Source organism: Spermophilus citellus (assembly GCF_964194105.1).
Source record: "Spermophilus citellus genome assembly, chromosome: 7".
Classification (NCBI taxonomy): domain Eukaryota; kingdom Metazoa; phylum Chordata; class Mammalia; order Rodentia; family Sciuridae; genus Spermophilus; species Spermophilus citellus.
In genome coordinates this window covers 135,966,057-136,970,933 of record NC_138188.1, presented here as the reverse complement: position 1 = coordinate 136,970,933, position 1,004,877 = coordinate 135,966,057, and the positions used below count along the sequence as shown (strand labels likewise).

Genomic DNA, 1,004,877 nt, shown 5'->3' with positions numbered 1-1,004,877 from the left:
ATACTAATTATCCTGATTTGGTCATCACTCAGTGTGTATATGAATCAGAGTATCACATTGCACCCCAGGAACATGTACAATTTTTCTGTGTCAAATAAATCAATAAACAAAAACATTTAAAAGGCTCATGTGTTAGTCAGCTTTTTATCATGGTAACAAAACACCTCAGGTATACAACTTAAAGGAGCAAAGGTTTATTGTGGTTCATAGGCTTTTCTGTTTGGGGGTAGCAGTATAATATGTCATGGTGGGAAGCAAAGGAAGAAGGAGTGTTGTGGGCTGATCACTCAGAAAACACTGTCAGTCTGAATTGTGTCCAAATTAGAGAGGTTATTTTTTTTAATTTTATTTGTATTTTTTTTTTTTTTAGCCAGCTGGCCACTGTTCCCTTGCAGGACCCAAATTGTCTTTGCCAGGAACAGCATAGAGTTCGAGTTCTATGAGGTTTATAAGAAGAAAAACCACATCCTTGAAAGCAAGCAGGATACAAGGTCTGAGAAAGCAGTTAGTGGAGCAAACACAGACAACCACATCCTGGGTTCAAGCACATTTTTGTACATATGAAGTACAGAAAAATAATTTTTTAACATCTTAGAAACAGCTTACATGATAGTTTCATGTGGAAGTCATAAAAATGGAATCACTATGGCTATATTTACTTATTCTTGCCTCTAGCTATACCTTGTACACTATTGTTCCATTAGCCTATACTTACCTGTAACTATATCAACCTATAGGTTTATACTTGTCACCTTATACTGTTCTGTATCTTATTTCTAACAACTTAAATCTTATGTCTTGGGCTGGAGATGTGGCTCAAGCGGTAGCGCGCTCGCCTGGCATGCGTGCAGCCTGGGTTCGATCCTCAGCACCACATACCAACAAAGATATTGTGTCCGCCGAAAACTAAAAAATAAATATTAAATAAATAAATAAATAAATCTTATGTCTTACAGTTACATGATTATGTTGTCCTATTATTATTTCTTCTAACTTAGAGCACCTTAACATTATTTATTCTATAACACTTATCACATAATCCAGTTATCCTACTTACTAATATTTCATAACCTATAATTTATAATCTATATAGATTAAGCTCAGACCATAACTAAGGGGCCAAGGCTCCAAGATCCCTTCAAAGGTGTGCTTCCAATGATCTATCTTCCTTCCACTAGGCCCCACTCCTTAAAGATTCTACAACTCCTAATAACACCAGAGATTGGTGGCCCAGTGTTTAGCATAGATACTTTTGGGAGACATTTTAAGATTTGAAACAAGAAAGAATATTCTCCACTTTTTTCCTCCCAAATAAGAACATATGGTTGGCCTTACAAGTCAAAGGACATTTATCCTCAAATGTTTTTATGTCCTTTTTTCTTTCTAATTCATTCTTAAGTACTTTAACCAAGATAAATGTTTTCATCATCCTATGAAATCCATTCTCTTTAAATATATGAAAGCATAAATACATGTTTTTGTTTTTGTTTTTCATTATACAAATATTTGCCTAGTTCATGAGGAATAAGAAAATATAATTAAGGAAATAATAATTATTATTATATAATAATAATTATATAATACTATATATATTATATAATAATAATTATTATATAATAAGGAAATAATAATAATTATTAACAATAACTTGATGTTAAATTTCCAAAATAGAATTGAATTATATTGAACACTGTACTTTTTATTTTGATGAATATATAGATGAGAGAAAAAGAAAAATAGGCTAAGAGATCATTTTGTCACATAAAGCCACTAGGAGTGTGTTTTTATGCCTTGGCTGTAAGTGGTGTTCATAGAGGTGCTTGGTCTGCATTTTTGAAAGAACTGAGCTGTTCCACCCGGAGTGCTGCCTGCTCTGCTTCATCCCATATGTGCTCCTGCCTGGCACTGCATGTGTGGGGAGGAGTGAGTAGGAGGGGCTATTGCTATCACCCTGGTACAGGTGGTCACAGCAACACCTAGCAGGCAGGTGGGTTGGTTTGTTATTTCCTTTTTCTCACTTAAATTTTCTTTATACTCTCAGCTCAAAATGAAAGAGGGACATACACATACAGAATGATTTTGAACCTTTACAAAATACACTGAAATACTTAGTCCAGACACTGATAAACAGTTGTTATAAAAATTAAAAAGAAGAACTCAAATTGGCCTTAAACATCTATGATGGTCTCAGGCATTAAAATAAAAGGGATTGCCTGTGTGAAAGGCCACTGCTCAACCACAGACTGTTTCCTCAGGTAGAGGCGAAGCAGTGTGGGTCATCTCAGTCTCTGGAATCCCTTGCTATATTGTAAAGGTGTCATTACTAAATAAAGAGCTCATCAATATGAATGTGAGGGTAAGAAAGAGAGGTTAGATAGAAATAGCTGTTTGTCTACAGAATAAATAAAACCATTTTAAATAATCCCAGAGAGATATAGTTCTTAAACTTAAAAAGCTGTATATAAATAATTGTATTTTCCAGGTAACACAAGGCTTTCTTTTTGTTAAACATTATACTTCCATGTTGAATGAATAAATCATACCTTAAGACAATCAAGTGGTGATCTTCTGTGTGAGTATATTTTGATATCAGTGAGTTCCATTTAGAAAACATCAAAAATTAAATAATATGATAAAATTATCTTTTAAAAAACAGCATCTTTTCATTTGAGTAAAATGGGCAATGTTCAATATAATTGTTACTTAAAAAATTAATAGGTATGTATCTATTTTTTGCTTAATTATGTTTTCTAGTTAAATTTTATACTGAATACGTTCTTATTGAATTATTTTAATAATTGAATCTGGACCAGTAATTTTCAGTTAATTTTTATTATAGTCACATTACTCAAATGTCATTCAGTTTTCATACTTTTGCATAAGAAGATGTTGCATAGAAATATAGGCTCTGCATAACCACTTTAGTATGAAGCATTGAAATTAAAACAGCACTGTATAATCAGAAATGGCCTGCTTGCCCTGGGGCAAGGAAGTTACATTTTGAATCAATATCAACAAAGAAGCTCAACATTAATCCTAGGAAAATTATAAATCATTAAATATAATTGTTTTCCATTTATACAAACAAAAACTGAAAAGGGTAAGCCAACATAGGTTCAGGATAAGCAAGTCATGTCTAGCACAAGTCTGGCAGACTATCAAAACTGTCATGTCAGTGCAATTGCATGTATATGCGCATTTGAACCTCAGCAAGGCATCCCAAAAATCACATTGTAATCATATAGAGTGATGAAAATATTTCAGTGTATTTATACCTTGTTGATGGCCATGCTAAGCCTTTTCATAAGATGAGATAATCTTTCTAAAATATTTATAGTCAAAGTTGCATAAAAGTACTTTATTTTTATTCTCTTCAATATTTTTTGTAGAAGTTTCAGATGAAGATAATAAAGATGCAGATCAAAGATGCAAATTAAACCAGATTCCTAAAGTATAACTCCCAATTTACTTAAAATTTAAATCTAGATAGCATGTTTCTGATAGGTTCTCCAACTGTATTTTGAAAATGTTGGTAGGTAAAATCAAGCACAAAAACCATATGAAATTTAACTTGAAAAAAATTTAAACAATGCTTTGAAAAGTCCTAGAATTTCTAGTTGTATACAGAATGCTCACAGTGTATTTTGTATGTTCTAATAGGCAGAATTCTTCATAGGGAGGCTAGGTAGACAGGACAAAGCATCATAAATAAAGGGGAAGACTGAAGTCGAATATTGCCCAGAGAAGGGAGTTGAGGGTGAAAAGAGGCCTATAATCACAGAAACAGATGAGGAAATCAGAGATATTTAGGGAATTAAAGAATAAGGGGAGATAAATTTACTATTTTTATTTTTAAATTTTTAAAGATTATCATATGAACGTGAAGGTAGATCTTCTCCCTGTTTCTTTGATTGGCATAGCCTAGTAGAAAATTCAGGTTGGAAGATTAAGTTGTCTTCACTGCAGAATTCTTTGTCTTAATTAAGACTGTCCAACAGCAGAAGGGTGACTGTGTAAATAGGATCACTGTCTTTCAAAGACCCTGGAGACAGGATCATATTATTCGAAGGGAGACTGGGCTAGATATCTTCTAAGATCCTTTCCAACAATTTAATCATTAGGATATATTGTATACATGCTCTATAAATTTTGTACTTTGTGGTTAGAAAATAAATATCCTTGAAAAGAAGGGAGCCCATTCTACTAGAGAAATAAAAGGGTTTCTTGGATTTTCTTTTTAAAAAGGGGGGTGATCTTTTATCCTGTGTATGTAAGCTGGGTTTGCACAGAGTGTTTCTTTATATTGCATGACCTAATTTTGCTCTAAATCTATAGAACTACTACATCCCTTGGTACAGTGTGGCTCAGTTTTTAGAAATAGAATCCTAACCATGAACACCCTGTAATATCACCGCAAGAGCTATGATCAAACCAGAGCAAAATGCTCCAAAGATTAATGGAGAAACATTTTATGGTATGTATTTTCTTCACAATATTTGCTATAAAACATCAAGATTTTACTGAAGGTTTCTAAGCTCTGTGGAGTAGGAATAGATTGATAGCATCTTCAGCCTCTTGATAAAAGAAGGGCAAGCTAAATGTAATTATTTCAAAAGTCTCTAGGGAACTGAGATATATGTCTCAAATGGCACATTATCTAAAATAAAGTCAGAAATACCTTGGGGAAAGCAAGTGGTTCCTTTTACTATTAGAGTCACATTAACTTGTTTTTTGCTTTTGTCTCTGACTCAGTATCTTGATGTTTCTGCTTTCTTTTTTTACCTGTTTATTTTTAAAACTAAGATCATTATAAAGCTGAGGCAGAAGAGAATAACAAGGAGATTAATACTTGATCTCAGATTTCATTATAAAATATCTTCTACTTTGGGAGGAGGTTCTCTTCTATTACACTGCACTCTTTTGTATATTAAAAAAGTAAATAAGTGAATTTAATAAGAATTAGGGTGTGTCTTCTAAAGTTCTTTCATATATTCAATATAAGTATATTTTCTATGAATTTATGTATAAAGATAAATATGGAATGTATATGACATCATTTAAGTATGATTACAAACTAAGTAAATCATTAATAATTTAGAAATTGATATACACATATTTACACCATTGTGCTTTTTATATGCCTTATTAATTGGTGTTTAACATTTAAAAGAAATGTTTCTTTTATCTCAGTATTTTAATTAATGTGCCATGGCAAATATTTACTTTTCTTAAAATGTTGAAAATAATGTGTTACTAAAATAGCCATTCATTCACTAAGCTTTTACTATAATTGCACCAAAATAGTAATTTCTGAAGTGGAAATATATTTTCATAGATGTCAATATTTCTTCAGAGATAGCATGTCACACTCGGAATGCTTCTCTCTCTAATTCATACTTTGTCACATGCAGTGCGTGATTTGATGTTTCATGTTACCTCCAATTCTATGTCCTGTGTTATAGAAAAGTTCTTGAGTTTTTAACGATCAGAGAATTTGTTTCCCCAGAATGATGAATGACATAACCCCTTACCCAGCAAAAGTTGGAAGTCATGCTGACATCTCCCTCTCCCTCACCACAAAAAAATATTTTTGATGAACAATGAGTGATGCTATTTACTAAAAATCTTTAAAATCCATTCTCTCTTTCTACACACACTGAATAGCTTAGCTCCTACCAAGATTGCAAACCTGTTCTCCTTACTGGTTTTCTTGCTTCCAGCTGTTTCGTACTCCATCAGATTCTTTATGAACCTAGAGCCTTTAGAATAACTTACTCAAAGAGAAAATATTTGTTTATAAAGTTTGCATTTTTTTAACAATCTTCTTGGTAAAATTCAAGCTTCTAAATAATTATATCATCAAATCTATTTTTCGCTTGATTTCTGTGTGCTTCTCAAACCCCTGTCTTCTTACTCTGCCAACAGGATGCTATGTGATGAGCATAGAAACCTGCATCAGTACCATCCTCTTCCACCCCTTTGACTTGGATGATGGTGTTTTTTCCACTTGGAGCATCACTCCATTCTCTCAACCTAACTACACATTGATTAAAAAGAAAAAGAAGGAATCATGGGGGTCTAAGTCTTACAAAGAGTTTCATATTTAATGTGGGAAAGCAGAATAAACATAAGATATGGTGGTCAAGTATCAACCGTTGCTACCCTCTGTAGCCTCATGATTGTCATATATTCTTGCCTTGTCCTTTGCCCCTCTCTCTCTGAAGGCACTCACCTCCAGACAAACAATTCTCAACTAGCATGGTTTGGCACCAAGGAGACAGCTAGCTAGCAATGCATGCAGATATTTTTGTTGGTTACATCTAGTGTGAAGAGGCCAGGAACACTGCTAAATAAATTTACAATGCCAGGAATGTTCCTCCCACATGCAGCCCAAAATGTCAATAGTGACAATATCGAGTAACTTGATCCAAATTCTAAACATGCAATATCATAAGCATCTTTTAGAACCTATGGCATGACATACTCTCTTTGTTTCAGTCATTCTGCAAATGCTTTTATAGGTGTCCTAAGTTCTCTCTTCACCTATTTCTACACTATCCAATGTCACCTGCCTACCTCTAATAACTTGATTTTCTCAATTTAAATACAACTCTTTTTAGGAGGCCTGTTCTACCCCTTCCTTGTTTGCATTGTGTCTTGAAATGTGCATCAGAGCTCATAGCATTCTCTTTCTTCCATACTCCTACATACTTTTAATATTCTTTTAATTGTAGATACCTGTTTAAGTATCTGTTCTCATATTCAAAATTTAAGTTCCTCATGGCAGAGACCAAGTCTGGTACATTGCCTGGTACATTGCCTGTCTCTCAGTAGAAACATAGTGTCTATTTATAGGAATGAAGAGGGGGGAAATTTAGAGATGGAATTATGACTTTTATGGCATTTACTCATAAAGCTCATCTCCTGACTTAAAGGATTTTCTCAGCCTTAGAAGTAAATATCCTTTATAAAAGTTGAAAAGTGAAAATGAATATTTTGTCTAACTTTCTGCAGTTAGTTATATTGTATACTTAAATTCATATCTGCACCAAAATACATATAATTAATTCATTTCTTTAAATGAGGAAGTAATATAAGTTTGGTGTTTTCCTCACATTATCCTTGAGCATTCTTTCATGGAGTGTGTGGCATACATATGAACACATGTATGAAGGTGTAAGCACTAAACATTAAAAGAATCTGTGCAAATTGTGGTCATCTGTCCACTGAGTTTAGTTTTCCCCATACTAAGGTTTGGGAAGATAGTGATAGAATGTTTTAAACCACTTCAACAAATCCTTCTTCCTGGAAAGAGACTGCAAAGCTAAGCTCAGGAATCTGAAATTGGCATATCAGCATGATTACAAGGAGTTAATGTAGAAGGAATACATTCCTTATATCGTAGGTGATAAAATTATAGAATCTTTGCCCTTTTATGTCACAATGGATCAAAATCTCTGTATCTTAGGCTGTCCACGTTGTCCTAAAAATATGAGCTATAGAAATAATATCACATTGAGCCCTGGGAAGGCATTTTCACATGATTGAAGACGCCAATAAAAGTGTTTTTATAAAGCAACAAAATGAAAGAACTTGTATCTTTCATATTACTTGTTACCATTATCAGTAACTTGTGCCAGCCCCTGCCTTGCACTAAACAGAGGACAAAAGCATTGTTCCCTGTGAGAGATTTTGGTTTAATTTTTATGAAATACAGGCACAGATATCAAATTATCATGTTTGCCCACTCTCTCTGCTCTGAAAGTTAGGCATATTTATTAGCCACAACACAGCGTTTCAAGCTGGCATTTGGATCATTTCAATAACTAATGTTTGTTTTATCAACAATGGTTTAATTTGACGTGCTGCATAATACATATGCAATAACAGTGCCATGTTTGATGGATAAATGCCTAGGAAAATAACTCAAATTGGCTAATAAATAAAATTGAATTTTGAGACCCCATTTATTTTAAGGAAACTTGTCATGGGTTATTAGCTGTACTAAATAATGGCTTGTTTATATCTGTGCATAAATAATTTGAAACAAATCGAGGTGACATAGTTAGGACTCTCATACTTCACCTACTGGTAAATATAAGTGAGAACAATCTTCTCAGTACCTAAACACCAGGCCTAGTAGTTTTCAGAAACAATTTCTACTTGTTGAAAATTTTAACTAAGCTTTTATACATTTAATGTACGCCTATTTTTTAAACATTCAAAATCTCAATCAAACTAAACCTCTGACTATACCAATGGTCCTTTGATCTCTCCACTTATAAGAACTAACTGAATTTTTCATGTTTTTCTTATGCTCAGGCTTTGTTTTTTATTGTAGAGATTCTAGATTGATGGGTCTGGGTGGTTTTGTTGTTTTACTTGATGTTTACTTATTTATTTTAAATCATTTGAGCTGTTTGCTTAAATTTTTAAATCCCCCAAGCAATTATAATAAAATTTCAGTATTGAGAATTTCTGTTCTAGCTCAGGGTTCTGGTCACTCACATACACTCCTTCATAGGTCTCACTGAGGCAATTGAGATCAAATCATTTAGTACTAATTGTTGTTCCCTTTGTGGGTTTTCTGAGCATGTTCTTTCAATACAGTGCTAAGGGGATTAGCAGGATAGCCCTTGTTCTCAAGGAATTCATGTATAGGAACACAAGTGACAAGATTGAAAGGCAATGAGATAATTGTCCCAAGAGAAATACAAACTGAGGCTTTGTCAGAGCTTATCTAGATGTGAGAGGAAGGACTTAAGAAGGATTTTGAAGTAGGTGAAATTTAATCAGCTTTGCCAATAGGTGAGGTTACTTGCTTTAACCTTATCAGTGCCTACATAATAATAATCCAACTAAGTAAACCAAGTGTTGTTACTTTATTAATAATAAAAATAATAATTCCACATATTTGCATTTTTCTTTGAAGTGTGCAAACAGTTTTACGCATGTCATCACTTTTGAGCTTTACAACATATGGGATGTGCAATTCAGGACTTCTATTTTTAGATGAGGAGTCAGAGGCTCAGAATGTAAATGAATTGCTCAGTTTATAAAACTAGCAAGTGGCAGAGTTGGGTCTAAGATGAATCCTCCTGAGTCTTAAATACTTCAGACCTTTTTTAGCAACTCAATTTGAAGTTGAGAAGTTGCTGAGCTTGGGCTAGATTCCAGGTCTCTTAAAACTGAATTGTTCTCTTAGGATGTGCTGTGCCATAGGAACACTTAATACATCATATTTTCAGTAGCTATAACTCAATGTCTCTTTAAAAAAATAACTTTCCAAAAGGTAGGTGGAAATTGATATTCTAGTGTGTCTAATAGGAAATGAAAAATCCACAATACCAGTGCTTAGTCTGATTTTGTGCTGCGGTGACCAAAAGAGCAATTTTAGGAGGAAAAATTTATTTGGGGGCTCATGGTTTTAGAGGTCTCAGTCCATAGACAGTGGGCTCCATTACTTGGGATTCAATTGAGGCAGAGCATCATGATGGAAGAGTATAGTGGAGGAAGGTAGCTGGGAACAGAGCACAAAGCAGAGGAAGACATCTCTTTAACAGGATAATGTAAACTCCAAAGGCACACCCTCAATGACCCACCTCCTACAGTCAAACCCTATCTGCTTATATAGTCAGCACTTAGTTAATCCAGATGAGGAGATTAGCACACTGATTAGATTAAGGTTCTCATAACCCAATCATTTCACATCTAAAGTTTCTTGCATTGTTTCACACATGAGCTTTTAGAGGACACCACATATTTAAACCAGAACAACTAGAAATTTCACTATCCTGTTACACTTCCCTAATCTCAGCTTTCTTTCCTTTCTTAGTTGAAACTCTGCAGTCACACTTCACATTTGGGTCTTGAGAAATTTTAAAACCTTAGTGCAGAATCTAGAACAGGTCAGGGCAGTGAGAGAATTGAGAATCTGATAGCTCAGTTCTTCCAAAAGTTAGAAATATTTCACACATTTCATCAGAAGCCATGTGTGGCTTCATGAAGCAGTTAGCTCCTTGGTTCCATGACTCACAAACAGCAATTTTGCATGAGTTTCCCAGAACCAATGTCCAGTTCAATGATTCATCAGGATTCACAGATTGCAGAAAAGCTATTATATTTAGAATTATAGTTTATTACTGCTAACGGGCAAAAATTTTCAAAAGCAGAGTTAGGGTCACTTAGGGTAGAATCCAGCACTTCCAGTTGTCTTTCCCCAGTTGAGTCATAGGAACAGAGCTTAATCCTGCAAGCAAAGATATGTGACAGTATGTCTGAAATACTGGCTAAGAAAGTTCACCTAACCCTGAGTGTAGAGTTTTAATTGGGGATTACTCACACAGACATGGATCACCTGGGTCAGTGACTTTACCAACTCAGTCTTTATTCTACTTCTTTATCCCCTCCCCAAGGGTTTTAACTGAACACCATGACTCAAGGTACCTGCTGGACAAGAAAATAAGCATTTGCCATAAATCACATCATTAAGTTGATCTACTTGGCATAGCCCAAAGCCTCAGGTACACAAAGATACCCATAAAGCAGAATATCACAAGGGTTTAGAGATTATCCATCTCTAATGTGTCAAGGCCCATCCTTTTGGGGGATGTAAATGGTTTGAGCATCTCAAGCCATCCCTGTTGAGTTAATCTTTTATTACATGTTTAGGATTATTATGGTGATATATATTACCGATGGGGAGCACCAGCATTAAAATTTACTTTCCATTCAACATTTATTTTATCATTTTGATTAACTTTAGAGTCTAAATAAATACTCTGCATGACACTTTATAAGGATTATATATGCGGGGGTTTTGTATTTTTCTATGGTTTTGTTTTATATTTACTGCAGGCGGCAATAGTATTACAAGATACCTCAGTATATCTTAATTAATATCTTAACATTTCCTTTATTTTTTTATTCAATAACCAGTAGAAATTGTCAATGAAAATGGACAGTAATAAAGTTAGCTACTATGCAGACTAGTAGATGGTGCTTGAGAACTTCTTTGTGTGTTAGGTTCTATACTACCGCATTGACTGTGAATTTGGTACACGAGTGAAGAACGACAGACCCATTGTAAACTTTGATGAAATATGGAAAAGTTAGTGTCAATGGAAAATTACAGATTACTTGGAAGTGCGAATTTCCCTCATCTCCTGTCATAATGAAAACTCACAGTATAGGACTAGCTTTTTTTTTAAAAAAATTCTATTTTACCTATGATCAGTTTGCCTTAGGGTTCAAGATAAACTTTAAAATAGGAGCAATTACCTATCTATCCATGGAAAAATTTTTGAGCACGTGGAGAAATCATCCATGTAAAGGTATTTCTCCATGTCTGGGATATCATAAGGTGCTCAATAAATAGTAATTATTTATTGTTACTATCATTGCTTATTATAGTAGTCTTGGAGTTTATAGTGAGTTTTTAGAAGCACTTTCATTAATTGGAGTATCATTATACATTTTATACAAACAAAACTGAAAAAGGAGATAAAGATAGATATATATCAAATAATGGCCTAATTTTTTGTATAGTTTCTTTAGATGACTTTTCCAAAATAAGTTCTAAATACATTGAAATAAAATAGCATTAATTTGTTTTTACTTTTACCATATCAGCTGAATAGAATAATGTGAGAGCCTACAAGAAAGGCTAAATTGTGTTCACCCCCAGGAGTACTTTGGATCCCATAACATCTGCTTCACCAAAAAGAAATCAGTTTCAAGGGCCACTTGGAGAATAAATAATCATAAACCCTGAGCAACTAAGTTAAAGGAGAGAATAAGAAAAAATGGGAAGAAAATTGTCTGCCTAGGGCATTTCAAATTATCTTTATGTTTTCTAATGAATTGCCATGAGGTGATTTCTCTTTACCTTGGAAAAGATACTGGGTATATATTTCTTTTTCATTGTATTCAGTTTCTTTCTTCTAGTTTGAGACAGTCACTATTTGAGGTCATTCATAAGCACTACAATATTTGTAGAGCATTCTTCTCAGTAGAGGAGGGATATAAATGTTATTGTCTAACTCCAGCATATTATCATTATAAAGTAGCACACACCATTAGAGAGAGACTCAGTGAAGGACATTATCATTATGTATTCGCACACACCATTAGACAGGAGTTTCAACTGCAAAGCCTACTGAGGAGGCTAGATTCATAACAACGTAGCCCTCCTGGGTAATATAACTCAAAATTGTTAAATCATTCAGCTAAGCTGAACTCCAATCCCATGATTGGCACCTAACATTACTTTGAGCTTTCAGTGGTTATTTACTTGGTGAGAAACAGTTCTCTTTCCGTATTCAGATGGACGTCCTAATGAAGCACCCAAGGAATTTTATCTTACTTCAACGCAGGCAGAACTCATAAGAATTAAATAATAATAAAACTAATATAATAAGTATCATGGTGCTAAGTTTAACATTTGCAAATACAAAACAATTTTTTAGTTAGCATTCATCATTTAAACATTTTTGTGCATAAAATTGCAAACACTATGTAGGGGGAATTATAAATGATTCTGAGTGAACTTATTTAAATGAAACAAAAGAAATGGCACCATGTTTTATTTTAAAATCTTAGCTTTGGGTAATGTCAAAGTGATGTTTCTTTGTCCCACCAAATGTCAGAGTTATTTGAATATGATATGACTAAATGCCATTTCTCCATGAGGATTCCTTTAATATGCTGTTTATTCTCATGAAACATTAATGTATGCTATGGATATTTGCCTGTGAAAAGAAAAAAGGGACAAATTTTGCACTTCTCAAATGAAAATTAATCTTGAATGAGTTTAACTTGTATCATTTGCATTTTCTATGGATAATGAAAAACCATTTGTAAATAAAAGGTTTATTGCAGAGCAAAAAAGGTTATGTTCAAGGATGTAACTCTCATTTGAAACAGATTGTAGGAGTCAGTAGTTTCTGCATTTTACATGACTGAGAATATTTCAGTCCCCAATTCAGCTTAGGAATGTAAAGAGTAAGCTAAAAAATATACCACTTAATTATCTGATATTAATTTTATTTTTTTAAATATCCACCTTTTAAAAAATGGCTCAACCACCAACAGAGTAATGAAATAACAGATATATTTACTTGATATGCACATAGTTATATGAATATGTGTATATATATGTACATTATGAACACTGGCAAAAAGGTACAGTCTCATAACTAACTTATAAATTCTAAAGTTTGAGGACTAATCTAATCCTATGCAGAACATAGAAAATAATAAAATACTGACCTTGGGTACATACTTACAGTGAGGTCATCATTCTTTGATTAATTATGTGCAAATGCTAAGCCTAAAAGTTTTATACTTTGTTTTTAAATTTTAGATGTGTTAATAAAGATCCTTATAATTGGAAACACTATATATGAGTGAATATGGTCAAGTTTCTCGTTTTCTCAGCTGACATTGCTGTGATGCTTATTTCCTGAAAGGTCACAGATAGAATATGGGGATGTTGAAAAGTTTTTATTTTCATTGTGCCTGGAAGAGTCCATCATGATCCCAACTCCTCCTCTGTCCATCAGACACATACAGATAACATTTTTTAGTTTATCATTTGTTAGGTAAGAAAGTTGTTGAGACAGATATTTTCTGTCATTTTCAATATAGAGCTCTCTATATTAGCTATTATATATCACCTCACTGGATTGCTTTACTTCTATTGCATTGTCAGATTTTATTGTCAGCAAATAAGCACTGCTCTGTGAATGTAGCTATCTTTCTTAGTAGAAAGAAGTGTCTTGACTTTTTGGTGTACCAAGGCTTCTCATCATCATACATTCAGTACATATTCACATTCTACTTTGCCTTGCATGCTGAAAATGGTTTTACCTAAAATTTTTCAAATGTAATGAGAGATTGGGAAAACCAAGAATGGTGCCTAATCCAGGAGATTCCAAATTCTATAGATATTTTTTAATCCTATTATGTATTTTCTTAAATACAAGCTAATGGTTATTGCCTGGATTCACATCCTACCTACTTAATATGGAAACTTGAACAGTATTTAAACTTTCTAAGCACAAAGTTCCTGATAAGTAGAAGAAAATAATAATAGTACCCATCTCATAATGGTTGCTCTGAGGTTTAAGTGAACCAATATTTGTAAAGCATTAGAATAGTAGTGACTGAATAAAGGTACTACTTAAGTATTTATTACTGTTATTAGTTTCAATTCAGAGAGACTTTTAAAATAACCTCATCATAAGTCTAATTTATAAAATTTATTTACTAAATTAAAACAGAAACAAAAATATGACTCCACAGTTTGGTAATAATACAGCATAAAATGCAAAGCAAAAATGCTAATCATGCAGAAATACCTGCCTAAGGAGTAATCATATAAATATGCTTGTGGACAACAGTGTAAACTGTATCTTCCATATGTGATGCCATGTTTTGGTTTAACACTTACCCATTTTTTCTTCATCTTCCACCCAATTAAAGCATTTGTCATTCTCTTTAGAAATATGCACTGACTGTTCTTTTATCTGCTGAGTTTGTATCCTTCTCTGGGAGAAAAGAGAGCTCCTTGGATGAGATATATTCTATTTAACAGTTCCATCCCTTTAACACTCACCACTTTATCCACAGGATTCAAGTACACAAAAACTTAAGGAGACCAATAGTTTGGCACACAGGATTCTTCATAGTCTGGTTCATGTCTTGCCGCAGTCTTGGCTGGGCACAGAATCACGAGCCACTCAAGCAGGAACAAAACTTTATTTTGAAAAAGCCGCCAACACTCTCAGCGCCAGCAAGCAAAAAACCGGTCCTCCCACGCGGGCGACTAACCGGAACCGCCGTCTCCCGGGACCCGGGGTCCCCCGGACCTCCCCCGGAATTTCCTCCTATTATCCTTCCCCAACCAATGGGAACTCTCCATGAGTCCCCGTAACATGAGTCCAGTAGTAGGCCAAGGTGAACAGCAGGAGCCCAATTTGCATATGAATGTAAATCTTAGCATAATAATACCTCAGTGGCTAGCTGGCTTTACAACCAAAGGTGCCATACATCATATATTTTGCTTGTGGCTCCTAGCAATGTCTATCTTTTCATTCTCCATCATTTCTTTAACACTCTCTGCTCCAGCCATAATGTGTTATTATCTTTCAAATTTCTGAGATATTTTAGGGGGGTGGTGGGTTACCAGGATTAAACTCAGGGCACTGGACCACTGAGCCACATCCCCTGCCCTTTTTTGTATTTTATTTAGAGACAGGGTCTCACTGAGTTACTTATCACCTTGTCTTTGCTGAGATTGGCTTTGAACTTACAATCCTACTGTCTCAGTCTCCTAAGCCTCTGGAATTACAGACGTGTGCTACTATACCCAGCAAATTTTTGAGTGTTTTGCATTTATAAGTATAGTTCCTTTTCCTAGAATGTCTTTCTCTCTTCTCTGTCATGCTTCTATGTATACTTCATTACTTGATTGTGGTTTCTATTTCCAAAAGACAGTACTGGGAAGCTACATATGTTCCAGGCACCTGTCAGTTAAAAAAATTTACCTTTGAACTCCAGTCAGGCCCTGAGGTTCTGATGCCTATGACAAACTTCCTTGACATGAGAGCCTGTCCCCAACTGGCTCCCACTGTGCATTACTGCCACACTCCACAGATCCCTGCAGTCTCACCATGCCTCTCTCAGTCCTCTTGTACTAGTCACTCTCTTAACAGAAAACCTGTGAAGCATTCACCCATGTACTGTCTGAAATTCTTCAGGCATAGAATAGAGTTACAGCCTTTTCTCTCATGCACACTTGTGACTGAGTAATGATAATTCCGGATTAAATACTTATTCAATATGTGCATTGATCAGAACATTTTTATATGTACATTTGAGTGCATTGGCATATGCAAAATACTAAAGAGACAATGCAGAAACATCTTTCTTTAAGGTAAATAAGAACAGAAATGATATCTCACTTTTGTGCATAGGTTTATTTTTGTCTGCTCAGGCATTGGTACTAGATGAGTTTTTGAGGCTTAATGAGTCTCATTGGTTCTAATTAGAGTAACCTTGCTGGAAATAGATATTATTACTCTGCAAATCATGGCTAAATTGCTATTAAAAAATTTGCATTCTGTTACATGGCTTATGTCCTAGTGCAGAGAGAAACATCCAGGTTCAACTCCTTAAGTATTTACTAATGCACACCAGAAATTCTGGCCTCACATAAGGAATTAGAGTTGCCTGACACATTTTATTCAATCCGTGCTCTACAGTAGCTTTGGAAGTAATTAGACATGGAAGGCTCTGCAGACTTAAATGGACACAATTTTGTCTGTACCCCCAGAATCCTGATTATCCTGAAATCTCTAAGAATATAAACCCTAGTGATCATTTGAATTTAGTACCTACTAGGTTCCAACACCTTTATAGTTTTTTTTTTAATTTAATTAGCATAGACTTATAAAGCAGCTATTTTTTATGGGAGATGAAATAGAAACACAGAATAGTTAAGGAGATTTTCAGAGTCATGAAATATGATGGTGACTTACATTCTTGCTCTCTGGTGATAAGCCCTCTCACTTTGTTTTTAGTAATAATGCACTATTACAACTAACTTATTTGATCAGTTTAAAATTATCTAATAAGTCCTTATCCACCATAGATAGCACAATGGGCTTTGGGTTATATTTAAAAAAATGACATATGCTTCTTTTTTTTATCCATTAAAGAAAACTGTGCATATATTCTCACCTGAGAAAAACTACAGATATAAGTCTATAATGAAAAGTAGCTAATTTATTCATTTCAACCATTACACTGAATTATACGCTTTGGTTTTAAATGTCATAGAATGTAGGTTGTAGGGATATCTCACATCTGCTCTGCGTTTATTAATTTGGCCTTATGCAAAGTTCAGAACCTGGCATGGGGTGCTTATTCTCTCAACTCATTGCTCTCCAGATCAAAGTCACAATTGGGGAAATCTGATTGTTGGCCACAAGTCACATGACCATACTTTACTGGCCAGAGTGCCTATGGAGCCAGTTTTAATATCTTTTATTTTAATTCACAAGTCTAAAATTAGCCACCCACAGGAATGATATCATTTCTAACAGGAAGTATCACCAATGTCCATTAGAATAGCTCTGTAGAAAACTATAGTATCTGGAAAACAAATTTTCCAATATTCGTGTTTGCTAGTCCAACCATCAAGATAAGTAAATTCTAAATAATTTTATAGAGTGGAATATCTTTCAAGGTTATCCCTATAATATTAAATCATTTCTAATGCCATAGCATCTAATCACAAATTTGTATTTATCTTTTCCCATCATAATCCATTTCATGTGGTTGCTTAATCCATACCCTTGCTTCATTTCCTTTCAGGTATAATAACATGACTTCTTCTATTAATTTGTCCTCATGATACTGAAACAAAAAACCCGGATGGTTTATAAAATATTAATTCTAATCAAATTCATGCAATGGAATGTTGTCTTTATTAAAAGAAATAATAAACTTCTCCAGCCAACCTGTGGAAATCACAGTTTTCTTTATTTTCTACTTTTATTGATACTGACTTCCCTTTGTGAACTTTGTGTCTAAAGAGTGCATAAAATTATAAGCACTGGATAACTTAAGGTGGCTATTGCATATATGTATATTCCCTCAATATTTAACGTGCCTAGATTCTTGTTCTAGGCACTAGAGTCACTAAGTAAAATATAAATTGAGTCAGATGGTATTAAGTGCAGCAGGAAAAATAAGTGATAAAGAAGTATAGAAAAAGCAGGGAGAAGGAGAACTTTTAAGCAGGGCGGTTAGGGAAGTCTTTGGTGACTGGGCGTCATTTGAGCAGAGAGGCTAAGGGGTACAGGGAGTTAGTCCTGTGACTATCTGGGAAACACATGCCTGGCAGAGGAAAGGCTCTGAGGCATCATCATGCTTGACATGTTCCAGAAGCAAGGGAGTCAGTACAGCTGGCTACGGATGAATAAAGGGAATATTAGCAGGAACTATGTTGTTGCGGAAGGGGGTCAAATCACCTGGGGCTTTGTAAACCAATATGAAAACCTCTGTTCTTTCTTAGTGGGAGATGGAAAGGCATTGGAAGGTTTTTGACAGAGAAAACTAGGAGCCTTTTGGAAGGATCCCTTTGCCTTTCATGTTTTGAAAAAGCATAAAGAGGAAGGTCAAAGGTCAAAGCAGACAATTGATTCAGTGAAATGATCCAGGTGAAAGAAAGATTATAGCAATAATCTGGTGTGGGAGTGAGAAGGGCTGCAAATCTGTGTGCAATTCCAGAGAATGCCAGCATAGGTTGCCAATAAATCTCATATGGGGGAACAAAAAATAGATTTAAAGAATAGGATGATTCCACGGTTTCTGTTCTGAGCAACTGAAAGGAAGTGGTTGCCTTTTATTGAAATGGAGAATACTGTCACAGGCTGGCTTTCAGAGGGAAGATCAGGAATCAGAATGGTATATGTTAAATTTGATAAACCCATTAATCCCTAAGAGAAAATGTGATTATGAATTTGAATATAAGACTCCTTGCAAGAGATCTTGGCTACACATATAAACTGAGGAGGTTCCAGTTCCACACCCAAAAGTTGAACCTGAATGAGACTCTCTAGTGATACAAGGGTGCATGTAGAGAAAACCCCAGAGTCTGAAAGATGAGTTCTGAACTAGGAACAATGAAGTAGCATTTGACCAAATGAAAACTCTAAAGAAGGATCAAATATGTACCATGAAATCCAGGAGAGAGTATTATGTGTTTCATGGAGGAAGTAATCAAATATGTTCCATGCTTAAGCTAGATCAAATGGCACAAATACATAGCATATATATTTTTTTAAATAATAAAACTAACCACCAACTCATCTACCCCATCATCTAATATAGGGAATTTTCTTTCTTATTTCCATTTCAACTTTTAGGGACAATTTAAAAGGGATAAAATAACTTCTAAAGGTATCAGTATTTTATGAAATTTGCTTGTTTCAACAGTATAAAAATGTTCTTATATTTTTCAACTTCAACTTGCACAGGCAAGCACAGTTTGGTTGTTAACTTCCTTCATCTTAGTTTCCATTCTTTTTTGAATATAACTGGCTCACTTATGGGATTTAATTTTAACCCTTCAACACTGTAACCTAACTCTCTACATTTGAGTTTCAGTCATTGAAGTATGAAATCTTCATTTGAGCTTTGTAGTTCACCTCAAAGAGCAAATCTAAATGGATTGTGTCTTAACAGTTCCAAAGAGAGCAACAGCATCCACATATTCATGATGTAAGGGATCAAGATAACTGCTTAGCCATGCTCCCAGATACGCATATTATTCATGTATGGAAGCAACCAGTTTTAGCATGCAGATGATGGCTGCTAAGAAATTTCTCACATCAACTGTCATATCCCAACAGTGCAATTTTATAAGAAGATGAAACAACTCTCTAATCCCTTAAACTGTTAATACATAGCGAAGAATCCTTGTGCATAACTAATAAAATTTACATTTACTAAGCTTCAATTTCTTTGAAGGATTGTTTTATTTGATTTTTCAAAAATTGATAAGAAAAGTGTTAAAGCACAATAAACAGTGGCAGATTGTATTTGGGAGGGAAGAGGGATGTAATAGGAGTTCGATGTACAAATGAAGCACATCGCAGGGATGCTCGCTTGTTTGTCTGTATTAATTATGTCTGCAGTGGGAGCATAGCAAATGATGTTTCTGAACATGGAATTAATCCTTGTGAGGTTTAAATGATATTTTTTTATTCTTTAGTATTCTTTTTCTGCATGCATGAATTTGAGCTATAATCCCCAAACTAGGTCTAGAAACATAAACGGATACCCCAAAATCACAGGAATGATTGATGACTATAAATTAGTTAATTTTAATATATTATGACAATAGTAGTTTTAAGTCTTTTGGGACAGAAAAAAAAAAGATTCTATACTTTTGTGTTCAATGACACAGTTAAGATGAACCAGGAAAAAATAAAGCTTTCAAAGAAATTCCCAGCTCTGAATGGTTTCTAAATCTTAGATATCTATAAATAGAATAAGAACAACTCCTCCTTAATTGTTTTTCAATTTTGTAACTTTTCAGTTCCAAGCCTAGTACTTTTTCAGCCTTTAAAATAAAAGATTTATTTTTTAAACTACACTTTCTCAGAAAACAAATCTAACCTAGTATTTTCTTTAAAACTTTTTCCTTGCTGTTCTGTATCTGATTTTTATCTGAGATGCTCTTCTCTTTAAACAGTTGTAAAAATCTCATCCAAGGTAATTGTTTTCTTCAAGATGGTATATTTTTATTTCATTTACTCACATCTAGATATTCATGTTAATTGGGCCCCTTGTCACTTATTTGGTTCCTTTTTGTGATTTGTTTTTAGTTTTCCAACTTATAATCTCATAGGTCTCCTTTACAAATAAAAGGTAGGGCAATGTATTTTTAGGAGGCTTTGAAATACAGTTAATTGCAATCCCATAAACCTAAGTAAATATTGTTTGAATAAGAAGCCTTTATTCCTGAATTTGCACCCTGCTACTCATCACTCCAATCATGTTGAATATATGCCAACTGAACATAGTCTACTGAGAGTGTTGCTGTAGTGGAGATCTAATTGCACTGATTACACTGTCTTTCATCTGGATTCTCTTGGTGAAACATCATACATTTAGAAAACAGTTGGAACTCAGTAACAATAAATAGACTGTAGAAATTACACATCTGCTTGTTCTCAATGACACAGGTAGCTACAATTAAGTCACTTAGATAGAAGAGTAAGTCCATGCAAATTCCATGTTGTCCCTCTACTGAGCCACTGTAATATAGCCTCAAGTTTCTTTATTGTGCACATTTATTTTTTTATACTTAACTTTAAGTAATTATGTCTTCAGAGGATAATTTTATTGTCAGCATAATTGATCAGTAATGTAGTATAATTTAAGTAAAAGCAGCTTTCTTGTTACCTATACAAAAGCAATTTCAAGACAACTTACCCAATGCCCCTTATTAAGAAGATTCTCATCCTTATCTGGAAACTCTACAAGTTCCCATTGTAGAGAGAGCATAGTTGGTATATCTTCATTGTGTGTTTTCTTACTTTCTCTATCCTTCTTTGACAGTCTCAGTTGTTACCAATACTCTAAGTGTCTTTTTATTCCGCTGCCTCCTTTTTCGCTGACTCTTGTTTGTAACATTCAATTCCATATTACCATGGAGAAATTTTAAGCTAAGCCAGTTGTTGGGCAAATGGAGTAATCCACAAAGATTCCAAAACTCAGGTATTTGTTAAAATGACTTCATGTGTAGGATAAGTATTTTTTACAAAATTGTATATAATTTTTTAAAACACAGATGATCTGTACATAGAATACCTATAGCTAAATATAAAAAGCATTTGATAAAATAAAGCTCCTTTCATGTTCAAAACACTAAAAAACTAGGGATAGTAGGAACATACCTCAACATTGTAAAAGCTATATATGCTAAACCCAAGGCCAACATCTTTCTTAATGGAGAAAAATTGATAGTATTCCCTCTAAGACCTGGAACAAGACAAGGATGCCCTCTTCCACCATTTTTATTCAACATTATGCTTAAAACTCCAGCCAGTACAGATTTCTTGAACCATTGTTCATCTAAAACTTTCTTCTAAATTTAAATGTAGTGACTTCTCATATCAAGAGATGGAGAAGAAAGACAAATGGGAAACATATCTAAAATACATTTCTCTCAAGCAGATGTCTAAATTCAGATACTAAATTTAGATTCAGATCCTATAATCCAAAGAGAGAGACAGAGAAAGAAAAACAAAAAAGGAAATGTGTAAATTTATTTGTATCTTTTGGAAAAGGTTATTTCTATTATTATTTTAGTACCTTAACCATTTTATTTCCATAATTATTAGATAAGGTAAAACAATAAAGAAAATTGAGTAAAATATAATCTATGATACTCTTCATTATTCTTGAGGGAAAATAACATATCTAGTTTCAATTATATTCAACAGAATAGCATTAATTATTTAGCTATGTATCATTCAGAAGCCAAGTAATGAATTAGTCATTGATATAACAATGCTCAACTTAGTGTAGGAAAAAACCGAAATTTTTTGAGAAAAAAAATATGATATTTCGTAGGCATTAAGATGAACTAGCCTCCTGTAAAGATTCTCTTGCTTGAACAATAATGATAAAGTTCCTATTCTGCAGCTTTTGGGTAAAAAGAGCAAGTATTTTGAATCCCAAGGCATAGTGCATAATTTGAGATGTCTCTAAAGATGTATAATCCAAGTTCTGAATATGAGCACTAAAAATGCAAAAAAATGAGCTAATATTATGAACCTAAGACAAAATAATAAATCCATGTCCCTGGAAAACAAGGACTGGGTCCAAAGAAGAATGTGTTAAAGGAAAACAAATAGTCCTATGCATAAATTTAGAGTAGGATCAGGATGTTAGATACCTCTTCCTATTGGCTACTAAAAATGTACATTGAAGAAAAAAATATTGCCAAAGCTGGCTTCTTGTTTGTTGGTAAGTAATCCCACCTCCCTAGTCTACCAAGAAGAAGTAAATGAATGACTCTAACTACTGGCAGGTCATGAGTTATATTTTTTCTTTTTACTTCTGTGTATATGTGCTCATACAAAGATGTTAGTGTTGAAAAATAACTGTTAGCTAACCACCAGCCAGGACAGAGTTTTCACTCTCTTTCTGCTTCATTAAAGTTTGAAACAACACCAGACCTTTGGTAAAAGATACTAAAATAAAAGGGGATTGTTTGAATATATGTGAATTAAACACTTATCTGGAAATGGCTTAATGAAGAAATTAATAGAAAATGTCTTTATTCGTGTATCCATTCATTCATTCATTTATTCTTTTGACACATCCTAGTGGTGAGATGTTGTGAAATTTTGTACTATACCCAATCTCTGCCCTAGAAATTGAAGTCTCACAGTAGGCTTAGCAAAGATTTTAAAGTGTGATCTATCAATGTAAGTTGTCACTAACTTTCGGCCCAAAATTAGAGAAGTCACTTGTTTCAGTAAAGCCCTATAATGTCCTCATTTGTAAATGGGACTATCCATTAAGCTCTGGTTGAGCACTTGGCAAACAGACCTTGGGAAGGAAATGATAGGTTCACTTCCTTTGTCACCACTGAGCTGTCACACAGTCTTGCTTGCTTTCATGCATTAGCCTGTTCAAGCACATCAAAGGAATGTCTCAGGCTCACCTGTTAATTTATTTCTATGGCATTGGGGCTACCTGAGTTCAATCAATGATGCCTACAGAAGGCAGCACCAGTGTGAGATAAATTAATATAAAATCTTTACCAAATGAGATAGAATCAATAGCATAAAATTGGGAAAACAAGAACAAAATGAATGAGACTTAAAACTAAAAATTATGTAAGAAAAGATTCAAAGTGTCACAATAGACATTGAGAGTATCACTGTCTATAGGGGATTTGAAATGTTTAGCAAACCTTTTTTGTGTGTGTGTGTGTGTGTGTGTGTGTTTTGTGTGGTGCTGAGGATTGAACCTAGGGTCTTGTGTATGTGAGACAATCACTCTACCATATAAACGTTTATAAAATGCTTCCAATAAAATCATACATATGTGAATGTCCACTATTTTGTAGGTAAAAAAAATAACCAATATCTTCAAATGACCCATCTCTTCATATACTATGCTAAAATTGCTAGAAGAGCCATGGCTGTCACTATAACAATACAATGAAAAATGTGTTAATAAAATCGCTAGTTGAATAGGTTGTGAAAAATACATTTTTTATTCAGCTTGCTGAAAGAACAAAGAAAAATGCATTATAGTATTGTGCCTTTGAGATGAATACTACTTGTTTAGCCCATGGGGTATGATGTCACAACATGTTTACAGCATTATTATAATTTTAACTAAACCCATACTTTCAAAGCAAGAATTTCAACAGGAATATAGTTCAAAATTCTAAGAACAGAATGATTATATGTATCATTACCAGTTACTATTTATAATAGTACTTATTACATAAAACACAAAAGAAAAATGATTTATTGCCGCAGTCTGGCTGGGCACAATTCAGGAGCCACTTGTCAAAAGAAACTAACTTTATTTTTAGAACTACAAACGCCAAACAAAACAGCTCCTCAGGAAAAAACCCTCAGAGCCCAACTGCCACCACAGGCTTCCCACAAGCCTCTCACCCCCACACAAACCTCACCACCTCCCACAATCCTCCTGCTCTTGAGGCTGATTGGCTGGTTCGCATGGGCGGAGCCAAAGAAGTCCCCTAATGAGCAGCTCCGTGGAGGAGCCAATCAGCTAGATGTTGCTGGGGCCGCTGTGACCCAATCATCAGCCGGCAGCTGGAAGTTTGCTGGCAGCTGGAAGTTTGCTGGGGCCCCTTTGGCTGTGGCTCTCAACAATTTATAAAACAGGTAAGTTCTTTTGTCCTTAAAAACTGTGTAGATATGATTTTCCCTAAAGACCTAAAAACAGCATGCTACAGGGACACTACTACATCGATGTTCATAGCAGTACAATTCACAATAGCTAGACTGTGGAAGCAACCTAGATGCCCTTCAATAGACGAATGGATAAAAAAAATGTGGCATTTATACACAATGGAGTATTACTCTGCATTAAAAAATGACAAAATTATAGAATTTGGAGGGAAATGGATGGCATTAGAGCAGATTATGCTAAGTGAAGCCAGCCAATCCCTAAAAAACAAATGCCAAATGTCTTCTTTGATATAAGGAGAGTAACTAAGAACAGAGTAGGGGAGAAGAGCATGAGAAGAGAAGATGACTAACATTAAACAGGGATGAGAGGTGGGAGGGACAGGGAGAGAGAAGGGAAATTGCTTGGAAATGGAAGGAGACCCTTAGGGTTATACAAAATTACATACAAGAGGAAGTGAGGGGAAAGGGAAAAATAATACAAGGGGAGAAATGAATTACAGTAGAGGGGGTAGAGAGAGAAGAGGGGAGGGGAGGGGAGGGGAAGGGGGATAGTAGAGGATAGGAAAGGCAGCAGAATACAACAGACATGAGTATGTCAATATGTAAATCAGTGGAAGTATAACTGATGTGACTCTGCAATCTGTATACGGGGTAAAAATGGGAGTTCATAACCCACTTGAATCAAAGTGTGAAATATGATATACCAAGAACTATGTAATGTTTTGAACAACCAATAAAAACAAGAAAAGAAAAGAAAAGAAACGACACAAAAAAAAACCGAAAACAACAACAACAACAAAAAAAAACTGTGTAGAAATTTTAAAATTTCCTCATATGCTTTTCGCATAACTTTGTAATGAAATTGGACATACAACTTCTTCAGGAGCCATAATGGGTAGTTTCAGAAGATCCCCTGATGGTGATATTTGGGTGAATCTATTGTGAGTCTGGGCCAAAAGAGACACTTCTGGGTTGAGGTGAAATGTAAAGAGGAAATAAATCAAAGGAAAATGGCTATTGGAAAGGTCTAAGCACATCTTCTTCATTCACATAAAGTAAAAGACAACAAAGAGAAATACAATGAGGAAGGTAAGTTCTCTTAGAGTGTTGTGGGATCCCTGGTAGGATTCACTAAGCACAGGAACATTTTGACAAAGGAATGTGGTCTGATGGAATTGTCTGTACTTCTGGTCCCTCCCCTGAAATGTAGGTAAATAATCTATTTCTGGCCACTTCCTAAGTTTTTTACATGGATTAATTTGCATGATTTTATGATTTAGATACAATTGAGATCCCCACTTTGTTGGTAAGGAACTGAGGCAGAGGACTATTAGTTAACCAAGAACAACCAGTTGATGACAGCAGCACTGGAATTTGCAAATTCTGAGCCCACAGCCTCAGGTCTCATCCACTATGCTACATTGATCCCTATCCAGCATTACTGAGTGGGCATCACCTAACTCATATATCGGGGTCTACTATTGGGCATATTTGTGCACAGTATTGATAACCCAGGATGATTTTCAGGGTTCCTACTCAGGTTTTGCCATTGTGTGGCTTTTAGTAAACCATTTCTTTTCTTTTGGAGGGTACCTGCTCCTAAACAATGAGGCTGTCTGGGATCCTGAATGTCTGAGTTTGCCTTTTCAGATTCTCCAAATCTGTGAATCATCCTATCATCTTTATATAAATACATTTCATGAGAATTTTGGGCCTAAATAAGCTAGGATTTTGGTTGCATAAATCTCAAGACCTCTAAATAGAATGTTTACTTTAGTCTATAGCTTTACTGAGATTTTGATGTATTCTGGTCCATCCAGCCTGTAAAATGGGGCTAATAATGCCTCTATCATGGTACTTCTGTGAGAACTGAATGGAAGATTGTATCCAAATAGTTGCTTACCAAATTTCTATCTTGTCTTTTGTCGTCTCAAGATCCATAAGCTTTCATGCCTTCTCATCCATTCCCTTTGACCTTCCTACCTCCATCTCCAGTATCTGTCTCACATTTTCTTGACTAATATTCATAGAAATTATACATTTTGAGTTTCTGACTTCTACAAAAGTGATTTTTCAAAAACTCAGATGTGAGTAGAAACATTTCTTCACAAATCCATAAACATTTCCTCAAAGTTCAACTTTGTTTCTGAAATGTTCCCATTTTAAAATTTAATAAGATGGCCTATTATATTAGACCTCCAATGCTTACCTAGACGAATCATACTAAGAAAACATTCCCTAGAATTGCTCAGCAGAGCAATTGCTCTGGGCTGCTCCAGATCATAACAGAGTGGACAGGTGAGTATCTGCCCAGCCTGTGAGACTGCTTATGAGGCCTACCAGCAGCAACTTTAAGCGATTTGTATGTATGTTGGTGATTTTGAGGAGATACTTTTGAGATTTAATTATTCACTTTATCATTTGGACACAACTAATAAAATAATAGTCACAAGATACTTCTTATTATAAAAAATAACCACTATGCATCATTTCATGTATTTATTTGCATCATTTATCTTCATTTCGCCTACTAAAAGGTAGAAATATTCTATGAATCTCAAAGGAATAATGATTCCCTAACATAAGGAGAATTTGTTAAGGGTTATTTCCAGCTATGGGGAGGCAAGATAGTTTAAATTGCTTTGGTTTAAGAACAAGTAGTAAAACTGTGTTATATGGCACATTCTGGTTAATTATATTGGCACCTAATTGTCATGTTTAGTCTGTAAAGCACCTATAAAGAACATTGTGATTAGTGAGATGGAACAGGGTCTTGGGCCCAGAATGTCCCGTGCATTTAAGGTCACCTATTCAAGAGAAGCATGCCAAATTGCAGCCTGAAACAGAGCAAGAAAGAGTCTTCCAGTGACAGCCAGGAGCAGGTCTCTGTGAATTGTGACTATCCTGACTTCAGAAGAACAGTCTGAATCCAGAAGTGGTTGACCTGAGTCCACAAACCCAGATCCAGACACACAGAGGATCCAAGGAAGCCCAAGGGCAATGACATAGGCAAGGCTTTAGGATCAAGTCTGAGCTAGGAAGAATTACTGAGCATTGTTCCAGACTGGTCTCTGATGAAGCTTAAACAGATTCCTAAGTCAGCCACCGTATAACCCAACCACAGCATCTAGGACACCTGAGGTAACCTCAAAGTTATGATTCTATCACATTATTTACAGATGTTAGAAGCCATAACAAAAACAAGAGATCCAGGTTGCCTCCAGGTGAGATGGAAACAAAATGATTTAAAATCTTCTGAGTCTCATGGAGTCCTATTGATATCAACCAGATTGAGGAAAAGAGGAACAGGCAGGAAGGGAAAGAGATGTAGTGACTTGAAGGAAAGTGATCCATGGTGATATCAAGGGAAGCTTTAGGACTAACTGAGCAGAAAGGTATAAATGGCCTGCCTTCCCAATAGTGTGAAACAAATGGGGAGTTCTAAGTGTCCACGCATATTTTAACATTTGCAGGCCAACCATGGAACTAGACAGGAGGATGTATGCTGCTTTACAGCAGCACCAAGGGCACAGGGGGTCCTGGGTGGCTGCAACCTCAGAGGTAACCAGCAGGAGGAAGCCTTCAGCAAGAGATAAACCCAGGGGGCTTCCAGGTGCACCAGGAGCTTCAAATTCTACTCAAACTGAGTTGGATTTAGAGGGGACAGGTAGGAACATACATGCTGATACTCTATGAATATAGAAAGCTTTCAAAGACTTTGTGAACATGAGTTTCTACTTTTTTTAAAGAGAATCTTAGAAATAAAACTTGAAAAAATATACTTTGACCAAAAAAAGTCTATATAGACCCCACCAAGGAACTGAGGAGGCATAGCATAGGGTGAAGGTGGGTGACAGAAGACAATGATTTTTTTAAATAATGTTTTTTACTTGAGTTTCATTTTTCCATAAATATGTTTCCCACATGAATGTATTAATTTGAAAAAAAAAATAATGATCTGCCCTTCCAAGTACAAAAATTGTCTAAGTGAAAGGTGGGATTTTGTAATACTAGAAAAGAGCCATTGAATATTATATAATAATCCTTGTTATTGTATAAACTACATTATAGGTCAGCAAGATAAGATTATTTAAAAAGCTTTTTATATTATCTTCTAGTTTGAAATTAACCTAGGACAGTCAAAGCTTTTATCTTCATGAAAGATAGCCAAAATTCACAGAATACATAATTTATGATCAAGTTCATTTTTGTAGAATCTACAATAACAAGGTTTCTTAGGTATTATTGAGGATTTTTGTAGTATTATAAAGATATGCATATTAATTTTAAAAGAGCAAATTTAATTGTCTGGAATTGACCTGATTTGCATCTTCTTACAATAGTACATGACATTAAAAAAATCACCTAGATTACTTTATTTTTAAAATATTGTTACTTGTTTTAAAAAGTGTTTTGAATCATGAAGTCATTGTCTCAAATATTTGAACTAGTCTAAAATTTTCAACTTTGTGCAGATAAATCTTGCCTCAATAACCTTCTGACATTTTTATACAGTTATAAAAGTCTCCACAAAAATGCTTTTGAATGTTTTTGTGACTGTGTGAAATGAATCACTGATGATTCATGAAAATGACAGTCCTATCATTAGCCTTGATAAGATGGTAATTTGATTATCTGATGGTCCTGTTGCTCATTCCATTTTTGAGCATGAATATTTAAAATAACTGGAATGGTAAAATAATTCTAATGACAAAATTGGTCAATATTTCAAAAGAACATGTACTTCACAAGTTCTTTTAATTCGATCTTCAGATAATTTAGGCATACTTTTACATAGGCAATTTTAAAAGTATTGGAAAATATTTACTTTTGAATGAAAATATTTAAACCAGATTTGTACAAGTTTTTCTCTAATTATTGGTCCATGTTTGTGATATACAATGCTTATTTGTTGGGAAATTTAAAACACTGCTCTAAAATGTTTCTCAATGTAAGTTTTCAGAAAAAGCTTAGTGTCTGGAATCATCTTTAATGGGTTTTGCTGTTTTTTAAAACATTTAAAATGCTAAAGATGAGTTCTTTTATAGCTTGATTTCAATCTTTCCTATTTACTCTCATTTATTATGCTTATTATTCTATTATGCTTGATTTTTATTCTATGTAAGAAAATATGATTCGTGACTAGTTCTCATTTCTGAATTTCAGCTTTAAGATATAGCAAAGACTTTTGATTTTCTTTCTTTTAGTTTGAAAATAGGTAGTAATCATTGTGATCTCTTATCTATATAACATATATAGATCGCTCATTTTTTTCTTGCCTTTCTTTTGAACTTGTAGACACTTCTACTATTCAAAATATTTTGACTATCCAGATAATTCTTTTGAGTTCACACTGAGGATGGAGCACCACTATATTATCCAACACTGGATTTGCCAAAGAACAGAATATCATTTTAAGTAAAACCAACATATACATACTTAGAAAACAAGTTATTACTATGTAATGATAAGCCATTAAAAAGCTCTAATTCACAAAATATCACATTTACTTCTCCAATAAATCTCTAAATGATGTACAACTTTCTCAATTTTAAAGGGAAATAAGGCTCAAGCTAGGGGACACAGGCTTAAGGAAGACTCTTGCAGGTGGGCTTCCAGAGAGAAGCAGAAGTCAAGCTCTGGTTCATCTTCTCCCCATTCACAAGGTTCTTTGGCTAGCAGCCACAGAGAACATGGAGTTTAAAGGTAGCTTTTGTCCATCATTGAACTACCTAAACTGAACAAAAGAGAAAATTTCCTGGGTATATTTTAAAGTATCTAGAAAACCAATTTGCAAGAAGAATAACAAAGCTAACACATATATAGTGTTATCCAACTAACTTTGGATGTGTGTGTGTGTATATATATATATATATATATATATATATATATATATATATCCAATATATTGACTAGTTTCTACAAAGCTAAAGACTAAAATCAATTATAGATAAAAATACTGTAGCCTAGAAAATAAATATGTTTCTCACATAGTTGTGATTTAACAAGTCTGTAGCTTTGTTATGTTAAGTTTTGTTGTTGTTGTTTGTTTGTTTGTTGTTTGTTGTTTTGTTTTTATAACTACACTGTTCTTTCTGCAGCTAGGTTTGAAGAAATAAGAGACAATATGAGAGCCTTGTTTTCACTGTCAGAGAAGTTACACATAAGAAAAAGAGAAGGCTAGAAGGAGCCTTGTTGTTGGATGAGAAACAGCTTATAGTCTGGTTGTTAATATTTAAACAAATGGACATAGAAACAGATATTAATATTAATATAAGTATGTGTGGGTATGTAGCCGAGAGGACTCAGAAGCAATTATACCCAGTAGCAGTGAACACAAAACACCCAAGAGTTGGTATTTAAATGATATTCTCTAATAAAAGGAATCAAACCTTCTTAGAGAATTAGTTATTTCTAGGGTTGGGGTATACAAATATAATACGCATGAAATATCTATGGTAGCAGAAAAGAGGAAAGCACTCAAAAAGAATCAGAACATGGATCATAGCCCATGGACTAAAATAAAAGCTCTATAGATTAATAATTGAATAAATGCATATACATAGAATAGTAAACTTTCTTATAAAGATACTCCAATTATAAAATGTGGAAGAATTAAGTCAATTTAACATCACCATTGGATAGTATCATAGTAATACATATCACATTGATAGATCATGAAATCAGTAGATGAAAGTCTAAAAAGAATCAGGATATGTGCATAGTTCCAGTGTGTCATCCAAGATGTTTGTTTATTACAAAGTGAAAGATAAGCACCACAGGTATAAAGTGTAATAGATGCCATCATCTCCATTTGATCTAGGTAAACATCACTAGCAATGAGAAATAACCACATCAAGTATCCCCTTACATGTGTACAGAGGACACAGTGGTATTGACAATGCAGAAAATCAAAGTAGCCATTAAAAAATTGCAGATAGACTCAAATTAAGATTTCATATTGGAATAATTGACCATGTCTTATCAAAGATGCAAAGATCATGAAGGACAAGGAAAGACCCAAGTCACAACTCAGGCTAGAAGGAAACTGAAGAGACAGAAGAATGAAATGCAGTATAGGATCTTAGAGTCAATCCTGGAAAGGAAAAAAGACATTTGGAGAAAAACTGTTTAACTTCTAATATGGACTATAGTTTGATTAACAGTAATATGCTAATTTCAACTTCATGATTTTTTGAAATGTTTATCTTATTATGGAAAGTTTCTGAAGCTGATGTCAGATTATTTGAAACTCCATTGTTTTGGGAAATATTTGGTAAATTTTAAATGATTTATAAAAATATAAATCTATGACAACATTAGAGGATAAGTAGTGTCATCTCCATTTGCAGAGAAAGAATCTAAAGAACAGAAATTAATAAACTTGTCAAAGAACACCAAGTTAGAAAATTGCAGAACTAGAATTCAAATCCAGTCTGGCTTCAGTTCAGGAATTTAAACACTGTGATTTGGTTTGGTTTGAGGCTCTGATTTGAAAATATTAGTACCTGCTCCTAATTCTACTTTGACCTGCTATGAAACTACAGCATTACATAAACATGACCCTGAAAAAATGCATATTTCATAACATTCAATGCTATATGATATAAGAAGATTTCATTCTCTTGCAGCAATATTTAATCAAATGTCAAACCAGGAAATATTAAATTAAATCTTGCAAAGTATCTAAATTGAAGTATTTGCATTCAGACATGAAAATGAGTCCATGTGCTTTTATGCTTCATTACTAAAAATTCATTAATAATAAAGAATATAGTGACAGACAGTTACTAATGCAATAAAGTTGCTAATATGAAATGAAAAATTGCTAATAATGTATTTTATTACATTCTAAGAAAACTTTAGGTGGCTGTGTTCTGGTTCTGAATTTGTTATAGATAATTAGTAGTATAGGTCTTTATATGAAAATAAATCATTTTATTATTGGATAAAATAAAAATTTAAAACTGATAATTCTTCTGAGTATTGCAAAAATTTATACCCTTTACTTATATATAATCAGCAAACAGAAGTCATTGAATAAAGTATATTATGTGATCATTTTCTTTTGTTCAAAAACATTTGTAATTATAGGATTAAGAAAGTCATTTATAGCAATTCAGTTCAAAGAAAAAGAAACTGTATTAAATTACAAATAAGATAAATGTGAACTATGTGAAAACACATTATGATGGTTAAAAAATTCTAAGGGATTTAAGTGAAATCTTAGAATACCTCTCATAGTTCACAAATTTTAAACTGGAAAGAAAAAAATAATTTTTCTATGATGGTATGATATGCAAATAATTAAAATTCACCTTACTCTGACAGCATGATATTTAATAAATTCATAATCTGTCATATTAAAAAACTAAGAATGTTGAAAATGTTAAATACAAAAACAACATCTTATTTAATAAACATTGAAGTCAAACCAGAAACAAAGAGGGTGTACAAGAACATTTTTATAATATTAGTTTGTGCTTTGTTATACCTTGATATATTATTTATGACTACTCCTACTTTCTGCTCTTAAAACACACAGGGAAAATGCTATCCAGATCTGTTAAGGCTTCCTGAAAAGTACTTGTAACGAAAGCTTTTTAATTTAATGGTTAAAAAAAAGTAAATAGAATTTATGTCTGTCCTGGGCCCAATTAAACTTCCATTCAAACTTGTCCTGACCGGAAAATAAATTACCTATGGATTCTGAATAAAGGTTTTTACACACTTGGAAGGGGGAAAAAAAAGTACATCTGTGGAGAACTATGATTTATGAAAGTATTGATTTCTTTGTTAAATAATGAATTAGATGTCCTACCACAATATTATTTATCAAACTTTTTTGTCATATAATTAAATTGTCACATAATGGATTGTACCCATATAGATTCATTAAATATTAAAAACTACATGTGACACTACTCACCTTATCTTTTGCTAACAACACATTTCCTCTGTTCTTTTCCATTAAGGTCAATAATGGCAGCCACCATCCTTAATATCCAAGCTTGTAGCCTTTGCTTACCAAGGCTGCAGCGGCCATGAGGACATTCCCTTAGCTTAAGCCAGAAAAACCTACAGTGATTAAAATTATCCAAGCTTAGTAGGCAAGTGACAAGAAAAAAAAAATTCTATTCAATCCAAGACAAGTTAATGGATAAGTAAAAGGAAAAAACTGTTTAAAAACAAACAATTTAGACATTAAAATAGATTTGTATTTATCAGTCCTACCCACTATTTTCCCTGAAAACTGCTATGCCCTGTCTTGGCTTAGGTTCTTGGTATTTTTTTTTCCTTTCTTTTTTTTTTTTTTCCCTCAGCCAGCCTGCTGGCCCTCCATATATTATAACAACTACAACCACCCACAAAGAGTCACCAGCTGCATAAATGTATTTCTGCCTTCCCCTGATCACTAACCCATATTCCCACTTGCACTGACCTTCCCCTAGGACTAACGCAAAGTCCTCACCATAATTAATACTTTTGGTAGCCACATAATCCATCTCCACTCCCTCCTTCCTCACAATGTAATGGATTTTTGCTTTTCCACACTTGACATTCAAGAGCTGACATTGTTTTGGAACTGAATTCCTGTATCCCATTAACCACATCCACAGCTGTACAGGGCAGTTTTGTGTGGACTGGGAGATGCTGAGGCAGTTAATATTCATAAAAGATTACATTAATTGAATGCTTACTCTATGTCAGGCATTATGATAAACTTTTTACATGCATTATCTTAGTCCATCATTATGACAACTCTGTAAAATGAGTACGCAGAATTTTCTTGCTTCATTTATGAGAATACTGCAGATTAAAGGGATTTAGTAATATTTCTAGGTCACAGTGCTAGGAAGTGACTGCAGAATCCCCAAATCATATATGTCAGACTTCAGTACCCATGTTAATGGACTCTGCTCCATTGCTTCAAGGTAAATGGGTAAAAATAAAAACAGAAGACCACAGGCAATTCTCATTCTAAATTTTTTTGTAATGGGTTAGTAATTTATTTTTACAATAGTTTTGTAATCATGAATTATTTCTGCTCTTATGTGAAAAATCTAAAATATTTCCATTTTTTGAAGAGTAGGTTACAAAAATCTCACATTTCCTGTAGTACTTGATGAGCTTGCAGCAGAGATAAGAATATGTAGCCTTCTGAAGGCTATTAAAAAAAAAAAAAAAGAAAAGAAAAAAGAAAAAGAAACAAACTTAAGTTTTTTGGGCCATGCTGAATTTGTACATTTCTCCGAATAGCAGCACTGTTTCAGAGACCCAAAGTCTAGAAGAATGAGACAGTCTATGCCTTTAACAAAGTTTCCTATTCAACCTGAAAACAAACATAAATACTATAAGCAAGGAATATAATGTGCTCTCATGTAGACAGAGGGTGGGTGTTTTCTGGGGATTTTAGATGAGACTTCCTGGAAGAAGTGGATTTACAGAAGTACATATACCTACTGAAGACCTTTAAAGGCATTCAATAAATTTGTACATCAAATATATGGGTGAAAGAGAAAAGGAATTTAACATTATAGATAAAGAGAGAGGGCAATTCAGGGAAGAGTAGAACTTAAAGTAATTCATAGAAACTGAAAAAGGCTTAGAATGTCATTCAGCAACTGCAGGATTAGTCTTTGTTCATTTCTTCTTTTATTCATAAATCATGTTTGGTGTAATTGTAACTACACATGGTAAATAGAAGAAAAGGAAACGACACTCTCCCTTAGCTATGTTACAGTGGGTAGGCTTAGATCATAGAAGGTCTGAAATGCTGGGTTGGGGCTTTAGGCATGATTGCTAAGGTATCTGGGATCACTTTAAGAAGGAGAGTGGCCTGATTAGTTTGGAGTCAGTTGGTGTTACTTATAGATCAGGTTAAGAAGTAGATATATAACAGGAAGTTTCAATGTGTATGGAGATCCCCTCATTCTCCTGGGAAGCCCAAGTTGCTGATTCAGAAGAGACAAGATTAACTAGACAGGGTTTCTTGTCTATGGAATTGTGATGGGAAAATTAGAAATTTCTGATGGGGAAAAAGGATGTTAAAAGGAAAGTTGTTAAGTGTTTGCATGTAAAAAATCCCTCTTTTTCTGAGGTTAAGGTTTGTATAGCTTGAGATTAAAGCATAGGCTCTGAAGATACATCCAGGACGAGAATTCTGGCACCTCCCCTTACTTGCACCGATACTGAAGGCCAATGAGCTACTTAATTTCTGTAAGCCTAAATACTCTCTCTCTTGTAAAATGTGAGTAATGACTATTATCTACCTCTTCGTGCAAAGATTAAATATAATTATGCAAGTAAAGTATTTTGCACAGTTCCTGGCACACAGTAAATTCTGAATGAATTTTTAAAGTGTTCCTTGATATGGATGGGGATACACCAATATGAACTCAGGAATTTTGTTACTTCTTTACAACTGCCAAGGGACCCCTCTGAAAGTTATGAATTGACCTTAAAGATAGTTGTAGAAGTCAAAGATCAATCAGAACATAATAATCAGGGGAATTGTCTGTACAGAAGCTTTTAATATAAAAAATTAATTAGGCATAAAGTTTATGACTCGGTAGTGGAAAAGACATGAAAGAATGCTAAGTTGTTGCAGACTTAGCAGTTCTGCAAGTCATTGGGACCACTATGAGTCTGGGAATAAAATGAAGAGGGTAGAAATACAAAGACATCGAAGCTTGGAAAAGCTGGAACTCAGACCTCAGAAGGACATGCTGCTTTGCTAGAGATCGCTCTTTTCTGAGCACTGTGAAATAAGCGTGGTCTAGCTTGTCTATTTGGGGCGAGGAAGGTCTGAACTTGAAACAGGAGAGACAGAGATGTAGAATTCAGAGAAGGGGCACTGCTTGTCTTATTCTGGGGTATTTGAGGTCAGATTAGGAGTCTCCTGGGTCTGGAATGAGACCTTGAGGAGTGTGAGCTACAAGTCTTGGGCTAGACTTTCAGGAGTGGGGTTGGGACTCTTGATGCAGCTAGGTGGACAAATGAAAAGAGGAGATGTAACCAGATCCAGCTGCTGCTACAATAAGGAATCACTACTACCTAAGTGAACAGGCTCCCAGGAACTAGGAGGAACAAAGCTGTGATTCCTCCTCCAGTCTAGCTGTGATTCCTCCTCCAGTCTTTCCGTCTCCCATTTTTGTTCTTTATTAGAAGAACCTGATGGCAATGCACAGAGGAGAAATGTGGATAGCAGAGTTGCAGTTCCAATATCGCAAAGCAGAATATCAAAAGATGACCTGAAGCTGAGGGGCAATAGCTTACCAACTAGAACAAAAGTGGGGATGGGGAAGGAGAAAAAAGTTAAAAACAACTTCTCAACAAAATGCATGCGTTGGCATGAATTTTACTTTGACTTGAGACCACTATGATGGAGTTATATGATTGCACACTTCGTGATTGTATTTTTGTTTCATTAGTGGGCTTTGCAAGTGGAAAGAATTTTGGTAATCAAATGTGCCAATGCCAGTCAACAAGAAAGGAGCCTGTCTACAGAGGAGTTGAGGCAGATAAAGAAGGGAAGATAGGGCATTTTTTTATAGGAACAAAAATTTGGGCGAGGAAGGTCCAGATAGAGTTTATATTTAAAAGACTTTTCTGAGCACTGTGAAATAAGTGTGGTCTAACTTGTCTTTTTGTCCAACAAATATTTTTAGAATTTGGATTGTGGATGTGGGTTTATTTGTTTACTTACTTATGACACTAGCCAACCAAGGAAGGTTCTGGGTTACAGCAAAGTCAACCATGGAAGATACAGTTACAGAAGTAACAATAGGGTAAGATACACTTAATAACATCTTTTTTTTTTTTTTTTGGTGGGGGGGATTGGTACTAGGGATTGAACCCAGGGGCACACTACCATTGAACTATCTCACCAGACCGTTTTATATTTTTTATTTTGAGACTAGGTCACACTAAGTTGCTGAGGCTACCCTCAAACTTGTGATCCTCCTGCCTCAGTCTCCTGTCACTGGGATTAGAGGTGTGTACCACCTCAACTAGCCTTAAAACCATATCTTTAGCAGGGTTTGGTGGCACAGTGCCTGTGGTCTCAGCTACTTAGAGGCTAAGGTGGAAGAATCTTGAATATATAGGGCCTTTCTCAAAACAATTACAAAAACAAAAAACTGAGGTAAATGTATTTTTTAAAAACTTTTATATTGTGATAGCATTATTTTGGGATATTGATGTACTCAGACGTTTATTTCTGTAAGTTGTTTTCTCTGAAGTTAAAAGTGGAAAACAAAAATCTAATGTTATCTGAATTATATGACATTTTAAACTATTTAAATATTGAAAATAAAGCTTCAGATGGCTTATAGCTTGGAGTTTTTGTAATTCTATAATCAAAATAATATCTTCACTTTTCATTTGTCATTTTTTCCAAAGTGTATATTCTTTCATGTGTTTATTAAGATAGAAGGAAGCTTAACATGATTACAGTAAAAGTAGAAAATTTTAAATAAAAGTATATAAAGTAGATATACTGAAAATTGGATGAATTATAGAACATTGTTTTAAATGTAGTGAACTCAAAGATAAAATGAAAAACAAGGTAAAACATGACTTTTGATTCAATCTCAGATCAAAGAGAATACAAAAGGATATTTAGAAAAATCAGAATGGTACTTTGTCTATTAAATAATACTATTGTATTAATACTAAATATTCTGAGTATGATAAATAATTTGTGTTCATATAGAAAAATGTTTTGTCTAGGGTAAACTGACATTTTCAACTTGTTTTCAAAAGTTTTAGAAAATAAATAAACCACAATTCTATATACAGTGGTTTCTTAGTATGGATGAGAATTGGAACACATTTCCAAACATAATCCCTGTGGATACCAAAATCCAAAAATGTCAAATTGCTTTTATAAAATGGCCCATACTTGCATATACCTGTGCATATCCTCATGTATACTGTAAGTCATCTCTAGGTTATTTTAATACCTAATATGTAAATTCTACATAAATAATTGTTATCCTCATTGTTTAGGGTAAGATGACACAAAAATATTTGCACATTTTCTTTTTTTTTTTTTAGAATTTTTAATATTTATTTTTTAGTTCCCGGCGGACACAACATCTTTGTTGGTATGTGGTGCTGAGGATCGAACCCGGGCCGCACGCATGCCAGGCGAGCGCGCTACCACTTGAGACACATCCCCAGCCCTGCACATTTTCAATACAGGCACACTTTAAAGAAAATATTTCCCATAATCACATGGTTAAATCTACAGAGTCTGACCCCATGGGAATGAAGGGTGACTGTGTTCACTGGTGAATGAAATATGGGCATATTGATATTCACTGTACTAGTCTTCTATTCTTGTACTTGACTGGGTTTGAACTATTTCAAGATAGAAATAATTGAAAAATAAGTAAACTAAAAATATAAGAAAATGTAGATAATCACATTAAGAAAACATAAATGGAGTAATTATTCAATTTTACTCCATAAAATTCAAATGTTTAAAATATTTTATTTGTAGGATTTAAGTTTATATTCATTCTAATCTCAACTGTGAAATAATTATGTTGCTGTACAGAATATTCTGGGCTGCTTCCTACTCTCATATATTGTGTATGATTGAGTGTGTATTTATTTATTGAAGCACCATATCATAAAATAGAGATTTTGATTTTATTTCTAATCCAATCTAGCAAATGATTAGTATCTCAGTGCTTTATAAGAAAGAAATTTTGGAAGAATAATGTGGTTCGATTTCTAGAAAGAATTTTTGGGGTTTTGTTTGGTTTGATATAATTTAAACAATTATTTCAGTTTTTTAGTTATTCTACTGTAAAACACAGGCAGAAACTCCATTATTTTGAACCACTAGAGTGCCACATTGTCCTTTAGTTTAATACTTAATAGACTTAATACTTAATAGACTAATACTCCAGTGATTGAAGAATAAGCATAATTTATTCAATCTCCATGAGATAGCCTAATTGCTATGGAAGAACACAGCTCCAAACATAACACAAACAAAATTGTTGAACTTTTTTAAAAGAATGCAGGTGTTGATATTTTACTTACTTAAAATAATTAACTGCTATATAACACAACTTACACCTCATTTAAACTTAAGCTCTCAATTATAAAAGCTAAAAAATTCAAATGTTTTCTTTATGCAAAAAATATTAATTTGACTTTAAAATGAGATAAGAGTCTTATCCTGTGATTTCCACTTGTGGTTAAAGAAGATTTTGTGTAAAGAGATGTTTAAAAATACAAGTGTGAATTAGAAGTTACAAAGTGCTGGGTACCATTTTGATGGCTAATATTAAATCAATGTCCTGTGCTTGAAACTTATTTTTGAAACACTTACCTGATTACATCTATGGGATGAAAATATTTAATACATTTTCCTCATCCTTCTAAAGGTCATGGCTGGAATTCCTACAAGACAGATTAACAAAAGAAAATTATAGCAAATATACTTAACAGTTTTATGTGAAATGGGAGACTCTGGAAATGGAGACCCCAAAACTCAGAGAAACTCTGTGTGTGTGTGTGTGTGTGTGTGTGTGTGTGTGTGTGTGTGTGTGTGTTGCCTATATTTGCTACATGAATGGACAGCTATATGGAAATGTGACTGAAAAAAAAAAGGTATGATGTAATGACAATAAGTTAGGGAAATATGGAAAGGCCTGATTGTTCACATTCCTCTTAGACTCTCTATGAAGCATTCTTTTTTCCTGATAGATATAGGACAGGATATTTGCCACAAGAACCCTCAGAGGAGAAGAAAGAGGGTCAGAAAGTGACATGTTAGACTTTCTGGCTTGCTTTGAAGGAGAAGAGTTCTCACTTTTATGACCCACCTTAGGGAAGAGAAATTCTAGTGTCCATGACCTGCTTCAAAGGAGACAGGAGGGCAGGAGAGGGTCAGGGAAAATTCCTTGATTCTGAAGTCTGTCTAATCTCCTTCAGTTCAAAGTACTCAGTTAGCCAAAGTGCTATATTTGGTGTAATCATGTTCTGAGCCTCAACAACTCTCAGGGTTGGGAGTTGTTGAGGCTCAGAACATTTTTATTTTGGCTTAATTTTGGAGATTTCAGTTTATGAGTGGCCATTGCCTTAGGGTTTGTGGTGCAGCAGTATATCATGAGGGCAACTCAAGGCAGAGGAAGCCCATTTCCCTCATGGCCAAAAATGAACCCTATGTAAAGGAAGAAGGGCCAAAGTCCCACCATCCCACAATTACCACATCTCCCTTTAGGCCTCCTTCCTTAAGTTCCAACTTGTCTCAGTGGCACCAAGGTGGTGAACTTCAACACATGGGCCTTTGGAGAACATTTTAGATCCAAAAATATAGCAAGTACCATATTAAAAATTGATTAATAATAAAATAATATCAATGATAAAATCTGTTTAGCTCATATGTCATGTTTTTCTTTTTGAATTATTATAATATAAAACATGAATGTTTCTTGGAAAGAATAAAAAATCTTTGAAATGGCTATGTTGTATAAAATCCAACATACAAACATACATTATCCAACCTCCTTGCCCAGACTGCTTACCCACTGTTGCATGGAATGAATCATGAACTTCACCCCTGGAGACACCTAAATATACTCAAATAAAGATTAATGTTAAAGTAAAATAGAAACAAAGAAAATATCTAGAAAAATAAGGCAAAATGAAACAAAGGCAGTAAAAAACAGAGACAAAAAAAACATAAAAATATTTATTAGATATAAGGAACACTAATACCATAACCTCCTGATTGTCCCCCATGCTACATAAAGACAGAAAAGTACGTCACCTTATAAAAAGTTGGTGTGCCTCTACCTTGCCAGCATTCCCTTCCCTCTCCTCAAAGATCATCTCCAAACTGTGCTGTATGTCATTCTCCAGTTTTGCTTTGTAATTTTACCACATGTTCTTATTTTACTCCTATAAACTGAGTTTTTTAACTCTGTTAACCAGTAATATAATTTTATTTCCTTCCTTCCTCCTTCCTTCCTTCCTTCCTTCCTTCCTTCCTTCCTTCCTTCCTTCCTTCCTTCCTTTTTCTTTCTTTCAGAGGGTAATTGTTTCTATTCATAGTGAAATGATTCTAAGCTCCATTTGCTGATAATTAACAGGTTGAAGTACTTGACGGTTTTGCAACAGGAAGGTACAAGCAGGTAGCTGTTATTTCCAAGCCATCACATTTTGCTCACAAAATTTCTATTTTTTACCACAAACATACAAGGCATGGGGCTTGGAATGGTGGCTTCAAACTGTGTCTAAGCAGAATTCTGGAACAGAAATAACCACCAAAATTGCAAGCATTTTTCAAGCTCTGAAGATGCTCAGATATAGCCTAAGAAATAGCATAGCATGATCAATTGGATAATATGGTTTTTAGAGCACTTAGATTATTTTGAATTTCAAGATAATACAGGAAAAGATTAAACCTTGAGGTTTTAATAGGAGCTACAGTGTAGTAAAACCATGCACATTAGCTGGATCATAAATTTTGTTGTTAAAAGGCTTTTGTTAAACAACGTTAATTTGTGGTCATCTGTGTATTTCCACCTCTACAAAATCTAAATCAATTTTATAGTCAGAAGTCTTACTTTATAGTCAGAAGCTTTAGAGTCAGAAGCCTTGCTTTACTTGCAAGAGAGAAAAGCTCACCTCGAATGGTTTAGTTGTTTCATGAAGCTCTGGAGAGGCTGAGGGTTGACATAATTTCCAGTTGGAAAGTATGTTAAAGTAGGAAGTATATTTGGGCACTCAAAAAACCAGCCATCTGTGTCTCTGCATCTCTCAGCTTATCTTCTTTGTCATCTTTAGGAGGCATTTTTCCACATGTTTGCAAAGATGGCCCCAGAAGCTCCAGTGCCCTGATTCTAAGCTCCCAAAGAAAAGCTCTGTGTTCCTGAAAATTCTGTGAAAGATTACGAGAAAGGTTTTTCTAGATGAAATAAACCACTATAGTCTGATGTGATATGCTCAAGGTTTACGATGTCAGGTTGATGCCCACCTTGTAAGACTGTAAACCTTACAAGACCAGGAACTCTGTCATACACACACGTGCATACACACACACACACACACACACACACACACACACACTCCCATATGTATACCCAATGCTTAGCATAAACAAAAGTTACTTTAATTATGTTTTTTGAATCAATTGTCTGAACTTCATTATCTTAGTTTTCCTATGCATTCAATAAAAGAGATGATGGGCAACTCAGTAGATTAAAAAAAGGGGTGCACAGTCCTTTGATGGGCTACCTTATTTGAACTAGACATTCTAAAAACAAAAACAAAACAAAAGGAAACCATAAATAGTATTGAAAGATATCGGAAGGGAAGTGAAAAATTTATAAGAATAATTAAAAGGAAAAACTAGCTATACATGAATAAATATATCATAGTAATCTTTTTTCTTTAAAACTCTTTAATTTCTTCAGCATCTCTCTTTTAAACTTCATTAATGTGCTTTTGAAGAATGATTTGCCTTTCGTTTTTATGGATTCTAGCTTCCTTTGAACCACCTAGAAAGTTGTTCTTCTGTGTTCTTGTTAGTTTTCCATTTTTCCCCATTTGCTTTTTAACTGATTCTTTTAGACTATTGATTGATCTCAGCCAAGTGCCTGCTCTTCTGCAATAGCCTTTCCTGAAGGATATGTGTCTACTCTGTCTTAACAAATGAAGAATGTGGGTCCCTGCAAAATTTCTCGTACCCCAGAAATAAGAAAATTTACTATAGCCATGAAAAACTATGGGTATAGATGAGACCTCCAAGCAGCTTCATTTTCAACAAATTGGCTATTAGGAAAGGACTACACTCTCATTAGGAGACTATAGGCTAATTCAGAATTATGAGGCATCCATGGTTTTATCTTCCCCCGACCAATTTCAATCACTTCTATCAGAGGTAGTCGCTGTACCCACAAATGAGGTGGATAATTACAATTACATTATGTACCATTATCTGAGGATTATTATGTACTAGGCATCTTCCTAAGAACTTTATGTGCTTTGTTAAATTTCTGTGACATGATGGTTAATGGGTATTAACAATCTAACACAGATGTAGAAGCTGTATTAGGAGGTTGGGCTACTAGCCCGAGCTCACTGGGCCTATAAAGGGAAAGCCAAGATTTGAATCCAGCTCTCTGGACACTGCATCCCATGCCTTCTGCCTTGGTGCCTTACTGAGTACCTGAATTCAAATATTTCCTTTAGATGAATTCTCTAATATAGTATTTGATATATACAAAACATATATTTAAAGTAATTCAGCAGTATAAGATATATATGGTAAAAAAAATTACATCTCTCTGTTTAAGCTTTTATATCTTACACATTTGTGCATTTTGTAACTCAACTTTCCTGCAAATTGAAATTTAGGGTAGGATATCTCAGATAATCAGTTGTGTCTGCATCCTGGAAAATGCAATGTGAACTCATGATTTGGGTGGAAATGGATGCCCTAGGCATAAAATTTTACTAGAAAACTCAATGATGCTCGTGAAATGAAGAGTAGTATGTTAAAAAAAATAGTAAAGGGTTATGTTCTTTGTTACTTTTTAACTCTAGTACTATTCATCTGAGTTTTCAATATTTTTCTGCCTGTGGGACCAATAAAGTTGTTCTATCTTTGTAACAATCATGTTGATTGAAATATATTCTGTATGATTATAGTCATTACAAACTTTGTGAGTTTCCTTGATAGAGTTCATTTCAGAATCTATAGCCAGTACAAGCTCTGTTTCTAATGATATCATTTTGATTTTTTGATTTATTTTGGTTTTACTTTTATTGTTTTGTTTTCCATATACCGATTTTCATCAAACATATCCAACTTTCCTTAGAGAAATATTATTGTACAGGGATATCACTTTTTCTGAATTATATCTGAATTAGTTAATTCATAAAACCTATATATTCTCTTCTCTTGGGGTAATGGCCTGGTAAGAATTTTCACATGCTATAATTAAATAAGAGTATATATATATAATTTTCATTACAAGGTCAAAGTAACTACACTCTTTTAGATTTGATATTTGTCTTTGCTGAATTTTCTGAGCCATGCTCTGTACACATTTTTAAAGAACTTTATTTTAATATACAGAGTCACAAGAAAGATGAAGGTTTTTAAATGTTTAGTGAATTCTACCACTTTCTAGTTTCTTAAATCACTTAAGACAAAGACAAAGATTCGTTTTCAAAAATTTGTACTTTCTAACATGAATTGATAAACACTTCCTTGCTGTTTCTTATATCTAACTATAATGCTCTTTTCTCTTATCTTCTCAGAGTTCATCAGTGGAACTGCAGATTTCATAATTAAATATAAAAATTGAGTTCATACAGATATGCTAATAACTCCATTAAACTTCTCCCTTTATATGTAAATTTGAGCCCAGATGTTGCATCATTTGCAAATCTTGCAATTAAAGCATTTTATAACTTCAGTTATGCAAAGGGGCAGCAGACTGGAAAATGGGTAAAATTGCTTGGCTAGGACATTACCATGGCAACATACTGACCTCCATTCAATTAGTTACCATTGAAGATTCAGCCATTAATTATAGTGGTCAAAAGTGGATATCATCTGGATCTCCTCTTACCTTTTTAAAATGGACATTTTTCACTCACCATAAATCTTTGACTTTGAGGCAAAGCTTCCAAAATGAAGTGTTAAAAGTGATATTGCTTAAGTACAGATGGAAGTGAGGGTCAGGAAAGGAATCTCATTTATCAGCCATATTCATAGTTCTTCAACTTTCTGTAATCTAAGCACTCTGTCAGGCAAGCTTCAAAGTGAATATTCATTACTGCTCATTTTCCTCATTGAGCCCTTTGCATTATGTGTGTCAGCAATTACCTCTCACTTTAGAAAGCCATCATTAATTAGGTCCAAAATAATCACCAGGAGGCCTCTGAAGTAGATAGATGTCCCATTTTGGTTTGAGTTTCTCATTTTTCAGCAAAAAGTTATTATTTTGCTGGCAGAGTATAAAAGAAGGGTTGAGTTAATTACAGAGGTATTTTATGAATGATGAAAAAAATTCTTTCACATTTTAGTGCATTCTTGAAGATATGAATCTTATATTCAGTGAATTCAAACATGTCATTATTGAAAAACATGCTTTCATCTGTGCATCTACATTCCAAAAATAACACTTTCAAAAACCCAAATGTGGTAATCAGCCAGTATAATACAACAACACTCTGCAGGTAATGACTTCTTCACTCAACAAAGATTTATTGACAATCTACTACATCTGAGGCACTCTTCAGTGTTTTTGGGAGACAGGAATGTTCAAGAGTAGCATAATCTCCACTCAGATCAAGGAGATAGAAAATAATTGAATGAAATGAACACTATAATTTCATAAAAGACGCTTTATCAAGTATTAAAACACAGATAAAGATTTACTAACACCAGGCTTGGTGGCACATATCTATAATTCCAGCAGCTTGGGATGCTGAGGCAGGAGGATTGTAAGTTCTAAACTAGCCTCAGCAATTCAACAAAGCCCTAAGCAACTTAGTGAGAACTTATCTAAAAATAAAATATAAAAAATGGATGGGGATATGACTCAGTACTTAAGTGCCCCTTGGTTCAATCCCTGGTATGAAAAAAAAATTATTAGCTATCCATTTTGGATGATGGTAATCATACTGCTGCTAAGAGTGTAAGTGGAGTTAGGTGAACATTCAGGAACCTTTTCCTTGAATAAAATTTATTTGACTACTAAACAGATACATATATAAGATGTACATTTGAATATAGATACAGATATAACTTCAAGTTCAAATAAAAATAAAGCCACTTAATATTAACTTTATTATAACAGTTGCATGTATAAGAATGCTTGATATTTTGATAAATTCCTTTGGTTAAAGTTGACTTCTTTTCTCCTATTGTAAATTATGTAACTATAAACATTCCTAGTGACATATGAAATAATTTATTTATTAGTATTTCCAGGGATGTGCCAGACATAGTGGCACAGGTCTGTTATTCCAGTGGCTCAGAAGGCTGAGATAGAAATAGTGCGAGTTCAAAGCCATCCTCAGCAAAAGCAAGGAGCTAAGAAACTCAATGAGACTCTGTCTCTAAATAAAATACAAAATAGGACTGGAGATATGAATCAGTAGTCAAGTGCACCTGAGTTTAGTCCCTGGTACCCCTCCCCCAAATATATATATATATATATATATTTTTTTTTAAGGGTGGAATTTCTAGGTATTATTATAATACAAGAGTGAAAAGCCTATTTACAATAGAGTGAAGAGAGACAATTGTAATCTACTCAACAGTGAAATATAATACAGCCATGAAAATACATGAATTACAGCTAAATAAAACAGGATTTAATCTTAATACAAGATTGAAGGAAAAACTCAGGATCTATAAAATTACATGTTAATATCTATAATCTTTTAAGTTAACAGATTGTTTTGAAATACATATATGTGTAATATATGTGTTATTTTTTTTTCTGCCAGCAAGGAAATGACAATGAAAACATTCAGTGTATTTAATATCTTGTTTGCACTGAGGAAGCAGAGGTTGGGGTCAGGGGAGAGCACCCAGATCCACGTGAGCTCTTGATAATCTAGCTTTTGAGTTAGTTAAGGGTTGCTGATTACGGGTCAAATTATTAAGAAATTGATGAATAAAAGAAGTGAAGAAAACTAGGGAGAGACAAAAGAAAGACAAAGGAAGGAAAGAAGAAAGGATAGAAGGAAGAAGGATGTATACCAATGATAATAATATATCATGAACCAGAGATTATGATTAACAGTAGTATATAAACACAAAGTTCCTAAAATAAAAAAATGTTATTGTATGACAGTACCGTATTCACACAAAAGACTTGCTTTAAGAATAAACCACACTAGAATTTAGATATTTGGGGTTTAATGTTGGTATCTTATTTTTGCTTTGATCATATGAATCACTGCTCCTCAAGGATTAACCCAGTGCTTAATCAGTAAGCCATATCCCTAGCCATTTTTATTTTTTATTTAGAGAGAGTATCTCACTAAATTGCTTAGGGTCTTGCTAAATTGTTGAGGCTGGCTTTAACCTTGGGATCCTCCATTCTCAGCCTCCTGAATTGCTGGGATTATAGGCATGCACCACAGCCCCCAGCCGTATGGATTTTTAATGCGTCTGTTTTAAATCCTATTGATTTATTTATTGAACAGCTCTTGTACATACCTCAATTTTAAGTGTGCTAAGTAAAAGCAACTAAGTACAAACCATAAAATCTAGTAAAAGTGATATAATAAGTTGTCTGTAGCCCTCTGACCAGGAAATTCTTATGACTAAATGTAAAGTCTTAAGCTTTTTGCTTTGTGCCCTCAGTAGCCAGACTTTCACAGAAGCTTTCAGTAACAACAAATTAATTGTTGGTTTTTAAGAATAAAAACTAGTTATATTTGTTATGAAAATATTTGAAATTTTGTGTTCCATTCAAGTACTATTTTATCTTTATCTCCTGAAATGCAGTTGGTATCCTTAGCTTTTACATTGCCCCCCCCCACAATAATAACCCCTCAATAAACACTGCACACTGCACCATTAATCTCTTTTCCCACTAAGTACATTACTTCCATTTATTTTGAAGGATTACCTATAAAGATCAATTTAAACAGCCTAAAATACAGAGCTGTCTTTTCAAAACTGACATCAAATAGCAGCCACTGATAGGAGAAAATGACTATTTAGAATTTTTGTTTTATTTTTCTAAGTTCTTAGAGAAGTCAAGATGCTGACTAAAATATGTCATTACTCACTTCTTTCACTATTTCTGACCTCTGAACTTTTTGGCATCCTTGAACTTGCAGTCCCTGCTCTTGTGCCTGACGGTTCTAGAAAAAAGTGAAGTCTGCACTAAAAAAAGCATTATTATTTAAACCCTTTTTACTTTATCATTTTAACCAATGAGTTGACTCTCATTTTATGTAAAATAGAAGTGAGAGCCACATGCTTGCCATGCTGGGTCTTTAACTGGTTGTCTCTTTGGGACAGTCACAATGCAAATTGGGATCAAGTCTCTAAGCACCTTTTTGTTGAATATTCCCTTTTCTTCTCTTCAAGTTTTCTATCTTAGACTCCTATTCTTTTTACTTTGCTGTCACCTGGCAACCTCTTTATAACTTTTCCTCTTCTATTTTTAATTACCTGGTTTATTTTTTATTTTACAATAATAAAGATGCTATTTCTAAGTCATATAATTATTTTCAAAAGTGTACATGTCCTGTAATCTCAGTACCTGTACATAACCACTATTTTTTGGTATTATTGCACGTGCTCTTCCAAATAATTTGACCTATGCACATATTAGCAGGTTATATTATTATTATTGTATAAACTGTATTTTTATCTTACTTTCTGTCTTGAAAGCTCCTCTTTAATGTAACAACATGTCTTGAATCATATATTTCCATGTCTAGATGTAAAAACCTGTAACATTCATTTAAAAGTTCAATATTTCATTGCTTAGCTGTTATTTATTTCATCACTCCTTTATTAAACATTACTATGCTCTCATAATAAAAGATGTAATTAAGATATACACTTCTTCAGATAAATTCCCAGAGCAGGGCTTCTGACACGCTGTACATTGCAAAACTGGGTTAGAGGAGCCAACAAAGAGATCAACTTTGAGCATGCTTATATTTTCACTCCATTCGAAACAGATAAGGGAGGTATCAATGTAGAGTTGTGCTTGAATATTTGAGTCTAGAACTCAGAAAAAAGATCTAGATTTAAAATATGCATTTGAGACAATCAGTGCCATGCTGTTTATTGTAATGCTATTTGTCTTTGATATATTTTCTGAAGGTAGAGAAAGGTAAGGAATATGTACAGACAAATGTGTGTATATTTATATATACACAGCACTTATAATTATATACATTTTTCATATATATAATTCCTACAGAATATATATATATATATATATATATATATATATATATATATATATATCACATATACTTTATTTCAGAGCTTTGCATATATAGTCATCCCTTGGAACCCATGGGGATGCGTTCTAGATCCCCTGAAGTTTTTAATAACTTGGGATGCTCAATATGCTTATATAATATGGTATAGCATTTTCACATAACCTATGCAATGTTTTGTAAAATTTAAATCATATTTAGATTACTTGCAATACCTAATTAATGTAAATTCCGTAAAAAATATTTGTTAAACTGAATTAATTAGGGAATGCTGGTAGCAAAGCAAAAAATGTCTGTACATGTCTTAGTAAAGAACTAATATTTTCCCCCAATATTCTTTCTGTGGTAGATTGAATCTGAGGATGTGTATAGAAGCCACAAATAGAGAGAGCCAATGGAATACTTACATATCTATATCTACACACACACACACACACACACATACACACATACATATATATATATATATATATATGTCTCTCTCATATCTGTGTGTGTGTGTGTGTGTGTTTAGGGTACCATATCACTCTGCACTATGAGTTCTTTCAGCTAATGGACACTGGGCAGCATTATTCTGATTTGCACTTTTTGCATGTGTCTTTTTGCACGTTGCTGTGCCTTCTCTTTCTGATACTTCCTTTGTAGCATGGTACCCACTTTTTCCATGTAATGGCTGACCAGGATGTCTATATCAAAAGCAGGACCTAAATCATACTTTAAAATAAAGCCTAATACTTAGATGTTAGAATGCATATTTAAGTATATTTAAAAATTTTTTTCTTTAAAGAATTGGCTGAGAATACAAAGAGTTTGTCAGGATGAATGGAAATACTGTGACAGGAAAGAGGCAAAGCAGGAAAATAAAGAACATTGCTATCACTGAGGGTTCTTCAACAATTATATAAATGGAAGTCCCAAAAATTTATAGGAAGACATGAGCCTTGTCTTTAGAAGATTTGAAGGGGATTCAGAGTCATTGTGATTATACAGTGCTTTGAAACTTTTCCCTAATGATTTTGCTTTTTATATAAGTGGAAGAAACAATTTATAGTAGAGGGGATGGAGAGAGAGAAGGGGAGGGGAGGGGAGGGGAGGGGTGAGGGGACAGTGGAGAATGGGATAGACAGCAGAATACATCAGTCACTAGAAAGGCAATTTGTAAATCAATGGAAATGTAACTGATGTGACACAGCAATCTGTATACGGGGTAAAAATGGGAGTTCATAACCCACTTGAATCAATCTGTGAAATATGGTATAATAAGAACTATGTAATGTTTTGAACAACCAACAATAAAATAATTAAAAAATAAATAAATAATAAATAAATAAATAAATAAAAATCCTTGAGAAACCCATGTAGCAAATGCTTCCATCTCCAGACCTACCCTTGTAAATTAAAGTACGGATTCCTGGATCTTCAAGGATGGTCTGCAGTCCAATGGGAGTTGGAGAACTTTGTTACTGATCAGTAGTAAAAAGAATATAGAAATTAAAAACAAGCGTTAGAAAGATTCATAGCAATTTGACAAAGAAATTTATGTTTGTAAAAACAATAATAGTTTTTTAAAATTGGAGGTACATTTTGTCATTGGATTATTAATTTTGTTTTCTAACAATTTATTTTCAGTGTACAACAATAGCACCTGCAAAAGAATAGACATTTTAAATAAAAAAAAATAACTGCTCTCTACAGATTGAGGCACAGGAGATGAATAAGCGAAAATGAATTGAAAGGATAGTATCAAAACTATAATTCCCAAGTAAGCACTTGGACTTTTCAAGAGTGAAGAACAGAAATCAGGCATCTTCTTCTCAATTCTCAGGTGTATGAGAAGATGCAACTGGTCACATAACTAAAGCAGGGGCTTCCCCACATTTAGAACTGCAAGTATTTTCAAGGGCACTCTTTAATTACTGCAACAAATAGAAACATTAATTGGGTGTTTTAAAGCAAGACCTATAGAAGCTGTTACCCACTCAAATGTATTGTCAATAAATCATTTTTATTTAGCTCTTTCTAGTGATTATGTGGAAATCGTTTCCAGCATTATAGTCAATTTTAAAATGTTAAGAGCTTAGTTGTTGTGTTCCTTTTGAATAATATTAAGAACCATTACATTATGGACTAATGATATGGCAAATTTAATTATGTAAATCAAAGCTATTTTGACACTTAGATGTTCAAAAAGAATATACAGCTATTGAATGTTTATGGACTTATTCATTTAAAGCACTAAATTTTTCTCATCTATTAAAGCTTTCTCTTGTGTAGATAGCCTATTGATGAATAAGGATATATAATTTCATTTCTTAAAATTATTTAAATATGAAGAGAGTAATGGAGCATTTCATGGGATGTAGGGTACAGAAAATTTCTCAACAAAAGTAATGAGAAATGAATGATTGATTAACCATAGAAACAACCACTTTCAAATGAGGAGCTAGACTTCTTTAACTATGATAACCACATTATCTATATTATCAATTTTTCTACATATTAATTGAACCTGTCTTAGCTGTAACTAAGAGAACATTCTCTAAAGGAGGTGCCATGTTTCATCCAATTTCTGAAAAAGTTATTTGCTCTGCAGGACCAAATTAGAAAGTTACCATGTGATATTTTAGATAACCTAAACCATCTACAGTTTGATAACAAGAATAAATGTGCTAAACTCACTAGATCATCCAAAATGCAGTGTTACTTCTATAGAATACATAGATGGAAAGCTCTGTTCTGAAACCAAAGTAATTCTTCCAACAAGTCAACCAACTGTGTCAACATAAGGCAATCCTTCACCCCTTCCCTTCTATCCTTCAGTAAGCCTCTATTACAAACGTACTTATTGAACTATTGGGGATTCAAAAATGAATAGGAGCTATTACCCTTAAGAAACTCATTTTACCTCCAAGGAGGATAAAAAAGAACTTCACAAAGTGGAAGTTTAGAGTGATGTAAATGGGATGAAGGGGAGGAGAACATAACCCAATTTAGGAAGATGCAAAAAATTGTTCCCAGTGAATGTAACAGTTTTTATAGACTTAAGGTATGTGTGTGTGTGTTAGCAAAGTGGAAGGCCTTAGGGACAAGAAGGAAATGCAGTGGTGGGAATAAAAGGCGAATCAGACACAGCAAACAACATGACCAGCCTAAAGGGGCTGAAAATGTGTGGAATTTGCATGACTACATCATGAATTATGAGGCATGGGTAAACAGAAACAGGCCCAGAGAGGACCCTGAGGAAGGACACAGAGTGTCCTTTAGCATATATTGAAGAAATTGTACTCATTTCCATAGATGAACAGGTAACTGCAAAAGAATCTGAAGCAGGTGAGTCAGGGTCAGATTTGTATTTTTATGAAGTTTTACAGCAGTCATAGAGATTTAAGAAAAACAAAATATGACTAGTAGTTCAGGTATCAAACAAGAAAGGCTTGAACCATGAAAGTGATTTAGTGGCAAAATGAAAGAGACTTGTTTGAGAAATATTTAAGAAATAAGATGAGCAGGACATCACAGGTAAAGGGAAAAGGTGTCTTAGTCCGATCAGGTTTCTGTAACAAAATCTCTTAGAATGGGTAATTTACAGTTAATAGAAATTTATTTCTCACAGTGTTGGAGTTAAGAAGTCCACAATTAAGGAGCTAGCAGATTTAGGGTCTGGTGAGGTCTTCCTCTCTGCTTCTGAGATAATTCCTCCTGCTGAGCACTTACTCACATGGTGGAAGGATTACCTAGATCCCTCCTTTCTCTTCACTTTATCACCTTAGCTTCTGAAGGTTGCTTCTGAAGGTTGCTTCATAATAATATACTATTATGACATTGGTAGTTACATTTCAACGTGATTTTGGATCATTAGCAGAGGGCATCAGGGATGGCTCCTCCTTTCTCCCTTGGGCACCTGGTTAAATATTTATACCATAACTGGAGAGGGAAATTCAGAAAGAGAAATCAGGCTTAGAGAGGGAGAAGATGAGCATATATGTACACAGACTAAGTTTGCAAAGCCTGCACAATATCCAGGTGGAATGGAAGGTTTAGGAAAGAGGTCTGATTTGCAGGTATGTATTGCTGTCCTTAGCATAAGGCTACTCAATGAAGTCACAGTAGTAGTTGATGTTGTCTGGAAACCAGTAAAAAGAAGAGATGAGAGTGTATCCTGTTCTTCAGCAGGGTTTCCCAAACGTTGCTTAGCATTTCAGTAGTCCTTACTAGCTTATTCAAACCCCCAAGTGGATATAGTGCTTCTATGGTCGGGTGCCTGCCTTCATCTGGAGCAGCTGTGAAGAAGGATAGAGAAACAACTAATCACAATTGATGACTAGATAAATAAAGGTAGAAACAAGTGTCTAGGAATGCAGAAGGATATTAATTGAAAGGAGTAGAGGAAGATTCTCTGAGTGGAAGTGAAATTAGAGCTGGCACTTGAAGAATACCTAGGTCAGGGTATAGGTATAACAGAGTGGTAGAGTGCTTGCCTAGCATGTGTGAGGCCCTGTGTTCAATTCCCACATCTGGAAAAAAGACACAGCTAGGACTTAATTATGCAGAGTAAGTCAAAGATAGTGTATGCAAAGGAATTTAACTATAAACTGTTTCTGCAATGAAACACATGGAGACAAAGGAAAAAGTATATGAAATCAGAGAATTAAGGCAAACAATGAACCATTTTTTTTAGTTCCAGGAGGAAGAGACCAACGTTTATTTTGTAGACTGTACTCTAGGGAGAAGTTTTTGTTTTGTTTTGCTTTTTTAATTTTCATCCACTTCATTACAGATGATGCTTAATGACTAATCCTGAAAATATCTATGCTGATATATATATATATATATATATATATATATATATATATATATATACATTTCTTTATTTCTTCTAATTACCTAACATAACAGTAGAATACATTTTGATGCATCATACATAAATGGAGTATAACTCCTCATTTTTCTGGTTGTACATGATGTAGAATCACACCGGTTATATAGTCATATATGCACATAGGGTAATAATATCTGATTCATTCTACTATCTTTCATAACCCCATACCCCTTCCCCTCCCATAACTCCTCTCTGCTTAATCCAAAGTAACTTTATTCTTCCCTGCCTCCACCCCACCCTTATTGCAAATTAACATCCACATATCAGAGAAAACATTCAGCCTTTGGTTTGGGCCTTTAGTTTGGGCAGATTGGTTTATTTCACTTAGCATTATGCTCTCCATCTCCATCCATATACCTACAAATTCCATCATTTCATTCTTTTTTAAGGCTGAGTAATATTCCTTTGCGTATATATACAACATTTTCTTTATCTGTTCATCTTTTAAAGGACACCTAGGTTGGTTCTATAGTTTAGCTATTATGACATGACCTGCTGTCAATATTGATGTGGCTTTGTCACTTAGAATGATGATTTTAAGTCCTTTGGGTATAAACTGAAGAGTGGGATAGTTGAGTCAAATGGTGGTTCCATTCCGAGTTTTCTGAGGAATCTCCATATTGCTTTCCATAACGGTTGCACCAATTTGCAGTCCCACCAGCAATGTATGAGAGTACCTTTTTCCCCACATCATCCTTGCCAAATTTTATTGTTGCTTGTATTTTTGATAATTGCCATCCTGATTAGAGTGAGATGAAATCTTAGAATCTTAGTTTTGATTTGCATTTCTCTAATTGCTAGTGATGTGGGACATTTTTTCATATATTGATTGATTGTATTTCTTCTTCTCTGAAGTATCTCTTCAGTTCCTTAGCCCATTTATTGATTGGGTTATTTGGTTTTGGGCTGTTAAGAAATTTGAGTTCCTCATATATCCTGGAAATTAATGCTGTATCTGAGGTTTAGGTGGTAAAGATTTTCTCCCATTCTATAGGCTTTTTTCACATTTTTGATTGCTGTGAAGAAGCTTTTTAGTTTGAATCCATCCCATTTATTGATCTTGAGTTTACTTCTTGTAATAAAGTTAGTCCTAAGCCCACATGGTGAAGATTTGAGCCTACTTTTTCTTCTTTTAGGCACAGGGTCTCTATTCTAGTGCCTAACAGTGTAGATAGGACTAGAATTGTATATTGCAAAAATTAAATAGGCATAATTAAAGAAGAGGGGTTGATAAAAATCAGAAAGGCAGTTGTGTATATTCTAATTCTCTCATTTAAGGAATGATGAAGGTCTGATGTTGGATACTGACCAATGGAGAAGAAATTGAGAGTAAAGATGGAAAGTTTGTCTGAACATGATTTTGTAAGTACTTTATTAATTCAGGTAGGAAAGGAACACTGAAACTTTCTGTCCTAACAGGAAGGATCTGTGTTTACTGAGCTAAGCTAAGGAACAATCCTAAGCTCACATCTGACACAGTGAATTTGACTGGTGGGACATTCATGAGAATATTACAGAAGTTAAAAGTAAAATATAGAGTTTGGATTAGACGTTAAGAGCTGTGATAAATATGTCAAACTTATATTCATTAGGTATTTGTGAAAGCCTTAGATCATATAAGTTGACAATGCAAGAAACAAAAAGAAAATATTTCAGGTATCTGTATATTCTACACTAAAATAAAACTTTTGAAAGGTGAAGAGGTGAGCCTTATTTTTCATTACACACACCCTTCCGAACCTCACAGGTGGGAACTCCTTTAGTTAGATGAGCTAAATAAAATTTAAAAATATTAATAAAAAGTGGCTGAAGTAAAATATTTAGAAAATAACTGGTGGTATTTAGGGTACAAGTGAAGTTAGAATAACTATTGAAATTAGGATAACCAAGAGACAGTCCTTGAAAGGAAGATGGTCAGTAGTTACATGCTGCAGAGAGGGGTTGAGTGAGGACCAGGAAGGGTCATCCCATTGCATTCATTGCATTCTCATGGTGCCTGATGCCACTATCTCTTACATTGTACTGATGCAAGAAAAAACTAGATCATAGTTGAGAAACGCAAAGGGAAATAAATATTAAACATAGGCTACTAACTCTTTCTCCCCTCCCTCATTCTTATTCCCAACTTCTTGATTCTTTCTTTTCAAATTTTATTCACTCATACCTCCATCTCGGTGACCTCTGGCTTGCCAAAATTCTTATATCCTGATACCATACTTTGAAAGAACACTGTGTGTGTGTGTGTGTGTGTGTGTGTGTGTGTGTATATATATATATATATATATATGTATATATATATATATATATATATAATTTTCACAATAAAGGGGTAAAATAAAGGAAATATTATTTTCTTCTTACATATAAAAATCTGAAATTAAAGTTAAATTATTTGTCTAAAATTACTGTCTCAGTTTGGGTTGCTCTAATACATTACCATAGACTGAATGCTTCATAAACAACAGGTCCTTTATTCACAATTCTGGAGGCTGAAAGTCCAAGATCAGAATGATGGAACTCTGATGAAGACTGTCTTCCAGGCTTCAGTCTGCTGACTTCTCCTATACTCACTTGCAGAGAGGTCAAACAAGGCAAGCCTGCTTGTGTTTGTCAGGAGATCCTCCGAACTCAGGAGCTGATCACCTCCCAGATGACCCACTTCTTTTTTTTTTTTTTTATTGGTTGTTCACAACATTACAAAGCTCTTGACATATCATATTTCATACATTAGAATCAAGTGGGTTATGAACTCCCAATTTTACCCCAAATGCAGATTGCAGAATCACGTCGGTTACACATCCACAATTTTACATAATGCCCTATTAGTAATTGTTGTATTCTGCTACCTTTCCTATCCCCTACTATCCCCCCTCCCCTCCCCTCCCATCTTCTCTCTCTACCCTATCTACTGTAATTCATTTATCTCCTTGTTTATTTTCCCATTCCCCTCACAACCTCTTATATGTAATTTTGTATAGCAATGAGGGTCTCCCTTCATTTCCATGCAATTTCCCTTTTCTCTCCCTTTCCCTCCCTTCTCATGTCTCTGTTTAATGTTAATCTTTTCTTCCTGCTCTTCCTCCCTGCTCTGTTCATAGTTGCTCTCATTATTTCAAAGAAGACATTTGGTATTTGTTTTTTAGGGATTGGCTAGCTTCACTAAGCATAATCTGCTCTAGTGCCATCCATTTCCCTGCAAATTCTATGATTTTGTCATTTTTTATTGCTGCATAGTACTCCATTGTGTATAGATGCCACATTTTTTTTATCCATTCATCTATTGAAGGGCATCTGGGTTGGTTCCACAGTCTAGCTATTGTGAATTGTGCTGCTATGAACATCAATGTGGCAGTATCCCTGTAGCATGCTCTTTTAAGGTCTTCAGGGAATAGTCCAAGAAGGGCAATAGCAGGGTCAAATGGTGGTTCCATTCCCATCTTTCCCAGGAATCTCCAAACTGCTTTCCAAATTGGCCGCACCAATTTGCAGTCCCACCAGCAATGTACAAGAGTACCCTTTTCTCCACATCCTCGCCAGCACTTGTTGTTGTTTGACTTCATAGTGGCTGCCAATCTTACTGGGGTGAGATGGTATCTTAGGATGGTTTTGATTTGCATTTCTCTGACTGCTAGAGATGGTGAGCATTTTTTCATGTACTTGTTGATTGATTGTATATCCTCCTCTGAGAAGTGTCTGTTCAGGTTCTTGGCCCATTTGTTGATTGGGTTATTTGTTATCTTGTTGTCTAATTTTTTGAGTTCTTTGTATACTCTGGATATTAGGGCTCTATCTGAAGTGTGAGGAGTAAAAATTTGTTCCCAGGATGTAGGCTCCCTATTTACCTCTCTTATTGTTTCTCTTGCTGAGAAAAAACTTTTTAGTTTAAGTAAGTCCCATTTGTTGATTCTTGTTATTAACTCTTGTGCTATGGGTGTCCTATTAAGGAATTTGGAGCCCGACCCCACAATATGTAGATCGGAGCCAACTTTTTCTTCTATCAGACGCAGAGTCTCTGATTTGATATCAAGCTCCTTGATCCATTTTGAGTTAACTTTTGTGGATGGCGAGAGAAAGGGATTCAGTTTCATTTTGTTGCATATGGATTTCCAGTTTTCCCAACACCATTTGTTGAAGATGCTATCCTTCCTCCATTGCATGCTTTTAGCCCCTTTATCAAATATAAGATAGTTGTAACTTTGTGGATTAGTCTCTGTGTCCTCTATTCTATACCATTGGTCCACCCGCCTGTTTTGGTACCAGTACCATGCTGTTTTTGTCACTATTGCTCTGTAATATAGTTTGAAATCTGGTATCGCTATACCGCCTGATTCACACTTCCTGTTTAGAATTGCTTTTGCTATTCTGGGTCTTTTATTTTTCCACATGAATTTCATGATTGCTTTATCTATTTCTACAAGAAATGCCCTTGGGATTTTGATTGGCATTGCATTAAACCTATAGAGAACTTTTGGTAATATCGCCATTTTGATGATGTTAGTTCTGCCTATCCATGAACAGGGTATATTTTTCCATCTTCTAAGATCTTCTTCTACTTCTCTCTTTAGGGTTCTGTAGTTTTCATTGTATAAATCTTTCACCTCTTTTGTTAGGTTGATTCCCAAGTATTTTATTATTTTTGAGGATATTGTGAATGGAGTGTTTTTCCTCATTTCCGTTTCAGAAGTTTTGTCGCTGATATACAGAAATGCCTTTGATTTATGTGTGTTGATTTTATATCCTGCCACTTTGCTGAATTCATTTATTAGTTCTAGTAGTTTCTTTGTAGACCCTTTTGGGTCTTCTAGGTATAGAATCATGTCATCTGCAAATAGTGATAATTTAAGTTCTTCTTTTCCTATTTTTATGCTTTTAATTTCTTTTGTCTGTCTAATTGCTCTGGCCAGTGTTTCGAGAACTATATTGAATAGAAGTGGTGATAGAGGGCATCCCTGTCTTGTTCCGGATTTTAGAGGGAATGCCTTCAACTTTTGTCCATTCAGAATGATGCTAGCCTGAGGCTTAGCATAGATAGCTTTTACAATGTCAAGGTAAGTTCCTGTTATCCCTAGTTTTTCTAATGTTTTGAACAAAAGGGATGCTGTACTTTGTCAAATGCTTTCTCTGCGTCTATCGAGATGATCATATGGTTCTTATCTTTAAGTCTATTGATGTGGTGAATAACATTTATTGATTTCCGTAGGATGCATCCCAGGTATGAATCCTACTTGATCATGGTGCGCAATTTTTTTGATGTGTTTTTGTATTCGGTCCGCCAGAATTTTATTGAGGATTTTTGCATCTAGGTTCATTAGAGATATTGGTCTGTAGTTTTCTTTCTTTGAGGTGTCTTTGTCTGGTTTCGGAATCAGGGTGATGTTGGCCTCATAGAATGAATTTGGAAGAGCTCCCTCTTTTTCTGTTTCCTGAAATAACTTGAAAAGTATTGGTATTAATTCTTCTTTAAAGGTTTTGTAAATCTCCGCTGTATACCCATCTGGTCCTGGGCTTTTCTTGGTTGGTAGTCTTTTGATGGCTTCTTCAATTTCATCCATTGATATTGGATGACCCACTTCTTGATCCCATTATATTGGGATTTCAATTCAAAAATTTTGGAAAGATACAAATATCCACTCCACAGTAGTTACTTAGACAAAAATTAACGGAACTATAAGCACCATCCTTCAAAATCAAATGCTATGCTCAAAACTTCTATAATATCCTTGTCTTGCCTATAATTTGCTAAGCCAAAATTCCGAAGACTGGGATCACAGATGGTTCTCTATCATGTGCTCCAGGTCCTGCCTTACTGTACCCAACAACAGGGATATATTGGAGCAACAGTACAGCAATGCAAGTAGATATATTCAGTGCATAGGATTTTAAATGTTTAGGAGTAGGGATCTTTCCCTTCATACCCCAAACTCTGCTAAGGAAGTCAGTCACTATATTTACATCTGGACACTATCAATGACCAAGACTCTGATCTTAAGCCACAATGTTCTTTTTCATTTTATATCAGTTATTGATATAGTTTTAGCTCATTTTGGTCCCCCAAATCGAAATCTTTTAAATAGTGCTTTTTAGTATCAAACTATATTTCACTTATTACCTGTACATTCTTACGTTAAAAAGTTAACTTATTTGCCTAAGATTACTGTTTCAGTTTGGGCTGCCATAACACATTACCACAGACAGAAGCTTCATAAAAGACAGACCTTTATTTTTTTATAATTCTGGAGGCTGAAAATCCAAGATCAGAATGATTGAACTCTGATGAAGACCTTCTTCTGGAATTCAGTCTTGCTGACTTCTCCTACCTTTATTTTGCAAACATACTTATGTATAGGAATATATCTATCTATACATTCAAATGTGTGATCCATGTGAGTAAACTTCTCGTTTTGTTTCCCTTTTCTGCAGCTGTATATATAACTACTGTGGCTAGTTTTTTGAATTGTGAAAACAAATAACTGGAAAGATTCTTATCTTTTATATGTATAATATATTTTGAAACTACCTGGGTTAATTTTCCTGTGCTCACCCTATGACAGGAGCAATGTTTTAAGCATATCTTAAGTCTGATTGTTTAACTGGGCAATGTGCTGGAGTTTTTTACAATGCCCAGCTCTGAATCAGGGAATTTATCCATAGTAGAAGTTACTTGAGTGTCATTCAAATGTCTTTCCTGTCTAATACTTACTTCAAGTGTACCATATTAAACTTTATCAAAATAATTTAGATTAGTTTCATATTTAACTTACATTGCATTGCATAGTAAGAGCATTAAAGAATTTGGATTATTTGAACAGAACCTTGAAGTTTCTAGAATACAGCAGAAGGTCTTGGGCTTGAGTCAATTTGAATATTGGCAATAGAATATAGTTAACTAATGCTGATTCTGGACTTCCTAGGGGGTCAGTCTATTGAAAAGCAAAAACTTAGGTCAAACTGATAATTTCACATCTAATATCTACTGCCACCATGAAAATCAAACTAGCTCTTTTTCAATTATTTTTTTCTAAAAATCTAATCAAACCATTTTATTCTTATTTACTTTATTATCAGCATATAAGCACACATTTCCCAAATTAATTCTTTATTGATTCTATTTATTTTTAATCTCCTTGTAGAAGTATTCAAAAAATAACTAATAATGATTTAGAAAACTATTATCCTCAACAGTGACAGAGTTTCATCAATAGTTTATTGATTGGTCCTCTAATAATATTTTCTATTTTAAGAGTATAATATATATATATATATATATATATATATATATATATATATATGAATGCATTTAAAGCAGAGAAAATGACACATGTTCATTTAGATATGTTGCACAAAGTAAACATTCACAAGTATGTCTTATTATTGCCACACACCTTTACTGAGAAACTGACAAAGTTGTTGAAAAGTGGTTCTTGTGGCAAAGAAATCTCCCAGAGGAACAGCTACGGGTGAGAGCTGTTATATTTTAAAATTATATAAAAGGATAGCTCTAACTCAAAATGACTTTTTGGATTAATTATTAATAGATGAGTTTGTAAACCCTGAGAACTGATGACAAAATGCCAAACTGTTTAGAATATAATTTAATGGAAATATTTAACATATGTAATACAAACAAGATTCCCAGGTACAAGTGCTTGTTCTTTTCTGTTACTCTAAAAGGAGTCATTGAGAGCCAAATCCAAATCAAACAATGCCTGCTTAAATACAGAGGCAGGTTACACATCTTTCTTGGTTGTGGTACTCTGGCCTTCTCCTCATTTTCTCCCTCCAGAAGTACCTGTGGTACAAAAACCCAGGTATTACATGTAAAGTAACATACTTGAAATGAAAAGTAAAAATAATTGGGGTAGTTATCAAATCAAACAAAATTAATTTGATTTATTTTAATCTAGAATTTAATGATTAGTGTGCCTCAGCATTAGCTGGCATAAAATTTAAGCATTATTTGTAAATGGTATTATTTCTCTTATTATTTTAAGGCTACATTTTGCAATGATGTGACTTTTTTAGAAGACTTCTAGGCAATTTTTAGTGTGTTCTTCACGATTTGGTATCTAAAATGATTTTCATATCTTTCTCATACTGAAAGACAGAAAATATTAAACATTTAATGAGATAAAATGAAAATAGCTAACATATTTTACAGAATGATTTGATTAAAATTGATTCATATATATGTATGTGGGGGGTGTTTGTGTGGGTGTGTGTGTGTATGAATACAGCATAGCAAGTTGGAAGAAAGCCTATGTGAAATTTTCATCCCGTGGATTTTTCTCAATGTCTTTTGAAAATTTTATAATTCCCAAGGGCATTTTATTTAATTTTTAAAAGAAAGTTGTCACTGACACTATCTTTGGCTGTTATGAACTTTTTAAAATCCCCACATAGGTGAAATACTCTGTCTGTCCTGATGACCAACCTATATTATTAGCCCATGAGGAAATTGCAAACTCAAATACCTTTAGATGGTAATCACGTATTTTACATATGTGAAGTGTCTGGTGGAAGAAGACTGGGCAAGGAACTTGATTTATGTGGAAAATGGAGGCCCCTCCTTAAGACATCCATTTAAAAATAAAAAATCCAAATATGAACCAAGCAAGTCTCCTGTGAAACCAGATTAACACTGCAAATGGCCACTTGTGACTTGTCCCAATATGTGCTATGCTCCATCTCGCTCCTTTATTTCTACTAAAATTTTGAGGTAAGATTAACTTGATTTACCCATGAATAATCTCCTTAGAAGAGAGGGGCCTTCCTAGGATACACCCACAAGTAATATGAGCTTTGTTTGGTTAAAACACATTTAATTCTAACTAGATTGGAGCTTCCAAAATCAAAGGGGAGAAAAAAAAATCACTTTCTTGCCTTCACTACCATGCTCACCTGAACCCTTGCATTATAAGAAAAGAAATAAAAAGTAAGAAACATTTTAGCACACTTCTTGGATTTAGTAAATGAATGGACCTTCATTAACTGAGGACCCTAAGAGCAATGTGGTACATGCTAAATGCTGGTTTATTTCTGAGTATTTGAAGTTATAGTTTAGAACAAAGGATAGTAGAAAAGCTGGTTTACAGAGTTGGGATGGTTTCTTTTTTTCTCTGGGGAAGAGAATGGCTAAAAAACAAGATAGCTGAAAAAATCCAAACTAGAAACTAGAAAGTGAGGCATTTGAGAAAGCAAAATTGTCAGAAGATGCTGAGAGAGAGAGAGAGAGAGAGAGAGAGAGAGAGAGAGAGAAGCACCTCCATTAGGAAGACATAGTGCTTCTAAATTTAGTATCCCTAATGCTAAAAAAATGTGAAAGCCATTTCTTGAATCTAAGGTACAAGAATCATTGTCTTTTCATTCCATGTTCTTGTCCTTCCTGTGTGTGAAGGGAATTCCACTCAGTTCTATCCATACTGCTAAGAAGTGGGAGGAAAAGATACAACAGTCTGGATGTTTCAGGTAAAATAAAATGATTCTCATAACACTTTATATTCAAATGTATTTATGAAATATTATTATAGACCAAATAATTCCACAAAACAAATAATAATAAAGCACATTTTTCCCCCTTTTACTTTGCAAAATAATATCAGTGTCAGCAAAGAGGAAAAGAATAAATCACACAGAGCAGGGGGTCTTGGATGATATGACTCATGCTGGAAGAAGGGGGTGAGGGAAGATAAAGCAAATTTGCAACCAGAAAACCAATGCAAAGGGTCTGTTGGACACAAACATGTCCATATTTGTTCTATCAGGTTCTTTCCTTAACTACCACTATCACCTGCACACTTCCATTATAAGAGAAGCAATAAAAAGAAGAAAAAATAGCACACTTCTTGGCTTTAGTAAATGAATGGGCCTTCATGAGCAGAGGACCTTAAGAGCAATGTGGTACATGCTAAATGCTGTAACACTACTGTTAAAAGCTCAGTTACCATTACTATGGCTGTTTTGCAATATTTCTTAAATTAATTAAACTTCATTCTCATCAATACATTAACCTCTCAAGTTTTCTTCTCAGCACACATTTTTATTACTAAATCCCATAAATTCTAATGTGAAATAACACATTTAATTACAAAAGACTTGCTTTCTCCACTGCTCGATATAAAATAATCATCTCTCCATGGTAATCCATTAATTTCTATTAATATAATTCTGGTGAATACAAAAATTGGATGTCTTATTGAAACCACTTATGAAAATCAGGATCGGATCCCCATTCACCTGGTATTGAAGATTTAAATCTAAAGCCATGTGGTTCTATACACTATGCTTTCTATCCCCTGGGCAAATCTGTAGTCTTAATTCACATTGGTCTATTTATTATGTGTTGTAAAAGGCTTACAAGGGTGACTTTTCTGCCCTTCTCACCAATGTAGACCTGGAAACAAGGGATAAATGGTGTGATGAAGAGTAAATGTATTTCACTATGAAAGGAGCATGCATTTGTAATATGTAGAGAAGTAGTTGTTTTATACATGCGTTCATTATAAATGAAGTTTAAATATACAGATAATTAATATCCTGCAACTGTTGCATTCAGTCTTTAGAAATAAATTTTTTTGTTGTCCTTTGGCTGTTATTGTTCTAAAAATTGGTTATTTTGTATACCTGACTTAAGAATCCCAAAATTGAATGATTTATTTTAAGTGATTTTTAAAAATCTACTCCTCAACTCTATTCCAGATGCTATGAGTAATCCACAGTAAATGTCATACATATTTCTTGTCCTCAGACACCTTATACTTACATCAGAGAAATTAACCACAAATAAGTGAAAACTTAAATAATGGTGCTTCAAATGACATAAGAAATTAAATAACTAACTTGACTAATAGATATAACTTTAAAAAATAGTTATGTAAAGCAGGAATAATTCATGGACATATCTGATTGAAGATCTTCTTGTAGAATTTACATAAGATTATTTTATCACAATGAAATCCCAAAATAAGTAGATGATATTATTTTGGCATATATTCTTTTAAGTTTCTTTTTTTCCCACACTCAAGCCATCCTGGAAATCTAACAGCAAATAATTATAGGTGTTCAGAAAATAATGTTTGCCTTCTTCCCAGTGGAATACAAAACCTAAACTGAAACTTACCTCTTATTTAATATCAAAGCATTATCCAAAATACTCCACTGATTTGAAAAGCTATTCACTTCACTTGAATGTGTTTTAGCATTTACATTGTCATTTGAACAGCATGCCTCATGAAGTGCATCTTAGGAAATCTGCTTTGTGATTCCAAAACATAAATCTCAAAATTCTCACACATTGCTTTCTTACAATTTTGAAAAATCACTCTGTCATTGACTACTGCTCTCAAGAACAAAAGCAAATAACTGTCCCTAAACTCATCAGGCAAGGACTCTGATATATTTTGCTTTTAACTTTATAGCATCCTCATTCCTATTCTTATACTAGTCTCCCAGATGTCACAGTCTGCAGGTCTTTTCTCTGGGGTGGTTCAGATCCTCCCAAGAAGGGTCCTCTGATCTCCTGCCAGGCCTTTAAGCTTGGATCCTAGACTTGGATTCCGGGTAAGAAAATGAGGATAGGGTACTGCAGTTTTTCAGACATTCCAGCGCTCATCTTAATGCTCTGTGACCACGTTTTGCTTCTGCAACCTCTCCTATGCAGTTTTGTCAAAGAGTGAACAACAGTAAGTCTCTGAAAATATGGGAAGAAATTGAAGTTGGGTTCCTGTGGTTCTAATGGCCCTTTTCATTATTATTTTAAGTACATATTTCTTATACAGAACAGTGGCTGTTTCGTGATGTTTTCACTGTTTTTAAAAATATTTTATAAATTGTATCTGGCTTTATCTCCACTCCAATATTTGCTTTTGTTGTATCTCCAGTTCTTGATAATTTCTAATAGCTGCTTAGAACCAGCTTGCTTCTGAGCAGTATACCTTTTTCTCCTGAAGATCCCGACATCCAACCTTACTCTTTTATGTAAAGTCATTCATTAATCCTCTCTCTCCTCCATCCTCCATTATAGGAATTCTTTGTTTGATTTTCTTAAATTACTTATTCTTTGGTAGTTTTCAAAAGAAAAAGAAATAGAGAAATGTCTTCATTGTTATAATCTTAAAAGTTAAAAAAAACACAAAATTTGAAATGCTCATCAGTTATCTTCAGAAGATATGTCACAGTTTAAACAATATCAACCCATAGCCTTTTCAGTTTCATAGAGTGAGAAGCTAAATTAAATATTCTGAGTGTTTTTTGTGACATTTGGCTATTATTGTTTTCTTTAAATTTATTTATTGCTACTTGTTAGTTATACATGGCAGTAGAATCCGTTTTGGTATAATTGTACAAGCATAAGTCATATCTTATTTAATTAGGATAGCATTCTTGTGGATGTACAGGATGATGTGATTTACAATGATATTTTCATATATGTACATGGGAAAATTATGCCAGATTCATTCCATTGTCTTTCCTTTTTCCTATCCTCCCACCCTTCCCTCTGAAAGTTATTGTTTTTAAAATCGTTTTTTAAAATTTTGGCTTAAAATTTGTTTTTCTGTTTTGATTAATTTATATATTGGTTTAGTCAGATTTTTCAGTGCTTTAAGTAAGGAACCCACCCAACACAATTATATGGGGAGGAAAAGTTTATTGGAGGGTTCATGGTTTCACAGGAATTAGTCCATAGAAGGCCAGCTCCATTCCTCAGGACGGGAGGTGAGACAGAACATCATTGCAGAAGAGTGTGGCAGAGGAAAGCAGCTCACATCTGATCAAGAAGCAGACACAGACTCCACTTGCCAGATACAAATATATCCCCAAAGCCATGCCCCACTCCCCCCCTCCTCCAAACCACTTCAGTCACCACTCAATTAAACCCTATCATGGAATAATTCATGGATTGGGTTAAGACAACCCAATGGTTTCTCCTCCGAATCTTCTTACATTGTCTCATATGTGAGCTTTTTGGGGAAACTTCACATCCAAACCATAACATTTATTTTATGATTTATTTATGATTTTATGAAACTTATAGAACCAAGTAAAAGAATATACATTATTGAATGAAATTCTTGAGTTTTTAAAAAAATTACAGATGAAATTTCTTTGTTAACCCATTGAGATGTGAGAGAGGAGATTCTAAAGTATTGCTAATGAGAACACAAAAGTTATAATAATATTACAAACAATATTACATCATGAGCATGAAAATAGTTCACTTAAAAAGTAGATATTTTAGTAGATGCTAAAATAAATCTGTACATAACATTTCTGGAGGTATTAAAAGATATTCATAAATTCTTGCATTTTGAAAATAATTTTCAGTATACTATGAAAATCAAATAGCTCAAAATTATTGTATAATTCAAATTTCATAAACTTTTTAAGCTCTAATTAAATTTTAGTATAAAGATAATCCAGAATTAGCAACAAAGTTTTCAAAATGAATTTCAAGATGTAACAAAAAATTCAAGATGCCCAGTTGAATTCAAATTTCAGAATAAACAGTGAATAATTTTTTAGTCTATACCATGTAAATGCTATAATATATTTTTATCCAGGAGCATTAATTTAATAATATTTCAGAAATATATTAAGGTGTACCAAAAAAATCTATTTTGCTTATTTTTTTTGTTTTTTTTTTTTTTTCCTGGTACTAGGAATTGAATCCAAGGGTGTTTTACCACTGTGCAACATCCCCAATCCTTTTTATTTTTTGAGACAGAGTCTTGATAAGTTACTGATGGTCTGGTTATTGCAGAGGCTGACCTCAATATTATGATCCTTCTGCCTCAGCCTCCTTGTTCAGGGGGACAAGACATTATGTGGCATGAGCCACTATGTCTAGCTTGCTCAGACTTTTTTTAAATATAGGATTTATTGAGAAAAAATTGAAAATTTTATGGCATCTGCTATTTAGGAGTCCACAAAATAGGCTTTATACAATTTATGATTAAGATTCTCTATGAATAAGCAATTCCAAAAATATTACTTCAAAATAAAGAAGTTTATTTCTTTTTTAAGTAAATGTCCAGATGTAGAAAGCTCAGTGCTAGTGAATTGTTTTCTAGTTTTCTGCTTTGTCATCATTAGAGTCTGGCCATCCCTTTTGTGATCTGGTCTAAGATAATTCTGACCCCATAGTTATAATTTAAGCAGGAGGATGGAGGACAAGGAGGAACAAAGGGTGAATGACCCTGTATTTTAAAAGAATCCCCCAAACAAACTAGAACTTCTGATTATTGGCCATTGGCCAGATATTGGTATCCTGGTGACATCTAGCTATAAAAGATAGGAGACTATATTTTTACTATATTTTTATTCTGAGAAAAAGTGTGCCCAATTGAAAAAAATCAAAGTTTAATTTATTTTGGAAGTAAGAAAGACAGCTTTTAAGGGATGTTACCACAGACATGTAAACAAAATTATAGTATTAGTGTATAAAGTATGTGAGAAGCATAGAAGTATAATATCCAAGAGTGTTTATATATTTGAGGATGGAAAACAAGGATATAACATCAATAAAGTTTATATAAAGAGATTTGCTTCCACTGATGTGGAAGGAAGTTAGAAGATTAGAAGCATGGAGGTGAACTCAAACATAAGGTTCATCAAGTTAGGCAGTTTTCTATTGTTATAGCAAATACCTGAGATTAATCAATTTGTAAAGACAAAAGGTTTTTGTTTTGTTTTCTTTTGGTTCCAGGGATGAACTCAGGGGGACTCAGCCACTGAGCCACATCCCTAGCCCTATTTTGTATTTTAGTTAGAAACAGGGTCTCACTGAGTTGCTTAGCACCTCACTTTTGCTGATGCTGGCTTTGAACTCATGATCCTCCTGTCTCAGCCTCCCAAGCCACTGGGATTACAAGCCTGTGGCACTGTGCCTGGCAAAGATCTTTCTTATAGATTCCCTTATAACAGGGATTCTCATTCCTCCTTATGCTTTGAAAACATCAGGAGAACTTCTTAAACCACAGAGGGCAGAGTCCCACCCACAGAGTTTCTGGGCTGGGCCCTGTGACTTTGTATTCCTAACTTCTTAGCAATACGCTAAGCTAATTGATTTTCACAGGAATCTTTGGGTTATTTTACTAGAAAAGTAAAGGTGCAATTTAAATAATCTTCTACTTCCTAAATTTGAGCACCATCCACATGCTCTAAAGTGTTCAAAATAATGTCTGGTGTGTAGCAAATAAATATCAATACAATTACGTAGCAGCTATAATTAAACTTAATTTCAGAGAAAATATCAACTTGTGAAAAAGATTTTGCATTCACCATTAAAACTTTCTAGGACCCAATAGGGATCATCTTTAAGCAATACAAAAATGAAAATAGCCAAAAAACTAAAAAATGTGATTGTGCAATTTAAGAATAAATAATGACCATAATAAAAAATCGCCTGCAAAGGGTTCCTTTTGTTTAATTTCAAACTGTTTTTCATACTGGCAATATGTTCTGTTAGTCACCAGAAAATCAATATAACCTAGTTATCAGACTTATATTCTTACCATGTGATCTATAAAACAGAATACAATGGAACGGAAGATTAAAATGCTTTCAATCTAATATAGAAAAAGCTTAATAGATGCAATGCTGTATTTTATCTCTTTGGAGTTAGAACTTCCCAAGGGAAAATGATTTTAATCATTTAATATTTTTAGATCCATTTTATATACAATAGCCAATTATACATTCAAAACAGTGGTACTTCTAAGAGGAAAAAAAAAACCCCACTATTTTGTAGAAATTTATATTCCACTTGGTTTCCTACCCCAAAAAACAGCAAAACTAACATGCTGTTATCACTCAAAGAGTAAAATGAAAAAAAATAAAATCCTAAAGAACAAACTTCAGAGATCTTTCCCTTCCTTAAAATGACAGGATGACTTATTTTCCCCCTACCCCGCCCCCAGGCTGGGGTCAATCTTGTCAGGGCACTTTTGGTGTCAATATTTGTAGCATAGGGCACCAGGTCCCTGCCAATGCTTTCTACTTCTATGTCAATTTAGTCTTCACATGTTTCAGTCATTCTTGAGGGAATTTTCTGGACCCTTATTTTCGATTCACAGAAGTCAACCAAGTCCCTTACAAACAATAAGACCAGTTTTACAAAGATAAAAAGGGAGAAAATTCTAGTAGACAAAGATATGTCTCCTAATCCCAGTCTGCCTCTCTAGTACATACATACATAGAGACTTGGCCGAAAATGAAAAATTGAATAGCATAAACAGTGCTCTCAAACTGTAATGTATATACAAATTACATGGACATCTTGTTCAAAAAATAGATTCTGACTTGGTGAATGCTGAGTGGAGCCTGATATTCTGCATTTCTAACATGCTTCCAAGATCTGTTCTGGAGAGGACACAGCTCACTCAGTAGTTAGGCTTTCACCTGTAGGTTCAGCTTTTGAGAAGTCTGGCTATTTCTTTTTGAAGTCCACTGTAAGTTGAGATTTTAATTCCTTATTTCTTGGGAGTGGACAGTGTGGTGAATCTTTTTATCTTGTTGACCTTTTTGGAAAGCATCAGAAAATATTTATTATGCTTATTCTTTAAGAATGAAAGTAGAGGGCAAAACTCAGCCCAAACCCATAGGTTATTCTTCAAAATATAAGTGCACACAATTGGCCATATTGAGTCAAAACCTCTAGATTGATTCTGGGCCTCTGACTGGGAGCTGCAGCCTGTCTTTGGTTGCTCTGGTGGACAGTTTTCCTGAAGAATACAAGGTGCTTATAAAACCCTTTCCATCTCATCTTTCAAGGACTATCTTGAGAAGCTAAGTCTAGGACAAGTTTTCTCCTTGTAATAATTTCCAAGCAGAAAAATCCTCTGGTTTTTATTATATATTAGAATTTCGCATTTCTATGATTTTTGGCTCCCTTTGAGAACAATTATTTTTCCTCAGGAAAAAAAAATTCACATATATAGACATATGTAGCATTTTATATTTAATAACAAGCAGTTCACAGCACTTCAAATTCTAGATTTTACCTTGACCCTCAAATTCACCCTAGTGTAAAGTCTTTACTTAAAGCCTTCCTAGGCTGGGCTTAGACTTTACAGACTTGGGCTGGACTTGATTTTTGTAGTGTGCCCTCTGGGACGGAGTATGGATCAGCTCTGGAGTTTAACTAGAAGATCCATTTTAGAAATGCTGAGAGCAAAGGTTTTAAGAGCTAAAATCAAGCTTCTGGGGTGGGGGAACTCCTTTTTTCTTCTAAGTTTTGGAATTTAAATACCTCTAGGTATTCTTTTTCCTTAATATTCCAAAGGTACAAAAGTCTTAGGGGAGATATAAATTTATGTTTGTTTCTGCATTTAGTGGAGGCAATTTTCCACAATACTAGTTGAAGGAGTCATACTTCAGTGATTTACAGCTTAAATGTGTGCTAACGTTTGCTTTTACTTGTTCAAAATTAATTATTTAAAATGCATATTGTCATCAAGTAGATGCAGTAGATTTATTTTATACTATCATGTTAACAACATATGCTCCATTTAATTTTCCTTAAAGGAGAAATTTAGAAAACAAAGTGTAAGTTGTAATTGTATTTTCAGATAAGAACAAAATAAGCAAGATGTAAACAGATTATCTTTAAAGGTTGGACAGGTGATTTTTCCTGTTTTCCTATGTTTTTCTTCTCTTGTTAAGTTGGCTTTTCTAGAATGAACTAAAGCAAACTAGAATTCCCCAAGTTCATCAAATTTCAGCCTTGTTCATCTGCTCAACCAGCAGTATGATTTCTCATTCTATACTCCAAGTGTTCTGCTTACCATATATTTCTAAAACAATCTCTAAAACTCCTGATATACTGCATGAATACATTTTGGTGGTTTTTTTTTTTTGTTGTTTGTTTTGTTTTCATTATCTCAGTCAACCTCTGATCCCAACTTCTAAGGTGTTCTGGGTTACTTTTCTTATTGTCTGGAGTAACTTCTCTGCGTTCATGCCATCACTCTGTACAAAGTAGGAACCACTCTGCCTGGGGCTAGACAGATCCCCTTCTAGATTTCGCCACAACAGATTTGCCTTACACAACTCAAATGCCCTGAAAAGCAGAAAGGAATTGCAACGTTGAAAAGAAAATGTAGGACTGTTATTTTATACAACTACTCATTGAGTTACTAGACTATTTCCTCCCAGGGTTTATCTCTCTAGTGTTTTTAAGGATGTAACTTAATATTTCTTAAAGAAATTATCACTGAATATACACTCCCACAGTGTGACCAGGGGATAGCCAGACTCTGTATTTTGTCTTGATTTCAGAGAAAGGGGAAGGAGAAGGGGGGCAGGGAAAGAGGAGGAGGAGAAGTGGAGGAGGAACTCAATTATATTTAGGCTAAGGGTGGTTCTTAATCTGAATACACAAGAGAATTACATGTGTAGTGTTTTAAATTACTAAATTCAAGGTGTGTCCCATCCAAAGAAATGAAAATACTCAGGTGACACCCTGAGAATAAGCATTTCCTTATGCTTCATGGATGATTATCAAGTATCTCCAAGGATGAGAACCATTGCTTCAGGTTCTACCTCTCATTCAAAAGCATGATCTGCAGAGAAACACCTTGATTTTCCTGGAAGATAACATGTTTCCCTAATTGGCATTGCCATGTTTCTCCATAGTGTTAATTTCAGAGGAGATGTGTAGTCCACTACCTCTGCACTCCATTCAGAAGAGCTCTAGTCCCATCAAAATTGAGCCTTATCTTCCAAGTATGCTCACAGGGAGGACAATTTGTACATAAAGATATTCGAACACTCATGATCTAAAAGATGTTAGGAAAATATTTTTGGCATAAAACAGTTCAAATTGCTTCAGATTACTCTATCCTCTGCATTCCTAAGAAGAGCAAAGTTTGATAGACATGTGAGTTGGAGTATGTGTGGGCAGAAGTTCCATCATTCCTCTCTATAGCAATAGCCTGCAGTCAGAATTTTTATCTGTTATTTTTATATTACTTTTATAATAAAAAAGTAGAGAAGTTATTTTTATTTTAAAATGCATACACATTTGAACTGTATGAAATTATTTGTGATAATATAATTATAAGCTAACTATGAAGCATATCCTAGATAACAGTAACATAAAATATGAAAGCTAGATTTTAACCTATGCTCAAGCCTATGTCTGTAAATGTGAATGAACTTTTATAACTAAGCTCTAGGATGTGTTTTCACTGGCATATAAATAAATGAATAAATAAAAGAAAGAAAGAAAGAAAGAAAGAAAGAAAGAAAGAAAGAAAAGCATGCTTTTAATCCAAAATTTTTCTTCTTTATTTAATGTTAACATAAATGACAGAAATCTGGTGTATTTTCTTCTGGGCTCCTTCTATTAGGCATTTAACAGAATAGGATCAGAATTTGTACAAGGGAAAATGATTCTTATGAACAGCATAGAGAATTGTCAGACAGGCATTATAGAGATATATTGGTGATGGTGCTTTGGGATTCTTCACTAGCATTAATGTACTGCAAGATAAATAAGCTCTTATAGTAGTTAAAGTTACCTACGTTAAAACTTTCATTTACAGAGTCCTGATTTATTCCTTTTAATATTTTTTTCTGAAAAAATATTTATATTTATAGATAAAGAGATGAATATGTTATGTATTTGTTTGATATTTATTGAATGCCTTAGTATAGTAGTTCTTAAAAGAGGGGATCTGGAGATAGACACTTAGGTTGAAATTCTTCCTTGGCCACTGATATTAATTTGAAATTGGACATGTGCTCAGTTTCTGAATACATTATTTAGTAAAATGGTGCTAGTAAGAGAGATCAAATGGGATAATTTATATTAAGTTTTTAATAGAATAATTCATGAAAGCCCTCAAAAAGTACCTTGCATGAAAGATTCCCTCATTATTTGTTATTTATTTTTATCACAGTTATGATTATTGTTGTCATGATAATCACACTAGCTCAAGTCACATGTTACAGAATTAATTGTAATATCTTTACATATTAAATATAATTTATTCCATTTACAGATGAGTTGAGGATGCCAGGGGTCAGTAGTGTCATAAATGGTGATACAAAAGTTTAGCAGAGGTAAATTTTATTTCAATGACTTCAACCTTTCCTCTGTATGGTGCTTTCAGATTAATATATTGTTTATTTTCTTAAATGGCCCATTAATTCCTAAATCATTTGAAATATTCTATTTTGTTTCTAAGAAATTTTGTTACCTGTTGAGACATAAGGAAAGCTCATCTTAGTTAACTGTAGCAGACAAAACTTTGTTAAAATTTCACAGGGTGTTTTTTTTTTTCTTAACATTTCATACATTCATTAATTTTCTATATGATATTTCTAGTCAAATTACTTGTTAAAATCTCAAATCTGAGTTACCTTGGAGCATTTTATATATTAAAAGCTTAAATTGCAGAGAAACTTGTATTTGGGTGTGCTCCTGTGTAGTTCATAAATTTAAAATTGTATGTGTCAATGCTTTATGATGCTTTGTATACAGTTCAGGGCTAAAATCTATAAACTGAAGTTTGGAAGGAAACTGGATTTTTCCTGTGGAAGCGTATCTTCTGCAGCCTGTTATCTGGTTTCTTTATTTTAAAAGCTGTTAACAAAAATAACACGACTAGTCCACTTGGTGGGGTAGGAGGCATTGAAATGCAGTTACAGATTTTGCTACTTTAGGTACAATATAATTAAGCAGTGAAATTCTTTCTATGATTTTATCTTATCCTAAATTGTGCCTTGCAAAATTAGCAATTCCACATAAGAAAGTTCTGGTAATTATTTTCTTAGAATTGTCAGAATGTTTACTAATCTGGGGATAGTTATCTTCATTCCTTCTTTGGCTTATTACAGATTTAAATTAAGCTGAGATTTCTTTAGTGTTATTTTTCCAGAGCCATTGGGATTAGAGATGATGGATTTTGTGGTGCTCTGAGTATAGTTAAGCTCTTGTCAACATAAGTATAAAGTTATTGCTGTGTGCAGTCGGTATATTTTCAGAGGTAATTAAAGCTAGACATTGAGCAGAGAAAGATGATTAGACACCTCCAATTCACAGAGAAACCCAGCTTGGCTTGGATAACTAAAACATCACATTCTTTACATTTTTAAAATCTATGTAGACTAAATATCTTATAGGAAATTCTTAGTGATGTTTTTCTATCAACTAAAATGCTGAAAATTATTATTTTCTAAACATGTATGATTTTTACCTCTGAGAGTGTAAGCACTGTCTGGATATTTTAGAACCTTCACTGTCTGTTTTCCACATTAATATGTAAGTATATAGAATGGTTTGCCATTCTATATACTTACTCATATGGTAATTAAAAAAAACAAAGAAAATTAAGTCAGACTTAATTACTTATTTATTGTCTGTTTTATGTCTGCTCATCTTTTAACTCCTGTCATCACTGATATCATGGTTTTATTAGGAATGCAGGAGATGATAGTTTGATGCTGACTGGAATACTTGGCCTGAACAATAAATTTATGTTGCTTTTAAGCTTCTACTTTCAACTTACATGTAAAATATTCTCAGTATTTTGAATGATATATATTTTTTTGTATTTTCTTAGTATCTATAATTTTTAAATCCTAAGGAGATGTTTAGAAATGTGTCAAAAAAATCTCAAATTTTAGGGCTGGGGATGTGGCTCAAGCGGTAGCGCGCTCGCCTGGCATGCGTGCGGCCCGGGTTCCATCCTCAGCACCACATACACACAAAGATGTTTTGTCCGCCAAAAACTAAAAAATAAATATTTAAAAAAATCCTCTCTCTCTCTCTCTCTCTCTCTCTCTCTCTCTCTCTCTCTCAAAAAAAAGTTTAAAAAAATTCTCAAATTTTAAAAAATATATTGTAAATACACTCTCACCATTTAATATAATAGGTTTTATATTTTGAATAAACCCGATTAGTAATATGTAAAATTTTCAATGTGATAACACTAGCATCAAGGGAAGTGGATGGATTTAAATCAAGTGTTATTAAGAGGTTTTAGTAGGGAGAAGTTCAGAGAGTAGATTAGAGAAACTAAGCTCAATATTATAAAATATCAAATATTATTTGTTGAACATATGAGATAAAAAAAAACTGATCATGATGATGAAAGATGAGGGAGAGATAAAAAGGAAAGGGAATAATAATAATGACTTTTGAGAACTTATTATATAGCAGCTACTATAGTCTTAAGCACTTCTCATATATTAAGCACTTAAATTGTCTCAATGATTTTACAAAGTTCATGCTGTTATTACACTCATTGTACAGATAAGGAAAGTAAGGTTCAGAGAAGTTATTGAACTTGCCAAAGGTTGCTAGCGAGTCGTGAAGTTTAGTCCTATTTCAGGTATTATGATGAATGGAAGTTTTTATCCAGGATAAACATTTAAACTGATACCTAAACTGCTAAAAGGAACTAACTAGCCACGTATAGACACTCAGAGCTGGAGGAACAACCAGGAGAGGAAATGGCTTGTGCTAAAACCCTGGAGCAATGAAGAGTCTGGAGAGTTTAGTAACAGAATGAGGGTTAGTGTAACTGGAAGGGCATCAGTTTGGCCTGAGTAGAGCAAGGGCAGAATAAAGAAAGAGGAACGTTCTAGATTATTTAGAGAAAAGTAGTCCATGGAAAGTGATTGAATTTTGCTTGAAATTCAGTCAAAAGCCATGCACCCATGAATGAAGTACCCCAATGGCATGTAAAGAACACATTTGCTGGGGATTGGTGCTGTGCCGACAAGAGCGAAGACAGGAAGGCAATTTAGGAGGCAACTTTAGTGTTGTAGATGCAAGGAAAAATACAGGAGTGGAAAAAAAAAATTTTCAGGAAATCCAGTACAGAACATATTCAGGAAACACTCTTGTAGAATCCATGTGAGTTTTACATGAATTTAAACTTCACTGCCGGGATGAGGATGGGAAGTGAAGGAAAGAGAAAGGAAGAAATCAAGAATGACGTTTACTTTCATATTTTTCAAACCTCACAGAATGAACCATTCATTCAGCTACAGACACTGGGTGATAATGAGTGTCAGTGTGCTCTCCCACGTTTAGGACAAATGTACAACTGTGGCGCAAGATATTGACAGTGGGGGAGGCTGTACATGTGTCAGGGCGGGGTTGCATAGAAATTCTACTTTTCACTTAATTTTACTGTAAGCTTAGAACTGCTCTAAGAAATAATCTATTATTTTTCTTTTAAATTTAAGAACAAAATGATACATTTTAGCTTGAGTATCTCCATCAAAGTCAATGCCATTGGCTGAGATGAGGGAGGCTGAGAGGTTAAGAATTAGAACAGTAAAAATGAAGTGCTCCCACTTTTGACATATTAAGGTGAAGATACCTGCAGGATATTCAGGAGAACATGTCAAGAAAGCAAGTGCATGTGGCAGCTGGATCTCAGAGGAAAGGACTGGACTGAGGATCTATATCTGGGACACTTTAATACAAACACAGGATTTAAATGACACTTAAAGAAATTGGCAAAGTAGAGAAATCAGTGAATTGAGGAAGGCCCAGATCTAAGGCCTGAAGAACCCCCGCAGCACTAGAAAAATGACCCAAACAAATATTTTATTTTTAAAAAAAGTTGTCTTAAGTATTTTACAAGAAAAAAAATCAGCAGAAAGACTGTGGCATTCAGAGACACATTCAAGAATTTTAAAAGAGAAAATATGATTCCCAAGGACAATGAAATTAGAGTAAGATAATATTTCTGTAATTTAATTAGCTTTAAAATAATATATGACATATATTGAAAAATTGGAAACAATGCATACTTGGTCAAACATTTAAGTTTAATATTACAAATAACTACTTTTAAAGGTTGCAATTTTTTATAGTGGCAATATGTTTAAAATTTCAGTTGCTTCAGTATAATATGGTAATTTAATATAGATTTCAATGATAAAATTATCTTTTAAAGTAACCAAAAAAAAAAAAAAAACTCCATGGTGAGAAATTGCACAGACACAAATGTCATCTGGTGTCTATCAAGCCTTAGGTTACAATTACTTCTTCAGAGTCAATTCTTTGTGGCTCTCCAGTTGATTAAAAATATTTCATTTATGCTACATTTTATATAATTTCATGTGACTTCACTTTCTGCAACATATTTTTGAAATAGTTTTTAAAGCCTTTATACATTTGTTTGAACTTTAATGAGAGAAAAAAAAAGATTGAATTTGGGTGAACATGTTTAATAATTATGAAAATCTCTTTTCTAGACTAGGCCATGATTTTATATATTTCCTTAGTGACTTTCATTAAATAGTGAAATTTTATATTCTAAATTTTTAAAAAATTCCATAATACCAGAATGAAGATTACACCTCTTTTTGGGGGAGAGGGGTTGCTGGGAATCAAACACAGGGCCTATCCATGCAAGGCAAGCACTCTACCAACCAAGCTACATCCCCAGCCCAGTTTATACCCATTTGATTTTTTTTTAATGGTACTGTGCATTGAACCTAGAGTTACTTTACTCCTGAGCTATATCACCAGGCATTTTTATTTTTTTATTTTAAGACAGGATCCTGTTAAACTGCTGAGGCTGTCCTTGAAGTCGCAATCCTCTTGCCTCTGCCACCTGAGTTGTTAGGATTACCAGCGTGCCCAGGTTAAAAAAAAAAAAATAAGTCTTTCATATCTTTTTGATTTTTTAAAAATAACCCTTATTGGAGTCTACCTGTTTCAAGAAGATACATTCTAAATACTTAGACAATATCAATTTCTATTTATGAGGCTGTTTATAGTTGAAATGCCAACTTTGAGGTGATAGGAAGAAAAAAAACATTTTAGGCCATCATTAGCTGTGGTTGCAGAAAAAGAAGAGTTATGGGTAAGAGAGGGAAAAGGAGTCTATTGATTAAAAACAATGAATAGTAACCAAAAAATCCCAATTACATGGTGGAGTTTTATACTATGAAAGTGGTCAGAGCACTTACTGTATTCTCTCTTGTTCATTTGCTTTTCTACCTTTCCCAGTTTGGAATTTCTATGACCTAGTAAGGAGTTCAAGAAATGATGTTCGATGAAGAAAGTACCTTTAAGGGTACTCTGACAAGCAAACGGTTTTAAGTATCTGAAACTGTGAACAATCAATGGCATAGTCTTACTAAGTGCTAAAATTTACTCAATTTTATTTGAAGTCCATAAGGAATATGTGAGGGGGATTTCAAAAGGAGAAAGTGGGCACTTGGTACTGAAAACTTGAGCTTAGAATTGATAAGTCCTTCATTAACTGGGGGGTGGAGTTTCTATTAGTCAGTTCCTGATTTCCTGTGAATTTTGTTTTCAATCTCTCATTAAAGTTTTCATTATAGTAAGGGTTTACAAAAACAATGTATAAAGATTCTTTCATGAAAAAAAAAAAAAAGAATAGCACTGGCTTCAAGTTCCAGGAATATCATTGACTAGAAATGAAAGATTTTTTAAAAAATCTTATTAAAATTCTATCACTTTTAATAGTTGTTATACATTATCTTCTCTTACTTTTTGGTATGTTTTCAGGTAGAGAAAACTACTTGTGTATATATTTTAATACCACTTGATTAAAAGAGAATCAAAAACCCCAGGCAAAATTTTGATATAGTATTTGAATAAATTGTAACATTTGCACTACAAACACAATTTCTCTACCCCAACATGGAAAGGAAAAAAAGTTCCCACACCCCTAGAAGGAAAAGTCTCCACAAAGAGCATTTTTCAATAAAATTTGTATAGAACAATCACAAGAGTTAATTGGTAAAACCATAACTAATTCTTGAAATCATAGACCACCCAGTCCTTTGCCTAGCCACAAAACTATTTATGAGATTTTCCTTTTGCTAGTAATTTTAGCTTAATGAGTTCCAAAAAAGTCTATGGGACAAAGAAGATAGTTCCCAAAGAGATTGTGAGCATACTGGGTACGCTAGAAAATAGAAATGCTGTGAGATACTTTGTCCTTTCATTTTGACATTGTGCTTCAAGTAATCACAAATTCATATTTTAAAGACTTAAAGGGTAAAATATTTTTAGTAAAGCACAAAAGTTCAAAATTATTGGAAAATTTCTCTCTGATAAAATAAAAAAAATGTCAGAAGTATGCAAAATAGGAAGAAATATGTTAGTGATTCATGCTTTCAGTTTTCAAATGTAGTTTGAACACACTGTTGGCTTCTAATAACTTCATTGCATTTTCCCTACCTGCAGCTTTATTTTGTAAATTTTGTATTTTTCCCTGTTCTTTCAAAGTTCTCTAAAGTAAAGTTTAGGATTCATTTGGCTGAAAATTTTGGGTAAAGGAAAGTAACCCTATTTTTTTTTTTTTTTTTAGTAAAAGAAAGTTACTTAAGCTTATTCTCAAAATAGAAATTCCTACTTCATTTAAACTTATTAATGGAGTTGAATATTTCCTTTATCATAGATCCCTGAACAAGGTGAATGAATATTATTGTGAATTAATATTGAATAAGACTTATTTACACCTGATTTTGTTTTGAATTCAATCATCTTCAAGTTTTAAGAGGGATAATCCATTTTTTGTGGCATTGCTTAACTCTGAACTCTAGGAAGAGAAATAGCCTTAAAGGAAAAGCAAAAAGTTAATGAAAAACGAGTGCAACAATGGGTCTCCCTTCCCTTCCTTCTCCCCAAAAGTCTAGGATCTCATTTCCTTATCTCTAAAAGCATGTGATAGTGATCCAGGTTGTGGACAAGGGACAACCTTTTGATCTTTAGCTTAATATGAATTAGTCATGACCTATTTGTCACAATCAAGGGTTTCCTATTAATTCTCTGGTTGAGTCAGTTTACAGAGAGTAAGGAATCACCATTAGATAAGTGGTAACCATAACTTTAAAACCAATAATTCCCTAGTATACTATTCCAGTTAAATAATTTTTATTGTATTACTTTAAGAGCCCAATGTTAATTTTTAGTCTTCAAATTTCTAGTCTACCCACACACAAAAAAACAACTTCACTGACCAGATAAATTTAGTCAGACAGAATTTTACTTTAAAAAAGAATACACAAAAAACTAAAGTGTGGCAAAAACTGAAGCCCAATAGATTGATGCTCCTCAGATTTTCCTGATCAGAGATACTGCTGAGAATGTTACAAAAGCCATTCTTTCCTTCAAAAGAACAAATATATAAAATTTTTCTTACAATGTTAGTGTCTTTATAAAAAGTCTATACAGTCTATTAAGAGACTTGCAACACTTGATTTTTGTGAATATCATAAAAGTATCTGAATACTAAATGGAGAGAGAAAGAAAAATTTCCCCCCAAATTATTATTTGTTTTAAAGAGAGAGAGAGAGAGGGAGAGAGAGAGAGAGAGAGAGAGAGAGAGAGAGAGAGAGAGAGAGAAAATAAAAAAGAAATAAAAAAATAAAAAATTTATTTTTTTAGTTTTTCGGCGGACACAACATCTTTATTTTTATGTGGTGCTGAGGATCAAACCCATTGCTGCACATGCCAGGCGAGCGTGCTACCGCTGGAGCTGCATCCCCAGCCCCTCCCCCAAATTATTTTACAATAGACACTGTAATATAAGTTCCCCAGATTCAGCATGTCAACAAGATATTTCAAGAAGTCAGATTAACTCCTCCACATGCTTGCCTATCACAACAGTATAATGCATAAGTACATAAAGACGTAAAATTTGGAGTAATGTATTTTTATTTCATTTTTGGTTTCTACTTTTTGTTTTGATCTGGTTGGCCTAAGAATCCATAGCTTACTTAGCACAATAGTTCTGTTCCCAAAGATTTAGGTTTAGCATGAAACATTCTAGTTATTTAGATTAACTGAAAAACTTTTTGTTTGTCCCAATTTCAATTTTTAGCTCCTTATAGAGATAGAAAAAATGTTAAAGAAATATGAGGAAGTTTTGAAATTTATAAGTACTCTTCAATCTTACAAGAAAATTGTTCTTCTTAACATCTGATAATATTTGTTCACTTTTTATGAAGATAGAGATCGTTCACTTTTTGAGCCACCATGTTAAAGGTGGCTTTTACAAAAGTAGACTAGGTTGCCCTGATGTGTACTCTGTGGTTCCTTTCACTTTTCCTTTTCTGAAAATTATTGCCTTTTAATACCCAGCCCTTTGTGTCTTCTCCAACAGTCTGTATGTGCTATGAGAAACACTGTGCTGCTCACCATGTTAAAGGTGGCTGTTACTGGGATAGACTAGGCTTTCCATACTCAAAACCTCCCTGAAGTGTATATTATGGCACTCTAGTGGGTGCTTAATTTATGCATATTTATTTAAAGTCTCTTCCTTTATATGTATTCCTTACCATCCTAATTTGATTATTACTTAACATGCATTTTTCTTTGTTTTTTAAATTGTCCATCTGTCTTTTTTTTATTTTTATTTTTTTTATTGGTTGTTCAAAAGATTACAAAGCTCATGATATATCATCTTTCATACATTTGACTCAATTGGGTTATGAACTCCCATTTTTACCCCAAATACAAATTGCAGAATCACATCGGTTACACACTCTCATTTTTACATAATGGCATATTAGTGACTTGTATTCTGCTACCTTTCCTATCCCCTACTATTCCCCCTCCCCTACCCTCCCATCTTCCCTCTCTACCTCCTCTGCTGTTGTTCAATTCTCTCCCTTGTTCCACCCCCTTTCCCCTCACAACCGCTTATATGTAATTTTGTGTAACATTGAGGGTCTCCTACCATTTCCATATGCTTTCCCTTCTCTCTCCATTTCTCTCCCCCCACTCATCTTTGTTTAATGTTAATCTTTTCCTCATGCTCTTCCTCCCTGTTCCGTTCTTAGTTGCTCTCTTTATATCAAAGAAGACATTTGGCATTTGTTTTTAAGGATTGGCTAGCTTTGCTTAGCATAATCTGCTCTAATGCCATCCATTTCCCTGCAAATTCTATGATTTTGTTATTTTTTAGTGCTGCATAATACTCCATTGTGTATAGATGCCACATTTTTTTATCCATTCATCTATTGAAAGGCATCTAGGTTGGCTCCACAGTCTAGCTATTGTGAATTGTGCCGCTATGATCATTGATGTGGCCTTATCCCTATAGTACGCTCTTTTAAGATCTTCAGGGAATAGTCCGAGAAGGGTGATAGCTGGGTCAAATGGTGGATCCATTCCCAGCTTTCCCAGGAATATCCATACTGCTTTCCAAATTGGCCTCACCAATTTGCAGTCCCACCAGCAGTGTACAAGTGTACCCTTTTCCCTACATCCTCGCCAGCACTTATTGTTGTTTGACTTCATAATGGCTGCCAATCTTACTGGAGTGAGATGGTATCTTAGGGTGGTTTTGATTTGCATTTCTCTGACTGCTAGAGATGGTGAGCATTTTTTCATGTACTTGTTGATTGATTGTATGTCCTCCTCTGAGAAGTGTCTGTTCAGGTCCTTGGCCCATTTGTTGATTGGGTTATTTGTTATCATATTGTTTAATTTTTTGAGTTCTTTATATATTCTGGATATTAGGGCTCTATCTGAAGTGTGAGGGGTAAAAATTTGTTCCCAGGATGTAGGCTCTCTATTTACCTCTCTTATTGTTTCTCTTGCTGAGAAAAAAACTTTTTAGTTTAAGTAAGTCCCATTTGTTTATTCTTGTTATTAACTCTTGGGCTATGGGCGTCCTATTAAGGAATTTGGAGCCCGACCCCACAGTATATAGATCCTAGCCAACTTTTTCTTCTATCAGACGCAGAGTCTCTGATTTGATATCTAGCTCCTTGATCCATTATGAGTTAACTTTTGTGCATGGCGAGAGAAAGGGATTCAGTTTCATTTTGTTGCATATGGATTTCCAGTTTTCCCAGCACCATTTGTTGAAGTTGCTATCCTTCCTCCATTGCATGTTTTTAGCCCCTTTATCAAATATAAGAAAGTTGTAATTTTGTGGATTGGTTTCTGTGTCCTCTATTCTGTACCATTGGTCCACTTGCCTGTTTTGGTACTAGTACCACGCTGTTTTTGTTACTATTGCTTTGTAGTACAGTTTGAACTCTGGTATTGCTATACCTCCAGATTCACATCTCCTGCTTAGAATTGCTTTTGCTATTCTGGGACTTTTATTTTTCCATATGAATTTCATGATTGCTTTATCTATTTCTACAAGAAATGCCGTTGGGATTTTGATTGGCATCGCATTAAACCTGTAGAGAACTTTGGGTAATATCGCCATTTTGATGATATTAGTTCTGCCAATCCATGAACAGGGTACAGTTTTCCATCTTCTGAGGTCTTCTTCTATCTCTCTCTTCAGGGTTCTGTAGTTTTCATTGTATAAAACTTTCACCTCTTTTGTTAGGTTGATTCCCAAGTATCTTATTTTCTTTGAGAATATTGTGAATGGAGTGGTTTTCCTCATTTCCATTTCAGAAGTTTTGTTGTTGATATACAGGAATGCCTTTGATTTTTGAGTGTTGATTTTATATCCTGCCACTTTGCTGAATTCATTTATTAACTCTAGCAGTTTCTTTGTAGACCCTTTTGGGTCTGTTAAATATATTATCATGTCATCTGCAAATAGCGATAATTTAAGTTCTTCTTTTCCTATTTTTATGCCTTTAATTTCTTTTGTCTGTCTAATTGCTCTGGCTAGTATTTCAAGAACTAAATTGAATAGATGTGGTGATAGAGGGCATCCCTGTCTTGTTCCAGATTTTAGAGGGAATGCCTTCAGTTTTTCTCCATTTAGGATGATGCTAGCCTGAGGTTTAGCATACATAGCTTTTACAATGTTGAGGCAAGTTCCTGCTATCCCTAGTTTTTCTAGTGTTTTGAACATAAAGGATACTGTACTTTGTCAAATGCTTTTTCTGCATCTATCGAGATGATCATATGATTCTTGTCTTTAAGTCTATTGATGTGGTGAATAGCATTTATTGATTTCTGTATATTGAACCAGTCTTGCATCCCAGGGATGAATCCTACTTGATCATGGTGCACAATTTTTTGATATGTTTTTGTATTTGATTCGCCAGGATTTTATTGAGAATTTTTGCATGCAAGTTCATTAGAGATATTGGTCTGTAGTTTTCTTTCTTTAAAGTGTCTTTGTCTGGTTTAGGAATCAGGGTGATGTTGGCCTCATAGAATGAATTTGGAAGAGCTCCTTCTTTTTCTATTTATTGAAATAGCTTGAAAAGTATTGGTATTAATTCTTCTTTGAAGGTTTTGTAGAATTCCACTGTATACCCATCCGGTCCAGGGCTTTTTTTGGTTGGTAGTCTTTTGATGGCTTCTTCTATTTCTTCCTTTGTTATTGGTCTGTTTAAATTGTGTGTGTCCTCCTGACTCAATCTGGGCAGATCATATGACTTAAGAAATTTATCAATATCTTCACTATCTTCTATTTTATTCGAATATAGGGTTTCAAAATACTTTCTAATTATCTTCTGTATTTCTGTAGTGTCTGTTGTGATATTGCCTTTTTCATCCCGTATGTTAGTAATTTGAGTTCTCTCTCTTCTTCTCTTTGTTAGTATCGCTAAGGGCCTCTCGATCTTATTTATTTTTTCAAAGAACCAACTTTTAGTTTTATCAATTTTTTCAATGTTTTTTTTTTGGTTTCAATTTCGTTGATTTCTGCTCTAATTTTAATTATTTCTTGTCTTCTACTACATTTGCTGTTGTTTTGCTCTTCCTTTTCTAGGTTTCTGAGGTGTAGTGTGAGTTCATTTATTTGTTGGTTTTCTCTTTTTTTGAGGAAAGAACTCCAAGAAATGAATTTCCCTCTTAAAACTGCTTTCATTGTGTCCCATAGATTCCGGTGTGTTGTGTCTGTATTGTCATTTGTCTCTAAGAATTATTTAATCTCCTCCTTTATGTCTTCTGTAACCCATTGATCATTCAGTAACATATTGTTCATTTTCCAAGTGATGTAGGATTTTTCCTATCTTCTTTTATCATTGATTTCCAGTTTCATTCCATTATGATCAGATATGGTGCATGGTATTATCTCCACGCCTTTATACTTACTAAGAGTTGCCCTTTGGCATAATATATGGTCTATCTTTGAGTAGGATCCATGTGCTGCTGAGAAGAACGTGTATCCACTTGATGATGGTTGATATATTCTATATATGTCAGTTAAGCCTAGGTTATTGATTGTGCTATTGAGCTCTATAGTTTCTTTATTCAGTTTTTGTCTAGAGGATCTGTCTAATGGCGAGAGCGGTGTGTTGAAGTCACCCATAATTATTGTGTTGTAGTCTATTTGACTCTTGAACTTGAGGAGAGTTTGTTTTATGAACGTTGCAGCTCTATTGTTTGGTGCATACAAATTGATAATTGTTATGTCTTGTTGGTGGATGGTTCCTTTTAACAGTATATAGTGTCCTTCTTTATCCCTTTTGATTAACTTAGGTTTGAAGTTGATTTTATTCGATATGAGTATGGCCACTCCTGATTGCTTCCGAGGGCCATGTGAGTGGTATGATTTTTCCCAACCTTTTACCTTCAGCCTGTGTATGTCTTTTCCTATCATATGAGTCTCCTGAAGGCAGCATATTGTTGGATTTGTTTTTTTGATCCAGGTTATTAGCCTATGTCTCTTGATTGGTGAGTTTAGGCCATTAACATTTAAGGTTACAATTGAAATATGATTTGTACTTCCAGTCATGTTTATTTATTTATTTATTTATTTTAGTTTGGCTAGTTTTTACTTTTTGCTTATTTTCCTCCCCCTTTACTGAGATACCTCCCGCTGTTAGGTTTGGGCACTATTTTTCATTTCCTCTTCTTGTAGTATTTTGCTCAAAATGCTTTGCAGTGCTGGTTTTCTGGCTGTGAATTCTTTTAGCTTTTGTTTATCATGAAAGATTTTAATTTCATTGTCAAATCTGAAGCTTCATTTTGCTGGATACAGTATTCTTGGTTGGAATCCATTATTTTTCAGCATTTGAAATACATTGTTCCAGGATCTTCTCGCTTTCAAATCTGTGATGAAAAATCAGTCCTTAACCTAATTGGTTTACCCCTGAATGTGATCTGCCTCCTTTCTCTCATAGCTTTTAGTATTCTCTCCTTGTTCTGTATGTTGGCTATCTTCATAATTATATGTCTTGGAGTTGGTCTATTATGGTTTTGAATGTTTGGGGTCCTGTAGGCTTCCAGGATTTGGCAATCCATTCCATCTTTCATCTCTGGGAAATTTTCTAGAATTATTTCATTTAATATTTTGTCCATTCCTTTGGTTTGAATCTCTATGCCTTCTTCTATCCCTATGACTCTCAAATTTGTTTTTTTTTATGACATCCCATATCTCTTGAATAGATTACTCATGGGATTTAAGCATCTTTTCTGTGTTGACTATATTCTTTTCAAGTTGATAAACTTTGTCTTCATTATCTGATGTTCTGACTTCTACTTGATCTAGTCTGTTTGTAATATTCTCGTTTGAGTTTTTAATTTGGTTTATAGTTTCCTGCATTTCTAGGATTACTGTTTGATTTTTTTTAAGATCTCTATCTCCTGGTAAAGCTCGTTCTTTGCCATTTGAATTTGTTTGCTTAATTCATTTTAAAAATATACTTTTATTGCTTGGACTTGCTGTCTCATGTCTTCTCTAATATTCCTTTCCATCTGAGTTAGGTATGCCTTGAGTTCTTCCCCTATCAATGTTTCTGATGCTTCTAGGTCCTCCTGTAGAATTAAGTTGTCCTGCATTGTTTGTACTCCTTTTTTCCCTTGTTTTTTCATGAGGTTCATGTTACTTTCCAGCTCTATTTGATTGCTGTGTTTCTGCTCTCTTCTATAGATTTGTTTTGGTTTTGTATATCTCTGTTGTCTCTCCTTTGTGGTGGTAGACTATGCCTGCTAAAGTGGATTCCGCTGGGAAGGAATTCTGATGGCTGAGCTCCAGTGATGTCACCTCTCTGCTATGGCGGGCCCCAGGTTCCTTGCGGGGTGTCCTAATGGGGGGGTGGGACTGGACTGTCTCTGGCTGGTTTCAGCTCCCGGTTGCTGGCGGGCAGGCGTTCTCCAGCCGCCCAGTCACGTGGGCAGTGGGTGGACTGTCGTCGACGGGCTTGTGGTCTCTAGCTGCCCATTCGCGAGGGCCTGGCCTCTAGTCCCCTGGTTTCTCCTGCTAGACCAGATTTCCCCTGAGTGATGCCCCTCGGCAGTTCAAACTGTACTCTGGGCCTGCTGTTTGTTGAGTGTGGAGGGTGGCTATTGGGAACCCCGGCACTCTATTGTTTTGATTTTTTCCACTTGTCCCTCCCCCAGTGCTGGCTACACAGGTTTCGTTTTCGCCGCTGATGGGAGGGGGAGTTGAAGGTCAGGTGTCTCTAGTTTTCCCCATGTCTTTATGTAGGCTCGGTCTGATAATCCCTCCCCCGGAAAGCCTAGGAGAGATTTTATGCGAATTCCCCGCTGTATGGGAGATGAGCTGAGTAACACATACCTGTTTTATTGTTGCATCTGTCAGAGAGTGGCGGTGGTTACTTTAGCTCTCCAAGATGGTGGCTGCTGGTTTCCTTGGTGGAGTTTCCGTTGTGGGGGATAGAACTGTACCACTTCCTTCCCCGTCTGAAATCCCGAACTCAGCCCGGGGGTCAGTGAGGGCTCAGCCGGCAGGATTCCACAGAATCCGCAGCACCGTTTCTCCCTGCTTGCTGGTCGCTTCTCAGCGGACCCCCCACTTTTTCTTAAACTAAAACAATATTTCAGATGTTTCCATATGGAATTAACTTGGCATCATAGCTCAGAGATTAAAATGACAGGCTCTGAAGTAAACTAACTGGGGTCAAATTCCCACTAGCCATGTGAAATTGGACAAATACTTCCTTGTTCATCTCCTCACATGTTAAGTGGATATAAACAGACAGTTTAGCAGAGTATCATATATACTTAATGTTTAATGCATATGTGTCACAATTTTAATTTGTAAGTCTCAGTGTTTTAGTCAGATTTTTGCTACTAGGACTAAATGACCCAACCAGCACAACTGTAGAGGAGGAAAACTTTATTTGGGGGCTCACAGTTTCAGAGGTCTTAGTCCTTAGACAGTAGGCTCAATATCTCAGGGCTGGAGGTAAGGAAGAATATCATAGCAGAAGAGTGTGGTAGAGGGAAACAATTCACATGGTGATCAAAAAGCAAAGAGAGAGAGAGAGAGAGAGAGAGAGAGAGAGAGAGAGAGAGAGACCATAAGCCAGATACAAACATTTATGCAAAGCCATGTCCCAATTACCACCTCCTCCAGCCACACCCTACCGCTTCAGTTACCATTCAGTTAATCCCTATCAGGGGATTAAATCCCTGATTTGGGGGGTTAAGACTCTAACAACTCAGTCAATTCTCCTCTAAACCTTCTTGCATTCTCCAATATGTGAGATTTGGGGAGACACCTCACATCCAAACCACAACATTCATCATCAAAAATAAGTAAAGCCACTCTCAAGACATTAAAAGGCAAAAACTGCACATTAAAAGACAAAAGAAAATGAGCACAAGAAACAAGCTAAGAAATACAGCTCTACAGCCTTCAATAACCTCTGAAGTTCTCATTACTTAACAGGATGACAATATGCTCATAATAAGACAGAATCATGAAGAACACATTGAATTTTACTCCTTGTGGTCAGCTTTGAAAAGAAGGGAATCATTAACACAGGACAATTTTTGGCAACATGTCCAATAAATTTTCTTCAAATAAGGAATAAGAGAAAAAAGTTTTCAGAAAAAAAGTTACAGTGAAGTACCAAAAACATCAAATCAATAACAGATAGATGAAGTGTCAGATTTGCAAACAATTGCGTGGCACAGCACTCACTCAGGAAAAGGCAAGGCATGCCCCAGGAAATAGCCAAGAGTTCCGTGACAGTTGTCAGGCAGAGCTCATTACAAAACTGTGGCTGAGGTGGGGGTTTTTTGATAGGATCTTGATATATCAAACAAGTCAGGTAAAGAAGTTCTGATCTGAGAGGTAGCAAGAAGTTCATAGACTGTTTAAATGGGGTAGTAAGGCATCATACTCAGAGTTTCAGGAGCTTCTGACTATTCCTCATGAAGAAAATCACATTAAACCTGAAAATTCTGGTAACCAATATTACATTTTGAAATAGCTAAGCAATAGAGGTGGGGAAAGAAAGCAAGAAATGGCAGTACACTTCTGTTTTAGATTAGAAGAGAAGCGCTAAGTGGTGTTTTGTGTGTTCCTATGAATGTGTGTACCAGAAGCCAAGAATGACAGTTTTACTTCGTGATGCAAAGGATTAAGTGAAGTATTTATGAAAAGTAAAATAAAGAGTTTGTGAAAATAAACCTTGGTTGTTATTTCCCTTCGAACGAGCTGTTTCCCTCCATGTAATCATCTTTCCCCCACTTTTCTTTTTTGTTCACAACCTTATGTGGTTTTTGCCCAATTCATAATTGTCTCTCATTTTGTACACCCTTTGTTCAGTCTCCTTCCCTCACTTGGTTTCTCCCCTTTCAGTTTTATGACTATGAGGCAAAAAGTGAACTCACTATATCTTTTAACCCATTAAACACTTACAGGTTCCCATAAGTATAAAAATTTAATTTTTTTTCTTTTTTTCTTAAGTTATCTCAATGATACCTTTTAAAATCAAAATATTTTAAAATAATACATAATTTAAGCAGCATATATTTCTTGTCAAGGGAAGATTAAAATTAATAGTAATTGCTGTTTCCTTTATTAGCTATTATGCAGCTTTGAATGGTTAGCCTCTGCTATCTTATTGACTAATTTAATTATGTTTCAGAAACATTTAATAGTACGTTCATTCATGCAATTATACTTTATATTCATTTAATAAATGAGTTTTGACCACTTACTCAACAAGTGGTACTATGCTAGTCAAGTTAATTATAATTCTTGTTCTCATGGAGCTTAAAATTTATTGGGGGAAAACAGACCATTAAACAATTATAATGCAATGCATTGAGCACCAAGCAATTAAAATATAGCTCAGAATCTTCTAACCACTTCTGCATATAAACCTCTCCACCTCTACCAAACCCCTCCAAAATGAAGGGACCACAGTTGAACATCTAGATGACTAAAACACTAATTCAGGTCTCTGTTGTAATATTCCTTGAAGAGAAAATAGTGAAATTAAGAAAACTTCCTAGCAGCTCTGTGTTGTGATCTCTCCTTATCTCCAAGATTTCTAGCTTGTAGGAGGTATTTAAGTTCTCTTGTCCACTTTGTGAAGTCCTGTTCCTTTCCTTTCTGTGTGTAGTCAGTTCACATCTACCCAATTCTTCTTCAGTAGAATTTTTTTTTTAATTCAGTCTTTTTTTTTTTTTTTTAACTCTCTGCTGGTATTTCCCAACATGTTCCATAATCTTCCCTTGGAAAGGAAGCCACCTTCCATTTTACCATCTCCTCTTTGCAATCTACCTGATTAGTTAAATCCCTTCCATAATAGGGGACATATAAGGTGCCATAGCAATGCCTTCCTTGGCACTTATCAACTTTTGGACCTTGAAGGAGATGAGAGAAGAAGTAGTTGTCCAGAAGCAGAGAAGTCAGGAGCCAAAGAGAGAAAGAAAACGCTTTCTAGGCAGACGATGCATCCTAAAGGAATAACAGAGAAAGAGACCACTGACTCCCTGTGGGCTTGGAGAGCTAAGTAGATGCTTAATTATAGCATATTTAGGATTTTTTTCTTAGTAGGGAATTTGTCCTTGCCGTGGTCTGAATGAGTCCCCTTAAATACATATTTTGAAATTTAATTCCAATGTGACAGTACTAAGAGGTAGCACTTTAAGAAGCGATTAAGCTATAAGGGCAGAGACTTCAATGAATAGGAGCCCTCTTAAATGGTCTTCAGGTAGTGAGTTTGCTCCCATCTATGCCTTGTGATGTGTGTGGATACAGCATGCCTTCTGTTTTAGTCAGCATTTATGCTACTGTAACCAAATGACCAATAAGAACAATTTTAGGAGAATAAGTTTCTTTTGAGGTTCACAGTTTTGGAGGACTCAGTCCATAGACAGCTGGCTCCATTCCTTGGGGATCAAGGTGAGGCAGAACATCATAGTGGAAGTGTGTGGACCAAGAAGGTGGATCAGAACATCACACTTGGAAGCCGAGTGCTTTCCTCACCAAGACACAAATATAACCCAAAGACCTGCCTCTAGGGACCCACCTCCTCCTGCTACCCCCTGCCTGCCTATAGTCATCACCCACCCAGTTAAACCCTATCAAGAAATTAATGCACTGAATAGGTCTAAACTCTTATATCCCAATCATTTAACCTCTAAACTTTCTTGCATTGTCTCACACATGAGTTTTTGGGGGATACCTCCTATCTAAACATAATACCCTCCTTCCAGAGGATACAGAATCAGGTCACCATCTTGGAAGCAAAGAGCAGTCTTCACCAGACTCAAGTCTACCAAATCTTGATCTTAGACTTCTCAGCCCCCATTACTGTGAGAAATACACTTATGTTACTTATAAATTTCCCAGTCTCAAGTGTTATATTATAGTAGCATGAGCAGACCAAGACAGTCCTTATAATATTTCCATTTTTATTTGTGTTAATTCCTATATTTCTATTAATTCCTATATGTTTATTTGCCATCTAGATGGAAAGGGCTGAGCAGTAGAGCCTGTAAATTGTTGGTTCACTATTTTATCCCTAGTAGCTCTGGTTCGTGTGACCTATAAAAGCTCAGTAAATATTAGCAAAGTATGAGTTGATGGTGGATTTCATCTTTATGTATATCTGATAGGAAAAAGCAAATGGGCAAAATAATTGAAGCTATTACAAATTTTGAGAGGAAGAATATTGGGAATAGAGGGACAAAGAAGAAAATGAGCCTTGGATGAGAGGAAAATGTCAAAATAGCAATATAATTGTTAAGGATAATGTTAGTGCAATCCAGAACAAGGGCATAGAAATAGATTGAAAAACTGAAGTGAATGGAGATGATGAAGACAGTGAACATACAGATCAGGATGACTTTAGGTCTCCCTGCCAGGAGCTTGGGTGGTGGAGGCTGTGAATCACGTGCCAAAGAGGTGCCTACATGAAAATGATAATACAAGGAGACGGACACACAGCAGGTCGACATGTAGAATAAGAAGGAAGCTGACCAACTGCCAGACCTTAGGGGCACAAGTGCTAGGGAGAAAGGCCACCTGTTCAGAGAACTGAAGGAGAAGCCACCCTGTCAGGGATGCACCAAGAAGTCAGGAAGATGATGAGGAATTCAGAGAAGTAGCTGAGATTGTGTGCAAGTGGGTTAAACCTTGTCCCAAGAGATAAGGTTAAAATGTTTGAGAGAGAGAAGGAATGGAATTAAGAGAACTGAGATATAAGAGCAAAACACAGGCTAGATAATTTTGGAATTGACTAAAAATAAGAGAGCACTTCACTGCCTACTCTTACCAAATGATCAGGGAGAGAGTGCACCAGGTGGTCAGGTCTTTCAGATTGCTCCCAGGCCTGGCTGTAGGCACTTCCAAGGAAATCCCTAGGATTAGCACTTAAGGAGCCTCTGATCCATCTAGAAGGAGTCAAATATGGTTGCAGTGGCTTAACTCTGAGATGTGAAACAGGACAGTTTCCTTAGAGCTTACACAAACTGGTGCTCATGTGTTGAGCTTGGTGGCCAGTGTCACTAACCCTCCACATCTTAATCTATAGACCCCAAGGACACAGCCAAAGCCACTCCAGGTTCTAAAGCTGTGTGCTTCCCTTTTGTAGCAAGACAAACACTTTGACACAATGAGCTTTATAATATTTTTCAGGTCTTCTAAACTGATTGGTTCACTCATTTTTCAGAAATAGATTATATGTACCATGAAGATTGGATATCTGAGTAAATTTGTCAAAAAAAAAAAACCCTTCTCTTCCTATAGTTAAAATATTTGGGAAGTGGTTTTTAAAAGGAACCTCTCAAAATTTGGAAAAGTCTTCAAATTTCAAGTCTAAATATGTGAGACTTTTAAAAATTTGTATTTTGAGGCACTTCAGGATGTTACAGTTTTTACACACATTCTTTCTAATAGGATTCTATTAGGATTCTCCAGAGGGGGGAAAAACAATAGATTATGTGTGTGTGTGTGTATGTATCTGTGTGTATGCACATGCATACATATGGCTATGTGAGAGGGGATTCATTATGGGAACTGGCTCACATGACAATGGAGGCTGAAATGTGCTATGGTATGGAAAAGCAGGCAAGCTGCTTGTGTAGCTCAGTTCAAGTTCAAAGACCTGAGAACCTTGGAAACTGCTGTAAATCCCTCCTAGAGTCCAAAAGATCAAGAACCTGGAGTTCTAATGTCCAAGGGCAGGAGAAGATGAATGTCCCAGCTCAGCAGGGAGAGAATCTACACTTCCTCTGCTTTCTTGTTCTGCACTACAGAGGACTGCATTCGGAAAAGGCACATATTCCCCAGTATACTGATTTCTCATACCAATCTCTTCTGGAAACCCCCCACAGATCATACCCAGAAGAAATACTTTTCCAGCTTTCTGGGGATCCCTTAAGGCAGTCAGGTTAACACCTAAAATGAACGATCCCAAGGAGGATTATGGAAGGCTCTCCACTTGCCTACGTTTCCATAAGTTAATGCAATTTGGTTGGATATAAAACTTCCCAAAATATTTCTCTGTTGAGAAAGACTTGCTGCCTGGATGACAGTATGCAGCAGCTGGCCTTAATGCATTAGTTACATAGATTATGCATCGCTTCCTCCTTACTATGCTTGCCCAGTACTGAATGTTACCATGATGAATTAAATGGGCGTCTTTCTTTATTCCAAGTCAGTGCCAGAGATCAAAAACTGCGAGAGTCCTTTCCACAAGAATGGTTCCCAGAATAGGATGAGTTATAGTTATTCTCGCCAGAGATGCCTTGTTGTGCTCTATCACTTCCTACAATCCAATAGCTTGAAATTGTGCCAAACTAATTAGCTAGTTCAGTGGCTGTTATATTAACAGCCCAAAGAAGCCAAAAGAGGTCATCCTCAGTACGCAAGTTCAGCTTTATCACTTATCTCACCAATCGGAAAGTGGCAAAGGCAGCTCAACAATAAAACTCAATCTAATATATCATGGAAAAACTTGGACAGTGTTTTTAAAATATTTTCCATTATTTAATTCATAAATTTCATATATAAAACACCCCTACCCTGAAAGGAAAATAATATCTATCAACTATGGCATTTTACAATTGGCTTTTACCAACTTGATAAACATAAGTGGATTTATAATATTTGTAAAGCACACAGTGCTTTGCGGGGGAAAAAACCTTATGAAGCAGAATAGACTGCAATTTTCTTTCTGTCTTAATATGAGCATTATCAATCCCTGCCTAAAATCCACCTCTGAACCTTGCACCCTTGAGGACCATGCTTTCAACACATGAGCTTTTGGGAGGACATTCCATATCCCAACCTCAATTCTACTTTTTAAATTCTCTTTTATTTTGCAATACACACATATGTATTATATATATTATATATGTATATATTATATATATGTATATGAACACATATATACATAATGAAATAGTTGTATTTCTCAACTTGAAAATAGTTGTAATGTTAATAATCTTCTGATAAAGAAAATGTATATTTAGAAAAGGCAAACTCTAGATATACAGTACTTTTAAATTTTCTACTTTATTATTAGTTTGTATTGTGTTCTATTTTAATTTATGAATATTTCCAGTTTCTAACTGTCTGTAAGTATACTAATAGCAACTGCTTCCTAGTATTTATTATGCACCAATTCCTAGTCCAAAAACTTTAGGTTTTTTAATTCATTTAGTGATAACAATTCTGAGAGGAGCACTGTTAAATTTCCCCATTTGGTAAACATGGAACCTGAGGTCATAGAGGTTATATTCCTTGAACACCTTATAGGGCTGGGATATAGGATTTGAATCCATATAGTCTGGCTTGGGTAAAAGTAACTGTTTTCACTACCTTTATATCTGTGAATAAATACCCAGAGAGTGAGTCATACTTATTTGTTGATTTTTTTTTTCTGAAACTTCATGCTTTTCAAATAAACTCTCAGCTTTCCACTGTCCAGCTTCTCCACAGACCACTGATTAAGAAGCACACGGTTGCCTAATTCATTATGGGTCAAGAGTTTTATCTAATTACTCTGGACTGGTTATTCACATCTTTAATTCTGTTCAATGCCTTGATTTCACTGTATGATGCAGGTCAGTATTAATGACTTAAGTTTATGAGCAGTAACCAATGTTACTATTGCAGACTTTTATCTAGACCCTCATTATACAGACTTTAATAGTTAAGGAAAAGGTAATGTTTGCTCTTGACACTCCCTTTTTTTATCCCAATTACCCCTAGATACTTTCTGTTGAACTGAACACAGTTTTAAATGGGTCTCTATCTTTAATCTGCCATTAGAAATCATTAACACCTTCCTCTTGCTGGGTCAATGCATCTAGTCACCAACTTGGAGACCATAGATAAAATAAACCTTTATGTTCTATTTGTTTTGGTTGAACTTGTTACCCTCTAGCTGTACTATCATATAAAGTGAGGGAATAAAATGACTTTTTTGTGAGTCACAAAGCTACACTCAGAGATATGATAGGGATCTTCCAATTAAAGTCAACATTGCCTATTGCAATTTACACCTACTGATATGTTAACGGCTAATTGAAGGGCATAGCTTGTCACTTTCCACTTTAGGCCAGGTTTTCAATTGTCACAAGGGAGAAGCACAATATTTATTATTGCCTTTCTTCTGTTTTATGTTCTTCCACAGGGCTGCAACTCATTTTATATTTAGATGTGTGAAATCATTTTTCCTGTTTGCTCCTAGAGATCTGCTTCTGTTTATTCTTTACATTGACAAAGTAAATATAGCTGGAAAAAGTGTACTGGTACTGACAGTACAAAGTAAAACTTAAATTACATGCTGTGATTTTCTCATTGGTAGAAGAGTCATGCTAGATCTGTGTATTGTTGTAAAGGATCTATCAATGAGTTGATGATATGCTAATTCCAAGAATATAAGTAAATTTTTTGTAAGATTAGTCATTTAACTATTATTAGATAGACTTTGAGTTATGGCTAGAATTTCATGGTATATTCAGGGCAACCTGTATATAAGGTAGAATAAGCACACTGTAAACCCACACGTCCCTATATAAATGCCATAGAGACATTGAATATATAGCACTGCCATAGCCAGACCTATCAAGTTTATACAAATATATAAAATAGCAATAAAGATATAGTAAAATATTAATAATTCTTATTATTAATATCATTATATATTAATTAAAATATACTTATTAATAACATCAATGTGTCATATTAATATTATTGCTATTTTATGATATTAATATTATTAAGATGCCATGTTTGCATTACCAATGTATTACTGTGATATTAATCTTTATTATTAATATGAATTTATTGTTATTTGTTAATGCTCTTAACTGAAACATGTGGGTTCTTGAAAGCTGTTACTGGTATATTCTTGTCTTTTCTGATTCTCATTCACTTAGTTGTGATTTAATTGACACTCACATGAGCTCTCTGTCTAGGTAGTGAATCAATTGATCAATAAAACATGATTGAGTCCCTCAAAAAACTTCTGGTGAAGAGTAAAAATATAAAGCAATTAATTGTATTAGATTGAACTGCATGATATTATCATTATCCAACTGGTTTTTAACTAGATAATGTCATTTTTTATGATTCAACTTGATCAGAGCCCAGATAAAATAATCATCACAATACATACAAACAACTACAAGGCACAAAGAAGAAACAATTAATTAAGCCTACTGTGAAAGGTGCACCAATAAAGTGGAACTTGAACAATAACTTCTTCTTCTTTTTTTAATTATCAAAGTTCTTTGGAAGCTCTGCTATCTTATCATCTTGTTAGGTTTTCCCCATCTCTACTGAAAGCCAGCCCATGCTCTGGCTTTCAGTGCAGAGTCTGTTCTATGAATGCTCCATTGATACTGGAGGCAAGAAAGTCCTGTGCTCTCCTGGTCTGTGGGCTGACAATGACAGTGAATACTGACCATCAACATGGCACCTCATCCACAGGTTCCCTGGCACAGTGTCAGTGGCTTACCCTTCACTGTTCAGATAAATGATAAAACATAGAAGAAGGATGTTGGTAATGTTCAGTAACTAGCCTTCTGGGAAGGAAGATGAAAGGGAGCTTCCTGTGGAGTTTATGACAATATTGAAGACCAATTTCCAGCTACCAGCCTAATTGGCACAGGATGCAGAACAGGGAAGAGGTGCACATTCAGTTATTGAGAACAGAGCCAGTGTGAGCTGATGCCAGCATATTAGAAGTGTGAAAGAATTTTCTTCAAAATAGTGACCACTCTGAACCCAGTTTGAGAGTGGTATGCTCCAATGTACTGCATTGTTACATCTGCCCTATATGCCCTGTCAGATTTTTGACATTTCCAAGATCTATCTGGCTACTTGTGTGTAGACCACTCCAAAATTATTTTTAACCATGGTGGAAAACCATTTTACTTATTTTTAACATGCAACAGTTTATACTATCCTACCCCACTCTCCCAAACCCCCATTTTTGGTTATGAATGTTTTTGTATTTGCAATAAGTATAGATTTTATTCCAAGTTTCCATAACTATTTGGATTCCAAGTCTTTGCCCCATTCTAAAAAGTAATTATGACATCTTCAAAAAGTCTAAAATTCTGCTCTTTTGTGTACAATGAATTGAAGAGCTTTCTACTGTCATGTGTAACTGATTACAACTAATAAAAAAAGAAAAGAAAATGCATTTTAGAAGTTTATAGCTTTTCTTCTGAAAATTAAAGAAATGGGGTTCCTGGGGAAATATTTCTGGGTCTTTAGTTGAACAAAAGACATCTATAGTAATTTAAACGAAAATTTATTTGTAATTCAAGTCTCCTAGATATTTATTTTCTAGGCTGCAAAGTTGAGCCATAGTGAAAAGAAATAAATATTAATCATGATCTAGTTGCATAAATTGCCAACTAGACCTTAGTTAATATATTAAGATCTATTCAGACCACTTATCAGTTGACTTGGTACTTTTTATCTAGCTGCAAATCAGATCTGCTGTTTATCCATATCTCATTGAGTAAACAGAATTTGAATAAGGAGATTTTTCCAATTGAGCAAAGTACTTTATCCTTCAGTTATCTTTTGCTGGTGACTTAGCTTATGGGAAGGGAATTTGTTCCATCATATCATACTTCTTCAGGTCTTCACTGCACCAAGCCTTTTTCTTCTTTTATTTGGACTTTGTGATATTCAGCTTCTTTCTGGTCCCCATCAATGCAAGTGTGTGTGTGTGTGTGTGTGTGTGTGTGTGTGTGTGTGTGTGTGTGTTTCTGTAAAAAGATCACATACTTATATTAAATCTCTTAGGCATGCCCTTGTTTTAGATCCTATCCAGACTTCCAGGCAGAGTAATCTACAAAGTGTAGCTTTCTTTTTCTTTTTCTTTTTTTTTCTGCCATCTGCTCCATCTGCAAATGTTTAAATAACCTTTTAGTTTTATTTTGAAAATCACACATCCACTGAAACAATGCACAACATTTTATAACCCTGAACCATTGATGCCTTTTAAAGACCAAACTCTGCAAGGTTGTATTGATCACTCAGTGCTTCCATTGTTCATTTACTGTAACTTTGTAGCTATGGCTGACATCCCTCCCTTTGTTTCCACTCTGTTTTATGTTGCATTCTGTGTTTAAAGATGTGCTGAGTTCTGCCATTGGTTTTCCTGCTTACCCTGTGGGTGTTGCTGCTAAACTAACACCTCTATTAAGAGACAGAGCTTGGTAAATGCAAGTACTGGCCTCATGTCCCTTTGGGAAAATCACATTTGGGGAAAATAAAAGAAGGCTAGAGAAAGGAACATGGACCTTCTGGCACTGACAAGTTCTAGGATTGGTTATAAATGCTTTTAACAAAGAAGCCATTCTTAAGAAATGATGCAGTAATTTTACTTTTATGCCTTATGAACTCTTCCCATTTTAAAAAATATTCTCTCAAATTGTTTTCTTGGCTTTGAATTTTTACCTGTGACTCTATTTGACTCTGTTCATTACTATTTAACCTTATTTTATATTATCAAAATTTACTACCCACAATCCACCTCTCAGAGATTTGTATGATTTATTTTTCCTTTCTTTACCTTTACACTTTGATTACAGACTTCTTCTGCCTAAACTTCACATACATAGCTAGATGAAAAACTGTCTAGAGATTATCAAGATATATATATATTTGTTGGGGGAAAATATTTAATTGTGTATCCATCTCTTTTCCTTTCTAATCCCAGGAGCACTCTCTGAAGACACTGTCGTTTTGACAATGTGAAGATATATAGTGTGTCATTCAGTTAGATTCTCATTTCTGCCTAGTATCTACATTGAAATGGTTCCTGCAATCCATTCTTCACCATATTCTTCAATTAAGTGTTGCCTTTGCAAAATGCGATGTTGTGAAGCTTTGAATTTATGTTTATGGCTCTTATAATACTTCAAAAGAAATTTTCTCCTAAGGAGGACTTTAGAAATAAGTTTCTTTTTCCTTAAAGGCCAATTGTATCCCTACCCAATCTCACATTCTTAGACTACCATATGATAAACATTATCTTTTCATAATCATTCATTCGCTCAATAACTATTGATGTACTGGAAAATACACATTTGAAAGAATATCAAGTCATAATTTCTCTCAATTATTATACACAGGAAATTACTATGTAATATTGTAAAGACTGTATTAAAAATTGCTAATGGGACCCATAAGAAAGATACCTAGAGGCCAGGTGCCAAAGCATGTGATATGATTGAATGAATGGTACATTTAGGTCTTCCAAAGCAACAAATAATGAAAAATGCTTGCTGTTTTTGAAAGGAATATTATTGAAAGGGATAAACCTTATTAATATGCTGATGCTTGAAAAGTTCTTTAGGTTTAAAATATTTGTTGAATAGATGAATGAAATCTATTATTTTAATTGTTCCATTTAGTTTAAGAGTATAATCAAACATAATTTTGTCCCTTGCCTCATCCTGAGTATGCTACAAACATTTAATTCGACAATATATTGGTTTGTTAGTAGCTTTTCAAAGTTTAATGCATAAAAAATGTTACACTTCAATGTGTATTTTGACTCTGGATAAAAAGAGTCAAAAGCAATCTAATTTGATTATTAGCATTATGCTTTAGCTTATTGGATGCCACTTGATCAGAAGAGAGGAATTAAGTTGATTTGACAGCCCTCCAATTTTGCTTTTACTGTTATTGATTCATTGGACTCAGGCTTTTCTGTTCAAGGCTTGCTCTTGAAAAAGGAAATGATGGGCATATGTAGCCTAATCACATTTCATTGTCCATTTTCTCTGTGTAATGATAAATTTCACTACCCAGATCAATTTTGGCCCAATTTCGTCTAATAGAATGCAACCTAAAGAAGACTGTTGGATTAAATGCAGTTTCTTTTATAGACTGTATTAAAAGGAGAAAACCAACTGGATGCACTTTGCTTTATAATTTTGGTTTAGATTTTATTTGAGGTATACTACTAAAATAGTGAGTGCTTGAAGTAGTGTATGGGGTCTAGGGACAAAGAGTCAAAGAGGTTCAGACCACTATGTATTTAGAATTTGAAGGGATATTAGACAATATTCAAGTAAGTCTCTTAATTTCTCAGACAAAATCAGGTTCAGTGTCCTATGAAACAGAGTAGAAAATGCAAATTGTTCTGCACCAGTTTTTATATATTTTGACACTTTATCATACAAGGTGCTTTCCCCTGAAAGTTGAATTAGCAAATGAATGCTGAATTTTTTCCAGAATGTATGGCCATGAATTATAATATTATATGTATTTAAATGGAACTTATATTTAGCTTTTTAATGTTTATATTTTTCACTTCTTTATCCTTCTTGATTAACAAATTTGAAACCTAATTGCTTGCCACAGTGCAGAGTGAATTGTTTCAGAAGGTTAATGTTGTGTATGTTTCCAGAGCCAATTATATTTGTAGGATTTAAAGATTGTGATGAACTGGACCTAGATTGATGTATGGAATTAAAATCTTTCTAACCTATGTATCAAGAGAATTGATTAAGTATTGAAGAGTTAATGCTGGAAAATTATTTTCATTTAGTGCACATTATTTGGTGCCATGGAAACAGGGAGGAGGGATCAATTGAGGGTCATATAGAATAAAAAATCATTCATTCAGATGTTATTTGTTTAGTTTTGGTGTGTGTGTGTCTCTGTGTGTGTGTGTGTGTGTGTGTGTGTGTGTGTGTGTGTGAGAGAGAGAGAGAGAGAGAGAGAGAGAGAGAGAGAGAGAAATAATTAATTTAGATTTTTTTCAAATCTGAACTGACATATGATATGTTGTGATGAAGGTCAAATCAAAGTTGTGTTAAAAACACAATATATGTTAAGTAAAAATGACAATAGGGAGATGAATCTAATCTTATGAGCTAAATGGTAAATACTAAATTAAGGGAGAACGAGGAAGGAGAAAGGAAAAAATTGGGGGAAGAATAAGAAAAAGCATACTCTAAGAAATGCTGGAATAGAGAAAGTGAGATATGTGTGTGTGTGTGTGTGTGTGTGTGTGTGTGTGTGTGTGTGTGTATATATATATATATATATATATATTCACATAACTGGGTTCTAATTTTTTTTAGTTTAATTTACTATAAACTAAAAAAAATCATACGTACATTATACTTATTAGTGGTATACCATATGATGTTTTGATATAGGTACATATTATAATGTTTACATTGGTTAAGCATCTATTTCTTTCTGGTGAAAACATTTGAAATTACTCCTTCCACCTTTACAATATTTATACAATATTGTTATCTACAGCCACCACCAACCAGAATTTATTCCTACATACCTGTAGTTTAGAACCCATTGATCAACCTTTTCCTATCCTTTTCTTTTTTCTACTATCCCTGGCCTTTGGTAATCACTATTATACTTTCAACTTGTATGAAATCCACTTTGTTTAGATGCCACATATGATTGAGATCATGCAATGCTTATTTTTGCGTGCTTGGTTTATTCATTTAACATAATGATTTTCAGTTCAATCCACATTGTTGCAAAATTCTATTCATCTTATGAATGAATACTATTCCATTGTGCATGTGTAACACATTTTATTTATCCACTTATCAATTGGTGTACATTTCCATTGTTTACTGTTCTTACCTATTGTGGAGAGTGTTGCAATAAACATGAAATGTATACTATGTTCATGGATTGGGAGAATCAGTATTGTTAAATGTCTGAACTACCTAAAATGATCTATATTTTCAATTTATTCTCTACCAAAATGTCAATGACATTCTTTATAGAACTAGAAAAATTTCCCCTAAAATTACTATGAAACTGAAAAAGACAACAAAATGAAAAATCTCTAATAACCAAAGCTATCTTGAGCAAAAGGAACAAACCAGGGAGTGCCAAATCAGGAACTACCTAATATCAAGGCATACTAGGAAACTATAATATTGAATGTATACAGTATGGGCATAAAAACAAGTCACATAGACATGTGGAGTATAGCAGATGGCCTAGAAGTAATCCCACTTATCTTAGCTATCTGACTTTTAACAAAGATGCAAAGAACATACATTGGAGAAAATACAGCCATTTCAATAGATAGTGCTGGGAAAATTGGTATCCACTTGAAGAGGAATGAACTAAACCACAATATCTTATCATTTACAAAAGTCAACTCAAAATATATTAAAGAGGGCTGGGATGTGGCTCAAGCGGTAGCGCGCTTGCCTGGCATGCATGCGGCCCGGGTTCGACCCTCAGCACCACATACAAAGATGTTGTGTCCGCCGATAACCAAAAAATAAATATTAAAATTCTTTCTCTCTCTCTCCCTCTCTCGCACTCTCTCTTTAAAAAAAAAATACATTAAAGAATTAAACGTAAGTCTTTAATCATATGAAATGATGACTACTAGGGAAAAAAAAACAAAACAAATAACATAGGAGAAAAGTTTTGGGATTTGGGAGTAGGCAGGAATTATTTGGGGAAGACCTCAAAAGCACAGGGAACAAATTCAAAAGAGAAAAATGGATGTATAACAAATCAAAAATCTCTGCACAACAAAGAAAACAATCAACAAAGGAAAGAGAAAAGCTTGTAATCTATGCATCTGGCAAGTTTGTATATATCCAGAGAATATATACAAAAACTCAAAACAATAACAACAAATATATATATAGTCATTTAAATATGTGTAATACATTGAAGTATATGTTTCTTAAAAGAAGATATTTTAAAGAAAAAATGGGTACATGAAGAATTGCTCAATTCACTAATCATCAGGAAAATGCAAGTCCAATCTACAATAAGATACCTTCTCACCCTAGTGAAAATGGCTATAAATAAAGGAATAAAGATAACAAGTGCTGGTGAGGATGTGGAGAAAATGGAATTCTCACAAAAAGTGTTAGTGTAACTGTAAATTAGTATATCCATTACTAATAACGGTATGAACATTCTTTAAAATATTAAGAATAGAACTATCATATGATGCAGAAATCTCATTACTGATTATCTATACAACAGAAATGAAATCAATGTGTGCAATGGTCATCTCAATGCCTGTTTGGTTTTTTTTTTTTTTCTTACTGGATTTTGGCCCTTTGGACCCTGAGCCTCAGAATATAACTGCTATTGAAATGACAATTCTTTAGGGCTCTTCATCTGCTCTCTTTAATTCTAAACCTTAATATTATTCCAGAATGGATAGTTAGTCTCTCACAGACTTAATACAGCATGAAGATATTGACAGTTGTATGAAAATCAGCCAAAGGGTCCAGTCTAGTCAGAAATTTTCCTCAATTCTTTCTAACTCCAATATAATGTATAATAGATCACTAGTAGTTTTTGTGTTAAAATTTTTTATAGTATCTACCAAATCAATTTCAAATGGAACCTAATAGAGGCAGTCTTCACTCTCCGTGGTAGTTTAGATTTAGAGAAATGATTACTTAATGCCAATGGAGGAAATTATGATTATTCTAAGCCCTTTAAAGACTTTGGCCAAAACATTAATAATTTTTATACTATGTGTTATAAATGACGAGGGATATTTTTAAAAAGTAAAAACTAATATTTGTTTAGAATGCTCACTGAAAACATCAAAATCATTGAGAATTAGGGTGTTTAATTTCCTCATTAAAACTCTCACTCTCATCAGGAGTGGACAGATATCCCTTGATTTCCCCTGTCTTTAAAGGTTATGATTTTGTGTGGGCATCTTGTCTATGCTCTCGTAAATTGTCATACTTTTTTTTCTGAGTTTGCTTCAACTGCCAGCAGCTTATTCTTTTCATATTCAATGTAATAAATTGCTTCTGAGTTCCAATAATGTTAAATTTGATAGAACCACTCCCTCTGGGACTTCATTGTTTTCAACAAGCCACTTTCCTCATCATGTCAACTAGCTCATGACCACGTTCTCTGGCTGTGCTTCCAGAGTCTCAACATGTGGCAGTGATGGCATGCACACAGCCAGTGCTTCTGAATCTCCATCTATGTGTACTCTGAAGTTTACTTCCTGAGCCCTCCATTTTTCTTTTCCTAACTACACTTTGACTTTTGTTGACCAGTTTTCTCTATTGTCCATTTCTATAAAATGACATGTGGGTTTCTCAAGGGAAGATAAGGAATCAACACATCTACTAGCTCAGTGTGTGAACTGAATAACAGATGTACTGTGACCAATCACAGCCAGATTTTAGGAAAACTGATACAATTGTCATTTATTATGATGTACAGCTATTATTTCCATAGTGAACTTGGAGATGAAGAGTAAGCAGCAGTAAAGTTTCACTTTATGAATTTACTTGTGGCTAATATATTGTGATAATGGATTTCAACTGCACAGTTAAGTAAAATGTGTATTAATCAGGGTTCACTAGAAAAACAGAACCAATACAATAGGTATGTAAAGAGATTTACTATAGGGAATGGCTCGTGTGGTTGTGGAGGACAAGAAGTCCCATGATCCACCATATGCAAGCTAGAAAACCAGGAAAGTCAACAACATAATTAAGCCTGAGATTGAAGTACCAAGAATTAGAAGGTTTAATATGTGAGTGCAGGAGAAGATGGGTGTCCCAGTTCAAATAGAAAGAAAGATAATTTGTCCTTTCTCTGACTTTTTATGTTATTGGATTCGACAATGGATTTGATAAAAGCCTACTCACATTGGTGAGGGTGAATCTTTTGTACTCAGTCTCTTGATTCAAATGCTAATCATTTCTAGATATGTCCTCACACACAAAACCAGAAATAATGTTGTATCAATATCTGCCCATTCTTTAGCAGAGTCAAATTGGTACATAAAATTAACCATTGTGCCATCGAAATCTAGGCATGTAAACCCAAAACAGGGACTGCCTATATATACAACAGCACTTAGAAATATGAGACACATAATGCTAGTAAAACAATTTATTTTGTTATTAGAGGCATAAAATATAGCATTTTTATGCACCAATAATATGAACTACTATGTGAAAATTTGTTGAAGTACAGAAACATTTCTTTTGTTGTTAGTGTTAATTGAGAAACTACATATGAAGCTTCAATCAACAATAAATCTACAGGGCAGATCATGAATGCAACTCTTTTATCAATCCAGAAATTTTATAGCTTGGAAGGATATATTATATATATATATATATATATATATATATATATATATATATATATATATATATAATATATTTCATAATATGAATTTTAGCTGAAGTACTATGAAACATTATAGCTGAGTATGCCTTCTTCTTGGGGGGAATTCTGAATATTTCCCCTTGGTCAAAAACTAGTTCTGTTCATAACTCTATCACATAATTTGACATTCTGAACTTAATCTTCCCAAGTCTTGATGGCAATTACTGAAAAAAGTTCAATTATCTTTTCACAAATAAAAATAATTTGTTTCCACTGGGTAAAATGAAACACTGAATTGAAATATTTGAAAAATACTGTTTATCTTAGTCCTCTACAGATATAGGAGATTTTGTTGTAAAACATTCAGTCTAAAAAAAACTCTCAGTCAGGGGTTATAGCTCAGCAGTAGACTGTTTGCCTAGCTCCTGTGAGGCCCTGAGTTCCATCTTCAACAACACAAAAAAATAAATTAAATAAAGGTTTTATGTCCAACTGCAACTAAAAAATAATATTAAAAAACCTCTAAATTAATAGATTTCAATGTTTAAAATACAATTTTTGTAAAAACATAATTGCATATGAATATGAACAAAACTACATAATCGGCATAAAATCAAGCTTTCTGAAAAATTCTAATAAGGTTTAAGATTTCACTTATGGGCAAGATATACTCATAGAAATTCCACTAAAAATTATTTTGTTCAATGTCATGAATAGTTTAATTTAAAAAAATCTGATGGTAGTTTTTGCAATATCTAATGATGGATAGTGATTCAAATTCAAATCTGCTACATAAATGTGAATATATAGGACTTCTGGTATTTTTTAATTTTCTGTTAATCTCCCATATAAAAGTAGATCTTGTGAGGCTATTGTGATTCTTCAGTTTCTCTGGTGTCAGTCCTAATTCTTTTAGTTAAATATCCTTGGGTTATAGGAAGATAAATTCACTAAGGCTAGCCCAACTACAGATGTAATAGTACAATTGTTATTTAAAGGATAATAAAGGTATGCTAGAATCTAATATAAATTCAGTGCAAATAAGCTTGTAGGAACTTCAATTTGGCAAGTTTTTTGTATCCTTCATACTTCATGTTTGGTGTAAAGTAAATCAACTTAAGCTCTCTTTGCTTCTTTTTATTTTCTTTTTCAATTAAATTTAAATTCCAAGTTTTTGAGATGGGTTCTCATTATATTGCCTAGAATGGTCTTGAATTCTTGAGCTCAAGAAATTCTCTTGCCTCAGTTGCCCAAGTACCAGGAACTACAGCTAAATGCCACTACACTCTTAATATACAGGTTCTCTAAGGAGATGATTTATTGGAACATAGTAGGTTTAAGAAAATGTGCCATATATCACCGTGTCTTCATTTCCCTACCCTCTACACTTGGTCCTAGTCATCAGGAACCTATCCCAGAAGGAGCTCTGCACTCTGATGTATGTTATTTATCTCTTTCTTTCTTTTCTTTCCCCTTCTTTTAAACACAGGCATTTAAACAATAAGTCTTTAAAAAATAATTTGTATTTATTTGTTCAAATCAATTATACATGACAGCAGAATGCTCTTAGATTCATTGTATAGAGATAGAGAAAAGTTTTTCACTTCTCTGGTTATACAGGAAGTAGTAGTTGGTACATAAAATTAACCATTGTGCCATCCAAATCTAGGCATGTAAACCCATGACACCATTTGTGCAATCATACATGTACCTAGGGTAATGATGTCCATCTCATTCCACTGTCTTTCCTAACCACATGCCCAATCCCCTCCTGTCTCCTCCCTCCACTTTGCCCAATCCAAAGTTCCTCCACTCATTCCACAACCCTCCCCCATTATAGATTAGCACCCACTTATCAGAGAAAACATTTGGCATTTGTTTTTTGGGGGATTGGCTTACTTTGCATAGCATGTGAACTCCATTTACCTGCAAATACCATGATTTTATTCTCTTTTATTGCTGAGTAATATTCCATTGTGCATATATACCATAGTTTCTTTGTCTATTCATCTATTGTAGGACATCTAGGTTGGCCTATAGTTTGGCTGTGGTGAATTGTGCTGCTATAAACACTGATATGGCTGTAGTATGCTGTTTTTAAGTCCCTTAAGTATAGACCAAGAAGTGGGATAGCTAGGTCAAAAGGTTGTTCCATTCCAAGTTTTTGAAGGAATGTCCATACCACTTTCCAGATTGGTTGCACCAATTTGCAGTCTCACCAGCAATGTATGAGTGTGCCTTTTTCCACACATCCTCACTAACACTTATTTATTGTTTCTTGTTTCCTTTTTTTAAATATTTATTTATTAGTTTTTAGGTGGACACAATATCTATATCTTATTTTTATGTGGTGCTGAAAATCAAACCCAGTGCATCACGCATGCTAGGCGAGCTCGATACCACTTGAGCCACATCCCCAGCCCCTCTTATATTCTTGATAACTGCCATTATGACTGGAGTGAGATGAAATGGTTTTGATTTGCATTTCTCTAATTACTAGAGATGTTGAAATTTTTTTTCATGTATTTGTTGATCAATTGTATATCTTCCTCTGAGAAGTGTTTGTTCAGTTCTAAGTTTTTGAGTTCTTTATATATCCTGGAGATTAGAGCTTTATTTGAGGTGCATGTGGTAAAAATTTGCTCCCATACTATATAGGCTCTTACTGTACATCACTGATTATTTCTTTTGTTGGGAGGAAGCTTTTTAGTTGGAATCCATCCCATTTATTGATTCTTGATTTTAATTCTTGAACTTTAGGTGTCTTATTAAGAAAATTGAGGCCTAATCAGACATGATGAAGATTTGGGCCTACTTTTTCCTTCTATTAGGCATAGGGTCTCTAGTCTAATTCCTACATCCTTGAACAACTTTGAGTTGAGTGTTGTGCATGGTGAGAGATAGGGGTTTAATTTCTTTTTTCTACATACAAATTTTCAGTTTTTCCAGTACCATTTGTTAAAGAGAATATTTTTTTATCTAATGTTTTTTTGGGGTGCCTTTGTGTAGTATGAGATAACTGTATTTACATGGGTTCGTCTCTGTGTCTTCTATTTTGTACCATTGGTATATTTGTCTATTTTGGTGCCAATACCATGCCTTTTTTATTATTATTATGGCTCTGTAGTATAGTTTAAGTTCTGCTATTGTGATGCCTCTTGCTTCACTCTTCTTGCTAAGGATTGCTTTGGCTATTCTGGGTCTCTTATTTTTCAAAATGAATTTCAGAATGGCTTTTTTCTATTTCTATGAAGTATGAAGAACTCAAACTATCACTATTTGCTGAAGACAGAATTCTATTCTTAGAAGATCAAAAAATTCCACCAGAAAACTTCTAGATTTAATAAATGAATTCAGCAAAGTAGCAGGATATAAAATCTATACCCATAAATCAAATGCATTTTTATACATCACTGATGAATCCTCTGAGAAAGAAATTAGGAAAATCACCCCATTCACAATAGCCTCAAAAAAAAAAAAAAAAGAAAAAACCTTGGTAATCAATTTAACAAAAGAGGTAAAAGACCTCTACAAAGGAGCTGGGGTTGTGGCTCAGCAGTAGAGCACACGCCTAGCACGTGTGAGGCACTGAGTTCTATCCTCAGCACCACATAAAAATAAATAATTTTTTTAAAAAAAGACCTCTACAAGGAAAACTACAGAACACTAAAGAAATAAATAGAAGAAGACCTCAGAAGATGAAAAGATCTCCCATGCTCTTGGATAGGCAGAATTAATATTGTCAAAATGGCCATACTACCAAAAGCACTATACAGATTCAATGTGATACTAATTAAAGTCCCAATGTCACTGAGTCCTTTTTTATATTTTGTTTAGAAGCAGGATCTTACTAAGTTGCTTAGTGCCATCCTAAGGTGCTGAGTCTAGCTTTGAACTCGCAATCCTGCTTCTGAACCTCTGGGATTACCAGCATGTGCAATTGTGTTCATCTTGTGTGTACTCTTGAAAACCAGACTGTTGATGAGATACTGAGGGGTCTTGTAGAATCTCTTTATGTGACCAGTTATGTCAGGCCTGCATACTTATCCTTTAGACAAGGTGCCAAGAATGAAGGTCATATCTAAACAGACATTTCTAAAAGACTCAAGTTTAGCAAAATCCCTTTAACTTGGCATAAAGTTTACCATAGGGATGCCTTCTTTTTTTTTTTTTCTTTTTGCATCAAAGAAGAGGCATGATCTCCTTTTTAGGTAAGTTAATTAATCCTCTAACCCAGCGCCTGTGAACTTTTTCTGTATAAAGCTAGATAGTAAATATTGTAGGTTTTGCAAAACATATGGTCTCTATGGCAACTTTTCAACTCTGCCCTTTCAGTGCAAAAACAACCACAAACAATATGAAAATGACTAAAACTTTTGATATAAAAATAGATAGTAGACTTTATTTAGCCCATAGGTGTAATTTGCCAATTCTTGTTGTAACTCATTACTTCTGTGTATGTTCCACTATTAGTTCTGTGATAAATCCTTTATAATTCTTCATATTTGAAAAGGAAATACCCCAAATGCCTGTAATATAATAGCTATTTAACTTTTCATGAACTCCAGTAGTTTATGATTACATTTATCACTAAAAAGATTTCAAAAGAACAAAAATAGTACACTCAGTGAGGCATAAGTAGAGGGACACATGTGTTTTAAAATCAATTTATTCTGTGCAGAGAGTTTATATTTAAGAAAGAAAGAGGCATGAGCAATATGAATGATACAGCAGTGTCTAGGGAGAAATGAAAAAGGCCACTGCACTTTGCAGTTAGGGGGCTTATGATGACCTTCAAGAAATCAGTTTCGATAGGATCACTGAGGCAGAAACTAAAATGTAAAATATTTAAGCCTGATAATAATGAGCTATGCAGGACCATATATGAAACACAGGTTATTATAAAATGGATTCATCCCAAATATTGACTGAAACACACTTCTAGAATAATCTTAAGTCAGTAAAATAAATGTATTACTGAAATAGGTTTGCTTGTAGCATTTTATTTTTCTGTGTTCATACAGATATTGATTAAATTTCCTATGCCACATTTGAATTTAAAGTTGTGACCTGTGATCTCAAATTGACTTCCTGACAGTAATGATTAGGATGGTGGGTGAGCAGCACAAATTTACTTCTAATCTCTATGTAGTAAAGTCAATGATTCTTTTTCCCAAAGACAGAATCTGTTTATGAAAAAAGACTTTCATTGACATACTGCTTTTAGCCACTTCATTTTCTTGTCACAAATATAAATGTATGTTAAACTTTTGTAATTTTCCATAAAAGAAAGCAACAACGGTATTCATGTTTAGTTATTCAGATTGAATTATTTTGCAATATGTGGCATTTAACCTGGAGTATTATGAAAACCAACCCCAAAACAATACAAAATGGTTACAAACTTTTACTTCTCCTCTGCACAACATAAATAAATAAATAAATAAAATTTTAGTTAGAATATGGAACTATAAGCAATAGAAAGAAACATTGCAACATTTGTCATACTTTTATCATGTTTGCAATTATTTTGTTCTGGCGAATTGTTTGAATTTTAAAAGTATTTTTAGTACTATTGAAGACAATTTATTTACTTTGCTTAAAAGGGATAAACTTCTTATTTCTGCAACCCAAAATTCAAAAGTAAGATATAATTCTCCTTTGAATCTTGGAATAGCGCAAGATTTATTATTTCTTTGTCTCTTCCTGATCATCATGACAACTTCTTAACCTACCATTTTAGCTCAATACTATACAATGTCACCTGGTTGATGGATTCGTCTTCTCTGAGTTTTATAAAAAATTTTAATATAAATTCAAGATAAACTTCACTTATAAACAAATTTAATATAAATTCAATATAAACTTTGCTTTTATGTGGTAAAAGAAATGATAGGCTATAAAGATATATGATGGCAATTTACTCTGATTTGGGAGCATTATATACTATTTCCATGGAATTAAATTATGCTAGAGGATATGTTCTTTGCATCCTTCTATTCTTCAGTGATTTATTATTTTCAATGTATAGGAAATGTGCAAAACTTGTGGCTCAAAAATGAATAAATGACAGCTTCTATTATCTCATAACTCATATTTAAAGGGTAAAAATATTAAAAACAGAAAAGCAATGTGATAAATTCATTTCTAAAGATATGGGTAGGTGCTTTGAGAGGATAGAGGAATGGGACAAAATATCTATAACATATATTTATATCACCCTGAAAGCAAATATGAGTTATCTGAATCAAAGAGGGACTATTTTTCCAGATTCTATTCTACCACACAAGGCAAAAGAACAAGACCTAATTGGTGATGACATTTGACAATGGAATTAAAAAACCGAAACACACACACACACACACACACTTTGAAACTATGAATTTTAAAGTTTATGTGGGAATGGCTATATGGATACCATCTTCCCCTCTGAAGGAAGAAAAACTAGCTTCTTGAGCATTTTAAAATTTTGAAACATAACATAAACAAGAATTTTTAATGCAAAGTGGATGGCAGATGTTCCTCTACGTATCTCTGAAGATGTTATCCATCCTATCATTCTCTAACTTTCAAGGATATCCTTTACCCTGGTTTCTCATTTTCTCTGCCTAGAATACTCTGAGCATAAAGAAACATGAAAATATATTCTCTATACTTACACACAAGTGAGGAAATATTTTCTTATAGAGATGACATTTGAGCCTACACTGCTGGATAGGTGTCAATTTATTACACAAAAGGGAAGAATCATTCCTGGCAGAGGGAGCAGAAGCATAAAGATTTAAAGCCAAGAAAGATTATGGTAGAACTCATGCCAAATGATTACTAGTTATTATTTTTCTTAGAATCCCCGGTAGTTTTCCAGTTGTATCTCATTGGCCAGGAATGGGGCATATACCAGCACTTACCTGTGAGTGAAGCTGGGAAGGCAAGTATTTAACTGGACACATTACTGTGCTAACTTAATGATTATGACAAGACAAAGAAGTGCTGAGTGGATGTTGGGTAGCAACTTCAGTGGTTTCCAGAGGAGATTAAGGAGGAAAGAGTCCAGGAATGTTATATGCTATAGTGTTCTTGGCATCAACTCTGGGTTTTCTGAAGACAGAGTAAGTAGTTTTCAAATTTATTAGTTAAACTAATATATGTTTTTGAAAATAATCATATTATTAACTAGTAACATCATCTCTGTGCTGAAAGGCCTACTGTTTGAAATAACATAGTAATAAGCAAAGACCCACACTATCTACTGCAATAGAGGACTACCTTTTATTTAGCTAATACATATAACCAGACCAAAAATATCCCTTCCTTTTGCCAAAGCTCTATTGAGGACATGATATAGCAAAGTTGAGACATAGGGCTTGTGTTATAGATTACAACATAATTTTGGAGGCAGTAAAGAAGAGAGAAGCAGAGACCCAGAGAGAGATCTATTAAGAAAATTGACTGTGGCTTGCCTCTCTTCCCAACACTTTTACTGTTCCTATTATTAGAAGAATCTTGGACTCTACTAAGAAGGAATAAATACCTGGATTAAACCAGTAGTAACATTTTTGCCAATTGCCAAATTAATTCATACTAGATCTACTGAAAAGTACCTCTTGGATTTTTTTTTTTTTTTTATCAGAATGCCTTGAGTGACAATAAGGAAGAATTATGGTGACACTCATCAGAAAACAGCAGGCTGAAGCCTAACTAGTCATGGCAGGGGATTGACATTCTTCTTATGCCCTTGGTTTGGTGAACAAAGAACTGTTGGTGGGAAATGATTAAATATTGAGGGATAAATATTTCTTTTTCAAAATGGGACCAACTTGATCCTGTTTATAAACTCTTAAGAACTTAGAGAAATATGTTAAAAATCTAATAGAGAAATTGTACTTAAAAAGAGAGGAGAGCTGAGTTTATGCCCAGTCAGTGTGATATAATAAATAGAGAAACCAGGCCAAATACGGTATTTTACTAGATGCTAGTACTTTTAGTTCATTTAGCTGCAGTTTATCAAAAATATTTTACTCTTTGTTTTCTGACATTGGACATTCAAAATGAAAAACATTTCAAAGGAATTATTGATTTTGTTGAAGGGTCCATGGAAAACTTCACGTTTATATCATTGCTTCTCCAAATTTGATCATGTTTACTTATTTCAGAATTATCTATAACTTAAAATTCATGCCTTTAGGTCAGACACTGTGGCACATGCCTGTAATGCCAGTGGCTCAGGAGGCTGAGGCAGAAGGATTGCAAGTTCAAAGCCAGCCTCAGCAACTTAGCAAGGCTCTAAGCAACTCAGGGAAACCATGTCTCTAAATAAAATACAAAAAAGGGCTAGGGATATGGCTCAGTGGTTAATTGCCCCTGGGTTCAAATCCCAGTACCAAAAAAAAAAAAAAAATCAGCCTTTAGGTGCATGAACATAGGAAAAGTTTCTTAGGTTTGTGTGTTGGAATAGAAATTAAAAAATAATGAGATACCATGTTTTACACAGTCATACTGAGCAGCTATTACATGATGGGTACTGTTCCTGGAAACCTGGCAAATGGACCACCCAGAACCCGGCATACCATACAAGGTAGCCATAGGGCATGGGGTACATTTCTGTTTTTATGTTCTTCATGCTTAACCTCACTTGCCTGTTTTGAAACTACTCTGTCTAGAATCTTTTTTCTGCCTCACTCTTGGACTTCTTAAAAACTCTTGCTGATTATTATTAAATTTAGCATAGAGGTCACCTCCTTCAGGTAATCACGATTCCTATCCAAGCAATGCCAAGAGCTTTCTCCTCTTTCTGACATTGTGCCTTGTACACATTCTATCACTAAAGTAATTATGTTGATGTAGTTTCTTATCCACATCAATATACATCCACATAATGGAAATTTCTAAAGAATGGTAACTTTGCTCTATGAACTTTATATAAATATACACACTTTTAGGAATAAAATAGATTGCTGATTAACTATATGAATAATTAAGAAAAACTGGTTCTGTAATATATTCTGATCAATCGAGTGGGTTTTTTTAATTGCTATACAATATAATAGTAAGTATATATCTCAATTAAGTTTTTGTCCTTATAACATTAGGAACATACCTTCAAATATAATATGCAACAAAATGAACCAGTTTATCATATATTTACCATGTCCTTTTGATACTTTTGGTAAAAAACTCCAATATTCAAAGTTAAGTAGAAGTAGGGTATCATTCTATTGTTCAAAAATACACAGGCTACTGAAGGAGAAGTAAATTGCAATGTAAGACAAAAAAAAGAGTAGCAAAGAAATGGAGAAAATGCATTTGGAAGAAGAAAAGCCAAAGGGGCAAAATTATAGCAATTCTCAAAGAAAAAAAGAGTGCAACTATGTTGTTCCCAACCTGACTTCATTTCCAGATTTAAATTCTTGACCTATGTCCATATTCTTTCACAAGGCAAACAGACTAAAAGAAGCCTCACTTGAGCTAGATTGTTGGGTCACTGTGACTTCAAGATGCTGTCTTTCCAGCGCTCTCCTGGTAAAGATAGTCTATGTTCTTTCTTTTCTGCGCTTTTGTGACTGAGGACTTGAACCTATATTTAAATAATGACATTAGGATTCTTTAAACACAAGTATAAATTTACAGAGATGGCTATATAATCTTTGTCTCCACAGAATTCTGTTTCTTTCTTTTCTTTCCTTTCTCCTTTCTTTTCTTACTCCTTTCTTTCTTTCTTATAATAATGTACACTATTTATTACATGTTTCAGTTCTTAAAGTAACTTCTTCACATTAAACATGTATCATGGCAGATTACTTTTTAAAGTGATATTTGGAACTTCATCCACAGATACTTCCAAAATTACAATGCTTCTGATTCATAAGAAAGATAAGCATAGGAAAGTCAAGTTAGCTGTAAGAAAGGTGGTGAGTAATTTGTCTTTTAAAAGAGACAATATTGTGTGTGTGTGTTTGTATGTGCACCCACGCGCGCACATTTGATTTGGAGTAACTTTTTTTTTAATGCCATTGTATGGAATGAGTGCTACATTTAACAATCCATTTAACAAGCTCTGGAAAAGTGTTTTATTGCAAGTAAAACTCAGGGAATTTTGACATTTTAATGAAGGATGTCTAAATCTTTATACTATTTTAAACTTGTTTATCTTAATGTTGCTTTGAATAATCAGATAATGATTCAATTTTGCTTCTTTGAATTAGGTCATTTTATTTTAGTTTTAATCTATGAATTCTCTGTGTACTTTTAAAAATATTTATTTTGTTGTTTTGAAATTTTATCTTGGTTTTTCAGTTATGTCTTCTTCCACTGATAATCTTCTCTGTTCAAATTAATATTTCCAAGAAACTCTTCTGGATGTGGTTTAACATCCAAATGAGCACCAAATGTGGTTTGGTTAAAAATGAATAATTCATTTTTTAAAACTTTTTTTGACTAATTAATTCTCTGGAGATTAAGTACAGTAACTATTGCATATCATTATTTCGTAAGAATAAACTTTAGTAAGTGTTCATTGTGTTAAATTATTTGAATAAGAAAATTACTTCTTTTTCTTTTCTTTTTACTTCAATCTTTACTCAAAATAACTGCCTTCCTTTTTTAGGTAGTTGAATAGATGTAGAATAATTTCAATTCCATTGTAGGCCATAAATTAGGAAAAAAATATATATGCTCCACTTAATTTGATGAAATCAGGGTAGTTCTTCATTGATAGGTTTAGAACTATATTTTTTAAAGTAAAACCCCTTAGATTTCAGGAAAAAAAATGGAAAACTGTACTTGAGAATACTCTACAGAAAGTGGCAGAGTTAATACATTCAGAACTACCATAGCCTGCTTAAAGGAATGAAGTCTGTTAATACTCAGTTTATTTTTGTTTGATTTTGTAACGTGAAAGAATGACCTTCTGTAGATATCTACCACACACTCCAAAATTAGGAAAGGAATTTTGCCTTTGAGCTGTTTATACTTTTTCTCCTTTAGCAAATGAATCCAGCTTTCTTTGAACATAACAAACTGTCAATAAGTGACGTTACTGGTGTTCATTTGGAGGGAATGAGATGAGGTCTTTTCTCTAAGAGGAGTCGTTTCAAAGGGAATGGAAATTATGCTTAATCATAGCTCAGACATGGAATAATGGCTTCTGTGTTTTAAATAGCACTATTTAAAATTGGTTTGAACCCATTTATCAATGAGGAAACTTTTGAAATTAGCTAGAACTAAAGAAGAAGGGTAAACAAATTTTGTTTTGATAGAGGAAATTCTCAGTTCAACACAGAGCACAAAAGTTCATCAGAACATACAGAATACAACAGTGCAGTTCTAGATGGTCAGTGAATGCCCTTAACTCCAGAGCTGATAAAGAATAGTTTCTGCTAGACTCAACCCATTGTACTTTTACAAAATTAGCACTAGATTTAAGTAGTATATAAATACACACTAAAACAGTACACTATTCTATTGCAAATGTATTGACTTGGGGAACTTTTTTAATAAATGTTTTTTATTGCAACATAACAGAACCTGATGTAAAATATAGAAATTTATGACTCTGCAAAAGGGCCTATTAACAGCTCAAGACTTTATTATTCTTTTTAGTGCCCACCAGTGTGTGCTGGGCAAAGAAATGAAAGGGGGCAACTCCTTATCCTGTAAACCTAAATTTTCAACAGGTGACTTCAAGCACATAAGCAAGGTTTCATTTTGATACAAGCCTAGAAATATTTTATGCCTTTGATCTGTGTATTTTAAATGCTGAGCTTCAGTGTCACTTTGTATTACACAATGATTAGGGGTAGAATAGATTTTCCAATCTATAATAGGACACAGAGAAAGAGGTGTTCTCTTTCCTTTTACATCTAATGAATGATTAGAAATCAAGGTCCAGATTAAGAAGTCTTCATATTGGCTGAAATTCCAAGAAAGTTACTAGTCTGCCAAGTATCTTGCATTGTGTTTTTATTGAAAAACACCACCAACAAGAAGAACCACAAAAATGTTTCCATGCCTATCACTAAAATACATATCCAATCAAGATCAACTCAGTGGTCTACATTAGAATTTTAGGAGATGGAAAAATGAAAATCTGCTAGTTTAGCTCAGTAACACAAAATATTCACTACGTGATAGTTCCCACAACATTTCCTTTGGCTCCCATTGTATCACTTAAACCTAACTGCCTATAAGTTGGACTCTAACCACCATGTGTAATATGAGGATTTTTAATATGTGTCATACAGAAATCTTCTGGTGCTGTTTTGTGCCTCATAGTCAACTACTAAAGATTAGAGCCATGAGAACCAAGAAAACCAAAATCTATAATTATTGGCATTTGTGGGAATTGTTCTAAGAACATTTAGCCATTTTAATACAATTTTCTTTCTTTATGGTCTTTAACAAAAAGGAGAATATACACAGAAGGCTTCATCTACAACCATTCATTTTTCTCTTATTGGAGAATATAAAACAGACCTATGGTTTACCTCAAATATAAATCTTACACAACATACAACATAGGAGACATAGATGCTCAGAGTAAACTATTTTCAAGTTCAGTTTTTTAAAGAGGTTTATGGTTGACTTTGACTGCAAAATAATTACGTAAGTTTTGGAAGTTTTGCCTTTAAAGGTTTGGAATTATATATATATATATCCTTACAGAAGGCTCATTTCTAAGTAATGCTTTAATGCTTTGCCCTACTTGAATTGTGTCTTTTTCATATAATTTTTTTCTGTTTTTTTCACTGCTTTGTGTAAGAGATAACCATTATGAAATGCAGTTGATTTATCAACAGTGGTGTTTTATCAAAGTAAATGCATTAATGGTGACTTCATTCAGGCAATTCTGCTTTAAATACTGTTTTGTGTTTCTTTCTTTGAAATTGTCACTAAACCACTTAATTTATTACTAGAAAACTGACATCACTGCTTGAGCAGTTGAGACTAACTTAAAAAAAGAAGAAGAGGATGTAATAAAAGGTGCATTTATCTCCAGTTTATCCCACACAGTTTATTCAGAGGAATATGCTGAGGACTTGGTAGAAAATTGCTGTTTAGGTGAATTGAGATATGTCAGAGAACAGATAGATAGCACCTAATGTGCTAGAGCAAGAAAGAAAATTAACAAATGTATAAATTATCCCTAGTGTGTACTTCAAACAACAAGCAAATTGGTTGTTTTCTTAGGAGCTTGAGCCTTGTCTATAGGCCACTAATGACCATTAAAAAGAAACAGTTGAGCCATCATGTGGAATCTGCTTTCCTTTTTGACTTCCATGATTGAGCTCAGATGTTGTGTGTGCCTAAATCTGCCTATGGGGAATCTTTGAATTGCTTAATGGCAGGGCCAATGGCAAGCTCTACTCCACATTAACTGACCATGGCAAATCCTTCTGAGTAGCTGACTTCCTCTATTTGTAAGCCATGTCTGCTCTTCTGTAAATGCACTAACATCATATTGTGGTTTATTTCAAGGATATTATTTGTTGAAATCACTGCCACATTTAGATGTGTATCCATCCATTTTCTGTGTTTCTGTTTAAAAGAAAGATTTGAAGCAACCCACCTGTATTTATGTGAAGGCAATGCCTGACATGAGTTTTATAGCCACAGTGAAAACTGGTCAGCATAACACTTCTGTATAATTATTTTGATTTCACTCCTAATACTATCTGAACACAAAAATGTTTCACAAAGACTGTGTCCACCACTTTGTATTTTCTTTTATTAATGAGAAGTGGCTTAAATAAACTCCCACTGTCAATCTAATGAGAGTTGTGTATAGTGAAACATGAGTATTATATATTTGCCTCATGGATTATCAGCTGATGTTGGTGCTTTAGGTAGGTGATGAAAATAAATATGTTCTATTCTTTTTTAAAATGAAATGTCATCAAAAGGTAGTAGCTTTGATAGTCTTATGAAACCTATGAGCCCTGTCTAGCACAGTGTTTGAAAAAAATCTCTACAACTGGCAATCAAAGGAATCAAAAGGAAAACCTTTTATAGTAAATTGTTTTACTGTATGTATAGGATTTACTTGACCACAAATAATTCTTTGGCTATAACAGAGAAAATTACAAAATCATTTTTAATTTCTCCAAAATGAAAATACTAACTGGTGATAAAAAAATATTTGGTAGTTCCTATACCTATTTATTTCTGACCTCCAAGACACAAAATTTAACTGATGGTAGGCATAAAATTCATAATATAAGATGCTTGTTTTGTAATCCTGGCCTTTGATTTTATCAGCATTGTGTAACCTGCCCAAACAGAGTGGTGGTTCACTTCCCTACAGAAGGGAGTGAGTGAATGATGTTTATAGTGTTCCACAGACAGGATTACCTCTCTAATGATTTTATATGGAAATTGACAACTGATTTTGGCTAACTGATCTTGGTTAATTGATCTTGGTTAACTGATTGTCCTTATGGACTATTATGACATCTAATTGTTACAGATGAACAGAGGAGGGAACTTAAGAGTTATGCAAGAACAGATATTGCTACCATCCAGTTTCGCACTGGAAATTATAGGGCAGGTTAGACAATGGCAGTTTAATGAAGCAGGATTACTAGTATCCTACCTGATGAATTTTATGCTTACCTCAGCCTAACCTTAAGTGTAGGTGATTGGGATATGCATGCAAATTAAGTTCCAATTGCCATTGTTATGTTGGTACTTCTTCAAAATAACTGAAACCATTTTTCTCTTGTTGAAAGAAGATGTCTTTTCTGAATTTTCATCTTAAACAATTTACTAAAGGGAAACCTAGGAGTAATAGACTTAAAAATCTTAGTAACTCAAGCCTGAAAGTCATTAAATTAAGAAAGCCTCTCTGTCATTATAAACAGTCACAGTGCATTAGAGATACAGGTCTGCAGAGCTCTAATAATTTCAGGAAGCGTTACGAGAATGTTTCCTTTGAGGCTTTGATTTGTGAGTGATGTTATTTCACAGAGATGTATTGAGCCTTTACTTTAACTGTTGGAGAAATGTAGGTTGGAAGAATGTACCTGCAGTACAAAGGTCAAACATGAAGAGTTTTATTCACCTGAAAACGGAAAAACATTGCCCAGAACATTTTAAGTCACTTTTATTAAAAACAATTTATTGGCTGTTCCCATAGACATGTGTCCTTTCAAATGACACAAAATACAATACTCAGCTCAATACAGACAGATTCAACAAAGCATGAACAAATTTTCTGGGCTTTGGTTCTTTTGCTTCATTACATTACCTATCATTCCATTAACTGTTTTTTTTTTTTTTTTCCTTATCACTTCTGCATTCCCTAAATGTCACATACAGGATTCTTAATGTAGTCCACTTTTTGATAATTTTAGAGCTGTAAAATTAAGGTAGGTTTATTTTTACATAACATTGTTAAGCTTTGTTTACCCTTTATTACATGTACATACAAGAAACTCTGTATTTTAAATTTAATGGAAAAAGCTAATTCATTGTTAACACGGATAAACTAACAGAGGAAATAATTCATTTGAATGAAAAGATTTGGCTTTCTTTCCCAATTGTTCATAAATTGTAATAATATTTATATCTATTTTATATTGCTGTTGTGGTATATTTTCAGTTGAAAATGGTTTTGAATTTATTAAGTTCTTAAGCTATACCATGTCCCTCTGTATCCAGATTACTTTCTGCCTTGTTTACTCATTTATTTTCTTTTCATTGGGCAAACCTGATTCTGATCTGCTTGTCACCTTTCACCTTCTTTTGGTCTACTAGGTAACTCATTAATTTATTTATTTTATTTATTTTTGTGATGCTAGTGATTAAACCCAGCGCCTTGTGCATGCAAGACAAGCACTCTACTGACTAAGCTATATCCCTAGCTCCTAACTCATTTATTTTCAAAACATTTTAACTGAACTTGTTGCATTATTATTCTCTTCTAATTTTTAATTTTATCTATGTTAATGAACATATATTAAAGTTAAAAACCTACATGAAATACTTTGGTAAACTCATCCTGAATATTGTAATTAGAATGAATACCTTGCAAGAAACTTTCAGTAAAAATGTGAAAATTGTGCTCAAAAAAAAAAAAAAAAAGATCTGTTAGAAATATCTAATCAAATTAATGTCTCAACTGAGTTTATTAAAATAGTTGGCTAGTAAGAAAGTAGGGCACTGAATGGGTCCTCCTTGCCTGAGCCTATAGAGTTCATGCATTGAAATCCTAACTACCCAAGGTGATGGATGATGGTACTAGGAGATAGGGCTTTTGGTAGGTGATTACATGGTGAGAGCAGGGCCCTCGTAGCAAAGAATTCATAGAGATTTTTGTGAGGACATGGCAAGAAGGTAGTGTGTTTGTTAGCTATTTGTGATTGTGATCCAGGTACCTGGTAAGAACAACTTAGAGGAGGAAAGATTTATTCTGTCTCATGGTTTCAGAGGTCTCTGTCTATAGTCTGCCCACTCCGTGGCTGAAGGGCATGGCAGAGGGAAGCTGCTCAACTCAATGCAGCCAAGAAAGAGGCCAGGGACATAAGTGTCCCCAAGGCCATTACTCTAGTGTCTACTTTCTCCAACCACACCCCACCTGCTAGTCCAGTCAAATTATTAACCATCAAATGGATTAATTCACTGATGAGGTTACTGTCCTGATGATCCAATAATGTCCTTAATGCCCCCTCTCTGAACCAAGGTTCCTTGCCATATTTGGGCCCAACCTTTCAACATATGAACTTTGAGGGTATGCCAAACCCAACCATAGCAAGAGTCATTTATAAATCAAAAAGTCAGCCCTGACCAGATATGGAAACAGACTTCTCTGCTTCCCAAACTGTAAGAAGTAAATTTGTTTTTAATAAGTCACTGAGTTTATAGTACTATGCTGTAACTGTCCCAGTGGACTGACTCTGTGTTTCACAGATATTTGGCAGTGTTAATACAAATACTTTTTTTTTTTGCCATTCATTAGAAATCAACATAGAAAAAGTCTGAAAACCTTCTGTCTCAACAACATGGAAAAAACTGAACTTTCAGAGACAGTTTTTTTTTTTTCTCAGAAAGGGAAAACATGATAAAAGAAAGAGAATAAATTTACTTTGTACAGATTTTGCATAATTTACAAATTTGCTATGGACAGGAACAAAGAAAATCAGTATACTTATTTTTAATTTTTTAATTAGCTGTTGTAGAAGAGATTGAAAACTGGGTAACATAAAAATAAAATCTGTAATTAGAGTGAAAACTATTCATTCGGGTTAAAGGATGTGCTTAAGAGTAATTTAACTTTTTAATATGAATCCAGATTTAGAAGACTAGTGATTGATAGCTCTCTCTTGCAACGTCTGCAAATGAAGTTAGGAGATGTTAAAAGCACTAAAATGAAAAATTCTCGGGCTGGGGATGTGGCTCAAGCGGTAGCGCGCTCGCCTGGCATGAGTGCGGCCCAGGTTCAATCCTCAGCACCACATACCAACAAAGATGTTGTGTCCGCCGAGAACTAAAAAATAAATATTAAGAAATTCTCTCTCTCTCTCTCTCCTCTCTCACTCTCTCTTAAAAAAAAAAAAGAAAAAAAAGAAAAATTCTCATCATTGAATATATTTGTTTATCAACTAGACTTCTTAGCTTAATGACCCAATTCTGATATGGCAGATGATTACTAACTTCTTTTGGTCTACTATGTTATAAAAATATTCATATATACAAATATCCATATATAATTACAGCTGTGTTTATCATTCTTCAAAATGTACAGCTGTTTCTACCACACTTATTTTTTTATTATCAAATGCTGTTTTTTATTTTACTCATTATATATGTGTGTATAAATATAAATGTACACATATGTATGTATATATTAGTGTGTTTGTGTGTATGTGTATATATATGTCCTCTTATAGCTCTCATTTACTATGTTTAACATAAATCATCACCTTTAACACTAAATCTGGATTCTCAAGTTGTCTTGATATTCAAAATCAAAATAGAATATCTCTAATATTTCATCAGTAAAGTTAAAAGTTACAATATTTTTACAGTTTCCTATCTTCTACATAAAGCATTTCTCTTAACTTTTGAAGTATTCATATTTTATACATCACCTGAACTTCTATGATAAGAGAAATACACACATTTCAATTTGCCTTTCATCTAATGTTTCTCATTAATTACAAAGCAGCATATTTATGATGAGTCTTTTGACGCTTCAATATTATTATCTTTGTAATATAATACAAGGAACTGTTGTGATATATTTTCAGTTGAAAATGGGTTTTAATGTATTAAGTTCTTAAGCTATACCATGTCCCTCTGTATCCGATTACTTTCTGCCTTGTTGACTCATTTATTTTCTTTTCCTTGGCCAACCTGATTCTGTTCTCGTTGTCATCTTTCATCTTCAAAGTTCCATTTCTGCATCAGATGTGACTGTCTAAAGTTAGTTGCTGATAAAAAAAAAAAACTTCAAATGCAAAACTTCAGTTTACAAAATTACAGCTGAAGTTTATCATTCCTGAAAATGTACAGCTGTTTCTACCACATTTATTCTTTTTATTGTCAGAATCATAAGACTGAATACTAGAAGCAAGCTGTTTTCATTTCAATCATGCTAGCAATCTAGGAAAATCAGACTTTAATGTTTGAGAAGATGACTTGGGACATCCTGTGTTTTATAATTGGTTTGGAAGCTTATTTTATTAGAAACTTGCAATTATGTTCCAGAATGTATTTAATATTCACTACTGAAGGACAGAGGTAAAAAGTCATTTGGCTGTCAGCCTTGAAATGACGTTTAAAAATGATTTGAAGAGTAAAAACTGAAGTAGGACAAGTGTGATGTTGGTCTCTGGGCTACTAATGTTTCTGAAACGGTCCCATAGGATACTGAAGACAGGAGAGAATGAACCAAACTAAAGTAGAGATAAGAGGGAATGAAACAGGAACAAGTATTTCAGGGGACCTTCTTATAGCACTAACCTCAGCTTATTCTGGAGTGGGATCTTAGAAGTTTTTTTTTTTTTAAGCATTTTTATTGAGAAACAGCTTGCATATCATAAAATCCATCAAAGTGTGTAATTAAAAATTTTTTAACACATTTACAGAAATATGCAACCCTTAGCATCACATAAATTTAGAATCTGGTATTTATCAGCCCCTGGCAGCCAGTAGTCTGCATTCTGTCCTCATCAGTTTGTCAGTTCTGAACATTTCATATAAATGGAAGCATGCTATATGTGATCTTTTGTGAATGGACTTAGAATAATTTTTTGAGGTTTATCTGTTTCGTTGTATATATCAGTACTTCTTTCCTTTTCATTACTGAATGATATTCCATTGTATGAATATATCATCTTTTGATTACTCACTCTTTAGTGCCTTTGGGTTTGCTTCTACCTTCAATCTGTCTTTAATAATTCTGCCAGAAACATTACACAGTGTTTTAAGTGTTTTACTCGTGTATGTAATTTTGCTATTTTCTCATGACTGAAATATGGAGAAAACTATAAATGTTTTATTAAAAAAATAATACTACATTTACATGTTAAAATTAGAATGACTAGTTTCCATCGACTGATTAAATAACAACTCATATGTAAAGTAGAAATGTTACTTTAAAATGTATTTTCATTTTATATGCAAAAAAGGGAGATAAAATATAAGTAGTACTCTGTCCCTAAGGGAGACATTCATATACTTAAGTGACCAGATCACTCCTTAATTTTTTTGAACTTTGGCTCTTTGTTGAAGACAATTGTTCTCTTGAAAGGACCTTGGGTAGAGGGAATTCCTTTACTTTTGTATCACCCAGATAGAGTGTCAGTATTCTCTTTTTCCTGTTTTATTCTCACTTAAAATCCTTTTCTCATTTTTGCCCATGTCATCTAATGCTATTAAGCTTCATAGCTATTTTATTGTTGACTTATTTCTTAACCAACATTCCAAAGCTTATTATAGACTTTGCTGATTGATACACTTTTCTCTCTCAAAGTTTAGATTTCCTATCATTATCAATGATATGTATATAGATTTATAATTCTAATGTTCTTTAGCAGTCTCAAAGTGTGATGTGCTCATCATCCCTATCCAAAGCAGCTTGGTTAAAGAGGCAACTTGGTGTATTCCACTCCAGACCAATCAAATTTTAGAATCCCTAAAAGTAGGAATCAGAGAGCCTGCACTTTTTATAAGCTTCTCAGACTGTGACTAGATATATTGAAGGTGTAGCATGCAGCCTTATTTCTCGTTTCTGTATTTTGTTCAACAATATCATTCAACCTATATATTTGCCCAGCCATCCACTTCCCTGTAGACACTACTGCTAATTATTCTCTGTGAGATAATAAATCCCGCTCTTTGAACATAAACTTTTGTCTTAATTTCTTCTAATCATATTTTTAGGTTTTTTTTTTTGTCAAGTATTTTAGCATTCTCCTGGCTTCATTTGTTTCTCCATTTAGTCTAAATTCTATTATTCAAAACTTTCACAACTCATTATTAACCTTCTGGTCTCCATTGCTCATCCATCTTCCAAACCACAGAATTTATGGAGCCAAATCCAACCCTCAGATTAATCCAACTGCCATCTTGAGTTCTGCATCTAGCCATCTGATGAAGGCTGGGAAACATTTTCACAATTCTTCAGATTATTGATAGGACCAGATTGGTTACTTTCTTTTTTAGACCATTCAAAATGCTGATGAACAGCCCGTGAGCTCTCAGCTCCATTCTTCCCAATGCCTACACCAGAATGTTTCAAAACCAAGAAACCCATTTCTTACCTAGTCCCAGCACTCTCTTTCCTCAGCAGAGGATCAACTTCCTATTTCATACCTCCATCCCCCAATATTCATCTGTTTACCAGATAAATACTCTAGAATTTCCTGTGGCCATTTAAAATTCAATAGGTCTCTAGTAGGCTGAATAATGTCTCTCAAGATATCAGATCTTAATCCCTAGAACCTATAAACTTTACTTTATATGGGATAATGGTCTTTTCAGGTGTGATTAAGTTAAGAATATTAAGATGAGGAAATATCCCTGGCTTATCCAGGTGGCTCTAAATATACCATAAGTGTCCTTAAGAGAAGGAGACAGAGAGGATTTGATAGGCACAAAAAAGAAGGCAATTTGACCACAGAGGCAGAGCTTGGAGTGATTTGTCTACAAAATCAAAAATGCCACAGCCTCTAGAATAGTATAGTTCAGTTGACAACTGCGCCTGGTGATGGTGCAGATCTCTGCCCTCCAGAATGGTGAGAGAATACATTTCTGTTTTTGTCAATCACCAAGTTCATGTAAATTTATTATAGCAGCTACAAGGAAATAATGAAATGTTCAAGATGTTTCTTTGCAAAATTTCCACCCCTGTTGAAGTGACTGACACACATTTTTCTAGACTTTATTTTTATCCCTAATAGCCAATGTGAAATCAAGTTCCTTTGATCCTGCTTAATAATCTCTCTCATAATTATTTCTTGTTCTACAGTCTCACCACCGTTATTCTTACCGAGGCCCAAATGATTTTTAACTGGTTTTATAGAGTGGCCTCTACTGAAAACTGACCTAAATTCTTGTGATTTCAGGATTATCAGGTTCTTTTGGTAAATACTGGTGGCTTTGCTGATTAGGGGAAAGAAGGAGTTTTAAGCCTTGTCTCTAAATACTCTCTGGTCTGTTAAGTAAAAGCACTTAGCAGATCAGGATCAGAATTGCACACATTTGCTTATTAGTAAGAATGAACCACATTTTGTTTCCTCCATGTTTGTAAAAACTCCCCACTCTCTTGTTCTCTCTTTAGGCACTAGAGAACTACCCCCTGAGCCAATATACTGTTTTTTTGTTTGTTTGTTTGTTTGTTTTTGTTTTGCATCAGGAGCAGCCAAACCTCTAGTTGCATCAAGAATAATATTCTCCAATAAGTGAGGGAATTACAATTCTCAGATTCATAGACTGAGGTGCTTCCCTGAGAGTAGTGAGCTCTGGCACCTGTCAGTTTCCCATTCAACATTCACAGAGGAATAATGAGGCTTGTGGAATCTTTCCTGCTACTTATATATCTGGAATACTCTTCATTCTTCAATACATATTAATGCCTAACATCTAACACATGCTGACTAATAAAACTTCAGCTATTGATCATATGATATGTGAACTACTTGTAAAGCTGCCTCTAGAATGTGATTTTCAGATAAGGTTTCTTTAAATCCCATAAAGCCACCTATAAGGTGTCAATGAAAATGACACACACAAATGCATCAATCTGTTCCTCCTGAATTAACTAATGTAGGTTACCTTATAAGAAATTTAAATAGACTACATACATTGTGTTTGCATTTTTTTTCTTCCCTTTAGAGCCTGCTCAAAGTTTCCAGGTGACCTTTCAAACAGAGTACCTGCAACTCATGTTGAGGACACTCATGGCCTCTGGGAAATGAGATTCTCTCTTGCTACTTGTCCAGTCTCATTTTGCTCACTGCACCCTTAGGTTTTCAGAAATACCTAACTATCAGTAATTCTTTAAAAAAAAAAAAAAGGTCATAATGTAGCTATACCATGGACTCTTTACCCACCCTATCCAACTTGCTTATTGCAAAATAATTTTTTTTCGTTCTTCAAATTTATATTCAAAAATAGTTCCTCTGTAGAGTTTCCATATTCTCCTATTTATCTTGGACCCTTACCCATAATCTCCACTTTTATGAATTTATATTCTTATAATTTTTCTGGTACTGCTTATTAGATACTTGCTTCAATCCTTTGTACACCTTACCAAATTTGTAAGCATCCTGAGTATAGTTAACATCTCCATTTCATATCTAGGAGACTCATTTTTACAAAACATTGTAGGTGCATCTTCAAAAATATTTGGCAAAGTGTCAATGAACAAATGAGTAGACAAACTTCAGAGTCAAAGAGAATCTTTTGTTAGTTCAGAAGCAAAATATGTCTTCTGCAGATATAGAAAAGGGACTTGTGCAATTTTTAGGTTTTTTGTTTCAGGGGCAGAAAATGGTGTTCAGATATGATTTATTATAAAATGAATTCTTTATAATTGGCATGTAAAAATTGGGATACATACTATCTATGTGACTCATTATTTTCTTTGAGCTGTCTTTTGTGAAATAATGTCAAAATTGAATATTAATTTTCTTGCTGTATGTACGTGTTACCCCTTTTAAAACTCCCTAATACTGTAGCAGTATGTTCTATTTCTGCACCAAAAGTAATGCTACCAAGGCTTAAGTAATTCCATGATTTATAAAATAAATAAAAATTTGGTTCATGGCTAATTTTTAATCTATGAAATAAGTGTATTAAATTTCCTGAACATCTATTTCTCTTCTTAAATAATCTTCCTAGTTAATTCTTATAATATTGGATGTGATTGCCAATTTTATTTTATCATGCCTTGTTTATTTTTTTTGTCTTACTTCACTAACTTTATTCTTAGAACTGGCAGCTAAGGGCTGGGGATGTGGCTCAAGCGGTAGCTCGCTCGCCTGGCATGCGTGCGGCCCGGGTTCGATCCTCAGCACCACATACCAACAAAGATGTTGTGTCCGCCGAGAACTAACTAAATAAATAAATATTAAAAACTCTCTCTCTCTCTCTCTCTCTCTCTCTCTCTCTCCTCTCTCACTCTCTCTTTAAAAAAATAATATTAAAAAAAAAAAGAACTGGCAGCTAAGAGATGGTGCATATACAAACATATACTTATACAGAAATAAGTCATGAAATCAAGGTCATCTTTTACTATAACTGCATGTACTCTGTTCATCCTGTCAGTTCTATGAAGCAGTTTTCACTGGGACTCATGATGCTAGAAATTCATATATTTCAATTATGGTCCCCTGGAGGATAGAAATTATTGGAAAAACAGTTAACTGGTTTTATAGTCAACCTTTGTCTAGAAGTTCATCTCTGCAATCTACAGTCCAGTCACCTGGATTGCAGTCTACATTATGGTTACAAAATAAAACCTGTAATTTAATAGTAAAATACACTTATGCAAAAATCCATTATTTACTTGTAAAAATGTGCCAGAGGCATTTTGTTACCAACATTTATACTCTCATTTTTTCAAAAGGTCATTTTGGTTTATAGAGTAGCATTGTTGAAAGTATTGTATTCAATGTGACATAGTATTTTTTTTCTCTTCTTTTATCCTCCTCCTCTTCTTCCTTCCCTCCCTCCCCGCCCTCTCTCCTTCATTCTTATATTTACATTGTCTCATCCCCTTTGTTTAATGTTGATTTTACTACTGATACCATTGACTATTTCTATTTTGATCATCGGTCTCAACCTGCTCTACAAAAATCAAAACATTTCTTGTCAAATATTTGCTTATCTGCTTATTACTTTATTCATTATCCAAAGACATTTTCAGCTCCAATTAACAGATTGAGCTCTATAAATGGGTTCAGACTATAATACTAGAATAACTGTCTTTTTCAACACAAATAAATAAAAAACAATTACCAAGGTTTCTAATTGTTTTCAAATGGTGCCAAATTCAAGAATATAGTAATAAACATTATCCTGGAAATTGACTCTGAAAGCAGTATGGGAATACTCTCTCTCCTTTTGTGATAATTTACCACTCAAATTGTTGTGTTTATTAAAGCAAAATCATTCTGCAAACCTATAGCAGCTGAGATTTAATATATCCATGTTTTTATGACTGTCATATGAGGAAGCCAAGAAACAATAAAACAATAAAGGAATTAGGTTTGTTTTCTCTAAGGCTTATTTTCAATGGTCATATTTACACTTAAACATTCTAAATGTACTAATTTCTCTCTGTTGAATACATATATTTCTAAAATACTTCCCTAAGTATAGTCTTTAGTGATTTATATACTGGTATTTGACTTATTTTCTTAATCTAGGAGTACATCAAATAAATATTTTGAAAATATGTTTATCCTTAGTATCTGGTAATAGTGCCCATTTTGGTCATTTCAATATCTTCTATTTCTCAACTCCTTCACTCTCTCAAATTCTCATTTCATCCTGTATTCTACCCACTTTTCTGTGCCTGAGGTTCATACCACAATAGTATCCTTCAGGGCTGCCTTAATTTCTATTAAGTAGAAAAGCAAACCAAATAAAAATATTCTTTTTTTTTCATTAAATGATATGTGTGAATATGTTAACAAATATGACATTTACCTTCACATTTAGACTTGTTTGTATTTCATAGTTTTGTTTTTGCTATGACTCTATATAGTAGGCTCAGTGCTTAGCTTAATGGAAGCTTTCCTTAATTCATGAATGCAGAGAGAAAAATCTTGCTTACAAGAGGACTGCTTTTCATTAATGTTGTTGGTTTATAAGAGTCCCTGAGAGGCTATTAACTTTTTCCTCTGCAAATCATGATGAGCATATTACTATGACCTTTCTCTGCTTTTCTACTTCAAGCCTGAATTCTGGACCACAACATAATAGATTTCAAATCTTTTCTCATTGGTAACTGAAAGGAGTGCAGTGTTAGTTAATATAACTGCTCTTTCTTGCCTGCATTGAATGATCAGGTTTAGACAATTTTTCTATTGGTGAGATGTCTCTCTTACTGTACTTGAATACTGATCCCTATGGGACTTATAGACTCAGTAGCATACGTGGAAACTCTCTAGAATCTGTTCTTTCCTCACTAGGACTAGTCAAAAGACCTTGAACACCACTTCTGGTATTCATACAACTCTAATGCTTCATGTACAGTTGTTTTGAGTTTATGGGGATTCTGTGTTTAGGAGAACAAACGAGGTTAGGTAAAGACATCATGAAGAGTTTAATCCATGGCTAATGTTTGATGTTTGAGTATGATCCATTAAATTAATGGATCATACTCAACCATCGAATAGCACACTATTATGTGCTAATATTATTGCAATAGAAATAAGGAATGCAACATTTTCTACAAAACAAGCCACGATTCTTAATTTTTCATAGCTCAGTATATCTGTGATTACATCACAAAGATATGAAAAATATGTCTTTTTAAAATATCCACAATAAAAATATGTGTCAGCAATAAAATTAGGGAGAAAGAAGTGGCTTATTTTGACTGGGAAAATTAGAGTCAGCTTTAATGAGAAAGTGACAACAACATGCTTTTGGAGTATAACTAGTAGTTTTTAAAATGAAAGAGAAATAGTTTGGCAGAGGGAGGAAAGAATAGGTAAAAGTCTTAGAAAATTGGAGAAGTATGGTACATCATGTGGCTAAAATTTAAGGTTTAAAGATAAATTGAAGCAGATCTTGAAGTCTTCATATACTGTGTGTTTCTTATGCTGGAACCTCTACGGGAATCATTGGAGATTTATAACTAGGAGGGACAGAGATGAGCTTTAAAAAATGACAGTTGATGATTGAAGTTGGGGAGTGAATGGAAGAATGCAGGGGGCGAGAACTGGAACTGACCAGCTAGCTGGGAAATTTGTTAATTCTAAACAGATCTGCCCTTCTACAGTTGGTTTTTAATACTGTCTAGGATATCAACCTATTTTATTGATTTTAGGGTGGGCCCTGAATAATGATGGCTATTCAGAAATACTTATCATTTAATAGTATTTAAAGGGAACAAAGAAAAAAGAAAGAAAGATATTAATAAGTGATAAAGTGGTTTGAATATGATGATACCTGAAATGACTTCTCAGTCATAGGATGGCCAGGAAAGACAGATTGGAGGGAGCCTGGCAGCATAATTTAGCAAACAGATTTTATTTCTGTGCATATGGCCAATGACTATCTTTTGATTTTTTTTTCCTAATACAAACTGGCACATGTGAGGTTTATGATGTTTAATGCACAAAGCTGATTTTTCATAGCAGATCATAATAGTTGTTGTATGTTCTTCCTTATGGTTCCAAATTGCTCACTTCCTAGCATACTGATGACAGTGTAGTTGACTGAAAAGGAAAGTTTTCCCAAAAACTAGAATCATAATTTGACTCTATCTTCTGAATTATATTTCATAAGGAAATGTCCAGAAGAGTTTTCCTACAAGGAGAAGAGGTGGCATGCTTGGAGGTGGTGATCAGATTCACCCACTCAAACATGAAAAAGTATTCATAAATATTGGTTATTCAAGGATGTTCCCCATTCAGGGGAAGATTAATAAGGAAACTAAAATTTGCCAAAGTCTCAAGAACTTTATGTACAAACGAGTGATGTTACATTAACTGAATAAATTAAAATATGCTGGTTCATAGGCTACCTATTTCTGAAAATTTATTAGGGCTTATTTTTGTGAATCCTTAAAAATATATATTACATACTTTAAGTCAAGTATTCATAAATAAATTTGACAAAGTATGTTTTCCCAATGCTGATTCATTGAAGGATGAAGGATTGATTCACTGATTCTGTCAAATTTATGAATTTATTACCAAAAATTATATGTAAATCTTATGTAGCCCTAATATACCTGGAATATTGGAGACATTTTGTATTAAATGACTCATCGTTTCCTCACAGCAATATTTTTATCATCATACTACAGATGAGAAAATAGAGATACTAAGAGCTTAACTTAACAAGCCAAAGATTTGGCTATACTATAACAAATTTTAAAGTCTATTCTAGGAATGTTTGATAATTATCAACATTAATAAATGAAAAATCAATGTTTGGCTTGGTAATTTTTCAGTTTATATTCATTTGTCTGTCTGCATTAGTTTCTGCTTGTTACCAAAGATTTGGTGGTTTAAACAATGAACAACTATTTCTCATAGTTTAGGAGGCTGGGAATTCCAAAATCAAGATGCCAGCAGATATTGCTTCCTGATTTGCAGGTAGCCATCTTGTATTCTCACATGAAGGAAACCAGAGAGAGTTGCTGTCCTCTTATACTCAGAGAGAGGAGACTGGAAAGAGTGTCTCTTATCTCTTTCTATGAGGGCATAATCCCATTTATGAGGTCTCATCCTTGTGACTTAAGTACCACCTAAAGGCCCCACCTCCTAATGCCATTGCATTGGGGGTTAGAATTTCAACAGGATTTGGTGAGACAAGATCAGTTGATAATACCCAGATTTACAGTTTTTAGGATTCTTTGGTTAATTCCTTAAGTAGCATGTTAATATTTGGAAGAAATACTTTTTCCTCCCTACAAGAAAATAGAACATTACTATTAAGTAGTGTAGATGTATAAATTATCCTTCAAATTGGTATTTGAGAATGAAAGGGACACTCTACATATTCATTCCCCAAAAAACAGGTATAAACTTGGGTCCTACTAGCTAAGTTGGTAGTGTGATCTCCTATTAGTAAAACTGTTTAAAGTTTTTGGATAATGCTCTACATATTTCACTATCACATCTTTTGAAGAAAACAAATAATTCCTAAGTTTAGTGACTGTTTCTTTGGAAAACTGATCCTTTGATAAAAACTACAGCCAATGGTTTTCTTCTAAACATGGGGCTCAGCTCCAGTTCACAACACCCAGCTGGGTACATTTCTCAGGAGATTTCTTCAAAAGACATCTTGGAAGCATAAACAATTCCTACAAAGTTGTATTGTTCTGTCCCTTTTCTCTACATTCAGACTCCTCAAACACTAAGATACCCAAGTAGGACTAGCAATTGGCTGCCCAGAAAAGACACCATAACCCTGATGCATAAAGAGCCAAATGAAGAATGATGAGCTCTGCAATAATGAAAAAGTATAAGAATAGGTTTAAAATAAACTCAGGGTTGAATTCATTACCTCCATTCTTCCTCTTCAATAACACAAATGTTAAGCAATCAAAGTATAACATTGCAAATAAAAATCCTCTGCAATGTTTCCATCAATGCTGAGTGTTAGGTGGATAAAATTTAGTGTTGTCGAATTTGTGTGGTTTGGGGCATTTCCACAGTTCGATCCTCAGCACCACATTAAAAAAAAAAAAAAAAAAAACATCAGTTCAGTACTAAGGAGACTGTTAGATGCTAGTAAGTGACCTTGACACAGAGGGAAATTTACACACAAAACTGATTATCCAGCCAAATAAAAATCCTCTTCTTCATCAATAAATATTTCTTTTGAAACATTTCTTAATACAGTCAAATAGACTTTGAAAAATTAACTGAAAGAAAATATGCAAAACTAACTCATAATTAGAAATATGGATTTAAAGAAAATCTGATATTTTAATATAAACTGACTTTGAAAACTCATTGGGGATGTTCTCATGTAGCCTCATTATCTAAAGGTGTGACGTAGTCTATTTTGTTTTAAATTTGAAGTACAGAATGTGTTTATTGAATTTGCAAAAAAAAATTGAATAAAGTATAAGGAAAAATTATTAGTATTTACTACTGTTCTCAGTAGGAATTTAAAACTTACTGCTTAACCAAAGTACCTTTCTATATTGTCGACAGTAAATGGTAATTTAAAATATGTGAGGCAGAAAGGAATAGTAATATTTCATTGTTATAGCATACTCCATCCTGTTTTTATGTGCATTCCCAAGATGTTCATGTATGAACTCTTTCTGAGGAGCAGGCTCTGAATAGTTACTGAGAATAGCAGAGAACTGAGCTCAATGTAGGTTTAAAATTTTGATATAAGAATTAATGTTTTTATATGCAATAATTATAGCCAAAATTTATAGATTAAAAACTAGTATGGTAGTTTCTTTCTCTTTGAAATATGATTTCCTATTTCTAGATGAATTTATGGAAATATAATTTTAGCAGGTATTTTATTCATATTTGTATTATTTTGTAGCAAGAAGCAGATATATATTGTTTTTATCATCTATACAAAGATTGATCACATTGACTTTTCCATTATTCACAGATTTCTTCTGTGTTTTCTACTGTAGATATTTCTCCATGTTCAAAAGAATAGTTTTCTCAAATTAATTTGGTCCCTAAGACTTGGAATCCTCATAGGAAACAAACAAAAAAATTTGAATGATGGGTAAGATTCTTGAAAAGTCTTTTAAGGCCCATTTTACCTAAATTATTGTCAAATCTAAAATGCTCATAAATACAAACAATTATAAGCCTGAATGTCATTCTTCCTTAGCTATAAGTTTTACCTTCCATGAAAGGCTCATATCTATGGAGTTTCTCATCTCCCAACACATACATACAGAGAACAAAAGGAAATTAGAAAACTTCACCTTTGTTCTAGATAAGTTATACAGTGAAGGTTTAGAAGCTATATGAATTCTCTTACAAGAGTGAAAACAATCTACTTGATCTTTAATTCAAGATTTAAGCAGATTGCTAACAAAAGCAATAAACATAAAAGTATTACATTTGTACAAGTTCAATAACATAAAATACAGAAAGACCTTCAATAAATATTTATTGCCTGCCTAATCTGAGATGTCACTTCTCCATACAAATGAAACAATGAAAGCCAAGAAAAAGATGGGCATGGTGGTGCATGCCTATAATCCCAGAGGCTGGGAAGGCTGAGAGGAGGATCTCACGTTCAAAGCCAGCCTCAGCAAAGTAGCAAGGCCTAAGAAACTCATTGAGACCCTGAGTTATCTCTTAGTAAAATATAAAATAGGGCTGGGGATGTGGCTTAGTGGTTGAGTCCCCGGAGTTAAATTCCAGGTACTCCCTACCTAAAAAAAAAAGCCAAGACAAGTAAGCCTGGATGCTCATTAGGCTGATGCTTCTTGTAGGAGATACAGATACTAAACAAGTATTTGATATGTTATTGAATGGTTGAGGTAGTTCAGGGCTTCTCAACCTTAGAGGACTAAACTTTCAAGGCAAATAATGTTTTGCCATGGGTTTTTTCCTGTGCAGTGTAGGATGTTTACTAGATTCCTGACCTCAGTTTATTAGATGCCAGTGACTAGTATTTTCTAGAGTAGTATTTTCTATGAAAGGGAAGAAAATTTTTCAAAAGCTTGAGGTAGATATGGCATGAAATGCTGCTTTTGTCTTTTTTTTTTCTTTATGACTTTTTCGTTTTAACAATGATTAGTATTCAATGTTTGTTAGTGGTTGGGGAAGATTCAGTAGAGTGGGAAAGTTGTTGCAGAATAGGGAAGATAAATGAAGTAGCAAAACCCCCAAAATGATATTTGGTTGTAGGTTAAAAACCACAAAAGTACTCTGACTTTTGGGGATGGGGTTGTGGCTCAGTGGTAGAGCACTTGCCTCACATGTGCAAGACACTGGGTTCGATCCTCAGCACCACATAAAAAAAAATAAACAAATAAGTGAAATAAAAGTGTTGTGTCCAACTACAACTAAAAAAAATAAATTAAAAAAAGTACTCTGATTTTTGATAAGAAATAACTAGTGTTATGGTTGAGCACAGAGGAATTGTGGGTTCTGATTCAAGTAACAGTTCAGTTTGCTTGATGTATTGTATTATTAAAGTGATTAGTAAGGTCATCACTTGGCAAAAGACAAGGGTGGGCTAAGAAAGTAATAAAAGTAGAGTTTAACTTCAAACACTTAGCTTCAAGTTTACTGTACCAAAAATGGGTAAAATCTAGAAATTATATAAAACTCTCTGACATGGATCTTGAAATAATTCTGTAAGTGTAATATCCACTGAAATCTAAACTTTATTGCTGCAGAACAAAATACTTTTTAGGAAATGAAATGAATTTCTAATTTTTAAGATTTTTTTTCTAAAAATATTTTATTAATCATCGGACTTTCATTTCAACATTAAGGAAAAAAAAGACATTTTGTAGGTCTTTTTAGCTGTGTAACATTGCATTTCAAACAATAGCACTAGTATAAGGAAAATTATTGTTAAGGAACAACTTTATCGTTAAATCAATATAGCCTCTGACTTGAAGTCAATTTGCTTAGAGTTTTATATGGCTTTATTGATTTGAATCATAAAAGATACAAAAGAGGATACATTTGTACAAGTTCAATAACATAAAAAAGAGAAAATGTCCTGTAGAAACCTCAAATGATAACTCAGTATGTGGGTGAGCACAGGATTTTGGAACAAGGTAAATTGTTTCCTTTTGTATCTCAAACCTTGAAGAAATCTGTTACCTTATACTGTCTTATGACCTACTTATTTTATGTGAGATAGATACCACTGGCACATTCTTTAGAAAGTAGTAATTCACACCCCAGAGAACTGAACATAAATTGAGGAAACGTTTACTTTGACCTTTATTTTAAAATCTTGACTAATGCTTTGGATTTTCTTACACAGATTTCATCTTTACTTGGTTTATTTTCTAACCTAGAAGAGTGAAACATATTTACATTCATAAAATGCTTGACTTTCATGACTAATGGATGTTAATTGCTATGACAGTGACATTTTGTATCTTACCCATATTTCTAGGTTACCATTTATAGGAAAATCTTTGAGAACTGAATTACTAGGGCTTTTAGAAAAAATAAAATATACTGCTTGCTAAAACTATAAAATTATTGCTAGCATAAAGCTAAATATAAATCATATACGATTCTAAGACTTTTAAAACATTTGTTTGCAATTTTATATTTTACTTTAATAATATTAATTTTTAAAAGCAAGTGAGTACATGGACAAAAAGGATTATTCTGTTTGTTCATGGAATCTTTGTTTTATCAATATTCTCACCTTGTCTTATCCTGGTCATTCTAAGGATGTATAACCCTTTGAAGGAGCAAATGGTGTTATAGACCAGTGACTTCTTTCTGATAGTATTTTACTAATGCTTTGGTATTTATTATAATCCTGTCTGCCGTGTTCTACTTAGCCTGTTCTTCCCTGTAGGACATTTCTAATCTCATTGCTTTGGTTGGGACTCAGTTTATAGGCTAAGACATTGAAGGAGACATCTGAAATGCACTTTGGTCTCCACCAGGAATACCTCATTTATCTGCTGTTACCAGCTGTGTTGTGCTCAAATCCAGGGAGAAATTTTCAATTTTAAAAGTTATACCAAGAAGGTAAAATAAATTAAATACATTCAACTTGATGATTAAGTAAGTCATAATCAATGAAAAGCAGCTAATGGAACTTTCAAACTTCTTAATTTTGTATGCCAGATTTTAAATATTTATGTCCTTAATCTTTATTCAAGCAGCCAGATAAACCCTAAAAGTCTTTGAGCATAAGAAATCATACTTTTACTTATTTGGAAGAGTATAAACTTCAATTTTTTTTCATTCATAGCAAGACTTCCTAGCCATCAAAGATTAAATAGAACAACTTTGTAATAAAAAATGATTTCTTGCAGAGGAAGTTAAGAATTTAGAATTCTGTGTTCGTAAATTTTCATATTTCTTAATCTCTTTTCCCGAATATCCTAGTTTCATATTTCTGGGCACCAAGATGTGAACGGTTTTCCTTCATGACTTGGTGTAGTACAGTAAGGCCTACATCAGACAGAAACAATTACCTATGAGTGATGGATGCTGTGTCAGGATTTGATATCATCATGTATAACTGATGTAGTTTATTTTTAGTAAAACACTTATTTCTATTATTTTTTTCTTAGATGAGAAAACAAATAGTAATTGAGTAAATAACTTCATTGCATATGGAGATTTAAATACCTGATGACAGTCTACTTAGACTTATCTGTTTAGATATTCTGACAATGTTCAGCCTTTTCATGCCAAAATATATCAACAAAATGTACATGTAAAAAACATAAAAATGTTCTATACATTTGTTATGGTTTAGATGTGGTGTCCCCCAAAAGCTCACATATAAGACAATGAAAGAAGGTTTAGAGGAGAAATGATTGGTTTATAGCCTTAACCTAATCAGTGAATTAATCTCTGGTGGGATTTACTGGGTGGTACCTGGAGGCAGATGAGGTGTGGCTGGAGGAAGTGGTTCATTGGAGGTGTGGCCTTGGGTATATATTTGTATCTGGAGAGGGGGGTCTCTCACTCTGTTTCCTGAATACCATGTGAGATGCTTCCCTCTGCCACTCTCTTCCACCACAATGTTATACCTAACCTCAGGCCCCAAAGAATGGAGCCAGCCTTCTGTGGACTAAGACCTCTGAACTGAGCCTTCTGGTCAGATCTTTTAGTCACAGCAAGCAAAGAAAGCTGACTAAAATAATATTATACCTAAAGAAGGCACCCTGTAAAACTCCTTATATACTTTTGGGTATTCTAAACAATGAAGGATTCGTGTCTAGATGTCAGACAACATTCTGCATTCTTAGAATTTAGGCAAGTAATTGTGGATTACGTTGTCATTTTTTCACCTGTTCAGAGTGATTTTTAAAATGATTGTACTTTGAAATACAGAGCACGAAAATTTACACACATGCACAAATGGAAAAAATTAAAACTAAGAAAAGGGTGTTAAAAATATTCTCTGTGCCTCTTTTAGATTCCACACAGTTCATAGAAGAGGTAAAATCCTATTTTACCTATTCAATGGAAAATGAGGATTTGTAAAAATGTGCACATCTATATGTTGATATGGCTAATTTCAAGACAGATTTTCACACAAACTTTTGGGATGTTTAGATTTATTCTACATTACTTTGGTTGTACTATTATTCTATTTTTTAAATAGCCAAATATGAGCTTAACCTCAGCTTTTTAAATTTGTTCTGAAACACCAAAAGAATTGTTTTGGAAGATGCGTGCGCGCGCGCCCGCGTGCACACGCACACACACACACACACACACACACACACACACACACACACAACACCAATAATCATCACTGATTGCATAATTAAACACCATTAGCCCCTTAAATTAACACGCAGTGGGATCCAGGAAATATATAATAATTTTTAAAAAATCAAATCTCTGTCAACTATATTATGATAAAATATTACAAATTATTATGTGCTTTGAATTAGTACAGGCATTTAGAAAAATTCTCCCGGGGTTGTTTTGGTACAGATTGTCCTTGATCACAGTATGGCTGTCAGTAGGCACTGGTGCAACATACTTCCAAGTTAGGTACAAGGCCAAAATCTTTCCTCCTCAACCTTAGAATATTGGCCCTGGGCTTCACTCATATTGGATACTTAAACTTTTATTTTGTCTAGGGATTTCTCTCATTGGCATAAGCCAAAATGGAGACCTCACCTGAATCCTGTTAAGCCCAACCTTAAGGCAATGCAGTTCTAGAGAGAAAAATGGAATACAAATCAAAACCAAGTACTCAAGCTCATAGAGGGTTTGTGTCAAGAGTATTTTATAAATTTTGCTACTAATACAGGAAAAATTCATAGCATATTTTTAAAGTTATCCTTTGAGAAAAGAAATTATATTTCTACTTTCTGCCGAAGATCATTGAATGGAAAATAGATAATTTAATGAGACAAAATGGGAGAAGGTTAACAGAAAAATTGGATATATTTAAGAAGTATTATAATTTCTGTGAACGTCTCCATTTGCTTCTTTTATGCTATATAAGTCTATGTTGTATTATCTATACTGGTTTAAATATTGCAGAAGCTGAAAAACCTTAAAATATACATTAATTAATGAATATCTATACATTACAAGGTGAGTTTTAATGTAACCTTATAAAAATTCTATTAAGAGCTCAAATTTAAATAACTCTTTTAAAAGAAAATAACTGATTGTCCCACTTTTTTCTCAAATAACTTTTTTAAATTTTAAATTGAATTTATTCTGTAGACAAAAGGTAAAGATTCATCCTTGCCTAGTCAAAAGGTACGTTTTTCTCCCTGAAAATGTTCAACTTTATACATGATTTATTGTGTACTTACTTTTAGCTTTTCCTAACAGAAGACAAAAGATTCAGATCAATGACCTTTTTTTTTTAATTCTATGAATGTTCTGTAAAATGGTCTCTTGCTTTTCAAATTACATTAGAAATCAAAAGTGCACATGACTTTGAAAAGATTTATCTTTTCTTAAGTATATTGGAGGATTAATCATTTTTCTATTAATCTTATTCAAATTCTAACAAATTAAAATAAAGCTGCATTCAAAGGGGAAATAGGTATCTACCATTCCAATATACCTTTATATATAGTATATATATGTTTTACATATATATATATATATATATATATGTGTGTGTGTGTGTGTGTGTGTGTGTGTGTGTGTGTATTTCTATAAATATATTGATGGATTCATCAATCCAGAGATATTATAAAATTAGTTACCAAAATCAAATTTTATTATACCACCATCATTAACTCTATATTTCTTCTTAGATTTACCCCAGGTTCTTCAATTTCAAATTATCATGCTCTTAAGTTCTGTGATTCTTCCATTGAGATATTTGAGCTTTAAAAGGCACATTATAACAACATTCAAGACTTTAGTTTTATTCTAGATAATTTTAGAATTACATAATTTTGAATCATTAAAGTTTTCCTTCTTAGAATGAAGGAAAGGAATCATGTGTCCATGCATTTTTCTTGCTCCTAGTTAAAAAAAAAAAAAATTGGCAATAGAAAAAACCAAGTGGTCCATTTCCATCATTTCCATTTGGAACTTTATTTTTTTCTCTTCCTGGTTGTGCCTTTGTCTGTTCTGAGCAACTAGATCAAGTGTATTACTTTACAGCTCTATGGCATTAAAAAAAAAATGTCCGAGGAGAGCTGCTAAATTCTCCTTGAGCCTTTTCTACATTTTCTATAGACTCTTGCAAGTATCTTAGAGTAATCTCCTATAAACATAGTCAAATAAATGTCAGGTCCTTCCTAAAATGTCTGCTTGTTATTGCCTAGGCATATATGTAAACACTACACATGTTCTTTATCTAATTATCCATTGATGAACACCTAGATTAATTACACATTTTAGCTGTCATAAATAGTGGTGCAATAAACCTGGAAGTTCAGATGTTTCTTGGATGTACTAATTCCTTTCCCTTGTATTAATATCCGGAAAGGGGACAGCTGGAGATCCTATGGTAGATCTAGTTTTAGTTTTTCAAGGAACCTCCATTCCATACTCCACAGCAGTTTTATCTATTTACATTCCCACCAAAAGTGAATGAGAGTTCTTTTTTCACATCCTCACCAACATTTGTTATCCTTTGGGCTTTCTTTGTTTGTTTTGCTGAATTGCAATCTTCCTAACTGGGGGGAGCTATGGTATTTTGGATTTGAATTTTCCTGATTGCGAATGGCAGGAAGCATTTCTTAGGTATTAGCTAGAAATTTGTATTTTTTCTTTTAAGATCAAGGCTTAACCTGTAGCTGTACCTTTCTATGGACCATGAAATCAATTTCCTTGAAATTTAATTTGTACAGAATTCGAGGGAATAAATAAAAAAAAATCGGAGAGCTTTTCTTGCTGTTCTTATCCTCAGTTGCTCATATTCTAGATCGTAAGATAGTTATACTATTATAAGTGCCCAGTTGAATAGAATTTATCAAGAAACAAAGCAGAGGATGGTCATTCCATGCAGAAGAAGCAACATGAGCAAAGTCATGAAGATGGAATTTTTTTTTAAATCATAAAATCACACTCATACATATAAATGGTGCATGCAAGTATTTATGTCAGGGCCTACCTAAACCAAACCACGTGTATTAGAAATATGATTGTATATTATGCTGCAGACAATTGTGTAAAATTGATAATATGGTATTAACGTTGAGGATTTTTGGTGGTCACTTGATAAGGGCTGAGCAGGGAGTCAGGCTTACCAAGGCACAAGGCTTTGGACATCTGTGAAGCATTCTTTCCCTAGATTAGTCTTGAATGTCCTGAATTGCTTTAAGATGAGGAGGTGTTGGGTAAAAAAAATGGGATTAAAGAACTGTTTGTACTCATCCTTAAAGAATTAGAATCATGTTACACCAAATGTTTTCCCCAAAGACAAACCCCAGAAGATCTTGACAGGTTTGCTGTGAATATGGGGTTTCATGTCACAAAAAAAGTTTGAGATAAACTGGATTAAAGGAAGTTGAACATGGTTATGTACTAAAGGATGTTTCAAAGAGTTTAATATGCAAACGTGAATTCTGAATATTTAACAAAATGAAGTTTGAAGAACTTTTTTGTTGTTGTTCTTGAAATGTAAAGTATTATGGACTCTGTTGTTTTTAAGTAGCATCTGATAGGACTGTGAGTCAGCACAGTTAGCAAGTTCTGTCTGTCCAAATGATAGTGGCAAACTTGCAAACTTAGAATGCAAAGACAAGGACAACTAGAGCATTAAACATCACTCTGTGAAGAATTTATAAGTGATATCAACAACAAAAAAATAGCACCATATTGAACACATAGTGTTCATAATTAGGTTGTGCATTCAAAAGAATTAAGAAAACATTTTTGTTAGTTTTAAAGGCAGATGCAACATGTGTGTATAAATACATTATTTCAGATGTTAATTGAATGAATGTATTGACTAAGCATTAATGCACTGAAAAATACTGTGGCAGAACTGGGTGTACTATATGGGAGGGCTTCTTAGGAGAATAGGTGAAATATGAAGCACAAAATTATTTCAGTTTATTTAATTCTTTTGTTATTTTCACATCATGTCCGAAAAACTGGTGATGTGAGAAAGGCATGATAAAATTTTAAAATATTTTAAATCAAAGTTTATGTCCTCCTTCCTTTATAGAGTCATACCTGTACACTCATATGCTATTTTATTATTTTTAATATGCCTCTCTTTGACATTTAAAGAATAACAACATAATAACTTGTGAATCCAATAAATTTATATGTTTAGTTTGAACTACAAATATATAGTTACCATAACATTTCCTAATTTTTCTTCTGTTAACAGATGAGGTTTGTTGAAGATTGATTTTGGCAAACTCTGTCAAGATGGTAGTTGTTTGAACAGTTTTTTAAGACAATTTCTTCAAAAGGGAAAAGAAGCCTTTGAGATTTGATTCTCTGAAAAATCACATTTGATTTGGGACAAATACAGCAATGGCTTCAAGTAGTATTGAAAAAGAGTCCTTAGTCTATACCCAAAGGTGCCGCAGTCTTGGCTGGGCACAGAATCACGAGCCACTCAAGCAGGAACAAAACTTTATTTTGAAAAAGCCGCCAACACTCTCAGCGCCAGCAAGCAAAAAACCGGTCCTCCCACGCGGGCGTCTAACCGGAACCGCCGTCTCCCGGAACCCGGGGTCCCCCGGACCTCCCCCGGAATTTCCTCCTACTATCCTTCCCCAACCAATGGGAACTCTCCATGAGTCCCCGTAACATGAGTCCAGTAGTAGGCCAAGGTGAACAGCAGGAGCCCAATTTGCATATGAATGTAAATCTTAGCATAATAATACCTCAGTGGCTAGCTGGCTTTACAACCAAAGGTGCCATACATCATATATTTTGCTTGTGGCTCCTAGCATCTGCCCCCTTCTGTTTAATTAAGTAACAAGCAATGTGGCTAGGGACCGTGCCTGGTAGGTTGTCCAATTTAACATATGGTTCTTACCCGTCATGGGAGAACTGACCTTTAGGCGTCAGCTTCCTGTCTTAGGTTGAATCCACTGTAATCAGAGCAACCCGTCGCTGACTACCGGTCCAGCATTCAGCCATGCTTGTGGATAGGCCTATGCACCAGTGGGGGGGTGAGGTTCTTGCCTCACCTCTGTTGGCCCCCAAATTTTGCCTTGGTGCCAGTGGGGGGGTAAGGTTCTTTGCCTCACCTCTGTTGGCCCCCAAATTTTAGACCATCACTAGTAGAAGGGAGGAGGATACAGAAATGCCACGACACCAAGCCAATTGATGGCTCCTTGGAAAAATTGCGTCACTGGTGACACCATCAGCAAAGATATGCCAGTATTACCACAATAAACATGGGGTGAGCTGGCAAGGAAATTGCATCACTGGTGACACCATCAGCAAAGATATGCCAGCAGTACCACAATTTGGTGCACCAGATGATATTTCACAATGTATGTAACTGATATATAGTCCAGGCAAGTTCTGCAAGCAGTTCAAATTGGAGGAGTCTATCAATATGTCCATTTCCTCCCAAAGTAAATCAAGTCCTTGATAGCATTACTTGTTGAGTTATATTCATTGATGCATCAGTTTATACAGTTACTGTGATGGCTATCATAGAAGCTGTAGTTTGGTTTTATCTCAGTCTTCACTGGAATTGGGATGGAGATGGAAATTCTGGCAATGATGTTAAAGAGACATTATCCTGAACAGAATTATTAAATATAATAAAAAGGAAAGGTGAAAGTAAACAAACAGATCTGTTAAACTCCTTTAAAAACAATCCTTAACAGCTGTTTACCAAATTTAAATTAGCAAACAAACAGATCTGTTAACCTTCTTTAAAAACAATCATTAACAGCTGTTTACCTAATTTAAATTAAACTATATAAATCACGTGAATAAAGAAAAAATTCGGATCCATTTTTTCATGAGCGCTCCTCATATAAGAAATATGGACATACACACATACAGACATACAACACAAAACAGAAGTGTGCACACAACATACAACACATAAGACAATAGTAAATAAAGGCCTTGTAACTATACCTAGGTGAAATCTCCATTGCAATGTTTAAAAACTCCACAGTCAAAAAATAAAACACAGTCAAAAAATAAAACTGATCAGAAAACATTAACCTAGGTTTGTATGAGCTCAAAAATAAAATAGAACTTTATGATGTGGAAAAATGCAATAATAAAATAGATATTGAAAAAAACACCTTGGTTAATCACTGTCGCAGATGTAAGAATAGCCAAGCTGGAGCTTTGGATGTCAGCTGTTATGGATTTGAGTCAAATCATCTTCTTTTTCTGTAGAAATTGTTTTAGTTAATCTCTCTGGAATCCAAATTGGTTGCTGTTCATCCTGTGGGAAAACACAGACAGCGCCCCGATTCCAGACTATCACTGGATCCGGGCCTTTCCATTGTCCTGTTAGAATATCTTTCCAAAGTACCTTAGGCTTATGTACATTTTTGGGGTACAAATGTCTTTCCGCAGCACTAAGTCCCGATGAATCTAAATTTAAAAAGTTTAGAGTAAAAAGGGTTATTTTAAGTTTATCTTTGGGGGATATATACCCCTTTCCAATTCCCTCCTTTTGTTTTAATAAGTACATTTTAATAGTTTGATGAGCTCTTTCAACTATGCCTTGTCCTTGTGGATTGTATGGAATTCCTGTTATGTGAGTAATACCAAATGATGAGCAAAATTGTTTAAAAGAGGTGGAAGTATAACCAGGACCGTTGTCCGTTTTTAACTGTTTTGGAACGCCCACAGTGGCAAAATTTTGTAAGCAATGAGCTATAACATCTTTAGTTTTTTCTCCGGCATGAAGGGAGCCCATCAAAAATCCGGAAGAGGTATCAACTGTAACATGTAAATATTTTAATTTTCCAAATTCTGGCAAGTGTGTGACGTCCATCTGCCAAATATGGTTAGGTATCAGTCCTCTAGGATTGACTCCAAGATTAACTTGTGGTAAAAATGTCACACAATTTTGACATTGTTTTATTATATGTCTGGCTTGTTCTTTAGTTATTTTAAAACGCTTTTGTAAAGTATTAGCATTGACATGGAACCTTTTATGAAAATTTATAGCTTCTTCTATTGTGGAGAAAATATGTATGTCATGTGTAGATTTATCTGCTAGTTCATTGCCCATACTAAGGGCTCCAGGCAATCCTGTATGTGCCCTGATATGACCTATGAAGAATGGATCTTTTCGGTCCCAGATTAGACTTTGTATAGTGGAAAACAAAGAGAAAACAGTAGAAGAAGGTGAGATCCTACCAGCATCTTCAAGGGATACTATAGCATTAACTACATACTGACTATCAGAAAATAAATTAAATACAGAATCTTTAAACATCATAAAAGCTTGTAATACTGCATTAAGCTCTACCTTTTGAGCTGATTGTTTGGGTACTAAAAATGTAAAAGTTTGATCAGGAGTAACTACTGCTGCTGTACCATTGTTTGACCCATCAGTGAATATATTTGGAGCATTTATGATAGGGGTTTTTCTTGTCATTTTTGGAAAAACTACAGGATGCTTAGACCAAAAAGACAACAAAGGATTAGATGGTAAGTGATTATCAAATGAAACACTAGTTTTACACATGATTATTGCCCAAGTATTTAACTCATTAGCTAACTCATCAATTTGATCCATAGTATATGGAGTGATAATTTTATTGGGAGAAATCCCAAACACTCCCTTAGCTGCTTTTATTCCTTTGAGTATTAATTGTCCTACAGCCTCAGGATATCTAGTAAGAATAGTGTTAGGAGAATAAGATAAATGTATCCACAATAATGGACCTTCCTGCCAAAATACTCCTGTAGGAATATTTTTTGTTGGTAGTACAATAAATAATAAAGGCAAACTTATATCAATTCTATCCAAATGCATATTTTCCATATACGTTTCAATGATTTTTAATGTTTTTCTTGCTTCAGGCGTTAACATGCGGGGTGAATTTGGATCTGATGGACCTTTTAGAATATCAAATAAAGGTCCTAACTCTCCTGTTGGTATGCCTAGATAAGGCCTTATCCAATTTATGTCTCCCAATAATTTTTGAAAGTCATTAAGTGATTTGAGTTGATCTACTCGTATTTGAATTTTTGGTGGACGGACCATGGTTGAGGATAATAGAACTCCTAAATAATTAATTGGAAGATTTAATTGTACTTTATCTATTGCTATCTCTAGATTATAATTTTTTAATAAGTTTGTAAGTGTGGCATAACATTCTAGCAATGTGTTTTTATCTTTATGTGCCAATAACACATCATCCATATAGTGAAATATTTGTAGTTCAGGATTTTGGTTTCTAAGTGGCTGGATTGCTTTATTAACATAAATTTGACACATAGTTGGGCTGTTAGCCATCCCTTGAGGGAGTACTTTCCATTCATATCTCTGATCAGGACCTTCATGATTCAGTGCAGGGATAGTAAATGCAAAATGTGGACTATCCTCGGGATGAATTGGAATTGAAAAGAAACAATCTTTAATATCTATAGCTAAAACATGCCAGGTTTTTGGTAAAGCAGACAATTGAGGAATCCCTGATTGAGCAGGTCCCATAATAACCATCTCATTATTAATGGCTCTTAAATCTTGTAATAATCTCCATTTACCAGATTTCTTTTTAATGACAAAAATGGGAGTATTATGGGGGGATACGGAAGGTTGTATATGTCCTTCCGCTAATTGTTGTCTGACCAAGTCATGGGCTACTTGTATCTTTTCTTTAGTCAGGGGCCACTGAGGAACCCACACTGGTCTTTCTGATTTCCAAGTAATTTTGATTGTCTCAGTGGCCCTTTCTGAAAACCCAATTCATGTCTATTTATTTCTTGATCTATTTGAATAGGTGCTGTCATACCTTGTTCTTGTTCTCTTAATCTTTTTTCTTTCCTAAAGCCTTGTTTAGCCCTAGTAGTGGGCACGTTAGGATTGATGTTATTTGTTAATGTCAATCCTAATTGATCTAGGACATCTCGTCCCCATAAATTTACAGGAAGATGATCCAATACATAGGGCTGTATAGTTCCTTCACATCCTTCAGGATCCCTCCAATCTAATACCATAGCACTTCTATGGGGATTTGTTGCCACTCCTAGGCCTCGAAGCGTTTGAGTGGCTTGTTGTAATGGCCAATGTTCTGGCCATTCTTGACGAGATATTATGCTGAGGTCAGCACCTGTGTCCAGCAGCCCATTAAAGTCATGTCCTTGAATATTTAATTTTAGCATTGGGCGAGAATCTAAATTTAAAGACAGCATAGCCCAATCTACACCTGTGGAGCCTAATCCCTTGGAACCTCTTTCTACATTACAACTGGAAAATTTATCATGCAGGCTGGGTATTATTAATAACTGTGCTATTCTATCTCCTGGTGAAATTACTGATATACCTCTTGGAGAACTAGCTATAATTTTTATTTCACCCTCATAATCGGGATCAATTACCCCAGGACTTATCATAAGTCCTTTTAGTGTAGAAGAACTGCGTCCCAATAATAAGCCTACTGTTCCCTGGGGAAGAGGTCCTTTTACTCCTGTGGGAATGATTTGAATTCCCATCTCTGGGGTTAGTACTGCTCTGGCAGAGGCGCAGATGTCCAGCCCTGCGCTCCCTCTAGTTTGTCTGATGAGGGATTTAATGGATAATGCGTCCTGGGCACTACCTTGATGGTGCTGTTGGGTTCCTTCATTGCCCCATATATTTGTGGTTTTGGGCCCCGGGGCGTTGGGCCCTCTAGTCCGTTTTTTGGCAATGGAGCTTGATACCTTTCTCCACGATATCGTGGGTAAACACTTGGTCCTTGTCCGTTTTTTGATAACGGAATACCCTCTATGGTGGTTTGAGAACGGCATTCATTAGCCCAATGTTTCCCTCTATGGCATCGTGGGCAAATACCCGGTATTCTATTCCTTTGATATCCAGCTTTGTTAAACCCTCCTCTTACGGGGCAACTCCTTTTAAAATGTCCTGTTTGATTACAATTATAGCATGTTTTTGGCCTGGCATCTAAAGCCTGTTGTACTGCTGCTAAGACTTGCCTTTGTTCATTAATGTCTCTACATAATTTAATATATGTGTTTAAATCTTCATGTTTCCATGGTCTAATGACCTCTCTGCAGCAACGATTTGCTTGGTCATAAGCCAGTTGTTTTATAAATGGCATTACCTGTTCTGTATTACCAAATATCCTAGAGGCTGACTGAATAAGTCTATCTACAAATTCAGCGTAAGGTTCATTAGTTCCTTGTATTACCTTAGATAATTGACCTTGTAAGTCTCCATGCCCCTGTAAAGTTTTCCATGCCCTAACTGCATCTACAGCAATTTGTGCGTATACGCTAGGGTCATATTCAATTTGTTGTCTTTGACCCTCATATGGTCCCTTTCCCAATAGCATGTCCATATTTCTTTGAGGATAACCAGCTTCTGCATTTCGCCTAGCTGTCTCCATGCAAAATTCCTCATTGGCAACCTTCCATAACAAATATTGTCCTCCGTTTAGCACAGATCGACACATGTTAGCCCAATCTGCTGGTGTCATGTCCAAGTTGGTAACAGATTCGACCATGCTTATTGTGAAGGGAGCTTGCGGCCCATAGGTCGTTACAGCCTCCTTTAATTGCTTTATTGTTTTGAAATCTAAAGCACGGTGAATTCGTTGCCCTCCTGCCTGCTCAAGTACAGGGCATGCTAATCTTTGGGGTCCTGCCTCAGAATTCCGTCCATCAACTACGGGAGTTGAGGGCCGCTCAGCGGTAGATGGAGCTGTTGGTTGAGTTACGCCCTCTGGTGATAGAACGGAGTTAGTAGCAACCTCCTGTTGTAATTCTCCACCTGATAGCTGCTTTTCCTCTAAGCTTGCTTTCTTTAAATTCTCCTCTGTCTGACTAGCTTGAGAGACCTTCTCTTTTGCTTGACCTAGCGTTTTTTCTACCATAGTTTGGACCTCTAACAATTTACTTAGCAGTTTTTCGGTTTGTTTTTTACTGGATTCTAATCTACTATAAAGGTAACGTAACCCAATAAGATAGGATAAAACAAAGCCGAAACAGAATGAAACAAAAACGGAACAGACAATGGTTGTATCAATTTTCTCTTTCTCAGGGCCGAATAACTTCAAACCTTGAGCCAACCATTTTTCCCAGTTCGCCTGAGAAAATTCTAGGGCTAGGGAGCTTGAAATAAAAACAAAATAAATCAAAACAAGAACACATTGTTTTTCTAAATGTTCACCCATTCTGTCGCCTTCCCTCAGGGGCGAGCAGTTTTACTCACCTCTAAGTTTCAGGCGTTCCCCGTACGGGCCACCAAATGCCGTAGTCTTGGCTGGGCACAGAATCACGAGCCACTCAAGCAGGAACAAAACTTTATTTTGAAAAAGCCGCCAACACTCTCAGCGCCAGCAAGCAAAAAACCGGTCCTCCCACGCGGGCGTCTAACCGGAACCGCCGTCTCCCGGAACCCGGGGTCCCCCGGACCTCCCCCGGAATTTCCTCCTACTATCCTTCCCCAACCAATGGGAACTCTCCATGAGTCCCCGTAACATGAGTCCAGTAGTAGGCCAAGGTGAACAGCAGGAGCCCAATTTGCATATGAATGTAAATCTTAGCATAATAATACCTCAGTGGCTAGCTGGCTTTACAACCAAAGGTGCCATACATCATATATTTTGCTTGTGGCTCCTAGCACAAAGGACTTAAAAACTGCATACTGCAGGGATGTGGCCACATCAATGTTTATAGCAGCACAATTCACAATAGCTAAACTGTGGAACCAACCTAGATATCCTTCAGTAGATGAATGGATAAAGAAAATGTGGTGTATATATACACAATAGAATATTACTCAGCATTAAAAGAGAATAAAATCATGACATTTGCCCGTAAATTGATGGAGTTGGAGAATATAATGCTAAGTAAGCCAATCCCCCCAAAAATGAATGCGGAATATTTTCTCTGATACAAGGGTGCTGATTCATAATGGGGATAGGGTAGGGCATGGGAGGAATAGAAAAACTCTACATAGGGCAAAGGGGAGGGAAGGGAATAAAGGGGGTACAGGGGTAGGAAAGGCAGTGGAATGAGATGGACCTCATTACTCTAAGGACATGTATGAAGACACAAATTGTGTGACTCTATGTTCTATACAACCAGAGATATGAAAAATTGCACCCCATATGTGTGATATGAATTGAAATGCATTGTGCTGTCCTATATAACAAAATAAAATTTAACAACAACAAAACAAAAAAAAAGGAGTCAAAGGAGAGGCCACTATCATTTGAACAGACAGAACCTGCTGATGTCATCTATTCTATTATTGTAACTTCTTTCATTAAAATTTCCTGTCTCAATTATATGACAGTAACCAGCAGGGGCTGCTCTTAGCATTATAAGCAAACTAATTTTCTCTAGAAATGAATTTTTGGTACTAAGTGATCAGTATAACTAAAACAAATTAAGCCTTGTGAGCATTTACAGTAAAGCCCTGCCCTTTTCTTTTGGGAGTTGGTTATTTATTTATTATTTATTAACTCTTTGAATTTATGCTTTCTCTTTAAGCTTCCATGTATGAAACATCTATGTATTTATGAAAATACTACTACCTCCTACCATTCTTCATAATTTTTTCATTAGTACAGACATAATAGAAAAAAGACAAATTAGAGGCTATATGCTCAAAAGTTAAAATGTGCATTTTTCAAAAAAATTTTTAGTTGTTGATGGACAAAATACCATTATTTTATTTATTCATTTTTATATCGTGCTGAGAATCAAACCCAGTGCCTCACACATCCTAGGCAAATGTTCTACCAGAGTCACAACCCCAGTTCATGTGCATTTTTAATAAAAATAATAGGAAGGAGAAAGAAAATGGACTTTCTTTAATAATTGTGATTTCAAACAGAAGCAGGCTGTCCTTAGGGCAAGTTTCAATAACATAGAAACCAATTTAGTTTTTTTTTTTTTTAAATAGCACAATTCTTTTCTATAAGCCATTGGAGAAATTAGAATAGAGGACCAATAATGTCAAATGGCTTTTGAAGGTGTACTTGGGAAGAGAGAGAAATACTCTGTGTTAGGAACTTGCAGAGTGCTATTATTTGTCAAAGGTTAACAGCATCATATACATTACAGCCTCTCCACTGAAGCGAGGGGAAGCATAACCCCTTCACAATTCTTAAATTGTACTATGATTTCCCCAGCCTTGCTGTTCTTCCATATTTTATTTATGTTCTAGCCTTTCTGGAGAAATTCCAAATAGTTGAATAAATCACCTATCTTATGACATTTACGGATCATAATGAAGAAAGTCTGATTACTTGGGATAATGCTACTTCTTTTATTATTTCCAATTAAGAAATGTACAGTTGATCGGGTATTATTAAGCTTTTCCAAGTCCCCAAATTATATTTTGGATTAGACTTGACTTTCAATAACTCACACACAGACACCTCCAGGTCATGGCAAATATTATATTTGAGGTGGTGAAGTTTGAAGCTCAGCCCTAATTAGGGAGTTTGGTACTTAGTCATGCACATAGACACTTAGGAATCATCTTGTGGGACTATTGTATGATAGGTGAGCTGGGAAATTGCAATCGAAGCTCAAAAGTTAAAAAGCTAATGGAGGAAATATAGGGCCTAGATGTATCTGATCCAAATTCTGTACAAGTAATAACTTTTAAATAATAAAAAACCCCACATGCTACACATGTATTCACTTCACATACATTCTGTCTCTAGTATATCCTATTATAAACTCTTTTCTATAATCTGGTCAAGTTCACCCATGAAGTAAATAAATTTTGTGATTAATTAGCCCTCAATTTTAACTTTCTTGGAAATAATTTGTGTAACTTTTTCTTTTTACATTTGGATTAGTGACTGAATGAATACTTCTGTATACTAAATTCTAACAAATTACCAAATATCTCTTTACTTTAGTGCTTAATATTTGCTCATTCATTCACTAAGTGTTTATTGAATAGTTTTCATGGTACAGATTCATTCTAGGTTGTAGAAATGCTAATTCAAATGAAACTCTTTCTCTGCCTTTGGGTTATCATAGTCTGTTTGCAGTTTAGGAACCCTTAAGTGCTCTGATTCAGACACCCAGGAAGAGTCATGAGTCTAGCTAAGAGACAACTACCCCACAGTGAGTAAGGATTAGAAACCATGGTAACTTGGGGAGTCATATCATAAATTCATTCTCAAATTATACTCTGAGAAAATAGAATATGTAAAAAAAATTCTAGCAAGATGCAATATTCAGATTAAGAGAAAGTTATACATAGAGCATTAATTTAAGAGTTACAAAGCTAACTCGACTTCAAGACACAGTCTACCTTTTCTTATCTTGATTCCATTTCAGCTCATGTACTATAGGCCCAAAGATTTGCTTCCATATGACCTCTACTGCCATTAAACTGAAATCCTTTGTTGTAATGGGCTATATCTTTTTTCACCTTTATAAATAAAGCATGAATAAAATAATTAATGCATAAATGTCCTCAATTGGTAAATGAATAAATTAACAACTTTTTGTCTACCTATATTGCTATTTGTGCTTTAACCCTATATTATTTATAGAAAATCATTTTTTACTCTTTGAATTTGCCTTACATTCAGTCTACAGATTTCAGAGCTAATAATATAAAACCTCCCAATCCAATCATTGTCTCTCTTCCTCTGGATATTTGTTTAGCATCAAGGGAAAATACCGTGCCAGTCCTGTGACTGAATAAATAATTACTGAGTAGTACAATTACTTTAATTTTTTTATTAGTTAACATTTGTCAAAAAATCTTAGGTATCTTTGTAAATATAGAAAAACCAAATAAAAATAAGCTTGGTCTATTAGCTTTATAGCTGGAGTGCTGCTTACTGTATCTATTCATTGAAGACCCTGTTAGCCCAACTTTAATAGGCAGGAACAGTTGATTAAAATTGTGAAGACTATTAAAATATCTACAACTAATTCACTTATTGTTGAACTGGATATCAATTTTCACAATAGTTCAAAGGACATATAAACATATTCCTATATGCATAAACATTTCTTCTTTTGATCTCTATAACTGAATCTATATTTAATCAAAGTTACTCAGTTGAACTGATTTTTTTTTCTATTTTGAGGCAACCCATTTAGAACTAAGAATTTCTTTTTTTAATCTCTTACAAAAAGTTTTTCACAATTTTTGTAACTATTTAAATACTGCCCTGGCATTAACAGAAGTGTGTGCTTCAGTCCTCACCATCAGTCTTCTCATGTAAATACAGCTCCTCAGACATAGTAAATAAACTCCACTTGGACTCCGTTTGATAGTATGATCGTGTATAGAATTTCTTTAATTTTTCAGTACCTTATATATTATATCAATTATTAATTAGCTATGAATATATGAAATTTTAATCTGCATTATAATGTAATATTCATCTAATAGTCTTAGACATTGTATTATGAAAATATAAATTGGATTTTCATGGTCTATTGGCCAAGCTCAGGAAGAAACACCAGAATTATCAATTACATTACTAGATTATTTTTATTCTTTGAACATGTTTCTGGTTACAAAATATAAACTCTCCCAATTACCAACATTAGATACAATGAATATCTTGAAAAAATAATCATAAAATAATAAACCATATTAGAATACTTAGAAAATATGAGATGGTATTCAGTGATGCATTATATCATATTTTGCTCCATCAGAAAATTTGGGGGAATTTTAAATTAAACTAAAATAAACCATATTATCAGCACTTCAGATTTTCCATTGCAGTAACCTTAGTGTGAATTTTGGGTGAAAATCATATTTTCAAGTGGAAATGAAAAAGCAGTTTTCCTTTCAAAGTTTATTTCAAAATGTTTGGGAAACCAGAAGGAAAAAGATTCAGTGGACATAGTTATTACAAATTTTATGATAAGTTTCACTAAACCAGATGATTGATCAGACCTTTACTTTTAATTATCTACTTAGTCTGTTTTCTGACTGAATTCTGGTTGGGAATGCTCCATCTATAACTAAATAGGATATCATGTTCTTCCTGGGGATCTTTATAACCTGTTCAGGTCTCAGGAATGTTAATCCACAGGAGCATGTGGTCCCGACTTTCAGGGAGAGCAATCTCATTCAAGGAGATGTCCCAAGGTTAAAAGAATCTTATTCTCTAATTTTGTCATTTTTTAATGCAGAGTAATACTCCATTGTGTATAAATGCCACATTTTTTTTTTATCCATTCGTCTATTGAAGGGCATCTAGGTTGCTTCCACAGTCTTGCTGTTGTTAATTGTGCTGCTATGAACATCGATGTAGCAGTGTCCCTATAGCATGCTGTTTTTAGGTCTTTAGGGAATAGACCCAGAAGGGGAATAGCTGGGTCAAATGGTGGTTCCATTCCCAGCTTTCCAAGAAATCTCCATACTGCTTTCCAAATTGGCTGGACCAATTTGCAGTCCCACCAACAATGTACAAGTGTACCCTTTTCCCCACATCCTCGCCAGCACTTGTTGTTGTTTGACTTCCTAATGGCTGCCAATCTTACTGGAGTGAGATGATATCTTAGGGTGGTTTTGATTTGCATTTCTCTGACTGCTAGAGATGGTGAGCATTTTTTCATGTACTTGTTGATTGATTGTATGTCCTCCTCTGAGAAGTGTCTGTTTAGGTCCTTGGCCCATTTGTTGATTGGGTTATTCGTTATCTTATTGTCTAATTTTTTGAGTTTTTTATATACTCTGGATATTAGGGCTCTATCTGAAGTGTGAGGAGTAAAGATTTGTTCCCATGATGTAGGCTCCCTATTTACCTCTCTTATTGTTTCTTTTGCTGAGAAAAAACTTTTTAGTTTGAGCAAGTCCCATTTGTTGATTCTAGATATTAACTCTTGTGCTATGGGTGTCCTATTGAGGAATTTGGAGCCCGACCCCACAGTATGTAGGTCGTAGCCAACTTTTTCTTCTATCAGATGCCTTGTCTCTGATTTGATATCAAGCTCCTTGATCCATTTTGAGTTAACTTTTGTGCATGGCGAGAGAAAGGGATTCAGTTTCATTTTGTTGCATATGGATTTCCAGTTTTCCCAGCACCATTAGAGCAGATTATGCTAAGTGAAGCTAGCCAATCCCTAAAAAACAAATGCCAAATGTCTTCTTTGATATAAGGAGAGTAACTAAGAACAGAGTAGGGGAGAAGAGCATGAGAAGATGACTAACATTAAACAGGGATGAGAGGTGGGAGGGACAGGGAGAGAGAAGGGAAATTGCTTGGAAATGGAAGGAGACCCTCAGGGTTATACAAAATTACATACAAGAGGAAGTGAGGGGAAAGGGAAAAATAATACAAGGGGGAGAAATGAATTACAGTAGAGGGGGTAGAGAGAGAAGAGGGGAGGGGAGGGGAGGGGAGGGGGGATAGTAGAGGATAGGAAAGGCAGCAGAATACAACAGACATGAGTATGTCAATATGTAATCAGTGGAAGTGTAACTGATGTGATTCTGCAATCTGTATATGGGGTAAAAATGGGAGTTCATAACCCACTTGAATCAAAGTGTGAAATATGATATATCAAGAACTATGTAATGTTTTGAACAACCAATTAAAAAAAATTTAAAAAAAGAATCTTATTCTCACAACTGTATCATTTATAGTTGATGAAGAATGTCTTATTTACAGAAAAAAATGTCTTTGTTATTACAATCTGGCTAAGAAGTTGGGTTATTGATAAAAGAAGTCATTTTTTTTTCTGAAACAGAGGAAGAAGGAAGGAAAAATAAATAAACACTAGGAGTCACAGCGCCACACTTACACAACTGGATTTTTAATACTCATCCAGAGAGAGGTGACTGAGCCTGAGTCTACTCAGCAGAGGTGAGGAAGAGGGAGTGAGGAAGAGAACTGGAGTTGCCAGCATATGTAGGGGATTTTCAGCTCTCTCCTTCAGAAGGCATCAGGATTAATATTTTTTTTTAAAAAAAATGCAAAATTTGGGAAATAAGAAGAGTAAGTTGCCTTTTAGAGAAAAGCAAATTATAAAAGCAAAAAGACCTAGGAAGGGTGGTCTCCTCTCCACAAAACCTTTTTTCTTTGCCTGTTCATTTCCTTACTATACTTAATTTTGCTTCCAAATTGGGTTAACTTCTTATTTCTCCATCTTGTCATCTTCTTTATAATGTCTCACCTAATACTGCCACCTATGGACATTTCAGTGGCTGATTGCACTATGTCTTTCAAGTTTAGTTTTATCATCTATTTATTTCTTCATTTGCCTTTTACAAGTTCTTGACAGCATAGTATCTAGGCATTTTGCATTCTGCATGGCACAGATTCATTGTGCAGTGGCTAATTGTTATAGTAATAAAGACATACTCTAGTATTTAACTAAGGGCAGATTAGAACAAGAGATGTAAAACATGGCTTGACACAAATGTCAATAAATAACTTTTAAGTTATCCACTGTAAAAACATTTAAAAATGGCACTGACAGAATTGCATAAGTAATTTTTCCCCCATCAGGAAAGAATCCTATCCATTTCTGTAGCACTCTTCACATGTAATGCCTGCCTTAGGAAAATCCTTACCATAAATGTCTCCTATTAAACAATGCATACTAGGAGAGACCTTCAAGACATAGGAATGAAACTCCTTTGCTAAGTAAGACCAAGGAATTTCTTTGTGTTAGAGAAGCTGGCTAGTAGGGCTATGGCTTCACTTAGCTTTGTGGACATGGTGTGAGGTCTATAAAAGTATATTCTCAGGTATTTTCTTTGACTACCATATCTTCCATTGATCTTTACAACTGCCTTCAAGTAAGGGTCCTTGAAATTTCTAATGCTTTGAAAGATCAAGCAATGTCCTTGATCCTTCAGAAACTCCCCAGGGAGGTGAGACTTTACTACTGGTTCTAGAAGATTGCACTAAGCCATCCCCTTCATATTAGCCATAGTGGTTATCTCATCTCTCTGCTGGGAAAATGAAGCCTCAGTGATCAAAGCTGATAGAGATGACATTGCAGTCCTGGTTGTTTATAAGTTAACTTAGTCAATGCAAACACTAAGATTGGGATAATATACACACAGCAGCCAGCTGGGTGCAGAGAAAATTGCCTCCAAGTATCAGAGAACTGAGCTGTGGGCCAAGTGCATACCTATCTGTGGAAGTTGTTCCAGAACCTTCTGAGCCAGGAAAAAGCAGCTCCTTCCTGTTTTGGTCTATCAGTATCTTTCCAGCACCCTCTGATATGTCAACTGGAAGCGGGGAAAGGCTCAGGTCCAGTTTCAACACCACAGAACAAGAGCTAAGAATTGCAAAACTGGAACTGAGTAGAATAAATCTGTTAGAAACTTAAGTCCAAAAATGTAGATTTAAAAGGTGATCAAAGTGATAGAAGTAATTGTGGGATTATCTATAAAATATTAAAAGCTGGATATGGGAATCACACTTGTGATTCCAGCTACTTCAGAAGCTAAGGAAGGTGAATGGCAAGTTCAAGGCCAGCCTCAGTGACTTAGAAAGACTGTCTCAAAACACCAAGAATAAAAAGTTCTTTGGATGTAGCTCATTAGTACCTTGGGTTCAAATTGCAGCACTAAAAAAAAGTAAATAAAAGTAAAAATAATAAAAATTACATTATGACTTAGAGTCTAGCATTTAGTTGAATATCTATAAAGTCAGTTAAATATGTGTATTCATTAAATGATGCAGAAACATAATCATGCATTTGACCAAACCATAAATAGTAAGTGGAGTTTCTCAAATGTGTTATCCATTGAGACCAAGTCTTTCTGTAGCACAAAATTTTGGAATGTGATCATCTATTCTAGAGTTAGGAAAATGATTCTTGTAAGTCTTTGTTGTAACTTGCAAAGCAAAATCATTTCCCTGTCTTGGGCTATAATTCCCAAACTGAAAAATAGGGAATTTGGAATCAAGGGGATTCTTGTAGGGTTTTCAAGCAGTGCTGCATGATTTTCTTTATGTAGGTCCTAGCATTAGGTTGCTAGGGCTGTCATAATCAAGAAAGATGTCATAACTTTAGAATTTGGGGCCTGAGAATTCTAGTCTATAAAATGTTGAACCAGATTGTCTCTTAAGTCCATTCTGACTCTGGCATGTGAAAGGAAAATATGGATAAGCACAGTTTCAGGAAAGTGATAGATGAAGGGAAAAAAAAAAAAGGAGAAGCCACAGGGGGAAAGAGACTAGAGGAACTATGTGGCACTCCTACCTGGATCTCTTTCCTCAATGGTTTGATGTAGGCAATAATATTCTAACAATGAAATACTACGGAAATCTGCAAGTCTCATGTGAATCTTAAATTTGTAAAAACAGTTACAAGAATACTAAAATAGACTCTTTCCAAATTACCAAAAATAAAATCCTTTCTTTCCTCTTGTAAAAGAGTTTCCAAATACCTGCAGGCAAATTTAGCCTTTGAATTTTTTTAATAGGCACACCATGGATGAAAATAAATATCTGCTTTTTAAAATAATGCACAACAGAATGCCAAGAACACTTCTTGAGCTAACCTCCTGAGCTGCTTGCTTCAGGAGAGGGCTGTTAGATAACAGGTGTCACTAATCACCATGCAATCCGGGGCTCCAGTTGGAGGTGGAGAGAACCTCAACCAGATGCTTTCTTTTCTGATTAAAAATTCTTTCATATGAAACCTCTAACCTAATGCTCTCTTGCTCACACACATTTTGTACTTTTTATTTTTTTGTGTGTGTGTGTGAGTGGGCTTGGGGAAATGAATGGATTAGCAGCTTCTTACTTCTGAGTCAGTAAGTTAATTAAAGAGTGTGTATATAAAATGGAGTAATGAATTATTTAGCTGATAACAAACATGATATAAAATTCCATTTATTGGATAGTCAATTCAATTTTATTAGCTTTAGAATTGTATAAATTATTTTTTAACAGAATGCAAAAATATTTAGTATTTGTAGATTTATTTTTCCCATGGGACATTTGTTGTTCTACAACCATCTCTGCACTTTATGAAATGTTTTAAATATTTGATTGAAGAATGATGCAGTTTAAGAAGAAAATTATGTGGCTTTTGATTTAAGAATACATAAAAGCCTGAATGATACCTGTATTTTGCCTCTTATTTCTTCTCTACTGTCTCTCTTTCAACAATGTACCCTTCTTCAGAGATAATTTTCAGATCACTTTTAACTAGGGAGTAATTTGTTAAACACAAAGAGCTGTGGGCAAATCCTTATTTGCATACATCTTTAAGAAAGGAAAATTCTATAAATATACAGCATAGAATGACTGTAAATTCATGCCTTTAAGGAAAAAAAAAAAAAAAAAGCAAAAAAGCAGCCCTTCCCAGTGAGAGGGTTCAGTTTAGTCTCAGTGGTTTCTCTCATTTATCTCTCCAATCCTCCAATCCTATCAGCATTTCCAGTTCCCTGGGTGAGGATGGCCAAACATTCTGGTCTGCCAAGGACAGCCCCCTTCGCAAACTTGCTGACTCACCTTTCTTTCTTCTGATTATTCCTTTTTACTCTTCTTGTTTGCATAATAGCTCTTTACCAGTTCCCATGCCATGTCACAACTCACAAATTCATTCTTCTAGCTAATTGTAAAATAAAGAAATTCTCTTACTTTCCATTTTTTTTTAAAGAGAGAGTGAGAGAGGGGAGAGAGAGAATTTTTTTTAATATTTATTTTTTAGTTCTCAGCGGACACAACATCTTTGTTGGTATGTGGTGCTGAGGATCGAACCCGGATCGCAAGCACGCCAGGCGAGCGCGCTACTGCTTGAACCACATCCCCAGCCCCTCTTACTTTCCATTTTAAAGATTAGGTATTGTCCTTTTTTTTCTCCTTACCCCAACAGTGATATTCTTTAGAGATGTCCAGAAAGGTTTTTTAAAAATGCAAATGCTCTTTATTAAAGTTGTGACTTTGTATAATGCAAGAAGAAGTCTGCATGGCTTGCTAGCAAGAATATGGGATTTAGATATTGCTTGGCTGAGCTGTGACCTTGGACAAATTTAACTTTAATCCTTCATTTCCTTTCCTCTAATGTGGGAATAATAATACTTTTATGAATTATGGTTGTCAGAATTGAAGTATTGTATATCAGGTGCTAGGATACTGTCTGATACATGGCCAGTGAATAAAACATGGTAGCAATTAGAATTGTTACTTTTTATCAGAGAAGATCATGAAATACTTATGGGAGGGCTGGGGATGTGGCTCAAGCGGTAGCGCGCTCGCATGGCATGTGTGCAACCCGGGTTCGATCCTTAGCACCACATACAAACAAAGATGTTGTGTCCACCAAGAACTAAAAAAAATAAATAAATATTAAAATTCTCTCTCTGTCTCTCTCTCTCTCTTTAAAAAAAAATACTTATGGGAATCAACAGAGTAAAATAGTCTCTTTTTCATGTTCAGAGAAATCACAAAACCAAGTAGTTTGGTAGAGTTCACCACAAGTTGGACTTTATAATGTTGATAAGTCTATTTAGAGATAAGTATTCAGATAAGTATTTTTAAAATATGGATTTTAAGTATTCAATTAGAACTAATGAAAAACAGAAGCCTAAAATTTCCTATGAAATGACTTTACATAATTGCTGTTACTTCATGATGAATTTGTGCAAATTTAGAATGAGCAACATATTTAAAAAATACAGTGGTACTAACAGATAAAAAATCAAGATCTTTGATTTGTCAAATAACAAAATTATGTCCTCAACAATAGGAATAAAAGTTCCAGACCCTTAAGAAATACTGGTTACTATAATGTAAAAAATATCAATCCATTATACCTTTGTATGAATCAAATATTTATCTAATAAAATGAAATGGTCATGTGTTCCTTAATTACTTTTGTTCTTCTCTACAAGGAGAATCCATCTTTTACTTGTCCTTTTAATCTGAGCAAGCTGTTTTTGAGAGGCATGTTATGTTGAAAATATGTTCCATATTTACATGGACAGCTAGTAGTAACTGCAAACAACCCTCTTTGGGGCAGATCACACGTCATACCATGTGCTCTAATTTTGAGAATTAAAAATGAGGTTCAGCCCAGAGGAGTGTTTTCTCAGTTGTTAATCTGAACATGTGACGTCAAGTCCTGATTTTGAAAGTCACTATTTCTCTGCATTTTAACATTGTAAAACCTTCACATTGATGCCTTTTATTTTAAAGCATACATTTCTTCATAGGAGCTTTATAGGACTCAAATGGTGGAATGTACTGTGCCAGGGACAAAGAGATACAGATGTGGTCATTCATTACCAGAGCTACCTACGTCATATTGCTTTCATTTCTATCTCAATAAGGACAATGTGGATCATTTCTCCAATCTATATCAATCATGATATTATATTGACTTGGTTTGGATCACAATGTAAGCTTAAAATCCTTTATGCATCAAGCTAGGGTATAAAATGATACAAAACTAATTAAACTGATTAAATTCATAACTCAAAAGTTAGTAAGCATTAACATGGCAGCTAACTATTTTAGTCTTTGTTAAACAAAGTCAGTAATATAAAAATTATCTTCCTTAGAAGACAATTGAAAATGCTGTCTTTAATGTATGAACATTCTTAACATCAATCATGCACTAAAAGGTTGTGTCATACCTGTTGATTTTAAGAGTTATTACAAAGTAGACAAGTTGAAAGCATCTGTCTTATGATGCCATCCACCCGTTCTACCCACTTTATGGGAATAAAGTGCTATTTTGTGAGATTCTAAGTGAAATAATATATGGAAAATTACTTTATATGATAATGAGATATATGTAAGGTTTATTCACTCAGTTGATATTGAATGTGTTCCATGTGCCAAAGTCTAAGAAGAAGTCAACTTATTCTAACTGTCCATTATTTTGTTTAACTTTTCATCTTACATTGGTTTTTATATTCATATATTTATCTACATATCAGAATTTTTCCAAATAGTTAACACTTTTCAATTACTTGCTGGGTTTCCTTTTTTTTTTTTTTTTAATTTTTCCTCTTTACTCCATCATTTATCTTTTATTTTTACCTCTTTAAGACTTGATTTATATTCTTTCAACCAATTCATGAAAACAAACACTTGAGGCTATATTAGAGCTTTCAAAACAGTCCTAAAACTTCAGGGCCCTGAACTCATCCTTCCCAGATTTTCATGTCCATTGGATCATTAACGTGCTAAGATGTGGATTCTGGTTCAGTGGGGCCTGAGATTCTGCATCCCTAACAAAGTCCCAAGTGACCCAATTCTCCTGCTCTGCAGACACACTCTGGGTGGCTAGGTACTCTCCTTTTGAAGTGTGGACCAGTGCCCTGTTTACCCCTTTTATACTATTTTCCTGCAATCCATTTCTTTCCAGAAAAACTTCTTCTTAGAAATAATTAAAACTTGGAGCTGTAAACAAAATTCTGCCATTTTTCCTGACATTAACACGTTCCACGTGCAGGAAATTTCAACAAGAAAAGATCTTTATTTTGTGTTTTCTCTAGAAAACTCTCACTCACTTTAATTAGCCAACTCATGCACAGTAAAGTCACAAGATCCAACTGATGTGAGCTCCATGTGTTTTCTCCCTTGAGAATTAGCATGTAGAATCTGTTCTCCTTGTTGCACGCTCTGTCTTGATTACTATATGTAAATAGAAATGCTGGGCGATTGGAACATAACCCAACACGTGCATGGCAAAGTGAAATTAAGTCCACACCTGATTTCAATCCAGTTTCATGTGAGCTTTTGATTAAGCACCCATGGTTTGTTTAAATATGCTTCCTCCCTGCTTCAGATTCTATGGAAATTTTATGCAGTTTTGATCACTTAATTTTTTTTTATTTCACTGTTTTTATTGTTTGAAAATATCAACACAGAAAATTTTATGGGACTAATGCTTATTTTCCCATTGTTTCATGTGTGTTATATCATTATTATTTGATGATCAAACATGAACTCTTAACTATGATAGAATATCCTTCAGTTTATGATCTTACTTAACTTTCCATACTAGACGTCACTCCCACACTTACAGCACACACAATAGCTTTATCAAATTTAATCCAATATATTTGTTTATATTTCTTGTCTTCTCAAATATAAATGTGATTTGAATGTCATAGTATCCAACCAGGAAGGCATCTGGACACCTTTCTATTAAGCTCCTTCAGGAGCTCCTTAAGTTCAAACCTCTGCAACTCTCTTTTTATTCTCCTTTGTGGTAAAATCCTCCATAGCTTACCCTGCTTGTGTACTTTTGTGAAAGCACTTAGCAACTGTATTCCTACCTCTATGTTTACTCTTCTACCTTTCTAGGTAGACTTGAAATCAAGTTTTTTTTTTTTAATACCTATATTCTCAGTACCTTGGGGGCTTTTACAAAATATACTCAGTTATATCTTGTTGAATTTTTTGAATGCTATGCAGCTAAATTTTAAATATTAATATATGACATCTTTTTTATTTATAAATTAAATGCAGTTCCGGCAAGAAAGTTATATACCTGGCTCTCAAGGAAGACATGGGAAATGAAAATTCTTCATAAGGTTTTTCACTGGAGTGTCAGGATTTAACAGAATACACCAGTCTGAACCTAGAATGGTGTGTTTTTAATGATGCTTTTAAATTTTTTAACACTCCTTCCATTGAGATTTGATATATCTGTATTTTCTCTTTGCATCTGGGCAGGATTTAAAATGCTTTAAACAATAAGGTATGTTGTAAATGATGCTGAATGACTTCCAAGTGTTAGTTAAGGCCATAGGGCTTGAACCTGGTTTTCTTGGCATAGTCACTCTGGAGGAAGCCATGCATCATATAAGAGTCCTCAGTACTCTAAGATCTTCCTGTTGGGGAAGCCATGTGCAGATTCCCAGATGTGTTCCCAGTCAAGACCCAGCAGCCTAACCTTCCAGTCAGGTTAGTGAGCCATATTGCATGTCCAGTTCAGGTAAAATTTCATATAATTGCATCAAGTGTTAGCTGACATCTGATTTCTAACCTGTAAAAGAGCTCAAATGTTAATCATGAAGCTAAGATCTTCCCCAGTTCCTGGCCCAGAATGTAACAATGGCTATTGTAAATCACTCAATTTTAAGGCAATATAAAGGAGATCCAACCCAGAATCAGTATCAGGACTTTGGTCCTAACTCAATTTGTATACATCTGGGTAAGTCATCTTTATGTCTCAATTTCTTGGCAGCTATTAACAGTACATTTTCAAAGTACTTTTATCTTCATTAATACATTTCTAAATTCACAGAATTCTCTGTGTTTTGAAGTTTCAGTGTCATTCTTTTTCAACCTAAGAACTTGAACCTAAGATTTCTTCTCAGTTCTGCTTAAGTCAAAGGAAACTCTGACCTAGAAATTTTCGTAAACCTCTATGTGTGAATTACTTCAACTATAATGAGAATTAGCAATGAGACTGGTGATCACTAAAGTCTGATCTATCTCTATGATTAGAAGTTTTTATGATCCTCTAATAACAATTTCCATTTCAATCGGTGAACTCAATGGAGGAAGGAACAATGTGAACATAGAGTCTAGATAGCAGCTTTTAAAAATGGAACATGCTGTAAAGTATGGAAAGAAAATGGCAGAAATAAAAGTTAAACAATAAGTTGCTTAAAAAATTAAAAGACAAGCCATGATTCAGATGCAAATGGCATTTGGAAACAGGTGAGCCAGAAAAAAACAGTGGCATTTTTACAACTTGTTGTTTTTGTAATGGGAAATTTGACATTTATCACATATTCCACAACTATATACAGTATGCTAACCAAATTTTGAGTTGTGATGATTTTACTGGTACACTAATTGGATCTTTTCCTTAACAACAAGGTGGGGGTGGGGAGCAGTAATTTCTAAATAGGCAAAGCTCTCATTGGGATAAATGGATAATGGAACAATAGCTAATGATTTACCATATATCACTGTTAATATTTGTCATTGCTCTCTGGTGGGTAATTGAACACTCTGACGACAGATATAGGACTAGGGAACCGTAGACTATGTATCTTGGCTCTAATATTGACTTGCTGAATGACAATAGAAAGTAACTTAGCTTATGTGGCTTGAGAAATGAAAGGGTTACTACAAGGTGAAAAAAATCATTTTCACATTATTTATGAAGTTAATAAGGAGATTAATGAATCAATAGATAGGAAAAAACAGTGATCTATAAATGATAAGCATAAGAAAATAAACTATATTAACTGCACCTCAAAAGAAAAGTGCTTGAAGACACCTAAAATATTTGCCTTATTGAACTTTCATCTTCTTTGTGTTAACACTGCTCAATCAACAGGTCTGACAAAAACCTTTTAGTAAGTGATTGACATTAAGAATATTTGTGCATTAACCATGATATTTTCAATTATCTTCTAAGAATGGATGACTTTTATGTTTTATTGTCTTTGTTATTTAGAACACTGAAACATTTAGCTTCTATGTAAGTACCTAACATTTTACAAATTAGTGTGGCTAGCTTGTGAATAGATCCAAAAAATAATTAATAAGCAATTTAGCTAATCTTATCTTTTCTGGTTCCAAGAATGATTCAAAGTAGGCACCATGAACAATGATTTTCAACATATGAGTAACATTATTTAGTAAAATTGTAAACATATTTAAGGAAGTAGAAATGAAAATAATATTTTGACTTTAGTTAGGGCAAAGAATAAACATGTCCTATCTCTTTCTCTTATAAGTACTACTTTGGCCCATTTTAGTTTAAAACAATCTCCATAAAGAAATGAAGCACATTCAAACGTCAATTTTGAAAAATACTCAAGTACAATGCACTAGTTTTTGTCAATTTTGTTTTTTATTATTTTCAATTTAACTTTCCATCACTCCAGTTTTGACCCAATGTGACACTGGCAGGTGCATATAAAATGAGTACATGAGAAACACTTCGCATACTTCTTTCATCCCTCACTTCCATTCACAAATACAGGATGCCATTAAGGTGTTCACATTATCAAAAATATTAAATTTTAAATTAAATTTTACATGTAAGTCATAATTTTGTTTTGATGAATATAGTTCTGATTTTTTAAATATTTTTCACTATGATAAGCAAAAAGGGACAATATTTTTGGTCACCAGAAAAGCCTACTTAAATTGAAACATTAATAAAATATCAAGCTAGTTTTTAGCTCATTGGCACTTATACAATTCTCATTGAACCTAAAAAGTATTTTCTGATATCAACCTAAAAAGTGTTTTAATATATCAGTATATGTTCCATTATGAGATATTTTAAAAAGAGATCAATCAAATAAGCATGGGAAATACTGAGTACAACAGTGCTTCTTTTAGACTTCAGGTCTTTGCAGTAATTTAATATACTAATCTGTACTTCACCTCCTTAGGAGTGCCCCAAACTTAGTTTGCACAGTACATGATTTTCTACAGACCTTTGTGAGGTCAGTGTTCTGCAGAAAACAATTTAGAATAATCTGCCTTGTACAATTTAGAATAATCTGCTCTGAAAGGCAGATTATTTTCAGATATGAATGATTTCATCCTCCTGTTCTGTCACTAATAAATGAATCCCACTGCCTTTTCTGAAAGATTCTAGAGTTTTCTAGTTTTCCTTTCATCATGTGTAATCAAGTTGAAGATGACTTTTGATCTCTTCTTTCTTTTAGAAATATTAATTAGGTGAAAAGTAACCTAAATGTTTAGTACATTCTATTGGTAAGTCGCTGAGAAATATTCTAGAAAACTGTAGATTACGGGCTGGGGATGTGGCTCAAGCGGTAGCGCGCTCGCCTGGCATGCGTGCGGCCCGGGTTCGATCCTCAGCACCACATACCAACAAAGATGTTGTGTCCGCCGAGAACTAAAAAAAATAAATAAATATTAAAAATTCTCTTCTCTCTCTCTCTCTCCTCTCTCACTCTCTCTTTAAAAAAAAAACTGTAGATTACATACTCAATAGTAAAAATAATCACTTTTTATTTGAGATGAAAAATGTTCCATATTAGACTTGCCAAAATTTTGTATAATCAAAATTGTTAATTGAATTAACAATTGTGCTAAATTAACAGAATCCTGTATTACAATTACAGGTACTTGTTTTACATAGGAAAATTTTTTCCCATTTTTTAATAGTATTTCTGTGAAATAATTTATTTGCTAAGCAAAACATACAAAGATATACAAAATCATTTTTATGGCTAAACAAATGCATATATCTTGATCAGATAAAGTTGATTGTATATGTGATGTCCTTTTATATAGGTAAAGATCATTCAATAAAAATACAGCCTATGTTTATTTAAATCTACACCTTGTCACTTTTTGTAATTTTGTGTATTAAAGGGGGAAATAGCAAAAAAGAAAACATAGTAAGATGCAAAGAACATCATTTTTTTTTCCATCTAAATTTGGTTTTCAACCTGGCCATATGGAGTGGTCCATAGCAAGAGCACTATGAAAGGTTTGATAACTGACACAATTGTACATCTTTGTTTGGCAGATGTGATGATGCATAAAGTATAGCTAGATATGACTGCACTTGAGAAAATTAAGTGAAAAATCAATATATGTAACATTTAGCTTTTTATACCCACTCAAGCATTTGGGTACCTTGTTAAAACTCAGTTCCTAATTCAGTAGGTCTGGAGTGAGAACTTAAAGACTGTATTTTTACCTGCCAAGTGATTATAATGATGATTCTACTCCAAGGACCAGGATTAGAGTAGTAGGAATATAAAACTATGTTGATTTTGTTGATTTATCTCATTGGTCAGCTGAATACTCAAGGCTCTCTCAATGATCTGCATTGGGCTATTTCATAAATAGTCTATACGTTTTTATTTAAATCATAATTCAGAACAAAAGTCAAAATACTTCTGAGACAAAAGATCAGACAAAAAGATTTCTTTTCATCTAGGAGTTATTTATAGGAACCAACTTTTAATATTTTCTTTGTATTCTTCAAAATGTGGTCTGGACAATGAGCATTCATTCTATAATGTCTTTGTTTTCTCTTGCCATGTAGACCAGACACTGCTCAATTCAGCTCTGACATTTCAGTGTACAGCCAGGTGGATACATTATTCTCCCCTACTATCCTTTGCAGGCACATGTTATTTTACTTAAATTTGTCTAGCTTTAGAAAAGATCTTGCCTGATTTTTTTTTTAATTCTTGCTTATTTCTTCCATGGTTTAGTTTGTGACTTAACACTTGTAATTCTGCTCTGAATTCCTGCTGTCTCTCTTAAATGAATAATTACTAGAAGCTTCCAAGGAAAAATAGTGCCATTTACAAGCGTATGTTTTTCACGCAGCATCAACTCTTTCTGTATGTTATTAAAACTTATGTTTAATAAACTATTATTATATGATATTACTTATCTAAGTATACCAAAGTTTTTTTTTATTGATCACCATAGAATGCTTACTTCATTGCTTTTGACTTAGTGTTATTCCGAAAAATAAATAAGTTGGGAATAATTCCATAGTAAAATATTTGCAGATGTTGTCAGCTTGCATGGTTTTATTACCTAGATATAAAATTTGGCTTAGGGTTAGAAGGGAAACAATATCATAACTGGTCTGATTTAGTGTTCATAGTTTCTTTTTCTCTCCCTCTTTTTCTGTTCATCACTTCTCACTCTAAATGCTTTATTTAATGTACCAATGGAAAGTACAGCCTCTCATCATGGTGTTGTCCCTTTTTTCTAGATGATGATGATTAATCAATTATGAATTTATGAGAAAGAAACACCTGGCACACTTCCATAAACAAATAGGTTTCCTAGGGTTTTAAGAACAGCTGAGGGTATTTCAAAGGGTCAGGGAGATCTGTGAGTAAAGCTCTCTTCACAGTTTGACTTCCCCACATGCCTGTTTCTCATAAATATGCGCCTTTCCACCAACAACATACATTTATATATTTATTTAACACACAACATAGTAAAAACTATAAAGAAAGAATGTAAGGGAGAAAGATTTAACTTAAAAACTCATGCATATTGAAAAAGTTCTCTTTAAAAATATATTTCTCAATCAGAAGTCTAAATAAAAAACACAAAGATGGTGGTCTTTATGAGTAAGAAATACATAGCTGAATGCCTCCAACTGAGGTGGTTTTATCCTACAAGTTAATGGCGGCTGTTGGTGTTGGATACAAGGCACTGATAGAGAAGCATGTTCCAAAAATTCCTTCTGCTGTTCCTCGAGACCTGTTTCTGGCCCTTGACTACACTTCTGTGGAACATTCTACTGGTATGTTTTCACATTTGAGGGGGGATTATGAAATTGACTGTGTGGTATTTTTCTACATTTCGATATCTCATAATTTACCTCACTTTCCTGAAGAAAAATTTCTTTCCAAAGCTAGGGTTCATGACAGGTGGTACCCAAACATTGATGGATGTGCTGTACAACAGAGTTCCTATCTAGGTGTCCAAAGTGAGAAGAGATGTTAAGGTAAAAAGTAACCAGATGTAAAGGGTTAGGATGCAAAACAAAACAAGGTGAAAAAAAAATATGATATTGATGATGCTTTTAGATTGATTACATGATAAAATGCTAATATTTTAAATGGTGTTTAAGTAAAATATATTGTTAAAACTAATTTCACATTTTCCTTTACTGTTTATTTAATGTGACTACTAGAAAATGTAAAATTATCTTTGGAGGTCACATAATGTTTCTTTTGAATAGCACTATTCTAAGGGTTTATTTTTGTTTATTCTTTATATCATTTTATCCTATAACTCAAAATATTTTCATAGTTCGAGGCTATCATTACTAATGAATTTGAACATTAAAATAACTTCAAAAATTAAACCCCCAAAAACTCAAAATAATGGTTATTTGCATCAAGCTATATATTTAAGTAAAAGTCACAGTTAGAATCTATCTACTTTTTATTAAAAAAATCTTTAAGTCAGACTTGTTCACATTTAGAGAAGCAATTTTGCATTCCTGGCATGACAGTAATTTAAAACATTGTATAAAATCACTCTTAAAAAATTAAATTTGCTTGAGAATAAGCTTAAATTTGTGGGGGAAATACACTATGAACGTTTGAAATATTAGACAAATTGAGAAAAATTGCTATATTTTTAGCTTAAGACACTTATTCATTTTTAGCTAAACTGTTTTGTTTCTTATAAAATGTTTAGTTTAACAAAAATGAGTACAAATTTTTACTGTTGGAAGGTATTTTAATTCTGATTTAAGAATTGCAGTATGGAAATATTGAAGCTATTTTCAACATTACAGATTTTCATCAGCACATTAATGTACGTTCTAATCATAATAGAGTAAGAGTGTTTCCCAACATTATTTAGTAGACAAAAAGAAATCAGCACAGGGTAAGTCTGTTTTGAACTCTGTTCAATCATGTTGAATGTTTGAGACAGCAAAAGTACCTCATATCATGTGGGCTTTATTTATAATGTAATCCTATCCTATGCTTCACATAATGTTTTTAAGGGTTCCTTGTATTTAACTTAGAGTATTGTCCTCCACAATATATAATAATGATATCTAAAAAGTATATTGCACAAGGACAAGGCTTTCTTAAGGTTGTATTTTATTGATTAAATAATGAAGAATAGTAAGAAATATGTATATACATATATATGTACACACACATAACAAACATGATATTTTTAAAATCTACTGAATTAATTTTTCATGATTACTAGAGTTCTCTCCTCTTCCCCCAATGTTTCACCTTGCATTGTTTTTTGTTTTGTTTTTCTCTTTAGGAATTTTTGTTAATGAAGAAGTTGATCAATTTAATTCAATTTTTAGTCATTTTTTTGTTTACCTATTTATATGTTGCTCTTTTGAGTTAGAGCAGAAGTGAAGTGAGCCCAGGGTTGATGTGTGTTACAATTTACTATATTTTAAGAGATGCTATAATCATTGCATCTTGAACGTTTGTCATGTGAATGGTTTGTACTAGGTCCAGAGGGTTCAATTGTTTTCCATTTTAATTAGTGGGAATCTATGTCCTTAACAATGATGATTTATACTTCACAACTGACACAAAGAAATATGAATTCAAACAGCAAGGGGATGAGACTGAAATTTCTCTGCATACACATTGTTTTTTCATAGTTTTCCTAAGATCTTTGGCTTAGATGAAAAATTCTATGATGACAGTCTTCATGTCTGAAAGAAATAAAAACAATCACTATAGCCAAAGTAAAGTTAAAGGCAAAAAGAGATTTCAAGGAAAACGCAAATATGAGAACTCATCCATACACTTGATAAACATGAGAAATGGAACCTGGTAAATGAAATGTCATGGTTAATACCTTTTAATCAATAATAAAATGTAGCATTATTCACCCAATGATTATATCTGTCTGAAAGGTTTCTTTTATTGTAAGGCATGCTTTTATTCTCTTCTTTAAAAATCTTAAGTGTGATTATGTTAAAGTATTACATTCATTCTTGTATGTTTTCTTGTGAAATGAAATTGGGATTTCATGAAGGACCTTGTTCTTGAAAACTCCCAAGACTGATCAATCAGCCTTATTAGACAGATATGTTTTATTCTTTCTTTACATACATTAGCTTTTATCTGTGCTTAATGACAAGATTTCCATATGTATATGCCTTACCTTTCTGCCTTGGTCTTCAGTACTGCTTCTTCATTAACATATGCCATTCTTGAGTCTTTATTTGGATCTCATTATCTGTGAAAGGCTTCAAATTTGAGGGTTTCTTTTTTCTTTTGGAGATTAATGGTTTTTTAAAACTCTCATAGCACAGTGAACTTTCATCTCTGAAAAAAACCTCTTGCTCTGTATATATTAAGAAAGTATTTGATTCTTATGTGAATATGATATATAGTCTTAGTTCAATATTTTACAATACAAAGATCAGATTTGGATGCTCTGATTAGAGATAGCTTATAAGCATTTGAATGGAAACTTACAACATAACCCTGGAGAGAATACAAAGAAACTGTATGTATATATATATATATATATATATATATATATATATATATATATATATATATAATATATATTTTTTTGAAACAGTTAAGAACTGGAGAGCAAATAACATAGTTATAAATTACCAATGGAGACATTTAAGCTGTGAAATTTTGTCCAATCGATAAAATATGGACAAATACTGATCTTTTATTTCTGACATAATACAAATGTGTTCCTTTTTGAATACTAATCAAATAATGTTATTTATATTTTAGTGAGACTTTCAGTCACTGAATTCACGCTGAGGAAGCTGTGAATGTTTCAATCTAAAACATAATTCACATTATTATCTTATATAGGAAATGAGTGCAACTTCATCCAATGGATATGATATGTAGCCTATGGAGTAATTCTGGAATTCATGAACCAAGTTTGTATTTTTAATTCATTTGTAATTCATCACAAATACTAATTTGCAAGATCTGATTCTCTGGTCTTGGCATAAAAAATAATTTATTGCATTTTCTGATTTTAACTGAAAAAAAATATTTTTAGAATCATAGAACATCAGACTTTGGAGAAAGATTCTGATAACTTATTAGTTTTTTGAAAGAAAGGCAGTTCTTTAAAGAAATACATTTATAAATTGGTTTAATTCATACCACATACTATTTTAAGTCTTCTATTTTTGATAAATCATGATTTTAAAAGATAAAACCTGATGTGAGATATGATTTGTATTAATTCCGTTAAATTGATCCTCAAACAAGTTCCTATTAAACAGTCATCTTCAGTTAGTAGATATATGGACTAAGAGAGAGGTCAAGGTCAGAGGAAGAGATAGGAAATGGTTTTATGATGTTTAGGAAGTGGGATATAGTTAGATTTGATATCAACCTACATTTTCATGAATGTTTTTTACACAAATCTATTTATTGAACATATTTTCACAAAAATATTTTATGTGTAATTTCTCATTTTTGCATTTTATTGAGAAATTGAAAAGATTTGTAGATTTGAATATTCTATTTTTTTCCTAGAGAGGTAGTAAATGTAAAAATAAATGTTTCTTTTGTGATGGTCAAAAACTTTATGAATAATTAAGAGCTTTTGATGCAAAGCCAACATAAAGACTCAAAATAAAAGAGGTGATTTCATTCAAAGGAGTTCTGGAATGAATTGGATTCACTTTGGTTTGGTTTTTCCATAAAGATCAAATTTATGGAACAAATGAAAATGACATGAAATATCTACAGTAAAACTACAGAACAACCATAAGTTTTCTAAAGACTTATTTCTCTAAAATGAATAAAACTTCTAAATCCTATTATAGCTATTAGATTAGGAAACAAATTTTCCCATGTCTTCATGGAGCTATGTATATAATTCTATTGAATACCAACTACTTAACCTACATACATGAGAATAGAAATAGTTTTATTATTTTAGACAGGCTTATTACTGTTCTGCATCTGGAAGTTATATATAATTATTTGCTCATAAAAACTACAAGAAAGAAACAATATTTTAAACTCTACGAAAGAAATTCCCCTTAGGTTATAGAACATGATATATGAATTATGACTATACCATGTAGTTTCAAATTTTGAAGAAGGTATTATTAAATATATTTCATAAGAGACTTAAGTAATTGATAAAATATCACTGAAACAAAAACTGGAATTTAAATCTAAAAATTAAATTTTTCATACACCTCAATTGTTTCCTTTTATGCTTAGAAACGTATTATACTAAGCAATGGACAAGTTGGTTTGACCATAGTTGTACAGATACTGAATATGAAACTCATTAATTGCACAAGTTTCTTTATTTACAATTAATTCAACTTAATTCCATCCATAGCATTAACATCTTTTCAGAAGGAAGTATTGATGAACATTATTGATCTTTTGACAAATCCATATCAAGAAGTACATTGATGCTATTTAAGTGTTCAGTCATATTAAATAGCCTGCAAATTATTTTTTGGAGCTTAGGGATATAGAACATAGTAAATTCTACAATTAAAGTAGGCTTTTTAGTATGTCTATAGGGAATTAAATAGAAAAAGTAAATTGTATTTGTGCATTACAGATTATAATTGTGATTTCCTACATAAATATTGTTCTGAATATCACTCTAAGTAAAAAAGAATGTTGGTACAAACCACACACACATACATACACACACACATATATGAACTAGACAATAGAAAAATACTTGTTACCCACCAGAAAAAGTCCTGGATACTTTATATCCTTGATAGTAGAGGCAGATATACATTTTTTTGGTAGCTCATTCCGCATGCAAATAAATGATCTTAACATATCAATGGTGATGTGTTACACATATGGGGGACCCAGTAAGTATTATTTACTGACCAAAAGAAGGGCTGCGAAACTCTACAATTAATTATTAGTATGTAGCATCTTTAAAGGATGTATACAGAGATAGAAATCTATGGGGGATAATAGTATTAAATTTCAGCTACCCTGCTGCTTCCAACATTTCCAGTAAATCTAGTGAAACTTTCATTTTCAATGGCAAATTATAATATTACCATAAAATTATAATATATAAAGCAGACTCCTAACTGCCTTTTACCAGCTGCCTTTTTCCCTATGGATTTAAATATCCTGTTGATGTATTATGAGATAACCATTTTGCAGTTAACTCATGTTCTGAGTATCCTGTTAAAAGTGAATAACTTATTCAATGCTAGAGAGCCACACTAGCATCCCTTTAGTTCTGCAATATAATCCTTAATTTGAAATGAAGTTTGATTGTTTTAACTACAAAACATAAAGGAGCCTGCACTACATCAAGACCTTTAATGGAAACTAATGGAATTTTTGGCATAAAATAGTAGAATTAATTAGATCCAGCAATGCACACTGTTTAACTGCTAGCCTGCCATTTTACACTGATTTGAAGTCATACATACTTAACAAAAGACATTGAGTTGATTGCACAAAGGAGGCGAACACTCTTTTCACGTTCACTGTGTAAGTTATTATCCTCTGTGAAAAGATTATTGACTTTTTTTAAGGAGATATTATGGAGAGAAATGATTGCTACCAGGATGACTGGTAGAATTATGTATGAGATAAGTAATAACTCTAATTTCTCATCTGCTGAATAAATGGCTTTAATTTTAAAATACTAGTTAGTGCATATGAGATTTCTGCTGAATTGAGCAGAATCATCAAAGCTGGCTTTGAAATGTAATGGACACTGAGATTGAAAAAGAAAAGAAACCTTTTATGTATACCTTTTCTTGTTCAATAGTTATATATCCTGCATTGTTGGTGGTGTTTCTTATTTCTTCCTGAAGATTGATTTGGAAAAAAAAATGTATGTGCTTTGGTTTATACTAACAAGGTATAGAAAGGCTCCATACCTCTTACCATATTTAAACATAACATAATACGAATAATACCTCTGATCTTTATATAAGAGAGTTATTAGGCTTATAAAGAATTAATGACACTTTAGTTAATCTAGATAAAGGGATCAGTTTATATCCAGGTAAACCTAAATTCAGATTTTTAAACTTTCTTGTGTTTTTGCCTTAAAGTATTACTTTCCCATTATTGCAGTTTTCTGTAACTATGTGACTCAATTTTGCCTCATAATGTTAAGTATCTGAAAAGCCTGTTATAAAATATAGACTTTCAGGTCCTGCTGATGAACGTTTAGATTTAATCCAAACTGAGAGGTACCACTCTGTAATGTGTGCGTTTCCCTACATATAAATGTATCCTTTGTACTAGGCATGTTTATGAGGTGAGTTCTGGCCAAAGGACCACAAGAAGGTGACATGTGTTCAGATGGAATGAAGCACATAATGAGTTAGCCTCTTCCATCCCTGCTTCCTTGAAATGGAGACCTTGGAGGTCCTATGTCCCTGACAATATAAAATAGGGGGAGAACGGCTTGTTTGCATAAATGTGGTAATTATTAGAGCTGTTTACTAAGTACTTCCTATTATTCTTCCTCTGAGAATTTGGCACATCTAGAAGATGAGTTTTATTTTTGTAGTTGTGTGGCTAGTTGCAGTATGTATGAGCTGTGAGGAGAGGTTATACATTCCAGATCTGAAGCAGAACATTTAATTCTCAGTGAAAGACTTCAATTCCATTTAAGATGGTAGGTATCTACTAATTCGGACCCTTGAGTAATTTAAAGATTATACCATAAAGGATAGACCAGGAGAAGAAATGGACATCTCTGGTTTCAAATTATGGAAAGGAATTAATTATCAGGGAGACATAATTTGTCCTGACTTACATAAGAATAATAAATATATCTATATAATTAAGATCTTAAAATGTGAGAATTTTGGTGTTTTGGCTATTATACTTAATTATCACAAAAATTACAGTGTATGGGCAATTTTCTCTATTTTGTTATCTGAGGTATTTTTATTTACTTTTTATTTATACATAAAAATATGAAAATTGGCAAGGATAATATGTAATGCTTTGATAAGTGTCTGCATTATTTAATTCGTTTAAACATAGTTATCTTCTTAAACATTTTTCACTTTTTTATGGTGAAAACATTCAAAACTCTTTCTCCTAACTTTTTGAGATAGATCATACACAATCCCTATCTATAGTCACCCTACTGTTCACACCAGAATGTTTGACTACTGTATAAGTGCAACATAGTTCCCATTAATCAATTTTCCCTGTTGCCTCCTTCCCCCTATTCTCCTCTGCCTCTGGTAACCACCATTCTACTTTCAATTTTTATAAGAAATATTTTTATGTTCCACATATGAGTGAGATCATGCAATACTTGTCTTTCTGAACTTGTCTTATTTCACTTAACATCCTCTCTGCATGATTCTGATATGCAGAATCCAGTAAACATTTTAGTTGAATAAATCACACCAGTCCCCAACATCACAGTTCAAATTTCCATTTCCTTTAACTGTGAGTAACTGCATAAAGAATAAACCTTAATTCTAGCCCTTCAGTGAATTCAAAATTCACTATTTGAATAAGAGATGTGCTACTTCTTTTTGAAAGCTGAACAGTAATTGGTTGTTGCATACCTGTTATTCAGTGTTCATACAGACAGCAAAAGCATCACCTGAATTTGTGTTGTACCTTACTTTATCCTCCAGTAATAACCTGTGGCATTTGTAAAAATGATAATCAGAACAATGAATTGAGCAACAAAGGTGAAATTGCAGCAAAGAGATGAAAAGAAAGAACATTGCAAGTGAATTCCAGATAAAATGTAAAAGGATTTATAGAAGAAATAATCTACCCTGGGAATGTCAAGATTCAAGAGACTCCATTTTTTTGCAGCCAAGGAACTCGGTGAACATAAACTTCTCAACATAAATTAGGTAACTGATGTGGTAAAAAGAATGAAGAAGTCTCAGAGGAAGTGTTCTGGCAAAATACTTGACATTCAAGGAGTTTTCAGATATTTCATGACATTGAAAGTGTGAAGGATAAAAGGTTGGAAGCAGATCCAAACTTAGAAGGGAGTATGACAGTTCACCAAGGCATAGCTAAGACAGTCACTCCATATCACAAATTACATGACAAGAAAGCAAACAGTACTCAAACACTGCTAAGAAGGCTTAAAAAAAATCAACAAAGCATGCTTCAATTTTCAATCTTCCTCCTGTTTTTCATTTTTTCTTACTATTTTGTATTTCTCTATACATATATAGCCAATGTAAGATAATTTTTAATATTTTACCCAAAATTTATAAAGGTCACTGGGATATCATAATGTTTCCTATTAATATTAGGATTGTTTTGCATGATGTCAATTTGCATTGTCATTTTTACTTTTCTGCTAGTATGCAACAGGAACACTGCCTGTATTTGATTAGGAATAGTTTCCTGGGAGATAATTTTGGTGATAGTACCTTTAAGATCTCCTAAAATCATGCAGTCTACTAACTGCTCAAGTTTAGCTTCAAAAATTATAAATTGCCACCTATTTACCTCTTCATTTAGTAAAGCCTGTCTGCACCAGTTGAAATGCCCTCTCTGTAGCTCTCAGGCATCTTGCCTCTTTCCACCCCTTCTCGTCCTAAATCATTACTTCTCTGCTTTTCCCACCAGCTTAATCCCTCCTCACCTTCAGCCTTCAAATGTTTTGTCTTCCTCAATAATCCTTCTGGATATTTCTAAGTAGAATTTTTATTCATATCTTTCATTTGCAATTGATTCTAGAGTCATAATTTTACATTTAACAACATCAATAATTTCAATAATGACTGTCTGAGTCACTGTAATAAGTTACTTCAGGCAGGTTTCACATCTTATACACAGCAGATACTTCCTATAGGTTTTCTGACTTTCAAAAGCAAATGGAAGCCAGTAGCGGTGGCACACATCTGTAATCCCAGTGACTTGGGAGACTGAGGCAGGAGGATCGTGAATTCAAAGCCAGCCTCAGCAAAAACCAGGTTCTAAGCAACTCAGTGAGACCCTGTCTCAAAAAAAAAAAAAAATACAAAATAAGGCTGGGGATGTGGCTCAGTGATTGAGTGCCCTTGAATTCAACCCCCAGTAACTGCCCATGCCCCCGCAAAAGCAAATGGATATTGAGGCAATATTGTCTACTTTCCAAAATATTTTAGGGTTTCCTTATAAGTAATTATTCTGAGAGTTATTTACTTTTAATCTGGAAAGGAACCTTATGAATCACACCATCCAAATATCCATATTATACAGGAAATATTTCTACCCAATTAATCATCATGATTCCTTTGATCAGGATTGAGGCATGCCTGTTACAAATCAAGATTTTTTTTTTAGCTACTGTAGGGCCAGATTTAAATAGCTGATGATTGGTTAAATGTTGGGACATTTTTTGGTGTGCAAAATAGAAATACTGGTGAATAAGAGTTTTGACATTATTAAGATTATTAAGAAAAACAGAAAACATACCAAAGGGTGGGTGTGCAGAGAAAAGAGAATGGTTTAGTATTAGTTGTTTCTTATAATTCCCTAATTTGAAACTTTACACAGTTCTTTTAAAATTGACATTGTTAGATAGATGTTTTTCACTATTTACATTTGAAGAAAATAAGTTTTCTCAAGGATACAGAGCTAGTGACTGCATTATAAAGGATTTGAACCCAAGTCTATCTGACTCCATAATCCCCGCCCTTCTTATTATCCAGACTGAATCCTAAAGAAAAGACTTTAAAGAGCCCAGAGAAGTCCCCCCCCCACACACACACACACACATGCTGGCACATACTATTGTCTTTCATTCTTTTTTTAAAAAAACACACTCTCTTGAAATATGATTAACAAATACATAACCATGCATATTTAACATTTACAAAGCAATAAGTTTGGAGATAAGTATAACATCCATGAAACCATCACCATCATCAAAACTAAAAACAAATCTATCACCTCCCAAACTTTCTTCCTGCCAGCCCTCTTTATGATTACCATTATTACTTTAATTTTGTGTGTGATAAGAACATATATACATAAGTCCTACCATATAAGGAATTATTATTACTTAACTGTAAGGCATTATGCTGATAGTAGATGCCCAGAATTTATTTACCTTACATAACTAAAAGGACTGTGATCTCTAATTTGCCCCTCAGCCAAACCCCTGACAACCATTCTACTATGCACCTGTGAGTATGACTATTTTATATTATACACATAAATGAGACCATAATATGTGTCTTATGTGTCTGGTTTATTTCAAAGAGTATAATGTCATACTGGTCCATCCATGTTATAAGTGTCAGTATTTCTTTTTTAAAGGGTGAAACATGTTCCATTGCAGGTATTTAGCATGTTTTTAAAAATACATTCATCATTTGTTGTTTTGTTTTTTCAATATTTAGCTATTGTAAATAACCCTGCAGTGAATAGGGGAGTACAGATAATCTCTTTAAGATACAGATTTCATTTCCTTTGACTACTTACTCAGAAGTGGGATGGCTGAATCATGTAGTAATTCTATTTTTAATTCTTTGCAGAAACTCCGTATTGTTTTCTGTGCTGTCATTACCAGTTTTTATTCTCATCAACAGTGTGCATATCTTCCCTTTTCTCCACAACTCACCAACACATATGGGTTTTTGTTTTTGTTTTTGAAATAACAGGCCATAATAACAAGTATGAGATGTTAAATCATTGTTGATTTGACTTGGATTTCTCTTGTAATTAGTGATATTGTACATTTTCATATACCGATGGTCATTTTTATGTCTTTTTAAAGAATTGTCTTTCAGGTCCTTTGCCAATTTTTTTAATAACTAATTTTTTTCTTTTTCTTTTATGATTCAGTTGTATGAATTCTTCATCTGTTTTAGATATTAACTGCTTATCAGATAAGTGATTTGCAAGTATTTTCTTCCAATCCATAAGTTGCCTTTTAATTTTGTTGATTATAAATTTTATCACCTATTAATTTTAATTTTGCAGCCTGCACTTTCGTAGCATAACCAAAAACATCACTGCAAAGACAAATGCCGAGGAATTTTTTTCCCTTATGTCTTCTTAGTTTTATGGTTTCAGGTGTTAAAAAGTTTTAATTCATTCTGAGTTAATTTTTGTGTTGGTACAAAGTTAGTGTCTATACATTTTTTTTTCTTTTCCTTTCTTCTTTTCTTCCAGTTTTCTTTAACACCATTAATTGAAAAATCACTATCCTTTCCCAAATGTATATATTTGGTGCCTAGTAATTTTTTTTCTTTTGCTACTAGGGATTGAAGCCAGGTGTGCTTAAACACTGAGCCACATCCCCAGCCCATTTTATATATATATATATATATATATATATATATATATATATATATATATATATATATATGTGTGTGTGTGTGTGTGTGTGTGTGTGTGTGTAGATACATATGAGAGACAATGTCTTGCTATGTTTCTCAGGGCTGTGTTGCTAAGTTGCTGAGGCTGGCTTTGAACTTGGGATCCTCCTGCTCAGTCTCTTGAGCTACTGGGATTACAGGCATGCACCAACCAATGTGTCTTCTTGGTCCCCTTGTTGAAAATTGGTTCACCATACATACTGGTCTTTCTATTCTCTGCCGTTCATATATATATATATATATATATATATATATATATATATATATATGTTATTATCATACTGCTTTGATTATTAAAACTCTCTAATGTAACTCGAGATCAGAAAGAATGATGTCTGGTATTGTTCTACTTGAGATTGCTTTGGCTATTCTGAGTCTTTGTAGTTCTGTAGACATTTTAGAACTGTTTATTTTTGTAAAAAATTTAAATTTTGAAGGTGACTGCATTGACTTTACAAATTGCTTTAGGTTGTACTGTGGTGTAGATATGATTTGAATGTGTCCCCTCAAAAGTGCATGTGTTGGAAGTTGAGTCCCCCTGTAATAGTGCTGTGGCTTAGTAGGAAGCAGTTAGGTCATTGGAAGGGCTGCCTTAGAAGAGAATAATGAGGATTTTGTAGGACCTCAGTTAGTTCCCACTAAAGTGTTTATTATTTTAAAAAACTAAGACTGTCTCCTGAATGTCTCTGATTTTCTCCTTTGCCATATGACCTTTTTTGCAAGACTTTCTGACATTGTGATGTCATCCACAATTGGTCTTCATCAGAGTCTGAATGGATAAAGCCACCTTATCTTAGGAATTCCAGCCTCTAAAATATGAGCTAAATAAACCTCTATAAAGAACCTAGTCTCAGGTATTTTTGTCATAGGAACAGAAAACAGACTGATAAAAGTATTAAGAGTGGTTAAACAATATCAATTCTTTCAATCTATGAATACAGAGTAACTTTCTAATTATTTGTATCTAATTCAATTAATTCCATCAATATTTTATCATTTTCAAATCTTTCATCTTCTTAATTAAATTTATTCCTATATATTTTATTCTTCCTGATGCTATTTAAATGGGGTTGTTTTCTTAATTTCTTTTTCAGATTTGTTGTTAGTGTAGAGAAATGAAGCTGATTTTGTATATTGTTTTGTATCCTACAACTTTACTGAATCTGTTTATTAGGTTACCCTGGTTTTTGGTGGAATCTTTAGGAATTTTATACACAAGATCATGTCATCTGTAAATAAAGGCATTTTATTACTTCCTTTCTGATTTGCTTGCTATTCTTTCTTTTTTATTATTTATTTTTCTTTCATGCCCATTTGCTAGGACTACTATTACTGTGTTGCTTAGAAGTGGCGAAAGTGGACTTTCTCATCTTGTTTATGATAGTATAGGAACAACTTTCAGCTTTTCATTGTTGAGACTGATGCTGACTTTGAGCTTGTTATATATGGCTGTTTTCATGTTGGATTACATTACTTCTATACCTAATTCATTGAGGATTTTTATAATAAAAGGGTGTTAAGTTTTGCTAAATTCTTTATCAGGATGACCACATGAATTTTATCCTTATTTGCATTTATGTGGCATATAATATTTATTGATTTATATAAATGTTAAACCATCCTTGGATTTCAACAATACATCCCATTTGGTCAACTTTATTTATTTATTTATTTTTTGTTTATGGTGTTGTGTTTTCCATGAGAGGGATTGGATTCAGGGACTTGCTTATGCAAGCCAAGTGCTCTATCACTGAGCTGCACCCACAGTAAAGAATATTTTTTCTTTTCATTTTGTGGTGCTGGGGCTTGAACGCTGGGCCTTGTGCATGCAAGGCAGGCACTCTAGCAAGTGAGCTATATCCCTAGCCCCAGAACATTCTTTTTAATGTGTTCTTAAATTTGACTTGATAGTATTTGGTTGAGGATTTTTTTCATTTATGTACTTTTCTTCCAGGGCCCTTGTCTACTTTTGTTTTGAAGATAATATTGGCCTTATAAAATAAGTTTTGAAGTGTTTGTCCTATTCAGTTTTTTTATCTTTTTGGAAGAATGTGAGAAACTTGGTATTAATTCTTTAAATGTTTCATAAAAATATACGGTTCTGAAACTCATATCGAAACTGAAGGACTCAGAGTAGCCAAAGCCATCTCAAGAAAGTAAAACGATGCCACCTGTGAAACCGCTTATTAATTTTCTTTGAGAGATTTTCAATAACCAATTCAATTTTCCAAGTTATTGGTTCTAACTTTATATGTCTTCATTATTAAATCTTGGTAGGTTGTAAATTTTTGAGAATTCAGCCATTTATTCTGAATGATCCAGTTTGCTGGCATTATAAATCTTTATAGAAAAAGGAAACAGAGAAGACAAAACTAAAAATGAAAAAGGAGATGATACAACAAATACCGCACAAATACAGAGTCACAAGAAACTTCCATGTTCACTTCTGTCCCCAGATAATTCACCTTTGCTGATTCATTTATTGGATGGGACAGGCATAGTCTTCCTGAGCTGCTTAACTTTTCTCTCACTTTCTTCTGCAGAATAAACTGCTATGCCACTCTGAGGAGGGGGTAATTTCTGTAGAATGAAGCTTCTCTTCTAACTTGCCTCCCTATGTCCACTCAGATTTTGTGCTTCACCAAGGCACCAGAATTTCTTAAATGTACTCTTGAACCTACACATTGTATTCTCATCTGTGGGTCTTATTTCTGTTGGAAAAGGAGGGGTAGACTCTCCTGTTTCGTCATCTTTCTGATGTCACTTCTATTTTAGTTAGCTTTTTCACTGCTGTGACTACAAGACACGATTAACACAACTATAGAGGAGGACAGGTTTATCTGAAGGCTCAAGGTTTAAGATGTCTCAATCCATAGACAGCTGGCTCCATTCCTCGAAGCTCAAGGAGAAGCAGAACATCCTGGCAAGAAAGTGTGGCAGAGAGGGAAGCAAATCCCCTCTGATTAAGAAGCAGAGACTCCACTCCCCAGATACAAATATCTGCCCAAAGCCATACCGCAATTCCCACATCATCCAGCCATACCCTACCTCTTCAGTTACCACTGTTAATCTCTAACAGGGAAATAAATCACAGATTGGGTTAAGACTCTTACAATCTAGTCATTTCTCCTGGGAACCTTCTTGCTTTGCCTCACATGTGAGCTTTTGGGAGAGATATCTTACATCCAAACCATAACAACTCCCAATTATTGTTTACTTTGTCCTTTTTATTCATGGCTGATTATAATCTCAGTAGCTCTTAAAACCTTTATGTCTTCCTTTTGTTTTCCATTACTATTTTAGCCTCAATAGGAAAATCAAAATTAGTTTTGACTTTGACTTATTGGATGATAAGTAGCCTTTAATTGTTTATATGTTGGGGAATCAAGGATCTGAAAATCAACCAACTGGAGCTTTCACTAAGCTAGGACTATCTTGTTAAACTGTCTAAAAAGCTTATTCAAGGTTTGTTTATGAACATGTCTTCTTAAAGCACAGTGTAAGCTGACCTAATAAAGTATATGCCAATCTCACATGTCTGGTTTTCTTCTTATAGAGGCTTAGTAGTATTTCCTTTTAAGAAGATATAATATATTACCGATGAATCAATTTTCACTTCATATTGCATATTGTTGAGGTTTAAAGGTTGCAGACCCAGAGCCAATTATTTGAGAGCAAAGGAAGAATAGTGTTTTAGCATTTGATCTGCACCTAACAATACACAGTCATAAATTTCATTCCTCCCCATCTCACTGATTCTAGAACTATCCTAGAATGCCAGTTAAGCCAGATTTATTTGCCAGTGACTAAGAGCTTCTAAAGCCTAGTACTGCATATGAATGGAAGACATTTGTAAATACTTTATAATTTATTCTAAAAAGTTTTTGGCCTTGATATCCAAATTGGCCTGAAACTATGATAAGTGCTTCATAAATATATAAATTTTGTTCTATGTTTTGACATTCCTTAGACCTAGGTTTAGAGGGTAGGTTTGAAGAAGGACCAAGTCATTCAACTGAATAGAATTGAATCAAGTCAGGAATTGATCCCTAATCAAGTTTCAGTTCTAAAATCTTCCTTTTTAATCTGTGCTTAAGTATGTCAACATACATTGAAATTGAAAAACTGTCTATTTAGTCATTTTTAATTTTTACGGCAACAAAGGTTTCAAAGTTGTAGTTTCTTGTATTTTCATATATACTGTACTTTTCCCCAAATTCTCTCTTTGATCAATGTAAACATGATGATACATTTTTCCTGCTTTAATTTGACATAAGAGGACACTACATTTTCTTAGTTTTAATTAATTTCTTAGGCAAGGAGTTTGTATGTATATATTTTTTATAAAGGACCAGTTTAAAGATTTCAGCTTTGTGGGCCATATGGTCTCTGTTACAACTGTTTGAAATGCTCTACCATTAAAGAATGAAGATAGCTATATATAAGTAAATGAATATAGCAATGTTCTTATAAAATTTTGCATATGGACACTAAAATTTGAATTTCATGTAATTTTCACATATTACAAAAATGACATTCTTTGGATTTTTGATGTTAATTTGTTTGTTTTCTTCTTACAGTGCTGGGGATTAAACCCAGGGCCCCTCCAAGCTAGACAAGTATACTACAGAGCTGTACTCCCAGCCCACAAAACTTTTAGGCCATAGTTACCACTACTTTAGCATTCTTAGTTATATTCACTAAGATTTATGGCTTTTTTCTTTTTTTTCTGAAGCCAGGAAAATCTCATGTATAAAGATATATCATGTAACCCACAAATACCAAAGAGTGTGTTACTTCCTGCAATAGGATTTTAAAATTCTCTTATGTTATCACAAATGTTTTAAAAAGCATTTCATTCAGTATTTCTTCAAATTGGCAAATGAGAAGCACATTTTGTTGTCTCTCAGAAGTAATGAAACTGGTGACTCACCTACCAGCCAAGAATGATTAAGCCAAAGATTTGGCTAACATATGAAATTAATGTATTTTAAAAATCTGAAATGTCAAAAAAAATAGCCCAAAATACTTGGATCTATGGCAAGTGCTAGAGTACAAGAACAATTAACATATATTCTGTTGTTTGTGTTTTGCAAACGTTTTTACAAACCATATCTCATTTACTCTACAGGACAACTCATTATGATATCAGGATGGCTCAGGTAGCCTTCCCATAGCAGGAACCTAATTAAGCACCCAGATAGTAGCTCTCACTGATATAAAAATAAATCCAACATTAGCAACAACTCAAGAAATTGATTATCAACCTTTACTTTTAAATCAGTCCAGAGAGATGAAATTTAGTTAAGAATTAAAAAACAGGATTTGCTTTTATCTCATCACCCCGCTCTCCTTATTTCTAAAAGATTCTCATTCTTTTATTGACAAAGCAGAAGGGAAGAAAAAAGAGAGAAGTTCTGAAAAAGCAGAACTCTTATTTGCTGAGTGCCTATATCAAACCAGGCATATGACATTAATATCAAAACAGAAGACTTGGGAGAAAATATTTGTGAGAAAAGGAAACCATGTTCAGCAGTTTCCCTCCACCTAACATAACACATAACCTCAAAAGTTCTAGCATTTCTTGGTTCTATTTTAAATGATAAAAGGTGACAGCAGAGCCCTATCCATCTCACCCTTACTATGCCAGATATATTGCTTTTTTAAAAATCTTAACAAACATACAAGTGGATAAAACTGAATCTCAGAGAAATTAACATGTCTAAGTTTATACATCTAATAAAAAAATCAGTAACAAAACCTGGGCTTCAGATTCCACAGTCTCTTTGTTTTGTTTTGTTTTGTTTTGTTACCAGGGATTGAACCTAGCTGCACTTAATCACTAAGCCACATTCCCCACCCCTTTTTATATTTTCATTTAGAAACACAGTTTTGCTAAATTGCTTAGGATGTCAATAAGCTTGACTTTGAACTCACTATTCTCCTGCCTTAGCCTCCTGAGCCACTGGGATTATAGTTGTGATCACTATCTTTGAATACAGACATAGTAAAATTAGTTTTAATTATATTACAAGAGAGTATGAAATTACTCTATGGTATTTAAAAAAATATTTTTATAATATGTCAATTTTGTGTTTAATATTACATATGTAATATTCATTGGAATGATATAGCAAATATCATAGTGGAATTTTTTTGGGTGTGTATTCTTCAGCTGATTCTCTTAAGGAGAAAAGCAGCTATTATTGTGGGTTCAAAAATGTCCACTAATATTTCAACAGTAGGGCCTTTGATATAGCACAGTTCAATAAGTCTTTTTCCTCTAGCAAGCTAGGGGACCTAAGAGAAAGTTTAACAATGATAATCAAAAGAACCTTAGGTTTGAATGCTGATCCTATTATAGCAAATGATTAGCACAGGTGGACCTTTCTCCATGTTCAATGACTGTTGGTAATCCTTAAATAATCAGGCAGCTGCTAGATAGCAAGGAAATGTCAAGTCGAACACCTGGGTGTTAAACATTTATACATGCAGTAGGCCACTTTTGATCTATCTGCCCAACATGCCAAATGTCAGTGGCTTCACAGAGGTCAGGAGGAAAGCACCTCATTAGAGCATGGCTAGTTTGCTTGGAGTCAAAAGGCACAAAGAATCCTGTCCCCTTAGATGCAGGGTGCTTATTTTCTTGTGCAGTGAGCTTGCCAGTAGTTTTGAGTGGCCCAGGTCCTCTATTGTCTCTATGTCTATAAACTACGCTTTCTTTCTTTTTTTTTTTTCCTTTAAAAAGAACATCGAAAGGGCTTCATTTTTTCCAAGCAGAACAATACAAATTACTGTTTAATGGCCTAGGATACTATTATATGAAGGAGCAGCCAGCACGAGAGCAACCAGCACTGGCAACTCCAAATTACACTTGGGGTTCTTCAAGAAGTTAATGACTGTTGGTGGTACCCTGTAGAGAGCACAAGATAAGGCAGCGTCCTGGCTCTCCGGATGTTGTGCAGACAGAAGCATGTTGTCTGATTGCCTTCCCTAGCCTCCAGTTCAGTTCTGTTTCCCTTGCTATTGTACTGCAGATGCAGTAATTAGTTCATGAACAGGCTTGAGGAAAACTGGGCTCACAAACGAACTCATTTTCTTTTTTTCAAACAAGCTGCCCAAGTTCATAAGCTGTGGTGAGTGCCTTCCTAAAATCAATGTGAAGTTTTATAAGTGAAGAAGGACAAAGAGCATAACACGAAATGAAACTTGATTTTTTCCATTCAATTTAGAGGACAGCAAATTTGATTTAAGAAATACGAATGTCAAGAAAAAGGAATGTCATGTATTAAGTCAAGGGCTTACCAAAATCTAACAAGTCTTAGAGGAATCACTTGATTCCACCATAGTTCCCTGTATTATACAACTCTCCCAGCTACACACAATTTGAAAAGGAAATTGAGAACACAGTCTAAATAATAGATGTTTCCTTCTTTGGCTATATACCAACTATTGATATCTTCTATATTTCCATGGTATATGTTATAGCTCAAACCAATATAAAATGTTTTTAGCAATTAGTTAATTATGAACTGGGGTTTAAAAAATTATGGAGATATACATATTTCTCCATAATTTTATGGATATATATTTTATCAAATAATATATATATTTGACTAGAATTCATGATTTGCCTCAAATTGCTGACAGTCAAACTAGTGTCCTCTAAACCACCTCAGCAACCTGGAGTTGATTTTGGTAACTATAATTTTTAAGCAAAATGGGAAATTGTGGGCAACTTTGGGCCTTTAGGATGATTTTAGAAAAAAAACTTGCCACCAAGCCAAAGGAATTGATGAGGGTGTTACAGAGGTTATTTTCCATAACCTTAATGGTTTGGAACATATGGTTTCAAGCATGAGTGCAATAACATGACTTTTCCAGTCATGCTGATTTAGCTACATTCATTCTTAAAATTCAAAGGTAATAGCTCCAAAAGTGATCATAAAGCCAAGCCTAAGAAATTTTGCTTTTCATACTTCTTCCTACTTTTTGGTCATGATGTGAGCTGCTTCCCTCTGCTACATACTCCTGCCCTGATGCTCAGCCTCACCTTGAGCCCCAAGAAATGGAGCCAGTGTTCTATGGACTAAGACTTCTGAAACTTTGAGCCCTCAAATAAACCTTTTCTCTTCCACAATTGTGCTGGTTGGGTCCTTTAGTCACAGCAGTGAAAAAGCTGACTATGAAACACTTTTTCTTCAACCATTCCCTTTTTCTCGTTGTTTCCTTCTGTCTTCATCTCCACTTTCTCTCTCCCACCTCCTCCCTTCACTCTCCCATTCTCTCTCTCTCCCTCATCAGTCTATGTTTTCTCTTTCTACTTTTCCCTCTCCCCCTCACCTCCATCCATCCCTTCTTCCATTGGCCATCCAGTGAGCAAACCTATGGAGAAGCCAGGGGGCTCTCAAAGTGAGCAGCTGCAGACTCTTGCAATAGCCACATCAGAGAGTCCATTAACCTTCAGAGGATATACCCATGGTCTACACCTTGACTATAATCTCATGAGAGACCCTCAGCCAGACTGACCCAATAAACTGTTCCCAGATTCTTGGTCCCCCAATACTGTAAGATGGTGTGTGTTTGTAGCTGTTACATTTGGGAAGATTTGTTTTATAGTATTAAGCTACATCTGAATATGAAAATAGATAATCAGAGTTTATTTTCTGTTACCATATTCTGGGGTTCCTTTTTTATGTCATTAAAGTAATCCTGTTTCCTCAAAAATGTGATATGTTTCCTAAGAAATGTTTCACATAAAGTCTAAGAACTTCTCTCTGGAAAGTAGCTATTGTGTAACTGTTTCAGTGTGTCTAAAATGTGATTCAAGTATTTATAACCAGAAGATCATGTTGTTCTACTTAAAGGGGGGGAAAAACATGTCAGATAAGATTAAATTTTGTTGACCAAAAATAATTTTGGAGATGCTATAGGAAGAAATAACTGAATTAAATGAGATACAAACAAAATTAATTTAAATGCACAAAGCTCACATGTTACAAAGTCTTTTGAAGTATTAAAAGGATACCACACATACATATTTGTCTAAATTTTGATTTCCACTCCACTATAGTTGAGTGATCCCATTTTCACAGCCAAATTAGAAATTTTTCCATGCAAAAGGCAATAAAATACTAAATATAAACATAGAGATAAAATACAATTACATATTCCAATCTTTCAAATTACTGAAGTATATAAAATTTTATCCAAATCTTGCCCACATGTGCAAATTTACATGCTTCTAAGCAACTATTTTTAAACTTAAACTTAAAAACTATTTAAATATTAGTGATATAGAAGGTTATTTTTTTTTAAAGCTTTAAATTCTTTTTTTTTTTTTGTCTTTGCTTCAAGTGGCAGTTACTTTTTATTTCTCCCCTTTGTCTTTTTTTTAAATTTATTGTTGGTCGTTCAAAACATTACAAAGTTCTTAATATATCATATTTCACAATTTGATTTAAGTGGGTTATGAACTCCCATTTTTACCCCGTATACCGATTGCTGTATCACATCAGTTACACTTCCATTGATTTACATATTGCCATTCTAGTGACTGATGTATTCTGCTGTTTATCCTATTCTCTACTATCCCCCTTCCCCTCCCCTCCCCTCCCCTCCCCTTTTCTCTCTCTACCCCCTCTACTGTAAATCATTTCTTCACTTGTATTATTTTTCTCTTACCCCTCCTTTCCTCTTATATGTAATTGAGTATGACCCTGAGGCTCACCTTCCAATTCCATGCGATTTCCCTTCTCTCTCCCTTTCCCTCCCACCTATCATCCCTGTTTAATGTTAATCTTCTTCTCAAGCTCTTCGAATGCTTTGATATAAGGGGAGTAACCAAGGACAGGGTAGAAGGTTATTTTTAAAAAGTCTAAAAATACAAACTCAACAAGCATTCATTGTTAATTTTTTGTTAATTACACACAATTCAATATCCATTTTTCCTTAGGGAGAAGCTGCATGGCATTAGCTTGAGTCACATGGCCACTCTTTAGGTAAGAAATTTGGAGGGGAAGAGAGAAAAGAGTTGAGAAAATGTGAATAAAATTCTTACCATGACTTCAGGGAGTGTGGAAGAAACTCCCCACAAAATGAAGGGATTCCAGGAAGTCAGAAACCTAACAGATGTTAAGTATAGTGACCATTCTACAGGAATAGATGGTAAGAACAAATTCTGGGTTATTCTTTTCTACTAATTCCTCAAATTTCCACGGTCACCTTCCTTTCTCTTTATCGGCAATTTGACCTCATCTTCCTAGTTCTTGTTCTCTAATCTGCTTTTCTACTTAAGACTTGTCAGAAACAGGGCCAATGTTGTAACTGTATGATATGGTGCTTGCCTAGCAGGGGCAAGGCCCTGGTTTCAGCGCCCAGAACTGGAAAACAGAAATTCACGGAAACACCCCATGAAAAACATGATGTCTACTTTTGTCCAATGATGTTTCAGTATTTTAACATTTTGGTTTCAAAATATTGTCTGATCTCTTTGAGGAATCCTCTTCCTTCCCTCCTCATCTACTTCCATGAAACCTCTTTCTTCTGGTTCCTTCTTTCCTACATCAGGTCTCCTTTGTCTCTAGTACCTTGAATGATTGTGTTGAATTGTTGTCATGTTTAAACGGGGGGAAGGTTTACAAAGAAAATATTTTTATTTAAATATACTATATGCACAAATCATAGCTGTTTGCTTATAAATTTTTAATGAAATGAACAAACCTTTATTAGCCTGCATCACAAAACAGAACATTAGCTATATCCTTGAGGCACCTACAGTGTCCCCTCCCAATCACTGCATCCCCCAAAGTCATTATATGCCTTATATACTCTGGATTAGTTTTAAATTTTTAAAAAATTTCATATAAATGTAATCAGTATGTAGTAATTACTTTCGCCTTATTTAATTCAATGTAGTGTATGTAAGATTCACCCATGTTGTTGCATACTGTAATTCTTGATTTTGTATGAATTTCCACTGAATATTTTATATTTTGTATGCCCGTTCTTTTCCTTTTGATAAATATTTGTGTTACTTTCTGTTTTCACTCTTGTTAACCATGTGGCTATGGGACTTTTTTAATTAGAATTTTATGCTATATTTTTTTCATTTGCCTTTTAGCAGTCAACTTTTATGCCTTATTAACTTAAACTCCTTCACAATTGAGATAAGAAAAACAAATACAGAAAAAGTTGTGGAACTTGGTGGAAATATATTGCATCTTACATAAGTTCTGAAAACTACCATTTTCAAATGTAATATTAATCACTTTGATTATGAACAAACTACTCAGGGTAGACATTCAAGCCATAATTTTTAAAGTAAAGTTTATTCTAAATTTAGAAACTCATATTCCACTTTGGTAATAAATGCCCTCCAGTTAGCTTTTTAAGTTGGCATAATAAAGGTTATTTAACTTTCATAGGATTCCTAACTTTAAGGGAAAATTCTATAAATATATATGAAGGTAATATATCAATTGTTTTGTAATTTAGAATTTCAAATTTGGAATAACTCATCTGTAGATGAATTATATTCTTTAAAATAGTTTTCACATCTGAGCAATCTTTATTATTTGTTTCTATATGTCATGTTCTGATTATGTTTTAAGCCATTTTTTTACCCTACAACAAATAGGTTCCATTAAAATTTATTACATTTTTATTAAATATGGGTACCAATATAACACATATTCAGACTAAATCACTTGTGGGAGTTCTGGGGCTGATCTATTTTTAAAAACATCACACCCTTGAACTAACTAACTAGACCTTCATGAAAGTATTTTCACAAGATTTCTATTCTTGTTAACTAATCAGTTTTGGTAAAACTGATCATTCTTCCAAGAGACAGTTTCCTTTTTTGTAAAACAGAAATAATGACTGCATCACAGGATTATTTATAACATTTTCCCAATACTCTAGTACAAATATATTATAGGCCGTGATTATTCTATATAAACAGTACTTTAATAATGCTGTAGATCTACTTCTTAAAACTGCCAGTCTGTTACTGGCCTTTCAGCATAATGGGATTGTGAATGCCTTAAAAACCCTTGCCTTCAATTTAATGTATTTTTATTTGCAAACAAATGTTTCTTTGAAATGATTCATGCTGATGGCAAAACAAATACCCTTCATAGTGCATATGTATAATCCTAGAGCCTTTCAGACCCTGAGACAAGAGAATTGCAAGTTCCAGGCCAGCTTCAGAAACTTAACCAGACTCCGCAAATTAGTGAGACTGTATCTCCAACTAGATTGTTTACTTAAGCCTAACATATCTCCATAAATGCAAGGGATATGTTAAGACCCTATATCCAACTAGAAAGGACTGAGCATGTAGCTCAGTGGGAAAATGCTCCCGAGTTCAATCTCCAGTACCAAAACTAACAAAATATGCTTCATACTAAAGCAGCACAGCTTACCTTCTCTTAGCCTAGTAAATATTTAGCTATATACTACATGGGTGAAGGACAAGGACAAACGGTATCTGAGACCAATAGATAGGCAGAAGTTGAAAGTCTATGATTTATGGAAAGTTATCTGCATAGTTGTATTTTTTATTGTCTATAGATAGTATACCTCAAGAACATAGATAAATACTATGATAAATACTCAAATTTAGAGTTGCTTTTCTGATCTCATTACATAGATAGAAAAGAAAGAAAGGCATAGGGTATTTTACCAAAGACAATTTTGATAACACCTCCAAAGATAAAACTAAGTCAATAATAAATATTAATAAAATTTACGTATATAATTTGTTACCTACTTGATAGGAGATTATAGTTATAATTGGGTGGCTCTCTGTTTGCATATTTCTTAGAAATTCAGAGGAGGCCATTGGCTTTTATTTGATTACTTTGAAGCACTTGCTAAAACAAAGGAGATTTCTTTACCAGTAAAATATTCCTGTTACTCTTCTTTCTGCTTAACTAAAAGGAGGAAGAGGGGAAGGAGGAAGGGGTAAGGAAGAAAAAGGAAAGATGGAGGAAGGGACATATATAGAAACACACACACGCACACACACACACCCACAAATACACAACTTATCTTTCTCTGCTTAAATTATTGTATCAGGTTTACTTAAGTTTCCTAAAATTGTTGTTCGAGTGTATGTTCTCATATAAATTAAATATTTGTGCAGTACCATATCTTATACTTTGTATTTTAACAAACTTTACTCCAGTCTGGACACCTAAAGGAAATTTTACAAGTGCTTTTAACAACTTACAGGAAAAATTGAAATGAATAGAGGAAACATAATAAACAGAGAAGGTGGAATGACTTTTAAATAAGTCATATAAGAGTATAGTCCTTGTTTTCAATGAATGACATTTTGAAGAGAGTTAAGTCATGCAGCTCTAGAAAAACCATGTATACATGCAAAATGCAGGTTTTCTTATCAAACTTGCAAGTGTGGGCAGCAGAGTGATGAAACAGAATTTCTGGGCATATGTTAGGCTTAAATAACAATCTAGTCACTTTATTTATTCAGCAAATATTTACTGAGTTCCTATCTTGTATGGATAAAGGAGAACAAGTGCAATGGTCACAGTCTATTAGGGAGACAATAAAAGTAAACAACGTGATGGACACACTAAGAGCTGTTCTGGCTAGCAAGAGGGGACAGCACTGGAGGTGGCCATTGTGGCACTAACTACAAGGCCTCAAGGGAAGCTTCTCAGAAGGAAAAACTGGAGCTGAAACTTGGTCACAGAAGAGGTCTCTCCATGTGACAAAATGAAGGGAAAGTATTTCTGGCAAAGGGAACTATAAATAAAAGACCTTTAGGCAAAACTGAGCATGGTACAGGAAAGAAGTCCAGTGATGGATAGCAGTCTGTCTCCCAACAATGATAGGCGCCCAGACTGAGAAATTAGTTCATAAATAACTTAAGAGCAACTCATATTAATAATAGTAATAATGAGGACTTACTTTACCCACCAAGGTCAGATTTTTTGCATAGACTACATTGAAAGACAACTATTGTTCAAGTTCATGTTTTGATGGCACATAGCCCTGAGATTTGAATTCGGGCTCTCCTAATTATTACCTTTGCAATTACTAGTAAATTCCTTGATACCACTTTATATTTTTATACTTCAACTTTATAATGGCGATGGTAACAGTACATTCCTGTATAATCGAATAACATAATAATAGTTAACATTCACTTACTGAGTATGTACTATGGCCTAGAACATTAACATGAATTAATTTACTCTTGCCAGGATTAAACCCCATTTGTCTAAGATTAGAACCCTTATATTTTTTAATAAGTCCACCGTAAATGCATTTCCTGAATTATTTATACATTATAGTTATAGGTGCTTTTGTGATATATCAATTAGTATGAACATTTTGAGAGTTAGAAATGCAGTCTACTCATTTTCAAGGCTTTGTATCATAGTATCTGATACATAGTAGGCTCTTAATTAGTGTTTGTTGAATGAATGATAAACATTGGAATTTCTGCGAGTTTATCTTCAGCTAATTTCACTTTTCTTTTCTCCCTTTGTCTCTGTCAATATAAATGTCTATCCTTTGCACTTTCATTTTTGCTATTTCTGCTCCACTTCACCTTTGATTATTTTTTTCTTCAACTCCATGTTCCACTGAACACTTCCACAGCTGGGAATATCTACTTTTCTTTGTAAAGCTTTTGGTTTTACTCCTTCCTTGAGTGCTTCCTTTATATCATTTTAAATATACCCTGCCACCAAAGGCATCTTTAAAAGGGACCTAAGCGTCTATTCTTTTGATAATTTTTTCCACTTTCATTTCTTTGTATATATAACTTAGATTTTATAGCTTTTAAGAAATTAAGTGTAGCTAATTTTAGGAACAGCCTGGATCAGAAAAGCAGTATTTTATAAAGCTCTATTATTTCTTGTTCATGAGCCTCCTAATTCCACCGTGGTCCTTCCATATTTGTGCATATGGGTATGTGTTAAATGTATTAGAACTACTGGTTCTTATATCTAAATAAGCATCCTTCACCTCTTACAGACTGAATCTAAATATTTGGCCCTCATGGGTCATTTTCTGTTCACTGTGATCCTGTCTTTGTTTCCTCAGACAGTCAAAATTCTGCCCTAATAGACATGTCTCTTGGTATGTTGGAATGCTGCACAAAAGTTAAATCATTCTTCATCTTTCTTTTAGGACTGGTGTTATACAACTGAAAATCTTATCTTTGTTCAGTTCACTTTTATAGTCAAACATCTTCAAACTTGGATCCTGAACATCTCTAAACATAGCCATCAGTGTCCTAAATTAAAGTCCCCCTTTATATTTCTTTTCTCTTTACAGGCCAGAGAAAGAGGCCCACTACCTCCCTTGATGTGAAATCAATTTCCTTCTTTGTATTGAGACTTGTTTCTCTTGTACTAAGATTACATCTTGTCTTCCTCTAGCTGTCTGTGTTCTTAATGCGTTACACGGTTCTGCTTGAAGGAATGCTTTCTCTCTATCTGGGTGATTTTAATTAGTCTTTTGAAGTTTCTTTTGAAATCCTTCTTCTCTTTCACTTTTGATTATTTACTGTCTACAATTCCCCTTATCTCAGTCTCTGTGTTAAATACTTTTCTATACTATGATTTCTTTGGGAATTTTAATTCTAGTTGTCAGAGTATGGGTCTGCCTATATTTCATGTGTGTATGTAGGAAAACATACACACAAATACATTTGCTCCTTTTAAAATTCTCCAGCTTCCTCTGAACACCCAGGGAAACATAAATAAGTCTCAATTCTTGCTCTGGGATTCAAGATACCTCGACAGTAAACAAATGTGCTCCCAGCAATGAGGGAAAGCCTACACAGAGATCTATGAAAGAAATGAATCTTAGCAAACTCTTTCTAGAAAGGCAAGATTTTGCAGAGAAGATGCCTTGAACTTTGTCTTGAAAGCTGAATAAGTGTTTGTCCAAGACATAAATAAACATGAAATAGTTTGAAAATCATCGCTTCACAAGCAGGTGAATCTTCTGAAAGAAAGCACCTCAGCTTCTCAGAGATGCAAGCCAAAGTTTTGGCACTTTCACCTTTTAAATACACAGTGGGGTTTCCAGCAGTATTAATGGGGAAAAACTCTAGTCTGCATTACAGAAAGCCAGGATAAGATAACACATCCAAATGATAACAAATGATAAACTCTGTCACTTCTTGATGATGCAAGGTATATATATATATATATATATACATATATATATGTATATATGTATATATATATATATATATACATATATATATATATATATCAGAGAATTTTCCCTATTTTACAAGATTAATTTCTGCATATGATCAAAATCTGTATCTTGATCTATTGTCTCAACATCACATTCTGAACTCAAATGGTGAGATGCACAATGTAAGAGTTGAATGATTTGTGGTCAAGTTTTTATGGTGGCTTCATGAGAAATTGGAATCAATGTGACAAGACTATACATTTCCACATTAAACATTAGGAAAGAAGATTTTTTTAAATTTATAATTATAATGAAATCCTATTTGTTTATTCTTTGTTTGTTTTGTTTTTCATTGTGTGTCTTGCAAAGGATGTGTATGGAATCATTGCACAAGCTGTCCTTCAGAAAGATATTGATACATTTGAGTTCTGGGCAAAGAGTTATTTATTAAATTCTTTCTTCCTCAGGATGTCAGCAATGACTCCATTATGTCAACCTCAACGTGCAGATTTCTGCTTGTAATTGAAGATGCAGTTCAGGATCCTACAACAAATTACTTCTCAGCTGCAGTGTCTTAGTTCCTACTGTGCTCACCCTGAAATTAACCTCTATAGGTATATATATCCTTTTTAAAATGACTGCTTTCCATTTATGGAAAATATTTCAATATTCATCACTTATTGACAGACTGAGATATGACAGACCCCCTGCAGACATTTTCATTGATAAGAACACCTACTAGTGGATTTTATTAGCCACCTACTTAGAAACTTATTAACTAATTAAAAATTGAAAATTCTCTCATCATCTTTTAGGTTCTAACAATTTCTTTAACCTCTGGTAATAATTTGTTAGAGAAGTAGAGCAAATTCTGAGAGTTTTTATGCTCTTTTAAAAACATAACAATAAAGAATATTAATAGCCGTTTATAGTTTATATACCATCAGCATTGTTTTAAAAGGACTTCATTTTTAAAAGAGGAATGTATTTTTAAAAAACATTTGCTATGGTTTAGAAAAATTCTAAACTGTATCATTTAAAGGTATTTTAAAGAGATATTGCCTTCTTTAAAACAAACTAGCATATTAAAATATTGAAATAACTAAGCACATAAATTATGATGAGGTTTTGATTACTAAAACTATATTTATTACAACATAATTTACTCATAAAATTTAGAACTATTAGTGCCTAAAGAATTCAATGATTTTTATCAGGTCATGAAATTACTTGACAAAAAATTTTAGTTGTTAAGCTACCAAAATCAAAATATTTAAAGCCACTGTCCATAATCAGTCAATACAATGTGAAGAGAAAATACAACTGAAGTTATAGTCTGAGTCATTAAAATATGAGTAACTTGAATTACAATTTCTAAATTAATTTCATGAAATGTATATTTATCAGTAATTTTCAGTGGTTACATAAACATATAATGTCCGAATTATTTTTATTCAGCCCAAAGGTATCTGTTGTGTTAAACTGCATTCATCTTACTCCAGGGTATGTGCTGTAGAACCCTGTCCTTGATCCCATTGATGATAAGACATGCATACCCATAAATTAAACAATAAGCCAGCACATTAGATTAGCTATGACTTTGTAGGTTTAAATAAGTGATTTTGACAATAAAAGTTACAGTTTTTTTAATAAATATTTTTGAGTACTTTCTCCATACCAGGCTCTATTCTAGTTGTTGGGGACACCCTATTGATGTCAGCACGAACAGTTCTGTCTTCATGGTCCTTGAAAAGAGAAGACAAACGGTAATAAAGAAAATATGAAAGAATAGCATCTTCTGTACATTAGACCGGGTCTCACTGACGTCATAATAGAAAGCATCATAAGTGGACTTTAAAGTATTCAAAAAGAATCAGGATAATAAGAATGAAAAGCATCATTTTAAGAATAATTAATTATATCTCTGGGGAACAATAGGAGATGTCTTGAAAATGGGTAACAGATACATTTATGCAGAAAAAAATTAATAGGTTTCTGTGATGGGAAGTGTTTGTATTAAACAGGAGTGAGTGATGAATTTGGCCCTAGAAACTGAAGCCAAAGTAGACAAGCCAGGCCATTGCATTATTAGTGATTGGAGAATGAGCAAAATATTGTTATCTCATAATTTCTGTGGGTCAGGAACTAAGGAAAACTTAGCTGGTCCTCTTGCTCAGGGTTTCATTGTGTTATGATTTTATTAAAGGTTCAAATGGGGAAAAGTGTTTCAAGATCCCTCAGGTTGTTGGTAGAATGTATGTCTGTAGCTTGTATGATGGAGATCTTATTTTCTTGATGGTGCTTGCTTGGTGCTCAGGTACTAAGTAGGGCAGGCTGTCCACTGACCATTGCCAGGTAGTGGTCTCCAGAGATCCTCCCATGATGTGGAAGATGACTTCCCTAAACCAGAAAGGGAAGTCTCTCTCTCCTATCTCCTGAGACTTAGTCTTTCATGACTAAGCAAAAGTAAATTTCCATTGATTACATCAAATTTGATTTAATTTGAATCCTAGAGAAGATAGTAGAACATTGCAATTCTAGGAGTCCAGAAATATTGAGATAATCTAGCCACCAATGGACTTCTTGGCAAACATAGAGATAATTTGTGGGTCCCTCTTAGCAAGAATATGTACATCTTCTAACCTTATTTGTGGCTCCTTTGAAGGAATCCATACTTGCTTATTTTTTTTAATTTTTAAGAATTGTGGAAAGTGCCATTGTCTTTAAATCACCTTGACTCATTTTTGTAGCAAATAAGGAAGAGAGGGAAGAATTAAGAAACTAAGGCAAAAACAAGTCAATTAAGCAAAGAAGAAAGAAATGGAAAAAATAAAAAAAAATAGAGACTAGGGAGTAGTTAAAATGATTTAAAAATATTATATCAGAGAGTAGGTAATGGATTTGTGAGGTATTGTTATGCAATAATCAAAATAAAATATGAGTTACCAATACATTTTGACTGGAAGCATTGGAAATTTTTAAGATAACTCTAAGAATTTAACAGAGCAGAAAATGAGGATATGAATCACAGAAACTTGAAAAGAAAGTGTTGAAAAAAGATGACTAATTTTAATCTGAAATGACGGCACTCTTAAGTAGAGTTCAACTCTAAGCTTCACATTTTAGATAGAAGGAAACTGATGTTCACAGGTGCCCAATGACTTTGTTGAAGGTTACATAGTTAGTCAAAAGAACACCTAGGACCCAACCCAAACTTTTGATTATTTGTACTGAATCATGATTTTTTATCGTATAATAATTAATTTGGGGTGATCAAAGAAGACATAAAGACATGACAAGTAACAAATTCATGGAGCACAGATGACAATTGGGAAGGTAACTGAACTGGAAAAAGAGTTGGGTGTCATCTGCATAGATATCAAATATTTATTTATGTTTATTACATAAATATATAATGTCCAAATTATTTTTTTCAGCCCAAAGTTATCTGTGAAAGTTTTTAAGGAGGATTCTTAATTCAAAACAGAAGGAGGAAGAAGGAATAGCTACTATAGACACTATTTAAAAGATTTGAAGACTATTGAATATTATCCTTTTCTGAGTATTTAGCAGTTTGGGGATATAATACTTTAGACAACTTTCCCAAGGAATGAAGAATTGTTTACCAATGTATAAAAAGTATGTAATTTAGCTTTCAAAATCCCATTTGTAAGTGTAGGAAAGTCTAGCATTCTGAAACTAAGAAAGGTATCAAGAAATAAAGCATTACTATTTGGTGATGATGGAGAAATTCTTACTATGACTAAACTATTTAATGACAGTTTGAGAGATGAAGATAATTTGGTTGTTTATTAATAAGATGCAAGTTACTTCCCTAATGAATCATTTTAATCAGTGATCTATCAGTTCATCAGTGTTAATCAGCGTTTCATTACTAAATAAGGACTTCATGATGAGGTGGACAAACTCATAGTGTTGCATGACTAATAAGAAGACATCTTTTTTTTTCAAAAATATTTTTATTACTAAGGTTTTATAATATTCAAAATTTGAGAAAATACCATATTTAGATTAGCAAAATCCAACAGCATCTTGAGAGATGTCCAGCATTTATAATCAGATGTTTGTGAGATATACATAGTTATCAGTATGTATGTAATTCCTCCAACTATAATGACACAGATAAAATAGTGTTATTGTTTATTTTATGTAGAAAGAACAGTTTCATCATTTTTTTCTTTTATGTATATTTGCACTCCATTTACTTAACCAACAAAATTATGTTATTTAGATCTTAATAATGATGAGATTTGGAAATATTGAGATAAAGTTAAACAGGTCTTAGAAAATAGGCATTCTAGCAGAATGTGTCAGAAGGTGTCAGGAACATTTTATTTTCGGCATCATGTTGTACATATTGGATATCTTACATCTCATCCAGGTTTCTGGTGACTAGTTTTTCCATATGTAGTATCATTGGTGAATCACCATCCTCATAGACACTTTCAGCTTCATGTCCAGGGTCCTCAGACTAGAAAAACAAGTACCAACCCTTGTCACATGAAGAAAGGTCACACCGAAATTTCAAGACTTCATATCTCTACCTCTTCTCCAGTGTCTTTGGCTGGCTTTTTTCTTTGAATCTGTGCTGCATTTTGTGTTCAGAGAGAGAGAAAGAGACACAATTTCAGATGGTGTTCAAAGCCTTTTTGTCCTAAGCTGTCAAATTTATTTTCTAAGTAATTTGTGTCATTATTTCTCATATTGAAATAAATACATTTAATACATACTAAAATCTAAAAGATGATATTACTTTTAAAGTCCAAAGATGTTTTTAAAATATATATTTACACAAGGCCATTTCACACCTAAGGATCATGGCTATTTGAACTTTTCAGCCTTTAGTTACCAGAGCAATTTCTAAGTCTGAGAAGAATTTGGGGGGATTACAGTCAAGCAGAAGGCTTTGTCATGAATTTCAAAAAAGGAAAATTTGGGGAAAAAAAGGAAGCACTGATCATCTATCTTACTTTTTATGTGTATCAGAAGAATCAATTACTTATGATGTGGCCTTGTTTATTTTGTCACAATAAATATTCCATTGCACACTGAAACAAAATACTAGTCCTCAAAATAAAGATACTTGTAAATAAAATAAGGCAATAGAGCTCTCTAAGAGGTACTTGTAAAATATTAATAGATAACCAGTCAACATTTCTAAAAGGAAGAAGTACAGTTGTGAAGTATGCTGAACAAAATTAGTACCGGATGAAAGTTTCTTGCAAGTGTTATTAACAGCATGATCAGAAATCCAATTAAATATAATCTCTTCCGCACAATAAAACCATCCTAGCATAGACATATTTTTCCAAATACCATGTATTACACAAATTGAAAAGACACTTGCTTAGGAGATTTTTCAAAGAGTTGAATAAATAAATGCAGCTCTTTGTTTGTACTGGCACTTCTACTGGTCAAACTTTAGAACTTGGAAGAATATTAAAATAATCCCTACCAGGAAATTAGCATAGTGCACAGACTCTTTTAAGAACAATCATAGCTTATTAAAAACATTATGCATGTGTCTCCTCTGTCCAACTACATATACATTTGCAGGATGATAGTAATTTTATTTAAAGACATTTCCTTTGTTTAAGTAACATTACTTGTTTTGAAATATTAACTTTCATTGATCCTTAGCCAAAGAACTCAAAATTCAAGTGCCGCAAAAATTTATTAATCCACAGATAATATGAACCTGAGACTTAGAACATATTTATTTAAGTTTAGATTGTTTCCCTTAAATGTAATCACCAGATGATTTTTATATATAATTGTTTTAGTCAACATTTTTGTCAAAAGTTTTAAAAATAATTTTGTATGTAAACAAGAATTCTTTCCTATGTTAAAACATGTTGTCTTTTTGCTTTAAGAAAACTTTGAAAGACTTGACAGAAACAAATGATGCTTTAGTCTGTAATTACTTTGTATTTGGGAAGTGATTGTTCAGAACCATTTCCAATTTAGTGAAATTAATGTAATTAGAAACTGTAGGCGAATATTCTAATTCATTCCACACTTTATATCTAATAGCTCAAAATCTATTTTCATTGTGATCAATCTGTTAACTTGCAGGAGAAATTTATCACATTACATCTAAATATTTCCCAAACCTTATTTGGGGGAATATAAAGGTACTAGAGATAACTGAAGATGAAAAGAAAGGACTTTTTGTGTTATTCATGAAAAAGCTGTCTCTATTGTTTTATAACAGTGGAATATAACCTAAATGCATGTAAAAAATAAGTGATAAAATTATAGAACTAGTATAAAATTAGTATGTTAGCTTTAATATTATAGTATATGAGTCATTTTTAAAAAATCATTTAAAAAAACCCACATAATAGAAATACAACCAAAGTATTACAAAGCTATTCCCAAAGGAAATACAAATACAAATTTTGTTTGTAATTTGTTTAATTTTAAAAGACATAAATGCTATTTTATGCTTTTTTATTATTAATCAAAAAAATAAACATAAAATTACATTATGTCTTTTTTTTTTTTTCTTGCAGGGGTACTAGGGATTCAGCTCAGGGCCACTTGACCACTGAGCCATATTTTTTACATTTTATTTAGACACAGGGTCTCACTAAGTTGCTTAGCACCTTGCTTTTGAGGTTGGCTTTGGATTTGTGATCCTCCTGCTTCGGCCTCCCAAGCTGCTGGGATTACAGGTGTGCGCCACAATGCCTGGCAAAATTATGTTATATTTTTTAAAACTAAACAGACAAATTACAAACAAAATGTTTAGTCCATAACATAAATATTCTTACACAACGCTGATGAGAGTGAAAATAAAGCTAACTAGAGAGATATCGGCTTTCCCATTCCTAAGCAGGGCATGTATTAATGCACGGGCTAGGCAGCTAAGGTAATGACTAAGTTATGGATTCTAACTTTGTGTCCAAAGATATTGTACAAAAGTATATGTGGAAGGAAGGCTTGGATGAAGCTCAGAGTTTGATCTGTCTCTTTTCTCTCCATTTCTTTTTGTATTCACCTCACAAAAAAGTACAAAAACCATAGCAGTTGTCTCTGTGGAGAGTATATATAGCATATGTGAATCTATTCAACATAATGAAAACATCCATTTCTGTGATGAATTATGGTGAAATTATTTGGTTGACATAATATATTCTTTTAGTTAATTAACTGGATCAGTATGATATATACCAAAAAGATTAGTATTTTTTTCTCGTGGATCAATTAAATGTTTATTGGGTAAAACAGACTTGGAATAAGAAACTGTAGGTGAATATTCTAATTCATTCCATACTTGATATTCTAACAAAATAGCCTAAAATCTATTTTCATTGTGATCAATCTGTTAACTTGCAGGAGAAATTTATTACATTACATCTAAATATTTTCCAAACCTTATTTGGGAGAATATAAAGGTATTAGAGATAATTGAAGATGAAAAGGAAGAGCTTTTTGTGTTATTCATGAAAAAGCTGTCTCTTTATATTTTATGCTAAAGTTCTCATTAAGACATGGGTCTGAATATCAAGTCATTCAAGAAACGTAAAAGAAACTAGGTAATTCACCCAGTAGCTCTCTTCATAATAGAGTTATTTCACATTGCTCGAAAAAGAACACTTGGTAAGAATAACATAGGAAACATTTTTTCTAGAAACATTAAGGACTTTGTACTGTAGACGTTCACTGTATTTAAGGCAGGCATTGAAATAAAAGGAAGAAATAAAATTCATTTGCTGAGAATCTAAGAGTGCTACAGATTCAGACTGGAGAACATGATATCCTGTACTCAAGGAATTCATAGTCATGATTTCTGTGCACTTACGGTTTTCAAAACAAAAATCATTAGTCTGGTATCCTGAAATTTAAAAATTAGAGGCAGAAAAAAGTGGAATGGTATTATTAAGTTCTATCCTTTTGATAAGATAGCTAAACTACCAATCCTGTTTTCAAACAGTCCCATTTATGATGAAGAATTTTCATGCAAAATAAATTCACCACCTAAATTTTTTAAATGGGCCTGGCAGGAAATTTTTAAGTATCAAGTGAGTTGATAGTCAAGAAAGAATAACTGAAAATATCATCTCTTCTCTGATAGAAAGGTACATCCACATTCCTACTGTAGAATTAACATAATTATATTACAGATGCTTTAAGCTCATTCAATTGAACTACTCTAAACTCAATTTTGCACAAATATTTAGGTGTTTGATAATCAGTCCCCAATCAATAGCAATAACTAATATCCAGCAAAATAAAAAAAGTGTTAAGAATATCAACAGTAAGTAACACTACTTCGATTAAAAATATTGGAGGTGATTCATGACAATCCCAAATGAGGAATATTGTATTTTCTACTATTTTCTGTAAGTTTCTAAAAGTATAGTCACAACATACCTTGTTCTATTTTTTTAAACCTTTCTTGATTTAATTTTTTTTAAACATAATTGTTCTTTAAGGACTAGGGAAAATGGCAAATCTTCTGGGTAGTTAAATTACATGTCAAACATTTCAGAGTTTGGAAAGCAGCTAATGAGGATATAATATTAAAATGTCAAACATATACATACCATTTTCTTCCCCTTCCTGCCTCTGAAACCCTCTGGTAACAACCATAATGATCTGTTTAGGCTTTGGTCTATTGTTCCCTTTCCTCAGTCATATTTAGTAATTAGTTTCTCCTCAGGGCTGCACTTTGCTGAGGGAAAGTAAATTTCCAGAATGATGTTCAGCTTTGAATTAAATCCTGCTTATAGGACAGCAAAGACACATCAGGGGAGTGAACTTGACAGCGTCTAGATTTTTTCATTTATTTCCGTCTCTACAAAGTGCCTTACCAAGTATCCAAGTACATTTTTTTTTTTTGTCTTGGTGAGGTTTTGTTTTGTTCTTACAAAACTTTTTCACCTACTGACTGTGGATAACATCAGAGGAGATTTTTTTAAAAGCCTGGTATTCCCTTTGCAACTAAAACAGGGAATGAGAAGCCAAAAAGAACAGATTTGGGTGAGCGAGAGTCCCATTAGAGTGATAAGGCATTAATGTTTGAAGACCAAATGTGAATTTGGAATTTTGTTACCAATGGCACCCTAAAGAAGTAATGTGGTATTATGTTAAGGTTAAAAGTGAACTGACATGACAGAATTATGTCCCGCAGTTTGTAGTCAGATAAGTACAGAATTATCATCAGGAAATGCTTTGTGAACAAGTGTAATCATTGAGTGATCTAAAGTATGTGATTCAGGATCTCTCAGTGGCCATAAGTGCTCTGTTATTATTTTTTAAGTGAAAGGTCAATCTAAAATATGAGATAGTTATGATTTTAATAACTCTTTTGCTGTGATGTTTTACTGCTCTAGTATGTGTACCTTGCCCTAAACCTGTCATTAGATTATTAAAAATAATTTTGAATTATTATCAACACTTGGAGTGTTTGCATAGAAACAAAAAAAAAAATGGGATACTGTATGGTCCTTCACTAAGCTGATAAAAATTACTTGCAGTCTTGCAGGATGTACTATAAATATTTTAAGTGTTTTGTTTCTTGGGGCATCATCAGGATATTTGTATTCCTGATGATGAGAGAAAAACAGAAGAAATAAACCTGAGACCTGTGATGTCGAACAACAACAACAAAGGAGTATATTAAGGATGGATAGTAAAAGATGTTCCACCCTGGCTCTTCCTTTCTCAACTGTTCATCTTAGATCTTCTCCTAGCACAGGATAATGTGTGATGGCTTTCACTGTTCTCAGCTATTCATTCTTTTTTTAAAAAATATTTTTTTTTAGTTGTAGATGGACACAGTATCTTTGTTTTTTTTTTTATTTTTTTGTGTTTATGTGGTGCTGAGGATTGAACCCAGGGCCTCATGCATGAAATGCAAGTGCTCTACCACTGAGCCACAACCCCAGCCCTATTCATCCTTTTAACAAATATTTTTGAGCTTCTGTTATGGGCAAGGCACTGGGTTTTAGGGTGAAATTAGATTTAAAACAGGCCCACAGGAAAATAAATAACAAAGAGTCACTCAAAGAAGTATTAAGAGTATATAGCAAGGAACTTAACACAGTCAGGGGTTGAGGGAGGCATATCTACCCAGATGATAATCACTTGACGTCCAAAGAATGAGTGAAAACAAAGGGAAAAGGGGATTGGGCAGTAGGTAGACAAGGCTGTGAACAAATATTGTCTCTCTGATCCCCTGTTAAACTGAAACTTCTGTTAAGCTACTGGGCTTTAACTGCAAGTTTCACTTCTTGACTCCAGTGCTGTCCTCCAAGGGGTAATTGGAGCCACGAGATGCCTTCTTCCATAACCCAGCCCCTGAAACATCTCTTAAAAATGTGGAACCCGAGGCAAGGAACAGAGAGCATGGTAGGAGTCTCTGGGAATTAGCAATAGAAAAATCATGGTGGTCTTTTGTTGTTGGAAACAATCTTTTATGTTGGGATTTTTGTGAAGACTACTACTAAACTTCTAGGCTAGGAGATCAACCTCTGCAGTAGAGAAAATGTTAATGTGTATTAATTGATGGTTAATTTTATGAATAAGCATCCAGCATATAAAAACATCAAAAGCAAATAATCCACTATGCTAGTTATTTTTTAGTAGCTTACAGTATTCAAAACAATAGCAAATGCTTCACTATTGTACAGCAGCTTCACTGGGCCCCATGCTGTGTGAGTCCACATTGGGAGAATGAGAATAAATACTGGCTTTAGTTCAATAGAAATTTTTAAACAAGTCAATCTCTATTCTGTCTCTCTGATGACTCTATTTTTTCTATGTGTTATAATCAAAGACATAACTCACTTTTACTCAAACAAAATGCTCCACCAGGTAAATCATGAGTGACAAGCTGACTCAGGTTCAATCCCAGTTCAATATCGCCCAGCTAACATGTCATTTATTGGAGAAAGCCTGTTGATCGATTTGTTTCATGTACACATTACTTTGAATCACGGTGATTTTAAACATCAGAATTTCAAGTACAATTATATTCTAACTCATCACCATTAGCATTCTTCATCATCCACTCTCTTTCAATGCCGTACACATGAACATGTACATTTCTTGTCATAGGAAAGGATATTATTTAAAAGTTTCCCTAACATGATCTTAGTTTCAGAATGAAATTATTTCTCCAGCTGAACCAGTACAAAAATAATGTGTCCTTTTGTTTACAGAAAAGTCCATTAAATGTACAGTAGTAAAACATATTTTTCTCTTATAATTTACTTTAGATAATTTAAATATATAACCTTACTTCCTTAGAATTATATTTATGTACGGTCATCATACATAAATAAAAAGAACCAATAGTGTTGTTATATTTCAGTTTTCCTTTAAATGTCTAAAAATTGAAAATTTTAGCCATAACCAATAGATTACACACAATAATTATAATAGCTTGATGTGAACTAGTATATTTAAGAAATTCCAGTGGATGATAGATTAAATTCCCTGAACTAATAATATACTTTGAATGTGTGAATTCGCAGGGTTTTTTTTGTATTGTTTTGTTTTGTTTTGTAGTTGATCAGAGGATAAAAATTATTTACAATAGGTAGGGTGGTATAGGTGATTTTGTGTGTTTCATGATGAATCATTATCTCCAACTAGTGCTATTAGAAATTATGCCATAAACTTTGCCCTATATGTATTTATTTTGTTTTTTTAATAATATACAAAAGAATCTTTCCTGAATTCTACAAATTATAAAATAACATGGATAGGATATGTGAACAGTAAATGATGTTTGATTTATAAGAATGAACACTGGAAAGTTGATGAAAAATTCAGTTAAGCTCATAGAAATCAAATTGAAATAATTCAATTTATTATTTGAATGTGTAATTATACTAACATATTCTATCATAATTTTTTAAACAATCTTTTTAAATTCAGGAAATAATCTTTTATGTGTTGCCAAATACTTTAAATGAGAAGGAGATGTAGCCTGTAGCTCACTGGTGGAATGCTTGCCTAGCATGCTACATTCCCTGTGTTTCATCCTCAGTACAAAAAACAAAAAGTCAGGCATGGTGGTACTTGGAAGGCTGAGGCAGGAGGGTTGCAGGTTCCAGGCCAGCCTTGGCATCATATCAAGACCCTGTCTCCAAATAAAATTTAAAAAGCACTAGAAAGGTAGCTCAGTGATAGGATGCTTGCCTGGGTTCAATCCCCAATACCGCAGAAAAATATAAAATAAACCACAATAACAAAACCTGTTGCATACTTAATTGAATGTGATGTCAATGTATTGACATTATTTTGTTTTGTGCTTGTCTGTAGGACACAATACACACCCAGAATTAAACTGTTTTTTTTTCTTTTAATGATTAAGCTAAACACATTGTCTTTTATCACTTCATCAAACTTATAGATTTTATATTTCCTTTATGTAACTCAACAATGCAAATATTGAGTTTATAAATAAGAATTCAATTAACATTTTAATTCCCTTTCTGACAGTTGCTGTTCTTTCCATCTACAAAGTTAAGTTCAATACATTGGCAGAAAACAATTTTTAACTCTTTCCTATCACTTTGTTGGTAAAGAAAAAATACTGGCTCTTTTTAGGTGAATAGTTTTGAACTTAAATTCTGAAATTATTACTTTCTATGTTTCTCTTTTATTCAAAAGATTGGATGAGGGACTTTAAAATTAATATTTGGGAAGTGCTTGGGACCATGACTAGCATATAATAAATGCTCTATAAATATAATAATCAATAATAAAACACCAACATTCAAATGAAGCACTATTTTCTATACTTTTATTGCCTGCATATTTTCAAAATTAATAGGGGAATTGGAAAACTACCTTAAGAATAGGTCAGTTGGAATGTTCTGCCCTGGGAGCAGTCAGTATACACAGTAATAAATCAGCTGATAGTTGTTCTACTCTTTAACTATCATACTGCACTGGCAATTATAAATAATATCAGTGAAAAAATGCTTCCATTGCTGTTCCCTCTGTATGACAATGTATAAAATAATAATAAAAAGACCAATTTACTTTATTCTTAAATGGCAAACTTTAGTGTTATGTTCCCAAACTAGACATCAAATGCCCTTGTAAGTTGATGCTCAGCAGCATTTACCAAATAAATCATTTTACAGACACATTGTAAGACTTTATGACCAGCATCATAATATTTTTTATTAATAAACTAGAGTCAATAATTCAACAATAATTGAATTCCCATGGGGATTTTGTTTTTTCAAAATAACCCTTCTAATTACTTATTTAATATCTGTCCTTTCCATTAGACAGGTAGATTCATGAAGTAAGCGATAATGTTTACCTCTCTCAATGATAAAATCCTGGTTCCTAATACACAGTGAATAGTCCATAATTTTTTTTTCTTGAATGTAAGGTTAATTACTAATAAGGTTAATGGAAGTTTTCTGTGCATTTATCCTAATAGTAGCATGAAACTTCACTTTGCTAGTATAACGTAGAAAACTGCTGAATTCCAGTTTTTAGTTCATATGTGGTTGCCATGTAGAATACAAAATAGTACTTAATAATAAAATCCGCCAACATTTGCTGAGTAACTGGTATCGTAGGCAGTGATCTATGCACTTTAGATATAGTCATTTAATCTTTATCCAATTACAGTGGTTTAAGAACTATAATAATTTGCTTATGAAACAGGTCTGAGGTGAGTGGTTTGGTTTATATGGCAACTCTGCCTAATAGTCATTTCAAGGGCCTGGTTACCCCCAGGTTACCACCCCATCATCCTTAAGGGTGATGTGGTCATCTGTAGGGTTAAAGCAGGCTCACTCCATATCTGTGTTCTACCTATAAAGGAGGAAGTGGATATAGTGGAGAGGTAACTGTTCTCTGAGGTCCTGACCAGGACATGGGGCATGTGCCACTTTCACTCTTACTCTGCTGATAAGAGCTTGCTCATATGGCCAAAGAACTACACCAGAGGCAGGGAAATACAGACAAATTGGACAGTCGCATGCCTAGCTCCAATTCTGTTACTGTGGAAGAGAAGGCAGATTTTAGTGAAGAGCCAATAGCTGCTACTCAGCAGTTTCTTCTCTTTCACAAATGCCTGTTTTGCGTGTTTCCATACTTTTTTCAAACTATTGTTTTCAACTGACCATCTCTTTCCTCATTTAGACAGTGTCATTATTCCTCCTACCCTGAATATTTTAACTGCATTTATCATTCAGAATTCAGTCAGGAGACACGAGCCCCATGAAAACATGGAAAATATAATATTAACTAATAACTGAATACTCTAAGAGATACAAAGAACTCCAAAGAATTCAGAAATTGCAGACATGCAGAACATTTACTACTTTTAGGGCTAAAATAGAAAATAAAGAAAATGGGAAACACTCCAGTTCCCAACTCCTATCCTGTCCCTGAACACTGAGATTCAGACTTTGTTGCAGAGGGAAGTGCTGGGGCCACTGTAGACTGGGGCGGCTCAGCAAGAAGTTGTCTGCTGGTGATGCACTGAAACTTCTAGGACACTGCTGCTTGGGAACTTGTAAAACTAACAGGAAGCCTTTCATGGGCTTTCATGACAAATGCTTAAAGGTGGGTAACCACTGAGTGTCCTCCATTCTAATGGCAGTCATTGTCTTGGAGCAGGAATTACAAATCACCCAAATCAAAGAGACAACCCCTTTCTCCTGTAGGTCCTCCAACCCACCAACACCCTGTACCAACAAAGATAAACATTCTGCCACCTGAGCTGGCAAAGGAGATGTGTTTATGGGTCCAGCTCCAGTTTTCATTAAACAGTGCAAGGGAAGATAGATTTGAGGCTAAAAGGCAATAAGTTGATGTCTGCACACTGGACAGACATGCTGTGAATAGTGTGATATTATGTGTTTGTTGTTTTACTATAATAAGGCTCTTCATTTTACAACTGAATGAGATGAAAAGTTGTCATAGTTTTTCCTCCAATATAAACAAACAAAAATCTCCCCCCAACATAAGCCTTCTTTATTTCACGGTTAATATTCAATCTGCAGATTTCCTCTCCTACCTCCCCCAGTATTTTAATAGCTCTCAACAAGTTCCTCACACTGTGCATAGTAACCATGAAAAAAAATATTATCAATTGGCTAAACAATAATGAAAGTCCACCTCTTTTAGTCTTAGCTAAAAAATCATTCAGGCTCATTTATCCTTCCTATTTTCACACAAAGCGGTGTCTGTTTCCTAGGATTGCTTGTGACCATCTCCTCAATGACCCTGTCATTATCAGTGTGAGTAGTGAGAAAACGAAAACCAAAGCTGCAGATGTGTTCCTAGAGCCATCTGGCTCCTTTGGAAGGTAATTTACTTACCTAAAAATAATCACATGCATATGTGCACCCCCCACTCCCTTAACACAACATATTCCTAAAACTGTTAACACTGGTTCAGTTGAGTTTACAAAGAAAAGCGTTTCTTCTATGCACACTGTTCTTTTGTTAATATTCACATATGGTATCTGAAGGAAAGAGGCAACTCTCACACATCCTAGGAAACAGGAAAAATCTGTTGTAGAGATTTATTGTTCTAAAAAAATCAAAAGCATCTTTTTGATACTGTGTGTGTGTGTGTGTGTGTGTGTGTGTGTGTGTGTGTGTATGTTAGTTATGTGGCTATAAAAGTGTCACAGTTTAAGGAAGGAGTTTAGAGTTTGATTCCAAACTAACTTATTATGGAAGGTGAATTTCAATAGGTATGACCATTCTTGAAAATTTCTGGCTGTGGGTGAGCCTGATGGCATGGGAAATTTGAATTCTTCATGTGTAGTCATTACAATCCACCAGGTAGATAGAATAATCTAGGGTACTCATTAATCATCATTAATCATCATTTTGTTACTTGATTGAATAATAATACAGACAGTTTAACATTAGTGCAATGGTATTCAACTGCTGTAGACATAGTTGCAGTGTCCGTAACATCTTCAAATTCCCCTTTGGAAATCTGTGGATGAGTTGATTTATTTTTCAATTCTAACTTCTTCATACTATGAAACGTTGATGGTGATTGATCACGGAATGCCCATGGGTACCACTTAAGTGGTCTTCACCTAATGGTGGGCTTGAGTGTGTGGCCTCATAGAAGCATGAGCATGGTCTGTAAAATAGATGTATTTGGGGGGCAGTCATGGTAAGTGTCTGTTCTTCTATAAGCTGCTTCCTGAATCTGAAGACTAAATATACATGACACATTAAATACTTAGGCCACACCTGTAATCTAAGATATAAGTTAATTCTATCTTAGTAAAACTGGTTTAGAAAGGAAACTATTGATTTTATTCTGGTCCCTACAATTTTACTTGACACACTTATATTCTAATTATAAAGAGGATGCTCCCTTATATTTTTAGCTTGAAATTATTTTCTGAGTAGCTTATATAAGTAAGAGTAAAGTGTAGAAACAGCTGTCCCTTGTTATTTTGTTTCCTGAATACAAATAGTCTTAAATTGCTGTAAATGGAAAGGCTGGAATGAATTCAAACGCTGCTTGTTTAAATACACTCAGGCTGATGTTTGTGTGTTGGAACCTTTGGAAAGGGCAGCACCAGAAAATACCACACATTAACTTGTCGCACATGACAATATACGATTATGGCTTCCCTTTTGTTTGGCGAGTAGAGTTGCATTGGTATCATTCAGAAATGTTGGTGACAGTAAATCACAAGAGATTTGAAGTAAGATATGTGGACTGGAGTGTTAAATCCTGAAGTATTTAGTGAGACTTTTACTCCAACTCCTCTTTGGAAACCAAAAGTCCTTTTGGAATTTAATATTTAACTGAGTTCAAGCAAGTATTTCATGATGTGTATAATATGTCAGGAAAAAAATGAATAAATGCATCGTGTTTTTTCTTCTGACTTCTGAACACTTCCTATGTAAGAGGTTAGAAATATATGTAAAAGTCAAAGAAGGTGATTTGTTTTCCCTCCATAACCCAATAGCTTAAGGTAAGTGCTAGTCTTAGACTGTTCTTAAATAGATCTTATCCAAAAGTTTTATTAAATATGTAGAATTCTTGACAAATTCCTTTTTCTATATTTGAGGAAAGAGTAGCACCAGGAAGTTTAAGAAACTTGACAAAGATCATAGGCTTGTGTTTGGTAACAGACATAAATAAGTCCTTGGTATTCAGAAATGCAGTCTACTGTTTGTATAATAAAGCCATTTTTTACCATTCATCTCAAGGATTCTCTTTAGTTATTATAGTAACTGCAGGCAGAGCAAGTCATTCAAACTTCCTCCAAACTTAATATACTATTGCATAATTTGCAGATTATTTTCCTGTGTGGCTCATCCACACAAAAGCATGGGAATTTGTAAAAAAGATAAAAGATATGCTCAGCCTTTTGAAGTTAAAACTGCTGTGATTTTACTACTTCACAGATTGCAAGGGACAGTACCAACTAAGCAGAAAGGAAGTGAAAGACTGAGGTTCATAAATAAAATAAAAGAGAAATCATAAAAAGAGAATCAGACTTATCTATTGGAGAAAATACTAACAAAGAGTAAGTTAAAGCTCTTAAAATTGTAAAAAGAATATAATCAATTGTTCTTTCTCCTGTCAAAGATCTTGAATAGAAATGAAACAAAATTATGTCATTAGATATGGTGAGAACATACAAAAGGCAAAATCCTGCACACAGTATTAAATTCAAGTCTTGGCCTTGCTTTGAGCCTTTGGATAAATTTGTGAACCTCTTTGAGCTGCAGGTTCTTCTTCACTGTGTGGCTATAAGCATGATATAGGGTCATCTATAAAGTCCCTAACTAGCAAAACAAGACCTGCATATTGTATAGGTAAAGAATAAATGGTTCCTTTTTATTTTATTCATATTATAATTATGTTAAATTAATGTATTAGTTTTTTAAAAAATTAATATCTAATTTAACTGACTCTAATCTCGATAAACACACACACATATATATTTTTTTCATTTATTAATAGTGCAAACTTAATGATAACTATGCAGTAGGGAAATAAACGAATACTCAATAAATTTGTGTGCCAAAATGATTGGAACCCAAGGTGCGTATTTGTGACGGACCCAAGCCATATTTGAAATTAATTCTCAAGTTAAATTCTTAGATGTGTTGTCCCATTATTAAGAAATTATTTCCTAGGCTTTTTTTCAGTATCATAAAATATTCAACTTTTGCAATAAAAATCCACATTATGGGAACACTTTTTTTCCATATCTGACATAAATATCCATCTGAGCATGTCCAATAATCTTGACATTTTATCATACTTTATGTTCTGTGCTGTGTCTAATCTCTGTAGAGTCCAGTTCCTTAACAATAAACTTCACATATCCATTCTTGTCAAAGACAGGTTTTTTTTTTTAAAAAAAAATCTCCTCTCACACAGAAAAAAAATTGGCTTTCCCTTTTGAAAACTCACTGCCCTTGAGTGCCTTCCTTGAGCCCCTTCCTCTTGCCTTTGCTCCACATTTCACTTTAGGATTCTTTCCCTAAACTACACTTTCCAGTGTCTTTCCTTTATTTTTCTCTCAACCCACAAAAAGGCTGAGTCCTTTCCATCCTTATTAAAGACTCTCTGAGTCTGGCCACCCTCCTCCACACCCCCAGATGCCCAAACCTCACATGGTCCACATTTACAATTCCTTTTTTCCTCATTTTTCATTAGCAGCCTGATCTAATCTGCATTTTCTTCAATACAGTACTGAAAATATCTTCTCAGAACTGTTACTAATTGCTAAACCCAAGTTGTATGCTTTCAGACTTCATTGTAGTTGATTTTCCTGCAGCATTTAATAGCATCTCTTTGTTCCTTTTACAAAATCCTTCCTCACATGATGCTCCCAATACTTTTTCCTCATTTTTCTCCCTGTGTATTTCCTTTCTTGGTTTCATCTGTCTCTTTTTCCTCCACCTTCACCTAGTTGCTGTGTTTCCTAAGGCACTGTTTTCAGCGTTTTACTGTTTTCCTTATAATATTCTCCAGTCCTGGTCTCTCTTTTGAAGACAAAGCTTTGATCTTATAATAGGTTCTAGTGCCCCCACCATTCAACCCATTCCTTTTGGAATGCTCTTCCTTTAGGGACTCACTTTCTTGATTATTAAAAGAAATCTCTGTATATTTACAAAGTTCAGTCATGGTGCCATTTATTTCTCCTCCTTCCTCATAACTGGGTAGCCACCAAGTCCTGTCCATATTACTTCAGAGGTATCTGTTACCTGTGTGTTAGTCTGCTTTATGTTAGTTTAACAAACACCTCAGGTAATCAGCTTAAAAAGAGGAAAGGTTTATTTCAGCTTATGGTTTTGAGATTCGGTCTATGGTCAGCCGGCCTTGTTGCTTTTAGTCCTGTAATGAGGAAATGCATCATGGCAGGAACATATGACAGAAGAAACTGCTCACCTCATGGTAACTGGGAAGCCAAGAGAAAGAGGAAGAGAAGGTGTCAGGGTCCCAATATACCCTTCTAGGGCATGCCGCAGTCGGGCTGCAGCAAAATAAGGGGAGGGGGGTGACGAACAACTTGTGTAGATTGATACAGCAGGAGTAGGAGCCCTTTATTGTAGGACAGGAGCGGTATTTATACATTCCACACAGCTTATCTTAATTAGCATAAACTAGATACATCAGTCAACCAATAAGAAATCTCCACACTTAATGGCTTGCTGGCATTACTTCACAAACCACTCCCTCTGGCATTTTCGCCATCCAGACTTGTTTACAGACTCTAACAACGGCATGCCCCAATGACCTAACTTTCTTCCACTAGGCCCCACCCTCAAAGGTTTCAAATACCACCATAGGCTGAGGACAAAGCCATCAAAAGCTCTTTAGGGAACTTTTAATATCCAGACTAAAGCACCTGAGCTCCTTGGATTCCACTGTTGCTGGTATTCTAAACCCTTTCCAGAAGATTTTCTCTTTTCTAGTTCTTGTTTTGTCTTCTCCAATTCAGCTTTCAAAACTCCAGCAGAATAGCCTATCCAAAGCAAAAATCTATTTTCACCTCCTACACAAAAAGCATTTTTTTTTTTTGCTCCTTACTGCTTGCATAATAAAATAGAATATTTTTAGCATTATCCATAGTCTGGATATCATGACACCCCACATCCTCCAGGCAGTCTTTGTATTTTCGATCCTCTGTGACTTTGTTCATGCCTCCTTTTGGCACCTGTAAATACTACTCATTTTTCAAAAATACAGATCCAAAGTCATACCTTGGAATCCTCTGCCATTGGGTTTACTTCCATTGTCTTACATTCATTTCCCTTTCTGGCATCATTAGAGTATGTCCAATTACTACACAATATGTACAAAATAATATCCAGAATTATAATGGACATCTAGTTGTCTCCTGGATTGAAATTAGTAGGAGTTTTTTAGGGTCTTGTTTTGTTTGATTTTCTAATCATAAACTTTCTCTCATGCTACTTAGGTATGTAACAAAATGCATATTTTAAAATCAAAAATTTCATCATATGCTAAGCCCAATCATCTATTTAAAGAACTTTGAGAACACATTTGCTGATTTTAAAAAATCTCCAAGGCAGGCATAGCATATAAACAATATGGATTATTGTGAAAAATCTACTAGAATATCTAAAGGTGTGAAATTCGTATAGGGTTTATTTTTAGGCACAACATTATATAAAGTGTTCCTTTTAAAGAAAAGAAAATGAGGCCTAATTGTTAATTTGCATTAAACTGATCTGTAATATTGAATTCATCAGCTTTTCTATAAGCCTCAACTCACAAGAAGCCATTACTGCCATTTGTGACTGGATGTTTCATGTTTATAAATTTGTATTATCTCTTTCAATCTTTGTGTTTATTATTTTATTGCACATATTTCTATGTTAGGTAAATAGTATTAATACCTTCTCCAATATTTTCTTATGAGCATCAGAACCAAGAGAAGTAGTTGTGATGGTGCTTTGAGTTGCATTTAATAAAAATTCCAAAATACACTGTCTAAAAAATTTGAAGCGTTATAGGTCATATACCTGAAAAGGAAAGATTTCTGTTGGCAAAATTAGCTAATTTTGTGCTGACTGGGTGAACTCTGAACCAGCTTTGTGGGCAGCAGAATACCATATGCTGACTGTCTTAGGCCAGGATTACTGGAATTTACAAAAATTGAAATAAATAATTATTTGTTGAAACCAGTAAAAGCAATCTATAAAATGGAGAGGGAAGGGTGAAATCAGAACCTTCTAAATTACATGATTGCTATACATGGGGGAGGGAAAAATGGGTAACATGAATGTTGGGAAGACAAGTACAATGACCACAAACAAGATTAATTAATAACTTTGACTTCATTTAATGCTTTCCCTCTGAAACATTCTATCTAAGACTCTGAAGAAGTTTAATACAAATCAATAAATTAATTAAATACTTCCATGTTATATCCAAAGAAAGTAAAGACTTATTGAACTAATTTTCAATTTACTGTGTCTCTAAATAAGCACAGAATTTGAAGACTATTGTATAACATGTCAGACTATTTCCTGTTCTTGTTAAAATCAATATGAAATTATAGTCACACTTATTAATGACAAGAATTTCAGAATTTATAGAAGCCTTAGTCTTTGCCCTCAAGAAACTAACACGTTGGGTTGTAGATACAACATATAAACATAAAACAATGGAGAAACAACATGATTTAATATGTCACAAAGTGTTAGGATGGGATCATGATACAAGATAAAATTGGTCCTTCGAGAAAGGGAAGTTTCTTTGTTGACTGGAATTCATGGAGTTAGGCTTCTAGAAATAGATGTGAGTTCAGATGACCCCTGAAGTGGGGTAGATTTGAATAAGGAAAAAAGGGCAGAATATCCATTCAAGGTTCAGAAAAAAAGACAAACCAGTACAGATTGTTTTAGAAGGTACACATTGAATGTATGTGTGGGAATTAAGGAAATTGGGATGCAGAGATGACAAAGAATACAGAAGCTGGCCTCTCTAAAGACAAATGTCTTCCATCAGGAGAAATTATTTTTAAGTATTTTAGGGTTAAGGTGAAAATAAATTTACACCTGAATTCCTACCATGTCAACTGGTTTCAGACATGTAAAAATTAGACTTTGTTTATCTGAGGGACAACATGATCAATGCTGTGGTCTTTTTAGATATTATCTATCTTAAACTCATACAAGTCCAGGAACAGTGAGAACAGAGACAGGTTCAAGTTCAATTTCAGGGAGAAAGCACATGAGTCTTAAATCCAGTGTGATAGGGAGAGTGAATGCAAGTTTTTTAACAAATCAATTTCAGAGTCAGGAAGTTCAAAAATGGAACTAGGACTTTTTAACTCTTTCAATGTGTGGGAACTTGAGCAAGTAATTTTGCCTGAAGTATCAGTTCCATAATTTATAAAATAAAGGAGGGAATTTTAAATCTTCAATAGGCATGTATGGCAAAAATTGTCAAATAATTTATTTTATTATCTGCATTTTCTAATTGTAGAATAATTCAAAGGTTGAAGCTCTCATCCTTGTGGACAAAAAATAATAGTATGTACTCTTGCATGACTACCAGCAGGGGTCAGATATTTCAGCAAAAGTACAGTATTTTGAGACAGCAAACATTGGATTCAATTCTCTCTGAGAATTCTGAAGAAATAAATAAATGATGTTAAGAGAAAATATTAGAATCCTAGAGAAGTCAATAGTTTTCATTTAGATCTTTTACAGGTATATAGATAATAAAAATGGCAGCTATTCTTTGACTAGCTGGTAGAAATATACTCAAAGAGAACTTTCACAATTGTACATAAATATGTTTCCCCAAACATTCTTTTATTGTGGTCTTTTCTCACATCCCCTGCCCTGTTCTTATTAATTCTTACCTTCCCCCTCATTCCTTCCTTCTCTCTCTCTCTCTCTCTCTCTCTCTCTCTCTTCCCCCCCCCCCACCTTCCTCCCCCATCCCTCTCTCTGTCATACACTGCAAGGGCACAGATACACTAATTTATAAGTACATAAACATTGAAACCTACATCTTTCAGTCAGTTAATATTAATCAAAAATGGCTACTATGTGCACTGTACCACTAAGCCATATCTTCAGCCCTTTTAATTTTTTCTTTTGAGACAGGGTCTCAATAAATTGTTTAGGGCCTGCCTAAACCACTGAGGCTGGCTTTGAACTTGTTATCCTCATGTCTCAGCCTCCTGAGTCACTGGGATTACAGGCATATGCCACTGTGTCCAGTTGCTATGTGCTTTCCTTGGGTGAATTTGAGTATCCGAAGATAAAAATCATTATAAAATATGTCTTCTTGATAGTAAAGTCTGGTTATTTTTTATGGCATTTAACCAGATAGGAATTTAATCAACACTGCTAATTATTTGTATCTGCAATAAGAGGATATACATATGTATATGTAAATATGTGTAATCTCTTCACTGGTCAGAGCATTCCATTTGTCAAATTCTTGAGACAATCCCAGTTGTTAAATGTCTATAATGTTTTGTTTAGAAGATTGGTGGTACTGTTTATAGGGAGAGGTCTCCTGAATCCATTTTGGAAAAATAAATATTAACATCTGTTAGAAAAGTTCAACTGTGTGCTTTCAAAATTTTACACATTCAAATGGAATTATATCTTATAAATAATAAAAAAAGCATTTCAAAAACAATTGTCAGTATAGACTGCAAATTTCTTGGCACAAATGAATTGGCTACATACAAAAATTATACATTTCCTAACTGATAAAGAGACCTGAAAACTTATCTACCAAATCTTTAAACTGCTTGAAAACTTGGAATTTTTATCACAAAAAAAGTTTTAAATTTGAGAATCACTTTTTAATATGGAATATTGGCAAAACTTACATAAAATTATTTAACTGTTACATTTTATGCAACATGTAGAATGTGTCAATTTGAAAAAGGAGCAGAAATTTCTGTGAATAAATACTGCATATACTATATTTGCTAATTGTAGAACAATTCAAAGGTTGAAGCTCTTCACATAATTTGGATCAGCATGTAAGTTTTCGCTTGTTGTAAACTATATGCAGAGGTTTTCATGTTATCGATGTTTTGTCAAGCATGTTGATATATTCTTCTAATACCACTCTCCTATCTTTGTGCTTCCTACTTGAGTTCATTTAAATTGGTTTCTGAAATCTTATGTTTTCCAATTTGAAGAATAAATTATATTGTATTTAGAGACTATAGTCCAAAATCCAAGACCATTACAAAAACCTTACAAAGTAGACACAAATTTAACTTTTCAACTTATGCAAGTCATTTTGAAAAGGCATGAATATATACCTTAAATTCTTGAATTTGGTACTACTACGACTAAGCAACTTGGGGCCATTTTTGGTACCAGAACTGCCATGCTTGAGAGAGAGGTTGTAGGAACAAATCCTATTACTTATATTTTGGAAAGGTGATATTAGGTGAGAATTTATTTTAAATTATTTGTATTCAGTTGGTATTTATTTGATCAGATCTTATAGAGAATATATTCATTGAGAATATATTTGTCACATTAATGAATTTGAAGATTTCATTAATACATTATTTAAGATTAGATATCAATGAACTTCAGAACTGTGTTTCCGTCCTACTTTGTCTACTGCTTGATAATTACTACTTCCTTTTTCTAATATACATCCATCAGTTGAACAAATATGTTTTGGAATTTTCCCATATGTCAGGTATTGAATTTATTCCCAGTTCCATATTCATTTAATATTCAAATCTCCCATCAGCATTATTATCGGTCCTACACATTCTTGATTTTGGTCCTTTCATGAGTAAACTCTTGTCCTTTTCACTATTTTGTTCATTAATTTTAAAGTATATGATAATCTTTTTTATTAACATCTTGAATTAAAAAATTTCATAGGTGGAAAAGGTGTAGTTTTGTATTTTTAGCTTTATTTTGCTAAACTTTTGGCTTTTATGTTCTATTTTGTTTTTATTCAGTCCACATACTTCCTAATTTCATTTTGTTTATTTCTAGGTTTTTTTTTTTAAAGAGAGAGTGAGAGGGGAGAGAGAGAGAGAGAGAGAATTTTTTTTTAATATTTATTATTTTTTAGTTCTCGGCGGACACAACATCTTTGTTGGTATGTGGTGCTGAGGATCGAACCCGGGCCACACGCATGCCAGGCGAGCGCGCTACCGCTTGAGCCACATCCCCAGCCCCTCTAGTTTCTTTTTTTTTACTTTTATCTATCCCATGGATTACTTAGAAGTATATTATTTAATTTCAAAATATTTGGAAGTGTTCTAGGTGTCTTTCTTTTATGATTTCTAGTTTACTTTCATTCTCACAGGAAGTAATATATTTCTAAGTTTCAAATTTACTTAGACTTGCTTTATGACCCTAAATATGGTTTATCTCAATAAATATTCCTTGTGCATTTTAAAAAATTCTAAATAATTTTAAATAATTCTTTTGCTATTACATGTTGTACAAATTTTAAATAATTTTTAATAATTTTAAATAATTCTTCTGCTATTACATATTATACAAATACCAATTAGGTCTGTTTGGTTGATAATGTTATTAAAATCTCATACATTCTTAGTAATTTTATCAATGTGTTATATCACTTACATTTTTGAAACCTATTATAATTGTTAGATTTCACATTATATAGTATTATATATTACTGTATGTGATATGGCAAAATGTTTTTTCCCATGTTATGATGTCACTGATGTTGTCATATCTACTTACTTATATTTGAATAATCCATTTTTAATACAGTGTTTTCCTAGATATTGCCATACTGTGTAGTTTCTGATTGCAGGAATCTATAGAAACAAGGAAAAGTAAACTGAGGAAAGTGAATTGTGTTTTACATAAATATTCAATTCATGCAGAGTACAGACATTACAGATTCATAGAATATTTGCGACCTTACAAATGTGCATATTAAAATCCTTTACTGATATGCTGACTTTAAATAATTATTAAAGGGTTTATAAGAAAATACCCCTATGAGAATCAACTACATATATTGTATTTGATACATACAAATAAAATTATTATGAGTATTTTAGGCAACATCCAATCCTCATAGTGGTTACTATTTTTTACAGTGGTTTTAACTCTTCATACTGTTATGTCTTAACCTTTTATGTTTTTTAAAAGTCTTAGACTCATAGAAGACTTGCAATAATGAAACTGGTTTAAATAAAAATATCACTTGAAGTTGCAATTTAACATTTTACTTGTCTTAGCACTTTCTTACATATATATTATATATTTATTAGATTTATATTTAGCATACAAGGTTCTATTATATATAAATATATAATATACATTAAATATAAATGCAGTTATTAAATATCAGAATGTAAAACATTTGTGCTATACTCTCTTACACACAGTCCAAATCCAAATGTTTTCAACTATGCTAATAATTTCTTTGGGGCTATTTTATTTCCATCTAAAATAAAATCTGATTCACTCAAAGACTAGACCAAGTATACTTATTTTCTCTACTTTGTGTTCTCTGATCTTGAGCATTTCCCCAGCCTTCACTTGCAATGATCTTAAGAGGCAATTCTTTCACACCTAATGAAAAGTTTTATTTTTCCATGTAGTATTCAAGAAATATTTTAGCTGAAACTCACTTCTTGAGATTTGACATAAAAATGCCACATAATTTCTCAAGTAGAAAAAAAAAACCCTAGTATTTAAATAGTTGGGACATGTTCTGAAATGGAAGATTCCAATGGAGATTTTTAAAAGCATTTGACTATGGCTCTGTCCTGGTATCTTAAAAATAGTCAGCCCTTTTAGCTTCTCTCAAAATTATATTGTATAGATGACCACATAAATTCAGGTTATTCTATAGTCGTTGGGAGGAGGAGTAGCTTTAAGTCACAGTATATTTTTCAAATGTCCTTTGCTTATCTGTTTCCATGAATTGTAACAATGCAACATTATGCTATCATTGTTCAGTGTTATAGCTCTGAAGACAGAAGTCTTGTTTTTGACTCTTCCACTATAGCTTATCAGCTAAAGAATATTGAATAACCTCTTCAAACTCATTTTCTTCAGTAGAAAAATATGGTAAACACAATAACTTGCAAGAGGGGTATTGAACAAATTCAAAGAGTATATCACATTCAATCTGTATTGAAACTCTTAGACATTGACTGGTATTCAATAAACATTAGCTACAACCAGTTTATAAAACCACTAACTAAAGTCATTTCTTAAATGTTTGAATACTCTGTTTTACTGAAAATGGAAACCACCATTTACACAATCTGGATTTTCCGTGAAATCCCTTAATAAAGACACATGACAGAACAGAGGAAAAAAATCAAATTATTGCTTTTGAAAATAAAGGGGAAATTTTCACAAGGAAGAATAAAATATGGAGACACAAAATGCAAATTGAATAATAAAATCATTTTGTGAGAAAATAACCTAAACACTGTAGGAAGTTAGATATAAACCTTGGAACCAACCACAATAGTTTGAGTTCTACTTGGTGAAATAATAGGCAAAGGTAACTTGAACAATTTATTGAGTTAACCTTGCTCAGGATCCTTATTAAATTTATCACTATAGAGTAACATCAGGAAAGCTAAATGGAGAAGATATCATCATGGATTTAGTAGTGAAAATAGACTCCACATAAGACACAGAATTAACCTGGGCCTTAAAAATAATATTCAAATAAAAGGAGGTAGTTAGGGAGACATGGAAATATAGAGTATCTCATTCTGGGAGTGAAAATACACACACACACACACACACACACACACACACACGAGAATAAATCAGTCTACCTCAAGCATTTGTTTGGACAAAAGTATCTGCCATTATTAGAGAGCAGAAATTATCCAGATTCTAAGGAACTGTCATTATGTAGACAATCTCATCAAAAACTTTAAAGTAAGAATATGTTATCATGCAGAGTTCTCAGTTGCAAGTATATAAAATGTTTAATTAAACTCTTGCTAAAATAGAAAAAGTAAATATTCTAGGTATAACCATAGCTCAAATATTAACACAGAAGGCAGGATTTGGGCAGCTACAGATAAGGAAGGTGGATAAGAATTTTGGAGTGTACTCATTGTGAGAATGCTAAAACTGTGTCTTTCCTTTGATTTGGTGTCTCTCTAATTAAGAAAACAAACTCCAATTATTTCTGTTACCTTTATGACAGTCCTTCAGGGGCAAAGTCTAAAGAAGAATTTAAATGGAGGACAAGGAATATCTAATGTATAAGCCACAGTAAAAGGCAGAAACTGGGTTTTTATACCACCAAGACTATACCCATTGAGACAGGGATAATCCTCTAAACAGATACAGGAGTGGTTTGGACTTGAAGTGTCCCCCAAAGCCTCATGAGTGAAATCTTGGTCCCCAGTTCAGCAATATTTAGAGGTGGGGCTTTTAGGAAATGTTTGGATCATGAGGGATCTAACCTCACCTGTGGATTAATTCATTTGATATATTAATAATAATTAATTGACTACTTGATGATAAGTAAGAGAAAGTGGGTCAAAGCAATGGAGCTTGCCAACCATAGACTGAAAACATGAGTCAAAAATTAGTATTTCCCTCTCTAAGTTGTTTGTGTCAGGTATTTTGGTCATAGCACTGAAAAGCTGGCACAGGTTAGGAACAAAGACCTACAACAAAAAACAACATTGTAGAGGCATAAAGTCTTACAGCACTACATAAAAGCCATTGGATAAGACTGTAGGAATAATTACATTCTTATATCAGTCCAGGTATGTGGACTCAAGAATACATGTAGACTTGAGATCACTGATGGAGCTTCTGATTTCCATATGCAGATTTCTAGCATTCCATACTACAAGAGAACAGAATCCCTCTGTATTTTTCAATGCCTCTGATATTTGATATTTGTAGTTCATATAAGATAAAAATCACAAATATTTTAGAAGAAGTAAGATGGAAGATAAAGAATGCACAGATATTAAAAAATATGTAGTAAACTAGCCACTGTCCATGGAATTTATTTGAGTGAGAGCTGGAAATATCTTTTTTAAGAGAGAGAGAGAACATTAGCAATCTTGACATCCTTGTCTTCTCTTTTTACTGTACATGTGACAAATTCAGTTTCATCAGTCTTAAAACTGATAATAAAAGATAAATGGTAGTTTTCTAAAAGGCACCACTATTGGGAACTTGGGAAGGAACATTGGTGCTCCTTTCATTCCAACTAATTCAACACATGAGAAAGAGGAAGAAGATTTATTAACGTTTCTAAATACACAAGAAGAAAGAACATCTTTCATACATGAATCCAAAAATATTCTCTTAAGGAGAATTAAAAATACAATTTAGTACAAATTTGTGTCTGGCAGCTAGTGAAGCAGAAGTTGTCTATTTGCTGCAGCTGATGCCTCTCAGACTCCAAGGCGCAGTAGGTACCAGCTGAAGTCTGTCAACAGGGAGACCAGCAGAAGGGCAACACGACAGTCAAAACAGGATGAAACCACAGTCTAAACAAGATGACAGGAGCATTTGTGCAATTAACAGCATCAGCAAAAGGAAAATTGTGTTTAGAATATTCCGCCAGGAATCAAAAAAAAGGCAGAATGCTTATCTTGCCGTAATAATGTTATGCTATATTTGGCTTGATAGAATCAGTGGCACGAAGGATGGTATTAAAGAATGGAGTAGAATCTAATAAAGTTGTTAGCAGAATTTCTCCCAAATCCAATATTCTCTTACAGACTTTTCATGTTCATATTCATGAACTGACCATTGCTAATGTTGTTCCAGTCATTGCTAACATTTCAACATTTATTATTTGGTTTAGCTTTTTAAATAACTGTGCATGGTCGACATTATCAACCCCATTTTACAAGTGACAAAAATACAAGGAACCATTCTGAGCACTAACTATAGTAGAAAGATTAGGAACTGTGAGTCATTGACCAGGGGCAGATTCAGTGCTAAGGACAATACACATCTAAGCTTATTTCATGATCCCAAGTCTCTATGAGTAAGTTATCATCTCAGATTTTCAACTCAGAAAGCAGAAGTTCTGGTAATTTTGATCATACAAGTACCAATATAACTTCAGTTCTTCTCATTTAAAAATCTGATGTTCATCCAGAGTTTTACATTATTTAAAAATAATGGAAATAGTAGAATTATTTATTATTAATTTAAGAAGCTAGTCAACCTTTATTGCATTTCCCCTTGAGCTTAATGGAAGTATCTTATCATTAGTTACATTTGTTCTTAAATGCTATAAATCACTTGTTCACCATTTTGTCTTTAATGATGATTGGTTATATAAATATAATAAATATATTAATTTGCTAACTATAGCATAACATTGCAATATATTCATTTGTTAAAGATAGCATAATATAAATTACATAATAATGTAATAAAATAAATATTTATTAATACCAGGAACCATTCAAAATCTGTTTCTATAAAAAGTTTTGAGAATAATCATATTACAGAAATAGAAATAGAATACTAGTGCATCTACAGTGCATTATATTGTTGGCATAGTAAAATTTTATGATTATTAAGAAGAATTTTAAAGCATTACAACCTCTTAATAGGAATAAGGAGGCTGGCTTCCACAGTGGGTGCCATTTTCATTAGTTCACTTTTCTTAGCTGCATCTTAAGGATGCCATCATAATATGTCCCACATTTTATTTACCTTCTCCTTATTCAGATATAAAAGTTTTCTTTACATCAACACATTTGTAGTAACTTAAAAGATTTGTTGAAATTTTCCTTGTCTATTTTGTCCTCCAGAATCTTATTGATACTCAGGGTAGCAGAATAAACATCAACTGGAGATATCAGAAATACTAAATCTGGGGTTCCAGATCTGCTCAGTCACAATCTATATTTTGCTAGATCCCCAGATGATTTGATGTTAATTAATATTTTGTGATCATTTTCCTAAAAAATACAAGCTAATATTTTTGCTGAGCATAACTCTGGTTCTACTGAAAATACAAAAGACTTCACCTATCTACTTGTAGCAGGAAGAGTTGGTTTGCAAGAGAAAAAAAACAAAAACATGCTGATATTCTGTTAGGTTCAGAAAAGAAAGTACAATTTTTGAAATGTATTATCCTTAAATATTTGTGTTCTAAATTTAATGTGCTTAGGCTTTTTAAGTATCTTAACTTGATGTAAATCTCTTTAGAAGCATTCTGATTTCTTGTTGCTAAGGGACTTTGGCATCAACACTTTTGTTTCCCACACACTTATATTATTTGAATAAATAGCATGTTTATGTGGGGGTAAAATGCTCCATGTAACACTGTTTTCAACTGAATAAATATGGATTGGTTTTGATGCAACTGTTACAAATAATGGTATAGTCCGTTGAGAATAAAATATGGTTTTCCAATCTTCCTGAACAGATTTCACATTACCAAGTCATCTTAACATAAATTCTTCTGGATTAGTGAGAATTTTGCACCAATAAATTAGAATATATAGAAAGATCTATGTATGTAGTAAACCATATATGCAAATTAAACTACTTCATCAGGGGAAATGGTTTTTTATGTCAAGTGTGTGGGCTTCAGATAATGGAGTAATAGTAAGTGAAAACCATAAATGGTTTTTATTTTCCTTCAGAAAAATCTTCAAATTATCTATTTTAACATTGAGCAGTCCAGTCCCTTTATTTACCTCTGTAGCTTCCCCCCAGGCTTGTTTCCACCAGGAACCCATCAAAGCTTAATTCCATAAGTGATGTAATACAATTTGGAGGCTCCCTTTGCATATGACTTGAACATTCAACCTTCCAAATGCAAAGATTCTGTATGCCCAGATCAATATCCATGGATTCCATATCTCTGGATTCAACCAGCTGCTAATAGAAAAGTATTTTTTTTTTAATTGCAAATGTTCTGAATATATACAGACATATTTTCTTGTCATTGTTTCCTAAGCAATACAGTATAACAGCTACTAAGATAGCATTTATAAAGTGTTAGGTATTACAGGTAGTCTTACAGAGATGATTTAAAGTATGCAAGAAGATGTGTGGGGATTATATGTAGGTATATTGCCATTTTATATAAAGCACTTGAGTATCCACAGATTTTCGTATTTGTAAGGGTTCCTGGAAACAATTTCTAGAGAATACCAAGGGTTGATTGTAACTCCAAAGTTATGTGTATCCCTGGCAAGTAGAATAGCCATAGGTCTGTACAGGCTTCTATTTTCTTATGACAGCACTCAATATTGAGATTTGCCTTTTTCTTCCTTCTTCTGCCTAAGACTAAAAGAGGAATTAAAAACTGGAGTTTTTTATAAATAGCAAAATAATGATTTATTTATTGCATGAGAAAAATCATTAAAGTAGTAATGACTTCAGGCACATAAAAATCAAAGTATTGAGGATTCTTGGATAGCAAATTTGAAAAGGAATAAAAGACCTACTGAGCCAGCAAGACACTCAAAGAAATCTTTTAGACAGTATCCAAACGCTTTTTACCCTAGCTTATCTGAATACTTTCAGTCTGATCAAAGTGGTTTAGTTGTAGGTATCTTTTTTAAACTTAAAAAAAAAATTAACTTTTCTCAATTTGATAAATCTACTAACCTTAGCTTAAAACAAAATTTAAAACTCTCCAAATAGCATAATTCAAATAATAAAACTTATAGATAAATAAGCAATTTTGAAATGCTTGGTTTTCAAAGCCTCATGGTACACACCTCTAATCCCAGAAGCTTGGGAAGCTGAGGCAGGAGGATCACGAGTTCAAAGCCATCCCCACTTACTTAGTGAGGCCCTAAGCAACTTAGCAAGATTCTGTCTAAAAATAAAAAACAAAAATGGCTGGGGATGTGGCTAGGTGGATAAGTGTCCCTGGACTCAATCCCTGGTAACAAACATTTAAATAAATAAAATAAAATGTTTACTTTCATTTGTATTCTAGGAATGTTCTTGCTACTTATTGGATAAAAAGAAAAAAAATCTAATTTAACATCTTCTAATAAAGGATGTTAAGTCCATTTAATTCCTCAAACCCTTCACAAATTCTTAAATGAATTAAATATTTGTAATTTGAGAGATTATCACCTTCTTAAAAAAAGATTTTCAACAATCATCATTAAGATAGAGATTTAAGGGGCTGGGGATGTGGCTCAAGTGGTAGCGCGCTCGCCTGGCATGCGTGCGGCCCGGGTTCGATCCTCAGCACCACATACAAAGATGTTGTGCCCGCCGAAAACTAAAAAAAAAAATAAAAAGATTAAAAAAATTCTCTCTCTCTCTCTCTCTCTCTCTCTCTCTCTCTCTCTCTCTCTCTCTCTCACTCTTTCTTTAAAAAAAAAAGATAGAGATTTAAAATTCTCTGTTGTTTTTTTTTTAAACTAGGTATTCCAATTGTTTTTATTTAATTGAACCAAGGAGCTCCATCTTTCAAATGAGATCAGCATGGATACAGCATGACTTAGTCCATGATCTCAAAGTTGGGAAATGCAGAACCTGGCTCAAATTCCAAGTCTGTTTAGTCCCTTGTGTCCTCACCACTGTACTGTCATTACATCATTGCAGTTAACTAGGTCTCTGGCTCCCTTAAGCCCAGCTGTACACTGCACCCATATCTGACACCTCCACCTCCTTCTCTGCAGGCCTTCACACCTCCTTTAGCCATGTTAAGCATACAAAGCATTTCCCCACTTTCACCCCCTTTTTTTTTTTTCTCAGTCAACTCGATAACCTTCACTTGTCCCTTCTGGATTTCATCATAATTAATTCTGACAACTTGTGGAATTTCCTAAGGTTATTTTATATTGTCATTTTTTTCCCCTCTGAAGTGCTAGAGATGTCACTCTCCGAAACTTATCTGAGAAATTAATGATTGTGTTCATGATTCAATCATCAAAGTCACTGATTAAAATGCTCAACAATAGGTCTGGAACCAAACACTGTGGAACATTACTTATGTCACATGAACTTGGCAATGGCCCATCAAATACAACTCATTCTATAATCCTACAGCTCTGTGCTGTAACCTAATGGTAGTTGAAACAAGACAATATATCCCAATTTATTGATGACTGTTGGCATGCAGGACAGAACCTAAACCTGTATGAAATAAAACCACATTGGATCTATTGCTTTTCCCTTAATTTGTCACATCTGTCACTCTACTATAGAGGCAATCAATCATAAAGTATATATGTAGCTTTCTGGTAATTAACCATGTAGTTTTTCTTCTGTGCTGGTAATTAACAGAATAGTTATTCTTCTTTATCCATGTTCTAGTCTTTGATAAAAAATTTCACATAGATTGTCTGTAGCTGGTTGTAGTGAACGTGGTATTCTGTCCAAATTTCACTATTCAAACATTCTTACAATTTGTAAGAATTTATATCTGTGATGTGCACATGGTAGACATCTTAGCATATTTTTAAGAAAGTAAAAATTTTAAAGATAAATGGATTATTTTGTCTTCCTTTTTTGTATCACTAAATGACAGTTTGAAGAGTAAATACTTCAATTTACTAGTAATGCTGCTTGGTACATTGTTATTCTCAATACTTGGGTTCACTGTCTAGGCTGGAAGTAGTTTTGAAAAGCTTTCCTGTTATTTTTACCTACTTACTGTCTTTTCAGAGATCACATAAAAGAATCTGTATACTTACACTGATAAATTAATTATCCATGTTTCATTTTTCTTTTGGTCATTTTTATTCAGAAGTTTAAATTTTTGTACGTTTTTACTTACCAATGATAAAGAGAGTCAATCTTCATCCTATATTCAGTGATCATTATACTCTGCTTTTTTTTTTTTTAACAATACTGGTCTCTTTCTATAATTCACTTCCAATGCTGGCTGACCTTGTGATTCACATCTTTCCTGGAACTTAATTAGATAATTGAACAACAATCAACTTATTCACTCTCAGTGGCCCTTCAAGCTGGAAATGTCAATAATAATTCTCCTTTACAGAAGCAAATTCAGAGTTGATTTAGAGCTATTGGTCTGCTTTGTTAACTATACCAAGCACACAGTGCCAATTTGGTTGATTTGCTACTGGACAAGAGTTTTATTGTTTTTTTTTTTCTTCTTCTTTATTATATATCAACCTTTGATTAGAAATTGAGGTGATAGAACAAATATACTGATTCTTTGTATTTTCAGAAGAAGAAAATAGACATTTAAATATGTTGGCAATACCTTTATAGGAATAATTATATTAAACATAGTATCTAGTCTAACTTTAGAAAGAGTGAACATTTAATACTATTTCATGTGCTTGGGACAAGGTAGATCAAGATAGATTCTGATCCAAACAGAATGAGGAGAGGTATATCTCACCAGACAAGAATTCGTTTAACTTTTCTGTAGATTATTATGCTTCTTTTGCTCATTCTGAAATTACATGTCGTCAATATTCAAGAATTATCAAGTTTAGTTAAAATGTACAAGACACTAATCAAAATTCAATTTTTTTCTTTAATTCCAGGTTCATCAAAAAATTTCTAATATTTATTTTGTGAAAAAAATCACTAAAATATATACTGATATTTCTTCTCATTATAATTTCATGGTTCTTTTTTAAACATATAATAAATAGCATGATTTTACAGTATACTATTCCATAGAAAAGACTATAAGTTATCCTAGAACTCAAAATTAATTTAAATCAATACAATTGTTATTCAATTTATTTGTAGAGGTACTTCATCTATGAAATATATTTCAAACAGGTAATTGAATTGTTTCTGGTACAGAAAAGCATGGCTCAGATGGGATGTTTTATACAATGACTGGTTCTATTTCATGAGAAAGTAATGATATAAGACTGGTTAGTTTTCTTACTGAAATTTTATAATAATTAATTTTTTCTTTAACTCCAGAATCATCAAAAGATTTCTAATTTTCATTTTGTCAAAAAATATCAAACTACATGCTGTTGTTTCATGACGAAAAGAATATTTAATACTTAAAAATTTAAAAATTCCCCAAATTTACAATTCTTGGTAGGGAATGAAAATTTGCTTTCTTACAGCAGCATGTTATGCATTTATGTATTTATTGCCATTTTATATATCAGTAAAAACTACCACAAGCTGATAAGCACTTTGAAACCCCTATAAACACAATCATATTAAGTTTTCTTGCAAAAAAATAAGCCATCAAAAGTAGATAGTGATAATACAGTGAGAAAAGGTAATAACTAATTTTGAGCAATAACAAGTGAGTTGAGGTTTCCAGATGTACTATCCAGTCACACTGGCAAAGGCCAAAAATCTTCTAAAGATCTTTTAGCTGAAGAGATTACTTCTTATCTATGCTCATAAGTAAGTTTCTTAAAAGATTTTTTTTCCTATTACATTTCTATGTGTCAATCTCCAAATACATGTGATTTTGTTACCACTTTTTTCTCTCTAAAATTGGGAGTCTATATCTATCTAAGTCGGCTTGGGCTGCTATAACTGGGTGGTTTATAAACAGAAATGTATTGCTTATGGTACCATAGACTGGGAAGTTCAAAAACAAGTTTTCCATAGATGCTGCATCTGGTAAAAACTCATGTCCTGATTCATAGATGGCATTTTCTTCCTGTTTTGGTATTCACAAGGTTGAAGGGAGAAGGCAACTCTCTAGAGCCTCTTTTATAAGGGCACTAATCCATTTGAGGGCTCCACCCTCATGACCTAACTGTTTCCTAATGATCTCATCTCCTAAATACCTCACATTAGTATTACGTTTCAACTCATAAATTTTTAGGGGATGGGTCACAAACCTTTAGAACATGACAACACTGTAGTTTTATTAGAATTATGCTATATATTTAAAAATTTTATATTTGATAACAAAGTAATGATGCTAGAATGAAAACCAAATCAATGAAAATAAATTGAAGAAAAACTCTAAAATATTATTTTATTGTTATACTACATAACATTTTTACCCAAGATTTACCCTATGTATATCCTGAATGGTTCTATTCTTGGCAGTATAATTCTGACAGAATATTTACACTTTATTACTTTCTGGTTAGTAAAATCATACTGTAATATATATACCAGGCATGCTCCATAGACTTTAATTTCCCATCAGAGAAATAACTTGAAAACATATTAAAAGTGAGGAAAATAGCTTCTCTTAGGCACGTATTTGGTGTATATTATAGATAATGGCAAAAGTGCAGTAGAATCTCATATTTGGGGGAAAAAGTAAGAGTAGGTGTTCCTTTCTAGTATGTGTTCATCTAAAGCCTGTTTTCCTTTCTCGACCACATCTGTATTACTCACTTCAGAATGTTGCTAACGTTTCAGCCAACTTTGAACACATATGTGGATAAAGAATGAAAATTCTGTCTGGGGATGAAGCTCAATGTTTGCCTATCTTATTCAGGGTTCCAGATTCAGTTCCCAGCATTTCATTTTTACAAAAGGAAAGAAAGTTCTTAGACCTCTATCCCCACATTTAAAAAACCAAAAGTGATTCTACTATAAAAGATTTCCCATATTTGAAATAATAATGAAGTAAATTACAAATGCTGATTTGAAAATATTTTAATTTATGGCATTTATCTCCCCTCCCCCCCAAAATTAAAAATCTATTTTTGCTTTGATTTAGTATTATTATTTTATGGTAGTAAATTGTTCATACGGCATAGTACCATAGTAAGGAATAATATAAGTTAATGTACAAAAGTATTCAGAAGCAGGTAGTTGATGTTAATGAATTTAGATTTACTGCTGAAAGGAGTAGGAGTGATATAGTTACAAAATACAATACTGCTCCTTAGAATACCATCTGAATAAGATTAAGTTATGGTCATGATTTACAAGTCACTTTGTGCTTGTCATTGTTCTAGCTCCTAGGATACAAAGATAAAGAAGGTTTTATCTATCTTCCAAAGCTTTCCATCTATTAAGATTTCATGACATAAAAAATGAAAAGTGATATATTTATTCTTATCTCTTTAAACTACATATCTTTCCATTATGTATGTGAAATAACACAAAAACTAATTGAGCAACAAATACAATTTAACCTTAAGCTAATAGACTGGAAGCTGGAACTGTGCCACCAGTATCCTCCTGACCTTACCTCATCATTATGCTCTGCTGTCTTCCATATGCCCCGGAGCTTTGAATGATGGGATCTGGGAAATTAAAATTTCAGCTCCCTCACTTTATAAAGTCTCTTAACCTTCCAAACTGAGATAACTCTGAGACATGCATTTAAACTACAATCCTGGAACCCAGACGCTCTAGTGCTCACCTGCCTGGCTTGCTATTGGTCCTCACAGTTATGGAGCCTCCCCTGCATCTCTTTCCTACTACTTTTCTGCATGTGTCCCAAATAAACTACCTGAATTCTAGTCCTGGTCTCTAGGTCTACTTCCAGGCAGTGACAAACCAAGGTACTACACATGATTTCAATTTGAAGGGGAGATGCACATAGATTACCAATTTTTTTTAATTATCCAAACAAGTTGAGATATTATCTCAAAAATATTTTTATGAAAATAAAGGCACCTAATCTTTTAGTCCTTACTTCTTCCCATAGCATTTCTGCAATGGGGGACACTTGTTTTTCTCAGATTCAGTTGTCTCTTTCTGTCCAATAATAACTTAAATGTCCAGAGGCCCTTACAAGGCTTGTTTATTCTTACAAGAGCCTGAAATTTTTCACTTCTATAAACAATGTTTAATACTTTCCCAAATGACAATTCAATATAGACAGCCATTTCTTAGAAAAATGAGAAAATTCAAGTGTGTCAATCATTCATTCATTCTACAAGATTTGTTGAATATCTATACTGCATATAGCACTGCAGACCTACCTTGCTCAATAGGTACCACTATTAAACACTAGCCACATATAACTATCTTTAAAATTGAATTAAATAAAATTTAACATTTATTTAGAATCATCTAGCTACATTGTAAGTGCTCAGTAGTCACCCATATCTCATGGTTATTAAATCGGTTAGAACAATTATAGAATATTTTCATCCTTACCAAAAATTCTATAGGATGCCACTACGCTGGGTGATAAAAACAAAATAAATGAGACAATTTGCCTTCAAGAAATAATGTTGACCAATTATACTATGTACATATATGAATATTTCACAGTCAATTTCAACTTTGTCTAGAAAGCACCAACTTCAAGAAGCAATAAATAAATAAATAGAAGACCAATAGAATACAGGAAGGAGAATGGGGAAGGAGAAAGGAGGGCTAAAGTAGGTACTGGGGATCAAAAGGGAGCAAATTATATCCAGTGCATGTATGATTATGTCAAAATGAACTCCACTATTATCTATAATGCACTTATAAAAACATTAATAAAGAGAAATAATACAGAAAGTATCCAATAAAATACCATATGTGATTGAATATAGTTGATATAAAGTAAATATTCCCAACCACATACTTTAATGTCATTGGGATATAAACTTTCACAGAAGACTTCCTGGTAAACTAGCAATCTGAAGGTTATCAGAAGAGAAGGTTGTTATAGGCTTTGCAATATTAGGAACAGAGACAAGTCAGGGAAGTTGGGAACTTTGATTAGACTTAATAGTGGGAGATAAACTGCAGACTTAAAATTATAAAGTAGTCATCTCAGTCATGTGGGATCTATTAGAAATAAAACTGGAGTTAACATTTCACGAGGATATATCTTTTTTCCTACTAAATGGGTCACTTGTTGGTAGCTCTTTACTTGTGAGCTGCCTTCTTTCACTTAAAATCTCAAAAACAAAACAAAAAACAATTTGAGAATACCTTGGTATTCAACAAAATAGTTACAGAATCTTCTTCTCTCTCTACCCTCTGAATATGAACTCCATAGCTTTGCACTCTGCTTTTTCTAATTAAAGGGAGAATATATTTGTTCTCCAGATATTGACTAAACAGAATCTAAGACTCTGAGCCTTTGAAACCAAAGTCCTGTGCCCTTCATAGTACAGGCTCAGCGTCACTGCTACCTTTGTGTAGGAAGGAACTCAGTTTGTTCTAGCTGGGTGGTAATTAGGTTGATTTGCCTAAAGGAGTGTTCTTGAGATCATGATGTCATCTCAAGGGTAATGGATGCTTGAGGGTTGTTGAATATTTAATATATCAGAAGGGGTCAAAGAAAAGAGATGTTAAGTATTTTAAGAGAGGAGAAAATTAGAAGCTTATAAAAACAACTGATGGAAACTTCCAGATACACAACCCCAATCTGAAAGAATAGAAATATCCTGAGAATAATTTACCTATGCCCACAATTAAATATCTTCCATTATTTTGCAGTAATTTCAACATTGAAATTGGCAAACATTTTTCTTTGCATTCTGCCTATTTATTTAACAGTTGATTTTGTATTCACTATTTCTTTAAAATAGTGTCAGGATTGTTGTAATACTAAAAGTAATATGTATATGTTATAATACTAAAAGTAATATATATATATATATATATATATATATATATATATATACACACATACATACATATATACACACACATACATATGATCCCAGAAGATACCTGATCTATACATACATATATACACACATATATATGCATATATATATATATATATATATATATATATATATATAATTGCTAAACAGTTAAGAGTGATTATTAAGGACTCACATGCATTCAAAGATGTATCGTAGTGACTACACTTTAGGTGATACTGTTTAAATTTTCATGGATATATATTGAAATTTACTTCTTAAAATAATGTCAGGTTTCACCATATTCCTGACAATAGTGTCATGTAATATTTTTAAAAGCATATAATCCTTATACTGTCACTCTTTAACTTTTGGCCTATACTAATGCATTCTCAATATTTAGTTTCATTTATCTCCTTAGGTTAATATTTGAAATATTTTTTCACATGATAATGGAAATGATGCCAAGATACAAAATGACTGAAAAAGGAGTGGCTAAGATTGCCACTTGGGACCCTAAATGTATTACTTTTCCAAGAGTTACTCAAGCTTAGAAAAAGTCAAGAATTTCAATCAAACCCAGGTATTTATTTTTAAAGTCTTGTTGAAAGTGATTAACAGAGTCTTTCTTTGCACATAGTTTGAGCTTGAGAATAAATGACATCTAGTTTTGATATTCATGTCATTCTACAAATCAAGTATATTTCCTTTGGGTTCATATGTCATTAGAAACCCAGAGATTGCCTTAGCATTGATTCAATATATTAATTCTCTTGTATTTATTGCAATTATATACATATGTTATTGTAGGGGCAGGGAGAGCCTATAATATTTATCAAATTAAAAAAAAAAACATTGAATTAGTCTGTTTTAAAATACAGATGAAACATAAATAATTGATTAAAACCCCAAATAATCAAAAATCACTGGAGAAACCTTCCCTAATAGTGTTTAGTATATTCCATGTATATGATAATCCATACTTTTCATAATGCAGTATACTTTTGGAGCTGAATTATTTATAATTACAATTTTTAAAATTTACCTGGTATTGCCACATGATACATTGTATTAAAAATGCAAACATAGTCCAGTATGGTGGCACATGCCTGTAATCCTAGTGGCTCAGGAGGCTGAGGCAGGAGAATCTCAATGTTCATAGCCAGCCTTAGCAACTTAGTGAGATCCTGAGGAACTTGACAATTCCCTGTCTGAAAATATAATATAAAAAAGGTCTGGGAATGTGGGCCAGTGGTCAAGTGCCCCTAAGTTCAATCTCTGGTATAAAAAAAAAGCAAAGCAAAAATATATGAAATAAAATGTGTGCTGTATTCCCATCCCAGTCACCCAGGCAATTACTGCTTTGATCTTGAGCTTCTTTGTAATCTTCTCGACAAGTACAAAGATAAATGGATAGTCATGAAATAGTCTCTCTCTCTCTCTCTCTCTCTCTCTCTCTCTCTCTCTCTCTCTCTCTCTCTCTCTCCCCCTTCTCCCTCAGTAAAATTATAGTTTACCATACATAAAATTTTGCTTTGCTTTATTAATCTAATAGTATGACTTAAAGATTAGCCCACATCAGTACATATAGAAGTACATTCTTTCAACATCTACAGATAATCTGTTACATAGATGAACCATGATTTATGTAACCTATCCCTTTTAATGAATATTAGATTTCTTTCTGTAACTAGCTATTACAAACTATGATGCAATGAATGCTTTTGAAGGTCTTGAATTTGTGAAGGTTCAATTCCTAGAGTTGCAATTGGTAGTTTAAATGGTAAATTCACATTTCATTTTTCTAGACATTAGCAGTGTATCCTGCATAGACAATACCAATTTACACTTTTACTCACAATGAATGAATGCCATAGTGCAAACATTGTAGGACTTGGCATAATTTACTTAATTGTATTAATAAAACTCAATGGGCAAGGGATATATTCACATGAATATTCTACTTTAATTTTTTTATATAACTGAGCAATGATAACTTATAGATTCTTGCTGCAGTTCTCTGCAAGTCTCTTCAAATGCCTATGTTGTTGAGAACTACAATTGCTTTGCCAAATATTTATTGAAATCTTATGCTTACTGAGGGTGAGTACAGCCCACATTCTTTTCAAACTAACACCTCCACTATAATATTGTTCAATTAATTAACATTAAAAAGTTTATTACTGTTAAATCAGTATTTATTTAAACTATAAGTTCAAGGAGAGGAAATTTCTATTATGGAAATTTTAAAATACCTACTGAAAATACCTATTTGAAAGATTAGATAAACTATTGTAGCCATTATTGGAGTCTAAAAGGTAAGCTAAAAAATAACTGAACTAAACAAGAATCATATTACATGTGAGAGAATAATCAAATATTCAAAGTACAGGGTTTATTGCTACTCTGCATCCTTTCCTTTCTATAAATGAAAATGCTAAACTGCTCCAGGAAATGTTATGTTTTTGTAACTTTCCATCCCGGGTAGTAATCAGGAAGCACTAAAAATGCTCATGAAAACCATATTCCACAAATTAAGTGAAATTCACACATGGTTAAATAAGTAACCTAGCATGCCTAAGCAAACATTTTATATGGTTTCTCATTACTAAACATTCAAAACAAATCCATCTAAGAAGTTGGTTATCATCCATTTAAATTATACCCTCAAATTTAATCACAATTTTTTCTTTAGGGCAAAATAGTCCAATATGTGGAGATGTTAATCTAATGGTGTTCAAGGAAGGGGGCAGACATTTTACATATCACTTAGACTATTAATGAATATCTTTACACGTGACTTTACACAACAAGGTGAGGCATGTTTGGATCTCTGTCCTCCATAAAGCATAAAGAGGGTGCTGTAGTGGATACGGAGTTCAAATTTCAGACCTCTGCAATCTGTCTGTATAAGACAAATGTTTTCACAATATCAAAGAAATAGTTCTCTTTTGATAAGGTTGCATAATTCTAAGATCATCACCCATCTGTGTATATATTTTTTCTTTTAGCTTATGTTAATGGCTTTATTTGGCAACTTAATGTTTTCCTTTTTCCTCCTAACAGCAGGTGAAAGAATTCATAAATCTGCCATGAACAGTTGCCAATGAATATTCATATCTGGGATGTCTGATTGCAGCAGTTTGACATTTTTATTTGATTTCCATCAAGAAAAAGAAATGCTTTATTTCTTAATTCATAATGCATTCTAGTTGGTTTCTGCACATTATACCACTGGTTAAGTTATTGTAATTGTCAGAATCAAACACCTCATTTATAAAATAAGAATATTTGGTATAATCCACAAAAGAAAAAAAAAGCGACTAAGAATTCATCTCTAAGACTCATTGAAAACAGTATGCATTTGTGTTTTATTATATAATTTGTGAGAAAAAAAAATGTAGCCACACTGAGCAACTTCATGTTCTATGCCGAGTGTAGGATGCACTCTGATAATGCACTGGGATACCCTGTTGGATGAGCAGATCTGATTTGGAAGTCCCACCAGCAGATAATGCATGCTTAATAGGTATATATTCTCTGTATATAAAGATCTGTAGATCTTTGTTACATGAAAAAGAAGACATAATTGGTTCAACCTTCATCAACATGGGCTCAGAACACTTTTAGCAGATATTTGTGGTTATTTGTCAGAAGTCAAGGCATTCAAAAGGAGCAAAATTGATTTTTTAATTAATTAAAATCTGCCTTTAGATTGATCTGCCTCTAGATGTGTATCTTTAAAATATCTTTTAAAATAAAAAGAAACCTAAGAATCATCTGGGAAGCTGAAATGCAGATTCCTGGGCCACTTCCCTAGGGAATCTCACTCACTGCATCTGGAGTGAAGCAGGTAGTGTTTTTGTTTTGTTTTGTTTTAATCTCCAACAAGCTCCTAGGTAGTGATGATGATGCTCTACCACATTCTCTATTAAAGTAGTTTATAGTTCTGGGTATCTATTGGTCTTCTATAAAATATATGTAATCCTAAATGAAAATACAGTTTAGCAAATCATTAAGCAGCTTATACTTTCAGACAAATTGCAAAAATATAGAGAGGAGAGGGTTCAGAGCAACATACATATTAATAATCCAACACAGCAAGTGTTACTCCCTTTTCTGTGCTTGCATATGCTATGCATTATATGCAAGGATTAAAAACTAACCACTACTGCATGTTTTTTAATCCTCTTAAGAAATAGAATTTGAATTCTCCAGCTCCACTGTTGTTATCAAAAAGCTAAGTATAATATAACAGTAAATTAATGCATTTCTATTCTTAATTACCTGTAAACAAAATACTGAATAAAAATATCTAACAGATTAGAAGGGGGGGAACATGGGAATTAGAGGGTGTTTTCCTAGTGTGTTACTAAACTCAGAGCATTTATTTTTAGTTGCAGTTTATGAAAAACTGATTTTTGTGCTTTTGCAAAGTGGACACATTTTTTTCTTGAAATATTATTTTGTTTTCATACATCCTCTCTTCCAAAATAGTTTTGATGATCCATTGGGTTTCAGCACCAACAATGAACACAAGTTTTTGTTGTGGTGGTAGTGGTGGTTTTTAAACAATAACCGTTTTCACAGGACTTTGTTAGAATCCAAAGCTTCCTTACTTGTTTTCTTTATTTCATGCTCATTCCCTTCCAAGTGTTTCATCTTGACTACCAGACGTCTTTCTAAAATATTAATATCATCATGCAATTAATTATATTAATTGTATTCATTGTATGCAATTGCATTCATTGTAGAACAAGCATTTCTTAGCCTTGCCCCCACAAACTCTTTACAATCTTATCCCAGTCTACCTCTTTTAGCTTTATAGTTAAAACTTTTAATCCATCTATAAAAAAATCAACTTCACATACCCTGAAAATACCATGTGTTCTCAAGCTTGTTATCCCTTCCACCAAAAATATCCTCCACTCTATCCTTTTGGGTTAACTCCTATTTGTCTTCAAGACTCCATGTACTCTTTCACTTCTTTTGGGATATTTCCTTGTTCTCCCTTTTCTATTAAGTTCCCTTTATCTAGGTCTCCATTATATCCTTTATGTACTTTTTGTACAGTGCTTGCTCTCTATATACATCATTTATCTGCCTTTTCCTAAGTCTCAAGATACAAAGGATGGACTGTGTTCTTTATGTTTATCACTATGCCAGATATACAGCAACTCAGTAAATAGTTTTTTGTTTTTTTGTTTTTTTTTTGGTACCAAGGATTGAACAGGGTTTCTCAACCACCGAGCCACATCCCCAGCCCTATTTTTGTATTTTATTTAGAGACAGGGTCTCATTGGGTTTCTTAGTGCCTCACCATTGCTGAAGCTGACTTTGAACTCGTGATCCTCTGTTTCAGCCTCCCAAGCTGCTGGGATTACAGGTGTATGCCACCGCACCAGTTTAGTAAATAGTTTTTTTTTTTAAGTAAATTTATTACCCATGCCATGAGTTTGAGAATAAGACAGTAGCTAAAATTTAATTGTAAAGAATCTGCTAACACAGAGAATATTAATTTTTAAATATTAATGAGCAGACAAACTTTGTAGTTCTTTGAGAAAATGGCATAATGTAAAGCATGAGTTAGGAATGTATTTAAGCTGTCACAAAACTTCAGGTATAGAGTAAAAAAAAATCCATAGTTGTATGGTATTAACATGGGTGTTATAGAGAGAGAGAGAGATGCTAAATGCAGAGCTTGATAGTCCAAGATTTCTATCCTGGTAGATGAAAAGTGTGATGGTATGAGGGACAGGAAGAAATACCATTTTTCACCTGGAGGTTGATAGGGTATTTTTTTTTACAATCACATTTAGAAAGAGGTCAATGGAAAATAAGAAAATATGAATGCAATTAAAAACAAGCATCCACTGCATAAATGAGTTTATGGGGCTTGAATCATGAATATGAGCATCAGTAGGATAAACATGAGAGTGGACTTCATGAATCTTAGCAGGCACTTTGTCAGGGGAGAGCAAAACTAGAATTTGAAGGGTGAAGGATTAGCCTAGACAGAAAAGAAAGAAAAGAGATGTTGAGCAAAAGATGCATAACTTTCAAAAGAGGTTTTGTTTATATTACCAATGCAGAAAGTATTTAAAATTTTCATATCATTTTGGACAATAGGCTTTAATCATAAAATTACATATTCTGAAATTTTAGACACATGTAAATGTAAAACGTTGCTGTGAACAGCTCACATGGGTTGTCCTGGAGATAGAGGTGCTAAATGGTGTCTCCATGGCTTTGCTCCTGGCTCATCCCTGGGTATCCCAATGCAAGCGGTCTGTGTGCAGCAGCAGCAGCCTGTGATGAGGCTTGCTTCTCTAGAATGGCTTCTTCCCTCCTATCTCAATGGCTTTCCCTCCCCTTGTTGCTTCATCATTTTCCTTCATCATCATTCTTTCTGCCTTCATGCCTCATACTAATACTTTACCTCCCTCTGGAGAGCCCCACCGTGGGAGACCCTGAGGATGTGGTGAGACCACATGGGAAAAACAGAAAGGTTTCCCATAACTGAACTGAAACTTCCCCAGCCACAACCTCTGGCAATACCTTCCCACCCAGCCAGTGGTGGCCACACATCTTCTTTCTCACTGTTTCTGCTGCTTGGCATATGGCAGTTAACTGTTCTCTTTCCAACAGTCATGTTCCTCTAGGCCACTTCCTTTGTTCAAGGCATCTTGCTGTTTAAACTTAAGTGTGACTCATGGGAGACGAAAGAAACCAGATGTGACATCTGTGGTGAGTCTACCTCTCGCCACCACTGAGGTACTTGAATATGAATGCTGGTCATCAGTTTTTGTTGCTTTAATCTCCTAAATTACAAACAATGCTTCATGATTTCCAAAAGTGCCCCTTGCCTTTGTGTAGTAATGTGTATTATAAGGATTTTCACATAAATCATTTAGTCCGACCCTTAAACTAGTCTTCAATGTGAGGCAAAGTGGTGACTTATTTTACAAAGGACATGTCCAAGACTGAATGTGAATGAGCAGTTGTCTCAAAGTGACACTGCATAGATGTGGCAGAGTTGACCCACATATGGTACTATTCCCACTGTACTATAAGATGGCTTTTAATCCATCTATAAAAAAATCAACTTCACATACCCTAAAAATACCATGTGAAAGATGGCTTTCAGATTATTCTTGGATCTTCCAATACTGATAAGATCATAGAGCAGATGTTTTCTCTGCTATTTTGATTTTTCAAAAAAACATTGTTTCATTAGGGGAGGTGATAGTGACCTTCTGGCTTCTGCCATTTCTTCAAATTTCCTCCACCTTATTATCATTTTGTATCATCTTTTGGAGTCATATGTCTTGAACCGCACCAAAAAACATAAGGAAGAAGATAATATTTGGAGGGATTTAATCAGTAGTCTAATGTCTTGTTATCTTGTCAATTATAACTTTGACAATTTTACATCTCTTTCCTCTTTACATTGCAATTGCTACTGCCTTAATTTAAGGTATAATAGTTCCAAAAGGCAAATGCAAAGAAAGGTAATCTCCACATTGCTGATAAAGTCAACTTTCTAAAACAAACACCTGGCAGCATTTAACTTCTCATCCAAAACTTGTTCTTAAGAATCTTCCTTACTATAACATCTGCATTTCCTTTTATGAAGGACTAAAGTCGACTCTGTAACACAGATCTAAATTAATGAGAAAACCTTAGCTCCCAGCTGTTCTTGTATCTTGTCTTCCAGTCACATTAAAGTTCTTGAAGTTATTATGTATTTATTCTTTTGAGTATGTACATTATGTTGTTCTGCACACGATATTTTGCTACCCCTTTTCTATGATGAATTTCTGCATATCCTTCAGGATCTAGCTCAGAGAAAGTACTGGTCTGTTAAGTTGTTATGTGCTGTTTCTTAAAAATCAGATGAAGTTGACCACTTCTACCCTAGAACACTCTACCTTATATATGTAATATATTCTAGGGGGCAGTGTTTATTCTGTTGTCTTATAGGTAGAATCTTGTTTTTTCCATCTTTTCCCTTAGGCTGTAACTGCAATAGGAACTTGGCTGGGTATCTTGTCTCTCTTTAGTACAGTATCAAAAATAATAAATACTCAAGTGTTTGTTTAATTATTAATTATCTGAAAAAAATTAGATGAACATATACATTATCACAAGAATGCATATTAATACTGTAAAGACATAACTTCCCTCCACCAGTCAATATCTCTAGCAACAAGAATGCTAATCCTTACAGACTGCTTTTCTCAATTTAAACTTAGAAATATGACTTAAATTGTCTTTTCCAAAGACTTACCTTTTACTGAGGCTTAACAAAACGTTTGTTCTCTACATAAAGACAATCCTGATGAGACTTAAGGAATTCCACTGCCATGAAATATAAGCTTGTCTAATGCAGAAAATATATAGTATTTCCAGGTCAGTGAGCATTTCCCAGGAGCCACTTGTAGTCCTCTTGCACACTAATCTATTATGCATAGCTCCATTGAATTGCATAAGGTCCTTCTCGGGAATTGGCTGTTTCATTTAATCTGATCTGGGCCATATGTAAAAAAAATTTGTAAATGTTTGAGATCTATCTGGGAACTCCATCATTCACAATATGTTATTATTTGATAGTTATGCATTTGTGGTTTCTTCAGTTTAAAATATGACTGCTGGTTTTATAATATTGAGAAAATTTTCCTTGGCTTATATATTTCAGTACAATATCCCTCATTATATACAAGAAAAATTGATCGAATAATTTCTGACTTCAACTCATATGTTCCAGAATATGTATACCAACTTCCTTCACTTTATCCTGATGAATAGAAAAATGATTCCACAGCTATCATAGAATTAATCATGAAAATTGGTTTATAGCCTATGTTTGGGTTTTTCTCATCCTTATGTCTCCAGGGTAGAATTGCCAGAAACTCACATTGACATCATCATGTTTCTTACTCCCAGTATGTATCTTTATTTTGACATCCATCAAAAAACTTGTGTCACTGTATGTCTGTGGGTAGATGGAGGGCTTTAGTGTGAGCATCAATTTGTCATAAACAAAGTAAAAAGTAGTTTATCTATTTTAATTTCAGAACTGAGGCCACAGCAATAATGTTTTATTGTCTACAAAAATTAGTTGACTAGATTATCAAAACCTGTTTGTATCTGCAAATATGAATACCTAAAATCAAACTTTGTACTTATCTAATACATCAGAAAATTGATTTTCCATCTGAATTGTAAAGATGAGCTAAAAATAGATTTGTACTAAAATAATTCAAAATGGGAAATGACACATTGTGGGACTATGCAGTGTTTTGAAGGTCAAGACCACTTTTAATAATGTGCAATATAATTCTTGTCTAACTAACAGATTTAGCAAAGTTAAACTGAAAGTACTATTAGGATGGCAGATAATCAGAATTTAAATTATTGAGCAAAAGATCCGTCATTAAAATGTCAAGCATGAAGTTTATTTTCCCTGAGGATATCTCAGAGAATATTCTAGTTCCACCATGTGCTTTCTCTTTTCTTTCATTTTTATATATAAAAAAATATTTGCAGGCATATCATCTACCTCATTACTTCTCAAACTGTCAGTAATAAAGAGTTATGTTTTTATGATTTTCATTTGCATTCTGTTTGGGGCCAACATTTTTCAAAAATATGAGACATGAATTTTTAGGAATTCAATATTAAAAGACAAAGTCATACAAAATTTAAGGAGATATGATAGCATGAAATAACTAACAAGTTGTTTATCAATGCTTACTTTCAAATTCTGTTCTTATATGCTATGCTCCAGCAACAAGTGATTTATAAATTAGCACAGGTTCGTGGACTACACTTTGAGCAGTACTGTTTTGCAATATCACCAGTGCAAAACACATATTCTCTGCAACATAAGCACTCTAAAGTCAATCTCCTTTGATCTACCAGTTGAGGTTGACTTAAAATAATGGATCACAATGTTATGGGCAAATTGATTACCCTAAACTCACCATTCATTCCAGATAATTAAATTTAAGTTTCCCTTGTATATATGTCACTGATATTGGTTGATCGGACACATGATAAGTAAACAAAATTTTGTTTAATTACAGGTATTACATGATACCATAAACACTGTAATAATTGCATGGAACTTTAAAGTCTTTACCCACCAAGATTATCTTTGAAAGGGCCAATCTAATTTATACCTAGTTCAAATGCTATACTACATTTTGAATTAAGAGGCATTTTTATTTCTGATGGTAGAATTTTAGGATCAATTATAGCTACCTTGTATTTTAGTAGGTACTTCAACATGATTATATTAATTTAAACATAAAAATCAGGATACTTATGCAGTAGTTGAAGTTTGAGAGAGCTTCTCAATAGGCTTCTTATTTCAAACCTTACCAACCAAATTATAGTATAATTGCTTTTATTTGATCTTTTGCTATCTAAAAACTGCCTTGAGGGTATGTGTTTCAGTCCATTTAATTTGATCAAAGTCCATGAGTTTTTCAAAGAACTTCCAGATTTGAAGTGGCAAAGAATATTCCATGTATTTTTACTACCCCATATGGACAAGTAATTTCAATTGCTTTAAAAAAAAGGAGAAAAGAAAAGGAAAAGGAGGCATATAATTCTTAGCTTTGAATAAAGTTATTTAATTTCATGTTTTGCAGGTAAAAAGTGTTATTTAGAAGCACAATAATATTTGCTATGGTTCTGTTATTATCAATCATGTAGTCTTTCCGTTAAGCCTTAGTCTTTCTGTTCACGTTATTTTGTACTATTTTTACTTTTTTATTACTATTTAATATTTTCAAATATTGTTATTGTCAAACTTTATATCTGAAATATTTGGTTTTACTAATTTCTATTAACAGAGTTAACTCATTCATCCAAGACTTCTGACTTTATAAGTCTTTATCCTTGCTTCATAAGTGAATCATTCCAAGTGTCTTTATTACTTCTTTACATTTAATTCTCAGAAAGGGTTTTAGATGTTTATAACCCACAACCAGCATTTCCTCTCTTTTGTGCTACACAATCATTGGTTTATTTTATTATTTTATTTTTGGGAAACAAGTAACAAATGAAAAATAAGGATGACTGTTTATACATAATGAGAATGAATTAAGAGTTGAGTAGGATAATTTTCATAATCTGCAGTATCTGTAAGTAGACACACCTGCACATCTCAACTGCTACTTCCCAGCACCCTGGGATTTTCTCAAGGGCCTGATCTTCTCATTTAATGAAATATATGTTAATTGTTCAGCCATTTCTACTGGCAGGGTGAAGTCACTAAGTGACTTTGAATATATAGCAAACTATCTTTAACCAGATAGTAGCTACATTTTAACTCAAATGTGTGACTACCACTTTTGTTTTTAAAAGAGAGAGAGAGAGAGAGAGAGAGAGAGAGAGAATTTTTTAATATTTATTTTCCAGTTTTCGGTGGACACAACATCTTTGTTTGTGGTGCTGAGGATCAAACCCAGGCCGCACGCATGCCAGGCGAGCGCGCTATTGCTTGAGCCACATCCCCAGCCCACCACTTGTTTTTAAGCAAGGAAAAGGAAAAGGTGTTCAATTCAACAGACATTTACTGAGTGTTTATCTATTCCAAAGTATTACTATTATTTTGAAAGATAGCACAAAATGTCATAAGTGGACTATCAACTTATACTTTTTTTCTAAAGGGAAGTTTTATTGAGTGAAAAACTTATCATTTCTGCTATTATAAGGTATCATTTCTTGCTTTAGTTAGGAAAATAGGTTAACTGGGCTTTTATATGTTATGTGAATTGTGGTCTCAGTTTAGAGCTATTTGAAGGAGCCACGTTCAAGGTTTCTACTTAAGATGAGTCCATTTTATAAGAGGTTTCATATACACTGGTGGATGTTGATGTGTTTTAGTTTTGCTTGCTTTATCTGTGTGTTTCAATTGGCAGAGCTTAAGTTTCAGAAAAGTTAAGCCCACAGAAATCTAAACCTTAAAAGCTTAGATGTAGGGCACTTTTACTTAATACTGTTCAACAGGGCAGAAAGACATTCATGATGATCTCTGCTATCCAGAATCCTCCAGAAAAAATGTTAACATCAATTTTCAATGGGATGTATTAGCAGTTTCATTCTTATACTTAAATTGTTTCAAATTAGAAAACACTTGTAAAAATAAAAAAAAGTATTTATTTGGAAGAAAGTACTTGCTCATTCTGTCCTCTAAAATTCTTACAATTCAAAGAAAAATTTAACTCATTGCATAAGCCTTGTGAAAACAAACTGCTTCTAACAAGGCAGAACATCATTTTTTTCCCATAGAGTTTCCATCTGGCAGCAGGGCTGACAGTAACATTTAAGACCAATGATATTTTTAGGATCAAGTATGTATTTCATGACCAGTATATTGCTCCATTTTCTGTTCCTTGAATGAAATACCTGAGGCACAGAACTTCATAAAGGAAATAAGTTTATTTAGCTCACACTTCTGAAAGAGCTGAAATTTCAGTTTGGGGCAGCCCATCTTTTCAACCTCCAGGGAAAACTTTCCTGGCTGTGTCATGCATGGTGGAGAAGCAGGAAAGGAAATGGCTCCATGCAGGAGAGATGACATGGCAGAACAGAAGCAAGAGGGATTTGGGAGCCAGCTTTACTCATATAACATCTTGCTTTCATATGTTCTAACCAGGATCCTGTAAGAAATGTGTTAAGCCTTTGATTCCCAATTGCCTGACCACCTACCACTAAGTTTCACCTCTTGAAGAGTCCACCACTTCTCAACAGTGCTACACTGGAGTCTAAACTGGTAGCACCTCTGGGGGACACACTTGAACCACCTTTAAACCATAGCACCAAGGGCATTGCCTGCCCCACCCTTCAATGCTTCATGCTTCCCCATGGCACTGGAGCCTGGCAGTATTTCCTCCCTTTACCTGGTATAAACCCATGTTCATTGAATCATCACATGACATACATTTATTTTTGTAATAACTATGTATATAATAGTATACATATAGGCAGTAGGCATGAGAATGTCAATACAAACTACTATCAGACACGATAAATACATACCTATTTCAATTTTGTAAATTACACTTAATGATTTTACCAAATATTGAATCTTCTCTGTAGCCTACTTAATTTCAGAATCTTTGTTGGCATCCACTAAAATTGGATAGTGCTCTTTTTCTATATTCAACACCAGTTTATAATCTGTCCACCCCTGGACTGTGCTACTGTTCATCTTCCTCTCATCTTCCACTTCTTTCTCTGTATAGCATGTTTGCCTTGATTTATTCTGCCGCGCGACCAGCACGCTAGCTTCATACTAGAGGTTCTAAGCATAGAAGTTAACTAGTGAGATCAAAATAAACACACATAAACTCAATTTATCTTTTTCTTTGACCAGGTCAGAGATAGCCCCCCCCTCTGGCTCCTACCTCGAGCCACCCAGTCGGGTAGCTAGGTTTACACAAGAGACTAGCAGGAGAGAGAGGCAGGGCATGCCAGAGAGTGGCCTTTTATTGGAGAACAAGAAATTCAGGGGAAATTTCCATCCAATGAAGGTCAAGGGGGGCAGCATTCCAAGGTCAGGGTCAGTGATTGGTCTCAGGGTCAATGGTCAGTCACGCCTCCACATGGATGGGCTCTTGCACCTAAAAAGGGTGGGAATTAGTTCTAACACAGCTTGGCCAGAACGCCTCACACCCAGTCAAGGAGGTGCCCAATCACGTGCGAGAACAGCTTCCCACAATTTATTGCTTTTTAGTGGACAAGAACTGGCCACAGCTTCTCTCTTTAGAAGTAGAGTTCTCACTATCAAGTACATATTTGTTACATGAATTAATTCCTTAAAACTTAGGCACAAGCATCTCTTAGATGATAAGTTATTATAACTTTTAATATTTAAAATAGTGCAAATTACTCAGGAATTTTTTTAATAATATGCCATAAAATTGGATTTAAATTTTGACCAGATGACACTGCAAGTTGTTTCTGGTGTTTTTAAAATCTCCAAGTTAATTAAATAAATATGTCCCCAAATATAAAAGTGAAGAAAAAGAATAACAGAATAAGAGCCTGATTTATGCAAGGCTGTTTTTCCTCCTACTGGAATTTTGTGTATCATCTTTTACCTTATTTAATCCTCCAGATATGCTAAGTGATATAATCCATTATGCTTATTTGATAGCATAAGGAAACTGAGGCAAAAAGCTCATTTGCCTTGCTAAAATGACATAAGTGGTAGAACCATTGTATATACTGCCTCTAAATTAGTGGGACTCTAACTCTGCAAACTTGTATTGCTATTAAATAAAACAACTTGTTTTGCAACAAGTGGGAATTTTTAGTGGGAATTTGTGGAAAATTCTGTGCAACTCATAGATTGATCACTTTTTAATATCATGGAGCTTACCAACGAAACAGAATATCAGAAAAATTCTTTTTTTAATATTTATTTTTTTAGTTGTAGATGGATACAATATCTTTATTTTATTTTATGTGGTGCTGAGGATCCAACCCAGGGCCTCACACATGCTAGGCGAGTGCTCCACCACTGAGCCACAACCCCAGCCCAGAAAAATTCTTAAAATTAATTAATTCCATAAACTGTGGTTCATATTGAAAATAGCAAGTCTCTCTATAATACAATTCGCCACTTGCTGGTACTTTTATGGGTTTTTTTTGTTTTGGTTTTTTTTTTGTTTGTTTGTTTCTTTGTTTGTTTTTTGTTTTCTTTTTTGTTGTTGTTGTTGTTTTTTACCATACATCAGGAACAAACAGGTACAAGATTTGGGGGATGTGGTTTCAATTTCATTGACTGTGATTTCTAGGTGTCATTTGGTATTCTTTAGTCCATTTCTCCCAGTTAGTTTCCATGCCCAATGCTTAATACTTAGGACAAAGTGAAATCTCCCAATTACATTATTACAGTCTCAGAGGAATTGTAATCCCCTAAGTATCACATAAACCACCTAATCTCCTAGGAAACTGTTGCATTAGGGTAAATATGACTGGAACTTCAACCGACCAGATTGGAATTGAGCCCCTTTCCATCAGCCTTAAGAGATGCAGTATGATAGCCCTCGACATCCTTAGGCAGCATAGATTCCTACTAGAAGTTGCAAGTCCTTGTGATTTTGGCAAAGCTGTGAGTTGAACAGGTGCTCTGCTTATTGGAATGCTCCTGGAGCAAAATTTAGCCTTGTAGTACAAAGAGATCAGGGCCAAAATCCTTCTTAAAGTGTACCTGTAATCTGTGACCTACAAAAAAAAAAATTCAATTTCTTTGAGATTCCTTAAAGACATGTTTTGGAGATATTTTCAAATCCATGTACATATATTTATGTTTACCAAGAAGGATTTTGTTGAATTTTAATTAATTTTTTGGTAGCTATGGATGAATATAATTATGAAAGAAGATTATGAAAATTTAATGGGCATAAAATGGCATGTATAATGATTTTTTTAAGGTGAAATTCTTTGGAACTCAGCAAAAATTAGGGAATTTGTGGAGGTTAATCAGTAAGCAATATTTGAGATACATATGTCACTAAACTAATGGCAAACAATAATTTTGCATCCCAGTTTATATGGAATCTGGAATATAAGATATAAAAGTCTGGTAGGAGACAAAAGATAAAGCTCCCTATCTGAATACCCAGCAAAATATAGAAGAAAAGCAAAACATTAAAAAAGATGAGCCATAGTTCTTTAATAACCTATATCTCTATTAATCTAAAATTACACATTGATTTTTTTCATCAGAGAATCATCTCAAACATTTGTCAGGTGAATGACTTGTCTTCTGCTAACGTATATTTCTTCTCTTTGGTGCATCATCTAATAATGTCAGGATTAATTATATCAATGATAACTATAGTGGTGTGAAAATACCAATAATATCTATGTGGCCTTGTGCAAAAGATTGGCTTTTTTGGATATATTCCAAAAAGAAGATGATTTTGAAATTGCAGATACTCACAAAATTGGCTTTCATCAGAACTATGAACATTATTTTTTAAATTATACATTCAAAACCCACTTTTTGAGTCTTATGTAAATGATTTTATATGGGACTTAATCATCTCTGTTTTTCATGTTTCCCAAAGGATTATATTACAGCCACCACATAGACTAACATTTAGAAAATGCATTACAAATACTCTTTCAGTTTTCTAGAAAGCTCGAGTTGCTATGAGGTATATAAGATTACATTTGTAGATTATCTCTGGTAATAAATTCAGGGGACTTCTCCATTCTGGACTAGTGTCTCAGTAGAGTATGGCCTCTTAGAGAACATGTCTCATTTATCATGGACATCTAGAGTCTAGGACAGTGCCTGACATTTGGTAAATATTAATAAGAAAGTAAAGCACACTAACAAATCAACAAAAATTTTTTATAATAAAAAAAAACTTTGTCTCTCCTTCCCAAAATTAAGACAAATGAAAAAATAAAACATTTTATAAGGCAGAAAATAAATCTTGCCTGGTTTGTAACATATCAATTATCTTAAGAATGAAACAAAATGATGTAAGATGGCCAAGATCTTAAGTGTCTATATTTTGGCTCAAAATCTTCACTTAGCATTGACCACTTCCTCCTCTTTATCTTGTTATTCTCTCTCTCTCTCTCTCTCTCTCTCTCTCTCTCTCTCTCTTTCTGGTGCCTGAGATTGAACCCAGTGCTAACTACTTGGTTTTAAAGTATGGGGTATTAAGAAACTATCTAAGGTAATGTTGTTTTAGGAAAATCAAATACATTAACATTTCTAAATAACAAATTTACACCATGAAGCTCCTCAGCCTTCTATTAACAAACCCAACCAACTACAAGGTAGGTGCTAACTTATTGCATAGTGTCTGGAAATGACCCATGACTTAGTGACCCTCTTTCAACTTTGTGGCTTGTGGCAATCTGCTCTTCTCAGAATCAGAGATGTTTTTCCTAAAATTGTTTCTTCATCATTCACTCTTTTACTTTAGTTTTTATTAACACCCATGCCAGCTGATGATTGGCTCACAGCAGCCCCAGCAACATCTAGCTGATTGGATCCTCCACGGAGCTGCTCATTGGGGGACTTCTTTGGCTCCGCCCACACGACCCAGCCAATCGGCCTCAAGAGCAGGAGGATTGTGGGAGGTGGTGAGGTTTGTGTGGGGGTGAGAGGCTTGTGGGAAGCCGGTGGTGGCAGTTGGGCTCTGAGGGTTTTTTCCTGAGGAGCTGTTTTATTTGGCATTTATAGTTCTAAAAATAAAATTAGGGCAGAGGAGCCAATCAGCTAGATGTTGCTGGGGCTGCTGTGAACCAATCATCAGCTGGCACACCCAGGTATTTTTTTAGAGTTTTATTTAACGTAATCTAGGATTTTGTCTTTGAAAATTATCTGTTTATCTAATCTTCCACTAGTCACTCAGGAAATGATTAGGGAGAATCTATGAAGATGAGATACATTTTTTTATGGAAATGAACTTGATTAGGAGCTAGAAACCAGGCCTATGATTGCTACCTATTATCTGTAGATTTATGGCAGCAAATGGCCACCAACTTGTTCTTAGAAGGTCTGTCCAGCTAACTTTGAGAGCAGTAGAGCTGAGATTGCTTTGTGAAGCCCTGCTCTTGCTTACATCACAACGTGGCTGACCATGGATGTAATTAGCTTTGAAGGGCTTTGGCCACAGATGGCTACAGGGATGTAAACCTTGCGGAAATAATGACAGGCCTGCAACTCAGCAGTAAGTCTTCATACATATATTTTTAATTTTTCTTTCATTCTTTTCTTTTAAATGAAAGTTCCAAACTTGGAAAATTGTAGCACCTGGAGATTTGTCATAAATGTCACTGAAATATTAACGAAGGCACCAAAGGGGAATAACAATTTTGGGTTATCTTTTATTCTACAGAAATAGTCTCTCTTAAATTTTAACCGCATAAACTAAAAAAAAAAAAAAATGTACTTACGACATGACAATAAACTGCTGAGCCGAAATATTCCTTTGATATTTATTTTTTTCTGATTTATTTTGCAGATCCAAAGCCAGTGTGTTCTTAGTGCAAACACTTAAAATATGGCTAAAATAAGATGTTAGTATTAATACCTGAAAATTATAATTGCAAAAGCAAATTAGACTTGTGACAGTATAATATAAAAAAATAAACAAACCACAATAATACTATAAACACCCAAACCTTTTTTTTATTACATTTTTATGCATAGAATACCTTTTATTTCCATTTTAGGTATTAGAAACTAAGAAACTCTGTATATTATATTGATACATGTAAAATGCTCATGATCAATATTTTTCAAAATTCTTATAATTTCAAATGTTTTATTATACAAGAAGAGAATTAAATAATTGACTTCTTTGAGGTTATGAAACTTACAATCATTGAGATCATAAACTGTATAAGGTTTGGTGAGAAAGAAACTCTAAGGTACCAGAAAATTTTCCTAATGTTTGTTACAAATTTTAAATTACAACTAGTTGCACTTTTAGTGCCAAGTTGATTTGCATTAAAAATATTCATCCTTGTACATCGAAGTTTTAAAATTACATATATTTCTGCTTCTGTAAAATGAATACTATTAAGACCTCCTGTATGCTACCTCTTATTGTTCTCTTTTGCATTCTAACAAGTATTTTATACTTACATAAGACTGAGTCATCCAAATGACTGAGTGACAAATAAAAAATCACATTATTTGTATCAGAGTGAACATTAGGCCCACAAAGGTTCTAAACAGACTTAGGTGCTGATAATTTCAAGAATATTATGTAAAAGTTATGTCTTGCTTTGTTCCAATAATTCATATGATATTTGGTATTTCAAATATTTTTATAAGAAAAACAAGTCTTATATTTTTAACACTTACTCATTTATTGTTGTCCAGGAATCTTATTTAACTAAAAAATACCCAGGAACTTATTCTTAGGAAGAATAATGTTAAACCAAGATTACTTTTACTGCACATTAAACATTACAAAGGTTAATAAATGTCACATTGCAATGGGTCAGTCAATATTTAAGCCTCTTCCAAGGCAAAGTTCATGTGCTCTAGGGCAAGAAAGAAAGCTTCATAAATATTTTAATTATTTTCAAATCGGAATAAGGATGTATTGGGTGACTTGTAAACCAGAGGAATTATTTTATTTTTTAATGTAGTGTCTGGAATCCATAGAGTCTCCTGAGAACAGTCAGCTTAGCTCTTTAGAAAGAGTGAATCATCTTCTTCTAGCAAACCAAACTTTCTGTTTGAATTTACAATTTCTTTTATAAAATGTCCTTTGAATTATGGAACAAGTTGAATAATTTGCTTTCTGGACACTTGTGGCAATTCTCAATTCCATAGTCGCGCCTTGAACTGCCAGTTGCAGATAGCAAAGAACTGAATCAACAGTAGCATCAGCACAATCTTGAATATACACTAACTCTAAGAGCTTTTTCACTAAATTTGCTCATTTGACAGAAGAGCTATGAAAGCTGGGAAAAGAATTTCTTTCCATTTCTTCTTTCCTGTGGCCAGATACTGACTGAGTATTCTGAAGTTTACCACCCAGAAAGAAGCTTCAGTCTCCTCCTAATTTGATTATTGACCCTGGTGGCCTTGAAAGAGAGAATGGCACTAGCTAAGATAAATAGATTGGGGAAAGAACCAAACAGAAGCCCAGCAGAAATAAGCTAAAGAATGTAAATTTGCCTGAGACCCAAATGTTAAAGAGGGAAACAGGTTAGTGGGCCAGCCACTGTTGATTGACTGGAGAGATAACTCACCCTGGGAATTTGAGAAAAGGAATTTAAGTGCCTTTAGGTTAAACAAAGGGTTTAGGTTAAATACTTTATGTAAGAATTGGTTGTTTGTTTTCAGACCAATAAAAAAAAAAGTGCCTTTGACATCTAAGAACCATTAACTCTGTTTTTGGTCAGGCATACTTCATCTTACCCATTAAGAATCTTCCAAGGCCAAACAAGGGATAAATTTTTTAACTTCAAGCTGCCAACAAGTTTCTTGACTGTTTTTCCTCTTTAGTCATTTATTGTTATCCAGGAATCTCCTGATTACTTCTCAACCCCATAAAATTTTGAAGGGGTTGTGTTGACGTGGTTTTATTTTAAATCACAAAATTTCAAAGCAAGAGGGTCCTTCTGTTATGATTCTGAAACCAGTGGAGAGAGAACCTCCACCATTAGCTCTTTGCAGTTGATGGCAGTTTGGAGTAAGGAAGGAATGAGGGTTATTTGGAAAAAAAAAACAAAAAACTTTTTTAATGGTTTGTTTTCTTCAATGAAAATTGAAGTTCTTTAAGAACTACATAGAAAGCAGATGAGAAAAGCCTTAAAGGTGGAATAGGATTAGCAAAGAAGATTCAAGAGATGGTAATCTTGTTTAATTCCTTCACAGTTGATGCAAGAGCATACTTAGTCCTGACAGACCAAGAGACTTCCTAAGGCAACACAATTAGTGACTAAAACCAGAACACAAATTACCTGACCCAGCGCAACACTTTCTTGAGATACTGCGTGTGTAATAGAAATCAGTGTCTGAGATTTAATCATTTATCGATTTAACACAAAAACCTTAATATGACAATCTTCAGAGGTGAAGGTCTTTAAGAGGTGATTAAACCCTGAGGACTATTCTCATGTGAATGGGATTAAGACCCTTATAAAAGAAGCTTCAAGTGGTTTTCCTGTCCTTTTCACCTCTTTCTTCCATTCTGACACGTGAGGACACAGTTCTTCTTCCCTTTAAAACATACACCAACAAGGTGTTATTCTTGGAAGGATAGCAACCCTCTTCAAGGAACAAAACCTGCCATTCCCATGATCTAGGACTCCCCAGCCTCCAGAACTGTGAGAAATAAATTTCTCTTCTTTATAAATTATTCAATCTCAGGCATATTGTTATGTAGGTATATTGTTAAATAGACGAAGATATTTGTTATGTATGGTGTATCAGTTTCCTATTGCTGCTAGAACAAATTATTAAGTTTATGGTTTAAGACAAGATGGATTTATTACATTAATATTCTGGAGGTCATACATTTGAAGAAGACTTTATGGTGTTCAAACTGAGGTGTCAGCAAAGTGGCATTTCTCCTGGAGCCTCTAGGGAGAATTCATTCCTTGTGTTTTCCACTCTGTGGAAGCCACCTTCTTTCTTTGGCTGATAGCTACCTCAGTCTGAATTCTGCTTCTCTCATCATTTTTCTATTTTTGTATGCAAACCTTCCTTTTCCTCTCTTTAAAACACACAATTGTAAACCCAGGCCCACAACTATAATCCCAGTGGCTCAGGAGGCTGAGGAAGGAGGATCATGAGTCCAAGGCCAGCTTCAGCAAAAGCAAGGCACTAAGCAACTCATGGAGACCCTAAATAAAATACAAAATAGTGCTGTATAGTGGCTCAGTGGCCAAGTGCCCCTGAGTTCTATCCCTGGTACCCCCCCAAAAAAAGATACATTGTATCAGTCCCACAATGATAATTCAGTATAATGGTCACAACACCCTTAATTCAGACTATATCTGCAAAGTGCCTTTTCCTTACCAGCCTACCACAGTCACAGGATTGAGGATAGGCTGTGCTCATGTTATAGGGACCAGTATTTTCTCTACCATACGTAGTATTGAATCAAACACTGATATGACGAATGAGGATAAAAAGAATGACTTTGATAAGAAAGGTTTTCTTTTTTTGCCTGTTTCTTTTTTTGTTTACCATGGTTTGGTTGTTCTAGAATCACCTCATTATATAGGTTAACATTTTGACCACATCACATCAAATACTAGGAGAGATGGAAATTTGAACCTATTCCAATTAATAGGCAAATAAGGGATCACAAATAATTCATTCTCGAATTCACTTTGACTAATACAAAGAGCATTTTTAATAGTTTATTATGATATTTAATAGGTTTGGTATATAAGAAATACATAAGGTTTTTAAAATATTTTAAAAATAAATGCCAAAGTATTTAATGAAATAAGATTTTACTCAGAATAACTGCATGTGAGAATTAAAATGAGCAAAAACTTGCTATTTTAGGGAAATTAGAAATTGCTAACACTTATTTGCAGAGCATTAAGTTTGGCATAAAGTTGTCTCTAAAATTCTAAAATGCTATAAATGGATTTCTAAAGGATATCATCATTTTTTTAAGACTCAAAATTGGAGGAGGAGACTATGTATATTCTAATACCTAAGTAAAAGGATTTATTTTTAATTTTCTATAAAAGTGAAAAAAGTCTGAACATTTCTTGTATTTTCCTAGACTAAAATTACACAAATATTTTATACATAAACATGTAATATTAAATTGTATTATTTTATTAGTATTCAAGTTAGTGCTTCAAGTAGCAGTGGCACTGAACAGGATATGTCATCATTAAATTTTTGTGCACAGACCACTTTAATATGAGATTAAAGATTTTTCCTACAAATAGGGGCTGGGATTGTGGCTCAGTGGTAGAACACTCACCTAGCAAGGTAATGCACTGGGTTTGATCCTCAGCACCACATAAAGATAAATAAATAAAGGTATTGTGTTCATCTACAACTAATACAATATATTGTGTGTATATATATATGTGTGTGTGTATGTATATATATATGTGTGTGTGTATGTATATATATATGTGTGTGTGTGCATATATATGTACATATAGTATATAGTATATTGTATATACTATATATGTATATGTACACATATATACACATATATAAACGTATATATACATATATATATATAAATATGTATATATATATACATATATGTTTTCATTTAATCATTTATTTAGGTATCTAATTATATATATATACATAATATAATTATATATACACACACACACACACACAAACAAATATATATAAGATTTTTCCTACAAATATGCTGGTTCTGGTCAAGGAAGACTGTCTAAAACATGCAAACTGTAGATACCTAAATTAGTTTTTATATAACAGTATGCTATGGTGTTAGACCAGAAGCCAGGATGAATTAATTTTGTATTCTGTGTTTCAAGGTCATAGCATTTCTGTAGTACTAAGCAGTCCCGAGAGGAAGAAAAAGAATGTAAAAACTGTGTCAGGAGAGGAGATAATAAAGAAGCATAAGTGGAGGAATTGTAGTTGGTGGGCACTCTGTGGAACTGTTTTAATCTTAGTTCAAACTAATTTATGATGCATTTGTTTTGTGCTTAAACATTCATTTCTACATTGTATCTTCCAAAGTTCTATGATAACACAGTAAGTATTCTACATACAACATACTCTGCTACAAATAGCTGCAGGGCTTATTTGGCTCTAGCTGCCATAATGAATTAACATGGACTGGTGGTTTAGGCAACAGAAAAATTATTTGTTCACAGTTCTGGATCCTGGAAGGCATAGATCCCAAGATCAGTTGCCACAAAGCCTATTGCCTCCCTGGCTTACAGATTTCACCTTCTGTGTGTGTATGTGTGTTTGTGTGTGTGTGTGTGTGTGTGTGTGTGTGTGTGTGTGTATTCATATGCACACACACATATTAGTGGTATTATTATATATGACAGAGAACTATAATTATATGTAACATTGGGATTTATTATGTCATATCCATGCATGTATTTAACATAATTTGATCAATTTTCACTACCTTCCCTTCCCCTTCTTTCTCCACTGATCTGCATGCCCTACTCTACTGATATCTCTTCTATTACTACTGCTACTGTCATCATCATCATCACAGTTAGTATATTATAATTATATATAAGCAGGATTAGTTCTAATATATCCATAGATGAACATAAACTAATTTTTAGATTTAATTCTCTAGTACTTCTGCATGCCTACTCCTCCTCCCAGCCAATTTCTTTTCTGGTCTTCCTTTTATTTATTTTTTACTCTTTTTTCCATATGTAAGAGAAAACATTCAACCCTTGGCTTTCTGAGTCTGTCTCATTTCATTTAGCATAATGTTCTCCACTTTTGCTTACTAGCATATAGCATGATTTCACTCTTCTTTATGACTGTGTAAGATTCCATTGTGTATATATATACTGCATTGTCTTTATCCATACATCTGTTAAGGGGTACATAAGCTGGTTGCATAACTTGGCTATTATGAATTGGGCTACTAGAAACTTTGCTATGCATATATCATGATAGCCTACTGATTTTAGTTCTTTTGAATACCAAGAAGTGGAATAGCTGGGTCATCTGGTGGGTTCCATTCTTAGTCTTTTGAGGAATCCCCATACTGCTCTCCACAGTGGTTGTACTAGATGTTCCATCAATAATGTATACATTTACTATTTTCTCCACATTCTTGCCAACATCTGATCAGGTATTTGTATTCTTGATGATTACTATTCTAATTAGAGTGAGATGAAATCTCAAAGTAATTTTGATTTGCATTTCTCTGGATGCTGAAGATGTTGAATATTTTTTCATCTATTTATTGGTCTTTACTGTTTATTTAATGTCTATTTAATTCATTATTTAATTCAAGCTAACTGTTTTCTAGTATATGTCTTTAACAACTTTGTCAAGGATTAAGTGAGTGTATCCATATGGATTTGTCTCTGTGTCATCTATACCATTGGTCTTCATTTCTGTTTTTAATGTCTGTTTTATGCTATGCTATTTTTGATACTATAGCTCTATATTATAATCTGAGAGTGGGGATTAGGATGCCTTCAGCAATTTTCTTGAACTATTAAGGTTTGTGTGTTTGAGTGTGTGTGTGTGTTAAGTTCTTTATATATTTTATATATTTTGGATATTACTTAGTAGTCCAATTAATAAATGGATAAATGAGTTAAATAGACATTTTTCAGGATTTTTTGGCTATTCTAGGTCTTTCATTATTCCATATAAATTTTAGGACCATTTTTTCTAGTTCTATGAAGAATGTCATTGATATTTTGATGGGGGATTGCATTGAATCTGCACATCACTTTTGGTAATATGGCCACTTTCACAATATTAATTCTGAGTATCCAAGAATGTGGGAGGTCTTTCCAACTTCTATGGTCTCCTTTAACTTCTTTCTTAATACTCTATAATTTTCATTGTAGAGGACAGACAGCTTGCCTTCTTTTTGTGTGTCCCTGTGGCCTTTTCTCAGGACATACATGCACAGAGAAGACTCTCTACCTTTCTACCTTTTATTTTTCTTTTTTTATAAGGCCACCAATCTTATCTAACTAGAACCCTATCCTTATCACCTCATTAACCTTAATTACCTCCTAAAAGTCCTGTCTTAAAATATAGTCACTTTGAAGTTTAAAGTTTCAACATACATATTTGGGAAGACACAATTCAGTCAATAGCATTCCACGCCCATGACTCAATGAGCATTTTTAAGGAAAAAGAAAAAAAGTCTCCTTAATTTAGGAAGACTTTAGGATAGGAAAATCCACAAAAGATAGAAACATAAAAGAGAAAGAAATTTTTTGCTCTTGGCTGACAATTGTTAAAATATTTTTAGTATTTGGGATATTTTGGAAATCTCTTAAGCAGCTAATCTTAAATAACGTGAAATTAAAAAAAAAAAGTTGCCACAAAGGAGATCTATTATTCCTTCTTTTTTATTGAAAGCTATTGACTCATAGCAAAGAAAAATCAAGACATCTTTCACTAAAATTTTTCTTTGGGTTCTAATGGCATGAAGTTGGCTTATCATGGCAAGAATTTAGGATTGCGTCAAACATTTCCTATAGTATAATATTTTAAAAATGATCTGATTATTGTTTATTTTCAGTAAAAATCAGAACATTATTTACAAGTGAATACTGAATAAATACATCTGAGCTAAATCCAATATTGAAAATTGTATACCAAGATTACCGAGAAAACATTTGTCCAACAATTTTCTTTAATCACTTGTTCAATAAGGAGAAGCCACTTCTTGTAATGGGGAAAGAAGTGGTCTAGGGCACCATTCAGCAAAGCAATGGTGCTTATACAGACACCCATATTTTAAAAATAGAAATGGAGCTGAAAGGATAAGGGGTCTTTGATGGCTTGCAGCACAGCCATCAAAAATTCTAAGCTGCATCATAATAAGCTGCACATACAATGGGGCAAATGTTTGTGTTAATCATCCAATGACACTTTTCATGTTCCCTGTTTCTTCTTGGGTGATTGAAAGAGAAATCATATGGTCGGAATTTCTAAATTAAAAGAAATAGAAAGAATTATTAATATATTCATTTTTAATAATAGAAATGGGAAAATAAGGTCTTTTAATAATATTCTTAAGTTTTAATTTCATTCCTGATGGATAGACATTTTAATTGAGCAAACCAGGAAATTTATTCAGCAAAAAGATCCATCAGGCAATTTCTCTAATTCTAAATGTTTGTAAACTCTATTGGGTTTCCATGCCATTTCTCACTGACACTTTTATAGATAAATATAGTATAGTCCAACAAAATATTCAGGAGAGAAGAAACAATTGTGTATTTATTCGATGTTTATTAAACTTTAAGGTACATTTGGATCACCTTGTAATATTATAAATGTGAAACTCCTGATTCCATAAGAGGAGGTTGATTGTCTCTAAGAATCTATATTTCTGCCAAGGTCCCAAGTGAGGTGCCTGAGACATTATCTCAAGTATCACTATGATGAACAAGAGATAACATCAGGAAATACTTTACAACCCCAGTAAGCATCCATCTTCCTTGGAAAATATAAGAAAAAAATTCATATTATAAGGACAATGAATTTACATAGCAATAAAGCAATACATTTAGGAAGTCCTCCTGGGGTATTTCAAGTCTAGATAAATGCTATTGAATGTGATCCAGAAGCTAGAGTTATAGAAACAGAACAAATATGATATGGGATGGGATCAAGGTGAGACATTCTGTAGTAGACATTCTATGAGGTAAGACATTCTATTATTATTATTGGATAATATGACAATAATAGTGAAGTTAAGATGTAGAGCACCTTGATTGCCTACAGTGTTTATTGAGAGTCAGCTTGGCTTAAGTCTATCAGCAATTTGAACCACTTTGTTTTAAACTATTCAATATCTCTCCCTAAGAAGAAAGGATAATACAATTTAATAGGTGAATACAAAAATAAATTGAAAATGTTGTATGATACCTTTCATATTTGACTGTGTTTGCTGTAGGACATAAATGCACTGGGGTTCTGATGCAAATTATTCATTATAAGACTTAAAAATAATAAAAGTAGTTCTTAAAGTAATGATTTAGGGCTTGAATTTTATATGTTTTCCAAGGGCCTTTATGACTATACATAATTCATGAACCCGTAGTTCTGTAATGTTTGAAATTTTTCCCCTCAAAGTGTTTTTTAATGATTGGGTCACATGGCCAGAACAGTCCTTTAATGTCTCTCTTTTTTCCTGGTTTACCATTTTTCCATTTTGCTTAGGAATACATTAGCCTTTGCTACATACCCTCAAAATATCTACTTTTATAATCCACTTGGAACACAGAATGAACAGGGGGACCTTATTGAATATCATGCATTTAAGATGGCTAAAATGGATAGAGTTAAAATGGGAATGGCATATTTGTATACACAATAAAGATGAAAAGATGGTCAGTGTGCATACAGCCATGTATACTAGCTGAACATCTATCATTGTGCAGGCAAACATGTTTATTAAAACTAAAAAGGCATGTTGAACTGAGATCATGTACACCTTTCTATTTGAAGACAAATGATTTTCATTCTTTAAAAATGAAAACTTTTCAGTTATAAATAAATAGTTCATTCTATGTGCATGTTAGTTTGGTTTAACTTTTTGGAGGCTGTTTTTAAGTTGTAGATGGACACAATATCTTTATTTTTTATGTGATGCCTAGGATCGAACCCAGTGCCTCATGCCTACGAGGCAAGTATTCTACCATGAGCTGCAACCCCAGCCCATGGGGGCTTTCTTTTTACATGTTGTAGGAAGAACTGAGAGACAGGATTTTAATACTGGTGGTCTTCATTTTGTCTAGCAAAGTATTAATTACTATTTTTATATCTGATTCTTAACAGTCCCAACTTGTTTGATACTTGATAAGTGGAGTAAAACAATCATTCTTGGTTATGTCAAATGAAAATATTTGTGAATATTTGAATTTTAAAGAATATACTATCGATCAAACTAAAGTTTAATGCATCCATGAAAGCTTAATCTTTGTGATACTTTATTAAACATTGACTAATATAAAATTGGGATTTGGAAAGATTCTTATTTTGTTTATTACACAGGCTTCTTTCTCCTAGGAGAGTTCCTCTGTATTAATTGCTTCTGTGCTCAGATGCTTCTAATTATTAACCTGCAGGTGTCTGTAATCACTGTGTCTTCCAGCAGAGTTTTGTTTGAGGACCATTAGCTGTGATGCTTAATTACAATACACTGTACCTAGTTTTGTGTAGTGTTTGATCTTTCAGATGGCTTCCCAGACCTCAGAAAACAGTCATTGGCAATCATTTTCTACAATTAACCACTGTGCCCTGTATCTCTTTCTCTGTTATTAAATTGGATCAGAGTATAGAGAATTCTACAAGAGCCATTCCTTAAATCGGAAGACATGAGGCACTAAGATATAGCTAATGCCACTTAATCTCAAAGATGTCAAGACCAAAGAATGATCATTTCCTCCCATATTTTCAATTCTGAAAGCTGAAGTACATATAAGGATGTATAGAGTCACTGAATCTTAAAGTGTGAAGTTTTCCAAAATACTTATTCTTGCCTTTTAAAGAGAAAAAAACAGGTCAGCAGTAGACTTCAGTCTAAAAGGCAGTTACCTGCTTCTGGGCCTCCCTCATCTGCAGTACTGCATTGCTGACCACTCATTTGCCAGGCCACTGTTAAATATTTCAGGAATATGAAAAATTAAAGTGGTTGGAATAATGTTGATGTTGCTTTTGAAGTACAAACTGATGTATCTTCTATTTCACATCAGAGCAAATTGCATATTGAATTAAAATCAACATGCAAATAAAGATGTCCATAGGTTTCTCCTACTCAGAGTGCTCATTTGGATCTCTGAATATGTCTTTTGACCCAGACATGGCATCTAAATGGGGCCCTGTGATTATGGCCTTGACTAAGGCAGAAAGCAGGGAGGCAAGGTCTGATGCTGCGATCAAACAGTTGTGTCTGGTGGTTTCCAAGCCTGCTCTGGTAATTACTGTTTAACTTGACTCAGCAGGATCACCAGGGCATCTGGAGGTGGTAGGTTGGACTTTATTGTGGGTGATACTTTTTTTGCTTTGCTTCTGATTTGTTGGTTGTAAGTTTGGGAGTTGGTGCTGTTATTTAGAATCGTGGCTTTCACAGTACAGATCTCTGTAGGGGTGAAACAAGTGTCTGGCAGTCTGTTCATGTTATATTTAAAATCAAAATTATTAAATATTTTCAGAGTATCATTTATCTGTCTGGGTTTTCCCTATAGACGTAAAGTTAATGTTTAGCACATTTGGCAATATAATGACATCATGTGTCTCCCATGAAAAACCCAGTCCAACCCTGGCCTGTACTATAAATACATCTGTAATATCAAAATAGCTTTTGAAAACCCTTTAGATGTTTCTTTCTTGAAAACAGAATTGTTGTTTTTAGCACCTTTGGTAACCATTACCTATATTGCTTAGCATGCTCAACAAAAAAAAATGCCCCAAGTGACAAAAAATAAAATTAACAAAAACATACAGTTCTGAAATACAATTTTAGGATATGGTTACATGATTTTTAAAAATCTGTCAACAAATTACTGGGAAAGTTGTTATCTTTATTTATTTATTCACAATTATTTACTGCATTTGTTTGTTGTTAAATTTATCTTCCCATCTGTGAAATAAAAATAAAATTTATTCTTGTACTTTAGTGTTAGGAAACTCAAATGTTGTCATATTGGAAATTCAATTTTTGCATATAAGCTTTAAGATGCCCTCTCTTTGAATGAGAATTTTGAAATGAGTAAATGTTAAACATGATACTTTAACCTTTTATTCACAGTCTTCTTAGTTTCCATTATCAGTTTGTTATGTGTGTTAGTATCACTTGTGTCTGTAAAAGGATATTAACCTGGAGTCCTGCCCAAAGGAAGGAGAATGGCCTCTTTTCTTTCATAATATAAATAAAAGTATAATCATCACTCATTAGATTGCATACTTTAAATTATCAGGTAACTATTTAAAATAAAATTCAGTCTTCTGCAAATAATTGCCTAGAATAATGAAAGATGATGGTATTTATAATTCACTTGGTAATATATAGAAGTGATTGATTTAAATCCTCCTGAAATTTTTATATGTTGTTTATTTCAATTTAGAATTAAAGTCTGCAGCATCTAAGTCTGCATCATGAGCCTGCAGGAAAAAAAATTAAGTATGCAAAAATAATAAAATAAGATTGAAACACACTGTTAATTAATAACACTCCAATTATGTTCACATTTTGTGATTTATATAAATGATCTTAAACTTTGTAGTCTTTGTCAAAGCCTATAATATTCTGGGAATACAATCTACAGGCCTGTTATCTGAACTCTTTATTCTAATCTTCCTGAATAATGAGGCGACTTCAGTATATTGATGGTGTCATTTTCTGGTTTTTATCCTCAACAGAAGCATATGATGAAAACCATTTATCTCAAACCAATTTAGTACCACAGTGTAGAAGATAGTAAATGGAAAGGAATCTTGTATTATGATTTATTTCATGCCATATGATCTAAGGTTGCTAACTATCCATTTACTTTATCTGGTGCCCAATACAAGATGGTCTAATTAAATTCTGATGTCCAAGGACTAGCTATTATCAAAGCAATGGTTTCCTAAAATGGTTTAAAACATTTAATGCAGACTTTGTCCTGGAATTTGCTGAATGGTGTTCTTTTCTTCAAGAGTTTTATTTAAGAGAGTCCTCGACTTAAATATTCAAGTTGAAACTATATCCAGGCTATAGAACAATGCTGTGAGCAAAATACAGTTCTAGAACTAGACACCAGCTGATTTAAAATGGCCCTTTATCTTTCATCCTTTGTAATCTATTGCACATCCTTAAAAATTAATAAACATTTATCAACCCTCTGGGAGAGCACACTAGGGGGTTTAATTATCTTTTTTTGCTTTGTATGAGCATAAACATTATTATGAATTTTCCAAGTGGCACATCTTCACTTGCTTTGTTTTAATAGATAAAAAGCTTCTTAATAGAAGTTAAGTTTAAATTCAATATAATTATGTTTTATAATATAAAAATTACAATATATGTAGAAATATTCTCACTGTTGGCATTTTGAGATTATATGTATCTGTGTGTGTGTGTGTGTGTGTGTGTGTGTGTAGAGAGAGAGGGGGGGGATAAGATTTTATGTGGAAGTATACATAATTTTAAGAAGGGTTTGTCATTCTGTTATCTTCCACATTGCACTATATGTTAGATGAATGAGAGAAAGTTGCCTCTCGTGGAGCTGGCTTTCTAGCATAGGAGACAGTTCTGGAAAGAACTAAATACAGTACTCTCCAGCTGTAACAGCACTGTAACAGAGAAGCCCTTTGCACAGGGCAGCCAGGATGTCAAATCAGGAGTTACCAAACAGTGTTCCCAGGATTATGACTCCATTGGCTTCCAATTAAAACATCAAATCAAGGGAATAGATTTCACTTAGTAAACCACTAGAAAGCTAGGGCTGTTTCAGTTTTCATCTTCTTATTATTCCTAATATGTTTCTCTTAGGTTATATTGTAATATTTCCTATTTTAATACTAATATTAGTGCCTCTCAGGGAAATAAAATATTATACCCAAATAGGAGACAGCCAGGCTGTGGAGGGTGTCTGACTGCTAGATTTCCCTAAATAGTAATGACAGACATATTAAGCTTCCCGCCTATAACATTAAAAGATGAAATAAAGGCAGAGAGTATGCTTATATTTTTTTTGAGATGACCTGATTCAGTAGAGTTGATTCTCATACCGAATCCAACTCTATTAAATAAACAAAGAATGACAGTGAGCCTGAAAAAATCAAGAGCGAAAATGATAGAAGGAACATGTCAATGACAAAAGGTTTTCTTGTGACTGAAGCCATGGAGAAAATAATTACTAATCAAGACAGATAGTGTCACATAGGTTTAAATGAACAAAGTATCTATATGTAATAGTGTCCCTAGTGGATAATTTTAATAATGTTCACATACAATTTTGACTGACCTTAGTTTTTATCTTCTTGAGTGACTTAACAACCTATAAGTAAGTAAAATTCGACTGCAAAATAAAATCTTTCCACACAGGTGACTTTGGAATTGAGCCTTGAGGATGTATGAAACTTAGTAGATGAAAAAGGCAAAAAGTCATTTTGGTAAATACATATTTACTAAATGAACATACAAAGGATTTATCTAGGACTCATAAATTTCAAAGATCCAGTTGTACAACAAGGTGGCATGAGTATCACACAATTTATTAGCATTAGAATTAATAAGCAAGATGAGCCACTATTCCTACTCATATTCCAGAATATGTACCATGTAAACATTTCAGTATTCAAACATAAGAGAATTCCTTGTTCGTAAGTACACCATCACATTAAGGGAACTCAAATTAGAGGCTGTATCAGAGAAGACTAAAGGAAGTGGATAGTACTTGCAAACTGCATCAGATATCTCTGGGTGCTAAGAATCTCTTAGTAAAATCTCTCACTGGGACCCTTGAGCACTTACCTCATTCCAGCTACTGCAGCTTCTGATTGGTTTGAGCCACCATGCCTTCATATTTCTTATGCCCCCATAGCACAACTCACCTTCCTCCTTCATGTTTTTCTATCGTTGCAGAGACATGAGAAGCCATGGGGACACATTAGGGCTTCCTTGAGCACAACCTGAAATGGTGTGTGGAGAAGGGGGCGAATGAATGAAAAGGGGGTTCATATAATGGCCCCTGAAGTAAACCTGTGATGATGGAAATGGAAAAGATAGATATACTGTTCCTTCCCCCAAGATAGATGGAGATGCAGTAGTTCATAATACATTTTAAAGATGGAGAAATTATGCCTGATAAAAAGTATAGTCAGGTTGGTAATGCGTTTTTCTAGCTTTTACTCTCCCTGTTTCCCTTTTTTTTCTCATTCTGACTTCCTTGGAAGGGTATTTTCTAATAAAGTACAACAGCAGATAAGAGTTTGCTGAATTTCTATGCCCTAAGGGCTAAGAAAATAACACACCACACACATACACACACACACACACACACACAATAAATCCATTGGATTATGGACACCTTTTAAACAAAGATTAGAAAAACAATGACAGATAGTTTATCACAACTATTTATATTACGATTATATTACAATTTAAGGAGTAAACTTTTAATAGACTTTAGCTTTGCCATTTTTCTAAATACAAAATCTTTCTCATCCAAAGCCACAGTAAAGAATTCCAGCCTCTAAGATGGTTTACGGTCTTGTACCTACAGCAAAATTATCTGGCTACTTGAGAAATATGAGATATCATAATTTGAACTTTTGGTAGATGCTGTTTACCATGGGTTGAAAACTTAGGAAACTTTCTTTAAAAAATCATCTAACTGAAACAAGAGAAGTGAATAGAAGTGGTAAGGGAGGCAGAAGTGAGAAACCAGAGGTACTATTAACAGAATGGCCAGGAGCCAGGAGAGAATGGTCAAGCTCTAAAGTGGCAGGTAGGGAAGTGGTTTGAGATGAAACCACAGCAGAGGGAAACATGAAGTCTGAGTTGTCTGCTAGGTGGCCAGCAGCGACATGTCATGCCTTCAGTGTAAACTAACTAGAAGTAAGCTTTTCATCCTTCAGGCTCATAAGCCATATTTGAAGTGCTCCTTAGCTCATAGTCACCATGTTGGATGTGGGAGAAGCATGACAGAATGTTCTGTTGAGCAAAATTTGACTAGTTTCTGGAAGGCACATCAAGACTTATTTTTTTTAATGAAATAACTATATTTATAGACAGGTTTTAAGTAGGAGTGCTTTTTAAAAGTATCTATTTAAAGGGAAAACTTTGATGCCTGTATTGTTCATTTTCTGACTATTAGAAAGATTGCTCTGTCCTTGTGTTAGGAAGCATACTTTAGAATTGACATAAGAAAAGCACTGGACTAAGTCCTAGTCCCAAATTAGCCATGTAATCTTAGGGAAATCTTATGATTTCATGTGTCTCTGTTTTCTCAACTGTTAAAGGCAGACATTAAACGTCCACGCTCACTTATTCTGACCCCTAGGTAATAAAAATAAAGAACAAAATAAAGTGAAAAGTAAGTTTAAGAGAGAGGTTAAAACTTCTTTTCAGAACACCTTCAAGTGAGTCATCAGGTGTCCTGGGAGCACATCCAGGGAAGTACAGTGACAGGTGGGAAAAGCAATATGGAGGAGAGGTAGGAGTGGGCTGGTCTGCCTCCTCCATCCTACCACCTCCACATACCATTCAAAGCTGTTTGGATTCTTATTGTGTGGAGAATCCTAGTATTGTTGTATTAAATTTTTTTCTACTTAAAATGGTTGTCTCCAACATATTTTCTGAGATTCTCTGATTCTGGATTTCATCATCAGTATTTACATGCAATCATAGGGTGGGTGAAATAAAAATGCACTTTCCATCATGAGCTTTCACCCCTCAATCCTTAGCAAGTCATGTCAGGTAGCCATGTTAGATTATGTAATCTCAGGCCTAGAGTCTTATCATACCCCACTCTGATTACTATCTATATAAGGTAGAATCTAGAAAGTCATTTGATAGATATAGTTTATTACATAGAAGTTTGAACTAAAATATCACTTTCTTTAAAATTCTGTAACTATAGATTTTCATTCATCTAAATCTTAAAAGTTCCAAATATTTTGGTGACTTTACCTATATACAAATTCCAAATTCGAAAGCAAGAATCTGAATAGAGAGTAAGATCTAAAAAGAAATCTTATAAATTGATTCAATTAGTTATTATGATGGTCGATATTAAAGAATTAAAATTAATAATTTTTCTATTATGCTTAATATGGGTAACCACAAAATAGGTATAAAAATTAAAATAAATACATATAAGATTTATATATAGTTTTATAACAACTGTAACCAAACCAGTAAGTATACTCCATCAGGATTATGATTGAAACAATGTATGGAAAGAGTTGTGTTTTCTAGTTTGTATTTACTGTATGACATCATAGTCTTTGCCATTTACAAACCCCCATCTACATATCACTGTTAAAAAATGCCTTTAATCATCTCTTACCACTGGAAGATTTCTGGCTCCAGGTTTAATCAGTGCCAGCAGGAGTTAAAAAAAAAAAAAAAGCTGATTTATTGGTTCATTTTCTCTTGTGAAGGTTCACACATATGTAATGTTTAAAATCCTCTAATCTCTGCATAACTTCTCTAGTTCGTGCTTCCTCCAAAAAAATATTATCTGTGAAGGACTAATAACATTTAACATAAGAGCCAGTTTTTCCTGAAGCTTACAGTCCCTTCAAAGTTGACAAATTGTTTGGTCAGAATCTTTTAGGAAGTTCTTCATAAGTTTTATTCATTCTTCACACAATTTACACACCACAGCAGCTCCTCTGTTGGAACTAGGCCGACACAACTTCCTATGAGCTTTTCCAAATCAGAGCTGTGCCCCTGGGGCTTGACTGATGATAAGTGCTGAGAATCTGATTCGTATTTGCAGTGAGAGAGAGAAACCCTTTCCTCAGCCAAACTGATTACTGAGCTGAGACTGACTCACTGGCTCTGTGTAGGGACTGATCTCCAGTCTTGGCAGTGGATCCTCAAAGCCACCCATAGGAAGGAGATTGGAATATAGGTGCTATTTTTTTTTAAATACTGGTAACTTGTTAAGGCACAAATTCCTTTAAGAAATGGATATATGAAACAAATAAGTAAAATCTATCTACAATATTTACAAGACCGTAGATCAGGATAATCAAGGGATATCTTATCTAGAAGGCAGCTTTCTTGTTTTAGGATTTAAGGAGACCAAAAGGATAATCTCATAAAGACATGTTGATAAAACATGGTGAGACTATTTTATGTTTAGAGGTCAACATTTCAACACATGGAAATCAATTCAATAGCTCCATTTTAGAGTGGCAATATTAGAATAATAATTATTATAGCCATATAGCAAACATTTATTCAATACACATGTGTGCCAGTTTCTGTTCTAATTACTGGGGAAAAGAAAGAAGAGATGAAAACACCTGTTCAGATTACTCTTTTCTAGGGAAGACAATAACAGATATTTAGATAAAATATAATGTCTGTCACAAAGAGGTCATGGAAAAATCATTTTAAAGGAAATGGGAATAGGAAATGCTCAAGTTTAGGAAGTTTTTTGTTGTTGTTTGACTTTTGGATAGATATTCAGGGGGGTTTCTTTAAAACATGACATTTCAGTAAATGATGAAGGAGCTGAGGTAGCTAGTTTCCCTCAGAGTGCTCAGAGTAGAAGGAATGAGTTATGTGAAGGAAAGGGGGAATTTATCACCAACCAATAAAAAACCCTGTGGCCATTGTGAGGACTTTGCTTCTATTTTGCCTGTAACAGGAAGTCATTTAAGGACCCATCATCATCTGAATTATGTTTTCACAGGATTATTCGACATTGGAAACAGACAGGAATGGGGAGACTGGTTAGGAAGATGGTTCAATGACCCAGGAGAAATAGGCTCATGGGTTACTGAACCATTCCCATGTGCCCAACATTGCACTAAGAATTTTATATGATGCATCTCTTTTAATTCTAACAACAATCTAACCAATATCAATATTGTTATTAGCCTTTACTTGTTAACAATAGGAAATTGAGGCACAGATGAGTAAAGTCAACAAACATACTATATTACAGTTAGGATTTGAAACCTTTGACTGTTTCAAGAACCCACGTAAAATAAAATATAATGTCAATTCACCACCATACTACCTAAAGTCAGATACAGACCACTGCTAGATTGGGTAAAATTTTTAATTGAACAAATCTGTGTGGTACAATGCCATAATTTGATACATGCCTAGTATGGAATTATCAAAGTGATATAGCAAACACTTTTATCTCCTTAAACATTTTGTGAGTTTTGAATTAACTTGTAAGAAATGTACATGTTTATGGAGCATAGTTGGATACTTCAATACATAAAAGATTATCAAAGGTTTTCTGCTCATGTCCTTCCTCTGTTCAAGATCATCATTCCAAAGGTTTCTGTTTAGGGCTTGAAATTTTCTTGGGATGATTTTGAGAGTGTGTGTGTGTGTGTGTGTGTGTGTGTGTGTGTGTACAATAAATTAATGATTTTCATAATTTAGTTTATTGATTATTAAAACCACTTTTTTCTATATTGACATGATTCTGAACTTTGATGAACAGTCAGTTTTAATAAGCAATGATGATTTTTTTCTTTATTTTGTGATAACGAATCAGACATTCTCTTTAAATAACAACATATGTGCATCTGTCTGTCTACCACTTGCCACTCATTTCTTCTCCTCACCTGCTGTAATGGATAGGTTATCTCATTATTCACCTTGGTTAATGCTTCCAATACCTTACCATATGTATAATGTTTTAGTGAAGGTTTCAGGTAGATACTTTTCATCAAATCAAAACATCTGTTTCTTTTCCTAAGTTGCTATACCATTTTAAAGTCAGAAATAGGATTCTTAGGAATCCTATGACAAAGAAGCTATAAATATAGGCATTCTTTTTCTAAAAAAAAAAATTTGTAGATGTAGATAGACAGAATACCTTTGTTTATTTTTATGTGGTGCTAAAGATTGAACCCAGTGCCTCACACATGCTAGGCAACCACTCTGCCACTGAGCTACAGCCCCAGCCCCTGGCAGTCTTAAAGAAGATGAAAAGGGGGGAATGTCTTAGGGCAGCATGAAGAACTTGGCTTGAATCTCTGGTTCCATTTGCCGGTGATCGTGAGGACACCACACAAAGCAGGGACATCAATAGCACACAGAAGTCTATACTCCTAGACAGCTTCACTAACAGCATTCATCACTCGGTCTTAAATCTCTGTGATTATGTATCTGCAAATATGATACATCTAACACTATAGTGTGATTTGGGACTACTTATCTCCCATGATTCTGCCCTCTCATCACTTCAAACCATGAAGTCAAAAAAAAAAAATGTTCCATTTGAATTGTCATTTTTCTATCTATCCTGTCTAGCTCATCCAGTACTGAGATGCCAACAATAATTCCAACTGTTTCCGATTTCCAATTAATGGACATCCTTCTACCTTTATTATTGTTCTCATCTTACTGAAATTTCCTAGCCCAACATTATACTGTAATTACTCCCTTCAACCCAACATCTATTTGGGTTGCTATGTCTCTCCTCATTGCCCTATTCATCTAGCAAAAATGCAACCTCTGTGAAATTTTTTTAATCTGCTATTAACAGCCTAGTTGGAGCAAAACACAAACAGGCTAAATTGATTCATTTTAGATTCATGATTATATTTTAGGCAGTTTTCTGTCACAGTAACAAATGCCTGAGATAAATCAACTTATGAAGAGAAAAGGTTAATTTTGGCTTAAAGTTTTGGAGGTTTCAGTCCATGATTGAATGATTCCATCACTTTGAACAGAGACATTACAGCATGGACTCCTGGTTGAACAAAGTTGTACAATTTCAAGACCCAGAAGTAAACAAAAGACAAGAAGAGAGCCCAAGGTCCCACAATCCCCTTAGAGAGCATGCTCCCAATAACTCAAAGATTCCCTACTAGGCACCACCTCTTAAAGATTCCACCACCTCCAATAGTGCCAAGCTGGAGACCAAGTCTTCATCACCTGGACCTCTGGGGTACATTCCAGTTCTAAACAACAGCAAATGACCTTCAGTTTCACCAGAAATCTCACTTTCATTTCTCCAGCCAATTTACATTTTCTCTTCACAAGATGAATATTTCACACCTTCCTACTTTCCTCAAACCCTATAAGACATCATCTCTACTTCTTTCTCTAAGCTGATAATTTTCTTGTTAGTTCATTGAGTACATATAAATAAATAAAAATTCTCACATGTTCTAATAACTCTTCAACCAATAACCTTAGCTCTCTCTATATTTTGTGGTCAACCTCCTACCTCAAAAGAAAATTAACTATTCTGGCTTGTGCCCATGATGATCCCTTCTGATTGGAATTTTAGATGCCACCCCATTTTCATCAATTAAAATGTACGTTTCTGGTTGTCATTTTGAAAATGTTATGCATTATTTTGTGAGTGATATTTTTGTATGTGTGTGGTACTAGATAACCCAGGGGTACTTTACCTCTGAGCTACATCCTCAGCCCTGTTTTTTAAGTTTTATTTTTAGGCAGAATCTGACTGAATTGCTGAGACTAGCCTCAAACTTGCAATTCTCCTGCTTTTAGCCTCCTATGTCTTTGGGACTGTGAATTATTCTGGCAATGTTATTCTCACCTCTTTCCCTTTTGATCATACACACACATATGCTCATCATATATATATAAGAGATATACATACATGATATACATGTATGTGTATGTTACATGTATCTTTTCACTTACATCTTAATAGCTTATCTGACAGTGGCTAGAGAGATGCACACATTTCTTGCTAGCTGTATTCACTTAAGTATTTCTATATCAGTGGGGAGGGCGAGATTGTCATCAACAAGTTTGGAGATGGAAAAAAGAAATCCTTCAGAATCATAATAATATCTCGTTGAACATATGGATTATTTCTTCCTGAAAGCTATACATTTGTATTTTTTTTAATTTTTATAATAAAAACTTAAAAATTATCCCTGTATATGAAAACTACAAATTCATAAAGGTTTTACCTAAATACTATGGGAAAGTTCATTTTCTCCATAGTAGGAACTCATAAGGAATTCCCTTGAGCAATTGGTATTTCTTTCTGAAGTTTTAGTCTATTCTATTTTTATAGTGGTATTCATTTGAGGGAACAAAATCTCTTTCTCCTACCTCATGAAACCTATTACCAATACTTGGCATTATAATTTGTTAATTCAATGCAGTTTAGATTCCATTAGGCATTTTGTATATAAAAATGATTTTTCAAATGTTTTGATATTTCAAAACATTATCCCCTATGGATCAAAAATATGACAACTGAAATTTCAGTTATATGATGCTGTTGTTGATATCTTTTAAAGCTAATAAATGCCTCTTAAATCTTAAACACTTCTAATAGTGTATCTCACTATCCTCAATGTTATGTCAAAATTTATAAGAATGTTGCTGTCTTGATACATTTTTGTAGGCAAAATATTCCAATTGTTATTATGTAATTCTTTCCGTTCAACAATGAGATATAGTGTCTGAAGAATGTATTTGCTCCCTGTGTTTTTAACTGATATTGGCAGTGTTGTCCAATACAAAAGATCACTGAGAATAAACTATTTTATGACCTGTGCTATAGTAGTCAGAGCTAATTATCATAGCCAGTTGTCACTGAATAGTGCCAGGCTCCTGAATTGCTTCCTAACTAAAAAGAGCTCCAAGTCAATTTTAATCCTATTCAGAGACATGAAATTTATTTCCTGTGTAGGTAAAAGTCAGAGATCCTGAAGAAACATGACCATCTAACACTAGTCACTTAAATACAGATGGATTAAGTCAGAAAAAAATTAACTTAAAAAATACAATTTTTTTCAATTGAATCCAAAGCAAATAGAATTATATTTCTTTGAAAGAACTAGCATAGTTTTATTTTAATTTGAGTTTTGCCCTTTTAGAGACTATAGAAGGAAATTATTTGTGTTAAATATTTTTATAATGAGACTGTTAGTAAAAGTTAAAATCAAAAGTTAGATTTGTAGCTTCAAGTTAAAATAATCCTGCAATGGAAAATATATTTTTATTTTTTTCTCCTTTTCACTTTTCTCTTGTATTTCCTTCTATGATCCGATTTTTGCTTTCTCTTTCTTATATTTTCTTTTTGAAATATCATATTAACAATTTTCTCTAATGTCTTTACCCTAGCACTATTTATCTCTGTAAGGAAAACATAAAATAAATTGATCATTCAACTTCTTCAAGGAAAATAAATGTGTGCTAGTTGATGCAATGTAAAATATATGCACCATACTCAAATCAGTGTTAATTTGTGAATTATTTAAAATTTGGTATAGTTCAAACAGAGATTATAGCATTGTGTGTTTGTGTACATACATATTAAAGTAGCTTTGAGAACATCATAGGAAACTTAAGGAATGGAAACTTCACTTTCCTTTGCGTGGATAGTTGCAAACTAAGTTCTCTGGAGCCTGCAATATAAAACTCAAGTAGCAAAAATAATTTCAACTTATGATTATAACATAGAGCATTTAAGAAAAGGTGTCATGTTCCTTTTAGAAAGAGATTTTATTTTCTATAGCATGATCATGTTATGTTTTTTCCTTCTTTTCTCATTTGAGATAAAATGTTTTTAAGTAATTTTATTTTTGCCATTTTAATTCTTTGTCTTTATACCTTTGGCAAAACTGCTCTTGTTGCTTATTTGATCTTTTGCCCTTGGGAAAAATGGAATCTTCCCTCTGCTCCTTTGACAGCCCGACTTGCCTTCTAGTCTATCATCTGCATATGTGAGACCTCACCTCTGTCTGGGATCTTGTACCTGGGAACTCAGAACTTTCCCTACAGTGTCACTGCCAATTTGGTGTGTTAGAGAGTTGACTGTCACCTTTTTCTCTGGTGGGTTTTACCTCAAATCTTAAGGGGTTAACTCAAATCTTAACCCTTTACTTAAGGGTTAACTCAAATCTTAACCCTTCACCTATATACAGATTTTCTATTTCCTACAATAAACATGATTCATAATATCAAATATCTCAATGTTTACTTGATCCTGAAGCATAAGAGATTAAACTACTCCATCTCCTTGCAAAAGGGAACACATTATCTTTATCGGTCAAAATAGAAAAAGTTATCTGAACCTTTGAGATCTTCATTTTCTTATCTTGATTCTTGAACTTTAGAACATTTTGTTGAGATTGTGCTTGTATCAATTGACTAAATTCTGCATTGAATAAAAATACATAAATATTAATAAGATAAAAATAAATTTACCTTGCTTTATCATTATTTAAGTGAATACTTGTGGGTGGATAGATATGATATAGATGATGATGAGTTCCCTTCATATTGTTATCTTCAATTTCTAAATCTCAAAATAGGTCGAATGCAGTTGATGAAATTTTTAACTAGAATTTTAGTGGGTTCATTTGTTAAAATTCAAATGTTAAAATTAGAGTCTTATGTAACTGACTTGATAACAATTTTAGTTCTCTAATACTATTGGTGGCTGAAAGCTGAATATATTTTCACTAGACAAGTATGAGTCCAGTGATTTTGGTGATGAATTCAGAAGACCACATAGTAAAAAATTTAAAACTTTTTGAGAACTTGTGGGAACTTTTTCAAAAGTACTTTTTAATCTCCAAGTTTTAAAATAAGCAGAAATGAAACATTAACCTCTATTTCTCTGAAAATTTTATCACTGATGAGTGTGGTAGGTTGGTGCTAAATTACACTTATTCTGCAGTAAAGAGGGTTATCAGCACTGTGTGTGATAGCTAAGCACTATGCTACTGGATCCCTTTTAGATCTATTAGTTCTAGAAGGATCTAATAACATGGACTAAGCTTACAAAATATAAGGGCCTAGTTTGCATATTGTGCATAAAAATATGTAAAAAGTTTACATTTTCACTTCAAATTTTTGATGGATCCATCAGTACTTTAAAAAAGATTGAAATTTGGATTCACATTAAAAATGCTAATTATATTCTTGTAAAACTGCATATCAACATCAGGAAACAGCTGCTTCCACAAAAAAAAATGCTGGCTTTAACTTACATTTAAAAGAGTTTCAGCAGTTTTATAAAACTTTGGAACATCCCAGTGTTTTTTTTTTTTAATTATTCATATGAGGCCTGGAAATTGTGTCACAAAAATGTCTAAACCACAGGAGGCTCATCTTGAGAAAGCACACAGAGGTAAGACATAGACATCAATAGCATCCACACAGAATAATTGTGGTCACTCTAAGTGCAATTCTCTGTCTAAAGTGAAGGCAGAGTAAGCCAACCCATATAACATAATTCTGAAGTGACTGGTGCTAGGAGAAAAAAAGAACCTCAGAGCAAGAGGTTCCTGAAAATCAAATTGACTCTATCAATGTGTATCTATTCCTTCATGGACACATGTCCTAGTTAACCTCATTAAAATGAAAATCAATCAAGGAAGTAAGGGTCTCCAGTTTTAAAATGTTTTAATACTTATATATGGCATATGCACTTTATAGTTTGTTGAGTGATTTAATGAAAGCTTGCTCTTCAATTTGTTGTCCAATGGATGAATCCAATATTTATACCATCTTGTCATATATTTTATCTGCAAGTAAATGAAAAGAAATATCATTAACCTATTTACTATGTTATGGTTTGTATGTGAGGTGTCCCCCAAAAGCTCACATGTATGTGAGACAATGCAAGGTTTGGAGAGAAATGATTGGCATATATCCTTAACCTAATCAGTGAGTTAATTCCTTATGGGATTAACTGACTGGTAACTGGAGGCAGGTGGGGTGTGGCTGGAGGAAGTGGTTCATTGTGTGTATGGCTATGGGGTATATAATTTTGTATCTGGAGAGTGGTCTCTCTCTCTCCGTTTCCTGATCGCCATGTGAACTGCTTCCCTCTACCACACTCTTCTTCCATGGTGCTCTGCCTCACCTCAGCCCAAGGAATGAAGCCATCCTTTTTTGGACTAATACCTCTGAAACTATGAGCCCCTAAATAAATCTTTCTTATTCTATAGTTGTTCTGGTAGGGTCTTTCAGTCACAGCAGAAAAAAAAAAAAAGCTGACTAAAACACACTATGTGTTTTTTCATTGTAGCTATTATGTATTTGTCGTTTTATTTTACCTGGTTTTCTAAAGAATGTTTTCAGGTCAGCATATACCTTGTGGTGAGATGTCAGCTTGATAACTTTAGGATCCAAGTAGAAATACATACATTATTTTTTTCTCACAAGGCTGTGAGGGTTTATTCATTTTGTCATGGAATTAACAATAGCCAATATTGTGTGTTGCTGGCTCCTTTGTTATATTTTATTGTTTAAGTGAGGTTATTATATTTTGTGGAAAAGAAAGAAGATGAATTGCTTCCATAAAATAAATATATCCTGTGGCAATTACATGTATAACTTCATATAATAGCCATATTTTTAAGCACTACTTTACAATCTGAACTGACTTTATAATTTTGGTACTGTTTTATCACAATTAAATTTCATCCTCTCAAAATATGATAACCAATACCAACAAGTTTGACTCAATAAATCCATCTAAAAGTAAGTATTACTAACAATTGAAAAGCACCTATACTTAAGATGGTACAAGGTATTTTTATGAGTAAAAAGTATAAGTAGTGAAAACTTTAATACATATAAAGTTTAATTCATAATATATGTTTTCAGTTGCTATGTTCTCAAAACACATTGTAAAATAACAAGGGTTTTCATGGTAAGATCCTACATTTTGTGCTCCCTATTTTTACTTAACTATTTTACTAATAACCATCAACTATTGTCACTGTAAAGTTTAAACAAAAAGATATAAGTCAATGAACCTTAAAACTCATTTATAGGTAGTGATTCTCTCTGCTTTTGTTTGAGAACAGTATTTCCCCTGCAGTAAGATGGTGTGAAGATTCACTGTTGCATGGACTTAAATTTCACTGTCTTTTGGGTCATCTCAAGTTCTTTAGTCATATTTGTTAAAAATATATTCTCTACCATGTGCAGTATAGAAAGGAAAGAAGGATTTTATCTGGCATTTATTATATTCCAATTACTGGGGGGAACTCCAGGCTAGGAAAGACAGGCTTTCAAGAAACCATCCGTTCTTCCATGTGTTTGACAGCAGAGAGGAATGGGCCACGTGATAACCTTAAGGAGTGGAAGAATAGTAATTGGACATCCATCCCATGTGTTTCCATAATCACCAGCACCAGATGCGCTATGTTTGCAACCATCCTCCCCTTTCTCCAAAGGGAAAAAAAAAAAAATCTCTCTTTTATAGCCAATCCAGTGTAACATTATAAATAAGACCTGATTTTTTTCAAGAGGAGAGGAGGGAGTTTTGAAAAAGCTCTGGATCTTAATTGAAAAGATTGTTCATGATTTTTTTTTTCTAGTCTTTATCTTTAAAACAATTAAAGTGCTTGAAAGAAATCAAAAACCTAATCTACTTCCTATGTCAAAATCATACAAGGTCACATAGAGATGATTATTTAGTAAATGAAGAAAACGCTACAGTATAATCTATCATAGCTAAAAAAAATGTGTGAATTTAAATAATGCCTCCTGCTTAGGATCAGAAAATTATATCTTCAGCCTATATCTTTGCTGAGGGCCATTACCAAGTAGAAATGACGCATCAAAATTTCCTTGCTAGCGTACCCCATGTTAATGATTTCGCTGTTGACATTGCATGTAAGGTGACCTTGCTCTAAGACCAAGGCGGATCCGGGTTTAGAGCTGATCAGGTTTGAGGAAGTATCCCGGTCCTTGGGTTAAGGGCGTTCCCAGTTTAAGACCTTGGATTTTAGGGAAGTTCGATGTTGAGGATTATTGCTGCTGGAATTAGGGCGTTCCTGCTGCCTGAGCTCCCATTGAGTTCTCGTGAGATTCAGAGAGCATTTTGGGAAGAAAGCCTCGTGGAGTAGGTGAATTGGGTGGCAGCAGAACTGGGATTGCCCCAGAACGTGTGTGGAGGCCGGTGTGAGTTCGGGAATAAAGAATTGCTGTTTGAATCTACAAAGCTGTGTGGTGGCTCGTGATTCTGTGCCCAGCCAAGACTGCGGCATATCTTTTTCACAAATATTTGATGATGATCTTGCTCTGTGGCACTAATAATTTCAAGTTATGATTTTTAAATCATTCAATTTATTTGATAGCCATTTTCATTCCATAGAAAAGATAAACCTTGGATTTCTAAGGCTATGACCTTGATAGATTTATTTAATGTGGATAAGGACTACATTTTTATTTGTTAATCAAACATTTCCTGAGCACTTTGAGTGTGAGACTTAGTTAAGGTGAACTACACAGTCAGAACCCTTCCTCATCCGGCTCACTGCTGCTGTCTTTCTCTGCATGTGGTTAATTTCATGGGTCTTGTTACTGTAAAACCACCTACCCAAAGTTATTCAAAGTCACATGAATATTAATTAAGTGCTGTACTCATGAGTATATATTTTATGTACAGTAGCACATATTTTTAAATCATAAGAGGTTTATTCTTTTAGAGCAATCTTAGTAGGAAATTATCATCACCCTCTGTCACAGGATGGAGTGACCTTTTCCCCAAAGTCTGTTTTAAGCTTGATGCTAAATTTAGGTTAGTTGGAATGGGTCACAAATCGCTAGAAGTTTTATCACTTCAGGGGTGTCATAATGTGATAAGCCGCATAATGAAGAAGTTGGGCCAAATTATGAAAATTATTTTCAGTGTGACCAAATTATGAATTGTCACACTTTCTCTAAGCCTCTGGAAGATATTTCTTCCAATATGCCTTGTCAAGTGCAAGTACCAATTAATGTTAGTGACTGAAAAACCATCATAAAGGTGGCCTGCCAGCTGAGACAAGGATTTGGGAGGAGGGCTACCAGCCTATCTGTGAAAATGTAAAAACACATTGTGAGAGAAGCTGCTGTTGATTATTAAGAAATGAACATTCCTGCGGTTCATTTGAAGGCAATTCATAGTAGTCAGCAAAAGATACATGAGACCACATCTGAGGCCTGGAATTTTTGAGTTCCTGTATGCAATGAGAAATGGAGTGGTGCGGCAGTGCAGATGAAGAAAAGATGGTGGAAAGTGGTGTTGCCTTCCCATCTGGTGTTTTACAGCAGCTACGCTCACAGGCACTCTTAAAGCAAAACAGAATGAGGAAAAATAAATCCTCAATCCTGTGATGTTTAGGCTGAATCATCTAAGCCAAATGATTGCTTAGGAATACATTAAATACTGAATAAAACAGAGTCCAAATGTAAATAAATAAACCCGAGGGAAACTTCTTACTTTGATGAGAATCCTGAGCTAATTGGACTTGCCCAAGAGCAAGAGCATAATGAAACCAGTCCCTGGCGTGAGGGTTTGTAGGTATTTTGTCATTTTCCACTGACCACACTTGATTAAATTGCAACACTCTCATATTCTCTAATTTATTTTTATCTGCAGAATGTACTCCTAAATTACATATTATATATTTAACTTGTTCTCTGGCACTGGAACATAGCTTCTGAAGGGCAAGGATTTTGAAATGTTTCATTCCATTTTAAATCCTTGGCTCATGGAAGATGCTCAACATATCTATTAATGAAATAATGAATTAAATTCTCTTTAAATATGGTACAGGAGGAAGGACAGCATATGGGTGATATGCAGTGCAAAACAACAACAAAAAAATTTCAGATGCATTCTCATGCTTCCCAGTCTCAAGAAGAAATTTAATTAATTAAATTTACTTCCTACTTAGATGCTTAAAAACATGTTTTCTTTTAAAACACTTTTAGATTTAATTTAATTTCTTAAGCAATATATTCTATGTGTAATTTAAGTATATGCATACTTGTGATGACTTGCATTTATTTTTTAATACAGATTTTTGTTTTTCTTTTTCCTATTTGGTTTGTTTTAACACTAAAACATGTTCTGCCTTCTTTCTTCTTCCATTTGCAGACACCTAACAGTACCCATGTTCTAAACCTAATATATGACATCCATATTTTCTGACACTCATCAATTCTCTTTGTTTTAAACATGCTTGCCCTTTGTAAATGAAAAATATTAAACGTACCTTTTGTACATATTTTAGTGTAGCACTATAAAGACCAGATTTTTTTCATATAATGCCTTTTGCATATTGTTTCCTTATTCAACAATACCATGGACATTTTTTGATGTAGATCAAATTCATTCTGGTTTAAAAGCTACCTAATATCCGCTAGGCACAGTCGCTCATGCCTGTGATCTCAGTGGTTGAGGAGGCTGAGGCAGGAGGATTGTGAATTCAAAGCCAGCCTCAATGAAAGTGAGGTTCTAAGCAACTCAGTGAGACCCTGTCTCTAAATAAAATACAAAATAGGGCTGGGGGTGTGGCTCCGTAGTCAAATGCCCCTGAGTTCAATCTCCTGTACCATTAAAAAAAATGCTATCTGATATCTGATATCCTATATGAGGGTGTACCATAATAAATTCAGCCATTCATCACTGTTGAACATTCCTTTGTACTTTCTTCCTACTTGTTTGCACAAAGCTATAATAAAAGGCTATTTGCATCAATCAGCATTATATACCATGGGTCTTATTATTTTTATAAAAGCTTTTTTTAGTAACATTTACATAGACTGATTCCTTGCCCTGGTCTATTTATTTGTGAGTATCCTGCGTGTTGGTTGTTTTGATGTCTAGTGTGAATATAGTCACACTAGTATAATTTTCCTCATTTTTTCAAGCTATTTTTAGGCATTTTTTTCTGTACAAGTGTTAAGTTTATTTCATAAAATTCTACAAAATACCATGTTTGGACCTAATTAGAATTTTAGTTAAATTTATGTTTATTAAAAAAAAATCTTAAAAATACTTTGCCTTTTTAAATTGTCTAGACCTTTTAATAATTTCAGATAACATTCTGTAGTGATATTCCATTGGATTCCAGAACTAGTTAAATTAATTTTGTAGTATTTAGTAATTATTCCTTGATCAAATTAGTTTCTCAAATAAAAGCTATCTGTCCATTGCTAAAATAAATCTGTTGACTTTTTTATCTTTACATTTTATCTGACAACAATCAAATTTTTATTACTTCTAGTAACTTTTATAATAGTTTGAGTATTATAAGCATATTATTATATTGGCAAAAAGTTAATTTATATCTTCCTTTCAGTTGATTTATTTATTATTCTTTCTGGTCCTGAGTATTGAACCCAGGGACACACTTAACCACTGAGCTACATCCCCAGCCCTGGTTAATTCATTTTTTGGGAGATAGGATGTTGCTAAGTTGCTTAGACCTTGCTAAAATTATGAGGCTTCTTCAAACTTGTGCTCCTCCTTACTTAGCCTCCTGAGTCACAGGATTTATAGGCATGCCACCACTGCTGCCCAGCATTTGATTTTTCTAAAAGTATATTATTGGAATGGCAAATATCAAAACTATGTTAAATAATAATGGCAATCATGGGCATTGCCACCAACTTTTTAAATGTCATGTTGTCAGTGACTTATCAAATAAGACATTTTTGTGTTATTTTGATAGAATTTGCCTTTCTTATATAGACTCTTCCTGTACTTATTTTGCAAAGAATATTACCAGTTATAACTTAATATTCATCATGATTTCTGAACATTTCTTATTATTTTCTTCTTTGTTCATATAGTGTTTTTTAGAAAAAATACTCAACATTGAAATTGGCTTACATTTAAAAAATAAACTCTGAGTCTTGATCATTATATATTTTAATTTTTTTGCATTTATTGAAAGATGATGCTTTTCTTTAGGTTGTCTTCAAAACCATTATTATTATGTTTGAAGTTCTACCATTTTTTGTTTTTTTTGTATACTGTTTTATAATAGACTTTTTCAAAGTTGAAATTCACTAAAATAATAGAAGTAGTAAATACATAAATCAATTACACAGTAAAGTCATTCATTATCATTTTCAAGCATTATATATTGCATATAATTATATGTGTTTTACTGTTTTTTAAAACTTTTATTGTTGGTTGTTCAAAACATTACATAGTTCTTGATAATCATATTTCATACTTTGATTCAAGTGGGTTATGAACTCCCATTTTTACCCCGTATACAGATTGCAGAATCACATCGGTTACACATCCATTGATTTACATATTGCCATACTAGTGTCTATTGTATTCTGCTGCCTTTCCTATCCTCTACTATCCCCCCCTACCCTACCCTCCCCTCTTCTCTCTCTACCCCCTCTACTGTAATTCATTTCTCCCCCTTGTATTTTTTTCCCTTTCCTCTCACTTCCTCATGTATGTAATTTTGTATACCCCTGAGGGTCTCCTTCCATTTCCATGCAATTTCCCTTCTCTCTCCCTTTCCCTCCCACCTCTCATCCCTGTTTAATGTTAATCTTCTTCTCATGCTCTTTGTCCCTACTCTGTTCTTACTCTCCTTATATCAAAGAAGACATTGGGCATTTGTTTTTTAAAGATTGGCTAGCTTCACTTAGCATAATCTGCTCTAATGCCATCCATTTCCCTGCAAATTCTATGATTTTGTCATTTTTTAATGCAGAGTAATACTCCATTGTGTATAAATGCCACATTTTTTTTTTATCCATTCGTCTATTGAAGGGCATCTAGGTTGGTTCCACAGTCTTGCTATTGTGAATTGTGCTGCTATGAACATCGATGTAGCAGTGTCCCTTTAGTATGCTCTTTGGGGTCTTTAGGGAATAGACCGAGAAGGGAAATAGCTGGGTCAAATGGTGGTTCCATTCCCAGCTTTCCAAGAAATCTCCATACTGCTTTCCAAATTGGCCTCACCAATTTGCAGTTCCACAAGCAATGTACAAGTGTACCCTTTTCCCCACATCCTCTCCAGCACTTGTTGTTGTTTGACTTCCTAATGGCTGCCAATCTTACTGGAGTGAGATGGTATCTTAGGGTGGTTTTGATTTGCATGTCTCTGATTGCTAGAGATGGTGAGCATTTTTTCATGTACTTGTTGATTGATTGTATGTCCTCCTCTGAGAAGTGTCTGTTCAGGTCCTTGGCCCATTTGTTGATTGGGTTATTTGTTATCTTATTGTCTAATTTTTTGAGTTCTTTGTATATTCTGGATATTAGGGCTCTATCTGAAGTGTGAGGAGTAAAGATTTGTTCCCAGGATGTAGGCTCCCTATTTACCTCTCTTATTGTTTCTTTTGCTGAGAAAAAACTTTTTAGTTTGAGTAAGTCCCATTTGTTGATTCTAGTTATTAACTCTTGTGCTATGGGTGTCCTATTGAGGAATTTGGAGCCCGACCCCACAGTATGTAGATCATAGCCAACTTTTTCTTCTATCAGACACAGAGTCTCTAATTTGATATCAAGCTCCTTGATCCATTTTGAGTTAACTTTTGTGCATGGCGAGAGAAAGGGATTCAGTTTCATTTTGTTGCATATGGATTTCCAGTTTTTCCAGCACCATTTGTTGAAGATGCTATCCTTCCTCCATTACATGCTTTTAGCCCCTTTATCAAATTTATCGATGCCTTCACTATCTTCTATTTTATTGGAGTATAAGGATTCAAATAATTTCTGATTATCTTCTGTATTTCTGAAGTGTCTGTTGTGATATTGCCTTTTTCATCCCATATGCTAGTAATTTGAGTTCTCTCTCTTCTTCTCTTTGTTAGCATGGCTAAGGGTCTGTCGATTTTATTTATTTTTTCAAAGAACCAACTTTTAGTTTTGTCAATTTTTTCAATTGTTTCTTTTGTTTTGATTTCATTAATTTAAGCTCTGATTTTAATTATTTCTTGCCTTCTACTTCTTTTGCTGTTGTTTTGTTCTTCTTTTTCTAGGATTTTGAGATGAAGTATGAGATCATTTATTTGTTGGTTTTTTCTTTTTTTAAGGAATGAACTCCAAGCAATGAATTTTCCTCTTAGAACTGCTTTCAATGTGTCCCATAGATTCCGATATGTTGTGTCTGTGTTTTCATTTATCTCTAAGAATTTTTTAATTTCCTCCTTGATGTCTTCTATAACCCATTGATCATTCAGTAACCTATTGTTCATTCTCCAAGTGATGCATGAGTTTTCCTTACTTCTTTTATTGTTGATTTTCAGTTTCATTCCATTATGATCAGATAAGATGCATGGTATTATCTCTACTCCTTTATATTGTCTAAGAGTTGCTCTGTGACATTATATGATCTATTTTTGAGAAGGATCCATGTGCTGCTGAGAAAAAAAGTGTAACTGCTTGATGTTGGGTGGTATATTCTATATATGTCAATTAGAAGTTCTACCATTTTGAAACATTGATTAATAAGATTTCTGTCCAAGTCCTTCCTCAGCATTTAAATGCACCTACTTTTTAGTATATAGTTTTCACCTATCTGTCCAACAATTCTCTTCTTCTGGAAGACAGTTGTCTATAACCATCATCTCTTTAACTGCCCATTGTATTTTTTTTTTCTTTGTTGTGTCAGTAAAACTCAGCTATGGGTCTTAGAGTACCTTTAGTGGTCCTGCACATGATAGGAAAAATATTCTGCAACCACACGCCATCCTAAGATGAGAAAAAAGCAATTCAATCTCCTAGATTTGCAGAGCTGCAGGGGTAGGTCAATGTATCTTTGTTCAGTTCTTCCTTTATTCCTGAGAACCTGGGAGACCAGACCATGTAGAGGGATCACTGATAGAAAAATAGGGGCAAAATCCCTCTACCACTCTGAGGCTCACTTTTACATTTCTGCCCTTGTTCTCCCCTTACTCTCTCCTCTTCACCAACTTTTCTCAAAACTGAACAGTGTGTATAGATTCTCAAGTACTCGAATGCCTAATGCAGTTACTTGGAAAAGAGGAAAAGTTAAAAAAAAGTTAAAAAAAAAAGTTAAGAGGCAAAGGGCTTGTGCAAGGACAGGAAAGGGAAGGGAAGCAGACAAGAGGAAAGAAACTTGCATTCCCTTAATCGTGTTGCCAGAGTTCTCAACTTTATTTCAAACACTTCCTGCTACAAAAGTGACATTAAAAATTAAGGCATTTTTTTTCAATCATATCATGAAATCTGTCTTTATCCCCCACCCTAATACACAGTAATTTTTATGGAGAAGGACCATGTACTTTTTATGATGCTTGAGGACTTTCTTATGAATTCATTTTAAATATATTTTCATGAATTCGTTTTAAATATATTTAAGTAAAAAAAAAGCACTGTTCACTGTATCCTTAATGATGTATGCATATTTGTGCTAGTGGAAAGACATGATTAAATAATGGAAATCAGAATTGTTCTTCATGTAGCAATGACAACAATGTGTGGTTTATGCAAAAGCTGTTTTTTGACTTTGATTTCGGTATATTTTCTCTTCTAGTCTTACTCAATTTATCAATTAAATCTATTAGTAAGAATCAAAGCTATAGAACCAAGATATACTTGAGGTGTTTTGCTCTCCTAATAATATGCTAGAACTTAACATCTATGTAAAGAAATTATTCTATAAAGGAATATATCTTTTTTCCCCACTTGAGTTTGGTAACTTTTCCTCTCTTTGTGACATGCTGGGCACCACTTCTCCTTTCTTACTGTCTCCACCTGCTGGTACATGAGATTGATGGTTATCCATCTTATGACTCAAGAGAGTCTGAGATTTAGGAACTGGCTCCTGTGGCCCATTTAATCTAAATTCAGTCTGCATTCTTGCTCTGATTGATCTCTCTTCACTTACTCCATGAATATGATTCTTCAAGGGCAGAGGACATCTTTTATCCCCCAACTCTACAGTTGCCCAGAGTAACTGAGTTTCCTATGTGTCTTTCTAATGCTATCAACTTTTATTTCTGACTCTTGTTTCTCTTGCCCATGCCTAAGTCTGATATAGGCATCCTCTTATACCTCTTTTTCTTTTCTTCCAAGCATATAGTTCTTTGAGGTTAATGAAAGATTGCTTGTATAAGTAATGAAAAATATTTTTTTAAAACTAACAAGTTACCTCCAAATTTTTCTCTTTTTTTAAACATTAATATCATTGGAAATAAATGGCTGTTTCAGAGTTGCATGAAATTTGTTCTCCAAGACAAAATTTCGTCAATATTTAGGTGAGAACAATGTGATGGTAGTGTACAGAGGAGATAAGTGTTTAATCCCAGACAGTGAATAAGGCAACTGAGGGGGAGTCATGAGTTTTGCCTTTACTCATGAATACTTTTATTTTCCTCATGAGTACAGGCTTACACTTACATATTACGAATAGAGTGAGGAAATTAGAAGAGAAAATGTAAGGTAATCATGTACTTGGGACACACAAGGACAAGGGAGTCATAAAATCTGTAGAAGGGCTGGAGGTGGAGCTCAGTACCGAAGTGCTTAACTGGCATGTGCAGATGGCATAGGTCCTATCCTCAGGACTATAAAACAAAAAGGTTACCCATGTGGAGATATAAATTTGAGTTTGAAAATGTAGTAAGTACTTTAATATTTACTCTTATGAGTATCAGAATATCTTTAAGATGGTAAAATCCATATTTCCATATTTATTAGCCCAAATAATATGAAATTCTAATTTACCGTAAAGGGGGGAGCAATACCAAGCAAGAGGTAGAGCCATGATCCAAATGATTATCTCCCAACTTCTCCATGATAGCCAATAACTGTCCTAATCCTCACTGGGAATGACCTAATTAAAAAGCCACATTTGTTATTCTTTCAACCAGGACAATGCTATGGCTGAAAAATTATAGCCTCTATGTCAAATCCAGGATTTATGAGGGACACTTTTGTTATTGACTTCAGCCTGGGTTGCTCTGGGTGTTCCACAGGCTTCTCCTTTAGGTTCCTCATTCCATCATCATCTGAGAGCTCAGAGTTACCAGAATGTTGTACTGAAAGACTGTCCTGGAAATATTTGGCAGTATCAGTGCAATAAAAATCTGGCACTCACATCTCCCAAATTTAGTTCTTGGAGTTAGATTGGTTTTTCATCTCTGAATATCTTTATTTTTCTTATCAAAGGAATTTTGAAGATAGGTATAGAGGTTAAGAGCTATCTAGTTATTGGAGTTAGATCATGTTTTCATCTGTCATTACTTTATTTTTCTTATCAAAAGAATTTTGAAGGTAGGTATAAAGGGGTTATCAGTAAAAGCTAGCATTTATTTTCTTCTCTCTGACATGCATTTGTTAAAGCAACAAGGCAAAAAATAAATCACATCTCTTAAAGTCTAAGTGAATGCATGATGAGATTGTATGAGATTTTTAAAACATGTATAAAATGGAGTGTTTATTATTTTGTAGTTCTCAAGTAATTATAAAAAAAACTTATATAAGACCTACTATTAACCTCATGTCAAAGCTAACATATATTTCCTTTTTGAATTGAAAGATTTTTCTTATATGAAAGTATTATTTATCCCTTAAAATAAAAATTTGATATAATAATATATCTGCTCAAATTATACAAGTTGATTTAAATACTTATATATGATTATAACCAAGTGAAAGATCTATTGCCTCTACATGGTTCAATTAAATATGTGTAGATGTAAAATGTTACCATATATATTTTCCATAAAATAATTTTAATGAAAAATATTGTTAGGGTGATAGTGATTTCAAATAAACTACACAATTCATTTGGTTATTTAGCTAAAAAGACATATGATACCCAGCTAATAATTTTGGATTTGGACTCATATGATTAGTATTTGAAAATCACTTGGCACCTACTAATATAAATATATATATTTATATATATGTATATTTATTTTTACAAATTTATTTGGTCTACACAGTAACATTATATGACATTGTTGCCATTGTGGTTCCATTCCTAGATGAAAAAAAAACTCTAATACAGGCAGACAAAAGATATATGTAAGATATATCTCTTATCCAGGATACAAAGAATAAGTAGCCTAACTAGGACAAGACCTTAGTCTGAACTTCAGATCTGTTTTCTTAAGAAAACAGAGGCTGTTATACAACCCATAATATCATAACTGCTTAAATGCTTATGCCTTTCACCACTATGCCTTAGAATTTTCTTTATCCCCTTTTTCTTTAGATTGGTAACTCCCAGTTGGAGTGCAAGTATACTAAATGATTCATTTTGAATTTGTCTGTATGTTTTTAAAGATACTTTTAGGCTGCAGAGTAATTTAGGCTTTGTAAAAATGTAATGAAGTTACAAGTCTGCATGTGCTGTTTCCTGATACAGTGAGATGGAGGAAAGCTGGGATTGTTGATTGCTCTGTCCCAAATGTCCAATATTACCTGGCATACATAAGTCCTCATAGTTGAAATGGATGAATATTTGAATGAATGGATGAATAAGTGAATGCAGAGGGCAGTGGAGGAAAAAGATGGAAAGTACCTTGATCCCCAGTGGCATTATTTAAACATCACATTAACCACATTACTGCACCCTTTAGGGCTTCTTGCTATGTGGAATAATACTTGTCCTCAATCTTTTTATATATATTAATATTTTAAGTGTCAAAATCCTAAACTGAGTGTTTTATTTTCCTAAATTATTTTATTTCTATTTTTTGTATGATGACAATTCTGTTTTGGTTTATTTGGAGGCTATAAAAAACTATTATTAATTTACCTAAAAAGTAAAATTTTCCAATGTAAAAATTACTGCAAAATAAAATTCTGAGGGGGCTGGGGATGTGGCTCAAGTGGTAGCGCGCTCGCCTGGCATGCGTGCGGCCCGGGTTCGATCCTCAGCACCACATACCAACAAAGATGTTGTGTCCGCCGAGAACTAAAAAATAAATATTAAAAATTCTCTCTCTCTCTCTCTCTCTCTCTCTCTCTCTCTCTCTCTCTCTCTCTCTCTCCTCTCTCACTCTCTCTTTTAAAAAAAATTAAATAAATAAAATAAAATTCTGAGTTTTCCCATCAAGACAGATAAAAACATGTATAGTTAAGTAAATTTGCCTTGCCTACATGAGGATGAATTTCTCTTGGTAAAACAAACGGTTACTATATAATGTTGTATAGGATATTATGAGATTGAATTTCTGTTTTTACTTTTCTCATAATTTTGTTCCTTCTATTCCTCTTCTGTATTCTTGCATCCTATAGCAGATATCTTTAACCAAGTTAACTGGAGTAACAGATACATCAGCCACCACAGATAAACAGTAGGAACAAAAATACTTGACCTCTTCAAGTTATATATTTAGTTGATAATTTGATAAGTTCATTGAGTGCCTACTAGCTGCTGGAGAGTCTATTAGATACTAAAGCTACTATGAGGAGCATAATTTTTTTTAATGTAGCAAAAATTATGGGAAAAAAATTCATTAATTAAATGGCGAAAGACAATAGGCCCTCTCCATGGTGTTTCTGTTTTAATACCATGTTACTAATAAGTCAAAAGGCAAGGAAAAATTGTCAACCCTAAAAATAAAAATCTTTTTCTTTGTAATGTTAATTCCTTTCCCTCCTTTGAGTGAAGTTGATTGTTGGTAGAAACGAATCAGTATTGAATATTTAATATTTATTTTAACCAAGGATGTCTTATACACATTTGCTTATGGGGCATCTGTTGACTAACTAACTTGATGAGCATTATGCTTTCCAAAGCTATCAGTGCTGAAGGATTTGGTACATGTTATACATGTAATTGATTTTTCCTTCAGTTTGATAAAAACTAAAATAGTGCACAATTTGATTAATCTTTAAGAAAATCTCAAGTTTTTTTTTAACTTGGAACATTAAAGTTCCATGTTTTGGCCACAAAACTTTAGAAATATTGACCTTGTATTGTGTTCTAAAAGACAGATATAAACCCAAAAGAATTTTTTTCCTTAAAATATGCATGTGCAGAGCAACAAAATATGATAGGACAAGAGAAATGGCAGTATAAAAATCGATGGAATCTCACCATACTTGAATCTGATCTCATTGCTGTGTTCTTGTCTATGCAGTAATTCTTGGTGGATTAAATTTTAAATGACATTTTAACCTAGCCTCTTTTGTAACTTTTCAATACTGAAGACTTTTTATTCAAGATTATTGTTTCATAATTATAGACTATTTTAATGCAAAAATCAAGACAGATTTCATCTCAAGTAAAGCTTTTAGTTGATCTTACCAAGAAAATAGAAGAAGAAAAGATTCAAAGAGAAAAAGGTTATTTTTTTTCCATTTCCTCTCCTTGTCATATAATTTACATGAAAGTTAGAAGTACTCAATGGTCTTCTCAGAGAAGCATTTTTTCCACACCCTATGCAAGATGTCTTAATTGGGACATTTTTCTAAAACTCTTTGGCATTTCTGAACTTCTTAGGAACTACAATAATGACTGAATCTAGCAATTGTTCAGCAATTGCAGATGAGTCTTGAATTTTTGTAAAAATTAGGCTATTTAAATTATTGTTTATACATGAAATGATGAGAAAGCACTGTAAATTTAGTTTGAGCTATCAGCTCTTAGAAATCATAATAAGTTACACAAGTTTTCAAATTATAAAACCATTGTCACTATGTACATAAAGTTTGCAGTAAATGAATATGCATCACAGCTTTAATCATTAAAACACTTTCCATGCTATAATATTTCTTCTTGAGAAGGGACAAGTGTCATTTAATTATTTCAAAAAGAAAGCTTGGCAGATATGTCCTTTTTCATTATTTCCTAATGCTTTAGGTACTCTACTGAAATATTCTCTAAAAATTGTCACCTAAATGATCCTGAGAAAAACACAGGTTTTAATAGTATCTGTGTTGGCGGGAATTTGGAAAGATTCTACGATGCACCATCTGCACTTCTGACATAAACAACTGAGAGATTAGTTTAGCAATTAAGCAGGAATATATTTTAAGAAATGAAGAAGTATAGGCGCTTGCTGGTGATTTCATTTTCAGGAACTCAAAACCATATTTATCGCAAACTATAAGTTCTTTCAAGGAAATGGAAATGACTGTCAACAAGTGGTATATTTGTTGCTCAGCACAATTCTTATTGATCTGATGTAGCATTTTCTTTTTAATCTAACAATGATTTATTGGAATTTCTGTGAAAGTCAATGCACTCCATATTTGGAAGAATTAGAAACCCCTTCTGAATACAAATATGCATACACATATATGTGTGTGTTCTAATATGTGAGTATATATTACATTAAGGCAGGCACACCTAAAGGGGAAACAGTCAAGCTTACACAAAATGGGTGAGAGCAACTATTGTTTCTATAATGGGCTAATTTTTTAATTAGATTAAAAGTTAAACTTTGAGTACCCAATTATGGCATTCAATAAAGGGTGTCGGTAGTATTTGTTATTATAGATGTTCTATAGTTAAAATTTGCAGTTCTCCCAGTTATTCAAAGTATGTACTGTTATAGTTTTCAAATATGAGGGGCTTTTCTTCTCAAAATGCTAATAATTATTCAAATATAAGTTATTGATGATTCATAAATTATATAATATATATCAAAATATTCTATAAGTTTTCTGAAAACTCAGTTAATCTTTAAAAGGACTTTTCAGGGGGATAAAATAAGTCACACAAGTTTTCAAATTATAAAACCAAAAGCCAATTCTGAAACACTAACAGATTAAAAAAACTCAACAGTAGATGTAAGAGCCTATTTTCCATACATGTTACATGGCATAATGACCAAATCAGAGTAAGAAGCATGTCATTACCTCCAAAGTTTATAGCTTATAAACTCATAATATTATTATGTGCCAGTTAAAAATAAAATGAAACTTGAGTATGCAGATTTTAAGGCTGATTCAGACCCCAGTTTTGTGATCTGATGCAAATAATTTCTCGGTGTTTGCTTTATTTTCTGTAACAGGAAATTACTGTCATGTGCTTCCAAAAATCCCTTAAAATTACTAGAGTTTATGATATAGAAGCTCCTATATCTGGGTTCTGCTGAGTATCTCACACATAAACTGAAAATGATTTGATAGCAAATTTGAAATCAGAACTGAGGAATTTTTAGTTCTAGTGATATAAGAGGAATTAGAATCAGAAATAAAATACAAGTAGATAAAAAATCTATTTTCTTTCTAAATATCTGCTGCTTTTTCTTATGATTTTTTAAAAATAAAAATGTAACAGGGCACAAATGGTCCAATGTAACCAAGCTCAAATGTTCAAGTATCCATCAAGGAACATAAGTTGTTTAGAAAGCTAAAATTCCATTTGGTAGATAAAATAATTTACAAACCTGTCAAATTTATCAGCACAGAATAATCAGTAGACAATTAACTTTCTACATGTTCTTATAATTCTCAATCAATAACAGCTAATTGCTCTCTTTTTTCAATGAATTATTCTCCAATTTTAATGACCCAAATAAAACTTCAAATAGAAGTAGAAGTGAAAATTATCATATCAGAAGCAAATTCATAATCATTACATAAGAGGCTAATTTATAGACAAAAATTCTATTTCACTGAACTAAAGTTAATTAGGCAGTATGTATTTGACATTAAGCAATGAAGCCTTTAAACAAAATGTGTGTGTGTGTGTGTGTGTGTGTGTGTGTGTTTTCCTGAATCCAGAGAAGGCTGTTAATGATGAATTACTACTTTCTCTCTTTACTCTGAGATTTGAAATAGAGAAATACAGTGATACAATCCAGAACCCAGTCAGCTAAGATTACATTCTTTGTACAGAGGGAGTTTTAAAAAATAGATCTTATATGTCCAAAGAACACACAGATAACTGCTGAGTAACTCAAACATAAACAGGAAAGAAATTTGATAGCAAACCTTGGTGGCGGTCCAGATGGAGTCTAATTACTGATACTCCATGTGAACATTTTTTTGAGTTAATAATGTGGGAGGACAAAGGGAAAGGCAGGGATGATGAGCCTTCCGACTCTAAAATCCGAAACCTTGACCCTTTGTCAAAATGTGACTCTCCCCATGAAACTGCCTAAGTTGATATATGAGTGAGTAATTCGGGGGTTTGGAGAGGTCTCAGAGAGCCATTTCTCTGTCACTTCACCTGTGTTGAAGATCAGCATTGTGCAGGGAGTCACGCCCTCCCCACTTGTGAAAGCAGACAAGGCATTCTAAGGACTTCACCTTCAGCTACTCCCTGGGGCTAATTAAAGTGAAGAATTATCTGGATCAGCTATTTAGCAACAATCAGGGAAGGGACGCTTCTCCTTGCTTTGTGTGTGTATTTTACATGAGTGTTTCTTTAAATGTTAATTCTGTGTATTATCCATTCTATAATAAAATCAAGAAATCAGTTATTCAACATCATAAAAGCCCTTCTTTATTACTAAGCTAGTTATAGCTTCGAATAATTTTTTAGGACCAGCAAATTTTAGCAAATAAATAAATTTAAGCATTTTAGCATTTTAGATTTTTTTTTATTGGATGTTCACAACATTACAAAGCTCATGACAAATCATATTTCATAGATTAGAATCAATTGGGTTATGATTTTTATCAGATATGTTCTGTGCAGAAACATGACAATGACTACATTTTAGCTACTGACTTCTTTGCCACTGAAGGGCCAACCCAACCTCTTGCCATTAATTAGTCTTTTAGAAAGACAAAGTGAAAAATATAGATAGAAATTCAGTTGATTTCTCGATGTACTTTTGCAAAATGAAATAGTAAGTTATACCAAAGCATTTTGCATTGGAAGTTAGTAACTTAGATAGATAGTAATATCTATATTCATAGAAATCTCTAAATGTAACCACAATTGCATAGACAAAGTATGCCTCATAGACTAAATTCATTGCACACAACTCAGGTTATATATATTACATATTATTCCCTGTAAAGTGCCTATTGGATTTTCCACAAAGAGTAAAACACTTACTTTTATGCACTGGGATCATTACTATTTGCTTTTTCAGTAAGAGTGATTTCTTTTCTGTTGAGAATTATAGACTTTTCCGAGGAAACCCTTTCCTTGAGTGGATTCAGAAATTGCAGTACCTTCAGGCAACACTTAATGTGGACACACACACAAAATAAAGTTCTTACGGACAAGAAAAATGATTGATAAGTATATGCTGAGAAAATGGTGAAAACGTTAGGAAACCCAAGGAAACTATTCAGTGGAATCAGCTCTATGCAAATGAATATGAATATTTGCATATTTCCTTTTCCTGTTCATACATGAAGAGCCCCAGGTGTTGCTGAAAGAAGAGTGCAGTTTGTTTGGGGATTCTATAACAATTCCTGTCTTTTGCTCATTTACCAGCTGTGTCAAATATGGCAAAAAATGGCTTCTGGGAACCTCTCATACAGGGGAAAAGAAAGTTCTTTTTTAAAAATGTGCTTTCCAGGGGCTGGGGATGTGGCTCAAGTGGTAGCGTGCCCGCCTGGCATGTGTGAGGCACTGGGTTTGATCCTCAACACCATATAAAAATAATGATATTGTGTCCATCTAAAACTAAAAAATAAATATTAAAAAATAAATAAATAATTTTTTTTAAAAAATGTGCTTTCTGACAGTCATATATAAGAGGATAACATCTGGGGATCTGGAAAACCATAAGATTTCCAATTGATGGCTTTATGCTACAAAACTTTTGGTTCTTTATTTCTCTGGAAAATATGAGCAATTATGAAGCCAGCTATGTAGCCAAGGAGAACCTCAGTCCAATGAAAAAGGAGAAAGATCAGATGACGAAAGTAAAACTGTTATATTATCTAGACATTAAGATGAACAGAAGTAAAAAATATCCCCCTTTTTTATTGTAATTAAGAAAATTAGACATACTAGACAGTGACCAGAATGGGTACATAATTTGTAGAATCCAATGCAAAAGGAAAACATGGATTTCCTTACTGAGAAGCAGGGAATAAAAACAAAGATAATGAAATATGAAGCATCTTCCTTTAAGAAGATTTTATTATTTTGCATAATAGAGATTGCATTTTAGTAATCATATACTTACAAATCAGTGATATTTTAGTATCAATTTTATATAAACAGGAATAGTTTGTCAATATTATCTCTTGATTGATCAATTATGTGGGATTTCTGGCTGATGCTTCTACAAAATTACTTAATAGTTCATCAAATGTATACTTTTAAACTTTATTTTAACAAACACAATTGAACATGATGTCAGTCACTCTTTGAAAATGTTTGATAGCAAATATGTTTTGATAATTTTCAAGTTAAAAGTATAATTCTGATGATATATCTCTTGGGGAACTATTAAGAAGGTTTATGAGCTGGGGCAAAATTGGGAAAATTTCTGATTAATTAATTTAAAATATAAGTTTTAATACATGTAAATCTGATAATTCTCATGAGAAAATTTTTCAAAAAAATTATTTCTTCATATAAATCAATATAACATTAGTCTGAATTTAATTTTAAATGTATTCAGTGGTATTTCCATATTTCCTTTGATCTTTTTGGTAACTTGTAGGGATATCATATCATACAAGAAACCAAAAATGGTATTTTCATTTAAAAACAATTTAAAACACTTGTATATACATCCTATCAGTGTTTTCTTTGTTTGGTTGGTTTATTTAGGTGTGAGGGACTAAACCCAAAGCTTGTACATAAGAAGCACATGCTCTACCACTGAGTTTCACTCATGGACCCCACCCTACATTTAATATGAAGGAGAAAATAATTTTACAATTGTCTTCTTTCTTAATACTTGTTTCATCCAAAATTGTACTATTTTGCATTGACAAATTGCTATTTAATTTCTATTTCTAAGTCTATGGCTATTTCTTTTCATAACTGTTGCAGCAGTTATGAAAAACAGAGATTCTAAACCCTCTGAAGAATTCTGATAACTACCTGTTATTCTTCATTGCAGTATCATGTATAGGATTTTAGTTTTCAATAATTTACTGACAAACTGGACAATTCTCATTTCCAAGTATTTATACAAACCTGTATTCTCTTTATTCCCACTCAACAGTTTATTTAAATTTAATATACAGTGCTTTGATCAGGAATAATAACATAATTTGTAGAGACCAGTACAAAATAAAATGTGGAGCTTCTTATTCAAAAAGGCAAAAAAAGAGAAAAAAATATTCAGTAATCCAAAATTGAGCAAGTCCAGATAATTCTTAACAAATAATATATCATTTTGTTTTATATTATCACATTTTTTTCTGATGTAATATTTTTCTTTCCTTCATTTATTAAGAACTTATTCCAGAGTCTCAATATTGTTAGAGAAAATAAAAGATACCATACTAAGTAGAAAGTGACACAAAAGGACAGAAAATCACTTCTATTAGCTTATTTATGAAGCATTCTTTTTAGGGATCAATTTAGAAAAATATTGCCAATAAGTAAACCGCCATAATTTGCATCACTTTCCATCTAGGAAGAAACCGTGGGTTAATGATTTAACCCTTTAGGGTCATTAGAAACAGCTAAAGTTTTATTATATACCAAACCGGAGACAGAAGATTTCTCCTTTCCTCATCTCAATTTGTAACTTTACTGTTTAGTTTTTTCTGTAAACCAGAAAATCTTGAATTCATGATATACAGTAACACACACACACAAAAAAAACCTTCTTGCTGTGGATACTGCCCCAATCTAATGCTTCTGCAACTTAAATCAGTGTCTTATATATTTACACTTTTAAAGTCATATTTGCTTAGAAACACAATGCTCTTGGGCACTAATATTGCTACTTCCTTGAAAGTTTATATTTTGCATGTGTTCAACATCAGTGTCAATTAACTGAACTTCTTAAGTTCAAAACTTTTGAAAAGAAGATGTAAAGCTATAGAATATATATTTCCAAGACAATATTCAAAATAATCTTTGATTACAATAGTTAGACAAATTTAAAAACAATGAGTTTTTTTAAACATGCAGTACATTTAATGGAAACTAAAACATAGTGATGTTTTTAATAAAGACTCATTAAAAACTGTGATTCTTGGCAAGCATATACATTACTACATTAAACTATAAAATGTGTATGTTCAGAGGGCAAACAGTATTCTCTTTGTTGGTCCAGAGAATGCAGAGGGGGAGGGTTAAAAAAAAAAAACTATTTCAAGCTACACTAATAAATTTTTAGTGAGTCCTTTCAAGTATCTTGCCAAAACATTAGACAGTTTTAGTAGAATGCTTGGCTGCAAATTGATCCATAATAAATTGATTGATGTCATCACTTGAATGTATGCCTTTCACGGTTGGTGATTTAGGATGTATTAAGTTGGATGTGTGTTTGACTTGTCAAAAATTCCTCTGGCGAATTCAGTTTAATTATTAAAAGTAAATGGGAAAAAAACAGTAAATGGGAAATATTCATTAGAAGCACACTCATTTTTTTGCTATGTGCTATCTCTAATATTTATAATAATTTTTAAAACATTGAGTGGTGTTTATATGCCAGGCACCATTCCTGGTACTTGAGATACTTGCAGTGAACAAATGTAGGGCACAAATGAATCATGAGGTAGTCAGATTTCACCTAAAAGACAAGGTCTTAGCAATATTGTTAAGATCTTGTGAGTTAATTACCTCAATTTTTTTTGTCTTAAAACCTGTTGAGGGTTGGGTATGTGGCTCAAGCGGTAGCGCGCTCTCCTAGCATGCATGCGGCCCGGGTTCGATCCTCAGCACCACATACAAACACAGATGTTGTGTCCGCCGAAAAACTAAAAATAAATATTAAAAATTCATTCTCTCTCTCTCTCTTTCTCTTTTAAAAAAAACTTGTTGAAATATAAAAGTACTAGAAGAATCATAAAATTTCATGATTTCATACAAAGCAGGAAGAAATGACACCTGAGCTGTTTTTCTATGAACAGATAAGAATACAAGCAGAACTGAGTCAAAGATTCATTCAACCATTACTGGCTGATTCCTAATATGCAAGTTACAGTAATGGGAACTGGAAAGTCATAAAGTAGATTGTTGTTCAGAATCTACTTTTCTACCAATCACTGCTTCAAGAACCTAAGGAAGAAATTAAACCCTAGCTTTAGATAGCATCCTGCTATAACCAGTAAAAATGAGATTAGTCCAAAGTGAGGAGGAGGCATGATTTTGAAGTGGGAGTGTCTGTATTTCAGGGCCAAAGATAGTTTGCCAGGAAGATCTTCCTTGGAATGAAAGCGGCAGATCTTTCTTCATTACCTCTGCAAATTGTGTTGGATCAGCTTTGAGCAGAAGCCTTCCAAAGTCCTAGGATTCATAGTAAGGACCACACACTCCATAAAGAGCTTCAGGTTTTCTCAGAAGCCATGGATAGGTCAATACTGTGCATAGGCTGTTATCATTTCATTTAGTCCCTGACAGGAGCCTTTCCAGCTTCTCTGGCAGGTGTAAAGGTAACATGTTTTCAATCTCCTCAGGATCAGGAATTCATTTTTATCCCTTGTCAAGAGATCTCCGTGAAATAAAGTTTTGTTTCCTGAAGAACACAATAATAGTGGATGTTTACATTTATTTCTGTTTCTAGCTGTCATATAGTTGCCTCTGGCATAAAGGGCAGAGTATATGGGCTCCATTTCTTGTGGTGTCCCCAGGATTTATACCTTCATCCAGGTATAAAGAGCTTGCTATGACAGAGACAAAGCTTAACTCACTCAGATCTATCAAAAATATGAATCATTGCTAGAGGCTGAGGAGGAACAGCTTCCTGCCATTCAGCTTCTGAACACCATTATCATCCTTTCTAAAAATAGAGAAAAATGTTCTCTCATAATCTTCTGCTTTGGAAAGCCAATCTCTTTCAGCATTTTCAATTGTACTATGATCTCCTCTATCTAGAAGGGTACACATGTATATAAGCAGACATTTGTTATAAATATGAAAATAGAATAATACTATATACCTACAATGGCATGTAGATACATATGTATATATGATTGTTATTAGCAATAATACTGTCTCTATTTCATCAAATAGCCTCCATCCAAACTCAGTGAGCTGAAGGAAATGACCATACCAAGGAAAGGAAACTGCTAATAGCTCTAGCACCTTTTAGGTTTTCAATCAGAGTTCTTCTGGTTCATTGGCTGAGCTCATTGGCCAGGAATGAGGGAAAAGAGCAAGTAACTACTGGTAATCGTTCTATTCTGCAAAGTATCATTGGTACATCAGGAAGATTAATTGCAGAAACACTGTGTCCTGTCTAGTACTGTGCCGACAGACTGAAACAAAGCAGTTGTGCTACTGAATCACTCAGAACGTGTTTCTGGCATTCCGGCCCTTCTTCCTGTGCTTCTCCTGAGTTCAGAGCTAAAAGATGAATGAGAAAATACTACAGCAAAAATGAAAAATGTGAACATGAATGTATGTTATCTGGAAGTAATACATTTCTTTTTATGCATTTTCAAGATAAGAAATTACATAAGCTAGAGACAATACATTATTATATATCACAATTATTTTTGATTTAGAAAATACTTGATTGTCATCTTTTAGCTTGAATTACTTTTTTTCCATTTCTCTGTGGATAAAATATGTAAGAATTTCAACAGAAGTATACAGACTTTCAAGTTATTATTTTTTCTACACAGATTTTATCATGCAAACAATAATGGACTTATATTTATTCTTGTCCTGTAACTTTCTATGATGTATTAAAATGTAGTTATTTATGGAGTATTGGGTTTGAAAGTTTGTGTTTCTCAAAATCCATGTGATGAAATCTGAATGCCCAAGGTGACAGTATTAGCAAGTGGAGCATTTGGAAGTTGAGTAAGTGAGAGGGACAGAACCTTCATGATGAGATCAGTGCCTTGGTACGAGAACCAAGGGAGCTGCCTTTCCCCTTTCCCTCTTGAGAACACAGCCTGAAACCACCCTGTATGATCCAGGAAACAGGCATTCATAAGACACCAAATCTGTCTCTGCATTGATCTGGGACCTCTCAGCCTCCTCCAGAACTGTGATAAATAAACGTCCATTTTTTATAAACTATCTAGTTTATAACAAAATGGTGTTTTGTTATTGCAGCCTAGGCAGACTATGATATGTGAATTACCAGTCTTTCAAATTAAAAGCTACTTAAGTCAGAATCATTATTTGATTTATTTTAGTACAACCAATGTGTGCATATCAGAATGCTTTATAAAAACTAAGTAAATTAGAGGGGAGCATCAGTTTAGTTGTGTTCATGGATTTTGGATTAGAAATACCATACAATGGAATCCCAGCTCAGTCACTTTGCTGTGGCCCTTCAGACATTTAAACTCCAAGAGCTTTCATTTTCTTTTCTGAAAAATGGGAATTACTCATACCTCAGAATTATTAAGATGATGAAGTGAGTAAACATGTGTAATGCCAAATATAGTGATGCACATAAAATTATTGTTTGTTTCTCCTCTTGTAAACCTCAGTAATATTGTTGGATGCATAAATTAAAAAATGAAGAACTATGAAGACTTTCAGTGTCCTTAGAATGTTTCATGTATTTACATAATAATAGCCCATCATGCATACTGAACATTTGGATAAGATTTTTCCAGATTTCATATTTGTTCAGTTATAAACTTCTTTTTAAATTATAAAATAACTTTAGATCAAAATTTTAACCATACCAAAATATTAAAATTAGCTCACATATATGTCTGGAAAGGATAAACAACAGCAGAAGTGTCTATAATTGGCTAGAACAAGTTTACAGTATAGTTGATAGTCACATGTGCCCTTAAATACATGAGGCTTGGGAGTGACCACAGATGAATGGGAGGGGCAGGGGAAATAGGCTGAGCAGTTTAAACTACAACAATCAAATCAACCTCAGAAAATTGAGTACCTAGGGAAGGCAGCTGAGTTAATAATTGGATGCAATAAGTATCAGATTAGTATTCATTTGTTCATTTATTTTTTAAAAAAATTAAATGAGTACCTACTATGTTCCATAGACTCATCTGGATACAGCCAGTTAGGAAAGAATCTATAACTCAAATTTAGAGGGATGATGACAGGTTCAGGCTTGTCTTAAGAGGCATGCATTACTCTTAGCAGTGAATGTCTTCAATACTGCCATATGGGCCATATGACTACAAAACTAGCTTTTGATTTCTATCCCAATTAACTATGATGACATTATCTCATATCTGAAAATTCTAGGTTTTCCCTTTTTGATTCAAATTGCTTTACCCTCTTCAAAGAGTAAAATTATTTCTCTATTACAAGGATGACTATATCCAAATAAAATTGTGTTCAAACTCAATGTGGCTACATTCTTGGACTCCTGTTTTAAATTTCTCTACATTATACTAAAATGTAGAGAAAATGTTAGATTTTTGTTATGCTTGGGGATGCTGAAGCAAATTGTTTAACATGAAGAATGATGGTATTTTAATGGTGTGTCAACAAACAGAGAAAAGCATTCCTAGGAACTAACTATAATCATCTTTCTCAGAATCTTTCACTGGAAACAAGGTATCATGCCTGAATTATCTGCAAATTTTCTGAAGTTCTTTTGGAGATTTTTATCTGGTCTTAATTATTGTTCAGAATTACAAAGATAATGAATCTAGAATTTTGCTCTGCTAGCTTCTCTGTGCATTTCATAAAGCTTGGTTTCTCTTTTATACCTTATATCCATGAATAATTTGCTTCAATGAGATGATTAATCATTTGACTTGATTATCCAAGTTAATGATGAATGTTCAACACAAGTAGAGAGAGAGAGAGAGAATCCATATAGATTCTTGAAGAGAAGTTGATAAATCTTTTGCTTCAAAATACAAAAAGTTCAATTAATTAGAAATAGTCAATAGTCTGAACAGAGCTAAAGATCTACAGAAGAGAACTAAGTAACATATTATCACAAATAATCAGTTGTTAAGGAGAGTCAAGCTCAAAGAAACATTACTGAAGTCTATTCACTTACTCATTTCTTTTAAAGAATGGAAGAAATTAATCATTTCTTTCAAGTATTCAAAGCCCAGTAGCAAATACCGAAAATGAGCAATTATTTTTATCCTAAATTTACTATAATGAAATCTCTTCATACCCAGCTTCACCTTACACTGAATCTTTGCCAAAACATGGGATTATTTACAATGGCTTTGCTGAATTCTTATTTGTAACTTTTAATATTTCTCTTGCTCCACTCATAATATAGTAGAGGGATTAAATCATAATAGATGGTCAACTTATTTTCATTGAATTCAAATGAATAGAGTTGTACATATCCATTATAATTAGCATTGTTAAATATATCTCATAATACCTGTTCGTGGGGGAAGAACTTGGCCCAAATTATTATTCCCAGTGAATTCCAAATTTTTTCTAAAGACCTTTTGAAAAAAATTCCTTAGTAATGTAAGCTCCTCTAAAGGATGCATATTTTTTTTTCCAAAGTTTCACTATTCCAAATAATAACAAAGGATACCCTTAAACATAAATCCTTGACATCTCTGACTACTTATTAATAGTAAATTCCTAGAAGTGGGACTACTCAGGAAAGGTCTATAAATATGTTTTTTTTTTTTGAGTTCTTACAACATATTGTCAAGTTGCTATCCAGGAAGGAAATACCATTTTATATCAACAATGCATAAGAATGTTCTTTTTCATGGGAAACTCTTTAACTTTGCCAAGAAACAGAATATTACTTGTTTTTTTAATATACATTTGTTTGATAAATACAGAATTCTGTGAAATCAGATACATGAAAAAAATGTTATGATGATTGTTAAGTTGTAAAGTTCTATAAATATTTTATTTCTCTTGTTTTTGAGTTTTCAGAGGGAACAGATTCAATCTAGGGGCAATGCTTTCCCTCCAACAATGCTTCATCTCCCCCACCAAAACTCCCAGTTCCTCCATTTAATCATTTCTGTTATCAAATGACCATGATGACCTTGCAGTCATTATCATCAAGTCAAGTATTTTTTTTTACTTCACTTGAACTTTGACCTTCAACATATCTATTCAGTCAACAAATATTCTATTTTTACTTCACAGGGTCTAGTGTTCCTTCATGGTTTCTTTCCATCTGTCCCTTAACTTACTCTTTCAAACAGAGTGGTTCTCTTTAAATTGTCATAATCTTGAATTATTAAAATAAAATATTAATTGGTCTTTCTAATTCTGGTCTTTTTCTTGTACAATCTATTTCCTTTACCGTTTTGCATTAATATCCATTCAAATGGTGCTTGGATCACCTTATTCTTTAAAACCTATAATGACTATTAAGAAATTCCCACTCTTATGTTTAAAATGACTTTCTACCTAATCGGGTAAAAAGCAATTAGTTTTCCTAATGAGATCCAATATAAAATATCATGCATACAATTTGTTAATATATTACCATCCAACTTTGGCCTGTTTAACATTTTAATATATTTATGCTTTATTCATACCCAGAGGTAAACCACTAAAGAGCAGTATCTTTATACTACCTTAGAACTGGAATCTCACATTAAATAAGATAAAAAATTTATAAATATACATTCTATTTTAAGAAAGAGATTTTTGTGAAGTCGTGGTCAGTAAACTCTATTGTGTTGCAATTCATAGCAGAGGCTGAAAGTGCTGTGGAACTGTTCTAAAAATGAAAAATTGTTGCTTCAAGAATACTACTTATGAAATCTCTCTCTAAAGCTTAGATTCTATTTGTTGACCTCTGTGTGTTATTGTTAGTTCTTACAGACTTTGAACCAAGATAGCTATAGATAATTTCTCTCCCATATTAGCCTCACTGAATTTTGTTGACTTCTTGTAAAATTTCCTAATACCAATTTCTAACCAAGCTTGTGAATTTGTACTGCCCTCCAGTAATGATCCAGCTTATTTTCTACCTTCTCTTTCACAGCAATCTACTAAGTTCTGGGTCTTTCTTTACTTCCCCACCACATGACAGAAACTAAAAAATTACACAAAGTCTCTTAATTCCATAGCATCAATAATTCTATTGCTGTAGTTTCATGAACTTTAAAACTTGAACTTGTATTTATATGGCAAATTTAACATTTTATTCTTTTTTTAATATTTCTTAGTTGTAGTTGACACAATACCTTTATGTTATTTATTTATTTATGTGTGGTGCTGAGGATTGAACCCAGGGCCTCACATGTGCTAGGCACAAGCTCGACCTCTGAGCCACAACCCCAGCCCCTAGAATTTTATTCTTCATCAGTTACATGTACCTATTTTATTTCAAGAATATACCATAGTTGGGCAAGTAGCAATCTGTATTTGTATCTATTTAAAATTTTGTTGTATTTTTCTCTGGTTTATCTATTTAATAGTAAATTTTTGGACTGATTGAATAAAATTAATTAATCAGTATTAAAAATAAAAAGTATGATTTATTATTCATGAACAAATCATATTTTGATTGTGGTAGGGAAAATAACAACCCCTGGAAAATATCTCTGTTCTAATCCCTGGAATCTTTGAACATGGCAGTTTTACAAGCAAAAGAGAAATCAAATTTGCAGATGAAATTAAGATTGCTATCCTTAGAATAAAAGTTGGAGAGGGAGATCAGGAGAGATGAAGTGAGATATGACAATAGAAGAAGAAGAGCCAGAAGAGAGGCATCATTGTTGGCTTTGAAGATAGACAGCAGTGGCAATGAGTCAAGGAAGGTGAACAGCCTCTGGAAGTTAGAAAAGACAACAGATTCTTCCCCCATGGGCCCCAGAAAGACATTCAACCATACTAACACCTGGTTTTTATCCCAGTGATACCTGTGCCAGACTTCTGGCCTACAGAACTAGAAAATTATACACTTATGTTTTTAAGTCACAACATTCATAAAAATATTCATGTTCATTTAAAATGAACACACTCAAGTAAACCCTTCGTCACCAGAGCTTTTTGATATTAGACATCCTTGTTCAGGACCCTCAGCAAACATCAAAGGCAGTTTCTCTGCCCTCATTACTCTGTTTCTCTCCATACTGTCTGGATCCAACAACCCTATCAACACACACAATTTTTTTTGGGGGGGGGGGGTACTTGGAATAGAACTCAGAGCACTAGACCATTAAGCCACATCCCCAGCCCTGTTTTGTATTTTATTTAGAGACAGGGTCTCACTGAGTTACTTAGTGCCTCACTTTTGCTGAGGCTGGCTTTGAACTCATGATCCTCCTGCCTCAGCCTCTTGAGCCTCTGGGATTACAGGCATGCACCACCATGTCTGGCCAATATACACTTTCTTAAGTGGGCTTCCAGGACTGCTCTCAGGGTTTTGTCCACCTCATCAGCTATCTCCTCTCACCCTCCTTTGCTAGTCTCTCCTCAATCCTAGAGTACCCAAGGAGAGTCCTTGGACTGCCTGTCTTTCCTTTTTTCTCTCAACTCCTTTTTTAGCTAGTCAAATCTAAAGGCTTTGATTATATTCTATGTTCTTATTATTGACACAAATTTCTCATTTCTTCCCTCCTTGTGGATGGCCTGTTTCGTACTTTGTGTGGATATCCAAAGATATCTCAAATAGTAAATAACCCAAGCAGAGCTGCTGATTTGTGCTTCATCCCCATCTTAGTGAGGAGGAACTATATTCTATTTGCTTAGATGAGATATCTTAGAGATATTCTCTATTGATTTTTCTCTGAAAAGCCCAATACTAATACCTGTCCTGTTAGAAAATCATTTTGACCCTATCTTCAAACACTGTCTAGAATTCAGCACTTCCCACTGCATCCCTTACTTTTCACCTGGTCTAAGCCACATTCATCTCTCTCCCCTGTCACCTTAATAGCTTCCCAACTATTCTTCCTGCTTCCGTTATCACCCCTCTTCCTTCAAAAAAGCAAAATGACCCCTTAGAATGTGAAACATGGATCAGAACATTCCAGTGGCTTTGGATCTCACTCAGAGTAAAAGCTAAAGCCCTTACTGTCATCTCCACCTTGATGACTTCCTCCTGTCCCACTTCCACCCTTTACTTTGGCCTGTTCACTGCTATTGATTCACTACTTTCCATCGTAGGGAGTATTTTGGCTTGAAATACTCTTCACTGCTATTTGTACACAAATCTGTCCCTCACTTCTGTCAGGCCTTTTCACAATGTCACCTGTAAAGTCTTACCTGACTACACCGTGGAACAATTTCACACACCATCCCCCAGCACCTCCTACCTTCTCTGCTCAAACATTTTTTTTACCACATTCTCATCCTATATAATTTGCTTAATTATCAAGCTTATATTCTGTATTTGAAAAACAGTGCACATAGGAGACAGACACAGATACATCTATCAATAGATATCTTTCTCTACAAATGCATATATCTAGAGAGATATATCTCTATATACACAGATATATAGAGAGAAATACAGGTTGATATAGAGGTCTCTGTATATAGAGAGTGGGTAAAGATTAAGTACTGGCTTTAGAGAAGCTGAGAATTCCCACAAATTGCTTTCTGCAAGCTAACGTCACAAGAAAGTTTGTAATGTAGGTCTAGTTCAAAGTTAAAGCCCTGAGAACCTGAGGAGCCTAGGATGTATCTCCCAGTCCAAGTCTGAAGATCTGAGAACAAGGAAGTGTAAGTCTGAAGGCAGGATAAATATATGTTCCATCTCATTCAGAGATAAAGTTCACCTTCTCTGCCTTTTTAAATGTTTTTTTTTTTTTATTTTTTCTATTTGAGTCCTTGATGAATTGGATGATACCTACCCACATTGGGAAGGGAAAATTTTATTCATTGTAAAAATTTAAATATTAATCTCTCTGTAAAACACCTTTACAGACAAATTCCAAAACAATGTTTACCAGCATCTGGGTACCTCTTATCCCAGTTCAAGTTGATGTATAAAATGACCCATTTCAAAGTCTTTGATTTCCTCCCCCCACCTTTCTCTCCTAGAACACAAACTTTATGAGAGTTGGGACTTTTATCTGTCTTTTCACTGCTATATCATAAATAAATGAAGACCCAGGACTAGGACTATATAGAGAATACAGAAAAGAAAAGCTTTCTGTTACTGTCTTACAGAGCTTACAAGTTTCTAGTTTTCCCACGGGCATATGCTCCTTTATTTTGTTCAAAGTTAAAATGTCGAAAATAAATAAAAATCCCTGATTTATGCTTAGGTCAAAGGTTTTATTTTTTAAAAAAAAATCTTTAATTTTAAGCCAATTAAAGAAAAACTTTAATGAAACAGATAAGTAAGTTGAAAATCAATTTGAATACACTTAGAAATACATGCCACAATGTCAGTCTGCCTACTTCAAAAAGCAAAATAGTGAAAGCTACCCATTTTTATTCAATTCACAGTCAACACACTTTTATTGCAGATCAATGATATGCCTCTTTACCACCAAAGAAAACTTGTATTCTTTTCTTTTGTAACCTATATAATTTACTTAGCATTTGTATTACATTTCTAAAATTTTATACCTACATGTCTTTGTTCACTTTACAAAATATATAAAACATATAAAAAGTATTTAGTGTTAGGTATATTATATTGTCAATGTCGGCAGCATTATTTTCAGTATTTTTCGGCTTTATTTATAGTGATGTTAAACCACTTTATTTATAGTGATGTTAAACGTGTATGTTAATCTATACATAAATGCCCAGGTCTCCATTGAGAATCATCATGAACACTTTAAGGTAGTTTATATGGCTTTAATAACTATCAACACCAAGCACTTTTTTTTTTTCAGATTTTCTCAGGACTTCTAAATATAGACCACAAATAAAAACTTTAAAACAGGGCATGGGAAAAAAAAAAAAACAACATGAAGTCTAGTAGCACTTGACTTTGAATTAGTGTTCTACTGAAAGACATGAGAAAGAAAATAGAATTTTTGACATAATGGAAAAATATAAGATTGAAGCAAATATTTTTTCTCATATTTACATATGCTTAATAAATATCTCAGGATCTTCATACTAATTAAAAATAAGCATTTATTTATACTGTAGAAACTATTCAAAATAAACAGAAATGACCCTATTTTCTATGTTTGCATGTGCATATTTAGAGATACACACACATGCAAAGAAATGTAAATCATAAATCTGTTGCAATTGTAATCCCTCGTGTATTTAAGCAATGCCCCCACTCATCAATTGCCATGATTATTTTTTTTCTTTTTCTGCATTCAGAGTACAAAAAACATCTTCTGGGAAAAAAAAAAAAAGGCCACTCATTTTTGATCATTGCACAAAGTTCTACCCAGGTAGAAAATCAATTCAGAAGAAAACATACCTCCATTCAAATTAGGATTTCATTTTATCTAAACAGAACTACCTGAACAAAAATTGTCCAGCTTTAAAGTTATTCCTTATGTGTTCTATTATGAAGGAGATACAGAAAAATTAACTTTTCACACTTGATTTCTGTTTCAACATATAATTGGAGTGTAGGCTTACTCATGAAAACACTCTTTCAAGGTCTCCACATCTTCTCTTCACTCAAATGTTCATATAAAAAGGGCACTTAAATAAATATAGTGAGCCCACCTCCCTATCACCTTAGTATTCACAACGTTGAACAGACACATTTTATTTGTAAGTGTTCCAGGAACCACTTTATTTGTTGGGATGAGAATATTGTTTTAAAACCTGTACAACAGAGACAGCTTTTAAGCACTGGATAGGATATAAAATATAAAATAATATTTATTCAAATAGTAAATGTTGAATAGTCCAGAATTACTTCATGGTATTAGCATAGCCTCCAAGTATGTTATAATCCTTCCAAAGTCTCATTAATTTCTTCATACTGCATGTGCTCTATTGCCAAAAATGTATAAATCTAAAATGGAGAGTATGAAGTTTCATTAAGCTCATTGTTTGTGATTTACTACATTGCAAACTTGCCACTTTTCCTGTCATCCAGATATTGAGTTGTGTTCCTACCGAGGAACTAGTTTCTAATGACTTCTATAAATTTGTAGGGATTGATTGTTTGTCTTTTGGGAAGGCAATCCACTATGGAAAATTTTTTAAACTTCTTAAAGTTATCTCTGTAACTTGCTGACATCAATTTTTCTAATGATGAATATTGGAGTCAAAACTGTAAATGAAACACCTCTGTTCAAAACAAAATATATGAGTAACACTGTAACTGATTGATGGTCATTTGTGATCTTGGCTTGATTTTGATTAAATTTTAGAACTCAGCTTTGTAGCAATGATTTCACACTTGACTAAAAAGCTTTCCCCTCTCTAAGTTTGGATTGTTAGACTCATACATTATGTATTCCCTTTAATGACCCACATAGCCAAAGGATGGCACTTCAAATTGATGAGGGTTATATATTCATATGTAGAACAAATTAGTTTAGGGACAAATGAAGAATAGATGTGCAGTTGAGCTAGCATGAACTGCTACAATTATAGTGATTATTATAACCACAGTCTAATACCTTCCAGACACCAGCTATCATTACATGTATCTCTATCACAAAGAAACAATCCTATCTCTCCTAATAAAATTATTTCATTACAGGAATATTATTTATATAAAAATATCTCAGATGCTGCATGCATTTTCATGTCAAACTGCTATCTTCCAGTGTTTAATATTCAAGCAACATAAAATTCGCTTGACAGCATATCTGGGATTAGAATTTGTCTCTAGAAAAGCTTTTTGCTGTGCTGTGAAACTTTTTTTGAGAAAAATTATTGAACATAATGACAATTTCATTCATAGCTGACACAAATTGCTTTCTCTTTGCTATGTTGCTATATACCTAGCAAGGATCTCTGTGTGGCATGAGGTCAAAAACATAAAAATAAATTTTAAAAATATCAAACAATGTTTTAACTGACTATGAAATAAAATTTCATAGATTTTAAGAATTCAAATTAGGAAATGTATCTTTTAACATGTGATGATTGTATTTTATTATTTATAAAATTTTAGAAGATTATACATCAAATATTTGTGGAATTTATGTTTGCTTGAATAAAAAATTGATTTTTGAATGAAATATTAATCAATGTTCTGTTGACACATTATTCCAGGAGAAAATAATTTCATTTCAACTTGAAAGTAAAAGAAGTATGACAAAGTATTTTCTCACTGGTTAAATTTCTACAGTGCCAAGATTTGTGAGAATTATCAGAATACTCTTATTTTTCACATGTAGCCTCTAATTGCAGGCAAACTTTTCAAATAAGAGTTAAATATAAAGTGCATTTGAAATTCAAACTAATTTTAAATATCAAAGTCTTTCATATGTAGCACTTCAAGACAGAACATCTTACTGTGGATGGTATTGCTGCTCAGGTCAGAGAAAGTGTGATCTGAAGGATTTATGAGGTATTAAAGGCAAGGACTGATAAATTGAATCTTTGCTGGAGCTAACACATTACAATTAGTACCACATGTTGACATTAGTAGGTTTTCCTTACAATGCACACGTCTATTAAATATAAATGATGCTTGTTATGACATTGGGATCATTCTTTTAACACAAGTTAAGCAAATGGTTATAAGAATTCACATAGGCAGTGGGTCCTCTTAGACTCTATGGTAATTACATTTTGGCAACTTAATGCAATTCTACTTTCTTATATTCTACCTTTAGTCTTGGTTCTTTTACTCAAATTATAACATCTACTTAAGTATATACATTAGTAGGAACATGTCTGATCCTGAGTTGATTTCTTGCCACATTATTCCAAAACAATTCCTTACGATGCATGGAATATTAAAATGATTACTAGTCTCCACATCCACTAGCCAGCTCTATGCAGTGTTGCAACTCAATAAACCACTATTTCTTATTGACCTACCCCTCCTAATCCTCAACCCACACACATTGATTGATTTTGCATTTTTCTGCTTGTACATAGTAAACATCAAAAGTGAAAGGTAGTCATGAAATGAACTGCTATTGTCACGTTTAATCATTATAACATAAAACTTAGTAGTAGAAAAAATATATGGCTGTCCCTCGGAGGGTTAGGTAATTGTACTATTGCATAATTACAGATATTTGATTCAAATATCTACAGTACATGTGCCAAGTCTGTGCATAATACTATCTTTATGTGTTACAAAACAGCAATACAAAATAGTGAAAAAAAATAACAAAAAGCATTCTTGATCTGCTACCATAAAAATGTATTGGCATAATGTCAAGATATATCCTTCTACTTGTTTCCTGATGTCTTTTACCATAGATTCAGTCATATTTCAGTGTAATCTTATATTCTGTTTTTTGTTTTGACATACATATACTTTATTTTCCTCATGTGTTTATCATTTTTATTAGAACAAACAATGCATGCTTATTTTGGACAACTTTAGAAAAAAAAAGTTCAGTGAAATAAAATAGCAACTTTATACTCCCATCAACCAAAGAAAACTACCTTTGCATATTTGAATATTTGTTTTTTTTATTGGTTGTTCACAACATTACAAAGCTCTTGACATATCATATTTCATACATTAGATTGAAGTGGGTTATGAACCCCCAATTTTACCCCAAATGCAGATTGCAGAATCACGTCGGTTACACATCCACAATTTTACATAATGCCCTATTAGTAATTGTTGTATTCTGCTACCTTTCCTATCCCCTACTATCCCCCCTCCCCTCCCCTCCCATCTTCTCTCTCTACCCCATCTACTGTAATTCATTTTTCTCCTTGTTTATTTTCCCATTCCCCTCACAACCTCTTATATGTAATTTTGTATAGCAATGAGGGTCTCCCTTCATTTCCATGCAATTTCCCTTTTCTCTCCCTTTCCCTCCCATCTCATGTCTCTGTTTAATGTTACTCTTTTCTTCCTACTCTTCCTCCCTGCTCTGTTCATAGTTGCTCTCATTATATCAAAGAAGACATTTGGTATTTGTTTTTTAGGGATTGGCTAGCTTCACTAAGCATAATCTGCTCTAGTGCCATCCATTTCCCTGCAAATTCTATGATTTTGTCATTTTTTATTGCTGCATAGTACTCCATTGTGTATAGATGCCACATTTTTTTTATCCATTCGTCTATTGAAGGGCATCTGGGTTGGTTCCACAGTCTAGCTATTGTGAATTGTGCTGCTATGAACATCGATGTGGCAGTATCCCTGTAGCATGATCACAAACTAAAAATAAAGTATAAATTTTTGCAGGAGGGCATACCAGTGATTGAACTAAGGGGCACTAGACCACCGAGCCACATCCCTAGCCCTATTTTGTATTGTATTTAGAGACAGGGTTTCACTGAGTTGCTTAGTGCCTTGGTATTGCTGAAGCTACCTTTGAACTCTAGATCCTCCTGCCTCAACCTCCCAAGCTGCTGGGATTACAGGCATGCATCACTATGCCTGGAAAAAATATAAATTTTTTAACTTAAGTATGTTTAGCCAATACACATGTGACAAGTTCGTAAAATTCAATTTTTTGAATGTCATAGTATTTATTTAAATTGTCTTTAATTCTTCAATATTACACTTAAAGCTAGATGACCATATTTATATATACAATGTCACCTGCTCCTCTATCCCCCACATGCATTTAGGAATATTCATTTTTAATCATTTCCTATTCTCTTTGAAAAGAATAAATAACAAAATCAAGCAAACTTGAATCAAAAAAGTCAAGATACTATTTGTCAGCGTGAGGACACAGGAAATATCATGGGACCCAATGATAGAAAATACAGATGCGCCTCATAGAACAGGTCCCTAGAACATGATCAGTATTCCAGGCAACTCCTCTGCCCCTGAAGACACACCGTTTTCCTTATCTCTGTATGCCTGCTCTTTATGGAGCTGCTTCCTGCCTCACTTGATTCCTCTGCTTATTCTTTGATGGTTTAGCTCTGCAAAGACCATGAACCTACATACAATCTGCTTCTCTCAGCTGAACTTCTGTGCCTTTGTGTGTTGGTAGTTCTAAAAATTGATAGATGGTCAGCTCAGATAAGCAAGAGCTGCCCAGTGAACCCTCTGGTGTTTTCTTACAATACTTGGCCACATGTTGCTCCATCCGTGGCCACTCTTTTGTTCTTTCTCCTAATAGGAGGCAGTGCATAGAACTGCTAAAGAAAGAAAGGTGGTAAGGCAGAAAATTGAAAGTTGATACCTGAAATGAACTTGGTTAAATGAATTAAGATTGAGTGGTTCTGTTTTAGACATTTTATAATAAAAATGAAAAAGAAGAAGAATCTGCCCTATGCCTAGAACTAATTAATTAGAATATATTTTGACACTTGTATACAAATGGAGCACAAATTCTCATTCCTCTGGGTGTACATGGTGCAGAGTCACACCAAGTCATGTAATCATGCATGTATATAGGGTAATAATGTCTGTCTCACTCCATCATCCTTCCCACTCCCATACCCCTTTCCCTCCCCTCCCCTCACTCCTCTCTGCTCAATCCAAAGTTTCTTCATTCTTCTCTACAACCCACCCCCCAAATTATGCATAATCATCCACTTATCAGAGAAAACACTTGCCCTTTGGATTTGAGGGACAGTCTTATTTTGCTTACCATGATACTCTCCATCTCCATCCATTTACCTGCAAATACCATAATTCCATTCTTCTTTAAGGCTGAGAATATTCTTTTTTTACAATATCTTTATTTTTATTTATTTATTTATTTTTATGTGGTGCTGAGGATCAAACCCAGGGTCTCATGTGTGTGAGACAAGTACTCTACCACTAAGCCACAACCCCAGCCTAAGGCTAAGTAATATTCCATTGTGTATATACACCACATTTTCTTTATCCAATTATCTGTTGAAGTGTATCTAAGTTTGTTCGGTAGTTTAGCTACTGTGAATTGAGTTGCCATAAAAATGTGGCTGCATCACATGGTACATTGATTTTAAATACTTTGGGTACAAACCGAGGAGTGGGTTAGCTGGGGACAGAAGGTGGTTCTATTCCAGGTTTTCTGATGAATCTCCATACTGCTTTCCAGAGTGATTGCACCAATATTCAGTTTCTCCTGCAATATATGAGTGTTTCTTTTTCCCCACATCCTCACCAACATTTATTATTACTTGCTTTTTGTTTGTTTGTTTGTTTGTTTGTTTTGGTGCTGGGTGTTGAACCCATGGCAAGCATTCTACTAACTGAGATATCAACTGAGCTATATCCCCAGCCCAGGTGTATTCTTGATAACTGCCATTCTGACTGAAGTGAGATGAAATCTTAGAGTAGCTTTGATTTGCATTTATCTGATTGATGGATATGTTGAACTTTTTTTTTCATATATTTGTTGTTCTATTGTATTTCTTCTGTGAAGTGTCTGTTCAGTTCCTTAGCCCCTTTATTGATTGGGTTATTTGTGGGGTTTTGTTGTTGTTGTTGTTAACTTTTCTGAGTTATTTATATATCCATGGAGATTCATGTTTTATTGCAGGTACATGTGGTAAAGATTTTTTCCCATTCCATAGTCTTTCTCTTCATATTCTTGATTGTTTCCTTTGCTAAGAAGAAGCGTTTTAGTTTTAATCCATTCCATTCACTGAAACCTGATTTTACTTCTTGCGATTTAGGAGTCTTATTAAGTAAGTCAGGTCCTAAGCTGACCTGGTGAAGATTTGGGCCTACTTTTTCTTCTATTAGGTGCAGGGTCTCTGTTCTAGTGCCTAAGTATTTGATCCAATTTGCATTGATTTTTGTGAAGGGTGAGAGATAGGAGTTTAATTTCATTTTGCTATATATGGATTTCCAGTTTTCCCAGCACCATTTGTTGAAGAGGCTGTCTTTTCTCCTATGTACGTTTTTGGTGCCTTTGTCTAGTATGATATACCCATATTTATATGGGTTTGTCTCTGTATCTTCTATTCTGTCAGTTGATCTACATATCTACTTTGGTGCCAATACCACCCCATTTTTGTTACTATTGGTCTGTAGTATAGTTGAAGTTTTGGTATTGTGATGCATCCTACTTCACTTTTCTTGCTAAGGCTTTTCTTGGCTATTCTGGATTTTTATTTTTTTAAATGAATTTCATGATTGTTTTTTTCTAGTTCCACCAAGAATGTCTTTGAAATTTTAATAGGAATTGCATTAAATCTGTATAACACTTTTGATAGTATGACATTGTTTACAATATTAATTCTGCCTATCCAAAAGCATGGGAGATCTTCCCATATTCTTAGGTCTTCTTTCAATTCCTTTCTTTACTGTTATATAGTTTTCATTGTAAAGGTCTTTTGCCTCTTTTGTTAGATTGAATCCCAAGTGTTTTATTTATTTATTTATTTTTGATGCTATTGTGAATGGGGTAGTTTTCCTAATTTCTCTTTCAGTGGATTTGTCACTGATGTATACAAGTGCATTTGATTTATGGGTATTGATTTTGTATCCTGCTACTTTGCTGAATTCGTTTATGAGTTCTAGAAGTTTTATATTTCTTGATGAATCTTTGTGGTAATGTACTTGAAAGCAGATTTTTTTATTCTGTGATTTGGTGGAAAGAATTTTAGTTTTTAACATTGTTAAAACTTGTAATGAGCAAAAATTCTAATAAGTGAAGAGTTAACGCCAGTGATGAGACACATGGTTTCTTTCTTGTTGTGAAACATTCTCTGTCCTTCCAAAATCTAAAGACCTATGAACACAGCACAAAGTTCATCAGCCATTATGTATAATAAAATTAGTTCTAGAGTGTACCAAATTGGTTATCAGAACTATTCTTTAACATCACATAAATTCGTGCATAAATATTTAATTTGAAGGGAGAAGGTGACAGATGAAGAATGAAGTAACAAAATAGTCCAAAACTTCCAAACATTAAAACCAAAGACTTTTAGGTGTTTTCCACTTAACAGAATGTTGAATTTTTTTTTTTTTTTAAAGAGAGAGGAAAGGGAGAGAGAGAGAGAGAGAGAGAGAGAGAGAGAGAGAGAGAGAGAGAGAGAGAGAATTTATTTATTTATTTATTTTAGTTCTAGGCGGACACACATCTTTGTTGGTATGTGGTGCTGAGGATCGAACCCGGGCCGCACGCATGCCAGGTGAGCGCGCTACCGCTGAGCCACATCCCCAGCCCACAGAATGTTGAATTATTTTTTTTAACCAGGTTAATCTTGTTAGTCTCAAACCTTGTCTCAATTGTCTATACTATATCAAATCAGAGCCAATAATGATTTGATCAAGGCAGAGTGGCTATTATAACTCTCAATAAAACAAAATATCCACATACCTCCCATTTTGTCTAAACTTACTTCATGTTTTATCAAGCATTTTCTTAAATTGTATTCAGTTCATAGAATAATCTTTGCTTGTCATGCATGCTGACCTTAATTCATCCCAAGATCACTAAATAGGCATCAATCTGCAGAGTTCTAGCATATCAGAATTAAAAGAAGACTGAATATCCTCAGTAACATTAAAATAAATAAATAAATAAATAAATAGGCATTGATCTTACAGCTGCTAGCTCAGACCTTGATTCCTTTTGTCAAGTCTCCAAGTGATCCCATCCATTCCAGTGGCTTTAAATCCCACCTACAGGATAATGATGCCAAAATGTATAGCTTTGATCTAAAATCTCTTTCAAATTTACATTTATATATCCATTTTTCTGCCTGACTTTTGCATTCAGATTTTTCAAAAACAAATTTAACGTTTTCAAAGGGAAGCTTTTTCACTCTAAATCTTTTCTATCCTTAATCTCTTATCTTTTACTTCTTAGCCAATAGTACCTTTGACCACGCTTTCCCCAAAGTTAAAGTTCAGGAGTCATCTTCAAAATATCTCTTGTTCCCCCTCACCAACTCCTGTCAATTCAACCTCCAAATTGTGTTTCCAATGCTTGTATCTTCTTGGGTTATTTTGCCATCACCTATTTCAAGTTGATATTTTCTTCCACCCAAATTATAGCAAGAGCACTTCAATTGCTTCCTTGTCTCCACTCTGGTCTTAATTCTCTTTTCATTACTGTTAAAGAATTTCTAAAATATGAATTTATTAAGTCACTGCAGCATTTTAAATCACTTTAAATGTTCTATGTTATTAATTTGTACTAAAGGTTTAGAAAGTACTCGGTGATAATACAAATTCTTAAACTAGACTCATAGGGCCCTGCATGAGATGCCCCTGCCTTTCTCTCCAGGACAATTTTATGCCACTCTTTCTAACTTTCAAGACTAACTACACTAGCCTTCTTTTATAATCTTGGTTAAGTCAAGTTCTTTAAAACTAAAATATTAAGCAGGGTGCCATGGCACACACCTATAATCCTAGTGATTCAGGAGGCTGGGAACAGAGGTCAGTAAGTTTAAGGCCAGCCTCAGCAACTTAGTGACATCCTCAGAAACTTAATGAGACCCTGTATCAAAATTAAAAAATTGAGGACTGGGAATGTAGCTAAGTGGTTAGTGCCCCAGGGTTCAATCTCCAGTACTGAAAAGGAAAAAAAAAAAAAAAAGAAAACAATTATCATGTTGCTTCCTTTACTTCCTTTATTTAGAAGACTCCTTTTTCTTTATGAGGCTAACTCTTGATTGTGTTGCAGCCTGTGTAACAGAAATAATGATGCCATAGACCCTGTCACCTCTGCTTTCAATGAGCACTAACATCTGTGATAATGGTCTCTCCTGTTCAAATGCCTATAATTTTTAGGAAGGTGTTGCTATACCACTAGAACTTGATCACTGCTATGCTACTGGAAGGAAGTCCACTGCCTGATGCATAATAATTGCCTAATAAAACTTCTTTTGACTAACCAACAAAACCTAACAGCATGTGTTTTTGCTTTTACCTTGCAGTATTAGGGTTTGAAACTAGGGCCTTGTACATGTTATGAATATGCTCTACCGCTGAGCGACACTCCCAGCCTTTCTTTTTATTTTTTATTTTTCCATTTCATTTTAAGATAGCTAAGTTGCCCAGGCTGTCTGCAAACTTGTCCTCCTGCCTCAGCCTCCTAAATAACTGGCAGTACAGGTACATGCCATGGTTTAAAAACACACATTTTTAAATTAAGAGTAGGGGGCTGTGAATGTAGTTCAGTGATAGAGCGCTTGCCTAGCATGCACGAGGCCCTGAGTTTGATCTTCAGCATTGCAAAAAATAATTAAATAAATTAGAGAATAGAATAGCATCTGAGTAAGAAAACAGCCTCTCTCTCAGGATATAATCTAGCAGTAATTAATTACTAAGTATTAAGTGAATGATATTTTTAGCAGAAATTGTCCAAAGAGAACATATTTTCTTCTCGTTTATGTTGTAGTTCAGCTTTCTAGAAGGAAACCAGTACCTGTTTTATTTCCAAAAGTTATATCAAGTCATTTTAATATGAAAGAAATTTGTGCCTATGAAGAATTATTTAGATCATATAAGAAATTTATACTTATTTAGGAACAGAAGACTTAAACTATTTAGAAGCTTCTACTTCCAACTTTTGACTGTTGAGACCCATTGATTTGTTTTCCTTTTCATCTCTTTAACCCAGAAGCTCTGTGTTTGACACTTTTATCACCACAATGCAATGCCTGGTTTTCATTTGTGAAGAACACCTCACTTTTACGACCGAAACATTTCATTTCTACAAGTGAAACATCATGGGCTAAGTACTACATGAAAATCTTACACCAGTTCTTCTTTATTGTCCTGACTCCATATTGCACAAACCTAGATTTCTCATCAAGATAGGTGTTGCATAACTTTAATTCTATTCCGTTCAGGAAGGGAAGGCTGCCTGCCCCTCTTGCTTATGACTTTTTGTGTGGGAAGCACTGGTTACTTTGAAGAGTGCTGGCCACGCTCATGACATGCTGATGACAGGTGCTCCTGGAGAGCAGACACTTCATGTGCCTGGGGATGCTTTTCAATTTTCACACTCAGAGACTTGGGCTGCACACACCCTTGTCCTTGACGGCAGACACAAGGGAAACTCGTCAGGATGGCACAGAAAACACACTGGCCTCGGGGATTTTTGAGTCTTATTTTACTTCTGATTCTAATTTCCTTTTTGATACTGAACAGTTGACTTAATTCTCCATGTCACACCCTCAACTACAAGATGTGAAGTTTTTTTTTTTTTAAGAATTTTTTTTAAAGAGAGAGTAAGAGAGGAGAGAGAGAGAGAAAGAGAGAGAGAGAGAGAGAGAGAGAGAGAGAGAGAGAGAGAGAGAGAGAATTTTTAATATTTATTTTTTAGTTCTCGGCAGACACAACATCTTTGTTGGTATGTGGTGCTGAGGATCGAACCCGGGCCGCACGCATGCCAGGCGAGCGCGCTACCGCTTGAGCCACATCCCCAGCCCCCAAAATGTGAAGTTAATCTGAATGGACGGACTCTAATAATCTCTTTCTATTCTCTCTTTCAATTAGTCTAATTTTCCATCTCAACTGAAAGAAACAATAACAGTATTGAAATACTATGTTATATTAACTTATGTTGAGCACTGAACTGTGTCCAGAAGGTCGGACTCCTGTTTATTTAGATTCCTAGGATTTATACTATTATCATGAATATATTTGTGACAACACTTTCTTCTTCCCTATCAAACGTATTTTGTAGGAACATAGTCTTTTGAAGCAATGTTCTTCCTTCAGTATTTACCTAACATCATGCAAGTACTTCAGCTGTGCATGGAGAGGTTGCATTGCTTGGGTAGACTGATTTGGAGTTGGTCCTTTCTAGGAAATTGGTATCATGGCTTATTGAGTTACCTCAGTGGATTGGCATTTGTGTTAGGGAATTCCCTTCCTCCTTTATCTTAGCTCTTACATACCTCTCATTGCTGTGTTGTTAGCTGTGTCTGCTGATCTGGCAAGAACATTTTTAAAACCCTTCTTGTTTATTAAGGTTGTCATTCAACTATAATTATTCTTCTGGTATTTCCAACCTGCCTGTTAGTGGTCCCAAACTTCCCAGAGAGTGAACTTTTTAATTAGACCATTAAAGAAACCATAAAAAATACATATGAATTTTCTATAAAACATTGGAAGAGACCACTTCAAATGATTTCTTTTTTTCTTGTCAATTAACAAACTAGAAATTAGGAACTGTATTTTAAGTGGGTTCTGCACAATAAATTTTGATAACTAAAATATCTATTCATAGTGAAAATATAGAACAATTGCAAGAAGGAAAAAGAGAAGGCATTTTGTTGTATCAATACTTTCCTTTCTACTGGTGACTGGGGATGTTATAAAAATTTACCTGTGTCTAGGTTTGCTTCCTTTCTTTCACCTCTGCAATCTTGTTTTACTGAGTACCAATAGTTTTAGGTGATATGGAAACTGTTTCATTTGCTCTTCAATGGAAACTGAGGATCAGTAATACAATCCAGACTTTACAAACCAGGAGGAAGCTGGAGTTCTAGTGACAGGAACAATAAATTGTGAGAACATGATTCAAGCTGAGTTTATTTATCTAATTCAAACTTGTTTATTTTTTTTATTTAAAGAGTAGTTTATATGAATAGGAGAAAAACTTTTGTGAATTTATGGACACTCAGTTATTAGTTATAATGTTTCAAAGATGTGGAATTAATCAGCAGTTCAAAACCTTTCCAATATAAAGTTCTGTTAACATTAAACTCCAAACTGTCCCATTGTGAATAGTTGTTATAAAATCATGATTCATCAAGGAAATGATACTTTTCTAAGTGATTTGTATACACTCTTCAAATCCTATTGTCCTTTTATTTTGTTTGGCAAATGTGTCTTTATAGGAGGTGAAAAGATAAATTGTAGCCTTGCCCTAACAAATTATCATAACTTCTGGAAGTTCAAAATGCAAGATTAATTGTACTCAATATAAAATTAAATATATTGCACTTACTTTAATCAACAAAGAAAAATACTCATTTTTTTTCAAATAAACTTTTCTCTAACAACATTCACATTAACTTACCTCCCTTCAAAACAAATAATACATTTTTCTTGAATTTCAAAAAAGGGGGAAATTTACATTTTATAAATTTGCAGATAATAATTCTAACTATCATTCTGAACAATTTTAGCTATTAATTGGAAGTTTTAAGAAAATGAGGAAGAAAAGGGAAAATCCAAATTTCAATTACATAAGTTTTTCCATATCCTACATGTCTTTTGAAGCCCAGGAAATAGGACATTCCTAAGCAATATGAATTGAAAATTAATGATTGTGAATTGTTTGACTAGCTTTTGAAACAGTTAAATATTTTTATATAAAAGAGAAAATTTTATTTGTTTATTTTTATGTGGTGCTGAGGATCGAACCCAGAGTCTCACACGTGCTAGGCAAGTGCTCTGCCACTGAGCTACAGCCCCAATGTCACAGTAGAATGGGTAGAGAATAGTGATGGGAGGGGAGGGGAGGGGGATATAGGGAGGGCAGCAGAATACAACTGACACTAGGATTGCTGTATGTATACACATGGATGTATAACCAATGTAATCCTGCAGTCTGTACACGTGGAAAAATAAGAATTCATACCCTATTTGAATCAAATGTATAATATGTCAAGATCATTGTATTGTCTTGAGCAACTAATAAAAAAAAGGAAATTATTTTCTAATACTGTATGCCAAATTCCTGAACTGAAAGTGATCAACATTCTATCAGCTGATATGAATATTAGAAAGTAGTACAGACAGATGAAAGACAGGCACATAGTCTTAAACTCTTCTCCCAACAAGAGGTGAAGGTCCATGCCCTCTCCTCCTGAGGCCATGTGGGTGCTGGGATGGATTTTAACAATAGATAATGATGGAAGTGGTGTTGAGCCAGTTCAGGATAAAAGCATTCAATAAATGTTAATCATTAATCTTATTTTTAATGTGCTATCACTATACATATATAAATTTTTAAATACTAAAGACAGATTGCCATCTTGCTAATGTTTCATATCAAATCAGACTTGGAGTCTACTGTATCCAGAACCTAAAAATTTAGGGCACTTATTATGCTATAAATAAATGTTTGGAGCTCATTGAATTTCTTGTCTATGAGTTTAGAGTTGCCATTTAATTTTGAAAAATGTTGGCAATTTTTTCTTTAAAAATGTGTCTTATCCCACTCCAACAATTCATTTTTGTGTGTGTGATACTCCAATTTATATTATACTCCATTTATATTAGATTATTTATAGTTATTTTTCAACTCATTGACACTTTTCTATTTTATTTTTAACTCTTTTTTCATTTTTTAAATTTTATTTCAGATACCTCTTTATTACTGTTTCAAGGTAACTGATCTTTTCTTCTCTACACTATTATCTTTCCTTCTCTTAACTATTATTCCCATCTTACACATTGTAGTTTTCACTTCTACATGTTCAACTTCATCTTTTATTTTTTTTAAATCATTCATGTTTGTACTTAGCGTGTTGACTCTTTCCTCTGGTTTCAAACTTGTTTATTTTAGAACATGGTTTTGAACATGTAGAATACGTTTGTTATTACTACTTTCATGTTTCTGTCTACTAAGTCTGTCTTCTGTGTCATTTCTGGATTGGTGTTGATTGTTTTGTTTTTGTTTACATGTTTACATTTTCATTTACTCTGAATTATGCTTTCCTGCCTCTTTTTGTGCCAGGTAATATTTTATTGGATGGTAAATATTCTAAATTTTACTCTGTAGGTTTTAGATAGTTTATTATTCCTGAAATATTTTTGCCTACATTCAAAGATGGGGTTAAATTCCTTAAAAATAAATTGATTCTTTCTTGTGCTGCTGTTATGCATTGTTAGATGGGGCTAGAGCAGTGTTTCATGTAGGATTAATATTGCTTTTGAAAAGCAAATAATTCTGAGTAGTATAGAAAATTGCCCTTGAGTTGTAACATATTCTCTGGTGGCTAACCAGATCCAGATTTAGTTCATCTTCTATGATCTCTAGAAATGTCTTCTACTCTAAACTTTTTAGGTGACTCTTTGCCCAGTTATGGGAATTGGTTTACACATGTGTCCTAATTACTATTCAACTAATTACTTGAAGAAGTGTCTGCAGAATTCCAAAATTTTCTCTATGTGCAACTTTTTTCTTCCCAAACCTTTTCCCATGAGTCCCAGACATAGGCTTCCTCAAACTCTCAGATCTGTTTCAACTGCTTTTTCTCCCGGGTCCCCATCCCTGTAACTGTGGCCTGCCAGCTCTGCTAAGACTGCAAGCTGGGGACAAATTGTTTATTTTTTCCTGCCTTTCAGAAATTACTCTTTCTTTGCTGATGTTCACAGTCCTCAAAATCATTGTTTTATATATTTAGTCTCATGTTTTATTTGTTTTAGGGAAGAGGGTATACTGAAAAAAATTATAAACTGTTATTACTACCATGCAAAATCACTGTAAGATAAAAATTCTCATAGCTTTTGAAGGTCCAATAATATACTTAACTCCTTTTTCACAAATCAGAAAAAAGTCAGATGTACATTAGAATTGTGGCCCCAGAAATATTATCAGTTCAGCAGAAATATTACAGTAGAATTAATCTATTTAGTGCATTGACTCTGTTAGAACACACAAGATACCTCTAGAAACCTCTAGACTTTCTTTGAAAGTCCATTTGTTTTTAAGGAGCCGTATTGTAATAAGGGTTTTTCTTTATAATCCAGTGACACCTATACTTTGTTGTTCCTTGATCTATTATCCAGTGAGATTTAGAATAAAATACTGTAAACATTCCATTATATGACAGCACTTGAAAATTTTGAAGATACACTTTATATTCCAATGTCTGTGTCTTCTCTTTAGCTTACTTTTTTTTTCTTACAGGTTTTTCAATATCTTTGTGAGTACTTACTGCATCTCAGATCTTCCTTATAGGATAACTTTCATTTTTATATTATATTCCTTAGGATTTCCTTTACTGAGAATCTAGTGATGGTAAGCTTTCTCAGTTTTATATCAACTGAAAGTTTCCTTCTTTAATCCCTTATCTTTATATAATAATTTAGCTGAACACAAAATTTTAAGTGAACTCCTAGCTTAATTATTCATGATGAAAAGTGAATAGATGGTATAATTTTCATTCTTGATATATAATCTATCATTTCTCCTTGGCTATTTTTATTTATTTCCTGAATCTAAAAATTCATGACTTTCTTCAAATCTAAAATTTTTCTAATATTACCTTTCTCTTTCCTCATTCCTTTTATGGTAGTCTAGCAAAGTATATGCATAACCACCACCCTTCACCTGAACCATTCATATTTTTTAACTCTGACTTTCTGTGCTACATGTTTATTCCTTTAAATCTTCTAAATTGTGAACCCACTTCTCAGGTGTATTCAGTGGATTGTTCAACCCCTCTATTGAGGATTTAATGAAAATAAATTTAATTATCATTTATACTTCATCTTTTCTAAGAGCACTTTTTCTTGCTTTAATATATTTTTTATATTCTTAAATTGCATCAATGTGTTTATAATAAATATTAGATAAATATAACATTTAAAGTCCTTAAGGAATCATCTGCTTTTTCTGTATTCAGCACTAATGCTTCTTTTTCTCCTTGTATTGATTTCAATTTTGAAATAGATTGACCAGAATTCTGCAAGTCCTAGGTTGAGAGTGAGTTTTTCTAGAGAATTCAATTTTTTTTTCTTCCAGTCCCACTCAATATACAGGTCATGCCAACTTGAAGATCATTTTACATTCATTTATTGACTTGAATTTTCCTGAATGAAGCAGAGAGTAAATTTGATCTGTAAACCAGACAGAGGTCAGGAATTCTCAGAAAGCCTATTTATTTTTTTATTTTTTCAGAGGTTAGGGCAAGTCTGACAGGCTTCCAACCAATTTCCAGTTGTTCATAGGTTTGCTTGTTTTCTAATATGCATTTTTCACCAGGTTTGAAATTTAATGGGACAAGTTTGTTTACTTTGTGGGATCCAATGCCGCCTCTTTTCCCCAGGATAGCTGTGAAAACATGACACTTTAATGTTCTAAGGTAGTCAAACATTCACCAGGCAGCTGTAGGTCCTATGGTAGATTTTTAACCAACTTTCTAGCACTTTGTCTTTGGTCTTTGAGGACTTTGCTTACTGTGTTTATTCCCCTTAGCTCTATGTCTTCAAAATTATGATTATGTTATTTTGGAAATTATTTTTAATCTCTTCTTAGGGGAAAGTTTTTCAGATTTACTAGTCCAAATAGTTCTCTATTTTCCATAACATCTTCCAAGTCATTTGGAGACATACTGTAATAATGATAAAGAAGTAGGACTGTATGATGTTAATTGAGAATTCTGTTATTTAACAATAATTCCAATATTTAGAAAGATTAAATGTGCATATTCCACCAGTTTAAAATTAATTTAATTGTCTTTACATTTAGCTTGTATTCCTTCTTATCCCTAAGTATAAACAGGCTACAGATGTTCAGATATGCTGGGTGACAATTGAAGTTTCTTTCAGTTTTAATGATAGAATCCCATCAAACTATACAAAGCAAGAAATTTGTTTTTTATTTGATAACATACTTAAGAAGTTCAGTACTTAGGTCAGCATATTTCAGGTAAAGCTGATGCTGCTAGAAACATCTTCATGTCTCATAGCTGCTTTCTCCTTGATTTTATTCTTCTTTAAGAAATGGTAGAGAATCAGCCTCCTTATATCAGAGAAAACATTCAGCATTTGGTTTTTTGGGATTTGCTAACTTCACTTAGCATTATCTTTTATAACTTCATCCATTTACCTGCAAATGCCATGATTTTATTCTTTTATTGCTGAGTAATATTCCATTGTGTGTGTGTGTGTGTGTGTGTGTGTGTGTATATATATATATATATATATATATATATATATATATATATATACATATATATATATATATATATATATATATATATATATATATACATACCACATTTTTCTTTATCCATTCATCTATTGAAGGGCACCTAGGTTGGTTCCACTGTTTAGCTATTGTGAATTATACTGTCATAAACACTGATGTGGCTGTGTCCCTGTAGTATGCTGTTTTCAAGTCCTTTGGGTATAGACCAAGGAGAGGGATAAGTGGGTCAAATGGTGGTTCCATTAACAATTTTCCAAGAAATGCTGAATGTTTTCTCTGATATGAGGAGGCTGATTCTTAGTAGGGTAGGGAGGGGGAGCAAATAGATGAACTCTATAGATAGGGCAGAGGGGTGGGAGGGAAGGTAAGGGGCATTGGGGTTAAAAATGATGGTGGAATGTGATGGACATTATTATCCCAAGTACATCTATGAAGATACGAAGTGGTGTGAAAATACTTTATATACAACCAGAGATATGAAAAATTGTGCTCTATATGTGTAGTAAAAGTTGTAACGCATTCCACTGCCATATATAAATAAAAAATGATTAAAATTATAAAAAGAATAGTAATCAACTCATAAAATAAAGAACCTTGCAATTACAAAAAAAAAAAAAGTGGTAGAGGGGCAACCAACTTCCTCCTGCAAATCTGACAACCTTGGTTAAAATGATTGCCAGAGATTGAATCTAGAATGCCCCTCAAAGGCCCATGTATCAAAGCTTGGTCCTTAGCTTGGCACTGATGGAAGGTATTGAAATACTTAACAGGTGGGGCCTACCTAGAGATTTTAGGTCATTGGGGGAGTGTCCTCTACGGGGATTAAGGGAAGCTTATCTCTTCCTCTTTCCTTTTCATGTCCTGGTCATGAAGTGAACTGTTTGCTATACCACAAGAACTTGCCATGATGAGCTATCCTTCCAAAGAAGGATAAAAGCAACAGGTCTGTCCAGACCTCTAAAACTTTTCTCTTTGTAAGTTGATTTATCTCAGGCATTTGTTACAGGAAAGGAAATAAATCCAATGCACAGATCTTCTCTTTTCTAATAGTTTCTAGTAGTTTGGGGGGGGGGAGGAGGGATCCCACTTATAATTCTCATTTGTATGGATAAAATGTCTTTCCCTGATTCCAGAATATCAAATTTCTCCCTTCAAAATGAAATGAATCAGAACTGGAGGCAAGGTAGTCTCCCAATAGAACACTTTAGTTTGTTATCTATTACCACAGAAAGGAAACCTATGTGAGGAAAAACAAATAGAAGCAGAGTCCTATTGTATGCCCCCATTGTCTCAAAATATTGAAGGAAAAGAGCTTATTCTGAAATCATATCATAGTGAATCCTCCTGGTGCATAGTAATTCCTGCCTTCTCAGTAAGTTCGTACACCATCTCATTGTGATTAGCTGAACCTACTTTCTTCCACTTTAAACCATGAGGGGGTGACGTAGTACTTTTTATAACCCCCTTTTGTAATGAGTTCTCTAAAATTCCTCAGATGATTCAATGCTCATCTTTTTAATACCCTAAGCTGTAATTGCAGAGACTAGAGAATTGAATGAATTTAGACTGATTGGTGCTCTGTTTTAAATTTCCTAATTTAAAGTAAATTAGGGTTCCTTCTATTAATGTTTGTTCTAGGGTGTTCAGTTTGAAGACTGGGATATTTGACAAAAGTAAGAAAGCAGTAGTCAAGGAATCCTCCATTCTTTCTACCAGTAGAATTATTTTCTCGTACTCCAACAGGTAGACAACATCTCCTCAGTTTCTTCTTTTCCTAACAGAATCAAATCAGCCTTGATGTTGGTTTGTCCCTTTGTATTTCTCAGTTCTCCTATGAGTAACATACTACATATAGGGATCACATTTTATGAGACAGTGACTCTCATTCTGAAACTATTAATGATGAAAGAACTGTTATTATTGTTTTTTTTATTTCTTCGTGGATTTTTTAATATACAATTAATAAATTATTAGAAAATGTATTGCATATAGGAACCACACACATTTCAATGTAGTACTCTAAATGTTTCTAAACCCTCTTAACACCTTACTCATCTCGTCATAGCAGTAGTTCATGGGCCACACTTTGAGTAGCACTAATCTAAGACTTATGTCTCACTATCTCCAACTCATCCTTTGTTGCAACCAAGTGTAGAATATGCTGGGTTTTTTTTCCATAGTCATTTTCCTAAGAATATGACCTTACTTTGAACATAGATGCATTTAATTAAATCTCTCAAAATATACTTATCCCCAAGGTAATGAAAGTCAAGAACATAGCTTTTGAAAATATTCAGAAAGTTAAAACCACCAGCACCACAATACCTGGCCTCCGCTCTCTGTTGTGATCTGAACATGAAATAAATAATCCACTTCCCTCTCCATTTTAAAGACTAAGGCTAATCTTGCAACGTGTTTTCTCTTTCTAATGTAATTTTGGAAGCTAGCATTCTATTTCTGTCACCTTCCATCCTGATAGAAACTTACTTGTTTTAAGGTGGTGCAATCTTCAAACATCCCAATCTTTACATTCATTCAACACTATCTTGATGATACATTTGAAGTCATATTTACTTCCCTGCATTATATATAACCTCACTGTAAATATAAATATAAGAAAAATGAGTTTGAAGTTATGTGTGTATGTATATATGTTCTTATGTACAAGTTTATATAAAATGAGAGAAAGAGAAAACAGAAGCCAAAGTATTGTGTTAAATTTCTTTCATGACTTTTTGAAGTGATATATTTTTAAAATTTCCATGTCATGCTGTTTGTTGTAGGGAACAGCAAGCTTCTGCTATGATAGTGTGTTGTTTTCTTTGTTCTTCCCTAGTTAATTAGAATTTTTCTTGATGAAGATATAGTTTTTTAAGTGTTTATTTTTTTTAATTGTAGTTGTATACAATACCTTTATTTTTTTTATTGGTTGTTCACAACATTACAAAGCTCTTGACATATCATATTTCATACATTAGAATCAAGTGGGTTATGAACTCCCATTTTTACCCCAAATACAGATTGCAGAATCACATCGGTTACACATCACATTTTTACATACTGCCATATTAGTGACTGTTGTATTCTGCTCCTTTATTTTATTTATTCATTTTTTATGTGGTGCTGAGGATCAAACCCAGGCCATTGCATGCTGCTGAGCTGCAACCACTGCCAAAGAGATAGGTTTTTAAAATATGGTAGTTGTAGATGGACAGCATGCCTTTATTTTATCTGGTTATTTTTATGTGATGCTGAGGATGGAACCCAGTGCCTTACACATGCTAGGCAAACGCTCTGCCACTGAGCTAGAGCCTCAACTGGAAGAGATACTTTTTAAAAATGTAGTACCAAAAGAAAAAAAAAAAAGTCTTCTACCTGTGAATGATATTTGAACCATTCCTGGAGTAAAGCAGACCATGCTTCAAAATTCTCTCCCACATAGCCAAATGTCACATCTTCAGATTTTCTTCCTGATTCCAAAGGCCCAAAATTGCATATCTTGCTATTTATGCCTTGACACTATAAAATTCCCCAATTAGCTCACCAAGTTTTCAATGATTGCACTTCTCCAACATTTTCTTAAAAGATATAAAATATATTCTTTAGCATATATGGTTCATAATTACTTATCTTTGATAAATTATATGCTGTCACTTATTTTGGCAAGTAATGTCTCCCTGAGAATCAGCATAAGCCAATGGCATGAGAAATTGATGGTTTTTAACAGACTTCCCATCCCATAATAGACATAATGCTCTGCAAATCAGGCTATGTCTCTTTGATCATGTTTACTAATATATTTCTTAAATTTTAAAAAATTTATTAGTGCATCTTAGTTGGGGTTCGTTTCGACATTCAAAAATGCACATTACATAGTTTTCTTCTTTTCAATTCCCAGTGCTTTCTTTTTCTCTCCTCTGTTCCCTCTCCAGATCCCCTTTCTCTGTTTTCTCTCCTCTGTTCCCTCTCCATATCCCATTTCTCTGTTTCTTTCTTCTCTTTATTTCTTTTTTAATAGTGTTTTATAGTAGTATATAGAAATAAATTGTGATGTAGTCATACCTACACATACCATAATTTGACCAAATTCATTCCTCAATTCTTCCCCATTTTTAAATAACTTAGCATAATAGTTAACTGACATTGGACATAAACAGTTTCTGCATCAGGGCATGGAAAAGCAACTTCCCCATTGTAGGCTACTTTTGTTTCTTCCTATGAAATAAACTTTCTATAGTCATGTTAAGGATTACTTATGCCATGATTTTTCTCTCCATGTCTTTAGCATAGGTTATTTATGGGTAAATTTATGCATGAAATATGTAGTAGTTGTATTTTAATAATAAATAATGATATGATTCATACAGTACATTTGGTTTTCTCTCTCAGTGGGGAGAATTTTAATTAAACAGAATTTTCAGATTCTATTTTAATTGTACAGATGTCGAATTTTTTATTTAATGTCTAAAATTTACACACATTACATCAAACTCCGCCAAATGGTAGTATTTCTGGCATTTTAATGCATCAAACATTAGAAATGTTTGCCAGAATTCATTGCAAAACCTGCATAAAATTTTGCTATTTTGTACCATTGACAAAATCACAACAATGTACTGCTGATGCTGGAATTTTAACAATATTTAGAAAGAAAATTAAAGACACATGTTGTCCAGCCTTTTAAAAGTTGGTTCTGAATTAGAATCTCTTAACTCCTGAAAAAAAAAAATACTTGTTGCTGTACTCGATAATCTGAAGATTGAGGCTGCTAATTTCAGCTGTCTTCTCTTCGTGATTCCACCCATTAAGAAGGTCACAAAGGACTTTGAGTCAGTATGTACTTTAGTTGGAAACAAAAAAAAACTCTAATATTTAATGCAACCTAATTGACTATAATAAACCACACATATGCATAAAGAGACTACTCAAAGGATGAGGGTTTTTGGAAATGGCAAGATATGCCCATATTATTATAATGTACCTAGAAACTTTAAGCAGGACTTGAGGACACAGATCATGACCTTACTTTTATCCTGAATGACAAGGAACAGACCTAAAAAGCTGCAAATCTATTTAATGTACTCAAGGACCTCAACATCTTGCTGGTATTTATGTAATCCTATAATATACTTCCAATTCGAAAAGCACTCTCTCCTAATAGAAGTTTGAATTTCATTGTGGCAATGTCCTTTTACAGCCAAATGGTCCTTTCGATCTATATTTCTGGTTGAACAAGAACAGGAGATACCAAACATTGTTTTGCATTATGTTTGGTAGGGAATGTGGTTAGCCATGAAAAGAGACAGGCCTTGGAAGTGTATGCACTTATGTACATGGACCAGTTGGACTCTTCCTATTTCACACTTAAAGGCTGGTAGCTGTTGTTCCACCAGAATAAATCTGTACTCCAGTGTTCTTTTGCTAGAGGGAATCTTTAAATGCCATGTAGCTATGGCCTTAACCTTGACTGTCTTTCATTCTTGAATCTCTATTCAGTTACATGCTCTGAGTGACTTACAACAAAGTGGGAGAAAATTCAGCGACTTGACATTTACAGGTCCCAACTGATTCGTTTATTTATTCAACAGAGTAAATATTTAGGCAGCAGAATTAAATTGGGAAATGTTTATCAAGTTTGAAACCACCTTTCTTTCAATATATAAAACATAAACCCAGAAGCCAAGGCATAGAGAAATTTACCAACCAACATGCTCTATAGAGAAGGGCACATTTAAATGTCCCAGTCTGTTTTATTCAGCCACTAATTTGTTTTGAAAACTTCCACCAATCTTTTAGTATAGCTGTATTGAAATCATACCTAATAAACCATAACTTTCATGCAACTAATCTTTATTAATCATTTTGTATAATATTATAGTGCAAGCAGTCCTCAATATATTCTCTGACTCTTCTTCAAGCAAAGGATCTAGTCTAGTTGCTTCACCTGAATGACCTGTGTTACTCTCATTATTTATAACAACATCTATATCTACACACTAGGGAACAGGTTAATTCAAAAACTACTATGACTATAACCTCAATACAGACTCTTAAAAACAATGTGTCAGCAAAAAACTGTGATGAAAATAAACAGTCTTGTGGTTCTTGCTTATAATAGCACTGTATAATAAGCTATCTAAAGAGCATTGTCCATCTGGATATGTGGTGCATACCTGTAGTGACAGGATGCTGAGTTGAAAGCCAGCTTCAGCAATTTAGCAAGGCCCTAAGCAACTCAGTGAGAAACTGTCTCTAAATAAAATATTTTAAAAGGGCTGGGGACTTGGCTCAGTGGTTAAGCACCCCTGGGTTTAATCCCTAGTACATAAATAAATGAATAAATAAATAAGGTATTGCCCCAAACTAAAGTTTACAATGGTCTCAGAATGATTGTTTTATGTATTTTTATTAGTTGTCGATTGACCTTTATTTTTTTACTTATATCTTGTGTTGAAACTCAAACCAAGTGCTTCACACATGCTAGGCAAATGCTCTACCACTGAGCCACAGCCACAGCCTGCAAAATGATTTTATTATCACAAAAGAAGAAGCAAAGTGACATATGAGACCTTTAAGAGCTGACAAAGTAGTGATAGCTCATTGTCATGATGGATAAAATAACTATAATCTTAGGATTACATCAATCGGAAAGTATATGATCCTAATTTCTATGGATACATTAATATATGTAAAAATGACATTTTTTTTACAATTTTAATCATTCCTAAGTGTACAATTCAGTGCATGAATTGTGTTTACAATATTGTTCAACCGTAAACTCTGTTTCTAGTATTTTTTCTCATCTCATGTAGAAACTCTAGGCCAGAAAACAATAACCTTCGACCCACCATTCTACATACTCTGAAGCTCCTGGTTGGTAACCTCTAAACTTCTTTTTGTCTCTATGAATTTGGTTACTCTAAATATTCCATATAAGTGAAATCCCATAATATTTTTGCTTATATCTGGATTGTTTTATTTAGAATACAGTTTTTAGGGTTCATCCCCATTGTAGCATATATCAGAACTTCCTAATAGCAGTTTTCCCTAATAAATTTTGTTTTCTGCATTTCAGTTAACTTTGATTGATGTCTAAAAATATGAAATGGAAAATTCCAGAAATAATCAATTCATAAGTTTTAAACTGCAAGCCATCTAATGTGATGAAAGCCCATTCTGTCTCACCTGGGATGTAAATCTTCCCTGTATCCTGTGCATCTACACTATATCTCCTACTCTACTGATATATCACTTAGTAACTGTGTTGATTACCAAACCACTATCACCATATCACAATACTTATTTCCAAGTAACACTCATTTTACTGAATAATAGATGCAAATCACAAGAATAATGACACTGGCAATTTGGGTAGGCCAAAGAGAAGCCATAAAAAGTACATCCTTGAAGACAAAGGTAAAGTACAATAAAATATTGTGAAAGAGAAAAAGACCATTTCATATCATTTTTAATACAGTACATTGTTATAGCTATTTTATTCTATTAGCTATTGCTGTTCGTCTCTTACAATGCCTAAGTTCTAAGTTAAACTTTGTCATGAGTATGTATGTATAGGAAAAATCATAGTGTAGATGAGGGCTTGGTACCATCCATGACTTCTGCCATCCACGGGAGACTTGGAATGTACTCCCCATGAATGGGGGCACACTGCCATGTCTTATTTTGGCTGAATAATATTCTATGGCATCCACATGTCACTTGGGTTATCTCTGCTTTTTTACTATTATAAATAATGCTGCAGTGGACATGGGTATATAAAATATCTACTTGAGTCCCTTTTTTCGTATTCTCTTGGGTGTATATCTAGAAGTGAATTGTCCAAGTCATTCTATGTTGATTTTTTGAGGAACAACCATATTATTTTCCATATGGCTATGCCATATAACATTCTCAGGAGAGTCTGAATTTCTCCACATCCTCAACAAAACTTGTTATCTTCTGTTTTTCATTATAGTCTTCCTAATAAATGTGCAGTGGTTATGGGTGCTAGTTAGGATTTCTCTTTACCCAACCATTGATAATGTTAGACACCTTTTCATGTTCCTTCTAACCAATATTCAGAAATATTCAATATATCAAAATCTGACAATTATATCTTGATGTCCTTATTAAACTAAACTAACAATTTTAATTATGAAAATCTGCAGTATTAAAATATAAAATAGGTCTTTAAAATACATTACTTTCACCCAGGTATGGTGGTGCATGTCTGTAATCCCTGAGGCTTAGGAGGCTGAGACTGGAGAATAGTGAGTTCAAAGCCAGCCTCAGCGAGGCACTAAGAGACTCAGTGAGACCCTGGCTCGAAATAAAATACAAAATAGGGCTGGATATGTGGCTCAGTGATTGAGTACCCCTCAGTTCAATCCCCAGTACCTAAAATAAAATAAAATACATTACTTTCATCTTAAATATACATTTTAAGTATTTTCCTCAGTAAAATGTGGAATTACCCTGAGAAAATGATATATGCTTCAGCAAAATTTTAAACACATATTAACACAAATGAAAACCTCTTCCCAATATTTACTCTGGTTTATGCCCTTTAGACTTCAGCTTTCAACAACAGTGATCATCATGAAAATCACAGAAATTTTATTTGTGAGCTGCTTATTTACTGCAGATATTAATAAACAAGTGAAGATCAAAAGCAAATGTGGAGGTTAAATATACATTTAATATTTATTTTAATAATGAGATGTGATTTGCCTTTACATTAGAATATTTTACTAAGTTAATTATTCTGGTGCATCAACATTGCACAAATATTGGAATTTACCATGAGGAGCCATACAAGTCTGTGAGGTTACTGATAGAAATAATGGAATGCAGAACAGGAAACAAAGAGAGATATATTAGTTCATGCTAGGCTCTAAGTTATTGTTTCCCACACTTAACTGCAAAATATCACGTGGATACATGACTAAAGCACACAACCACAAAATCAAAATTTCTGAAGAAAACTTAGGAATCTGCATTTCTAATAAGTATATTGAAGATTATTATGAAAAGGTTGAGAAACAGAGGAAGGCTGTGAGGTAGGTGCTTGTCTGAGCTGACCCAATAACTCATGTGTATATAATTTTTCTGATTCAGACTTAAAAAACAGGATCTCCAAAAGGTTAACTCTTGTGCCTTCAAAATAGAATCTTGGCCTTTGCTTCAAATCTGATTGTTTGAGCACATCCATTTTTAATATCTAAATTTAAATATGCCATATCCTTGCAAAATATTAGCATTTTTTATGCAGAAACTACTGAAAAATTTCAGTCTGCTACTGTTTTTGAATAATTTCCATTACTAGAAATGAAAATCTGCTTTTATCAGATAATAGCTACAATCCACCTATGTTGTGGCTTTTATTTATTATATCCATTTTTCTTGCAATTTCTCTTATTTAAAAAAAAAGAGTCAATGAAGTTCCCTTACAGATTCTTTTCCTCTGACTCTAACAGTCTGTGTTTCAATACAGTTATATCAGCTTTATATTTCCAATCTTAAAGACAGTTAAACAATAAAATATGTCTTGGGTATCTTACTAGGATTTGGAATATTTCTGTAATATTTATATTGATACTATCTGATTTTTTTTCCAACTAATTCACAAAGAAGCAAAAGTAGTTAATGTATGTTGGTATTTACAGCCTCTGATAGAATCATTGTTTGGGTTTAAAAAGCTGTAAAATTTAACTGTAAATTAACTTGAAACAAGCCTGAGGATGTTAAGTTCATGACCACAGATTAGAGGGAAGTGAGTTATCACAGATGAGTTCTCTGAAAGGCACTGATACTAAATAAAGGAGTTCTGTCTCATTGTTATTGCTCTTCTCTCTTTCCTCTTGACACCTTTCCCTCACATAGGGACAGAGGGGTGAAATGTGGCTCTTAGACTCTGAATTACACTGTAGTAAAATACAGAATCCACACTTAGAGCTGCCCCACCCAGGATTGTCACTTTGTTTGAGGACTAGAGAGACTTTGTGCTGGTGCCTTCACCGCCTTCTCACCTGCAGCATGAATGAAAGGAGGTGGTCTGAGCTGCTGAATTGCAGTCTATTTTCCAAGTATTTCCCTCCTCCTTCCATATTAAAGCAAACTTAAATATCTAAGCAAAACAATCCCCGCTCAGAAGAGAGTTTGTGATTGTTATCTGTCTGCAATTTCTCAGTTCCAGTTTAGGCATCAAATTACACTGAGTATACCCATTTTAAAATCCCAATCTCATGGAAGCAAATGTGCCCTACTAATTTGGTCTGTAGTGCTTTACACCACCTTCATATCACTAGTGAGTACAGTTACTTGGCTTGAAAAATCCCAACTGTTTTATAGTTTTAAGACTGGCATATTTTACTAGGACTTTCTGAAGTTGCATTTTATCACAGTCCTAACGAGCCAATTGCCCAACTGTAACCTATGCATTTGGAATGATTTTTAAAACTGTGTGTTTAGTTTTGTGCCAGCTCACTTTATAAGTGAGGGTTCAGGGTTTTTTCCACATGGTCACTTGATGTATTGTGAATACAAAGCCTTCGTAAGAGACAAAAACAAAATCCTTTTTGTGCAGCAGGTATTCCCACGTGTTCCCCAGAAGTAGCTGTGAATAAGATGCTTACCTTTTTGCCACCTTTTCAATTATTGGCATAATTGATATTCTTCCTCCCCTTAATACAATTCCTTCCCCCACCTCTTCTCCTAGGTCAGACTTTTACAGTTATCTCCATAGCAACATTCACATCTAATAGGAAGATACATCTTCTGAATGGCTAGCAATACAACATTAACTGTTAGAACATAACATTTTTCATGTTGGAAACATCTGGAATTCACAACCAGCCAAGATATATAAAAATGTCTTTGGCTCTTTAATAGTCACCCAAGGCTGAGCTTGCTTTCTTTATTAGAATTCATTTACAAACAACTCTTATTAACTAGCTATGTAGCATAATAAAACTAAGCTGTATTTCAACATCAAAAAAAAAAGTTTAATTTACAAGTGAAGTTGCTTATAAAGGCTCAAATCACCCTTTGTGGAAGAGAGTTTACGGTAGATTTGGGCCATATTACCAACCTATTACCAGTGCACTAATACCTCTATTTACTGGCTGATTATGTCCTCTGGCAAAATTCGGAACTGTCTACTACTCTGGTGCAAACTAATCAGTTTTCAAAATTAGTTATTGATCTCAGACCCATTGTAGAGGACCAATTTAGTGGCTGGTTCATTGAGTACTGAAGTGACACAGTTTGTGTAAGTAGCAGAGCAGTCAGAGCAAACACAGTGTTCAAAGGCAGTGCTAAAGGTAGTTTTGTATTGCAGGGCATTGACAAATAAGAGTATTCAAGGGTGTTAAGTTGCTCTCATTAGAGATAAATAACACAGGGGCATCCCCGCCAATCACATGAACTTCTGCTTTTTTTGTATAGACATTTGTTATATGCTCTCCTGAAAATTTCACTGAGTAGTGGATTATAAATCATTTTAAAATTCCCTAACAAAAAGGATTTCCCTCTGTTTCTTCAAACTAGAATTTTTATTTAAATTTACTTGAAGGTGATAAAACCAAGTCCTTACCTTAAGTGATTTTTTGTTGATAAGCATATTTTTAAAATGCTAGAAAAAATAAACAAGAAATTATGAGTTCACTTAGTGAGCTCAATGGTTAACGAGTTACACTCCATTGAAGGGTGCTTCTTAGTGGTTAGAGTATTGGCCTACCATGGTACTGCCCTACATTGAATCTCCAGAACTGCAAAAAATAAATAAATAAAAATAAAAAGATATTCAGTTTCTAAACTCTGTTTTACATTTCTTATAATTTATCCATCATTTTTTGTTTCCCTGACTTTTGTATGTTTCTTTTAAAATAGTTTCTTAATGATTTATTTTTTCTGCTTTGTTTCAGGAAATGTTAGGGACAATTGAAAGTTAACATATTTTCTGGGTATTTCAGAGACAAAATAATGAATTGAACCACATGGCTACCTACAAATAAAAACAATTCAAAAATTGTCCTTGATATTCCTTATCAATCTGACACCCTGAGGAGAAAATCTCAGAGGGTTAAGATGTAAAATAGTCATATGAAACTTTAGGTGCAATTTGCTCCTTTTTAACTATAATTTATTTCAAAAATAAATTCCACACAAACAATGTAAGAATTAATACACTGTAAGGTCAGCTCAGTATTGAAAAGTAACTTGAAAGCAACTATACTTATACTACCAGTGTGACTCTTCACCATGTACTGTCAGAGGAAGGAGAAGCTGTGCTCCATTTGTGTACAATGTGTCAAAATGCATTCTACTGTCCAGTATAACTAACTAGAACATATTTTAAAAAGAAGAAGCAACTATAGAAATAAGTTTTATTGTGTTGTTGCTGTGAGTTCTTAACCACTAAGCTTCATCCCCAGCCCATTTTACTTTTTAATTTTAAGACGGGGACTTAATAAGTTGTTCAGGATCTCAACAAGTTGCTGAGGCTGGCTTTGAACTTGCCGTCCTCCTGCCTCAGCCTTCAGAGCTGCTGATATTACAGGTGTGCATCATCTTGCCTTACCTTGTTTCTCATTTTCTAATCACCATGATTTTCAAGAATATACTGATCTTATTTTTTTCTTCCAAGCTTCTTACAAATATGTGTCTGTGTTTCTATAGTCACATATATGATGTAAATTTAAAATATAAACTTCAATAATTATTTTAATTTAAAATATTCCACAAAATCTCTAGTTTGATTATTGTAAGTAAGAGGAGGTGAAAAAATATATGAAATAACTATTTTCTAGACCTTCTGAGTACTATTTCAAAATTCCTTCTAGGTGATAAAATATATTGCTTATCAGATAAAATATAAATGGCAACTTGAGCATCCAATTGTATATTGCACATGAACTGTTAATGTCTTCAGTACTGGGTGTGGTTAACAAATCTGGGAACATTTGGCAAGATTTTAATGTGGGCTATGGGTAGACCCATTTTTAGCCACATAATTTCTTTGTGGTTGTGGTTTTTAACCCTGGAAAATCATATCTTTTTCTGAGACATGTAGAAAGACACAGACCCCACTGAATCAGAATTTTCATGGACAGTTCTAAATTTCTTCATTTTATAAACTCATTTGCAACAGAGAAAAACCACTTAACACTTCAAATGAAATGTTTTACGAACACAAATATGTGATAACAGTTAAAAATGTATGCACCTCATAGTTTTTCTTTTTCTTTTTTCTTTTTTTTCCCAGTCAGGCTTCACAGAGACTTCATTAGCATACCTGTTACCTTGCAGGATCTAAGACATCACTATCTTAAGCCTAAAACCCCATACAAATTAACAAAGTCTATTCATACACATATCCTCACATTAATCTCAAAGATGGATCTTACTGTCATTCCCAATATTTCAGAGTAGTTAAGTGAACATGAACATATATTGGAAAGAACATGACCTATGGATTCACACAAACCTGTGTTTGCAATTTGTGTGTGTGTGTGTGTGTGTGTGTGTGTGTGATGCTGGGAATAAAACTCAGGGCCTTGGGCATGCTAAGAAAATGCAGTTTTGCCATTTTTTGCTAGGTATCTTTCACTATTGCAATTTTAGATTTCTTGTGTAAAATATCGGAAAACCATTTGCTCTGGGTAGCTTTAAGGTATACATAACTAAAGTTTCCCTACTAGCCAATCAGAGTAGATATCCAACAAATTTTATGTAACCTACAGATTCTTTACTTTTTATGTACATTACTGAAAATCAGTTCATGATATATTGTCCTAATTTGCCTATAAATGGCAATACAGCAATTAATATTTTGTCAGTTACACAATCTAAAATGCATTCCCTAGTCCTGTTCCTGCCCACTGGCTTACCAGAAATTCTACTTGATTCAATCCATTCTTTGTTCTTTAGTCTGCTCAGTCAGTGTGTCACTGTTATTCGAAAAAAAAAATCTAAAATATGATTTTCATTTTAATGCTGTAGGAATTATTGCTATAAACTCAATTCATAGTTTAGGGCCTAACTGAGAATAACTGTAAAGAACTTTGCATTCTTTAGACGCATAATACTTGGTCTAAATATTTTATGACTTTTTAAATTGCATTCAGCTCTTAATACACTCCAAATATGTCATGTTGTTGCCTTAGTTGTTATCTACACAAGATTATAAAGTGTGAACCCATCACCGATGCAGGTAATTCTATTTCTCAGATTCTCTTTTTCCTGATTTTGTGATCCTAGTATTTAGTCTTCACTATATAGTAGCACAGGTCCTCGCAATTTCCAGGGGGTTGTTGTTGTTGTTGTTGCTGCTGCTTGTGTGTTCTTTTTTTGGTAATCTAGGAAGTAATACTTTGTATACCACCTAAACTTAGAAAGCAGAAAGTGCTTCAGACTTATTAGTTTCCATAATTTATCCCTTTACTATAGTCCAGAGATTGTGCAACTACTACCCTGCATCTTTAAAAAATAAAAGCCATTTCCATGGGGTAGTTTATAATTTTTATAAAGACATCATTTTAAATGTCTGTTTCTCCAGCTGGATTTTAAGCCCCTTTCTTTTGGTATTTCCAAAAGAGCTTCCACTACCAAGCACAACCTAAGTGTTGCAGAAGTAAGTAGACAGGGCTGGGGATGTGGCTCAAGCGGTAGCGCGCTCGCCTGGCATGCGTGCGGCCCGGGTTCGATCCTCAGCACCACATACCAACAAAGATGTTGTGTCCGCCGAGAACTAAAAAATAAATATTAAAAATTCTCTCTCTCTCTCTCTCTCTCTCCCCTCTCTCACTCTCTCTTTAAAAAAAAAAAAAAAAAAAGAAGTAAGTAGACATAATAGTCCAGCAAAAACCTTGGACTGATAGTGTCCTTGGTGGGGAGTGGTGGGATAGGAATAGAAAGGAGCATCTGAGGCCACACATCTTCTGTGTTACAGCTGGACATCACCTTCTGACTGGCCGCCTGGATAGAACTGCCACAGACAGACATGGCCTATAATTTGTCAAATTGAACTATAGAATTAAAATAGGAACGTGGATGTATAAAGTTATAATTAGGAACTAGCAGCCTCAATCTCCTTGACCTAGAATTTCAGGAGATGTTCAGCAAATATTTAGCTCTGGGTCCTCAAGTGTTGCGTAGCTGCCACTGGCTCTAGAGCAAAGCCGGTTGTGTAGGAAGTCATGTAGACCTATACCTGTGCCAGTAAAAAGGTTGAAGAAGCAGAAAGGTATATGCTCCTCATTTCAAAGGTGTGCTTGCACACTTACTATCTGTATTCTTAGGCAAGTAAATTAACTTCTCATTCACACTTATAAAATAAAAAACTTTACAGACTGGGATTGTGGCTCAGTGGTAGAGCCCTTGCCTGACATGTTTGGTTCTCAGCACCACATATAAATAAATGAATAAAATAAAGGTCTGTTGACAACTAAAAAAAATATTTTAAAAAATTTTAAAAAATAAAAAACTTTATTAAATTGCTGTAAGGTTTGGAGATAACTGTAGACACTTCTATAATGTCACTATTCAAAGGGTAGTTGCTGTTCTATTGTTTATGCTTTATGTAATTATTTAATAGTAATTGTTTATCTGTCTATGGGTAGTGTTAAAGAACCATTCATATATATTTTAAGTTTTTCCTCTTTGCATTTTTTTTACATATATTAAGAGGCACTTTTTTTTTTCTTGGTACCAGCAATTAAAGCCAGAGGCACTTTAGCACAGAGCCATATCCCCAGCCCTTTTTTATTTTTTCTTACTATCATGCCAGTTGCTGAGGGCCTTGCTAAATTGCAAAGGCTGGCTTTGAACTTGGTATCCTCCTGCCTCAGCCTCCCAACCTGCTGGGATTACAGGTGTGTCCCACCAAGCCTGGCTAGGCAGATATTTTATTTGATTCATAAAATGGCATAATGTAGACATTCATAGTTTATTCACATATGCTATGATTTATACATAATGTAACATTTATTGAGTCTTTAGCAAATTCTGAGCACTATACTCAAAGTTTTACTTGTACTGTTTTATTTTTTCTGTTTTACTATGAGAAAGCATTAATAATGCAGTCAAGCAAAATTTCCCCAGAGCAAAATGCAGAGCAAACCTTGCAAACAAGCATACTTTGTGTCTCACTATAATCTCTGTGTATCTCGTATTGCAATCTTAACAATCAGAGTAAGGATTCAGTGAAATGAGAATATGAGCAATACATAACTGATAAATGTAAGGGTAAGAAGTGGGAGAGATTATAGTTTAAAAGTAGGAGCATAGTTATTATTATTAGCCTGTATTCCCTTCTCCAGATTTCTGACTTCAAGTTAGTCCTTCTACCTCCCCTTAGTCTCTGGTATTCTCAGCTATAAAATAAGGCAAATAAGAGGAACTCATCTTGGGATTCTTATGATATTTAAATAATATCAGTAAGCATTAAAACAATATTGGGCATGATTATGTTATGACCAAAGAGGGAAGTTTTGAGGTAACCTGGAAAATTTTTTTTCTATACATCACAATTTTACTTGAGACTCCTCAGTAATAAAGTTTTGTATTAAGCTGGGGTCCTCCAAACATCAGCCATGTTTTTTCACATGTCTGGCAGTGTGAAATGTTACATTATAGCTACTGTTTATTAAGTATCTATCACAGCCCAGTTTGTTGGGTACTTTGCATACAGCACCTCTCCTCCTCACATTTCACTGGTGAATACTATCATGCCAGTTGTACAATTGAGAATGGCCATAGATGTAAAGATAAAATAACTTCCAGAATTACACATACATACTTTGCATGTTGGCAAAATCTAGAAGACACTGAAGACTGCCTAATGCTAAAATGTACCTTTGTTTCACAATAGATTCTCTCTCTTAAGATTACCTATTTTCAATATAGACACTTTGAGTTTAGCAGCTGGACGTGGACCTCAATAGTCAAATGTTGCTGGTGAGGTTAGGGATGTAGATAATATTCTTCTTATCTTGACTTTGGAACACTTACCTATTGTTTGGGTTTTGTTCATTTGTTTTCATAATTTTTCTAAAATTTAATGTATTACAATTGTTTGAGTGAAGCTGAATATCTAAGTATCTTTTTGTACTCAAACATCTTGTATAAATTTCAAAATAATTTTAATACCCAGCACCCCCCAAAATTCAAAATATTTCTAGATCTAATAATGATTGAGAGTAAACTTATCCTTCTCAAATAGATTTAAGGAGAAGGTCTTTAGAATATATGTAAAATCTATTGTTTTAGAAACTGGACTTGTAGCTGGATCTTAATATTTCTGAAAATTATATCATATTACATATGTTTCTTGGAAACCTCATCTACAATTTTTAACTTAACCTCAATATGTACCAATAATTTACATTATAACATATCTAACAATGTATTATGCAATTCATACAAGGTAATCAGTACCTTTTAGGGAATACACATATATATAACTTGCATAAACCCAACAATTATTATTTATCATTTATTGTAAGTCCTAAATATGTATAAATTAAATTAAGATAATAAGTTGTATTCTAATTGAATGTCAATGATTTAAATTATGTTTCCTAGAACTGCCTTACATTTTTTTTCTTTCTTTTTCTAATAGTTTCTGTGAAGGTTAAATCTTGAATATTTCACTTTTTAAATGAGGTTGGTAGGCTGATATATGCAGGTTTGCATCAGGTTTGTATTATTCACCAGAAAACCATCATAAATATTATAATTTCATCAATGATTGATGGATATTTTCAGCTAAATATGTGACATTCACTGTTGTTATGTAGGTCATCCTTTTGACAACAAGTTTTACATTTTAGGATGTTTTTTCAGTTGTTTACATAGTACAAGAGTTGATATCTCCCATTTAATCGGTTTTAAAAGTTAATTTGGTGACAGCTGCATAACTGTATAATCGGTGTCTGTTTTATTCCCAGCATAGAGAGCTTTTAATTAATTTATATTTTAATCTAGATAATGTGTGTTTCCGTGCTATAGCATTTGGAGACATACATTTAATAAGTAAAGACTGGAAGAAAGTGAAATACATGGGCTCAACTGTTTGCAAGAGGGAGCTATCAACTGGTTCAATGAGCTTTGAAAATAAGTGAAAATAGCAGAATTCAATAAGGTGGCTAGGAAATTTGACCTTACGTTTTTGGATTTCAGAATCAATACGTTAAATGTGTTAATATAGAAAAACGTTAAAGTATTCCTTATGGAAAATAATGAAGCTTTAAAATTTAATGACTGATTGAAATACCATGCCCCTTTTGTGTGACTATGGCTTCTCTCATTATAGTAAACCAGAAATTGAACTGGACTGCAAGACACAGAAAGGGCCTTTGAGAGACTGATCTTTGTTGCAAGAGATTCTTTATTTGATCCAATAACCAAATTTTATTATTTCTGGAGAATCTCATGTACTCACATTCCCTAAGTACCAAGAGACACAAAACCCAAGAAACAATACATTTGCTGAATCATATATCCAACCGAGAAGAGATTTGTTAAAAATAATTCTTTTGAAGAATAGATTCAGCCTCAATTGTATTTCCACCGATGGCCTCATGCTGGTTTTCTCTCTTGATTCCTACCCCTTTCGCTTTCCCTTTATGTCTCTTTTAGTAAAGAGAGCATTCCAGCCTCTGATAATGACTTACAAGCTTTATTATAAATTGTTGGTGCTTTGGAAGAATAACAAAGAGGATGTTTTCTCTTTAGCTGTGATAGAAACAACCATATCAGAAGAGCTTTGTGTGAGAGAGTGTGTATGTGTGTGTTTGCTAGTTTTAGTATTTTTTTTGAAGCAGATAATTTTTCTTTGAAAATCACTATATCATTAAATTTTAAGAATATAATTATAGCAAGTGGTACAAGAGTACCTTGCAAATCTCTCCAAAGGGACAAGATAAAGCCAGCATGGTTCAAAAGTTTAGAATTCAAAGCATCAAAGTATGAGACTGAAAGAAAGGAAATTCCTCTGGGATCACTATCATTTTCTTACATTCCCACCAGTGCTTTGCTGGTTTGTTCTGAAGAACCATTCTCCACAGACCCCCTCATTACAATTTCTGCTGTGACTGGCCACAGTCACTTGAAACTTGCGATAGAAGTCAAGGCATTTATCCACATTGTCATTTTGCTTCTCTGTGGCCAGGGGATTAATCACTTTCTCAAGGACCTAACTCTACCATTTCCTTTACTTTCGGGAAAGGAGATTTTAAGAAAATGCCACTGTGTGACCACAGCTTATGCTTTAAAAAGAAATGCAATATATCATTTAAAGAAAGAAAATTACCAGGAGATAATTTTAGCTAGGATTCAGTTATTTAATGCATATTTGAGAGGTGACCTCACTTCCTGGCCCAATCAGGTCCTGAAGCACCCTCCTAAACATGATGAAAAGCTAATGTCTTCACACAAGTAAGCCTTGTGGGCTGGCTGGGTGACAAGCCTTTGGTTGGCTTCCATTTTCACCAGTTTACATCTACAAGCTGGAAAAGGACTAAATGGAAACTGACAGAGGAGTCTTTCCAGGAAACAAATCTGGTTAGGATACAGGAGGAAGGATACCTGGATCAGGCAGTGAATCAATGTAGTGAATTCAGAATTAACATTTCAAATGGCTCAGTTGTAATATTTAACAAACTAGTAGCATTGCATGTCAGATGGGTATTTAGAACCAGATAGTTTATTTTTTTTTTTTTTGTGGGAGGGGGGATTGAACTTAGGGGCACTCAACCACTGAGCCACATCCCCAGCACTCTCTTGTATTTTATTTAGGACAGGGTCTCACTGACTTGCTTGGCAATTCACTGTTGCTGAGGCTGGTTTTGAACTCCTGATCCTCCTGCCTCAGCCTCCCAAGCCACTGAGATTACAGGCCTGTGCCATCACGCCCAGAGACAGGACCAGATAATTTCTAAGAAGAAATTCAACACATTTCTTTTTTTTTTTTTTTTATTGGTTGTTCACAACGTTACATTACAACACATTTCTTTAGAGTAATTTTTTAGTCCCTTGCATTGACTACATTAACACAATGTTCACATGTATCATGTTATTCCTTTTTATAGTAAATACAGGAAATATATGATATATTATTTTCATTTTATGGACAAGAAAAACTGAGTCAGAGAAGAACTAAGGAAATTTGACTAATATTACATTTTTATTAAGTTTATAACTTAGAATTCAAGTACCTCTCTTCTTGATCCAGAATTTTCCCATATTATGAAATTCTGCCTTTAACATCATATATAAATTAATGTATGTTCACTTATCTGTTTATAGTTACTTACAGAAATAAACACCAAAAGAAAAAAAGTACATGAGGAATATATTTTCTGTGCCTTTAAAATAATGACAAAAGACCTTTTTTATTCCAAATTTAATCATCCATTTTTACCTGCCAATTTCTCTAGGATATCCCCATCTCTTAAATTACAGCTGACATGGAAATCATGCAACACATTTTATGTTTGGGAATAAGCCACATTTCTCTTATATAGAGATTATAATTAGATCAAAAATATTTCTAAAAAAGAAAAATATCCGATATATTCCAAAGTATTTTTATCTGAATTTTCTAAATTTTGTAAAGGTTAAAACTCCTTAATGCCCGCATAAACTGAACCAATATTTCCAAGATTATTATCAATCAATAATCCAAGATTATTATTTGGGTACAGTTAAACTAACATATCTTAGATTTTATTTTTTTGAAAATTATACTTCTTTTATTTAAATTTTTTCCAATTCACTTATTTTTTAATTAATTCATTTATTTTTACATTACAATTCTTAATAAACCTTTATACCACAATTTATCATATCTCTGATTGTATATAAGGTATGTTGACACCAAATTCACATCTTCATACATGTATTTTGTATATTGATGAGGGTCTCCTTTCACCATCCATGCTTTCCTCCTCCTCCCTCCCTTTCCCTCCCACCCCTATTCCCTATCTAGAGGTAATCTTCCTCCCTTGCTCTCCCTCCCAACCCCATTTTGAGTCACCCCCCTTATATCAGAGAAGACATTCAGCATTTGTTCTGGGGGAATTGGCTAACTTCACTTAGCATAATCTGCTCTAATGCCATCCATTTCTGACATAGCTTAGATTTTGGATGTGGGATAATGCATTAAAACATGAAGAATAAACATATATTTGGCAGGATTAAATATCTTCCTTCAAGATGTAAGCAAAATCAAAAGCCCATACACTATGAATGTACCAATTTGTCTGTAACTGTATCAAGCTTGTGATGTTTACTGTAGATTGATAGGCACATATTAATTCAAAGAGCTTCAATGAAAACCATAACATTTACATTTTTGCCTATGGTTTATAGTTCAAAAGAATACTATATGGGATGCAAAATATTGAGCAAAACTTAGTGATGTTAGATTTAGTTTAGAAATATGTTAACTTAATTCAGTTCAACCAACTGTTGAATTTTGCCCAGTCAAGCGGTATGCAGCAAGGTGAACACCTGTGGCAGGTCCTGCAGGGTGAGCAGGGAATACTGGACAATCAAGTCACACTAATAATAGCCATTCTTTCTGGGATGAGGTGCTATCTCACTGTGGTTTTGATTTGCAATTCCATGATGATTAGTGATGTTGAGGCTTCTTCCATATACCTGTTGGGTAGTTATATTCCTTTTTTTTGAAAAATGTCTAAGACAATAGGCATTTTTTTCATAGGTATTTAACATTTTGCTATTGTGCTTTTGAAGTTCTTTATAAATTATAGATATTAACCCCTTTTCAGATGTAGAATTTGCAAATTTTTTCTTCTATTTCTTAGACTGTCTCCTCACTGTGATGTTTGTTCCTTCGCTGTGCAAAAGTACTGTGTATTTCCAAAAAACTAAAAGGAAGGATTTTATTTTTTTTTTTTTACCACATAGAAATGATAAATGTTTGGAAAAATAAGTATGTATACATCTATAAATAAAGTATATATGTATATCACTAAGTCACATGGTGCCTCATTCATATGTGTAAGTTTTTATATTTTTATGTATCAGTTAAGAATTAGTTTAATTTAAAAATTAAAAATCACAGGAATTAACTTTGTCTAATACCCTTATGGAACTTCAGTTTGATCTATCTAAATATAAGCTCTGCAATTCCACTTAGTATCTGATACTTAAGTTCCCAAATAACCTTGTTAGAGACTGTATTTTTTTCTTCTTTCAATCCTTAGATCTCATAAGTCCCATGGAAATTATAGCTATCACCTTAAGTTCCTTAATGAATAGTTGTGAGAATTCTTTTTCTTCAGCTGGGGTTATAGCTCAGTGATAGAGCACTTGCCTCTCATGTGTGAGGCACTGGGTTCGATCCTGAGCACAACATAAAAAAAAATAGAATAAAGTTACTGTATCCATTTACAACAACAACAACAAAATGTGTGTGTGTGTGTGTGTGTGTGTACACTCACACAGACATATATAAAACTTTTTCTTATCCAGTGAACTATTAAAAGAAAACTTGGTTACCTTCTGGAGTCTCTGAAAAAAAATTTATTTGCTTGATTACCTGTAAGGCATTTTGGGCTTGGAATTGAGTGGCATTTCCCTACCATCAATCAAGAATTTTTATCTGGATTGATATCCTATGTGAAAATTGGTTGTTACTTGAAGAAAACATTTTAAAGATCTCAATAATATGAAAGATACTTTCATTTGTTAGTTCTTACTTCTTTGCAAGGTTGTTTTATGTGTAGAAAGATGTTGATTACATCTTGTTAGTAAATATTTCTGATCATGTGTACATATATGCTCACATATTATGTGCATAAATATAAGTTATATTTTCTTACGTTATGTAGGAAATTTTTATTATCAACTACTAAGTTAAATGTCTTTACTTTTTCTTATCCTTGAAGTTTTAGTAAGGGCCATTTAGTATGGTTTAATAGAGAGTTTGTAATTCAAAGGCTGGAGAGAAATACTCAGAGAATATAACCTTGAGAGGCCAATGTGAACAATATGTTTGACTCTTCAGACAGGAAGATAAGCTTAAACCCAAGTTCAATTGTGTCAAAGGCTAAAACATTTATCTCCTCAATATGTCCTCTTTTACTTATTTTTCTCAGTCCTAATGAGAAATGCTTAGACAAATTCCTAATCACCCAATGAGCAACATGCTTCAATAGTCCACTGAAAATTATTACTTTACCTATTACCTGCCTCAGGTTCTTGCCCTGAGAGATGTAATGAAATATTTAAAAATGCCTTGAAAAAAAAGAAATCTTTCTAGAATTCAAGTCAGTATAGTGTTGCATAAATAAATACACTGTATCAATAGTACTTATACTATTCACATTGTTATTGAATGTGATGATTAATATAATCAAACACTACTGTAAAGGGGAAAATGCCCATCTTATACCTTTTTATATATAATTAATCAACAGTATTGTCATCGTACATGATGGACACCATATTTCAGCAGCCAAGAATAACTAACATTTTATTCATATATTAATTATAGAGGTAAGGGACACAGCATGACTTTTCTTAACATTAGAGTTCTAATTTGAATGTAATAATGAATATTTACTAAGCTCTGACTATATATAAGATCTTAAGCTAAGAAAAAAATTGAAACGTGTCCATGATGTCTCCATCCCAATCCAATCTCAGAGGCTCACAGTCTATTTCAACACACAATAGTATTGCCTTTTAATGGGATTTTGATTGCATTTGATCAGATGCATCTCTGAGTAGAAATGGTATGAGAGTGGGTGAAAAACTCAGGAAAAGAATATGCCAAAATTATGAATTTACTCTGAGTTATGGCAGTTCAAGAAGCTTTGAGACTCTCTTGATCAGATAACAGACACATGACATTCCATAAAATTTATTCATTTTTAGTTTTGATGATTCTGTTAACAAATCATGGAATTTCAATTTTTAGAAGATTGTTGTTTATAAATTAGCCTTTTACATGCCTGTAACAAAAGAAAACCTCTATCCAATTTTTTATTTGAAGAACTATTCACAAAAATTTTTTAAATATGAAAAATTAGCCCTCTTCACACACATTAATCCTGGAAGCAAAGATTTTAGAAGTAATTTTTTTCAGTCTTTCAATGCCCTTTATTTTTTCTTATTTTTTTTAATCTTATTATTTTTTTAAAATCATTTCATTTGGAAACAAGACAATATATTTTGTGTATAGCTGTCCAGAAACTGACATATTCTGAAAATGTTCCATAAATTTAGTAGTTTGATATTCACAAAATAGGTATTATTTTTAACCTGAATTAAGCAACTCACCCCAGGTCAGTTACCCAGCAATTGGAGAAGCCTAAAGGACTATAACCCAGATGTTCTGTTTACTGAGCTCCTGTTTCTCAAAGGCTTGGTAATGTATTTACTTATTTATTCTCTCTGACACAGCCTCTTTCGGTGTTTCAGGAATCTCCTGATATTGCATCTGGCTTTTCTGACCTTCACTGTTGACTTCAGTTTCTACATCTTTACAAAATTCATTGCTTGAAATGTGCCTTTTGTACTTACTGTTTGGAACCGTCTATTCTTGGAAATATGTTTGGCTTCTTTTCCCTAGTTCTTGGTAAACCTTCAAGGGCTCTGTGGGATCAGAATGGTTTATTTCAGTTGGTTAAATAATACCATTCAAAAACTCGAAAGTAGTACACAGTGTAAATGCAGCTAAGATAAATCCTCATTTCTCCAACTGCAATGACAGCCCACTCTCACTCTATATGTGCATTGCTCTTTAATTAAAAAATAACTTTAATCCCCATATTATAAGGATCGTACCATATAGAAAATAACAACAGATTACTAGGAATGTGGACATGCTTTAATACGAATTTGTTCCTGATTTTACTTTGAAAAAAAGACTTTCAAAAAGCCAGAACATATTGATAGAAAACATATTGCTCTTCAACTGACAGTTGGTGCTTATTGCACCTTTGTATTCTTGGATTTTTGGAGCATTTTCAGCACTGTAGGGTCTTAGACCATGCATTAGGAATCACTGAACTAGACCACTGTCATTTGATCCCTTTCTCTATCTAGTCATGGTTTAACATTTCATACAACATTGACTGTGATGTTAAGTTTGTTTCCCTTGTTTTAACTTAGCTTTCTGTTTCCTAGCTTATTTTTTAAGGAAACTATTGCTTTTTGTTTTACAGAGGTGTATTCTGATTTATATTACATTAAAATTCTACCCTTTAACTTGAACCACAGTTAATTTTGACAACTTGTCAAAACATGAATATGTTTTGAAATACAAGCATAATTTTTAATTATTAGTTTTCTTAACATATAAATAAATTATTGTTTCCAAACTTTGTACCTTCAAAACTCTCTTTGCAGTCATCCTCTATAGTTATATACATATATTGACTATACAGAAGAGGGCAGGACTTCACATTGACAAAGATACTAGATCTCAAATATTCTACAGGAGGACTATGGTATAGACAACTTAAAGTAGGCAGCTGATGAGCAGTTATGTAAAGTCTTGTCTGTCCTTTGAAAGGAATTCAACCTGGTAAAATGTGCTTATTCTTGGTGATTTGTTAGAAGTTCTTAGGGAACCTAAATTTATCCTAAATATCTAAACTGAAGTCGTACTTCATAGAGTCTAAAAACAAGGAGTAGAAGATAGAAAATACAATTAGACAATTGAACAGGTAACACAAGGAACAGATGTTTTCCAGGTGGATGAAACATGGAATAATACATTGAATTGGAGATATATCTGTTGTATTAAAGGTGACAGCCTAACACGCCATGTTAGAATATCATTATTTCATAAGGCCATAAAATAATCTTTTCAGATTGAATAGCATTTCCACTAAAGCACACAAATGTTGTCATTGACATAAATTGTGTTTTAATCAGCAATGGGAGATGTGTAAACTACATTTAAATACCATAGCAATTACTGGCATTTTCTATGTAATCCTTAGATAGCATTTTTAGATTGTCCAAAAATGCAGAGAAGGGTTGATAAGCAGGTTCACATTTGACTTGCATGGTAATGTTTCATAATAATTAGTAACTTTGTCTACACAATAAATCCTTCCAGCCCAAATCAGGACACATAGTGGTTCTCTGTATATTGATTTCCATTGAGTCACTTTGTGTCTTACAACATTGAAAGTTGTTTAAACAAATAACTTTTCTGAAAACATGGAAAATTTTTTCAGAAGAATTAAAACATGAGAACATACCAGAGACATTTTTATTTTATTTTATGCATCCTTGTTGAGAGAGGATTTATATCAAAGTATGCAAAACATGTGAACACTATGTCAAGCCTGATGAAAAGTTATTAGTGACTTTATCTTTTGGTATTGCTGAAAACCAAAGTTTAACAAAGTTTTAAATATGAATGTCAATATATATAGTGTAAATATATGATTTACACTAGCATTAGCATTCACTACTGAACAACATGACTTCTTTTCTAGATATTGCTTTATGTTTTGGTAACTTCATTTGCTATTCATATGGAATATGACATCCCTATGTGAATGCTCTCATGAAAATTTGGAACTGAAAATGAATTCCAAAGGGGAAAGTAAGCACTGTATGAATTCATGAGTGTTCAACTAGCCCAGTAAATCTCACAATAAGAAGCCCTGTGTGGCTTAATAATTTTGGCAGTTCACAACATAGACTTGTTTCTTCTCCAGTTTGAAGTTCACTGCCATAATGGATCACATTCTGACAAATCTTTTAATCAGAATTTTACAGGGAGGAAAGTGATTAAATAAAGACTAATAATGTGCACTTGATACCATTTCTGAAAATTCTAATTGATCTTGTGAGAAGATAGATGGCCAATATTTTTTAATATATTGTGGGCAATATATTTTCAATATATTTTGGGCAATGAGGAGACATTTTTTCATTATAAACTGATGAAAATTGGCAAACAAATCTGTTCCTAGAAAGGTACGTATATTAGACAGCTTTCTGTTCACTGTGTCAAAATGCCTGAGAAAAACAAAGAAAGAAAGATTCAATGCGATTCCAATTAAAATCCCAGTGTCATTACTTATAGAAATAGAAAAAGCAATTATGAAATTCATTTGGAAAATATGACATATATACACAATGGAATATTACTCAGCATTAAAAGAGAATAACATTATGGCATTTGCAGGTAAATTGATGGAGTTGGAGAATATCATGCTAAGCAAAGTAAACCAATCTCAAAAAACCAAAGGCTGAATATTCTCTCTCTAATAAGTAGATGCTGATCCACAATGGGAGGACATGGGAAAAATGGAGGAACTTTGATTGGGCAAAGAGGGAAGAATATGGAGAATACCTGGGGGTAGGAAAGATGGTGGAATGAGATGGACATCATTACCCTAGGAACATGTATGACTTCACATATGATGTGACACCTCATCATGTACAACCAGAGACATGAGAAGTTGTGCTGCAATTTTATACAATGAATCAAAATGAATTCTTCTGTCATATATACATAACTAAAATAAATAAGTTAATTAATAGAAAGAAAGATTCATTTTGGCTTACAGTTTCAGAGGTATCAGTCCATGGTCACGTGGCACCATTATTTCTGGTATAGTGGTAAAGCTGAACATGATCATAGAGAGGTGTGGCAGAGGTGCTCACCTCCTGGATCCCAGAAAATGGGGATGAGGAGGGTAAAAATATACTTCTTGAAGTTATCCCCACCAGTCACATCCTTCCACTGACTAGGATCCACCACTCAAATTTCCACAACCTCCCAATAGCACCACTAGCTGGGGACATGAACCTATCTATGGGTGGTGCTCCCGACCCAAACTGTAACATTATATTAAAAATGATGTTGGTGCAAAAAACTAGTTTTTTAATGCATTATAAAATATTTTAGGAGAATTTAGAATATTAAAAGGCTGTCCACGAAGAGGAAATTTTGTTTCACTAAAAGTTAAGACAACTAGTCTCATCAATGTTTTAGGTTCCTTTTTAAACTTCCAAAGAATGAGAAGTTACAATGTGACTGCCCTTCAGCAAAACATTTGATAATTTCCCCTGTATTTCTGAGTATTGCAGTTAAAATGAGTCCTATCAGCTGTGTCCCTTTTTGTTATAAACCATTTGACAGCCACACAGCATAAAACTAGGATCACATCAGTATCTTTATAAAGCTTCTTTGCTGATATTCTAAAATGTGTGGATTCCTGTGTCCCCATGCAAAGCTTCCAATTTCAAACTTTGGCATTCTTTAATTTCAGTATGTACTTGCAGGTCTGAAATATTAATGGCCTTGACAATATTCTTGGAAATTCCCATTGTTATCTTGTAAACTATGTTACTAATTGAAGACGCTAGAAAAGTGATTGAAAATCCAAGCATAAATAAAGCAGACAATCTATCTCCAGGTGGTGAGAGCACATGTTCAAGGTTGGTTCATAATTCTATTTTATATTGCAAACTCATTCGTGTCAAGTAACAACTAATTACAATAGAGTAAAGATTCACTATTCTTATAGTCAGTCTGAGAAACAAAATATATATTTTACTGGAAACAAAGCACATTTTTTCTGTATTTTCCTGTCAAAAAGCATACAGATATATTTTTCATTTGTAAAAGTATTCTAATGATCTGGCATCTATAGGAATATAGTTGAGTTTCTTATAGCAATAAATAAGTGCTACAGATTCTTCTAAGTAGCTCAGTTTAGTGTTCCAGTGCCAGGTGAGATCTGTATTGCTCACAAAATCAAAATGAATAACCACAGAAATCATTATTTCTTGGACCTAAAACACAAAGGCAACATTATAGAGGATATTCTCAAGGTTCTGAAAAAACAAGTTGTGTAATGCCTCAGGAAAATAAAATAGGGAAGCAAATACTGGATTCCATTTTTGAGAGTAGCTGCTGCCTTATAATCAATAGAGAAAATAAAATATGTTGTCACCTTGCTGCAGTTCCACATAGAAATATACCAACTGCACACACAAAGATTTTAAACAAAATTGCCTCTGCAGAAGCTTGGAGGGTATTTCAGAGTTATGAGGGTTCTGCTCCGTTGTTTTGTTTTGATTTTTTTTTATTGTTTTAGGAAGACAAACTACTCTCTCCAATTATTTTTCTTACACGCACTTGAAAGTCTTCACATCCCTATAGATTTTGTACTCTCTCCCTGATGTTCACTTTTACTCAGTGAAAACTCAGTAAATAACCATTTGATGAGATTTCTGAAAATAAGGCCAGGAAACATTCATAAGGCCAAATACTAAGTAGTATTCAATTATAGGCATAAACAAATAAAGGACCCAATGTTGCAAAACCTGATGTGGAGACCTGGTAGAATACCTATATGTATAGAATTGTCTGTTGAGCTAATAAAGGAAGGAAAAAGCATGATGCTGACGATGGCATTCTTGGCTACATCACTACATGACATTATGATGAGATCACATTGCTATATAGGAAGCCAGAGAGAGGGAAAGAGGGACAAGCTTGCTCTTTGCATAAAAACTTGCTCTCATAAGAATTAATTCAGACACCCAGGAGAACTACCTTAATCCCTTAAAAGGGCAGTACCCCTAATGACCTCTCACTTGGCCCACATAAGGAAGGTAAAGTTCCTAATATCTTCCAATATAGCCACACTGAAGACCTAGCTTCCAACACAGGAACCCTTGGGAAACAAAACACATCCATCCTTAGCAATACCCAAGCAATGAAATATCAGGCTCTAGAATTCTTAGACAATTAAAGAAAATTTAGCCTTGCTGTTTATCTTAACTCAGTACTTAATTATGAAATGTACGAATAAAATATTTAGAATAGTGAATAAAAATTACTAGTAACAATAGACAAATTATCTCAAGCACCCAACAGGTGTACGTTAGTTTTTTATAGACAGTACATGATTCAGCAAATACATTTATTTGAACCAAATAAAGATATAAAGTAAACTCACAGGATAAATTATATATATATGGATTAGTCAGTTTTGTTTCTATAACAAGATATCTGAGATAATAATTTTTTTAAAAAAGTAAAGGCTTATTTTGATTCACAGAGGTTTTAGTCAGTTTTCAGTTGGACACATTGTTTTGAGAATCAGGCAAGGCAGAGCATCACAGTGCTGATCATAGAGCTAGAGAGATAAGAAAGGAAGGGTTCAGAGACCCAATAACCATTCCAGGGCAAGCCCCCAATGACCTAACTGTCTCCCACTAAGCTATGCCTCTTAAATGTACTACCACCTCCAAAAATTATAATAGGTTGGGGCCATACATCAGCATTTAGATATTTGGGGAACATTCCTGGTCCAAACCATAGCAACATATTAATAACATGTATCCTATGAATTCAATTGATAATATACACACTGAATTTATTTATGCCTCTTTTTCACCAAATACTGGAATTTGGCCTTATGCTAGATGAAATATCCAAAGTACCAATAGATTAAATATCTTTTAAAACACTTACTGAACACTATATGTTAGACATTAGGCAAAGTTACTTTGCATTTAACTTAATCTTTCCAAGCTATAATAGCATGTACCCCCACTTTTTTTAAAATGAGGAAACAGTTTTTATAAGTTGAAGAGACATGAGTAAATTCACCTCATGGCTGGTAGAGTGGAGATTCATACTTGGGTCATCAGAAAACAAATCTAATTTTCTCCACACTTGTAATTTTCTCTATTCACTAAATTCCACTTTCTAAACTTGAACTACTCATATGGAACTTACCAGCTGTTTCAGTTTTCTACTTGTTGGAGCACAGGCTTCTTCTAAGGCCTAATGAAATATCAGATCAAGCCTTTTAAAAATAGAAAGTCTTAGAGAAGTTATAAAAGAAAAAAAAAAAAAAAAAAGCAAAATCAGACCCATAGCCTAGACCAAGCCTATTGTTCTCCAAGAGCCCAAGTACAAGGATACCCTTATTCTACAGGTGACACAGAAATTCTTACCATAATAATCCAGAGAAGATATAGGACATTTTTATCTTATGTTGACCATTCTAGTAGGAAAAGTTTGAAAAAGCATATTTAAAATTTATAGATGTTCCAGATCTAAAAGTAATAAAGACATTTATGAAATATAAAACAAAGGATAAAATCCTGACTCACATGGCATAGATTATACTGGGATTGAATGGTAATAGAAAAATAAAGAGAAAACTGAGGGAGTAGAGGAATGAAGTTGTAGAATGAAGGGAAAAGAATAATTATTAGGAAAAAATATTTATATCACTATATGCTTAATTCAAAACTGATTTGACGTAACTACATAAATTATTTGATTTGTAATTTTTAAATTTTACATAAACTTTGTACATATACATTGAAAACCCTTTATTGCAACAAAACCTAAATATTTTTAAATAATTTGGCCTAAACTAAAATAATGTATTTGGAATTATTTATGAATATAGAATAGATGGAAGTGATTCTAATAATATAGAATTATTAATTAATAATAAATGCTGTAAGTAATCTTAGTTTATGCAGAAACAAAAATTTCTGAAGTATTTACTCCTTTTCTCTTATTCAAAATCATTAGGCTCTTGAATAGTCCAATTAAGTAAATTTATTAAACTCAATAATTTTAGAATTTTAATTAATAATCACATTCTGAATTTTATTAAGCATTGTAAATCAGTTAAAATATATGTGAGTTATACTGAATGACTTGAAAATATTTAAGGAAAATCTTGGCTAAGAAAATAATAAAATGAAGATAATCTATTCTTGTATAGAAATTGAAACAGTCTATTTCTGTCTAGGTGACATAATTTGATAATTATTGTTAATAATAGGTGATGTTATTCAGAGGTTATTTCATGGCATACATATTAGATTTTTAACTCAACAGGTGGGACATAATGCAAACGACAAATATGAAACAAGGCTGCATTCTTAACTATATAGTTTCAGAAATAACATATAAGATGCCAGTATTTCCTGAGAATTAATGATCAGCTGGAAGAGCCTGTGGTCTTAGGGCCATTAACTTCATGTGGTCATTAATCCTGTTGGAAATATCTTTTAGCAAGGATATTTGTAACAATTACTTTTCCTCCCTTAATACAATTTTTGGTTAGTGCCTCTTTTAATCCTTTCATTTTTGAGGATGCTCTTTTCTTACACACTGACAATGAAATGTTATCAATCACTTTATGATAAGCATTTGAAGCAGATTCGGATTATGTTATTTCATGTGTTTTGTATATTTTGGCATTGTTCTCATTCTTATAACATCACAGTGGTAAAGGCATATATTGTATTGTAATTAATCAAATGGTTCAAAATAATATGAAGCTAAAGCACCTATTTGAATGGCTTGCTGAACAGAATGCATTGGTCAGTGATGAAATGTATCAAGTTCAAGTTACAGAATGCAGAATATTTATCTTCAGGGTTGTTTTCTAGAGATTAAATTTCTAAGGAGTTGCCACTGCTTTGAAGATTTATGTTCCTGCTTTCAAAACACAAGTTAAAGTAATGGTGAAGTTATAGAACCTAGCATTTTTCGGTAATGTGTGTTTTTCCACCAAATATATATGTATGCCTATGTATGTGTATATAGACATGTTTATATATGTGTGTATGTGTCTTTATATATGTTATTTTCTAACAGAAAGCAGTGTCTTAATGCCCTGTTATTTATTGCCATAATGCCCATGAAATTATTAATGTTCTACTACCAGTTGAATTTTTATGACAGAGGACAATATTAAATTAATTTAGTTCCCTTAATAATAGAATTTAAGAATATTAGCACTTCTTTAAGAAAGAGGTCCTATCAAAATAATATTTTAAACTTAACATGCACATGTATTGTAATATTAATCATCACATTAGAAATACATGTCAAGAAAGTATAAAATTGGTTATAATACTTTCATTAGAATGCAGAATAACTGTTATTGGTAGATTTTATTATTATAAAAATGTATTGAAAATTAACCTCCATATTTGGAATATTATTGAAACCATTAGGAAATGTAATAGGTAAATTCGTGGCAGAGACAAGATGCAACAAGCAACTAAGAAGACTTTGCCAAATTAAGGCAGAATGAGACCCATACTGCCTAAAATGAATGTGACATTGTAAGAAACCAATGTCACATCTTATTGACAATAAAAGTGCCAAAAGCATGCATATTAGATTAGAGCTAACCTGATTGGAGGATGTGGGATGTTTAAAGTACAGTAATAGAAGTAGGCGCTAATCTCTGTCATGATATGCCATGTCACCACTCCTTGAAATTCCATTGGGCAATATTAATTCAAGCAGAGGTCTGAGCAACTAATAAATGAGGCAAATTGAGTCAATTACTAATTTCATGCTTTTATGATTTGGGGTTTAGCTAGATAATATGTGCAATTTAATACACTACTCTCTAGAGATCTTGACTATTGGCAAAGAACAAGCATTTACAGACCTATTTGTAGTGTTCATTTTGCCTGAGTTCCACCCTGCCATGTGGTAGATGAAGGGAAGTCTGAGGCCACGTGTTATTTTGTTTCTTCAAGCTTCATGTATGACTTCTCTTTGATTGAAATCTTCATCAGGGTTTATAGCTCAATTCCTTGCCTTCTAGCAATATTTACTTGGCCCTATTTCTCTTTAGGGAACAGTAATCACAAAAGATAAGGCAAAATCTATGTGTTAATATATTTGACTGGGATACTGCCAGGGGTTTTATGACATTCATGAGCTTTTAAAAATTAACCTGATCCTCTACTTTCTTAAAAAGCTAGTTATATTTTATGTTCAAAACAGTAATTCTAAATTCCTCTCTTCCATACCTCCCCTCCCCTCAAAATGATGAAACACCAGTTTCATAGATTCTTTGTGTCATCACTGATTACCAAGTTAATTTGTGCATAAGTAGGTATCCCCATGGGAATAGTTTAAATTAAAGTTCTCCAAACAGTGCATTTTATTTCATTTACAAGAATGTTTTGCATGACATATACATAATTAATTAAAGGTGTACTTATTAATATTTTAAAACTAACCATGCCACATAAAAATGCATCCTGAAAAACAAAGCAATATTAAAATAATCTAAAAATTTATACATCATGTGAACTTTTATTTTGGTAAATTAGACATTTCTTACTTTTAAAATGCATCTATGTAAGCTATACTTCACTTGGCTCAAAGGTTTAGAGTTTGTCAAATTAAAAGACAAAGTATAATTCTATGCAACCTATTTACTAATGTGGTTGTTACAACATTTTTTACTTTATTTCTCATTGGAAAAATAAGATTTTTTTAAGTCATTATACTTATTTATATCAATTCTAAGGTAGACCTATAAGCCTGTTTTTCTTAGTGTCACCAAGAACCAAATAAAAGCATACTTTAAATCACATCTTTCTAGCCTTGCTTCACCTGATTCAGAAGAGATAAGTAGGGGGAATAGATGTTTGCCAAAAATTCTCTTTGGCCAAAGTTCCCACCACAAAAGTGAAGTAGTAAATTGAAAATAAAGCCAATTGTGTGAATAAGTCAGGCTAAAAAGCATTTTCCAGGGAACTCTATCAATGATTTACCTAAGCTGTATTGCAGGAGTGTGGGCTTTCATCAAGGTAAAAAATGCATCAAGGTAAAAAATTTCTCTTCCTCCCTCTGGCCTTCCCTCCTCCCTCCATTCTTCCTCCCTCTCCTGCCATTTTCTCTCTGTGATAAGTTTTGTCCTTTTCCACTTTGCTCTGCTGGTGTGGGCCTGACTTCCCAGCCCACAGTTATTCCCGGTGGAGTAGTTGCCTCTGTCCCAGTGGAACTGAGACTTGCAGGACTCTGGTTCTTTGCTCTGACAATAAAACCACAAACAACTTGCTTTCTCAAGAGCAGTGCATGTCCTAGGAGGTAAAGAATAAAAGAGACATTAGCCAAACCCAGCCTCCGTACATTTCAGTAGATTCAGTGTAGAAAGGAAGTGGTTTCCAAGACTTGCCTGGTGCTGCACATTTCCAGGCCCCCTCTAAAGAGAAACTCCAAATGCCCCCTCTGTGCTGTCAGAGAATGAATGTATGTAGCATAAAATATTATGTCATAATTCATAGTCCGAAAAAGGCATGTGAGTCCTGTCTCTACACATTTATTATTTCACTAAAATCCTTTTTAATATGATAATTAAATGCTTGCTGAATAACAACACTATCTCATTCATACTGTCAATGACCAACTAAAGGGTTTCTAATTTAATTATAGAGGAAAATGTAATTTAATATGAAACTGCTAAAGCATTAGGAACTTAGTGGCATAGAAAGAATAACAATAGATAGTATTTATTGAGTACTTAGCATAAACTTTTCCTTTTTGAAGAATTTTATATGAAATACTATGATATCCACTTTATAAATTAGGAAATGGAGGCACAGAAAACTTACATTAACTATTTATTGAAATAAACTTGACAAAGAATAGCTTTTGACTCTATATAAGCTGATTCTACTCTTAACTACTCTATTATGGTCTGGTTTGTATAAATAATATATAACACAATAAGACTAAAAAATATAATTTCTCTTTTCACTTATAGTCTTAGGTATTTGGGGAATGATTTTAACATTTGAGATGAAATGTGTGTTATCATGTAATATTTTTATATATGTATATATATGACTATGCATTTAGTACAATAGCAATGACACAAAACTGTAGAGAGAAATCTGGTAGGATATTTGTGAAAAAATGTTTCAATGAGTTGAAATTCTGGATGAAATCAATTTTTTTTTTCATAGTTGATGCAATGCACATGCACATACATATGTGTGTGTGTGTGTGTGTGTGTGTGTGTGTGTGTGTGGTCCACAGGCACATAGGTGTACAGGTATGTGTGGACAAGGCTCATTTGCATTTCTTTTACATCTACCAGACTCAGTATTCACCTTTGTTCCTCCTGAATCCTATTATTTGCATTAAACCTGTGGATTCCATTTAATGAATGGTTTAAATTTGTGCATTTTATCTCCTGAGATGTAGTAGATCTCAAGATGTTAATACTGCTATTTTCCTTTCCATCTCCATTAACTTTGTTTATAAAGGTTGTTGAATATTATTTTGCCTCAACTGTCCTTACTCTTCCATTACTTATGTAAAAAGTGAAATGTAAAATTCAAACACAGAATTTCAGGGTATCAACTCTGTAGAGTTCACTGTGATTTACTTTCTTCTTCATTTCTCTTAAGATGTCTATCCTGAAAGCCACATCCAGTCTTTCTTCAACTTGGTGGTAGTTTTCCTGCCTACGTGTTCCCAGTCAGAAGATATGGACACAGGGAGAGACATGCTACATATGAAAAGTCACTAATAATAGAAATATAAAACTTTTAAAATAGCACAAATTTATGGAATGCTTAATTTTTTAAATGACTACCTGTACCAATATTATTAAACAAACAAATAGGGTATTCAACATATAACTCATTGCAGCCATATTTCAAACCATTGTGAATATGCTGTATTGCAGCCTTCTAAATTATGTAAGTAATTACTCTAAATGCAGTATCATCCTACAGCATGCACTGTTTTCTAGTTTTCACTGTCCGTGTGTAGTTGAAGTCATCAATACAAATTATAATGAAATGTTGCTCATATTTTTATAACTACTGTCAGCTTGTATCTCTAGTTTGTTCAAGGAAGCTGTATAAATCATGGTTTTACAATGTGATTTTATTTTGTTTTCATGAGATACACTGAGTTTTGAGAGCTTGGAGAAGATAATAAATAAATTAGCATCCAAGGAAAAGAAAAAACATTCATTACCATAGAAAATATAGACAAAGCCCTAATGTTAGATGAACATACTAGGCTTTTGGTCTTTTATTATGCACAGTGTGAATATCTTGCCATTTATTGATTTGCAATAAGAAATCAAGTGAACAGAATGTGAACAGGAATAGAAAGGCTTCAAATATCAGAGCATAGGAGCAGGACTGAGTTCAAAAATCCCTGAATTTATGTTGAAAGATTCCAGTTAGGGTATTGGCCCCAGTATAAAGGACATATATGGTGAAATGTAGGGTTATAATCAGATATTTTCTCTGCAATGGAAAACTCCAAATGTAAAGGGGGTTGTCCTTTAAAATTTCCATGACCACACAGAACTTTCAGGTCTTTGTGGCTGATGCTCATTTTGTTATGAGTGTGAAATTTATGCCACTTAAAACATAGACCTTATTAAGAAAAGTCACTCTCTTTCACAGTGTAGGAGAAACACATGGTTAGATCTACCCTCCCCCACATTCCTATTGATTTTGGAAGAAACAGGATAGAGAAAGCAAGGGAGCATTAGTCTTTTCGTTCAGAGGATTACTATCTCCAAGTATCCAAGTATATGTGTATATGTAAATTTAGTTTCAGTTTAAAAAACAAACAAAAACAAACATAACAAAACAGAAAACACATTATGAGCAGATTTAAAGCTCTGTTTTTCTAAATGACAGTTATACATCACCATGGCTGAGAAACATCATGGATGAACACTTGCACTGTGGTAAAAATAGCAGTGAGAGTTATTCGACATCACACATTCTGGGATCTCGATCCATAATTTCATTAGGGGAAAAAAATAAGACTATATACTTGGACCAATTTTATATGATTTTTTATGAAAGAAAATTATATGAAATCTTGGTATAACATATTTTTTTTCCAAAAATAAGAAGAATATTTTTTTCCTTTGTATGAGGGACCTGATGTCCCTTTTACTGAATAAAAATCTCTCTTACCCTTCTAGGAATAGCATCTCAGTCACAAAAGATATAATGTTGTCTATAGGGTCTTATTCCTCAGTTTTTAAAGCAATATTTTCTACTATGATCCATCTAAAATTTAAGAAGTAAATTTTGGGGGTATAGAAAAATAAGTTTCGAGAAAAATAAAAGCATTTTTTAAAAAATTTCAAAGCTTCTGATTTATTGATCAATGTATGTTCTACCAACCTTCCAACAAGAGCTACTAGTATCATTGCAATGGGATTTATTACTTTAAAAAATAAAATTAATAACTTGGAGCTCTTAGCAACTCTGTCTTTAAAAATGAAACAATAATGAATTTGTGAAATTTAAAGGTAGCTTAGAGGAAATGATCCCCTAAGCTGCATACAAATTATTCAAAATAAAACTTTATTTGTTCTAGATCACTATCAAATTCACATCATCTAATTTTTTAAAATATTACTTTGCTATGATGCTTGAAATTCTTCTAATTAAAGTTTAGTTAATGACCTTTTTTAAAAAAAACAAATGCATCTATCTCTTTCAATCTTGTTAAAAAGCTTTTAATCATTCACACCTCAATGTGAATTGGTTTCATGAGCATGTATTCATAGTAATTGCTCTGTTTAAACAGGAAGGGGAACCCACACTTTGATGGATATTGCTCCCTTGGTTTCTTTGGCCTCTAAAATGGCAGATAATGTTTTAAAATCTGCTAAATGAGCTCATAAGGAAATATATATAAATTTGTTTGTTTCAAATGTTGTCATTGGACAACTGGGTACAAGGAAAGTTGTGTGTGCTCATCAACTATCAAAACTTGAAATTCAATTTGTTCCATTAGCTACATTAAAGATCAAATAACAATTTGTATGCTGGCATATGATCCTAATTATTTCCAATGTTATATCTATAGAGAATAAATTTGGGGTTTTCAAATATAAATTTTAAAACTTTCTGCATGCATTGGGTACATTGGAACTGCTGTTACTGGCTACCCTTTACTTTTCCAATTATAAATGATTGACTAAGAGGATTACAATAAGCAAAAAAGGATAATAATTATGTTACAATAAGACACTTTATTATATTTTCCCCCAGAAATTTGTGTGAATCAAAATAGTTCATAAAAATATCTTAAATTTTTTTTTAGCAAATTTTTATTGAAGTCATACTGTATGCCAGATAGCAGGCGAAGAGCCTATGGGCAGAGGGCTTAAAAACATCCAATGCCTGTTCCTAGGGAGATCCCCACATTTTAAAATAATATCCTGATATTTCCTGAACAGATTTTATTAATATCTTATCCTCACTCTCCCATATACAACAGAAATGTGTCTTAATTTCCTGAATTATATCAACAAGTAAATGAATTATTACAGGGAGCATCATAACTCAAACATACCAAGTTGGCAAAGCTGTATGTCAATCACTGAGTTCCATTTGTTGTTGTTGTTTTCTTATTATTCTTCCTCTTTTCTTCTTTCTTCTTCCTTCTTCTTCTTCCATTTTCCTCCTCCTCTTCCTTCATCTTTAATCGTTTTTAGCAAATCTTCCTCAGATGGTAATACTGGTAATTTTTTTATTTATTTAGGATTAGAAATAATTTTTGCATAAGGCTGAAATTTACACTAGATATAAGTGAGAAAATTTAAAAGTAAAAATAATAGTGCATTTATCACAATATTTAGCCACAGTCTGAGTGTTCTGTGTTTTTGAAAATAGTCTCTTTCAAAATGATTTATAATAAACCATTGTTAATTCATACTGGTCTTCCATTGATATGGAGTAAAAAAATGTTTTGATTGGATATTGAACCCAGGGCCACTTTGCCACTGTGTAATATCCCCTTCCTCTTTTATTTTTTCATTTTGAGACAGGATCTCACTAAGTTGCTGAGGATTTTGCTAAATTATTTAGGCTGCCCTTTAACTTGTGATTCTCCTGCTACAGCCTCCAAAGCACCAGGGATTACAGGCATGCACCACCACAAATATTGAATACATTTTACCAGGTATTTTCACATTGAACTATAGTAAATTATGAAAGAGAGTTTAACACAGTAAGGTAGTCCTTCCTTCTTTGAATCTCCTAGGCACACAAAACTATTCTTTTATTATTTCTTGGTCTGATGTTATTGTTTAAATAAAGTATTATTGATGGTTTCTAGTGTAATTATTAACTGGTATGCAATAAAATACATACCCACCATGTGTCTGTTTCTGCAGTACAGATATGGTTATTTTTAAAGGCAATAAAATAAGTAAAACTTGCATAAAGATTCAGTTTTATGTATAAGGTATTTTATTTTATATGCATTTCTCTGTTCTATTCTGAGATAAATTTGGTATTTTGAAATACCATACATATCTGCTATGTATAGCTTGTTTACAGAACAGTTTTGGGGAGTAACTGTAATTTTAATAGGAATAATTGGAATTAGTAGGAATAATCATTTCAAAGTAAGCATGAGAAACCCTATTATAAATTTTTTATATATATATTCCTCCATTTAAATGTAGATAACTTAAAAATGTGTAAAGAAATATGTTAAAGTACCTGAAACATTTCATCTTATAGTAGAAGTGATACTCTTATACCTCATATTGAATTTTTATTTATACCATTTATTACACATTTGCTGTTAAATATGCCATTGCTTACCAATAAATTCAATATGTGCAATCTGTCATGGGGTCTGATATTCTTTAATATGTTTATCAAGAACTATTATCACTAACACTGAGCCTGATCATTCGAGATGATCCTAAATCAAAAGGGTTTCCTCGTATAGCACAGAGTTCAAAAATGGTCTTCAAGATTTCCCAGCACCATTTGTTGAAGAAACTATCTTTTTTTCCAGTATACGTTTAGGACACCTTTGTCTAGCATCAGACAACTGTATTTATGTGGGTTTGTCTCTGTCTCTTCTGTTTCATTGGTCTTCATGCCTGTTTTGGTGTCAACACCATGCTGTTTTTGTTAGTATAGCTCTGTAGTACAATATAAGGTCTTCTATTGTTATGCCTCCTGCTTCATTTTTCTCACTCAGGATTGCTTTGGCTATTCTGGGCTCTTGTTTCTCCAAATGAATTTCATGATTGCTTTTTCTATTTCTATGAATAACATCATTGAAATTTTAATAGTAATTGCATTAAATTTTGGTAATATGGCCATTTTGACAATATTCTAAATATCTAAGAACATGGAAAATCTTTCCATCATCTAGGGTCTTCTTCAATTTCTTTCTGAAATATTCTGTAGTTTTCATTGTAGAGGACTTTCACCTCTTTTGTTAGATTGATTCCTGAGTATTTTTATGTTTTGAGGCTATTGTGAAAGGGATAGTTTTCTTAATTTCTCTTTCAGCCGATTTATCATTAGTGTATAAAAATGCAATTGATTTTTGTGTGGTAATTTTATATCCTGCTACATTAGTGAACTTGTTTATGAGTTATAGAAGTTTTCTGGTGGAGTATTTTTGGGTCTTCTAAATAGAGGATCATGTCGTAGGCAAATAGGGATAATTTGAGCTCTTCTTTTCCTATTACTATACTTCTGATTTTTTATTTTGCCTAATTGCTCTGGTTGGAGTTTCAAGGACTACATTGGATAGAAGAGGTGAAAGAGGGCATCCCTGTCTTGTTCCAATTTTTAGAGGGAATGTTTTCAATTTTTCTCTATTTAGAATGATGTTGGCCTTGCATTTAACATATATAGCTTTTCAATATGTAGCAGAATGAAATTTAACCCCTTTATCTCACCCTGCACAAAACTCAACTCAAAGTGGTAGAAGGACTTAGGCATTAGACCAGACATGCTGAGCTACTAGAAGAAAATGTAGGCCCAACACTCCATTATGTCAGCTTAGGAAATGACTTCCTCAACAAGACTTCTAGAGTGCAGAAAGTTAAAAGCAAGAATCAATAAATGGGGTAATATCAAACTAAAATGGTCTTCACGGCTAAGGAAACTATCAAGAATGTGAAGAAAAAGCCTACAGAAAGGGAGAAAAACTTTGCTACCTGCACCTTAGATAGAGCATTAATTTCCATATATAAAGAACTCAAAAAACAAATAAACCAATCAATAAATGGAAAAAGGAACTGAACATGCACTTCATAGAAGAAGAAATACAAAGGTCAACAAATAAATGAAAACAACATTCAACATCTCTATCAATTAGAGAAATACAAATTACACTGATTTCATCTCACTCCAGTCAGAATGGTAATTATCAAGAACATCAGTAACATTAAATGTTGGGAAGGATGTGGGGAAAAAAGGTATGATCATAAATTGCTGAAGGGACTGCAAATTGATGCAACCACTCTGAAAAGCAGTATGGAGATTCCTTAGAAAACTTGGAATGGAACCACCATTTGACTCAGTTAAGACTTAAAATCAGCATCCTACACAGCCACATTAATGTTTATGGCGGTTCAATTCACAACAGCTAAACTATGGAATCAACCTAGGTGCTCTTTAGCAGATGAGTTGATAAATAAAAAATGTGGTATATAAACACAATTGAGTGATAAAACAGAATGATTTTGTGACTTTTCTGGTAAATGACTGCATCTGGATACTATCATGCTAAGTGAAATAAGCCAATCCCCAAAAACTAATGATCAAATGTTCTTTCTGATATGCAAATGCTAACACACAAAAAGGGGTAGGGGAGAATGGGAGTTCAGTGGATTAGACAAAGTGGAATGAAGAAAAGGGAAGGGGATAGGAACACAAACAACATTAGAATGAATCTGACATAACTTTCCTATGTTCACATATGAATATACCACCAATGAAATTCCACAACATGTACTACTACAAGAATGGGATCCTAACTAGAATAAGATATACTCCATGTAGGTATAATATGTCAAAATATACTCTATCATCATATAGCCCAAAGAACACATTTTTAAAAGTAAAAATAAAAGATCTTCAAAATAAGAGGAATATTTCCATGAAATGATGTTCTGATAATAGGACAAATGAAAAGAGTGTGAAAAGATAATAGCACAAAACTCCAAGAGTGTGAAAAGTTAAAGATTGTTACCTAATCAAGAATAAGATGAGAGAACCAGGTATGGTGGCACTTGACTATAATCCCAGTGGCTTGGTAGGCTGAGGCAGGAGGATCACAGGAGGACTGCAAGTTTAAAGCCAGCCTCAGCAACTTAGTGAGGCTCTAAGCAACTTAGTGGCCTATCCTGTCTCAAAATAAAAAATAAAAATGGCTGGAGATATAGCTCTGTGGTTAAGTACCCCTGGGTTCAAGGAAGAAAGGAAGGGAGGGAGGGAGGGAGGAAAAAAGGAGGGAAGGAAGGGAAGAATAACAAGAGAAAACAGGCAGTATGAGTTAGCTTTTGCTAATCTTTATGCTCCAGGCAATGTATCATCTGCATTTTATCAGTTAATTTCTGCTGCTGCGTAAGTATTGACAATAAAACTTTAGTAGCTTAAAACAATCAGCATTTACTTCTGCTCATGATTCTGTGGATCAACAATTTGGGTGAAGTTCTGATCTAGGCTTCACTTTTTCGTATCAGCATGGAAAAGACATAAAATGGCCTGAGCAGGAGTTTCTCTGAGCACTCCATGCTTTCTCGGTATCCAGGAGCCCAGCCAGCCCTCATTCACATTTTGCTGCAGGGTCCCAAGAAGAAGCACCAAAGAACACAAAGCTATTTTATTCCTGGACTACAATCAAGTTCAATATCACGTCTACCACATTCTATCAGCCAAAGCAAAACACAAGACCAGCTAAGAATCTAGGAGTGGAGAGATTCCATCTGTTTATGGGAGATTTTACAAAGATCTGTGGTTGATTTTACAATTAACTAGTATAGCCTATATATTAGGAAATGCTGAGCATTTCTTATTTTAGGATAAAACTATCAATAACTTGCATTCATTTATGAACACATACAATAAAAATGAGGACATGACAGGTCATGGAGTTGAGAAAAACATCCAAAAGAAATGAAAAACTTGACTAGATTGTATAAAACCTTAACCAAAAAATGAGAGGAGGAGAGACAGAAATTGAGGATATTTTCAAGAAATCTAGACTGATAAAGACAAATGCCCTAGTCTCAGATAATATTAACAATATTTGACATACAAAAAGTAATTTATAGTGTTTCATGAAACATCAACATAGATTTTTTTCCTCACTTGAAAAAAATAGCAAACATGTAATTCTCACCATAATCAGTAAGACAAATAATATCACTCATAATTTATAGGTATGGAAATTGAGGTTCATATCGAACTGTGGATAGCAGTTACTTTAAATATAATGGTGTTTTCTTTTGGAAAAAAAGAAGTTATGTCGGTAATTGAGTACAAAAAGCTTTCACATCTTGATATTATCAAGTGAATGCACAACTAGCCTATGACTAATTTTCACACCTAGAGGAGTTTGGTGATTAATGCAGGCGATGTGTTGGCAATTTCTCTGGAAGGGGTTGAATTAAGTGCACTGTCTCACATGCACTACAGAAAGATTTGCCAAGTATATTGAGGGAGTAAACCTGATCATAGGAAACACTTTATTTGCTTCATAAAATTTTTTAATGGGTCTTAATAACTGCATCTATTTATTGAAGCAGATGCAGCAATGTTTCAACTTATAAGTATTTAATTAACTCAGCTCAAATTAATATTTACATTCAAAATGCAAGAACCTGCATTAAAGTTCACACTGGCCTTCTCCCCAAACAGTCCCAACCCTCAAAGTTTTCTATAATTTAGTTAGGCTTCTCCAGGTGATGTTATTACCTCTAAAGGACGTTTTCAACCATCTATTTATGGAGAAGAGAAGCTCTTGTTTTTTTTTTCTTAAAAATTTTTAATTGATTTTTTAAAAATAAGTGACAGTGGGATGCATTACAATTTTTACTATACATATACAGCACAATTTTTCATATCTTTGGTTGTATATAAAGTATGTTGACACCAATTCATGTCTTCATACATGTACTTTGGATAATGATGTCCATCACATTCCACCATCCTTGCTAACCCCTGTCCCCTCCTTTTTTTTTTTTTTAACTGCAAAATGAGTACAAAGTGCCTATTTATTTGTTGTGGAACTTACTACCATTTCTTTATTCAGTCTTGGAATTAGATAGCACTGTTGTCTACAGCCTGGTTGGTTCTGAATCTAACCAACCATAAATAAGTGAATGCACTCAAGGTTATCATAAACAAAGGCAGAAACCGGTTGTCTTAGAGATAACTAGGGGTACCCATAACACCCTTTATCCAGGATACAGTTTCTTTTAACTTAAAGTATAAAATGTCCAACATGACCACTTGTTATTTACACTTAAAAAAAAGAGAGAGAGTATGTCTTTACAACTCAGCAAGAGTCAAATGCTTTTGTCGTGGGACTCCTTGTTAAAATAACATTACTCAGTTTAGAAATGTCAATCTTGTTTTATCCCCTGGAGAAACTATATTCTAGTTAATGGTATTCACTCTAGCAATAATTACAGGAATTCCAGCTCTTGACTAAATAGAGAAAAGACTCACATTTTAGCAAGAAATGTGTGACAAGACTGATAACATGCATGAGGAGCCCTTGGGATTTATATAAAATGCACTTTTAAAGAATTGTGTGCTTTGTGCCTGCATTAAACTCCTAACTGCAGGCCTTATTTCAAAGGCCTGATCTTTAGCCCTATGAGTACATACTCTCCCTTTCAGTACTGAATCATCTACACCTCTGAGTTCTCCATTCCATGTATTCTTCCAGTGAATTGGTAAGGGTAAAGATGGGGATACATTTTCCTTGCTTTGGTATCCTCCAGGGCAACTAGCGCATTTCATGACACATAGTAGGTGTTTAAGCTGGTAAATTTTTGCTGTCACTCTCAATATTTCCAGACTTGTTTTATTCTTCCTTCATATTACACTTCTACCTGAGACCAGATGATGTCTTCAATGTCCAGTGAGAAAAGGAAAAGAGATCAATCCTCCGTTATAACCAAAAATAGTACACATGATCTTTAAAAATCCCTCCCAGTAAGACCACAGAGGAAATTATTTCACACAGGAACTATTGTCAGATGCAAATGGACTGCACAAACCTGAGTGATTCTTTAGGGTTTGCCCCGGACATGATTCAAACACATGCCTGGTAGGTCACTAAAAGTCCTTGGGTCCTATGATGACATCATTACCACAGCATATTAAGCAGCAAGGATGTGTACATGTGTACATCCTACAATGTGTACATCCTACCTCCAGAGTGCCCCTTTGACCCTCTATCTCAGTCTGGACAGCTCTCCCTCTGATACTTTGCTTTTGCAAGGTCTTAAGTCTCACATTAAGTTCTCATGTTAACCTAAACATTTGTTGGCCATTACAGAGTGCTCATTCTTTCAAAATTTATGTTTTCAAATAACCATTATTTATAGGTTGCTGGTATCTTTAGTTACTCTTATTTCCCCATGCACATCTACTTCAAATGTTATAAACTTTCTTGATAGAAGTCACCACAAAAAGTTCTGAAGACAGGAATTTCTAATATAAGCCGATAATTGATAAACATTTTTAGTGATAATACTTATCTATTGAGGAAGGTTATTTTGAATGTAAGAAAGTAGTATAAAGGGAAAATGCATATACAAAATGATATTAAAATGAAATAATAAAATATCTTTCATTCTTAAAATGTATTTTAGTTTAAAACTTCTCAAACATTATTCACTTATAAAATACATTGGTAAAATCTGAATGAAATGCTGTAGATGCAGGGGTAATTTCCAACACTTGCCATGATGTGCTATGAGTTTTAGTCTATTCAATGAGATATCAGGTATTTCAGAGCCAAGACAAGGTTTGAAGAGTTTACCCATTTGACATTGTGCGCCTGTTAAATTTCTATTAATGAGCACTGACTCTGAAACAGTGAACGCTGGTTTCACATAAGAACAAAGAAGCAATAGTGCAGCCCTGCTTCTATTTCCCCTTAAAATTATGCTCCATAAATGAAATTGGATACCATACTTTGAGCAAAAGTAGGGCAAGAACAGAGCTATTACGTTAAAACAGACTCATTCTCAAGCAGAAATCCAAATTGGAATGTCGGCTATTGCCAGTAGTAACAGAGTTTTGGCTACAAAACAATCAGTTTACGGACTTATTAACAGTTCATAAAATGTATGGCATTCCTCTGGTTCTTGTCACTGGCGAACATATGCTCTGAATTTACAACAGACTGAAGCGCCATTCCATAAATATTAAAAATAGTTGTGAGCATCACAGTGGAAACTCAAACCGCAGTGGAAATCTGATGCATATTCAAAGAACATCAGATCTTTTAAGATGGGACCAATGATGGCCAACACTGCAAGTCTGTGCACTAAGGGTTTGAGGAGGGATTTTTGAATTAGGATTTTTGAGGTCTAAATGGTGAAAATTGTACCTTCTCTATTTCATAAGGACATCACTAACACCATTCTCTATCAAATCTATGATTCTAGAACAAAATTCTCAGCAGATTAGTGGTACCAAGATTCTTCAGTGTGGGAAAAATGATCCTCTTAACATCAAACCAAAACAGTAATGTCATTTATGAACATCTTTCTATTCCACAATGAGCTAACAATCTGAGAACTATAAAGTGACTCCTTTCATTTTCCTTCAAAAATACTGCACTTAATGTATTTTGTTGCATATATATATATGTGACATATGTGACTCACTCTGCTTGGAATGTGAGCTCATCAAGGTTAGAGGCCCTGTCTTCTTTGTATGCCCTCTCTACCTACCTACTCAACTGATTTCCACAAGACATTTAGCACAATGTATATCTCAAATCTGAACATCAGTCACTATTATTTAAATGAATCCAAAGTTTTATAAATCTATTATTGGAAAGCATGTGGTAAATATACTTAAAGAAATGTGTAAGAATCCTGTGATATTAATTATCATGCATAAAATTATCTTTTAAAATGAATTTTACTTTTCAACCATGTTAATAGTTTAGCTAAGTAGCTTAGTGTTCAAATTAAACATCTTAGTATTCATGTTAATTTATTTTCCTTAAATTATCTCTTTCAAGTCCTTAAGAATGATCCTTTTATCCCATATTCTAGAACTCATGACAAATTAATTTTAAATTTATTAATATGATTAGTGTTTACATTAATCTATACATCAAATTAAGTCTTTTCCTGTTTTATCAAAATACATCTTTTCTCAAAATCTAAATCTTAAGGACTCTGGCTATATTTGAATATACAAATTATACTGATAATGCATTATTTTATATTAAAATATCATAGTTAGTCATCATCTATTTTATAATCACATGTTATTTGAAATTCTAAAAATGATGCTTTGTTAAAGTAGCTTAAATGTATTCAAAGTCCAATAAATCTTAGGATGATAACATAATTATGCTTCTACTTATATATTAAAAAGAAACATCTTTATTTGCTAAGACCTAATGTGCAAATATAATAATTAACTTAATCTTTGAAGTTTGTAGTCTTGTCTAAATACTGGCAAAAGATTTCAGCTGGATTTTGGCTTCAATGATATCTTTTTGTTTCAGTCTCTAAATCCAACCCATAGGTAATTATTTATTTAGTTGTCGTTTTGTTACCTTTTAATGTTTTTCTTTTTGATCTGGCATAACCATGAAAATTAGAAGAATTAAAATAATTTTTACTTTATACATGTTTGGAAATACCTACACAAACATTCATTTAGGATCACAAGATCAAAGCATTCTGATGACTGACCATACACCCAGGAACACATTATTATTAAGGTAGATAAACAAACCGTCCCACAAGAATCTTCTACTATAGAACCGATGGGGAAGTAAAAGGAGAAAGCAAGCTATCTTTTTAATATATAAACTTTACTGTTCTCTACTTTTTATCTCCATAGTGAGTGTCTAATAATTTTTTTTCTATATACATCTGTGAGTATGGTAGATGTTTAGATAAGGGTCCTTCATTCTGCAGCACCTTTACAACTTCTCCACTTTCTTGGAAACAATATCCTCTATAAAATATGAATCTGACCATCACTTTAGAAGTTCTCAAAGCATGCTGATCCCTTGATCATTACTGTCCCTCCAGCTAAAGAAAATATGGGAATGAGAGACATTCAGGCCAGGGAGAAATCCAGAATAGAAAGTAAGACCTTTCTTCCAGGAAAACACCTAAGTTATATCATTTAGCTCACAGTCCTTCGAGAACAAATGAGAGAGCACTTGCTAGTTAGCTGAAGCGTATGGAGTACGTAGTAAATGTTCAGCAAAAGGATGATTATCAGGCTTTTGTTCACAGCTTTTTGTTCTAGACCCAGTCAGAGTGACTGCAGGGTGGGTGTGGTGAAAACAGATTCTTTAATAAGATCCAGTGAGCCTTTTTGAGAAAAGCTGCAAAATCCATCTTTTCTTTCTCTGCCTAGAATTCTTCAAATTGACAGTTCCCTTAGCCCCTCATTATAAACTAGGCAGCTCCAGAATATATAACCAAACTTGGAAACATATTTTAACTTATAAATTATGTTTACTTCTTTAATAATTTGAAGTCAGTTTAAAAAAAACAGTGAAAGATTTAAATTCTAAAATTCTAATGTGTCAAAGATAATTATAAACTTTAAAAATGTCCATCAATAACGACTACTTTGTTGTCATATGAAACTTTCTTAAAAACCTCAGGATTAATAACTATAGACACTAATTAAATCTGCATAGTTCTTTCTGTTGGTTTCTTGAACATAGGAACTAGATTTGTGGTTTGTAATTCTGCCAATGGTGTAAAAAGAGAGAGCTAGAAAGATGTAAAGAAAATTCATAGGCAACAATGGTTTCAGCTTTGAGTTCTTTGTTCCTTGCTGGCAACCAGTTGAATAGTAGTTTAGGACTGAAAGTGGAAAGAGAGGCTGTAATTGAAGTTACACCTACTCCCACATTTTACTCCCTCTGAAAATGGGAACCCTGTTAGGTCAATCACTTGCCTGCAGCTATACAACATCCATAGTATTTCAAACCTATCCAGGAAAGCAATCAAACCCAAATGTCTAAATTCAGTTGAAAGCTGCTTATCATCAAACTTCTCATTCATGCTTTGGGGACCATAGTGATTATTGAGAAATCTGTTGCAGAGTCAGAGGAAAACCCCATTTATAGACATTTTGCTTCCAGTAAAAAGTCTTGTGCTGATATTTGTTCCCTCAAATACTTTGCAGATGGTAATCTAAAGTAATATTATGCTGATGACATAGTCCCTTCTTTTTATAAAGTAAGACTATGTCTTGGCCACTTTCCTAGGCTTTTCCCTATGCAGTCTCCATCTTGCACATTTCAGATCCATGTTCCATGGAGACAGCATGTCTTTTGCAGACGTTTTTCCCTTTGTCCACAATTCCTGTGCTTCTGTCCAGATTTTTTTTTCAATCTTATCTCCAAATGCCAATACTACTGGAAAACTCTTCTTAACTCCGAAACTGGTTGTTCCTTTTCCTCAGTGTTTCTGGAACTGCATTTTAATTATCTGATAACTATTTTTTTTCTAGAAGTGCTCTCAGGGTTCTTTGAGGAAGGGCAGGGCTCAGATATTCATTACATATGTATTGATAATGTCCTGAATAATTTCTGGAGTCAGCTCAACTGTTCCTATTGCTGCAACAATAGTGTATTATTTGTTTGCCATATAGTTCCTTTCAACATATATTAAGCAAAATAGAGTTATGTTGAAAAGGCAGGTGTCATTCAGTAGTGATGAACTCATGTCATCTGTGGTTCAAAATGGACTTTATATTTTGACAAGGTGATGAGCAAGGTGAAAAGAAAGAGGTTTGTATACATATGAATTCTGTGGGAATTGTATTTTAAGAAGTAAAGGAAATAAAAAAGAATGATAAATGACAACTTAATACTGAAGGGGGTCTAAACAGGCATGTAAAAGAATGGCTGGCTGCTGCTGCTGTTCCTGCCCTGACAGAGGGTTATTTAGGGTTTGAGAGCATGATTCTGAGGAAACCTGATCACGTATGTTAATTTGGTTTCTGCATCTGGCCTAGCCTCCAAGTCATAAAGAAGAATTGTCATACCAAAAGATGCTGTCATTTCTCCTCTAAGCCAAACCTGGCTTATACTAGAACTTACCTATGTCTTCAGGTATCTTCTCTCTGTTTTTTAAAGAATTCGTTGGTTTTCTGAATTTTTATATTTTAATGAATTATATTAGAAAAAGTGCTGTCTTGATATTAACATTCACTGTATGTTAATAAGAAACTCAGAATGGTCTTACTTGGGTTGTAAATATGTTGCTTACAAACTTTTATTTGATTATTTTGAATACCAGTCAACCTTGTCACATAAGGGGTGAGGACAGTCACTTGTGTAGTCATCCATACCTGAGTTTGATCGGTCTGTCCTGACTCTTGTGTTGGTGAAGAATTCATAGACCTTTAAATCTCAAGCATTATTCAATCAGGATTATGTAAATTAACAGAAATAGGGGAGTCAAAGATAGATATATAAAATGTATGTACTGACCAGATGTCGATGGTACTTTTGGTGGTAGTTGTTGCTGTGGATGGAACTCCAGGCCTCTTCATACCACACACACGTTGTACCACTGATCTACACGCTGCCATCCAGATGACATAAATGTAGAGTGTGTATACATTCAAAACAGCTGTGTAATTGTGAAATCTTCAAAAGGTCTTAAAGGCACCTGGGTTTGGAGAAAACTAAAGGAAAGATAAGGAAATAAGACAAACACTATAGGAAATGAAGACTTTAAAGTTATTTTAGAAAATTATCTGTGAAAGTCACAAAAAGAAGAAGGAAAAGTCCATAATGGGGAAAATGTGATTTAGGTTAAAATATCTGAGTTTTCCTTTTATTGATTATAATTATGTACATACATATATCTTTCTCTGAGTGTTGGTTTCTTTTTTTTCTGTAAAATGTTCATAATGAAAGCTTGTTGATAAGACAGGTAAAATCTCATATGGATTAATATCTAGGAATGTACTCTTTGAATGATCAATAAGGTATATATGAAAGCAGAATGCATTTTGATTCATTGTACACAATTGTAGCACAACTTTGCATTTCTATGGTTGTACACGATTTAGCATCACACCATATGTAGAGTCATATATGTACCTAGGATAATGACGTCCATCTCATCCCACCATCTTTCCTGCCCCCATGCACCTTTTCTCCCCTCCCTCCCCTTTACCCAATCAAAGTTCCTCCATTTTTCCCTTGCCTCCCCACTCCCTGTTATAAATAAGCATCCACTTATCAGAGAGAATATTCGGCCTTTGGTTTTGGGGATTGTCTTACTTTGCTTAGTATGATATTCTTCAACTCCATCCACTTACCTGCAAATGCCATAATTTATTCTCTTTTAATGCTGCATAGTACACCATTGTGTATATATATCACAGTTTCTTTATCCATTCATCTATTGAAGGGCATTTAAGTTGCTTCCACAGTTTAGCTATTGTGAATTGAGCTATTATAAACATGGATGTGTCTGTGTTACTATAATATGCTGATTTTAAGTCCTTTGAGTATAGACCAAGGAATAGGACAGTATTCTTGTGCAAACATCTCTGAGACACATTCTTATATACTGCATTCCTCGAAGGGAAATCCTTGAGTCTGTTTTTTGGTTGGATCCAGAATGTCCTTCAAAGGCTCAGGAGTGGAAGATTTGGTCCTCAATGCAGGAAGGTTTAGAGGTAAGACTTTAAGGAAGTAATTGGATCATGAGGCTCTAACCTCATTGCTGGATCCACCCCACTGATGAGTGTTCATAATTGAATGACTATTGGGAGGTGGTGGAAGCTATAGGTATTTTGTCACAGTGAAGAAAAGCTAACTCTGTCTGAGTACATGCACTTTTTTAAAATTATTTTTACAATCTTAAGGAGTACTAAACTTACTCTTCCACAGGGTTTTAGTGATTTACATTACAGTTACTAGCTAAGGAATCATGCAAACCATTGCTATTTTAAATGGATTTCAGCATTGTATGATTTAATACAACCATATATATATTATTTTCACAATATATATTTCATGATAAAATTATATATTTTTTAAATTGCTCATATTGCACCTCATTATTTCTAATCAGGAGACTTCAGATACTACCAGAAAGCTTAATCCAAGTTCCCAGAGCTTCAACTCAGTTTTTCTTCACTGGTGACACAATACCTAAGAAAATCAACTCAAAGAATCATTGGTCTAATGAATGAATGTCTGTTTTTATTTGAAAATCAAAATAAGTATATATTTGACATTATTATGTCAAAAAAAAAAAAAAGACTCGTTTCTTGTGTTGTGTGTCTTCTACTTAGTACTCAAAATCCATCTTCAGACCCTTCATCCTATTCAGTGCCCTGGGGAAACTGACCATTTTGATGGCATCAACAGCCTGTGCTTGAGTCTGGCCAGGGTGAGCACTTCCAAATGATGATAGGGCCAGGGAAGGGTTAGACCAGGAAGTTTTCCCCAGACTCCCTTCTAACCCAACTGACCCATGTTGGCTGCATTGCTCTAACTCGGTAGATGTTTCTCGTCTTCTCAGCTGGGTATCTCTCTACAGCTCCATTTTTCAGGCATAGGAATGATGGTAATTCCTTCCTGTGACTAGCTCCAGTGTAGTTTTCCTTAAACCTTACATAAACTTTTGTAAAAACCTTCTTTATTAAAATATTCTCAAAATATCAATAGGAATGTGCCCCTTGTGTCATGCTGTGCCCCCAATTGAAATTTCAGACAAAAACATTTTCACACAGATTTAAAAAATGATGAATTAATTCACCATTTGAAGAGGCATGATTTAAAAACAACAGTAATTTGTGAACCCAACTTATAGCTACTTTATCTAGGCCTGAAATTTCTTTGAAATGTATTCTTTTCTCACTAAAATCTCAAACTGAATATGTACATAAATAAATGGCTACATAAATTTTGAGGAACATATGAAGTGTATGACTATTTCATCTATTGTAATACAAATAAATAAATAGAATGCAAATAACTTTGATATCTCATTAATATATTCAAGGATTACAATGTGGCTTTCTGTATGCCTGGGACCAATACTGCACTCTACAGTTACCTGTGGTCCATTTTGAGAGACATAAGTTCAGTGTATAGAGACAGAAAATAGTTGAAATGTGCAAGTTTATTTCTGGGATTTGATATCCTTTGTTGGCTTCCTATTATATCAAATCTTCAGGAAACTTCTAGCCTAAATATAAGCTTCCTTCATTAAAAGTTAGTGTTAGTTAAAAAATAGATAATAAAAATAGATAATTTTGTGACACTATCAAGCCAATTTTAATAATGTGAATTTAGTCTCCTGGCAATAGCATGTATGCTTTTGTTCTGAATTGAAAAGTGTCTTGAAAATAGGAATTTCAGTTGCCTAAATGGAGAAAAATAAGTTAACCACTGGATGGTAAGCTTTTGTTGCTAAGATTTACCTAATGGAATCTCAGAAATCAATTATTTCCAAATTTGTTTGATTGTCACAATTACCCTGTAGACTTAAATATTTGGAATGTCAGAGCCTCGTCCGTAACTTTAGGTACCTAGGAGTTAGCTGGTTATCTTTATTTCAACAATCCTTCTGATAATCAGCTGCTGTGAATTACACTTTGAAGTATCTTCCTAAATCCAGGTCAGTTCTATTTCCCTCTGTGTAGGCAAATTTTTATTAATTCCACGTTTGCATTGTCTGATTTGACACTTTTTCTATTTCACTATATGATTTCAGCTTACTTAATAGCATCCCTTTCTATGGGAAGGAAGCATTTCTGTTTTGATCTTGGGTATGACAGAATTAGAAAGCATAGTAGACTATTCATTAAAGAAATAAATTTCTCTAAATCCTTTTCTCTGTAAGAATTGGCCAACATTAGTGTTTTAGTATAATTTGTAATCACTTGGCATCACATTCTTAATCTAATAAGAATTGAGATAATTTTTAAAGGAAAGTAGAAAAATAAATTAAATTATAGGTGTACCTTAATTTATAAGATAGATGTGCTTCTGAGAGATTGGCCGTTGTGGAAATTTCTATTAACTAAATTATATTTTCTCATTGACTGGGGCTTATAATTGGAGAGTCATGATTTTTAGAGTAGGGGAGAAAGCAGAATGTGGTTTTGAGACTAAAAAGGAAGCAAAAATATATAATTTGTTGTAAATTTACTTCAAGACTCATATTTAAATATAAATGGCAGGTATTGATAAAAATAACAATACTTAAATACATCAGAAAATAGTACACCTTAAATCCCATGCCTCTAGGGCTCTGGTTCTAATGGAAGGGCTCTAGTTATAAATGAACTCTATAAGGAGAAATAGATTATGTAATATGTATTACTATTTTCTTCCTATTAGGGAAGATATATCCCTTGTAAGATAGATTCTCCTTCTCCTGAGTTTAGAACCACCTCTATAACTAAGACCTCAATTATTTGCTTATAGTAAGAGGGCATAATACTATTGAGACTGAGGAGGTTTGGTTAGAAATGTTGTTTCTAAATGGTAGTAGTTTTATGCAATTCCAATAAGCTAGAAGATTTTCTGATATCACTCATGAGTTTAGCATTTTGACAGTAATTTTCTCCAAATTTAATTTCCTATTAGCAAGGTCTGCCCAAATATTTTCAGGACAATTAAAATTTTGTGGAATGCATTGTCTTCATTTTTAAGCCTGAATTCCATAAGGTATTAACATTTTGTCTGATAAACTCCAAAATTTTAACACATTAAAGTTTTTGAATGGCTGCTAAATTGGTCCTGTCTCTTATTTTACATTCCCCACACTACCACCTAAATGGATTACTATTTCATTTAACATTCCTCTCTGTCAAGCAACTTAGATAATTTGTTCACTGGAAAATCCTGGTAAAACTGTGATTAAACTCACAGCAGATAGTGGGATTCAGTCCTTCCCCACTACAGCTGCGTTTGAATAGAGGTCTGACTGAGATGTTCACAAGGTGAACTGCATAATGGCATGTGACTCCAAATGGGGTGGCAGCCTATGATACAGAACACAGCAGTTTTAACACTCACTTTAGAAGATGAGAAACCCCAGAAAACAGGACATTGGGTTGGAAGTCCTGACCATCGGTATCTTGCATTTCTATTTAAACTGTGTAGCTGTCTCTTGAATTAAAATGCGAGGTACTGTATCAGAAAAGACCTGGTTTTGTTAAGGGAATGAACAATTGGGGACAGCTGGGGCCTGGGGGTGGCCAACAGACCACCTAAGTGTTACTCTATTATCAGAGACAAGCAAAGGAATTGGTGGTTAATGGTGGTCCATTAAAGCAGGAGAAAGAAAAAGGGAGTAAAAGAAAACTAGCCAAATGATCAAGCAGACGCTTATTCAACATCTGAATTCCGGCTTTCTTGGATTTTTCCTGAATGATGAATCTTTCACTTGGTAAATTATATTTTTATTATTAAATTTGTTGTGCTTCTATTACATCAATATTGTAGGTTGTCATCATAATTATGAAATGAACTCTACTGAACTTACTTTTTTCAAATAGGTATTTGAACCCTCAATAGTATTTTTAAAAGTTAAACTTTTTAACTCTCCTTAAAAACAGAGAATTAATTTAAGGGAAAAAAAAAGGAAATATAGCATTTCTAGACAATGCTTCAGGAGAAATCTTGTCATTTCCCTCCAGTGCAGCTCATCATAAAAGCTCGGAGGAAATAGTGTTTAAAATCAATTAACCAAGAAGGCCAAAATCAATTTAACAAGAGTTAGCTAATGTTTTACTAAAATGAGCTCTGTTTAAAAAAAAAACATGATTAATATCATTTAGGGGTTTTTATTAGTGGTGTCACTTCCAAAAGTGTGACCAATTTGTAATGAAAGGGCCTTTGTGTACACATAGGGGATTTATGGGAGGCATGGAAATTTAACTTGGTATTAGTGATTATATCTTTTCCTTTTATTTGATATTTTAAGAGAATACTCCATTTTTACTCTATCTCCTTGGAATGTCTACTAAAAGGTCACTGAAGGATCAAGAAGTATTTAACCTATAACCATCTATGATTAAAGCAGCTCTATTTAAATTATATTCTAGAATGACATTTAACAATGTTGGTATTGGGCAAAATCATAAAAATCAATGCATTTTAGAGTTAGAAGGGTACTAAACATTTTAGGCCCATACTTTTCAAACTATTTTAACAGCTTATTTTTAATAAGAAACACAATATATACAAATGCTTTTAATGTTTTTGCTGTGATTGAAAGGAGGGTCTAACTTGGGCCCTCTGGGTTTCTCCATCATGGTGATTCCTTGTCTTCAGACCAAGACCCACAGTTTGAAAACCCAACCATCTGCTATCTTAATATAAAAGCAAACAGAAACCTAATGTGTTCAGATGACTATGTTAGAACATACCCACACACTAGAAATATAACTTGATCTATACACTATGACATCTTCCCAATTATCCATGTACTAATATATTGTTTTGCACTATAGAATTTTAGTTTTGCATTTTAAGTTGCCTTTTCAGGTCTTAGTGCTACCATGCGTCAATCTGTGTTTCTCTGAAAGAAAGATATTGCATTGATTGTAAATAGCAAACTTTTCATTATCTTCATATGCATATGACTTCCAGCCACCAAAAATAGCTCCACATTTATTTTTGTAAGTCCAGCTCCTGGCAAAAATAATGTTAATAGCAATAGTCATGTTAATTATGTTGGATCTTACAAAATGGTCAATCTTTTTATTCTACAAAAACAGTTTTATGTGGCTTAACCTAATATATTTTCTAATTTTTTCAATAGCTCTGTAATGCAACCATTAGCCCCATTCTCTAGGTGAGAAACTTACATTTTACAGAGAAGAGCTTTACCCTTAGTCACAATGTCAGGAGTGCCAAGGTGGGCATTTAGCCCTACACATCTCTAAATCCCCTATCTTTTCCCTTGTGCCATGATATACAGTTCAGATAATTTTGATATAGAAAAAGCAATGTTCCATATGTATATATAAGTGAGAAACATATCTCAAACCATATTTCTTTATGAAATAAGTTTTATATATATGATAATACTACTGAAATTGTGATCAGATATCAGCTCTACGGATTTTTAAAAGATTTTTCGTCTACCTCTGAAGCCTTCAGCAACATGGCTGTCAATCATATTTAATTTACTATAACTCATATGCCGAATACAATAATCTTGCCACTTGTTCTTATCACATCAGGAGGTCTTTGTTTTGTCAAGAATTTTGAACTAAAATAAATAGTAGGACACGAAACAACAGAAGATGGCTATTAGAATGGAAAAATGTTGCTTCATTTAATGGGAATTTATCTCATTTCAGAACTGCTAGGTGGAAAAATAATCAGCTTTTGTGTCTGTGACCTTCCATCTTTTAAATTCAAAGGAAATGAGTTAAAAACAAAGCAACCACAACAACAACAAAAAAAGCCTTCTATTGAAAAAAGGAAGATAAAGTCAATAAATGGGGGAAGTAACACTGATTTATGAAGAGATTTTTTTGACCCCATCAGAGATAGCATCAAATGGCTACCAGGACCCGAGAAATTAAAGTGAATCTGAAGTAAATCAGCCATGGGTTTCTCTCACAATCATTCCAGAGAATTAATTCAAGAAAAGTATACGATAGTTGCTTAAGGGAACAAAATGAAAAAATTTTAACATTTTATGATATTTCAGCCTTTTACATAAATAATTTACTTCAAAACCAGGACATATTTAAAAATGAGATATATTAGAAACACAAATTCATGAAGATTCTCATTGTTTTTGCTATGTTCTTTGTATATTATTAAGCAGATATTATATTTCACAAAAAAAATTTAAATAATCTCATTTTTTTCTTGAGCTATACCACAATTGATAATTCAAAATCCTATGGGCATAAAACTGCTTTTCTAACATTTTGGGGTTTTTAAGAATTCATATGAACAGAATATTGAAAACTAAGCCCATATCCTACAATATTGCTTTCATATAGAAGATCTTAATGATTATGGTATGTATGGAAAAGAAAAGGAAATTTAATAAGCTCTTATTAATTAATGATATTTTAAATATCATCATATAGAGAGATTTTAATATAGAGAATTAACACAGAGATTTTTTAAAAAGTAACTATTAATTAGGATGTCTGTGTAACCGGCTGCATCTTCTATCACTTCACTATTGTATTGTCAGAGCTGATTCCATGGCTCCTGATAACCAAGAAAAGTAGACCCCTGATCTGGCCTCCTCCCTTTGCAAGTATGTATATGTCAAGGAGGAAATCCTTCCAAATACAGCATCCTTATTTTCTCAGGGATCCCACACAATATAGCAATAGTTCTCTATTAGAAACTCAAAGAGGTTAGGATTAATTTCAAATGAGTTACCTTAGTCAATTCAGGCTGCTATAGCAAAATACCAGAAACCAAGTAGGTTAAACAACAGAGACTTACTGCTTACAGTCAAAGCAACAGCAGATTCAGTTTCTAGTGCCTAGGTAACTCCTAGCTGTACCCAAACATGATAGAAGAGGCAAAGTAGCCTTCTGGGTTCTCTTTTATGAGGACACTAATTCCATATATGAGGGCTGCTCCTAAAGACCACCTCTTGATACCATCACCTGAGGAGTTAGATGTCAATCTAAGAATTCTGGAGAGTCCAGCATTCAGACCATGGCATGAGAGCTCCTAAACATAAGCACTAAAGAGGACAGAGAGTTATATGACCTAAAGACTTCAGGAAATTCTTTGTGAACAGAGGGGCCTTCAGAGGAATGGTAAGGAGCAGCTCAATAGAAGGAATAACAAGGGATTCCATGAGAAGAAGTATTCCAGAGGGTGAAGCCAGAATTATAAATGCTCAAACTAATAGATTCTTGATTTTTAGGATTTTTAACTCTTTCTCTCTAAATGGGTTTTGAGTGACCCTTTCATACACAAGCATTTATACCTTAGACACCTGAAAGCATTTGTTTCAAAAACTCTGTGGAAAACTTTGAGAAGACGAATTGGTTTCTGTAAGGAGATATCCTACATTGCTCCTTGAGGTTAGAACTTTGGACCGGAGATTCAGTCGGATATGGGGTTGAACCACACTCTAACACTCCTGGCAGGTTGAGTTGATGATGGGGGACTAACAGTATTGGAGACACGATAATGAGATTACAAAGGATCTTCTTCAAGTGGAAATGAGTCATGGTATAAAAAATCGCTTACCCCAGCACACACAACATAATCATTATCTCTAGCCATTTTGACTTACAATATATTTTAGAAACTATTAAAGGGGCCCTGCTGTTTTTAAATAGTAAGAACAGGAAGAATTACTTAATAAATGAAAACTGAATAGGAAAAATAATTTAGGCATTCATATCACCCTATACTAAAAGTAGAAAGTGCATCTTGATTTTATGGTTAAATATAAAAAATGAAGCCACAAATGAAGCAGCAAAAACTGAGGACTGAATAATTTATCAAATATCTGGATGGGAAGAACTTTCTATATATAAAAGTATTAGTGAAACAGAAGCTCTTATTCACAGCTGGGGAGCCTGTAAATATTTTCTGTTTTTTTTTCTCAGAAATATTTTTGCCATGAATTTTGAAACCTTAAAAATGTTCATATACTTTGAGTTAGTAACTCAAGCTATTTAAGCAAACACTTAAATTCTAATGAAGCAATGACAAATTTTGCACTATCACTGATGGAATAACCTGTTCAAGTTAGAGTTTGTTAATCTAAGGGAATAAAGAATAATCCTGGAAGTAACTAACCTAAATGTCCAAAAAAAAAGGGAATATTAAATAAAGTGATATGTCCACACTATATAATATCACCAACTATTGAAAATGGTATTCATAAGCCTAATGATATATGATAGCTTTACTTTTCAATACTAAACAAAACAACAACAACAAAAAACCAGGATATAGAATAAGGGAATAAGCTTATAACTATAAAGCAAGATGCTGAGATAAACAGTAAAAAATTATAAAAATGTGCTTTTTCCTTGAATGGTAGGATGCAAGTTTTATGAATTCTTTTCTTTATTCATTTCAATATGTAAATATTTTCTATAATAAAAGAGTGAGAAAAGCTACTTTGCTAAATATATATTTAAGACTTTTTCAACTGTGGTAAAATATACATTTACTTAAAATTTATTATTTTAACCATTTCTAAGCATACATATAGGTGGCATTACGTATATTCACCTTGTTGTACAACCATGTCCACAGTCCATCTCTAGAACTATTACATCTTCACAAAATGAAACTCACCTCTCTTTATCCCCTGGTAACCACCAATCTACTTTCTGTCTGTATAAATTTGATTTCTCTCAGAATCTCACAGACTGGGTAAATAGTGTTTGTTCTTTTGTGACTGGCTTGACAATTACATTTGTGCAAACCATTTTTTCCCCTTCCATGAAACAGTAAGCCAAATAGTGTAAGAGAAAGTAAAATTTTTTAAAAAAATGAAACAAGGCTGTAACAATAGTTGCAATACCTTAGGAATGGGTAAAATTTACAGAGTGATTTATGATAATTTTAAACACCTATTTTACATCAAATATTTTAGTACTTTTAGAGTACAAGGAATGAAACCACTATTGAGAGGACATAGCCTCTTAGTGAAAAACAGAAAAAGAAATTAATTAACCCCTGGTCAATATAGAATTTTTTCAACATACTTTTTTTGAAACATAAACTAGACAGAAAAAAATTAAAACTTGCTGATACTGAAGAAAGTCTCATGTGAAAGTACTGACCTCTCATTTTAATGACTGTTAGTCTACTTTTCTACAGTCATAGCAGATTGTAGAAATATTCTGATTATACTTAAATCACACAATAAATATAAAAGTTACAACAAAAGACTCATGTCTATAGTTTTGAAAATTACGAACATCTACAGCAAGCTTCATAGTGATAATTGGCAACCTTAATAACTCAGATTTTCTGTATATAGCATTCACATGTGACAAATTATGCACAGAAGCTCAATTGTATGTAGAAGGAACACACAAACCAATATGAATTTATTTAGCTACAGTAAGTTTATAGCATTGCCAGAGAGTTGCTGCTTTATACATTAGTCTTTCCCTACCAAGTTAGACATCTAAATTTAAGTAGACAGAGACTCGTGTGGATATCACAGTACACATCAAATGAAGGCCTCAGGAAACTTCAAGAGGGATCAAAGGGGAGAGGACACAAGAAGGGTACTATGAAGAGTCAGGTGGAAACAGCGCAAGCCCTACATGTCTGTTGCTCTGAGTGTTAGTGTGAGAGCTGTCACAGGTCTGGCCCTGAACTACACAGTGTCAAGTGAGGTAGTAACTGTTTTGATACCCAGTACTTCATCTGTCTCTCTCTTGTCCCTATCATTCCCAACCTTTAGTAGTCACTATACTATATTCAGATTGGTGTTTCTTAACTTCAACATATGAAAGGGCATATGTGATATTTGTCTTTTTTTCTCTGGATTGAAGGAGTAAGTCCTAGTGTTCTACAGCAGGGTGACTGTGGTTCACAATAGCTTATTGTGCATTTTATGAAGAATATAGGAGCTTAAAGGCTCCAAACATAAAAAAAAAAAAAAAATAAGGAGAGGGAAGAACTAATTACCTTGATTTGATCAGTACACACTCCATACATGTGTTTAAATTTCATACTGTACCTGGTAAAATACACAGTTACTACATGACAAGTTTTAAAGAGACAGGAAAATCAACTTTGAGTTGTTGACTGGCAACAATTAAAACAAGGAATGATCTCAGCTCCAAAAAGAAATTGTATTACACGAACATAATCATATACAACACACATACAAAATACGTACAGTGTTCTGATCCAGTGTTTAGAGGGGATAGTGTTCTTAGAGTTAAACTAGAATTGGGGATTTGCAGATTCAACTGCATTGAGAGAAAGGACAAAGAGTTAAATACTTGGGCTGGAGTTGTAGCTCAGTGGTTGAGCACTTGCCTCCCATGAGTGTGGCACTGGGTTCCATCCTTAGCACCACATAAAAAATAAAATACATAAATATATTTTTAAAAAAGTTCTACATTAAAAAAAAGTTAAATACTTTGCACTGAGAAGTACCTAGAGGTTGGGGATTTGGAGACTATGTACCAATTGTTCTGGAATGCATTTTGAATAATAATGAAACAAATAATGAGAGAAAACAAATTTAAAATTTGCTTTTATAATGTAAAGTTTATATCACTGTCTTGGAACATTTTTATACATTTTGCCCCCCAAAATCTTTGTCTTTCTTTGAATTTGCGAGTTAGTAACATATTGGGGTTGGAGGAGGACATGTTTTGGGATATAGAATACCATAAAGTGAAGACATTAAAGCATTAGTGAAGTGACCATTAGTTTGACCTTTTCCTGTCCCTGCCCCCACCCCCCTACCCCTGCTTTTTTAAAAAAAGATTGGCAGTAAATTAACTTAGTGTGCCTTCTTTAAAAGGCAGGAGACCATGAGACAGAATGGCTAGCTCTTCCCTTTAGAATGTGTGGCAGTTAAATCTAAAGGAAGTAGCCATAAACTTCTAACACAAACTGTTTCACTCTAATGGAAAAGTTATTTTCTTTTTTTTTTCTTTTGTTATTAGACATTCCAACTCTTAGTTATTGTTTTGTACTCATCTTCACTAATGACTGCTTCAACTTGCCATCAGCTCATAAGAATCCCCTCAAATTGTTTCCTTTTATTAGAATTCTGTGACCATGTTGAGCCTTGAAAACAAAATATAATAGAATGCATCCCAAGAGACAGCAATAATTAAATGTGTGGAAGCTGTCCAGTTTCTTGGGTGTAACAAATTCAAATATAAATTGATTGCTAAGGGGGGGAACAAAAGTAATGTCCTGCAGTGACTTGAAACTTTTAGTTAACAGGACAACTAACAAAAGTTTCTGAAAGAATAGACAAATTGCTCCTGATTGAACATAAAGGGAGATGACATCAGGTTGGACAAGAGATTCATGATTTTTGGTGAATTTCTTTTGAAATGCAAACGACCTCAAGGAATCTTTACAGCTCCCTTAGGAGAAGTCTCTTGGGTGGTATCATTTGTGCTGCAGGACTTAGAGAGGGCTGGTGCAGTGATAATGGAGAGTCTTAGGAGCTTGATATTGGGGGATTTACATGTAGGAATCCCTTGAGCATTTACTGAAGACACCCAGATAAATCTCCACATCATTTCTTGAGAGGCATTTTCCTTACTGCTGCTTTTAGCTGGATGCTTTAGTTTTATTTCTTAAGAGGTACCTGCTAAGAAAACAGCCTCAACACCACCTGGGGGAGGCACAATTCTGATAGGAGCACCTCAATATTTCAATTTATGGATTGATTCTGAAAATCGCCTTTGCCATGATCATCACCACCATCAAATCAATCAAATTTAAATGTTCATGGTAAAAAGACACTCAAATGGGAAAGTATATATGCTTTGTATGCTGGATATTAAGACATATCTCTGCATTTTGTAGTTTCCTTCAGTCCTATGGGTTTTTAATGGTACATCCCTGGAATCCCTATAGACCACTTAATAGCCACAGATAAATTTTGACCTTCATGATATCCAGATCTGTGTTATTACAATGACACTAGTATGATCTTTATTTTAATAGAAGTTTGTGACTTCTGGCATAAGGCAGATATATTATTCCTGTGGAATACAATGTTAAGTAGCTACCCAGAATTACCCCAACTTTCTAGTCAACACTTGGACCCAAAGAACAACTGCTAACACTTGCACAGCTTCACATAAAAAATAAGCATAATGGATTAGACCAGATATACCAATGTAATACTATTAACATATGTACCACTTCACAATCATAGCTTTCAAAGTAATGTTATTTCACATATCCTAAACCTGGAAATAATGACTCTTTATAGTTCTGCAAAGGGCTTAGGCCCAACAATTGATACAACAGGTGACTCTTTGGAAACATCTCCTACCTGAGCAAAATAAATTAAAAAAAAATGTTTATTCTTAAAAAGACGGGGCTATAGAAGTTAGTAGTCCAACTGTTGTCATTGTACACATGAAAGGCAAAATATGTTTATAGGGCAGATTCTACTCATGTTATACCCTGGCATATAATAGTATTCAGTGAATATTTGTTGATAGATTGAACAAATTTCCCCCATGATTCTCTTTATTCCAACCACTGTAGCCTTTCTGGCCTAGAAGAACTATCCAAAGATATGCAGGCATTTTAACAAAGATGATGTGTTTTGATATTTATTATGTGGTATAAAAACTTGATATTATTAAAGCAACAGTTTTAGGGCAGGGGAGGTTAATGGATTTTTAACTAGAAGAATAGAGTCATGCTTCTACTTATCAAACATTCAGATAAAAAACTAAACTACATCAGCAGTGAAAAGTCATGTAGCCAACATCAAGTCTAATTTACAAAGCATTTCTGTAGAAAGGCAAAATAGAATTCCATTCCTCAGTTGAAGCAATACTATTTCAAGGAAAATTAATATAAGTCGACAACAATAAGGTTAATAATCCCCTTACATGTCTCTCTGGTGACAACAGTGATGTGAATGTCATATTACATAAAGAAATCTCTGTCTGAGAGATGTAAGTAGGAAAAATTCACCTGAAACCCCAGTGCACTCGGGTCTCTTGTGAAGCTCATGGCCACGTGAAAAGTGATATCTCTACAGAGCTGGCTTAAGTGATACTTGGATTGCTACGCTATTGTTTCCAAAGTTCATGCAAAAGAACACACAGGCATTATCAGTTTGAAAACCCCAGAGAGTATATACAACATGAAAAGTCAATTGGACAGTAAATGTAAAACCAGATTCTGAGTGGTATGTAAAATCCAGTGACAATTGTTAAGTGGTTTCCTTTGGCTCTTTTAGTGTTAAATGATAGGAACCATTAAAAAAAAAATGTCTTTGGCATATTGATGTCAACATGGTACTTTCTTGAACTGCAGCAGCTAAGAGAGTCATTTTGGCATTGAGAGCTAGCGGAAGGACTAGGGAGGATCAAATGAAGAACTCTACTTAAAAGGTAAGAGTCAAGAACTACTCTCAGACCCACTTAGCATATTTAACTAAGTGTGTGGGGCAGGGTAGGGGGGATCCTAGCTAAACTAGCTCAAAGGCCCTGTGGTGTAAATGAATGAGGTCAGGTCACATTTTGTCATGCGAAAGAAATCAGGAGTTCTACTCACTAAGAGCTCCAAACAACACTAGCAGCCCAAAGACTAGCAGATCACACCAGGCGCTTTCTCTTGCTATTGTTTCAGTGAAATGAGGCTTATCCACACCCTCCCCCTCACCTTCCTCACACTCCTGCTTTTCCTTCCTCCCACTTTTGCTTTCCTTTTCTTCTGTTTCATTTCCACCCTCCTCTTCATAACCCGTTGGGGCAAGTCAATAAGGGACTGTTTATGAAATCCCTTGCTCAAAAATCGCCAATTCTTTTCTCAGAACTGTTCCCCACACTCTCTCTTTAGGCAAAAAAAAAAAAAAAAAAAAAGATTAACATCAAGTTGGGGTACACAGGATGGTGGAGATGCAGTGACCTGCGAAGGGCATTAGGTTGAACTATTTCTCAAGCTATATTTATATTGAGAAACATTCATGAAATTCAGACCATATCTCAAAACAAATCATAGACGTCCCAATCGAGCTCTTGTTTATTTATTTACTTTTACTGTCAGTTCTTTTCTCAAAGCCTCCATACTTGTCATACACAATAAAAATGTTCTTCACTACATCTCTGATCTGAGTTCTCCAAAAACTTTCCAAACCATCTTGACATTTCTGGTTGACTTTTTGCTGGTTCTATGCATATGAAGTTTCTGAACTTTCTACCAATGTTGAATTCCTGTTGTCATGAATATGGCTTTTTTTCTTTCAAAAAATCTTCTAGTATTTATTTTTCTGTACATTACTTGGGTGACTATAAGAAAACTGACATTGCCTATCTTTTTTCCAACAACTTTCTTCCACACTGAGGATTTAGTGTAACATGTGGCACCTTGTATTATAAAATCAATTGGGACATCTATGATTTGTTTTGAGATATTGGTCTGAATTTCATGAATGTTTCTCAATATAAATATAGCTTGAGAAATAGTTCAATCTTTACTATGGATATTACTTTGGACTAAAAGTAAGAGACTGATGCGACTTTGTTCCTTCACTTAATATAAAATATCATGAGAGAGAGAGAGAGAGAGAGAGAGAGAGAGAGTGTGTACGCACACATGTGTGTTCTCCCTTCTTGTTAATGATTCTACTGATTCCTTGTCTCAGGCCTAATGTATATGGAGAAAATTTCCAAAATAAAGAGTATTTCCTTTTTTCTTCTTTTCAAAATTGAATGTACAAGAAAACTGATGTAGGTGGACTAGGGCCGTAGCTCAGTGGCAGAGCACTTGTCTAGCATGTGTGAGGCATTGGTTTTAATCCTTGGCATCACATTAAATAAACAAATAAATAAACAAACAAATAAATAATTGTTTTAAAATATAAAAAAAAGGAAACTGATGGAGGTTGTGACATAGAAACTGAGATTTGTCAATTTTTTAATTTTAACACAGGAAAGCTATAAAAGAATCAGAGTTAGGCCTTCTTCTTCTCTAAGACTACATTAAATAAATAAATCAACAGAAGAAATAAGTCAAGTCTTCTGTTACTGCCATAAGCACTTGTGTAAATCTGGTACTCTGATAACTTTTACTACATTGTGCAAGAGGCATTCTGCAAAAAAAATCAATAAAAATCAGGACTGGATATTATTATTTCTTATTTCCACATAGAGACAATATTTGGTTAGTATTTCTTCTAACATTTCTGTGGTCTAGAATTGTTTTAAATTTTTGATATTTTTTTTTTCTAATTACACACACACACACACACACACACACACAACAAAGTATGTTTAAATGTGCAAAGCAAGATTTTAATCAAAATCTACTGACATTTGCAATACCTATTCATGAATGACAAAATATAAATGACTAAATTTGCCATGGTGAAATTACTATAGATTTTAAAAGACCAATTTATTAATAAGGTATCTGCTATTAATTTTAATTGACCTGCTATCCTTGAGATATATAACAGCAAAATTACAATGGTTGACTTAGTTCTGAAATTCTGAGATGGATCTTTTACACAAAATTTTTATATTTAAATTTTCTTTCATTTAAATTTATTTAATATTTATAAATGGATGTGTATGTACATATATATATGAGATAAAGTTTTAAACAGGTTTAAAATAATTATTACCTGTTCCCAAGACTTCTACTTCACTTGACTCTCACTAATTAAAAAATTATTTTTGCATTTTGAATTTATCAAAACAGGTAATGGCTATATTGATTTATTATCGCTGCCATAAAAATATTACTGTGAATTTAGTGGCTTTAAATGACAAAATCATTCTTTCAACATTGTATAAACTAGCTGTCCAGAATCAAGGTGTTGGTGGGACTGCTCCCTCAGAAGACGCTGGAGAAGAATCCTCTCTTGCCTCTCACAGACTGTGCTAGCCCCCAGCAATCTGTGGATTTTAGCTGTTCATGGCCAGTCTCTACCATTATCTTCACATGATTGTATTCTCTGCACAGTTTCTTTAAATAATAAATTCCCCTCTTCCTTTTTTTATGTATTAAGTACATATACATATAATACATAAAACATGTATATAATTAAACATATATATTTTTATGTGGTGCTGAGGATTGAATCCAGGGCCTCGCACATGCCAGGCGAGCGCTGTACCACTGAGTCACAACCTCAGCAATTCTCCTCTTCTTATAAGTACAGTAGCCATTGGCTTAGAGCTCATCCTAATCCCGTATGAACTAAACTCCATTATATCACCAAAAACCTTATTTCCCAAAACATCCCATTCTGAGGTTCTGAGTGGACATGAATTTGGAGGATGCCATTTAATCCAATACAGAAACACATTGTGGTCAGTCATTTCTCTTTATCCTATGATAACCTATCCTGCCACAGTGAATTTATATTCCTTCCAAAAGTGAAGAAATCCACAGGAGGTGAGTGTGTGAGACACTTGACAGAGATGGCAACAAACATTTCCAATTTTTTGTCACCAGTGGAGTAGGAGGTGAGCTTGGGCATGCAATCCTTCTTTGGTAGTGATATATAAGAAATCATAACATTTTTGCTCAGCCAGAAGATTTAACAACCGTCTTCTGCCTTTTCGTTGGTTTGTAAAATGAGAGCTCCATTTCCCAAGCTCCTGGCAAGAGGATGATACATAGGAATCCCTGGTTAATTCAAAGTAACAAGAAATAACAGTTGTTCCTTGAGATCTAGAAATGGTTCCTATCTGTAAAATATTCATTCTCATGGGAGGTAATAGGAAAAACTTTCTCTTTTTATGTATTAAGTACATATAATACATAAAACATGTATACAATTTATCTGTGGTTAAAACTCCATGGAGAGGTGATTAAGAAAAAAATCTAAAAGTGAGCTTTCTTACACTGCTCAGGTTGCTATTATAACAACAAAACCTTAAAAATTGGAAGGCTGAAAAACAACATAAATTTAATTTTGACAGTTCTTGAGGCTGTAAAGTGTTAAGAATAAAGTGCCAGCAGAATCTGTGTCTTCTGAAGTCTTGATTTCTAGTTCATGGACAGCATGTTCTTTCTGAGTCCTTAAATGGTGGAAAAGATTACCTGTTTTTCTGGGGTCCTTATAAATCTGTCTTCATGACCCAATCACCTCATAAAGGATCTATCTTTTAATAACATGACCCAAGATTAGTATTTCAAGGTACACAAACATTCAGATCTTAGGAGCTCCTTAGAAGAGTGACAAAAAGAAAAACTGTCAAGATACATTAGAATAATCTAGTTTATACTGGGTGATAATGTAGGGTTTTTGAGAGTGTTTATCAATCTCCCTTGCACAGTTTCAACTTTAGAAGATCATTCCTCAAACTGGGAGTGGTGGCACATGTGTGTAATCACAGTGACTCAAGAGCATCACAAATTCAAGACCAGCCTGGGCAATTTAGTGAGTAGCCATCTCAAAAACTTTAAAAAGGGGGATGGGGATGTAGCTCAGTAGTAGCTGAGTTTATTCCCCAGTGGGACAAAATAAAAAGAAAACAAGAGAGATATATAAAAGTGGTTACCATATAGAAGTGGCTTTAAATCTTTACATATTTAGACATTATTATAATTTAATTGTTGTAATATTAACCATACTTTAATGTCCTGTGGAGAAATAAATGACAACATTTCCAATAAAACTATAAGCAATATTCCAAGTAACTGATTATATTTATCAGGATAGATTAAATGATAAAAGTGAATATTATTAAAACTTTGATAACTCAACACATTACAAGATATTTATCACACAACTCATAGTCCAAAGCATTTGAAAGAGAGTGAGGTTGCGTGAGTCTACTCTGCACTATCACTCATCTATTCCATCTGCTGGTTCAGTGTTTTCTACAGGACTTTGCCAGAAGACAATAGTCAAAGTACCTGGGAGGATGAGGGAAGAGGAATCTTAGAGACCATATATAGAAGCAACTGCATCCAATGATCAGAACACAGTAATGTGGTCCAAATTGACTGAAAAGGAGGCTAAGAAGTTTGGCCAATCTCTGTGTACATGAAGGAAAGGAGGTGATTCCTAGTTAGCAAAGAGCATCATCTCTGCTATACTGATGGGGGTTCATGAGGATACTCCAGCAACCCTAAGTCTCAGAAACCAATTAAAATACATGAAGTTTGGGGCTGGGAATGTGGCTCAAGCGGTAGCACACTTGCCTGGCATGCGTGCGGCCCGGGTTCAATCCTCAGCACCACATACAAACAAAGATGTTGTGTCCAACGAAAACTAAAAAATAAATATTAAAATTCACTCTCTCTCTCTCTCTCTCGCAAAAAAAAAAAAAAAAATACATGAAGTTCTTTAAATGCAACACCATAGTAAATAGCTATTATATTATAATCTTTGTTTTATGGTTGATGTAGAATCAAGATGTAGAATGCAGATCTGCCTCCCAGTCTGATTCCAGATTTCTAGTTCTCAATCAGTGTGATCTGCCATTTCCCTACTCAGGAATCATCATTATCCCAAGGGATAATGTAAGGGAAATTTGTTTCAATGTTAGATTAAACAAAATTAAATTTTTTTCTAGTGTCTAGTAAGTGGCTTACTTAAGAATATTGTGAAATCTCATCTGGAAATCTTTAAAATAAATTAGGTTTTCATCTCTTTGGATAGTTAGACATTATTCAATATAAAATTTGGGGGAAAAAAGACACTACAACCCCTATAAAAGTTCCTGTAGCATTGTCATATAATGTCATTTTAAAGTGTCTATTTGATGGGGAGGAGAGAAGCAAGAAACAAAATAAGTAAGTATAAACCTGGACTTCAGTTGGCTGTACAAACTAAAAGAAAAAAACAAAAAAGAAAGAAACAACAAAACAAAAAATCCTCAGTGCTCATCATAATTTCCATTGACCCCATTTGTAAGAATTATACCTCAAACACTAACATTGGTCAGATTACTAAGAAGAACAATATAACAAATAATTTTAGAAAAATGCGAAAATAAGGTACACAGATTTGGTAAAAATTGCTAAAAAACATAACAAATTTAGATATGAAATATATTTTATATCAGATACTGTGTAAAATATTTAAAATGTGTATTTCTAATAAATATAAGGAATTAATCATTTAAAAAAATTATAAAACCAATTAAGATAGGAACCTTACTGTATAATTTGTATCTAGTTGTCAAAAGCTGGCATACAGTTTTCTGTTTTTTAATATTTGGTCTTGGGATTCCCTTACATTTATGTTAGCATATACTAGAAAGGCTAAAACTACTCAGAACAAAATCATTATTGCTATACTATTTCATGAAGAAAATAATTGGTAGAAAATGTTTAAGAGAGAAAAAGACAATTTTTCATCCAAACTGAAACATTTTGATATAAAGTATCTTATATACCATATCCTAGCTTTATTGTAGGTTTGTCTATAAATATGAGCCATAAAATTTCTTTCATTTATTTCATTTTATCCTTTAAGGAAGAGAATGTGCATTTACATGTCTAATTTTTTAAAAAAAACAAAATTACATTACTGAGATTCCCTGCTGGTATCTAACAACTAGAAACCTAGTATTCTCTATAAAAAGGACTTCAGAAACTACACAGGCAGTCAGAGTTTATTTTATCAGGCAGAAATAAGATACTTTGGATATTGGAAGGGAATCAGAATTTGCTCCCAAACAGATTAGTTCTCATATGATAGAATCCTGGGCAGTGCAATTGGATTACATGTGCCCTTGGATTAATTCCATGGTATTATTGGAAGGGAGAATAAACAACTTTTTTCTAATCTGAAGAATCCATTATGAAACATATCTAAAAGACAATGCTGAGAGCATATGGATAGTTCTCAAAATCTGGAACCTATGGACGGGATGAGTCTTTCCCCAAATCTTTGGCAATCTTCTTTTTAAGGACAAAAAAAAAATCTATTTTGGATATAAATTAAAATTTCCTATAAGGATTACAGTTATGTGTTGCTAAAATTTAATTATGCAACATCCAGATTGAAGCAGATGGACTTGGAATAGTTTGGCAAAGAATCAAAGGGATTTTCTTGGTTTCAATATATTGTGGTATAAAAATAACAAAAAGTGTATTATTTTACATCATTGAAGTCAGATTTTATGTTAAATAAGAAATTGAGATCTTTCAAAAGAAAGAAGAAAATAATAGGAAGTGAGGAAAGGATCTCTGAACACATATCAGTCTAGTCACAATCAATGACTCGAATTGCACTTTTCGATAATTTTTAATTTTGCTTATTTTGTAAAACCATTAGCCTAACCTAGATGAAAGGTTATGATCTTTGCTACCAGACAGCTAGTTTTTCACTTTATTAGGTGTTTAGGTTTTGTACTTGACTAAGATATGTGTGGGCAAAGGTGATGGAAATTTATACTGACATTATGAGGATAAATAAAATATCATCAGTAACCCCTGAAATACTTTTATGTGATTATAAAATATTCAAATTTTAAGACATATACATACACTTTGAAAAATTATGCCTTAATATCATGTGCTACTTACTGTGATTTTTTATTATTCAAAAACCATGAAGTTTGGAAATATCAGTAAAGTCTTCAATTGAGATAAAAAGATTTACTAAATTTATTTTAATTCTAAACAAAGTTTTCTTTCTTGAAAACAGTTGGCACATGTTTGTCAGAAAAGCACTTAATTTTCAAGTGAAATGTTACTATATTTTATTCAACTTAAATCTCAGGCTTCTAATATATTATATTAATAACTCTATATAATGTACCAAAACACCATCTGTACATAGATACATAAAATTATTACATATGAAAATGATCAGTACTTCAAAATTAATTCATTGAAATCAGATACAACATCTTCCATAAGACTAATAGTTACCTTACATTTTCTCTCTCAAATCCTTTGGGGAATAAAGTAAAAAATAATTTATTAAAAAATGAAGTAACAAGTGAGTCACCCTTCTCTGATCAAGTCTATTAATGCCTCACTTACTTTAATTTTCCTATCTTCTTTTGTAGGTAATGACCCATACGTTTGATTTAAATGTGATGTTTCTACATTGTATGGTAAACAATCTTATATTTAGAAAAAATTCAAGCTGAATAGATAATAAATGATGATGTTTTGGCTTTAAAAAGATCCTTAAGTTTTAAAAAATTATCATATGTTTGTATGTTGTGATGTGTAAGGGCTTTTTTAAAGTTGATCAATAAAAGAAAATACTTATAGTATTACAGTAGTTCTATAATGTGGAATATGTTTTAAATTAATCCCAGAAAGCATAGTCTAAATTAAGAACATAGATTATTTTATAGTCACATATGAATTTAAATGAAGAGTGTGTCTTTGCTTAAGTTGGGTTAAGTATCTGATCTTATAGTTTTCTCATCTGTACAATGGGAATAATATAAACTACATAAGACTTTTATAGAAATTGAACAACATAATACTTTTTTTTACATAATACATTTGTAAAGACTAGAGAAATTCCTGAAATATTGTAGTAGATACTCAAATTACTATTATGAATCAAACATTTGACTTTCCTAATATGAGCCTTGCCATTATGAGCATAATGGAAAGAGTAAAGAACAGAGTTGAAGCTTTATGGTTTATACCATATCATTGAGGAATATAGTTCAAAAATTAAATATGTAATATCTTATATGTCATATTGTACAGATTGCCTTCATATGGTTATTTTCTAGTTCTTAGGGATGGCTAACTTGGAGGTTCAATCACAAAGCAGGCTATTTGATCACCTTACTCAAATTAGGGTAAATTATAGTCACCCACACATAGTAATCTTTACATGTATTAAAATATATTTATCTGATAGGCATATTTTGAGTACATAATAATATCATTCCAAGTTTTACATAAAAGAAGCCTAGATTTCATGTATATTTCTATATTCAGCTGCCTGTTTAGAAAAGAAATAACTCATCCTTGAAAGAAACTGAAGCCAAATCCCCATTTGATTCTTGTTTCTTAAACCCTCTGAATTGATGATGCTGGGGGTAGGGTGTTCCCTGTTCTAATCCATATTTGGCTTTTGTCTTAATGGAAAAAATTAAAAACCAATTTTTTTGGATGACAGTAATGTTAAACTGACTCTTCAACAAAATTAAAGTGAGAAATCTATATCTTATATAGACAGTGCTCACTAAAATGTGTTGTTTAAATGAAATATGCACATTTTCCCAGGACACATCTTATCAAATTTCTCCAAAGTTGGTGTCTCTGTTCCACTATTTAGTGTTATTCATATTGAATTTATGATCCTTACCACTGCTGATTTAGCATAAGAGTTTTAGTCATAATACTGAACTGTTAGGATAAGATTCATATGATAATCATCTGTTTTCTTTAGTCATATTCCATAAAAAGCGGCATGCCCATAAAGCATTCTTTCAAAAACTAGTTTATGAACTTGTCTTTGAGGAAAGCAGAAAACACGAATTCCAAATTTCATTTGTTGCAGGTATTATTCCATAATACAGATACTATATAGCACAAAGTTGATACCAGTCTATAATTACTGGTTTTGTTAGTTTTAGTAGGTAACTGTGAGTACAAAATGATAATGCTTGGCAAAAATGCCCACTAAATATAGCCCAGTGATTTGCCTGAAATAAAACTCTAGTCTGTATGCCATCATTGGTCATACTCTCTATATGCTCTCCTAAGTAATGCTTTTTTGTCCTAAGGACAACAGTAGTGGGTGGGTGTGTCTCCTCCAACCTATCTCTCCTGCCTCCCTCCTCCACAATTTTTCTGTCTATAGGTTACTTAAAGATATAGTTTGTGAGTCTGTTCTGTATGAAATCAAATATTTTGCCTAATAAACATAAAATGACTCTTCCAGGTGAAAAGTTTCAACGTTTTCCTTTCCAAGATCCATCTTCAAATTAAAGGTCTTGTAAATGCATAGCTTTGTTAATTCCTGCACTATTTTATTAGAGAGATTCCATTATCAGAATTTTTTGTTGCACTCATATTAAAAAAAATGCAGATATGGTGGTGGGGTACCTTATTTAGAGGAATGAGTTAGAATTTTTCATCTCTGACTTTTAACCTAGTCCAAGTGTTTGAAATCAAAGTTTGCTGGGTGGTGGCAACACACACCTAGTAATCACTTTTATTAGAGGAAGCTGAAGTTGAAGGATTGCAAATTCCAGGCCAGCCTGGGGAATTTAGGGAGACTGTCTCAAAAAAAAAAATGAACTCAAATGGAAGTTTTAAAGAATTATCAATTATTTTTCAGTATCTTAGAGAAAATAAATGTTAATCCAAAACATTTTTGGATTTTCTAGACCACAGTATTATCTAACAGACCTCTAAGTCCTTAGGGGTGTGGAAAGGCATCTTGGAGAACTTGTTTCCCTTTAATGGTTTAGTCGTGTTTTTCCTCTACATAGTACTAGTTTAGAATCACTACTGTGCAAATTCAAACGGTTATCTTCAGTACATTAAGCCCCCCACCCCTTTACAACCAAATACTGTAGATCAAAAGTGTGCTGAAATTACTCATGAAAAGAATGGCTTACAGTTTTTGCAAGACTGTTTCATTGTACAATTTTTAAGCATACTGGGGTTCCATAAGAACTCTTCTAACTGCCTGAATGTCGGTGACGATTTTTTAAAACACGCAGCATCACACCTGTGATAGGGAGGGGAGAACAAAGTTAAGTGGCTGCACCAGAACCTTTTCAACCAGACAAAAGGCTCTTCCTCCAACGTCCTTAAACGTAGGGGATCTTTCCTAATATTTTCCAGTAGGGGGAACTAAAGACTCACCATCCAGCATTAGCTAGGCTCTGGGAACTGCGTGAGTTCCTGTAAACCGCCTTCTAATCACCGGACAAGCATCAAACAGATACCAGGAGCCTGTGATCACACGTGGGCCCGGCCACACCGGACGCACCGGGGCACCACAGACACTGGCATCCCTTTGATCAAACGTGGCCTCTCTTAATCATCACCGGTCCCGAATGACATTCGCTCTGTAGATTTTGCCGTATTTTCGCGGTGTTATCCTCTCTGGGCAAAAATCCGGCTCTTTTAGAACAGCTGGTGTTAGCTTAGTTAGGTTACCTAGATCTCCCAGATCAGAATCTGTGTTTACCAAATTTCCTTTCGGACATGCCCTTCTCTGGAGTGTAAAGGCTTTGGATATCCCCAGACTCCAAGCTCTTAGTTTCTCGCTTTCCCCATCTTCTGGTGAACTCCCTAGCGTCCCAAGATCCCGCGTCAAAACTCATCTTTGAGAGGTCATAAGGCAACTGAGTACTGTAAGAGGGGATGCCACCTCTTCCTTTGCCCCCCGCGCCCGGAATTCTTTAGGGCCATAGATCTTGGCTAAAAGGAGCTGGTAGAGGTTAAAGATTTCTCCCCCCCGCCCCCCCCCCCCGCCTAGGTTTTCCCCCACTTCCTAGTGCCTTTCATAACCATGTAGGAAGTACCAGCACACCACCTTCCCACTCCAAAAGGTGGTTTTATTTCCTTTCCTTTCTCCCTCCTGCTCAGCTTCTCATTTTGCTAAAAGGTGAAGAGTGAGTGTTTGTGTGATTTTTACGCGTAATGAGGCTGCGCCCTGGGTCCTAGAGGATGATCTTTTTTCAGAAAGCGTGTGCAGCTCCAGCAGACGGAGGGATGAATAATTAGGAAGGGCTTCCATGAAATCACTCACCGAGAAAATTACCTGCCCATTAAACGGGACGCGGCGAGGAGCAGGAGGCTAGAGCCCACCTATCGCCTCCCGAGGCGGGAAGGAGGGGGACGAGGAGGCGCAGAGAAGGGGAAGGAGTTGACCGGTGGCCCCGGTCCTTGGCAGCCAGCGGAGCTCCAAATTTGTTAATTTCCGTCCCCCCAGGGCTCTCGACTCTCCAGACCCCTCCACAGTCCCCGGCGGGCTGTTGCCCCTGCACGAGTGGGGTGGCGGAGTCTGGAGGTGGAGAGCTCAGTGCACCCCCCCATCCCCCCACCCCTCCCCGGGGCAGACTCCCAGCAGCTTCATTCCTCCCCTCCCCTCCCCTCCCGCCTCCTCGCCTTCCCTCCTCTAAGTCCTTCCACCCGCGGCAGCTGCAGGAGGAGGCGAACGCTCTTCAGCCCCGCTGCCGGAGCAGCGGCAGTGGCAGCGGCTGGACCAGAGGGACAGGCGGCTGGACCGCGCCTGGCGGCTGGACTGTGCGCTCCTATTCTCTCCCGCTCCTGGGTCTTGGGCTCGCTCGCCCAGTGCCACTCTTGCCCAGTGCCGCTGGGTGCACAATCGCTCAGAGGCGGCACCGCCGGGTGGCCGCAGCCTCAGTCCTGCCCCTCCCTCCCTTCAGCCTCACCACGTAGGAGTTCGGATTCTCCACCCGTTTTCTTTCCCTTTTCCTCTCTTTTGGAAACGAGAGGTGGAGGGCGGCAACAAGGCTGCAAAGGAGAGGCCCGCCTGCAAAGTGTTGCTTTGACACATCCTTATTATGGAAGTTAAGTGAAAAAAAAAAAACAAAAAACAAAAAACAAACAAACAAAAAAAACCCAAAAAAACTCCGGGACGTGTTGCTGCTACGGAGAAGGAGAAGGGGAAAGGAAACCAGTAGGCAGGCCAATGGTTTTTCGGCAGCTCTCTGGCAAGTTTGTGGAACACTTTCTAGGAATTAGATCTTTTTCCTCCTCCTTCATCTTCTTGACTTCTGAAGAAAGAACTTGGCTTTGGATTGCAATGGAACCAAAGGAGAGAGGGTTAGACACACTTGAGTAATCTCTCCGGCTGGGGTAAATTTGTGGGAATTTAGGAATCAGAGTGTGAAAATACAGCAGCCTTTGAAGTGCCCTCCGTTAATTTGGATGGATCTAAGCGTGTCCCACTCAAGAACTGGACACCAACCCCTTGATCTTGTGATTTGCTCTTCTTGATTCTAAGTAGTATTTAGAAAAGTCTGAACTTTGGACCTACCTCTTTCTTTGATACTTATTTTTGTACTTTTGCTCTCTGGGATTGGTTTCTAAAACAATCTGGATCGTTTTTAATATGTCAAAATGAGTCTGCTGATGTTTACACAACTACTGCTCTGTGGATTTCTATATGTTCTGGTTGATGGTAAGTTAAAAACGCTTTTATCCTTTTTCGGTCGTCCCACTCCCAGCATTTCTTTCTGAGTCTGATGTGGGTTATACATAAAATGACATTATGTCTGCTGGTCAGTTTGGCCAGTCAGGAGTTCTTTAGGGGCAGAGGTGTTAGGTCTTTTGTTTCTATACTGCTGCAAGTGGAACACGTTAATAGTACCTATTGTCGTTATTTTTGTAATTTACTTAATTAATTGAGAAATTGGATAACAAATGATGGGCTCTCAGCTTTGTTAGGAGAAGAAATATCAAAGTGAATATCCTGAAAGACCCTAATGCCTAATGTGCCTGCTCTCTGTTTGGTGTTTACCCTGATATCTAAACTTTGGCTTAGAAATTCAAGGGAGGAACTATTGTAACAGACACTATGAGGCAGGTTCAATGGGTCAGGAATTTGAGATTGGGTATCACAGGGATCAATGTGTATCACCTGCGTGCCAGTGAATGCTATCCTAGCATGAAATCAGAATGAAGAATTTAGATCACAGAGAGAAAACTGTCAAAAGTGAGACTGGGCGAGGCTCCAGCAAGGGGCAGATGCAGGCGTGGAGCACTCAGCTCAGTCCCCAGAGGGCAAACACAATGGGGACCTGAAACAGGTGCTATAGGTGTCTCCCTCTAGGTTGAGTCAGTCTGTCAAGCAGATAGCATTCTGCCTCTGATTCTCCTGTCTTTTGTTCTGATTCTGTTTCCTGGGATATTTTCATAGAATGTCAGTATTTTGTGAGACTATTACAAAACCCTTTTTGTAGCTGTTTTTAATGAACTGTGGAAATAATAATAAGGAAATCTTTTTCTTCAATAGAAGAAAGTCAAACAAATATTTGGTATTAGCCTTCTGTGGACTTTAAATTTATTTTATCAATGGAAAATATTGATAAGAACACCCCTCCCCTCTGGAAATAGGGATTGCAATACTTTTGTTTTCAGTTATGAATTTGTAAGAATTTGAGCTGCATTAGTCCAAATATTGGAGTCATCATAATAATGTGTTGTCACATAAACTTCCTTTAGCATTTGCATTGTGGATGAATTCATTATTTGGGACACTGCCCATTTTTATCCATCTATGGGAGCTAACTTTATTCCTGGCAGTTGCTGCATGGTATCTAATGTATTGGACTGAGAAAGGAAGCCTTTCTAGAAACATGAGGCAATACAGATGAGTTTACCTACTGTCAAGTGGCTGTATTCAATCATGGACTACATGAGTACCTATGCCCCCCAGCAATAGTAGGCAAGGGATGCTTGTGTGCTGGCTGCTTCTTTTTCCCTCCTAAGTGATCATTGTGAATTATACTGGGGCAATATCTATAATCATATGTATAATCATTCTCCATACATTTTCTTTTCTAACACATTTACCTTTACAATATATTTACATTACCATATTATAAAGATTTACATATTTATCCCAAGTATATTTGATCATGATAAGACTTTGGTATAGCCATTAAAACAGTATGTCCTCATAAGCCACAATTTTACATACTTCAGCAACAGAAAGGCATGCATAAACTATGTATTAGACTACAGAATTATCACCAAGTTTTTAAAATCAAGTGTGTATCTAGAAGGAATACAATTAATTTGCTCAGTGGAGGTGACAGAGGGAATCAGAAGAGCTCAGTGTTACAGAATGTAATTAATGTACCCGGGTGTTTGGAGGTATATGAAACAAATGCAATTAACCAGCTTGCTAGAACAGCAGTAGCAAGACATCATTTCTCTCTTTCTCTCCCTCCCTCCTTTCTTCCCTCCCTCCTTTCATTCTTCTCTTGCTCCTTCCTTCCCTTCTTCCCTCCCTTATAACCCTCCCTCCCTTCTTTCCTTACTTCTTTCCCACACTCCTCCCACTTCCTGCTCCAAAGACACACCTAGAACCTTTGTTCTGATTTAACATTATAGGATCAGGGGTCATAATTTGTCTGGACCATAATTATACAGCAGAATTCATAGTACATTGTGGAAAATACCCAGGGGTAGAATAGTTTAGACTGAAGAGGCAATGTTAATTTTTTTTTCTCATGTGAAACTAGTTTTGTATGTAGCATCTGCTATGTTGAAATCAACGGAAACTGTGGACACTCTTATTGAATTAGTATGTAAATCATATGTTTGACATTGGATTGCCTTTGGATACTTCAGAATGATGACAGCTTCTCTATGGGGATTGTTGAAATTTGGGATGTGGACAACACTGCCCTCTAGGCTGTTTGGATACCTTGGGACTCAGTGTTCACATATATAATGAGGAAGCTGGTTTGTAGGATCTGTAAGCTTTGTTACTTTTCCAGGATGCTGTGATGTCTATTTACTTATTATCCTTCTTGGAGGTGTGTGCTTATTCTCCACATGAATTTCAAATTTCAAGAAGCTTGTATCATTTCAAAGATATACCGACTATCCTTGTGCTAGACGCAGAAATTAATTTTATTCAGTGACAAATGATACATAGATTTGCATTGAAATTTGCTTGGTGGGTTATTTATATGTGCATTTTTATAGTGTTTGAAAAAAATGTTAGAGTTTTGCCTCCTTATATAAGATATGTGCTAATATTATTTATGATTTTTTAGAATCCTGTCCCTGTAGCAATCCATAGGGAATAAATATTATGTTAGTTGAGAATATTAGTTGAGAACTGCAGAAAAACTTTTCTGTTTTGTATGTAAAGAAAGATTTTTTTCATTTGGTACAGATTAATTAACCACATTCAGATTTTTCTCTATATAGGAAAATACATATTGGGTTTAAAGTTGTTTTCTAGATTTTCTTTGTTTTTAACTAATAATGGAGTTTTTCAATCATTTATAATAAAGCAATTTTAACTATCAGACTTTATATTATCATCATGATTGCATACCTTGATCTGTTGATCTAATAGCTTTAAAATATTTGTGAAAAAGTGCTTTTAAAATGAGAATGGATTTCTCATCTTTACTTCTTTTTTAAAATGGAAATGGTACATGTGATATTTGGGGAGATAAAGATAATGCGTGTGCATAGTGCAGATGTATAATCTCAAATAGGTTTATACATTTTGCTAAAGTGCTCCTTTCAGTAATGGGCTCATTATTGTGGCCATATGTAGCCAATTTCAAAACTTAAATGGCATATAAGTAACCTGTAATGTGTTCTTGCAGCTATGCAGTAATGTCATGTTTGAATTGGCTTTGTTTGAATAACCTTTGATGCTATGCAACATGTGGACCATAAACCAAAAGGATTTCTTAGAACATTAAACAAGGATATCTAAAAGAACATTAAAAGTCATGGTTATACAGAAGGAACAGTTCTGATCATCTCATCTCTGAGCAGCTTGTATCAAAATTGTATCTTTGATAATAAAAATATGGATATGTGAGCACATTGCATAAATGTGGATACATACATAGTGATGAAAGAAGCGTGTGTGTGTGTGTGTGTGTGTGTGTGTGTGTGTATGTTTGTGTGTATCTAGTTCTATCTGCTTAAGAAACCTAATCTGTTAGACATTCATTTACTTCCAATGTGCATTTTGGTCTCTGACAAATATTAAGAGAGAATTTTCATCTTATTTCTTTCCCTTTTCTTCTTTTTCTCATCCTCCTTTTCCTTCCTTCTCATTTTTCTGGTTCTTTTCCTCTTTCTCCTTTTTTGAATCTTGAAAAAGGAATTAGAGAAACATTTCAAGAAGATAAGTGAGAGTATTTCTTGAATAATACTTAACAATAATAGAAATAATAATAATAATAATAATAGAAAATTTGCAGTTAAGGGCAATGTATTAATTATGTTTTAACTTTAGGTTAGGTGTATCCAATTAGGGTTTTGGCTTCCTTGCTTTTCTGCCGTAGTCTGACTGGGCACAAATCACGAGCCACTCAAGCAGGAACTCCACCAGCACACTCCACACATGCTCCCCAGGAACTCTCCCAAACGCCACCACGCGACTCCTCCAGGAACACACCACCCACCAACCGGAACTCCCCCCACTGTGCGCATGCACCCACTGCACCCACTCTCTGAATCCCGCAAGAACTCCACGGGAACTCCAAAGTAGCGGGCGCCCAAGGCAGCAAGAGCAGCCCTATACTGGATAGTAAAGGTCTAATATACAAAATTGAATCAATCCAGCATCATCTTAATGGCTCGTTTCTCAACCATTACTTCTGGCAAAATGCCAGGGGCCATTCTGACTCAGCTGTGGCTCTCTACACTTTTCTTTAAAGATACTAAGTTTATACAACCTTGTTTTTTATAGATCTTATATTTTTCTAGTTTAGATAAACAAAAGTCTTCATATCTGAATTCGAGTAGAAATAGAAACTTTATAGAGTACCATTTCACAGATTTTGCTTAAAGAAAAGAATTTTTCTTTCTTAATTGTGTATCTAGATATAGGCCTGTCAACATAAATCAGTACATTAATATGAATATTTATTTTAATCTTCTTTTGAAAAATTATTGAATAAAGAATGAATTTGGGCTGGGGTTGTGGCTCAGCGGTAGAGCACTTGCCTAGCACATGTGAGGCGCTGGGTTGGATCCTCAGCACCACATAAAAATAAATAAAATTTAAAAAAAAATTAAAAGAATGAATGGGTGACTGTAGTCTTTTTTAATGTTTTTAAATTTGTTTTAATTAGTTATACATAACAGTAAAATGCATTTTGGTACAGCATATGATTTCTCATTCTTTCAGGTTATACACAATGTAGAGATGATTCTAGTGTTTTAAGGAGAAATTTCTAAAAACTCTTTCAATGTTTAGCAAGGTGTTTATCATTACCATAATAGTCATGTAATATGCCATCTAATGAGTGGCATGCTCACCCAAAATACCTGTCCCTAACTGAAAACAGCATTGAAGTAACTTGGGCCTCAACTTTCTTCTTCATGTTCTTTGCTGACTCATGTCCTTAGCATTTATTCTTTACTCTATTGGAAATGCTCTTACCTGGATCTTTGTATTGGTAGGTGAGTCTTTCAATTGATTTCGTTAAGTTCCTGTTTCAATATGTCTTCAAAAATAAAGGTATATTAGTCATTTTTTTGTTACTACAAAAATACAAAGACAAAAGGTTTATTTTGGCTTATACTTTTGGAGGTTTCCATTTGGGATGGGTAGACTGCATTGCTTTTAGGCCTGCAGTGACACATCATGGTGGGAAGGCATTTTTACCTTATGGCCAGAAGCAAAAGAGAAGAAGGGGAAGTGATTGAGTCCCCCTGTCTCCTTCGTGAGAATGAAACCAAAGACCTAAGTTCTTCTCACTCTGCCTTACCTTCTCCTAATAGTACCAACTTGAGGACTAAGTCTTTAAAACATGGGCTTTTGGGAAAAAAATCAATTTCTAAAATTTTTCCCCTTAAGACACAATTGGGCTACACCCTTTATCTTTCTTAAAATATTTCATCTTTTTTGGAAGTGTGCTTGTTAGTGAGTGAGTGTGTGTGTGTGTGTGTGTGTGTCTGGTGTGTGTGTATCAAAAATTGTGAAGAGACTGACATTTTAACTTATTTGCAAACTAAAAAGAGCTGCATGAATAGCAGCAAAAGACATGAGATTGATGGGTCAGAGATAATGGCCTTTATTAGTCATGCCACAATAAGCAGCATGGTTCATATTTGTGTTGATTTGCTTAGTCTCTGGGGCGGGGGTGCAGATAGATAAATGATGCATACATAGTGGGTTTTTCTCACAACTGAGGAAGCCTGAACTTGGAACCTGAATATTTATAATAGGCAATAATGTAACTTGCCCCACCTATGCCTTGGGTAGCATTATTATCTTGACCCTTAAGGAAATCTGCTTTCTCTTCTCAAAGGGGACAGTCTCTATTTTCTAAAATATGTGAACTCTATTTCAATAAATATCTATGAAAATACAGTTTGGAAGAAAACAGTAGTTAGTGCCTCTGCTAGCAAGACATGCAGAAACAAGAAGATCAGCATGTTCTCCCCCAGGTAGACAGGTATGGACATTGGTTTGTTTATTGTCTGTCTCTTCCACTTAGTGACTCCTCCACTAAACTGCTAGGTCAGGGACTTAGGAGTCATGTTTACCAATGTACTCTAGTGCCTAGAGCACTGAATGACACATAGTAGATAGTCAAATATTTGTCAAATAAATGCAACTGTACTTATGGAGTAATTTTGACATGTTGATTTTCATGCCTTAACCCAACACATGAGATGTTTCCCATTTGAGCTAGGGTGTGTGTGTGTGTGTGTGTGTGTGTGTGTGTACAGAAACTAAGAAAGATAGCTTACAAACTATATATTGACTAAAATGACACCATGATTTCTGGTTATTTAAAATTTTGCCTTTTGCCTATCAGAATATACAGAATTGACCATTTGGTTTGGTATACCTCTTTCCAGTCAAAGAAAGGTTATTTTATCTCGTGATTATTTTCACATTCACTCTTTCCTGATCCCAACACCAACACTGCTGTGTTTTTTAACAGACTGTTGATTGTTATGCATATTTTGATAAGGCATTTTTCAGATGATTCTGATAGTCCTTAGTAGGACCATACATTCTCCCCTACTCTGAGCAACATAATGATATCTAGCCTAAGATTTGAGACTTTCTTTTACATTTATGTCAGATTTCACTTTCCACTTAAACATTAGCAACAAATAAAAATTATTTCCCTAGTTTGGAAATGGAATCAAATAGATTAGCCCTAAAATTGGTCCCCAGATATATAGCTCCCAAGTAATTGAAAAATAAAAGGAATATTAAAAGTAATATCCCCAGTAATGGACATCACCCTGTTCTATCTGTTCTTGTAATCATCACACCCAAGGAGCTGTTTACCATCCTTGACACTGAGCTGAGATACATTCAAGAATTTGGCAAGTGGAGCCTTTTTTGCAAAGTTACTTTTGGTTTATGAAAATGAATGGAAGCCTTAATAGGAAAATTTATTTTTCAAAAGTAATAAATGTCAGCCTAGATAATTCTCTGAACTTTGGTGTTTAAATCTTTTCTCTTTTTCTCTAGCAGATTTGCAGAGATGTAATTCATATACTGTAAAAACTTACCTGTTCAAAGTGTGTAGTTCAGTATTTTTAGCATATTTACAAAGTTATGTAATCATCACTAGAACCTAACTTTATAATTACCTCAAAAAGAAATCTTGTACTCTGTTCAGTGTGCAATGTGATCTCCTACTATAGGAAACCACTTGTCTACTTTTCTGTTTCCATAGAATTGTCTGTTCTGGACATTTCATGTATTTGGAATAATGCAAATCATGACATTGTGTGACCAGCTTCTTTATCAGAGTGTAATATTTTCAAGGGTCATTATGTGGTAGCATGAATCTGTACTTCTTTTTTTTATATTACTGAAAAATATTCCATGTTACTTATTATTTAGCTTATCAACTGTGAACTATTATGGAGATTGCTGCTTTGAATATTCATGTGCCTAATTTTTATATAGACAGTGTTTTTCATTTTCTACATTTACCCTAGACTGAAAGTTTTGGGTCATGGCAACTCTAGACTTAACCTTTTGGGTAACTGCATGACTATTTTCCAAAGTGTCTATACAATCTTACATTCCCACTAGTGGTGTTTATGGTAGATATTTTAATTTAAATAAATTATTGAATATCCTTCATAAGTTGTTTTACATTGAATCTATTTTATATTACAAAAATATGTATTTAATTTCCAATAGTCCTAATTTCTCATTGGTTTGCTAATTGTTGTTTTTCAAATCTTTAGTTGCCCTGTAGGGTCTTATGAATACGGTTAACAATACTGAACCGGTCACTTTTAGCAGAGATCTCAAAAATATTAAACATAAATCATACAATGTGATCATCTCAGAACTAGAATAAATACATATAATTATGTGGCACAAATCTCTATTATTGGGACACATGGAGAATTGAAGGTCAGAGATTTTTATATTCCTTGTCCCAGAACCCCTTGCTACTTAATGATGGAGCGGAATCTAGAGCCTAGGGAAGTTTTATGTCTATAACATACTTGTTCCTGTGAGAGACTGTTTCTAGTTTCCTAGCCCTAAAACTTTGTAACAGGAATTTCAGCGTGCTGTTTATAATGCATGAAAATGACAAATTGTTTTCCTAAACATGTCAGTGGGAACATCAGCCTGGATATGTTGAGGTTATCATTTGATTCAGCACATGCTAATTGAGTATCCATTTATAGACAGGACAACTTGCTGGGCTCTGTGAGGACCATAATAACTGTAAAATTGATTCCATCTTTAAGGATATTCCTATTTAATAAGGCAGGTACCAAATGTTCAATTCACCAAAATAAAAGTAGTGTCCAATAAATGGGAGTTTGATGACATTCACGGCAGAGTGTGAGAACTTCAAGAAGGAATAGGTAATTTTAAGCTTATATTATCTAAGAAAGGTAAGCACCCATGGGTTTCTTAACCTGGGCCTCAGAGGAGCAGTGAGGAGTTTGATGGGTGAAAAAATTAGAAATTTCATTTCAGCAAAAGGAGGAGAAAGAAGAATGTTGTGGATAGGACAAAAGCATGCTAAAGGGAAAGATAGGAAATGTACTTTGGTTGCAATATTGTTTGTAGGGAAGAAGCATGTTAATGATAATTAAAAGACTGTTGGCAAAGAATACTGAGTGAGTTTCAACAAGCAATTTAAACTCTGTATGCCTCAGTGTCCTTATCTGTAAATGAGGCATGGTATCAATGTCTCTCTGATACAGTTGTTATGAAGAATAAATGAATATATATAGGAAAATAAATGTATTATTCTCTGAATGGGACCTGATGTTTTATAAGCACCATCTCAATGTTACTAGCATTTTCATTATCATTCCTCACTACTGTGACCAAGGAATTAACCAGACGAGAACTTTGGCTGTCAAACTATTTGGGAGCTACATTTGGGATACATTTCTATGACAATTTTAATATAATGTTTTTCAAACATGAGTCTTCAAATGACTGATGAGAATTTTTGCTGCCTCTTAAGTGGATGCATCTGTGACCACACCTATGCAGCTGTGACAAACGTGCTATGACATGTGTGTTTCCATTGCATCATTTGCTGATTGCAGAGCAAATGGCATTCCCAAGTGCATAGTGTTATGAATGAAAGGAATAAACAAGGGGGACATACTGCAGATAGCAATTTTTGCTAACAAATGGAATATGCTTGGATAATGCTGCATTTTATTTCATGTCGACAGTTTACATTCTATCCAGAATATTTTACCTGGTGCTTTTGATGTAAAGTACCAAGGAGATAAATCTTGTATAAGATCAACTTACTGAGTCCTAATTTAACACTCCTACTATGGAAAATATTTTGAAAACCCAATATTGAGCCTCATTTTCTATTTTTATCTAGATAACCCAATTTTGTAGTATAGACATTGGTTCTAATAATTACCCATTATTCAGATTTGCATAATGAGTGTTTGTATATATCAGAAAGGATAACCTAAATATAACAATATCATGACTACTAAGGAAGGGGCACTCCTTGGGTGACCAAAAGGTCTGGACTTCAGAGTCAGTCTTTCTACCTATTAATTGTATGGTCTTGAACCCTTACAAATTTTTTTTTTTATAAAGGTGAGATTTTACTGTGCACTCTCCAAGGTCTGCCTCAAACTTAAATTCTTTTTTCTAAGTAATTTCATTTAATGCTTTATTGTATGTTATCATTCTTGAGTACATTTTAAGGAGAAATTTTGGCCTAGAAAAAATATTGAAAAATATGCCTAAATATGCATCTTTGAAAACTATCATGGTCTATTGTCCAATCTGCCTGCCAAATGTGAGCTCAATGACATGGATATGAATGGTGGGCAAATGTCACTAATCTTATAATTCACATCCACATTTGTTCATTAATGACCAGTAGTACTTACATTTTCTTTATGAATAATGGAAGTTAAAAAAAATAATACTGCTAAAAAAATAATAGTCTTCAGTCATTGTGTTTAGGTTTATGACCTCTTAACTAGAACCATATGCAACATAGTAGCTATAGCTCAGGAGGGTTAATAGCCATTTTTTTTAATTTCTGTGGCAAGGATTGATGTGGGATCTATTTCCCCTTGTTTTGGGTCCCAAGATTTTTTGGAAATTAGCTGTAGAACATGGAATATAACAACAATCCCAGTACACTGCTTTTGAGTTTAAACAAGGATCACCTAGTTAAAATCAAACTGGAATTAAGAGATTTGTCCAAAACCTCTGCCATATTTATAACCAATTAAAATGTTCATAAGTACGATCAAAAAGAGGAGAATTTTTGACTTTTAAAAAAATTGTCAGGAATTTTTCTTTGTTTTTTTTTTTTTTTTAAAGAGAGAGTGAGAGAGGAGAGAGAGAGAGAGAGAGAGAATTTTTTTTTTTTTTTAATATTTATTTTTTAGTTCTCGGCGGACACAACATCTTTGTTGGTATGTGGTGCTGAGGATCGAACCCGGGCCGCACGCATGCCAGGCGAGCGCGCTACCACTTGAGCCACATCCCCAGCCCCAGGAATTTTTCTTTGTAAAGAAAAGTTTATAAATCTTTATAAATCAAGGTTAGAGCTATACTTTAAAGTTTTGCAGTGTATATTTTCAAATACTAGCAAAGAACACAGTATGGTTAGACTAATTTGTTTAACTCTGCCTCCTAATCATAGAATATGATTTTTGGTATTGCATTGAATTAAAGAAATTTAGGATGAATCTAGAAATAGGCATTCAGTTGTGTTTTATAACTTTGATCCTCTGAATATTGTTAAATAACAGTGTAGTATTGAAAATCAAGCCCATTGTTGATAAGTTAGAGAGGGCATTCTTCCACTTTCTCCTCCTAGATAGCCAACAACAGGTTGGTTGTTGTTAACCTTTATCTGGCTTGCCAATCTTATTATGTATTGGAAAAGAAATTGGGTAGAGAAAAGAGTATAACTTTTTTTTTGTACTAGGGATTAAATACAGGTACTTTAGCATTGAGTCATATCCCCAGAACTTTTTTTTGTTTTATTTTGAGACAGAGTATCACTAAGTTGCTTAGGGCCTCTGTGGGCCCTAAACCTTGCTGAGGCTGGCCTTGAACTTGCAATCTTCCTGCCTTAGACTTCTGAGTCCCTGATATGACAAATTTAATTCACCAGGCCCAGCTTGCCTATAATCTTTTGCAAATAAAACCAGTTATGACATTCATCAGCATTTTATTTCCAGGCAAAATGGACTTTCAAGAGTTAGAACACATAATTTGATGTTGTGGGAACATTATTGACTGCAATTTATTTCATTTAACCTCAAGACTTAAAAATTGAAAATGCAAAAATATTTCAAGGGTGCATAATGCCTGCATGCACAAAACTTAAAACTGTCATTCAGTGGGGATTCATAGCCTCCTCTTCTCCTCCAAACATGGTCAATTCTGTTTAAAAACTTCACCGGAGAAGAAGTGCTCAGAGACTCAATGGTGGTGTTTTTTCCATGGCTCTTATGAAAATAAGTAAGTGTTTTTGTAGTTAAGTAGTTTTTTAAGTGCTTCAGTCCCACTGAAACCCTGAATAATGTCAATTTTTAATACAACATGAAAGTAAAAGAATTTGGGAAAATATGTAACAACATGTGAGTACATATTTTGGGCAAACAAGCTCTTATCCATCTCACCCTCTTACACAGGGCTATAAGAAATGAATTAACTGAGGTGTTTGATGGTTGCTGTCTATTCACAATTCAACACAGAATTTTATTTCAAGAACACTTTCCAGACTATGAATTTGTATTGTACTTTTCTGTTAAACTCTAACACCTGTGATGTTCATCCATTGGATATAATGAAATCCTCCAGATTTGTGATTCTCTCAGTAAATGTGTCTCATTATGTTAAATTTAAATTCCAAGTTTGTTCAACTTTTCAAAAGGAGTTTTTATCTTTTGAATCAGGAGCTATACATGGCATGCAAATAAGATGACCAGACAAATGCTCTTATAGGCTCATCTTTATCAGGATTTGCTTGTAAGTTTTCTAAACATGGAGTGCTTTGGGAGTTTCTGAATTTTTTTTTTTTTTTCATTTGAAATGATCCGGGAGATTCAAGGATATATCTGGGAGGGGTAATCTTTGTGAACTGTAAGGGGTCAGTGACAGGGTGCATTATAAATTTAAAAAAAAAAACTGAACTTTTGAATGAAGTGGATCAGACTAGTATCAGACACTAAACTACATAGCAAACAGACAAGCTGATATTTAGTTCTATGGATTGTTAACATTCACATAAAACAGAATTATTTAGCATTTACTGAATCCTTTTTGATAATCAATTTGGGATCAAATGCAAAAGAACATGTGTCTGCTTTGTATGACCCCAAATTCTTCCGTTTTCCCTTTGAGCAGATGACATGCCTTCTTTGCTGACTGATATTGGTTGCTAGGAGAAGTGCACTGGTTTGGTCCCTTCTTATCCAGCAGTAAAACTAAAGAGTGTATTGAGAGAAAGAGGCAGAACATAGTATAGGCCATGAATCATGACTTGTCTCTAATATGTCCACTTTGCTCCAATTTTTTTCTTTAAAAACTTTTGTTTTTACCAATGATGCTTTCTTTCAGCTATTATCTATAATCCTCCTGGAGCCTAAGGGGACAGGGTTGCTAAAGAGAGGCTGTGCTGCTAAGAGTCCACTCAGAGCAGTAATAAAAGCCTTGAGAGTTATTCATGGGGCCACATGAGTGAGAAAGCCCTACTCCGTGAATAGCATCAGTCAGCTGCCTTTGAGATCGGTGATTAATACCTTCTGTTTGTAATGGGGGGGGGAGGCAGACAAGAAAGGTTTTTATACTACTTTGGCCATTTTGCAAATTATATATTATACAGCATCAAAACTTTAGACAAAGAAGTTACTAAATTTTCAATATCTGCAATGTTCTTTTTAAAATGTAGTGTTTTACAAACTGTTAATTGTGACTACTGTCAAGTGAAATTGAAATGGTAAAAATATCACAAATGAGCATTAAAAAAAATCAGCCATCCTTATACTTTGGCAAAGTTTGTGATGATACTGAATTAAATAAAACATGGTATTAGTGATCATAATCAGAATGTTTTCTAGGCACATTTCTTTTACAACATTCAAATAGCATTTTTGTTTGTTTGATGAAGAAACTAATTACAATACTCTTGAGGATGTAGAGAAGCATCTAATGAGAAAGTGTTAAGGGTGGCAGGTGTTAGTTTCCCATGAGCACTTGGATGTAAGGAACAATCTGTGGTTTACAAAGAAGTTGTTATTTGTATGTATATATGTGTGCACAGTAGGTTTTATCTATAGGACAGTTTAGCATAAGGGACTGGAGATGGCATCAATATAATCCCATTACATCATATCTTTTGATCACCTTATATACACACCACAGTTCAAATAAAATGCTTGAGGTTTAGGAACCATGTGGTGCATTGATAGAAAAGTTTCCAGTTTTGGTGGCCTGTTGTGTGTCAACTAGAAAATGTAAATTGATGCTTCTCTAATCTGTTTTTCAGCATGATTCTAATGTCATGCAGATTGTTAATATTTAGATAGTAAATTAAGCCAAACCTTAGTGTTTTTAAAAAATAATTCCCATTTTTCTCTTTATTTTACATTTTTATTTTTGATGGAGTACCCTAGTGTGGTCCTTGAATACACTCTCATGTTCAATCAAAAGAGTATACTTTTACCTGACTCTGAGAATAAACAACATTTAAAAGATTCTGAATGATGTTCTTATAAAATGTTTTTCACTCTGTGGAAGTGAAATATCTTGTTAAGATGTGGTAATACCCAAGGGCAATCAGAGATGAAATTGTAACGATTTGGTGAATGATGTCTAGAGATCAGCTTTAAGTGAGGTCTGATTTAACATCTTTATTAGTGATACAAAGGACAGAACAAAACGATACAGAAATTACATATCTCATTATTATAAAACTATCGTTCTTTCCCTTCCTCCCCTGAAACCACATGGAATGATTCACAAAATTTTAGGAAGAAAAAACTCTTAAGAGAGTAAAAGCTAAAGCTTTATTTAGCATATATATATATAAACAAATCCTTCAGGGAAATAATCAGAAATCTAGATATCTAACTAGAGGGAGAAGCCAGCAAAACAATAAGGCTGAAAGGGCCCAGGGGATAAGTGTAGGAGTCAGGTCAAGGAGAGAATGTGATTCAGATTAGAAGTGTCCTATCCCAGTTTAAAGGTCACGAGATTATAGTGCCCATTTTGGTAGTTTTGCATCACTAACTAGGGAGAGTCCCCTTCAATGAATGTGGCTTAAGTGCAATTGAAATACTTCTTTCATTTTGTGTCTCACTGCCAGAACATGAGAGAGGTTTTGGCAGAAGAGACACAGAAGGATGACCGCTTAAAACCAGAGAAGGCTGCGCTCAGTATCTCTGTATATCCAGGCCTAAGCAGATAAAATCACAATACTAACATGGATTCTGGAAGACCTTTTAAAATATTGGGATGGGGGGATTTGGAAAAATGAAACCATATTCAAAGTATTTTGCCACTCACATTTTTTTTTTTTTTAAAGAGAGAGTGAAAGGGGAGAGAGAGAGAGAGAGACAGAGAGAGAGAATTTTTTTTTTAATATTTATTTTTTAGTTCTCGGCGGACACAACATCTTTGTTTGTATGTGGTGCTGAGGATCGAACCCGGGCCGCACGCAAGCAAGGCGAGCGCGCTACCGCTTGAGCCACATCCCCAGCCCTTGCCACTCACATTTTAGGACTTGTCACAAACCCTGTGACAAGCTATGAGCTGTACTTAGGTGGAAAATACTCATTGAAAATTGTTGACTTAAACTACAGGAGATGCTTAATATAAAGTTGCATTGTAGTTCAAAGGATAATTAGTAAACAGCAAGAGTCTACTATATAAAGAGATGAGAGTTGTAATCAGATGCATTGGTTGAACAGAACCCAGAACATAATACTCTTACTACTTTCAACATTAACAAAATTTTATTAGATGGTCCTGTGTCCTTTGGGGCTATGCAATTTAAGAGAATGTGAAAAATTGGGCCATCTCTATTCTGTAAGAAGCTGGAAAATGGTAACAGGAAAATAGTATCTAAGATTGGCAATATAAGTTGGAGTTCTTTTTTTTCTGTTTTTTATCTGATCCCATTGTTTTGAATAAATTAATAATAGAAGGCAAAATAACGTCCTGTAATTTGATTTAAAAATCAACTTTCATGGTTTAAAGTATTTTCAGATATTCAGTAGCTGTCACATACTAGCTGGTAACCGGCTATTGTTTTATATCATGAATGATAAGCCCAAGAGAACAAAAAGAATGTAGAGCTGGTGCCAGCCCTCATCAACTCCATCTTGTTCTTACAGTCTCAGGGTACCTCTGTTACCATATTCATCTACTTAATACTGAGTCTCTCAGAACTTTTCTGTTAAGGGTAAAAGCTGTAACTAGTTTTAGCATGGCCAGCTCTGGACTTCTGTCACATTATTCAACTCTGCTTGTAGTGAGAAAGTAGCCAATATGTAAATGAATGAGCAGAGCATGTTCCCATAAAATTTTACTAACAAAAAATTTGAGTATTTATTATAATTTTTTTGATATCATAAAATAGTATTTTTTGCTTGCTTTTTTTTCTTCCATTTAAAAATAAAAAAAAAGATATTTCTTATGAGTCATAGCAAGAATAAACAATGGGCCAGATTGTGCCCGAGAGTGGTAAGTTTCTGTTAAGAATATATACTGGTTTTGTTCATTAAGAACTAGAGGAAGAAGGCGTGGGTGGGTAAGTGGTAGAATGGAGTTGGAATCCTGATATATTATTTCTTCAGCTTCATCATGATTCTTTCATTCTTCCCATAAATATTTAAGCTAAATATTTACATACTTGGTTGTGTGTTCTTTTTTTGAACCTAAGGGCGCTTAACCACTGAGCCACATCTACAGCCCTTTTACTTTTTGAGACAAGGTTTTGCTAAGTTGCTTAGGGCCTCGATAGGTTGCTGAGGCTGGCTTTGAACTTGTGATCCTCCTGCATCAGCCTACGATAGTTGTGTTGTTTAGGTCCGAAGATGACTTACCTACATACAGTCTCTGGCCTCAAAGACTACTATAGTTGAGACATTCACACAGTTCATTGAGAACCTAAAGGGTTGCCCAGAGCCTTTTGAGAAAGCTCACCTGGCAGGTAACTTCAGCAGCATTGAGAAGAAAAGGGAGGTTGAGCTCCCCCTTTCAACAAGTGGTTATGTTGCTGGGAATGGTGTGGAAAGGTTGCCAGAGGCATCAGATTACCCCTGGTTGGGTACAGGGACAAAGAGGAGAGCCCTGGAAATGTGTTTGGAGGTTGTCTTGAGAAAGACTTAGTCATGGATGGAAAGCAGTGAAATTCATCAGGAAGTTTTAAAGTGGATTAATGTTCTTAAAAACATAATATATGCCCTCTACAAGGTTGTTATTAAAGATAGAAAGACCAAAAGGAGAGAAAACCCTTTGGGAAAGAAATGGTGGATTTCCAACAGATGTTACAGTGGGGAAACAGACTGAAAAACTATGGTGGAGGGAAATTTGACAGAATTGGACTGGATGAAGGGAGTAAAGGAGAAAGTGGGGGTGGGGGTGGGGTGCAGGGTAGTGAGACAGCCTGTGTGTACATGAAAAGAGGCTTCTAGGGCTTCAAATCGAGAATTTGGGAAAGTGAGTCAGAATTAACATATTTGCCATTGCATCTGTCTGTCTTTATGGGGAAATTATTTCATCCTATCCTTCCCTGCTGTTCCTCTAGAGTTGAAGATATTAGATCATTTGCTATTTGTGATTTCTTTTCTGTTCACATGTTTGGGCTAGTGTAAGTTTGAACTCAACTTCAGATTTGCATGAAATTTAAAACTAAGGCTTTGGTTCCTATATACATGCTTTCCATTGAAAGATTCAAATAGTTTTTTGTTTGTTTGTTTGTTTGTTTGTTTTGTGGACAGTGTATGGCATCTTTAAAACCCAAGAATAATTTCATAAAGTTTTCCAAGAGAAATCTCTGCCTTCTGTCAGGATACAGCAAGATTCTTATTTATATCTTAGTCCATTTTATATCTCCTGAGTTACATTTAGGAGAGTTTTAAGTTCGATGAGCATAAAGCATACTACATAGACAGTTTTTATGCAGTGGGAGAAGCCCATACAATGGTGCTTCAAACTCAATGTGTAGTCCCCTCCACCAGCATGGTGGTGCATAATTCTATCAGCCTAGGATGAAGGCCCATAGATGTACCAGTTGAGATCCTCTGTTTGCTGCACAAAGATGTGTTGTCTCTTTTCCCCCAGTCCTTAGACATCTCCATATCACTCATTTTTTAATTTGTGTGGGGGGGTGGGTATGAGAGAGAGAGAGAGAAAATTAGAATGGACCTAGTACCTCAGCAATATGGAAGTAAAAATAAAATGAGCAGTGAGAGATAATGGAGACCAATTCTTAAAGCTTCCAATCATTTTTTATTTTGTCAACTTCACATTGCTATCATGCTGTGGAACTACATCATAGCCAACATTTGAAAACACATGGGTACTGTACCTTAACATCACTGTAGTCAGCAATGAGAAGAGTCCAAATTGTGCAAAATCACATCAGTGTATGTGCACATGTGTCCACATGTGTTTGAAATCTGGCTCCAGAGTAATACAACAGCAGTGAAATTAGAGCCATAATAATTAACTCCCAAATGGCTCACGCCTGTGATCCCAGAAGTTCAGGAGGCTGAGGCAGGAGGATCATGAGTTCAAAGCCAACCTCAGCAAAAGTGAGGCACTAAGCAACTCAGTGAGATCCTGTCTATAAATAAAATACAAAATAGTGAGTGCCCCTAAATTCAATCCCCTGTACCCCCACAAAAAAATTAAGACCCACATGTTAATTTGGGAATTGTAGTACAGATATACACAGATACGCACTCATTTCTTTTCTTTCTTTCTTTTTGCTCTTTTGAAAAGAATTAGCTGACACAAAATAGTCACCTGGAACTCATCCCTCTATGATTTCTATATACTATTTTTTAATTCAATTTTTTTTCTGATTTTCCCTCTTTTCAACTTCTGCATTTTCTGACTAAATCCTGTTGCCTCTAGTAGTCATCATTCTGTAACAAGGCACATTATAATTTATATAATGTTGAAAAATATGGTCCTAATATTAGGGATCTATGCATACAATTTATTTTTCTGATTTTGTCATCTGGCCAGAAAGTTGTGTACTGTATTGATGAAGGGCTTTAATTCTAATAATAGTCTGTGAACTCAGCAGGGACAACTTTGATGATGAGGCATATAGAAATGATTAGAACTATCCAAACTCTCATAATGAATTGATACTAGATATATGTAGATGCCATGAAAGAAAATATGGTAGACTGTTTTTCCATTTTACCTCAGTGGTATTACTATATAACACATTATTCTTTCATAGTATTTTACAGTACCTTCAATAATTCTGTGTAAGGGTTAAAATGAGTTTGATAAAATGAACACTTGGATGCCTCATTTAAGCATAATATATCCATATATGACCTTAAATAAATTGGATTGGACTGTATCTTAGGTGATATAAATGTAATTAAACTACATTTGTGTACCCTGGGAAACTAATCGAAACCAGCATGTTACTTTTCTTATACCCATTGACATTTGGTTTACTTATTTAAATTAATGTAACCGTTAAGAGCATTTCTTAATTTTGCTCTTCTAATTTTATATTGAAAAATTAGGGAGGCTGAGGCAAGAGGATTGCAAGTGTGAGGCCAGCCTTGGAAACTTAATTGAATTTTGAGACCCTGTCTCAAACTTAAAACAACAACAAAACCCCAAATTAGAAAGGCTGGTAATTTAGTTCAATAGTAGAGCATACCCGGTTTCAACGCCCAGTACCACAGTAAATAAATAAGTAAATAAAAGTAGGGTCAAGTTAACCAGAAGAATATTTATAAGCTGAACTTTGGCAAAATATTAATTATGAGAAAACACAGCTTTTCAAATAGCTGCGAAATATATTATATTAAAAGGTAGATGGAGAATTTGAACTGTCCTTATAGTGCACAGTATTAATAATAAGCCTTTCATGAAAGGATTTAGAACTTGGTTTTTAGTCATCTGCCTCACACAAAGAGAAGAGTTTCCTTTGTGGGAAATTAGATCATCAGAAGACCTCAAATATTTGAGTAGCAACATTGTGAAGCTACACTCAGTCCAAACAAGTTCCAACGAGATAAAAGTCCTCAGGGTAAGAGAAAGGGTTGATGGCCACAAAGATCTACCACTGAGTTTCCCAGCTTTTTTTGTCTCATGTAGCTAAGACTTTCTTTGATGAAGTCATCCTTTCCTGATCCATCTGTTTAAGAACTTGCTCCCCCTCCCCACCCTTTTTTTCAACAGAGGCAGTATTTAGCAAATTTGGTACAACTTGTAAAGACCTAATTTTGTTTGATGAGATTCACAAGGATTAGGCTACAAAAAGTAAAGATGATAATGCTGTATATTTGTAAATGAAAATTTTCATTGCTTATTATTAATATCTTAGTTCATGCTGTGCTTTCACTCATCTGAAGACACAAATACTGAATAACATTTCTTTTTGCATTGTGAAAAGCATACATCCTCTCATTTCTTTGAACTTACATTTAAGACTGGGTAACATTGAAAATAGAATGTTCAGGAAAAATAGTATATCCAGTATCCATTTTCATAGCCTTAGTAACTCAAAGTACAGAAACAAAGCAAAAATTTTTGGCAAATTTCATTAAGGCTTATAGAATCAATGATATAAAAGTGCTTAACTATTTTCAAATTTATTATTTAATATTTCTAACAATATTATAATTTTTTGCTGTTTTAAAATATTTTAAAATTAATATTTTTAAATTAATATTTCTAACATAAAACCTAAGATGGCTATATTCATAAGAATAGCCTACATATTTCATAGATCAAAGACCATTTGTACATATATCTAGTATGTACACTGAGTTATGTACAAGTATACATACATTTTCACATACATGTGTGTCCATACTTAAAGTTTCATAAAAGAACTTACTTTCTATTCTTTGGTCTTAATATTTTCATGAGTTAGTTATTAATATGGAAATATATATTTGCAAGGTATATATTTTATACCATATGAGTCAAACTTACAGATTTTGGATACTACAGAGTATTTAAAAAATATATATAGTTGGATTTTGATTGCATTCAATGTTATTAGGGGTGTGTATGTGTTTGTGTGTGTTGTTTTCCCATCAAAAAGGGGAATACTTACATTTATTTCTAAAATGTTATTTAAAGACGCATTAGAATATTGGGATAAGAAAGGTCTCTAAAATCTTTTTACTAAGCTCTCAAATGTTACCTGAATAGAATAAGTGAACAAAAAATATTAGGTTTAGATATTTTTAGCTTGATAGTCACCTACCTCAGTTACCTTAAGGCAACATACGGACATTAAAGTATAATTCTCTGCTGTTGCCTGGAAAGTTCCGACTTAATGTAAGTAATATTCACAATGGATTTGCTATTGTAATTTTTAAATAAAAGAATAGTGTATGCCATCTGGTATAACCTGCTCATTTCTTCCATAACATCCCAAAGAAAAAGTTCCCAAGTCCTTCCAAGTTTAACAAAAGTTTCAAGCAATATTGCCAGCACTCCTGAAAAAGCAATGGAAAAAATATGTCATTCGAATATGCCATTAAAAGACAGTTGCTTTTTAAATGCATATTGTCTTGCTCTTTCCAAGATAATGACTGTTATTATTAGTTTAGATGATAGAACATAGTAACATTATATATTAATTCATTAAAATGTATTTACTGAACATTTGCATTATGCTGAATACCTGTAAAGAAAGGGAGAGTTTTTAGTTTGGTGGGAAAGGTAGATCATAAACAATCACATTGAACATGTTTGTTATTGTGCTTGTAATACCATAAAAGCAAAGAAACGGATCATAAATACTCGAGAATAGATTTAAAAATCTATGCATTGTGGTTTGTTGGTCCTAGAGGCCTCCTGGGGGAAGTGATATTTAAGTTGAGACCATTAGGGTGGAGATAGCTGTGGGAAGAATGAGATCAGGGAAGGAAATACCAGGCAGAAAGAAAGCCCTGAAGAGAGACCTGATGGGAGAACATGGCAAAATCTTTGAAAATTTGGAAGAATTGTCCAGTGGCTGGGAGAGTGGTGAGGGAGGGAAGGTGGAAGGAGGCTGAGCTGGGTGACACAGCCATGTAGGTGAGGACTCTGAGATTAATGCTAAGGATAAGGAAAAGATTTTGGAGAATTGCTATGCTCCTAGGGGAATTGACGGGTCAGTAGAAGAGCCACCAGCAGGTCCAAATATTGTAGTGCCTGAGCAGCTGCCCTTAGAGGTAGCCTCAGGGACTGTGAAAGCATATTGGGTGGGAAGCCATTGTGGGGGGTATGTGGGAATCCAAAAGGACATTTTGGGCTGAGTTCAGAGTAAGAGTTAGTCAAGGGCTCCACTACCTGCCCTAGACCAGTTATGTAAAAAGCTGGGAGTGGGGTGTACCTCAGTGGTCGAGGGCTTGCCTAGCATATGTCTTGAGTTTGATCCCCACCACCTCAAAAAAAGATAGATTCCTCTGGGAGAGGAGAACAAGTGTTTGTTTTCTTAAAGCTTTGTGCATCCAGGGTTGACACCCTGATGTTGTTGAGGAATAAAATGGGAAGAATTGGATATCAATAAGACTGGAGCAAAGAGGGACATGACTTAAGGGATAATAGAAGTGTGACCCCAAACAGAGTTTCAAGTACTTGCTGTAAGACAGGGAGGCTAATTAAAGTTTGACAGGGTCTTCTTAGCTCATCCACTCACATAACCCTCTCTTGCTTTCCCCTGGATTACAACCAACTGCAATGGTAGTAATTTAGGTGTGTGCTTGATGATTCACACATAAGTTACTTCATGTCAGGAGCTGTTTCCTCTTTACTTGTTATTGCTTGTAGTAGGTAGTGAAGACACCTGCATGTAAAAAAAAAATGTGCAACAAACACATATTTGTTGAATTAAATTAAGATGAGCCACTTAATCAACTCTTCCTTTGCCCTTTCTTGTTCTGGACTCAGCAAAATGTTTTCCTGTGGTATTGCTGAATTGATCTATAGTATATTTCTGGGATATACATAATTTAGGGATTCTAAGTTTTGATTAGGTTATCTGTATTTTGGTGATTTTTGAGGGGGTGTTACCAGGGATTGAACTTAGGGGCACAGGACCACCGAGCCACATACCCAGCCCTATTTTGTATTTTATTTGGAGACAGAGTCTCACATTGCTTAGCACCTTGCTTTTTGCTGAGGCTGCCTTTGAACTCATGATCCTCCTGCCTTAGCCCCCTTAGCTACTGAGATTAGGGGCCTATGCTACCACATCTGGCTATTTTGGTATGTTTAAAAACTATTTCTAGTAGAGAGGAATTTGAATGAACTCACCATAAAGAAATGACTAATGTTTAATGTGCTAATTAACTTGAGTTGGTCACTAATCAATGTTAACATGAATCAAAACAACATACTGTACCTAATTAATACATACAAATATTATATGTCAATCACAAAATTTGAAAAAGTTAAAAGTTAAAGACCCCCCCCCATTTCTCACTTAGGAATATTTAAAATATGTACTTTTTGTACTGTATTTGCTAATTTACTTACCTAGATGGAAGGGCAAACCTGTTTTCTCCAGGTTGACTTTATAAACCTCATGAAAACATTAATATGCTTAGATTGTTCTTTTTAAGCTTTCATTTTATAATGTCACAACAGGAAATAATATGGATATAAGAAACTGACTTTTAAAATATATTTTAAGTTGTCAATGGACCTTCATTTTTTATTTGTTAAATTATTTATTTATATGCAGTGCTGAGAATTGAGCCAAGTGCCTCACACATTCTAGGCAAGTGCTCTACCACTGAGCTAAAACCCCAAGCTGCATTATTTGACTTTATTTTAAAAGTGACCTTAACAGGGAAATTTTTTGGTCTATTCCATCTATTCCTTTTAAAGAAAAAGAAAAAACACTAAGAGCTATAGATTAGTTTATAACATTTGGTAAAAGAAAATTGAAGCATATGAAAAACTAGTAGTGAGATATATTTTTATATAATTGCAATTCCATATTATAAATATTTAAGTAAATTTAAGAGCAAAATACTAGTGATATTTAAAACAAAAAATATTTCATTCTAGAATAAAAACTGGAAGTTTGTAACAATTTAAAAACTTGGGACATATAAATACTTGAATCAGAGGTCAACCTACATAATATAGTGTGCTTTTTTACCAAATATTTTGATTTTCTCCTGAGAAAAAAGGCAGAATGAATTATTTTCTACAATAAGATATTTGTGATAATGACTTCCTAATGTTCTTAGGTCCCATTTTTTCCATAAGGTTGATGACCACCAGGGGGATATAGAAGCCCTGGTAGCATTAATTCTCAGCTTAAGGCAAGAAATGGATTTTTGAAAATTGATCAAAATTGTGGGACTCCCCAGCTTTGAAAAAGTAGAGTGTTCACACACTATTTTTATTAAGTGATTCCAACAAAAGTTGGGTCTGGCTTAATCAAGGGCATAAACTAAATTCATTTATAAAAAATCATATGAGGGAACTGCATATAAAATAATAATAATTACAATAATGTTCAGTAATATTATTACAGTCCTTCCCCAAGGAGCTTCAAGCGCTTGGCAATTGTCTCATTAATTCTCAGGAGCTCTCTTGGAAGGAGTAGAGCAATAAATCACCTATCGAAGAGATGTTTTAAATAGGAATGTCAATTATGTTCTTAATAAATAAAGGCTTATCTACAAAGATCACAGTTCACTTTTAAGAGAGTAAACTTTTTCTTTACAAGAAATGAGTGGCTAAACAAAAACTTTATTCAAAATTAATTTTGAAAAATAGCTCATTGTTTCCCTTTGTGTTTTAATTTAAACTCAATTACCTGTCATTCCTGTGACCTATTTTCAAAATTCCATTAAAGTCAGCAAGTAACAAGATTCTTAGCAATCTTTAGTCAGGTGTCATTTGACTATTGGTGATAGAGATTGAGAGCACCTTAAATGTGGAATTTCAATCAATGGCCATCATCTATACTATTGATTAAACATTTAGTTACTTTCATAATGTCCTAAATTTTAAACATTTCCTAGAATTAGTTAATTTTAAGGAGCAATAAAAATACTAAAATAATACCATTGTTTGCAAAATTAATAAGGAAGTTAATGCAATGTAAGGTAAATATGCATGTTTCTTTCTGAAAATAGTGCCTTGTGCCATTATTGGATATATAGATGCCCTTTCCACTCTGAGGTCAGAGTTCAAATTAAGCCTCAATCCTAAGTAAATTGAGATGAATGGTTTGGCCTTTGTCCTTGGAGTAAAATAGTCCATATCACAGAATCACCATACATCTGTTTGTGCACAATTGGCATAATTGACATTCTCCTAGGACTTTGTTGGCATTGAAAGTGAAGCTATTTCTTACTACTATTGAAGATTCTTCACTAGTTCGTGGATTAAAAAAAAAATAGTGTAAAAATGGCCCAAAATATATCTGTTCACTTGTGACAAGGGAGAATTATGTCTCATCATAATCAATTTGGTAATTGATAATAGTACAGTAAAAACTAATACAATTATTAAGATTGGATGTACCTCTGGGAAATGACAAGGTAAACAGTTGGAATAATTCTGAAGAGGTCACTACCTTCACCTTGCTACTAGTTTTATAACTACTTATACACATTTATACTAAGAAAAATCAAGATTGCCTTTAAATTCTAAAGAATTAAAAGTTTTTCATATTTATCATAAACTTTTAAATTTAAGTGAATAGCTAAAATATTAGAGCCTCAAAGGTATTTGATAATAAAAACTCTAATGATACTACATATAGGTGGAAAAAAATTGATTCTAAAATTGACTTTGTTTCATAGTTTACTATGTTAAGAATAGCATAATTACATAATTTCTCAAAATTTGTACTATGTATATGACACTATATCAATTTGAAAAAGTTCTCTAACCAGAAAAACTGTAAGTGAAACATTTATTTGTACATAATTTTACTTAGGAAATCATAGAACGATGTAGTACCGTAAATAAGTATTAAGCATAGAGAAATAAACAGTATAGAGGCAAGTATGTTATTCTTAAATATGCTCATATTTTTAATCATGTAGTTCATTTATTTTTTTGGTAGGAGTGATTGATTTTATTTTTTGCTTTAAAATATAGTTGATACTATAAGCAAACAATCTAAAGAATTTGTAAGGAATTTTTTTGTGTATTGGAAAATTATATGAAAATGCAGGATGATTACTTCCATTGTCCTCATTTATTTACCCCAATATAATAAAGAAACAAATCTTTGGTATCCTTGCAGCAGCTTTTTAAAGTTGACACAAATGTTTGAGTTAGAAAAATTTTAACTTTCCATTTGGATTAAATATAAGATTAAAACAAAACAGCACAGCTTGTATTGGTGGGTAAGCCTCAGCAGTTTTTCCAAGGAGTTATAAATCTGTCTTTCCTTCATTTTTAGTGACCACTAAGGTTGTACTATTGGATTATCCAAAGCTGTCATTCTCTTAATGTACTGGCTGAAGAAGGGGCCCTCTAAACATAAAAGTAATATTGTAATTTGAGTTGGTGGGTGCACTGGTAGGCCTGTCAGTTGAATCTATACTCAATTAGAACTCAGTTATACTTATTCTATTACTTTTGCTAATTATTGATATTTTCATTACCATTCTTATTCCACAAAAGTTAAGCCAATGTGCACCTTTGAGTACAAAAAAATGTGTTATCCATTTACAGCAAATTAGAAAGAATTGATAACTATTTCTAAAATAGAAATTGCCTTAAGTTGTGTGTTAGTTACAGACTAAGAAGATTGGAAAAAGGTCACAGTTTTTTTGTAAGAATAGAATTAACGAAGATAACATAGAAAACACCTAGTACCATGTTTGACATAAGCTCAGTGATGAATTGAATATTGTCTTTTCTAAGTTTGTTGATGAAGATCACCTTTTGCTACTACCTTCAGCCTCAGAGGGCACCGACCTCTGGCAGTAGGTAGAATACCATAGCTGCTGCTGGTATGAAGTAGTTATTCTGGGAAAGAACCCTACATATCACATTTTCCTTACCAGGTTTTTTTTTACTAGGTTTACCAAGCTAACCAAGACATCCTGGTTTTAAAGAAGATGCAGCTGAACTTCAAAAGCTTTTCCTTTTAATATTAACGATATAATGTATTAATGTTTAAAATCATAATTACTACTTTGTTAAGTGGTATTACTGTTCAGGGTATACAATCTTCAGTTCTAAATAGGTTATTCAAAAATCTTTTCTTTCTTTGAATTTCTCTTTTCGTTACCATTCCTTTTATGATCTTGGTGTATTTTTCTCAAAATACTTGCGAGTGTATTTTTTCAAAACTTTGCAAACACTTGCAAGTACCTAGCTTTTTGCTGTTTCTGCTGTTATGAATTGTGCTAGAGGGAAGAATCAGCCCTTTATTTTGCAATACTCCTTCTTTCTCACCACTGGGAAAGCACAGGCTTTTTGGTTAATATTTATGTCAAGGGTGTGAATCTTAATTTGATATGAGAAAACATATTTTCGTGATGAAATAAAGCTGTAAATCTTATGTGTTGGAAACAAAGAGAGAAATTAAGACAGCTTTTGCAAAGATGTTCCCTTCTGTTGTGCCATCATTTCCCAAGGGAAGAGAGGGAAGCCATTTTGTTTTGACTCTTAAATGAGAATGAATGAATTACCCTATAGAGAATAGTCTTTGTTTAGATGAACATTGTATAGAATGAGGCATACTCATTTTTTTTCCATTGCTAATTTCTGAAACCTCCTATCAACCATTCGCTTAACAGCAGCTTTAATATTCACTCGGAAGGGAAATATATCTTGAGAGTGTAATTCTAACACATTATTCATTTGTGGGGGAAGGGTAAATGGCATCCAAACAGCATAAGAGGAGGCAGAATTGGAAACAGAATGTGTGAATGAAGACTTTAATGTTTTGTGAACATTAAATTCAATATAATTCCAGAATCAAATGTGCACAACCCACTTCCATGGTGTATTGTGTAACTCACATCATTCACAGAACACATTATCTGAAATCGAGGTGGGCACACTGCAGTCTGTAGGCTGCATTCATACTGCCACCTGTTTTTTTAATGACCCACAAACTATGGTAATGTTTTCTTAACACGTTTAACTAGTTGACATAAACAGTAATGATTCATGATGTGAAACTTTCATTAAATCTAATTTTCTTATCCACAACTAAAGCTTTATTGGGACACAACAGCACTGCATAATCAATGGCTATCTTTGTGCCACAAAGGCAGAGTTAAGTAACTGTGACAGAGACCTTATAGCTTGCAAAAATTAAAATATTGACTATATTGCTTTTTAAGAAAAAAAAATTGGTCATCTCTGATTTAGAACAGAAGGGTGATAACTTGTGTCTCAATGTTGGACCATCAACAAAAAGGCTGCTTTCTGAGTCAGAAATAGACAAACTGAAATGAAGCATAGGATGTCACTTAACAGAAAGGATGAGAGTGGGAGGGCTGAGATGAGTTTTAAAAAATGGAATAAGAAATAGTTAAAAGTATGAGGATACTTTGCCAGGCAAAGAAATTGACAGCACTATCCTTCAAAAACCTGTTATCATAAGGGTGAATGATTAAACTTGTTATTTAACATAAAGGGGTCAATTTGGACTTAGGACAGTAGGTGGATACTTTACCGAAGCATATGTTCCTTCAAGGCAAACGATATATACTAACAAAATTATGGTACTTTGGAACTTTTTTGAGTTAAGGACTTCTAGTACTTCAGACATTTAAGCATAAGCTATTTAACCACTTGGCCAACATGTCTGGTGGTAGTTAGACCTAAAGACTTACTTATTCTCTGTTTAATTCAGTAAACATGTACTGAGCACCTCCTTTGTTTGAAGTACACTCCCAGGCACTGGATTAGAGTATTAAGCAGGTTAGACCAAGTGCCTTCCCCCTTGAATTGGCTTCCTAGAGTTCTTGATGGAGGTAGGACCACACGTAAAGATACAATCCAAGTGTTGGTAGGACCAGGCTTCCCTGAAGGCACTAAGGTTGAACTGTATCCTTCCAAGTATTTGTTGCAATCCTAATCCTGAGCAATCACAGTGTGATATTATTTGGAAATAGAATCTTTCCAGGGATGGTCAAGATGAGGTCATTAGGTGTATACCTTAGTCCAATATGATTTACAGATAAAAAGAGGAAATTTAGACACAGAGGCAGAGAAACAGCAAGTATTCATATAATAGTACAGGAGTAAGAAATGCAATATGCAAGCCAAAAATTATCAGCGAGTCACCAGAAACTGGGAGAAAAGCATGAGACAGATTCTCATAGCTCATAGAAGGAACTAATTTAGCCAGCACTTTGGATTTGAACGTTGAGCTTCCATAATGAAGTGTGAAACAAATTTCTGTTGTCTAGGCCACTTTGTAATATTTTGTTAAGACAATGCCAAGACAGTAATACATCTCCTTCACCCCTTTTGACTTCTCGAGGACTAGATGTCTCTGGCCTTGTGGCAACAAAACTCCTGTCCCTTTCTTTTTTTCTTTTTAGAGAGAGAGAGAGAATTTTTTTTTTTAATATTTTCGGCGGACACAACATCTTTGTTTGTATGTGGTGCTGAGGATCGAACCCGGGCCGCACGCATGCCAGGCGAGCGCTGCTACCGCTTGAGCCACATCCCCAGCCCACTCCTGTTCCTTTCTTGGTCATCATAGGAGCTGCTCCCCAGGGTCTTTGTGTCTTTTTCTGACTCTTATCAGGAAAATAAACTCTAAACTGTAAACTGGAGTTAAATTAAAATTTAATATAAATGTCCCTCATAATTGTTGAATAATGGATATTTTACGAAGTTTGTTCAAACTTCCTAGCCTATGATTTTGTAGGTTTTTTTTTTTTCCCCTAGAAATAAGAAAAGCAACACTCCATTGGAAAAACTCCAAAATTAAATGGAATGGAATGGGTAATGTTTCTCCTCCTTTGAAGTGAGTGATGTTGTTTTGGAAAGCATGGTCTTGAAGCAGCTTACCCAAGGGGCACAGAGACTCTTCCACAGACTTCATATGAGGTGAAAGCCATAATGGTCGCATGTGTAAATGCTCCATCCTGTGAGCCACCACCATCTCTGTGCCCATTTCAGGGTCTTTTAGGCCATTTATAAAGTTATTAGGAAGCCATCAGCTTCCTGTGGTGAAGAATTGAACAGAAAATGTCCTTACTTCCATCAAGCTGAGCCGTGTCCTTCAGAATTTACTCCCAAAGAATCACTCTGCCCACTAATCCAGGTCCTTGTAAATTGTCCTCTTTTATCTGGGTTACTGCAAGAGCCTCATACTTGATTTTTCTCCTTCTACCCTTCTTGACTAACCAGGGTGGGTTTTGAAAGGGCGAACCAGCTCTCTGAGGCATTTAAAGCACCTCAGTGCGTTCTATTGAGTTGATGATGGGTTGTAATCATTAATATGGCCTATGAATTCCTACACAGTCTTGGCCCTAACTTCTAAACTTTATTCTACAACTCTTTCCCAAACATACCCCAGTCACACTGATGATATTTCGGTTTTCTAGAACATATGAAGGTCTTTCGCATTTAAGGACATACTTATACTATGATAGGAGTACTCTTTTCCCGTTCTTACTTTGTATAACTCCCTTTATCTTTCAGGACTGTGCTTATGAGTCATTTTGAGAAAACTTTCTTGACAAATAATTCAAATCAATTCTTCCTTTTACATCCTCCTTAATCAGATTTATTACAATTTAATAACATTTTTATATTTTCTCTCTGGGAATAGGTACTAAACACACATCTGAAGAAATATATTTTAAGTTTAATGTGTAGTAGAGATTCTAAGCTTCATTCATTCTTCACATTTGTGTGCTTTGAGGCTTGGTCTTGCATTAATCTTTTATCATTTTAGTTCAGGATAAAATTTATATTTATTTATTACAAACACACCATAATAAAGTGAATTTTGTTTTTATGAAAGAACAGTTAGGCCATCATCATTTAGTTTAATACAGTGATTAGCAGAAGTTATAAAGGAAATCATTTAAAACACTTGAATAGGAAATGAATCTGTTAAGCCTTGTGTTTATAATATTGTTGCTTTTGAGTGGTTTGTAGGTAAGTATTGAGGAAAATGCTTAACAGATATGAAAACAATTTTACTTTAAAATTATAGCAAAGGAGTATTTAATCCAAAGGGGGTTAATAAATTTCTCAAAGGAAAAAGGGTTGTAATTATATTTAATCACTATCATTAAAAATAGTATTTCACAGGTTGAATGATTTTACCTCAGTGTTCTGAATACCAAGTAAACATCGACCATTATTTTTCTAATGTTCAGTTTGTTGTAAGAAAGGAGCAGAGTGAAGAAAGGGAAGAAAGCATGCTGTTCTGAAAACACCTGTAGGGTGAAATAAAAATGAAAGGAAATATTCCTTGTAATTGCTTAAAATCCATTAAAAAGGTTGCCTTTCCATGCAAAAGAGGGCAAAAGGTTGTGAGAAACACATTATAGAAAACAAAGATCAATGGGACAATATGATTAATTCGAACTTAAATAGGGAGGGTTCCCCATTTGTCACCCAGTGGCAATTTGCAGGAAACCTTAGCATTTCATCGAAAGGCTACTGTGAACAACTTTAAAACAATTAGCCTTCCTAGAACTGGGACTGAGGGCCTTCCTGAGTCCTCCTTGAGTGCACAGAAACCCCCTGGTTAATCTTCCCTTCTTTTCTGTCAACATGAATATTAAGTGGTTTCCTCCCTAGTGCACTATTAAGTTGTCTTATTCAGTATCACTTTCTGGGGACTCCACAGTTTGTCCTTCATGCTGAAGACGAACAGATAGGCTTGTTCAGTGGGCCTGGTGTCAGTCTCCATCATTACATGTGAAGTTACACTTCATCTTGAAGCTTTATGCCTAAGATGTTCTCACCTGGATGCATACACAAAAATGGGAGTTCGAGAGGTTTCTTAAATGGGTCATATATTTTAACTTTTTTTCAAACCAACTATTTTGATCACTATTTTTTTTTTTTACGAATTGCTTAATATATGTACAATGAATGGCATTTACTCACAAACTAAAATCCTGTGTGTACAAATGAGCATTCTCATTAAGCAGATAATGTTAATATTTCATTTTTATCACCAGTACCATGCACATTTATGAATTATAGATGCAGATTGAAATTTAATTTGACATAAATATTCAAGTATTTTGTGATTGTTTTCACAAATATTAGTGAGTGAGGTAATTGCATTTTCTGTTCTCCACATCTGTGAAGGCTACCTTTAAAAAATGTCACAGTGTCATTCTGCTTCACATCCTTTTGTCTTTCTTTTCTCTAAAGTTCAGTTTTAAAGTATGTTTCCTTCCAACTGTGCCATAACTCTAGGACATAAAAGAAGTAGTTATATAAAGACAAACATTGCAAGTTAAAAAAAAATAAAAAAATAAATAAAAGAAGTAGTTAGGAACAGATGATTTTTTATGTGTATTGTTTCCTTACAAATGCCTACTAATGCAATTAGTTACGTTCCTGAGAGGGTCTTTGTATTTATCTATTATATTTTGAAGGAACCAAGGCACAGTCTTTTCTAACACATTAGGGTGTTTATTGGCTCAGCTGGTTGGCTGACAGATGTTCCTTTCAGATGGAAGAAGAACTAATACAGCTAGATCAATTAAAAAAAAAAGTTGTGTCTTGGGTGGATTCACAGCTTTGTGTTTCTCTGTCATTTTTAGAGGAACTGTCCCTAGAGGAAACATCACCTTTATTATTTTTCCCCTTCTGTGATGTATATTAGTCACTAGAACATTACGTATAAATAAATAAATGATGAAATAATGAATGAATGAAATCTTTTGAAGAAATAATATTATTTCCATACAGCATAAATGTCCCTGAGGACCCAGTGAGATGACAGTGTAGCAACCTTTCCTCCAAAACTTAATGAACATTTTAAAGTGCTAGATGTTGATTGCTGCTTTATTCTTTGTAGGGTCTTGAGAAGAAATATTGAAAAATGTCAAACTTTGAATATCCAGTATTTTCAGGTGAAGGTTTTTGTTGTTAGGATGTCTCTGTCGTAGCACTTAGAACTTCACATGTAGAAAGTTGATTACTTTAAAACCTAGCTTATAGTAAACAAGTCATAAATTGAAGAGGAGATGTCATCTTGCTTCTTGTCAGTGACATATACATAAAATACATCTCTGTACCTTAGCATTATATGGCATTCTATATTAGCATTATAGAGTGGCTAAGCAAATTTATTAGGAATCATTTATTTTCTTCAAACTTCACTTGAAAACATTTTTTTCTTGTCCTATTTATATTGGAAGGTACAGGATGTGGAAAGCTGTATGGACATAGTAATACTTTAGGTGAAAATACTGATGGATTTCAATAATACAGGAAGGTGGGAACATCAGTAAGATTTTAGATTTATAGTCATGTTTTTCCTCTCTCATGGAGGCTAGGCACTGTTGAGATTATTTGGGATTCCTCTCCTTGTGTTCATTAGTGACTTGGAAGTGGATTAGGAATACTCAGTGTGGTAGGGTTGGGCATTACTGTTTTCTTTAATCAATATCCTCCTGATGAGAATAATCAACAGAAAAAATATATAAAGAAAAACCTTTTTGTACTTTTGTTTTAGTATATATACAAAATATTATTTGTGTATTTTCTCCAAAAGGAAAGCTTTAATTATATACTATTATTTCTTTTGGAACCTAAGTAGGACTTAAAATACTGTCTTTTGCTAAGCTCAGGATATTTCTCAAAAGTGCAAAAACAGTTTGAAATCTTGGCCACATTTTGTTGTCTTGTACTGCTGTGTTAGTCAGCTTTTCATCATTGTGAATAAAATACCTCTTAAGAACAACACAGAAAAGGAAAAGGGTATTTTGTTTCAGCAGTTCAGTCCATAGTTGGCCCATCCCCATTGTTCTAGCCTGAGATGAGGCAGATCATCATGGTGGAAGGGTGTGGTCGAGGAAAGTGGCTGAGCTCCTGCAGGTAGGAAGTGGAGACAGAGAGGAGCCAGGGACAAGAAATATGAGTTCCAAGAGCACACCTACAGTGACCTACTTTCTCTGCCATGCCCCACCTACCTAGGGTAACTACTTGATAGGTAATCCATTTAAACTATTAACCCATCAAATGGATTAATCTGCTGATCACATTTACATAATCAGTGGATTAATTATCTAAGCTTTTCACCTCTGAAAATTCCTGCATTGCTTAATACATGAGTTCTTGGGAAAACACCTGGTATCCAAACCATGAATCGCTTATTTTTAAGGACCCAATTTATTTTCATCATTTACTTTTACTCTCAAAAAAACGTAATATATAAGTTCTATATATTATTTCCCATACATTGGTCATTAGTATACCCCTTTAGTTGTGCCTTCTTGTGAATTATACTTCAGCTTATGAAAACTCTTCAACTTTTAGGGATTAAATTAGACTGTTTTATAAATATTGTACCTAATTTAAGTGTTTAAATCTTGTTTGGAAGAAGGGAGACATCTTAATATACATGGTCCTAAAGCATCTAATGGAAACTTCTTATTATTTATTTATAGATTATTTTTATAAATGATAGATGTTTTATAATGTAGAGAAAATAAGTAAAGTTGGAGAAAGTGAGCATTTCTCCCCCCCCCCCAGGTCAAGCAATGTCCCACTAAACAACTATAACTTATTTTTAAATGAAACTATATGAAATCTTGTCAATGATTGCATCAAAAATTGAGTAAAATTGTTCACATATATATTAGTTGTGATTTTGGATATAAATGATGTAGCACTTTGCATCATAAATAACTTACAGTAATGTACAGGTAAATCTATATGAAACATTAGCATTTACTTTAATCAAAGTTATACATTCAACATTATAGAAAATTTTGAGATTTGAATGCCTTTGTACTCCAAAAAGGAAGTTAAAATTCTGAGCTTTCAGTTTTGTTTTTGTGTTACTGTGAATTGAACCCCATGAGTCACATCCCAGCCCTTTTTATTTTTCATTTTAAGACAGGGTCTTACTAAATTGCCAAGGTGGAGTTTCCAGTTTTGTATTAAAGAATTCAGCAAACTGATATGGATCAGTGCAAATTCTACAGATTGTTTAAAGCTGGAGAAGCTGAGGTTTAAAAGGAAGGAATTTGGTAATAAGGACCTTTTAAAACGTTATTGGAGCTGCTCAATTAAACTGTTGCTTCTGTATAAACTATTTAAAGTAAAACAAGGATCATTATACAAAAATTGTACTGAAAATGAAATAATTTCAGTAAAGCACCCTGTCCTTAAAAATTCAACAGAGTATAACTAAGTGGCTTAATGTTTGTTAAACATGTTATGTATAGCAGAGAGTACTGTGCTGGGCACATAAACTACTAGGTGCAATCCTACAGAAAAAAACAAGATCTTTATAATTAACTAAAATTCCAGGACAGCAATCGATAAACTGCTTCTTATACTCTTTTATACAGGTAAGTAGCAAGCCTGGTCAACTTTAGTTTTATTGCAGGTGATTCCTGGTGTGGGGCTTAGCATAAAGGAATTATTGGCAAAGGTTAGTCAAGAAAAGATTGGAATCAACTGAGACTGATACTGTCCATCATCAACAGGACCTTCCAGTCTTATCTAGATTTTCAAGGGTTTTATTCTTTTTAAATATTCATTAGTGTATTATATTATACATAATAGCTGAGTTTGCTTTGACACATTCATAAATGCATGTAACATATTTTGCTCTTGAGAGTGAACTTACGCATGAACATATATAGTTCTAGATTCTCTGTCTCTGCCACTCTGTACTTGAGACCTAAGTTTTCATTAATATGTAGAAGTTAAAAAGGTAGATCTCATAGAAGAAGAAAATAGAATAGTGGTTACCTGAGGCTAGGAAACAGAAGAGGTTAGAAAGAGGCTCGATAAAAGTGTATCTAGATAGAATCAGATGGAAAAAATGAGACTTAGTGTCCTGCAGTGTAGGGACAATAGTTTACAATAGCTTATTATATATCTTACAAATAACTGCTAGGAAGGTGTTCACAGTGCCTTGATTTAAGAAAATGGTAAATGTCGAAAGAGATGGAAATGCTAATTACTCTGATTTGATCACTATACAATGTGTATATGTATTAAATTATCATACTATATCCCATAAATTTGATTGATTTTTTACATGTCAATTAAAAATAGAAAAAAGTAGACATCCAATCAATACTTTTACAATTCTAAGTTTTATGAGTTTCCTTAACACTGAAGGAAGTACTGGATATGTCCCCTTCAAGTATTTTACTACCTCATGGCAATACGGGGTTAAGTCAAAGTAACAGGGCACAAGACCCTAAACTGCAGGAGATGTGGAATCCTGTCCTCCAACACGTAGTTTTAGGTCTGTTTCAATGATTAATGAAATTATTGATATTATTCAGGTGACTTTTCATATGAAAGTCAAATACAAGTAGTTAATAGATCACATTATCTTTCCACTCATATATCATTTCAGCACTTGCAATAATTATATTCTTAAAACACAGTTTGTTTTTATGATTGAAAAAAAATGTAAATGTCATTGAAAAAATCAACACTGCTTCTTACCTACCTTGCAGTTAGTGAGCATCCACAGTTGAGAACTTACAACACAAAGACATCTCCCTTAGGTTTTATTCTTTAGCTTACTTAACAGTTTATCAATTGTTGTCCTAAAATTTTAGTTAAATATAAAGATCTTGTTGGGTTTTTTTTGGTAGAATTTCCTGAAATACTTTGCTCCAGGCACTTATATCTCATATTCCATAAATTAATTACCTGTACTAATTCACTTCTTATAACACAGGGTAGGCAATATTATTGCCACCATTTTTATACTGAGGTACTAAGAGTGTGAGCAATTTGTCCACAGTTCCCCAATTACTATGTCAGAATTTCAAAATTGAGTCTACAGTATATGTTCTCCAATAGCCCTACTGTACTGGCTTAAACCTGATAGGGTGCTTTAAAATTAAGAAAAAGAGTAGTTAACATTTTTATATTTGTGGTTCTGTTTCATCCTAACCCAGTATGTAGAAGCAGATAGAATTTTCTTTTCTTTTTTTTTTATTAGTTGCTCAAAACATTACAATGATCTTGACATATCATACATTTGATTCAAATGGGGTATGAATTCTTATTTTTCCCATGTGTGCAGATTGAAGGATCACATTGGTTATACAGCCACGTTTATACATACTGCCATACTAGTGTCTGTTGTATTCTGCTGCCCTTCCTATCCCCTTACTATCCTCCCTCCCCTCCCCTCCCCTCACCTCTCTCTACCCCATCTACTGTAACACATTTCTCTCTCTCTTTTTTTCCTTCCCCCTCACACCTTCTTATATGTAATTTTGTATAACAATGAGGGTCTCCTTCCATCTTCCATGCAATTCCCCTTCTCTCTCCCATTCCCTCCCACCTCTCTTCCCTATTTAGTGGTAATCTTCTCATGCTCTTCCTCCCTGCTCTGTTTTGAGTGACCCCCTTATATCAAAGAAGACTTTCAGCATTTGTTTTTTAGGGATTGGCTAACTGAAGCCCAAAGAGGAAGTGTTCCAAGGGCAAATGTGAGTTTGAGGTAGGCCCAGGAGTGGTTGGTTTTGTTCACGAAGAGATGTTTATCGCTCACTCTTTCAAATAGAGATGGATCAATGTTTTCCATGGGGACCAAATTCAACAGGACTGCCAGTTTCCCAGAGCCCTTGGTTTCTTCACCTCAGCTTCTCTGTTTGTCTTGTAATTACAGTGACCCAGCTACCCATAGGCCTTATCTTTTAGAAATTTGGTCAGAATTATAAAAATAGGTTATGTATTCTGTTGTTTATTTCAACTGTTAATAGTTTATTATGCCTTATGGAGGCATTTTGACATTTTTCTATTCCATATGCTAATGAGACTGACTTACTAGACATCCTTCATTACAAGATAGACTTTTTGCTAAGTGTTTTTCTGGCTGATCTTATCAATTTTTCTAACAGCAAAAGTATTCCTGAGGCTGATTAGGAATACTTAATATCTCATTATGGTGCCTTTAAAGTTGAAAAGAAAATTAACATTATAAAGATATATTAGGGGGCTGGGGATGTGGCTCAAGCGGTAGCGCGCTCGCCTGGCATGCGTGCGGCCGGGGTTCGATCCTCAGCACCACATACCAACAAAGATGTTGTGTCCGCCGAGAACTAAATAAATAAATATTGAAAAATTCTCTCTCTCTCTCTCTCTCTCTCTCTCTCTCTCTCTCTCTCTCTCTCTCCTCTCTCTCTCTCTCTTAAAAAAAAAAAGATATATTAGGTAAGAAGTATAGCTATAAATTAATGAAACCATGGTCATAGGTTGCATATGAAGAATACTTTCTGGTACTTTTTTCCTTTACATAACCTGGGACCCTTATTCATTTATTTTTTCCTAATTACTGTCTCTACAGTGATGTTTATTCCACAGGTATTGCTGTCCAGTCCATGGGGGAGTGTTTACACTGTGACTTTAATCATGGATTACAGTAGAACTTCCATGGGAGTGAATGTGATTGCTAGCCAGGGGCCATCTTGCTTAAATCACCTATGCTTCAGTGAATAAATTATTGCATAGTTCTGAAATTCAGAATTGATTTGAATAATATATTGGTTTCCCAGAGTGGGGTTTCCATACAGCTTTGTGGTTATTAGACAAACTCATCTAATCTCAGAGGAATCTACAGAAGATAGATTTCTAGAAAATTTAGTGTTATATTATATCGTAATATTATAATACATTGTAATATTCTCATTGCACATTTATTTACCTAAGGAAAAACCATATTGGTTTGCAAAGCTTCCTGGACAAATGAGCATATTTTTCTCTCTTCCTGTAGTTTTCTTCTCTTGGCTTTTGTGTCCTGGGTTTCTTCCCAAGCAGTGTTATGCAAATGAACCAATTAATGGTAGATAAAATGGTCTTCCTACCTCGCTGTGTTGGTAACTGGAAGGGCAACACTGTAAGTCACGTACCTATTCAGTGGATTCTATAGGCCACTGTGAGGGTCTGATTAGCTTGACTGTGGAAGACAATCGCAGAGGCATCTGCTCGGTTAATTTTGAGAGAAAATTTACCAGATGGAGGCTGAAGATTTAAGTGATTAGAAGGTAGTAGATTGGAATACAAATTGGATTAAAAGAAATTAGATTGATATAAATCGAATTGAGTCACAACAGTTTGTGTTGTTCGTACCAAGGGCCAGTGGATTATGGGAGAAGCAGATGCTCCAATGAGATAGGAATTAATGTGGCTTTGACAGTCCATCTGCGAAGGTCTGAATATCGAGTACATCCCTAATCTCTCTCTCCATTTATCAATGCCATAATGTTAATTAGTACTTCATTCATTAAGTTACTTACAGGAGAAAAAACCTCACCCCTATCCCCTCTTTGCTTGAGAATTTGTTATTCTGCCAAGAACTGGAAAGCTCTTTTCAGCTGAGCTAGCCACCGGTGACTGAGAGGGTAGACCTGTGTCCTGTCCCTCATGCATACAACTGCCTCTGGTTCAAGCACAGGAGTTTGAAAATATTCACTCCTGTATTTTTCTCTATAACTATATAGTCAGTAGGAGCCATTTGTTAATGCCTAGACACAGCTCCACTTAAAAGTGTGAATGAATTAATCTGATAATATAATCATGCATATTTATACATTCCGGATTTTATAACATATTCACTGAGTCATATGTTTTGCTTAATGGAATAAATATTTGACATTAATATTGAGTGTCAGATTCCTCCTTGAAGGGAAAAATGAGAAAATTGTGTTCCATGATTCTGTTTGTTTATACTCGTGTGTGTGTGTGTGTGTGTGTGTGTGTGTGTGTATGTGTTTGATGTCGCTGGACTAGATTATTTATATAGAATGGTTGACCCTGATTGTTCAAGAAAAAATTTAAATGAAATGTAAAGAGACATATCATTTTAAATACTTGTGCTTATACTAGGAATATGATCCTTTAAAATCCAAGAGGTATTGACATGGAGCCTCATTATTACACCTTTGGTCACAGTAGTGAAATTCAGCAGAAGGCAGCTCTGTCTTGGATCCCATCCAAGGGAACTGAGCCAGTGAAGATCCAAAGGTGATCTCACCTCTAAGATAGCCCGAGGGTGTGTGCACTCTAAGGACAGCCATGCAGAAATGCCCTAGTGTATTAATAACAATAAGGCAAATACAACTTTTGGAGACTAAGGCGGTGAGATGGGCCAAAATAGGAACACTGAATCCTGTGATGCAAGAAGTATAGCATTAAAGGTTGTGCCAATTCATTCAGAAATAATTGTGATACAAACCTGGGCTGCCTGCCAGTGTGCAAGCAGTAAGAATTTCTATTTTTGTTATGTGAAGTAAGTCAGTGGCTTGTGCAAAAGCCTGTTAGGTGTTGTAAGTTTTTGGTTTATCAAAGAAAATTCTATGGACAATGAAAAGTTCATGCAAGGTGCTTAATGTAGGAAATATATACATTCCTCACCTGGGATAACAAGGGGCTTCTTGTGCATTCTCTTCCCAGCATCCATTACTTAGATGGTTGTTGTAATCACTCTTAAAATTGGCTAAAGAATATGATCCTTTTAAAGCCCCTCTTTCTTGCATTTCAGAAATAACCTGACTTTAAGAGTAGGGACTGAATCTTAGGTCTGTCTGAATCCGGACTTCATGCACATTGTCTGCTTAGGGGCTATATTTAAATGCTGTGTGTGGCTCACATTTCTCATTGTGCACTTATGGATGTAAGTTGATTATAACGTAGAAGGTATCAAGCTAGATATTGGCACAATTTAGAAAAGGAGAAAGAAAAAAATACAATGAAATTTTAGCCTGCAAATTATAAACTGTAAAGCAGAATAAGGGTGATAAAGAACAAATTTGTTTCTTGCTGTTGTGAGACAAATTAAATAACACCTGAAAATAATTTAGCATTTAGGGGTAATCCTGTGTTCCTCTTTTGATACTTCAGTGCTCAATCTAATTGTCATTTGTCTAATTAATGGTGGATGTCTTCGTTAAGAACAGTCAGTACATCAAGGTGGTGCTTATTGAGCCTGGCAAAGCCATACACGTGCTTGTATTCATGCTTTTGTTTCCATGACTGACCATTGGGTGTTGAACATATTTTTGAGCCCCAGTGAGGATAATTAAAGTAATCACTTGATTGTAAACTAATGACAACAGAGATCCAACCTCCTCATTTGCTGATTGTTGATAGACTTTCGACCGTTGATATATTTTCCCTGTGAAATGTTTCAGTGTTTTTGTGCATTGGAGTTCAAATTCCATGTGCTAGATATGTGAAACATACCGAAACTGAGTCTGATGCATATGTGTCAACTGTGTTGCATAGATCCAACTATATTCTAATTATTTCTGTTAATAGTCTCCCAAGGAATATTCAGAGATTAGGATTGATTATGCTTCTACCTAGTAAATAGATAATTTTTCTTTGTTTTATATTTTAAAATGGTCATAAACTGTATGGAAAATGTCAGCCAGATTCTATCACAGCTAGCATAGTTAGCTCAAGGATTCATATCTGTGGCAGGTGACCTGCAGGTCTGATGTCAAAAGAGGAAGTTTAGAAAAATGTATCAGGAACAGGCCACCTCAATGAAACAGAGCCTTCTGCATCTTATTTTTTCCTCTTGTAGTCAATATATTCCAAATTTACAGTCAACTGAGAAAATGAGAAACGCGGCCAATTCTAATATAGGAAGTGATGTGCTGACACCTTTGACTATAAACCCAATGTCACAAAGACATCATATAACATGGGTAAATACTTCCCAAACAAATGCCAAGACTTAGCATGGTGCTTCACAGGTTTGTGTTTCATCTCAGGTCTTCCAAAGCAATTTACTTAATCCTGGCTGCATAAAAAATTGTTCTAATTAGTTATACATGATAGCAGAATGCATTTTGACACATTGTACACAATTTGTAATTCAGCTGACTGAATAAATGGATTTCTACTGGCTAGAGGGATGGGAAGAATTTAGAGTAGTCCAAGAAAGTTGGGGAAGTTTTGGCTATTTCACATACTTCCTTGTTTAAAGATAAACTGCAGGTAGATGTTCTAAAATCCTTAGATATTTTTCTAGAAATAAAATGATGAGGGAGAGAAAGGAGGATGCTCAGAAGAGCCAAAGGTGAAATTGAGCCTCTGGAGAGATGGTGGCTGTGAAGCTGAGAGGCAGACATAAACCTGGAGAAAAGGAAGAGCCCATCAGGATCTGAGCTATGTGGATATGAAAGAAATTAAAGAGTTAAAGTCCAGAATGGGGATTTGAGCATGGAGACTTAAAAAGGTAGGGATGATGGGAGGAAGAAGGATGAGATATGACACAAGGAGAGAGGAGAGGGAACAATTTTGAGATACAGAATTTGAGAGGATGACTTGAGTTTTGGGGCTGGCATGTGCATAAAGCCCAACTCATTCCTTAGCTGGAAATACTAAACTGGAGAGTTGAGTCTTTTCACAGAGAAGATACCTGACTCTATGCAAGGGAATGAAGGTTCCGTGGAAAGCCCTGGGGAGAGCAGAGGTTCAAGGTACACACATCTTGGGAGGTGTCACCTGGAGTCAGAAATTACTGAACTCAATTCAAACTTTTAGTTCCATGGTTTACATACAACTCAAAGATATTTTTATTATCCCATTTATGGTAGAAAAATTAATTATTAATCAAAGAAACCAGTAATGATCTTTCTTTAAAAAAAGAAAAAAAAAACAAAAAAACAAACAAACAAAAACAAACAAACAAACAAAAACTCCATGCTGTTTATCTCTTTAAAAAAAAATTGTTCTAATTAGTTATACATGACAGACAGCAGAATGCATTTTGACACATTGTACACAAATGGAGCACAATTGCTCATTCCTCTGGCTGTACCTCTTAAAAACACACAGCCCTTATCAGTTTCTTTGAAACAGAATACATACATGGAATATGAAGCAAACATCACTATATTCTTATAATTTGTACACATTTTCTTTCAAATTTTCACATTCTGCAGCTTTATAAAGTCCAGCTTTTTCGAGTTGAATGTATTGAATTCTTGACTATAAAAGCAACTTCCCATATTTGAAAAATACCACCTTATTCTAAGTTGTCATTACTCTTGTCTTTCACAGTCACTATAGCCGTATACCTTTTTATTTCCTCGGTTGTCGGAATTTTATTTCCTCTTAGCATAATCCAGAATAATTCTGTGTGTTCCACTCCCTTTGCTTTGTGACAAGAAAGCATTGCATTTTGAGAGTGGCTGGAGGGAGGTTAATTCCATGTCCTCCCGGTAACAACCTAAGAAAACCTAGGATCATTGCTTTCATTTGATCCCTCATTTGATAAGGCTTCAAAGTAAATGGACTGAGTGGAAAATAACATTTTTCATAAGTTCTCTAGAAAGTGCAGATGTTTTTTTGAGAGACCCGAGGAATTGAGTCTCATATATTTTAGTGAAACATAATTCAAGCAGAAAAATATCATTTTAAAACATTTATAGCCTTCCCATTTGCTGATTTTCTCCATTCAGCAGAAAAAAGTAAGCTCTTTTTTTTTCTATGCACACAGAATCTTTTAACTGAAAACTACACTCAGTATTTCTCTTGTAATAGTGATATTATCTGGTGGTCATTGTGTTCTGAAACAGAAGACATCTCTGGAAAGGAAATTTAAAGTTTTATTGAATCACTTACTTTTGAAAGAAATCAACAGATATCATTAATAGACAAAAATGAAGAGAAAGTAGATTTTCAGATGAAAAGTATCCTGTCCATTAAGGTAACATATTCCTTATCTACTAAAGTAAATTCAGTTTTCAGTCTCAATTTAACCAACCATTTACACAGCTTTTCAATGAATGTTTTAATAAAATCATTAGTTTTCCAAATAAAACTGTATAAATAAAAATTCCTTAAAGAGATTAACTCAGACTTATTCATTATTTTAATGCAACACATAAAGTGAGGACAAAATTCAAACTTAAAATATTTCTTCAGGGTCCTAAAACTTTGAAAATAGATTGTATTTCAACCTATTTGCACCTGATTAACTGGCCCACTTTTCAAGCTATTTTGTATCAGAAATCTTGTCTAAATTGCTTTTAGTGGAGTAAGCATTTTACTTAGACTTGCTGCATGAAGTAAAAGTGAATTAGGTGTGTATCCTACAGATACCTCTGCAGAAATGTGATGCTGTGGCCCCTCTTCAGTTTGGTCAACTGTGACAACCCATTCAAAGCAACAAATACAAGTTACATTCAGCTGGTTTAAGAGTCTCCTTTGCTCCCCAGGTCCAAGTTTCAGCCAAGAATTCCAATAGGCCTTTGTACGATAGAAAGAAAGCTGAATACGGCTATTCCCAAAATTCAAGGAAAAACAAAAACAAAAACAAAAACAAACTTTCTACTATTGAGGTAACTGTATTAATCCTTGACATGGGGGTCTTTCTCTCTCTCTCTCTCTCTCTTGCAAGAGGTCTAGCCTTATTGTAAAAATACACAATACCATAAGATTTTAATTTAGAGATTAAAAAAATGGGTTGCTTTTACAGGGAAAGAATAATTTTCATTTGGTCCATCCCTTGAAATTACTGTTTAGAGTTTTAAATAGGTTCTAAATTAATCTTCCTGTTTATATCATGTCACCTCAATCAGGTGATGTGCCCTCAACAAATATCATTTGATAGCCCTTAATCCTGTCTAAGATTTAGAGTAAAATCTACCAAAACATGTGTGCTTTTTGTATACTAATCATGCAACGGTTTTAATATTTTCTTGAATACAAGTCATCAGTGTTTGTATAGCTCATTTTGATAAGATAGGTGAGGGATACAGAAAGTTATTTAGAATTAATATTTGTTTATAATTTAGTGAATAAAGGTTGGAAATTATTTCTTCAGTATGCCTGGATAATAATGCTTGGTACTAATGTCCTACTTATCCAATTGGTAATGAGCTGCCATAGAAACTTTCTTAAGCTGTTAAATAGCTTTTTGATCAAAATTAGCTGCTTATAGCTCCTTTGAGATAATAACAAAAGTGACTTTGTCTATTCACTTATTTGTATAACATATTGATTGGGCACCTAATATTTTCATCTTTAGAACTTAATATAGTATGGCAAAGCTGATAAGGTACAGAGCTATGCAACATAAATCCTTCAAGGAGGACCAAATAAGATACATAGAAAGCCCTTCAGTTTGGTAAGTAGGAATGGGTAGAAAATTAGAGAAGAGGGATACACAGAAGCTGTATTTTGAGTGACTTAAAATTACATAAAAGGACCATATTTTGTACAATGATGGTTCCTTGTCTTTATGGGGTCACATATTTCTTTTAAGTATAGTGATCAAGGTTATCCTGATGAAAGATCATACATTATACTAATGCTAGTAATCATAGCAAACTTTTTCTGAACTCTAACTTCCACTCAACACATGCAAAAATGACATTCAATCCACTAGCTATGTTATTGGTCTGGTGCTGGTAAATTCTAAAATAAATGAATCAAAGTATGGAGAGGTAAGAAACTTATCTGAATACACACTTCTATCTAGCATTTGAAAAAGAGCAATTTCAAGCCAGAATTATTCTACTGATAGAGAATCTATATTAACTTCTAAAGATGTACCCCCCCTTTTTTCTCCAGAAGACACATGTACACATACATACCAAATTACATATTATCACTTACTACCATTACATGTAAGGCCATACATAGTTTAACAATCATATTTAAGGGCTGGGGTTGTTGCTCAGTGGTAGGGTGCTTGCCTTGCATGTGTGAGGCTCTGGGTTTGATTCTCAGCACTGCATAAAAATAAATGATTCGAATAAAGGTCTCTCTCTCTCTCTCTCTCTCTCTCTCTCTCTCTCTCTCTCTCTCTCTCTCTCTCTCATATATAAAGGGTAATGGCATAATGCAGTGACATTCACATGGTACACCAATGTCTCCAGGAGATGAATGCTCACTACAAGTGCATGAACCTAAAATCAGCCCTTTTATCCATCACTTGGACATGAGGCAGCTGAGACACTTGATTTAAGACAGCTCTGATTTTTTTTTTGGTAGTGATTAGCCATTATTCTTTTAAGTAACTAACTGAATTATATTAATATTTTTAATCCTGTCTTTTAAAAATACTTAACATAATATATAGTAAAAGAAATTTGTGTGCAGGTTAACCAGGATCATTGAATTTCAATTTAACTTTATAATAAAATGTTTCAGCATAGAGAAAAATATACAAGAGTTCTAGGCACATTTATTCATCCAAAACTCAATTTTAACAAATAGTACATGTATTCACATGTCAGAGGTGTTGGGAATGGCGTGTTTTAGGCACTGACAGGGGGTCTTTGTTATCTACAGTTACTAAGATTAATGTTTCTGCTGTAGAAGTTTCAGAATATAAATCTTAGAAAATAGAAGGCCAAAATGTTATCAGTACATCAGAAGTTTAGTTAAGTAGCACACCATATATTATCTACATCAAGTCAATGTTACTAGTTTTTAGAAAACACTATCGAACAATTTTCTGAGTTTGGAGTTTGATTTATTGCATATTCTGTAAATCTAAACCATGTCAAAATATTTATAACTATGATGATAAGAAGCTAAATTTCAAAGATCTCTTTCCTGGAATAGGGATTGTTTTTGTCATTCTAAGGCAAATCTGCATAACCCATGAAAGCTGCTGATTTGGTGGCAAATCACTCTTTAAAGAATGCCTTCAACCATGTATGATGTAGCAAATTGATTTGAAATAGTAATGGATGAAAGTCCAGGTTAATATATTGCCTCCTCACTGAATTGTTGGAAAATGAGTTTATAAAGTAGGAAATTAATTTGTTATTTCTCAGGAGGAATATCACCCCTAAAAATTTCCTGGAAACCTTTCAGATTAGTGGTTCAAAATTTCTCTTTAGTGTTACAGAGATATTCCCATATGGCCACCCTGGATTCAATTGCTTTCAGTTACTGATTTTAACTTAAACTAGTTCTACATTCCCTCTGGATGCTGGTACACTGATACTGGAGCCCACCTGCTCAGGCAAGGTCAGGGGTTCAGTGCCTTGGAACTGAGCAACCAGAAAATGTAACATTCTTAAGAGAAGATTAAAACTTATCTGATAAACTGAATAAAGCATGGGGTGGTGGAGAAGAAAAGAGGTACAAGTGTTCTAGTTTTAATATTTTTAGCAGTCTCTGTTAATCGTAGATAAATAAGGACTGAAATACATTTGTGAATTCAGAGAAATAGTTTTGTAAATGGCTCTTGGTTACCTTTTCCTGAAATAGAAACTTTTCCCCTCCAAACAAGGAAAACAATTTTGAAGATCTTTGATGAAGTTTGTATTTTAAAAATTAATGAAACATTTACCATGTATTTATTGCCAATGGGAATAAATTTCATAGATGTTTTAGGATAAATTAATAAATTTCAAGTATTACATAAGCTTTTTTCTTTTTTTCTCTTTTAACATAATTGTTAAATTTCAGAGGATTGGCTAAGAATATATATTGGTACACATGGGCTTTGATAGCAGACAAACCTTCCAAGAGCCAACTTTTGCAATCTATACATTCATTAAAAGTATGAATGCTGTCATGTAGCTTTAAGTTTTTTGTTTTGTGATCATAAATTTAAATTGTTCTCATTATCCTCTCTTTTAGATGTGTCCATTAAGACATTATTGATGTGATATCCAAAAAGTGTGGATCATGCTTCAGAGCAATATTTTTGGAGCAATTTATTCTTCTAATTATCTCAGTTTGGGGATAAAAAATAGTGCCATTAAAAACAGGTTAAGTAATTACTCAAGGCCATACAACTAATTATACAAAAATGCAGAAAATAAAGTCAAAACAAAACACAGAACAACTAAAACTTAGTCCTTGGGAATTTCTATTTTAGAATTCCAAAATGTAGGTAGGAGGAAGAGGGTATGAATGATGAAAAGTCATTCAGTAAACAGAGAATGGAGTCAAAGTTAAGGCAACTGTGTCCCATTCCCAGGTGTGGGGGAAAAAAAGTAAAGTTCATTGGGGCTCTAATTACTCTCTGTGTATAACCAGTCTTTGAGATAAAAGTTTTTCTAGTATCTTAATCTTCTGCCTCATTTCATACAAAGGTAATAGAGACCTTGAAATAGTGGGGACTTGCTTTTAGGAAATGAAACATTATTGAACAATTTAATCAGTTTGGAATCATTTCATTGCATCATATTTTGGAGAGCCATATTGTACATCTGAGAACTCTCAGAATTGAAGCTACATTTTGGCTGGGTGTAGTGACACATGCCTGAATCCCAGTGACTCTAGAGGCTGAGGCAGGAGGAGTAAGAAGTTCAAGGCCAGCCTCAGTAACTTAGGGAGACCCTGTCTCAAAATTTAAAAACAAAGGACAAGAAATCAATGTTATCTCAGAGGTACAGCACCCTTGGGTTTAATCCCCTGTACAAACAAACAAATCTGCCCGTTGAATTTGACAAGAAAACATTTTTTAAATTCCTTTAACACATAAAACCCTTTAGTTTTAGAATTAAAAATAGGAACTTTGTTGAGTTTCAGTATGCAAATATGCAAGAGTCTTTGTGCTTTCCAAATATTTACTTACCATCCTATCACATTGTAGGACTTCATCAGGAAAAAATATATATATATCTGAAAGTCCAATTCTCTCTCTCCCTCTTGCAAAAGGGAAGTACACTGGGATTTAGAAAAAATTCAGTGATGTGAAAGTTCTGAGGATTGATTTGATGGAGTGATAGAGGAATTTGTTAATTACATTTTCTTATAAAATATTTTAGCTTATTAATGAGAACAGCATTCATGGTGGCACTGAGACATATTTCTCTCATTGAAGAGAAATTTTGAATACGACTTATTTTGATAGAGGAGAAAGCAGTAACAAAACTTGAATTCTTTTGAAATTGAGTCTAAAGATAATAGCCGGGTCTTGCTAAATGTATCAAGGAGTACAATATTAATGCTAGATTCACCCTTTAGGGAAGAGAACCTTGCTGATGTGATTACTGTTCTATGTGTAAAATTTCACAAATAATACATGTAATGATTTAAAGGAGGAATAGGAAGATACACTGAATACCATGACACCCTCTGATGATCATTCAATCTATCTGATTTCTTTTCTAAACCAACTGGTGAAATGACTTTGATTTACACATGGTTGAAGTAAGGTAGACAATTATAATAATATTAGCTGGATAATAACTTATATCCTTTATTTCTGACACACTGGTTCCTTCTTCTGCATGTTTTTATGCAGTGTTAGTGTAGTTATCACACTGGGATAGATCTCTGGCCATTTTAGAATTGTAGTAAATATTCAGACTCTTTCTGGGTTAATATTACTAGGAAAATCTATTTGGAAAGTAATTTGTTAAAACAAATATAGTTATGAATTGGGACACACCATCACATATGCTCTTAAAGAAGAGAAAAAACGGACTTCATGACAGGATGCAGGTAGACACGATGAGGTGTATTTCATACTTTCCCCAATTTGCCAAGAATTTCATCTGCTCTTAGAAAAATTCAGAAAAGTTTAAGATGCATTTCTTGGCTTGTAGAGGGACCAAAAGTTGATAAAGCCAAGTTGCAGGAATACTGTATACTGTAATAATGTGGAAGAATTTACTTTGAAACACATGAGGTGAAATAAACAAGTGTTCTACTAGGTAGTTTATCTTCTTTGTTCTGTTATATAATTGAAATTACTTCCTGAAAACAAAGTTTGCAGTACTCACTCCCTACAAAGGAGTGGTTATTGACTTCACAAAATCAAATTAAACTGTATTCATGAATTTTGATTTTTATACTTCACCTTGGAGAAAGTTGAAGAGCTTAAACCACTTAAGTTTAAAGAATTTAAATATTTTTCCAAAACCATTACAAAATCATTGTTTGAGAGTCTCTGAAAAGCAGAATTAATCCATTATGTAAATTTGAGTACTATTCAAATATTTGAGCATTATTCAAAGATGCATCTGCATCTGTCTGGGCTGAATGATGTGGCTGTGGAATGTTTGCATCTAGCCAAGTCAAGTGAATGGTCTACTCTGAGTCTGCAAAAAGAAATACCTAGATGATCTGATGCAAGTAGTCAAAGAATTGCACTTTGAAAAACATAAATGATACTTGCTGGCTCAATTATAACTAGGCATTCTGGTGATTCATTTCATTGAAATCAACTTTAAAAGACGGTTTTGGAATTAGCCTAGATCAGGTATGTGTTCTTTCCTTTCTCCTTCAACCATTTATTTGAAAAGCCTGGCATATTCTGAATGAAAGATCTTATGTTCCTATTCTGCCTCTTCAGGATTTTTTATTATGAATGTCATATGGCTATATCACAGTGAGTTTTTGTAAGAAAAATAAAAATTTACTTGTCATTTGTAGGATCTTCTAAATGCTTTCCATTATGTTTCTTTTATAATAATAACCAGGGAGAGTTGACCAAAATATTTTTGATTCAAACTTGACAGATTGCCCAATTAATAATTGAGAAATAGAGGATACCTGAGTTGATATCAGCTGCATACAAAGTTAGAACCATAGACAGTTCTTCTGATACATTGCCATTCATTATAGGGTTCTTGAATATGTCCATAATATTAACATTATATCAAAATAATTTTCTCATTTGAAATCTGGAAAAGAGGTGGTTCTATATCAGACAAGCATAAATTAAAAATGAATTTATTAATGGAAAGTTATAAGCAGGTAGAGTAGGGTCAGAAAACTTTTTCTGTAAGTGACCAGGTAGTAAATATTTCTAGCTCCATAGGCAAGAGCCTTTCTTTCCTCTCTTAGACCTCCTTCTTCTCCCCTTTTTCATACACCTTCTTCATCTTCTTTGTTCTCCTCCCTCTTACGCTCCCCTCCCTCATTATCTTATAAAAATGTTTTTAAAAATATAAAAACATTCTTAGAACATATAAGAACTGATTAAATCATTGCTTCTCAAACTTTGATCTGCATCCACATCCTTTGAGAGGGATTTTGTTAAAATGCAGACACAGATTGCTTAGGGTTCTGTATTTCTAATGTGTCTTTGTGTGGTACCTGTGTTGCTAGCTGGGGACCACAATTGAATAACAAGACTCTTGAGTTTAAACTTTTTTGTTGCACTTCATGTGATGAACAGCTCCCCCTGTAAAGTTTGGTTTGGAATCCCCAAAGAGTTCTATTGACAACTCAGCTTTTGTTGTTGTTGTTGTTGTTGTTGTTTTATGCCAGATAATTGAATTGTTTTGATAGTCCTTTCTAATTTTGAAGGTGTAGAGACTCAGGCGTCTTTTAAAATTTAGTGCAAGATATGTTGACTATCACCATCCCCCAATATCCCCACATGTACACCCATCTTTCTGCAAAATAACAAAGAATTCATGAATCTACACGAGGCTTCTCATTGGCTCTTAGGGACCACTTCTGTAATTGTATAATGTCTAAATTGAAAAAGCTCAAAATTGATCCCCATTCTTGTAATAATATCTTAAAATTTATAGTTTTATTTTTTATCTCTTTCTGTCTCTTTCTATCTGGATGTGAGTCATTTCAAGACCCAAGTATTGGTAGGAGAGCACACAAATTGTTACACATTTTATTAAATTTGTTCATAGTACCCTTTTATACATTACTGTTCTATTTTTTATTTTTTTGATACTGTGGATTGAACTCAGGGACACTCAACCACTGCGCCACATCCCCAGCTCTATTTTGTATTTTATTTAGAGAAATGGCCTCACTGAGTTACTTAGCGCCTGGTTTTTGCTGAGAATGGCTTTAATTCAAGATCTTCCAGCCTCAGCCTCCTGAGCTGCTGGGATTCTAAGCATGCACCACCATGCTTGGCTACATTACCGTTTTTAAACTGCTTTATTGATAAATAATTCATATGTTCAAAACACCCTCTATAAGTGTACAATGCAAGTTTTGTTATAGAGTTGTGTAATCGTCACCATGCTCAACTTAGTAGATTTTGATCACCCTCCAAAGCAACTCCATCCCCCCTAGCAGTAACGCCTCATTTCCCCTGACTCTACTCCCATCCCCCTGATTAAGTCTCACTAATCAGCTTCCTATTTCTATGGATTTTCCTATTCTGGACGTTTTATATAGATGACATTGTACTGTTTATACTTTTTGTGATTAGCTATTTTCACTTACATTTTCAAGGTTAATCCATGCTATAGCATAATGGCAGTTCTTATTCATTTTTATTGAGGCATAATATTCTATCATATGGCTATAACACATTGTATTTATTTATTCATCATCATCATTAATGAGCATTTTATTTTTCTGCTTTTTTGACTATTATAAATAATGCTGCTTTGAACATTCATCTATAAGTTTTTGTGTTAAGGATGTGGTTTCATTCCTCCTGACTATATTACTTAGAGTAGAATTACTGGGTCACATGGTCACTACAAAAAAGTGGTGTTTTCAGAACTTCCCAGATTGTCTTACTATTTCACATTCTCATCAGCAATATATGAAGCTCTCAAGTTTTTCTTCATTTCAGACAACACTTTTTTATTTTACTTTTATTTAAAATAATATAGCCACCTAATGAGTATGAAATATATCTTATTGTGATTTTGATTTGCATTTTCCTAATCATTAATGATGACCCACATCTTTTTGTGTGCTTACTGGCTATTTTTCTAACTTCTTTTTAAATTTAAAACCACTTGTACATTTTTAAATTTGGTTATTTATATTTTTGAATTATTATTTATATATTTGAGGTATGTTTCCTATCAGATATATGATTTGTTTTCATATTTTTCTGATTCTGAGTTTGCTTTAATTTTTTGATTTGTTCTTGTAAGCACATTTTAAAATTTTATAAAGTCCATTTTGTCTAGTTTTATTTCTGTTGCTTATGTTTTTTTTTTTTTTTTTCATCCAAGAAAGCTTCAGCTAACCCAAGGAAATGAAAATTTGCTTCTGTAATTTCTTCCAATTGCTGGATAGTTTTACTTCTTACATATAAGCAGTAGGTGGCCTTTTGAAGTGTTTATAATGGGAATAAATTTACTACAGGAATATCCTGATGTGACAACACTAACAATCTGTATGTAACATAGTGTACCTATGTGCTAATAATAGATGTGTAAATTCTTCTGTGAGTTCATTGAATATATTGGATTGTAAATCCATTACTAAAGATTTTAGATATTTTTCCCTTGTTATTTTTCCTTTTTTTTTTTTTTTTTTTTTTTGGTACTCAGGGGCACTTGACCAGTGAGCCACATCCCCAGACCTATTTTGTATTTTATTTGGAGACAGGGTCTCACTGAGTTCCTTGTCGTCTCCCATTTGCAGAGGTTGGCTTTGAACTTGGAATTCTCATGTCTCAGCCTTCCATGCTGCTGGGATTACAAGTGTATGCCACCGCACCTGACTTTACATTTTATTTAATACAATTTGTGTATTTCATGTCTTATTTAGGCCTTATCCAGTCTGACTGTCTTGTATAGTAAGGAACTATTTGATACAATAAACAGCCACCCAGTAGTGTGGAAAATCAAGTTGCTTACTTTTGGCAATACAACACTATCTTACAGTAGGAAAAATATAGATTGTTGCATATGGGAAATTAGAGAAGAATAAGGAAGATACTAAATAAGATGACTGTAGCCCACCATTTTTAAATAAAAAATGACATGAAACTATTCATGCATTTTAGAATCAGATTCTATTCTTGCATGTCCAGACCTTTCCATTTGAGAATATGTTATTGGTTTGCAAAATATGATTTAAATTCTTTGGGAATTTTTGATAATTAAAAAATCATTGTTACTTTATGTATTCTGTCAAAGCCTTGTTGGATTTACGAACCTGGTATTTATAGATACATAACCTTTATTATTGAGATTCATATTGCATTTACTTATTCATTTGCTTTCCTTCATTTTTATGTTTAAATTCTTATCTGTCAACTGTAAATTACTCTCTTGCTTTACGTACTAACATTTATAATGTATGTTTTTTTTTCTGTATAAGATAAAAAGTGATAGTAAACAAACTTTAAAAGTTAATTCTCATCAAACAAGAGCAAGTTATTCATGATCAAATTAAATTCCCTTTGTTAACTTAAAATATGCATTTCCAATTAGTATTAAAAGTGAACTAAAATTACTTTGAGGAGTAAACATTACTTCCGTTTATTGATCAAAAATGTATTCATAGTAGGTGAATATGTGGAAAATTATAAGAACAAACTATTAAGAAACTCTTATTGAGGTCATCACTATGTGCCCACACATGGGTACTCCTTTTAGCATCTCAGTTTAATTTATTTGCAGAAGCTATAGAACATTACCACAAATAATGATTACTAATACCTTAGAAATTTGAAGTATCCCAAACATCACACTGTATAAAAACTTGACCTTAAAGTACCACCATGTGCTTTTGTTTTTATTTCACTGAGCCCTTTGTGGCTCAACTTTCATTGATATCAGAAGGAGATCAGTGGTACCTAAGTACTGGTGGCTATGTACTTTACAGAGCCAAGAGATTTACACAGCTCACAGTCCTGGAAGTCCAGGAGCCTGGTGCCTGCATCCACTGGCTCTAATGGGAGCCTCTGGCTGCAACACAACATGGTGGATGTCAGCACTGTAAGAGACAGATTAAATGTAAAGACAAAGCCAGAGCCTTTCAGAGGCAGGCTTACTCTTTTAAAAACAGCTCATTCTTGCAAGAAGAACTAGATAACTCTACAAATCCAGCAGTAACTCCTTCCAAGGATGTTACTCACAATGACCTAACTACCTGCCACTATGCCCCACTTCTTAAAGATCTACCCTTTCTCAACAATGCCATACTGTGAACCAGTTTTCCAAAAGAAGGACCTTGGGGTCATACCATATTCAGACCACAGCAATACTCATCAATTTTTCTTATTATATGGCAACATACAAAATTCTGTCAGGTGTCTATATTATAATATGCTTTATAACTGCTTCCCTTTTTCTAAATGCAGCGTCATTTCTGAAGGTTAGATTTTTTTATTGTTTTATTTGACCAATTCTTTCATCTTTTACCTCCATTGCTATCCATCTTTTATACTGCAAATAAAAGTGTCTTTCTAATATAGAAAGTCCAGTCACTGCCCCTTCACAGCCTGTTAGCCACATGGGATAAAAGGTATACTCTTTAATATGATATTCACTCCCTTTTGTATCATACTCAAGACCAGTTGTATCTTCACCAGCTGCATCAAGTTGCTCCCTGGTTATGAAATGCAGTACGTGCATAATCTCATTGCTCTACCCTTTGTTCATGGTGTTGCTTCAGTCTGTGAGTCTTCTTCACTCAGGTGACATATTTTCTTTCTGCCACCTTTTTGGGAAGAGGTCTCTTATTATGCTGAAGTTAGGGTTAAAGCTTTGTTTTTATCCTATAATGCTTTCTTGAACCACCCTAGAATACATTTCACTTTAACTTGGTGACTTATTACTTAAATTCCTCAGACAGACAAACCTGGGTTCATGGGTTGCCTGTTCTGTTCATTTCATCTACATTTCTGGGCAACTGATACCACTCCGAAACTACTTCCTCAAGTATTACGTGAGCTATATTGTTCATAATTCATTGGCCTCTTTTGTGTTGAAGTGTGATAACACAGTGCAAGCCCAGTAAGTGGTAACTCTTGTCTTCTAAGCACTTCCCACTTACCTTTCTTAGTAAGTACTTCAGACAGGAAATTAAGTTTTTTCCCCCATTTCAACATGTTGGTCCCCAAAGAAAATCTTGTCAAGATTCATGGCTATTAAAAAATATGCAAAGGTTTTCAGCTATGTGGATAGTTCAAAGGCTGTTACTGAGAAAGCAGACGGATCCAGGCTGCAATCTATTGCCTTAAACTGTGTGCTGAATATTGGTGCTTGTAAACTGAAGAGGTCAAATTGGTAGGGAGCAATTGACAGTTGTTTAGAGGCTCTTGAAATGGACTCATCAAATACCAAAGCACTGTACCAGAAGATAAAGCCATCCAGGAAGAAATGCTAAAAGTCAAACAAAAGATAAAGGCAGAGAAAGATAAAGAGAAGGCAGTATATGCAAAAATGTTTGCTTAGTAAGTATTCAATTTTGCTTAAATATTATGCATTTGTTGTATGAAGGAAATAATACAGTGTAAGAGTTATTGTCTATATGTGATCGCTAATGTGATTCCTTGGACATTTCAGTTCTTTGTTGTTTACACTTTAAAATACTAATACAGGTTCCTTCTTAATAAAAAGTGGCACAAAATAAAAAAAAACACTAAAAAATTTCATGGAAATGTAACTTACTAGAATAAACATTAAGTTATTGCTATGTTGTTTCATTCTACAAAAGAGTTGGTATGACTTATGAGCTGCCTAAAAATCAAAAGTGGGATTCATAAATAAAGCAATTGTGTTCAGTTATTCAACTAAATAATGGAAAAACTCAACTTCATCATCATGGAGATGTTAAAGCTCATCTTGTTCTGTCATGTTTGTAGGATCTCGACTCCGCCAGGAAGATTTTCCCCCACGGATTGTGGAGCACCCTTCGGATGTCATTGTCTCTAAGGGAGAGCCCACTACTCTGAACTGTAAGGCGGAGGGCCGACCAACACCCACCATTGAATGGTACAAGGATGGTGAGCGGGTGGAGACCGACAAGGATGATCCCCGGTCGCACAGGATGCTTCTGCCCAGCGGATCCTTATTCTTCTTGCGCATTGTGCATGGGCGCAGAAGTAAACCTGATGAAGGGAGCTATGTCTGTGTTGCAAGGAACTATCTTGGCGAAGCAGTGAGTCGAAATGCATCTCTGGAAGTGGCATGTAAGTGAACATAATGAACCTCATATACACATTGACGTTAGTCTTAGAACATTTTAATTGTTTCTCATAGATGCTTAATACTGTCTAAGAATCAGTGTACTACCTAATTTCATTTTGGCTTCTCCAAAGAAATCTGATTAAAATAATGTAAGAGGTATTGAGACACATTTGTTGATATTAAATCAATGTGGAGATTGTTCTCATGTTAAAGGTGGTGATTCATGATGCTGCCCATATTTAAAATTTGTATTTTTAATGGGAGATATAACCAAGTATTAAAGTTGGCTATGTTAAAATTAAAGTTGCAGTGTGACATGACATCTAATTCAAGGTATAAATTCAATATCATACCTATTTTTGGTACGTGTATATTATTTGTGAACATATATGTGTGTGTGTGTATATATATGTGTATATATATCTGTATACACACGTGCATATATGATATATAAACTAATAAACTATTTAGAGGTTTAATATATACACATATGTATGTGTGTATAGATATATATTATATATATGTAAAACTTCTGAACTGTTCTTAGGAATAATTTCATATAGAATGAATTGTGAAGAAGATGGCAATAACTTTTCCTAAAAAATATTGTAATCTTCAACTTTCTGGTTTTAAATAGGTCTTCAGAAGATAAGAGAATTAAGGAGTAGAACTGGGCTGGGAGTGCTGAGTAATAGCTCCTGGACCAATGTCTTTAATTAAAGTTAGTAATGGTGATCAATCACATGCTACATGGTATCCCACTGGATTACAAAGGTTGTATATCAGAGTATTCAATTTTTTTAAATATAAAATTATCTTTACACATGAGAGCATCTTTGATAAAGAAAATCTTACTATTTCTTATTTTGTTGTCCTGGTGGAAGCCTCCTTTCCTCTGATTTATAGTTTCTACCATAAAACCCACTGATGCTTAAAGTGTGTCACTCCAATTGGAAAAAATGTCACAAATTCCAAGATCTACTTTATTTTGTGTGAAAAACCTTGAGATATGAACAATAGAATCTTAACTTTTAGTGCCATTTTGCATTGGACATCAGATATTTTTTTCCAAAAATACGATACCACAAAAAATAAACATGTGGCATTGTAAGATATATGAACACATGTAGTTTTAGTGAAATATACAAACAAAACCTCAAGAATGCAAATATTCCTAACTTTTCCATTTGTGATTTTTTTAATGATCCTGGGGATTAAAACCTGGAATTGCTCTGCCACAGAGGTACATCCCCAACCCTTTTTATTGTATTTTGAGATCAGATCTCAATAAGTTACCCAAGTTGGCTTCAATCTTGTGATCTTCCTTTCTCAGCCTCCCAATTAGCTTGTATTCCAGGTGTGTGCCACCACTCCCAGCTCCATTTTTATCTTTTATTTCTGGAACATTTCAAACATATTAAAGTATTTCAACGTAAAATTCTATTGATATCTTTCCCCTGTTGACTGCTTTATTGTCAATATGACAGGCATTATTCTCCCATTTTGTAGGAAAAGAAAATGAAATCTATGGTGATTTAATGACTAAGATGCAAACTATAAGCTATAATGGGAAATCTAAGACAAGGTCCTGAATCTTCTAATTTTTAAATTGAGGGGATTGTGAGATTATATATATATATATATATATATATATATATATGTAAATATATATATGTAAATATATATATAACCATTGTCAGTGGTGTTTAACCTGTTTTACATAAATGAAAATAAGAAGTTTTTTTTTCCTTTTATGTCCCCAGCAGCAAATAACTGCTTTAAATCCTCAACTAATTTTCGTTCCCCAAACTATGTTTATTTAAACTAATTGTCTTATTGTTGGTTACTCATAGATTTCTTTTTTTTCTCTGAGTCTTAGCTGTGTTAAAAGTGCAACCCATACACATGCATGTTTTATTTTTGTTTCATCTGAAAGGATTACTGTCTTTCCTAATTGCATCATTAATAATGAATCAAACTTTTTCAGAAGGAAAAAATTTAAACCATGATTCTTTTTCAAGTAACTTGACAGTAGCGTATTTTATTTTGAAATAAATGAGCTGTAGAAATGCTTAAATTTACTTATGATCTAGAGAAGTAAATAAGAAGGCTTCCAAACTGGATTTAGTTAGTGAATAATATTCTTTCTTCTAGTGTCATGTCAGTTCATGCCATCTGAGGTAACACAAGATCAAATAATCTTCATTTATATGTTGCTTAGTGCTTTCCATGAGCTCATCAGTCTTCTTATGTAGCTCATAATACATATTAATATGCAAATTTGGGTCAAGGAATTGTGATTTTTTGATACCTATTGGTAACTAATTATTTCATTATAAAATGATGGAGGACTAGCTGAAAATGATATCAGTGTTTGCCTTTATATTTTGTACTACTCAACTAACTGCTCAGTCATGGTGCATTCAAGTCCTTATCTGTTAATGGAATGTGGATAATCTCTAAAAGAGGTGTTAGATTATAATAAAGAAGAAGAGATATTCCAATCTATTCTCAAATAGCACACAATCTACTTGGAATAATGAAGTAGATAAATATGAAGTAGATGAATGTAGATATATCATTACAATGAATTAAATGAATGAAACATAAAGCCCATTATAGAAACAAGTAAAAGATACTGTGGGAACCCAGAGAGGAAAATATTTAATTCTTCCTAGATAAATTATTTTAAGAGAGGATTCTGGCTGTTACCTACAGACATTAAAAAAAAGAAGAAGAAGAAAGATTCTAAGAGGATATATTATTTGAGCTCTGATTTGAAGATCAGGTGAGAATGTCTGGGATGTAACCTGAAATGGAAGAACATCCTGGTAGATAAAAAGAAAAGTATAAAAGAACACTGGGTGTTTGGAAAACTGCAGGGAGCTTGATGTGAGGTTGGTGAGCAGAATAAATTGGGAAGGTAGGCATAAGCTGATTCATAAAATGCAGACTTTTTTTTGTTTTGTACAAGTATAGTCTTTAAAAACTAATTGACAATTATATTAAAGGGATGATGAGTAAAGTCTGAGAAGAGTTAAGCAATTGTTAAATAATTCAGAGAAGAGTTCATCTTAGATTTTAAACTGAAAACTATAAAGACTGATGATAGGAGGAAATGCTTAGAAACACATTTAGGAATTAACATTTTTAGTAATTAACATTTTATTTCATATCACTTTATGACAAATTTGGGAAGATTGAGTGTGATTCCCAGATATTCATTTCTGCTGACTGTCTGCATATGTAGTCCTACTATCCATAGAGACAGGATATGATAAAATAACCAGTGGACACAAGGGATAGTTGTCAACTTTAGCTATATGGTTTAGCATGCCAAGGAGATGTCAAGGGAAAAATTTCTCACATTTCAATAATGAACAAAATTCTGGAATTGAGAGGAGAGGTCTTTTCCAGGTAGAGGTTGAAGAAATTGGAGTGGGAAAAGTAAATGTGAGTTCTCAGGCAAGCCATATGTAGGGGAAACAGTTGATAAAGGTGGACATCACTGCTTAGTACTCCTGTATTTAATGGGGAGCAAAGAAAACAAGTACCAGTGCAGGAGACTCGGGCTCAGAAGAGGTATGATAAGATATGGGCAATGAAGTGACAAGAAAAACAAAATGCATTTAAGAAAATACTTGGTGGACTCTACCTAGTACCAAGTACCAAGAAAGCACCTGTGGACTCTAGCACTGGAGACACAGATCACAGCAGTTGAAGAAGGACTAGGTAGTGGAGCTGGAGTGGCAAATGATGTCTGTTCTTTCAAGGCTGCAACTCGGAATGGGGTGTGTGAAAACTAGGGTATCTCAACATCTGCAATTGCCTTTAGAAGTTGGATAATTTTGTATTGTGGGGGCTTGTGTTCTATATTGTAGAAAGTTTAGAGGCATCTTTGGCCTTTCTCCATAAGATGTCAGTAAAATTTTTCCTCAACAACAGTTGGGAAAACCCAAAATGTTGGCAGATATTGTAAAATCTTTCCTGGGGTACTTCAGACAGGAACCAGGGCTCTAGGTGTAAGCATGAGATCAAAAGTATCCTATTACCAGCAGACCAAACTTGTCAAAGCTTTTACTGTGAGATGATTATTGATAAAGAAAAAACACTATGGAAAATGTGTGACTCCCTTTGCCTCTCCATACTTTCCTTTCTAATTACAAAAAGACTGAATTTTGCTCTAGTATGATATGTGAAATATCATTGTCTTGATTGGGCAAGTGAAAATCAGCCTGTTCTATCCTGTACCATATTCATACACTTTTCCTTTTTCCTTTAATGTATAGTTAGTTTTATGTAATGGAACGATGCAATGAAGATAAATAATACTCAGACTAATCATTGCAGTGGAAATTTAAATTGCTTACCTCTTTGTTGCTTTTTTCCCCCCTTGGTTTGAGGGAAATAAAAAGCAATGCAGAAAATGCTTTTCAAATCACTTGAACTCAAGAAAGATCTTTAGGTAAAAAGCAACATTTGAATAGTTAGAAAATAAGAGTTGCAGGGGCCACAAGCAAGAGGCCTGGCACTGAAGAAGTTAATGTGCAGTGCTCTGATGGGACCACCAGGAAAGCCAGGGCCTGGCTGGGGCAGATAGGGTTTCAGCTCCAAACAAGTGCTCTGGTGTGTGTGTGTGGAGCAGGAGCACAAGTGGCCCTGGAAGGAGTGCGGCTGTCCTAGATACAGCCAGAGTCAGTGGCAGCCTCTAGAGATAGCAGCTGTAGCCCCAGGTGGTAAATATATGACAGCAGCTTGATCTATCGACCAGGGGAAGAGGGGTTCTGGCCTAAATTAAAATTCATGAAAAATTGATGAAGTCCCCAGATTATTTTTTCCGTTTCCTTTCCTCAGCACTATGCCAGTGCAGAGAGGAGAGATTAAATGAGGTACTGAACGTGTTCGTGGCAGGAGGTTGTGGTTCAAGGGTTAAGGGTCACATAGAAACCGATCTTTTTTTTTTCCCCCTGTTCTTACTTCTAAAGCAAAACACAGGAACTTTTCAGGTTAATTGTGATTCACATTCGCTTTGCTTTGATAAATAAAATGACAAACTGTTCCAAAGTTAGCTTTTGGTAGACTACAAAAGACAGAACAAGCATAATCCTTAATTCAGTAGGGCAATAAGAAATAAATTGAATTTCATGACTGCAGGGTAATTCCTTTCTTTTATTTTTTCCTTCCTTTTGTTTTCTGTTTTCTTCATTTCTTTCTATTTTTCTTTTGTTATCAAGGCCCGTGCTACAAGAAAGTCATTTAGAGAAGGAATAGGTCTTGCATTATTTATAGGTCACAGATTGCTAGAATAGCAAAGCCATGGAACACTCTACCAACATAATGACCCTGTTTGCTTTAAATCCAAAATGAAATTGATGTTTTGTCTGTACAAGGAATAGAAGTTACAGAAGTAGACTGACTTTAGTGTGAGAGGGCAAATGTGACACTGAAAATGAACATAAGGTAAATAGATTCCTTGATGTCTTCAAGTTGATAAATATGCAATTTTTTATGTTTTTATTTTATTTTGGCTGTAGATAAATTTTATTCAGACAACAACTTTATTCTTATTTGAGATATAAGATAATTTAAATTGCAAAAAGTTTAAGCCATGGAGACCATTAAAAAATCACATTATTGTGATATAATTACATGCCATATTTTTTGCCCATTTAAAATATACCATTAATATTCTTTAGTATATTCACAAAGTCCTGTAACCACCACTGAAATCTAATTTAGAATGTTTCAGTTTCTCTCACTGTACCTATGCTCAGTCAATTCACATTCTTTCTGACTATTCCTGCCCTAAAACTAAGCAAACTCTAATCAATTTTCTATATCTATAAATTTGCTGTCTTTCAAATTTAATATATGGAATCTTTCAATCTGTGTCTTTTATGACTGACTTCTTTCCCTTGGTATTAATGCTTTCAAGGATCATGTCTGTTATGGCATGTAACAGTACTTCATTTCTTTTTATGGCTGAATAGTATTCCACGGTATTGATATACCACAATTTGCTTATCTATTTGTCAGTTGGTGGACATTTAAGTTGTTTCTATATTTGCCTATTATGAATTATGTGGCTATGATTAGTATTTTTAATTAATTTTAATTTGGTATATATGATAGCAGAATTCATTTTGATTAATTGTACATAATTACAGCACAACTTTTCATTTCTCTGGTTATATACAATATAGCATCACACTGTATGTGCAGTCAGTATTACCTAGGGTAATAATGTCCATCTCATTCCACCATCTTTCCTGCCCTCATTTCCCCTCCCCTCCCTCCCTCCCCTCCACCCAATCAAAGTTCCTCCATTTTTTCCATGTCCCCCATTATGGATCAGTATCCATAGATATGATTATTTAAAAAAAATTAATATTATTTTTTTAGTTGTAGAGGGACACAATACCTTTATTTTGTTTGTTTATTTTTATGTGGTGCTGAGGATCAAACCCAGTGTCTCACACATGCAAGTCAAGCACTCTAGTGCTGAACCACAACCCCAGCCCTAGCTGTGATTATTTTTGAACAAGTTTTTATGTGGACATGTGGTTTCATTGTTCCTTTTTATTTATTTATTTTTCCTGCATTAATGGGGATTGAACCCAGAAGCGCTTTACCACTGAGCTGCATCCTCAGCCATTTTGATTGTTTATTTCAAGACAGGTCTCATTAAGTTTCCCAGACCGGCCTCAGACATGATTCTCCTGTGTCAGCCTCCTAAGTGGCAGGGATTATGTGTGTGTACCACTGTGCCTGGTTAGTAGGGTTTTATTTGAATATTCTCTGTGTCTAACTCTCCTCTTAGTGTCAAGCAGGCATGAACATATCTAGTGTTTGGTAAATGTTACTGAATGGCTTCTGTGGTGGCCTCCCTGTGTCATGTCCATCAATTGGGATTCCATTAATTAAAAATATCATCAAATATATAATTATGTGGAAACATTGAATGTCCATAAATTTTCTATTTTTTTCCTTTGACTTACTCATTAAATTACAGTAGGTGAAAATTGATAGAGTAAATCCTTGAGTAACTTCTACTAGACTATTTTAACTAAGTTGGATAATATTCCTGTTTACATCATAGTTTCATTGAAAGGGGGCAATTTTCTGACTTTTAAGGAATTATCTTTTCTGAGAATAACCGACTCTATATTTTCCATACCAGGCTACTTCATGATATTTTAACTTTTTTTCCCTTTACTTGGGTGGCATAGAATAAGAAATCATGAGTGATTGTAGTAGATGTTCATTAAGGAAGTCCAGGAATGGGAAGATAGAACCAGCTACCACTACTCCATATCTTCGTTGAAACACATGTATGCAAACAGCCTGTTACCTGCATACATGGCCATAAGCTGAACTCAAATTGGTATTTAGAGATTTTGATCATGGGAGAGAGAGAAAGAATATAATAACAATTTGGGAGCAACTGACTTTTTCATAATTTTACTACTTGCGTTTGTGTCAAGAGAGATTTCAGAATTTTTAGTGGTGATATGGAAGATGGGGAGAGATACATAAGTGACTGAAAACTTTCATAGCTCAGAATACTTTGCATAAGAATTGGAATGTGTTCCTTGGGCTGTTTTGTAAACATGCCTTGTGATTTTTTGATATTTCATTAAATGCTTTCAAATATGATCTTACCTATGATTTTCACAAATAAAGAAATAAAAGTTGCTATAAATAAGGAACAAACTTGAACTTATGATCTATTTAAATAAGTTTAATACCATATTTTCATATCAGATTCCTTTTAACTGGTTAAATTAACTGTGTCTAAACCCTGTCTCAATGTAATATTCAAGTTGTCATTTACTGATAAATAGTCTGAATTAATTAATTGTGGGGAAAGCACATAAATGAAGTGAAATCTTGATGTCATGTAGCTTTCAAAAGTTTATTCCCATTAAAGGTACAAGTCTGGACTTTGCAAACATAAATTCTAGAATGACAGAATAACATAATGATGTGAAGAAGATACAAAGACAAAACATGTTTAGGTCTTCATAGTAACTAATGTTAAGGGAAAAAAATGGTATAATGTTTTGGACGGTTTCCTACTATTAAATCTTTGATTTTTAAAATTTATACTGGTATGTACACACAGTTGATTTTTGCTGAAAATGTATATAGGGTGACCCTATACTTGAGGTGTGTACATTTATGCAGCAACTCATGAGCTTTTTTTGCAAGATGTGTGTTTCAGAAAGATGACAGTTTTCCAATTTTTTAAATTGAATTTTTCTGTTAATTACAATACACATCCTTCCCTCCTGCAGCAGCCCCCACAAGGTTTCTATAGTTACTTGAAGGAGGTTGTACTTCCTTCATGCATGAGTCAAGTGTGCATTATGAGCTCTTCAAAATATTGAAGTTACTACAGCGGGGTTTTTTTTCCACTCTGGACATCTTTTTCTGTGTAGAATCTGTACAAGTCTCTAATGTAATTGGCAGGGAATGAGGTTCAATTACAGTATTGACATGTTCTCACCACTACACAATATTGGAATTGGGTTGTTTTTTTTTAAGATATTCAAAGATGAAGACATTGCCAACCACCCATTCCTTAACTAGGAGATATAATATATTTTTATCAACTGGAGAAAATTCAAGCAAGAATGAGAGGCAGGTGTTTTAATAGTGTGACAGATAAACAAGCCTACAACCTGTTAAGGCCCACTTGGATTTTTTCTGTTTTCTTTCTTCTCCTTCTCCTTCGCAAAAATATATGGCACTGAAAATAGCCCTTGGTCTTTTATTCATTGGTTACTTTAATCCTGTTATAAAATTCCCCATCATAAATTTAGCAAGCTGGGCTGAGGTTGTGGCTCAGTGGTAGAGCACTTGCCTAGCATGTGTGAAGCACTAGGTTCTTGGTACCACATATAAATAAATAAAATAAAGATCTATTGACAACTAACTCCATTAAAAAAAAATAGCAAGCAAAGATATTAGGCTGGCTTACAGACAGCAAGAACATTTTGATTGATTGCCACATGGAGTAACATCACAAATAGGGACTTGTCATTGGGTTTTTATTAACATCCCATGGAGAAGGAGCTGTCCTTTACACAAGGACTTCTTTCCGGAAATCAGGTATTTTTCAGAGATACAAATACTTCTTAGTACTTATGATGGCAATAATTACTTTTCTGTGTGTTGTTATCTAAACATCTAAGTGTAGACCAAGATTTTGGAAGAAACTTTATCATGGGAGAGAGAGAAAGAATATAATAACATAAAAACAAAATGGAACTCTTTCTATAGGGCATATTTGAGGTAAGCCATTTTATATGTCTATAAATCTGTGTTCCATATTTTCCTTTTTTATGCTTTCTTTGATTATTCATATTGAGTGAGGACACTCAATGTTTTTCCTTGAATCAATTTCAAGGAAACAATGGTGTGTCTTAATTTTTATTAGCAGAAAGGTTTTTAAGTGGCCCATGCCTCCAGTGGTGCTTGTATTACATGGGGTAGTCTCATCAAGTGACAACTAACATTCCATTCTGCATAGGGGCAGGCCTTCAGAGAGGGCAGGTCACACAAGTGGAAAGGTGTGGAAATGTTTTCAGATGAGTTAGAGTGAAGGATGACATTAGAAAACTAGAAAGAAGTATAAAGGCAAAGACCTGAGGTTGTAGTTGATTAGGTTTGGAGGAAAAAGGATATAGTAGTTTAATTGGAGAAGTTATATAGTAAAGTACAAGGAAAGAAATTAGAGAGGTAGACTGGTGGGGACTAGACATTAAAGAGTTTGTACTTATCCTGGAAGATTTCAGGGAGCATCTTTTGATTTGGGTTTGCCTACCTGGAAATGAGGAATAAAAGGAGACATGTGAAACATAGTGTGAGGTAGTTTGGAGCAAGGAAGAGTGTGGAGGGGTGTTATGGTTTAGATATGAGGTGTCCTCCAAATGTTCATGTGTGAAACAATGCAACATTGTTCAGAGTTGAAATGATTAAATTATGAGAAGTAAGATATGATTAGTGAATTAATCGTCCAGTATGAATGAACTTGGCAGTAACTGTAGGCTACTAAGGTGTTTCTGCAGGAAGTAGGTCACATCTTTGGAGTATAACTTTGGGGTTTATATTTTGTCCCTGGTGAGCAGACCTTTCTTTCAGATTTCTGGCTGTCATGTCCTGAGCTTTTTTCCTTCACCACAACCTTCCACCATGATGTTCTGCCTAACCTCAGGCCTAGAGCAATGGAATCGGCTCACCATAGACTGAATTGTTAAACCATAAGCCAAAGTAAACTTTTTAAAATTGTTCTTGTCAGGTCTTTCGGTCAAAGCAACAAAAAACTCACGGAAATAGGGAGGAAGAGCTCCTATATGTTAAGTATGACAGGATGAGGGCTAATTAAATTGATGAATTGAGTCCATATTGGGAAAAAAAGAAAATTGCATTTCAACAAAGAATTGACAGGATTTTAAAATATGAATTTGTAGCTTAAGAGAGGATATTAATTTAGTGCACTATATTTTTTTGGGGGTGGGGGAGTACCACAAATTGAACTCAGGGGTACTCCGCCGCGGAGCCACATCCCCAGCCCTATTTTGTATTGTATTTATAGAGACTGGGTGTCACTGAGTTGCTTAGTGCCTTGCTTTTGCTGAAGCTGGCTTTGAAATCACGATCTTCCAGCCTCCACCTCCCAAGCTGCTGGGTTTACAGGCATATACCACCGTACCCGGCTAGTGTGTATATTTTTGTACAATATCTTCTCACTGTTGTGTACTCAGAGAGATGCTGCAATACAGATAACTAAAACAGACCAAGAGTTGATCAATGGGAATACAGATTTAGCTTTTCAGGATGGTGTTGTAGAGAACTATTGCACAGCAAGGTGAGTATACTCAACATGACTGAACTTGACACTTCAAAATGGTTTAGAAAGACTATTTTATAATATTTTTACCCAAACTAAAAACAGAAACAAAAACAAGATGTGACTCATGTCATCAAAGAGTGTCGAATAAGATGTACCGAATGTGGTCAGTGATCCTGGGCTAGGAAGGGCTGCCATGCTGGGTGAATACAGAGGAGAAAGAGGCTGACTTGGGCAGAGCAGGTGGAACAGGTGAAATGATTTGCATATGTAGACAGTGAGCAATAATCATTAGTGGTGGTGGGGGGTAGTACCAGAAATTGAACTCAGGGGCAGTCCGCTACTGAGCCACCTCCCCAGTTCTATTTTGCATATTTTTTAGAAAGAATCAGGCTATGAGTTTCACAATCATTTTTTTTCAGTTCTCAAAATATCTTTAAGATTTGGTTAATATTATTTTCTCTACGTTATATCTGAGACATAAAAATAACTTGCCAATTTTTATCCAGAAATTAAAAAGGGTTCGAATTAAGATAGACCTGGCTCTCAAGCCTGTTGTCTTAATCACTATGCTAAGCATCCTCAATGATTCCTTTAAGCAAACAAACAAGATAATTTGGTACTTAGAAGAAATCATTAGTGTTTGTTTCCAGTATTTTAGCCAGAGATCATTATGCAATTGCATGTAAACAATGATGATACTGGACTAGATATAGTATGAAGCATTGTTTTGGTGCTACAATTCTGTGATTCATGGGATATTAATGGGGAAAAACAATAACAACAGATAGAGTAATCTTTTCTATTTTTTTATTTAGTTATATATTGACATTTGAGAGCTCATTAGTTTATTCAAGTAATTTGATTTTCTCTGTACAGTTCCTAGTTGTCAAATATCAGTATCAGGAAAATCCATCACTTTCAGTTCTTATTGACATGTTTGCAGGCCAAAGCAGCTTGGAGATTAAGAATCCAATTTATAAGATGAGTCATCTATCATTTAATATCTAAAGATAACTTGACTAAGTTTATAAAAAAAAAAGGAGGATGATAATAGCAATGATACCCTAAATACCTTATAGTGTTTTCTGAGAGCACATTCATGTGTATTATTTCAAATTTTTTGCTGTATGTGCTTATAAACATTTGCTGACTGATACTTCCTAAGTTCAATAAAGGGTATCATTACCATTGGTCAATTTGGCTTTCAAATTACTATAGTTATGTAATTTTTAAATTTAAATAAATGAATCAAAAGAAAAAGAGAAAGGATTGTCTTTAACAAGTGATGCTGAAGCAGTTATTTATCCATAGGCTAGTGAACTTTAACATAGACCTCACCTATTATGTAAGAATAATTCAAAATGGATCATGAACTTAAATGTAAAGTGTAAAAATATAAAATTTTTATAAGGTAACATAGGAGAGAGGCTTCGATGTTTAGAATTTGGTGAAGAGTTCTTAGACATGATATCAGAAGCACAAAACAGAAAGGTAACATTAATAAATTTGACTTCATTAAAATTTGAAAGCTTATTTTCTGAAAGATCCCATTAAGAAGATAAAAAAATGAGATTTTTGGCGGGAGAAATATTTGCCCACCACATAGCTGATAAAAGACATATCTAGAGTATGTAGAGAGCTCTTAAAACTCAATATTAAGTAATACAATCCAATTAGAAAATAAGCACAAGGAATAATGAAACTTTTCACCAGAAAGGATATATGGATGGGAAATAAGCACCTTAAATGATATTAAAATCACTGGCATTATGGAAATCCAAATTCAGATTTGAATACCAAAGGAAGCTATATAGTCCTAAAACAACTAAAATTGGAGCACACAAGTAATCCCAGCAACTCAGGAGATGGAGGCAGGAGGATTGCAAGTTCAAAGCCAGCCTCAGCAACTTAGCAAGCCCTTAGCAACTTAGTGAGACCTTGTCTCAAAATAAAAAATGAATAAATTAAAAAAAAATTTAAAAAGGGCCATGGATGTGGCTCAGAGTCTGAGTCCTGGTTTTAATCTCTGCTACCAGAAATTTTAAAAAAGGAAGAAAAAAGTGTGACTTTACCAAATATCAGTAAGTTTGCAGGAAACTGGATTTCTCATCCATTTCTGGTGAAAATATAAAATGTACAGCCATATTGTAAATTAGTTTGACAGTTTCTAAAGGTAATGAATCAATATTTCCATAATATCGTTCTCTTCCTGAAAACTTATCTCAGAAAAAAATGTAGGTCTTATCTACACACAAATCCTTGTGCATAATTTTTTTACCAATTTTATCTGTAATAGCAGAAAAACTGGAAAAGACTAAAATTTGCCTGAATCAGTGAAAGATAAACAAACTGTCCTATACCCATATTATGGAATACTACTCAGCAATAAAAAGGATTGAAGTATTGGTATATGCAGTTTCTAGGATGGGTCTCATGGGCATTATGCTAAATATAAAAATGCAATTTAAATGGATCAAAAAGATCACTATGGAATGATTCCATTTACATAACATTTTAAATGACAAAGTTATAGTAAAGGAAAATAGATTAATGGTTGTAATGTGTTAGAGATGAGAAGAGAGAACTGGTTGTGACTGTCAAAGGACACCAAGAGAAATATCTTTGTGGTGAGAAAATAGTTCTGTATGTCAGTTGTGATGGTGATCACATGACACAATGAAATAGAACTGTACACATGTACCAGTGTAAGATTCCTGGTCTTGCTATACTATAATTATCTAAGATGCAATCATAGGAAAAATGTGGGTGACATCTCAGAACTCTATTTGCTACTCCCTGTGAATCCATAATTGCTTCAATGTAAGAAGTTTAAAAAGTAGTTGTCAAAAACTTACTCGTCAAAGTATCCTAAGTAGGCATCAATGATAAAATGACATTAAGAACTGAATAGTTTATTTTATAACTTGTGAATATTCAAATGTTTTCCTTAAACATTGATGAATTCATATTTTCTTTAAATATTCATGATCTGTTTAAAATTCACTTGTTCATGAATTCACTCTTTGAAATTCATAAATTCAACTTTTCAAGCATTCTATATACAGTTCTGTGATTTATCTTCCTGTCTTTGATTTTTGCTTCTTCATGATTTTTTGACTTTGGCAATAGACTTTTTTTTTTCTAAGAAGAGGAAGTTAAGGAAAGAGAGCAGTAATTATTCATGAGAGCTAAATAATAATGTCTGATATATAAGTTAATGCATAGCGTTCATTAGATAACTATCAATTTGTTTCTTAACCTCAACCACCTTGATAACTCAAATCAAGGAATGCTAATCTGCTAGCTCAGTTCCAAATTCAGTTTAAATTCCCCATTAAAATTGGAATGGCATTAAAAATCAAAGATTTATGACCATGATAGGTAGGAAAAGGTGAAGGAATTGAGATTATTGATCTAGGGGCAGTGAAGACATCAGTAGTTCCATAGTTTTGACCAAGCACAAGACCTGTCATGACAGAGAATGAGTTTGTTATACATGACCTGAACAGAAAGAAAAGGAACAGTGGAAGGAAAATGCACATTTTGCTTCAACTGGGCAGTGATTGTGATGTGTGTTCTTCTCTTGTATCTTAAGGAATTATAAACAAACCACAGCCAATAAGATGTGGTCAGAAAGGAACTTAAAAAGTTATAAACAGTTCCATATTTTGGTAAAGCTTTGCCATATGTATTTTCTCTAAGGAAAAATTAATCTCTAGGCTAATGAAACCTGAAACAAGTGTTAGTATCTGGTGTCCTGTTCAGTTGAAAACTTATTCTTATCACTATTCTTATTCACAAGGAATTCCATAAAGTAGAAATACTTTTCTTAAATTTTATATTATCATGCTGTATGAATAATCCTTGGAAGAATTTCTTTTATGTGTACATCTTACATATCTTATTTTGAAATCCTTTGAGATTATAAGCAATTAAATTAATTGCATTTTGTAGGCCAACCCCTCATTTATAACATATAATTCCCCAGGACCCACATGTCCAGATTCAAGAGCAGCTTGATGGAAAGGCTGATTTATTTCTGTTTTCTAGCTGTATCTGCTTTGAATATTCTTAAAAGGAGGAGGAAAATGTTGTGTTTAATATTCATATAGGATTTTCTTTTAAAAGCAGCTTCTATCAAAAGCCTACTGTCAAATAGGACTACCTATAAACGGGTCAACTTGTGAAAAGCTTTCCTGAGTACTTAGTTTGTTCTTTGGGATTGATGGATAAGCTGATGGAGTCTGAACTTCAAATGTGTATGTCATTAATAGAGATGTAAGAATCTCAATTTGCTTTGTCTTTTCCTTTCCTGACACATCATAAGGAAAAGCTTTACTAATGAAGTACCCAATGGTAATAACCCATTATATGCTAGACTCTCTTTATATCAGATGACATGCAAATGAACTGTTCTATTTCTGTGGAGAAAGAGAGACAAGGAGTGGTCTAGTTAATCATACTTGAGGGCTGCCATAGTTGTCTTCTGGGAAATATTATCATTATTCATTCTTATTTAAGGGTCCTTACTCTGTGCATAAGAAAATCTCCCATTCATTTCATTTGGGTTTGATGTTAATTACGGGGGCATTAATGGAAGCTTTCTCATAAGAAATGAATGTGGGATTAAATCGGGGGGGGGGGGGGGGAAGGAGAAGAAGCCACAGCAACCTTTGTGAGTCAGGTCACCATGAAACCATGTGTGTGGGAGCTGGCCAGTTGGGGGAACGTTAAGAGATCGTCCATGCCTTGTTGTTCAGATAGATAAACTGAGAGAAATGAAATGACTTAATCAAAGCTCCCAGCTGAAGAGACGCAGGAATGAGATCACAAATGAGGGAATCAGTTTCATCAGACAGCAATGTAGGGAAGAGAGAGTTCTGGGAATTTAAGAGATCAGGCTCTGGCTCTTTTCTATTATTAACTAATTCTGTGACTTTTGGCAATTTTTAAAATCTCTCTGGACCCATTTTTTTTTTTTTTTTTAGTTTAAATGGAGGAGACTTGACTAGGTTGTTCATCCTCCCCAAAAGGGGAAATGTAAGCAAAACATACATGGGGTAAGTGTGAATTACTTCACTAAGTTCATTGTGAAAAAAGTGTTTTGAACATAATATCTACATTTTGCTTCCAGAACTTGAGAGGCACCAACCTTGGATATCACATAAATCCAACAGTAGTCTGTGAACTGGCCTTTCTCCTTGTCTGTGAAAATACTTTTTTCTTATTCTGGATAATATCTCCATTAAAAAAAAATTCTCCTGAACTCTCAAATTGACAACAAGTAATTGATAATATCATGAGGGCAATGAGTCTTTTCCTTAATCTTATATGTCTTTTGAGGAATTACTTGATCATGTATCCATGTATACATAGTCTGTGTTCACCTTATGACAATGTAATTAAGTCATTTTTCTTATTCAGTCAAACATTCAGGTCGAAAGTAAATGGTTTTTTGAAAAATTATGTACATCCTGGACTAGTATTTCTAATGTAGTGACTTTTAATGTGTACAAATACAAATTTTTCATGATATAAGATTTTTTCTCCAAAAAAGGCCAAATAATGCAAAGAAATTATTGACTTATGCATTTGATTTTCATTTGGTATAAAAATATTTGATTACAAAAATGCATTCTATTAAAATATTTTCATCCAAATAGCATAATTTTATAAATAGCAGGGTTATATTAAATAGATATCACATTTGGCTCATCTTTTTTTTGTCCCATCTTTGAACCCATAATATCTGAACTGTGCAAAGTCTTTTCCAGCATAAATGTTTTTGTTAATTGATTTTAAAATTTTCTTTCATTTGCGTAATATTTTTATATTATTTTTCTGATTATATACAATATGTTTCTAATTTAGAAATGCCAGAAACTACAGAAAAGTTTTAAAAAATATATTGCCATTAGAAATTTAAACATTAGTTTGCATTATGTTTTTATGTAATTAATGGCCAACAGTATTGTTTATTAAAAAAATGGACAATCTTTGACATAGTCAGTTTTGTTTAATACATAAATAAAATATATTAATGCTACACATATAAATAACTATGATTTGATCAAATTGGATAAGACTGATGTAATTGTTAATTTCTCCAAAGAATATTAGAAAACTCATATCTTGTACGTATTCTCTAAAAATAGATGTAACTAAACTTCAAATTTGTCAAATAATTCCTTCCAAATTCTAGCATTGATGTATCTTGGAATGTTTCATGTATTGATCCTAGTGCCAAATACTTTATAACTCTGTAGAATAACTTAAAATCATTATCTTTCTGGCCATCTGGAAAAATTGACTTCAGTACTGATATTGTCATATCATTGCTAATACTTACCTTCTCCACCTTGAGAAAGGCACATATAATAGGCCTGAAATTTTACATGGTAAAAGTTAGCAGGATAATTGTTAATTTGTGGATTAAATAGACTTTTATGGTTCCCTTTAAAATGTGCACTATTCTTTTGCTTTATATTTTTCCCAATAAAGTGATATTTCAAAGTAGGCAGAAAATTTAGAAGCTTCATTTTTATAAGTGATATCAGTTCTAAAAAATTTGGTTTATTTTGTCCAAGTAGTCTTATTTTACCTATACCAGATTCCTCGGTTGGAGTGACCTTTGGAGTGACTGGTGTCTTGAGTGATGTTGTTAATGAGAAATAATGACATCATGACCCTGACCCCTTCATGGCCCTTGCCCCTCTCATCCATCTTCTTAACCCTACAAACTGTGAGTCACTGTGTAGAATCAGGATTAAACAAGTGTGAATAAACAAGTTCAAGAGTTTTCTGCCATGGCTGCTTGTGCATGGCAGTGGCAAAGTAAGACACTGAGAAGTCAGTGCTGAGAATGCTTTTTGTGCACCTCCATGAATCTTGTTGGAGAAATCTTTACTGTTTATGGTCAGGGCAGTGCATCTAATCTCCTCAGCATGCTCCTTTCCTGGACAGTGATGGCGGTTGGCCTTTATAATCACATAGCTGTTGGCACATTCAATGAAAGGATAGTTGATGTATCACTTATACAATGTCACATGTTACTAAAGCTTTTATCTCATTAACTGTGATTAATGTTGTATGGCATGGGCTTGTCCTGTAAGTGTTCATATTCAGCAAGTTTTAATCCCTTAGTTGGCTTGATGAGGGAAAGATGTTTCTTTTTAAAGATGAGAACTTTATCTCAGGGACTAAGCAGCCTCATTTGCAAATCACCAGTTCTACATTGGGCCTGACAATGTGTGACATAGCTCTTCCTTGGTTCTTTCCCCATTATGTCCTTCAGTGTGTTATCATTGAACATGAGAATGTCTTTATATAACTGTGATGCAACGGAAACAGATGAACAGTTGTCTTGTGTAGAAAAGAACAGAAGGGATGCAGGACTTAAGGAAGAATATGATGTAATTTCTTGGCCTAAAAGTTGCTTTTTAAAATATGATTTCCATTGAAGTTAGATAGAAAGGAGTCGAGGCACAGGCTATAGATACTTTCTTGCTTTATCTACTTTTGACAAGTCCTTTCCCTTAGCCCTGGGCACCATTTGATAAGTTGACCAGTCAGTGATTAAACATATTTATTTAGTTCAATGGGTCAGAGCTATTGCGACAGATAGAAAATTACTGATGGATTATCAATTTCAGCACCTCTGACATCTGGCCTCAGAGTAGTCCATCATTGGAGGACTCATAACACATTTAGTTAGACAATAACATGCTCAGCTACCTGTGTGATCACAGAGCGAGATATTGGAAATATCTTACTCTGAATTAATAAGACAGATCACAGAAATTAGAAGTGTTTTGCACTTGTACTTGAAAAAAGCACCCAGTGATGTCCTCTGTTTGCAGCAGGAATGAGAGCTGACTTATACGTTCCATGTTTTGTTAATTTTGTGTTGTTTGTTTTATAAATTTCCTTAGCAAGTAACTTTTAGATTTGATGAGATGGTTATTGGTAAATACTGTGGAGACATCATGAAATATAACATGATTAGTTTGTCAAAGTATACTATTTTAAATGCTTTAATGAATTAAAATAAGTCTTAAATTTTTGTCTACTGAGATATCAAAATGACCAACATAAAAAACCAGATCGAAATACCTTCTGTTCTAATATTTTAAATAAAAAACAAGATTTCAAATGGAATTTATGAGACCCCTTTTTAATCTTTTTTTTATTACAGTTGAATGTTTCTTTTACACTAAAGTAAGTCTGACTAGCATAAGTTCCTTACGGTAAAGGCCATAAGGAAACATGGAAATATATTTTATTTTGTGTATTTGACTAAAATGTATTCTAGTATAAACAACATGGAATTCAAAATAATCTCATGACTGGTCTTTGAAACAAATGATTTAGGTTAGTAGTTTGTTTTAAGGTATGTTCATGTCTTAAAAAAAAAAAAAAAGTGGCCGCACACTTTGAGAAATTAATAGGTTGTGACAGATAATTATCTTTTGGGGGCTTTCTTCTCATTTGTAATTCTTTCCTGAGATTATCCCCTTTATCTTTATATACCATGTGCTTAACGGCTTACTTTATGATGAGCCCACATTTAATATTTATGTGCGCTGTCATAAGAGTATTTGTGAAGCTAATGGGCTGGGGATGTAGTACTGTGGCAGAGTGCTTGCCTAGCAGGCATGAGGACCTGGGTTCAGCCTCTAGCACCACCTAGGAAAAAATTTAAAAAAGAATATTTGTGAAATTGAAATGAACTTATTTCACACCTTTTATTGAATATCTAAATTGATAATAGCTTAGAAATAATATCCTTTTTAACAAAATGAAGATTGAGCTCTTTGACATTACAATTTTTGTTTTATTCACAGAATCTATACCAGTGCTATGTGCTATAAAATTGACAGGGCCTTTGTAATGTCCAGCTTTTTACAATGTGATAATAACTTGGCACTATTATAGGTCATTATGGGTCATTATTTATTTCCAAAGACTCCTTGATTTAAAAAAATTGCAATGAGATTTCTTCTATAATTCTGTGGACATCTTCAGTGGTTGGCTAGTCTTATTCAGCTTATCTCTTTTGACAAATCTGAGCTGGCTTGGAAAATTCTTGGATGAACCTTAGTCATAGGATTCTCTCTGGAATCTAGAAATTTTGCTGAGAAAAAACTGCTATGGATATTCAGATAAGACACAATTAGAAAATGAAGGAGACAAATTAGGATAGGAGTTAGATTTGAAAAATTCTTTTGAGCAGTCACAGGGAAGCCATTGTAACATTTTCCCTTGAAGAACAACCCTTCTATTAGAACATGACACATCTGTCATTGCTTTGAATCCTTAAACAAGATGTCTAGTCTTCAATGCTTCTTCAGACGTGTTACCCTGTGCTTTTAAAATCGAAGATGCTCATTATGTACCCTGTATTTTGATTAACTGTTAAATGCCAAAATTTTCCTTTTGCTTTTACTGTATACCATTTACTTCCCTTTGAATTAACATGTATTTTATTCATTTGCAATTTCTGGCAATAATAAGCAGGTCAACAGATATTTCCATATAAAACAAATAAACAATGGAGAAGTGATATACCTTATTTTGTAACAGACAACATAGTTTAGGCAATTAGCATGAAAATTTGTTGTCCCATCAGAATGAATCAAATTAGATGAAAATATTCATTAATGTGACTTGATATGCATCAGGGTTTCTTTGGATAAAGGAGCATGATATGTTAAATTGCTAAGTGCTTTTTTAGAAAGGGATTTTGTTTTCTGGTACCTGACAGGGAGACTTAGAAATTAGCCACATAATACCCGTGACAGCGCCTTTAAAACTGTAAAGATCTCTAACAGAGTGAAGTATTTTCATGTGGTGTGAGTTTGTTGCAACAGACATTGAAAGGGTGAGAATGCACAACAGTCTTATTTCTAGAGCTTTCTCTGTTGACAGTCTAAGAATTATGATTTTGTGAAATTCATTTTGACATGTAATGATTTTTCATGCAAGGACATTAACATTGGCCAGTTTTGTATATTAAAATGCAATGCAGGAGGACTCTAAGAACTGCAATATTTAAATGCTGCCTTCCACATTGATCTTGAAAGCTTTGAATCAGTAATTTTGAATGACTTTCATGATGGACTACTTTTTAAAAAATCCACCCTATTAAGCATCAGTGATTTTTTTCACTTCTTTATATATTTGGATTAGTGTTTTACATGGTCAACAACCTTCATGTTTCATTTAAATCTCATTCTTAAGCATTGTGATGAACAATGATGGTAAAAAGTCAGGGAAAGCATGATTATTTAAAGTTGTAACATGCATTGGCATTTATCCCATGATGTCCAGTATATACATTCTTCCATACTCAGCATATTTTGGAAAGATGCGGAAAATCACAAAATCAATGACATTAACATAGTAAGCTTTCCTTAGCTTTGGTGATCAAACAGGATTTATGTACTGCGGGATTTTGAAAAATTATGAAATTTCTAAAATATGTGCTGAAAAGATTCTAATATAGTCACATTGTGCTCATGGTCTGGATTAATTCATATTTTAAAACTGTGAAGGTGGATTGGCTGCACAAAAGAAGGAAGGAAAGTTTGTCTTTATTTTGTGAATGTATAAATACAGTTTTTATCATTCTAATGTTGGCAAAAATAGAATTCAATGGCATAGCTGGAATTTCAGTGATAGGAATTAGATTTGATGAAAAATCAACTTTGCCACCCAAGAGTATTGCACTTCTGTGTATTCAGAATATTAAAATTTGAGCTAAATCCAAATGCTGTCTTAAAAAGCAAACAACAAAACCAAAAAAAAGGCAATTGAACAGTTTTTGTACTGAATTTGAGCAGGCAGTAGATATACATTGGCATTATACAACTATTCTTGAACCTGGCTTTATTTGACATACTCCTTAGAAATAGTAAGCTCCCCCCAAAAACTTATTAATCCATATTTGGGCAAATTAACTGGGGAAACAATGTACATGTTAATAGTATAATAATTCTGACTTGGCTATATGCTTAATCTTTGACATTCATTTTGGATTCTTCTGAAATTCCTTGATATTCTGTCACAATAATATTTTGACTAAAAGATGTTTTACCGTCCACCCATGTCAATCCTTCACTGGTTGAAATTGAGTCAGGAATGGGACACCCTGATGTAAGTATTTTCTACTTGACTCAGTTAAGCCAGATTTATTCCGTTTGTTGTGGTTAAGCCACCATGCTCTGTTGAAAATCTTTCCTAAACGTATTATTCTGTATTCTGTATAAGTCAGAATTGCTTGTATTATTATGGTCTCCTAGGGTAATGATTCTGAATGTTAGTTTTCTTTATATTATAATATATTGTGTATACTATGATATTCCACAGTAAAAAAAAAATCAGAATCCTTCATGAAGTTGAGCACTAATTATGTTTTGGAAACTTTCATACACCATTTCAACTTCACATCAAGCCACTGATACTTAGGACATTACTTTTATTTTTTTCTTTATGAGAAAATTGTCAAGTTAGAGTTTTTTTCTTAAATCCTTCCCCCAGTGAAACATCTACCAAGAGAGAATTTTTAAATTTCCATGTGTGAGTTCAATGACATGAATTTCTTTCTATTTAGAATAGTATTTGGAAATGGTGGATATAAGGAATTCTTGGTATTGATCTTTGTGCTACCAGCAATTCTTATTCTTGACAGACCAGAATCTTGGTTTATTTAGGTGTGACTCTTGTTTTATGTGTGAAGTGGATAACTATTTATGATACTGAGGAGTGCGTGTATTTATATGTATAAAGAGAGAGCAAGAGGGTTTTACTTATTATTTAGATCCCCGACTATGTAAAGGTAGACCCTTTGCTTTATGTTCACAAATATGGTCTACCTGCATAAATTTGGCTGTCATCCATACAGATATGTAAGTGAGTAAGCATGGCCCAGGCAAGAAGTCAAGGTTACAGTCGTACAATCACTTATGCGGATTAAGATAGTTAATATTGTAAATTCTTCATTAATTTTTATATTCAAAGAAAATGTAGAAATTCACACAGGTAATTTGGAAGCATGTTATTACTATACTATAGTAAACTCATGAAGAATGGCCATTCAAAAGGCTCAAGTCCAGTCAAATGTCTTTTTTATGGTGATGACAACATAAAAAATGAAGCATGCCTCACCCAAGGCTTCCTTCTCAGATCTATCCACATGTGCTGTTGTGGTAATCTTGTGAGCACTGAAGTATTAAAACAGTTTTGTCTTGTGTTCTTTCATTCTGACAGGCCTATGACATAATGTCGACAAGCCATGTCTGATAGATTCAAAATTAAAAGTGAATATCCTGTCTTTTTTTTTTTTTCCTTACGTGCACCTAATGGCCATTAAGTCAATGTGCTATTTTACTGCTTCCAGCAAACGATATTCCATAATAAGTCTGGGAAGAGCTTGTAAGGTGTGCTTTTTTTTTTTTTTTTTTTTTTTTGTTTGTTTGTTGTTGTTGTTTTTTTTTTAAGGCTGTTAAAGATTGTTTGGTGTTGGCTCTGGTGTAGCCCAGTAGTAGAGTGCTGGCGTAGCACCAAGTATGTGTTAGGCACTGGGTTCTATTCCCAGCATCCTCCACCCCCAAACACCCAACAAGATTATTTTGGTATAAACTATATTTGCTACTAAAAGAGAAGAATGGAGAGGAATCAGCAATGACAACAAAAGCTAGTCAAGGATCTGAACTCTGAAAAGCAGTTTGCCAATGAAGATATTAGCCCTGTGCATGTGATTTGATATTTACACAATAAGATTAACCAGTTTATTTTCACAAACATCCAAGTGCCATTGAAAAAAGTATAGGTGGAAATTTAAAATGTTCAGTGATTTGATGTTTAGCCCAACATGACATTATATGGTCCCATTAAGAAAGATGACGAGCTGTGACCAAGACACTACCTCCCAGGCATGCCTTTGTTTTGGCAGCTTTCTCACTAAATCAAAAGTTTTGCATTGATGGCTATATAATTTAAGATGATTTTTAAATTGTTGCTTTTAGAAAGGCATGTGAAAAGAACTTAGAGGGCTTAGAAACAATTGAGCTTGGCTGTTAGAACACTTATCCACTATTTGGCTCTTTTATTTATTTAATCAATGAAATACTAGACTAGTTATGAATTTAGCTTGTTTTGATGGATAGTCAGGTATGGAGTGGGGCTTGTTCTTGACTGCTTCTATACTAATTTTAAGAATTAGGCATATGCATATAAAACTGGCATCAATTTCATAAAGCAGGCAAGAAAGTGATAAACATGGGTAATGTTATAGGAGAGCAGCTTTCTTATAAACTCACAATTGTGTCTAAAACTCATCTGTGTAAGACATTTGAAAACTACTTTCTTGAAACAAAATCTTGCCGGAAACCCTACAGTTCGGGATCCAGACTGAATATAAGCAGAGTGTGTCTGAGTCTTCTTTCCTGGAAACTACAGGATTGAAATGGTTCCTTCTATGTTCATAGGGTCTAGGAGGTTTGAGGTAAATGTATTCTAGAGAAGCTAGTGTATACTTAGTTTGTGATTTCCCTGGAAGGGAACGTGTTTTTATTGAACTGGACAAAATTGGAAAAATTGGAAAAGAGGAAAATGAAGCATAATGCAAACAGAATAGAAAGAACACTGGTGAAGGCACAAACTTTGAGCCAAGAAGGAGCAGTGGTTTTTGAAAGACTGTGAGAAGACCAGTGTGACAGGAACAGAGTACTATTACTGACTTCTGAAGTCAGGTGGAGCCCCATCAATAGGAACTGCAAATGCCAAGCTGAGGTGTATGGAAGAGTGTCTCTGAGGCAATATGTATATGGTTAGGAACAACATGGTGGAACACACATGGTGGAACGTTTGGTGGAGTTGTGGGAATGGGTTACCCAACAAAATAAAATTGAGCCAGGAGAAGAAACTGGAAGTGTCTTTGGTATTATTGAATTTACTTTTGGTAAAAGGAAATTCTGACTTTGGGAACAGAAGTATGGTTACTTTTATTTTAGTCATAAACTAAGAATCTACCACAGTTCTTATCTTACTTAAATAACCATTTTTAGTTACAATTAAATGTAGCAAATGATTTATCCATTGTAATTTCTTGCAGTTTCCAAAAGTTTGCACACCGCTCCTCTCTCTTACAGTCTTTATTCTTTTCTTTCCTTTCTTCATTCATCTACCCTGCTTTCTTCCTTTCTCTCTCTCTCTCTCTCTCTCTCTCTCTCTCTCTCTCTCTCTCTCTCTCTCTCTCTCTCCCCCCCCCCCCCAGGGATTGAACCCAGGGATGTTTTGCCATTGAGCTACATCACTAGCTCCTTTTGTTTTATTTTGAGACAGGGTCTTTCTAAGTTGCTTACGGCCTCCCTAAATTGCTGAGAATCTCCTTTGACTTATGATCCTCATGCCTCACCCTCCCAAGTCACTAGTATCACAGGCAGTCACTGCTGGCTTCCTCCTTCTTTTTACTTCCTCCTTCTTTTCCAATATTCTTAACAGTATATTGGACTTCTAACATGATAAGAACACATCCTCATGATACAGTTACATCATGACTGAAATGGGGAGAAATTTTCTGGTATTTAATTCAAATGATAGGTTCCTATTTTGCTCATTTTTTCAGATAGAAACAACTTTTATTTGTTATGAAACCTGGAATTATAATAAAGTTTAAACCAGATAGCCACACTTTGTGGAAAAAATATATTGAACAGTTGTGGTCTGTCTGCTCAATGTCAATCATGGTCACATGAGTGTTCCTGGTTTTCTATCTTCAAGAGTACTGTTTAGGTAGGTCCAGGTGATTATATGGAAGGAGTTAATTTGTTTCTGAAACACAAATCACTACAACTTTCATCCCTTCAGTGGACATGTATCATCTATTGGTGTGAGTTTTGTTAATTGCTTTGCATTTCATTCAGATACAGTAGTATTGTTTTCTTATGTTAATATTAATTCTGCCCTTGGTCTGCATGCCTTGTTTCACTAATAGGCACTCAGCTCTTAACCAAGAAAAGATTGAGCAGAAAAAGCAAACATACACTGACCCAAGCATGAAGGCACTTAGAGCAATGTTCTTGATCAAAGGTATGCTATAGTGCACTTAACCTTTATATCATAAGGAAATATGAAACAAAAACATGTAGTATAGAAAAAGTTTGCTTTACCTTAATTGTAATGTTTTTTGAATTTATGAATTTACCAGCTATAGAGTATATAATAAATTTTATGAAGTTTTCCTGAAGTACAAATCAATTAGCAGCCACTTTTAAAGAGTTTAATCATTAGTAACTCACATCATAATAGAATATACAGAATTGTCATAAAATGTGCCTACATTCATTTCCTTCTCTTTCTGAAGTACTATTATTAGTTGCTTTACTTATAAAGGAGAACATGTTTGCAGACTCTATGGTCTAAAAACTCAAAACAGGTTATTATTTATTCAGCTCCTAGCGATTGCACACATTTGACCTTAAATGACAAAGTAAATGAAAGCTCTTTTTCAAAGTAATACAATCAGTTCAAAAATATTGTGCTAATAAAGTTATACATTCTAATTGAAAGATTGATGGCAATCCATTTAGTTGTTACTAGGTTATTTGTGACAGACAAATGTGGAGTAACCTCATTACAGTCAGAATTGTGATGACTTGTAGCTGAGGAGAGAAATAAAGCTTTAAACCATTGTCACAGTCCATTTTCAAAATGTATTCAGAAGATGATTTAAAAGAAAATATATGACCATTAAACATAAGTTTGAATTGCTTACCTAGAAGTGTTATTATAACAGCAATGAAGTAATCATCTGTTTGATCCCTAATTGGCCTACTTAAAATTCACAAATCCAGATTTACAGATTCCAATTTGTGTAAGAGAAATGCAATAGCAAGCCCTAGATTAAAAAGATTATCCCCTGTGGTTTGGTATTTTCGGTTCATATTTTTAGTCGTTTTCTTCTTGATCATTAAGCCTATATGAGTTTATTTTAGACATCTCTGTCCACAATCACCAGTTCATGATAAATTATTCAGCACTTTTCATTTGTGTGTTCACTAGTAGTTTAATGTCAGGCTTTCAGCACAAGCACTCAAGGGAATGCCATCAACATTTTAAAGTTATGTAGTTGAGAAAAAAAAAGGCAATATGGATGCATGTAATTATTTTTTTTCTTTTGCTGAAATCTTTGTGGGATATATTTCATGTATATTTGATTTTGAAGTTTCTTTGTCTCGATTTATGAATAATAATGTAAAATGTTGACCATAGAAAGCTCTGTGTTCCCTGCACAGTTTCCTACTGTAATATTTGCATGTATCTCTAGACTTTCTTACCTTCAGAAGTGTTTGCATAGACATCCTTTTTGCTTCAGACCCAATTTATCACTTCTTACTTGTGGTGCAGTCTCATTTAGAGTAGTCATTGTTTCTTTTCAGATCTCAGTATTTTCACTTTCTCTTGTTCTTCTACATCCTGAAATTTTTCTTGTGTTTCTTATAATCAATGACTTTCATTTAGCTTATTTTTTGTCCTGAATTCTAAACTAATCTTGTATTTAAAGTGATCCTCTTTGCAAGAAGATGATTAGAAACTTCATTTAAGTCTGGCCCTAATTTTTTAAATGCATTTAGAAAAAAATGATTTTTGTTGTCTGGTTAAGTCAATTAAGTATCTGTTGAATATCTTCGTCTACTAATAAATTGAATATAGTGTTCTTTTAAGATAGTGTCTCCCCATAAATTGGACATTTTGTCTCTCCTAATGAGTAACTAAAAGAAAGTTTGTCTCCCTTCTCGCTTTTAAGTTTTGTTGTCAGCTAAGGCCAAAGTTTTTACTTGTTCAACCCAGTGAATTAAAAACCATGTAACAGTAGAATCTTTGCCAACAGGTACCAGTCAGTAAAGGTGTTGTGTGTTGAGGTGAGAGTCCAAAGAGTAAAGAGGGTACAAAGTACCTACCTTCCGAATCTAGTTAAAAATAATTTAATATAGATTACTCACTAGCTACCTAACCTCACACAATTGTTTAACTTCTTATCTGAGTTGTTTTTCACCTATAATGTTGGATAATGATGCTATGTTACTTATAAAGTGTTGTAATACTCATACACATATTTATAATTATACATCATCAATTTATAAGTCATTCAGATTGAAAATGTTTCAAAAATTCTACAGGCTTTTCATCCTCTTAAGCAAATGAATATAAAATGCCTACTGCATGCCAGGTTTAGTTACAGATGTTAGGGAAAAGTCAGTGAATAAACCAGAAAAAAAGTTATTTTTTCAGTGTTTACATACTCAATGCAGAAACCTGAACAGTATATAATATAAATATATAAGAATAAGATTACTCACTATTTTATTATTTTTGCATGTGTGTGTGTGAGTGTGTGCATGTGTTTTGCTTTTGTTTTTCAGATTGTCAGTGTAAGCTATCATTTTTTTTGGTTATTTGTATTTCATAAATACTTTCTCAGAGCATGTTTTTTTCTTCTCCATGATTTTTAATGGTGCGCCCCCCTCTACTCTCCCCAGCCTCAAGCAGCCACCCTTGTCCTGTCAACGTCCATGGATCCCATTTCTACCTTTCTATTTCCATTGGCTTCATGGAATTCCAGAACCTCTGGTGGATCTTTGATTGAAAGATATCCCTCCCCACTCCACCCCACACACTTTCTTTTCCTCTGGTTCAGGCTATAGGCATCTGAATTTGTCTTACTTTTCATATTTTAAAGCAGGCAACTACATAGGCCAAATACAGGCAGTGCTTGCTCTTGTTGGGTTCCAGTGGCATTGCAGATTTTAGATAAGGCTTCTCTCATGTCCTACAAACCTATACCTTGCATGACTTTTCTCCTACAGAGAGTACTTGGCTGGAACCCAGGGCATGGAAGTTTCAGATAGTTGCATTAGCGATTAAAGACAGCTGAATAATAAAACATCAATTGTCAAATGACAATTAAAGTCTTATGCTTTATGAGCTATTAAAGATGCCATCAGTATAAGAGGAAATATGCAACCTTCAGAATCCATACCATAAATATGAAAAGTAAATTGTTGATAAACTCCAATTTCAACAAGGGCAGGGTACTTCTTTTAATTTTTTTTTTAAATTTATAATACTTATCACAGTGCCTAACACAATTGTGAATGCTCAGTATAATTATTTGGATGAATATAATGTAGTTTTCATGGTGTGGTTTTTTGTAATTATTAGACCAGTAAATTTAGGAAAAATTATTTGACTGTTTAGTAAAAGAAATATTAAATTTACTGGGCAATTATTACTACTACATTCTGGAAAACTATTTATACATTTTGGTATGTGACTGTATTTTTAAAAATAAAAATAATTAAAAACTTGGTCATTGCCAGGCATGGTGGTACATACCTGTAATCCTAGCAACTTGGGAGGCTGAGGCAGGAGAGTATCAAGTTCAAAGCCAGCCTCAGCAACTAAGCGAGGCCCTATGCAACTTATCAAAACTCTGTCTCAAAATGAAACATACACAAAAAAGGGTTGGGGATGTGGCTCAGTAATAGAGTGCCCTGGGTAAATCTCCAATACCCAAACAACAACAACAACAATAAAAACTTGTTCATTAAAGCTAGTAAAAATTAATTAATAAAATATTAAATGAATTCATTTGAAATTCATCGTTTCAAATGTGCTTAAATTGCATTAATTAGAATATTTTTTTTCTTTAGAATAGGATCTAATATATTATGACTTGCTCATAAAATTATAAGAATTAATAGGTATATTTTTTTTCTAAAAAATACACATGATTTATTATAAATTTGTGATTTTTATCTACTGTCCTTGTATTGAATGATGATGTTTCATAATGTTTGAAAACTGTATGTCAGAAGATTTATTGTAGTTTTAATTTCTCTGAGCCAGTGCTTGCACATATTTTAGTGATTATTGGCTGATAAAAATAAAGAGCCTGCACAGAGCTCAGTGGCAAATATTTCTGCAATTTCCCCTGATTAATATGGTCCTTTTGGTGTAATGCGTCAATTTTATCAGATTCAAATTTATCACCAAACTAACAATAGCAGTTTCAGCTCCTGGAAAGGGCTATTCTGACTGAGTTATCACTGGACTCACACTAAATTTTGTTAATACCATAGGGAACGTTTTTAAGAAAAAGTCATTCAAGTTCTGCTTGATGAGTCTAAAATACCTGTATGACATTCAATGAGGGCTGGGGTCGTGGCTTATGGGTAGAGCACTTGCCTAGCACGTGTGAGGCCCTGGGTTCAATACTCAGCACCACATAAAAATAAAGAAATAAAATAGAGGTATTGTGTCCAACTACAACTAAACAGTAAATATTAAAAAAATCAATGAACTGTTTGAAGAATTTGAAAATTTTAAATAGTACTTATAAACTAATAGAAATGTTTACATAGTCATTAAATTTCTTTGGAATCTTATTGTTTAAAAATGTGTTCTAATTAGTTATGCATGACAGTAGAATGCATTTTTACACATTGTACACAAATGGAGTATACTTCTCATTCTTCTGGTTATACATGTTGTAGAACCACACTGGTTGTGTAGTCATATATATATATAGGGTAATAATGTCCAATTCATTTTATTATCCTTCGTACCCCCATACCCTCCCTTCCTTTTACTCCCTTCTGTCTAATTCAAAATACTTCTTTTGTACCTAGCTCCACCCCGCATTTTTGTGAGTTAGCATCCATGTATCAGAGAAAACATTCTGCCTCTGGTTTTGTTTTTTTGGGATTGGCTTATTTGGCTTAGCACGATATTCTCCAGCTCTATCCATTTATAGGCAAATTCCATAATTTCATTCTTCTTTAAGGCTGAGTAATATTCCATTGTGTATATATACCACATTTTCTTTTTTTCTTCCCCCTTAGGCAATTCATTTTTTTACTGTTTCTTTCCTGTAAATTTTTTTTTAAAGAGAGAGAGAGAGAGAGAGAGATAGAGATTTTAATATTTATTTTTTTAGTTTTTGGCAGACACAACAACTTTGTTTGTATGTGGTGCTAAGGATCAAACCTGGGCCGCATGCATGCCTGGTGAGTACGCTACTGCTTGAGCCACACTCCCAGCCCTCCTGTAAAATTTTGACAGTACCAAATTCATAGTGTTGTTATGAAGATTAAATGAGCTAAAATATGTAAAAGTCATTGAACAGTTTTGGGGCATTCTAAGTTCTGTGTAAGTGTAGTAATAATAACAATAATAATACTCTTTATTGTTTTTTTTCCACAAATAGGTTTCACAATTCAAAGCAAATTGGTGTTTACCGAATTTTTTCTTTTAATATCTTAGAATTATTTTCCATGGCTCAAGACAGTATTTCTTAGCATGTGCTCCTTGGATTATTTGCATCAAAATCAACTGAGGTGCTTATTAAAATGCAGAGTTTTTATTTGTTATATTAGTTTTACATGACAGTAGAATGCATTCTGACACATCCTAGGTAAATGGAGTATAACTTCTCATTCTTCTGGCTGTACATGGTATGGAATTACATCGATTGTATAATCATATATGTGTATAGAGTCATAATGTCCAATTCAATCTAGATCCTTCCTACCCCCATACCCTCTCTTCTCCCTTCATTCCCCTCTGTCTAATCCAAAGTTCCTCTATTGTTCTCTAGCCCTACCTCACCACTTTATTGTGAATTAGCTTCAGCATATCAGAGAAAATATTTGACCTTTGGTTCTTTGGGACTGAGTTATTTCCCTTAGCATGATGTTCTCCAAATCCATCCATTGGCAAATGCCATAATTTCATTATGATAAATGCCATAATTTTATTCTTCTTTAAGGCTGAGTAATATCTCATTGTGTATATATACCACAGTTTCTTTATTCATTCATCTGTTGAAGGATACCTAGGTTGGTTCCATAGCTTAGCTATTGTGAATTGAGTTGCTGTAAACATTGATTGATGTGGCTGCAACACCGTAGTATACTGATTTTAAGCCCTTTAAAGATAAACCAAAGAATGGTTTAGCTGGATCAAATAGTAGTTCCATTTCAAGTTTTCTGCTTTCCATAGTGTTTATACCATCTTGCAGTCCCACCAACAATGTATTATTGTACATTTTTCCCTACATCCTTGCCAACATTTATTGTTGCTTTATTATTAATAATTGCCATTCCAACTGGAGTGAGATGAAATCTTAGTGTAGTTTCTGTTTGCATTTTTCAATGGCTAGAGATATTGAAAATTTTTTTCATATATTTGTTGATTGATTGTATTTCTTCTACTGTGAAGTATGTGTTCAGTTCCTTAGCCCATTTATTGATTGGATTATTATTATGTTTTTTTTTTTTTGTATTAAGCTTCTTGGGTTCTTTGTATATCCTGGAGATTAGTGCTCTGAGGATCCTTACTTTTTAATCTCAGGATTCTTTAATCTCAAGAATATGAAAATACCTCTAATTTAGAAGCACTGGAAAAATGAGGACTAGTAACAAAAAAGTCTGTCATGTTAATAGTAATTATAATTGAGTTCAATTCAGCAAATACTTTTGAACCACTATATGTTATTATGTGTGCTAAATTAAGGAGCTACAAAAATTAATATATGCCAAGCAAATTGAGTAGATAGGTGATGTTTATTAATTCTTTCTGGAATACTACATATAAAATAACCAAGTCTGACAACATGAAAATAACTCTAACTTCCTACTTCTTCTAATCTTCAGTTTTCTTAGTAATATGGTAAAGTGAATCATTAGAACATTTCATAGCCATTATGGTACATAAGAGCAATTTCACATTTTCAGGGTCACTGACACCAAAAAATCCATTAATATGAAAGTGGAAATGTAAAGGAATTTTATGTAATAATAATTTTCCATTTTGTGAAAGGTGATTTTTCTTGCATGGAGAGTGATAAGACAGAAACAGAATTTTGAGCATAAATCTGTAATTTTCAAGATAACAATACATTATGGAACCCAGATTATCTTATTTCTAAGGAATTGCATCATTTCTTTGTTAAATTATTGTATTATCATATAAGATTTCACTCTCAAGCAAAGCATGTTACTCTATTAAGAACTATGAAACCACCAAGAGAAATACTAGCACTATATCAAATATTTTAAATATACTCTACAAAACAGAAATGTATGATTATGAGAAATTCTGTGCATGTACTTGATTTGACATTTGCCAAAAGTAAAAGAAAAAGCAATTTAGTCCTGTGCTTTACTAGCACACCTTCTGTCTAGGGACCCCTTCAGTTTTTATGATTATTCCTAACAAAAATTTAACTAATAATTTTGCTTCATATTTCAAAATATTATTCTTAAAAAAATTTAATGTATTTGTATACATGGACAATTTCTAGAATACAACTATTTACAAAGGGTAGTAATTTTTACTAATCTGCCATATTTGGTTATCATGCATGTTAGAAGAGAGATACTTTTCTTATTTATATTATTATTCAGAGCAAAATAAATCTGATATTGCTGACATGTTTGTGAAATTTCAACCAAAACCACTCAGAAGAACAGAAGTGTAAAAATCTGAAGTTTATTTATTTTTTTACCAAAAAATTTGCATCATTTTTTCTACTGCTGATTTTGGCCAAAACAGTGTTTAAAGATTAAAAATTTACAAATGACTTGTAACCTGCCGAATGTCCTTCTCCCAGACATTATAACAAGGTTTATTGCTTTCCAGGTGTTTGGGACTATGGTATTAAAAACAGGAAGGAGGAACTGAAAGGCAAAGGTTAAGTTGTGATAAGTTCTTTCCAGAAGGTTCCAGAATTGGCTTGGACATATGCTGTATCTAAGCCCTTTCAGTTATCAACCAACAACTCTGCAAGTGAGGATATCGTGAATGTTCACATCTCTGCCTGTCGACACTTCTGAAACCCTTTCAGCACCCTATTTCTCAGTGTTTTCTTGATCAAAGTCTGATATCTCTAAGGCTTTCATAAGATAATAATCTAATAACAAACCCTGTGTCACAAGACAAAGGAAAAGACTGTGTAGGAGGCTTCTGCTAATTTCCCTCATAACATAATCAAATCAGTACAGCTATCCAGCCAGGACTCATAACCCTTAATAAGTCACTCTACTCGATTAAGAGAAATTGATTTCCCTCTACTGTGGATCATAGTGATTTTGATAAATACGGTATCTGCTTTTCACTGTACTCCCTCCTTAGCTGCCAGTGTCTATGTGTTCACAGTTGGCAGGTAAACGAGCTAGTGAGATGACGCCCTGTCATTAACTGCAGTTGGTATCAGCATTTTGACAGCTGTGGAGTTGAGTGGATCCATAGATCAGCTTTGAAGCCAGTTGTAAGAGCCTTGCCCAGCAATTACATATTCCTGACAACACTGCTGGCAGCCTTCAGCATGCAAAACTACTGGGTTGCAATTTTTAATTGGAAATATGGAGACAAAATAGAATAGGTGGAAATGACTAGGGTTTGAACTCCAGTTCTATAATATGAAGAGTGGCAGTGAAGCCAAACACTACTATGCTACTCACTCAGGTTATTTCTTGGTCCTAAGGTTATTGAAATGCGTGGTGAACTTACCTGATTTAGATTGTTGCAACAAAATCTAGGTTTCCAAAGAAAGTCATTTCTCAAATAATAGCATTGGAGGAAGGAAATTCTTGTCCCTCCACCCTTTCTACTCACATGAAGAATGTTGTTGGTTGGTTTTAATTTGAATCATTTTCCTTTGCTTTACATAATTCCACAGCTCTTAGCAGTCTATTTTAACATAAGTGGGAAAAGAAGGGAAAGGAAGGAAAACATTCTATCAGAGAAGATTTACTGTAATTGCTTAAACGTTTTCATATAAACTTTCTATATATAGCATGTCAAAAGTTTATTTCTGTAATTGAAAACATGAAGTTCTTGACTTGGTGTCTGAAAGGGATTTTATATAACATAGTATACACAGAAATGGTAATAAAGATGCATTTTTTACTACTTTTCCACTTTCTAAATGTTTTGGGACTTTGTGTATAATACTATTAACTTCTAGCAGGTAGCTCCTGTTTCTGTTCTTTACACAGGATGTAGTATTCTGGAGTGATGGATTACAGAAAGATGTGAAATGTAATTGTTAACCAAAGAGACAGTAAAGTAATTATAGGAGACACAGAAAATATTCTTCAGTGTTCTCTTCATAAAAATAATACTTTTATTTCTTTTGATAAAAATTTTATCTTGGCCTAAATCAGACTTTTTTTTATAAATTAACTTCATTGTTAAATACATATATATTATTTTTTATTAGAGTATGCTATGACATTGCTTTTTAATGGTGGTCGTTCCATTTGAGAATATAATTGGAATTGTATTAGGGGAAATTAGTCTTTTAATCTATATCTTGATCTTTTATTTTTATATAAAGAAAGGAAAAGAAAATATACTCTTTTCTAATTTTTATAGATGAACATCTTCAACCTCACATCCATTATTCAAGAAAATATTGTTCTTTAATATTATTGCTTCTTAGCTTTTCCCAAAAGAGAAATACATGAGAGTTTATATACATTATATATTGATTTATTATTCATTATATATTAATTTATTACATATTAATGATTATTTGTATAAATAATGTCTTAAGAAATTCAATCTTCCTTTTATTTGCATTTAATTTTTTACTATTTGAGAAAGAACAAATGAAGTGATGATATGATTTGGCAAAATTCTGGCTCTATCTTTACTGATTTTGAGGGGAATTCTTTCCCTCATATCCAGGGGATTCTAATTGTGTGATTGAGTGATCCCAAACAAGTCAACTTGAGAGCAATTCTCCAATGATTTCCTGCCCATTAGACTCAACTTTCCCATGAGGAAATATGAGGGAGAGGTGTATTTTACTCTGTCCTGTCTGTCTAAGCTAGAAAGTTAATGAATGAAATATAGCCCAATATGTTTGTAGTCATGTCTCACTTAGAGCAGTACCATCCCTATCTACATCAGCAGCTCTATAACTGTAATAGATAAAGTCTCTGGTACATTCCTTCCATGCAAAAGTAATTGTATTTAACAAAATAATTTTAGGATTTATAATATTCCAGGCTCTGTGGAAAACAAAGATGGCTCTGACACACATTTGAGTATTGAGAACTTTCTATATTATCCAGAAAAATTTCCTTGTAATTCCCTTCTTTTTAGTTTTCATAATAATGGTAGAGTTTTTTGAAGATATGGTCCAGTTCTTCAGACCAACAGTGCAACTAATTCTGTTTTCTAACTAGTTCACATTTACTCTTTATTTTGTTTGTACTGAAACATATTGTAACCTATTGTACTATATTCATTGTGATTGTTTTGTAAAAATACAGCTAATTCCTCAGATTATAAAAAAATAAAGCAATATGTCATACTTTCTACTACATATTCTTAATTCACCACACAACTTAAAATCTAATTTATGGATCTTCTTCTCAGTAATATTTTACATGACATGGTAATTTCAAGATGGTAGGAGAATAATGGAGTTCATTTTATATAAAAAATGTAAATGCATAGAATCTCTTGTGTATCCAGTTTAGAGTATTCAAAAATATATATTCATGGTAGGGAGACAACATAGGCTATAATTAGCATAAAAGAGAGACAGTAATCATTGTATGAATAAATAGATAAAAGGACTAGCATATGTCTAAAAGCTTTTAAATGAAGTGTATGTAGAGTGAGTTTTTAAAACTCTTTTTCCCTGTAGCCCTTGTTTAAAGTTCCATTGTACTTTAAGTCAACCATATAACTAATAATAGAGATAGAAAGACTTGGACTGATTATCTCTATGTTCTGTTTGATGTTGTCATTTGAAGTGGCGAGAAGCAAGCAAGCAGAACTTGGACTCACAGAAGCAGTTTGCAGAGTTCAGGGAGGATCAGGCCAATTCCAGGCTTCCATACTTATGGAGGAGAGAACATAATCATGAATACAAAATTGGAAGTGTCTTGAATGAAAAAGGAACAAAAAGTCTGTTGGAAAGCATAAAGGTTGCTATGCTAGACAATAAGTTAGCAGCTAAGCTACATTTAAAACTGTTTGTGATATGAGAATTTATTATAAACTTTTCTTCTATTACAGGGGAAGTGGCCAGGAACAGTCTAAGCAGCTACAGTCTCTGAATCTATTTGAAAATATGATTGAGTACAGATTAGGAAACGAACAATTGAGGAAAATCTTAAAAGCTTACATTTAAAATATTCTTAAGAATTAGTCTCATTATTATGAAGACTATAAAGTAACAACAACAACAAAAATGCTTCTCCTTGCTCTGATTTGAAAAAAAATTAAAAAATTTTAGTCTCATACAAATTATTCCCTGATGTCAAAAACCTACTATTAGAAAGTGAACAGCCCCCCACCAAAAGTGGGAAATTCCCAACATATAAAAATGAAAAAAAAAAAAGAAAGAAAACCTTTTATTAGGATTTTTTCTGAATAATTTAATAAAATAACAAAATCAGTTTCCATGTATTGTATCAATGCCCCATTCATATTTTTAAAATTATTGAATTTTAAATCCATTGTACTTGTAAAAGTTCTTCAAAATAATAACTTACTATAGTACATTCATACTAAACAACCTTGACTCTCTTAAGAGACTAGTAATGAAAATGTGATTTACTCCCTAAAGTTTGTTTGTAAATCCTGAATCACTTGATTGATTTGGAAATCTAAGATATTACAGAGTATGAAACGAGTTCCACAAGTTAACAGCTCCTGGGGATAAAGATCAACTCATTCTCACAGAGGAACAATGTTCAGAGTGCGTTGGCATTTACCATCACACTTCCCAGTAAAGCTTTGTGTTCCTATAGGCTGTGCCTTGTACACACTGGCTTTAGCAAGACCTTCGTCCCCTCTTTTCCTGAAGTTGGACAGCAGCAGCAGTAGCAGCTGCCTATCTAGACACTTTTCTTCCCTTCATTTGGATAATTATGAGCAAAGGTCAATCATTTCCCCATCAAGGCAGATCCTGACAACCCCACATGTCAGAGCCTAAGTTATAGATGACATGCTTGTCAACCTCAGAAAACCAGGAGTTTATCTCAACTCCCTTAGATTAGCTTAAAGTTGAAAACCAGAGGTAGGAATGGAATCCATGAGGGTGGCTGTTTGCCCTGCCTTGGTCAACTGCAGAAATACAGTTCTAGAGATTTTCTTTCTTTCTTTTTTTTTTTTTTTTTCATTTTAAGCTCCACAAATGGACAATTACATTCCGCTTGTTAAACATGGACTGAGAGCCTCCTGACGGAATGCAAATGCCTCTGTTAACAGCATGACCTTGTAGTGCCTTAGACAGAATGTCTTTAGTTATATTGTGTGTGTGTGTTTTTTTCTTTTCCTGAACCCAGATTAGTTTTTTAGATGATGATGAAATATTTTAATGCTGGGAGTGGGACAAATAATGGTCTTTTTAAAAAAATAATAAGTAGGTTCTGCGTAAGCTAAAACTCTGGCATCATTAGAGACATAAAGACATTCAATTCAGTGCACTGAACACTGAAGGGGTAATTACAGATGTTTTGTTTATATTGTGAAATTTAAGATTAAATTTGTACTGCTCAGGTTATGTCAGAGATTGATTTACATTTAATTATACAATACGTTCCAGTATCCATGGACTCAGCATTGATAGAAACTTGCATTATTGAATCTGCTGGTAACCAGACCCTAAAAGCATAGATAGAAAATTGCAAAAAATCAACAATGGAAAAATTTGTGCTACAAATTTTTGTGCTACAGTGGTCTTTGGGTATTAGAGTTCCTGAAATTCTATCACTGTGTTAACCATTTACACTTCCATTGTCCCAAATAATCTCTGTGATTTAAAAGAACAGCATATAAGGTTAAAATGTAGCATGGGGGGTCCCAGGTTAGAACTGATCTCTCATTTGCCTTCCTCTACCTAATCAAACATTTTCCCACAATTCTTTGAGCAATTTTATTTTAAATCCTTTCAGAATTTTCTCTTTCAAGAAAACCTAAAATAATTCTTTCTCTTCTTCTTTTAATAAGAATAAATGCTTTTATATAGTAAATCACTATCTTCATATTTTGCACTTGTTTAAATCAAAGTTTTTATTTATTACATTTTATGACTGTGCATATAGGTAAGCTGTGTTAAAATGATAATGGAATATTCATTCTCAGGATGAAAGAAAACATTGCTTTCCAAGAAAGACATGACCCAATGTGATAACTCAGGACCAAAAAGAAAGTGTGCGAATTGCTTCCTGAAATAGGAATCTAACCTGACCTTGTATCAGGTAATGTTTGTCCCAAACTCTTAAGAGTTAAAACCTGCATAGAAATCTAATGAATTTTGTGTATATAATTCTGTCTTACAGTCAAAAAGTACTCGCTTGCTATTTTCTTTATATACTGAGGTGAAATAGATAAACCCCTCCTAAAAGGCTCTTATTAAGTGTACTTGTTTTATAATCAGTCATTATAGTGGACATGTACGTCTTCAGACAGAACCCTCTGCTGTTGATGGCACTTGTGGAGACGATTGCTTTACTTGTCCTCTGTTCTCCTATATCACCTGCCCTATTTCCTATATCCCGATTCTTCACCTTCCAGGATTCCCACAAGAAGGGAGTCAAAGGCTGGCAAATTCACAGGTGTTTTGTCACTTTTTAAAATCCCCCCTCAGATATTCATTATGTTAATGGCACTTTGTGATGTGTGGTTTCTGGATTTATGACTCATTCTTGATAAGTGTGAATCGGGACTGCATGTGCATCTTTGATAAGGTTCTAATTGGATACTGGTGACCTTTCTGGATGTAATTCAGGGAGGAAGATTAAAAAGCAGTCCAGGAAGTGACAGGTTTGGGACAATAACATATGAATTCGGCTCTGCTGGCAGGCAAGAGATGTAAGCCTTGATAAATTAGAGGCAGACCAAATAGGCTTACTGAATGATTTCTCATTTCTGCTGCATCCTTGGGTAAAAACCTCTTGTATGAATTGTGCTAATGCAGTATTCCCCTGCCTCTGGGTTAGACTACTTGTTTACTGATTGCAGAAGCTGGCAAATTATTCACTGAATGTAGTTTCAAAGTGACTAAACACTGCATACTCAAAAGTGCAGGCTTCTGTTGCCATACTTGTTCAGTCTTAGAAATTGGACAGTTTGCCCATGTTTGGAAGAGTGTTACCGGAACTCAGAATAACCCTAACTTGTTTCACTTTTTTCTTCTTCTTTTTTTTTCCTTTCTCATAATTGTATAAAAAGCCTACTGGAAATATTCATGTAAACATAAAGAACCTGATTCTGAAACCTGAAAATACCTTTGTCCAATTTTAAAGATTGGACAAAGGTATTTTAAACTTTAAACTTTAAAAGACAATCAATTTAATAAAGAAGCACATAATTAATAATTTTCTGTATGTGATCAAGTGATAAATTCTTACTATGTTTTCTACTTTGACTATATGGTGGACATGCACTTGTATAAATAAGTATAATTAATGTATTTAAAGGCTAAGAAAATACACTTGAAGACAAATACATACATCCCTTCAGAGAAAGACAGATTGAAGTGTATTTTTCTCTAAAGGGACACTTATTTTGAGTGCTAATATCTGATATTTCAATCCTAATGGTTATCCTATAATAAAGGTTAAAAAGCCATTTTGTCAGGTGATTTTGTAAGGGCTCCCTTCTTTGCTATTGGGCCCTGTTGTGTATATATAGAATATAAAACAAAGTCCAAAGTAGCAGCCATGTCATTGCTGGATGTCTCTACAAGGATGAGCCCAGATAGGAGGTCTGTTTCCACTTATTTTCTTCTCAGACATGGGTACATTCAAAGTGCATGGATTCTGTTAATTCTGCATTTACCTTTAAAGAGAACCCCCTAGAGCTTGCCTTAAGGAATAGAAAAGGCATCCTTTCTCCAGGGCCTTAGACTTGGCAGACACCACACTAGGTACCTGCACATGTAGAAGTTCTAGCCTCTGTGTAACTCAGGAACATGTTACTAGCACTGTTTTTACAGGTGAGCAGTTTTCCCAGCACTTATATTGCACAGTCTCCCCACTAGCAGTTCCTATGTAAATGGAAAACAAAATGAGTAAGACCAGGAGAAAGGAAGTAACTCATGTAAGGTTACATTGTCTGAAATCCTGAGAAACCAGATTTGAACCTGGCCTCTGTGGGTCTTAACACAAGCAAGTACACAAGCCAGCAAACAAATGTCAGCTGTATAGCTCTTTAACCATTTTACAATTCATTTACCAGACACCAACATTCAAGACAATAGTTTTATTGAGATGTAATTCACAAACCATGTACTTCCTTCATTTAAATTGCCAGGCATCACTTTGTAGCTTATGTCTACTATAAAATCAGTACAACATATTGGCACTTTTTTTTTTCAGTTGTGTTTAATACACACGATATTACTCATGGTATGAAGACCTATTTGTTTTAATCCAATTAAAGAACACAACCCACACTTGAATGCAACAGTGCATGTTTCTGCTAAATTCTAGGATGTCAAATTGGACTTTGTGTAGAATTTCTCTTTCATAATTTTGGATATTTGTTTTCATATTCACCATTCATGACCTCCTGTGACCGTCAGACAATTCTGACAAGCATTCTACTTCTAGATCTCTTCATGCTTCTTTCTACCCTGTAAAGTTATTGAAAATTGAATCTAAATATTTACTTTATCCATGACTTTGGTGTTTTCAAAGCGTGTCGTCTGTCAGGTTAAGTTAAAAAGAAAAAGCAACCTTATATGATGGACTGTCAATGCCATACATGAGCTGATGCTTTCTTATTAATACAAACTTCCCTTTCATAAATCCTACCAGGAAAGTTTTCTCTGAAGAGACAAACCCCTTAATCTCACTCATGCTGATGTGTATTTCCGAGTCCTCAGCCTTTCTTACTTGTCAAGCAAGTTTATCCTACTTTTTCTTTCCTTCACAAATGTGATCCAAGATGAAAATTAAATAGCAGTTCCTTTAACAAGCCCTAGTGGTGTCCTACACACCCACCTCAAATTTATCCTTCCCTCTTACAAATTCCTGTTGAGCTCACAGTTGGTTCCATAGAATTTAACTCTTGAAAACCATGTTTTTTTCTTCATAGGTTTCATTTATGGACACCTTGATTCTCTAAAAATTTTAAATTTCTTGAAAATATGTTATATCATCACAGATTTCTTCCTTTCCCAGTATGTCCTCATTAGAACATACACTTTGATTTGTCTAGACTATACATAAATATGCATGTGCATACACACACACACACACACACACACACACACACATACACACATCACCTTGTTTTAAAAGAAAACAAGATTCACAATGATTATTTAAATTTTGTGAATTTAAAAGGAAATATTGGATCAAATATATCCATAGATGAGCAGATTCTACAGATGAAAAGTAAGATAAGTAATATGACTATGACATTCTAATGTGAAGTGCATCTCTAATTTTTAGGAAGTGATATACAGTGCCAACTGGGGGAAGCATGTACAAGTAAGAATTTTATCAATTGCCAGATACCTGGTTTTGGAATAAACATAAATGTAATTAACTTTTCAGGACTCTTATATCAGAAATCATTAAAAATTATTAATAACTTGACCAATGGAGCATGATGATAAAAATGAACACTCACTATCTCTCTGATCAGTTGTTTTGTCTTATTTTACTGCCTCTAAATGTAAAAATATGAATTATGATAGGAAGCTGTCAGTGGCTGTGGCACATGTATCTTTTGCCGTTTGAATTTAAATGTTAATATTAGACATAATGAAGGCACTTAGATTCAAGCTGAAAATGAGTAGAGGAAGTTCATGGGTTTTAGCCTCCACAGTAGATAGCTGGGTTGTGGCCAGTGTGCCCTGCAGAGTGTGTATGGTCTGTGGGATCATGTGGAGACTGCAGTTTCCAGGCCCTATGGGAGTCAAAGTTGAAGATAAATAATTTCCAAGGAAAACTGACTCATAAGCTTTTTTAAAAATACATTTTTTTAAATAGAATTAATTCTGATTCTAGAGAAACATGTTTGAAAATTGAACCTTTTGGCTCTGCTTTGGTTTCAAAAATTTATGTTTACATTTTCAAGGACGGTTTCTTATAGCTAATTTTTGCAAGAACTCCATTAAAAATTTTAGTTCATGTACTTGTGTATGTTTTTTATGTGGTTCAGCGATAAAGAAACAAAACTGTAAAGAGATTTATAAAGTGCAACATTATTTTAAAACAATAATAAAATATTGCTTAAGATTTTACATATAGTCTAAAAACAAGGAAATCTAGAACCACAATGGATCCTTTAAAATTAAACTTATTAAGACAGCACTTTTCTTGGCTTAAGTATGTTATTTCTCTCTCTCTTTCCCCCACTCATCAAATGAATGAGATAACTGACAGAGCAACTTAAAATAAATATGGCATAAACTTTTGTCAATTTAGGTTTGATCATATCTGGGCTCTTTTCCATCACAGTTAACAATGTGATGTAATTATTATTTTTTAATTAATACTTCTCATTGCTAAAAAATAATTTAAAAATAGAATAGTATGCTTGTTGATTTGGGTGTGCAGGAAGGTACTGTTTCTTCAGTGAACTGAAGGTCACTGGATTGAACTCTTACTGAGTTTCTGAAGCAATATTCTCATGCACTTATCTACTGAAGGTAGTGATTAGAATGTACACTTAAACTGCCAGAGCTCAAGTCATCTACAGATTCTGTTCCTGCTACTTAAATGTTGTAGTGCAGAAGATACTTGCTCTTCTACAAGCTACAAACTCCCAGCCTGCTGCCATGTCAGGAAGCTGAGAAATCAAAGAGCCACCTAATGACCTTCCCCATTGTCTGGCCTTGTCGTCTTCTATCAGCAGTGTGCCACAATCAGTGAGATACACTTGTACCTCCTGCCTGCTCAGGGTTTGGCAGCCCCTGATCCTGCACCTGTTTGCTTATACATGAGCTGTGCATGTTTGAATTTAAATAGACGCAGGGGGCGGGGAGCAAGGGGTAAGGACTGTGCCTCTGTCAGAAGCAGTTCATTACTGCATGCACAAGAGCTGAACACAACTTGTAGGCAAGTAGTAGGCATCTTCATACAGTGTTAGTTGATTAAAAAGATTAATTTCCCCCCATTTTAGAGTTGAATGGGAGAGCGATTTGGTTAAAACAAGACTAGTTATCATTTTGATTATCATATCGATAAAGCCTGATTCACCTCAAAACTTATCAGTAAGCATTACCTTCAATGCATAAAGAATTATGAATGATTGATTATTACTAAAATTATCCCTCCCTGAACTCTTCAATTACAAAAAATAATTAGTTGAATTTATTAAAGTAAAAGCATGAATTCAGCTACTCATACAGTTGAAATGCAGCCAGTGTTTTGTAAACATACACATTGTGGGCTCCTATCTGGGTTATATAAGATAAGTATCTGTTTATATTAGGAATGTGTTTTACCTAAGAAGAAAAATTGCTAGTGGTTTTCTTTTTCCATATTTATTAAGCTATGGCTTAGGTAAGTTTTCAAACTCTTGTTTACCAACTGTGGCATCTTTCCTCAATTCTTTTTTGCTTTGAGTAAGAAGGCCCTAAGACTGGTTGCTGATTTTAGTATTTACAAGTTCTGTGACTTTGAATATGTTGTTTAATTTGTCTGAGGCTCAGTATCTACATCCACAGAAAGAGAGTGCAGGTGCCCACTAGAGAGCTGTTCAGTTATTTTGAGTGCTTTCCTCTAACTATAATGAGTTTAATATACATTAGTGTTTATTAGTATTAGTATTGATGTTGTATAAAAGATTAGTCATGGTATTCATCATATAAAATCTCAAAGTTTCACTACTAAATATTCTGTCTTTCTAAGAACCTTCAAAACCAAATTTTGATTGTATCACGATATTCAAAGTTTCATAGAAATATTTCTTCTGTTTAGCATGTTTTCCTCATGTACTTTTCCATTATATATAATTTTGAATAATTCTGTAATATCAAAATGAAATTTTAATATATAATTGCTTAATTTCACACTTCTTTCTAATTCTATTATCCCAAGGAATGTGCAAAAGTTATATAGACTGAGATATATATATATATATATATATATATATATATATATATATAATAGTATATACATAACTGATATATATATTTTCCCCCAACAATTAGTCACAACAAAAAGCAGATAAGCAGATGAGAGAATTTAGGGAGTGACTCCGATATTTACAAATATTTCCTTCCACACAAACTTCCCTAAAAGTTATAAAAGATCTGTTTAATTTGGGATACCTTGAAGGACTTCAAGCTGTCACTGTTTCACTACCCCATGCAGTTTGAGCAAATGAGCAGCCTTGAACTTTGCAAGCAGAGTTCCAGGGCCTGGGCAGAAGGCAGTGCATCTGCAGGTCCTTGCATGACTAATTTCCTGTCAGCAAGTGATTTTATTATCATTTAAATAAGAATTTGTAATAATAGCAGTAAACTTGCCAGATGGCTGCATTGGTAAATTTTAAAGGATATAGGTTTGGAATAATTTTGTGCTTCCTGCTTCCATGTTCTTTCCTCAGTCCTCACTGCTTCACAATCAACTACTTTTGTTACCACTTTTGCTTTAGCCACTTTCAACATTCCCATTGATTAAAAGGATTTTAATAACTCAACCCGGCTTTGTCTGCTTTAGCAGAGGACATGTGTTTCCCTGCTCCTGTTGGTACTGGAGAAGGGGGGACCCAATTGTGTCTTCTGATCATTTCTGCATGAAAAATATTGCTTTTGTCTCTTCTTAACCATCATTTTGCAGGAAAGAAAAACTACCTAAACTTCTTAGTTCTTATTTCTCCTGAAGTTATGATAAGGTATATCAAGAAATATTATATATCCATTTTCTCATGTTCTCTTATCACAGCACTTTTTACTCAGCAATAAATGAGGACAAGCTGGAGCACAGGAGAGCTTACTAATATTTGCAGCTTTCACAATTTTTTTCTAAAGAACACAGCCAGAAAGACAAATCATATCAAATGATATTTTGCAAAAATTAAATATCATTATGTCAAAAATGCCCCTAAATATGAAACATAATATTGATCATATTTCATAATGGACAGTTAACAAAATAAGCCTAACAGATAAATTTAAACTGTCAATTATGCTTAATTAAAAAATACAGTTTCCTCAGTCATGATTTAAAAAATAATAAAAGCATGTGTTGAATCCTCTCACTCTGCGATTTTTGACAGAATGTTTGAGAAAGTTTTGTGTTGGAGTTAGAATTATAAACAGTGTTTATATTGACTCCTTTTGACTTAATATATCAGCATAAGTACTAAATACTAAATAAAGTCCCTTAATTGAAAGCTTGGAGGCAAAGTGATGGTACCTTTCAGGCATCTGCTTTCAGATAATAGTATTTAATGTACAAAAGTGACACTGGTTTGGGGAACTACTATCCACATTTCTTAAGCTTTCTTAGTAGGTATCTCCACACTTAAAATGCTCAACTCATAAACTGCCTTGAGTTCAATACTTTTCAAATGAGGTTTTTATTCTTGCAGGTCAGTAGCAGCTTATAGGAGGTTTAGCTGCCTCTGTTGGCATTAGTCAGCTTCGAACATCCCTCCCATCCAACTCACAGCTTGAACTTCCTCACCTTCCAATATCCATGTTGGTTGCCTTGAAAACAAACTGTTGAACAGCAGCTTTAAGAAGAATAGATTATTGACTTAGGTCCATTCAGTCTTGTCTCAAATGTGATCTATGTTAAATATTTTTGTGATTAGGTCTTATTATTTTACTTGCTTTTTCCCTTTTGTGACTCTACGGTCAATTTGGGCTGTAGTTCTCATTTGGTTTTTCTCTTTATTCTGCATATATGCTTCTTAATTGTGGTCTCTTTACAGGAGGCTACAGCTAATTGGTAAAAAAAAAAAAAACAGAGAAATTGATGAAAAAAAAAAAAAAAAAAAGCAAAGCAAAAATATGTGCCCCTTCAGGAACATGTTGCAATTGGGTGATTCTTTAAATTTTTGTTCATGATTTTTTTTTTCCTTTCCAATGGACATATAATTATATCGTTGTTTCTGTGATGTGAAACAAAAATTAAATGTGGAGGAAAACTAAATAGGGAACTGCAATGTTCTTTTAAAATGAAGAATTTAACTGAACCACTCAAAAGTCCCCTGCTGGGCTCAGGCAAGCTGAAATTAATTCAAGACGGCAGATAAAATTTTTAACCAACCCGGATGGAGATGACGGATGTGACAGCTCTCAGTTAAAATGTCTTTTAGTGGAAAATGCATGCGTATTAGTCAAGAGATGTGACATAACTCTCCCGGATGAGAGAAAATGAACCAATGACCATTTGCATTGAGAACAAAAGAAAAATTCTTTTATAGTAAACTGTGGAGAAAGGTAGACTAATAAGTTTCGATTTCTCATTTATTCATTCATGTTTGGGAATATTTTGTGTGATCTTATTACCTTTATAAAGAACCCTCTGAAGGTTAGAATGAACATTATATCTTGGGCAGTAGTTCTTTTCTGGCTTGTCTACATGTCAGGAAAGAGAAGATTTTTGAATAAAATATCTATGCCCTCAAAAGTTAGATAACCCTTTTTCCCCCCCATGGCAAGTAAAACAGAAGAGTATAAATAGTCACGCTTTAAAAGCTGAGCAAAAAAGAAAAAAAAAATGACAAATTTAAAACTCAATTTTCACTTCATGAATGAAATTTTGAAGTGAGAATTTTTTTCCAATTTGTTTTTTTTTACTATAAAACAGTGTAAACAAAACAAAAGTGGATATGAGTTTATAGTAAAATGTTTTAGGGAAAGAAAATTATTTGTAAACTTCAGATGGAAAGAATCAAATATGTGAAAGTCAAGTTTAATTTAATTTAGGAACAGAAGCTTTTAAGACATGGTTACTAGTCAGAACTGAAAGTATTATTGACTTTTATAGTACAGAGTTTATTCTTCCAATCAAAGTTAAATGCATTATCATAATTTTGTTATCAGAAGTGACACTGCTTTAAAAGGAAGTCTCAAGTATAAACCTAGAATTCTCTCTTTTATGATCAAAAGGAAAGAATCAACAAAGAAGTATTTTAGTGTCAAGTCTAAAACAAAATTTCCAGTTTGGAAGTTAGTTGTTTTTTTTTTTTAATAATCCATTATCCTCAAAATAATATTTTAAAATATAAAATTTATAATAAAATAAACATTATATACACAGTAGTTAATAATGCAGAGTGATTTGTAAAATTGTCTTTGAAATAAAGTGACGCTTTACCTGGGCATTAGTGATAAATAGGTGTTTTTCATCTATGCAAGATGTTTTTTATTTCCAGGGAGAAGTAAGATTTAATCTTCTGTCTCTGGTCTTTCCTTGTATCTTCTCTTTCAGAATACTGAGGTTTTACTCATTCATTTTGTCAGGATTAACGCTTTGTGAATCTTCACTTTCTGAACTGTAGCATAATTTTCTGTGGACAGCTATATGTCAACACACACTACAAACTACAAGGCTGACTTTATTTTTTAGGTACTCTTTCACTAAATTTGTGACACTGCTTAAGTATTTTTCTTTGAAAGTAATTTACTGATATAAATGCCCAACACATCTTTAAATCAGAGACTAACTCATTAATTTCCGTGAGAAGCTCAAGACAACACAGTGGTATTTTATTCTATCGTAATTTGTAATTACAAATGACATATTTAAATGAGGTTGAAGAATTAAGCAATATTAATTATACTTTCTATATGTGTATATGTAAAATTTATCTTTCAACAAATACATACTCTTGGTTTTTATGGAGTCTTACTCATGAATAGTTCATGTCTTTGCTATTCTTTATTATATACTTCCTGCTTCTGTAACTTTATTACAGTCTTCAGTCCTTCTAAGTTACTTAAAACATGCATTTTAAACAATTTCCTTCTGGTCTTCTGCTTTTGATAAGTGTTTTTTAATATCATTGTACAATATTTTGTTCATATTTCTGTTGCTTATCCATTCTATTCATTCTGCAAGGTACATCTAAACTACAAGTTTGGGCTGCCTTTTCATAGCTGTGGAAAATTCAGTATCTTCTTCGTACTGATAATGTCATGTCATTTATAGCCACCCAGTTTGCTGATACTTATAAATAGCTTTACAGTAACTGTATAACAGAAATAGAATGTAAATCACATAAATAATTTTATAATTTCTATAAACCATATTAATACGATAAAAGAAACAGATGAAGTTAATAATATTATAACCCCAAATCTACAGTTTTATATTAACATGTAATCAGTATAAATTATCATTAATGAAATATCAATTTTTTTTAATAAGTTTTTGAAATCTAGGGTATACATGCATCACATAGTAATTTGAACAAACCACATTTCAATTCTAAAAAGTCACCTGGGCATTGAACTTATACTCGTAACATATTATTTGAACACATCACATTTTAATGGCCAACAGCCACACATGGATGTGACCACCATAATTGCAAAATGCCACTCTAGGATTCTTCTTCTCAAATTGTGCTTCGTGACCAACTAGCATGTGTGTCACCTGTCAGCTTGCAACAGATAAAAAGTTTCAGGTCTTACCCTAGACCTGTTGGATATAAATCTTCATTTTAAGTAGATCCCCAGGTTTTTGTATTCACATTAAATATTAAAAAGCATTGCTTAGGAACTTAAATGTAACACATTTCCTTTACCAATTACTCCATGTGCCATGGAATTTTTATAACAACTCTATTGAGATATTCACATACCTTAAAATTCACCCCCTTAAAATGTAAATTCAGTATTTTTAGTATATTCACAGATGTGTAGTCATTACTGTTATCTAATCTTAAAAAAATTCCTTTACCTAGAAGAAAAACCTGTATATATTAGCAGTTACTCACCATGTACTCTGGTCTCAGCTTCTGACAGCTAAGCTGATCTACTTTCAATATCCATGGGTTTTCCTATTCTGGACCTTCCATATGAATGGTGTTATTCAATGTGTGGTGCTTTTTGTCTGGCTTCTTTAAATTAGCATGTTTTAAAAATTCTTCCATATTGTAGCACATGGATCTCTACTCCATTCCTTTTTAAGGTCAGCAAATATTACATTGCATGATATACCACATTTTGTTATTCTTTTCCTTTTGATGGACATTTTATATACTTTTACTTTTTGACTATTTCAATAATGCTTCTGTGAGTACTCATATGCAAGTTTTTGTTTGGACATATACTTTCAATGCTGTTAGACCTTAAAGTGGAAGTGCTGAGTTACATACTAATTCTGTTTGACTTTAGATGGAATGGCTAGACGGTTGTCTAATGAAGCTGCATACTTTTACGCATTACCAATAATCTATGGGGGTTTCGGTTTTTTAACATCCTTACTAACCAATGTCATTATTCATTTTTTTGAAATTCTAACTTCTATTATAGTGTGTGTAGGTAGTGTCTCATTTGGCTTTAATTTGTATTCCCTAATTAGTAATAATGCTGAGCTTTTTTTCATGTGCTTATTGATCATTTGCATGTTTTCTGGAAAAAAAATGTCCTTTGCCATTTTTTGAGTGCCTTTTTATTATTAATTGTAATAATTTTTTGTGTGTATTTTACATTGTAAGATACATAATTTGTGAATATTTTCAACCATTCTATGTACTTGCTGGATGGAATTACTTAAAGCACAGACATTCATAACTGAAAGTTCCATGTCTATCTGACTTTCCATCCATCCATCTTCTTGTACTTTTGTTGTCATATCTAGAAAACTATTGTCAAATCCAAGGTCAAGATGATTTACTGCTCTGTTTTCTTCTAGGAGTTTCATAGTTTAAACTGTGATTCATTCTGAGGTTTTTGTTTTTTTGTATATGGTATGAGGTATGGCCCTCTTTTACATGTTGATTTTTAGTTGTACTGACACAATTATGTTTAAAAGACACTTTTTTCTTCCCCTGAGTTCTCTTTGCACCATTGTCTATTATCATATAACCCTTAATGTAAGGTTTTAGTTCTGAACTCTCAATTGTATACCATTCATTGACAGAGGTCTCTTTTTATGCTAGAATCCCACCATTCTGATTATTATAGCCTATGGTAAGTATTGAAATTGAAAATATGGATCATTTAATTCTGCCTCTTTTTTTAAATATTGCTTTGGCTCTTTGGTGTCTTTTCTATTTCCATATAATTTAAGGAGTGGCTTATCAATTTCTGCAAAAATGTTAATTGGAAATTTTATAGAGGTTGTAATGAATCTGTAGATCAATTTTGGGAATACTACCATCTCAAAATGCTGTCTTCCAATCCATGAATGTGGAATACCATTCCATTTATTCAGGTCTTCTTTTATTACTTTTAGTGATGATTTATAATTTTCAGTGCACAAATCTTAACATTTCTTATGTTAAATTTATTCCTTACATATTTCATTATTTCCAGTAATTATAAATAACATGCTTAATTTTATTTTAAAATTGTCCAATTTTGTCTTGTATCTTACCACATTGCTGAACACAATTGTTCTAATACTTTCATGAGTATGTATATTTCCTATTTTTTTTATATCCACAATCATATGATATGTGAATAGAGATGGTTTTACTTTCTTCTTTTGTTCTATTCTTTATTTCATTTTCTTGCCTAATTGCCCTGGCTATAACATTCAGTATAATAGAAGTGATGAAACCAGTGACCCTTATCTTGCTGCTGATCTTAGGGAGGAAATATCACAAATTTTATAGGTTTTTTAAATAAAGGAGTCAATTTTCATATGGTAATAGCTTTTTATGTTAAATATGATATTAGCTGTGGGATTTTTCTAGATGGTTTTCTCAGGTTAAAAAGTTTCTTTGTTTTTCTAGTTTCTTCGATGTTTTTTTTTTTTTTAAAGAGAGAGTGAGAGAGGGGAGGGGGAGAGAGAGAGAGAGAGAGAGAGAGAGAGAGAGAGAGAGAGAATTTTTTAATATTTATTTTTTAGTTTTCGGTGGACACAACATCTTTGTATGTGGTGCTGAGGATCGAACCAGGGCCGCACGCATGCCAGGCGAGCGCGCTACCACTTGAGCCACATCCCCAGCCCCTCTTCAATGTTTTTTTAACATGAAAAGGTGCTGGATTCTGGCCAACAGTTTTTCTGTATCTTTTTGGAATGATCATGTGATTAGTGTTCTTTATTAATTGGTGTGTTAGGTTTTTGACTCTCCTATGTTAAAATAATTCTTGAATTCCTGGAAGAATCCACACTTGGTAATGTTGTATAATAGTTTTCATATGTTCTTGGATTTGGCTTGCTAGATTTTCTTGAGGATCTTTCTATTACATGCATAAAGAGTATTTTGTAGTGTTTATACTTGTGGTGTCTTTGTCTTGTTTAGGTATCACAGTAATTCTGGCCTGTTAAACATTTGAGAAATGTTAATTCTTTTTCCAGTTTTTGGTAGAGGTACTAAAGAATTGGTGTAAAATCTCCCTTAAACATTTGGTGGTATTTTTCACTGATGCCTCACAGGGCCTAGATATTTCTTTTGGGGATTTTTAAAATCATTGTTATTAAGAATTCAGTCTTGCTGGGTGCGATGGCACCTTCCTATAATCCCAGTGGTTCAGGGGGCTAAAGCAGAAAGACTGTGAATTCAAAGCTAGCCTCAGAAACTTAGTGAGAACGAAAGCAATTCAGTGAGACCCTGTCACTAAATAAAATATATAAAAGGGCTGGGAATATAGCTCAGTGGTTGAGTGCTCCGGGGGGGGGGGGGGGCGAAGAATTCAGTCCCTTTACTTATTATATATGTATTCAGAGTTTTTATTTTTTCCTAGAGACAGGTTCAGTGGATTGTATTTTTCTAAAAATTCATTTGATGGTAGAACTCTTTCCCATCCATGAAACATGGCCATTAAGTGAATTGAGAAATTCAATTATTTTTTCACCAGTCTTCCAAGTATTTTGCAGCAGAGATCATTCACTGTAGTTTTCGATGTGACTGTGCAACCAGAATGAGCCTGGAGTAGTGTGTAGTTTCTGAAAATTAATTATGAATTTCCAAGAAGCAGAGACCAGAACAATGTCTTTCTTTGGCCATAGTTGACTTCCTAGTCCCACAAAACATGCATAAGACATTTAAATAATGAAGCCAGATGGACAACGAGTCTCAGTAGTAAATGAATGTAAGTAATCCTTCATTTCTCCTCCAAAATTAATGACAAGTTGTAACACACAAAAGATCAGATCTATATTTTTGTAGTATAAATCACATTTAAGTTAAATCCATGTACTGTGTATTGAGAGAGATTTGATAAGACTCAATCCAATCTTGCACTCAACATGATTCTTTCATATTCCTGTCTTAGAGTTGGGATGATAGCCCTTCTCTTCTCTGCTTGAATAATAATAGTAACAAGGCAATCATCTCTCACAAAGCAAACCCTTCTATTGTGAGGCAATTCTAACATATAGTAGGATCTTTCTAATTTTAGAAGAAAATAGCCTCCTAACCTATATACACTTGATTCTGATTCTGCCACATAAGTGATATGGGTCAAGTTTACTTCATCTTCTTTTTGACAGCCCTTCAGGTATGAGAAAGCAGCAGAGTATTTTCTTCTTACTAGATTGGTAAAAAATGAAGTAGAGTGGAACAAACAAAAACCAGTATAGAACATACTCTATGCTCATAATTCCTTAATGAATTTTCACTTGAAGCAGTACACTTAAAAAATCTCCTCTAGACTTAGGTTTTCTTTCCTCTTGTGTTAGCATGACGTTAAAGAAATAATCCAGAGATAATAAATATGTACAGAGAAAAAGCAGATAATAAGGTATATATACCTAATGAAATATTTCCTTAAAGTATTTTGAAAAGACTTGTTTTTGAAAGAGTAAGAGAGATTAGTAGGCATATGGTCAGTTCTCAAAAAATTTGAGATGGCCATAGTGCAGAAGACAGAATTATGTCTGTCAAAGGTGCCATGTCCTGTTTTCCCTCTCCTGTGAATATGTTAGGTTATATAGCAACAGTGATAAATATGGCTAATCAACTGACTTTTGGATAGTGAGATATCTTGAATTTTCTAGGTAGACTCAATGTAGTCTCAAGTCCCTTCAAATTGAAAGAGGGAAGCAAAAGAGGAGATCAGTGTCATCTTGAGAAGGATTTGATTGGCTTTTGCTAGTTGTAAATGAAGATGGAGAATGCAAGTGCTCTTTAACCATCAGAAACTTGCCAATCCCTTTAGTTTAACCTAGTGAGACCCATGCAAACTTCTATTGATCCTTATGATAATAACATTATATGGTTTAAGCTGATACATTGTGGTAATTTGTTACAATAGCAATAGAAAACTAATATAGTTGTTTAATAGAAAACGACTACTTTGATCTGGATTGAGGTCTAATTACTAAAATTCTTGAAAGTTACTAATTACCTATATGTTAAACTCTGCACATTTTTCAGTCTTCATTTTGACCTCTCAGGAGCATATGTAATTTTAACTCTGCCACATTTTCCTCTATGATATATTTGTTTTTTGCTTTTCATGACCCAGCACATTCTTAATTGTCATTCTACTTCCCTGGTCTCTTTCTTGGACTCATTTCAATGAAACCCAGTTTAAAATTTGAGGACTTCTCCCCTTTTTGCTCCAGAGTTCTCACCTGCTTTCACTGCTACTTTTTCTAGAGAGCATGGAAATTTCAGTCTCCAGTCCAGGTCTCCTTAGTGAGCTCTATCCATGTATTTCATTGCCCACTGGAATCTCATTTCTTTTTCTCAGAACTTCTTCACCTCTGCATTTCACATATTGAACTCATAATGAAGAAGACCAGGTACCCCCACCCCAAAAAACCCTTGCTATAATTAAGCTGCTCTTCTTGCTGGAAAGATTTTTACCAAGAGTATCAACAGAATATCAGCAAAAATTTCTGCAGAGGGATTGTGGTTTATAGTTTCCTCTTTCTCATAAATGCCAGATTTGCAGACAATACATGTAAAATCTATGTTTAGCCTAAGAATGTGGGACTATCCCATTGAGTATAAGTCTAAAAGAATTTCTACACTCCAGGTCCAGAGATGTTTAGGTACTAACCCCCTATGGACTGCTGTAGCTAAATAAAACTGCTTCCTGGAAATTCCTCATGTCTCCAGCCTCATTATCCTATATTGATAACTTTCCTGTTCTCATGACCCCACTGTTCTCTTCCTTTCATATGCAAAGAATTAGTACAACCTGCCAGTGTAACATTTTTCAGCTATTTCTTTATTCTGTCTCTGCCTTATCAGCCAAGTCTATCTGTTCTCACCTCAGTGGCTCAACTGCATCTTCTCTGGACTCTTTTACATCCTGCTATCCACATTTCAGCCACAATTGTTTTAAAGTGTTAATTCTACTCTGTCATACATGCATCTAACACTGTTGCCCATAGTTTCTCCTACAAAAGCCAAATGATTTCATTTGGCTAAAACTTTTCAATAGTTCTCATATTATCATCTGCCCCAATATAATATACAACACAGTTTTAGTTTCAGTCATATTTTTACATCAAACAATAAAAGGAATGATAATCATGGAAATATAGAAGGTAAAGCTGTGTTCACTATGAAGATCAACCAGTTTTTCTTATTGTAGTTCTTCTTCAGTATAATTATAAGTTGTGTCCTTATGGTTGATTGAGAAAGTGGTAAGTAGGCTGTGTTTAGGAATGAGTCAGACAAGGGTTCATGTAGTCTAAAAATCTATTGGACATGCAGTCAGATTTTATTTTATTTTAGATTATCTTATATACTATATGATTGCATATTGATGCATATGAATCATTTTACATCTATTCCCCAGTTAAATGGATGTCAGTGCCAAATTAATTGAACCCTAAACATCAGTTGGCTCTTCATTCACTGATTGTGTTGTTAATGTATGATGTACCTATGACATTGTAAAACCATCATTAGTTCAACCAATTGTCAAATATATTGGTTTTTTGAAATTCAGTGGCAAGAAAATTTTTCTATCTATTGCAGGCTGCTATGATGAATTATAACATTTTTTTAAATTTTAATAGTCCATGTGAAATAATTTGTTAATATTGTTAAGCTCTTATATTATTACATTTAACTTAAGTAAAATAATAAAAAAATAGAACCACATTTAATATTTACAGATTTATGGTGGTATTTATTATTTGTTTTTATATAATCATTATAAATCAGGATTAAGCTACCTTGTGAGAGGAAATATAAATCCCTTGATTTTGATAGAGTCCTTCTGTCTGTAATGTTTGTACTCTTTCCTTTATACAATGATTCCCAAAGTAGGCTTCCCACATCAGTAGTATCAACACCACTTGACAACTTGTTAGAAATACAAACTCTTGAGCCCCACATCAAACCATCTTAATCAGACACTCTGGGCTTAACCCAATAATAGGTGTCGTAATTGGCCTTCCAGATATACACTAACTATTGAAAAGTATATTGTTATGTCACTTATAATACCTTAATATGACAAGCACCCAACATCTTTCTTTTTGTTCTCCTTTAGCTTATTAATTTTTAGACACTAATGGAATCAGAAAGTAATTCAATGTTTTCTTCCAACTTACTTACCAAAAGATTACACAAATTAACAAATAGCATTCCCAAATATATTTAGGGTGGCATACAATTAAAAGGTTGAAATGTTTTTAAACTGAGTGTTCTCAGTATATTAGATATTTAACATCAGTATCCTGAACCAATATTCTCATTTTATTTCATTATGGAAGTTTAATGATTCTCAAAATTCCAGATTGATATTCCAAAGAAAGACACTTGTAACAGGTTTATATTTGGAACTTTTTTTTCTTTCTGTGTAGGAACAAAGCAATTCTTTATATATCTGCTTTACTACCATTGAAGGGGATATGGTATTCCCCATAGCTATTGGAATTCATGGAGTGGGGACTTGTTAGTAATTAGTAAGAACCTGTGTGCTCCTTGTTCTTTGGCATGCTGGTGTTGAATTATTTTGAATATTTATTTCACTACACTTTAGGCTAAAGTTGAGCTATTGCTTGTAAGAAAATTTCATTCTCTCTTCTAAAACTACTAAATGAGTATCTAGGTCATAGATTGTTTCTGAATTGGAGATTACCTATATTTGGTTCTTAGGTCAAATATTGTTTCTTTATATTAAATTTTAGTGTGTGCATATTTACCAAAATTCTCATAGGAGTTGTGAAAGTTAGATAATAATAGCATATTGAAGTCCTGAAATACAGCCTTCATTGCCCCTGCCTCTTAGCCTAGGGCTTTGTAATTCAGGTGTTTGACTTTAAAATTAAAGGAAAAAGAGGAATATAAAAACTACCACGTAACATGCTCATTATGAAATTAACTTCATTTAAGTCTCCTAGTCCCTAAATACAGTAACAAAAAGTATAATCTAGTGCTGTTTTCCAGCAGGCTGAATGCACAGGTTAAAAACAGATTAACAGTGAATACTTTGAAGGAGATCCAAATTTGCTGATCACAGTGCATGAGTTTAGACATAAGCCAGACCTGTGAAGCCCCGATGCCTATACTGGGTAGAGCTTGCTGATAACCAAATGTGGTTAGTAGAACTTTTCTCAATGAATATATTAGTCAATGCAGCCTTCCTGGGAAAAGACCTTGCCCTTAAGAAGCTGTGACTTAGAATGCCCCACTGTAGCCTGGTGTTGTGGGAAAACAGTTGACCAGATGAGATGAGCTGAGTTAATATATGTAATTGGGGATATTGCAGGAGATAGTTGAATTCTTTGGAGAAAAAGTGGTTCACAAATTAATACATTGATAATGAATGTCATTACCAGTTTACTAGTAATAAGGCCAAGGAATAAAATGCACCTCTAGCTTTTGCAACTCAAGGGATGTGTGTATCTTAGATAATAAGTACTTGTAGTAGTATCAGCTTATAACTAAAAGTATGTGCTAAGAGACTCCCCCAGAAGAGTTTGTCTTCTGACATGCTGAATTGCCCTGGGGTTGGTGGCAGCTTAATAAAATATGTGAGTGTTCAGTATGGAGCTGTTAAGTTATTTATTCCACTTCTAATACTGCATGCATGAACTGCCACTGTTTGATGAATCACTGAGGAGAATGGGAACTGACAAACAACTCTTCCTTTAGTGGCTGGTCACACTGACAGCATCAATAGAAAAACACATCATGGCTTCTAAAATGCCACATTTTCACCATTTACCCTGAATAAGACATGAAGCTCTTTAAGGAAAGCAGTAGTACGTTATCATTAAGGGCCAGCTGACAGAGAAGCGAGTGTGCTTTGAACTCTCTCAAGTCATCATTCTTAATTTCTTCTCTTCTTAGATGGAAGGTCCACCCACATGGGCTCAGAGCAAGGCAGGGACTATTGCACCATTTAAAATCTCATTGATAGATTGGTTTCATCAACACCCCTCCTGGCTCCTGCCATCGCCACCGGGAGAAGCTCCTGTTCTCATTAGGGTCCTGTAATGTCTGTGGCTAACATTGTTCTCATGCAAATAGAATGACACAGAAGATAAGTGCCATGAAAATTCAATTTCCCCCAACCATCATTACTCCTTTCCTTTTAGTTATTCCCACTCCAATCTGCGGGAGGTAATGTGTGCAATCTGCTGGTACTTGTGCAAGATGATTACTCCATTTTAGTAATGAATTTCCCAGCACTAGGGGGTGTTTTCGCAGGTTCTCTGGTTTACCTGACATGGACTGGGCAGCAGTTCTCACTCAGCTCTTGCACAGGGGAGCTCTACAATGGTGGATACCTGATTGGACTTGTATCCAGGACTCTTCCTTCTGTAGTCACCAACAGCACTTGTGAAAGTAGATTTGTTTAATGTTGTCTGGAATATAAAGATATATGTCTACTTGTCTAAATCAAAGCACAAAAACCCTCTCAAAAGATGATAAGAACCTTTCTCTGAAGTCAGCACCCAACTGTAGATAATGAATAAGAATGCAAAATCCAGGATGGCTCATATAAACATATTGAAATGATAAAAGTGGAGACCTTAAATAACTCTTGTTTTGTTAATATGGAGAATTCCTCCTTGGGCTCAGCTTACTACTAGGAAAATTGATGGGGTACATTTTAAATCCCCATACCCAATACTATTCTCTATATTAAGTTTCTTTGACAGTGAGAATAAGTATGTAAACATTTTATCCTCAACGATTTGTTAGGTTTTAGATGTTCTTTGCTTCTCTGAAATTATCCTCTAATTCTTCATTAGTTTGGGAGTTGACTGCATAAAACGAGAGAGAGAGTGACAGAGAGAGAGAGAGAGGGAGGGAGGGAGGAGGGAGGGAGACAATATGACTACTAAAATATAGATTCACTATACAAAGCAGATTTCTTCACCACAAACAAAATGTGAATTATACTTTCTGTGATGATTATATCCCTAATAGTAAATGAGAAGGGCAACTACACAAGGCACACTTTTTAATGGCATTTATGTAAAACTTATTTATTGCCTAAATAAGTAGAGATGATCTTTATCAATGAATAAGAAAAACACTTTATATGTGGCAGAATTTTATGTACAAGGTGGACTAAACAAAAACTATTTATAATTATTTGAAAGAAAACATTGCATTTGTTTTCTATAAAACTTTTCCGGAAAAATGTATTTATTTTTCTTATAAAGGTAAAGATATTTTAGTAGGGTAAATGCATTTATGCAACTCCATTCTCATGATCTTGAGATATTTTCCTTGGATTGATGGCTTGGCTTTCTTTCGCATTTTTTAACTGCTGAAATTTACTTGTTTATTATTGTATCTCCAAAAGTTAAAGATGTTGATACAATGAAAATAGAAATCATTTCTTCATTTGAATCATTTAATTTTGTAATGCTGATTTATATATATATATATATATATATATATATATATATATATATATGTCTATATATTTTATATGTATACAATATACTATAATAATATATTATAATTCAGTAACGATGCCAAAACTGCTTAGAATGTCTGTAGCACACAATTTCTAAAGGAATTAGGCTAGACTGGGAAAAGGTTCTTAAAAATCAGTGATGATCTCTTAACATATTAGTGAATTTTTCACACAACATGCAGTTTAGGTGGGAACAGTTGCCAATATGTGGTTCAGAGAGTCATATTTGAACTACACTTTTAATTCTACTACTTCAAGTTAGATACTGAGCATATAATTAGTATATTCTTGGCATGTAATTATACAGGAGTTACAGTTTATGTTGACCTTGAGAAATACTGATACTGCAATTTTAATCTAAAAAGTACAACTTGAGTGTGAAATTGTATGCTGATTTGAACTGCTTGCATTGTGAGTTTGCTCTCCTGAAGAATCATCTATTACTATGATAATTTCCTATGGAATTTGAATATGTAAAGTGTTATTAAAGCATCCTTTATGACTGAATGGTTAACCATTTACACAGATAGGTAAAGGAAGGACTCTAGTGGGTTGGAAGGAGTTCCTAATTACAACCCTCCCATCCTGTAAGCTCCATGGCTTGCACTTCTCAGAAAGATAGAACCAATGGAGCATGACTGCCTAGGGCACTTGGTCCCAGGGGGGTTTACTTGTTTGTTTAGTTGTTGAGAAAAACACATTATGACCGTAATAATAATTATGTATTTGGAATTGGATTTTTGCATCTGTAACACAAAGTTCTATCTTGCATATAATGCAGCCTCAGCACTATTTTTATGGTGCTTCATTTGCATATGGAGCAGTATGGGACTATTCAAATATAGACTTATTTGACTATAGTACCACCATTGTTAATTTAGTGTAGTATTAAGTATTCCCTGTGACCACTCTTCAAGCCATGCTTGAACTCTTCATTAGGGAAAAACGTGTGTGTGTACATTCTTTAGTTGATATTTAAACTAAGGTTAAAAGATTTTATGTTGTTTTCAGCAGTGTGTAATATCTTCATAAAGTTTGGCATAATATCAGGAAAGGAAAGTGGTTGAACTTGATTAATTCGATATTGATTTCACAGTACTTTTTATGATTTTTGAAATATAGCTAAATTCTGTTTTAAGTTCATTTTAAGGAATCGTGTTTAGAAATTTGAAATTTAACTTGAAAATCAATATGTAGACTTTCATTTACTTCCAGATGTTTTCTGAAAATACATTTTCTTCTCTTTGTCTCTCTTTTGGTAAATAGTAGTTTTTCAGTTCCCCTATTCTGTTCTGCCTTCTTATTTTTTTTCCTTTCACACCTTTCTTTGCTATTTTAGTTCTTCACTGATGCCTATAGTTTCTTTTCAGGACAAGAATATCCCATCCAATTTTAAATTAGTACCTTCCATTCAAATAATATATGAAGGCACCGTCTAACAATAAGGTAGCAACAGAATTTACCTAGTACAAATTCTATGTACCAATAATGTATTTAAAAAAATAAACTCTTGCTAAAGTAAATATGGATATAACTAATCCATTTTAGAAAACAATTTCTAAAAACTGAATTTATCAGATTTTTGGGGACTTTTACACATGTTAATTTATGCTTTTTAGTACTTCACAAATAGGACATATCATAGAAAAGCACACTCTGGTAAACATGACATTTAAAATGAAATAAAAATAAAATAGTTTAAAAATAAATAGGTTGTCCATACCAGTAAAAACAGCAACAGCATAGTATATATCCATGCTATATTTTTATTTCATCATTTAAATTTTGAAATTTTGAGGTGCTATAAAATTATAACTCTGATCAGAAGATGCATATTAAAATAATACTTGGCCTAACAAGGGCTGACCTAACACCTTTAGATGTCTTGCATACAATGAATGGATACAGAATATTGTACTAGGAAAACAGTTACCATTGTCTTCTGTGTTCAATTAAAATAGCTGTCAAGCAGATAAACAACTTTCCATAGGCAAGATCCAAGACATATCATTTTATAGATGCCAAGTTCAGTGTCTTAATGAATTCTTGAAACTTGCATAATGGAAACCAAACACACCTGCCTCTGTGTCATTCTCTCTCTCCCTCTGATTATGTGATATAGCAAAGATGATTAAAAACAACTTCTTTCCTGTATGAATTGAGTAAGATCCTTTATAAGTCTTACGTATTTCCTTTTTCCTCTAATAAACCTACAAGGTATAGGGGTTATCACTAAAGGTGGGAGACACACTGAGAATTATTCTGTTTAGTCTTTAGTAATATTATCTTGGAGGTTTCAGGAAAAGTTGGTGGTGTAACTTTTGCTTTTTTGAATCCTATGTAACATTTTCATGTTTTATGATATTAATGATGTCTGCTGATATTTAAAATGTATGTAATTAAGATATTCTTCAGGCCATCTAAACATGCTGTAGGAATAAAGAGCCCATACATAGATTTTACAAAATATTATTTTATGTTATATAAATTGTCCACATATTTCCAGTTGTTAGTGTCAGGCAGAGTCCTGGCTGATTCTAATAGCAGTCCTGCCCATCATTCAACTGTTAACTTACAGAAATTCCAATAATCCAGTGATGTACATTGTGTTCTAGGCAATTTATTTCAAATGCTGTGTATTTTCAAATGCCTTAATCACAGAGGTCAACTATAAGTGCTGCAATCTTTTTTGTATCCTCCTGTATTCTCTTTAACAATTCCCTGCCATTTCACATTATACTATTTATAATTTAAAATTATATCTGCATGTATATTTGTTTAAAATCAGTTTATTCATCTTGACTGACAGGTCTGGTTTATTTACCAACTTATATCTAATACTTACCAATGGTTTGGGACACTGAATGTACACTCAAGAAAAATGGTTTTTAATCTTTTAACCGTAGCTTACATTTAAACATAGCTTACAGTTATGTTTTTTGAAAATATTATTTCCATCATAGCCAATTTTTTTCCTTTTATTCCCTTTTATATTATACATATTAATGAGGTTCTGTGTGATATGTCAGTATATGTATGCAGTTTATAATTAGGTCAAATATAATTATATCCTGAAATATTTATTGCATCATCATGGTGAAAACCTTCAAATCTTTTCTTTTAGCTTCTTGATTTATATAGAACATAGTCCTTGTCTGTAGTCACCCTATTGTGAGTATCATACCCAACCTTCTCTTGAAGGCTGGAAAGGCTGGATGGATAGTTAGACAGACAGATATCTATCTATCTATCTATCTATCTATCTATCTATCTATCTAGATATAGATATAGATAGATATAGATAGATATATAGATATAGATATATTAATATGCACAGAGTTTTGTTATTAAGCTATAACATACTTGTATGAACTAGATATTTCATCAATTTCCCATTGCATATAAAGAGTAGGATAAGTGGTTCTAGGGTAACATGGAAGCATATAGATGAAGACTATATGGATGTCAGTATTCTGGTTGGGATATTGTACTATAGTGTTTTTCTTTCTTTCTTTTTTCCTTCCTTCCTTCCTCCCTCCCTTCCTTCCTTCCTTTCTTTTTTTCTTTCAAGATGAAACCATTGGTAGAATCTAGATAAAGAGTACAATAGTATTATTTCTTATCTTAAAATAAAGAGTTTAATTAAAAAAGTATATAACAATGATATAAGAACTGAACAGATATAGAAAATGAAATAAAGAACAGCTTTAGTATCATACTTGGGCATTAGGAACATTTTGTATCCATAATTTACACATTAAAGGAATTAAGCCAGACTGGGAAAAGGTTCTTAAAAATTAGTGATGATCTCTTAACATATTAATTAATTTTTCACATTATCTTTGCAAATTTATATAGTTGCCATACTAATTTTTTGTGGTGCTGAGGATTGAAACCAGGGTCTTGCATATGCTAGGCAAACACTCTACTGCTGAGCTATACTCCCCCCTATTTTTGCAAGTTTTAATGGAATTATAATATATATACAGAAAGGTTAAAAAAATATGGGTATCCAGTTTGCTGAACTTTGACAATCTGAACACATCTGTATCTGTAGTAGTCACATTTTGGAATAGACTATGACAAGTACTACAGAACCTCTTGCCCCAACCCAATGCGTATTTCTCAATAGAACTTCCATCTTATCTTCCAACTCTTTAGATAGAGATTTCTTTTATCCCTGCTTTTATCTGGAAAAATGACAATATGTAAAAGAGTACAAAGTGCAGGGTCAGTAGGACCAAGCATTACACTTAACCTAGATGAGTATTTGTTAATATTCTACTGGTATCTCTTAACCTCATCCTCTGTGTATGTACAAACCACGTGAGTGTTGTTTGCAAATACTGACACTTGAACTGTAAATACTCAGGTATGTACTTCCTAAGAACACAAATATTTTTCTACATAATCATAATTAAATTTTCACACTCAGGACATTTAATACTGATTCAATATAATTAGTTAATAAAAATTTACTTCTACATATACCCAATTGTTTCAAATATACACATTATAATTTTTTGACACAATATTCAATTCAGAATTGTGAATTATTTTTGGTTATTCATTTCCTCCGTCTCCTTTTTTTATTCTATTTAATTTGGAAAAATTTTCGTCACTTTTTTGTTTCATGATGTAGAAGTTTTAAAACAATCTAAGACAGATTTTTATAAAAAAAGTCTCAACTATTCATTTGTGTCACTAAAAGTCACACATTTGGACTTACTACTGTTTCTGATACATTTCTTTATTCTTGCCTTCTGAGTCCATTGGGCTTACAGCTTAAAAATGTATGTTTCATCTCTGAAACAAGGTGTATGAACTTGGATAAGTCTATTGGTCTCTTTAGACCTTAATTTCCTTGTTTTCAAATAAGTTGGATTCTTTTCCATTGATAAAATTTTATTTATGTACATGTCACATTGGCCTTAATGTTACATTTGTAGTTGGTATTTCTGCCATGGAAAAGAAATCTGTATTACTGCTTCACCATCTACTACTTGGGGGAATAGCATCTCATGGTACAATTTTATCAATGTTAGATATGCTTACCAGAGAATTTTGGAACATTATCAATAGAAACTCTGCTGGAAAAATTGAATTTGAATTTCCAAGCTGTTGAAGTGTGTTTTGAAGAGATGCCTGGCCTCACCACCAAATTCACTTTTCTCTCTCACAGCCTACTTGAGAACTTTTCCTTTTTCCTTACATTTCAAACATAAGTGTGGCTACAGGAATGGCAGTTAAATTTATATATGTATCACTTTTCTATCTATTTTGTTTCACAGATATGTAAGTAGTTTTCCTTACTCTTCAAAGATATTTAATTTTACTGTACAATGTGTGGCCTTAGGTATTAGAAAAAAATTTGAAACACATTTTTGTGCAGAATACATTAGGACTATTGTAGTTGCAAAAGCATAATTATTTCTATTATGCTGTAGTAGACTTTGGATTTTCTTGTTTAATAATTATGTCAAATTTTTATGTATTTTGTCCTGGAAAAAATACTATTGGATTATGGAACATCTTTCTACACTCTTAGGAGTGTTGACACAATATTTCTCTCCTGCATTAAATTTACTGTTCCCTGGAAAACTTAACATGGCAAAAATTTGAGCTAGAAAATGAGAAACACATCTTTATCTTGATAATGGAAATGAAATTTGTAATTCAAATGAGAAAAGTTAGTGAACATAGTGCATAGCCTTGAAAAGTGTTATAATGTGCTAATTTGGTTCTCATAAGATTGATTCCAAACATTCCCATAAAGGTATGGATTATGTCCATTTAGTAAAGTCGAAGGTACAGTGAACTCCTGAATGGCTTGACATTCTTATAAGCATTTTGCTTAACAGACCTCTCATCCTTAAAATACATGACGAAGTCAAGGGCCTATGGATATACAACCAGCGTAGTTCTTGAATTTTATATTAGCTGATAAATCTGCTTTGGTCCCATGAAATCTTATGAAGGCAAACATCACGAATATGCACAGTTAGAAGGAATATCACTGTGTTATCCCTTATTCTATGGATTTGGACTCCATAAAGTGCATTTCTCTATTCAATTACTTTTGTTAAGTTGTAGCCTTAAAACTAGCAAGAAGAATAGGAAATATAAGGTCTTATTTCAGATCTTTGTCGTTCTTTTCTTACTTCCTTTGCTTTAGAGAATCATACAATGGAACTAGCTACATTTTGGTATTTATATTCTATTATAGTATAATTAACTTTTCCTGTCTTGTCCTCTCATTCAAATACTGTATCTTCATAGCAGATACCATTGCAGGTTTAATTTTTTGCCTGCTCCTAGCAAGTGCCTCACTTATAATTGTAAATTTAAGAAAAGCAAACAAAATATCTGCTCAGTTAGGGAATGTTTTAATGATTAAATGAATGAATCAGTCCAACTTTTTTACATGAAAATTCCTTTGGCTTTCTAGCAGGTTAGAATCCTCACCCCTAATCATTTCGCATCTCTAGATGCCTGGACTCAATGTGGTACTGGGGTGGGCAAGCTTGGCTGCCTTTACCTTTTTGCCTCCACGGGAATATTTTCTCTTAGGTTTAGAGAAGTGTGTTTTTGTAGAAAGGTTGTTTTGTGTTTAAGTGCCTACAGGAAATGAGAAGCAGCAGTTTTTCTATTTCTAGGGTTCAAAACAGACTAGAATGAGAACAGAATAATAAGGATTCCCCTCTCCATTGTATAATTTTCTGATTGTGTCAATATGCTAATGGAAAACAATCCTTTTCCAGTTTCTAACAGTTTGTGTATAAATACAATGTGTGTTGATAGTTTTAAAAATTCACTTGGCTTTTGGGATTCTCTTTTAAGTATTTTAAAGAACAATTTTAGATATGTAAGTCTAAAATAACCATGTCTTTCAGTATTTGTCTTCAAATTTGCCATGATTTAATAAAATTATCATTTTATTTTAGGCAGTCTCTAAAATAAAAGAGATCATAAGACTCCTGACTTGCTAATTGTTGGTAAATCACTATTACTAGGTATTTGAATTAGATTTACACTCCCCAAAGAACATTTCCATTATTGTTAATAAAAATGTCATTTATTAAGTAAAATGCAAGTTTACAAGGTAGGAATTTTGTGAATGCTGTTTCTGAAAATCATTTTTCCACTTGTAAATCAAACCTACCACCCATACTATTTTAGTGAAAACTTTTATCTGGACTATGGCTGAGTGCTTACACGAGAAACATGCTTCAGTTATGACTGCCTTGATGTTCGCCTCTTTTTTTTTTTCATTTTAAAGATAAAGGTCACTGTAAGTAGGTAGTTCATGAGTTAAAAGTATTCCAAAAGGTTGAGGAAAGGTTGAAGATTACAATGGAAACAGAGACAGTTTCCCACAAAGGGGACAGGAGTACCCACTGTGGTCCTCTCAGGGTCTCTGGGGGTGGGATGGGATCTGACAGTGATGGGCTTCCCTTGACTGGTTCCTTTCTTTGTACCCTAACACTGGTCCGTAAATAGAGCAGCTCATCATTCTCTGAGACTGACACTGTGGAAGCTTCATAAATCAGCTAGTGAGTGTTCTGGCATGAACCTTTAGCCACTGCCTTCCCTCCAGAGCTGACACCTGTCACCTTTTAAAGAGTGTACATTCTCTGTCACTGGTGCTGAGTCCTACCTTTTCTTTATTCACTCTCATATTCTGCCTAGGTGGTCTGATCTGGGTGCTGCCCATATGTGATTAAATCACTGCCACATGGACTTTGTAGGTTTTTATTTATGTCTAAAACTTAGAATTTCCACATAGTCATTGGGTATACAACTTAAAACATCATACAAAAGGCATTTCATTTTTAGAAGATGGTTGAAAGAACATAACTATGCATATGAAAATTTTATGTGTTTATAATTACTGATAGACTATTGCTTTTATTGGGCTTATAAGCCAATACTATAGAGCTTTTAAAATATGAATTCTTAAGAAATTGTGAATTAAGGAAGAGGGCTTTGGGCATCATGATATTACAGCTTTCTTCATTAAGTCAGTAACTATTGCCTATTTGTTTCTATTAAAAATATGTATCTTCTCCATAAAAAGCATGTCACTTTATTGGAAAACCATAAGTGAATCAGCAGTATTATTATCTGGTTTTATTTTGTCCTAATTATGTTTTCTATTTAATTGGTTGTAGAATCCCTTAGCTTATACAGAGGAGTCATGAAAAAAGTTTGTAAAAAGTTTGCAGTCACTAATTAACATGAAAAGAAACTTATACCTCTCTAATATTTGCATGCTAATGGCACTGAAATAAAATAGCCCACACAGCTTTGGCCATTTCACTCCTTTCCTAAATTTAGACCTTATTTTGAATTCTGTTGAAGCAAATGAGGATCCCGAGGTGTTTGTAATTGGGGGGGTATTAAATGCAAAATACAAGCAGAGGGTGCTTAAAAGGGACAGAAAAAGTCAGTTTCCTATTGATTGGGCCATGGTGGGATAAATGTGTGGCTTCTGCCCTTAATGGAAGCTGATTGTTCGGGGATGTGCCGGTGAGACTGGTCGATTCTTGAGCTGTTGTTTACTGGGAAGGACAATATCAATTTTCCAGGGGGATGATTGGTGGGATGTCAAGGCTGTCACCCCTTTCTCCTCGTCACTGACAGACAGCCCAGTGACAATTACCAGTGAAGGGACATTGACTGCATTGGCATATACACTAGAGGATAAAACTGGCAAACAAAAAAAGAGGAAGGCACTCTGTAAAAAAGATATAATCAGCACTTGTCAGGACTGGTTACATATATGATGTCTGAATAACAGGGCCACACATTGCCTTTACCACCGAGGCCATGTGGCCCGTTCCATCCTGCCCGGAAAATTCATCTTGGAATATTTGGGGGAGGGATAGCATTAATTGTTGAAATTATTTCTATTCAAGAGTTATTATCAAAACAAAAATAATTTCCATTACCTATTTTTCTCATTAAATCCAACATTGAAAACTTGAATTTGAAAGGAGATATTTTTATTCTACAGAAATGATGACATGCATAAGTATTTCCTTATGAATTGAGATAATTTTTATGACTTTTCCTTTTGGGCTTATGTTACAAAAGGCAAACACACAATTAATGAGCTGCATTGCACAGATATCGGAACAGTTTTGCCAGAAAAGTATCATTTTAATTGTGGGAGATGCTTTCTTCCGAGTTGGTAGTACATTTGCTTATTGCTAGATTTTCTAGAAAGATTTTTCTATCAGCCCCATCGTTTCTATTTCCTTCTGTTCCAATGCTAAACAAGGTGAAATATGTTTAAATAAAAAAATCAGAATGGCCCTTGCCTACTTTAACATACAGAGAAACTAACAACTGAATTAGTCAGATGCCCTGGAGCATTGGAACTTTCGGGTAACTGCATTTCATTCTCAGCAAGTGACTAGTCTTTGTGTTAATTCATAAGTGTCATTTGCTCATTTCATTGTATTCACTCTAGTTACTTCTTAGGATCACTATATTCTGCTGTAAAGTTACTATTTGGAAAAATTCACAAAGAAAAAAATAGTTTATATAGTCAGTTTTATATATTCTCCTAGGAGCTCAACACCTCCCTCTGCCACAGTCTGGCAATACTTTCTAAGCATATGCTAGATCACCTGATGAGCTTTGTTTTTTACAGAGTGGTCACTGTAGAGATGAAAGTAATTAGATATACGTGGTTGGTTATCTCTCCCGTGTGCCATGCATGATTTACATCAGATGGATTTCTCGTCAGTGAGAAATATTGTCTTAAATACTATTTATGTGATTTAGAAAAGAATATGTATTTATTTTAGAAACTGACAGGCATAAATAAGTGCAAATGGTGGTATAAATATTACACATTATCCTATCATTTACAGGAAAGTGTTGTTAACATTTTCAATTTTGTCTCTTTTGGTTTTTGTTTGAATATTTTAAGTGTTTGTATGTGTTATTTTTTTATGAGGTCTTGATGCTACTATTTACCAGCTTGATAAATACATAGAAGACAGTCTAATGATGTTGATGGTGTTCTTTTATTTTAAATAAATACTTTCAACACTTCCAAGTGATTACATATGGAGGTTGTTTTTGATTGAGGTTGTAAGACACTATGCAAAAGTTATTATTAATTTCCTCCCATAAACCATGGGCTAATTGATTTTCCATTGAACTCATTAAAAATAGATACTTAGCTTTTTAGAATATTGTCTCAGAAACCCAAGGCAGGACCCAGGTCCTCTGGGATGCCATCAACTGACCATTGCAGCAGGCCTAGAATAGTGGCCCTCCTACTTGTCAGTACTATCCATTTCCCAGCAGATAAACATTTGCAAGGCAAATAATAAATTAGCCATTAATCAGAAGAATGTTTGCCTTCGATGGACTCTGAATGGAGTGGAGATGTCAGGTAGGTAGACAAGGTAAATCAACAAGGCAGAATCGATCAGAAGGAAGAGCCATCCACAAAAAACTGGCCCTTACATTTCAGGAAACACTGGCCCTTACAGTTAAAGGCTTTGGAAGGTAAGAATACTTTTTAAGAAAAGAAAAACTATAACATGGTGTGGGTAGATTTTAATAATAGAATGCTCACACTGTTCACCCATATTTATGCTTCCAACTGATGATATGTTATTTAGAAGTTTGATTTGGAAAAGACTGTCAAATATTTATTTTTGAAGCTCTGTATATTTAAATATTTTATTTTTACCCAGAGAGCTTTCATATCTTATTAAATGTGCCCACATTTTTATTCTTTTTTTGAATTAACGATTTGTCAAGTATATTGTATTAAAAACAAGAAGCGACCTTGAAATTTTTGTGTTCTTTTTTTTCCCTCCCCAATTGTGTTGGCTAGTATGATGCAAAGACTTTTAGATTTGGGTTTTGAGAAATCCCATATGTTGAGCTTTGTCTGGCCAGTTAAAAGTCATGTGCTCCTGGGTATGTCACTTAACCTTTAAAACCCATAATTTCCTGAGTTGTAAAATAGGTCCTGGCACTATTATTATTTTCTTTTATAAAGAAATCATGTATGTTATATAGGTTTATTCTAAAGCATTGTTCTTATTTAATAATTCCAAAAGATGAAATTATTAAATGGAAAATCAGTTATTGTTGCATATCTTTTTTCTATTATATCTAATTGGTCAGAAATACATATCTTATTTCTGAAGATCTTATATGTAAAGAGATTAAATGGCCCAGTGGTTATAAAGAGGCAATATTATCTTTCCCAATTCTCTTGAGGTTAGAAACTACAACCTTTGTTTTCTTAGAATTGACCATGAGGGAAATTGCTCTTGACTCCAAACACCTACCATCTGGCATACTCTGTCTTCTTATTGTGACATAATGCCTTAGACATCCTAAAAGATAAGTTTGGAACATTTCCTGGACTCTCCACATGTTTGTTGTTCATTTGTTTACTCACATGTACAAGAGAGAATGAAAGTAAACATAATAATCATAATTCTCCACACTGACTACTGTTATTTATTTGCTGACTCCCTCACTTCCCATGAGTACAATTCTACCTCCAAATGTGGTTTCCTAGACTTTGGTAGTTTATAAAGTAATGACACCTTTTAGCCAAGACATTAACTGGGTCACGGATGTCCCATCCCCATAGTTTAGCTTGACTAAAAAAATACTATTAATTAGGAATTTTAAATGAATACTTGAGGTGTTGATTAACATTGCCTTAAGCATAGAAGACAATTAATGTTTTGCAATTTTGGAATATATGTTACACCTGAGAAGGGGAAAATTTCTTTATACAATCCAGAATCTGTTAGATTAAGTAACCTCTACTAATAAGTTTGAAGTGATAAACATTTCAGTCAATACATTGTGGCTTCCCGTGAAGCTATAATGCTATTTGCTCTGTGTTATTTTTTTAAAAATCATCTCCTTAAATTTTTCTATATATATTCAACCTCTATCTTTCATTCTTTTATATAACTTTAATGTGAATTCATAAAGAAATATGAGTTATTATATGTAGATTATTTATTTCTGTCATTTACCTAAAGATTTAACTCCAAATCTTCATTCACCATTTTCTTTTCACTGTTTTAATATTTGTGTCTAAGACTAATTCGTCTGCTTAAGTTTATCTTTTTCACTTTCTTTCAGTCTATACCTATCGAATATTTATTTTTTCAGTCTCATAAATTAATACTTTCTTAAAATGGAATATGCAGTTCTCCTTCATCTTAAACCCAAGGAAATATAAATAAGTAAAAAATTACATGGGATTCCCAAAGAGAAGAAATTTCATTTAGATTTGCATTTCAAAAAGGCTTCATAAAACCAGAGTAACTTGAAAAAATTCTTAAATACTAATAGCTTAAAGACTGTCAAAACATAAATACTATTTGTTACTATACTGAAATTTTTTTAAATCTTAAAAACTCATTTTTAATAGCAAAGGTTACAATGAGTCATAATCTCACTCCTTTGAATTTACAACTCACATTTTTCACAATTCTGGAAGCTATTCACTTTCTACAGATGTGGAAACTGAGTCAAAAAGGCATTAAATAGCTATGTGAAGTTATATATTTAGTAGTAATTGATTGATCCAGAGTCTGTACTTAGTTAATTCTAGAGCCAGTGCCTGGCCACGCACTTCTTGCCCCTCCACATGCACTCAAAGATGTTATTAACTCTAAAGTCATTAGCTCCACACGCTTTACAAATTCACTTTAAGAATTAGTTCTTTTCTTTAGTTTTGTTTTGACTATGGTGCATTGAAAGGGAAGTAGAATAAAATGAAAATAGAAATGTAAGGTGGAACTATATGGTAGACATTCTTGAATTTTGGATGAAGAGTTATAAAAATTTATTTGGTATGCAATGCGGTGCCATCAAAATTTTGAATTGAAGTGATATAGTTGGAGCTACATGTTAGCAATTGTGGGATAGTTTGAAGCAAGGAAACATTAGCAAAAGCATAATCATTTCGAAGATTTGCAGTGGCGTGGATGAGAAATCATGAAGCCTAAATCAGGAAGGTGACTGGGCAGAGTGTACATTTGTGAGAATAATTTAGGTAGAACTTATAGAATTTGATAAGCTGGAATGGTCATAATCCTTAGGATCAAAGGCAAGGGTGACTTCAAGTGACTTCAAGATTTTATATCCATGCCTGCAAACATGGAGTAGTACTAGTGAAATCTGGATTAAATGAAGATGAATATTTAATTTGGAAAATACCTGTTTTAATATGTGTTGTGTAATATATTAATGGAAAATTCAGACAAAGTTTGAAAACAATATTCTAGAAGTCCTTACTGACTTATAAAAGTCAGAGACAGAAAGAAAAATAATTTCTGGAAATATCCAGTTAAAGAAAACTAAAACCACTTAAGTAGATGGGATTATTAAAGAAAAGCGAAGAAGGTGTAGAGCAAAGAAAGACAAAAGAATGAGTCTGCAATAGCAACAACATTTGAGTAGCAAGCAACCGGAGCAGAAAGAAGAAAGTAGGAATGGGAAGCTCCAAAGGATTGACTGAAACCTAGAATAAGGAGAGTCCTAGTGAAAGAACAGAGATTTCCAAAAAGTAGGTGGTCAAAATTCATACCCATCAGAGCCAAGGAGAAGTTCTTACTTCATCCAACTCTATAAAAAGAATTTAGGTCCACTACTGTGGCTCTTGAACAATGAGTAACTACCTAAAAATGAGTGAGCCAGTGAAAATGTCCAACAAAACAAATATACATATAGTATACGCATAAGGATTGTGAATTTCGAGTGTTTCTGTTTCTGATTATGTGTGTATGTACACACACACAAACACACACACATATGATATATATGTATCATCCCTCTCTATATATGTAGATATTGAGATATATATTTATGTATGTTAGATTTATAATCTGTGAGAATGAAGAAATGCTACATACCTTAACAGTAGCTATGCATGAATACCTAAGTAGGTTTTCTTCCTATTTTCCAATGAATGTGCACATATCTTTTTCCATTCACAAATACATATGCAAATGTGCTAAAGTATGTGCTTACTGTCCCATATTGTGTAATTCCTTCAATGTTTTCTATTTATTATTAGTCAATATTTATCACATATTACTATGTATCTTGAAGTATTTAGATTCGGAAACTGAGCACTAGGCAATAGACAAAAGACCTGTCTTTATAAAGTGCCCATGTAAAAAAGTAGACAGAAGATATCATAAATTTTCCTGTCAGTTGTAAAGAAAGTAAAAGAAGATAAAGGGATAGAACATTCTGGGGAAAGGTGGCACTATGCTAGGTAGAATGGATGGAAATGCAAGGGAAAGGGAAAATCTATTGCAAACTTTTTCAATAGTAGATAATCCATATTTATCAGCCATTTCCTATAGATCTGGGCTCCTTTTGTACAGGATAGCACACAGTATGCAATACTTCAAAGTTCTTCCGTGCAGAACTGTATGTTGATATCTAGATCACTGGTTTTTATTCTTAAAATAAAAGATGATCTTTCAAAGCATTTGCTCCTAACTCAGGTTCATCAGCATTGACCTAAAAATCTCCAGTACCTGTTTATTTCAAAATATACATTCCCAAATAGATTTCAGTGCTTCAGATTAATGAAGGCACCTCTTAAATAAATGCTAGATGCATGAAAGTTTAAGAGAGACTACAAAAAGAAAATCTTTTAAAACTTAAGACATTAATAACAGTGCTTCAAATAAGTGTGATTTTAGTCCTTTGAAAAAAATATTATACCCTCTTTGTGTGTATATGATTATATATTCCCACTTATATATTTAAAAACCTCCATTTACATAGGACATGTTTGGCTTCTCATTGTATTGAAATATTTTGTTAAATATGCTCCCTAAGACAGCTTTTTCTTTTGTTTTACTTAGTGCTTTGCATTAATATCTTGAGAACAGGAAGCCCACTCCTATTGAGAATAAAAGCAATTTTTTTTCCTAAAGTGTCAAGTTTGAGTTTAAGTTAAAACAGAGATATTTTGGTTGTTCTGATTTGACTTTTATTTAGACACCACACTAATGCAAAGTAGCTGAACAGTGATTCAAATGCAAATATTTGAGTTTCTTCCAATGATTCCAAAATAACTCACTGTGATAAAATTAGTGGACCTTAGGTATATATTAATAAGTGGCTACAAGCTGAATTTATCTCTAAATTATTATCTTATTTCCAGCAATAGAATATTAGTTAGAAACATGAAATTGAAAGGCTATTTTTAATTTTCTTTTGTATAATGAAAATAAAAAGAGCTTTAATATTTAATAGTTGCCTTTAGATGTGGTATTTCCATGTCTTTTGACTCCTTACCAGTGAATTTCAAAACTCCTCTTTACTTGCTAATAAGTCCTCGCTTCTCAAGATATGGATTTGCTGTAGTCGAGTTTACTTAATAAATCTGCAAAAAGAAGTCAGATTTAGTAGAAGACTCATGTACATGTCTTCCTATTATTTTCCTTTAATGACATCCAAATATATTTCATTCTTTCACATAGTTTATGGATATGTGTCAATACATACATGTTTATTTAACAAGATTTATGTTTTGAAAAAAATATTTTAGTTGATCAGAAAATATGTAAGTATTTTACATGAGGATATTAGAATTGTGGAAATATCTAATGGGATATAGGGAGCAAGAAAAAGTCACACTTGAAATTTGTTCATCATAAGATAAATTAATATAGCATAAAAAACAATGGGTTGGCACTCTTACCTAATGCTATTTCTGGTGTTTTGTTTTGGGTGCTGGGGACCAAACTTGGGGTCTTAAGCATGCCAAGTTCATGTTCTATCACAGAACTATACCCCTCTCTCTTTCTTTTTAACCATGTATATAAACTTACTATTAAATATCCTATAAAGTTTTAGTTATTTTCCACTAAAACTCAAATAAGCAAACAACACATCAAGCAGAAAATTGATTGCTGTTATTACGGAACTACATGTGACTATAAGAGAAGATTTTTAAACTGCTGGAGTTGGTTTAAATTGTCTCTTAAAAGTTGCAACCCTGGCTGTACTCTGTTAAGTCTGTACTCTGTTAAGGAGATAGTTTCATGGACAGGAGCCCATTTGTAATTAGATAAGGAAAACTGACAGCAGCAGTTGAGTTAGTGGCTCCCATAGAATGACAGGTATTGACTGGACCCTGGGCTGTGTTTGAGATGGTGAGGGAGTCGATAAAAACATCAGGGCTTATTTGGAGTAACACTGCTGGTAATGCTTTAATTTGCCGCCTGGAAAAGAGCCACAGACGTTCTTCCCCCATGTTTAGTGTTGATGAGATCCAACACCTACATTTAATCTTCTGTTTACCACTGAAAACACTTGTAAGTGGTACATGGCACCACAAAGAGGGAACATCACAGGGGGGTGTACTTTGAACTCCATGCTGTAGTCCCAGTCTAGGAAAAAATCCTCATTTGTATCATTGAAACAAACATAAAATGAAAAGTTTAAAAAATGAAAAAAGTAAAAAAGAAAAAAAAAGAAAAAAACACTGTTAACTGAATTCAGGAAGAGATAAAGAGAAGAAAGTATTCTTTGGACATCCTTTGTATGTTTTTCTGCATACCACCTCTGTTGAATAAAAGAAAATCAATTGAAAAGGAATGCTGTGACATTCAAAGCTGCATGAGAAATGTATTGCTTCTATATCATTTAAAAATTCTATTTCATACTTCTGTTTAAAAGCAAAAATATTCTAAATACAGTCCAGGTATTTTTGAAACTTTTTATATAAACACACACATGTGCATATATATATATATATATATATATATATATATATATATATATATATATGAATGTATATGAGATAGACAGTCATGTGCTGCATAAAGATGATTTTGGTCAATGATGGACCACATAAAAGACAATGGTCACATAGATTATATTGCCAACTGACATTGTAATGATGTTAGTTTGGGTAAGTGTACACTGTCATGTTTATACAGTGAGGAAAATGTCTAGTAATGCATTTCAGAATATATTTCTTTTGCTAAGTGATGTCTGTATAAATTCGGTGACAAAATTTTGATGCATTCTTTTACATGTATGCTTTTATATATGTTTTATCCTGTGATATCCATCCATAAACATGCAAAAAAATCACCCAGATTTTAATACTGATTACTAAAGAACTCAAGTGAACAAATTATTGAAACAAATTACTTTTCGTGAAGATTCTACTATACCACATTTAACTTGCTGCAAGAACTCAACAGAAACTAATAGAAAAATTGCATATTTATTACTATAAAATTCAAATAATCCTCTAAATGTGACCTTCAGTGTCTATTTAAATATGGGTAGGATTTAAAAAATATTTGGTTGCCAGTGTTTAATATTTCCCACCTGTTGTAATGGAGGAAATGTCTGAGATTGTGTTTGGATTGTGCCAGGAAATTTCCACAGTTTAGGTTTAACAATACACACCAAACTCCCTTTAGGCTCAGTAAATGACCTAACAATATTATCTGACATATTGTGGAGATAAGAAGCTCATATAATGGATGCTTGGCTTATTTCCCTGTGTTCCCAGTCTATGTCTATCTAGGGACTGACTGAATCAGTGAATTGAGATTGTATTTCCAAATTTATTAAGGTAGGACATGCTGTGTCACATTAAGCATTTATCTCAATATAATTTTAAGCATACAAAAGGAAAATAATAACAAGAAAGAAGTGTAAGCTTGAGCTAATACTGTCTCACACATGCAAGGGACTCCTAAGGTATGTGAAATGTATGCTTCTTTCAAAAGGCTACAGAAAATAGGAAACAGACTATGACAACCCAAAATTTCAGCAAAAAAATCTTTCAACTAAAAATGTATCATTGAATACTATAAGAATAATGATGTATAAATATACTGAATATTTGAGGCTTTCATAATGTATTAATAATGTTTGATCTCATTATATTAACATATATCAATTGTCAAACATTTAATTATATCAAAAATATTTTAATTGTGCTAAGACACATATACATCATTTGACTTATTTTGTGGAAAGATCAGGCATTATTAAGTAGGAGTGACTATTGCCTTTTCTTTTATTGGTGCAATGATTGATTGATTGATTGATTATTTACTTATTTACTTATTTATTTAATTATTTATTTTGAGATGGGATCTGTCTGAGCTGGCCTTGAACTCTTGGGCTCAAGTAATCCTCCTGTTTCACCCTCCCAAGTAACTGAGACTACAGATACATTGATTGATTTTAATTAGGATAACCTTGAGTCTTTTGTGTTTCACACAAACAAGTGTAGTTTTAGATGTATGTATCCTGCTGTTAGGGAAATTGTCAGTCACCTTCTGATTCTTTGTGGATGGTTATTTCATGCATAGTGCCTTGGTTTATTCCCTTAATTTATATTTGGCAGCTTTTGTAACCATCCTTAACAGGACTAATTGAGATTAAAGTGTTGTATATCAAGAAATTTCCAACAGTTGGGACTTAACATGTAAGCAATTCATATTGGTGTTTTATGTAGTACCAGAAATTCATGGTGGAGAAAAGCCAAGTAATTCAAAGTTCATTCTTTCATTTGTTCATTCATTCATTCATCAAACATTGCTTGAGGAGTGTGGTGGAGTTGGGTTTGGGACAACAAACATATACACAGCCCCTGTCTTAAAGGGGTCTTTAGCTCAGTGAAAAGAGAGACATGTAAATAAATTATTGTAATAAGGTAGAGTACAGTGTTATCAGGACAGTAATCAAGATATGTACAAGCTTGAACAGTAATTCTCAAGGAGGGAGTGATTAATTCCTTCTGGGGTGGGGTAGAGGAAGGATTGAATTTGAGCCCATTCTTTTGAATAATACATGAGACAGCACCAGTCCATCCTCCTAAATTGAGTAGTTTAGCCAAAGAGACCTGCCAACCTATCGATCAGCTGATGAGGAGACAGAATGTAGAGCTAGTGGGCCTGAATAATGGTGAGCTGACAGAAGCAGGGCTTGGTGCCATTTTCAGTGTTATCCTGAAACTACAATGAGCTGGTGTGCTGGACAATCTCTCCATAAAGATGAGGTGGTCCCACTGCAGAAGAAACTTTTTAGTAGAGAGCATGCACAAATGCAGGTAACAAGGCAACAGATGACATGATCCATGACCTGAAGGCAAGAGCTTTGCATAAAGTTCAAGTCATCAGATCTGTTTCTGAGTGAAATTCTTACTTATGCATTTCTGCATGTTCTGCAAGGTGTTCTTCCTATCTTAGGTGATAGAAGGAATAAACAAAATGAACTTTACAGTAATAATTTTAAAGATTTTTACTTGACCATGATTCCTGCCTCAAGTCATGATGTGCCTAATTGGATTCCAGGCTGTTTTTACTTTACATCGTATTTCATCACATCGTATTTCATCGATGCCAGCTTTTATCTTAGTGTTCCTAACCCAGTGAACTTTCTCACAAACAAAACTAAAGCAAACAAAAGAATGTGTTTGTTCTATTTTCCAAAGCTAGACTGTTATTCCCTTTATCTGCTCCTCTGTAAACTTTAAAACTTCCAGGATACCTAGTGTTTCAGCATCTCCAGTGCTATCATGAGGGCTGCTTCCTAGTTACTTTCATGTATAGGTAGTATATGAAGTCAGGGTCTGAACTGTCTTCTCTTCACTTATATATGTGAAGTCCTAACCCAGTATTTCAGAATGAAGTTCTGTAAATCCTCCTTGAATCATGAAGGGGTATGTTTTAATAAACCATCATAAATAAAAAAAAATATTCTAAGTTAAAAATACATTTAATACACCTACCCTACCAAACATTATGACTCAGCCCAGCATATCTTAAAGGTACTCACAACACTTGTGTTAGTTTTTCCCTACTAGAGGATAATGTAAGTGTTAATGAAAGGTCTATGCTATGATAAACTATTGAATATCTTATGTAACTTATTAAAAATCTGTATGCAAAAAAGGTTGGTAACACAGAACTATAGAGTATTAGCTTTTCCCCTCATGATTGCTTGGCTGATTGGAGCTGTTGCTCATTGCTGCTGCCCAGTACCACAAGAGATTGTTGTATTGCATATAGCCAGCCTGGAGAAGAGCTGAATTAACACTGTGAAGTACAGCTTCTACTGAATGATTAGCACTTTCCATCATCTTGAAGTAGAAAATCATAAATCAAGGGCCATATATATTTGGAGGTAGGTTCTACAGATAATCATACAGATAGATACATACAGATAGCTAATATGATGTAGGACCTTAGACTAGTATGACTGGTGTCCTCATAAGAGGACATTAGGACACAAACAGTGAAAAGGCCACCATGAGGACACAAGGGGAAGATATCCATTAAGAAAAGAGGACTCAGAAGAGACTGGCTTTCATCTGACCTTGAACTTCTATCTTCCAGAATTGTGAAACAATTTTTTTGTGTGTGTGCAAGAAATGTAGAATAGATATTTTGTTAAGAAAGCTGTAGCAAACAACAAGGATAAAAGTTATTGTTTATGTATTTTTTTTCAGTTCTGCTGCATCCATATTTTGTTCAAACTAGAACTTCCTGACCATCTCTGGAACCTAGTACAGATCACTGTTCACAGTGTAAACCTTCAATAAATCACCACTGAGTTGATTAACTTTCTTTTCCAAGTGATATATCACAATTTATAAATATTTCTTTTGATGTCCTCTGCTATCATTGTTGATTGGGACTATGCTGTTTGTCACATTAGCACACTGTGGCAATTTTTCTGCTGTCATTAACTATCATCTATTTCACATTAGCTTGTATCTGAAGTTCAGTATCTATTCCCTCCTGACTCTGGACATCATTAGATCTTGTTAAACACCAACTGAACCTCCAGGATGAAAATATTTATAGATATGTTCACTGAATGATTAGGGATATGTTTATAAGATTGGTAGAGAACCAAGGCTCTGGGGATTTCCTTACAGCTGGACAACATAACCCGAATCTCCAGAGTTGGTCTCCACTAATTACAAAGTGTATGTACTTTCTCCTTATAATTCTTGCATCACCTTTATTTTAAAATCCCGAGATTCATGAAATGTTGGGTCTTTTGATCAGAAATAACAAACTAGAAGTAGTCAATTTTGCCAAAGGGTTAAAACATCTTTGCATGAGGCATGGTGGGCCATAGGAAGATGAATTAGATGTCAGTTTTGCCAGTGAGGATCTTGTGTTTTAATAAAGGGAACTATAATAAAGTAGAAAAACACCTGGTGTAGAAGTGATACAGATAGAATGTTAAGAGTTCAGGGGATTTCTTCTGTTTGGTGAAGAGTGACTCATGGAAAGTGAAGGATTGTAGTCTGACTAGAAAGGAGGGTGGGCTTCAAGTTTAAACTCATTTATTCATTTATTTATCCAGATTTAAATAAAGTAGAACAGTATTCTGTTTAGAGTGGTGGATAAAGACAGATTACCAAAGGAGATTTTAGGAAAACATAAATATCGTATTCATTTTTTTGTTGTTGTTGCTGTAACCAAAATACCAGGAAAGACCAACTCAGAGGAAGAAAAGTTTATTTGGGCTCATGGTTTTAGAGGTTCAGTCCATGATTGGCTAGCTTCATTGTACTGGGCACAAGGTGAGGTAGAACATCGTGGTGGAAGTGGGTGGAAAAGGAGTGCTGCTTGGCCTGTGATGGTTAGGAAACAAAGAAAGAGTGTAAAGGGCCACAGGAAGAGGAACACTTCCAAGGTATGCTGGTAGTGATCCACCTCCTCTAGCCATTCCCCACCTGTCTACAGTTACCAATCAGTCCATTCAAACTAGGATGGACTGGTTAGGTTATACCTCTCATAATCATTTCATTCTGAACATTCCTGAATTAAGAGTAGATTTTGATTTTGATTCAAACCCCACACACCACACACACACACACACACACACACACACACACACAAAGATAATGGCAAAGAACTTGTATGTGGGGAACGAATATTTCTGTGGAAGAAATGGAACCACAGATGGAAACATGGAGTAGTCAGAAGGAGCACCAAAATGTCAATGTCACAGAGATGAATGAGTTTAGAAGCAGACAACAATATTTATGTCAAAGGGAAGTTTGAAATGATGTCACAGGGACAGAGGGCGGAGTCCTGTGCTTTTGAAGCTTCACTAGTGATATTGTAAGGTAAAAACGAATAGTTTGGTAACTTTTGATTCTTGCTTGCAGCCCAGTAAAGCAAAATAGAGTGATTTGTGGACTAGCATGTGATAATTTGAAGAACTATCAAGATAAGAGGAAGGGCCCTTTAGGATCAAGGGACAGAGTGCAGGTTGACACAGAGAAGTTGAAGTAATGCAAAGTTAAATGGTAAAGCTAGGAGTTGAGCCAAAGCCAAAGAGTTTTGTCCAGAGCATATATCTAGTATTTTTACAAAATGAGGGATTTTTCTTGAAATGAAAAAAATACTTCTAATTGTTCTCTCTCCATACATATATGTATATATGAATATAAATAAATATATATAAATATAAATAAATAAATATATAAATATATATGTATGGAGATATATATATATATTTATTTATATTTTATACTGGAATTAAACCCAGGGGCACTTTGCAACTAAGCTTCATTTCTAGTCCTATCTTTAAAAACAACTTATTTTGACATAGGGTCTCCTTAAGTTGTTCATGGTCTTGCTAAGTTGCCAAGGCTGACCTCAAACTTGCAATGCTCCTGCCTCAGCCTCCCAAGTGACTAATTATAGGTGTGAATTGCTGTGCCTGGTGATGGTCATCTCTTTAAACTTGCCAACAATCCCTGAAGGCAACTATTAAGACAAGTTTATAGGCACTGAAATTGAGTTTCTGTGAGATTAAATAACATTATTCAAATAATACAATTATTTGTGCTGAGCTAGAATTCAAACTCTGATCCCTTTGGCCTTTGTATAATTCTTATATTCCTTTTTTAAATGACTTTCCTTGAAGATTAGCTATTAAAAAGGTGTTTTCACTTTCTTTGACTAGGCAATATTATTTACAAACTCTATTATTTACAGAAAATATTACTTACAATCCCAACAGAATAGTGCAGGTGTGTGACAATATGAACTATGTCAGTATCAGCTGATTGTAAACTTGCACTTCTAGTGCTCGAGGGGCAGAAAGCAAAAGCTGTAAATTTCCTGTAATCATTGTGACAAATGTAATCACAGCTATTGTTTCTTCTACAAATTTCTCACTGAAGTAAATGAAAATGAGGACAATATGACTGATCTTCCATTGTAAAAAGTAAAATCAAAAAGCAGCAACTAATATTAATAAAGCTGTGTATATTCAACAATTTCTTCTATGGAGTGCCTAGGTTATAAGAAGGATCCAAAAATTATTATTTGATTTTGTTAGCTAACTTGTTTACCTACATTAACTTAAAACTTTGGTCATTTTTCGAAATATAAGCTATTTTATTTTCAGTTTATAATGAAATATACAGAAGGTCTATTGTTGTCATTGTTAGGCCTCAGAAAGTTCTTGTTGGTATCCAATGGGCCCATTTATCCGACATCCAAATTGCACCAAAAGCTGTGACTATAGCTTAAAATAAATACACTTAAAACTAGCAAAATCTATTCAAAAAAACTAGTGAACAGTCCTTTTATTAATAATAATTGTTGTTTATCTTTACTCTTGGTTTTAGTCTTGTTTTGATAGGCAGATAGAATGGAATGGCCTGTTGCACATTGTACTTCAATCCCACTGCAGATGCCGTGGATCCTCATTTGCTGTCTCCTGAATGAGGTTACATATTGGTAACGTTTTCCTCTGTTTTGATCCTAGAAATCTCCGTTCTATTTTCTTGAACACTTAGAATCTCTCTTTATGATACAGTCTAGAAAAAGTAGCTCTGTGATTCTTTCATGTTCCAAATATCTCAGTTGTTCTTAAGGCTTAAAAATAAAGTTATTATGTTGTGATTTACATTGATAATATAACTCATATGGTTTATATTTTTTCATCCTAAACTATTGAAATAAATATAAGTGAATGATATCTTTCATTTTAAAACTAAATATGGGATTATTCAGTAAGTAATGAAAAGTAATGATCTCAATCCAACTAACTGCATGAATGCTGACTAAATCAAATGTATACTAAAAACAAAATGAATTTCAACCCATCTGTTACCATAAAATATTGGGATATTTTTAAATGGAATAAATGAAAAATACCATAATTTTTACAATATCAAACTTGAAAAGTTTGCTTCCATATCAAATCTTTTAGAGATTATCTGTATTCTTCCTTTGAATTATCAATGTTTACCACTCCAACTCACTGCCCCCCATCCCCCCCCCAAAAAAAAAAAAAAGAAAGAGAGAGAAAGATTTGAAATGACATCAGTTTATTCACTTATATACAATTTGCTCTAAAGGGTAAAAAACCAACTACATGAACTTACAAACATGGAAAAATTAGTGTATATGATATTTTTTCCAACTAAAGGATTAAATAATGTGAAAGGGAAGCACTAATATTTGTCAAAACAGAGCTACCTTTACCCTTGAGGGTTATTAAAGTCTGGATGTGTTTTATATGCAAAATGACCTGTCAGGATTATGGAAAAAAATCCTGACACCTGCTCTTCATCAGTGCCCTAGAAACAAAGGTGAAGAAATGGGTTTCGGAGCATGGGATTGCATTGCTTACTGGGTTTGCCTGAAAATGCACACATGTGCTTTAGGATGGCATCACTACGCCTGTCACTGAGTCCTTGATTACATTAAGGCAGGAAAAGCAGCACTAAAAGAATAATGTGTTGTGATGAAAGAAACATGTATTGTTTTCTGGATAAAAATTTCAGTAGGCATTGCATTAGGTTGTAAAAGAATATTTTTACTATGTATTTTTATAGGAGATAGTATCTTTGTACATTTTATGTTCATCAAAAATTTAAAGAAAAGATTAAATCTGAAGTGCCTTAAAACTGCCAGTGGAATAGTTGACTGGTGTAATTCTAGTCCTGTACTCTTAGAGCCAAATAGTGGGCTGAGAGGAAGGGATTCTTTTAATATATATTTTAAACAATGCATGGTGGCAAATGATAACATTTCTAGTTCAAGAGCAAATATTTAAAACTTGAATTTGAATTATTTGTATAACCGTGTGTGTGTGTGTGTGTGTGTGTGTGTGTGTGCGCGCGCGCTCGCGCGCACGCGCAAGAGAGGGACTGGCTATCTTATTTAGAATGCAGACATTTTCTTTATATATTATAAGCTTAAAAATTGGCTCAGATTATCTCAGCTGAATTAAAATATTTCTCATACTTTCTCACATTTTCTCACATTTATTTGGCCTGCAAATTAAATTTCAGTGAATTCCAGATTTTTTGGTATAATTAGTTTTAGAAAAGCTTATTGTACTAATTTTAATTTTATATTGTGAACTGTTTTGCAAATAGATATGGTATAGTTAAAATATGTAACATCTTGAAGATAATAGAGAAACTGGAAAAGTTACAGGTTTGCTGAGACAAAAACATTGAAGATAAGATTTGTAGCAAAGGTTCCTAGAAGTGACCATGGAAAGATGATAAATGATATTTACCTCATATGTCATGATAACTGTTTTTTTAAAGAAGATATCTGTGCCCTCTTTTATCAGGGGTATGGGAAAATGCATCACTAACAAGCACTCAATCACCATGACATAAAGAAATAGCAAACCTTGAACATGTCAAACAGTGCCTAGTCAATCCTCCTCTTTTTCTTAAATATTGAGTTTATTCTCAAAATTGTATCTCCAAAGTGAGTGGTTTTTAAAATTTGATGTTTATTTTCTCATAAGATTTTAATCAGACACACAAGTGAGTATGTGAATATATGTAATATTTAACAATCTAATGAAACTATTTTAGCATTAAAAACTATCTGTAGGGGCTGGGATTGTGACTCAGCAGTAGAGCGCTCACCTAGCAAGTGCAAGGCCCTGGGTTCGATCCTCAGCACCACATAAAAACAAATAAAGGTATTGTGTCCAACTACAACTAACTAAATAAATATTTAAAAAAAACTATCTATAGTTAAGTCTTTTTGAAACTGTTCACATTTACTGAATGCTTTCTATGGGACAGATGCTTTGCTGAATGCTTGTAGCAAACCCAGAAGGCTACAATTTTTATTCTCATTTCATAAATAAGAAAACTGAAGCACAAGGGCACAAAAATAATCCAGATATAGTGTTTGCTTTCTTTTCTTTCTGTCCACCTGGTGCTGGAGATGGCACCCAGGGCTTTTGGCATATTAGGTAAGCGCTCTATCACTGAGCTACACTACCTACTCAGCCCTTATTGCTATATTAGAAGAAGATCACAACATTTGTTTAAAACAATTCTTATTTGAGGTACTGTAATCGGCTTAGTTGTGTATCCTGGCACTTTCATCAATGTTGTGTATAAAGTATGTACTTTTTTATCTCCATCGAGAAGAGGGAGTAGATTTAGCATTGAATTTGAAATATCTATACTTCTGTAGTCATGAAATATTTTTTTCCATGGAAAATTTGACCTTTATTTCAGAAGAATGCATGAAATTTGTGCAAAGAAGATCCATATCTAAACCAAATATTAGTTATATTCCAAACATTCATACAAGGCTAGAATGCAATTCAAACTGTATTAATGACTTACTTACAAACTGAACGATGAACTTAAATGTATTGGAAAATTGTATTTGTATTTAGAACATACCTTTGTATTCATTTGCAACTTTTTCAGAGTGGCATTATCTGTATATAACATAGTAAATGAATTCTTACCTCTAAGCTTAATTGCTCTGCCAGATGTTTCTCAAACTAAAAAATTTTGTCTCTGAGAGTTTTATAAACAAATCCTGACCTAAGTGGCTCCTTAAGCATTCCTCCTGATTTGTCAGATGAAAATGAACTCTATTTTCTTTACAGACAAAACCTGTGTGACTTCCTTTTAGAGAAAACAGTGAGAGGCCACATTATAATCTAGAACATATGCAGGGTCCTGGCTAGAAAAGTCCAGTAAGGAAGCACTGTATTTTGAGGGAACATTTATCTTGGCCAAAGCCTTTGTAAAAAGAACGTGGCTTAAAAGACTTTGTTTGTGCTGTTCTACTTCTACACTGAATTTTGAAATAGAAGAGATGTCCATGTTGTTTTCTCCAGTGGCTAGAGGCTTGGACTCTAAGGAATGTGAGATCTGTGTACAAAACCATTTTAATCAATGCACCTCCATGGAATCCCTGCAATGGCATTAACTCTGGGTTCTCTCCATAATTTGTAAAAGAGTGTACAAAATCCTAAGGCACCCTTCTTATAGATGAATAGCCCTGCTAATAAGAAACATAAATATGAGCTTTGGGGGAAAAAAGGCATCTCAGAAGGACAAATTGTATGGATGCTCCTGAAATATTTAAAATGTTGTAAGCAAAAAACCACAACAAAAATGCAGAATTTCGAACAATGAAAAAATTGATAACCTTTCATTTCAAGTATACACTTATTAAATGCTAAATAAATATATTACACTGTGCAGGGTATTTGTCTATTTCCTTTTAGTAAGGTTATAATAATAGAATGTAAAACAATGGCAATGGAAAGTAGCGTAATACTAGCTGCATGTATTAATGACTTACTGGATGACAGGTATTGTACTTTGAGTACATTATTTCATTTAATCCTGAAATAGCACTAAGAGGTAATATAAGGTTACCATGAGAACAAGTTAGTGTCTGCACCTTAATTTTTTGACCTGTTGTGCCATTAGATAGTCCAGATGAGAGCCATAAATTGAGCAGAGAGTCTTAATTGTTCAGGGACTCAGTGATAGGTCTAAATACTCATGAGGGATTTTGGCAGATCATTCAGCTCTTTAAAATTGTGACCTAAGACAGATAGGAACCATGATCTCTGGGGATAAGAGGCTAATGCATTAAAGTTCTATACCATCTTGCTTTGGGTATTTACCATTTTGCCCCTGTTTCCTTTTTACCTAATAAAATTCAAGGTAGTAGGAATTAAAAATATATATATACACATATATGTTGCTGAAAGCTTAATCTAACCAGGCAAAGACTAAAATTTATGATTTGATTGTTAATTAGACTTAAAGAACAAAGCTAATGCTGTTCCATTTAGTGAGAAAGGCCTCTGAGGACTGAGAACTGACCAATATTGGTTCTCCTGCTGGGAAAACACTGTGCATAAACAAGTCCCCAGGGCTTCATTACTAAGCCTTTTAGACAAACACAAAATGCATCTTAGTTTATTTGAAAATCCTTACAATGAAGCTTTATTGTATATCTATAAATTTTTCACACTGATGTGTCAAAGACTTGTAAAAGTATACTGGAGAGAACGATAAACATTATAAATAACTCTTTTCCCTTAAATATAAGATGATTGTGGATTGTATACAGCATGGTCATAAAATGAGTACGATGCTGTTTGGAGAAGCAATTGTGGGAATGAGTTGTAATGTCTAAACAGAGTAGTAAACTTTATGGAAAGGGTAAGGAGTTAGCATTATTTAGCCATGTTGAGTGTGTAGTATTTGATGATCAACAGAAAAGATGTGTCACTGTGTATATCATTTGGTTGATTTTTTAGAAGATAATTTGAAAATATAATTTAAATGCCAATATGTCCTAAGACAATTACACTATCTTCCTAAGTTTTTTTTAAATCATGTTCTGGCTTATGAGTGCATTTCATATACTAACTATGTTTTGTTTTAAAAAACATGTATAATTTCCTAGGAATTTTAAATGGAATTTGTCCAATTCCATAGAAGCAGTCGGCTCATACTAGAATTTATCTACTTTGCCAGTATACTATACACATTTCTTGGGACAAATTCTTATAGAGTAATTCTAATTTATAATTTTGAATGCCACTATTCAGGATTGGTCATAGTGGGAATCTTAGCAGTTCAAGTAACCTGCCTACCAATTTGAACTGCTGGGTAAATTCTCTGTTAATTAATATATATATATATATATATATATATATATTTTTTTTTTTTTTAACTATTCATATAGATTGCAAATGTGGTTATGTAAACCAATTGTTTCTTATTAAATTTCAAAATCTTTACCACTTCTTGAAAAAATACAGTTATGTTTTTGATATATACTCTGCCCTATGAATATTAGAATATGTTTCCACAGTGTGTCCATGGAAAGACCAGTCTTTGAGTGTCATGCCATCATCAGAAGATAAGCAACCTTGGATTGTTTAGTTCGAGTTGTCAATGTAAAAGTATAATCAAGATTACAAATAATAGAAAATGGCTATAGGAACAAAATTTGTGAAGTTTTGGATACTTCTTGACATCAAAGAAGAAACTGGGTCTCAGCCAGAGTGGTACCTAATTGTATGAGAAGATTTCATGGAATTAATCCTTCCTGGAATGAAAGCTTACCAGGATGGCCACTGGAGAACTTCATATGAACATTTGGACATTGGGAATCTTCAGTGTACTTCAGTTAACCAAATAAGTTCATAGACAAGTTGCCTTCATTTTGCTAATTGAGCCATGACTTTGGATTAACAAAGGTGAAGACAGGTCGTGACCTAATTAGCAAGGGACAATAAAATTATATCATCACCCTGGCCTAAGCATTTACACTGCAGGGAATTCTTTGAAGGATTTTTTGTTTGACTACTACAAAACCTCATATATTTCTTAACAGTTTTCCAAATACATAATTTCAGAAAAATACAAGAATAAAAGTGCAGCATGCTGCTCCTCCCACCTTTTTGAAGTTCTGGTTACTGAATATAGCTATACTAAGAATTATTTCACTAATTTATTTTCATTTATCTTTGAAATGTGAAAATCAGTCATATATTTACAGGTATTCAATTTATTTCCTTTTTTTAAACAGCTATCTAATAAAATAAAATAAAATCAACTTATAGCAAAGTGAATTGACTAATGTTTCTGTGAAATGATGACTTATGACAAACAATGATTCAGCTCAAGGATACTCTCCAACTGAGCTACATCCCCAGCCCTTTTTTAATTTTTATTTTGAGATGGTTTTACTAAGTTGCCCAGTCTGTGTCTGAACTTGAGATAATCCTGCTTCAATCTTCTTAGTTGTACATTATGGACAAGAAGATGGATTTAAAGGTTTCGTTTTTATTATTTCACATCCAAGTCAGAAAAAACCCTAAATATTGTAGCTAGTTTTTATAGTTACCATGATTGTAAGATTAGTGTCAGCTTATTCCTATTAATTAAGTAATTAACTTTCCTCCAAATCTCGGGGTTGGGAGGATTCTTCTTTGAAGCTCTTCTCTTGAAATTGGCCCCAATCCCCTGCTAATATTAAGTTCTGGTGTCCCAGGATCTGCTGCTCTTCTGTTAGTTCAGTTTACCAAACTTTATATGGTTATTAGTTATCTTTAGCAACTTTTTTTTCAGGATGTTACTTTATATCTCATATTGTCTGATCTCTGGATTCCTTCATGTATTTATTAAAATTTTCTCCTTGATGCAGTATATTTATATATAAGGTGTGTTTCATTGAATGACTGTAGAAACTCGAGTTCATTCATTCAACTCAGCCAGTATTTACTGAGAAATTATTAAATGCCAAGTAAATATTCATTGGATAAATCACATTCACATTATTTTTAACTATTGTGAAAAACTGTCCCCAAACTTCTGAAATTAACATTAGAATAATTGTAATTATTAACTAATAGTGTCTATGAGTTGTATTCTTTGAAACCTCCCATTAAATGATGAAGTTTTGTTAGGGCAAAATGGGAAAAATAAAACGCATTATTGGGCTGTTAGGAACATGACATTGGATGAAGAAGTAATTATTGTGTAATGTTCCATTTATGATATATGATTTATATCAGAAAAGCACTTTTTCTACTAATTATTATAATTTATTATAAATCAAACATCACAAGTCTCTTTGAAGAAACAATTTCAGAATATAGAGACAATGTTGTTAAATTTTCTACCTTGGAAATGACACTGAAATATCTCAACCTCTTCTTTTCCCCTTTTTTTCACCACTTATATACCCTTTAAATAATTTTTCTCTCAATTTCATTAAATTCAGAAAAATATGATACTCTTCAAATGACACACATAGACACCTTTTTTCCTGTTACATTTCTCAAACTAGAAATCTTTTGTTTTTTGTTTTTCTTAGTACAGAGGATTGAACTCAGGGACATTCAGCCACTGAGCCACATCCCCAGCCCTGTTTTGTATTTTATTTAGACACAGGGTCTCACTGAGTTGCTTAGTGCTTATTGTTGCTGAGGCTGGCTTTGATCCTTCTGCCTCAGCTTCCCAAGCTTGCTGGGATTACAGGTGTGTGACACCACACCGAGCTCAAACTAGAAATCTTTTATTGCAACTTTTTTGGATTTAACTTACTTATACAACATAGTACATTTTGATATTTCAATTTTTCTATGCCCATTCCTTTGATTAGATAAAGAAAGACAAGGAGATTGCTCAATTAAATCTGAAAGAAACATTATGAATATTGAATGAATGGGAATTTTTTTTTCCAAAGGGAAATTTATTTAAGTTACTTCCATATAGTTTTTTTTCTATCTTCCAAATGAAAATAATTGCGCTGATGACGAAATTCAAGGAAAAAAAAAAAAAAAAACAATGGCAAGCCGACAGTAATATTGAAAATTAAATGGAAAGGGGAACAGATAACATAAAGTAATTTTAAAGATTGTATCTACTTCATTTTTACAATTGAGCACTTAAAGTTTCTGGAAATATTTTAGTTCACAGCAAACATTCCAAATCTATCATATCTATATTAATAAAACATGTAGACTTATTTTCTAAGAAAACCTGTTAGAATGAAACATAAGCAATTTTAGAATTCCAGATACAGCTTATAATAATTGCACATACTTGCCTTGCACAATTATATTACAAAAGAAACACAGTAGCTATAGAAGTGCTGAAGTGTATGGAACCTAAATCTGTCAAGTTAACTGTCTTCTGAGTTCCTTTCCCCACCTACCAGGCCTCATTAAATTAATCTGAAATGAGCACTATCTCTTTAAGGCTGGGAAAGTGTTGTGCTGATGAGCCAGGGGCTGCCCACCAATTGGCAGACCCATTGGGTGATAAATGTCCAAGGACCTCCAGGCTGACGACACATTTTTCATCATTAATCTAGCCCATTGTAACCGGGGCCACTCACATTGATTCGAACTAGGGGGCATCATCTGCTGTTAAGAGGGTGATGACTCGCTAAAAATGAAGGCCTGAAACTAATCAAATATATTTAGAGCCATCCCTGGCAACTCTCTGGGAGAGCAGCAGTGACGACCTAACAGGGAGCCACAGGCAGGTAGTACAGTGCTTTTGTATGGGAATGTGAGAAATCCATTTGGAAGCCTGTTGGTTGTGCACTGTAGTACAAATGGGGTGGGGTGGGAGGGGAGGTGGGTTTTCCAGTAGGACCACACTTGAGAGTTTCATTAAAAACATAGTTGAGAAATACCATGCTTTTGTTTGGAAAATCTGGGAACTTAGTCACAAGGAACAGAATTATTCTTAAACCCAAATCCTTTTTTTTTTGGCTCATTAAGTTGTTTTTGTGTTTTTAAACATTTATTATATTTGGTTTAAGAAAAATGCTTAGTATTCACTAAAAAAAACTCCAAAAAACAATACACAAACTTCATGGGGTAAAGGGTATCTCTTTTTCCCCTTGGAAAATTAAAAGAGAAAAAAAGTTAAATTTGACTCCTATATACTTTTATTTTAACCTAATGAATTAATTTTTATTATGTGTTTTGTCACAGTTAGCTAGGTTGTAGTACTTCAAGCATATGATTGTCCAATCTACATTAACATTTTATTCATGTGCATATATATTTCTTTAATGCTTTCATTTTTTCATACATATTGATAACAAATGTCTGCAATTAACTCTTAACTGGTGATCCTAAAGGTAATGGTTCAGCCAACTTGTGTGTCTCAGGAAAACATATTTATTTCCTATTTGCCCTTGATTGAGCAAAATTAGGTGCATATAGGAAATTAATTCAAATCATCAGACTTACTCATTAGAAAGTTTTATTTGTATACTGAGAAAAATAATTATAATAGAAGAAAGGGCAAATTTTTTTTTTAAAGATTTGGCTTAATTAAAAAAGTAAGGAGACCTAATAAAGTTCTTTTTCACAAAGAAAAATGTAGAGAGGGATCAAAGAGAGGAAAAGGACAAAGTAAAACACATGGTGTCAATCTCCAGTAAAGCCATTGGCTGTGTCCTAAAATATTTTATGTATTGTTAGAAAATATTTCTTGAGGATATGAAGGCTTCCATCAGAATTCTCTGGAGGAAGGTCATCAATCCTATTTTGAAATCTTATTTCCCTTAAGTTCCAAAGCTGAAATTTCACACCTTTCATATATGCAAGTTTTAATGAGGCCTGTATATGTAGAATGTAGTCATCAAATGCCTCTGGAGTTGGCTGAACTTATGTGGAAAAATTTATTAATGAGCAATCGACGACCTGACTTTATACTGCCTGTTGATGAATAGTCAGCATCTGAAGCTTGTCTTCACTGGGTCTGTGTGACACAGCGCCAAAAATCAACTGGTTATGAAGCATCCTGTAGGAGCAGGAAAGAGAGCAGTTAAATAATTATGTTCCTTGAAAACCAAATTTTATTGTGTCATCTGTTTAGGGCTGGTTAGTTTTAATGAAGTCAACTGGAGCCTAGGCAGAGAGTGGGTGGCAAAAGAATTGATTTAAACACTACCAACCTTCCTTTCTCTGCTTTTAGGAGGGAAGGCAGGTAAGTCAGACTTGCAAAGCTCCAATATAAAGGAAGATGAGAATAATTTAGCTTGCTGTGGTAGACAGAATTAGCAGTTTAAAGACGTGTACATTGTAATCCGCAGAATCTGTGAATTGTACATGGCAAAAGGGATTTAGCAGATGTGATTAAATTAGGACCTTGTGATGGGGAGATGATTTTAGAATATCTGGGAGGGGCCAGACTAGTGATATGAGTGATTAAGAGTGGAGGCTATTTCCCATTTTTTTTTTTTTTTTGCTTAAAGGCACATAGGATTATGGAATGTGAGTCAGAGAAGTGCACATTGCTGTCATGAGGAAGGAGATACAAGTTGAATTTGTCTATTTGTTTAGCTTCCAGCTTCACCATAGAATTCAAGTTTAACAGGAGCTAGGAGTGTTGTGTCATTGGTGTCAAGCACAGTGCCTGACATATAGCAGATGCTTAGACAGTAGATGTTTGAGTGAATAAACTAGTGAACAAAGGATTCAATATTAGACAACATGTCTTTTTAAATTTTTATAATCCATAAACATCAAAGTAATTTCAGGATCCCCTGGTTATTTATATCATTTATTCAGAAATGGAGAGCTTCCAGTGTCTACCATCTTGTTGCATTCATAAGTCCTGTTGAGAAACAGAGTTGAAGTAAGGAATATATATGTATATATATATTTATTTTTGAGGATTGAACATGGATTTTTCTAGATGCATGATATATATATATATATATATATATATATATATATATATATATTTGCAAGGGGAAAAAGATATATATATATATATATATAGATAGATAAAATTTTATATATATATATATATAAAAGATATATATATCTAGAAAAATTCATGTTCAATCCTCAAATTGAGTGAAGTCCTTAAAGTTGGATGTTCCTAACATTATCCTGCTACTGATTGTGACTTATAGGTAGACAAGACACATGAGGTCCATTCTTTCATGGAGCTTCTGTTCTACTGGGGGAGACACAAAATGAATGCAATCCATCTTTAGAGAAATTAAACGGGTGATAGTATTAGGAAAAAGTTACATGTTATTATAGGCTTGGGCAGGTGGTCAGCACGAAGGCAGACTATTTAAGTTGAAACTCATGAGAAGGAATTGGTCTTTAAAAGTCTTAAAGATTGAGAATTTTAGAGGGAAAGAACCTCCTGCCTAAAATACCTAAAATGGAAAAAGAGTTGGATGATTTAAGGAATCAAAAGAAAAGTCTATAGCTGAAGAGGAATGAACAATAGCTAGAGTTATCCAATGGCATAGTGAAAGGTCATTATGATCCTATGCATAGTGGGGCATTTGAGGACCAAGTAAAAAGTTCAGACTGTACATGGCTTCTTTTGGTAAGGTCCCAAGATGTTTCTTAGAAGTATATTTCATTTATAAAAAACATGCTCTATCTTCAAGTGTTTGGTATTAGTGATAAACTTTAAATGCTGTACTCTGAAAGAACTCAGACTCAAGGGAGACAGATGTGTAAACAGATAATTACAATACAATGTGATACATATAAATGACATGATAATCAATAGTAATGACTCCCAGCAGGATAATATTCAGTGGTGGATAAAGTAAAGTGTTAGCTCCTTTAGTGAAAAAATATTTTATACTCTCTTGTAAGAGTCTATCCTGGTTTTCATCTCTTTGTAGCAATACTCACTCTATAAGTCTTAATGTGATTCTTTTGCCTCTTATTTTTTATATGTTAGATAAGTAAGACTTCAATCATGAAAGCCTTGCCTGTCTCCCTGGGAAACTGAGGCAGAGGACATGGTTGATCACTGGTCCCTGTATGAGGGATCTATAGTGTGATTGCTGATAGTGTGGGCACAATCATTTTCCAGTCTCTAAATGATGATATCCAGGAGACAGATACAAGGGTATTCAGAAAAAAATCACAAAGACCTACTCAGCTGTTGTCATTATAGGTTAAGTCGGTGATTCCTTGGCCAGAATGCTCTACCTCTTATTCCTCATCTGACTTACTTATTTACAGTGGGCAGCCAGTGATTCAGGCTGTTTTTATTCTGATGGACTTAGTCACTCTTTACAATCCATATAAATGGTTTTCATTTAGAGCTTTATGAATTAACATGAAAATACTCATCACATATTTTGAATGTAGAGACAAAGTGGAAAAACATGATAGAATTTGGACAAACTTAAAGATTTTTATTTTTAGAATTATATTTGTAAAACATTAAATAAAAGGATACACACAAAGATATGTATTCTTTGAGAGTGAATTGCAAATAGAAGGTGTAATATAGCCTTTTCAGTGTGTTATAATTGGATAATAGACATTAGGGTTTGGACCTAATGAGGGACATTAGGGATGTCCCTTAAAGCATGAGCCTCAGTACAAAAAAAGTAGAGGCGGGCTTCTGTTAAGTGATTGGATCATAAGGGCTCTGACTTCATCAGTGGATGAATCCATTGATACCTAAATGGATTGCTTGAAGGTAGGACCTAATAGAGGAAGTAGCTCCCTGAGATGCACCCTGTAAGGGTTTTTCTTCTCCCAGGTCCCTTCCATTCCCCAGCCCCTCATCTGGCTTCCTGCCTGCCCTGAACTGAGAAGCTTTCCTCTGCCATAATGTACTACCTTATCTCAGGCCCAAAGCAATGGAGCCAGCCAACCATGGATTGAACCTCTAAAACCAAGAGACAAAAATAAATCTTTTCTCCTTTAAGTTGTTTTGCTCAGGTATTTGTCACAGTGATGAAAAGCTGAGGAACACAATGGCAATGAGATATATAGCCATTATTTTAGAGAGAGACAGTGTGTGTGCATGCGTGTGTGTGTGTGTGTGTGTGTGTGTGTGTCCTAACTGATCCATTATTATTTCTATTATAATCTATAATCTATTCCTGTATATAGATAACCTAATAGTGTAAGCTAAGGGTATCAGGTGGGAAATATTTCAAAGACTGCAGATATGATTATTTTTAGTAGCTATTATTATTATTAAATTAATTTCAGAGCCACAAGAGCAACACAATAAATTCAACCTAAAGAAAAAGAAAAATTGAATTGCTGTTAGCTCTCATGGATCAAAGAAAAGTTTTTTGAAAACAATGTTTATGTGCTGTGGGATGGATGAGCATTCCATTTATAGTTCTGTTTTTCTTGAGTGAAAAACTGCTTCTGGTGTACACCCAGACCAAACATTCCTTTAATTGCAAAACTTTCTTAAAAGAAGTCTAGTTTATCTCTTTTCTAAATCATCACCTGGCGGTGACAAAGAAAATGAAAATAGCCTGAGAATGCTCTTACAAGAAAAAGTAACTGAAAGCCATTTAGTTTTCTCAACAGTTATAAGGTGTGTTTGATACTAGGGACTAGAGGACAGATATGGTTTAAGAACATTGTCTCTGTGTAATACACCATTGGCAAGACAGGATTGCCCCAGAAACCACAGGCTTACCTCTCCTACCAAGGCCTCAGAGTGTAATTGCAGTTGTAAGTTCCCTTTACTGTAATAAAGGCACAGTATGTGATTACAATTATTAAACATTCTGCCTTTGTCATTGATCCTATTCTTCCTAGATAACATTTATCAAGCACCTACTATGTGCCCATCATTGTCAAGCCTATATCCCCAAATTCATTTAAGGATGACCTTTATGGGTCAGACAGTATTACTTTATTATGGGATGTGAGGAAAACCCAAATTACAGACATTTCTCTCAAGGTTACACTGCCCATGAAACAGAACAATCTGTGGTTGAGCCCAGGTCTTTCTGGATTCTGTGCTCTTTCTACAGCTTTGCATCTTGGTGAAGCAGTATCTCAATATTTCACCATTGATTTTATAATTTATAAAATTATAAAATCACTATATAGAGATGTAAGGGAAAATCCTTCCAAAAAAGAAGTTAACTCAATTGCAGCCAACTGTGCTTCCTTTGGAATTTAAACATGAACCATTTACAATAAAACTTTTGTTAATTTTAAAGTTATTCTTTGTTCCTCAAAAGGCCTCTGAACTTTGAATAAACTAAAGAATAGGATGAAAGTATTTTGAAACTCATAATTTCTGTAGCTGAAGATGCAATCTTCATTTTTTTCTGTTTAAATTCTTCATAAACCATTTTAATTTGCCTCCTTTCATCTGTATATGACATTGGATCAGTATTTCTGTTATGTCTTAAAGCATATATTTTGAATCAAGCTCTTGCACACCCACTCCATGCGTTGCCTAAAATTTATATAATAGTTAGGTCTTGGTTTTTGTTCTGTTTTTCTTCATTTTAAGATAGGGTTTTACTTTATTGAACAGGCTAGCCTCAAACTTCTGAGCTCAAGTTACTCAGTGTTCCAATTTAGATATGAGGTGTCCCTCAGAAGCTTATATGTGAGAAAATGTCATAAAATTTTTAGGTGAAATGATTGGGTTTTAAGAGCCTTAATCTGATATGTGCATGAATCCCTTGATGGGGTGAGTAAGTGTAGGCAGGTAGAGTGTGACTGGAGGCTGTGAGTCATTGAGGGGTATGTCTTTGGAGCATATGTTTTCTGAGCTGAGCTTAGTCTCTCTCCTCTTCCTGGTATCCTGTTCTGAGCTACTTTTCTCCACCACATACTTCTGCTATGATGTTCTGCCTCATCTCTGGCACAGAGCAGCAGAGTTACCCATCTATGCCCTGAAACTTCTGAGACCTTGAGCCCCAAATAAACTTTCCCTTCTACAAAACTGTTCCTGTCAGGTCTTTCAGTCATAGTGGCAAAGAAGTTACTTAAACACTGATATTACAGATACATTCCATTGTGCCCAACTGGTCCTTTGTTTTGAACTAGTATTATTTCATTGAAAAAAAAAGTAGATCTATATTCTAAAATCTACTATAAGAAATGATGGAGGGGTGTAGCTGCCAACTTTCTAAATACTGTTCCTTGGTTTTCAAGGACAAAACAAATTGTGGATGGCCTAACAAGTTTTACTAATCTAAAAATTGTATATCTAGATTACTCACAAATTTATAAGATTAAAATAAATTATGCATGCAAACTTTAGAGCTAATTAGGGAGTATGCATGATTCCCACTTAATACTCATTTTTAATTGTTTCAGTAGCTGTATGCCTCCACTACTGGGTAGATATGCACATACTTTAAATTCAGAGAGGCCTGAGGATGTAGCTCAGTATTAGAGAATTTGTCTAGTGTACATAATATATCATAATATATCCCCTACACACACACACACACACACACACACACACACACACACTCACACAAGCAAGCACACACACAAAGTTAAAGAGAGTCAAGAATAACATCAAATATCAGGCAAACCAGTGGGCTGTGAAATTACTGGTCACTGGGCTTTTTCTGTGAGTCCTCACTATATGTTGTAAACTGCTATAGACATTTTCTGCAGTGTACAACAGCAATTCTACATCATGATGCTTTATTCTAATTTACTCCATCTGGTTAGATCTATCTTCTAGAGTAATAGAGAAATGCTGAATGGTTTGAAGAGAGATAAATTAGTGCTATTTCACAAGGGGTGACAATAGTAACAACTACTAATGGTTTTAATGTACACCTATCATCCTAATCATTAAAATTTAGGGATATGACCCAAGGCGGGGGTTCTGAAATATAATTATTGCTGTCCTTAAAAAGTTATCATTGCTTTAAAAATGATTTTCATAGGCAATTTGATTTTCCTCAGCATGAGTAATGGGATAGTATCTAGGAAATCTTTAAACTTTCTGTATTCTTTCCTCCTTCCCTCCCTTCCTTCCTCCTTTCTTTTCTTTCTTCCCTCTTCATTCATTCTATCCCTCCCTTTGGTCTCTCTCCTCCTCTCCCCATTCTTCAGTAGTTTCTTCTTATCTCAATTTCTTTCATTCATTAAATATTCATTTTAATGCCTAACAAGTGTCTCCTGGGTGATTGTTGCAGCTCCAGGAAGTCAAATCACTCCTCTTCTCAGGACTCACTGACCAAATTTAAAAGACCTTGGGAGGAAAAATGCTCATCAAGGGTGGTTTCTAGCAGAGCTAGGGTTCTAAATTCCATCAACAAGATGCCTTCATCAGCAATACTTTTTAGCATGAAACATCTCATCTGCTTGTGGGAATGTAGCTGGATTGGTTGGCCACAAAAGAATTTTGAACTCCAAGCCATGTAGTAAATCAGTTGAGATTTGGCATACGATATGCTATGCTGCCCTTTTATGGCACTATACATTGTAATATCATGTCCTGCTAGGTCCAGAGAGTTGAGAAAAGCAAATAATTTATTTATTTGGTACAATATATGCTGAAAACAAAACAAAACAACAAAAACAAAATCACATTGAACATAAAGGTGCTACCCAGAAGCTCAAAGGATTTATGAAATCTGCAGAATGATTTTGATAGAATTGTCACCTCACTTTTCTGATTAGCAGGATTTAATAGTCTTGGTGTAAATCATTCATGGAAATGATTTTTTCACACCCAATTCTGAGGAATAGGATGCTGACAGTTTACAGCATTTATTTTAGGTTCAGTGTCTATTTTTTCCTAGAATGTTTATGATATGAAAGTAAATCAGGTTTTAACATCTCCTTGGGAGGGAAGACCAGAGTGAGCAAGATTGATGTATAACTAAGGCATTGGAAACCAATGATGGTGCTGACATTTAAAATGTCAGTTTTGAAGTGTCTGAATATACTTTCTGTGTAAAAGTTACTGAATCATACTTGTCTGTCTTTTTCAAGAAAACCAAATACCAATTTATTATTTACATATATTTCATTTATTTCCCTCTCTTACTGTCTCATGTTTTTATTGAAGGAGGCTTCAAGGATTCCCTTTTAAAACAGATTTTCATGATGATTGTGCTGATAGTGGCAGCTGAAACTGCCTCCCTTGGAACTGATTTACCACTGTTTTGTCTCTCAGCCTTCACTGTAGCTCTATGAGATAGGACCAGTAATCATCCCTAGCTTAACGATTAAAAAGCTAAAGTACAAATGAATTATTAGTATTTTCAGAGCTACACAGCTCCCAAACTGTGTGTTCTTAACCATAATACATGGTTGCCTTTCCATGGAAAAGTAACTTAAATAAAAGCAAGGTCTATCTTTTGGCACCCTGTCTCTTAGGACAAAATATGACTCATGATTTGGTCTGAACTTAACCTGATGAAAGAAATGTAAATAGGAGGTGAATCTGCTTTCCAACAGAAAGCAAATAAGAATGATTCACTGCCTGAGTTATTTAAAATAGATTGGGGTCTGTGTTGAGTTAGGATTTGACTTGCTTCTCTGCAAGATGTTAGTGGAATAACTAAAGATGTGGCACCAGGGACCACATTTCCTGTTTTTATTCCCACTTCATAACTATTGAATAATAATTTTCTAGACCCACTTTTATCTTAATATTGAACTCAAAGGAGGTGACCAAGAGGCATCAGAGTTTTCTTTTTTAAGCAGAAAAATAATTTTTCATATTATCCAAACTCTCAGACTTTTTATTTCAAATTACCTTTGATGGTCAATGGATAAGGTAATGTAGAATTCAGGACCAACTTTCCTCCCCAAAAAATTTTAGAATATATTTATGATGATAGCTTTATACTTTTAAGTACCATGTTTTCTGTTACAGAGTTCATAATTGAAAAAGGTCTATATGTTTAAATCTGTATTTTTAAACTTTTTGGTTTCGTCTTTACAATTAAAAAAGAATTTAAAAAATTAATAATTTTCCTAGAATATACAATTTTATTTTTCCTTTGAAGTCTATTTGACTATTCAATGGGCCACCTAACAGTACTTTATATAATTTAGTATTTTCTCCATAATTGTAAATATGTTAGCAAAATAACAAGATCTGGAAAAGATTATCCACATTGTTCTTTCAGAGGAAATGCCTCGTATTGGCCAGTCTAATTAATCATAATTTTTCCTTAAGGAGTTAGGAATGTGTCATAATTCATAACAGAAATTCAATCAAATATAGCAATAAATTATGCTGCTAGAAAAATTATTTTGCTTTTTCAGTGTGTAGGCAAAAAAAAATTGTTACTAATAACAACTTTTCCCTTGATAAGAAGGCAAATATTAAAATAAATATAAAAGTACTTTTCAGATGTGAAACATGCATAGGATTAGAGTTGTGCAAAATAAGCATGTATTAGTTTCCTGAGGCTACTGTGTTAGTAAGCTTTCTGTTACTGTGACAAAATACCTGAGATAAGAAACTTAAAATGTGGAAAGATATATTTTGACTCATGGTTTCAGAGATTTCAATGTATGGGCAGTTGGCTCCACTGCTTCTGGACCTATGATTATGCAGAACATCATAGAGGGAAGGGCATGGTGAATCAAAGCTACTTATCTCATGTTGGCTTGGGAAGCAAAAAGAGAGGAAGAGGCTAGGATCTCAATATCACTTTGAAGGCTATATCCCCAGTGACTTCACTTCCTTCTCCCAGGACTCACATCCTAAAGTTTCCAATACTTCCTACCAGTACCACGGGCTGACAACCAGGTCTTTTACAAATGGCCTTTGGGGGATATTCTATATACAAACTGTAGCAGCTACTATAATAATTGCCACAAGATGGGTGGTTTCAAGCATCCAAAATTCATTCTCTTTCATTTCTAGAGACTGGAAGTTTAAAGTCAAGGTATTATAGGACCATTCTCCCTCTGTATCCTCAGAGGAGGATCCTTTTTGTCAGTTCCAGTTTCTCATAACCCCGTGTATTCTCCATTTGGCTGGATGACTTCAATGACTACCTTGTCTTCATGTGACTCTCTTCCCCTTTTTTGAATGTATTCCTGTGTCTGTACATATGTTCTTACAAGGACTCCGGTCTTATTAGATAAAAGAAAGGCCCAGCCTACTCCAATATCACCTCGTCTTAACTTGATTACTTCTGCCAAGACCCCATTCCAAATAAGGTTATATTTTAAAATACTGACCTTTAGAACTGCAATATATCTTTCTGAGGGACACCATTCAACCCATAAGAAAAATGTAATATACGTTTTAAAATTTTTGATATTATTTCCTTTTTGGAATTAGATATTTCTAGTGCTCGTCCATCTTTGAAAATAAGGTAGCAATACTCACTTGTAATAAAATGCTACTTCACATTATTTTTTTCATGGTCCTAAATATACTGCAATCTTCTTGAATTGTTGCACAATTTACACTGGTTGGGCTCACATGAATCATAGCACTTGGTTAGACTGTTTTTCTCCTTTCATGTTTGGATTGGTGATTTGATGTACTTTAACCTTTACATTACAGATATTTTGTGCTAATAAAATACAAAATTATTTTAAGTAATATTATTTAAATATCAATTGAATTACATTATTTCTTAATGCAAAATACAGATATATACATTATGAGGGATATTTTTATCTATGTGTTTTCTCTCTTATCAAATTCTGCTTTTCCAATCTTCTCTCTTGTCAAATTTCTAAAATTTTGAAAGAGTGTGAGGTATGAGAGTATTTAGTAGAACAATTACTACTTTTTCTATTTTAGGAAGAATCATTCTAAATCATAAATTTTATATCATTTAAAAAATTCATTCAGGCAGTCACAAATTCATAGTAAAACCCAATTTTAACTAACTCTGATTTCTGTATTAAATAATTCAGAATTATAATTTCGATATCAATTTTACATTTTGGTATATAAGTAAAATACACAATTTATTAAGTTATGTTTTTTGTTGCTGTTTCTCACTTTTGTTCCCCTTGTTCATCATTTACCCTTACAAGATGCTTAGACATGTAAAAATGTATAGACTCAACATCACTTTTAAATAAAGGAATGTTAAAAAATGAAAGTATAATTCATATTTGACATTTTTGTTTGTAGTATCTATACAAAACCCAAGATTATCTTCACTGTCGGGGGGGAGGGTGAATAATATAAAGGCACCAAAACAGAATCATATGTAATGTTCCAGTGATCAGAAAAGGAAGTTGGGGACTGTTAGTGTGCAACAGTTCTGAGTGTCCTTGGTTAACATGAGGCAACTGGAGGTTCATTTGGTCTGTGCTTAAAGCTCTAACTACTTTGAGTGAAGTCTATTAGTGATATTCTTTACATGCAGCTGACATTTTAAGATCCTTGCTGCTTTTCAATGAGTGTGGGCACTAAAGATGTCTTCTAGCTCTTGAGAATTGATTTCATACACACCAGGAGCTTGTGATGGATTCACTCCCACTGTGGGAATTGTCTGTGAATATCCAAGGGCAGGAATGGGCTTAAATAATCTATCAGGAGCTCTCTCCTGAAAGAGTAAGAAGCCTGCATTAGAAAGAGGTGACTCTGAGTTTAATTCCTAGCCTCTTTTGTGATTCTAAACCCTTTGATAAAGCCTTACATAGTGTGAGCAGGCTGATCAGGAAATGTATTCATCTGACTTTTGTCTACCTCTTTATAGCTCTTTAAAGTACCTCACCTGGAACTCAAAGCTCCCTATGAATTTAGAAGTGATGACTATATTTATCTCTCAAATTACATTTGGCTTTGAATAAAATATCTAACATTTTGAGGAAATTCTATTTTGATGTGGTTGATCAACTTTCATGTTATATACAATGGACACATTCATAAATGGCTCTTATCACAAATTCGTATTTTGTTTGTTTTAAAGAACATAAAGATTGAATTGAAACCAATAGATAAAGTTACAGAAGCTTGTGCCACCCATGGTGTGCTGATTTTAATAGCAAGCAGTGTTAGAATTGTCAATGTTGCATTGACTTCTCACCTGTTAAAGCTCCTGAAAACCTGTTATGCTGAATAGAATTAATACCAATAGGTGGATACTATTATTATGCAGCCATAAATGAGCAATCTAACTCATATTTGTTTGAAGTTGGGCTATAGTTAATGGTCCTATAGCTTATGACAGGATGAATCATTGAGTTATTAGGGTTTTGTTTTAGGGAGATATCTCATGTGGTATGGAAATAACCTTAGATATCACTGGATTTCTTACTATCACAACAAAGAAACAGGTTTTTTTCCACAAAATAAAAAAAATCATAAAAAAGAAATTCTCCTTACAACTGAGTATGAAGGAACAACCATGAATAAGAGAGACATAGCACTTGCTTCCAGTGAAATTATATTTTAGGGGGTAAAGAGAAATGAAAGAAAAAAAAAGGAGACAAATAATCAAAGAAGAGAAAATCACAAGCCAGTGACAACTGTTATAGAGAATTAAAACCTTCTGGCTTCTGTAAATACTCATTAGTGGCCATTTTGGACATGTCTGTCAGGCAAGGTCTCCCTGAAAAGGAGGCTTCAGCCTTAGAGAGCCTTGCAGATGATTGATGTACAAGCATTGCACCCCAGAAGATACTGCCAATTCCAGGACCCAAATGTAACAGGAAAAACTTGGCAGACTTGAGGAAGTGAAAGAATGCAAATATGGCAAGTTATAGTAGGTGAGGAGAAAAACAGTAGAAATAAGCAAATTACACTGGACTCCATAAGCTATAGTCAGGCACTTAGAGTTCATATAAAAGCAAAAAAAGAAGCCATTGGATTGCTTTAAATAATAGATTGGTATTTTCCACATGTTTTAAAGGGATTTTTATGGGTTATATATTGTAAAAAATTCAATTCCATTTTTGGTGAATTTTCAAATGATTCCAAAAATAGATGTACATCTAATTCTTTGAAAGGCAGGCATGATTATGTATAGGTAGTAAGAGCTTAGCTTTAGGTATTTATATTATATTTAATGTAACCTTATTTCAGGAGTATTCAGGTTCTGTTTTATGTAGTAAATATAAATAGTACTAAAGAAAACAAGTCATTTTTTTCTATTATCTATAAAATTATGACCAGAGAAATTATTGAGCAATAATTAAATATTAACGGTAGAACTAGTGGACTGGTTGTCACGGTTTTGCCAAATTAACAATAATTGAGGGAAGTAAATATAGCAGAAATAAAACTGATTTGATGTTTCTGAACTTTTCATCTGTTTATTTAACTGGAGAGCTGAGCAAACAACCTAATATGCATGGGGTATTTTCCTAATCTACAAAATTGAGGACTATAGTAGGTAATATATCCCACTTACCCAGTGACAAATGTCAGGCCGTTCCCTTCTGAGTTATTTAGGTAACTTAAACACCATTGATTACCTGACTTTATACTCAGAAATATTATGTCTAAGGCTCAGGGACAGGCATTTTTAAAAATTATTATGTGTGATTCTGATGTGTAGCTGTGTTGTAGAATAGTTGAAATATATGAACTCCAAAAGACCCTTCTCTTAAAAACAAAAACAAAAACATAACAAAACAAAAAACACTTTGAATTCTGTTTTTTAAAGCTGCTTCCAGAAATCCTCACATTTTAAATCAGGATACATTGACAGGTTTGGTTCTTAGCATGTTAGTACTTTTTGGCTTTGTAGTGGAGCAGCATCCTGTGCAGATATTTTCACAAACATCTCAAAACTATTGCATTTTCCCTTTCAATTTAGAAAATGTCTTAAAATTTACATGAATTTTAGCCTACAATTTTCTTCTAGTGTTTGATCTGAGATTGTGCTAAAAATTAAGCATATTTTATAACAAAAGTTAACATTACAAATATCAAAAAAGTCATGATTTAAAAGAATTTTGATATCACAATACAACAGTACACTCGATAGAGATTAACATTTCTGTGTAGAACTGTATTTATGGACATGGAAAATATTCACTACATATTTCTTGGTAAAAGAAACAAATTACCAAATGGTTCTATCCTATGTTATAGACGAACAAAAGATGAAAAATGAAATCTCATATATACAAGGAAATAATCCTGTAATGCAAAATACCTTAATATTAAGTTGCTGCTTCTATCTCTAAAAAAGGTAGAATTATGAAGGATTGTGTTATGTTTTATTGTGTTTAGATTGACATTTGTTTTTGAAATATATGTTTATGACTTTGTATTATTTAAAAGATCACCCATAGCCAGTGTGTAAGACGGATGGGGAGGTTTGACATGAAGGCACTTTTACTTTGGTCTCAATCTAAAGATCCATTTCAAGACACTGTAACTGGTGACAGAGTTCAAGGCATAGGAGAGAAGCATATCAAGGAAAAACTAGAGCAGTAATGCTCACAGTCAGATGATCATATGAGTGACCCTTCATTTTCATATTGTCAACTTAAAGGGAAACATATCTAGTAATTAATATGGATTTGATTCAGCCATTCATCACTGGGCTGATCAAAAAGCATAGTGAAGATTTTTCCTTCCTAGTGAGCTTTTATCAACAATTTTTTTTTCTATTTTGTCCTGGTTTCATGATGTAACTAATGGGATTATACTTGAAGAGCACAAAATTAAATGCTTAATTATATTCAGCTTCAATTACAGTTATTAATTGATCCAAACTTACTAGCATGACACCTGAAGGGAACCAGTTTCTGAAAAATTATAGGAGGCAGTACTTTGGGTATTACACTCACATGAGCTAACAATCTAGATGAAATTTCTTTAATTAATTTGATTAAGTTTCAACAGCTTTGGGGATTCATATTGCATACCCAATGTCTAGACCAAAAAACCTTATTTTATAAACAAGGGAAACAGAACACAGAAAAGTAAGTATTTATTACAGGCAGAAGCAATTTTCATTCCAAATAAGTTTATATCTCATTATTTTTTTAATATTTATTTTTTAGTTTTAGGTGGACACAATATCACTATATTACATTTATGTGGTGGTGAGAATCGAACCCAGTACCTCACTCATGCTAGGTGAGCAGGCTACCACTTGAGCCATATCCCCAGCCTTATATCTCATTATTTTGAAAGTATTTTTCTTGTGTGTAATTTGGGCACATTGTCAGCTCTGAATCATGCTTGTAAAAGATTCTCATGAAAAATATTTTACAATAAATATATACATACTTCTGAATTCCATGAAAATTGAGTTAGATTTATAGTGTTGACAAGTAATTTAAATTGATGCTTTTTAGGGTCCAATCATCATGTGCATATGTGTTCAATTCCTTGACCTTGGTAGCTCTCCTGCTAGATTTCTCATTAAAAAAAAAATCCTTAAAGTCTGCCTTTCTACCACCTCCACCTGCCTTGCTTCTTTATTGTGCTATGTATACTGTACACAATTTCTCTTCTGGCTGAAATCCTCTTTATCATTAGCCTTTTATTTTTTATTTTTTTTTGTACTAGGGATTGAACCCAGGTGCACTAAACCACTGAGCCTTTTAAAAATATTTTATTTAGAGACAGGGTCTTACTGAATTGCTTAGGGCCTTGCTAAGTTGCTGAAGTTGGCTTTGAACTTATGATCCTCCTGCCTTACCCTCCCAAGCTGCTGGGATTACAGGCGTGTACACCATGCCCGGCCATCATTAACCTTTATTTGTCTATGTCCTACTCATCTTTCAGAGATCAGGGAAAATTCTCTTCCCTTGAAGAAGTAGTTATGACATAAAGACCTTTATATTGAATGTTCTGCAACATAGCACATTGAAGTATTTCGTTAAGTGCTGATGAATCAATGAATGAAATGCTCATCTTTCCAATAGATTTAGCATTGTTCTTTATTAACTTATTTTTAGATACAATACTCTTTGTTTCTTGTTTTCATTGGCCTGACAACCTCTCTTTCTCTCTCCTTCAATTTGGTTAAATAACTATATTCTAAGTTTATTGGTCTTTATAAGTAAACTTTGAGATGATCATCTTGAACATCTTACAATATATATCACATCAGGTGTCTCCTCTTTGGGGTAATGGATTAGAGTGAAATACTAATGATTTGAAGGTTAGTCTGATTCACCATTGACCGGAGGCCATAAGAAAGTCTTTTAGCTCCTGTGAACATCAGTTTGCTAATTTGTAAAATGTTTAAAAAGTAGCACTTTATCTATGGAAATTGCAGAATTATTGTCAAGTCAAATTAAAGGCACTCAAAAATGCTCTATGCATGTTAAGGAGCTGTACAAATTCTGTTTCATATTACAAATTCAAATTGTATAAGAATTTTTTCAGATCTTTGAAACTGAACAACTTTAAAAATACTTGTGAAAGATAGAAGGAGAGGTTTTAATTACTTTAAGACAAAGTCCTCTAGTAATATTGGGATGACAACATATCTAATTAGAAGTATAGATGAAAATAGAAAATGTTTAGAAGGTGACCTTGAAAAGCATGCTTCAGGTTTTTTCAAATTGGCAACATCTGCATACACAAAAATTGCTTTTCAAACTCAACTGAAAATATAGCTCTACTTTCACCTAGAGATTTTACTAAGTATGTCATAATGCTTCATGGAATTAAAAGTTAATCATTTTAACTGAACATTTTACCTATATCTAAGTGTTCATTTATATATGTCATTTTCCTATTAGTATAAAATATTAGAATATTATTATCTCTACTATTTTAATAGAGTTCAATTATATTCTTTATAGAAATTATAAATGATTCTTAAAACATAAAGGCATTATTCTGTCAACATGATTAAATGGACATTTTTCCAATCTTTGGTTGAACTATTGAATCTTCCAGTGAAGAATACATAAAATCATGTAAGTTATGAATAAACTTTCAGAGTAGGTGTAACTAACATCACCTGACTAATGAAGAGAGATTATCATCTCTTTTATCATTCAGACATTAATGAACTTTCAGTCTTACATAGCAAATTTACCCATTCATCTTTCTGGAAAATAGATTAATTATTGTTTAACTTGTCTCCTAAATACTAGTATGGTGTATAATAGTAGGAATATCACACTTTCTAGCACAAATATAAATAGGTGAAGTAGATTCATGGAAACTATCATCTGAAAGAGGAAATCAAATTGAGTATTACACAAAGTTTTCAGTGGCATTTATGCATGTGATGAGAAAGCCTTCCTCTGCACCAGGGGTTATGTGATCTAAATGGCTTTTTAAGGAAAACATCAGTTACATGAGACTGCAAAACTTAATGGCAGACAAATTTGTCTTCCACTGGTCCCAGAGTTCAGAGCCACTGAATGTTTGTTCTGCACTTGGCTATCTCTGCTGGTGCTGTGTGAGCTCTTGGTGCTTTGCTGCTCAGCCCTACATGGTTCTGTCAACTGATATCCTATCACCCAAACCAGTTCAAGATGGATAAGAATGTACTTTTTACTCTTAAAAATGTGTTTGTATAAGATTGCTGCACATTCTTCTCTAGGCATTTTTGTAAATATAGCAGGAATACATCGTTAATCCGTTCAAACTAAAACAGGGCTAGCTAGCTAGGTTATGGGATGCGTCACTGACCCAATGCATAGGAAGGAAGGTGAGTCTAAATCCAGGCTTCAGACTTTCTTCAATCTTTTTTGTGTCTCTCATATTTAATCTCTCATCTTTTTTCCATCTTTCTGACTCTCTCTCTTCCCTCAGACTCTCCTGACTTTATATACACATTTATAAATTATCCTACTGAGTGTCCCCCAAATTAAAAGAGCTCACTAACCAGTTTAGTTTCTATCAAGTTCCCATTCATACACCAATCCATTGGGATATGTATGAACATGGCTGTTTGGAAAGGAAATGCAGTAAAGAAATTTCCCAAAGAAGGGAATTACTGTGAAGATAGACAAAAGCAGTCTGACGAAAGAATGATATAAATTTGTCTAAAAATGTTGTCCCAGTGGAATATGCTATCTAACTTTACTCTTCTGTCAAAAACCTAAGAGGAATAGAAGCTACACTTATTTTTATAAAGTATAGATACAGATCATATCTAAAACCAGTTACAAAAATGCACTGGTTCATTATCAGAATGAAGAATTAAATTTAAAGACTGATTCCTGCTAAAGGTCATTCAATTTCACTGATTTGGGGTTTCCCCAGGAGGTTATGTTAACCAATAGTCTATCAGAAGAATTTGAATATCACAGGGGACTTTCAAAATGGGAAGCATTGAGTAGTAGAGATGAAAGATTTTTCCCCCAGAAGTATCTTTTTAAAATGGAAACACTTTTTTAAATATGAAAGAATGTAAGAACTTGTAAGTAAGAGTTAATTGGTTTGAAAAATAAATTGTTTTTCCTTCATTTCATCTTTTTTGTATTTTTTTTCACCTCAAATTTTCTTTTATTTGAAAGAAACTGCTTTCCAATAAAGGATATTTCATATGGCACAATTCATAAAGTGTCATGGGGTGGGATTGTAGTTTAGTGTTAGAGTGCTTGCCTAGCACATGAGAGGCACTGGGTTCCATCCTAAGTACCACATAAAATAAATAAACTAAAGGTGTATGTCCATCTACAACTAAAATGATATTTTAAAAAACTGTAATGTGTGTATACACATATACATACATACATATTCTATAAAACCGTGATATTCTCTGAGAGTTTCTTCTCAGTTAAATATTTACATTTCTTGCTTTATTTTAAGCTGATGATGACACAGAACAATGATATGTCCATTTGCTTCATGTGATAGGCACAGTTGTTCTATGGGAAAATGTGGTCTACTCCTAATTTCATTTTCATTTCCTAAATAAGAAGACCCATTAAAAAGCAGACATCTGGTGTACAAAGCACTTAAAGCTGTAGCTCCCAAGGAGTGCTTTCTTTCCTCTTTAAATATGTATGAACTGTTGTTTTGGTAATCTACTTCACCCTGTCAAAATAGAATCAAATAGAATATATGTGTGACCTCTTCCCCTGCTACCCTGGGAAAATGAGTTCCAAGATCATTGAGGTGTACAGTATTCTGAAGCCTTCACTTTCTGTTTGATTCAACATCAAAGCTCTTACAGTTACAGAAGTTGAAAGTTTAGCTGAATTGATTTCATTAGATACAATACTATAAAGAATGTCTCTATGAGCTTTAAATAGTTGAAACATGAAGAATAAATTGAAATATTGGGAAAGTCGGCCTTGAAAGGAGTTTTTAAGTATCTCTGCCCTCACTGATATGTCATCTCAGATAGGGATTAAGTGAAATAATTCTACATTCAAAATATTCATACTTCATGGATACTGAGATGGCATATTTTTAATTTGTTTTCCTGAAAGAAGAGAACAACCAAATGAGGCATTTGTGCTAACATTTTCCCTTGGGTGGTACACATTTGATATCAGTGATTCTTTGAGATTTAGATCCACATTTCCCAAGATGAAGTCCTTCGGGATTCTAATTTACCGTTGCCACCCATTCTGCTCTGCAGGAAAGGTTTACATGGTCAAATGCTACATTCCCTGCCTTCTCCTGTAGGTTCATGGTTAAAATTTGCTTACTGCACTCTCTGCCATAGGTTGAAGTAAAGGTATCTGTGCAACCTTGTTCCTCCTAAATTACTCCAATATATGTAAGTCCTGAACATTTGGGAAACTGCTACTTAGATAATTTAGATATAGATGATATTTAAAATGATTAGTACACTTTATAAACCAATGAGAAATACCTCATGTGGTCTTCCTTCTAGTTTTGTTGTTTATTTTAGTGTAATCACATCAATCTGACTTGGTTAGCTTATAATTTTATTTAATTACTCTTCTAAGAAGAGCTGAGCTTCCCATAACATTTCATATCTAGCAAATTCATGTGCATCAATCTAAATTCTGTTCAATTTTCTTAAGGAAGGAAATGTATACTTTGTTATTAGAATGTATTTAAAATTTGTATCTTTCTAAATCTGTATGAATGAGTCTGTGTCACTTTGATGTTTTATGATATTCTGTTGTAATTAGAGTATTTTAAACAAATGATCTTAAAAGTAGAAGCACTCTGAGATCTAATTGGAACCCCTCCCTCTAACACTGTCTTTTACTATGTTCTCACCTGATGTGAAGCCTACAAGAGGACAGCTTCTTCACTGGAGTAAAGGAAAAGGAACGAAATTCTGAATTGATTTACCATATGACTCTAGTCAATAGACACTGAATGTGTTTTTTAAAAATTTTATTAGCAAATCATGGATATTTGAATAAAATTTATAAAATGCTTGGAGGAATTTGTCTGGGCAATTCAAGATGATGTCAAATGGCATTTTTCACTCATCCATTTGCAAATAAATCCTTACTGTCATACCAAATGAAATCAACACAACATAGAGAATAACATTTAATACTCTTTGGATTCAGTCTTATAATGCTTTAATACTGTCACTCTGGAGGTTAATGATTTTTGCAACTATTGTATTATTGACTTATGTATACATCATTCCTAGAGCTTATCACAAAAATATGTTTCATTGTTTGATTTCGGTGGAGATATTTTGCTTGTTATTTTAACTAAATTCCTTGTATGCATTTATTTACTGGCTGCAGCTCCCTCTCACCTAAAATCATCCAAGGGACATGATCAGAGAATGGGCAGGAAAATCCTGATAGTTGAAATTCTTAGCTATATGGATTATAGATAAGATACACTTTAACTTATTAGACATTTATTTTTCCCTAGGGAACATTGCAGATAGCAGACTACAAGACTAATCGATGATATTTGGTTTGTCAAGTTTCCATCAGATATGGGGAAAGTCTTGAATTTTAGCAGAGGTTTATCATAAATGTCCTAATTTAGCAACATAGGGACTTTGGTTTTTTTTATTATGAAAAATTTCAAACTTGCACAAAGTCAGAGCAAATAGGAGAATGATCTGATATATAACCATGACCTATATAACTGTTTTTTAACAGAATTTCTTTATCTTCCTTTCCTTTTCTATGAAGTATATTAAAGCATTCCATTTGACCTATAGATGTTCTATTAGGCATCCCTCAAAATGTGTATAAACTTCCCTTTACAAAGTTAATGGAATTTATTCTAGGCATTTTACTTTTTTAATGGAAGATATATAATTGTTGGGCCTAAAAGATTTATATTATTTCATTGTGTTGAAAATAAAGAATTTTTATCAAGTGTGCTTCCCCTGCTTGGTTTTTACTAATAGATTCTAATTCAGCTAGTTTTGCATGACATGTAATGATGAAAAGCTTCTTTTTGTTCTAACAGCTTTGGATTTCATTACTCAGAGGAAAATTATCTTCAGTGATATGCCAGGGCTATATGAAATCTTGCTATATTTTTTTGCTTATTCTTCAAAGATTAGTTTCTTTAATATACTTGAAGCCATGCATTACCAAGCAGCCTATTTTATAAATTCTATAATAAATTAAATAAAGCTCTGTCTGGGTCATTTTTGATTAACCTGATTTAAAATAACATGATTTACTAAAGAGATAGAGGGAGAGAAAGACTATGTGCTTCTAAATCCATTATGAGTATATTCATCATCAAGCAATTGTCTGTAAAAGTGTATTAAAATATGCCTAATAGTGTAAAAAATGATTCTTTCATTGAAATTGAATTAGCACTTGCAAGCTTATACTAGTGTTTGAGAACTGTAAACATTTAATCAAAATCTTTCACTTTTATCCATAAATACCATTTCTATAGGTAACTTCATGCTAACATATTAGAGATTTATGATTTAGAACATTATTTTTTGTAAGGTTCAGGTTTTAGAAAGAAACATTTTAATTGGAATGGTATCATGAGACTCAGTTAAACCTAAGACATCACACATTGCCATTGTCCTCATCAGGAAAATTATGGGAATGCAAAATTAGAGATAGTTATACTCTTCCATTATGTATAAGAAATTGTACAAATCTTTCTTTGTTGTAAGAATGTTATATTCATGAAAACATTGAAATATGTTAAATACATCAGTTAAGGCTGTTTTGACTAGAATGATTTAATTTATTTTTTTCTTGGAAAACAAACAAGCAAGAAGACAAACAAAAGAAATTGCTATATTAGTACAACAATATAGTGCTATTATGATGCTGGAAATGTGCATTTACTTATTCCCTTTTTTGTTTGTTTTGTTTTTTCAGTTTCACATATTTTCTTTAACAGGCGTGAGATTACACTATTGGGTTTTATTTGATGGTACTTTTACCTGAACCCCATTTCCTCCTGTCCTCCTGTTCTTTTCTCCTCTTTTCAGTTCTTTACCTGCTCTTTACCTCATATACACAGCTTAGAGTGGCTTGTAGGTTCTGGTGCTGCAAATGTGCATAGAAAGAGCCATGGAAACATCAGGTGCAGCAAATCACCCACACATGCTCCTTTGACTTTCTATAATTCTTGATTGACAAAGACAAGATTACTCAGTTAAAAAATAATAGTGCTGACCAAGCTGATTTTTCTTAAATAGCTTGAATTATGATGTCAACATAGAGTAGTTCCTTTAACAAATTCTTGATATTTTATGTAATGAAAAAAAGTTGCATCTTAAAAACATTTTTTTCTGAAAAGCCTTTTAGACTTCAAATTTTCTTATAGCAAAGGAAAACACAGTCATGCATTTCTTTTTCCACAAAGTACAAAAGTAATCTTCCTTACTAATTATGTAACAACCCTAGAATATAAATTATAAAAAAGAGGTATTGATAAAGAAATGATATTTCTGAAGGTTATAATCTTCAGTTAAAAATATATCTTTAAAATACTCATATAAGATTCAGACATAGCATTGTACAATTTTGTCAATTTGCCTTTTACCTTTCATTCCATATAGGAATGTCAAGGAAAATATTTTCAAATAGATTATTTGTCTGACATAAAAATGAGTTTCAAGCTGTGCATGGTCGAACATGTCTGTAATCCCAGTGACTTGAGAGGCTGAGTTGGCAGGATACAGAGTTCAAAGTTAGCCTCAGCAATAGTGAGGCACTTAACAACTCAGTGAGACCCTGTCTCTAAGTAAAATACAAAAATAGAACTGGGTATGTGATTCACTGGTCAAGTGCCCTGAGTTCAATCCCTGGTACCTACCCCTGCAAAAGAAACAATAAAAATGAGTTTCAAGATTTTTCAAAAGGTATATATTTGAAAAAAATGTACTGTTAGTACAGTACATTTTATCTCATAAAAATAGTATTCCGATAAAATAATTAAAATTTGAATTCTGAATTTCAAGTGTCATAAAACAAATACCCCAGTTCAGGCTATTTCTAAGGGAAAAATTTAAGATTTACATAAAATGAAGTTGAGTTTTTTTGTGAAGTTTGAAATCTTCAGTTTTAGAGTGGTACTCAGTAATTCTGCCAGAGCCAATGCCTACAAGTACAAGCTTGTTTATATGTGATGTGTTTGAATGACAGGTTGGATCAAGTTCAGGTGGGAGATTAGGGTGGACTAGTGGGAGGAAACAGGTTATGCTATCCATGCCAGTCAATCAAATTACCTGATTGTTCTTTCAACTGCCTTATCCTGTCATTGACTGTCAAGTCAGTCAAAATAGTGAAACAAGGTTTTGCATAAATGCAAAGCTGTATTGTATGAGTGCTATTACCTCACCCTTGTAAAGATAGACATAACAAATATTTTAGTCTTGTGCTGAAAACTGTACACAAATATTGCAAATGTTTATGGATGTGCATGTGTGTAGGAGAGAAATCAGACTGAAATTAAACCCAACATTGTATTTTTATAATATTTGAGTTATTAGTTGACATTCAAATAATTGGTAAATCATCCACCATGATAGATTCCTCTTTACAGAAATAATCATTCATATCTTCTCCATATTGTTAGATCTAAACCAGCAGTAATTTTGGGAATTATTTGGTTTGCATTATATACCTGGGAAATACTATTTCTCTCCTCCTCCTCCTCCTCCTCTTCCTCCTCCTCCTCTTCTTCTTCTCCTCCTCCTCCTCCTCCTCCTCCTCCTCCTCCTCCTCCTCCTCCTCCTTCTTCTTCTTCTTCTTCTTCTTCTTCTTCTTCTTCTTCTTCTCTCTCTCTCTCTCTCTCTCTCTCTCTCTCTCTCTCTCTCTCTCACACACACACACACACACACACATAAATATACTTATACACACTTTAAAATTACTTAAACATTTTTGAAAAAAAACTTTTAAAATTATAGAAATATTCAACCAGGTCCATAAGAAGACCTAATTATTTCTGATCTTGGGAATATAATTCTCTGTTGAATGATGAAGTTCAAATTTGGCTCATCAATATAAAGTAATAAGCTGATAGGACACACACTTAAATATAGTTGGATTAATCATTTCTAGGCCTAATGCACCTAACTTTGTGGCTCAATCTCAAATCGGACTGCTAGTTTCATTAAGCATGTTTTGGTGCTAAGATAGTTGCTAAGTCAATGAAATTAATCTTTAAGAAGCTATTTTCGTTGTAAGGAACAGGCTTTAATTTTAAGCCTTCACTCTTGTTTCTGTAATGTTCTCCACAAACCACTGAAAGTAGCATGGTACTACTGTTGGCTGCAGGGAAGAAGATGGAATATACAGCTATGTTTAGTTTTGAGAAAGTTTTATGTATATTATATAATTTTTTCTTTAAAACAAAAATCCCCAGAGATAAGCATAATAAGTGCTATTAAAGCCATTGAAGAGATAAATTAAACGGAGACTTAAGAGTTCAATGAATAGACCACATTGGATGAGCCCAGGAGTGATAGAATAACCAGGGTTGAGTTGTCCAGTGCCCTCTGACACACTTTCCTTATGCTGCAGATATTTTTGCAATTTAAGTGCTGTATATTTCAACCCACTTGAATCAGGAGGTTGATTATTACTTTTCCTAACCATCTGTATTGAGGATTCCCTCTGAGAAAAAAAGACCAGTACTTTAAAGGTATTATAAAATAATAACAATTGTTTGACCTCATTATGTCAGACTTAAGAAAAATATAAGATAGTTTACATAAAAGTAAATTTATTGTTTCATCTGGTAAATAAAAAGGTTGAGCTTTGTTGGAAGATTACCCCCAGTGCTGAAAAGTATGTATTTTGACTAAGTCAAAAAACTAGGTTGTTCCTTCACTGTCCCTGCTAGATTGCTTTTAAACAACAACAATAATAATAACATACAGAAGTTACTGTACAAGCTTTATAATATAAATTAAATTCCTCTGAGGGCAAAAGTGAATTTATTACGCCAAAGCCAATGGGGAAAGAAATTAAAAGAATATTATTACTAAAATTGGACGTATGTGTCTGTACCAAGTGGAAACTTATTTTTAGAACATATTAAATTTATGTTAGATTACTTTTCTATTAGAATCCTTCAAGCAAATCCTAAAGTACTTATCTGAAAACTAGTTTCATTTTCATATTTGCTTAATGAAAGGACTAGAAAGTTGTCTGTTACATAAAATTTTCAGAAACTAAAGTTACTCTAAAGCATAAGCCAGGTTTTAAGTCAAGAAAAACATTAAGCATCTGTTTATAGAGAATATTGAGCCAGGTGTGTAGGCGCACACCTGTATTCGGAAGGATCAAGGGTTCAAAGCCAGCCTCAGCTAAAGCATGGTGCTAAGCAACTCAGTGACAACCTGTTTCTAAATAAAATTAAAAAATAGGGCTGGGTATATGGCTCACTGAGTTCAATCTCCACTACAATATATATATATATTACAGCAAGCTTCTGGTTTTTCTTAAATTATAATTTTTCGGGAGTTACTACTGGGGATTTTAACCCAGGGATACTTTACTACTGAGCTACATCCTCAGACCTTTTTATTGAGACAAGATCTTGCTAAGGTTACTAAGGCTGGCTTTAAACTCGAAATCCTCTTGCCTCAGCCTCCCAAATGGCTAGCATCACAGGTGTGTGCCACCATACCTGGCAAAATAAGAATTTTTTAAATTTAAAATTTTTTCTTTTATTAGATTTGGTGAAAATTATCTACTTAGATGAGCCATTAGGGGGTATAGATTTTTTTTTTTTTAAAGAGAGAGTGAGAGAGGATAGAGAGAGAGAATTTTTAATATTTATTTTTTAGTTCTCGGCGGACACAACATCTTTGTTGGTATGTGGTGCTGAGGATCGAACCCGGGCCGCATGCATGCCAGGCGAGCGCGCTACTGCTTGAGCCACATCCCCAGCCCCTAGGGGGTATAGATTTTGATTTAATGTTTTATTTTTAGCATTTTTCTAAAATATTTACTTAATTTACAAGTTAATTTTTATTTAATAGAAAATATTTTGTGTGATTGAATATGTGCTTAAAAGATTGGTTAAGAAAATACTGATTTACTTAAAATCATGAGTGACTTTCTCACTTGTTAATCATCCTTTTCCATAGGATCATTTAATTAAGTTTTTGATGGTAAGGACCTTAGAGTAAAGTAAAAGCTTTATATTAAAACTAAGACAAATATATTCTTAGGATCCTGATCAAGTTATTTTTTTTATTATGACTTTTTGAAATGTGGTCTCACTGTGTTGCCCAGGGTGGCCTTGAACCCCAGACTGACACCATCTTCCTGCTTCAGCCTCCAGAGCAGACAGACCTACAAAACACACCATGGCTGCCTTCTATTTGCTATTGAGTGTTTTAATGCTCTCTTTGGCTCTGTTTGAGTTTCTAAACCTCACTACCAAATATATTAAGAAAATAGAGGTGGTCACACTGAACTCTCTTTTTTCAACTATAAATTCTTAAAATATGTTTTTAAATATGTTCTCTTAAAATCTCAGCACAGACTTGTCTCTGCTCTTTTAAAGTCAAAAATCCTGAACAAGTGTTTTCTCATCCTGTCACCCTTCTCTAGGGTGTTGCTGTATCCCCTGTCCACTATAACTCTCTTTTTAATCTCTGTTTATCTCCACATTCTCCCCTTTTTGCCTGATCCAAGTTCTATAAGAGCGTTTGGTTATTCCCTTTCAACCAGCACTCAGTCAGGATTCCTTTCCTTTGCTACCCACAGTTACTCGGGAGACATACCTTTGTCTGTCTCCTCTTTCTCTTTTTACTGGCACTTTCCCCATCATATCTGTATCATATCCCCATCATATCTTTACTGCTGGACAACTGTACACACGGCTAACCCTCCCTCCTGTCTTCATTCCTCTTGTCCATTTAGGTGCTGATACCACATAGTTAATGCAATTCACCAACTTCAGGTGGAGAACACTCACCCATGGACTTCCTCACCTAGCTATTGAGATCTTCCATTCTCTTTCCACACAAACCCGAGATGCACCAGGACCTCATGCTGCCTTCTCTATCTCCAGATGTTTATTCAAGTTACCACATTTTTAACTAGTCTTACCCTCTCTCCCCAAATGTTGCTCCTCCTTGAAAGAATATCATTATTTTCCATTCCATACCATCTTGTTTTATTTTACATCATTTTCTTCCTTTTATTTTAGATCTTTATATATTTTCTTCTCATGTAGTTTCTGAAGAATAGAAATAATATTTTTTGCTTTTCATGTTCTAAATAATACATATTTGATTAAATATTCATTGATCGAATCATCTTAATCACTCAATTCATCTCAAGTATCCGTATCCTTGATCTTGTTGTATGCATCTAAATTTCCAATTGGATATCTCCACATACATGTACTGTAGATATTTAATCAGGACATAAAAATTCAAATATGATTACTTAATGAACCCAACCCCACTCTTTATGGCAATTTCTCATGAGGTTTTGACTAATTAATGACATCACCAACCTTTCTGCAACCTAGACTAAAAAGTTCAGAGACATTTCCATTTACTCAATCACTAAATTTGATTTATTTTGTTTTTTATAGGTGTGTGACATCTGGCCTTTACTTTCTCATTCTGTCACCATTACACAAGTTCAGGATTCAGAATAATTAGGGTTTCATCATATGACATTCAAGGCTTTCTGTAAGTTTCTCTGAAGCTTGAGTCTCCTGTAGTTTTCTTTCTTAGCTACAAGACTAGCTACAAATTCTTTTTTAATATTTAATTGACTTGTCTATCTCATTGTCATTGGTCCTATTTTCTATTTATCTTATCAAAATTCTTCTTCAGTAATTATTCAGTCTTTCTTAATGTTTGATTTTGGAAGATAGATAGATAGATAGATTTTTTTTGGCAGTGAAAGTGATAATCCAACTTGTTTCTTATTAAGTTATATGAAAGTCTATGTCTGCCAGGAGATTATGAACTCAAAATATTTCTTATTGTTCTTTGTCTTGACCAGGATCTTCTTTCTTGGCATGAATGGCACTGCTCAAATGTGTTTGTTGATATAAATCACCCCATCATTTTCAAAGTGCTTCTAGCTCTATGCCATTCTCAAATTACATATTATTTCCTTTAATTTAAATAATGGTTTTAAATTACAAGTACCAGTTGCACCCAACACATACTGAAAACCTAATAAATCCGAGTTATTTTGTGTGAGGCTTGTGTTTGCAATAGAAACAGAATGCATTTCCTCTGTCTACATGGAAAAATTGAAAAAGGAAACTGTCTTCAATAAGGACAGGTAATAGGTTTAACATATCTTCATGGTCAGTTTTGATCTCTGCATAGGTAATTGTATTGATTGTTGTCTCATCAATTAACACATCTGCAAATTCAAAGTCAATAATACTATGAACCAATTAGTAATTTCACTGAGGTAAAACCAATTTGTGTTATTTTTGGAATGTGATTTAAATGATGTGAAAGAAGCAATTCTCCCTCTTTTTTTTTTTTTAATTTTTAGAAACTCAGTGGTGCAACATATCTCAAGCAGTTATGCTTTGGAAAAGCCAGGGAAGATTATAAAAGTACAGTTGGGCCCTTGTGACAGGGACAAAGGCAACATCTGCCTCATAGGCTTTCTGTGTCATAGCAGAGAAACCCTGTCCATCACAATATGCAAAAGGATGTTATTTAGTGCATGGAATGCCCCTATTAAATCTAGAAATTAGTGGACATTTGACCATACTTCAAATCTTAGTAAAATTCTCAAATAATATTATATTTTTAAATTTTACTCAGACTTTTATATCACTTCAACATTAATAAGTCTCACTATTTAAAATACTTAAGAATTAAATCCAAATATTTACTATACTTTTATATTTTAAATTAATATATAAATATGTGTTTATATACATTTTAGAAGCAAAAACATGAAGAATTTTTTATTATTATTATTATTATTAAACTTAACTTTGTTTTTCTCTTAGAAAGAAAAATACTCAGATGAAACTAAAATTCATTTCTCTTTTAAAAATCTGTGTAAAGACAAAAATAACCACTAATGAATCATTGTAACATATAAATACATTTATGTTAATATTTCCACAACTTAAAAGTATGCATATTGCCTTGATGTTTCTGTTTATAAACAACAACAAAAAAAATAGCTTTGTGATTTATAAATACTTCTGAAGAAATAAATTCCTTGTATTTTATAGTCAAATTAGCTTTGAGTTTGGCATTTGCTCCTTGCAGCCTAAGTCGAGAGAGGACCGTTAGCCCTCCTGGAGCTTTGGGACCTTGGGCTTTTGCCTTTGGAAATTAAATATTTAATATTGCTTTGTCAAGGCCGGCTTAGAACAGGAGCCTTTCTTCATTCCAAAGCAATGTCAAAATTCATAGAAGAGCAACAGCTCATATTGTCTATTGAAATCAAACCTGACTCTTCTCCCCTCCCCTCTCCCAGGGCTGCCCTTGGGATTGTGACATCATTACCATCTCTGGGACCCCCTAGGGTTGTTGTTCCTGTTAAAATGAAGTGAGATTAGGGTTCTAGGAGAGAACAGTCAAATATTTGAGCACTAATCACACCTCAATGTCTTTTATTACTTTTTAGGCTGTGGATATCTTTTGGCTTCAAGAATTACATGCTGCAGTCATTTAATGTGAATGTGGACAGAAAAGAATACAATTAGGTGAATCATAGACGGAGACAAATCTGCTTTTTACCACATTCTATGAAATGGAAGATGCTATTTAAAGGTTATCTGGTATATGAAAGAGACATTTATCCCCTAAGGAAAGAAGGGAACTATGTAAAAGGAACAAGACTTTTATTAATATTTTACAATTAAATGTGCAATCTCTTTATCCCTTTCCCTTTTGTGATTTTCATGTTGACCTATGTAAGTGCTTTGTCCATGTAACATCTATTCTTTTTGGCCAAGTTGTAAGATGGGACAAATTTATTGAAAAAAGAAACAGAATTAAAAATTCAGTGATGAAGATTCAAATAGTGTCTGTTTAGGGCTTATCTTCTCAATGCTAGGGCTTTCATGGTTATTAGTTAGGGACTTTTGGGATTGGTTCCTTGATGCTTAGGTGGGTGATGTCAGTATCAAGGGAGGCAACGTGTTACTTTAATTCTGGGGGTTTCTGGTGATTGCATCATATTTAAATGCAGTAGATAGATACATTCATTGCAACATTCAAAAGTGATCTGTTTTTGTGATTGGGGTATTTGAATTAGAAAAGACAGAATAACTCAATCAGACAAAATACAAGGGGCTTTTATTATACCTTCTTTTAAAAAATGAATAATGGAAAAACTGTGACTTTTTAACATATTTGAATAAATATTATAATCTATTACAATGAATGATGTTTAATAAGATTCATTGGGAGAGAAAATAGTCCACCCCAAATGATAACAAATCATGAAAGGCAGGGTACCCTAAGCACTATTTTTTTTAAATTCTATAAAGCCAAAGGAAAGTCACATGATCTGAAAATACTCACCTAGCTCTAAAATCTTATGACTTCTGTAACATGAGAGAAGATGATATTTATGACATGAGTAGAATTTACCTTAACATGAGATATAAACTTGGATCAATAGCAGTTTTATGCATTTTTTGTCTCTTTGCTGATATGAAATACTCTATATCGTGATATGACATATTAGCAGAAGAATTTGTTCAACTGTGTATTAAAGAGAAAGTCTCAGAGAGTTTAGAATATTTACTTCCAAAATTTCCATCATGCTTTCTGCCAAAAATAAAATGTGATTCAAAAGCATTCACTTGGATAATTAAACTTCTTTCTGCTAGAATAATCTGATTTTAGCATTTCATGCCTTTTTCTAAAAATCAGACTTAGAAACAGTTTTGGGCTCACAGAAAAATTGATCAAAGATACAGAGATTTACCATATCCTCTCCCCTGACATGTGCATAGCTTCCCTCACTATCAACATCCCTCTCCAGATTCTTACAATTATCGCCACTGGTGAACCTACTTTGACACATTATTATAGTTCATATTTGGGTTCTCTTTAAGTGTTGTATGTCTGTGAGGGTTTGGACAGATGTCAGAATCATGAATCACCATCCTAGTTCCACATGGGGTTATTTTCACTGCCCTAAGATTTTTCTGTGCTCCTTCTACTCTTTTATTACACTCCTCTAACCCTTGGAGACCATTAATCTTTTTACCAACTCCACAGTTTGGCTTTTGTAGAGAATATCATAGTATGAAATCATGTAGAATGTGCCTTTTCAGATGATCTTCTTGGATTTTAACATCCTTCCTATCTGCTTATGACTTCATAGCTCATTTCTTTTTAGTTATTAATAATAGCCATTATCTGCCACAATTTATGTATTCATGCACCTGTTGAAGAACATCATGATTACTTCCAAATTTTGGCAGTTATGAATAAACCTGTTATAAACATCCATATGCATATTTTTAATGAACATAAATTTTCAATTTCCTTAGGTAAATACCAAGTACTGAAATTGCTGTATTAAGAGTATTTTGAGTTTTTAAAGGAACTGCCAAACTGCCTTTCAAGGTGCTATTACCATTTTGCATTCCTACCAGCAACAAATGGGAATTCCTATTTCTCCACATCCTCACCTGCATTTGATGCTGTCAGTATTCAAGATTTTGGACATTAACACTCAGGTTATTTCTGTTTTTTTTTTGTTGTTGTTGTTGTTGTTATTGTTGTTGTTGACTTTTAAGAGTTCTCTATATATTGTAGATAGCAGTTCCTTGTCAGGTATATCTTTACAAGTATTTTATCCTATCCTATGGATTGTCTTTTTCTTCTCTTGACAAGTATCTTTGTGTTACAGATTTTTTTTTTAATTTTTAAAAAGTTCATCTTTTCAGTTATTTCCTTCATGGATTATGGCTTTTTGTCTGAATATAAAAAAATGAAACTCAAGATCATCTAGATTTTCTTCTCTATCATTTTCTAGAAGTTTCATAGATTTTGTTTGACATTTAGGTCCGTAGTCCATTTTGAGTTTATTTTTATAAAACTGTATCATTCCATGCCTGTCAATACCTTTGTTCCTAAAAACTAAGTCTATATCACTATTACCACTTGGCACTTTGCCAAAATTTTATTGAGAATAGTGTTTTCTAAATTTATTAATAGTTTTCTATTAAAATAAAAGTAGATCTGCATGAAAACAATCTCTGTGAAGAACATTTATAGTTACTCTCTTTGTTTTTAATCATTTCAAGGATATTTTCTATCCTATTTTCTTATTAAGAGACATATTTAATTTATTAGGCTAAAGATATTTTTCCACCATGCTATATAATCATATTTTTAAATTGATTTTTTAAACATAATTTCCATAGCTTTAGACCTTTTAGGCAAACAGGCCTCCTTAGTCATCAATAGGGACATTCTGCCAGCATGCATTTGGTATCCACTGCATACAATGCAAAGGCAGCAAAGTGGTGGACCCTTGTACACTGAGAGATACCCTGTTTTATCTTCTGTCTACCAATAGAGAACTGATATGCTGAGGACCTCCATGATGTTCCTGGTGTCCCTGAAATGTATAGTTACTTAATCAGATTTTATGTTTCTTTACTGACTTTAGGAAATGTTGATATTTCTAATGAAGATTGGCTGTGATCTTTACCTAGATAGAACAGGGAAAATCAGAACTGAGTGGATATGTCTAGAAAATGTACTATCTAAAGTAGCTTAGTATCTCATGAAATGGAAAGTAAACACTATAAAAAATTAACACCAGACCCCGGTAATTTAACTTTATTTTATTTTTTTTCCTTAAGGAACTATTATCCAATCAAGGATCAAAGCTGAATTTTATTTTATTTTAGAATTGTTATTTTGAGACAGTCTTGCTATGTTGCTCAGGTTGGTCTGGAATTCCTAGGCTCATGTGATCTTCTTGCTTTTGCCTGTTGAATAGCTGGAACTACCAATGCATGATACCATACCCACCCAGACTCTCTGGTAAAATTAAATTTCAACTACAATGGTATTTGTGACTTTTCTTTAACTTTTCTTTTAGTCTGTTGATTAGCTGAGGGGTCAGGGATGATTGGCTGATACAAGTATTCAAATGAAAATATTTCCCAAACTCCACCTAAACATCTCTTTATAAAAAGTATTGATGCAGCTGGGCACAGTGCCATGTGCCTGTAATCCCAGCTGCTGGGGAGGCTGAGGAAGAAGGATCTCAAGTGCAAACCAGCCTCAGCAATGTAGGGAGGCCCTTAGCAATTCAGTGAGACTCTGTCTCAAACAACAATAACAACAACAAAAAAAATAAAACAATAAAATAATGGCTGGGGATGTGGCTCAAGGCTACGCTCCTCTGGATTCAATCTTTGTTACCAAAAAAAAAAAAAAAAAAAAGAAGTTTTAATGAGTGAATAAATGAAGTACTCTTATTTTATACAGGAAATTTCTGTACTTTGTACATATTTGATTATTTGCTCATCTATTTACCTTTTATAGAGAAATAAATTCCCCAAACTTATTACTGTTTAGCAAGATAGTAATAACAACATCTCCAATGCTACATTGGAGGAATTATTCAATTTGTTATATGTACTTATAAATCAGGCTTTAAGTATGCAACAAACTCTAGGATGATGACAGTGAAAATTATATTTCTTTTGGAATGGTCACAATGACCTCATCTTTGTAATTTTGACCCAAGTCATAAAGCACACAATTAAAGAAGCAAAATATTTAAAATAAGGAAGTGGTTGTTCCATTTCATTCAAATCTACTTTGTGCTATTTATTTTTAGTAAAACTTTACAATTTAAGTGACTTTCTGTAGCTCACCTGATAAGAATGATAATAATAAAAACAATGAGCACTATCCATTTGACTTTCAAATGCAATAGATGTAAATCATTAGTGACCCCGAAGGCCAAAGGAGAAAATTGGGGTGCAGACAAGTAAAGTCAGGTGGCAGGCTCACACAGCAAATAAATAGTGGCTGACCTGGTATAAAATCATCAATCTTCTGAGCTCTAATTCAGGGCTTTTCCGCCACCGCAGTATGATTAATCAATACCAGGAAGCAAACTAAGTATCAAGAAAAGATCATCCATTTGTATCAGTCTTTCTTTTATGTGGTTGGAATCTAAAATACCAAGCATGCAAGGAACCCAAAGTCGAAGCTTCTGCTGCTTTAGTGACTAGCAAGTAGTTTTCTCTTTTTTATATCAAGAGATTTGCTGAGAAACAGGCATTTACCAAACCCAAATTGAGAAATACAGTACTTTGAAGATATTTTGCTAACATGTGGAAATAAGCCCTTTCTTTTAGCAACTTACTTTGCTTTTCTTTTATTTTTATACTGCAAAGAAAGCACTCAGATATGTGCTGGAATATGTATCTCCTTATGGATTGCAGTTGGCACAGGCTGGTAGTGTTATAGATTCACACATTTCAACTGAAACTGGGTACATTTATATTGGTGTCAGAAAGAAAAATAATAGAATCTAAGAACTTAAAATGTTACCAAAAGGCAAAATCATGGCTCTAGGACAATGAAATAGCAGCATCTTTCCTTGTCCAGGTTTTTTTTTTTTTTTCCTCCCTAAAGCTTAGAAAACTAAGCTTAGCTAAGTTTGGCAAACATAATATTCTTTTTTTGGTGAATGTATTCAACTTGAATGTCTTCAACTGAAAGAAAAAAAACCAGTGATATAGCTAGTGCAATTTGAATCAGGTCTAAGATATGAGGAGGTATTTAATAAAGAAGTGAACACTCCTTCAAGGATGCTGTTATACAAAATATATTCTATTTTGCTGTTTACCAAGATAAATTCTAGAGTGTGTTCAAATTCCCTTTGCATCCAGCTTTACTATAGACATGACATCACGTCAACAGTGACATGACTTGTTTACAAGAGGGTGGTGTAAACAGCAAATGCTGTTCCATAAAACAGCTTTCTTGTTGAACTTAAACAGAGTAGAGAAACTCAACAGAGAAGGGAAAACAAGAGATAATCTTTAACATGTAGTGCAAAATCGAAAGCAGAGGAGAGAATAGAAATTGTTGGTTCCTTGTTTATTCATTTGATGAGCATGTCTACTGCCTTCTTTTTCATATCTAGTGAAGCATCTTCCAATTGTTCATGGACTTCTTGTGGAACCTTGTTGATACCTATTGGGGTGTGATTAGTTCAAGATATACCTTGGTTTGAAATAAATTTAATGATTAAACAAGATAAGGATCTTCATGAGACAGTGGAAAGAAACAGAGCAGGTGTTTTTTGAGTCACCTGTCTGACCTAGGATGTTGCAATAGTTACACTGACGGAATTATAGGTATAGCACAACATCTCCCATCTTTTAAAACTTATGTTAACCCTGCTTCCTTTCCTAGGAATAATGGTAGTTTGCATAACACATTTCTGTTTGTACCTGATCATATTGCAAAATATTATTTTACTTATTGCGTGAGAAACATTTTTTTAGGACAGTAGCACCCAGTGAAATAGAATGAGCTAAATTTTGGCTCTAGGAATCATTTTTAGATCATGATTGCTAACTACTTTCATACTGATTGAAGAACTATGCGATTATCATTCTGAAGACTTGGGAAAACTTGTTCCAACACCTTGGTCTTTAGGTGGGATGCTTCTCTCTGCAGCTCCCTGGAGCTACGAATCGAGGTGCTTCTGTTCCCAGATATTAGCATACAGGAGAAAGTCATCTGGGTAAAGAGGGGGGAAGAGTGAAGCTTGTGGCTACAGTCAGGCTTTGCTACTCCAGCTTCCTCCAGTTCCCTTGGTAAATGCAGTAGTGCTTTATAAACAGGTAAAGTAATTGAAGGTGTTTGGTATTTTGTGTGTGTGTGTGTGTGGGGGGGTGTCAAATACTTGAACTTGCTCCCTAGCGCCACCACTTCTATGAGAGTAACTTAAAGAAGTTATGTAAGTTTTGAATTTCAGTTTTCTGATGTATAACAAAGGTAATATTGCCTTCTTCACAGGAATGTTAATTATTTGATAACACATCAAAAGTACACAGGTACTATTAGACTCAAGGCAAATGTGATTCTCATTGTTCTCTGGGATGGGACACAGAGGATTCCCCAGGATTGTCTTTCATTCCTGGATTCTGCAATCTAACTCAATCCTCCTTGAAGACCAGGATAAGATTCTGAAATTGTGCTAGTTTTTGTAGTACAGACTGTAATCATTTTGAGACTCGAAACTTGAGTGACAATTGGTATCCAGTATCAAAATTCCTCCAGCCATATTGAGACAATGAAGAGACAAAAGTGACTGTAAAATTGCAATCTGAATAATTGGTCATGTTATTCCTCTTTAACACATATGGGTACCTGATACATGCAAAGTCTCAGATGCTGTATGTAATGTGGAGGTAAATAAGGACTCCTTTCCCTAATAAAGGCAATCTACTGGAAGAAGGAGGTTTCTAGCAGACAGCATTAGCATATGAGCCTGAATAAATATACAAAGCACTACAGAAAAGAACAAGACACAAACTGTAAGAATGAGAACTTATGATGGCATGGGAGAAAAGATGGTGAAAATCAAACTGTGGGACTAGGTAAGACATTAACAGTTGAAGAGACAAAATTTACACATTGGAAAATGTACAAAGTCAGGGAACTATAAATATCACTGGGTTTTTCTACAGAGCTGTTAGTAGTTGGGGATGCCAAAATACAGAATGAGAAATATTCTATAAGTCTTGCTTTTGTCCTTAACCAAGCATCCAAATGATGGTGGAGATGTCTTAGAAAATCCCAGCTTAAGTACTCATGAACAAATGAATGGCTAATTTATATTGGAAAAAAGGAGATCTTTGAACTATTTTTACTTAGTTTATGCTAACAAATATTATATTTCCATTCTGATTTAAAGTGATGAGGATGATGGCTAAAAATAAAATGAACCAATTTTTATGCATGTTGCATTTTAACAAGTTGGATGTCTCATTGGAATGCACTGCCTTCTTGTTCCACATTTATTTTTGGAATTTAATAAGGATCCTGTCATATCTGCCTCAAGGCTAAAAAACATCATGGGGGAAAAATCCAAAGTACTGTCATGTTTGAGTGACATGGAGCCAATTTTATTTTATTTCCTTTTCATAGGGGGTGGCTGAAATTAGCCAGCCTCACTCTTGAAAATGCTTCGCTATACCATCTGTTGTAAAGACCTTGTGCTGGTTAACTGGTAATGACATTGCCCAGTGACATTTGTCAGGTGGATCTGACTCAGAAAACCAGTTAAGGATTTTCATTAAAAAATTAATTCTGTGTGTTTTACTGCAAAGCTCATTCTCTTGATAGATTCTGGTAGAGTGCCACATATCTCCAGAAGTGGGTCTCATTACCTGAGAAACTTGGGAAGGTAATAACTTCTTTATTTCTTCTTTGTGCTCCCAGAGCACATAATTAACATACGGACTCATTTAGCTCAACTCTCAGAAGGATGAGGCTGTGCTAATACAATGGAGACTCAGAGAAACTGGCAAACAAGTATGGTTTCTAATTCTCGATGATGGTGAAGGAAAAACTCTACCATTTTCTGCTTCATGATTTTCTTTTAAAATCATGTTTAGTACAATGTATCTATCTTAAATAAAACTTTAACACGTTTGGTGATAAATGAAAACACACATCTTAAGGGATTCTACCTAAGACTTGGGGTTGGTATCTGATAATGATATTGCTATCGCTCAGTTACTCATAAAATTAAAAATCATAATTAGCTAAAGGATCTGAGGCATAACAGTCTGTACCGTTGAGTGAGTAGACTATTATAATAGCTGGGATAGGCATTTCAAATGTTTTACTGTTAAATCAGAATTAAGGACTATTTTTCAGTAGTAACTAACAAAGAGTAAGCTAATATGTAATATAAATTTCAAACATAAACATAGTACTTTTATGTTAAATAATAAGTGCTATGGACAAAGTCAATACTATGCAGCTAGAAAGCTCTTTTTATTTATTTTCACTATTTTGGATGTGATGCCTCTTGGGTAAATGGAAAAGGAAAAAAAGAATCTGAACTACTTTTTAATGAATTTGTGTCTTCTTGAGTCAAAGAAATCCACAAGTTCTTTCTTGTACCCCAGAAGACCTCTGAAGTAAGAATGAGAATTGAATTTGGCTTTAAACTCTGTGTGTGTGTGTGTGTGTGTGTGTGTGTGTGTGTGTGTGTGTGTGTGTTTGGGAAGGGGAAAGTTTAATTCTGAGATTGCATGACTGCTTAGATTTTAAATCTAACTACATGGATTAGATCAATCCTTGGGTATTTTAAAGATCTAAACCATTAGATATTGAGTACCAAGTAACAAATGGATGTGGAATGAGAGATAGGAAAATGCCCTATAACAAAGTCTATACTTTAGTGCTCTCAGGGAAACATAAATTGTGAGAAGTCAACTGACTTTTCATATGGCCACGCTCAACATTTTCTTTTCCCATGGAATTTCAAAGGAATCCTGTATAAATTGCTAAAATATTCTGAAAGCTATCAAGCAAACAATTTAGACTATTTTGGGGGGTTTTTTTGGACAAATGAATTTAATTTAAATAAATACTGTTCCTTGGAGAGAATGTACCTCTTGATTATGGCTGGACTCTATCTTATTTTATCCAAGTTATCTCTTGGGGGCATAATTTTTCAGTCAAATAAACAGGAAGATTTATTGGCTGTTTGATTTAAATGTTTATTTGGTTCCTCAAACACTTTATTACTTAACCAGTCACTGACAACTGATTCTGGAAGTAGAAGAGGGGTAGATAGACTATATTAAATTTATGAAGGATGTAAGGTATATTCTTTTGAAGAAAAATAGATGGGAGCAACTTTTAAAACGTTTCACTCTCAGTAAACGATTACATTTATTATTTTAGTGGTTGTCTACCAAGGGATGAATCATTCTGAACAGACTTATATCTTTAATGCAGCCTCCATTTCAGTATTCCATGCTTAGAAGTGCTTTATTTAACTTCAGTGTATCACTAATGATACTGCTGTGGAATTGTGTGATGCTATTCCCATAGGCAGCTCAGAATAACTCCCTAGCATTGAGTCTAATTTTTATTCCTGGAGGTGGCAAGAGTAGGTTGTCATGGAGCTGGTGGAGAAATTGGCAGACTATTTATGTTTTAAGTGAAAGGGTGCTGCTTCACTCCTATAAAATTTTAGAATGACTCTTTGCTGCAGGCTTATTGGTATGAGTGCTTAACAGTGCACTCTACTCTTGGACTCTCAATAAATTTTGTTGATAGTGATGAGAGTAATAACATATTCACAGCCCAAATAGGAGGCCAGTTGCCATTCTTTTCAATTATTTGTTCAAAAATACATTGGTTCCTCTTCTTTCTTTAGTAAGAGTAATTGTGCTATTTGCAGACTATTTCTCTAACCAGAATTCCAAGTGCTAGAATCATCTTCTACAACAGAAAATACTATATTGTGGACTATGTAAAATATATGTGTTCTCTGTTTTCCTTTGGGTTTTCATTACTTTGGGTCAAATTCCCCTGGCATCTCGAAGCTTCTAACAAACCAGATCTTAACTAACTTTTTAAATTAAGCAAATGAAATGGATGTTGTTAAATTAGGACTGTTACTTCCTTAAAATATCTGCAAAGGAAAATGAATTTGGTAGATGACTTGCCTATATGTGTTTTTAGAAATTGAGCCCACCATTTTTTTTTTCTCTAAGTGTAAAGGTTCTTTATTAGATTTTTTTTAAAAAATTGACTGTAAAGAAATGATAAATGTTTGAGGAGATAGTTGTTTAACCTGAGTAAAAAAGTGCACAATGTGTACATATATTAAAAGTCACATTACCACATTAATATATTCAATTTTATGTCTTTATGTACTAGGTAAAAAGTAAATTTAAAGTTAAAAATAAAAACTATAAATTAGAAAAAGAGCCTTTGCTGAATTACTTGGAAGCTGCCTGTGATAAAATTATTCTATTGTGACCTCCATGGTCATTTTTATTTATAATTACTTTTTTTCTGAATATTTTTTTGCAATGTTTGTGATGTATAGAGAAATAATGAAAGATTCATGCATGTATGAGGCATTAATGAAAAGCTCAAAGACAGGACAGCATTACAGCACATTGTGAGAGCAAAGTTTTTGCAGAAGTTTGCATAATGGAAGGTGGTCATCACCTGGGACCTGACTGTATGTGTAGGTCCTTAGCTATGGCAGATAGCCTGGTCTTCATAGGACAGTAGGGTGGTAGTTTCAGCTGAAAATTATCCATCCCACTAAAATAACTTATTAGTCTAAATTTTAGGCATTTCACCATTTGATTTTTACTATATTTAAAAATTTCACATTTGCCCAGGGATGTAAACATATAAAACTAAAACCTAATTTTATATATGTGAGTTCTTATTTATATTTAAGTAATATCACATAAATGATTGTATTTTATTTAATTTATTTAATATTTTTTGGTACCAGAGATTGAACCCAGGGACTCTTTGTCATTGAGATATATCACCAACCCTTTTATTATTTATCTTAAGATGGGGTCTTGCTAAGTTGCTTAGGACCTTGCTATGTTTCAGAGACTGGCCTCCAACTAGTGATATTCCTGTCTCAGACTCCAGAGTGAAATGTTAGTATTTTATATTAGACCTATATGCATAACTACAGAAAACTAACAGCTGGCTGTGAAGTTATTAAGTGTTAGATGTAACAATTTTTCCCAGTGCTCTATCTCTGTACAGTTTTGCTTGAGGAACCCTGCACTTAATAGGAAGAATCCCAAAGATTTTTGTTTTCTGTACAAACTCCCCAAATTCTATGTATTATAGCATGCTAATATAAGATAAAAAGTCATATGATAGACTGAAAATATTTATATAAACATGGAATAAACTTATTTCAAAATTTACTACCTATCCTCTTCAACTGTAATTGAGAACCTATTTTATAATCCAGAGTAACATATTATTTTTAGAATTAGAAAGGTCTAGAACAAATTCTCTCCCAACTTTTGATAGCTTCACTTTGTGATCTTGGTCAAGTTCTTTAACTGGAATGAATTTTAAGTTAACTTATCTAAGTCCCCAGAAAGACCACTTTGAAGGTTATGTCTGGTGACTATTAAAGATGCCAGGGCTGGGCTCTCCCATATAGAGCTAGCTATCAATACAGGTTGAACCTTTTCCCATCCTGTACCACCATTCCACAGGTATAAATGCCCCTCCCTCCACTATTTGGCCTCCTTTCTAACTCCTGCGGGTCAATTTTTGCTGGGTGCCATATGCCAAGTAGTGTATCTACAGTGCTTGTGTGCCATGAGTGAGCTGTCTTTCTAAAATAGCAGCTAAGGGGGCTGGGGATGTGGCTCAAGCGGTAGCGCGCTCGCCTGGCATGTGTGCGGCCCGGGTTCGATCCTCAGCACCACATACAAACAACGATGTTGTGTCCACCGATAACTAAAAAATAAATATTGAAAAATTCTCTCTCTCTCTCTCCCTCTATCACTCTCTCTTTAAAAAAATAAAATAAAATAAAATAAAATAGCAGCTAAGGCAAGCATAGGGTATTTTCCGTCAAACTTACACATTATGTTAACTTGACCGAACAAGGCACTTTTTTTGATGTCATCCACTTTGCAATCCTGGGTAAAGTCTTCGTTATCTCTGAGTGTTTATGTCTTTCAGCAGATACTCTTCTATTTTTTTTTTCCTTCTAGTTATGACTCACAAACAAGGAGAGATCAAACACTCTTTTAAACAAACAAGAAATTCATACTGACTCAGAGCAACCAATATATGCTTGCTTATTCATAAATCAATTGATTCATTTAAAATGACAACCACTTGTTTTGAAAGAATAAACATTTCACAACTTGCATTTAAAACTAGGAATAAATAGATTTAATAAATGAAATTCTAACTGGTTGTTTGTTTCAAAGTGCTCAGCTTTAAAGAGACTTAAAGTTCAACAAAGTTAAATGACTGGACTAGGGTGACACCATGAATCATAGCTAAGAACATCTCCACAGGTTGGCACTGAGCTGGGTGGAGAGAGTGATAAGACCCCCATTAAAGAGCCGGGGGAGGGGGGGTGGACAAATTTGTGTGCAGTAAGCATAGGAGAGGAGTTCCAAGATGACCTGCTCTGTTTCTCTAGATGGCGAACAGATGCTTATATTTGATTCTATAAAAAGTATGCTGCCTGTGACATACATAGTTTCAACACTAAAAGTTTTGACTTTAATGAGAATATTAGAAAGATAATTATGATTCCTAGGAGACTTTTTCAAAAGGTAAATGTAGACATTAACATTAAAAGTTCATATCAGCCAAGTGAGTATTTTTTACAAGTTGAATTTTATATTTAAATATGTCTGTGTAAAGTCTATTTAAAATCCAATCAAGTGGAGCAAATGATTTCTCTAGGAGTTATTCACATAAAAAAACCATATGATATAAATTGCAGAAATCACTGTATATCTTTATCCCAAATATAATGTCCTTAAATTTTCTTTAAAAAATTTAATCTTTTATTCTCAAATTATTACTAGCAGTGTATCCTGATTAAAAACAAAAACTAAAACAAACAAACAAAAAAGAAACAAAGCTTTCCCCAGCTACAAAGAATCTAAAGCTAGTTCAAAGTTATGGTTTGGATTTGATATTTCCCCCCAAAGCTCATGTGTGAGACAATGCAAGAAGATTTAGAGGAGAAATGATTGGGTTATGAGAACCTTATTCCAATTAGTGAATCAATCCCCTGATGGGATTAACTGAGTGGTAATGGAAGGCAGATAGTAGGGTGTGGCTGGGGGAGGTGGGTCATTAGGGGTGTGTCTTTCAGGTATATATATTGTATCTGGTGAGTGGAGTCTCTCTCTGCTTCTTGATCACCATGTGAACCCCTTCCCTCCACCACCTTATTCAGCCATGATGTTTTGCCTCACCTCAAGCCCCAAGGAATAGAGCCGACTATGAATTCAGACCCCTGAAACCATGAGCCCCCAAATAAACTTTGCCTCCTCTAAAATTGTTTTAGTTAGGTGATTTAGTCACAGCAGAAAAAAAAAAACTAGCTAAAATATTGAATAATGAAATTTATGCAATGATGTTCGGAATTATTTTGTTTTTTTGCCAATGAGAAAAAGTGAAGCAGCAATGGCATATTCTTACATGTAATTATTTAGGTTACTTCCACAAAATGATTGTGGTTTTCATAGAGGCAGATGTGGTTCCTGAGCTCTAGATCTTGATAGGGCATAGTAGAAATAATACTAAAGAAATGACCCTGAACTATGAATATAAACACATAATTTAAAAAACACTAATCTAGAATATTTGAAATACATTGTTCAAAATAATAATGGAAAATGACACATTTGAAAATGATTATTTTGTTATTCTGTTTTTGTATTTTGCTTAATCATTATATTTAATAAGCCAAGTGGTTACTTTTTATTTTGTTAGAGAAGATAATGAAAATATTGCTTCCTTTTTCATTTTTTTTTTTTTTTGGTGGTGGTGGGGGGAGTACTGGGGATTGAACTTAGGGGCACTCAACCACTGAGTCACATCCCCAACCCTATTTTATATTTTATTTAGAGACAGGGTCTCACTGAGTTATTTGAAGCCTTGCTAAATTGCTGAGGCTGGCTTTAAACTGAAGATCCTCCTGCCTCAGCCTCCAGAACCATTGGGATTACAGGAAAGTAGCAGTACGCCTAGCTTCCTTTTTCTTTAAAGACAAGTTTTTTTTTCTTTTTTATTAATTTCTATTTCAAGTCAATTTATTCAGAGTTTAATTGGATCAATACAAAGCTCAATTTGTCTAATGCAGTAAATATTTTCCAAGGAATAATTAGGACTAAGCCTCAGAAGAACTTTTTCAATGCATTGAGCAATTAAAGTATATCTATTTTGTTTTTTGGAGAGAATGAAGATTTTTCTCCTTTCTCTAAGTTGGGAACTTAAAATCTAAAAACTAAAGTACCAAAGAATCTTATGTAGGGTCATGTGTGATGTTGAAGTGGAATACCTTTTAGAGCTGTTAGAAAGGAAGTGAATATTGTCCTGCTTTTTAAAGTTTGGTTTTATGATAAGTTGCTTTTATTTCTAATAGATGTTTTGTTCATTGCCAAACAACAGTGAGAAGGTATATCAATCCTGGTACAACATTTGTTAAAGGACTACTCTGGTTTAGGCACTTATTTCACTTCCTTTTACTTAACCTTTATTTTTGTATTGAACCAACATTGCCTTTGACTGAAGAGGAAACTGAGGGTCAAAAAGGTTAAGTGTCTTGCTTCAAGTTACCCAGGAAAAAAAAATAAATAATTGTTTTTTAAAAAAATGGCAGACCCGTATCTTCTGGCCCAGGGTCTAATGGCCTTTCCATTAAAATGTATTTGTCAGGTTTGTGTGTAATGGGTCCAGGTTACTACATCTTTTCTTGAGAAGGGTATACTGAAATGCAAAGTTCATAAAATGTACTGCTAAAGGAAGAACTAGAGAATGTGAAAATTTTCACCAAGACCACAACTATTTGTGGAAGTAAAATTTAGACTAACACAGGAGAGATTACATTTTCTCTTAGTAAAGAAACAGTAATGTGATATTACCCAGTGAAATATGAATTTAGGATAATGAAAATCTTTTGGAAATATTTGAAATAAAGTTACATGAATTTAAAACAGTTGAAAAAGCATTTCTTAAATGTACTTGTAAATTTAAGGAAAAGAGTTGGTACAATGAAAATTTTCAAGAAATCATAAAATGAGCACAGAATATTTCATGTTTTTTTTTTTTTTTAAATGTCCTGAGGGGTAATATGACAGTGGACATTTAATCCCCACTCTTTGGAGTTCCTAACCATGTGACCACAAATCTCCACTGCCACCTTGTGGCAGAGAGCCTCTTGAGGAAAGTTAACCTCTAAAGTGCCAGGAAACATAGCTCTTAGCTTCTGAACTCAGGGACCAAATTAGATTGGAGAATATGATATCCCCATTCTGTAGCTACTATCTAAATTCTGATGGTAGCAATTTAGAGGTTCCTTAGATTTGGAGAACCAAGTTGTTACAAGTCATCACAGACTAGAAACCATGAACAAGAGTAGGTACTGAATTTCATTCCAGATTCTTTGGTGTTCAGGGCAGAGGAAAACATACTGTGTTTAAGAGGGTCCTAAACACTAACGCAATTATGATCTGGAACATACCTATGTGATAATCACTTTTGTATAAAGCAATGAGAAGAGTCTTGCCCAAGGACACTGGATGGGCATGTGGGAATGGAAGGCTTCCAGTTGCTTCTTTACACTTAGCTGCCTTGGCAAACCTGACTAGTTGTGTTTCCATCCATGAGCTGAGCAGAACAGCTTTGTTGTCAGCAGTGAGCATGAGGTTAAATACTCACATCAAAAATGATTTTGATTCCAAAAGATCGATTATTGAAGCATTTACATGATGCCTCATATGTCTATACTGTTATCAACCAAAGGAAGCCATAGAATTGCCAATAGTTGATCAGAATCTTGTTTGCCTTTAGGTGCCAATGATTCTCCTATTTTAATTTCACAATCAGAAATGGGATGAATAATTAAAAATATTCTAGATGGCAACAAAGGCAAATCAAAACATTTCTATTTCATCATCCTGTAAATATTAAAAATAGTAATAATAAAGTACTGTTATTGCTTATTTTATGTATTATAATTCTCAAGAACATTTGAAATGTATCTTTGTGTTAAAAAACAGGTCTCTACCAATTACAACTTATATGATTTGGGCAGATTATTTAACCTCTTTCCTTTCATGTATGATGAAGATAATATCAATATCAACTTCATAAAGAGGAGTAAATTGCTTAGAATTGTTGTCAGTAAGTGTGTGTTTATCTGTGAATGTGTGAAAACAATAAACAAAAAATATTTTTTATTCAGCAAAAACATCTTGACATCTCTTATAGCTTATTTAATTTTAAGATGGTGGGGGCTTAAGCATTAGAACAAAATCTATTACTCAGTACTTTTTTTCATGGAAAATATTGATGGAGAAAGGAGGGGGAATATATTCCCATGAGAGTCTTTTGCTAAAATCAGAGTATGAAACCAAAGCTTTCCAAAAACACCAAAACAGAGCCTGGTAATGTCAGGGTAAAGCAAACATTTTTATCTCAATAATTTTTATGGTGCACCTCGTGATTTCTTGTGCAATTTTTAGACAATTTGGCAAATAGTCTCTGAATTGTGCATTAATGTAGCACTGTGATGAAGGCCTCAGTAGAATGCAGTTCATTAGCTCTCACTTTATTGCTAATCCACAAATTCTGTCCTTCTTGCTGGACACCTGGTGGTCCACCCTCCACGCCCAACCCCCATATCTCAGCAGAGATGTAATTACCAAGTTCTGGAGTGAGGTTTCATATTACCTAGTCATGTGGTGTACGCAAACTCTTTCATGAGACTGTCTGTTGTCAATAATTAAGAACTATGAAAACACTTGGCTAATTTACACTTGATAATATGAAATGAGGGTCCCTGTGATAGCCAGATTCTGTTTTATTATTTAAATACACATAGTGAGAGAAGCAGATTGGGGTCTAAGTAAATCATATCAGGAGAAAAACTGGCTTTTCATCAAACAGGCTATAACCCCAAAGATTACGAGAAAGTCCAAGTATGACCAGATCAGAACAAACCAGCCAATTGAATGGTCTGTATTGCTGGGAAGCTTCACAGAGCAGGTGGGATTTTAAAAGTTCTTTTGAACATTGAGATGGAGGGACCTGGCAAGATTTAATTGGCAAGCTGTTGGAAGCAAATTCAGAGGCCATGAAAATGGACAGGCATTTTGCACAAGAGCAGGGAACTAGAACTTCATTTCAGAAGGAATGATTGCTAGAAATAATAGAATTTTTTTATATAAGGGATGAAACGAAATAAAAGTATTAATATTTAGAAAATGCAGTCCCAGTAAAAGAGAAATAAAGACAACATTGTATGTTAATAGTGAAAAACATTTTTTTAATTGTTGACTTAGGTTTTCATCAGTTTTAGCCTATCATAGGATTGGCTGCTGAGCTAATTTTATTATTCGGGTAGAATTCAGACTATTTATGATTTTTTTTTTCATTCTAGCTGACAAGTTCAACGATTAGTGGTAGAGGTGAAGCTGTTGTTGCCAGTATTTTTGGATTCTGTTATGGGTTAAGATGAATAGTACCTATAGAAAAAAATAATGTATGATAATAAGGAAAAATGCTGTGAAATCTTTTGGATAATAATCACAGAATATATTATTTGAATCTTTCTAATAAAATGCTTTGTTACAATGCCACTTGGACATTTCTCACTAAAACAATCTTGAGTAGAATGTGGAGAAAATGACTTAAACTCTACTATATAGTGAGTTATAACAAAGAGTATTGACTTGATAACATGCTTTGAGATATATTCCCTTGTGAATGAAAATGCGGAGGGTCAGAATGTTTAAAAGAATATCCCAGCATGTCAAAGGAAAGAATGTACAGGAGGTTAGACAGGTAAGTGTGGTTCAGATTCACTGGTATGAAATTCAAGTGGAAGTGTGGCTGAGAATTATAGGTCAACCCTCAAGTTAGAAGCACATTCACTACTGGCTTAAAACATAAGCAAAACACTTAGAGAATTTACTGAATAACCTGTGAGGTGGGAGGTGGGGGGGCGAGGGAATATAGGATTTTTAAGTCTATTTTACTTTTTATCTAATCATGGTTCTGTCTCGGGTTTTCTGAACTTTAGAATTTAAGACATTATACTGTTTTTTTTTTTCCTTAGATAATTTAAAATGTCCATATAAGAATTTTAAGCATTTCATTGTCTGCTTTGCTGATTGGAACAACAGTGATCCTCACCACCACCACCACCATCACCCATTTTTCTTCCTCTTATGCTCTCCTTCTTTGGAGGGAGATTCAGTCCAGGGCCTCAGGCATACTAGGCAAGTACTCTACCACTGAACTTCACCCGCAGCCCCACGATCTTCTTTTTAACTTCTATCTTTTTCAGTGCTGCAACTAAAAGATTCAACGAGAGCAATTGTAGAGGAGGGAAAGTTTATTTGAGGACTCATGGTTTTAAAGGTCTTAGTCTATTGAAGGCTGGCTCCATTCTTCAGGGCTTGAGGTGAGGCTGAACATCTTGGCAAGAGAGAGTGGCAGAGGGAAGCAGCTCTCATCCTGATTAGGAAGCAGAGGGAGAGAGGTCTCCAGTTGACAGATACAAATATATACCTCAAAGCCATGCCCCAATTCCGGCCTCCAGTCACACCCTACCACTTCAGTCACCACTAAATTAATCCCTATCAAGGTTAATTCACTGATTGGGTTAAGACTCTTAGAACCCATTCTTTTCTCCTCTCAACCTTCCTGCATTGTCTCACATGTGAGCTTTTGGGGGATACCTCATATCCAAACCATAACACACCTTGTCTTCAAAGTCCAGCACAAATGCCCTCAATGACCTTCTATCTATACACAAACAATGTGGCATTCTTTGAGACTTTATCCCTTTTATTTATGTATAGGTGCTTCTGTATTTATCTAATCTCTTTAATCAGGATGCCCTGAGGACAAAGTATCTTTGAAGTCACAAGTGCTTTTGCAGTGAATTTTCTTATGTACAAAGCTCTTCATGATTGGCCACTGCTGCCCACTCCACCTTTATTTCTTTCCCTCTTTTCCAGCTCTGCTAAAAAATTGGCCACACTTCACTCTGTTTTTTTCAGGTTGTTTCCTCCTGTGTGTCCCCTTGGCTAGTTTATTCTAAGTCTTCAGTTCTTAGGTGAGATCTCACTTCATTCTGAAACACCTTTCTTCTCTCTTCATATTCATGTTCAATTTAATGACTTTTCTCTTAGCTCTCATAAAATTATCTTATGCACTGACAGTGAGCACTGCACACATTTCGTGGAGTGTTTTCTAGTCTGTCTCCTTAACAGTTTCTCCTCTCCTGGAGATAAGAATTGAATGGTGCCTTTTCAGTGTTCAGTAAATATTAGGGAAGGAATATTAGAACTAGCATCCTAGTAGAATATAAGCACCCCAAAGTGGGGACTTTGTTTTGTATGTCCCTACATCTCTGGTTCTCAGAACAGTGTCTGGCACATAGTACCTTCAGGAAAACACTAATCATATGGACACTGTGCCTTTTAAAAAGGAAAACAATCAACTAAGAGATTGTGTCACAAATGGCCATTATTACTGAATGAAAATTCTGAAAATTAAAATGACGACAATAAAAAAGATGAGAGTAGGCAGGGTTTAATATTTGGAAGTGAGTACAATCAAAACTAGGAACAACAACCACAAAAAAAGGTTTGATTGCACACTGGCTGTTGTTCTTTGACAAATAAACCCTTATTCTCTGAAAGTTTACCTTAGCATTTCAGCAGCTGACAATAATGAAAGCAGTAAGAGGTATGAAAAATTACATGCCATTTCAGTCACTTCCGTGCTTTGTCTGTTTGCTCCATTGTGATGGTTCAGATGGTTCCATTTGACCCCAACCTCTAGCTGTTTCAACCTTAGAACCAATATTTATTGCCACATATGGGCTATGCATGGCAGCTGCAAAATCCAGATGCCAAGCTTTGGAATGTATTTTTACGGCAGCACCATCTGGGGCTCTGGCCAGCCTTCTTTATTGTCTCTTGAATGTTTGCACTAATAGCTTTGCTGGACTGTGGCACTACCTGTGGGATATACTGAGGGTCAGGCCTTTTATGAGATCCTCTTGTCATTCTGGTTAGAATTTCCCTTGAAATGCCTCTCTTGCTATCAATTTATTCCTCTTAATGTATCTGCAAAGTTCCACAAAAGTAATAAAATAGGTGGTCACTGAGACCAGGAAAGAAAAGAACTGTTTTCACAGCAATGGGTTAGGATGTCACTGACCAGACCATTTATGGGCTTTGGTGAGGGGGTTGTATGTATCCAGGTTATCAAATGCATTATGTTGCATATGTAACACTAAAATACAATCCGCATCTTATTTTTCGTTCTTTATCCAATGTATTGAAGTAGCATATTGATCTCTAATTGGGGTAATAATACTCTGTAGCAAAACTAAACAAGATTTTAATTCCCATGAAGGGGGAGGGGGAAAAAGATTTATTTTCTGCAACCAATAGACTGAGTTGTTGGAAGACTTTACTTACAACTTAGGCTAGATGAAAAGACTATTTGTGACCTTTGGAGCTGTGATTTTAAGATATTTCTCAAAAATTGAGTCAAGTTGAATTCACTGTTTTGAATTGCAATAAATCTATTCTTTGAAATGAAATAATATAGCACAGAGAAGATTCAGTTTAAGGGATAATTTAGTGTGCTGTATCTAGCAAAATGATCAGGTCTAGAATGTTTAAATGATTTATCCAAATTTACACAGGACATAGTTCCATAGTCAGAAGGAAGATGGGATTTGAACAGTTATTTGACAACAGTAAGGTTGACAGAAGTGGCAGTCTTGATAATCATGTTCCTGAAATGATGAGATGATGTAATAAATGTGCAGCATCCATCCACTATACTTTCAGTGCTCTGACACTTGGCTGCCCAGGTGAGTTTTCCACCTTTTTTGAGATGGCCAGGGTTAGGGATTATGGAGCATGGCTGTACTCAATCAATGTACATGAAATAACTGCCTTGGTTTGACCTCTTCCAAGCCTCTTGTTGGTAACTGAGCTGTGTGGGAATTTCACAGAGAGGCTAACAACACTGAATTAGTCATGAAAGGAACTACTTCCAGCCCCATGGTTTCTAATCAGGAGGTATGTTAAGAGGAAGAAAGTTTATTGAAAAGCAATTTTCATGGGCACCTGCCTTTCTCTGCAGTAGAAACAAAATGCTTCATTTTAAATAAAGCCAGGTAAGGAAACAGAAATGCTACTGCCATGCATACCTGTACCAAAATGGCAGCTGTGGGCTTGGGGAATGCACAGGAGGTACATAGAAGCAGCCTATACCTGTTAGATAACAATACTTAAGAAAACAGACACAATTAGATGGACTAGAAAGATGGTATTCTCCCCAAAGGCAGTTTAAGTAGTTTCAAGCTGCTATGGCTTTCCTGTAGACTGAGGATAGGTCTTTTTAAATGATGTTCAGTCTTGAAAAGAACAAGACATATTGCTACATTGTGTTGTCAATTCTCTAAGGAAAAGGCATAAAAAGGAGCTTTGTTATGCCTTTCTCCATTGTTCTTGAGGTTCTATGCTTTTATCTACATGGACATACTTTAATAAAATGTCACAACAATGAAATACTAAGATGGGCAGACGCATATGATAAAAAATGCATGTGTGTGTGTGTGTGTGTGTGTGTGTGTGTGTTTGTATTTTTTAAAGGGTTTGTTACTGTTGGAAAAAAGTTGATATAACTAAGGAATAAACATCTGGTTGTTCTATTACCGAGAGAATACAATTCTGATTTCATCATTTGTGTGAATATGATGGAAGAAAAGTTTAGAATGCTTTGAAATATCCTTAAACTGATTGACATACTCTCAAATTCTCTGAAAAAAATAGGGCTTAGAGATGCTCACCTAGTCATTTTTGCTACTTCAGATTTATACATTATTTTTCTGTTGGAAATAAATGTTTCACAAAACCATTAGGGTTGAACACAAATCTATCACCATTTCATCATTTTATACAGTAACCAGAAGATATCTTTGATATAGAATTCACAAAGACATCCTCAAGTGAAGCCATGGGTTATATGATATAGATAATATCCAGTGAATGAAAAATACATCAGAAGATTCTACTATTTTGTCTTTGTTTTGAAATCTATGTTTTGTAAATTGAAAAATGACTCTATGGTGGTGCTTCAATTGCTGGAGCTTTATAAGGAGAGAAAAAAGTACTGAGTTAAATGACCAATTGGAACCAGATTTTTATTGCATAAAGTACTCACAAATGGGTACTTGTACTGATAGGTGTACTGGGAGTTGTGCATTCTCAATGAGAGAGCATTCTCTTCATAAAAGTCTTTGGATGGACCTTGGCTGTGCATTCTTGTAATATATTACTATTGGAAAAATCCCTCAGGCACTCCTGAAGAGGCCAGCTTCAAGTTGAACCTAGAAGTAGAGAGTAGGCATACTCCTTTTGTGCACAACCCCCACCCCCACCAAACACACACACACACACACACACACACACACACAAACACATCCACAAACAAACAAAAATGTATAACAGAAAATTCTTTGAAAAAATTATTTTTAAAAAATGCCTAAAGATAATGTTGAAAGTCATATGTATGCTAATCCTTGTCATTTAGCATCATAAATCAGAGTTAGAATATCGTAAAATAGGGAGGTCTGACCCTCCCTCAACCCCTAGGGACTATAGTAAATCTTTGGGAGATCAGATGAGATTGACAGTGATGATGATGGTGATGAATGTGATGATGAAGGTGGCAGCCAACCTTTATTGAGTCTTTGCTGTGAATCAAGTAGGCTCTATGTACTTTAATTATTAATTCATTTCATCCTCAGTTTTACATTATACCCAGTTCATGTGTGAAAAGGCAAGATGTGATGCTTAAGGTTGTCTTAGATCACACAATAACTGAATGAAAGACTCTATTTTCTGTGTTGTTATGGAGTACATGGATCTCAGTGGAACAAGTTACAACATGATTTGTAGGGTCATCAGGTCATGGATGGAGATTTGAAATTATGAATTAAGGTGGTGAAATAGGCAGGCTTAAAAGAGGCTAAGCTAAATTATAAGCCATTAATCTGCCATTTTAAAAACTAGGATTTTTTTATATGTTTCAAATTCAGTGCTAATAAAAATTGGAAAGATTAACCATAGTTGTCTCTAAACATTTTATTTTAAAGAGAGAGGGAGAGAGAGAGAGAGGGAGAGAGAGAGAGAGAGAGAATTTTTTAATATTTATTTTTAGTTTTCGGCAGACACAACATCTTTGTTTGTATGTGGTGCTGAGGATCGAACCCAGGCCGCACACATGCCAGGCGAGCGCGCTACCGCTTGAGCCACATCCCGGCCCCACTCTCTAAACATTTTTAACAAATTTTTATATATATGTGCCTATGTCTGTCTGTCTATCTATCTATAATTAAAAATAGAAGATTGTTTCTAAGTCCTGATCTAGGTCTAAACTGGAAGTTTAAAGACATATGGAAAATTCTACATTTGAGATCTATTAGTGAATCTATAATATTGTTCATTCTTGGTCAAATCTATTGTCAACATTTTTTATTTTACAAGAAATTGGTTTTGTATTATGGCTGTTTCACATGGATTTCTGGGCATCCCCTGACCCAGACTTCGTTTATTTTGAGAATGCTTATAAGTTCCATCCAGATTTATTCCACTTTACTAACATTTACTCTCAGTCATCAGAGGAATATTAACTTTGCATTTTTATATATCTATTTTTCCATTTTGAAAAAGGCTTGTGTCTACTGAAAGAATAAATAATCTTAAACTTCATACCTAATCCTTCTAGAGGATTCCATGGCATTTTTGTTTTTACCATGATATTTCATCACCTTTCATACTCTTCTAGAATCATAATTTATACTAATTTATTTTATAAAATATAGTAAGAGGAAAGACTTTTCTCTTTTTGTCTTTTTAACAACTGCCTTTGCCATTTTTTTAGTCATTGTAGTACTTCTGACAAGTATGACTAGAGATCTTCCTCCCTGTTGAACTACTAAATAAATGAAGAGTGTCTTAAAGACACTGTTTGTTTAATAGTTAGAACACCATCTGGATTAATAATTGCCCACTTTACAAATAAATACGGAAGTTTTGTCACTTAATCTGATGGAATTGGAATAACATCATTAAGTACTTATTGTCACTCAAAAACCAATTTCTTCTAATGTGCTCCAAAAGCTTCATTTATATTTTCTGATTCATCTTTATATTCCTATGACATAAAGGGAGGGTAGGTGTCACATTAGCCCGTTTTTCCTGTTGAAAAATATGAGAGGAAAATAAAGGCCCTTGCCTGTGATTATTCACACAGCATGGAAGCAGCAGGAATAGCCAAGAATGCTCAGTTTGCTCACTGCCAATCCACTCTTCCCATTAGTCCCCAGCCTCCCTGTTCCTTAAGGTGTAGGCCATTAGGGGATTGATCTTGTGGGGAAAATAACATCTGTTTTAAAACTGGATGCCTTTTACAAGTTTATGTGCTTTGATATAATTTTAATAAGTGTATCATTGCCTGCTTTTCATTATGAGAGATGATATAAAAGTGGAAAAATACACTTAGAGAAATGAAATGAAAATAATAAATAAAGCCCTCTTCCATTTCCATTATTCTAAGTCATGCTTCTTGAAACTTCAATCTCAATATGATGTTAATAGAACCATTAGATATGATTCATACCATACATAAGACACTTCTATTGACAATTCCATCTTGACCAGGGGTCAATGGATCCATTACAATGCAAATCTTACTGTATGCTTTCCATCTAAATCAAAAGAATTTGGTCTTGTGTCCACTCTAATAAGTTTCACAAACTAGAGTGCAATCTCAGATGTGAAGTACACATCTGTGTTTCTCATATTAAATCATGCCTATGCCTATTTGCTCTCAATTTAAAAGGTAATTAATTAAGTTTTGAATTGATAGATTACTTTGGAGTATTTAAAGAAATGCATAGCATTTATGGGAATCCAGTTTGACTTTTTAGTACATAACAACCCATAAGAAAAATCCCTTCATGGATATGGATCCCTTAATTTTTGGAGGTTCCCATAAAGCTATTCTACATATCCTGTAACATAGGCATAATCAGGGTATTTTCTAAAACTCTACTGAATCTGCCTTAGAAAGTATAAGAGCAAACTGCATTTTTAACCAGTTTTTCAGATAAGCTGAAGGATATCTCATTAGGCATGGGGATTTCCCTAGCATCCTCTTTTCTCCATGCTATTTCTTTAAAAGGTCATCTGTTTGTCTCTTTTCCCCTGGACATCCCTCAGTATTCTTCTCGGAACTCTGTAAAGCAAATGAGTAGAAACCCATCCTTGATAAGAGTAATCCCTGACCCTATTCCTGGCTACATCCAAGCTTCTGAGCAGTGTCCTGATTTCAAATTAACCCTTCCCTTTCCTTGAACTGAACTCTTCCTTCCTGAACATCACTGCCTTTTCTATTTCTGCCTCACAACCTATGCTGCTGCCAAGGGCCTCCTCCAGTTATGGATGAAGTTAGAGCAGCTGACAAGTGGATGAACAAGACCACACTGAAGGACATTCTCTCTCCTAGGGTTCGATGACTTCCACTCACTGTCTGATCTCACAGTTCTCTTCCATCTTCCTCACTTTTTTTCTTGGAAAGGTGGGTGATGGTAATCTTTGGACACAAGCTGGTCTCCTTCTTCTCAATGCGTGATTTTAGGCATATCCCTTCATCATGCTGAATCCTCAATTTTGTCATCTGTAAAATAGTGATAATTATGACCCATATCAGAAAATTGTTGCAAGAATTCAATGAAGTAATTTCTGGAGGCTTCACAATGTCTGGCTCAAAGTAGACAATCAAATGATTTTATTACCGTGTTCCCTTTTCGCAATTTTTCTTTTTCAGTTTTTCCCCCCAAATACGCTGTTTATGTGAAAATATGGTTAACTTTTTAAGCATACCACCAACCACTCATGTGGCTAAAAACAGATGCACTTGTTGATATTCTTTTTCAGATATATTTGTTTCTTGTTGCATATCAAGAACTACTTCTCATTTTTTTATGAAAAATGAATTCAAAACTCATAAAGCTTTAGCCCTTTATGAAGTAGTACTGAAATATAAAAAGACGTTACACAATGATCCTAACTACTGAATTGATACCAAAAGCATCTTATTTAGGGCCTATTTTGTAGGCCAGTTTGTGCCGGAGATAACCAGTTTCAGTGATACATCTCTTTGTATAAGTGGTAGTCAAAAATACTAGTTGATTTAGTGCCAACAGACTTAATTTGTAAATCGACAGTATCTAAAAATGCCAAGTACAGTATTGAAGAAAGTTTTCATTGGCAAGCTAATTATTGGCTATCGTAAGGAATCTTAGCAGAAAAAAAATAATAAATTAATTATTGAAATGTGTCATGTCCCTAGTTTTCAGTTTCTCATAGGTGTTCTGACATGCTTCACCTGCACTTCACCTACTACTTAGACCATACTCCATCTGTTCAAAAAAGACAAATGTATGTTAGAAATAATCCGCGTATTATTAGTTGGTTGGCCTGACGGTGGGAGGAAATTCTAGTGTGGAAAAGATGGGTCGCAGTATGGGGCACAAGTGAACAAGAATAAATAAAACAGTTTATTTGTAAGTGGGACTGATCCCTCTTGCTCATGCATTAGTGCTTGGCTACAGGAGAGTAGTAATTTATTGATGCAGATGGCTATGTAAAGTGCATGCAATTTGTGAGGGGGCTTGACCCTTGACTGATGGGCCATATGTTGTAAAGCCCTAGGGGCGTCATTTGCCTCAGCTCTTTTCCTCTCTCTGTCTCTGCACCTATGGTCCTTGTTCAATCACCACATATTGAACTATAGACTTACTAACTCCCCAAATAAATCTCCAACTAATGGCTCGCAAAGGCCATAACTTAACCCTTTATATACAACAGAGCACATTATTTTGCATCATGATCACACTCAGTGAAATAAAGGATAAATATTATATGACCTGCCTAGAATAGGAAAGCAAATTGTTGTAAATGCCATTCCCTACTGGGTATTCACTGTATTTAGATGTAGTAAGATTACTTGGAGCTTGCTGAATTATATTGTTATTATCCTACCATGTTATAATTACATCTTACTTTTGTAACATAATTCTTAGATATTCTTAATACACCACACTGGGAAAAAAAAACATTTAATGTTTTTTTAAGTAGTTTCTTTTGTGTGAGTCTTCTCCCTTATAAAATATGAAACATGCTCAATGAAAAATGAATATATTTTATTTCCCACATAGCATTACAAAACATGTAGGGCATTTGTATGGACTAATAGGCAAAACAAATACAGTGTGCATAGTACTTAGTGAACTCCTATTTTTCAACAGTTAATTCTAGCAAGAAGACTTCACCCCATGAAATCATTACTTCTCCACTGAAATATTGAGATTTTCTTATAATGTAGGCTGAGTCCTATAAGCCTCCTGAAAGAGAACTTATGACACCAAGGAAGAAAGAATTTTCATACATATATGAAATATGAATTTTCATACATATATATGTGTGTATATATGTGTATATACATTATATATATGTAAATATATACATATATATATAGTTTTATCTCCATCAAGCAGAGTGAAACTGAAGAAATGATACTATTCAGTGATGTACACATCAGCCAAATTTGCCCAATATTAGGAATGCTGTTAAGTGGTCACATGTTCATTGCCATTACTTAGATGAGGGAGGAGAGAATGTGTCAAGACACATTTTCTGTTTTTATTTTAATTATTTTATTTTTAAATGATAGAGAATACAACTTGTACATATTTATGTGGTATAGTGCCATATTTTGATAAATGCATACATTAAGCAATGTTTAAATCAGTTTATACATATCTAGCTCCTCAAATATTATTTCTTTATGATAAAAACAATAAAAAATCCTTTTTTCTAGCTTTTTTCTTTTTTGGTACTGGGGATTGAACTAAGAGACACTTAACCACTGAGCCACATCCCAGCCCTTTTTGGTATTTTATTTAGAGACAGGGTCTCACTGAGTTGTTTAAGGCCTCACTAAGTTTCTGAGGCTGGCTTTGAACTCATGATCCTCCTGCCTCATCCTCCTGAGCCTGGGATTATAGTTGTACATCACCATGCCTGGCCTATTCTAGCTTTTTTTAAACATGTAGTACATGATGGTTTTCTGAAATCACCCTAACATGTAATAATAACACACCAGAATTTCTTACTCCTGTCTGTTAACATAGTACCCATCATCAATCTCTCTCTCCCCATCCCTGGCCTCTCAGTTTACATTTTCTTATGCATTACTTTTCTCCTTTACTGGGCAGCACTTGACAAATGCACCAAGAATGTATGAATGTGTATAAGAAGTATGCAAAGAGCCAAATACCCTTGGCTGGACCCCAAGGTTTCCCTAGGGTATAAGCCCTTTGAACAGATAGTAGTTGAGTACCTGCAGTTATATTTTGTACTTGTAAAAATCATCTTCCCTGAAGCAACTTGTCTTCTATATCTTGCTGCTATGGTATTCATGATCTGAGCTTGATGTATTTTAACAGCTCTAATCATCCTTATTAGTTAGGTATACATCTAAATCCATTTTAGTTTCATTTCCTTTATTAGTATAAAAAGAATACCTCAGATTTTTTCCTCTTCTAATTGATGGATAATTTTCTCACACTGCAGTGAAAATCCATCTCCTTGAGCCAGTTTGAACAAGGGTCAGAGGAAAGTTGACTTACATATGTGCTGTGTAAAAATTTTCATTTTTGAATCATTTGTCTTATTATCAAGGACAACTGACGTAGAAAAAAATAGTAAAATAATACAGGAAAAAAGTCACTGTCTTCTCTCTCAAACTCAGTAGACTCAGGACACAGAATTAAGCCTGAAATTAAACCAGCAATAAATAAACCCTGTGTTCACAACTGAATCTCAATAATTTAAAGATAAATCCTTGAGGCTTTTTTTTTTGGTTGTTCAAAACATTACATAGTTCTTGATATATCATATTTCACACTTTGATTCAAGTGGGTTATGAACTCCCATTTTTACCCCGTATACAGATTGCAGAGTCACATCAGTTACACTTACATTGATTTACATGTTGACATACTCATGTCTGTTGTATTCAGCTGCCTTTCCTATCCTCTATTATCCCCCCTCCCCTCCCCTCCCCTCTTCTCTCTCTACCCCCTCTACTGTAATTCATTTCTCCCCCTTGTATTATTTTTCCCTTTCCCCTCACTTCCTCTTGTATGTAATTTTGTATAACCCTAAGGGTCTCCTTCCATTTCCAAGCAATTTCCCTTCTCTCTCCCTGTCCCTCCCACCTCTCATCCCTGTTTAATGTTATTCACCTTCTCATGCTCTTCTTCCCTACTCTGTTCTTAGTTACTCTCCTTATATCAAAGAAGACATTTGGCATTTGTTTTTTAGGGATTGGCTAGCTTCACTTAGCATAATCTGCTCTAATGCCATCCATTTCCCTCCAAATTCTATAATTTTGTCATTTCTTAATGCAGAGTAATACTCCATTGTGTATAAATGCCACATTTTTTTTATCCATTCGTCTATTGAAGGGCATCTAGGTTGCTTCCACAGTCTTGCTATTGTGAATTGTACTGCTATGAACATCGATGTAGCAGTGTCCCTGTAGCATGCTGTTTTTAGGTCTTTAGGGAATAGACCCAGAAGGGGAATAGCTGGATCAAATGGTGGTTCCATTCCCAGCTTTCCAAGAAATCTCCATACTGCTTTCCAAATTGGCTGCACCAATTTGCAGTCCCACCAACAATGTACAAGTGTACCCTTTTCCCCACATCCTCGCCAGCACTTGTTGTTGTTTGACTTCATAATGGCTGCCAATCTTACTGGAGTGAGATGATATCTTAGGGTGGTTTTGATTTGCATTTCTCTGACTGCTAGCGATGGTGAGCATTTTTTCATGTACTTGTTGATTGATTGTATGTCCTCCTCTGAGAAGTGTCTGTTTAGGTCCTTGGCCCATTTGTTGATTGGGTTATTTGTTATCTTATTGTCTAATTTTGAGTTCTTTATATACTCTGGATATTAGGGCTCTATCTGAAGTGTGAGGAGTAAAGATTTGTTCCCATGATGTAGGCTCCCTATTTACCTCTCTTATTGTTTCTTTTGCTGAGAAAAAACTTTTTAGTTTGAGCAAGTCCCATTTGTTGATTCTAGATATTAATTCTTGTGCTATGGGTATCCTATTGAGGAATTTGGAGCCCGACCCCACAGTGTGTAGGTCGTAGCCAACTTTTTCTTCTATCAGATGCCTTGTCTCTGGTTTGATATCAAGCTCCTTGATCCATTTTGAGTTAACTTTTGTGCATGGCGAGAGAAAGGGATTCAGTTTCATTTTGTTGCATATGGATTTCCAGTTTTCCCAGCACCATTTGTTGAAGATGCTATCCTTCCTCCATTGCATGCTTTTAGCCCCTTTATCAAATATAAGAAAGTTGTAGTTTTGTGGGTTGGTTTCTGTGTCCTCTATTCTGTACCATTGGTCCACCCACCTGTTTTGGTACCAATACCATGCTGTTTTTGTTACTATTGCTCTGTAGTATAGTTTGAAGTCTGGTATCGCTATACCACCTGATTCACACTTCCTGCTTAGCATTGTTTTTGCTATTCTGGGTCTTTTATTTTTCCATATGAATTTCATGATTGCTTTCTCTATTTCTACAAGAAATGCCATTGGGATTTTGATTGGCATTGCATTAAACCTATAGAGAACTTTTGGTAATATCGCCATTTTGATGATGTTAGTTCTGCCTATCCATGAACAGGGTATATTTTTCCATCTTCTAAGATCTTCTATTTCTCTCTTTAGGGTTCTGTAGTTTTCATTGTATAAGTCTTTCACCTCTTTTGTTAGGTTGATTCCCAAGTATTTTATTGTTTTTGAGGATATTGTGAATGGAGTGGTTGTCCTCATTTCCATTTCAGAGGGTTTGTCGCTGATATACAGGAATGCCTTTGATTTGTGTGTGTTGATTTTATATCCTGCCACTTTGCTGAATTCATTTATTAGCTCTAATAGTTTCTTTGTAGACCCTTTTGGGTCTGCTAGGTATAGAATCATGTCATCTGCAAATAGTGATAATTTAAGTTCTTCTTTTCCTATTTTTATGCCTTTAATTTCTTTCGTCTGTCTAATTGCTCTGGCCAGTGTTTCGAGAACTATGTTGAACAGAAGTGGTGAGAGAGGGCATCCCTGTCTTGTTCCAGATTTTAGAGGGAATGCCTTCAACTTTTCTCCATTCAGAATGATGCTAGCCTGGGGCTTAGCGTAGATTGCTTTTACAATGTTGAGGTATGTTCCTGTTATCCCTATTTTTTCGAGAGTTTTGAACAAAAAGGGATGCTGTACTTTGTCGAATGCTTTTTCTGCATCTATCGAGATGATCATATGGTTCTTATTTTTAAGTCTATTGATGTGGTGGATAACATTTATTGATTTCCGTATATTGAACCAGCCTTGCATCCCAGGGATGAATCCTACTTGATCATGGTGTACATTTTTTTTGATATGATTTTGTACCTGATTCGCCAGAATTTTATTGAGGATTTTTGCATCTAGGTTCATTAGAGATATAGGTCTGTAGTTTTCTTTCTTTGAAGTATCTTTGTCTGGTTTCGGAATCAGTGTGATGTTGGCCTCGTAGAATGAATTTGGAAGTTCTCCCTCTTTTTCTATTTCCTGAAATAGCTTGAAAAGTATTGTTATTAGTTCCTCTTTAAAGGTTTTGTAAAACTCTGCTGTATACCCATCTGGTCCTGGGCTTTTCTTAGTTGGTAATCTTTTGATGGTTTCTTCTATTTCCTCAATTGATATTGGTCTGTTTAGGTTGTCTATATCCTCCTGTCTCAATCTGGGCAGATCATATGACTTAAGAAATTTATCAATGCCTTCACTATCTTCTATTTTATTGGAGTATAAGGATTCAAAATAATTTCTGATTATCTTCTGTATTTCTGAAGCGTCTGTTGTGATATTGCCTTTTTCATCCTGTATGCTAGTAATTTGAGTTCTCTCTCTTCTTCTCTTTGTTAGCATGGCTAAGGGTCTGTCGATCTTATTGATTTTTTCAAAGAACCAACTTTTAGTTTTATCAATTTTTTCATTTGTTTCTTTTGTTTCGATTTCATTAATTTCAGCTCTGATTTTAATTATTTCTTGCCTCTACTTCTTTTGCTGTTATTTTGCTCTTCTTTTTCTAGGATTTTGAGCTGAAGTATGAGATCATTTATTTGTTGGTTTTTTCTTTTTTTCAGGAATGAACTCCATGCAATGAATTTTCCTCTTAGAACTGCTTTCAGTGTGTCCCATAGATTCCGATATGTTGTGTCTGTGTTTTCATTTATCTCTAAGAATTTTTTAATTTCCTCCTTGATGTCTTCTTTAACCCATTGATCATTCAGTAACCTGTTGTTCATTCTCCAAGTGATGCATGATTTTTCCTTCCTTCTTTTATCGTTGATTTTTAGTTTCATTCCATTATGGTCAGATAAGATGCATGGTATTATCTCTACTCCTTTATATTGTCTAAGAGTTGCCCTGTGACATAATATGTGATCTATTTTTGAGAAGGATCCATGTGCTGCTGAGAAAAAAGTGTAACTGCTTGATGTTGGGTGGTATATTCTATATATGTCAATTAAGTCTAGGTTATTAATTGTGTTATTGAGTTCTATAGTTTCCTTATTCAACTTTAGTTTGGAAGATCTGTCCAGTGGTGAGAGAGGTGTGTTGAAGTCTCCCATGATTATTGTATGGTGGTCTATTAGACTCTTGAACTTGAGAAGAGTTTGTTTGATGAACATAGCTGCACCATTGTTTGGGGCATATGTATTTATGATTGTTATGTCTTGTTGGTGTATGGTTCCCTTGAGCAGTATGTAGTGTCCCTCTTTATCCCTTTTGATTAACTTTGGCTTGAAATCTATTTTATTTGATATGAGTATGGACACTCTTGCTTGTTTCCGAAGTCCATATGAGTGATATGATTTTTCCCAACCTTTCACCTTCAGTCTATGTATGTCTTTTCCTATCAAATGCGTCTCCTCTAGGCAGCATATTGTTGGGTCATGTTTTGTGATCCATTCTACTAGCCTGTGTCTCTTAATTGGTAAGTTTAAGCCATTAACATTTAGGGTTATTATTGAGATATGGGTTATCCTTCCAGCCATATTTGTTTATTTATGTTACTCAATATGGTTTGTTTTCCTCTTTGATTATTTCCCCCCCTTTACTGTCCTACCTCCCACTGTTGGTTTTCATTGTTATTTTCCATTTCCTCTTCCTGTAATGTTTTGCTGAGGATTTTTTGGAGAGATGGTTTTCTAGCTGCAAATTCTTTTAACTTTGTTTATCGTGGAAGGTTTTAATTTCATCTTCCATCTTGAAGCTTCATTTTGCTGGATACACAATTCTTGGTTGGAACCCATTTTCTTTCAGTGTTTGAAATATGTTATTCCAGGATCTTCTAGCTTTCAAAGTCTGTGTTGAGAGATCAGCTGTTATCCTGATTGGTTTACCCCTAAATGTAATCTGCTTCCTTTCTCTTGTAGCTTTTAAAATTCTCTCCTTATTCTGTATGTTGGGCATCTTCATTATAATGTGTCTAGGTGTGGATCTCTTATGATTATGCACATTCGGCGTCCTATAGGCTTCTAGGTTTTGGGATTCTGTCTCATTCTTCAAGTCTGATAAGTTTTCTCAAATTATTTCATTGAATAGATTGCTCATTCCTTTGGTTTGGAGCTCTGTGCCTTCCTGTATTCCAATGACTCTTAAGTTTGGTCTTTTAATGTTATCCCATATTTCTTGGATGTTCTGCTCATGGCTTCTTAACAGTCTTGCTGAGCTGTCTATGTTCTTTTCAAGTTGAAATACTTTGTCTTCATTGTCTGATATTCTATCTTCTAAGTGTTCTACTCTGCTGGTAGTATTCTCAATTGAGTTTTTAAGTTGGTTTATTGCTTCCTGCCTTTCTAGGATTTCTGTTTGTTTTTTATAGCTTCTATCTCCCTGTATAGTTGGTCTTTTGCTTCCTGGATTTGTTTATGTATTTCAGTGTTGAAGAGATCTTTCATTGTCTGATTTTGCTGTCTAATGTCTTCCTTGAGACTCCAGATCATCTGAAGCATGTATCTCCTGAATTCTTTATCTGACATTCCATCTGCTGCAGATATTACCTCTTCTAACGTTGAGTTGACCTGCATTGCTTGTGGTCCTTTCTTTCCTTGTTTCTTCATAGTGTTCGCGTTTCTTTCTGCTTACTGAGACTGTTGTGTTGTTGAATTTTCCCCCAATATATTTGTATTACTCTTGTATAGTTGCAAAGTCTCCTGCGTAGGCACGGGCAGGGGCTCTGCTCCTCCTCCAATTGAGGCACTGTGTCTACCACATCGGCAGGCCGCTGGGCCTGTTCTGCTGGTTGGTAGCAGGTGCGCCTACCTTGCAGGCGCGTGGGGGCGGCTCTGCCACTCCCAGGTTGCTGGGCCTGACCTGCTGGTGGGTTGCAGGTCCGGCTACCTTGCAGGCGCGGGGGGAGGGTGCACACCTATTTGTATTTAGACAGTTACGTGAAATGGAGGATGTAATGCTTGGGGATGAAAGTTTGGGGGAAGGGGAAGGTAGGTGCTCTTGAAAAGAAAGAAGGAGAGGGAGATAGATAGCATAGAGGAGAATGGAAAGAGCAGTAAAACTTGGAAGGGGAGAGAGAGGGAAAAGGGAGAGAAAACATTAAAATGAAATAGGAAATAAAAAATTAGGTCTTAGAGATCCATTTTCTTCTCTTCCCGTAGGCAAAGCTGTGACCTCCGGGCTGAGTTTTGCCCTCAATGTGTCAACAGCAATCCCTGTAAGGCGGTTCCTGGGAGTCTCTCAATCCTGTTGTTCCAGAGCCGTTTCACTTCTACAGCCCCTCCTCCCCTTCCTCCTGCCAGCCAGCCAGGTCCTGCTCACTGGAGGCAGTTCCCCAAGGATTTGGTTACACTTTCAGCCCCAACGAGTGCTCTATTTCCCTAACTACTGAGCACTCTCGCTGTCATTCATCTAAGCCCCAGTGCTGTGGAGCTTTGGTCTGGGGGTCAATTGTTTAATTTTTCCAGACCCCTTTGGTGGGCACACCTTCGGAGTCTGGCAGCTAAGACCATTGGTGTCGCTGCTGGTGGTAATAGGAGTTGGGGGTCTAGGATCCCCTCTACTTCCCTCAGCCCCTACAGTCACAACCACACTGCTGGCGGTAGGAGGAGTTGGGGGTCTGGAGTGTCCTCTGTTTCCCTCCGCCCCTACCGTCACACCCTCTCAGTTCGAGGTTGGGGGATTTGGGGGTGGGGAGTCTTCTCTGCTTCCCTCTGCCCCTGCAGTCACACCCACGTCACTGGCAGTAGGGGGAGTTGGTTGGGGGTCGAGAGTCCTTTGGCCCTTATGGTCACGCCCACGGAGAGATTTTGAAGTTTCCCGGTTGTTTGTATCTGGTGTGGGTGGGAGTCACACACCTGCTAAAGTAGATTCCGCTGGGAAGGAATCTCTTTGGCCGAACTTTGGTGACTTCCCCTCTCTGTTATGGCGGGCCCCTGGCTCCTTGCCGGAGTGTCCGAAGGGAGGGGTGGAACTGGCTTGTCTCTGGTCTGACACAATCTCTGGTTTTAGTTCCCAGTTCGCTATTTCGTAAAGGGTTGGTTAGATTCCCTTCACGCTGTCTGGGGGGGGGGGGGCGTTCGCCGGGTGGGTGTGGCTGTTAGTAGAGCCCGGAGGGCACGGGCTATCTGCTGGGCCCGGCGGGGACACTTCTCGCTGTGCCGGGCCGCCGCCGCGTGGCTAAGATCCGGGTGGGTGGAGTGGCCGTTCGCTGAGCGAGAATGGGGCCTTCCGGGACAGCGAGATGGCGTGTGCCGTCTGCGGGTTTGGGCAGACCGCGCCGCTTGGGGCCTCCGGCCGCTTTCTGAAGCGGCTGGTGGCTGCGGGACTCAACCTCCGCGCCCGAGTGACCGGCCAAGATCCACTTGTCTGAGACAAACTGACACTTCTAATAAACCTACCCATTCCCGGCAGGTCCCCTCTTCACGGAATTTTGCTAGAAGTTCCTCAGTAGGTAGACTGCCGCTGTTCCAATGGGTCTTTCTGATCCCGTTAATGTGGAGACATTGGAATCGCTGCTTCCTCGCCGGTGGCCATGTTGGTTCCTCCTCCTTGAGGCTTTGATACATCTTTTTCCTCATGGGATTTTTTTGGGATTTTTGCATTCATAGTATATATTTACACTTCATCTACAAGTCACAAGTAAACAGGTTGCCCAGGATTCTAGCACTCTATCCCCTTTAAGGTTATTGTTTGGTAATTTAAAGGTTTCTAGGAAAACCTCAAGAAAGAGGGTGGGGTGCGTATGTGTGCTAATAAAAGAAGCAACTTTCTACAACATAAACAACCATCTGAAATACATGTAAAATGAACAAGGGATCTTCATCTGTAATGTGTTTTTTGGAGACCAATAAGCAATGGTGAATTGATGAGTTTCTGGTTCTAGTTTATCAAGGAAAAGTCTTGATAGTTTTCAGAAAATATGTTGAAAGAAAAACTTTTCTCTAGTCAGGTATAATTTTTTCCTTAATTACAATTTTGCAGCTAAAATTCATTGTTTCTTGTAAAAATAAACTACATATAAAATTACATTAATTTTAGTTTTTAAAAGCCCTGTAGTTAAAATTTAAACTTAACAGCAAATGGCACATGAAACATTTTCAAAATTTAAAGGTATGGAGTAAGTCAAATGTGTCAACCTGAATTGGTATAAATGAAGATTAAGAAAATTCTTATTCCATATTTTACACCATGAGTCTTTTTCTGATTTTTCAGTTAGTTGATGTTAATGAGTTTGTGTTTCTTAGAAGCAGCCACCAGACTGAGCTTTTCTATAAGAAGAGCATTAGCATTTCCTAAATTAAACTTTTTTTTTGGCCCAGATTTAAAGGACCTATGTTGTAGCGTAAGTCTTTATGCTTTGCTAGCCCATAGAACACCAACTCATCTTGTGATCACCACCATGAGATGCTGCCACATTCCTGTATCATGATTGATAAAAAGAAAACTGAGTCAATTCTCTATGTGCATGCCTTCAGGAACATTCAATTACAGTTTGCCTCTTAAAGTTGTATGGCTACTTGCTCTTGCATCAGGTTATAGTAATAAGCATTTTAATTAAAATGTCTCAGTATTGAACTCAGAGGTTCAAATATTATGATAATGCAAACAAGAAACCTTAGTCATTGAAATTTGATGATGCTGTTTTGTTTACTTTTTGTTTTTTATTTTTTAACTAGAAGGACAAAAAGTCATGGAAATTTGATGATTGATGCTGTTTTTTTTTTTTTTTTTAACCAGAAGGACAAAAATTTATTATTGCAAGTGGAGCCATCTTTCGTAAAAGATATAAAAATAGTGGCTCATGATTGAAATGACATGAAAATATTAAAGAAAATTTTAGTTTTTTTTTCTTCGTTAAGAGTTTTGTCATTGTTGATAGTGATAATAGTTTTTTGTATTCTGTAAGAAATAATACTTTGTTAATGAATATTAAAAGTAGATTTGTATTTTTTATTTTTCAGAAATTTTATATTTTCTGTGTAGAAACTTTGCATTATAGTAATTATTTCTATAACTTAGATTTAAATATATACAATAAATCAACAAATACTATGTACACACCTGTTTGGTCCTAGGTGTTGAAATGATAACATAGAACAAAACTGTTTCCTCTGATTTGAAACCCTCTTGCAATATAAACTACAATGGTATTATATGAAAATTTTCAACATTTCTCTAACAGTTGCTACAAATTCTAAGATGGGAGACTATCCAGAAAGAAAGGGAAACATACTAGTAAAACTGTAACAGAAGGGTATAATGTATTGGTGAGACCAAATGTTTACATTATTGTCTTTGTTTAATGTGATTAAAAAAAAAAAAAAAAGCATGGTACCATCCCCTGAGCAGAAGTTAATTTCTTAGGCATTAAAGAGTATTTAGGATCACCAGCTGAAGGATTAAAGAAACATCAGCCCTGAGTAAGGAATTAAGCATAAACTGATTAGTTCCTCCATGGTGTGATATTCTTAGCCAGTCATTTGCTACAATATCACAACCATATTTCTTAGTGACAGTTTAAATTGTCTCTGTACAAAATACAATAAAATAGAAGACAATAAAATCATAAAGGAAAAACTCCAAGTACAACTCAGAGATACACTGATGTTCTTTGTTGGTTGGGAGTGACTTGAATTATGTATTAGCAAGAACTGCCTTGTAGCAAAATTAGATGCCACCATGGACCTTATCTTTACCTTATTTGTGGTTGTTTCATTGTTTCAAGAATATATTTTTTTTAATGGTTAACCAACCACCTTTTCATCTTCTGAACAAGTTCTTACAGCAAGAGGCTTTGAGTGCAATTTTTAGCATGCCTCTGTGAGTGAGTGTGGCTAGGAATTTCTTTTCTTGCTATATGAATTCACTTCCCTGCAGAGAGTAGAGGGAAGCACTTAATTTTGAGCTTTTCATTTTGGTTAGCAACACTGCAAACATAGCACAAGTGGCTATAATTTTACACCATGTGAGTGAAAAGGTTCTTTTTCCTTCCCCTTCATCCTTCTTATTTGGCTGTCTTTAAACATATAAGGTTGAGAGTTAGAAAATTTGATATTTTAAATTTGATAAACTAGTCTAAAATTCTCCTGAAAAAGAAATCAAAGCTTTCAATAATTAAAATATAAAATTGATAGTTTTGGACAATGATGTATAACCTGTATTCAAGTTAATGTAAAAGTGTTGGCATGTGTCACTACTGACTATATATATTGTTTATCATAGTTTCAAAATTGTAATTGTGCCTTACCTTTGTGAAAATATTTCCAAGTTATTTAAGATATAAAATTTACTACTTGGCAGTTTTTAAGTCAGAGATGGCTTTTGTAGAGTAGAAAGTATCTTAAAATGGCCTCCTCAGAGAAAAAAAAAAAACTGAAGCATGGATCTTGGCTATAATATCATAATCTTGATTGTTTTAATTCAAGTATCCCTGAAGAGTGAATCAGCATCTTTGATACTGAAAAAAATAAAAGAAATCTAGCAGTTTAATTAAGCATGACCAAAGTTAGACATATACTATGTAAAATAGCAGGTAATATAATTTTCTCTCTACTTGTTGGCCATTCTTTTTCACTTTATGGTTTCCATTCTTGTGGAGACTTTTCTTAGTTTCTAATTATTCTTAGTTTCTAATTAGTTTCTAATTATATATTCTTATTTATGTCTCATTTTAAATGTAAATACTATAGTATTTGTATGTCTTAATTTCTACTGCCTTTTGGTGTGCTGTGGCTGCTATTTTTAAAATCTCTAACATGGCTATAGAAGTTATTTTTCTATAGAACATTTTTATTTTGTTTTTCTTCTTGAGAGCTGCATAATAGGAAATTTTAGATACATACTTGATGAAAAGCGAAATGAATCACATTTTTGGAAGAAAAAAATCACAGCAACCAGTTATAAAATATATTTCGTAGTGATACATATTTCTTAATTATTGAAGAATAGCAATTTAAAATTTAACTGTTAGGAAAGCAAAAGTAAAATAATCTAATTGTTTAAGGTATGCAAGGTGTAGTCATTGATACTTCTTAAAAACTAATTTCACTAGCTATAATGGAATAATGGCTCAATTTTTCCCTTCTACCTAAACAACCAGACAAATGGATGAAACAGTGCTTTTCATATTTGAATAGCAGGCAGTTTAAGCCAGAGAGAAGGGAATCAAAATAGAACAATCTTAAGTTTGTTCTACTTTCTTACTGGAGGTCCTCGCATCCTCCCACACAAGGAAGGGGAAACTAAATAAAGCCTGGAATTCTCTCCATTGGAAGGCTAGAACATCTAAAATTTGTACTATAAGGCACTAGAAAAGAAGCCTCTCCAATAGCAAGAGACACAGATACACACAGAACTGAACAACAGCAGAGATATCACCTCATGTCTTCTTTGGGGTATTGATCAGTTAATAAAGGATAAAAAATATGTAATGCTGGAATATTTGAGCTCACAGAGGGCTAGGAAGAGTTTATGTTTCCATCAATGGGTAGAATCCTCAGAAGGGTATTACTCTGTTAGTGGGGATAAATTAACTTTACATTAAAAGATGCTCTGAACTTGCCTTGAGTTTAGAAAGCAAATCTCAAAAGAATCCAATTCATTCCCTGTAAGTTAACTGTATATCACAAGAAAATCAAATGTTAAGCAAGGAAATGCAATAAAAATCCAGCAATAAGCAATTTAAAATTTATAAGGTCATCACCAATCAAAAATTATCTGACCTGATATGCTAAGAAAACAGTAAAATATGACCAATATCCAGGATAAAGTCCAATCTTTAGAAATAATACTAAAAACTGTAGAGTGAAGGAACTAGTAGACAGTAAATTTGAAATAGCTATGATAATAGTCTCCATATGTTCAGGGAGCCAAAGAAACATGAGAATGATGAGGAAAGACATGGAAGAATAAAAATACATCTTTCAGAGATGAAAAATACAGTGAGTGACAGGAAAATTATATTGGTCTGGAATAACAACATATTATACATAGCAGGAGAAAAGATCAGTGAACATGAAGATCTAAAAACTGTCCAGAATTAACCAGAGAAAGACAAAAATGGAATGGAAAACATGAACAGAATGTCATTTGGTAGTTGGATAATATCACACAACTTAACCCAGATATAATTAGAGTCCCAGAAGTATAAGAGAGAGACTAATTTGAGGAAATAATAGCTAGAAATTATCTTAATTTATTAAAAACTATAAATTGACAGATTGAAGGGAACTCAATAAATCTAAAGCAGAATAAATCTAAAGGAAACCATATCAAGGTGCTGACTTCATAATCAAGTCACTGAAAACCAAGGATAAAGAAAAAAATCTTCAAATAAGGCAGGAAAAATAAAAAGACAATATTTTAAAAATTTCAAAGAATGAAAGTCTCTTTAGAAACCACATAAGCTGTGTGACAATGACCTAGTTTCTTTAGATCATCCAAAGAACAACAAGAAGAAAGTGCCTAACTAAAAATTCTTTGATCAGCTAATTATGAAAATGTTTTACCAATAGGGCTTCCAGATGAAAATGATTGGGTGAAAGAATGAACATTTAGCATAACTACATGCCATTACTAATTACTAACTAAAAATGGGTCATCGACTAAATGAAAAAGCTGAGTCCCATAAAACTTCCAAAAAGAAGGAAAGAAAGGAAAATAAACAACCTTGGAATAAACAAATATTCTTTATAAACCATTAAAATATATATAAAAACACCTTTTGCTCTTCAAAATTCTACTTTATAAACTTATATTAGTAAATGACTCATGTCCAGAATATGTAAAGAACTCTTCTGTCTCAATAAGAAGACCTGCATCTCAATTTTAAAGTTAAAAAATTTAAAAATTAAATACTTCATCCAAGTATGCATATGAAAGAAAAATAAGAACATGAAGCAATTCCTGTTGTTATTTTTCCTGAGGGAAATATAAATTAAACCACATTGAGACATTATATATACTACCTAAATTAGCTAACATTTTAAAAGTCTGATACTATCAAGGTAAAGTGATGCTTTAGAGAAACTGGAACTCTTGTATTTTGTTAGTGGGAAGACAAAATGGTATCATCAGATTGAAAATCTGACAATTTCTCATAAAGTTAAACACACCATATATTTCAATATTTCCTTTTATATTGACCCATTAGGAGTAAAGATATATGTCTACATAAATATTTGTTTCTGAAAGTTATAGTAACAACTTTAATCATGATAAATAGAGATAACTTAAGTGTTCATAAATGGGTGAATAAATAAGTTATAACGTGTCTTTACAATTGAATACTGTGTCTCAGTAAAATAATGAACTACCAATACAGAACAATAACATTGACAACTCTTAAAAATATCACACTACGTAAAAGCAGCACATCTCAAACAACTACATTCTTCAAGGTTTAACTTATGTAAACTTTTTGAAGTGGTAAAATTGGATTGATGTGAAGTTCATCAGTGGTTTCCAGATACTGGATTTGAGGGAGGAGATTAGCTACATAGTCCAGAGTGAATGATTTGTGTAATGGAAAAGTTCTGTATTACAATTACGTCATAAGAGCCCTATAGATTACATGACTTTTTATACATTTCAATATTTATTCAATCTCTTTTTAAAATTGATTAATTTTGTTACATGCAAATTATATTAAAACAGGCTTTTTAATTTCATTTTGATATGACTCTAATCTAGACTTTTTTTCTGATTTTTTCCATAAATTAAAGCAATGCTAAATTTATTAATTAAATTAATAAAATAATTTTTAGCCATAATATATTCCTAATTATGTGTACACTTTACCTTTAGTTTCCACGTACAAGCATTTAAGCAGAATAAATTGAAGAATAAATTTTTAACCAAAACTAAACCCTTTTGTTCCTAGGAAGCTTTCATCACACAAGTGCATATAAAATACATGCATTTCATATCTAAATTTGCATATAAAGTGTTGTGGGAAAATTAGAAAGCATATGGTCTTTTTCGTTTTTATTGTCTAAGAAATACTAAAGCCAAATAACTTGGCATGAGTCTTCCAGTTTGACTCTTTTTAAATGGCTTTATTGTCAGGCAGATGGGAACTGCTAGTCATTTATTAAAATTACCCATGTATATATTGTTAGAATGTTTTATATTTATTCATGAAAATAAACTTTTTTAGAATTGGCATTTAAAACCAACTAAACCTATCTGTCACAGGGTTTAGTAACAACTGTACCTGTCACTTCAAAACCACCTTGAAAAATGTGGTAACATGGATGGCTGCCTAATGAATATTCTGAGATTCAGGTTCATTTTAATGATGTTTTAAAAGCTATCCACCTTAGAAAGTAATAGATTATCAAAGACTAGAAATCAAATTACATAAAGAGAATGAAATTCAAGATGTATCGTCTCTTCAAAATTGTTTTGGGAAAATTGATGTGGGAAATCATATCTCCAAGAACATTTTAAAAATTCGTACTTAGAATGAATGTACTTCAAACATCATTTTGTGGATTAATAAACTGAGCCAGATGTGAATTTAAAGTATCATGTTGTAAGTTTGTGAATACTAGAGAGCTAAAAGATTCAGTAGTATCTTAAAGTTAAAAGGATAATTAAAAACAGAAGTTAGATATCTGTATTTTACCATCAGAATTTCATACTTCATACTAAGAATTTGGAGAAGTGAAGGATAAATTTCTTTCACATAATTTAAAACTCTTTTCTCTGCAACTTGGATATTTTTCAACTATCTGAAATACTAATACATTTCTTAGATTCATATTGTGGATAGCAAAGTAACCAAATTATTTGATGAACGTTTTTGATATGAACAATTTGTTAATTGAAATATGAAAATATATCACATAATTCAATATGCCTATGCAAATATATAGGTAGATATGTAGATATAAACCAATCTTTCTATATAATTTACTTTAAAAACTGAAAAGGTACATTTTATATACATGAAGTAGAAACTAAATTCTTTTTTCATTCAAAATTACCATAAGTCAAAACCTTCTTAGGTAAAACTTTAATAGGATGTTAGCATCTCAGAATAAACTTAAGAAAAATGTCTGAGAAATTTTGAATGTCATTAGAGAATCTGCCAAAATATAAGGAGCACACATTTGAGCAACCATCACATTGGGGATAAAAATGCTTCCTTATCTCTCCTGAGTATGGTTGCTCTGCCCCTACAGTTTATCCTTGTAAAATGTATAACAAGTAAGAAATAAAAAGGGCGGGGTGGGGGTGAACAGGTTTAGTAGGCTTTTGCTGCAGAGACTAAAAGACCCAACCAGAACAATTATAGAGGAGTAAAGGGTTATTTAGGGGCTCATGGTTCATGGTTTCAGAGGTCTCAATCCATAAAAGGTAGGCTCTGTTCCTCAGGGCTGGAGGTTAGGCAGGACATCATGGTGGAAGAGTGTAGCAGAGGGAACTAGCTCACAGGAGGATCAGAAAGCAGAGAGATTCACTCTCCAGATACAAATATAAACCCCAGGGGCTGGGGATGTGGCTCAAGTGGTAGTGCGCTTGCCTGGCATGCGGGAGCCCGGGTTCGATCCTCAGCACCACATACAAAGATGTTGTGTCCGCCGAGAACTAAAAAATAAATGTTAATAAATTCTCTCTCTCTCTCTCTCTCTCTAAAAAAATACTTAAAAAAAAACAAATATAAACCCCAAAGCCATGCCCCCCAATGCCCCACCTCCTTCAGCCACACCCTACCAGTCACCACTCATTTAATCCCATCAGGTGAGTAATTCATTGAGTTAAGCCTTTCATGAACCAATCATTTCTCTTCTGAACCTTCTTGCATAGTCTCACATTTCAAACCATAGCACAGGTACATAAATGCAAGTACCTTTAGTTTTTTTTTTCCTCCATATATCTCTTTTTTATCCTACTTATACCTGTTTTATTAAATAGGATTTGCTCCCCATATTTGCAAGGTTGAAACTGTGGTTCTTAAACAATATGTTAGTTTAAGCCCCAGATTATGTTTTATAATATGTTGACCAAAAAAAAAATGGTGTAAGAGTTTTCCAAGATCATAATTTGGTGTGCATTCTAATATGAAATGTCCTAAAAATTATTTTCTATAAATTTAGTTCTATATGAAATGGAAGTGGTATTGGAAGAGCTTACCTCACCTTTGTTCTTTATAATCTTCACCTTTGCTTATACTGAACCTGTTAAAGCTAAGTGAAACCTCACTTTCCCAATTGGTGATATCAAATTGTTTTTACCTTATATATAGTGTTTTGGAAATATTCTGTGAGTGTTTTGAAACTTATGCCATGTTTATGCATTATGTAACTTGGATTTATTTCATAATTTGTGGAGAGGTCACAAAATCTCTATCCCTATTATATAATTATTTTGTGTGCTCTCCTCTACTGTTGTATGTTAAGGTCTGTAAACAAGTCTGGATGGCACCTGGCATTTTGCCAGAGGGAGTGGTTTATGAAGTAATGCCAGCGAGCCATTAAGTATGGAGATTCCTTATTGGTTGACTGCTGTATCTAGTTTATGTTAATGTGATAAGCTGTGTGGAATGTATAAATACTGCTCTTATCCTACAATAAACGGCTCCCTCTCCTGCTGTATCAATCTACACAAGTTGTTCGTCACCACCACCCCTGGTTATTTTGCCCAGCCAGCTGGGCTGTGGCAGTTGTATTCATTTTAATTTCACCCTGCTTTTTTCATATGTGTGTTCATATATATATATATATATATATATATATATATATATATATATATATGTATATATTTAATATATTTTTTAAAAGTCTGGTATCTATAGTGAAGTGTTTCTCAAACATCATTCATTATTGTCCTTTAACAAAAGCACTTTTACCATTTTTTTCCTAATTGCTATCTGCATGACATTTTAATACTACAGACAGACTGTTCGGGTGCTAATTCTGTTTTTATACATCAAAAGACTTCACTTTGGGGCTGGGGCTGTAGCTCAGTGGTGGAGTGCTTGCCTCACAAGTGTGAGGCACTGAGTTACATCCTCAGCACCACATAAAAATATTGTGTCCATCTACAACTAAAAAAAAAAAAAAAAGACTTCAATTTTGCCTCTTCAGTTCTTTCCCTACTTTTGACCTTTTAGGGTTGGTGTATATCCCCTCCACTGAGAATGCACACTAAAGGCAGTATTAGGAGGTCCTCAATTGGAGAACTGTAGTTAGGACAAAATTTCACATGTATGGATATTTATTTATTTATTTATTTTTCTGTATTACCTTACCTGACCTCTACCTAGAGATATTCATTTAATGGGAGGCTGTATTCTTTGTCCATTTCAGAAAGCACAGAGGCTGGGAAGACATAAGAAGGCAGCCCCTTCTCTACACAAGAGAGCTCAGATTTTGGTTCTCATCACTGATATATTGAGTTAATATTTGCGCCATGAATAAAACACATGAGCACCTATTGTCAAGGACATAGGTGAAGGGCTGAGGTTACCTGTCCTTGTCAGCTCCTGTAGCTTCTACTATGTTAATGAGCATAAGAGTATCCACATTCAGCCTGTGCTCTTGATTTCCTCATATTATAATAACTGATACTATATTGAGCCCTAGAAATTGAAGCATGTTCAGGGGATATATTCTGGTCTGAGGGATAATTTTACTAGCAAATAAATATAGCAAAAAATTACATACACTGATTTTACAAATTAGGTTAATTTTTGAAGGTATTGATACATGAATGATTAAAAATTGGGATTTATTATTGAATGTATTATGTCATTACTAGAGTCCCAGTATACAAATTTGAGCATTTCTTAGAATTTCTAATCTTATTGTCACAGTAACCTAGAGGATACATACTTGTGTTAACTTTATTATATAGTTAAAATAATATCCAAATTTCATTTTAAATAATGGTTTCAGTAGCTAGTTTCACTGAAGGTTTTATTAGGAATTATAAAAATAAGAACTGGCTAATTCATATTTTACTTTTTTAATGTGCTTTCTACTTCCTAGTTGTGGAGATATTAGCAAAAAGTACAAATAAAATAGTGACCAGGACTATTAAAAGAGAGAAACAAGAAAGATAACTCAAACTTAGAACTCTAAAATTGGCTGTTAGGAAACTACCGACTCGACTCATAATTGTACTTGTGATAACAGCTGGCATTAGTTAACTATTTACTAAATCATCACCACCTTCAAGGCAGTGCTATTATTTTACTGGAAAAAAGACAAAGGGTCAGAGAGGCTAATCATATTTCATAGACTCTTGACTCCAATATTTTATTAGCAATGCTCTTGATTATTTGTTGGTGTGAGATGTGTTAAGAATAATAAAATAGTCCTCTATGAAAACTGTAAGCCTCTTACACACATAAATAATTGTCACAATATAAAATATAAGTATGATATTTATTTTTAAAATGCTTTAATTTTCAGAAACTTATGCGTATTCTGAAATAATTATCCAAGACAATAAATTTAATTCTTTTGAACCTAATAAGACGTACCTTACATTTGAAAAATTTCAGTAACTTAATGATGGTGGTGCTTATGTGGAGAACATATTATGCAAATGGCTCCCACTGAAGTCTATGAGTTTAGTTAAGCTTGAGAAAAAGTTTGTAATTAACAGATTAGCATTTGAAAAAGGCGTTTTGAATATGCATAGGAGAAAATTCTGCTTAACTTGTGGGGTGTGTTCATGATGATTATTTCAGAATTCATGCATATGCATCTTTTAACATGCCAAACATTTGAAACCTTAATGGACTAGTACAGATCTGGCTTTGTGTGTGTGTGTGTGTGTGTGTGTGTGTGTGTGTGTGTGTTTGTGTCTTTTTTATTTGTTTTATTGTGTTGTTTTAAGAAAATGACTAAATTTATAAGTAAGTCACCACAAATACACACATCAACATGCAACATCTTTAAGGCTGACATAGTATGTTAAAAATTAAGAACACAAAATTAAATGTTATATTTATTGTTATTTCAATGTGAGTAAAAAGAGAACAATAACAAAAACCAGTTTCAGTGTTCATCTTTCCTTCCTAATATATGGTATATATCAGAATGTTATAGTTCATTAACTTTTATAGTTACATTGTACAATTGGGCCTTGTTCAGATTTTGGTGTCATATGCTAAATACATATGCACTTACAAACATACCCTGGAATTAAATTGTTATGGCAAATGAGAAGAATATCTTTTATTTTTTAAAAATTATTTTCTTTAGTGTATATTTTCTTAATGTAACTCATGCCCCTCCCCTTTTTCAGATCTTTACAAACTCTTCATTATCAAATATGACCCCAAATCTTTAGCATTAAAGACTGTACTCCAATACAAAGCACTTCTCTAACTTCTCACATGCTCCATTCTCATCTGGTCTCAATTTCTTATGCTTACCACAAATTCATCATCTTTAAAGGTTTTTGTTGTTGTTGTTTTGTTTTGTTTTTGGTTTTGGTTTTCATTTTCCTGCCACTATCCAGATGTTTAGGTGAACAATGTTTTTTCCACAAGACCTTGCCTAACTTACATAGGTTACATGTTATTTTTCATTGCTTAATCCATACAGCAGGTATTGTTGTAGTAGGTATTACCTTAAAAAAGGCCATGTAGAAAGTTGTAGCTAATTTAAATCTGTAGATGATAAATATGAAAATTCTCAGTCTTTCCTTCTAGAGGAGAGAAATTACATCTTCTATTGGTTTGGTAAACTTCCTAAAGTTCACTGGGCAGCTGAGAACAGAAGATTTGGCTTGACTTGATTCATGAGAAGTTAAGCCCTGCACTCTAATGAATTCTTAATTAATGCCCCATCTTGCATTCGAAAGGAATGGTTGGACCTAAAGATGCAAAATATGAGTGAAATAGTTTCTCTACACTAGTTTGATCATGACCCTACACTGGAAAATAAGATTATTCTTAAGAAGCCACTTTAAAAAAAATAACAAATTAGTTGTTTAGACCCAAAATTCTTCTGAATTCAACAAATTGGTGAATCTGCTTTAAACTTGTCATTTAACTAGAGTAAGTGCTTACTAGCATATAGAGAAAAAGTTTTTTTTAGTATGTTAAGTAAAACATAATAAACATGTAAATATTGAGTCTTTTCCATTAAACTATTGATGTTAGTCTGGAAAGCTATCTGATTTTATTTTCCTATTTCATTTGCTGTCTTATACTTTAGAATTTAAATTACAATTATGGCAGATTGAAGCATTTTCTTTGCAATTTTTTGTTTCCTTTTAAAATCATTAATGTAACATGAACTACATATTAATATTTTTAATCATGCTGCAAATCGTTGGTGGGTTTTTTGGTCTGCATCTAGAACAACCAGAAACCATGTATAATATATGTATCTAAAAGGGAATGAAAATGCATGTAAAATATCTAATTGTGTATACTGTTAAGCTGGAGAATTAAAGATGATAACCCCTTTTCACCATTCAGTCGAGCGTGAAAGAGCAAAAGAGATTCAAAACTTCATTAATTGCTCTCACACAACATTACAGGCCACCTGCACTTGAAAGAATTTACATTGGAGCAGATGGATTGCTGAATGCAATATCAAAGATTTTCAGAGTGTTTGTTTTAAAAATAAGCTGGAGTCTAAGGAAAGGACATGCAGAGTATACAATTTGAAAAGATGACAGAGGTTTCATTATTAGAATATTTTAAAAAAATATGAGTAAAGACACTTTTGATCTCTAACATGAAAACAGACACATCAACATCTCTTTAAAATGATGGGAGTTCCAACATTATAGATGACAATTATTTGCAAGTATTTTAAATTTACATGTTCATGAGCGCATGCACAGTTAGGTACCTGTGATTTTTGAACCTCCATAACTGGTTTCCTCTACTAACTCCCAGATCAATGAAAACCAGCCTTTGCCCAACAAAACAATTTTTGCAAATCTGATTATTCAAGCCACTGAGTGAAGATTTTTATGTGTGACAAGTTCTAAAATGAAAGGTTATTTTGTTGTTGTTGTTGTTGAGGAAACTCATTTCGCTTAGTTGATTGTAAACTGAGCACTGAAGTTGTATAGATAGGTCCAAGCTGACCACTGTGAAATAGCAGGTTAAGATGAAATTGAGCCACTGCATGCTTTTCTTTAGAGTTCAGATATATCGTAGTTTACTTTTGCAGTATATTTTAATTTTTGTATCTTGCAGGTGTTTCTCCAGCTTTACAACCAAATCAAATTTTACTTGGAAGTTGTACCATGGTACTTTATCAAGCACTCTATAAACATTGATGTACTAAAGATTAGCAAACAACAGCTATAGGGCTCAATCTGACTTGAGAACTAATTTTTGAAGATGAGGTTTTTTTTTTTTTTACACAATCATGCCCATTTGCTTACTTATTGTTTGTGACCCTTTTGTGCTGCAGTAATAAAACTAAATAGTCACAATGGAGAGTGTGACTTACAAATCCTCAAATGTTTACTACCTATTTCTTTTATAATTTCTTTAGAAATTTACTAACCCTGACATAGTAACATACCATGTGAACTTGAACATGTTTCTTAACCTCTCTGGGCATTCATTTCCTCATCTTTAAAAATAGGGATAATGATGATAACTACCCATATACATCTACATATGGTTAATAATAATGGCATCTATCCTTGGTTTCATCATTATTATAGATAACAGGGATGCCTATCCATGATTCAATGGAATATAACGTAAGCTCATAGTAGCTGGCTCATAATAGTAGTAATACAAACTGGACATCGGCAATAGTGTCATCATCTTCTAAAAAATAATGCTATGTCATAAAGACTGCAAAATGGATTGTGAACCATATTATTGTAGTTTGCCCACCTTTAGTACTCAAATGATTATGTAGATAGTAAAGTTTTGTATTATGATCATGGACTTTGAAGATAAAAGCCCTGTGTATGGACGACAATTACCCTCTTACTTGCTATTTAATTAGAAACTTTAGTAAACAGTGCAGACTCTCTAATGCTCTGTTCTTTAACTGAAAAAATCATCATCATCAAGATCATCATCATCTCCAAATAGCCTGCATATTATGAAGGGCAATGAAATAGGAAATATGAAGTAAGGTAGGTGCAAAAGAAATCAAAGATTTTCATGCCTAATTAACCTTACCTTGTTTCCATGCATCTCACTTTGGGGTAATAAATATGTGTAATTATTTAGCTAAGAGAGCTCCAGATTAACCCTTTGGTGTCAACATACATTAGCAAAGATGAATCTTAAGACAAAAGGAATGCATGAATCTAGATACATGAGAGTAATACAGTATGATTCTCTTCCTCTCGTTTCACAACTAGGAAGAATCTAATATTTGTAAAAGAAAAGCATACCCGTTACCTTTTAAGGTATTTTCATGATGGGAAGGGCAGTGGGTACTAACTGCAGAGACCTGGCAAGGCTGCTAATTTTACAGATTTCCTTCATGAACACCCTCACTTTGTACAGCTTTGTTGACTTGAACAGATATGTTTGTCCACTTTACTGTAGGTGTATCAATAACTTGAGTTTAAAAATGATCATAAGAATGAAAAAAAAAGAAAATGGAAGAAGGATAAAATCAAAGATTCTAAGACAAGCATATAAGTACAACCACCGATACTGCTTTCAGAATTAGAAGGATCTCCTGCCATCTGATTTGCTCAACTCATTCCAGCATTTCAACCCACAATTTATCTTCACCATGCAGTCCACCAATACACATACACATGCGCACATACTTCTGAAATAAGGTGGGACTTGAGTTTGGCCAACCTGCTCTTTTATATTGTAGCTTGAATATATGGTATTTGACAGAATTGATGTTTTATTTTTCTAGTTATAAAAATTCTAGGTCTTCATTTTTCTGTTTTAAGTGGTTATGACATTTATGTGATTCATAGATCATGTACATGTCATATAATAGTCATATTGTTGTGCTGTTTCCCAAAGTTATTTTATGTAGGTATATTATTTATTTTCTCACACTGTATGCATGTTCAATGAAGACAAGGCCAAAAAGAGAACATGGGTCTCAACTAGATTTGTAGTAGTGATCAAATATATTTAGGTTTTTGTTTTTGTTTTTTAAGACAAGGCTATATATAGTACAAAACCAAAATGTATAAAAGCTGTGAATGGAAAATTAAATATCTATTTTTCCCTAACCCCTACGAAACCTATTACTTTCTCAGAAATACCAAATATTTTTGCTTTACTAGTTCACACTTCCATTATTTTCTGTGAATAAACTGTCTATAAGCATATAACTTTGTGTTTTCCAAAAATGGTAACTTTATAGAAATGGTTTTTGTTTCCATAGATGAATCATATATCTTGAATATTTTTCATATTGATAAAAATTGAATTAAAAATAGTCAAGGTATGGAAGTGTAGAAATGAAATGACAGTGTATCATCCTTTTAATTAATTACTTTGCAAATACTACAAACTGCCTTCTTTATATGGACTATTCCCATGATCATTTTTGTAGCTTTGAGAGGAGTTAGAAAAACTGTTTATGTATAGAGTATACCCACAACTGTTTTCTAATTTGTTCATGGGCTTTCCCTTACCCATCACATAAGCATATTGAATAAATATTTAGTCTATGGTTCTTGATGTCTGCAATGAAAAATATGTGAAGCCCTCCTATTTTTTTTTTTCCTATTTGTTTGTTGCATTTCTGGCCATGGAGTTGTATAAATTATATTTCAGAACTTTGGACTTTGCCAGATGTTAGGCAATATGCTGCTAAGATGTAAGTGCAAATGGTTTCACTCTTGATTCCTTTGTACAAGTGAAAGACAACTTGGAATTCAAAACAGATTAAAAATAGAGATTGCTATTCATTTGGGCTCTCTTTGAAAAGAAGGCTCTCTTTGACAAATCCCTCTGCTTATTAGACAAAGTGCAAAAGCATTACATCTGGAGTTCATAAGCCATTGTTTTATGGAATTGATCCATCATACAATCCCTCTACTCTTGAAATAAACCCATGAGAATTTGTTAAGTAAGATGCTGTATGCACACTAGCACACATTCATTTTTCTTACACACACACACACACACACACACACACACACACACACCCCCTCACATCCTCACATATACACACAGGCATTACAGACTTGCATCCTTACAAAAAAAATCTCATATAATGGAATTGCAACGTACTCTCCAAATTATTGAAAGCAGTTACTGTTTTAACATTTGTTGTTTTTTGATGGATTTCTGAATTGAGCTTCAGGAATTATTCTTATTCCCTCAAACTGACAATCTCTTATTTTTTAATTCAAAATGCTTTTATGATGTACTATCTCTCTTAATGGAAAAATAGAACAAAATGCTGAAATAATTTTTTTCTTTTTTTTTTAAAGAGAGAGTGAGAGAGGGAAAGAGAGAAAGAGAGAGAGATAATTTTTAATATTTATTTTTTTAGTTCTCAGCGGACACAACATCTTTGTTTGTATGTGGTGCTAAGAATCGAACCCGGTCCGCACGCACGCCAGGCGAGCGCGCTACCGCTTGAGCCACATCCCCAGCCCCTGAAATAATTTTTGAAACATGCCATCACCAGATCCTTCTTCAAATCTTGAAGAACATGATATTTTTTTTTCACATCTTTAGACTGTTCATATCACAAGTGTTCATTCTGTGGGAATAGAATTTAAGGAAATCTTCAGTAAATGGCGCTATTTGGGGAGGATGGATTTTGAGAGGATTTTAAGTATTTGAGGGGAGTTCCTCACAGATTCCACTGCTTTAAAAATTCTTCAGAATGTCATCCTAAAGGATGACTGCTATTCAGACCACTGAAGTGCTTTCATGTCTTGTTTTTTTTTCTTTTTTCTTTTTCAGATTGTAATCCGCATGTTCAGAAGGCCTCTCCCTAGAGTAAAATTTAATGTAATTGATAGTCATTGTTTCTAGAAAAGTTTGAATTAAACTAATATAAGCATGAGTGAAACTGGTAAAACAACCACATAAAAACTTCTTTTTTTTTTCCTTTTATGATTGGGGACAATACTGTGTATAATATTAGCATTTGGCTATTAGATGCTCATTGAATCCCTCATTATTTGATTGAAAGTGGATATCTCAGTATACTGTAATTTAGGTTCATGAAAAAGTCTTAGGGTTCCCATTTAGTTCTTGGCTTTATGGAAGAACAAGGTGTTTATGTGTGAGGTGATGAATTTTGTTCTTTCTCTTTTTATACTAAGATCAAATACAGACTGCAAAACTGACCGAGCATGAAATTGTTTTTAGAAATTGAGGGAGCTAGTTTAGATGGCAGGAATCAGAGGAACAGTTGCTAATAAAAATGTGTGTGGAGAGCATGATTGCAGGGGATGAGGATGAAGGTAGAGAGGTATCAGCATAGTGCAAAAACATTCAGCAGCAAACATCTCTGTACAGTATTTTTGCATGTTATGCTGGCATCCTTAAAAATTTACAAGTTTAGGGGAGAAAAAGGGCTCATTTTCCTGACTTTTCCCCCTGGTCATATACATGGAAGACTACTATAGGTCTTGTGCCTGATAGTAACTGCCACTGCCAAGCAATTAGACTTCATTATGGCTGTGCTGATGCAATACTAATTAACATGCCTGTTGTGCTGTTTTTGTTATTTGACCATGTGACAGCCCACAGGTCTGACACCCTCTGTGAACCAACAGCTGAGGAAATTTTCAACATGGCAGATTTTTTACAAAATACACCCAAACAGAAACGTAATCACACTTTTCCTGAACAACTGCATTAACAGAATGTGTTACAGCGGATCTACAATTAGTGGATTGCATTCATTTATAAGGGCAGGGTTTGGGTGGGTAAAGGAGACTAGAGTCTGTTCAAGCATGTACATACAAATGATTTTACCTTGGGTCCAGAATTTAAAAGTGTAATAAAACGGTATGTCATGGAGAATATCATTTTGCCTGCTCAATCAGATCTAATAAAATTAACGTTAAAAGCTTGAAGCAAATTTGTCATATATTATAGCACCAATACATTGACTAAATTATTAAAAGTGTACATGTTATGAATGTAAGATTCTTGATATGGTGAATTTTAGTTTTGTTTGTTTTGTAACCAGATCAGATATAATCCTGCCCGCATGGATTTTACTGTCTCTAGGTGAAGTGAGGTGAAGTTAGAACAGATGGTGGAAGCCATCCAAGTAACTACAAAATTAACACCAGGACATCAGGAGAGACCTGAAGTAAAATTAGAGGTTAAACACATGAGCTGAGGTGGTTAAAGCACTATCTCACACATGTTTTCTATACATTAGAATCACCTAAGAAGTTCGATTTTTTGTCTGCTTGTTTGTTTTGTTTGTTCTGTATACTACTGATATCTAGGTCCCATCTCTAGAAAATCAGATGTACTGGTTCAGGACTTATCCTGTGCCTTGAGAGTTTTAAAATAGTCCAAGATCAGACAAGGGACCACTCATTGATAGTTAATAACCACTACTCTACCAGAATATGCATGGCTCAATTCTCAGCACCCCTCCGCCCCCCACACGCACAACAAAAATAAACCCCAACAACAATAACAAACACCCCCTGAAAAAATATATTTAAAACTCAGATTATTTCAATGCCCAGCAGTGTCTGGGATAATTTATCAAAATAGTCCAGGAGAATAGAAAAGGCTCTGTGGTAAGAGGAAACATGGCAGAACCTTCAGGCTGAAAGATCAGTTGCTACTTGGTGGGGCAAAGAGAAAGGAGATGGAGAGAGGAAGGTGCAAAGTAAGACCAACACACATGGACCAAGAAAGCCCTGTAGGCCATGATATGGATTTGGTATTTTGCTTAATAGTTGTGGGAAGCCCTTCGAGTCATTTGTAGACATGCTACCAACCCCACTTACCACTTTTCCATAAAAAACTTGAATCATGTCAGTTTTGTTTTTCTTGCAGATTTTGACATGTTGACCTGCATGTGCCTTTAAATGGGCGAGATTATTTTGAAAACAGGTTTGCAGTGGAGAAACTAAAAGCCTCCCTCTTTCCCCAGTCTTTAGTTATCACAGTGATGACAGATATATAAAAGATCAAGTCAGTTATTAAAATGTCATTAGAGAAACATCTGAGCCTGCTGGTCTCCCAGTAACCAAAGATGGATCTGAGCAGGGCTTCTTTGCAGTAGGCTTTTGATTTGGGTACATATATTGACGACATAGAGATATTTTTACAAACAGGCTCAAATCCATCGATTTAGTGATCCTATCTGAGCGTAAGTTTTAAATTTCCATAAATGGTTCTTATATCCAGCAAGAGTTAATAACCACTAATCTGCTGGATAAATATATTTAGTTTTAATTAAATTTGGGCACATTGATCTTTGGATTGAACTGGAACCTCTTGGATTTTGGAAATGAGAGGAAGTTAAAACAAATACCCTGAGGGATCTGTGTAAGGCTGACTCTTGATGAACTGGACAGCAGTTCTTCCAGGCTGGTCTAGACAGTTAAGGGAAACAGGACCCAGAATGCTTGGGAGGAACTGATGGAATCCTTTCCTCGTAAGGAGGTCTCTATAGACTGTTTCACATTTCCCATGTTGAATTTTCAATAGTCTGTCCACTGGCATCTAACTTTCAACCTTTGTTTTTCTGTCTTTTGGTTCTGATTATTGTCCCATGTTTGTGTCCAGTCCATAAGGTTTTATCAGTGCTTCTGCATTTCTGGGCCCCAGTTCTACTCAGAGTCTATACATATAAGGGAAGACGAAGAAATTGACAAACAAAGGAAGTGAAGGAAGTTTGTATAAAATAGAAAGAGAAGGAAACAGACCTTGAACTTGAGTAAAAAGGAGAAAAAAAAGACCCTGTCTGGGAGAGAAGGCCCATTGACAGGAGGCTTACTGTCATTGGTAAGAAAGAATGAGAAGAGGTGCTGGATGAATGCCAAGGAGGTTGAAAACCAGGCACCGGATGAATGAGTCTGTCAATAGGCAGGCTACCTAAGGAGGCAGGGCATTAACCCATTATTCACCAAAGCCTCCCCAACCAAATAATGAATGGCATAAGCACCATCAAAGGATTCAGTGATAGAGCAAGGGAGCCTTTTGGGTGAGGAATCCCAGGGAAATTCTGAGGGCTGTAACAGAGAAATAGGAAACTCCTTGGCATGAATTGAACAATATTGAAACAAAGTTTGGAAGTTAGCCCTTAGGATGAATATTAAAACCAGGGAACCCAGAAGGCCAGTTAATAACAATTCTTAGGAACTCAAGCACGTTAACATGAGTTTCCAAAGGTCAAAGTTAATCGATTGTGCCTTTCACCTTCACTAATATCAGAGCTGTAAAGGAACTCCCAAATTATCCAGCTCAGACCTTTCATTTGACAAATGAGAAAATTGATGCTATGTGATTTGCCAAAGTAAGAAATTTTGGAAAGCCAAGCTTAGAATCTTGACTGCCTCACATTTAATTCTGTGTGGCTGCTCTACAGACTAAGTCAACTCTTTTCTTTCCTAGAATATTTTTTTTTGGAATATGTAACATGGCGCAGCAAAGGATAAAATTCTAGGCAGAATCTATAATTTGAATGAGAGCAATGGTAAAAATAAAAAATTGATTTCCCTAAGGCATTATTTAATTTGTGTCAATTTCTTTTTTGCATTGAATCTATCTGATCTGAAAAAGTTCTAACATTTGTATCTCGTCTTCTTACTCTATCATGTTGTCTGCAGAACAGAGCACACTATAAGGAGGATGAATTGTAGTGGGGAAGGGATTCCTTCAGGAAAATTGTAAGAGGGTTATTTGAAAGTGGGAAAGCACTGTATTGAAATACATAAGCCATAACAATTGCAGCTGAAAGCAGGTTACCACCAGCAGAGGAGTAGACAGAACACTTCTGTTGGGACTTGGGAGACTTTAGTTCGAATTCTTCTCTGTTATAGATGGATTAATTATTTACTGCTTCATTCATATGTGCCTGCCATGTGCATGACAGCATGCTGGGCACTGTAAAATAGATAATGCATAGACCATGCCCATAAGGTATTTGAAATTAACATGGAAGTTAAAACATGTAAGTGTAATTATAGTGAAACACTGAGAAAGAAAAGTATTGTAAGATCCAGAAGAGGTCCGTAATGAGGGCATCTCAGAAGACAGAGGGGTTATTTTCTTCTCTTGAGGCAAACTGAAATAAATGCCAGGATGAAGCAAATTTCTAAGGAAAAAGTAGAATTGGAGCTAGATATTGAATGTTAAGTAGGATGTGTAAGAAGAGGAAGAAAGCAATTTAGAAGAGGGAAAAGAAGCATGCTTGATTAAATTAGTCTTCTTTTGATCAAGAACATATTACAATGGGAAATAGAGAAATAGCCCTATAAATAAAGTTTGTGATATAGATGGAATATATAGAAAAGAAATGACAGGCATGGTCTGCCAATGAGATAGAAGTTAGAGAAGGGAGATGGAGAATCCAAGTTAGTCTGAAATGTTCTGAGCTTATGACGTGAAGACAGATTCATGAAACAATATGGCACACAAGCCTTTCCATAATGCTTGTCATGTTCTCATACTTTGAAAAATGTAACTTATTAGTTTTCCCCATACTATACAGATCTGCCATATAGATTGTATATAGTGTGTGTAAAACATGCACAGAGAAACAAATGTTAGAACCTCCATCAGTTTTTCAGATCAGATAGACTCAATGCAGAAGAAATTGACACAAATTAAATATTGCCTTAGGGAAAGCAAATTTTTATTTTTACCATTGCTCTCATTCAAATTATAGATTCTGCCCAGAATTTTATCATTTGCTGTGCCATGTTACATATTCCAAAAAATATTCTAGGAAAGAAAGAGTTGACTTAAGTCTATAGAGCAGCCACACAGAATTAAAAATAATCAATTGTAGCTTGAGATTCAGGCTCTAAGTAGATATTTAGGCAGGGACCCAAAGAGATGCTTATTTCTGCTAACTCAATTTAGTACAATCTAGGGAGCATGAATGTAGCAGCCCAACCCATCTGTTCTTTTTTTCTAATTTTGAAGAGTTTATTTTTATATCAGTCTTTGGAATTTAAATTCTGTCTCTTCTGTGCTACAAAAATACTGACAGTAACAGGCTGAAAGATTAGAAAAAAGAAATTGTTGAAAAGAGGACAGGAAACTATGCTAAATTAAACCTAGCTGTTTTCCCAGTTAGGTGCTGTTCCACCTAAATGAGAATTTATTTGCATAATAATTTATTTATTTAAACATACTGCATAACCCTTTACTTTCTCACTTTCTCTCTCTGTCTCAGTTTTTATCATTCAATTTCAACACTTCTACTAGTTAATGTCTTGAGAATTCTTTGTGGTAGGAGTTTAGAGACTGTAATCTTACTGAAAGAGTTGGGAAACTTGTTTTAAACTTAAATTGGAATAATAGATGCATTTTCTAATTATAATTCTAAATTACTGACTTAAAAGAATGACAGCATTCTAAAGATGATTTTAGTCACATACATTATAATATTTCTGAATGTAATTGCCTATTATTATTAATAATATTATTATCAGGAAAATTAGTAGTGGAGACTGGGAGACATGTTGACCCTTGCTGACAATATACATGTTGACCCTTGCTGACAATATACTTACATGCAGAATGTAATTTATGAAAGGATTCCCAATGGTGGCTTCTAGCCATTAGCATATAGCCTCTAATCCGTACATTGTCATTGTGTGTGTATGTCTGGCTCCAAAATTATAGAATAATATAAATGGTTTTACACAGAAATCCACATATTTATTAATTTGCAGTTCATTCACTCATCAAATACTTAATGAGTTCCCATCATTCATATACTTGTGAATATATAAATTCACACATAAAAAACATTTTTTTGCATGCCATTCATAGTTATGAACAATTTAAAACATCCCCTTTAATAGTCCTTTTTGTTCTATTAATAGTAGTTAAAAACATATTTTCTCATGAGTTAGAAGAAGCCAATCTTCAAATATTATAATTCTTTTTCTACAGACACAGTATGGTAGTTAGACATATGCCTGTGGAGTTAAATGGCCTAATCATCTCACATATATGCTTTGTGTCCTCAGGCAAGTAAATTGACTTCTCTAAGCCTCGGTGGCCTTATCAATAAAATGAGGACAATAATACTCATTGGGTTGTTGTAAAGATTAATTGAACTAATACATGTAAATTACTTAGAAGAGTGCTTATGCATAGTATGTACTTAATATAAGTTTAACTAATGTTCCTCTTAAATCCTGAATTCTGTTCAATAGTTTTACTTAAGCATTTGGCTTAAGTAACTTGTCTTCCACAATCACCAATAACTGTGAACAATACTAGCTATGCAAATATAATCAATAAACCCATAATTGTACCTGTATTTATGTATATTTAATGTACATTCTTAAAGATTATGCTGTTTTGAACACCAAAACCAGATGATAATACCAGATTTTCAAATCTCTTTTCTACTATATTCCAATTTAGTCTATTATTACGAGAGATTTTAAAATCTACTGATTTCACTTGTCTTTTGGAAAATACATTAAATATTCTGTAATGATAAAAAGGTAGAAGAATACATTAATACAGCTGAAATATGTACTTGGAAGGCAGCAACAGCAGCTGGCTATGACCTTTTTATTGAGAAAGTGACCCAGAAAATGGCCGAGGAAATTTCATCATTTATTTCTCACTTCTAAACCAAAGTCTCAGATGCCTTTAAATCCCCATAGGATAAAGTTGGCTTTAGGTTGTGTATAAAATACAAATTGAGTAGAGGATGTTTTATCTTTACTGTTTTGATTATTTTCATCAGCTTCTAATAGACAACCACACTATTGTTCCTATTCTTAAAATGGGCAAATCACATTTAATTATAATCATCATATATCTGGAATTTATGTGGCTTAATGTACTACCAAATACAAAGAAAGACCTTACTAAATTCCTAAAAACATATATTTATTTATGAGTGTGTATATGCAACAATACCTCTATGCCACATTCTTTCTGCATTGCTACAAAGCACTACAGATTAAATTGTGTTGGAAATTTGAATTCCTAGAATATGTTTTATGTTTGAATATGGCTTCCATATTAGTCCTTTTGTAGCACAGAGTGGACACTCATTGTGGGAGCTGTTGAATGAATGAGAAATGACAAGATAAAGGAATCTCTTTGCAAAATAATGAAAGGCAAAATAACCATATATTTGATAAGGGGATTAAGACAGCATTGTTCTGATATCAGATTTATTCCTATGGAAAATGCAAATATTCTCTGATTACAACAGAGTGAAAAAAATAAAGATATATATGTATATATTTATTCATGTAACTAACATAAAAATTGTACATGGAGTAATGAAGTACACTAGATTTCATGCCCTCACAGTGCTTATATTTAAGTAGGAAAAAAAAAAGGAGTAAAAGGCAATTAGAACATATGGATGGCTTATAACCAAAAGTTTGTATGATGTGCCCATATTTCAGAAAGCATGGGTAGTGATGGTTGTTAATGGATTTGATTGTGAAAACCATTACACAATATTATATGTATATCAAATAATCCCATTGTACAACTTGAATGTTTTCAATCATTTTATAGCAGATTAAAGATTTAAAATACATTGCCTATACATATGTATTACCTATATACATTACCTATATATATATATATATATACATATATATGTATATATATAGGCAAGCACACACACATACACACGCATAGACACACCTATATATATATATATTTATATATATACACACACACACACACACACACATATATATGTGTGTGCATATCGGCAAGTGCTAGGGATATGCAGAACTTTCTCTGGGAACATGGATGTATAAGATCATTAACTGTTTGAGTATTAAACTTAAGCTTCATCAGTATGGAAGATGTAGTGCCAGGCTTCCTTTCTAAATAAAGTGGAAAGGATGTGACAGAAAGTAGACCAGGATAACTTTCTTCAGTGGAAGAGCTTTCTCAACAGTGGGTAACATATCTCCTAGGTGTTCTGAAAGTTTCAACCTATAAATATTCTACCTCATTAAGCATAAGGACCAGCCATGGGCATATGCCACTAGTGTCCGCTTTCCTTCAGAGATTCAGGGTGATGAGAAGATAAAGGGTCTGCTTACCAGATGGAGCTTGTCAGATTAGCAATTGGAGCAGAGTAAATATCGCTGTCATATTGGGTTGGTTTTTTTTTTTTTTTTTTTGAAGCACAAAGAACCCCCTTTGTATAACGCATGTGCATACTTAATGGTTTAAAACAAAAAAAAAAAAAGCTCAGCAGAAGGTTGGCTGGTGGTGGTACCTCTAGCTGAGTGGCCATTGCCTGAAGGCACGTTTCTGCTTTCCTCATAATAAGGAACATTAGCAACCAGTGGCTCGAGAAAGGCAGAGTCAAATAAGTCTCTTGGGGCCCAGTCGGCCACATAAAGTGAGAGTCCTTAGACACAGAAATGAGATTACTGCTCCAGAAAGGGTTTACCACATATATTACCACATAGACTTTACAGGGCTGCCAGCTCACTCAACTTACAAATGTCAAACATGATTTAAAAGGTTATTATACTATCGAGAGAGAGAGAGGGAGGATGATTTTCCATCACTGGAATTTCTATTTCGTTCTGTTACACATATTGCATCTCACAAAGTCCAATATTACTAAATAACCTGCTTTTATCTTTAATAAGTGTTTTATGGACCTTCAATTGGAAGAACCATTTTCACTTTATTTGTATTAGAAAATCTGATCTTTTCTGGTTGAATAACAGTGTGATAAATACAATATGTGTATCTATGTATGGTGCCTTGAAGATTGTTCTTTTCAGGGGAGTGAATTAGTTTGTAATGTGTCAGGGAGACGATACAGAGATAAATTGTAGATTTGGTTAAAAAAAAAAAAAACATTTCGAAGTCTGCAGTATTCCACACTTCAAATCAGGTGTGGTTCTTTATCTTGTATTCTTTATTTCTCTTTAGGTTTTGTAATAACTGATCTTTAAAGGAGTCTACTTTTCTAGCTCTCTAACCCCTCTGGAAACATTTATTTATTTCCTCAATAAGAACTCTCTTGGTTGTCTTCAATAATGAGTTAATTTAAGTGCAAAAATATCATCTAAACATAGAGAGTATTTTTTGTTGTTGTTGTTTGATTGTGATTTGGGCTCTTGTTTTTCAACATTTGAAAAATAACTTTCGCATGGAGTTGTTAAAATATATAATAAAAAGGAGGTTGCCAATGTGGAATTTTTTAAATATTGCATTTGCATTCATAAAAAAATAAAGGCAAAACAGGAGATTTCTACTGCCCTTTGGTAGCAATCTTCACTCGCTTTTCCAGCAAATCACCAGGATGGCTTTTCCTGAGTTTGAGACTATAAAACTGAAGGTTGACTACCTAGCCGCGTCCAGGAATGTGCCATGCACAGCAATACATCAGCACTATATGCTGACACATTTGGGGATGGTGTTCTCAGGTGGGAAGTAAAAAGGACAGCGAATGCGATCTATGGTATGAGAGAGTGTCTCTTTCTCCCTTTATCTTCTTCTCTGAAACATTAAATTAAAATCTGTGCTTGCACCCATGTTCACAAGGGCATTGTCAAAATTAAATTAAAGCTTGTGGAAGAAAGCATTCTCAGTCTGAAGGATAACACCTTTGTTCCAAGGTTAGCACCAATTTTATCATTTGCCATAAGAGTGAGAAACAAAAAAGAAAAGAAGAAAACACTATACTACTTTAAATTTTGAAGAATTGCCATACTTTTTTCATGTCAAAATAATACTCCCCCCAAATTTAAATTTTCCAAAGTTCTCCAGCTGGAGAATAATGAGAGTAGCTAGATAAAATTTGAACAAGAGGACATTTGAACATAAGGGTTAGAATGGGTGTGGGCATGTGCCTTTTTTTCTTTTGAAGATTTTATATTGTATACATTTATTTTATTATTATGAAAGTAAAGCCACAAAATATGGAAATAGGTTAGTTTTGGTGATTAATTAGAAAATTCCATATTTTTCCTCTTATTTCACATGATAGATGAAGTAGAAAAATCATTTAAATACTAAATAGAAATAAAGATGTTTTTAATTTTACCTTTGAAATTTGCTCAGAGTAAATGTACTAAGGTAATGTATTTAAATACTAAGTAGCCAATAGATATTTATATAATTATGGGATTTTAAAATAATCCTATTTAAAAATTTCAAAACACTGTTTTTTTTTTCCCAACTGGATAAAATTCATTTTCACAAATTTCACATAGGTTTCTTTTAATTGAAATTGTCGGTATATATTTCGTACAATTTTTATTAGTAAAATATAAATCTATGTATACCTTTTTAAGGCATTTGGGCAAAGAAAAGTATGTGCATAAGCTGAGAGTCATAAAATATGATTATTATCATGATTTTATATATCACACATTAAGTTGTAATTTATGAAAAATGTTGGTTGCTCCCATAGCAAAAGCTTAGCTTCTATTGAAATAAACATGCATTTTTAAAATGATGCATGAACTTATCAAGAGATAAGTTGAGGGCTGGGGATATAGCTCAAGTGGTAGCACGCTCGCCTGGCATGCGTGAGGCCCGGTTTCGATCCTCAGCACCACATACAAACAAAAATGTTGTGTCCGCCGAAAACTAAAAAATGAAATATTAAAATTCTCTCTCTCTCTCTCTCTCTCTCAATCTCTCTCCCCTCTCTCTCTAAAAAAAAAAAAGAGATAAGTTGAGATAAGTACACTAATAGACCAATAAACTATTCTCTAAAAGCCAAATTGAATTTTGACAAAAAATCATTCTCTAAAAAGGATAAAGATTTAATGCTCTTAAAACAAAAGTTATTTAAAATATCAGCCTATATGTAGGAAAATTTATCTTTCTGCCTTATGGCTCTATAATAACTAAAATTATTAATTGATGTCTTTCAGTTTAGTAAACAAATTAGAGAGATGTATATATAGTCCTAGAACTTGTTTCCAAAAGTCACCACAAGATTTTTAAAGAAATACTAGCCTAAGAATCAAATGTCATGTTGATATTGCTTTTTTAGCATTATGTACTATCTTTATAAATGACAATATAAAATATCACTTTTCATCGTCATTTGCTTTGAAAAATGTTCAATGATGCACTCTCACAAATAAAGGCATTTTCTTTTCCTCCCCAATGCCAAAATGAATGCAGTATCACCTAAAATGCCTTCTTTTAAAAAATAATTATATCACTGAGTCTGTATAATACAGCTCTCTCAAAAATAGAAAATACGGCATTTCTAGTGTTTATAATAACTAAACTTCTTTAGATGAGAAATCAAATTACTCTTGCTGGCTTGCCCCAGCTTACTGGATCAAGCTCATTTATGTTGCTAAGTGGTACAAAACAAGTGGTGGGGAGATGCTAAGGTGGGGATTTTTAAAAATTCAAATAGAGTTAAGTCTTCTGTTGGGACCATGTAAGCTAACACTAATGTCACTCTTTATTAGTAGAAAATTATACATTAGAAAATATTCTCTAGAGTTGAAACAAACTATTTCAAAGAGTTTATCATCTGGGCTATGAGGTTGCAAACTCAAAAGCACAGAGGCACCAAATGAATGAAGTTAATGTGAATGGACTTCAGTGAGCTGAATAGGGTAGGCCAACACTAGAGACAGGTTTTCTTTAGATACTCTATTGGCCACCTTAACCTTTAGCCATTTCTGACCAGTTCTTCATGAGGCATATTCATTCTTTTTCATGTTAGAAATAGTAAGTCATAACCAAACATTAAATCATGTTCTTATTTTAGGCAGGAAGATCTTATTTAAATTCCCTGGCCTTGGAATTCTAATTCACAGTGTCATCATCAATCTTCCAATGGTACATGAATAACAATGTAATAAAAGATAAAAACCAGCATATCATCAGCAATTCATGGGAGAATGGACACCCATCTCAGTGGGCACATTCAAACACACTGGACTGAAGAGAAACTGGAAAGAGATACAGAAACCTGGATACTTAGATACTAAATATAAATGCTAAAGTACCTTTTGAAAAGTGCAAGTATAGTCAGTCGCCTTGGTAATCTTGGTCAGTTGGTTCCAGAATTCTCATAAATACCATAATTTGAAGATGCTCAAGTTGCTTATATAAAATGGCACAATATTGAGATATAATCTATGTACATCTTCCTGTATACTTTAAATTAACACTAGATTTCTAAAAATAGCTGGGATAATAAAGAAACATCACTTCGTTTATGTAGAATCAGCATAATTCTGTGGAGATGGAACTCACAGATATGGAGGGCCAACACTACTGCCATTTCTGACCGTTCTTGTTGTGATATAATTTTATGGAGCTATGGTGTACTAGTAAAAAGATAATCACTGCCTGATAACTTCAGTCAAATGGGTGGAACCAAGGAGTTCTATAATTTTGTTAAGGAAAATGCCTTTATTTGTGTGTGAATACATTATTCCACTCCTTGTGCAAAATTTTTCTGATAGTTTTGTAATACTGTATTCTTCTTGGATCAAAAAACTCAAACCCAGAGAGGTTAAAGTAGTTGATCATATGCCTAAGTGTACAGAAAAATGGCTGATCTGGGATTTCATAAAAGGTTTCAGAATTTTGGTCTAATATTTTTTCCATCATAAATAAAGAAGGTAAATTAACACAGGATCCTAATTCTGACTTTATTGATTTCATTAATGCAGGGCACAGTATCACAATATGTGTATGGGTTATATCATCAATTGTGTGTGTGTGTGTGTGTGTGTGTATTACAGAAATACTATTTCTTTGTGTGTGTGTATATATATATGTGTATATATATATATACATATATGTATATATATATATATTGTAATTACTAGGGATTAAATGTGTGTGTGTGTGACATACACACACACATTTAATCCCAAGTAATTCCAAAATACACACAGACACACAGACACACACACACACACACACACACACACATTTAATCCCAAGTAATTCCAATTTGTCCCAAGGATTGAGAATCCCTGGCCTAGAACCTAAAACAATAAAATTATTTGCCTTTTATTTTATTTAATTTATATATTCTAATGATTGCTGATGACTATTAAGGTGCACATTTATATACATGTAAATGCATGCATGCATCATTCACAGAAATACTGTTTCTGTACTTGAAGCTTCATTCCCAAAACTAATTTAGGGAATCCAGGAGAAAGGCAGAATATGGTGCTTATCAGAAGAAAAATGGGAGGTATGCTGTTCATTTGTTTTTGGTAGATTTTGGTGTCAAGAGTCTAGAGATACCTAAAGGAGATTTGATAGTTTTTGTGTCTATAATGTGTTTTCATGGTTGTGGGGAGTTACATCATTCACATTCTCTTACAAGAAGCCACTAGATAATGATGAAATGTTTATAATTAGAATCACCGTGTTCAGCAAATAAAAATATTGGTTTTAAATGAGGTTGGCTGGAAACCCTACTGAAAGCCTGTCCTCTCATGTTAGTCTGTGACCAAATGTTCTTAGCTTCCTTCTCTCATGATGGAAGGCATCTGCCCTGCCTGCAAAAGACAAACTGTAGTTCTTTTTCATCTCTAGAGACAGTGGTCCAGATGAAACCTCTCTCTAAAAAATCCAAGAAAAATCAAATATTTATATTATAAAAACCACATTAATGTGCACAGTTTTTTTTTAAAGTGTTCATAGGAAGATGACTGACATTTAAAACAGTGATACTTGAAAAACAGTAAGAGTAAAACAGGAAGAGTAAAATCAAGAGTTAATGCCCAGAGTGATTTCCTTCATTACTTAAAACAAAATCTTCTTAATGACAACTCATAGTTAATGGAAATGGGATGGGTGGGTGGTGAACATTAGGACTTTCTTCTATTAAGCATTTGTGTGGACATCAAGGTCATTTTCTATATGCCACCCATAGGGTGATTCTCCATTTGAAGTAAGGTGGCCTTGCCTGTGATTCTGGTTTTTCTTCTTTTAAACTTATTTTAATATAACACATACCAAACTTTATGTTCATATAAACTCAAATCTAGAGTCCATGTATGATAAATTAAATTTTAATGAATTTCCAGTCCAATATTTATAAACGTGAGCTCCACTTTATAGGCTGGTTATCTCTGAAAAAAGTGGGTTAGAGTGAGAGTGAATTCTTTATACTTGTAAGTGGAGTTTTATAAGTAATTGAATTAAATTAAATTGAAAAATATGTTTTTGGAGACCCTATTTAGTTGAAACAAATTTTATTTTGTGTCTCAAGAACTAAAACAGAACAGGACAATGGCTCTAATTCTGTTTTAAGTCTCAAATTCCTAAAAGTTAGGATATATAAGAAAAAGAGATTTGTCTTGTGTCTGTTTGTCTTGCTGTTCATTTCAAATATTGTTCTAGAGAAAAGAATATTAATTCCCAGAGATAGAAATTCTGTCTTTCAAAGCAATTACTCATTTCTTCTCCATTGAGATCTCATAATTAAATGATATTATAAAATTTATATAATCTATTTTCACATAAGACTTGAGTTCCATTTTTCAGAATATCTAACCAACATCCTGATAGATGAAAAATAATTTAGATCAACTGTGTTATATGGCTAAGGTTTACCAATTCAGTATCCTACTATTTAAATATAGAATTCAATGTGGATAGAAGTGATGAGCTTTAAGTGGAAAAAAAAAAAAAGGCCCATAATGGATTAGGTCTGGTAGAGTCTTTTTCTCATGAGTGAAGAGTCTAATGTAATATAAGCACTCATGAGTAATCAGTGTCTTCTGATGAGTGAATTGAAATGTCATAGCAGAAGTAATCCACTATATATTCTATTAAGAATTTTTGTGGGTAGATTTAAATTCATTTTCTGACTCATTTAATATATTTAATCAAAACAAAATCTAAGATGCATGAAAAAATCGATTTGTGTTGTAAGAGCTTTACCCCAATAGATGTACTCAGTTCTATTTTTTTCTTTTCCTGATCATTTGGCTGGCCTCTCATTGGTATCATCATTCTTTACAAGTTTGTTGCCAGTTTTTGCCAAAAGCCATACAGCTAGATACATCATACATTTCCAACAGTATTATACTATTGTATGCACACTAGAAATATCCCAGTGTTTTTACTGACTCTGATCAGTTGTGTCCTTGACATGATTTGTTACATTCCACAGATGAGCCTTAATCTTACAAAACTGAATTTTCCAAGAAATAGTCAATTAGAAATATGTATGGCTATTTAATTAACTTCTGTTGTGCTCTTAACATATAAGACCTCAGGCTTATACTATCAACCTTATGAGAATATAATTTCTGAGAGTATTTTGACACCACTGGGTTAGTGATGAACAAGGAGGGAGTGTTTAATAACAATCACCACATTAAAGTCATCATTGCCATCACTATTGCCTATGGAAAACTGAGATTCAACTAAATTCCCTTGAATAAAAAACAAAAAAACAAACAAACAAAAAAACTACTGCTTCTAAAAGTTCTTGATTATATACTTTAATTTAGAACACTAATTTATTTCCTTAACCAATCATTTTGTTCAAACAAATATCCTCTTCTCCCAAAATGACAAAACTTTTGTAGCTTGCAAAATTCTTATTTTCTGTTTGCAGTTATTTATATATATGAAAACCAGTTGAATTCCACAATTTTTCAGATTATTTCTGGAGCTAATATTTGATAATTTATAAATTAAAATAAACAGGTGCAGAAATGTTTTATATATTGGCCAATTTTGTTTTTATATGCATAGATAATTTTTAAAACAACTGGCCAATGGCTTTGAGTGTGTTTTGATCTCGCTTTTATATATCATTCAGGTATTATTTATAAATGATGAGTCTTTTTCTCATGAGTGAAGCGTCTAATGTAATATAAGCACTCATGAGTATCAACCTTTACCTGTATTGTTTGGAATAATTTTATCAATACAATTTTATACATGCCTTGGGAGGAAGGGGGAAAATAAAACAAACCTACATTCCTCTCTCTAACCCAAGTCACAAAAAATGTGAATAAGTCCTTCTTTGTCTTACCTTTCAATTCACACATATACAAATATGGAAGTAGTAATAGTTTACATAGTAAAAGAGAAAGCTATATCTCTTTTTTAGATTTTTGTGTGAGTGTTACTTAGATAAGTCAGATCATTTTAGTTCTTGGGCCATAAAATATAAGATAGAAAGATCCCTCTTACAAGCTGACTGCAAATTTTCATAGCTTAAAACTTCGCTGACTTGAGTGAAAAGTACACATTTTTTGTTGTTGTTGTTACTTTGATGAGTAAAAATGTCTACATTGAGGAAAGAAAAAGAAAAAATAGTCCTTCCTCTAGCATGAGAGTGAAATAGAAAACTTCACACCACAATTAAATCAGCCAGTTACTTATGAAAATAATTCAACACACGCACATTTTTAAAATTCAGAAATCTTAATTATCACTAAATCTATAAATCTGTGACCTTACTTCACTTGCCTAATGGTTTTTAGAGTTGTGTTTAGTTTCACCACTATAGTACAAAACTTAACTTCATTTTTAAAAAGGTGTCATTGGAACCTAGCAGCTGTTTTCCATAAAAGAAGAGCCCTGTCTGTGAAAAGGGTGCGGCCTACTCCACCATTCATCATCAGATAAAGATTAGAGGAACAAGAGAAAGCATAAGACGACAAATGTTACTCTAAGAAACAATTTTTACTTGGACCAGTCAAGATAGGATAGGAATTCTCTGGTAGCAATCCAGATATTTCAGTGGCTTTAAAATAAAAAGGTCTATCACTCCTTGGATTTGGTGCCTATTACAGTTGGGCTGAAGCCTTGCTTACACATGAATATCAACCTTTCTTCAGGATCTGAGGTGAGGGGATATTGACACTCTTGTGATGGGGAGAGAGGGAAAAGAAGAGCTGGAAAACTTTTCAGCAACCTAAATCCTTCATCCTGTAGTAAAACATGCCATAGTCTTTCACAATTCATAGTCTCCAGAATGTCATATGGCCACCTAGAATCCCAAAGTCAGAATTCCTCTGGAAGAAAGCATAACGGCAGACATTCAGCAAGTACTGATAATTATTGTACAGACACAAACTAGAAATCCATGACTCAAGTCCAGGTACAAATCCAAGACACAAGTCAAGATAGACTCCATTGCTATCAACCTTTCTAATTCTGCATGATGGCTTACTCCTTATTTTACATATATACTGTTTTAGAAACTGTGTCAAGCATAAGTCTCTTTCTCTATTAGCAGAATTTTCTCCTATGTGTTATTGATGCATTTTTGTTTTAAGGTGTTTCATCTTGGGTCAAAACAAACACTGGTGAATCTGTCATTAGTCACTAATTCTAGTAATGATGGCATTGATTCAACAGGATTAAGATTTATGCATGACAATCTGCCTGACAGGTAGTTCAGGGAGATTTTTTTAAAATTCCCTGAGACATACAGTTTTTTTGTGTTTTTCATGTCATTTTATAGGTATTAGAGAGAATAGACTGTAAATCAGAATCATAACATAGGGTTGGCAGGGAACTGTCAAGAAATATCATCTATTTCTCACATTTTTATAAGATTCCATATAAGGAAATACATATCAACTACTTAGATTGGGAAGTCAGATACAAGAATTTTTTCAAGCTGTTTTAATCAATTAATTGGAGACTACTGTAGGGATGTGAATGGGGTTGGTTTTATAGAAATAAGTCTGCTTTATGGCCTTTCTATGCAGCTAAATGTCAGCAGAATATTTTCTCTTTTACAACAGTTTGCAAAGAATCAACTCAGAAGTTTTAAATTTATCTTATTAGCCAAATAATTATTTTGTATTTTCATGGATATACTGAATAATAACAGCAATAAGAAAAGAATGTGGTGTAGGGAGAAGAGTTCTGGACCATGTCACTGTGGTGATTTCTGAAGCTGACTTACTCTGTCTAAAGCCTCAGTTTCCTTGTTTATACAATAAAGAAAAAAAAATTGACCTTTCACAAACTAATGAAATGAACTTGGAACTACACAACGGTCTTATTTGCAGAACAGGCTCAGCATAACTACGTGAATAGAAGCATCATAACTGTGACTGTATATAAAAAAAGCACAGATTTTAAATGGAAATTAAATTTCATTATTCAGACTCCATTGATTTTATCTGATCAAACTGCTCACGTATTTGAGTTGCAAGGTCTCAGGGTGAATGACATTCTGTGATGAATTCCAACAAGTCTGTGCTTTACCTAATCAAATTTTACAGTGTTGGCCCAAACAGTAAAAGCGTGTGAAGTTGATTTGTTCTTCTCTCCTTATCTCTGAGATGCTTAATCGAATAAAATAATAAAATTTAAGAGCTAGAAGTGACTTTAGGTTTATATCCTCCAATCCTTTCCCTTACTTTTTTTTTTTAAATGGGGCTTCTCTCATTGAGGCACTTTATTCAACTTCTAGTAAAAAAAAAATTCCAAAAGTTAATGTCATATTTACATTATGAGTTTATCCATGTCATGTTTTTGCAAGTTTCTTGGCTTTCCTCTCATTGTGGTCATGTTTGCAAGGTCTGTGTAGCATCTTATTTATAGAATAATAAAATGATAAAAAGCAAAAGGGTAAGTGGCTGTGAATCTGTCCCCTCTTTTAAAAAGCCACTGTTTCTAGCTTAGCTTCCTCTCCAGGGTTTTATCACAGAGCCCCCACATCATAAGGAAGGCTGGGCAATGTAGTTTTGTGACTGGTACTTCTATTGCTTTTTATTGTTGTTATGTCAGCAAACCAGTTAGCCAGAGATGATATTAATTAAAAGCCCATGTTCTTGAATAAAAATTAATTAAGTTCAAACCAGTATTTCATCATTTGCATAAAATATGTAACATCTTTAAACCTCAGGGTTCTCCTGTATGAATTAAGGATGAAACTTATCTCACAAGGTGGAATACTAAGTTAGATAATACATGAAAAGAGCCATGTCCACACCATGCCTGGGACATAGTAATTTCCCTGTTGGTTGTAAGCACTGTCCCCAGACAGTCAATGATCTTTCTACCACTTGTGATTAAGAAATCAAGAATGATTGACATTTTATCTAAGTCCATGTCAAAATGACATTACTCCACTTTAGGTCATGAGCATTGCCCTCCTGCTTTTCAGGTTCTTCTCTCAGATGACATTGTCTATTATTCATCTTCTATCATCTCTGCATTTTTCATTTAAATTTGGCAGATTCATCTTCTAGAGACATAGCCAAGTCAAGGATTTTGATTTCTGTTACTCAATAATATAGTAACTCTTTCTGTTTTTTATTTTAAATGGAAAATGTTCTTGCTGTGTTGATAAGAGGGACAATGGCCAAGTCCATTTTATGGTTAAAAGGAATAATTACTTTTTAAAATTCTATATTTTGAAATTCTCCATGACTAGAAATATTTTATTACAATGATTTCCATTATAGACCCAGTATGCCTATAGAAATCTCCTACATGTTTGTCTTTGGACATACTTGGAGCTTTTGGAAACTGATAAACTAATTTCCCATGATGATTCACAACAAACACTGAATATCTAAGTAGTCTAATCTTTGGTCATTATTTCTCCACTTAAGGCAAAGTGGCTGGAAAGTTTATACTATGACTGGCTATACTACAGATAAGACAGCTTTAATTGAAACCTCTACAGAGGAAAGGAAAACAGAAATGATTTACTTGTATCTTTTTCCATTATCAATAATGCCTGGGGCCAACAGAGTGGTAGTGAATGACAGTATTGATCATGGCTTTTTTACTTTCATGTGCAATTTCAATATGAAATTATTTAAATCATTATCGGGGTATATTATAATGTCTGCATTATCCAAGTATAAATGAAATAGATTTAATTGCAAGTCAAGTGCCTTTTTTATTCACCCATTTATATTTTTCAAAGGCACTTAGAAAATATACTGAGAATGTTGCTTATCCTGTTGCTTAACAATTCCTGTGGTTGTTCAGTCTGCCCCCAAGTGGTGGAGAGCCTAAGATTCCAAAAAGATAATGGTGTGATCAGTCAATAACCTATTGCTGCAATCGTTTGGCTGACTGATTTTTGTTGCTATGCCTCAGCTGAATAATTCAGAATTTATTATGTATAACATATGAGAGCATCTACTCAAATCATAGCAGTGTGATAATTCTTGAAAGTGTGGCCATGTATTATAAATTCAATACACTAAGTAAATAAACTTTAAGATATACCATCACCGTTTGTGAGATGTATTTCCAAAGGTTACTTTGGGGTTCAGTCTCCTCATCTTCCTTCCCTGCCTGTATTAAAGAAACACTTCTCACCATGGACTTACACCCAAAGAGAGTTTTCCTGAAGATTTTTGGCAGTTGCTAGCTAGTGTGGTTGAGTTTTAATATTTCAATGGGATGCAGAACTCTTGCTGCTTTTAAGCTCTCGCTCTCTCTTGTCTCATTTTTAAACATGGCCTTTGGGGAATGGCAGTGATTGTGACAGATGGTAAAGGAATAAGATTGCACTATGTTGCTGCTTCTGCCTTTGCCTCTTGATCTCTTTCCACTTTCTCAAGGCAAATTATAGATTTCCTTTTGCCTCTAGAGGGACGCAAATTGCAGTTGCCAGTTATATGGTTCTTTGTTTCTAGCTCTTAGGAAAAAAAAAGAGGGCCCTTATTTAATTAAATATTTTCATTATATTTATTGTTGATGAAAGGTACTGATTAATATGTTGACCAGATACCTGAATGGACAAGAGAGGTGGTGACTTGTTGAATTACAGGTCAAAAACTAGTGTTTCTTTTTTGTTGCATTTGAAAGTAGCTTCCCTCTTGTGGCCAAAAATGGTATTTCACTTTCAGATTATAATCTAAACATTTTATAAACATCCTTTCATTATCTTTTAAAAATTTATCTGATATATGTAAATTAAATATTACAAACATTAATGAATGTGTCTTTCAACTAGAATGGTATACACTAAATAGTGTAGAAATCTTGTCAGTATTAAATTTATAATTTTGGATATGAAAAAGTAGGCAAGTTGCTTTAGTGTGTATTTTATCCTCCAATGAAAGCCAAAATTCCAAATGAAAGAATTCCAGGGATTAACTAGATAACTCATAAATGGGTCTGGATTTTTTTGTAAAAAAAAAATTTATGGGAAGGAATTAAAAAGTAAAAATATAAATGTAGTTGTGGGTATAGTGTTTATACTTTGTATACATAGAAATATTTAAGAAAGAAAAAAATTAGAATCAGTAGATAGTTAAAATTCAAAAACTTAAATTTAAATGGCATTACAGGTGAATTAATTTTATTTTAATTTGAGTTTATTTGTTCACATTCATTTATCAACTTGGAAAGTATTTAAGCAATACCAAGATTGTGCTAGACTTTAAATAATGTATAAGACATCCAAAGACAAACCAGACATGCTAAAGGCAAGAAGCAGCCAATAAAGCAATGGAATAAGCACTAATAAAAATATGTGTGAAGAAGTAGGGAACGCACCAAGCACAGAGTGGCCCTCTGTCCGGAAGTTTTGGAGAGGTTGCTCAAGTCCATAGGAGTTGGTGTAGAAGATCAAGAGTTAGGGCCCAGTTCACAGGATTACCACACAGGTAGCACTTTGTGAAGTGACTCTGAACAATTGGGAGAAAATGGGGCTTTAAAGGTAGAAGATTTATTTGGGAAGAACTGAGGAGACCTTATTGCTTACTGATTTTTCCTGCAGCAAACCCTAAGCAGACACTACAATAAATTAAGAAAAGAGAAAAAAAAAACTCTAGGTCACACATGTGAATATGGATGATCTTCAAAAAATAATAAATTTATTTGTATGATGCTAGGTATTCTGGAATTATCAAATGAAACCTAATTTAGTGCTATAATTTGATTTGGGCACTCTTTTGTTACCTTGAAGGAGTTGTGTAATATGGAGATGCTTCCATTTCAGTTTTGCTGAGAAAATGTTTCAACTCAGATCATGGTGATGGGAGGTTTCTGGTTTCATCCTGAAGTCCAGTGGAAGTTGTCACTGCTAATTGGAAGTCATATTTCTCTAACATAGTGCTTAAGAAATTTGGGGGGGCTGGAGTTGTGGCTCAAGCAGTAGCGCGCTCACCTGGCATGCGTGGGATGCTGGGTTTGATCCTCAGTACCACATAAAAATAAAATAAAGATTTTTGTATCCACCGAAAACTAAAAAAAAAAAAAAAATATTAAAAAATTCTCTCTCTCTCTCTCTCTCTCTCTCTCTCTCTCTCTCTCTCTCAAAAAAAAAAAAAAAGAAATTTTTGGTGGCAAGATTTTACAGTGATTTAAAGAACTATGAAACACTGATAGCAAGATCAGGACCCAATTTGGCAAACTGATAATAAAGACCTCAGTGACCATAAGCCAGGATATGGGAGAGAAGCTGACGGTTGTTGATATGCTATCTGTAGGTGGTTAGATTGGCTATATTTTTTATTTTATTTCATTTTTAATGGATAACGAATAATTGTTTGCATTTATGGGATCCAAAGTGATATGATGATACATTTATACACTATGGAATTATCAAATCAGAGTAAATGGAATATTCATTATATCAAATATTTTTTTATTTCTCTGTGATTCAAAATCTTTCCTTTTAGCTTTTTTAATATATGTAATACATTGTTACTAGCTATGGTCAACTTATTGTGCAATCCAACAGAGACCTTATTGCTCCTAACTGAAATGTTCTACCTCTTATCTAATGTCTCCCCTCTCCCTGTCCACCTCTGCCCAGACCCCCAGCCTCTGGTACTCACCAGGCCTCTTCCTACTTCCATGAGTACAACTGTTGTAGAATCCACATATAGGCAAGATTATCCAGTATTTTTCAATGTAGATTGGTTGTTTTTTTATGCATATTCTATAGATATCTTCAAATTTGAATGTTATAGTCTTTAAGGTATTTATTATGAAACATAATTACAGATATAAAGGTATAACAATATGTTATATATAACACGTATATATAATATATACATAAATATAGCATGAGGTATGTATTTTTGCTATGTATGTTTAAATTGCAATTATTAAAAAAATATAATTACTTATATCAAATGGTATTTAATCCCCCATGTCCCTATCCTGGATGTCAGCCATGTTCACCCTCTACCTCACTTACCCCAGGATCCTGCTGCCTAAGATTATGACCTTCATGCCCAAAGCACAGTAACCCTCAGGCTGTTGAGTTTTTACTCCAACTCCTGAGTTGGGATTAGTTTATATTTTGTCTCTGTTATCTCAAGCCCCTGATGTCAAGTATAAGATGAGATCAAGTACATAGTTTGAGGAGCTACCCCATGCTAATGGAATAATACATGCATATTTTTTTCATCTTTGCCTTCTTCCAAAATTAAACAAAAGGGGTAGTTTTTCTATAGAAAATAAACCATTTGATTGACAAAATTCATGTTACAACTTTGAAATCTCTTAATTATGCAGTGTACATGTCCTTAACACTACTTGTTATGGAGGTCAACTAATACCTGATACATATTTGCAATACTGATAAATTTCCTAGATCATTGAGCTATGTTATTCTTTAGTCTGTTTTTATAGATGAAACTCCTGAAGACGATTATAAAATTCCTAGTTTTACCCCCCCCACACACACACACACATGCTTTCATTCTTGAAAGACTTGTGTCAGACAAAAGTATTGTTAGTAAGCTTGGAAATCACTTGGCATTTTTGAGATTTGCCAAACAGCTTGAGATATTTTAAGGTATTTTTTTTTCAATCAAATCCCAACCATGTTTAGGTCAATTTTTATAACCATGTGTAATTTCAAGGAAATTTAACCCATATGTTTGTTTCTGTTACTGTATATTCATATTGATTTATAGCACAGATGTAAGTTTTCTCTTCAACACTGGTGTATGAACAGGGTGGGAGAAACTTGCAATTTGCTCTCAGGAAAGTCTGCAGTAAGACTCAAGATTAATGACTGTAGACTGTACCCCAGTTCTAATCTCAACACACTCTTCATGATAAAAGTCCCAAGGGACAGTCTGTTAGCGTTTGCAAAGGTTGAGATGCAGGTACTATACTATATGTTGATGGATGTGTGTTCCTTACACAGACTAAAAAACATGGCACTTCAGTTGGTGACTGCACGGTGCCATGAGATTGAAGCTCTTAAGTGCCACTAAAGGTCTTTGCCAACTGTAATGAAAAACTGGGTCTAAGAGAAATATACTTACTAGCAAAATAAGACTGAGTACTGCCAACATATTTTATTATTTTTTGTGGCCTAGAGCAAGGAAGTGGGCTGCTTGCTCAGAAAGTTGAAACACAAGTTAGAATACCACCATACTTTATAGGGACAGCAAAAAATGAATCTTTTAAACCAGCATATGTATTGCCCAGACGATGTTTTCTAAATTAAAAACAAATAAAATATCACTATGAAGATCCTGTGCCACTTAAGAAATAAGAGATATTTCCATGGCAGAGATGCTGGGGGTGAGAATGGACAATACAGGATACCAGAGGAAGGAAATTAAAAGTTATGATATAAGAGGGTCCTTGTGAGTAACTATCAGCAAGAGTATTTAAGAAGAAATCATTTATAGGCATTGCCTGTGAATGCAAACTAAAAGTCAGTTATCACATGTATAATGAAGTTTAATGCCACACTAATGCTTAGAATATTCTGAGAGAAAATATGCCTTCTGGTACTAAATGTTTTGCCTACAAATAGAGGAAAGAAAATAAATCTACCTACAGGAGAGAGAAATCTCAGTGGTAAAAGAAGTCAAACAACTTCTTGAAGTCTAGGAGCCACCTTATCTGTTCTGACTCAGGGTTAGGGGCCACATAACATTTTTATGAATGTTATCTCACAGAATGTTAGTTATACCAGGGCAAATGCAACTGGGGATTTGGCAACCTTGCCACATTTTGACTGGACTGACATTTCCTTTGCAGTAACAAGCTGCTACTGTCTGGTGCCATGGGGGCCCTTGGGCTTGATTTAGGACTGCTGACATTGACTGCTTGTTATTTCATATCTTAGAGCTGTCAGGAGGCAACTGATGTCAGCATAAAATTATTTGATAGCTCTACATCTTGGGCAAAATGTGAATCAATGGATGTCTATAAACTAGCCATCAAAGTCTCAGATTTGAGCATGGTGATAACTGAGACTATAAACTCACTTGGTTAATTGGTGAGTATTCCTTTATTTGAAATTGGGTTCATAGAAATGTGATTGAAACTACCTATTGGACCCTTATTAGTAGCTCTCATTAGGCTACATGCTCATGAAATCCTAACAGCGATATTAAATAGTACTATTTTAATCCTCATTTGACAGAACATAATATGTTCTTAGAAGGTGGTAGAAGTAGCATTCAAATGCAAACAACCTGGTTTGAAGTCCTGTGCTTTTTCCTTCTGTTTACAGTTTCTTCATGGAGCTGAAGATTCTACATTGATGTAATTTTTTTATTGAACCATTGTTGATTTTTCTTTTAGTTTTAATTCAAGAAAATAGCTTACAGCCGGTATTATCTAATAGTTAATGAAAACTGGAATTTTATCATGCCCCTTGCTTCTGGATAAGCAGGTATCTACTGGAATGATTGTTATCATAAAAGGAATTTTTAGTGACCAATTCTCTCATTATCATACTTACTAACATGTTTTTTAGACAATACACTGAAAATTTTTAGAATAGTAAATACACATAGGGAAGTCTTAATAATTTAAGGAATAAAGAATTTCAGAATCTCAGAAGTTTGCAAAGTAATAATTACCTGATTTTTGAATTGTTTAAAATTGTTGTAAATTGTTTAAAATTTTAAATGATGTTTAAATTGCTTACCTCTGATATTTCCTGATTAACATGAACAATGGCAGATGACAATTATTTCTAGACTGTGTATGTGTGTTTCTTTCTTTCTTTCTTTCTTTTTTCTTTTTTTTCCAACAAAGTCACAAAGATCTAGGGGAATTCTGACTCTCTAATTCTAGTTCAGTATATAGCAATTGAAAGCATTTAGTTGTGATTAAAACAGATTGGAGGAGATAATCCTTCTGAGAAAGCAGCTTCAAGTAGCTTAGCAGAGCTTCTTCAGGGCTAAGAGCTAACATAACACAAGCTAATTCCTGCAAAGTCTCCCTAGTGGTGTTGTAGCGATACTCCTCATCTGCTGTTTTTCCTCCTTATTTGGTTCTATTTGAGTTCCTCTCAATGTGAATTCTACTTTCAAAAATTTCTTACTCTTTTTGTTTTCTAAGAACCAACATTTAGCTTTTTGCTTAAAGAAATACAATGAAATGCAATTTATATCAGAAAGGAACAAAGTACAGGGTGTTCCCAATTTGCAACTGAATGATATTATAAAAGTCCATGGCTAAGTCATCCACATTATATAATTTGGATGTGATTTATCGTAGTAGAAGCACTGTTCTATAAGAAGTTTAGGTTTCTTGGCCAACCCTAAGAAACTTATTTAACTGGCATTACTGAATATACTATAAGAAGTACTATTAAAATATCTTACCTCTGTTTTTAATTAACAGTCTCTAAAATACTTCTAATTCATGTCTGGATATAACAATGGGAAGAAAAACACCTTTTTTATTTTTCCCCTTTAGAATGCCGACAGATTCATTTCAGTCAACAGTGTGTGAATCCTAGGATCAGAGAGCCAGGAAGTTTGTACTTTCTGGGGATCATGTGCAGCACATAGATATAGAATAAGATATAGGCTAAGGTTATACCCATACCACAACCCCTTTGTAGTTTTTTTTTTTTCTTTTTTTTTTTAATTTGAGAGGGCGGGTACCAGGCATTGAACTCAAGGCCACTCAACCACTGAGCCACATCCTCAGCCCTATTTTGTATTTTATTTATTTAGAGAGTCTTGCTGAGTTGCTTAGCACCTCGCTTTTGCTGAGGCTGGCTTTGAACTTGTGATCTTGCAGTCTCAGCCTTCTAAGCCACTGGGATTGTAGGCATGCACCACCTTGCTGGCCCTTCTGTATAAGAAGCACATTTGTGACAGGGAAGAATGAAGAGACTTGTAGTGGTCCCATCTATGAAAGACTAAAAAAAAAAAAAAAAGGAGAAAATGAGAAGGAACAATACACAAAACATAATACACAAGAATACACAAAGAAGCAAACTCTTTAGCCAAATTCATCTGAGTGTAACACAGTACAGAAGCACTGTGTTCTCAGCTATTGGATGTATAACGAGTAATGACATTTCTAAAAGTATCCCAAAGGGCTATCCCTAACTGTTGTATTACAAGATTGAAAATACTCCTGTTGCACTACCACATTCTACTCCTTCCTCAATTCTCTAATACTTGTTCTCCCCCCCCACACACACACACTTCCCCAGCAGCTAAAATTGCTATAAACAACCTCTTCTCAGGCACACACGTAACTCAGTGAGGAGGCAGGCACATAGTAGGTTACTATGAGAACCCATTAGTTAAGTGATTAACCAAATGGTACCACAGAGCTTATTAATAAAATTTAGGTCACAGTTTAAAGAGAATTAATATTTGAAGACATAAAACACGGTTCACTATGTAAATTTTTGTATGCTTGAGCAACAAGGTACAATCTAATATCCTAAAGAATGTTATTAGCAAGTGAGAATTTATTGACTGCCAGCATCTAACCAAATCTAAAGTTTCAATATAGCTTTTTTATATGTAGATAGCCTGCCAACCTGCCATCATTTTTCACATATGCCCTTGTGCTGTGCTATGTGGTGACTGATCTGCTGTTTAATTTATAGTAATGATGATAGACTGAAATTAATAATAATGGCATATGTTAAAAATGTAACAGGGCACCTCAATGCAATAAAAGAAATAGAAATATAGTTTACTTTAGAACCTTTTAACATTGCAATGCCCCTGTTAACATGGCACAATACTATATACTCTGAAGAAAGAGAGAGAGAGAGAGAGAGAGAGAGAGAGAGAGAGAGAGAGAGAGAGAGAGAGAGAGAGAGAGGCAGGCATAAAAATAACTGTAAAGTGTTATTCCCACATGCTGTTCTTGGTCTTGGCATGCCTGTTTTCTCCACATTTTCCAAAAATGACAAGAATGCATCCCATCTGATTCATCCTGTGAAAAATTTAAAAGCATATTTGAAAACACAAAATACTGTTTTCATAAACTGCTGAAATCTGTGATAGTTTGGCAGTAATCACAGGAACAATGCAGGAACTCAACTCTTTATTTTTTCCTTCCATGTATTCTCTCGTCAAACCCACTGAATTCCCTGTGCTGTATTGCTTTCTGATGTGCTGATCCAAGTCTTCATGAAACATCCATGTTAGGGTATAAACAAGGTTTAGGGGTTCGATTTTTCCCTATTAATTCATGATCTAAGTCTGATATTCATGGGTGGTCTTTCAAGGATAAAAATAAATAATCTGAATCTAATTTAACATTCTGTGAATTAGAAACAAAGCTTTTACGGAAATCAGGAATGATGGGATGGGCAATTCCAGATGTAAAATTTTTTAGACTGATAAACTTGGATAAAATTCTGTTGAGGTTAGAAGAGGCAAAACTCTGAGGATGTCTGTTTCTATTTTTATTCTCCTTTTTAGTCCTTGGGAATTGGAGACCCACTCCTCACCTGCGTGGCAAAACATAATCAGAGCTCCTGATCTCATGTCCAGGCTAATGGAATAACACTATATCTCTTGTTTACACAGATTCCTTTACACCGAGTGATCCCATACCATTTATGAATCATAAATATCTACCTGGCTGCCAATAAGAATAGTAGAAAGCAATTAGAAAAGCAAGAACTCAGTGTAGTGAATGTGATATTATTATGATTTCTTTAGCCATTTTTTGCTGGTGTATTTACCGTAATTTTGACTCCCTGCTGCCCTGTGGCTCTCATTGGTTCTTTACATTCCACAATGCTTAAGAGATGTGCATTAGTCTAATTTGTAACCAATCTAAGGAGACAGGAGACCCCAGGATTTTTTTTTGTGTGTGTGTCCTGTCTCTGCTCTTCAGTGTCACATGAGGCAGTCACAATGACGGAAGCAATGTTCACTGCACTGACCATGTGAACTCATTTAATCTGGGCAGTATTGAAGTTTGGGGTTAGGAAGAAGATGATAATAGAGATGACAGAATCTCACTGAGAACAGAGTGTGAATCACCAAGTTAGTGATTTTGCGACTTTTTAAAATCATTTGATCCTCTCAATATAAACTGAACTGTTTACTCCTCCACACTCCTTTGACAATCAAGTGCAAGGCATAAAACTGGCTATTAATTCTTAATTTGTTTTTATACCAAGTCAGAGGACAATTTAGAATGCAGTATGCTTTATATCTATTGGTCACTTGATGTGGTGTTAAGTATCATATTTATTTGTGAGTGGTGGTTGAGTTCAGGGTGCTTGGTAAAGAAGTATGTCCAGGCAAATCAATAGAGAAGGACAGTTATGAAATTCAAAGATCAACTTGGAGTATGGCACTCAGAGTGCAGAGTAAAGAATAAAAAATGGAGTTAGGTCATAAAGAATCTTAAAAAGCAGTAAAAAAATGAAATTTCATCTGATCACATATTGCATGCTTATTTTTCATTGAGATATATTACTGAACACTGCTTATACCTTTTCAAAAACATTCTTGGTTTGTTTAGTAAAGTACTAGTGTTATATGTGTGTGTGTGTGTGTGTGTGTGTGTGTGTGTGTGTGTGTTTTAAGTGTTGAGGATTCCAAATTTCCACAATAAACTAACAGCCAGATGAAATTGTTTATCAGTATTTGATTGATTGATTCATCCCTTTTTAAAGAAAAGATAAATCATAGAGTATTCTTCATGATCAGATTGTATCATATAGTCTGAAAGTTAGCTGTGTTTTCCATCATTTGAGGGCTTGCTTTTGAATCTGACAAGAAAAGAGCCTCAGGGCAGCAGAAATACACATTCTCTAATCTAGATTTTAAAATGTACACCAGACATTTAGGATATGACAGAAAAATATTAAACCCATTAATATGGTAATTACCTTGAGTGTTTCTTTATTCCCCACCCCCTTCACTGATTGCTGCAGAAACTACTCAAAAATACAAACTTTTGCATTTAGTAAAAGCACCAGCATCTGTGTCTGAATTCATAAAGGCCATTTTAGGAACCAGGCAATTTCTGTTTACAGCCCAGTGCCTTGGGGAGACTGTTTAATGAGGAGAGGTGAAGCCTTTTACAGTTTATTGTTGATGACATTTTGAGGACACTTGCAGTTGGGTAGACTGAAGAACAGTAAAGCTGGGTATTTTCTTGGATGTGGTTTCCGTGTCCCAGGGTGTTGTATCAAATTTTATTAGTAATCAAATTTCTACTTGCTGGCAAAAAAACAAAGAAGAACGAAACAAATGAAAACGTTTTTAGCAACTAAATTTCATATATTTAAGGCAAGGGGAAAAATTGCAAATCAAATGTCTTGATTTTCTGAGGGTCAAGGACTCTTAATTTTATTAGTCATTCAATTGAACTGATGGTTGCTACCACTTGGCTGTTTTTCTGGTTAGACACAATATTGGCATAACTGTTTATATTGTTTGTTGGTTGTATTTAAACACTCTGAAATAGCTTCAGACAATTCTACCACAGAATTAAATGGGCATTTCTATTCAGATAACAACTCCCACAATGTATATTTATTTATTTATTTATTTATTTTTGAGAGAGAGAGAGAGAGAGAGAGAGAGAGAGAGAGAGAGAGTGTGTGTTTTAATATTTATTTTTTAGTTTTCAGCGGACACAACATCTTTGTTTGTATGTGGTGCTGAGGATCGAACCCGGGCCGCACGCTTGCCAGGCGAGCGTGCTACCGCTTAAGCCACATCCCCAGCTCCACAATGTATATTTATACATTCATATGCATGATAAATTTTCAGATTCATTGCCTGATATTTTTAACATGAAAAAGTCAGGTGTTACATTTTTTCCTGTTTTTGTTTCACCCCTTGAGATTTTTGGGACCAACTCGTAGTTATAAAAAATTATAGGAATATGGCAGAAAGATATGGAAGAAGATGAACCAGTTTTGTCTACAATGGAAGGCCAAAGTTGTTGTGGCTTCTTGATCTTGTCTAGCAATCTTTTACCTGGGTACCTTTTCCAGGAGGGGCTGTTATGGAATATGTGCTTAAAATGTCTGGAATTGAACTCTGTGGCCTTGAATATGACCCCATGAATTTCTTAGTGTATATTCTTGATATAATTAGGTATCCTCACCAAGTCTTATACATACCTACCTACTTATACCTTCTTGAGCTATCATAATGATAAATAGAGATGGATGTTATAGTTTTGACATGTGGTATCCCCCAAAAGCTCATGTGTAACACAATGAAAAATTGTTCAGAGGTAAAAATGATTGGGTTATAAGAGCCTTAACTCAATCAGTGAATTAATCCCTGATAGGGATTAACTGAGTAGTAACTGAGGGTTGGCAGGATGTGGCTGGAGGACTTGAGTCATTAGGGACATGACTTTGGGCTATATATTTTATCCCTGGAGCATGAAGCTGTCTCTCTTGGCTTTATGGCACCATGTTCCAGCTGTTTTCCTCCAGCACATTCTTCCACCATGATATTCTACCTCATGTCAGGCACAGAGCAATAAGAGTTGGCCATCTATGGACTGAGACCTCTGAAACTGTGAGCCCCAAATAAACTTTTCCTTTGCTAAATTTGTTCTTGTCAGGTCTTTTGATCATAAAAACAAAAAATCTGACTAAACAGAAATCCTTATAAATACCTTAGCTCTCAGGTAGAGCACAAAATCATGATTAATCAGTATTAGGTGCTAGTGTGAATATTAGTATTTGTACAGTTTTATCATCTGAGATACTGAATACTAGATCACAACAGAGAGAGATTAGAGAGTCTTAGCACAAACTCATCTGGATCGTGGAAAAGTTCTGAATCCCTTCCTCACCTGAATCAGGAAGTTTGTCTGATGATTCTCTCTTTTCCACTTGTGGTTGACATGGGTGATAGCTCCTAAAGTTTTTCTCCTGATCTCCTTTCCTTAATCTGTGCAGATAACTCTCTTTCCCTAGAAGGGGTTATTTGACAGGTTACAGTGCATATGATTAGGGTTATATGCCAGCTTAAGTCAGTTTATTATAACAGAGTCTGTTGAGGCTTCATTATATCCCAGCCTTAGCCATTTTATTAACAATGAAGAGATTATAGCGGTATATTAGTTCACTCAATCATGAAATCTTAAGACAGTGTCACAGAAACCTTAATTAAACATGGCTCTTCCTAAATTTCCATTGCCATTTCTTCACTGTATTTATGATTTCACTTTTACAAGGGATGCTTTCTGATCCTATGCAATTGAAATGCTAAAGAACGCTAGATTGTAGTTTTATTAGATTGAGCATTATGAAGAAAATGCCAAGTATAGTAGTTTTAAGTGAAAGCATCTATATGAACTAAAACCTATACCCCCATTTTTTGCCACAGGCCAGTGATTTGAATTTTAGTGAATTTGTATATGAAGAGAATTGGATTTGTTATTATAATAAACACAAGCCATTGCCCACATGACTCCTGAAAGTAAACCTGGCAGTCAGTTTTCTCCTATGTATTCTCAATCTACCACCACATATGCTAAACTTTTGGAAATATGTGTCCACTAAGTTGTTATAACCATCTGCAATCAAATGTGCTATGCAAAACAAAGACTAATTTATATGACTATTTGCTTGTTTCAATAATGAAAATCATCACATTATGTTTTTCAGAGTAATTACCCATAGCTTGGGATAAACTTGGCATTTTTTAGAAGTAAAATGTGCACTTTGGGCCCAATTTCTTCTGAAATAGAGATGGAAAGTGAATTAATCTAGCATAGGAAGGCAAACCAGCAAGCTTCCTTGATTAGAGCGTTAATCCCAAGGGTTTCACTGATAATTCCATCCAGATTTTGTAATGTTCTGTTTAAAAAGGCATAATCTAGCACCCATTCCTCCAGCTACACCTTTTTGATAGGGTGACTAATCCTAATAAAAATAGCAGGGACTTTTTAACTGATGCCTAGATTCCACCCTGAAGAAATGAAAGTTTTGATTGATAAGTAGGAAGTGAGAGTTTCAGAACTTTCTGTTGTACTTAGATTCTATGGCTACCAGAAGGAAAAGAAGGGTGCCCACAGATCTTGGGAAGACTGAGGAATAACACAAAGTGAGGCGAGAGCAAAGAAGTGCTTCATTTTTATAATTCTATTAGGACACTAGTAACCCATGTGAAGCCAATCATTCATCTTCATTGACATATTTGATGTCCCTGTTCTCAAATGTCTCTTATTGGTTTTGCACACTAATTTTCTTTCTTCACATCGTCTAATCTATTAAACATCTGCTATAGGTTTTCAGGCCTGCAGAATGATTTTTCCTGACCCAAGACAATATAAAGCATTCACTGCTTTCCTTTATTCATACTTCATATATATTCCTCTTTCCCACTTGCTTTTCTCCATTCTCTACCATGCACAGTGTTACGGTTTAGACTTGTGGAGTCCCCCAAAAGCTCATGTGTGAGACAACAGAAGAAGTTTAGACAAGAAATGGTTGGATTATGAGAACCTTTACCCAATCAGTGAATTAATCCCCTGATTAACTGAGTGCTAACTGAAGGTGGGTAGGTTGTAGCTGGAGGAGAGGGCATTAAGGGTATGCCTTTGGGGTTTATATTTTGTGTTTGGCAAGTGGAGTGTCTGTCTGTCTGTCTGTCTCTGTCTCTGTCTCTGTCTCTGTCTCTGTCTCTCTCTCTCTCTCTCTCTCTCTCTTTTCAGATCATCATGTGAGCTGCTTCCCTTTGCCACACTCTTCCTCCATAGTATTCCACCTCACCTGGAGCCCCAAAGAGGGGAGCTGGCTGTCTGTAGACCAAAATCTGTGACACAATGAGCCTCTAAATAAACTCTTCCTCCTCTATAATTGTTCTAGCAATGTAAAATTCTACAATTGTCAGGTTTTTTACTCAGCAGCAAAAATGCTGACTAAAACACAGAGGCACTCCTAAAACTCTGGGATATTCCTTCCTGTGCAACAGGCTCTTTGGCAGAAGCAGAAGCAATAGATCTTTGGTAGTGCTCAGAGAAGTGACAGATCCTTTTAAGCCTGAAGGGGAAAAAAATTGACATGAGTTATTTTTCAGGAATTGTTTTTTGATGGTGTGTTCCTAGTAAGACACAAAACTGAAGCTAAGGTGGCAATTATTAGGTCCTATAACTCAAGTGAACTTGCAATCCTGAAATCTCTATGTACCCATAAGAGAATTCCCTGTGGAATAGTGTGAGCAAGACACATAATCTGCTTTGTAAGGTATCTCTTTCATTATGTTTGACACTTTCAAGTAAGTCTGTGGCAATAGGTGAGAAAGGTGGACCTTCACAGAGTTACCAATTACACAGCAAAAAGGAACTAATGCTTGAAGTGTTTAATTTAGTGATCTCTCCAAAGGTTGCTTAAGAATATATTTTGACTATTAGTAATATCTGCTGAGTTTATGCTGTGGCCTATAACAGATATCTTTACATCTGGAATAGTTGTAAAAGCAGATTTAAAAATAAATCTATCCTTTCGTCTATTTGTATTTCTGCCTTTTATGTCTAGAGCTATAGCTACAACTATGTCCTGTGCTCTTTAACTTCATACTGTGATATAAAGATGTTTTACCTCTATTCACTCAACTTTTCTTCCTTTCTTCTGTTCTTTCCTTCTTTTCATTTCTTTCTTTCATTTATCTATTTATTTTGTACTGGGAATTGGACCCAGGAGTGTTTTACCACCAAGCTATATCCCCAGGCCTTTTTATTTTCTTTCGGAACAGGTCTCATTAGGCAGTCCAGGCTGCTCTTGAACTTGCAAACTTCCTGCCTTAGCCTCCCAAGTCTCTGAGATTACAAACCTGTGCCACCACACCTACCTAGATCAACTTTTTTGCTATACACCCTAAGTCTACTCATAACTTACTGGTCTCCTACTTGATTCTACATGTGATCATAAATATAATAATCCCTCTTTATCCACAGTTTTACTTTTCATAGTTTTAGTTATGTGCAGTCAACTTAAACCATTTATATAGAGTGTGGCATTATGGAAAGTGAGACTGAGCAGATAGCAGAGGGCAGAGTGGAACAGATGTCTTAGTTTAAGCAAAATATTTTATTTCAGAAGAAACAGGAAATCAAAGGGAATTTGTTTACCAGCTAGTTTTCTCTGTATCTATTTCCTTCTTTTTTGATCTTATTTTCTTCCTTTTTATTCCTCTTTTTTTTTCATATTTGACCAGGTTTGATTCTTTTTTTTTCTTTTTTTATTGTTGGTCGTTCAAAACATTACATAGTTCTTGATATATCATATTTCACAGTTTGATTCAAGTGGGTTATGAACTCTTCTTCTCCTTCTCGTACTCTTCTGCATCCTCCGCTCCCCACCTTTTATTGGGAGGTGGAGGGGTGGGAAGGATGATTCTTCTATTTGCAGTGTTGTGATACCCTAAGATTCGGGAATGATGTTGGCACACTGAAACTGGAAAATTTAGCACTACTCCATGAGGACAATTATGAGGACCTTCCATAAGAAAGTAGCCGATAGAAGAAGAAAGGCGTGTTCTTTATGACCTTGGAAACTAAGGACAGGGAAAAATCTCTGCTTTGCCTCTCCAAATCTGGTTTATTACACCAGGCCTAACACAATATAGGCTCTCTGTGAAGTCTTTCTGTTTGCAAAAAAAAAAAAAAAAAAAAGTAAAGTGAATGAAGTCCTACTTTCTATTTTGCAATTTCTGAATTGTTTGGTGATTAATTTTACCATGCTCAAAAGCAAAGCATGTGGAAAACAGTTGTGAGGGAAAACAGGATAGACAGATTGCATTTTATTTTGCTAATTTAGTATGTTTCCAAGAAGTGATGTTGGGATCCCACAAAACCTTGGTAAAGTAAGTTCTAGAATAAGAGAAGGAAAGACAGTCTCTAAGAGATAATGTTCAATCACAATATTGTAGGTGATAGATTTTATGTTAGAAATTGTTTACTTTCTGAATGAACATCAGTAAGTTCTAGCTAATGGGATGTGAGCTATTTCCAATATTAATTGGAAACGGAGCACTGTCACAAAGATAAATTTGGGAGCCTTGAAATGTCTCTTTGTGTTTGTTTGTATCAAATGTGAGCAGGCACAATTGGCAGGGTATACATGGCTTTTTTTGTTGGAAGAAAAATTTGTTCTAAGAAAAATGATATCTTCTAGGATTAACCCCAAGAATATTAAGCTAGGAATGAGGCAGCCAATTCTGTTTATGGTTATTATCAAAAGGGAAAATAGTTTAATTTTTAAAGATGACTCAATTTAAAACTTTGTAAATTTGATCTTCAAAACTAATTATATGTTGAATAAGTTACCTGAACTTAAGTTGAGTTCACAGTATTTTTCTAAACACACTCTAACAACAAAATATTCATTTTGAGATATAATGATATATTAATTATGTTTCCTACATTGTTGCTTTATTTTACTAGAACCTAATAATTAACTCAAAATTGTAAATGTTCCCAAATAAACTATTGCTTGAAGCCCACATAAAACATTATATAATGATACTGCAAAACTAATTGATTCTGGGATCACTTAATCACTAATCTTAGCACCAAATTTATTTCTTTTCAGAGTACATTGAAAAACTTAAGGAAAAAAAGTCTTTTTAGTTACTTTCTAGTATGAAATGGTATAGTCTTAAAACATATATATAATCAGTAAAATTTATTTGTCTCAAATGATCTGATTAGTGAAGTTTCTTTTTCCTTGGCAGGAACCATTTAAACTTGGCTCTATCAAAAAACATAATCAAGTTTGTTATACACTGAATAATCAATCTATAAATATCAGTTGAAGTTTAATTCCAGCATCCTTGAAACTTTTCACTGAATTTTTATAGTTGTTTTATAAACAACTATGGTCAGTAATAATATACTTGAATAAAATAAAGAAAGTGTGGTATATCTTTCCAATTCTAAAATTAAGTTTTAGAAAATAAGCATCAGAGAAGGGGAACTACAGATTTATTATTATAGTGTTCAAATAAGCTAGAGTTTATATTTTATCTTGGTCAGGGGGGATTAAGAAAAATGTTCGGGGGGGGGGGGGATAGTATTTGAATTTAGAGAGTCCTCATTGGATTTCTTGTGTTTCTCAGTATTTTGGATATTGCTAAGGAAAATGAACTTTGTTTATTAGATAACATCTTCTCCTCCCTTGTTTTAGTTAGACCCCCACATCTGGTTGCTGTGGAATTATTCATGTGATCTCAGGCAGGATCACCAGGACCTCACTCGAGAGTGGTTGAAGGAGCAGATGAACATCATGATTTTCTGACAAATGATTCCAAAAATAAAATGCAGAAAGCAAAACACATTAACATGGTTCATTCAGAGCTATAAATCAATTTGGGGGCAATTATTTTTAAATAATTTATTATATTTTAAAGCATGGTAAGAGAACTGGTATGACGGTATACTCCTATAATCCCAGTATCTGATAAGCTGAGTCAGAAAGATCTCAAGTTTGAGGCCAGCCTTGGCTACTTAGAGAGACCCTAAGCAATTTATCAAGAACCTCAGCAAATCAGGGAGACCCTCAGAAACTTAGTAAGACCATGTTTTAAAATAAAACATAGAAAAGGACTAGGGATATAGCTCAATAGGAGAGTATCACTGGGTTCAATCCACAGTACCTCAAAAAAAAAAAAAGAGGAAGACAAAGATCTTTAAGAAACCACCATAAATTGCAGCTATTGAATTAAAATATTCATTATAATATGGTTCAAATGCTATGTACTCACAATCACAAATATTCAGTGTTTAAAAATGCTAATATATTTAGGTGTAGGTTAAGAAAATTACTAGGATTAGGTATTTGATACAAGCCAGGCAATGCCATTTTTTTTGCTGTTTTTGCTCTTTTGTTGAGGAAATTAAATAACTATTTGATTCGATATTTTAAAAATGAGACTAAAACCATAAAACCTGTGTATTGACAAGATTGATTTATTTTGGAATTCCATATCTAATAATAGAAACAGCTGTAGAGCTTAGTGCCTGCTACTATCCCAAAATGCTTGTTTGCTTTTCCACATTAAAGGACTGACCTGGTAGGGTAACAGATGCCATTAGACAAGGAGCACTTAAGTTATTTTCCTTTGGCTTCTTAATCACTTATAATATGTCTTTTTTTTTTTCCTGGAGGGGATGGAGACATGGACACAGCTTCTTTCCTTAATTCTTTAGCAAAAGATAGGAAAAAAGAAAAAAAAAAGATCAACAACAATGAGAACAATAACAAACCTGCATTACACATATTTTTTCAAATCACAAGAGAGATCCATATTATTAAAGCAGCTACATTCAGAATCAGATTAGAGTTTGAAGTTATCTGTAATTATCCTGGTATATGTTGGCTGTTAATGAGCAAGAAGAACATTAGCATGAGTCTATTATTCAGTTAAGTTTCTATTCAGATAATTTCAGCCAAAAAAATGCTGAAATTATCAAGCTGTGATTTTGAAAGTTCCAGTTGTTTTTCAATAACTTCAAGCAAAAGAAATTTTAAGTATTTGAGTTTCAAAAATATATCTTGTGAATGGTTGTGATGTGCTGAATAGGAAATATTATTGAAACTTGTGTTTGTGGACAACATCAGGGTAACAGAAATGATCTTGGTCACCATGGCATTATAGCAAATAAAATGAAGAGAAAATAATTTCTCCTTTTTTTTTGTATCTTTGGACAGAATTTTAAAGTCTATGTTGTCGTTAGATGTGTAGGAGGAAACCATTATTATCATGGCCTTTTCATGGAACGAAAACATATATTTATAGGAAATGATGACCTTGTGAATTACTGGCTTTGGGCATCTTAACATATATTAAAAAAGAAGTTGGAGAGTCAAGCAACATGCAAACATTTTATAGGGGCTTTTTTTTTCTTTCTTTCTACTTCAGTGCATTTATTTGAAAACTGCTTTTTTGCCTGAATTTCCCTGCTGGCAAAATTTTTATACCAGACAGCTACTTTTTATTGTTGCTGCACATCATGAATAACAGCTTTATTTGATGGCAAATGAGATGCCCCAAGTTGCAAGCTCTCCATAAACATATCTGAATTGTTCAATTTCCTTACATTGTATAATTTCTTCCCTGGCCCTTTGCCTGCTGATATTCAGATAAAGATTTCATTCAAGTCATTTTCAAACTGTCCTATGGAGCTTGCTATCGTAAGTGGTAAGATTGCCCAATTCATATTAGCTATAATACAAGTGCTGCTCAGGTTTATATCAGATATTTCTAAAATCATTTCTTTGTAATGAGTGATAATGAGAATAAGAAAAGAATTCCTCCATTTGGGTTTCCAAACACCGGTGGTTATCAGCAATTGGATTAGTTATATAACTGTCTAAAGACAATTTTCTGAAGAAAGTATCTAAATGAATCCCTTTATTTCCTTTTTTCTTTCATGTCTTCTAACATGGATTTGGAAATTATGATTGCTGATTGATTCCAAATGACTTGACCTGTGTCTCTCAAATAGGTAAGTGATTCTGATTCTTTGATATTCTTAGGAGACCATGGTTGTATTTTAAATCATTATTCACTGCCAATTTACGTTTTTGAGTGCTCTAGCATAATAAGTAAAATTTGATATAAATGGGATAAATCAACATTTTAAGAAAAGTATTTAAGGTGTGTTTTATTAATTTGCATGGGCATAGATCAACAAGAGTACCCAGTTAGGTCATTGCCATTCACAGAAATGATGAGTTCTAATTGGATTTAAGCCCTTTTTGTTTGGCTAGCTTTTGTTTTAAACCAGCTCTGTCCAGTTGTATCCAGAATGTGCCAGGTCATTCATATCAAATGAGTAACTAATCATACTACCCACCTAGGTATAAGAATACATGCCATATGACATCAAGTAAAACAGTTGGGTATGCAATCAGTAACTAACAATTTTGGTGATCTCAAAGATATCTAGGCTGAAAAAGAACTCAGCTTTAGATTTTATGTTGTTACCTGTGGTACTAAAACCAGCAAACTATAGTATATGGGTCAAAGCTGGCTAACTATGAGTAGGAGAATACCTTTTACATTTTAAAATGTTTGACAATAATCAAAAGACAAATAATATTTTGTCATATTGAAAATGGAATTCGGGTATAGGTGTTTAGAAATAATGTTCTATTAGAACACAGCCATGCACATTACATGTTTTCTGTGACTGTTCTCATCCTGTAAGCATTTAATTCACAAATCCTAAATATTTACAATCTGGCCTTTAACAGAAAAAACTTGCTGATCCTATTCCTCGAGCATCAGTATGCCAAAGATTAATTCCCCAAACTTCCTAATTTGGGGGAGACTGATAAGGACAGGTAAAATCATTAGTTATCTGGCCTTTTCTTCAATCCCAAGGGAACCTACCATATTTTAAATGACCCCATCAACCTGAATGGAAGAGAAAATCTTGACTTTAAATTTAAACTTTCCTGAAATAACCTTTTATAGTTATATTTCCTCTATCATTTATGTCCCACAGTATTCAACCCATTAAGTCTAATTTATATTACTACTGGCAGGTTTTTGAGCTTGCCCACAGATATTTGAAGTCCAGTGGCAGATGGGAACTAGGGAACTGGTATTTTGTGGCTAATGAAGCAGTAATACATTATGTGATGAAAAGTGACTTCCTCTAACTTTTAAGTAGTTTTCAAGGTTCTGTATCACCTAAGAGAATATTAACATATTATAGCTACTGGCTCTTCCCAATTACATAGGACACTTTAGAAATGTATGATATTGATCATCGTCATTGAACTCAGTACCATGGGCAGCACAAGTGGGCATGGATGTTTTGTGACATGGATTTTTGTGGAAATTTTCAGGGGCGAGGTGGAATATGAATGATTCTATTCATATTCTGATTAGCAAAATCTTTAGAATAATTATAAATGTATTCCTGGTTCTTTCATCTTTGCACTTTCCAGAAATGGATGCATTTGTAGTTTGAGAAAGAAATAAAAAAAAAAAGAAAAGAAAAGAACAAAGAAAGCGTATTCTTGGAATATTGCAAGCTGCAGCAATGTAGAAATCGATGGATATTAAGAATATGCATTATCTTCTAAGTTTAGGCCACTGGGAAATAAAGCTTCCGTGTGTGTATTTGATATATAATGACAGGCACAAAGAAAAAGGCAAACATACTTTAGATATTCTAGCATGGTACAATTATACAATATGCTTTCTAACCTTTTTCGTGAAAATTTGACATTACTGTACCTCAGATAGAAGCAGCAGGATTCACCAGGGAAAGAACAGCTGGATACTTTATTAGGTTTTATGTTGTACATAAGGAGACCATGTTTTCCATTGTCAGTGTGTAAAAGAAAATGAAAGCTCTGGGCATCATTAAAGTCTCGAACGTGCAGGATATGTCAGCTCTGTTCTCTCAACACCTGTATTGAAAGCACAGTGTGAGGTCACTGTAAAACAAAAACAGACTGTCTGCTCTGGTTGGCATATTAAAAGTTGACTTTAAAAAATAAAATTGTCCATAATTGATGCACAGAGAATTATTCCATTATAACTAGACAGTTGAATGATGGACATAAACTTATGTGTGTACTTGAACGTGTTTTTTGCTAATAATATACCTGTATATCTTCCCCCCCCCCCATACTTTAAGGGGAACTCAAAGGCTCTTTGGTGTCAGAAAGTGCTAGAAGATTCTTATTTGCTGATTCTAACTGTGCCTTACTCTTGATGCACATTTCATCCTGGCTTTCCATGTGCTCTCTTTTGTTGAATTGTTTTTATTAAACCTATAAACACGCCCTACACACATTTTTTTTATTGATATTGTCATTGTGTCTTCTTTGTAAGTATCTTTATGTTGGGGACCACTTTGCCACATATCTTTATGTATGCCATAAGACCCATAACTGGTCTCCTCATACAGTGGTTGCCTTTAAAGTGCTGGATTCAGCTGCCTATACCAGAGATGCTGTATCTTAAGTAATAGAAACTTCAGTTCTCACAGTTATGGAGGCTGGGGAACTAGCGTGTTTGGTGTCTTATCAAGTTTCTCTTCCTGGCTTGAAGATGATTCTTTCAAGTGTGCCTTCAAATAGAAAGGGGGTTGGGTAGAGAAGAGGAGAAGAGAGGAGAGGAGAGGAGAGGAATGACAGGGTGGGGCAGGGGTAGATTGAGAGAGAGTATCCTCTTGTTATAAGGCAACAATCTATTGGATAAAAGTCCCACTCTTCTGATTTCAATTAATCTTAATTACTTCCTGAAGAACTATCTCCAGATATAATCACACCAAAAGAGCTTTAGCATATGAATTTGGGGGAAATCCATTCAGTCCACAGCATGTACCTTTGATACAAGTTAAATTCTATAAGCAAGTGAGAGGGCTAATGGTGACCTGTGTGTTATTCACAAATTGGAGTGTTTTCTACATTATAGGTTTATAGTAAGTGTAATAGCTTACAAAATGTATTTCAACTATTAAAGTATGTTTTATGTACTGGCTATAACCTCATTTTAAATTTGACTTTAAAGAAGATACAATGGCTTGAACACTGTATCTGCTAACCACTTATGAATTTACTTAAGTATATATTTAACAGCAGGCAGCTCTATGTAGAAGTTGTACAAAACAATGGGCACTTTCTACTGTTAGGAACTCACATTTGGGAAGAAAGACATGTTCAGAGTTGATGTTGAGACAAAAAGGAAGCAGTACTATCACCTCATAAAGCAGTGAATTTTCAGTGCTGATAACATCTGATCATGAGATTAAGTTTGAGAGTTGAAAGAAAAAGCATAAACACCAAGCAAAGGGAATGGCAGATAGATAGTTAACGTATGGGGAAGAAGGGTCTTTACCTGAGTGTCCAGAAACCATGCATGATGGGCAAAACGAGGACAATGGAACATTCTTATGTTTTTCTACAATGATTTTATTGAGCTCCTATGATGTGTCAGGTTCCAGATTATATGAGTTGGAGTAAAGTGGTAGTCAAAAATAAAATCCCTATTCCTGAGCTGATGTTCTAGGATGAGAAAACACAATTAATTAACGAATAGGTGAATAAGTTCTTGAGATGCAAAGAAGAACATGAAATTGACCTTTTTAGAGCAAGATGAGAAATTACGACTCTCCTTGAATGGCCTAAGAGAGCCTCCTAAAATGGTAAAAAGGTGTATTTGACTTAAAACTGGATTAACAAGGAAGAGTTAGCCATGTAGAGATCAAGGTAAATGGAATTTTACACACACACACACACACACACGTATATATCTATATCTCTCTCTCTATATATACATATATATATACACACACACATATATATAAGTATATATATTATATACACACATATATGTATATTCTTTCTTAAAATATGAAATGATGTATCAGCCTTAAATATGTAACATATCTTTAAAATATTCAATAAAAAAGTGGGACAATATAATGCATTGAATATTTGTGAACCTAAAATTCACTCATTGAAATCCTGATCTCCAAGGTGATAATATCAGGAGGCAGAGCAATTTGGCTGGTACTTAGACCATGACAACAGAGCCCTTATGAATGGGATTAGTACCCCTATAAACAAGGTCTGAGGAAGCTCTTTAGAAACCCTCTACCACTGAGGAAATTGGAAAGTCATCATCAATGAACCAAATTCAAAATCTGCCAAAGGCTTCATCTTAAACTTTTGAGTGCCCAAAATTGGCAAAAGTAAATTTTTATTCTTTTAAAATAGTCTAGTTTAAGGGAGTTTTATTATAGTAACCCAAATGGAGTAAGACAAAGAAAAAAGGTATAAGATCAATGAAGTGAGATGGGAGGGGGATGATGTATTAACATAAAATGGATGTTAGTATAGATGGGAGGTAGGTACTTTGGAATCCATCATAGGATTCTCTAATTTCATGTGCCTTTAAAAATGTTCATATAAAAAGCTTTTGGAAATTTTTCTGCAATGTTTTCTTCACTAACGTAATGTTTTTCTATTTTTATTTTTTGTTACTTTAATGAGGAGCAAAAAATACTAACATGTGAAGAATTATGATCCTTTGTATTTGATAGATTTTACATTTACTTTCTATTGCAGCATGACAAATTACCTCAAATCTCAAAGTCTTAAAACAATAGGAAACGTTCATTATCTCTTCCAGTTTATGCAGGTCAAGAATTTGGATTTTTGCTTGTGAAAATTCCCATAATAAATTAAATCACACACACATATACACACACACACACACACACACACACACACCCCTACCACCACCATCACCACCAACAACAAAAACCTAAAACACAAAGACTTTTAGAGGTGTAAGTCAAGATATCAGTCAGTGTCATAGTCATAGTCATATAAACTGTCTTGACTGGATGAGAGATCTATGTATTATTCTGTAGTCTGTTACAATAATGAAATACCTGAGACTAAAGAACTTTGTAAAGAAAAGAAGTTGTTGGGCACAGTGGTACATGTTTAGAATCACAGCTATCTGGGAGGTCAAGGCCAGCCTGGACCACCTAGTAAGTCCCTGTCTCAAAATACAAGATTAAAAGGTCCTGGATGTATCTCAATGTAGAATGCCCCTAGGTTAGATCCCTAGTATATCAGGAGAAGGAAAAAAGAGGTTGATTTAGCTCACCATTCTGGAAGTTCAAGGGAATGGCACTGGCATCTGCGTGGCTTTGATGAGGGCCAATGCAGATGGCATCACAACCGCAGAAGTATGTGCAAGAGTGGGATATCCCTTCAGAAGGCAAGAAGCCAGATCAATGGGTAGGCCAGTTTGTTCTCTTTACAACAACCCTCTCCAAGAGTCACATGAGAACTCCCTTTATCCCTTTGAGGACAATGAGCTCCTACTGTCTCTCTCTCTTGAATGCCCCACCACCTCTGCATCACCACACTGAGAACCAAACCCTGACACACAAACTTTCAAGGGACAGACTCAAACTATACCCAGAGCAATGCACCCTCCCTCCAGGGTGGCTGACTCACCTGACTGACCAGTGGAGGCTGTTTGTAAGCCTCTGTGCCTCCCTACAGTCTTTCCACAGGACTGCCTGTATGTTCTCACAATACGGTGTCTGAATTCTTCTGGAATAATCCATGTTCAAGTATGACAGGCTCAGAAGTCACACCCTCGTTCTGCTTTATTGTACTGTTCCCCAGAGGTCAGCCCTACTCAGTGTAGGAGGGGACAAAAGGACCCAGATACCAGGAGATGAACACAATTAGTAGCCATTTTGAAGGCCGGATATGACAAGGAGAAGTACTATATTTAGTATTTAAACAATCTTTATATTGTGTTCACTGAATTGATATTTAAGAATCTCTAGTTAATTTGATGTTTCAACTAAAAACTGACATAATTATCTTTGAACCTTAATACCATATTTGGTTTCTAGAGTACACATTCGTATAATGATGTCTTTCTTCTGATCAGGCTTTCAGATTAGTTTTATTTAATAGAATAATGGTATTAAATACTTTTGTAAATCAAAAGGTGAAAATATATGCCTAGAATAAATTATCAAGACTTTGTCCAGCATAATTGATGGTGATTATTTTCCAGTATTCTCTTCAATTCATTACTGTAATAATCTTTCAACCAATTAACAGTCAATTTGGTTGGTTATGTTAAAACCGTAGCCCCATTATTTGCCTGTTAATGTAGGTTAAATGTTAATTATGCTGTTCTATAGTGGCTAAGACGGTACATCTAGAAATTACACATATTATTGGTTGGTTCTTTGGTTGTCCTATATTAATGTGCCTCATTAATATTGTGCTGAATTTTGTAACAAGCACATTATATTCTGTTTCACAAAAACAAAACTACCTGTCTTATATTGTTTTCAGCCAAACATCAGACACTTTTGCCTGTCAACTTAGGAATAGTTCATAGGACTAATCAGGTAATGATCTTCTATGAAGCTTACATATGGCATATTTAAGCTGTAATGTTCAATGTGTTTTAGATATTTGTAGGTCACAGTGTCCTTGACAACAGATGTTAAATTGTGATTTTGATTTTTAAGTTAGATGTACATGTACACTAAAGCTTTATGTGTGCCATGACTATAAATACAATGATGATGATTTCCTCCTATTGCACTGATAATGGACTGGCGCATTGTTTAACTTCCCAGGCCTAGTTTTGTTATTTTCAATCCAATCTTGGGGCATTAGCTAATTTTTTAGTGCCCGTGAACAGCATTTAGAATGGGTATGTATTAGTTTTATGTTGCTGTGCCGCAGTCTGGCTAGGAACAATTCACGAGCCACTTGTCAAGCAGAAACGAACTTTATTTTTAGAACACACGCACACACACACACACACACACACACGCGCGCGCGCGCGCGCACCACACGAGCTCTTCAGGAATTCCCTCAGAGCCCAACTGCTACCACCAGCTTCTGGGGAGCCTCTCAACCGCCACTCCTCTGGCTTTTGAGGCCGATTGGCTGGGTTGCGTTGGCGGAGCCAAAAGAGTCCCCCAGTGAGTAGCTCTGTGGTCTGAAAGGGTAGGGAAACAGCCTAATGAGCATCATCGCAGAGGAGCCAATCAGCTGGAAGCTGGAAGTTTGCTGGGGCCCATTCGGGTGTGGCTCTCAATATTGCTGTGCAATCGTTGCTACAAATATGGTGGCTTAAAACAGGACCTGTTTATTATACTGTGGTTCTGTAGATTGTAAGTTCAATCTCAGATGGTTTTCTGCTGTGGATTCATGTGGTCATAATCAAAGTGCTGGACTCTCTAGCAATGGATCTGCACTCCAGCTCATTCAGTTATCAAGCGGAATTCAGTTGCTTGCCTGTGTGACTGAGGTGCCCCTTCGTGGTAGCCATTGGCCAGTCCTTTCCCCTTTTTTTGTTTGCCTGCATTCCCTGTCCTGGGGTACACATCCCCCATTTTCAAAATCAGCAGGCATAAAACCCTTTTCAAGCTCCCAGTCCCTTTTAATCCTCTCCACTGTTACTCTTCTCCCTCTAGGCAGATCTCTTTTTAATGTGGCTAGATTGGGCCCATCTGTATAATCCAGGGGACCCTCTCTGTATAAGGTCAATTGATAAGTAACCTGAATTCCTTCTGCAAAATCCTTCCACAGCAGTACCTTACTGAATAAGGAGAAGAGAATCTTCCCTAGATTGTTGGAATTCTGTTTTCCACAAGTTCATTGATTGACTGGAAGACTAAAATGAGGTAACTTGAGAGGCTATTTCAGGAAAAGTTACACTTAATTTGAGTCCTCAGAGACAGAAGGAATAACAGGAAAATACAGGGAAGACTGCTTTAATCCCAGTCATAGTCATAAGATTTATATTTGATTTGTCCTATGGCTTCTCAAGAAATATAGAAACCAGCCCAAATTAAAAAAATAGCAATATAAATATTTTGTATATCAGACCTGAAGTGATTTCTGACTATATGTTAATAAATAAGCTTCCATCATGACATATCCTTCCATGTTCTTAAAAATATTGTTATAGCCATTTTCCCCTGGTCTAATCCATTCCCATCAGCACATGACCATAATGTTTATTTCTCTCATTTAAAAAAAAAGATTAAAAAATTGTCTCATTTCTCTTCTCTCTCCATGTTTGTTTATCTTTTCTGTGTGCAATCTCTTTCCATTTTTTTTCTTGAACCCTCTTTAAAATCCAACCTCTTGGGCTGGGGATGTGGCTCAAGCGGTAGCGCGCTCGCCTGGCATGCGTGCAGCCCGGGTTCGATCCTCAGCACCACATACAAACAAAGATGTTGTGTCCGCCGAAAACTAAAAAAATAAATATTAAAAAATTCTCTCTCTCTCTCTCTCTCTCTCTCTCTCTCTAAAAAAAAAAAAAAAATCAACCTCTTCCCCCTCATTCTATTCAACATTTATGATGAATCAAGGTGACTTTCACATTGTTAAATATGACCCCTGCCTGAGTATTCTTCTTAGTAGACACATCTTCAGTATTGGATAGAGGTATTCATTCCCTCACTAAGCCTCTAGGACCTCACTCATTCACTGGTTTTCTCTCTCTGTCTGGACATTGCTTTACAGATTGAAGTACCACCACCTCCATCCTCTTGCTCAACCTGTGTACTTTGTAGTGCCCCAGTTCAGGGTCCTTGAACCTCCTCATTTTCTATCTTACCATACTTCCTACATGATCATATCAGGTTTTGTAGCTTTAACCACCCTCTATATGCTGTTAATTACAAATGTAAATCTGAATCATATGCTCCTTCCCTGAACTTCCAAAACTATCTATTCAACATTCCATAGGAATGTCCAAAGGGAATTTCAAAATTAACATGCTCCAAACAGAACTCTCACTTCTTCCTTCCTTCCTAATATCTACTTCACCCATCGTTTTCCACTCAATTAAGCCCTTGACCTTGATTGATTTTGTACACCACTTTCCCATAGTGAAAAACCTGTTTCTTCTATTTTCAGAATATTTCCAGGTTACATTTCTTTTCTTTGCCACTGCCAAGGTCAAGCAACACTATTTTTCATCTGAATGATGGAAAAATCCACTGAAAAATTCTCTCTAATCCTGTCCTTGCACTTATTGGATTTATTTTTGCATCAGCATCTCTACATACCACATCTCTGACTTCTCCCCTCTCAATGTCCCCTTTTGTCATGTCCTCATTGTCTTTCCTGGCTTGTTTTTGTTTTTGTTGTTGTTGTTTGTTTTTGTTTGGGGTTGCAGGTACACTGGCTCTTGGCTTTGCTTCATTAGTTTTTCCAACTAGGTATTCATTCTCCCAGCTCTCTGCCTTTCTTCACTTCTTTCTTCCTAGTCTCTTCTCAGATAGGCCTTCCTTACCACCCCACTTTAACTTGCAACCTCTCCATCCCACTGGTGTTTCCCATTTCCCACTCCTGCCTTTTCTTCTTCTCATCACTGACCTGTCCTCCATCTAGACTCTACTCTGTGTGGACAGGTAATTTGGTCTGCATTTTTTTTTCTCATTACAGTGCTAGATCAGAGCCTGGAATATAATAAGTTGTCAATAAATATTTAAGGTTGAGGAAAAGTACCTTGATATATATAGTATAATTTGGTACTGGATACAACTTTTTGAGATAGGTCATACAGGTCTTATTTATTTTTCAATGAAGGCAATTATATTTTGCCCATGGTCACAAAACTAGTTAAGTGTCAGAGATTAAACCCAAACCCAACTCTCTTGATTCCTAACCCCATTTTCATCCCACTACACTAGGCACTAAAAATATAATGTTGTCTGCTCTTAGAAACTACATTGCAGAGTCCCCTAAGAACCTGAAAATAAAGAAATAAGATTGCCTTCTGAGAATTACACAATACGGTCTCCACATAAAATGAATCCCTTACTTTAAAGAACTAGAATTGCTTTTAAACCAAAGGGACCTTTACTGATTAAAAGATTTGACTTTTCTAAAGAAAAAAAAATGTTAATAAGAAAAGGCAGACTTGGAAGCACTTGGAAACTGTACTTCAAAGCAATAGTTAGACAAATGCATCCAATGAGCAGGGGCCTCAGCCAGGAAAGTTCGAGAATTTCAGAACCTTCTGTGTCTGTGGGTGCATCAGATGTTAGTCTTCTGCCAATGAACCTTTGATTCATCTCACTGACTTGTTTGTTTTCTGATTCCATGATCACCAAACCACCTTATGACTAATAATTGCTTTTCCAAGCAGCTCTGCCTGTATAGAAGAAAAATTCCTAACATGTACTTCCAGATATTTGGTCCTAATGTTAGTCATTTCTTATTGAAAATTAACAAAGTGACGTTGTGATTATGATTTGGCTTCTGTGGAAAATAAATTTGGAAGAACAGGCATACTAATTCCATTGACCCATATATTCTAATCTATGACTGTTATGTTCGAAGATTAAAAAAAAAACTAAATGGTATTTTTATGTATAAATCTTTTGAGACTTTTCTGTACCTTCCCTCACTTGTGCTGAATACTGACAGGCTCTTCACATGTTTGCTTGTGGAAGAAAATCCACCAGAGCTCCCTTAGCATGGACCTCTGCTTGAAATGCTAAGCAACAGGAAGTTCAAGGGAAGGTCCTCGTTTATTGAAGGAGGGCTGCCTTAGGTCATTGTGTGCTGCTATTACAGAATAACTGATGATGACTAATGTTAAACTAAAGAGGTTTATTAGGCTTAGGAATCTGGGGTATAGAAAGTCCAAACAGCTTGGTGCCAGCATTTGGGGAAGGCCCTCTGTCTGCAGCACAATATGATGGGGAAGGTGAATGGAGAGGAAGCAGGCATTGACAAGTTGTGAAGCTGCAGGGCAGCTTCACATTGTAATAGCTCATTCTTGTACTATCTAATCCAGTTTTGCAAGACCGAGCTCATTTCTGCAAGACAGACATCAATCCCTTCTAAGAGGTGGTGCCTATGATGACCTAATTACTTTCTACCAGGGCCCACTACCTTTCCTCACTTGGTTCTGGGGACCAAGCTTCCAGCAATGAACATTTGGGGGACAAACAATATCCAAAAGATGGCAAAGCTACACTTATTTGTAAAGATGCTTTAGCAGGAGGTATCAGCTGAAGTTCAACCTTTCAGGGAATAGCTCCTCAAGGACAATTCCAGTCTTCAAAGGAGGGAGGAATTGCTCTTGTAGATTAGCAAATATTGTTTTGGCAGCATGGATTTTTATCAAGAGGGTGAGGATGGAGAGTTTATGCCTAAGGTCATCTGCAAGACAGAGTCCAGAGAACAGCTGTTTGGAACAGGACACAAAAGAGGCCCAGTGGATAATTCTGTCTTATGTCTCAACAGAAGAAAACAAGTAAAGTTATGTAGGCTGAGAGCTAAACACACACTCAATGACTTTCTGATTCATCAGACACAGTTGGCAAAAATTCTTTTTAATGCTTGCATTTATATACTTTTATATGTTCAGTAAGTTATGTTTTTGGTGATTTCTTTTTAAAGCAATGTGTAATAGCAAAACAAACAAACAAACAACAACAAAAAGCACTCAGGGAAAAGCTTTTTAAGAAATCCTTCCTTCTATTTATTTATTTTACTCCTGACTTGCTTTTTAATTTATTTCCTGTTAAAAGATAAATCTAAGGAAGATTGTTATGACAATCAGTTTCAAACTTCTATTGTACCATAGTCTGATCTTGAATAAATAATTAATTTGGGGGGAGAAAAGATCAACATAAACATATCAAAACATCCTTGCATTGTGATGAAAGAATACCTGAATTTTAGTTCTAGCACTAAAAATTAATCTTAAAAAAAAAAAGGCACCATTCAGTTACCACAGAAATGAAAAAATGAGTAGGAGAAGTGAGGAGGGAAAAGGTGACAAGCCATTTGTGAAACAAAATATGAGAGGAGGTGAATGGATTAATGATAAGGAGATCCAAAGTTTACCCAGAGGAACTAGCCCTCCCAAGAATCATGGAACAATCAGATAAAGGGTTTAGTAGTTGATAATATTAAGGGTGGCTCCCTCTAGTCACAATGAATATTTCCCTCCACATAGTGGCAGAATCCTTTATTGAAATACAAAAGAGGTGCAGTATCTTAGGCATTCCAGGTGGGGAGTGGGGTTTGTCATTTGTCAGCAAGTAAAATGGAGGGTCATTCTAACAATTTCTGAGTTTTCTAATGAGCCTACAGCTGTTTAGAGTGAATCAGAAAGGACATGGTTTGTTAACATTGTTAAGTGGAGATTACACAGCATGATCTGAGGTCTTTAGCAGGGAGAGGTGTAAGAATCAGCACTTTAAACTTACATCCCGGAGGAACTTATTTTATTTTCTTTGTACTGGGAATTGAACCAGTGGCTTAATTACTGAGCCATATCCCCAGCCCATTTTTATGTTTTATTTTGAAACAAGGTCTGGCTAAGTTGCTTAGGGCCTCACAAACTGGCTGAGGCTGGCTTTGAACCTGCAATCTTATAGAAGCTTATTTTAAATTCAGTCCAAAGTATTACAAAGCTGTGTGACAAAATATCTAGGGAGTTTTTCTGAAAAGGATCTTAAAGGTGGCCCAGAATATGAATACACAGTCATGACTATAAAAGTGTCAAACTTCTTCATACCTAAGGTTTTGTCAAGGGCTTCTCAATTCATGCATCATTCTATTTGATAAAAGATATCCCCCAGCATCCTATCTGACATAAGGTGTCTATGCCTAGCAATATCTCCAAAAGTAGAAACATTGACTACAGAAAATAGTACTATTTTTTTTTCCCAGAGGAAAAAAAAAAATCAATATGACTGCGAGTATAGCTGAGTGGTAAAGTACTTGCCTAGCATGCAGGAGACCCTGGGTTCAATCTCCAGTACCACAATAGAAAAAAGAAAGAAAACCAACAAACAAACAAACAACAACAACAACAAAACAACAACACCCTGATGGTAGAAATTGCAAGGTCATAAAGTGCTGTCCTCATTCTTTTGGTAAACCATGTAGCATCAGGAGATAATGTTTTTAATAGGAAAAAAAAGTTGTACAAATTCAGTAGTGCCAGCAAAGTTCAAAGCTCTTGTTTTGTTTTGTTGTTTTTGTTTTTGTTTGCTTGTTTTTTTTAAATAGGCAAATTGTTGAATTTTACCTTCACATCAGTTTTTTGAGGATTTAATATTAAAAGCATTGAAATCACAACCAAGAAGTGGCCACTGGGAATGAAGTCTTTTTGTTGAGTTGACATGCTAATTCTCTCAACATAGGGCATAGAAAACTGTTCCTTTTTAAGGCAAGATGGATACTAGAGAGATCAGGAAAATGTATATGCTGAGGATTTATGGATTTAAATAGCTTATTTTGTATTGTCCCTAACAAAATCCTTGTTAAAAAAAATAGTTTGCATTAGTCTCAACAGACCTATTAATCTTCTGGTGCATCTATTGCCTGTGTTTGATTGAATCCCAATGTTCCCACATTATCAACAGACTTCAGAAGTACTTCTTTGAATTCTGTGTTGAAGGAACAAATTTTTATTGGATCAGGCATTTCCCTAAGCCATTATCAACATTAAATTTTATTTAGAAAAAGAAGTCACTCTTCTGAGCTCTGTCCTTAAGTTCATACTGTAACTTTGTAATCTCTCCTCTAAGAAATCACTGTTGTTCTAGGTTGACCCAGATGATTCAGTTCTGTGCTATGTGCCACACAAACTTCCCAGGTTCTCTTAAGGACATAAAAGATGGAAGCAACAATGGTGGATTTCTTACCAGTCCTCACTTCTGGTAAAGCACAGCCAGCAGGCAGTGTTATTTCTGAACAAGACTGAGGACCAGGAAGAATCTGGTTTCTATGAATTGGATCTTGAGTGATCCACAAATTTCCATGTGTTGGAGACTTGCTGTTGGGAAATGGTGGAAAATTGAAGAGGTGAGGCCTACTGGAATGTGTCTCTGGGAGTATGCCCTCGGAAAGGATTCTGGGTCCCCAGCCCTTTCAGGTTTCTCTCTTTTTGCTTCTGAGCCATGAGGTGAATAGTTTTTCTCTGCCGTGATGTGCCACTTCACCACAAGCCCCAAAGCAACAAGACCAACTCTTCAAGGACCGAAACTTCTAAAACTGTGCGCCAGAATAAACATTTTTTTCCTTTATAACTTGATTTATCTCAGATATTTGTTATAACAAAAGAAATCTGACAACACAATAGTATACTTCTGTTCAAGTCCATCATTTTCCTTGAGTAACTATTGGATGTTATGGAACTAAAATATTACAAGAGGTAGAGTGGTATTAAATTCTTCAGTATGCCTCCAATAGCTCTTGAATGCACAAAGAACCTTTTTAAAATATTCAGGAACTATTAACCCCACTCAGAACATACAGTGGAAACTATTGTTTTAGATCTGTTGAAATCTCTTCTTGGATTAAACTCTAAGCATAGAAAAATGTGCAAATGAATTACATTAATTACCGCCTGTTCCCACCACTACTCTATTCTGCAACTCTCTGCCCTGAATTGTTTTCCTGAATTGTACTTTGGAATTATGCCCTTGGGTCACATAGAGGATCATTAGAAGAAACAGTCCCGAGAAACTCATTATTTTATTTACTGTAAGAATTTTGTTGAGGATGTTGTTCTCTGCATTGCCCAATGGACACCTTGGGAAAACCCCCAAGAGAGGAATATCTCAAGGCACAGTACCAGAAATAGTACTGTCCTTCCTTAGCAGGTGGTCATAGACATAGAGAATCACAAAACTGAATGTTTTTTTTTTTTTTTTTTTTTTTTCCATTTACACTGGAGAATAGGATATACAGAGTAATTCTGGGCACATTTCTACAATCCATACAGAATATTGTAGCTTTTTCATTTTCTTATCGCTACTTGTTTCCTTTGATCTTTCCTGCTATGTTCCCTTTGCTGTGATACATTAATCTACTTAATTATATTGAATTTTATAATAAATATCTACATATAAAACTTCTTTGAAGAGCATAAATATGCCAACTGCCTTTCTAATGTGAGACCAAGATAACACTGGGAAGTCAAAGGTGTGGTCTTTAATGAAGAACTCAGGGGAAGATGGTTAATTACCATGACCATTAGCCATTAAGTCTCCCAGTGTGTAAGTAGAGATGAAGATAGTTGTTCTTTGAATCAGAATCCATTGGGATAACACCTGTGCACAGGTATTTTTTTTAAGAGCTAGTAATTATAACATGTATTATCAGAAGAATGGTATTTCTGGCATAAAAATGACATGCACAAATGCCCTGAGAGGGAAAGAGACTTGGCATGGTTCAGAGGAAGCAAACATCTCAGCATGGCTGCACCCAAATGAGAAAAAAGGAACAATAGGAGGTAATATGGAGAAGAAGACAGGCCATATTTTAGGTAGAACCTTTGAAACCATGGTATAATGGTGTACTTTTTTATTTTTTTAACACAATGGAGGTACCAGCAGTTTCTTTGTTCAAAAGATCACTGAGGTAAAATTAACCTACAGTAAAACTCACTCCTTTTAGTGTATATTTCTATGATTTTGTAGCCATCTCTACAATCAACACACAGAACATTTCTCTCATGCTCCATTATGCCCCCTGGAGTAAGCTCATCTTTCCACCCTACTTCCTAGTAACCATGGCTCAGCCCTCTGTCTCTACAATTTCCCTTTCTGGAATATCTTATAAATGTGATCATATTTTTAAAACTAGTTTATTTCATTTAGCAAAATTTTTTTTTTGCCATTTATTGAGGCTGTTGTGTGTACACCAAGCAGAGAATTGACATACTTATTTGTGTGCTGAGAATCCCATCATGGCTGTTAAGAGGTGATTGTAGCAGGTTAGGTAAAAGGGCGTGATGGTGGCTTCCATAGATTTCAGCAGCAGACAGGAATGCTGAGATGGTTGATAGGGGCAGCACCCTGAAAGCTGGCCTGAGAGGAATTCTAGCAGTTTAGATATGAGTCGAAAAAAATAGTTATCCTCTTGGGAAATAGTATTTCAGACAAATTAAAAAGTTAGATATTAAAAACAATAAAAGTACTAAATGAACTCTTAGGAGACTTTAATATAATTTTAAGACAATCACTTCTGAAGCAAAATGGAACTTAGGAAAGTATTTGTGATATAAAAAACTAAAATGTGTAGGAGTTGAGAGTCACCACAGAGTTATAAAACTAATGTCAGCAAGGGAGAAGCATTATTAGCCTGTATAAGCAAATGTGAGTGTAGATATAAAATGAGTAGCTGTCAATCTCTGAGATAAACAACCCAAAAGAAAAATGGGCAGAGCCAAAAAGACAATCTACTGAAGAAATATGAATGTCCAATATACATATAAAAAGATGATAATCCCCATTGCTTTTTGATTCAGCAGTTCTACATCTTGGAATCCATTCTATACCAAAATATGTATGTGGGCATAGATTGTTTTGCATCAATAGGGAAATAAATATGTAAATTTTGGTTCATTGGCACAATAAAAATATTATGTAGCTATTAAAAAGAATGAGCTAGGTCTGTTTTAAAAGAATGAGCTAGATCTCATTTAAAAAGAATGAGCTAGATCATGGGGAGTTCTGTGTTAAATAAAAAAGTTACAAAACAGTTTGTTAAGCATGATTCTATTGATAATTTTTTTTAAAAAGTTTTGTGATTGTGTAGCAGAGAAAGAAAAGGAGAGGGGGTGAGGAGAGGAAGGGAAAGGGAGGGACAGAGGCTGAGACAGAGATAGGGAGAAAATAAATGGAAATAAATACAATTGGATGCACATTAAAAAGCTAAAAAGTTGATAGCAACACAGTGAATCGTGGTTTTGCATTGGGTATAGAGGAGAAAAGAGATATCCATCCTTTTCTACTGCTGGGTTCATGGCTCAGTTCTTATAACAAAAGACAGCTTAACAAAAGAGAGGAGTTGGAAATGAAGACCCCCACCCCACACCCATCACAAGGAAATGTGCATTTTATGCTTGGGAATTATGAAAAAGTAGGCAGTCAGGGAGAGGTGAGATTGTAGAGAGGAGGGATGATGGAATGGGGAAAAATGGGGAACTTAGAAAGGCCTGTTGGTTCAGATCCTTCACTGGGTCCAGTGTCCCAGTGTCTTCAGAGATAAAGATTTTTCTTTCCTTCCAAGTACTAGGAAGAAGTGTTTATAAATGGGGGTCTTTGGGACCTGCTTCAGGACAGAAGTGTAGGGGGAAAGGTCAGAGCGAACTTCCTGGATTTTTTTGACTTGCAATCAGGGAAGAAGGGCAAAGAAAGAGTTCAGAAAGACCCTTCACCAATTCTTTTGACTAAGCATATTTTGGGATCTTTTTCCTAAACTACATACTGTATGATTTTAAAATCTTTTCATATTCTTTATTCATATGCTTTGTAGAGTTTGACTCTATTTAAGATTTAAAATAATGTTCTTGTAAACATTATTTGAATGATTTTTCTTATACATTAAGTCTTGGAAAGGTGCATCAAGGGTTCTTCTACTGTGGTTTAATGCTCGTTCCCTCCCAAATTCATGTTGAAATTTATTTACCATTGAAATGATATTGAAAGGTAGAACCTTTAAAATATAAAGAGGTGATTAGGCCAGGAGGACTCTTTCTCTTTGCAAATGTGGAAGGGTACACAATTATGCCAGTTATCCAAAGCCATCATATCCAAGTAGCACAAAGTAGATAGTTTAAAAGAATTTAGTGTTTCAGAGTTCTTGAGTCTGCAAGTCTAAAATCAGGATGTCAGCACACCCAAGCTCCCTTGAGACTGTGGGAAAAGTCTCTTCTAGCCTCATCCTAGCTTTTGGTGGTAGCTGTCAATTTTGGTATTCCTTGTCAGGCAGCTGTAAAAATACAATCCCTGTTTCCATTCTGCATATGATATTGCTTCCTTATTTCCTCATATTTTCTTTTTATAAGACATTGGTCATATTAGATTAAGAGTCCAACCTGCTCCATACAGCAACGTCTTAACAAATTGCATGTACAACAGACTTATTTCCAAATAAGTCACTTTGAGAGCTACTGAGGGTTAGGATTGCAACATAAATTTTTGGGGTGACTTAATTCAAGCCCTAACAACAGGAAAAGAAAATAAAGCTTTAATTATGAGTTTCAGGTTGCATTCTTGAATTTGGTTGATATTGACATTTTTTTAAAGTTATTTTAAATACATAAATAAATGTGTATATCCATATTATTCTATATGTACTATTGTTCATTTCTGAATTGTATGCAATTTAAGATATTAGCATTTACTATTCTGTAATGAGATTTTATATGTGTAGAGCAATGCCTTTTGAAAAAGACATTTTTAAATATCACTCCAATATAGAGATAAATGGCTAAAGACTGCTTTCTTTCCTGAAATTTTTATTACAAATAGTATATAGTATTCAAGTCAACAAATTACTGCATAAATGACCTTTTAGTAAATCGTTATAGAAAGACCTGCAAGACCAGGAGACCATGTAGGGAAATCTGTAACCCCAGTATGTTTTGTGTTCCTTTTTATTTAGTTCTGTTTTGTTTTGTTTTCTTCTCTGGCTGAAAGCCTTCGTGGAACCCAAATTGTTTTTCTCCTGAAAAATGATTAGCTCTCTTCCTCACCTTGACTTCCTGCCCGACTTGAATAGAAAACAGTGCAGGAGTATCTAAATAGGAATCAGACATTCTTGGAAAAAGATGCAAAAGACACAAGGAAGCAAACCATTTTTATTCTCTTCTTGGGGATGTTCATTGAACTGCAAAAGCTGAAGCGCGTGGGAAGGTCTGGCGACACAGGCGGGATGAGAGCAGTAATGGGAAATGCTTTTCTGTGTCAGCTTAGAGGGCTGGGAAGCATTACCCAGTGTGACTGGAGTGTGATCAAGTGAAATTCAAAGAGAGATTATTTCAGAACTATGTAGCATAATAGTAAAATGTAGGAAACAATGAACGTGTATGCCTGTCTTTTGGGGCAGAAAGCATCTGTTTTGGAAATTTTTTTTTTTTTTACCTATGCTTGTTAGAGAATCTTAAAATGTGCGTTTTTTCTAAGGGCCTTTTCTTGTGATTACTATAGTCCCAAATCAAAGCTCACTATAAAAACCCAATGCCTGTGAGAGTGTGACTGTCATCAATTGTGTGGTCAACAGAGCCAGTGTGGAGTATAGAAAAGCCTTCTATAGATTATTCAGGAAAAGAAGATATTTTAAATACAGCTTTCAAAATTCAGCTTCTTTTTTTTTAAAAAAAATTAGTTGTCAATGAACCTTTTATTTTATTTATTTATATGCGGTGCTGAGAATCAAACACAGTACCTCACACATGCTGGGCAAGTGTTCTACCACTAAGCCACAACTCTAGCCTCTCAAAATTCAGCTTCTTAATGAAAGAAGCATAGATGTCATAGATGCTTCAGTATAGAAACTGAAGCACCAAGTCTCTGCTGTGTTACTTATATTGCTAGCTGGAGCTAGCGATGGGATCCCCTAATTTCCAATTGAGCATTTAAAATGATGCTCACAGTATCCGATGTCCTGACCCACTCTTCCTTGGTTATATTGTGAAGCAAGCATAGCCTTGGGGATGGGTGCTTGTGCTTAAATATTCCAGTTGCAATGCACAAACATGCAAGAATTAGAGTATAATTAAATCCCTCAAACTGTAGAAGCCCTGGAAGAGTTCCTTTTACCCCTAAGTAGCAATGAATTTGATACCTGTAGAAAATTACTTTGTAAAAATCAAAACTTCATTGGATATATATTTTGAGGGTTTTGAAATAGAAGATGGAGAGGGAGGTAGGAGAGAGGTTAAAAAATAAACCCATTCCTACAATTAAAATCAGTGAACTTTGTGAGAATCCATTATCATTAAATGCTATTAATGCAACTATCTATCAATAAATTCTTGGTGAGAGTTTAGCACAAACCTTATGTAAGCCTTATATAAGCATATATAAGGATGCCAGGTGTCTTGTTTTTTTTTTTTCAGGTTGACTTATTTTTAAGTGAGACCTGTGATGTGCTATTAACTTTAATTTCAAACTCAACACATATTCTTGAAAGAAAAGTGACTTTTATATACACAAACACTTAATATCATTTATTTCCTTTTCTTCTAACCAAATTGTAGTGCCTGAGGTCTACTACCTTTCTCAGAGCTTAATTTTTTAGCACTTTCATTTTCTCACATTATATAATTTTGAAGGAATCCAAAGGTTTCCTTAGGAATTCTAAAATAGTTGCTAATGTCTTTTAACCTACATTTTTTTCTTGCCTTGGATTTTCTTTCTTAACTTTCGTTTTTGTTTTCTTCTGTCTTCATTTTCCCTATTCCTTCACTTTTCTTTTTCTGATTAGATCAGTTCGTTACTGATAGGGATTTGTTTTAATTCTGGTAAATTTCTCATGCCTAAGAATATGACCTAGTACATTCCCTAGGTAAGTATTAATAGTTTAACATGTTATAGTTTTCCATTTCTTTTGAGGCATCTTCTTTGATAATTTTGTAACTGTTTATGCTCAGGCCTAATTAGAACCTCAAATTTACTTTTGTAGGGTTGCCAGATGAAACAGAGGATGCCCAGTTAAATTTGAATTTCAGATATGCAAAAATGGGTATTCCTTAGTACTGAGATTTAATTTTTTGCATTGCATAGGCCTGTATCAAAAAGTAATTTTTATTCAACTGAAGTTTAAATTTTTGTCCAGCAATGTTTGAGGAAACAAGTATTTGAAAAGCTATTAGATAAAATATGCTATATATTAATAACATATCAAAGAATAGCAGATCCCATGGCTGCTGAACATTTTCTGACTCAAAGATGGTGCCTTCTATATGCCCTCACATGGTGGAAAGGAGGGTCAGGCTCCCTTCAACCTCTTTTACAAGGACACTCATCCCAGTTGTGAGGGGGAGTTCTCATGAACTAAGAGCCTTTAGTTCAATAATTTTGAGCACTCTGTCCAACATATGAATTTAAAGGGACACACACATTCAGATCACAGCACTACCTTTAAAAATGTGTATAATTGACTGAATTATTCTGTTAAGTTTGAGGAAATTGTAGATGTATGTTTAGGATCTTCTTGATGTTGATTCATCAATTTATTTCATAAATTTGCTTTAAATGTCAGGTCTTAATGAATGATCAAAGCAAACATAATACCTGCCTTAATGGAATAAAAAAACTTAATGAAGGTGAACATTAATCAAGTAATCTCTCAAATATATAGCATGCTTTAAGGACAAAAGAGAAGTACACTGACCCTACAGTAGGGGACCTAACTAACATATTGGAGTAACAGAGTCAGTTAACATTTTTTTTTGAGGAAGTGAAATGAAAGTTGAACTATTAAAAAATATATCATTCAATGATACTTGTTGAAGTATGTAAGATACTTTATTCAGAGCCATCACTATAGGTAGAGGGGTCATGCAATGGGATTTAGCAGTCAGTGAGAGAGGTTGAGCTAACCTACAAACATAGCATGAGTAATTGGGAATTTGTAACCAAGGAGCAAAGCAGGAAGGGGTGGTTAGTGGAAGAAAATTACCAAGATAGATCCTCAGGGGTGGTGGTATTCTGGCTAGATCAACCTAACAGGATTCTTGCTGAAGACAGACTAGACATGGGGGATGGTGGAGGATGGTGGAGGATGAGGCAAGGCTGAACATCATGGTGGAGAGCAAATGGAAGATCAATTCTGCTCTCCTTATGGTAGCCAGGAAACAAAAAGAGAAAGGTGACAAGGCTAAGATATACTCTTGCAGGACATTCGCCCCAGTAACCTAATTCCTTCAGCTAGGTCTCACTTCCTACAGTTTTCGCCACATCCCAATAGTCCATTCAATTTTGAACCCATCAATGGATTAGTCTGTTGATTAGTGGATTATGAGCACTCATGACCCAGTCACTTCCTAAAATCCCCACCTACAAATGTTGTGTTGTTGGGGACTCATCCTTCAACATAGGAGCCTTTGGAGGATGTTTTATATCCAAACCATGACAGAGGAAGATGACATCAAGGATAGGAGTTCTTGCTAAAACTGAATTTAAAATGTCTAGAGATGGCCCTAAAAGGAGGCTGAATAAAGTATGGTAAAGCAAGTGGGCTTTCTTTCTTTCTTTTTATTTTTTAAGTTTTTATTGTTCTTTTCGGTTATACATGATAGTATAATAACTTTTGAACTTTTGACATGTCATATATATATATATATATATATATATATATATATATATACACACACACACACACACACACACACACACACACAGAGAGAGAGAGTATAACTTCCCATTCTTGTGGTTGTACATGATGTGGCATTACCCTGGTGTTATAATCATATATGAACATAGGAAATGTATGTATGATTCATTCTACTATCTTTCCCATGCCTATCCCATCTCCCTTCCTCTCATTCTACCCTGTCCATTCTGGTGAACCTTGCTCCCTCCCCAATGTGAGTTAGCATCCACATATCACAGAGATCATTAGGCCTTTGGTTTTCTGGGATTGGCTTAATTCACTTTGCATGATAGCCTCTAGTTCCATACATTTACCAGTAAATGCCATAATTTCATTCTTCTTTACAACTGAATAATATTCCATTGTGTATATGTACCACATTGTATATATGTATCCATTCATCTGTTGAAGGACACCTATCTCAGTTCCATAGCATAGTGATTATGAATTGAGTTCCTATAAATATTATTGTGGCTGCATCATTATAGTATGCAGACTTGAAGCCATTTGGGTATATATCAAGGAGTGGGATAACTGAGTAAAATGATGATTATATTTCAAGTTTTCTGAGGAGTCTCCATATTGTTTTCCAGAGTGGTTGTACCAATTTACAGTCCCACCAGCAATGTATGAGTGTTATAGTTAAAGCTTCATCCCGGGGTTTCATAAATTGACTTACAGCCCACTCATGTATAATCAAATCAAGCCTTTATTGAGGTATACCAGTGGCAACTGACCAGAACATAAAGCTGTTCCCCTGATCAGCCTGGAACAATTGCAAGGGCACTCCTTATAAGCCTGAAAACCACAAAAGGGACGTTTGGGGGACTATCCAATGCAAGCAAGCTAAATTACAGAAGCAGGAGAGTGAAGTCAGGTGGAGGGATGCTTAGCCAATCACAATTAGCCAAATCACCCCAGTAACAGAAACAGAGCGCTGTTACCCTAGTTACATAAACAATGCCCCATTTGGTAGTTTCATGTTCTTAAAGGTTTCTATAGTAAAAGGAAAAGAACATCTTACCCTGGTCTTAACCCTTCTATTTGGCATGGTTGTTTTACAAAATGGAGTTACTAAATAAAATGGAGTCACTTTGGCTTGACTATCACATGAGTATACTTTCCCCCCAACATCCTCATCATTTATTGTTACTTGTATATTTGATAAATGCCATTTTAACTGGAATGAGATGAAATGTCAGTATAGTATTAATTTGCATTTCTCTAATTGCTAGTGTTGTTGAACATTGTTTTATATATTTGTTGACCAATTGTACTTCTTCTGTGAAGTGTGTGTTCAGTGCCTTAGCCCCTTTATTGATTGGGTCATTTTTATCTATCTGTCTATTTATTTATTTATTAGTGTTAAATTTTTTGAGTTCTTTATATATCCTGGAGATTAATGCTCTATATGGGGGCACAGGTGGCAAAGATTTTCTCATATTCTGTACATTCTCTGTTCATGTTCTTGATTGTTTTCTTTGTTGTGAAGAAGCTTTTTAGTTTGATATCATCTCATATATTGATTATATATGTGTGTATATATATATATATATATATATATATATATATATATATTGTGTGTGTGATATCTATATCTATCTATCTATCTATCTATCTATCTATATATCTATATAGTCAATGGACTTTTGTTTTATTTATTTATATGTGGTGCTGAGGATTGAACCCAGTGCCTCATACATGGTAGGCAAGTGCTCTACCAACTGGTCTACAACCCAGCCACGCATATATTGATTCTTGATTTTACTTCTTAAGCTTTAAGAGTCTTGTTAAGGAATTCAGTTTCTAAGCCAACATGATGGAGAGTTGGGCTACTTTTTCTTCTGGTAGACACTGGGTCTCTCATCTAATGCCTAGTTCCTTGATCCACTTTGAGTTGAGTTTTGTGCTGGGTGAAAGATAGGGGTTTAATTTTATTTTGTTACATATGGATTTCCAGTTTTTCCAGAACCATTTTTTGAAGAGGCTATATTTTCTCCAATGTATGTTTATGGTGCCTTTGTCTTGTATGAGATAACTGAATTTATGTGAGTTTGTCTCTTTGTCTTCTTTTCTATACCATTGGTCTTCATGTCTGTTTTGGTGCTAATGCCATGTTCCCTTTGTTACTCTGTAGTATAATTTAAGGTCTGGTATTTTGATGCCTCCTGCTTCACTTTTCCCGCTGAGAATAAGGCAAACAGTGTTTGTGTGGACTAAAACCAAAGCCTAAATGTGAGTAAAGTAAGCAGAGTCCTCATAGAGGAAAGAACTATTTCTGTGAAGATGGAGCATCTCAAGCACAGGAATTAAAAGATGGTATTTTTGGTTGACCCCAGTGAGCAGTAAAATATGGATTATTAGAAACTGTTCGAAGGAAGTCTGTAGCCAGATAATATAGGACCCAACCAGAATTTTGATCACTATTATAAACAAACAATTGAAAGGTCTTGCAAGGTTTTCAGAGAGGAACAAAATTTGTATTTGAAAAGAAGAATATAACAGCTTAAAAAATGTAAGGATTAGTATGGAAAATTCATAAACCATTTCCTGGGTGATCTGCATATTCTTCCAGCCAAAAGATCATGATATATTAATATATATATATATCAGAGGTTGTCAAACTTTTTCTGTACAGGTCTACATCATAAAATCTGAGGATTTGAGGTTGACAGAGTCTCTGCTATAACTACTCAATTCTTCCTTGTAGCAAGAATCACCCCATAAATGAGAGATAAATACATAAGCATCACTGCTATCCAATAAAAAATATCTACTGAGAGCAAAATTTTAATTTTATTTTCGTTTTTATATGTGAGAAACAAATTCCCATTGTTTATAAGCCACCAAGTATATGGTATTTTGTTATAGCAGTTCAGACAGATTTAGACACCTACTGTATACTTGGGACTCCCTGATCATACTGTGCTGTTTACTGTGCCAGATAAACATCACTTTAGATGAGAGACCACCATACTATAGTATGATTATATTCTTGTGTGGATATTTACATTAAAAAGCTACAAGCAAGAAGCCCCTGTCCAATTCTTAACTGAAATGTGTTTAGCCAGAATGAAAAGTCAGTTACAAGTGTCCATTTATTGAAGTGAAGACTGGAATATTCCTTTATATCTGAATATCCTTGCTGTGCAGTGTCTCTTCCATTGGTCCCCTTTCTCCCACATAATAATGGTTAATATCTAGTTCATACTGAAAACCATCTCCCATTTGGGAAATGATGATAACTCAGTAAGGTTAATAATTGAGCTCTTGATAGTTTTCATAGATAAGTAATAATAAAAAAGGCATTCAACATAAAAAAATTAAAGGTGTTATGAACGTGCTAAGAAACATATTTTTCATTTTATCATAGAAATATTGGGAGGAGATGAAGAGTTCCAACCTTCACAGAACAGGCAATAGTAATTTTCTCTGGTTCCGTGGGACATACCATGCTTAGCAATGAAAATGTGTGTAATAAAGTTTGTGGTTGAAATATTACCTCTAGCTTCCAGAACTTGATTCTTTCAACCTCTCAAAGGGATTCTGCTCTCATGTTAAATCTTAGGATGCTAAAGTTTACCCATGTCTGACAAGTCCAGAGGTTCTTTATATGAATATTTGAGTAGTGATCTTTAAAACTTTAGAAAATCCTTTTTTTTAATTGTATTTTTTAATTGTATTTTTTTATTGATTATTTAAAGCATTACATAGCTCATGATATAGAAAATCATGATATAGAAAATCCTTTAATAGAAATAAAAAATGAGTTTTTGGATGATAGCTCAGTTTTATAGAAACCTAATTTTTCTTCCACTTAAGAATATTAGCATAGGACATTACAATAGAAAAGAAGTGTGCATCTAATGAATGGCTTGGTGTTTTTGGTGTTTTATGCCATAACTGAATTTTCTCTTAATTTAATCATTTTCTTAGCACACTCATGATCTGTCTATATATTGTTTACTTTTTAAGTAGATTCTGCTTATATGTTTTTCAAGAGCTTAGTTTATAATTATTCAGCTCTTTAAATTTCTATTTATATTTTTTAATACTAAATTTCATTATCTCCTATTTTCTTATGAAAATATTTAATGGGACCAAATATATGGAATTATTTGTCTTTAAAATGAAAACCAAAGGTAACTATCCCAGGGCATATTTAAAATTTATTATCTATTCATATGTGCATGTGTGCATATGTGTGCATATGTATGAATAATAAGGAAAATTATATAAGCATATATTTTTGAAACTTTGATTCATATGTCAGGCTTTGCAAATTTGAGATGAGTTTGTTTCTGATATAAGGTTGAAAAAGCAGAAATATCTTGAGCATTAAATATGCTCTTTCGTGGTCAGTAGCTATATGAAATTTTAGGGATTATGTGCTTGTTAGTGATTAGTTCTCTGGATATACTATACTTAATGTAATACTCTGGTGAATATACTAATGTTCAAGACAGGATGAAATAAAAATACTAGGCAAAATGCCCACTTGAGGTCCAAAAACATTTTTATATTTATTTATTCATACTTTCAGGTCTGTGATGTGTACCATTTATATCTTGTGTCCTTTTTCTTTTGTGACAATATCAATATATTTAGCTACTTACATTTGAAATGTGAAAATCTTTCCTCCCTTCCTAAATGAATCAATTAATATGACAAAAGGTTCTCAGTGTTCACCATAAATATCAAGGCTGGGCCTTTGTCTTATATTTAACAAAGTTCATATGTATGAATACATGGAGAGTATTACCTTTTGTCAGAGAACACCCATAAAATCACATTAATTTATTCATTCAAGAACTATGTATTTACCACCTAGAGTGTGGTAAAACTTATCCTATAGGAGAGTTGCAGATTCTGGCTACAAGTCCCTTAAACATTGATGTTTTTATAGTTTAGCATGCAGAGGTAGAGACAACATCCTGCTCATTCAGGAAGAGCAGCTAGAGTGGTATAGTCTATGTCACCCCTGAGTCCAGGCACAGCACACTGAGACCACAGTGAGGTAAGCGCTGTACCCAGGATGTAGTTCACACTCTGGGCCTCACAAGTGCCAACCCCACCCTCAGACAACCTTGGAGCTCATGTTGTCTTTAGAGTGAAGTGTCCGGGTTATAAATTTTAATGTGAGCTTCACTCTTAGGGGCAGACAATTGCCCCTGTCATTTTGCAGCTGAAGTGCCTTCCTTGCAACTGTGGTAGGATTCACAGAATGTGTGCCAGGGAGCCCCATCCTGAGTCACTGAGCTGCAGGCAAGAGTAGAGGAAGTGTCCCAGAAATGGAGAGTCTCTTAGAAAGCCAGCAACAGTCATGTAAAACTTCAAGTGATTCTAGCAAGTGTGCAAATGTCAGCCATAACTGAAATGATCTAGGGCAAGTTGGATACTTTCATAAAAACGAGGTCCCATTTCTGGTACTTGGGCTCTTTATAGATAGAAAGAAGGGAATTTGCCAGAAGGGAAAGAGAGCTAAAAACAGGAAAACTTCAGGAAAGCATCAGGAAAACTCACAGGACAATCAATTCTATAAGATCACAGAGACCCTGTAGAGCCATCCTCACGTATTGAAAGTAAGGGGATAAATTGTTCTCCCAATGGGAGGTTTATGGACTCTTGATATAGCTTCTTTGCAGGATATTGGAATGTCCATTGGAGTAGCTGATTCAGGTTTCTGTAAATACAATCAGGACAAATAAAATATGAGATTTCCCAGTTACCAAATAGTGGAGTTTTCTTTGTCCTAAGAGTTACATTCTCATGAGAAGCTTTTCACTGGCCTATCTATTTGTGTGAAGAGATGGTCATCTGTGGTTAATAGCGGTAGGTAGGTGACAGCAATGGCTGAAAAGGGTCATCCAAACATAGTGAGCCCATTATTAATCATTGTCTAATGAGTTGATCCAGCTATTTTAGAACCTTCCAAAACATTGTATTTAAATCTGTTACATGTGCATCAAGAGGGATGAAAGTCAGATTAATCCTAGAAAGATAGAATGCACCCAAATGTATGGTAATGTGTCTGTGGACATGGCTGTGTAACAGGAGAAAGGTGATCTGAAAAAGGGCCCTAAGGGGAGCCAGAATTTAAAGCTTAGTATTTTGTATCCAAGGCATAGTAAGTTGTTTTTTTGTCTCTAGATGTATATAATCACATTGTTGTTCTTAGTTTGTATATAGAAGATAATAATCATACTGTGCTGCCCAAAACTGAGTTCAAGGTTTTGGTACATCTCTTGTTACATTGCAGTCTCTTTAGCAGTGGGCTGAGCCTGATCACCTATCAGGGTATTGATGGAAAAGATTACTGAATATGCAAAAAATGTAAGTTCTGACCTTCCAAGGTGTTGAAGTCCTTTCGTAGTTCCCTTTCTCACTCTGTTGCTATAGCTTTTTATTGCCTCCTTCCTCTTTGGACTAATTGAAGCTTGATGCTTTGTAGGTTGGATACACTACTCTTGCCAGTGGACTCATTCCAACTTAGTTCTTATGGAAGACTTTGATTTAATCATGCTTCAGCAAACAATGGCCACATACTGAGTCTGACCCACCACCATCTTTTTTTGTACAACCTGTGAGCCAAGAATGGTTTTTGCAGTTGTACATATTTGAAAACAAATTTAAGGAAAGATAATATTGTGAGACACATGAAGTTTTGATTAAAGTCAGTGTCCATAAATAAAATTTTTTCAGGACATAGACACTTGCATTTATTTCCGACTTTTGTGCGACAGCAGCAAAGGTAATGAGAGACAAAGTTGGTAACAAATAACTGTATGGTCACCAAAGCTTAACATATTTACTATCTAGACCATCACAGGATGTCTTCCTTAGATAGTATGGAAATAGATTGAAAGTATTCAGAAAAGCCCTGGCATATTTTCAGTTTAGTGTATTTCAGACAATTAGGGGTCAAAGTTGTATTCTGGCAGTGAGTCTGGGAAAAATAGCTATTATAAAGAAACTAAAGGAAACAAAAGAAATGACTTGGGGGTCTATAATTATAATTTTAACAGTAAATTGAATAAATACAGACTTCTAAATTCAAACTTATTTAATAGCCCTTAAATATGTTTTATGTGCCAGGTACCAAACTTGGTAATTTGACATGTATAATTATATTATGAGAAAACGATTGAGCACTAATCCATACATAAAAGTCATCTCAAACATAACTATGTACTTTTCTAAATAATTGTTTATTTCAATGAGTATGATTTTTCCTATGTTTTAGGTACTTTACTCTAAAGCCAACATTCAAAATCCATAACGATCTTTTTTCTGTTTCTTCTCCCTCTATCTCTGTCTTATCACTATCTCAATCTCTAAATCTGATACAGGTAATATTGCATGGCATTTAAGAACATGGACATTGTAATCAGATAGGCTTAGATTTCAATCCTATTTTTGCCTTATAATAGATATTTTAAAATGGGCAGGTTTATTAACAACAGTATTCTCATTTATAAACTTACATGCTTGAGACATTTAAGAAACCTTAATCATGGGGATCCATACTACTTCACATATACATAGCATTGGTAACAGGCAAATCTTCGTTCTTCTGATATGATTTTTCTTGTGAAATTATCCAAGAGGAAAGTGATTCCCCCCAATAAGCTATATTAATACATTTTTTAAAACTCAAAATACAACTCTGTTGGATAAGCCACACAATATTCTGTTCATGTAGAAATTTATAAACAACTGGCAACTATTTTAGTTAACAAACCCAACATTTGTTTAATCATTTGATACGTAGTTTCTTGGAGCATAAATGAAGTGCCGTTAAACACTTGAATTTACCACATACTAACCAATGATTAAACTACTTATTTAAGGCAAGTCCAACAAATTTATTTGAAGGTCACTTATTATAAATAATAGAATATTTTATTGCTAATAATTATAGGTAACTAATATATTACGAATGGTTCCCATCTAGAATATGACTTGGGTAAATAGGTGAATAACTTGTGCATTCCCCAAGGGTTTTTGGGGGGTGTGGGTGGGTGGGTAATGGGCATTGAACCCAGAGGTACTCAACCATGGAGACATATGCCACCCCTTTTAATTTTTTTTTTTTTTTTTTTACTTTGAGATGTGGTCTTGCTAAGTGGCTTAGGGCCTCAATAAGTTGCGGAGGCTGGCTTTGAATTTGTGATCCTCCTTCTTCAGCCCCCTGAGCTGCTGGGATTACAGGCATGCATCACTGAACCTGACAAGAATTCCACTTTTTAAGTATAACAAAATATTAATCCATATTATTATTGAGTCTTTATGGTCTTTCTGTGCATGCTCATAGCAATCTAACAAATATAGAGAGTACACACTATATAAAACAAAGAAAAAGTGGGAGGGAAAGAGAACAATGGAAAGAGGCTATGATGGAGGAAGAGAGTGAAGCTAGAAAGGACAGAGCAAGAAAGTAAAAGAAATAGGCATTATTTTAAAATGTCCAATTTATGCTATCAGTTCCTACATCAACAAGATGCTAAACAGAAAAGAAATTCACAAGTTGATTTTGTCTCTATTTTAAGAATTATTAAAATAAGCCTTAAATTTCTTTTCATTTCTGAGTCTGATCATAAGATTTCTCCACAAATGACATTGTAATGACATTCCATGTCATTTCCAAGTTTGTAGGAGAGAAGGAAACAAGTAACAGTGTCCCATACTAAAACTGAAAAGTTTTAATCTCTTAGACAACAGATAATCTTGTGTCTGCATACAACCTGTCAGTAGTAAATGTATAAAACTCTGCTGCTCAAAACCATAGAATAATTGTTTCTTCCAACTTATAAAAACAAGTATACTACTCTCACACAAAATGTAAATTAAAGCTGAAATTCTGTTGGCTTTAAGTGGAAATATGCAGTTCTCTGACAGTAGAGCGATATCTTCCTGGGTACTTGTACTTTGGGTGAAATTGTTATCACTGGATTTGCATTAAATGAACTTCCTTCCTCTTAGGATAGGATGATTGGCAGGGATTAAGGTTGTATTACTAAAAAAGTTCTAAGCCAAGCTTCTCTTTTTCATGAATAATACCTACTCCTTTATTTATTAATGGTGTTTCTGACAGTTGACAGTTCAAGAAGTATATACTGCATTGACTAAATTTCTTTGTTTAGATGAAGTGGAGATGGCATATACCTTTTACACAAAGATTTATGTGAAAACCATGGATTTCAAAAAATGTTAATGCAATAAAGACATAGAAAGGACAAAGCCATATTAGTTAGAGGAAAAATTTCCACAGATTACTAACTCATATTTAATTATACCTTTCCTTGTATTAGTTCTTCTAATGATTTATTTATATATTAATGATGGATTAACTAGATAAAATGATTACCTCTGGAGTTAATTTTAGCCTCTATTGAACTTAAATAGTTCTCTGTAAGTATGTGTCTATATAAATCTGTATCTTTCTATTTATTTATTTGGCTTAGTTTTACTTACACTAAAAAAAGACTTCTGACCTTTGTTTTGCATGTATTAATATTATATTTTCTTTGTAGGAGTTTCCTAGCATATAAAGAAATTATACTCCTTAAAAATAATAATGTTAATATCAAAATTGTGAGTGAGCACAGAGCACTTCCTGACAAGAGAATCACTTCTCTTCAGGATAGCTGCCTCCTGGTGAAGGGGGAGCCGAAAAAACACACATTTTGATTGAATGGATCAAAGAAATTATAGGTGCCGGCAGCCCTCTCTGCAGGGAAAATGGTCATGGTATGGGCTGATCCAAAGTAAGGAGATCTCTGCCCTGCCTTGCTCTTCTCTGGGCCTGCATTTGGCATTCTCATCCTCTCTCTGATCCTACAACAGCCTTAACACTAAAGAGGGTAAAAGAGTAGAACTAAAAAAAAAAAAAAAAAGAAGGAGAAAAAAGAATCTGAACACCTTCTTTATTATTAGGAGCCATTTGTGTCTATGTCTTCTATTTGTTCTTTAGGTGTTTTTAAGAAAAAAATATTATAAGCATAGAAACTGGGTTTGAATCAAGAACAAAATAAGGAGTTGGAGTGATCGGAATAACTTCAGTGATGAGAACAAATTGAGAGATTTTTCTTAAGAAGCAGGTTATGGTTAAAAAGTAAACAGCAGTGTCAGCAATTTATTTACTTTTAATTAAGAATTTGTTGACCTTTTGAGAGTCTTAAAGAATTATAGTCATTGAAAAGTATGCCCATTTAAATTTCTATATAAATTACTGTTACTGTACAGTATAACTCAGGCCTATGCTTCCTTAAAGTTTCTATGAGTTTATTTTATAGGCGTTATTGGTATGGTTTGATTCTCAGTTTGATCTTCAGTTTTGATTTTCAGTTGTTCTTTAAGTATTTACCCTCTAGGCTTAGAATGTACTTTGTTGCCAGTTTACTAATATAATAGCTAAACATGTGCTGACAGAATTAACCTTAATATCATTAAACTTTAAATTTTGCTTACATCCTAACTATACAATTCTATTCTTAACAACAACAACAACAACAACAAAATAGCAACAATGTTTATCTTCTTGGTTCAGTCTTCGAATTTCACTAGAAAAGACTATGTCAAGAATGTCTTTGAAACTGTCTTATTTTCACTACATTAAGATACATACTAGAACTGAAATGTTTTCTTGGGGCCTCTTTACCTTTGAGTAAAAGATCTATTTAACTTGCATTAATTTTCCAATGATAATGGGATGTCTTCTTTTTTCACTTTGTTTTCTTTTCTGTAATATCAAGCAACTGCCATCTAAATAAGTAATAACAGAATGTTAAAAGGATGTATTTTTTTAATTCTAAACATTGTAATTTTTTAGAATTGCAATGTAAAATAGAACTTCACCTTGAATGCCTCCCTGTTAATGTGCCTGATTTCCTGTAAGATTCTCTCTTTATACAATATGACTTAGCCTGTGGTGACTAGTAAACTTTGGTTTAATTCTTCTATTTCAACTCTTTACCATTAAGATCTAAGTTTGAGTGTGAGTTATGAAAATTATTGTAATGAGTTATCAGATGTTAATTGGGTGTCAATAGTATGCAAAACAATGTCTCAAATGTTTTCTTTCAGGGACACATATTTACCATTACTCCTATGCATTTATCAAGAAACTTGGCATAGATTGATGAGTAGTCACACCACTTTCCTACAGCTTCTCCTTGTTCACGCTCCTCACAGCATGCAAAATAGTAGTAGTTAATGAAGTGCTTGGTAGTACCTCAGAGCACCTCATAAATGCTCAGTGAAATCAGCTATTCTAACAATACAAGCTTCTAGCCAGAAGAAACTAAGGAGGCCTAAGAGGCCAGTTCCAAATAAGACTTCCCTTTTTCAAACACAGCATCCTTGTCTCTGAAGAGCCTAAGTCTCTTAAGCATCCATCTGGAGGGAGCTGGGCACTCCAGGAAATATTCCCTCAGGGACATTTCCTTATAGCCACCAAGAGCTGATCTTGCCATCCATGCTATTTTAGAAGGTAAATGATATTATTTTTTTAAATTATTCTCAATAGATGTAATAAAGGATTCCTTTGGTCCTTGAAATTTACCCAATAGGTACAATTTAACTTTCTTTTTGTGAAGTTTATCCACATGAGGCATGAGGTAAAGCTCCTCCTGCTTTTGCATTAAGTTTAAAATATCACAAGCCTACACTGAAGTTAACTAGGTGCTCAGTTTGTGAAGACCTTTAATTTTTTTTTATTTGTTCTTTTTAGAAATACATGACAGTAGAGTATATTTTAATGTATTATACATACATGGAATATAACTTATCCTAATTGGGGTCCTATTCTTGTGGTTGTACTTTATGTGGATTTTCACTGGTCATTTATTCATGTATGAACACAGAACAGTTGTGTCTGATTCATTCCACTGTTGTTCCTATTCCCATCCCTCCTCCCTTCCCTTCATTTCCATTTGTCTAATACACTGAATTTCTATTCTTCCTGGCCCCCCTCCTTTATGGTGTGTTAGCATCACATATCAGAGAGAACATTCAGTCTTGACTTTTTGGGGATTGGTATATTTCACTTAGTCTAAGTCCATTTACTGGCAAAAGTTATAGAGTCATTCTATTTTTGAGTTCCTCAGAAAACGTGGAATGGAACCACCATTTGCCCCAGTTTTCCTACCTCTCAGTATATACACAAAGGATTTAAATCAGTATACTACAAACATGCAACCACATCAATGTTTATAGCAGCTCAATTCACAATATCTAAGTTATGGAACCAACCACATGCCCTTAGATAGATGAATGGTAAAGAAAAGGTGGTATATATAACTGAAGGCCTTTAGTAATCACTTCCCTGATAGCCTTTCGTTTTCTCTCTAGACTGGTTACATTTTCTTCCTATATATGCATAGAAAGTCCAACTCCTAACTTGCTTTGGACTTGATGAATTTTAATTACTTGTGAGTTTCATACATCTCTTACTTCTCCTCCTCCAGTTACACAGTAACTCTAGAAACTCTCTTGAGGCTACAAACTCAACACTAGCATGGTTCTTCACTTATATTGATTAAGCTCTATATACGTATATTGACTGGATTTTATTATATTCAATTACCAGTCACTTTTCCTATTTTACCATTTCTACCATTCATTTAGTATAATTGTACTTGTCAGGAGCATTTGAATTAAAATGCCATCTCTTATTGAAAATAATCTTACTACATCTACAAGAGAATGTCACCCAAAATCATTCCCTTATTTTCATGAAAGAGGAATTCCTAGGCCAGGCTTATTTACCTAAAAATCTAATGTATTTAGGATAAAAGTTTTTTCTTTTTAACATTATTTGTGCAGTGATTCAAGAGCCTGGCCAGAAGCTTATTTTCCTGTTATATTTTAGAAAATTATCTTTTAATCTTATATTGTTTTATTATTATATGTAAAATCAATACAAATGAATTAAAATGCAAAGGTATAAAAGAATTAACAGCAAAATTATCTTGTGTCATCTATACCATACAGTTGCTTCGTCTAGTACAACCAATGTTACAGTTTCTTGATTATTCCTTTTAAAATAATTTCATGAATATACAAGAGACTACTTATATAAAAGTTATGTATCTATGCATTTTTAAAACTAATATCAATATATGTAATAAGTGATTCTTTTGGTCCTTGAAATTTTCACATGTTTATGGTACCCTTCTCTATCCACATCAGAGCATCCTCATCCGTTTTTATTACTAGATAAGCATTCCATTATGTGCTATTCACAGGCTGAGTTGTTTGTTGCATTTCACTTGTAGAATACAAATCCCTCAGAAATTTATATACAAATCAATAACATCCCCAACACTATATGAAAGATATCAGTCCATGATCCAAAAAAGACCATATCAGTCCATGATCCAAAAAAGACCTGTTCAACCATTGTACCATGTTGTTAAAGTGCTTTAAAGTTATTAACAGTACTAAGATATCTGATTTAGTTGTTGATATCCAAGTCAAAAAGAAAACCCATGATTATTGGTGGTTAATTCTTTATGTACCTTACCTAACTTTTGCCATTATATTGGACATAAAAATACTTAATATCAGTGACTAATTGTTCATCCTGGCAGTAAAACAATATCTTTTAGTACTAATCAGAAAGATAACATCAGGTATATGCCAGATATGGGGGATAATTTTTATTTTCTCTGCTTTGAATCTGTGGTTTCCTCTTTGTAGTAATTTTGGTCATGTCTATGTTTACTGAAATAAAACATTATCTGTTGCATTCTCTGTATGGTGAAACCAGCTAAATCTAGTTCTTTGAAGTAGGACTTTGGAAAGATTAATAATTATGACTTTTTTTAAAAAGATAGTATAGACACAAAATTGGTGACTTTTTAAAAAGATAGCATAGACATGATTTGTTTCTTATTTGATGTTTGAAGGGAAGTAACATTTTTTTGAAAATTACTGTAGTCATATTACAACTTCATAGCTAATTGTTAGTTTCCCAAATTTGAAGATGTAGCTAATATATAATGAGAACTGTCTCTTTGTCAATTACTATTGTACGAGACCTACTTGTATTAACTCTTGGAAATCCTGAGGTAGTTCATGTTTTCATCCTCATTATATAGAAAAAAGACATCACAAAGCAGAACTTAAGAATTGGCTCAAGAAGACAGAAGAAAGAAGACACAGTAAAGACAGAGTTAAAAACAAATAACAACAACCAAGGAAATATGGAACCAGTGTCATTACTTTTTGCCAGTAAATTTACATAGCCTCCTAGATGAGGAATTGTAATTCAAAAAACTCAAAGCTATGATCTGCTATGAGGCAAAGCCAGGGTTTGCCCTCAAACCCGACACCAAAATCTTGATAATCTTATTCTATGTGTAGGTAAATAGATTTGGAAAACCACAGGTATAGATATAAAAATATAGGTAAGCATATTTGAAGTTGGTTATGTGATCTTTAGGTAAATGAATTTTCGCCTGTGCCTTTATTGAAGTGATGCCAGACTTCTTGAGCTGTTTTATAATTCTATGCCATGAGTAGCAGTGCAATTACTTCTGCATAGATGTCTAAAAAGTCTCTAAGATTTATTCAATTACTATTTCTTCTGTGAAGCCTTCTTCTACCTAGCATGTAAGAAATCAAGGTTATTCATCTTTCCTTGGATCAGAGTATCTTTTTATATAACTTAATTAAGGTACTTACTAACAAAAATGCATTTGTTGATAACTGAGTGTCTCTTTTTTAATCCCTGATAGCTTTAAATAAAGCTTGATGACTTGTTTCTTTCCAAAGCATGTAGTTTGTTATTCTGGCCCTGATAGATACTCAACAACAATAGCAACAATCACAACAAAAATTTAAAAATAGATGACTCATACTACCCTACAAACTTAATATTTGCCTAACTCATATAATGACTTAAGAGTAAAAAGAAATGGGATTTTGTTTTACAAAGTAAAATACAGAAACTCTGTATTCTTGATTTGGGTTAAAAATTTATGTATATTATTTGAAATGATTCTTAAATTTCTTCACAGTATATGAATCAAATCTGTTATGCATTTAAACTCTGGTACTTTGGAATTTCTCTTCTTGCCAATGCTACCTCTTCTCAGTGGTATTGTATAGACATTATTTGTTCCTTATTTGATGTTAAAAAGGAAGTAATATTTTTTTGGAAAATTACTGTAGTCTTATTGCAACTTCATAGCTAACTATTAGCCTCCCAAATTTGAAGATGCAGCTAATATATAATGAGAACTGTCTCTTTGTCAAGTACTATTGTAAGAGAACTACTTGTATTAACTCTTGGAAATCCTATGAGTTTGGTGGAGACTGGTCTTGGCTTGGTCAGGCTCTCTCCCAGTTCATTCATCAGCCCTCTCCTAGGCTTGGTGTTCCAAACTCTTACCCCAAGTGACAGCTGCAGACTCCATTCACCTTCCAAGTCTCCTGAGAACATCTCATCTTGTGTCAAATCCATTGTTAGCTTTCACCCTCCACTTCTCAGCTCACTGAATATGGGTGAATCAAGTGTCTTTTTATACTCAAGGACAAGCAAAGTTATTTGGATTGCCCTAAAACACTCAGGAAGGACTTAATGGATCCTCACTTCTAAAGCACTCTTTCTATTTTGACACTTTTACTTTGTGCCTCTGTGCAATAGAGAAGTGAGTGCTCATATTAAATGTATGAAACAATGAACAGTTATCAAAATAAATACCATCAATGAGCCATTTTTCTTGCAACCGGCTCCAGGCCAAAAATGTCTTGCTCTTTTTGGGAAGAATTCAAACTAATACAGATTTTACTTCAGAAGATCAAACACACCAGCAACGTGGCTGTCTAAACATTTCCTTCTTGACTGTCTTCCTGTTGGAAGTGTGACAGCCTTGACCTGCCTGTAGTGACTTTATGGAATGCAGCCTCATTATCTGGTGCTCTCTGTCATAGAGAAAGAGGAAAATGAAATGGTTGAGGGAAAGGTTAAAGACAGACAACCATAATGTAACATACTTAAGGATTTTTTTTTTTTTGAAACTGAGTGAAGAGAAATAAACACAAAAGGAGAGGAACAAAACTCAAAGGGTAATGATGAAAATGGCAGCTGGGATTTTTTTTTTTTTTTTTTAGAATTCAAGGATTAATAGAATGGGCAGTGCTTTTTGTTCTTATACAACACTTAGAGATCTTCAGCTAAAGTCTCTCTTCTCTTTCTTCTTTCTTCCTTCCTTCCCTTCTCTCTCTTCCTTCCCTCCATCTTCTCACAGGAGCATTACAGAGATGATTTCAGGGTTGCATCTGTGTGACGATGAATGTCTCTTTCATTTCCTTCACTCACTAGTGCATTCACAAATGGCAACTGTTTTAAACCTCAATCTTTGACGCCCTTCCTGATCCCCACCCTAGCCCCAAACTCAAAGAGAATAAGATCACAGTGTTCTTTTTCCTTTTTCCCCTTGAAAAAGAAACTGCCATTTCCCCACATTTCTTCCTAACGCACACAGTCAGAATAATTAGGACAATGTCCTTACATTTCCTGTTTCCATGGAATCTATAGAAAGTCTAAAGTATCCAGGATGCCCTGTTAGCCCATAAAACCATTATCAGATTTCCAGTCTCTAGAGCCTAGCACAGATCTTCAGAGGGATAATGCAGGGCAGTTTTCAACAGAGAAACTCTGCATGACGGGCCTTTTAAATGTTAGCTTCTCAACTTCCAATATCCCTTTGATGATTTTACACTCCGGCTATTTTTGCATCTTCCTGACATTTGCAGTTCCCTTGAGGCATACATTACAGTACACACACTACCCATAGTTAGATAATCGCAAGTTTAGATATTTGTGAATATTTAGGCTCTGAAGAAGAAAAATGACTGCAGGCAAGGGTACTTGTCAACAAAATCATAAAAAATCTCAGAAAATTCCATTTGCGTGTATCCACATTGTGGGAGTACTTAGGGGTTTTTCCCTCATGATTCCTCTACTTTTGCTATTGCTATTTTGATCTGTTTGGGATGTCCTTTTCTGATCATTAATTTTTTATGTCAGAGAAAATTCATCATGTAGATTTTTTAATTTGTTGGGAGGTGAAGATGGGGTGAAAAAGTGCTATTCAACATGAAATTAGTTTTCCTACAGAGAAATTGAAGGGATCTGAAAGATTCAGTTATTAATCCCACCACAAGAACAAGCATGCAATACTAACAAAAACTTGAGAAACAGGCTGGGCACAGTGACCCACGCCTGTAATCCCAGAGGCTTGGGAGGCTGAGGCAGGAGGATGCAGAGTTTAAAGCCAGCCTCAGTAAAAGCAAGGCTCTATGCAACTCTGTGAGACCCTGTCTCTAAATAAAATACAATATAGGACTGGGATGTGGCTCAGTGGTCAAGTGCCTGAGTTCAATACCCTGTACCCCCCACCCAAACAAACAAATTCTCCATTGTTCTCCTGTTCCTCACATCTTTCCATTCTGTGGAATAACAACAACAACAACAAAAAAAAAAAAACAAAAACCTTGAGAAATATTCTGGAAAGAACAAAAATGACACAAGTTGTCCTGATAATTTCACATGTAAAGTATTACAAATATTTTTTCATAAATAATAATAATAAGGGTCAGTAGATAAGTCTACCCTTGCCTTCAGGGGATACATTCCAAGACCCTCAATAGATGCTATAAATTGTAAAGATTACCCAGACTTATGTATGTTTTTCCTATGAATACACACCAATGATATAGCTCAAAAAATTAGGCAGAGTGAAAAGAAATAACCATAAATAATAATTAAATAGAATAATCAAAACATATACTGACTATAACACAGGTTATTTAATTCTTATGAACTATTTATTTCTGGAATTTTATATTTAATATTTGACCATGCTAGGAATACTATAGTAAGTTTTTATATATAACATGCAGTTATCATAAATCTAAATGATATGTGGGAGGAGATTAGTGATAAATTATTTCCCAGAGTTCTAAAATATGTATTAACTGAAACACTAATATAGGATATTTGGTATGCCAAACTGAAATATATTGATCAGTCTCTTCCAGATATGCTGATAACGCTTGGTGCTTCATGACTCTGCTGGGGAGGGCTCACACTGAAGTTGTTATCTAAGACTTTTCTCAGCAGGTCTGTTTTCTGATGTAGCAATCTGTGAAGCTTTAATGACTCCTTTTTATTGAAAGTGATTTTAAAGGAAGACCAAGACAGAAGGTTCTCCTAAGGCCTCTCAGATAAATAAACTGGCCCTCTATCTAAATATAAATATTTTTTTTCACTTTGTGGAAACAATGAATGATAGCGTTCTAGTCACTCATTGCTTAGATGGTTGTATAATCCTTGAAGATACAGGTTGGACTTCATTGGTCTGTGGCCATCTAGCTAGTCCTTGGCCTGAAACGCAGGTGATGTTCATCAATGCCATTTTAATACATAAAATCATAAATGAAAGAATAAGTATAAACCCTTAAAAATACACATCACATTTACATGTTTCTTGTATAATAATAAAGCAAGACACAGTGAGAAGTTGAGTTTGAGAACTGGAAATATTGAGATGTAGAAAATGATTATAGATTTCACTTATAGAACAAAAATTTGAACTTTCTAAACCTTGTTCCATCCACACCAGCCTTTCTTAAAATTTCCATTATTTAAAAACTGTGGGATTCATTGTGCTGTTAACTATTTCTTGGAAGCAGTGCCATTCTGTGGAAGATAGAAATACTTGTGTTTCTTAGAATCCTGGCAATGTTGTTTCAAATATGAAGCTCATTTGTTTGTTTTTAACTTTTATCAGAGCATCTGTGAGTGATTTTAATCAGTAACATGTCATAGTTTTAACATTCACAACTATCATCATCATTTTAAATCTTTTTAATATCCTATTGTAATGTCATCCATGTGAATTTTAAATGGTAGTGCATATATCTAGAAAACACATGTGGAGATAAGCAACTTTGAAACCAAGTTTAGCAATGACAAAAAGATCAGAAAAAATTGGTCTTGATATATCTGAGGAGGTCCAAGCTGCAGGTACCATTTACACCTATTCTTATAGAAAATTTGCTTGAATTATGCAAGTTTTCTGTTCCCTGAAGTTTTTGAATGAACCCCTCAAATGAGTGAGGCACATTCTCTAATAACACTGTCAATTATTTGATATCTGATCATGTAGATGATTCTTCTGTGTTCTTTCTGGTACCAGTGAAGACATTTTCTTATGGAGTTTAGATGATTTACCAAAACCCTCAAATACTGAGAAACAGGACTTTCCTATCACATCTTCTCTAATCTTAAATCTAAAGGTAAAATCTAACAGTAGCAACAGCAATAACAGCAGCAAAGAGAAGCAAAGATATGAAATACTGTCCTGTAAAGAGAATTTGCAATGACATATTTTATTATTCTAATCATATCTAAAATTTATCCAATGCTTTCTGTGGACAAATATACTGTGCTAAGCATTTTACTTGAATTTCGTTGTTATGTTTACTGGAACCCTCAGAAGTGGTTATTAATATTTACTCTATTTTAGAAATAAAAAAGTATGGCTTTAAAAAATGTTTTAAGTAATGTTAAATAACCTTCTTAGCTAGTAGATGTCCTAACTGAAATTGATTTCAATTTCTATTTGAGCTGGTTCTCGTTACCCATCTCAGATTTCAGTTTGCAATGTCTTCAAGACTAACTTACTGGTGATGTGTACCAAAGAGCTGTCTATTCTAAAACAAGAATAGGACGATGGAACTCATAATTTTCTAAAGCACTCAGAAAATATTTTGTATTTTAGCATTTTCAGTACAGGAGTTCAGACAATACAAATTCAACCTTTAGAATAATTTTTGCAGAATTTCTTTTTGTGTTACATCAGGTACATTTTAGTGACATTTGAGCACACAAGATATCTTTTTCAAAATATGGTTTTATAATTGTTCAAATCAAAGTTAATTTTTCAACTTTATTACTCTTGTAAGTTAATTTTGTTTGATCAGATAAGAAAAAGGGAAATTCAAATAGTGAGGTATTTTGTATTTTCTTTATGAAAATGAGTTTAGTCTGTCCCACTAATAGGGTATAGATGCAAGTGGTTGAAACACGAGGTTCAGGGAATAATTCTACAAAATGGGCCCACCATGCTGACCCTCACTTGTTTTCTTTTCCAAGAAGCAATTTACCTGCAGCCCTGCCTGACTTAAGTGGGTAGGACAAGTGATATTCCTCAGCAAACTACCTATTATCAGCAGGAGAAATGCAATTCCAAAATAATGTTGATAAAAGGAACCCAAGTTACCGTGGGTAAGGGAGAATTTTGTGACCCTTTTCACAGACTAAATCTCCAAACTCAGGGAGATAAGGATAATGCCTCCTAACCATAAAATCTGTGAGAATTTATGGTTAAGAATCCAATTAGAACCCGTCAGCATGGGCCAATGTGTCATGCAGTTATCATGTCAGTAGGTACTTGAAAGCCTGATGTCATTCTGCTTGTTGGTCAAAAATCAAAAGGTGAACTTGGGTGTGACTCTTTGGAAACTTCTCTGGAATCCCCTATAAACCTGGAATGTGGAAGAGACACACTATGAGAAGACTCACTCTGTCCCTTGAGAGTGCCCTCTTTCCCTTTTCCTATCCCTTCAATAAACTCAGACCTGTTACTCTAGCACCATGTCGAAACATTTCTGACTTGATTGCAAGAATCAGGATTTGAAGGGGACTTCATCATTCTGCCTCTGTTTCTCAGAAGGCCTCAGCCCTGTAACACTACCACTTATTCCTGCATGGTGGTCTGATAACTGCTCATTATCCTCATGTTTGATGTTTATAGGAAATTTAGTTACATTGCCTTAATAACTATAAGCACTCCAAATTCAGTGTGTGTGTGCGCGCGAACACACACACACACACACACACACACACATACACACTTATTTTACCAAAATGTAAAAAGGTACAGGGTTCTCAGTTTATGTCAAAAAGATAAAAATCTGTTTTAGCTTTTCCCCTCTCTCCCCTGTTCTCTTCCTCCTTTTCTTTCTTCTGACTTTTCTCCTTTTTGTTCCTTATTTTTAAAATTTTATTTCATTTCTGGATTTTCTCAGTTTTTCAAAAATTATAGATGGCTTTAATGTGTTTTTAATATTTAAAAAGATTTGTGTATATAGAATATACAGCACAATATTTTGATGACTTCTCTCACAATTAATGCCAGGTTCCAGTTTATGGTGGTTAGGAGTGCTGTGTCTTAGGTATTTTATCATGGCTCTTCAATTTGTGGCCTTTTACAACCACAGATAATTGACTGTAAATCAGGATAGAACCTTAACATACTAATGAAATCTATTAAAAACTCTCTTGAAGAATCTTGTTCTCTAAAAGCAATTTTGAAAAAAAGAAAGGATTGAGTATTCTAAAGTATAGAATACAAAGCAAATGCAGAGTTTACTGTACAGTTCTTTTTATTTTTTAATCTCCTTCCCCTTCTACAGATATATGCTGCCAATGTTGTAGCCAGTAGTTACATTTGCTTATTCACATTTAAAGCATATTTAATTGAAAAAAAAAATAGTTCCTCATTTGCTCTAGCTATACTTTAACTGGTCATTATCCTCATGTGGATGGTAACTACTTTATTAGCACTGACTTGGAACAAGTCTGTTGTCACAGAAAGTCACAGCTGCCTGACAGATATGGGTATTCAGCTAACCAGGAGAATCAGAAGCAGTAATCACTCTTAAAATTTAGAAAGTATGCTGCCTTATTCTGTTTGAGCTACTACAACAAAATACTATAGAGGAATTTAAAAAGAACAAAAATTTATAGGATCCAATCTTTCTTGCTAGGATCAAAACACCTTGTTGTGAACTCTCAGGAGGGACAAGTACTGTGTCCTAACAATGGTAGGTATGGAAGGGCAATAGGCCTAAGCTATTTTGCTCCAGGCCTGTAATAGGGTCCTAACCAGTTGGTGAGGGCAGAGTCCTCAAGACTTGATAAATTCTAAAAGGCCCACTTCTTTTTTTTTTAATATTTTGTTTATCATATGGTCTTGGCCACGTTGTATTTACTTTGGTGTATTTTTAGTGAATTTATTTAGTTGTAGTTAGACCCAATACCTTTATTCTATTTTTATGTGGTGCTGAGGATCAAACCCAGGGCCTCGAATGTGCTAGGCAAGCGCTCTACTGCTGAGCCACAACCCCAGCCCTGGCCCACTTCTTAATACCACTGTAGCGGGATTAAGTTACAACATGAATTTTGGAGAGAACACACATTCAAACAATATCATATTTTGCACACATATTATATTGTATGTTTATAAATATTTAATTATTTCCTTTTTCTTCCCTTTTTCCTTCCTTCCTTCCCTTCCTCTTCCCTTTTTCTTCTTCCTCTTCCTTCCTTCCTTTCTTTCCCCATTCCTTCTGTTCTTTAATTTCTCTTGGAATACATTTACTTTTAACCTAAGCCATTAACCCTTTTTTAGCAAGATCATATGGGCTTGGCCACATTGTATTCACCTTGGTGTATTTTTAGTGAATCATTTGCAACTCATCTGGATGCTAGATCTGGATGGGAATTGTATTAGTTATCTTCCTATTACTATGATAAATGCCTAACTGGATTGATTTATATCTTTTTTAAAGGTTTATCTTAGCTATGTTTATTTTGCATTGGGAGGTTTTAGTCATTATCACTGTTTAATTGGCCCTATTATTTGGGGCTTGTAAGGAGGTAGCTCACGGTGGCTGGCAATGCAAAGTAAAGCAAAACTCCTCACTTCCTGATCCACATTTGAAAGTTGAAGAAACAGGGAGTGGCTGGGATTCCCATCTCTTCAAGTATAAATGCATAATGACCTGAAGATCTTACACTAGTCCCTATCTTTTAAAGTTTCCACTCTCTCCTAATAGCACCACTCTGGGGACCAAGCCTTTACCACTTGAATCTTTGGAGGAATTCAAGATCCAAACTATAGAAAGAATAAAGAACAGATCTAAGTTTCTCCATTCCATGGGAAGACTGGACTGGAATTTGGCCTGATTCCTAATAATTTCAAACACAAACACTAGACAGGAATTTAAATAGGATTCTACAATTGTGACTTTACCTTTACGGGTATAATTAGCTCAGTGATCTTTGTAGAGAAGAGAGCAACAGGTTTTCCCGATACCAATTCTTGAGGCTGGGCCATCTTTAGGTGAGTAGGGTCACTGAGGGGAGAATAGTAAATCCAGTTCCTAGGCTTCTTTCTGAATCCCTTCTTCTACCTCAGCCAAATAGCTTTGAGTAAACTAGGATTCCTGTTTTACTTTGTCTATAGATAAATGGTAAATTGGCTAGAGTTTTCCTGTAAAATCTGGGATTATTATATTAGACAACTTTCAATACTTTGATATTCTTTTTTTGTCTATGACTTTTATAGTCAAAATGTAGTATGAAGAATGACCACTGTATTTTAAAATAACAATGCGCCCCTAACATTTTAAAGGTAATATCAATAATCCATCATAGCTGTGAGCACCATATTCATTATACACAGTGTTAACATCACTGGGATTATCATCCTGATAAATCCCCAGCAACCCAAGAGTTCAATGCACGTCTCCAGTATCTATCTCTCGTTAGAAACTTTCAGTGTGGTGTGGTGGTACATTCCTATAATCCCAGTGGTTTAGAAGACTGAGCAGGAGAGTCTCAAGTTTGAGATCAGCCTGGGCAATTTAGCAAGACCTTGTTGCAAAATAAAGCATAAAAACTGTTGGGGATGTAGCTTAGTGATAGAGCACTCCTGGGTTCAGTTCCTGGTACTGAAAAAAAAAAAAAAACAAAAAGAAACTTTTTCAGCTTATAGATAGTGGGTACACTTTCCCTCTCTTCTGCACACTTTCTGGATATATTCTATTTCCTTCATATTTCTTGTCTATGTTTACCTTTGTGACTCTCCTGAGAGTTCTTTGTCAAATAGATTAGAGACTGCTATGACCCATAGAAGACATGCATCTCATTTCCAGAGTCTTTCTCCTTGTTGAACACCAAGGGTTTACACTTTTAGAAGATAATATTATATCACATTGTATTATATTAATTTATTTATTTATAGTGCTCAGTATTGAAGTAGAAGTTGAGGTAAGAAAAATAAAACACTTTCCTAGAAAAGGGCACATAGTAATTTGCATTTATAATTTATAAAATGTCAAAAAGGAAAGGCATTCTTTTTTGTAATGTGAGAAGTCTATGTACCTTAGATGGTGCAGACCATCTCTTGCTTTCCCAGATCTACTACCTATCCCTTGTAATCCCTTGAGATTTTGTCTTTCAAAATCTTATTTTTTTTTTTTTACCAGGCCATGTATCACAAATTTTCATCTATGGAAGAAATTGCAGTGTTAAATAAGAACTGCTAACAAGGCAATATTTAAGAAAAGCTTTGATGTCAAGTTGAAGTTTGACATTTAGTTTGGAGTTCTACTCATCTATTCTTATACTTAATAAATCATATTTAAACCACTAGTGGCTACAGTAATGAAGTTACCGTGGATTATAGAAATGAGGTACTGCAACCATGGTTCAATATGTAACTTTAATAGACTCTTTTTAAATTGCTGAAATTCAACCTATTTGCCTCTGTCAGAGGAACTTGAATGTTCTTGATTGTGTAAACTTTGTTTCTGCTGCCCTTGACAAATCCTAACAGGGATTAATTTAGTTATGGGAGACAGAATAAGCTGCAACAGTTTCCCCAGCATTCTGTCATGGATACAAACTAGTTTTAAGCTTTTCTCTCCTCACTGCAGTCAGCAATTTGCTAAATCTACAATGAACACAATAATACCTGCCTCTTCTTTCTCTTATGTGTGCTTATTTCACATAACCTCTTTCTTTGCAGTATGGCCCAATTTAAAATTATATATTGTGGGGGTATTTGAAATTGCAGTAATAAATATGTGTTCTACACATTTTTAATCACTTGCCACTCTGCATTAGCCTTTTAATTATTAATAAAGTGAAATCCATTGATTTCCTCCAGTTGTTCGAACATGAGTCTGACCTAATCCTGCCTCAGGCTTGAGGAGTTCTGAGATGAACAGCAAATCCTTGAGCTAAACATTAATTTTGTGGGATTTAAACATAGTAGTTTTTCTTTTATTCCTAAAGGACGCCACTCCTTTGTCTTCTTGCTTCTGAATTTGCAGAAGTATTATGAACTTTGGTCTGTTTCATGTAATACATGCAAAGCAAATCTTGGACAAAACAAGTTTCTGATGACACTAAATTTGACCTTTTTTTATAATTTTGTGCTAACATTAGAAAATTTTTCCATAAATATTTTTAAAGTAGCAGGTTCAGAAGACTTTAATAGAATTTTAATTTAAATTGAAGCATCATTTACTAATGGATCATTTTTATATTTTCAGTAGTAGGAAAAGCTTGTTTTCATAGTTATATTTCAAATCATGTTCAATAACACATTTGCATTTATTGAAAATGTTCTTAACATAATCTAATTTATTTTCCCTTTGTTCATTGACATCAGATAAGCTGACATATCTTTATTCTGTCTACCTATAGGAATTGAATGATATCTCAATTTACCTTCTTGATCTCCTCTTACTTGTAAAGAGATGTGAGGCAGGATGACAGCACTGTTTTTGAATGAAAATTTGTACTTGGGCATGTTTGATGATTTTGTTTTAGGAAAACAGTTTAGAACTTCAAAACCAAGTGAACACTATGAGCTAAAACTTCTGGAGGACAAACCACAAATTTAAGCACTCTATATTATTCTATATGCTCAAGTTTTGTCAAAGATAGAAGAAAAATTACCTTATGCTTATAGTACTGCACAATGACTAGCACATATAGGTTACCTATAATATATGCATAAAATTCTGAATGGATTAAATATAATAGTCTATGGCAAATTTCTTTTTTTGGAGAGAGAGAGAATTTTTTAATATTTATTTTTTTTAGTTTTTGGTGGACACATCTTTATTTTATTTTTATGTGGTGCTGAGGATACAACCCAGCGCCCCATGCATGCCAGGTGAGTGAGCTACCGTTTGAGCCACATCCCCAGCCCTATGGAAAATTTCTTTATGATGTTTGATGCAAGGTCTTCACATAGTTGAGAATATTCATATCTAGAGAACATTAAACTTTTACCTCCGTAATCTCCTCTTATTTTAAAGAGATGTGGGGCAGGATGACAGGATTGTTTTTGAATGAAAATTTGTACTTGGGCATGTTTGCTGATTTTTGTTTTGGGAAAATAGTTTTCACATTCTCTGTAGCCTCATTCAAATGTCATATATTATCATCCAATAGTTATTAAATTATGATGCATATAACAGCTGTTAAATATTTAACTTGATGAATTTGGTAATTCCTTGCAACCCAATTTGGAATTCTTTTATTATAACAAGCTTCTAGGATTTTGATTTATGTGCAAGTATTAAAGTCTAAACTAGATTTTATTAAACTAAGAGTTAATATAAATATTTGTAATTGAAACCTGAAAAATGGAAGGTGACAAGTATTTATTTCACCAAACAGTGGCAAAAATATGTTGATTTTTGTGTGTGTGTGCTTTCTTGCCCCATATAGTGAACCCTTATAACTGCTTCTAATCCCAAATCTCAGGGAATTTGTTTCCAACACCATAATAGTCTTTCAAAAGCAACTGTGATTATGGTAACTTCAAAGCAGCAAGCATCTGTACTTGAAGATGGGCCAATGGAGGCTAGCATCAGTCTTCCATAGAAAAGCAATCGTGCTTCTCCCTGCTGCCACTTAGAAGGGCTTCCTTGGGGACCTTGTTAGATGCTTTCATGTGAAGACCATTTGACCCACTTCTGATTAGTGTGCAGGTTTTCACTGCAGTGGCTTCTGGGAGGGAGATGCCGTTGGCTGGTCGCCTCCCTCTTCTTGAAGTGAAAGAAAACTCTCAGTGGAATATATTAAGGATAATAAAGGAAAGAAGAAACACCAGTTAAAAGACAAGCCACGGATTGAATTGCTATTAAAAAAATCCAATGAAAACATATTTCTTTACTGATTGTTAAGAAAATAATAGAGCCAACATCACAGTGTCCTATTTTGTGTTCAGGAGAGTTCTGCTTCTCCACTTCTTTTTCTTGCAATATTTCAGAAATATATGCTTCAATGAGGCAAAGAGTAAGTGACCATAGCTTATTTTCCTTGGGTCCATAGGTTTTCCTTTGCCTGAATACTCATCTTGACATTTAGAATAACACTGAAACATTTTTTAAAGTCTTTAAAAGTAACAATAAAAGTACCAAGAATGTCTGTATCGTTAATATTTCTGATAATTAATCAATAGGTTTCATAGCCTTATATATCTTCATGCACATTTTAGGTTTCATGTGACATGCATATCACCAAGTGTTGGCATCAAGATATCAACATCCTTCTAACAATGTTGCACTGTGTTTGAGTTCAATGCCAGTTCTTCAATACTACCTATTATTTGCTTTACAATAAGTTTCTACTTGCCTAAATAAGTCCAATGCTTCTTCATTGCTCCAATTAACTGGATGTTCATATTGGCATCATCAAATTATGGAGAAAATTGTTTTTTTTAGTATTTCTTTTGCTATTTTTCTTTATTTTTGATATGAAATAGTTGACCACCTAATTCAGAATTTGCTCTTTTCTACCCTATTTTTCATACATAGGATTGCTATGCTCTAATTTTGAATTAGGATAAGTTAATTTTAATCTAATTTGATACATACGAAAGTAGATTTCACATCCAGTGTTCAGATACTTTCATTTTAAAATTCTCCTGCTTTAGTCCTTTGAAAACCACAGCTGTTGCTAGGATAACAAAAATGATGTTGAATAACTGTGTACATTTTCACTTTCCTGGAGCAGTGGGGGAACAGCAGGTAGCATAGCCTCATCCCTAAACCAGATGTTACTTTATTAAAAATTGAACATTTTGAAAGGAGTGGGAGGAGAATTGTGCTCTAGAAGAGCAGTGAAATTAGGAGAAGAATATGAATTGTTCTAATTGAACTTTTAAATTCAAGCTTTGCTTTTATTTATTGTTAACATTTTGGTTGAATCATTTTTTTATGTATCTTGATTTATAAAATGCTTGAAGTCCAATCTGACACTAGGAAATGGTTACATTAATTAGTCCATTTGACAAATTTTTCTAGTTTTTGCCTATAAAGATCTTAGGTAAGTTCTGTGGAGAAACTACATGTAACAGAGTATGATAATATACAGCTTCTGTCTTATGAGAAATGAAAGTAGTAACATTCGGCCTAAATGTTTAATAGTTACTGAAATGCAATATCTGATACAATACACCTTGATATACTATACAAGTTCATTTTATTTTAATTTGGAATAAAAATTTTTGTAGATCATTTTATACATATTTTTTTTTAAAGAGAGAGCGAGGAGAGAGAGAGAGAGAGAGAGAGAGAGAGAGAGAGAGAGAGAGAATTTTTAATATTTATTTTTTAGTTCTCGGCAGACACAACATCTTTGTATGTAGTGCTGTATGTGGTGCTGAGGATCGAACCCGGGCCGCACGCATGCCAGTTGAGCGCGCTACCACTTGAGCCACATCCCCAGCCCCTAAACATATTTTTTAAAAAATGCATATTTCCAAATTTCTAAGACACAAAGAAGCCATAATTTTGAAAGTACTATAATTTTGTCAATATACAGGACTCTTTTATTCTAATTTATCCTGGAAGCATTAAGAACATTTCAACAAGTAGGATATCATTTCTATAATAACTCAATCTTTTTGACATCCAAATGATCAGTGAAAATTTATATTTTTAAATCTACTTATGAGTTTTTAAAATTACATCTGAGAATCTTAAAACAACATTTTTGACATTTGAATTGTCATTCGTCCATTCCATATTTAAAATTCTGAAGATTTCTGTCTTATTTGCTACCTGGACCACTTTCTTTGCTATACTTACATTTCTAATTCTAAATTATTTTGATAGGAGGTGTTTTTCAAATACCATGCGAACAAAAAAAGTTGTAACTTGTGAGAAAATTATACAAAAATAAATTAAAGTTATAAAGCTAGGCAGCCTGTTGTGTACTTAATTTTTTAAATTTCCTGCTGCTCCAGTTGTTTCATCTTCAAAAAATCAAATTACTAAGATCCTCCTAATTAACCTCCAGTCACAGTGTAGTGACAAAAGAGAGAATACATGAAGCACTTTGATCTTCAAATTATTATGGACCTACTTTGTATTACTGTTGTTACCATGGCCACTAGAGACCAATTGAGGGCAATTATGCAGAATCATTGATTTTTAGTTTATTGTACTTAAACACTTGTGTCTCTTTCTAGGTGTTGGTATCTGTTATTTTATTTCTACTCATGGTGCTAAATATCTTCTAGACAAAACCATCCTATTAGATTCTGCCACCCTAGTAGATTGCTATTGTTGAGTCTCTGTTATGAAATTGTGTCAGTTCCCAATGAGGATGAATAGTTTAACTCCTGCAATTAGTCAGTCAGAAAAAATTCATCAAGTCATTTGTCTTAATCATGTCAATTTCATTTTATATCATTAGATAAACAAAGAAAAGGAACACACTTATCTGTTCTACTTATTCCATGACTCTCTGAACCTTTAAGTGAAGCCATTATTAGTTTTCCATACTGAAGGGAATAGAGGATTTATCTTTCAAGATCTATGGTAAAGGCCAATAATGACAGATTTAGATTAAATATAAATATGTGTAAAAATGTCCAGATTATAGACACTTAAAAGATATTTAAAGGTATTACATATCTGAATTCCAGATATGTATGAACTGTGTAAGTAACACACATATAATCATCATAGGATCCAGTTTTTCAAAGCAGGTATTCAAAGTATCAATGTAAAATACATCATATTTTTGGAAAAATATTGTCTTCCTTGCCCAAAAGGAAATCCATCTGTGCATGTTGGAGATCTGTGACCAAAAGGCTTTTAATCAGTGAGATTGATCATGGCCTGTCGGTGTCTGTTGCACCCAACCAATGAAGAGATTCTGTGAATTCAAACTGCATAAAGTCTGCACTCAGAAACTCTCTTCAGGAAAATGCATTTACAACCAGCCATTCCTAAAAGCAAGAATCTTAGGGTGTTAGTTGTTAAAGCAGAGTGGAAATGCTTGCCCTAGAACATTCCTGTCTTTAGGAGTTCCATCATAATGTCAACACCGACCCAAAATGATATGTCCATCTTTTGTTTGACAGTCCAGGTTGGAGAAGGGGCCTTACAAGTGTGAATGCAATCAGTCACTTTGGCTGAAATATCCTGAATAAGTAACTCTTTGATGCACCCTGTGTATTTATTTGGTAGTTACATCACTTCTCAAAGATGTAAGTCTTTCTTTTGGCACTCTATGATATTTGTCTATAAATAAATGTCTATGAATGTTTAATATCACCCGTGAAGTGTTTGTTGCAATGAGTTGGAGTTTAGAAAGTGCATTTAAAAAAAAATCAGTCTTCCTTCCTTCCTTCCTTCCTTCCTTCCTTCCTTCCTTCCTTCCTTCCTTCCTTCCTTCCTTCCTGTCTTTCTTTCTCTCTTTCTCCCTTTACCTCTCTGTCTCTTTTTTCTTTAACGCCACCTAGTTATAATATTTTTGGTCTCTAAGTTATGTTAGATTAAAAAAAAAGCTTGAAGTATTTTTTCAAGTTTTATATATTAGGTTCTGAATTCACCTGCAAACACTTCTATTTACATTATTTTAGTAATATATGTCACTTTCATAAAAATTGGAAAGTATGAACAAACAAAAAGGAGTAGAAAATGAGACAAAGAAAAAGAAATTTGAAAATACCTTTAATCCTAGAACTTAAGCAGAATGTTTAACATGTAAGGGTAAGTATAGTCTTCTACATATTTTCTAGATATGAGAATTATCAAGTAAATTGCAAATCTTTTATAATATAGGTCATTTTATGCAAACTAATTGCTAGTATTTATTTCAGTAATGGAATAAAAAGCATCATTCGTAAAAGAATTATATGAACTTCTGAGCTTAACTATATTTTAAATATCTAACCCTTTGTGATATTTTTTTTTGACTGAGCAAACTTAAAATACAGGTTTTTTAAAGGAAGATCCAGGAGTTACCAAATTTGGAATTTTTGGTGGCAAGAATTGAGTATTAGGGTAAACAGGCTAGGTTGTGCAAATGATGCCCAGCTGGACAGCTTATACTTTACTAACTCGAGCAGTGATAATATTTTGTTCTTGATTATTTAAAAAGTGAGAGAGAGAGAGAGAGAGAGAGAGAGAGAGAGAGAGAGAGAGAGAGAGAGAGAGAGAGAGAGAATGAATCAGACAAAAGGGGAACAGCAGATAGATGTTCATTCGGTATTTTCTACAATGTACAATCATCTACTTCAAAAAATTATCACTCAGTTTGTTAAAGGTCTTTGGATCAAATATGTAGACAACACATTTTTTTTTTTTTTGGAGGAGGGGTGGATACCAAGAATTGAACTCAGGGGGACCTGGCCACTGAGCCACATCCCTAGCTCTATTTTGTATTTTATTTAGAGACAGGGTCTCACTTAGCTGCTAAGTACCTTGCTGTTGCTGAGGCTGGCTTTGAACTCATGATTCTTCTATCTCTGGCTTTGAACTCATGATTCTTCTGTCTCAGCCTCCTGAGCTGCTGGGATTACGGGTAAGCATGCCCCATAGAACCCTACTAACAACACAGATTTTTACTAATCCTTTCTTATGTCCTCACCAAAGATAAGTCTTGCAAAGTAGCCCATTCTTTTCTTCTTATTTTTTCCTTTCTGCAAGTGGCAAATTTCAAGCTCCTATTCAGAAATTAACTAGGATTTGTCATTACGTCTCCATAGCTTGATGCTTACATATGTCTTTGAGATCCTCTTTGAAAAGACAGATTGAATTGTCAAGTTCTTTTTTTTTTCATATTCCCCTCCCATTTCTCAGTAGATATAGATTTCAAGCAAATATTTCAACTAACAGTAATAAATGTTTCTAAAATAGTTAACAACTAGAGCATGCTGGTTAAATGATCTGAATGAATGAGACAGAGAATTAAATTGATTGGTGCATTAAGTTTTTTTAATATTTAACCTGTCCTAGAAAAGCTTACCAAAGAGTATATGCCTCAATGAACACATACTTTGGAGACATATTTTTATCCTACCCTTTTATGGAACACCTTTTTTATGGAAGTTTCCTAGTGATTTCTTTACAATATTTGGCTTGATAAACCAATAATTTTGTTTCGGGTTTCTTTTTAAACCACAATTCAGTCCAACTTCAACTACTGAATTCTGGGATCTGCAGTCTGCTCTGTAGCACAAATTTCAGATCATGCCTATTATAGCCTCAATCTAAACAAATTCTAAGTCCCTAAAGTCCTTGATGTTGAAATCAGACTTTAATGAGAATTAGAACATGTATACAAAAGTAATTTGACTTAAATGGCCAGGATAATGACTGACACTTATATAGCATGTAATGGTAGTAAATAAAGTTCATGTATCCTTTTAAGAATAAAAATCCATATGGTGTGCATATGTATATGTGTACTATCTCTCTCCCTGTCTTCCTAAAGACTGTAAAAAAGGGTACAACTATCTAAAGTAGAAACATGTATTATTTTTAGAAAACCAAGTCTCCATAAGCCTAAGCAACCTGCCCAAATCATACACCTTTAGGAATCATATTGCTAACACTGGAACCCATGAACCTGGCATGAAAGCAGATTGAAATGTGCAGAGTATAGTTTTTTGGCTGGGTTGAACTGGGAGGTATCTTTCTGTGTGGATTGGGTAGGAAAAGGGAGGTAGATATGGGAAAGTGTGGATAGGCTATAGGGAGCATGGATAGGAAGGCAGAAAGAAAGCATGGGAGTATGAGGGGAAACATTGAAATTGATTTCCAAATTGTTTCTAAATATTGTAGTTTTGTGATTATTCTAATCAGTTAGCTTGGCTTTTTAAAGAAATTCCTTATTACTGCCCCCATAATATCATTGTGGATCCAAAAATCAAGGCCTCAAAAATGATAGGTTTAGATAAAATGGCATTGAGTGAATGGGTGTTGTGACTTATCTGATTTGGTAAATTCTAATTGGTAAAGCCATAGTATAAAAATACCTCAGTAACTTTAAGGACATCTTGAATAATTACTAGGAGTTAATATGTCTGAGCTATACTAAGTCTCTTTTTTGATGTTGTATCAGTGATTCAGAGTGTAAAATCAACCACAGATTCTTCTTGAGTTTCTCTTTGAAGGACTTGTTGAGTAAGTTAGATATTGGGGAAAATAATTCTAAAAAGAAGGCAGTCAATTCATATATATATATATATATATATATATATATATATATATATATATAAAATTCAATTTTATGCATATATATAGCAAAGCTTACTAGAAGGGAAAATTAGCAAAGCTTACTAGAAAGGAAAATTTCAAGAGAAAAATGTGATTCACTTTTGATGTTAAAAATTATCAAACATATTTTGTTCTTCAAAGCATAGCACTTTACAAAACAGCCTTACCCCTTATCTGAAATTTTGCTTTTGGTAATTTTAGTTATCTATGGTCAAATTAAAACTTGCATGTAGTAACAGGAAATTTCCAAAAATTAACCATTTGTAAATTTGAGACTGGTTACTATTCTGAGTAACCTTACACCATTCTGCTCTGTCAATTCTGGGATATGAATCACTCCTTTGTATAGTGTGTTCATGCATTATATTCTGCCAGCCTGTTAGTAGCCCTCTTGGCTAGCCAATTGATTATTACAGTTTCATGGTAAATATTTGGTTTGTCACTCTTTATAGGCCTCAGAACATATCCCCTTAGATAAGAAAGGTATACTCTAATTGGTTTAAAATATTTAACTTGCACAGCAGTTTTAAGAGAGAAATATGTTCAGATTTAACTTTTGAGGAACATGTCTTTTCATAAACTATACTTGTTCTGTGATTGCCTTTTTATGGTTCAAAAGCATATTTATACTGTCTAATAGATGGCTTATTATGAATGCAGAAGTAAGCTGATTGCAGGTGTATTTAATGTTCACAGCAACTCTCTAAGGTAGGTATTGTGATTTCCTTTCCTTAAATAAAATAAAATGAAGTAGAACCCATTTAAGTAAAAATTCAACATTCTACACCTAACAAATTTCTAATTAGAATTCAGATTTCAAAGTACACAAATTTGCTCTTCATTCCTATTCTTTCAAGTAAATTTTATCATATTAGGACTCTCCCAGGAGGATCTTGTATATAAAAAAAATTGTGGGGTTTTTAGGATGTCCTCTTTGTTTTCCATCATTTCTTCCATGGGCATGAAGGACACAAAAACATTTTAGAAGGAAGTAAACAGGTCCAGAAATTTCTTGCCTTTGTTGGCTTCCTCATCAGTCCTTGCAGTTTATTGAAAAGTCCAACTCTGGGTGGGTGGATTATGAGTTTCTAATTCATTTCATTTCAGTATATCATGGGCTACTACAGAGGTGATTTTTTTTTTAAACTTGAGAGGGAGTCTAATCCTTATAGGCCAAAAAGATTCTGTGTTATCTTTGTAGTATTCATGCAGTTGTACATATCTTCTCTTGAATCCAAGCCTCTTCTTCACAGCTTTATTTTTAACCTTTTTTCGGTGCAGGGACAGGATATTTTAATACTGCTTTGTATATATGCTGGATAAAACTCTGAATTTTACCAAATGTTTCTTGAATTAGATTTTATACTCTAAATCATTTTGAAGACATTCCTGTCTTTTTAAACAGGGAGACACAGATTTAAACATTTTGGATATACAGTAGGAGATGCACTTTCTTACTTAGTGGCATTCAGAGCCATGAGATATTAGAATAAAAGCTCAAAAGGACATACTCTGTGGAATTAATAAACAATGCTAGAACAAACATTTAAAGAATTGGTTAAAATTGCACATGTTTATGGTATACAACATGATGTGTTGAAGTATGTGTACTTTGTGGAATGGCTAAATCAAGCTAACTCACATATATGTTGTCTCATATAACTGTCTTTTGTGTGTGTGTGTGTGTGTGTGTGTGTGTGTGTGTGATGAGAACACTTAAAACTTACTCTTAGCAATTTCCAGGCATATAATAACACTAGTCACTTTGTTCTACAAGAGATTTCTTAAATATTATTTCTCCTGACTGAAATTTTATATCTTCACACCACCATCTCCCTAATCCTTCCCACATCACAACTTCTGATAAACCCATTTTTATGCTCTGTGAGTTTGACTTTTTGGATTTGACATACGAATGAGATCATATAAATTTGTCTTTCTGTTGCCTGGCTTACTTCACTTAACTTATAATGTCCACTAGGTTTATCCATTCACCCTCCAAAGTATCAAAAATCATAGGATTTCCTTTTTTAAATGCATACACACACATACATATTCATATTCTTTATCCATTCATGTATTGATGAACACTTACATTGATTCCATAGCCTGGCTATTGCAAACAGGCTGCAATGAACATGAGAACATGAGTGAAGATACTTCTTCTTCAACATACTGGTTTCATTGCCTTTGTGTATGTATCCAGTAGTATGTTGCTGGACCATGTGGTGTACTTCAGTGCACCAAACGTTTTAATGGAATAATAAATCCAAGCCAGAATAGTGGAGTATAAATCAGAATAAGGTGGCAAGAATTTTCAAGATTTTAGTTTGTTTTCAACCCTGGATCATCTGGATCTGGTCAATGTTCCATCCTGGCAATATACTTTAAATTATACTTTAAACTGGTTGCCTTTTCAAATGGATGTTTGCTAGAATAAAACAGCACTAGCAAATGGACAAATTCAATTAAAGTTGCCCAAATATTACAGCTCCTTTAGAGCTGTGAAAATAAAAATGGGAGGATACAATTCCTTAGTACACTGAGGAATTTTACATTTGACATTTACAGAAATGCCATGTCACAGTTTCTCTATATATTTTGTCATTATTAATGGGTCCTTGGTTTTAAAATAAGCATTGAGCATAGGGAAATCATTAGATAAAGCAAAGCCTTATGCAATGTAAAGTCTCATAAGTAATTTTGTATACATAGTCCCTCTACATAAACAGTGTGTGTGTATGTGTAAAATGTAAGGAGACAAAACTTCTTTTAGTTGTGTTTATATAAAACATAATTTTATGATTACATTTCTTATTCTGTGTCACTTACAGTATTTCTTCTCACAGTTGTTGGACAACATACTTGGACATTTTAAGAGCCCACAGATGTCATAATTAAACTTAGTAATCAGTCTAGAAATCAACATATAAATAACAAGGAATCATAAAGATCAGAAATATGGCAGGGAATAAACATAGAATCCTTATGCTTGCTTTTAATGTAAAAAAAAATGCTTTTTGTAGTTCCAAGCATGTCATTCTTTGCATATGTTCAAGCAAAATATGAAAGAAAGAAAAATTCTCTCCAAGTGATTAATGTAATGTTTTGCAGGGGACATATGGATGCTCTTAGAATTTAATGGGGGAAGGGGAACTTACCTGGAATCAATTATGGGAAATCTGGCAAAATGAAAATGAAACATTCATTTGCTCTTTTTATTATAATTACATTTGTTACAAGTTTTTTAAAATTCAGAATAATAATATGACAGTAATTTCAGTAAATGGGGATAAATTGTATTCAAATAATAACACAATTTAAAAAAAAAAGATGCCCTCAGGTTTTGGAATTGATTATAAAGGACAGATGTCAGTGTGTGCTGAGTAAATTTTAGGGCTGGTGTTTTCTCTTCCTTGAAATTCACTCATAGCCTCCCCAAGTGATCTTTCTTCTCCCACGTCTTATTTTCTTTGCAATCCATACACATGCACATACTTCCCTGAGAGCAAAAATTACAGAATTGTTTGTTGGCACACCAATCCCACCAGACTGAGTTTCTTCCTAGAAAGCAGTGGCCTCTCTTATAATGCACCTTTGCATCCCTAACAATTTTCAATACATCATGAACTTCCTATTTCTTCTACTGACATTTCACACCTGAAAGTACTCAGTAAGTGATGAATAAGAATTCATAATAAATAAAAAAAAGAATGAGGTGCATTAATGGTGCAGTTGGTGCATTAATGTTGCACAGATATTTTAACTTATTGTGAGATTTTCCACTTCAATTACCAGAAAATGTTAAGATTATTCTTTGTCATAGGGTAAAGCACTACAGTAGGCTTTCTTTATAAACGATAATGTAATTTACTTCGATATTGGAGATATGTTTCATTCAGAAAAAAATTAAAATTACCATAATATAAATCATATCTTCACATTCTACTTAAACTTAAGTCTTTAAAGTGAAAGTGCAGTAGTGTCCTACCCTAAATTTATTTTCGAAACTTGATTAATGTTACCTATAAAGTTAACATTATGCAAGTTTTAGAAATGTGTACAAGTGAGAATTGCAGAAGATGGGCATGGTAGCACATGCCTGTAATCCCAGCAGCTTGGTAAGCTGAGGCAGGAGGATTGTAAATTCAAAGCCAGCCTCAGCAACTTAGTGAGTCCTTAAGCAGCAACTCAGTGAGACTTTGTCTCTAAATAAATATTAAAAAAGGACTAGGGATGTGTCAGTGGTTAATTGCCCCTCAATTCAATTCCCAGTACCCCCCAAAAATTGCAATTACTCAATCTACTTATAGATATATTTAGTATAATGTATTATAAAAATTTTCTTTATGTATTTCTGGATGAATATACTTATACATACACATAGTATAAATACAAGTCACAAAGAGTATAAATTGATAAATCTCAACTTTTCTTAGTCTACCAAAGCATTAAAAGTTTGTAGTAGGTTGGTTGGTTGAGGGAAAGAAGGGGGAGGTAATAACTTGCAGCACTACATACAATTTGATGCTGCAGAATTCAGGAAGAAGGTCCCATGGACCATATCCAGCAAAATCATCTGTGTAATCCTTTACAAAAAGTTTGGTGACCCCCTTAGGCCATCTATATGCCATGAAAAGAAAAATCTGAATTTTATATGAATGGCAAAAATTAGAAGTACTAACTATGTAGGAATCATCTAGAAAAATCTGCAATGTTATTGTATGTACAGTTATGCATCATATAACCGTGATAGGATACTTCTGGGAAATAGATTGTGAGATGATTTTATTGTTGTGCAAATACCACAGCATATACTTTAGTAACTAAGTTGGACTGCTAAGTCACCAAGTGATATAATCTTATTTAACCCCAGGAAGATGAGTGGTCCATCCTCGATCAAAACATAATTATACATACAGGATTATGCTAATTTTTTACTTTTTAAATGAAAGAGTTAAAATCAGTAGAATTAGAGAATAATTGATTAATTGTATTTCTTGTTTCCTAGACAAGAAGTTTCAGACAACAAATGTTTTATCAGCATTGCCTGTTATTAATTTAATGATTCAATGTAAATTGCCTACTGAAATATGATTATTGATGTTATTATGTAGACAATAATAAACATTGGCAGTGTCTCTCCCACCCCCCAACCCCCGATTTAGAATATATTTATGTTTAAATTTAATATTAAAGTAATACTTTGGCTGATTCATTTGTTTTTTACATGTTTTAAAGTTCTAGTTTTCAACATCTTTTCCTGTCCTCAGGACATGCTTTTCCATTTTTCCAAGTCAAGACATAATTTTGAATTGTTTTTGCTGTTTGGATGATTTTCAGCTTCTTTTCAGCAGCTTAGGACCCTTGTTGAAAATGCACATTAAATGAGTTTATCAAAGTTTAACTTTCTAAACTTCATAAATGTTTGACCTTGTATTTCAAGTTCAGGTTGAATCTGATGAGTACTCACTAATGAAGTTTCTTTTTAAATGAAGACAGAAGAAAGGCTCTATTGCTTTTTATAGCTATAATTCCTTTCACATTTGTAGATATTTACCTGCCCTAAGTGACAGGGACTGGGACAATATTTGAGCAAGTACATTTGAAAAATAGACTTTTGGTGAACTAGGAAGTTGTTAGTTGGTTGGACAAATAGTTTTTGAACTACATCACCACAGACTAGTTTGCTCTGGGCCATTTAGAAGAGTTTCTTTAGATATTTATATGACCTTATAAGCAAAATTAATGAAAATACTGTAGCCATTGACTGACACATTGCCTTGTTGAGACTGCATTTTGTGCCAAGAACAAGTGCAAAAAACCGACTTGTATCACTGTAGCACCGCTTATCACCATGCAGTGTGTGCCCATCAGTTGATCTTTTCCAGGAATTAAGCAATATTCAAAGGAAAGATTATCATGTGCAAACAAAGAGAGCTTAGATATCTTGCCTACTGGCCTAAGGTCTCTCCATCATTCCTGCAGCATTTACTTTTTGTATCAGGAGTTAATTAAGGTGAAACATGAGGTAATTAGGGCTAATCCTCCTGGCCTCCTGCTGGCCTGTTGCCTCCTAGGCCATTGGCTGAACCAAACAATTTTCACAGTGTAAGAAAAAAAGCAAAATTTTAAAAAATGATGTTCATGCTAATTTTAACCATGATTCCTAATCCTTTAAGGTTGTCACTATTTTTTTAAGTAGGGCCTTTGCACAGAAAATGTATAATGAATTATCCACTTCTTCTTGGGTCTTGATTTCAAAAAAAAAAACAAGACTTCTATTTAAAGATGTATTTGCCACTGATGGAATTACATGGTTACATTTGTGTACCTCATATATTTCCAACAGACTAAATGAAATTTGTTGTAGTATAGCTTTTATTTTGCTCAAAAGTTACGCCCTTCCAAAGATAATGATATTCATTATACATATTTGTCAATGAATTATTCATTTATAAATATATAATAGTAATTGGATCGGGGATGGGAAAGTAAAGCTTCACTGAACTGCATCCAGGTGTTTTATCCTGGGACATTCTAGACTTTACAATGCACTTACTGGATCTGCTATGTAGTAATTTACTTATTTTTCTTAGAATAAATGTCATGTTAAATATGTTTAGACTCAAACTAATTTTTGTGTGAGTGAATGAGTATGTATTTTTATTTTTTAATGGAAGGAAAGAATAAATGATTTAATGTCTTTGGTTGAAAGATAAGACATGTTGAAAGAAAATCATGTGCTTCTTTATTGATACCCTTGCCTTCTAACTTGCCAACCATAATAGAATCTCTACTCTTGCCAAAAGCATCTTATTAGGTAGTTAAGATTTTAGATTTGACAATCTCCCATATTAATTAAAAAGCAATTGCCAGTTTAATTGTTATGGCATTCATAAAGGAGGGAACTTATAGAAGAAGTAAAATTTCCTCTATCATTATTTATAGTATGCTATCAGATCCCAGGCTAAAAGTCCTATCATTATAAATTTGATTTTTAAAATCTTTTCCCAATTATTCTCAGAATTTTAACTTCTTATGTAGCCTATATTAACTTAATCTTTTATTTTCAGACAAGCTTTTATAATTGTTTGTGCTAACATCTCCTGTATATATCGATATATACTGCATAGTGTATTTTATTAGAATTAAAATCATTTCTGTGGACTAAACCTTTAAAGACTACAGAGCAACCAAACATATCAAGTTGCTGATTTATATCTTCTATGTAAGAACTTGGAGTAGTTATCTTTTACATTGGAAGATACGTGTTCAAATCAGAAAATAGTATTTAATAGTCAATTTCAAAATCTTCAGCTCTCTGAATATTACTTTTTTCCTCATAATAAGAGAAAAAATCATTTTTAATTCTTCGAGCTAAAGGACTAAAGACTAAAGGAAACTCAGGGTAGAATTGTTTGTGTTTATTTACTGAATTTGATGTCAGTTTCTTAAAACAGGAGTGGCGCTTTTCTTCTGTAAAATTGCAAAGAGAGCATTTGCACCATGGCATTTAAGAATATATCAAATGAGATTTTCTATTGATCCCAGTGGCGGGGATGAGTGCCCCTTGAGAATAAATGAGCTGCCTTTATGAGGCTCCCTGTCATCAAGGATTTAGCTGTTTCATTTGCAGATTCCTGTAAATGTTCACCAGATTCATGACCAGTAATTTTCACTGGAGAAGGACTGGACCATGGGTAGCAAATGATTCTTTGTCATTAATTGTTTCAAATAGCATTAAAAATATTCTGGCAGCTCAATTGATTCTGATGAAGCTATAGAGCCCAACTGCAATGTGTTTCTAGATAATATTTCCAATTATCAGGCCAAGGGAAGGATAAAAGTGAATAATGTGTAATGTGCATTCATACGCATGCACTAATTTTGACCTCATAGTTTTTCTGTATAAAAAATTTAAATTGAAGCTTAGAGATGTTCACATTTAGAATAGCACAGAAAATAAACAAGAAACTACTTATGCAATTAAATTTATACTGTTAATTTTCACTTCTTTAATTGGACTATCTTCTCTGTGATCAGCAAATTACTAGCAGTAACTAATTTATATGCACTCTTGGAAAGGGTAGCTTCCTGACAAAATTAAGTATAAGTATCTACTAGTATCAAAATTGGTTTTGAATATCAAAGACAGAATTTTTCAAAAATTCTTAAGACACAGACGAGCACCATGGCACACGCCTGTAATCTCAGATACTCGGGAAGCTGAGGCAAGAGGATCACAAGTTCAAAGCCAGTTTCAGCAACTTGGTGAGGCCCTAAGTAACTTCCTATCAAAATAAAAAGTAAAACGACCTGTGGATATGGCCCAGTGGTTAAGTACCCTTGGATTCAATCCCTGCTACCAAAAAATAATTTAATACATGACAGATAAGTGGGTTAATACATCTATCAGTTGAATCAGTTCCCATATATCAAAGTTTAAGTGACTATGTTAATATTTAAATTACCTATTTCTAAGATTATTTTTCTTATTCATTTTTAGTTGACTATTAGAAAAACAATCTATAGGCCATTAATACATAGGCAACTGATAACCTCATACTTCCAAAGCATGTTTCCTATTTAGAAGAGGAGAATTATTATCTCACATGGAATTCGGACTGGTTACATTTCAGGTGGTTCTTGAAAGTTCTAGACTGTGTTCACATGATCATTGGATTAAAGTGAAGTCAGCAAGTCAGATTACTGACAAAAAAAAAACAAGTTGTCACTACCACTTACACCCAGATTGTACCTGGAGATTGGTGACCAGAAGGCTCCCTGGTAATTTACACGAAAGAAAACTAGTACAGAGCTGCTGAGCTCTAGGCCAGTATATTTCAGAATATGGTTATGACCTATGTGCCATAAAGACAGACAACAGATGACCAATGCTCCATGTTGGAATTTTGCTAAAATGGAAGACTCTAGAGCCCCTACTTTCCCAAAGTGTACCAAATCAGACACTAAATAAAAAACCCTAGACTGAGCTGTGCTACTCCATGTGTCTTACCTATCTGCTGCTTCCCAGATCCCAATAAGTGGTAAAAGTGAGAACTCAATCAAGATGTTTGTTCTTGGAACACCCAAGCCACAGGCAAACTGAGCAGCCAAGCCTAGAGTTCTCTGAGTTAAAGATCTAAAACTCTTTACAAAGCTCTTTAGAGCCCCACCCTGCCAGGACTGAGCCCAAAAATACTTTTCTAGTCCATTTCCTGGGGACTCTCTGCTTATTCCAAACCAGCCCAACAAATCCTGTTTTTAACTGATAGTCAGGCTCTGCCCTGGGGCACTGGCCTAGTGAGTGTGTTCCTTCCCCACCCTAGCTAATATGGCCTGGCATTTGGGATGAGTCAGTGCAATGAATTCTCTCAACTCTATTCATTTAATTAAAAAAAAAAAATCAATTGAACTCAGACTTTGAGCCCTGCATTCTTCTTGGCCCTGGAGGTTCAGAAAGGAACAAAAGAGACAAAAATATCTCCATGGAGCTTTCTTCCTAGTACTTGATGTAAACCATAAATGAAGCAAATAAAGAAAAATTATTGTTTAAGGTAATAAAGATGTGTGTCAAGAGAAGAACATGAATGAAGAAAAAAGAAGTATGTTTGTGTGGTCGGCTGTGGGTTGCAATGTTAAATGCAGTGGCCTGGGAAGGTCCCTTTGAGAAGGTGACTTTTGAATGAAGTACCATGAGGAATAAAAAAAAAAATCAATTAGGTATGCTAGAATAGGGGAAGAGAATGTTCTAGAAAGAATGAAGTGCAGAGGACTCCAGGTAGGAAGAGCGAGGAGGTAGATGTAAATGGAGCCACCTGAGTGAGGATGGGGCAGGCTGGGTAGTATGAGGTCAAGTCAAATTTGTGAACAGAGGCCCTTTCAAGTAGTTCCTCTGGGGCTTTGGTTTTTATGCTAAGTGAGAAGGACATCCATTGAAAGGACTTAAAGGAGACGACCTATCTTGGTAAAATGTCCCTGTTTGGATCAGAATTTTCGAAATGGCAGCAACACCTGGAAAAGGAAGATCAATTGCAATGACCTTGGTGACAACCAACCAGGGAGAGGAAGGGGTGATAGTCAGCAGTGATTAAAACCAGGTATATATTGAAATGAAAAAATGTCAAGACTAGATTTTTTTATGTGAAAAGGATAGGAATCAAAGATGACTCAAATTTTTTGTCTGCCTCCAAGAATGGAATTGTCAGGGAGATGTAAGATGGTGAGATGTGAGTATTTTATGTGATGGGTCTATTTGACCTCTAAACATGGAGATGTCAAGTATGTAGTTGAATGGATGAGTCCTAGGAAGCAATCCTGCGTTGGACATATAAATTTAGAATCTTAGTATATGAAGTAATTAAAGCCGTGAGAGCTGATAAAACTACAAATCGAGTACATGAAGGTAGAAGATTTATAAACACTGAACTTTGGGCTACTTCATTTTTAAAAGTTGAGTTGATGAAGACAACCTAGCAAAGGGGACTGTAAAAGGAACTGTTAGATAATAGGCACAAAATGAAATGAGTATGTTATCCTGTCGGTCAAGGGAAATAAATATTTTAAGAAAGAGGTAATGTTCCACTCTGTCACAAGCTACTGAAGTGTCACAAAACATGAGCAATAAGAACTGACCATTGGAAATAGCAATGTGGAGATGATAGGTCACTGTTATTAAAGCAATTTTGCTGGAGTAGAAGGGGGAAAGTTTTTATTGCAAGAGGCTCAAGAGAGAATAAAAAGAAGAAATTAGAGATAGCAAGTAATTATGTCATTCTTTGTTTCTTGTCATATGGAGAAGGAAATAGGAAGTAAGGAGGAATGTAGGGACAGTAGAGGTTCTTTTTCTTACCTTAGGATACATAAAAGCATGCTCATTGTTCATGGAAATCATATAGCTAAGAAGGAATAGTTGATGAGATAATATAAAAAGGGGGGAATTGCTAAAGTCAAGTCCTTGGGTAGGCAGAAGAGGAAGGAAACTACGCCCAAGTGGGGAAGTTGCTCTGATCTTTTAATCTAGGCTCAGAGACAGATGATTCAGTGTCTAGAGAAAGCAGATAAGAGGCCACATATGCCTTAAGGTGGTAAATTATGTATCTTTGGTCTTCATAGTTTCTAATCACAGTACATTCATTTTATTCACATTCATGCTTGAAAAAAATGGGAGCACTGGCTTACATTGTTTAGTAGAAGAACAATAACTGTCGAAAAAGAACAGATTTCCAGATGGCATTGAGATCTTAGAGAATCTATTACATATGGCTCCTTTTATAGCCAACTTGTGTATATAATTCCTTTTCTGGGTTGGTTTCATTACATAACAAAGCATTGAGTGCTCATGAAGATTTTTAAGACCCCATCCCTACCTTCAGGGAGCTGCCTGTCTAGTGGGACAAGCCCAGAAGTATCATGTCCATATTTTCTAGCTAAAATTCAAGACTTTCTACTCACTCTATGGCCTGGCAACAGGAAGGGATATTTAATGTGAGGGCCATCCAGCAATGTTCTAAACATATGTTCACCATTACTGTAATTAGTGTCAGATGTTTGTAAGTGCTGATATAGAGAAATAAACAAAATTGTAGAATAACAGAGAAAAAAATATGTTCAGCTTTGCAGGAGAGGTGTGAGGAAGCAAAGTTCAAAGATAACTGAACCAAAAGGAGAGGTAGGAGCTAAACCTGGGCATGTAGATTAGAATAATATATATTGAAAACTATTCTAAGGAATGTGGACATTATTCTGTAAACATAAGGGTTCCATAATTATGTCTGTATTTTAGAAAGATATATCTGGTACCTATGTGAAATAGATATTGGTCAGAATTAAAGGTCATGAACCATTAGGTATCCTCTGCAGTAATAGGGACAAATAAAAGGAAGTGACAGAGGCAATGGGTATTGAGAGGAAGTGGTGAGTCCTAATAGTTTTGGGGGAGTAAAACCAGGATTTGACACTGCTTTGAAAAAAAAAGAGAAAACATGGCAATAACTATGATGTTCCTATTTAAGGAGTTTAATGTCATTTGTCAAAATACAGGATGCTGAGGATAAGCAATTTTGTTCAGGAGGTAAGCAAACATAATGGGTTCACTATGTTCATGTGGTGAGTCAGGCAATTTTAAGGAGCTAAAACATGGGATTTGGTTTTGACTTCTATCTTTTAATGGACACTGAATTTGCCATTTGAATACAACAAAAAAGAAAATTAGCAGTAGATGGAACAAAAGGGACATTGACTTCTAAAGAAGAAATTCATTCTATACCTAGCAAAATCTGGGATTCTCAAAATTTTTAGTGTAGGGTAACCACATTTTTGTTTTAAAGTAATTTTTTGTTATGTTTACCAGAAATAATTTATTTTCTTCATTGTTATTATATGTCCATATTCAGTTAATATCTTGATAAAGAAAAAATTAACAAAACCCCAGAGCGATGGTTAGAAGAAAGTAATAAATACACATTCCATAAAGACAAAGAATAATCTAATTGAAGATACCCCTTTCTTATATAGGACATATGACCCAGTGAAAAATATTTTGGGTTATAGTTTTAAAATTTCTACAAACATCAATAAACATACATAATACATGTACCAAGTTCTCTATTGCATTATCTAAGTCCGTTATGCACCAAGACCATTTAATGATAGAATAGAGTGCTTATTTGACCACTCCACAAAGACTGCATTGATTTGGGCCTCTGTACTCTATGAATTCAAATATTGTAAATCTTTAAAAATTAGTGAAATCATTCTTTAGTGAATTAAAGAACCACATTTATTTTCTGTTTTCTGATTACACTAACATAGTTTGCTCATGCTCAAAAAATTTAACAACATGTAGGTTATTATATGAATTTATTATTTTATATTGTGAGATAGTATATACTTAATTCAATGCTTTTATTTTTTCTTGGAAACCTACAGAATTCAATCCATAATCATGGCAAATGCATTATTTGCTTTTATTGTTACTGTATTTAAAATTTTCTTTTTTAATAAACGAATTACTTTATTATTTGCTTAAAGTCTCTTTTTTGGAAATAGAAAATATAGAGGAAAAAATAAATAATACTGAACTAATAAATAAGCTCTGCTTATTTATTAAGTTTTTTAAAAATTAATCTTACAATATTAGTTGTGCAGTGAAAGCAACATCCTTATAAGATTTTTCTCCCCGGCAGAAAGATGCATGAAGAAGTCATAGCCACCATTCTGGTGCTTCTCAATTCTCTTTAGAGTGATACTAGCTGTGTCTAGCATGGAATGTGGAACAGGTTTTGTTTTCACAATTCCAAATATTGTCTGAAACAAAATTTCTTTAACTGCTATGAAGAAAAATATTGTTGTTCACACATTCATATATCAGATACTTCTATGCAGATTTCCCATTTTGCTAGGAGTTAACAGGTGTAGAAGGGAAAGACCCTATCTGCCTCTTCCAAGAACTGGTAACATGGCGGAGAGAGAGATTTACACACTAGAATGAGAAAAATGTGTGATATCTTTTATTATAGAATTTTCAAAAATTAATATGAATTACTTTGGCCCAGTATGGGAGCATGAATAAAAAAGTTTACGGGACCAAGAAAGCCTCATTAAACTTGGCCTGCATACATGCCAGAAGTGATAAAGAAAGAACTGTTTACAGGTGCACAAAAGGCAGTTGGAAGAAAGAAATAACTGGTTTGTTAGGTGTGGTAGGGTTTTATAAAAAATAGTATAACGTGGATGGCCAGTTGTAGAAACCTATCCTCTCTCTGTTCAGGAGGCTAGAAGTCTAATATTAAGGTTTGGTTCTTTCTGGTCACTCTGAAGAGAAGCTGTCCTGTGTCCACTTTTTTTTTCTTTTTTCTTTATTTCTTACATACATGACAATAATGGAATGCATTACATTCATAATTATCCATTCACAGCACAATTTTTCGTAACTCTGTATATAAAGTATGTTCACACCAAATTATGCCATTATACATGAGCTCTCTTTTTTTGCATTACAATTCTTAATACACCTTAATAACACAATTTATCATATCTCTGTTTGTATATAAGGTATGTTGACAACAAATTCACATCTTCATACATGCATTTTGTATAATGATGACCTTCTCCTTCCACCATCCTTGCTAAGCAGATACTGTAAAGGTCTCTAAGACAATATAAACTCTGTTCTTTCACAAATATTCTACTGTAGAAAACCTTAAATCATATTTTGTCACCTTACAAAGATTCACTAATCTATCTGATAGAATAATAATAAATATTATTAATAACAGCTATCATGTATTGAACAAGACAAGTATTTAACATCTGTCACATTTAATATTTTAATGATAGTACTAGAATGTTCTTGGTAGAGATAAGAAAACTGAGGTTTAAAGAGTTTAATTAATGATGGTATCTAAAATATTTTATGTGATAAGCAGAGTAATAATCAATTGAACATGAGATCATATATTATTATATTAAAGAATACATAGGCATAAATATTAAAATGATACTATAGTATGACATAAAGGAAATGGAAATTTGTGAATTATAAGCAACTTAATTTTTAGTACTCTCTACTCTGCCATCGGCAGCAAAACCCTTTACACTATATAAAAATGTTATGTGGCTATTTACTGTGATAATAAAAATAAAACCTATAGTACATACAGCTTTGAAACCCTAATGTTTGGGATTGAATGCTTTATCTTATGAAGTAGAATTTAATATGAAATGCTCATATAAATAATGGACTTTTTAAAAAAAGGAAATAAAATCAAAGAAACTTCCCTGAAATGACTTTATTTCTATGCTAGAAGATGTCCAAGTTCTTGAGTCACCTTGTAAGGCTAATATTTCTCGAGTATGATTTTCTTCCTGAAAATGAGTTTGGCAGAATAGCTAAAATTAAGATTATTGTGTAAAAGCTTCATATCTTCTGAATATGAGTATCAGGGAATGGGGGGGGATAGAATCTTCATTTTAAAGAGGTATTTGAGATAATTCTTTATAGCAAGCATCTGAAATGGGTATTAACCTCATTTCCATCCTTCCTCAAAACTGCTTAATTTTTGACTTTTTAAAAACTGTTTAATAAAATGGAAGAGAGGGTCATACAGTGCAAGAGCTGTCTGTCTGCAATGGTTCCCTAAATTTTTATTCCAGAGAAATTTCTTTTAAGTAAATAGTTAAGGTATATATTTCCAAGCTACTTTTGGGTAATCAAAAATGTTTGAGAAAGTAATTATCTATTAGTAAATTCTTTTTAATAAGCTTGAATATGTCAACGTATATGATATGAAATAAAATGAATTTTGTTCAGTCTCTTACTATTCAGAAAGAATCCTCCACATTTCCTGGGTTTGGCTCTACCAATCGGGCCAAATTTCCTGGGCATGCATCCTTCTGGGAGTGGCTGCTCTCTTTACTTCCCATTTAGCAGCTGTACAACTGGGAAACGTCCAACAGAATGAAAGCCACCTGCTCCTTTAATGATTTCAGCCAAACAGACAGGATTGAAGCCTTACCAAATGTGTTGTCTGTCACTCTGATTCAGTTTTAAAAAACAAATCGAACTGGTCAGATATTCAGAAAATATATGCTGTTAGTTAACTCCCTTAGTGCCTGAAGTACCTTTCAGGTTACTGGACTCTATGGATTTGAAAGGACCATTCTAAAACAAAGAGTGGCAGTAGGTTGGAGAGTTACATTTAGAAAATAAGACATTCTAGAATATTTTTTTCATCACAGCTTCACTGTTGTACTCTCTAAAATGAGCACACTTAGGCACATTTTTTTTTCTGCATTGACAATTTGCCTTTAGTATGTGATTATGTATGCTCCCAATACTACTAATTATATGTCAGACTCCTTAACAGTTTTCTACTTACCCCTTTTCCCAGCTCAGTCTCCCTAGAATCCTTAAAATTGTCTACAAGACAGAATATTATGAAAGTAAAAGATCACATTGGAAAGTTACATTGGAAAATCACGTTGGTGGTGTAAGCTGGCTGGTCTCCACCATAATTTTCCTTGGCCATGTTCTTTAACCATTTTATACTTTGGTTAACTGTAAAGTAGAATTATTTTATGGATGAGCTATGTCTGCGAATGTGGCTATAGGACCTCTGATTTTGAATAAATATTTAGCATTGTCTGTTTTTAAAATAGTTTGACGCATTTGAGTTTTATATGATCATTCATCTCATGGATATCTACATCATGACAAGCATCCAAAGAAGTTTCATTTCTGTTGTTTTGTTTCATCACAATCTGACCCTGTATAGCATCTTTTATTTCCTTTTGCAGTTCTCACTATAATTCTCTCAATAATGGTCAGTAATGCAATAAATTTACATGTACAAATATTTCCATAATGATAGGGGAAATTCTTTGTAAGAATTAGATCACATAGGGCAGAGATTATGGCTCAGTGGCAGAGCTCTTGCCTCGCACATGTGAGGTACTGGGTTTGATCCTCAGCACCACATAAAAATAAACAAAAAAAAAATAAAGATTAAAAAAAAGAATTAGACCACATAATACCATAGAGTAAATACCAAAAAAAAAAAAATCCCACAAAAATTTGTTTAATAATTTCAGGAAAATGCTCTAGATATGCACTTTAAATTTTTTTTAATATTTATTTTTTAGGTGTAGATGGACACAACACAATGCCTTCATTTCTATGTGATGCTGAGGATCGAACCTGGGTCCCACTTGTGCTAGACAAGTGCTCTACTGCTGAACCACAATCCCAGCCCGATATGTCCTTTTTAAATTGGACCACAGAGAGTTTAATCAAAAAAAATTCTTGAACTAGTGAACATCTTCAGTGATTATAATACTGTTAAAGACCCCATACTTAATTGAAGCAGATAGAAAGGAAAAATGGCAATAGACAGAAAAACAAAAGTGAATACATTTGATTTAACAATAATCCATTGATTCTTTTATTTTTAGTATAATTTTATTATAATAAGCAAATGAAATATATAAACCTTAAATAATTTTAAGTATAAAAAACAAGATGTGCTGTTCAAAAATGTTATCTCCTTTAACTCACTATGTGTTATTAATTTAGACTCCTCCAATTTGGAGTTCATCAAAATTCATTCAAATGAATTAGAAATAATATCATGAAAAAATTAGTTTCATATGCTGATTTGTATTCTTGCATTTAATGGGCACTTTGCTTTATACACTTCTGGCAATTTTGAATGCTGAGGCAGCACCATAGAAAATGCCAGCATCGGCAGATTAGTCAAAAAGTTAAGAAACCATTTACCTAATTACAGTGTCAGTCTAGCTGCATGAGTGGCCTGGAGGGTTTTGTAGTACTGGTACCTGAAGGCAAAATCCACTTGGTATAGAAAAAGGATTAGTAAATTCTTTGACATTTTACAACTTCTTCATTCTGTACCCACCAAGTCTTTTGGTGACAAGAGAATCTTTCCCATAAACGGACTTGAAGGCTAAGAAGACATTTATAACAAATGTGCAACTTCCTACCCTACCAGGTGATTATGTAATGGTTATCTCTGAATTATAGATTGCTCCTGGCACAAAGTGTTGCATATGATGGGCATTCTGAGCATTTTTTAAAAATGCCTCTGCCATGTCCCCTTGAGATATATGTATGACTGTGAATCAATCTGTTCCCACACTACTGTTTATAAATGAGAGTCAGCTCAATGATATTGAACCACAGAATTATTTAAATAGGACTGCATTTCAAGCATGGATTTAAAAATGATCATCTTAATATTTTCCTGCAAAACACAACTAATGTGTGGGGGTTTTTTTACAGTTATTTGGTGTCCCTCTTCATTGAATTGCTCTAAATTTGCTGCTTATGCATGCAGCATGGCCTGGACCCTCACAGTGATTTGCACCTATTTTTCATGGATTTGTCAGCAACTGATTATATAATTATATGACTTTTTATAAAAGCATAGAAGGCTTAGAGAATAATGTGCCCTCATTTTATGAATACTCAAGTACCCTTTGAATAGAACACTTTGCTAACTTTTAGAGACATGATATGCCACTGGAAGGCAATCGTTTGGTCTTTTATGTAAATTACTATTTTTCATTATTTACCAATTCCCAATTGCCCTATATATAGTGTAAGTATATTCTCTGTGGTAGTCAGAGTTGTTACAGTCTGGATGTTAAATGATTAAAAAATCAGATTTCCTGGGATCAGATGCAACGTAATGCTATGCTGATATAAGTAGCAATTGTTTTTCCTCTCACTGCTTCTTAGGCAAAAACCACCCAAGTATGTATTACTTATGTAAATAAGAATGCTGTGCTTTTAACCAGTATATGAAGCAACACTTTTAAAAATCTTATTATTTAGTCCCTAAGATACTGTTCAGATAAATTTCTTTAAAACTCTTAGTGATATATCATATCTTATTATTTGTATATTTATTGAGTAGCTTCTATGTTCAATTCAGTGACATTATATATTAGAAATGGATATCTCTGACATGACCTTTCCAAGTAATTTCAAAATCAAGCAATACAGGTGAAATACAAAACCACCAATAGTACTGTAAGTAAAAATTTAAAATAAACAATTATTAAGAATTGAGCAAGTTAATATATATTGTCAATTTTCAACATTTTTAATCCAACATGCAGTTTTAATTTAACCTAATATTTTGCATTTTCTTGACTGCATGCCTATGTTCTTATTGGTCTTTCCTGTAATCCTATTTCCCGTTGACTGTGAATGGAGAATTTACTTTTCATCTATACCATCTCAGTGGTAGGCCTATATGTACTCAGTATTTTTTTGTAATATTTATAGGAAAAGTTAGGTACAGCGTTGCTGGTTACACATTTTTCACATTTAAAATACTCCAATATGTGGACATTCTGTTGTATATGATTTTACATACCCTGAATCCCACCCTAGTGAATTTTGAAAAATAATTCCTCAAGGTTAGTGTCATAACTTCTTCATTTTCTTGAGAGTATATGTAATAACATTTATGTCTATAGAACTTAATAATGTGATTGACATATAATAAGAGCTAAATAAGTGCTAAATATATATATATGTGAATGGGTTAGTAATTCAGTAACTTTTCTTTTGCGGGGGAGGGGGAATTCTGGGGATTGAATCCAGAGCCTGTGCATGCGATGATGCACTCTACCACTGAGCTATATCCCCAGTCCCGACATTTTTTTTTTTAAACTGGGAAAGATCTTAGAGATTCTGTACTTTTGTTCCCTCATTTTACAAATGAGTATAAAAGTAGTTCCTCGCTGCTTCTTAAGAGGGGAGTTACAGCTGGGATAGAAAAAGTAGGATATTAAAAGTCATCTAAAATTATGTAGATAATAATTGCCATAGATATCCACACAAAGAAACAGTAACTCCAGCAACACTCTAAGCCATAAAGATCAGAGAAGACTTTTTAGAAGAACTGGATGTAAATTAAAGAACAGGCAGCATTTGGACAGACAGAGGAAATGGGAGAATGAGTGGAATGATATTATGGAAGAGTAAAATGTTCAGAGAAGAGAAAGAAAAGAGGATATTAAATCAGTCAATAGTTGTTTATATGTCTTTACAAAGTTATGTGGCTTTAGCCATGGGACCATGGTATATATATTTGGGCTTTCGGATTTTGGTATAAGATGCTGTATATGTGAAATTTCAGAGACTGTTTTATCTAGATTGCAAAATAAACAACAGCTTATAAAAATATGCTATAAGTGCTGGGGATGTGGTTCAAGCGGTAGCGCGCTCACCTGGCATGCGTGCGCCCCGGGTTCCATCCTCAGCACCACATAGAAAACAAAGATGTTGTGTCCGCCGATAACTAGAAAATAAATATTAAAATTCTCTCTCTCTCTCCCTCTCTCTTTTAAAAAAATAAAAAAATAAAAATGCTATAAGTTAGAATAGTATTGCAGATTTATTATCATCTCAAATTTCAAAACTTGTTTTATGCATATATTCCTAATTAACTAAAACACTTGGTAATGTAAATGGGTTTTTTTCTTTATTTTTTAAACCCATCACATTATTTTTATCAATTAAAAAAATACTGAGGCTGTTCTTTAACTTGTAATCATTCTGTCTCAGCTTCCCAGGTCACTAAGATTGCAGAAGACCCTCATAAACTTAACATGACTCTGTCTCAAAGTAAAATATAAAAAGGGCTAGAAATGTAGCTCAGTGTCAAAGTGCCCCTGGGTCCAATCCTCAGTACCATCCATACCCACTGAAGAAGTTTAGTCACATAGCTTAGTTTTCTTTTGTATCTGAACATTGTGTATGTGTGTGTGTTTGTGAAATCGAAAGGAGGGATGTTACAAGGGAGTTAATAGAGATAACTACTAACTATTTAGAGATAAACAGCCCTTAGTAATGTATTAAGAGTTTCTCTATTCCCAACCTTTGCACAGCATAACATCTTTAACTAAATATATTGTTATCTTTCTGTATAATACCTTGACTCTAATATTCTCTTACAGATAGCCACCATAGATATTCCCTTTCAATTATTGTGACTTGGATCACAAGATATAATTATCAGTATGATGTAGGGCACACCCTTTTAAAATTCTGTGTATATACACATTTATACATTTGCATACATGTCTATACATATGTATATATACAAACATATGTAATATACATGATTAATTGTTTCGCATGACTAATACTTGGGTAAGGGGCAAATTGGTTTACATCACCTTTATTGAATCATTTTTGATTTATTTAACAGCCACTTTGTGAGTGCTTTCTATGTGCCCAGCAGCGTGCTACTTGTCAATGATGTGATGGCCAAAAAATAAGCATGGTCTTTGCTATTATGGAGATTTAAAATGGTGGGGAGACAGTTAATTAAAAGACAAATAAGTTCATTAGAAATTGTTGAATGCATTTTGAGAAAAGTAAACAGAAATTTTGGGAAGGCATAATTTAGGATGAAGGCATAATTTAGGACTAATTTCACAGATAAACTGAGACCTAAAGTGAAAACAAAGCGGCTCAGCAGGGAAAGAGAGGGAAAGGGAAAAGGAGAGAGAAAGAAAGAGAGAAGAGAGAGAGAATGCAAGCAAGGGAGCAGGCAAGGGGCTGGGATCCCAATAACCCCTTCAAAGGCACACCACTATAGACTTAAATACCTTCCACATAGTTCTTCAGGTCAAATGTTTCACCATGTCCAATAGTGCTTCAGGTTAGTAACCAAGCCTTCAACCCATGGCCTTTGGGAGACATTAAAGATCAAAAAAAATTACAAAGTAGAAATGGAGTGAAGAGAGTAAATTCTGGAAATACTTGAAAGATACAGTTGTAAGAGCTTGATGGGCTGGCTTTGTGATTTGAGGGAAAGAGTTTTTTGATCTAGGACAGCTTATGCATTTCCAAAGATGGATGGAGGAGCTATTAATGGAGATGGGGACCTTGGAGTGAGCTCAGTTTTGTATGCTGAACTTGATGTGGCTGATTATCATTCAAATTGAGATATTTTATGGTGCTTAGAAAACAGGGGTGAGATATAGGTGAAAGATAAGGATTTGAATAATGTAAAAAGAAAAATGATTTAAGTTATAAGAGTTATCTTTTTCCTTTATCATTAGAATAAAAAACCATGTTTGGAGATGGTGTGCATGATGTGGATATATATGTATATTTCAGATGTAAAATATGCATACACACACACACAAAGCCTATTGAGTAAAAAGAGCAACTGCATTGCATTTGGACAGAAAGGAAATGAAGGAAAAGAAAAAGTGAGAATGTGAGGGACAGCATGAATGAGAGAGATTTGCTTGCCTAAAGAAAGCTGTGTTCAAATCAACTCTAAAAATTGAACTAATTTACTAATTCAGTTTACTAATCTTCCCAACATAGTTGTCTGTGAATGTAAAAAGAAACTCCAAAATATGAATATGATTAACACAGCTTCTGAAGTTCATGTTAGGGTAAGGATTTGTACTGAAAAATGTGAACTTTTATTTTCTTACATAAGTCATTATTTGCTAACAGTGAACTTCACATTTTAACACTGAGCCAAAAGCTCTAGAAATGGCACTGCTATGTGGAAGGTGTCCTAGATTACCAGAGAGGCACTTGGAGTGTGTGGAATATAGGTGACCAATTTGTACATGTTTGGGGGCATTAGAATAGGGATGAATTTAGTGTTAACACCACTGGATTTGACATTTGCCACTGGAACTTCTGATATAAACATTGCCAAAGTACAGAATGTTTGCTGCTGAAAATACAGGGCCATATTAATGATAAATAGCTAACATATGCTTTATTTATGACTTGCTATATGTTCTAATTACTTGACATATTATCTAATTTAATTATAATAGTACTTCTAAAATGGGTACAGTTATCATTATCTCTTTTAAAAGTGAATAAATCAGGATGACCTTAAATAATTTGTTAAAAGCTCACAAAGTTTCTGAGTGATAGACTGAAGGCCTGAACTTCCCATCAGAATTCTATAGGGCCATCTTTATATGTTGGTTGGGATGAATGGTTCCACAGATAAAAGAGCCCAGTCCCAGAGAAAAGAAATTCTATCTATTTCCTGGAGTGAATGGTCTGCTAGCTCCCACTGGCACATAGGGATGGAGAAGGGAAATAACAGCAAGTAGTTAATTCATAAAATGTAATTTTCCCAACTGCAAAGCTTGCAGTTTCTGCACCTGCTACACTGCTGATTCATCTCACCTGAATCATTTAGTCAGCTTCATTGTGTTTGCAAAGATTGCTAATTACCTCCCTAGAATAATTTAACTATCACTGAAGAATGCAATAAATCATTAAAGATATGGTTAATAAGGAGAAATAATTTTGACTATTCAGCTTGCATTGATCCTTGATATTAAAAGATTAATTTTACATTCTATTCTTAACCTTACAGGCAACCATTAGTCATTTCTTTTTCAAGAGTTGAGCTGAGCTGTTTTTTTTTTTGTTGTTGTTGTTGTTGTTATTAAAAAAGTGGCATTTATCTTATCATCAAATTCTTACTTTGATATCTCATTCCAGGAACTGAAAAATATTGTGACTTACCAAGAAAGCACAAGACAAATGTTACCTTTTTAATAAAAATCATTGCAACAGAGCTTTGAAACACAGGCTCCTTTAGTGCTATTATTGAAAATTTTCATCATTTTACTTTACCCAGGTGCACATGTACTTTATTCCCATTAATTTAGAAGAAGATCAGTGTCTTTTCCCCTTGGAACAAAGGAAGTATGTGGTTTTTACTTGGTACTGAAATCTAATGGCAATACAGTATAAAAATTATTTGATCTGTAATATATAACAATGGAAATATTTTATGTTTGAGACATTCCTATTAAGTATTACGTACTGTTTTAGTGTATAGGTCCCTTTGGATGTTTTCAGAATAATGCTAATTTTTCATAGCATTTAATTTATTTTTATGTTTTTGCTATGGCTGAACAAAGTTATATTGCAAGAAATACTTGTACTTTGTAGTCATATTGATCTATAGCACAATGGAATTCTATTACATAATGCATATATGCATGACATCAAGAAGTTTTAAAGTGAAGGTTTTCATGTTAACCTCAGGAGAACAATGTATTTTGCATCAAAACCCCTGTTGGTGGAAGACAAATTCAGAGCCATACTATAGAATTCTGATATACTTTAGATTGGGGTAAAATGAATAATATGTTATTCTGAAGTTATACCACCTAAGAAATTTTTACTTATGAAAATACATCATTGCTATAATCTGAACATATTCCAAGCCAGTATTTTAGAATTATATCCTATGATCAAGCAAGGTAGTTATTTATATCCCAAGTATGGATTTTAAAGTATCTCTGCCTATTCTTTTTTAAAATACTTTTTAGTTATCAATGGACCTTTATTTACTTATATGTGGTGCTGAGAATCAAACCCAGTGTTTCACACATGCTACTTAAGTGCTCTACTACTGACCTGCGACTCTAGCCCCTTTGCCTATTCTTTAATGTGGGAAAATGGAAATTAGCAAATCTACTCTGTCTCCTGTATATTTTTTTTCATTCACTGATTCTGGGGATAGGCCAGGAACTACATTTGATTGTCCATCCTAGAAGAGCACCTCATTTATTTTTCCAGATTATTTGATATATTTTTATGACATTGCTGTAGCCCAACTCATAACGTAGCTGGTCAGAAGGTGCAGATTTATACTGAAGTTTTAAAATAATATTTTCTTTCCTCCTTAAACTTGATGGAAAATCCTCCCTTTATGCAGTCAACCAATAAATAAAATCTTTGTGTGCTATTATCTGAGGGAAACCAATGAAGTATAGAGAACCAAAGAGTTTGTGGTTTTGTTTGGTCCACAAGTCTGTTGGTTGCTACTAATCGAAAGCAGTTCAAAATTGCTTGTGTAAAAGCAAGATTGTTGTAAAGTTGCTTCCATGTTTTCATGAAATTTAAACATAGAAAAGGAAGGTCATGAGAATCAGACCTGGGAAACTGAAAAACAGAAGTGTAGTCTTCTATACTCAAAAGTATAGCATTCTCTGTGCATGTTGTTTTATCTGTTTATTGCTATTCTTTGCTCTACTTCCTACCTATGGCTTGAAACAGCCTCACCAAAGAAGAAACTTTGTGGTCCCTTACTTCTGGGACCCGCAATTGGCTACCAACAATTTCTATATTTTGGGAGTGAGCATCTGGATCAATATGGTAGAGCCCAAGAGTAAGAGGTTGCCTTGGTCCTCTTTGCTATGACCATAGGGTTAGATTCAGTACATCTATCAGTGCAAGAGACAATAATGGCTTGGTTCATATAATCCTAACCTATAAAACATTAAAGAGGCAATGGGATGATAGCTAGAAACCCAAGGCAGTTCAATATCAGGTCTCAACACACAGATTCAATCTTGACCTGATTCTTGAGGGACAAGTAAAAATTGACAAGTAGGAAGGAAGACAGAGCAACTCAGACTGAGGGAGTAGTATGAGTAAAGCTAAGATTGGCGCCTCTAAGAACATTTTCTTGAATGATGACTAGACAAATCAGAGGAGCTGAAAGTCTACCTGAAGGTATTGTGGACATCTAGGGATGTAGCTCAGTAGTAGAGTGCTTGCTTAGCATGCGTGAGGCCCTGGTTTCAATTCCCAGAACTGCAAAAAGAAATAAAGTAAGGAATCAAGAAAAGAAAAGAAAAAAAAAAGATGTTATGGAAGCCTGGAATGAAGTGGTTTGTGAAAAGCCTTAGGAGATAGATCATATAGCTAGAAATGTCCATGAGAAGATCCTTGGAAGTTCTGTTATAGTTAGTTAATGCTTAGTTAATTATAGTTAATGCTTTTACTGTATGGGTGTGGTTTATAAGGGAGTGGCTACTAGTCAGAGGTATGCTGGTCAGTATTTAAAAAACAGCTCTTTAAATTTTTTTTTAAAAATATGTGTACATATTAATTTATTAAAAATGTACTTACAGAAATGACTTGGAACACAGCATTTATAAGTAATAATAAGATTAATTGCTATACTCTGAATGCTCATTTTTATAAAAAATTTATATGTTGAAATTTTAACCCTCAAGATGATTGTATTAGATTATGATGTGGGGCCTTATAAGAGATGAATAGGTGGTGCCCTTGTGAATGAGATTAATGCCTTCATAAAGGAGGCCCCAGAGGGTTGTCCTGCCCCTTCTACCACATGAGGGCAAAACTAGAAGACTTCTCCTATGAGAGAAGCAGGTTGTCACCAGATACTGCTAGCAACTTGATCTTGGATTTTCCAATATCCAGAATTGTAAGGACAAGTTTTTATTGTTTATAAGTTACCTAGTGTAAGGTATTTTGTTGCAGCAGCTCAAATAGACTATATATATATATATATATATATATATATATATATATATATATACACACACACACACACATACATAGAGATAGATTTATGACTCTTTTCTATATTTCATGTACCTACTTTATTATCTCAGAATATTTTCATTAATTTTTGTCAAACTCTTATGTCATTAGCCAATCTATGGTTGCAGTTCAACCACAATTTCCCAAATGGGATTGTATCCCATCTGTTCATTCTTTCCCCAGTTAATTTATTGCCATTAAATCTGATATGTGATCTACTGCTACACTAATTCCCAAGCTCAGATAAATTATATCCTTTTAAACCAAAAATTTTCCCGGCTTCAGTATCTATTACAAATGTATATCATTCAATAAGAGACTAACAAAATATCTGAAAATTTAGCAGATTAATTTGGTGCAAGGAATGTTTTGCCTTGTGACCCCAGATAAGCTGGCTCTGGCAAACACTGCTTCCTATGTTAGAAGTGATGATGTCCTCAGTTACAACATCAATGGGAAGGTCAGTTGCATGTGGGGAAATCTTCAAAAGAATCAATAATATTTGATTGCCCTTGGAAGTAAGGTGAGGTTTAAGAAAATTCCAAGTTTATGCTTAAGTAAAGGAGTTATGAAAATCTATAATAGAGAAAGTATAAGAATTTATTCGACATTCTTATGGAAGAGCAAATACTAATAAGGAAAAGCTAAACATTCTGTGTACTCTAAAAGATGGTTTTCTAATTAATTGAACAAGTCACCTACAGTTCAAAAATAGATCTAAATAAGTATTGATTTCTATTAAATGAAGCCTCTCTTTTCAGCTTTTAGTGATGACCCTCTTGCATGTTCTTCCTGAAATGGTTCCCTCATCACACTCAGAGCCCTCTGGAAGCAGAATCTGTCTTATTCCCATCCTGCATTCCCAGCATCTGGCTCAATGTTTGGCCCATACTGTTCAGTAAATGTGGGTTGAGTTAAGTAGTGAAGAATCTATAATTGGCTCCACTTATGAAAAGAAGCAGCCTGGTTGACTTCAGTCCTTGACAGGCCCAGAGAAAGTGTTGACCAGTATTAAAATTTAATGGGCTATTTTTAGGTCTTTTCAAATTCCAGGCAAGTCTATCAGTCTATAAGGAAGTCTTAATGGAAGATTCAGTAATAAAAGTCTATTGCTTGATAGTGATAGTTCATGTGCTCATGGTAAAAAACCCAGCAGTCATTCCATGTAGGTACACCCTTGAACTCTTAAATGCTGGAACTAAGGATAAGGATTAAGAGATTCATGGTGGATACTGATATAGCTATAAACATTCAGCAAAAATAAGCAAAGTAATTCCATCTACACTATATAGTGTACATACAGTATGTTTCTGACTGTATTAGCAATTTGGAATAAAATCTTTCGGAATTTTTTGGACTCTTCTTCTTAATGTGAATAAATTCAAAGAGAGGATTATAAAACAAAGGTCTTTAGTGTGTTGAAGCTAGAGCAGCAGTATTTACTTATTGGAGTTTAGAGGATAGATAAGAATGATAAATATAGAGAGAGGGTTCTTTGTATCCCAGATTTGAGGATGAGTTCGAAGTAAAACATTCCTTGCACCAAATTAATCTGAGTGGTTCAGAAAAATTCAATCCAAGACAATGGATTAGATTAAAGTGATCTTGGATTTTCAATGCCCCAAGTGCCCATGCCAAACTAACATTAATATCAAACTCTTGATTTATCTGTCTCTTACCTTATGCATCAGAATATATTCATGGTCATGCACACTTATTATTTGGCATATGACAAGCTCACAGGAATTCTTAATAAATATGTTGACTTAATAAAAAATTATGCATTATTGAAGTGAATTTTGAATGCATTGATACAGGATACTTTCTGTGAGAATTGACTGTCATTTGTCAACAATGGTTTGCAAAATGGCACATGGTTTTACATTAAAGAAAAATTAAACGTGGTTTTTAGTTACCCCCACATTGGTATACAAAACCTGATTTAGCTCTGTGCCCAAGTCCATGAAGGGATTTATGGAATTATAGATTGAGGTTTGGCAAATTCTGATCTACTTGTTGATTTTGTAAATAAGGTTTTTTGAAACACAGCTATGTTTATGCATTAGTGTGTTGTCTCTGGCTACTTTTAGGACACAGTGGCAAAATTAAGTTGCTGTAAGATAGAACTCTTGTTTCATAAAACCAAACTTTTCAGAGAAAGAAGTTACCTTCCCTTAGGTAGTCCTTCCATAAGGGAGAGTAACTTATGAGGAAGTTCACTAAATGTTTCAGCTATGAAGATTGATCAGGAATGCATCTTACTACCTCCAGCAGATAGGTATATTACAGATAGTTTCTTAGCTTGTTGTCGAGATGAACATAAACTAATGTTTTCCATCCTATATTATGCTTTTCTAGACTGCTCTGTATTATTAATCTGTTGTGCTGTCAGTATCACTGCTAGATGATCTTACCATGGAACAGATAACGTGCACAGCAATCTCTATTCACTACACTTGGAGGATTTTCCTTCTTTCTCTGATGACTCCTTTTCTTCAATTCAGATGTAATCCTCCTCCATCTAACCTTCAAATGATTGAGTTCCTTCTGACATACCTGTGATTGCTCATAACCTCCCTGCCCCGTGTTATCTCCCTAGAGAATCACATTTACTTCTCAGCTTTAGTTGTCTTCTATAAACTAATAACTCTCGAATGTATAACTTTCTACTGGGTCTAATTTCTGAACTTCAGATCTGTATATCCAATTGCCTGCTTCAACACATTTCCTACTCTGTTCATTCATGTTTTTAATCTTACTGATCCATCAGGGCAGATCTTAGTGAATATATCCACCATCCATGAAATTTCTCAGTCCACTAATGCTTGTGTCAATCTTGCTCTTTCTCTACCCCTTATCCCCTCTATCTAATCACTAAATCAACTATGTTTCCTCTCCCCAAATATTGTAAATCCATTTACTTTTTTCTACTTCCACTGCCAACCATCCTGGTCAGAGCAGTAGCATTTCTCCTTAGGAGTATGAAATAGCTTGTTACCTAGGTCACCTGAAGTCACTCTTGAACAAATTGTGTTGCTCTTCTACTTGAAACTTTTCACTGGCCTTTTGCACAAAAACTCCAACATTATTATCATTGCCTATAAGCCCTGCATGATCCCTGTGCAGAGCTCCCTCTGGCCTTTTCCACTTGTCCCCAAATGCCACTCTTCCATCTTTGAATTTGTTGTTTCTCTCAGAAGGTTTGTGCTGGGAGTGCAGTGGCACATGCCTGTGATCCCAGCAGCTCAGGAGGCTGAGGCAGGAGGATTGCAAGTTCAAAACTAGTCTCAGCAAAAACAAGGTGGTAAGCAACTCAGTGAAATCCTGTTTCTTAAAAAAAAAAAAAAAAAAAAAAAGAAATACAAAGTCGGGCTGGGGATGTGACTTAGTGGTTGAGTGCACCTGAAGTCAATCCCTGGTAGCACCCTTGCAAAAAAGGCTCTTGCTTCCTTATCCTAGACAGCACTAGACAAGCCTTGAAATCTTTTTCAGTAGAACTTAAGTCATATCCTTCATGGAAATCTTTCAAAAAGGATCAAGCTAGGCAAGAAATCTTCAACTTCTCATATGCAGCTAAAATCAAAATTGTAATTAAGTAAATGAGTACATAATTGTGTAAAATCTGTGAATCTCACTGTAGTGTAATCTTAGGAAGACAAGGGCTATGTATTTCTGTTGAGGGCTGAGTTTCCATCTCATAACACAATAGTTCTGTAACTATTCAAATAATTAATGTGCTGGCTGACTAAATGAGGTCATTCAATTCATACAAACCCATAAGGTTTTTATTGTTACCATGATTCATGGTAAATAAATAGAACTATTTATGTTTTTATCTAAGTTTCAGTAGAACTAAGAGTAGAACTAAATTTCAAATGTAGGTTATTGAACCCTCAAACTATGCCTTGAATATATTGCAGAGAAGGTTTAGGGATTATTTGCTCTTGTACTGGTTCCCCATTACCATGTATAATGAAAACTTGATGAGGTCCTGCTACTGGATCCTAGGTAAAGAAGAGCAAATCAATATATACAGTGTTTTGGTGTTAAGGGTCAAATTGAATATATTGTATACCTTATTCCTGTATATAGATAATGGCTTCACTGAATACCCTTTTATTTTAAGATTACTTATTCTGAATATTATTGTTTTTAATGTGCTCACATATAAAATGGAAAAATGAACAAATAATGAATACTTGATCTTCAAATCATGAAATCAATTTTAATATGCTTGCAAGATTTAATATTTTCTTAGTGCAATGAGATTGATGAAGTCCTGTTAATGAATATATTGATGAGATTGAAGGAAAATGGGCTCAATAGTCTCTTGTCACCATGAGATGAACCCTACAACAAAACTAAGAAGTACATAAAGAGGCAATAAAGCAATTGAATAAGTGTAAAATGTTTACTCAATATTTTTTTAAAATTTTTTTTAAAAAATGTATCCTTTGGTATAAGTAACAAAGTAAAGCTAATTTTACTCTAATATCCATTTAAAATCAACACATTTATGTATCTTAAATTTACTATTTCACTATTTATGTTCTTTCTAAACGATATATTCTCTTTTCCTGATGTATTCGTGAAACGTTATATTTCATATCATAGTTTTTTAAGAAACTAATAAAACATTCTTTTTATACCAAGTAAATACCAAGAAATGTGAAAAGAAACCATTGTTTCAAAGAAATTAAAATTTCGTATTTATATTCTAGAAATAATTCTGAATACAGATATAACACTTTCATAAAATATTTTTCCATCTGGATTCTGCCTATCTAGCTGTAGTCCCATGTTAACTAGCCTAAAGACAGATACTAATTGTACCCCCAATTTGTAATGCATCAGTTTAGCACTATTGATTTGTTAAAAAAAAATGAGAGTAAACTAAGAAAGAGCTAGTCTCAATACCAAAGGAATGATATATTGATTCCATCTGACAATGCTTTGTCTACAGATCAATGGGAATGTGCAGCTTAGAACAGTAAGAATGAAACAGGGTGGACAAAGGTCATGCAAGAAACAGGGTAACCAAGATTATTGAAGACTATGAAATGAACATAATTTAAAGTTCATCTTACAGGTACTTACAAAAGAATTCTGTACATTTATTGTGTAAAATAATTCAAAACATAAATATTTAATGGCTAAAATACCACTTCCAGGGCCTGGGAGTTTCTTTGAAGACATTAAGGTTCACTTGTTAATCAAGAATAAGTTTGTAATGAATTTGTAAAATAAAGGCATGATATGAACTCTCTCTCTCATTTCACCATATGTGAAATCTCTATTGAAAGTCCGATTCCACTCTGCAACAAACACTTGTAACATTCAAATGGATTCAAGTTCATAATTTTCTGACACCTACCTCTAGGCCTTATTTTAGATTTTAATGCTTAACCTCTATAATCCTTTAGGACATAGGACTTATTTACTTTTTGTTTTTTTTTTTCATATTTTGATTAAACTAGGAGTATGTTCTTTCAATTTGACCATAGGTTCTAAGTGGAACATATAATAGAACATACCTGTAAACTCTATATCTTGGGGCTGGGTTGTGGCTCAGCAGTAGAGCGCTCGCCTCGCACGTACAAGGCCCTGGCTTTGATCCTCAGCACCACATAAAATAAATAAATAAATAAATAAATAAATAAATAAATAAATGAATAAATAAATAAATAAATAAAGTTATAAAAAAATTAAAACTCTTATGTCTTTTTTTTCTTATGTCTTATTCATATTTTGATCCCATCAGATTAACCCCTTCCCAAAGAGAACCATTTATTTAGTTCATAATCTGATTATCTAATCACAGACTTCTCACTATGAACCCTGATTAATTACTTTAAAATGAAATTTCTATTCCTTTGAAGGTGAGATATATATATATATATATATATATATATACACACACACACACACACACACACACATATATATATATATTATATATAACTTCATCATATTATATATAATATAATGAATTTGAATTGAAGTCTTAAAGATTCCCTTTACTACATATTCACACTGTCTTACTATATCCTGATCTTTTGTATACACTCAGTTTAAGATATAAAGTTTTCAATGAACATAGCCTTGACTCAGCTGGATAATGCAAGTGTGCTTTGTCTTTTGAGACTCTCTGTGTCTCAGTGTCTGTCTCTTTCTCTAGATAGATAGATAGGCAGGCACACAAAACTGGCCTCTGAGGATCTGAACAATTGGCTTGAACAAGACCTGCAAAGCAGTACTATCAGTAGTTCAAACTGCCACTCACCTAGGCTGATTTCTGAGCATTTTAGATTGGAGACAGTTTTATTAGGTATTACATCCATATATAATTTTAAGAGTGAGCATTTGCAATCCATGAATAAAAGCAAGTTTGCTACCATACTCAAGGCCATTTAGGTCAACAAGTGTACATCTGAAAATGAGTATATACCAACCAGAAAGAGATGCAAACACACATGAATATGTATATATTTGTTATATTATATATATGATACAACACATTACTGTAAAATCATGAATGCTATGAATATAAATAATAACCATTTAAAAATGAAAATGCCATTCTTAGCTTTCCAGCTGTATAAAAACAGGAAATGGGTAAATTGGAATCATAGGGTTTTGTTTGCCAACCTCTGTGCTAAACTACACCTTTTAAAAACATTTTTAGACATTTTAAAATTTGTTTTAATTAGTTATTCATGACAGTAGAATGCATTTATGCACTTTAATATATCATACATAAATAGAGCATAATTTCTCATTTGTCTGAATGTACATGTTGTAGAATCACATCAGTCATGCAGTCAATTTGTATGTACTGCCAAAAGTATCATACAGATTTAAGGCAATTCCTATTAAAATCCCAATGACATTCTTCATAGAACTAGAAAAAGCAATCATGAGCAATCATGAAATTCATTTGGAAAAATTAAAAACCCAGAATAACCAAAACAATTCTTAGCAAGAAAAGTGAAGCAGGAAGCATCACAATACCAGACTATGAAGTATACTGCAGAGCTGTAGTAGCAAAAACAGCATGGTATTGGCACCAAAATAGACACATAGACCGATGGTACCAAATAGAAGACAGGGAGACAAACCCAAAGTTATAGCATACTAGACAAAGATGCCAAAACCATTCACTGGAGAAAAGATAGACTATTCAACAAATGTTACTGGTGGGAAAAATGGAAAGACCTGTAACAAAGCAAAATCAAACCTCTCTCACAATGCATGAAACTCAAAGTGGATCAAAGCCAGGAACTGGAACAGAAACCCTGTACCTACTAAAAGAAAAAGTAGGCCCAGATTTTCACCATGTGGGCCTAGGATCTGACTTCCTTAACAAAATCCCAGAAGCACAAGAAGTGAAATCAAGAATCAATAAACTACACCCTTTTAGTAGATTCAAATGGAGATATATTTATTTTGCAGAGGATATATTACCAGGTAGCTATTATAGGGAAAAATAAAACTGAATACATCATAGTGGCTTCGTAAGGAAAAATGAAATAGTGTCTTGAGATGGTTTTAACTATGGAAGTTAAATCCTCAGTGTTCTATACTGTCATGGTGACTTAAAATAAAACTCAAGGGAATTTTAATAATTTGGGAAAAAGTTGAAATCATAAACATTATAATTTGGGAGCACAAGCTAGGGCATTCCTATAATTCCAGCAACTTGGGAGGTTAAAAAATTCCAGCAATTTGGGATATTAAGGAAGGGGGAGTACAAGTTTGAGACCAAAATAAATAAATAAATAAATAAATAAAAGGCGAACATGGTAAGAATGTAGATTCCTCTCATTTTTTCTCTTTCTTAAATGAACATTTTTAATTGAACATTTCATTTTTAATATGTTTTAGATCAATTCTAGATGCTTCATGCTTATCAAACTATATCTTCTAGGTGACTTTTAACCAAGGTAAATACACAATAGTCTAGTACGGGTCAAGTAGCCAGCTAGAAAATGTTTATTGAATGAATTATATAGGAGAAGAATGTGCAAATATTATGTCAGCCTATTATGTGTTTAGAGTAACAATGAAAAATGGTTCAATAAAATGACTGTTGATAATATCATTTCTTTATTTTGGTGACTCAAATTAGTTTTATGTATGATATCTGTTTATATCATTTTGGTCATTCAGATGTCAACTTTCCATATTAGTGTCTATGGTATACTTATTGAATCCAAACTCTCTCCATGTAATTGTTTTAACAAGCCATTTTATGTCTTCATTTTGTACTTAGTAACACAATTCATTGATGATTATGATTTGACAGTCTTTGATATAAATGTTAGATTGCTAGAATTGCATATTGCCTGTTTTCAAATAATTGTAACAATTTTTCAGTTTGCAATATTTTTATTAATTTATTTTAATTAGCTATACATGACAGTAGAATGCATTTATGCACTTTGATATACACAAGTGGGATATAATTTCTCATTTTTCTGAGTGTACATGTTGTAGAATCATATTGGTCATGCAGTCATATATATACATAGAGTAATAATGTCTGTTTCATTCTATCTTTCCTATCCCCACATCCCATAATCATACTACTTCCCTTTACCAAATCTAAAGTAATGCTATTCTTCTCTAGTGCCTGCCCCCCCTCCACCATATTGTGAATTAGCATCTGTATATTAGAGAAAACATTTGGCCTTTGTTTTGGGGGGATTGGCTTATTTCGCTTAGCATGATATTCTCTAACTCTATCAATTTGCTGGCAAATGCCATAATTTCACTGTTCTTTAAAGCTGAGATATATTCCATTGAGTATTTATACCACATTTTCTTTATACATTCATCTATTGAAGGACACCTAGGTTGGTTCCATAGTTTAGCTATTGTGAATTGAGCTGCTATAAACATTGATGTGGCTGCATTACTGTAGTATGCTGATTTTAATTCCTTTGGGGATAAACTGAGGAGTGGGATAGCTGGATCAAAAAGTGGTTCCATTCAAGTTTTCCAAGGATTCTCCATTCTGCTTTCCATAGTGGTTGCACCAATTTGCAGTTCTGTCAGCAATATATGAGTGTACCTTTTCCCCTATGTCCTTGACAACATTTATCATTGCCATTCTGACAGGAATGAGATGAAATCTTAGAGGAGTTTTGATTTGCATTTCTCTAATTGCTAGAGATGTTGAACACATTTTCATATATTTGTTGATCAAATTATATTTCTTCTTCTGTGAACTGTCTGTTCAGTTCCTTAGCCCATTTATTGATTGGGCTATTTTTTTTTTTTGGTGTTAAGTTTTTTAAGTTCTTTATATGTCCTAGAGATTAATGGTTTGTCAGAGGTGCATGTGGTAAAGATTTTTTCCTGGTCTATAGGCTCTCTCCTCACGTTATTGATTGTTTCCTTTTCTGAAAAGAAGCGTTTTCTGCCCATTGCCTATTTTTAAAATAAATGTAACAAATTTTCATTTGAAATAATTTCTTATAATGAGAGGTGTATATAGTTTTAGTGTTTATAATGTATACAAAATAAATATCTCTGTGCATATGTGGGAGCCATAATTGATAAAGGGAAGTTTTATCTTATTGTTCTAGTAAAAGCAATATGAAAAATGAAAGGATAGATTCACTAGGTATATAGAATAGTGATACGTATATAGTATGTGATAGATTTCCATTTTCTCTCCTTGGATTAAATATCCTGAAATTCCTCTAAATCTCATGGGTATGTGAAGGACCCAGTTTACTCCTTGTATTGATTCTTTTATGGAAGAGGGGAAGACTCAGCCTAGAATATGGTCTTTGATATTATTAAAAGTTCCTGCTGTTATCTTGGCTGTTTTCACCATTGTGAACTGACCTGGTTCTGACCTGCCTCTCTAGGAAAATCTGGGGAGGGGTGGACAGAAATAAGTGGGAAGACTATCTTACTGAGCACCCAGATTCAAACAAAGTTATGCTTCTGCATCTTCTTTTCTTTCTTCTCTACCTATTTTTCCTTTATCTGGCCCGAAGTATAGATTTTCCAAACTCTATGGCATTCTTTCTGTAACTATGTCTTCCTAACTCTGGTGATATAATGTCCAAGGGAGAAGTAAGATACAAGTGAGGAGAGTATTGTTCTATGTGCTATCCTGTCCCTGTGAATCTTTCCTGTTTCATTTTGGACCTGGACCCCACAAGCCCTTTATCATCCAACTGGTTCTATAATAGAACAGCTTCTTTTCATTCCTCTTTTGTATTAACACTATATTCTTTAATCTAATCCAAGACCCATAGTTTGAAGTCTGTCTTGTAAAACATAATGTTTTCAAAGGAATATTAGGAAAAGCGATTGTGTTGGTTTTGAGGATAGGTTGAGAGATGACTGTTTCATTTAAAATATAAGCTTGTAACTATCTATCTATCTATCTATCTATATATATATATTTATATATGCATATGTAATCAGAAAAATTTAATAAGACTTCTCATGAAAATATTAATATTTTCAGTAAGCACTCTCAAAAACAGTCAGTATTTGGCAGCATATTAAAGATTAAAAATATGAGATACTACAAGAATATATATGTTCGTGTCAAAATTTACGAAAGAAAAAAAAATATCCTTCATAAAATGAATTGCACTGCATAAGAAATCAGTATTCCAAAGGACATCTGTTCTAGAGGCCTTTGGGATCAAACTGAAGAAAAATGATCATCCAGAGTAAAAGTTACAAGATGAATGTCTTTAGTCAAGATTTTCAAAGTGACTTCTTGACTCGTAGAGAAAACAACTTGTTAGTTTCTGAACTTTAAAATTAAACATTGGTGGGTTTGGATTGTGACTTAAAGTGGTTGAATGCTTGCCTAGCACCTGTGAGGCCCTGTGTTTGATCCTCAGCATAACATAAGAGCAAATAAATAAAATAAAGTTACAAAAAATTTAATTTTCATGAATAGGCTAAATATATCACAAGAATGCTGTTTTAAGTAACTCTGTTCAGCAAATCAAAGAGGACACAATTTAAGAATAATGCTAGGTCACCCAATTATGTAGGTGACAACATTGCACTTTTCAAATGTTATTTGCAACCAATGGAAAAAATGTTTTCATTAACAGAACTCCTTCATATAAAATGTAAATAAACCATATTTAAAGAGAGATCATGTGTTAGTCAGCCTTTTAGTGCTGTGACCAAAATGACAAAACAACTTAGAGGGGCAAAGATTTTTTTTTTTTTTGGTTAATCTTTTCAGAGGATTCAGTGCATGGTTGGCTGGCTGAACTTCTTTGAGCCTGAGATGAGGAAGAACATCATGAAGGAAGAGTGTTGTGGAGGAATACCTGCTAAGTTCAGGGCAGCCAGGTAAGAAAAAGAGGGAGAGAGGGAGAGGAAGAGAGAGACAGACAGACAAGGAGGAAGAGAACACAAGCTCAGAGTGAACTAGAGTTTATATGCAGTGTTCTTATTTGTAAGATTTTACAAGTTCAAAAAAGAGGAAACTTGGAAATTGTAAGAATTATAAGTCCAATGGTAAATAACAACTTTCTAATCCAAGGCCACCTGAGGTATATTGTGTATGACTGTCCCATATAAAATGTCAGAAATGGTTTTGGAAACGTCTACAGTGCTCTACACATAGGAGTAATAATAAAATCTTTAATTTACATCTATCCTTAGGAAGAGTTTGAGTCTAATCTCTATATTAAGTCAGTTAAATTGGCAGCATATACCATGGTTCTTATCTGATAAGATTGAAATATAATGTATTTTGCTATATTTTTACATTTAAAACCACATTTAAAATTATATCCAAATCAGATATTATTCATCCCTTAGATACTTCTATAGAAAACTAAGATTTTGATTGGATATATCTTGAAATACAATAAATGCAAAATGAAAGGTCTTATAAAATTTCACTTAGAATAACTGCTTACAATAATTTTTGTTTAGCTCTACCAGTTCATAAAACCATTTGTCACATATTATTTTAGTGACCTTCTAATCAGTTGTATGAAATTCCTAAAATAGGATGATTATTATCATTTTTTAAAACAGAAATAGAGACACAGAAGAAAAATAGGTACTGCTTGACATCATCTTAGATTTTTGAGACCACTGTATATAATGTGTTGGATGAATGTGGCAGAACTGTTTCCATAGGGAGGGCAATAAAATATCCTGAATCTCATTAATTGCCATATCAAAATCATGCAGTTCTACTCAAATGTATAACTACTAAGCTCTTCTCAGCACCATGAAGGAGCTTGTCAGAATAATGTTGAAAGATAAATACATATGCTTTTGGACTTCTTGTTTTAGAGGTAGGTCACCTCTACTAAAATTGCATTTTAGAAAATAAGAAAGCAATTTGAGAAAAAAATGTCATCATTCTCTTCTTTTTCCCTTCAAAACATTTATATTTAATATCATAATCATTACCCATATTAATAAAAGGTATTTATGTCCTCTGATTTTATTTGGAGAGTTCTTCTCTCTTTTTACCATGTAGCTGTATACCAGCTATATACCACTAAGGCAAACAAATGGAACTAAAAGACCGATAAAAAAAAATGTCATGAGTGACCTAGTATGGAGCTCCTTCCTTATATTTAATCTTAATTTTTTTTCTTATCTCATGTCCCTGTAACCAGCCTCACAGCCTACTAAAATAATCTGTATGTGGAGTCTCAGGCTATATAATTTACAAATTAAGCAGAGAATGTAACTAATTATTAACATCTCTCTTCTTACTCATTACCTCTGCATTTATTTCTCATTTATTTTTGTCCATGCCTTCATTTAAAAAATTTTAGATTTCCTATTTATTCAACATTTCTCTCTAAACTTCATATAAATCCAGAATACTGTTGAGTAGAATTTTAATATTAAGAGCTTTTCATTCTACACATGTATTTGCATAAATAAGTTTAGGTTCATGTCTGTATATTTTTCACTAGAAGGATTATCTTTCTAATTAATGCAGAAGATGAAGTTTTAAGAGAATATAAACTTTCTGTGATGCTTGCTGGTTTTTAGCATGTAATTATGCTCTTAATCTGATTTGTAGATATACATGTATATAAAGCTTTCATATTTTAAAGGAAATTCTCTGTGCATTATGTCTCTCTATAAATTCCTTAAGAACTCTGTTGGATTATACCTTACACTAAATTTGGCCTGTTGGTATTTGACCAAAAACTATGTTTTTCTAGTTTCAGTTAATTGAAACTAAGATTTTGCCACCCTGCAAAAATGGAAAGGCGTTATAATATTTCTTAGAGTTCTTAATAGAGAAATTTTGAATTTTTCACAAAAAAAGAATTGCTGTTTCTAGAGTGAGGCCTCTAAGTGTATCAAATAGGAAATGCTGTGTAGGAAAAGTGGCAATTACGGAGAAGAGCATATCTGTTCTTCTCAGGCTTTGGGAATTAGGAAAGACCTTTATTTAAGCTACATAGTGTATAGGGAAAGTGTACTGATTTCATAGCTGATTAGTTAGTATTTCCAGTTAGGGGTTGTCAGCAGACATCCAGGATTGTCATCTACATTTGGAATGTCAGGAGGCATCCTTTCTAATTGATGTAACTGAGTCAGGACGCAACATGTGTCCACAATGCATTCCTGTTCCAAAACCTAGCTGTATTTGTTTTCTAATTCATTCTTTAAATGACATATTGCCATTTTTTGGCAAAAAAAAAATCAGTAAGTGATTAATGTGCCACACCAGGTGGGTGACCATCTCTTGCTGTATTGTTGACATCATTGCTTCTTCCTCAAATTCAAGCCTTTTGAAGGACCTAATTACTTCATTGTCTTAGGGAGAAGACTGATACTAGAGCATAAAGACAACCAACTGACTTCCAGGATAATTAGCCCCTCAATGGCAATAACAGAAATATAGATAAAAAGATCAAATTTTTATTAAGTTAAAATTTTTGAAATTAGAATTAAAACTATTTTAAATAGGTTGAACAAATGTGACATTCAATAATGGCCACATGTATCTAATTCAGTGAAATATAAGTTAAAGCTTATTTGGTTTCACATGAGCTTTGAATACCCACAAGTTTCCCATCCATTTTATACACACACTTTTTTTTTCACTCTGATCTATTCTAATATGGTGATATTAAATGGTAGGTTACAATGGCTTTATACCAAAATTCCTAATAGGAAAAAAGAAAAGATGAGTCTTGAAATTACAGTTTTTAAAACAAGGTTAGTAATTTCATAGGTTTGTTCACAAAGTAAATAAAGTAAGTGCATAGCATAAAGACAATAATCTTCATTTGGTTACTGTGGAAGGTAGAATTTTCATGATCGGTCTTTAGGAAAAAAGGCATAAAGTTGTCCTTTATTAAATCAGCTTATTTATCATATTATCATATAAAGGTAACAGTTGTTTTTAATAGTAAAAAGTGTGGGTTTTGCCAATAATAAGAACAGGTTTTCTTTGAAATGTAAACCATAGAAATACCATTTAGAAACTATGTCTAATATACTGCATACGTGAAATAATTACTAAGGATGACAGGTAGTAATTGGGTCTGTAACTCCAATTACCCTGAGGCATTGACTCATTTAGATTTATGCCTTTATTCATCAGGTTTGTGAGATAAGCTTTTCTGTAGAAATAAATCCAGAGTATCTTCCCTTGAATTCAAGGATCCCACAACTCTACTCTCTAGAGAACCAGCAAGAAATCATTGAATTATTTGCTAATTGTGAGCAAAATTTGTATTGATTTTTCTCTGTCTTTCTAGCTGATGTTAATAGCATCATACTTCAGGTCACTAAATACTTTTCAGCACCATCTAATTGTCAAAGAATCACTTACTAAGACAAAATTGTAGACATCAAAGACATACAGAGAGAAAGAGAGAAAAAGGAGGAGGGTGAGGAGGAAGACACCCCAAGCATTTAATATTCTCTTTCTTACCTCCCTGGCTCATATAGCAATGTTGTGCCATGCACGTTACATAAATTGAAACCAATAATATTTTTTTACAGGTTTTATTCACATTATTGTTGTTGTTGTTGTTATTATTATTATTATTATTTGTATAAAAACCCTATGTTGTAGCCACAGCTGGAGCCAGGGTCCTCTGTACAGAAACTCTGGTGTGGGTTTTCGGGATGGTCAATGAATTCCTGATAGGGAGTCTTGGGGAACACAGTCTCAGAGATCAGGGGTCAAATGCTGATGTCATCACCAATAATTTGAAAGCATGTTAAAACTACATCACTCAGTTCTAGCCATGCCCAATTTAACTGATGGGAAAGTATTAATTGATCATGGTACCCCAGGACTCCTAGCACAAAAAGTACAACAATAATAAGCATATAGCTACCATTTTTCATTATGTTGTCATGTCCTTTGAGGTCATAAGGAACATAACTTTTAGGATTCTTTGAAAGTCACTATATATATATATATATATACACACACACACACACACACACACACACACACACACATTGCTTATTTTTTACAGTGTTCAAAACCTTCATGTGGTTTCTCATAAAATGAATCTATTTTCATGTTTGATCATTTCTGAGATACCCTAATAGAGTATTTTAAATTAAAGATGCATGTCAGTTCTCTGCACTAATACACAAAACTATTACTCAATAAATTTGACTAAATTTAATAAAATATAGTTATAGGAAAAAATAGACAACAATCCTTTGGATGCCCATAGTAGGTTTTACATGGTAAAAGCCATTCCTCTCATGGCCCCTAAATAGCTGTTAAAACCAATGTACCTCATCTTTGACATCTGTTTGAGCAGAATGAATCCATTTTAAATCCCCAAATCACTTTCACTCTGACAGAATGTAGTAAAAGAAGCAAAATGGTTTGGGGAAATGAGAAAGTGTAAACAAGCCAATCGGATGCTATTTAATTTCCTGGAGAGTCAGAAGTTTTCTTCAGAGAAAGTGAGATCAGATTTTGAAAAAGGAAAACCTACTTATAAACCCTTGCTATTTAAGGGAAGTTCTCTCAAGTATATTGAGATTGAAATGGATACTATACCCAAAAATGTTTCATGGCAACAGCCAGTGCTAACTTACTTAGCACTATTGCTGGAACTTAGTTCATGAATATCTATTCTATGTACGCAGAAACAAGGCACCATTAATATTTTTGATCAAGTTTGCTGTACTGAGAAATGCCATATTTCAAGGGGCATGTGCTATGGGTTGGATATGGTTTGTCCCCCAAGGGATCATCTGTTGAAGACCTGGTCCTTGGTTTGATGATATGCAGAGGTAGAACCCAGTGGGAAGTTCTTAGGTCATTGGGGGTGTGTACTCAGAAAGCATTAAGTAGCATCCTGAATTAGTTCTCTTGAGAGGAGTGTCATAAAGGAGCAACACTGGTCACTCACCAACCTCTTTGGCTACGTATCCAGTGATGTGATCTCATTTTCCTGAACACGTGCTTATCACTTCGACTTCATCCACCCTGTGGCTTTCACTAGAGGTCAGCTAATGCTCTGGTGCAGGGCCTTAAACCTTCCTAACTGTGAGCTAAATAAAATTCTTCTATAAAGAAATCTGAATCAAGTATTTTATTATAGTAATAGAAAATTGACTAATGCCCTGTGTGTTCTAATATTCAACTCTTGGATTTCTTTTTCACTTCACTTATAATGATAAGGAGCTTCTTCATTATTGCTATTGGATTGTTAATGCATAAAAAAAAACATAAAATTAAAAGAAACTTTTAAGAATTAATGTTTCTACTCACTAAACTAAAGGTTTGGGTACTGGGGCTCAAAGCCAAGACCTTATGCATGCTAAGCACATGCTTTACCACTTAGATATACTCACAGCCATTTAATAGGTTTTTAATTATTCTTACTCTGCCATATGTCCCCATGTAATGTGCTCATGGAATGTCTCTGGAGTGTCAAGTAGTTTCACAAGACAGAATGTTTAAATTATAGAAAAAAAAATTGGCATCACCCCTTGCTAGGGTTGGAGTTCATGTTTGATATTCATACAATTCCTAAAGGAACATCAGTAATAGTATCCCTTGAATTACTAATATCACTTTTCTTTAAATTCAGAATATAGTTAAGATCTCATCTACTGGTTCCAAAATTAAGCTAATCGAGACATTCTAGGGCATAACACAATAAAGATAAAATTCATGTATGATATAACTTTGTCTTGTTTTTAATTTACAAAAAAAGAAAATTTATCCTTGAGAGATTGAAAGAGATGAAGACAAATATGTACAATATTGAGCTGTTTAAGGCCATATATATGAAGAATGTTTTGTTGATATAAACTCTTACTGTATATAAACACTTCAAAGTGTCATGGTAAAACTTTAAATTTATGATAGCAGTGTATTGGCAACATTAAGGCAATTATTCCATTTATCCTTGTCCTTACATTCTTTCTAATGTGATTTCACTGGTTCTCTTATCAAGAGGAGGAGTCCATTTCTTCATTGCTTGAATCTGCATTGTTTTTTTTTTGGTTTTCTTTTTTTGTTTGTTTGTTTTTGTTTTTGTTTGACCAAATGAATTCAGTGGAAATGATCTGCCGAACCTGCACCCATGGGACCTTGCTGATTATTCATTTGTATTCTTTGAATATTGATGCTGCCATGTCTTGTGGTCTGGCTTGCAATCTTTGAAGCTTGGGTAATGGGTAGAGGGGACCAGCTGTACAACCATACAGTTGTCCCAATGACCACAACCAGAACCATCTTCCTAGAAATGTGAATGAGGCCATTTGTGTCCATTTAGTTCCAATCAAGACTCCTAGATGACTCTAATGGTTAGTAGCCCCAAGCAAGATAAGCAGAAAATCCACTCAACAATGGCAGCCCAATCACTGATCTACACTGCAGTTTGGGGTGATGAGGCTGCAATAGATGTCTATTAAGGGATGATATCTCTATACTTTTCACTACCTAATAGAGACTAGATATAAAGGATGAATTACTGAATCAAAAGAAATGAAGTGATAGAAAACTTGGATTCAGGAGACTGGCTCTTTAGTTGGGGAATTGGTCAAAGAAATTGTATTATTGGCTGAATCTGTGCCTACTAGAGTCACTCACTTTCACCCTCTTGCTTAATTCTAGATGTGAGACCAACATTAAGTTTTGTCCTCATAAAGTTACTTACAAAAGCCAGGGTAAAAACAATTACATACAAACCTATCTGCAAAAAAAAAAAAAAAAAAGAGAATCATTTGAGCAAATGTTGATAACCATTAGCTATTATTTATTTCATTTAGTCTGATCACATTGTTTTATTTGAAGTAGAAATTACTTATAGATATCTGCAAATTGTTTATAAATATCTCTGGCATTTAAGTAAGTTTTGCTAATTACTAATTATCAAATGAGAGGCAATCTTTTCTAAAAATATTGTACATTCAATCAGATATGTCAAATGAGTTCCCGTGAAGGTGTAATGATCATTAAAAAATGAAATTAGTTTGTTTTTCAAAATTAACTTTATTAAACGCTGTATTTCTTAACTCACTATTAATTAAGGCTTATCAAATAAAACTTGAGCTTGAAGGAAATGGTCACTTTAGCCACAGATGCAAGTGGTTACTAAGATTATAAAAATATATTGATGAGAATCAAAGGCATATATTTTAAATATTGAACTTTGAATTTAAAAAAAATACATAGGAACATAAATGAATTTTAGGTTGTTAGATATGCCCTTGGATTGGCAAATTTATTTGTACGAATTCAAAGTGATAATATATGTGCTCTAATTCTGTACATTTCAAAATACATTAGAAAGCAGATTTTCTCTATTTAGCAAAATGTGTTAAATTTAATCACAGAGAGGACATTTTTGGTTGAATTACATTCAAAGCAGGGAAGAAAGAAATCTGCATCTTTCATTAAAGTCTCCATCTAGCCATGTTTCCATTAGAGTTCACTGAAAAATGACTCATAAAACCAACAATTTTATGCATCAGGTGACAGGTTTTGACAGAAACAGTACTGCAGTTTTTTCGATATGCTACATTTTGAATGCTTAAACTGTGTGATTAGGTGTGCTTTATATGACTTCCACGTGCTTAGCTAGCAAAATCTGAGTTTATTTATACAAAATTATTCAAGTGAAAAAAAATGGTGTCTCTCACAGTGAGCAGAGTCAGACCTCGACAGGGCCATGGGGGGAATGGCTAGCATTTTTCTACCAAGAGAGCCCTGCTCTGTAGACAGAAAGACCCTTTTGGTAAGCACAACGGGCTTTTTATTTTCAACAGATCCAAAAATAAAAGGTCACCATTTTAGAAGGTAGTTTTCTGTTTTAGTTTCTATTATTTCAACTCAAGTAAAAGAAAAATCTGCAAGTCCTCTGTAAACTCACACATTTTTTTTTTCCCTAAAGTTAATGTGTGCCAGAAGCTTTGTTTTTCCATATGGGAAATATATAGTTGCTAATATTGAGATACTTTCTAGACACTTCTCTGGTTATATTTTAGAATAATTATATTGTACATATTTTATTTACATTTGAGAATCCAATTATTAAGATGTTTGAATGTACTTTCTGCAATTTGCTGTGGAATGAGACACTTTACTCCTTATTGTTAACATGGAATACTGATAATGCAATTTAAAGTAATATTAGCCACTTTCTAGTGGGAAGTGAAAAGACCAAATGCTCTGTCAGACAAAGAGTACTGCATTTCCATCTCTAAACTACATGACCTTTGGAAATTCAGTTTCTAAAACTCAGAAATACACCTCTTAATTGGATAATTCCTTGAAAAGTGATATTTTTTTAGATTGTATGCTAAATATGGTGGCTGACAGACAATAGATACCTTGAGAATAATAATTATTATTATTATTAGAACTAGTATATTTAATAAACTTGAATTTTTCTTCCTTTGATCCCATCAGTTACCAAACAAATTTTAAATACTATTTATGGATATTCACACATGCCATTTCTTTCTTTTTTTGTGTGGGGGGGTGCTGGGATTGAACCCATGGGTTCTTAACCACTGAGCCATATCCCCAGTCCTTTTTATCGTGAGACATGATTTCCCTACACTGCTGAGGCTGCTCTCAAAATTTCAATCCTCCTGCCTCACCTTCAGAATCATTGGGATTACAGGTATGCACCACCACACCTGGATATGCATGCAATTTCTAATTTGTCAAGGAAATGGTAGAATATGTAGAACAGGTATAAAGGTTTTATCTCTTAGACTAGAAATTTTCTTGTGATATGAATAAGTTGAGGCAAGGTAAAAGTGAAAGTAGTGGGAGGAAAATATTTTTGTTATATATTTAAAGTTATTTTCATGATAATGATATTTAAATTTTGACTATTATTAATTATAATGCATAGTATAGTAAAATTGCACCTTTCATTGAATTCACTTTTAAAATCCTAAAAAATTAAAAGCATGTCTCTAACCCCACAGTGTTGTTTGTGTTTTATTGCATTCATCCTTCAGTTTCAGTATTTATTTTCATTTGATTGTCACATATATAATTTTTCAAGAATCTAAATTTTTTTCGAGAATGTTTCTGTTTCTGAAAGGAAATCAAAACAGCTGCTATGTAAGTATATTTCTACCCGTTTTAAATTCCCAGCTATATCAAAATTTCTTTCAGTAGTTTCAAGTTCAGTGTAAGCAAGTTTCACTAAGCTGTATTTATAATTTCCAAACCTTACCATTTAATTTCTTTAAACTTTTAAAGTTTCAAATCATCTTGTTTATATAAAACCAGAATTGTCTCTTGATAATTGCTAGAAAGATTCTCCAAACTTCAAGAAAAGAGGCCTCCTCTTTCCTAAATTCATTTTGATCTTTCCTAAATTACACTTCTCTTTCTGTATCATTCCTACCCTTTTCCTTAATTATGTTGATTTCATTTTGCTTTTCTTTGAATTCCTATGTTTGTCAACATTTAGATCATGCACTTTTGGATTAATGACTTAATACTATTCAATGAAAGCTCACAAGGTTCATGTCTGTTCAGCATGGCATCTTTTGAAGCTAGCATAGCACATATCCAAAGTTGGGTTTCATTTCATATTTATTAAATGAAAATGAAATTATAAGATCTCACTCTAAAAATTTGAATATTTTGCCAGTAAAGATGTGCAATGTATTTAATTTTCCTCTCATCCCTGTTTCTTTCTGCCTTCCTTGTATCTTTTCTTCTCTTCCTCCTTCTTCCTATCCACAATCCCCCACAAGACAAAATAGAATCACCTCACTGTATTACATTTTAAGCAAAAAACAATTTTGAATGGCAAAATAATGTAAAAATTATCCTTAAAAATCTTTCAAATCATCAGAAAATGAGAACATATCATACTCATTCATCCCAGTCAGAATGGTTAGGTGGTCCCTACCTGTACAAAATGACACTACACAGGAAAACAGATTTCTAATCCTATTTTATTAAATTTGGTAACTGCTATTATTACTAGCTTCAACCTTCAGGTGGCAAAATTAGCATTTATTTATTCATTTATTTTGTTATTTTTGAGATGATATCTTGCTATATTGCCCAGGCTGCTCTCAAACACCAGAACTCAAGTGACCCTCCTACTTCCACCTCCTTAGTATCTTGGACTACAGGAGTGTACCACCTTTCCCAGTTCAAGATTAGCTTTCATGTGATTAATTTAATGAATGATTTTTTTATGCCTTCAGACATAAGTGCTTTTTTTCTATAAGAAACCTAGTTTACTTATAAAAATCAATAAAAAATTAATCCCTTTTGCAGAAATAGGTTTAAATGCCAGAAGTGCATGTTGACCAATGCAAATTAAATAGTATTCTCTTCAGCCTCCCTTTCTTCTGCTTTACCTTAGAATTGGCATTTCTGAGAGTCTTCAGGATTTCTACCATCTACTTATTAATGTCTTCTAATCTCATGTCTTCAGTTTTTCGTGATTGCTAACCCTTCCTAGGCATATCTACAGCTTGGACATCACAGATATGTGTACCTGAACCCTCTCAATCTACCACCTGGAGGTCTTGCAGACAGCTTACTCTATTTTCTCATTTATATAAAACTCTTTGATACCTTATCTATTAGAATACTCAAGAATTTTGGAAGAAATACTTACAAAATAAAAATACAATATCTGCTCCATGAAGTATATTTTATTTAATAAATGCTTACTGAGAAGGTTCTTCATCTCTGATAAGGGTTAGAGCTGCATAGTCTAAAAGACCATGGTGTGTATCTACTCCAGTGTGCATCTCATCTTGGATTGAGTCTTAACAGTTACAATTTCATAGGCTTTTTTCTTTTTCTTTTTAATTTGATCTAAATTTTATTTTATATCTACTAACTAGACTTATAATTCCACATTCACTGGCAATTTCTTCAATATAGCCAAGTTTCAGTTAGTACTGTATAATATTAGAGAATGTAAAAGGATTATTTATATTACAGATATAAGGATTAAAAATTGGATGTAATCTATTCTCCTCGATTAGAGATGCTATAGAGCTTCACATAATTTGGGGTTTTTTTTTCTATTGTTAAATAGCTATGACAGTGATGTATATAAAATTTAGTTAAATCCCTGATATCTAAAAATTATTGCATGATTTTCTCTTTTAACCATAGTTTTCATTATACTCCTAGATCCTTGAAGATAAAAACTTGTCTCATTAACTATTATTTCTCAGGTTCTATTTAAGTGCATATAATATAAGGGTTTAACCACTGTTTGATTAATTTAGAACAGTTAACTGCCCACATCAAAGGCAGATAATAAATTTTCATGTGAGCTTTCAGGAAGAAAAGTGAAGACAGATCACTAGGAGATTGGAAGATTGCCCATGGAGTTTAAGTATCCCACAACTACATGTCCTTCCTGTCCTTCCCTCTATTCAGTCAGGACATCTATTCTCCATCCTCATTTCCTCATTTGTTTCTTTCCTTTGATTTCTTTTCCTTTCTTCCTATATTACCTCCTTCCTTCCTTCCTTTTCTTCCTTTTTTCCTTCTTTCTTCTTTCTTGAGGTACTATGGATTAAATCCAAGGTCTCTCACATGCTAGGGAAGTGTCCTACAACTGAACTACACCCCAGCCCCTAAATACTCATTTCTCAACAGTGATGCACTGGGTACTCTCATTAGAAATGTAGAGGAGAAGGAGAAGGAGAAGGAAGAGAGAACTGTGTATAACCTTCTTTAAGATTGGAATATCCCTCAAAATATCCTTAGTCTGGCCCTTTCTGTAATACCATAATTTGAAATGTTTGTCTCTTTATGATACAGTACATCCCCTTTTCTCTTTTTTTTAACTTTGTTCAAGACACTGATGTTTATTTTGATTCTTATTCTGCTTTATGCTACTATAGCATATTGCTTTTTTTTAAAAAAAGATAAGCATTTCTGTTGTTTTACTTCCAGGTTCACTGCCTTGCTAAATGTAGCAGGGTCCCCAGTCAGCCTCATCAATTCCTACATTTGTCCATTGCCATCACATCAGTCAGGCACTCAGGCTAAAACAGCAGATTACACATCAGCTTTTATATCCAGGAACCTTTACATTTAGTTGTAACTTGTCCTAATATATCTACAGTCAGAAAGCTGGAGATATTTATATCAACTTTCTATACAAAAACATTATGCTGTTCTCACTTTCAGCCTGTATTGGCATCATCTTATAAAAATAGTATCAATACATAAAATACCTGACCTATAAAATTTCACAAACATGATGAAAGTTGTTTACTTTGGTTATTTCTTTCAATCCAACGTTTATAAAAAGTTATTGCATATTCTTAAAAAATTCTAAGTTTAATTAAATAAAGTTAAGCTAATTTATAATTACATAATATTATAACTAATTTTATTTAATAAAAGGTCTATTCTGTTTCTCACCCTTTCTAGTTATTTATGTTATTTGCTCATATTCATTTGTTTTTGATGGAGGTTGGCTACTGCTAAGTGTGCCTATTGGAACAACCCATGAGTTATCATGGCTTTGATAAGTTACCTTTTTCTTATAGTTCGTATGTTTCCACCCCTAGGCTGTGTTTATAATTTAGTCTACCATCTCCTGAGTGGTTGAAGTGGCCTAAAACTAGGAGATGTCCAGAGAAAATGGATGAGTAGTTAAATATTGCTGATGTAAAGTAGATATTGTATTTACTGGATTGTAACTATTAAGGGTAAAATAATCATGGAGACCAACAAGAAGAATGAGACTATAAGGCTGACTGAAAAACAACCAATTTAAATGTCTTTACAATGAATAGAATTAAAACTGAAGTTAGAAAGCTTGCCTGTTTGATTAACGAAAAACCTTTTTCATACCTTTAAGAATGAGATAATCAGTAAAGAATACCTGAAAACCTGTTGAAGCAGTTATAATCACTACTGAAAAAATTATTTTTTTAAGTTCCACAAATAAAAAGAACTAGGGGACAGAATGTGTAACAACAGATATTCAATTATGAAACTAGAAATTTTTGATGATAGCTGACATTTTGAGTATAGTTCTTTAGAGCAAAACACATTAGTCTGAAATTTAAGAGAAAAAAATCCTCTTCCTTTTTAAAAAATGTTGGTGGCAATAGCAATTGACCTTTTCTGTTTATTTACAATTTTCAAATGCTATAATCATAAATATCATCTCACTTACAAAACTTTTCTTACACTAGGGTCCCTTGAGGTTGATGAAGAAAGTTTTTTTCAACAAAGTGTTCCTAAATGTAGAATGAATCTTCAAAGAGCACATTTTTATTTTTCCTCCTCTTATTTGAAAAAAAAATTAATAAGGTTTTACATTTCTTCTTGTAGAAGAGTGAAATATTTAGAAAATATTATCAGTGTTCCTTTTGTTACCTTGAATTCTGAGCACCTATTTAGTACCCCAAAAATATATCATACATAATATCATAACATTTTATATAAAGCTACAAGTATAAATAAACATAACACAACTGGATATCAGTGAATAAAAAACAATAATATTGACAGAAGTATCATATGTTTGATTTGAAAAGAGAACTTTTTCATAGTTTGACATAGCAAATGTATAAAATTAGAGAAGACCTAAAACTTAAGAGTGAAGAGAAGCTTGGTCTATAGACATAAAAGATAATTATTTTTGTTTTGTTGGGATTGAAGAAATCTCCAGGCTTGACTCTGCTTCAAAGGAAACAATTTCTGGTTGGTAGGGAGGAGGTAGGGAATAGTTTTGTAACTATTGGGCAAATATCCATGTGAAATTACACTTACAATGTCTTAATAAAGTTGAAAGATAAACAACATGCTGGATTTTATTTGCAGAGTTTTTATTCTGTTCCAATTAAATATCATGTACAAAAATGAGAAATCCAGTGGCAAAATAAAATAAAGGAAACAAGTGGCAAACTCCATCCTGATGGGCCAAGGCAGCAGTCCAAGCAGAAGATCCTAGGCACCAGATGTGCTGTTCTTCCTATGGGGTGATTTTTTGAACTTTACTGAAAGGAGTGGACTGGCATGAGTTCTGACAGCTTCTCTTTGCTTCAGCTTCACATAAGAGGGTTCTTCCTGGTAGAATGTGCTCACAGAAGAGCCAACATTAATTGTGAGAAGGAATGCTCTATATGGCCAGTGTTTTGTCATTTAGTGCCCATCATCAAACATAGCTCAGGGTCACAGTCTAAATATGGTGATGGGAGGCAAATCGGAACAGTCTGCATCTGGGAACCAATTTCCTACATCTCCCCATTACACATCTTTCTGCATCAAGAGTGCTGACGGATGATTTGTTGCATTTCAATAACCCTTGGTACCTGCTCCCACACTGAGTGGAGATTAGACTCTCCCTCCAGCCCTTTTAAAGTCCAGCACACCCAGCCCTGCCATGTGTGAGCAATCTACTGGCACTATTAGCCCCGCTTGAGTAACTCTTGATAACAGTCTCTAGGAAGTCAATTAAAGATGTCAGGGGGTGGGCTGGACAGCTTTTCTTTAACTAACAGGCATTTGGAGAGTGAAAGATGGAACTGTCAGGAACAGGTGATTTTTGGTTCTCTAGAAATTAATAGACCCATGGTTTGTTTAGTTTTTTTTCCTCTCATAATCTCAACTTTTTTTCTTTTCAATGTGCTAGAAATAAATGATCAAATTTAGATTTTTGCCAACAATAGTCATGTAACATTGAGGACCAGGTATTTGCTTGGCATAAGTTAGAAAATATAAAGAAAGAGAAACTTATTACAAGTTTTAAAGAATGAAAAATAATAAGGAATTTTTGTTGTTAAAATGTCTACTCTTAATAAAAAAAATTGAATGATTGTTCACTACGAATTGGGCATAAAAAGTTCTTGGTATTAGATTATAGTGATTCTTTGCACTTCTTTGCTATAAATCAGTACCCATTTCTTTTCCTAAGAATCTTGACCCTCTTATTTCTTGAGTTTTTACTATGAAAGACTGTCTAAACAGTAAATGACTAGATTTATTTTCTAAAATAAAACAAAGCATAGTTGAAGTATCACTAATATTCATAGTTAACATTAATATAGATGTTTCAATCAGGTAATTCAGGCCCAGTAAGAACTGTTTTTGTTTTGCTGGTGCAAAATATCATTAGGTATTACATTGTTAAAATTAATGCAATGATAGAGAAATTTCCATCTTGTTGTGTTTGATTCACAACTTAATTATATATTTCTGTACTTAGTGTAATTATTACTTGGGGAGGTATATACTTTATAAGGAAGAATATAAATCTTAAAATATCCTATTTGTTTATGCAAAACCATGAAAATTAATATATAGTTGCCCTTGGCCCAGTGAGTGATAAATGCCCAAACTTCTTCTGTTTAGTTCTTATTGCCACCTTAGATGGTAGACACTGTTTTCTCCTTTTTAAAGATAAAAAGCAAAAGCTGTGAGACAGTAAACAAATTAACCCAAATACCACAGCTTATAACCAAAATTCCAGGGCTCAACTCAGGCTTTTGTTTACCAAAACCTGAGAGCTTAACTCCCTGAGAACAAGAAATAGCTGCTCAATGTCCAAAGTTCTGTGCATACTTGTTATTGCAATATGTATATATTAAAATATGGAACTTAAAATGATGATATCGCTCTCAGAAATGAACCATCTCCAAGATGGTTTCACATATTTCCTTGTTTTATATTAAAAAGAAATGAACAGATAGAAATTATTGAAGCCAATTTGGTATGCTTTTGCTAAAAGAAGAAACTGATTTAAATGGGGTTGGGGGAGAAGACTACAATCCTGAGGGTTTTAGCATACCATTAGAAAAAACTGCAACAGTTCATTATAGAGAAATATAGCAGTACATTCTGATCCATAATTCACTCACCATTAGCTTTTGTTCTCTAGATTTTTATTAAAAAGGCAATTGTACAGAATCAAGCTCATATTAAGGATTTATTCGAAGTATGAAGTTTCATCATGAATTTTGAATTAAAAATAGATTTAGTCTAATGTTCAAAATCACTATCTCACAGCAGGGTACAATAACTGATTATAATGAGGACCTTAGTTACCAAGTTAAATTATTTATAATATACTTTGATTATAAAATGTATCCATTTTGCCTAAATTTCCATTATAATATTTTTAAAGTGTAGACACTAGGATAGAAAATTATCTATTTCAAAGTTCTGGCTTCTTATTAACTTATTCAACCTGGGCATCTTAGAATTTATCTTTTCATCCAGAAACTTTTCTGCCTCACAGGGTCATTGTGAAATTTCCATTGACCTTATAATGGAGAAATCTTGGCCATTTAAAAGCTACTGATTTATCTCACTTAACTAGACAAATGAGAAATTTCAAAATAAAGATTCAGAACATCACCTTTAAAAGTTTATGGACATGGCAAGTCATGACATATTTCTGACTTTTTCCTGACCACTTGAAGTGACCACTTATAAGTTAGCCAGTAACAATGAAAAACAACCGGAATTTCATGGAAGATCATCCCAAAATTATATCTCTTAATAAGGCTCATACTTGGCTAAAATTAAGGACTAGCAATTTCTCATACTGTGATTGAGTAAAATCTAGACCTATATATGGAACTTCCTAATAAGGATGCACAGTAATTAACATATGCAGTTTAGTTAAGGACAAGAGCTAAAATTCTTTATTCTTCTGTATTTTTTTTTTCAATAAGTATTGACTGTACACCTCTTAGGTGCCAAGGATACCATTCCAGACCCTGTGGATATGACAGTAACCAAATTGAATGAGGTCTCTGCATTCAAGGATCCAGTTTGAATCTATGTATGCAGTGGGCGCGAGGGCTGGGATCTGAGGGATTTGGTGTGTGATATCTGGCCACTTCTTTAAAGTGGGTATTTATAAAAGAGGGAACCAGAAGAAGGGACATATAAAATGAGATTTGACTGACAAGGGAAAGAGAAGTGCTGGAAGTCTTTCGGGCAGAGCATTTCATAGGTTGACTAAAATGAAGAAAGAAGACCTAAAGAAGTAATTGTCTTGCCTAAGAAGGGAAAGGTCAGTGAGGCTGGAGGAGAATGGAGCAAGAGGTATAGCTGTTATAATGTCAGAGCTCAAGTTACCGTGTAGGCCAGAGGGAGGATTTTTATTTTCTTCTATATGTAATAGGGAATATTTTGGTATTTTTAATACAAAAGTATGTCAATATTTTTTTTTATAATTTTTAAAAAGCTCACCCTGTCTGCTGTTTGGAGAATTGACTGTAGTGACAAGAAAAAGTGCCAAGGCAAGAATGTTAAGAGTCAATAGTGGTGAAACATGACCCAGACAGAGACAGGAAGGGAGGTACAGAGAACAGACTATGGATAGGTTTCACAGTCAGTGGGACTTGCTAATGGTGAAGCTGATCTAGTTGTGTTTGTGTCCATATGTGACAGAAATGGAGGGAAAATAATCATTCCTTCAACAATTTGTATATGAGGGTACCACATGCAAAAGGCAGGGGAGATTAAGGAGATGAAGACTTTTGTGACAAAATAAAGATGTCAAAATCAAGATGGTCAAGAGGAAATGTCAGACAAGCAGTGTATGAAAGACTTATATTCCTGGGAGACTCAGGGTTGGAGAACTACCTTCTGGAGTCTTCAGTATTGTTTTAATCAGCTTTTTCGCTGCTGTGACTAAAGGACCTGACTACCACAATTAGAGAGAAGGAAGAGTTTAGTTGAGGGCTCACAGTTTCAGAGGTCGTAGTCCCATAGAAGGCCAGCTCCATTCCTCAGGGCTCAAGGTGAGGCAGATATCATAGCAGAAGAGGGAGGCAGCTAACATCCTGGTGATCAGGAAGCAGAGACAGAGAGTCCACTTGAGAGATACAAATCTATACCCAAAGCCACACCCCAATTTCCACCTCCTCCAGCCACACCTTACCACTTCAGTTACCACTCAGTTAATCCCTATCGAGATTAAATCACTGATTGGGTTAAGACCCTCACAACCCAAGCATTTCTCCCCTGAACCTTCTTGCATTGTCTCACATGTGAGCTTTTGGGGGACACCTCACACCCACACCATAACAAATATGGAAAAGGAACTGGAAGAGGTTAACTGGGAAGCATGTATAGCAGGGACATTCCATTTTGAGCGGCATTGACGATGTTTCAAGAGCAGGAAGTTTCTGACAAAATACACAGATGAATAATGGCTGGTGAGAAGAAAATTAGGAGAGGATTCAAGAAGATGAAGAAATATTCACTTAAAATAGACATTGTTTGTGTAGTGCTTTAATGGTAATGATTTCATCATAAAGGATTGGGGAGGCAAATAAAAAATCACATATAATGACTCTCAACAAATATTTATTGAGGATTTACTATGGCTAAAATTCTATGAAGGGAAAAAACACATGAAATAATTACAGATGTATTGGAAATATAGACAATTTCCAATAAATTTCCCCTGCTACCAGACTCAAGTCTCCCAAGGTATTGAAATATTTTGTAGCAAAAGCAATTAAGCACAATATTTAATTAATTAAGCCATCCAACATTGTATGGAAATCCTATTCCAATTCAACATTACAAGTATTGAAAAATAAAGACTATTTCTATTTCTTATAGCCACCATCTCTAATATGAATCACTTTTTCTAATTGAAAGAATGACCTCCAAACACTCTGTCTTTTTCCTCTGTTTTTGAAAAAAAAAAAAAAAAGCATGTTTAATTTTCAGGATGCTTTATTTCTGAGGACTATTGAAAATATAAAGTGAACCTTTTAATCATGCAAATGTACTCAGTTTCAAAAACAAATGATAATAGAGTATTCTCTATTTCTTTACATCATACAACAGTAATGAAGCTGTTACCTCTCAGTATGAATTTTAATGATTTTTAACTAACATTTTAATGAGCTGACACTATCACAAACCCATGAATTAAACAAAATTGACTTTACTGGTAAAGAGAAAGTTTCATCAATGGTTAATTTTATTGTTAATATGGAATATGATATTTTTGTGGGTATATCAGCAATCATCCTATAAGAAAAACTATGCTAAGAGATCATATAATGTCATTTCACTTACCTGGACATAGTGTTTTACCTCACTTTTTAAATAAAAATTAATGATTATTTTATGTATTCAAACTATAGGGAAATCAAAGAAAATACATCAAAATTCTTGTATGGTTACATTTTCTCTAAGGAGAACTCCATACAGAACTTTTAAATAATAATGTTTTTGCTTTTTAAAGGAGGAATCATTTACAATTCTCTTAATTCACATATTTAAGGTAAGCTTTTAGACTCTTATTATTTGAGAGAAATATTATTTATAAATAAATGATATTTGGGATTTTTACAATATGTGTTGACTTTAAGAATGTGTGATAGCTTTAAATCTTCCTTTGCTGCAGGAAGATTTCCACTACTTGCTCCTTCCTTCAAAGCCTGCTCACTGCATATCCTGTCCTCTATTGTGACACTTAAGACACAGTCTAGATCACAAGCATCTCATTTTATCCATCTTTAATTCTCTTATACCTGGCTCAAGGTAGGCCTTCTGTTAATTTTAAATAAGGAGACCACCTCACAACTAATGCTTATGAATTTTTATTCTATCTTAAAAATAATTAATCAAGCTGTGTATTTTGATCATCCTTGGGTATTTTATTGACATTTGCCTTCAAAGCATCACTCTTCTATAAAATTGTACACGGTATGCCTCTTTCAAGAAACCAAATTTGTATACCTTCTTCACAACTCTTCCAGTGGAATCTAATTGGGACAGATAGCATGGTTCAAAACACTATATATACTGACCAAATATACTTTTGGTCAGTATATTTTCTATTGAATTTATGTTTGTTACATATGCATATTAATAAGAAGCTAATACATTTACAGGTTTTAGAAATCATGAGCATAAAGTAGACAATATAGTAAATTTTTTGTCTCTTGTCTCTCATTTCTCAATATTTTTATTTCTACAAAAATGTTATGGTTTGGATATGAGATGCCCCACAAAAGCCCACATGTGAGGCAATGCAAGAAGATTTGGAGGAGAAATGATTGGGTTATAGCCTTAACCTAATCACTGAATTAATACCTGATGGAATTAACTGGGTGTTAACTGGAGGCAGGTTGGGTGTAGCTGGAAGAGGTGGCTCATTGAGGATGTGACTGTGAGGTATATATATGTATCTGGCAAGTGGAAACCTCTCTCTCTGCTTTCTGATCATCAGGTGAGCTGCTTCCTCCTTCCACACTCTTTGACCACAATGTTGGCTCACCTGGAGACCCAAGGAATGGAGCCTATGGGCTGACAGCTCTGAAACATTGAGCACCCAAGTAAACAGTTCCTCCCTTACAGTTGTGCTGGTTAGGTCTTTTAGTCACAGCAGAGAAAAAGCTGATTAAAACAAAAGACATTTGTTATTGTTAGTTTCTTCTGTGTTTTTTTCTGGAGATGGTTTTATGTATATGCAAGCACATTCCAGCATGTTTGTTTTCTTCTTACAGTTAATTAAAGCATACAATGCATATTCCAAAGCCATATCTGAGGTTTACTCATTTAAAAATGTCTTCCTTTTAAATAAGATTTCTCTTTTTTTGGACTTTATGGCATTTCCAGTATACTTATTCTCAGATACTTCTTTCTGGTTGTGATTTCTGGGTTATATAGGGTAACTTTTTAAAAATCTCTTAGCACTTTAAGGGAAAGATCTCTGCTTAAAATCTGTTACATTCCTAAGATATGTAGTGCCTTCAATCAACAAAATGTGCAGTGCATACTTATTGCATAAAAACAAAATGAATAATTTAAAAAAATGCTTTTGTTACCTAGTCTGAGTAGTTACTACAAGAACTGGTTGAAAAGAGAACAATGATGATCTGACTAATTTGGTATCAATTAAGCAAAGCAAAATTATATGTCACATTAAAACTATTTTTTTAAAATGAGCATGTTAGAAACTTACTGGATAAAACATAAGTTTTTAAGGGGGAATTATCAAGATTGTGTTGTTCTAGTAATACTTTATAATAAAAATAATCACCTCTAAACATATTTGACATAAAATTATATTACTATATGTAAAGCCCAACTCTTGTGTTGCTCATTTATAGAAATTGTCATTAGTAGTTGCATAACATTTGACAGTCATACCTGGATGGTTCTGGAAAATCTGGTCTGGGTGTGCACTTACCACTCTCTACAATGCTATATTGTCTATCCTTTAAAATATATAAGCCCCATCTTTGATCCTGCAATCATAATATTCAACCCATAATGACTAGTAGTGCTTCCTTTAATTTTAAAAGTATCCAGTTTGGAGGCTAAAGTACATGGTTCTCCAATTCACAGGTCACATTGAAAGTTTTTATATCAGAAGGAATGAATAAATTTTCCCAGCTACTTGGGATATCAGAAGGGTAATAATATGTTGAAGAGTACCAGCCTTTAGAGGGAATGTGGCAAAATGGTTAATATTTTGCTGCATCAAAATGGCCAACATAAGGGATTAAGATCATTTGTGAATATTAATAGTATAGGATTATGAACGTACCTTATGGTGTACCTCTGTGAACTGTGCAGTGTTGGGATTCTGTAAAAGCTTTGATGGTGTCAAAATAATGAAGATTTGATAGGCCTCCTAGTACATATTACTTATCATGTTTTTATCTAGAAGGAAACTGAGCTTCTTCCTTGTAGCTAGTCAAGGTTGACTCCAGCGTAAATCAGAGAGAAGGAGGGATAGTACTTTTAAACCATTATATGTAAGAGGACTTCTTTATAATTTCTTATAAAACATAAGGTTCAATTAAAGCATAGAAAAATTTTAAGTATCAAATTACTTTTGGAGAGAACACACATACACTGAGTTTTCATTAAAGACCTAAGTATCACTTAGACTCTTAAAATATATTTAATATATGTTGTTTAACATCAGTTTATTTCATAAAGTATATAGAAAGCTTGGGGGTGGGATGGATAATTGTGTTTTTCATAGGTAAACAAAAGTTGTCAAACACATTGTTTTTCATTCACTGTCAATGGTATGAGTTTTCCGAAATAATTTAAATTTAGTCTGTAAGTTATTTGCATTTATAAAAAGTGCTTTGACATGCTCTCTGATTCCCTTTCTCCTGCTCAGCTGTCAAACATGGTGATACTTCTGAAGATTTATGGTGGATGAGTAATGAGAATGCTGAATGTAAACTGCAACATTCAGAAATCATTTGGTGGCAAAAGAAAAAGAGGCTTACTAGGGTTTGGGGATAAGGTAGGAGGTGATATAGCTTTTTTTAATCAGCCAATTTAAAAATAAACATGCTGCATTCTGGATTAGGAAATACTTCAAGCTTCTTGTCATACAGTGATCACATAGAACATTATCTGAAGAATACATCAAACTGCATAATTCCAGGAAAATTCAAGACAGTGAAGAGTAATGCCCACATTTTGGGATGTAGACATATGCAAATTGGAATACTGAAAAGTCCAGACATGTGGAGCATGATTTTTTTTTTTTAATTAAAATTTCAAGTACAGTCTAGTGAAGGTAGATTTTGGTCCATGTTTCTGTGTAAAAAAAAAAGGAAAATAAACAGTGTACTCTCAAACTGTTCATTTTCAAGTTCAAGGATTAGAGTGAGATTCCTGAGTACCTTCTAAATCAGGCTTTCAGTAGCTAAGTTTACAAAGTGTATTGGAAAACAGGTGGAATAATGGAAATTGTCAATTCAGCAGAATCAAGTTGAAAACCCAGAGAGGCATTATATTACATTTCTGCCTTATTCAGAAATTTGTTGCATTTCAGGTACAGAGAAAAAAAAGATGAAGCAACAGTAGTTTGGAAGTAACTAGCATTCTTGACAAGGAAGGTTGACCTTGACCTTCTTCTCCTTCCAACCCTCATTTCATCAGCAGGGGTGAGATTACTTTGAGACCCTGCCAATAGGTAATAAATAACACATAAATTCCAGGACACCCTTGCACTGTAGGGTGCCCTAATGTGTAATAATCCTTAGACTATTGAGTTTATAACTCATGACATCTGGCAGTTACTTGGCATTGTAATTCATGTTGATCACGCACATCAAAATACACCATGGAAGAGAAATATGAGAGCAATAATGCTTTGATACTAGGAGAGGCTGGAATGACAGGAAGATGCTGCTCAGTTGGTATACCTCTGTGAACTGTGCAGTGTTGGAATGCTGTAAAAGCTAATGTCTTCAGATAAGGACTAACAAGGTGGGAGGAGAGCAGTAAACTGTTGGGATCCAGAATAAAGCAGCACATTAATATTTACTTGGTAACATTCCTCATTTTATTTATGTAAATTGACAGGTGTAGTTATAAGAGAGTAATGTATTCAGCAATTTGAATTTAAATATACACTTATGTACATTTTAAGTGTAAAAGATATACTTAAATAGGTTTAATTGAAATTTCATATATGTAAATGATTTTTTGATCCTTTCAAATTTTTGTTTTCTTTGGTCAAATGGTAAGGAATAAATGAGGAAATAATAAGGGGTACAGATTGGAGAGAAATAAAAACTAGTTTGCCGAGAATGCTGTCTATAAGCACCTGTACCAAGCCTTCCTGGTAGTTCACAGCTTGGCTGCTTGGCTGAAAACTTGAAGCTCATGGGATATGAACCAGATTGAAAAACTAGAGGCAAACAGATGGTTGTTTGTAATTATCCTGTAAATGTAAATCCTATGAAATTGGTGTGTGCTTGTTCATTATTTATTCACTTACGTATTTATTTATCTAGCAGTATCGATACTGAGATCCAAGGAAAATATGAGGCGGTAAAATAAACTTCAAATACTCTGGTATTCCTTCCTCATTACCATACATAGCAATAGTATTAAATATGGTTTGTCTTTAAAGCTAGCCTGTGCTGTTCTAACTTTTAAGTTAAATGTATTCCATCTTCTATTGTCCAGAGTTAAAGGTATTTTAGTGACCATGACTGAATTTAGTACAGAATATTTTGGAGCATGATGAGAAGTTTTTGTTCTACCATGGAGGGAAGGCATTGCTTTAAGTGTGTTTAGCTTAATATTATGGTTCAACACCATGATCTTCACATATATGAGAGTTGGGCACAATCTCTAACTTTGGTCTCTTCCTTTGCAATTTCTGTGATATCTGAAGATATCAGTCTCACATGAACACTTTTGGAGACACTGGCTGTTTAAGAGAGAGAGTAAGTGAGAGAGAGAGAGAGAGAGAGAGAGAGAGAGAGAGAGAGAGAGAGAAGAGGAATGATTAAACATTAATTAGCCTCAATCCACAACTTCCTCATAAGCTAATGGATAGGGTATGCAGATCCCTGTCAAATATCAGATGCTAGACTTTGCCAAAAATAGGACTTGCAAGTGTTGAAGATGTGCCAAATGCTGGCTCCTTCACAGCAAAGCAAAGGAAATGATTGCCAGAGACAGGCCTGGAGTCTGCCGTGGTCAGATGTCACCAGTTTGCAGTGCCACATGTGATCCAAGAGTTTATGAATGATCTCAACACTTGGTCCCTAAGGAGAACATATGCATTACAGAGGTTACAGATACAAATTACAGAGAGCACAATGTTGCCATGCAATTTCTAAGAATCCTTCAGCAAGTTTTAAACATTAATGGAAAACATGAAGGAAGACTTGGCACTCTTAGCAGGACTTCAAATTGTACTGTGGGTGAGGACAGAACAGGGCTAAAAAAAGCATTTGAGAATAAAGACTTGGCTAAGAAACTTGGAGCTGGCCATTCCTCTTGCGTGAATTGTGTGTTTGTGTATTTGATTCCCTGCAGAATACCAGGCTTCATAAAATGCTGTGACTTGAAAATGAGCAAGTCACAGGGCATTCTTGTTTATTCAACATGCTCCAATTCGTACCACTGGTTTATCTGGATTATTTGTGGAGTGAATTTGCTTATACAGGGAGTGTGAGTGGAGGTGGGGGTTGAGAGCTTCTCATTCTGGAATTGCTAGCAGGCAGTAGGGGTGCCAGAGTGTCAGCTTGCACAGTGGTATCAGGATGTCTCCCCTCTGTGTTCTTTCTTTCCTATTCCACTTTTGCAAAAGAAACCACTTCTGACTTTTCCCCCAAATATCAGATCATGGTAACTGACCAGTTTGTTCTGGTTGTATGTTTTTCAATTATACCAATTATAATGAAGTAGTTTCCTGTGAATGGCAATTCACCTTAACATTTATTTGGAGTTTGAGTCCATAAAAGCTCAGAAAAAAAATCAAATTCCTGTGTTGTATCAATGGGGGGGTTTTCACTTGGAAGGGAAAACATAATTTTGACTGGCTTCAATATGAAAGGGAGCTAACAAGAAAGTCCAAAGTTAACACAGTTTTTAGAATTAAACTGTCCATTTGTATTACCCAGATTATTTTAGCTCATGCTGTCGTTGTATATAAGCTCCCTTTCATCCTGAAATGGAGCTCCTAGCATGGCAGCCAAAAATGACCACATGGTTCAAGAAAAGACAGGGTGCTTTCCTCAAAAGTAGAATGGAAGGTCTGAGCTTTATGCTAGTTGGGATTACACCTGATCATTCTCTGTACTGAGCGTTGTTAGTGGTGGTGGTAGAACTGAGAAAATAATGTGTACATGTTCCTTTTAGCTTATTATAATATATACTATTATGTATTATAATTTGTGCTACCAGTTTTGGCGATTGCACATAAATCTGTGGTTTCCTTATGAGATGGCTTTCTGACTTTCTTGAACGGTGTGACTTTTATTTTAGAGCATGAAGGTAGTCAAGACAAGCACTCTATCCTTTAAGTCCAACCAACTGAAACTGTAATTCATGAATGACAGTATAAAATTAAATAAAAACATTATGGTCTAGATTAAATAATAGGAAAGGGGCTGGGGATGTGGCTCAAGCGGTAGCACGCTTGCCTGGCATGTGTGCGGCCCAGGTTCAATCCTCAGCACCACATACAAACAAAGATGTTGTGTCCGCCGAGAACTAAAAAATAAATATTAAAAAATTCTCTCTCTCTCTCTCTCTCTCTCTCTCTCTCTCTCTCACTCTTTCTAAAAAAAAATTAAATAAATAAATAATAGAAAAGTACTGCAATATAATTCTTAAAGAGGAGTTTATCAATTTTGTCCAACCAATGAAAAAAGACTTCACTAACTCTTCTGCTGCCCTTCAAAGTGGAGCCTTTTGGAAGGTTCCTCTCGTTTGGTATAAGTGTTTAAAGACAAAATTTTTAGATGAGTGAGTCACAGACTAACACTGAAGGATCCATATATGTTTGAGAAAAGAATAAGCAAAATTAGGAGCACAAACAGGAAGCAGGGAAATCTTTTAGGCAGAAAGATCATCATCTCCCAGTGATAATTAATTGTTTCTCTGTATACTTCCTGCATGAACATCATAGATAGGTCTGTAATGACTGGGATATAGAAGCAGGGACCCAATTTTAACCAACCTATCAAATCATATTAAGGACAGAATTTTAGCCTAAGGGGCACTAAGGCGTATGAGAAAAGAATTGATATGATTACATTTTCATTTTAGTAAACCCATAATAGCTTCAATGAAGAATTTAAAAGGGAATTAGAGAAAAAAATGGGTATTCAAGGGAGATATAAGAACATTCTAAACTAGTACAGTGGGGACACGATTAAGTAGAAGCAGATGATGTTACAAATCAGTTTAGTCTGATTGTTGTCAGAGTCCAGTGCTAAACACTGGGTTCAACCTAAAATATTTACGTATAACAAGTGTTCAAATGACCTACTCATATCTATGATGGTGTGTTTGGCACATAGCATGTGCCATCAAATTTTAGTTTTAATTGCAGGACAGTTGTTTTAAACATAGAGAACAAAGTGTCTTTAGGTGTGCCTGCTAATTGATCCCCGAATTAATTTAAACACAAAATTCTAAGAGCTGGGTGTACAGTTTAATGGTAGTAGAGGAAGACCCTTGGTTCTATCCTCAGCATCAATAAAAAAAAAATTTCTTCTTAAAAACCAGCACATAATTTCATGTGTTATCTATATGTAATACTGAAATCCCTATGTATCCTGAGTGTCATGATTTTACTGAAATTTTGCATTAACAAAGTGAATCAGGCACCAGATAAATGTATACCTGGGCCTCAAGTTCAGTTCTCCAGAGAAATCTGGATGTGGCTGGGCCAGGAGTTCCCATAACTCTTATGCACACAAACAAATTCTGCTTGCATGGAGGCTAGTGTTTGTGTTCTCATTGTGGCCTTTGGTTCTTAACTGCTCCTAGTCAGGCTCATCATTATAATACCTTTTCAGATTACCTTTCTAATGACCAATTTAGTTTGTTTAAAATAGTTTTCTTTATCCTGTGGTGTATAAATACTTTTATCAATAACATTTTTACCCTTTGTATTTCTAATAACTTCACTGGGAAGCTGATTTATTAATCTATTTTAATAAACTAAGGAGGAAATGTCTGAGTAATGATTTGCCTTAACTGAGGTTAAAAAATAAAAGCCAGGGAAGTCTTGATTCAAGACAGAGGAAGCCTTTGTGAGTGAAAGAATGTGGGTTGTGAGGATAAAAGAGTCAGAGGTGTAAGATTGAAAATCACAGTAGACATAAAGCATTATTTAGGGTATTATTTTTATTTTTTTATTATTATTTTAGGGTATCATTATTTTGTAGCATATTAGTTTTCTATTGACTTCTCTAAATTTCCACAACACTTGGTGTCAACTTGAGGTTTCAGGGGATGCCAGACTGAGGATCTCAGTTTCTTGCTGGCTGTTGGCTAGAGGCTGCCCTGGGATCCTTTCCAAATGTATCTCTCCATTGGGCTACATGACACTGTATAAGATCAGAGGAGGCATCGGAGAGAAAATAGAGAGATAAAGAGACAGAGCTAGAAAGAGGAAAGTCACAATCATTTATAATTGAATCACAGTAGTGATATCCTGTCACTTCAGTTTTCTCTTGAAAAATGGCATTTGATCCAGAAAGAAGAAATAAAATATACCTGACAACTTAGGGAAAATGAAATGGTATCACTAGGCACAAATGAATTAGCTGAGTTATATACAAACAGCAAAGAGCATATTACAAGTTGAAGAGGGTACAGTACCAATTATATCATTATCTCACCCTACTCTCTGAGTGAATAGTCTGAAAGCCTAAAATTACAGTCAATGTTAGATTTCTTGGCTTCATGTGCAAATTGGAGTCATTTTCCTTTTTTCTTTTCTTTTCTTTTTTTTGGCGAATGCATAAACACATGTTATATTGTTGAAGAGTAGCAGTCCTTCTAGTATGTTATGATATTTTTCTTCATTTTGTTACCCATGTTAAAGGGTTTACTTTATTTTATTTTTTAATTTGGATTGTTGGAAAAAAGTTCAACACTACACTTTTGAATTATTTGCAATGGTCATAGGATCATTTAATCTAAGACTTTTTGGCATGTCCTTTGTAGGGAGACCCGTGCAGGAGAAGACTCTTCAACTGGCCAGATGTGTCGTTTTCAAACAGATTGAGGGTGTGCCAAAACACCATTTGTTGCCAGTACCGGATATTGTAGGGGGGCCTATCACTCTGTTACCATATTTTTGCACTTCTTAACATTGAATAAATAGGCAGCTGTTCTGTATTTAGAATATAAATTAGTCACCAGCTTGCTCTCCCTGGAGGATATACCTGCAAGAGGGAACCACATTGTTAACCCCTTCTTACCACTTGCACGAATGTCACACTTAATTGCACACTTCCCTGTACCCATTCAGAAGCAAATACTTATGCATACCAATCACACCTTTCTTGCCCATTAGTCAAAATATGCAGTTCACAGTGCTAAAATGGAACATATTTCCTTAGCAGCGAAAGCAGTAAATTAATCAGTTGATAAGCTGAGGCTGAACAATTTGTGCTGAATTCTTTCTTAGTGCTCCTTCAATAGGAAATAAAGTTCTCTAATCTCCTAGAGGGGCATGACTTCATTAAGCTGGAAAACCATTTTAAAGGATACATTGGATGAGAGAGAACAGAAAAGCCCTGAAAGTCACTTGGTTGTCTCTCTGGAGCTATTTTCAGGATGGAGATTTTTATTTATTTGGAGATGGCAATTAATTTACAGACTTGGCACAACAAAGAAACTGAGTGCTGAAGAGGGTCTCATTACAGGACAGGGATGGTGGCTGGTTTGACCTAATCCCCATTTGCAGCAGTTAATTTACATAACAGGCTATAACAAGTTTCCTGATGCTGACTTCAGACACTACACACACACACACACACACACACACACACACATCTACATACACACACACACACACACACACACACACACACACATATATATATACATATAAATGTGTATATGTATGTGTTTATTTTTTTGTATAAATAATATACAATAAACTCAGTATGTGCTTGTATACATAAATACATCATATAAACCTGTTTTACCCTTACATAATTTAAAACTGAATTAGCCCTGAAATATCAAAGACCAGGAAAAGTGAAGGCAGCTAGGAGAGGTGGAGATGGTTGGAATATATAGTACATGTGTCCAAAAGTAGTCCCAGCCTGTATTTATCAAATAAACATAGGTTTCTACAATCTGATAGGGCCAAGTCACTGCTGCAGGCTTTTCATCTTGCCAGCAGCAGAAGAGCACAGGCTGATAGATAGGTGACATTTGGACAGCCAGGCGTGCCAGATTTTTGGAGGTTATAACGGAGGTCCAACCTGCTGTTCTTCTTAATGAAAGGAGGGAAATTCAGACTGGCAAAACTGCTACAAGGGATATCTCTGCCCTGAATATCACGCTGCCCAGATGTCACTCGGCAGGTGGAGATGCAGAGAGAATGAAAATGGAGCCTTGTGTACGTGGGTGCTAGAGCGTTGCAAGGGTGAACAATGGGTCTGCCTTCCAAAGTGTAAGAACAGTGTGCACCTTGTCCATATTCATGTCATGAGAAAGTACTTTCTCAAAGAGTCTCACTCCACTTCCCCTCAGAGAACGACACACATGCTCACAAAGCACTTGCACAGGGATTGCTTCACATTTTGGAACATCTTTAACATTTACTTTAATATAGCTATTATATAGGTGTGTATTTTTTGTTTATAAAATTAGATTCATGCCACATTAGGTTTATATAATTTGCTTTTTAAATTAAATCTTAAGACTTTATCATAAATATTTCTCATATAATTGTCCTTAGGGTCAGTCATCTCAATTTTTAGCTTGGATTTTAAAGCAAAGATGCATGACCATATAGTAAGCCATTCCCAACTTGAGCATTTAGGTAGACTCTAGAGTATTTTAAGATGGGCATGACTGTATCCTCAGTAAGTATTCAGAATTTTTTTTCTTTTTTCTTTTTTTAACTAGAACAAGTAAGACTTGAAGTTACGTTTTGTGAGTGAAAGCTGAAGTTACTATCATTGACTTTTTTTTTTTACTGTAATTGTTTCTCTGCAGTGTTGCGAGATGACTTCCGGCAAAACCCCACAGATGTTGTAGTGGCAGCTGGAGAGCCTGCAATCCTGGAGTGCCAACCTCCCCGGGGACACCCAGAACCCACCATCTACTGGAAAAAAGACAAAGTTCGAATTGATGACAAGGAAGACAGAATAAGTGTGAGTTAAATTAGAATGACAGCTTAGACAGATGGAAATTCACATCTAAAAATAGATGTATTTTTAAATTTATTTTTAATAAAATTGTACTCAAATGCTGACTAACATTAATGCCACATCAAAAAGTCTTAAAAGAATTAAATTTAGGGATGAGACTACAAAAAGACACAAATTATAGAAATCAAGTATACATGATGTATTAATAATCGTATCAGTCTGAATATGTAAATTTATATTTGCAGTGTGATATTGATGTCTTAGCTTTTCAATGTCTTCTGTTCATCATTTACGTTTTAACATGAGTGTTAGAGTAAGCAATAGCCATAAACCATATTAAGAATAATATCTCATTTTGTGCTATGTATAAAATTTTAAGAGGAAATCATCTGAGGTGATGAATATCTCATTTAATCCAGTTTTTCAAATTCAATATTTGTTTCAGCAAAATTTTTAAAATGAGTTAATTTTAAGGCAAATTTAAAATAAATAAGTTAAATAAAAATTAAAATGACTGATTTTTGCAGTTTACTTCATATAAATTGATTACCAGGTTCAACAGTTGATTAAGATTCAATGCTTTTATGTAAAGCTACAGAACAAAGGGAATTAATATATACAAATTTAATAATTCATATTTTTAGAGGATCCACTCAATATTTGTATGAAAAAATTTATAAGTGACAGCCATTCTAAGGAAACAGAATATAATTCCACTTATGTTATTTAGTAATATTTAGTAGTAATAATACAGTGAAGGCATTTTATTTAAAATAATTTTTCATTTGCCTGAAGAAATGTGACATTTCAATCAAGAGTTTATATAATCTGCAAGGCACAGTGGCATATATCTATAATCCCAGTGACTCAGGAATCTGAGGCAGTAGGATCATAAGTTTAAGGCCAACCTTAGTAGCTTAGTGAGACTCTGTCTTAAAAAGTAAAACAGAACAAACCATAAAGAAGTCTGGTTGTGTAGTTTGATGGTAGAGTACCCATGGGTTCAGTCCCCCACAACACAAAGTAAATAAGTAAATGAACTGATATAAATATATTAATAAATGATTGGGCATGGTGGTGCATGCCTGTAATCCTAGCAGCTCAGTAGGCTGAGAAAGAAGGATCTCAAGTTCAAAGCCAGCCTTAGAAACTCAGGGAGGCCCTAAAAAATTTAGTGAAACTGTCTCAAAACAAAAATAAATAGATAGATAGATAGATAGATAGATAGATAGATAGATAGATAGATAGATAAAAGCCTTGGGCATGTGGCTCAGTGGCTAAGTGCTCCTGGGTTCAATCCCTAGTATAAAAAAATCAAAATGTATTTATTATCTTTAAATATACTTTTATTCTTGTACGTACACATTGAAATTACATTGCAGCACAGAAGTGATAGGCCATGTAAGAGACAGAAATATAAAGTGGAATATTTCTGATTTTGCTGTTTACATCTTGAGTACCTATGTTGCCAAAGAGACTTTGGTTCTCAATGGTCTGGATTTGGGTACCAAACTTTTGAAAATGTGCTTTTTCTCTGTAAAAAATCTCCCTGAAATTTTTGACTTATAAAATCCATTTTTAGACCATGATTCCATGTAAAAGTTGATATTCCTGATCAAAGACAGCATGATTTATCTCTTCCAGATTTTCATATCCTTCCCTGGTATGTTTAAAGGTGAACTGGCAGTTGAATAATCTAGGATGACCTTGCTTAGGTCTGGAAATTATCTGACTTTCAGCTAGAACCTCACTTCTTATGGTCTCTCATATTTTAGCAGGTTTCCTTAGTCTGGTTTCATGGTCTTAGGTTTCCAATTGTAGCAAGAGAAGGCAAATCCCAATGTGCAAGCAACTTTTTTTTTTCCTGATAAAGCATTTGCTTTATTACCATTGGTGAAATAGTCATATTGACAAGCCCTGTTTCAAGGGAAGAGAAAGGCTTTATAGGCTCCCATTATGACATACTGAATACAACTGAGGACAGAGTGATGGCTTTTCTTCTCATGTAAAAAAAAAAAAAAGTTGAAAATATTTATGACATGACAAATTTTGGAGCTTAAACTATTTCTGATGAACAAACCTAAATGAGTGTTGTTTATCAATGAAAAATTTAAAATTAATGGAAGAAATCAGAATGTTTGAATGTTTTATTTCCTTTAAGAACACTCAATCATGTAAAGTTAAGATTGTTGAACTTTATTCTTACAAAGAAAGGGAAAATGAGAAAAAATAATGTGACAATATACTTACTAAAATTCTAACTTTGAGTTAATGTTCTCTTTAGTAGACATTTTATTATTATTGCATTTTGGGGGTCAACACATGCTTCTCTTTTAAGAAGTATTTAGCAACCACTTATTAGATGTCAATAATTTGTACTAATCCATACACATTATTTTATAAGTTTTAATTATTTTTGCTTAACACACCCTTCTTGTCAAAAATTATTTCCAAAGATAATTAACACTGATAGTTGAATTGTAAGGTTCACAAAGAAACAGATTTTGACTGTTTAGCTTACTGTTATATTCCAAATGCCTAGAACACTCCCCAGCCCTTGTAGTACTCAATGAATACTTGATGCATCGTTTTAAATCAGCTAGGTTTTATTATATTATCCAAAACAGATATCTAATGTTTTTTTTTGATGACAAGAGCAATTCATTCAGCTGAACTCAGTGTGAAGAAAGACCCCTGCAGATTTAGTGGGGATAGTCACAAGATGCAAAATATGACCAGGAAAAACAGAGAAAGACTGCTCCAAAGGTGCATTCTCTAGGAAGGAAATATAGAAAGTTATACTAAAGTTGAATTAAGAAGCCCAATGGGCAGATGCCAAAATAGTGGGAGAGTTTTGTGTAAGAGTTTTGTCTTAGATGCAGTTTTTTCTTTTGAAAGCAAATGTGCTTAAGTATTCCAAATTATTAATGTCCTTTTTTTTCCTTTCCTGTTTCCTTTCCTTTTTTAAAAGAAAATTTTTTTGTTTGACATTAACAGATTCGTGGTGGAAAATTGATGATCTCCAATACCAGAAAAAGTGATGCAGGAATGTACACCTGTGTTGGTACCAATATGGTGGGAGAAAGAGACAGTGATCCAGCAGAGCTGACTGTCTTTGGTAAAACTCTTTTAAATTCCAAATTGCTATTTATACTCTACATTGCCTTGGTTTTAAAATATTTTTGTTAACTCTAAATCCCAAGCCATATATGAACAATTACTCATCATTTGTGATAACAACCAATTAAAATTTTCTTTCTAGTGAAAATTTTGATGTCTAAATTTTTTTGAAATATTAATTTGTCTACTTTATTCATATAGCTTTATGATTTTGTCCTTCACCAAAATGTAAAATTTGTTGTTTCTCAAAATCTATTTGAGATATGACATCCCTCTACATTTTATTACTCATCTACTTTGTTGCATTTATTAGTGAATACATGTAGCTGTATGTATATGTGTGTATATATATACACACACACACACACACACTTATATATATTATATATTTTCATATACATCAGATATATCAGGTATTTATACATACATGATTATGTGCTTTTATGCACATACATGCATATGGATATATGTATGTCTATGAATGTCCCTTAATAAAATTTTTCACTGCTTGCAGCTACCATGTGATTTTTATAAGGCATAAGAGATTATGATTTTTAAATTACTTTGTTGTGCCAGTAAAAGAGCCTCCTGATTTTATGCACAACATATAATAAGATGTCTAGGACATGAACAAGTATAGCATCAAAGTCCTACAGGGGTTTCTAGAGAAACTTCTTTTGCAGTATGAGTATGTAAGGAGCATCCTGTGGTGGAATGGGATACCATGATGGAAAGAGACCTACTGCAGTTTCTATTACAGTTCAAGAGTTAAGGTTGTGCTTTATGAATATGTACCAGAGTGCAGGCCTCTCTTTTCAATCACTCTGAGTACTGAGTAATCTCTGATAATATTCCCTGTGGATAGTAAGCAGCTTGGAGGCCCAAATGACAAAGCCAGGGGAAATCCCTCATAATTCATTAAAGGAATTGAATAGTAAAAATAAAATTGCTCCAAGTATGCATTGCATGTAAATTTCTGTCACGCAGAGCTCAGACAAGTATCAGTTTGCCCCTAAATTTTATGCAGTCGTCTATAAGAGTTTCAAATGTGCTTCGCTCTATAATGAATAAAATACAGTTTTGCCTGATAAGATATGAAATTAGTGGTCACTGAACATTAGCACTGAAAACCCACAAGGATAGCTCTTCCATTTACAGAAACACTCACTGCTATTTTTCTGTAACTACCACAAGCTTTGGAATAGAAAAGCATTGCATTATAGCAGCATTGACTGCCTTTAGAAGGAAATTAAGAGGGTTTAATGTCATTACCCAAGCAATTAGACTTACCAATAATGTGCCTATATTATGAAATATTTACCCTACCTTCCCTAAAGACATGATGAGAACTGCAAGGGATCCCTAAACATGTCAAGAGTTATGGGGCAACTTCTAAATTATTTTGAAAATAGCTATCAACCCAAAAGATTGAATTTGTCCAGAGGCAGTTCCTCTGGAGGAATTGATTCAGGAACCTGAGAAACATTTATGTGATGGTGTAAACTAGTCACAACTGACCTGAGGGCTTATAAGTACACTATTAAGTTGAGGCAAAAGCTAAAATTCCATTATTGATAAGAAAACAACATCCAAACTCAGAAGAAAAATCACAATACAGAAGAGACAGTCCAAACCAAGGATGAGGATTGTTCGAGAGGCCCTTTCTGAAACTGACTCCCTCCTTCCAGAGAACATGATATAAATGGTTTGCTGCTCATGGTGAGGCCTTCTTTATTTCATTCTGGGGCTCTTACTTCCAGGACATGATTTCTAATAAACCTCATTATATATCATCAATGTTAAATGTATCACTTCTGAACTAATGTCTATACACCTGATTACATTCCACACTCCCCCTGCTCAACATTATTTTCAGGTAGTTACGATTCAACTTGAAAGTATTTGGTTACCATAACCCCTCTGTAGCGAGAGAGAGGCTTTTTACTGTCTTGTGAAATTCAATTTTTAAGAAATGTTATACAGATTTTTAGTTGGGCAAGAAATATAATTCACTTACAAACAGCAAGGAGAACAAATAAAGGGTGTTTTCTTATACAGTGGTCACTATTTGAGACATATTGCCAAAAAAAAAAAAACCTTCTTCAATCTTTAAGCATTTTGGGTTTTTAGTAAATAAGCTTAGATGTGTTATAGTTAAAAAAATTAGGGACTGGGGTTGTGGATCAGTGGTAGAGTGCTCGCCTTGCAGGCATGAGGCACTGGGTTCGATCCTCAGCACCACATAAATGTAAAAATAAAAATATTGAATAAAATTTTTTTAAATTATTTTTTTCAAGTGCCCTTTTGACTAAGTCATGATCAGTATATCCTAGTTTTCAAAAGTTTACCATATTTCATGAAGTATTCATTATACTTGTTATTTGCAATATTTTCTTATCATAAAAATTGAGTTAAATGGATACTACTAATTCTAAAACTTAGAATTTTATGCAGAGTCTAAAATAACACTAAAAATCTGAAGCATAGTCTAGATACCAACACAAGGAATACTCCCCAGGAATTTTACCTCAAGATCCTAAGGCAGAGAAATGAAAGTCTAGTATGTCATTAAATTCTAAGCTTGGATAGATTTCAGATATCTGCTATCCAAAATTTAACTGTTATTCAAAAACTAACCAAAAATAACATGATTTTTTTCCAAATAATTTTTTGAATGTTTATCAAAGTAAAATATGAAAATAGAATGTATGCATAAAATTTCTATCATAAATTATAAATATTGCAAACCATAATGAAATACAGAAACATTATATCACATAGGTTCTCCAATACACACACACACACACACAGACACACACTCTCACTCTTCAACTTTGAATATTTCTGCAAGTAAACTTTATGATTTCTCTGGAATTTATTTCTGTATGTATGAAGATATGTTTATTCTATTATTTATTAATTTATCAATCATATATATTTACTTTCTATTTCACAAAATAATAATTTGGCCCACTTACATATTCTTCCCTTTCTTGCTTTCTTGTTTCTAGTTTGTTTCCCCTCCTCTTTTTAGAAATATCAGTTATATTAATATTTGGAATTTAGTTATAATAACCTTGTAAGTATCATGAATCGCAAGCTGTATATTATACTCTTATGATAACATTTATCTTCTTTTACTATATTTGTACTTTTGAATTAATGATCAACAACTTTTTCCATAATTATGTTAGTCTACCCTGTCATAAATTCTTGACATCACTATGGAAAAATATTCTAAATTTAATTTTTCACACTATAGTGATTAAATGTCCTTCTCTCTATAGTCTTCCTGGAGGTTTCAAACCTCCACTGGTCTGGACAGTATTTAGGTCTGTTCCAAACATTTCATTCTGATTTTGTCTTCCTTTTATTTGATGCTGTATCCACCATCTTCTGTCCCCTGTTTCTTTATTGGTTAGTCCTTCTAAGACAGAAAATATTTTTCTCTTACTTTCTGCTTAAAGAGCCTGGAGCACATTCCAAGCCAAAGTGCTGTTATTCTATCTAGAATTTAAGTTACAGAATTGTGGTGTAAAGAAATTTTTTATGAGAATATTGAAATTGTCACTTTAACGTAATTTACCTTCCTGTGTTTTTCTTGAGAAGTCCAATGAGGTTATGATCACTATAGTTTTGTATGTAATCACTCATCTTTTTTCTTTTTGTTTCTCTATGCAATAGAATGTGCCATTTCCTTATCTCAGTGTTCAGCAATATTTCCATCCTACGCCTTGGTTTGGACCTTTTTTTCACCCTAGTTTATACTCTTCATGAGCAATCTCAATCACATATAAAATCTCTTAACCAAAACAAAATGAAAATTTTTCTCTTTTATATTCACTGCTGTGTCAAACATGTATTTATTATTTAAATGTCAAACCTACTGTCTTTTCTCTATTTTTCCTATTGATAGCATCCTGTTCTTGTTTCACGTATGTTATAACCTCTCTTGTTTCACACAATTTTAATAACAATGTTTTGAAGTAAATATTTGTCATGTTTTCCTGCCTTTTAAAAAAGTATTTAAGACTTTCTTCAAATAACATATACTCTATATACTCTATTGGGGTTCACTGATATTCAATTGCTGTTCTCTAAAAAGACTGTTCCGCATAAAAATACTAATGTACAGCTGATGGTTTTCACTGTAGGATGCTCAGGTTGGGAAGTAGTCCTTTCATTGGGAATGAAAACAGAGATTGGGGCTGGTGATGATTTTCTGTAATTGTATAAGAGATAACTTTTGATGGATTGAGAGGAGCTTTAAAATACAGACAAAACTATAAGGAAAGAGCTCAAAAGAAACCATAAGTAATACCTACATTTTGTTTATATTCTGTGGCTTTCATGTAAGAATTCAGAGCATAAGGTGTTATTAAAATCCAACATGATTGTTAGGAGAAATATAGTTCTTTCTTGAGTATATTTATCAAGTATCTACCAGGTGCTAAACACTGTTGAAGTGTTTAAATACAGTAATGCATAGACAGTGCCCCTGATTTCAGGCCAACTCTCATATCATGTTGTCAGCACTAACATGAAACTTTCCATCTAAAATACGGTGAGAGAGGCTTTTTATTTCGTCCAAGAACTTTTACCTATGTTGGTCTTTGCTTCTAGGGTATTTTCCCTCAGATAAAGGAAACTCTTGGCAAAAAGAAATGAATGTAGTCAGGATTTAACTAATCATATTCAGGTGGTCTGATCATTATCCTCCAATGTTTTTTTGGAAGGGCACGTTAATCACATCTAGTGGCTATAAAACCCACTCTCACCTCACACATGCCCAGTTAAGTAAAGAGATTTCTACTAGGCCAGATGTCTGATTTCCTCATTTAATAGACACTACAGTGTGGCAGGTCTTACTGGGGTAGCTAAAGTCAAGGCAAGGTTTACAAGCAGTTGCTAGTTCTAATGTCCTTTTATTGCATAGTTTTCTTCTTACAAGATTTAAAGAACTCAACCCATGAAATTATTGCCACACACTAATGCTAAAAGTCAAGCAAACTTCATTTTAAAATTGCTAAGATCATCCTAGAAATAGCTGCCATGGCATGGTCTTTGGCAACTATACAATCATTTTCAATGACTGGGTACTGTTACAAAATTTGTCAACTGGGCACTTAATTTCCTTAATTGTAGCATATGAAGGGAACTTAAAGTGATATTCTGCACTTGAGTTTCAAACTTATGGTATTTTATGCTAATTGAATATTTTTCTTTTCGAATAATATTGACATAACTACAATGAGACTTGGCATTTGATTTTATTATAGCTACATATAAAGTTGGATTTTCCAGTATGCTAATTTAGAACTAAATTGACAGGAATACTTGAGAGCTGTGCTTTACAGAGTAACACACTGGCAAACAACACAATTGTCTCAGGAGAGATTAACCTTGTAAGCAAGTTATGCAGGTGATTCAAATCCAGTTAATTTCACAGAAAAAAAATGTTAATTGCATTGGCAAAGACATTGCCTGTGATCACGCCACAGTTATATAATTAGGGATAAGCCCATTCAGAAGAACTCTAACCTAATTGATAAACAGTCAGAAAACAGCCCTGGAGATTTCTCTCCCAATTTTAAATATGTGGTCAGACATAAGGTGATACTGTGGAAAAAAACAGTGACCTGGTTTTTGACATGCCTTAAAATTAAGCAGCCTTGTTGTTCAATAGATCAAGATTTTCAAACATATATTTTAATTATACAGAGGCTCATAGGCACAACCTCTTTGGACATTAATAGGTACTGAGTGGGATTACTTATCAACTAACTAGATTGTTCTGTTTTCATCTTACTTTCTGAAATTTCCAATTTTTCATTTATATGCAGATGACTTTGATACGAAAGAGGCAAACAAAGATACTTCTTTGTAATTTTTACAACCTGTGTCAGAAAGGGGCTTAGTTTTGCTTTGGCTCTAGCCTCTACAAATTCAAGCCTTCTAAAAATATATTTTCCACTTTCTTTGTAATACTCATTTTTTGTCCAAGTTTCATATTTCCTGAAGAACAGCCTAATTAAGGAACTTGGCAAGAAATTCTTTTAAAAGATTTCTTGGATTTGAGATATATATATGTATTACCATATATGTATATATAATATATTAGTCCAACCTACAGTTTTTAACATACTGTTTTCTGTAGGCAGTGATGAAAATTGCAAAGCAGAAAGTGAGTTTATAATTAACATAAGACAATAGGAATACTGAATAATATAATTTAGAGATATTTACAGGAGTGAGTGCTATGGATATTCTAATGCTTTAAAACTTGTGAGCAAACACCAGTGTATCAGTAAATTTTCTTTCCTTTTTTGGAAGGCATAACCAAAGATAGTCTGGTGTAAAACCCACTTTGATGTATCATGTGAATCCAAGTGACTTTTATCTCAGTTATCTTGGCATCCATCTTTTTTCCTATCAACTGAATTACACTTTCTACTATGAGCCAATATCAAGTTTCCCAAAACTCCTGTACCAGATACTCTCCCATGGTTATCCAGTTGCTAAGCAACTGGACTCTGCTTGAGGGCAAAAGGAAAGACAGAAGGATCATCCTGAAGTTCTCCATCCTGCTGCGCTCATCAGAACAGCAGCAGGGGATCCTGCATCTTGCTTCTTCCTGAAATTATAAGTCAGGTGCTTCCCTTATAACACAATGGGACTTAGAACACGTATGATAACCAAAAACCCCTTAAGGGTCCTGTCCCTGTCTCCTGGAGGAAGAGACTCTGTAGCTTTGTGCCACATCTGATGTAAAATTTGCTCCTCAGATTGATTGTGTGTTGTGGAATTGTGCTTGATACATGTTAAATGAAGCACACAAAATCTTTGCCTGAAAAAAACAAGGTATTTTAGTAGAACTGGTCTCATGTGCTGTCTTGCTATTTATTTTATACTCAGCACAATGCCATGATAATAGACAGCTTTACTCTTCCAATGACTTAGTAGATTTTCAATGTATAAATTTGCCATGATTCATTCAAAAAGTTCCTCATGTACCAATACCACTAACATTGCAAAAATTCTATGTATTTCTTGTTTTTGTTGCAGTTACCAATTAGCAAAGTTATTGTTCTGTATTTTTATGAATTGCAAAGTATAAACAGGTAATTTTTTTTGTTTCTTCAAATTTCATATTTTTTCTTACTGATTATTAATATTGCCAAGTCTCTCTTGTTCCTAACTTCAATGAACATAACTTTAGCATCTTAATTTTTAAAATGACATTTAATTTAATTTATGACAAAAACTTTATCAAATCTTCAGATGTGTCTTTTAATTCCTTCTTTAAATTTTTTATATGTAAGAGTTACATCTACAGATACCGTATTTTTTCTTTCCCTTTCAGGGACTTCCTTCATCTTATTAATTCAGAATTATTTTGACTTTAAGCAGCACAAACATTAATGGCTTGAGTATAAGAAGTTTATTTTTCTCATACTTACTATTTTATATACACTTACACAATGATACCCACATTTTACCTAGCAGTATGTTCAAAATTTTTAAATGGACTGTTAAAAATCTTTCTGGACTGTTCTTTTTCACCCTGCATGTCTGATTGATTACTCAGTTTTGAATCTCTTTAGTGTATCCCCTTTTCTATATCCTGGGAATCACTGTCAATTTAAGCTGAAAGAATTTCTTATAACAACACTTTGACCTAATTGCTTCATGTTCTTTGTTTGTTTGTTTTGGTACCAGGGATTGAATTTAGGGACACTTAACCACTGAGCCACATCCTCAGCCCTGTTTTTATTTTATTTAGAGACAGGGTGTCACTGAGTTGCTTAGCACCTTGTTTTTGCGGAGACTGCTGTTGAATTCTCAATCCTCCTGCCTCAGACTCCCAAGCCACTGGGATTACATAGGGGCGCCACGTGCGCCCGGCTTCATGTTCTCTTGTATTTCATCTTTCTCAGATGTACTAACATAAGCATATGAAATCCTAACTGCTCTCCATCATCCTGAGGGTAGAGCTTAACACTCTTTATCATGGCACACAGGCCCTTCATAGTCTTGCTACTTACTATCTGGCAAGCTTCATCTCCTACCACTTTCCCAGGGTAACCAAGCAGCTGGCTGTTTCCCAGCCCCCAAACCTGAAGCCTGGCTTAGACTAATATGTGGTAAATGAATGAGTGGTTAAGAAAAGACTTATCTAGCTTGTCCATCCTATGCCAGGTATAATACAGTATTTCTGTTAACCCCAGATGGGGCAGCAGGGGTCTTCTCCTAAATTATTTTTCAATCTCAATCAACAGTGGTAGAGGTTTAGTCCTCTTTAGCAGATTTTAGATAAATACGACTAATAGCTCCATTGGATGGCAGCAAAAAAGTTAATCCCAATTCTTAGGCTGATGATACATTTGTACTATTAATATTTGCAACACCCGTAAGTATACATCAATCCTCTTGCCTATTTGCTTCCAGTAGCAGAAATAGTTCAATATCAAATATGCTATCCTTAAAATAGTGGGAACACAGTATCCCAAGTTCAAAAGGATAACACTAAATCATTATATGCAAAATGTACTTTTGTTCTCTGGTCAACAGGACATATTTTGCTATCTAAAATTGTTCAGATAATAATTTTGGCTATCTAAAAATATTTAGGGATATTCAAGTTTTCTCTAGTTTTATGGGTTATTTGTAAATTCAGCTCTAAAAAAAAGTTTTCATGATAAATTCTTGTTTGTCTTGTTTTATGGCTTAGAATTGTGGGTTCTCAGCAGATAGTAGAATATATTCAGGTGTTTGTTTTGAAGAAAATATTGACTCCTACTGTCTAATTCTCATGAGAGATACAATTGTGCTCCTTCTGAATGCCAGTGATAGTTGATTTGTCTTGCAACAAAATATTTCCCTTGCAACTTACATATTTGTTTTATAGATAGGATCTTGATTTAGTCGACAAACAAACATACTTCTATTCTATACTCCTAACATGTTATTTTGTATGATTTATTTTCTCCAAAGTTTTCCTGCTAAGTATGTTTTAGTTGCTGGGCCACCACATTCATAATTCTATACCAGGAGTTTGAACCTAGAGTACTCAGTGGCTGAACATGGCCAGATGGCCAGATAAATTGTGTCAACTCCCTATGGATCTCATCTTTCTTTTCCTTGACTTAGTTTTCTTTCTACTTCAATAAGTAGCAATATTGGACTTGCCTATGATTTGGAGATGTGCTAATTTTTAAGTGTTAATTTTTTAAATATCAGACCATTTTCAAAAAATGAAGAAACAGAATTGTTTAAGGATGCATGAATTTTTTTTTGTTTTGTATGGGTTTTTTTGGGATGGAAAGATTCTTATGATTAGGAATTTATTTTCCACTTGTTTTATGTAGACTAGTGTTAAAATGCATTTTTTCAGTCCCAGGTATATATTAACTAACTAACTAACTAACTAACTAAGTAAGCAAAGGCAGAAACACTAAAGCAGAATATTGAATAAATAAGGAACACAAAAGTTAAATAAAGTAAAAAAATATATATATATTGATATGTATATATTAATATATATATCTGATTTAGGAGAACACTGGAGAAGACCTTTGAAAATTATGTATGACAGTTTGCAATAATTGAAAATAACAATATTTACATTAAAGAAAAAAATCAGGCAGACAACTTTCAATACATGCAGTTAAAATATTCACATATGTATTAAGTCCTTGTAAAGTAAAAGCTTAAGTGGAAAAATTTATATAAGACTCACATGCAAGAGCATAAGATTTTTTCCTGAAAGCATTCTTTATTTTATTTGTTTATTTTCATGTGGTGCTGAGGATCAAACCCAGTGCCTCACATGTGCTAGGCAAGAGCTCTACCACTGAGCTGCAGCTTGAAGCATTCTTGATGGAGTATTAATATCTTTTTGATGTTTTTCATCAATCTCAACTTATAGTTTTCTTACTGTAAGCCATGATAATAGATTACATTAATAATTTTTAAACTCACCTTCTTTCTATAAAATTTGGTGTTCTTAATATTTTGATAGGATTCACCTGATATGGCCCACAAATTCAACAACAACAAAAAATCAGTTTAATATTTTTTCCACAAGTTTGCATGGTCCTATATAGAAACCATAGTTATTCCTGTGCTTAAAAGTAATTCATTTTATTCAGTTATATTCAATTTGTAAGGCCTTATCAGACATAGTTGAGATACAGCATTCCATACCTATGTACAAAAGTAAACCATATGTTCCCTTTGCTTTTTTCATAATTACTTAAGTCATTCACATTTCATCTCACTTTATCTCTCTCTCCTTTTTTCCAAGAACGACCCACATTTCTCAGGAGGCCAATTAACCAGGTGGTGTTGGAAGAAGAGGCTGTAGAATTTCGCTGTCAGGTCCAGGGAGATCCTCAACCAACGGTGAGGTGGAAAAAGGATGATGCAGACTTGCCAAGAGGAAGGTAAAACCATTATGTGGACGGAAAATTGTTAGGTGATCAGAGAATAATTAGAAAAGAAAAAGACTTTCCCAATTTCCCACCAGATTTTCTTGCATTTTGGATATTTCCACACATGTGGTATTTATATATGCAAGCTACATATTTGATGTGTGCATATTAAAGTTCTTTAGGCTTTTGATATCACTCTCAATAAAAATCCACATTAGTATCTGATCCTTAACTCCATCTTTTATCTCAGATAATAAGAATCCTAAGGTGTTTTCTTTCTCAGAACCCCTGTAGGTTTTCCATTCTCTTCTTTCTAAATCCTTGACCATCCATCCCACTTGTTCCTTCAACAATGGCCCTCCTTCCATGATGTTTCATCCACCCTTGAAATCCACTCTGTTTTTCTTTAATGCCCAAAGAATCTCTACCAAAGCTGAGTATGGCCAACTTTAAGGGCCACAACACCAAAGAGGCAATAAGTAAAGGATACCACTTTCCACACAGAGGATTTCTCCTCAGGGATCTCCTGTCACTCTTTCCATTGCCATTGTTTCAAGGACTCATTCTCTCCATTTTTTCCCCATTCTTCTTTCATCACACCCTAAAACGCAATCTCTCTCAATTATCTATATTATAAAATAAAGTCTATTATCTATTATAAAAATAATTTGAACTTTTGTTTTATAATTTTTTAAAAATCTATGCCCTGGAAAAAATCATTTAAGATAGACTAGGGCTGGGGATGTGGCTCAAGCGGTAGCGTGCTCGCCTGGCATGCGTGCGGCCCGGGTTCGATCCTCAGCACCACATACCAACAAAGATGTTGTGTCCGCCGAGAACTAAAAAATAAATATTAAAAATTCTCTCTTTCCTCTCTCTCCTCTCTCACTCTCTCTTTAAAAAAAAAAAAAAAGATAGACTAGAAAAAAAGTCATTCAAGTGTTTGCATTTTTTTCCTATGCAATTGAGCAATTCTAGTTCTAAAATTTATTATGCTTTCCCTGTTTCTGCACATGCTGAAACTCTAAGCATCACACCTACCACAATAATTGTCTCTAAAAAATTTTGCATCCCATTTTCTGTCATTTTCTCTTTAAAAAAATTAGGTTTCATTCAACTGGTTAAAATTAAATGTGCATCTGCCGAAGTCATATGCCCTTATGTGCATTCTCTAGCACTGCTGTAGATACACTGCTAAATTTGTACTTTTATTTCAAGTTTGAACTTTGTATGCCCCTAGGTATATGTTACTGTACTTTCCAAAGTCATATCATCAACAACATGTTTTAAACAGTGAGAGTTTCTTTCAGGTCTGTAGGTGTTGAGAGCCACAGCCGAGTCGGGATGGCGCCTGGCATTTTGCCAGAAGGAGTGGTTGAGAGGTGACACAACAATTTTTTTTTTAATAAAAAAATCGCTCCTTCTGGCAAAATGCCAGGCGCCATCCCAACTCGGCTGTGGCTCTCAATATGTAGGTATAAAGCACTTACTTTAAACTAATTCAGTAATTTTTTTCTGTCTAAATAGAAGCTGTGTTTTTCTGGTTTATTTATTTATTTATTTGTTTGTTTATCTTTGCCACTTTTCTTCCAGACATCTACCTTTAAAGAATTGTCATTAACAGTGGGTGTTAGTGAATATGAGGCTCCTTGTGCCTTCCCAGTGAAGATAGCTAAAAAGCAAGGAGAATTTATAGAAACTGAGTTGTTATTATCTACTCTTTATAGATTGTCAAAAATTTTCTTCAAATTTAAGAGAACATATGGATACTTTTTAAATGTTAATGTAAGTTTAAGAGATTAATTATAGGATAAAATTTATCCTAGTATAGACAATGGTTAATTTTTAATTTCTGAGAGGATACAGCATTTTCCATATTAAAAATAACTTATAATTTTGGAATACTTTTGGAATTATGGGAACATAACAATGTTAATAGAGAGAGTTCCCATACACACTGTATGCAGTTTCCCTTATTGCTGACATTCATGAAACATTTGTCATATCTAATTCACAAAGGTTTATATGCAATAATTTAATAAAGAAGGAATGTTACTTGGATTTTATAGGTTTTTCTTTAATGCCCTTTTCTTACTCCAGAACTCAATCCAGGGATTTATTTGGGTGGGTGTCATAAAGTATTGCATTTAGTGCTCATGTTCGCCAGGTCTTCTTTAGTCTGTGACATGGTCTTAGTATTTTTTTTTTTTGTACTTTTATGACCTTGGAAAACTTGAAAAGAGGTATAGATCAAATACACTATAGTGTTTTTTTCCAAAACCTGTATTACCCCAATGTTTTCATATGATTTGACTGGGTTTATCAGTTTTTGGAAAAAAAAATGCCACAGTGCTGAGATGTCCTTCTTATTGCATTGTATCAAGGGTACATGCTATCAAAGGCTTCTCGTCTACAGGTCATTTGTGACAGGGCAATGGGGTAGCTTACAGACAGGCTAAAGAAAGTGCCTGGAGACAGCATGGGACACCTGTGGTTTATTGGAAAAGCTTACAAGAGATCCGTGATTGATCTAACAAGAATTCAGCAGCAACAGGCTGAGAGATATCACCTCTGTCCCTCAAGGTGCTTTGCAAATCAATTCCTAATGATGGTGTTTTGTCCAGTGACAGACTGCTGGGCAAATGACATGAATCCTTTCCAGGGTGCCCTCAGTTCCATGCCACTCTCCACTCAGAGAGGAGTTCTGTACTTAGAAACTGTGATGTCATCAGCATTAGCTTGCTTATTTACCTTGTAAAACCTGGTAGTAACTGTACTAGTGTAAAGGGAAGAAAATAACGTTCTTTCTTTTTTTGATTTTGTTTTGTTTGAAGTTCCCCTGGGGATTCTTTTTATTCAAATTCTTATTTTATTGATTCTTCTTATACATAACAATAGAATTAATTTTGATAAAATTATAAAAGCATAGCCTATAACTCATCTAATTAGTACACCATTTTGTGGTGGGTACAACTGTGGGGCTCACTTAGGTATTTTCTATGTGTTCATAGGAAAATTATGTTAGATTTATTCTACTAACTTTCCGCAGATACCACTAAATTGCCTTAGTTCCCAGTGAACATAAGAAAAAGCCAGTGTCCTTCCAGATACATGTATTGGAACTCTCAGGCCCAGGCTTGCTTTCATTGTTGCCATAACTTGGCTAGATTTTGGGGAACAGAGAGGGAACATTCAGGGACATGATATTCTATGACCTTCGCTTTGGGTTTGATAGAAAAGAAAGTTATAGTTGATCTGGTTAGTTTTTAAACATTACACAAGGTGGAGTTGAGGAAAGATTCAAAAGTAGATACTTAGAAGAGTATATTGTATCTTAAGTGTGTCTGTTTTTGAATGAAGGGAAAATAAAACTTGAGCCTAGTTAGATTTTCCCCAATTGAATACAGGAGCTAATTCGTAAACCTTTTGTTGCTACACTATTCTCCAAATCTTGTCAAAAGTATTTACTTCAGATTACAGGTACTGCACATTAACTATACAATAGCATACAAGCTACATTTTCAGACTCTGTGGTATCAGGCACCCCAAAGTCAAGGTTAAATTTTGAAAAATTTGATCTCCACAACCTTCCCTTGAAACATTTTCATAGTCTCAGTCTCCATTCATCCATACCTGGCATTTTACTACTGCAATATTCACGTGACCGGCTAAATATTGTTAAAGTATTAGGCAAATGGAATTGCTGGATAAGCCTTAAATTGTTATGTTACAAAGGCCTTAGAGCGGAATCAATGCAATACAGAAATTGAGGTCAGTATTTTTATCATGATAGAAGCCATTCACTTTTTCTGCAATTCCCCATCTTTAAATGATATTTCAAAGAAGATTATTCATTCTTGGATTGGTGTGTATTAGAATAAACTTCTCTTATGTATAATGAGGGGGAAGAGACCTCTTTACTCAGAGAAGAATAACAGTAATGACTTTTAGCCCACCATGAACTAAATCAACAACATTGATTCTATTACATTATTTAGGTCTCAGACAAGGAAGATGGCCATTGTTCTTGGATAAGCAATTGGTGTGGAGGATGACATTTCTTTGGCTTGCCATTTAATGAAATTTGAATAAGGTTTGTTTGGTGGTTCATGCTTAACACTTTGATAGCAAAGCTCTTTAGGGTATCTGCATAGCCTATAATTACTATGTAAGTAACAAGTGACTAGTTTTCTTTTGAAGACAAGAACAGCCTTTCAATTCAGGTTTAAGTTTATGAAATGCTGTGATAGCTATTTAAAGCTTCAACACTGAAGAAGATATCTGCACCAGCATTTCAGGAACCAGAGATGAATTCAGGGAGTATTTTTTCTTTGTGGTGAAAATATTTTTTAAGTAGTACTATTACATGCTTTTCTTTTATTTAGCCTTAAACTCCTTGCCTTTCTCATTAACTACCTTTAATAAAATTACAACATATTCTTGATGAGATTGTTAAAAACATTTCTGACTATAGTGTTTGGGGTAAGCAGGAAATATAGCAAGTTCAACAATAGCTGTTGTATGCAACTTGGGCAAAGTTATTTATATATTCATAGAACAAAGGGATGAAATAGGAAAGAGGCTTTATATCATATATGCTATTATCAGAATAGTAAATCCTTACAGTAATTTATGAAGATATTACAATTACACGGTTGGATATTTCAGGAAGAAAAAAAAGTGACTGGATTTTTATAACCATGCTAATTGTCAATACATTTTTGGGGGGGTTCTTGATAAATATGTGTTAATATAAATCAATTTTATACACTGATATGAAAATAAAGTGAGTTTGGGGAACAATTGGAGAGAAGCACTTACAGTTTATGGTGATTACACTTTTTAAAAGCACAATTATTTTAAAGCACAGTTAACATAGAAGATGGACTTTCAGATTTACTTTTATTTATTAATGGCCTCATGCATTTAAAATGCTCATTGCCAGAGAGTAAACATAAGTCATTTAAGTATCATAAAGGTATATTTTTGATTCATTGTTTTTCATTTTAGGTTAAGGACATTAGGCAGTATGGGAAGGTATTTACATGTGGAGTTATTAAACAAAATTACATAACCTGAGGCCATTTCTTCCTTCGGTACTACATCTGCCTTTCTCAGGCAACCCTGGACTGTTACTTACCCAGGCTCTTTTGATGATCAAATGACTTTAACACATCTTTTCATAGTGTTTTATGTGTTAGAGGTTGCCAGTGTTTGTAATGAGGCAATATTCCATCTTGTGCCATGTTCCATTATAGAGCAAATATGTTAATATTTTGTTGAATCACAAATATGCTCCATGAAAGTAATTTATATCAATATGAAGAAATAGAATGTAATAAATTTATAATTTATAAGAAGTAAAAATAAAATTGAAACATACCTACACTATAATATTCTGTTCAATCTAAAAATAGTTCTCCCAGAATTTGGGTAAGAAGTTTAATTTGACTTCTTATCTGGACATGCCAGCAGAGTTTGTCTTTCAGTTAATTATTATTAGTCTTTAAAATACTGTAAACTGGATATTTGACATCCATCATAAATCACATAGTTTCATCACATCCCTATTAGTTATCTCTAGAATCTTTTCTATGACAATTTTATTTTCTAAACTAACTCTAAAAGGACTCTAAATTCCTCAATAAGGATCTACAAGTACAGAAAGGAATGTTCATAATAGCTTATCAGAGAAAAAAAGGAAACAAAATATGCCATTTACATTCTTATGTATGCTTGCAAATTCTAAATGCAGTTGATGGCTTGAACATAGTGAATATAATTCATGAATATTTCATAAAATAGTAAAAGGACCAGAGAATAAGTATTTGAAGATATGTAGTGCAAAATTCTATCAATTTTCCTGAGCCCACTGACATATTCCTTTTCTAAAGTGCAAGTCTATTTTAAGAGAGACTTCTTAGTTCCATGAAATGTAAGATTCACAGAAATTCATGATTCCATAAGAAAAGGAACTGAATAGACCACTCATACTCTTTTTTTTTCTGTGACTCTTTTACACAAAGTGGCTCTTTACACTTAGTCCTGGAAAATGTTCTTATATTAACTGTCTGGAGGCTCCATTGTTTTGAGCATGTGTTACTGGGATGCAAGATCCTGAACAGGTGCTCAGCTCCCCAGCTGAGGAGATCAGACTTCTTCACTTGCAGCTTGTGCCTCAAGGACATGTGGTAATTTGGGTTTCTGATAAATAACCACTCTGATTAGGTTGGCTGCTAAAGAATGGGCGATTAAAATCATTTTAGAGAAAGAAGGTGAAAGCTAAGAACAAGAGAAAAATGTTGTATATAAAGCATTGTAAATGGCAATTATTTTTTTTTAAAAAACCTTGTCCAAAAGCATCAGATATTTACAGAAAAGTTTAAATGAAGACTCTGCATTGTTTTGCTAATGCTATACAGATTTCTGAACCACTTCTGTCTCAAAAAATAAAAACTGCAAGAGCAATTACTGTGAGATCTTTTAATACAGATGACAAAAAGCATAAGGACTATTTAGACCATTGCCCATGATGTTGGATTTGGCCTTGTTCTGCAACTCTTTGATCATTTATCTGTTTAGTAGCACCTCATCTTCTGAAAGAATGTTGGACAGATTTTTCTACCACTAACTAGGAGTTTGACCTTGAAGAAGCAATTCAAGCTCTTTGTGTCTTACTTCCTAAAAGATATGGACCATTAATGTGGTGGGACTAAAGATTACCCTACGCTTTGAATCATTTGTACAGGGTGAATAACTATGTCATATTCTAACACCAGTGGTTATTGAAATGATATAACTATTTTAAAAGAGTTGTACAATGGATACATATATATGGTGTCCTAGTTTTATAAATCCTAACAATTGGTGGCATTTACTTGTAATACAGACAACTACGAGGAAAAGAAATGGTTCCTGCTAAAATATAAGAATAGAAAACTTTAGTAGTAATTATACATTCTCCTTTCTTTAGCCCAATAATTTCCATAAAAGCACATAAAATGTTATTTATTTAAAAATATGAATTTTGCTTTTAAATTCCACAGATTCATTTATAAATTCATTTGCCAGTCACTTTGTCAATCCTGAAAGTTATCACCCATTTTCTACCTCTGCAAGTTTGTGCATCCCACAAATACCGTGCTCTAACTCCTATTCAATCAGATTTTAAAACTGGGACCTTCACATTTCACACATTATGCAGTATTATTTGGCTTCTAGTAATGATAATAGCACTGCCTAATAAGAAGATTGTGTAATGATACAAGAAAATATTTTCAGAAAATTTACTACCTACCAGATACTCTACAAAATGCCTTTAATATACACTAAAATTCCATTATTTTAAAGAAAAGTGTTATAGAATAATATTACTATCATTTGAGGAATGGGAAAACAGAAGCTTAAAGACATTAGGTTTTCAAATTTACACAATAATAAGTGTTAAGACCAGAACTTGATTTTGAATCTGTCAAACCTGAATCTATGAAATCTGTATTTTAAAGTAGTGGGCTCCCTAGTATTGTGATTATTAGTTGTTTAGGGACTTGAAACACATAAGAATTTTATGTTTTTTGTGAATGTTTATATAATTAGCTACAAATAATACATTATAAATAACTATGTAGAAATATTACATGTTATTAAAGTTAAGGGTCACTTTTTTGAATAAATTTCATAAGCTTCATATAAGATGTCTTGGTATTTTAGAAATATAAACTTGGAACAGCTTAAATTACCTTCTGGAAACTGAACAACTAATAATAAAAAAAGAAACTGAATATATAGATTTTGTTTACAAACAGAATTAATTAGAAACTCTCAGATGGATGCCAGAATTTTTTTTTTTTTTGTATTTTCATTAAATAGGTGCTAATAGTTGCTGTCAGCACAAAACTAATTGCCACCTAGGGTGGGAGTGCACATTGCCTGGTCCTATGACATTGGCCCATCTGTTGAGAATCTCAGCTTGGGAACAATGCTGGAACTGGCATCCAATTTGGACTTTGGCTAGTGGTCAAATAACAAGCTGGAACACACATGGAATACGAAGGGCCTTGAAGTCAGAGATGCTCTGCTGTCCATTAACTGGCAGTTCTTGTGTTGCATGAGGGAAGAGCCAAGACCAGGTGTCAGTTTGCAGAGCAAAAGGATCTGTCTGAGTGCCACCTGTCATTGGCATGTGGGTATTGTCCAACATGGGAGCCACAGTAGGTATGCTTCTTCCATCAAAGTCTGGCACATTAGAGCAGTCAGTAAGAATGAGGTAGTGAGTAGGTAAGATTTTGCCTTGGCCCAAACTGTAGGAAGAGTCTGAGGCCTTCCAGCATTGTCAACATCATCACACAGGTGGTCGGATATTTATTGCTATAGACACTCTCCCTTGTCCCTAGGTTTCTATCTTCACTATGAGCAAAATGTGAAAATGATAACATTGTTGAATTAATTAACACAAATGCTTATGTTCATAAGACACTCAGTGGTTAAAATTATTTAAATGGTTTTCAAACCCAGGATTTTTCAAATGCCTTTCTTCCTGGTATTTGTTGTCATTGTCATGCTTGCTATGTTGAATTACAATGTGGGGCTAACATACAAATTGGAATTTAGGAGATCAGTACTTTATTCTAGCTCTGTCATAATTCCAAATGTTAATTTAAACAATTCACATAACATGTCAGAGTATCAGAGTCCACATCTGCGAAATGCCTAATTTGGATTGGATGACTTCTGTAGATCTAAAAATTTGTAAATGGTATGATTACATGGAAACAACTACAAACAATTGCAGAAGCTTGGTAATCCTTAATTTTCCCCCTTCAATAGTACAAAAAGAAAACAGAACCAAAAAATTCAAATAGATAAGCTTAAAGAAAAAAATTAAAATTACACATATACTAATTTCCAGTGATAACCATGTTTTTTTTTCTTTTTTTTTTTATTTGTTGTTCACAACTTTACATAGCTCTTGACATATCATACTTCATACATTAGATTGAAGTGGGTTATGAACCCCCAATTTTACCCCAAATGCAGATTGCAGAATCATGTCGGTTACACATCCACAATTTTACATAATGCCCTATTAGTAATTGTTGTATTCTGCTACCTTTCCTATCCCCTACTATCCCCCCTCCCCTTCCCTCCCTTCTTCTCTCTCTACCCCATCTACTGTAATTCATTTCTCACCTTGTTGATTTTCCCATTCCCCTCCCAACCTCTTATATGTAATTTTGTATAGCAATGAGGGTCTCCCTTCATTTCCATGCAATTTTCCTCATCTCTCCCTTTCCCTCCCATCTCATGTAACTGATTAATGTTATTCTTTTCTTCCTACTCTTCCTCCCTGCTCTGTTCATATTTGCTCTCATTATATCAAAGAAGACATTTGGTATTTGTTTTTTAGGGATTGGCTAGCTTCACTAAGCATAATCTGCTCTAGTGCCGTCCATTTCCCTGCAAATTCTATGATTTTGTCATTTTTTATTGCTGCATAGTACTCCATTGTGTATAGATGCCACATTTTTTTTATCCATTCATCTACTGAGGGGCATCTGGGTTGGTTCCACAGTCTAGCAATTGTGAATTGTGCTGCTATGAACATCGATGTGGCAGTATCCCTGTAGCATGCTCTTTTAAGGTCTTCAGGGAATAGTCCAAGAAGGGCAATAGCAGGGTCAAATGGTGGTTCCATTCCCAGCTTTCCCAGGAATCTCCAAACTGCTTTCCAAATTGGCCGCACCAATTTGCAGTCCCACCAGCAATGTACAAGTGTACCCTTTTCTCCACAACCTCTCCAGCACTTGTTGTTGTTTGACTTCATAGTGGCTGCCAATCTTACTGGAGTGAGATGGTATCTTAGGGTGGTTTTGATTTGCATTTCTCTGACTGCTAGAGATGGTGAGCATTTTTTCATGTACTTGTTGATTGATTGTATATCCTCCTCTGAGAAGTGTCTGTTCAGGTCCTTGGCCCATTTGTTGATTGGGTTATTTGTTATCTTATTGTCTAATTTTTTGAGTTCTTTGTATACTCTGGATATTAGGGCTCTATCTGAAGTGTGAGGAGTAAAGATTTATTCCCAGGATGTAGGCTCCCTATTTACCTCTCTTATTGTTTCTCTTGCTGAGAAAAAACTTTTAAGTTTAATTAAGTCCCATTTGTTGATTCTTGTTGTTAACTCTTGTGCTATGGGTGTCCTATTAAGGAATTTGGAGCCCGACCCCACAATATGTAGATCGGAGCCAACTTTTTCTTCTATCAGATGCAGAGTCTCTGGTTTGATATCAAGTTCCTTGATCCATTTTGAGTTAACTTTTGTGCATGGCGAGAGAAAGGGATTCAGTTTCATTTTGTTGCATATGGATTTCCAGTTTTCCCAACACCATTTGTTGAAGATGCTATCCTTCCTCCATTGCATGCTTTTAGCCCCTTTATCAAATATAAGATAGTTGTAACTTTGTGGATTAGTCTCTGTGTCCTCTATTCTAAACCATTGGTCCGCCCGCCTGTTTTGGTACCAGTACCATGCTGTTTTTGTCACTATTGCTTTGTAATATAGTTTGAAATCTGGTATCGCTATACCACCTGATTCACACTTCCTGTTTAGAATTGCTTTTGCTATTCTGGGTCTTTTATTTTTCCATATGAATTTCATGATTGCTTTGTCAATTTCTACAAGATATGCCTTTGGGATTTTGATTGGCATTGCATTAAACCTATAGAGAACTTTTGGTAATATCGCCATTTTGATGATGTTAGTTCTGCCTATCCATGAACAGGGTATGTTTTTCCATCTTCTAAGATCTTCATCAACTTCTCTCTTTAGAGTTCTGTAGTTTTCATTATATAAATCTTTCACCTCTTTTGTTAGGTTAATTCCCAAGTATTTTATTTTTTTTTTGAGGATATCGTGAATGGAGTGTTTTTCCTCATTTCCGTTTCAGAAGTTTTGTCGCTGATATACAGAAATGCCTTTGATTTATGCGTGTTGATTTTATATCCTGCCACTTTGCTGAATTCATTTATTAGCTCTAGTAGTTTCTTTGTAGACCCTTTTGGGTCTTCTAGGTATAGGATCATGTCATCTGCAAATAGTGATAATTTAAGTTCTTGTTTTCCAATTTTTATGCCTTTAATTTCTTTCGTCTGTCTAATTGCTCTGGCCAGTGATTCGAGAACTGTATTGAATAGAAGTGGAGATAGAGGGCATCCCTGTCTTGTTCCGGATTTTAGAGGGAATGCCTTCAACTTTTGTCCATTCAGAATGATGCTAGCCTGAGGCTTAGCATAGATAGCTTTTACAATGTCAAGGTAAGTTCCTGTTATCCCTAGTTTTTCTAATGTTTTGAACATAAAGGGATGCTGTACTTTGTCGAATGCTTTCTCTGAGTCTATCGAGATGATCATATGGTTCTTATCTTTAAGTCTATTGATGTGGTGAATAACATTTATTGATTTCCGTATATTGAACCATCCTTGCATCCCAGGGATGAATCCTACTTGATCATGGTGCACAATTTTTTTGATGTGTTTTTGTATTCGATTCGCAGAATTTTATTGAGGATTTTTGCATCTAGGTTCATTAGAGATATTGGTCTGTAGTTTTCTTTCTTTGAGGTGTCTTTGTCTGGTTTCGGAATCAGGGTGATGTTGGCCTCATAGAATGAATTTGGAAGAGCTCCCTCTTTTTCTGTTTCCTGAAATAACTTGAAAAGTATTGGTATTAATTCTTCTTTAAAGGTTTTGTAAAACTCCGCTGTATACCCATCCGGTCCTGGGCTTTTCTTGGTTGGTAGTCTTTTGATGGCTTCTTCAATTTCATCCATTGATATTGGTCTGTTCAAATTGTGTGTATCCTCCTGACTCAGTCTGGGTAAATCATATGACTTAAGAAATTTATCGATGTCTTCACTATCTTCTATTTTGTTGGAATATTGGTTTTCAAAATAATTTCTAATTGTCTTCTGTATTTCTGTAGCATCTGTTGTGATATTGCCTTTTTCATCCCGTATGTTAGTAATTTGAGTTCTCTCTCTTCTTCTCTTCGTTAGCATGGCTAAAGGTCTGTCGATCTTATTTATTTTTTCGAAGAACCAACTTTTAGTTTTGTTAATTTTTTCAATAGTTTCTTTTGTTTCAATTTCATTGATTTCCGCTCTGATTTTAATTATTTCTAGCCTTCTGCTACATTTGCTGTTGTTTCGCTCTTCCTTTTCTAGGGCTTTGTGATGAAGTGTGAGCTCATGTATTTGTTGGTTTTTTCTTTTTTTTGAGGAATGATCACCAGGCGATGAATTTTCCTCTTAAAACTGCTTTCATTGTGTCCCATAGATTCCGATATGTTGTGTCTGTATTTTCATTTATCTCTAAGAATTTTTTGATTTCCTCCTTTATGTCTTCTGTAACCCATTGATCATTCAGTAACATATTGTTCATTTTCCATGTGATGTAGGATTTTTCCTTCCTTCTTTTATCATTGATTTCCAGTTTCATTCCATTATGATCAGATAAAATGCATGGTATTATCTCCACCCCTTTATATTTACTGAGGGTTGCCCTATGGCATAATATATGGTCTATTTTTGAGAAGGATCCATGTGCTGCTGAGAAAAAAGTATATCCATTTGATGATGGTTGATATATTCTATATATGTCAGTTAAGTCTAGGTTATTGATTGTGATATTGAGTTCTATAGTTTCTTTATTCAATTTTTGTTTGGAGGATCTGTCCAATGGTGAAAGAGGTGTGTTGAAGTCACCCATAATTATTGTGTTGTGGTCTATTTGATTCTTGAACTTGAGGAGAATTTGTTTTATGAATGTCGCAGCACAATTGTTTGGTGCATAAATATTGATAATTGTTATGTCTTGTTGGTGAATGGTTCCTTTTAACAGTATATAATGACCTTCTTTATCCCTTTTGATTAACTTAGTCTTGAAGTCGATTTTATTCGATATGAGGATGGCCACTCCTGCTTGTTTACGAGAACTGTGTGAGTGGTATATTTTTTCCCATCCTTTCACCTTCAGCCTGTGTATGTCTTTTCCAATCAGATGTGTCTCCTGGAGGCAGCATATTGTTAGATTTGTTTTTTTTAATCCATGATACCAGCCTATGTCGCTTTATTGGAGAGTTTAGGCCATTAACATTCAGAGTTACTATTGATATATGGTTTGAACTTCCATCCATGTTTGATTGTTTATCCTTTTTTTTTTTTAATTTAGTTTGTTTCTCCGTGATTATCTTTCCCCTCGCCCTCTGTCTTTACTGAGGCACTTCCCACTGATGGTTTTGGTTATTGTTTTTCATTTCTTCCTCGTGTAGTGTTTTGCTCAAAATGCTTTGCAATGCAGGTTTTCTGGCTGCAAATTCTTTTAACTTTTGTTTATCATGAAAGATCTTTGTTTTGTTGTCATACCTGAAGCTTAATTTTGCTGGATACAGAATTCTTGTTTGGCATCCATTGTCTTTCAGTGTTTGAAATACATTGTTCCATGACCTTCTTGCTTTCAGTGTCTGTGATGAAAAGTCCGTTGTTAACCTTATTGGTTTACCCCTAAATGTAATCTGTCTCCTTTCTCTTGTAGCTTTTAATATTTTCTCTTTGTTCTGTATATTGGATATCTTCATAACAATGTGTCTTGGCGTTGGTCTACTGTGATTTTGTGTGCTCGGTGTCCTGTATGCATCTTCAATTTGTATATCTGTTTCCTTTTTTATTTCTGGAAAGTTTTCTGTAATTATTTCATTCAGCAGGTTTCTCATTCCCTTAGTTTGAATCTCTGTACCTTCTTCTATCCGGATGACTCGTAAGTTTGGTTTCTTCATGTTATCCCATAGCTCCTGGATATTTTTTTCATGATTTTTTACCAGCCTTTCTGAGTTGGCTAGACTCTTTTCAAGATGGTATATTTTGTCTTCATTATCTGATGTTCTAGTTTCTACTTGCTCCACTCTGTTAGTGATACTCTCAATTGAGTTTTTAATTTGGTTTATCGTTTCCTTCATTTCTAGAATTATTGTTTGATTATTTTTTATAATCTCTATCTCCTGATAAAGGTGCTTAACTTCTTCTTTTAGCTGTTTATGTAATTCATTCTCAATGTGTTCTTTTGCTGCTTGAATTTGCTGTCTTGTATCCTCTTTAAGGTTCCATTCCATCTGTCTAAGGTGTTCCTTGAGGTCTTTATATGACCATTTTTCTGATGACTCTAGGTCCTCCTGAATATTTAGGCTGTCCTGCATTGTTTGTACTCCTTTTCTTCCTTGTTTCTTGAAGCTGCTCATGTTGCTTCTTGTTCTGTTTGACTGCTGAGTTACTGTTTATTCCTATAAATTTATTTGATGCTTGGGAGGAAAGGTATTAGAAGGGAAGGGAAGAAGTCACTAAGGAAAATGAGAGTAGGCAGGTAGAATTCAAGGAAGGGGGGATAAGAAAAATGAAAAGACAAAAGAAGAAAGAAATAGGAACTAAAAAAGAACAAAAATTTTAAAAAATAATAATAATAATTAAAAAAAATTAAAATTAGAGTTAGAAGAGAAAGAAGGAAAGAAAAAAAAAACAAAAAAAAAACAAGATAGAAAAATGAAGATGAAAGAAAAACCCCAATCAAAAACATAAACAAAAACAAAGACAAAAAAAAAAAAACTAATAAATGCCATCTTAGAGTTTGATTAACTTCTCTTCCACTAGGTGGCGCTGTGCCCACCAGGTCAAGTCTTTCCCGTCAGTATACAGGAACCAATCAGTGTGCAGCAGCTCCTCCCAGACTGGGCGAGTCTCCAATCCTGAGTGCCTAGGGCCTCCTCTTGTGTCCAATCACTTCCACTTTTCCTCTAGCCAGGCCCCTCTCACCACAATACTGGCTACAGGCCAGGTCTGCTGCTCCCAGGAGCCCTGTTTTCATGAACGACTGGGCTCACTCCTCCAGATTGCCATTCCCTTAGACCCTAAGATTGTAGAGCTTGGGGCTGAGAATCCTCAGCGAATTTTACTTGCCCTCTGGTAGCCACACCCCCGTAGCTGTTGCAAGAGACCTCAGCAGTCAGCCCTGGTGGGAACGGCAGTCCCGCACCACCTCTGACTCCCTCGGGCTGGCTGTAGCACTCACGGGAGAGCTGGGAGGGGCTCTTAAGTTTTCCCCGATGCGTGGAGAGGGAAAGCCAGGGGTCCACACACCTGTAGCAGCAGGCTTCAATGAAGTTATCTCCTCCGACGCAGCCCTGCGACACCAGCCCTCCGCCACAGTGGTATCCCCCGCAAACGGCGACAGTTCGCCTCCCCCTGCCGGGCGACCAACGCCACGGGGGTCCCCACTGTTTCTCCCAAGCCCCGCCTGGACCCTGCGGCCACTACCCACGAAGGCCCGGCAGGCATCCACCTCCATAGGATGAGAAGGGCTGACTAGCCGCCTCAGCCGGATGGCTTAATGCTGAGTCGCAGCTGTCTGTCTCAGCTTTTCAGACGCGGCGGTTCAGGGCGCTGGGCACGGAGAGGCTTACTCACTTCCCGCCGCCATCTTCCTCTTCTCGCTGTTTCGGGATGATGGCGGGGTGCTGGCTCGCTCTCTCCGGTGTGTCTTAGCCTCGGGCTCCCGCGCCTCTCTCTGCCGTGGCCTCCACAGCCAGCGCTGCCCTGGTCGCTCTCTCCGCCCCTGACGTTCCCGGCTTCTAGCCACACCGCGGCCGGGTCCGTGTCTTTCTGGCTCACGGCTCCAGGGGCGCCCGGGGCCGGGAAGGTGACGGCCCCTCTCCGGCAAGTACCGCAGTTCCCGGGCCCCGAGTCCCGGCGGCCACAAACCGACACTTCTAATAGACCTACCAGATCCCGGCAGGACCCCTCTTCATGGAATTTTGCTAGAGGTTCCTCAGTGTGTAGCCTGCCGCTGTTCCAAAGGGTCTTTTTGAACCCGTTAATGTGGAGACATTAGAATCGCTGCTTCCTCCTCGGCGGCCATCTTCCCAGCTCCGATAACCATGTTTTTGTATTTTCCTTATATCTTGCCAACTTCCTATGTGAATTTACGTTTTCTGAACATTCAGCTTAGACCTTCTTACCTAGGCTTCTAAAGAAAAATTGCAGCATAGATTTAAAAACTTATTTTGATTGCATTTCCCCCATAAATATAATATTCACAAATGATATACATAGTACTTATCAATAACAGAACTACTATAATCATTTTGCATACTCTAATCCTTAGAACAATGATATGGTTATAATGATATAATATCCATATTGCCAATTGGAAACCACCACATAAAAAGCATGTCAGTCACTCACCTAATAAGTGACCTGAGATGTCTTTTTTTTAAGCCAACACCCTTGACCCCTGCCTAGAGGTGTTGGGAAGAAATAGCTTTTTCCCATTTATATTTGGTATTAAAGATTAGGAAAACAGTCTACTACATTCTTATCTAGAAGTATATCTTTGATCATTCAGTCACTTAATACATCTATGTAATAATAAAGCACATATTAAATATTTTATATATCATGCCACTGACTTACTCGATAATAGAAAAAATCATTATATCAAATACATAAGGAAATTTATCTCTTTTCCTTTTAAATTATACTTTTTGTATTGAAACAAAATTTAGACTAACTCTACATCTTTTCCTCACAGTGTATTTGTACTTAATCTATTCTTATCATCTTATCTTCACTGTATTAGGAAAAAAAAAAACTGTCACCAGAAACGATCAGAAGCCAAAGAAATAATTGCTGAAGGAATTAAATAGTACTAGTAGAGTATATAAATCTAGAGCCATGAATTCTGGAGCATTGACAGTTTAATTCATCATTTTTTAACCAGTTTTTAAAATTTGTTCTAATTAGTTATACATGACAGTAGAATGCACTTTGACACATCATATATAAATGGAGTATAACTTCCCATCCTTCTGGTTTTACATGATGTAGAATCATACCAGTAGTCATATGCACATAGAGTAATAATGCCTGATTCATTCTACTATCCATCTTACCCCATTCCCCCTCCCCTCCCACTACTCCCCTCTGCCTAATCCAAACTCTATGTTGCCACCTCCCGCCCCACCACTTACTGTGTATTGTAAATTAGCATCCTCATGTCAGAGAAAACATTTAGCCATTGGTTTTTGGAATTTGCTTATTTTGCTTAAAGTGTGATATTCTCCAGCTCCATCATGAAATTGTTTTAATTAAACATTATCAAAAGGCTACTTTCTTATTAAATTCAAAGGTGCCCTGAACAATATGTTAGGCAGTGAAGATTAAAAGATGAGTTAAATTCTATTTTTGCTAAGAGTTTAACTTTTAATAATTTTTTGGTAATGTTTGATTCAAAAAATTCCATAAATTGTTATAAATTGGAAAGCAGGAGGGAGTTCTAGAATTTTTATTTCTCTCTATATAGAAATATATAAATGTGTGTGTGTGTTTATATGCATACATATGTATATATGCATATATATTAATTTCACATAATAGTTTCTAAGCAAAAGTTGACTATTTCATCCAGTTATTCAAGTCTACTGATATAAATTAAAAGGTGAAAAAAGCAAAGAAACAAGACCCAGTATTACAATAATATAATTAATGTGTTGATATATCTTTGCTAGTATTAAGGAGATATAATTGTCAAAGATAACAGATAGGAGGAGAAATACCTTCAAAGTCACTACTACTCACTGCAGCAAGCCAATTATTGGGTAAATCTGTTTTAGTTGTTACATAGTATTAATTCATTGGAGCTTTGTTTCAAAAAAAAAATCATATTAGGAGATGAGACCTTGGCACTGGGATACAGTGTACATTTGCCAAAAAGTTAAAATGTGGCAAAACCTTCTGAGAAAATGATTCCTTATATAGATCTATGGGTCAGCATCATGACACAAGATCTCACTGTGGAAATTTTGCTAATTTTTCTTATCTATATAATGTTATAATTACAAAAAAATAATGTAACATCATTAAACTCATTAAATGCTATACATTTCTAAATGTAGGCATTTGGAGTACATTTAAAATACCCAGTTGGGTATTTTCTGTCACTGAAATTCATATGACAAACGGCACTTGTAAAAAAAAAATATGTTTGATGGCAATCATAAACATTCCAACCAGGAATGCATATTAAATTCATTAATCTACATTTTATAGCGCTTTGTCCAAATATTTATACCACAGATAACAAAAACAAAAATGTAAATCAGGACTGCTATCTTTATTTATTTGAGAGATTTTAAAAGTAAAAAGAAATTGTTTTTGTCTTCTTTATGAGCATAATTTATGATAAAATGTCAATTTTCTCAAAAGAATAATAAAAAATATCCAATGTAGGTTAATAATGTATTATATTTCAAGAATCATTTAAGAAGTAAGAAACACATTCATCAAAGATTAGAAATATGTTGATATTTCAGCAAATAAGAGATGAGTCAGTTCTCAAGGATAGTGGTAGGGCATGTGAGGTATTACAAAATAAGATAAACCACATAAAACTATGGCATGCAAGATTCTGGGGAGTTTCAACTAAAACAAAGGTATTTTATTCCTGTGTAACTCCAGAGGTGGGTCTGAAAGAGAGAGTAGATTTTGTAAGTGAAGTGCCAAAGACTATTTCTGGAGACAGAAGAATGATGAAAAAGCTTTGGAAAGTGTGGGCCAACAGCTTGTGGCTCACTTTGCCTGAAGAACAAAGAAGCAGCACATAAGGCCAAAAAGGGAGAAGAGGTTCTATTTTGAAACCCCCAAATCCAAGGGAAGCACTTAGGACAAACATATTAAATGGGGGATTATCAAAGCATGTTGAGGTGGAAGGCATCTGTCTGTACACTTAGAAAACTGTTTTTTTACATTTCTTTTTAGGGTAGTAGTTTGGAGAAAATTTGTATATAGGCATTCCTGGTAGGAAATTATTGGGAAGGTAGTGACACTGCCTTGAGGTGTTTTCTGTGAGTACACAAACTTGGATATTAATGCACACAAAATCCAAAGGGGGTAAAAATTTCAATTGGACATTAGGGCTCATGGGAAATAGAAGTTAAAAGTAAAACTGAAGTTAATAATTTGGGTGCCTGAGTGAAAGATATTATGCTTAGTAAATAGAGAAGTCAGATATATTGCTTAGTCTAATCAATTTTAATCATATAGTGATAGTTAAACTGAAAGATACAATTGATTGAGATGCAAAAACTTTTTCTCTCAGTTAAAGAGGTTAAAGAATGACCAAATCAACAATGACATGCAGGCTGTCGTAAGTTGATTTCTAATTCTAGAAATGTTAAAATGTAAAAAAATGTAATCTTAAAATTTATCAACTATGAGAGTGACAGCTAATGTTTATGAGTGCTTACATGCAGTTAACTCATTTGATCTCCATCTTTGCCTCATGGAGTAGGAGTTATTACCATCTGGATTTTACAGACAGAGAATCTGGGGGACAATTTTAAGTGGTGAAGATTTGAATACAAACACCACATATTCAAGCCCACTTTCCTAGGGAGTATACTTATCAATTTATATCTAATGGAATGTGTATTCTTAAAATTAATAACTATAATTTTTAAGGACACAGATTTTGTGCTAGGTGGATATATAGTTTATAATGAATGTTTTCAGCAGTCTTGAAGTATGAATCAATTCCCACATTTTTTTTTATTTTTTATTTTTTATTTTTGTTACCAGAGATTGATCCCAGGAGTGCTTAACCACTGAGCTACATCCCCAACACTTTTTATTTTTTATTTTGAGACAGGGTCTTGCTAAGCTGCTGAGGGTCTGGCTAAATTGCTGAGGATGTCCTTAAACTTGCAGCCTCCTGAATTGCTAGGATTACAGGCATGTGCCTGTCAGGCTTGAATCCTTTCTTTTTGCAGCGGAAGAAACTGAAATTTAGAGACAATATGACATGCTCAAGGTGTACAGACTCATGTAAGGGAAAACTTAAAACCTCTGGTCTACCTCTCTCTTAAAAGCTTGTGCTCATTTCCCACTTGGGTTCTGGAAAGCCCTTCATTCCATGTTTTATTAAAGAGTTGCTGCTTTTTTAATCTATTGGTTTGTATTCCCATATTATTAAGAAAAAACAGTGTTGAGCTCATCATTATTTCAATTGTCTATTTTTCTACCCTCTTAACACCCTTTGTGTATTGATCTTCATACTAAATATTTAGCACTATATCTGACACATGGTATTCATTAGTTAGCCATTTACATAGAGTGGTTTATCTACTGAGGGAAATTTTGCTTTTCTTATTCCCCAAGAGACATTTGACAACATCTGGAGACAATTTTGATTGGTTCCTTGCATCTAGTGGCTAGGAATAAAACTGGTACTAAACATCCTACTATGCACAGAACAACCCCCACAGCAAGGAAAATCTGTCCCCAAATGTGCCAGGGTTGAGAAACCCTGAGGATCAGGGCATTGCTTAACTGTCATCTTACATCTTGTGTTTTTATTTTTAATGTTAGGATAAAATAATAAAATATATTTCCAAGGAATGCGTTTTTCAAGATAGTAGTCTTTCCTTATTGCTTCTAATATGAAGGCTGTACAAAAGTGAGATGGATAATGTAATGATCGGATTAGACACAAAAATTTCATCATTTAACAGAAAAAAGCAGGCCTTTGGGTTCACTAATGACCTAAAAAGAATGTACACTTTTGCATATTTTCTAAAATATATAAGGCAGGTGATTTTTTCTTTGTATGTCTTGCTCATTAAATAGTTGCTGAATTGTTGAAAGCAGTTAAGAATACCTCAATTAGATAAGTTTTTAAACCTTCATTTTCAAGTAGATCTACCAACCCATGAGATCTGTGTCACATTTAATGATCAGAAGTGCCCCTAGGAAACTGGGCTAAATTTCTAAATTGCACCATAATCACATTTCATACAGAAGTTTCTGTTGGCAGAAGAGGAGAGAGCCTTTTCAATCTTCTAGAGTATAGCCTCGTCTAAACCTCCCTCTGATAATATGGAACCCTCACATAGCTCAGCAAATACTGAGTTTGAACACTAATGAAGGAGGCTTCTTGGAATTTGTCCAACAAAGGCAGAAAGGCCACCTGCACATTCCAAAACCCAATTTACCCCAAACTTGTAGTCCCTGATTGCACATGTTCATTCCCACCACAGGAAGTGTATGGGGTCTGTCTATGGAAAAACTTCTGGTCCAGGCTGTGAGCTCTGTGGATTCCTGTAGACTTAATCCCTAAAGTCCTTTTCTAATAGGACTTATAGTTAATTTCTAGCTGAACTGTGAGACACAGTCACTTTTTGCAATCTGATATTGCAATTTCTAGTCTTATTGTAAAACCAAATCATCTTTAAAGAAATTAAGCCAATAAGATAATTATTCCTAACTGGAATGAAAATGGAACCTGTTTCCTGACTTTATTTGTTCCAACCTGCTGTTCTTAAGTGTGATATATTTGCATTTTTCACCATATTTGTAACAGCCTTGTGAAATAGGGACTATTAATTATCCCATAATTATGTTAAGGAGGAAGAAACTCTAGATTCCATTTGTAAATTGAATGATCTGAGATTCAATGGAATCAGACTGTGTTTTTGTTTTACTTTGTTACTTTATCGATTTTTAAGAGAATGAGTTTTTTATTGAGTTACTATTGTGTGATGGCCTGTAAGTGAGAGGTCTCTTCTCTTCCTTTGTCTTCCACCCTTAGTCCAGAAGTCCAATTAGGGAAAAGTGAGATTTTCTTTAAGGAATAAGGGATAAATATCTGAGAACATCAGAGGATAAAGAAGAGTTTTGTTTTGTTTTTTGGCAATCAGGGAACAGGTAGTTTATTTGTGGAGGTATTCATAAAAATTTTGTAAGAGGTTAAATTAGATAAGATGAATCACATTGCATAGGATGTGAGAAATAAGTGAATAAGATGACAGTAAATGGGAACCTATATAGTAACAAAGGACAACAGGATGTGATCTTTACAATTTGCCACAAATTTGCCAAGAAAACATATCTCTGGAGGAGCCCTCCGTGTCTGCTATAAGATTAGAAGTTGGGGTTACTCAGAAGATAGCTACAGCCTGCACTGTTTAAAATTCTAAGAAATTTGGGTTTAGGGTAAGCAGGGTGCAGTGGCCCAGTTGTGAATTTGTTCAACTGTTCAAGCTCCAGAGGGAGGCTCCAGTGCTCAGGTGGTCAGGACCCAGCATGGCTGACAGTGGTTCAAGGTCTGGTCCTTTTGGCCTAAGTATTTGTTAGCAGAAATCTATACTTTGTTAAGTCACCTATTGTTATACTATTATGGATATTTTCAAATGTCTTTTAATTTTTTTTCATTGGAAAATGCCTTGTTTCTTTCAGCTGTACTAAAGGGAAAGTACTAATATGACTCACCCTCCTCCTCTGTAATGTGGTCTCTGCCTCTATTTCAAAAGGTTCAAGAGAAGCATTAATATTTTCAGATCGAGGCTGACCATAACTGAAATTTCAGAAACTGTGAATGAGGCAGTATTACTGTTCAGGGGTTTCACCCCTGTGGGCTAGTCTGATAGGGAGGGAGTCCCCTGGATAATAGAGTAGACAAGGGTAGCATTATAGAAAGTCACAAGAGGTGAAAGTATTGTTTGGCTAATTCAGATGGGAAAGAATGCTATGATATTTTTAATTCCTTGGGCTTTCTGTATAGTTTCCAGAAGAGAAAAGCAAGTTCACTTAGGGATGACCTTGCCTCTTACAATGCCCTGCAAGTCTAATCTTCATTGTCCTCCCAATGAATATAAAGGCAATTATCATTTTTTTTAATTGAGGATATATATCCTTATACTTCTCTTAGATGTCTTACCTAGAAATTTTCTGAGACCTGATTCCTGAATGAATAGGTGAATATTTGCTCACCCAAACTGTAGACATTAGCCTTCACTGTAACTGTAGATAGAAAGAGAAAAGGGAACCAGGGTTTGCAATGGAGTATAGAAAACTACTCAGGTTTTGGCCAGCATACGAAAGGGCTATTGTGCTCATTTTGAAGTCTCATGCCTCAGATGTGTTTTAAGAACTTGCCTTTAGGGTACACTTTAAATATTAAAGATTAGAAAAATATCATATAGGATTTAGGTAGCTATATGTACTTACACAAATTTAATAACAGATTAAAATGTTGTCTCTGAAGGTTTTTGTAAAAAAAAATCATGAACAGATTGTTTTAGGAAAATCAAGTAACCTTTTCTATTTGGTGCTTTTAAGAGTAAAAGTGACACAATATTTAACTTTCTTCAGGAATATTTGAATATTTGTATTTTATAGATGAAGCCATGATTAAAAATTTAAGTTATTAAAATGGTCCTTTTTAACAATTGAAAAACACTGTTACCAAGTTCTAAATGACTGTATCTAAAGATCTGTAACATGGCACAGTGGAATTTTGCTCATTAGTGTGTTTTAGTAATCAATGAATGATTCCGTAAGCTGAATAAGTGAGATATATAGATATCTATACCTATATCTATATCTATCTATCTATCTATCTATCTATCTATCTATCTATCTATCTATCTATATCAAACAATCCTTGTGTTGAAAGAAAAGCAATAGACTTTGCAACATTTTTATATAAAGCTCTATAATGAAATTATCCTTGAAATTGTGGAATTATGCGAGACCTATTATTAGACTTTTGTTTCCTGAAAGAGTATGAAAGGTCTAGGATGATCTTTTGTTGTTTGGATTCAGTAGAAGTATTTTGAAAATTGAAAACAAACCTTTGGATCTCCCCAAATGTAAAGAAACATTTACTTGCATAGACATTAAATGTTTCCTTATTCAATTCATACTTTTTACTATTGGCCAACTTAATGTTTAATAAAGCAGATGCATAATAAAATTTTTAAGTGCTAATGCAAAACATTTGCTCAGGAATTCGAGCCAGGAATCTTATAATAAGTAGTAGGTGCTTTCAAAAACTAAAAAGGTTGAGAAAATAAATTTCCTTCCATGGAAAACAAAGGTGCTTTTGAAAAGAGAATTGCCATCTAGGAGATTTTATAGAGTCCTCATGTAATTCAAACAAGGTGATTAGGTGCACAGGTTTGGACTGAGTATGGCAAAAGTCCAGTTAGTAATAGAAAATTTAGTTTGTATTCCTTCTTTTATTTTCTCTCCTTACCAAATTCTGTTCCCATTGTGGAAAGCTTGGGAGTACCTAATTATCTGAATTATATTTATAAAAGCAAGAAAGTCATGAGAAGTTTGTACCCTCCAGGCTTAACATAGCTTGGGAATTTCAAAGTATGAGTAATGAATAAAATGTGGTTATGTTATAAAATTTTGCCCATTTGGGGGGTCTTTCTTGATATTTTCATAGCAAATTTATATTTATAGAAATTATTCACCCCCTAGTATGCAAACAATTTTCTTTCCGAAAAAGAAATAAAAGAATTTCTTTTGTTTAAATTATTTAAAGTTGGAAATGATTTTATAATGAAGCGCTTTGTTTCTTGAAACAATGAATACTAATATTTCTCTTTTGAGGCACTTTTAGATTTATTCATCAAATATAAGATCACACACAAAACAGAAACTCGCATACAAACTGTTGTTTTAAGTACTAAAATAGATTTACTTTGTTTTGTTTATTATTTAGTTGAACAGATGGTAATGATTTTGACACAATTCGATTTCCTTTTCTTTCTGTTCTTTTTTTTTTTTAACTGGGGAAATAAAAACCCACATAAAAACAGAGCTTCTTTCCCCACTTTGTCACAGCTGGTTACCAATCAATCTCAATTCACGGTACAGTGATGATAGCACATGTTGTCCAGGGGCCAAATCTGATTGGGTTGCATTTTTCAGCAGTGTTTCATATCAGAAAAAATAAGGTATCTTTATGGTGTAGACTGTCAACACATGATTGTACAACTGTCATTAATCAAACCTGGCAACAATGACTGCATTTATAGAAGTCCACGACTGGCAGATTTCACAATGAAAATTACCCCATTTCTAGTAGAATTGCCTCATCAGAAATTTTTTTTTCATCTGTTTATTTTTTTCTTGTTTTTAATTAAAGTCAGCATAGCCTCTTACATGTTGATCACATACAAATTTAAACCATGCCATAATGTAGCTGTATTAAACCAAAGTCTGCTTTTATTACTTCAAATCTATTCTGGACTGTTTAAAGGCAGCCAAAAGCAATTGAGAGCAAAATTTAAGTGCCTCTGATTAATACTTGTGTTAAATAAATAAATAATGTTAAATAAATAAATCATATTAAGACTCATGTTAAGGCATGTACAGATTAGTAAAAATATTTATCAACCTCCTAGGGTTACCATTTATTTTAGAATAATATTGAGAGAAATGTTGGTAAAGAGTTTCTGGAGCTTCAGAAACCCTGAACACAAAGTCACCAGTACATATGGACACACTTATCCAATCCATACACACAGAGCAACATATATATATATATATATATATATATATATATATATATATATATATATATATACACATATATATTCATATGTATATATGTATATGTATGTATGTATATATATATATATATATATATATATATATATATACACACACACACACTCATAACGACTTCCAATCCCTTTCTAACTTCAGACAACAGTATAACAGTATAACTTTCTTTTGTAAAGTTATTTGTTATTATGGAATCATGTTGTTGTTTACTGTAAAGATCTCTCTAAATGGAAGGGGAATTATTACCTATAACTTTTCATATCCCTCTGTCAATATTTTCTTTCAGGGCAATAATGAATATCTTTCCAATTACCCAAAGTAATGATATAAAGCACAAATGAGATTACAATTAAGCACGTACCAATTTACCCAGAGTGAAATAAGGGAAATAAATCTACATTTATTTGACTTGGACCTGAGGAAATATTTGAGACCTGATTGCTTGTCAAATATGTAATTTTAGGTAGCAGCTTTTTTTTTTTCCCCTCAGGGATAACCCAACCCAATTAGAGAAAGAGGAGAAGAGTAATAGATACTCGTGTGAGATTTTTCTTCTAAATTTAACTGCCTCCATGTGTGGGCTTGGGAAAGAAACTTTGTCATGTTTTGCCTTGATGCCTAAATGTGAAATTAGTTAATTAGCCACATATTTCCTTTGTAAGTTTTGAAATTAAGACATATTTCTTTAAAACCAATCCTCATATTCCTTAAGCTTTTGCAGATAAGCAGTATATGATCACCACTGTGAGACTGTCAGGGCTCATGATGGCACTGTGATGTGTTTGAGTCTACTGGGTTTGTTGTGGGTATTGTCAGGGTTGAGACTGGAGACTGGCACAGTGGTTCAAGTGTGTGAAAAGCAGCAACAAGTAGTGTTGCCAGTCATAGGTTGTACAATTGTACTAAAGTTGTGTAAAACTGAGAAAGCAGAATTATCTTTCACATTAGAGTAAGAAACACCTGGATCTAAAAATTCAAATTTGCATGTGAAAATGTCAGATTTTTCAATGGTATCTAAATTTTACTTGCCAAAACACACACCCAAAATAAATTTGTATTTTTGTAAATTATAAAACAGAATATAAAGAAATCAAAGTCATTTTTAAAATAATAGGTGTGGTAGACAGATAGTACTTTACATTGTTTAAGAAGGAAAGACATCTCTGATGAAATGATGTTTGGGTTATCCTGATGATAAAAAAGATTGAGCGATGAAAATGTACAGGGAAAAAAATTCCATGAATTTACAGCAGTAATAGAAAGACACAGTGGAAGCTGACTGGGTGTCAAACAAGGAAAAAAAGAGCCATGTGGTTATAAACAGGTTATAAACATGAAGTTGAAGAGGTGGACAAGAACCTGTTTAAAGCCTTAAAGACCATAAATAAATAGGTTTTATTCTAAGTGACAAATGAAAAGTTGCAGAGACATCACAGATGTAGATTTGTCAGTTAATGAATTTGTGTTGATGCTCTTAATTCACCAAAAAAATGCTCAGATTACATAATTGCTCTTATAGCATATGGGTCATTGTTAGGAATACTTGACCTACAGTTAAGATAATTCACAAGGAACCTAAATTTTAAAAGGTGGTCTTGCAAATGAGAGTGCACTGTTCTTTTGGCACAAGTGTAATATGAATAGTAGAAACTTTTGAAAGAAATGTTTTCTGTTATCATGTACAGAAGATTATCTAATATTTCCAAATGTTCAAAGATGGAATAGGCCATTCAGCATACAAATAAGCTGGAACACTGGTTGATTGATGGCATGTTGAAGATAGGATTAAAATGTTGATGGATGGTTACAGAAGGTAAAATTTAATGTCTCTTTGAAGAGTTAATCACTTTATACATACTCAAAGTATGTCAATATAAATTCATAATGCTGATTATGGTTGCAATGTTTTCTCTTACAAAGATCCAGTGAGAAAAGGTAATTTAAGGGAAGCTACTAGAGACTAACATTGATCAAATTATGGTATGTACACGTATACATATGGCACATAAAAAAGTTACAAGAATAAAAGATTCTGAACCTCCCAAAGTTGGAGAGTTTTCAAAGTTTGTTTCTGTCTTCTGCTTTAAATTACAACAATCCTGTGTAACAGGACTAGTGTATTGTAGCAGTTATTTGTAATTGGGGAAAGACAGGACATATGTGCACACCAGACCTTGTAGCTGGGGAAATGTGCACTAATTGGTAATTATCATCTGGCCTAGACCTGTGAAGGCAGACACCATCCTTATGACTGAAGCTCTTTTCACTAGGCTCTACAGTCTATGAAGGCAGGTACTCCAACTTCTGATGCAATGTCTTGAGTGTAGGCTATGTGATTTGTTTATTGCTTAAGTAAAATATTTAAGTCTTCATTATAACCTTCTCAAATTCTTATGATCATCATGGGGAAATTAAAATGAGATAATTGTGAATGAGCATCTATTAATTCCTGTGAATTACACCAGGCATTATGATGTGGAAGATCATTTAAAATCATAACACAAGCCAGGCATAATGGCACATGCCTAGAATCTCAGAATCTCAGTGACTCAGAAGACTGAGGCCAGTCTGGGCAACTTAGTGAGATCCTGTCTAAGAAAGAAAGAAAGAAAGAAGGAAGGAAGGAAGGAAGGAAGGAAGGAAGGAAGGAAGGAAAGAAGGAAGGAAGGAGAAAGAAAGAGGGCTGGGGATGTGGCTAAAGCGGTAGCGCGCTCGCCTGGCATGCGTGCGGCCCGGGTTCGATCCTCAGCACCACATACCAACAAAGATGTTGTGTCCGCCGAGAACTAAAAAATAAATATTAAAAATTCTCTCTCTCACTCTCTCTCCTCTCTCACTCTCTCTTAAAAAGAAAGAAAGAAAGAAAGAAAGAAAGAAAGAAAGAAAGAGAGAGAAATAAAAAGGGCTGGGGTGCTAGGAGCCACAAGCAAATAATATGATGCATGGCACTTTCGGTTGTAAGGTGACGCCAGCTAGCCATTGAGATGATATGATTATGTTAAGATTTACATTAATATGGAAATTGGACTCCTGCTGTTCACCTTGGCCTGCTACGGGACTCATGTTACAGGACTCCTGGAGAGTTCCCATTGGTTGGGGAAGGATAGTAGGAGGGAATTCCGGGGGAGGTCCCGGCCCCCCGGTTCCTGTAGACGCACGTGGGTGGACCGGTTTTGGCTTGCCGGCGCGTACGGAGTATTGGCGGCTTTTTCAAAAATAAAGTTTTGTTCCTGCTTGAGTGGCTCGTGATTCTGTGCCCAGCCAGACTGAGGCAATTGGTGGCCCGGACAGGGAACGCCTGAAACTTAGAGGTGAGTAAAATTGCTCGCCCCTGAGGGAAGGCGACAGAATGGGTGACCATTTCAAAAAACAATGTGTTCTTGTTTTGATTTATTTTGTTTTTATTTCAAGCTCCCTAGCCCTAGAATTTTCTCAGGCAAACTGGGAAAAATGGTTGGCTCAAGGTTTGAAGTTATTCGGCCCTGAGAAAGAGAAAATTGATACAACCATTCTCTTCTCCGTTTTCGTTTCATTCTGCTTCGGCTTTGTTTTATCCTATCTTATTGGGTTACGTTAACTTTATAGTAGATTAGAATCTAGTAAAAAACAAACCGAAAAACTGTTAAGTAAATTGTTAGAGGTCCAAACTATGGTAGAAAAAACGCTAGGTCAAGCAAAAGAGAAGGTCTCTCAAGCTAGTCAGACAGAGGAAAATTTAAAGAAAGAAAGCTTAGAGGAAAAACAGCCATCAGGTGGAGAATTACAACAGGAGGCTGCTACTAACTCCGTTCTATCACCAGAGGGCGTAATTCAACCAACAGCTCCATCTACAGCTGAGCGGCCCTCAACTCCCGTAGTTGATGGACGGAATTCTGAGGCAGAACCCCAAAGTTTAGCATGCCCTGTACTTGAGCAGGCAGGAGGGCAACAAATTCACCGTGCTTTAGATTTCAAAACAGTAAAGCAATTAAAGGAGGCTGTAACAACCTATGGGCCGCAAGCTCCCTTCACGGTAAGCATGGTCGAATCTGTTACCAACTTGGACATGACACCAGCAGATTGGGCTAACATGTGTCGATCTGTGCTAAATGGAGGACAATATTTGTTATGGAAGGTTGCCAATGAGGAATTTTGCATGGAGACAGCTAGGCAAAATGCAGAAGCCGGTTACCCTCAAAGAAATCTAAATATGTTATTAGGAAAGGGACCTTAAGAGGGTCAAAGACAGCAAATTGAATATGACCCTGGCGTATACGCACAAATTGCTGTAGATACAGTTAGGGCATGGAAAACTTTACACGGGCATGGAGATTTACAAGGTCAATTATCTAAGGTAATACAAGGAATTAATGAACCTTACGCTGAATTTGTAGATAGGCTTATTCAGATAGCCTCTAGAATATTTGGAAATACAGAACAGGCAATGCCATTTATAAAACAACTGGTTTATGACCAAGCAAATCGTTGCTGAGAGAGGTCATTAGACCATGGAGACATGAAGATTTAAACACATATATTAAATTATGTAGAGACATTAATGAACAAGGGCAAGTCTTAGCAGCAGTACAACAGGCTTTAGATGCCAGGCCAAAAACATGCTATAATTGTAATCAAACAGGACATTTTAAAAGGAGTTGCCCGATAAGAGGAGGGTTTAACAAAACTAGGTATCAAAGGAATAGAATACCAGGTATTTGCCCACGATGCCATAGAGGGAAACATTGGGCTAATGAATGCCATTCTCAAACCACCATAGAGGGTATTCCGTTATCAAAAAATGGACAAGGACCAATTGTTTACCCACGATATCGTGGAGAAAGGTATCAGGCTCCATTGCCAAAAAACGGACTAGAGGGCCCAATGCCCCGGGGCCCCAAACCACAAATATACGGGGCAATGGAGGAACCCAGCAGCACCATCAAGGTAGTGCCCAGGATGCATTATCCATTAAATCCCTTATCAGACTAACTAGAGGGAGCGCAGGGTTGGACATCTGCGCCTCTGCCAGAGCAGTACTAACTCCAGAGATGGGAGTTCAAATCATTCCCACAGGAGTAAAAGGACCTCTTCCACAGGGAACAGTAGGCTTATTATTGGGACGCAGTTCTTCTACACTAAAAGGACTTATGATAATTCCTGGGGTAATTGATCCCGATTATGAGGGTGAAATAAAAATTATAGCTAGTTCTCCAAGAGGTATGTCAGTAATTTCACCAGGAGATAGAATAGCACAGTTATTAATAATACCCAGCCTGCATGATAAATTTTCCAGTTGTAATGTAGAAAGAGGTTCCAAGGGATTAGGCTCCACAGGTGTAGATTGGGCTATGCTGTCTTTAAATTTAGATTCTCGCCCAATGCTAAAATTAAATATTCAAGGACATGACTTTAATGGGCTGCTGGACCTCAGCATCATATCTCGTCAAGAATGGCCAAAACATTGGCCATTACAACAAGCCACTCAAACGCTTCGAGGCCTAGGAGTGGCAACAAATCCCCATAGAAGTGCTATGGTATTAGATTGGAGGGATCCTGAAGGATGTGAAGGAACTATACAGCCCTATGTATTGGATCATCTTCCCGTAAATTTATGGGGACGAGATGTCCTAGATCAATTAGGATTGACATTAACAAATAACATCAATCCTAACGCACCCACTACTAGGGCTAAACAAGGCTTTAGGAAAGAAAAAAGATTAAGAGAACAAGAACAAGGTATGACAGCACCTATTCAAATAGATCAAGAAATGAATAGACATGGATTGGGTTTTCAGAAAGGGCCACTGAGACAATCAAAATTACTTGGAAATCAGAAAGACCAGTGTGGGTTCCTCAGTGGCCCCTGACTAAAGAAAAGATACAAGTAGCCCATGACTTGGTCAGACAACAATTAGCAGAAGGACATATACAACCTTCCGTATCCCCCCATAATACTCCCATTTTTGTCATTAAAAAGAAATCTGGTAAATGGAGATTATTACAAGATTTAAGAGCCATTAATAATGAGATGGTTATTATGGGACCTGCTCAATCAGGGATTCCCCAATTGTCTGCTTTACCAAAAACCTGGCATGTTTTAGCTATAGATATTAAAGATTGTTTCTTTTCAATTCCAATTCATCCCGAGGATAGTCCACATTTTGCATTTACTATCCCTGCACTGAATCATGAAGGTCCTGATTAGAGATATGAATGGAAAGTACTCCCTCAAGGGATGGCTAACAGCCCAACTATGTGTCAAATTTATGTTAATAAAGCAATCCAGCCACTTAGAAATCAAAATCCTGAACTACAAATATTTCACTATATGGATGATGTGTTATTGGCACATAAAGATAAAAACACATTGCTAGAATGTTATGCCACACTTACAAACTTATTGAAAAATTATAATCTAGAGATAGCAATAGATAAAGTACAATTAAATCTTCCAATTAATTATTTAGGAGTTCTATTATCCTCAACCATGGTCCGTCCACCAAAAATTCAAATACGAGTAGATCAACTCAAATCACTTAATGACTTTCAAAAGTTATTGGGAGACAGAAATTGGATAAGGCCTTATCTAGGCATACCAACAGTAGAGTTGGGACCTTTATTTGATATTCTAAAAGGTCCATCAGATCCAAATTCACCCCACATGTTAACGCCTGAAGCAAGAAAGGCATTAAAAATCATTGAAACATATATGGAAAATATGCATTTGGATAGAATTGATATAAGTTTGCCTTTATTATTTATTGTACTACCAACAAAAAATACTCCTACAGGAGTATTTTGGCAAGAAGGTCCATTATTATGGATACATTTATCTTATTCTCCTAACACTATTCTTACTAGATATCCTGAGGCTGTAGGACAATTGATACTCAAAGGAATAAAAGCAGCTAAGGGAGTATTTGGGATTTCTCCCAATAAAATTATTACTCCATATACTATGGATCAAATTGATGAGTTAGCTAATGAGTTAAATACTTGGGCAATAATCATGTGTAAAACTAGTGTTTCATTTGATAATCACTTACCATCTAATCCTTTGTTGTCTTTTTGGTCTAAGCATCCTGTAGTTTTTCCAAAAATGACAAGAAAAACCCCTATCATAAATGCTCCAAATATATTCACTGATGGGTCAAACAATGGTACAGCAGCAGTAGTTACTCCTGATCAAACTTTTACATTTTTAGTACCCAAACAATCAGCTCAAAAGGTAGAGCTTAATGCAGTATTTCAAGCTTTTATGATGTTTAAAGATTCTGTATTTAATTTATTTTCTGATAGTCAGTATGTAGTTAATGCTATAGTATCCCTTGAAGATGCTGGTAGGATTTCACCTTCTTCTACTGTTTTCTCTTTGTTTTCCGCTATACAAAGTCTAATCTGGGACAGAAAAGATCCATTCTTTATAGGACATATCAGGGCACATACAGGATTGCCTGGAGCCCTTAGTATGGGCAATGAACTAGCAGATAAATCTACACATGACATACATATTTTCTCCACAATAGAAGAAGCTATAAATTTTCATAAAAGGTTCCATGTCAATGCTAATACTTTACAAAAGCATTTTAAAATAACTGAAGAACAAGCCAGACATATAATAAAACAATGTCAAAATTGTGTGACATTTTTACCACAAGTTAATCTTGGAGTCAATCCTAGAGGACTGATACCTAACCATATTTGGCAGATGGACGTCACACACTTGCCAGAATTTGGAAAATTAAAATATTTACATGTTACAGTTGATACTTCTTCCGGATTTTTGATGGGCTCCCTTCATGCCGGAGAAAAAAACTAAAGATGTTATAGCTCATTGCTTACAAAATTTTGCCACTGTGGGCGTTCCAAAACAGTTAAAAACGGACAATGGTCCTGGTTATACTTCCACTTCTTGTAAACAATTTTGCTCATCATTTGGCATTAGTCACATAACAGGAATTCCATACAATCCACAAGGACAAGGCATAGTTGAAAGAGCTCATCAAACTATTAAAATGTACTTCTTAAAACAAAAGGAGGGAATTGGAAAGGGGTATATATCCCCCAAAGATAAACTTAAAATAACCCTTTTTACTCTAAACTTTTTAAATTTGGATTCATCGGGACTTAGTGCTGCGGAAAGACATTTGTATCCAAAAAATGTACATAAGCCTAAGGTACTTTGGAAAGATATTCTAACAGGACAATGGAAAGGTCCGGATCCAGTGATAGTCTGGAGTCGGGGCTCTGTCTGTGTTTTTCCACAGGAGGAACAGCAGCCGATTTGGATTCCAGAGAAATTAACCAAAACAATTTCTACAGAAAAAGATGATTTGACTCAAATCCATAACAGCTGATATCCAGAACTCCAGCTTGGCTATTCTTACATCTTCGACAGTGATCAACCAGGATGCTTTTTTCAATATCTATTTTATTATTGCTTTTCCCACATCATAAAGTTCCATTTTATTTTTGAGCTCATACAGACATAAATTAATGTTTTTCTGATCAGTTTTATTTTTTGACTATGGAGTTTTTAAACATTGCTATGGAGATTTCACCTAGGTAATCTACAATGACTTTACTATTGTCTTATATGTTGTATGTTACGTGTGCACATTTCTTTTTTGTGTTGTATGTCTGTATGTGCGTATGTCCATATATCATATATGAGGAGCGCTCATAAAAATATGGATCCCAAATTTTTTTTATTATTCACGTGATTTTAATGGTTTAATTTAATTTGAGTAAACAGCTGTTGAAGACTGTTTTAATATGTGTACAAATAAGCAGGTTAACAGATCTGTTTGTTTACTTTCACCTTTCCTTTTCATTATATTTAATAATTCTGTTCAGGATAATGTAAATTGTTCTAAAAATTGTTTTCTTAATACCTGTTGAAATGTTACATTTTTTTTTCTCTTTTCTTAACATCATTGTCAATCCCTATTTTCATCCCAGTGCCGGTGAAGACAAAGATGAAACCAAACTACAACTTCTTCAATAATTATCACAACAAACTGTATAAACTGATGCATCAATGAATAATAACTCAACAAGTAATGCTCAATCACTGAGTCGATTTATTTTGGGAGGAAATGGACATATTGATAGATTCCTCCACTTTGAACTGCTTACAAAACTTGCCTGGACTATGTATCACTTGTATGCATTGTGCTCTATCTGTTGATGCAGCGAATTATGGTAGTGCTGGCGTATCTTTGCTGTAGTGTCACCAGTGATGCAATTTTTCCTAAAGAGCCGTCTATTGACTTGATATCGTGGCATTTCTGTATCCTCCTCCCTTCTACTAGTGATGGTCCAAATTTGGGGGCCAACAGAGGTGAGGCAAAGAACCTCACCCCCCCACTGGTGCATAGGCCTATCCACAGGTATGGCTATATACTGGACCGGTAGTCAGTGACGGGTATGATTCAGTTACAGTGGTATCAACCTAAGACAGGAGGCTGACGCCTAGAGGTCAGTTTTCCGATGACGGGTAAGAACCATATATTGAATTGGACATACCTAACAGGCACGGTCCCTAGCCACATTGCCTGTTGCTTAATTAAACAGAAGGGGGCAGATGCTAGGAGCCACAAGCAAATAATATGATGCATGGCACTTTCGGTTGTAAGGTGACGCCAGCTAGCCATTGAGATGATATGATTATGTTAAGATTTACATTAATATGGAAATTGGACTCCTGCTGTTCACCTTGGCCTGCTACGGGACTCATGTTACAGGACTCCTGGAGAGTTCCCATTGGTTGGGGAAGGATAGTAGAAGGGAATTCCGGGGGAGGTCCGCCCCCCCCCCTTCTGGTAGACCTGCGCACGTGGGTGGACCGGTTTTGGCTTGCCGGCGCGTACGGAGTATTGGCAGCTTTTTCAAAAATAAAGTTTTGTTCCTGCTTGAGTGGCTCGTGATTTTGTGCCCAGCCAGACTGAGGCACTGGGGATATAGTTCAGTGGTAAAGTACCACTGGTTTAATGTAGTACCATAAACAAACAAATAAATAATTACTCCCAAACTTCTTTCAACTCCAAAATCTTCCTGTCTTTCAGGAATGGTTTCCATACGTGGGTGCATAAGTTCTCTTCATCTGTAAATTTTATAACAAATATCTTCATACTACCAGATCCTCCCCCTCCTCCTCCTCCTCCTCTTTTTCCTTCTCCTCCTCCTCCTTCTCCTCTTCCTCCTCCTTCTCCTCCTCCTTCTTTACAATCTGTGTCTGAAAACCTGTTCTACAATATTAGAATATTTGCCTGTAAAAACACAATATCTTTGAAATATAGATTTTTTATTAGCCAAGATTAATATGTTGTATTCATCCCAAGCAATATTTTATTTTTAATATTTCTCAAGGGGAATTGTTATTGTAGCAGAGAATACACATTAACTTGTGTCTCTGATCATAATACATTTCATAAAGAAATAAAAACTAACTTTAAAATAGCAAACTCAGTGTTTGTATTCTTATTCTTGTTTTCATCCTCCTTAAAACAATTTTAAAAATCTCAGCCTGGCATGATAGAACACAGGTGAAATCCCAGCAACTCAGAAAACTAAGGCAGGGGGATTGCAAATTTGAGGAGCACTTTCTGCAATTTAGCAAGGCTGTAAGCAACTTGGCAAGATTCTGTCTCAAAATAAAAAATGGTGGGGGGTGGAGGAAGTTTGGAATGTGACTCAGTGGTTAAGAGTCCCTGGGTTCAATCTCTGGTACCAGAAAAAAAAAAAAAAAGGAGGGGTGATATCTCAGAAAGTCAGATTACAGAGTTATTTTAGGTTTCAATGTATTTTCTATATTTTGAAGGTAGCCTTTTTCTTAGTAAGCCAAGAGATTCCAAGTTGTATTTATCTTTCATGCTGTACCTGTGTAGTGAATTTCTCTCATATGAAATAAAATTTTGTCAAAAACTATAACTAAATATTTTTTGAATGTGATATTATACTTTTAGTTATGTCTTAACATGTCTTCTGTCTGCATTTATAAATTAAATGATGACTTTAAGAAATATTTATGTAGTGCATTCTTCAGAGAGCTAAATGTATTTAACCTGCTTTAAATGTATACATGTATCAAAACCTCACATGGTAACATAGTAAATATTTTATGCTTTTCTAGAGAAGTTAAAAGAAATTAAAAATTAAAAATCCACAGGGAACAGGTACACATGGAATGGGAATAATGGAATGCTCAGAGTCAGGGTTGGAATTCTGGCTTTTCTCTCTAGTAACTAAAGGACATTGGACAAGTCATTTAACTGAACTATCAATTTCCTCATCCATGAAATGAGGACTCCAGGTTCAGAAGATAGCTTTGAGAGTACTCTGAACAATGTGTACAATTGTATCTTTTTATACTGTGAGGCAATAATACAATTGTTTTTCTCAAGAAGATAATGTGCAAGTATCTTATATTAACTTAGAATTGTGGTTCCACATGCTTTTTGATCTAGAAAAGACCTTACAGATCATCACATTGACCCCCTCTTTTAAAACTTTTTGAGAAAACTCAGCTATAGAACAGCAAAGAGACTTCCTGAAAAACACACTAACAACCAATAGCAAAACTATAGTCAGGAATGCAGGTGTTTTTGTTTTTATGTGAATTGGAAATGCCTGCAAAATACATTGTTTTTATTCATTGTTTAAATATTGAAACATGTCATGCAGAACATTGGATAATTGTAGGAGGATTGTTTTTCCTGGACATTTTATCACCAACAAATTTTCTGAAGCCATCATCAAAATCATTGTTGTTATATTTTTATTGACAAAATCAATCAGAAAAGGTTTCTCTGTATTATGTCTCTTTTATGTATCTGAGGTTAGTATTTGTCCTTAACTACAAACATAGAACATACAAAAGCCCTAATAGGAAAGTATGGCAAATTACCAGCCTTGAAGTCATTCATAGTTAGTTGGACTTCAAATTAGCAGGAAGCAAGGAAGGTCTTTACTATGTTTTCAATTGGTATTTCTTGATCTCTGGATAGGTATACTAACCACCTGACATAAAGTGTGAATTCACTGTTCCAGTTTGAAGTACTTTATATTTCATACACCATTTAAAGCCCTTACTCATTGAGACAGATATTAGTGCAATTTAGTTAATGAGGATATTGTGACCCAGAGATTTAAGTATTTTGTCCACTATGACAACCATAGAAAAAGGTCAAGTCCATGATTAAAATCTGGCATTTTGCTACTTAGTCTGTGGTCTCAATCCCTTGGTCATGCTACTGGATGTTAAATATCAATGCAATGTTTGGGAGTATGGACATCATACTGAGTGAAACAGACAAGCCTTGATCATAATGGACAACAATAACAGTGTACATGCAGAATCATTCATGTATCAATGAGTTTCAAAGAATGACTGATTGTAATTTCCTGGTATTCCTATATAACACTTTAAATAAGACCAGCGCATGAGTCTTTTCTAACGACTTGTGACATAGTAAATAAACAAAACTGTAAGGCAAAATATGCAGAGAAGACTAAACACCATAATTAAAGAATAGAGCAGCATGAGTATTTAGGTTTATTTGGCATAAATGGTACGTAGATTTTGCATTTTGTCATGCCAAAGTCAATAAAATAGAGCTATTATTAGTGTTTATTTTAACCTCTAATAAAGTTAAGCTGTTGTTCTCTTAGCTAAAGGTAGAAGTTCAATATATCCAATTATGATAGCTTTAAATGCTAGCCTAAAATATTTTGCTTTTTTCCTAAAAACAATAAAATATCACAGCTAGTTTCTAGCAGACAGAATCAATTAAAATAATATTTTGGAAACATGAATCCAATTGTGGAATGTATGAGAAAGAGAGACAATGTGACTTAGCAAAAGCTACTGCAAAATTATGAGTTGAAAAAAATAGTGAAAATCATGAGTAAAGATCAGATATGAAAAGAGTAGAAAGCGAATGGCTTTGTTACATTGTTTATGCAATTTAAATTTTTTAGAATCTAAGAAGTGTGTGTTTTATGCAACTTGCCTCACACAAATTCATGTTAAAATTTTAAAATTTTTGAACCAATCTGTTAGTGTACAGATTTTAAAAATGGAAGCCAGACAATGAATGCATATGATTGAGCTGAGGATTTACATTTCTAAAAACCATTTCAAGTCTTAATATTTTAACAGTTCCTGTGGTTAACTTAAAAGAAATTATGACCCCTCTTCATTTTTAAAAGTAATACCCATTTTTTTTTCAATTTACCAACAAGCCAGTGTCATGCACTACCTAAAAAATAGATTAGATAATTGAATACAATGTTACTTACAAAATAATAAAATATAACTGACCGAGAAACTGAAATTTGTACAATTTTCCTTTCTAGTGAAGAACTACCAAAGAAAGGTGCCTTTGAGAGTTTTAAAGTAGCAAGAGTTATACACAAGTATAAATGTTGTATATACATATGTATTGTACATATATGTACATAAGTTATAAACATCAAAACATAAATGACTGATAAGCAACTAGAGATCAGGTGTGAAATTAATGATCTTTTTAGTAAAACCATAATGTGAATGATTGTACTTTTATGACTAAATAATGTGTGTGTGTTTGGCTTTAGGTACAATATAGCATAAAAAGAAAAAAATGAAGATGAATACTTAATGTTGTTTTCTATCAACCAGTGCTATTTAATAAGGCCAGCTCCTATTTCACACAGGTATGACATCAAAGATGATTACACTCTGAGAATTAAGAAGGCCTTGAGTACAGATGAAGGTACCTATATGTGTATTGCTGAGAATCGGGTGGGAAAAGTGGAAGCCTCCGCTACCCTCACTGTCCGAGGTAAGAGACTTAAGGTGTCAGATATAACTGAATCGGAAGACTAATATTTTATTTTTGGTAAGTGAACTCACAAGCAAAATGATAAATTCTACTTTTATTATTACATTAGATGTCTACATTGCATGCCCTCTCTATCATTAATTGAAATAAAATTATTTCTAAATTTGGGTGCAAATAATGATCATCTAAAGGCATTCATTTTTATTTAATAAAATAGAACACGGATGAAAGTTGACAGTTTCTGGCCTAAAAGTTAATCTTAGAAAGGATATAAACCAGTCATTTGGTCTCAACTACTTATGCTTTTAAATGGCATCTGTTTCAAAAGTACTCCTGTTTTCTGTTCACCAGTTTGTCACTTTATACTAGTAGAATATTGTTTAGAAATTCTTTTTTATTTTAGCATTCAAAAAAGCAATCTGAATAAAAAACTAATCATACTTCCAAAGGTGAACAAAGGGTAATGGAAAAGCTCCAGCTTCCTGATAATCTGATTTAGAGAGTGATATGTGAAATTCATTGGCTTAAGTAATTGCAGTAGTTGCTCTTTTTCATTTATAAGCATTGCACACTTTCTTAATCATGGAATAATGTTCATTTGCACACTTTCTTAATCATGAAATAATGTTCATTTATAGATTTACTGGAATTGCTTACACTTGAAGGAAAGCATTACTAAGCCCACAGCAAACTATAATGAATCAACTGGCTTCCTGGTGGAGCAAGTTGTTCCCAAGAGGTAAAATATGTCCCAGGTACTAAGTGAAGTCTTGACAGTGAACACTTAGCTTCTCCAAACAGACATTATCACCACACTATTCACTTTCATAGGGATCTAAACACACGGGAAAGCTCTTCTCCTGTTCATTCTCAAACCTTTCTTTCACACTACTTGTGCCTCCTCCTCTCATCCTTCCTTCCTCCTCCTCTCATTTATTTTCCTGTTGGCTGCAAGTGTTCATTCACACCTGTCAGATTCCTCTCAACCTATTTAGTTGTACTTCTACCCATATGCAGCTTTGCCCTCAGAAATTTTTGTAAGATGAGCAGAAGGGTTTGGAGGAGTTTGGAGGTATAACAAATGCATCAGAGATACTGAGGTTGCTCCTCCATCTTGTAAGAAAAAAGATTTTTGCCAAACTTGCAATGTAAGCTTCAAATCACACAAAACTCATTTGACTCCAGTTGTCTCCTGGGAGACAGGCATTCTGCATACCTTGAAAATACAGTGCTTTTGCACTTCTCCATTGCTCCATTCCTTTTTCACCTGATCCAGTGCTTTCTCCTGCACACAATCTAGTGTTTTCTTAGATGAAAAATACATTTAGACAAAATCAATAAAGCTACTTAAAAATATTTTCACTTCTTACAGGTAACAGATCATAAAGGACTGTGATCATATATGAACCAAATTATATACTCATTATATCTGATCAAAATCTAATAAATCATGCAAAAAAATGAAAACTCTTTATTTAACCTACACATTCTGTAGATGATTTTATATATGATTGTTTTTAAATAGGAAGCTGTTCACAAAAAACAAAATTTATCTTCGCAAAACAAATTATCTCCAAAGTTTGTGTTTGTGTGTGTGTGTTTCTGAAGTGAATGGGGAAAAAAATAAACAACCCACTAGAAATGTTCTATTCAAAAAATATTTGCTGACTAAACAAGTGGTGTGAAAATGTAAGGAGTTGTTTGTTTGTAAAAGCAGCAGGGTTCCTTTTATAGTTCAATGCTTGGATGAATGAGACATGAAGTGTTCTGTTTGCTTAAAGGTCTTTCCCACCTAATTGTTTTTATAATTTGTTGAAGTTTCAGGTTTAACATTTTATTTAACAAAGCATGCTCCACTTGCGTGGATGTCTGAAACTAACTTACAAGTAGAAAGCATTGTTTAGTTCTAAATTTTTTTTTTTTAAATCAGAAACCCTTAAATAGTTTCTCCTCTAATCTGGAGCTTGTAGATGAATTAGAATGTTTGTTGTGTGTGTATGAATTTATTACTCATCTAAAACTGAAACCTCAAAATCATGTTAAAGGAAAAACAACTCTCCATAATACAATGTAATGTAGAGTAAAATATTATTTAACAACATTTTTACCATTAGGAAAAGCAGTTGGGATTTCTCAAGCTAAGAGGTTAATAAGGAAAAAAATTGTCTACAACATTTTTTTTCCTGCGCTTTTTCTATGCACATAAATGAGATGTTCAACCTTTCTCTGGATTGTTTTATTAGAACAGGGTCAACTGACCCAAGAGGCCATGTCCATTTAATGCAGGGACACAGTTTAGTTTAATTTGCTGATTTTGAAAACATCCACCTGCTGATTTTTTTCACATGAATAATTTTCTTTGCAATACAGAAGTTTTATTATGATGTTTCTACTAAAATTGTATCATTATGTTCATTTTAGCCAACTGGTGAATATTTAAGGCAGTTTTACAATCAATATCTGAAACAGATCTCTTCAGTTGTTTTTCATTTCAGAAACATGACAAAAATAAAGTGGAGTAAAATGGAGATTACCATCAAAATAACTCCCTTTGCTGACTTGGCAAATGTAAAATTAGTAAGAAACAAAGTTAGTCAACAACATATCCCCTAGCATATACAGTCTAATCAAATATCTCATTATCTAGGAGCATTTTTTAAAATGGCTTAAAAATGACTTCATACAAACTGCATATTTGGAAACATAATTTTCCTCTATTTTTCAATTGCTTCGTTGGCTTTGCATAAATAAAGATCTCGTTGTAAAAATTACATTTCCTCTAAGGCAATGAAGCCTTAAGTTTTTTGGAGTTATTCTAGACTGCAATGAAAAAGAGATGTTTTATTTATTTGAACATGATTTTTTTATCATGGTTTCTTCTTTTTCTCTCTTTAATATTATAGATTCAAAATACCTTTTCAGGGCTAGGGTTGTGGGTCAGTGGTAGAGTGCTTGTCTCACATATGTGGGGCACTGAATTTGATCCTCTGCCCTGCATAAGTAAATAAAACAAAGGTATTGTGTCCATCTGCAACTAAAAATTTTAAAAAAAGATCTTAAAAAAATATCTTTTCATTCCTTAAAGAAACATATCTGAAATCCAGCTTGAGGTGGCAATTAAAATAGTAAATTGAAAGATGAAAGGAAAAGTTCCTTTTCTACTAGACATTGACAAAATTAGGAGAAATATCACCAGTTAGAATGAAGCATGACTTTATATTAGTCTGTTGTCTTACTCTGGATATTTTTGTGTTCTGCTCCATACCCCCTTACAAAGAAAAAGAAAAAGGAAAAATACTTCAGGGTAACTTCAGTTTTTCTTTTCATGTAGCAAACTGACCTTATGCTATGAGACCTAAGAGTTTGTCTAAGCCAGAATGTTAACACTGCTACTACTGTCAGCTTATTTTTCTTTCTGTTGCCTCTCATAAATACCATTTCTATAAAAGACTATATAGAGGCAACTATACATATGTAGTATATGTGTTATAATGCACATAAGTATTATACTTTATTTTAGAGATTACTCAAGGCTAAGTATTATGATGGATCTGTTTTGAATATACAAATATTCTTTTAATGCTGCATCTATCTTACCTTGCCCAAAGTGATTAGCAGCAAAATACTTACATTGTTCTAGAGACATGTTATTATGCAGGAGGGCTATATCCATTTGGATATAAGTGAAAGGAATTTTGTTGAAAAAGCTTATATTTTTCAATGTAAGATTTCATAAAGTTCAAATGCCGCTAAATATATTTCTTCTTCTCTGGATAATGGGACAGCATGTTTTAAAATATTCACCTCTATTTTATATAAAATGGTTTACTATCTTAACAGATTTGACATTATTCTGTTTAAAGAAAATGTTATTAAGCCAATGTATCTCTCTTACAATTTTTGTGCATTAATAACAAGGGAAGCCTATTACTACTGATTTTAGTGATTGAAAGTTATGATATAATAAAAAAAATAATAATTTGTTGGCGCATCAGTTTGAAAGCCATTCACAGTGTGAACAAGAATCAACTTGTCAGTCATTGTTTCTTGGCCTCTGCCAAAAGAAGAAAAAAGCTTAACAGTAGTTAGGGAGCTACTGAGTTGAAATCTCTAAGGATGTTCCAACCTATTTGTTATATTTTCATCCACCCTGTCCACGGATGAAAAGTGATGTGATCTTAACTTATTACTGACTGAAAAGCAGCGTCAGGGGCTTTTCTGTAGTCCTTGTAATGGTTCTGACTAACCATGCTTAAAATCCAATTGCTATTTAAATCAGACAGTGAGGCTTTCTTTTATTGACATGACATTTGCTAGTCTGTGACTTGAATGGTTATATTCAGCAGGTTCTTAACTTTGGGATAGCACTTGGCTGTTGAACTCAAGGTCTTTGACCTAATAACTGTAGTAAGTAATGGTGATGAAACTACCTGAAATAATAAAAGTTGCTGATCATTAGTCCTGAGAGCCAAAATGATATTTTTCTTGGGATCATATTTATAAACTTTCAGTTTTTTTCAAACTCAGACATCCTTGTTCATAGATTATGAGACTAGAAATCACTCTATTGTCCATACTTAACTGTAACATTACACATCATGATCATGCATTCTGATAATTTTTTTTCTTTCTTTTTTTTTAAATTTCTTTTTTATGTTCTCACCACACCATTGTAATGTCTACAGCTCGCCCTGTTGGTAAGTAGCCATCCTTTTATCCATTTAGCATGGCTTTTTACAATGCTTCATAATTCATGCATAGTAGAATTTGACAGAAATATTATTATTCACCCATATTCAAGTATTACTGGAGGGACTGTCTACTATAGAAATTCTTCTGACTTTTTTGTCACTTTGAAAAACCATTTTTTTGTAACGACTTTTGCTGCAAAGCATTGTGTAGGTGTCAGTTTTCATATAAATGTATAAATGAATGATTTATGGTATAAAATGCTAACTTTTCTTAAGCAGCAAAATAGAATTCTTTCCTTTCCTTGTATGTATAAAAGAATCAATTACTATTTATGCTTGGTATTGGTTAAGACAAAAGATTATAAGATTTTATAAGATCAATTAAGCAATTCTATTACTTTCATCACTTATTTTATTTTAACCTACACAGACTCCCAGTTCTTTAGGAGTATTTTTACCTGCTACACACCTGTTATCTGCATGCCTATATATAAACAAAATTAAGTAGAATGCTTTAACTTATTGTGAATAGATTGTGACCCTTAGTGTATAAGGGAAAAGAGAGCAGTGGTTTTTGGCATGAAAAGTTAATGTTTGTGTTTTTAACATATCTTATTCTTCATTTGGCTTTGCAAAATTGAAGTAAGAGCTTACGCTTGCAGAAATTTAGGTAGTAATTATTCATGAGCATGTGGTTGATAAAATATTTTCAAATTCATTGATTTACTAATCTTTTTGTGTCAGATTTGAAGTTTAGTTTAACCCAAGAAATACATTTAAATAAACGAAATATTGGTAATTGTGTGATAAGTAAATTAACAGATAGATGTGTACATGGCTGAATGAATGAATGGATCAATTCTACATATTGCTTCATTAATATACTAAGAAATAACAAATTTTTTTCGTTTTTAGGAATTTTTTAATTTTTCCAGCTAGCTTTAAAACTTTCCTTAATATAATAACTTTATATTGCTCACATTGATATATATTGATCCAAATTCATAACCCTCCCCCTACCTTTCTTTGAAACAGTCACAGACTTTATTATCACATAGTATGTTGTTTCATTAATAGCAAATACCGTAAATAGAACTTTGGTGTCCCAATCTGAATTTCTGATATGCCATTTCTGATCAGTTCTTTCTTATGTTAGCTCTTGAATAACTGAAACTTTCATCATCTCTTCTATAAAACGAACAAAATAATATTGACTTATCAAAGTTGCTGCAAGACTGGATTGAGCTTATAATTGATTATGTATTTGAAAAGTGTTCTATATGCCAATACTGGCTAATGTATTCCTTGTTTCTGAGACATTATTTTGCATTTTGATAATTGAAATATGGTTATGACTTAAAGGTATTTGAAAAATAAAGTACCAGACTATTTTTTTTCTAGGAACATTCATGTTATTTGAAAATTGTGGACTATATTGTTATAATATTTAATCTTCATTTTCTTGTATTTTAAAGAAATTCTATGAATGATAACTTGGTTGTCAATGGAATAGTATCTAAAATATGGAAGAGAAAGGGAAAATTCAGATAACAGAGAAAGACAGAGAACAAGCTGACGGCAGGCTCCATGACCATTCTCTCCGATTTCCTTGTCTCAGCATCTGTGAAAACGTTTTCTGGTCCAGGGACAGACTTATTTATGTATCCAAGAAAGTATTTCATTATTTATTCTTGTTGTATAATAAAATATAAGTGAAGAGATTTATACAAGTCAGGTGTGGTGGTACATGTCTAAAATAGTAGCTATTTGGGGAGACTTGAGGCAGGAGGATTATAAGTTCAAGGCCAGCTTGACAAGACTAGTGAGATCAAATCTCAAAACAGTCCAACAAAACAAAAGCAAAAGCAGAATCATTTATATATAACAAATTTAAGGAATGAATGAGAGTAAATGTAAATATAACATTAATTGACAAGGATTAAAGCAATTTGAACTTTTTTGGAATTCTTGATAACTAAGCAATATAAATTTACAACTTTAATTAGAAATTATTTTAAAATATTAAACTTATGGATTTTATAATAAATATATAAAGATACATGATTAAAAGTGAAAATTTGTCAATTGAAAGGTTGGCAATAAGTACCTCAAAATTCAATTTGATTAGGCTTAGGCATCAATTTTAATTATAAGATCATGACTTCAAATGAATAGAAAAATATCACATATAAATTATAGATTTTATACAGCAAATCCTGAGTCTGCTATATTGTTACCAGTTAATATCAAACATTTCCAGAACATAAAACAATATTTTAATAATTTTTTTATGTATTTTAAACATTTAAGCAAAGAAAACAGTACATTGATGAAAACAATGTGATGTACACAGAGTATAGGGATTTATCTGTCACCTACAAGTCCTTTTAAAAGTTATTTCCATTTTTTATTCTTGTTTGAAATGATTCTTAAATTCCCATTAGACTGGAAATAAAGAATAGCTTCTTGACACATTGCATTTTACTCGGGAAAGTCTGTCATTTCATAAATCTATCTCGAATGACTTATAACAGTTTTCAGAAATATCAAGAACTATACTTTATACTTGACAACTACTATTAATTTTGGAAACTGAATTTTAGATACATTTTTATTGAATTACTAAAATAGAGACTGATAATTGGGAAATTAGTCTGTTTTTTTCTATCAAATTCTTACATCAATTTAAGTTTAGGAACTATAGGTATTTGAACTTTTATTGTTAGTGGACTCAGAAGAAAGTTTTTAAACTTTCAGGTGGTAGTAAGAATATTCTGTAGACACCATAGACTGCGAACAGAAGCTAGTTTTTAATTCCAATATGTTTGGTGAAAAAAATTGTACCCAGCACATAAAGCTTAGAGAAAATGCTGTGAGGGCAAACTTTCCAAAGAAAATTAGAAATCATTGCAGATTCTGGAATTCTTACAAATTCAGAAAATCATCATGGCATTACACTAGATGAAACTTCCTGATGGTCTATGGAATGTCCCACTTAGAAATCTTTTAAAAACCCCAACTGGGAGTTTGTTCAAATGGATGACTCTTATGAGTTAAAGAATTTGCAACTTAGTGCAATCCACAAACACCTTCCAGACTCTACTTTGGAGATTCTATAAAACTTGATTACGAGAATCCCCAATGTGGAAAAAAATTGCTGAAATCAGTCCATTATACACTTGCCAATGGAAACCAGTATTTTCCAGATTGCATTATTCATCTGTAATGTTACCAACATCTCCTAAAGAGCCCTTTAATTCAACCTCTGTATTTATTGGTTTCCAAAATTCTAGACCAATGCCACTTTGACAATTAAAAAGCCATTTTTACTATTTCAAAGACATTCCTTATAAGAAAAGCACAAATGCATAGTTAACTAAGAATGTTGAAATGTTCTTTTGTTTATGTGGAAAACTCTTCCAATGAAGGAACTGACAAGAAAAAAACATGGTCTAAATAAGGATAAATATCTTGCTTCCTATACCCATCTGTCTTATTTTCCTATTGGAAGCCTTTCCCAAGCTTAAAAATAAAAAAGAACATCTATTTTGGAGATGGGCAACACATTTTTTCCTAGCAGCAACTCAAAACATGATGAGTAATTTGGAAAAGAACTGTCAAATCGACCAGCTGCCTTACTTGTGACGCTGAGCCCTGCCTCATTTTATATCTTGTACACCATATGCTATCTGCTGATTGCCTCAAGTAGAGAGACCAAAAGCTGAGCATATCAGGTGAAACATGTTTGAAATATCACAAACAAACTGACAGTACACAACTTTATGAAAAAACTTTTTTCCCAATTCAGTGACATAAAAGTATGTTCTTTTGATAGTAGAATATAATTGGTCACAGAAGAATTCATAAATATTGAAAAAATCATGTTCTTGGCAAAATTCCACATTTTTCGATTATGATTTTATAGAATCTGCCACTAGTCAAAACAGACATCTATAGGGACATAGTTTTTCAATGTTTTAACTGCTTAAGCACAAAAGTAAACATATTCTCATTTTAGAAAGATCTATTTTATGAGTTGAGGCAGTTTTGGAATAGCATGTTCTAACATATTTTATTCGTGAGGCCACCAAGAAATACAACAACAACAATAAAATGAGTGAATAAAATAATAATTCAAGACAAATTATAAATCAGTTATTACTAAGGAACAAGGTGACAGATATTTTTGACACCTTCATATCCCACCCTACCTTGAAATTTGGAAACTATAATGTGCTAAATGTAATTTATATTAGAAGTGGAAAAATTACAGTTACTTTCAAGTCAAAAAAAAACATGGTTATTATGCAGCATGCTAAGATGTATTATTTGTAAAAGGTGTTCTGAGTGTGTTTTGGAAGGAGACCTAGAATTTTATTCCTTTCATTCTTTCTTTGTTGGACAAACTGTACCTCATAACCTGGGGTAATCTTTTCTTTCCTTCAAGTTCTTGATGTTTCTTGCACCTGGCACTAATTAGCTACTTTATACAGAGTCCTGATTAACTATTACTAAATAAATATCATGTTTTTCATCGCCCCATATATTTTTACAAAATTATGGGTAAAAATGCATATTCTAATAGAGTTTCCACTATGTGAAATGTTCAAGATATCTTAAACTAATTCTTATTTTTAAAGTGAAAAACAATTTTAGATTACTTCTGCTGGGCCAGTTTTAGCCTTATGTGCTTGACAGCATCTGTCCATTGTCTCTATAGGGAAGGTTAGGTAAGAATTATTGAATCACATATTTCTTTCTTTCTTTCTTTTTGTTTCTCAAAACTGGATGACATATTCTCTTTTTTTTGGAATTGAAAGGTACTTCCACAACAATTCCCTCTTGGTTGGGATATCTCTTTACATATGAATACCCATGTGATCCCTTCTTCCATATATATTTTCTGGATTACATGTTGATGATAATCAACCTTCATCAGATATTCCTGGGACACCAAAAGCTCCCCAAATCTATAGGATCATAATTAAGTTAATCCTGCAAGGATGTTTCCTTCTGTTTTATCTTTGAATATTTTTCTTTCACTTACTTTCTTCAGACATACTTTGTTTATTGTCTTTCCTATGTTTACATTCCATGTTTAATGACTATGCTGTAATAATTTCAAAGGTAAGAATTTTATTTCATATGTGTGAATTTTAATGTCAGTTTTCACCTTCCTTTTTAAATTATAATCATCACATATTTCTTCTTACTAAAATAATTTATTTCTTACTAAAATAATTTATCTCATGTGTCACTTAATCCATTTACCCCTTTTATGAATTTGTTTGTTGCTTTTGTAGAAGAAAAACTTCATTGTATGTACTTTCCTTTAAAATATGGTCAACTATTTAAAGTATGTCTGTGTTTCTTTGATAATTCCTAGAAGGTACTGGTCATTTCTCTTGGATTAATTATTTTTCCTTTTTTCTCTTTAATTAAATAAGTAGTTCAGTAATATATATATTTATTTTGTTTTGCATAGATCATATTGAATCCTTATCTGGTAATTATCTAGTTGAGTGCAGAAGACTACAGTTTGCATGTTTAGAGAAGAGAAAGAGGAAAGTATGAGGGTCATTTGCTAGCCCTTGCTTGGAATGCAATCTTAAATCTCTCTTTTTTTTTTTCTTAATTTTTAAGCGTATTTGTTCTAGTCAGTTATATATGACAGCAGAATGCTTCTCTGGTTGTACATGAAGTAGGGTCACACCATTGATGCAATCATGACCTAGTATAACGATGTCAGTCTCACTCCATCATTTCTTCAAATCTTCATGCTCCCTCCTCTCTCTTCCCTGCCTTTGCCCAATCCAGAGTTCCTCCACGCATCCCGTGCCCAACTCCCCATTATGGATTAGCATCCACTTATCAAAGAAAACATTTGGCCTTTAGTTTTGGGGGATTGGCTTACTTCGCTTAGCATGATATTCTACAACTCCATCCATTTATGTGCAAATACATAATTTTATTTTCTTTTATAGTAATATTCTATTGTGTACATATACCACAGTTTCTTTATCCATTCATCTATTGAAGAGCATCTAGATTGGTTCCTTTATGAAAAAATAAAATCAATTTCTTCTTAGTGTTTTATTGACTCTGCTGATAAACAATAATCTTTGTTAGGTTTTGAGCTCTCTGCTTTCCCACATGAAACTACCTCCTCATCTTCCCTTTATATTCCTTTGTTCATAATGAAGATGGCTTTCAGGCATGGTAGTTTTCTATTACTGAGAGAAAATCGTCACAAACTGAGCTATTTAAAACAACATCCAGGGCTGGGGATGTGGCTCAAGTGGTAGCGCGCTCGCTTGGCATGCGTGCGGCCCGGGTTCAATCCTCAGCACCACATACAAACAAAGATGTTGTGTCCGCAGAAAAAACTAAAAAACAAATATTAAAGATTCTCTCTTGCTTGCTCGCTCTCGCTCTCTCTTTAAAAATAAAAAATAAAACAACATCCATTAATTAAGTCAAAATTCTATAGATACAAAGAACAGACAGGTAAAAGCGGGGGGGGGGGGTTCTGTTTAGGGTCTCAACAGGTGAAAATCAAAATATATACCCAGTTAGGCTCTTCTGTAGAAACTCTCCGAAAAAAAAGCACTTCAAATTTTGTTTGTGTTGATGGCAGACTTAAGTTCCTCGCAGTTGTAGACTGAAGACCCCAATTCCTTGGCTGCAAGTCAGTGTCACCCACAGTTTTGAGAGGTCACTCTTCAGCCTTCCTATATGGCTTACAGGGCCTTCAAAGTTGGCAATGGTTTCTTGAATTCTTATGTGTTAATTTTGTATTGCTTCCCTTTTGGTACTAGAGAAAATCTACTTATTTAAAAATCTCATAGGATTAAGTTAGACCCAACTGACTCATCTTCCTGTCTTCGGGTCAACTGATTTGTACTCTCAGTTATATCTTCAGAATCTCTTTTGTAACATAACATGATCATGAGGGTAACTCCAGCAAGCGGAAGTCACGTGGGTCACCTTAGAATTCTGCCCACCACAGGACTCTTGGCTTTTTCTTTCTTTAAGTTCACCTTCCTTTCTTCTAAATTTTAGCTGGTTTTCTATGTAGTCATGTCTCTTATTTTCAAAATCATGATTAAAGGATCAAATGACTAGCTTTTGCAATGTGACAGGAAATTATAGTGACATGACTAGTGATAGAGAATGGAGGCTGTTTATGCTGATGTTCACCTTGCTTCCTCTTTCTCCTCCCGACTTGAACCTGTTTGGCAGGGATACCATACAGTTTGTTGTTTTGGCTTACAGTAGCTTTTCCATATTATTCATTTCTTTTCTTATAATAACTAGAGGAAAATAGAGCAAAATATATTGACTACATTATCTTAAACCAAACATCAAAAAGTTTAAATCTCATTAATTTTAGAATCTCTCCACATAGGATTAAAATAGAAACTAAATATTTTAACTTGGTACCTAAAGTACTATAAGTTTTGAATATTGTAATAATGTAAATTCTGTGGCCTGAAACTGTCCAATGAGATGAGAATTAAGAGATTTCACTGGATATAGACAGAATAAAACACATGAACATCTGAGTCATGCCTTTAAAAAAGGTCAAAAGTTTCATTTTTATATGTTATTGTAATTTGTAGACAGCAAGTAACACTATGATATGTATGTTTTCATATCCTATAAAATATATTGTGATATGTATTACACCTAAGTCTTACATGCATGACATTTAAATTACTGCACTACGTACTTAAACATATTAAAGGTTACTCAAGGGACTAGTACATAATTATATTCATTAAAAATATATAAACTAGCAAATTAAATTAAATTTTGAGTTAAAATATATCTGAATGCACATTAGGCTATCTGGCAAATATTGCTTCCAAGATTTATTGGTGATGCTATTTTCTTCTATCCTACAAAATGATTCGTTCTTTATCTGCAAATATGTTGTTGTATTAATCTTTCTGCTGCTTCTAGCTCTAGCATAACACTTACATGTGGTAGGGGCATGCCAAATGTTGGCACAGTTAATTGATACACACATATGCATACATAGGTAATACTTGCCTAGAAAATGTTTATGCAAGCAGCTTTAAATAGTGCCATAAAAAGATTAAGCAACATTAATGGTAACAGGCCAATCACATATTCCTCATTCTGCTAGTAGGAGATAAAATACAACAAAAAGAAGGCACTAATGAGTTAGGATGGTGCCTTACTAAGCGTGTAATTAATGTTATTAAGAAACATTGCAGTTGCATATTAAAATTCCGTTAACTAAGCAACCCTTCAGCATCAGTACATTGGTTCCTGGGTTGCAAAAAATTTTTCCTTTTCCCTTTTTCTGATTGGCATCTTCATGCAATCTTTCTTTAAAAAATGAGATAATGGGATGTGATCAGCCTTCCTGGTTTTCCTGGAATGCTGATGTGACAGTTCTGGCAAGTTGACAGGTTAAGTGACTGAAAGTGGATGTCTTGTCTCACCATTTACTTGAAGAGCCATTTTTTAGGCTATAGTTTTCCCCTCCTCACTTGCACAGTTATGACCCCTTCTACCCCCAATATAAGAAATCTTATTTCCCCAGTTTAGCAGCATAGGACCTTGATATTTTTTAACAAACTTTTAAAATATTCTCTATTTGCTGGTCAAAAATATGATCATCCTTTTCTGAATTATGTGAATATTGTCTTGATAAACAATTAGTTCTAAAATTAATAGTATTTCATTTGCAAATCAAGAGTTCCCTAAAGAGTGAAAAAAAATTATTCTGATAAAAAACAGAAAATATGGGGAAGTGATACTTAGAAGTTCAAAATTTCTTAAAATGTTTATAGATGTTTCTAGAATGTTTTCAATGTATAGATTTTTTTATAGTTCAGATGTTCTATGCAACTTGTATGTTGAATCAAGTATGAGTTCCTGTAATTACCTACAATCAAAATTAAATCTACTTTGGTAATCCAAGATATAATAAAGCTTAAAATTTCTATAAACATACCTGAGTTATACAATGAAGTTAGTGTACTACTTATACGAATTATGACCAACAGTATCACTGGTGGAAAAGTGTCAGAAGCTTTGAGTATAATGAGATGGAAAAAAATATTGCAATGTAGAAATATTTAATACCATCATAGGATTATAGAAGGCTTTGTAAAACAAGGAAAGACAATTAATATGGAAAAATACATGGTTTCACTAATATGATCCTTTTGTTTAACATGCTGACTAAAAATGTAGAATGATCTAGATTGCCGGTGGTGACAAAGAAGGAGGTGAGGTTAATGGACCCTTGGTGCCATTGGAAGAATTTTATATTTCTAACATAAAACATGTGTTTTTCTCTCTGTGAAGAACAACCTCTTACCCTTCCTCTTAACTGTTTAATCAATAAAAAATAATCAAATTCTATCCTTCCTCCCTTTCTCCCTCTGTCCCTTCCCTTTCTCCCTCTTTCCTTCCTTTAGCTTCTCTTAGAATTGCTTTTACAGTTGCTCTACAATGCAATTAAGAAGTCCTACTTTGGTCATCAGATTTGGAATAATTGAGAGTGGTTTTGGGGTTTCAAGTATTATATGAACCCTCCAAAATTGTAGTCCTCCCATAGTCAACAAATTCCATAGGAGGAAGTAAGAAATGCACAGAGTAATATTAAATGACAGCAGCATCATTATTCACACAAGGAATGGATGCTCCTATGTATGTGACCTCTGATAGGTGAAGAGCAGGATGTGAAGTCTGAATAGATGAAGATTCTAAGGAATCTCATTCATTGTGATCATTCTATTCTCTTTAACCATTTACTTCACTTTTTCAAATTTATGAAACCAGTAAACTATATAGTACTTTTCCATCTTCATTTGGATATCAGAAAAGTGTGTATATTGGGGGGTGGGCCAGGCATGGGGGTGCACACCTGTAATCCGAGTAGCTCTGGAGGCTGAGACAGGAGGACTGCAAGTTCAAAGCCTGCATCAGCAACGGTGAGATGTTAAACAACTCAGTAAGACTCTGTTTCTAATAAAATACAAAATTAGGCTGGGGATGTGGCTAAATGGTTGAGTGCCCCTGAGTTCAATCTCTGGTATCACCACCACCCCCCAAAAAAAGATGTCATAAAAATACATATCTGTTTATGTTTATACAAATTATATTATTGTCAAAAGAAAAGGTATAGATATTGGTATTTTTAGCATGGAATAAGAATTTTAATATTAGCTACAATTACTCATTAGAAAAGAAACAATTCACTCATCTAGAAGAGTTATTGCTATGGACTCAGTAAGAAAAACAATTAATTGGAAAAGTAAGTAACTTAGCAATTTGATCATTTATATTCCTTGGAAATAGTGACAAATGAATAAAATGTGATTAAATGGGCTTTATAAAAGTGATTACCTTAAATCCTATATTTCTAATTTATATTTTCCATTACAAATGCATTCTTTCCTCTGAGATGAATTATGTATTAATATGCTTCAAATCAAATATTTTATGACATTATGTATGCATTTCCAATATTAAAAGAAATGATATGGACTCAAGTGAATGTTAAATAGTAAAAAATTAATAAAATTAAATAAGTTCAAAACAATCACTTATCAATTAGAAGTCAAACTCTTCTGTTTTTAGATTGAATAAACATTTATCTCTTATTTCTAGAGTACACTGCATTGTAATGAAATGACTTCTGCCTACTAACATTTTGCCAGGACTTCTAGGTCTGATTGCTATAAAATGCCTATTTTTGTCTATATACTTTTGTTCCTCTGGGATGGTAGCTACTTGTTTATAGTTATATAGTCATGTTCAAATTGGTTAGAATTTTTTTTCCAACATTTTCTGTCATTTCCCTCCATCCAAATTATTACCAATAGTATTGGTGAAAAAATGTCAGAAGCTTTGAGTACAATGAGATGGAAAAAAATTGAATATTTGCTATCCATTTTAAAAAATTTCCTAATCCATGCCCTTTACTTAGAAATTCACTCTTAGGAGCTTTTCTAGGCCAAGTAAAGACAACATTTCAGTGCAAGGTGGTAAACAACACTTCACACCAATAAGAATGTACTACTGATCTGAGTAAGATATGTAAATGGGGGAAAATAGAGGAAAAAAAGAGAGAGACAATGCAAGCAAGGGCATGTACCTGAAATTGGAAGGAACAAAGGGCAAGTACAAGGTCAGGGTGTGTTCAGGTTAATCCTTGTTGACAAGGTGAATCAAAAGATAATAGATATCAAGATTGGTTAAGCACAAGAAAAGCCAATATATATGTGAGTGATGGAGAGAAGACTGGTCTACTGAAATTCTGGAAGTAGTCTGGGGACAAATGAGTGTCAGGATGATAAAATCTTGGGAGGGAATGATTTGCAAGCCTTGCAATGATATGCATTGTAGGTTTTTATTGCCATGTAATGAAAAGCACTGTAGGGTTTTGAATCAAGAGTGATTTGAAAGAAAGTGTATTTAAGAAAGGCTGTACTTAGAGTTAGTATAGGAAGAAAAAGATTATGGGTTTTATGCTCCTTTAAATAATAAAAACAGCTATTCAAGAAAAACATGTTATGATTTTTAAAATATTATACCTTATTGGAAATTGTAGCCTAAAGTTCTTACTCAATTATTTGATACTAGACATGAAAAATTCTCAGTTAATCAGATTATAATTTGAAGTAAAACAAATAAAACTAGCAGTTCAGTGTTTAATAGGTCCAACTACGACATTGAAATGAACGAATGTAAAGTAAACCTATCTTCCAGTCTAAGACTTTAACCTTAAGAAAATTGTGTACCCTTTATAAAGTTCAGTTTACTGGCCTTTATATCATAATGGTAATCATTAAGACATCAGGTTTTCAAATTTTAAATGAAATAATGCCTGTAAATGGTTTAACATAGTCCCTAGCACTTAATAAGCACTCAATTAATGTTAATTATTTTCATTGTATTGCACAGTTTGTGACTGAGCAAGTCTTTGACTCAAGCAAAAGATCAAAGAGATTGCTTTTTAAATGTTTGCAGAATATATTAGCATTTAATAAGTAAATTATATTAAATAGCAAAAAATATTTTCTACTCCAGTTTGTCAGGAAGTTCAAAATGTTTATTACTATTGAATCAAAAGTTTATTCATTCAGGCATGAAATTGCACCCAAAGAAAGGGAGCAGCTGAGTGTGCCTGTAATCACCCTGTATCACATATTAATGTACCTAACTGCTGCATGACTATCTCCATGTTAATGCCTGCCATACAAAGTCATATTTTCCTGTAGAAACAACTTGAACATGATGCGATTAACCTTTAAGGTCCCCCTCCCCTCATCTGAAAGCCCACCTCATGCATGGCCTATGCTTCCTACTCCTGTTCAGCCATCTGATTTCCATATCACCCACTCACTCTCACCAGCAAGCATTAGCATAACAGAGCTGTCTCGTGACTTTGATTGAAGCCAGCTTGGGCTGAATTCAGTATCAAAGCATAATTTCACAGAAATCAAATCTAATTTGCTGTGCATTGTATTTAAATTCTCAAAACACAGTTTCAAGTGAACTGGCCTAGACCTCTAATCTTAATTGACCTTTTTATAGATCAGGTCTACTTCTCTGGAAATCACACAACATACTTTTCTCATAGAGATATTGTTTTTTAATGTGTAAGTGTTGATTAAATACTGAACTGCATCACTCTGCTCCATCTCATTTCGTCTTATAGCTAAAGCAATAAGGTATAATCACTTGACATAGTAAGCAAGTAGGTTATTGCAGTATAGTTACAAGAAATTTGTCTAATGTTTTCAGGTTTTAGAGAGGACATAAATATGTATTTCATAGTCATCTGTCTTAACAAACATCAGAGAATTGCCATTTTTATAACTAGCATATTCTTTTGGAGTTTATAACTCGATATCCTTAATTCAAATTGGGTTTAAATTGTGTTTTGAATTGTCATCTTGAGGACCTAATTGTGTGTTTTTCATATTTAATGAGAAACATTGTATAAAATCCCTTTTATGTAGAGCACACTTCCCACTATCATGCTGTGTTGATAAAACACCACCCCTGTCTACTCCCTCCGTTTGGTGCCATCAGCCAAGTACTCTTTTCAAACCATTCTCACTGCCACCTGGCAGAGATGTGGAAACTGTGGAGTGTCATCAGAAGAATAATTGATGCTATTTTTCATTTTAAAATCTCAAAAGTAAATTCCTTGAGTTGATACGCCTTCACAGAAGATTGCAATATAGATCTTGGGCAGAGAAAGAGAATCTACAAAAGTAAAAGTGGTCGTTGCAATTTTATTTGTTGGCCTGACTTTGGGTGACAATAGGACATACATTTTCAGAGACTCAAAAGCTTTTTAGATTGTTTTGCTAAATGATTCAACATTTTTAGTTTTCTTTTAAAAAAAAATTTACACCTGACAATTCTGGTTCTATTGAGACCCATGAGGCTATTGACATGAAATAATTACATACATTAGAAATAGAGCATATTTGTAGTAACTTAGAATAAAAGTATAATATAAATAGATATCACAGGGAAAAGAGTGTTCTTAGGATTGATGGCTTTTGGTTAGTGGTCTTTAAAAAATATAAAACTGGAAAAAAGTTCAAGAAATTATGATTTCCTGGTCTTTCAAAATGATATCATGAGTGGTAAATATTATGTTGTGATACTGCAGCACTTCATTTTTGTGTAGGAGTTCTGATGAAATGTTTTCTTTAGGTGCCTCTCATAGCAATTCTCACTGGATTTTCTATCCCAACTTGCCAAGGTGTTCCAGCCCTTTGTCTCTGTCTTTCTAATCATCATCTCCAATCACCATCTACATTGCTTCCAGAGCATTCTTTTTAAAACCATGTATCTGATATCTATTTTGCAAAATCATCTTTGAAAAGATCTTAATAGCTTTCAGGACACAATTTTAAACTCCTTTGTATAAATTATCTGGTCTTATCTGTATCAGCTCTGTACACCAGGTTTCTTCTACTTTCAAAACTTATGTTTGGTGCCTTTGTTCTGTGACCTTAATTCTCTTCATCTAGTGATCTATTACCTGTGCTTCAAAACACAGCTCAAATGTAGCCATTTCTTGCATTTTTCTATTATTGTACAAATTGTGTAATGGTGTGTTTGTTCCCCGAGAAATCTCTGCCATAGGACAAGTAGGATGAGAGCACCTCCCAACACCTCTTTTTTTTTCTCTCTTGTTCTTTTATTTTGGGTGTGATGGAGATGGAACCCAGAGCCTGTGAATGCTAGAAAAGAGCTCTAACAGTGAGCTATACCCCCACTCAAGTGCCATGTTATATTTGGCTTCCCATGCCCTGAACCAAGCAGAATGTCTTAGAATTTGTATTCAATCAGTACATTTTGAATGAATAAATGGATGAACTCTAGCTTCTCAGGAAAGTGTATGCCTAGATATGGTCAATTCTGAATCCTTTTGGGGGGAGACTATATTTTAGCAGCTGTGATAAAACTATAGGATGTGGATTTCAAAAATGCTTTACAAAAACAATCATGTAAAACACATTTTTAAACATTTAAATATCAAATTCAAGGAAGTCTATAGCTGTATCTAAATTACAGATAGTGCTTTTACTGACATAGGTGGATGACAGAGAATAAAATGCTTAAAACTATGTTTTCATTGCTTCCATTTATGTTTCATTTGATGATTTCAATCTGTTATTGCTTTATATATATATATATATATATATATATATATATATATATATATATATATATATATGGATTATGTAAGTACCCAGGTTCTCAGGTCTTACTAACTAGTTATATAGGCCAATTTAAATTCTTTCTCACCCAAAGCTGTGCAAATGAACTAATAAGCTGAATAGGCAACTTTTATTAAAGAGTGTCAAATAACTGATTTTGACTGAATTGGGTTTTTAATTTTTGAAGATGACATACAAGCTAAATACCTCAATACTTCTCAAAAAGCTAATGTCCACATTGGCATTATTACTTTTCTTTCATAGGATTTCATACAACTATACACTGATTCTTAAATATTTCATAACATTTTTTTTCTAGAAAAATCCTATACCATATTACAGATGATGAAGACCAACCTTTAATCTTCTGTGGCAAAAATATCCAGTGGTTTCACATTTCTGCTGAAAAATGAATACTGCTGTGCTTTAAAAGTTTTTCCTAAAGTAATTTTGTAACATTGATTTAAACTATCATTTCTATTAGCAAACATGTAACAAAAATCAATGTATCTGCTGATTCAGGAGAAGTGTGTAGAAATAACAAGTAGATTGTGAGAGGCCTGTAATCTTCTGAGCATGCCAGGCAACATAAACCACACTCTGTCCAAATAGAGCCATAAATCCAGGTTCTCTGTACTGTTAGAATGAGTCTTCCGTTATCTTTAGTTATAGAAAAGAATTTCACTTAGTAGATTTATCCCTTCTGTCCTTGGGGTATGTGTTGGATACCTTGAATTAGGAGCCTGGAAAATAGAACACCTAAAAAAAATAAGTCAATACAAATCTCACTGAATTCTTTTTGAGAAAAATACCCCATGCTTTCACAGTGACAGCATTTTTGTTAGGATGAATGATTGGTTTTAGGTTTGGGGCACCATGTATTTATTCTGTTCTTGGATTTGCACTTATGCACTTGAAATATATATAGATATAGGTATAGATAGATAGATTAAGCCCTGGGGTGCTCTATCCCTGAGATACATCCCCAGCCCTATTTTTAAATTTTATTTTAAAACAGGGTCTAATTAAGTTGCCCAGAGTGGCCCTGAACTTTTGATACTTGTGTCTCAGCATCCTGAGTCATGGGATTACAGGTGTGCATCACTGTACCCAGCCCCTCATCCCTCTCTTTTTCTTTACTGTTAGAGTTACTCATTTGTTTTCCTTATTATCTTCACAATACCATTTTATTAGCTTGTTAGCCAGACTCCATGCTTTAGTGACTAAATGTCACTCACCCCATTCATTCTTCCTCATCCATACTAAGTTCATTGAAGGGTTAAAGCTTCCCAAACCACTTTTATCATCACTAACCCACTCAGAAAGAGACAGTATAAAGTGAGTATGGCTTCTAAAGTCTTCCTTTGTTGCCATGATATTTATATAACTCCGACCTCCTTTCCTGCCAGATTGTACACTGTTAGGCTGGAGATGGTCTTGCTGCTTCTACTTTGCCAGGAAGACGCCTATGCTTGGAATGTGTTCATCAACCACTTATCCAAATGCTTCCCTTGCCCCAGAGTTCCCACAACTTCCCTTTCCCACACACAGCCTTTCACAGCCACTCAAGCACAAAGAGATCCCTCCCTCCTGAAGTCTGGTCACACTGACTGTGTACACCATAACTGAAGAGTTCCCCTCAGAGCTCGAAGAGGACCTCTACCACTGAACTTAACATTGCTTAGATGTATAGGTTTTGTGTTTACTGTTATCAAAACCATCATGTTTTTTAAAATGTCTCTATTCAACTGTGAGTTCCTTGACAACTATCATATAAAGCTTTACCCTGTGTGATTTTACTGCCAAGTAAGAGAACATAAGAATTGCCTGACTATTGCCTATCTGTCCAAATGAAATTAATTAACTAGAATAAACTAATTTGATACATTTATTTATATTGTTTGTTATTTCAAATAAGTAACTTCCATCCCTTAAATAATTCAATGTCTTTAATCTTCAAATCTTGAATTCCAGAATATAAGAATTTTAATAATATGGATCATATTTTATGCCTTCTGACATTCCATTGCCTCATTCAATATCTTACAAATATTGTAATAAAATGAGTGTGTACCAGGAGATGGATTTTAAAGGAGGAGATAATTGTGTAAAGGAGTGATTCCTTTCCATGTTTTTCTATTAAAAAACATAACCAGATCATTTTTCTAAAAAATGTTAGAATCATAAGGGATCTATTTTCCCATAAAAGTAGGTGGGACACAGGGATATAATATAATGGACAATATTTAAAATAGATCTGCTAATAAGTTTTCTCACATTATTTCCCCAATCCCTTAATGTTTTAAGAAATGTCTACAAGTAAGTAAAAAAAAAAAAAAATGGTAGCCTCTCTGGCACTGAGCAATCCACCCAGAGCCAGATTTTCTCTTTGATATCTTTTTCTTTGACAATGGTTGATATTTACACATTTTCTTTCCTTTTAAATTATAGCTCCTCCACAGTTTGTGGTTAGGCCAAGAGATCAGATTGTTGCTCAAGGTCGAACTGCAACATTTCCCTGTGAAACTAAAGGAAACCCCCAGCCAGCTGTGTTTTGGCAGAAAGAAGGCAGCCAGGTGAGTGTGAGGCTTGACTGCTTTTCTGAAGTCTCCGAACTTTGCTGACTTTGGTACTCCCTGAAGCTTGCCTTGCCCCCATTGCTATCAGATGCTGAACTTATTTTATTGCTAAAAGAAATGATTCTAAAATAAGTTAAAGACAGATGTTCTTGCACTTTTTATTTGCTAGTGGTAATCTTTGAAAATCCTGCATTTTGCAAGAAACAGAGTACAGCAAACTTATTTTAAAAATCCAACCAAACCTCTGTAAATATTTAAATCTCTGCAGGTTAAGGTGATTTTGCTTTCTTGCACAGGATTAGTCTGTGTAAGTGAGTTGGTACATACAAAGAGCTGAGAATAATTCCTCGCTCATGGAGGATGATCAAAAAATATTTCTAGCATTTATTGGCATAGATCCAACATCCCTCCACTCCTAGATAGAAAATATAAATGACTTTTAAAAATTATTAATTTAAGCCTGTTTCCACTTAAGAGTTGAAGAAATCTTTTCTTTCATTTTCCCTTCTGGATTTCTTCACAGTAGGGTTAAACAGAAATAATATATAACACAAAGAGCCAATACCTGCCTTGTCTTTGCTTTGCTCTTTCTGGACATGATGGCCTCTCAATGTCTCTCCCAAAGCCAACTGGATACATTACTTCTATAATTTAGCACTTGGTCCAAATTCGGAGAGTGTTTAGCCTCTTCATTTCTGAGGCAATGAATGGAACTTTCAGCTTAAATTAGATCTGAAATTGTGATCTTTGCATAAAAATTTGTGCATTCCTGAGAGATCTTGAATGATTTTGTGCTAGATTCTCTAAAACCATACAGACAAGAAATGTAGTTCTTGTGGTATTCCTCCCCAGCACATTCTGTACTAGTCCACGTTCTGAAAAAATTTCTCAAGGATTAATTGAAAATATTATTACAAGTCATAGGAAATTTGAAAACTTTGCCATCAATAGGGAATGGTTTTAGCTACATTAAGAGAACCTAAAGATTAGAACTCATATATGTCTATCTTTCTGGAGAGCATCTAGGAAGTCCTGCTCAGCTATGCTTTCTAATTTGCAGGGGTTCCTCTGCATTCCTGAACCACCCCCAAACTAGCAGTTTTAATCTCTGAATGGACACCTGGTCAAGTAACACTCCTTGTTACTTCCCCTCTGAGTCAGGGATGTAAAGGCAATGAAGAAAAGAGAGTCATACCCACTGCCTTATCCCATATCAGAATTATCAGACTTCAACTCCCAAATTTTATCATTTAACAGCTATAAAATATATTTCTCTTCATAGATTTCCTTGACTATTCTTTTCAGTTTCTTTCACATGAATTTATCCCAAACATTCCAGTGAGTATGAAAAAAAATGATATGATAGTTAAACACACACATGCATACACACTCACAATCTTTAAAGGAGAGGCCGTAAAGCCATTTTTCTCCTTTTTTGTTGCATAGTATTTGTAAGTGCTATGTAACTTTACTAAAGCTAGTTTTTATACTAATCTGAAATTTTGGGCTATACATCTTACCTCCTATGAGTTATGAAGATTTCATGAATAAGTGTAAATGTAAAAGGAATTTACATGTTATGAAGATAACACAAATTGCTATTTTGTCACTGATAGCAAACATAATGATGTGAAGCAATTTGATTATTGCAAATTCACACTTTAAGTCATGTTTTGAGTGAAATCTCATAATGTTTCCTGATTTATTTTTGTAAGATTATTTCATGTGTACATAATATCCCTCAAAATAGCTCTAAGTTAGATACAAAATGTTTTTTTCCTGTAGTCTAATTCACATATGGTATTAAACATTGTTTTTAATGGTTATGAAAATAGTTATCAAAAGCATTGAAGTATTCATTTTCCTATTTGACAAAGTAGCATGTAAATCCATATATACTATAGCTAAGGATGCCACAAAATTTCTACTTAGCTTCTTTGGCTTGTTTATTATCATAGGTCTAGTTACCTTCTTCTTACCAATCTGCTCCCATCAGGGATCTAGAGATTGGGAGGAGAGAGGGAGGCACAGAGGGAGAGAGAGTAAAGAGAAGTGCTTGAGCAAACTGTAAATTTTCAAATCATGAATTAGGATATTAGGAAAAATAACTTGGTCTTACTCTCTCTAGTATCCAGTTTCTATGGTGATCTATGACTATCCATCAGTAGAAAGAGTGAAGTGCTTGGACTTAATGGTCCATATTCCTCAATATGTGCTGATAATGCCAATTAGTACTAATAGGATTCTCAGACACTTCAAGGCAAGCAGAGCTCTGTAGAGTTCCTTGGTTTTGCTTATAATCCATTTTCTTTTGGCCATGTCATACAAGCAGGGAATAAAGATGATGGGTTAACCTCAATCAAATGCCATTTTCCATGTCAATGGATCATTTAGAAGGTGGACTGATATTACATCGTAGAGGAAAAGATCCCAGAGAGAATTAGCCCATCTGATGGATTGGTGCTATGTAAATTAGTATTCTAATGGCTAATTGTAAGAAAGTGCACACTTTGAGTTATTGTATCATTTTCAAGTGCCTTTAAATTTAGACCCTTCTCTTTTGGATGTTTTATTTCTGTAATATATTTGGATTCCACATGAGATTTAACTTGTTCTCAAATTATGTTTCATAAGCATGAAAATATCTAGACTCTGATAGTAATTCAAATTTTAGGAGAGGGAAACAGTTTTTTTGAAATCATATCCCTGACAGGCTAGCAAACATCTCTTCTTTTAGGAGTTTAATAACATGGTAATGTTTATGTAAAGTGGGCTTATAGTGTCACACTTGAATCTAATAAAGTGGACATCCATCATGTTGCAATAAAGAGCAGAGCTTCTAATTAAAGTAGGACATCATTTGCAGGATTAAAGTCATTTAGCGTAATTGAAAAGTGTTAATACCCTATTTTATCCTCTTCCATTGGTAGTACTTCAAGGGTAAAAACATTTTAAGGTGAAAATGTGTCTTGTGCCTTTAATTGAATGTTATTACCTTCTGATTGCAACTTATTGAAACTGTTTAATTACAAACCTGGAAAATTAATTACTATATTGAGAAACAGATCCCCGAGGGTTATAATGTTCTTTTTTGTAAGTAAATAGAACATAAAAATTGATATGTTCTTATTTATAATCCAACTTGGAAACATGCCGCAATATGATTTATTATATCCAAATGTTTTTCTTAATTGAACAACAGTAAAGTGACATAGGTCATCTAAATTGATGTTACTGCTCTCATATAAAAACTTTCAACATTTATGATTAGGCTATAAGAGATATATGATAGGCTTTTTTTGTGATATATAGTAAAGTGTTTTTTAAAAATAATACTTCAAAATTGTTTGGTAGAACATTCTAACTTCCATAATAATTCTACATCCTTTTATTTTCAGCCATTGATTTTATCATGCTTAGATTAGCATTTGTCCATAGCTCTTTAGGAAGTTGTCATGATTTGCACAGCATTATAGCAATACACTCAGCTTTGTCTGTCAGTCAAAGACACACACACATTTTTGAAAAATGTTAGAATTGAATTTGTTGTCCCCAAAGTATTCAAGATTATCAGTAGCAATTGCAATTATATTTTACATTCTTTGTTTCTTGTAAGTTTAAAAAACACCTACATATTTATTGTTACTCTCTCCATCCTTACCTTGTGTAGGAGTTAAATCATATGAGCATTATGCTGCCCATTTTATAGATGAGGAAAACTTGTTTTAGAGAGAGTAAATGGCTGAGATCAAGAAACCTTAATGTTACCCTGATTTTATCATTACATGCTGTATATATGTGTTGAATTTATATACTGTAGCCCATTAAAATGTACAAGCATTATATGCCAATCAAAACTTAAAAATTAAAGACAGATCCAGCTCTTTAAAAATGCAGATGATTATTCCTTCAATTGCAGTATATTGAGGTCATAGAGCATACACCATGATTGGAAACTTTCCCAGTTAGTTTTCCCACTACCCGACCTATAATTATTTTGGAAACTTTTTTGCTTAAATTTATACATCTTTTTACCAATCATATTTTTCATAACTATAATATTTGTTGTTAATGCAATTTTCCTTGTAAATGGTAAAAAAAAAATATTGATAAGATTGTGTTTGCTTCTACAGAACCTACTTTTCCCAAACCAACCCCAGCAGCCCAACAGTAGATGTTCAGTGTCACCAACTGGAGACCTCACCATTACCAACATTCAGCGCTCAGATGCGGGTTACTACATCTGCCAGGCCTTGACTGTGGCAGGAAGCATTTTAGCAAAAGCTCAACTGGAGGTTACCGATGGTGCGATATTGTTTTTAGATTCGTCTCATAAAAAATATGATTTTTATTTCATGATACACATTAAATGTGGGGGTTTTTCTATTTGTTAAATGGTTTAGATCAATGTTTACCCTCTAAATTTAAATCTAGGTAAAGTAACACATTTTAACAGTTTTTAATTTACCTGCCATTATTTCCTTTAATGCCATTTATTTTCCCAAAGGCAGCCCATTTTAATATTAAAAACAGTGATTTGAAAGAAATTTTAATTTTAAATTTAAAGTAATTTTAAAGAAATGACATCAAAATTATTGTGTTTACAAGTGTAATCTGAATACTTTTAGTTAGTCTTATGTTGACATGACAGCTTCTCAAAGATGTTAATAATTTTATACTTTACTGGAGAATAAGAGATATCATCTTTAATATTATCAGTGAAATAGAGAATTAGTTTTTAGTTAGCTAATCACATTATGACATTCCTCTGCCTTTAATCATACATTCACTAAGTTAAATTAATTAAATACTTTTGGAAGCACTGATGAATGCTAAAATTATTATTTTTTACTTGCACTTATATACTTTGAATCTTAACTGAGACACTTACATTCAGAGTGAAAGTTGAAAAGGTTCTGATCTTTCCCCAAGGTTCATCACAATTGACAGGAAGTTCTAGCTATTTTTTGAGCCTCTGAGCATGAATTTATTTCCTATTCTTCCATGCCTTAAATTAAAATTTTCTATTGCTGTCTTATATTGGTGAGCTTTTTGTGTTTGTTTTCCCTTCTCATGCTGGTTTCTGAGATATAAGACCTTTCGTCTGTGGTTTCTCTAATTCTCTGCTGGTTAAATTTCAATGTGCTTTCATACAATTTGAATTTACATGTAGATTGAAAGGTCATTTAAAATTAATATAAAGGCAGTATTTTTTAATATCTGTCCATGGTATGGCCTGATTCAGCACCATGTCAGGAATGGGAATAAATAGGACAGACAAACACTGGCTGTGAAGACATTGAGTCGTTAATGTCTGTACCTGCTGATGCTCTGGAAATTTATGGCCATGGAGCTGAAAGAAGAAGTCAGGTTCAAGGGTAACAGTGTTGAGAAATCCTTCCTTAAATAGGCAGTGCTTCCTTAAAGCCTCTTTGATGGTTTCTACCTCTTTGTTTATTTAAAAAGAGTGAAAGATAATTATGAATATTTTAAAAGTACTCATATATTCTATCAGTAAAAATTTCTAGGTATTTATACTTGGAAAACAAGATATCTGGGCCTAAACCTAAGATTTACTCTAAATTGCTATAAAATATTTCAAGCATAATGCTTAAAATATCTACTATAATCTAGCTACTTGTAGTATTTTACATGAGAGAGACTGAGCTTAAATGAATAATTTGCTACGAAAAAGCAGACCATATATGTAGAAAACAAAATGAGTGAATTAGAAGAGGTAGTGGTTTCAACTGATAGGGTTCATGAGACAGGTAGATATTGAGAATTATTTTTGATACAATGAATTGAAAACTTATGTTAGTTGATGATATCTCACAGCTAGAATATCTATTCTAGGTCAAAATTTAAAAGGTAATGATCGAGTTTAAATTTTCAGTTGACTGAGATGGCTCTGAACATTTCATTACAACTGTTTTGAACATTAATTCCTACATTGATTTTTACTTAATCAAAAAGTCAAAGTTATTATGAATAACTATCTCTAAATATGAAGTTGTGTCCTTGGCTGATGACTTCAGCTTCTAGTCATACTTTAGGTTTTTCAGAATAGTTAGTGATTTAATCACATGTAAGCCATCATTTTCATTTTAGGTGTACTCTTTGATAAGATCTAGGGCAATTTTGAGTCAATTGAAATTGTAAATTGAAAAATATATGTCATATTCAGAGAAACAAGTGCTTATTCCATCTGTACCAATGTTTTTGTTATATCTTTGACATTAAACTCAATTACTGAGCATATTTTTAATTTAAACATTCATATAGTATTCACATACTATTGCTAATAGTGATGAAATATGTCATGTCGAGTTACAGTTGTACAGATTATGGATTGAGGTAAGATGTTTCCAAATACTTAAGTTTCAAAATAGACCTCTAAAAGATCTTCTCATAGTTATTCACTTTTTTCCTTTGCCCTTATTTCAGAAAGTTAAAATAAAAAAAAAAAACTTGTAAAGAAAACTCTATGGGTGGAATGAATAGAATCTAAAAGGACTAGGAGCTGAAATGCATTTCTGTCTTATACTGACTATAAATGTCAAACCATAATCTTACATGAATGGTTTATTGAAGATTTATAATGCATAGTTAGAGAAGACCATGGAGTTGTTCACAGATCACTGGAAACCCTAAATGTTCATTTAAACTTTGACCTTAATGTCATGGAAACCTTGTGGTCATCTTTCACCCATAACATCCTTGAAAGTGAGAATTCCTCTGGCCAGGAGATTTTCAATTCACTTATTGATCGAAGTCATTCAAAAGACAATGAACCACACATTTAGGCATTAAAAAAAAAGAAAGAAAAAAAAAAGGCAGAGGGGAATAATTAGATGACCTTTGGCTACATCTAATGATTTCAGAGATATGACAATAAAAGCAGGTTATAAGAAATTACTGGAATTCTTATGAAGAACTTAATTTGAAGCAAAGACATAACATTTAAAATTTGATAAATAAGTTAGACTCTGAAGACTATTTTTCTCCTCATATTAAAAAAATCCATTTATCTAGTTTTGGCTCATAAACGATTTACGTAAAACCATTAGCTTAAATTTCTATTTGCCAAATTATTGCCAGATGTCTCAGAATTATTGTAATGTTGGGCTCCCACATTCTCTTAAGCTTCTTCATTTGTTTCTAAAATGAAGAAAGTGATCAAAAAAATCAGTGAAATAAGTAGTTCTAATTTTGGTGTATGACCAAGTAATTGTTCTATGGTTTATCATAGTTTTTTTATTATCAATATAATAAATTCAGGTTCTTTGGGGTCTACAGTGTCTTGACTTGCAGGGGACCTATTATCCTAAGTTCTAATGTAAATTAAAATTGATTGGTTGTGTCATGGGTGGTTCGTAGAGGCCTGGTAGTTTTAATGATTTCTTCACCAAATCTGTGAACACTAGTGTAAATATGATGCATACAGATGGAGACAGAGTCTTGAAAATTGGTGTTTACAAACATGGACAGACAAAGGAATTGAGAACCTCAAGCAAAATTACTTTTATAATTATTTACCTGGTAATAAAAAATAACTTTTTGGAGAAAAGAAACCATTTTTTTTTCATCACAGTTGCTAAACAATAATTTAAATCCACTATTCTTTTTTATTTTCTGGGAGGATTTTTAAATATATATCTTATGTATTGGATGTTATATGTACATATATGATATATATGATGGGTATTGAATAAATACACAAAGTAAGTTCTAAGTAATATGCTTGGCTTTGGGGTTTTCACCTTACTTCCGATATCAGTACTTTAAGACTATTGAATGCATAGGAGTTAAAATATACTAAATATGTCTTTATTCTTTAGTTTTGACAGATAGACCTCCGCCCATAATCTTACAAGGCCCAGTAAACCAAACACTAGCAGTTGATGGTACAGCATTACTAAAATGTAAAGCCACTGGTGATCCTCTTCCAGTCATTAGCTGGTTAAAGGAGGGATTTACTTTTCTGGGTAGAGATTCAAGAGCATCTATACAAGAGCAAGGGACACTGCAAATTAAGAATTTACGGGTAAGCAATATGTGGTTTGCATTTGAGTCCTTGTCTTAACATAAGAACTGTTCTAGGGAAATATTTTGTGGTGAACTTAAAATCTTACATCTTAGCATGCCTTCTGTGCGTGTTATTTCTTACTGTAAAAATTCTTAGTTGAAATTAGAGCAAGGGTCTTTTCCTTATGTCACTCTTAAATTCAAAATAGACCTAGAATCTTTTTACTCTTGTATCACATCTGCTTTGTATGTAATCATTGAAACTATAAATCATAGTTTAATGATTTAAGGATAGTAGTAGAATATATAAAATCCTTTGAAAAAGTGACAGATGTTTCTGATTTTACTATCACTGATGAAAGGGATATCATAGCAAAATGTAGATAAGTTGGCTTGGTCAAAAAATTGTGTAGAAAAAATAAAGGGATGAAACTGAATGCATGAAAGGCAGGTTTGGCTAGTTAGAGGAAACCCATAGGTTTTAGGGGATGTTGCTGTGGATGTTTTCATTTAAATACCAGGATAAGAACAAATTATTGGTGATCTTTTAACTGAAATGTATGCAACAGAGAAAGACCATTCCTGGAAATTTAACAAGTTGGTACCTCTTCAGGAGCAACTCAAAATAATATGTATGCTTCTGGATATTTTTTAACTATCTATTACAATGTAACAGTATTGGCAGTAAAACATAATTAATATCTCATAGCTTATGTGAGTTAGAAGCATGACCATGACTTAATAGGGCCACCTGTTTCAGAGGTATAATCAGAAGTGCCAGTTAGAGGAGATGAGGGCTCATATGAAGATTGACAGGATATTTGCTTCCAATCACCATGACTGCTGGTAGACTAGAGTTATTTTGGTCTACTGGATTAACAACTTCAGTTTACTTGCCTTTAGTACATTGCTATGTGGACTTTCTCAGTATGCCTGTCTCCTTCCTCTATGTCAACAAGGAAGATCATCTCCTACCAAAATAGGCATTGCAATTCTATGTACGAAAGTCACAAACAAGTCTTAAAACCTTGAAACCAATGGTTTTCAATTTACTCAGGTGGAATATGGAAATTGTAAAATCCAGGTGAATGTCACCATGAGGGATATCTGTTCTCTGCCAGTATATTCAACTCTTTCAACCAAGAATAGTTACTCTACCCCTACTTGCCCCATGTTGCAAGCATTACACTAAAGCTGGAGAATATATTCATAGCACTGGGTTTGAGAGCCATAATTAAGATAGTGGGTATAATATAATGCATGAGGAAAAATGGATTGAAAACAATTCAGTGGAAGAACAGTTAGTAGAAACTGGTATCTAGGTAGAAATTGGGAATGAAAGATAAAGAAAAAACAAACAAGCAAGCAAAACCATATGGCTCAATTTTCACATTCAGAAGCCAAGGAGGAAAGTAAAAAATGTTCTACTATAAATGTTTTCAAATGAAAAGGATTCTTCCCGTATGATGGGAAATGTTATCTATACTTATATGTTTATCTGGTTATTTATCACTGTAACACACACATACACACACACACATACACACACACACACAAGCCAAATAGAAGAATGATCCTACTTTTGTAGCAAATACATGCGTACATTTTTAATTGTGTGTGTATGTGTGTATATATAAACACACACACCACACATATATATGATTTTGAGACATAGGCATTAATTATTGCTCTTAAGTAACAAATCTACTGCCAAGTTCAGTTAAAGGAAAATAAATTAATACAGACTCTTTTTAATCTGTCTTTTCATTGATTGTAAATTAGTTATTAACTTTCTTTGAACAAAATGGAGGTTATTAAAAAATTAATGCCAGCTCTCCTTGGGTAAACACTTTAACCTCTCTCTCTGGGCCCAAGGCAGCCTAGGGCCATGGAGGTTAATGCATTTTCGCTGTATTGTTGAATTAAAGGGTATTCTCGAAGAGTCAAGATTCCTAGGAGTGTTTGAAAGAAGCAATTAAAGGTGCCTGCTTGATGATGTCAAACTCAGAGCCCTGACAGGCTTCTGAGTAGTCTCTAAGATGCCAGCTCCTAGGAGCTTGTCTATAGCCAACTGCACAAGGAGAAAAGTAGGATGGAGTGAGCTAGAATATGCACCTCTTAAAGCAATTGGTGAGATGAATGGTAAGATTGAAAGAGAAGTGAAGCATTCCTGTCCAGAAAAGTTATTATTTAAAGTTAAAACAATAAAAGAGAGTGAAGTGCTGATGAATTTAGTGATAAAATAGTGAGATTTATCAATGATATTCAGGCATTTGATAAACACCAAAGTAAGCACATCATTCTTTTTCTGTAAAGTCTCTTTACAGGAGGATTCAAATAGGCTTTTTAGTGTTTCACTTGTATAATCAAGAAAGGTTTTCTATAGGTCATGTTCTTTTGTGTCTCACTATTTCCTTTTCAGTATGTAAAGCAAGAGAAAAAAATAACATGATGAATACAGTGTTCTCATAGTCCAGCTAATTGGTAACTGAATCTGTATCTTTTGAGAAGTAGAATATTCCAGTACTCATTAAAACCTACCTACCACAGCTAATGTCAGGTTGTATCTCCACACAATGACAAGGAGCTACAGTTAAGAAGCATCACCTACATACTCTTCTTTTAGCATTTGCACAGAATAACAAGTGCTACGTTTTAGTTCAACAGCTATAATAAAATGCAAATTTTTTTACTCTTTCACAGTCCATATTCAAATGAACATCCCATTAAAATCCAACCTCGGCTCATTATATTTAGTTTGTGAGTGATGCTTCTTAAATGCAAAGATTTCTAATGACTATAATGTGCATACAGCCACATTTGAAAGAATGGCTCATTCTACAATGGCTATTCCCATCATCCCTCTGTGTAATAGAAGACAATTGTACGGAGATAATATGGCGAAGAATGACATGCCAGAGCAATTTGAAACTTAAGTTAAAATACATAATGACATTTAAAATCAATTAAAACAGTGAAATGGCAGTAACATCCATGCACTAATGATATACCTGAGAATTCATTCTGAAATCTGGAATCATCAATACACTTACATTTTGAACCTGACAGATGTAATATTCTATGAACTCCCACATTTCACCAACAATTAAGTTCAAGTTCATCACAGTTTTAATCTATGTCTTCTGCCTTGCTTTATTCTCTTTTTTCATGAGCCTCTCTTCCCAGTCTCACTTTTCCTGTACTCCTAACCCAACATAAGTGAGTGTTGTTTACCATGGAAGCCCACAAGGCTCAACCACAGTGAGGACTTTTGAATTACATCTTTTATTGACCTTGGGGCTATTTTCAAAGTATTATGAGAGAATCTTTTGGCTTAGATTTGTAAAAGAGACCTCTTTTTAAGTGTCCTTGGCTATTCTTCAATGAGTAATGAAAACATTTTCAGTCATCAATGAAATGACAGTTTTTAAAAATGTTTGAATTTTGTTAGATTATTTTTATGATCGCTTTCAACACTAACTCCATAGTCAGTATTCGTTGATTTACATATGACACAACTTTCTTTTACTGGATTCCGCACTGCTACAATTTACATAGAAGTGAATACTGAACTCCTTAAAAGAAAAAAAGAATTTTTTTCTTCTTAAAACAATATTTTTTCTTATTTTTTTCATGTTTTTGAAAAGAAAGAAAGTATGGCTTCCTATTATCTCATTGCTAATTTATTCCAGAGTAAATAGTTTATTTTAAACAGAAAAAAACAGAAAAGACAGCTTTTCATTTCTGATGGTGTGTATCCTTATGATATTATGAATGAATTCTGTCCTGAGTTGTCTATATTTAACTCAGGCTCCTTTATAAAATGGAATTAAGAGGTTAGTATTATCAAAAAAGAAAAAAGACAAATAGAATTTATCCAGTACATTTAATTGTAGAAATATAATTTTGAAAACTTTCGAATCAATGCTATGAATAACATTGTATGAATTTATTTTAATATTTCATATATATAAAATTAATGCATTATTTAGATGGGCAAATGGTACCCCTCACTTTAAAAAAAATCAAATATTTCCTGTTTGAGATTGAGTAATTATTCTGCACATTGATTACAGTTGAATTCTCTCCTTCCATGCATGCTAGATTTCTGACACTGGCACTTACACTTGTGTGGCTACAAGTTCAAGTGGGGAGACATCCTGGAGTGCAGTGCTGGATGTGACAGGTGAGCTCTTTGTGAACCATCTTAGCAGCAGAAATCTTGAGCCTCATAATGATGGTTCATTATTAAATAACAAGGTAGTGGATGATCAAAGTTTTAATTGATTGAATGTAAATCTAAGTCTTTACATTCAATACCACTTTTTAAGCCCTCTACCAGTTCACACTCAGCATTACATTTGTGAAATTTAGTACATTTGTTATTGAAAACTTTGTTATTTTACATCCTCTTAAGTGCAGGCAATTCTAGTGATCATGTGTGAAAGTAGAGTTTGCATTTACTAATGTGTAAGAAAAGCAGATATTCACTTACATAGATGCTACTGATTAATGAAGATGAATTGTTCACCATCTAAGCCAACTCCTTTAGTACACTGTTTTCTTCTTGTAAGCATCAATGTCAACATGACTGATCAGGAACAAAGTTTTTTCTGTCTGTCTTCTATAGAATCTGGAGCAACAATCAGTAAAAATTATGATTTAAATGACCTGCCAGGACCACCATCAAAACCACAGGTCACTGATGTTACTAAGAATAGTGTTACCTTGTCCTGGCAACCAGGTACCCCTGGAACTCTTCCAGCAAGTGCATATATCATTGAAGCTTTCAGGTATGGCATGATTTCTTTTTTCTTAGTTGTGTTTTTAATTTAGCTCTTAAGTACTAAAGCCTCACCTGAGCTATATGGCTGTGTTATGATAAGAATGGGTTCAATGGATGCATTTGAAGAATTTATCTTTTATATCAGTCTTTATTCAAGAACAGACTTTATGTTTTAATTTATAACTTAATTGTAGGATTAAATATGCATCATCTATGTCTATATCTATAGAAATGTAGTCATGATACAATCACTTAGCTCATTTATTTTTCCTGACAAGTGTATGTATTTAAAATGAGAATTTGGGCATTAAAAATGGGAAGACAATACTTTAATTAGGGACAGACACATCTTTGTGTTATGCAATATTTATTGAAGCATGAGACTTTGGAATATTTATGCCTAATAATTAGGATAGAACTTAATTCCAGTGTTTTTATGCTATATGAATAAATCTATTAAATATGTCTGTAAGAAAATGTAAATCCAAATTAAGAAACTGATTCCATGTGGTTTTAGTGCAGAAAGGAAAAGATGTTTTCATGTATTATTTGAAATCTTATCAACTTACAGATATGAATGATAAATTAGCAAGTATTATTATAAAATTACTTTATAGGAATTTAATAGCATACTTATGCAAATGGGAAAATATACTTAATTTACTTTCATGTTCAATTTCACATCATGACATCATACATTTTGAAGGATAGCCTTTGTCCTTTGTCAATATTGGGACAAATGATCACTTTCATTTTAAGTTTTTTGAATCCATATTTAAGATAATGAAAGGTACATAGTTTCAAAATACTATTTTTCTACAGTTTGATAGTTTGATGCTTAAAGACATCTAAAATGAAACCTCCCTAATACCATTTTTTTCTTCATTGTAAGCAAAAGTAGCATTTGACTATAGACAAAGTATTTTAAAATGTCATCCATCCATCTGGCTCTAACAGGTCTGTCTACACACACACACAAACACACACACACACACACACACATACATATTCAGAGATATTTTCACCAGTCTGAGATGCCAAATCACAATTCTGTGTAATGTACAATTTTTTAAAAAATGTAACCGAGGGAAAATATTCATTACATGCTTCCTTTCTTCTTTTACAGATATGTAGTTTTAGAAGGCTCTATTATAATATTGCATGTGGAATTGATGCAAAAGAAAACACACCTTGTAACAGGAAAATATATTGGCATAATTTACTCTGTAGTCCATTTATTCTTTCTGCAGGTTAATTCTTTTCAAGGTATATATATGCATTTATGAGGACCATACTTATTGTATAAACTTGATGTTGTGATCTTGGCCTCTGTTCCTTTTACAGGTATTCATTTAGTGGGCTGCTGTGCATTAGCAAAGGGCTGTCACATCTCCTGGGCTGAGTTTAATTTTGTTGTGCATGGCACTTCCGTTAGGTGGGCTCGGCTTTGTTGTTGAATAAACTGAATTCATCCAAATGTTTCATTTATTGGGCTGAACACTTCAAGTGTTGTGTGTGTGTGTGTTTAATTTTCAGCCATTAACCTTTGTCATTGCTACCCAACTCCATTTCCAATAACTGTATGACTGTTCTTTAAATGAAATTTCTGTTCGCATTTCAGCCAATCAGTGAGCAATAGCTGGCAGACAGTGGCAAACCATGTAAAGACCACCCTTTATACTGTGAGAGGATTGCGACCCAATACAATCTACTTGTTCATGGTCCGAGCGATCAACCCCCAAGGTCTCAGTGACCCAAGCCCTATGTCAGACCCTGTGCGCACACAAGGTAATTTCAATAGCTGTAAACATGACTGGTTCTAGAGAGAGGCATCAGATGGACATTTGAAAACAAACAGATTGCATGAGGAAAAGTACATGTATGTACACTGCTTTGTAAAATGATTCACTGGACTTTATCTAGTGAAGAAGAAAGAAGTCAGCAGTTCACCTTGCTAAAATGTTTCCTTTCTCTGGAGCTATTAGGATCTTTGCAGTGAAAAATTAAATCAGGTACATTTACATGTTAAAAGTAAATCCACTAAGCTAGGACTTTAGTATATTTACTATAGGGAAAAAAAGATAAAATAAAATAAATAAAAATTTTAAAAAATTCTCCTTCTTTGGAAGAAATTATACACTAGCAAAAAAAGTGATATTTAATGGATAGATGCTCAGATAGGGGTATCCAAATTACTTCAGAAATTCTATTTTTATAGTACAGTGACTGTCCTGAGAATGCAGCATCTGGATCCTCTGAGATAGTTAGAAACACAGATTTTCAGGCTCTAAGTCAAAAACACTGGGGTCAGCCAGTGTCTATCTTAATATACCCTCCAGGGGATGCTGGTGCTAAAGTTTAATGACCACAGTTATGATGTATTTTATTCAATCCAATGTTTCAAAAAGTAATTTAGTACAGAAAACAGTAAATCAAGTTTTCTTCCTGAGGCTTGTCATTCTTTTGACTAGTATAAAAACTCCTAGAATATCAAAATGTGATTTCAAAATGCAGATGTCCTTATCTCATCTTTAGTTACCTGTCTCTTCCAACTGAAAAGTCACTGGAATCTCAGATGGAATGCAGGATGCTAGATTATAGTTTCCTTTTCTACTAGTAGGTAAAGGGAATTAATACAATAGAAGTAGTGCCTTTATTATTTGCTGCAAACTGCTCCCCACAGAGTTATAAGAAAGGGTTAATTATTTCTTATTTGTAAAAAGCTTTGAACAAAGATATAATTCAAAGTAGTATTTTGTGCTATGAAAAGCACTATACAGCCATAAAATATTATTATAATTACCATGTAGTTCAGTGATAGTAACTAGCATGCCATTATAACAGAGAAGGTGCCTTAAAGGAATAAAGTGAGATAAAGTCACCACGTGACTAACGTTGCTGACATGATGACAGTCAAGAGAGGAGGGAATGCCACTCTGCTATTGTTCTCTAAGCAGTAATGTGATTAATTTTCCTTGATGATAAAGGGCCTGTAGGTAAAAAACCTGTCTCAGGAAAAAGAAAAAGCACAACAAAGAATCTTAAGACCTGAAACTAGTTATATTTTACCTTACCTAGATCCAATTGCTTTATAGGGTGTCTGAATTTAATGAGTAAATTAAATTATTGGATGCAAAATGGAAAAGATGTATAATTTTAATTCAGGAAATCCTAGTACCTAGATCATTTACACCTGTGTGGATTGCAATAGTTTTTTGTGTACAACTGCAGTGTGAGGTAAGGAGATAACAGAATGTGGACGACTTGAGTGTGATTGAGTCTGGCAGACTGTCCAGATCATTCAATAACTATGCCAGTCACTAAATCTTGACTCATAAAATAACTCTCCGTGAAAAGGTCAAGAAAGATTAATGAAAAGTTGTTTGTGATCTGACCTGTTTCAGTTGAGAGACTATCCAGAGCAAAAGACTTATGTTCTTTTAACATATATTTAATAGGAAAACTCATGTTGTGTGTCTGAATGTCAGGATCATTTTTGATACCTCACTTTCAGTAGCTTTGCATTTTGCAACCAATAACTTTCAAAGAGCTCTTATTTTACAAAGATTTTAAATATCAGAGAACACAGAAATTATTTATTTCATTAAGGCTACTAAATGCTTACACCATCAACATCACAATTGAGTGTACTTATGTAGGCAAAGATTAACATTGTTCATATAAAGGGACTCCCTCCTCCCCCAATTTCAATGAGATTGTATTTTGCAGTTTTGTCAAGGAAGAAACAAAGAAGGAAAATGAGGGGGAAAATCACCCAAGTATAGTTTCCAAGTATTTATGTTGTAATTTAAGTTAGTGCACTCAATTTAAATTATAGCTAAGATATGCACTTTAAAGACATTTCTGCAAGAATGTGGCATGGTGGCCTGAGAAAACAGGAGAAAAAAAAGATGAAGAAAATAAATCATTTTAAATTGGACCTCCTTAGTTTGAATTCAACTAAACTTTGAAGTGTACCAGTTAAAGACAACTTGAAGAGTGTGAAATTCAGTGTTTGATATCAATTAAATGTCTATAACTTACCATTTTGTCTTAATGGACACAGAATATATACCATTGTATACAGTAATAGGTGAATGGTGAATAAGGAGACAACAATGTACAGTTGAGGATGTCTTATTCAAAACATCACCATTCTTTCTTTTCCTCCTTTATTAACCACCAAAAGCAGCTGCATTTCCTCTTTTCAGATATTGGAGTTCTGGCCAAAATTTATTATTTTGGAATATTTTGTCAGTATTCTAAATTTTTCAGTTACTGTGAATTTGCGGAGCTCCGTCCCCTCTCTCCTCTACTCTGTTTACCTTTAATGACATAGTTCATTGTTCCAGTCTCCCAAATTTTTCTTTCCATACTCCCAGACTGAAATAGTTCAAGGGGTAGAAAAACACAACCTGAAACAAGGGATTCAACAAATTTCTAACCTTCTGTGTTCAGATATGTCTCAACTGACCACTGGGGAAAATCCTTCAATGCTCTAAAATCTACATAAAGCCAATCCTTCTAGAAAAGTCTCAGAGTATGTACTTCATTCTTTCTAAAGGATCATTCTAGTGATCTTCCACAATACTGTGTCTGCGTTTGAATGGAGATGAGAGACTTTAAATGCTCTTTCATTAAACCATTGTAATGAAGATTAATATCTTTTAACTTATGTCCTCACTTTGTGAAGTACACACATACACACACACACACACACACACACATGCTTAAATGCTCTTTGTCATGAAAGGTTTGTAATTTTTTTCCCCAAAATTAATTCTAGAAGGATAATTTGACTTTTATAAAGTAAATTAGAATTTTATTATGAATTTATAAAAATCAGGAGTTTTTATTTCATCGAACTGCAGATATCAGCCCACCAGCACAAGGAGTGGATCACAGACAAGTACAGAAGGAACTAGGGGATGTCCTTGTCCGCCTTCACACTCCAGTTGTACTGACTCCCACCACTGTTCAGGTCACATGGACGGTAAGTTGTTAAAAACTCTATGAGGCTTTATGGACAGCTTTATGTGTAGTGACAAAGGCTATATGAAATGTTTTGTAATACTTTAAGGAAACCAGAAATAATAGGAAAATGCAACTAACCAAACTCAAAACGAATAATTAAAATGCTCACCTTTTAAAATCCAGGTATAATCCATGAAAATACTCAATAGATAAATGTGTAAGTGGAGTAGTAGAATAAAAATATATTATGATATAAACATGACCTTTTCTATCTTCTAAATTTTTAACAGTTTTATTAAGGTATAAGTAACACGTCAAAGTGCACAACTAAATATTTTTATTATATTTATAGAGGTTTGAAATTATCATCAAAATCTAATTTTAAAACACATTTTGAAATGAAACTCTGTTCCCACTATAGGCATTCTCTGTATTATATATCTTAGCCCTGTGCAACTAGTAATTTTCTCTATATATATAGATTTGCCTATTCTAGACTTTCTTGGGTATGGATTCATGTAATGTATGTCTTTATTGTATGGCTTCTTTAATTCACCATAATGTATTTAATGTTCACCCATTGTGAAGTATGTGTCAGTACTTTGTTCCTTAAAATGTATTATTTTATTGTGGGATTTCATTCCCTTCTTTACCAGGATAGTGATTCCAAATAGCACTACATTGTATATCATATTTTCTTTATCCATTTATCTACTGATGGGCCTTTGGGTTGTTTGGAATTTTGGCTATTATAAATAATGGCACTTTGAACATTTGTATGCAAGTCTTGGTGTGGACATACATTTAATTGTTCTTAGTATACACCTAAGAATTTTTGAATGATATGGAAACTCCCCACTTAATTTTTTGATGAAGTAGCAAAATGTCCTCACAGTGATGATATCATTGTGTATTCGAAACAGCAATGTTTTAACATTCCAATTTCCTCCAAATCCATTCCAATTTTTCTTTCATCCTTGTTAACACTTATTATTCTTTCTCTTTTTTGGTTATGGCTGTTCTAGTGGGTGTATAGTAGTTTATCACTGTGATTTTGACTTGCATTTCTTTCTAGACTAATGATGTTCTTCTTTTCATGTGCTTGTTGGCATTTGTATATCTATTTAGAGAAATATCTATTCAAATTCTTTGTAATTTTCTAGTTGAAATGTTTGTCTTCTTCTTAAAGACTTATTCCAGATATGTCACTTATCTGATACATGACTTGCAAATATTTCCAGCCTGTGAGTTGTTTTTTTTACATTCTTTACGGTGTCATTTGAAACACAAAAGATTTTAATTCTGATGAAGTTATCTTCTGAATTTAAATAAGCCATCTTTATATTCTTTTAGGTGAATGTGATACAACAGCACAAAACATTTACACAATTTTAATCATTTGGCATGTGTGGTCAAAAAATTAAGTGAGCTTTATCTAATAATTTGATATTTTAATGAATGTTAAGAAAGCTCAAGTGTCATGCATTATTACATGTGTCAGAATATATGCTTATTTCAAATGGCAGATGTTTGTATCAGATGGCAACTGCTGTAGTGAAATCAACAAAAAGGATGAAAATAGAAATATCAGTTGTATTTGAGAATACTGCTACTGTGTGTGCCTATTGTATGTGTGTGACTGTGTTTTGAGAGGAGTCAGAACCTATTCTCTGTACCTACTATAGTTAGCACCAACTTCTCATTTATGTCCAAATCCCTCTCCATTATAAATCCGAAAAATCCATTAAAATATACATATTGGAATGATAGAAGAGTACGTCTACTTGGAACACTCTGAGGATGTGGCAGAATTTGTTAAAGTAATGAACATTTGAGGGCATGGTTAAGAGTTTTCACTTTAATTACAATATTGTTTATTTAGACAGTACTTGTGTTTCTATTGTTGTTGTTTGATATTATGTAAGTAGAAGGAAGACAAAAAGTTAAGATAATGTGTTTACTGCTCTTGGAATCTAAGTTACTTCAGAGAAAGAACTCTATCATTATTCCTACCAACTCCCTTAACTAATAGAGAGGAGAATGCAAAACTAGTTATTTTTGGTCAGTTTGTGAGTAGTTATGTTTGGAATATAAAACACAATAAAGAGAAACATACTGATGTCTTCCTCATGATAATTCCATTGCATAAATCCAGTTTCAACAAGCGTTTTTTTGTGAATGAATTATGTTCTAGATGGAGAGTAGCACCACATAAGGTGTGATTCTAGTTGCTGATACACATGAATGGTTGCAATAACAGTATTTATGCACACATTCAAATGAAAAGGAAGTGATTAATTCTATCATAGGCACCAAAAGACACTATTATTCTTTCCCATCCATATTGAGAAATATGGAGACATTATTGTGTAACAAAAGGAAAAAATGAAAATAACAGTTAAGAATGTTTAGTCCATGCTCCCCTCCACCCAACCCCACTATGAATCAGCCTCCTTATATCAGAGAAAACATTCAGCATTTGTTTTTTGGGGATTGGGTAACTTCACTTAACATTATATTCTCCAACTCCATCCATTGACCTGCAAATCCCATAATTTTATCCCCTTTTATTACTGAGTAATATTCCAGTGTGTGTGTGTGTGTGTGTGTGTGTGTGTGTGTGTTTGTGTGTGACATTTTCTTTATCCATTCATCTACTGAAGGCCATCTAGGATTCCACAGTTTAGTTATTGTGAATTGTGCTGTTATAAACATTGATGTGGCTGTGTCCTTTTAGTATCCATGGGAGGATTAGAGGAACTCCAGATAGGGCAAAGGGGTGGCAGGGAAGGGAGGGGGCATGGGGATACAAAAGATGGTGGAATGTGTAGACATCATTACCCTAGGTGCAGGTATGAAGACACAAATGGTGTGAATGTACTTTGTATACAACCAGAGATATGAAAAACTATGCTCTATATGTGCAATATCAACTGTAATGCATTCTATTATCATATATAGCAAATTAGAATAAAAATAAATAAAATGTTTAGTCCAATTATATACTCTATAAAAGAAAAACAATGCAGACAGGTTGAATAGTATCCCTAATCTCCCTTGTTTATTTATAGGTAAAGATAAGACTAGAAGTCCCTGAATTTGCAGATTTTAAACTTTTTTTTAATGTGTGTAACTTTGGGGATTGAACCCAGAACCCTGAGCATGCTATATAAGTGCTCTACTACTGACCTACACTCAAACCCCAAATTACCTGGCTTTACATATGCATTCTTATTTATTTTTTTACTTTAAAGAGAAGAAGCTATATATAAATATTTAATTGAAAGGAATAACTTTTAATAATGAAATTTTGATATATGATTCTAGGTGACACATTTTGTTACTTCTTAAATGAAACCTCATTATTGTTCAAATTTTCTAATTTATTTGAACAAAATTGGATAATATTTTAATAAAAATATGACTAAGTTTATAGTGACTGTTTAGTATTGTAGCACTCCTAATTCCATTTTGATATAATTTTGTATTGGCCTACTTTATGTTCTGCACATAACACTTTCTATTCTTCCAATCCCATAAAAGTAATGTAATTCTCCAATAATTCCAGTGGTACAGACTGCCATGATTCTATCTTTCAGTATTTTTGACTGGATACAAAACCACCCAAGCCAGGAAACAATGTGTTTTTCATAGCAGATTTTCCACCATTCTTAATGGAAAACATGTCCTCTGTAAATTTTGAGGGGGTTTCTTTTTTATTGATTTTTTAAAAAATAAATGAAAGCAGAATGCATTATAATTCTTATTATATGTATACAGCATAATTTTTCATATCTCTGTTTGTATATAAAGTATATTCACACCAATCCGTGTCTCCATACATGTACTTTGGATAATGATGTCTATCACATTCCACCATCCTTGCTAATCCCCTACTGCCTCCCTTTCCCTCCCACCCCTCTGCCCTAACTAGAATTCATCTATTCCTCCCATGCTCCCCCACCCTACCCCACTATGAGTCAGCCTTCTTATATCAGAGAAAACATTTGGCATTTGTTTTTTGGGGATTGGCTAACTTCACTTATCATTATCTTCTCCAACACCATCCATTTACCTGAAAATGCCATGATTCTGTTCTCTTTTATTGCCGAGTAAAATTTCATTGTGTATATTTGCCACATTTTTTTATCCATTCATCCACTGAAGGACATCTAGGTTGGCTCCACAGTTTAGCTATTGTGAATTGTGCTGCTATAAACATTGATGTGGCTGTGTCCCTGTAGTATGCTGTTTTTAAGTCTTTTGGTTATAGACCAAGGAGAGGGATAGCTGGGTCCAATGGTGGTTCCATTCCCAGATTTCTAAGGAATCTCCATACTGCTTTCCATATTGGCTGCACCAATTTGCAGTCCCACCAGCAATGTATGAGTGTACCTTTTTCCCCACATCCTCACCAACAGTTATTGTTGTTTGACTTTATAAGAGCTGCCATTCTGACTGGAGTCAGATGATATCTTAGAATAGTTTTGAATTTGCATTTCTCTAATTGCTAGAGATAATGAACTTTTTTTTATATATTTGTTGATTGATTGTATATCCTCTTCTGAGAAGTGTCTGTTCATGTCTTTGGCCCATTTGTTGATTGGGTTATTTGTTTTTTGGGTGCTTACCTTTTTGAGTTCTTTATATACCCTAGAGATTAGTGCTCTATCTGATATGTGAGGGGTCAAAATTTGCTCCCAGGATGTAGGCTTTCTGTTCACTTCACAGATTGTTTCTTTTGCTGAGAGGAAACTTTTTAGTTTGATTCCATCTCATTTATTGATTCTTGGTTTTAATTCTTGCACTATAGGAGTCTTGTTAAGGAAGTTGGAGCCTAATCCCACATGATGGAGATCAGGGCCTACTTTTTCTTCTATTAGACGCAGAGTCTCTGGTTTAATTCCTAGGTCCCTGATCAACTTTGAGTTGAGTTTTGTGCATGTACAGAATAGAGGACACAGAGCCTAACCCACAAAATTACAATTATCTTATATTAGACAAAGTTGCCAAAAATACCCATTGGAGAAAAGATATCCTCTTCAACAAATGGTGCTGGGAAAACTGGAAATCCACATGCAACAAAATGAGGGAGCTTCTTTAAGCTACTTCTAAGTGAAGAAAATATTTGGGGAAGAATCAAAGTCATCATGTTTATGAAGTTAATTGCTTTAAGATTCACTAAGTTTAAAAGAGTACATCGAATTAGATTAAAATTGCATGTCTGTATATTGGGAGTTCTTCCAGGAAAGGACCATGTCATATTTATCTCTGTAGCCCATGAAGGTTGACATTGCCAGTTTGCTTATCTATCTCTTTCTTGGTCAGGGATTTCTGTGAGTATAGAATCCTTTTGTTTCCTGTTTTTCAAAATATTCTTTTAATAACTGCCTATTAAGCAATTGAAGCAGTTGCTTTCATAGGTCTTTATTTTTCTTTTGAAATGTAACATATTCAATAATATCTCAGGGTATTGTCCCCCTTCAGTTTGTAGTTACACCTATGGTAAGAATGTGTTTGAAGCCAGGCATGGTGGTGCATGCCTGTAATCCCAGCAGCTTGAGAGGCTGAGGCAGGAGGGTCGCAACTTCAAAAGTGAGACCCTAAGCAACTAAGTGAGACCCTGTCTCTAAATAAAATACAAAATAGGGCAGGGAATGTGGCTCAGCGGTCAAGTGCCCCTGAGTTCAATCCTTGGCAAACCCCCCACCCACACCCACCAACCACCACAAAAAAAGAAAAAAACGTACTTGAGAGAGATAAGTTTTAGTGAAAAAAGTCTGATTGGGGGTGGGACCAGTAGCCAAAGAAATTGTAATTTTGTAATATTTTAACTTGCTAAATGTGTAGGTTATTTAAATTATTACACTGTTATCATTTGAATGACAGATGTATTGGAGTTTAAGGGGAGAAATATATTCTCCAGCCAAGTGATTGGATCTGTGGGCAGCTGAGGTGATTTACCAAAGGTCCACAGGATTCAGCTATCGAAAGGACAAGACATTGTACTGAAAAATTATCCCCATGCCTCACCAGTGGCTGAAGTTACAGCAACAATAGTTAGCAATAGCTAATTTCAGAAAATCAAATTACCACTGTTTTAATGAAGATAGGCAAGATGATTAGAAAATACCTGTTCCACAAAGAAAAATAGTCACTCACTGAACAATGATTATTCCTGTGCTTGATTGTTATCATTGCTGTTCAAGGCCAAAAGGATCACAGACCATTTGACTCCAAAAACTCTCAACACTGACATAGAAAATAATATTGTTTTGAACTCAACTAGAACCAGATCAGTTCCTTAGCAGATAGGCCCATCAAAGAAAACTCACTTTGAATTGTATATTTAAATGGATGTTTTTGTTTTTGTTTTATTGGAAAAGTAGCTATTAAACATCTTGAATGGTTCAATAACAACACTGATTTGAAAGCCCATATATTCCACTTCTTTTTAGTACATCCCTTCTTTAGCAAAGCTCCTTAACATTACACATCTGTACAGTTTACAGTGTTTTTACTGAAATTAGACATCTGATTATTTTTGCACCCTTGAGCTGAGGGTATTATTGAACAAAATAAGTATAGGAAGGCTCAGAAAACTTAAAAGACTAAACTCTGTTTGAAATCAAGGTCTTATACTGGAAGTCTGAAGTTTTCTTTATCATTTCACTTCTTCCTTAACACAATTCTTTTTAATACATGTTTCAAAATACAGTGGTATTTTTTTAAATCATATAAACCTATAAATTTGTGGCCAGACTCTGATTGCAATCAACTCTAAGAGCACATTTTTCTTCTCCTCAGAATGTTAATAAAACTAGTGACAAGCATATGGTTTAACTTGAAAATGATTACCTGTCAAAATGAGCACCACACGTTAGTGGTGTAGAACACACATCCAATAAAAGCCAGCCTATTTGTTTAAATGGTAATGCTCAGCATTTTCATTTTTGCTTCCACCTGTAACAACAAATTTCCTCTCCCCCCAAATGCCTGGCAACTGCACAAACTGAAGTTAAACCACGTGGCTATTAAGTAGGCCATTACTATCTAGGGGTTGGAGACGGTGCCCACTGAAGTGAGCAAGGCGATGTGGGGTAGTAAACATTAGCTTCATAAAGTCCCTAAAACACTTAATTAATGAAAACCAAACATGGATAAAACCAATTTACCCTGATTTACAGACTCCCTTCATCTGGAAACAGCTGCTTAATGTTCTTCTTAAAAACACAGCTTGCTTCTTTCAGTATTAACAAGCTATTATTGTGAGTTATGTCTTTCTTTCAGTATATAAATTCACTTAAAGCCAACACAGAGAAGTTTATAAAATGTAAGCTTGATGTTGTTTTAACATATGCTGCAAGGGTTTTTTTTTTTTTTTTCTTTTTTTTTTTTAAACTTTGACAGTTTTGATGAAAAGCATCACTCTTTGACTCTTGTAAATTTAACTTTTTGCTTCTTGGTTGCCTTATTTTATGATGTCAGAATGACTCCTGCTTTTCAAAAAAATATGTCAGTCATTATGAACACAAACTGGTAACATGGATGAGGACGCAGAGACCACAAGCTTCTATGTTAGACCTGGGCTCCCCCTTTTCCTCTTTCAAATTTCTTTCTTTCTTTCTTTTCTTTCTTTTCTTTCTTTCTTTCTTTCTTTCTTTCTTTCTTTCTTTCTTTCTTTCTTTCTTTCTTTCTTTCTTTCTTTCCTTAAATGGGATTTTACACATTTACTAAAATGTCATTTTAATGAATTATTTATTTATTTTCATTGGTTTCTTTTAGTTATACATGTCAGTAGAATTCATTTTTATATAATACTAAAGCATAGAATATATTATATTCCAGAGGATGTACTTACTATATGGTGAGATTCACCGTGGTATATTCATGTATATCCATAGGAAAGTTTTGTCAGATTCATTCCACTCTCTTTCCTTTTCCCATCCTTCCTCCCTTCCCTTCAATCCCCATTGTCTGCTCCACTGAATTTCTATCCCCCACCCCCTGATTGTGGTTTAGCTTCCACATATTATTATTAAGAGTGCTTAATAATAATAATGTTTTCAGTGAAAACATTCCACCTTTGGTATCTGGAACTGGTGTCTTTTACTTAGCATGATAGTCTACAGATCCATCCATTTACTGACAGGCAAATATCGTAAGTCATTATTGATATAATCTTCTACAAGTATACCTGTAATTCCATAAAAATCTTTGAGGGTTAGAAAGTTGTCAGATGGGTGAAGAAATTTATATTTGTTGAGACTCATCTGAAGGCTGGAATTAGCTGTATATAGATACACACACACTCAGACCCATCAACTTCATAGAGATTTCTAGCTTGGACATTCTGAACATGGAAAAAAATTGTTCCATTGTTTTGATTAAAGTTCTGCATTTTTATTATTTGAAAACTAATAGCTTAATATTCATTGATTTGCTGACTTCCTTTAACAAACAAAACAATGATGAAGCTAAATAAGAGGTGTTAGAAGTTAATTCATGAAAACAACATTTTTTGTTCATAACAAGCTGACAATTGAATAAAGAATTTTTTTAAGAGTTAACATAACCATTTCCATCATCACCTTCTCTCTTTTTTCTTTCTTCATAACCATTCTGAAATGAGGTGATTTTATTTCTCTCCATTAATCTTTGCTTTTGATTTGAAAGTAAAATATATCAAGCTTAAAGCTTCTTAGTATATGAATATTAAACTATAATATGAGATATTAATTGAAGAAGTTACCATCACCGTTTATGCTTCAATACAGCATCTTAAGAAATAGGACTGGAGCAAAAACTCTTTAAAAATAAAGAAAAAAAACTAAAATTCCTTTCCCTACAAATGAAGAAACTCTGAGATGCCTGTGAAGAGTGCTTAATAAATGTACAAAGGGAGCATGTTTATTTTTCTACTTGCACTTATATTGTTTGATTTTCATGTAATTATCATGAGACTGAACAAAAATACATATAAAAATACATATGAAAAGTTCTATTTGATTTAAATTTTAAATTAAAAATCTCAGATCATTATTAAAAATAGCTAGTGTCTCTTAAGTAAATGAAAACGTAAGAGAGTTCGGTTGTGTACAGAGCAGGCCCACTGAAAGAATAAGAAGTTACTGAATTAACAAAAACTTTTTCATGGAATATTTGGTAATGGGTATAAGCTTTCATATGCATTTAAAACATTAGTACTTGTTTCACAACTGAAATCTCTTTTATATGCTCTCTCTAGCCACAGGGTGGTTACACATTTGTCCCCACTTTCCTTTCCTCTGGTAAACTATTCTTATTGCAGATAGCAAATCCTCTGACTTTTGTCCGGAAACTACCTCCCCTTCCCAACTCATTGAGCTTCGTCTGCTCTTATTTCCTGGGGCCTGTCATTCATTACATTTATTTCTGATATGTGCTGTAACTGAACTTGGCCATAGTAGGCATGATAATGCCTACCTTCCACCTGGACTCAAAGTACCATGAGGCCAAGAGTTGGCTCTACCAACTTTTTCCATTTTATCCCCAGTGCTTAGCAGAATTCCTGGCAGCTACTAGTAAGAACTCAAGAATGTCTAAGGAGCAGACAAGTGATGAGAATGGAAATCCCTGAAAAATACCACATCACATATAAAACCATAAATATGGGCTTTGAATGCAAGAGAGTTGTCCTACTCTTCATTTTGGAGATAATGTTGGGGGCAATGTGAATGTGGGATTGGAAGAGGTTATTGGAAGCAGGGAGATGAGTTAGAAAGCCCTGGTCTCACTGAGATGATAAGTGTGTGGATTGAACTGGAACAGAGAAGAGAGGATAGGTCTCTTGTGAATCTGGCACACCTCCCTTCAGGTTCAGAGGGTCTTTGATGTGTTTTCCAGGTTGACCGCCAGCCTCAGTTTATTCAAGGCTACCGAGTAATGTATCGTCAGACTTCAGGCCTACAAGCCACCTCCTCATGGCAGAATTTAGATGCCAAAGTCCCAACTGAACGAAGTGCTGTCTTAGTCAATCTGAAAAAAGGAGTCACTTATGAAATTAAAGTCCGACCGTATTTTAATGAGTTCCAAGGAATGGATAGTGAATCTAAAACAGTCCGTACTACTGAAGAAGGTGAGTATCCCAATTTGTAATGTAAACCAAACTTATACTATGAATAAACCAATTTCTCTTACAGTTCTATTTTAGTATATTCCTTAGAAAACTAGACAGAACATTTAAAGATATATGGGCTGGGGTTGTAGTTCAGTGGTAGAACACTTGCCTAGCATGTGAGGCACTGGGTTGAATCCTCAGCACAACATATAAATAAATAAAACAAAGGTCCATTGAAAACTAAAAAGTTATTTAAAAATAGAAAAATATATAGCAGGCACTGTCATTTTTCTCTTTGTATTAGGAGAATTGTACAGAATCTGACAAAAATGAATATAAAAATATAAATAGATTCTGAATTTAAATTCTTCTTAAACATTTGCCCCAAGTTTTACATGTTTCTGTGCCCTGGAATTTGATTGTAACATATTTCCATATATTTATGTGGGTGCAGTTCATAGGGACAGACTATAGAAAATACAAGATCACAGGTTATTTACAGTGACTACTCCTTTTTTAATGTAGTAGAATGTGATATTTTCTTTTATCAGCCATTTTCTACTGTGGGCATTGCCAGTCTGAAACATAAGTTCTGATTTGGATGGTTACTTTCATGTTTGTAATACCTTTCTTCTTAGGAAAGTTCTTGCCTTCTCTCTAGTCTTGAAAATTTTTTACCCACAGATACTTTAAAGTCAATCTATGATGGACCAAAGATTGATACAGGTTTCAACTAGTCCATTTATAAAGTCTCCTTCAATAAGCCAGAGACTTATAATGAATATTGATATTAAAATAAAAATGTGGGATGACAAAACAAATCCCACCTCTTGTTTTTATACTAATTTTATGTGCACCAATCCTAATAAAAACCTTTTGTCTAAATGTACTTCATGCAAAAAGATATTTTAAAAAAGGCTTTAAGAAAATGTATATCGTTTGCATATACTGACAGGTATGTCTGACCAAAGAAATTTTATAAAATATAATTTTTCTATAATATAATACACAGCAAAAATAGAATGTCCACATTAGTTTACAGGCATGAGCAGAAAGCCTTATTTTAAAGGCACATTTGGTTCACTTTTAGGATACGAAAAGAAAATGCAAGATTGATAAAAATTGGTAATATTTTCTCCAGCATTAAATTTTACCATATCTTGCAAGTGTAGTACTAATGAGCAGGGTGGATAACTCCAATACAGAAGATCATGTTGGAATCCTCCCTCCAAAAGTCAGTTTCACTGCAGTTAGGCTTTTCCTCTGGCTTAGACATTTGTCACCATTCAGTGTACATTCATCTCTGATTTCTGTGGCCTTGTGAAAGTAACAAATGGAACTCAGCTGGGCTATGTCTGGGAATGATGAGCAGCGATTTGGGTTCTTTCACATCTGTACAAAGAAGCTGAGTACCAGAATAATTGACCTGTCAGGAAGCAGGCCTGGTGTTCTCGCCAAGCCACCAGCGAGGAGAATGAAAAGCCAGTTTCAAAAGTGTTATTTTTCAGTGCAGTCTACTTAATAACTACAAGGCTGGTAGAAAAGTGGTCAGATTGATGTCATCATACCCCATTTTACAGCAATATTGTCACATAGAGGAATAGGAAATGAGCAATATTGTATTATCACATGTCTGTGTACATCCTATATCTCAATGTAAATATGATCATTCCTCTTTGAAATTTATGTCCTGACAAGTTTGCCAAACATGGGAAAAACCTTATCAATGGGTCTTTAAAATATCTTTTAGATACGATTTTTAAGGGACTAAACTGCAGAATATAAAAGCATTGATGATTTTATATTAAAAATCCTTTAATGTCATAAAATTCCTTGTTTTCTAATTATCAAAGAATTTTTATGTAGAATCCTTATTATGCTTTCTCTACATTTGGTTTAAATTCAGAGATTCACTGAAAATAAATGAGTTTTTTTCTGCAAAATTAATATTTCTTAACTCTCAGATGCACTGTATGGAATATGCTTAGTCTAAATTCAGGAAAACCTTCTTGCTTCCTATTTCTCAGTACAGTGGTAATTAGTTATAGGAGAAACTATAAAGGAAGAGAATTATTGTTGGAAATAAAAATCTGACTATTTCACATTTGACCCAACATGAACCTGTTTTCATATTTATCATCATAGTCCCTTGACCATCCATATAAAATCAGTTTTAAATCTTAAATTACGGGTCAGTTTATGAGAGTCAATTATTGTTCCCAGTGTGAAAGGATTGTTTTTCTTTGTTGGTGAAATTTATATCTGTGTTTCAGTTTTTATTTACTAAACACAATCAAAAACAATATTTTTAAAAAGACTGTCAATAATGCCACTATTCAGAAATAACACCTGATAAAATTTTGAGATAGATTCTCTCAAAATAACACTGAGTTGCTTAGTGCCTGGCTTTTGCTGGGGCTAGCTTTGAACTTTTGATCCCCCTGCCTTAGACTCCCAAGCTGCTGCAATTACTGGCGTGTGCCACCAAGCCTGGCTTCATTTGACTGTGATAAATTTCTTACAGTAGATCATTTCCTTTTCTGTGAAATTAAGAGATGCTTCTACCCACTGAGGTTATGGTGATAATGAAAATTGACATTTGGTACTGGGCATATAAAAACCACTCATTAGCATGTTAGCTGTTAAATTTATTATTTAGTGCATGTTTTCCCACCTGTTGTATTTGTTTTAATTTTTTCATTGAGTTTAATGGCTTAATTCTCAAAAAAAAATTGTCACTGTTAAATGCTATATACAAATTTAGAACTACTGGAAGCCAAAATGTCATTGGTCTTGCCTTTCTATTCATATTTTGTAAGCAGTACTAATGTACACTGAGACTCAAAGTCTGCATTTATTCTAATTACTCCCTCTGCAGCCCCAAGTGCCCCTCCACAATCTGTCACTGTGCTGACAGTCGGAAGCCACAATAGCACAAGCATTAGTGTTTCCTGGGATCCTCCTCCTCCAGATCACCAGAATGGAATAATCCAAGAGTACAAGGTAGGGCCTGCATGAAGAAGGAGGGTTTATGGATAGTTTTTTGGAGAAAGTTCAGTGCATATGAGAAAGAGACAGCTCTAAATATTCTCTTTTCCATTTAAAGTGTGAAGTGATTATACCTTTGTATGACAGGTAAGGAAACAAATGCATCGGGAATCACAACTTAACTTTAAGATTACAGACACACAACTGAGTTGAGCAAAAAACCTACAACAGAGGAATGATTTTCTATATGGTATGATTCAGGAACCAAGGATTTAAAGGGATGGGGATAGATGTAGGTAGTAAAGATGTCATCCCAGAAATTGCCTGCATGATTAATATTAAATTCTGTGTAAGGGACTTAGGGCAGCTGTTTTAAAACTGGTTCTCAAGAAATGGAGAGAGATTTTGGATTTAGAGGGGATAGTGTAGGGACAGAAGATGGCAACACCAACTTGTACTCTATATTCTGCTTTTATTTATTTATTAAGATTTTGAAAGATATTTCCCTTGGGGTGGGGGGAAGGTGATCATTAAAACAACAAATTAAAAAAAAAACTTAAAAAAAGGTTTGTCTCTTTTATTAATTGGTAAACTTGTTGTTATTTAGAAAGAGTATCTGTTGTTTTATCCTCATCCTTGATGTTTAAGACACAGGCCATGTCTAAGGATTCAAAATAAAATTTTGCCTAACTGATATGATTAAACCATGGATGAGTGTAAAACTTCTTACTAAACTTTGTAAAATTTGAAAACTATGTTGCTATTAGGAAATATTTCCAGAATTCTGAAAACAACTTATACAATAAAAATAATATAATAAAGAACACCTCACTTTACTTCAGAAATCCATAGTTGGTATGTGAAACAAAGTTGAAATAGTTCACTCAAAAGATTGCTGATTAAATTTTATCTCTAAAAATATCCTACATTTTAAATAGAACTGTATTAAATTGAAGGTCAACTTGGAAGCACATGAATGGACTAAAGCATAAGGTTTTATTTTAAAATGATTACCATCACATTATCAGCAAACATTCTAAAGAAGTATAAGAATAAATGCCTTCATAATAGGGTAGTTTTGTATATTCTCAAGTTTTAAAATATTAGAACATTGTTTGAACACTAGATAATTAATCACTATGGTGTATATATGTGTGTGTGCATGTCTATGACTTAATTCGGTGAGGAATTTGCTTTAGGACCATCTAGGTCTGAATACCCTAAATTTACTTTCAATTAAATTTTGATAAATTTATTTACAACATGATGAATGTTTTTCATAAATTATAAAATTTTCCACTCATTATAAATCTGTCATATTTTGTTAGCAAATTTTATACATAGATGAGGGATAAATATTCTTTTGTTAGGAACACAGATGTCAGATATAAATATGGAACAGGATGCACAAGAATTATTTTGCTAAAAAAATTCAGGGACTTACCTGTTTCAGAAACAAACCTTATGTATTCCTATACATTCATCTACATGTAGATTATGAAGTATAATATGAATTAAAATAAAGATATGCAGCAGAATTATTTTACAACCATTTTACAATTACAGTTTTTCATATCCCTAAAGAAAATATGCTCTAAAGTATGATTTTTTCTTGGAGTAAAGACCTAGGTGCTTTAACATCAGTGTCTACAGTCTTATAACCATTTTATTTTTGTGTGTTTCTGTGTGTCTCTGTGTGTGTATGTGTGCATGTATTCATCAATATAAAGATTTATTAGTGTCAATGTAAATATTGGCTTTAATCTCATTTTAGTCAATACCTATAACTTAGGTCAATTAATCTCACTAACTACTTCTGTGTAAGTTAATATTTTCTTAAATGAAATATAAATTACTTAGATGTACACCTATATGCCTTAGACATTATAATTCATAACCATCATATTTTAAATAAGTTAAATGCACAATAAATTTTGATAAATTAAGTGGAAAAAAGTATGTGTTTTAATGTGTACCAAAATGCTATTTCCAACTAAAGACCATTTTCTAGATAGGTGTTAAAGGAATCACTGTTTGTTACAGATTATTTATCAGAATTCCTTGATATTATATATATATAGTTGAATGTGGGATAGTTTTATTTTCTTTTATTGTTCTTCCTTTAATTCACACATATACATAAAATGCAGGAGTTGGACTTTGGGAAATGTCATTCACAAACATTTCTGTGAGACCAGAAAATAGATTGGTCACAATTAAAAATATTTAATCAATTATAGTCATTTAGTTACCACAAATGGGATTTTCATATTTATGTGTTTTCACTTTCCCTTTTTGTAGATCTGGTGTCTGGGAAACGAAACACGATTCCATATCAACAAAACTGTGGACGCAGCCATTCGGTCTGTAATAATTGGTGGATTATTCCCAGGTATTCAATACCGGGTAGAGGTTGCGGCTAGTACCAGCGCCGGGGTTGGAGTAAAAAGTGAACCACAGCCAATAATAATCGGTGAGTATCGATGTAGGTGCTAAGTACTTCAGCATTAGTCAACTGACAACAAGGTAGATTGGTTTCAATCTACATCTTAACCTTGGATATGATATGAACATACCATATGGGCAAATGACTGAGTAGGATTTCCTACAAAAATGATATAAGTTCTTGTACTCTTAAGACACCCACCAGCCTCTTGAATCTATAATCATTATGAGTTTAAAAGATGAAAGGTATTTGAAAATTATTTTTAATCACTAGCTTCATTTGTAATTTTGGTGTCACTGAAATATTAAGTAACTGAAAGGAGTGCATCGTGTCTCAAATCTACATGCTTCTTAGCCAGAAAAATGTCAAAAATTAACCAGAACCAGGCCAAAGAAACTTAGTAATCCAAATATACTATCCAAAAGAAATTCGTGTTAAATCTACTTCCATCATTGCATGGAACTCTTCTCTATCAACATATATTATATTTGTCTGCTCTTGAAGTGTATATAAATGGGATCATGCAGAATATGATATGTTATGTCTGTTTTTTTTCACTAAGCAGTTTTTTGGTGATTCAACCATGTATGTATTATGCAATTCACATGTTTTGCTGCTGAGCAGGATTCAGTTCTATGAATAAGCTGTGTTTTGTTTATCTGCTTTTCTCTTGGGAGAATGAACATTTTTCTGTAAGCCTTTACAAGGACACATGTTTTCATTTCCTTTGGAGAAACACCTAGGAGAGGAATTTGTGGGTAATAGGGCTTTATAGTTTTGACTTTATAAGGAACTGCTAAACAGTTTCCACAATTTCAAATTTTAAAATTTAATACTCCCAGCAGCAAGGACAAAGACTGTCAGTTTCTCTGCATTATCACCAACATCTGATGTTGCCAGCCTTTGAAAATTTAGCATTCAAGTGTATGTAAAACAGTAACATCCTTGTGATTTTACCTTGAATTTTCTTTAATGACTAATGATCTCAAGCAACTTTATATGTGCTTCCTAGCTGTTCACATATTTTGTTTTGTAATTTTGCCAGGTCTTTGCCTCTCTAAACTTGGACTGTTTCTTGCTACTCCTTGGGGAGAGTTGTTTTTAAATTCTAGAGATAGATAGATAGATAGATAGATAGATAGATAGATAGATATACACACACAAACATATATCTCACAAACATTTTCTCCTAATCCATGACTTCATATTTATTTTCTTAATGTATTTTGATGAACAAAAGTCTTAAATTTTAATGAAGTACAACTTATCATATTTTTTTCATATTTGTTGTTCCTAAGAATTGTGTTCTACTTCTAGATATTGATGACATTATCTCATACTTCTTCTAGAGGCCTTATAATTTTAGCTTTCATACATAGGTCTGTAATTCAGTTTAAGGTAATTACATGTGGTTCAAGGATTAATGTTTATGTATGCATATCAAATTGTATAGGCACACTGAAAAGACTTGTTTTCCTCCAATTAACCACATACACATGGATCCATTCCTGGGTTCCTTATGTTTATAATGTTTATATGGCAATTATACTGTCTTGATTACTGTATCTTATAGTAACTCTTGAAACCAGGTAATATGAATACTGCCCATTATCTTCTGCAGAATTGTTTTGGCTGATAATAGGTCTTCTACCTTTCCATATACTTTTCAAATTAATGTCAATTTCTACAACATGTTGAAAGTGTGAGTGAAGTGCAATGAATCTATCCATCAAAATTGGGTAAACATTTTACTCATGATTTTTTTCTGTTCAGGACATGATATACTTCTTCATTATAGACATCTTCAATACTATTTCAGAATATTTTGTAGTTTTCTATGTATGGATGAGCTTACATGTTTTGTTAAAATATTTTGTGTGTACTTAAAGATTTTTTTACTATGATAAATGGATTTTTGAAATTTCCTTTTGTTTTACATTTTACATACAGTAAATTTTTATATTGCCATTCTATCTTGTGGCCTTACTAACATCTCTTGTTCATTTTAATAGTTGTGAAATGCCTTTTTTGAGTTTATTAAAATGACCATATTTGGGGGGGGGGTTGGTTTATTTTGTTTTAAGGTGGGCGGTGGTTGTTGACAGGGTCAATTCTAATGAATGGTTTTCAAAGGTAAATCAACTTTGCATTCCTGGGATAAATTCCACTTGGTCAGGATTGTCCTCTATATGGATGTTTCCGGATTTTATCTACTGACATTTTGTAAAGAATCTTGCACTTATAATTAATAGGTAGCATTTTTTTCTTCTACGATCTTTGTCAAGTTTTGGAATCAGAGTATCTGGATTTATAAAATGGGTAGGAAGTATTTCTTCCTCCTCTTTATTCCTCAGGAATTTTTGGAGAGTTTTTTCATTATATCTTCCATTAATATTTGCTAAAAATCACTGATGATATCCATTCCTAGAAGTTTAATTTTGATTTTTTTAAATTCAATGAATGTAGATCTGTTTAGCATTTTTTTAAAATTTTTTCTTGTATTGGCTGTGGTAAGTAGATTTTTAGTTTTGGCCCAAAAATGAACTAATTCATCTAAGTTATTGAATTTATTAGCATGTGATTAGTTGTATTTCCTTAAGATCTTTGTCATGTCTGCAGAATATGTCCTAATTATGTTAGATTTTCTTCATTGTGACAAATACCTGAGAAAATAAACTTAGAGAAGGAAAGATTTATTTTGACTCATGGTTTCAGGGGTTTCTGTCCAAGATCAGCCAGTCCATTGCTTTGGGCCTGACTTGATCATGGCAAAATGGGCATGTCAGAGCAAAGTTACTCATGTTGGCCCAAAAGCAGAGAAAGAGGAAGGGGCTACAGATGGAATATAGTTTCCAAAGTCATGTCCTATGGAAGCATTCCTTACAACTAGGCTGTATATCTCACATACATTTTCTCCTAATCTATGAATTTTCTTTTTTTTATTAATTGTTCAAAACATTACAGAGCTCATGATATATCAACTTTCATACATTTGACTCAATTGGGTTATGAACTCCCATTTTTACCCCAAATACAAATTGCAGAATCACATAGGTTACACACTCACATTTTTACATAATGGCATATTAGTGACTGTTGTATTCTGCTACCATTCCTATCCCCTACTATCCCCCTCCCCTCCCCTCCCCTCCCATCTTCCCTCTCTACCTCCTTTGCTGTTGTTTGATTCTCTCCCCTTATTTATTCCCTCCCCCTTGCCCCTCACAACCTCTTATAATTTTGTGTATCATTGAAGGTCTCCTACCATTTCCATATGCTTTCCCTTCTCTCTCCCTTTCTCTGCCCCCATTCGTCTTTGTTTACTGTTAGTCTTTCCCTCATGCTCTTCCTTCCTGTTCTGTTCTTAGTTGCTCTCTTTATATCAAAGAAGACATTTGGCATTTGTTTTTTAGGGCTTGGCTAGCTTCACTTAGCATAATCTGCTCTAATGCCATCCATTTCCCTGAAAATTCTATGATTTTGTCATTTCTTAGTGCTGCATAATACTCCATTGTGTATAGATGCCACATTTTTTTAATCCATTCATCTATTGAAGGGCATCTAGGTTGGTTCCATAGTCTAGCTATTGTGAATTGTGCCGCTATAATCATTGATGTGGCAGTATCCCTATAGTACGCTCTTTTAAGGTCCTCAAGGAATAGTCCGAGAAGGGCGATAGCTGGGTCAAATGGTGGATCCATTCCCAGCTTTCCCAGGAATCTCCATACTGCTTTCCAAATTGGCCTCACCAATTTGTAGTCCGGCCAGCAGTGTACAAGTGTACCCTTTTCCCCACATCCTCACCAACACTTATTGTTGTTTGACTTCATAATGGCTGCCAAGTATATGGAAAGGTAGAAGGTCTATTATCAGCCAAAACAATTTCAACCTCCTCCCTAGAATGTCATCAAATTATTAATTTACCAAGAAGATCAGAGCCTTATGATCTAATCACTTCCCCAAAACCTCACTTCTGAACATTACTGCATTAGGGACCAACACATGAGCCTTTGGGAGACATTCCTGAACCAAAACATAACAGTAGCATCTTTCTTTTCTTCATAAATACTAGGAATTTGTGTGTACTTTTCTGCCTATTTTTTGTACCCCTTTGTGACTGCCTCTCTCTCTCTCCCCACACACAGTTATTACTATTAGTCTTTTTAAAATATACTTTTTAGTTGTTGATAGACATTTTAGTTAATTAATTAATCAATTTATTCTTTTATTTATGTATTTATTTATTTATATTCAGTGTCTCCCACATGCTAAGCAAACACTCTACCACTAAGCTACAACTCTAGACCTTATTCAGTCTTCATAATGATTTAGGAATTTTAATGATATTTTAAAATTACAAACATTTGACTTTTTCAGTTTTGTTTTCTAATTAATTGTTTTTTGCTATTTCATCTACTTTTATTTTGCTTCTTAAGACCAATAATTATTTAATTTTGGGGACATTTTTGGTTTTCTGATATGAATATTTTAAAGTTTTACTTTATTTTGGAACACTTCTTCAGCTAAATATTACCAATTTTGATATACTGTTTCCATTTATTATGAAGTATAAAATTTTTCATTTTTTATATATTTTTGTTCTTTTACTGAGGTAATTTGTAAATACATTGTATAATATACAAATGTTTGGGGAATTTTCCAGATATATTTTTGTTCACTGACTTCTAATGTAATTCCTTTAAGGACAGAGAATGTACTTTGTGTGAATTTAATTTTTTAAATATAGAGTAATTTTATGGCCCAACACTTAATCTTGTATGTACTTGTATTTCATAAATGTAAAGTAAACTTGGTAGTGTTTTACAAGTCATTAATGACTTTCTTTCTTTTTTTTTCTTTGAAATACAAATAAAGGGTCTGGAAATCTATTATAATTATGGATTTATGCATTATTTTTCTGCCTACAATTTTGTTTCATGTCTTTGTTAATTTGCTTAAATGATCACATTTTAAGAATGTTAGCTTCTAAATGAACTTATACTTTAGCATTATGAGATTTCCCTCTTCAGTAATAGCCCCCAAACTTGCTTTGTCTGATACTAATATAGCCATCTTTATATAGGCAGTGTAGTCTCTTTCAAGTATTTGCAAGATTTGTCTATTTTCCAGTCATTTTTGTTAACCTCTCTTTCATTGCATGTAATGTGCACTTCCGTTATTTAATTTACATACTAACAGGTCTCATTATTTATATATTCTGATTATTTTTGCCTATTAATCATGGTGTTCAGATTATCATTAGTGTATTTATTGACACGTTGGAATTTAAAATTATCAACTTGCTATGGATTATCTGTGTTACTTTCTGCATTCTTTGTACAAACTTAGGAACTTTCAGTTTTATATTTTATCTCCACTAATGGATTTTTAAATATGTTTCTATATTTGTTTTTTGTTGTTGTTATTGTTGTTTTTAGTGCTGATCAAACCCAGGGCCTTTATGCATGTAAGGCAAGCACTCTACCAACTGAGCTATAGCCTCAGCCCCTTCTATATTTGTAATGGCTTCTCTAAGATTTCCTACAAGGATCTGAAGTAAAATTTCATTTCTTTCTCTCATCCTATTTAATTAGCCATACCATTTATTTCTAAATTTGTGATAATTATCAGTGTGTAAATTATAGTGCATGATTTTTTTTTTTTTCTGTAAGGACACAACCATCTTTCAAATAAATTTAAAATAAGAAAAAAAAATTTGGTTACTCCTATGCACCTGATACTCTGCTCCATAAATTTAATCCCTGAGCTTTCCCAGTGCCTCCTTGTCGTTAGTCATGAATGATCTCAGTCATGTTTGGGTGACCTATACTGCATCACATGTTCAAAACTGTCTCCATTTGGAAATCTGTGAAATAGTAAAGATCCCCTGTTTCATTCCTGTATCTTAGAGATCCCAATAACATTCTTTTTCTTATGTATTTAATCTGGTCTTGTTTGTGATGTTTGCATATGTCCCATGCCTGCTATTTCTTCCTGGGTAGAGGTAAAATTATCCAAGGAGATATTCACTTAATATATTATATTTTTCTGATATCCAATTTCTATTTCCTTTCTTTTATATTTTTCATTTCCCTCTGATATTTTCTATACATTCATTCATTATGACTTTATTAACATTTTAAATCTATAACCACATTATAACAACTGCTTTAAAACCCATTTCTCCTGATTTCAATGTCTGTGTTGTATCAAGGTATATTTTTATTGAGTATATTTTCTAGTTTTTTACCTTGGGGTATATTTTTCTAGTTTGTTGTTATTGTTTGCTTATTTTTGCATGTCTGGTAATATTTATTCTATACTGATTATTGCTGATGACATTATAAAAATTGTATTATCTGTCAAAGTATGTTAAGTTTGTTCTAGAATACAGTCTAGGTAAATACCTAGAATTTTTCCTTTTTTTATTATGTCAGTATGGGATTGTTTATGTGTTCTCTTTATTCTTAGAGCATAATCTTGGTTTGATATTTACTTTGAAGGCATGGCCCTCCTAGGATTTCAATGAAAATTGTAATATATTTATCGGATCTCCCTAACTTGATGCAATTTAAACTTCAATCATTAAGTTATTTTTAATAGCTATCAGATGAAACCTCTCTTCAGTCTTTCATCTTTCTAGTTTTTGATTTTCATGAGATCCTTGCAATCTTATTCCTACATGCATAATTCAGGATTCACCCTAAGATTTAGGGAGGGGGGTCATTTGGAGATTTGGGAATTCACTCTCCACTGCTTTCTTTTGCGCATAGTTTTCCCCTTAATTTTCAGTAAGTATTGCAGTCCTGAACTCTATCTTCTGGCTCATCATACCCTTAAGAATGTGACTTTTGAGACTGGGCTCTGGCTTCCCTATATTGCATGAGCTAAGTATATCTCTAAGGTGGAGGGGGCTTATCAATACATATTTCCTCTAATAGAGCTTTTTTTTTATCTCAAGAGTCAAATCTCTTTCAATTAGCTCTGTTCTTATTGCTTGGCAGGGCCATTAATTTTTTAAAAAGTATTTAAAATATTTTTCCCAGAATTTATATATTTTCAAAATATCTGTCATGCATTTGTATAAGCCAGTTAGCTTTTAGATTCCATGACCAAAATACCTGACAGGAACAACTTTGAGGAGGGAAAGTTTATTTTGGGCTCATGGTGTCAGAAATTTAGTTCATGGTTGTCCAACTGCATTGCTCTGGGCCTGAAGTGAGGCAGATAATTATGGCAGAAGGGCCTACTAGAGGAAAAGTTTCATCTCATGGCAGGAAGGAAGCAGAGAGAGAAAGAGAGGAGAAAAAATCATGGACAGATATAGTCCAGGCCACACCCACAGTGTCCTATTTCCTCCAGCCCTACCCCACCTGCCTACAGTTAACACAGTAGTCTGTTCAATTTATTAATCTATCAAGTGCATTAATCCACTGATGAGGGTACAGCTTGCATAATCTAATCATTTCACCTTCTGAGCACTCTTGCATTGCCTGACACATGAGATCCTTGGGGGAAATTTTAAGATCCAAACCATAACACCAAACCCATTATTCTCTGTTTATTTTTTTGAAGTAGCATATAGAGGCTATATTGCTAGTGACTAGATGATTATTTCTACTGAAAAGTATTTAATATGTATATATTTAAACTCAGTCATAATGTTAAAACATTTAGATTACCTGAGTTTTCTGTTTTATATATTAATAACATTGAAGAGAGAAAGTTAAAGTATTACCTTTTCTTTAAATTGCCTTCCCTTTCTTAATTAGTTGTACAAACTGAATTAATTTCTTAACCGGAGGGAAACCTACAATCTTACCCTTCTGAGATTTTCTAAGATAAATTGGAATAAGAAAGAAATACAGGTATACCCAAAAGGATTTAATTGATACATAGATACATATATGATAATATATATGTATATAATAATATATATGTATATAATAATATATAATATATATATACACACACATACATACATATTTATTTCTCTTACAGTATTTAGAAGTATGCCATTAATTGTTTCCCTAAAAACTATATATGAAGCATATTTAAATGCAATAGTTCAATGTGAGTGCCCCTAGATAGATAAGTAAGAAACTTATTTTTTGTGTCTCCCTACTATATATATATATATATATATATATATATATATATATATATATATATGGTTTTATAGTAACATAAATTAATAAAGTCAATTTATGTATGTGTATATATGTATATATAATGGATTTATTAAATATAATTATTATAACTTGAAGATAAGTAAGATTACCAAATAACTATATTTGCATTTCATGTTTTATTTTTATATACTTTAGAAATAAGTATATTTCTTAAGGAATGGCATTTTTATCTTTTCCTAGTGACTATTTGATTCCCAATATATTGGAGAGCTATGACTCTTGGAGGCAAAGAAAAAATAACAAATATAAGATATAACCAATCCCTTGTCATGACAATCAAAGTTATATGCTAAACAGTTTTATAGTAACATAAACTAATAAAGTGAATTTAGATTATTTTAAATCAAAAAGTTTTCATTAGCTTTTCAATCATTTACAAGAGATAGAGTCTCCAAATGAATAATGAGTATTTAAAAAAAATTTAGAGTACCACAGAAAGATTCAAATTTTCCTATGAAATTAAAAATATCTAGTAAATTATTTTACTATCTTGTCTTCAGATAATTAGAATATGTTGTGACTGAGGGGTAATGATAGAAGGTAGAATTATAGTAATTGAGTAGATGCATGTGCACACACACATACATACACAAGCAGAGTTCAGCCCCCAAAAGTCTATTTGTCTGAAGAGATTTATTTCTTTTTAATATATACTGTTGTAGTGAGAAACCTCCTAATTGTTTCTTTAATTATCACTCCATATCTACCTTCACATCTTGTCTGATAACATTATCTACACAACTGTTATTCCTAGTTGAATAGTGATGGCTAATCTCCTTTCTGTTTCAATTTATGCTCTCCTTATTGCTAATTCAGTACTGGAAACAGCATTGAAGTGACTCAAGCTCTCTCTCATTTCCCCTTTGCTTTAATTAAATTGCATATTGTCATTTGATGTAATTTCTGGTTCCTCATTTTACATTTGTCCTATGCCAGACCAAATGTACTGTTTTATCTCTTCCCTCTCAGTTTTCTTCATTTCAAAAGATTCCATAAGGAGACCATTAATTAAAATATTGAAAAATATAATGTAGGACCTAATCCAAGCTTAAAATCAGTGTTATTCTTTTTTTTCTACAGTTTTCCATGGGAAAGTGACTTTTATATGAAAGTGTCCATAAGCCCATATCATTCGTAAAACTTACAGGCACAAAAATGCAACACCATTTGTTCACACACATAACTATCAAGCAATATTTCATGTAAAAATTTTACATTGATTTACAGTTTTTGGGAATCTTGTTTAGTAATATATCTATTGTCTCTCTAATCATTTGGCCTTTTCACGCTTACATTACATAGTTGGTAATAATATGTGGAACAGCTGCAAACTTTCACAGTAATAGGTACAATCGAATCTGATGTGTCTAATTAATTTTTAGTCCAACAAATTAGTTTTGTTCTTCATTACTCTCCAATGGGAGGGAGACATTATATTTCATTATATTTTTTGTCTGCAGGAACAATGGAGCGTTACAGGTCACACACATCTTTGTCTGTGCTCTAATTAGTCCAACTGATAACATTATTTCAAAAATGCAAGGAACATTAAAAAATAGTAACACACCTTGGCAAAATAAGTATTGTACCATACTAAATAATATTCTATTGACTCTTTATAAAAATGAAGGGAAATTTTTCTTTTCTCTTTGCACTAGAAGGTATTTATTTTCTTTTAGGTAACTGTTAATAGTTAAGAAAATCAGCAAATCTAGTACTGAAAATGCAAACTATTTTAAGTACAGTTTTGGTTGTGTTTATATGTATGATTATGGGTAAACTTATTGGAGGAAAAAGTAGACTTACTACCTAAGTGAGTCTGGTTTCAAAACTGGAAATTAATACAAAATAACTTTTGGGAATGAAATATAAGTATGTATAAGGAAATATAAGCAGCTTAACAATAAACCTTCATTTTGATTGTATTCACAAAATAAAAGGTTTTTATACCCTTACTCATAGTCTAGTGTAAGACAGGTCATCAGAATGGAAAATAGGGTTTCAGGGTCCCATATAGTGTTCCAGGAACCTTGTATCCAAACTTAGCCCTATTATCTCTTAGAGATTCAACATCTCTCTAACATGTAAGGAAACATAAAGAGTGTCAAGTATTGTTACAGAAAGTAATGGGTTAGGGCCCAAGGTGTTGTGCATCATTTGTGCCTACACACTATTACTTAACATTCAGTCACTTTGTTGTACTCAACTCCATGTGAGTCTGGGAGATATAAGTTAATTTTCTGCTCCAGGAGAAAGGGGGAAGAGTGTGGTAAACTAGACATTCACAGTTTGACTTATATTTCATTCCCCAAAGTTGTTTGTATTAAAAGTAGTAAATCTACTTTTTCAAATCTAGATAATTCATGATGCCATGAATTTAACAGAAATGCTCTTAAAGTAAAACTCTTACCATTATGTGAGTCATAATTTTCAGTGAAAAAGATACTGTGCATCTATTAACCTCCTTATATGTATCATCTCCTTGAATCTTCCCCAAATGAATGAAGTAGACAATGTTGTTGCCGACTAACTCAAACAGGGACTTAAGATTAGTTATCTTACGTAAGTTCCTTGCTTACCTAGCTAGTTAAGTGACAGAGATGGTACTCCAATCCAGGACTTCAAGGACCATCCTCTTCATAATAGTTACATTGCCATAAGGTAATGACGGTCCTACGCATACTTTTCATGTAATACACTGAAATGTGCCATATATTTTGCTTGCAATTCAATTTTTGAAGGTCTTTGATTAGACACTCACTAGATATGATATTTACTTTACAAATCACTTAATTCCCAAGGTCTGAATTTCTTTATTTATTAAATAAGTATCTGAATGTTCACTCTCTAATGATGTTTTGATTCCATTATTAAAAATATAGATTGAAATATTTTAAATTTTTTTGATAGATCTAAATTTTCAAAACATGACCAAATCCAGAATAATCTTTGTCTAGATTTACACGTATGTTTTAGTTATGAAGATCTTAAAATCATTTTAAAGTTGTTTCTCATATTTGATATTTAATCATATTGTTAAATTAGTCAAATACATGAGATTTACCTTTTCTTTTTTTTTTTCACATCTCAGTGGTTTTTAATATATTCACAGGGTTGTGCAATTGTTGCAGAACAAGGTCATCTGTAGAGACAAAGTGACCAACTGACGTCCTCAGTCACTAATTCTTGTGACCACTGGAAAGATTTCATAGGAGTCACTTGGAATAGTAGACACAAGTTTAATAGAAGGAATAGGAAAAGAATAAAAGGGGACACTCTCAAGGGAGGGAGTGGGCCCTTAGAGAGGAAAAAGTCAACATGTCCTTCCTGCCCACCTGCTTTATTGGGCATTCCAGGAAATTTTCCGGAGTCTCACCCAAATCTACCTCTTGACTTTTTTTGTTTTGTTTTGTTTTGTTTTGTTTTGTTTTGTTTTAAGAGGTTATGAGGGGCAAGGGGGCGGGAAAAAAAGGGAGAAAATTGAACAACAGCAGGGGAGGTAGAGAGGGAAGATGGGAGGGGAGGGGAGGGGAGGGGAGGGGGGATAGTAGGGGATAGGAAAGGTAGCAGAATACAACAGTCACTGATATGGCATTATGTAAAAATGTGAATATGTAACAGATGTGATTCTGCAATCTGTATTTGGGGTGAAAATGGGAGTTCAAAACACAATTTGAGTCAAATGTATGAAAGATGATATATCATGAGCTATGAGATTTACCTTTTCATTAGGTTTTAATTATACATGCTGAACTCTATAAAAAGACATTTTTATGACTATAATGATTTTGTATAGCAGTTTTTCTTTGAGAAAGTTAAAGCATAGTTGTACAAAAGGAAAGGGTAACATGAAATTATATATTTTTGTGTACCAGGAACATTTGAATATAAACAGATCCATGGCCAAAAATCAATTGGTACATACCTGTGTTAAATGCTGTAGTTGCTTCCTTTTCTGAGAACTATTTTTAAAAATATTTTGCTTAACTCAATAAAAATTACTATTGTTTAAATTCCCAGTACTTGTGTGAGTCCTTATTTATAAGGATATAGATCAAGAAATGGTTCAGAATTTTAGCAAACCAAAACAAACAAAAAAAGAGAGAGCAAAATTCTTAGTCATGCTTTTAAGAACATGCCTCATTTCTTCTTTTTAAACATGCAACATATGTATGTTGATGATTGTCACAATTACAGGACAGAACAAATACTATTTGAGCTTACAGGGATTTTCTGTGCCTTTGATGCGCCCCATATGTATTCTGCATTTATTTTTGTCTTCATATTTACTAACACTGTTGTTTCTTCTATAGGAGGAAGGAATGAAGTTGTCATTACTGAAAACAATAACAGCATAACTGAACAAATCACTGATGTTGTGAAGCAACCGGCTTTTATAGCTGGTATTGGTGGTGCCTGCTGGGTAATTTTGATGGGCTTTAGCATCTGGTTGTATTGGCGAAGAAAGAAGAGAAAGGGCCTCAGTAATTATGCTGGTAAGAGACTATTTACAGTTAAGAAAACCTCTTATCTTTAGGAATGTAACGAAAGGAAAGAAAAAAAAGTATATGAACGAACAAATGAATGATTTGGGCTTGTTTTAAAATCCTGCTCTGTAAAATGTGATGATAAACAACCTACTTTCACATACTACTCTTGACCATATCACTTTATGACTTTAGGCAATCTTTTTGCTTGTATCTCCAGTGAAGCGTAATGAGAGTGCACAGTGATAAAATGTTCAGCTGCTTTTCTCAACTAGTTCTTCAAAATACTTTGAACACTATGAAGCCATTCTTTGAAAAATCTGTTTAGGCAACAGCATTACTAAAACACAAAAGGAAAATAAAGGAGAGATTTGGAATCTAGCTTGTAGTATGTCAGGATGCAGATTGCAATAGGAAATGTCCCAGAAGGAAAATACAAACAAGCAAAAATCTCACCAATATTAATAAAACTGATGAGGCATGAATGGAGTGATTTACTCTTCACTTAAATGGGGTGGTCTATTTCAGTGGGAACTGCAGCCTTTTAGAAGGAAAAAAGTAGGAGAGAGGAGCAAAAGGAAAAGGGAAAGAAGCAGATCAGCAGACCAAAATAAAACAAAAAAAACTTGGATGTTCTATTTTTTTTTTAAATAAATTGGTTTTGAATCCTAGACAGAGTTTCAAGGACATTAGATATTGTGACCTTCAAATTATCTCCAAAGGAGGGAGGGATAGAGCAGGTGAGAGAGAGAAAGAGATAAAATCATAAAGTGGGTAAATGAGAGAAGATATTGAATGCTGAAGTTATGTTCAATTACATTTTGATCATAATTTACATTAAATATTATCTCTAACAGCAACAATTCATCCAAAACTGACAATATTTTATACTTTCTAGAATTTGTAAGCGGACCTGTTTAAAATAATATCATCCTACAGACATTTAAACAGTTTCTGAGACATTATATTCAGTCTTCCATTTTTAATAATCAGCAAAGGCTCTGTCAAAATAAATTATTATTAAGACATTTGTGTTTTAACAAAACATTAAAAATAGAAGATTTAATATAATCAAATACAATATGTACATAGTGAAAAATGTACGACATACCACCCATTCAGTTGTATTGCATTTTATGTGACAGCACTAAACATGATAATCTAGTTGTGACATTGTGACTTATCTCTGCATCTTGTGAAGATTAAATTTATTAGTTATTGGTCAAAATAAATTCCAGTAGTAGTAGAAAGGAGTATGGCATATCCATTGAGCAGAGGTTTCCGTGTGGTTGACATTCTACCATTCTCAGTTCTCAGTGGTTCTTGGCTGCCCAATTCCTTATGTTCTGTCATCCAAGTATTAAACCACTGCACCAATTAGAGATTCTTCCCAGAGAGGTGTGCTCAGAACTAACTGCTGAGTATAGAGTCCTGAATATTAAAAAAACTTTCATATACTTTCTTGTTTTGCATTATAGCCCTTTGCCTTCACCCATGAATGTATTGTCTATCAGCCCTTTCTTTAATCAGTCATTATGTAATATTTTATCTCTGTGAGACACACATATAAAAATTAAAAAAAAACTGCTCCTCACATATAAATGATTTAAAAAAACTTAAGGAAGAATTGATTTAATTCAAGGACAATTTTGTGTTTATCCCTTCACTTGACTTTAAAGATAATAAAAGATGAATTATGCAAGTCACTTCAGTGCAGAATTCTAATATATCCATATTTGGAATGATGCATTTTTAAACTTCATACTTCTTCATTCATTTACGACTTACAAATGAAATATCTCTCATAGTTGGTAGGTTTGCACTTTTAGTACAATCACGTTAAGCTGACTTTCTTCTTCTACTACTACTTCTTTTTTTTTTTACAGCCATTCTTTGCAAAACCTATGCACTTAATTTGAAAATATCTGTTGGTCTTTGAGCTTGACAAGAATAGTACATTTCCCATTATCATTTCTCATTGTGATTGATATCCATCTGCTTGTAGAAAACTGCTAACTCGGAATGTGCTATGCCCTTCAAATATTTTGGAAGAAGGCCAAGCCAGAGAAAAGCCTTTCAAAACTTTTATACTGAATTGATAGATGGCTTACTCTCAGAATGGATTTCCCTTCAGCTAGTAATTTGCCTTCTAGCAACTGGTACTCCAGATGAGAAGCAAATGAAAATTTGCCAAACCACAGATACCTAGCATTACATGTCTGATTTGTGATATTTGCTACATATTTTCCTCCAAAAATAACCTGTCTTCCACCTTTTTAAGTTTTCACATTCTTGTCCTTTTATAACTTAAAGAACAAGGGATTTTGAATGAGTAATGGAATATATATTTATCTTTTGTTTCTATTTTTGACATTTCATGTGTGAGCTAATAATCATACATGAAAGAGCAGAGAGATTTCATAAGGGCTTTTTAACTCGAAGGTCTTATAAAATTTAAAGTTTAAGAGCGGAGAGATTTCATAAGGACTTTTTACCTCGAAGGTCTTATAAAAATTATTTTAAAAATTCTTGTGTTGGGCTTGTTTATATTTTGGTTTTCATACATATTTCTTAGTCTTACAATTTTATAGTATAAAAACTGAGGAAGGTAATCAGAAGGAAGGAAAGGAAAGGGATATCGTAAAAATAGAGAAGAGACCCAGAAGACTAGAACAAGGGAATATGGAGAGAGGAGAGAGGTAAAGAAGATGGTATGAGGGAATGGAGCAGACCAAATTGTGAGTTGTGCATGTATAAATATATCACAGTGAATTCCATTATTATGTAAAACTATAATATACCAATATAAAAGTGAAAACTAAACCAAATAGAATTCAAGCAATGTGATTTGATTTGTAAAATGTAGTCTGAAATGTGTATGTATTTTTTTACTACCTGGTAATGTGTATATAGTCTCAAATCTATATCTACAGTCTCTAATTGTTGATTTATGATAAAGCACCTTTTCTTGTACAATCAGGTTCCACTTTGAGTCAATATTTAAATTACTTTATAGCACATTTATTTCAAACTTCAATTGTGGTCATAATTAAATCTTTGGTGGAATTTTCCTGCATTAGAAAACATATTTTTAATGTAATTGGATTGACTGTAAAAAAACAGGCTAAATTTGTTTTCAAACCTCCCTTTTCCTACTTCTTCATTTCTGTTTATCCACTAGAGGAAGGAAAAAGAATTTGTGTAAGTGCAGAATTGCTTTGCAAGGTGTGATCCAAACTCTGGGTAGGATGCCTTAGCTAACTCTATGTAGGCCAAACATTACCCATTGACTCATACAGTAGCTCCTCTGGGACTTGCCATTATTGCAGAAAATTATACTTGAAGACTTAGAAAAGAAGCAACAACAACAACAAAAAAAACTGCTCCTCACTGTTAATACTTTCTTTTAGGTGTCAGAGGGTATAACAGATGTATCAGAGAACAGTAATGGATTAAATTTTAGATTAAATATCAAGAATTGAATGTATATCTATATATTCATATCATCTGGGAGGAAAATCTGGCCTAAACATGTTTTGCCTCTTCACATAGGAGAAAGTAGAGGAACCTCTGAGACAATGTTACACATCAACTTATAATTTTATATATGCATATTAATCACTTACTTAAACTCTTCAGATATAAACACACATCTCAGGTTTTGACCCATAGCAATAAGGGCAGCTGCAAGAACTAAAAGCATCTCTGTGTATCATATCCTATGTGAAATAATATTATACTTCTATAAGCAACATGAAGCGCTATCTACCTTAATTTTTGCTGAGCACTAACAATCTCCATATCACTGCCAATGGGGGTCCTGTTTGCTGAACATATTCAGTCCTTAAACTATTATAAACAATAAAAATTGTAGAAATTTAGATAGAAAATATTAGGTGGTTTTGAATTTGAAGTAAATATTTGATAATATCTGTAATAGTTTTTGTGAATAGAAAAAAGAATTATGTAAGTTGGGAAAAAAATCTATACAGCTTTGATAAGGTTCATATAAATATATTAGTATAAATGTATATAACTGTATTATAATCTGTATGGTAAATGCACAGTACTTTTCAAACTTCTGCTATCCATTTTTCTATTTGTGATTATTGAAATCATCAAATTTAATGAAAGCAAATGTATTTTTCCAGAAGTATAAAGGGTACGTTATGTTTTGTGAATATTCTCTCTGAGGATAACATTTTATGAAACTCAGTAAATATAAACAATTCGTGAGTGAGCAAATTTGAAAATGCTAAACACGTCACACATAGGTTTTATAACTGGTGGTGAAATAAGTTACTTGACAGTACTATCCAAAAGCAACTAAAAGATTTGATGGAATTTTTATACTCTGATTATCTGGGGTGAGTTAATGCTTCTTAAAAAGGATTAATATGCTTTCATATTTGCCAAATAAACATATTAGGAAAGAGAATGAGAATTGGCTGCAACAATGAAGTTTCCATTTGGAGTAGGAAAATGTGACCTACTAGAGATAGGCATTCTGAAAGCTTCATTACCTCAAAATGCCAATTTACCACATAGTTACATTTTCCTCCCAGTTCTGGCAGACATGTAGTATTAATCCTGTCAGATAGTAGTAGACTTACTTTGTATATGTTATAGCTTTGAAAAATCTCACTGGTATGTGGGAGAAATTTCTGGAAGCATTATTAGTATTCAGTTCATTTTTGGTCAAAACTTCTATATGTTATGCCTTGTAAGCTTTTAATTTGAGATTCCACACAGACTTGTGATTAAGAGCTTGTGATAATTAAGTTATTCCAAATTTATTTCTGATGAGCACAAAGTTACTGCATTGTGATTTCAAAATTATAAAAAATATAACAAGAAAAAGATTATTCACCATCGATCTATCACCCCCTCATTCCCACTCCTTCAAGTTAAACTTTTCTTATAAATGAGGACTACCTCAAAATAGCTTTCAGTATCCAATGGCATTTATTTTTATGTTACACATGCCCACACACACACACACACACACACACACACACATATACACACACACACTTGCACGTTTATATATACACATTCATCAAAATGCCATATATGATTTCCATTTTAGAAGTTTTATTTGTTCATTCTAATTTGTAGTCTCTTTTGATGGCCTAATAGACTAAGTTACTCTTGTCCTACTTTTCAAAATGAAATTAATGTAAATATTTTGGAGCAAAGCATTAAAAAAAGAAGTGTGAAAAGATGTCCCCTTTCCTCCCTCGCTTTTAAAACACAGCTAACCAATGTTAGTAAGAGAAAATATGTGTGTGTGTTCTCTTCCTCCTCCTATTGTACTTTCCTTCCTCTTCTTTTCCTCATCTGCCTCCTTCTGTGACAGAAAAATGCAAAATGAAAGATTCCTGTGTATACTAAATTGTATGGAGCCCATTTTAAGTTATTCAGGTATTCCCATAATATTCTGTGAAGTTTTGCCTATGTTAGTAGGCATGCAGAGATAGAGATGAATGACATTATAGAATATTTGACAAACTATTAGCAGTCTAGAATCATTTGAGAAACAAATGTTAATGACAATTAGGACACAAATAAAATGGATATGTCCTGAATACTGAATGTGAAATTAATTATTTTGCTTCCAAATTTAGCTCTCAACTGGCAGATATGGACCATCCCATGTGGTCTATATTCTAGCACATCTGCAAATTAACCTTAATGAATGATATATTTTGATAGTACTTTGAATGTTATGTCATACTGCTTTAAACTTCACATTTGATGAAAAATGCCATTGGTTATCTCATAGAGTTAAGTACAACTCAATTTTTGTGACTCTGCTTCAGTTTCTTTTCTCTGCTATACTTTATTCCTATGGCAGTAACAGAAATTTTGGATGATGAAATAAAAGTCATCTAAATTAGGGAGAACTATGTAGCATCTCAAATCTCTTAAACAGCACAATTTTGAGATGCATCCCATCAGAACCTGCTTATTTGCATATTTGCAATGATGTTCACAGCATTATCTTAACTCCCTTTTAGCAGAGTAAAACAATCACTTGATATTCCATTAAAACGCCACATAACTGAAAAGTCACATCAGATGGAAAGCTAATTAGCTGTACCACTTTCACATTGTGAAAATGCATTTTTACATGTGTGTGTGTCCTAATCAGGCCTTTATTGAATACTTCTAGTGCTCAATTTTTTTGCATTAATTGTTTCAGATTAATTCTATTGTGTTCAAAGCAATTAATAAGAGGCACATTGTGATACAGTTGCACTGCTGATTCATGACTCCCAGCCCTGAAGTGACTCTGTAGTGATCAGTATTTTTTCATCATTTCTGCGGAGCTGTCTACTGCCAATTCTGGGCAGATGTTAAGGTTATGTCAGGATTGTTGTACAATGCATTTGAGGTGTTACCTGAAAAAATGAAAAGGTTGTATATTTCAGATCCCAGTTTGAAGGCCCTTATTTATTTTACTGTCTTGAAATCCTGATGGACCCTTGGAATTATGTTCATATTGCCTGGTAGTGTCATGAAAAGTAATGTTACTAGATGACCTTTCATATGGGCCCAGGAAACTATGCTTGGAAACTTACAAAATTTAAAGAGTTATCATATTTAATAGCTCAAACCTGAAAAGCAGAAGAATTATGGAGAACCATTCAAATGAAAAAGTATCCACTGTTTGTCTATCTTAAGTGGAAATATGCTTGTTTACTTGAAATATGAATTCCTTCATTAAAATTTTAGTTAATTTCACTTTTAGTCACCAAGCAACAACTTTTAATAGACATAATTATTCTGTTCCAAAGATAAGACGTATTGTTTTCACAACTGTGAAAATGGTATTTTTCTTTCATCCCCAGGGATTGATTTACTGACCCTTGCTTTTATGTTTGTTTTGTTTTGATTTGATTTTAGAATTCCAAGTTTATTGCAATTTTGTAATCTATAAGTTTCTTAACAAATACCTTGTCCATAATTTTCTAGTTAAGTAATTTAGTGGCAAAACTTGGTACAAGCTAGTGTGAAGCTATTTTAGACTTTATAATCATTCATATTCAGTTTTCATTGGACAAATATTACATAAATTTGAGTGCAATTTGCTACTTCAAACATTATAGTATGAAAAGTATATTACCTTTTTCAGGTATGAATCATTTTGAAGTCTAAATACATTTGGCTTCAACAGTTTGGGATAAGGTGATGGCCCTCAACTGATATTTGCATTCTTTGGCTGTTCCTGGAAGTCCACTTGCTCATTGTTAGCTTAGTGGAGTGGAAGACATTGACTGGAGGGAGTGGCTTCATTGACCTTGGTTCTACTAGATACTAGTGGACATTGTTAATAAGTCACACAGTTTTGTAGAAAACTTTAACTTGTGATCATTACATATAATTGGAGTCTATTTAGTATAAATTGGTTAAAATTTTATTTTCATGAATATGTTATTCTCTATTAGTTACAGTTTACATCTACTGTAATTATACCTATTCAATTCATAGTAACTATTAGCATACTTAAAAGGATCTATGATGATAAGCAATGTGTAATAATAGTTACCTGTTTTTCTTATCTTGTTGGAAGGACATTACCTGTTAAAACACTCCTGTTTCAATTTCTAGTATATATTTTGCTTTATGCCTTGTAATTAAGATAGTTTTATGTTAATACTAGCAGTTTGATTTGATAACTCTTCATTAATGCTGTGACAATCTTCCAGGACTACTAGGTCCACCACTCATAACAGTGTTTGATGCCTAAATCCAAATTGCCATACTTTTGACTTGAAGAAACTTGAAATATTCTATTAAAGTTGGAGCAAGTGATGACTTTGCCCTGAGCCAAACCACTGCTTTTTACTATCTGCACAATTATGTTAATTATATTTTGTTAAAATTCCCATAGGCTTAGGTCTAAACTGAGGTCCAATATGCAGTTGTTATTAATTGTAATTAATATTGACTACTTATGTGTGTACATGTCTTTCTGTGTTTTTTTTTTACAGTTACATTTCAAAGAGGAGATGGAGGACTAATGAGCAATGGAAGGTATGCTAAGGAGATTCTTTATTAGTATTTTTAATCAGGACTAGAAAAACTCTGTAGTAAGAAGCTATTATTGTAATAAACGATCACTTATAAGTCTGAGAATTCTAGGAGGAATTAAATGGCTTACTATTAGGTTTAATGATCTATCTGTTGTGCACTTTAGAGGAATCAAGTCCAGATGTTTCATATCTCCCAGATGCCCCTGAAGAAATTAGTAGTAAATATCACAAGGAATGTGTTCATTTGTTAGAAGGATGTTTATTGCATTAATTAGACATTAGCAAATGAAGTTGCTGTTGTTTAAGACTCCTTATTGGCTCACACTAAATTGCTGTGAGTGAACAATTACATATAATCGATCACAAAGTAAATGATTCATGGATGATGAATAGGCTGGGGATTGATAGGACTAGATTCCACAACTTTGGATACTCAATTGAAATTGATAAAAGCTGATAACAAACCCATATATCCTCATCTATTTTCCCTTTGCCAATATGGAGATTGTAATTAGGCTCTGGTAATAACTTCCAATCTCCCATTTAATCAATATTTTAGCAAAAAGAGATTAAGTCTAATGAGAACTAGTGGATGTAGCAAGGAAGCAGTTGAATCTTCTTATTGCAGTTTCCATAGAAACACGTTTCTCTTAGGTATTATACCAGAAGGGGTCTATCAACAACAACAACAAAAAAGTACAATGATTATAGATGTTCTATTTCTTTGTAAATATGTTAATAACCTGGAAAGGAATCAGAATCCCATTTTAACATTAAAGAAGGGAATTCTTTATTAAATACAATGTGAAGGAAATTTTCCTTGTAGACTATACTCACATGCTGGAGCAGATCACAGGGTGTCTTTTTTTGCCTTCAGAAAAACACTTAATAGCCCCCTGATATTTTGCCATTTAAAGAACTTGGAAATGTGCTATTGATGGAACAGTATAAGAACTGTTCATTAATTTCTTTCAAGTTCTTTGCCTCTAAATCAAACATGAAGGCTCACAATAAGGGTGACAGGCTAGAGGACAGATTCATGTTGGGACTGCAGTTACTGGGAACAAAATAACCCAAAGTCCTGGAAATGGCTAATACCAAGAAGCCATTCCGAAAGATTGTTCCCTTGAGGTGTCAATTTATCATCAAATCTTGTGTGGGGTTACTACTATTGCCAATTCCCACCAGTTTCAGGGTAGACATCTGATTTCTTGTGGATTTTGACAGGGTCTCAGGCAAAGACACTTCTTCCACTGACAGGGTTGATCTATAGATAGCCTTAATGAACTGCCAAAGTTCCTTAATTTTTGAGAGCCTGCACATTTCAATTCTAAATTCAATTAAAATCTTCTTAAATTCCTTCACCCTTTTTAGTGCATGAGACAGGCATTAACATCTTTCATTGAGCTCCATAGACTGATTTCCTTTTCATTTCTGTCTTAGCCGTCCAGGTCTTCTAAATGCGGGTGATCCCAGCTATCCATGGCTTGCTGATTCATGGCCAGCCACAAGCTTGCCAGTGAACAACAGCAATAGTGGCCCAAATGAAATTGGGAATTTTGGGCGTGGAGGTAAGTTGTATTTTTAAAAATAATGTTATTTTTCATTTTTTTCTGTCTTCATATTCCAGATTATTTTTAAGAGATAGAGGGTATTTCTTCCATAGTTAAAAGAATAAAGCACATATACTAACATTGCTGTATATTTCCTAAATATTTTATTATAAAATTAGTGTGTCTATAATACCTTAAATAATAAAGTAAAGGAGGTCATTATTAATGTGGAGGTATTCATAATACATTTGGTTTTTAGGAATATCAGTAGAAGGTAACTAAAATCATGAAGTATGCTGATAATTAGGGTTTATGCTTTTGGAACAAATATTTCATTTTTCAAAATCTCATTCAAGGGCTGGGGATGTGGCTCAGGCGGTAGCGCACTCGCCTGGCATGCGTGCGGCCCGGGTTCGATCCTCAGCACCACATACCAACAAAGATGTTGTGTCCGCCGAGAACTAAAAAAAAATAAATAAATAAATATTAAAAAAATTCTCTCTCTCTCTCTCTCTCTCTTTCTCTCTCTCTCTCTCTCTAAAAAAAAAATCTCATTCAACATGTATTTATTGAGTACCTCCTGTGTACCTGGCACTATGGCAGTCAGAAAGAATATAATATTGGTATAAAAAGTTATCATTCTTACCCCCATAATATTTCATGTGAAGAAGACAGTTAACTAGTTGGGGTGGCATGTTCAGAGAGAACTTTCTATTCTACAATCATTAATTGCTATTCCAAAGCAAAGATAAAACAATGCAAAGTGGCTGACATGCTAATACCTCCAAAATTTCATGCTAAACTCCCCTCCATAGGTTTTTCTAAAGAGACAGAATTGTATCTAATATAAATAATGACTGCTTCCTCCCAAATGAAATTTTTCTTCTGGTGGATAGGTTAGTTTAGATAAAGATGAGAGGAGTAGAGAATTCCCTGATTGGCTCAGCAATTATACATAAGTTTTCTCCTGGTACAATACTATGCAGACAGTAAATGGACTTGAACTGCCTTATCAGTACCCTGATAAGAAAGGCTGAAATAAAGGCTGCCCAACTGGAGTAAGAAAATGTTGTAAAAGGAGTGTTATTTAAATTGATATCTGAAAGAGGGACAGGAATTAGCCAAAAGTATAAGAAGGTGTGTGGAGATAAATTACTATATTTTAAGGCCAGAAATAAGAGAGACATTGGGCTGGGGTTGTGGTTCAATGGTAGAGCTTTTGCCTAGCATATGTGAGGCCCTGGGTTCGAACCTCAACACCACATAAAAATAACAAGATAATAAAGGTATTATTGTTGTCTATCTATGATGAAAAAAATTAAAAGACAAAATGACAGACACTCAACCTATTTAAGAAATGAATAGGAGTCTGTGGATGTAGCTTATTGGTAGAAGACTTCTCCAGCATGACCAGGGGCCTACGTTGATTACCCAGCACTGAAAGGGAGGGTAGGTGAGGGGATAAGAAGGAAGGGAAAGATGGAACTTCCTAACAGTTGAGTTCAACGATGTTAGAAAGCACAAAGGGATAAGAAATAAAAGATGTTCTAAGTCACATTAAGAGTTTAAACTTTGTCCATAGGGTAATCAGAAATTATTGGTGGATTTTTAAGAGGAGAATGCTGAGATGTAAACACTGTTTTAAATCATTCAGGCTTCTTCTGGGTGGAGAATGGAAAAAGTAGAAAATCGGAGTGAGGAATTAGGAGATTCTTGTAAAGCAAAGCAAATTTAGATAGACACACTAGAAGATTTCCACACTTGGAGAATTAATTTGGAAGACCCAGGGCTGTGCTAAACTGTTCCAGTTCTACTAAAAGCTGCAGTGGATTTCACATGTATGACTATATAACCATATTCACTTAAGAAGAAGGGCTGGGCCTGTGGCTCAGTGGTAGAGTGCTCACCTAGTATGGGTGAGACACAGGATTCAATCCTCAGCACCACATAAAAATCAATAAATAAAAATAAAGGCATTGTGTCCACCTACAACTAAAAAAATTTTTTTTTAAATTTGGAGGAATCGTGGATCGTTGCATTTTCTCTTCAAGATGGATTAACAATGTATTTGCATATAAAGTAATACCTCAAATTATAAAGTTACTAAGTATTTCATAAGCCTGATTTCTATGAATATCATTTCAATTAACTCCTTTTCCTTTTTGAAAATAAAATATAAAGATAACCATCCCTACCTCATAGGTGTGTAATTAGAATTTAAATGGATGACAACATATAGTTTTCACACAGAGCTTAACTGCATAATCAACTCCCAAAAGGTATCAGATTAAATGAGAGAATACAAAGAAAGCTGTAAGTTTCTTTGACTTCCTGCTTTCTCTCTGTATGCCTTTACTCTCCCCTGGGAAGTTTGTATGTCTGAGTATTCCCCACCAAGGAAACAGATCATCTTTCCCCTAATATGCAGACTGATTTTTGCCTTAAGGAATTCTGTTCCCAAAGTTTTTATCAGTCAATAATAGCTCCCTATTTTACACTTTGTATTAGAACATCACAAGGTTCTATCTTTGTATCAAGAGATACATGCCTCAGATGGAGAAAACATTTTCTTTTTCTGTTGGCTAGCAAGATAAATTAACATCTAAAATGTCTTAGTCCAATTTAACTGAAGGTAGAATGCAAGGTTTTTCTTCCATTTCTACCTTATTTTTATGGCATAAACATCAAGGCCAAGACAAAGTTTTTCCAGTTTCTACCCACTCTCTCTTCAATTTGATAGTCATTTAAACACTTGTGCCAGAAATACTGTAGGACATTTTTGTATATTTAAATTTACATCTTTTGCATAATTATAAAATACATAAACATATTTACATGTTTAAAGTCAAGAGACTAGAGTTAAGCAAGATAATTTGAGAAGTGGATATAGAATGCACGTCTGGTGGATTTTTAATGCCTCTGCTATTTTATTTATACTGCTGTGTAGTCTTAAGTTGGGTTCATATGTATGATTTTATAACCACATTCACTTAGAAAAATAATCATGGATACTAACATTTTCCCTTTACAAATAGAATACCAATATATGAATGTAATGAAAATCATATTTTGAAAAATGAAAATATTAATTATCTCATAATTTTGCATTTTACCAATGCAAACTATGAGAAATTCATTTAAACATTCCATCAGCAAGCGCTTCCTCTCATAACAGTGGGTGAGGAATTATGGTAATGAAGGCATATATCCAATAGGCTCCTGTTTTCAAGTAACTTATGATGCCGTGAGGAAGGCAGTCCTTCATACAAATAATTACATTAGGCAAAAATAAAATAAATCCATGAATACAAATAAAGCCAAGGTACTCAAAAGCTGCACCACTAATCCAAACTGGAGTCAAGGTTTCTCAAATTCATAGGTTTCCAAAACAAATGTTAACAAGTGCCAGTCAGACAGCATTAAGGATGGGTTGGTGGGGACAGTAAGAAATGTTAAATGGATAGTCCTTCCTAATGATAGCAGCACTTATTCAGAGCCAGCTGGTTGAATGGAGGGCTGGTCCAGAGTTCCAGAGTATTTGATGTTATAAGATTCTCCTCCACATACAGATATTCATGTGTGATCCTCCAATATTTCAACGTTGGATATAATTTAATTTAGTTTTTGAAAATGTGGGAGTGATCAAATATTTGAAGACAATACATGCAGCCCAAAAATCAATATAGAAGCACTTAGGCTGGAAGGCTGACTATAATTTCATCTAGCAGGGAAAGAGAGATACTCTATTTCCAGAGCCATAACTTTAGTGTTTAGCTGTTAGTAATATTATGTAGAATCATATTCTTGGACAACATTGTTCCATTTTTTTTAATTGTTTGAGCACAGAACCCTTTCAATAACATGTAACTGAAGGGACTGTGGAGAATTGTAAGTTCAAGATATGAGAAACTGAGGTCCATGGAGAAGAAACATTTCTATTCAATTAATATTCAAATATTCAGCAGTGAAAGATAGGTGGAGAGAGCCCAAAAACTTATGCAAAAAAAAGATCTGTTTTTTTGCCAATTTTTGATATAGTATTAAATATTCAAGGTTTTGAGAATTAAAAAAATGATACTAATACTTGAGAATGAACAATGCTTCTTAAAATCAGATTCTATAATTATTAATCACAAAAAAGAATGACAGAAAAGCAATTTTCATATTCTGAAATCTAAAAAGTTTCTTGCTTATGCAACCTAGCATAATTTAAAATGTGAATATGTGTAACAATCTCACTGAGATGCCTTTAAAATCTTTATTTCAATAAACATCCACATATTTGTAAAACAGGTTGGTATTCCAGACTTTCAAAACTTCAGAAAGAGTGAAATTGCACACTGTACACAATATATTATAAATTTCTTGTCACTGTTATTAATGAAGTTTTTTTTCAGTTTTTACAAAATTCCAAAGAAAAGCTAATACTTCTGGGCTGGGGATGTGGCTCAAGCAGTAGCGCGCTCGCCTGGCATGCGTGCGGCCCGGGTTCGATCCTCAGCACCACATACCAACAAAGATGTTGTGTCTGCCGAGAACTAAAAAATAAATATTTAAAAAAAAAATTCTCTCTCTCTCTCTCTCTCTCTCTCTCTCTCTCTCTCTCTAAAAAAAAAAAAAAAAAAAAGCTAATACTTCTGTAAGAATTTTTATTTCAAGTACTATGGGCATCATCAAATCTAAAAGTTTTAAAGACAGTTGAAATGTCTTATAATGAAGAGATCGAGTAGGTTTCATGACCTCAAGTCCTATGAAGTGATATTTTCAGAACATACATTATTAAGGACTGCACTATAATTAGATTCATCTTAACTGTACATGATTAATACTAGAGTTAGTGATTTCTCTTTTAGATTCACTTAGTGTCTTTCTTCTGAAAAGGGAAAAGAGCTCAGGAGCGAGGTGGCAGATCTGAATTATAAAGCATCCTGTAAAGATAATTCAGCATACCAAAATGATAAATGGACTGATTGATATTCAGTGTTGTTCCTGAAGTTTAATTTTACTCGTGCTGTATTACAACGTGAAACTGTAATTCTCCACTTCTAAGTGTTGATAGCATAAATTAAACTCACTGATCACTAAGGTTGCTTTTTCTATAGTTAAATCCTGCTATATTATGGAAATGACTTATTCATGAAAATTTTCCTTTGTTATCCAAGAAAAAAGAACACATTTTCTACCATCAGTTCTCCATTTCTGCAGTTATAAAATTCGATCACATAAATGTCAAGTAAAAACTTCAGAAAAATGGATTTCAAAGTCAGGGTCGTATAATTTTGGAAATTTTTACAACTATTTAGCAGCCATATTCCATATCTTTGGGGATGAAGTGGAAAGAGCTGTTTTCCGGCATGATTTGTAGATTCCCTCTGTTCATTGCTGCTGTATCTTGCTACCACTTTCCATGATTCTAAAACACAGTGAACAACTGAAAGCATTTTTCAGTAGTGAAATATCCCAAACTTCTCATTCCTGGTTGGAGGAAATGGGGGAAGGGATGTGTTAAGCAGTGAGATGTGAAGGACGAGCAGTAGGCCTGCCTGTCACTGAGGTTGATAGCTTGGCGATGGTTGTATATCATCTACCCTTCATTGGTTCATGAAGCCCATCTCAGCTGAAATGCAAACGTGTGGCATGACACATTTATTTTTCATCTTCAATCCTGATAGTTTTGGGCTTCCTGTGCGTCATTAAATTGTTTCATTTCCCTATGTTCATCACAGATGTGCTGCCACCAGTTCCAGGCCAAGGGGATAAAACAGCAACGATGCTCTCAGATGGAGCCATTTATAGCAGCATTGACTTCACTACCAAAACCACTTACAACAGTTCCAGCCAAATAACACAGGCTACCCCATATGCCACGACACAGATCTTGCATTCCAATAGCATCCATGAATTGGCTGTCGATCTGCCTGATCCACAGTGGAAAAGCTCAATTCAGCAAAAAACAGATCTGATGGGATTTGGTTATTCTCTGCCTGAACAGAACAAAGGTAACAATGGTGAGTCACATTCTTCTGTCCTGAGAAGTTAACTTCATATCATTTGTGCATGAGATAGAAATTAGTATTTGTTGTTCAATTCAGTGATGCATTACCAGGTTTACTACCTAAACTAAAAAAACATACTGGCATGTATTCAGTACCTTGAACAATTCCTACCACCACCGCCACTGCCTCCACCGCCGCTACCACACACCAACACCAATCGGGTTCATCCTTTCAGCTCTTTTTCAGTATAGTGATCAGCAATCCATCTGTACTTCCATTAGGACAGGCTAGACGAAACATTCCTCCACTCTCCCACGACATCCGCTTCTGAGTTGCTAACTGCATGTTCTGCATGGGCTTGTGCTGTGAACTAATCACATGATGCCACTATGACCTCTGCCCTTTAACCCTTAGCCTTACTTTACATCCCTGACTACCGATTGGCTGAGGGATTGTCTAATAGAATGCCACACAACCAGTCACAGGATTTCAGCACCACCAGCTCTCACAACAGCTCAGAAAGGAGTGGCAGTCTCTCAGGTTGGTCTCATCACAGTAAGGAGAAATATTTGTTTGTCACCAGCATATGACCTGTGTTCCCTAACAACTGATGAGGAAATATTGAATTGCAAGCCACTGTCAGGCATTTATCTTTCAAATGACAATAGCAGTTGATCCTGATGAAATTATGCCTTGGTGGGGGTGGGCAATAAAAATCATTGTCATCAGTTACGTACTAATTGCACAATAATGTATTGAAAGAAAAATAGTGCCATTTTACTAATTACTATTTCTTAAAGAGCAGATTAGTTCATTCCATCTTGAACCAAATATATGAGTCCAAAGAACTTTATAATAAAAAGATCATTCATGAAAGTTAATTCCAGGCCATTGATATCAAAAGATAAATTCAACTGAAATGAAAATAATCTTGGAGACTTTTAGGGCAACCTCTCAAATATTATGTAATAGTTATCTATTCAATGATTACTAAATACAAATGTTAATATGTAAAATTATTTTTACTTCAAAAAATACAATATTTGGGGCTGGGGATGGGGCTCAAGCGGTAGCGGGCTCGCCTGGCATGCGTGCGGCCCGGGTTCGATCCTCAGCACCACATACCAACAAAGATGTTGTGTCCGCCGAGAACTAAAAAATAAATATTAAAAAAAAATTTCTCTCTCTCTCTCTCCCTCTCCCCTCTTTCACTCTCTCTTAAAAAAATACAATATTTGATAACAACAACTATTTTATGCTGTCACTTTTAATATATATTTGAAAAATATCAACTAAACCAACAAGTGTAAGGAAAAATGCATTTTATTGGATAGAAATATATTCCTATCCTAATGAGTTATCCTCCCTTTGTATGTGAGGATATTGTATTAACCACATTGTAAATTCCACCTATTTACATCACATGTCTTTATCTGCCTACTTCTGACTGGTTCCTGACTCCACTTACTTAATATGCTTAATTATATGCTAATTGTTTTTATGGAGTTTTTGTTTGGTTTTTTAAAATTACATATTAATAGTAAAGGATTATAGTGTACTATGATACTGTGCAGTCTCCCAGGCATCAAGACTATGAAGAGTTAATTTTTTCTTATCATTAGGGTTACATTTACTAAATTACTTTTCCTCAGGAGATGGAACCTTCTCAGAATGAAAATGTTAATGCTCTCTCTTCCCTCCAAAATGACTCATTTGCTCTTCTTGCCTATTGGTAGGATTAGGTACATTATAGAATTCAGAAAATTTTAAACATCTGTTATGAATTTAAACTGGCTTAATAATATAAGGGAATGTTTTGAATGACCTTCTATGTCATTTATGCTGGCATTTATTTATAATTAGTCCCACAATTTTTCTGAATAATTAAAAAGTAATTTTGTTGGATCTTCCTTTTTATTTCATTAAATATATGTAAAGATCAAGCAATATATGAAAAGAAATCTCCATATTGCAAGCCATGGACTCCATAAGACCTGTGAATCTTTCATTAAATGTTCTGTATAGATTGATTGTCACCGAATTTAAAAGTTATCTTTTGAGTAATTGTAAGCAGAACAGGATTCACAATGGTGCTTGCTGCTTTTTGAATCCATTAATCTCTTGAGTGACATTTACATATATCCAGGAATTATATTAACTACTTCATCTACATTTGAATACAGGATTACTTGAATTGGTGATAGAAAGCATTTTTTAGTAGGTAAGAGTGAAGTGATTATTCCTTTTACAGTTTAGTCTAATTGAGTTTAATATTACACTTTTTGTTTAATTCTTTTATTTATAGCTATGTTTCCTAGGGGCCAAATCTAAGAATTAACTGCCCCATGGCCAGCTAATCATATATTATGGGATTTTTCTAATCTGTGCACATTGGTGTAACCAATTTAAAATAATCACAGTGACAAAGAAAATTGGGCATTTCTGAATTATTTGAGTGAACTTCTTACCCTCTTTGAAACACTTTTATAATGCATTCAATATATATGTTCTGAGTACTTCTTGTTAAAAATCCAACCAGTAAAAACTATACAATAAAACTCAGATGTTTTAAAATAGTATCTGAAATCATAGTTGTATGTGTATATAATATAAAATATTGGTAACAATAGCTAAATCTTTTAATATAATATTTTTAAATAGACCATATGTTTAATTTTAAAATGAATCACTTTTATGATTTATTTTTTACAGAGAAGTCATTTTCAAGCTTTAACTATCTAAATATTTGCATTTTTATTTTAAGAGAAAAAGGTCAAATGTTTACAAGGCATCAAAATCTGTTCCCTTAAAACATAATTTAGGTACTCTGGCCTTCAGATGATTGAGGGTTCAAGGTGAAGCAGCAGACTGTGGCTTGCTTCTCTAAAGATTCAGATCTCAGAGATTTTAACAGTTGTGAGTTGTATCAAGCTCACCTCCATCTCAAAGTCCACCACTTAGTTCATTGTTAAGACAAGACGCACGTGTTGATGAATAATAGTCCTATCCAGACTGATCAAATGAGAGAACAGATATTTCTCCAGAACAGGGGAAAAATAAGTGTTGGTTGTAAAGTCCTCAGTAATTCTCTCTATGCTTCAGCTATTTCCAGCACACATTTTAAAGCCTGTTGTTGTTTGGAAGCATAATAACGAGTAGCTTTCTTGAACCTGAGCAAGGGCTTCAACAATGAGTTTCAGAGCTCTAGAAATAGTTTCAAGTTAAGCTGCTCAGTAGTAAATCTGATTGTTCTCCTGCTATGTGAAGGCGAATCACATAACACTCAGAGCCTTAGTGTCATCATCTAGAATACGGAGGTATAGGAACTTCTTTCTTAGGCACTTGGTTCAGGTGAGATTCAAATGACATTTCTAAACTGCTGTAGAATGTGATTAGGATTGTGCATACATAAAGTTGAAAGGGAGTGGTCAGGAAGAACAAATAGCTCAACTATTCTTCTCTCAATCATTGAAATATAGTTCTGATACTGTAAAAAGGAAATAGACCTTAGTCTTTGGTGGGTTAAGGAAATGAGGAATTGAGGTTCATTTACCTTAAAGACAAAAATTACATACTTATAACCAAGCAAGCTTATTATTATTTTTATTCTGAATATGAGGCCATTTCTGATAAGTAAGACTTCAGAAAACAAGTGAAACTGGGTTTGCTATGAGGAAGAGAAGACAGGAGAAAGCAATTATGATTGGCATTTATTGAGTTTTTCTGTGCATCTGAGCACTTCATATACAGTATCTCTTATAATCCTCATGACAACTCAAGGAAGTAGTAACTTTTGCATGCTTATAATCCCAACTACTCAGGAGGATCACAAATTTGAGGCCAGCCTCAGCAGCTTACCAAGGCCTTACACAACTTAGCAAGACCTTGTCACAAAATAAAAACTAAAGGGCTGGGGATGTGGCTCATAAAGCATTCCTGGGTTCAATCCCAAGTACCAAAGAAAAAAATGGAGTAAGTTCATATTTCTTTTACATGTATATAATTTAAGGCAATACCTTTTGAGTGAGGAGTTAAATTTCAAACTCAGAAACCAAACTCTTACTCACTAAACAGAGGACACTTTCTTACCCTCCTCTTAATATCTTTTGTCCTGTCAAAGAGTAGAAGTGAGAGTAAAGCTGAAAGCACTTTGTTTGCAGGGATCTTCTTTTAAATATTTATGTATCCTATGTGGAAAATGTACACAACTCAATAATTGGCTGTAGTGTCTAGTTTAAGAGTTTCATCACTTTCTGGCACTCAAATACATTATTACCAAATTGCATAATCTGACTCAGCAGCTGTAGAAAAAAGAGGATGGATTGACTTCTAGTGAGATCTAAATGGCTAGATAGCCCTGCTACAAATATCCTATGCTTAAAATTTAGCTATAAGTTGAGGTGGGATTATTGGAAGTTACTGAGTCACCCCTGAAAGGTCATTTTCATTTTGCTCAAGAAGTATTCATTCTGCATCCAACTGAGGTCCATTTTTATGAAAAAGCTTTATTTACTTGATTTTAAAAAGTACAGCACTATGCAGATGATGAATTTTATTTTTATACTTCATTAAGCATCATGTAATCTCAGATATGGCTCATGCACTCTTCATTTATGTTCTGCTCATATTTGTGCATGAATTCATTCATGTAACAAATAGTACTGAAACCGATTACTATATTATCATTAATTTTCCCTCCTTTTTGGAATTTATGAAATGTGATAGTTAAAACATCTGGGAAATATTCTCACTATATGCAAAAATAATTGTGCCATTTATTAGTCAAAAAGTCTATGAAATGTATCATTGTGAGAGATTTACAGGTATTCTCCAGATTGTACTTGATTGATTTTTATCAGTGACTTTTGAGAGAAAAATGTTACTCTCCTGGATTAATTAAATTGAGCAAATTCTAATGGAAAAGTTAAGCCTGTATCCTTAGACACTGTATTTTCCACTGAGAGAGATTATGCAAAAGAGCATTTTAAACTCACTAAAATCTGACATTTAAAAGAATTTGTTATGGACCATTATTTCCTCTAACAATGAAAACGTGGAGGCAGCAGACATGAATAAATCAATAAATGTTCTTTTGATACAGCAGCCATGTTTTTGGTTTATTCAGCTCTGCAGTTAATGCAATGGGAAAGAAACAATATCATTTTGAGTGATTTATAAAAATGTGTTTCTGATTGTATCATTTCATTGTTTATAGCTTTTACCATCTCTAACATAGTGATTCTGGTATTTTGAAAACAAATACATCTTTCCACCTGATATTGCCTGTTTGTTCTGATATTCACCATCTCTAAATAAATGCATTATTATTTCCAGGTGGGAAAGGTGGAAAAAAGAAGAAAAATAAAAACTCCTCTAAACCACAGAAAAACAATGGATCGACCTGGGCCAATGTCCCTCTACCTCCTCCCCCAGTCCAGCCCCTTCCTGGCACAGAGCTGGAACACTATGCAGTGGAACAGCAAGAGAATGGGTAAACGTTATTTTATATACCAACAAAATGGCCCAGGCTGCATTCCACTCTCTATTGTTCTCTTTTGCCCTGAGCCCTGAGTTCTTGTTCTTTCTTAGCTCCCCTCCCACCCTGTTCATTACATTTTCCCTCTTTCCTGTTTGCACTGTCCATGTATTTTTAGCTGATAAACACAAAACAGCACATATTGAGGACTGTGAATCCTTGGCCTTCAAGTGCCTCAGATTGTCTGCAATCATGATAATGCAGCCTACATTTATAATATTGCTTGTTAGTTTGAAAGCAAGTACCCACAGCTCTGTGAACTAAAGAGCCACTCCTGAGAAGGGCTGAAAAGGGAATTAAAATAACCTTCTTCACCATCCCTTGCAGTTCTCTAATGACTTGATGTCTGGCCATAGCAGGGCGCCACGGTAGAGCGCCATCACAATGGGATAATTGTAGGGACCTAGCCAGTGGGTAGAACTTTAATCATCAGCTCTGATGGGAATTTAGGGGCAGGGACAATAAAAGAGGTTCAAGCCAATGCACACTCTGTAACAAAACCTTTTTAAGTTAGAAAATTTCCTTTGAGGACCTTTAAATGTGATCAGTTTTCTTATTCTTTCTTTTGAAACATCTAACAAGAGTTAGTATCCTCTGTAAGCTTAAGTGTTAATTGATTTTGAACACAGACACAGATAATTTTTTACTTGAAAGAAAAAAACAGGTCAAAAGAAATGTACGCTCTTTTTCTGTATGAATAAATCCTATGTTTTCCTTATAATTTCTAGGTCATTGTTTATTTTTACTAGACCTTTATGTAACCTAAAATAGAGAATACAGAAAATTTTTCTTTGCATAAATTTTCTTTACTTAGAAATATATATATCAGTTTATTTGAATGATAGATTTAAGTCTTGTCTTGGTTCAAAAAATATCATATGTATGTACTTATCATTTTTTCTATCTGTTTTCTAAATCTTCTGAGGTTCCCACAGTATTTTTCATAACTATGTTTTCTATGTCATAGCTTTTGTTTTCTTTCAAAAATATTATCTGCATATATATATATATATATAAAACATGTAATATATATATATAAATATATATATACACACACACATAGTATCTATACATGCACACACATCACATACACACACACACACACACACACACTCCCTCCAAAGGACTTTATTTATTTCTCTGGGATTATAGTGCCCATATATATTCATATTATTATCATTTATACATTTTAGAAACATATTGACCTATGAAATAGGCAGCTAAGGGCACATGCTTTCTTTCCCTAACTTAAAAAAATTAAATTTTTTATATGAACTTAATTTACCCAAGGAGTAATCATAGATGCCAGGTAAGCAGGTAAGTCTTTAAAAAGCTGATAGCTGGAGAATATTGCCATCAATCTTGAATCATTTCTTCATAAAGAACATTACCAAGTTGTGTGGTTGTTAGTTGCCAGATATAGAGCAAAAGTAAGGACAAAGGAGAACAAGAAATAAGTCTCTAAACTAATGCATCTTATGTACTAGAAATAGGTCGTTAATCAGTAGCTGCATTGAGACAATACTAAGGTCACTATTTGAACAAATGGAAAGAAACTTCTCTGGGGAAAGACAAAAATATAAAATTAAAATTAATACTATGTGTGATGAGAAAATGAGAGTAGAAATAGCTCCATTGGTCTTCCTTTGGAAACCCTGCCCTATTCTAGTTAGTGGTATCTGCTTTTCTCTTAGTTGCCCCTACTCAGTACCACCCCCTTCCATGCCCTACCCCCAGCACTTTATTTTAATTACTTGTCTGCATCCTTCAGCAATTGGTGGCTTCTGTATGTGGTTTTATGAGCTTTAACCTACATTTTGTAGGACAACATCTGACATGGAGTCTTAGTTTTCATCGGGAATCCTTAATGCCATAGGAAAATTCTGATTTTTGAATACAGATGATGGATTGGAGAACATGATGCTGAAGGACATGGGACTGCAGGTGGATCACATACAAGATATCATAGCATATGAATAGCTGATATAAAAATGCTAAGGCAGTAAAATAAGACAATGACAGTGGGTAGGTGAGAAAGGAGTATATTTAGGCACAATACCTAGCTGATAAAAACTGTGATCTGGAAAATATAGTTTTTGTTACAATTTTTAGTATAATTTCTAAGTGTTTAGAAATCATCAATTTTCTTTCTAAGCATTTCTTGGACCAATCTTTCCTTACAATACTAAATAGCAAAAGTTATCAAAGCATTGTCCAAATAACAAAATATTTAATTGTTAATTCAATAATATGGGAACAATGCTAAATGTTCTCTCTCATCAATATGCATCTTCAGTTAGACAAAATAGTGTTAAAATGTATTAGTTCTTCACTATAAATATAATACATTTTATTATAGTCATGATGCTAGGAAGCATTGAATAGTAATTAAGTATAAAACTGGTGCTTTGCTTTGTTATTGCAATTAGAGATTGGCAAGCTTTTGCTAGTGTTGAACTTTATTGTATTTTTATTAGTAATTTGATATTTGTATTTGGCCTTTAACAAGTTAGTTCACATTCGGCATTGATTTGCCGTCATCTTTACCATTATTCATCAGGCAAGACATAACGTGACGCCTCATATTTCACTGACAGAATGTCACAAGAACAAGCGCTTCCCTAGGAAAGGTTGGCCAGAAGAACTATGGTTTGGCATTAGGAGAATTTTCATTCATTTTAATGTTACACAAGAAAAAGATGAAATTCTATCTCTCAAATAAGATGTGTATTGTAAAATGTGAAGGAAACTATCAAAACAGACATACATTTTTATAAACTTCATAGGCACATCTGTAGTCTTTTCATCCTTCATTAGTAGCTGCATGAACTAAGCCTAAAATATATGTTCCTCTGGAATGGATCAAGACTTGACGATTTCAGAGATGATGAACAATTCTTCACCATTATGATGTGCACTATATCCCAGCTTCCTTTCCTTTATTCTTTCATATTTTTCTTCTTTGGATATTCTTTCCTTCTTTGTTTATTTATCTAATGTTGGTACAAATCACTTTGAATCCATGGACTTTTCCCAGCTTTGCTTATATACTGCATGTAGACTTATGTACAGAGTTGGTATATTAAAGTTCTAGAGTAACTTTGAAAAAGGACGTAGAAGAATTGGTGATAAAATGTATAGTATGTTAATGAAATAGGTGATGAAATATGTTTTAGTCATTTAATACACTATGCAATGCATTTACATAGTATTAAAAATAATATTTTAATGGTTAGACACTTCTTTGCCTGATATTATTTGAATAATAAAAATGAATCTAATACAACTTACTACCATGTTTTTTTCCGTTACCTTAACACATGTGATGCATATACCATACACTTTTCCTTTCTCTTATGTTCGTTTTGTGTTTTCATTCCATAGGTATATCTCTAGTAGATTATTGGAAGTAAGAACAGTTTACTATTTATGGACTATACAAATTTTAGGAGATAACTGGCTAATTTCATTTGAAAGATTAAGTATATAGTTTTTTATTTAAAAGTATAATATATCTGGGAATAAACCAATGTAAGTAAAGAAAGTGCAACTGTGACTTTCTGACACAAAAATAAATGTGCTCTTTTCTACTGAATTTTACAAAATAAATGTAAATTTAATTGATGAAATATAACGGTAAACACATTCTATACTGAAAAAGGACAATTATTTTATGATTAGTTTTCTTGTATATTTTTTTTGTTTGAGTTAATAATATGACATTTAAAGTTAAGTAAGAAAATAAACCTAAGCATTTTTATTAATTAATCAACTTGTGTGTTTTCAGTTCAAATCAGTAAATATGCTTATAACCTACTATTTTTAAGGTATACTGTTAGGGGCAACAGAGCAAGAACAGTTCAGTGTTATAACTCTAAGGTAGCTTAAATCCACTTGAGAAAAAGATACCATAAACATGCAAAAAGTAAATACAAAAATAATTTAAAGTGTTAAAGAGTCCAACATTGGAAAGAACATTAGACTGTGCATAATCAATTTTCAAATAAATGTAGAAAAATATTGTCAGCACCAGTTAAGAAGAGTAGTTTAGCAGTGCTAGTTGGACTCATCAAGGAAATACTTATAAATATATGAGATTTCACCTATACCTTGAGGATTTATCAGATTAAGATAGGTAAAATTGGAGGCATCCAGTTTATTTGAAATAAGTTGGATTCTATAAACAAACCTACCAGAAAAGTATGTAGACAAGAGGAGACAAACCAATTTAGTTTGAGCAGAAGATTCATGTTGAGAAACTATAAAACCTATCCTAAAGGTAGACTAAAGATTAAATATATTTAATAAACAGAATAGATAAGAGAAATAAAATTGGTAGACCATTCTCATATTTTCATAGAAAAAAATGTAAGTGGTGCTCTGCTTCATCTGTGCCCATTTTTTTTTCTTTCTTTGGAAGATATTGCCATTTAGGGAACTATCTGAATTGTTCCAATACCATTTCCCTTCCACATATGTCACTTAAAATTTTCTCTTTTTAGTGGTCACTGTAGCCTTGACCAACCCCAAAACAATATTAGGCCTTCCAAATCAATTCTATAGTACCCTGTATTTTTAATAATTTACTTAATATCAATCTACTGAATTGTATGCTATATGAAATAAAGTCAGGACCTTAACACATAACTGTTGGGGAAAAAAGGATGATAAATTTGGGGTTACTTTAAAAAGAGATTTTAGTTTTTTAGACCAGTTTCGGGTTCACAAGAAAATGAAGTAAAGCATAGAGATTTATCCCAACTTTCACATATGCATAATCTCCTATCATCTCTCACCAAACTGGTGCACTTATTCTAGTTGATGAACTTGCATTGGCACATCATTATTGCCCAGAATGCATCATTTCCCACAGGGTTTACTCATCATGTGGTACATTCTGTGGTTTGGACAGATTCAGGTTGACATGTATCTACCATTATTGTATCATACAAAATATCTTCACTGCTCCAAAATCCACTTTGCTTTTTGCCCATCTCTCACTCACTCCCCAAAGTCTGGCATTACTGATATTTTTACTCTTTTCATGGTTTTGCCATTTCTAGAATGTTCTGGAATTGGAAATATACAATCTATACCCTTTGTATATTGACTTCTTTCACTTACCAAGGTGCATTTAAGTTTTCTCCATGTCTTTTTATGACTTGAAGCCCAATTCTTTTAAACATTGAATAATATTCCATTGTCTGGATGTATCTGTTTATTCAACTTCTGGGGATATCTTAGCTACTTCCAAATTTTGGCAATTATAAATAAAACTGCTATACATGTCCACGTGTAGGTTTTTATGATATATTCAGTTTTTAACAAAATGATTAAAATGTTACGTGAAGATATTCAACCTACAGTGGATCTATATGGGTTACAGTTTTTTTTTAATAAGGGAGATCAAGACTAGTTATGCATAGCTCTGATATGGATAGTTAATTCTAATTTTAGGTACTAGGCACTAGCAATGGAGAAGAGTATTAAAAAAGTTCTTGGACTTATGGATCTCACAGAATAATAGGACAAAAGAGACACAGAGACAAATAATCCCAATATAATATGGGAAGTTCCACAATGTAGGTATTATAAAATTCTAATCAGTTGTATATGGAAATGGGAGAGAAGGTTCCACAAAACTAACCACCTTTGAGGTTACCAGGAACCCACAGGCAGATAGATGATTTGAGAACAGTCATACGCAGACCCAGAGTTTAGGAAAAAAATAGAAAGTAGGCTGATGTTGGGAAACAGTGAGAAACAGAGCTAAAATAACAGATTAATCTGTTGGGGAAGGATCTTTTAAGCCAGCTAATGAGTTTTGACTTTTCTCGTATTAGTTATGATCTTAAGTGTAGGTGTGATGTGAATTAACATCCTGTTGCCTACATTAAAGATAGGGTGGAAAAGAAGAAAAGAGAATCAGAAAGCTAGTGAACTATTTTATAGAAGGTGACTGATCAATAATTGTGGAAGAGGAGATGTAGGAGGCAGATTGAGGAGATGTTTAAGATGTTGAATTAAGAAAACAATTAAATCCTTTATTATTTTTATCTTATACTTAAAATCTATAAAAAAGTATATTAGAACTTGTTTGATTTCTGTAAACATTAGGATTACAGAAAGGTATAAGTAGAAATTCTCTGATTTTGTGCCACAACAAAAACAGTTTAATTTTTCATATTCCTGGACCATAATCCCCTTTCTAGATGTAATTTGAACATGAAATATAAGTATTTAAAATAATTGTATTTTGTGCACTTAAAATATGTCAGTGGGGTTCATTTCATATTAAATGTTTTACTACAATAAAACAATTTTTTAAAAAATATATATTTTGTAGGGCAAGGTTTTGAACTTCTGGTTTGAATTTAACACTCAATGTAAGCAGAAGCCTTTGATTTTACTGAGAAAATTAAGAGAAATGAACTAATATTAAGTATAATTTGTGTTATGAAGTCTAATGACTGGAATATCATATAGAAAGGTTGTCATAAGTCTAGAATAAAAGCAAATCAAGTTCTCAGATACTTCTTACATGGTCAGTCAGCTCTATTGCCATATTCTGCTGGTGCATAAGGATAAATAAGAGAAGGAAGCAGTTAAGTCTACAAGCACTAAATTCATTAATTGTCCTTAATTAGCAATTTGGTGTTTCCACATGAGTAACTTTGTTGGGAAGTTATTGCTTTTTGTAACTGTGGGGTAACAATTAGCCAAAAAGATCTTTAAAGAATAAATTGAGGTACTGAGATAACAGTTGTAATTACAATTTTAAATTAGGTGATTTACTATAGTAGCACTGACAATGTGATCAGGACGAAATAAACTGAGAGAACATTTTAGACACCATGTGGTTGCTGTTTATTGTCAGTGTAGCCATTTTTGTTTGTCTATTAATGTGCATTTTTTCCTCATCTAATTTCAGCTATGACAGTGATAGTTGGTGCCCACCATTACCAGTACAAACATACTTACACCAGGGTATGGAAGATGAACTGGAAGAAGATGACGATCGGGTCCCAACTCCACCTGTTCGAGGCGTGGCTTCCTCTCCTGCTATCTCCTTTGGACAACAGTCTACTGCCACTCTTACTCCATCCCCACGGGAAGAGATGCAGCCCATGCTGCAGGCTCACCTGGATGAGCTGACAAGGGCATATCAGTTTGATATAGCAAAACAAACATGGTAAATATATTCACTGAGTCAAGGGATCCATGCTTTCTGCACATGGAAATGCCCCTTTATATAAACTCACAAGACATATTCATAAAACTATACACATGGGGATAAAATTTTGATTTTGTATACTCCTTAATCATTTAGAAAATGATTTAACTACTACAGAAATGTTAATTTGACCAAAGTCGCATAGCTAGTTAGAGAGTAAGCTAGAACAAGAATTCAGGTCTGCTGAAATTCAGTCTAAAGTGCTTTTTGGCTACACTGGAATCTTCTAATTTACAACCGATTTAGCTTCAATTAGCTTATCCTTGAACTCACTTTTAATGCCATAATGAAGGACTCCTTTTGGATTCTTCAAAGTGCCTGTGATTAATTCTGCATGTGGTTGTGAATATGTAAATGCAAGCTTCTGCAAATCACTTATGGTCAGTGTCAGTTATTAAAAGACCCTCTTTGGGCAGAATTAAACAAATCAGAAAAATAACAAATTTACTAACAGTAAATGCATTTTTTAAAATCACAAAGAGTAGATTAAAAACCCAAACTTCATTTTTTTTTCTTTTGGTACCAGGGATTGAACCCAGGGTCACTTAACCACTAAACCACATGCTCAGCTGTTCCCCCTACCCCCACCTCAGACAGGGTCTCTCTAAGTTTCTTAGGGCCTCACTAAATTGGTGTCTTTGAATTTGTGATCCTCCTGCCTCAGCACTGGGATTACAAACCTGTGCCACCACACCAGGATCTATAGCTCTATTCTTCTAAATATTAGAAAACTTTCATAAATTATAGATGCAATTCATATAGGTATCTTGTACAAATATGGTAGATCATAATTTTATAGGGTTGGTTGTTTGTTCCAATGTTTTTCTCTCAGATGGCCTGCACCCTTGAAAACAAAATCTCTGTGACATTCTTTGATTTATGTTCTCTTGATTTATACCCTGTGCTTGAAATCATGGTAACTTTTTTGAAAGATAGTATTATCTTTCTTTTTATGGGAGGGTAATTCTAGCTACTAGAGTAAGTTGATTATGAGATGACTCTTATTCTCAGTGTTAATTGACTATTTTTAAAATATAACAGCTATATTAAAATATAACATAGTTAACTATACATACAAAGAGGTATGTCACTTAAAGCTGTATGAACATGCTCTTTCCTTAGGATAAGAGGGTCTTGAATATTTTCTCATTTTTTTCTAAAGATTAAAGACAACCTCGTGTTACACATAATTATTTTATGATACATCACTGGTTAAAATGAAGCCAATTACTTAAAGAGTGATAGGATTCTCTTCAAGGTTAACTGGTGAAATCACAACTTTAAGTCATTTGAAGCAGAGACTTTGGCTCAGGGGTTCTCAAATTGGTGTGTGTTTTGAAATCATATGGAGAACTTTAAAATATATTGGTCCTAAGTCCCACCTCTTGGCAGATTCTGATTCCATGCTCTGAGCTTTGACTGAGGACAGCCCAAGTTGGGGCAGTTACCATGGAGGTGAACCTGCTTCCTATCTGCATAACTATGGGCAACTTGCTTACCACTTGCATGCTATAGTTAATGTGTTTAAAATTATGTCAGAAATAATAGCTCATGTATAAAATGAAAGGGCAGTCCTCAGACCACTCTCATTTCTAATAAACAAATACAAATATCAGGGTCCTAAGACCACACTGAAGTTCAAAAATTCACTAGAAAAATTTATAGAAATCTATTATTCTCAAAGACACAGTCAACTACTGTAAAAACATATAGATTAAAGTCAGCAAAGAGATGAGTTATGAGGCAGAGTCTAGAAAAGTCCCCAAAGCAGAGCTTCTAGTTGTTTCTTCCAATTGGAGTCAAGGACAGCACTACTTTCCCTAAAGTGTGACGATACACAGGGGATATTGCCAGGCTTGGGAATGAGTTTCAAAAGACAACAGTAAAAGAACATAGCACTTACTCTTTAATCTCGCTTAAATAGAAGGGGTCTTTAAGTTACTTTTGTATGACAGCAATGAAAAGACTCTATGTTAAAACTTCTAGTATATTTGCTTTTAAGTGACATTGAGAAATAACCTTGCTGATGGCTGCAGTGGCGCACACCTATAATCCCAGTAGCTCTGGAGGCTGAGATAGGAGGATTTCGAGTTCAGAGCCAGCCTCAGCAATGGCGAGGTATTAAGCAACACAGTGAGACCCTGTCTGTAAATAAAATACAAAATAGGGCCGGGGATGTGGCTCAGTGATTGCATGTCCCTGAGTTCAATCTCGGTATGTCCCCCAAGAAAGAAAGGAAGGAAGGAAGGAAGGGAGGGAGGGAGGAAGAAAGTAAGGAAGGAAGAAAATAACATTGTAGTGCTTTTGCTTAGCATTTTGTAGGTGTCCAGCTGCACATTAGTTAGCCACCTGATTTGATAAATTTAAGTTTTACTTGAATATGTTTGAAAACTGTGATGGTAATTATAAGATTCTATTTATCTAATGAAGGTTGAGATTAAAATTATTTACTCATTGCAAAGGGTTTATCTAACACATCTTGTGTTCTAAACACAGAATACTAGGGTGAATTGTCTCTGCCTTGGAGAAGTTCAAGACGTTGTTGGCTGAGATAGATGCACAAATAGGTAGATAGAGCAGAAGGTACTTGCCCTAACTGGGGCAAATGAAAATACCACTCAGCCTGCTCTGAGAGGGTCATGCAAAAAGAAATCCTCCTAAGTCCAGAAATGTGCTGAAGGTGGAAGAGAGGGAACATTAGGCATTCCAGTGACATCTTAAGTGCTAGCAGGCCGCATGGGTGGGTTACACATAAACTGGAAACAAAATAATATGTATATGTATATATTTATGGGTATATATATTATTTTTGAAAAGGTCAACTTTAAATAGTCTTGTGACAAGTATTTTCATTCTGTTTCTGATGACTTATCTATACAAAATATATGTTTATATCACTAGAATAATTCTTAAATTTATATGGTTGTTGGTAAGGCATATGCCCAGAGACCTATTGTCTCTATTGACGTGTATGTAATAAAGCATTGTAAACTCCAAAATTATTAATGCAAAAGAAGAATACTGTTACCATAGCATGCCATTTAATTCTTATTACAGTGTTTTTGAATGTTAATGGACTGCTTTTCCCATTTTATTGTTTCCATTTGAATTCTAGGCACATTCAAAGCAATAATCCACCCCCACAGCCCCCAGTTCCACCATTAGGTTATGTGTCCGGAGCCTTGATTTCTGATTTGGAAACAGATGTTCCAGATGATGATGCTGATGATGAAGAGGAAGCTTTAGAAATCCCCAGGCCCCTGAGAGCACTAGACCAGACACCCGGATCCAGTATGGACAATCTAGACAGCTCTGTGACAGGTAATGAAACTGATTTAATATGAATAACTGACCTATTTGCAATATTGAAATGCATCAAAAATCAAGTACTTTCTTACTTTCTTATGTAAGATTTATTCCACTCCATCTATTTCTGTAACATTTTAAATATGTTAATGTTAAACACAAAATTCAAAAAGGATTTGGAAATACTTTTGCTTTGCTGCAAAAATGATAAGAAAATTCATGAATTTTAAAAAGCTTTAAAGACATGAAAGAAAACTCAATTATAGTCATGGCTTTCATGAAAAGTTCACTGTGCTAGGAAACCAAGTCTATTACATAAAAAAAACTGACTTTTAGAAATGATATATTTTGTATATCAGGAGGAACATACAAAATGAATGCAATCTTAAAATGCTTCTTGATATTTCACTCTGTAAAACCATTCACTGATGAAAATAAGCAAGTCTTCAGAAAAAGACTCTTCAGTTGCACAAGGTATTATTTTTAGAGTGGAAAATGCATAGTGAGATAAACCATGCATTTATGCATTTCATAGTGTAGAATCCAACAACTTCTCCTCTTCCAAGAAGTATATTTATTTTGACTACTTACTCCTCTGGCTTCTGCTTGCCTTATTCACCAAGTGAAAAACTTCAGTTGGTACCCTCCTCTGATGATTCCAGGACTGATGTGTAACCTATGTCCAACAATTTCAATTGGAAATTTTAAAATCCTAATATGTACACAATAAATATGGTAAAAAGTAAAGATTCAGTATTTCTGTTCACATAGTTATACATTCTTTGATACACACACACACACACACAAAAAATGCCTTTTACAAAATTATGAAGACCTAGCTACTCCAAACTAAGCCTGATCTTTGCATTTCTTTAGGATTTCTAAGGAAATTACACATATCTGTATTTTCCTTGATGGCAACTTTCATCCTAGAAAGCAACTTATCACAGTCTCAATTTCCTTTTAATCCAACAGTTTCCCAATTCCACAGACTCTGTGTTCCATATTAGTTCTGCAAACACCAATGGAAACTGGTTTAGTGCTGAGAAAACATGAGTGCCTGCACTTTTCCTGTACAGCCCTCCCTGCATGAGGAAGTGCATGATGCATGAGTCCACTATTCAGTTTTCCTTCTCGCTTGATGGCTGGTCAGCTTGCCAAGCTAATTAAGATTTAAAAACTGCAGATATAGGGGCTGGGGATGTGGCTCAAGCGGTAGCGCGCTCGCCTGGAATACGTGCAACCCGGGTTCGATCCTCAGCACCACATACCAACAAAGATGTTGTGTCCGCCGAGAACTAAAAAAAAAATATATATATATTAAAAAATCTCTCTCTCTCTCTCCTCTCTCACTCTCTCTTAAAAAAAACAAAAAACTGCAGATATACTGGTGTGATTTGAAACCCAGAATCAACCCTGGGTGACAGAGCAAAAGTTAAAATCTTTGAATTCAGAGAGCTGACTTATTAGTGCACTATTATGTTAAGCCTCTTTGCCTGAATTTCTAGCATAATCTCCTTAAGGGTAAGATTCTGCATATTTTTGCATATTTCACTAATGATACTGAACTCTTTTTTTCCATTAGGAATGCAGTAAAAATTTGCAATAATGATGAAAAAAGTCAGCTATGCTGATGTAGTTCTTTTATTAAATATTATAATGACAAAGATGATAAATGTATCTATAAATTGGGAGAACACCACCCTGCACTTTTACATGCACACATGTCAGGAACAAGTAAGGATGTCTAATGTAGTCGACTAGTTAAGATGTCAAGTTTGAACGTCTTAAGTAACCTGCATTTCTCCTGTTGGTAATATAATGTTGATTCCGAATGAAGCTCTTATTGCTAAGAAAAGAAAGTCTATTTTCCTACTTGAATTCACTGCTTAATTACTTCTGAATATAGAAACCTTAGGGTGTTTAGGCATGAATTCCACAATGCACTTATCCTATGAATGATACATCTCCTTAGCAGAAGTTGTACTTTACACTTAAACAACTTAAGCCCCTCCCCCACATTTTTTTTTGTCTTTCCACGCACCAATGACTTTGAGGAGAAAGTTTGATCAAAGATTTAATTTGCCTTCCAGGGTGTGTTGTGTGTCTATGTGTATGTGTGTAGGAAGTGTGAATGAGTATATATAGGTATTAGTGTGACCATAGGGGATGTGAGTGTATTAGTGTGTGTACATGTATGGGGTGTAGAGTGCATGAGTATAAATGTGTGTGAGAACAGGGAAGATTGAAAGTGTATATATAGTGTGAGTGTGAATGGGGTGTGCACATCTATACAGGGTATGTGCATGTATTACACAGTTTGCAATTCTATACAGTTTGTGCACATGTGTGTAGAGTGTATGGTATACATGTGTGTATGAAAGACAAGGTACAATGTGTGTGGAGTGTGTGTGAGTCTATGTAGCAAGTGAATGTATTTGTGTGTGAGGGAGAGCAAATAGGATGTACATGTAATTGTGTGTGTAAACATGCCCTCTCATATGCTCAGGTGGATGTTTATGTGGACCAAATGTAATCAAAACAAACATGCTAATGAATATTGTCCTAATGATGTTCTTAGGTTTTGTTCAGCTTTAAGGCTACTTTAATAGTGCTAATTGAGATAGGCCATACTCCTTCAATGAGCTTTGGAGACTAGAGGATTCTGAACTTTCCATCAGTTACTTAGAGTTCTAAACTCACCTGTGGTGTAAATTAAACTTTACTTTCAACTGAAATTCCCTTATATTGTCATTTTCATGAAGCAAATGACCATTTTTATTAAATAGAACTAACAATTTCCATTCCTAGAGACTCTAAAGCTATCCTGAATGATACTACAGTAACACTGGGTTGGCTGAAAGCCTTTATGTAAAATTACACATTTTACTTGGCTGAATTGTACTCCCAACTGCCAGCTTAGGGAATACCAGCCACTAACATTCTACAGAGCTTTATTCTGTAAAAAAAAAAAATATGCACATTAACTCCAAATATTTTCATACCAAGTATGTAGTTTGTGAGTGGCTACTTAAATCTTGAAATGATCATCAAGAATGAAAATGAACAAAAAGAAAAGAAAATATCAATAGTTCCATATCCAATGATCTCAGTAATGGTAATATGTATTTGCAAGTCTACTGTTTCATTTGTTTATTCACTAAACAAACATTTATTTTAAGCCTATTACTTCTAATCACTTGAATAGATATTTAGATTCAATAATAGCAACAACCAAGCAACAATAACGATAATAAAGTAGAAAACCTAGCTTCTAGTCGATGCATGATACCCTTCTAAGCAGTCGCTTGTTTTTCCTGCGGCTGGCTGAGCTAAGAATGGATTTACATGTTAAAGTTTGTAAAGAAACAAGACATAAGTAAGAAATCAGAACTAAAGAATGCATGACAGATGGTGAAGCCTAAATTATTTGGTTCCTTACATTTGTAGAAAGAACTCCCTGCCCTGATGTAAAGTTTTACCATCTACTAACTCATTTAATCCTCATAACCTCATTATTATTGTTGTTGTTCTCAGTTTATAGCTAAAGAAATTGAGTCACAGAAGGATTTAAACCTTTTTTGAAGGTTATCTACCAGATAAGTGGCAGAAGAATGAACAAAATCAATCAGTTTTACTCTAAAGATAAATTACTACGATCTCTGTCCTGGAAATGCCCAGTTTATTCTAATCCTCAGAATTAGCATATTGAAGAGGAAAATAATGTTCTGTTTTTTTACTTCTCGTGTGTGTGTGTGTGTGTGTGTGTGTATGTGTGTGTGTAGAGAGAGAGGAATAAGTGTGTATTTATAAAAATAAAACATGCATTTTATCCCTGGAAACATTAATCCTTTCCCACAATGCACTTAATTTTGATAAAAATATTAAATTTTGATATGACTTTTACTATTTATTCTTCTCATGTTTAGCTCTGTGTGCAGTTAACTTTTTCTAATAAAATTCAAATCCATCAGCTCTTTTGGAAGGAATATTATTTTTATAATTTTTATTTTAATCTGTATTAATACTATTTGGTTGTAATAATGTACAATTTTTTTTTAAATTTCATACCATCACACTCCATTTGGGACTAGGCAATGTCTATGCAACATTGTCTTGGGAAATATGGACTGTTTCTTCCTCAACGGTCAACCTGTCAGCTTTGTTCTTTGAGTACCAGGGAGGGGCAAGGCTTCAACATTTCTTTCTCTAACTTCCAAGGTGGTGGGAGTCAAGGATAAGTGTTTCCTGAATTTAATGATACCGCCATGAAAAGAGACCAATGGCAAGAAGAGAGAGGAAGAGGACAATGTCCTGAACATGTAGTCAAGATTCTAAATGCCTCACTGATTACAAAAAGACCCAGATTGAGTGTTGTAAAGTGAAATGAATAAAATTTTCCTTGCCTGTTGGATCCCACATGAACACTACAGCTGAAAGGAAATTGTGGCCCTGTATTTTCCACTTTATATCTTTGGAGGTTTTTACTAGAATGAGTATGAAAGTAATAAAACCAGACATCCTCACCATCTGACCTGAGCACACAGCTTTTGGGTCCTTGGACTCTGGAAATTTTGATCTGACAGATGGTGAAGCCTAATGGCCTAACAATTTCTCTCCCTCACACACAAATACACTCACTCCCTACACAGACTCACACACACTCCACACACTTGCCACACTTTGCTTCTGCTACAAAAGCATAATAATTGAGTATTAAGGCAAATTCCAGGAATAATGCTAAAATTAAGGAAATCATTTTCTGATGTCTTTAAAAAGAAATTAAATATATACTTTGGAATTTAATGGATAAGAAAAGTGCATATTTTATGCACAATTTTTTGAAATGAGTTAACAAGTATTATATGAACCAAGGGAAGAGATTTTTTTAATAGCTTATTTTGCTTTTCCTTTATGACACATTTCTCTCCCTTCCTTCCTCCCTCCCTCACTCCCTCCCATTCCCTCCCACTCCCTCCCACCTACCCTCCACCCCTTTCTCTCTCTGGAATATAGGTGGGATTATTGTATATTCAGATATTTGAGTGTAAAAAGAATTTCCAGAGACTAGAAATGTTTCTCTGCCTCTAAACAGAGGTCAATATTTGGATTGATTTGATCAAAGACATTTAGAGTTGAAGATTTTACTTAGCAGGTAGTTAGGCAATGAGAACTTCATAGGGAGAATTTCAGGATTAAATATTGGCTCGAAAAATGGGGGACCATTAGTTTTGTATCTCATAAAAATGGTAATGCAACAATTAGCAGGGTCATATTAGAAAGCACAGACTTTACTCTAGCTTAATGGATCTAAGGATAAGCATTTATCAGCAAGGAAGGATTTAGCATAAAACGACATGTAAATGAATTGATGACTGATCATAAATTAATTTTAGTGCTGAAGATGTAATAGATACACAGCAAGATGCCACTTTATCATGGTATTTTATGTTCAGTAACATTTGAGCAACAACTTAATGTCCTGTGTGCACTTTTTCTTTAACAACTTGAATACATTTGAGGTATTTTTGACCTTTCAGTAATTTTAAAGCTGAGAAATTTGGAAAGATTGAGACCATAAACACAAATAAATTTCTCTATGTGACAAAAATTCATTTTTCATTAAGTGTTTAAGTATGTATTGATTATGTTTGGGGCTATAATGTGTCAAATGAATATGAATCTCATATAATTTGTAAGAATCTCTGGCTGAACTCCTTTTACCTGGTGTTCACTTTTATTTTCATGTTTATGCTTACATTTACAAAAAAAAAAAAAAAAACTGTTACCACTAAATGACTTCCTTTTTAATTTATGAGTTACTCTTTTTGTTTTCTTTCAATTACTGTCTTCTTTCTCCCCCTCTTCTCTTCCTCCTCAAGGATTTCTACCCTTCTTCTTCTCCTCCAACTCCTCCTCCTCATTCTTCTTTCCCTCCTCTCTTTAATAATTGTTTGCCTGAATATTCTCTCTTTCACTTGGGATCATTAGTGTTCTCATTGCCTAATATGGCCAAATAGCTATGGTATATTTGTCTTTAACTCCAAAGTCATCTTTCTAGTAGCTTTGCTCTTATAGGAAGTACAAGTAAAAGAATAGCTGATGGTTGTCTCTTTATCAACCGAAACCCACTTGACGTCCTGCCTTCCAGGCCACTCCGTCTTCCCAGAGAAGGGAGTCAGTGAGCATCAGGAAAAGCTTCATGAACAAATGAAAAATAAATTCATTTTTAAATGAATTGAAATATGTTTAAATATTTATTGATTATGTTTGAGGCCATAATGTGTCAAATTAAAGCTTGAAAGATTGAGAGAAATCAGAGCAAACACAAAAGTAGGAAAGTTGCTGATCTGTTTAGGGTAAGGCAGATGTGTGTATGGAAATCCTCTTGTGTGGGACTCACTTTCACAGGGAGATAACAGTTTATTTGGGGGAAAAGTTGGGCAGTCTTACAAGATGGGATTTCTTTGGTGACATTGCTGTGAGACTTTTTTTTTCTCTCATTTCTCTCTCTCATTTTCTCCTAGGAGATTTTTTTCTAAATTTTGCAGATCCAGAAACTAAATTTGTCAGTATGCTAGATCGTTAGAGTGGAACTACACAGCAGGTAGACAGAAATAAAGCCCAGAGTAGACTCAATTTCTTGGCTGATCATAGTGGATAGTAGTGGAACAAAAAATATTTAAAACAACAACAACAAAAATAAAAACTTGGGCTAAATGCATGAGGATGGGTGAATCTGGATAGAGATGTCACATATATACACACAAATAAATTTCCACTTGCCACTTAATGAAATTTAGCATCTTCATTGGAAGAAAATATTGCTGAACTTTGATATTCAAAAGTATCAAAGCATAACCAAGATGTACATCATATAAACTTTATTATATAATATATATCCTATTTTATATAATAAAACTTATATAGTACAATTTTTACTTACTCACATGAAGAAGTCATTGTTTTTCCCATTATTCCAAAGTAATCAGCAAGCATTCACTAATTTGTTTAATAAATTTTCTAGGGATGCTTGAAAGAACATTCTTTTTGCAACATTCTTTTTGCAACTTTTGCAAATAAACCAAGGTCATTGCTAAGAAATTGTACATCAAATATAATTACTCAAAGAATTGACAGTGAATAACAGAAACAATAAATGCATTTAATTCCATATGCCCACTGTTCATTGAATTCCTACTGTACAGTGGCCTTGTACAAGAAATACTGAAGTGAATAAGAGATAGTTCTTAATGACCAGAGTTTTATTTCCTGGAGCAGGAAAAATATATGCAATATACTATAATACAGGGTGACAGCTCATAGACTACTGCATTCACAATGTTTGCACACAAAGGAGGAAATCACCCTAACAGAATGTTGAAGGTAGAATCCAGGTGATAAAGATGGTATTTTATTTGAACTTTAAACTTTGGCAGCAATTAATAGATTTGGTGCAATACAGAAGTATTGTCAAGGAATGGGAAGTGATGTGTGGGAGAGAGAGTGAGACTACACTAGTTGTGTGACAGAATGGGCTGCAAAAGTAGGCTGGCTCAATAGTGGGGGGAGGTCTCAGATTCCTAATTTTGTATGTGCATTGGTGTTATAGGTAAGACTTCAAACAGAGGAACAAAAGTAAAAGATCAATGCTTTGAAAAGATAATGTAGATAACAATGAGGAAAGATAGAAGGGACTAGAAGGAAGTCAGCTAAAAGAAGTGTCAGGATGAATTAGGAGAATAACAATAAGGAGATGCTTGTTTGGTGAGTGAGCACAGACATTTAGAAAAACAGAAATCACATGGAAGGGTTTGGAACTGAGCTTTTGAATGTTTTAAAACTATTCCCATTTCTCGACTTTCATATTCTTTTGTGACCCCTTGCTGAATCACTTTGATTTCTTCTTATCTACTGTAGCATTATATTGCAAGGCCTACTGCATCATTTCTTCTTTCATTTTGGGCTGTTGATCCTTGACTTGTGATTATTAACCTAGAAATGAATCTCTCAGAGGAGGCTCAGTTGCTGGTGTTATCTCAGTTTCCTTGCAGTGGTCTGTGTCAAGGGAATTTGTTTGGAAAGTAAAAAGTATATCTTTGTGCTTTTGGCAAATAGAATCAAGACTCTATCTTTCTCTGCTACACTTAACACCCTTTTAACTTCCAGATCATTCTAACCCTTTCAGTTTCAGTTTTCTCTGTCTTGAGAGTGCATGAATCTGTGTTATTGTACCATGACAGCCTGACTACCACTTCAAATACTGAGTCGTGGTAACTCTTAACTACACTGCTGTCTTTTAAATATTAGAGAAATAGAAATAATCTATAACATGACTTTCATCTCTTTCCTGGAAACACCTATTTGGTTTATTTTGAAATTCTAAATTAACTTTTTGTAAGTACTTTTTTGTCCCTCTTCTAACAAAAGCAAAAGTTAGGGTAAACAATACTTGATAGTTTATTGTGTCATGAATTAATGGTACACCAACTTAAATATGTACTGTGATTTTAATTTTATTACATAATGAGTTAAGTTCCCAGTGTGCTTTTATCTAATATGTGTATGTATGTATATGCATAAAATAGTAAATTACTTTCTAGGAAGAAAAAAAGTCGTCAATATCTTCAAAGTGTATTTTCTTTAAATATAAAGTTGCATTTTTTTTCCTCTACTGCCATAGTTCATTTTGAAAAAGAAAATCCATAGAAATGCTGATAATAGTCTCCATAAAGGCTAATTTCATAAGTATCAGTGTTAAAGAGAAAATTAGAGTTCTTCAAATATTAAAAATCAAAGAAAGCATAAGAAATATTGAAATTAATAGCACTTTTGCAAACTAACATTTTCCTTATGTTCTATGTTTAGTTGATTTGATATCATTTATACATTTTAGTTGATGTATTTTGTTATTTAACCAGTAATTAACTGTTCACCTTAAAATCTTGAAATAATTGTATAATGATATACAATTGTACGTACAAGTCCAGTATTCAAGTTTTTATGCAGATTATCATTGTCATCTGAACTAACTTCAAATTATGCCCATACTGTTTATTCAAGCAAGTCACCGATCAGTTTAAATACACCATAATTTGTTTCAATAAGAGTGTTCATCCCTGACTTGTAGAAAATACACATAGCAGTTCTTGTTTGGAAAAATGATCATGTAACAATTTAAACAATGTAAAAAATTAACCACTTGGAACATGTCTTGCACATGTGCTTCAAACAAATACAGATTTTACACAAGCTTCTTTCATTTGTACTAAGTGTGTTTAAAACACAGATAATGTTTAGCTAAGGAATCCATGATGAAACTTCAAAGTGGCGAGGAGTGGAGGCAGTGTACTTGCTCATTCGTATAGTGTTTACAAGCACATGAGATATGCAATATATACAAACTCACTAGACAACTACATTTGTTTTTAGGTTCAATGGTAAATGGATGGGGCTCTGCATCTGATGAGGATCGTAACTTTTCTAGTCATAGATCTAGTGTAGGTAGCTCCTCAGATGGTTCCATATTTGCCAGCGGCAGTTTTGCACAAGCATTGGTGGCAGCAGCAGATAAAGCTGGTTTTAGGCTGGAAGGAACCAGCCTTACAAGAACAGGTTGGTAGACTCCAAAGTCAACACTCTTTGCATGAGAGAATCTTGTCCTTGGGACACTGACCTTTTTTCTCCTCTTCTTTCTCAGCAAGTCTGACTGCAGGGCTCTCTGTAATATGCATGAACATTTGGGATGCTCTGTTGTCTGAACTCTGTCCTGATGCAAGTTTTGCAGAGCCAAAAATAGGCTCCAACTTACTACTTTCTATCCTTAATATTCCTTTCTCTTCACGGTTCTGCTGATTAATTGGAATATACTTCCTTTTTATATTATGGCAAATCAGCAACTCAGATTGCCATTAAATTTTCAATAACTCACACTTTGCAAAATCTGCACACATTAATAATGAACCTAGTGATTAAAATTATTCAGCTTTTATCTCCATTACTTTCCTTTGCCCCATCTCTTTCTACAAATGCAGTTTCTGGGAAGCCTTCCTCAGCATGGGGTAAATGGGTGTAAGGCTTTCAGTCTAACAGTTCAAATGGCTGAGGGTCTTATTGTTTGGCTAAGATTTTAATACAATAATTTATTATATGTTTTAAAGGATGCTAATTAAAGATACACCTACTGCATTTGCAAGTTGAATAAAATGATGACTACATGTATATTGTACTTTAGAGAATTTAATATTGATTTCTGAGAGTAATAAGTAATAATATAAAGGACCAATTATGTCATTTTTCACATGCTGCTCATTCCACAGAAAGAAATGCAGTCTTAATTCTAAAAATAGATTAGCAGCTTGTAATCATTTGTTTTTCGGGAAAAAAAAACAACACTTTGGCATGATTATGCTCTAATATTTGTATATGTACTTCTTAACTTCACATTTAGGATGGTAATATATGAATTAAACTGAGCTCTCTTACAAAACCAATGAAATATCAAATGCATTTTTAAATTTTTGTAGTGTTCAAATATTAAATAAAAGTGATATACTCCTGATCTTCATTAAACTCTCAGGTTATAAAAGTGAGCCTTGGAAATTATCTTGAATTATATCATCAATATTTATTTTGAGCATGTATTAGATATCTTCAAGCAAAATAAAAAGATTTCTCAAGCATTGCAGAGGTTTATTTTCATATAGCATCCAAACTAAAATATGTTGTAATATAACTGTTATTTGAATTTTCTTGCTTTATAAAGCATAAGTCAAAAACTTTATGTTGCCTGAGTGCTTTTTGTGGCATTAGCTGTAAGTAGAACAGTGAGAAAGTGCAAGGAAACTAATAAATTATACAGAATAGGTGCATTTCTTGCATGTATGCTAATAGCTAATAAAGCATTAAGCAACATCATGTCATATTGACTTAGGAAAATGAAACTACATATGATAAGTTTGTATGAAATGAAAACATGACAAGAGAATAAATATATGAACATAAACCATCCTTCTCTTACTATAATAAACAGTATTAAAAGACTTTTTTGAAAATGTATTAGGTAACCTTTTCCCAGAATAAATTTCACTTCTTTTGTACTAAACCACAAGAAAGGGAAATAGTACAATTCTTTCGTCCATGAGAATTTGGAGTCTGCTCAGATACAGTAATCACAAAATACCTACTTCACTTTGGATATACAAGGTGATTTTAACCTGCTATCCTCTACACTGATGTTATTGAGTTTCCACTAAGAGATAGAATTCATTTTGTTTGCATATAAGTGGTAAAGTCAATTTAGCATATGTACCTGAGCAGACTTTTCACATAAAACTACAAGGCATTTTTTACTGTACTCAGATTTTGTAAAATTTCAGGGGTGAAATTTGATTAAGCAAATGAAACAGGGTGCAATTCATTTAAGAAATAACCTCTTGAATTTTGAGAAATAATGTTTCATGAATTTGCATATAACTATAAAATTATCACTAAGATTTTCAAGGTAATATAAAAACTAATCAAGCAGTATGAAGCTTTGGATTGGTGGATTTGTTTTATGTTCAATTGTTTGAAATATTTTTGTGGGTGGGGTGTTCTTAGCTTATAAAAATTGAATACATTATATGTAGCAGGGCATATATTTATTTTTGTAGGTGCACCAATATTTGGTATCTTACAATGGCATCTCTAGGTAGGTTCACAGATTTAGCCTTAGGAAGAGCAGAAAATATAAGACAGACATTATATCAGTGCATTACAATGACATTCCCTATACCCCATTCCCTTTGTTTTCTTTCTAGGAAAATCCTTTACCTCCTCTCAAAGACCTCGACCCACGAGCCCATTTTCTACTGACAGTAACACGAGCGCAGCCCTGAATCAAAGTCAGAGGCCCAGGCCCACCAAAAAACACAAGGGAGGGCGAATGGACCAACAGCCAGCACTGCCTCACCGAAGGGAAGGAATGACAGATGGTAGGCTGATTTCTGTTCCTCTTCTTTCCTCAATGAAGAGATGCATTCTACGTGGTCATTAACTCAGATTAAAATATCTATGGTAGATTAGGCATTGCCTCATTACATACAAGGCAGAAACCTGGCAAAATGGTCTTGCTTACGTGAAACACCCTCTCTCTCAACAATCTGGAATTATGTCTTTATGATCAATCCCCAAGAAAGAGAAGCTGCACCACTCTTATCTGTTGATTTTTCTACCCTTCTGGCATTTTTCTTTATTGCATTTTAGCAAACATTCCACTTTAAGGTTAGGAAAAAAAAAACATAAGCAGCATGTGCACATGTCATAGTATCAGAACATTTATGATATGAAATTATAATCTCTTTCACTCTTGGAAAAGAACTTGAAATGGTTTAGTAACTTTTTAGTTTCGTGAATTTCAGAGCTTAAAGACATGCTAGCGGTCATGTAGTTGAAGAGTGTCTATTTGGGCTGCTGTAACAGATGATTATAACTTTATAAACAGCAGAAAGTTTATAAACAACAAATATTTATTTCTCATAGTTCTCTGGGCTAATATTAGTGGAAGTACAAAGATCAAGGCACTGACTGATTTGGAATCTTTTGAGGGCTCACACTCTGGTTTACAGATGGTACATTTTTATTACTTCTCACATGATGGAACAGACCTCTCTAGGGTGTGATTAATAAGGACACTAATCCCATTCATGAGAACTTTACCTTTATGACCTCATGAAGCCCTCATATTCCAATACCATCACCCTGGGGTTAGGATTTCAACAGATGAATTTTAGGGATATACAGTCATTTGGACCGTAACAAAGGGCAAGTATATTTTTGTTTCTATTGAAATTCAGAGAGTAAATATTTGGGGTTTTTTTGAGCATGTGGCCTGTGCCACAAGTACTCTGCACTGCCAGTATTGCATGGGTAGAGCTATAGTAAAGTGAAAATATGGGTGTGACTAATATCTAATAAATCTTTATTGATAAAATAGTGGCAGAATTTGGCCTATAGGTCATAGTTTGCCAATGTATGTCAATTAATTGAATATCCAATCTTTGAATATTTGCTTTAATAGTTAGTTTCAGAAAATATTATTACTGGAAGTTATCAATGGTCAATAATGAGTATTTCAAAAGCTCTCAGAGCATAGTCTATTTCCCATATTTTCCACTTAATTATTATATCTTTTAAAGTCTGAATAAAAATATTCATCCTGAAGCTTTATTCTAAGCATACATGAAGTATATTTAAGGATATATAATTATATTTAAAGTGCCTAGTATACAGTGAGACTCAAAAATGAGTTTCTTCCCTCTTCTCAACCTTATCTTCCATAAGCATACAAACTTTATCTGAGATTGTCCAACTAAACACTAGGATTAACCTAGCCATGTTGAATGTTGGAAACATTTGGGGAGATCGTCAAATAAACCATGGAGACATTCATGATTATTCTGAGGTATAATCCTATTATAGGAAGTTTTGAAGCTCCATGGGTTAAATTTAATGGACATCCAGCTTTGAGAAGCTATGACCTAGTCCTTAGCACTCTTACATCTATCATTATGAAACAGAATGAAGCTTGTTTGGAAAAAAAAAGCATTTTCCTTTGTGGGAAGGGGCACTCTGTCAGGAAGCCATCTCTGTGCTTTCTTTTGTCACCGTGTAATGCTAAGAAGGCTTAAAAAAGCCAAACATGCTTGTTCTAAAAGCTTTCAGGTTTGTTCATATATCCTGCTTATTTTGTTTTCATTGGGAAGTGTTTCTATGGAATATGAAGGTTAAGGGTCCAATTGAGTTTTTCATTCTCTCTAAATAGATACCCTGTGGTGAACAAAACCTTTCTGCTTCAGATGCTCTGGAGATTAGTTGAGCACTTAGAACAGTTTGCAGTGTTGATCTTATTCACTCTAAATAGAAAAGACTGCTCTCACTGATATGCTACTCAAAACTTTGAGAATTAATAATTTTATATATTTTTTCTGCTCAGAATATTGTGGCAACAGAGAAAAATATAGTGTGTTCTTTTTACAAATCTTTGAAGACAATATGTAGAATATGTGAATGGCATAAAATTTAAATATACAAAATAGAGTGCTCTTTTTTCTTCTATAATAATTTTTCTTCAAGATTTTTCAATATGTTCACATAAAACTATCTTCCTCCTAGTTTAAATCATGATCAATATATTGCTTATCTTTCTAAAAAATTAGGTCCCTAAATTTCAATTTTGAAAAGTGATTATGAATTATGTGTTGTTAGTAGATATATTTTAAGTGATATTGCAAAGGAAATTTGGCTCACATATCTTCCCACATGTGCAATCCAGACACATTTAATTGTGAAACAAGGACATTTATTTTGGAGGCCTTAAGAATATTGTTATTCTACAATAAATGCTTATGAAATAGCACTTACATGATATGAATCCATGTGTCAGGAATAATTCATAACTTCTTTACATAAAATCAAACTGTTCTTTTTGGGAAGATTGCTGCCTAGTAGTTTATAGTGTATGGACACTTTACAATAAAACTTTTACATTATAGATTTTACAATAGTGTTTTATGGCTATATTAATTAGGGTAATTATTGCTAGCTGCTTTACCAAACAACCTCTAACCCTCAGTGTCTTGGCATAGTAAAAGATACTTTCTTATTGACACACTCATCTATCAAGGTCAGGTGGCTCTCCTCTAAGCAGTAATGTAAGGGTGTAGACCTCTCCAGGATTGAGATGGCATTATTTTCAGAAATCTTTATGGTTTCTGAGTGAGGCAAAGACAGAAAATGGGTGATCATTGGGAGTTTTTAATGGCAAGAACCTATGTCATGTCTCATATGTCATTATCAAAATCTCTCTCCCATGGTGTCTAGTACTAGAAAGTATCCTCCATGTGTCCCAAAAGAAGAATTGGAATGGATATTTCCGTGTCTGTTCCAAAAGCTATACCAAAACCCAGGCACACCTAAGTAGTCATTGATGAATCTACATCTTCTATCCACTTGCATAATGAATCAAAAAATACCTTTGAAGTCAACACACTGAGTAAAAATTGGCAGTTCTCTACCCAACAAACTGATTTTCCTTAGACTACATCCTCCCAACTTGTGTTCCCTTTACCCTAGTTTTTAATGCCCTGTTCAGAAAAGGGGCCCTTTCCAAGCTCTGTCAAATACTAGCTTTACCCCTTAAAATATATATTAAATATATTCCACATGGAAGGCAAGAGGAGCCAGATAGACAAAAATCCTATGGTTTCATGGAGCTTACATTTGAGTGTAGGAAGATAGATAAAGACGAACAGTAATACATGAATATAAAAAAGCAGTTGATAAGAGGGTGATCATTGCCATGAGGAAAAAGAAAAAAGGGAAAGAAGTTGAGAAATATGGAGGTAGGGAAGAGATATTTTTAAGAATGTTTTTTAGGGAAGGCCTCACATACAAGGTGACAGTGGAGAAAAGACTAGAAGAATGAAAGCAAAGATATCCAAGGAAAGGTCCTTCGAAGACATAAGAAAACAGCAATAAAATCTGGGGCTTATTTACCAAAAATGTTAGGGGAGAAAAAATGACTAGAGCAAGCATAGAAACAAAATAGAACACAAAGTCAGACAAGCAAAAGAGCACAGGTGATGTAGGACCTTGAAGCTGTATGCATCAGCCTTACAGTATGTTGAGTGGGAAGCTACTGGAGAGAGGGGCAGGGGGTGGGGGGGAGCAGAGGAGTGACATGATCTTCTCTGTTTTTCTTTTTAAAAAGATCATCTCCACTGTTGTGTTACATTTAGTGGGGAAAAGGTGTAAAACATACATAGGAGGCTGTAGAAGCAATATAGGGGATAGACAATGGTGGTTCATACCAAGTCAGAAATAAGTGAAAGGGATGAGAAATGAGGAATTCTGGAAATGGTGCTCACAGGTCTTGTTAATAAAATTAGTAAAGCTAAGGCTATAAAGGTCACTTCATAGCTTTGGTGAACTTGTAGGATGAAATTGCCACAGGTAGAGAAGAGGCATACCATGCAAGACACACATTTTATAAAGGAGGCACTAGATTTCAGTTCTGATATGGGCAATTTGAAAAGCTTTCTAAATGTCTAAGTGGAATTGTCCCATGTGGATTTAGCTAAAAGAGTCTGCAGTTCATGGGAGGAGAGATCCAGAATGGAGATGCTTCATTTCTTTGTGGTCCCAGTTTCTCAGCTAAAAAATGAAGACAATAACAACCCTTATGTCATGGGATTGTGGTCACCTGACAATAGCTAATTCTCAGTAGGCTAGTAAGATACTCTTTAGTGAATTGACTTAGTTGAAATGAATCAACCTAGAATTGAATAATAAATTTAATTTAGATAAAATGTATTTGATTATATGTTTTTATTTTTCTATAGCCATTTGCAATTCCATTTCCCTTTCCCGTTGGTTTATTTCAAAGTGCTTGCAATGCCCTTTCTTCTTAGAAGACACAATCTTCAAGGATATTACTTAATTATGAAGCTATATAATTTCAGGTTAAATTAAATAGTCTTCAGAATTTTAGCTGGCATAAGCAGATACCATTTTGACCATTTTAGAAATTAAGCTGCTCTGATGGAGAGTAAAAATCAATGATAAGATCTGTTATTTTGGAAGCAAATTTTATAATTTCTCCTTGCTGTCTCTCTAAGACCAATAACTCAAATGAAATAATTAATTTGCATTTATAATAATGTATAGTGATGGGAGTCCCAAACTCATTGGATTATCCAACAAAGAGATATCTCAACATTACATTAGCTTTTCATCTTGGAAGAAATGTTTGGAATAAAACCTTATTTTCCCAGAGACACTGTTCCCCTCAATAATTAGAAATTCATAATATATAAGGTATACATAAGAACTAGTAACCATGCAACCTGGGTGCTCCAGATTCTCTGTGCAGTGGAGAATAATATCATTTTGCTCCTAAGACAAAGTATAAATCTTAGAATGACCAGTTTAATATTTCTTTGAAAAAGCTATTTTTTGTATATAGGAAATTTATACTTTTCCCTTTAAAATTCATAGATAATATTATTAGAAATAAGAACCTGGTTATAAAAGTGTCATAGCAATGCTGTATTAAGTATAGTATCTTCTAATTAATGAAATAAATACTATACATGATTTTTGCTTTTTATGAATAAATGACATAATTGCCAATACTCTAAGGATAAACTAAGAAGTACGCAATAGCATACACAAAACCATAATAAATCAATCTAAATGAATATTTAGAAGGATTTAAAAATTATTTTAAAGCTGGGTGTTGTGATGCTCACCTATGATACCAATGACTCAGGAGGCTGAGTCAGGAGAGTCACAAGTTTGAGTCTGGCCTCAATCATTAGCATTTAATGAGACTCTCAACAACTTACGAAACCTACCTCAAAATAACAAATAAAAAACACTGGGGATGCATCTCAGTGGCAAAATTGCCCTGAGTTCAATGCCCAATACCAAAGGAAAAAAAAAATCATTTCAGCTAGTGTAATATTTAAGGAAGGAAATATGATTTCACAGTGGAAGATGTTCAAGACACAAAGCTGAAGATATGAAGAGCTAAGAAAAGGAAAATGAAAAATTTGCTGATACTTGAACTTTTAAGTTTTTCATTTCCGATATTTAATTTAAAAAGCGTTTCTGAAAAATTATCTATTCCACTACTTCTCAAATTTCCGTGATATATTGCCAACTCTAGTACCATAAAGCATATTCAATCTGTATGCTGAACATTGGTTATTACTTATTAAAATTAATACATTGAAAGATTATAATATATTAGTTGTAACTCATTAGCTAACTCATGAAACGAATAGCCAGAATTGGTTGTCAGGCAGAATGTTAATTGCATTTAATAAATGTTAGCTTAACCCTTTGACTATTGCTAAATGTGCCACATACTTGGGTAAAGGCAATCATATGTTGCATATGATACGGCATATAGTTCTTAATTTCCCAAGGGTGATGTTTCCTATGGAGATTGGCAGGCTGGCTTTTGTTCTTTTATTAGCACAGCTGCTAGAATTTCTAGTGATCTTATTATTCTATTTTTTTGCCATAGTATTTCTACTTTGAAAAGGGAAGGTCGAAAATGAATTATGACCCTTAAAGTTGCCCTTTAACCTTGAATGTTAGCCCCAGTGTGCAATTGAAAACACTTTCCATGTTTAACAGTTGGATGAATCCAGTCAATTTGATTTCAATGATGCTGTGGTAGAAGACAGCAGAGAGACCAATAATATGCATTTTACATATCAATAATTGACTTTTATTTTTCTCTGTTTTTTTTTCTTTTGTTTTTATTTTTTTGCATGGGTGATACTTGTACGAGGGCAAGAGTTTTTTTCTTTTTTTGTTTTCTTTTCCAACTTGAACTAAAACCTGTATTTTTTTCATTAAATTTTAGTCCATTCTAAACATTATTCAAAATTTTTAGATCTTCCACCACCACCAGATCCCCCACCAGGTCAGGGTTTAAGGCAGCAAATAGGCCCGAGCCAGCATGCTGGTCATGTGGAAAACTCAACAGAGAGAAAAGGAAGCTCTCTAGAGAGACAACATGCCTCCAGCTTAGAAGACACAAAGAGCTCCTTGGATTGTCCAGCTAAAACCTCCCTAGAGTGGCAACGACAAACCCAGGAATGGATAAACTCCACAGAACGCCAAGAAGACACACGGAAAGCCCCACACAAACAAGGGGTTGGATCAGGTGTGTTCTGCACAGTCCCAAGCAAGTGTGGGCTTGTGACCCTTTTATTTTCTACCAGGTATTCTAGAAATGGCAGTTGTTTAAGGGCATCTGAGAAATATTTGCCTTAAGTCAGTAAGTGAAGTTGGAATTTCTCAGCAGAGCTCACAGGCATGTTCCTTGAGACTGATTACAGTGGTGACTGCTCCTCAAATTAACCTCTCCATAGGTCTTTGAATCCAAGAGATCTCCAGCCTTCATCTACGGTCTCAGGAGACAATTTTGGCTTTTTTGCCTTTTACTGTTTCTATTGAGTAGCTTTAAGACCACTAAATTTCAGCTTTTTTGTCAGTTTAATCTCTACCTTCAAGGAGATTGTCATTTTGACAGAAGTAACCAGTCATTTGAAAGGAGAGCTCCTGTCAGTCAATTAGGTGAATTAATTGAGATTATAAATTTACAAGTAAATGCCCAACCACAGAACTCATGTTGGAAAAGGTTAATTGGGCTTACACCTCCCCCAACTGATTAAATGTAGATGACTGTTCACATGGGGACAAGAAATGCTCTTGTTTATAAATCACACTACCTGGAAATGTTAGAACATAAATTTCATGGTTTCCGATTGGACATTAATTAGGGGTGGGGCTATTGCATTTTTTGGAATATCTTGCATCAGGATTTACTGAGTATTAATAAACATCTACACATGCACACAACTTTGGAAACACATTCCTTATTCATTTAGACTCAATCTTTATTAGACAAGTCCTCTCCCCATGCATTTCTGTAATTACATTTTGTTACAACACTGTGCTCAAGTTTTTGAAAAATTCAATTTGTGCAAGGGCCAGAAGATGACAATTTCAATATCTAGATTTACTGAAATGTTTAGGAATGGTTGACCATTCAAGCTGTGAGAGAAAAATTATGTGATCCCTGTCATTAAAGACTATCTAAGGCAAGAAACAGTAAATTCAGCCAACATTTTTTCATAATCTAATCACTTGTTAATGGCCAATACCTCAAAAGAAAGAAAGAAATAGAGTTAGTTGGGGTGGAAAGGAAGATGTGGAGAGATGAAAAGAAAGAGCTAGAGAAAGACAGGAAGAGAGAGGTAAGAAATAAAGAGAGGAGGAAAGAAGAATGAAGGAATGATTCAAAATATTAAATAATTATTTATAATATATTTGATCAGTTATTTGCAGGGAGACAATATATAAAATGAATATTATCACATTTGTTAAAATTGGGTGGGTTTATCTTTTCTTTTAATGAAATTCCTAGCCTTTCAATTAATATATTTATGTCCCAAGCAACAACAGAAATTTAAGAAGCTTATTTAATTAGCTAATACATAATTCTTTATCTAAATTGATTGAGAAAACATTGCTGTGGTTTAAACTAAAACCACATTCCTTCTGTTTTGATGGGAATATTGAAGCCTCATTGAACTCTAGAAATCATTTTAAGATATGCTTTTTTTTTTTGAAACAAAGTAGTTCCTGTAAGCTGCTCTCTTTTATAATGAATTTAAGTTTTGCAAATAATATACAACATTGTATACTTATCCCAAGATCTCTTTTAATTTAATCCTGCTTCAGTTCCTATTATAGGAAATGTTGCTTGCACATGGAAATTCCTTTAATATCCGGTCTTGATTAAACCTCCTAATTTTAATTTTACTAAAGAACGAAACAGTAAAATGGTCCATTCTGAGCTTAACTTGTAAGAGTTAAATTTGTGTCATTTTCCCGGGCTGCAGTTCAATTTAGCCGTTTATGGTTTTTTTTCTTTTTTTTTTATTTTTCAGAGGAGGCCTTGGTGCCCTATAGCAAGCCCAGTTTCCCATCTCCAGGTGGCCACAGCTCATCAGGAACAGCTTCTTCTAAAGGATCCACTGGACCCAGGAAACCGGAAGTGTTGAGGGGAGGCCACCAGCGTAATGCCAGTGACCTTCTTGACATAGGATATATGGGCTCAAATAGTCAAGGACAGTTTACAGGTGAATTATGTAAGTGTTTTAGGTCACTTAAAAGGCTATCATAGCCAAGCATGGTGTGGCACAGCTGTAATCCCTATGACATAGGAGGCTGAGGTAGGAGAATTTCAAGTTTGAGGCCAGCCTCAGCAATTTAGTGAAACCATCAGCTACTCAACAGGACCCTGTCTCAAGATGAAAAATAAAAGCCCTGGGGTTAGTAGTTCAAGGGTAGCTCATCCCTGAGTTCAATCCCCAGTACCAAAATAATAAAAATAACGGTTTATTGTGATTCAGAAAGTATATTAGATTAATAATATTTTCATATTAAACAAATTTAAAAATGATAGAAAACTTTCCCTGCTACAGGAAAAAAAAAATCAATGATTTTTTAACAAGTTTGGCCATAACGTAGATGATTACTATTTACAGCAGGTCAATGACATAAATATTTTATTTATATTTCAAGTTGATTTATGCTACATAAGAATTACTTTAAACATGGTGGTGCACACCTGTAATTCTAGCTACCAGAGGCTGAGGCAAGAGGATCACAAGCTTGAGGACAACCTGGGCAACTTAGTAAGACTCTGTTTCAAAATAAAATATAACAAAGGCTGGGGATGTAGCTCAGGATAGAGCACCCTTTGTTCAAACCCCACTACCAAAAAAAACAACCATAAAACAACAAAAAATTGTTTAAATGTGGGCAATTAATCTCAGCACTTACAAGCTAAATTAAATGTAGTTCACTGGGTACTTTTCTTGTTCTTTTAAACTCAGCACAATTAAAAAGAGAGAAATTCTGGCCCTTTGGTACTTTAAAGAGTCTTCTTAGGAGTTCCTCCTATTCTTCATTTATTTGCTCTTCATTCATTTTTTTTTAATTTATCGAGTCAGTCTTAAAAAAATTTGATCTTTGATTTGAGTTAGTTCACAATATTTTAGTTATAATGATATAGCTATTGATTAAGTTTATCTTTTTTGTATGAAAAACTGGCATTGGTTTTCATATTTTCTAAATATAAAAATATGAGGTAATGGTGAAAAATAGGGATGTCACAGTACGTCCAATTAAAAACATTGAATTTGTGTTAATTTCATCAGGAAATTTACCAACTCCCTATTCCCTATCAGAATGATGCCTGCTTAACATTGTCAACTGCTTCTTTGAATTCAGCTTAACCAAGGCTGTTAAGAGAACAGCCATGGCTTCTAATGTTCTCAACCACATGCCTGATTATGGCTCATGAGAAGACAAAGCTACTTTTCTGATCTCTTGAATTCCTCATGGAAAAATAGTTTATGATTACCATTATGCTCACATCACAGGCTGGAGGAGCTCATGAGATAATGAAAAGGGAAAATAGTTTCAAACTTGTTGTTTATGGATCTGAGTTATCATTATTGGCTATTATTAATCTGATCAGTATTAAGATTTATTTATAATTTTTCATTTGGCCCATGGGTACTTGAAATTTTCTTTAAATTTTATATTGAAATAATCATAGGTGTGCAAGGAGTGAGTGAAAAAAAATAGCTTTAGTTGAATTTTAAATCTCCAGATTCTAGAGTGTTTCTATTTTCCTTGTTTCTCTGGTTCAACAAAAATGAATGGCACAAACTCACCAAGATCTTTCTGATGACTTCATCTTCATTTACTATCCGGTTGCTCTGATTTTGATTATGCGGGCCAGGATAGAAGAATGCATCATTTAACTCTTGAGCTTTATTCCTGACTTTTGTTTCCATCTCTTTTTAGAGTAACTGAGAGGAGACATACAAAGCTGCTCTGAAGGACCATCAGGTCCCAACTCATGGACGTGATGACACTAAACAGTGCAATGAACAATTTCTTTTTATTTATGTACTATTAAAAGAACTGTAAATGCAATGTAAAGACACACAGCCACACATATCCCACAGATATTTTACTTGTGTTCTTCTCTTAAGTACACCACCCACCTTAACTCTTTCTTGTCAGGAGTATATAAAAAAAAGAAAGAAAACAAAACTCGCCCTCCAGGAAGAAAAGGATTTTCCTCTGTATATAATTTCTTTTGTGCATTGCTATGCAAGCTCACTCTTTTTAGCTCTGTTCCTATTATTGTCTGTTCTTATTGGTCTGTTGTACTATATGTGAATCAATAGGCTGTGGTGCCATATATTAACTTTTAATTGTGTAACTTTTATGTTTAAATTTTGCACTGCAATTTTATTTGGTGATAAGCACAAATCTCTACTCCTCATGACATGAAGAAAAGATTGAATGTGAAGGGGGTTTCTGTACTGTAAGCTAGGTTGGATAATGCTGGTGTAACCCATCCTGTTAGATGGTTTTCAGTTGGGGTGTAGAAATAGGAAGATGCAAAGGAACAATGGTGTTGGCAAAGTCTGAACATCAGGAATTGAATCTGTTTTTAAGAGAAGAAAGATGGATTTTGCTATTGACAAAAGCAAGGGGTCAAAAGAAGGAATTCTAAGTCTTTAGGCTGAATATGCATTAAAATATGCAGGTAGCAAAGATGTACTAAACTTGCTTTAAAAAAAGATAATTAAAGTTTTATTTAGAATCAACTTTACCTGTCATTGTAATTGACCCATCTGAGAATGGCGACAAGCAAAAGGAAATTAAGGTGTTTCACAAGAGCTGTATTTATATTACAGCTTTTTAAAATAGCATTTTCTGAATTACCATAATTAATCTCTCCAACTCATTAAGTCAGAATATAACATGAAGTTCCCCAAGGAAACAAACAAAATGAACTCGAGACTATCTAGCAAGTAAAGAAGCAATTTATTATTAGGACATACTCAGGCTGCTTCCAAACATGAAATCTATTGCAATATCTTGTTTTGTCTTTCTAATACATGTACAGTACACACTAGAGGATAAAACTGCATCACTTAAATTCATGATTGAAAAAAAAATGCAGTCTATATACAACTTTGTGTTTCATTTGACTAAGATGTAAAGTTGATTTCACCAAACGTAGAGCCAAATTGCAAGTGCTTAAAAAGCAGTGCTCAGAGTATGTTCAGTTCACCGTCCGTAAGTTCATCGTAATAAATATTTGATGGTACATTCTCAGAAATTGGCTACCAACTAAAATCTGTTTGACCCATTTTGAATGAGTAAATTGAAAAGAAAAATTTAAAAGGAGGAAAAAATGCATGTTTATACACTTTTTAAATAAAACCAAACCTTGTAAGTGGACATTAATAACAGTGTCCTGCCTCATTTGTTTTCACGACTTTGAGAACAAGAAGTTCCTGAACATCAGTTATGTATGCTCAAAATAAATGTGACTTTGAAATATATGTTAGCTACTGTACATGTATAGTCAATCAGTCAAGTAGAAGATAACCTTCCTGAAATTCCCACTTGTGACATTTTTCCCATGTGCTACCTACACAATCTTAAATTCTAGCTCTGACTATATTTTCTTATGTTTTTCCTATGATATATTCAGTACTTCAAAACTATATGATGTAACAATCAGGATCAGTTCTCAAGTAGGAGACCCTTTAATAAGTCTCACACTCTGCATTATTGGCTCGGTCACCGGTTCATGTCCTGTTGTCATAGCAAAGGGATGACATAGTTCAATGGCTCCATCTTTTGAATTCCCTGAGACTGCATCAGCACAGGCAAGCCTAGAATGTGATGTTCTTTATGGGCCCCAACATCTTCTTGGTGTCGTGTGTAGTTTATTTCTTCACTGAAGAGAAAAGGAATTCTGAGACACACTTATTAAACACTTTATCAACTTTCTACCATCAGTGCCTGGATTTTCATGCAGTTTGATTTCTCTGGGATAAAGAGACTGGGAGAGGAGAAAAAGCTTCTGCAAAAAAATGAATACATAATTATTCACAACTCTAAGATGTGAGGAATTTATTTTTTATTTGTGAAGTTCCTTAATTCACCTTCTTTACTTCAAAACAAATATCTAAGAAGTTACATTCATTTGTGTTTCATCTTTTTGCTCCTCAATCACTGAATTTAGTCTAAAATTTTATCACATAGATTATACAGATTCTTGACTCCTGGTAACTGGCATTTGTAGGCAATTAATAAACCAAGACTTAAAAAATATGTCTTTATGTAGATGACATGTAGAATAATTGGAACATAGCATCATACCTTCCTGATTGTCTTGAGTACACAAAAAATTAACAGTTAGGTAATGCAATACAAACCCTGTGGTTACTTGGAATGTTCTTTTAGAATAATCCATGTTTCCCATTAAACCTAGTTTTAAATAAATTGGTCCAACAAATCTTCCACCCAATATGATCATCCTTTTATAGAGAGCAAAATAACATGCTATGGCTATATAAATTCAGGAACACTCTTAAAAATCAGAAATCTTCATCAACATGATATATGTATAAAGCTACCAGTCAGTACAAGCCAGAATGTTAACAGAATAACACAAATCTAAAAGAGAACCTTTGTAGATTTTCATTGTGTAGCTGATTGAATGAATGTGATTAGAAATTCACTGAGCTCACTGGGCTAACCAGAGCCTACAAAAGCCATCAGAAGGAAACGTGGGTGGGAGAGAATGTAATTTACCTTGCACTTACAGGCAACACTGCTGTGAAGTCAAGACAGACACAAGTACTGCTTCATTTATAATGGGTAAAGTCTCTTTGGAGAAAATAACCATGTCAGTGCCCAAACTCAGGTATGCCAGTGTATGCCGGGGAGTCAACCCACACTCCTCTAAATCTTTTCCATGCCATTTTTTAAAAAGTTAGGATAGTACAGTAGTACAGGGGCATGAAAATAATTGATCCCTTCAGAGGATTTGCATCCAATTCAAGAGAGAATATAAGAAAACGAGGACCAACATGTTAAGTTATCATACAACCAAAGGGAAGTAAAACCATTGCAAGTTTACTTGCTTTGAATAGCAGATTTAATGGTGTTCTATGTCATAGTTTAATGCTTTGGGTATTTAAATATATTTTCAACTGAATTTGAGTTGAAAATTTGTATGTGCTTCGGTGGAACACTTCCTAATTTCTACTCAATAAAAATATGTAACTGTCCATTGACAATAAAACAATAATGATGCCAATGAGCTCCAAACGGTGGATTATCTCCACTGGAAAGCAATTGTGTGTCAGTATTAAAGATATGCAGAACCATAATATTCACTAATGTTAGTTTTTTCATCTGCTTCTGTATATTGTGTTTATAGAGTTACATGACAAGAATTGGTGTAAAGCTACATGTCTTTCCACATTATCTTAGAGGTGAAGTTACTTTTATTTTCCTTCTTTATAATTTGTACTTCAAATGAAGCACCATGCATTTCTTTAAATGACATGCAATTTACTAATTCTTTTTAATTCCATAATTTTAAAAGCATTTATTGTGACTTTAAAAGTGTTGCAAGATAAGGGATTCTGTGGCCGTGGGTAGACTTTTTATACTTTGTTTTATAGATGCATTTTTTTTAAACTGTAGTTTGTTTAAGTCACCAAACAGCGTCCAAAATCTTAATGTGTTTCATTTGATGTTAGATTGGCAAAGAAATTGGCATAAAATTGGTTAATAGTATTGTCAAACAATTGTGTATTGTGTACTCACTGGGAAAAAATAAAATATATTCACATTTCAAATTTGTAAAAAAGCCATTTAATGTAAAACAAACTTGCTTGTAGACAAACCAAAAAATAGACTATTTTGTCACTTTTAGGTCTTCACATTAATATTTTGTAGCAAAATGAATAATCTTGTCTTCTAATTCAGGTATGGGTTGAAAAGTGACAGCTAGGAATTGGCATTGACCTATAAAAGTCATTAAAATACAATGATTGAGACCATGACCTGTAGTTGAAATTTCACAGCTCATTCTATCAGCACTGTTTTCCAGATCTGAAGCCTCCACCACACCATAATGACCTTTAGATAGTTAAAATTACCACAAACGTTTCTCAACAGAATTACTTTAATGAATTATTTTTAAGTGTAAGTAAATATGAGAATTACAAGCAAGTACATAGTTCTTAATTGCTTTAGAATAGTTAATTATAATTGTTTGAGACGTTGGATATTGAACAATTACCTCAGGGACAGACGGGTACAAAAGAATAATATTCTATCTTATTGTACTTCATAAATACTTCACCATTCTTCATGGTAAACTATAACTGTAGGATATAATTCTCCAAAAGTAGTTTCTGAGTTTTTAAAAATAATTATCTCAGTAACTGTAAAAAGAAAATAGTAAAAGAGAAAAGATGAATTCATTCATTTAAAAATAGCCTTAAAACACATGGTAAATGGACAATACATTTTAGAGATCTATTTAACTTAGATGCATCATAAAATGCTCTTAGAGTAATTACAAATAATGTTGCCTTAATATAATATAGTGGTGATACATACTATGTGGGGGTTAAAGATGAAAACCTACAGTTATCAATATGATGAAAAACAAACCAATTACAAAGCAAACATTGCTTTATTGAATTTTGTTGTATTGTAGAAACACCCACACATGGCAAAAATACAAAATTATCACAAAGGTTATTTTTAAAAAGGAACTATTTTATCTTGATTACTGTAGATATTAGTTAAGGAAATTAAAATATTTTAATATTTCAGAAAATCATTTATATAAAAATATTATTTAGAATCTTTAATTTGTGAAAATGAATTCTCTCTCTCCCATGGAAAGCAGCAGAGGTCAAGCTAAACCTCACTCTACAACAGAAATGCGAAATGAAACTATGCAAATGAAAGAAAACCAAGTTTTATGAGTATAAAGGGAAAGGTATATAAAAAGGCTAGCTGGTGACAGACAGCATGTTATCCCAAACTCTTTTTTATCTGTATGAATTCAGTTCAGTCTCATGGACAAAGAGTAGGAATTTGATACCTGGAAGTGTCACAAGCCTGTCCAGAGTCACAGAAATAGGGGCAAATATATCCTATGGCTATGTGTTTAATTTATGAAGAATTAGAAATATGGCATGTCTTTGCATTTACTAGTCAACACTTTCCTTTTGCAGTAGTCAAACTACAAGGGAGGGGATATATATATATATATATATATATATATATATATATATATGTATATATACACCTATATTTTTATATATATTTACATATAAACTCACGTCCAAGATATCTGACTAGATATAACCAATATATGTGAATATGTGAATATATATCTATGTGTATAATATTATATGCATGTCTTTAGGTATATATGTGTGTGTATCTCAGATATCTTAACCAAAGAAAGCTACATTTTCACATCAGATACTGTGACCTTATACTAAAATCAAAATCCCTTGCAGGTCACTATAACTGCCCTTAGACCATAGTACCATAGTACTCTTTCCAAAAAAAAAATAATAATAATACCTGGATAGATACAGGCTTTATAGCACACATTTTTTTAACAATTTTCAGACAATATTTTTCTAGACCCATTTTTCAATAATTTGTTTCTGTCAAATGTAGGTCTTGTTTTTATTATTTTTGCAAGCAAGCACTGAGACACAGTGCTTAGAATTAAATATTCAGAGTGCTTTAAAAGGAAATAATTCTTGTCTTGAGAAATAGATTAATATCTTTTATTAAATCTTGCCCTGATTTTTAAGAAAGTATTGTTTTGAGTAATGTTTTTATGTTAATGGGAAAGACCCCAAAAATAAAGCTTTCAAATACATTTCATACAATAAATTCTGTGTTAGCATCATTCATATCTCAAACTCCCATCAAATTACCCTTGTTCTAGTCTTTCTCAAAAATAGTATGTGGGATATTAAAAGTTATTTTAAAAACTAAGAAGAGGCTAAAGAACTGGAAGCTCAAGGTTTGAATATATAAAGAGTTTTCTACACTGCCTGACTTATTTACACATCTGTCCAAATCTTATGTGACATAAAACCCTTTGTTCTGGGACACCTCATGGGATTAATACTCTTCCAGGATCTGTAGTACCTATTCTGCCATCAGACTCTTTAGTGACCCCAAAGGTATCTCATGCCATACCTTGCTGCATATTTTTTTTAACCAATTTAACTCATGGGCAAGAATCATGCAAATCCCAGGAACTCTGTGGAGGTGATGAGAAAAGTGAGTTATTAAATCATTAAATTATGTTTCAAGAACTTGAGATCAGTACTCTGCGCTTTCTCAACAGGTATGAGTGCATCGTGTTCCTCAGCATTTCCACAATTCTCTGCTCTGAACACTTGAAATCATTAGGCTAAAACTAAAGCATAAAAATAGACTCATTATCTTTCCCCACCCCCAGTTCATATCTCCTACCTCCCACAAAAGAATAACTATTTATTTTTTAAGACTATTGCTTGATTATCACTAGGCTCTACATAAAGTGGAGTTTTGCTGAAATTAATAATGGATAACACAAAATTTAAAGGAAAAAGACTTATCTCAGTAAGATAATAATAGAACTAAGTCCCAGTAGAATTTGAAATATAGCTAACTAGAAACTACAAAAATCAGAATACTCAGAAATTGCTAAATATAGATGCTCAGAAGTGAAAGTGAAGGGTTACCATTATACAAACTTTCACTGGCAGTGAGTACAAAGATGCTAATATTATCATAGAAATGAAAGTGGAATAGAGAATATAAAGATTTAAATTTGCTTGATTAATTTTGAATGATGGTAGATTGGTGCAATCAATAAATTTAAATATCCTAACAGGGTGATTTAAAAACAATTACCAATGGGTAATGGTTCTACTAAAAGATGAAACAGGCAAATGGAAGCAGCCTGGGTGGTGGGGGGAAAACACATAAGGCTAATATTCAACTTAAGAAAAAGGAGTAATATTTTCAATAAATATGCAACCCTTTCTCATGCAAGTAACCATTTACCAAGAATTAAATTCATCAGTAACAGAGATGTTATTTTTTAAATGTATAAGAGAAATCCTTATATATGCATGGCAACAAAGTATTTAAAGAAATTAGTGTGTTCAATATCAGCTAACTCCTATTAAAACTATTTGAATATTGTATTACAAGTTAAAAATTGGGCTGGGAATATAACTAGGGCTAGCCTAGTGTGCATGAAGTCCCGGGTTCAATTCCAACACTGGGAAAAAAAAACATTAAAATCTATGATGAAGATAAGAACTGCTTTTCTCAATGAAGCTCAAGTAGAAAGATAGTTTGGATTTCCTTTGATAAATTCCCAAGTAAAAGATTATAATGCTTACAATGTAATAGGTAGTCAATAAATGTATTCGAGAACACACATATAAAAATAATTTTCAATCATTAGAATCTAAAATAGATGAACATACTAATGGGTAAGGAAAAAGGGCACCTTACAAAAACTTTGAGTATCCAGAAAGGCATCTCAGATTAAATAAAGCTTCAAATAATCTCAATTTCTATTTGATAAAGGATACATTTCTATGTATATATCCATACATACACTCAGGTACACAAATATTTTCATACTGCCTATCATTTATTTCATACACATATATGTTGTAACTTATGAAGGAAGGGGTATTTCGTTTGACCAAATGCTGTTTTGGAGTGAATGAACATGTGTCATGCTGTGCATGGCACAGTGTAGTGGGGAGAAGATTGATGTATAATAAGATCTCATTATAACTTAGTTGGGCTGATAAAAGGCATAGAGTGAATATTCTAATGGAAGCAGAAAATTAAACAAGTGATGTAATTTGACAAATGTCACAGAAATAAATCTGGAACGTCAACAGTGAGAGAAAGTATGGTATGGCAGCCAGTGGGCAGTGAGGGTTGTATGGTAATCAGAAACCAGTGGAAGCAGAATGCAGGCTGGCCTTGAAAGGAAAGAACTGAAGAGCACTCAGAAAGAAGGGAAGAAGCAAACACAGCACAGTCCCTAACCTATAGGAAACTTGAGTCTGATGAGGAAATTGGTTATCTGAGCCAACATTTGACTTTGGTGGAATCTAACTATGATAAATACACAATATGATACGTCAATGGAGTAAGGAAAATGGGTACCTAACTCAGACTCTAGGAGGCAAGCCAGATTCCAGGCTGAATAATGCTGTACGAGTCTCCATTTCTTCCAGACAGAAGATTTAATGAGCACTTCATTTTCCCTGAGCAAACATACTGATCCATAATACAGCACAGCATAGTATACATAGAATAAATATAGAATAGCAAATGGCAAAGGAAATAAAGTACTCAATGGTACAGAATGTTTAAAAAACAACATATATATAGTGCAGCAATGTAATGGATTAAAGGGCACATGGAATAAAATTCCCCCAAATTCAACTAATGTCTGGAATTATTAGTGAAACCTAAAGTAAAACAGATGAAAGGTTAGTATGCCTGCTCCATATGCTTCCTTTTCCACATGGAGAGGAATGGTTTTGCTCCTCCAGGGGCATTTATGCTTTTGCAAGTGAGAAGGGTCAATTATCCTTTCAAATCCTATGTATTCCACCTTTCTAGGTATGCAGGAAGAGTCAAAATTAAGAATGCTAGGTAATCCTAAGTCTGCAAACTAAACAAATATTATAATTAAAATGTAGTATAAAGTATTTCCATTTAGAAAGTGTATGACTTCATGTAAACATCACATACCAGACGAAAGCAGAATGGGACCAATTATGATGAGCACAGTCCAAAATGGGTCAAAGTGACTTTCTACACACATTCAATTGAATGTAACAAAGCCAAACCAGACCCCAGGGCACCAACAGAAACTTCATTAGGGAAAATGAAGAACAACACACAATGATGATGAATTTTGCAACAATGATCTGCCTGAGGACCAACCACAAAGGAGCACAAACAAATAATGCTATATCCTGCAAAGAACAGATGAATGAAAATAAAGATAATGACATACAATAACTTAGTAGGGAAAAACATTGAAAGCAAAACATAGTTGTCCCACATATCCTCCCTCCCATTCTACCTTCCCCCAGGACCCTAATGAGTTGTTGATTATATCTTATTAAAGACAAACAAGAGAAAAGCTTAGAAACATGAAAAATAATTAGAGCATAAAATAAGTATGGATAATTAGGAAATGGCAAGATATAATTAATCATCCATTCTCTGCAAATATCTTTTCTGAAATGATTCCATAGTTATAAAGTGCACAAGGATTTTCATTTCATAAAGCCCCGCACAAATACGAACTGCACACAAAGCTATTTTCTCACAACATACGCTTGCTATGCCACTTCGGGGCAGTAGTCAAAATACATTCGAACATGGGTTTGCTAGATTAGCTCTCTAGGCATAAGGCATAATGGCTGAGACTTTAACTGATATCTTTCTGTAGGTATATTTTGTCATCAGAGGTTTCAAGTTATCTATGTTTACATTTAATGCTACTAGAAATGATAGCTTTTTCTTTCCAAGTTATATCTATTTATTTTCCCAATCATTTGAGGTTTGAGGAAGTATTTCCAAATAAAGATTTTGGATTATTAAAAAAAAGTGCAGTACTAAAACACCATGTTCGATATTCCTTTTGCATCTGCCAGCTTCTGATACAACACTGAATTGAGAGGCCTCCTAAATATTCAATTGACTTTAATATATTGACACCCGCTGAATTATTTTACTAAGTTCAGTTGAGCATCATTGTGACTTTACTTGAAAAAGCAGCCATCTCACATTTCACTAAATATCCTATCTATGAGCTAAAATTCTAAACATTATGCAAAATAGCCTTAGTTTGTGGCAATAGAATAGCATCAAAACAGTTAGAAGCTATGAAGCGCTGAAATTTTGTCTTCAATACACTTAAGAACAAAGTTTTATAAAGCACCATTTCACTACTTATGTTCAATTAATTATAACATTTCTCTAGAGAGACAAATATACATATTCCACTAAAATTTTAAGCAAGTGCAAGTTCACCAGGTGAGACTTCAGATAAATGCTGGGTAAGAAAATAGCACTACCATCAACCACAGCTTTGCAAGTCAGAAGACTATTTTTCAAACAGATCCTTTTTAATATAAATCCTTTATATATGCTTAGAGGTGAAGTCCCAGTAAATATTACCTTATCAAAGGCAATTTTTTTGTGGGGTCAAAGTGTGGGCATTAGACCAATATTTCTTACCTGTAGGGTCAATCTACTTAAGCAACATGTATACCCAGAGAGCAGATAGTCAATATTTTCTTATAAGAAGATCCTTGGATCATCTTTAGCATTTAGAAAAGGCCCAAGTACTGTGTGTAATAGAATAAATTGCCTTTAAGCTTAAAATATTTCCTGCAGGTGTTCCCACAAAAGATCTTCCCTCTAAAGAAACTTGGCTGAGGCTATGAAATATGTGCTTCCAGCTGTGGGACCCACCAGAAGTCACCCAACATACTCCGAAAAAAGCAACTTGTCAGTTAAATGAATGAATCTAAGATTTTCCACTCAGGGTGTTGATGAATGTGCAATGTACACACTGGTTTTGCTTAGGCAGTGACTGCTCAGCAAAAACCAGGATTATACCCACAGAAACACTGCCTGCTGGGACTAAAGAAAACGGAAAATAGGAAGGAAGCCTGCCAACATGTGTTACTGTTTGAGAAAAGTGAGGAATGACTCCCGAGGAATTCAGAGAACCTCTGACTGCCTGGGGCAAGGTGGCTCCCTCCCCCACTTTAGCAGAACAAGTGGTTACCACAAAGAACACATGGAAAATGCCCTCCCGAGAGAGCCATGTTGGTTGGTCTCCGGGGCAGACTCGAAGGACCCATGTTTTCCAAGAGGCACTTATTTTCTTTCTTCTGTCTTTGATACACATGGTGAAAAACCAGCCTGTACATCAGAGCAAAGCCTGTCCAAGGAAAGGACATCACCTTTGTCCTTGGAAAGACCCACAGAGCACTCCTAGGCACATTCCCACCCTGATAAGTTGTTTATCTACAAATAACAGGAGAGATCTGCTTCACCAGGTGTCCCTGACTCAGTCAGGCTAGGTGGGGACCCATAGCAAACCCCTAGCAGCCACCAATCAGCATGAGACAGGGAAATACCTGGGATGCCAGATGACCCTCCCAGTAGTTTATGGTGTTGGGAAACCATGTAGATCAGCATGAACACCCCTCTTGGCTTAAACCAATCAGTTGAAATGAATCCCCCTCTTGTAGTGACCAATCACCCCTACCCAACTTGTTCCCACCAGTGAATGTGCTAATCATGTTTTAGAGTTGTTATTTGATTTTCCCACAGTGTGTGATGATTTGCTAAGAGATGCTATGATGTATGTGGGAGTCCCTGCCTTTGTAAGGGTCCGGCCAACGTCAGAGGAAGAGACCACCAAGAGACTGGCTCATGCAACAGCAAAAGGGGATTTATTGAGGATCCAATCCAGCATGCTGGGGCTCCGTGCTCACTCAAGAAGGGAGAGCAGCCCAGAGCCCAGAGCAGAGGTTAAGCAGTGTTTAAGTACACTTTTGGGGGAGGGCGGGAGCTTTGCATACATCAGAACAAATCATCATGAGGCGCGGGAAAATTGAACAACAACTCTCAAACATGATTAGCACAATCATTGGCGGGAACAGGTCAGGCTGGAGTGATAGGTCATTCCTAAGGAGGGGATACATTCAAACTGATTGGTTTAGGCCCTGAATGCCTACGTGCCAAACTGCACAGGGTCCTAGGTTATTAAACAACTAAGTGGTCAGTACCGGGCATTGTCTTAACTGCCTCAGGAATTTCAGGTTCTGTGTGCAGTTCAGAAACTTTACAATGCCTAGTCCTTTACTTTTTAACTCAGGCTTTGCAGCTTAGAAACTTTACCCTTTCACCTTCTCCAAAGAATGTGTCACCTGTTGCTGTGTGTGCTCGGAGGACCGAGCTAGCTCACAATAAACACCTCTTTGCTGTTTACATCGATCTTGGTCTCTGGTGGTCTTTTGGGCATCCCGAATTCATAACAATGGTTGTCCTAAATGTCTTGCCATTGGCCTCGGTGACATCAGATACTCTAAGACTGTTCCAGCTTCAGCTCCTACAAGTTTTGATGAGTGTTCATCTCAGATAACTCCACCCCACAGCTTCTCTAGATGATGTCCCCTCTGCAGCCATGTAGCTGTCCCCTCTGTGGTCTCTCAGAAGCTCCTCTCGTGAGGAAGCAGAAAGTCCGCCGTATAGGCAGGACATGGTGCACATGTGTGAGTGTTCCATCATCCATTTTTTTTTTTCTACATGAGCAGTCTTCTCCTCACTCTTTTTGGAACAGTGGAATAGTCTGAGTACTGTTTCCTTATACTGCAGCAAAAGTTCTAATGAAACCTATTTGAGATGGGGTTTTATTTTGTCTATTCATGATTTCTCTCTTGAGTGGAACCAGCGGACCTGGTGACTCTAAAAGCTAGTAACACTGAGGCTGCTGGTACTAAAAGCAGCCACCAACCAGGGCTGGCAATGCTGAGGGGTCTAGCAGCCAGAGAGGAACAGAGTGCAATGGAGAGTTCCAGAGAGCTGTTGATAGCTGCTGGCTCCAGCTTCTAGTGTAACAGGGGTCCACTTCACTTTTTGAACATAGCCTTCACTGCTCTGAGGCCTATTCTAAAAGGGATGTGTTTATCTTTTCCTCCTCTCCCTCTTCCCTCCCTAACGGGGGGGGGGGGGGGGGGGGCGGGGGAACAAGAACCACAGCCTCTGGGACTGGAGTCCCCTGTGCTTCTCTTTAGCTAGCAAAGCAATAAAACTTCTTTTTCCTTTCTCTCCAAATCACATCCTTGTTATCAGATTAGCATCTGGGACAAAGATGGAGCTTTTGGTAACAAAAGAATTATGTAGAAGCCTTCATGTCTGATGGAATGTTTCTGGTAGAGTTTAGACTTTGTTTGGGACCTATCTCTGTCTTTCTTCCTTCTGCTTTCTCCCTGCTGCAATGGGAATAGCCTACGCTTATCTAACCATTGTATTTTGGAAGCACATAATTCATCTGACTTCCCAGTTTCACAGTTGGAGGGGAATCTGGTCTTAGGATGAGTCTCACATTTAAATGACGTTTAGCCACGAGTGGACTTTAGAAGTTGAGTTGATGCTGGTATGAGTTAGGACTTCAGGACTGTTGGGTTTTAATAAATATACTTTGCATGCAAGAAAGACATGCATTTTAAGCTATAGACTGAACGATGCCTCCCCCAAATTCAGATATTGAACCCCTAAATCCCAATGGGATGGTATTTGGAGATAGAGCCTTTTGGAAACAATTAAGGTTAATTGAGTTCATATGCGTGAGGTCCTAATTTTATGGGTCTGATGAGGAAGAGAAGGGCTAGGGATGAAGCTCAGTAGGAGAGTGTTGGCCTGGTATGCATGGGTTTGGTCCCTAGCATCACTAAGAGAGAGGCAGAGATATCTTTTTCTCTTTATATCCATGTACAGATCAATTGCCATATGAGGAAATGGCAAGGCAGGACAATGTACAAGCCAAACAAACAAACAAAAAAACTTTACCAGAAAATGACCCTGCCTGCCCACGGAAATTTCTGTTGTTTAAGCCACCCAACGAATGTAATTTTGATATGACAGCCTGAGTTAACACAGGTCTCATTTTAAAATTTAGAATAATGAGAACAGCAAAAATATTTTGTGTCTCCTACCTTTGTACATCCTACGCAGCTTTTTGTGTTTTTTTTTTTTCAACTGAATCTGTCACCAGTTGAGTTGAGACAACTCAGTTAGTGGGGCAGGAGGATGCTTGGATAAAATAATGCACTACATTGGCACTGCTGCTCTCTCCTGCTCTTTAAGCCAGATGGCTAATGGTGCTACTGCAGGACTCTCAGTGAAGATGATTGTCATCATCCGAATCATTTGGCAGGAGCTTTCCTTCCCCACCACCAGCTGGAGGCCAACTCAAGTATTCATTGCTGTCATTTTGCTTCTGTGAGCTCCCTTTGCTCAACCTTCAGTTTTGCTGAGATATGTTTATAGGGAAGCCATGTGTGGGGGGTGGGGTGAGTGTGCACACATCAAGGTGAGATACTTTTGCACGTGTGCTAATCTTACCAATTTTTGTTTTCCTTTTCACCATGCCATTAGTAGGCCACTTACTCATTTTGGACCTAACAGTTCTCTAACAGAAGCAAGGCTGGACTCCACTGTGATTCCTAGGATTATCCATTGGCTTCCAGAAAGCCATATGGGCTCCTAGGTCTATGGGGTAGAGCACATGTCATATGTTGGAAATGATAAACCCTTTTCTCAAAATATAAGAACTAGATTCACCTGCAAGCAAGAGAGATGTTTTCTTTTTTGAAAAACATGTCCACTCTTACTGTTCCAAGTGTCATTAAAGACTCATTAAAGAGTAAGGAGTGTGGGCTTGGAAGTCAAAGAAGCTTCTAGTTCTGCCCCCCCACCCCCATGATTGGTTGAACAGGTGGAATATTGTCACTTAGCCTCTTTCAGCCTCATAAAATCATCAAGTAAATATTGGTGAAAGGCCCACTGAATGTCAGAGGCTGCACAGGGAGATAGGAAGGAAATAAAGAAGAACAAAAAATAAACACATGTGGGGTGGGGGGGAAACTAAACTAAAATCTCCAAATCTCAGAGGAACTTACAACCTTGTAAAAGGAGCAGATATAAAATAAATATGTCGGGGTGTTCTGGGGACATCAACCTGGGAATCACAGTCTGCCTTTATGTAACATGTGTGGTCAGTGACCAGTACTTCAGATGTCCATGTTCTGATGAACTCTTCAGTAGTAGTAATGGAGAGGATGAAAGCTTTGTGCTCACTTTATAGGGAAAAGCAGGAGACGGAAGAGAAATACTGTGGATTAGCTAGCCTGTCATGGCATTTGGCACATGACCATGGGACTGGATTTGTGCTGTACCTGAAGACACTCTAGAATGGATGATATTGCTTTCACTTGAGAGCATAATACAATTTTGTTAACTTTGGTGCTTTTGCAGCTTTGGACTGCCCTAGATTTCTGTTCCCAGAGCAAGACCTCATTTTCCAAGGAATAGAGAGCTTTAGCAGCAGGCAGTGCTGAGAGGCAACATGCTCATTAGAGTCAGCAATTGCCCAGGAGACAGTGACAGTTACCAGTTTAGGCCCGAGACTGGGATAGCCACACTCAGAGTCTGGGTCTCCCTCCTGCACATGAGAGGTGTCCACAGTATTGCGAGGTCATAGATTGTCTTTCCAGGAACTGCTATTATGAGGCAATTGAGGCTACAAATTAATATTAATAATAATACAATCTCAGAGTCCACGGAGCCTGAGTCCCATGTAGATTACATACATGATTATAATAAATTTATAATAAGTATCTAATGATGGTAACCACAGATAGTAATAAGGACACCAAAAAGTATAGAGTTAACTCAGAAGACTTAAGGGAGGATTCAACAGAAAAGGCTATGGTTTATAATTTTCTTATAAGTAGAAAAAAAATATTTTACATATAGGAAATGGGAGATATTCATTTCAAAAAGGTCAGAATATGTAAAAGCATGAAAAACTAGAGAACTGAGAGAATTTGAGTAATTCTCTCAAAATAGGCAAAGAGATATCTTGAAAGAAGGAATTAGTGAGGAATGCTATTTGTTGCATATCACAGAAGACCCTGAGGCAATAGTTGCAACAAACAAAAGTTTATTTTTATCTCAAAAAAAAAGTTCACAATAAGTAATGGCTGGATATGTTTCAGGATCAATAATGCCACTCCTTCATGGTTGTAACATGCTTCAGACAGGAGGAATAGGAAACAGAAAATGGTTATGCTTTACTTTTTTTTTTTCCTGGAAAGACAAGAATTTGTCAGAATCTTCTCAACATGATTTCAAGTAGATCTAATCCTGATTGTGTCAAATGTCTCTTCTCATGGTACCACGCCCCCACTCCCCCCCCCCAAAAAAAAAAATCTGGGAAAATGAAGATTTATCTTCATCTACTGTTGTATTTATAAAACCCCAAAGAATTGTTATAAATAAAAAGATAAATCAACAGGAAGTGGTGAAAAATTATACATTGTTAGAGTACTCAGCCTATGTACATGTAGGAGAAATAAAAGTTAAAAAGTAAAGAAAAGGGTTACCTGGTTTGAAAGGCCTCTTGGGCCTATAAATTTTGGTCTTCTGGTCCTCAAAATAGAGAACTCACTAATTTCCTTTTGACCTAAATTCTGTAAACTCCCTTGTCAATCATCCCTAACACTGTATAGAACATCCTTTGGAAACCTAGGCAATGTTCGTCATTGCCATGAACTCCTTGCTTATCCGACTTCCCCTGAAACTCAGGGAACGGAGAACATTCCTCCTTCTCCTCCCTAATCATGTTCCGTATTGGGACTCTGGCACAGTAAAGCTGAGTGAGTACAGCAGGAAGAAGCTGCTCCTGACGAGAACAGACCTTCCTCATATCCAGCATCTAGGAGCAGTACTGGGGTGGGCAAGAGACTGGAGGAAGGAAATTTCATTCAGATCCTGACTGTCACAGATGAGCTTCCTGGCCTCACACAACTCATTCTCTAGGCTCCTGTCATGGAGGATAAGCTAAAATAATAGGGTTGAACTAGTGAAATTATAGAATCCATTCTAGTTCTATGATTATTTGTTGATTTATATCCTTCAGCTCCTCCAAGCATGCACACACACCGTGGCTGTATTTTTTAAAGATTGATAGGATGACATTTAATGGGGAAAAAAATCAAGGCAAAAACCTTCCTTTATTAGAGACATGGATCTCTAAGTTAGCTAGATTTACAGTCTTTGTACAAGTAACAATGTAGCCATTAAGGAACCTATGAAATAATATCTCCCCACCACCATTTCCCAGTTTTGGAGTCCTACATTAGTGTAGCTTTAGTCTCTCTTATTTCACTATGAAAAGTTTTGCCATCAAGGCTGCTGGGTAATTCTCTTATTTCCTTCAGAACACATGACTGTTCATTAAGCTTGGAGCTACAGCCTTCATGCTTCTAGACAGTCACAAATATCTTTAAATGTCATTCAGGCATGACTGTGCGTATAAGAATGAGGAGGTTTTGCAATTGGGTTCAGGGAAATAATGACCTCGCTGTCATTTATCATCAATAAGCCCTTGAAGATAGTCCACGTAGACACTGCTGGACAGAGATGCTCAGTCAGTGTGTTCTACTAGCTTCTAGGCTCTGCTTCTGATTGCTCTTCTTGGACCATTTCCTTTATTTAACTTTGGCAAATTACTAATGTTGTAGATGATATTTGCTTCTGTTGTGGGTGAGATCAAATCACTTGTCAAATAAGCTGATCTTGAAATGTGGGTGGAACGTCTCAACACCGGGGACTAAAGACAACATGTTCACTGAAGAAGGAAATCTTCATTACTGTGAGTGTACAGCATTCTGTTGTTGCAGGAGAACTCTGACATTTTTCTAACTGGATTGCATCTGCACTTTTAAAAGACAGACAAGTAGAGTATCACTGGAGATAATAGGATCTGGGACTCGAAAGCCTTCATATTTTATTAGAGCTATATTGATCCCATTTCTTTAAGTCACTGGAGTGTTATTTCACATTCCGGTGTCTGCATAACTGCATTGCCTTTGTTTCTCAGTTCTATTTAAAATTCCCTGGCACATCAAGGCTAGTGAATGTCAGTGAAGATAACTATCAACATGTAATAACTTCCAACCCAGGAATGTGTAGCTTGAAAGCACTTAAATGATCAGGTCTCTTTGTAATAAGTGGGAGCCAGGGGAGGACAAATTAACTCCAACCACTTGGTGTGGATGTCAGATTTAATTTGAGTTCTGACCATCCATGCATAGACATAGACATTATCACAGATGGTCAAGGAATGGAAGTGTGTTCTAATGAAGAATAAGTCTACATAAAGCAAACGAAAGACTGATTCCCACATCACAAAGAACCTCTAGATCAACCAGTCTCAAAATTACAAAAGAACCTGGGAAAGGATGTAACGTGAATTTGCACCATGAAAATATACCACAATGACAACTTAATTTAGTAACTTGCTTCGAACTTTGTTCTAGTTGTCCATTGTTGCAAAGAAACAAAAAAACAAAAGCCAAAAATAAAACAGCAAACTTGGTGACTTTAAGCAAGAATTTATTATCTTTCCTGGCTCTGTGAGTCTCACATAGCATTACAGCCAGATGTTAATTGACTTTTGAAGGTTTATCAGGGTCACGATCAAGATAACTTCTTCAATCACTGGTCTATCATCTGCCTGAGTTAGAACCACTTAGGGCTGTTCAAGCATCTTTCTTCCCATGCCATCACTTCACATGACTATTTGGAGTATCCACAGAGCATAGTGGTCTGAGAAAATTGGTTTTCCCTAGAGCAAAATTGGTTTTACCCAGAGACAAAGTTAGAAACTACAAGAGTTCTTATGACATAAGATCAGGAGTCAGTCAGACAGTATTACCCCTCTCACAAATTATTTGTTACCAGCATATCACAACGTCAGCCTAGACTCAAGGGTCAGGAATTATATAAGGGCATGACTATTAGGAAGCATGGTCAATAGAGATCCATCTTCAGAGAACAGCTATAAAAAACTTGTTAACCTATGAGCTGAGGGATTTGCTGTTGCTTACTATGAATAGAGCACTCCTCTAAATCAGATGTTTCTTAACTTACAATGGGGTGATATCCTGATAAACCAAATAAAAATTGAAAATGTCTTAAGTTGAAAATGTGTTTGATACACCTGGTTGGTCCTACTGAGCATCACAGCTTTGCCTAGTCTATCTTTAAGATTAAGTGTTCCAACAAACTTATCTAATATGAAGACTATTTTATAATAAAGAGCAAAATATCTCATGTATACACATAATAGGCATTTTGCAGACCTGATGGGATGCAAAATAATAGTAAAAAAAAACCACTATATCTGAAAAACTATGGCATTGCAGGACACTGTAGAGAATGGGTTATTTATGTTTGTGATCTCATGGTTGCCTGGGAGCTGACAAGCACCACAAGAGAGTACTGTACCACATTTTGCTAGCTCTGAAAAAGATAAAAATTCAAAATCCAATGTATAAGTTCATTTTCTACTAAATGTGCTTTGCTTTTGCACCATCCTAAAGTTGAAAATTTAAGTAAAACCATCTTAAGTTAGGTACTATCTGTACTTTTGTATGCATTATCCATTTTCATCTTTGAAATAACCCAGTGAAGGGTGAGTTTTGTTTTTATTTGTTTGTTTGTTTTTAGATAAATTAATTGCTTTATATATTTGGTGCCTGACAGCTCTGTACCAGCCTGTGGTGGATGGAATTCTACATGGCCCTTGTGGTCTCTGCCCCATGGTGTTCCTCCTCTAACTCTTGTTATGTGACAAAGGGATTTTGCAGATTTAATTAAGTTTTCTAATTAGTTGACCTCAATACAAGGAGCTTATCCAGGTGAGACTATCCTTTAAAAGCAGGGATTTTTCTCTAGCTGGTAGCAGAAGAAAAAGTCAAAGAGATAAAAAGCATGTGAAGGAATCCAGGAGCCACTGCTGACCTTGAAAATAAAGGGGTTGTGTGAAGGCCGTAGAGAGATTTTAGCAGACGTGGGTAACAATAGCCCAACAGCCAACGAGAAAACAATGACTTCAGTCCAGGATTCATAAGGAATTATGTTCTACCATAGTTAAGGAAATTTTGATGCATGTTCATCCTCAGTTTCCAGGTCTGAACTTAACCAGACCAATCCTTGATTTGGGCCTTGTGATCCCTAAGCCAAGAACCCAGTTGAGTCTGGCTGGACATTGAAATCATAGAGCTATGAAATAAGTAGGCATTGTGGTAATTTGTTAGTCAGAAACCAAAAATCTAATTTGGTACCTATAGGGCTTTTGTGGGTATCACACTCTTGCTTGAACTTTGCCTGTTTGTTCTGCTATCCTAAAATACCACCAACTGGGTCATTTATAAATAATAGAGTTTATTTCCCACAATTCCAGAGGCTGGGAGGTCCAAGATGGAGGAATCAGCACATCTGATTGCCTGGACATGGCTTCATCCTCTAGAGGGAAGAAGACCATCCCCATATTGTACAAGGTGAAAGGGAAAGTCTCTTTTATAAGGGTCTTGATCCCAATCACAAGGTCACATTTCTGATGCCATTACCCTGGAAATTCGGAAGAGACATAGGCAAACCAATTTCTAATTCCCCCCACTCCTTTTCCAGTTTTTTTCAATGAAATTTCTCTAGTAAATTCATTTCATTTCAAACTCCTTATCTTGGGATTTCACTTTGGAGAATTAACTGAGTTTGAACAGAGGTGGTCCTAGAAAGTGGACAGTGGGAGAGAATCCTGGGGTGGGGTCATTTACCGGCCTGATGGTAACATAGATGCAATTATTGGTGGAAACTGTATTGTAACTTCTAATACAGTAGTGTCTTATATTTTCTAACCTTCCTCTGAGGTGAAGTGGGATGGGATTAGGAGGGAATGGATTTATTTTCTTTTGCATTATCTCCAGCATTCAAGTAATGTAGGGGAAGTAGTAACTTCATTGAGTGATTGATTGGTTTTTGCCAAGTATCGTTTATATACTAAAGAAAGGAAAGGATAAACTCAAGTCTTGTAGCCTCATGTCTGGCAGCTGGGGTACATAGCATCCTAACGTTCTCTCCAAAAATCTTGTGCAGCTATGTCCTTGCTGTTTGGAGACCACGTGGCCTCCCTCTCTGTTGGCTTAATCCTGCTCAATTCCTACAGCTTTCCTCAGAAGGCACTCCATATTACTGGCATCTCTTAATCTGGAGAGTATCCAGTGCTACTTGAGCTTCCTTTACACATCTCCAGGCAGCACCCTCTCAGGGGCTGCTTGCAGGGTCTCAGGAGCTACAAGACTTGTTTTTCCAGGTGAATTTTTCTCTTGCTTTGATCTTGTTCCGTTTTTCTATCCCCCTATTTATCCCCTGTGGAATACAAATGTTTATTCTGTGCCTTCATATATTGGATATATATAATTTGCTTTAGACTTTTAGAGGGACTCATGCTGAGAGTTTGCCTTGAGTCTCAGTGGAGACTTTGAACTTGAATGTTTGGGCAATCCTTGAACTATTGAGACTATGGGGACTCTTGGAAATGGACTAAATGTATTTTGCACTGTGGGGTGGGCATGAGCTTTAGAGGGTACAGGCAGAATGTTATGGTTTAGATATGAGGTATCATCCAAAAACTCACTTGTGAGACAATGAAAGAATGTTTAGAGATGAAATGATTGGGTTATGAGAGCTTCATCCTGATCAGTGCTGATAGGGATTAACTGGATGGTAACTCTAAGCAGGTGGGATATAGCTGGAGGAAGTGGTTTCACTAGTGGTGTGCCTTTGGGACTTATATTTTGTCCTTGTTGACCAGAGTTCTCTCTCCCTGATTCCTGGTAGCATGTGCCACATTCCTCTACCACATTCTTCCACCATGAAGTTCTGCCTCACCTAGGCCCTGGAGCAATGAACTTGGCTGTCTATTTACTGAGCTTCTGAAATCATCCTCCTCTAAAATTGTTCTTGTCAGGTCTTTTGGTTGCAGCAGTGAAAAATCTGACTAAAACATGTGGCATCTTTGGTTAGCTAAGCTTGTTTTCACCTTGTACAAATCATAGTCAAACTATGGTACAGTGACAAGGACCAAGTCACTTGAGGTAAAGACGTTATCACTCCACCATTTAATTAATCCAGGGTAGCAGAAGTGTTGACCAAGTGTCATAAAAGTCTAGAATAAATGGTGAAGGTGGGAGATGGGGTACATTATTTAGGCTTCAGGACCAACTATGATGGAAGTCCTGCCATAGGGCACAATATAGTATAACTCACTAATACTTCATTTTCATTTTTATTTTTCTAGGAATTTTATCAGACATCATCTTGAAGCAATAGTATAATGGATTGAATGTGATAACTGAATAGATCTGACCGTTGATATGGAT

General features: G+C 34.0%; 1 protein-coding gene across 1 annotated transcript; it reads left to right on the top strand.

Annotated features, from left to right (window-relative positions):
- Nucleotides 1–411,697: 411,697 nt before the first annotated feature.
- ROBO2 (roundabout guidance receptor 2) lies at nucleotides 411,698–982,781 on the top strand (the record flags this gene model as incomplete). Its single annotated transcript, XM_081301980.1, has 29 exons — nucleotides 411,698–412,465; nucleotides 468,264–468,590; nucleotides 807,669–807,826; nucleotides 810,821–810,941; nucleotides 821,250–821,388; nucleotides 860,511–860,638; nucleotides 865,324–865,335; nucleotides 882,513–882,637; nucleotides 886,774–886,945; nucleotides 890,482–890,687; nucleotides 894,773–894,854; nucleotides 895,299–895,461; nucleotides 897,076–897,242; nucleotides 900,326–900,447; nucleotides 910,314–910,545; nucleotides 913,406–913,530; nucleotides 915,817–915,988; nucleotides 928,467–928,649; nucleotides 936,638–936,680; nucleotides 938,123–938,250; nucleotides 943,959–944,240; nucleotides 949,563–949,719; nucleotides 956,696–956,956; nucleotides 960,114–960,319; nucleotides 969,737–969,919; nucleotides 972,106–972,279; nucleotides 978,753–979,025; nucleotides 980,818–981,018; nucleotides 982,750–982,781. The coding sequence occupies exons 1-29, from the start codon at nucleotides 412,405–412,407 to the stop codon at nucleotides 982,779–982,781; spliced, it is 4,635 nt and encodes a 1,544-aa protein (XP_081158106.1). The 5' UTR covers nucleotides 411,698–412,404.
- Nucleotides 982,782–1,004,877: the final 22,096 nt, after the last annotated feature.